This window comes from Cavia porcellus, unplaced genomic scaffold, assembly GCF_034190915.1.
Source record: "Cavia porcellus strain 051 isolate PalLab524CR breed Dunkin Hartley unplaced genomic scaffold, mCavPor4.1 scaffold_32, whole genome shotgun sequence".
Classification (NCBI taxonomy): Eukaryota; Metazoa; Chordata; class Mammalia; order Rodentia; family Caviidae; genus Cavia; species Cavia porcellus.
Genome location: NW_026947515.1, coordinates 16932951 through 18053588, shown reverse-complemented (window position 1 = coordinate 18053588; position 1120638 = coordinate 16932951). Strand labels below are relative to the sequence as shown.

At 39.6% G+C, this 1120638-nt stretch overlaps 17 protein-coding genes, 2 long non-coding RNA genes, 2 other non-coding genes and 2 pseudogenes across 65 annotated transcripts in view; 12 read left to right on the top strand and 11 right to left on the bottom strand.

The window, feature by feature from the left end:
* Window positions 1-9737, bottom strand: part of Marchf10 (membrane associated ring-CH-type finger 10) — a 94537-nt gene extending 84800 nt beyond the window's left edge. For 7 of the 8 annotated variants that reach the window (XM_063241667.1, XM_063241668.1, XM_063241670.1 and 4 more), the window contains exons 1-2: window positions 8110-8298; window positions 4904-5010 (exon numbers count right to left, since the gene is read on the bottom strand). In XM_063241667.1, coding sequence (XP_063097737.1) covers window positions 4904-5010; window positions 8110-8143 — 141 coding nt within the window. In that variant the 5' untranslated portion in view covers window positions 8144-8298. Of the gene's footprint in view, window positions 1-4903; window positions 5011-8109; window positions 8299-9410 lie in introns of those variants that run through there. The other variant, XM_063241669.1, reaches the window with a different exon arrangement.
* A 146557-nt stretch (window positions 9738-156294) lies between these two features.
* Tanc2 (tetratricopeptide repeat, ankyrin repeat and coiled-coil containing 2) lies at window positions 156295-619603 on the top strand. 12 transcript variants are annotated; one of them, XM_063242110.1, is made up of 29 exons: window positions 156295-156434; window positions 203456-203545; window positions 256359-256400; window positions 272231-272302; window positions 309406-309477; window positions 372791-372901; window positions 398757-398905; window positions 406860-407046; window positions 438340-438603; window positions 458433-458558; window positions 495583-495864; window positions 500194-500327; window positions 526763-526994; window positions 537448-537614; window positions 541342-541949; window positions 554738-554846; window positions 574742-574864; window positions 580671-580907; window positions 585045-585230; window positions 587156-587249; window positions 592456-592589; window positions 597421-597544; window positions 603299-603474; window positions 603785-603917; window positions 604457-604486; window positions 605301-605392; window positions 607680-607826; window positions 610278-610378; window positions 612018-619603. In XM_063242110.1, exons 2-29 carry the CDS (start codon window positions 203479-203481, stop codon window positions 613990-613992), a joined length of 6174 nt encoding a protein of 2057 aa, XP_063098180.1. In that variant the 5' UTR covers window positions 156295-156434; window positions 203456-203478; the 3' UTR covers window positions 613993-619603. The 12 variants fall into 12 exon arrangements, with proteins under 12 accessions (XP_063098180.1, XP_063098176.1, XP_063098178.1 ...); XM_063242106.1 differs by having other exon boundaries at window positions 309406-309588; XM_063242108.1 differs by lacking the exon at window positions 256359-256400 and having other exon boundaries at window positions 309406-309588.
* On the bottom strand, window positions 397526-397649 carry LOC111755667 (small nucleolar RNA SNORA2/SNORA34 family; annotated as a pseudogene).
* Window positions 619604-622390: 2787 nt separating the features above from the next.
* Window positions 622391-654809, bottom strand: LOC100733585 (transmembrane ascorbate-dependent reductase CYB561). 4 transcript variants are annotated; one of them, XM_063242118.1, is made up of 8 exons: window positions 654616-654809; window positions 649014-649272; window positions 628766-628856; window positions 626479-626693; window positions 625399-625497; window positions 625020-625123; window positions 624430-624587; window positions 622391-624214 (listed from the first exon to the last, which is right to left on the bottom strand). In XM_063242118.1, the coding sequence occupies exons 4-8, from the start codon at window positions 626681-626683 to the stop codon at window positions 624022-624024; spliced, it is 759 nt and encodes a 252-aa protein (XP_063098188.1). In that variant the 5' UTR covers window positions 626684-626693; window positions 628766-628856; window positions 649014-649272; window positions 654616-654809; the 3' UTR covers window positions 622391-624021. The 4 variants fall into 4 exon arrangements, with proteins under 4 accessions (XP_063098188.1, XP_013003819.1, XP_003466022.2 ...); XM_013148365.3 differs by having other exon boundaries at window positions 626479-626696; window positions 654616-654808; XM_003465974.5 differs by lacking the exons at window positions 649014-649272; window positions 654616-654809 and adding an exon at window positions 633382-633461 and having other exon boundaries at window positions 626479-626696.
* LOC100715217 (angiotensin-converting enzyme) lies at window positions 654295-696197 on the top strand. 3 transcript variants are annotated; one of them, XM_063242116.1, is made up of 25 exons: window positions 654295-654667; window positions 677321-677488; window positions 678119-678212; window positions 678824-678967; window positions 679095-679286; window positions 679867-679964; window positions 680260-680432; window positions 680789-681012; window positions 681299-681443; window positions 681699-681797; window positions 682113-682235; window positions 682555-682766; window positions 683393-683529; window positions 684281-684439; window positions 684694-684781; window positions 686847-686990; window positions 687125-687316; window positions 689719-689816; window positions 689977-690149; window positions 692048-692271; window positions 692566-692710; window positions 693054-693152; window positions 695054-695176; window positions 695390-695577; window positions 695763-696197. In XM_063242116.1, exons 1-25 carry the CDS (start codon window positions 654575-654577, stop codon window positions 695972-695974), a joined length of 3747 nt encoding a protein of 1248 aa, XP_063098186.1. In that variant the 5' UTR covers window positions 654295-654574; the 3' UTR covers window positions 695975-696197. The 3 variants fall into 3 exon arrangements, with proteins under 3 accessions (XP_063098186.1, XP_023419151.2, XP_063098187.1); XM_023563383.2 differs by lacking the exon at window positions 654295-654667 and adding an exon at window positions 676357-676723; XM_063242117.1 differs by lacking the exons at window positions 654295-654667; window positions 677321-677488; window positions 678119-678212; ... (7 more) ...; window positions 682113-682235; window positions 682555-682766 and adding an exon at window positions 683037-683271.
* Window positions 696198-701062: 4865 nt separating this feature from the next.
* Window positions 701063-701135, top strand: Trnak-cuu (transfer RNA lysine (anticodon CUU)). Its single transcript has one exon. It is a non-coding gene; the product is annotated as a tRNA-Lys (tRNA).
* Window positions 701136-717885: 16750 nt separating this feature from the next.
* LOC100733866 (angiotensin-converting enzyme-like protein Ace3) lies at window positions 717886-774685 on the top strand. Its single transcript, XM_063242678.1, has 21 exons — window positions 717886-718222; window positions 718629-718781; window positions 719018-719105; window positions 719245-719387; window positions 720162-720354; window positions 720441-720538; window positions 720621-720793; window positions 721134-721357; window positions 721500-721644; window positions 723406-723501; window positions 750681-750806; window positions 751020-751207; window positions 751393-751601; window positions 766512-766648; window positions 766971-767194; window positions 767337-767481; window positions 768680-768684; window positions 769263-769356; window positions 769845-769967; window positions 773692-773876; window positions 774342-774685. Exons 3-21 carry the CDS (start codon window positions 719039-719041, stop codon window positions 774683-774685), a joined length of 2919 nt encoding a protein of 972 aa, XP_063098748.1. The 5' UTR covers window positions 717886-718222; window positions 718629-718781; window positions 719018-719038.
* LOC134474462 (potassium voltage-gated channel subfamily H member 6-like) lies at window positions 731849-748319 on the top strand (annotated as a pseudogene).
* Window positions 774686-777555: 2870 nt separating the features above from the next.
* Kcnh6 (potassium voltage-gated channel subfamily H member 6) lies at window positions 777556-797393 on the top strand. 2 transcript variants are annotated; one of them, XM_063241713.1, is made up of 14 exons: window positions 777562-777796; window positions 778499-778729; window positions 783569-783730; window positions 783842-784047; window positions 787036-787461; window positions 788569-788968; window positions 789931-790130; window positions 790285-790537; window positions 793835-794028; window positions 794635-794716; window positions 795036-795146; window positions 795267-795429; window positions 796057-796243; window positions 796542-797393. In XM_063241713.1, exons 1-14 carry the CDS (start codon window positions 777721-777723, stop codon window positions 796824-796826), a joined length of 2976 nt encoding a protein of 991 aa, XP_063097783.1. In that variant the 5' UTR covers window positions 777562-777720; the 3' UTR covers window positions 796827-797393. The 2 variants fall into 2 exon arrangements, with proteins under 2 accessions (XP_063097784.1, XP_063097783.1); XM_063241714.1 differs by lacking the exons at window positions 796057-796243; window positions 796542-797393 and having other exon boundaries at window positions 777556-777796; window positions 794639-794716; window positions 795267-795427.
* Window positions 797394-799409: 2016 nt separating this feature from the next.
* On the top strand, window positions 799410-829672 carry Dcaf7 (DDB1 and CUL4 associated factor 7). 3 transcript variants are annotated; one of them, XR_216214.4, is made up of 8 exons: window positions 799410-799795; window positions 814704-814862; window positions 815534-815645; window positions 816142-816260; window positions 820992-821201; window positions 822096-822213; window positions 824942-825177; window positions 829601-829672. XR_216214.4 is itself a non-coding variant. In XM_003465922.5 (7 exons), exons 1-7 carry the CDS (start codon window positions 799658-799660, stop codon window positions 825112-825114), a joined length of 1029 nt encoding a protein of 342 aa, XP_003465970.1. In that variant the 5' UTR covers window positions 799410-799657; the 3' UTR covers window positions 825115-829672. The 3 variants fall into 3 exon arrangements, 1 of the variants encoding a protein (XP_003465970.1); XR_216213.4 differs by having other exon boundaries at window positions 829425-829672; XM_003465922.5 differs by having other exon boundaries at window positions 824942-829672.
* Window positions 829673-835245: 5573 nt separating this feature from the next.
* LOC134474458 (uncharacterized) lies at window positions 835246-836147 on the bottom strand. The gene is made up of 2 exons (XR_010045353.1): window positions 836047-836147; window positions 835246-835367 (listed from the first exon to the last, which is right to left on the bottom strand). It is a non-coding gene; the product is annotated as an uncharacterized LOC134474458 (long non-coding RNA).
* Window positions 836148-836223: 76 nt separating this feature from the next.
* Window positions 836224-861704, top strand: LOC100715780 (translational activator of cytochrome c oxidase 1). Of its 3 annotated transcripts, XR_002790203.2 has the most exons (7): window positions 836224-836669; window positions 838726-838832; window positions 840657-840784; window positions 841976-842150; window positions 842458-842749; window positions 847703-847799; window positions 850353-850664. XR_002790203.2 is itself a non-coding variant. In XM_003465923.5 (5 exons), the coding sequence occupies exons 1-5, from the start codon at window positions 836399-836401 to the stop codon at window positions 842656-842658; spliced, it is 882 nt and encodes a 293-aa protein (XP_003465971.1). In that variant the 5' UTR covers window positions 836224-836398; the 3' UTR covers window positions 842659-843643. The 3 variants fall into 3 exon arrangements, 1 of the variants encoding a protein (XP_003465971.1); XR_010045351.1 differs by lacking the exons at window positions 847703-847799; window positions 850353-850664 and adding an exon at window positions 861583-861704; XM_003465923.5 differs by lacking the exons at window positions 847703-847799; window positions 850353-850664 and having other exon boundaries at window positions 842458-843643.
* Map3k3 (mitogen-activated protein kinase kinase kinase 3) lies at window positions 842613-924954 on the top strand. Of its 4 annotated transcripts, none has more exons than XM_063242620.1 (17): window positions 842613-842749; window positions 861583-861704; window positions 863469-863561; window positions 873724-873764; window positions 882009-882108; window positions 887410-887523; window positions 895849-895969; window positions 908728-908861; window positions 912735-912796; window positions 914981-915048; window positions 915236-915328; window positions 915771-915962; window positions 916503-916651; window positions 917226-917357; window positions 917846-917975; window positions 918346-918523; window positions 922256-924954. In XM_063242620.1, exons 1-17 carry the CDS (start codon window positions 842740-842742, stop codon window positions 922482-922484), a joined length of 1968 nt encoding a protein of 655 aa, XP_063098690.1. In that variant the 5' UTR covers window positions 842613-842739; the 3' UTR covers window positions 922485-924954. The 4 variants fall into 4 exon arrangements, with proteins under 4 accessions (XP_063098690.1, XP_063098689.1, XP_005002027.1 ...); XM_063242619.1 differs by having other exon boundaries at window positions 912735-912808; XM_005001970.4 differs by lacking the exon at window positions 842613-842749 and adding an exon at window positions 852397-852804 and having other exon boundaries at window positions 912735-912808.
* Window positions 924955-926108: 1154 nt separating this feature from the next.
* Limd2 (LIM domain containing 2) lies at window positions 926109-928857 on the bottom strand. 3 transcript variants are annotated; one of them, XM_013148374.3, is made up of 5 exons: window positions 928646-928857; window positions 927428-927522; window positions 927243-927287; window positions 927026-927165; window positions 926109-926948 (listed from the first exon to the last, which is right to left on the bottom strand). In XM_013148374.3, exons 2-5 carry the CDS (start codon window positions 927467-927469, stop codon window positions 926789-926791), a joined length of 387 nt encoding a protein of 128 aa, XP_013003828.1. In that variant the 5' UTR covers window positions 927470-927522; window positions 928646-928857; the 3' UTR covers window positions 926109-926788. The 3 variants fall into 3 exon arrangements, with proteins under 3 accessions (XP_013003828.1, XP_003465972.1, XP_063098699.1); XM_003465924.5 differs by lacking the exon at window positions 928646-928857 and adding an exon at window positions 928203-928344; XM_063242629.1 differs by lacking the exon at window positions 928646-928857 and adding an exon at window positions 928177-928195.
* A 2415-nt stretch (window positions 928858-931272) lies between these two features.
* Window positions 931273-961646, bottom strand: Strada (STE20 related adaptor alpha). 8 transcript variants are annotated; one of them, XM_013148376.3, is made up of 14 exons: window positions 961481-961577; window positions 958192-958332; window positions 952908-952985; window positions 951096-951153; window positions 948244-948272; window positions 941387-941489; window positions 940772-940893; window positions 938540-938648; window positions 938299-938422; window positions 935722-935893; window positions 935058-935162; window positions 932648-932889; window positions 932327-932369; window positions 931273-932118 (listed from the first exon to the last, which is right to left on the bottom strand). In XM_013148376.3, exons 3-14 carry the CDS (start codon window positions 952941-952943, stop codon window positions 931966-931968), a joined length of 1296 nt encoding a protein of 431 aa, XP_013003830.1. In that variant the 5' UTR covers window positions 952944-952985; window positions 958192-958332; window positions 961481-961577; the 3' UTR covers window positions 931273-931965. The 8 variants fall into 8 exon arrangements, with proteins under 8 accessions (XP_013003830.1, XP_003465884.2, XP_063098695.1 ...); XM_003465836.5 differs by lacking the exon at window positions 958192-958332 and having other exon boundaries at window positions 961481-961645; XM_063242625.1 differs by lacking the exon at window positions 958192-958332 and having other exon boundaries at window positions 935722-935827; window positions 961481-961645.
* A 6090-nt stretch (window positions 961647-967736) lies between these two features.
* Window positions 967737-996762, bottom strand: Ccdc47 (coiled-coil domain containing 47). Of its 2 annotated transcripts, none has more exons than XM_003465925.5 (13): window positions 996563-996762; window positions 992269-992549; window positions 991324-991431; window positions 990496-990670; window positions 987865-987986; window positions 987479-987544; window positions 983930-984031; window positions 983612-983722; window positions 982830-982915; window positions 980323-980381; window positions 979557-979666; window positions 979179-979346; window positions 967737-970064 (listed from the first exon to the last, which is right to left on the bottom strand). In XM_003465925.5, exons 2-13 carry the CDS (start codon window positions 992530-992532, stop codon window positions 969984-969986), a joined length of 1452 nt encoding a protein of 483 aa, XP_003465973.1. In that variant the 5' UTR covers window positions 992533-992549; window positions 996563-996762; the 3' UTR covers window positions 967737-969983. The 2 variants fall into 2 exon arrangements, with proteins under 2 accessions (XP_003465973.1, XP_063098693.1); XM_063242623.1 differs by lacking the exon at window positions 996563-996762 and adding an exon at window positions 996103-996124.
* A 74-nt stretch (window positions 996763-996836) lies between these two features.
* Ddx42 (DEAD-box helicase 42) lies at window positions 996837-1048468 on the top strand. 4 transcript variants are annotated; one of them, XM_063242615.1, is made up of 19 exons: window positions 997302-997498; window positions 1006984-1007074; window positions 1009182-1009418; window positions 1013891-1014041; window positions 1021258-1021319; window positions 1022671-1022707; window positions 1023523-1023672; window positions 1027252-1027356; window positions 1028563-1028682; window positions 1029615-1029791; window positions 1030673-1030801; window positions 1032216-1032315; window positions 1032949-1032996; window positions 1033519-1033616; window positions 1035457-1035733; window positions 1041334-1041560; window positions 1043282-1043392; window positions 1045175-1045276; window positions 1046776-1048468. In XM_063242615.1, exons 3-19 carry the CDS (start codon window positions 1009198-1009200, stop codon window positions 1047460-1047462), a joined length of 2802 nt encoding a protein of 933 aa, XP_063098685.1. In that variant the 5' UTR covers window positions 997302-997498; window positions 1006984-1007074; window positions 1009182-1009197; the 3' UTR covers window positions 1047463-1048468. The 4 variants fall into 4 exon arrangements, with proteins under 4 accessions (XP_063098686.1, XP_063098685.1, XP_063098684.1 ...); XM_063242616.1 differs by lacking the exons at window positions 997302-997498; window positions 1006984-1007074 and adding an exon at window positions 996837-996986; XM_063242614.1 differs by lacking the exon at window positions 1006984-1007074 and having other exon boundaries at window positions 997303-997498.
* On the bottom strand, window positions 1005953-1006087 carry LOC111755657 (small nucleolar RNA SNORA70). Its single transcript, XR_002790211.1, has one exon. It is a non-coding gene; the product is annotated as a small nucleolar RNA SNORA70 (small nucleolar RNA).
* A 51-nt stretch (window positions 1048469-1048519) lies between the features above and the next one.
* On the bottom strand, window positions 1048520-1055552 carry Ftsj3 (FtsJ RNA 2'-O-methyltransferase 3). Its single transcript, XM_003465926.5, has 20 exons — window positions 1055288-1055552; window positions 1055010-1055115; window positions 1054651-1054697; window positions 1054468-1054547; window positions 1054000-1054099; window positions 1053714-1053908; window positions 1053522-1053637; window positions 1053333-1053437; window positions 1053146-1053246; window positions 1052613-1052693; window positions 1052382-1052528; window positions 1052113-1052248; window positions 1050693-1050874; window positions 1050419-1050548; window positions 1050077-1050342; window positions 1049777-1049862; window positions 1049595-1049694; window positions 1049307-1049490; window positions 1049137-1049231; window positions 1048520-1049061 (listed from the first exon to the last, which is right to left on the bottom strand). The coding sequence occupies exons 1-20, from the start codon at window positions 1055352-1055354 to the stop codon at window positions 1048869-1048871; spliced, it is 2517 nt and encodes an 838-aa protein (XP_003465974.1). The 5' UTR covers window positions 1055355-1055552; the 3' UTR covers window positions 1048520-1048868.
* A 210-nt stretch (window positions 1055553-1055762) lies between these two features.
* Psmc5 (proteasome 26S subunit, ATPase 5) lies at window positions 1055763-1061132 on the top strand. Its single transcript, XM_003465927.5, has 12 exons — window positions 1055763-1055898; window positions 1056472-1056543; window positions 1058026-1058095; window positions 1059014-1059111; window positions 1059266-1059322; window positions 1059398-1059628; window positions 1059928-1060054; window positions 1060142-1060332; window positions 1060441-1060539; window positions 1060621-1060731; window positions 1060837-1060923; window positions 1061030-1061132. The coding sequence occupies exons 1-12, from the start codon at window positions 1055875-1055877 to the stop codon at window positions 1061081-1061083; spliced, it is 1221 nt and encodes a 406-aa protein (XP_003465975.1). The 5' UTR covers window positions 1055763-1055874; the 3' UTR covers window positions 1061084-1061132.
* A 64-nt stretch (window positions 1061133-1061196) lies between these two features.
* Smarcd2 (SWI/SNF related, matrix associated, actin dependent regulator of chromatin, subfamily d, member 2) lies at window positions 1061197-1072458 on the bottom strand. Its single transcript, XM_023563387.2, has 13 exons — window positions 1072011-1072458; window positions 1067482-1067666; window positions 1067233-1067275; window positions 1066978-1067100; window positions 1064205-1064360; window positions 1063669-1063764; window positions 1063481-1063582; window positions 1063177-1063338; window positions 1062943-1063040; window positions 1062649-1062784; window positions 1062363-1062485; window positions 1062148-1062249; window positions 1061197-1062073 (listed from the first exon to the last, which is right to left on the bottom strand). The coding sequence occupies exons 1-13, from the start codon at window positions 1072224-1072226 to the stop codon at window positions 1062020-1062022; spliced, it is 1596 nt and encodes a 531-aa protein (XP_023419155.2). The 5' UTR covers window positions 1072227-1072458; the 3' UTR covers window positions 1061197-1062019.
* A 16377-nt stretch (window positions 1072459-1088835) lies between these two features.
* Window positions 1088836-1097459, top strand: LOC100732545 (intercellular adhesion molecule 5). The gene is given in 9 exon segments (XM_063242676.1): window positions 1088836-1088840; window positions 1092467-1092732; window positions 1093582-1093775; window positions 1093777-1093906; window positions 1094143-1094354; window positions 1094356-1094410; window positions 1094927-1095196; window positions 1096243-1096485; window positions 1096678-1097459. Coding segments are annotated over 9 exon segments (1566 nt in total). The 3' UTR covers window positions 1096869-1097459.
* A 387-nt stretch (window positions 1097460-1097846) lies between these two features.
* LOC134474457 (uncharacterized) lies at window positions 1097847-1104671 on the bottom strand. The gene is made up of 3 exons (XR_010045352.1): window positions 1102211-1104671; window positions 1100038-1100352; window positions 1097847-1099059 (listed from the first exon to the last, which is right to left on the bottom strand). It is a non-coding gene; the product is annotated as an uncharacterized LOC134474457 (long non-coding RNA).
* Window positions 1104672-1120638: the final 15967 nt, after the last annotated feature.

The following is a 1120638-nucleotide window of genomic DNA, read 5'->3' as shown; positions in this document are numbered from 1 at the left end:
GGCAAAAGTGTATGTCTGGGAGTCATGTCTAGTTTTTGGGTCTTGCACTATTTGTATACTCTGAAATGCAGAATCCTTGGTGTTCCAAACAGATGGCTGAACTGAGAGAGAAAGCTAGATTTCCATGGGAAGGAGCTGGTCAGCCCATGACCCAGAATATCAACACTTATCCAACATAAAATCTACCTTAGTAAATTATCTAAATATACATCAGCCATATGTGGACCAAGTTATGGAAGGGTCACTAAAGTCATGCAATTGATTCTTAAGTCATTGTTTTAAATCCTGCCTGGAACAAAGCAGGGATACATTTAATAATATAACTCAAAAATTATTGCTGTTCCCTCTGAAGTAGTTACTGTGGGTCTCCGCATGTCTACTTCAAAAGTGCTCAGAACATCTTAAAGGCAAACATTTGCTGGGCATGGTGGCTCATGCCTGTAATCCCAGCATTCAGGAGGCTGAGGCAGGAGGATCACTGCAAGTTTGAGACCAGGCTGGCTACAAAGTAAGTTCAAGTTCAGCTTAAACTGTGTAGGGAAGCCCAGTCTCAAAAACAAAAAACATTATTTTTTGCAGGCCTTTCGATAAGTGGTTTTAAGAATGCTCAGCAAGGGTGGATTTGACTTTGTGGAATAGTCGCAAACCAGCTGAATCTAAGTCTGATAAACCCAGTTGGTGATCAAGTTGGGTAACATTGGCTTTCATGAATGACATGGCATTTTTTTCAGCATAGAAAAGAAGACTTAGCCTTTGCCCTTAAGAAGCTGCTGTTCAGTTGGAGAGGAAGTCACACAAAAGGCAACTTCAATACACCCTCATACACTCTGTGCAGGGGGTATAAAAAGGTTTCTATGTATTGGACTAGTGGAAATGTTCCAAAGCTTAATATTGTTGTGGCTGAACACTTGGTAAGTTCACTAAAAGTTATTAATTACACCAATGGCAATAAAATAAAAATGAAAGTACAAGTATATGAAATCTTAGATGAACTTGGCAGGACTTGGTACAGCCTGGGATATGGGTGACAGGGGAGGAGGAGGAGTCAGGGATGGCTTAGGTCATAGGAGGAGGGGCCAGGGTGGCCATGGAAGGCACCGTGACCATGTTGGGTTTGAGATGTCTCTGTAACATCTCGATGGAAATTATGTCCAACAAGCAGGTGTGCAAATAATTCTAACATTTATGGGAGACCCCAGTTACAAATCACTAGAATACAGAGATAGTTAAAACCATGAGAGCAGACAAAATGAGCAACAGGGACCTTGTGAATTTTTAGAAGCCAACTAGGCTGAGGATGGAAGCCTGAGGGGATCAGCATTGAAGGGCAGGGAGAAGGCAATGTGGAAACAAGATGAAGAAAAATGAAGGGAACAGGAGGAAAGTCGGGGAGGGAGGTGATGTCAGAAAGCCAGAGGAGGAACTTTTCAAGTGGATGAGAAATAGCATCAAATGTAGATAAAGCTTCAGAAAACAAAGACTTGAAAGGTGCCCACTGAATCGGACTACTGACCTTAGGCGGTGGTTAGGGAACAAATGGGAGGCCAAGAAGTGGAGCTAAAAATGAAGCTGAATCTTTGGGGACATCTGAGATGAAACAGGAAGGAGCCAGGGTTGCGGCAGGACAAAGGCACTCAGGCGACAGAAGGCGCTGTTCTTTGGTTCATTTGGTAGAAGGCTAAAGCAAGTCTGTAGATTGAGCCAATAAGAAGAGAAGGCCAAAGACACAAACGAGAGGCCCCTGGGTGGGGAGAGGCTGGAGAGCAAAGACACTGGGCTCTGGCAAGAAGAGTCATTCTGTGCCCTCAAGCTGGAGCGCTGGGAGTGCGGATCCAGGGACGGAAGGGCAGGAAGCTGGATGGGTTTGCGCCTGCTGGCTCTGAGCTTTTGTTTTGTTTCATATTCATGTGAAACAAGGGGAAAGATGGTTGGATATATGGGAGCTGGAGCTTGAAGAGGGAAAAGGTTTAAAATTGTGAGGATAATGACAGAAGGAGGAGATGGACGACTGTGCTGAAGTGGCTTATCCCTTATTCTTCTCTTTCCTCACTCCCTTGACCCCACCCCACCCCACCCTGCCTCCATCTATTGGAGAGAGGGCTGTTCTGCTCCTGTTTTCTGGGTCAGGCCACTTGGTGCCACCTCCAGGCTTAAAACTTGGCCCAAGTCACCAAAATATTTCTATCAAATTTCCATCAGTTCCCTTAAAAAAAAAATTTTTTTTTGTTTTTTCACTTGTTCTTTATAGTTCTTTCCCAACAGAAGCCAAAGTGATCTTCTAAAAATGTAAGTCAATCTGGGTACAATGGCACATGCCAATAATCCCATCTACTTGGAAGGCTGAGACAGGAGGATCAAGACTTTGAGCCTAGGCTGAACAGCTTAGTGAGGTCCTGTCTGAGAATTAAAAGAGGGGCGTGTGTGTTCCAGGAGTGGGGCTCAGTAACAAAATGTTTGTCTAGTGTAAGACCCTAAATTCAATCTCCGGTACTGGGATGAGGGGAGCAAGTCAATCATTCTGCTCTCTCTGCTTAAAACTACCCAATAATTCTTGGGTGAGAATCAAATTTAAATGCCCAGAGCTGTCCTCTGAAACCCAACATGATCTGGCCCTATGGACTTTTTCCAGCTCCTTATCTTCTGTACTTTCCCTTGATGAACGTCTTTCAGTCACTCTGGGCTTTTTCTGTGTCTTCTAACCTTCCAGGCTGATTGCTCTCTCCGGTACTTACTTGCCTTCCTCTGCTTGGAATGCTGTGGTGGGCTCTTTCTCATTCACTTCCTCAGAGAGGCCTTTCCCCTGCCTGTCTAAAGGCATCACCACCTGTTTCATTTTCCTCGTGTATTTATCAGCCACTATGCCAGCTTTTTGTCTTGGTAACAAAAACCTGAGATAAGTTAATTTAAAGAGAGAAAAGCCTCACGAGTTTGAGTTTCAATCTATAACTGATTGACTCCTTTGCTTTGAGCCTGTGGAGACACAGTACATCGTGGTGGAGCACACGGCAGAGGAAGCCCATTCACCTCATGGCAGCAAGAAAGTGAAAGAGAAGGGGTTGGGTGGTCACTGTCCCAGGTACTCTCCCAATGGCATCAGACCTCAGACTAGGCCACCAGTAATGCCAAGCCTGGAACCAAGTCTTTTACACATGAGCCTTTGGGAAACATCCTAGACCCAAACAACTGCAGTAGCTAAAACTGTCTTATACATCTATTTACCTGTGTATGTTTTTTTTTTTTTTTTTCTCTAGAGTTCTGGAAGAGCAGGGACCTTATCTGGCATATCGCAGGTTTTTAATGAATATTGGTTGAATGAATGGAAAGGCACACTGAAAGTCCAACTGAGATTAGGAAATCACTGCAGTGGCTCAGTGGGAAACTGTGAGTTCTGTCTTTTCTATCAAACAGGAGTGACTCCATCTTGGACTCCAGCCCATTCTAGAAAGCTTTTCCTGAACACACTAAGTTACAGAAAATGCCTGCTCAGTTCCAATCCTGGGAACAGCCACAAACCAAAGATAGCTTATCATGGTCAAGGGTTTTCTGCTCTCCACGTCCCCCTCCACTCTGCTTTCCCTTCCCCTCAGCAGCCCCTCAACTTCCCCTTCTGCTGTCTGAGTTACCCAGTTGGGATGGGCTGTGAACCTCCAAACCAGCCAATGGGAGAGAAGTCGGCTGCCCTTCCTGCATTAGGGGTAAAAAGAGTGATCCTCCTTTGTTCTGCACACCTGCTACCTTGTTGCTGGGATGGGGTTGTGCCCTTTTGGAAAAGTAAAAATAAAAGTCTTGTCAAGATTTGTTGATGTCTGAGTGCTTTATTATCTGCACTGACAAACTGAGTCTCGGGGCTCCTTTCCAACAGCTCCAAATCACACGGCTGTGAGATTTTCTTATGTGCTTATTCCACAGATCACCTCGAACAATTATTTCCAAACACAAGCTGGATAGCAGAGGCATCTTTATGAATAGTAGATGTACTACCAGGGTGACCAGTTTCAGTGTTTACATTCTTATTTGTTTTCCAGAAACTCCCCAGATTTTATAGTCTTCTTGCATGTGGGTTGGCAAGTTGTGGGAGGAAATTGCTAACTCCATTTCTAGCCCCAAAGCAAAGCTGTATTATACAGGTGAAATCGGGTTACTGGGATAGGTCTGGTTTCCTTGGTGATCCAGGAGGTTCAGTTATATTTGAAATTGCTAAGGAGGAGAAAAACCTGATAAGGCAGATCCGTGTTCTCCTTTGGGAAGGAGTGCGTTTCAGCCCTCCATCAGGCCTGAAGCCAGGCCTCTCTGATTGGTGAGGCCTGATCTCTGGCAAGATGGCATGAATGACACCTTCTAACTGTTCCCAGAATCCTATGACCCAGTTTAGCCAGTTTGTCCTAGGCCAGCCCCGGGTAATTGCATCATGGGCCCTCAGGCTCTCTGTCTGCATTGTTTTTGGATGTAAACATGGTAACCACAGAGACCAATAGTTAGCTTATTGAAGAATGTGCTAACCACCTTTCTTCTGGCCTCCATGACAACAGAAAAGTATGTTATTTTATAAATGATTGAGTGGCTTAGTTAACCCCTTAAAGAGAATCTTTATTCGTCTTGGTTTGTCAAAACTGAACCCCACTGTCATTTGTTGCCAAGGGCTGTGTGCCACACACTGCAGTAAATACTTGAAAAATGTTTATCTCACTCCATTTTTTGACAGAATCATGACAACATACAGGTCCCCGGCTTACAGATGAGGAAACTGAGTTCCAGAAAGATGAAGCGGTTTTTCATGGCTACCCCATTAGTAAGGGGTGATTTTAGAAAACGATAACTGTTTGGCACATACTCATACTGGGTGCTGAATTATCTCCGACACTGGCAGAGGAGGTGGAAGATAATCCCTGCCTTCTGCAGTTACCTGATACTCGAAGTCCACCTTATGCTGCAGGTCCCGTAGATACTGTACATCACTGAAGAACTTCTGCCTGTCCTTTGCTTCATGCAGCATGATTCTTAATCCCTGACCTGCATATGAAAGAGAAATAAATGTGCTGTGACAGACTCTTTTATGTCTTTGTCGTATTTGGTTTTAGTATACCTGCTTTTATTCTCTTATTAATCTAATGGCTATTGTTTGAAAGGCACAGATGCTCCTTTCAGACTGAAGGGCTTCTTGTGTTGCTGTTGCAACCCTTCAAGCCCTCCTGTTCCAGGCATAAATAATGCAATCGCAGTCATCAGCTGGCTTCAGTGATCTTGTCCCAGTTATTCACAGGAAGTTAGGTTGACAGCCCCCTGATTCAGCAGCACTTCTACAATGTGACAGAAAAGAAAATCCGAGAGCCACACTAAATTAGCAGTTATCAAAGTTAGAAGCCCTACATGGCTTAAAATCATCTATACAATAATTACTGAATACTTATTTCAGTCCAGGCACTATAATAGGCACTGGAGCACAGCAATCAGCAAGACAGACATGTTCTCTGCCCCGTGTTGCTTATGGTCTAGGAGAGAACCATGACATTGGATATGGGAACCGTAATGCCAATAGGTGCTGTGGAGTAGAATATGGTGTTCTTAGAGTGTTGGGAAAGAAGGGCATAATCTGGTCTGGAGGGGTTAACTAAGGCAAGAAATAGAACAGAAAGGGCAGGTACAGAGGGTCTGGAGCATGAAGTGGCACATACCAAAGAGGAACAGGGCAGGGGCAGGGCAGCAGGAGCAGAAATGGGTGTGGTGAGCACACCAGTTGGGTGAGGAGTTGGCAGGGGCCAGCTCATGGGGAGCCTGGAAGGTCATCATTGGAAGAGTCATACGAAGCCACGAAAAGTTCCAATCTAGCAAATAAATGATCAGATTGTGTTTTAAAAGATCCATTTGTAGTATAGAGAATGGATGGTGTAAGAGGTATAGATTAAAATATGGAAAAGGGAAGACCACTGGAACACGGGATAACAATAGAGATGAGATGAGATGTTGGTCAGACAGTGTCGTAAAGGTGGGAGGACACAGGAGATGGAAGAGAAAAGGGGACAGGGAGGGAAACGTGACCTGAGCTGCTATTTGCCAGTCTCTGGAAGTTGCAGGCACTCTTCTAAGCATTTACACATATTAATTCATTTAATTTTCAAGACAATACTTAGGGGAAGACCTTACACCTCTATTTTACAGATGAGGAAACTGAGGCACATAGGAATTAAATAACTGGCATGAAGCTACAGAACTACTAAATGGAAGAACTGGGACTAGGTCCCAGGGAGGTTCCAGTGCCCACAGTGTTTAAGCACAGTAAATTCAAAGAAAATCACCAGGTCTCTGAGATTGTAGGGAGGGAAGAATCAAGGAAGCTGCCTAGGTTAGTGGCTTGAGCAGCAGGCTAGGTGATGCCAACAGCGCCTTCAGAAAGCAGAAATGGAGCACGTTGATGAGGAAAGAGTGTGGAATTTGAACTGTCTAGGGTACTGCAAATGCAAGGGTTAGGCAAGCAGTTAGACGCAGGGCTTCGCATTTTGTTGGCAAATGGGATTGAATGGATACCAGAAAGAAAAAATGCTTTACACAGGACAAACTGGGACAAACCCTAAAATTTAAGGAGCAGGCAGCCAAAGAATAGCTCTGCAAAGAGGCCCAGGGTAAAGCAGGTGGGTGCTGTGTTATAAATGCGGAGAGAGAATTTCAGAGAAGGTAAGTAATAACCCCTGTGAGAGCAGATACTGTAGTGATGGAACTCAAAAGGCATTGCAGCAGGGTGTGTAAATAGGAAGGGAAGAAAGAGAGACCATACTTCCAAGAAGTGTGACCTAAATTTATGGCTATTATTAAAGCTCATAAAGTTACAAAATGGCACTGTTAATGTAATGGCCAAACCTCTTCTCTAGGTCATCAAAGCCCCCACAAGATTCTTGCTTACTGTCCAGTGAAGTTCTCTATGTACCTGATATTTTTAATGACTACAGTGTGACAGAAGCTCCCCTAGGCTCTGGGGGAAGAGCAGGTTGAGACAGATGTCGTAACTCTCGGGTGTGTTGCACTCTGTGACTCCCTTCCTCCAGTTTATTCAGTTGAGAGGATACTGGCAAAGTCATGTTGTTCCTGACTCACGGTGATCTAGTGTCTGGTCAGGTAATTAGGAAATCCTGCAAGGTTTATCATTTGTGCCTGAGCAATAGGAACAACTTTTGCTGGTCCCTTGGGAGTAATCTCAAGGACAGAATGAGGGTCTTTGAGAGACAGAATCTAAAATTACAACCCAATGCACAATCTGTAAACCAAACCCAAATCTCGTCTCTTCAGCATTTTAATAGTCATTTACAGAGCACATTTTAAAGATTATCTTTAAACCCTTGTGGGAGACCCCTGTTGCTCCTGTTGGAAAGAGAAGGCTGTCTGAATATTAATCAGGTAGAGAACATAAGGAATTATAGTGAGAGTATGTTAACAGTCTCTAAAGGGGCATAGTTGAGAGTCTACTTGGATGATACGTTGTGGTTACAAAAAGTTAACATAGCAAAACCAGTTAACCTATCATGGTGTTAACTCTGTTATTTTACAAAGGTTTCTAAGTCAGGAGGTATGAAATAATTTTGTTCAAAGATCCAGGAAATAACTATTTGATTAACTAGCTAGGTTGCTCCTGACTTCACAACCAAATAAAGGACTTCAAAATGCCTACAAAAGTGTCTTCCTCCTCCCCATAAACTCTCCATTACTTTATATTTTACTATAAAACAAATGCTTGGAAGCATCATAGTACCACATATAATTTCCTATTTAAATACATCAAGACTTTGTAAAACTAGAGGAAACAGACTACTAGAGATAGATTAAGGAGATGGTAGGTTATCTCAGGTTAGGCAGATATTCTCCACATTGCACTGTACGCCAGCTCTGAAGAACTGACCAGGTTGACCAAGAAACAGAAACAACTGTGTGGAAATAAATCCAGGTGAGATAATGCTTAACTCCTGGAGCTCATCTTTGTGGGCCTACTCAACCAGACGGCCATTTGAGGAGTTTTTCCTCAGCAAATATAGAAGGGGGTGAGCAGTGGAGCAGAATGATAATAAAATGTGGGCAAGGCCCTAATTTCTAAAATAGCATTCTGTGTTGTCTTCCATTGCTCACCTTTGAACTGCTTCTCATTTTGAAATCCACTCATAGCAATGCACACTTGTTTTAAGTCTCTGGCAATAATGTACTGTGAAAAATCTGTGCTTTAGAAATCAGTGTAGAAAGTCATATTAAGTAGGGGGGAGGAGAAAGAGAGGAGGAGAAATGTGGGGAAGGAGAAGGGAGTCTGTGATGCTAAAAGCCACAGCAAATAATTCTTCTTGGCCTCAAAATTCTACACATCTGTGAAATTTCAATGAGGAATATTCTAAGAACTTTGTGACATACGAATTTCTCTCCAGTATAAATTTTCAATGACTTCAAACCAAGTTTCCCTGACTAAGGAGAAGAGAATTTAATTGCAGAATGCATTCCTTTCATTTCTCTTGGGGAAAAAAAAGTGTGTGTGTGTGTGTGTGTGTGTGTGTGTGTGTAGTGTGTACACTGTCCTGTTTTATGGCCACATTTGTCAAAAGGCTGACTTGAAATGTCTTTTAAGTAAGCCATTATTCTGTTTTCTTATTATATTTTGATATTAGAAATATCGTTAGTGATATTTTGTTGGTTTAGACAATGAAGCAAAATGTAAATTTAACTTCCTTTTAAGGCTGAAAGTTCTTTTGAAACAAAATGGCTGTGTTAATACCTGACAATCAGATATATAAATCCCCTTCTTTTTACATCTCGGTGCCTGGAAAAGGATTTCAACCTTTCCCATAATTAATTTGTAATGACAAGGATTACAGAATTTGTTTCAATCTTAACTTAAAAAAATCTTAGAATTTTTGAACTTTAGCTTATAAAAATGTCTTCATTTGGGCCCAATTTTCCTAATACTCCCTGAATACTATGAGAGAACAAGAAGAGGAGAAATTGTAGGAGCAGGAGATTTTTTTGCCCCTTCCAGCCAATTCGGCTTAAGAAATCAAGATGGCAAGTGCCAGGAAAACACTGGGACAGGTAGCCGGCTTGTTTATTCTGGCGACTCTAAATTAGGTTGTAAAAATAACAGAGGTGAGTGATCACATATTGATTATCAAGTTCAGAGAGAAAAGACTGACTTAGTGTGCAGCTGTAAATCTTTGGGAGGAAATGCCATAGGTTTGACAAGTAATTCGATGCTATCATTGAAGTTACTGTACATAGGGGATGAGGCGGTTGCCAGTCTGCAAACGGCCAGAAAAACGAAGGCAGAAAAAACGAAGAGGGGCTGAGGTCGGCCAGAGGGATGAATCTTCCCGGTAGGAAAGACAAGTTGTACACACACACACACACCCGGGTCTGTGAGGCCAGGCTGCAGCAGGCAGGCCCTTTACCTTGCGGGTCCGCGCTTCTCCCCTGCCAAGGGCTACCGATGCCGAGGGCCGGGGCTGGCGGGCCTGCTCAGGGCAGAGAGGGGCCGCCCATCAACCGCGCGGGGGCCGTCCCCGAGTTGCTTTTCCTCCTCCACCACCCACGTCTTCTCTCCTATCAGCCCCTCTTCCTCCTCCTCCGCGGAGGCAGCTTTCAGCCCGCGGGTGCTGGCCTTTCTAGGGGCAGAGGCGGCAGGGGCGGCTGCCTGGCGTCTCCAGTTTCCTTGGCAACCGGGCCCCCTCCCTCCTCTGGAGGAGCTCGTTGCAAGCGGGGGAGGGGGAGAGGCGGGGGTGGGGGCAGCGGGGGTGGGTGGGGGGCTGGGGTAGGGCGGGGCTGAGGCCTCTGCGGTCCTGAGCTCACACGTGGGCGCCGTGCTGGTTGCCGTGGGAACGAGGCTGGATGCTGTCTGGAAGGCAAAGCCGTGATGGTGGCAGGCAAGGCAGTGATGCTCAAGGAGGAGGCTTGTTGGCTTTGTCTTATCCAAACCCAGATCCAGATATGGCAGCCTGCACTCCTTCCCTGATTGGTGCTGTGCATTATAATGGGATTCACAGATAAGAGGAAAAGTTTTGGTCCAATTAAAAAATATTAAATGTGGTATGTGGAAAGATTCTGTGATCCTGGTGATTGAGGGCAACTGAAATTCTCTAGTCCAACATAAAAAAGGAGAAATAAATGATTCGGGGAAGCACTAAATCAGTAGCAGAATGAAGAACAGAACACGGGACCCTTGGCTATCAGTGACCTTTTCCCAAGGAAGGAGGTGCTGAGAGGCTTAGGCCAGCGCCCACCAGAACCTCTGCTTGCAGGCCTCTCTGCCAGCTTTATTTTTGGCTGTAGTTCTCACAGGCAAAGATGGCTCCTCCATTTATTTTGTATTTTTAGGCCATCAGTAATTTCGCAGCTGATGTCAATTTAGGGCACTCACCAGTTCTCAGAATCTCTGGTGTCTGTGGTGTGGAAGCAGGCCCCACTTTGGGGGTTGATCATGTCCTATGAAGTATGGCACCCTTCTATCTACTGCCCCCACCCCCATTTCCATGTGATCTCTTTAATTGGATTATGGCAGGGGCCTCTAACCACAGTGTGGCTCCCACCCTCCACACCTTATCCCCCCCAGTTCCCCTGTCCTATAAACAGTATAAGTGTAACTATCTTCAGTCCCTGCTAACAAGCTCTCAGACACTCCTTGCTGCCTGTGCAATAATTCCAAGCTCTTGACAATGACCTTTTCCTTTCTTTTAATTCTTGGTTTTTGTCCTTGAGCACTTCTTCACGCACACTTCAACCAGATGGACTCTTTTAAACATGCTAAACCTTTTTCTTTGCCTTTTAAGACGTGAGCCTAACAGAGTTTAGAACAAATGTACTCAGGGGAAGTTGGGTTTGAGCATTTTCACACTAGATTCTCACTAATCTTCCAGAAATACCCACGATGTTTCCAACCCACATTCTTTCTTGTGCTCAGCTGACTATCAGCTTTCTTTATGAAAGCATTAACTGTCAGGATTTAACCTATGATCTCTGTCCAGGATCTTTGTCTTTGAAAAGGAAATGCTTTAAAGATGTGACTTTAAGGAGCACTGGATTAAAACTGTAACTGTAAAACCGTTTGTAGGGAACATGTTCTGATGGAAGTTGGACTCATCTCAAATAAAAATCATTATAAAGATTAATGATAATCATTAATAATGATTAATGATTAAACAGTGGAGGAAACTGAAGCCCTAGGGATACGGTTAAAGAGAAATGACATGAACAAGGATACAGGGGAAGCACTAGAATCAGTGCTCAAAACCAGACTCCCTATATCCAGTGCTTCGATGCTGTCCACTAGTAAAATAAAGCACATTAGAGGCAAATTTTTCCTCTTCTATTTGAAGATCAATATAAAACAATACTATCTTTTTTTTGTAATTTTTTAATCTTTTTTTTTATCGGTATCGGGGATCGAACTCACGACTGCCTGCTTGCAAGGCAGGTGCTTATGCTGCTGAGCTAAAGCCCCAGCCCCAAAACAATACTATCTACCTAAAAAAAAACTGCTGTAAGGATCAAATAAGAGAGGTGAAACAAAATACTTAACATCAAACTTGTACAAAATAAGCACTTAATAATTGGTAATTTTGGTTTCCAAGGCATATTTTAAGATTTTATTTAATGCATTTGAGTGTAAACCACAAATACTTTGGAATTTTTAAATAAGAAAGTATGGAAAAGTCATTTCATTTCTCAGTTTTACACTCTTCTGCATTTCAAGTGTTTTAGAAAATTAAGTTCTGTGAAGACTCATGGTGCCCTTGAAAGAGAATGATGGTGCTAAAGGTCAGCCCATAAAAAGCTAGCGAGGAATTCTGACTTTATGTTTCATGAGTAAACTTAACTTTGGCATGTAAATTACAAACATGATTAATTCCACCATTAAAATGCAAATTACTAAAAAAATTTTAAAAATCTTTTTAAAAAGCAAATTACTAAGGAAAAGAGACACAAATTGAAAAAAATACAATTCCAATTTGAATAAAGGACTCTACTCTTAAGTACTTTTTGCAAATGTTTCTGGTTGGTGATAAGTACAGAAAAAACACAAGCAGAAAGTGGGTTCTAATGACTGAGATATTTCGTGTTTGCAAATAAACACTAGGAGGTTCTTTAGTTGAATATAAGTTGGACAAAGGACAAATTCAAATATAAAATTTCAGAAGTAGACTATTTTAAGCTTCAAAAATAACATTTTTGAGGAAAATATTTAACAGTGCAAACTGAAATGCTTCCTGGAGGGTTAGTCATACACTCTAAGCTTCTCAAGGTTTCTAAAACCAAGGTGTTCTTCAGCGTCATGTAGACCTGGTTCAGCTACTCAGTTGCACTGGAACAACCAACCCACTGTCTTTTTATCTGAGAGAGAGAGGAGAGAGAGAGAGAGAGAGAGAGAGAGAGAGAGAGAGAGAGAGAGACGGTGAGGGAGAGACAAGAGACAGAGACATAGAAGGATACAGAGACAGAGAGAGAGACAGAATAAGTCAGTCTCTATCACTGTATACTCTTTGTTACTGTTAGAAGTTTTCCTATAAAACACCATAACTTCATGCCAAGTAGATGGTCTCACTCACTTGTAACTTAAACAGTATTTTTGCCTGGAATTCACTAGACTAATAGGTTTTCAGCTTGCTGGTGACTTCACTTAACACACTCAGCATGAGCCATGGGATTTTGTTTGCAAAAAGAATTCTAAAATTAACTTCCTTGAAAAAGGGACCATGGGTTTGTTAGTCTCTTAGAGTTTCTTGGGTTCTTCTCCAACACAATTTTGTGTGGGGACTTGCTTGATTCATTTTCAAAACTGGCTAATGATGCATATACTGTCTTTATATATCCCATAGCTATATTTGGCCAAAGGATAGGCAATGTGACAATATTTTAATGTCACCTAGTAAAAGTGATTCTATATTGATGTCATTAAGACAGCTAGAGACCTTGGGAGGCTGTTTCAAGGTGAGCCAGTTGACTAAGCGCATTTTAATGGAAGTCACTGCAGTCTCTGCACCTGGTTCTTAGTTTGGTAGAATCAGAGAATCCATTTTTAATTCAGAACTGATCATTTTAGGAATTGATTCCCACTATCCCATTGAGGACTTTAATTAATCTTCTGTCTAGCCAACTTATTATTTTCTTTATATTTCTTATTTTATTGTTATTACTTATTATTATTCCCAGAGAATAAAATCAGTATTCTGTCCTGGTCATTACCAAGATACTACCTTCCAATGGAAAAGTATTCCCAGGAGATCGATATCAGATCAGAAGGCTTGGTGAATACTGAATTAGATAAAAGGGAATTGAGTATTCTTAAGGGATTGACCTAGCAGGTTAAGGAGACATTAAGGAATATTTTCCTCCCCTCCAGGTATGTTTCAGTCTGGATAACTCATGCTGATTGTTCACCTCAATACTTTTGGAGACTTTATCATGCCTGTGTCTCAGCTAGGTGCCTTCTTGTTCAACTTTATGGGGCCATTTTCTTCTGTTCATCCCAATAACAGCATCTTTGGGAGTTGAGAAGACCTGGGTTAAAATCCCAGTTAAAATACTTGCTGATTGATGTTGAACAACTGTCACCACTCTTTGAACCTCAAGGTTTTCATAGTTAAAATCAGGGTAACTGGAACCTCCTCGACAGGTTACTGTGAGAATTAATGAAACAATGAACTTACAGTTAGTGGTACTGGGTCTGAAACACAGTAGTTAGTCAACAAATAGTAGCTATTATTCTTATTTATATTACACATGTGGACTTAATTTTCTTTGCTGAGATCTGAGATCAACTCAAGATACATCACCTACAAATTCATAAAACATGTCTGAAGGCTTATTATACCCTTAAAATATGTCTTATGTTAATAATATCATTGTGATTAATTTATAATAGTATTGTTACTATGGTAATAATTATTACTATGGTACTAGGGATTGAACTCAGGGTCTTTGTATTTATACATCCATAGCCTTATTTACTTATTTATTATTTTGAGACAAGGTTTCATCAGGTTAACCAGGTTGAGCTCAAACTTGCAATCCTCAGCCTCCCAAGTACGTTGGATTACAGGCATCCACCAATACATTCAGAAATTTTCTATTATTTTTATTCTGAATTTCAAGGAGGGATTTAAAAAAAAAAAAAACAAAACTCATCTCTAATTGTGAGGGTGTATTCAGTTTAGGGCTTGCAGCCATCCATGGACAATATGAAATTTAGCAAAGTCTGTTGGGTTTTCAAAGATCAAATATTCAAGATCCAATTCTTTTGTGGAATAAAGTAGTTTGTTAGAAATCAGCAAACTCCCTAAATTAAAACTTTTTAAAAAGCATGTCCTTTGGGAGATCCCTGAAGTTTTCCTTTTTTGGAATTGTAGGCAGTCCATTGTGCTGTTTTATAAAAAGGAGGCAAACTCATTAAAGTTTTTGACTATTACAGTGCTGAAACATTTCTGAAAAGTTTAAATGAGCTTTGATTTCTTTATATATTTTGAAAGATTTAGACTTTTCTAAATCTTTTATTATGACCATTGGTGCATCTGATACAAAACTGGATGTGATTACAAGAACTTGGAGAACAGAAAACATATTGCTTTCTTAAGTTTCTGAAAAATTATTTCCAAAGGAAAGAATTTGACTTATTTCCAGAAGGAGTATCTGATTTGTTTGGACTTTGGATAAACTTAAGCCATACATGTTTGGCCAAGAGTTGAGTCTGTGGGCTGATTGTCGGTTCCTGAGCAAGACTCAGCCTTCAGTAGCTACGTCAGCTACAAGAATTCCACAAGAGCATTAAACATGTTCTGGACAAAGAAATACTGAGGCAAACAAATAAAATAAAATAAAAGCATAATAATTTAAAAAAGAAAACCTGGAACACAGTGCTGAGCAACTCTTAGGCATTGGTAAATTGTACCAGGTGACATGGTGTTTGGATATAACCAAGTGAAGGAGAACGTTAGAGCATCATGGTAGAGGAACAGAGGAGGAACGCCTCCTCTCTGGTCACTGTCTTCAGAAGGCTTCGGTCACTGACGGTTTTGTTCTGTGGAGCACCCTCTGTGTGCTTAGGGAGGAAGCAGTGACCCCTCAGGTCACCATACTACACAGGTGACCATTCATTCCTGACAGACTATGTCCAACGTCTGCCTTCTTTTCTCTTCAGAGCTCATTCTTTTGTAGTTCTCTTTTAATTTTTTTCTAATGACACAGAAGAATGTGAGATTAGTTGCAAACTGATTTCTTTCTCTGTGGTTTCTTATTGCCTCTGTCACACCCAAGAACAGCTGCTTACCTCTCCCCTTCACCTAGACTTAGGTGTTCAAAGGCAGAAGAGGTCATTCTCAAGGTATACGTGCAGACTAGGCTTGGAACAGCCAGGAGGACAAGGAAGAGACACAAGAGCAAAGATGGCTTATTGGGCCTGCTGCCACTGCTCACAACTGTGCACAGCAAATCAGGGAATCTGGAACATTTCATACATGCATTCAATCAACGAATAATTATTGAATGGCCAGTAGGTGTCAAGGACCGTTTAAATATAGACCAATCAATAAATTTATGCTGACAAGTAACAATTAGTGCCTGCTAATGGGGTGCACTGACACTGAATATTGGGAGTGCTGGTAGGGAGGGAGGAAGCTTTTTAGACAGGGTGATTGAAGACAGTCTCTCTGGGTGAGACCTACAGAGTGAGGAGGAGCCAGCCATCTGAGGGTAGGGAAAACAGGGTGGTGAAGGTGAGAGGAAGCTCCAGGGATCAGAGGGAGCAAGAGGCAGTCAGTGTGGCTGGAAGGTTGCTGTGCTGGAAGGCTGCTGAGGCTGCTGAGTTTGGAGTTACTGTAAGTACAGTAGAAAGCCAAGGAATGGCCTTAAGGTGTGCGTGTTCCTTGCCTGTGAGGCATGCACGGATATGCCTGCACCGTGTGTGTGTACGTGTCTGACATATTCATATTGTGGAGCCCATGAAGAGGACTCGGCAGGTGTGACTCGTGATTGCTGTTCCAGTCTGAGAAAATCTCAAGCTGCCCTCCCGCACATGCCTGTTGACTGGCGTGAGACAAGATGATCGAAGACAAACTATCAAAGATGTTTTTCCTATTCCAGTACATTGACACGACCAGACGTCCTGTATTGGGTAGAATATCCTGATTTTTAACTTCCAGTGTCTTCTTACATGCTTTTCCTCATAAAATCCCTTTTCATCCCTGTTATACTCCACATCTTGCTCCTTTTAACCCCTCTTCTTCTGTTTCTTCTTCTCTTTCATTCTTCTTATTTTTACCCCCACACATACACCTGTGGCACTGGGAACTGAACCCAGGGTCTTCACACCAAGCTACATTCCCAACCCTTTTTTAATTTTTAAAAAACTGAGGCAGGCTCACTAAAGTGTCCAGGCTGGGCTTGAAACTGTGATCCTCTTGCCTCAGCCTTCCGGAGTGTGTGCCTCTATGCCTGGCTTTCTTTTTCTTCCTCTTTCGATCTCTTCTGCTTCTCCTTCCTCTTCTCTTTCCCTTCCCATCTTCATCCGCTGATTCCCTATCTTCTCTCCCTGGCTTTCTCATTATGGGTCAGTGTTAAATGCAAAACCACAGCTCTTAGATTTCTATTTTCCCAAACAAATTTCTTGGCTGTTTTACAGACTTGTAATTCCATTTTGTAATTTTCTCCTTCTATCAAGTCCATTCTCTGTTTCTCTCACTTGTCCTCCTTCTCTTTCCCATTCTTCCCTCCTCCCTCACCTGAACCCCTAAATTACTAGGTTTAAAAACATGTCAACAGGAAAAAGCTCTCTTTCTTTAACCTTGTGGAAAGAAGACGTGAAGGGGTGACCTGGTGCAACACTGATCTCCTGGTGTCAGCACAGTTGAAGGTGGTTCCTGAAAACCAGACGGAACAGCAGGTATCACTGTGCAGGGTCCCTCTGTGGCTCTCTGTGCCCTCTGAGTCAGACTGAGAGAACATTCTTAAAACATGACTTAACCACGCTCCGTCCTCAAACAAATTCCTGGACGTGTGTGGAGCGGGCTCTCCCAGCAAGCCAGAGCACAGGCGTGGGGGGCAGGATTGTCAGCGACGCTGAGCTATTGCCTTCACAAAGCCACTTTCTGAGTCAGTTAGTTTGCATTCAAATAATGTTTTAAAATATAGCCAATCCATGTCTGGCAGATATACTGTAGGGCTTTTCCTGGCCATGTTTTCATATTTTATATTGCGGTGGCTGAGTCTTTGCCTTGGGGTTTTGGGGATCCCTGACTTCACACTTTACCATAAAGATGTTTTGGCAAATTCTTCTCAGAGGAAAAAAAAAAAAAAAGATACACAATGTTGTCCCTTTCCAGAATAAAGCAATAGACTTTCAACACAGTTGCAAGTTATCCTTATTTTCCTGCACCTGGAGTTGTGCATGTGTTTAACACAAGTGGTTTATCGAGGTGAATTAAGAAATTAATCTAATTGAAGTAGATTGAATTACAAAGACAGGAAAAAGCATACGGGGTCAGAAGCCATTGCTAATGCAATATTTCATCAATTGACTCATTGCTATTCTCTTTCACTGATGTGATTTAGCTTTTCAAATAGCTCTTATCATGGCAAGCTTGCTTTGGGTATGTTGCACAGATGCCTTATAATCATTACAATGTGTTTACTTAAAAATTTTTAAAAGCAATTAAGGAATTCTAAATATATTTGTATGTGAGTGAGTGAGTGTGTGTGTGTGTGTGTGTGTGTGTGTGTGTGTACACATCCACAGAGAGACTTTACAAACATTCAGACAAGGGCCCCGAGTGAACACTAGCACAAGTGTTGAATTCATACACTGCAATGCCCTTCATGCATTTCAAAGAGCTTCATGCAGACTAATGTTAAGCTTTTTTCATACCCATTGAATATACCATTATCTGTCCTTAATACACTGGAGAAACCAGAGGACAAAGAGTTTCCCTGTACTCCTTATCCAAGGCCGCACAACTGTTGTTGGAACCTTGAGCTCTCTAAGTGCCAGGCACATACTTGCAGCATATCATAAATGCCAGAAAACAGTGGTGGGTCAGTTTGTTTTAAAAAGTATGATAAGCCTAAGATTGTGGGCAGTGTTTTGATACACTTTACTTTTATTTGTGTTAATGCAAAGCACATCGTCCTAATGATCTTTCTCAGAGAGTCCTACTGGGGCTGGGGCTAAATCAGTAAGGAAGCCACATGGAAGAAGAGGGCAGAGGCTGCATTCTGGCAGCATCTAAGTGAGTGTGTGTGTACATGGGTGGTAATATCTTCAGGCCCTGACCTGCCCAACTGTCTCTTCCTCTTCATCTTTGTTTCAAAATGTGTCTAGAGTTTGGAAATCCAGGCCTAGTTTGATGCACTTTGCAATCTTCTTTACCCAAAGTGTCATGGGCAGGATAGTAGACTCTCCTGGTACCCACCAGAGGGACCAGAAAGTATAATCACATATTAATTCATTAAGCTTATCAAGCACTTGAGTGCCAAGTTCTGTGCCTTCCAGAGGACTAAGAGGCAGTCTTTGTGCTTGTGGGGGAGGAAGGAAGGTAAACAAGACTGTGGGGTAAGTGCTATAATGGAGGTAGGTGTGGGCACGGGGAGGGGCAGAGGAAGAGGAAGACTGAAGGGAGAATTCCCACGGTCAGGAGCTGTGAGGTCCTCCAAGTACCGCCCGAGGCCCCATCAGTGGTGCCCACTGGTGCGTCAGTTCCCTTCTGGTGGAAGCATTTCTCAGCAGTGCCAGACGCTGGCCAGACTGCAAGCTGAATGACGTCAGTTGTCAGCTCCCCCAGCTTTGTCACCAGTGCCCTTTCCTCCCTTCTTCCGTCTGCAGGAAGATTCCAAACAGTTTCATCGAAAGCTGTCTGGGGCAAGTATAAAGGACTGATCTGGGGGTGCAATGGGAGCACACGCTTGCTCAATGCTTCAAAGCCTTAAGCTAAAAGAACCACAGGCAGCTAAGAGGAAGACTTTCCCCGAGAGGACTGCAAGTTCCTGGCACCTTGGGTCCACACATTCTGGATAGTTGCCTGCTCTTTCTGCACTTGGAACTGGCCTTATTTCCAAGCATTCAGTCTGACATGTTTTTGCCTCCCTGCCCTATATTGTGGCTGTGTGATAAGGCCAGGGTGGAAGCTGATAACTGCAGTCTCAGACTTTTTGTTTGGAAATTCCCCAAGACAGTTAGGATTTGAAGCCTTGAAGAAAAACCAGTGACAAAAAATACAGTTGCAGCAAATGGGACATTTGATGTTTTCCCCACTAAGTGTATCATTTAATCTAGTTTCTCGCTTACCATTAAGGACAGAACAAACTGGCTGAGTGTGTGAATGGGGAGAGTATTAGACAGATCTACTGAAGTCATATTGCCAATGTTAGGTGGAAAGAAGGGGGAAATGGCCAGGAGCCTTGCATTATTGCAGGATTCTCTCCAGGGCCATATTTGGGTGTATAAAAGTATTCCATTGGTATAAAGTACAGTCAGCTCTCCGAATCTACAGGTTCTGCATCTGTGGATTCAAACAACTTCAGATGGAAACTATTTTTTTTAAAAAAATGTATCCATACTAAACACAAACTTTTTGCTTGTCATTATTCCTTAAGCAATGCAGTATAAAAACTATTTCTATCGCATTTACACCATTTAGGGTATTATACATAATCTAGACATGATTTAAAGTATATGAGGTTACATGCATAGGTTCCATGCAAGTAATGTACCCTTTTATGTAAGAGACCTGAACATTCGCAGATTTTAGTAGTCTGAGGTGGGTCCTGTAACCATTCCCCCAAGGATACTGAGGACCTATGCTACTGCTTCGGATTTATCTCTATCTAGCCAAGGCTGGGTGGTGTCAGCCAGTCCTCTGTGCAGTAAAGGATAGCAAACTGAATGTTTTTCAACCTCCAACTTAGTTCATAATGAGCAACTGCCTTTAAAAATGCATGTACACTATAGGCTTCAAATAAAGTTGCATGAAATAGACACCTCTTAGTCAGTGCTAACAGAAATTTAATGTGAACCACATAATGTTATATTTCCTGGGAGTCATATTTAAGAAGGCAAAAACAGAAACAGGCTAAGTTATATATTTTTTTGTGGGGGGATACCGAGGATCAAACTCATGACCTTAAGTTTGCCAGTTGGGTATTTATGCTGCTGAGCTAAATCTCTGGTCCCAGTAAAGTTAATTTTAATAATATCTTTTATTAAACCCACGACTTTAAAACATTATTGCAATATGCAGTCAATTTAGGATAATTATGGAGGACTGGGTGTGGTACCACATGCTTGTAAGCCTAGCATTCAGGAGGCTGAGGCAGGAGGATCTCTGAATTCAAGGCTAGCCAGGGTTGCATAGGGATTTCAAAGCCAAACTGAACTACATAATAACACCCTGTTTTTTAAAAAAGCAATTACTATGGGGGGTATTTTACATTTCTTATACTAAATATGCAAAGTCCAATGTATAAGTTTCACCTTCAAAGCACTTCAGCTGAGATTCGTCACATCTCAAGTGTTGAAGGATAACACATGGTTGGTGAGTACCTTATACAGAGAAGCACTTGGCAACTTTTCAGTGGCTATAATTTAGATTCCCTTCTAGATGCAGTCATTTACAAAGTGGAAATCAGAATGCCTTGGAAGCCCAGACATGGTTTGGAGAATGAAAATATGAGAGTCTGCGTCTTAAACTTGGTCTTCTAGTCCAGATCTCTCTGAGTAGCTTGCTGTGAAATTGAAAAAGCTCTGCCCAGGCCTCTTGTGGTGTGAAATAAATGCTCTTTGCAGGAAATTAGATATTACGGAATAATTAACAGTTCAGGTACCTATTTTCCCTGCACTTACTCCCAAGCCAGTGAGACTAAAGGAAGTGCAGGAGGGGAAGGAACTCTGGAGAGCGTATTCAGTTGTGTTCTTCTTCCCTCTCCATGCATTAGAATCTATTAGGGAACATCAGGAAAACACTAATGGGATTATGGTGTCCCACCTGAGGGAATCAGGTTCAGTCGGTCAGGGATCAACATTTTTTGAAATGGATTGGGCTATTAAGACAGAAACATCCCGTTCATAGCCCCAGCCATTAATGGGTGAGAACACAGAGCCTAATTGAGTTAAGTGAGCCATCACACAGGTTTTGAGAGGCAGAGTGGGGCAAAGAGTCCTGGTATTTTTCTCTACTCCATCTCAAATACAGAGAAATGCTGTATTTATACATCTGTAGTTGGTCGTTTTCCTGGTGACTCCAGAATTACTCTTATGCTGAGTTGGGATACATTCCCCAGCTCAACCTGGATTAGACATAAACTTCAAGACAGGATCCTCAGTAAGTGTGGTGGCCCACGTCTGTGATCCCAGCATGCAGGAGGCTGAGGCAGGAGTACACTTTGAGTTCAAAGCCAGCCTGGACTGCATAGTGAGTTCAAGGCCAGCTTGAGCTACATAGCAAGACCCCGCCTCAAAACAAAACAAACAGAAAAGAGCAAAAGAAAGGACTCTAACTCATTTCCAGAAAGTATTCAGAGCAATTATAGTTTGATATGAGTCCAATGGAGACTATAGGTCAGAATATTCCCTATTTCAGGCCCAACTGGGAGCTGAAACTATATTTTGTTAGAGTTTTATAAGCAGTGATAGGGAGGGACCCCAAAGGGGGGAAAAAAACCCACTTGGAATTGGATCAGTCTTCACCCACTCAGCCTGTTAGATGACTCACTAATAGAGGTCTGACATGTAAACTGTCGAACTGCCAAGCAGATATGTGTAAGGTGCCCGGGTAGGGACTCTGGTCAATTACTGGGTGGACTTCATGAGAGGGAAAGCCTGGCCCAGCTCTTGCTCCTTCCTGCCACAGAAGGGCATTATGCAGATCCAGTGTGATCAAACCTTCTAATTGCTCAGAAAAGTTGGAAATTGGGGGTTTTGGATCTTCTGAAGTATCCTGACTTGTGAATGTGAGTGACTAATTCAATTTTTACAAAAACGCTGTGAGCCCTCAGAGTCCAACCTTTCAGGTAATATGACTTCATATTCTTCACTGGCTTTATTGGCCCCCAAAATGTTGGCCTAATACAGTCATGACTGGCAAAAGTGAGAGTCGGTATCAGAAGAAAAAATAATTCAGTAGTGCTACTTTAGGTTCCCTTCCAAAGTTTATTCATTCCTCAGTTTCCACGCTATTATTTCTTGGGTATGGCACCTGTACAGCATCATACAATGTCAGCATGAAACTGAAACTCAGTTCATTAGAGTTCATAAGATTTCATCTAATTCATTTAAAAAACTCCTTTTGAAATAAAATGAGTCATATTTACTAACATCACTTCAGGACAGACACTAATTCTGTAAAACACAACTATATATAAGGAAAAATGTCTTCATTCACTCTAAAATGAAATGGAAGTTTCCGTTTTAGCACCGTGGTACCTTCTTAGCCCACAAAACAATAGCACAATAAAAACTGGAATTACCTTTCACACAGTTTTCATTTCAAGAAAAAAATATCCTGAGTAAATACCTAGCCCAGCATGACATTGGGAGCCCTTGATTTGAAATAATCCAAAGTATTAATAATAACGAGGGAACCCTTTTTAGTTAACAGTTTGAGTTGATGCTAAATTACCCTTTACTCTGAAGTATTTATAAAGCAAACATAAATGTTATTTGTAAGCACATTAGAGATTAATATACAGTATACAATATGTGTATCATTTGCTTCTTGGTTGTTCTCCTTACACATAACCCTGAATTTTGCCACAGTTCTTTTTATAAATGTAAAAATCCCAAAATTAGAACATACGCTGTGCAAATCTGTTTCAGGTATCTTTCTGAGAGCAGCTCCACTGTCCTCAGATAACCAGAGGTGGGTAACATTTGCTGACAAAAAGTGATTATATTTTCTTTATCTAAAACCTTCAAGTCTTTGAAAAGCTGCTTAGTTTCTATTTTGAGCCATGCTGCCCACATATTTTAACAACGGAATTTTTGCATAATTTTGCTCTTCCTATTTTTATCTGTTTGGATATATTTATTATTTCATATGTGATGATGCAAAGCTTGTTAAAAGGTCGCATTTATATTCTTATCTGCCTGGGGATTGAGCTACTTTCTTTGTACTGTCTATAGAACCTCACTGTAGCAGTCAGATTTGCTGGCAAAGGGCCCTTTCCAGGGCGTTCATATATCCTCCATTCCTTCTCGGCTCTATATGCTTTACTCAACATAGATAAAAACAGTATAAAAGAATGGGTTTTGGATTCACCCATCTATGGAATTGTACCCCTTTTAGATGGAGGTTTGTCTCATGTTCTTTTTTTTTCCAATTTAATTAAAGCAACAACCAAAAAGCATTTAGTCCAAATGAGTGACAGTTGGCAGGTCTGCCTTCTTCAGCTGGAAGGACTCCAGAGTTTCTGATACTTGGAGATGGACAAGTAATTACCTCCTGTCTGTGACTATTTTCTTCCAGGCAAAGCCCAATGTTTATTGTAAACTATCTGCCATTAAAAGCTGTAATAGCAAGCCTTATGTTCCCACACTATAAATTTGACTTCACTGATTTTTATTTACCTCTGTACTTTATTATATTCCTTGAAATATTTCATTTTAAGGGAAGTTAACAGAAGAATGAAAGTTGAACAAATTCCAAATTCATGCTTGAAAACAATACATGCTTAGAATGCACCCAGACAGCCCTGATGGTCGCTTTGTGGATATTGGCAGCTTCTATGTAACTATTAGATATAATTGCTATTAGTACACAACCTGTTAAATGGTCTAGAAAACACCCTAAAAATTTAGTTTGATTAGACCGTATAGACTGAGGACAGTGGTTCTTACACTTTTTGGTCTCATGACTCCTTTATACTCTTAAAAAGTATAAAAGTTCTGAAGGTGCTAAAAAGCATTTGTTTGTGTGGGTTAGATCTATCAATATTTAGAAATTTAAGAAATTGGACATACAATGTTTATTTATTGACTAATTAAAGTAATAATAAACCATTACATGTTAACATAAATAACATTCAGAAATAACTTTTCTAAAGCAAAACAAATTGCTGAGAAGGGAGGGATTGTTTAGGACTTTATTTGACTTAATAAGATAAAGCTGGATTCTGTCTGCCTCTTCAATCTGTTGTAATATGTTACTTTAGTTAAAGTATAGGAGGAAAATCTGCACAGCTACACAGTTGGAAAACAGCATTTTAACAACCTTTTCTTTTTTTTATCTTTTTTCCTTTTCTTTTGTGTGTGTGTGTGTGTATTTGTTTGTGAGACAGGGTCTCTCTATGCAGTTCAGGCTGGCCTTGAACTCACTTTGTAGCCCAGGCTGGTCTCGAACTTGTAACGATCCTCTTGCCTCAGCCTCCCGAGTGCTGGAATTACAGGCGTGAGCCACCATGCTGGGCTTTTAATAACCTTTTCAAATATTTATTTGAATATAATTTGCAAAGAATTCTTTGTTCACAAGCCACAACTTGACAAGTGGTAGTTTCTTAATGGTTAGTTGGAATGTGGAATATAAAATCCTATCTGTGAACTTTTTTTTAACTTTACCTTTAAAGTAGTTTTATGTTGGCATCAAATTAAGTGGACAGGATGCAGGGTTCTCATATACCCACATCATTTCTCTATCTTGCATCTTGCATTACTGTGGTACATTGCTAAAATGATGAACTAATATTAAATTATTATTATTAAGTGAAGTCCATAGTTTACAGTTTTTCTGACATATAGTTCCATAGGTTTGGACAAATGTGTAATTATATGCACCTGCCATTGCAAACTTATACAAAATATTTGCACTATTCTAAACATTCCCTGTGCTCTTCCTATTTATCCCTTCTTCCCTTCCTTTGAATTGCTGACAACTGCTGATCTTTTTTGGTTTCTATAAGTTTATCTTTTCTAGAATATCATATAGTTGGAATTATCTAATATGTAAGTTTTTCAGATTGCCTTCCTTCACTAAGCAATAAGCATTTAATGTTCCTGTGTATTTTTCACAGCTTATTAGCACTTTTTTTTTGTACTGGGGATCAATGATCTCTCACTTGCTAGACAGGTGCTTATGCCGCTGAGCTAAATCCCAAGGATAGCTCATTTTTATCACTGTGTAATACTCCATTTTTTAGGACATCGTAGTTGCTTCCAGTTTGGGGCAATTATAGAAAAAGTTGCTATAAACATTTGTGTGAACATAAGTTTTCAACTCTTTTGGGTAAATACCTAAGAGTGTGACTGCTAGATCATATGGTAACAGTGTTTATTTTTGTAATAAGTATTTTTGAAAGACTGTCTCCTAAATACTCAGAGATTTTGCATTCCCACTAGCGATAAATGAGTTTCTGTTCCACATCCTTGTTGATATTTTGTAGTATTAGATTTTTTTAAATTTTAGCTATTTTAATACACATATAATGGCATCATTCTTGCTTTAATTTGCAGTTCTTTAATGACATAAGACGTGGAGCTTCATTAATATGCTTACTTGCCATTTGTGTATCTTCCTTGATGAGGTGTCTGTTTAGATCTGTTACCATTATTTAATTGTGTTGTCGTTTGAATTTCAGGAGTTCTGTGTGTATTTTGGATACCAGTCCTTTATCAGATATATGTTTCGCAAATATTTTCTCTCAGTCTGTGGCTTATCTTTCCATCCTCTTAAATCAATGGACCTTTCATACTGACACAGTTTCACACTAACACTACTGGCTTCATGTCAAGGCATCAGCAATATGCCACCACTGTGTGTGTAACATTAGTGTAAAATTTAACACAGTTGAAAGACAAATGGCATCTCAGTATTATTAGGAAAATAATCGATTTTGTGGACACACATCCAAAGTTCATGGACCATACTTTGCAAATCACTGGCCTAAATCAAACAAGGACAACCCATATTATAGTACTTCACAGTTCAAGCCTCAGCGAGAGCCGATATCTGAGTTTTCTCAATGTGAAAGGTTAATTTGGTTTTCTGCATATCGGGTTTAAATGGCATATAAGAAATATGCACTGAAGTTGGTATTCTAATTCATTGGGCTGAGTCAATTTTGCTTACTTTTTTCCACAATGACTTTACACAGAATGTAATTTTTATTTTTTAATAAATAGTTTCATCAAACCTCTTAAATTTAAAGACCCAACCCCCTAAAAGGTCATCTGAGATGAATACACACTTTTCAGATGAAGAACTATAAATGGCAAAGAAAATCATTGGTCATTTGAGAGATGCAAATTAAAACAACACTGAGATTCCATCTCACCCCAGAAAGAACAGCTACTATCAAGAAATCAATCAATAGCAAATGCTGGAGGGGCTGTGGGGGAAAAAGAACTCTTATCTACTATTGGTGGGAGTGTAAACTGGTGTAACCATGGTGAAAATCAGTGTAGAGATTCCTTAAAAAACTAGAATTGAAGGCTGCATTTGATCCAGTTATTTCGCTCCTGAGTATCTTCAAAGAATTAAAAACATCATACCACAGCAATATATGTGCACTCAGGTTATCATAGCACAATTTGTAATAGCTAGGTCTTGAAAACAACCTAAATATCCATCAACTAAAGAATGGATTAAAAAATGTGATCTTTTTATATAATGGAGGACTACTCAGCCATAAAGAAGGATAAACAAGACTTTTACAGGTAAATGGATACAACTTGAGACCATACTCATAAGTGAAATAAGCCATACTCATATGTGTAAACATTGTATTGTCTCCCTTGTGCGAGAAGCTGAAAGAGTAAATAAGATCCAAAATCTACAATAGATTTTATAAAATGGTGAAAAACTCTTTAAAAGGAAAGACAAACTGGGGTGGGGAAGGAGAAAAGAAGGAAGGGAAAAGCCAAAAAAATCTGTATGTGTAATAGTTAAGATTATTATATTACTAATTTCTCTTAGTGCATTGAAAAAATGGTTTCTGTTAATGTTGTTTGAACAATTAAATGCCTATGTCTTGTACTCTGAGTAACTAATTTGAAGATAACAATACACAATGTATTAACCATTGTCACACTCCTATTAACTTTGTTTTGAAATTTACTTTACTGTTTTTATCTTTTAAGTAAAGTAAAAGATGTGTGGGCCAGTGCCAGAGTGGGGACAGCCAAACCCATGTATCTGGTGCTCTCTGTGAGTCAGCACCATCTAAGGACAGCAGAGGGAGAGAACAAGGCCTTATCGGGCAGTGATCCCTGCCTGGAAACCGTGTCATTTTCATGGTTTTGTTGGGCTGGGTTTTATTCTCTTTTGTTTTGTTTAACTATGTTAAATCCAATGGCAGGAGCAGCTATTTCAAAGATAGCAAGAAACACTGTGGTATCCATTTTGGATTTACTATTGGCCTGTTTTGAAGTCCTTTATTACATTCATTGTTTTGTTTTTATTGTTTCTATTCTATTCTGTTTTGTTCAGTTTTTACTATGTCCAAAGGTATGCAGCAATTTTGAAGACAGCAAAGACATTATGGTAACTATGGTTGATTTCATAAGATTTTGAAGTCCTGTATCACTTATACTGGTTTATTTTGATTGGTTTTATGCTGTTTTATTTTTCTTGGTTTTAAACTCTTGAAAAAAAAAATCTGAGGAAAATTTTAAAAAATAAAGTTTGTATATGTGTATATGTTTGCCAATGACCGAATTTCAGTGGCCCAGGAACAGGCCTATGATAGGCTTGCATACATAGACAAATGCAGAAGACTCCAAGATTTTCCTTTATTTTTCTTTTTTTTTTTTTTTTTTAATTTTATTTAAGGAGAAAAGAAAAAAAAAAGCAGGGAAAGGGTACAAGTTATACAGATTTACAGAAAAAAAAATGAACAGTAGGAAATCACTAGTTAATGGATTACATATTGTCATCTTAGAAATAATTGTTCAAGTCACAAAATTAAAGCTTGTAAAGTGGACGTTCCATCAATGATACTGCAAACAGTTCTGTTCATTGATCCAATAAAACTCTGTGATATCATTTTCTATCTTATACATTTAAATATACATGCAGTTATATAGTTTGGAGCACTTTCTTTTCCTCTCTTTTGTACCATGACTATTACACATTTTGGGTTTCATTGCTCCCACGGTTCTTATTACTTTTTTCCTTTATTTTTCTGAAGAGAAATATATTTTAGCTTCTTCTCATAGATATATTTTTCCCTATCCTTTCACTAAGTAAAATTTTAATTCCTAATATTACATATAAAACAAGTACAAGAAGAATCTATAACATAGAGAAAACAAGGCAGAGAGTCTGCAGACGTCAGGACCTGAGGAACAGTACTGTAATGAGTCTTTTGGTTTTTGTGGGGTCTTTGTTTTGCTTTGTTTTGTTTTGATTTGTTTGGTACCAGGGATTGAACTCATGACCTCACCCTTGCCAGGCAGGCGGTTACACCACTCAGCTAAATCCCCAGGCCTGGTTTTTGTATCTGACTCAAAAATGGAGCTGAAGAACCTTGCAATCTGGAAATGTCAGCAGAAGTAGTCAAAACAACCTCACCAAAAGTCTACTCTCTCTTAAAGACCAGAAAAAGGGCAACCTAGCAAGATTGAAGAATTTTAAACAGTGCTCTGAACTGATTATGCTTCTCCAAATTTATATGCTGAAGATGTAACCCCTAATGTGATGGCGCTGGGAGGCAGAGCCTTTGGGAGATAATTCAGGCTAACTGAAGTCACAAAACATCATGATGTTTATTTCAGCTTTCAAACATGGTCTTAAAAAAAGAATAGAAAGATGTCGATGTCCGCTCCCGGCCGGCAGGAAGGACACACGACAAAGTCTGGCAGTGGACAACCTTTTCTTTTATTTTTCTTCTCCGTACAGCCTGCCCTGGGATCGCTCCCAGCCGAAGCCTCCTCTGGTCTGCTCCCCGCGGCTCCTTCTGGGCTTCTACTTCCGGGCTTCTTCTTCCCCCCCAGGGGTGGCACCAGTATATATACGGATACAGTGTCCAATCATGTTAAAGTAAGCAAGGCAAGCTGATTGGCTAACATCATCAGTTGCCAGGCAGACTATATTGTTGAGCGGGTTGCTTACGCGGTAAGCAGGAAACTAACGTGCTCGATGGGAGGGGTAATCTACCTCAGGCTTTACTCTTTACTACAGGCCTCACGTCCGCCAAGTGAGGCGACCGGGCTCGGGGCTGCGGCTCCCAACATCTCCCCCTTTTTTATTTTTTTTATAAATGTGCGCATCGTAGCCCTTCCTGGACTGGGTGTAGAGGCTTATGCCCTATGCGTAGGCCCACCGTAGGTCCTTGGCTTAGACCCTGGTCGGCCGTCCCATGGTCTGCCAAGGCCCTGAGGCCCTCGTCCTTTTTCTAGGGCCAGGCACAAACTGGACGGAACCTGGATGCACACAAGCTTGCACTCATTTCCTCTCCGTAAAGAAATCCCCTCGGAGAGAAATTTAGACCTGGGCAGCATCTAACAGTCCAGCGGCTTACGTGCAGGATGGGGTAGGGCCTGGCTTAGGTTGAGTCGCACCGGGGGAGTACGCTCTTACCCGTCATTGACTCTCCTACCCTGCTATATCATAATTTTTTAGAGGAGGAGTGTGGGAAGCTCACCACCCCTAGACTCGGTCGTAGGCTAGGCGAGCGAGCCATGCATATGCCTGAGGATCTTCTTGTCCATTTTGGGCTACCGCTATTTCTATTTATCTTGTTGGTCGGTCTGTGATGGATCTCCGGTAGGGCAGGTCTGATCTTCAGTCGAGGGCTTTGTCGCCCGTGTCAGTCTCTCCGGTACCCACAGTGGTTCTCGTCCCGATTCCTGTGGGAAAACACAAACCGCGCCTCGGTTTCAGCTGACCACTGGATCCGGGCCCATCCATTGTCCTGTCAGGACATCTTTCCACTTCACCCACCCTTTATGGTTGGGGGAAGGGTTGCAGTGCTCCACGGCTGGGGAGCAATTATCATTATTTAAATTTAAAAAATTGTGTGTGAATAGTGCCATGGATAATCGTGCCTTTGGGGCCAGGCCTTGGCCTACTCCCCCTTTTTGTTTTTGTAAAATTTTTTTGAGGCTTTTATGAGCCCTCTTAATGATTTCTTGACCTTGGGGATTGTATGGGATACCATGTTTTAATTTAACCTCTATCATTTTGTAGAACTCATTGAAGGCTTTGCCTATATAGGCTGGTCCATTATCAGTTTTTAATATTTTTGGTTTGCCCCATGCGGCCCAAGCCACCAGGCAATGATTGATCACATTAGACACTTTTTTACCTGTTTCTGCTGTTGCAAATATGACGTGAGAACAGGTGTCTGTGGAAACATGAACATATTTAAGAGTCCCAAACTCCTGTATATGTGTGATGTCCATCTGCCAAACATCACCAGGGATCAAACCTCGAGGGTTTACTCCCATCGGTATGGCAGGTTTGTATGTGGCACAGGAGCCACATAGTCGCACGATATCTCGTGCATCTGCTCTGGAAACATGGAAATGGTTTGTTAGTGTCCTGGCATTGACGTGAAACTTATCATGGAAGGTACGGGCTCGCTCGATTGGTGTTAGTAAGGTAAAAATCCATAACGGGCGAGTGGCAGTATCAGCAGCCGCATTCCCCTGTGCCATGGGCCCCGGCAGGGATGTATGTGCTCTTATGTGGGTGGTGAAGACCTTATGGTGTCTGTTCTGAAGCAATGTCTGGATAGACAGGAACAGCCCAGCCACTGTGGAAGTGGATCTAATTAAACCGGCAGTCTCAAGCACTTGTATAGCATTGACCACATACCTAGAATCGGAGACAATATTAATGGCTTCTGAGAACCGTTTAAGAATCATTTTAACGATCTGCAGTTTCACCACCTGAGGCTGATCAGGTTCAAATTGTATGGTAACCGGGGGCTTGCCTAGGATCACATAGGCGCCTATCCCCGTCTTGGAGCCATCTGTGTATATTGTAGTTGCTGGGACTAATGGCTCAGAGGCAGTAACCTTTGGAAAAATTATAGGGTGCTGAGTGACAAATGACAAGATAGGGTCTTTAGGGTATTGATTGTTTATATCCCCATGGAAAACACATCTCAGAATGGCCCATGTATCTATGCAGGCAGCCAGGGTCTTGATCTGGCTGGCGGTATAGGGTACTCGGATGGCTTGTGGTCCTGAGCCAAAATGTTGGACAGCTCTATCATGCGCTTCAAGGGCCAATGAAGCGACTGCCTCCGGGTAATGCTCTATGACTTTTGCAGGTGAGACCTTAGGGTGTATCCACAGTAATGGTCCTTTCTGCCAAATCACCGCTGTGGGCTGTAGACTAGTCTGTAGCAAACAGACATCAAAGGGTCGCCCTGGTTCAATTCTGTGTAAGGTAGCCCCACCTAAGGCTTTTTCTACTCTCTGTAAGGCAGCTCTTGCCTCAGGAGTGAGCCTCCTGTGGGAGGCTATATCTGGGTCTCCCTTTAGAAGGTCGAACAGGGGTTTGAGATCTGAATTTGGTATATGTAAATATGGCCTAATCCAATTAATGTCTCCCAATAGCTTTTGCATGTCATTTAGGGTCCTAACGCCATCCGTCCTAATGGTGACCTTCTGCGGAGAGACTAGCATAGGGGAGATTTTCGCGCCTAAGTAGGTCACCATTTTTCCTCCCTGAATCTTGTCGGGGGCAACATGCAGATTAGCTTGTCTCAGGGCCTCGACCAACTGGCCGAGCATATTATTTAGCATGTCTGGGTCTCTGCCGCTGAGCAAAAGGTCGTCCATGTAATGCACACATCTTATCTTGGGAAAGGATTTCCGTAGGGGGGCCAGTAGGGAATCAAGGTAAATCTGACACATAGTGGGACTGTTGGCCATACCTTGGGGCAGCGTTATCCACTCGTATCTGAGATCAGGGCTTTCTTGGTTAATGGTGGGTAAAGTAAAGGCGAACCTATGAGTGTCCTCTGGATGCAGGGGGATTGAGAAGAAACAGTCTCTAAGATCTATAACATAAACTGGCCAGGACTGAGGGATGGCTGAGAGAGCTGGCAGCCCCCTCTGGACCGCCCCCAGGGACTGCATCTGCGCGTTGACCGCCCTTAGATCATGGAGCAGCCTCCATTTGTCAGACTTTTTCTTAATTATAAAAATGGGGGTGTTCCATGGGGAGGTTGACGGCTTAATGTGTCCTAATCTAAGTTGTGTACTGACTATTTTTGACAAGGCTAATAGCTTCTCCTTAGGCAGGGGCCACTGAGGTACCCAAACCGGATCATTTGACCTCCAGGTGATTTTGATCGAAGTGGGTAGGAGAGCTTCTTTAGCGGCCCCTAAGAAAAACCCAGCCCTTGCCTACCTTTTTTGTTCTCTACTGGTATTGGGGATGTCCGACCCTGTAGGGCATTGCCCAAGCCTTTGCCGGGGGTATATCCCTGGTTCCTGAGTATATCCTTAGCCTGGGGGGAGCAGTTTGACGTAAGCGTGACATCCATCTGAGTGAGGATGTCCCTTCCCCATAGAGACACTGGCAACTGCAACACAAATGGTTGGAAATGGCCCTGATGACCCTCCTCATCGCACCAGAGCAGGGTTGAAGCACTAACCTGAGGAGCTGACACCATCCCCAGGCCCTGCAGCGTGTTATCTGCAGTGTTGGTGGGCCAGTTGGAGGGCCAATTCTTTCTAGAGATAATGGAACGGTCAGCTCCTGTGTCTAGGAGCCCTGTTATATTTTTGCCATTGACCTTAAGTGAGAGCATGGGCCTTTTATCAAGTATTATATGGAGTCCCTCGAAGACTTCCCCTGAGGAACCGAAACCTTGACTTTTTCTAATTTTCTGCTTTGAGGGGAATCTCTTGTGGAGACTGGGGAGCAGCAAGAGCTGCGCTATCTTGTCTCCTTTATTGATTACCATAGTACCCACAAGAGATTGAACCATAATTTTAATGTGTCCTGTGTAGTCTGAGTCTATGACCCCCGGGACTACTATGAGACCCCGAAGGGCCGTGGAGGATCTCCCGATCACCAGACCCACGGAATTTTCGGGTAACGGTCCCTTAAAGGTGGTTTCAACCACTTGAACACCCATATCAGGCACTAATATAAGTCTGGAGGCGACACTGAGGTCCACACCTGCTGACCCAGGGGTGGCCCTTGTTGAAGGCTGCCATCCTGAGCTGTCCTGTCTCTGGGGCGGGGGCCCGCCTGTGAAGGGGGCCCCCTCTGGCCGTTTTTTGGCCCTCTAGCATCTCGTCCACAAATACGGTTGCCCTGAGCATCAAAGACCGACCTACACTCCTCAGCTTTGTGTGATCCCCTCTTGCATCGCCCACAAACATATGGTTCTTCATTCCTAGGGCGAGGCCTAGCATCTGCATTGTTTGGGCAATGACGTTTAATGTGTCCTGGCTCCCCGCAGGCAAAACACCCTTTAGCCTTACATTCCCCTTCTAACCCGCGAGGTCCCCTCTGCTGTACAGCCGCGGCCAGGAGAGCAGCCACTCCCGAGTTGGAGAGCGGCCCCCCTATCTCTCTGCATATCCTAATCTAGGCGTTGAGGTCCTTGTTCTTATGAGGAGCTATCGCTGCCTTGCACTCCTTTGTACATTGCTCGAAAATCAGCTGCCTTACCAGCGGTCGAGCCACTCCCGGATCAGAAAATATCTTATCGGCAGCATCTTGCATTCGGGCCACAAAGTCAACAAATGGCTCTGTGGTACCCTGAATTACTGGGAAAGAACCCTGCGACTCCTTATCGAGCGACTTAGGCTCCTGACAGCTGGTCTCTTTGGCCTCCTTGCCATTCAACTTTCCCTCGTCCTCGGAGTCAGACGACTCCGAGGCTAGAGCCCCGTCCTTCTCCTTAGCATCTTTGTTCCCCTTGACGGGCCCCTCTCGGGAGCTCCCCGACTGGGCCTGCTCAAATACCCTGCGTACTTTTGTAAGCTCTTGAGAGCTTTCTCCACAACCACCCTCGCTCTTAGTGTTGCTACCTAGCATGTTTCCCATCTTTTAATATGTTACTCACCGCGTGAGGCCCAAGGAATCCGCCACTTACGCGTGAGCCTGAGGGGAGTCTAAAAGCCCTGTAGGTGCGCGCCACCCAGAGCCCAGGCTTATCCCCAACTCACCTGTCTCGCAGCTCTGTACTGGAGCGTTGTCCGCTGTCACGTCTCGGGGGTGATCAGTCCCCGTACGGGCCACCAAATGTCGATGTCCGCTCCCGGCCGGCAGGAAGGACACACGACAAAGTCTGGCAGTGGACAACCTTTTCTTTTATTTTTCTTCTCCGTACAGCCTGCCCTGGGATTGCTCCCAGCCGAAGCCTCCTCTGGTCCGCTCCCCACGGCTCCTTCTGGGCTTCTACTTCCGGGCTTCTTCTTCCCCCCCAGGGGTGGCACCAGTATATATACGGATACAGTGTCCAATCATGTTAAAGTAAGCAAGGCAAGCTGATTGGCTAACATCATCAGTTGACAGGCAGACTATATTGTTGAGCGGGTTGCTTACGCGGTAAGCAGGAAACTAACGTGCTCGATGGGAGGGGTAATCTACCTCAGGCTTCACTCTTTACTACAGGCCTCACGTCCGCCAAGTGAGGCGACCGGGCTCGGGGCTGCGGCTCCCAACAGAAAGACTATTCTATTTGCTCATTTTGGCCTTCCTATTCTTCAATTTTTAAAACTGTGTTTGAAAATGTTGAAGTAAAAATGATCACGTGTGTTGGTGTGGTTCCAAATGTACGCAGGGGAAGTAATTACAATTTGTATTCTAAGTGATGGAAGGTAGAAGGATGCAAAGAGGGACCATTTTTCTATATTTCACTTGAACTGGCAAAATGATGACACCAAATTCTGTGATGAGTTATGATGTAATACCTTGATTAATCACTAGAAATGCTTTAGAAGGAGATACATTCTAAAGACTAAAGATACATCAAAATGGAATTTTAAAGGATGTCTGAGTCACCCACAGAAAGGCAGGAAAAAGAAAACAGAGAAATGTAAAACAAAAATAGAAAAAATAATAGAAACAAAATATAAAATGACAGATTTAAGGTCTAATATACTAATATACTAAGTGTAAATGGTCCATATGCACAAATAAAGAAGAGAGAAATAGACAGAATGGATTTAAAGACTTGACACAACTATATCTTCACTATAATAAAATCACCTCTAATATAACAATATAGGCAAGTTGAAAGCAAAGGACTAGAAAAGAATATATCATCAAACATTAATCAAAAGAAAGCAGTAGTGGTGGTATTAAGAGCAGATAAGGCAGACTTTAGAGCAAAGAAAGTGTCCAGACACCGTTATACAAAGATTAATCCATCAAGAAGACAGAAATTTTAAATATGTGTGCACCAAGCAATAGGCTTGCAAAACGTGTGAAATGCAAAATCCATGCTTATAGTTAGAGACTTCAGAATCTCCCTCAACAATTGTTTGACTAACTAGGTAGAAAATCAGCAAATTCTCAGAACTAAAAACAAAAATGAAAAAAAACCCTAACTAACAAGGTCTAATAATCATTTATAAAACACTTCATTAAATAATAGCAGAAGACAATTCTTTTCATATACCAGAGAATTTATGTCAAAATATACCATATCTTAGTCCATGAAACAAACCTCAGTAAATTTTAAAGGATTAAAACCATGCAAAGTGTGCTGTTATCTGACCACAATGAAGTCAAAGTAGAAACTAACAACAGAAATGTAAAAGAAAAATCTCTAAAGAACTGAAAATTAAAACCCACACTTCTAATACATGGAAGGAAGTTTAAACGGAAATTGAGCAGCCTGAACAATAGCCCGAACTGAATAAAAATGAAAATATGATGCATTAAAAATTATGGGACACATTCAAAACAATGCTGAGAAGAAAATACATAGCATTAAACAGATAAATTTTAAAAAATGTTCCAAGTTGATATATGAAAACTTGATAAAAGAAGAGCAAAATAAATTCAGAGCAAGAAGAGGCAAATAATAAAAAGCAGAGCTCTATAAATTTGAGAACAAAAAATATAATAGAAAAATCAATTGATCAAACAACTAGTTCTTTGACAATACCAATGAAATCGATAAGCCTTTAGCAAGATTACAAAGAAGAATAGACACATTGCCAGTACAGAGGGGGGAATACAGGAAATCACTACAGACCCGGCAGACAACATAAGGACAATAAGAAAAAAACTACAGATAATTCTACACACACAAATTTGACAATTTAGAGGAAGTGGACCAATTCATGAAAAACACAAAGTATCACAACTTACCCAGTAGGAAATAGATCATTTGAATAACCTTTGAATAACTAAAAAGGAAATTAAGTTTGTAATTTTAACCCTCCCCCAAGAAATCTCTAGGTCTAAATTGTTTCGCTGAATATTTCTACTAAATATTTAAAGAAGTAAACCAATTCTATACTTATCTTTTTGAGAAAATAGAATAGGAAGGAACACTTTCCAATTCATTTTATAAAACGAGTGTTAAGACCAGACAAAGACAGTACAAAATGAACACTAGATCAAAATCTTTCATTGATAGAGTCATGAAGCAGCTCAATTACATATTAGCAAATAGAATCAAGCAAGCTAAAAAGTACACATGAAGACTTAGCAAATTTTATTCCAGGGATACAAAGCTGGTTCGTTATTCAAGGACTAATGACAACCACTGTATTGACAGATTAAAGAAGAAAAATTGCATAAACAGATTCTGAAAAAGCACTGCACTAGTCAGCTTTTCTGTTGCTGAGACAAAGTACCTAACACATAAAGCTAAAAGAGGAAAAGGCCCACAGTCCATGCCGTGTAGCTCTAAGGCAAAAACGTCATGGAGAAGGGTGTGACCAAGAAAGGGCTCAATTCATTGTGTCCTGGAAGCAGAGTGGGTTGAAAAGAGATAGATGGGAAGGGGCCACGCATTAGTCATAGTTGCAAAGGCCGTATCTCTTCCTCCATTTTGGCCCCATTTCCTAACAACCCATTCAGCTATGACTTCATTAGTGGGTAAACCCACCGATTAGATTAGTGCCCTCACCATCCCAATTATCTCTTCAGGAGTCTTTTAATCCAGTCAAGTTGATAATTAGGATTAACCAACACAAGCCCATTTGACAAAATTCAGCACACATTCATGAGTTCATGATTATAAAAAAACTCCCAACAAAACACCATTAAAGGGTAAATTCATCAGCTTGTTGTCACTATACTTGAGATAACTGACTTAGAAAAAGTTCCTTTAGCTCACGGTTCTGGAGGTTTCAGTACAAGATCAGGTGGATTTCTGGTGCAGGTGCCAAGCAGCAATTCTGGGCAGTATGTGGCAGAGCAACACTCATGAGCCAAGTTGCACGTGTGTGTGAGAGAGAGAGGGAAGGGAAGCAAAGTCCCACAGTCCTCTTCAAGGGAACGCTGGAAATGATCTAATGACCTCCAGAGGCCCAATTCCCCAAAGACTCTACCATCTCCCAAACAAGCATCACCCTGAGGACCAAAGTGGACATTCAAAATACAAACTTTTGGTGAATATTCAACATCTGAACTGCAGTAGAAGAAGAGGGTCTAATTTGGTTTTTAAAAACCTATAGTTAATATTAACCTACAGGGGCTGGGGATATAGCTCAGTGGCACAAGCGCCTCCTGGCAAATGCAAGGTCATGAGTTCGATCCCTGGTACAAACAACAACAAAAACCCTACAGTTAATATTACACTTAATTGTGAAAAATTAAAGCTTTTTCTATAAGGTCAGAAATAAGGAGAGGATATTCACCTTCACCATGCTTACAGAACATGGTGCTAGTAGTTCTAGCCATTGCAATAAAGTTTTAAAAGGAAATGAAAGAGAGACATTGGGGAAAAAAACAAATAAAACTAATACTTTTTACAGATAACATGATTATCTATATAGAAAAATCCCAAAGAATTTGTGACATAAAGGGAATTTCTGCAACAAATAAGTGAGTTTAACAAGATTAAATGATACAAGATCAACATACCTAAAAAGCAATTATATTTTTATAAACTAGAAACAAAAACAAAAAATATAAAAAAGTCTCTAAAAGGCTCATGAATTAAGGGTTGAATCTTCAATGTAGCTATATTCAGAGGTGGGCCTAGCCAAGAAGATGAAGGCACTAACTTCATCAGTGGGTTAATCCGCTGGTAAGTACATAGCTGAGGGTTATTAAGAAGGGGGGCCCAATGGAGTAAGTTGTGGAGGTGTGCCTTTGAGGGACACATCTTGTCCCTGGCCTTTTCCTCTCTGGCTTCCTTTGTCTCTCTGTTTTCTAACTGCATGAGCTGAGCAGTTACCTCTGCCGTGGCCTTCTGCCATTGGAGCCAACCAATCATGAACTAAAACTATGAGCAAAAAGTAAACCTTTCCTCCTTAAGTTTTGAATGTCAGGTATTTTGTCCCAACAATGGAAAGGGGATGAACACAGACGTGTGTGCTGCAAATTGTGGAACGTGATGAAATATCAAAGACTGAATGAAGTACACAGAGATTAGTCCATGTTCATGGAATTGGAAATTTGAAATAGTAAAGTTGTCAATTTTCTCCAAATGGATATAAAAGTTTAAAGTAAACCTGATCAAAAAAATCCTAGCAAGATTTTTTGTAGACATAACTATGCCATTTAAAAATTTATATGGAGGGCAAACCACTTAGGACCCCTTCTGTCTCTCAGACAGATGCTTTCTTTCTCTCAATAAATATATTCTGCTCTTAACCTCTGTTGTTCCTAAAATTCACTCTTCAATTTTAGAAAACATAAATTCATACCAGACAATAGTAGGTTGGGAGTTTCATTCCCCTATATCTTTTGGAGGTCTTCCACTGAGATCATTGGACCAAGGTAAGAGTTTGCTTTTGTTTCATAGACTCTGGACTGGGTCTCCTTTAGGTAACAAATTTTTATGCTCCAAATTTTGGGTTTTTTTTTTTTTTTGCTCATTGCTTATAATTATTTGTGCTTTGTCTTCATCCATCGCTTATAATTGTTTTGTCTCATAAATAGTTTTGTTACAATGATGATATATCTAAGTTAAAACACAGGATGTTTATAAGGTTTTGTTTTTCCACACATTGCATTTAAACTAGTTACTAAATGTACTGGTACTCCTTGCTTGACTTTATTTAGAGAGAATAATGTTAGAACACCGCTGGTAGACTTTTAATAAAAACTTCTGTAAAATGGGTTTTAAATAAAATCTAGCTCAGATTTAGAAAATATACATGCCTATAATAAAACGGGGACTCCTTCCACCATTTAAAAAGCACTAGGCTGGTGGCTGGCCTTTAAGACTTGGAGGACCGGTTTCACTGAGACAGACAGGCTCTGATCCTTTTCTGCTTATAATTACCCTGTTGATTCTATTACTTGGTTCATGCATACTTAACTGTTTCTTTGCTTTTGTCTCCTCCACCCTTAAAGCTGTATACCTACACAAGATAAAAACACCTGGTATCTATTGAGGGCCATTAGATAGAATCTCTGCAGTGTCCCTGACTGCCAATCAACAGCTATGATCCTGTTCAGCCTGAAGAAGCCAGATCAGTCATCATCGGTTTCTTGTTACTCTCAGCACCAATCCGGTTACTTCTTCCGAGGGGGGATTGTTATAGGCAACTGAATTAGAAATATTACAGGCAGTCAGTCAGAGCTAGGTCCTCAAAGGAATCAGTGCAGAGGCCCAGATACCTTGCAGCTGTGGGAGAGACAGATACCTCCTGCTATGGGCAAAGTCTCTAGACAAAAGATCAAACAAATGCATCTTCATCCTAAAGACTGATATTCTAAATAGTTTCCTGTCACCCTGAGGAAGTCAGGAGTCACCATCCCAGTGCTCTACAGAGAAAAGTCACTGCTCTGTACGCATGCCTGCTTGCTACTTGACTCGTTTCCCTATTTGTCTCTGATTTAATCAATTTTACCTGAGCAGTTTTACTGGTTGACCACAGTTCTGTCCCACCTTATGCCCACCTCGTCAGTTCCAATGTCTTCTCCACCTTAGACTTGCCTCAATTTGTGGTTTTACTCTATAAAAGTCCCTAGAAAAGACCAAGTCTTTGGCAGCCCACTCAAGACCCGTTCTGTCTCTCAGACAGATACTTTCTTTCTCTCAATAAATATATTCTGCTCTTTAAAAAAATTTTATATGGGTCTGAGGATTTAGGTCAGTGGTGTAAGCACCTGTCTGGCAAGCGTGAGGTCATGAATTTGATCTCTAGTATAAAAAAAATTATATGGAAATTGAAATATTTTGAAAAGGAACAGAGTAGGGAGAATAAGTCTTTCTGATTTTAAGGCTTTCTATAGGTAGAATAATCAAGACTGCAAGCACTGTCAAAGAGAAAGACATTAGACACATATACAAATGTAACAGAATAAGTAACCTTGAAATATTTGAGTATAACTTCGTATACTGTTGCATCAAACGTATCAAGACAGTGTGAAACCATTCAAAGGATGAAAGTATTACAGGATATCTAGAACCAGCTAACAGAAAAGGAACAATGGTTTCTATATTATCTTTTTGCCTATAAAAATTTTGTTTATATTATCACATATAATAAAATCCAATAAGATACAACATGATAAAACCAATGGAGACAGAAGAACAACAGCTTGATGGGACTTCAAAACAAGATGATATTAAATCAGCACTAGCTATTATGATGTCTTGTTTTCTTCAAAATAGCTGTTCGTACTATCAAATATTTCAAGGAAAGAGACACTATGGTAACTACTATTATGTCAAGTTATCTGATAGTGAAACACTATGTTGCTTAAATTGTTCTGTTCTGACCTGTGTCGTTATGTTGTTATGTCCTCTTTTATCTCAATCTCCCCTTTTTTTCCTTTTTTAAAAAATTAATTTATTTTTATTGTTTTTTTAATTAAGGGAAAAATAAATTTAAAAAATAGCAGGTTATATTATAGTAACTTCTTTGTTTTCCTATTAACTTGATTTGAAGCCCTGTATTGCTCTCACCATCTTGTTTTGACTGATTTTACTCTATTTTGTTTTGTTTGATAGTACCAAGTTTGAGGGTATAGGCAACTACTTTGAAGGCAATAAGATTCACTATGATGCCCATTCTGGTTTGACTATTATCTTCTTTTGAAGTCCTGTAATGTCGCCAATGTTTCGGTTTTATTGGTCTTGTTCTGTACTGTTTTGTTCAATTTTATTATGCTGATGATATAGGCAACTCTTTTTAAGATAGCAAGAGGCATTATGGTAACCATTGTTGATCACCTGGTATTCTGTTTTTACATCATGTACTATGTCCATCCTTTTGTTTTGACTGACTCTGTTTTATTTTGTCACATCTGATTTTACTCTCTTCAAAAAAAAGTAATAAGAACTGTGGGAGTAATAAAACCCAAAATGTAATTGTTATTGTAAAAAAGAGAGGAAAAGAAAGTGTGTAATTGTTATTGTAAAAAAGAGAGGAAAAGAAAGTGTTCTAAAGGATATAACTGCATGCATATTTAAGTGTGTAAGATAGAAAACCATAATACTAAGTTTTTGTTCGATCATTGAACAGAATTGTTTGCAATCTCACTGTTTGTCCAATTTGTATGCTTTAATTTTGTAATTTGAACAACTATTTCTAAGATGACAATACGTAATATATTAACTAGTGATTTCTTACTGTTTATTTTTTTGAAATTCTGTATTACTTGTACCCTTTTACTGTTTTTTTTCTTCTCTTTAAATAAAAAAATTAAAAAAAAAAAAAAGAATAAGTAACCTAAAATAGACCTACATAAATATGTGCAATTGATTTTTGAAAAAAAAAGTTAAATCTAATAAAATTGCCTAGGTCTCACTGAGTGAAAAATTGTCTTGGGCAACATATAAAATATGTAATATATTTAATGTAGCTAAGTAACAAATATTTTATAAAATATTTTTACTATATAACACAGATATGTCCAACCCATGGGCCACCTGGAGGAAAGACAGAACCTTAATTGAAGTCTTATATTTTATATAAAAATTAACTCAAAAAGGATCAGGAGGATAAATGTGAAGTTTAAAAATGATACTATTTTTCTTTTAAAATTATCATTTTTTTTATACTGGGCCTAAATCCAGGGCCTTCACAGTGATCTACACTCCTCCTGCCTTTTCTTTTTTTTCTTCCAATTTTTAATCTTGAGATAGAGTCTCACAAAGTTGCTAAATTGCCCAGACTGGGCTTGAATGCAAGATCCTCCTGCTTCAGTCTCCCAGAGTGCTGGGATTATAAGTGTGTGACACCATGTCCAGATATTGGAAAAAATCTTTGAATCTAGAGCTATTCAGCGAGTTCTTAGACCTGACCTGCAAATATGATCCATAACGGCAACATTTCAAGACCCTGTCTCAATATAGTCTCAGCACACTGAGGGGCTGAGGCAACAGGACTGGAAGCGCAGCCTTGGTACTATAGTCAGATCTTGTCTCAAGATGAAAAATGAAAAATAGGCCGGCAATTGAAAGATCCTAGCCCTGCTACAACCTACTGTACAATTAGGGTGGTGGTCTAACATGGCGGAAGGCCAAAGCAGGAATGCTTACCACTTCCTCCTCCTCCTTCAGCCCTAATCGCAGCTCCCTTTATTTGTGCACAAAGAAAATTCCAATCAGTTCCTCACACATCATCAATGTCCACCCCAATGCGTTGCTTCCAATCAGAGGTCATATAACCCTCTGCCTCTCGGTATCTGGTCGAAGGGGACAGCCCAACCGCCATGGGTTGTGTGCTCCTTTCCACATCCTCAGTAAACCTGCTCCTTTCTATTTTGTATTTTTTGCATCTCTATTGTGCCAGAAAACTCTAACAGCAATACAGTTCAGTACCAAGGATCTAGGTTCAATCTCCAACACTGGGGGGGAAAAAAAAAAGCAAGACCTGTCTCAAACAACAAAAATTAAATATAAAAAAGAACCTATCCTGTTACTACTCTGCCATAAAGAAGGATAAACTTGAGACATTTCTGGGTAGAAGGATACACCTTGAGACTATCTTTTTAAATGAAATAAATTGGACACACATGCTTCAATATTGTATTATTTCTTTTGTGTGAGAAACCAAAAAAATAAATAGGACCAAAATGGATGATAGATATTAGGAAGTAGAAAGACAACGTTCAAATGTGAAGGGGAACGAGGAAGGGGGTGGAGGAAGGGAAGGAAGGGAAGGGAGGAAAAAAGAGAAATAGAAGGAAACAGAGCTTTTGCAAATGAGGGGAAGAGGAGTTGAAGGGGAGGGAATGAGGAAAAAGCAAGATATAGCATATATTGTAGCATTCACAGTTAAGATAGCTTGGTAAGAGAGTTGACTTTTTTGCTAAAGATTTTGTTTGTATTTGAAGGCAAAGGGTTATCTGTCGAAGAATTTTAAATAGAAGTGGTTATAAGATTAGATTTTTAATTTTGAAAGGTCATGGGGATTTGTCCCAATAATATCCTTAAGCACAAAAGGAAGTCCCAAATCACAGGCTACATTCTGTTGTACATCTGTTCAGTCACCTTTCATCTGAAATGCTTCCTCAGACCTTTTATTTTTTATTTTCTGGTGGTACTAGGGATTGATCCCAGGCCCTTCACACTGAGCTATATCACTAGACACTTTTTATTTTTATTTTGAGAGACTCTCACTAAGTCACTGGACTCAAATTTGTGATCCTCTTTCCTCAGCCTCCTATAGAGCATTGGGGATTACAGCCACGTGCCATCAGGCCTGGCTTCTTTGTCTTTTTTGAACTCAGTAATTGTGGAATGTCCTTCCATTTGAGTTTGTCTGATGTTTCCTCATGGTTAGATTCAGTTTATGCATTACAACAGAAATATTCCAGAAACAAGACGGTGTCCTACATGCATCACAGATGATGTTGATTGGTTCTATTAATCGTGGTATTAATTTAGATCATTTGGTTAAGGTGGTGGCTTTCAAGAAACTTCAACGTTATTCTTTGTCCTTCATGATTTCTAAATTCATTATATCTCTATGAATAGGAATCTCAAAAGAGCTGTAAATATACTATTACTCCTCAAATTGTTAACCTTGAATTTTAGTAAAAATTAATGATTCATGTTTGAATCATTTATACGATGACAGAAGCCAAATAGCATTTTTTTTGCTTTGATCATTCCCTCTGTATTCATTGGTTTTCTTTCTTATTTATTTATTTATTTATTTGAGAGAGGAATAAGAATAAGGAGAAGGAAGAGAAAGCGGAGGAAAGGAGGAGAAAGATGGAATGGAAGGGAGGTTAGGAGAGAAGACTCACGTATTCTTACTTTAGTCACTTGCACAGTGAGTTGTACCCAAAGCTGATGGAAAGCCCAGGTCAGATGCTTTGAAAGCAGCAAGATGATGGACCTAGGGAGATACCTCAGGGAGGAGAATATCTGAGTAGAGTTTTGAAGTGAAACATCTTGGCTTTGTGAGTAACACATAGGTACTGCGGTCTGGAAAGCCTGGATTTGAGTCTCTAGCTACTCATTGTGAACTTGGACAAATTTAAGAGCTTCATCAAGTCCCATAGAATGTTTAGGAAGGTTAAAAATTATAATTTAGGTGTAGAGCAATGAAGCTCTATATTCAACATAAACATAACATTCAACACTTCTGAGGACTGGCTAGGTGTTAACAAAGAGGAAAAGTGACCAAGAAGGAGAAATCTGCAGTCAGAAGACTAGCCCATGGTTTATTGCCCTAGAGATTTAGGTCTTGGCCTGGAGGATGTGGAGAAAGACAGGCATGGTTTAGGAGGATCACTGGAATCCCAGGCTAAGAAGTTTGATTGTATTTTGAAGGCAAAAGGCATCTATTGAAAGATTTTTAGGTAGAAGCAATTTCAAGGTCGAATTTGTAATTCTGAAAGGTAGTGTTAGTACCTGGGTTCAGGCCTCGTTTACCGAAACATGGCTAAGATAAATTCACCAAGGTCAGAACTGTAGGTAAATACAGGACCTGCTCTGATGCCTCCCTCCAGAAAATGGAGAAGAAAATTGAAATTAGCCAGTATGTCAAGTATGCATGCTCCTTCTGTGGCAAGACCAAGACGAAGAGACAGGCTGCAGAAAGGCTGTCACTGTGGATCCTATATGAAAACGGAGGCTGGTTGCACCTATGATACCACTTTTGCCCTTGCAGTCAAGCTTGCCATCAGAAGACTGAAGGAATTGAGAGGCCAGTGGAAAATGGAACCTTTGAGACAGCTTCACCTATAATAAATGGATTCATTTATGCAATTTTAAAAGAAAGAAAGAACATCCAATTGAGAGGCAGCAAACTGAGGGACAGAGCAGAAGTTTAAATCCAAAATTATGGCCAGGTGTGGTGGCACAGACAGCACTCAGGAGGCTGAAACAGGAGGATTTGAGACCAACCTGAGCTATATAGTGAGTTCAAGGCCACCCTGAACTACACAGTGAGACTTTGTCTTAAAAAAATGTTTTTTGGTAAGGTCAATTAGAAATTCCAGGGGTAATTTAGAAGTAAGATGATGACCTTAGTTAAACACTTAGCTATGAAAGAAGCAAAAATTTTTAATACCTTAACCCCTATTGGATATGGCAGTTATGGCTTGTACTTAGAAGCCCCCCAAAGCCTCATGTGGTCATAGGTAGGGCTTTTTGGAAGGGCTTTTCAGTCATAGGTGCGGTTTTCTGGATCCTAGGGTGTGTGCTGCTTCATTCAAGGTTGTAATGCTGGGATTAATCATTGTGAGATGTTAGGATTAAGGCCACTCCATGTTAGGTGTGAGTGTTCCCTGCTGTAGGGGCAGTAGTTTGGATACGATACATGATATAAAACAGATGGAGGGTCACTGCTTGTCCTTATCACTTGTTGCTTGCTGTTTGCTAATGTGCTTCTTGCTGCCTTTGGCTTTGTTGCCCCCTGCCCACCATGAACCATTTCTCCTCAGTGATATCGCCCTGCTACACCACTCTGCCTTGGAGCCAGCCAATTACGAATTGAAACCTCTATGAACTGTGAGCCAAAATAAATCTTTCCTATTTTAAATTTATGCCTCAAGTATTTTTTCTCAGCAACAAAAAAGCAACTAAGATAGCAGTCTATTAAAAAGCCAAGTTTTCTGTCTTAATCCACTCTATATATGGTGGTAAGCACAGGTAGATGGGTATTGGAATAACTGCAGGAAAGAATGATCCAGTGTTAGACATGCTGAGTTGAAGGTATCTTTGGAATATGAAAGTATTGATTTAGTGAGCAGCTACACAGTGATTCAGGACTCAGATGGAAAAGTTTATGCTGAAATTAAACTCTCATTTGTTAGTATGAGACTATGGATGATTATAAAGGCAACAGTTGTTTTGGGTGATGATCAAGGGTGACAGAGTTTTGAGACTGTGATTACTTGTCTTAATGTTCTAAATAGAAAACTGATAAATCATTTCAATGTCAGTGACCAAGGCTTAAAGGGACATAGGTGTCAGAGGCTTAAAGATGACACCAGGGAGTCTTTGCTAAGAGTTATGAACAGAGAAATAACCAAATGATTTTAGGTATCTCCAGCAAAAGCCCGAAGTGTTTGTACTTTCTATTACCATTAAACAAGTGGTCAACTTGATCTATAACTGACAAATACATTATTTGCTCTATTACAGAGCAAAAGTTATAGATTGAAAGTAGCCAACAGAAATAATAATCATATTAATGAGAATCCTCAGAAAAATGTTTGAAAGCAAGTATTCAAAACTTTGGATGTGGGGCCAGAGATTTAGCTCAGCGGAACAAGCGCTTGCCTGGCAAGCATGAGGTCATGAATTGGATCCCCGTGCCAAAAAAATTCAAAAAAGAAAACTTTGATAGTGGTGCATTATTGCTCATAGCAGCATTCTTGTGAAGAGAGTGGAGTAAAATGATCAGAGAAGGATTAAAGAAAAATTGAAATAAAAATTGAAAAAGAAAAATCGAGAATACAGACTTCTGCCCTCACAACAGATACTCCTTGCCACTAGAGTAAATGGAGGTAGTTGCTATGGACAGGTAGATGTCTTCCAGTGGAGGCTTCCAACCTTGGCCCCAAAATGAGGGCCTCCATAATGTAAGGACCTCCTCATATTGTTTGCACAGTATGGGTGAACATGTCTGTGTGCAAACTCCGGGGCTCCCCAAATCACTACTGAAGTCACTGATTTTTTTTTCTCCTTTATCCTTGCTTCTTTTTTTCTATTTCCTAATTTTTCTTCCTTCTGTCTACATCTTACACTTTGGAAGCCATGGAAGGAATCTGCCTGGCCCATCATCTAGTCTTATCCATTCCATATATGGCTAAAATTACTGCTGACTCGTGGTCTAAAACTGATTTCAAGCCTTTTGAAAATAAACAAATAAATAAAACAGAACTTTCCTCAAACATTTTGTTTAATAAAAGTTTATTTGCATGGCTCCCAGTTTAAAAATGAAGAATCACTAAGCAAGTATCCAGGTGAGGAATTCTGGGTCTCACTCATCAGGTCATCCCATGGACGCTGAAGTACCCTCAGGATTCTGTGAGGTCTCGGATTTGAAACTCATTGATCCAAAGCAGGGTGTTGGGGTAGAGAAAAAGAGGACAACTCCACAAAAGTTCTGAGCATTGCTCAGAGCGCTGAGGAGCACAAGGTTAGTGCATTTCTGCCTTGCTAGGTTTATAGGACTGTCCCCTAGCTGGGGAGAAGAATATGAAGGATGAGAAGGAGGGAACTCTGGTTTCTTTTCTTTATTAGTTCAGTTGCAGAGTATAATGTGCACCTCAATAGTGCAGGCCTATTGTCTTCATCAATTTGATCGACTCTATTTCATGCCTACAAAGCACACTCAGGCTATAGTTCAATGACCTCCCAAGACTGTTTGTGAAAGATTTAGAGAAGAATTTAGAGGGCTACATGCAAATCTATCATATGAAAAAGGAAAATGTAAAACAGTGTATACTATTTGTTGATGGTGAAAAGAGAATACATATCTATCTATATTTTAAATGGCTACTAGTTGAGAAATGATTATAAAATACTGTTAAATAAATTCATGGGTTCATGTTTTATCTTAACTGTTAGTCATAATTATACAGTTATCCTCATCCTTCTTCACCCTCTTCTTGGGATAAAAGGAGGGCACCAGCCAAATAAGTATCATCTACAACCTTAAAGGTTTATTTTTTAAGACAGGGTCTAGATATGTTGCCAAGGTTGGTTTCCTGTCTCAGCTTCCCAAGCAGCTGGGATTACAAGTGTGCACCACTGTGCCTGGGTTAAAGGTCTTAATATAGTTGTGTCTACTTGTTATGGCTTGTGTCTAGATGTCCGTTTAAAGCCTCGTGTGGTCATAGTAAGGGTTTTTGCAGTGGTGGCTGGATCTAGAGTGTGTGACACTGGGATTAATTCATGATGTAATGCAAAGATTAAGAATGTGAGTGCAACCTGGATAAGGTATAAGGGACAGAGCTGTGGTCACCCCCAGCTTGTTACTTTACTACCATCTCCCCACCATGAACTGTTTCTCTTCTGTGATATCCTTCTGCCACACCACCCTGCCTTGGAGCCAGAAGATTATGGGTTGAAATCTCTACAGACTGTGAGCTAAATAAACCTTTCCTCTTTTAACCTTGGGTGTTGGGTATCTTGTCTCAACAATGAGAAAAGTAACTAACACATTACTCCTGTTTAGAGTCTGAAGACATACTTTCTAGCCTGGCCCTTGGAGAGGCTAGATACCACTCTAGCAACTGATAGTCCACTTGTTTTGAACAACTGGATATTTCTATACCCCTGAGGTCTGGTGCCAAGATGATAAGCCTAGTTCCTGCTCTTCCCAAACTAATTTTTGGACGAGTTTTTTTAGGCAACTTGGCCAAGGTTTTCCAGTCATCTGGGCACAACTATTCTGAAGATGCTTCTCTACCTCTACAAAAACCACACCCTTCTATATCCAGAGCTTTATTACTGTCTGGACTTGGATTGAATTTGATCTATCTAGTTCCTTCTCTCTCCTGGTTCCTGTCTGCCTCCTGGCTGCTCTTCCTGGGCAGGCTGTCCTTCTTCCACTGTAGGAGCATAAACTACAGAAAGCCACTTGGAGAGTCATGGCATTGTTCCAGCAATGATGTCATTACTCAATAATTTGTTTGTAACTCTTCTTTTAAAGCCTGCATCACATTATTTTGATTATGTTCTGTAACTATGTTTCAGTGACTGACATTTCCAAATGGCCAGACATTAGTCAAGGTCACGAATAGTGATGAAGGCTGCGATCAAACATGACACCACTGTTTGTTTTGCTAAAGTAACAGGATTGATTTTCTTTTGTGAGTTGTAAGCCAGACTCCAGGAGAAATTCTTCCAAACTGTAAGCATGAGGCCAGAGGCTTGTGTTTGCTTTACTCATCACTTTACACTCAGCACCAAAAAGAGGGGTTGGAAAATTGTAGATGCTTAATCAATATTTGTGGAGTGTAAATACAGACATCCTTGAATGTTAGGGCAGGAGCTGTGTTGTTTGGATAAGCAAGTGACCTCTCAAGGTAACAGTAACCAAAAACCCACTGCCTTAGCACAGAAATCCAGATATCTTGGCCTGCCTGCCTTATTCTTTGCCTCACGCGGAAATATACTGCTGAAAAGTTGCAAGCTCAGAGAGTTAGCAACAATTAAATCTGGAATGTAAACCTTGGGTTAATCTACATGTTGGAGCCATGTGAGCAGATGTGGTTCCCAAGGAAACCACTGCAGAGCCTGATGGTCAGGACCACGTGTCCAATCTTTCCATTATAAATCATTATTACCTCAAAATTTTAAAAAATGTCTTCAAGTACTGTTCAGGGCTTTAGATAGATTTGTTTTTCTCTTTATGTGGTAGAATCACATCTGGATATTAGATATATTTCATCTAAAAATAGCATTTATCCAACTTACTGTCACTTGAGGAGAGAATATGTTTTCTTTCTTTTTTTAAAGACATATTCTGCTTATAATTCTCTGTAGTCTTTCATGGCTCAGTGCTGTTTAGTAGAAAAAATAAGAGATCAAATTTTGTGTGTGTGTGTGTGTGTGTGCATAGAAATATAATGACATTATTTTTATAGACTGAAAAAGATAACTGCTTTGTCATTTCCCTTCTATTCATTTATTCTTTGAAGTTGTCACTGACTGTCCCTGTTATATCATTAAGTTCTAAATTCAGCACCAGCATGAATTCCACTGGACTCTTCTCAGTGGTTACTTCCAGGGCTACCCAACACAAACATTTTTTGGTGGGTCTGTGTTCTTATTGCCTGGATTCTTCATTGTGTTCTCCAATGTAGCTACTATTTGTGACTTAAAAAGAAAGGAAAAGAGAAATTAAAAAAATGTAAAAACTAAGAGATGAAGCGAGGGAAAGAAGCTTAAAGCACAGGCTCACAGAATCCTTTAAAGCAGTTTGCACATATTTAGAGGCTGAAATTGGAATTAAATCTGACGAAGAAAAACTGGCACGCCACTTTTTCTACCCAAGGCACTGACACTAATTCCAGTAAATAGGAATAGGCTCTGGAAGGGACTCGTTGCCGATAAGGAAGCATTTAATACTCAATCCCAGTTTCACATTCTTCAATGTCCTCAGCAATCCTAGAAATTTTTACATTTTGGGCTAGGACTCTGACTTTTCTTGCTTGCCTTGTGGCACCTGGCTTGTTTCATTTGAGCTGCATCTGTCCTCTTTATTCCATGAAGACACGTCCTCTCTACTTTCCCCCATGGGGACAGTTTCTGATTTCCTGTTCAAAGTACTTCCCTGCCAAAGTTAATACGCCCCAGTTAGTTATTGCCCCCCAGTTAGTACATCCTATACTCACAGTCCATGCTATGTGGAACGATTTGCTTGTCATCATCCACATCATACTCCCCTTCTCATTTGTCACCTCTCAGAGAGGTGCAAAAATGGCAGAGGTTCTAGGCTACAGCATGAGCTATGGGATGGACACTGGCCAAACAATCAGTGACTTATATGGAAATTTGGGATCTTTAATACTATGCTTTTAACAAGTGCACTAATATCCTATCTACTCATCAAAAGGAGATTAAATACACCCTCACCTAAGCATATCGAGTCTATAAAACTGTTGCAAAACATCAACCATGAGATTTGACCTGCTGGACCATTTTTGGTCAACAATGGTGGACTTTTTTCTGATCCATTGTTGCATAAGTGAAAAACCAGACAGACAATTATTTTTAGGAGAAGACTCATTTGACTATAGTTATTTGCAACTTTTATCTCTCAACAGTAAAAATTTAACAGATATATAGCATGGGTGGAATGAAATTAATTTTTATCACCCACAATTGTTCATTAGTGAAATAAGGAAAGTATTTAATGGATTTGTGCTCGGTGTGCCTAAAATTATTTCACCATAACAAAAGGTCTTGAAAGACTAAGAAAAACTATGATGACAATTAAATTACCTATCTGAACAGTGTTACTGTGTGGAAGGAAAACAGAATCTTAAAATAGCTCATTGTAGCGCTGAAAAAGAGATAGAGAAACCCGTAAAGGAAGTACAAAGGTACTGCACATGGAATGAAAATCTTTTTTAAAATATCAACACAGCCACTTGTTCTTTGCTTTACAGAGTCCCAGATTTTCAGGATCTTTCATGTTTCCAGTTCTTTTTTGTGGGGGTGTGACTTGCTTTCAGTTAGAATCTTAAGCTCCATTTCTCCACTTTAAAAGATAATCCTTTGTTCTTTCCAAATGCACGGTAAAGCTTTGTATTCTTCATGTATTGAAACCTACTCATTAAGAATTTGACACTGTCTATGAAAAAAGGCCAACAGGGCAGAAATATAGCAAGAAGGAACGTTTTACAAGTAAATTATCCTCCAGCCCTTTTAATAGAATGCCTCCTATATAATGTCAGAAGGGATCAGAGTGGACATCTAGTCCAATATTGTCTTTGGTAGATGAAGAAAAGGAAGCACAGAGGAAATAAGGGATTTTCTCAAGGGCACACACCTCATTAGGGCCAAATAAGAAGAGAATCCTGGCCATGCCTTCCCTTGGTATTGTTCCTGAACACCAATTCTTTCTTATTTATTCGATAAACTTTTGCCAGGGAGGGATAAAACATGAACCCATCAGTTTTTATTAATGTGTCTAACTAAAAGTAACACAATTCCTCTGCGCACATGTAATGCCGACTTTTTGGGTGGTGCGTAGCTACTCCTTCCTGCCTTTGCTCCCCATCCCAAACCCAGGTATGTGCAGCTATCAGACACTTCCCACAGGTCCTGCGGTACAGCTGCAGGTCACCAGCGGCTTTGATGTGTTAGGTCAAAGAATGGGGAAGTCCAGCTGATTGATGACCGGCCTCCGGGTGAGGAGGTCTTGGGACCCTCTGCATCCCCTAAGGCTTGTCTGAGTCCACCTCCCCTTCTTCCTCTGACTCTGAGACGAAAAAGCAAAGGATGAAACACAAATTCCTTTTTTTGCTATCTGGTAACATTATGCCAGTACAACTGTTTCCACTTTTCTGGTTTTCCAGCTACTTATGTTTTTATTATCTAAAGTTTTTTTAATTAATGATAAATTATTGTCTTTTGGAAGATCATACAAGAATAGCTGGCGTGAGATCTAGAATTCAGTGTGTGTTCTGTTATTTTATTCTAAGAAGTCAGTGCTCAACTCTGTGCTGGACATTTGGTATGTGGACAGTGAGACTTAAAAACCCCCAGACTTGAGGGGCCTTGTACTCGCAGAAATTTTAGTCTGACATTAAATACACACACAAACAGCCAGAAGTTATAGGCGGGCTGCTGTTAATAAAATTACCATTCTGGCTGGCCCTGGGAGATTTTGTAAAGTGAGCTGCAGTTAGCCTGCTCTCCCTGCCTCTGCTGCATTCCCTCCGTCCCTCATCTGGCAGACCATGCACCGTGGCTAACTGGCCTGCAACTGGGGTAAAGTAAGTGAGGCACTGCCTCAGGCACACAGTTTAAGGAGCCATCAAAAATTCAATAACAGGATTAATATTTTATACATTGTTTAAAAATCTAACAATGCAAAAAAATTCCATGGTGAATTCCATGGCATAAACCTATAATCCCTCACTGCTGTGAAGGCTGACATAGGAAGATCTCCAGTTTAAGGCCAGCCTATGCAATTGAGCAAGACCCTACATCAGAAACAAACAAATACCACTAAAATAAAATTCATGATGAGCAAAATTTACTATTTTATTTTATTTCATTTGTTTATTTTTTTATCAGTACCAGGGATCGAACTCATGACTGCCTGCTTGCAAGGCAAGCGCTTATGCTGCTGAGCTAAATCCCCAGCCCCCTGAGACTTTTTTTTCAAATTAACTATTTTAAATAAATATTTAACTGTATTACTGATTTTTCCTTCACCTCAGGTTCTAATATGGTTTGGCATGAACAGAGAGTTAATATCCAGAAATCAAATGGAATAAGATGCGTGTACACATGTGTGTGTGTGTGTGTGTGTGTGTGTGTGTGTGTGTGTGTGTTGTGTAAGTGGAAGGGAGAAAGATGAGTCATAAAGCTGAAAGAAACCTTAAGCCCAAAAGGTTAGTCCAGTCAATTTTACAGGTGAGGAAACTGAAATTAAATATTTTGTCTTCAATCACAGAGATCTTTAAAAAGACAGAAGGTCAGGTTTATTGACCATGAGTGCTGTGTCTAGACTATAGTGGCTTCTGAGCTGGAGAAAGTACACATTTCCCGTAAAAGAGGCAAGATTAACAAGTTGGTCAAAATTGGTACATTATCAATGTTGTATATAACCATACTACGTCCAACTTTCAAAAATACAGATTGTAGAAGCCAGGCAGAGGGGTGGAAACCTGCAATCCCAGCACTCTCAGAGATTGAGACAGGAAGATTACAAGTGAAATCCCAGCCTAGACAACTCCATCTCAAAAAAAAAAAAAAAAGAAAAGGGCTAAAGGGCTGGGGATGTAGTTCAGTGCAAAGGCACTGTGTTCAATCTCCAGTACCACAAAACAAAACCAATTAAAACACACCCCAGAGTAGCATGATGGCTTTTTGGATACTATATTTGGGTTACTTTTCTTTTGTTGCTGAGACATAATACCCAAAATTATGAAAGGAAAAGTTTATTTAGCTCACAGTTTGTGGAATTTTTAGTCCATAATTGGCTGGCTTCAAGGTAGGTTGGCTTGGCAGAAGGACAACAGTTCATGCCAGCCAGAAGACAGAAGAAGCAGCAATAATCAAAAGGGGAGGAGCAAGAGAAAAGACTCTTTCTCTTATATTGTCTCATATTGTATGTAGGCCGCCCAACCTAGGGTGGGTGTAGCACTCACATCCATAATCACAGTATTGGACCATGAATCAATCGCAAACTCTAGAAGCCTACCCCTATGACTGCATGAGGGGGTTACTATCTATATCTAGATACAAACCATAACAGATACTGTGTGTTAAGGATTCCAGAAATACAAAGTACACCCTAGAAATTCAGCCACAGTACCTTTTAGGTGCCAGTACTTAGGATTGAGTGAGGTCTATGGGATCAGCACCAGCTGCTATTCCTAAGGACATGGTAAGGAGACCAGCTTAGCGTGGCTTTTGAAATAAGGGCAGATACTCTCTTGTCCTGGTGTCTCTTCCTTTCTCAGTAGCCCTGTTCACCACTGGTGACTCACTGGTTGGCTTTGTCTCACTTTGCCCTGAGGTTTGAGATTTGAGTTTTTTCCTGATTCAGATTGAGACAGGAACCCATGACTCAGGCCAGTGAGTTTGACAACAGAGTTTGGGGACAAAGCACCAGCTAGAATAAGTCCTCAGTGAGTACAGTCCCTCCCCATATCAGCATATAAATTCCCACATGATGCCACAAACAAACTCACAATGAGTGTCTTAGCAGGACAAAGTGCCCAGGTATGCAGCTGCTCAGCCAACTTGAAATCCCTGGGCAGTTTCTCCTGGGTCAGGTGACTCAGAGTCATAAAGGTACCACTGAGCCTTTAGTCATAACTTTCATCATGCTGAATAAACAAAGACTAAATATGTTCCAAAGAGATCCATGCTATGCAGGAATCTCATAAGACTGTGCAGTTATGAAATGGGTAGGATTTAGGTAGAAAGAGACTGGCGAGAGATAGAAGACCAGAAGGGTGGCCAAAGGCTCCAATCAGAGAACTGGGAAGGGTTCTAAAAATGGCCTGCATAGGCACAGGTAAAAGTCTTTATTGTTTCATAGTTGGTAGGTATCTAATGATGTCTCAATCCCATCTCATTCACCCTTCATTTTCAGATTGCAAACTCCATAAAGATGGAGCTATGTCTTATTCAATTCTCTATTGATGCAAGTGCTTAGCACAGTGCCTTTAACATCAGAGACATGCAGGAAACATTTCTGATAAAAATCAGAGGAGACTCAGGCATAGTGGCACAAAATAAAAATTTAGCACTAAGGGAGGTTGAGGCAGGAAGATCACAAGTTTAAGTCCTGCCTGGGCAACTTTGTGAGATACTATCTCAAAATTAAAAATGGCTGCCAATGAGCTCAGTGGTAGAGCATCAATGGGTTCAATGACCCAATACTGAAAAAAAAAAAAGACTGAAGTGAAATTCTAGAATTTTAGGGCATATTCTTTGAGACAAAAAAAAAAAATAGCTACCATATAGTGACACAAACTGAAGCACATATCAGTTGTAGCAAGAAACTTGAGTGTCAAAATTTACATATTATTTCTGTCATATAAGTAAACTGTGATGTTAGCTTTCAGTCACTATGACAAAATGCCTGGCATAAGCAATTTTAAAAAGTTTATTCTGACTCAAGGTTTCCTCTATAGTAGGCTGGCTCTAAGGCAGATACATCATCACAAAAGGCCATGGCAGCCTGACATGGTGGTGCGTGTCTGTAATCCCAGCACTTGGGAGGTTGAGGGAGGAGGACTGTCTCACGTTCAAGACCAGCCTGGGCTGCACAGTGAGTTCGGGCCAGTCAAAGTCAGTCTGAATTACAGAGAAAGACCCTGTCTCAAACAAACAAATAAATCCAGAACAGAAAAAGAGCATGGCACAACAGAGCTGCTCATCTCACAGCAGTAGAAAAACAGTGCAGGGTAGAGGGGAAGCCAAAGAGGAAAGAGCCAGTTTCCATCCCCATGGCATACTTCCTTCATTTAGGTCATACCTCCTGAATTTCCATCACTTCCCATCAAATTTTGACCTTACAAGTGAGTCCACTGGTGAAGTCAGAGCCCTCATGATCCAGTTACAGTCTGAAAGCTCTACGTCTGAACACATGAGACTTTAAAGTATATTTTAGGTTTAAGCCTTACATGTTATTAAAGCTTTAAAAAGAAGTACACCTCTTCAACAAGATTTTCCTTGAGATATTTTTTTCGATTAATACAATTTTATTTCTAAAAATAATTCGGGACCAGGGATTTGGCTCAGTGGTGTAAATGCCTGCCTGGCAAGCACAAGGTCATGAGTTTGATCGGTGGTACCGTAAAAAATAAAAAAATAGTTCATAATTCCATGGAAATTGCAATGACCAAGTCAGGTAAATTAAACGGGCTTTATATCTGCAACCTCTTAGTACACAAACTAGCCTTGTTCTACATCATGGAGAGTTAATCTTTAGGATCAGTGAGTTGCTGATCACTGACTGAAGCCTTTGTGGATGATGTTTCGTTACTCCTCAGCTTACGCATGTCTTTCTCTTTCCTTTTGTTTTTATTATCTTACTTTGTTCACCTTCTAGTCTTCTGCATTTTCCTTTTTGTCTTCCTATGTCAAGGAGACTCATCGATGCCCATATGCCTATACCCTCCTTGGGTTTTTTATCCCTGTCCACAGCTCCCTGTGTGTACCACACTGCACCCCCACATTTGTGGTTGCCAGGCTGCTGGTTCCCTCTCTTCCTAAAACTGACCGCCCAACATTTCCTTGGAGTCCATGAAGTTCCAACCATCCTGAGCTGATCTAAGCAGATTTCTGTTTCTGCAACCAAAGGCATCCCAAGCCCCTTCTTGCTTTTGTTGTAGGTAGGCCTGTCAGTAGTACCCGGGGAACAGCTGAACCAGGATATAAAAAGGTTAACTAATATTCAGCCTGTATGCTATGAAGCATCAGAATATTGGGAAAAGGATAGAATGTTGGTTGAGTTTCCTATTTTTAAGTAGACTATTTCAGCATCTTTTGGACAAAGCTCTTGGACTACATGTAAGCATCTTGTTAAGACCATTAAATGAGTTTTGCTGTTCAAAACTAAGAGTGTCCACAATGATAGTATCATTAAACCCCTAACTCTATTGTAGCCTTAGCCGGACAAAGGTAATCAGGAATTTCTTCCTTTTATTCTTCTTCTTCTCCTTCTTGAATGACAAAAATCTTAAAATTGGGAAATAATGTGAATGTGGACTTTACCTCTCTAAAAGGAATGGCTGTAGAACAGCAAAACCTTGGTTTCTTTTTAAATCCTCAGAAAATAATTGTAACAAGAGAATAGAAGCTTTAAGGGAAATTACTGGTATTATCAAAGGCTTTGCAAAATATATTTGAAATGAATAGTTGTGTATTGGCTTTATTGCTGCTTTGTGAGTCTGCATTTTGTTTTTGTATGGTATTTGTCTCCCTTCTATGAGATGGTTGCTAGGGCTTGAGAGCAAATAACCTTTATTGTGTTGAATTTGAGACAGAACATAATTATCTTATAATTTGTCTTCATAGTGCCATTTTTGATAGTTATATTATGAGCTTTTTGAGGAAAATTGAGCCCACATGCTGTAAGCTGCTTCCTCTTTAGTAACCCTTCAAGTTAGGAAGTTCTGTTCCTTTTTTGCACTTTTCTCTGGCCAGCTCAGGACCAGATGCTGCTCAAGATAGACCAGATGACCTGTGTGGGCACTGCCAAATTTGCAGCACTATTGGCTTTGAAGATCTTTATTGCTAATCAGCGTGTTATTTCCAAGTGACTACACAAACGTAATCTTGAGGTGTCCTGCAGTTGGTTATCAGCATAAGTGTATGGCATCACTCATCACAGAGGGACATCATGAGTAAATAGAATTTTCTGAAAATCAAGACAATGTTCCTAATAACATCCATCAGCATTTCACATTCTATCATCATTTCTGGCTGGTCTTTAGTTGGCAGCACTTCTTGTATTTAATTTATCCCATCACATTTTTCTAAAAGAAGATAATGAGCTGTAAATAAACTCTTCAATGCATCAGGGAATACACTGCTTTAAGAAGTTCTTCTTTTAAATAACAATAATTTTTCTCTTCCTATTGGCCTAGTAGAAGTCTGGTTTCCCCTGGAAGCAGACCCTAAAATAAGAGTTTAAATGCACACGGCTTAGTAGAGAGGCAAAGTCAGGAAATACCAGCAGGGTGTGGCACAACAGTACAAGAAAAAGAAGGAAATTAAGCAGAGTAAGTCATCAGGTAGGTTGGTGCTGAGGGCAAATGGGGCTAAATTCTGCTGGGGGATCTGAGAAACACAGTGGAAGCCACACCTCAGAGTGGAGTTGGGTGTTAATTTTCCAGCATTTCTGCCTTCTACATGATCAGGGGCTACCAAAATTCAAGCAAGTTCCCAAGCAAGAAAGTTCTGGGCAAAGAGACACAAATGTTGGTAGTTGGAAGCCAAGGAAGTCTGTACTGAAATGTAAAGGCGGAGATGCAGTGGGCAGGACACCAGCAACATCTGCTACATTTGGCTTTTCGGGAACAAATGTAAGGAAGTAGACTCTCCATTACTCCCAAGAGCCACCAAAATCTTTCATTGCAACGGTTTTCTGAGACTTATTATTAGGAAAACATTTTCCCCTCAAAATATTTCTTTTACAAATATTATGAAATAAAACCCATGGTCAACACAAATAGAATATAAATATATAGGCTTTCCAAAATGTTCCTATTCAGTTTTTTTGGATGGTGGTTACAGATGAAAACATGTACAACCTTTATTCTCAGTATGCCTTTAATCCACCATCAGCATATCTCCATGTGTGGTGTGAGCTTGCCTTAGACCATAGTAATGCAGGCAGACCATCTGCAGCCTTCACAAGTGGGTAAGGGGTCAAACAGAAGTATGTGACACTGTCTCTTATTTCTAGATAACTGCTCCAAACACTGACAACTGAAAGCATGACTAAATCCAGGCATCCTAATTGCCATGACATCCTTTGGGAGTTTGAATTTTCTTGTGCCCAATCAATTGTGCTGCTCTTATCCCTACTAGCACACTGGCAGCTGACCCAATCACGCCCTGTCGGTCTCTATTGTTTGAGAGTTGATAAGCCTCTCTAAATTCCTAACATAGCATCAGAAAAGGATCTTGGTGATAAGAACTAAGCTCATGGAGTCTCTGCTGCACACAGATGCTACCAAAGAACCTCCCTTGGGATGCAAATTGATGGATTAGCATCTTGACAAAATGAAATCCAGAACAGTTCTACATCTTTCCTACTTTGATCCTAATTCTTGTCCTTGATATGTAGTTTGTGAAGTTTGTCAGCTAGAAAAAACTTTAATGATAATCCAGCCAACTTATTTTACTGTTAAGGACACTGCATTCCTGTGTAGGTTAAAGTACTATACTTTGTCCAGAGTTAACAGATTAGTGAAAAGCTGGGCGGAGGGGACAGGGACATTCTTTTCCTACTTCACCTCATGTCTGGTGAGCCTTCTACTAGCCACAAAAAAATCCACCTTCTTTTTTGTCTTTTTCTTTTTCTTTCTTTCTTTCTTTCTTTTTTTTTTTTTTTATCGGTACTAGAGATCGAACTCACGACTGCCTGCTTGCAGGGCAGGCAGTTATGCTGCTGAGCTAAACCCCCAGCCCAAAAAAATCCACCTTCTAAATCTGTGCTGCTGGCACTTGGGTTTCCAGGGGGTGGTAGAAGACATGGGACCTGACATCCAGGTACACTTAGCATGAGGGTATAGACTCTTCACTCTAGAGCCTTTTCTGCCTTGGCCTTGGTGGTAAGATGATGCCAGGGGCATGTTTCCATGCACCTGTAGTTACTTCACTGGTGTACAGACATAAGCTGATACTTAATTCTTCTAACATCCAGTTTGTTCATCTAGAAATACTATACGTAGCATCATCTGAAGTATTGGATAACAATGAAGACTAAATCAAGTAACACATGAAATTCTCAGCAATCAATAAATTATTATTATTGTCATTGTTATTTTTCTCAGTTGCTATCTTTTGCACCAGCCTTAAAATAGCTCCCTCTTGTTTTTTTTATCTTTTGGTTAGAGTTTTTCTATCATTGTTTTTGGCATCATTTTGTATTTCATCAATCATTTTGTCCCGATGTTCTCTTGCATTGTCTATAAGTTCTTTGCTCCTGGTTTGTGGCTTGCTTCTCTTCCTACTCCTATTCCTCTCTCCCTGGTCTTGATTCTGTCTTAAGCTTCTCATTCATTACTCATCTCCCTGTCTACTTTTTTCTAATGTCTTACAATTCATAATACTCCCAGTTCCCTCCCTTAGCCATTCCTCTGTTCTCACTCTGCCATGCCCGTTTTCTGCTGTCTGTTTCTTCTCACATTTATTTTTCCTCTTCATTTGTCCTGGGGGTTTTCTCTAGCTGCCCCTTGCTAGGCCCCAGGGTTTTCCATCTCCTCTCTTCCATGTCCAGTTAGGAACTCAAGCCCTGTACTGGCCCAGTCTCTCCAATCATGGTTTTTGTCCTGAAAGCATACTTAGTTATTGTGGTGAGCAACCTCTGAGATGGCCATCAATAATTGGTGATACCTCCTGGTATTTATGCTTTCATGGATTCCACTCCCCTTCAGTGTGGGCTGGACCTTGTAACTGTATTCTAAAAAATAAAATATGGCAAATATAATGAGATGACACCTTTGAACTCAGATTTTAAGACTGTGGTTCCCATCTGGGGTGTTCTTGGACTGTGAAGGAAACCAGCTGCCATATTGTAAACTGACTGATTAGGAGAGCAATAGAGCAAGGAATTTAAGTCTCTAGTCAACAGCCAGAGTGTTCCTGAGGCTGGCCAGCAACCAGTCTAGTCTAGAAGCACCTCCACTGCACCCTTGAAATGCACCTCTGACATCTTGATTGTAGTAGCATCATAAAACATTTTAAGTAAGAGTTTCCCTGGTAAGATGCTCTTGGATTTTTAAACCTACAAAAACACAAGATAATAAATATTTATTTTGAAGCTGCTATGTATGAGGGTGGTTTGTTATAGAACAATATGAAAAATGCAGAGTTGTCCTTTAAGACCACCACCCAGAAATATTTGTCTCCTTGGCCTTGAGAAAATTGCTTCTACTGTTGGAGCCCCAATCTCCTTCACAGCTGGAGTTTAGAGTCAAATGTGTCAAATGCCCTGTCCAAGGAGAGATTGCAACGGCACAACAAGGTATGTGTGTTCTGTTTCCCATAAGAAGCCCAGTGAAACTTGCACCACTTTGTATTTTTAGACTCTACATCTTTGTATTTGCCTCACATTTTCACTCCTATTATCTGAAGTCTGTTTCTAATTTCTGACAAAATTGCAGTGGCCTATTGTTGCCTTGCTCTGCATGACATGCCAATTTCATTTTGGAGTCACGGCTATTGTCTTTTACTTTGCTATCTTTCTTGTTTTGCAAAATTCCAATAGGACGTGTGAACATAGAGAGCTGCCCTTGAACCAGATCTTGGCATTGCATGGTCCCCAAGTCAGGGGTGGATGACAGACAGACAGCCTGTCTGCCACTGAGGAATCTTCTCTTATTTAAAAATTTGCTTTCCAGATTTAAGATGCCTTTCCAACGTCTGCAAAGGCTGGAACATATTAAATAAAAGCCGAGCCGAAACTGGATGGAATGTCTCAGTCACTTAGATTCAGATCTCTCTCTTTCAAGGGGAGCACATAAGAAAGAGGCCAGGGCATGGCCACACTTACACTGTAGGGAAAGAAGGTTTCCATGCATTTCTTATACCATTCGATCTTTAAGTAAAGACAATATATTTTTTCTTAAGCAGGGCCTGTAACCCAGGATCCATCACTTATATATGGTGTCCATGGCAACCAGGCAAAGGTATGGGATCCCTTCTCACTGGGGAATTCCTTTTATGGCTCATTTCCGAAACCAGCATGGCCAGTACCAGAGTCTGCAGTTTCCCAGTTGCTTAGCAACCAGCTCCCATGCTCTAGTCACTAGGAAAAGCAGTTTTTTTTTTTAAAAAAGAGTTTGCCGTCAGAATCATATGTTGCATTCTCTCTACTTTGTCTCTTTAGAATAAAATAATTAGTGTGTGATAAGGATGCAGGAAAGGGCAACTGCTCCCTGTTGTTTATGCCTCCACTACTCCTGATGGGCTGCTGCAGGCGGGCAGAGGGAGGGAAATGTTAGTGTGCATTCGGCTGGTAATTAAGCAGTGCAAACCATCTGTACATTGAAAAGCTCTACATTTTTAACGTCTCATGGGGGCATCAAGTACATCCTTGGCCAGCGATCTATGATTTCCTTCCCCCCAACCAGAAAAGCCAGACCCCACCCCCAGGTGTCACCTGACTGTGTCTGCTTGGTTTGCATTCCTGTGGGGAGGGGTTAGTTGGCTTGTTGATTTTTATCTAGAAAGGCCAGGAGAACATGTAGCTCTCCCTTGACTTATAGCAGTCATTTTCAACTAGGTGTTATTTTGTCCCCTAGATGACATTTGACAAGGTCTGCAAACATTTTGGTTGTCACAGTGTTACTGCTACCTGGTAGGCAGAGACCAGGGATGTTGCTAAGCATCCTATAATGCAAAAGACAACCCCCACAACAAAGAAGTATTCTGCCCACAGTGTCAGTATGCTAAAGTTGAGAAACCCTGAGTTAGAGGAATCAGAATATCCATCTGTCCCGTTAAAAATTGGCACTCTAGCTAACTAGGAAAAATGTTGACAAGGTAAAGTGAGAAATAGATCACTCCATTCAATAGACATAAACCCAACTCCTATTTTTGTATATCAAGGAAGTAAAAATGCCCTACTATAAATTGGTTTAGCCAATAAGTTGAGCAGAGAGATCCCTCTGGAGTTTGTGGCAATGAAGGTAACCAGTAAGGTGACCTTGCTATAAGGAAGAAGAGCAGAGTCATATGGTCTTACCTGCTGCTAGGCAGGAAGCTGTGACATTAGGTATTTTGAGCCTCTTACCCATGTGTTATGGTTCTTAAGTATTTTAAATAATCTATATGAGGTTTAGTCTTCTCAACTAAAATGGGAATTAAATTGGAGGTTGTGAGAAGTATATGACAGAACATGTGAATAGCCTGACCTGTATTAGGCCCTCAATGATAATAATTTCCCCCATTCCCCATTTCCCATGTGGTCTCAGCTCCAGCACCCCAAATGTCCTCTCTCTTACCTAGTCTTCGGTCTTTTTAAGGACAATGAACGAATGTACCAGTCTCATAATGATGTAGATCATTTTACTCAGCAATAAGCAAAGGACAAAAATACAATTTTGGGAATTCTGGCTCATAGTCTTAGAATCCATTTTGGCAAGAAGGGTGGAAACCCTAAGAAATGGGTAAATGAGAGGCAGTGGAGCATAGATCAAGTGTATGCGTGAGCTTTAAGTCCCAGAGTCTCCAGTAACTAGCTGTGTGTGACCTTGAGCTAATTACATACCTGAGTTCTGCTTTCTCACCTATTAAACGGGAAAAATTGTTACATTTTCTAGTATTTTTGTGATGACCAAAGAAAATATATAAAAGAGCCTACCCTGGTGTTTAACATAAGATAGGCACCTGGTAATACTGTAATATACACATTCAGTCTTACTGTTGAAACAACCAAGATCATTAAGTGAGAGCCAATCCAAAATCTTCTCCAGCAACACTGTGAGGCTAAAGCTATGTGTTAGCAAGACACAGCTGTTGTCCCTATTAGTTCATCTACAACAATCAAATTTCCCTCAGTGTAACCTGATATCACTAGCTGTCACATTTGATAAACAGTATTAAAATCTATTTTTATTTTCAGTCTGTATTATCTCTTGGGAGGTAATGAGCTCTATAGATTGAACTTTTATGTGGGTTTTTGGTGCTGGGAATTAAATCCAGAGCCTCATGCATGCTAGGCACACACTCAACCTCTAAGCTATACCCCAAATCCCTCAGATCTACACATTAGCCATGTTTTTCTTGCTGGAAACTTTGAGAAAATCCCTGTATACCTCTTAGTCCTAATAAAATGGGTTTTGATCTATTTGCACAGTATCTGTACTTTTCATAATTTCCAAACTGCATTATATACCCCAAGGCTCCACCGAGGCCTCACACAGAATTCTCCCAAACATCAAGATCACTTGAAATGCCTGTGACTCCCATGGTTTCTTTCTTTAAATTCCTCAGAATTGTGCCTTTTAGTTTGGGTTTAAAACACAGGGAAGGTAATGTTTTATTTTTTGTTTCACTTCCTTATTTTTCCTAACAATTTCTAAAAATTAGTTAACCTATGGAGGACAGAGTCTCTGCTGCATACTCCTCAAACTCCCTTTTGGGGTCACAACAGTTGGTTCACAGTGGCAGCATCTCTTTTTCTATAATGTGTACTTTCTTCTTCCTGTCTTGCTCTTATTTTTCATTAAAATGTATTTGCCAAAGTTTTGCCCACTCACCTAGCCTCATTTAATCTCACAATTGGTTTCTTGATGAATAAACTAACAGATCTTTAAAAGCTTAAAGATTTTACTACTTTGGGGCTGGGGATTTAGTTCAGTGGCATAAGCACCTGTCTTGCAAGCAGGCAGTCGTGAGTTCAATCCCTGGTACTGATAAAAAGACAAAAAAAAAAATTTTTACTACTAGATTATTGTGATTCTGCCTAATTTTGCCCAATTGACTAAAATTCCTTGACTATGCAGCTCTAAAATGTCACTGCTAAGGTTTTTTTCTCCTCCATGATAGATAATTAAATAATTTTAAATATAGAAGCTGTTTGCTCATCTCTCCCAAGCAGATTTATGGAATTTCACCTGGAAGTCACCATAACCAGAAAAAATTGCAGGAGATTTATCAGACGTGTGTGAGTTAAGCTTTCCAGAAGAGTCTACACAGGTACACTTGTCTTTGAGCAAGCAGCAAGAATCACACCAGGATTGTGGGCAGTTTGAAACAGGAAGCCACTAGGTTTACTAGGAGGACCAGAAACACTCAAAATATGTGTGGGTCAGGGACGTGCTGAAGAAGGAGTCCAGGTGGGCTGGACAGGGGTCAAAGGGCATCAGGCAGCACTCCTGAGATCCAGGATGACAGACAAGAGATTCAAAACAGAGCACCCTCAGAGCCCTGAAAGGAAGGCAACGTTTAATCAGGGTAGGAACTGAACTCAGGGAATGAGAGCTGTACAACTGGGCCTTGGAGAAAAGGGGGTGAGGGGCTACTCCCTGAGGGCAGATTTTTATAACAATAAATGAGAAGAAGGAAACAATCTGGAGTCTCTCCCCTGCTCTCCATGCTCAGGGCCTGTAGGGATGGCCTAATCGGAGTTAGATATTTCACATGTTCTGTTAGGCTCTGCAGAAACAAGAAGTGATCAGATCTTGGGACAGAGGCAAAGGACTATATTTAGCCATTCATCAAGCACATCACTGAAAAGCAGCCTAGGTGAAGAGATCTCTATACTAGCAACAAAGTCATCCCACTATAAGCAATAGCACACTTAAGCACCAAACAAAGCAAACAAAAAACAACAGAAACATAGAAGACAAGGCAACAAAAGGCCTCCTAAATCTCCCAACTCTCTCAAAGCCTATTCATAGGGCATTCAGGAGGCAGAAAAGCAAAAAGACACATATCCCAAGGAAGGATAACAGATAAAAAAAACCCAAACAAACAGATAAATGAGTGTTTGGTAGGTTCACAGAAAATATAACTAACCAGACAATGGAGGTAATAAACAAAGCAATTAGAGAACTTACAGAAGACACTAATAAAAAATTTAACTGAATGAAACATAATGATACCAAAAAAAAAAAGAATGACCTTCTTAGGAAAGAACTAAAGTCCAGAAGTAGGTTCCAAACAAAAAATCTAGGAAGATTAAAAATTACATTGAAATTATGGGCAACAGGAGTTACCACTGTGAAAGATGATCAGAATTAAAACATAGAGATGTTTTCAAAGATCAATTACTCAGAGATACTTTAAAAGCAACAAGAGAACCCAAAAAATGAATTAACAAGAGAACACAAAAAATGAATTTGATAGTTTCTAAATCATGCCAAGAAAACTAATCTAAGATGAATTGGAATAAGTACAAAATCAGAAGACAGCTAAAAAGCCGTAAAAAACTTGTTTACTAAAATAATACTGGAAAACTTTCCAAATACAGGGGAAGAATTAAACATACAGATAAGTGAGGGATATAGACTCCAAGGAGCCATGAATAGAAGAGATTATCTCTATTTCATGTCCTGGTCAAAATACCAGAAATGCAACACAGGTTCAGAATTTTAAAAGCTGCTAGAGAAAAGCAATAAATCACTTATAAAGGTAAGCCCATTAGAATAACAGCAGACTTCCCAACACAAATCATAGAGGCCAGAAGAACACAGAGTGAAATATTTCAAATCCTAAAAGATAACAATTTCCAACCCAGACAAATAGCTTGCAAAACTTGCTTTCAAAATTGATGAAGGAATAAAGTATTCCTAGACAAAGAGCATCTCAAGAAGTTAATGGCCACTGAACCAATACTACAAAACATTCTTAAGGATATCCTAGAAAGAGAAAATGAAGTTAACAATGCCAAAAAATCTAATAGAGTGAATGTGCCAGGCAGGGTGAGCAGTCAAGCAGAAAAGAGGGAGGGGAAGAAATCAGCAACAGGAAAATAATGCAATAACAGAAATAAGTAAGTACCTTTCAGTAATAATTCTCAATGTGGATGGTCTCAGTTCCCCAATAAAAAGACACAGATTGACACAATGGACAAATAAGCAAAATCCAATGATATACACAGGATACACATTTAATGAAGAAATTCACAGGTAAAAAAAAAAAAATCAAAGGATGGAAAACAGTATTCCATGTAACTGAAGTCCGGAATAAAGCAGGAGTAGCTATCCTGCTTTCAAAGTAGGATATTCAATTCTACCCAAAACTGATCAAAGAAGCAGACAATGTCACTATATATTGATTAAGGGAATAATTCAACAGGAAGAGGTAACAATTATAAACATATATGCACCAAACACCATAAAATAAAAACTAATGTAAAAAAAATCAGATAAACATCAACGCAATTATAATGGGGAATCTCAATATCCCATTGTCACAAATAGAACTAGACAAAAAATAATCAACAAAGAAATATCAGAGATTAACTAAACCTTAGAACAAATGACTCAGTAGATATCTATAGAGTATTCCACCCAATAACAACAGGATACTCATTCTTCCTTGTAGCAGCACATGGGACATTCTCTAAAATAGACCATACACTAGCCCATAAAATATGCTTATGTAATTGCAAAAGGATCAAAGTTATTCCCTGCATATTACCAAATCATACTGCACTGAAGTTTGGAATCTATGGTGAAAGAAATTATGGAAACACATGGAAATTAAACAATTCTCTCTTGAATAATCAATGGGTCACAAAAGAAATCAAGGAAGAAATTCATTTCTAGAGTTAAATCCAAGAAATTACAGAGTTCCTAGATAATACCAGTTTAATATATCGGAACCTATGGGACACAATGAAAACCATCTTAAGGGGAATGTTCACAATAGCTAAATCTTGAAAGTGACCTGTATGTCCATCAACAGATTAATGGATAAGGAAAATGTGGTATTTTCATACCATACTTCAGTATGATTCTACCATAAAGATGCATAAACTTGTAGTCATTTGCAGGAAGATTGATGCACTTTGAGCCCACAGTGTTAAGTGAAATTAACCAGATATACAAAGTTGAACATTGTATGGTTTCTCCACATAGGAAACTCTGAGGTGAATCAATAAAAGATAGATAATACAATAGTAATAAAAGAAATGGAGGGAGAGGGAAGGGAGGATGGAGGGAAATGCAGCTGAGTGATGGAAAGGGAAGGGGACATAAAAATAATTAAGATGTGTCATGTACTTGCACCAACTCATCATGATCAATATAATTATTATGCACTGCAAATATGTACAAATAAAAAGTTTATAATAATAAAAGAGGGAAAGAAGACTTTATATGCTCTCTCTCTCTCTTTCTCTTTCTTTCTGTCTCTCTCTCTGTCTCTGTTTGGTACCAGAAATCAAACTCAGGGCCTTGACGGGAAGGTGCTGTGCTGCTGAGCTACACTCCTAGCCCAGATGCATTCTTTAGTGCAAATAATTTTTTTCTTATTCCAACAAAAATAATACAGGTTTCTAGACCCATCAACTAGTAAATTGGTGTCCTGTAGACATCATACAGCCAATATTTTCATAAAACTACAAAATGATAGTCTTATGAGATGCTCTAAGAAAAACATTTCTGTTTGAATTTTTTGTAAACTACAAACCCTTCCTTGAAGTTCACAGTATACAGCTGCATTTTAAAAGCTATGAAAATCCTAATTGATTTTAATTCAGTGTTTCTCAACTGTAGTTGACAACAGGATCCAGTAAGATCCTTTTGCTGTATAGCTGTGAACATCCTGTGGACACACCTTGAGAAACATTGTCTAGAACATTCATCATCTGGTGTTCCCAGGCCCTTTACAATCTGGGCCTGCCCCGTTTCCCAACTTTTCCTGCCTTTATTTTCCTACATCCCAGCCACATTAAAATTTTCCCTTGATCCCGTTTCACTTTTCCTTCTTGTTATAGCAGGTGATTCATCATTGGCCCAAAAATGGCGGGGGGAGGAGGGAGCCTGTGCCTTTCTCCCCTCAATTTCCTCCTACTCCTCCATTCATCTATCCTTTAAGGCTTGCCTCAAAAAGAATATTTGATTTTATTATCCACTCTGTGCCACAGTCCCCCGGCCCCAGCAATACTATAGATTGAACCCAGGGCCTCCACACTGACCAATACCTCCACTCTACTTTATTTTTTTAATTTGACACAGGATCTAGCTAAGTTGCTAAATTGCCCAGACTAAGCTCAAATTTGTGGCCCTCTTGCCTCTGGCTCCACCTCCTCTTCCCTGTACCTAATCTCTCTGTCCTCTAATTCCTTCTTTCCCACTATCTTCTGCTCTTAGGGGAGTCTCACTTTTTAATTTGTATGTTGCCATTTATGCCTTTTTTCAAAAACTACAACAGGATCAATGTTTGATTCATCTTTATACCCACCCCAGAAAGAGACTGTCTTATTTGTAAGACTGCTAGAGGTAGCAGAAAATATTATGCTATCACCTTTAGGGCTGAAGGAAGTTCTCTTCTTAACCTCAGGCTAGAGATGGCAAATATCTAACTCCCCAGCTGTCAACTCTTTCACTGATAGCAAAAGAACTTATCAAATACAGCCTGAGAATGCTCCTTGGCACAGTGCTCCTGACAGTCACAATCAGTGGGTTAGGGTTGGCATGAGAAAGAAAATCTATTTATTATTTGTGACTTCAACTTTTCCAAGAAGTGCAGGTTAGAAGAAATTAGCAAACTGGATATGGGAGCTGTTAGCAAACTGATGACTGTCCATAACTGAAAAGAGCAATTAGCAAAACGATTCATTATACTTTCATGTTCATGTCTGGTCTCAGGCTAATTATTTGTATAATTAACATGTTACCAAATGCAAATAATTGATGAGCCTGATTTCTTGGAATGAAACATGAGACTTGTGAAATGTAAATAACGTGAATTACTAATGGCTTTCTTTTACTTTGGCTCCCTGATAGGGAAGAACCTGGAAACTAAAGAACAATGTAATATATGCCAATTGATGTTTTTAAAAAATGGACAAAAACAATTCCCGGATGGTGGCACAGATCTGTAACCCCAGCACTATGGGGGTTGAGACAGAAGAACTGCACATTGGTGGGCTTCCTGGACTACCTAATAGATTCTGTTTAAAAAACAAAAAGGACAGAACAAAACCATATTATGCTGTGATTAAACGCATAGAAAAAGCAGAGGTTTTAATTCTTTTTAGTCCTCATTCTGCCTCTTTCTAGCTGTGTGCGAACCCTTGGGCATGTTACTTAATCTCAGTTTTCACATGTTACTTTTAGATTTGTTTCTGCAGCTGAGGATTTAGCTCAGTGACCTAAGCTCCTGCCTGGCAAGCAAGAGGTTGTTAGTTTGATCCCTGGTATCACCAAAAACCCCAAATAAATAAATAAACAAAATATTTTAAAAATAAAATCAACAACAACAACAACAAAAAATAAAATCAACAAGGCAAAAAATGTGCGTCTGCAGTCATAAAATGAGTATATAGCAGGCCATGGTTCAGAAGGTTGTTGTGATGAGTAAGTGAATACCTTTAAAGAGTGTACAATAATCAAACATCATTGTTTTCATTATTATATTCATACCTACATACTATATTTTTAAATTGATTAAAGATTGCTTGTTGTATTTTTTATAGTAAGTAGACAAAAAATACTAGAGGAAAAGAGAATATATACACATATCTTTACTATAGTAACATCTATGTGTTCTCTAAAATCTGTGGTCTGCAAATAGCCCATTAAAAATATCAGGACTAATAGGCAAAGGGTTAGAAATATCACTTCAAAAATTTACACAGTTTTTCAACCAGAACTGTCACAAAATAATGTCAAAATTAGTGAAAGATTAGATCTACCAAACTTCAACTTGCACAGACATTTGCATGCTGCATCCAGCCTTCAATAGTTTTGGGAGGCCATTGGATTCTTTTTTTTTTTTTTTTGTCTTTTTCCTTTTTATCGGTACCAGGGATCAAACTCACGACTGCCTGGATCAAACTCACAACTGCCTGCTTGCAAGGCAGGTGCTTATGCCGCTGAGCTAAATCCCCAGCCCCGGCCATTAGATTCTTATGGGGATCAAGTTCTTCTGGGATACACATTCAGTTAGGGAAGGTTAGACCTTCAGTAATCTATTCTTCTAGTACAAGAGGTGATGTCTTTACAGTTTTCATAACCATACTCTCAGTTTCTACTGAAAGCTTGATGAGAAGACAAAGTGGTCCCTAAAATCACTAAATCTGTCACTATCTACAGCTAAAGAAGACAGCCCTTCCTCAGCATTTTCCTTAAGGTCTTTGAAGAGTGCTCAGATAGCTCTCATCAAAAAGTTAGTTGCCCCTGGTTGCTTCAAAATGTTAACACAGAGAGGGGAGGAGTAAGAGGGAAAGGGGATGAAAAAAAATTAAGATGTGTTATGTACAATTCACGAAGAGTATAATTGTTATGCACTGTGAACAGGTACTAATAAAAATCAAAATTAAGATAAACCCCAAAATATTAACATACTGGGAAAAAAGCTGCTTAGGAACCAACACGCCTTCTCTGGTATACTCACTGCTGGGGAGTCATTCATATTTAAAAAACGTGTTGTAGCAAAATAGTTTGCATTAAATTTTCCTCCCTACCATTTGCTGTGGGAGGATATAACTATAAACCATGTGATTTAATCTGCACATAAACCTAATATGGTAAATATACTTATCCCAGAGGCTCAGAGACATTAAAGAACTTATGTAAGATTGAAGGTTTTTAAGTAACAGTCAGGATTCCTATATGCAGTCCAGCTGATTACAAAACTCATGCCCTGGAGATCCTACATCACCCTAAGAGTGGATGGAGGCAGAAAGGGCCACAGATATCCCTGGTTATCATAATGACTGAAATCTTATTCCTAACCACAAAGGTGCTAACTTTTAATTTCATTTAACCCTCACAACAACTCTGTTATGTAGGTATTATTACATCACTGTATAAATAAGGAAACCAAAGCTCAGAGGAGTAATAATAGTTGGTGGCTTCCAAGCTGAAGCATTTCTCTCTAATCCTAGTTAGGTTTATGTCTTTATCTTTAAAAACACCTTTCACTTTCACACTTTTCACCGGGTATGGAGGTGCATGCCTGTAATTCCAACACTCAGGAGATTGAGGCAGGAGGATTGTCACAAATTTGAGACCAGCCTGGACTACATAATGAGCTCAAGGCCAGCTTAAACTGTATAGGAAGAACCTGTTTCAAAAAAAAAAAGACATTCTTCACTTAATGACTTGAGGGCTGGGGATTTAGCTCAGTGGCACAAGTGCCTGCCTGGCAAGCATGAAGTCATGAGTTTGATCCCTGGTATCAAAAACAAAACAAAACAAAACAAAAAATCCATACACACTTCATGTTTTAAGTTTGCCTGCCAGTTTTCAAAAAGCTAAATGAGTTGTACATGCTCATTATCCCATTTTTTCATGTATAAATTTTACTACACATACATCCAGTCTATACACATACACAACACGTATTATGTATGCACAAATACACACAAAGAAGCACACATACACCCCAAACACACTACAAATGCGTGCACACACATACAATCATAAGTGCATGTACACTCCCACACAAATACACATGCCTGCACATGTAGTGCTACTGGCAATCCTCACAGGTGCACTTCATCAAGCAACTCAGCACAGGCAAAAAAAACAAGAGTATTTCCTTTACTTTAGTGGTTTCATATTTTTTTCATTTTGCTATCTAAATTTGCCTCCTAGCCAGTCACTGTGCTATGCTATGCTATGCACCTGTAATCCTAGCACCCTGGGAGGTAGAGAGCAAGTTGGGCAATTTCGGAAAAAACTGTCTCAAAATTTAAGAACATACCTGAGTTGTAGCTCAGTACAAAAGTCCTGGGTTCAAACCCTATTACCACAAACATAAACAAATAAATAAATAAACAAATTCCATGTCAGTTACTTTTCTCTCAATCCTGGAACAAAATATCTGATGTCCAAAATTAAGGGAGAAAAGATTTATTTAGCTTAGAGTTTGTGGAGGTTTCTGTTCAGCTGGCTCCAAGGCAGAGTGGCACATGGTAGAAGGCAACAGTTCATGGCAGTGGAAGATAGCAAAAGCACCATGAACAAAAAGGGAGGAACAAGACAGCAAGTCTCTTTCCCTCCTTTATATTGTATGAAGGCTACCTGTCCCAAGGTGGGTATAGCACTTACCCGTAATCCCGACATTGAGCCATGAATCAATCACAAACTCTAGAAGTCCACCACCATGACTTCATAAGGCTTTAGGGGGGGACATCTAGACAAAAACCACAAGAGACAGCCTTCTATACACTCAGGAAAGAATTTTTAAATATATAAAAAACATATGGGCTGGGGATTTAGCTCAGCAGCATAAGTGCCTGCCTTGCAAGCAGGCAGTCGTGAGTTCGATCCCTGGTACCGGTAAAAAGGAAAAAGACAAACAAAACAAAACATATTACTTACTTAGAGTATAAGAAAAGGAATTTATTAGGTGGCCTATCACCAGTTTTTTAGTTACTTGATTTTGTCATTATTAAAAATTAATAAAAAAGGAAACACTAGTTTATTTTTAAAGAAATGACAAAGTGTTTGACCATTATCAAGTTATAATCATAAAATATAATGCTGATCTTCATATAAAAATATGATACCAATACAACGACTGACGAATATTCACAAATACTATATTCTCTCAGCCAGGAAAATTGTTTGGTTTATACTTTTTCCCCAAATTGATGAATTTGTTGATTTTAAGTAAACTTTTGGCTAAGATTCCCTAATATGGAATGTGGTTAAAAAAAACTGAAAACAAATGAAAAAGATGTTGATGGCCGGGGATTCAGCTCAGGGGTGTAAGCATCCGCCTGGCAAGTGCAAGTGAGTTCGTAAGTAGGATCCCCGGCACCAAAAATAAGAAGACATGTTGAGAATGGAAAGCCAACAAATGGACCAATTTTACACAGACATGAATTTTTTGACAAACAATGCAACGAAATTCAACAGAGAAAGAAGAACTTTCATCAGATAGTACCAGCATAACAATATCTGGGGAAAAAAAACTAAACTCTACATCATATACATAAACTAATTTTAGATGGCTCATAGACCTAAAGTAAAAAGCTAAAAATATAAAGGTTACAGGAGAAGGCATAGCAGAATAATAGGATAATAGCTTCAATTTCTCAGAACCAGCAAAAATCTCTTTGGTCGGACACAGACAGAAGCATCTATTTAAAAACTGATAAAGTGGACATCATCAAAATTCGATAAAAGACTTGTTTTCAGAATATATAAAGAACAGTTGTAACTCTTCAGTTGAAACATAGGCAACCCAATAAGCACACAGAAAATATTTAAAAAGATAATGAAAATACAAAGGAAAACCACAGTAAGATACCCCTTATACTTTATAGGGTGTGACGGTTGTATTACAAGTACTATATTGGTAATGACATGGGAAAATTGGAAAACTCATATACTGGTGGTGGGATGAAAAATGGTGCAGTCACTTTGGAAAACAACCTTGTTCATACCTTAAACATAGAGTTACCATAATGATCCAGCAATTCCATTCCTAAATGTATATCCAAGAAGAATGAAGGCATATGTCCACACAAAAACTTGTACACTTATTAGGATGAAAAAAATTATAAATATTGATGACACAAAATCTTGGCATGGACATGTAACAACTGAAATTTTCATACATTATTGATAGGGGTGAAAATAGTACAACCACTCAGAAAATAGGTAGGTAGTTTCTACTAAATATGGCCTTAGTTTCCAATTCCACTTCTAGATATTTACCCAACAGAAATAAAACATATGTCCATGAAGAGCCTTGTAAAAATTATTCATATTAGTTTTGCTCATAATACTCCCAATCTGAAATCAGTCCAAATATCTGTTAATAGGAAAGCGAACTTTTAAATCGTTGGTATATTATGCAATGGAAGAACACTTAGTAATAAAATGAAACAAAGTGACACGCAAAACCATGATGCATCCTTCAGGCATTATACTAGGTAAAATAAGCCAGATATGAAAAGGGTACATTCTATGTGCTACACAGCTCTCTGTTACTGTGATAAAATACTTAAGAATAACGACTTGGGAGGAAAGATTTATTTTGGCACGCAGATTCAGCAGTTTCCATCCACAATCAGGGTACTCCATTACTATTAGACCTGTGGCAAGGCAGAAACATATGGTACAAGAGCCTGCGAGAGGAAAGCTGCTCACCTTACAGTGGCTGAGATGAGGTAAGAGCCAGAGAAGAAGAGGCCAGGAACAAGACACACACTTTGAAGACGCTCCTCCAGTGACAGTCTTCCTTCAAGTAAACCCCACCTCCTAACAACTCATTCGGATAATGAAATCATCAATAGATTAATCTATTTTATGAAACTAGTGCATTCCTATTCCAATCACTTTCCAAAAGCCCATCAGCTGGCAATCTCACCTCAACAGAGTTTTCCAAGAAGATGAACATAGCCTAAATATTACAGATGTCTGAATTTGTCAAAATTCATTGAATTGTGTAGTTAAGATTTATATATGTAAGTCTTATTATAAGAAAGAAATATAATATAAATTGGAAGTTTGGTCAGAGAAGAGTCTAGAAAAAGAGAATCGATGTCAAACAACAGTAAAAGAAAGGGTACAAGGGAGGTTTAACAGCCAAGAGGGAGAAATGATAAAGATCAGAGTTATGGACTTGAGCAAAGATGGTGGATAGATAACAGCTGGCTACAGAGGCTCCCTGAGATAGTCAACTTAGAATTCAACATAATACAATGTGCGGAGTCCTGAACAAAGGGAGATGAATTCTCTCGTCCCAAGAAGAAACTAAGGTGAGAAGAACCAATCAAATATACAGTCCCAGTGCTATTATTGGAACAGCTAAATTTCAGTGCTCCCACCACAGTGGGAGACTTGCTGAGCTGTCCAAGATCCTGCTGCTTTGGCTCACTGGAGGTGCAGTCACACTGAGGTCAAGGGTCAGCCAGCCGAATGGAGAGCTGGCGGAGAGCCTGCATTGACCTGTGGTGAGTGACAAGAGTGGAGCTATTCCACAGAAAGGGGGGCTCAGGTGGATGACATTCTGGGACCGGGCAAGACTGGCAAGTACAAGGGGCAGCAGTGACTTCAGTCATTTGTTCCCTTCCCAAACAGGATTGGTAGAGTGAGCTTTGCTTGGGTTATGTGACCTGGCTGAGACCCAATAGGTTATCCAAAATCAATTCCCTATGGCAGCGGCACACACTAACACAGTGAAGGCCTCAGAAGTTTGACTAACCTGGAGGGGAGATGGTGCACAGTAATACAATGCAGGCCTCAGCAGCTTGACTGATCCAGAGGGGAAGGGCCAGCATGCTGCCCCTGTTTGCAACTCACTAGCACACAGCAGTAGAAAGGGTCACCTAATCAGCGTGCTTCAGAAGAATTGTAACCAACAAAGAAAGAAACTGGGACCTCCTGGAAGAAACAAAATAGATGGGAAGAGGAAGCAACAAGAAAAAGTCCCGAGGTCCCAACTCTGAGAACATTGACCCAGGACAGGTAAATACAAAAGAGAATGAGAACAGCAAACATGCAATATCAGACACGGCACCAGTGGACATAAAGAGATATCTTTGGGACCTCATAGACAAGTTCAAAAGTGAAATATTTAGCCAAGTAAAGCAAGATATAAGAAGATTAATAAAAGAAATGCTAAGCACCCATCAAGAAGATACAGATGAAAGAAGGGAGGAACTCAAACAAAGGAGAGACTCATTTGATGAAGAATATAAAGAAAATATAGAATACATGAAGCAGATTCAAAGAGTTTAGCAGGAAATTAAAAATTCTATGAAAGATGGCAAGTCTGCTTGAAAAAAACTATGGATAGATTATCCAAACTGGAGGACAGTTTTGCAATTTGGGATTATGAAAGGGAAAACTTTAAAAATAACAAGGAAACAAGTAGTAACATTACAAAGGCTAGAAGACGACAAGAGGATCTATAACTTGAGAATAAAGAATGTGAATGAAGAAGCAGGGGTACAAACAAAGGAACTACAAAGGCTATTCACAGAAATAATTAAGGAAAATTTCCCAAACATAGGAAAAGGAAATGACATTCAGATGTATGAGGCATACAGAACTCCAGCCACCTACAACCAAAACAGAGCCACACCCAGGCATATAATAATCAAGATTCCAGAAATTCAATATAAAAACAGAATATTAAAAGCTGCTAGGGACAAGAAACAGATAAACTAAAAAGGAAGGCCCATCAGAATAACAGCAGACTTCTCGACACAAATCATCAAGTCAAGAAGAGCCTGGAGCAAAATATTCCAAGCCCCAAAAGAAAATAACTTCCAGCCTAGATTAATATGCCCTGAAAAACTGTCTCTAGAAATTAATGGAGAAACAAGATGCTTCCAAGACAAAGAGGAACTTGGGAAATTCACAACCACCAATCCAACTCTACAGAGAATATTGCAGGGCATTCTGAAAAGAGAGAAAAGTACTAGGATTCCAGAAATAGTGGCAGAGAGGCCTCAATGAATGGAGCAGAAAACAGAACAAAGAAGATAAGCAGACAACTGATGGCAAAAAAAGAGCATAACAGAAATGAGGTAGAGGAGGTTGGTTATAATCTCTAATACAGATGGCCTTGACACACTAAATTTAAAAAAAAAAAAAAAAAAAGAACCACACATGGAGTAGATCAGGAGGTAGGGGCCACCGAGATGCTATGTATAGGAAATATAATTAACATGAAAAAGAGTACATGGACTGAAAATCAAATATGAGAAAACAATGCTCTATGTGACAGAGAACCAGAGAGTAATAGGGGCAAAGCCTGGAAAGACAGGCTTTAATAGGTAAAGGAATACAATTAGAGATCAAGTACAGGAGAGAGAAGGTTTGGAATCACTTAGGTAAATAACAGGTTGCCCCCCAATTTAAAACCAAGGGTCTGGGGCTGGGGATTTAGCTCAGCGGCATAAGCGCCTGCCTTGCAAGCAGGCAGTCGTGAGTTCGATCCCGAGTACTGATAAAAAGGAAAAAGACAAAAAAAAAAACAAAAAAAAAATAAAACCAAGGGTCTTGGTAAGACCCATAAACGCACAGTGTACCCTGGGGAAGTGAAAGGGGAGGGAGAGTCTTAAAAAAGATGGCAGAAGATATCGTTAATAGTGTATCAGGATTTAAAGCCCACATTATTCACACCACTCTGCTTAGATAGATTTTATTCTGTCCCAGTTTGTCTACTTGCATTAGATTTGAGGGCACAGACAGCTACTCCAAAAACATCAGGATATAGCACAGTAATCACCTTTAATTTCCTATTAACTTAATCTGGAGCCCTGTATGACTTACACTGTTTTATCATGACTGATCTTAGTTAAATCTGGTTTGTTTGACTGCTGTTTGGTATCGACAGATTTTATTCAAAACTGATATGATTGATAGTATTAAGTCTGAGAGTATTGGCAACTACACTGAAGATGACAAGACTCTATGATACACATTCAGGTTTGATAACTGCCTGTTTTTGAAGTTTGATACTATATACAAAGTTGTGTTTTTATTAATACTATTATGTACTGATATATTCAATTATACCAATTGATATATTCAATTATAGCCAATTCTATTGAAGATAACAAGAGACAACACAGGAACTATGGTAGAACTCCTTATACAACAGTCTTTTTCATTTCATGTGTTTATAGGAATATGTTTTGTTTTGTCCTGCTTTGTTTTGTTTCTTCCTCTAATATAGAAAAGATAGAAATACATGTTAAGACTCATGCATGTGTAGAATCTATAAACAGTTTATGAAAACTGATCTTATGACACATGATGAAATGAACAAATACTTTGGAGAAAAAGAGACACTAACGTACCTAGTGCTGATCCTGGAGTGTCATAATGTGAAACCCAGTAGTAGTATTATTCTTTGTTCAGAGTAATATTAGCCTGCTTGGGTTTGTTCAATCTCAACATAAATTAAGATATGGATAACTGCATGTATGTTTAAGTGTATAGGATTGATAACCATATTTCTAAGTTTTTGTTGGATAGTTGAACAGAACTGGTTGCAGTCTCACTGTTTGAATCCTTACTTTGTATGCTCCATTTTAGTATCTTGAATAACTATTTGTAAGAGGACAATCTGTAATCATCAACTAGTGATTTCTTACTGTTTATTTTTTCTTTGAAAGTATGTATTATTTCTTCCTGTTTTCTGTTTTGTTTAGTCTTTAAGTAAAAATTAAAAAAAAAAAAAGACACTACAGTACCCAGTGTTGATCCCAGAGTGTCTTGATGTGAAATCCAGCAATACTATTATTCTTTGTTCAGAATGATTTTGGCCTACTTTAGTTTGTTTAATCTCAACATAAATGAAGATATGGATAACTGCACGTATGGTTAAGTGTATAGGATTGACAACCATATTACTAAGTTTTTGTTGGACACTTGAACAGAACTGTTTGCAGTCTCACTGTTTGAATTCCCACTTTATATGTTCCACTTTTGTATCTTGAACAACTATTTGTAAAAGGACAGTATGTAAACATCAACTAGTGACTTCTTACTATTTATTTTTTCTTTGAATGTATGCATTATTTCTATCCATTTTCTGTTTTGTTTAGTCTTTCTTTAAATACAAATTTTTAAAAAAGTTTTAAAAAAAGATCAGAGTTATGAAATATACAGTGACTGAAGCAAATGTACTGCATCAAAAAGGTCAGTGACAAGGGACTGGGGATTTAGGTCAGCAGTGTAAGTGCCTGCCTGGCATGCACAAGGTTGTGAGTTTGATCCCCAGCACAAAAGCAAAACAAAACAAAAAATCTCAGTGACAAATTCACTCTAAGGGAGGGTTTTCTGGGGGGTTTTTCATTTGTCTAGTTCTCATCTGCCATGCACATATAAAATAGAGACTCAAGAGAAGTTACTCATCTAGGTTTTAAAGCTAATTGTGGCTAGAAAATGTGAAATTGTGCTTCTTTATTTCCCTTTTTGTAGCATATAACTTGGTGATTGGCCCCATAATGCCTTTTAATTGACTGATTCTACAAGAAAATAGCCCTAGTTTTGCCTCTAATAGTGGTAGAGAGAAAATTAGTATTGATGAATCTTTTGCTATGGTCTAAAGAAATGATGGCAAAGTTTTTAGGTACAAACAGCTGGCCGTGGCACACATGCCATAGGTTCACCACCAGTGATCTCAAGGCTTACGTCCCTCACATCCTTACCCTCACCCTCCAAAGTGATGGAATTAGGAGGCAGGGCCTTAGGAAAGTGATTAGAGACCCTCATAAATGGGTATCTTAGGCTATTTTCTGTTATTATAACAAAATACCTGAGCATAGGTTTGGAGGCCAAAAGTCCAAGAAGTGTTGTGCTGGCTCTGGTGAGGCTGCATCGCATGGTGGATGGCATCATGACGAGAGGCATCACTGCAGAGTATAAAAGGGAGAGTTTATAAGGTGAAACAGCAAGCTAGAGCCTGGGGAGGGGCCAGTCTCAGTCCTTTTTACAGCAGCTCACTCCCATGAAAACTGACTGAGTTTACAAAACCAGCAGCAGTCCCTTCCCAGTGGAATGTACTCAGTGACCTCATAACCTCTTAGTAGGCTCCTAATTTCAAAGGTTGCCCTACCTCCCAACATTGCCTCACTGAAGACCAAGCCTCTAGCACCTGAGATTTTGAAAAACACCCTGAAACCATATCCAAATCATAGCACTGGAGTTAGTCCCCTTTTAAAAGAGAGCCGACAGAGACTGTTGACTCATTTTGCCACGTGCGGTGAAAGTGAGAAGATGGCTCTCTAGAAAAAGCCAGCCTTTCCCAGACATAGACTCTGCTATTTCCTTCCTTACGGTGTTGGCCCGCTTCAACTTCCGCCCTTTTATTTATAATTCTTCAGTAATATCAAGGACAGTAGTTGTTGTTTATATTTTTGAGAATTATATTTTCTCAAGTATCTGGCTTTAATTCCTTAAAAGGTTGTCTAACATGAGCTACCTGGCCTTTACCAGAAGTAGAACGTGTGTGATTTTCTTTTTTCTTTCTTTTCTTCTTTTTTCTTTTTTCTGTGTGATTTTCTTTAACATTCCCTCATGAAATTCTTCATTTGGCAAAACTTATTAGCATACCACAGACTTCAGTATTTCATAGAACCCATTTTGGGAAATGCTATTCTAAGATTTTTACCATAGGATACTAAGAAAATGTGATAAAACTAACAGAGATTAGATAGTTAAAAAGCAAAACGGGCTTTGAGAGGAAGATAACAGGAATGAACTTGAGAAATGTATTAAAAACTCAATTTTAAATCTTAATACCATCCAAACATCATTCTATAGGAAAGGATGGTGACTTTTTCATGGTATTCTAGAAAATTAAGGATATATTTCTAAATTCTTTAATCCCTCTTAGTCTATTATGCAGACAAGATTCATCTCAACTCTTCTTGAATCTATCATTAATTATTGTCTAATTTCACAGTTTAATAAAAATCAAAATATTTATTCAGGAAAACTAAGGCCTGGAATTTTGTTTAGCTTAAAGTTACCATGTACAAAGATTAAGAACTTGTCATAAGGCCCTACACAAAGAAGTAAATAATAACAAACACTATATAGAATCCAGGTGACTGAAAAGTTCAAATAACCACTATTTTCCTATCCTGTCATTTTATTAGAAAAAGGATTAAATAAGCAATTTAATTAGAATATCACATAGGATCAATACAGATTCAGCCTAACCTAATAATTATTTTATTTTTAATTATAATTGATTTTTAATTATAATGGATTAGTAAAAGTAGTAAAATCAAAGTAAGCCAAGAAAAATACAATTTGAAGTAAAGTGCCTTTTAAAAATCGTAATAGTTTAAATTATTTTCATTATGATTTTTATGTCAAATACATTGTATTGTACCTCATTTCTCAGAAAGTTGGCAAACTATATGTCATAATGATACACAGAATGAGTGCAAACTTAGGAGGCAAAAATCCTGGGACTTAATTCCTTACTGTTTTCAAAATAAAGTAGATAAATTTATGAAACATATACTACATATAAAAAATTCCTAATGTAACGTCTGACACTCAGTAAATGTTAGTTCCCTTTCCTTGCCTGATTTTCTGGACTACAAAAAGGAAATTATTTGATAGCAAACAGGGACAGGAACATTTTATTTATGTTTTTTAACTTCGGACAGGCAAAGGTGTAAAAGAAATGCGACCTTCTGCTGACTGACAGCCCAGACCCCAACTAAATTAGAGTTTCCAAAATGTGAACCTGATCTAACATTTGATTCTCATTTTCTACGTATTTCATGAAAACTGTTTTCCAGTTGCTTATACCTTTACTGTCAAACTGTCAAACAGTAACTTCCTACTTAAGTTGTATTTATGTAAGCATATAAAGTACTTTTTATTAGATTTACTTTTGGTTAGAATCTTCTGGAAGGAATAAATCATTTTTACAACAGTGAGGGAGTTGACCTTACAACTCCCTGAGAAGGATGCTTCATCAGCTTTTGGTATCTGCAAGACAATCTGAGATCTGGAGACCGTACGTATATAATCTAGAGACTATGCTCACTTACAGGCCCCACTGGGCCCTCTACCTGGGTCCTAGCTCACCTCAACAGTGGGATTGTTTTTGTCTTCATTTTTTGTCCCTATTATATAGGCCATTGCATTGAAGACAAAACCAGTCAGCAGGCTGAGCCAGGAATTGTCCTCAATCTGAGCATCCTACATAGGTCAAACCTTCAGATATAGAAATGGAAGTGGAGCAACCCACTATGGTCCTCAGTCAAGGAATTTATTTGATGCCCATCTCACAAACGGGGCAAAATAAAAGACAGAAGGAGTGAAGTGAGATGGGAGAAGGGTAATTCATATGCAGAAATTACCAAGCAAAAGAATAGCCCCATGTTTTGTCAGTCCATAAATCCTGGCTCTGGTTAAATTTAGTGCCACAAACCTTCCAGATTTCTGGAGAAGAAATCACCTGCTGGATGCATTCTGCTAGATGAATTGGAGAAGGATAAGGGATAGGCTTCACCTAAGACCTCATTTAAAAAAAAAAAAAAAAAAACTGCAGTTACACTCACATCTGCCAGCACCAGAGGAAATTGATGGTAACCAATTGTCTATGTGCTTTTGTTAGTGCTTCTTTTCTGCTGTGCCAGGCTACGCAATTACCAGAGCCCTTGAGAATGCTTATTGTCAATAGGAGTAATTTCACATCCCATCCATTTAGTGAAAAGATGTGAAAATTGATCCTGGGGCTGTAGTGAGACTGGAACCAGAGCTCAGGCTACAAATGCCTTGGAAATAAATATGTGCCCATCACTGTTTTCATTAGGTATTGCCGTTGCCCAGCCTCTAGGGAAATGAACTCAAGTCCAGCTGTCTTTCTGTGCAAGTTCAGATATGTTCCCAATCTAGTGAAGTAAGCTGTCAGTTTCATTTATTGTTAAATTTTGTAGTGGTTGTCAAGTAAGAGGTTGGCAGCCCCAAAGAGCACAATTCCCTGTTTCATCCACAGACAGAGGACAACGTAATTTGACACTGACTGCCGAGGAGGTCCTTCCAATTCAGCTTATTGTCTGGGCTCTTTTCTTTTAATGGTTTCAAAAGTCTCTTCAAAAGGGCAGCAAAATTAGCCTTAAATAGTATTTCTTGGATTGCTTTTAACAATGGCGATAAGGCCAAAGCTTCTAGTCTTGACACAAGTGGTTTCATTGTAACTTGTTTTTATCTTGCCGGAATAAGCAAGGAATGTAAAAATGTGTTTACACTATGGCTAAAGACCTAGTTTTAGCTGATATCTTCCTCAAAGAAAAAACAATCTGTAAACTCTTTTATTCTGACTCTCTTTAGCTTTCTGCTTCTGAGGCAAAAAGTAGGTGGGTTTTTATTGGTGTTGTTTCATTTTTTAAAGTGGACCTCTGTTTCATGTAGCACAATTAATATATCAACAAGAATATGTTTCCAAAAGTGCGTTTCATTCCAAGGAATCAGACTTTTAACTATGATCCTCGTTTACCAAATGCTGTAATCAGGATGAAAATCTTTAACCTAAAAATGAATCTCAGAAACAGATAGTGAAATAAAACCCTAAGAACAGATATATTTTCCATATTTTTCCCTTGTAGGTGACTTTAGGACAACTTCAATCTGCAGAAATGTCATCTAGGGGTGCAACCGGTACCAAATCTATTGCATTCTTTTGACCAAAACTGTGATCTTGTGCAGACTTACAGATACAGGCTAACTAGCTTCACCGTTGGCCAGAGTCTTTGCAGACAAACAGGTCAGGGCACATTGGAGTTACACAACTCCTGCAGACACCCAGCCTCTGCTGCTGTGGCCAGCTGGAGAGTTTACATTTGCCAATTGCTTCCTTCAGGGCCTGGCTCAAGACTGACTTCCTGCAGGAGGTGGTCTTTTACTAACTCACCTCCCTCACCCCTTCTAACATCTGCTCATTTTCCCCCCATGCTCTTTGCTCTGCTCTGCCATGAACTCACTTGCATTTTGCCCTGCAATAATTCTCTAAAGTTTTGCTTCATCCTTTAGCTATATCAAAACTGCTTTGAAAATAGGGCCTGACTGGGGCTTCTTTTCGTATTCCTGAAACACCTAAGTACAGTGCTACACAGACACTAGCTTCCACATAAAAGGGGAATACTTTGTGGTGTTAGGTTGAAGTTGAGATTCTGACTTTGTCTTCAGTTTCTGAAAACCAAACTCACTGCTTCCATGTCAGACACTGTCTCAGGGCACTCTGGTGATGACATGCCACCTGGGCATATTTGTCTCTGCTCTGACCCCAGGAATCCACCTCCAGTTTCTTCCTCAGTGGCTTACATCACATGGATTTTAGCTTTTGATTGTTAGGCTGCCCACCATTGGGAGGGAAATAGTAGGGATGCAAGGAAGAGCGATGTTTGTGTATAGCAAGGTGTGCCAGCACAGGGTCCAAGAGCCATGGAAGCGAACATTTAATGGATAGAGGGTACTTCGTGAGGATTGGGGATAGCTAGGGGAGGGCCTAGAGGTGATAGCTAGGGAAGGGCCTGGAGGTGATTCAGATTAGAAGCATTCAGAAAGAGTGCTGATTGAAAAACAGTGAAAGTATTCGAACATCTCTGAAATAAAGATACAAGTTATGATTCTAAGCCCAGCCTCATATGTTCGTACAGAACGTCTGTTACAGCAATGTGAAGCCACAGGAATAAGTGGCACTTTTTAAAGAATATCTATTTTACTAAATAAACACTCCAAGAAACTTTTAGCTGCAGAGGAACTTGCTTAAATACCCACCCCCAACACTCACTATTGGAAGAACTCACCTGACTGAAAAACTCATGGGGCTTCAGGCACAGCTGTAGATGGATGATTCAATCATGTTAGAGTGTTAGAGCTCTAGCTTTCTTTTTTTTTTTTTTTTTCATTTTTATTGGTACCAGGGATCGAACTCACGACCACCTGCTTACAAGACAGGTGCTAATGCCGCTGAGCTAAATCCCCAGCCCCTAGAGCTCTAGCTTTCTTTCCACCTTTGGCTCTGCTTGACTTCATTCAATTGCCAGGCTAGTGACAACCCGTTAAAAACCTGTACATTGACTGTGGCCCGAAATCCTTACTCTGTTTGTTTAGCCACTCACAGAAGAAAACTAACTTTTTTCTTTTCATGCCCACACACCAATTTTATTTTTTTTAAACAAGGTCTTGCTATGTAGTCCAGACTGGCCTTGAACACCCAGTGATGCCCCACCTCAGCTCCTGAATGCTGGGATTACAGATGTGTGACACTGTGTCTGGATCCCACTAGTTTTTTGAAGAGATTTGCATTGGCCCCTGCATGAGACATGTGCCAGTGGCGTACCATAATTGGCCTAGTCCATGTCAGCAGTCCAACTCTGTGATCAGTTATTATCGTGTAAAACAGACTCCAATGATGCATAGGAGATCCAGGCTTTCCTCTAAAGAAAGGATAACAATAGATAAATATACCACATCCACAACACTCAATGCTTAAATGCCTTCAACCATTTGTAGGGGGGTAACAGGGATTGTTCTCACAACTTCACACTTACCAGGCAAGTGCTTGAGCTGCTGAGATAAATCCTTGGCCCTTAAACCATTTTTAATCTTCAAATAAATCCACTTTGGACCATCGGCTAAGTTGGGTACACGGTTTGCTTTCTTTTGCTGGTAATGGAACTTTGATGAAAAGTTTGAGGGACACTGATCAATACACTTAGGTTTTTAAAAGCACAACTACTCCATGGAGTTAGGAGTGAATGTGTTCATTATGCGGGACAATAGTACCTTTCAGAGGGAAGTGTGACTTAGTGATGCTGTAAAATCACAGGGCCTATATTTCTAATTTAATAGAGATCATCCTTGTTTCAAGGAACAAATGTGCCTGACTTATCAGACTGAAGAGCTACAATAAGAGCCAGCTGTGAGTGTTGTCACCCCAATCAGGTAAATACCCTAAAAAGAGCTGTGAGAATATGGGTAAGGATTGGAGAAGCTATAGGAAAATGTGTGCATGTATGCAAGGAAATTGGCATTGGAAGAGCACACCACAATGGTCAGCAAGCACAGAATCCCTTGTCCAAAGATCTAACCTGCAAATGCTTGGCCATCCAGCCAGTTGGGATTTCATGCTCCCTAATTTGGAGCAACAACAGAAAGGAGTGGGGCAAATACTGCCAGTTCCCCAACCCTATCTCTTTATTTTACCACTTCTGATGAAGAACTTCAATTTTCCAGTGCTCACATTTCCTTGCCTAAAGGTGCTCTCTGGCCGCTGCTGGCATGGTAAGCAGAAGAGCCTGGATTTTCCCCTGGTGGGCTAGTGATCTGTAAGAGTGAAGAAATACCCCACTTCCCCACATCACAGATGGGCTTCTCCTGAGGTGAGCACCACACTGGCTCTCAGATTTGCCCACTGGAATTAAGCCCCAGTTGTCCATAGTTATCCAAGTAGGATAACGTATTATTGTCTACTTTCTCTTCCCCATGTCAGCTACTCTCATACTTACACTAAACTATTTTCACTTGAACGCTTCAGAATTGACTTCTACAAATTAAATTTAAAATGGGAAATTTCAGATAGAACCTCAGGATCTTTCGTTAGAATAAGGAAGACTTTCTGTGGTTTTGGGCAGGTCCATGATGCATATATTCCCTAATGTCCCTATAGATTTAATTGGTTATTAGTCTTTATGATATTACAGCTACTTTGAGAATATTAGAAGTAACTGGGGAGTAGAACATGTATCCATGACACCTCTGTTGGTTAGTTAGTGTTGATACAACAAAATCGTAATAATGGTCCCTCATCATTACACTTCATGTCTCTATAGGAATTGATTGGAGCTTGGCTGATCTAGAGTGGACTTGCTCATGCATCTGTTGTCACCTGGGCTGTCTTCTGTCCTAAGCACAATTCTACTTATGTCTCTCCTAAAGGGACTGGCCAGCTAGTTGGGACGCATTCTTCCCTCTGCAATGACAGAGAATATATCCAACAGAGCAAGTTATTATTATTATTGTAAAAAGAAAAAAAAAACCCACAACAATGACACAGAATTTTGAAACAAGATAATAGGAAATTAACAATGGTTAATATATTTTGTGTTGTTATTCTGAAGTAGTTGCTCAGATTACCAGATACGGGCATGCATAACTGAGCAAACAATATAAGGACAAATCATTTTTAATGAACTAAAAGAAATCAGTAGTATAACTATCTTAGCTATCTTTTGTGTGCGTGTGTATATATATATATATATATATATATATATATATATTTCCCACTTCTTTCTTTCCTCCTCTCACCCATTCCAGTTGTTCTTTCCTTTTAAGCAGTTTCTTTCCTTTTCACAACATCTATTATAGATCTTATTTAATTTTTCAGTTTCTTGCACCAGGGAAACAATGCGATGTTTACACAGGCAAGTTTGATGTATTTCCCTTACAAGTATGATCTCTAGTTGCATCCATTTACTTATAAAATCCTTGAGTTTATCCTTATTTATAGCACAGTAGTACTCCATTATATAAAAAAAAACCATTTCTTTTTTATCCATTCCTCAGTTCATGGGCATTTGGGTTGCTTCCAAAATTTAGCTATTACAAATTGTGCTGCTATAAACATGGGTGCACATATATCACTGTGGTATGATGCTTTTAATTATTCTGGGAAAATACCCAGAGAGGAATAGCTGGCTGAATGAAACCTCTAATCCTAGTTTTTTGAGGAATCTCTACACTGATTTCCAAAATGGTTGCACCAATCTACACTTCACCAACAGCTTTTTTCCCCACAGCCTTGCCAGCATTTGTTATTGGTTGATTTCTTGATGATAGCCGTTCTTTCTGGGTTGAGATTGAATCTCAGTCTTGAAAGACAAGTGATGTAGAACATTTTCTCATATATTTATTTGCCATTTGTATTTCTTCATCTGAGAAGTGTGTAATCATCTCAGATGCCCATTTTTGGATGGGATCTTTGAATTTGGGGGACCTGATTTTTTTTTCAGTTGTTTAATGTGTTCTAGATAGAAGTGCTTTGTCTGAGGGATAGTTAACTAAAATGTTTTCCACTCCATGGGTTTCTTTTCACCCCATTGGTGACTTCTTTTGATGTGCAAACACTTTTTAATAAGTTGAGCTCTCAGTTGTTGATTCTTTGAAGTACTTTCTGTGCAGTTTGGTTTTTTGCTCATGAACTCTCTACCGATCCCTATATCTTCAAAATTTCTACTTGCATTCTCTTCCAGTAGATTTGATATTTCTATTTTAGTATTTAGAACTTTGATCCATTTTAATGTTAGTTTAGTGCATGGTGATAGACATGTCTAGTTTTAGTATTTGGCAAGTAGAAGGCCAGTTTTTTCAGCACCATTTATTAAAGAGGCTGTCTTTCTTCCCTTTTGTCAAATTTGCCCTTTTGTCAAAGAAAAGGTGACTGAGTGTGTTTGTAGTTGGGTCTACATCTTCTAATCTGTTCCACTGATCCTCAGGTCTGGTTTTGTTTTGCCAGTACCATGCTGATTTTATCACAGTGGCTTTGTAGTATAATCTCAAGGCAGGGATTGTGATGCCTCCTGCCTTGCTTTTGTTGCCCAAGATTGCTTTTGCTAAACCTAAGTCTCTTCTGTTTCCAAATGAATATTAGGAATGTTTTCTCTACATCTGTGAGGTATGCTAAAGGTGTTTTGATTGGAATTGCATTAAATCTGTGTAACAGTTTTGAGAGACACGAAGTGTTTTTTAGAATTTGTATCACATTTGTGAGTGTTCCATTGGCCTATATAAATCAAATGGCCAAAGTCAGTATCAAAGGATGGGAAAGAATACTTTTCCCATTTGGGGGATGGCCTGTAATGTCCCATGGCAAAAGACATGGAAAGAGGAAAGGATGAATAATCGAGGTGAAATCTACTCAACACCTATACATTTGACCTTACAAGTCTACCTTTGTATTTATCTGGAAGGATTCAGCAGGAAACATTTGGCTGTCATCCACTTTTGCAATTAGATTCTCAAGTAAATTAAGTTCTGGCTTGCCGCTTGTTCTTTTTTCTTAGAAAAGACTTCTATTTTCTCTTTCTCTCTTATGCAATAAACAACCTGGTTTTATAATTTAAAATGGATCCCATAAAGGCAGCCATCTGAACTTGTCTTGGCACAGAACTAATGAATTTGAAATAAAAAGTATATTTCAATAGCAGAGACACAAAAGGAATAATCAATTGAAGATCAGGATCACTGCTTCAAGACAACACACACATACACATCCAAAAATGTTTAGTATGAGTATTTCTTATTACTTAAATTTAACACAAAAGCCTTACTGTTTTGTTCTTATTACTGCTTATTGCTTACGCCGAGGATCAAAGTCAGGACCTTGCACATGCTAGGCAAGTGCTCTCTTACTGAGCTATATACCTAGCCCTGAGCCCTGCTTCTTAAACCTGACTCAGACCAGCATCGTTCTTTCCCCAGACTTGCTGAAGCTAAGGAAACACCTGTCATTAGTATTCTTGCTAGTCTCTTTTGTCTTCTCTGCCCATCAGAGAAAGAGAAAAAAAAAAGATTTATGACTCATTGTTTTTCAAAGATGCTGCTTCCTCTGCAGTTTTGCAGGTTGTTTTTGGTTAAAATTTGCTCTCTGTTTACACACTGCCCACTAACGTTCTTTTTATATCATAGGATTGTATGTTTAAAGCCCATCAGCAAATTTCATAATACTATCTTCTATGATTTAGTCGCCTTTGATGCTTTGAAACTGACTTGATACACATAAAAGAAAGGAAACATACCTAACTTCAGCCAGTGCCATTTAAAACAACGATACTGTTTGACCCATCACTCTGATGAAAGCCTTTTATGATAGCTCTCTTTCCTTAGATCTGTCTTTTGGGATTGCCTTTGGACCATTTCTGAAGTGGTTTGTTTCTGGAGTTCTCTAGGGAATAGTCCTAGGTTCTGTGGAGTCACAGCTCCATTATCTGTGGGAGCACAGGAAGGAATTTTACAGTAATTCTGCTACAGTGAAACATTTGCCTTGAGGCCAGAATCAAAAATAGCAGCTGGAAGGACATTTGGAAAGGGGAGGGGGTGTGGGAGTGCAAGAGAGGTGGAGAGGGAGAGTGTTTCATATTTGGATGAAAACATTAGCTACAAGGCAAAATGAAACAAGCTGGCATTGTCTACCCTTGAAACTATCCCAAATTCAATTTTCCTTGGACTTGGCTCTCAAAGCCAATGATTTTAGTGCTGTGAGTGCCCGCCAGGGTCAGTGCCTTGTTCTCAGTAATGAACAGTGAGCACCAAGGTTCCTGGATACTCCCTGCAGCAAGGCTTCTGCTCTGCCACCACCACTCCTCCCACTGCAAGTTATCCTGCAAAACACTGGCCAGTTTCCTGGAGTCACCAGTTACTGCAGGACTAGTTTCAGCCTCTGCAGACTGGGAGATGAGATGACTCACCTTTACTAGTGCCGTTGCAACAAAGTGCACAGATCATTCAAGGCTTGGGTAACTGACTAAAAGAAACAAAGGAAATACGAGCAGAATCCTAACCTAAGGGATGATGGCCCCATTGAACCAGGATCAATAGTTAATGCCCTTGTGAAATTCTGATCCTTGAATCGGCTGTACCTTGTGACTTACTCATGACTAATAGTATAGAAATCTCTTTTTCTGTTCTCCTTGTGGTTTGAGAAGTTTACATTTGTAATCTATGGAAATGTTATTGGAATTTTAGCAAGTTAATTCCACTCTACCATGTCCAGTGTAACCCACGGTGAGAATAAAGACACCAAGACATATTTATAAGGGGGTCTTGAGTCTGACCTGGATGAAGGTTTACTGGGACAAAGTCCTCAAACAAGGGTCTAAAAGGGATTTTATTAACTCATGAAGAAGGGAGAGGCTAGAGGATGAATGACAGGGAAAATGGCGAGACTTACATGAGTACTGTGAGCTGGGTTAGTTAGGAGGCCAGGAAGCACCTCTGCAATATGCAGAGAGAAGGATATGCAGAAACACTGCTGAGGTAGCATCTAATGTTTAGGTGGCAGTGCTTTAGTTCTGATGTGCAAACTTTTTTTTTCATTTTTTCTTTTTCTTTTTTTTATTTAAGGAGAAAAAAACAGAAAAAGGGTATAAGTTATACAGAATTTCAGAAAAAATAAACAGTAGGAAATCACTAGTTAATAGATTACATATTGTTATCTTAGAAATAGTTGTTCAAGTTACAAAATTAAAGCATATAAAGTGGACTTTCAAACAGTGAGACTGCAGTTTTGTTCAATGATCCAACAAAACTCAGTAATATGGTTATCTAGCATATACACTTAAATATATATGCAGTTACATTCTTTAGAGCACTATCTTTTCCTTTCGTTTGTACAATGACAATTACACATTTTGGGTTTTATTACTCCCACAGTTCTTATTACTTTTTTTTAAAGAGAGTAAAACCAAATATGACATAACAGAACAGAGTCAGTCAAATCAAAAGGATGGACATAATAGATAATGTAAAAACAAAATACAAGGTGATCAACAATGGTTACCATACTGCCTCTTGCTATCCTAAAAAGAATTGCCTATATCATCAGTTATAATAAAATTGAACAAAACAGTAAAGAATAAAACCAAAACATTGGAGACATTACAGGACTTTAAAAGAAGATAATAGTCAACCGGAATGGGTGTCATAATGAATCTTATTGTCTTCACAGTTCTTGCCCATACTTTTGAACTTGGTATTATCAAGCAAAGCAGAAAAGGGGAAAATCAGTCAAAGCAAGATGGTGAGGGGTATACAGAGTTTCAAATCAAGTTAATAGGAAATCAAAGTAGGTTACTATAAGGTATCCTGCTATTTTTTTTTTAATTTTTCCCTTAATTAAAAAGATAAAAATAAATAATTTAAAAAAGGAGATTTAGATAAAAGAGGGCATAACAACAAAACAGCGCAGGTCAAAGCATAACCATTTAAGCAAAATAGTGTTTCACCACAAGATATCCTGACATAAAAGTAGTTATCATAGTGTCTCTTTCCTTGAAATCTTTGAGTATAACTTCATATACTGTAGCACCAAACATATCAAGACAATGTAAAACCATTCAAGAGAATGACAGTATTACAGGGTATTTAGAACCAACTATCAGAAAATGAACAATGGTTTCTGTATAATCTCCTTGTCTATAAAAGTTTTTGCTTATATTATCACATATAATAAAATCCAATAAGATACAACCTGTTAAGACCGATGGAGACAGAAGAATAAAAGCTTGATGGGACTTCAAAACAACATGATACTAAATCAGCACTAGCTATTATGATGTCTTGTTTTCTCCAAAATAGCTGTTCCTACCATCCAATCTTCTCTGTTTCATTTCTGTTGAGCTCTTTTTCTGTCGTTTGTTGTCAGTTTGTCTTCTTCATTTCGCTTTCTGCTCCATTCATTGTGGCCTCTCTGCCACTGTTTCTGAATCTTGGTATTTTCCTTTTTTAGAATATCCTGCAGTATTCTCTGTAGAGCTGAATTGGTGGTTGCAAATTTCCCTAGTTCGTCTTTATCCTGGAAGCACCTTGTTTTCCCATCAATTTCTAGGGATAGTTGTGCAGGATATATCACTCTTGGCTGGAGGTTGTTATCTTTCAAAGCTTGAATTATTTCCCCCCATGCTCTTTGTGATTTGATGGTTTGTGCCGAGAAGTCTGCTGTAATTCTGATGGGTGTTCCCTTGTAAGTGGTCTGTTTCTTGTCTCTGACGGCTTTTAGTATTCTGTTCTTATATTGGATTTCTGGAATTTTGATTATTATATGCCTGGGTGTAGCTCTGTTTGGGTTGTAGGTGGCTGGGGTCCTGTATGCCTCATACATCTGAGTATCTTTACCTTTTGCTAACTTAGGGAAATTCTCCTGGATTATTTCTGTGAATAGCTTTTGTAGTCCATTTGTTTGTGTCCCTACTTCTTTTTTTATGTTCTTAATTCTTAAGTTATAGATCCTCTTATAGTCTTCTAGCCTTTGTATTGTTGCTGTTTTCTTGTTATTTTTAAGAAGTTTTTCATTTTATGCTCCCATATTACAAATCTGCCCTCCAATTCAGATAATCTATCCTTAGTTTCTTTCAAGCTGTTATGTCAGCTTTCGATAGAGTTTTTAGTTTCCTGGCAATCTCTTTGAACCTGCTTCATGTATTCTATATTTTCTCTATTTTCTCCATCAAACAATTCTCCCCTTTTTTTCTGTTCTTCCATTCTACCATCTGTTTTTTCTTGGGCAGTACTTAGCATTTCTCTAACTATTCTACTTATATCTTGCTTTAGGTCATTAAATACTTCATTTTTAAATTCGTCTATGAGGCTCTGGAGATATTGCTTTATGTCTATTGGTGCCATGTCTGATATTGCATGTTTTCTGCCTTCCTTTGCATTTTCCTTTCCTGGATCAGTGTTCTCAGGATTGGGGACTGAGGACCCTTTCTTGTTGCTTCCTCTTCCCATACTTTTTGTTCCTTCCATACAAGCGAATATAGGAGGCCCAATTTTTTTCTCTTTTTCCGTTACAGTTTGTTTGAATTGCGCCGGCTAGGTGTTTCCCCCCACTGCAGTGTACTAGGGAGACACAGACCTGGGCAGCCTCTGCTGGGCCACCCATCCAGGTCAACCTACCGAAGGCTTCACCACTAGGGTGCACCTCCAGGTGCTGGGACCTGGTACTGGGTCTTAGTCAGGGGCGTCACGCAGGCCAGGAACTCCCCACCAATCCCGCTTGAGAGGGGAATATGCGATTAATGTCACTGTAGCGTCCTGTTCCAACAAGTCTGCCTGGTCCCAGTATGTCCTTTGCTGGAACCTCCTACTCTATGAAAGGGTCCCCGTCCGCTCACTCACCGCAAGTCAATGTAGGGCTCCCTGCTAGTCCCTCTCTCAACTCTGTTTGCAGATTCCCACTCTCAGAGCTTTCCCGTGTCTCTCTCCCTGCCCAGCAGATTTGGACACAGCAGTGGCAGCAGGAAATTCAAATTGTGGCTTCCAGTGGTGCAGGTTCTAGCTTCCGTGCTGAGATTTTATCTGTTCCTGTTATAGCACCAGGATTGGATTTCCAGTTGGTTTCTCTTAGCTTAGTTCATTCCTGGGTCGGCAGGGTGTATCTCCCCTTGCTTAGGACTCCTGGTACCACACCATTCCTGGATTTTAAGCGGGGTATCTCAGAGAACCTCCGTAGCTGCTGCTATCTATCCGCCATATTCTTCCAGAAGTCCCTGTGCAAACTTTTATGCCCTGGGAAGTCATAGCCTCTTGTGACTCTAATCCAGCCCTGGAGCACTGACTCTGCATCCCACTGTGCTCAAGCATTTAGGGAGACACTAAGGTGAGGAAATAGTGCCTGTGCCTAACTTCAAAGATTATGCATCAGTATTTGGGCTATCCCTATTTACATTGCTTAGAATTAATTGAAGGGATAAGGAAATAGCTTAGCCAGCTCTGTATGCATCATTAGGGTTAACCAAAGTGGGGGTACCTGCTCTTTGTTTAAGAAGAGTCCATTTAGCTCAGGGGCATAAGCACCTGACTGGCATTGGAGTTTGATCCCCGGTACCAAAAACAAACAAGCAAACCCCCCCACCCCACCAAGCCCTATTAAAGGAGAGTTGCCCAGGTGGTCATCTACATAATAGAATATGGTTTAAATGACACTGTGACTTCTGAGACTTCATCATAAAGTCTTCAGATTAGTTAAATGGCTATTTTCTCCTTCATTTATTCAACAAACTTCTATTGATGTAATAGTCTGTGGGAATACAATGGTGGGCAAAATTATAGACTTGCACCTAGGAACTTATAGACTAGTAAGGGGAGATGCCAGTAACAAACACACAAGTAATTGAAGAATTGTAAAGTATGTAATTGTATGATTAAATATTTTTTTAAAAAGAACACGGTGCTGTGTTAGAAAAAGGGAGAGCCAATGTAACTTGGGTAATCAGGAAGGGTCCATCTGAGGAGGATACTTTTAGTGGCTATTGAAATGTGAGAAAGAGCTACTGTGTTAGGAGTGAATGGTGTGAGGATGCACAAATCTTTCTGGAAGGGAACAGTAGTGACCTTAAAGTGGGAAGGGTCTTCACTGGTTACTTTTTGGGGGAGGGTGGTAATGGGAATTAAACTCAGAGCCTTCTCATTGAACTACAGCCCTAGCACTTTTTAACTTTTTTTTTTTTAAACAGGGTCTTGCTACGTAATTGAGGCTGAACTTGAAGTTAGGCTGGTCTTGAATTCACAGCAATCCTGCCTCAGCCTCCAGATGCTGGGATTACAGGCATGCACCACCATGCCCAGCCCACTACTTTAGTTTCAGAGTCTTGCTGAGTTGTTAACTTGCCCAGGCTGGGCTTGAACTTGAGATCCTCCTGTCTAGCTTCCCAGAGTGCTGGGAATATAGGTATGTACCATCACATCTGGTAAAGGATTTATCTTTAAATTCTGTTTTTCAACTTTGAACAAGTTAGAAGTGTTTAAACAGAAGAGTGATAAGATCTCATTTACATTTTTAAAAGGTCACTCAAGGAGCCAGGTAGATAAGGATCAAGGGGACAAGAAGGGAATCAAGAAAACCATCATCTAGGCCAGGTGGTGGCGAGGTCTCTACCACTTCAGTCACAGTCCTAAGGGGTACCACATAGCACCTGCTTCCTCTGTGTCATGGGGGCCACTGCTCTTCAAATGCATAGCAGCCTTTGTTCCAAGGCAGGTACATTATGGAGTATACTTCTGACAGATGACAATTGCCCTAGGCTCACATATTCACATTTGGAGAGTCTCTAAATTGTTTCTGAGATGCCACACTACCCTGGTTCTGGCTTGATAGATGGACAGTGCTTATAGCTAACCCAGTAGAAGGCTATATGTTAAGGAGCATTTCCTAGCCTGCTCCCTTCAAGTACCACTCTAGTCCTGCACACAGGACATCACTCCAGGGCATCCTGAGCCACTCCCACTGCACCTCACCCAGCCAGCAGCAAATCCTGCATATTGGGACACTGACATCTGAAGTGCCAATCCATCTGGCTACCAGATTTACTGCCTTGATGAAGCTGTCTTTCCAGACCAAGTTGGCTACTGTTACCAGCAGATACTGGGTCCTGTGCTGTTGTTAAATCAATTGTGAGTAAGACAACCAGAGTATCTAAAGCCTACAGTCCCCATAGGCTAGAAAAATCTGTCAATAGTAATTATTCCCTAGGACTGTCATTACAAAGGTATTTAGCTCTGCATGTTCAGGTTCCTTCTGACTTTCTCAGATTTATAGGCTGTACTTTCTTTCATAGACCTACCAGGCACAATTCTGATGAAAATATCTACATGTACATAGCCAAGTCTGTGTAGCAGGCACTGAATTGAGCATGCAGGAGAATGGGTCCCAACACCTGTCCCTGACCTCACCTTAAACGCACTTCCCCATCCCCCTTCCTATAAGGGCCAGGAAGCCACTGCCTGCTCTGAGGGAGGGTGGGAGGAGCCTGACAATTCCTCTCCTTTCTGACCCCCACTCCAAGCCATTCATTTTTCTCCTCTAACCATTACCAATTTAGTTCACTATGTCTGCATCAACAATCCCTCACATCACTGTGTCTTGAGTCCTCCTGTCCACTCTGCAACCTTCTGAATTTTGCAGACTGTCAGCCCCTGAGGGAGTTCTCTCCCTCCCATGTACCAGAGAGCCTGCTGCCTCTTTGTGAAACATTCACTTCCATTCATTTAAGTGTTCTGCGTTGTCTCTGACTGCTTTTGGGCTATAGCAGTAGGGTTGAGGACATGAGGCAGAGACCATATGGCTTGCAAGGCCTCAAATACTATCTGATTTTTAATAGAAAGACTGCTGACTCTGTCTTATACTGCTCCTTCTGCCTGGAACTTTTCTCTTCTTGTAGGTCTCTTTTCCACATCCACCTCCTTTCTTTCTTTCTTTTTTTTTTTTTTTTCATATATTTATTTGCTGTTTGCACTTGTTTCTTTTTTTTTTTTAATTTTATTTAAGGAGAAAAGAAAAAAAAAGCAGGGAAAAGGTACAAGTTATACAGATTTACAGAAAAAAAAATGAACAGTAGGAAATCACTAGTTAATGGATTACATATTGTCATCTTAGAAATAATTGTTCAAGTCACAAAATTAAAGCTTGTAAAGTGGACGTTCCATCAATGATACTGCAAACAGTTCTGTTCATTGATCCAATAAAACTCTGTGATATCATTTTCTATCTTATACACTTAAATATACATGCAGTTATATAGTTTGGAGCACTTTCTTTTCCTCTGTTTTGTACCATGACTATTACACATTTTGGGTTTCATTGCTCCCACGGTTCTTATTACTTTTTTGGAAGAGAGTAAAACCAAATGTGACATAACAGAACAGAATCGGTCAAGTCAAAAGGGTGGACATAATAGATAATGTAAAAACATAATACAAGGTGATCAACAATGGTTACCATAATGCCTCCCGCTATCTCTAATAGAATTGCCTATATCGTTAGTTATAATACAATTGAACAAAACAGTAAAGAATAAAACCGACAAAACCAGAACATTGGAGACATTGTAGGTCTTCAAAAGTAGATAAAAGTCAACAAGAATGGGCGTCATAATGAATCTCATTATCTTCACAGCTGATGCCTAAACTTTTGAACCTGATACTATCCAGCAAAACAGAATAGGGGAACTTCAGTTAAAAACCAGATGGTGAGAGTAATACAGGGCTTTAAATCAAGGTAATGAAAAGTCAAAGTGGGTTACTATAATATATCCTGCTATTTTTTTCCTTTAATTAAAAGGATAAAGATAAAAAAGTAAATAATGGGGTGGAGATTGAGATAAAAGAGGGCATAACAACGAAACAGCGCAGATCAAAACTTAACCATTTAAGCAGAATAGTGTTTCACCACCAGATAATCCTAACCTAAAAGTAGTTACCATATTGTCTCTTTCTTTGAAATCCTTGAGTACAACTTCGTATACTGTAGCATTAAGTATATCAAAACAATGTAAAACCATTCAAGAGAATGACAGCATTACAGAGTATTTAGAATCAACTAACAGAAAATGAACAATGGTTTCTGTATAATCTCCTTGTCTTTACAAGGTTTTTGCTTATACTATCGTACATAATAAAATCCAATAAGATACAGCCTATTTAGACCATTGGAGACAGAAGGACAAAAGCTAGATGAGACTTCAAAACAAGATGATACTAAATCAGTATTACCTATTAAGATGTCATTTTCTCCAAAATAGCTGTTCCTATCATCCAATCTTCTCTGCCTCATTTCTGTTGAGCTCTTTTTCTGTCAGTAGCTGTCAGTTTGTCTTCTTCATTTTGTTCTCTGCTCCATTCGTTGTGGCCTCCCTGCCAATATTTCTGGATTCTTTGTATTTTTCTTTTTTTAGAATATCTTGCAATACTCTCTGTAGAGTTGAATTGGTGGTTGCAAATTCCTCCAGTTCCTCTTTATCCTGGAAGCACCTTGTTTTTCCATCAATTTCCAAGGACAGTTGTGCAGGATATCTCAATCTTGGCTGGAGATTATTATCTTTCAAAGCTTGAATTATTTCCCCCCACGCTCTTCGTGATTTGATGGTTTGTGCAGAGAAATCTGCTGTAATTCTGATGGGTGTTCCCTTGTAAGTGGTCTGTTTCTTGTCTCTGACAGCTTTTAATATTCTGTTCTTGTATTGAATTTCTGGAATTTTTATTATTATATGCCTGGGTGTTGCTCTGTTTGGGTTGTAGGTAGCTGGGGTCCTGTATGCCTCATACATCTGAGTATCTTTACCTTTTGCTAAATTAGGAAAATTCTCCTGGATTATTTCTGTGAGTAGCTTTTGTAGTTCACTTGTTTATGTCCCTACTTCTTCTTTTATGTTCTTAATCCTTAAGTTATGGATCCTCTTATCATCTTCTTGTCTTTGTATTATTGCTGTTTGTTTCTTTGTTATTTTTAAGAAGTTTTTCATTTCATTCTCCCATATTACAAGTCTGCCCTCCAGTTCAGATAGTCTGTCCTCAGTTTCTTTCAAGCTGTTATGCCAGTCTTCGATAGACTTCTTAGTATCTTGGTAGTCCCTTTGAACCTGCTTCATGTATTCTATGCTTTCTCTGTTTTCTCCATCAAACAATTCTCCCCTTTTTTTCTGTTCTTCCATTCCACCACCTGTTTTTTCTTGGGTGGTACTTAGCATTTCTCTAACTATTCTGCATACTTCTAGCTTCAGGTCGTTGATAACTTCATTCCTGAATTGGTCTATGAGGCTCTCTATATGGTGCCTTATGTGTATTGGTGCGGTGTCTGCTATTGCCTGTTTCTCAGAATTGGGGACTGAGGAGCCTTTCTTGTTGCTGCCTCTTCCCATGCTGCCTCTTCTTCTCTGTTCCTTATATATGCAAGCTTATATAAGAGGCCCAGCTTCTCTCCCAGTCAGCCACAGCCTGATCGAATTGCGCCAGTTAGTTGTTCCCGCTCACCGCTGCACACCAGGGAGTTACGCACCAGGCAGCCTACGCGTCTCCCCTCCCGGCCACCGTCAGGCTCTGGTATCTGGGTTGGGACAGCCTACCAGGTCTGCCGGCAGCGTCACGCAGGCCAGGCACTTTTCACCAATCCTGCCCAAGAGGGGGATGTGTGGCTGGAGTCACCACTGCGCCCTGCTCCCACAGGACTGCTCGGGCCCAGAAAGTCCTCCGCTGGAGTCAAACTGTGGTAGAGTGTCAATTTCTCTCACTCACCTCACCACAAGTCAGTGCACGCCTCCCTGCCATTCGCAGATTGCCGTTCTCAGAGCTTCTGTGCGTCTCTCTCCTTGCCGAACCACTGTAGAGGCAGCCAGCCGCCGCGCGGCGGGAAACCCGAATCGCGGCTTACAATGGCGCCGGGGTCGAGCCTCCACACCGAGTCTTTTCTGTTCCTGTTTTAGCACCAGGACTGCATTCCAAGTTGGTTTCTCTCAGCCCAGTTCGTTCCTGAGTCAGCAGAGCATATCTCCACCTGCTTATGTCTCCTTAGTCCGCACCATTCCTGGCTTCTGAGCCGAGTCTTTCAGAGAGCCTCCGGTAGTTGCTGTTATCTGTCCGCCATGTTCTCCCGGAAGTCTCCAGCTCCTTTCTTTCTTTATCTGACTAACTCCAGTTTATCCTTTAGCTCTTAGCCTACAAATTCTACTAGGAAGTCTTCCCTGACTACATCCCAATTTGGTAGATGTCCCCAAAACATTTTGTTGTATCTCAGGGGTAATTACAATGCCCTACTTACTTGTCTAGATTTCCACTGGACTGCAGGCTAGGTCCTTAAGGAAAGAGGCTGGTTCTAGCTTGAAGACTTACTTCTTCATTGAGTAAGCCCTGGCAAGAGAATCAGTAAAGCCACATACTGTTTAAACATGTATACCAAGCTAACAAACAGCTAAATAAAATACCTTTATATCTTTTGCCTGACAAGTATTCATTCATAATCTGCTAATATATATATATATATATATATATATATATATATATATATATGTGTATAAAGAAGTTATGGTTTTATGTGACTCAGAGTTGGTAAAATATTAAAGACAATTTAGTCATTATTGTGAAAGTCTTAAGTGTTCTGCTAACAGATGAATGATGTTTAGAGGAGTAGCGAAAATGACACAAATTGAAGAACGATTGCTTGTTTGTTTTGTAAAATTAATTTTTCTTGACCTGATTTTGGCAAAACCACTGATTATGTTATTAGAATCTAGATTTTTCACATAACGTGTTTGATTATTAATAATATTCAAAAGGCTCAAAATTAAAATTTATTGCACTAAAAGTACATAATATTTGGCTATGTTTTCATTAAAAAAGTAAATTAAGGTACATATAAGAAAGTTAGGCATGAATGTTATTTTATATATGACATTTTCTCCAAAATTATTTAAAACTATTAAATTATCAGGCAGAATAAAGGTATAACTAGTGAAATGTAAAGCTTTTAAATCAAAATGATTCAAAGCTAGCGTTTGTGAATAATTTAATTATCTATAATTTAATTAAATAATATGAATTATTTAATTATCTAATATGCTATTTCATAAGCACCCTCAGAACTACAAATGGAACGAATACTAAGCAACATAGGAAAATGAACCCTTAGTGGTAATGGGAACTCATACTTCTTTTAGAATAATCTATTGCAAGAGGAAGGGTTTGATAACTTATTTGTCTCTTATCTAAGCCCTTTTGCTGTTCAAATCCTCCTTAGAAATATCTTTTCCACTAGTAATGACACAGTCTTTGAGTACCTGTGATATTCTGACATGGCCCATCTTTAGTTTTGAAGGCATAATACAATGGATATAGGGAAACACTTTCCTAGAACGTGAAAATGGTTGTATAAAACTATAAGCTTTTGGGGCTGGGGATTTAGCTCAGCAGCATAAGCGCCTGCCTTGCAAGGTCATGAGTTCAATCCCTGGTACCAACAACAAGAACAACAAAAATAACTATAAGCTTTGCTGTGCCAATGCTAAGCATGGGGCCCAAATGAACAGGAGTACTGTGTATTTTTAAATATGTTTTCCTTTTTTTGAGACAGGGTCTGGGTATGTAGTTCAGGTTGGTCTTGAACTGACTATGTAGCCCAGGCCAGTTTCAAACTTGTGGCAATCTTCCTGCCTCAGCCTCCTGAGTGCAGAGATTAACAGGTGTGTGCCACTATGCCTGGCAAATATTTATTTTTGCATATCTATAATATGCAGAGCACTTTGAAGTGAGGGGCCGATTGTTTACTTGGATGTAAGGGTGAGATCATTTTCTTACCCATGGTCATGTCCCTACTTTTTACCATAAAGCACATAGACTAGGTGCTCAGTAAGTGCTAACATGGGCACATTGTAAGAGATTTTTATTGTTTTGGACCAATGAAGCACTAATACATAAATGACTGCTCTTTGGCCTAATTAGTGTTAGAGCATAAGCCATCTATTTGTAGAGGTATCAGCAAACTTTTCTTTTACTGTAAAGGGCTACACAGTAGTTTGTGCTTTGTTTATACTGTCTCTGTTATAAGTATTCCATACGTCCATAGAGTTGAGAAGTAGCGATAAATAATAGATAAACAAGTATCACCATGTTCCAATAAAACTTTATTTATGAAAACAGGAGGAGGCCAATCCTGGTATTAGAGCATAGGAGGACAGGCACAAAGCTGTTTGTGTAGGGTTATGTTTTATTTTCTCAGCTTTCCAGAGCTTGTAGCCTGTATGGTGGATGTTGTTTTTATTTCATTATCCCTGCTACAAATGCAGGCTTGTTGTCACTACCAATGATCAAGGGTAGGTCATATCTAAGGATGACTTTTCATAGCAGGAATTTAGAAACTTTTATTGCCTCTCAGCTCAGGTAGTGAATGGTTTGGCCAGCCTGAATAGGTGTAGATAGCACTAAGTGTATCTGTATACCTTTAAATGGGACGGAGCGGGGAAAAGTGAGTGTCAGGGCCAGTGACACAGATGCTGAAGCCTAAGCTGGCTGCAGGAGTACAGGTACCAGTTCTGTTGCTTGAGTTTGCAGAACATATGGTGGCTCTGATTAAGATGGATCTTCCAGGAGTACTAGGTAAAGTTTTTCTACCTGGGGTTTATGTTTCAGCCAATTGGATCCCTAGGGGAGGCATAGGAGCGCAGATTTAACATTACTGGTAGCAGGTTTCCAAATAGCAGCAGGAAGCAATAGCAGGAGTGCTTTGGCCAAAATAACTTTATTCAAAGTGAACACAACATATCTAGCCTGTTCTAATAGCTACTTCCATCTGTAAACAGGGTGTACTCAGCATCTGCTGGGAGGGGGGTCTCTTTTAGGTCATGGTCTGGTGGGCCCAGTTTGGTGGGTAGATATGTGGCAGGATTGAGTGGTGCACAGTTATTCAGGAGGTCCAGTACAGCATGTAGAACCTAGAAGGTTAGGTCTTAGCCTAAGGTGAGCTTCTCAGTTTTCTTGATTAGGACAGTGGCTGCTAGAGCAGAGAGACCGCCTTAGTGACCAGATCCAAGTATTTACACAGATATGCTACTGGCCACTCCCAGGGGCTGACAGTCTGAGTGAGTATCATTGCTTTTGTAAACTCAAGGATCCAGATTCTATAGAAGCCAGCAGCTCCAAGAAATTTGTAGAGATTTTTTTTCTTGTAACCATCTTCTGCCAGATACTGCAGCAGAACTTTTGTGCAGGCTGCTTGGGTATTATTAATGAGAACTGCTTTTTTAAGAGTCAGTTTTAAACCTCTGAGGCTGATTCCAGGTCAGTTGACTTTTGAATTCAGAACTAGGATAGTTCCATCTAAAGGCAAAGATGGGATGGTTGACAGGAGCCAATCAAAGGCAGAAGAAGGCATTCTTTAGGTCCAGGCAGATGTGCCAGCATGCTGTGGGTGGCAGAAGACTGAGGCAATGTATATGGAGGCAGCCTTGGCAGCTCAGAGATTTTGAACTGGCTTTACAGATAGAAGAGTTATATTTCAACAGTTTGATGGTCTACAGACATTTTATAGTTTTGAAGCCTCATGTTGTCTTTCTCAGGGGACCATGACAGAGCTGGAAGGGACAGAGAGTCAAATCTGTTGCTAGGGAGAGTCAAAGCTGTTGCTAGGGTCTTCCCAAAAATAGTGGGAGAGTTTTCAGAACTTCAGGACTGCAGTTATCTTTCTCAGGCTGATGTAAGCATCACCTACCTCTTGAGAAACAGTCAAAGTTGAAAGTGTAGTTTAAAAAGAGGGAGGCTGACTGGCTTGGTGCAAAGGAGATGGTTACTTGTAACCTGAAGAGGAGGTGTCTTCCCAGAAGCAGTTTGGGGACTGCCTTACACAGGAATTCATGTTTGGTGAGATGTCTTCCCAGACTGCAAACCTGTGCCTGGCAGAAAGGGGCAAGTGGCTAAAGTCTTAGTCGCCCTTGTAATGGTAACTTTTTGACAGAGGGAACTTTTGACAGATGGTAATTTTTTGACAAGAGTTCTGTTCCATTGTCTACCAGGAAAGTCATAGGTTTCCCCCCAACTGTTACAATGATTTTGGGCTCTTGGGGGTCCATTCTGATAGAGCTTGGGTTGTCCTGTCCATCCAGAACCAACAGAGCAAGGACAGGTTCACATGGAGGTGGGCCTGGATAGCCAAGTTTCTTTGTCTTGCAGACAGAAGAGGCACGTATTTTTGGTTTGTAACCCTTATAACTCATTGCCAGAGGATAAGATCATCTGTCAGACTGGATTCTCTTATGGACATCACATGCTTTTCTTTTACCAGATTTTTGAGTAACAGTAGTTGATGAGCTTTTTGTACGCCCCTTTGATGTCTTTGAGAAATACTTGACTGACTTTATACTCCTAAGTAGGGCAAAGTTTGAAAAAGACTATGGATTCTCATTCATCAGGACTGACAGTCCAATTTTTCCTCAGTCGAAATATGGAACTCAGAAGGAATTACTGATAGTCATTTTTGTTGAACATTAAATGCCACCATCTAATCAGCTGTGTCTCAGAGGGTGCTCTATGGCCAAATTTTGGCAATGATTGGTCCAACTGGAACCAGTTTAATCATTTGGAAGCAGACAAGTCACGAGCAGAGAGTGAAGCTGCAGGTGTTAGCAGGTACTGCAGTGAATGACAAGAGTGCCAAGGTGGAATTCTCAGGAAAAATGGGTCTCTTCCTTTTTTTCACTTTGAGATGCAGGGAGCAATTTGTTTTCATTTTTAACTCTATAAAAACCCTTTTTCCTGCAGTCAGGGGCTGTGAGTTTTGACTAATTAATTCCCATCTCTGACTTCCTACACGTGTATGGTGTAGCCTTCAACAATGGTACAAGGGGTGGGTGCCTCTCAGAGAGAGACCATTCAGATGCCCACCTGTCTTTCCCTCTTATGGGATTTAGGCACAATTTAGCCAAAGAAGATGTGAAACCTCCATTATGCCATATGTTGATCACCACAGAGCCAGACATGAGGGCCCAATCAGCCACTTCAACTAGTGCTTCCCAGTCTTGGTGCACAGATGCAACAGTTATTGCTTATGCCATCCATTCCACTCACACATTCGTTCAACAGGCACTCGGAAGTTAAACATTCCAACCCCATTCCCTTAAGGGTGGTCCTAACTAATAAGAGTTGATCAAACTTACCTGTTGCTTGAGCTAAGACAGACTAACTGGGTTGCCCCCAGGAGGTCTTACTGGAATCAGGCAGACAGACACACAGACAGAGTCTTTCTCTCTTTGGGGTCCAATGTAAGATGCTCAAATAGGGAGACAGGAATTCTCCTCCAGACCTCTGAGGGGACTCAAGAAATCATGAGAGTGTGCTTTCCAGTCAGCCCTGGAGAAGTCTTTGCTTCATCCACAAGGACCAGGATCAATGACCAAGGAGTTCAACATGGTCAACAAACCAGATGTAATGGCAAGCAGAAACACTAAAATGACACCTAGGATTTGGAGGCAGATTTATTTTACATCAATGGGCACTGATTGGGATTGTTCCCAAAATATCAGACCCTGATCTCTGGTGGTCTAGGACTTATATGAGATAAGCAAGAAGAAAGTACAGAGGCAGAATGGCTTGTCAGTTGGGGATTGGTTCTTACAATATGCATCATAGTGATCAGCTATGCCTCACAGTCACCAGTTGTTTCCGAGAAACAATGATAACAGAAATTATAACTGAAACTATTACCAGGTCAACTAACAAACTGAAGTATACTGACTGGGGGAGGCATCTTCTACTACATTACAAATAAGATGTGCAAGATTAAGATGCTGTGAGTTGTTTTGGTGTGGTCTCTCTGCTTGGGCTGCAAGTGGCTTCCTTCTGTGTGCTCATGTGGCCTTTTTGCTGTGCATATGGGGGTGATAGTGTCTCTTCCTCTTGTTATAAAGACAATACTCTTATTGGGTAAGGATCCCACTTTATGACTCCATTTAATCTTAATTATCTCATTTTAAAAGATCTTATTTCCAAATATATTCACAGTAGTGGTTAGGGCTTCAACATAGGAATTTCAGAGGGAACATACCTGAGTACCAGATCTTTTGATTTATTGGTTACAGGTAGGATATAAAGACTGTTTCAATTTCCCAGAAAAACACTTTTTATACCTTTTTGAAACAAATCTCACTCTACTATGGTCCAGGCTGGCCTTGAACTTGAGATCTTCCTGCCTCAGATTCCTGAGTCTGCAGATAACAGACATATACCACCTTGCCCAGCTTAATTCTCCAGAAAATTCTAGTACTTAGCATTGAGGAGAAATGGTAGCTGCTTAGATTTAATATACTGGTTCTAGTCTTATTATCTTGGCTCTATCACTCCTTTAGGGAATAAATGCAATTAAGAGCTCACTATTTCCATGCTTGGTTAAATTCTCCTTTCACTAGCCCTTATATAAGAGAAAGAAAACTAGACAGTATGTGAAAGGTAAAGAATAGCAGGTGGGCTGGACATAGTGGCATACACCTGTAATCCCAGCAGTTGGGAGGCTGCGAACATCAGGAAGAAGGAAATCCCAAGGTGTCTTCTTGGTGCATGGCAGGCCCATTCCTTAAGATATGATCCATAAAAAGGAAGACAGGTGTACAGATGAAGGTGATGTGTTTGGCTTTGTCAGACTAATTTTGAAGTGTCTATGAGACAGTCACAAGTTAGCAATAAGTAAATTTGGAATTGAGATAAGGCACACTGGTTTGACATAGATTCTAATATTCATCAGTAAAGAGATGGAAGTTAAGTGCATGGGAGTATATGAGTGGGGAAAGTCAGAATTAAACCCTAAAGAATTCAAGAACTTAAGAAAAGTGTAGAAAAATTTCCTGTGAACAAGACTTTCAAGGAGCCAAGCCATTTGAGTTAGTTGGGAATGAGTACTTTCTACTCTGCTTTCAGAATATCTTGAATTTGCCTGCTTCTCTCCATCTCTCCATCCAAGCTACCATCACCTTGTATTAGAATTACATTTATAGTCACTTAACATAATCTATCCTCTGCAGGATAACCCGAGTGATATATTAAATTGCAAATATGACAACTCCTTTGCTTAAAATGTGAATACCTTTCTATCATGTTTAACATAAAGTCTGTTTAACATAAGGCTCTGTGTGATCAGGTCTCTGGTCCTTTCTCTGCCCAGATCATCCTCTACCTTTTCCTTAATCCTCAGCCCCAACTATATCTGTGTCTTCTTGTTTTTTGAGCATGTTAAAGTTTGGTGTTTCTGTTCTGTTTGCACCCTCTCCCTGGATTATGAATTCACTTGATGTTCCATAACAGCTGGGTCTCACATGTCAGCTTCTCAGCCTTCCCTCACTACCACTGTAATTCGTCTAATCTGTAAGACTCTGTCTTGTTTTATATTCATATTAGCACTCATCATGACCTGATGTTCCATTGTTTTATATGAGTCTATCCATCCTAGGATGCAAGTTCTGTGAGAATCTTGCCTTTCTTGTGTTTGGGCATATGTCTGGCACCTAGATTGGTAACTAGCACATGATAAACACTCAATAAGTATTTATTTAACAATGTATTGAGAGATAAGTGTCTTGAAATCTGGGCTTATGATGACTCACAAACTTTTCTGTAAATTTTCCCAACAACCTAATCACATAGCTACATCTTTCTGAGCTCTTAAAATATGATTCATGATGATGAAAACATAGACAACAAATTTATTTAAAAATCCTAGAGAGACAAAAGGAAACATATATGCTTTCATTTTAATAAAGATTTCTGATGAACAATCTGTTGCCGTAAGTCTAATAGTTGTATCAACTGCACTTCCCCAAATATGGGACTCTTTTGAGTTGGGAGTGCTAAGTTTTCACCCAATAGTGGTTGGTAAGTCCCAAAGGCAAAGCATTCCCTGACCCCTTTGTTCTATTTCCCATACTCTCTTTTGACCTTCTACCCTATGAACTATAGGGAGAGTGGGTATTTAATTGTTTTAAGAGTTCTCTTAAATCAAGAAACAATATCATACTCTGAAGACTTTTCTAGGATTCCAGAGTGTACATTATGAAACACTTTTTAAAGTGCATTATAGGCACTTTTCTATCCACTCTGTGTAACTCTAATAGATTGTATAATACCCCGAAAAGGGCCTGGATGCTTACCACCCACATCCCCTGTCTAAAACTAGGTTATGAGTAAAATGAAACCTCAGCGAAAGAAAAAAAAAAAAAAAAAAAAAAAAAAACCAAAAACTGCAGTCTCTCATAAAATCATCAGCTCAATCCATGTATTCATATTCCATATGCAGGGAAATCCAGCTTGTGTACAGAGAAGAAGCTAGATAACTATTCAGCTAGTAACCAAACAATATGAGATACTCACTGTGAAGCTGTAGAAATTCTCTTTTGTATACTAGCACCAAGAGAACGTAGCTATGGTAAGCAAGAATGGAAAGGTACTTTCCTTAATTACCTGATGGTGCTTGCCCTACTTCCACCCGAACAAAGCAAGCCTGCCACACCCAGGGTTCAGGGAATTTCGGGGTGGAGGATGGGTGGGATGGAATGAAGAGGCTTTACCTAGGCAAACTATGTACATTTTGGGAAAGTGCCCAGGTGAAAATAATGAAATGCCAAATCATTTCCTCCACAATGCTGGCAGCATTTTCTATACACTGTTAAGCTTCAGCTACTCTGTAAATTTTATGAAGACATCTTTAACACTCCACATACCCCCCACTCCCAGCCTGGGGAAATATCTTCACTCCCAGAGGTTGGACTGGGAAGATATCTTTATCTTCAAACTACGACAATAAAGCCTCTAGGCCGCCATCCTGAAATGCTTGAACTCTGTGCTCCACCCTGCTTCAGTTTAGGAAACTGATAAGACAGCTGTGAAAATAGAATGTAAAACATTTTCTCATTCAAATCAGCTGGCAAAGTTTGCACTTTTTAAAAAGAGGCCAGGAGGTTGTTCTTTTTCACTTTTTGCAAAGGTTATCGGCCGAAACACAAAAAAGCAACTACACTTACATTGCAAATGGAATTTGTCTACCTATTAGCTTATAGGTAACTTGTATATATTTTATATGCAGTCACTTAAAATTTAGTATGAGGTGTGACTGAAAATGTGGTAGATGTATATATATTTAAAATTATTACAGTAAAAGACATATTGTCATTAATCCCTCTCAAAATACGCCCCCTTGCCTTGAACATACATCCCATTATATTTGCCCTCTTTTTTTTTTTTGGTACTGGGGATCAAACCCACCCACCACCTTATGCTTGCCAGGCAGGTGCTTATGCCCCTGAACTAAATCCCCCTGGGCCCCTATTTCTGAAACACTTCTGGAAATTTTCTTTTGTGTCTTCAGTTGCACTGCTGTGGTTGCGTCGATATCCTGAAACAATTCAAAACATTTACCAGGTTATTTTGACTTTGAAAAAGTGCTAGAAGTCTCATGGTACCAGATCTAGTAAATAATGTGAGGACACACTGTTATGTTTTTAAAAACTTGCCTTTCCTCTTGACAGCAGCATTCACAGTATTTTTGTTATTGTTGTTATATTGTTTTGTTTGAGACAAGGTCTAGCTGTGTAGTTTAGGTTAGCCTTGAACTCAGTATATAGCCCAGGCTGGCCTCAAACTCACCACAACCCTCCTGCCTCAGCCTCCTGAGTGCTGGCATTATCGGTGTGCACTACCACACCCAGTTTGCTTTTGTTTTTTGGAGACAAGTTCTTGCTATGTAGTTCTGGCAAGCCTTGAACTTGCTTATGTAGCCCAGATCACAGTATTATTTTATTAAAATAATATTGTGTTAAAACACTCATGACAGAGGACTTCCAGAATGGCTTCTGAGCATAGATAAGTGTGTTTGAACATGGATAAGTGTGTTTGAACCTGGGAAGGTTTTGTGGAGTTGAGAGGAATTAATGGCAATATGTCTTTTACTAGGCTGGTGCTTTTGTCGCTGAGCTATACCTCTAGCCCTATAATAAATATTTTTAAATTTAAACATTATCTGTATATTTCAGTTACACTTTGTGTTGTCAATATTTTAAAACATTCATAAAGGACACTACTCTGAACCCATGTGCAGTTTCAATGATTGTAACATAAATTCATTCCATTTAATATCCTTGGATTAAAACACAAAATTTGCTGTGAAAATGTGCTCATGTGTAACATAATAGTTTCTCTAGAGCTTTTGGTCAAAAGAACAAAACTACACAAATTCTTTTTTATTTTATTTTATTTTACTTATTAGAATTTTTTTGAGATAAGGTCTCTCTATAATTCAGGCAGGCCTTGAACTCAGTATGAAGCCCACACTAGTGTTGAAATTGAGATCCTCTTGCCTCAGCCTCACAAGTACTGGAATTACAGGAATGTACCACCAAACTCTGGCCACAAAATCTAATTGGTTACGACTTTGTCCAAACTATTGAAAATAGCTGCAATGTACAACTTTCTGTCTTTTAATTCAATTTTAATTAATTAATTTGTCTTTTTTGTGGCAGGGTTTTACTATGCAGTTTAGGCTGGCCTCCTAACACACAGCAATCCTGTTGCCTTGGCCTCCTGTGCTGGGATTACAGGCATGTGCCACCAGATTTCGCCTGTAAAACTTTAAAAGACAGTTTTATCACTTTCAAGTTTAAAGATATCATAAAAGCACGGCCAAGGATAGGTCCTATCAGATTTGCTTTAATGAATATACAAATGGTAACTGCAAATTTATTATGCTTGCATGTAAATAGGTGCTTCTAAAGTAAAAAAAAGATGGACTGTTATAACAAAAAGCTATCAACTGAGTGGTTTAAGCCACAAAAATGTACTTTTTCACAGTTCTGGAGGTTAGGGAGTCTGAGACTGGGGCACCTGTATTGTAGGACACTGGTGAGGGCTCTTCCTGATTTGAAGATTGGCTAGTATTTTGCTGTGTCCTGATGTGGCAGGAAAAAAGCAAAATTTTCTCAAAGTTCTTCTTATGAGAGTACTAATCTTGTCATGAGGACCCATCCACGTGACCTAATCTAAGCCTAATTACCTCCCTCCCACAACTGCCATCTCCAAATTCCATCACACTGGGAGTTAGAGCTTTGGCACACATAGCAAAAGTTACTCTTTTCTTTCAGATTTGAAACCCTTACAAATTACAACTATGCAGACATTTGCCTAACAAACTCTGTTATTCATGGTTCAAATATAAATGTTTGTAGAGTTGATAACACCATCTAGTCTATACAGCATTAGATACATTTTATTGAGTAGGTTCTACAGCACATGAAATCATTGTCTAATCAGTACCAGCTACAAGTTTTTTTCTCAAAAAATTTTCACTTAAAATAAACTGACCAAAGTACAAGAAATATCAATGGGAATGTAGAATTTCTGAGTTTACCTCTGGTCCTGGAGTGGAGGAAAGGTGGAAGGGAGAGCTGCTTTCCCTAGCGGGCTACTTTGAGATTAACAGAGTGAACTGTCAAAGCTTATCTAGTAACTCGAATTTAAACCTTATGTTTTCCCAGAAACCAGTGATGTTATATTGACAGAAATTGGGATGAGCTTGAAAAAAAAAAAAAAAAATCCAGTCTCTCAAAATTTCCTGAGTTTTTAACTGGGTAATTCATTATTCAACGCCTGTCCCAAGCAATGCTTCCCATGAACGCCCAGCTGCTAGTGGCTGAACTCTTCCTCAAAATCAATCCCACTGCAGAAGTGAAGTAAACCTAATAGAACACTGTTGAGAATGGGATAGAACACTGTTGCCATGGGATAAAAAGAGGCATAACCTGTCATTATAAGGACTCCGCCGGTTTGGACCAAACCTTATGAATTAAGAGCAGAAAACCAGGTAATTTTTTGAAGGATATCTGAGTTGCCAATACCCCAAGAAGTAACTTAAAAATGATACAGTTCAATGAGAGTATTCTGGCCTGGCATGAATGAGGTCCTAGATTTGATCCCTGGCACCGAGGGAAAGAAAATCTATAACTGATTATAATAAAATCTTGCCTTAACATTTCCTGGAAGTTGGAAGCAGATATTGAAAATATGAAATGCTTAGGTTGAGGAATAGCAACAAATTAACTGGAATACAGCCATATGCATATATAATTCTGTATTATTATATTGTGTTATTGCTCATAAGAGAAAGACTCTGGACTTGGGAGTTCAGGAACTTCTAAGTTCAAGTCCTTCTCCAACATATAGTAGCTATGTTAACTTCTAAGCTTCACCATTTTTTAAATAAAATCTGTAAAATGGTGATAATATTTACATACCTGCACTAACTGGTTATAAAAGAACAAATAATGTAGCTTGGCATAGTGTCTGACATAAGGAAAAACCAAATAAATGGCAAGTACTATTATTAGCATAGTATAATTGAACTTCAACAGTTATAATTAACTACACATGCAAAATCTGAGTAAAAGATTGCTTCACTTATCTCAACAGCCAGAAACACCTTCTCAAGGGAGGGAGGTAGATATTTAGAGCTTTTCCTAGTGTTAGTTTGCATATCTTTGAGGTATTTTAGAAGGTGCTAAGCAGGGTTTTTTTTGTTGTTGTTGTTTTTTCTGTTTTGTTTTTAAGCACTTCATAGTATCCTTCTGGTTCCTAAGATTTTGGTATTTTATTTGCCACTTACATAAGAAGTATCTTCTTTAAGGTTCACTTTGCAGGAAATATGAGAATATTTACCAAGTACTTTTCAGAAATAAGCATTAAAAAATTCAGTCAAGGTTCTGGCGATGCATTTGCAGGGACACAACATGAATAAGGGGGTTTCAATGTAACGTACAATACCATTAAAAAAACAGTTTACTTCTTCATATAAAAGTTGCCCCAAAGGGCTTCTCTGACAACTGCAATCACAGTCATAAGACCCGCTTCAGCTGACAATAGCCCTGGGGTGTGTTGAACAAGACAGCCTAGCATAGACTAGCTTGTTTTTACTTTTTTCCCCCTTCTATTTGTTTTGTTCTTTTCAGTGCTGGCGATTGAACACAGGGCCTCCTGTGTACATGCTAGGCAAGAATTCTGCACTGAGCTACCCCCAAGCCCAGTCTCTATTTCTCATTTACGGCAAGGAAAGCTATGTTTGACTCAGCGAGTGTTAAATGCATCTATTGATGTCAAGGGGGGAAAGTTGAAGGCCTAAGATTAAGTGAGAAGATATAAAATTCTTCAGTAAAACATTGTGAAATGGTAATATGAAAATGATGCTCTTGAGTCCTATTTCCCATCAGTGAGGTGCTTGAGAATAGTGGGTCTGATTAAGACAGAGGAAAAATGTGCCTAAATACAAAAAGGGAAGGCTTGCTTTGTGGTTGATTTTCTTGCTCACTGTAAACATGTTGAGTATTAAGAGCTATGAAGGGATGGTGGAAAATTCTGTTTTTACGAATAGCGTAAATTAAATTTTCCTAATTGAATTCTAAAATAGTGGGGTGATTAGAAAATTATGGAGTAAAATGCTTTGTCAGTACAAAGCCTTGCCAGCTGCTGCAGTTGGTGTCATAATGTATCTCTCAGTAGAATTATGGCATACTGGTGCCAATCGTGTCCTCGTTACCTTGATTTGATAAGATATGGACAACCACGCAGGCTGGGTGGGCCTATGACTGTGTTACAGGTGCTATGTCCAGCCTCCTTTACTCTACAGGCCACTGCACAGTGTCTCACACTCTCAAATACTATCATGACTCCTAAAAATGAGTAAGAATTCTCCACTGATTCTTACATTTACTTAAATTACTGTTAGTAAAATATTACCTTAAAAGCATAAAAATAAAACCAGGTATAAACTCCTAATATTTATAGTTCTCATAAACTGATGGCTTTTTTTTTTTTCAGAGTAACTTTAAACCACACTATGGAGCCCACGGTATTTAAGTTGACAGCGCTAATTTAATGAGATAGATGATGCTATTTTGCTGAGCTAAATAACTGATTACAATGTAAACATGATACTGATTACTACAGGGCAGTTTCTTTTGATTTTGGTACATTTCAGTAGATTATAAAACTACCTCTCTCAGTTTTCTTTAAATTCTTAGATTGCCTTCATTAATATAGTATTAATATGTCATTTACAAACTGTGGCTAACTATGCTTTTTCCATTTTCCAGAGACAATTTGGAATGTTATACCATGTCAATTTGACCTCAAACACAAAGCAAATGCAAACAAAATCGTGAGGCAGTATTCAGTTACAATGTCATCATCTTGTTCTTAATGGAAATGTTTGCTAAGTACTAGCTTTTAGCCACATGTAGATATTGAGTTCTTTAAATTAATTTCCATTATTGAACAGCCACTTGTTGATAGTGACTACTGTGTTGGATAGGCCAAAATCCTGGTATATACCTGGTGGTGGTGGTCGTGGTATTGTTAGATTATTTTTTAAATGAAATCAGTAGCTATACAAGTAGGACACTATTTTTAAACTCTCCAGCCTTGTGTATCTTTATCTGTAATTTGGCGATAAGGAGATATAATGCATTCTAAGGTTGCATGTGGGTGCTGTGCCAGGAAGAGGATTTGCCTCCTTTCTCCAATGCTATCACTCCTCTCTTAAGCCACCCCTGGGTGTGCTTTTCTTTAAAATACACAGTTGACTTTTTCTACATCCTGTGTAAGTGCCAATGAAGGCATCTTTAGAGAGTATTGCTATTTTTAGGCAAACTAAGTAAAACCAGTGTATTTACCATGCAAATATAGCTAGGATTTATCACTTGCCACCCGCCCTCTGCGTTCCAATTTCATTGTCACTTTTTCTACTAAAGACGTGCCACTGATCTCAAATAGCTGTCATAATTACACTAAAGAGCAAGAGTCAAGGTGTTTAGGATCTCATTTTAATTTTTCTGGAAAGCAGGAAACATAAGCCCCTTTCTGGGTACAGTGGAACATGATGAAATACGTAATGTCACACTATTGCCTGGCTGCTGCACCTGCTGGGGATATTCTTCCATTGCCATGTTTAATTTACAAGCCCATTTTGTGACTGCCAAATGCTCTGCATCATTTTTCAGAATCTGCTGGAGCATCACATCATCTGTAGAGCCTTTCCTGACTCTCTCATGAAAACTTTGTCTCCTCTGCCCTTGCCCTCATTCTACCTGACACAGATTTCCACAGCAACAGCCATATTTTTTCACATTCACTCTTATTTTATGTTATGAGCTGAATTGTGATTCTCCAAAGAGATATGTTGAAATCATACCACCTACTAACTAAGAATGTGATCTTGTTTGGAAACAGGGTCTTTATATGTACAATGGTTAAGAGAAAATAATGCTAAAGAGTAGGATGGGTCCTTCACCCAATATTACTTGGCGACACAGACACAGGCACACCAGAGGAGGATGCATTGTGACAATGAAGGCAGAAAGTAAAGAGCTGAACTACAAGACAAGCAATCCTCTGCCTAGGATCGCAGAGAGACCCCCAAAGGCCGGGAATATGCAAAGAAGGATTTTTCTGTATAGCCTTCACATGTACCATAACCCTGCAGAAACTTTGTTTCAAAATTCTAGCCTCTGGATCTTTGGGACAATCATTTTCTGCTTAAGTCACCTGGTTTCTGGTAACTTTGTTTCAGCAGCCCTAGGAAACTAATATACTTTACTAAGTCATAGATCTCTGAGGACAAAGACCTTGTTTGATTCATGGTTTGTGTTCTTGGCAGTTGTTGCAGCATCTGAGCCAATCAGAAGGGTCACCAAATCTTCCTGGATGGATAAATGAACACAGGACTTTTCTTTGCTTTAATCTGGTCTGAAACTGAAACTGCAGAAAAATAACTTTAAATATATTCATAGCTGCCACGTATGGCCACACAGGACAGGAACGGCATGATTCCAGAGTGGCATAATGTGGTGACCTTCAATTATTTATTACTACATAACTTAATTTACATCGAGTCAATAGATCAGTGAACTATGCCATCTGTTTAAAAAAAAAAAAAAAACACTACCATTGTGAGATACAACTCTTACTCAGCCAAGTAGCAGAAGCCATGAATAATTATCCTCTAGATAAGAGGTTGGTAAACTACAGTGCTGTGGCCAAGTCCAGCCTGATACCTGTTCTTGTAAATAAAGTCTTACTGGAACAAAGCCATACTCATTCATGTTGATAATGTCTATAGCTACTATAGTAAGAAAACTGAATAGTTGTAATAATGCTTGTCATATGACCTATGAACCTGAAATATTTACTATCTACCTTTTGCAGAAAAAGTATGCTGAGTTCTGTGCCAAGTAATAGAAATGAATAGATGTTTTCAGAATATTTTATATTAAGTGGTAAAAATCTCACTTAGAAACTGAAATCACTCATTTTATCACACTTTGGAAGATTGTACACTACCACTGTTAATGTATGCATGCCAGAAAGAAAATTATGTGTAGCAAATAATTTATTTCTTCTTCAGAATGGAAGCTGAAAGTTAGGGGGGAAAGGAGCATGTGAACTTATTTATGTGTATATGTGAATAAGGGGTGTGGGTGGAGTCAATTCCAAGAAAATATAGAACATGCAATTTCCACAATTAGGTGTGCTACATAAGGAGTTTTTGAACTGTGTCCAGCTGCACAAGATGGAAAGATGTGAAAGTAAAAGAAATGTACAGAGACATACTAAGAAGTTCAGGAAGAGAAACGCTATTTAAACGTTTATGAGAAAAGTGTCGCCAGCAGTTTTATTCTTTCTGGAAAGAACAGTGCAGTGTCAGACCTTTATAAGAGGTCTCCTTTGTGCATCAAGGGCATGTCTGCTATTTCATCCCATTGCCAGCCCCCAACTTGATCCAAAAGTAAAAGGCCTTTGGCATGGGTTGGTAGAGGGTCCCTACCTAGTAGAAGTCCACATTGGCCATACCAACCATTGCTTTCTCTTGGGGCGTTTGAGCTACAAACATATGAAGATGCAAATGAACGAATCAAGATTAGAAAAGGCAGAATAGTTGTTCCCACAAGGACAGGCAATTGTTACCTAAGAGATAAATAGAAAACATGGTCACAAAAGTAACATTGCATCCTGAGTGATAATAACCATTTCTGGAGGACTGAGTGTGCTACTGGGACTGTATCGTTAATCATGGCCCAGTCTGGTCCACTTTTGTGTTACTGTTCAAGAATGAGTTTAATTCATGCTCAGTTCAGTTTTCCTGTTTGATCACTTTGAAGTGCTCTTCTGATCCTCTGTTCCCTTACCTGTTTGTCTTTTACCAGCAGCTGCCTTGAAAACTCTAAACTTCAGCCAACCCAGCCACACACTTCTCTGCTCTCACATGTGGGGAGTTAGAAAAAAAATTTTTTCCCATTCACTGTGTTGGTGGCATTGTTTCTGGTGTGTAGTTTCCAACCTTAGCTAGGTCTGCTTCTCTCTTCAAAAGTTCCTTTGTGTGTCTGGGTTTTCTTGGCGGGGCCGGGTTGGGGGGGGTGCTTTGTACCAGCAATCAAACTCAAGACCTAGAACTTGCCAGGTAGGCACTGTGCCACTGAGCTACATCTCTGGACCTGTGTGTCTGTGATTTACTAACTCTCTTATTGCTCACAGTGGATACAAAGCTTCCATCTCTATAGCTCATCTATACCTTAACTGCCTTAAAGGAAACACAGGTATTGGACATCAATTTCCAGACTTCTTAACAACTTTTAGCAACATGTACCCTTTCTTTCCTGCTTTTCTACTTGCAAGGAGGAGCTAACGCTTCTGTTCTCCAAAGCTGATCTCTTATCTATGCTCCAATTCCCAAGATCATCTATTCTGGATGCCAATGTTGCCTCTAGACAGTTATTTCTCCGTGTCCATAAATCTGCCACTTTTTTTTTCTTGTCCATAGTTTCTTTTCTTGGGCATATGTATATGTTTGTGTATCTTCTCTTAAAAAAAAAAACATTTTACCCACCTTCCACAACCTAGCTATCATCTCACTAAACTCACTCACATTATTTACTCTCATCAAAAAGTAGAAAATCTTTGTCAATATAAAAAGTTGAAGTGATTTAAAAGAACTCCAGTCCTAAGTCTGAAAATATAGAAATTCTGCCTAAAATATAATAACTTAGTTTTTTTTTTTTTTTTTTTTTTTTTTTTGCCTTTAAATAAATAACTGAGCTCAAACTGAATAAGAGATATCTCCAGGTCCTTGAAAGGAAAGAAAGTCTGAAAATAAGAGCTACAAGAAAGAAGTGAATAATATGGGGCTGGGGATTTAGCTCAGCCTCATAAGCACCTTCCTTGCAAGTGTGTGGTCGTGTGTTCGACCCCTGGTACCGATAAAATCGAAAAAGACAAAAAAAAAAAAAAGAAGTGAATAATATTTGGCTGTTGGAACCTGAACATCTTGATGGATAGGAGCTGGTGTTCCAATGGCTGCATGAGGAGTGAATACAGGTTTCAGAGCCCATGGTGGGGTAAGTGAGCCTCAGCAACCTGCAGCTGCCCCAAGTCGTAAGAGTTCACATCGTTTATCAAATGGGAACTATGAAAGTTCTTCCCAGCAGTCCCTGGAAATGTTGGCAAAGCTGGATACCTACCCCAAGAAATAGATGGAAATAAGAGAAAGCAGAGTCCCTTAGAAAGCAGAACCCCAGGTCACTCTGCCCATGAATGGTGTGCTGACCCTGAACACATACATCCTTTGTGGTTCTGAGATCTCCTAGCTGAGGTTTTAACATTGAGAATTGGCCCAGATCCTGCAATATCCAGAGGGTTTCCACAGAGGCAACATGTCCTGTAAGGACATTTCTATAACCAGGACACACAGAAATAGCCTCACTGAAGATGAACCCAAAATAAAGATGTATAAAGTAGGCAAGGAAACAAATCATTTCAAGGGTCAGCAGTTCAGTTCTTAAGAGGATTTGTACTCCCAGAACTAGAAATAATAACCCAACTTTAGAACATTTAAAGATACAAAAGAACAAATAGAATCTACCAGATAGCAAAGGGACAGGTAAAACAAGAGCATATAGAAAAAAATTCTAGAAACAAAAAGTGTAGTGTTCAAAAAATTAAAGCTCAGTGGCTAAGTTGAGTAGTAGTCTAGATCTAGCTAAAGGAAACTTTGTGAATTATCTAAGATGTGCAGTTCAGAAAGGGTTAAAGAGATAGTTCAAAAGAGGAGTTGAGAAGCATGAAGGTAGAAGGAAAGAGTCCAAGTTATATCTAATAGAGTTTAAGAATAATAGCCCGTGTTGCTGACCTCCCAGTATTTTCTGATCCTTCTCTGGATCCATGAGATAGCTGTACTTCCCCACAGTGTGGAAATTAGATGTGGCCATTTGATTTGCTTTAGCCAATACAATGTGAGTGGATACCTGTTCTGGGAAGATTAAGACTCTAAACTGGGTGTGGTGGCACATGCCTGTAATCCCAGCACTCAAGAGGCTGAGGCAAGGAGATCTCTGAGAGTTTGAGGCCAGCCTAGACTATACAGTGAGTTCAAGACCAGCCTGAACTACATTAGCAAGATGATACCCAAACAGAAGCAATAACAACAACACAAAAACAAAAAAACAAAACAAAGCAAAGAGTTAATGCACAACTCATCATGCTCTTTTCTACCCCATTTCTGCAAAAGCAACCAGCAACATTCCAACTTGTGGTTCTTTTACCAACTGGGTCTCAAAGTGAGGCCAGTCCAAAATAGGGATCAGTCAATGCTCAGTGGAGTAGGTCAGAAGACTAAGCCTTGTTGTCTTAAACTACAGAGATATTGATACTATTTTTTCTGCTGTATAACGCTGCTTATCTTCACTATATAGAGAAAACAGCAAGCAGAGAGAAGAGTTCATTCAAAGAGATAGTGAATAAAAATTTTTCAGAATAAAGAAAGATGACTTTTTGGATTAAATGAAAGTAGTGGGTCCTGAGTAGGACAAATAAAAACACATCATACATAAAATTGTCCAAAAAAATCATACTTTATCTAGTCAAGAAGAGCAAGAAGATATACAACTAGAATTCAAACCCAAACCTATCTGCTAAAATCCTCCTTTTTCAAACCTCATTTTCACTTTAAAACATTCCTGAAAATTAACCTTTTTTTGCCACTTTATAGATAAGAAAGCTGAAGCTCATCAATCTTAGATGACTTGTTCAAGCATATAAACTAGTAAATGGCAGCGATTGACTTCAAATTCAAGTTTTGTTGACTTTAAAGCTTTGACACTTACTTCAATGTTACATAGACTTCCATGTCACCTGAATTTGGCTTATATATTTTTATCACTAAAAATTTCCATGTTTACTATCCAGCCACAGTGACTTTCCTGCTGCTTCTTGAATGCACCAAGCATGCTCTGGTGTCAAAGCCTTCACAGGTAACATTCCTTCCCCACAGAGCACAACGTTCAGCTTTCAGCTCAAATTCTGTCTTGAGAAATACTGCTTGACCACCTGCATACCTAATGTCCTCTGCCATTATCCTGGTTTGTTTTCTTCTTTGTATGTATGGTTACCTGGCATTATGAATCATTATGTTGATACAGGGCCGGGGATATAGCTTAGCGGCACAAGCCTGGCAAGCGGGAAGTCATGAGTTTGATCCTCGGTACCAAAACAAACAAACAAAAAAACCCCAAAGATGACTATCTTTAGGTGCACTGATAAAACTGTATTGATGTTCTGAATTAATTCATACCCTCTTTACTTTAAAACAGACCCATACAGGGTTATGCAAAGAGGTATAATTAAGAAATCTGATGGATTTTTTTCTTACTTTATTAGTCTTATAATAAAACACATAGTGCCATGATTTTCCATCAAAATACTCTCTCACATCAAATGCATTTATTCCATCATTTTTTGGGGCACTTTATGAGGCAGTTCTGGAAGTCCTCTTTCATGACTATCTTTAGGTGCACTGCTATAGCTGTATTGATGTTCTGAATCAAATCTAAACACTTTTTGTGGTCACTTTGACTTTGGAGTAGAGCCTGAGGTTGCACAAGCCAGTTCCATTGTAAGGTGGGTGAAGATGAGTAATGTTTTTATTTGACAGAAATTGCGAGCCAGGGGTGATGGTGCACACCTATAATTCCAGAATTCTGGAGGCTGAGGCAAGAGGATCACCACAAATTTGAGACCAGTCTGGCTACATAATGAGTTCAAGGCCAGCCTAAACTACATAATGAGACCCTATCTCAAAAGAAGGAAGGAAGGAAAGAAAGAAAGAGAGAGAGAGAGAAAGCAAAAGTTGCTGAAAATGATTGATGAAGGGCAATAATAAAATACAGTAAATGTTTAAATAAAAAATTTATTACAAGAGACACACTGCCATTAATTCCCCTCAAAACTACTTGAAATTCTTCTCCTTGCTTCAAATACAGTCATCTTATTGTTCTTGGCCATGAATCTTTCACTGTAATTTTTAAAATTTGAGCAATCACTGCACCTTTGATTAGCCCTGCATGTTCACCGTCTGTCTCTTCCTCCCTTTGTAGTGAATGCTCCACAAGGGTAGATTCTTCATTTTATTTCTTCATTTGCTCCATATGTACTTGTCACTGACTGACTGCCTCACTGAATGAATAGATGAACTAGAGTTTCTTAGCACTATGGATCCTTCTAAGAACAGCATGAAACAACACCTCATCACAAAACAAGCTGGACATGAGGCAGCTTAAGTGTGCAAGCCATTAAATATACCCTAATTTAAGGAACATCTAGAAGTGCTCTTTCATGACTATCTTTAGGTGCACTGTTATAACTGTGTTGATGTTCTGAAGCAATTCATACCCTCTGTACTTTAAAAAGACCCATACAGGGTTATGAGAAGAGATTTGCTAACCTACCTTTGACCACACAGCCTGATTTCTTGCTTTGTTTTTTTGATACTGGGGATTGAACTCACGACTGTGCGCTTGCCAGGCAGGCGCTTATGCTGCTGAGGTAAATCCCCAGCCCTACAGCCTGATTTCTTACTCCTTATACCTTAGTATTCACTTATCGGGTCGAAGTACTATGAAAGGGTAAGTCCACGAAAGGCCACCTATCACTCTTTACCTGTCACATTCTATTTTTTTTCCTTTCCTCCTGCTTTTCTACTATTTTATGTGAGACTCTGGTGAAGTAGCTATAATGATTTCCCCATGACCTCATTTTACAGGTAAGAAGACAGAGAGGCTGAGATGCACCCTAAATCACACAGTTGAGAAATGTCTGACTTCAAATTTGAACTCAGAAAGCTGGATGTTATTATGGGTTGAATTTTATCCGCCTAAAGAAGAAACATTGAAGTTTTAACCCCTCAGTATAATATGACTTTATTTGGAAATAGGGTAGTTGCAGATATAATGAGTTAAAATGAGGTCATACTGGATTAGCATGGGCCCTTAGCCCAATATGACTGGTGTCTTCATAAAAATATCATGAGACAAAGCAGATGTATAAAAATATTGTGAGAAGAGAGCATCATGTAATAAAGGAGGATGGTGGTGATGCATCTAGAGGCCAAGGTACATGAAAGATTGTAGCAAGCCACATAGATGGGGAAAGGTAAGAAAGAGCTAATGGGTTTCAGAGGGACTTCTACCCTCCAGATCTATGAGGTAATACATTTTGATTTTTCAGCCATGATTTTGCAGTACTTTGTTATGACAGTCTTAGGAAACTAACAAAGAAGGCAGGTCCTTCCTCTGTGCCTCACCATCTTGGATGTTTTGGACAGAGTCATCGTTACATGTCATGAGCAGAGCAAGAATGTGTGCTTACAGGCTCTAGAGACTTTACTCTGTCTGAAATCCCAAAAATACAATTAGCAAGTGCCTAAACCATTTTATTCATGATATTCATGAACATAAAGAAGTTAGTCCCCCAATTGACTAAGTACAAGTTACTCCACCAGGAAGAGTATTCCAGGGGAAGTTATGTGCTCCCCCTAGATTTCTCTCCAACATGTTTGTTATTGCTCATCATCCAACCCTCAAATTTAGAGTTATACTTCAGGGCCTTCCTAATTATAGCCAAGACTTTTTTATCTTCTATTTGTTAATTTTCTACTTCCTACTCTATATCTGTAACAATTGCTATCCTTTTTCTTCAGCTTATCCTGGCTTTGCCTTAAATCTAGCAATAGCATCCAAAAATGTTTCCTTTATCTTAGTGGAAGGAAACAGTACCAAAATATCTAACCATTTCAATCCACATGTATTCCTTTGAAAAATGTTACAGCTCTCCCTGGTGCTGCTGACTAGGTAGGGAGTGGGGGTTGGGGAGGCAGACAGCCAGGATCTACATAGCCAGAGAGAAATCAAGAAGGCAAAAAGGATCAGAAGGGTAGGTATGGAAGTCAGTATCTGAGGATCACCGGCATTTTCTTTTTGAGTAAATGTTCTGAAGCCTTGACCCTTAGGAAATCAGCATTTTCCAATGTTTCCCTTCCTTCTGCTCTGAATCTCTGGTATTCTGATTTTTAGAAGTGAAAAAAATATTTTGATTTAAGCCATATGGCCTTTTTTCCCTACGCTGGAGCTGTAGAAAACTCACAGGGGCAGGTGTGGAAGGCAGTGGCAGCAGGGTGGGTGGGTCCATAGGGCCTGTGTGTCTATAGCTTGTACAGTTCTGTAGCCATGACAACCATGTGCAATGCCACTCACATAACATCATAACGTGGCCCTAGAATTGCCCCTCTCTCCTCAACTATTCCTCTTCAATGCACTATCTGTGCCGCTGTTTCCTAGCTACCAGAGCTCTGTTAAATTTTTTTTTGAAGTCGTGCTTAAGTACTGTTTCTCTGCTCTGAGTATTGGCACTACACCTTGTAATCTGATAGAAAAACTAGATAGAAAAATCAAAATCCTATTTCTCACAGATACCATTAATTTTTAACTATTTTCTGTACTTAAACATATTGAGCTAGAAATATTCTTAAGGCTGTGTCTAGACAAGATGAGTACTTGAGACTTTTTCTCATTTTAAAGGTCCATATTGGGCTCCTGAGAGTTCAGTAGCTCTATCAGTTGACTAATTGCTACTAAAAATTTTCCCTTTTTTTTGCGTTAGTTCTTACAATTTTTCATCTATGAGTAATAAAATTAAAGTAAAATTTATGGCAATATATGCAAATATACTCTGTGAAGCTTGTACATAAGTAATTTATGCTTATATGCCTCAGAAAAGAAAGCTGCACTGTGTTAATTCTGAGAAAACATACATAACTGGTTTCTTTTATTTATTGTTAAAAATAATTCCCAAATCCTCAGAAATATTTCTGCTGTAATCTAATTTCTTTTAAGAAAAATTCATGTGAGTTGGTAATTTATTATTTTCATGTTTTAGTCTTGTTTGGTCATTAACTGTGACATAAACAGGTAAGATTTAAAGTCCTTAACCATCCCGGGCCTAATAGAAGCAAGACGTCAACATCCATAAGTTATGAGCAGCCTCTCAAAGGTAGGTACTGTAATATGCAATTCATTTGTAATTGAATTAACTTGGAGAAGGATTGTGGGAAGATGACAGTGTCAGCAGCACAGCTCTTCCTTCTTTCTGAAGCTTTATATAACACAGAGAGAACAACTACATGGCAAAACCAAAAATCCAAGAATAACGTTTACAATAACACTATTAGTCCATTCTCTGTTGCTATAACTGAATAATACACACTGAGTACCTATGCTAGCTCACACACTGTTTTTTTGTTATAAAGTCACTAATGCTATCATGGAGATCCCAACTTCAGGGCCTCATCTGATCTTGTTTGCCTTCCATAACTACCCTTAACATATGACCTTCACTTCTAATGTATGACTTATAGGTGACACATCCAAACCGTAGCTATAGGTGACAAGGTATCCCAGAAAATGCTGAAATACAAGCGGCTGGGGGTCAAACCACCAATAGCCACAGACCTGTGTGGTATCAGTGTCTATCTGGAAGAAAAGCTAAGGAAACTTCCTCTGAGGCACTTTGAAGACAGAGAAATACAAAATATCTAACTGATACTCACTGAGAGGTAGGCCTGTGTGAGAACAGCGGTGAAAACTAAAGCCACACTCACAGGGAGAAGTTCTGAAGAGACTGGAGCGACCTAGCCCAAAATCCACCTGTGAGGGCCCCTCTGTAGGACAAGCCCCACACTGAAAAGATATCACTTGCAATGAAACAAACACTGAAGAGGACATGGACAAGAGATGACAGACAGAATAGCTCCACATTAACATGGTAAAGTATCCTAAAAAACAAGCTGCCTTATCTTTCACACTGCAAAGTCAACAGAGGGAGTCCTGTGAAGTAATAAAAGTTTTATGAATGCCACTTTATGACAAAAGTTCAGGAAAACCAATTTTATATTAAAAGAAACAGCTGAAAAATATCAAGGTCATATAGTTTTTATTAAAAAAAAATAAAGGGAAAAAAGAGCTGAGTAACACCCCCCAGAGGAAATAAGATCACCGTAAAAAGAATATCCATGAAAGAGATCATAACTGAAACCTACTATTTCTAAATAAGATAAAAGGTATTATGAGAGTAGTATGCAATATGAAAAAAAGAAATAAAAATTAGAAACTCAGAAATTAAGAGATACAACTGAGGAAATAATTAGAAATAAATGTAATTTAAGAAATGATGAGCAAGCTAGAAAAAATAAGATTAAATAAATTCTAGTGTAATGCTTGAGGAGAAATAGATGAAAAAAAGGAAAATATTTTTTGAAAGGTTTTAACTCAGAGGAAGACAAAAATTTGAGAGACAGTGGCAGATATGGAAGAATACAAAGATCCAAAGTATAAACAACAGATTTGAATTAGAAGTACCTGTATATACTCATGAGGTGTTTTACGTATACTTCTATATTTTTATGAATTTCCTTTTACTATTCATTGGAAATACTGTCATTCTGTCAACTGAAAAAAGCAGCCAAACAATGAAAATAGTGGCCAACCCAGCAGCAACAACCAGCCTCAAAACTCAAAATGTGATTGATATTTGTTTATTTATTGTTTTTTTTTGAGACAGAGTCTCACTACGTAGTTCAGGCTGCCCTTAAACTCGCTATGGATCCTGAGCTGGCATTGGACTCGTGCATGGCAACCCTCCTACCTCAGCCTCCTGAGTGCGGGGACTATATGCATGTACCGCCACAGAATGTGATCTCGAAATATCATTTTCTTTTTTTTTTTTTAATATCATTTTCAATTAAAAGAAATCAGGGCTTCTTGGGGAAATGGCTAATCCAGGTTTGGGTTAGAAAATGCACAGAATGAACCTCCTGTCAAATAAGATCACAGGGAAGTTTCAGAGTACTAGAATTGCATCAAAAGTACAAAAGGATCAAGTTGAAGAAGTTTTCACTGGTTTAAGATGGCAAAGTTTTAATTTCAATAAATAATAATTTTAATAGATTAAAATCTATGAACTATGCTTAACTCTATGAGTTAAGCATGACATTTACAAAACAGAAAATGATTACTTTCAGAAGATCACAGGGATATGGTGGTGCATGGCTGTAATTCCAGCATTTGGAAGGCTGAGGCAGAAAGAGAGTTTGAGGCCAGCCTGGGCTACATAAGCAAGTTCAAGGCCAGCCTGCACTACATACTGAGACCCTGTTTCAAAAACAAACAAACAAACAAATTATAGGGAAATAATTCATTATTTTGAAGTCTGGTAAAGGGAAAGAATCACACACTTAACCTGTCTCTTCCCTATGAACTGCATTACTAGATAACCAAATAATAGAGATAATGGGAAGTGTTTATCAGTTTCCTAATTAAAAAAAAAGAATATCTATGTTACAAGCCTCAGTGAATTTAAAAGATATAAATATTACTATAAGTAGATACTAACACCATGAAAAGATAACCAGACATTCAATACTTTCTGATGCCTTGATAGACACTAATCACTTGGCAACATCTCCATAAGCCAGATATGGCAGTGCGCACCTTTAATCCTACAACACTGGGAGGCTGAGTCAGGAAAGTCAAAAGTTTGAGCATAACCTGCACAATTTATCCACTTAGCAAGACCATGTCATTTAGCTCAGTGCAAAGGCCTTGAGTTTAATCTCTAGTACTGTGAGAGAAAAAGAAAAGAGAGAGAGAGACAGAGACAAAGAGAGACCAAACACTGTGTTACTCTTTAGTTTGTTGCTGTTCTTTATATATTATTATTATTATTACTATATTTAGTGGTCCTGGAGGTTGAACTCAGGGCCTTCACTAAGCTATATTCCCAGCCCTTTTTATTTTTTAAATTTTATTTTATTTATTTACTTTGGTGGTACTATGCATTCACATTGAATTATATCCCAACGTTCTTTTTATTTTGAAACAGCCTTGCTAAATTACTAAATTGCCCAGCATGGGATTGAATTTATGAGCCTCCTTCCTCAGCCTCCCATAGTGCTAGGATTGCAGTTATGTGTCCCTATACTCAGCTAACTCTCTAGTTTTGGCAGATATTTTGGAAAGAAATGGAAATTGAGTCTGATACATGCTTTGGATTCAGCAGCCCAATTTCAGGAAATACAGAGAACAGAAGAACACTCTAAATGACCACAGTTGTGCAATCAGTGAAATTCAGACCATGGGCCTAATAAGGGTAGTGTAGACTCTGTAGCTTTAAAGGAAGGTTCAGAATGCAGAACAGTTTTGGCCCCAGCATGCACTGCAGCCACCACTGGGGAGGCCTCCCACCAGTAACCAGCTCAGGTCTGGGAGGCAGCTGCCAGTCCTACCCCCATGCGCATACTAGCCACCATCACTGATGCTTCCCACTGCTGGTAGCCAGCGCGGACTGGGAAAAGCAGCAGCCAGCCTGGCATCAGCACACCCAGTGGCCACCATTGGATACCAGTAGCCAGCAATGGCCAGGAAAACTAAACAGTCATGCTTCAGAGAAATTGTAGTCAACATGGGAAGTGCCTGGGACCCTACTACCTACTTGTCCAGAAGAACCTAGGAAAATGTCAAGATGAAGAAACAAAAGGCAATCTCTGGCCTCCAATCTAAGCTAGGCAAGTCCAGGAGATGTAAACATGGAAGAGATCAGGAGCTGCACACTTGAAGTTTCTTAAGTGATGGCAACTGAAGTAAAGAAACAACTTCATGAGGCTATAAAAGAAATTAGAACAGAAATACTATCTCAGGTAAAAGAAGAAATGAAAAACATAGTAAAAGAATTGCTAAGCACCTCTAGAGAAGACATAGATAAAAAAAATAGAGGAGCATAGGAAAATGAGAGAAACCTTGAATGAACAATATACAAAAGATTTAGAATACACGAAACAGATTCAAAGAGATATCCAGCAAATTAAAAACTCCATTGAAAGCTGGCAAAACTGATTAAAAGAAGCTGAAGATAGACTTTCAGACCTTGAAGACAGGATTGCAACTTGTGATTGTGAAAGGAAAGATCTTTTCAAAAATAACAAGGAACCAGGAAATAACAATTCAACAGCTGAAAGATAACACAAAGAAAAAAACTTAAGAATAATAGATGTCAGTGGAAAAAGCAGGGGTCAACACAAATGACATAAAAACTCTATTTACAGAAGTAATAGCAGGAAACTTCCCAAGCATGGGAAAAAGATGAGACATTCAGATAAGTGAAGCATATAGAACTCCAACTAACCATAACCAAAATAAATCTCCACACAGACATAAAATAATCAAGATCCCAGATTCAGCATAAGAGTAGAATATTAAAAGATGTTAAAGAAACAGATCACCTATAAAAGAAAAACCATCAGGATCACAATAGACTTCTCAACACAATCAAGTCAAGAAGATGTTGGAATGAAATATTTCAAATCCTGAAAGACAACAACTTCCAACACAGATTGATGTACCTTACAAAACTATCTTTCAAAATTAGTGGAGAAACACGATACTTCTTTGACAAAGAACAAGTGAAGGAATTCATGACCACCAAACCAACCTTTCAAAGACTACTAAAGGATATTAGAGAGAGAGAGATAAAAATGACCATGGTTCCAGGAACAGTGGATCACCAAGCAGGGCAGACAATTGGAGAGGAAAAGTAAGCAGCCAACAGCAGAAAAATAGCATGGCAGAGATGAGCCAGTGCATGTTGGCCATAACCATTAATGTAGATGGCCTCAATTCACCAATTGAAAAGAAACAAGGGCAGGTTGGATTGGGAGATAGGATCCATCAATATGCTTTATACAAGAAACATATTTAACTTGAAAGAAAACTTATAGACTAAAAGTCAAAGACAGAACAATGCTCTATATGACAGGGAACCAGAAAAAAGTAGGAATAGCTTTCCCATCAACTGCAGAATGGATAAGAAAGATATGGCATTTTCATACAATGGAAACCCACTCTGCTATAAAAGAAAGTTAACCTTGAGAGGCTTGTAAGTAGATAGATCCAACTTGAGATCATGCTCATGGCTGAAATGATTCAGAGTCTCATGGGTGAACATTGTGTTGTCTCCCTAGTATAAAAAACTAAAGGAGTTAGTGGGATCCAAAATGCACCTTAGATATTGTGAAAGTGAAACGGGAGGACATGTCTAAAAAGGGAAGGCAGTGGCCATTGTTAACATATTATCATGTTTTGAAACCCTGTATTGCTCTTATTGTTGTTTGGTTTGGTTTTATTCTGTTTCATTTTGTTTGATTCTATTATATTTGATGGCATGGGCAGCTATTTCAAAGATAACAAAATATATTATGGTAGCCATTAATGATTTCTTATTATCTTGTTTTGAAGTCCTGTGTTGCTTTCATTGTTTTGTTTGGATTTATTTTTATTCTATTTTGTTTTGTTTGATTTTATTATGTCTGATGGAATAGGCAGCTACTTTGAAAATAACAAGAGGCATGATGGTAGCCACTGTTGTTTTCCTATTACCTTGCTTTGAAGTCCTGTATTGCTTTATTGTTTTGGTTTGATTGGTTTTATTCTGTTCTGTTTTGTTTAATTTATTATGCCTGATGGTATGGGCAGTTATTTTGAAGATAACAAGAGACATTAGGGTAGTCATTATTGATTTCCTTTTATCTTGTTTTGAAGTCCTGTACCATGTTCATTATTTAGTTTTGATTGACTCTGTTCTGTTTTGTTTGGTTTTGTTCTCTTCAAAACAAAACAAACAAAAAAATGCAAAATATTTTTTAACAATAAGACTGTAGTTTCTAGGGATACACATTTGAGTGACAGCCATTATAAAAGTGCAAGAAGGTAATTATTGTAGAAGTCAGGACCACGACTACTTATGGGAAAAGAGAGTTGTGTGGTTCAACATGAAGTAGATTCCAGAGTGAGAGGCAAAGTTCCATTTACTTCCTCCTTTCCTCTCTCCTTTTCTTTTATTCTTTCTTTCTTCCCTCCCTCGCTCCCTCTTTCTGTGCTGAGGATCAACATAGCCTCACTAATCTACATGTGCATTCTACCACAGCATTATACTCCTAGCCCTTAAAGTTCATTTCTTGATCTTAGATTATTATAAGGATTTTTGCATTATAAACATTCATTTAATTATACATTTTAAGTAACTTTATATATCTTTGCTTTATTTTTCAATAGAAAGATTTTTGAAGGTAAGATTCAGAGGAAGCCATGTGGCCCAGGAGGACAAACAAGAAGCCAATTCACCTTTCCTGTGAGCCAATCAGTGCATGGGACTGGGAGATAAGAACACACTCCTCCCTCCATTAAGCAACTGGTTGATTCAGAGGAATGTAGGCTGAGTTGTCAGCAACTGAGGTACAAAAACAACTTACACTTTTGGATAACAATATGCAATATAGCAACCATAGGGGATTTCCTGTATTGTTCTTGAAATTCAATACTGTTTTTACCATCAACTGCAGAATAGATAAGAATGCATTTTTACCATCAACTGCAGAATGGGTAAGTTTTGTCTTATTCATTGTTCTGTTTTGATTGGTTTTATTCTGTTCTGTTTTGTTAATTTTATTATGTCTGATGGTATGGGCAGTAATTTTGAAGATAAGAAGGGGCTTTATGGTAGCCATTGTTGATTTCCTATTATCCTGTTTTGTCCTGTATCACTTTTGCTCTTTTTTCTTTGATTGGCTTTATTCTCTTTTATTTTATTTTATTTTATTTTTGTGCCTGGGATTGAACTCAAACTCACACTTACCAGGCAAGTGCTTGAACCACTGAACTAAATCCCTGGCCCTGGTTTTATTCTCTTTAAAATAAAATTTAAAAAAATAAATTTAAGATTTGAGGTTTTTAAAAAATATTTTTATTCATTTTTCAAAATTTATAAATAAGTCAGACATGATGGTATACATGGTGGTATACACTGTAATCCCAGCACTTGAGAGGCTGAGCCAGGAAAATTGCTGTGAGTTTGAGGCCAGCCTGGGCTACATAGTGAGACCTTGGCTCAGAAAGACAAAAAAAATTTTTTATAAACAAAACTCTTTTCAGAAATATATAGTGATATAATCATCACTATAATGAACATGCAGAACAGTTCCACCCCCCAAATATTCCCTTGGGTGTCTGTGTATTCCCTCAGTACTGGAGATTGAATCTATGGCCTTTGTACTGAGCTATATCCATCCTCAGGCCTCTTTATTTTTTATTTTGAAACAAGGTGTTGGTAAGTAATTAAGTTGCCCAGGTTGTGCTCCAAGTTGCCATCCACTCTGCCTTCCAGAGTGCTGGGATTAGGGATGCATCACCATGCTTGGGTCTTGTGCTCTTTTGTAGTCAACCTCAAATCCTGGCAATTCCCCATTCTAACTTCTGTTTCTGTATTCTTACTTTTCTAAAATATCATATATATTGAATCATAATATGTAGGATTTTGAATCTGGTTCCTTCACCTAGCACCGTGTTTTGATATTTACTTACAAGTTCATTTTTATTGCTAAGTAGTATTCTTTCTGTGATTATACCTCAGTTTATTTATTCAATTACCAGAGTGACATTTGAGTCATTTCTCAGTTTTTCTGTAATTCTGAATAAAGAGGCTATAAATATTTGTATACAGGTTTTTGTGTGAAAATAAGATTGAATTTCAGTTGGATAAATACCTTGAAATGATATTGCTGGCTCATAGGTCAAGTATATGTTTAACTTTATAAGAAATTGTCGAACTATATTCCATGGTGCCTCAGCCTCCTATCCCCAGTTTAGAATGTCTTTTAAAAAGAAAATACTAAGTTCTGGTGGAAATGCAGAGTAAATAGAACTGTCATATATTATCTGAAAGGATGCAAAATGGTATGGCCACCAGTTTTTTCTTTTTTTTGTCTTTTTCGTTTTTATCAGTACCAGGGATCGAACTCACGACTGCCTGCTTGCAAGGCAGGCGCTTATGCCGCTGAGCTAAATCCCCAGCCCCATGGCCACCATTTTTTTAATCCATTCATCTGTTGATGGATGTACAAGTTTGGCCAGAAGGGAAGCTCCAGTAAAGCTGTGGACTGCAAAAACAGAGCTGAGATTTTGATTGTTAAGGAGGAACAGGAGGATACAAAAGAGAGCCTGAGGGCATCACAAGAAGCAGCAAGTTCCACCTTTGCTGTTTCCGAATTGCAAAAGTGTAAAACTGCTCTAAGAAACCCAAGAGCACCATGTTCCAGAACAGCAGCAGCAACACCATGTTCCACAATAGTGGCAGCACAGAAAATTCGTTCCTCAGAATCAGATTTGGAGCATTTAGTTCATCAGCAATAGTTGCCAAAGTCCTAACAGTTTCAGCATTGCTAAAAAGTCCAAGTCCCAAATCACCTCTGAGATGTAAAGCAAGCTCTTAGCTGTGAGCACTTGTCAAAATAAAAAGTTGAACACTTCGAACATTCAATGGCATAAAGTAAACATTTCTCTTTCAAAAGTTATAAACAGGGGAATACAAAGGAATGGGACCAAAGCAAGTCTATAATCCATCAGGGAAAACATCAAGTCCTGCATTTTCATGTGCAACATCTGAGGAAATCTGTGGCAATTTATGAGCTACAAAGGGCTTGGGTGACTCCGTCTCTACAGCACTTTTGGTGGTTGTAGCTTTCATGGCTTCTCTCTTGGACTAACTTTGTTCCCTCCTTGCAGATTTCTTCAGACAACCCACATTCCTGGCTTTTTTCAGACTTTTGGATCTTCACTGCACCTTTGACTTCACTTCCACAGCTTCATACATTGGCCACTCCAGGGCATACTACCTGGCCTCCCAGACCTTCTGAAGTGGGAGATTATGAAAGATCTTATGTGATTGTGGAGAAAGAGTGACATCAAGGACATGACAGGAAACATGTCTGAAGCAACATTTTCTAAGAATTTCCTCAAACTAGCAGAACCCATTAAACCACAAATTCAAGAAGCTCTATGAATCTGAAACAGAATAAATATAAAGAAAACTGCATCTGCTAAAACAACTGATAACTAAGTACAAATATAAAAATGTTAAAATTGGCCCCAGTTTTAAAAAAAAGACACTTATCTTATCAAGCAACAATAACAGTGATAGCTAACTTTTCCATCAGAAAGGATGGAAACCCGAAGATAATGGAATGGCATCTTTAAAATATTTTACAGTAGAAAAAATATTTCACACTTAGAATTCCTATGGAGAAAAGTGACAGTGACATACAAAAGAGTTAAATGCCTTCAAAAGTGAAGGTAAAGTAGGGACATTTTCATAAAAATCCAAACCTAAACTATTCATTGGTGGTAAGAGAAGCAATAAAAGGCAATTTTGGGATAGAAATAAAAAGAATACCAAGTAGAAGTACAGCAATTCTGAAAAGAATAAAGAGAACCAGAAAACAGACTTCTAAATTAGTACTGATGGTTTAAAACAAAAATAATAATGATGTATTAAAAAATGGTCTTCATGTGTCCTTTCATTGGTTAGATTGAAAACAAATCATTGTCCAAATACACACAGACACTATTGCTTCTGTGCTTTTAGATTCTCCTTTCCCCATCATTTGAGGCCATGTTCACATCATAATAACTATCAGCAAGAGGTCATTGGCTACACTCTCTTGTTTATCTCCTCTTCTGTTTTTCTAATTCACACCATGTTGTCCAGGACACTTACCTAGGACTGAAACTTAGATAACTTGTTATTCTGTTTTTGTTTCATTTTGTGTGCCTTGGTTTCACAAATAGTAAGTAAATTTAATGTCCTTTCAGTCCTATATAGTATGAATGATTGTAGAATAATTGTTGAAGAATAAGTTGGTAATAAACGGTGACTTTGTTTTCTAGGACAGAGTATGCTGTCCATTAATTAGTCAGTTGTCATGAGATCTGATAAAGAAAACTACTATAAAATATGCAAGAAAAACTTCAGTAAGTTTTTAGAGGAAAGATCCATGAAGGACAGCTTAGATGCTCACATTGCATCTTTAATCTTTTGAAATGTATCTGATGCTTGTTTAATAAAACCTTTTTCACTATCACCATTAAATGTTTAATGTGAGTTGAATTTTATCAAAAGTGTGATATTTATGACATTGTAACATAAGTCATTGTATTATTCCAAGATGCTAAAGAAATAAAAGTCACAGCTATTGAGTTGTCCAGAAAATGTAAGATCTAAACAAAGACTAAAACATATACAAATAAAACAACGTGGGTTGAAATTCAAAGAAATATTTTAGTAACTACAAGAATATATGGCACAGATAGACTACAGTGGCAATAGATAAGGAAACTAAAAAGAAATCCACAAGATATGATTATCAGGGAAGATATCTTGGAAGAAGTAAGTTCTGCTTTTGAAGGCTAGATGGAAATATGTGGAAGAGAAAGAACATAGATTTTTCTGACCAGGAAGAAATATAATCAAACAAAACACAAAGGAAAATAATAAGTAATATTCAGGCAAGACAGGCTTGAGGAACTGAGGGCATATGTAAGGCCAGAGAGAGACAGGGAGATTTGATAAAACATATCGAATGTGTTTATTTTTGAAACATTGTGGAATTGTTTTGTTTTGAGACAGGGTCTATGTAGTACAGGTTGGCCTTGAACTCATGTATGCCAGGCTGGCCTCAAACTCATGGTAATCCTCCTATCCCAGCCTTCTAAGGTTTGGGATTACAGGGATGTGCCACCATGCCTGGCCCTCTTTCTTTTTTCAGGAGAAATAACTTTTACTGCCAACAGTCCAGTCAAACCCCTTGGTTGATATAATGATGATCCCAGCTTCCTAGGTGATTTGTAATAATTTCTGCCATATGAGTGTAATGGGAAAAACATATTGCAAAGTGAATTACTTTTGAAATGTACTGCATGCTGACATTTGGGAAATTAAATCCTGAATACAATGCATCGTGATTATTTGAGGTGCCTTCCCACTATGAAAAAATAAATTCAGTCCAACAATTCAAGAAAAATATCCTGCATACTAAATTAATTTAAAGTTCTCTCCTTTGGCAAGATATTGCTCAGATCTTTTGATTACTGCAGTAAGTCACTGACTTACAAATGTTCCGGGAGAACATTCATGGATTCATTTGTAAGTTTGACCAAGTGAGTCTTCTATGCCTTTGACACAAATATACAGTGTTTACTGCTTTTACCTTCCCAGCAGTCCCCTCCACGTCACCACCACTTTTCCTCTTGCTTCTGGTCATCCTGCTCTGTGATTGAACACTGTATAACTGCGCACCATTGCACTACACAATAAGCACGTAACAGTGTAGCTGTGACAGTGTCAGGCAGGCATGTAAGCTTCTTCTGTGATTTGTTTGCATCCACTCTTATCTGTGAAAGTTCACAACTCCAATGTTCGTAAGTTGAGGACTTACTATATTCAGACAAATGACCAAGGGCAGAGACTATTCCTTGGCTGTGAAATCTGCATGCATATAAGGAGCCAGAGATGGCCTCAAACATATTAGCCTTGTCTGTGAAACCATTTGGTTGTATCCACAGTCTTATGACCCACTGCTTCAGTCCTGCAGATGCCCCTGCTCAGGTAGCTTCCTCATGAAGAACAAAAGACTTCACTTCTCCATTTTCACTCAGCAAATACCTCTTGGACCATTGGCCCATCTCATCCTGAGGGTACATTTGCTTTGGCCCTTCCTCTTCCTGTGTAAGTTGTTGTGCTGGTGCACTGCTGCGATGAGCAACAGGCTGAACAACAGTAACCTCAGTAGTCCTGACTCCAGAAACATAGGTCAGGAATGAGTCTGAGGAAAGGCATTGCAAGAGATACCACAAATGTTGCTATTTCCAGCCAAGGCCTTCTTTGTTTACCCAACATGTCCAATCTCTGTGCTGAACCGAGCAGTGTGAGAAGAGGAAGGGAAATGGACATGGAGATAATAAGATTTCACATGAAGATTACAGAGTGAGTTTGGGAATTAACTGGGTGTGCTAAAGAGGAAGAAGGACATGAAAGCAATAGTGAAGGATCAGTAACTTCCACAAAAATCAGACCAGTCAGATTGGTATTTTCCTTATTAAATTATCTAAGCATGCAAATAACTGTGCCTTTATACATAACAATATCTGGTTTCACATATAATAACATTTATTGTTCTTGATTTTGGAGTCAAAAGACCTGAGCTGTGGCTTTACTGCTTACTAGATTAATGATCTTGGTTAAGTTATTTAACTTTTCTGAGACTGCTTATTTGTAAAATGAGAATATGAATAATAGGATTACTATGAGGATAAAAAAGATAACCCTTGAAATAAAGCTTAGTGTGATGCTCAGGTTACAGCAAGCACAAAGCAAAAGTTAGCTTTTATTATTTTTGAAATTTATGTAATTTCTCTACAGAAAATTGGTTTATATTCACTAGAAGGAATGCCTAATTAAAAGAACCTTATACTGAGTCTTTTGGGGGCAGCAATTATCACCTTCCATCTGATCTTTGTAGTACATCTGTATATTCACTGAGTTGGCATAAATCAAATTGCACCTGTAAATATTCCTCCAATACAACCCTCTTCTTTCTCCATCCCCTGCCCCTTTCTCTCTTTCTCCCTTTCTGTCTTTTTCACTACAGGAGTTGAAACCAAGGCACTGCGCTATATCCCCAGCCTTTTAAAATTCTTTTACTTTGAGATAGGATCTCACTAAATCACTAAATTTCCTAGGCTGAGCTCACACTTACAGTCCTCCTGCCTCGGTCTCCCAGAGTGCTGGGATTACAGTCCATTGCTGCTAAATTTTCTTATAAAGAGCTAAGCACATATTAAAAAATAGTTAATATAGTTTTCAATTTCCCGAAGTCAAATTAGGTCAACACCTCTCATACCTGAGTACAGGACAATACATACACACACACACACAGACACACACACACATTTATTAGTCCTCAGCACAATGCTACTATTTTGTAGATCAGAAAACTGCAGTAAAGAGGGATTAAATAGGTAAATCAGAGTAACACTCATGACTAGACATTCTCTGTATCATTTTCCAGGTGTCTTTTTTCTTTTTGTCTTTTCGTTTTTATCAGTACTAGGGATCGAACTCATGACTGCCTGCTTGCAAGGCAGGCGCTTACGCCGCTGAGCTAAATCCCCAGCCCCTTCCAGGTGTCTTATATCTATCATCTAAACTGAGCTTATTATTTCAGCCTGCAAACTTCTGGCTATATTTCTTTTCTCAGTTAATGACACGAGCCTCTATCCAGTGATCTAAGTCAGAAATCTATGAGTCATCCTACATTTCTCTCTTTCTCACTCCTCATCAGACCAAGTCCTACAGGGTTCTACACATAATATATTTATTAAATCTGAACTCGTCACTCTTACCACCACTGCTGTTCATTCAAGCTTCCACTATTTCTCACCGAAACCATTGCAAATGTCTTCTATCTGGTCTCTCTGATACTAGCCATGCTACAGTCATGTCAGTATTACACCCAGCTGCAGGATATAACTAAAATGCAAACTGATCATGTCAATTTCCAGTTGAAAAGCTTTCAGCAGTTCCCTCCTGCCTCTAGAAGGAAGCCCAGGTTTCCTAGTACAGCCCTTGTGATCTCAAAGTACACCTCTAGCTTCATCCTGACAAGGTTCAATTAAAATGAAGCGCTCATATGATTGTCTCTCCTTTCAGACAATGGAGTTTTAAGAGGCAGAGACAAAAATCTTTTCGTTTTTACACCTCAGTGTTTAGTAATGCTAACAAAAATTGAAAATGATTTGGTAATATCAGATTTGAACTCAATTGGATCAGCTTATACTTTTCAAAAATGATCTTTAGACTTTAAAAAAATACAATCCACATATTCTAAAACTCACCATTTTAATATATTCAGTGATTTTTAGTATACCCACAATGGTACAACCGTCACCACTATGGATGTAATTCCCCAGTTCATCACTTAAGAAGGAAGCCCTCACCCATTAACAGTCCCTCTGCATTCTCTCCCTCCCCACACTAGACCCAATCTAATCACATGAGTCCTTAAACATGGAAAATTTTTCCCCAGCTGTGAAGACAGGAGAGGCATCAGAAAGATGGCAATGTGAAAAGGATCTGATGGTTGCTAGGGTTAAAAGTTATTGGAGGTTATATAAATGAACCAGACAAAGACTTCTAGGAGCTAAGAGATACCCCTTGCCAAAAGCCTGCAAAGGAATGGAGACCTCAACACTACAACTACATGGACCTGAATCATGACAACAGCTGAAAAAGCAAGGAAGCTTCCAGAAAGGAACACAGTCTAGTTGACATCTTGATTCTAACCTGATGAGACCCATATGTGATTAGGATCTGAAGAATTATGTTAATAAATTTGTGCTGTTTTAAACCACTGCGTTTATGCTGATTTGTTAAGACAGCAATAGAAAATTAATATGACACAGACTTATGTAATTTAGTTTTTCACAAAATAGTGTGTCTTGAAGATTTTTATACATAAACATATATTTCATGTATTTTCGATGGCTACATCATTATTTATATGGTAAGTAACTCAAAATACTATTTTTGTATAGCAACTATAACAAAATTAATCTTTGGCTTAATAGAAAATAGCTTGATGCTGTATTTCTGGACTACTACCAATTCATTTTCTTCTATCAGTATGAAATATTTGTAGCTGTGGTTATCCTGTGGTCTAAAACAGTAGAATTCTCTTTGGGACCTTCCTTCCCTAGTACTTGCTATGGTCTGAAAATCTATGTTAAGTCCAGATTCTCATTCATCTGTTGAAATGCTAACCCTCAAGGGGCTGGTATTAGGAGGTAGGGTCTTTGGAAGGTGATCAGTTTATGAAGGCAGAGCCCTCATGAATGCAATTAGCACCCTCATAAAAGATCTCCAAAAGACTTTTACTCCCTCCATCATGTAAAAGAACACAATGAAAAAATGCCATATACAAGTTAGAAAACTGCCCCTCACCAAATGTAGAACTTACCAGAGTCTTGATCTTAGACTTCCTAGCTCTTTAAACTGTGAGAAATACATTTCTATTGTTCATAAGCTACCTAGTTTGTGGTATTTTTATACTGCAGCCAGAATGGGCCAAGGCAATACTGGTTTACAGTGATAATAAAAATCATACTGGTTACAGGGACACCAACACCAGGCTGCACAAAACCCAGGATTTATTGGTAAAGCTTGCCAGTGAATAAGTGCCTAAAATCAGATTTATGAAGATGTGACAGATGAGGAATTTATTGCCATTCTTGTCCCCTGGAAAAGTCAATGTTACCAGTTTATGTGCTAAGTGGCAAATGGAGTTTTAGTTATACAGATTAATAGCCAAAGAGACACCTGCAACAGATCACAAAGAGGCAGATCAGGGCAGACAAACTTTCAAAAGCAATGTGCTAAGTCTTTGCTCCTGGAGATAACACAAAGTCAGTAATTAGAAGGAGCAAAGGGGTTGGAAAGGCAGGAGCAGCTGAGGACAAATCCGAGCTGAGCAGTTTTTTTTTTCATTCATCAAGTTGAGGAGCCTTGAAAACAGAAACAACTATTTAAGTTAACAGATGAAGTCAGTAAGGTTGAAAGATACAAAATCAAGATATAAAAACGATCTTATTTCTATACACTAGCAATGAACAATTTGAAAATGAAACTAAGACAACTCAATTGGCAATGGCATAAATAAGTTAAATTTACAGGTGCCCCATAAACACGTGAAAATATGTTTCAGCGTCATTAGTCACTAAGGAAATACCCATCAAAACCACAGTGAAATACTACTTCACAAGTACAGACAGCAGCAAGAGTTGGTGAATTTGTGAAGAAACAGGAACAGACATACATCACTGAGTAGGTAAAGTGGTGCAGCTACTTAGGAAAACAGCTTGACTCTTCCTCAAAACTTTAAACAAGAGCTGGTATGGTGGCATGCACCTGAATCTCTGCACTCTGGGAGGCTGAGGCACAATTTGTTGCAAATTCAAGCCCAGCCTGGGCAACAGTGACTTAGGAAGATCCTTTCCCTAAATAATTTTTTTTAAAGGGCCGAGTATGTAGCTCAATGTGAGGGCTCTGAGTTCAATCTCTGACACTTAAAAAACAAAACAAAACAAAATGAAACATGGAGTTACCATATGACTTAGAATTCAATCAAGAGAATCGAAAATGTGTGTCCACACAAGAGCCTGTACATGACTGTTCATAGCAGCATTTTTCATGATAACCCCAAAGTGGAAACAGCTCAAATATCCATCAACTGATGAATGGCTACATTAAATGTAATATAACCATCAAACGGAATATTATTCAGCCATAAAGTGGAAGGGAATACTGACATATGCCACAACACAGATGAAAGCCACAAATAAAACACCACATACTGAGTGATTTTATTTATATTGAATGCTAAGAATAGGCAAACTACAGAGACACATAGTAGACTCATACAGGGCTGGGAGGATTAAGGAGAAGTGAGAAATGGCTCAGTGGGTAATAGGTTTCTTTTTAGAGTGATAAAATTCTTCTAAACTGTATTGTGGTAGCAATTGTACAATTCATATGGACATTCTAAAGGCCACTGAACTTTACACTTTATTTTCATTTTTTGAGACAAGATTCAGGGTGGTCTTTGAGACAGGGTTTAGAGTGGTCTTGAACTCTCTATGTAGTCTAGACCGGCCTTGAGCTTATGGCAATCTTGTGTCACCCTCCTGAGTTCTGGGATTACAGGTGTGCACCACCATGCCCTTAGTGACATCATTTCAAATGATGAATTTTAGGATGTATGAATTACAATTCAGCAAAATATTATATGAGAAAAGAAAACCAAACAGAAAAAAAAGAGTAAAATATTCAACTGGCTACTTACACCTAAATAGTATGAGGTTGAGGAAGATAAGGAAAATGTTACTAGCCTTCTTTTCCTGTCTTGGGCAAGGCTAAAGTAGGATCTAATCTGGTTGGCAGAAATCATCACTAGGAAATTTGCTCTAAGGAAGGGGGGTTAAATGACTCTTAAATAGGAGAAAATAGGAGCCAGGAGGTAGAGGAGAATTTTACATTTCAGGTTTACCTTAGAAACTTGGCCTGGGCTGCTAAGCTGCTGTTGGAAACAGCTCTCTAGTTCTGCCCACTCTGATCAGGGGCTTGAAAGCAAAACTGGAAAGTGCAGGCACTGTTCATCCCAGTCCAGGCTCTGACTTCGATGCCAAATTTAGCCTTTGGCAATGCCTTTCCCTTGAGAGTCCCCAAGGACTTGTTTGACCTCCTTTTGGAAAGCTGCAAGGGAATTCACTTCTGGACTGTCGCCCAGCAAGCAGGGAGTGGTTCAGCAGGCTGCCTAATCCTCCGTTAAATTAATTATAAATTGTACCTGAGCACAGTCCATTGGAAGGCCAATTCCCTATATGTGGGGTTTGGACTAGGAATTTTCCAGTTAACTAAAAATAATTCCGAGTGTTAAGTACTGTAATCAACTTGAGAGGAATTCTTTCAAAAAATATTGTATATATTCATGGCTTTTTATATGTGGGCTTTTTCAACTGGTAATAAAAGTATTATATTGCCACTATGGAACAAGTGGAAACTGCAATACTATTCTCTTTCCTGGAGTTAGCTATTGCTAATAGCGCAGTATAGTGTGTTCTTTCAGATCATTTCTATATTACACGTGTACCTGCATACCAATACACATATCTACAGCAGTTGTTTCTAACTTTTTTATTAATAACATAGATGTGATCACATTCTATCTTCTGGTCTACTTGCTATTTCTCTTAATAATATATCATGAAGATTTTTCTACATCAGTGCACATAAATCTACCTTATTCTTGTTAATGCCTGTACATTTCATGTTATACAAAACATATAACCATTTCCAATTGATGTAAACTTCTTACATTTCTAATTTTTATTTGTGAGCAGAATGTTGAAAAAATACTTTACATCCATATAAATAATATTTTTAATATATATATGATAGCATTTGGAGCAGGTTCCAGGAAGTAGAAATGTTTGGATTTTTTAATATATCTGGAGTTTATTTCACAAGTTTTCTATTTTGAAATATTTTTAAAATTACAGAAAGTTGCAGGAGTACCAGAGTGAGCTCCCAAAATCTCTGTGCCTTGATTTTCCATTGTTATCATTTCATTACATTTGTTGGATTTTTCTTTTCCACTCTACATATGTAATATATACTATATATGTATTTTTTTATTCACTTGATTATAAATTTGGGACATGAACCCCTTAACACTAAATATTTCAGTGTGGATTTTCTAAAAACACACATTTATTATTGGTATCAAAATGGAATTTATTTTTGTTTACTTTTTGGTACCAGGAGTCTAACTCATGATGTCGCGCTTGCCAGGCAAGTGCTTATGCCACTGAACTAAATCCCCAGGCCTTCCCACCTTCTTTTTTGAGACAGGGTCTTGGTATGCAGTTCAGGCTAGCCTCACTATGTAGCCCAGGCTGGTCTTGAACTCAAAACAATCCTCCTGCTTCAGTCTCCCAAGTGCTGGGATTACAGGAGTGCGCCACGACATCTGGCAAAAATGAATTTTCTAAAAACAGAGACACTAACATAACTTCAGCACAAGTATCAAAAACAGGAAAGATATAGGATATAAAATACACTGATTTTTCTAATCTAGCATCACACGGTTTATTTTAGGGTTCTCCCTTTTCATAATGCAACTCCCTTCTCTGTTAGAAACCTCGCCTCACCATTCTTTGTTTCCCCATCTGCTCAAAACCCCAACTTACAACAATCCTTCCTGCCATGCTAGCAACCCTGCTGGCTGCTTCTGGCTTGACTCTAGCTGGCCCTGTCCACCACATCTGTTGCAGCTTCTTTCAGGCTATGGTCTAGGCCAACTGCTGAGAAAGCTAAGGTAATGTATTTTTGAATAATGTGATGTATCCAATATAAAAAATTATCTGGATAAGCAGTTGTCTATCATTAATTGTTGAAATGCTTTTACACACGGAATCTCAATAGCTGACGATCTAGTCTCTTTCATTAGTTTGGTTTTCTGTTTGTGAGCAAGTATCATACTTTAATTCCTGTTGGTTGTAAGATATGTTTTGGTATCTGGTAGGTAGAGGTACATCATTATACTTTTAAAAAAATATCCAGCTATTTTTAAGTATGTACTCTACTAGATGAATTTTAGAATTAGCATGTCACTTTCATTAAAAAATCTATTATAATTTTTATTGGAAATGTCATGCGTTTGTCAAATGTGTAGATAAAATGGCATCTTTACAATATGGAGTCTCCCCATCAAGAGACATGGTACAGTATTTCATTATTTTTAAGCTTTTAAAAATGTCTTTTGATAAATATTTAGTTTTCTTTTTATGGATTTTTCACATATTGTTGGTTCCTAGGTTAAAAAAATTTGTGGCAATTATTAATGTGACCTTTACATCCTAGTTTCTTTGTATGTGTTTTGCACATAGTTGAGATAACGCCACACATATAATTCAATCTTTTCCATTCTTTCACGTTGGGTAATTAGGTTGCTTTCTAGTTTTAAAATACTAAATACTACTGTTATGAACAGATTTATACATAAATTTTTGTTCTATTTGGATTATTTGTTAAAATATACACATAATATTTCTCTTTCTTACATATACCAATTCTCTGAAAGTTCATGGATAACACAAACTTAAGATAAGTTGAAAATATCTTGACTTTTTTTGATAGTGTTTTACTATGGTCCTCAGGCTGACCTCAACTTTTTTGGGCACAAATAATCTTCCTGCTTCTGCCTCCTGAGTAGCTGGGACTACAGACAGGCACCATAGTTTTGTTTAAATTTTTAATATTCTGTTTACACGTATAGATCGATCCTCCATTCCTTCTGTCACTTAGCCACTTTTTGGACATAATTAGAATGTAGTAAAAGGGAAACATATTGTGGTGTGATAACACAAGCTGACGCAGTGTGATTCTGCTTGGGAACAGACCAGTGAATGACCATGAAAACTGCAACTTTTGGTCTTGTGTACCTAGTTTTTGATATTTGTATACTTATAGTTAATGATAAGTGTTGGGACTTATTTGTACTTCTCCATGTGATATGTATTAAAAAATTAAAAGTTTTATTATGTGCCTGTGGAATTATTTATATAACATTGCATGTTGCCTAACACAGGGAGGACATTTATACTGAGTGTACATCCTTGATCACTCATGGTTAATACAGGAAACAGTTTTAAATTTTTCTTCTACAACTTTTTTTTGTTATTAAATCAGTGTTTGTGCCTTTTCTCATCTCTATCTTGCTGACAGATGTTCAGTATTCCCTTCTCACTGCTATCTGCATGCTTGTTGTGTTAGCTTCTCCTCATTTACCATTTTAACTTTTCCATGGCTTTGGAAACCAGCTTGATAAATCCTCTAAAACTGAACCCAGTAAGAATTTATAGCTTCTGAGAAAAGGCTTCGACAGATGTCTGGAAGTAATAGACATGATCTTTAAAGCATGGACCCAGTGATCTCTATTTCATTTCTCCAGAGGCTATTTCCATCTTCTTTATTCTCTTGGCTCTTTGCTGTGCTTCAGGTAGGTGAGACTGCCAGATAGACAAGTTTCATGCAAGTGAAGTCTTATTGCAATTATTAGGTTGGTAACATCATGTCGAGATGCCCCTTTCCCTTACCCTCAGTTGAATCTTGATGTTTTTACTCCCTTCATTTTCACATCTGGGTTAGATTGGCTTGATTAAATCCTGGAGAATTTGCTCACTGGGCTTCAGATGAATGGGATAGACAATCTATATGTTCCTTCCCTCTGCCTTGTCATCCTCCCATCTCTTTGACATATTATTTTGAATAGCTAAATTCTTGCTACATTTCCTATTACTCAGCTATAATTCCCTTATTTTAAAAAATTCATTTCTTGTTCAAAGTCCCATTTGATTAAAAAGCAATTAAGTATATTCCATCATATGAAAGAAAATGAAGATAATTGACACAACGATACTTTCATACATGTTAAGTGATAAAGGGCTCTGGTACCAAACCATAATGGTGTGGTCATTTTCTGTAAAAGATAGTTACTCTTCCTTTGTTGCTGACACACCTTGCCAGTATTAACCAACTTGTAACTATTTATAGATTTTGAATACAGAGCTAAGGCAGGTTCCTTAAAACCTATATAACTATTGGAAAGTGAACAAAAATTTTATTTTATTAGTGGTGGGTAAATGGCATCATCTTTTTAATTGCATAATAAATATATATTTTATATTGATGTTTAATTTCATTAGCATGTTGCCTCTAAAAAATTTTAACTATAAATACAAACTAGGTGCTCATAAAAGTTATGGTTACAATATTATATCAATTAAAATTTCTTACCTTATACAATTCCTCTGTGATTTGGTGTGTGTATGTATGAGATGGGGTCTAGGGGGACTGGGAAATGACCTCCAGGCCTTGAGAATGCTAGCAAGTACCCTACCACTGAGCTACATTCTCAGTCTTTTTTTTTTTTTTTTCTGAGACAGGGTTTCACTAAGTTCTCCAGACTGGCCTTGTATTTGAGATCTTCTTGCCTCAGTCTCCTGAGTATCTGGACTTATAGGAATAAGCCACCATACCACATTTTCAGCCATTTTGGTATATTGAATTGTGACATTGATGTGTTTGCTGATGAGTGAACATTTTAAGCTCTTATACAATGGCACAGTCTATTAGTCAAGATTTTATTTTCATTAGCATCACCATTTTGAGCATTTGTTTATGCACTTACTTAAATATTTTATGACCTTTTCTACATTACATATAAATATAAGGAGAAATGGAAAAATGGAGCTGATGGTAGTAATAAGGAGAAGTTTCCTAACATAATATAGTTGAGTAAAGATGGTGTTATTAACTATGTGCAAAGCGATGGCAATTTAGCCACAACCAGGCAGACATCAACTAGGACAACATTAGAACCTATAACATACACAGGAACTACATTATCAAAGGTTGTTCCTTAAAGGTGAGTTGCATTCACACACCTGTAATCCTAGCGCTCAGGAGGCTGAGCAGGAGCATTGCTTCAAGTTCAAGGCCAGCCTGGACTACATAGTGAGTCCAAGCTATCCTAAACTACACAATGAGACCTATTGCAAAAAGAAAAAAAAAAGTGAGTTGCACACAGGAATTGAATACTATTTTCAGCTTTCTGAGGGAGAAAAAAACTAGCTCTTATACTACTCAATGCATTTGATTTTCACATAATTAACTTTAGATTATATGACCAGGAATATATTAAGAAACTGGGTGAGAATGGATAGAAAGTAAACTAAGTGTCTACCTATAGAGAATTCCAAAATGGAGCTTTCTTCACCCTGTTTTTCCTGCCCAAATGTCATTTATGGAAAGTACACTCTCTATGTTAAATACCTTTAATCCCTGCAGAGAAGAGAGGAGGTAGTAAAGTGGTATAAGACATAAAGATGTGCTTTCTGCCTCTTGCTTCTCTGTTTGTATTACTGATGTCTCCATCCTCCAAATAAATGTGTTCCTCAAGGTGCAATCCACAAAATAGAATGCCTGATTTTTAAGAGTAAATTAATTTATTTTCACAGTTGCAAGCCAATATGAATTGAAAGAACATTACAATATAGTCAGGATTTTTTGTTGTTTATTTATTTATTTGTATTTTTTGATATAGAGCCTTGCTATATAGTTTAGGCTGGATTTGAACTTAACTTTTTTTTGTCTTTTTCTTTTTTATCAGTACCAGGGATCGAACTCATGACTGCCTGCTTGCAAGGCAGGCACTTACGGCCACTGAGCTAAATCCCCAGCCCCCTTGAACTTAACTTTGTAGCCCAGGTTAGCCTTGAACTCCCCCAAATCCATCTGCCTCAGTCTTCTGAGTGCTGGGATTACAAGTATACATTACCATATCTAGCACATCAGGGTTTTTGAGGGAATTTGGTTGAAAGGTTAACTTGATTTGGAATTCTGTCCTTAGCTTTATAGGTCCAGGAATTCTAGCCTGTTCATGATCTAGAATTGACTAGATTCAGGGAGGGTGATTCAAGGGAACTAGAATAAAGAAAAAATATTTTTATTTGGAAAATTGAGAAGAAGGCTAATTTCCTAATTCTACAATTGAAAATGTAACAAGGTTAGAAAATTTATGTTGATATGAATAGTATATTTGTCCTCCACCTTTTTATATCTCCTTGATTATTCCAAGTAAATAAATGGAAATTCAAATTCACAATTATTCATGAACTATTATATATATGTGCCAGATATTTTGTTAATGTGAGGACAACTATAAACTAGGCTCAATGATCCTGTTATGGGGCTTAAGATTCTGTGGTTCTGGGCTTCAGATGTAGCTCAACAGTATAAGTGCCTGCCTGGCAAGCACGAGATCTTGAGTTCAATCCCTGGCACCAAAAAAAAAAAAAGATTTTGTGGTTCTGAATTCGATGAGCACAAGGCCAGAGTAGGTTTTATGATTTAAATGTTTATTTGTGTTGCTATGATTTGAAGTGGTTTGTCCCCTTTAATCCCCATTAGGAGACAGTAAGGCAGTAGTACCAAGTGGGATAGTAAGAGGTGATTAGAGCTCTGCCTAAGGATCAGACTAATCCATTCATGGGATTCGCCATCACATGAATGGATTAGTTTGTTAATAAGTTATCTGGAGAGGTATGCTATAAATGCCAATTTGAGTGGGTCACATGCATGCTCTGTTTCTTTGCCTGTCATGCCTCCAGACTCTGCTGGCAAAACGACCATCCCAGCTGTGGCCTCTTGATCAAAATAAACCTATTTTCATTATAAGTTATCCAATTTGTAGTACTGTGTGATTAAAAACAGATACTGGACTATAACAGAAATTATACTATATCAGCTAGGTGTATAAAGATCTATAATTGGGATATGCCCACCACATTGGGATATGCCCACCACATCACTAGACACTCTGAGTCCAAAGTCCAGGGCGATGGTGGTAACCTATGGCAGGTGTGCTACACTGGGCTCCTTGTATCATTAAAAGCTCTAAAAGGTTTGTTGTCTAGGCCATTCCCACCTCTCTTCTAGCAGTGATGAAGTCACTCCGCTAATAGTTTTACTATTTGACTTCCATTTCTATGTATTTTAGGGATATCTACCCCCCCCATTTTGATACATTAAGTTTTTTTTTTTTTTTTAACCAGGGATTGAACTCATGACCTCATGCTTGCCAGGCAGCCGCTTATGCTGCTGAGCTAAATCCCTGGCCTGATACATTAATTTTTAGGATAGGTAGCATACTCCATTAACTGTAGTGAAAATCTCCTCTATTTTCTATTTAATTACTTTAGATCTACATTAAAATTCAAACTTGGTCTTTTTCTGAGGGATCTGGAGTAAGTTACTTTGCACCTTTGTGTTTTCATCTGATAGAATGAGAAAAGCAGTTCCAATCTTACCCAGTTTTTATGAAGACTAGATTACATTAAATAATGTACATACACAAAATTCCTAGGCATAGGCTTGTTACACTGAATAACAGTCCAGAGATAGTCATGAGTTAGGTAGTTTACATGCACTAATATAATCTTTACATCAACCCAATAAATTATGTATAGGGTTCCTCCCTTCAATTTTTATTGTGGTAAAAATATACATAAAATATAGTTAATGAGTACAGTTCAAAAATCATACAGATCAGTATCCTGAGATCAGAAATGTAGAGTAACTAGCTTTAAATTACACATTTTGTTGGACACGGATTTGAGGGCAGTTGGCTCAGATCCAAGGTGCTTCTCTGAACTCCTGCTGTATTCCCTCTCCTGAGTAGTCCTCTTCTTTCACATCTAAACTCTCTCTAGTGGTTGTTTCTACTTCTGTAACTTTCTGTCATTTTAAATCCCAGCGCTCTGAGAGGCTGAGGCAGGAGAATCATAAGATCAATACCAGTCTGTGCAACTTAATAATTTAGAGCCTGTCTCAAAATAAATAATTAAAAAAGGGGTCTGGGAATGTAGCTCAGTGCAAAAGTTCTGAGTTAAAAAAAAAAAAGCCCCTGGTAGTCAGTTCCATTAGTATACATTAAAATTATACAGTATGAAGTATGATTGTATTTTTTTTCTTCTGAAGGAATCCATTTGTTCCATAAGATCCTCAAAGAAGGGAATTGTAACTCAGAAGCATAAACAACTATTACAAACAATGCCAAAAAATGTCTCTTGTTCTTTCCTAAAGCAGTCTTTCTGACTCCCCAGCTTCTGTCATTGGCATCCAAGTCTTCTGGAGAACTAAACTTGTCATCTTGTAATAATGAGTCCTTACTGTTCTTAACTTCTGAATTCGGTTATTCAGAAAACTTCTCAAATTTTTATTTAAAGAGACTAAAACTAAGAAAAATAAAACAGAGTAAAGCCAATCAAAACAAACCAGTGTAAGTGACACAGGACTTCAAAAACAATAGGAAATCAATGATGGTTATCATAGTGCCTTCTGCTGTCCTCAAAATAGCTGCAGATAACCTTCAGACATAATAGAATCCAAAGAAACAGAGCAGAATAGAACCAAAAGCAAAGCAATGAACGTAAGAAAGGACTTCAAGACAAGATAACAGTAAATCCAGAATGGCTAACATAATATATCTTGATGTCTTTGAAATAGCTGCCCATATGATTAGATACAATAAAACAAGACCAAACAAAACAAAACAGATTAAACCCCAACCCAGCAAAACAATGAAAATGATACAGGACTTCAAAACAAGATGACAGGGAATTAACAATGGATACCATCTTCAGAAGGAGATCCTCCATAGATTTCACACTGCATATTGTTATCCTCTGAATAGATGATCAGACACTCAGTTTTAGACCTGCAAAGTCAGTGAAACACTAAACACTACAAGTATTAAACTGTATTTCACCTCAACAGCTGTCATCAGAGCCTGTGTCTCTCTGGATCAGCCAGTCGCTTATGGCAGGGTTGGGGGGTATTGTCTCTTCTTGTTTCCCAGCCTGTGTGCTGAGAGGGGCTGGCATCTAGCTCTTCTCCAGTGGCCTGCACATGGTGCTGATTTGCAGGGAGGGCTTGCTTCTTGATGACTTCTTGTTCTCTTTCTCTGCAGTCCACGAATGGTGTCAACTCACAGGAAAGCTGGTGTCTGGCTATCTCCCCCAGTGGTCCACACATGATGCCTATTCACAGGGAGGGCTTGCTTCTTGGTGACTTCTTGTTCTCTTTCCCTGCAATCTGCAAATGGCCGCTGACTCACAGGTAAAGGCTGGGGTCTGGCTATCTCTCTGGTGGCCCACGCATGGTGCTGGTTCACAGGGAGGGCTTGCTTCTTATTCAGAAACTTTTGTTAATTTTTCCTCTATGGTAACTGTTAAAATCATTCTCTTCTTCTCTTTCCTTGTCACAGTCCTTGACTATCAGCTATCATCTCCACTTCCCTCCCCTCCTTCTTTTTTTGGGGACAAGTTCTTGCTATGTAGCTCAGGCTGGCTTTAAACTTGAGATCCTCCTTCCTCAGTCTTCTCAGTGCTGGGTTTACAGATGTAAGCCATTACAACCAGCTCAGCTATCATCTTCTTTAACTCATTAAAAAGCACTTTCCATGTACAGGAAAATGGAGGCACCTTGAGACCATAATGTTAGTGAAATAAATCAGACAAATGAACCTAAATATTGCATGGTTTCTCTTATATGAGAAACTCAAAATATAAACAGCAAAATAAAAGATAATAGAAAGTAGGGAGATAAATCCTAAATAGGAATGGCATTAAGAGATGGAGGGAGGAGAGAGAAAGGGAGAAGGGGAAAGGGATAAAAAAATATTAAAATGCGTTCTGTACATGTACCAACTCCCCATGAGGAATGTAATCATCATGTACTGCAAACATGTACTAATAAAAATAAAAACTGAAAGAGCACTTTTTTCTTAACCAGGTCTTCATCACTATCCCTTGCTGTTCCCTATTAGATGAATGTTTTAATCTCTACCATCCTGTTATTCTTATGCACAAAGACTCCATAGTGTATCCTTTCCTCGGGAAAGATGCTTGACTATAGATGCTTGACTAGTAGCTGTACCTACTGTGTGTGCATAGCTGTGATAAGTGCCACAGATCACATTTAATTAATTTGCAGGAAGTCTTGCCTTCTAGCCCCTCGTAATCTATTTGGAAAACAAAATACTTAAAATATTTAAATATTAATAATGTAGATGATAGAATTAAATGACAATATGAGTAAGACAGTACGTTCTGTCATAGTTCAAAAGAGAGGAGATAGGTTCAGCAGGGATGGTATGGGTATACTTCTTGAGAACAATAGAATAAGAAAAATATGCAGATGGCAAGCAGGAAGACAAAGCTCCTGAAACTCAATAAATGAAGAGGAAAGAATAGCACAATAACCTCATCAGTCAAAGAGCCCCTTTTGGAGATGAGTTACTTTCTTAATAAACATAAGCATTGGTATGAACTACAAATAAACATGTTGCAAATCTGAAGAATAGATTACCTATTCTTCAGATTTGCAACATACCAATGCTTTTTTTTTGGTACTGGGGATCAAACTCATGACCCTGCTTGCAAAGCAGGGCTTATGCTGCTGAGCTAAATTCTCTGCCCCAAAAAAGGATTTAATAAAACTTTTTAAAACTAATAGCTCCTCTATCTGGAAATGTGTTTGAGTGTTAGCCTAGAAATTATTAAATATTCATCAGAAGGTGGGGGTTGATGTTGAAGATATTGCATTAGAAGTCATCAATTGCAGATCAAAAATAAATGAAATTATGAAAATCAGTGAGAAGAAATCTTACATCATGTCTTCAGAATATTTTCATTGTAAAGATGATGCACATTTATTTTTTAAAACATTTTCTGTGTTTTCATTTACATTTTGTATAGTTTTTCCTGACAGTAACTGATAAAAGATAAAATTTATAGCTGGGTTCACAGTGGCTTCACTTGTTATTCATCATGACCTTGGTCTGGTCACTTTACCTCTTAGAGCACCTCTCTTATAAAAATTTGAGGTAATAATACTTATCTGATAGAATTTGAGTCTTAAAAGTAGTAGCATACGCAAGACAGCAAGTTATTTACAAGTTAGTAGATAATCGATCAACAGTGAATGTTTTTATTCTTCATTCAAGAGAGAAAGTTGAACGAAAAAGGTGAGCCTCCTGGTTTACTTAAGAGCTGTCAGGAGGAGACATGCAGCGGTAATTAACTGTACAGAGTTGATAGATCAAGAAAGAGCATTTTAAATGATCAGATCGCATGGAAAAGCTGGGAAGGCCAGGGTAAGGTTGGACTACTGTATTGACATTTATTTCCTGCTTCCTCTTAGATTATATTTTCAAGTTTAAGAATAGACAAAAGGAGTATCTTGATTATAGTGGATCTATTAGTAGGTAAAACAATTAGCATTTTCATAATTTCAAGTCTTAGGGACAGAAAAAGAAATTAGGGAAAGGTGTTGAGCACAGAGTTGCCCTCTTTCTATAGTGTTGCTCTCTGTTCCGATAGACCACACCTTCACTTCAGTTGGGGACATAATTGTTTCCGTCGTTAAATTAGAGTGTGGTAGCAGATTGCAGGGTCTGAGAGTAGAACTACATGAAGAAGACTGGCTGAGTAGAAGCATGCTAGTGATCAAAAAAGTGAAAAAATGAGTCGCTTTTAGTGGGCACTGGTACTGCCCAGTGTAAAAGTGAGATCTGGAAAAGTTCGGTCAAAACAAACACAAAACCACCTGGGAAATGCTCTTTGAAAGTAGGCTGAGGATAGTGAATCAAAATTGCTCTGTAATAGTGGGTCACAACGGTGTGGGTCACAGCTATCAGCGCATACGCTGGGAAAATCCAATAAAGGGTTCTGTTGTTAAAACTGGAAAATTGCAGTGTTTTTCTAATTTCCAGGAAAATGGGTTTAAAGGTTTTTCATTTTATAAATTATTATTAAACTTTTAGTATTCTTTACCTTGTGAAAAAGTTGCAAATTTAAAAAGAAAAACACAGACATATTATTTCTTTAGAATAACATTATTTTTCAAGAATATATGGAGATCTGCATAAGCATAATACAGCTAGATTTAATGCTGGTAAAATTGTGTCAAGTTCATATGGCAGAATTAAATCTATCAATATTTCATGGTGCTCCACAATAAACACCATAATTTCTAGGTGCCACAAACCTGAACTAGTTTGAAAAGCAACATATTATACCCTCCTCCCACTGCCTTTTGTTAGTCCTCCATGGAAAGAATGTTATTAGTGTCAGAGAAACTCAAAGGGAATGGTTTAGACACAAAGTAATCTTAAAAATAAATTTTAAAAAGTCCAAAAGAGATTTAAAGAGGGTAAATTCCAGTGTTAAGAATAACGTAATAGTAGCTACTGTTTCCCGAGCACTTTATTATATACCGTGCTCTGTGCTAAATATTTGCCAAGAGTTATTTTAATGGTCACAACCAGCCTGTGCAGGATTACCTACATTGTATAGATGAGCAAAAGGTTCAGAGACTTGCTCCAGGTAATTCAGCTAATCAAGTGATCACATCCAAGTTTTCAGATTCTGTGTTATGTTAAAATGTAATGTTTCTTTGTGTGTTAATACAGAGATAAAGTGTGCAGATTTTTAAAATCATAAATATGTGAAATGTATACATTTTATCTCCACTACCAGGTCAAGATACTGAACATTTCAGACAATACAGAAAGTTCCCCCTTGGCTGCTTTCACTCAATTACCCTAATTACTACCTTGCCTTTATCATCATAGATGAGTTTTAGTTAATCTAACTTTCTGAAATTATCACCAAAAACTTCCATGTTAGACTTTCATTTTGCCATGTTAGCTGTAGTCAAAGCTGTTCTAGTTTGAGCTTTAATCATGAACTGTAGATAGAGACTAACTGATGGACATGGCTTCATAGCCCATTTCTTGTATTGTTCTCAAATTAATACTAACTTTTAAAAAATGGAAGAAACTCCAACTGAAGTGCTACAGGCAGGGGTAAATTCTGATGAGTTATTATCAAAGCAACCAGTCAACCTCTTTTCTTGAGAAGCTCCACAGACACAGACCATTTGCTTGATTTATGCAATTTGTGTACCTATTTCCAATCATGGCATCTCATTCGGAAGTAGATGACCATCAAAGGCCATCTCAACTTATGAAAAGAAAAACTAGCCAGACAGCGTATGTAATGATTGCTTTGCACTGTCTTGTAGCACTTTGAACAAATTTACTCCAAGTATCTTACAAAGTTGATTGACTGTTTCACATTTGAAGGAAAGTAAGAATAGAGGGGAAGAAGATCTAGGTGGAGGATGGTGAGGGAATACATCTTCAATGGTGCTTTAAATATGATGGCTTTCTATGCCTTATTGGCTAGTTTTTTAAAAATTACATTTCTTCTTGTTCAACCTGGCAGTGACACAGGCAGGATCATTTCATCTCAGGCTGGAAAGCAATCGCTGGTGAATTTTCGGCAATTAAGTCTAGATAACAGTTTTTCTTCTCCTTTTCCATACTCCTCCACTTCATCCAATCATTGCAGTTTTTTAGACACCTCCCCATTCCTATAGGCACCAACTGACAGTCTACACATTACAAGTGAGAATCAGAGAAAGAGTGACATTTGTTGGCATCCATGAATCTAAGAGTGACATGTGCCTGGGGTGACCCAAGTGGGAGGTCTAGAGGAACATTCATTTTGGTCATCAAAGCAGGGCAGGCCCTTAAGTGGGCGCACGTGACTGTAGCAGCCACTTCGAGAGTGACATCATCCCTGGAGGCGGAGCTTAACTATGAGGCCTCGCCAGTTATTAAGCTTTCTCCCCTGTTCTCCACCAAATGTCAGTGAGCCCACCAGCCAAAGCCCCCTGAGGAAATGACAAATGTCTAGACATTCTGGAGCGCTAGAGCCCTATCGCTCTATGAGAAGGCTTTCGCCTCCATTCTCTCTTCCAGACGCTCCCTACCACCAATCTGTGGAGGGGCTGGAGGCGGGGGCGCGCGCGCTCTACCACGCACGCGCTCCCACGCACGCGCTCTCCCTCCGCGCTCGCGCTCCTCCCCACCCCGGCCGGGAGAGGGCGGGGCTGCGCGCGGCCTCCGAGGGTGCGACGGCCCCAGCGCGACGGCGGCGCTAGAGAGCGGCCGGACGGGCGCGGGTGCTGGGCGCGCTGCTTCGGCGCGGCCCGCCGGCGCAGCCGCTTCGCACGAGCCGCCCGCCCAGCGAAGCAAGCTGCGAGCGCTCGGGACGCCGGGCCCAGGGCGGCGGGCGCTGCCTCTCGCCGCCGCCCTTCGCGCCTCCTCCGGGCGGCCCCGCCCCCGTTCCCATCCCCCTCGCGCTCACCTCCGGGCTGTGCCGAGCGCTAGGCGGAGCGAGGCGCCGAGCTGAGGGGCGAGAACCTGGCCCCGCGCCGCTGCTGACAGGAGCACCGCCGCGGGTTGTGCTCGCTGCCGCGAGGCCCTGCCGGGCCGTACCGGGGCGCCTACCCTCCGCGGGGCGTCAGAGGGCAGCGAGGTGCTCCGGGAATCGCGGGCGACGCCGGCGGGCGGCGCAGTCCTCACCGGAGACCCCGGGGACGGGAGCTTGACCGCGAGGTGCCGTGAGCCCCTCAGAGCGGAAGGTAGGGGCTCGGGGGAGCAGGGCGTGGAAAGGTCGCCTCAGTGACAGGGGCGTTCCTCTCCGAAGCTTCGGCTCTGGGGAGATGGGTGGGGGGAGCCCGGAGACAGCCAAATGGGTAGCGGAGTGACCCTGGTGTCCGAGGCGTGGGGAAGGCTGCCTCTGAATGTGGCACTTAGGGTGGCTCCAGATGGGTACGGGGTCAGCCATTTCGCTGTCACTGAGTGTGTCATGGAATTTGGTACCTAGAGAGTCATGAGAGACAGCGACCAGGATAAGATGCGAGGCACATTGCTAAACGTGGCAGAGAATGTGGTGCAAAGCGAGTTGCAGAATGGGCGCCCCCAGAATGCAGCATGAAAGTAGTTGTGAAATGTGCCAGGTAAGGCACAGGAAGAGGTGGCCTGTGTGGCGTTGAAATTCACGTTTAGAAGTATTATTAATGATATTTATAATTCCTCTGGGATAGGAGGCATGGTATAATAAAAGATTAATTGGGCTCCTTGCTAGGCATTTAACCACGGGAAATCGAGAGAAGTAATGATAAGGTATTTTTTGATACAGGGAAAGTACCCACGTGAAAGCAAAGAGCAGTTTGGTCTGGTTGTGAGATGAGGGAAACAGGACTAAAATAATTCTAGGTTTTGTCATAAGCGTGCAAAGCACCGATACAATTGTATTCACAAAACATAAACAATGGTCATTAACGTTAGAAGGAAAATTTGGTGTTTTGGGTGTCTTTTACTGTGCTTCTCCCCAGGAAAAGAAACAAGCAAGCAAGGAAAAAAAAAAAAAAACCAACCAAACAAAAAAAACAAAACCCAAGCAAACCAAACGTCTTAGCCATAATTGTGAGTTCAAGATCACTAGGCAGAGGAAAATATTTTTCATATATTCCTCTTCCTTGATTTTTGCATAGGTGAAAATAATTACGATGAGGAAAACAAAACAATATGGTGAACAAAAGGGATAAATTTTCAGGCATTTTGAGGGTTGGAGCCAAAAGCTACTGCAATGGTTAATTACAGAGAATGGCAGTAGTGCAATATTTCTGTGTGTTCTGGGTGTTGGGATGTTGAAATAAAACAGAATAATTGAATACAGTAAATTGGATTTTTAAAAAAGCAACAACACGGATATTGTCTATGGAGTGCTTCTTGAAGCATTTCCCAGGTAGATCATCTTAGAAATGTGAACATAAAAATAAAACATCAGATATTCCTTTCTCTCCCTTTCTTCCACGCCCTCCAGTCTCTCTCCTTTTCTCTTTCCCTCTCCCATATGTGTATATATACATATATGAAATTACCCACATTCTGTAAACATTGTGACTTCCAATTAAAAACATTTGTGTATTGAGAGGATTGTCAGAAGAAAATAGGTAGAATCTGAGAAGTAACAAAAGACAGCTCTATTTACTACTTAGTATAACGTGTTTACATAAATAAATGTCTATATGTTGTAAAACAAAAAGCAGAAATATACAGATGTGTTCATGAAGATATATGTTGTTAATGAGGTTTTAGTGTTTGTAGTACAATTCTTACAGAGAAACTGAATTTCTTGCTTGAATGTTGTTCTTATTATAGTATTTTGAGAGATAATCTGAAAATATATACTCATTGGCTTCTGCCTAGTTCCAGATTCAGCCATTGAGGGATAATCTGCTTGAAAGACAAAATTGGATTTTCCTTGATTAATTTTGGCTTTTAGTGTTGTAGGTATGTCCCTTACCTTGATGCACTTGAGTCTAAAGAAGAGAGAACACCAGAGGAGAATAAAGAGCAGTTCTGTTGGGTCTTCCTGTTTTGTTCTGACTATAAGCCATATGTACTGCTACCCCCTACTGTCTGTAGGAAGAGGTGTTGCAAAGCCCATTCTTTTCTTGTTATCACTGCCCCCTTGTGTAAGGGAAGAAATTGATAATTGCACTTTTGGGAACCAGTTTTCTCAGATTGTTCTTTATTGTGGAGAGGTTATGTAGATTTATTAATCATCTATTTGCATCAGAGTTGCAGAGCTTTAAATTTACTACTAAGCAGGTCTTAGATTTGATGTGTGTTTTTAATAATATCTGGTTTTAGTCAGTGATTGAAATTACTTAAGAATGTTTTCAATATGTTCGGGATGATAGGATATTCCAACTAGTAGCACACATTTGGATAGTACTTGCTCTGTGACAATCCTGCTGTATACTGTTTTGGTCAGTTTTAGCATCCTATAAGGAATGTGCTGTTCTTCCCGTTTTGACAGATGAAAAACATGAAGTAGAGATTAAATAACTTGCCCAAGATTATGTAGCTAAGAAGCAGAAAAGCTAAGTTTTAATTTAGAACTCTGGCTGCATACTCTATATTCTTCACTAGTAAATTTGTATTGACAAGGCATAATTAAAGTATATGTGTATAGTAGAACAAATAAGATAGATGTGAATAAATCTGCAGAACTCACATGAATTTTAAGCCTCCATATATGCAAAAATATGGTTATTTACAGTATGAATATATCTCTATAAACCTTTTAAATTTATGTCTAGATTAGAAATAGAGGAGTATCAGTACTTTTTCATATGGTCAAGGAAGTACTTGTAATGATAGTTGGCTTTGTGGGGAGCTTTAGGGGTGAAAAGTTACTTTGAAATACTTGACAGTGTGTGTGTTTATGTAGTATGTATATGCACATACATTACACATATGTATCATGCTCTTTTTTTTAAAAGCACCAGTAAACCTTTATTGTAAATTTTCTTTAGAAAATTAAAGAGAAATTATTGTTTTTCCACTTCTGTTTTTACGCTATTTTATTTAAGAAAATGCCAAAAATTGGATTGGATGCTTATGCATGTTTAACTCATCTACAAACATTTTGCTCAGATTTTTAACAATTAATTATTGTATAGTTATTGACTACATTTGGAATAATACTTATGAAAATGAGTAGTATAAAGAATATGAATGCAGCCTGCACTCGTATCTCCACTCATTTTAAGAAATGGAACATTATCTAACACAATAATGATAATTATTTTCTTCTCCTAGCCAAACTATTTTTGCCATTCTTTTCAACAGAAACCTTTCTTGATTATCCTATGACTCAAATGTCATGTGCTTAAACACTTCATTTGTTGACACTATGGGAGTTCAGCATGATCTGATAATGGCTAGAATTTACTTAGGATATTTTAAAATATAATAATTTAGTATATTTAATAAATATAAACTCAAATCATCCATACATTTATGTTTGCTAGTAGTTCATGTAGAATATTTCACTTATAAAACCTAATTTAGTTTACATCGTTTTCGTAAGCATTTGCCAACATCATTAAACATTGGTACATTATCTGTTTCCTTCATTGATTCTTGACTGGCACATAAGTTACTTTGTCTTTTCAGTATTTTCTAAATGACTGTGTGAATTATTTTGAGTAGAAAGAGAATAGACCATAGAAAGGAGTATACTAATCTGGTAGTTCCCAAACAGCAATATAAGGGTAGTTGATACTTACTGAATATATAGTAAAGAAGATGTGCATAAAAGAATGCATCAGAATTCTCTTTCATGTTTCTTTCTGTTACAATTCAATTAACATTGGATCTGAGATACACTGATTAAGCACACTTGTTTACACTGGATTGAATTTATCTCAAATCCCTTGGTGTTAGTTGGGATATTTTCAGTGACAGCACTCAGATTTTATTTCAAGGAGTTAAAACAAGCTGTTGTTGATGGCTCTTACTTTTCAAGTACTAGTCTGATCAAGGTAACAAATAGTGGAAGCTAGTTTAATTATTTGGACATTTCTTTTTTCTCTTTATATGAGTTGATATCATTTTCATATTTGCTTATTATGCCTATAATCATCAAATGCTGTTCTTTGCAGGAAAGACATTATATAAATACATTGTATATTTACTCTTTGCCAAATTTATGTACCTTACTTTTATAGGAACCTCTACATTGTGGCCATTTTGTTATAATACCATGAAAACTGTAACTTGATTTGTTTGAATAACATCTTTCATAATAACTTATTTTAGATGGAAATTGTTTAAGATTAAAAAAAAGATGAGGGAGGAGATGTGTATATAGTGATGGAGAGTACATATCTTTAATGAACCTGTTGAAAAAGTTATGGAGAGAAATGTTAAAAGCTTTAAGACTTAGAGCTGTATTTCCCCACTCAGTGACTTCTTTTCTTTCCTTTTTATTGTTACTGGCGATCGAACCACAACCTCACACCTGCCAGGCAAGTGCTTATGTCAGTGAGCTATATCCTCCTCCCCTTTCCTTCTTGAGGACGTAAAATTTAAGTTAATATTATATAGAAACCATGACATTTGTATCTGAGTTTTAGAAAGTTAAAGCAGGTTGAAAAAGCAGTGAAAAAGTCTCTGGTAGGGACTTTTCCTATTCCAGAAAGCTTTCATTAAGTAATTACAATAGCAATTATTTCTGGAAACAAATCTATTAAATACATTTATTCCTGTTTCGTTTTTAATTTTAAAATTTTTTTATTGTGCTGAGGATTTAACCCAGGTCCTCATTCATGCAGATATATCCCCAACACAGGCCAGATTATTAATAAAAAGTTTATAAATCATATGAAAGCTTTGTTTGTGGCTATATGTCAAGTAAGTTCATTTTTTTTATGGGCTACATATTACAAAATTACCTTGTAATGTTTAGTTTTGTTTACTTGTTCAGTACTTGAAGGTAAACTTTACGAAGTTTAAAAAGCAAAGGAATTAAGTTGGTAATCATGCCTTTTCTTCCCCTAATGTCAGTTTCTGCTTTTATTCAGTGCATAGTACATACCAACTTTCAAAGGGTTTCTTTGGTATCTGAACTGGAGATAATCTACTGTCATGCATCTAAACTGAGCAGTTGCATTAGAGTCATTGATCTTCTTGTATATCTTTTTTTTGAATCTAGTTTTCTAATAGACCTATTTACTCTTTGCCAAATTTATGTACCTTACTTTTATAGGAACCTCTACATTGTGGCCAGTGAGCTTTCTAAACGATCAGCTTATCATGTTACTGTTTTCTTCACTTTCAGTGGCTCTTGAATTGATAAAATGGAAACTCCCATAGCGAACTATATGATATTCTTTAGGTCTTTTCTTTTCCTTGCCTCTTGTTTGGACTCATTACCTGCCATTTTCTTCTCCAAAGCTATAATTCTTAATTACTTGATTCATTCAATATGTAATAATATCTTATATTTTCATATTGTGTGGAGTTGTGTTTTCATTGACTGCTCCTCTGGTTTTGTTTGTTTGTTTTTGTGGTTTGTTTTCTGAGCAAATGCTTCCTCAGTTGTCCTTTGCTAGCCCAAAGAGTATCTTTTGAGTGAAGAAGATTTTGCTTAATGTCCCAGGTTGGTTTGGGCATACTATTCTTCTATTCTTCCTTGTACCTGTAATTACAACTTTTTAATTTATTTTTTTTAAATTTTACAATTCCAGAAATTGAATTTAGATCCTTCACATCGAACTATAGCCTCTGTGATTTTTTATTTTTTATTTTGAGACAGGTCCGAATCTCAGTTAAGTCACTAAATTCCCAAAGTACTGAGAATACATGCATATTCTACCATGCTTGCTTTTGTCACAAAATAATTTAACTAATTATATGATCATCTTTTTTTGTTTTTTGGGTATGGGGATGGAACTCACCACCTTGCAATTTACCAGACAGGTGCTTATGCTGCTGAGCTAAATCCCTGGCCCTTATATATAACCATCTTTACAGTAGTCTGTGAGCTCATTTTAAGCAGCTGTGACTTTTATAGCATCAGCTTAGTTACCTACTTGTTGAGTGAAGATTGTTGAGAGTTATCTCAGTTCTGCTTTTTTTTTTTTCCAGTTACAGCTTTTGAAACCTGATCTGTTAGTGTGGAGTTGGAGGAAATTCTGGGCATCAGAACATAAATTTATAGAAATATATATACATAAATATATCTAGGTACATCGTTCATACAGATAGATGTATACATATATGCAGTTTTATTTATTTATTTATTTATTGGAACCAGGAATCAAACTCAGGGCCTTGTGCTTGCCTGGCAGGTGCTGAGCTATGTCCTCAGCTGTATAGAGTTTTAAAATATTGAGCATAACTCCTAGACTTACTTGATACTCATCCTAAAGATAAATCAGATTTTTGCTCTTTTTTATGATTCCTAGAGTGACAGGAGGAAGATTAGAAGATTCATTGTACTAACTTTGTACAGTAGTAACTTGGTATTGGTCTTAATTGATTCTGGGAGTACTATGAGCACTTGAAAAGTACAAAACAAATTGTTTTGACTGAAAAGGGTAGTGAGTCATGAGGCAGTCAACACCAACAAGTTCTAGATTGTGCCTTGGATGTCAAACAAATGATATTTTTCACATCAGAATGCATTGAGTACCAAATATGATGCATTTTAAAGTGGTGAAGTACTAAGATATGACTGTGTATTATAGGAGTTGGTAAATTATAGCCTGTGGACCAAATCCAGCCCATTATATATTGGCCTGCAAGCTAAGAGTAGTTTTACATTTTTAAAATTATCGAAAAATATCAAAATAAGATTAGTAGTTTGTAACAGGTGAAAAGTACAAAAAATTCAGATTTCAGTATACGTAAAGTCAGTTTTATTGGAACCTGGCCATGCTCATTTATTTATGTATTGATTGTGACTGTTTTTAGGTATATCAGCAGACTTGAGTAGTTGCCACAGAAACCATATGGCTTGCTAAGCCTAGATATTTACTAACTCTTTATAGAAAAAGTTAGCTAGTTTTGGTCTATGGATAGTCAGTACGAATTAAGTGTTCATCAGATGTCGTGAGTTAGAGATATATCTTGTCTGTTGAAGGCTTTTGATAGAAAGAAGTGCTTCTGGTTACTGAGAAAAGATTGGCTGCTTTGCCTTTGTACTGATTTTTCTGACAGGCCCTTATTGTCCTCTTTCTAACACTCTTATCATTTCTAATCGTGAAAAAGTTTCTGACAAAGTGTGTTTTAGATTCTGTTCCTTTTTTGAAGAAGTAGCCTAAGTAGAAAGGGGTTTAGTGTGCAGCATGTAAGAGAACATTTTTCTTTGCTAAAATACCAACCTTTCATAAAAATTTTACAAAAAGATTTTGTGAAATAAAAAGAACTTCGATATTATATACTGGTTTGTTAGGTAGACACCTTGTACCATGAGTTGAGTTGGATTTAGTAATGTTGGAAAAATTTTTATGGAGTGTATTAATATCTATTCTCTTAGATATTTATTGCCTGCCTACTTATATGTAAATTGTTACTTTTATTACTGTTGCCTGTCAGTTGAGGGTAGAAATTTCATATTTATTGTTGGATGAAAGCTACAGTTTTTATAAATGAAAGTTTCATAATTCTATGTCATTGATATTTCTTCTACTTCTTGGAAAATATAGTTAAAAAAAACCATGAAGCATAGTATTTAATATTTTCTACTTCCCTAAAGTTTTACTAGACAATGTTGATAGGTTTATTGTTTTATGTGGCAAAGGTGTTAGGAAAAGGAAGATAATGACATTTAATGTTTATCTTTATAAATGTCAGCAGATACTATAGTCTTAAAATTCACCAAGAAAAGTATATATAAATGATAGTAATGGAAAATTTTAGTTACCTAAGTGTATCCAGGTAGCCATACTTATTACATCTCTGTTTTAAATACTGTGAGATTATTACCATGCAGTGACATGTCTGATTAAAAAGACTTTACAATTTGAAGAAATCTAGCACTGGTTTTTCTTTTCTTCACCCTTTTCTTTACCAGTGGGTCCAGTTTTTTAAGTGTATTACATTCTTTGAACTTAGAAATGGAAGTTAAGTATCTGAATATTGTGATTTAGTATTTTTAGACTTGGAGAAAATGCTTCAGATCCTAGTAGATGCTCTGCTTAAATGAAGGCAGGCTCTTTGCCTTTTATCCCTGATCTTGCATTGGGGAGTTTGGGGTCAGTGTTCCATAACTTCTAGTTCTGGTTGTTGAAATTTGATAAGGCAAGAAGCTAGTTAGGTTTTGAAAGTGTAATAGATGTTTTATGCTCTAGAAAACTATTTCAGATTCCGTAAACTCTTACAGGGCTGTTTTGGATTGTGAATTAGGGTGAATGAAGGTAATTACTTTTCTAGAGCCATGGAATTGAGATTTATGAAAGCATATAAATAAATAATCAACTGACTACATACAACTAAATCTTGTCTCACTATCATAGTGTCTTAGTTTTTTTTAGCGTTTTAAAGAGAGAGAGGGTGTTGTTATTTATTCTGATACTACAGAGTCATTACTGTTGTTCGGTTGTAGGCTGAATATCTACTGAGACCATTTGATTAGTAGAAAGAATATGGACTCATGAGTTAGAGTCTGAAAAAAATTTGAATTACTGCTCTGTAACTTATCAATTAAGGAGTTAAAAACTTATCTTGTAAGATTTTTATGATGATGACATAATCTCAGTGAAAGCTCTTAGATATTATCTAATACTTTTTTTTTTTTTTTCCCAGTACTGGGGATTGAACTCATGACTTCGCGCTTGCCAGGCAGGCACTTTAACACCGCTGAGCTAAATCCCTGGCCCGATTATCTAATACTTAATACGTGATAATTTTTGTTATGCTTTGAAAGTGTTCTGGAATTTTCTCTCTCTTTTTTTTGGGTCCTTCACCCAGCTCCTCAAAATTTTTTTTAAAAACTGGAATTGTCTAGCTTTTCTTTATTTTCTTGTTTTGCTCCTCTTTTCAGCCTTGCAATGTATTTTAAAAAAACTTGTGGCTAGTTTGGCTACTGCTATACTTTATTTGTATCCTCAGTCTTTTTTTTTAATGAAAGATTTGATGAGAACTGAGAGTTTTAAAGAACTGTAAACTTAAAATTGAGATGCTGTTATGTACACTGGTGTTACAAATTTGTTTTTAGACAGTTTCTCTTTAAGCATAACAGTGTTGGCAGAAAACTTTTAATTCTTTCTGTAAAATGTAGACCAAAGCATTTCTTGAAATAGTGAACCTTTTGACAATTTATTTCCCTGATTTGGTGATGTAAATTTTTTCAATTTTTACCAATATCTCATTTTTGTAATTAGTACTTTGCTTTCCTCAAAGCCCCATGATGCTATAGGTTAACACTTTTTGAGATTTTTCTTTTTTAAAAAAATTATATGTGATAGTCAAGGTGGACTGCTTAGAGGTTTTGTTTTGTGATTGCTAACAAGTTAAAAAAAAAAGAAAAGAATTTGTCTATTTACAGTATAAAATAGTACTCTAGGAGAAATTTGTTCCTCTTTCTATAGTGTAGACAAATGATTCAAAGCAATTTTTTGCTAAATTTCAGTTATTTCTGTAACACCGCTAATTTTTGCTATTCTGTATATCATTGGTATAATTACTTACTGAATATTTTTCTTTAAATGGACTTGACCATTTCTTTTGATTTCATCTCTAGTCATAATCTCCATGAACTGATAAGTTTGTACTAGTTGTAAAACCAAAAATATTTTATTTTGAAGACCTCTCACTTAATGCATTTGGGAAATGCCTTTTATAGATAACTTGGGTCCAGATTGTATTGTTTTGAATTTTTTAAAAAAGGAACTTTATAAGATTCATGTGCATTTATTAGGTAATTTAATCCTGTATTTGTCTTTGGATGTGTTAAAGAGTAGCCATTTATTAGTAAATGTTAATTCTGTTAATATCTATAATGAGTAACTAGTAGTCTTATCACCATTCCACCTTTTCGTTTTTACATTACAAAACTAATACTTCTTTTTTTAATTATCAAAACAAACAGTAGGGTTTAATAAAGAAAACATTTCCTCTTGGGTCTTTCTGTTCTCCAGTTATATTCTTTGTAATAGCCAACAGTAACTGATTCTTGAATGACTAGTTTTCAGTGTCATTTCCTTTGCTCAAAAACCTGTATGTAGAATCTATGCATGTGTTTTTGATTTTTTGTTTAGTAGGGGATTATTATTTTTATTATGGAATAACATGGATTACTCATTTAACAATATATGATAGTTCTTCTTTATTACAGTATCTAGAACTCAATTTATAAAATTGGATATTCATAGCATGGTGTACCGTAATTTATTCTACTACTCAACTGATTGATCTTAAGATTCATTTTTCTTTTTGCAGTTGTAAACAATTCATTGTTAAAATTTGAGAGGCATTCTAAATGTTTGCAAAACAAATCCAACAATGTATTTGAGATTCATTCTAAATAAAATATTAGGAAGACAAATCCAACATTGTACTAAAAAGACAGTGTATCATGATCAAGTAGGTTTATTCTAGAAAGGTAAGGATATTATAATATTAACATACACAGTTACATATTAAGATAAAAACTGTATGATTATCTTTTTCTTTTGGGGAAAGTCGAGGGGCTTTATGTTGATATTTGTACAGAATGACTCAAGAAGATGCCTTCCATATACACAACAGTTCAAGTTTTGCATAATTCTTTGATCTTCAGAAGTTGATAAGCAAAAGTCTTTATTTTGGAATCTTGTAGGGAGTGGTTTATGGGTCTTGGCCTTGTACTCATTACTAGCCTTTGGTTGCCCAATTTGCTACCATCAACAATGTGGACATTAGTATACTTCCTGGGACTGAATGGGTGATATGGATGGTATCATACAATTTAGAGCCGAGACCTTTTTTAATACAGTGTTTTACTGCTTTGGACTTAGTGGGCACCATGTAGGCCTCTGTACAGGTGCTTATTTCTTTGTAAAAACTGGCTTACATCATTTTAGTGGCTCTTCTTATGTCTTGGCAAAGTTATGTGTTTCTTGAAGGCATTTCTGTGCCATTTTCAGGGTAGTTATAGTAAGATGATTCTTCTTGGATTTGGCTATATCTGTTGTACAACTCAAGAGTGTTGAAGACTGGAAAAAAGAGCTCATGTTTATTGAATACCAAAAATGTTTTGATAAAAATTTGTAATAATATGCTCAAAAGTATATATGGCATAATTTCTCATTTCTTGCTTGAATGAGGCTGCCTTTATCCTGATCAGTGAATGACTAGATATAGTTATAGTTTTTTCCTATAACTATATGTTACTCTACTGTCTTCAAACATCTTGTGGGGTAGATGAGAAGCCTAATGTTAGTTTGATTTTCATGTCATTGTAAGTAACTTGTTCTTTTATTTTCTATATATCTATAATACTTATGTGACCTGAGATTACCAAGTACAACCTTATTGTACATTTTATCTCTCTTGGGTCTATAAGAAACTTAATATTTTGCTAGCTCATCTCTCATTTCCTGAATTCTTATTCCTGACAGTAGAGATCTGTGTTTATCCCTTTGGGATTCTTAATTTTTCCTTTCTTGTTTTTACTGTGTAAAATTCAGTAATTTTATTGGAATGTGACCTTTTGGTCATTCTAAATTAATATTTTCAGGTTTACATGATACTTTTCCAAAATAAAGTTTCAAAACCATTTTTAAAAGTTTTTAAAAATTACTTTATTTTTACTATTCTTTTTATTTAATTTTCTTCAGGGACTTCTGTGTTTTATATTTTTTAGTATTTGTAATGTTGAAATCCTTTTTACCTTTTTTGAGTTTTTAAGATTTGTTTAATTTTCTATTTTTCTTAAGAGATTCTGTTTTCATTCACTCCATTCTGCAGTCACTTAGTCGACCCTTCTCTCTCTTTCCCTCTCTCCCTCTTTTCCATACTGGGGATTGAACTCCAGTAGTGCTGAGCTATGTCCCAGATCTCCCCCACCTTTTTTTAAACTTTGAGACAGTATCTTGATAGAGCTCTCAGGCTGACTTCAAACTCAGGCTCCTGAGGAGCTGAAATTATAGGTGTGTGCCACCATGTCCAGCTTGTCTAAATTGCTAGACTGAATTTTTTTTTTGTTTTAATTCTTAGTTGTGCCATCTTATTTGAGTTTTTACAATTCTTTCTTTCATACCTTATGTCATTTTCTTAAAATACTTTAGCTTCTTTTGAAATAGCATGTTACAGATTTGATGTGTTATGTGGGCATGCCTTTCTGATATGCTTTTATCATCTGAAGAGAGTTACTCACTTTGTTCTCTTATCTTATAGTAAATGCTTTATGGGATTGACCTTGATACGTTTTGTGACATTTTTTATTTGAAATTAATTTTAAAAAATCTTATAGAATGTAGCTGGATTTAAGAAAGCTTTTTTTAACTTCACAGACTTTTTCTTCTCTGGTTTTTTGTATGGTTAAAAAATATGATGACTTGCTTTTTGAGAATTCCTATTACTGTTTTCACTAGTTGGGCCTGAACTTTCTCTTTGCTTCCTATGTCATGTGATTCCAATTTTTACCCTGCGATGACCATGGAACTGTGGGCTCTTTGGAGCTCACTATCAATCATCTGCAAAACTTTTTATTTTTTAACATCTTCCCTAAACAATAACTTCGTGTCCTTGTTCTAGCTGAAAACCTGGCTCTTCTCCTAGGTGACTCCTCTTGGAGAGTTATTTAGAGGTAGTTCCTCATATTGAGAATAAAGATGCTCTCTTTGCTTCTCATTGTTGTGTTTAGACCGTAAGAGCTCATTGGTACTCTCCTGTTATTCCAGTTGACCGGCATTGTTTCGGTTTGTATCTAGATGTTTCCCCAAAGGCTCATACAGTGATAGGAGTGGACTTCTGGAGTTTGTGATTAGTTCGTGGTCCAATGCTGGGACTATAGGTGTGAGTGCTACACCCACCTTGGGTAGGTAGTCTACATACAGCGTAAGGAAGGGAAACAGGCTAGCTTTTTTGCTGCTCCTTCCTTTTTGCTCTCGTTGATTTTACTGTCTTCTGCCTCCATGAACTGTTGTTGCCCCTCTACCATGACACCCTGCCTTGGAACCAGCCAAGTATGGACTGAAACCTCCCCAAGTTACAAGCTAAATAAACCTTTCCTCATTTAACTTCGGGTGTCTGATATTTTGTCTAAGCAATAACAGAAGTGACCAACACAAGTATTCATACAAGTGATCCTTCTAATATTTTGGCCTCTTGCCATCCTTTTCTCCAGTATTCTGGTCTCTGTCTTAGCCATTCATTTCTATTGTATATGCTATGCAAATAAACTCTCAGCACACTGGCATTATCTGAGGAACTTTAAAAAATTCATAGATGCTCAAGTCTCACTTCTGTAGATTCTAATTTCATTTGCCTGATGTTATTTTTAACAATGTTTTAAACTGACTTTAATGTTCAGCTAGGTTTGAAAGTCACTGTCTTATAACTGTTAGGAATGATCACAACTTTCTCTAGTATCAGTTTATGACATTTTACTTTCCAGCTGCCACCTTCTATTTTTCTGGCTTACTTTTTGTACCCAACAACTCTAATTCTTTGACCTCATTGGAGTCTCTCACCAACTTTTCTTTTCTAGTAACTTTATATCCTAATTCTTCTACCAGTTTAATACCCAGTCTATCATTACAGTTGCTCTGTTGAATTTATTCTCAAATCCTTTGTTTAAGGTTTCATTATGTAACATGATTTATTGAATTACTGGCCAGTGATTGAACTGTAGTTTCCTTCCTTATTCTGGTATACTGATACACAATGGCTTGAATCCCCAAGCCTGTAATCACATAGTTGGTCTTTCTGATGTAGCCAGCCTTCATCCTGAATCATTTCATTACCACTAATTACGAAGGGGCCCACTGTGAGTCCTACCATAAATTAAAATAGATTCTGCTATTCACAGGAAATTATCAGGATTTAGAGACTCCTTCCTAGAACTGGGGGCCAAAAAGTTTGCCAAATTCTCTATTGCCCAGGATTCCCCCTCTTTATTGGCTCTCTTCTTACCAGTGCTATTTCTAAACTTAATTCTTAGATTTCAGTTATGTAGCAAATTCTTTCAACGTTTAGTCCTTTGACTGCTCCTTCCAGAGATCTTTTCTTCCAGTTTATCTTAATAACGCCTCATAGTCATACCTTATATTTTGACTAGTGCCTATAGAATCTCCATAATTTTGATTTTATGCATCCTATTGCCTGACCACTGTTTTGCTATATTTTTCTTTCTCTTCCTAGGATACTGACTTCAATAATACTTTAAACCCATTGGGACCTCTAATCCATTGATTCTATCATCATTTTATACTGGTTTACTCTCCATATCCTGCTCATTTTCCTACTCAGCTTACATCAATAACAATTATCCCTGAGCATACTTTTGATATTTGTTCCTTTATTTTCCCTCTACTGCCAGAGATTGAACCCAATGCCTTGAACATGCATGCGAGTGCTCCCTACAAAGCTGTACCTCTAGCTGTAGCATTCCTCTTCGATTCATTTTCTTTGCTGACCCAAACCACATTCCTAGTTAAATCCAGCTTTCTACTCTTTCCATTCCTATAACCATGAAGTTAAATGTGGTAAATAAAAAACACATATTACTGAGTGGTTGCATTTAAATGAGTACATATCTCAAGTTGGGACCCTAATCCTGCCAGGTAGTTACATCATGCGTTAGTCTATGAAGTGGGAAAGTGGGAAGTTTGCCACATTTTTTATCTTACTCTTCTCATTTTTTTTTCTTAACTGCAGCATTTTTCTTTTTCATCTTTTTCATTTTGGACTCATTCTTGTCATCATTTAATTTCTGTTATGTTAAGAGAAAAATCATTTCTCTTAACTTTACTTCTTCCAGCTACTGTCCAATTTGTTTTACTTTGTAGCAGATCCTTAAGAGTTTTTAATCTTTTCTCCTGTTTTATCTTTCCAGTTCTTTCTTCTAAACTTTTTATTTTGAAATGAAAACATACAAGAAAGTTAGGAAATGGTACCTAAAACTCTCCTTCATTCAGATTCACCAGTTGTTAACATTTTGTAATGTTATTCAGATTCACCAGTTGTTAACATTTTGTAATGTTATTATTTGCCTATGTGTATTTTTTCAGGATCATTTGAGAGTATAGTCAACATAACTTTATACCTAAATACTTTTCTTTCCGAAGAACAAAGATGTTATTATATAATTCAAAAATCAAAAAATTAACATTGGTACAATGGTATTATCTAATCTCTAATTTATATGCAAATATTGTCTTCACACAGTATGTCTTTATTGCATCCCCTTAGTCCAGTATTCATTCCAATATTATGCATTATATCTTTCTTGAGGATTTAGTCTTACTTGATGTGGACAGTCAGCCTCTTCTGTTTTTGGGATTGACATTTTCAAAGAGCACAGTTATTTTACAGATTATTTGTCCTTTGTTTTTCTTCGGATTATCTTTGTTTTTTGTGACATGAATACTATATTAGTGTAATGGTTAATTGATTAGTTGGTTAAGATATTTTCATCTGGTTTCTCCATTATAAAATTACTATTTTCTTTATGTGGTATGTAAATAATCAGTTGAGCGATTTTTTTTTTTTTGCCTTTTTCCTTTTTATCGGTACCTGGGATCGAACTCACTACTGCCCGCTTGCAAGGCAGGCGCTTATGCCGCTGAGCTAAATCCCCAGCCCCAGTTGAGAGATATTTTGAAATAAGATAAATCTGTTGCTTATCAAAATTTTATTCACCAGTTTCATACCCATTAATTATTATTATTAGTAAGATTGTTGTAAGTAATGATACAAAGTCAGCTATTTGGACTGTGTAGTTGATTTTCTGCTAGAAGGAAGAGCCAGCCATTTTTTTCCTGCCTCCTTTCCTTAACAGTGTAAATTCAGTTATTTTATTTTGTGGGCTATGATTTATTTCTATAATTTATTTTGAATGCAGCCCAGGATTCATTCCAATATTATGCATTACATTTTTACCTAGGGCTTACTCTCTTTTTAAAAAAATATTTCCTGTGTTGATTTTGTGAAGTATGAAAATACTTCTTATTTTTACTTTGAAACAGGATGATCTTACTATGTTACCTGGGCTTGGCTCAAACGAGATTCTCCACCCTGGAAATGTAGACATGTGCCACTATCCTGAGTTTCAGTATACTTTTTAGTAATGAATATTTCTCATGTGATTTTTTTTTTCTTTTAGCTTGAGAATAACTTTTTGTTGTTGTTGTTCCTAAAATACTTATGTGTACTTTGGCCATAAAAACAAAGTGCTTTGTATGTTTTTGGAAGCTAAAAAAAAATGAACATATAGAAGCCCAAAGCAGAATGGTATTTACCAAGGATTGTAGAGTTAAGAGAGGGGAGAGTTGCTGATCCAAGGGTACAATGCTTAAGCTACACAGGAGTAGTAAATATTAAGTATTTGAAGTAGTAGATATATTAGCTTGGTTGAGTTGTTTCACAGTGTATGCAGTAGCATTGCTCCATAAATATATACAATTATAATTTTTAAAAATCTCATAAAAAGAAAAATGAATTATCCTATTTTAAAATCAGAGCAAATATTAGTAATTCATCTTACCTTTTAATTTTTTTGAAAACTACCGTTATTCTTTGTGTTTCTTTTAGGATGTCTAGCACTTGGGTTCAAGTGAATTGTACTTGAGTTCATTTCTTTTAATTTTCATTACCAGACTAGATACTCCTTTTAAGAAAGAACTGCTTATCAATTTTTAAAAAACTTCCTGTAGTACCTGTCAGGGCCTTATACTTAATTTCAAATAAATATCAAATAAGTAGGCCATCAAAAGATATTTATTCATGGGTTAATACTAGAAAAAGATTTGGCAGTATTGCCATCTATGTATCATGTATCTTAGAAATAAAAAAGTATTGGTAACTCTAAGGATATAATTTTTGAAGAATGTTACCTACTACACATTACTAAAATAAAATTTTTCTGCTGTATTGGTTGTTTTTTTGATGTTTCTTAATGCTATTTATTAGCCTACTTAGTGACTGGACTTATCTAAAATAAGTTTAACTTCAGAGACATGTTAGACCTCATTGTATGGCTTGAAGAAACCAAGGGAAAGCAAATGATATAGGAAGCAGTAGCAGCAGTAGTTCTGTAACTTTTTTTTTTTTTTTTTTTTTTTTGATACAGGGTTTTGCTGTGTAACCCAGGCTACCCTTGAACTTGCTGTGTAGCTCAGGCTGGCCTAGAATCGTCAGTCCTCTTTCTCTTAGTTATTTTCTTGTTGCTGAGACAAAATATCCAACACCTACAAGTTAAAGGAAGAAAGGTTTATTTTAGCTCACAGTTCCTAAAGGTTTCAGTGTATAGTCAATTGTTTCCAACGCGGGGCAGCATGGCAAAGAAGCATGGCAGAGGAGAAATAGTTTATGGCACTGCAGGCAAGAAGCAGCTAGCTTCCCCTTCTTTCCCTTTTTATTCTACCCATGTGACAAGCCTATTAGTTAATGTTGTCCACACCCAGGATGAGTCTTCCCTCTTCTGTAGGTCCATGATCACATCCAGAACTATGATAAACTAATCAGTGAACTAATCCAGTATCACACACTCATGATCCAGTCACACCCCAAAGCCCCACTAACGAAGACATGACGCTTTGGGGGTAACATCTGGATATAAACCATAATAGGACCATACTCAAGAGTCATTGTGTTATCTTTTTCAGATCACTGCCACTTGTGAGATGGTGATACCTCACTGTATCTGTGTTATTAAATATAGGCAGAGTGAGGCTTTTTTCTGCTTCCACTTTGGAGCACGTTGACTGATTTTTTTTTTTAGCAGTGTCGGTGTTGGCAGTCAGGAGTGGCTTTTCTTTTCTAGTTCTGACCCTGATTATCATATAAGCTGGCACATACCTACTTCATCATTGCACAGTGTTGCTGAAATATTACACAACTGGAACATTATAAGGCCTTATGCAGTACACTATTAAATAACGATCGTTTTCTGCCATTCCTAAATAGTTAATGTTACCTTTGAAGACTGTTTAAAAGATTCCCATTCACTATTTTTCCCATTCACTATTATATGAGACACTAAAAATCTTCTAATTTTATACCAGTATTCCATCTTTATGTAGGAGCAATGCTTCTGGTTTTAAGATTATCAAGGTTCTTCCAGGTATATTTACAGAACCTAGATGGCTTCCTTAGTATTGGTTGGAGCCTATTGATTATGAACTGCCACTAATGAATACTGAAATTGAAGTTTAAAAGTTACTGTTGCTGCCCTGTGATACTCAATTTAACACTGTTGAGAACACATATGAGTTTTTTTTTAAATCAGTATATGTTTGGAAGAGTAATTCTGTACATTTTCTTTAGCTTTTTTGGTAATAGTTTACCTGGGTGATAAAACTCAAACTTAGTGGTCATGTGTTTTGGTTAATTGTCCTAGAAGAGTATGGGTTAGGGAAGATGGTGGCTCAGGAAAGGATATCTTCATTGCAATTCATCCTCTTATTACGGTTTTGTTTATTACAGTTTTGTTAGTACAGTTATTACTATATTATTATGGTTATTACTATACAGTTATGAGGTTTATGTCCTCATTCTGTGAATGTTTTATCAGACATCTTTTGTGTTTCAGAGGTTAAATATACAAGATAAAAGGACCAATTTAGTTTTAGTTAGAGTTTAGTTAGAGTTGATTATGGTATAGTATCATAACTGTTTTATAGAGGAAGAACCAAAGAAAGACACATAACTGAAACTTGACAGGAGATGGTTGTGGGAGTCTTTTGAGAAATGATGTTTGAATTGAAAATTTGGAGAGTGAGTAGGATAGACAAAGGTGAAGTAACAGAAATATGTTTGACTCTGATTTTTATAAACCTCTTTTTGCTAAATCTCAAAAATAAAAATAATTGAATAACAGCTTCCTAAATAGTAATGACTAACAATAACACTTCTGCTAGATGCAAGAGTGAAGAGTTTACGTGATTTAATTTCACAGGTGTGTTAGTTTTCCATTGCTGTGACAAATTATTGGAGATAACAAGCTCGTAAGGAGGAAAGGTTTGTTTTGGCCCATGTTTTCATTCTGTGGGCACTTGGCCTAAGGTCCTCCAGTGAGGCAGAACATTATAGTAGGAGCACATGTAGAACAAAGCACTTCACCTTGTGGGGCCCAGGAAACAAAAACAGTGAAAGGGACTAAGGTCCCAATATCCCCTTTAAGGATTAGCTACCCTCAGTAGTTTAACATTCTCAACTAGACTTCTGCCTCCCAGAGTTTTGGGGCAAGTCATTAGCAGTTGTCTAAAGGGGACATTTCAGATCCAAACTATAAGAACAGCGATTGATAAGATACAAAGAATTTAAATCACTTGCCTAGTATCTCTTAGGAAGCAGTAGATCAAAGAGTCTGTTCTTTTAATCAGTGTGGTACATTGCTTTTTCATGAAGATCAAGTAGTATAGTTCTTCCCTTCTTATTCTAAATCCTTTTATAGTACTTCTTTCTATAGAATTTACATTTAAATGGCAATGAAACATTTGTGAAAACCAAGTATATGTAGTCCACAAAGAAAATATCAAGGTTTCCAAAGCAGCAGTTTAAGAAGCAGATTCTCTGGCTATGAAAAAATAAAAGTAGACATGGAAAAAGAAAACACTACAGTAGAAAAAGCTTTCAGGACTTGGAACATTAAATAATACTATTTTAAAATCACTTTAGGGTTAAAGAGAAAATTAGAAGTAAGATTGTGAAAGAAATGAATATCTGCAAGAATCCTTGGAAAGTTTCAACTTCAAAGAAAAGTTTGTAGACTTAAGTTTTATTAGCTATCATATCATATAAATGAATAAAACACTGAATTCAATAAACTATATAAAAGCAACAAAATAAAAAGTAAAAGGGAAAAATTTTAAAACAAAATCAATGAAAGAATATGTTAAGATGGAATTAATAAATGCTATTAAAAGTTGATTATTTGGAAAGAATAGTAAAATAGGGAAATCTCTAGGAAAAGGAAGAATATACTTACATTAATATTATTTTTCAGCCCACATCCACTATCAACAAATTTCATAATTCTTCCTTTAAAATGTATGTAACCAGTTTCAACTAGTATCTTTTTTTCTGTCAGTTAGTGATAGTCCTCACCTTTTATGTGGACTCCTTTAGAAATTTCCTAAGTGATCTTCCCGCAGTCCTTCTCTTTTTTTTAAAGCAGTGTTTAGGATTGAAACCAGGGTCTTGCACATGCTGGGCAAGTACTTTTCCACTGAGCCACATTTCCAGCTCCTGCAATCTATTCTTTATATAGTAGCCTTTAATCAAAATTCTCTATGGGTTTCCTGTTGTACTAAGAAAAATGTTTAGCTTTTACTCTATGGTCTGTATGGTCCTGGCTACCTTCTGGCTCTTCTTATTCTTTTTTTATCTCATTGATCTTATTCCTTGACCATGCTAAGCATATTGCTGCTTCATTATTTTGCAGTTGCTTTTTCCCAGCTGTAAATTTTCATACACATTCTGAAAGTTTACTCTTTTACTTCTCTGTGATCTTTTTAAATCTCATCCTCTCAGAGAAGCCTTTCTTGATCTTGTTTGTGTAAAACATAGCACACTGTATTAACTTTTCCTTCATAGTGTTTCTCCCACTTGAAATTAGCTCATATATGAATTTGTTTGCTTGTTTTCTGTTTCTTCTAAAATGAGTAGAAAAACACTTGTCTGATCTTTTCTTTTAATTTTTTTTATTGCTAGCACTGAGAATATTGCTTGATACATACTAGCAAAGGATAATAATTAGTTGAAGGCAGGAAAGAAAAAAAGGAAATATAAGCACAGAGAATAGTAGAGGTTAAGAATAATGGAAATAAAAGCATAAGAATATTGCATATAACTTTTGGTTGAAAACTTGAAGTATTAGATGGCATTATTTTTCTCAAAAAATATAGACTAGACTTTAAGTGAATTATCAAAAACATAAATTCATAGAAGCAGATTGATGTCTGTCAGGGCTTGGCTTGTGAATTTCAGAAAGTGTATCAAAACTTTGCTTTGTTGAATAGAGTTTTAAAAAATATCTACTCTTCATATAACTGAGCTGTAGGTTTTAATTTAATTTTAATGTGTGTGTGTGGGGTATTGGGAATTAGTATCTAGAGCAGTGCCTGGTATATGGTCGCATCAATATATAGGTTTGCTGTATGAATAAATACACATTTCTTTTTAAAATATGTGCTATGTATTAACACATGTTGAGACTTAATCTATGTTTGATGTTCATCATTAGCTGGAGTATATGGTTTTTGTATTTACTTTGCCATTCCATTCATTTATTCATTATTTATCAGGCATTTAATATGTGCAAATACAAGGATGACAGCAAACATAAGGAACATCTACATGTTTAGGGATGAAATCAATACTTGGCATTTTGTTTTTTACAGTGTTTTTTTTTTTTTTTTTTTTTTTTGGTGTGGGTACCAGGAATTCAACTCAGGAACTCGCGTGTGCCAGGCAAGTTCTACACTGCTGAGCTGTATCCCCAGCTCAAAACTTGACATTTTAAAGGGATCAGAACAAGGTATAATAGTCGATTGAGCAAATCTAGATAGAGCAAAGGTATTTGTGAAAAATGTGGAATTGACTGGGCCTGGTCGTGTGTGCCTGTAATCCCAGCATCCAGGAGGCTGAGGCAGGAGGATTGTATGAGGCCTGTCTGGGCTACAAAGTGAGTTCAGAGCCAGCCTATACCGTATAGTGAAACTTTTTGTCAAAAAGACTAAAAACATAAACATGTGGAATCAGGAAGACGTCTTTTTTGGTTAGAAAAGATAGGTTTAAAAAGTTAGGTAAGAACAAATAAAGGAAGATTGAGTAACTTGATGATGATGGCAGTTTATACTAGAAGAGATTGTTCAGAATTGTGCCTGGAATGAAATTTGGTTGTAAGATGATAGGTGACAAAGCAAAGCAATGCCAATGGGGGAGAGCATTGAGAGGATTTTTATTTTTTAAAGGATGGAATAATCTTTTAAAATGATGAATGAAAGAACCATTCAAAAGGAAGAGGTTCAGAATATTAGGCATATTGACTAGTATTGTAATTGAATTTCTTTTTTTAAAATTTTAAGTTTATTGGTACAATTTAGATTTATATAAACATCATATTCATCATAGAGAATTTATATCTATGTATGATATTTTTCGATTCCTCTTTTTTTGCTCATTCTCCTCTCCCCTCAACTTCTCTTCCCCTTCCTATTTATAAAATTATTTCCATTTTATCCTTTTTTAAAGCATTTTTTCTTTTCTCTTCCCCCTCTTCCCTCACCATAGTTTCTCTTTCCTTTTGAGTAATTTCTTCCTGTTTCACAGTATCTATTGTACATTTTTGTTCCTTACTTGTTCTTTCAGTTTCTGATACCAGGGAGACAATGTGATGTTGAGCTGTGTGCCCCATTTATTTCACTTATGAGTATAGTATCAGGGTACATGTATTTACCTAGAACTATCACAATTTTATCCTTTTTAATAGCTGAGTAGTACTCCACTGAATAAAAAAATCTCTTTTATTCATTCCTTGGTTGATAGGCATTTGAATTGTTCCCAAGATTTAGCTGTGACAAACTGTGCCCTATAAACATTGATGTGCATATATTCTTATGGTATGATGTTTTTAATTATTCTGGGAAGATATCCAGGAGGTGAATAGCTGTCCTAGTTTTTTAAAGACTCTCCACACTGATTTCCACAGTGATTACACCAGTCTACTAATCTCCCATCAACAATAGAGAAGGGTTCCTTTTGCCCCACCCCATCCCTCTAGCGTTTAGTACTGGTTGATTTTTTGGTGATAACCATTCTTTCTGGAATGAGATGGAATCTCAGTGTTGTTTGAATTTGCATCTCTCAAATGACCAATGATAGAGAACATTTTTTTTGTATATTTATTTACTGTTTATGTTTCTTCCTCTGAGAAGTGTATACTCATCTCAGATGCCCGTTTTTGGATTGGTTCTTTAAATTAGGGGGGTCCTCATTTTTTTTTCCAGGTCTTTTTACGTTCTATATCTTTACGTTCCAGTTCTTTGTCTGAGTAACAACTGGCTAAAAAATTTTCCCACTGTGTGGGTTGTCTTTGTACTCTGTTGATGATTTCTTTTGCTGTACAAAAGCTTTTTTTAAGAGGGTAAGATCCCAGTGGCTGGTTCTTTGTATTATTTCCCATGTGTTTGGGGTTTTGTTCATGAAATCTTTGCTGACAACAGTTTCAAGAGTTCTGGCTGTTCTCTCGCCCAGCAGATTTAGTGTTTCTGTTGTAATATTTAGATCTTTGATCCACTTCAATTTTAATTTAGTGTATGATAGTAGACATGGGTTCAGTTTTAACCTTTGACATGTGGAATGCCAGTTTTTCCAGCATGTTTATTAAAGAGACTATCTTTCTTCCAGTGAATGTGTTTGACCCCTTTGTCAAAGATAAGGTTACTGAGTGTTTTCGGAGTTGTTTCTGCATCTTCTAATCTGTCTCATTGACTTTCAGGTCTTTTTCTGCCAGTACCATGCTGTTTTTTTTTTTTTTTTTTTTTTTTCCCCACAGTAGCTTTGTAGTATAATTGCAAGGCAGGGATTGTGATACCCCATTTTATCTTTGTTGTCCAGGATTGCCTTTACTATACTAGGTCTCTTCTGGTTCCAAATGAATTTTAGCAATGTTTTCTTTCTTTTGACTGAGATTGTATTAAATCTGTATAATACTTTCAGGAGTATGGCCCTTTCACTACGTTGGTTTTTCCTATCCAGGAGCAACAGATATCTTTTCATTTTCTGATATCCTCTTCAATCTCCTGTTTCAGAGTAGTATAATTTTCAGGGTCTAGATATTTCCCTTCTGTTGTTAGATTGATTCCTAAGTATTTCATTTTTTTTGAATGCTATTGTGAAAGGTGTGGTTTCCCTAATTTTTTTCTCGTTGAGTTTGTTGTTTGTGTACAGGGATGCAATTGATTTTCTTTTCTTTCTAATTTAATTTTTTTTGTACCGGGGATCGAACTCACCACCAAGCTGCTGAACTAAACCCCTGGCCTTGCAATTGATTTTTGAGTGTTGATTTTGTGTCTAGCTACACTACTGAAATTGGTTATGAAAGCTAGAAGTCATTTTGTGGAACTTTGGGGTCTTCTACGTAGACTATCATGTCACCTTTAAATTAATTAAATTACCATTAAATTACCATTAAATTACCAAAATAATGGTAATTTAATGTCTTTCCTATCCTTATTCCTTTTATTTCTTTCTCTTGTCTAATTGCTCTGGCTTATGTTTACAAAAATATATTGAATAGGAATTGTGACAGTGGACATTCTTGTATTATTTCTGATTTTAGAGTGAAAACTTTCGGTTTTTGCCTGTTTAATGTGATGTTGGCTGTCATTTTATCATACATGCCTTTTATCATATTGAGATAAAGACCATCTATTCCAATTTTCTTTAGGGTTTTTAAAAAAATTATGAATGAGTGTTGGACTATATCAAATGCTTTTTCTGTGTCTTTTGAGATGATTATGTGATTTTTGTCTTTGCTTCTATATTGCATTTATTCATTTGTGTATGTTGAACCATCCTTGCATTCCTGGGATGAATCCTGGTTGCTCATGGTATATAATCTTCTTGATGATTTGCTGAATTCTGCTTTTAGTGTATTATTGAGGATTTTTGCGTCAATGTTCACCAGGGAGATTAGCCTGAAGTTTTCTTTTCTATTTTTTTTTATTTTAAAGAGGGTAAAACAAAACATAACAAAACAAGACAAAGTAGATCAGAAAAGAACAATGGAAGTGACACAGGATTTTAAAGCAAGACAACAGAAGATCTACAGGGGCTACGTCTCTTGTTTTCTTTGAAGTAGTGTCCATATTTTCACACAAAATAAATTCAAGCAAAACAAAATAGTATAAAACTGATAAAAACAGGAGAAGGAAAGCATTAAAGGCCTTCAAAACCAGACCGTGGGAAAATCAACAATGGCTACCATAGTATCTCTTGTTCTCTTCAAAATTGCTGTCCACAAGTGTGTTTGTTAAATAGCTGACCATATTAATGTTTTTGGTTGGATCATTGAACACAACTGTTTGCAGTCTCACTGTTTGAATGTCCACTTTGTATGCTTTGATGCTGTGACTTGAGCAACTATCTCTAAGATGATAATATGTAATCTATTAACCGGTGATTTCTTACTTTTTTTTTTTTTTTTTTTGTAGTTCTGTATTACTTATACCCTTACACCGCTTTGTTTTGTTTTGTTTTTTTCTCTTTTTCCTTTTAAATAAAATTAAAAAAAATTGCTGTCCATACCTTCATATATATTGAAATTAAATAATATAGAAAAGACAAAAACCAAAACAAAGAATAAGAGCATTACTGGACTTTACAACATCATGATAGGAAATCAGCAATGGATATCATAATTTCTCTTTTTCTTCAAAGTAACTGTTTATATCATCACACATAGTATAATCAATTCTTGTAAAGTCTTTAGAAGTTCTAGGCGTGTATAAGCTTCTGTATGTACATCTGTCCTTTCTGTGTTAGAAGGAAAAACAAAAACAAAACAAAACAAATTACTACAAAAACAAGAAACAATAAAGACAAATAACAATAACAGAGAGCCCAAAACAATGTCAATATAGGCTTTCAAAATAAGGCAGTAGTAACATAATTAAGGTTCTTATTTTGCATGGTAATCTTCAAGAGTTCTTCATGTAACAGATATCAACTTGTAAAAGCGATCTAATCCTATGAATGCTAATTGTTTTGATCCAAGAATACAATTAGTAGTACAATCATCTTAGCTATCTTAACTGTGTATATACAAATTTATATCTTTTTTCTTTTCCCTTTCTTTTTTGCTCTATTTCCCTGAGTTAGATTTTCCCCTTCAAACAGATTCTTACTCTTTCACAATATTTATTGAGGAATTTGTGTCTCATTTACTCTTACAGTTTATTACATTAGGGAGACAAAATGGTATTTACACATGTGAGTTTGATTTATTTCACTTATGAGTATAGTCCATTTACCTATGAAATCCTCAATGTGATCCTTCTTTATAGCTGAGTAGTACTCCATTGTATAAAAGTACCACATCTTTTTTATCCATTCCTCAATTGATGGGCATTTAGGTTGTTTGTAAGATTTGGCTGTTACAAATTGTGCTGCTATAAACATGGGTGCACATGTATCACTATGATACGATGTTTTTATTCTTACAGGAATAGCCCAGAGTGGAATAGGTGGGTTAAATAGGACTTCCAATTGGAGCTTTTTGAGGAACCTCCAGACTAATCTCCACAGTGGTTGCAACAGTCTATACTTCTTGTAGAAGAGTTCCTTTTTCGCCGCAGCCTCTCCAGTATTTGTTGTTATTGGTTTTCTTGATCCTTGCCATTCTTTCTGGAGTGAGATGGAATCTCAGTTTTGTTTTAATTTGCATTTCTTTAATGACCAATGATGCTAAACATTTTTTCATGTATTTATTTGCTGTTTATATTTCTTCAGCTGAGAAGTGTGTATTCATCTATTCATCTCAGATGCCCAGTTTTGGATTGGGTCTTTGAATTTTGGGGTCTGATTTTTTTTAATTCTTTATATGTTCTAGACAGAAGTCCTTGGTCTGAGGAACAGTTGACTAAGATTTTCTCTCAGTTTGTAGATTTTGTTTTTACTCTGTTGGAGATTTATTTTGACATGCAAAACCTTTTCATAAGACGTGATCCCAGTTATTGATTCTGGGAAGTATTTTCCATGCAGTTTGATTTTTGTTCATGAATTCTCTGCCTACCCCTATATCTTCAACATTTTTACCTACTTTGTCTTCAGCAGATTTAGTGTTTCTGTTTTAATGGTGATAGGATTGGGTGTAGTTTTAGTTTTTGGCATATGGACAGTTAGTTTTTCCCATACTGCTTATTAAAGGACTATCTTTCTTCCAGTAAATGCGTTTGGCCCCTTTGTCAAAGATAAGATGGTTGAGTGTGTTTGTAGTTGTGGTTGCATTCAAATCATCCATTGATCTTCAGGTCTGTTTTTATTCCGGTACCATGCTTATTTTTATCACAGTAGCTTTGAGTAGATCTGTGAGTTACGCTAATGGTATTTTGATTGGAATTACATTAAATCTGTATAACAGTTTTGGGAGAATGGCCATTTTCACAAAGTCTGTTCTTACTATCTGTGCACAAGGAAAGTGTTTTCATTTTCTGAGATCCTCTTCTGTTTCTTTTTTCAGAGTACTATAATTTTCACTGAATAGATCTTTTACTTTGTCAGATTGATCCCTAAGTATTTCATTTTTTTGCATGCTGTTATAAAGGGTGTAGCCTCTTATTTCTCTCTAGAGTGAGTTTATTCTTTGTATACAGGAATGCTATTAATTTTTTTTATTTAAGGAGAAAAAAAGGGTACAAGTAATAAAAAATTTAAAAAATGAACAGTAAGAAATCACTAGTTAATAGATTACATATTCTCATCTTAGAAATAAGTTGTTCAAGTTACAAAATTAAAGCATATAAAGTGGACTTTCAAACAGTGAGAGTGCAAACAGTTTTGTTCAATGATCCAAAAAAACTCAGTAATATAGTTACCTATCTTATACACTTAAACATATATGCAGTTATAACCTTTAGAGCACTTTCTTTTCTTTTCTTTGTACAATGACAATTACTCATTTTGGGTTTTATTACTCCCACAGTTCTTATTACTTTTTTTGAAGAGAGTAAAACCAAATGTGACATATCAGAACAGAGTCAGTCAAATCAAAAGGATGGACATAATAGATAATGTAAAAACAAAATACAAGGTGATCAACAATGGTTACCATACTGCCTCGTGCTATTTTAAGAAGAATGGCCAGTTATAATAAAATTGAACAAAACAGTAAAGAATAAAACCAAAGCCTTGGAGACATTACAGGACTTTAAAAGAAGATAATAGTTAACCAGAATGGGCGTCAAAATGAATCTTACTGTCTTCACAGTTGTTGCCTATACTTTCGAACTTGGTACTATCAAGCAAAGCAGAATAGGGGAAAATCAGTCAAAACAAGATGGTGAGGGCAATACAGGGTTTCAAATCAAGTTAATAGGAAATCAAAGTAGGTTACTATACTATATCCTGCTATTTTTTATTTATTTTTCCCTTAACTAAAAAGATAAAAATACAAAAGTAAGTAATTAAAAAAAGGAGGGATTGAAATAAGAGAGGGCATAACAACAAAACAGTGCAGGTCAAAGCATAACCATTTAAGCAAAATAGTGTTTCACCACAAGATATCCTGACATAAAAATAGTTACCATAGTGTGTCTTTCCTTGAAACCTTTGAGTATAACTTTGTATACTGTAGCACCAAACATATTAAGACACTATAAAACCATTCAAGAGAATGACATTATTACAGGGTATTTAGAACCAATTAACAGAAAATGAACAATGCTTTCTGTATAATCTCCTTGTCTATAAAAATTTTTGCTGATATTATCATATGTAATAAAATCCAATAAGATACAACCTTTTAAGACCGATGGAGGCAGAAGAATACAAGTTTGATGGGACTTCAAAACAAGATGATACTAAATCGGCATTAGCTATTATGATGTCTTGTTTTCTCCAAAATAGCTGTTCCTAACATCCGATCTTCTGTGCCTCATTTCTGCTGAGCTCTTTTTCTGTCGTTTGTTGTCAGTTTGTCTTCTTCATTTTGCTTTCTGCTCCATTCATTGTGGCCTCTCTGCCACTATTTCTGGAATCTTGGTATTTTCCTTTTTTAGAATATCCTGCAGTATTCTCTGTAGAGTTGAATTGGTGTTTGCAAATTCCCCTAGTTCCTCTTTATCCTGGAAGCACCTTGTTTTTCCATCAATTTCTAGGACTGTTGTGTAGGATATACCAATCTTGGCTGGAGGTTATCTTTCAAAGCTTGACTTATTTCCCCCCATGCTCTTCGTGATTTGATAGTTTGTGCCGAGAAGTCTGCTGTAATTCTGATGGGTGTTCCCTTGTAAGTGATCTGTTTCTTGTCTCTGACAACTTTTAATATTCTGTTCTTATATTGGATTTCTGGAATTTTGATTATTATCTGCCTGGGTGTAGGTCTGTTTGTGTTGTAGGTGGCTGGGGTCCTGTATGCCTCATACATCTGAGTATCTTTACCATTTGCTAAATTAGGGAAATTCTCTTGGATTATTTCTGTGAATAGCTTTTGTAGTTCATTTGTTTGTGTCCCTCCTTCTTCTTTTATGTTCTTAATTCTTAAGTTATAGATCCTCTTATCATCTTCTAGCCTTTGTATTGTTGCTGCTTGTTTTTTTGTTATTTTTAAGAAGTTTTTCATTTCATGCTCCCATATTACAAATCTGCCCTCCAATTCAGATAATGTATCCTTAGTTTCTTTCAAGCTGTTATGCCAGTTTTCGATAGAGTTTTTAGTTTCCTGGTAATCTCTTTGAACCTGCTTCACATATTCTATTTTCTCCATGAAACAATTCTCCCCTTTTTTTCTATTCTTCAAATTCCACCATCTGTTTTTTCTTGGGTGGTGCTTAGCATTTCTCTAACTACTGTACATATATCTTGCTTCAGGTCATTAGTAACTTCATTCCTGAACTCGTTTATGAGGCTCTGGAGATAGCGCTTTATGTCTACTGGTGCCATGTCTGATACTGCATGTTTCTCAGGATTGGGGGCCAAGGACCCCTTCTTGTTGCTCACTCTTCCCATATTTTTGTTCCTTTTATACAAGCGTATATAGGAGGCCCAGTTTCTTTCTTTGTCGGTTACAGTTTGTTTGAATTGCACCGGCTAGGTGTTCCCGCCCACTGCAGTGTACTAGGGAGACACAGACCTGGGTAGCCTCTGCTGGGCCCGCCCCTCCAGGTCAACCTACTGAAGGCTTCACTGCTAGGGTGCACCTTCAGGTGCTGGGACCCTGTTTGGGCTAGCTTACTGGGTCTTAATCAGCAGTGTCACCCAAGCCAGGCACTCCCCACCAATCCCGCTTGAGAGGGGAATATGTGACTGATGTCACTGCAGTACCCTGTTCTGGCTGGTCTGCCTGGTCCTAGTATGTCCTTTGCTGAAGCCTCCTACTCTATGGAAGGGTCCTGGATCCACTCATCACCGCAGGTCGATGCAGGGTTCCCGGCCAGTCCCACTCTCAACTCCATTCACTGCTTCCCACTCTTAGAGCTTTTGCGCCTTTCTCCTTGCCGTGCCAATTGGGACGCAGCAGCGGCTGCAGAAAATTAAAATCGCGGCTTCCAGTGGTGCGGGCCCCAGCTTCCATGCTGAGACCTTATCTGTTCCTGTTATATCCCTGGGATTGTGTTTCCAGTTGGTTTCTCTTAGTTTCTCTCTGGGTCAGCAAAGTATATCTCCCCTTGCTTAGGACTTCTCACCTGGCACCATTCTTGGATTTTAAGTGTGGTTTGTCAGAGAGCCTCCGAAGCTGCTGCTATCTATCCGCCACGTTCTCCTGGAAGCAATGCTATTAGTTTTTGAGTGTTGAGTTTGTATCCAGCTATCTTACTGAATTTTGTTACTACTGAGAGGTCCTTAAGTGCAGTTTTTGGGACCTTGTATGTAGTATCAGGACATCTGTGAATAATGATAATTTAACTTCTTCTCTTATCCTTACTCCTTTTATTTCTTGCTCTAGTTTAATTGCTCTGGCTAATATTTCCAGCACTATATTGAATAGCAGTGCTGATAATGGACATCCTTGTCTTGTGCCTGATTTGAGGGTAAAGGGTTTTAGTTTTTGGCTGTTTAATATGATGCTTGCTGTTGGTTTGTCATAGATAGCTTTCATCATAATGAGGTAAAGACCATCTACATTGATTTTCTGTAAGGTTCTTGCCATGAATGAGTGTTTGACCTTATCAGGAAAGCTTTTTCTGCATCTATAGAAATGACCATGTGATTCTTATTTTTGGCTCTATTGATATGGTGGATTACGTTTATTGATTTATGTATATTGAACCATCCCTGTATTCCTGGGATGAATCCTACTTAGTCGTGATGTGTAATCTTCTTGAGATTTACTGCATTCTGTTTGCCAATATTTTATTGAAAATTTTTGCATCTGTGCTCATTAGGGAGATTGGCCTGTATTTCTCTTCTTTGGTTGGGTCTTTCTCAGATTTTGGTACTATTGTAATATTTGCTTCCAGGAATGAGTTAAAGAGAATTGTTTCCCTTTCAATTTCATTGAAGAGTTTGAGGAGTGTTGGCATTAAGTCTTCTTTGAATTTCTTGTAGAATTCCATAGTTATCTGTCTGGACCTGGGCTTTTCTTTGTTGGTAAGGATTTAATTACATTAATTGAAATTGGTTATTCAGCAGTTTTACATCTTCTTGACCCAGCTTTGGTAATTCATATGTTTCTAGGAATCTGTCCATTTCTTCTGTGTTATTGAGCCTATAAGAGTTATTTTCGAAATACGTATTGAAAATCTTCTGTATTTCCATCTGTAGTGATTCTGTAGTGATTTCACCCTTTTCATTCCTTATTGCATAAAGTTTTTTCTTTCCTTTTTAAAATAAGATTGGATAGGGGCTTATCAATTTTATTTATTCTTTCAAAGAACCAACTCTTTGATTCACTGATTCTTTACATTGTTTTCATAGTCTTTATTTCATTGATTTCTGCTCTGATCTAATGATTTCCTCCCTTCTTTTGGCTTTGGGCTTGACTTGCTCTTCTTTTTGTAAATGTTTGAGGTATAGTATCAGGTTGTTTATTTGCGCTTGTTCTGTTTTCCTTATGTGGGTATTCACCACAATGATTTTTCCTCTGAGGACTGCTTTCATTGCATCCCACAGGTTCCACTAAATTGTATTTGTTTGCTTTTAGATATTGTTTAATGTCTTCTTTAATTTCTTCTGTGACCCACTGATTGCTCAGGAGTGTATTTTTCAATTTCCCTGTGTTTGTGGGGTTTTTCAGTTTCTTTGTCCTTAATATCTAGTTTCATGGCTCTATGATGCGATAACATGCCTGGGATAATTTCAGTTCTTTTACATTTACTTAAGCATGTTCTGTTGGCTAGTATACAGTCTATTTTAGATAACGTTCCATGTACTGTTGAGAAGAATGTGTATTCTGATGTTGTTGGAACACTGTACCATGTCTGCTAGGTCCATTTGTTCACAGGGGTGATTCAGTCCTGTTATTTCTTTGATGATTTTCTGTCTGTCCCTTTGCTTCAGTGGCATGTTAAGGTCTCTTGTTATAATTGTGTTGTTGCTTATTTGATTTTTCATTTCTGTTAATATTTGGTTAGTAAAGCTTGGTGCTCCTGAATTTGATGCATATATATTTAAGGTTGTTATCTCTTCCTCTTGAAGTTGTCCCCTAACTACTATGTAGTGACCTTCTTCAACTCTTTGGATTATTCTTGGTTTGAAGTTCACATTGTCTGCAAACAGGATAGCTACCTCATTTTTGGGGGGTTCCTGTTGTATAAGTATTGTTTTCCATCCTTGACTTTTGGTCTCTGTGTTTTCTTTTAGGGTAGATGGGTTTCTTGTATATAGCATATGGTTGGATGTTGTTTCTTGATCCATTCTGCCAGTCTGTTTCTTTTAATTGGTGAGTTGAGACCCTTTACATTAATGGTTATAACTTATATATTGGTTTATTGTTGACATGTTATCTTTCTGCTGTTGTATCTTTACCTTTCCATTCTGTTTAATTGTCTGCCTTGCTTGGTGGTTTTTTCCTGTGTTTATCTAGAATGTCTTTCAGTATTTTTTGCGGGGTTGGTTTGGTGGTTATGATGTTCTTCAGCTGTTCTTTGTTGTGGAAATATCTTATTTCTCCATCCATTTTGGAGGACAGTTTTGCAGGGTGCCTCAGTCTGGGTTGGAAATCATTTTCCTTTAGGATATGAAATACTTCACTCCATGTTCTTCTTGACTTCATTGTTTGTGTTGAGAAGTCTGCTGTGATTCTGATAGGCTTTCCTTTATAGATAATCTGTCTCTTGTCTTTAACAGCATTTAATAATCTGTTCTTAACAGCAGTGGCTTTAGTCAGTTGTTTCTTTCCCAGACAGGATTGGTGGGGTGTGCTTGGCATGGGTCACGCTCCTGGCTGAGACCCAATAAGTTGTCCCAAACCAATTCCCTATGCACGGTGCACACTACCACAGTGAAGGCCTCACCAGGTTGACTGACCCGGGTCGGGGGCCAGCATATACCGCCCCTGTTTGCACCACAACAGCACACTGGTGCGGGCAGGACCTAGCCAGAGTGCTTCAGAAGAACCATAACCAACATAGAAAGTGCCTGGGACCTCCTCTATAAATCTGTATTGGAGAAACAAAAAATATGAGAAGAGGAAGCAACAGGAAAAAGTCCCCAACCCCCAATCCTGAGAATACTGATCCAGGAAAAGTTTGGGGACAGCAGCCATGCAATATCAGACACGGCAACAGTGGACATAAAGAGATATCTTCAGGACTTCATAGAAGAGTTCAAAAGTGAAATATTTAACCAAGGCAAAGCAAGATATAAATAGAAATAAATAGATTAATAAAAGAAATGCTAAGCACCTCTCAAGAAGACACAGATAGAAAAGATGGAGGAACACAAAAAAAATGAGAGAATCATTTGATGAAAAATATAAAGAAAACATAGATACATGAAGCAGCTTCAAATAGACTACCAGGAAATTAAAAATTCGATTGAAAGTTGGCAAAACTGCTTGAAAGAAACTAACGATTGATTATCCAAACTGGAAGATAGGTTTGCAGTGTGGGGTCATGAAAGAAAAATTTCTTAAAAATAACAAGGAAACAAGCAGTAACAATACAAAGGCTAGAAGATGACAAGAGGATCTATAACTTTTTTTTTTTTGTCTTTTTCCTTTTTATCGGTACCAGGGATCGAACTCACGACTGCCTGCTTGCAAGGCAGGCGCTTATGCCGCTGAGCTAAATCCCCAGCCCCGAGGATCTATAACTTAAGTCTAAAGAATGTGAATGAAGAAGCAGGGGTACAAACAAAGGAACTACAAAGGCTATTCACAGATATAATTAAGGAAAACTTCCCAAACATAGGAAAAGGAAATGATACTCAGATCTATGAGACATACAGAATCCAGCCACCTACAATCAAAACAGAGCTACACCCAGGCATATAATAATCAAGATCCCAGAAATTCAATATAAGAACAGAATATCAAAAGCTGTGAGAGACAAGAAACAGATTACTTATAAAGGAAAACCCATAAAAATCACTTCAGACTTCTCAACACAGACCATCAAATCAAGAAGAGGTTGGAGCAAAGTATTCCAAGCCCTGAAAGAAAATAACCTCCAACACAGATTGATATACCCTGATAAACTGTCTCTAGAAATTAATGGAGAAACAAGATGCTTCAAAGACAAAGAGGAACTGAGGGAATTCGAGACCACCAATCCAACTCTACAGAGAGTACTGAAGGACATTGTAGAGAGAGAGTAAAGTATCAGGATTCCAGGAACAGTGGCAGAGAGGCTTCAGTGAATGGAGCAGAAAGTGGAATGAAGAAGACAAACAGACAACTAATGGAAAAAGAGCACAACAGAAATGAGGCAGAGAAGGTTGGCTAATCTCTAGTATAGATGATCTTGATATACTAAATAAAAAAAAATCACAGGCAGAGTAAATCAGGAGGTAGGATCCACCTAGATGCTCTTTATAGGAAACATAATTAACCTGAAAAAGGGTATATGGACCCAAAATCAAATATGATAAAACAATGCTCTATGTGACAGGGAATCAGAGAGCAATAGGGGCAACTAGACCAGTATTTGTGGATAGATTGGAAAGACAGGCTTTAATAGGCAAAGGAATACAAGTAGAGGTTAAGTCCAGGAGGGAGAAGGTTTGGAACCACTTAGGTAAATAGCAGGTTGCCTCCGCCATTTAAAACCGAGGGTGTTGGTGAGACCCCAAAATGCACAGTGCATCCTAGGGGAGTGAAAGGGGAGGAATAGTCTTAAAAAAGATGGTAGACTATATTGTTAATAGTGTATTGGGAATCAGAACACCATATTATTTACACCACTCTGCTTAGATAGAATTTATTCTATCCCAGTTTGTCTACATGCTCTAGATCTGAGGGCACAGACAGCTATCCCAAAAATATCAGGCTGGAACACAGTAATCATCTTTAATTTCCTATTAACATAATCTGGAGCCCTGTATAATTTATACTGTTTTATCATGACTGATTTTAGTTAAATCTGGTTTGTTCGATTGCTGTTTGTTATCGACAGATTTTATTCAAAACTGTTATGATTAATAGTATCAAGTCTGAGGTTATAGGCAACTACACTGAAAATGACAAGATTCACTGTGATACCCATTCTGGTTTGATTACCATCTGTTTTTGTAGTTTTACACTATCTACAAAGTTGTGTTTTTATTAATACTGTTGTGTACTGATATATTCAATTATACTCTATCTGATGATATAGCCAATTCTATTGAAGATAACAAGAGACAACACAGTAATCATGGTAGAATTCCTTGTACAGCGGCTTTATGTCTTTTTTGTTTTATGTGTTTATAGGAATATGCTTGTCCTGCTTTGTTTTATTTCTCCCTCTAATATAGAAAGGATAGAAATACATGTTAAGACTCATGCATGCATAGAACATATAAACAGTTTATGAGAACTGAGCTTATGACATATAATGAAATGAACAAATACTTTGAAGAAAAAAAGACACTATAGTACCCAGTGCTGATCCCAGAGGGTCATGATGTGAAATCCTCCAATACTATTATTCTTTGTTCAGAGTGATTTTAGCCTGTTTTGGTTTGTTTAATCTCAACATAAATGAAGATATCGATAACTGCATGTATGTTTTAAGTGTACAGGATTGATAACCATATTTCTAAGTTTTTGTTGGATAGTTGAACAGAACTACTTGCGGTCTCGCTGTTTGAATTCCCACTTTGTATGCTTCACTTTTGTGTCTTGAAGAACTATTTGTAAGAGGACAATATGTAAACATCAACTAGTGATTTCTTACCATTTATTTTGTCTTTGAAAATATGTATTATTTCTACCCATTGTTTTGTTTAGTCTTTTTTTTTTTTTTTCTTTTTCCTTTTTATCGGTACCAGGGATCGAACTCACGACTGCCTGCTTGCAAGGCAGGCGCTTATGCTGCTGAGTTAAATCCCCAGCCCCCCCCTTTTTTTCTTTAGTCTTTCTTTAAATAAAATTCAAAACAATAACTCTGTTCTTATGTTGGATTTCTGGGATGTTGATTATTATATGTCTGGGTGTAGTTTTGTTTTGCTTATGGCTATGCTTCACTGATCTATGTGTTTCCATTCTCATGTTTGGGAAATTTTCAGCTCTTCTGTAAATAACCTGTTGATAGCATGTGTGTTGTCACTTTCTGTTTATCCCTATCAGTGTTAAGTTGTTTTTCTTTGCATCATTTTGCAGCTGTTGAATTGTTATTTCCTGATTCTTTGTTATTTTTAAAAGATCTTTCTTTTTCTATTTACTAGCTACAATCTTGTCTTTGAGGTCTGAAATTTTTCACTTTCGTTGAGGTGGGTTTGCCAACTTTCAATGGAATTTTGATTTCCTGTATATCTGATTTCCTGTATATCTCTTTGAATCTGTTTCATGCATTCCGTTTTTCTTATATTGTTCATTCAGGATTTCCATCTTTTTGCATTGTTCCTCTAATTTTTTAAGTATATCTTCTTTAGATGTATTCAGCATTTCTTTCATTACGCTTAGCATTTATTTTGTTACCTGGGAGATTGTTTCTTATCTGAGTTCTTTTATAGCTTCCCGTAATTGTTTCTTTACTTCAGTTATTATCATTTCATGAATTTCAGGTGTATGGCTTATATTTTCTTCTGTGTCCATGTCTCCTAGGCTTGATTGGGTTAGGCTGGAAGTGTGAGATTGCATTTTGCTTTTGTTTTGTCATTTTCCTATATTTCCATGTTTTGAGTTATGTTCCAAAGCCTCCCTCTGCACAGGGAATCACCTCATGCACTTGCCACTCACAGAGCAGGCAATTGCTATCCTCTTGGAGGTTGCTGGGCATGGTCCAGTTAGGCCTATGGGCACCTCCTGTGGGTCCTCAGGTGATTTGTGATGCTGGCGGAGGTCTTATGAGCTGGAGGTTGTAGTGTGTTGGGAATCACCTCATACACCTTTGGCTCCCAGGGCAGAATGGAGGTTGTTGGGCGTGGCCCAGTTAGACCCACAGGGACTCCCCTACATTCTCTCCTGATTTGGGACACTGGGCAGGGTTCTTACTGGCTGGGAGCAATGTTCCAGAGGTTCGCCCATGCGCTGGGAATCACCTGGCGCAGATTCGTCTCCCAGAACAGAATGTCCTTATTACTTTTAATAGATCTTTCCTTTCCTGTTCACTTGTTGCAATCTTTTCTTTGAGGTCTGAAAGTCTACCTTCACTTTTATTGAGGCAATTTTGCCAGCTTTGGATGGAATTTTGATTTCCTGGATATTTCTTTGAATCTGTTTCATGCATTATGTTTCTTATATTGTTCATTCAAGGTTTCCATCTTTTTGCAGTGCTTTTCTAGTTTTTTAAAACTGTGTCTTCTTTAGATGTGTTCAGAATTTCTTTTATTACGTTTATCATTTCTTCTTTTACCTGGGAGATTATGTGTGATCTGAGTTCCTTTACAGCATCCTGGAGTTGTTTCTTTACTTTAGTTGGTATTATTTCAGAAGTTTCAGGCTTACATTTTCTTCTATGTCTATGTATCCTAGGCTTGTTTGGGGTGGGCTGGAAGTTTGAGATTGCAGTTGGCTCTTTTGTTTTGTCATTTTCCTGTATTCCCCTGCAGAAGCTGAATGGAAGGTCTCAGTGATTCCTGGGTTGAGAATATCTGTCCATACCACAGGGAGTTTCCTCAGTTAAGTGGAGAATGTTATTCAGGCCTTACCAGGTCCCTAATGGTACACATAGGCTCCTCACATGTGGTGTATGCACTGGGCAGGCCTTCAGCACATTCTACATTATACTCTGAAGCTCCCTGGCTATGTAAGGTTCCTGGGCAGGAAGCTATCAGGTTCTGAGTGGCATACCAAGGCTGAACAGCTAGATGACGTATGCTATGCAGGCTTTTAGCTCATGCTGCATGGCACACCAAAGCTCCACAGCTGCTTAGGGTCACTAAGTGGGACACTATCAGGTTCTGAGTGACATGCTGAGTTTGTATGGCTGGATGGGATTCGCTGTGCAGGCTTTCAGTTTGCGAAACAGAGCTCAGGCAATTCCCCTGGTCATTTGGGGTTGCTGGGCAGGGCCCAACCAGGCCCAGAGGAACCTACCAAAGGTCCCCTGGTGATTGAGGACATTGGGCATGGCCCTGCCAGGCTCCAAGTGACATGCTGAAGTTGCACAGCTGGATGGAGATCATTGTGCAGGCTTTTGGCTCTACCCTGGAGTTTTCTTTTTTGATCAGGTCCTTCTGACCAAAAACCTGTGGTTTGGTATGAGAGTAATACTTGCTTCAAGAAATGAATTTGGTTATATTGCTTCTCTTTGAATTTCATGAAAGAGATTCAGCAATAGTGGTATTATATCCTCTAAATTTCTTGTAGAATTCAACAGTGAGTCCATCAGGACTTGAATTTTTCTTTGTTGTAAGTTTTTAATTATATTTTCAAATGCATTGCATTATTTAGAATTTTTGACTTTTTATCGGTACCAGGGATCGAACTCATGACTGCCTGCTTGCAAGGCAGGTGCTTATACCACTGAGCTAAATCCCCAGCCCCCTATTTAGAATTTTTGTATCTTCTTGATTCAGCTTGGGGTAGTTAATATATATGTAGGAATCTGTCCATTTCTTCTTCATTTTCATCTTATTATGTTCTCAAGTAGGTATGGATGATTGTTCAGATTTCTGTAGGATCCTTTGTGATTTTACCCTTTGTATCCCTAATTGCATGAATTTAAGTCTTGTCTTTCTTCTTTTTGTTAAGGTTGGCTAAGGGCTTCTTAATTTTAATCTTATTTATTTAACCAACTCTTCAATTCATTGATTCTTTGTATTTTTCCTCAGTCTCTGTTGCATTAACTTTTGCTCTTTATAGTTTACTTCCTTATATGAGCTCTGTGTTTGATTTTTTATCCTTCTCATACTATTTTCTAGTTGTTGGTTCCCTGTCCTTCCTATCTGTTTAATTACCTGACCTGTGGTAGCTTCTATTGGTGTTCTTGTAATTGTGGTCTTTGTTTTCTCTTTTTAAACTATTCTTCAGAGTATTTTGGAGAAATGGTCTGTGCTTATGAATTTCTTCAGTTTTTTGTCATGGAAGTATCTTATTTCTCTACTGATTTTGAGAGATAGTTTTGTGGAGTATATCAATCTGGGTTGAAGGTGGTTTTTTCTTAGGGCTTGAAATATGTCACTCCAAGCTCTCCTTGATTTGAGGGTTTGTGTTAAGTCTGCTATGATCCTCATGAATTTTCTTCCATAGGTGATTTGAACAACATAAATATCAACATCATAGATAAATATTATAAGAGTCTAAGACAGGCAAGAGTTTGAAGTATGGCTAGAATTTTTTTTGATTTTTCTCCAGATAAAATTTTGAACTATGTCTGGAATTCATCCTGTATGGTTCCCATTGTTCTGGTTGTTTCAAGATGTTTTTATTCGCCATTAAAGCTTATACCATATCTATTTTTTACTAGATTGAAGATACTGCTTTTATTTTCTTTTATTACAGTGGTAGAGACTGATCCCAGGGCCTCACAAGTGCAGAGCATTATCACTTGAGATACATCCTGAGCCCTACTAGGTTAATATTAAGATAAATTAAGTCTTTTTTTTTTTTTTTTTTTTTTTTTCTGTATTAGCAATCAAACTCACAACCTTGCACTTGCCAGGCAGGCTCTGTGTTGCTGAGATAAATTAAGTCTTGACTCCATTATGTATTCATTTACTTACAAGTATTAAGAGCCAAGTGTTACAATCTCCATATTGTACTATAAATTAGACATCGAGGAGAAAAAGGAAAAGTAGACCATTATATAAATTATAAGGAATTTAATGTGGACAGTGATATATAAACTAAGGAAATAACTGGCTGTGGTGGCTCAAGCTTGCAGTCCTATTACTTAGGAGAGGGAGGCAGGATGATTGCTACAACTTGAAGGCTAGCCTGGGCTACAAAGTGTGTTTAAGGCCGGCCTGAACGACATAGGAAAACCCTATCTCTGTACAAACAAATAAACACTGAAAGAAATATAAATTCAATATGTATTTTTTTGCATGTCATGTGTATTAAGCCTTACCTTTGGTTTTAAGGCTTTATGTGTATAAAGCTTTACCTTTTGGCAACAATGAATTAAGCTATTTCAGTGTGCGTGTAGGGGGGACTGACATCAATCAAGCAAACCAACTGATGTATATATTTTTTTAAATTTTTTAAGACAGAGTCTCACGATGTTGTTTAGGCTGGCCTTGAACTCACAATGTAGCCCAAGCTGGTGTTTTACTCATGGCAGTTGTCCTGTCTCAGCTTTCCAAGTGCTGAAATTACAGGCATGTGCCACCATGCCTGACTGATACATTGCCATTAATTCTGTTCAAAATATTTTCCTTTGCTTCAAACACTTACCTCATCATTCTTGCCACTTTCTAAAGCAGTTCTGAAAGTCTTTTGTGTCTTTAGTTGTGTTGTAGTAGGTGCCTCTATGTCTTTAGTCAGTTCAAAACATTTACCTTTTATGGTCATTTTAATTTGGTGAAGAGCCAGAAGTTGCATGGTGCTAGATCTGGTGGTAAGGTGAAGCTGAATAAAGCAGATGAGGACACATTGTAATGTTTTTATGAGCCCGCTTTTTCATTGGATGGCTTTCGGGAGTGACATTCATTATATTTTTGATTTTTCATGAAGGAGGATTTCCAGAAAACTCGTCATTTGTAGGAAAATAGATATGCCTTGAGACTATAATGTTAAGTGAAGTAATCCAGACATACAAGCTTGAATACTGTATATATTTTATATCAGGAATCCAATATATAAAGTGCAAAATAAATGACTCACAGTAGGAAAAAAAAAGAGAGAAAAAAGTTATAATCAAGTGTACCTTGATTTAATATAAATGTCTATAAATGTATTTGTTTGACCTGTTAGTCTGGCTCTTTATCTGTATTTATGATAATTAACTTAATAAGTACTTACAAAATAAGCAAATGAATCTGATGCTGACAAAAAAGAAAAAAAATTTAAAAGTGGAGGCAGAGAGGAAGGGAAACAAAGAATTGAGATATGTGTATGTACCAGTTCCCTACAATGAATGTAAATTATGTACTGCAAACATGTACTAATAAAATTTTTAAAGATTTAAAATTGTGGTACCAGTTTTACTATTATCATATATAATATATTATAATTTCTCAAATAATACATTTAGGGATAGTTACATGTTAGGTATTTATTTATCCTTGGTTTTCTGATAAACTGCTATATTTTTCCACATAGTGATTATACCATTTTGTACTCCAAAAACAATGTATTGATGATTACGTCACTGTCCATCCTGGTCAATATTTGATATTATGGTAGTTCATGGGGGCTGGGGATTTAGCTCAGCGGCATAAGTGCTTGCCTTGCAAGCAGGCAGTCGTGAGTTCAATCCCCGGTACCGATAAAAAAGAAAAAAAAAAAGAGATAGTTCATCTGGTAGGAGTATAGGTGGTAACTGATTGTAGTTTGTTTCCCTAATGACAAACAATATTGACTCCTTTTAATGTTGATAATGCTTATTAATTAGTTTACTTTTAACAAATTCCTATTTAGATCCTTGCCATTTGAAAATTTGTCTATTATTTAATTGTATGTAGGGTTTTTTTGATATGTGTTCTTTATATGTTAGATATGTATTTTGTGAATAATTTCTCTTTATGGCTTATGTATTTTCTTAGTGACATCTTTTGGTGAGTAGATGTCTTAGTATTTTTAGTGAACGTTGAGTACATTAATTTTTTTCTTACATGGTTATTACTGTATTTCTGTATTTAAAGACCTTTTTGCATGCTTCTAAATAATGAAGATATTGTCTTTAAAAAAGTTTGTAATTTTAGCTTTTAGTGGTACTTGATTTAATTTTCAAGTATAGTGTGAGGTATAGGCCAAAGCTAATTTAAAAAAAGAATAATGTATCTCTTCCTCTATAATTTTGTAAGGCTTTCCTTTGTTAATGACTTTTTTGAATAAGTAATGGTCATATAAGTATAGGTCTTTTATGGAACTATATTCTTTTTAATTGATCTACTTATGAATACTTGCATTGTTACCATACTGTGATGATGACAGGAGCTTTAGAGTAAATCTTGAATTCAAGCAGTATTAGTGTTGCAGCATTTTTGCTGATATCTAAGATTATTTTTTGTATTGTCACATGCATTTTAGAATCAGCTTCTCAGTTTCTATCAAAGTAAAAACAAACTTGTTAGAATTTGATTGGCATTGTGTTATCTCTTTAGAACAATTTGAGAATTGACATTTTAATCTTTTCTTTTCTTTTTTTTTTTTTTTTTTTTTTTTTCGGTACCGGGGATCGAACTCGCGACTGCCTGCTTGCAAGGCAGGTACTTATGCCATTGAGCTAAATCCCCAGCCCCGACATTTTAATCTTTTCAATCAATGATGTCTCCACTTAGGTTATCCATTTGTTCATTCATTCATTCATTTATTCATGTATGCAGAACCTGAGGTTGAACAAAGGGCTTTTGCATTGAGCTATGAGTCTATCCCTTTTTCATTTTCTAGTTTGAGAGAAATTTTTGCTAAATTGCTAATTTGCCCATGCCAGGCTCAAACTTGTGATCTTTCTGTTTGATCCTCCCAGAGTGCTAAGATTTTACAGATGTTTGCCATCACAACCAGCTACACATTGTGTAATTTTCAGTCTTTTGTGAAAGATTTTTAAAAACATTTGTGTTTGTGAATAATATTGACGTACAGTTTTCTTAATGGTGATCTTTTTTTTCTTTTTGGGTGCTGGGGACCTAACTTAGGACCTTGTGCTTCCCAGGCAGGTGCTTATGCTGCCCTAACCTACAGTTTTCTTAAGTCTTAGGTTTTGGAAGTAATGCTGTGCTGCCTTCATAAAATGTGTTATAAAGTCTTCTTTTGGGTTTTATTTAATTAAAAACTTTTTTTATTTTAAAGAGAATAAAACAAAACTGAACAAAGCAAATCAGAATGATGCAAGCAGCATAGCATTTCAAAAGGAAACAACAGGATATCAACAGTAGCTACCATAATGTCTCTGTTTTCTTTGAAATAGTTGACCATACCTTCACACACAATAATATCAAACATAACAAAATAGTATAAAACCAATCAAAAGAATGAAAGCATTACAGGATTTCAAAACCAATAACAGGAAAGGAACAATCGTTACTATAGTACCTCATTTTCAAAAAAGTTGTCCGTACTATCATACCTAATAAAACTAAATAAAACACAACAGAATAGTACCAATCAAAAAAGAACATTTATAAAACTGTTATTTGTTCCTTAAAACTTGATGACATTCATTATTCACCAACAGGTATGATCCTTTAGCTGTCTTCGTGGGAAGAAGAGTTTGATAAATTCAATTTCTTTAGTAGAGATAGGGCTATTTCAAAAATTTTATTCAACCTTGCATCAGTTTTGGTAAGTTTTATTTTTAAAGAATTTGTCCAATTTATATGGAATGTTGCATTTATTCAAAATGTTATTTTTTTTAAAGCCTTAAGGATCTAAAATGATGTTCCCTATTTAGTTTCTAATACTGGTTTTCAATTCTTGTCTTCTTCCTCTTTTTCTCTTTTCTTCTTCATCATCTTCTTCTCCCTCTTCCCCTTCCTGTCTCTGCCTCTCTCTCTTTTCACTTCCCGTCTGCTCTCTCCTTCTCTTCTTCCCCTTTTTTTTTTCCTGTTCCTCCTCTTCCCCTCTCTGCTGTCCCTTTCCTCTTCAACCTTCCTCAGGTTGAACTCAGGGCCTTCTTGAGTTACATCTCGAGTCCCCCCTCCCCTTCTCTCAAGGTCTTCTTCCTAAATTGTCCTTTGTGATCCTCTTGTCTCAGCCTCCCAGAAGGCTGAGATTATAGGTGTATGCCACCATACAAGCTTCTTTTTTTAGTATAATACATTTAAGCAATAAATTCACTTACAGTCATAACTTTAGTTCTATTGTCTGAGTTTCTGTATGTCACTTTTAAATTTTCATTCATTACAAATCTTTTAAAATTTCAATTAGCATTTATTTACTTTTTTTAAACTCATGGGTCATTCAGAAGTATATCATTTAACTATCAATTCATAGGAATTTTCTGGATTTAAAAAAATTATTGACTCTAATTTAATTGCATTGTAGTATAATAAGAAATATTTCAGATTTTTGAAATTTGTTGAGACTTGCTTTATGGCCCCAAATATTGTTAATTTTATTATATGTTTTGTATATATTTGGTATATTCTGTGTTCATTTGGGAGAGCATTTTATGTATGCTTGTGTATAATGTGCGGTCAGTTCATGTGTAGTTCAAATCTTTTTTTTTTTTCTTTTCTGCCTCATACTGTAGCTCTTGGCAAAGGTGTATTAGTTTTGTAGGTTTTTCTGTCACCATTTAATCTTGCACTTTTATACATTATCTATGTTCAAATTTTGTTACTTGGTTGTTGTAATTTTGTTTGAGCATTCAGATTTAGAATTAGGGTACTGAACCCAGGGCTATATATATGCCAGGCAGATACTTTCTCAACTGTACCTCCAGTCCCTTTCTTTGGTAATGCTTGTTGTCTTCAGTGGACTTTACCTGATAATGATATAGCTGTGTAACTTCCTTTTACTATAGTTGGTCTTTGCATGGCATATCTTTTTCCATTATTTTATAATCACTTTTCCTTTATCTATAGTGTTTTACTGTATTTAACATAATAATGGATATAATTTGAGTTTAAATCTACCATCTTACTGTTTGTTTTATATTTTATCCAATTGTACCATGTTCCTTTTTCTCTGATGTTCTTTTGTCTTTGGTTATCAAATTTTAAATTATTTTTCTCTTCAGTTAATATTAGTGTTTCTTTTAGATATTGAGTGTATGAATTTTTGAGTTATTGAAGCCTGATACAAATTCTAGCTTCTGCTATTTCTAGACAAAAAAAGATACCTTAGAAACTTTAATTCTTTACTTTGCTTCAGTCTTTTAGGTGGTGTTGCTATTTTTAAGTCTATATGTACTTTAAAAATAGTCAGGCATGGTGGCACAGGCCTGTAATCCCAGTATTGGAAAGGCTGAGGCAGGTAAATCACTTCAAGTTCAAGGCCATCCTGGGCTACATAATGAGCTCAGGGCCAGCCTCAACTCTACTACATAGAGAGACCTTGTATCAAAAAATCAAAAAAGAAACAAGTTAAAGACTTGATTGGGAGCTGGGGATTTAGCTCAGTGGCATAAGCACCTGCCTTGCAAGCAGGCGGTCAGCGGTCATGAGTTCAATCCCTGTTACCAACAACAACAAAAAAATCTGCATGATTCCGAATTAAAGAGGTAATTTTAGGGGCTGGAGATTTAGCTGAGCGGCATAAGTGCCTGCCTTCCAAGGAGGCAGTCATGAGTTTGATCCCCGGTACCGATAAAAAGGAAAAAGACAAAAAAAAAAAAGAAAAAAGAAAAGTTAAAGTATCGTTTTTTTTTTTTTTCTGTTCAAAGCTTGTCATTTTTGTTTCTTTTAGTATTAAATTCTTTGTTTTTGCACCTGAAATTACCTGTATTTCATTTCTGTTTTTCAAGGATTTAAGAAAAATTAAAGGATAGATTTCCTGTTTGGTACCTATTTTCTTTCAGAATTTTAAAGAAATCATTCCATTATATTCTACGATTTGTCACTTCTGATAAAGTCATATGTTGTTCATTGCTGCTTTTAATGTGTTCAGGTTTTTTATGTAGCAGTTGTAGAGATTTTTTCTAGTATGACTTTAGTTTTAGTAATTTGGCTGTGATTTGCTTGATGTTGATGTTTTTCTTTACATTTATTCTTATGTTTTATTATAGGCCTTATAAAGAATGACTGTATCATCAATGCTAGAAAATTCTTCATTTTTATCATTTTAATTCTTCCTAAATTTCTCACTCCTTCTGATATATATATATATTTCACACACATTTGCATACACTTTTTAGTGGATTCCGTTATCTTCTATATTTTTAACCTTTATTTTCTGTGCTTTGGTTAGTTTAGATTTTATCTGTTGGCCTGTGTTCTACTTCATGTTTGCTTTGTGCAGCTTAGTGGATACCCCAAATACTAATAATAGTTTTGGGAACTGCTGTGAAAAAGAGCAAAGCTGTAGGACCAATTGTTGGAACAGTCTTTGGGGGAATATAGAGTTGCACTTTATTTCTGGATAGGACACACTAAAATATTTTGAAAATACAGTAAAAGTTGTTGAGAGGATGAGAGATGTTTTCTAGACTACAACTGAAAGGATTTTCCTTTGATAGGGGTAGAATGTAGAAAAGGTTAGTCACTGATTTGTGTATGTCGGTAGTCTTGTGAAATGAAATTTCCTTTAGCTTGCTGACAGAAAATCTGCAGGTCGTGTAAGTTGGAGGGCGAGGACATTAACGGAATTAATTGAGTGTGGAGTGAAAGATGGAGGCGATAGGGAGCACGGACAGATGAAGAAAACTGTCTCAAGAATGGATTCAAGAAAAAATAGACTGTATTTATAGCTACCTAATCATTTTTAAAAATTATTTCTTTGTTTCCTCAATGATTCTGACTTATTTTTTCCTTAGGGAACTCAAAATATTGTACTTTTAAAAATACATTTATTTATTTTTTAAGATTCAGTCTTGCTGTGCTACTCAGGCTGGCCCTAACCTGCCTCAGCCTGCCGAGTAGCCAGATTACAGACATGCTTCACCACTCGTGGCTATAGTGTATTCTAAGAAACTATTTAAATGTTTAATAAAAAATTTTTGTATGTAGAACCATATATGGTTACAGTTATGTACTATATATTTAAACATAATTGTTTTAGGCATTTAAAGTTAATTATTAAAACTAATTTTAGCAGAAAATCAAGTACTTTAAATGTATTTTCCTGCATTTTCTTTTACAGTCTTGTACTAGAATAGCACAACCATGTTTCGGAATAGCCTCAAGATGCTTCTTACTGGGGGGAAATCAAGTCGCAAAAATAGGTCAAGTGGTAAGTGACTACACTACATTTATTATCCTATGTGATATTTTAGAAATATAGGCTCTTTTAGAGACTGTTTTATCACTATTTTATAATTTTTGGATAAAAGAAAGTTTATATTCCTATAGGCTATCATCATACTCTGTTAGAAGTAGGAGCACTTGAGTACTCATCAGGAACAGTCAGGTAAAAGAAAAGTTTGTGAGGGAAAAATAGTTATTTCTAATTTATGAGAGTAATATTTCTCTGCATATATTAAAAACTTTCTAGACTTAAATTTATTTTTTAAATTAACAAATGAAGTTATTTTAGTCTTAGGTACTTTTTGGGGAGGGAACCTAAAAATAGGGAGTATTTGGTGGATTTATACAGAAAGTAAAATATAAATTGAATTTTTACAAGTATCAAAATAAAGTTCATGAGAAATTTCTCTTGTTTGTTTTGTTTTTTAAAGAACAAAGGGGTAAGTCAGGCTATTAAGGTAAATGAGGCAAAACTTTTGGAAGGGAATGTTGAAGAGAAATGTAGTAGAATTTTGTTGTTGTTAATGGATGGTGAATATATTTTACTCTATAATCTTTTCAACTTTCCAGTTTTCCTGCAGTTTACAAGTCCCCCCGCCCCCCATTCCTTTTGATCTTTTTGAGAAAGGGTCTTGCTATGCAGTTCAGGCTGGCCTTGGCCTCACTTTGTAGCCCAGGTTGGTCTCGAACTTGGAGCAATCATCCTGCCTCAGCCTGCCTAGTGCTGGGATTACTTACAGGAGTCAGCCACCACGTTTGGCTATAAGTTTATGTTAGTAGTATATTTATTACTGAATTCAAAATTATTTCAGAATGTTTTTTATAATTTCCATTGTGATTTTGTCTTGACCCTAGGTATTTAAAAGTCTCCTTACTACTTCTAAATAGTTGATAATTTCCTGATGGTGATTATGATGAAGGTTGTTTTCCTTAAATTCTAGGGATTAAACATAAGTCTTTCATATTAAGCTACATCTCTAGCCCTTTGTTTTAGTTTTTATTTTGAGACATGGTCTCACTGAATGTTAATTTTCCCAGACTGGGCTAGAACTTGTAGCCTTGTTGCCTCAGCCTTCCAGAGTGCTAGGATTACAGGTGTTTGTCACCATGTCCTGCTTGATTATCCTTACTGTAAGGAAAAACTCTACATCCACTAAAGGAGACTTCATTTTTCTTCTGCTAACTTCAGCATCAATCAAATAAATGGGTTTCCCTGCGCAACAATTCATTTCAGATTCTTTGAGGATCCTAACAGGATATTTTGTAACACCATCTGCCTGGAGTTAGCATAGACCCCACAGTTTGCAGCCTCAGTCCCACAAGTTGGGAAACCATCCCCCGCCATGTCAAGTGTCAATTGCAAGTGGTGGATTCCTAGGCAATGCACAACTTCTGCTTGATTTGGCTACAAATTGAAGGTTTCCATGACCCTCAAGTTTGATTATTTTAGTTTGCAGAACTCAGTAAAAATAGTTTATAAAAGAACACAGTTCAGGAGCACTACATGGAAGAGATAGATAGGACAAGGTATGGGGCACAGGCACTGAGCTTCCATGCCCTTTTTGGGTATCCCATCCTTCAAACACTGCTGTATGTCCACCAACCCAAAGTCTTATCTTTTCTGGTTTTTCTGTAGTTTTATTTGTATAGATTTGATTGACTGATTAAATGCAGTCCCTCTCCTTTACCCAGAGTTTAGAGGGTAAGTCTGAAAGTTTGGAATGTCTAATAATGTGATTGTTTTCCTTGGTATCCACCCCTCATCTTAAGGCTAAGGGCTTCCATTTTTTTTTTTTTTTATTTTAAAGAAAAAATAAACCAATAAAAACAATGATACAAAATTTCAACATAAGGGCCGGGGTATAGTTCAGCAGCACAGCGCCTGTCTAAGCAAACATGAGGTCATGAGTTTAATTCACGGTACAAAAAAAAAAAAAAAAAAAATCAACGTGGATTATAGGAGAGTAGCAATGGTTAGTAATTGTGTATTGTTATTTGCAAAGTAGTTGCTCCTATTACAAACTGTAGGCATTAAAAATTGATCAGACAGTAGAGGCACTCACCTTTTCAACAAACTAATATCAATGAATAGTATATCTTAACTGTTTCATGAATACATGTCTCTATAGCTCTATACATCTGTATCTATATATATCTGTATTATTTTCCTTTTCCCTTCTTTTCCCCTTTCTTCCTATGAGCCTCTGTTTATCCAGTCATTTCATTTAGCATACAAAAACAAAAACACCAAATCCACTTAACATTTCTGAAATTCTAAAGGTTTTAGAGTTGTGTGACCAGAGACTAGGCTTCAGTCAGTACATAATGCTTACTATGTTATTATTGAATTCTAGTTTAATTGTTATTATCTGAGAATCTGTTCTAAATTATTTTATGCTTTTGATGTTGATTGAGATTGGTGAATGTTCTTGGTATGCCTGCAAATAATTTGACTTGTTAATGATGGTTCTCAAATATTTTGTATTACTTTTGTTTTGCAGGGTGGGGACAATACTGGGTGTTGAACCTGAGGTCTTCAAACTATGTTACATCCCCAGCTATTTTTTAAAAAAACCTTTAGTTTCGGACAGGGCCTTACAAAGGCATTAAGTCGTTCAAGCTGTGCTCCAAATTTTTGAGCCTCTTCACTCAGCCTCCCAGAATGCTGGGAATAGAGACGGGTACTATGCTTGGCTTCATGTCACTTATTTGTTTAAAATTACTTAGTAAGAAATTTGTGATAAAATATCACACATTGTAGATGTGTTTGTTTATTCACATCCTGACAGTTTTTGTTTTATGTATTTGTAAGTTATCTTACTACATACATTCAAATTTAGGGTTGTTATATCTTCCTGGTGAATTGACTTTTTAAATATTAAGACATGTCCTTTAATTTCTTTTGTTTCAAAATTGACTTTGTATAATATTAATATAGCTACTACAGTTTTCTTTTGATTAATATTTACAAGAAGTGATTTTTCATTATTTTACTTTCAATATTTCCTTATGGTTTTGCTGTTAATAGATGTTTTTCCTTTTTTTATTCTGACAGATTTGTTCTTTTAAAGATGACTTAAGATCTACATTAGTTCAGTCAGTGATGTATGTGCTAGATGTTTTCCACTTATGATACCTTTTCTATGCTTGTTTTTCTAATTTATTGCTATTTTGGACTGATAAAAAATTTACTACGTATTTTCCCTGAAATAATGGAAATAATGTAGTCTTCTGTAATTTTTAAATGGTCACTCTAAAGATGAAAACATTAGTTTTTACTTACCAAATTTAATATTCATTGGTGTTTTGAATTTCTTGGACAGTGAAAGGGCCTTACGTTCTTTTTACCTATTTATATGTTAAATTCCACAATATATTATTGTTGCTTTATGTACTGGTTATTTAGATTTTGCACATAATCGATTTTCATTCTTTTCTGCATCTCTCACTTTTTAGATGAAATTATCTTGGTTTAGGTCTGAAGAACTCTTTAGAATCTCCTTTGGTGAGAAATCTTTATGGGAAACTCGCTTTGCTCATTTTCTCAAAGTGTCTTTATTTGCAACCATTCTTAAAGGTTCTTTTTCCTGGATATAAATTTAGATTGGCAGTTCTCTTTCTCTGAGCACTTTTAAAATATTTTTCTATTTTCTTTTGACATGTAGTTTCTGAAGAGAAATTTGCCATAATTATTATTTTTTTCCTTGTACTGTTGGTGGTAGCAGGCAGGAGGAGGGCTTCCTTTTTTTATTTTTTTAAATCTTGATTTTCAGCATTTGCCTATCATGTACTTTAGATATATGTTTTTCTTTCTGTTGATTTGGTGAGCTTGTTTAATCTGTGTGTTTCTCTGTCTGTGGAAAGTCTTAACCATTATCTCCAAGTATTTTTCTTATCTCTGTTCATATTTTGGGGGGATTTAGTTTGTATATTAATTAGATTATTTGGTTGTATCCTCTTATCTTCAAAATGTTTCTTTTTCTTCTTCTCTTCGTTTTTCTCCTGCTGTTCTTCCTCCTTTTTCCCTCCTCCCTTTGCCTTTGGTTAATGTGTGTGTGTTCATACTTTCTTTTGCTGTGTTTAATCAGCTTAGCTTAGCCAGTGAAGTCTTAATTTTAAGCAATGATTGTTAGCTGTAGAATATGTATTGTCTTTAAAACATACTCCATTTTTTCATTTCTCTGTTAACATTTTATGTATATATTCTTTCTTTCTTTCTTTCTTCCTTCCTTCCTTCCTTCCTTCCTTCCTTCCTTCCTTCTTTCCTTCCTTCCTTCCTTCCTTCCTTCCTTCCTTCCTTCCTTTCGGAGCGGAGATTGAACTCAGTATACTTTCTTTTTTTCCCCCCCATCTTTTCCTCATTTCTTTTAAAAACAATTAATTAATTAATATAGGTACTGGAGGTTGAATGAGGGCCTATATACACTGAGCTACACTCTCAGTCCTTTTTATTATTTTTTTGAGATAGTTTATTTTTATTTTATTTATGTTTAATTTTTTTAAGCTACTGGTTTTCTCAGTCTGGACCTGAATTTGGAATTCTCAAGCTTCAACTTCCCCAAAATACTAAAGTTATCATGTCTAGCTCATTTTTTATTTCTTAACTTGTTCATGATACTTAATAATAGTATAATGGTTGATGGTTCTGCCAATTCCCATATCTAGATTATTTGTGGTTCTGTTCTTACTTTACCATTTGATTATGAATCACATTTCCCTTCTTCACATGTACCAGCATTATTCTGTTATTTCTTAGACATTATGTTTAAAAGTATTGAGGCTGGAGTAAATAGTATTTTTCCCTAAAGAAGGAAAGCATGTTTTTATATGAGACAGCTATGATGAAGAAAGAGATAATCACTGGGATTTGAAAACTGGCGAAATTGGTTAACCTCTACACTAACATTTGTTCTTTGTGTGTATCAGGTGTCTCCTTCAGAAGCAGTATCTAAATACTATATAATTATGAAGATCTTACTCAGTTTTACAGCCAGGCTTCTAGGATCCCAGATTACTGTCCCTGTGAATTTACCAGCAGTCTTGTGGGGGAGACATAGCTTTGAATGTGAGATTCTTACACCTCTGTACCAGGGATTAGTGCTATGGCCTATAAGGCTAAATCTGTCCTACTGCCTATTTTTGTAACACAAATAGCCAAATTCCTTCATTTATATATTGTTGATATTGCACCTGCTTTTATGCTATATGAACAAAGTTTTGTAGCTGCAACAAATATTAAAGTATTTAGTCTGGCCTATTACAGAAAAAAAAATTTACCCTTGCTCATCTAGCCAGTTCATATATAGATACACATTTTGCTGATTTTTTTTTCTTTAGCTCAGTAGAATCTTTTGTCAGTATAGGTGCATAGGGGACTTCTGGGAAGATAGTAGAGCAGTAAGCAGCAGAGTAAACAGGGTCACTGAGAGAAACAGTCCAGGTGCTGGAATATAGCATCATGGGGAAGACAAGAAGGAAATGGGTCTCCTGGACCTAGCAAGAACCTAAAGTGAGAGTTGAAGCCCATAAAAAGAGTAAAAAAGCAAAACAACAAAATAAACAAAACTTGAAGAAGATGGTGGTAGTTGGTGGCATCTTCACGTGGAGCTGGACACCCTGTGTGAGAAGAGCTGTTGGGGGGATGTACGGTCATGGTGACTGGTGACTGGCAAGCCTAGAACACCCTGCAAAGAGATGTGGTGGTGGAGGGGAGTGGCAGACACAGAGGACTGCACTCGCTGGTGGTGAGTGCATAAGGCTCAGCTCTCCCACAGGAGAGAGTGATTGGCTGGGAGTCATTTTGGAGTGGGCTGGATAAACCCAGGAGCAGAACTGCAGCCAGCTCCCTCCAGCTCCCTAGCTGGGAGCAGACCAGTGGAATTGCTTGGACTAAGCCCCACCCTTGTGTGCATTCCAGCAGCCATACCAGGGTTCCATACTCTTAACAGCCATGGTGAGGGCTCCAGCCCCACCCCTCTGCATGCACTCTGGCAGCCATCATCATAGATCCCTCCAGGTAACTAGCTAGGAGGCAGAGGGCCAATTCTGCCTCTACATATACTTCACAACAGCCACTGGTAAGCCAAACAGTGGCAGAGGGGGCTCACCAAGTGGGGCAGATAGCAGGTGGCCAGTGTGGGCAGAGCAAGCCAAAGATCTGCCTCCACCTGCTGGGCATTGCCACCAGAAGGCCCTTTCCTGTGGGCAGCCAGCAGAAGCAGGGACACAAAAGCAAGGTAAGCTCTGTGCATTATTGGAGGCCCTTGATTCCTTGCAGCAGCAATCACCCACCAGTAGAATCAGACAAACACACCCCTGTGTGCCTGTTAGCACTGTGGGAGTTCACACAGGCTGAGAGAAGTATCCCCACCTCTACAAACTCCTAATCATCAGGAAAACTCCAGTGTAGCTGCATAGGTCTGGAGAAGCCTGCTTCATGCCCTGCTACCTCCCTGTAACCTGGGATTAGGGGAACCCTGGTGCCTGTTCCATTTCCCTACATTGTAGAGGGGCAGCCAACATGGGGAGTACCTGGGGCTTCTCAACCAGCTTGTTGAAAGGAACCCAGGAGAATGTCATGATCTCAGAACTCTAACCCACAAGTCTGGGAGATACAGTCATGGAAGAAAATGAAGTCATACACCTGAAATCTATGAGAGGATAGCAACTAAAGTAAAGAAATAACTTCACAAGATTGTAAAAGGAGTTAAATCAGAAATAATGTCTCAGGTAAAAGACGAAGTCACAAACATACTGAAAGAATTGCTTAGCATGTCTAAAGTAGACAAAGATAAAAAAAAAGAGGAGTATAGGAAAATGATGGAAACTTTGACTACTGAAAGGAATTACAATGTATGAAACATTCAAAGAGAGATCTAGGAAATAAAAAATTCAAAGCTGGTAAAACTGCTTGAAAGTGAGTGAAGATAAGATTTTCAAACCTTGAAAACAGGATTGCAAGCTAGTGATCGTGAAAGGAAAGATGTCTTAAAAATAACATGGAATCAGGAAATAATTCAATGGCTGCAAGATGACGCAAAGAAGCATAATTTAAGAGTGATAGGAGTCGTTGAAGAAGCAAGGGTCAACACAAATGAAATTAAAAGGCTATTTATAGAAATAATAGCAGATAACTTTCCAAACATGGGAAATGGATCTGGCATGCTGATAAGTGAGGCATATAGGACTCCAATTAGTCATAACCAAAGTAAATGTACACCCAGACATAAATAATCAAGGTCCCAGAAATTCAGCACAAGAACAGAATATTAAAAGCTGTTAGAGAAAAGTAACAGATCACCTATAAAGGAAAACCATTCAGAATCACAGCAGACTTGTCCACACAAACCATCAAGAAGAGTTTGGTGTGAAGTGTTTCAAACTCTGAAAGAAAACAACTTCCATCCCAGATTGATATACTCTGCAAGACTATCTTTCAAAATTGATGGAAAAGTAAGATACTTCCATGATAAAGAACAACTGAAGGAATTCATGACTACCAAACCAACCCTATAAAGTGCTAAAGGATATTCTAGAGAGAGATAAGATGACCATAGTTCCAGGAATAGTAGCAGAGGAGGATCGCCAAACGACAGGCAAGTGAATGAAAAGGAAAAGTGGAGGGCCAACAACAGGAGGATAGCAGGGCAGAGACAAACCGATGTATGCTGGTTGTAACCATTAATGTAGCTGGCCTCAGTTCAGCAATAAAAAGAAAGACAGGGAGAGTAGATCAAGAAACAAGATCCATCGATGTACTGTATACAAGAAACATTTAACTGGAAAGGAAATTTGTAGACTAAAAATCAAAGGAGAGAAAACATTTGCTTTGTGTGATGAGACCAAACAAAAAACAAGAGGAACTTGCCCATCAACCACAGAATGGATAACAAAGATACGGTATTTTTATGCAGTGGAAAGCTACCCAGGTGTAAAGTAGAATAATCTCGAGGCTCTTGTAGGTAAATGGACACAACTGGAGATCATGTTCATGGGTAAAACAGTTTGAACTCATATGTGTGAACCATAACATGAGAAACAGAAGGAGTTAATGGGATCCACAAGCAAAACAGTTACTGTAATAGTGATGGGGAGGAAACACCTTGGAGGGAAAGGTGGAAACTATTGTTAATTTCTTATTGTTTTGTCTTGAACTCTTATATTGTTTTCACAATGTTGTTAGGTTTGGCTTTGTTTGGTCTTGTTTTGTTAGATTTTACTCTGATGGTATGGGCAGCTATTTTGAACATGATGGGATGTATTATGGTAATCATGGTTAGTTTCCTCTTACATTGTTTTGAAGTCTTACAGTGCTTTCAGTTGTTTGTTTAATTGGTTTTATTCTGTTTTGTTTTGTTTGATTTTATTGTGTGTGATGGTATGAACAGCTATTTTGAAGAAAATGAGACATCATGGTAGCCATTGCAGATTTCCTATTATCTTATTATGATGTCCTATCATGCTTTTTTCCCTTTGGTTTTGATTATCCTCTTGTGTGTTTTTTTTTAATTGTATTATTTGTGATGGTATGGACAGCGTTTTTGAGGAAAATGAGATACTATAGTAGCCATTGTTCATTTCCTGCTATTTGGTTTTGAAGTTGGGTAATGCTTTCATTCTTTTGATTGGTTTTATACTATTATGTTTCATATTACTGTGTGTAAAGGTGTGGTCAACTAGTTCAAAGAAAGCAAGAAACATGTGGTAGCCACTTGTGAAGTCCTATGTTGTTTTTATTGTTCTGTTCTGATTTGCTTTGTTCTATTCTGGTTTTTTGTTTTATTCTCTTTAAAATTAAAAAAAAATATAGCTATATAGGTCAGTCTTCTTCCTTCCTGTGCATAAGCTTAGTAAATGACCGTAGTGATGGTAAATAAACTTTTATCAAATTGTATCAACCCTTGTCTCCAGTTCTCACAGTAGATTTCAGTAGGTCTTAGAGTAAAGCTTAGAGTCTTTCACTAAGCCTACAGAATCCTTGAGTGTATGAACACTGCTTGCTCCCCAACTCTTTTTTAAAACTCTCATAGTCTTTTTTTTCTCACCCATCTTCATTACAAATTCTGTCCTATCACTTTGTACTACATAGCAGTAGTGTATTACATAGCATTTGTCAGTAGTTTTACCTTGTTTGCTTGGTTTTGTTGATTGTCTTCTCCAAATCCTATGAGCTCACTGTCTAGATATTCCCAGCATCTAGAACGTTACCTGGAAATTCATAGGAGCTGAATAAATATTTTTTGAATTAATAAATAAATGCGCTACTCTCTCTGACTTGTTCGCACTTGTCTTTGCCCTCATCCTGCTGCCATATTAATCTTCCTAAGGGACTACTTAGAAACATAATTGAACAGGACCTGACATGACCTAACCTCAGTAATCTTAATTCTGTGTAATTTATATTCAGAAACTTTGTAATTTATCCAGGTCAATCTTTTTAATGCCTTATTTTTTGTATCTCTTTGATCATGGCTTTGACCATATCTGGAATAAACTTGCCTTATATTTGAGTTGCCTATGAATCCCACTTAATCATGGTATTCTACCTTATATCTTACTCTGGCTCACAGTGATCATTCTTTTGCCAGGCCTATTATAGCACTTATTGTGTGTTTAATGTGGAACTTAATAGCATAATAATATCTTGCATTATTTATGAACATCCCATAAATGTTTCCCTACTATAGCTTAGGACTGCATACTTCCTTTTATTCTTGTAGTAGTTATACTATCACTATATTGACACTTATATATCTGTATCTATTTAATTGAAAGAGAGCATATAAAGTTAGCTATGAAACTTGTTAATAGTTAAAAGTATATGCGTTTCATACTTCACAAAAGTAAATAATGTTACTTCATTTAAGCAAATTCCTTTCCATTTTACTCATGAGAGATAAAAAGTCTTGCTCAAGATGATACAGCTAATTGGATTGAGTGTGTTAATCACCGTATACTTAGAATGTAGGTGGCACTGGTTCAATCCCAGTAACACAAACAGAAAAAATATGAGAAGTTTATACAGCTAGTGGGAATAGAAACCATGGGATTCTCATTTTACATGTATTGTTATCACTGAATAAATGAGACAGTTGAGTGGAAGAAAGTCAAAACTGAGATCTGCGAACTATGTATTTTTCTTTGAATAAAGGTTGAGATTTGATGTTGCTGAGAATGTAGCAAAGCAATAAATAGCTGAGATTTTGGCAGCTTCTTGTGGTATAGAAGAGAGAGATTTAAAAAAATTTGCATATATTTGCTTTTTTTCATGGATATATGAAATACAAATTTCAGTTATAAGTTGTAGGTTGATTTTTTTCTGTTTCTTACATAGTTTATTATTGAATGCAAATCATCACTTAAATATAATCATTTACAGTATACCTTACATGTAAACTGATCGATATTATCATTTCTCCATAGCTTTCCTAATTATTAACTGTATTAATATAATGCTTGATATTTATCTTTCAAAAGTATTTGTGCAGGTCAGGGATTTAGCTCAGCGGCATGAGCGTCCGCCTGGCAAGCATGAGATCATGAGTTCCGTCTCTGGTACACCCCCCACAGCCCCCAAAGAATATTTGTGCTATTGGTCTTGGTCTTTTTTCCTGCCCTTAAATTCCTACAATATTTACTAAAAGTGTTAGAGATTCTCAACTAGAGTGTCAGCAAGGACTGTTATAACTGGGGGAATGAAATGTGATAATGTCTTACTCCCCATTGTGATGTTATAAATGTCTTCTTCATCTTTGCTGGTTTAAGATACAGTATTTGGGGATGAGGGAGTGGGAACAGAAGGTTGGCAGACAGAATGGAATGATAAATAGTGAAAATGATAGTGAAGAATTCTGGCAGTAAGGTACCAAATGCAGTCTTTAAGTAAGAGACCAACATAAGTTGATTAAGTTCCTGTTTTTCCATGTATAAGATCTGTTCCTGATTACCTTTGGCCTAATTTCCCGTAACTTTCCCCTAATTTCCTGTATATAGCTTTTGCTCCCTTCTGCTATGCCCCTCCGGGTCCAAGAGATTGAACCTTGGGCCTTCATACTAAACTATACCTCCAGACTTTAACAAATTCTTAGTTTGAAATAGGATCTAAGTCACTGGGTTGACTGGACTTGGATCCAATCTGTTATCTTCCTGCTTCTGCTCCCCTGAGTGCTGGAATTGCAGGTGTGTACCACTGCACCTGGCTATTACTCTTGTTTTTTCTTTCTAGCCTTCTCCTCCTTTAGGGCTTTTATATTGCTTTTCTTATGCCTGGAAAGTCCCATACTTTTTAGGTTCACTTTCTCAGTGAAGTCTGTCCTTTGAGTCTTATTTTTATTTTGACTCTTCTTTTTGTCTATCACTTATTATTATGATGTCTTATTTTTCTGTTCTTTTGTCTTTCCTATTGGAATAATTTTTTTGTGTGTGACAAATTCATTCTCTTTTCTACTGCTGTATATTAGCACGTAGTTGACACATAGTGGGCACTCAGTAATGTTTGTTTTGTGAATGAATAGCATTTTAAGGGCAGTACTCTGCCAGTAATGTATAGAATGGACTAAAACCAGGCACAGTAAGAACACCCGTAGGTCTCAGCTACATCGGAGGCTGAAGCAGGAGAATCAGTTAAGCCCACAAGTTTGGGAATTTGAGGCCAGCCTGGGCAACCTAAGAAGACCTGTTTCAAAAACAAACAAACAAACAAACAAAACCCAGAAAAGAACAAGAGAAAAAAATAAAAGCCTGCAATAAAGAAATGTTAGTTAAGAGAAATAAAAAAGGCTAAGGAAATGACAGTAGAAATGAGATTGAATGAATAATTACTCAGACAGTTGTCCTCCTTTGTACTATTTCAAATGTAATTTACTTAGCTTCATACTTTACTCCCATTTTCTGAATTTTTTTCTAATTTGCCCTTATTCCAACATTAGAATTATGCTTCCTTAGAACTTTGAGACAATTTAATTTTAAAAGCTTTTCTAGTACTGCACTGTCATCTTTTAGCTTACAGAGTTTTTTTTCACTGATTGTCTATTTTTATTATTTGGTACTTTCAAAGTTTATTGTTTCCATGCATGATGAAGAAAAAGGAAGAGAGACTAATTTTTCAGTTAAAATGCTAATTTTTATTCTTCTGTATAGTTTATTCCTATCCTCCACTTGTAAGGTGCTTAAAATTTAACATAGTAGTACAGATTGAAGTTCCTTTGACTAAAACTACTTTCGTAAATTGTCCATTTAGCTGAGTGGGTAGTAGATGCTTGTGACCCCAGGACAGTAGTATGAGGCAGGAGGATCACTGAGAGTTTGAGGCCAGTCTGAACTGCATAGTGAAAAAAAAAAGACCAAAAACAAAAACAAAAAACCAAACTTACGTATTTTAAATGTGGTGTTTTAAAAGGGTTTCAATTTGAACATTTAAACTGGTTTGATTTTGGCACTATTGCTACAGATTAGTTCCTTTAAAAATCCAAGTATAGGGCTGGGGATTTAGCTCAGCTGTGTAAGCGTCTCCCTGGCAAACGTGAGGTCATGAGCTTGATCCCTGGTACCAAAAAAAAAAAAAAAAAAGAAAAATCCAAGTATAAAGCCAAGCATGGTGGCACATGGTTGTAGTTGCAGCACTCGGGAGACTGAGGAAGGATTGCTGTGAGTTCAAGGCCAGCCTGGGCCACTTAATGGGTTTAAGGACAACCTGAACTACATAGCGAGATCCTGTTTCAAAAAACCAACGACAACCAAAAAGACCCCCCTCCCCCAACCCCAACCCCTAAATCCTACTTATTTTATATTCCTAAGTTTGAGGTTTGCAGTGAACTATTTAAGAAACAGATTCTGATTTTAAAAAGGAATTTAAATAATGAATTAAATATATCATTTTATTATTAATGGTGTATCTTTCATGCATGTTTTGACATATAGTATTGCTTACTCCAAGTTAAAGCAATAAATTATTTTAATGTAATCAAATTTTTCTTCTGTTTTTAATTTTTTCCTTATAAAACTTTCAAGTATTTCAAACAAAAACTTGATCACAGATATGTGGTCTTGCACATATGCATAATATAGTCATGAGGTGTTATCATTGACATATGGAAATTCTAATAAAAATCCATAGAGATTCTCATAATAGTGAAAAGTTAACGATAGAAGGAGGTGAGATGCTAAAAAAAGAGTAAGCTATCTTTTAAAAATTTATATAGTACAGTAATCATAGACTCCAGTCTTTCCATGATCTCTGGAATGAATACATTTCTAGCTAGAAGTGGTGGTGTACAGTTGTAATTCTAGCACTCTGGAGGCTGAGACAGGAGGATCATAAATTCAAGACCAACCTGGGCAACTTGGTAAGACCCTGTCTCAAAATAGTAGTATTAAAAATAAGCCTAGAGGTATAGTTGGTATTAAGACTCTAGACTCAGTCCCTAACACTGCAAAAAACAAAAAACAAAAAAATCCCCCCAAGACCCAGACCCAGATGAACAAAAAACCAACAACAGCAAAAAAAAAAAAAAGTAAATCTTGCTTGTTGAGCCAGGCATAGTGGTACATGCCTGTAATCTCAGCATTTGGGAAGCTGAGACAGGTGTGTCACAAGGTAAATCCAGCCAGGGACACATAGCAAAGTCAAGACCAGCCTGAACTGCTACATAGTGACACTTCAACTTAAAGGCAACAATAACAACAACAACAACAAATGAACAAAAATCTGAGTATTTTTTAAGAGGAGTTTCTGAATCATCTTTAGTATCTTCCAAAGCTAGAAAGTAAGCTGGTCAGGTTTCTAAACAAAAGATGAACAAACCAGGTTTTGTTTGCCTTTTAAAAAAATATTTAAATATTTTACTCTTAGTAAATTGAATGAGCAAGTAACATGTTAAGTATCTCCTTTAATATTAGGATGAGGCTTAAATTTTTTGCCTGTGTAGGGGAGGCCAAACTTTACTACTACGTTTACCTATGAACTTTTGCTGTTTTTGACAATTAAATTGACATGAGACAGATGAATAGGAGAAAAAAAATACAGATTTTTTATATGTACATGAAAGCCCTCATAGGAAAATGAAGACCCAGAGAATCAGAGCAGGACACTAATTATATTGAGTTGGATGAAGAGTAGTTAATTGTGGTGACAAAAGAGAGGGGCTTGGATTAGGACAATTAACTAACTACGGAGGAGTAAGTAGCAAGATAATAGTTCCTTTAACAAACTTGGCTTGTACAAATATCTCTTGCCTGCAACATCTCATCTTGGGTGATAGAAATATTTCTCTTTTCCTGATAAGGGAACTGTGTTTTTCATATAGGCGTTTCATCTTTCAGGGAGAAAAAGGAAGGTCAGAGTACCCTTTTTGCATCTGCTGATTTTTCTAGTGCCTTTAACTCAAAATAATCCTTATGCCAAAGAAGCATTTTAGAGTGGTTTGTCTCTTGCCAAACTTTTGCATAGTAACCCCATGGTTCAACTTTCTCATAAAATGTTTTTTGTAAAATTATTTGTTGTGGTCAATGGGATATATCATCAGTGAAGTAACAGTGATAAAAGATATATAGTAAACATGACACTAATTCTATTGCAGTAAAAGAAGTAATAGGTAAAAAGGAGACAAAAGAAATTCAATTTTTTGTGTGGCTTAGAAACTTAAAACTGGTTCAGATACTTGCCAGGCTCCGCTAATAGACAGGTTAATCACTTTGGAAGTGTCTCTATTATAAGGTTTATTAGCCCTAAATTAACCTACCCTGAGTCATTCACCTTCAAGACTGAGAACACAGCCAGTGTGGTGGTGTTATTGTGGATGATGGGGTCTGGGACAAGTTCCTGGGTTCTTGTGCAGTGCAGGATGAACAAAGAATTAGATATGGCATGTAGTTATAAGAAAAAAGTAACACAGTTTAAGTACTAAGCTTGTCACTGTGAAAGGAAAATGGCAGGACTGATAGGGACATTAGGTTGATTTAAAATGTTACGCAGGTTCTGCAGAGCCTCTCACTGGGGTCTTCCCAAAGAGTGATTGACAGGGTGCTGAGTCATGTCAGCTGTCTCCGTTGGGTGTTGAATTTTCTCATAACTAATCCTGTTACAGTTTTATGTATGAGATGCAGCTCAATGTATGGACCTTCAGTGAACCCCAGGTGAAGAAAGGTTAGTGCAGTTAATGTAAGCAGGTTTGGTATGCAAGCATCTTAGTTTGAGATTTTGGAATTTTCCAGGGCAGGCTTAGGAGTCTTTGCTTTTGTTATTTGTGCCTCTTAATAAGCCTTAGGATAAGGGTAGTGGTAGGGGAGTTGGCCCTGGATTGTCACTCAGGTGAGTGGTCCACCACAGCACTGAGTGGAGGGGAGGGACCCTCTAACTCCAGTTGTACTGTCTGTATTAGTGACACATGCCTGTAATCCCAGTACTTTGGGTGGCTGGGGCAGGAAGATCTTGAGTTCCAGCCATCCAGCCTGGGCAACTTAATGAGACTCTGTCTCAAAAAATAAAGATAAAAAAAGGACTGAGGATATAGAGCAGTGCAAAGTACCAAGGTTCAATCCTCAGCACTCCTGCTCCCTCAAGACACAGGACACCAAGTTAAGAGTAGCTGATGAAATATTCAGGGTTTACAGCAATACTCAACTGTAAGTTTACACAGTGTTCAGTTCTAGATCCCTCTGGGGAGAAAGTCTGCAAGTCTGCAATCTATAATCACCTGGGTTATAGGAAAAATAGAGCCTTAAAGACCACCCATGATGAAATCACCTCCTCCAACCAGGAACAATGATCTCATGACTAAACAAGCCAACCCCTTCTGAACAAAAAAGATCATCTCACAGAAACCAAATTGCCCTTCAAGACCTAAGGATTTTGGGAATATAGCTCAGTGGCACAGGTCCTCCCTGGTGAGTGCGAGGTCATGAGTTTGAAATGTAGTCCCCAACCCTAACACCACCCCCCCTTGACAAAAATAAAAACAAAAACAGAAAAAAGACCTAAGGATTTCTTTAGAGCTACGGAAACCAAAAGTGAAATAATGGATCACTGGACCCTACTTCAGCTAAGACGTAAAAGCTGGCCTCCTTCTATTGTGACAGGTCATTCTGAACCCCTGCATCAGAATATGTCCTCTCCAGTCACTTTAGCTGGAGTCTATACTTTTAACTCTGCTTGATAAAGATATCCATACCTCAAATTGACAAGTCGTAAAATCTTTCACGATATGAGTAAAGAACCCACTAGGCTGGCTCAGTTGAGGTCACTATCTCCTTTTTGGGGGATCTTCTCAGACCCTGTTCAGTGACACTGTAACGTGATTTTACTGTTTTCCTGAGTGTATATAGTATTGAAGTATCCTTTGCTTATTATGTATATGAAAATTTAAGCCTGGAAAAAATCATTTTGTTCATCTTTTTGTACAGTCGGTTCAGACTCAGCATACTTTATTAAGTGTTCATTGTAGTATACATTAAGTACTTTAACCAAACGTATGCTCATATATATATTGCACAGATTGCATTAACTTGAAATATGTGTAAAATTTAGAAATTTGGCAAACAGCATTTATGATTATGTATCAGGAATTGTAATACCTGTTCAGATAGTTCTACTTACAGGGACCTCAAAATCCAATCAAAGAAAGATAGTTCTAAAGCAACACTTCAGATTTCTAACCCATCACTTCCTCACTAACTTTACTCCTGTCCACTATGACACTTGGTTTTCACTAAAGCAGGTACCCAAAAGGAGTTGATCACAAACCTTACCCAGGATGTGTCTGGGAGTAGGGATCAGATCTAAGTTAGGCCAGAGATTGATTTATGGTAGCCAACCAGAGTCAGAACAGTTTGAGAAGGGGCAAGAAGGAGAGGATAATGCAAGTTGTATTTTGAAAGGTAACTTGGTGTTAGGCATTCAGATAGAGAAACAGAATTTGCTGGTAAATGGAGATAAAAGAGTATATGGTCCATTCTGGTCATTGCAGTAATTCTGTTTCTGGAATCTCTGGGGTGTTAGAAAGTTGCTAAAATGAAGACAACATGAACACAAAAGAATTGACATGAGACTGTTGAGTGGGAGAAAGATAATACAGTATTGAAGAAAACAAATGAATTTTTTCAATATAATACCTGTTGGCACTTTTTTGCCTCAAAAATTTACCTCATACTGTACTACCTTTGGTATTAGTCATTCATTTCTTTACTTAGAATATTATATTACTTTGCTATCCAGTTTTGTTCCCTTTTTGATAATGGATGACCAGATTACTAAGCTGATGGTCCTAGTGACTCATGTGTGTAATCCCCCAAATTCAAATCCAGCCTGGATAAATTAGCAAATCCAGCCGGATAAATTAGTGAACTATGCCTTTTAAAAAAGTGAGGAGTGTGTGTGTGTGTATATGGGGGTGGGGAGAGATGCAGCTCATTGTGAAAACCCTGGGGTTCAGATCTCCAGAATTGGGGGAGTAGGTTGGGGAAAAATAATCTCTAACAGATCATACTACGTAACATAAGTAAACCGATATTATTAAAATATAGTGTGAAAAGTCCTATGATAATGTTCTACACAAGGTACTGCTAGAATGTAGAGGAATAACTTCATCGAAGACTAGAGAGAAATAGAGCCATTCTTGGTGGAGGTGGTGACTATTGTGCCTATAGAGTAGTTAACTAGTTCAAGAAATTCGGGAAAGGAACTTTTAGGCAGGGAATATAGCAAATATACAGGCATGAAGCTATGAGAAGACTTGATACATTTAATAAACTATACTCAGGAATTTTGATATAGGTAATTAGGTACTCTGGTTGGCTACCATAAATTAAATTCTAGCCTAATTTAGATCTGATATCCACCCCCAGACAAGTCTTGGTAAAGTTTGTTATTGTCACCTCTTGTGTATCTGCTTTAGTGAAAACCAGTTGTGGCAGTGGACAGGAGTAAAATTAGTAGATGAAGTGAAGGTTGGTAAAGGGCAGTTCTCAGAAAGTGTGGTATGTGATGTGAGGAAAGCAGTAGGCAAAAGCCAAAACAAAACACCCATCTTTAAGAGCCACTGCAGCAGCATGCAGGTGAGAGATAATGTCTAAACCAAGTGGGTGGCATTGGGGATGGAAAGATAAAAATAAAAATCATCTGAATTTGATAGTTGTGTGAGTAGAAGGAAGGATGAACCATAGTCTTGTCTTTTCATTTGCTCAACATGAATGTGTACTGTGTGTTTACTTAAAAATAGAGCCATAAACAAATCAAAAGATGGCGGATGGGTAACAGCAGCTACAGAGGCTCTCTGAGATAGCCAACTTAGATTCCAATAATAATACAGTGTGGGGAGTCCCAAACAGAGGGAGATACACCCTGCTGACCCAGGAATGAACTAAGCTGAGAGAAACCAATTAAAAATACAGTCCTGGTGCTACGATTGGAGCAGCTAAAGTCTCGGTGCTGCCACTTGAACTCGCAGCTTGAATACCCTGCCGCTGTTGCACCTGAATTGGTGCAGCCAGGAGCCCACTAGTTTCAACTCACTGGAGATGCAAATGCTCTGAGAGCAGGAATCAGGGAACCAAATTGAGAGCAGAGCTGGCAGGGCACATTGCATTGACCTGCAGTGAGTGAGGGGAATGAAAATCCTTCCATAGACAAAGAGGCTCCAACAGATGATATTCTGGGACCGGGCAGACTGGCCAGAACAAGGCGCTGTAGTGACTTTAGTCACATATTCCCTTCTCAAACGGTACTGGTGGGGAGCACTTGATCTGGGTGACGCTACAGACTGAGGCCCAATAGGCTAGCCTTAACCAAGTCCCTACACCCGACAGTGCACCCTAATGCAGTGAAGCCTTCAGTAGGTTGACCTGCAGGGGCAGGCCCAACGTAGGCTGCCCAGGTCTGTACCTCCTAGTACACTGCAGTGGGTGGGACCACCTAGTCAGGGCGCTTCAGACAAACTGAAACCAACCAAGAAAGAAACTCGGCCTCCTATATACACCTGTATGGAAGGAACAAAAAATATGAGAAGAGGAGGCAACAAGAAAGGGTCCTCAGTTCCCAATCCTGAGAACACAGATCCAGGAAAGGTAAATGCAAAGGAGAATGAGGACAGAAAACATGCAATATCAGGCATGGCACCAATAGACATAAAGCAATATCTTTGGGATCTCATAGACGAGTTCAAAAGTGAAGTATTTAACCAAGTAAAGCAAGATATAAATAGAATAATTAAAGAAATGTTAAGCATCTCCCAAGAAAAAACAGATGGTAGAATGGAAGAACAAAAGAAAAGAGGAGAATTGTTTGATGGAGAAAATAGAGAAAACATAGAATACACGAAGCAGGTTCAAAGAGATTCCAGGAAATTTAAAAACTCCGTTGAGGGGCTGGGGGTTTAGCTCAGCAGCATAAGTGCCTGCTTTGAAAGCAGGCAGTCGTTAGTTCGATCCCTGGTACCAATAAAAAGGAAAAAGACAAAAAAACAAAAACAAAAAAAAAAACCCCAAAAAAACAAACAAAAAAAAACTCAATTGAAAGCTGGCAAAACTGCTTGAAAGAAACTAAGGATAGATTATCTGAACTGGAGGACAAGCTTGCAGTGTGGGAACATGAAAGGAAAAAATTCTTAAAAATAACAAGGAAACAAACAGTAACAATACAAAGGCTAGAAGACGACAAGAGGATTTATAACTTAAGAATAAAGAATGTGAATGAAGAAGCAGGGGGTATAAACAAAGAAACTGCAAAGGCTATTCACAGAGATAATAAGGGAAAACTTCCCAAACATAGGAAAAGGAAAAGATGCTCAGATGTGTGAGGCATACAGAACTCCAGCCGCCTATAATCAAAACACAACTACACCCAGGCATACAATAATCAAGATTCCAGAAAGCCAATATAAGAACAGAATATTAAAAGCTGTCAGAGACAAGAAAGAGATCACTTACAAGGGAAAACCCATCAGAATTACGGCAGACTTCTGGGCACAAACCATCAAATCTAGAAGAATGTGGGGCGAAATAATCCAAGCCTTGAAAGACAATAATCTCCAGCCCAGATTGATATATCCTGCACAATTGTCCCTAGAAATTAATAGAGAAGCAAGGTGCTTCCAAGATAAAGAGGAACTGGGAGAATTGCAACCGCCAATCCAACTCTACAGAGAATACTACAGTACATTCTAAAGAGAGAGAAAAGCACAAGGATTTCAGGAACAGTGGCAGAGAGGCCCCAGTGAATGGAACAAAAAGCCAAATGAAGAAGACAAACAGACAACTAATGACGGAAAAAGAGCACAACAGAAATGAGGCAGAGAAGGTTGGATATAATTTCTAATATAGATGGCCTAGATACACTAACTTAAGGGAAAAAAGAGAATCACAGACAGAGTGAATCAAGAGGCACACACTGAGATGCTCTTTATAGGAAATATAATTAGCCTAAAGAAGGTTATATGGACCAAAATCAAATATGAGAAAACAGAACTTGATGTGATAGGTAACCAGAGAATAATAGGGGTCACTGGAGCTGTATTTATGGATAGGTTGAACAGACAGGCTTTAATAAATGAAGAAATATAACTAGAAATCCAGTCCAGGAGTGAGAAACTTCGGAAACACTTAGGTAAATAGCAGGTTGCCCCCCCTCCCCCCAATATAAAACCGTGAGTGTTGCGGAGACCCAAAAATACACAGTTCATCCTGGGGGAGTGAAAGCGGAGGAATAGTCTTAAAAAAAACCAGCACAATATATAGCTAATAGTGTATCAAGAATTAAAATGCTTGTTACTCACACCACTCTGCTTGGATGGAACTTGTTCCGTCCTAGTTTGTATACAGGCATTGGATCTGAGGGCATAGTTAACTGTCCCAAAGATTTCAGGACATAGCAGAGTGGTCATCTTTAATTTCCTATTAACTCAACCAGGATCCCTGTATGACTTATACTGTTGTATCATGACTGATCTTAGTTAAATCTGACTTGTTTGATTGCTGCTTATTATTGACAGATTTTATTCAAAACTGTTAGGTTGCTGGTATCAAGTTGAGTATAGACAACTATACTGAAAATGACAATGATTCACCGTGATATCCATTCTGATTTGATTACTACCTGTTTTTGTAGCTCTACACTATCTACAAAGTTGTATTTCTGTTAATTCTGTTATGTACTGATATATTCAATTATACTTTATCTGATGATATAGCCAATTCTGTTGATGATAAGTAGAGACAGCACAGGGACCATGGTAGAACTCCTTATACAGCAGTTTTATATGTCTTTTTAGTTTTATGTGTCTATAGGAATATGTTTTGTTCTGTCCTGCTTTGTTCTGTTTCTCCCTCTAGTAGAGAAAGGATAGAAATACACATGTTAAGACTCATGCTTGTGTAAAACCTATGAACAGTTTATGCGAACTGATCTTATGACACATGATGAAATGAACAAATACTTTCTAGGAAAGAAAGGGGCACTGCAGTGCCCAGTGCAGATTCTGGAGTGTTATAATGTGAAATCCAGCAATATTATTAATCTTTGTTCAGAAGGATTTTAATCTAATAAGTTTTGTTAGGTCTCAACATAAGTGAAGATATGGATAAATGCGTACATGTATAAGTGTATAGGATTGATAGCCATATTACTTAGCTTTTGTTGGATAGTTGAATAGAACTGCAGTCTCCCTGGTTGGATTCCCATTTATATGTTCCACTTTTGTATCTTGGACAACTATTTGTGGGGGGACAATATGTATACATCAACTAGTGATTTATTGCTGTTTATTTATTTTCTTTGAAAGTATTATTTTTGCCCGTTTTCTATTTTGTTTTGTCTTTCTTTAAATAAAAAAAATAGAACCACAAGGGGCTGGGGATTTAGCTCAGCGGCATGAGTGCCTGCCTCACAAGTGCAAGATGGTGAGCTTGAGCCCTGGTTACTGCCCCCCCCCCAAAAAAAAAAAAAACTTCTCCGTGAAACAAAAAACAATGAAAATTTGGGCTGGCGATTTAGCTCAGTGGCATAAGTGCCTACCTTGCAAGCACATGGTCCTGAGTTTAATCTTTGCTACCCTCCCAAAAGGTGTAAGAATAGAGCCACTGGAAATATAGTAGTACGATTGAACCAAATTTACGTGTACATAAAGCACTTCTCCAGATCTCTGGACACCAACTGAATTTTGTGTTCAATCTGCCACTGTAACTAGTTCACTCTTGCCCTGGGTCATTGTTTTGGGGCAACTGAAAATTGAACTTGCCAAGCAGTAAGTGGTGGGGAGTTGACTGAGTATTACTTAGGAAGAATGAAAAGTCTGCCCAATGATTAGGAGGGTGTTTCCAAAAGGTAGAAAACATTGTAGATGTTTAAGTCTAGGAGCCTTTGTGCAGTTTTTGGTACAAGTGAACATGATAGAATGTAGGGATGCTATTGGTTGCTGCCAGAGCTTTGATGTCTGAAAAGTAGGCTGTCTTGTTTGTATTACATCTCTCCAAGACTCCTTGCCAGTTTGTTTAGGAACCTGTCCTCCTCCTTTGGAGTCCATTAGGCCCTGAGAGTCAGGGTGCTTAACTTAATTATTTGGGCGTTTTGTATTTCAGCTTACTGAATCCCTGACGTTCAGTTTATTTGGGTTAACTATTCAGGACCTGTACCCTAACTTTCTTCTATCTCCTGGCCTCAGCGTTACCCAGAGGTAGTGGAGACCCCAAGAGTTAAGTGTTTTAGTTTCACAAGATTATCTCCTACTTTAGACAATAATGGCAATTCTGCTTCTGCAGTTCTTCTGACCTATTAGGCATAAATCAGAGGTTCCCTTCACTACTTTCATGAGCTCAATAGTGTTTTAGAGTAGCTCACAGAACTACCAAAAACATATGTATGCTGTTTTCAAATAAAGAGTATTACACCCCGGCATGGTGGCACACATGTGTAATTCCAGCACTGTGGAAAGTTGAGAGCAGCCTTAGCAATTTGGCAACTTAGCAAGACCTTGTCTCAAAATTTAAAAAAGAGAGTGGGGCCAAGAATGTAGTTTAGTGTGAAGGCCATGGATTTGATTCCCAGGACCACAAACAAACATCTGATATTACAAAGAATATAGGTGAATAGCCCACTAGAAAAGTATATAAGATAGTGTGGCAGGGTCTTGAACGCAAGAGTGTCCATCCTTGTAGAGATGGGATATGGACATATTCATCTGGATTCATTCACGGACCAGGAGCCCCATCAGTTCAGGTTACTTATTTGGGCTCTATTATATATGCATGATTGATTAAATTATTGGCCATTGTTGTTTGAACTTGATCTTAGTCTTTTCTTTCTTCCTAGAGATTAAAGGGATGAAGTTGAAAGTCCCCTCTAGTCACAGGGTTGGTACTTGTGGCAGTTAGCTCCTATCCTAAAGCTAGCCAGGGGACTTTAGCCACCAGTCATATTACTGACATACAAAAAAGACATTCATATTCCTTGTCTTAAGATTTCAGAGGTCTTAGAATCTCTTATGTCTATACCCAAATAACAAACATGTTCTTATAACCCCTTTACCCAGGAAATTGTTAGGACTGGGAGGGCAAGGGCCAAATACATGTTTCTTATTATGTCACACTATTCTAATCATCTAATTAACAAACTTTTCATTCAGAAATGACAACGTTTCTGGCTTTGGTATTTGAGTAAATTGTGTTGTTTATTTGGATTTAAGGAGAATGCTGTGAATTCATTTTGGGAGATGTTAAGTTTGAGGTGATGATGAGATATCCAAAGGAAGTGAGATAAGTGAGATAGGCACCCAGACAAAAAAAAGCAGAGAACTAGAATTGGAACTCATGATAACCCAATGATGATTAAACTTTTTGGCATTATTATGAGGTAAAAGCCACTTAATATAGTGTGTGTATGTATATACCTACCACAATAGATAGTATATTATCTTGGTAAAGGGTTACATTATGGTAATTCTTGTAGTCACATCTTTTTCCCCTGTTCCTGATCCTGGAATCTGATGAGCTGTTCTCCATCTCAGTAGTTTCATTTTTGAGAATGTTATATAAATGGAGTACTGTAATACTAATCTGGCTTTCATTTTGCATAATGCCTTTGAGATTCATCCAAGTTATTGGGTCAAACAGTAGTGATATGCCATTGTATGGATGCATCACAGTTTGTTTATTCATTAAACTACAGTAGAACATTGGTTATTTAATTTATTGAATTAATTATTTATTAATAAAATTTTATTAATAATTATTTATTAATAAAAATTTATTAATCTATTAAATTCGTGGTGGTACTTCATTGTGATTTGAATTTCGTGTCACCTCTGGCTGAGGAATATCTTTTTTATGCCTTTCACATACCTCTATGATGCGATACCTTTTCAGATCCTTTGTCCATTTTTTTCTATGAGGTTGTTTGCTTTTTCACTGTTGAATTTTAACTGTTTGCTGTATTTTCTAGATGCAGGTCTGTTGTTGCATATATATTTTGCTTGTGCTCTCAACAGTGGTGAATTTTATAATTTTTTAATTTAATAATGTTTTTGGTATCATATCTTAAAACTCAGGGCAGGAGGGTGGAAGAGAAAGTGCTTACAATGCCTGAGACCATAGGTTTGTCAACACAGCACCCAACCTCCCCCCACTACCAGCCACCTCCCACAAAACAAATAAACAAATAAGAAAACCATCTCAGAACACTTTGTATAGTCCTAGATTCTAAATACTTATTTTTTTCTAAAGTTTATCTTTTTATATTTGTATCTGTGATCCATTTTAAATTCTTTTTATGGAAGGTATTAGGTTGTTTGGTGTGTTTGTTTTTTGCATGTGTATATGCAATTGTTTGAGGATCTTTATTGAAAAATATAATCCTTTTGCCTTTGAATTACTTTTGGACGATTGTTAAAAATCTATTAGCTAGGGGCTGGGGATTTAGCTTAGCAGCATAAGCACCTGCCTTGCAAGTGTGTGGTTGTGAGTTTGATCCCTGGTACCGATAAAAAAGAAAAAGACCAAAAAAAAAAAAAATCTATTGGCTGTATTTGTTTGGATCCGTTTCTGCATTGTCTGTCTGTTCACTGGTTTCTATTTCTATTCTTTCACCGATCCTGCACTATCTTGATTACTGTAGGTTTGTAGGTTTTCTCCTCCTCCTGCTTGCTTTCTTGCTTTCATGCTTGCTTGCTTGCTTGCTTTCTCTCTCTCTCTCTCTCTCTCTCTCTCTCTCTCTCTCTCTCATGGAATAGTGCAGGCTACTCTTGAGCTCACTTACGTAGCCCAGCCTGGCTTGAACTCATGGTGATTCTCCTGCCTCAGCCTCCCGAGTATGGGATTACAAACAAATTTTCTAGTAATTTTTAAAAATAGGATAGTGTGATACTGTAACTTCATTCTTTTGCAAAATTGTGTTAGCTATTTTAGATTCTTTACCTTTTCATATAAATTTTAGAATCAGCGTACCTATATCTATGAAAAAATTCTTCTAGAATTTGGTTGGAATTTCATTAAATTTGTAATCATTGGGGGTAGAAATAACATTTTTGCCTGGTGGGTTGTCCAGTCCATGAACATGATATGTTTTTCTATTTATTTAGGTCTTATTTGCTATCATTCATTAATTAGCATTTTGCATTTTCTATCACATAGGTCTAATACATATTTTACTAGACTTATTTATCATCATCACTGTCATCTCCTATTCTCCCTCCTTCTGCTTACCTTGTCTTTGTTCTCCTTGCCTCCCTACCCCCTTTTTCTTCCTCCTCTGACATTATTTTTTAAAATTTGGTTTCTAAGAAAACATTGTGTATGTATAGATATAGAAATATTGATTTTCGTCTTCTAAATTTGTATCCTCTGGTTTTGCTAAACTGATTTATTAGTCCTTAGAAGTGCTTTTGTTCAGTTATTTTGAATTTTTAAAAGTGGACAGTGTTTGCTGCACATAGGAAGATTTTTGTTTCTTCTTTTTCTCATCTGATAACTCTGACCAATACTTGTAATATGAAGGTGGTTAAGTATGGTGAGATATGAATGTTCTTACGTTGTCTCTGATCTTAGTGAGTGGAACATCCAGCCTTTTACTACTGAGTATTTTCCCTCTTTTTGTTATTAGTGTATGTTTGCAATACATAATAAATACGTTCATTATGGAAACTGGTACGTATGCATATCACATCTTGATCCTTTTTGATTCCCTTTTCTCTCTTCTGTCTACTCCATCTGCAGATCCCTTCACATGACTGTAGGTTTTTGGTAGATGCTCTCTATCAAGTTAAAGAAACTTCTTTCTATTCCTAGTTTAGTAATTTTTTTCAGATGTTAAATTTTGTTGCATGTTTTTTTCTGTATCAGGTAATATAATTATGTGGTTTTTCTTCTTCGAACTATTAATATGGTGGGCTACATTTAATGCTTTTACAATATTGAACTAGCCAAACATTTTGAGGATAAATCTTACTTACAAATAGTATGTTTTACTTTTTGTACATTACTATATTTAACTAGCTAATATTTCATCAAGAACTTTTGGTTTATACTCACAAGAAACAGTGGGTTTTTTTTTTTTTTGTAATTTTTTGGGCTGGGTTGAGTAATTTTGCCCTCATAAAATTAGTAATATCTACCTTTTGTCTTCTGGAAGTAATTTTGTAGAAGGAGGTATTATTTCTTGAATCATTTGGTAGAATTCACCTGTGAAACCATTTGTGCCTGGAGATGTTTTTCCCTAAAGTTTTTTTTTTTAAAACCATAAACTGAATTTTTTAAGTAGTTATAATATTTGGGTTACTTGTTTAATTTTGGATGAATGCCAGTAGTTTACTTGGTATTCATTAAAACATATTTTAGCAGGCTCTGCTATTGATTAGTTATGTGACCTTGAGAATGGTAATCTCTTTGGTCCTTTAGTTTACCTGAGAAACCAAAAGATTAGATTTATTTTTTACTTAAAGTTTCTTCTCATTTTTAAACTTTATAATCCTGGTAGGATGAAGAGATTATGTGTTTGGAATTTTTGTGGAAAGAGTATGTCTCTGATTCACATGACACTGAACATGTACTTAGTGGATTCATTTTGCCTTTTAACAGGTATTTTATACTTTCTTGTAATAAATTGTTCATGAAAATGTATGGGTAGAAGCAAGTCTGTTTATGCATTTGTACGTAATACACATAGTCTGTGAAAATTACTTTCATAACCTAGCTTATAAAATATTAAGGTATATGTAGCTTTTTAAAATTTAAATTATCAGTTTGGAGCTTTAGAAATATCAGAATTGCATTTTTCTATCAGTGATTATACTGATCTTCACGATTCAAAAGTCATTTTTGTTTATTTAATAGAGACAATGTCTATGTAAGTATTTTGTGTAAAAATCACTTTTAAAAAAAGTAGTAGCACAGTGTTGTGCATTCCGTTCTTTTGTTAGGTTAAAGCAAAGTGAAAGTAGTATACAGATTTACTGCTGAAGGAAACATTAAGTTGCAGGCTGCAGCTGGAGGATTTTACGTAGGCACCTGTGGGTTTGAGTGCATTCAATATACAGACTGCAGTAGGAGGCTGGCACTGACTCTGCTGACTCCAGTACACTCCTTCACTGCTGTTCTGCTGATTTCTCCACTGTCCAGAAGACAAACAAAATGGTGCAGGACGTTCAGGGATTGGGAAAAAAATAACCGTCAGTATGATTCACAGGTGGGTTTGCTCCACTGAACAAGAGAAAAAATTGTTCAGCAAGACTAAAGGCTTAGGTTTTAGTTCAGTATGTCAGATGTTCTTAGCTGTTTTAATATTTGATTATAGCCATTTAAGAATGAAAGTGTTGCAGTTCTGAAATCTGCATGCCCTCAATATACAAGAGGTTCAGGCATATTGTATGTGTAACATTAGTAAAATGCATGTATGGTATCTTTTAAACAGATTTATTTCTACTCATTTTGTGAGTATCTTATATGTATAGTGTTCATTGAATATTTTTCCTGTTAATACGAGATTTTTCAAAACTTAAGCACCTATAGATTTTATATTTTCTCTGTTGTACATTTGTCGCAGCTCCTGCCAATGTCTGTCTCCTTATATTGTTCATTTTATAATAGCAGAAAGCATTAGTAAAACATTCTCTGGTGAGATATGGAAAATCAGTACAATGAACATGAGAGTTGGCACTTTATATTTTATTGATGACTGTAATGCAGGGCGAACTCACATTGCACAGTCATGATTTAAATGATTCTCTCTTTTATGAAAGCAAGATGTTTGTAAGAACGGCCATGTTATAGACAGTGAGTATGAAATAAAGGGAGTAGAGCTAGTAAATTTTTTGGTCCTTGGTTCCTTAAGGCAGTACTCAGCATTGATTCAATGCATTGTCATTTTATAAGTACACTATAGAACAATTGAAGATATCAAGCATAGAAAAAACATGGACGTTTAGTTCCCACCCCCTCCTTGAAGCACTTTGCATATGTACTCATATATTTTGGGTTTCTGTGGCTGCATGTTACTGGGGAGCTGCCCAGTTGAAACAAGATATGTTTTAAGCCACACCCAAAAGATTCAGCTTTTTTATGCTTTGGGGCACTATTTTAATCCTGTGCTGATTTGTAACTATCATCTGTAGGATGCCTTTGAGATATATATATATATTAATTATATTTATGGGTTCCAGGTTAATGTGTTTTTGAACATCTGAGTTAACCATATTAATAGCATAGAAGAGCAGTATTTGAATTATGCAGCATTATCTCTGGAAGGAAGAGAAACTATATATTTGTATGGTTCTATTACAAATATCTGCAAAGTATTATGAACATTAGGAAACAAAACTGCTGTGATAATTTATTGTGGTTAGCATCATGGCATAATATTCAAAATGCAGGTTTTTGGAGGAAACATTAGTCCAAACATTTTTAAGATTTGGCTTTTTTTTGTGTGCTTTAAACATACCAGCAAAGAATTCAGCCTGAGCTTAAAAGTCTATTTATAATGTTTTATTTTACTCTAAAGATATTTTATATGTGATAAGAATTAATAACTGTATGGCTGTCTGCTACTGTGTTAGGTTACCTCACTTTACTATAGACAGAAACAAGAACTCAGCATTTATTTTAGTAATCTGCAGAGTGTTCCTATTTTGTATTTTAAAAAACTCTTTGACAAAACAAATTCACTCCTCTTGAAAAGAAAAAGATCTTTTTTTATTTTATTGGGCAACATAGAAGAATAATATGAGATTTTTTTATGTGCCAAATTTAGTGACAATAGCTATAGATTGAAGCATACTATATTATTAGAATGTTTCCTGTGTCTAAAATGTTATATAACCCTGATGGAATGTTGCAGATGAAACAAAGAAATCTGATTGGCTCTTCACAAGACACAGCAGCCTTGAAATCCTTTCTAACCAGAGGCTTCCACAGCAGGCTAAATGATTAGTTAGCATCACAGAAAAAACAAAAATGCCTTAGAGATGAGGTGAAGTTTGGAAGAGAAAATGAGATTGCTAAAACTCTTCAGTAATCTTATCTTTGAGCTTTGTAATCTTTGCTTTTTCCTCTCTTTCTGCTGTTTTGCTTTGTTTAGTGTTATTTTTGCAGACCGTTTATAATCTAGCATGTCAGACTTTATTTAGTAAACTAGTAGAATCTTTCTAAAAAGAGTTTTTTTTTTTTAAAGACAGGGTCTCATTAAAAGGAGTTAAGTGGTAGAATGGGTTAATGAAAACATAAGTTTGGAACATTTAATCACTATGGATGAACTGGATGGAGGGAGGATGTGATGGAAAAGAAGAGTTCTAAAGGACAGGATACTAATAGTGACTCTTTGGCCTACCCTTCTCCATCATTTGAAAATTACTTGATAATTTGTCTTCTAAAACTTCAGTGATGCTTGGTAAGTCCACATTGTTATTGACATCCAAACAACAGAATGTTGCAAGTCAAAAATAGGTGGAACATTGTCTGCTGGCTATTAGAAATACACTTGAGATGTGAGAATAATGTATGTTAGCCTTTATTACTTAATTTTTGGCTAGGTAGTCTGCTGGACTATAGCTGTAAATTACTATGTCAAATATACAACATTTTGTGCCTTCACAAAATGCTTATAGTGTATTTTATTAAAAATTGAAAATTCTTCCAGTTAAATAATAATAGGTCAACTTAAGTTGTAGGATCTGGAGGAGAGGAAATTTCTGTGAGCAGGAATGAGCATTTGAATTAAGAGAATGAATTACATTGAAAGGAAATTGAAAAATATCGTAAAATAAGATACATTTAAAGGGAAATATCTAATGTATAGATCTATCCTGACCTGTATATTACAGGCTTCATTTCTGTGCTTATTTTCTAAATTATCCAGTATGCTAATAGATTCTGGCTGAAGGCAGCTGGCTGCATAAGTTACAAACTGAAAACAAAATGGCTGGCCAGGATTAGTACTGTAAATTTGCAATAGAGAGCTGGATGCAGTTAAGATACTTTGTTGTTGAATGAGTGATACAAAGTATTATGATTAGGGAATGACTTGTATGAGATATTTTTCACAATGAATGAATGTTGTTTCATTAAAGAAAATATATAAATACTCTTACAGCATCAAAAGAAAAGGTGTTATACTATAGTATAATTTTTTTCAACTAAATAGTAAAAACCTCCTGTCTGTATTCATTTATCTATTATTGTCTTTGTGTAATTCTAAGACATTCATAGTTTCTGAGTGTATTTATGAATCTTTTAGGTTGATAATGTAGTTAAGTGTAAAATAAAGAGGAAGAAATTGCTACTTTCTCTGAATAGAGGGTATTGAGGTAATTTCTTGGGAATTTAATATATATTTTAGATATTAAAGATACAAAGAATAATGGGAAATTGGTGAAAAATATGGTTTACAACATCTTCAGATTTGTATTCTAGGGAAGATTTTTATATATATTTCTATTTCTACCTACTTACCAGCAGACCATTAGCTCTGTGTGTGTGTGTGTGTGTGTATTTTGAGACAGGGCCTTGAATTTGCTTTTTTAGCCTAGGCTGGCCTCAAAGTTATGGCAATCCTCTTGCCTCAGGATCCTGAGTGCTGGGATTACAATTATGTACCACCAAGTCCTGCTAGCATTTTCCATTAAGTTTTAGCAATTGTAAAAAAATTAAATGACATTAAAATTATTGATAAACTTGGATAAATTGATAGCTTTGAGAATTAATTAAAAATGTTGAAGATTGTATATTAGTTCGCATTGTCTCTCATAGTGAAATGGCTATGTACTTTAAGAGGGCAAAAAATGAAAAATGTGTCTTCTGTACTTCTTTAGTCCATAGTGTAACGCCCCTGTGGTTAGTGGGTTCCCAATAATGGGCAAATGAATAATAATAACAAGCAAGTATGTAAATAATAACACCATGCATGCACATCCATATGTAAATACATACATAATTATACAAATTAATTTTCACAACCTTAAGGAATAAATTCAGTTACTTTGTTTATTTAACTGATGAAGAAATTGAGGCAAAGAGAGGTTGTTAAGTGACTTGACCAATGTCATACAGTAAATGGTGGATTTGTATGAATGTATTTCTGAACTCTTTCATAATCTCTTTCTGCATTAATTGAAAATTAAGATGTCCTAACATTCAGCTCTGTCCTTAATCTTCAGTTTACTTTTTCCAGCTTCATTTTTAATCAGATCTCCCTTTATTTTCCTAATACTGTTTTTTTGTTTTACTTTGTTTTCTGATTTTTCAGTTTTGATCTGTACCTTCAGATGGCTAAAGCAGATACCAGAGAAAGAACTACTGTATACCTGGGGAGATCAAGATAAAATAGATTTCACCCCATATTCCAGCCTTTGTAATGTATATGTTTTAGTGATGCTAGTAATAAAGGATTTTATTTTTAATATGTCACACTATTTCACAATAAAAATAAACCTTTACATTCCTACTTTCTACAAATATAGGGTAACAGTTGCTAACAGATTAAAAACCAAGTGCTCCCCCTTTCCATTTCACCCCTAAGACAAGACAACTTCTTTCTGTTTTCACTGGTAAGATTAAAATTTCATTGTAATATGAAAAAGTAAACTGCTTTTAGAATTTTTCTTTTTTCGGGTGGCAAATCGTTTGAACATTTTAAGTACATATTAGATGGGATAATTATTAGAATTGCATTCTTGTTTAGAAGAGAATGGATATATGGGAATGGATGTAGATTGGAGATGACAGCAGGTGGATGGATTCAAAAATATTTAGGAGAGAAAAGCAACAGTATTTGTTGAAACATTCATTTAGATGGGGCTCTCTGAGAGACACAGATTTGAATGGGTTAGAGGAACTTTAAAATTTCATGCTTGTGTATTTTAAGTTTGAAACCTGTTTGAGATATCCAAGCAGAGAATTTTAAATGGCAATTGTTACACAGACAGAACTTTCAAGTAGATGTGCAGACAGATGAATAGGAGGCTCCCTGATAAAATAATGGATTTACATATATGTAGGAAGGAAGTAGTAGTTTCAGATCCTAGAACCTGTATTTACTAACTCTGCATTGTACAGAAAGGACAAAATAAATCAGACATGATGACATGCACATGTAATTTTAGCTGCCTTATGAAGCAGCATTGTAAATTCTAACCCCATCTGGGAAATTTAAGATATTCACTAAGACTCTGTCTCAAAATAAAAAATGCTGGGGTTCTAGCTCAGTGCAGAGGATTTGAATTCAGTCCTCAGTAGTGCAAAAAAGAAAAACAAAAGCCAAAATATTATCTCATAGAATTTTTTTTGGGGGGGAGTCTTTTTGAGACATGCTCTCACTATGCAGTTTGGGCTGGCCTTGAGTTCACTTTATAGCTTAGGCTGGTGTCGAACTCTCAACAATCCTCTTGCCTCATCCTCCTGAGTGCTGGGGTTACAGGCGTGCACCACCATTCTTGGCATCTCATAGGATTTTATTGAGGACCAAATGGTATGAGTTTATAAAACTTAGTATGTGACCTAACATGTAGTAAGGACCAGAAAGATAATGACTATTCTCATTAAAGTTGGTACAATCTAAAAAGCTAAAATTTGACTTTTTCTTATGTGGGAAATGTATGTGCGTGCACACACACATATACATACGCACATGCATACACATGCTACTTCATCAACCCTTTTTTTTTCTTTATTTTGAGAGAGTCTCATAAATTTCCCAGTCTAGGCTTGAATTTACTATCTTCCTGCCTCAGCCTCCCAGAATGTTGAGATTGTAGGATCGTGCCACAACATCTGGTTTACACATATGTACTTAGTTTCATTTGTGTCACCATGCCAGGTTTACATATACTTACATAGTTTTATGCTCTCCACAGCTCCTTCTCCTTCTCTTTCTCCTCTACCTCCTTCTCTTTTTCGTCTTTCTTCTTTTTCTTTTGGCAGTGTTAGGGATCAAACCTATGGCTTTGTGCATATTTGGAAAGTACTATACCACTGAGGTACATCATCAACTCAGTAACATTAACTGTTATGTAATGTGCTAAGAATGGTAGTTTGTCTTATGGTTTTCCAAAACCCTGTAAGCTCAGTTCAAGCATGAGAACATGAGAAAAAAACTCTTAATTGAGGGACATTCTACAGATGCCTGATGAGTAATCCTAAAATCTGTTAAGGTTGCCAATAAGCCAGAAAAATCTTAAGAAAAAAGGAAAGCCAGAAGTACCTAAGGAGACACGAGGACTAATATAACATGATATCCTAGAATGCAAAGAAGACATTAAATAAAAACTGAGAAAATCTAAAGCAGGTATGGTGACCTCAGTCTGTAGGAGACTGAGGCAGGAGGATTCCAGGTGCAAGCCCAGCCTGGCACTTTGACATCTTACCAAGACCCTGGCATAAATGAACAAACAAACAAAGCAACCATTCAAGCAACCGACCAGAAAGCCAGAAGCAAAACCTTAAGGAAATCTCAATAAAAGGTGGATCTTAGGTAACAATAATGTATCAATATTGATTTATTAGATGTGACAAATAATTATAATAATATAAGATGGAAAATTGTGTGTGCGGTTTTTGGGATCCCCTGTATTACAGTAGTAACTTTTTTCTTTTTTTGTTTTTTCTTCTTCCTTCCTTTCCCCATTCTTTGTTCTCCTTCTCATTTGTATTCCTACTTCCCAATATCTATTATCCATTTTGGTCCTTATTTAGCCCTTTGGTTCTCACACACACAAAAAAATACGATATTTGAACAAGTGTGTCTGATTTGTTTCACTTAAAAGTATAGTCTCAAGATGCATCCATTTACCTAGAAATGTATCAAGTTTTTCCTTCTTTACAGTAGAGTAATGCTCCATTATTATTTTTAAAAAAAGTCGTCTTTACTCATTCATCCATGATGGAAATTAAGGCTATTTCAAGATTTAGCTATTACAAATTGTGCTGCTATATCCATGGGTATGCATTTATTGCTGTAGAATGATCTTTTAACTCTTTTGGGTAGACACCAGAAGGGGAATAGTTGGTCAAATGGAACTTCCAGTCTTACTGTTTTGAGGACTCTCGCTATTGATTTCCATATTGGTTATACCAATTTACACTCCCACCAACAATGGAGGATTCTTTTTTTCCCACAGCCTCACTAGCATTTGCTATTAGTTGATTTTTTGATAATAGCCATTCTTTGATATGGAATCTCAGTGTTGTTCTGATTTGCATCTCTTGAATGACCAGTGCTGTTGAACATTTTTTCATATATTTAGTTGCTGTTTGTAATTATTCAACTGAGAAGTATCCATTTCAGATGCCAATTTTTGTATTGTATTTTTAAATTTGGGAGGTCTCGTTTTTTGAGTCCCTTATGTATTCTAGATACATACTAGTCCTTTGTCAGAGGAGTAGCTAGTAGAATTGTTTTTCCAATTATTGGCTTGTCTTTTCATTCTATTGATGGTTTATTTTGTTTGCAAAAGCTTTTTAATAAGATGAGATCTCACTTGTTGATGATTTGATAATATTTCCTGTGTGATTGGGGTTTTGTTCATAAAATCTTTGCCTGTATCTCTGTCTTCAAGAGTTTTATCTGTTCTATTTTGTGGCAAATTTAGTGTTTCTGTTTTAATATTTAGATATTTGATCCTGTCTTGGTTTCTTTTCTCTTGTTAAGGCAAAATACCTTATGTCCAAAATGAAGGAAGGAAAGATTTACCTAGCTTACAGTTTTTGGAGGTTTCAGTCTATACTCAGCTGACTCTAAGGCAGGGTGACATGGCTGAGGTGTAGCTATTCATGCCAGCCACAAGCACGAGCAAAAGGGCAAAAGGGGAAGGCTTGCCTTCTTTCCTCCTTCATATTGTGTGCTGGTTACTTGCCCCTGTGCGGGGACAGCACTCATACTGCCAGTGCCAACACTAGACAACAAACCAGTCAGAGACACTAGATTCAGCTACCTCCAATGACTGCATAAGGCCTGGGGGCGCCATCCAAACATAAACCATAACAGATCCATTTGGAATTTAGTTTAGTGCATGGTGAAAATATGGGTGTATGCTTGTTTTCTCTAGTTCTGTGAGGTATGCTATTGGTATTTTGGTGTGAATTGCAATATATCTGTATAACAGCTCAGGAAGTATGGCTATTTTCACCATATTGGTTCTTCCTATTCAAGAATAAAGGGTATCTTCCCTTTTTCTGATATTCTTTTTAATCTTCCTTTTCAAATTACTGTATTTTCAATGTAAAAGATTTTTACTTCTTTTGTTAGATTGATTCCTAAGTATTTCATTTTTCTTGATGTTATTGTAAAAGCTGTTGTTTTACTAATTTCTCTCTCAATAGATTATTTTGTGTACCACAATGCTATTGATTTTTGAGTGTTGAGTTTGTATCCAGTTATACTACTGAATTTAGTTATGAAATCTAGAAATCTTTTTGTGAAGTTTTTGGGATCTTCTATATGGAATATGTCATCTGCAAATAATGATAATTTAACATCTTCCTTTGCTGTCCTTTCTTCTTTTATTTTCTTCTCTTGTCTAATTGCTCTGGCAAATGTTTCCAGAGCTGTTTTGAATGGGAATGGTGATAGGAGGCACCCTAGTCTTGTTCCTGATCTCAGAATGAAAGCTTTCAGATTTTTACCATTTAGTATACTGTTGGCTGTTAACTTGTCATAGATGGCTTTTATTAGGTTGAAATAAAAACTATCTATTCCAATTTTCTTTAGGGTTTTTATTATGAATAGGTGTTGTACTTTGTCAAATGGGTTTTTTCTGTCTATTAAGATAATCATATGGTTTTTGTCCTTTGTTCTGTTAAGGTGATGCATTACATTTATTGATTTGTGTATGTTGAACTACTCCTACATGGCTGGGATAAGTCCTGCTTTGGTCATGATGTATAATCTTGATAGTTTGCCACATTCTGCTTGCCAATATCTTAATGAGACTTTTTGTGCCTGTATTCATTAGGGAAATTGGCCTGTAGTTCTTTTTTTTTGGTTGGATTCTTCTCTGATTTAGGTATCAGGGTAATGCTTGCATACAGTAATGAGTTTGGGAGTGTTGCTTCCCTTTTAATTTCATTAAAGAGTTTGAGAAGAGTGGGGTTATATCATCTCTAAATTTCTTGAAGAGTTCAGCAGTGAATTAGTCAGGGTCTGGGGTTTCTTTGTTGGTAGGTTTTTAATTATATCTTCAATTTAGAATTTTATATCTTCTTGATTCAGCTTTGGTAATTCATATGTATGTAGGAATCCACCCATTTCTTTTGCATTTTCCATCTTCTTAGAATACAGGTTTTCAATATCATAGGTATTGCTGATTTTCTGGATTTCTGCAGCATCTGTTGTGATTTCACCATTTTTATTCCTAATTGCGTAGATTTGGTCTTTCCAAAGAAAGTTCACTAATATTTTATTTAATATTTCAAAGAATCAGCCCTTTTGTTCATTGACTTTGTGTTATTTTCCTAGTTGCAATTGCATTAATTTCTTCACTGAACTTTATAATTTTTCTGTTGTATATACTTTGGGTTTAACTTGCTCTTCTTTTTCTAGATGCTCGGGGTTCAACACTAGGTTTTTTTACTCTAGTCCTGTTTTTCTGATGTGAGAATTCACTGCTATAAATTTCTCTCATAGGACTACTTTAATTGCATCTCATAGGTTCCAATATGTTGTAGTGGCATTATCATTGAATTTCAGGAACTGTGCATTTTCTTTAGTTTCATCTATGACCTGTTGGTTGTTCAAGATGGTGTTAATTTCCATGTGTTTATGCAGTTCTTTTGTTTGTTTTGCCCTTGATTTTCAATTTCATTGTATTGTGATCTGATAATATGCATAGGATAATTTCAGTTCCTTTGCATTTAGTTAAGCCTGGGCTGTGAGCTAGTGTGTAATCTGTTTTGGAGAATGTCCCTTGGGCAGCTGAGAAGAATGTATGTTGTTATGTTGTGAGTGGAACACTGTAGACATCTACTAAGTCCATTTGTTGAAAAGTTTGATTCAGTTCTGATATTTCTTTGTTTAGTTTTTGTCTAGCTGATCTTTTTTTTTGTGTGTGTGTGACAGTGTGGTATTGAGGTTCTCCATTACAATTGCATTAGTGCTTATTTGATTGTTTAATATTCATGACTTTTATATAGTTGGGTGTATTGATGTTGTATGTATTTTTTTGATTTTTATCTCTTCTTTTTGGATTGTTCTCCTAACAAGTATTTAGTAACCTTTGTCCTCCCTGATCAGTCTTGGCTTGGAATGCACTTTGTCTACAGATAGAAAAGCTATCTGTGCTTTTTTCTGAGTTTCGGTTCAATAGAGTATAGTTTCATATTCTTTGACCTTCAGTCTGTGAATTTCATTTTGTGTTAAACATGTTTCTTCTTTGCAGAATGTCGTTGGATTTTATTTCTTTATCCATTCTTCCAATCTGTATCTTTTGACTGGTATTTGAGACCATTTATATTGATGGTTATAACTGATATGTATTGAATTTTCTTGTTATATAACTTTCCTGTGGTTGATTCCTTTTCCCCTCTGTTTAATTGTTTGCCCTACCTGATGGATTAATTCTATTGGAGTTCATGAAATCGCAGTCTTTATTATCTCTTTCTAAGCAGAACATTTTAGAGTGCTGGTTCGATGGTCCTGAATTTCTTCAGGCATTGTCTTGGAAGTATTTTATTTCTCTGTCAGTTTTGAAACATAGTTTTGTGAGGTATATTAATCTGATTTGGAGGTTTTTTTCTTTTAGGGCTTGAAATACTTCACTCTAAGCTCTCTTAGACTTAAGGGCTTGAGTTGCAGTATCTCCTGTGATTCCAATTGAATTTCCTTATAGGTGGTTTGGTTTCTGTTCTCTAACAGCTTTTAATACCTATTCTTTTGCTGAGCTTCTGGAATCTCGATTATTATATGCCTTGGTGTAGTTTTTTTTGTTTTTTGTTTTTGTCGTGCCCCCCCCCTCCCCCTTTAGAGTTCTGAATGTCTAATTTACCTGAATGTCCAATTCTTCTTTCCATGCCTGGGAAGTTGCTACTATTACTTCTGTGAACAGGTTTTTTTGAATGTTCTTTTTACTCTTTTTACTTTTCACAGATTCTGATCAATTTTATGTTATCTTGTTTGCATCATTTAGTAGCTGTTGGATTGATTTTTTGTGTGTGATTCCTTGCTATTTTTAAGAAGTCTTTCATTTGATGATTACTAATCCCAAACCTGTCTCCTAGATCAGATATTCTGCCCTCATACTGATTCTGCTGGATAAACTTTCAGTAGAATTTTTAATCTGAATATCTAGTTGAATTTGTTTCATGGAACCCAGTTCTTTTCTATGTTGGACATTCATTGTTTCCATCACTTTCCTAAACTCTTATTTTTTATTTATATCTACTCTAGATTGACTAGCCGTAACTTTCATCTGCTGGTTATCTGTGATCATCATGTCTTTAGTTATCTGTGAAATTATTTCTGATTTATTTTTTTTAGAGCCTCATCCATGTGTTGTATTACTTCTGCTGCTACTATTTCACAAATTTCAGCTGGATGGCTTTTTATTTCTTCTACCTTAATGTGCTCAGTGGTTTTGCCTTGATTGAGCTGGAAGTCTTGGGCTACATCTTGCTTTTGTGTTTTCTCATTTTTATTTTTTTAAATTTATTTTCTGTATTGATGCTTATAAATTGCTTACGGTACATAGCTTTATTGCTTTTATTGAGATCTCTGTAGGAAATGACTACTTTTCAGAGATACCTTCCAAATGTTGCTTGCTTTTAGCTTTTGAATCATTCCCAAGGTTCTGCCTCTTTAGCTTATTACAGATGAGAAGTTGCTGCCTGTTTGACCTAGCACCCAGTTATTTGTTACTGGACTGTGCTGATGTTTATGATCCCCTGATAATCTCACTATTGACATACAGGGAAGAACAGCTGATTGCAACTATGTCACCATGTCTGAAGTAATACAATCAGTAAAAAAAATAGCATTGAGCACAGTCTAGAAAATGGCAAACTATGATAACTGTTATTTTGTCAACTTTAACCATAGACACATGATTTATAGTTATATAATCAACTTTAAAACAAATCAGAAAATTATATTCAGTACATATTCCCTCAACAGATCAATTTTACCTTCAGGGGAGTAAATTTAAAAGAAATAAGAGAAAAAAATAGAGAAATAAGAATAAGAGATTTAGAAACATGGTTGAAACAAGGAAAATTACTAAACTTTGGCAAACTGCTGAAAAAGACAGGAGGAAAAGACAAAACAAAAAACTAAAAACAATGTTCACACTAGTAGTGAGTTTATAATGAAATAGATTTAGTACCGGAAACATAATTTATAGGATTATTTTATAATATTCACCCAAAATGTTAGTTGCAGAAGAGTACAGGAGATCTGTCATTACACTAGAGACCTAAAGAATCCAGCTGAGGCCCTGGATCCCATGACAGTATCTTGCATGTCCAGGTGAAGACCTAGAGTCCATGGCAACATTCTCTCAGAGTCCAAGTAGAGGCCTCAAGCCTAAGGCTATGTCTCATGCAAATCTTTATCAAAGATCTACACTGAGAAGGCTCAGAGGTCAGTGGTGGCAACTGGAAAGTCTGCACCAGTGTGATGAAGGATTTGTTCCAGCAGACTGAGGAATCTTCACTAGAACTGGGAAGTGATGCTCAAAGTAAGGACCAGCGCTTCCCCAAAGAGAACCCTAACACTCTTCAGCAGCAGCAAGGACTCAAGCTCTTCTGACAGTGAGAACAGCTGAGTTCATATCAGAAGAACCAGCACTATACACTTCTTCAGGAGAATCAACAGCACACCATTTTTCTCTCCAATTCTTCTTTTCATTGGCAACAATCCTCACGTGGGCCCTCTAGACTGAGAACCACAGTGATTCAGTTCAGCTGGGTATTATAAGTTGACCTATTGGTAAATTCTTCACAATACTTATGAAAAAACAGGAACAATCAAGAAAAAAAGAGGGAAATAAAGCAGAGAAAAATTAAAAGAAAGAGAAAAAGACATTTCTCTGGTTTCAAGCCTGTGTTTTCTACTGGAGTCTACAGTTTTGTGGTAGTGACCAATTCTGGGTATGTCTATGCTATCACTGGTAGACAAAGCCCAGACCTGTGCCGGATGATTTCAGGAAACCTGCAGAAGGATTAGAGATGGGTGCTTGTTAATCCCAGAAAGCCTGTAGCAGGAGTAGGGCAATGTGCTGATTTTTGTGTTATCAGCTCCATGGCAGGTCAAGTTGATCCTGCCCTCTGGTTGTGGAGTTGAGGGTTGAGTTTTTCAGCGCACAACACTCAGGATGTTTCATACCAGCCTGATTTCAGGTCCCTGACCCTGCATGTTTTCCTTGGTTGTGCCTTATCCAGTCAGTGGGAACTGTGAGGTGAATTCAACCTGTGGCTTCTCTGAATCTCAGTTCAGTTTGCAACCCTCTATAAATGGTGTCTACACAAGCACCCTGTCGTGGGGATGATTGAATTGGAGTTACTCACCGGTTGTAGCTTGCAGCATCCTGCTCCTTTTCACTTTTACATTTCTTCCTGAAGAGCTCTGGAGTCACCTGCTCCTACTGTATGTTTTTAAATTTTCTAGCCTTCTCACTCATGATGTGAGCCGGCAGTCGGGAAGAAAGTGTAGTTTGCCACCTTCTTTTTCTGTGTTGAGGTTAGTCTCTTTATTTTCCCTTTAGGCTCCAGTTCTCCCTTCAAATCTTTCCTGGGTCCTTGGAATCTACATCTCTTCTTGTTTTCTTCCCCAAGTTGTTATATTCTAGTGTCTGGATTCTGATTCTCTGGTAGGCCAATTTGCTGCTACATACCACTTTGCCATCTTCCCAGAAGCTCTGTGTTGTTTATTCATGTATTGTTTTTTTTAGTCCCAATTTCATTAATTTCTGTCTTGGTCTTCACACATTCCTTCCTTGTACTGGCTTTGGATTTGAAGTGTAACTTTTTCTAGGACACTGAAGTGTATCAGTATGTTATTTTTTGGGCTTGCTGTGCTTTTTTGATGTGGGCATTCACAGAAATCAAAATTTCATTGTATTACATCATAGGTACTCAGGTTGTAGTGGCATTATTGATTTTTGAAACAAATTTCTTCTTTGATTATTCAAGAGAGTATTATGTAATTTCCATATATTTTTGCATAAGTTTTGTGATTTTTTTTGCCATCATTTCTAGTTTCATTGCACTATGATATGATAATATGCATGATATATTTTAATTGATTTGCATTTACTTAAGTATGTGGTCTATTTTAGAGAACATCTCATGTGTTTCTGAGAAGATATATTCTGTTGTTGAGTAGAACACTGGATATTAAATTCATTCATTCAAAAGTGTAGAACAATATTTTGTTGTTTTTGTTGTGTTTTTGCCTAGTTGATCTATTTGTGATAGTGAGGTATTGAAGTTCCATATTATATCTGTGATGAGTTTATAAAACTTAAATAATATTTTATTTCTTTCTGTATATTTCTCACTTGGGGCAACATTTCAACTTTCTAATCATTACTGACATTTCTCACTTGGGGCAACATTTCAACTTTCTAATCATTACTGACATTCTCTTCTTTTTTTCATGTCAAAGGTGTATGTATTTGACATAAATACATAATGATATCATGAATAAGAGAATTTCATTTTGTGAAGTACAAAGATTATAAAACCTGCCAACACCATAAAATGCTGAAGTGAAACATCATTTTTAGTAAGCCAAAAACAACTCTAGGAAACTCTTATTTTCCCTATTAATCTACTTTTTATTTTGGTCTTTATTTATACTTGGGTTTCTCATATAAGAGAAACCATGCCTTATTTAAGCTTGTATGTTCACTTTATTTCACTTGACATTATAGTCTCAAGGTACATTTCTCTACAAATGACTCATTTATCTTAAGAGTACTACGGTATTGTGTATATATACCACATTTTTTTATCCATTCATTTCTTCATGGACATATTAGCATACACCTAGCACTGTAATATGATGTCTTTAACTTTTGATGAAATACCTAGAAAGGGAATAGCTAGGTCACATGGAATTTCTATTTTAGTTTTTGATTAATTCCCATTCTAATATTCATAGCGATTATATTGAATGTAAAGATATTTGCAGTTGTGATTTTTATCTGATATTTTATGTCCAGTAATGTTTGTCTTACGGCACAGCTAATTGTAAGCTTTTTTTTCTGCCTTAAGATCTGATCACCTCTGTTAATTCAGGGAGGGGAGGATATAGTGTAATTGGCTCAGCAACCAGTTCTCTTGAAATGAGCTCCACAATATTGTTAATGAGATGAAGACAAACCATGTACTGGCATACAGTGAAAAATAATTAATAGCAAGTAGACTGCTACTCTGTAATTGCAATAAAATCTGCAATAATAATGCAGTCAAAGATACACTGGGTATTGCCATGCCATTAAAACCAATGAAAGCTACCACTGTAGATTCTTTTTTTCTTAGATTTTTTTTTTTTATTTTAAAGATAGTAAAATACAACAAAACAAGACAGAACAAAGCCAGTCAAGACAGTGCAGCAGAATTGGTACAGAACTTCAGAGCAGGATACTGGTGATGTGGGTTCGTGAACAATATAGGAATCCAAGCAGCCTAATTGAAAAATGTGGAATTTTATTAGCTGAACTCAGGACTACTCGCATATAGACCCCTGTTTCAGAGTGTCACTAAGTGGATCTGAACTGGAAACCACAAAAAAGACATTCTGTTGGAAACAATTTAGCTAGAATCTTACATTAATTTTTGGTTGACACCTATATCCTGCTGCTTTGTTGAACAGGTTAATTTTTCTCTTGTGGGTGCAGCTCATTTTGCTTTTCTCATAGGATTGTACTCTAGGTAATTTTTCACTCTTCTGGGTCAAATACAGAGCATTAGTCAAATACAGAACTCAAGATGGCATCAGTTATGCTAAGCTACCAGGCGAACAATAACATCTACCATAGTATATCTTGTTATCTTCACCATAGTTGTCCGTTATATCAGATATAGCAAAATCAAATATAAAACAATACAATAAAACCATCAAAACAATATTGAATAAAGCAAAAACATCAAAACAAAGGAAAACAGTGCAAACAGTATTGGACTTCAAAGACAAGAGAGAAGATAATCTTCCATATTTGCTATATTGTATACTGTCATCCTCCAGAGAAAAGCTGAGACCGCTGGTCTCAGGCTTGCATAATCAATCAAATGATACAAGCATTTAGTTGCTTTCTGTACCTTAGTTGCTATCAAGTCAGACTGTCCTCTGGTTCGTCTGGTTGCTTAATGAGGGGGGTTGATTCTCAGCCCACTGCTTACCAGGATGGCTGGATCATTGATTGCCTGGTTGGTGCCCCAAATTCCAGCATGGTGGATTCTCAGGAGGTGCTGGCTTTTCTACCACTGTACATTCTTAACAATAGTAAAAAAAGCTCTGAAATTATAGACTGAAGACAACCAAATTTTAATGTGCAGTAGTTACTATGTTCAACAACCACACCACTGTTAAATATAGAAAAGAATTCAGTAATAGTGAAGTCTTAACTAAATATGAATAGATCAATTAATTGTAATAGTAATACTGATAATGATAGAAGATTGGGAAGTAAAAATCAAAAGTAATAAAGTTTGAAAAATGAAGATGAGAAGGATGAGAGAAATGTGAAATAGAAGTTACCATTAAGAAATAAAAGAAAATTAGGTTAAATATGAGCAACAGAAAAAAAACAAATAAGCAAATGAAGGGAAAATAAAGAAATAAAAGAGAGAAAAGGCCCCCAAAACTTTGAGCTGGGGGTTTAGCTCAGCAGCATAAGTGCCTGCTTGGCAAACGTAAAGTCATGAGTTTGATCCCTGATACCAAAACAAGAACAACAAAAAACACACCAAAACCCCAAAACAAACAAACCCTCAAAACCTCAGAACCCTTACAAAGAAAAAGAGAAATGAGTCCCCCACATACCTTTGTGTGTGTTTTTTTTCCCCTTGGTACTGGGGATCAAACTCATGACCTCACACTTGCCAGGCAGGCGCTTATGCCACTGAGCTAACTCTCAGGCTCCCTGCCTTTGTCTTTTGAATCAGTGATCTTTCTACCATCTGCAGTATAAGAAACCACCAGATGTGGTATAGGGATAATCAGTCAGTACTAAGACCTATTTTGTTTCCACACCAGGGATTTTTTTTTTTTTTTTTTTTTTTTTGTCTTTTTGAGACATGGTCTCTATGCACTTCAGGCTGGCCTTTGTAGTTCAGGCTTATCTCCAGTTTGCAGTGATTCTTCTACCTCAGCCTCCCAAGTACTGGGATTGCAGGAGTGCACACCAGCTTCCATACTTCAGGTTTTGTGTTCGAATGTTGAATATTTCCCCCTCTTTTCCTGCTAGGCATGATCTGTCAGTGATATTTTCCCTTGGGCTACATTCAGTCCAGTTGGTCCCAGTTTCTATCACTCTGTGTACCCCAATTTATGGCTTTTTCAGCCTAGCTTTGTCCTGTGGATTTCTGATGTCCCTGTCTGCTGCAGAGACCCCTCTGTGCAACTGAGGCTGTGCAGCTGTTTAGGCTGAAGGACAGTTGGCAGATAGGGAAAGCAGTGACCACTAACCTATGTGTTAGATGCAGATAGTAGGCGTGTGTAATATCTGTGCATATGTGAATCACTGCATTTATTACCTGGTGATACAATTACTACTTGAATCTGCTTTCTCCTGTGAGACTCTTAAATCCTTATTAGCACATTATCCTTTATGTGTTGTAGTATCTGTAACACCTAGTTTAATGACTAGCACATAGTAGGTCTTAACATTTGTAAGAGGAAGAAAAGTTTATGGATGGAAGGAGAGGTGACGAAGGGCTCACTGGGCACCTTTTACCCTTTTCTGGCAATTTTTAGAGTAACTATTGATTACAAGATGAAGTTTTAATTAGATTTTGAATGAATAGTAAAGGATTAGAATTCTCCATTAACTAGTTTTTTTCCTCCCTTTCCTTCCCTCCCCAACCAACCTTCTGTGTTTTGTTTTGTTTTGTTTTGTTTTTACCGGTACCAGGAATCGAACCTACGACTGCCTGCTTACAAGGCAGTCACTTATGCCACTGAGCTAAATCCCCAGCCCCCAAGTTTGTTGTTTTTAGAGGTAAGATCTTGCTTTGTAGTGCAGGCTGCCTTTAAACTCACTGTAGCCCAGGCTGGCCACAAATTTGCAGTAATTTCCCTAGTGTTGGGATTACAGGTATGTACCATCACACTGCTTTAGTTTTGTCTTCATGATTAATTTTGACAAAGTGATTTTTATGGTATCTAGCCAACCATCTTTCTGTGTTCTTCTGTTGATATTACTGGACTATCTATAATTGTACATCATCTTATTACCATATATAAGAATAGGTTTAGAGATACAGTGTGTTCATTTAAGAAAGGATCATACAAAATCTGAGATTAACCACAAGCTGAAATCTTTCAAAAGAGAAGCTTAATATATATTTAGAATAGATACATGAGTTCTAAAAATTTTAAATGAGATTCTGCTGTGGTAGGTGTTGCCTGCCTACTTGCTTGTGCTTGCTCACTCATTCCCTTCCTTCTTTCCCTCTCCCTTTCTCTTTCTTTTTCTTCCTTCTTCTCTCTTTCTGTCTCTCTTTTGCCCTTCTGTCCTCCCTTCCTTCCCTTCCTCTTTGTTTGTTTTTGATTCTCAGAAGTTTGTTCTTGTTTTTTTACCTAATAAATTTCTAAAATGATGTTTTGTCAAAAGGATTGCCATGAATGCCTAATCTACTTTGAAAAATAATGAGGTTTCATTCTTAAGTTTTTATAAATGGTGAATGGATTTGCTTGTAAAATCGTAAATGTTATCTTGAGAAATTATTTCTTTTAGTGTTTATTTTTTAAGTGTAATTTGAATTGGAAGAAAGTAAAAGTTTTTATTGCCATGCCTCTCTTAACAAACTTTTCTTGAAGAATATTTCCCCTGATTATAGAAACATCTACAAAAAAAAACTCGGTATTACTTACATGATTTCAGATATAAGCTTCCAAAATGGACTCTTACTAGTGTTCCATATTTAATGCTCCCCTTCAACAAAAAGTAAAAAATTTATTAAATGCATTCATTTTTATTATAAAGTTAATATTCTCGTGTGTTATATATAAGGCAGTTCCATATGGTTAATTTTATGCATGACATTTTCGTTATAGCTATCATAATTTTATTCATTGATGCATCTGCCTGTGTGGTTCTTATAGCATGCTAAAATATGTAGATCCTACTTAGGACAAATCAGAATACTAGAAACGCCTGGAGTTTTAAGTTGTAGAAATCTAAAATGTCTCTCTCTGAATTTCTGAAAAGTTTTAAATAACTGTGGATCCTTTACATATATGTGGTCTAGATTTACTCCAAAGATAATGTAATTTCTGTACAGAAAGCATTGAGGCAGGGGATTTAGCTCAGTGGCGTAAGCGCTTGCCTGAGAAGTGCAAGGTTGTGAATTTGATCTCCCGCACCAAAAAAAGAAAGAAAGAAAAAAAAAAAAGATACACCACAGAGAGCATTCTCAGTTGACATCATTGCTTCCCTCTCTTCAGATTCAAGATCATTCCCAAATCTGAGGTGGCAAATTGTCAGGTGTTGTTATATTTGTGGTTTGTAAAGCTGACATAATTTTGTTAGTATAATCATCTCATAACTGTGCATAAACACCATTAACTATGTATAAGCTATCAAATATGTTAGTGCTTCAAACTATATTTTGTAATCTCAGTATTTTGGAGAAACATAATTTCTGCTGTGATCCTTTTCTTTCTTTCTTTCTTTCTTTTTTTTTTTTTGACATTAGTCTTGTTACAGAGTCTAGGCTGGCCTCAAATTTGCAGTGTCCTTTGCGTCAGCCTTCTGAGTGCTGGGATTACAGGCATGTGCTACCATGTCTCACTTCCTTTTTCACACTGTTTTAATGGTGATCCTTTTCAGAATGCATATACACCAATGTGGTTCATGTTTTTTGTTTTTTGTTTTTGTTTTTGAGACAGGGTCTTGCTATATAGTTCAAACTGGCCTTAAACTCACTGTGTAACCCAGGCTAGCCTCAAACTCACAGAGATCCTCTGTCTGAGCCTCCTGAGTGCTGGAATTACAGTTGTGCACCACATCACCTGGCCCTTGCTTTTTATTTGTTCTCTCCAGAAGGGATTAGTCTTGAATCCCTCTTTTTAATACAATCTTAGGGATTTTTCCCCCTCTGGATCTTGATTTTATTGAGATATTTGATGTTATATTCTACAGCCATATATCACTTAACACCTACAAAGATTCAAACTCTGTGGCCACATTCATTGTTCAATAATCATGTTTTCCTATTTCACTTTAGTAACTGAAAAGCAAAATCATAATCTCCTAATCAAATCCTTGTTCCTTTAGTAACATATTTCAACATTGTTGCAAATTGTTAGATTCAAAAAGGCATCTCTCTGAGTTATTAATTAAATATTAGGTAATTTGAATAGTTTTTTGTTTTCATATTTTCTCCATCTGTTTTTAGAAACATGAAGATTTTGTCACTACTAAATTTTTCTGTTTATTTCCAGTTATCTGAGTCAGACTGAGTACTGACTAAGTCATCCATTGCAACTTCTCTAATTTGCACTAAGTGAATTTCTGATAGCCAAAGGGTTATACAATGGTAGTCAGCTTATGAACTTGGTTCTTTCCATGATTCTGGTTGCAGACTGAGTTGGACAAGAACCCAGTGAAATTCAGTGGTTAGGTACAATGTTGACTTAATTGGGAAATTTGATTTGTTTTTTTTTCCAGTTTTACAATCAGAATCATGGCAGTGGATTGAGTTTGTGAACTGAAGGAGCACTGTTATTTATATTGAAGTCATATTTGCTAAATTAGTCTGGAGGTTTTGTTCATTAAAATTGTTTAATGCTTAAGGTGAAAAAGTAAATAGGATCCAGAAGGTACAATAAATATTGTGAAGTGGAAGGAAACTGTTATAAAAGGAGAAATGGGGATGAGAGAAAGGAGAAAAGAAAGAAGGGAAGAGGGAAAAAAAAGTATCTTCATTCACACAAAACAGTTAAGATAGTTATACTACTAATTGATATTAGTTCATTGAAAAGGAAGGCGTGCGCCTATATTGTTTGGTCAATTTTTCATGCCTATAGATTATAATAGGAGCAGCTACTTTGAAAATAACAATACACAGTGTGCTAACTATTGTAGCTCTCCTACAGTCTTATTTTGAAATTTTGTACAATTTTTTTCTTTAAAATAAAAAATAAAATAAAAATTATTTAATCCTTATAATCATTTTAAAAGTAAGTATTTGTAAAGATTTAATAGAATGAGATCATTGAAAGAATTTATAATACTTGCCAGGCGTGGTAGCATATGCCTATAATCCCAGGATTCAGGAGGCTCAGGCAGGAGGATCGTTGCAAATTCTAGACCAGCCTGGGCTACAAAATTAAGCTCAAGACTAGCCTAAACTGCGTAGTGAAACCCTTTCTCAAAAAGACAAAAAAAAAAAAAAAAAAATCAACCAAGCAATCTGTAACAACAGAAAGTGCTTACAGAAAGCTTTCAGTAAAGATTTTAGTATAGCAGTTGAAAAATAGTGCAGCCCAACTTTATTCTCATTTTGCATACTGCACTCGTCCTCTTTAGCTTCTTTTAATTTCTGAGTGGAAACTTTTGTGACCCTGTAACCCTTGGATGCCTTGTAAAAACCAGAATTTGGTTGATTCCAAATTCCGCTGCCAACTGAAGCAGTAGCTGAGTATCTTTGGAGTATGGCTGAAATAGATATGGGTGCCTGGATGGCTGAGTGACCTGAAATGGATCTGGGGGAACCAATGTTAGGTGAGTCTTCTATTGAAGTGACCCAGTGGCCCTCTTCTCACATGAAAAGATTATACTTTTGCACCCTTTTGAAAGGGTTTTGGCCCAGACAGGACACTGTAGCTGGTGAAGCCTTAAAGGCAGATCCAAGGAGCTTCTATCTCCCCCACCCCTAGGAATTTACCTGTGACTCCATCTTCCCCGCTCTCTAGAAATTTACCTATGGCGCCAAACTAGGACCAATGGGCTACCTGTGCATCCCTGATGCCCCTTTAGGTTCCACCCCAAACCGAGGTTACTTACATACCCCCCCATGCCACGTGTCCGGTGTCCCCCAGAGAGAAAGCCAGACTCCAGCGCTAGGGGGTTTTGGTTTTCTCTCTCAGTGTTCTCAGAATAAAGGCCTCTTGTGTTTTATACTTCTCATCTTTTGGATATAATCTTAGCACTTTTGAGTCTAAAATGAATGAGGTGTTTTCAAGCCATATTTCCTATTGTCTTTATGGGAAGTACTTTGCCTCTTTTTAATGCTAATATTTTTAAGCAGTCATCCTCTCCTTTGCTCATTTTATGTGGGAAAAAGCTTCACAACATTAAACTCTGCCTTTTGCTTCTGACTTTCATTGTAATTCTGAGTGAAAACAGCAAGCTGAATACTTGAGAGTCTTGGAAGTGCCTCTGCCCTTCCTTTGTTTGTTTGTTTGTTTGTTTCTTTCTTTCTTTCTGGAATCAAACTCTCACCCTCATGCTTGCCAGGTAGGCGCGTATGCAACTGAGTTAAACCCAGGCCCCTCTGCCATTTCAATTAGTGCACCACTTTTAATTTAATTTAATTTTATTTATCTTTGTTTATAAAGTAAAGATAGTTTGCTTGAAGGTGGAGAAAAGAGGAAAGAAAGATTGCAGACAGCTACTTTGAACAAGTAGGAAGCATTCAAAAGTGAAATGTTTATGGCCTCTAGTCTATGGCTCCTTTTATTAGGTTTCTCCTATGTAGGAGCCCATAATCAGATTAGCTCTCTGGCTGTCTTTGATCCTCCTCTTAGATTTCTTCTGGCCATGTAACTTTTATCCTGACTGCTAGTGGAGAATATGATTATGGTTGGGAAGCTTATGGACAGGTAGTTTAGGGTTAAGGATTAAAGGCAGACTATGCCATTCTTACGTTAATTGATCTTATTAATTGCACCACCAGAGAACTTTCTGAGTTTAGTATTTTTGCCTTTGTATTTCTGGTTGCTCAAATCTAGCTGCCTTTGTCTTTCCAACTGCAGAAGCTTCCTCTTGTAAACTGCCTCTGGTTACCCTCAGTAAGCCTCTCCATTAATTTTAACAAAGCTCACGGAAGCCTTTAGCTTATCTTTTGCGTACCTACAGGGTCCCCTTTGCCTATATTCCCCTTCTGAGACAACCATCCAAGTGCTGTGGGAAAATAGCCAATGTCTAATTGTAATTGGGGAGCAGCAGGTAAGAGACTTCAGCAGGGGTTTGTATGATGGGCATTGGTAGAATAAGTCTGGCAGCTTTACAGTGAGTTTTGTCTGTATGATCACTTGAAGATTGGCAACCTCTAGGCATGAATAATCAAGCTTTACCAAGAGATTAAAGTATATATGACCAAAGCATAAGCAATAGAATGGAAAGTCAAATTGGGAAGGAGACTTTTCAGACACTCTTTTTAAAGATTTGGAATAGCAGTTGTAACTAGCTGGCACTTAGAACTGTTAGCAGGGTTCTGTGATTCAAACCCTTGCCCTCCATGTCTAATCTATATTGTTATTACTCATATGTATCTCTGGCTATATATTTTTGTTGCTGGATATTCAAGACCAAGTTCAGGTGAAATCTTTCTTATCATAATTTACCTCTTGATACTTATATTTATACTTAGCTGTCTATTTCAAGATCAGTTAAGTCTCCTCAGGCATTATTACCTTTGGGGCCACGGTCAGAGCCTCTTAACTCTTTCAGTTCTTCCTCTGTCAGATGTCTCATCTACCAGGATCGATCAGGCTGTGCTAGACCACATGGCCCTGGGAAGCATGGTTCATTTTTTCCTTAGTGAACTCCCTTCTAATATTGATATAGAGGAATGAAACTCCCAACCTACTATGTCCGCGAGTTTGTGTTCTATAAAATCAAAGAATGAATTTTAGGAACAACAGAGGTTAAGAGTAGAATATATTTATCAAGAGAAAGAAAACTTCTGTCTGAGAGAAACAGAAGGGGTCCCGAGTGGGTTGCTGAGGACTCTGTCTTTTCCAGGGACTTGTATAGAGCAAAATCATGGGGCAAGATGGGTTCAAGGTGGAGGAAAACTGGGAACTCATAAGGTGAGACATAACTATAGTTAGCCAATAAAGTTAGTAGTTCAGGTAAAATTGATTAAATTGGGGACAAATGGGGAAGCATGTCACATAGAAAGCTGCCATTCTGTGACTCTTCCCTTGGGAGTGACTCCTGGTTTTCTCAGGGTGATAGGAAACTATTTAGAATATTAGTCCTTAGGATGTAGATACATTTGTTTCATCCTTTGTCTTGAAGCCTGGCCCACAGCAGGAGGTGTCTGTCTCCCGGACAGTTGCAGATATCTGGGTTTATGCACTGGCTCCTTTGAGGACCTAGCCCTATCTTACTGCCTATAATATTTCTAACTAACTTAGCTGCCTGTAATAGTAGATACACACTAGCTGACTCCTGTCCTTTAGGGTGTAACAGTCTCCCTATTCAGGAGATAGGGTGACTTGCTAAAGTTGCAGGATTCTGTAAAAAGTTTCTCTTGTATCCTGGGTCCTTGTTGACCTTAGAGGGTGACGGCCAAAATATTGGCTGTCCCCTTTGCCCAGTTATCTTTTGAGTCTTGGTCTTCCAAACCTCAGTTGTTGATCACCTAGCAAGATAAGATCAGTTATGTCAGTAGTATAGTGGGAGCAGTTAATTTTATCATTTTATCTAAACATACAGCCTATAATATTTTTCTTTCTGTAGAGGTGCCCCTTACTGTTTGAGGGGGCAAGAAGCAATGGGCTGCTTTGACTACTTTCAGTTGGAGTTGGTCAAAGTTGTGGTCAGAAATACTCTGTAATGGATCTGTCTAGAGCCCATCAGTAAACATTAGGTGTTTTCATGTTGGATAAAAACATAGCTTTAAGTCTAGAGATGACAAAACCAAAGAACCAATTATGTATGCTTGGGCCAAATAATAAGATCAGTGAAACTATTTTTAATGAGACCAACACTTGCTTTTAGCAGGAAGAACCAGTGATGGCCTCCCACAAAGAGGGTAAGGAAAAAGATTCAGAAAAGAACAGGTTTATTGAGGATGTGGAAAGGAGTATACAACCCGTGGGTGTTAGACTATCTCCTTCAACTGGATATAGAGAGGCAGAGGGTTATATGACCTCTGATTGGAAGTGGCACATGGGGCAGACACTGATGATGTTTGAGGAACTGATTGGAATTTTCTTTGTGTGCAAATAGGAAAGGGAGTTGCAATTAGGACTGAAGAAGGAGGAGGAAGTGGTAAGTGTTCCCACTTTGGCTTTCTGCCATGTTAGATCACCACTGTAATTATACAGTAATTTATACTAGGGTAACAACCTTTTACCTAGTATCTTGAGCAATCTTGAAATTTTAGCAAAAGGATCAGCAGTGTAAAAACAACATTCAGCTTTTATGGTTACATAAGTTCCTCCTAGTTCCTAGTTTGTCTCATTAATTTGAATTCTTTGTTTAGGAGAGAGGTCCTGGTTAAGGTATCATTTAAGGCCCATTGATCATAGTTGAGATCAGTGTGTTACATGGCATTTGATAGAACTGTGGGGGACTGGCGGCGGCTGAAAAGATAAGAAGTATGAAATATAAATGACCTTTATTTTGAGAATGTGGGGAGAGACACCCCCGAGCCCCTGGGATGTGGCCACCTCCCCCAATCCCTCTGTGGAACATGTGGAGTGGGGGCATGCATGTAGCTTAGTTTAGGGATGGTGCCTGAGGGGCATTAGGGATACACAAGTAGCCCATTGGTATCCTTTTGGCGCCATAAGTAAATTCCTACAAGTGGGGAAGATAGAGCCATAGGTAAATCCCTAGGGGTGGGGGAGATAGGAGCTCCTTGGTTCTGGCTGAGGCTTTTCCAGCTACAGTGTCCTGTCTGGGCCAAAACTCTTTCAGGGTTCTCTAATCTTAGAGAAGGGACAGAAGTAGCAGCCAAATGTGCAGTCATGTCCCAGATAAGGCAAGTTTTCAAATTGACTGATATTTTTGACACTTCTGTCTTGTGGTCATGCAAATCCAGTGTGGATCTCCTTATCCACCCAAGGTAGCCATAAATTGGTTCTGCGGGATCAACAAGTGCCAATAGAGGGATGTCCGTCTAATTAAGTCCAATTAATGCAGTGTGTTTCAAATCAGTAGTTGGTCTGTGAAGTTACAATGTGTGTGCACTGCTAAGGGGATGTCTACCTCAAGTATTGAGTGGAATAAGGCCAATGAGAATAAGAGTGATTTCTCTGTTCCCACTGTAAGGAGTGCTTTCTGATGAGGTACCCTATAGTGATAGTTAAACTTAGTCATTCCATATCTGGAAGTAACCATCTTGATATTTATGATTATTAGCTCTCACTAGGGGGTCCCCTACTCTTATTCAGTAGGGGCTTTACCATAGCCAATAGAAAGGCTTTAATGGCATTTTTAGAAAAAAATTTGATTATGTCTGGGATCATTAAGAGTTGAGTTTATAGGCCACTCAGTTACCTTGTAACAGTGTTCTAAACTATAAACTGCTGAGACTTTCCATGTCTCATCGATGTAATCTTATAACATATCCCAGTTATTTCCTTGAAACAGGGATACTTAGCAAGGGAGTCCTGAGGCACTTGATAAGAGAAGCATGTTCCACATATCCAGTACTATTTTTATTGTAATGACTGCATAGTCCTGTGTCACACTAGAAAGAAATTGCACTCTTTTTTAAGTAATACAACACTTCAGATTATTTTTCTTGGTTTGTCTTTTGAACAGAAACTTTTCATCCTCTAAAGCTTTACAGGTGTAGGTGGGCTCAGATTGGCAGTAGGGATGCAAAAGGATCACTAATTTGGGACCCTCCCACTGGGGTTTGGATAGATCTTGTGTCTAGAGTTTTGACCAGAACCAGAGCCAAGGGCAAAAGTGAAACTTGCTAGATGGAGTTGACCAAGGGGTCCATTTATTTGCCTTAAGTCTGACAGGATCTGCTGGAACCAGGATAAGGACTTTACTTGTCTTAAGGTTTCTTTTATTTCCTCATTGATTAGGACATCATTTCTGAGAGAGGTCTTCCGTACAGGAGTTCAAAGAGAGACAGCCCCTGAAACCTGGATATATTTCTGACTTGTATAAGTGCCACAGGTAGGGGCTCTTTGTAAGGGGCTTTACATTCCTGTACCATCTTGAGCAAGTGTCTCTTGAGTATCCCATTAGTGTATTCTCTCTGTTGACTGGGGCTTCCAGGCATAGTGAAGCTGATACTCAATGCCCAGGGCTTACGACACACACTGGTAATTTCAGAGGAGAATGCAAGCCCATTGTTTCATGGCACTCCAAACCGTATGGACAAGGACCCTGACTACTTGAGTCTTCTCAGTCTGAGTGGGAAAGGCTTCTATCTAATCTATGTCAGTGATGATCAGTAGTAAGAGGTACTGGTTGTGTTGGCCTCCTGGCATGTGAATGAAATCAATCTGCCATTTTTCTTCTGGGCAGCTACCTCGATGTTGTACTCCTGGTGATTTTAATCAGAAATTCTGAAGATTAGTCCTTAGAGACATTTCATAACTTTTACCATTTGTGTCACTTCTTCATCAAATCCTTCACCTAGAAGGGATTTGGTAACCAAGGTAAGAGTGTTCTTTTGTCCTAAATGGCAAGTATCACACATCTTTTTAATTACTTTCCATGCCAAGCTTTTTGGCAGACAGAAGTGGCCCTTGATGGTAGCCCACCATCCCTCAGCATTAAGGACCCATCATCCCTGGCTCTTGGCATGTAGAATTTCCTTTTAAAATAAATAGGTGGACTAGTAGGCAGTAAACTAATGGAGCACAAGTGGGGGCATTCTAGCTGCCAAGATGCAGCTATATTTGTCTCTTTTATCAACAGCTCTTCTATTGCCCACAGTAATAAGATCTGTTCCTTCATATTGTCTAGGCAGTGAATTACTGCCACTTTTTAAAGCAAATGTACAGCCTCAATGAGTTATAAAATCTCTAGGTTATGTTTAATGGAAGATCCATTAGAAATTATTAGACGTTGTTCCTTCCAGATAAGGGTATGAACATGAACCAATATAATGAATACTTAGAATCCATGTAGGTGTTTATTCTCTCAAGTCTTGTCAAATTAGTGCTTGGGTGAGAGCAGTCACCTCTGCCTTTTGAGCATTTGTGTTGTGAGATTATCAGGCCTGACTCAAACACTCCTATACTGCCTATCTTGCCTTCTTGAGTCCATCCTGCACAAAGGAGCTGCCATCAGTAAACAGTTTGTCCTCTGAATCATTGAGAGGCTGACTAGTTAACCCTTGGCTGTTGGGTATAGGTTAGAACCCCTGTACAATTATGTTCACTTTCCCTTGGCTCTTGGAGATTAGGCAGGAGGGTGACAGGGTTAAGGCTTTGACTGGGTTAAGGCTTTGACAGGTTTCAGTACTTACATCTACCAAGAGAACCTGATATTTTAAAATCTGTGCATCAGAGACCTGGAGTGGACTGGGACATAAAGTAATTCTCAATATTGTGTGGGAACTTAATCATAAGGGTCCTTCCAGAACTAGGTAAGCTTGAGTTTCAGGAATTAATATCCCCGCTTCTACTAAAGGCCCATTAACAACTTGGCTATCTTCTGGCCCCAGTGTGCAGTTTATTGCTTAAATAGGCTACCAGCTGGTAACTAGGCCCCAGAAAACGGGTAAGAACCCCTAAAGCCATTCCATTTCTCACTTTAAGAGGAAAGCATACTTGTCTTGACTGGGAAGTTCCAGTGTATGGGCTTCCTGTTGGGTCATCTTGAGAACCTAGGAAGCCTGTTTGGTGTCTGTGCTCCACGCAAGGAGATGAGTCCCTATACTTGGGTCTTCTTAAGAAGCTGGTAAAGGGACTTGACCTTTTTAGCATATCCTAGAATCCAAATTCTGCAAAACCCAGTCACCCCTAGAATGGCTCTTAGTTGTTTGATACATTTTGACAGAGTTCAGAATGGGTTGGGTTCTCTCTGAACTTAGTACCTTTTTGCCCTGAGAAATGAGTTGCCCTAAATAGGTGACCTGGGAGTGGTCTTGGTAACCCCACAGAGCATCAGGTCATATTGTTTTGACCTGTTTCTGGCCCCATATATGTATCAAGACATATCTAAAGAGGAAAGGTCTATCTTACAAGCAGAGAGGAAAAAAGTCCAAACCTGTAGTTCAACTCTTTTTTTTTTAATTGTTTTTTAACTCAATGGAGGCTTAAAACAAGGCTCTTAACAGCATTGTTTCAGGTCACTCTGGGATGGAGGATACCAGGAGATCACTGAGTTTTACCTCTAACCCTACTGAGGAGTGCATTTGGTAGGGAACAGATAAATGGGGATTTCCCTGCTGCTTACTCAACGAGGCTGTTGAGACCCAGCTTCCACTAAGGAACCTTTTGGTGCTCACCAGGGAGTCAGCCCAGCCATGGTTCCTCAGTTACCCTCTTAACATTCACTGGGTCCATATATTCAGAAATCCTTCTCCAGAAAGGAATTCAACTGTTTATCTGGCCAGTATTCCCACTGGGTTCAGTGGGGGATTAACCAGAAGGTGCTGGGGAAGCCTGTCTTCCACTTTTAAGAGTGGCGGGTACTCTTTAAGAGCTTTTACTGAAATGGCAGAGTAACCACTGTTTCTTGGAATACTAGAAGGGACACATAAAGATTGTGTGCATGTATATTTTCTAGATACAACCCATTTTTAAAAATCATTTTACACATTCATATTTTGGTTAGTACCAAAGTTCATTAGGGGAGCTCTAACAATACTTTTTCCCGCCATTACAGCCAAAGCTATGTTGCTTTTTTCCCTCCCATCTTGCCCCCAGGACTTATGGGGTCTAACTCTGAGGACATGGTAGCAGCTCTTCTGCAGCCAGTTTACACAGCCAGTTACTGATCATTTTCCAAAAACTCCCTTTTGATGTTTCTTTCTCTTTTGTTATTGTTGTTGGTTTTTGTTTTGATTCAGGATCTCACTGTATAGTTTGGGCTGGCCTTTAACTAACTTATGTAACCCAGGCTACCTCAGACTCACTGAGCTCCTCCTTCCTCAGCCTCTGTTTATTTGCTTTTTGAGACAAGGTCTCACTGTGTAGCTCAAACTGGCCTTGAACTCGGTATGTAGCTTAGGCTGACTTCAAATGCCCTGTACTCCTCCTGTCTCAGCTCTATTTAGTTTTTGAGATGTCTCACTATACAGTTGAAGCTGGCCTTAGATCTTATAATGTAGTGCGAGCTGAACTTAAACTTGTGGTGATCCTCCTGTCTTAGCCTCTTGAATACTGGCATTACAGGTATGTACCACTATACCTGGCTCACCACTTTAAAATTTAGTCTCACACGAAGACTTAGAACAGTGATAATGAACCTTTGGAACCCTTAATGATGCAAATAGCCTACTGTGGTGCACATGCTATGGTTTCACCACCGCTGTTGTAGGACACAGACAAAATATAGACAAATTTCTTGTTGTAATGAAACATGCATGTCCTCTTGTCCAGTTTCCACCAAAATCCTCATTCGTATTTTAAAACTTCATGGATCTGGGCTTCATTGTCCATATTTCTATCAGCATTCTTGTTTTTTGAGCTATAATCAAAATCACTCATCAAGCTGGCTTTCAGCAGTCTAGGGCTTCTCTATCCCATTCTGTCAAATGTTTTCAAATTCCTCCTGAAACCGTTTCACTCTTACAGGAAGGTTGGCTCACACAGCCAATGTCAAAGTTATCATTGTCATCATCGTCATCGTCATCATCATCATCATTATCATCTACTACACCATTCTTCTGTTGTGAAAACAACGTATTTTACCATAGTGGATCACTTCATCATTAGTATGCATTAGTAATCTGATCATTCACTTTTGATCTCCTCCAAAGCTTGCAAATCTGTTTTTTCATGTGCCATTTTACTGAATTGGGCTACTTTTACCAGAAAAATCAAAATAAACTTTTAAAAAAACAAATCTTTGAGTGGTGTGAGTGTATTATACTGTCCTTGATGCTTAGGTAAACATACCCAAAAACTGCTTCACGGAGCATAACGGGTCTAAATTCTGGTTTGACACTTTTGCACACGTTCACAAAGATTGCTTTATGTATCCCTCAGGGAAAGGTACTGAGACACTTTGCTGGGTATTACTATGCTAACATAAAAATTTGCAGAATAAAAGGTGTGTATGAGGCACTCTCTGTTATGCTTCAAGGGTTTAATTAAAGGAGGTTTATTTTGGCTCACTGTTATGTGGCTTCTGTTCATGGCTAGCCAGCTCCAAGGCAGAAATGGCATGGTAGAAGGTCCAGTGGAGGAAAAATGTTCCTGTTATGACAGCAGGTGTGGGGTGAGCCAGGGATAAGAATATACTCTTCTGAGTTATACTGCTAGTGACTCAACTCTTCTGTCAGGCCTCACTTCTGAACAGCACAATTAGCTATAAACTCATCAATAAATTAACATACAGAATGTAATGCCCCCATGGCCCATTCACCTTCTAAAAGTTCTACTTCTGAATATAAGACTTTTGGTGCCATTTTGGATTTAAATTGTAGTAGTGTTGGAAAAACAGTGTTTTAATTGTCTGCTCTTGTACTAAAATCAACCCAGAGGCTTCTATAATACAACGTAAAGGAATTTCTTGTGACCAGCAAGAAATAATTCTATAGTGGACACCTATCTGATGTCCTCTAATCCTATTTAGTACTGAGACTGTTCTTTTAGATGATCTCAGAGCCTACACACTGAGGCCAAGTGATTACCTATTATTTTACCTGTGCTGCTGATCAGCTGACTATGAATTTGGATTTCCATAGTTCCCTGTTCAGATTCATTTGCTTCATTGCCTCACAGAACTCAGAGAATCACATTTACTAGTTTTCAAGTACTATTACAAAGATAGAGATGAAGAAAGGCATACTGTTAGGTCTAAAAGAAGAGTTGCAGAGCTCCTATTCTCTTTTGGAGTGTTCTGTAGGAACTGCCATGTGTTGAGCTATCTGGAAGGTCTCCAAGCCTTGTCTTTTTAGGTTTTTATATAGATTTCATTGTGTAATCTTGATTGAAGCATGGATAATTGTGTGGAAATGTGTTCAAGTGCTAATTGCTCCATGATCCAAAAGTAACAGAATGGGTGGGGAGACCCAGCCTTCCTGTCACATTTGTCCTCTCTGTGCCCCTTGCTTTCTCTAGGGTATTCAGGACCCCTCTGGAGTGATGAGGTTCTTGTGACCTAGTATTTGAAAACCATAATGTCAGAGAATTTGTTTATGGCCAAATTCAAGATAGAAGGGTAGAGGAAGATTTTTTTGTGATCTACTTTACTTGAGGGAAGAGAAGTTCTGTGGCTTGGCTTAGGGTGCAAGTTACACTTGATCCTCTCTTCCTCTCTCTTCTCTTCTTTCTTTTTTTTGGTTGTTCTGGGGAATAAACCCAGGGCTTTATGTATTCTAGGCAAGTGCTTTACCCCTGTGCTAAATTTTCACTCCTTTTTAAAAATTCTGATTTTGAGATGGGTCTTGCTGAGTTGCCCGGGTCGGCCTCAAACTTGCAGTCTTTCTACATCAGCCTCCCAAGTAGTGACTGAGGGTATAATGTACACCACCATGCCTGGCAGATCCTTATTTCTTTATGATCTGTTACTTTACTTTGTTCCTTGGTGATATGTTTTCCTGATTATGCATGATCATTGTGGCCCTGACTTGGTGTATATGCATTTCAAGAAATAGGCACCTACTTTGCTCTTTGAAAGCTGAGAAAACTTTTACCATTTAGCTCATCTTGAGATTCTGCTTAGGCTGTGCGACTGAGTCTGAAAGTATACTTGCTGTTAACATCCTTGGTAGGTTTTTCCAGTATCTGGCTCAACAAGTGAGTGGACCTAGGCCCCCAATCCACATGGACTGATATGGAGCTTGGGGCCATTGAGATGACTTTGGAGTTTGATTAGATGTGCTAGAGGGGCCTGGAGACTTGCTCCACAGAGATGAGCCTGGCATTTATATTAGTGAGGGCTGACCTGAAACCTCGTCCAGAAGTTAAGCCCAAGGCAGGCCTTGAACCTCACTTCTCAGGCACTGGTCTGATGCTAGGATGGACTTGATGCCTGGGTATGTAAGAACACACCTGGATCCCAGGGTCATGTGGGCTGCCTTGATGTTTGGCTCTGTGAGTTCTGTTTCAGGGCCAGGGTCTATAAGTGATAACTTGGCTCACTGATCACATTTTTTTTTCTCTTTTTTTATCGGTACTGGGGATCGAACTTACGACCACATACTTGCAAGGCAGGTGCTTCCGCTAAATCCCCAGCCCTTATATTTTTAAATGTTAGCCAGTCAGTGTCACCTGCACACCAGTGAACAAGTTTCCATTAGCAGTAGCAGCCCCTAAGCACTTTGGCCTCTAGAGATTTGCCAGTCTCTGACTTCCATATTTTTCCGAAAGCCTAGAAAGACACACATAGATCATAGGTGGATGGATGGATGATAGATAGATAGATAGGTTTTGCCATGCCATAAACAAGGGATTAGTGTTAATATATACTAGGGAGATAAATAGCATTACAATAAAAAATTAGAGAAGGATTCTACATCTAGGTAAGATAAAGTGAACATGATCTAACCTTTTATCATTGAATAAATCTATAAACCCTGGACAAAATGCAGGAAACAACTACTTGAGGACTCTATAAGGAATATATAGCAGTAGGAAAGTTGAGAGGACATTGTGTCAGTAATGAATTTAGGATTGTTTTTTCCTGTTGCATCAAGTGTTCAGAGATTAATGTAGCTCAAAAAAAGTAGGTATGAGGACATAGGAATAAGTATCTTAAGGAGAAACCATCTAGTTCTGGTTTGAGGAGTGGGAAGAAATTCTGAACACGCAGAGAATGCAAATGCCTTCCGTCCTTGTTTTTTTTCCTTTTCCTCTGGCTCCAGTCTCCTGTCTTAATAGTAATATTGGGAACTCACATAAGCCAAAAAGCTCTGAGAGGAGAACCTTCTCTGATCAATGGCCCCAAGAGTGTGGGGTCAACTCCGCCACCCCAATTCTGTCTTCTTATCACTGGGCCCCAGACATAACATGTAGTTGTGAAATATGAAGCAGAAACAAGTAACTGTGGCCCCAGATTTTTTTCAGAGCACCCAAAAAGAGTGACAGGGAACTGGAAAGTACTAAAAGGGTGCAGAAAGAACACTTCAGAAAAGGAAGCTTATAAGGTTGTTAACATTCATAGGGCTCATTCCTGAGATCTGCACTGTGGATCTAGTCCTATTCATCACACCCAAGACTTTTAGAACTGACTCACGATTATTATCCCAGACCAAACACTAAGTGGTATATGGTGGATGAAAATAATACTACTAAGGCTCTGCAAAACTGAACTGACATTTCTTTTAGGATTAAAGCTGATTTTTAGGATCTCATAGCTTAAAACATGGAGAATATCCAGATACTATCTAAAATTATATACAAAGATTGATATACCAATTAAATGTGGAATCAATATATAAAGAAGTAGGAAAATATCACCTTGCAAGGGAAAGACAATTGGTAGATGCCAACATCACTATGATTCACATGATGAAATTATCTAACAAATATTTTCACATAGTTATGATAAAAATGCCTACACAAGCAGTCTTATGAACCCTCTTGAAATGAATGAAAAACAACATGTCTAAATAAAGAAACATGAGATACAAAGAAGAGTGCAATAATAAATTTAGGATTAGTAAGGAGAAAGACTGAAGGGAGGAAAAGGGAATGGGGAGAAAAAGAAGAGTCAGGGTATATCATATGCAGGTGCAAATTCCCTATGACGTATGTGATCATTATATATATGAAAAATGTACCAATAAAATTAATTTAAAATTAAGATTAGAAAAAGTACACATTTAATGAGCTCAGGAGAATAGAGATGACAGAGAAAAAAAAGTCCATGAACTTGAAAACAGATCAGTAGAAGTTATTCAAACTTAAAACGGTGAAAAAGGTAAGAGGAAAAATAGAATTTCTAGGATCTGGAAGACAAGAAAATGTCTAATGTTCATGTCATTGGAATTCCAGAAGAAGAGAAGTTAAAATATGGTACTAAAACAATATTTGAAAAACATTGACTAAAACACAGATGTACAGGATTCAAGAAGCTTCCTGAAGCTGTACATGGTGGCACATGCCTGTAATCTCAGTACTTTGGGAAGCTGTTGCAGGAGTATCACAAGTTTTAGCACAGCCTGGACAGTTGAGCAGTGAAGTAAGATCCTGTGAGAGTGAAAAGAGGGATGGTTTGTGCAAAGGTCCTTGGTTCATTCCCCCATATGAGAGGGAGTGCCTCCCAGGACCCTAAAAAAGGATAAAGGTAAAGAAATTCACACCTGATCACTATGTAATCAATCTACTCAAAACTAAAAGCAAAAGAATAAAGTTTTGAAAACATCCCAGGGAGTAGGAGGGAACAATTTCCAGTGGCTTGAGATTTTTCATCAGAAAACATGGCAATCAGAAGAATGTGCCAAATAGGCAAAGCATATAAACAGGAGTCTACATAAACATCAAATGGCTAGTAGACATACTTCAGGAAAGGAAATGCAATTTAAAAATCAGATACCAATTTACATTTTTAGAGTAGCAAAGATGAAAAAGCTTGTTAAATATTTATAAGAATATGAAGAAATGAAAACATTTACTTTTCCTGGGAAATAAAAATTAGTGCATCTGTTTTTGAGAGGAATTTGGTTGCTTCAAGTTTTTGTATTGTATGATTTACAATTCTACTTGTAGATTCTGAACATGTGCACAAGGAACTTACGTCCAGTGAGACTGAACATGTGCCAAATATGATTTATTGCAAGATTCTTTACATACTATAAATATGGAAACTACTTTTCATTAGTAACAGAAGAGACAAATTGTGATATATTTATACCATGGAGTTCCTAAGTTAAATAGAATTACAAAGAACTACATATTTTTGCACAAGTGAGTTTCTAAACCTAAATATTAAATGAAAATAGCAAATTTTTGAATGGTGTTACTACATTATGCTTATATAATGAAAAAAAACAGTGGAAACACATACATGTAATACATTAAGGACATTAAACTATGGATGCAGTGTTGTATACTAAGTTAAGACTAATTTCTTTAGTGAAGGATTTTTGAGGAAAGGAAATTGTATTGGAGAATGGCATAAAGAAAATATCAGCTCTGTATTGCCACCAGTATTGTCTTTCTTTAAACAATTTCTTTAAAACAAATTGATATAAGAAATTAAGATTTGTTAAGGTTTGGTAGTTGTATACATCAGTGTGTGTTTTGTTTTTCACTTTAATTTTGTATCTTTGAAAAATACCAATAAAATTAAATTTGAATAATTTTGATTATTATAAACACTTCATTATGAATATAAAGAGCAAGACTTTTCAACTACTAGCACTACTTACATTTTGGATCAAATAATTATTGTTGTCGGTGACTGACCTGTGAATTTTAGGCTATTTAGCAGTATCCCTAGCTTTTATTCATTTGTAAAAACCAAAAATATATTCACATTGTCCCTGAAGTCTCACCCTGGCGCCTGAAAAATCATTAATTTAGAGATTACAAAGTTCTGTCACCTATATTAGCTAATTTGAACTTCACAACAACTTTAAGAGAAAAGTATTATGTTGATCTCATTTTTACAGATCAGAACACTGATACTTATAAAATCTCAACTAAAAGCAACAGATACGGGACTAAGACTCAGCTCTTTTTTGTGTGTATGTGGATATTTTTGTGTGTTCATACGTGAGTACATATTTCCACACATTTCCTAGAAGCCTTTGAAATTTAAAAGCAGAGTGCAAATTAAACACTGTAGGAAGTTCTTGCATTTGCATCTCTTTTATAGATAGTGTTCTGTAGCTCTCAATTACATGATACACTCAGATTCCTTAGTGATCACTGTGTGCATTGTGCTCTATTTTTGTAACATCTCATAATAATTAAAAAGTAAGTAATAGGTAAATTATAATTAGCAATTGATTAAAAGGAGTTATGTCATCCACAGAGAAGTGGTATATTCTTTTATTTTGCCTGTATCTTTGTGATGTGCAGTTGTTTTCATCCTGCATTTGGAGAAAAGAGTTACCAGTATAAATTTTGGATTGTCTGCTGATACTTTTTATTTACTTCTATGGAATATTTAAGCAAAATAATTGTATATAGAAATTTTTGTAAATGGGCTTAATATTAAAAAAAATCTCATTTTGGTTTCAATTCTGATTATCATTGAAACATGTATCATATTAGTTTTTATGAAAATAGAAAATGATACTATAATTTATAAATTGTGGCTTTCAACCGGGTTTTATTTAGGAACTGTAAGGTCAAGACTAAATTATGTCCTTAGTTGTATTTCTATGTAAGTGTGTAGACGTATTATATGATGTACTTTATTGTCTGGAGGTAGTGAGCCTAAAAATTGCAGCTTTGATCCATTGGTATTTTGTTTTGCTTTGTTTTTGAAACAAGGTATTGTTTTGTAGCTCAGGCTGATCTTGAACTTACTATGTAGTTCAGGCTGGCCTTAGCCACTTGAGTTCTGGGATTATAGGCTTGAGTCACCATGCTGGGTTTGAGCATTTAAAAATCGTAAAGCTTTACTGGAGGAAGATGAAATTATATACATTTTTAGTCACCTTGCAGGTACTTTTGTTGTTCATGGAGAGGATTGAAATGTAACATGTAATTAAGCAGTGCAATCTTGCATTTTTTCAAAGTAGTTTTGGAAACATTCAAATTCTATTCTTAAAATCACCTAAGGAGAGTCAATAAAAGGGTTCCTAAACCTATGCTGCCATTAAATTTGTGAAGCCATAGAGTAGATTAGGTCTCATTTACAGAGCTTTCTTTTCATCCTTACTTCGCTTACTTTCAAGTCATTACTGTTCACAGATTGCTTTAATTAGCCTACTAATCTTCCTGCTTTAGAGCAGGGGTCTAGGTTACTGCCTGTTGTTATATGGTTTATAGTCTAAGAATGATTTTTACATTTCTAAATACTTGGAAAAATTAAAAGAGTAATTCTTTGAAAGATTATAAATTGTATGAAGTTTTTTTTTGGAGTGGGGTACTGGGGATTGAATGCATAACCTTACGCTTACCAGGCAGGCACTTATACCATGAGCTTAATCTCCAGATCCCTGAAGTTTAAATTTTAGTGTCCATAACTAAAATTTTATTGGAGCAAAATCATATGTATTAGCCACTCACTTATACCACTAAAGTTATTTAAAGAGCGGTCTTTTTCAAATGCAGCTTTAAAGAGTTTTGTAAAGAGTTTAAAGAGCTTTAAAGAGCTTTTAAAGAAAATTAATTAAGTAGATCAGGATTCTTACTTTTCCCCCCAGTATAATTCTAGCATGTGCTTGTTAACTTTGTATCATAACATACATAAATTAAAAATGTTCATCTCAGCGCGGCATGGTGGCTCATGACTTTGTAACCCTACCATTTGGGAGACTGAAACAGGAGGATCACTGAGAGTTTGAGCCCAACCTGAGCTACATAGTGAGACCCTCTCTCATGAAAAATAACTCAACAAAAAACTATATCTCATGTAGTTGACTTGGCAAGAGTTATATATGTGTCAGTGTAAGTCACCTCTCCACTAAAAAATAAAAATGTATCATTTTCATACTGTATACTTTATGAAAAAGAACTAGTTATCTCTCTGTTTTTTAAAGTTTTGTCTTAAGGCAGCATTTTCCTTGTAAAGCATATGTACTTAAATTTGCAGTGACAGATTAAATAGACAAAAGAAGGATAGATGCATGATGGGAGGTTTAGTTATTCAAGTACAGGTAATACAGAATAACAAATCTTAAAATTTTTCCTTATAAATAGAATTTCTTAAATAATGGTCTCCATTGTAAGGAATGATAATATGGACCTGAGGAGACAAGCTTATGTTGTTGGCAAAGTGTTCCTGAATTTGTAATAAGATACTCAGTGTATTTTAGTTGTTGGTATTTCATTGCCAACAGAAACTCTCAGTATCTTTTTTAATAGAATGAAGAGGCAGGGAGGGGGAGAGAAAGTGCACATGGGCTGTGGGGAGCAGTATTTTTCTTTGAAGAGAATAGGTGTTTGATTTTATATTGGAAACAAATAAGAAAATTAATTTAAAATGTAAGATTAAATCATCATAACTTAATTTATTATAAAGCTTATATTCTGTAATGTAGTTACTGCTGTGGTTACTGAGTTGCACTCTTTCAAGATGCTTTTATGTGAATAAAATGAAATGTAAACATATTAACAAATTCAACAACTATTTAGTAAGTTTGGGTACAAGAGAGATGTACTGAATCATTGCCCTGGATTAAAATAGAGTTTCATCTTTATTGGTTTTGTTACTTGAGAGTTTTAGTGTCCTCACCTCTGAAATAGATTTTTACTTCAAAGGGGTTAGTTATACTATATAAAAATACTTGGTAGATATTAAGTAAGTAGTAACTATTGACTGCCTGTCTCTCCCTTCTTAGATATTATAAAGAAGAAATACTTTGAGGTTCTTTTTGTTATTTTGGATATTTATATATTAAAGTATGAGGTAGAAGTTTCTACAGGGTTTGAAAAATCTAAAAATTAAGTGTGACTTGGTCCAGTAAAATACTGAGCTTTAGCAGAAGAATCCATATAAATTACAGAATTGCTTTCCTGGATCATGAAATTGGAGAATTAAAATTCTTAATTTCAAAAGATGCAAGTCACTCATTCTGGGATGATAATGCATAGGTAAATTTTTGCCTGTCAGTTTGTTTCACATGTCAAAGGCAAAAATTTGACCTTTGTATTTTAATAATATATAATTTTGTCAACATGTCTAATGTATTTTATTCATATGTCAAAATTTATTTAGTAACAGCAGAATCAAAATAATGTTTTTTAAAAAACAATATTTAAGCTGATCTGTATTTTAAAAATATTTGCATACTACAATGAAACATATAACTGCCTGTCACTGAGTAATTTCTTTTGCAAATATGATTAATTAAATTAGTGGGATATTTTATGAAGTTGTCAAGATAATACTGGACTTAGATATGAACATTACTTACTGTAAATATATTTTTTAGACTATGCTTTTAAACTAACTATATTTTTGGAACAAACTGAATAAGCCTGTATTTGTTAGCTAAGGCCTCTAAAATAAATAATTGAAAAGATGCTTGATAAATGAATTTGTTTTTTGCTAAGCCTTATAGTAACTAATTTAAAAAAAAACTATATCAATGATAAAAATTAGTTATATGTTTAAAAAAGACAAATGCCAATACATGAGTCGTTGACAGAAATAAACAATAACACAAATAGATGGCAGCACAAGATTAGTCCTTGTTAAACCTGCTTGTACCTACTACCTCTTACTCATAAGTTAAGAATAAGCTATGAGGTTGTATAAAAGAAAGCATAAAGAAAATTGTCGAATTTTTAGTACATTTTAAACTTAGCTAATATGAAAATAAATTATAGCCATTTAGACCTCTATGTTTAAGTTTTACTTTTGTTTAAACTCATTATATATCTTTAGACGTTTTCAAAGTACTGCTTTCTATTTTACTATGCCTACTTTACTTACAATGAATAATATATTAATAACTTATAAAGTTTATGATAATAAAACCTACAGTCCTAAGGACTGGATTATTTAATGTACTTTAGAAAAATAAGCAGCTGTCATTTGTTTAGGTATTGCTTTAAATCAGAGCTTATGAATTGGAATTCAGCAAATGAACTGTAGAGTTGATAAAATTGTTTCATTGTATGCTTAGTATAGTATACTATGTATAGTGGAAGAGAAAAACACTTGAACTTTCACTGGATTTTTTAGACCAGAATGTAAACGTCCTACAAGAATAAGAGTAAGAACCATTGGTTCTTATAGAAAAAAAAATTCTCAAATACTTTAATGATCCATGTAATAAGAAATGAAAACAAATGATAGAAATACTAGTTTTAATATATAGATGGCACTAGAGAAAATATGTCAATCTCATTATCTATTTGTTTATGTTCTTGTTTTATTTTATGTAGATGGAGGGAGCGAGGAACCACCCGATCGAAGACAGTCAAGTGTAGATTCTCGGCAAGGCCGCTCTGGGCAAGGTAAAACTTTTAAAATACCAAGTATTTCCTTCTAGTCCTTAATTTGAAGACTGAAGTTTTTGTGGGTACTGTTTTAAGAATATATGCTAGTTTCTGATTTAGGGTATAAATTATAATACAGAAAATTGCTATATAATATTTATTCAAGATATAAAAATCTTAAAAATGGCTTTATTTTAAAGATAATATTAAGGTTTAAGAAATTTTGAGGCATAATGGTGTATGTCTAGGTAGCACTTTTTGAATGTAAATTTTCAGCAATATCATTTGTTGTAATTTTTTATCAGTGTATTATCTGTTGTGTTCTTTGAGAAAAAATGATAGAATTGTTGTATTATTTTAGGATCTTTCTACTAATTTTCTTTTCTTTTAATTTATTATTATAGGCTTTTGATTTAATTTTTTAAAAATGACAGTGTAAAAACATTTCATGTCAGTGAAATCTTCTGATAGCCTTTTCCTAAGCAACCTATCTGAAATTGCATGACTATTCTCCATCTCCATATTCCTTTTCTTCATAGTAATGATCATACTTGTATTTACTCCACGTATATTCTCTGTTCAAAATAGAAAGAGTATTCCATGATAACACAGCTTCTGTTTTGATTACTGACTTATCCTCCATGCCAAAAATAAACAATTGAAATGTAGGAGTCATTAAGTAAATGTTGTTAAGTTAATGAATTGATTCTTAAGGCAATGAGAATTGAGAACACAATTAATGAAAATACTTTCAGGCTATTACTTACTTACTTTGATTTCAGAAAATCTTTAGTAATAGCTAAAATAAAATAAAGTTTAATTTATAAATATGTAGTGTTTTAACCCTGTAAAAGTTCATTTATTCCATAATCTTATTCTATGTTTTCTGCAACTTGAGTTTTCCCAAGTTTTAGAGCTGTACTACTTTAATAAAAATTTTTTTTTATTTAAGAGGAAAAAGAGAAAAACACAAAACAAAACAAAGCAGTGTAAGGTTACACATAATATAGAACTACAAAAAAAACCACAAAACATAACAGTAAGAAATCACCTGTTAATAGATTACATATTATCATCTTGGAAATAGTTGCTCAAATCACAGTATCAAAGAATATAAAGTAGACATTCAAACAGAGAGACTGCAAACAGCTGTGTTCAATGATCCAAAAACATTAATATAGTCAGCTATTTAACACCCCTAAACACACTTGCTGTTATATCCGTTAGAGCTCTTTTTTTTTTTCCTCCCTCTCTTTTTTACAACAAAATTTACACATTTTGGATTTTATTACTCCTTAGTTCTTATTACTTTTTTTGGGGGGGGGAGAGAATAAAGTCAAGTATGGCGAAACAAAGCTGTAAGTCAAAACCAAGGATAGACATAGCACATGATGTGAACAGAGTACAAGGTTATTAACAATGGTTATCAACGTTGTCTCTTGTTTCCTTAAAAGGAATTGTCTATCTCATTAGATATTATAAAGTTGGACAAAACAGTAGAGAACAAGACCAATAAAACTTAGGCATTGTGAACATTACAGGACTTCCAAAGGAGACAATAGTCAAACCAGAATGGGCATCTTTGTGAATCTTATTGCCTTCAAATTAGTTGCCTATACCCTCAGACTTGCTACTATCGCACAGAATGGAACAGAGTCTAATCAGTCAAAACAAGATCGTGGGAGTATTACAGGACTTCAAAACAAGTTAATAGGAGATCCAAAAGAGTTACTATTATATATCCTAATTTTTAAAAATTTTTCCCTTAATTAAAATAAACATAAGAAATAGCTAAATAATTTTTTTAAAGAATAGTAGTTACCATAGTGTCTGTCTTTTTCCTTAAAATATTTGGATAAAACTTCATATACTATAGCTTCAAATATTTCCATATCAAGAAGCCCAGAATAAAGCCTTTCTAAATAATAAGTGAAAATTTTATAAGGCTTCAAGGCCACATAATTGGGAATCATGATTATCACATATTTTTATATATTTGAATCATTACTTACATTAGGGAAACTATTCGGTATTCATACATGCGAGATTGATTTATTTCACTTATGAGTATGGTCTCAAGCTGTGCCCATTTATTGATAAATATCTCAATGCGATCCTTCTTTATAGCTGAATAATACTCCATTGTATAGAAATACCACAACTTTTTTATCCATTCCTCAGTTGATGGACACTTGGGTTGTTTCCAAGATCTGGCGATTACATAGGTGCACATATATCCCTGTGGTATGATGCTTTCAGTTCTTCTGGGAATATGCCTAGAAGTGGAATAGCTGGAATAAATGGGATTTCCAATCCCAACTTTTTGAGAAACCTCCAGACAGACCTCCACAAAGGCTGTACCAGTCTACACTCCCACCAACAGTGCAGGAGAGTTCCTTTTTCCCCACAGCCTCTCCAGCATTTGTTATTGTTGGTTTTCTTGATCCTGGCCATTCTTTCAGGAGTGAGATGGTATCTCAGTGTGGTTTTAATTTGCATTTCTCTAATGACCAATGATGATGAGCATTTTTTCATGTATTTATTTGCCATTTGCTTTTCTTCATCTGAGAATTGCGTATTCATCTCAGATGCCCATTTTTGGATTGGATCTTTGAATTTTGCAGGTCTGAGTTTTTTTAATTCTTTATATGTTTTAGACAAGAGTCCCTTGTCTGAGAGAGAGTTCACTAAAATCTTTTCCCAGTTTGTGGGTTTTTCTTTTCACTATGCTGGAGATTTCTTTTGACATGCAGAAACTTTTTAATAAGAAGTGGTCCCAGTTATTGATTCTGGGAAGTATTTCCCGTGCAGTTTGAGTCCTGTTCATGAATTCTCTACCTACTCCTATGTCTCCAAGGTTTCTACCCAATTTGTCTTCCAATAAATTTAGCGTTTCTGTTTTAATATTCAGATCTTTGACCCATTTAGATTTTAATTTAGTACATGGTGATAGACATGGGTCTAGCTTTAGTTTTCGGCAAATGGAGAGCCAGTTTTTCCAGCACCATTTATTAAAGAGACTGTCGTTCTTCCAGTGAACCTGCTTGGCTCCTTTATCAAAGATAAGGTGGTTGAGTGTGTTTGTAGTTGTGGTTGTATCTTCTAATCTATTCCATTGATCTTCAGCTCTGTTTTGATTCCAATACCATGTTGATTTTACTACTGTTGCTTTGTAGTATAATTTCAAGTCAGGGATTGTGATGCCTCCTGCTTTGTCTTTGCTGCTTAGAATTGCTTTTGCGATTCTAGGTCTCTTCTGGTTCCAGATGAAATTTAGGAGTGATTTCTCTAGATCTATAAGGTATGTTGATGGTATTTCTATTGGGATTGCATTGAATCTGTATAAGAGTTTTGGGAGAATGGCCATCTTCACAATGTTTGTTCTTCCTATCCATGAGCAAGGGATGTCTTTCCATTTTCTGAGATCATCTTCAATTTCCTTTTTCAGTGTATTATAGTTTTCACTGTATAAGTCTTTCACTTCTTTCGTAAGAGTAATTCCTAAATATTTCATTTTTTTGCTTGCTAATGTGAATAGTCCAGTTTCCCTTATTTCCCTCTCTGTGATTTTGTTGTTTGTGTATAGGAATGCTGTTGATTTCTGAGTATTGATTTTGTATCCAGCCACATTTCTGAATTTATTTATTGTATCTAAGAGTCTTTCAATGGAGCTTAGGGGGTCTTCTATGTAGAGTATCATGTCATCTGCAAACAATGACAACTTAACTTCTTCTTTTCCTATCTTTACCCCTTTTATTTCTCTTTCTTGCCTAATTGCTCTGGCTAGTACTTCCAGTACTATATTAAATAGGAGCGGTGATAAAGGACATCCTTGTCTTGTGCCTGATTTTAAAGTAAAGGCTTTCAATTTTTGGCCATTTAGTATGATGCTGGCTGTTGGTTTGTCATAAATGGCCTTTATTATATTGAGGTAAAGACCATCTATTCCAATTTTCTGTAGAGTTTTTATCATGAATAAATGTTGGACCTTATCAAAGGCTTTTTCTGCATCTATAGAAATGATCATGTGATTCTTATTTTTGGCTTTATTGATATGGTGGATTACATTTATTGATTTGCGTATGTTGAACCATCCTTGCATTCCTGGGATGAATCCCACTTGGTCATGGTGTATAATCTTCTTGATGATTTGCTGGATCCTATTTGCCAATATTTTATTGAGGATTTTTGCATTTGTGTTCATTAGGGAGATCGGTCTATAGTTCTCTTTTTTAGTTGGGTCTTTCTCAGGTTTTGGTACTAGAGTAATATTTGCTTCCAGGAATGACTTAGGAAGGATTGCTTCCCTTTCAATTTCATTGAATAGTTTGAGGAGTGTCGGCATTAGGTCTTCTTTGTATTTCTTGTAGAATTCTGCAGTGAATCCATCTGGGCCTGGGCTCTTCTTGGTGGGTAAGGACTTAATTACATTTTCAATTTCAGTAACCGAGATTGGGTTATTGAACAATTTTACATCCTCTTGATCTAGCTTTGGAACTTCATATGCTTCTAAGAATCTGTCTATTTCTTCTGTGTTATCAAACTTTTGAGAGTAGAGGTTTTCGAAATAGGTGTTGATGATCTTCTGTATTTCTATTGGGTCTGTAGTGACTTCTCCTTTTTCATTTCTTATTGCATGAATTTGAGCTTTTTCTTCCCTTTTTTTAATAAGGTTGGCTAGGGGCTTATCGATTTTATTTATTCTTTCAAAGAACCAACTCTTTGATTTGTTGATCCTTTGGATTGTTTTCTTAGTCTCTATTGCATTGATTTCTGCTCTAATTTTTATAATTTCCTGTCTTCTTTTGGCTTTGGGCTTGACTTGCTCTTCTTTTTCTAGCTGTTTGAGGTGTAGCATCAAGTTATTTATTTGTATTCGTTCTGTTTTCCTGATGTGGGAACTCAGTGCAATAAATTTTCCTCTCAGGACGGCTTTCATTGCATCCCACAGATTCCGGTAAGTTGTATCTGCATTTTCATTTTCTTTTAGGTATTGTTTGATTTCTTCTTTAATTTCTTCTGTGACCCACTGATTACTCAAGAGTGTGTTATTCAGTTTCCATTTGTTTGTGGGATTTTTGCAGTATCTTTTATCGTTAATTTCTAATTTCAGAGCGCTGTGATCTGATAACATGCAAGGGATGATTTCAGCTCTTTTGCACTTGTTTAAATATGTTCTGTGTGCTAATATATGGTCTATTTTAGAACATGATCCATGTACTGCTGAGAAGAATGTGTATTCTGATGTTGTTGGGTGGAACATTCTGTATATGTCTATCAAACCCATTTGTTCACAGGTATGATTCAGTTCTTTTATTTCTTTACTCATTTTCTGTCTGGTCGATCTGTCCCTTGGTGTCAATGGCGTATTAAGGTCTCCTGTTACAATTGTGTTACTGATAATTTGAGTTTTCATTTCTGTTAATAATTGTTTTATATAACTGGGCGCTCTGGAGTTTGGTGCGTATATATTTAAGATAGTTATCTCTTCCTCTTGGAGTTTTCCCCTTACGAGTATGTAGTGACCTTCTTTATCCTTTATGGTCATTGTTGGTTTAAAGTTCACGTTGTTTGCAAACAGAATGGCTACTCCTGCCTTTTTTTGGATTCCTGCTGCATGAAGAATTGTTTTCCATCCTTTGACTTTCAGTCTGTGAGTATCCTTCTGGGTTAGATGGGTTTCCTGTAAACAGCATATGGTTGGATTTTGTTTCTTGATCCATTCTGTTAGTCTGTTTCTTTTGGTTGGTGCATTGAGACCATTTACATTAATGGTTATTACTGTGAAATGTTGGTTAATTGTAGGAATCTTATCTCTCTGCTGTTGCATCTTTATCTTTCTGTTCTGTTTAATTATTTGCTTTGCTTAGTGGTTTTTTCCTTTGTGTATCTAAACTGTCTTTCAATTTTTTTGCAGGGTTGGTTTGGTGTTCATGAAGTTCTTCAGCTGTTCTTTGTCATGGAAGTATCGTATTTCACCATCTATTTTAAATGATAGTTTTGCAGGATATATCAGTCTAGGTTGGAAATCATTTTGCTTAGGATCTGGAATACTTCACTCCATGCTCTTCTTGACTTTTATTGTTTGTGATGAGAAGTCTGCTGTGATTCTGATAGGTTTTCCTTTATAAGTGATCTGTCTTTTCTCTCTGACAGCTTTTAATAATGTATTCTTGTGTTGGATTTCTGGGATGGTGATTATTATATGTCTGGGTGTAGTTTTATTTTGGTTATCACTATTTGGAGTTCTGTATGCTTCACTGATCCTGATGTCAGTTTCTGATCTCATGCTTGGGAAGTTTTCAGCTATTGCTTCTCTAAATATCCTCTTGATATCCTTTATGTTGTCTCCTTCTTTTTCATTAATCCCTATCATTCTTATGTTATTCTTCTTTGCATCATCTTGCAGTTGTTGAATTGTTGTTTCCTGATTCCTTGTTATTTTTAAAAGATCTTTCCTTTCCTGTTCACTATCTGCAATCCTGTCTTCAAGGTCTGAAATTCTATTTTCACTTTCATTAAGGCGGCTTTTACAACTTTCAGTGGAGATTTTTATTTCCTGTATATCTCTGTGCATCTGCATTATGTATTCTGTTTGTTTCTTATATTGCTCATCTAGGGATTCTATCTTTTTGTTTAGTTCCTCCAATTTTTTATCTGTGTTTTCTTTAGATATATTTAGAATCTCTTTCATTTCTTTTATCATTTCTTCTTTTATCTGGGATATTATTTCGAGTTTGAATTTCTTTAAAGCTTCCTGGAGTTGCTTGTCAACTTCAGTAGCTATTGTGTTTGATATATGAGGAGGATGGGATATATTTACTTCTAAATACATTCCTCCTAGGGTTTCCTGAGATGGGCTGGAGGTTTGAGGTTGTAATTTGGTCTTTCGTTTTGTCATTTTCCTATATTTCTGTGTTTCAAGTGTTATTTGAAAGCCTCCTCAGGATCTGTTGAAAATCCCCTTCTATGTTTGCAGCTACTGAGACTCTGGCACCACTCTACCCCAGGCCATTGGGCCTGCAGAACCAATGGCCCTCCTCTGCTTGTTCAGAACTCCGTGGTTCCAGACAAGCTGGGCCTCAGGGACACTGTGCGCCCACCTGCCCCTTGGTAGATCCACAGCTCTTGAATCGCAGCCGGGTTAGGGTACTCACCACAGGCCGCAGTGCCTCAGGAGCCTGTGATCCCTCCCTGCTTGCAGAGATATCCACAGTCCTCCAGACAAAGGAAGGGCCTTCTGCGGGCACTCTGGATCCGCCCAGCTCCTCCTCTGCACGCAGATGGCTAGGCGTGGCTGGGCTGGGGGGGGGGGATAGTGTAGGCCCGCCCACCCGTTGAGCTCTGCAGACCTCCAGGTGTAGCTGGGATGGGGAGGCGGCTGTAGTGGCCTCTAACCCACTGCTCCACTTCACTGCACCCAGAAGCCTGGGGGGTTCGGAACAGTCTGAGATTTGGGCAGACTGTGCTGGCCACTCACCACAGGCCGAGGTGCCTCAGGAACCTGGGATCCCTCCCTGCTTGCAGAAATATTCACTTCTCCAGACAAAGGAAGGGGCTTCTGCAGGCACTCCGGATCCGCCCAGCTCCTCCTCTGCAGGCGGATGGCTAGGTGCGGCTGGGCACAGGTCGAGGTGCCTCAGGAACCTGGGATCCCTCCCTGCTTGCAGAAATATTCACTCCTCCAGACAAAGGAAGGGGCTTCTGCAGGCACTCCGGATCCGCCCAGCTCCTCAATAAAATTTTTATTACAGATAAAAAGAGAAATACTTGAGTTACTTTGAAAATTTTAACCTACACCAACATTTTTCATTCTTAAATATTATCCATGTATTTTAAATGTTAAGAATTTATCTACTTGCTCTTCTCTATAAACATTTTAATATAAAAAAGAAAATGATTGAATATATATAAACCCTAAAAATAAAATTAAAACAAAGTTGTAGTGATTATTGTTAAGTAATTTTCATTAAAGGTCATAGGTATATGTATGTGAAATTATTCCCATAAATATTTTCTTAAAGAGTTCAAATAGTTTTCAAATCATGAAGTATAACTGAATTTTAATAAAAAATGATAAACTTCAAAAATAAAAGCTGATTTTCATGATCCAAACACTACTACCATATAATCAGAAATTAAATCATTTTCAGATTTCATTAATAACATGTTTTTTACCTTAAGAGTTTTTTTGTAATATATATTTATTCAAAAGAAAGAAATTTAAAAACTATTTTTAATGAAATGAATTAGAAACAAATAATGTTAGGAGTAAAATATGGGTGAGCCCCTAGTTCTGCTTTGCTCATTTTAGAAACTCAGTGAGAAAAAAAAAAGGAAGAAAGAAACTAGTGAAACCTTAGTAAAGAAGACCTGGAGGGAAGATAACATCCATCTAATTTTAGAAACTAGAGAGTAAATGAAAAATCGAAAATTTAATTCCAGATTCAATAACAGCAGAAATCTATAAAACAACCTGATTTACTCTGCAGAGGTCTCAAAAAGCTGAAGAAAAGAAGTGTAAGGAAATGGAAGGTCTGAAAGGAAACTGGAAAGTCTGTTGAAGAAGTAATGGATTCCCGAGAACTCCTAAAACCTAGCTAACTAGTCAGCTGGGCAAATATTCAATTATCTCGCCCCCAGCCTTAGCAACGCCTCAAATTTATTCTTTGGAAAAGGGAGAAAACAACTCCATAGACTGGGAGATACCAAGCAAGGTTGAGGGAAACAGGAAAATTGGATATTAGCTTTTTTTCTCCTATCTTTATTCTACTGGGCTCAGGCCAGGTCTTTAAATTCCAGCCAGGAGGTTAGAAAAATCTTTTCTGAGGTATCTGCCTAAAAAGAAAGATACACAAATGTACTCATCACATTCTTTAAACAGCCCAACTAAGATTGCTTCAGGTATCAAAACTCCCACTCAGTGTTTCAGTCCTACCCTTTTAAATGTGAATGGCTAAGTAAGAATTATTAGATATTGGTAGAAACCCTCTAATGTGTGTGAAATATAGAAATTAAAGCAACTTGAAAGTTTTGTAGAGGAAATAATAGACTGCCATTATCCTCAGAGAAATAAGAAAATGCAGCCATGAAACAAAGAGACTATAAAAATATGATGTGATGACTTTTTAAAATGTCTCCTAAATATTAAAATTATAGCAAAAATCAAAGCTTCATGGAAGTATTAGAAATTAACATTGAAGGAATCTATACAATTATAACAAAAGGATCAGTGATAGAAAAAAAGCAGTGTTAAGCAATTTGCAGGAAGTATGCAGGCATTTTCATATTCAGATAGTAATAGTTTTCAAATGAGAGAGCAGAGAGAATGAGGAAATGGTCATCAACAAAATGATTCAAAAGAATTTTCTTGTACTAAGGATGCAAATTTTTCAGTTAAAAAGACTCATGTTGACCATAGGTGAGAAGAGATACAAACTAAGGCACATGCGGTACCATTTCCAACCACTGAGACCCAAGAGAACTTTCATGGGAGGTAAAAAAAAAACCTTGTCTTGTATAAAATAAGAGAAATCAGTAGGTTTTGAATTTCTTAATTGTAGCGTTAGAAATTGAAAAAAGCATCATCTTCTAACTTTTGAAGAAAATAATTTTAATTTTAGAGTTTCAAATGCATTGAAACTATTAATTAGATATAAGTTTAAAATTAAAGCCTAAAATGGTATAATATTCGAGTAGTCCTAGCTTCTCAGGAGACTGAGATAGGATATCACAAGTTTGAGGCCAGCTTAGGCAAATTTGGGAGACCCTGTTTCAAGATAAGAAATGAAATGGCTGAATATGTAGCTCAGTAATAGTGTACTTGCCAGCATGGGTGAGTGCTAAGGTTCAATCTCGAGTGTGAACCACACCCCACCAAGTAAAATTAAAATATTTTAAGACATACAGGTTGTCAGAAGCAATTTGCCTGCCTTGTATTCTTTCTTAGGAATCTTTTGGAGAATGTAGTCTATCAAAATGAGAAAGTCAGTCAAATAGAAGAAAGAAATGAACTAAAATTTAAAAAAATAATAGTAGATTGGAGACAAGAAAAATTATAATTAAGAAAACTGCAGCTTCAGGACATGAAGTTATCCAAGGTCATGATGCCTTTATTCCCTTCCAGTAAACTCATTTTAAAAAAACCCCTAACTGTATTAAAAACACAGTAATTCTATAACTTGGGCTCTTGTGCATGTCTCGTATAAATTGGGCCTATGTTTTTCACCTGTACAGAACCTGCGTTTGTCCTCTGATTGTGTGGGTTGATTAACTCTAGACTTCCACCACAAGGAAAGAGTACTATTAAATTAGGCGTTCCACACCTCTAAACTTGAAATACATGCAAATGGCTTACATTTGATATCTATGACAGATAATCTGACATTAGTAATATATATTCTAGATCACCCATCTTGAGGACATCACCAAAAACCACATAAATATTCTCATCCAAAGACTACAATGTGCTGCTCTTTTGAAAGTCTGCATTCTATTTTACCTTCTGAACTCTGGCTAGTAAATCTATCTATGCTTTTCACTAACACACCTTAAAATTCTTTCCTGTGATGTAAGTTGGGGAACCTAAAATGTGCTGCACAGATGGGGCGAGTTGAGGTCCCCATCTTCTCTTTAAGAAATCTACTTGAATCCATCTGATGAGAAAAAGGGGTTATATAGGAAAGTCAATAAAGGAGAAAAATCTTTCAGGATGACAATGTAAAGATAAGGATAGAGGACGACCAGTCCAGGTTGGAAGATGTTCAAAGTCTCCAGAAAATTCTTCAGATTGATAGAAACCTGATACAATTTTCTTTAGAAAAGTTTTATATGACTAAATGAATGGCTCAGAGTTGAGTTAATAATAAATATTTAAAATAATAAGCAACATGAAGTTCTGAACTTTTTGGAAAACAAATATTATGTAGAGAAGGTGATGTTAGTATAAGTCGTTAGTCTTTCCCTGGGGCCCACTATAGCTGACATCCATGCTGGTTACCTTGCATAGCAAACCCTATCAGTTTTTGTCAGTATGTGGTTACAAATGTTTTCATTATCTACTTGATTTAGATCTTTATGATAGGGAAACATTGTAGTAAAAGCAGGGCAGGGAAATCTGACCTGTGGCTTGTTTGTGTGTGTGTGTGTGTGTGTGTGTGTGTGTGTGGTTGATGGATTTGATTTGCTAAGAATAGAAATTAGTTTTACATCCATGTGAAATGTTGATCTTTTAAGTTTTTTAATCTTATGTTTTGTCTCCTTTTAGTATCAGGGTAGTTCTGGTCATATAAGATGAAAATTGAGATTTTTTTCTTCCTCAGCTTCCTAGGATGTTTGGTGTAGAATTGGTATTATTTGTTTTATCCTTAACTATTTGATACAGTTTTTCAGGAATTCATGTGGGCCTAGAATTTTCTTTGCTGGAAGATTTTTAAAATATAAATTCAAATTCTTTAGTACATATAGGACTATTTAAAATTACCTGACTTTTTTTCTTTCCTTCTTTTTTATGGTACTAAGAAGTAAACCCAAGGACATTCTACCCATTGACCCTAAATTGCTCAGGCTGCCCTCAAATTTGTAATCCTCCTGCCTCAGTCTCCCTGATGTTGGGATTGCAAGCATGCACCAATGTGCCTGGCTCTATTTCTTCTTGAATGTGGTTTTAATAAGTGTAGAATCTATGTTGAAGTTACTTCTCTCACACTTGATATTGGTAATATGGATTTTTTTTTCTTATAATGGTCCTTTTGGACCATGTTTTAGTCAGTTTTATAGAGCTCACAGAATTACTTTAAATATTTAGTCATTTTATATGTAACTTTTCTGTTTCATTGTACCTTTTATTATGTCTTTTTGCCTGCTTTGGGGTTTTCCTTTCCTTTCTGTACTTTAAGGTAGAAGGTGAGGTCATTGATAATTTTTTTTAATACTATATATACAAGTTTAGTACTATTTTCCTCTGTGTATTGCATTGACTGTATTTCATAGCTTTTTTTTTTTTTTTTTTTTTTTTGTCTTTTTCCTTTTTTTATCGGTACCAGGGATTGAACTCATGACTGCCTGCTTGCAAGGCAGGTGCTTATGCTGCTGAACTAAATCTCCAGCCCCTATTTCATAGCTTTTGATAAGTGATATTTTCATTAAGCTCAAAGTCCCCCTTCTTTGACTAATGTGTTGTTTAGAATATATTGACACAATATCCATTCATTTGGAGATTTTTCAGATATTTCATTGATTGTTAATTTAAATTCTTCGTGGTCAGAGAATTTTTATGAGTTGAATCATTTTAAATTTTCTAAGTCTTGTTTTATGGCCCTGGAAATGATCTATTTGAATTTAAGAGGGGTAGATAGTACTGGAGATTGAAGCCAGGGCTTTCACAGTGGGCTTACATTCTTAGCCCTTTTTAAAACTTTTTATTTATTTATGTTTTTAAGATGGGAGTTGAATCAGTTGCCCAGGCTTTTCAGGTCTTGTACCTCAGCCTTGTAGAGTGCTGGGATTATAGGCTTATACCACCATGTTCTACTGGAATAATGTTAAGTGAGCACTTAACATGAATGTGGATTATACTATTTTGGTATGAAAAGTTCTGCAAACACCAGTTTGGCTAAGTTGATAGTGTTGTTCCCGTCTTCTATATATATTCTTGGCTGATTTTCTGCTTACTTCTGTCAATTAAAGAGGAATATTGACATCTCGGATTAAGTGTGGGTTTGTCTGTTTCTCCTTGTAGTTCTCTCCCATTCTTTGAGTTATAAAGAAGAATTTGTCTGTTTCAGATTCTTGTGTCTTTAGCTATAGCTGCCATTTTTGAAATGGGCTTACCTGACGTCTTGGTTACTCTTCTCTTGTTGCTGAGGCAAATACCTGATGTCTTAAATTAGAGAAGGAAAGTTTTATTTAGCTTACTGTTTTTGGAAGTTTCAATTCACACTCAGCTGCCTCCAAGGCAGGGTGGCATGGCTAAGGGGCAACAGTTCATGTGGGCCACAAAGCAACAAGAGTGAACAGGGTAAAAGGGGGAGAAGGTATACCTCCCTACCTCCCTTATTTTGTATGTGGGCTACCTGCCCCTGGGCAGGCACAGAACTCACAGTGCCAATCCCAGTGCTAGACAGTGAACCAATCACAAATGCTGGACCCAGCCATCTCTATGATTTTGTCAGGCTTTGGGGGAACATTTAAACAAACCACAACACCTGGGGACAGGGCTAAAAGAAAGCTAAAAAGAGAAGACTTCCGGGAGAACATGGCGGATAGATAGCAGCAGCTTCGGAGGCTCTCTGAGATATCCTGCTTAGAATCCAGGAATGGGGCAGTGCGAGGAGTCCTAAGCAAGGGGAGATACACCCTGCCAACCCAGGAACGAACTAAGCTAAGAGAAACCAACTGGAAATGCAATCCCGGTGCTATAATAGGAACAGATAAAACCTCAGCGCGGAAGCTGGAACCCGTGCCATTGGAAGCCACGATTTCCATTTCTTCCTGCCGCTGCTGCATCCAAATCAGCATGGCAGGAAGAGAGATGTGCAAAAACTCAGAGTGGGAATCAGCGAACGGAGTTGAGAACGGGACTGGCAGGGAGCCTTGTATTGACCTGCGGTGAGTGAGCAGAATGGGGACCCTTCCATAGAGTAGGAGGCTTCAGCAAAGGACATACTGGGACTGGGCAGACTTGCCAGAACAGGATGCTGCCATAACTTTAGTTGCATATTCCCCTCTCAAGCGGGATTGGTGGGGAGTGCCTGGCCTGGGTGATGCCGCTGACTAAGACCCAGTAGGCTAGCCCAAACGAGGTGCCAGCGCCTGGAGGTGCATCCTAGCAGTGAAGCCTTCGGTAGATTGACCTGGAAGAGCAGGCCCAGCAGAGGCTGCCCAGGTCTGTGTCTCCCTAGTACACTGCAGTGGGTGGGAACACCTAGCCAGCGCAATTCAAACAAACTGTAACACACAAAGAGAAAAAAAAAACCTGGGCCTCCTATATTTGCTTGTATGGAAGGAACAAAAAGTATGGAAATAGGAAGCAGCAAGAAAGGGTCCTCAGTCCCCAATCCTGAGAACACTGATCCAGGAAAGGTGAATGCAAAGGAGAATGAGGAAAGAAAACATGCAATATCAGATACGGCACCAATAGACATAAAGCAATATCTCCAGAGCTTCATAGATGAGTTCAAAAGAGAAGTGTTTAATGAAATAAAGCAAGATATAAGTAGAATAGTTAGAGAAATGCTAAGCACCACCCACGAAAAAACAGATGGTGGAATGGAAGAACAGAAAAAAAGGGAAGAATTGTTTGATAGAGAAAATAGAGAAAACATAGAATACGTGAAGCAAAGAGATTACCAGGAAACTAAAAACTCTATCGAAAGCTGACATAACAGCTTGAAAGAAACTAAGGATAGATTATCTGAACTGGAGGACAGATTTGTAATGTGGGAGCATGAAATGAAAAACCTCTTAAAAATAACAAGAATAATACAAAGGCTAGAAGACTATAAGAGGATCTATAACTTAAGAATTAAGAACATAGAAGAAGTAAGGACACAAACAAATGGACTACAAAAGCTATTCACAGAAATAATCCAAGAGAATTTCCCTACTTTAGCAAATGGTAAAGATACTCAGATGTGTGAGGCATACAGGACCCCAGCTACCTACTACCCAAACAGAGCTACACCCAGGCATATAATAATCAAAATTCCAGAAATCCAATATAAGAACAGAATATTAAAAGTTGTCAGAGACAAGAAACAGATCACTTACAAGGGAACACCCATCAGAATTACAGCAGACTTCTCGGTACAAATCATCAAATCACGAGGAGCATGGGGGGAAATAAGTCAAGCTTTGAAAGATAATAATCTCCAGCCAAGATTGATATATCCTGCACAACTGTACATAGAAATTGTTGGAAAAACAAGGTGCTTCCAGGATAAAGAGGAATTAGGGGAATTTGCAAACACCAATTCAACTCTACAGAGAATACTGCAGGATATTCTAAGAAAGGAAAATATCAAGATTCTGAAAACAGTGGCAGAGCTAGGCCACAATGAATGGAGCAGAAAGCAAAATGAAGAAGACAAACTGACAACAAACGACAGAAAAAGAGCTCAACAGAAATGAGGCAGAGAAGATTGGATGTTAGGAACAGCTATTTTGGAGAAAACAAAACATCCTAATAGGTAGTGCTGATTTAGTATCATCTTGTTTTGAAGTCCCATCAAGCTTTTATTCTTCTGTCTCCATCAGTCTTAACAGGTTGTATCTTATTGGATTTTATTATATGTGATAATATAAGCATAAAATTTTATAGACAAGGAGATTATACAGAAACCATTGTTCATTTTCTGATAGTTGGTTCTAAATACCCTGTAATACTGTCATTCTCTTGAATGGGTTTACATTGTCTTGATATGTTTGGTGCTACAGTATACAAAGTTATACTCAAAGATTTCAAGGAAAGAAACACTATGGTAACTACTTTTATGTCAGGATATCTTGGGGTGAAACACTATTTTGCTTAAATGGTTATGCTTTGACCTGCGCTGTTTTGTTGTTATGCCTTCTTATCTCAATCTCCTTTTTTTATTATTTACTTTTTTATTTTTACCTTTTTAATTAAGGGAAAAATAAATAAAAAATAGCAGGATATAGTATAGTAACCTACTTTGATTTCCTATTAACTTGATTTGAAACCCTGTATTGCCCTCACCATCTTGTTTTGACTGATTTTCCCCTATTCTGCTTTGCTTAATAGTACCAAGTTCGAAAGTATAGGCAGCAATTGTTTTTTTATTTTATTTTTTTGTCTTTTTCATTTTTATCGGTACCGGGGATCGAATTCACAACCGCCTGCTTGCAAGGCAGTTGCTTATGCCGTTGAGCTAAACCTCCAGCCCCGCAACAACTGTTAAGATAATAAGATTCATTATGACGCCCATTCTCGACTATTATCTTCTTTTAAAGTCCTGTAATGTCTCCAATGCTTTGGTTTTATTCTTTACTGTTTTGTTCAATTTTATTATAACTGATGATATAGGCAATTCTTTTTAAGATAGCAAGAGGCAGTATGGTAACCATTGTTGATCACCTTGTATTTTGTTTTTATATTATCCTATTATGTCTATCCTTTTGATTTCACTAACTCTGTTCTGTTATGTCACATTTGGTTTTACTCTCTTCAAAAAAAAGTAGTAAGAACTGTGGGAGTAATAAAACCCAAAATGTGTAATCGTTATTGTACAAAAGAAAGGAAAAGAAAGTTCTCTAAAGGATATAACTGCATATATATTTAAGTGTATAAGATAGATAACTGTATTACTGAGTTTTGTTGGATCATTGAACAAAACTGTTTACAGTCTCACTGTTTGAAAGTCCACTTTATATGCTTTAATTTTGTAACTTGAACAACTATTTCTAAGATAACAATATATAATCTATTAACTAGTGATTTCCTACTGTTTATTCTTTCTGAAATTCTGTATAACTTGTACCCTTTTTCTGTTTTTTTTTTCTTTTTCTCCTTAAATTAAATTTAAAAAAAAAAACTAAAAAGAGAACAAGCTAGGAAATTTCCCCTACTCTCTCAATCTCATATAGAGGTCCCACTTTTCTACTTTCTAACTAAAAACGAAAGAGTTACCTTGTATTCTTTTTTGTTTGTTCTTGGTATATAGTTTTAGTATTTAGATTCAGGGTAGAAATTTTCAGGACATAAAAAACAACAGAAAACTTATCACTGCATGATGATGTTTCAAATTCTAGTTTTCTTTCATAGTTTACTTCCTATGTCCTTGGATTGCTGCCGTATTCTTAACAAGGTTTTCAGTAATATTCAGGGGCTTTAGTTACATTTGATGAAGGTAGAATACGCTTGCTCCATCTTAAATTAGACCCAAAGCTCTTTCAATTTTATTATATAATAATACTGTTTGCCTGTCTTGGAGCAGTCGTACTTAAAATATGGAATAATTATTAGGAGACTACAAATATCAATCAAATAAGACTGATGCTAATTCATTCAGAACAGATATTAATTCTATACAACTAATATCCCCAAATAAGTGCATGCCACCTACCAATTTGCTCTGATTGTGGCTTCAGTTTCTATTTGATTTTTTTTTCTTATAACAATAGAGGACATGTAAGGTATCTGGTTGAGTATTCCAGTGTCTTTATCTTTTCTCCTTTGTGTGTTAATCAACTGTGTTGGTTTCTGATTTGTTTCACAGTGTATTCTGCACTTGATCTTCCCAAAAGGCTGAGAAGCGATGGTATAGTGTATTCTGATGCAATACTTATTGCTCCAGTGTAAGGGCAGAGACCTCTGATGTTTTCTGCTTATCGTATTGCATACAGGAGATGACCTGATATTTATACTCTTATTGTTTAGGTTGCTTTTCCTAGGTGCGTCTCTTGCTTCTGTCCTTAAACAAAATCCTGGAAACATTCTATATCACAATCACCGTCCTGCAAATGTTCTGGGATACAATTACTCAATCAAATTACAATTAGTTTTTATATTCCCAGGTTGTCTTAATATTTCTCCTCAAGTTTAGCATTTTGTTTTATTTCATAGTGCTTTAAAAATTTCTTCCTTATAAAATGAATTTTGTCCTTTCTATACTGCTGTGTTGTTTCTTTCTTTCTTTCTTTTTTTTTTTGGTACCAGGGATCAAACTCACAACCACATGCTTGCAAGGCAGGCGCTTATGCCGCTGAGCTAAATCCACAGCCCCTGCTGTGTTGTTTCTAAAAACATTTTTTTCAGCACCAGAATGGAGCCCAGGGCCTTCATACTGAGCTACATCCCTGGTCCTATTTTATTTTCATTTTTAAAAATTCTGGGTTTTATGTTTGTTTGTTTTTGACACAGAGCTTTGCTCACACTGGAAGTTCTGGCTAGCTTTGAACTCACTACATAGCCCACACTGACTTCAGACTCTTGGCATTCATCCTGCTTGAGCCTCCTGCATGCTGGGATTGCAGGCATGCATCATCATGCATGGCTATGTTGTTTCCAAATTGCCATCATTTATTATAACAAGTATTACTCTGAACTATTGTTACTTCTTTCCTTTACTATTACAGTGGCATACTAACCTATCCTGCTATTTCCATTTTTACTTACAAGTGGTCTGTTGTTTCCACTGGATAGCAATAATGCTCTTTTTAAACAAATTGCATAATATATTTCCACAAAATTGGAAAAACACTTTAGTGGCTCCTTACATTGCGAATAAGCTCCAGAGCTATTGTTTTGACAAAGGAGACGTATCCTTTCACTGGAGAAAAGATGGCCTCTTTAATAAATGGTGCTTGGAAAACTGGCTATCCACATGCTAAATGTTGAATCTAGATTGATATCTCTATGCACTAAACTAAAATCAAAATGGACCATAGATCTAAACATTAGAATAGGAATACAATGCTGGAAGACAAAGTAGATAAAACTCTTGAAGACATAGGCATAGGCAAAGACTTTTTGAATGAAATCCTTGTTGGACAGAAAATACAAGAGTCCACAAATTAGATCACATCATATTGAAAAGATTCTCACACTAAAGGAAACTAACAGTGAAGAGGCAACCTACAGAACGGGGGAAAAAGTTTGCTGGCTAGCTACTGAGATAAAGGACTAATACCTAGAATATGTAAAGAACTCAAAAAAGATCCCCCCCACTTGAAAATTCAGTTAAAAAATAGGCATCTGAAATGAATAAATACTTCATAGATGAAGAAATACAAATGAAACACATGAAAAAATGGTCAACATTACTGGCCATTGGAGAAATGCAAATTAAGTCAGCACTGAGTTTTTATCTCAGTTCTGAAAGAATGACTGCCATCAAGAAATCAGTTAATAACAAATGCAGGCGAGAGTAGGGGGCAAAAAGGAACACTTCTCCATTGTTGGTGGGACTGTAAACTGATAAAACTACTATGGAAATAAACATGCAAATTCCTCAAAAAGCTAATTTCCAAAAAAGAGTTAAAGACATCATACTACAGTGGTGTATGTATACCCATTTATAGCAGCACAATTCCTAATAGCTAAATCCTGGAAGCAGTATGTGTATCACCAGATGATTGGGTTAAAAATTTTTATGTATATATATATTGGAGTACTACTCTGACATAAATAAGGATAAATTTAAGCTGATTATGGTGAGGTGTGCGTAATCCCAGCGTTTGAGAGGCTGAAGTACGAGGATCACTATGAGCTTAAAGCCAGCCTGAACTATGTTGTAAGTTCAAGGCCAGCCTGAACTGCATACTGAGACCCTATTTCACAAAGCCAAAAAATAAAAGACAAACAGAGAATAAATTTGAGTCACCTAGAGAAAAATGGATTTACTTTAAGATGGAACTATTAAGTGAAATAACTCAGATAAGAAGCTTAAATATTGCATGTTTCTCTTATATGAAAATCTCTTTATCTATGTTATCTATCTATGTAAAGTATGAGATAAAAAGTAATAGGAAAAAAGAGAAAGAAAAAAAGGTATTATAATCCAGTGCAAATGATGTATTGAAAAGAGCGCCTTAACTTAGTACAATTGTCTTATATGTACTATATATTCTTAGGCCTAATACTTCTAGTTTTCAATCTGTATAAATGATTAATTTATAAGTAAATTAATCTGATGCAGGAAAAATAAAAGAGAATGAAAGGGGTGGGTAAAGAAGGGAATTGCAATATGTTATGTACATGTGCCAGTTCCCCACAGTAAATGTAATCTTTATGTACTGCAACATGTACTATAAAAGTAGAATAAAAAATAAAATTAAAAAAAGAGCAAGAGAGAAAGCTTGGAAGTCTTTATCATTACCTATATGATCCTTCCTGATTTGCCCTTTTCCCAGCACTTTAACTGTACTAGCACTTCCTTACCCATCTTATTTTAGCTATACTTACCTTTTTGCTTAAAATGTTGAGTGTTTTCTTAGCAAAACTCTTTCCTGCATAAAATGCTGTAGATTTGTACTCTGGTAAAAATGAGACTTTCTGTGACTATTATATCTTAACACCCAGCTCTGACCTTCATATTATTTAATGATTACCTGAAAGTAAACTATTTGTTTTAATTAATTACTTATTGTCATCTCAACTATAGAAGTAAGGCTTCTTGTGAGTTTCCTTGGAAACTGTAGTTCTAGGACACAGGCATCTAAAAATTTATCGGTATTTATTAAATGAGTAAATGAATGTCTTGCACTTGGTTTGCTTAGGAAGATATATGACTAGGCCAGTATTGATCTAGTTAGTATTTACTGCTGTTACTTTATTTTTTTATTTTTGGTACTGGGGATCTAACTCACAACTGTGTGCTTGTACAAAGGCAGGTGCTTGCACCACTAGGCTAACTCCCCAGCCCTGCTGTTACTTTTCACACTGAAAAAATAAAGTAGTGCTAAAATTTGTTGAATATAAGCAGTTTGTCAGAACAGTTTGTCAGAATAATTCATTGTCTGTTGCTTTACAAACTGAGGCTTTTGTATATAACTGTAAAATTGGTGGTGCCAGTTTGATCCCAATATGGCCTCCTAAAGTTGGATGATTATTTTCTACTTTCCAATAGTATATTATATATAACTGAATTTAAAAAAATTTTTTACTTTACTTTGTCTTAATTTGTATTTTGGATCTCTGTTTTTCCTAGTAATCTAGTTCATTAACAGTAGGGTCTTTTTATTGAACATAATCCCAATGCCTTATATTGAGGTTATTAAATATGATGAAGGGAGCTCTAGAATTCTTGGCATTTTGGTTCTTTATTTCAGGAATCTTGAGTTACTTCATAAATTTTTGTTATGTTCTATTTTATGCATTAAATGTTTTCTTCATTATACATGATACATATGTAAACAACTTTGTTCTAGATATTGAATAGGTACATCAGCTAGTGTGATAGGATCAAAACTCAGTTCTGATTCACTTTTACAAAAATACTGTAATGAAGATATTAGGATCTGATGTACAAGATATGCCTGAATATAGTAATACCCATGAAACAACTAATTTTGGGAAAATATTTATGGTGTTTGGCTTTGCACAATTCTCATGACTTGTAAGCCCACTCAAATTGATAAATATATGCTAGTGTATATGTGATAAAATTGTACAGTTCAATTGTCAGATATACCATGGTCCAATTCTCTTTACTTTCAGATTTGTAAAATATTTAGAAGATAAGAGATGTTATATCCTTGAAATACATACAAATTTTTTTCAAAAATTTCTTTATTGAGCCATCTGGCTAATTATAGAGAGTAATGAGAAAAACTATACTCATAGTTTTATTTTTATCTTAATATAAGAATAGATACAGTAGTGTCACTAATGTATAGGATTGTTCAGTTGTTTTAGTAGTTTATCATTCAGATAAAAGTCCTTTAGGGTTCAATATAAGTTGCTGTAGAACCAGAAAAAATGAATTTAACATTTAGTTTTATATACGTACCATATTACAGAGTAGATGCTTTCACACACAATCACCATTTAATTTACAGAATACTGTAAAATCAGTATTATTTTTCATAGAAAAACCATTTCTACTTTATATTTATCCACACTGAAATTTTAAAACCACTGTTGTTGTTAGTGTGCATTTAGAATCTGTCATTCTGGTATCTAAAGTATAAGTTTGTGGTTGGTTAGATAATACTTGGAAGATTTGAACTTACATGATAAATTCTTCTGAAATGTATATTTCTAGTCCCGTAATTCTTCTGAAAATTTAACTTGTTTCTGATATTTTTGTATGACACTCTTTTTTGTAAAATTAAACTTGAAGTTGACCCTCTCATCAGCAATTCCTTATTATATTTTGAGTTGTTATGATATATCAGAATAAACTTGCATATATGTATACATACGTTGTACTTCTATTTTTTAATGTGGGCTATAATCTGGTTGAATTTTTAAAATTACATTTTATCATACAATTCCTCTTCCACTCCACTAAAGTAACTAATATCACCTGTATTCAGACTGTATTATTCCATGTTTTTTCTCAGAACTCATAATGACGTATATAAGGTGATACAAATTAGTTGGAGAATTTTTTTGGAGGGGATACTGAGGATTTTACCCAGGGCCTTTATTCTGTACTACATACCCAGCCCTTGTGGTTTTTAATTTTTTTTCACTGAGACAGGGTCTCAGTAAGTTGCTAAATTGTGCTGTGTGGGCTCAAATTTGCCATTCTTTTGCTTCATCTTCCAACAAATAGGGATTGCAGATGTGTGCCACTGTTTCTGATTTAGTTTGAAGATTTTTTTTTTAAAAATGAAATGCAGTGTTTTGTTTCCTCTCTCAATTAACAGTGTTTTTTTCTCTCTCAATTAACATGGGCATCTCTCCAAGAATATACTGAAACTCTTAATTTCATAACATCTGTATAATGGTATAATGTGAGTTATTCCACCATTTTCTCATCTTTGAGTGTTTAAATTTACAAGGTAATTCATCATTATGTAGAACTCTTACACTTTTGAAATATGCAGCCCGAGTAGACTTTGTGACAGAACATGTTAAAATCCTACTTAGTATTTGGACAGTTGGCCTAAATCTAAAAGCCTTATAAGTACTCCTCGTTTATCCATATTTAGAGAAAGCTTTGTAAGCACTCCTTGCTTATCCTTATTTAGAGAAAAAAGGCGCAAAAGCATGCAACTAACCAGGCTGGAAAAGTTATGTTGAACATACAGAAAATTAAAATATCTGAATATTTCTAATAAAAGACAATCATAATATTCTTTTTGAAAAAAGTTTATAAATCCTAACAAATGGTCATAAATAATTAGATATCAAAAGATGGGGAAAATTATTATAGAATAGGATGGAGATACTGTAATCATTTGAGGAGCAGTTTGGATTTAATGTTTTATTACTAGGAAAATAGTGAAATGCTAGTTCCCACAAGGGGGCAGACTAAGACAACTTGAAAAACTTCACACTGTTAATGGCGATATGATGGGTAACTAATGTATCCAAATTTACTTTAAATTTTCAGTTCATTTATTAGAGGAAATTTCAAAAGGCCATAAAAGATCAGAGAAATGACTGGCTGTCTACTTAGCTGTTCCTCACTATATGTGTGTACTACAGTCAGATTAACACTCAGCTGTGGCTGTAGTCAGATTAGTACAGTATTGTTAATTGATATCCATATTGCTGTGCCCATGTGTAAACTTCAACTTATTGTTAATGAGTCATGGGACAAAAATTGAGTGAACTTGTCTACTGGGTTAAGCACCCTGTTTCCTGCAAAGTTTGCTCTTTGGCAGTCATTCACATGGGACATATTACTTCATATTTTGTGCTCTTTCAAAGTGGTCTATCAACATTCCTCATCCCCAGATCTCTTTGTTACTTTTCTGATTGTTTTCTTCCAAGGCCTGAATATCTAGTCAGTTATTAAACATTGTCCATTAATTGGTGTCATTTCTCTTCACAGGGAAAATGAATAACTTTATATGTGCTTCTCAAATTTCTCTTATTGGGTAGTTTCTCTTTATTACTGTCATTCAGAACAACCCTGTAGTAAGGTGATAATGGTGTTGTCATCTACTTGTTATACTGAACCATCAATAAACAAAGTCATTTCCCCTACCTCAGTCATAGAGAATTCTCCTTGAGATAATGTATTCAGTTTAAGAAACATTAGATAACAGAAGTGGGAACCATAAGCATATGGGTCATTCATGCAAGTTACTTATGGTTCAGTACCTGCTGAAGCCTGATCTCATGTGTAGCTGCTTTCATTTAGTGATGAAGTGATGCCGTGTATACACAACTCTGTTGTTTTGTTAGTCCAACAATACTTAGTTCATGGTGGACTGCCCAGGTCACATGATAACATGAGGCTACACGGTTAGGCTTTTCATTTGAAGACCTTGTCAGTAAGCCAAAGGCTGTTTTTCAAAACAGGATAGTAGTTAGTTGCAGGGCTGGCATGTTTTTTCTTTTCTTTCTTTTTTTTTTAATCTCAACACTCACGTCTCTCCTGAGATTTACTTAGTTTTATGATAAGTACCTTACTGAGGTATCTAAATCAGTTACTGCTTCCTGTTCACTAAGTCTAACCAGCATGATATCAGTGTAGTGGACTAGCAAAATGCTCTGTTGAATGTAAAGACACAGAAAATCTCTCTGGATTAGATTATGGCATAGAACCAGAGAATTGGTAGAAGGTAGGACAGTGAAAATGTATAGCTGGCCCTAACAGCTGAATACTTATTGCTTACTTATTCCCAGGTCAAGAGCTGCACAGTAAATGCCAGGGATGTGTTGGTTTGCTTTAGCATCAAAAGTACATCTAAAAACAGTAGCAGCAGTGGGAAAAACTATCTCAGTAAGTTATAAGTTCTGTTATTTTCTAAGTTTTGTCTGTGTTTTACACAGGTTTCATGGGTGATTTGAATGAGGATGTGACAGGTTATTTTTAGTTTTTGGTTGGATTGCACTTCTCTCTTTTTGTTCCAGTTTCTTTATTTGACTACACTTTTTATTTTACCCTTTGGATACTGATTAGATTTGATTTGAGATACAGGTATAGAACATCTATAGTGTAGTATAGTCATTGACCACAGATAGCATTTGAATTATGTCTAGCAGGAAGGATGATGTGTTTCAAATATAAAATATACCCAAGATTTTGAGATTTTTGTCTTTACATTCACTTAAAAAATATTTGCCTTGGGGCTGGGGATTTAGCTCAGCGGCATAAGCACCTGCCTTGCAAATAGGCGGTCGTGAGTTCAATCCCCAGTACCAACAAAAATGAAGAAAAAGACAAAAAAAAAAATTGCCTTTGCTTATTGAAGCATTATTATAACAGTTGCCTTAAAGTCTTTGTTTTTTAATTCCAACATATATGTCAGCTCAGCATTTATCCGACTTTGCCCTTAAAGATTAGGGTTTTTTTTTTAATGTGCTAAATAATTTTAGAATCCTATACATTTTAATAACATTTTGAATGTGTTATAAAACTTGTGTTTTATTTAAATCCTAAGGAGATTTTTTTTTGTATTAGTGGCCAATTAACCAGATTATATTAGGGGTACATATGCTTACCTTCCATTCTGTGGTCTGTAGTCAAGTATTAGTTTAGTTTTCTAAGCATTTGCAGCACTATTTAGGTTAAGTCCCATAAGTATGATGGGGTGGAGGGGTGGATAAGAGTGGTGGCATACCTTGTAGCATTGTGAAAACCAGTGGTATATTGGTTAGGATCAAATCCGAACATGCATAGCTCAGAGGAGAGCTTAGTAGTTTATGCTCAGTACTACACGATTGTTTTCTTGATCTCTTTCTTCAACAGAATCTCGCCAATAATTTCCAGGCCTCCAAGACTTTTCTTTCCTATCATCTGGACCCAAAACAGCAGGGACTTTAATTTTCTCACTGTGCTGTTCATTTTCTACAGCTATATCTTCATTCAGTCTTAAGTGATGAGAAGACAGACTGAGGGGAAAAACAGCAACAACAAGAAAGATGTGATCATTCTTAAGGTTACATCTCCTGCAGTCAAGAGAAAGAGGTTTTTTTCTCTTGAAGCTTTAGATGCTTCCTTGGCACCACTACCGTCTACGTGTTGTTACCATGATGGAATTGCTTAGAGACTGGAACAGAGGAGAAGTGAGGAAAGGGGTGAGATGAAAGGAAGATTTTCTTGTCTCTCAGATTTACAAGGGCCTTCACTAAAGTTTGAATCTCAGTTGTTCCTAAGAGGCCTACATGTTGAAGGCTTGGTCCCCAGGCTATGATGATTTTGAAATGGAACCTTTAAAATTTGGGGCCTATTAGAAGAAAGTTAAGTCATTTGGGGCATGACATTGAAGGAGATATTGGAACTTTAGCTTTTCCTTTTATCTTACTTCTTCCTGCCTACTTAGAGGTGAACAGTTTTTTTTTTTTTTTTTAAGGGAACAAAACAAGACTGTTGGATTTCAAAAACAAGACAGAAGAAAATCCCCCATAGTTGCTATATTGCATATTGTTATTCTCTAAACAGATACTCAGACTACCAGTCTTAGGCTTGCAAACTCAATCAGACAATTCAAGCATTAAGTTGTTTTTGTACCTCAGTTGCTATCATCTCATCTGGAGATGTGCTGGAAGTACAGGAGTACTTCTAGGGTGCTGGAAGTACAGGAGTACAGGAGTGTGCTCTTCTTGTCTCCCAGTCTGTATGCTGGCTAGTTCATGGGAAGGTTGGTCAACTTCTTGGTTCTCCTGCCAACCATCATGGCTGCCACTAGCTCACAGGAAGGGTGGATTGACTTATTGGTTAGGTGGACAATTCTTTTCAACTATGTACTCCTGCCATGACATAATCTGCCAGAATAGGTCCAGGACCACAGGACCATGTGACCATGAACTGACGCCTCTGAAACTATAAGCCAGGACAAACTTCTACTGTTAACTACGTTCATTGTCTCAGATATTTTGTCACAATCACAGAAAACTGAGTAAGTAACACAGCTTCCTTCCTTGTTCCTCAATTTTTCTCACTTTACCTGGTGGGTAATTCTTGAGTTTTGAGCTATCTTAGAATCTATACATCACTGGAATGTTTACTTCACTATCACTTCAGTAGAACTTTTAAGTTTTGTTTTCCTTCTCCATCTGCTTATGCATGTTTCTAACTCCTTATATGATTTTGAATTTTGACAAATGCTTTTTCTGCATCTGATCATATGGATGTGATCATGTGATTTTTCTTTTTTTGCCTGCTGTTGTGACAGATTATAATTCGTTTAAAAATGTTTGAGAGCCAGGTGTTATAACATGCCTCTAATCCTAGTACTTGGGAGACAGGAGGATCACCCTGAGTTTGAGGTCACCTGGGACCACACAATGATTTCAAGGCCAGCTTGAACTATATAGCAAGACTTTGTATTTAAAAAAAAAAAAAGAGCAATAATAAAACAAAATGTTGAACTAGCCTGGCATACCTGGAGTAAACTTCATTTGCTCATCATATATAATTATTTTTGTGCATTGTTGTATTTGATTGTACTAATAATGTACTTTTATTTTTTTGGTAGTACCTGGGATTATACTTAGGATCTTTGCAGTGGGCTGCATCCCCATTGCTCACTCTCTCACTCTATCTATCTATCTATCTATCTATCTGTCTGTCTGTCTGTCTGTCTGTCTGCCTGGCCTGCCTGCCTGCTTATCTGTACTGGAACTATCTCTGTCTGTCTTTCTGCCTGGCCTGCCTGCCTGCTTATCTGTACTGGAACTATCTCTGTCTGTCTGTCTGTCTGTCTGTCTTCCCACCCAGAGCCTTGTACTTGTACATACTAAGCAAGTGCAATATCTCTGAGCCCTGACACTGGCTCTGTATTATTTACATATTTTGAGGCAGTGAACCAGAACAAACTTCTTTTGTGATTACATTGATGCTATAAGATATTTTGTCACAATAACAAAGTTATTGCAGGTTTGCTGAATTCATCCCATGTAGGTTCAACTTGGGCATACTTCCCTTCTAGGGTGCTGGAAGTACAGGAGTACACCACCACATTGGGTATGATTTGCTAGTATTTTTTGAGTATTTGTGTATGTATGTTCATGAAAAATATTGCTATAGTCCTTTTGTAGGGTCTGTCTGGTTTTTGTATTCAAATCAGCTAACTTTGTAGGGCGATTTAGGAAGTATTCCTTCTGCATTTTGAAAGAGATTGTAGAAAATTGATATAATTTCCCCCGCTAATTTTTAGTAGAATTCATCTCTAATAAAGCCATTTGAGCTTGAAATTTTTGCTTTAGATTATTTATTTATTAAATTTCTTTAATAATTATAGACTTTAGATTATTCCTTTTTGTGAGAGTTTTGACAGATTATATCATTCAAGAAATTGGTCCAGTTTATCTAGATTATCAAATTATGATCTGAAAATTATCATAATATTTTATCATCCTTTTATTTTCCATGAGGTATGTAAAAGCGTCCTTTTCATTTCTGACTTGATAATTATGTCTGCTGTCTTAACCTAACTAGAGACTGATCAGTTTTATTGATCTTTTCATATATGTTCCATTTTCATTTGTTTGTGTTGATTTTCCATTTTTAGTTGCTTTTATTTTTGCTCTGATTTCTATTTAGTTTTTTTATTTCTTTGGAATTTAATTTGCTTATTTTCCTCACTAGTTTTCTACTGTGTATACTTAGAACATTGATTTTAAACCCATTTTCCTGCTAATTTGTATTCAAGACAAAACATTTGCATGTTAACATTGTTTTTGCTGCATTCCATTAATTTTGAAAACCTGTCTTTTCATTTTCAACTACTTCAAACTATCTTAAAATTTTTTCAGAGATTTCTTTGACCTTTGTGTTATTCAAATATGTGGTATTTATTCTTTGCTTTGAGAATTTCTCAGTTATCTTTCTGTTAATGATTTCTAGTTTAATATCATTGGGATCTGAAAACATATATGATTTCTATTCTTTTAATTTGTAAAGATGTACTTTATGGTCCTATTTTGGTCTATCATGGTATATATTTCATTTGATCTTGAAAAGAATGTCGGGGCTGGAGGTTTAGCTCAGCGGCATAAGCGCCTGCCTTGCAAGCAGGCAGTCATGAGTTCGATCCCTGGTACCGATAAAAAGGAAAAAGACAAAAAAAAAAAAAAAAAAAAGAATGTATATTTGTTATATGAAGTAGGTAATAGATGTCTATTATATTATCCTGTTGAATGCTGGTACAGTTGAATTCAGCTGTGTGCTTACTGATTTTCTGACTATTGTATCTGTCCATTTTTGATAGAGAGATATTAAAGTCTCCAAGTGTAATAGTAGATTCATCTATTTTCTCCATAAAGTTCAATGAGTTTTTGCCTCTTGTATAGTAGTTGGGTGCTCTGTTGTTAGGCACATATACCTCAAAGCCTACTATGTCTTTTTGGAAAATTGCCTTTTAAATTTCTATGAAATGTCTCAGATTTCTTGCCTTGCTCTTTTTGCTTCTGTGTTTCAAAGTAATATAGCTGCTTCCACTTTCCTTTCATTAATGTGTAGTGTAGTAGATCTTACTCCATCTTTTTTTAAATTTTTAATTTATAAGTGTTATATTTAATGTGACTTTCCTATAAACAATAGATAGTTGTATTTTATTTGTTGGCCCAAGATGGCAAACCTTTTGCTCTTTTTTGAGATGAAGTCTCATTATGTTGCCCTGGCTGGTCTTGCAGTCTTGGGTTTGTTATCCTTCTGCCTGTACCTCCCAAGTTGTGGGATGATAGGTACACGTCACCTAAACCAGCTAGACTCTGTCTTTTAATTGGTATGTGTTGTCTGTGATATTTAAAATGATTATTGATGTATGGACTAATACCTGCCATATTTATTACTATCTTTTGTCTGTTGCCTTGCCTCATTATTTCTGTTTTTGTCATTTTTCTGGCTTTTGTGTTTTTAATTGAACATTTTGTTTAATTCTCTTTTCTCTCCTCTTAGCATACCAGTTTACTTCTTTTGTCATGGTTTTAGTGGTTGCCAAAAGTTTGCAATACACATTGTCAACTAATTACAAATCAGTTTTGAAAAATATTACAGTAGCATCCAAATCATGGCTTTACTTTTCATAGTTTTAGTACTCACAATGAGACATGGTTTAAAAATGTTAAGTGAAAAATTCCAGAAATAAATAACTTACGAGTTTAAATTTTACACTGTTCTGAGTAGTATGATGAAATTTCATACCATTCTGTCTAGCCTGCCCAGGATGTGAATCATCCCCTTTTCTAGTGTATCCATGCTGTATATGTCACTTAACCATTAGTTACTCGGATAACTGTTGGCATATTGCTGTGCTTCTGAATCCTGCTTTTATTTAGTAATGGCCTCAAAGTACAAGAGTATTTTTGCTGCCAATTCAGATATGCCAATAAGAAATTGTAAAGTACTTTAAATGAAAAGGTGAAGGTTCTCAAGGAAAGAAAATAATTATATACTGAGATTGGTAAAATCTACACTACAATAAAATATACTGTAGTCATCATAGTCATTTATTAATTATTTTATAATTGTTAATATCTCATTGTGCTTGATTTAGAAATTAAACTTTATTGTAAGAATATACAATAGTACCTTGGTTCACAAATGCTTTTGTTTGTAAACAATTTGGTTCATAAACAAAAGTGTTAGGAAAAGTTTTGCTTTTGTTTGCAAACTACATTGGGTGACAGACATGACCATGACCATATTTCTGCACAGACATGGACATCTTTTCCAAAATCATAGAACAAATTAAGTTTGTAAACTGAGGTACCACTGTATGTATAGAAAAAAATAGTATAAATGGGGTTTGGTACTGCCTGTGTTTTAAGCATCTCATGAGGGTCTTATAACATATTCCTATGAGTAAGTGGTGACTACTATTGAGACTACTGTTGTCTCATGAGTAGTACAAATAGTGTCTTATAGTAACAGAACATGCCTAATTTTTTTCTAGGTGAGCTTACATTTAACTTATACAGAACCATATACAAGTATGTATATGTATATACACATAAAAGCATAAATACATACAAGCATAATCTAATACGTAGTTGTTATTGAGCAAGTTTATGTTGTAGGTCAATAAAGAATCCTTTAAAGCCTTTATTTTACACTTGCATATTTATTCTCCACAGTGCTGCTTTTATTTATGTAAATCAGATTTTCTGATCTATATTATTTTTTTCTTTTGAAAAACTTTAAACATTTCTTGCAAGACTGCTTAACTGGTAAAAGTTTCCTGTTTTTCTTTTTTGTTTTTGTGCCTAATAAAATTTTTATCTTTCACTTTTAAAGGATAATTACATAGGGTACAGAATTCTAGGTTGGTGTCCCCCTCCCCCAACATTGAAAACATTTCATTCTACTTTCTTTTCCTCCTGTGTTGTTTCTGAGTGCAGGGCAGGTAAGGTTTTATCTTTGCTTCTTGAGTAGTATCTTAATTACTTTCTTCTAAGAGAAAATACCCAACACCCACAAATTAGAGGAGGAGAGGTTTATTTTAGCTGACAGTTGCAGAGGTTTCATTCCATTCTCAGATGGCTGCAAGGCAGGGTAGCATGGCAGAGGAATAGTCCATGGCAATTCAGACAGTAGGCAGGAAGCAGTAAAGCAGCAGCTTGGAGCCTCTGTTCAAGCTACAATCCTATTAATTAGTGCCATTCACATCCAGGATGAGTCTTCCTATTTGTTTTATTATATTTTACTATCTTTAAAATTAAAAAAAGAGGAAAAGAAATGCTAGAGGCTTTAATAAAAAAGGTACACAACATATAAGAGATAAGTGAACAATATGACACCTAGAACTATGCTAAACCTAGAACTGTGCTAAACTGAAAGCCCCACCTAAGAGTACATGAGGCTAAACTACAAGATACAACAAGTAGGGTGTTTTCTTCCTGAAGACTTTTTTTAATCTTTGATTTTCTGTAGTTTGAATATGATATATTGAGGCATAGAGATTTGGTTGTTGTTGCTTGTTTGGCCCTTTACCTTGTCATTAGTTTGGGAAAACCATTAGTCGTTACTGCTTTAAACATTTCTTCTGGTCCTTTCTTTTGTTATTTACATTGTGCTTATTTATGTCTTCTATAGTTGTACCACAGTTCTTAAATATTGTTTTTCTCTATTTCTTTTTTTTTTTCTTTTTTCAATTTTGGATGTTTTACTGATATAGCCTCAAGTTTGGAGATTCTTTGCTCAGTAATGTTTGCCTACTAATGAAGCTGTCAAAGGCATTTTTATTTCCATTATTTTTCTATTTTTTGATCTGTTTACGAATCTTTTCTAGAGTTTGCATTGTTTACTTATCTCTTATATGTTGTGTACCTTTTTTATTAAAGCCTCCAGCATTTCTTTTCCTCTTTTTTTTTAATTTTAAAGATAGTAAAATATAATAAAACAACACAGAACAAAGCCAATCAAGACCATGCAGCAAAACTCATACAGAACTTCAGAGCAGGATACCAGGATAGCAATAATAGGTACATAGTGTATCTTAATGTCTTCATAATAGTTGTCCATTCAATCAGGTATAGCAAAATCAAACCAAAAACAGAACACTATAAAATCAGTCAAAGCAGAATATTGAATAGAGCTAAACTATTAATCAGAACAAAGCAAAACAGTGAAAACAATATTGGCCTTCAAAGACAAGATAAAAGGAAACCCCCCATATTTGCTAGATTGCATAAGGTCATCCTCCTAAGAGATACTCGGACCTCTGGCCCCAGCTCAGCATAACAATACAAGCATTTAGTTGCTTTAGGTACCTTAGTTGCTGTCTATTCCAGCTGATCTCGAAACCATCCAGTTGCTGGGGGGTGGGGGCACATGCCATAGGACGTGGAGACTAATTTACTCTCTCTCTGCTAAATTGCCCAACCGACTTAAATTCTGGGCATTACAGATGTCTGCTGGGATTACAGACATTTGCTTCCACACCTAGTAACTATATGATTCTGTACTAGTTGTTAAATTTCTGACAGCATATTATTGCCTAATATATGGGTTTGTGAGAGTGTTACAGAATCACAGGGTGATGTAAGCCTTGAATTAAAAGAGTAGTTACAATAAATTAGGCAAAAGCTCTGTTGTCTTTTAGGAGTGAATTATTGATACATTTTGTTTGTGCTTATGTATGTAACTTTAAAAATTAGAAAACAAGCCAGGAATATAGCTCAGCAGCACAAGCATCTGCCTGGCAAGCACAAGGTCCTGAGTTTAATTCTCAGTACAAAAACAAAACAAAACAAAAGCTTCACCCTTTAAAAAAATTAAAGTAAGAAAGTCGTTCATTTTCATTCATTCATATTCCCTCTCCTCCTTCTCTGCGAGAATCTCTCCCACCATATAGTTCAGGCTGACCTTAAACTTACCATAAGACTTTGTAGTGAATGCTGAAATTTTAATTACATTATAATTATTCTTTCATTTTTAAAAACTCCATCTGCTTGATATCTTTTTACTTTTAAACTCAACTTTTTATATCTAGTCACCAAGTGGCCAGTATAACTTTTTTTCTGACAAATTAGCAGTTAATTTTATTCATCGATAGCTCTATCTTATCATTTCAGTAACCTTTAATTTGGTTAGTTAAAACAGAAAAAGTAATAATAAAGAGAACAGTAGAAAATGAAGATTGAGGGCTCGGCATATTGCTCAGTTTTAAAGTACTGGACTGAGATAGTGGGTGCAATTTCCAGCAACCACCCGCCAAGTTCATAAATGTTATCTTGTATATGTAGTGAGTTGAATTCCCAAGTTGTCATTTCTTTTGTGTTATAAAGTTGTAGGTACGTTCTGTTGACTGTGCAACTTCACAGTTGCTCCCATAGATGAGGGCCAGATATTATTTTCCCTCCCCATTGATGCCATTCTTGGCTCTCTGCTACACTTGGGGCAGGAGAATGTTGGTGAACAGAGGTCTTACATATGCTCTTCTGATTTGACTTGGCCTCCTTGCCTCTGAACTACCATGTGATGAGCAAGCCCAAGTATTCAGTAGCCCCTTTAATGGCTGGGCCCTCTATTAAAAATACATTGATGTGGTTCTGAATGTCATCATAAATCTAGTAAATAGCCCAGTCCTCTCTGTCCCAACCTAAGTAGGTTGATTTACAGTCAGTCTTCAGATTCATGAGCATGACATAGAATTGTTATCTAGTTATCTGTGTTATCTGGTTATCTATGCTAGTTATCTAAAAGTAAAATATAGTCATTCTGTGAATGCACATAAGTACTTTCTTTACTTGAAACAAACATTTTTAATTTTTTTCTTTTGCAACACCAGTGAATTTAAGCATGATTTATAGGGCAGAGAAGATGGAAGAAAATGTTTCACACAGAAAAGTAAACTAGGACAGCCAAACTAGACTAATTGCGGTATGATTCCCTAAGGAGTATTACTAGATTCTAAAATTATCAGTTAATTTTTAATGGTGGAACATTTCAAGTAAAAGTGGTACTTCACTAAATCAAATTCATTTGTTGACATATATTAAACAACCTAATGCAGATTCTTCTTAAAACAATTCCATAGGAAATTCCTCTGATGATACGGTTCTTCGCTTATAAATTTATAAAAGTTGTAATTATGTGTAACTCATTTTAGTTTTGTTCATGAAAACCTTAAGATGAGAAATCTATTATGAGAGAACCACATTTGAAAAATAGGGCTGGGAGATATAGTATCCTTCTGATCAAGCTCCAGAGAAAGGGAAAAGGACAGTTGGAAGTAAAGAATTAGTCAACGTAGTAAATCAAAGAGCCCAGAGACTAATGACAAGGAAAAACTTAAGTCATATCCTGGTGAAAATTTCTGAAAACTAAGGATAAAGAATAAATTTTAAGATTTCTCTCAAGAGAATTTTGGAGTAAAGGTAATAGTAGCCTCCTAGACCAATATAATGGTAGGAGAAATGGAGTTCACAGAAGTTTTGAAGTATATTTTGATATTTTATTTTGTAGAACCAACACAAAAATTGAGAAGTGAAGAAATTAAAAATGATTTCCAGACTTCTGGACTGAATAAATAAGTAGTTGGCTGTAAATATCCTTGTAATTTTTATTGAGGTAAAATTTATGTACCATAAAATTCACCAATTTAAACCCTATAGTTTGGGGTGGGGTGCAATTTGATGGCAATTTGTTTCCTGGGTGGGTGTGAAGTTCTGGGGTTCATCCTCAGTACTGAGCCCCTTTTCCCAAGTATACAATTCAGTGATTCAGTGCATTTTAATTTTGTCCAGGCATCACTGTTATGTAAAATATCACCCCAAAGGAAAACCCTGTAGCTGTCTGGTGGCATATCTATTCCCTCTTATTCCTGATCCCTGCAAACTAAATCTACTTTCTGTCTTCCTGGCTATGCCTATTCTGAAATTTTATATAAATAGGATCATATAACATGTGGCTTTTTGTGACTGTCTTTTATCTTTCATTCATTATGTTTATAAGAATTTTAAGTATTTAGCTTGAATTAAGTTTTCATTATTTTTCTGACTAAATATCCCATGGTATAGATATGTTACATTTTATGTATCCATTTTTCAGGTACTGGGTTGTTTCTACTTTTTGACTATTATAAATAATGCTATTGTGAACATTCTTACTCAGTTTTTTGCTTGAAAACATGTTTTCATTTCTTGGAGTATATACATACTCAGGAGAAGAAAGAAGGGTTGGATCATGTGGTGTTTGAGGAATCACTAATCTATTTCACACAGAACTGGTACCTTCTTACATTCGTGCCATCAATGTGTTGAGTGTGTGAATTCTTTACATATTATAGATGTGATATACCTTTGTCAGATACATGATTTGCAAATATTTTCTCCCATTTGAGAGTTTTTAAACTTGTCATGGTATCTTACAGTGCACGTTTTTAATTTCAACGAAGTTATCTTTTGTTTTATTGCTCATTCTTCTGATGTTATAACTAAGAATCCATTTCTATTCTTTTGGTGCTCTAAACATTTTAATGCTTTCTTCTGATATACCTTTAAGTTTACTAGTTCTTTTTACTGTGCTAATCTGCCTTTAACTCATGTATTAACATTTTTAATTTCATAACTTGTGTATTTAAATTTTGTAATTTTTATATTCTAAGCATATTAAATATGCTATTTTAAGTTTTGTGTCTTGTTCCATACTTTCTATTTCTGATTTAAATGGCTTTTTTGACTGACTTTATTCATGTTATCATATCTATTATTGTTACTTAAGAGCCAGATATTATATATAACAAATTTTATAAATTATTTGATAATATTATTTTCCCACAGGAAGACTTATGCTTGTTTTGGTGGGCTCTAGCAATTCAGGATTACCTTCATTTAATTTAGTGGGAGATATTTACAACTAACCTTACTCCTTGTGAGAGCTAGTTTGGGTTCAGTTTGTATTTATTCCTTTGTACTTTTAATGAAAGTGTTCGAATTTTCGTAACTGCTCCTTTACACTTTAATGAGTTCTAGACTCTCACATTTTGTTCCCAGCTTTGTAAAACTCAAAGCTTTTTAGCTTCTCCAATGCTCTGAAGTAAAAAGTAGTCTCAGCTGCCACACTTCAGTCTTTTCCTTATATTCTTCATCATTCTGTTCGTTTTTCATTGCCTCAGTAAGATTTTAAATATCTTTATTCTAGTTTTTTTTTTAGGAAAAAATGGGACTGAAGTACATAATCTACCATTACCAGGAGTAGAATTTCACAGTTTGTAACTACTTTTTTAATGAACAGATTTACCATATAATCTTACCTTACCCTACTTAACAATCTTACCTACTTACGTTTTAATGTGTATTCATGAGGGAGGAGACAAAGAAATGAATAAGTTACAATGACCCTACTAGCAATTGCACATTCTTAAGTAGGTAAATATTGTCTTCATTTTCTGTCAGGAAAAACAAGATCATTGCTCTGATTTTGGTACTGTGTTTGTGGGAGTCAGCTTTTCATCACCCTTTTGGGAAATGTAATTTAAAGAGGGAAGATTTAATTTGGCTCACAATTTCTGAGGTTTAGTACATAGCTAGATCTAAGGTAGAAACATGGTGGAAAGATATAGCAGAGAAAAATTATTCATTTTACAACAATCAGGATGCAGGGAAAAAATGGAAAGAGCTGGATAGGTGTCAAAAATACCCCCTTCCAGGTTATGCCCCCTGTGAACTACTTCCTCCAACCAAGTCTTGCTTCCTACCAGCACATTCAGTTGTGAACTCACTAATGGATTAATCACAGTGATCAAATCACCTTTCAGAGTGCTCCAATGCTGAGCACATGAGACTTGGGCAGATATTATAGATCTAAACTGTAATAGTATTGTTTTATAGTTATATGACTGCATGTCTCATGAGAAACTGAGCCCCTTGAAGAGGAACCTTTACTCATCTTCCATTTCCTAGTACTAGACCCAGATTTGAATATACAGTCTAAACAAATGCGTGTGTTGAAAAACACTTCATTTGGTTTCTCATAGTGAAAATCAGTGTCTCTATATACTGTTCTAAATCATCCTAAAATATGTATTTTAATGAGGAAGGAAGAATCTTTTATTATCAGCTCTTTCATGACTTTCTCTTCTGTTAACAGGTGGCATCTCCACAGAAAGTGACTGTGCTTTTGAGCCAGACTACGCTGTTCCACCACTTCCAATGAGTGAAGGTATGCAGCACATTCGGATTATGGAGGGCATGTCTCGCTCTCTTCCATCCTCCCCCTTACTCACACATCAGTCTATCAGTGTTCGGCTCCAACCTGTGAAGAAGTTAACTGGTAAGGACTTTACCTGAATTCAGTATGTTTTAGAGGAAACATAACAATATGGCGCTCGAGGTTTATATTCATCTTTAGATTTTTCTTTATTGGCCTTCCTAATGTTATAGACTCTTGGAAAGTGGAGCTCCTATTGATTTTAATTTAGAAAATTAGAATATTACTCTGACAGATTGATGTATTTATTTTCTAAGTGACCCATCTGTTGTGGACATATTTTTCTAGGTTTTCAGGAAGTCTCTAGTTTTGCCAGAATACACTGTTGTTCTAATTTCGTTTATCAGCTTGTTCTTGTCAGATTAACAGATGGAGGCATTGTAATTTTAGGATAATAAGAGCTTTATAGTTTAGCAAAGGTACATCAGTCATATTTTTGTTTGGAATCATGAGTTATATAGATCATCTCTGTTTTAAAAAGCTGATTTAAGTATTTTCTTCTCCATAGGATATTACTACAGCTTCTTGTGGTATTTATGATAATTCATATATTGTGGATTGCACTAACTTTAATGTATGTCATAGTGTTTACTGCATACTCGCATGAGGTGGTTAGATGTGAAAACTGAATATTTATTAAATGATCTTATGTCCTCCTGAGTTGGTCATAGAAAAAATTTAAAATGCCCTGAAGAATACTTACGTGTGAAAATCTTTAAATATAGGTCATTTTGTTAGATTTTTCTACTTTACCAGTAGTTTCTTGATGGCAATCAGTTGACTGAGATTCATGTTTTATAAAAGCATGAAATTGAACGTATGCTGATTGTTTCCTGTATGCCTGGTATTGATGCAGACAATATTTGGTTATCATTATGACAATTAAAAAGAATCGAGAGGAGAAAAGTAGAATTTTTAGAGTATTTAAGTAGAATGAAACTTTCACCATCTGTAATATTCATCAAAAGAATAGAATTTTTTTCTGTAATTCTTGGAAGCATAAGTTTTTCTTCTTTACATTGCTTGTTGTATTTTAGGAATTTTCAAGAGCTAAATGAGTCAAAGCATTAACTCTTAAGTCATTAGATAAAAATTTATAAGATAATCTAATATGGCTAGGGGTGTAGCTCAGCGGTAGAACTCTTGCCTAGCAAATGTGAGGCCCTTAACTCCCCCCCCCCCAGCCTAATGTTGTAGTTTGAGGTACTGAATCTCTATTAAAGGCCAAAAATATGATAGATTTAATGGGATTTGACATGAATATAATTTCATTGTTTAGATATGCTCCCTGTTTTTGCAGTTAAAGGTATTGATTGCTAAAAATTTAAAACATCCAAATCTGATAGTTGTTATATAATGTACTATTTTACCACACACATTAGAAGAAATAGCAAGAAAAATTCAGTTTCCATGTATGTGAGTTGGATTGCCCGAGGTATTGGAGATGCTACTTTCCTATTCTATTTGCCTATCACAATTTGAATTTCACTTTGATAGGCCGTTTTTATTAAATGATAAATGCGTATAATGATAACCTCAGTAACATGCCCAATATCCCAGAGATGTTGTGGTAAAGCAGTAAGAATGAGTTTATATAATAGCTTATATAAACTATTCAGTTTTAATTTTACAATGTTTGAAGTGTGGGATCTTTCAAATACTTTGTCTTACTGAAGACTCTTCAGGCCTTAATAATTTAAAGATTGACAGTGCATTTAAAAATTTATAAATGAAAGAAACCTCTTTATTACAATATTTTTTGTATATTTTGGATCTTATTACTGTTTCAGTTAGAAACCTCTTTCTTTAAAGAAGTTGCCATGAAAATGTCTGTAGCTGCTTTTCTTTTAAGTGAAGCACAGGATGAGGATTATGAAAATACATTGAACCTTAATAAAACCTATAGTCAGATTATTCATTTTTTATTCTTCCTCTCAAAGTTGTGTTTCATAATAAATAAGTAGAAGGAAAGTTGGATAGTGAAAAACTAACCAACCAAAAAGAAATACCCTCAGGAGCATGGTTCTTATTTGCCATTAGTTATCAAAGTACACTCATTTAATGGGGCCATTAAAGGTATCTTTAATTTTGTCATTTCTGTGCATTTAAACTTCTAACTGCCTTATATTCTTTGTATTCATATTACCATTCATATTGAATAAATAGAGTCAGAATAGGAGCCAGTTTCATTTCTTTTATGGCTTCTTCATATTTGGCCTTCAGTACATGTGAATTAGTTCATTTGTTATTCTTCAGTGCTTTTCTTAATCATTCAACAAATAGGGCCCATTGTATACCAGGTACTGGATATAAGAGTGGCAAAACACCTGATTAATTAAATTTTAGTAACAGGTGCTATGAAGGTATAAAGTAGGAAATGTGATTAAGAGACTGAGGTAGAAGTATAGTTTTTTGTTTTGTTTTGTTTTGGGGGGGGTACACTGGGGATTGAACTCACAATCTTGCGCTTGCCAGGCAGTGTTTATACCACTGAGCTAAATCCCTAGTCCAGTATAGTTTCTTTTTATGGAATGATCATTTAGCAGCAGGAGAGTTTGATGTTTGAATTTTAAAAAAGCCTTTAAAAGGTGTGGAATATGAGCCTTCTAGGAAGAGGGAATAGTCCAAGACAGAAATGAGCTTCGAGTGAAAAGAGAGCAAGTATGGCTTACATTGAGTAGTCAATGAAAGGATAGGTGAAAATGCAGTGGAGAGGTTGGTAAAACCCAGAAGTTTTAGGTCATGATGAGATGCCTGCATTATTTGTAGAATTTTAAGCAAAGGAGGAATGAGAAGAAATGTAACTGATTTACCTTTAAATTGAATCTTGATGGCAAGTATATGAAGAATGCAGTATGGAGGACCAGAATATCCCATGTTTGTTAACCTTGTATGTATTTGCCTGATTTTTAGCCATTGTCTCCATTTCCTGGAAGGTATGTAGCATACCGATGTTTCATCTTAAAAGCTGTTATAGGGAGTAGCTTTTTCCTATCATTGTTCTTACATAACCTTTCTATTTTTAGCATATTTATCACATTTACCTTCATCTTTCAACACAGGTGTATATAAAGACTTACTTGCAGAAATAAGTCCATTTTTAAATCCTTTGACTTAGCAGGGAGGAAGAATAGGAAAAATCTTTTCTTAAGAGTAGATACATAATTTGGCACACTGCGTACTGCTATCCTCTGAACCTGTGATCAGACCACTGGCCCTAGACCAGCATTGTTAGTGAAACACCAAAGCACCACAGGCATCCAATTGCATTTCACCTCGATAGCTATCGTCACAGCCTGTGTCTCTCTGGATAAGCCTGTTACTTACAGGGCCAGGGGGTGGCTGTGGGATGGTACTTCTTGTTTGCCAGCCTATGTGCTGAAAGGGGCAAGGGTCTGGCTGTTCCATTCCAGGGTGGGTCCACGCATGGTGCAAGTTACCAGGTTGGATTTGCTCGCTGATTCATCCTTTGTTCTCTCTACTCCCAGTTCATGAATGGTGCTCACTCATGGGGAGAAGCTAGGGTCTGGCTCTTCCAGTCCTGAAGGGGTCCACACATCGCACTGGTTCCCAGACTGAGTTTGCTTGCTGATGTGTCCTTTGTTCTCTTTAGCCCCTAGTTTGTGAATGGTGCTCACTCACGGGGAGAGATTGGGTCTGGCTGTTCAGTCCGATGGGGTCTGTGCATGGCGTAGGTTCTTAGACTGAGAGAGAAATTTCTTACTAAAGGAAAAATCCTCTAAAGGTAGTGCAACATGGAAGCAATCTCATTTTATCACCAAGAAAATTGAAGTTTACAGAAGATAATACTCCATCTCCCATATCTGGTATATTATGATTTTTATGTTCCCAATAACAAAATATGCAGTCAGATGGTTTAAACAGTAAAGGAAGGCTTGAAGATCTAAACTAGAGATTGAGTAGACTCCAAGGCTCACTTGCTTTAGTTGGGTATTGTGCATCGGGGATGATACATAGGAGTGTGTAGAGACATACTGTTAGACCCATTATCTCCAAATTCTTATTCAAAAAAAAACCTCTCCAAGGTTTATTTTTTTTAATATTATCATAAGACCCTCAGCATGTCTTAATCCATAGATAATTTAGGAATGCCAATAGTTAATTCATTAATTCAACATTTTTTAAATTTATTCGATTTATCTATGTAATGTGCATAAATGTCAAAGGAATTTTGGCTTAGAGTTTACAAATAGACTTGTGCAAGTTTTAAAATGTATGTTATTTAATATTGTTTATGTAACAAAAAGAAAATTATTAGCAATAGGAATTGATGTGTTAAAAATTGCTATGAACACAAATTCACCCATGTATACATTTGGTGGCAGTATGGAAATATACTAACTCTTACTCAGGGTGGGAGAGGTTTGGGCATTGTGGTACATTCCTATAATCTTTGCTACTTTACTGAGACAGGAAGATGGCAAGTTGGAAAGGGAGCTAAGCTTGGATCACTTAGCAAGACCCTGAGTCAAAATGGGAACTTTAAAAAGGAGTGAAGATATAGCTCAGTAATAAAGTGCCCCTGGGTTCAATTCCCACTATTGGGAAAGCAAAGGAGTTGAAGAGGGAAGTATATAAGTTTATATGTACTCTTTTTTTAATGTTTATGATTTTTACCATTTACAAAATCCAGAATCAACTGAAGTGATACATTTTCTGTGTAATCTTGCTCAACTTTACCTAAAATATCTCTATTTCAGTTGCTTATTCTAAAATAAGGACAATAATATCTGCCTTGTATAAGCAGTAAGAATTAAATGAGTGAATACATGTAAAGCTCATAAAACAATATCTAACATAGAGTAGGTAGTCAAAATGTTAGCTACAATTATTATGTTTTCTAAAGAGATTGGGTTATTGACTTTCTGTCAGCTATGTCAAACAATGTATATGTTTTAAGCTTTTTGGAAATGCTTTGAAGTAACTTAAGTATCTTGAGTAAGTCCAACTTTCCTGAGAGGTAATCTTCAAATACTAACAGCAAATAGATTAATCTCTTGAGAAAAAATATTTAGGCTGCTGATATTAAGAGTATTTACTGCTAATAGATTGGAATGACCATATGGCAGTCTAATTTGGATAGTAAATAAATTGCAGTAACTGAACTGGTTTTGTTAATTTATATTTCAGATGCTAGCAGTGGCCAAGATACTGTTTTTGTCATGGATCAGACAGGAACATTTACTTATTTAAGATACATTCTGGAAACATTTGTTAAGCTTTTTCCATATTAAGAAGTAGTTGGTCAGGCATGGTGGTACATACCTGTAATCTCAGTACTTGGGAGTCTGAGGTAGGAGGACTGCCCCAATTTTAGGCCAGCATGGGCTACATAGTGAGCTGAAAGCCAACCTAGAACACATAGTGAGATCCTGCCTTAAAAAAACCAATAATAATAATAATAATAATAATAATAATAAATGTTTAAAAATAAAAAGGACTTCTATATAGTTTTATTCTACATGACCTGATATATTTTAGTGTTCTCATGATGTGTTCACTGGTATTCTTTCCTTACCTTGCAATATTTGAAAACATACTGAGATTCAAGATATATACTATGGGGAATATTATTATGAGGAAAAAATATGTTTGCTTTGAAAGTTAAGATTCCTTAAACATGTATCCTAATGTATAACAAACATTCACTGTTACTTTTCCTCTTGTTTGTATTGTGGATAAAATGAAAACACTGTCTTCTTTTATTGGCATCAAAAGAAAATTATTGGGAAGCTAATTTGAAGATATGAAGGCCTACATATAATATTAGTCTACTTAGTCTGATTAATTTAGGCATCCTCATATTCATGTGACTTTCAGTTTATACTGTCTCTCATAAGCGCTTTTAAAATAAACATTGAAATTCAAGACCTCTTAAAGTTAATTTTATCAGATTAAAATATGTAGTAGATATGTTTGTTAGAGTTCCATCACTACTGTTAGATATCACATATTTCTTATAAGGTTAAGTGAAGAAATGTATATGGAGACTTTTAAGATCATTAGAATAATAATACTGAACTCAGTTGCTATTTCTAAATCAGTTTCTATTATTTCTAATTTCTAAATTATATATTATGGGTTAACGATTCAGTTACTGTGTTGTAAACCCAGGATTAATTCTGTAGAAGGGGAAGAGGGGTGCCTTCCATTTCTGGCCCTGAAGAGATTATTTCCATAGTTTTCTGAGCCCAAACTGGAGAATGTAGAGGAGTTATTTAACTCAGTGTATGTGTTTAGTATACATGAGTTAGTATTGTTAAAACCAGATCTGGGCAGTTAAATTATTAAAAAGAGAAAAGAAAAGAAAAACCCCACATTTATTCAGGTATAGAGGAAAGAGATCTCAGTATAGAACTAAGTTCAATTCCAAATACAGTAAAGAATTCTGGTATGAGATCATCCCAGATGATCTCAAAAGAGTCAGTGAATATAAAATGATTAAAATGGGAGTGTCAGAGGTAGTGGGATTGCAGGGTGATTGTATATCAAGGAGAGGAGGGGATTGTTACTAAACTGAGTTAGCAAGTTTCTTAATGCTACAACTGGTGGTAAAAAGGCCAAGGCCAAGATACTGTTGAAAAGAAGACTGAGATGGAGATTTTGCCATGAGGTGTATCTTGAGCACTTACTCAATGCATAAACAATCAAATAAAGAAACATTTTGTCATATTTACACACACTGGAGTGTGCAACATACCTAAATCAGCTCTTTTTATATTTTGTGAGATTTTAACCTTTGTTCTTGTATACAAGAAAGTAATTTAGCTCAGTAGTACAAGCACTTGCCTAGCAAGCCTGAGTTCGTGAGTTCAATTCCTGGTTTTAAAAAAAGGTAATTTTCTATTCTAATTTATTGTCATGGTTGAATGGGAATCATACAGAGTGGAAGTATCATATAGAGTATTGCAATGCTTACTCATAATAGGGTTATTTATAGCTGTTGTGGTATTGCTAAGTGTGATCTATTGAATTATAGTAGCTGTACCTTTCTATTTCTGAATAAGTGCTGCTAGGGATAGTTTTCCAAAATGCCCAAATTAACCTTGATGAAACAGGAGCCAAAGCATTAAGTCATTTACATTTTTGAAAATGAAATTATTTCATTTCTGTCAGGTTAGTTGACCTATAAGATTATGATGAAAACTGAAGGAGAACAGGAAAGAAACATATAAAAGTGAAAAGGAAGAGAAAACATATAAAAGTGCCAGAAGTCAAAGAAAATTTAAGTAAGTCAGTCATCACATGAAATATGATAGCAATTACCCTAAAAAATGATGGAATGTATTAGAAGGTATAACGTGCTTTTTCCATAATGGGCACTACTAAAACAAAGTGAAAAAAAGCTTGCAAATAAAAAAATGAAAAATATATACCAGGCAAATGTTAAAAAAAGGATCACATTTATTATAATACAAAACAAAATAAAAATAAACAAAAATAATTAAGTATTTGATATTTTTTGCAGGTACAAGTCATGAAATAGATACTAATAGTTATTGAGCTTTTTATATATGAAAAAAATGGTCAAAATATATAAATCCACCCATGAGAAATAAAAACATTCACACCAAAACTTGCATAGATGTCTTCATGAGAGCCAAGAAGTGAAAGTAGTTTGAATTTTCATCAGCCATTGAATGGACAAATAAAATATAGTATAACTATAGAATTTGGAAGTAAAAATAAATTATTATCCATGCTAGAACACATAATATGGTATAGTTTCAATTATTTGAAATCTCCAGAAAAGGCAAATCTGTAGAGACCAAATATTAATTAGTGATTATCTCCTCCTAAAGGAGTATGGGAAGTTTGCTGCTAAGGGCACAGAATTCCATTTTGGACTAATAAAAATGTTCTAAACAGTTTAGGATGAGAGTCTCACAACTCTTAACTACACTAAATCTATTGACTGTGCACTTTAAATAGATGAACCTTACTGTATATGAACAATACATTGTCATTTTTTTATGAACTTTCGAAAAGGTATGTATAGAAAACACTTAAAAATGAAAGAAAGTTGATGAATTGACAAGGTGATTTTAATTTTTTATAAAATCATTTTCTCAATGCCTTAAAGGATATGGAAAAATTTAATAATCTAAATGTAGTTAGTAAACTTAATTCATATAATTGTAGATGAAATAAGAACCATGTATTCTTTTTTGACATTGTAATCTGTTTATAGAAATTGATCATGTGTGTAGTGACAAACTGCATTATTTACTTAAAATGAAAGAATCTAACAGCATAAACACAGATGATAATTCTTTCTCTAGAAATTTAAAGTTTAAGACCTATCTCAGGTTAAAATAGAAGCCAAAATTGAAAAAAAGAAAATCAAGTTGACATGTTTTAGGAATTAAAACTTTTCAGATCCAGCCAAATAGTACTCTGTGAAAAAGTCAGTAATTTGAATGCTTGTATTAGAAAAGAGGTACTGAAAATAAATCATTTTAACTCAAGGAGCTAAAAAAAGTTTAAAGTTTATCAGTGAAATTAAATGAAGAAATAAATAAAAATTTTTAAAAAATTTTAACCAGTGAAGACACAAAGACACAGGCAGTTTCTTTGAGAAGACCTAGAAGAAACTTTAAGAGAAACGATCAAAGTGAAAGAGAAAAAAGATAAGTAACATATGGGACATAAAAAATGAATTAACAACTATAATAATGTCTTTAAGAAAATACAGTGAGCAACTTTACAGAAAAATAATTTTTAAAAACCTAGAAAGAAGGGAAAGAAACAAACAGTAAAATTGATACAAGAAAACTTAAAAATTATAGCTAGTAACTACAAAAATCACAGGTCCTCAGATGATTTTGTAATAAATTTTAACTAAACATTTAATCAATCATGTAATACTAGTAATTATATTAATTATAGATGTTTATAGGTACTTTACCTATGTGAGCGTTTCTAGTATGCACAGCAATCTTAAGTGGATGGTGAATAACTTCTGTGTGAATACTTTCAGTGAGTGTAAGCTTTCCTCTGTGTAACAGACTATTCCTTTCAACCATTAGTTTTCTAATTTACAGGATAAAAATGTGTGCCTTAATCTTTTTGTGCTAAGTGTCCCATTTTTGGAATGGCACACAATAGTGGAACATAATAAAAATTTTTCTTTTAAAATTCTTGTTTCTTGAATTTTTCATTCCTTCATGTTCTTTTAGAATTTTTAATTGTAAATTATGTGCTCTTATATTTTGATGATGTGTTTAGATTCATTTTCCTCATAAATTGGAGTTTTGTGACCTTATAATATAGTCTATCCTCTATACATTAAGTATAATGGAGAACATTGAAGCAAAATACTGTGTAGGAGTTGTCAGTCTGTGTGTGCTGCTATAAAAAATGAGAATGAGTAATTTATAAAGAGCAGCAATTTATTTTCTTGGAATTATGGAGGAAGAGAAGTGTCACAATCAAAGAAGCTATTCTTTGGTTTGGTTTCTGGTGAAGGTTGTTCTCTGTGCCCAAGATGTTGCCCAGTTCCTCATGTGGCAGAAGATGGGAGGACAGGAAAGCCAAACATTATGGGATGGTTTTTTTATAAAGGCTGTGAGGGAAGGAATGCTCTTGTGAACTAATTTCTCCCCTACCCACTTTGTTTTGCTAAATCACTGAGTTATCCAGAATGGGTTTGAATTTGTGAACTTGTACCTCAGCCTCTGAGAGTGCTTGGATTGCAGACATGTGCCACTATACTTTAATCACCTTTAAAGTCCCACTAGTTAATACTATTATAATGGTCATTATGTTTCAATGCCTGATTTTTTTTAATCATCAAAAGTACAATATCCACATAAATAAGAATCAGAGAAAAGTTCTTTCAAGACTGTTTATTTGGAAATGTGTAGAACTGCATTGCAATGGGAATACATAAGCCATAGTAAACTATGAGCATATCCAGAATGTACAGATGAATCATGATGAGTGTATTCATTATACACTACAAACATGTACTAATAAAAATTTTTTAAAAAAACAAATGGTTGAGGAGTTGAACATGGCAGCACATGCCTGTAACCCCAGCCATTTGGAAGGCTGAGGCAAGAGGGTTGCAAGTTTGATGTCCACCCAAAATAAAAGACCCTGTCCCAAATTAACTTTTTAAGAAAAGGATTTGAATTGTTGCACACTCTGTGGTATGGTATGTACTTAGTTTATAACCCTCCTAACTACATCTTGAGACCCTGTCTCAAAAAACAAAAAGAACACAAACCAAAGTGTTAAGGCTGAGTTTTAAAGGTAATAATGGGGGAGATTACATTAGAAAATTTGAAACAATAATCCAGAGTCACAAGGATTCACAAGGGTAGTGTCAGTCTGATGTTGGAGTTACTGGACAAATATCGTTGTAGATGTTTGTGTAGGGTGGGAGGGGGAAGGTGGTCTTTATGCAAAGCTGTGGTTCTGGCATAGTCTTTTGTAAGTCACTGTGTATCAGATTACTGTGGAAATTTTTTCTTTATAACTTACTTGTTTTTAGTTTTGTTAGGACTGATATAAGTGACTCTTTTGGTATTAACAGCTTTTGCACAAAGATTGAGTAATTAGTAGTTGTACATGTTTTGGAGTAGAATGCTAAGTATGACAAACTTCGGAATCACATATGTTTGGGTTCCGGCATTGCTTCTCACACTTATTAACTGTATGGCCTTAATTAAGTCACTTCATTACTGAGTATGTTTTTCTTTTTTTTATTACATTATTATTGTTGTCATTTCTCCTTTATAGAGTATTATGTGGGTTAAATAAATATGAAGTATGTCAAGAACATAGTAGTTTAACTCTAGAGAGAGATTCATAAGGGAAAGTTCATGAACACAATTATTACTGTCTTTTTCTTGCAGTGGATCAGCCCTTTCCTCGTTCATGTTTTTATTCTCAGTATATCCCTACAATACTCTTTCTATCTTAAAAGCATAGCTCTTCTTAGTTAGGACTTTATTCTTCCTTGACAGTTGTATTTAGAGGATGTTTTGCTGTTCATCTTTGATTGTGACCTTTTTTTCTCTGTTTATTGCTTTTTTGGGCACAAATTTGCCTCTGTGGGTGGGAATATTTCTCACTTATTGAGCACTTGCTTAGCATGCATTAGACCTGGAAGGCAATTTTCAGTATGCTCTAATAGCAATAACAACAATCATAATGAATATGATTATTACTATTTCTGGTATTCATTTCTTTAGATACTTCCATATGTTTATTATTATATAAATTACTTTTTAATATTTTATTGGTACGTGTTAATATACATCATGATGGGGTTTATCACGGGAAATTGGTATATATACCAGTTGGTGTTTAACATATGTTCATTTTAGTCCCATTATTTTTTAATGTATTTTTAAATTTTAAACAGAATAATATAAAACAAAACAAAACAAAGCAAATCAGTACAGAACAATGTAAGCAAAATAGGACATCACAACAAGACAACAGGAAATAACAGTGGCTACCATAATGTCTCTTTTGTTTTGCTGAAATAGTTGACCACATCTTCATACACAATAATATCAAACATAGCAAAATAGTATAAAAGTAATCAAAAGAATGAAAGCATTACACAGCTTCAAAACTAGATAGCAGGAAATGAACAATGGCTACTATCTCATTTTCCTCAAAAATGCTGTCCACACCATCACATAACAAATAAAAAATCAAATAAAACACAACAGGATACAACCAATCAAAAGACAAAAAGCATGATATGACATCATAACAAGATGATAGGAAATCAGCAATGGCTACCATGATGTCTCATTTTCTTCAAAACAGCTGTTCATACCATCACACACAATAAAATCAAACAAAACAAAACAGAATAAAACTAAACAAACAACTGAAAACACTATAAGACTTCAAAACAGTGTAAGAGGAAACCAACCATGATTACTATAATACATCCCATCATGTTTAGAATAGCTGCCCATATCATCAGACAGTAAAATCTAACAAAACAAAGCCAAATCTAACAATGTTGTGAAAATAATATAAGAGTTCAAAGACAAAACAATAAGAAATTAACAGTAGTTTCCACCTTTCCCTCCCAGATGTGACTGTGAGTTTCTTGTATGACTGTGTATCTCAGACTTATGTGTGGGCTGGAGGTCTGATATTGCCTTTTGCTCCTTCATCTTGACATTCTTCTCTGAACATTGTTCCTCTCAGCATGCTGGTTGTTGGGCCCCAGGCACTTCCCATGTTGGCTGTCACTCTGCGGTATAAGAAAATAGGACAGGCATCTGGGTTCCTCTAACCCCAGATTTACAGTGAGGTAACAGGGAGTGGGACGGGCTGCTCCGGACCTATGCAGCTACACCAGGGCTTTCCTGATGATTGGGGTATGTGGAGGTGGGGCTGCTTTTCTCAATCTGTTTCTCTGCACTGAGACTCCCACGATGGTGGCAGACACACAGGAGTGTGTTTGTCTGATTCTTCTGGTGGGTGATAGCTACCCAAAGGAACTAAGGGCCTCCAATGGAGGCCTACAGGTACATGGAGTTTCCCTGGCTGTATGTCCCTCTTCCTGTTGGCTGCCTGCAGGAAGGAGCCTTCTGTGGCAGCTCCCTCCAGGTAGAGGGGGATCTGCTGATTCTCTCTATCTGTGCTGGCTGCTGGCAGGCCTCGGTCTTCTGATGGCAGCACCTGGCAGGTGGAGGTGGATCTGCTGGTTCTTTTTGCCTGTCCTGGCCGCCTGCAGGAAAGGGCCTTCTTGTGGCAGCGCCCAGTACACAGACGCAGATCTGTCTGGCTCTCTGCCTGCACTCTCCACCTGCAGGAAAGGGCCTCCTGGTGGTGACACCCAGCAAGTTGAGGCAGATCTGCTGGTTGTCTCTTCCTGCATTGGGTGCCCATAGGAAAGTTCAGTGTCATTATTAACTGTTTCTTTCCTCCCTTCTCCCACTTTCCTTGTTTACTAGTTTTTGGATTTTTTTTTTTGTCTCTCTTTGTCATCATTTATTGATTTTTTTATTTCAATCTAATCTTTGAGCCATTTTCTCTTCTAAAATTACTGACCATTGCCTCAGAGCTTCCTTTCTTTATATTTTAAGAAATTTACTTGCCTAAAATCTGAATTGAGTTTTCTAAAAATTTTTGTTTTGTTTTCTAAAATTTTTTAGAGTTCTGGCCAGTGACGTGTCTAATCAGGAAGATAGGACACAAGTTGGAGAAGGCAAATTAATAAGATATAGTCTGGTACAGTAATGATGCGGAGGTCTAAAAAGACCATAAAACTTAGGGCTTGATCAGTAGTGGGCAATTGTTGGCTATCATAGGAAGTAGGTGGAACTTGTAAATCTAAGGGAATCTAGGGATAGAAAAGTGCAAAATCCCAGAGGGTAAAGTAGTCAATATTTACCAAAAACATTAACCTTGAGTCCCTGCAGGTACTGGAGCATGTCAGAAGCAGAGCCTAGAAATAAAGTTTCTGGGCAGCATTGGGGACCACTTTCCTCAGCATGAAGACTCTGGCTTGCTAACTCCTGTATGCAGTCATGCTTGGGCCACATACCTTGATGAAGAGCACCACGTGGGAGAGGATCATTTAGAATTTAGGCCTCCAGCATCTCTCTGTTGGCCATTTCCTACAGGAGAACTTCAAGGCCAACATGGAAGTTGGCCTATGGCAATACAGTATCTGGAGAAAGTTCTTTCTGCCCCAAATTATATGATTACATACCTGTAGATGTCAGAGCTGGAGGTAGGAAATGGCCTGCACAACTACTGAATGATTTTCTGAGGATTAGTATAGGTTGAAACCCTAGACAAAATTTATGACCTGGATCTAGCAATTAATTTGTACATTCCATTCAGAACACTTAAAGATCATCTCCGAAGATATTAGATCCACCTTCCTTGTGGAAGATACATGTGATTGATCATATCCATTAATCTAGTAGGAGGATGATATTCCTGAAGGGGTTACCGTTTGACTAAGATGATACAAAGATAGAGCAAAGACAGTCATGGAACTATACAAGAACTGCAGAACTCCCCATCAGTCTTCTGGAATGGGAGCTGACAAAATCTGGTCTTAGGTTTATGCAGTTTTCTCAGATAAGAACATACCTATTCAGTTTGTCTACAAAAGTGTACTGAGCCTGTCCAGTGGAAAAGGGGCCCAGAAGATATGATCATTCAATCTTGCATGTAGTGTTGATGTTGTGTCCAATTAGAAGCTAGCTGAGAAAGCTTGCACCATCCTTTTTAGTTTAAGTGCCACAATGACAGGAAAACTAGTGAATTAAAGGGTTTTATGAAGAAGCCTTCCCTCTGCCTTTCAAAAGAAGGAGTTTCTAGGCTGGGGATTTAGCTCAGCGGCATAAGTGCCCACCTTGCAAGCAAGCAGTCGTGAGTTCGATCACCGGTACCGATAAAAAGGAAAAAGAAAAAAAAAAAAAAAAAAAGCAAACGCAGGCAGAATTTCAACTTTTGTCTACCCTACACTTGATCTAGTTTTTGACATCTGTGTTGTTGCTGTAGTAGCCTTTTTGTAGGTGATGATGGTAGTCTCTGGTTCTCCCTGCTTGAGTCTGAGAACAACAAAGACTCTAGCACAGACTTTCTTTTCTCTGTGTCCTCTTGGTGACAATGGAATCGAAGCTAATTGCTCTTTGTAGTACTTCTGAGCAACTCTGTTCACAATTCATTATTTCTTATAGGAGTAATGCCTTCTTCTCTGCATCTGTGCTTCATAGAATCCCTCCTTTTCAGACATTCTTCGATGGAAAGTCTTAGCTTCTACCAACTGCATTTTTAAAAACATCTGTTCTCTATGCTTGTCTTAATCTTTTAGATAAAGAGTGTACATTTATCTCTCTCAAATTGCTCTATGAACTGAGACCTAGGGAACTGTATTTTAACTCTTATGCTCTGGCAACTGAGCCATGCAGCAGATTTTACTTTAAATGACTGATCTCACTCATGGGTTCACGCTACTCGTTTTATTGTTAAAAAAACAATTAGACTTCTAAAGTCTTTGAGAATCCTCAAAAAAGTTCATATTCATGTATGGAAGTGCTGAATGATTATATCTTATGTATAGAAGTAATAAAACTTTATGCAATTACTGGGTTAATAGAATAGTTGAGCTCTTTATTGAGACCAACAAAATAAACTTTGAAATATTGATACTGATGGTATTTTATTTTCTGTGAATAACTCCATGCAGATTATAAATAGTTGGTAATGGAAATGGACACTGTGAGGTTGAAGAAAAGGTTACACAAGCTATACCTATAGTGATTATAATAGCTTTATAATATAGGTGGGAAATCCTTTTTTCATTCCTATTCCAAAGATAGACTATATGGGGAGGCCATGAAGTCTAAGAAATACAGAGACTAGTATTTTATCATTCATAACATCAATAAACTATTTGTTAAAAGATTTTCCTAGTTTTCAGATTTGGTGACCACTTTGTGTAATTGCTGTTCACTTCTTTGAAAAACAGTGAAATTTATTCCTGATGCCTTAAAAATATGTATCTCTCCTATATATATATATATCATTTCTGTCCCCAGGGAGAGTACTTTGCTATTCCTGGGAATGACTTATGTCTAACTCTTCATACTGGTGATGAGAGAAAAAGCCTGTTTTTATGCTTTAGTGATGTTGGAGCACATCTAAGACTTTCTGAAAGTGTCCCCTTGCTTCTCTGGTCAGTTCACTGCCGTATGTATTCTGTGGGTTAATGAATCTATCGTCCTTCTATTACTGTCCAAACTCTCACCACTTCCTCTCCCTGTGTTCTTTTATGTAAATAAAAGATACACTGGTACCCTAGGGAAAATGTAAACCAGTCTCTTTATCTTTTCAGTAACAGGGAAATAATTGTTACATTTTAGGGTTATGCAGTGCATATATTCAGTTCAAGTCTGAGAGACATCAGTGCATTATTATGACCCAGTACTTTAGAAGAGTTGCATTTGGAGCCAGCTGATGAGGAAAGGATAAAAATCAGATGTGTATATTAGCTGAGGTTTTCTGGGTAACTAGAGATAGAGAAAAAGTACATCTAATATGGGAAATATTGCATAATTTAGAATAGTGTTGCTGAGGAAATGATTTCCATAAGCTAGGAAAAGTAGAAAGATAAAATTATTATGGATAATTCAGAAGAGGGCAGTGTGCTTTGGGGGAGTAGAAAAATCTTTAAACTTCTTTATTTTTCCTCTAATTTAGTAATTGCCTTTAGAATTTTAGGGAGAGGTACAAGAAATGGCTGGATCCCTGATTGCATACTATATATTCCCTTAGTACTCCTTGTTTTCTACTGTCTGTCCAAGCAGTGGAACTCACACTAAGGCACTGAGTAATCTCCAACATTGAGATTGCCTGGAATGTTGAAGGTCCTTTGTTAGTGACACCTTGAAATATGTGCCTTTTCTATGATCTTGGAATATATGTTTCTTTCACATTCAATGCTCTAAGAAAAAAACTGGCTTTTCTCATTGAACTCACAATTTTGGGGGGCTGGAGGTTTAGCTCAGCGGCATAAGCGCCTGCCTTGCAAGCAGACAGTCGTGAGTTCAATCCCCCGTACGGATAAAAAGGAAAATGACAAAAGACAAAACAAAAAAAAACAACTCACAATTTTTTACTTAGTGCTTTTGTAAAAAAAGTTGCCTGGAGAATATTTTGACAAAAGTAGAACTTAAGAATGATCTTGTTTTGGTTTTTTCCCCAGTGCTATAATGCAGTTCCTTCATATTGAAGCAAAGAGAATAATTTAAACGATTTTTAAGAACCCAACCTCACCTCACATGCTGTGGTTCTATGTAGCTTCTAATCAAGTTTGCTTCCCATTATCTCTGGAAGTTTCCTGTTCACATAGGGCTCAACCTCCTTTTCAATTTGATGGAAAAAGTCCTCCACCCCACCCCATCCCGCTTATACCTAAAGAAGTAATTTACAAAAATATCTCAGCAATGGGGACATATCATAAAGTAGACCTTTGTCTTCAGTAGATCTTTGTGGAATGTGTAAAATGTGATAGAGTCCATTAAGAGGACTGGGAATGTAGCTCAGTGACAAAGCACCTGACTGACAAGCATAAGGTCATGAGTTCAATTCCCAGTACCAAAACAAAACGAAACTATTAAGGCCTTACTGGTAAAGAGCTCACTTAGTCAAAGTACCAATTTACAATTCCTCACTCATGTATTGGCACATTGAACTTTTATTTCCTCATACAAAAATAAATTTAATAATACCTTACCCTGACGGGAATACAGGAATGTTTATAAAGAGTTTCTATGTGTCTAGTGCTTGTTACAACATTTAAACATAATTTAGCAGTCCTACTTTTAGATGACATTATCTTTAGTGCCACTAAGCTTCGTAACATTCAGGGCCATTCCCTGATGGAATTTTCAATATTTAAAAAAGCCTGGAAGACAGTACACTTTCGCTTGTCATCAAAATCATACAGACTATCTTAATTTTTTTTCTATAGAATTACATCACCTTATTTTAATCAGCTCACTTTATTTGAGGGTCCAGTTAGTTTTTGTTTTGTTTTTCATTTGTTTGGTTTTTAATACAGGGTCTCACTATATAGTATATTCAGGCTGCCTTAAACTCATTATGTAGCTCATGCTGGCCTTGAACTCACAGGGATTTTCCTGCCTTAGTCTCCTGAATTCTGGGATTACAGGCCATCATGCTTGGCCAAGTTAGTTTAAATTATTTATTAAATTTGACAGTCAAAATCTTTCTAACTGAAAGTCTATGGGTCCGGAGAGAGATATATTAGAAGGAGTACTATCAGATAGTAAGTTTTGGCCATCATTCAGTGAAATAATCTTATAGCTCCTTTTTAATTACTTTGTAATGATTCACAAATACCAAGAAAATTGTCCTTGTCTATGCTTTATCTATTTTCTTGCTAATAAAATTTATCTTGATTTTATACTACAGTTTTTCATAATCAATTTTTATGCTTAATTGGTGCTGTCCTTTTTTCTTGCTTATCTGCACACTTGCTGTCTTTAAAAACTTTAAAAAACTATAAAATGTTGCTGGATATGGTGGCATTTGCCTATAATCCCAGTACGCAGGAAGGAGGCCGAGGCAGGAAGATCTCCATGAGTTCAAGGCCAGCCTAAACTGCATAGTAAGACCCTCTAAAAACAAAACTCAAAAAAAAAACAAAACAAAACAACAAAATAAACTGTAAAATGTTAAAAATAGGGGCTAAATAATATTGGTTCTTAGAATACTTCTCAGTCACAAAGCATGGCAAAAAGGAAGTAAATAAATATCCACAATTCAAAAGGTATCCTTACTCTCTAAACAAGAAATAAATTGTAGTATGAGATTATGTGAAGTTGTACAAAGAATATATATTAATATCACAATAGAATTTTATAATGTCAAACTATAGTTTTTCTCATCTTAGAAAATTAAGTACCAAATTGACATATTTACCACCTAACTTTATAAAGGTGTGGTGTGATAGAATTACTCCTCTCTGATAAGAATTTTAAACACTAGAGGGTGATAAGATTATATCCAAAAGATGGATAGAACTGTGGGGGACTGGCGGCGGCTGAAAAAATAAGAAGTATGAAATATAAATGACCTTTATTCTGAGAATGTGGAGAGAGAAAAACAACACCCCCCCACCCCCCCACTGCTGGAGTCTGGCTTTCTCTCTGGAGGACTCGTGCCATGGTGGGTATATAAGTAGCCTCGGTTTGGGGTGGAACCTAAGAGGGCATTAGGGATGCATGGGTAGCCCATTGGTCTTTGTTTGGCACCATAGGTAAATTCCTAGGGGCGGGGAAGATGGAGTCACAGGTAAATTCCTAGGGGTGGGGGACATAGCAGCTCCTTGGTTCTGCCTCTAAGGCTTCACCGGCTACAGTGTCCTGTCTGGACCAAAACTCTTTCAGAGGGTAGAAATGACAGTTTCATTTTAGATGAACTTTATTGTGAGTACACCTTCCCTTAGCATTTATGTCAGTTGTTCTTTCATGTTATTGACTGAGTTTTGTTAAATGAGAAATAGAGCCATTTGGAATTATCTGTGTTGTATTAATGGTCTGTTTGCTGGTTTTGTTTCAGCAGCATAATGAACAGCATTTTGAGTTATACCGAAATTTTTTGGACATCCATGTTTTCTGTTTCTAATTAGTCTGTGTTTCTGGCTTCTGAAAGTGATTATTTATATGTCCATCTATATCAATTGTTAAACTTTACAAATGAAGATTAATTTAATAAATAAAAGCAAGATATATATATATATGTATATTATATATATAATATGTGGTTTAACACTTTTTAAAATTTTTATTTTAAAGAGGGTAAAGTTAAAATAAAACAAAACAGATCATAAGAAAACAATATAAGAAACACAGATTTCAAAGCCAGACAACTAGAGATCTTCACTGTCTATCTCCTTGTCTCTTGTTTTCTTCCAAATAGTGGTACCTATCTTCACATACAATGAATTCATATAAAACAAAATTGTATAAAACTGATCAGAACAGGATGATGAGGGCATTTTAGGTCTTCAAGACCAGACAATAGAGAAGTCAATAATGACTGCCATAATGTATCTTGTCTCTTCAAAATAGCCATTCATACCTTCATGTATGTTGAAATTAAAGAAAACAAAACAGACTAAAATCACTCTGAACAAAGAATAATAGTATTGGTGGATTTCACATCATGACACTACAGAATCAGCACTGGGTACCTCAGTGTCTCTTTTTCTTCAAAGTAGTTGTTAATTTCATCATGTGTTATATAATTGATTGTCATAAAACTGTTTAGAAGTTCTACACATGTATGAGTCTCTACACGTGTGCCTATTCTTTCTGTATTAGAGGGGAAACAAAACAAAACAAATTCCTAGAAAAACACAAAATGAAAAAGACATGTACACAAAAATAGCAAAGAACTCAGAACACTGACAATATAGGTCTTCAAAACAAGATGGTACGAGCGTAACAGTTGTTATTTTACATAATGATCTTCAAGAGTTCCTCAGATCACCATACAATAATATGAAAAATTGTTCTAATCCTATGAATGTTAGCTGTTTTGTTCCAAGAACTTATAGAATTCATAGCACAATCATCTTAGCTATCCTAAGTGTGTTTATATAATTTTAGATATTTTTTCTCTTCCCTTTTTTTCGCTCATTTTTCCTGAGATATTATTTTTTTCCCTCTAAGCAGATTCTTGTCCTTTTACTGAGTTTTTTTGGTATCTTATGTACTCTTACCACTTCTTACACTAGAGAGACTATACAGTATTTGCACATATGAGTTTGATTTATTTCATTTATGAGTATGGTCTCAAGTTTCGTCAATTTACTCATAAATATCTCAGTGTGATCATTCTTTGTAGCAGAGTAGTACTCTATTGCACAAAAATACCACATCTTTTTTATCCATTCCTCTGTTGATGTACACTTAGGTTGTTTCCAAGATTTGGCTGTTACAAACTGTGCTGCTATAAACATGGGTGCAAATATATCATTGTGGTATGATGTTTTCAGTTCTTCTGGGAGTATGCCCAGAAATGGAATAGCTGGGTCAAATTGAACTTCCCAATCCCAGCTTTTTGAGGAATCTCCAGATTGACCTCCACAGTGGCTGCATCAGTCTGCACTCCCACTAACAGTACAGAAGAGTTCCTTTCCCCCTACAGCCTCTCCAGCATTTGTTGTTGGTAGTTTTTTGTTTTTGTTTTTTGTTTTTTTTTTTGATCCTGGCCATTCTTTCTGGTGTGAGATGGAACCTCAGGGATGTTTTAATTTGTGTTTCTCAAATGACCAATGATGCTGAACATTTTTTCATGTATTTATTTGCCATTTGTATTTCTTCATCTGAGAACTGTATATTCATCTCAGATGCCCATTTTTGGAATGAGTTTTGAATTTTGGGGATCTGATTTTTAAAAATTCTTTATATGTTCTAGACAGAAGTCCTTTCTCTGAGGGACCATTCACTAGGTGTTTTCACAATTTGTGGGCTTTCTTTTCACTATGCTGGAGATTTCTTTCGACATGCAAAAACTCTTTAATAGGATACAATCCCAGTTGTTGATTCTGTGAAGTATTTCGTGTGCAGTTTGATTCTTGTTCATGAATTCTCTACCTACCCCTATGTCTTCAATATTTCTACCTACTTTGTCTTCCAACAGATTTACTGTTTCTGTTTTAAAATTTTAGATCTTTGATCCATTTAGACTTTAGTTTAGTACATGGTAATAGGCATGGGTCTGGTTTTAGTTTTCGGCATATGGAGAGCCAGTTTTTCCAGCACCATTTATTGAAGAGACTATCTTTCTTCCAATGGACTTTGTTTGGCTCCTTTATCAAAGAGAAGGTGGCTGAGTGTGTTTGTAGTTGTAGTTGTATTCCATTGATCGCCAGGTCTGTTTTTATTCCAGTACCATGTTGCTTTTATTACAGTAGCTTTGTAGTATAACTTCAAGTCAGGGATTGTGATGCCTCCTGCCTTGCCTTTGCTGCTTAGAATTGCCTTTGCTGTTCTAGGTCTCTTCTGGTTTCAGATAAATTTTAGGAGGGATTTCTCTAAATCTGTGAGGTATGCTAGTGGCATTTTGATTGGGATTGCATTAAATCATATAACAATTTTGGAAGAATGGCCATTTTCATAATGTTTGTTCTTCCTATCCATGAACAAGGGTTGTCTTTCCATTTTCTGAGGTCCTCTTCAATTTCTTTTTCAGGGCATTATAATTTTCCCTGAATAGATCTTTTGCTTCTTTTGTTAGATTAATTCCTAAGCATTTCATTTTTTTGGATGCTACTGTGAAGGGTGTGGCTTCTCTTATTTCTCTCTCAGTGGTTTTGTTGTTAGTGTATAGGAATGCTATTGATTTTTGAGTGTTGACTTTTTATCCAGCTACTAGACTGAATTTATTTATTATGCCTAGGAATCTTTCAATGGAGTTTTGGGGGTATTCCATGTAGAGTACCGTGTCATCTGCAAATAATGATAATTTAACTTCTTTTCCTATCCTTATCCTTTTATTTTTCTTTTTTTGTCTAATTACTCTGCTAGTATTTCCTGCAGGAGTGGTAATAATGGACATCGTTGTCTTGTTCCTGATTTTAGGGTAAAGGCTTTCAGTTTTTGGCCATTTAATATGATACTAGCTGTTGGTTTGTCATAGATAGCTTTTATCATATTGAGGTAAAGACCATCTATTTTGATTTTATCTAAGGTTCTTGCCATGAATGAGTGTTGGACCTTATCAAAAGCCTTTTCTGCATCTATAGAAATGATCATGTGGTTCTCATTTTTGGCTGTATTGATATGGTGGATTACATTTATTGATTTGCATATGTTGAACCATCCCTGCATGTCTGGGATGATTCCTACTTGGTCATGGTTTATAATATTCTTGATGATTTGCTGCATTCTATTTGCCAAAATTTTATTGAGAATTTTTGCTTCTGTGTTCATTAGGGAGACTGGCCTGTAGTTCTCTTTTTTAGTTGGGTCTTTCTCAAGGTTTTGGTATTAATGTTTGCTTCCAGGAATCAGTTGGGGAGAATTGTTTCCCTTTCAATTTCATTGAAGAGTTTGAATAGTGTGTGGGCATTAAATCTTCTTTGAATTTCTTGTAGAATTCCACAGTAAATTCATCAGGACCTGGGCTTTTCGTTGTTGGCAAGGATTTAATTACATTTTCAATTTCGTTAATTGAAATTGGGTTATTCGGCAGTTCTACATCTTCTTGACTCAGCTTTGGTAAATCATATGTTTCTAGGAGTCTGTTCATTTGTTCTGTGTTATCAAGCCAGGTTTTCGAAATAGGTGTTGATGATCTTCTGTATTTCCACAAGGTCTGTAGTGATTTCACCGTTTTCATTCCTTTTTGCATGAATTTGAATTTTTTCTTTCCTTTTTTTAATAAGGTTGGCTAGAGGCCTGTCAATTTTATTTATTCTTTCAAAGAACCAACTCTTTGATTCATTGATTCTTTGTCTCTATTGCTTTGATTTCTTTTCTGACCTTTATAATTTCCTCTCTTCTTTTGGCTTTGGGCTTGACTTGTTGTTCTTTTTCTAGATGTTTGAAGTGTAGCATCAGGTTGTTTATTTGTGTTCATTCTGTTTTCCTGATGTGAGAATTCACCACAATAAATTTTCCTCTGAGGACTGCTTTCATTGTGTCCCACAGGTTCCAGTAAGATGTATTTGTATTCTTGTTTGCCTGTAAATATTGTTTAATTTCTTCTTTAATTTACTCTGTGACCCATTGATTGCTCAGGAGTTTATTATTCAATTTTCATGTGTTTGTGGGGTTTTTGTAGTTTCTTTTGTTAATTAATTTCTAGTTTCATGGTCCTATGATCCAATAACATGCATAAGATAATTTCAGTTCTTTTCCATTTACTTAAGCATGTTTTGTGGGGTAGTATATGGTCTATTTTAGAGAATGTTCCATATGCTACTGAGAAGAATATATATTCTGATGTTGTGGGGTAGAACACTGTATACGCCTACTAAGTTTATTTGTTTACAAGTGTGATTCAATTCTTTTATTTCTTTGCTGATTTTCTGTCTAGTTGATCTGTCCCTTTGTGTCAATGGTGTGTTAAGATCTGTTACAATTGTGTTATTGCTTATTTGAGTTTTCATTTCTGTTAATGTTTGTTTTGTATAGCTGGGTGCTCCCAAATTTGGTGATATTTAAGATTGTTATCTCTTCCTCTTAAAGTTTTCCCCTAACTAGTACATAGTGGCCTTTATCTCTCTGGATCATTCTTAGTTTGAAGTTCACATTGTCTGCAAGCAGAATAGCTACCTCTGCTGCTTTGGCGAAATCTTGTTGCATGGAGTATTGTTTCAGTCTATGTGTTTCTTTTTGGGTTAGATGGGTTTCCTGTATAAAGCATATGGGTGGATGTTTTTTCTTGATCCATTCGGCCAGTCTGTTTCTTTTAATTGGTGAATTGAGACCATTTACATTAATGGTTATAACTGATATATTTTAGTTTACTTTTGACATGTTATCTTTCTGCTGTTGATTCTTTACCTTTCCACTCTGTTTAATTGTTTGCCTTGCTTAGTGGTTTTTTTCCTATGTCTGTCTAGAATGTCTTTCAATATTCTTTACACGGTTGGTTTGGTGGTCATGAAGTTCTCCAGCTGTTCTTTGTTGTGGAAGTATCTTATTTCTCCATCCGTTTTGAAGGACAGTTTCTCAGGGTATTTCAGTCTGGATTGGAAGTCATTTTCCTTTAGGATCTGAAATATTTCGCTCCATGCTCTTTTTGACTTCATTGTTGGTGTTGAGAAGTCTGCTGTGATTCTGATAGGCTTTTCTTTAGGTGATCTGTCTCTTGTGTTTAACAGTGTTTAATACTCTATTTTCATGTTGGATTTCTGGGATGGTGATTATGTCTGGGTGTAGTTTTATTTTTGTTATGGCTATTTGGAGTTCTATATGCTCACTGATCTGTATGTCAGTTTCCATTCTCAGGTTTGGGAAATTTTTAGGTATTAGTTCTGTACATAGCCTCTTAATACCGTTTTTGTTGTCATCTTCCTTTTTGTTTATCCCTATCAATCTTCCGTTGTTTTTCTTTGCATTATCTTGCAGTTGTTGAATTGTTATTTCCTGGTACTTTGTTATTTTTAAAAAATCTTTCCTTTCCTGTTCACTAGCTGCAATCTTGTCTTTGAGGTCTGAAATTCTGTCTTCACCTTCGTTGAGGTGGTTTTGCCAACTTTTAATTGAATTTTTGGTTTTCTGTATATCTCTTTGAATCTGGTTTATGCATTCTGTTTCTTATATTGTTCATTCAGAGTTTCCATCTTTTTGCATTATTCCTCTAAATTTTTAAGTATGTCTTCTTTAGATGTGTTCAGCATTTTTTTCATTATACTTAGCATTTATTTTGTTACCTGGGAGATTATTTCTGATTTAAGTTCTTTTATAGCTTCCTGGAGTTGTTTCTTTGACTTCAGTTGTTATTTCATGAATTTCAGGTATATGGCTTATATTTTTCTTCTGTGTCCATCTCTTCTATGTTTGCTTGCATTGGGTTGCAAGTTTGAGATTGCATTTTGTTCTTTTATTTTGTCATTTTCCTGTATTTCCAGGTTTTGAGGGATATTTCAATGCTTCCCCACCTATAGTGGGAATCACCTGGCACACTTTTGGCTCCCAGGGCAGACCACAGACAACTGCTATCCTCTTCGAGTTCTCTGGGCCAGGGCAAGTTAGGCCCACATGAACTCCCATGTACCCTCAGGTGATTTCAGATGCAGTGAGTGGGCTTTCCGCCTGGGAGAGATGTTCCAAGGCTTCCCTGTGCATTGGAATTCAACCTGCCAGGGTTCAGGGCCTGGGATGGATTCCAGCCCCTGCTAGCTGCTTGGAGTTTGCTGGGCGTGGCCCAGTTAGGCCCATGGATACTTCCTATGTGTCTGAGGGTGATTGCAGATGCAGGGCATGGTCTTACTGCCTGGGCATAAAGTTCCAAGGTTTCCCTGTGCACTGGGATTCAACCCGTGTGCGTGTTTACGGCCTTGGGATAGTTTTAACACTTTTTAATGCTGTACTTATCAATTAAAAATTCTAAAAGAACTACCTGCCAATTAACGATCTTTTTCAAGTGTGGTAATTACAGTTTAGAAGTAGCATTGCATATTTGGGCTAATTTTATGCAGGTTTAGATAGTAAAGGTAACATATAAAGTGAAAATAGAGTAGCATGACACAACATCATACAGTAGTATGATAAATATCTTCAGAATCTCTCAAATATTCTTCCAAACATTCATTAAACAAATACTGCTCTTTAATGTGTTCAGTCCTACCAGTTTATTCTTCAGATTTGTAATGATCTTAGTCTTTTGTTATCAGTAGATGAAGTAGTTGATTAATATAAGGGGACCACATTATATGATTTTCTCAATCTCTTTTTCCCTGTTTCTCTGTCTCTCTGTGTCTCTGTCTTTGTCCCTGTCTGTCTCATTTGTGTACTATGGATGGAACCCAGGACCTTAAACATGCTAGACAATTGCTCCCTTATTAAGCATATTTCTGTGCTCATCTGTGCAACTTGCAACTATGGTTGCAAGTTGAAGTCTTACTCTAGAGCAGTAACCAGTGGTATAAAAGACACAACTACACATAGAAATCTGGCCCAAACTTGAATTACTATAACAAGTGGGACAGACATTTTCTTACTTTTATTTTTTTTGAAAATAGAGAATTTATGCATTCATGTAACTGTAATTATCACCCTGTCTTGAAAATACTGTAGCATTTATTACTGATGACTACTCACTAGAGAAAGCTTATAATGGGGGAAGATTGGAAAAAGAATAAAAACAAAAAGAATGTAAAATTTCATGTAAGTTTTAGACTGGTTTACCTAAATAATTCATAAGGGAGTTATAAATTAGTAACTAAGGGAAAAGCTTACATCCTTAAATCTCTGCTCTTTATCTTAAATACAATTTTTCAAGCAAAATAAATCTCTGTACTTTTTCTTTTATGGTGCCTTAGCCATACTGTCATCCCAATCAGCTTCTACAGAGCCTAAGCCAAATTTAAATAAAAGTCAGTGCAAAATGATCTGCTTTTAAGTCTACATAATTTTTAGAATTATTCTAAAATCTGTTTATCGCATGAATAACTCAGCTTGATTTGGAAAGTGGGATTATGGGAGAAAAACTTGCTCTCTTTTGTAAGATGAGTTACTATATTCTAAAGAGTCACAACTAAAGAAATTTTCTTTAAAAATAACTATTAACCCAAAGCAATACATACTTGATTTTTAAAAGCTTACTAGATAGAAAAGATTAGCCAATCAAGGAAACAGAGAACTGAAATGTGCTGTCCATAGAATTCCTCCCAACCCCAAAGGATCTTTCTGTGTTGCTCATGCCAGTTTAACCTTTTGTGCTGAAGTAGTCCTCTTGACTCAGCCTCTCAAGTAGCTGAAACTGCAGGAGTATACCATTGTCCCTGGTTTTTTAAATTTTTATTTTTTTAAGGCTGGGTCTCTCTGTGTTGCCCAGTCTGGGCTTGAATTTGTGATTTTCTTGCCTCAGCCTCCCAAATATATTAGTAGAGATCACAGACAGTGTACCACCACTATGCCTGGCTCCTAGAATTTTCAAATCAACATAAATGTTTATTTTTATGTTTATAGTTTCTTGTTAGGTGAAGTAAAAGATAAATGAAAATTGAAACAATTGTTTTGAAACACTTTGCATGTTCCTTAATATCATTCTATAGGAACTTCTTTGGTTTCCTCCATTTAGAAGTCATGTCATGCTGTGAAATTACATTGTGATTATTATAATCTTTTAACTCAAATTCACAGTGTCTCTGTTTACTATTATGTTGTATTCAGGAGTTGTAAGGAGAACAATTAGAATCAGGACACAGAATTTATAATATTTTTTATGATGATCACTAAGAGTTAAACTCAAGAAAGTGCAGGAAATCTGTCTACAACACTAAAGACATAGGATATTCACATCCCGTCCCACAGCAATGTGGGATGAAGTCCAATCTGCATGAGTCCAGATGAAGACCTAGAGCTTATCCTCCCACGAGTCCAACTGGAGGTCTAGAGCCCACAAGAAGGACTCACACCAGTCTGTTGTATGGATACGCACTGGGAATGCCCAAAGGTTAACAATCGAAGCTAGAAAGTCTATGGCAGCGGGGTAAATGAGCTGTGCTGAGAGGCTGAGAGTTCTACACTGGAGCCAAGAAGTTATACTCAAAATAAGAACCAGGGCTGCCCTGAGAAGTACCACAGCCATCCTCAGCGACACAGAGGCTCCAAGTTCCTCTGACAATAAGAACAGTCTAGTACATGCCAGAAAGCCAGCATGATGAGTTTGTCCTGGAGATAAACAGCACAAGTCTTCCCCTCTGGAGCCAGAAAGCAATGCTAGATGTAAGGACCAGAGCTCCCCCAAAGTGAACCACAGCCACTCTCACCAGCAAAGGCCAGAGCTCCTCTGATGACAATGGTCAAACTCACACTGAGGAAGCTAGTCATGATGGCTCCTCCAGGAGAACCAACGGCTCAAACAGCAACACTTCAAGAAACCCACAGCACCTCACTTGTCCTCTCCTTGTCTCTATTTATGCTGGCAACTTTCCTCAGGTGGACCATCTGTGCTCAGCACCATGCTGATTTAATTCAGCTGATGTTAAATTGACCACCAGTTTTTAATCCATAACACTGTATTCCTAAAAAGAAATAGCTACCTGTGTCAAGTGTGTACAGTATGATGAGACTGATTATGTGACATGTGATGAAACCACATTTCCAGTCAAACACAGAAAGTAGCCTGGAAAAACTGTTTAACCTTTCCAGCAATTTTCTGTTTCTGATGAGTTCTATGAAATTCATTTTCCTTTCTGATTTTTTTTTTTTTTTTGAATTAGGTATTTTAAGGGCTTTAAGGGCTGGGGATTTAGCTCAGTGGCATAAGCGCCTGCCTGGCAAGTGTGTGGTCGTGAGTTCGATCCCCGATGCTGGGGAAAAAAAAAAAAAGATTAAATCTTTAGAATTTCAAGTCTTTGTGTTACATTAATTTATTTTATTCTACTCCTACAATAGCTTTAGGAAGAAAATAGAAATTATGATATTACCCATACGTTATAGATGACAAACCTGAGGGTCAGAGTGATTAAACACTTAGCTTAGCTAGTAAGCTGTTACTACAACTATAGTCAGAAAACTAGTCAAAAGATGTCTTTCCCACTGCACTAAAGTCCTTTTTACTCATTTTTACTATGGTTGTCCTTTATGGAGATTAATGCATAAAATTCACTGCCAGGCATGATAGCAGATGTCTGTAATGCCAACTGCTTGGGAGGCTGTGGCAGGAGGTTGAGTGTCTAAGATCAGCCTTGGAAACTATTTAAGATTCTGTCTCAAAATAAATTTTTAAAAAGGGTGGGATGTAGCTCATGTCGCACACCCTGGGTTTAAACCCTATAAAGTATACAATTAAAATTGTGATTGACATGTGCTATCCATGTAAGAGAACAATGTAATAAATAGTTACATGATTTAGTTTGCTTTATGTTGTATCTAAATATTTTATTAAATAAATGATGATGGAAAGAAGCAGACATTGATATGAAATAAAACTATTTCATATGAAATTGCCAGTAAAGCACTAGTGGTCCATACTTTAGGAGTTGAATGAAAGATTTTTTTTTTCTGCACAGACCAGAGCCATGTCCAGAGTACTGCAAAATGATATCACTACAACCAACCATGCATTGACACCTTCTCTAACTTCCCTTTCTCCCTTAATCTTTTTGGAAGCTACCTTGCTGTACACTAGAAGAGAGGGAAAGGACTTTCTGGATTCCTGGCAGGTAGGGAGAAACTATTACAGGAAAAAGGTTCTCCTAGGCTCAGTAGAGAGGGACCTTCAGAAAAAGTGTGGGATATAATAGTGACCTTATTTCACCAGAAACTGATGTAGAAATTTCTTTGATCCGGAATGAACATTTTCATTGAAGTTAGTATCTTTTGAACCTTTCTGCATCTAGAAGGAATACAGGAGGTAGTATGCCTGTCTTTGAAATTGGTATTAGTATCATTACTATTTCATTAGTATATCAATTGATGATGATGCAATTTTGGTGAAATTTGATGCATATCATCTGAATGAAAGATTCTAAGGTTTCAGATCTAAATATTTTTGAAATGAATTTTCTGCTACCTCAGGTTCTGAACAGTTTCTTACGTTTGCAACAAACACAATAAGCCTGAAAAGGGTTTAACATTTAAACCAATAAACTTGGAAAATACTGCAAACACATACTAGCTTACTGAAACATTATTAGTACTTAAATTACCTCACTATGTAGTGTTTTCTTTTTAGTGTATACTCACAGTATTTTGTAATAACTGCGCTCACAGCTCAGCCTCACAATTCAGAAAAATAAAACCTGAAGAATCAGTAAAGAGGAGTTTATAGCTTTAAGGCGAGGAGCTTGCAGCTTTTTAATATAAATTGTTCCCAGAATCCTAGTCACTGCTCCTTATATGGTACTGCACCCCCCCTGGTTGCTATGACAACAGCAGCACTGCACCATTCATCAGCTCTGGACCTAGGCTGTACTGCTAGCCTTCCGTGTTACTCCCGAATATTAAGAAGAACATCCGTGAATCATTCACTCTGTTAAATGCTGCGCCATTAGAAACCTAAAGAACCAGTTCTTCCAAAAATTTGCTCTAACAGAAGAATAAACTGCGCCACAGAGAAAAGTATAAAAATTTTTTTCCTAATGGAGTCATAGAATCTGTATTCGCTGCAGTATTCTGGAAAAAATAAGCTATGTCAAGTGATTTAATGAAAAGAGCTCATCTATATATGCTTTCATGAAACCATTAGTTTTTCAAAACAAATAACCACAGTGCTTTTCTGGATACAAAATGAAGCAGATGATGTTGTTAGGGGTTCTCTGCCCCTTTGGGAGCATCTCTTGTGCTTTGGGACCATAATCAACATCTGCTGTAAGAATTGTCACCTGTAATGCATAGTAAGTTCTTGGCAGAGTAAAGAACTGGCTGGAGAAGATTAAAATATGGATAATTACTGATGTATCAGGTTTGATAACAACATGAGCAGTGAATAAGCCTGAAAAAGGAGAAAAATTCATAGCATTGACTAATGAGGAAGAAAAACTAAAGCCTGTGAGTATGATGAGTAGAATTTTTGTGTTACATGGATTTCTGAGTTAAGGCCTGCTTTGAGCTTTATAAGAAAAGAAATATAACCTAAGAAAATTTGAAACTTATTTTCCAGAGAAGCCATTTAAAGCTTGTCATTGGGCATATTTATTTAATTTTGTATGGTCTTTTTACTTCATAATTTTTATGTATCATGAACCTCTTAAAACTATTTTATATTATTAAAAAGTGAACAGTAATTTCAAAGAGAGCTATGCAACCGTGAAGGTCAGATTGCTTTTCTTCTCAGATATGATTCCAGAATAGATTTCTACTTCCTATTGCAGTACCGTTATAATTAAAGTATCTTTAAAATGAAGTATAGAAACTTGAAAATTTTGTAAGCATGTTTCATTACTGTATCAATTCCTATTTGATTAGCTGAAATGTTTACAAATAAAAGGATGTGAAAGGAGTTTTAAAAAACCCTTTTCATTATTTACTAGTAATGTTGATTTTTGTGTATTTTCCCCAGTTAAGGTCAGGCTACGTTAACAACTTTACCTTTTTTACTTGTATTTGCAGTTCATTTGTAATTATCAACTGAAGATAAATTGAATTTACAAATTGAATTTTCTTGAAAGACTGTTTTCTGTCTTTTAGTTATTTTTTTCTCTTTAGTTATTCAGCTAACCATGATAACTAAGAATTGTACTAGAGGTGGGAACTTGATTTTTCAAAATTAGAATTTTTGGACTAATTTTTAGTCAGAGAAAGAAGAAAAAGGCATTTTTACCTGGGCTTACTCTTTCAGTTATTTATCCTCCTGAGTTGCTCTTCTTAAATGTATACTGCTCAGAGGATGCAGTCTATAGAGAAATGACTAGGTTTCTTTAATTTACACAGTTGGGGGAAATTTTGTTATTGTTCATTATACATTTTGATTTCTAGTCCCTCCATTTTTGAGGCTTTTGCCTATTTATCTTTTCATTTGTTCACTGTATAAGGAATCTTTAAAGAGGGAGAACTGATATATGTAAGGGTAATTAAAAATATTAATCTTTCATACTCATAATCATGTCATTTTAAAAGATTTTGCTTGTATTATCTGTAATTAACATTAAATAAGTTGAATAGTCACAGTTTTACTGTTGCATGGAGATTAAAAGTACAAGTTTAAAAAAGTTTTATAAATATTTAGTGAGTATATTATACCAATGCTCCTTTGTTATTAGTTTATCCTCATAAATGCATATATGCAATAAAGGATTTTGTGTTCCATTGTCTCTGACACTAATTCTTAATAATAGTAACAAAGACCAATTTAGATACTTTTAAATAAGGTTAGTATTTTTTAACAAAGGACTTATTCATTTTCAAATAATCTTTTCTTGCATATTCTTTGATATTTTCTCATGTTTGGGGCTTTGATCAATACATATTCCTGAAAGGTTGTATATAAACCTATTCATTTGTTTGTAAGTGGAATAATTTAATATTTACTTATTGTAAGAGATTTAATTTAAAATTCACTCATTTTAAGAGATTTTGTAAGTCCTTTCATGGTAAATAATCCCTATTAAGTTGATCTGACAAACATATATATATTATGTTAGGCTTTCTTTAAGTGAGAGCCATAGAGTTTATTTGTTATAAAGTTGCAACTGCAGATTCAAGTGGTGGTGTTCTTTAAAAAAAAAAAAAAAGACCTAAATTTCAAAACAATTTGACCTTTGTAGACTTACTTTCTAAAAAAATTTAAAGAAGCTTTTTCAGTATTATTCATGTAGCACATAAGTAACTGGTAAAATCTTAGTTGATGCCTTTATTTAATAGAAAACATAAATAGAAAAGGGCTAAGTTTCCCCCAGTTGTCATTAATTAAAACTTAAGCATATCTTTCTGGTAAGACTTCTGAGTATCTGGGAATTTGTTAATATCACTAATTAAGCTTTTACTAAAAATATGAATCTTATTCCTGTCAGGATCTGTATTGACTCAAATAATTAAATTGGTTATAAATTATTTTAAGAGTGAGCCCTAGTTATTACCATAGGAATCAACCACAAAATTTCAATGACAGACATGTGTTCTTTATGCTTCCAACATTATATAATAAAATTTTTCACTACTGTAAGTTTTGCAGTTAAGGACAAGTTAACTTTTCTGAAGTTTCTCTTCTGTTAGTGAAAAAATCCACATTTCTAATATGATTGTAGGCATTAAGAAGCTAATATATACAAAGCAGCCATGTGGTACTTGGCATAAAGAAACTGTTCTCAGAGTGATACTTTACTTAACTACTCTTCCTCTCCTTGGCCTACATCAGCAGCACTTCTTGGGCTTTTTCAATGGGAATATCTTTAGAGCAGAAAAGTTTTAATGCTTATGAAAAAAGTTGGAATGTCCAAAAGCAAAACCTGGAAATGCCTGAAAGTTTTATTTTTTCAGTTTGAAATAGTGTACATTTGTTTTAGATTTATCATAAAAATGTATCTTCCCAATTAAATAGAACTTGCTCTATAGAAACATCTCATTTTTTCCTGTGAATTTGCGTACCTATGTATAAATTTTCCTGTTTCAGACATAATTACTTAGGTCACTTGGCCTGGGTGTCAGACTAAAAATAGAGATCTTGAAGTAAAAGAAACATGTCTTTCTTTCTTAAGAAAGAGATAGAGAATTCAGAGGTTATAGATGAATAATGAATCCAGCTAAGATAAAAGTCTTACACAGTTCAAAATAGTAGTGATTTATAGTTGAGTTAAGCCATAATGATGAGAAAGGAATCCATCATATGAAATAGACAAATGATGATGGAGAAGCTAACAATTTGGTATTTTTGAAAGCTCTAAGAAGTCTTTCAATAAAGGAACCCGTTTAACTGCTTAGTTTCTCATAACTATGTGAAAGCCAACTCCCTCCCTTACATCAAACAAAAATTGTATTATTTCTTAGAAAGGAATGGGTAATGATGCATAATGAAATATGGCAGAACTCATTTTGGCACTCCAGGAGATTGTGGCAAAATGGCAGATTACTCAAATTCTCTAGATAAATCAAGAAACAAGATCCATCGATATACTGTACACAAGAAACACACTTAACTTGAAAGGAAATCCACAGATTGAAAAATCAAAGGAGAGAAAACAGTTGCTCTGTTTGACAGGAGACCAGAAAAAAGCAAGAGTGACTTGATCATCAACTGTACAATGGATAACAAAGATACGGTATTTTAATACAATGGAGAGCCATTCAGCTAGGATACGGTATTTTAATACAATGGAGAGCCACTCAGCAATAAAGAAAGATAATCCTGAGACTCTTGTAGGTAAATGGAAGCAACTTGAGATCGTGCTCATAGGCGAAATGGTCATAGTATAAAAAACTGAAGGAGTTAGTGGGATCCAAAATATACAATAAATATTATAGAGGAGGAAACATCTAAAAAGGGAAGATGGTAACCATTGTTAATTTCCTGTTATCCTGTTTTGAATTCTTGTACTGTTTTCATAGTTTTTTTTAGATTTGTTTTTATTCTGTTTTGTTCTGTTTGGTTTTACTGGGTCTGATAGTATGTGTAGTTGTTTTGAAGACAATGGAATGTATTATGGTATTCGTTGTTGATTTTCTATTATCTTGTTTTGAAGTCCTGTAATGTCTTCATTTATTTGTTTTGATTGGTTTTGACCTGTTTTGGTTTGATTTTGTTATGTCTGATGGTATAGGCAGCTATTTTGAAAAAAATGGCACATTATGGTACCGATTATTAATTTCCTACTTTGTTTTTGAAGTTCTGTATCACCTTCATTGTTCTGTTCTGATTAGCTTTATTCTGTTTTGTTTGATTTGGTTTTATTCTCTTTGAAATAAAGAATAAAATAAAAACATCCCTGAAATCCCAATATTCTGGGAGGCTGAGGCAAAAGGATCATGAGTTTGAGGCCAGCCTGGGCAGCCTAACAACTTAGAAGACTCTTGTCTCAAAAAAGGATTAGGACTGGGGATTTAGCTAAGTGTGAAGGCTCTGGGTTCATTTCTGTAGTAGGAGAGACAGACACACCAAGAGAGACAGAGACAAAGAATATGAATAACAACCAATATGAACAATACTGGGTGAACCAAGACATTATAATTTAACTTTTATAGAAGCTGAGGTTTAAAATAGTTTTACGAACTATTCAAGCACTGTTGTCAAATTTATATACAGAGGAATCTGCTGTAAAGTGATTCTACTTTTTGCTTTCTTAAATAGTAATCCAAACCCTTCACTGAGAGAGAAAGGAACTGCATAAAACTGGTGGGAGTAGATGTGGGAGAAAGAAGTCTCTAATAAATTCACAGCCAAATACATTTGGAGTTATATGTGTTTTAAGTATCTATATGATGTAAAGTTATTTATAGGACTCTTTAAAACTTTGAGATAAAGTACTCTTTCTGCATTTCACATTCTTACCTTACTAAGTGTCTCATTTTTATATTAGGATAAAGCAGATGGCTTTTTCGTGAAACCTTGTGATATGGTATGTTGCATGGCATTGGGCAGTTTTTATATAACCAGGCATGGTGGTGCATGCCTGTTTACCAGCACTCAGAAGGCTGAGGTAGGCATAAGGTGAATTCAAGGCCAGCCTTGGCTACATAGTGAATTCAAAGACAGCCTGGGAAACATTGTAGATTCAAGGATAGCCCGAACTATTAGTGAATCCCTATCTCAAAAACAAAACAAAAAAACCAAAAATGTACATAAATCAAACTTAAGTGTTCTTCAGTTTCTTCATCTATGAAAAGAAGATACTAGCCATGGATGGTGGTGTATACCTATAATCCCAGCATTTGGAAGTTGAGGCAGGAAGATCGCCATAAGTTTGAGGCTAACCTGGGCTTCATAGTACATTCAAGGCCAGCCTGCACTACAAAGTGAGACCCTGTCTCAAAAGAGAGGAAAATAAAAAAGAAAGGAAATTGATATACCAATAACCACAGTGTTTGTAAGGATTAAGTGAATTCACTTACTGTCTCTCAGGAAAGAGACAGTGTCTAGGACATAGTGTCCAGTAATAATAGTTGATAATATCACATAATGGTTCTGTAATTCCAAGATCCTATTTATTTTTCTGTATTGTTCTATATTCTTTTGTCCTCTGTATTTTCTGCCTTTAACTTGATCAAAAGGGAAGCCATTTGTTATATTTTAAGATTATATTTTTAAATAAGTAGAAACTACTTAATTTAAAAGAGCCCTTTACCCAAAAAAGCATGAATATATCCATCATTACTGATAGGATTATTTTCAAAAAATGTGCAGTATAAAACAAAAGAGGCCTTTATTCTAAGAACACGAGAGAGATAACCGACACCCACCTCCCCCACCACCACCACTGGAGTCTGGCTTTCTCTCTGGCAGACAGGTGGCGTGGGGGTTGTATATAAGTAGCCTAAGTTTAGGGTAGTGCCCTAGGGCCATTAGAGATGCACAGGTACCTCATTGGCACACGTTTGGTGCCAGGGGCAGATTCCTAAGGGTGGGGGGAGATAGAGTCACAGGTAAATCCCTAGGGGCGGGGGAGATAGGAGCTTCCTGGTTCCCGCTGAGGCTTCCTGGCTACAGAGTGCTGTCTGGGCCCAAACCCTTTCAATTACATTATTATCTTATAAGAAACTTAGAATTGAAGTAACATTACACATTGAGTTTAGAGTAGACTTCCATCTTAGCATTTATTACAAATGTTTTAAATTATGTAGCACTATACTGAGGCTTAAGACTTTATAATATAGTTTATATACTGTGGATTCAGATTGTTTGGATTTAAAACAAAAATCATATTTGTGCTTTGGAGCAAGTAACTCTGTACCTTAGTATCTTTGTCTATAAAAAGTAGGTAATATGTACTAGTACCAAGCCTAGTAAGAGAATTATGTAAATTAATTTGAACTGTTTTAGATCATAATTGCTTAGTCACCATTTACCCTAATTATTATTTAGTTTATTTGTAATTTATGTCTTGTCTCCGCATGAGGCAAAAACAGTATTTATCCTTATTTGACATATAGTAGCTATTAATAGTAGATGTTTTAAACACTTGTTCAGTAAATTAAAAGAACATTCTGAGTTTACATAGGGCTTCAATAATATTATTAACTTGAATTCTTTCACCTAAGCAGGACAAAGCAGAAAATTTATTATGATAATTAAGGCCTTTATTTACTAAAGTTTTATTAAAGTGAGAATTTTAAAATGCTTGGCTTACTATTTTATTTATTGATCAGACTTGTGATGGTAAACACCTTTAAACTGAGGCTAAATATAGTTATGACAACTGAATCATCCTATTGCTCTATCCTAAATTTTGGGATTCACTGAAAATATTGTAGTGCCTAAAAAAGGGGAGAAACACCTTTTTCATGCCAATTTTGGCCTGTTTATAAAAGTAACTGTTGAAAAAAATGTTATTGTATATGGTATAGCTTACCCAAGCCTAAGGTTCAGTATATACTACAGTTATGACTAATTTCTTGTAAGTACCAGCAAAGGAAAGTATAGTTTGCCATATCTGAAGTTAAAATTTGGGATTTTTGTCATTACCATTAGATAAGTTATTCTCTATTGTATTGTGAAATTTTTTTCCTTACACAAAATGTCTAGTATTCTTTTAATTTTTTTTTTTCATTTTCTTTTACTTTTTTTTGTTTATTAGTACATGTGTCTATGTGTGTTGTATGTTGTTGGAGCCATTGAAGCTGAATACACGTAAGCCTGTGACATGGCCCTGGCTTGGCTGAACTGATAACAAGGCGATGCCTCAGGGGCAAGATAGGGCATAGCTGAGGACCCCTGGAGACCTTCTCCTAGGATAGTTCTTAATTAGCATTGTCTTTTGTTTGGAAGTGTCCTTGAACTCCTCCCAAGGTCCTGCATTTTCCACTCTAATCCCTTCCTTGTTTGAATAATAAATAAATACGGGCCACCCAGGGATAATGTCTGTCTCAGCCACCAGAGTTAAGAACTCTGCAAAGGGTTTTGGTCCTACTGGAGCCCAAAGGTCATACCACTCGTGTCATTCATTTCAACCTTTTCCATGTACTTGTTTGGAAGATTGGGGTTCTAGGCACAGACTTCAATAGTATGTAAGTAACATTTACATTCGTTGCAGGCAGTTGATACATGTCTGTAACAAATTTTGATCCAATTTTTCAACCCTCTTCCTTGCCTCTCTCCCCAGTCCGCTCATCCCTTGATCCCCTTCCCTTTTTTGGGCTACATGTTTGCAGTTCATAATCTTTGCACTCCATTTGTGGAGTTGTTACATATAAATAACACATATCAATTCTTTTAATTCCTATCCCTTATTTGTGCTTCTACCTCCATTTCTTTTGTAAAAAACTTGGTACATTTTAGATATTATATGATAGCATTACTGTTAAGGAATTTGTGTCTATACATAAGATATCTTGATTCAGTTTTCCCCAAACCTTTTCCCTCCCTTCAACTCCTCTTCCCCTCCTTATTTACAAGAGCTTTGTTTCCATTTCTTCTGCTTTCTTGTTTTGTCTTCCTTCCTTTTTCCTGACCTCTCCCTTGCTCTCTTTCTCATTTGAATATTTTCTTCCTATTTCACAATATCTGTTTCACATTTTGGTCCATATTTACACTTTTGGTTTCTCACACAGAAACAATGCAATATTTAAATACGTGTCTGGTTTATTCTGCTTAAGGATATATTCTCAGGCTACATCCATTTATACAGAAGTATCTAAAGTTTATCCTTATTTAAGGCAGGGTAATACTCTATTACATAAAAAAAAATCCATGTCCTCTTTATCCATTCATTGGTTGATGAACATTTGGGCTGTTTCCACAATTTAGCTATTATAAACTTTGTTGCTGTAAACATGCCACTGTGAGTATATTGCTGTGATATGATGCTTTTAATTCCTTCAGGAAGATACCAAGAAGGGAAATATCTGGGCCCAATGTGACATTTAACTATTTGAAGAAGATTTCCACAGAAATTGTACCAGTCTGCATTCCCATTGGCAGTGAAGAAGTGCCCCCTTTTTCCTATATCCCCTAAAGCATTTGTTTTTGATCTCTTGATAATAGCCATCCTTTTTGTAATGAAATGGAGACTCAGCATTTTAATTTGCATCTCTCAAATGACCAGTGCTGTTCAACATTTTTTTCGTATTTTTGTCTTTTCTAGCTTCATTTTAGATGCCCATTTTTGGATTGGGTCTTTAAATTTCGGGGATCTGATTTTTTTCAGTTCTTTGAATATTCTAGATATTAGTCCTTTGTCCAAAGAAGACCTTAACAAAAATTTTTTTTGCACTCTGTAGGCTGTCTCTGCACTTTGTTGGTGGTTTATTTTGCTGCACAAAAGCTTTTAAATAAGACCCTAGTTGTTGATTCTTTGTGATAGTTCCTGTCATTTCAGAATTTTGTTCATAAAGTCTTTGTCTACACCTATATATTTACAAATTCAACCTATTCTGTCTTGCAACAGATTTAGTAGTTCTGTTTTAATATTTAGATCTTGATCCATTTCTAATTTAATTTATTGCATGGTGACAGATATGGGTCAAATTTTAATCTTTGGCATGTAGAAAGCCAAGTTTTGCCAGCATCTTTCATTGAGGGTGTTTGGCCCCTTTCTCTAAAATAAGGTGGCTGGAGTCATTTCTGCATCTTTTATTGTGTTCTATTGATCCTAGGATCTGTTTTGTTTTGTTTGGCTTTTTGAGGTTTTTGTTTGCTTGGATGGCTTGTTTTGTTTTGCCCGGACCATCCTGTTTTTATCACAGTAATTTTATAATGTAATTTCAAGTGAGAGATTATAAGTTCCCTTCCTTACCTTTGTTTCCCAGAATTGCTTTAGCCATACTGATCTCTTATGGTTCCAAATAAATGTCAAGATTGTTTTCTGTAATTCTATGAGTATTGGTATTTTATCAAAATACCATTGGTATTTTGATCAAGATTGTGTTAAATCTAACAGTTTTGCAAGTACGGCCATCTTCACTAAGTTGATTTTTCCTGTCCATGAGCAAGGGATATCTTTCCATTTTCTGATATCCTCTTCAATCCACCTTTTCAGAGTACTATAATTTTCTATGTAAAGATCTTTTACTTTCTTTCTTAGATTGTTTCCTAATTTGTCTCTGTTTTTGTAAAAGTTGTTGTTTCCCTAATTTCTCTCTGGTGAGTTTATTGTTTATGTCCAGGAATGCTATTGGTTTTTGAGTGTTAACATTGTATCTCTCTATGCCACTGAATTTAGTTTTGAAATTGAGAAATTTTCGTGGATTTTTTTGAGTCCTTGTAAATGGAGTATCATGTCATCTACAAATACTGATAATTTAACATCTTACTTTCCTATCCTCATTCCTTTTATTTCTCTGTGTTATTTAATTAGTTTGGATAATGTTTCCAGAACTATATTGAATGCGAGTATTGAAAGTGAATGTCCTTGTATTGTTCCTTACTCTGGAATAAAATCTTTAAGCTTTTGTCCATTTGATATAATGCTGGCTGTTAGATTGTCCTAGATGACTGTTATCAAAACAAGATAAAGGCCAATTTTTTGTGGGATTTTTATCATGAATGACTACTAGATTTTGTCAAATGCTTTTTCTGCTTCTGTTTTGACAATCATGTGATATTTATCCTTGACTCTGTTAATGATTTATTACATTTAGTAATTTGTATATATTGAGCCACTTCTCTAACAGTGTCTTCTATTATGCTTTTGTGTTGAATTTCTGGAATGCTATTATATGCCTTGGTTGTAGTTTTTTTTTTTTTTTAATCATGACTAGAATGCTATATACTTCACCTGTCTGTATGTCAGGATCTTTTTCTATGTTTGCAAAGTTTTCTGCCATTACTTTTGTTAACAGATTTTTTTGTCATTTGTCTCTTGGTTTTTTGTTGACTCTGATCTACCTTGTTACTCATCTTTATGTCATTTACTAGCTGTCAGATTGATCTTTCATAGTCTCTTGATATTTTTAAGAAATCTTCATTTTTGTTTTTGCTTAACTTCAGTCATGTCTCCTACATGTGATATTTTGTCTTTACATTGTTTGATTTTGCAGTGTATATTTCCAATAGAATTTTAAATCTGTCTCTTTGAATCTGTTTCATGGATTCCTTTTTTACTGTGTTGGGTGTTCTTGGTTTTTATATTTTCCTAAACCGTTCTATTTCTTTATCTGTATTTACTTTAGTTTGACTAGCCATGTCCTTTAATATGTTCATCATCTCTTTAGTTATTTGATTTACTTTTGTTTAGAGCCTCATTCATCTGCTTTGTTACTCATACTGCTACTATTTCTGAGAGTTAAGGTTTTTGGCTTTTGAATTGTTCCTCCTTACTATTCCCTTGGTTTAACTTGGGCAAGTCGGAGGTCTGAGGGTTCATTTTGCTTTGGTGTATTCTCATTTTCTATCTTTCTTTTTTTAAGTTTAATTTTTACATTGATGCTTATACATTGCTTATGGTAGGTGGTTTTATTGTGTCAAAAACTCCTTACAAATGACTACGTATAAGAGAAGTCTTCTTAGTGTAACTTGTTTTTGCTTTTTAGTATGATGATTTACCTCTTCACATTATTTATAATGAGAAGTTGTGCCTATTCGACCTTGTCCCTGGTCATTTGGTTCTGATGTTTAGTGTTGTTTATTACCTCAGGTAATCTCAGTCTTGGCATCCAAGTAAGTACAAGTGATTAGAACAACTGTGTCACTTGGCTAAATTAGTATAATCATAATAACAATAGCATCAAGCACAGTATAGAAAATGACAAATCATGGTAACTGTAAATTTCCCACCTTTAACTGTATTAACAGGATTTTCAGCTATATAACAAAACTTAAAACAAATCACAGAAATGTTTACAAAAATTATTCCCTCAATAGAGCATTTTTATCATCGGAGGACAGCATTTAAAAGGCTTAAGCAGATAAAATAGAGAAATAGAAGAAAGAGTTGAGAAGGAAGGCTTCAGGACAAATGAAGATTATAGAAGCTTTGGGAAACTGTTGAAGAAATATAGAAGAAAGAAGGAAGAAACAGAAAAGAATAGAACAATAAACTAAACTAGAAGGAATGTTCACACTCATAAAAATAGGAACAAACATTCAAGACAAAGATAAAAAAGCAAAGAAGGGAAGAGAAAAATAATGTCTACTTATGACTTAAATTTGCTATCACTGGTAGAAAAAGGGCACATACCTAGATCAGTTTTGGTTGATCCCAGGAAGTCTTCAGTAGAATTATGGTAGTGTGGTGAATAATCCCAGTAAGCCTTCACTCAAAATCAGGCTTATCTTGATTTCTGGCAGTGATGCTGGGAACCATCTTGTGTAGCCCATAAACACTATGCGAGCTTGGCAGTTGGAACTCAGCTCCCTGATCCTGAGTGTTTCCGAACCCTGAGACACTGAGGCAGAGCCAACAGTGGCTGCTCTGAGTCCCAGGTTCATCTTCTCCATTTCCAAAATGGTGACTAGAAAGTCACCCCATCCTGGGGCCATTTGAATTCCAATCACTGTCCTGCCAGTGCAGCCTCCAGCAATCACTGCTCCATTCTTTTGATGTTTTTCTATGGAGGTCTCTGAAGTCACCTGTATTCAGCATGCCTCTGTAGGTTCAAGCCACTTCTCTCACATTGTGATCTGGAATTCTGGGAAAAAATGCCATTTGCCACCTCTTTCTTTGCTCTTCTGTGGGCTCCAATTCTCACTTTTTAGATAGTTGCTAGGTCCTAGAGACCCGCTTCCCGCTTTCTTCTTTTCCTCACATTGCTGTATTTCAACATGTGGACTCCAAACCAGAGAAATTTATTTGTTGCTGCTTACCTCTCTGCTATTTCTCTGGCTAGTTTTTGTAGTGTCCCCCATTCTCTTGATAAGTTACTGCTTTTATGATCATTTTTTGTAAATATATTAATATCTCATTTATTGCTTTGTCTGTGCACCATGCCATTGATCTATGATCTGTTATTGCCCCTTTAACTTAATTTTAATTTGACCTTAATTCTAATTGTATAATTTTTCCTAGATTGTACCTTGGATTTTTAAAAAAACATTTTGTGTTAAGTTTATCTTTCAGAAATAGTCTCATGTTCCTATTACTGTTTTTGGTACTTCTCAAATAGTTTATTATTGAGAGAATGAAATATCATAGAAATGTGTCATTTTAGAGCATAAAACATAATCTAAATGAATTACTCATACAGAAATATATTTATACTTAAATTTTCTATTTCATACTACATCATTGTGTAATAATCTTTTGTTTATTTTTCTTTGTTTTGGTGCAAAAGATGAAATGAACAGGAACTATAAGCTCTGTCACTGAGTTATATCCCTTATCCCAGGCCCTATCAGGATTTTATACTGTGTTCCATTCTGAAACCTGAATTATAGCTGAGCATGGTCACATGCCTATAATCCCAGCACTTGGAAGGCGGATGCAAGAGAGTTCAACAACATCATGAGACTTTGTCTCAAAAAAAAAAAATAAAATCCATAGAATATTACTTGCATAATAAATTTGATTAATATTTTTCCTTCACCACAACTTGTATCACATCTCCCAATAAACTAGAAACTATTGCAAATTATTAATTTTATAATATTTTAATGGGAATTCAGGAAGATGAGTTCTTAGAGGCTTTCAAGATAACTAAAAAGTAAACAATCATATATATTAGAAGAAAAATTGAAGTTTTTATATTTACTCAGATACTTATTACTGCTGATGATGTTCATTATTTTTCCTATACCTCTGGTGTCTTTTTCTTTTCTTGTGAAGAGTAATTATCTTTAATACTTAATAGTTTTTTCTGCTCTTGTTGTATTTTTGGTTCTCTGAAAATGCCTTAGTTTTCTTCCATTTTTAATGGATATTTTCAGTAGTTTAAAATTTTTTGGTTCAGCATATTAGGTGTATTAGTATGTAAAGGATATTGTTTTATTGTCTTTTGAAGTCCCTCCTCTTTTCTTTCCTCCTTAAACTTTTAGTCATCCTGCTCAGTCTCCCAAGTGTTGGGACTAAAGGTATGCGCCAAAACACCTGGCTGAGTTGCATATTTCTCATGTTAGATGTTATTCAGATTGTTGGCCTTGATAGGTGATGCACTGTTTTTCTCATAGCTTTCAAGGTTTTTTTGTTTTTCAGTGTTATAATCTAACCCTTGTTAGTTTATATGTTATACAAGTACTTTATCAGTGAGATAAATCCTTGGCTCTCATTTTTTTCTTTTCTGTTTAGCAGTTCTTGACAGGCTTATTATGCTTCTGTTCATATTTATCACATGTACAGTTTCTAGGCTTTTTGATGATGTAAATTTATATCTATTGCCAAATTTGATAGCTGTTTAGGCTTCATCCAAAAGTTTTTTCTGCTACACTTTCTCTGTGGGATTTTTTTGTTGTTGTTTTTTCTTTTACCTGTCATTACATGTTAGACCTTTGGATAACATCTTACAGGCCTTGAATTTTTTCTTTTTTTTACATTTATTTTTCTCTATGTCTTCTGCTTAGCTTCCTTTCATTTATCTTCAAATTTATCATCTCTACTCTCATTTCAAATTATTATATACTACGTATGTGTGTATATAGAGTCTGTGTTTATATGCAGATATGTATATGCATGTACTATGTAACTATATACTATCATTCAATTCTTATGCTTTTCAGATCACATTAGGTCATAAAGGAATTCTTAACTCTGTAAAGATTAAAATCATATGAGGAGATCCGGCTCCACCTGCTAGGCACCGCCTCCTGGAGTCCCCTTCCTGCAGGCAGCCAACACATGCAGAAAGTCAGACAAATCCGGGTACCGCCACTGGAAGGTCCTTTACTTCGAGCAGCCAGGGTGGACAGAGAGAGCCAGACAGATCTGCCTTTGTCCCTGGAGACCTTTTCCTGTGGGCTGACAGTGCTTGCAGGGAGAGCCAGACAGATCTGCCTCTGCCTGCCAGGTGATGCACTGGAAGGCCCCTTCCTGTGGGCAGCCAACAGGAGCAGGGATATATAGCCAGGGAAGCTCCATGCACCTGTAGGCCTCCATTGGAGGCCCTTGGTTCCTTCAGACAGCTATCACCCACCAGGAGAATCAGACAAACACATCCCTGTGTGTCTGCCACCATCATGGGAGTTCCAGTGCAGACACACAGATTGAAAAAAGCAGCCCAATTCCATGCACTCTTGATGATCAAGGAAGCCCCATTGTAGCTGCACAGGTCTGGAAAAGCCCATCCATTGCTTGCTACCTCATTATAAATCTGGAATTAGAGGAACCCAGGTGCCTATCCCATTCTCCTATACCGCAGAGAGACAGCCAACATGGGAAGTGCCTGGAGCCCCACAACCAGCTTGTTGAGAGGAACCCAGGAGAATGTCAAGATGAAAGAGCAAAAGGCAGTATCAAACCTCCAGCCCACACATAATAAGTCTGAAAGATACGATCATGGAAGAAAATCACAGTCACACACCTGAAATCACTGAGAGAATAGCAACTGAAGAAGAAAAAAAACTTCACAAGATTGTAAAAGCAGTCAAATCAGAAATAATGTCTCAGGTAAAGAAGAAATCACAAACATACTGAAAGAATTGCTCAGCATGTCTAAAGAAGATATAGATAAAAAAAAGAAGCATAGGAAAATGGTGAATATAGGAATTACAATGTATGCAAGAGATTCAAAGAGAGATGCAGGAAATTAAATAGTTCAATGGACAGGTGGTGAAACCACTTGAAAGAGATAGAGTTTCAGACCTTGAAGATAGGATTGCAAATAGTGATCACGAAAGGAAAGCTGTCTTAAAATAATACGGAATCAGGAAATAATTCAGTGGCTGCAAGATGACACAAAGAAGCATAATGTAAGAGTGATAAGTGTCAGTGAAGAACAGGGGTCAACTCAAATGAAATTAAATGGCTATTTACAGAAGTAATAGCAGATAACTTCCCAAACATGGGAAATGGATCTGGCATGCAGATAAGTGAGGCATATAGGACTCTAACCAGCCATAACCACGCTATCTACATCCAGACATATAATAGTCAAGATCCCAGAAATTCAGCACAAGAACAGAGTATTAAAAGCTGTTAGATTCCCATTTGACCCAGCTATTCCACTTCTAGGCCTATTCCCAGAAGAACTGGAAAACATCATACCACAGTGATACATGTTTATAGCAGCACAATTTATAATAGCCAGATCTTGGAAACATCCTAAAGTGTACATCAACTGAGGAATGGATAAAAAAGTTGTGGTATTTTTATACAATAGAGTAGTACTCAGCTATAAAGAATCACATTGTGATATTTATAAATAAATGGGCACAACTTGAGACCATACTTATAAGCAAAATAAATCAAACTCACATGTATAAATACCATATAGTCTCCCTAGTGTAAAAAATGGTAAGAGTGGAGCGGGCCTTCAACGGCCTCCCCGCTCCCGGCCATGCTTGGTGGACTCTGGAGTTCTAAGCAAGTGGACACCATGGGTTCCAGAGGCTGGGCTTGAGCTGGCCTGCCCCACCTCCAGTGACCCTCTCTCAATCGGGGAACTGGGTGGCCTGAGGCCCAGAAGCTGAGGGCATAGAAGAGGATTTCCAACAGACTTGGGGAGGCCTTGGAATAACACTTGAAATACTTGAAACACAGAAATATAGGAAAATGACAAAACAAAAGACCAAATTACAATCTCAAACCTCCAGCCCATCCTAAGAAACCTTAGGAGCTATGTACATAGGAGAAAATATATGCCATATACCTGAAATATCGGACATAATAGCAACTGAAATAAAGATGCAACTCTGGGAAGCTTTAAAAGAATTCAAACTAGAAATACTCTCCCAGGTAAAAGAAAAAATGATAAAAGAAATGAAGGAGATGCTGAACATATCTAAAGAAGACACAGTTAAAAAATTGGAGGAACTAAACAAAAAGATAGAATCCCTAGATGAGCAATATAAGAAACAAACAATCCATAAAGCAGATACAAAGAGATATACAGGAAATCAAAAATGGTAAGAGTACATAAGAGTTTATGGTACTCATGATTCCCAGTTACATTGTTTTGAAGCCTTATAATAATTGCATTCATTAGTTGGAATGAGTTTATCCTGGTTTGTTGGATTTTATTATTTGTGATGGTATGAACAGCTATTTTGAAGAAAACAACTCATTATAATAGCCACTGCTGATTTAATATTGTCTTATTCTGAAGTCCTACCGTGCTTTTGTTCTTCTGTTTCCATTGGTTCTATCATGTTGTATCTTATTAGATAGTATTATGTGTGACAGTATAAACGAATTTTCTATGGAAAATGAGATAATAGAGTAGCCATTGTTCGTTTTCTGTTGTTTGTTTCTGAATGCCCTGTAATACGTTCGTTCTCTTGAATGGTTTTTACTATTTTGTTATGTTTGACACTATTGTATATGAAGTTACGCTCAACTATTTCAAAGAAAGAGACCGTATAGTAGTTAATGTTAGGGTTTGTCTTGTGGTGAAATATTGTGTTGCTTATATTGTTGTTCTGATCTGCTTTATTATGTCCTGTTTTGTCTTAATCTCTTTAAAATTAAAAAAAAAAGCTGTTAGAGAAAAGAAACAGATCACCTATAAAGGAAAACCAATCAGAATCATGGCAGATTTCTCAACACAAACCATCAATCAAGTCAAGAAGAGTTTGGCGTGAAGAGTTTCAAACTCTGAAAGAAAATAACTTCTGACCCAGATTGATCTACCCTGCAAGACTATCTTTTAAAATTGATGAAAAAATAAGATTCATCCATGATAAAGAACAACTGAAGGAATTCATGACTACCAAACCAACCCTACAGAGAGTGCTAAAGGATATTCTAGAGAGAGATGAAGATGACCATGGTTCCAGGAATAGCAGCAGCGGAGGATCGCCAAACAAGACAGGCAACTGAATGAAGGAGAAAAGTGGAGAGCCAACAACAGGAAGATAGCAGGGCAGAGACAAACCAGTGTACGCTGGTTGTAACCATTAATGTGGCTGGCCTCAGTTTAGCAATAAAAAGAAAGAAAGGAAGAGTGAATCAAGAACAACATCCATTGATATACTGTATACAAGAAACACATTTAACTGGAAAGGAAATTCATAGACTAAAAATCAAAGGAGAGAAAACAGTTGCTCTTTGTGACAGGTGACCAAACAAAAAGCAAGAGTAACTTGCCAATCAACCGCAGAATGGATAACAAAGTTATGGTATTTTTATGCAGTGGAAAGCTATCCAGGTATAAAGTAGAATAATCTCGAGGCTCTTGTACATAAATGGAGATCATGTTCATGGGCAAAACAGTTTGAACTCATATGCATAAACCATAGCATAAGAAACAGAAGGAGTTAATGGGATCCACAAGTAAAATAGTTATTGTAATAGTAATGGAGAGGAAACACCGTGGAGGGAAAGGTGGAAACTATTGTTAATTTCTTATTGTCTTGTCTTTGAACTCTTATATTGTTTTCACAACATTGTTAGATTTGGCTTTGTTTTGTTAGATTTCACTGTCTGATGGTATGGGCAGCTATTTTGAACATGATGGGATGTATTTATAGTAATCATGGTTGGTTTCCTCTTACACTGAAGTCTTATAGTGTTTTCAGTTGTTTGTTTAATTAGTTTTATTCTGTTTTGTTTTGTTTGATTTTATTGTGTGTGATGGTATGAACAGCTGTTTTGAAGAAAATGAGACATCATGGTAGCCATTGCTGATTTCCTGTCATCTTGTTATGATGTCGTATCATGCTTTTTGTCTTTTGATTGGTTCTATCCTGTTGTGTTTTACTTGATTTTTTATTTGTTATGTGATGGTGTGGACAGCATTTTTGAGGAAAATGAGATAGTAGCCATTGTTCATTTCCTGCTATTTGGTTTTGAAATTGTGTAATGCTTTCATTCTTTTGATTACTTTTATACTATTTTGTTATGTTTGATATTATTGTGTATGAAGGTGTGGTCAACTATTTCAGCAAAACAAAAGAGACATTATGGTAGCCACTGTTGATTTCCTGTTGTTTTGTTGTGAAGTCCTGTGTTGCTTGTATTGTTCTGTTCTGATTTTCTTTGTTCTGTTTTGTTTTCTTTTTCTCTATTCTCTTTAAAATAAAAAATAATTTTGAAAAATCGTAAAATAGTAAAATAAATTATTACATGAAGAGTTTTTTCCAACTACAGTGCAATGTAAGAAAAATATTGCGTGATTTCACTTTTATGTAGAATGTTAGTAGAAAAAATTTCAACATAGATGCTAAATAAAATTTCTTATGTGGCATGAATAAGCAGGTGGAGGTTAGACTATAAAGAAGCGGATATGTAAGATGACCAAATCTGGAGATCTAATATACAACATGAGTAAAATAGGTAATGCAAGGGTACTATTCATGTATTTGGGATTCATGATAATGACAGGATTTTGGCTTCTCTTTTTAACAGAAATGTTTGAGTTGATTGCCATGTTAATTTGCTTCACTCAGATAACCTCAAACTAGGAAAAGTATGTGTTGTGTTAAAAGTTTATAATTTCATGCAGTGTTGACTATGGTCCACTTTCAAGACAAAAGCTTAAAGAATGGAACAGTCATCCAAATTCAATTTTTTCTTGCAATTTTCAACCTCCTCCAGAATCCATCTAATTTCATTTACTCTCCAGACCACTGAGGTGTTTGTTTTTGTATTTTCTCTAGGTTTATAGTTATTACTGGTGAGATACCTCAAACAGTAGAAACTTGTTTTACAAAATTGAACTTCACAGGTAATAGTTTTTAAATATTAGTTGTTCATAAATACTGGCAGTTTTTCAAATTATTTGTTTCTAACTGTAGAACTATGTGTACATTGTAGATTAATATTGTGCTTTTTTGCTAAATTTTATAAAAAATGATTTTATTATTCCTTACTATTTGTACCATGCTTTTTCCTTTTCTATATATTCAATGCAATACATTAGTAGAATGACAGAACTCCCAAGGAAAAAATGCAAGAATTTTTAAATTTGAGATTTGCTTTTTAGCTTCTATTCCAGAAAGTAATATGGTAAATTCATCAATATTTTATTTGTTTGGAAACCAGATTTGGCAAATTTTGAAAAGCCCCAAGAAAAGAAAAACCTTTTATGTCAGACCAATGTCTACTCTTTGAATATATACAAAGATCACCCTTGTTTTCTACCATACTACCAAGAAGAATAAGGCAAGCAATATTTTGTGCTTCTGTGAAAGAAGTGAAAAAAGTCAAAATAATACAGTCTCTGATCCTACTTTCAAATCAGAACTTTCCTGGCAGAATGCTAGTCCTGTTTCTCCAGCTAGCTCTAGTCGTGTGTGTGTGTGTGTGTGTGTGTGTGTGTGTGTGTTTATTCCCACCAGAGAAGGCAACTCATGTTTGTGTTAACCTGTTTTTCTCAGTAATGAATAATCTACTTACCTTCTTTACTGTTTTTAATAAGCCAGATGAAACCAAGGTTTTAGAAAAAGCAACCTGTCCTCTTATAGAGACTGGTAATCTCTGACAAATATTCTAAGGTCAGAGAAATATGATTCTTTGCTCAGGGTTAGAATTACTGAGTGTTCTCTATTGTGAGTTCCCTATTATAAGACTGGCAGCAACTGTACATTCCAAATACAAGCCAGAAGATTTGACCTCCTCACATCTTGATCTTTAAAAATGTCTCAATAAGTCATTTTTATACATGGGACAAAGACTTAATTTGTTCTTAATATATTCTTTTAAAAAGTCTTAAAATTGGTATAGAATAATTACACATTTATAGGCTACATTGTTATGTTTCAATATTTATATATGATGTGTAACGGCAGAATGGTTGGAATATTCTTCACCCAACATTTCATTTCCCTGTGTTAGGGACATTCAGAATCCTCTCTACTTAGTGTTCTGAAATAGTTGTTAATCATAGTTATTCTTTTAACCTATTTTTACAGAATTTTATTGCAGTATTGGCACAGTGTTCATGTTTATATAGATTTTAGTAGGGATTTTTTTTTACCATATTTATTGGTTATGATCTCCTCAGAGAAAGGAAAGGCCATTTAACTTTCCAGTAATAATTACTTTATTGCTTTCTTTGTTAACTTCAGACCTTTTGAGTCCACATTGGAGAAGTAAGTTTGGAGTTGCCATTAAATGATGGTTGGCAGTTATATACCTGGTTAATATCCAAGTGTGTTTCTTGATTTCTAAGTATATATAAAACTTTTTTCAAGGAATTTTATTAAACTTTAGTTAGCATGTTTTCTGGCTAATGCCAGTAATTTGATAGCTAAGTAGAAGGGAAACAGCAGTGTGGATACATTATATATCATTCTCAAGGCACCGTTCTGAGATTATTCTACACCTTTTGCCTTTAAGAGAACTTATAATCAAATGGAGTTTGATGGTTCATATGTTTCACACAGTAATGGAATGTATACTTCAGATTTAGAATTCCAGAATTCTAATATAATATATATTTTAGCATACTTTCAAATCTTGTTGGTAAAATGTTTCAAAATATGTTTATTAGCTAGACACTTCATTCGATGACTGTAATCGCAGCATTCTAGGAGGCTGAGGCAGGGGATTCTCAATTTCAAACCCCACCTAGACAACTTACTGATTTAATGAGCTCTTCTCTTAAAGTAAAAAAAGGTCTGGGGTTATAGCTCAGTACAGAAACTCTGGATTTAAGCTCCAGTACCCCTTTCCCCAAAATAAATAAGATTATATTTCCAGGTTTCTGATACTGTAAATAGCTTTCTCCTTAGACATCTCCTTTTTAACATACCACAGCTTTCTGTGTCAGACATAGAAGACAGTTTGTACTAGCTCTCTTGTTATAAGATGTATTCCACTAAAAAGTATTCATTAAATAAATTATCTGTGTAACAGAGAGAAGCACAAAGAACCTCAGGCAAGAAATAGGATGACTTCTTGCAGTTACAGGTTGTACTCATCCACCATAGATGCCAGCCATTCTTAGCAGTATTTTAAAATTTTCCTTTGTACTCTTCATGTTCCTTCATTGGCTTGTCACATCATCACAACTAGCACCATCATTGTGATGATGCGTTAACAATGTTAATGTTGAGCACATTCTAGTGTAAGGCACTGTGCTGGGTTTTTAAAGATGAATTTATTTAAATATTTACAGTATCTTCAAGAGCCGTGTCATTATTTATTATTGTGATGTAGACCACTTATAGAGAATGTACAAAACATCTGTTACGTGCACTATGGCTTAATTGTAAATCCTTGGTTTTTATTTTAGTTTCTGTTCCAGGAGAAGTCAGTCAGTGGCCAACACTATACTTTCACCATGTTTCCAAAGAATAATAAATGTTTAAATATTGGTATTTTCTTTTAAATTTTTACCTACTTTTATTCTTTGAGTTAAATTTTGAGAGAGAGAGAGAGAAAGAGAGAGAGGAGACTTGAATTCTAAAGATGAATCCAAGGTTAGAAAAGTAAAATGATTTGTTGAAGATCACATGGAGTCACTTATTTCAACTATTGTGTTCTTTATTTTATTCTTTTGGCTGCTCATACATAGGAGCCAAGAAGAAGTTATGTATGTAATAATTCTATCTTACTGCTTGGAAGTACATCTTGCTTAATGCCTTACCATCATGCAACTTCATGTAGCCAGAATTGCAGAATCATAGAAAGAGTTCTGTTGACCAGAATTGTGAAAAGAAGTGTGGTTCTTGCTGAGTTACCCAGTCTGGGCTTGATCTCATAATCCTCCTGCCTCATTCTCTCAGAATACTGGCATTACATTTTATGTGCCACCACATCTGGCTTCAGAGCTACTTCTACAATTCAGAAATTGATTTGATAAATAGAATTGCTTAAATCAGTAAGACAGTAATTACATTACAAGCCAGTGTTTCAGAACTTTGAAATTTGGGACCTTTTATGTTGTTAAAAAACAGTGATTTCTTCAGATGTATAGATATGAAATTGAATTTTATTAAAGTGATTTGTATTTGAGAATTGTGTTTCAGGTTACCACATTTAAAAGACTTCTGAATGCAGATTATTGATTTATTTATGCAAAGTCATTAAGACTATACTGAATCTCATACTCTGACTTTTGCTATTGTCAGCTACAGTAGTTTGCCTTTTTTATGTAAGAACATGTGCAGATAAAAGGTATACACCCTACTTGTCCTTAAAAGGGAATTTCTGTTTATTAAAAATTCCATTGAATATCTGTAGGAATACCCTAAAAGTTATTGTGATCTTCTTTCAAACAGCTTTCTTTAAAGCACCGTAATTGTCTCCTTGTCTCTTGCTTGTATGTTCTCTCTGTAAATCAACATGTTTAGTACTTTTGTGTGGTACTCCATCATTGTATGATAATACAACTTACATTGGAACAGCATACTTTTGAGTAACCTTGATTATAGCCTAGAATAACAAGTTTTGTTTGGACTTAGTCATTAAAATGTATAAAGTACATGAGTAGATCATTTCATACCACAGACAACACATAAATATAAGCTAGTTTATTTATTTGGTAAACAGTATTACTTCCTCTGTGCCTGGCACTATTACAGGCCACACCTAAGAATACAGAATATAAAATAGCCACAGGCTGTGTTTTTTTCAGACACAATTTGAATAATGAAACATACATACAGTGTAAATTGAACATCATAAGAGGCTTCTTCCCACTGTGATGAAGTAATCAGTACTGAGTTTGCCCTTTGTATTGGTCACCTTCCCACTGCTGACACAAAATATACAATATTCACAATTTAAGGGAGGAGTGGTTCATTCTTGCTCACAGTTTCAGAGGTTTCAGTCCATCTTCTGTGAACTAAATGGCAAAAATACTATGATGGAAGGACATGCCAGAGGAAAGCTGTGAGCATCCAGAAAGGAAGGGGTCAAGAAACAAATACTTTATAGTATAGTCATCCTGAGGTCATACTCTGTGACCCACCCAGAAATATCCAGACAGAAGTTTACTAATCTCTAGTCTACTCTCAAGCCAATCAAGGTGACAGTCAATACTATCATTCCCTCTGACTGAACTTCAGACACTGGACTCTTGATATCATAGTCATGTGATATCTGACAGAAAAGATTAGGTGGAGGACAAGAACTAGGTGAACTTTGGCATCCTTACTAAAGTTGTGTAACTGTGGAGAACTTTAGCAAAGAACAGAAGTTACTGAATTGAGGAAACAGATCAAAGGAGAATACCTGCTATAGATAATCAGGCAAAAACTCTAAGGCTCGCTGATGCTGGTAATTTTGGTTTCCCATTATGAGAGCTATGGTTCCTAGTGTTGTGGAACCAGTTACTTTTAATCCTAAAAGGACAGAAACTAGGACTGGGGCCCTCTTTTATCCCATGAGGTTGGGAAATCCCGTATGTTTTCTCCCTCATTCTCCAGAATACCAGTACACTTGGGGAAGAACATGAGTTAAGATACAAAGTTCAAGGTTAAGTCCAGTAAAGACAGCCAGACGAGTGCAAGGGGTGCAGCCATTTGTACAGGCAAACCAAGTTCCCTGCGGGGAGACTAAATGTTGGTTGAGGGGATAAGAGTACTGTGTATTCTGTACATACACAGTTGAATTATAATTAATTCAAAATGGGGAGTGCTTCAAGGGGAAATTTACAGACTGAATACAAAGTCCAGAACACTGAATGTTTCTCAAAGTGAGGGACTTAGGTCCTTGCCCCCACCACCATGAAGAACCAGCATCAAGGTTTGAGGGTTTATCATCTGGGTTCAATATTAGTTAGACATAGTCCACTTAGCTGGAGTCTCTGGTATTGCAGGCTTGAGGTAGAAGTGATGAATCTAATGGCTCTTTGCAGCAACCTTGACAGCCGTGGGAGTACTCAAGGTGACTGTATAGGGTCTTTCCCAGCGGGTGCCTAGGGATATGGGATCACCAAGTTGAGCTGCCAGGGGGTCAACGGGTTTTGAGGAAATGGTCTGTTGGCCCCCAAACAAGTGGTGGGTTGAATACAGGAAGGGCTGGCAAGCATGTAAGGACTTATCAATTTCCCCATTAGTAACAGCAGCTTACTTATCATCTTGGACACGGGGAATCAAAGGGGGCGGTCAGCTGAACATGGTCTCCAAAGGAATAATGCCCTAGAGGTAGGGTTACATCGCACATGCAAAAGGGCAAAAGGAAGGAGACTTACCCAGTTTTTGCCAGTCTAAAGAGCCAATTTTGAAAGTTTCCTTTATGCTTCTGTTTGTTCTTTCCGCGTGGCTTGAATTTTGAGGCTGTTAGGCACAATGTAATTTTATATTTTGAATGATCTGAGCTATGAAAGTTGGACCATTGTTGGATCTCAGAAAGGTGGGCAAACTGAATAGAGGCACTATGTTATAAAGGAGTTTTTTAGTTACTATGAGTGTTGATTCAGTCCATCCAGTAAATGTGTCTCAGTTTTGGTGGTCACCGTAGCTCTTGCCACTCAAGTGGCAAGGTACTTGGAGGTACCTGCTGTTGTCTGAAAAGGATGGTTTTAGGCTAGGGAAGCAGGACATCAGTCAGGTCAGCTCGCAGGCTTGAAACCAAGTCAATAATGTCCATACAATTATGTATCAGCACTGAGGAGTCATCATCAGGCAGGAGAGTTGCAAATTGAGGGCCGAGGTAGACAGGAACTTGATGCAGTCAATATTGAAAGCTTGTTCTTCTAACTCAGTCCAGATTAAAGGTCCACATGGATCCCCTCCAGTAGAGATACAGAGTGGCTGGGCCATTTCAGTAAAACCCTGAATCCACAACCAACAGTAGTCCAGAGCATCTAGAAATTTTCTAATTTGATGTTTAGTCTTGGGGAAGGGATTTTTAAGGTAGCCTCAATCCTTTAATCCCACAAAGCATGTTTTTTCTTTTGATATATATCCCAGATAAGTGACTTTGGGCAGGCAGAGCTGTGCCTTTTTGGTGGAGACTCAATAGCCCAATTTGTCTAAGTCTCTCAATGGGGCCTCCATGGCTTCCTGACAAGAGGACAAATCTGTGGTGGCCAGTAGTAAATCATCTACATACTGAAGCACTTGATGGAGGGATGTTCTCCCTGAAAATCTTAGATGATTTTTTTTGGTCCCAGGGATCGAACTCACAACCTTGCGCTACCAGGCAGATGCTTATACTGCTGAACTAAGTCCCCAGTCCCATCTACTGAAAATCTTGTAGGTCCCTCATTAGGGCCTCATCAAATAGAATTGGCACATTTTTGAACCCCTAAGGTAAACACGTCCAGGTCAGTTGTCCTAATTTTCCAGTCTTAGGGTCTGTCCATTTAAAGTCGAAGAGGGGTTGACTTACTGGAGCTAGTGGTAGGAAGAAGAAGGCATCCCCTCAGGTCCAATGCGGAGTAGCAGATGTGCATAGGAGGCAGCAAACTTAGCAAAGTATATGGATTAGGAATAGTGTGGTGGAGAGTCATGACTCCTTTATTTACCTCTCGGGGGTCTTGGACAGGCTGATAGTCTGAATTCCCAGGCTTCTGGACAGGTAGCAAAGGCGTATTTTAGGCTGACTTACAAGAAATCAAGATATTGGCCTCTTTTAGCCTTTGAATGTACTTGGAAATTCTTTACTTGGCCTGTAAGCTAAGTGGATATTGGCAGACTTAGGCTGGGGTAGCCCCAGGGTTAAGGGTTGATTGCAAGTCCCAGAAGATTGGATTCTGTCCGGACCCTAGAAATCTCCTTTTGCCATTTTTGTAGCAACGAGGTCGGAAGGGAGTCTGCCAGGAGCGAGTCCCCCAGAAACCGGTATCCTTTGGTCAGAGGACAAGTAAAAAGAATAGCAGAAAGAGGAGTGGTAGTCACCTCTGATCTGGCTTTCTGAAGATCTCTAGTCTTTCTATTAAACCCAAGAGTCACCGAGGGGTTTGTGCCCTCAAAACAGATTTGAGCCTGTAACTTGTGGAGCAAATCTTGTCTGATCAGATGGTAAGGACATTTGGACATGACAAGGAAAAAGTAGGTTAGAGACCCTCTGCTCCAATCTGTAATACTGGCCTGAGTCCATGGGTAAGCCTCTATTTTCCAGTTGTTCCTTAAATGCTTGTCTTGGTCTGAGTCAAGGGACCAACTGGTTGTTGCAGGACTGAATAGCTCGCTCCTGTGTTAACCAAGCTGGCCTTTTGGGCTATCTCCATTAACTCTGAGAGTGCCTTACTATTGAATCTTTCTAGCCTTTGAAGCTTTTTTTTTCAGTATCTGGGGCTGATTGGGAGACAAACGTGCTGTTTAGGGCACGTCTATTTTTAGGTACTACGAGATCGGTAGGTATAGAGGAAGTGTTCCAAGAAAGCAGATAGAGCCTTGTCAAGTCCCTAACTTATCTCTATTTAGACAGATTATTTGGCTTCTAAGCACCAGTTTTAAAAGCACCCAAACAAGTCTGGTGAAACCATAGAAGAGCCTCCTTACCTTGAATAGAGCGAGTGAAGGGCTTGGGGCCCCTACAGCTTGTCGGGCTTGTGTTCATCAGGGAAGCCATGCTGCTGCCCGTGTTCTTGGCCCCTGTTGTAGTCAGGGGTTGTACACAGAGAACAATTAGGTTCAGGACATGGAGTTTATAATATTTTATAATGGTCACCGGAAGTTAACACAGGAAAATGCAGGAAATCTATCCACAACACCAAAGACATAGATTAAGAACCTAAACCCCATAGCACATGTCCCACATGAGTCCAGATAAAAACCCAGAGCTCAGGACAGTGCCTCCACGAGTCCAACTGGAAGTCCAGAGCCCACAAGAAGGACTCACGCCAGTCTCCTTTACGGATCTGTGCCGGGAAGACCCAAGGGTCAGCGGTGGAAGCTAGAAAGTCTATGCCAGCAGGATGAAGGAGCTGTGCTAGTGGGATGAGGGTTCTACACTGGAGCCGAGAAGTCACACTCACACCTAAGAGCGGGGCTGTCCTGAAAGGCACCACAGCTGTCCTCAGTGACACAGTGGCCCTGAGCTCCTCCTACGACAAGCGCAGTTGGGTACGTACCAGGAAGCAGCGTGATGAGTTCATCCTGGAGACCAGGCAGTACATGTCTTCCCCTTCGGAGTCAGGAAGCGCAATGCTTGATGTGAGGACCAAAGCTTCTCCAGGAGAACCAACAGCTCAGACAGCAACTTGCAGGAGAACCCACAATGTCTCCTTAACGCCTCAGCCCTCAACATCTCCCTTCTTCTCCACCTATTTATCCTGGCAAGTTTACTCAGGTGCAGCATCTTCGCCCAATGCCATCTGATGTAATCCAGCTGGCGTTAAGTTGACCACCAGTTCTTAATCCATAACAGCCCCTAAGAGCTGGAAACCACCCTTGTGGTGTGGCGTGGACTTTTGGCTTTGTCTCTGGCTCCTCTCAAGGGTTGCTGCTGTCTGGTTGCTTGTGCTGCTGGTGCTGGGCAGGAAGCAGTTAAGATGCCTTGCTCCTACTGAATGCTCAACATGGGGAGAAGAAAAGGGGGCCAACCTATTCTCTGTAATGGGAGCCTAGAGGTGTCTAGGCCTCAAGTTTCAGGGTTCAGGGTCACAGGAGTTTGCAGAGCCTGCAGGTGGGACATGCTGGGTGGGGTGCCTGCAGGAGTGGCCCCATTGGCAGCTGCAGTGGCAGCGCTGTTGTTTTTCAAAGAGTTGAGATAGACCTGCTAACACAAAGAGAGGTTAAGAGTCCTTTCCACAGACCAAGAAACTAAGAAAGCAGGCCATTTAAATTCACAAAAAGTTTGGAGCTTCCCTCGGTAAACAGGTTCATCGTAAGAAGAGGCTCTCCAGACAAAATTTCTGAAAATGGTTAAGAAAACATTGCAAAGGCAACAAAAAGCAAAAGCAGACTGACACAATTACATGAATAGCAAGCATTAAACCTGTAACAAACAACATTAACAAAACAAAGATATAAATTAACCGAGAACTAGTTCAAAAAGTCAACAAGTTAACAAGTTCCAGACAACATCTTGTCTGGGAACTGTTCTTGGAGATTTTAAAGTTGTACCCAACATCTCCAAAGATCCCGGAGGGGCACCCCAACAAAAAGTAGAACAACTTTACCGGTAAGATCCTTACTGGTAAGGATCTTACCGGTAAGGATCTGGATCTTACCTGTGCAGATCATTAGTGTCCAGGGGTTCTGGTTTTCTCTTTGAAACAAAGATTCCTCAGGAGCAAGGAATGTCTCTAGGCAGTCCCCCTGAGGAACAATTGCCTCAAAGAGAGGCTTGGATCCTATAATCCCGGATGAGCCCCCAAATGAGATGTGTTCTTGAACAACAGTATAGAAATCTGAGCAGCCAAATTGATATATTTGAAATTTAATAACTGAGCTCAGGACTACTCGTTATATAGACAACACCCCCCTCACCCCAACCCCGTCAGGGTCCAAACAAGTGGCCCCAAACTGGGAAGTTACAGAGTTTTTAAAAGAGAGAATCACAAAAGGCACCCTGTTGGAAACAATTTAGCTTGAATCTTTTATTAATTTTCCATTGATACCTATATCCTGCTTCTTTTGTTGAGCAGGTTAATTTTTCTCCTGTAGGTTCAGTTCATTTTGCTTTTCTCATGGGACTTGCACCCTAAGTAATTTTCTATTTTTCTGAGTCAAATACAGGGTACTACTTAAATGCAAGGCTGAGGATGGCATCAGTTATGCCAAGCCCCAACAGCATCTACAAGTGAAAACTCAGGACATTTTAACAAATGTACAGAACATTTTACATGAATTAATGTAATTTCACAGCTCATCCATGATGTAGGTACCAATTTAATCCAAAATAACTGATGAAGAAACTTAAGTACATAAAGCTTCTTGGAGCCAACAAAAGTAGAAGACATGTGACTCCAATTTAGACTTTCTGATACCAAACACCAAATCCTTGATTCCTGCACTAACTCCACACTACAATACTACCATGTTACACAGCCTCTTCATATTGTATCTTAAAACCACTTGCTTACTTTATTTCTCATAGCCATAGTCCTCATTGTTCTACATTTTAAACTTGCAGGTGAGCTTATAAACAATGTACTTAATGTTTTACATGCTTAGAATTATCTACACCTTAAAATAATTCTTTGACTTTGTGAGGAAACCAAGGTTTACTGAAGCTAAGCAATTAGCCTAATTACTTGTTACTAGTAAGAGCTAGAGTCAAAACCTACATGTTTCAAATCATTTTGCCTGTTTTCTAAACCTCTGCCAGATTCCCGAAGTCAAATCTTTTATACCTTTTCATGTTCCTAGTGTGGTTTCAGATCATTCTCAGAGCAGTAGTTTCATTTTGTCTTTTCCATCACAATAAAATACCTGATTTTGTTTGTAGTTTCTTTTTACTCATCTTACTCAACCACTGTTTTGTTTTTGTTTTGTTTTGTTTTGTTTTGTTTGGTTTGGTTTTGGTTTTGGTTTGGGTTAGGCAAACACTTTAATTGTAAAAATTCTTTTAGCTATCTGAATTAATCTTATATATCAGCTTTTACAGTTAAGTCTACTAAAATTCTAGGCTTTCAAGAAAAATACCGTGTTCTACTTTTGAACTTGCCTTTTTATGTTCTCTACTATCCAGTATCATGACTATCAGACAATCTGTCTATTTATTTATTTTTACTTTTGTTTGTTTGGTACCAGGGATTGAATTTATGACCTTCCACTTACCAGTTAAGTGCTTGAGCCAGTGAGCTAAATCCCTGGCCCCAAACCATCTTGTCTTATCTGTGATTATACCTCTCAGTTTGTTTGACTTACACATAAGATTACCTATAATTGGGGCTGGGGCATAGCTCAGTGGCATAAGCACCTGCCTTGCAAACAGGCGGTCGTGAGTTCGATCCCTGGTACCGATAAAAATGAAAAAGACCCCCCCAAAAAAAATACCTATAATTTGGAGCGCTATTATCATCTACTTTAAAAATAATTTAATTGCATTATTAGATTTGCACAGTACCCCACAGATAAGGTAGAAATAAAGATAAATAGAAGAATTAAATACTCACTGTAATCTATAAAGATAACCTTAGTTGGAATTCCCTGAGAAGGGAAATCAGTATGACATTGAACTTCACAGAACTGAAATGATACTCTTTGCTAGAAATTACGTATTTCGGTAAGAGGTTTCATTTTTTACTTTGCTATAATCTACTCAGCTTCTGAATAATACCATGTACTCTACATTCTTTTCAAAGTCCTCAAACATTTATAATTTCTAGGACCCTGATCTTTTCCCTCGACTCTGTCTCATAATTCTTGTACATTCCTCAAACCCCTGTCAAATTCTGCTCTGCTCAGTTTTTTTTTTTTTTTTACATTTCTACTCAAAGGTGCTAGTTCTTGTCTATTATTAGTCCCAGAATTTTATTGTAAAAATTTTATTAAAGTTTTTAAATATGTAGTTTTGCTTGGTTAGAGATCAGTACTGTCTTGATCAGAACTCAACAAGTATAATAGTTATTCTGATGCCATAACATTGCTTTTGTTTGTTTGTTTTGGTTTGGTTTGTTTTGTCTTTTTTGAGGCAGGATTTCACTATGCAGTTCAGGCTATCCTTGAGCTCACTTTGTAGCCCAGGCTGGCTTTGATCTCACAGCAGTCCTCTTGCCTCAGCTTCCCAAATGCTGGGATTACAGTGTGACACTGCTTTGATAAAAATCTAGTAATGGATTTAAGAGCTGTTGGAACAAAATTATAATCATTTTTCCTTTACTAGGTAATATTTAATAAATAAAATACTTCATTTTTAATTAGTTCATGAGAATACAATGAGAGATATTTTGATACTGGCTGTTAGTAGGCTGTATATAAATCTATTCAGATCTTCATTTGTGGTAGTGATTTTTAAAAACAACCTAAGTATTACATTGTTAACATAGTTGAGAGTTCAGCTATTCCCAAACTTACTTTTTTATGAGAAAGTAACCACCCATAGTTTTAGGGTTTTGTTGCCAAGAACAGTAACAGGCTTTTTTCCCCCTTTCCTTCTTTTCCTTCCCTTTCTCTCCATATCTTAGATCCCTTCTCCTGTTTTACTTCTTCTTCTCTTCCTCTTCCTCCGCCTCTTTTTTGTACATATCTGTAGTACATAATGATCACATTTCTCATAGGACCTCAATACATGTACACAACACATCACAATTACTTTTCTAAAATTCTATTTCCATCCCCTGCATCTGTTTTTTTTTTTTTTGTTTTCAAAACACATTTAACAGTATATATATACACTCTGAAGTTTAAATTGTGGTTTAGTTGCCTGTAGGTTTTGAATATTGGCACATTTAAATTTTTTCTGTATTCTTTTAATGTGTTATCACTTTTATCCTAAAAAAAATAATTCTGGCCATTGTAGTGGCAAAGTTTTACAATACTTTTAACAATGTCTTTTAGAAATAACTTAAGAGTTCCCTGTTTATCAGTAATGGATGAGGATTTGGAAAACATGCTGAAACTTTTGAAAATAAGTAATGTGATCTTAAATACTCACATGTCTTAGGCATCTATGGCTGTGACCCTAATTCATTCATACAAATGAATTTCATATCTAACCAATCCTTTTGATACTTAGTCCAGTACTAGCCTAAGCACAATAACACTTAAAGTTTATTTAATAGTTCAAAAGCACCAAAGCAGTCTCCAATTTTAACTTTTAAAATATTGTTTTTTAAGTGTATATCAGTGTTTTAAAATTTTTCCCTAAAATCAGTAAATAAAATTGATACATGCTTTCAATAAGTAAAACATTTAATTTACAAATTGCATGTTACATGCAGCTATCTTCTATATAATAATGAATGAATGGAAGTCCGTAGACTTTGTGATTAAATTTGTAACTCTGCCTCAGTGTCAAATTGACATAATATTTTTTCCATTAGTTTTGACATCTTCCATTAATGTCTGACAGTAAAATGTTTGATTTGTTAAACTATGTTGATTAGGCCTGATTAGATTATTTTTAATCCTGCTGTTGGTATTCATCACAATGGAATATTAGAGTAGATATTTCTACATAAAGAAAACTTTTGATTACAGTTTCTATTAAAAAATAACTTTACAACTTAGTCCTGCACTTTGCTTAGTTAATACTTGTATTTAATGGCACAGAAAGCCATTAAAGAGAGCTCTTTGCTTTGTAAAGAGAGAACATAACTAAAGGTAATAGAGAATCACAGTTTATGTTTTGAATATTAGATTTTAGCCTTCCCCATTTTAAGTGAAGCTTTTTTTTTTAAAGTGAGTTTTTAGCAAGGCCCATCTCCTCTATGAAGAATGCAGCTAATTTTTTTTTTTTTTTTCTGGCACAAAAACTAGGGTAACCTGATCTGAGTCTGACAGAGTGTTTCGTTCATTTAAGTGCTTCCATCTGTTGCCTGCTGTTCCCCTTACTCATGACCCCCCTGTGTTTCTCTCTTTCCCTTTCCCCTTCTCTTTCCCTGTTTCTTTCTCCTTCTCTCTCTTTCCTCCTCCTCCTTCGTTCTCTCTCTCTCTCTGTCTCTCTCTGTCTCTCTCTCTTCTTCTCTCTCAGCCCCCCTGAGGAAAGCAAAGTTTGTTGAGAGCCCACGAATTCCAGAATCCGAGCTTGGCTCCCCAACACTCACTTCAGCTCAGAAACTGGACGTGGATGCATACTGCTCTGGTAAGCATGCATGCAAAGTGTCTGCTTTGAAAGAGCAGTATTTTACATGTATATAACTTATAAAAACATGTTTCTTCTTTTGCAACTCATATGTTCTCCTTTAAAGTGCATAGTTTTTACTGAACATTCTGTTTTGATTTGCTATAATAATGAAAATATTGAAAATAATTTCAAAGGTAATTTTCAGTATAATTGAAATAATTTTGGCAAACAGTTTTCAGGGTTTTTTTTTTTTTTGTGATTTGAAGTAATTGAAGAAATTTTGTTGTAGCCATGTAGATACAAGAATGTTGAACATATGAATAGGGATATACATTTAGTGCCAGATCTTTTGCATGTGATCTAATATGCCCAATTCCTGTTGGAATTGTGGGTAATTACAGATATACATGTTATTGGAAACATTAAACTTGAATTAAAAAATAGTTTCGTGAGTTCGACTTCTTTTGGACACTCAATTTTAGAAATACTTCTTGTGAATGGCGTGTAAACACATGCGGGACCTCACCGAAACCCTTCTTGTGTAAGGAACAAAACTGAGACAGATATTATCAGTGCTTAGATTCCTTCAGACTTAGGTGAATTGCTTTGTAACATCCTTTACACTCTAGAAAAAGTCTGTAGAACTGTGTCAGAAATGTTCACAACTCTTGTTGAATATACAAATTGCAACATTAGTACAAGACTTAGAAAACTTAGTTTTGTTTTCTTTTCCTTAAATTTGTGCTCATCAAAATTGGTATTAAGTCATCATGAATGAAACTAATTCGTATTTACAACTTAGAAGTCGATAGAATAAAATGATTCCTAGTCCCAGGAAAGGTGCCAATAGTTCTAATATGAAATGTCAGGATAATGTATCTGTGAAGTCAGGTCAGACAAGTTAAAACAAAATAATGAGCAAAATCTTGGCCAGGCATGGTGGCACACACTTATAATCCCGGCAATTGGGAGGGTAAGGCAGGAAGATCACCATGAGTTCAAGACCAGCCTGGGTTACATAGTGAGTTCAGGGCCAGCCTGAATTACATAGTGAGGCCCTGTATCAGAGAGCAGGGGAGGAGGGAAAAAGGGAGGGAGGGAGGAGGAAGGAATGAAGGACAAGGAGGTGGGTAGGGTGGGCAGAGCTTGGACAAATTTAATAACATGATTTTATGAATCAATTTTGAATATTGAAAGATCTTAGAGATTTTACTCTCAGGACTTTGAACCTTGTACTTTAACCACTGTTTTAGAGACTATTCTTTCCTAAATCAGTAATGGTTTTTTTATCTTAGTAACCAACTTTTCTGTTTCCTACTGTAGCACATAGAAGAGTCTTTTTCATGTCTTGAGGTACAGTCATACTTCTTTTTTTTTTTTTTTTTTTTTTTTTTTTGTCTTTTTCTTTTTTATCCGTACCAGGGATCGAACTCACGACTTTGCCCTTGCTAGGCAGGCGCTTATGCCACTGAGCTAAATCTCCGGCCCCAGTCCCAGTCATACTTTTTAAGCAATGGAATATTGTGCTTTGCATTTCTTCATGCAACTTTTAGTGTTACAGATAAAATAAATAAAGGTGCTAATTGCTATACTTTTTCAAGAGACCTTTTTGTTTTGCTTGCTTTTTTCTCTTGGGTTCTGGAGATCAAACCCAAGGTCTTATACGTGCTAGGCAGCAAGCTCCTTAACCAAACCGTTTCTTCCTACCCTTGCAGGCCTTTTCTTTTCAAATTTACATATTAGAATAGCTGTCAAGGGAAAGCTTATTTCTTTGCTTCTTCAATTCCCACTTGACATCTTTAATCAACTTTATCTATTGTTATTGTCATACAAGCAGAATAGCTGCTGTTTATTAGAATGTCTGCATTCAATCACTGTGCACAACCTTACCAAAATAAATGTTGATGCATACTTTACACAAGCATGAATTTCTTTCTGATTTATAATTGAACCAAACTAAATTTCAATGAAGATTTTTAGAAAACCAGGAAAAAAATAAAATACCATGTCAAAATGTTAATCGCCATGGTATGTGTCTTCCCTTTTCTTGGCTGAAACATATAGAAAGCATAGAAACTTCATAATGATTTGATCTTTTATAATAAAGTTATTAGACTTTCTAAAAGTAAGTTTCTACTGAGATAAGAATAGTAATGCGACATATTATCTATTAAACAATAACAACAAATGAATAAAACAGTTCGCTCATAAAACAAATTGTTGGAACTTAAAAATGGACACACCAAAGTACCTGTGGTGTTTTTGCATGCTGGTTCATTGAACTGGAAATTGGAAGGCTGTAGAAGTACCCTCAGAACCAATCTTCATGACCTTTTGCTCTCCACTTTCCCCCTTCTTTCTCCTGTAAGTAGGCAAGCAGACAAGGGGAGTTGCCTTCTCTGAAGTTCTCCCATTTCCCTGAAGATAGAGTCTCCAAAAAAGGAATTCATTTGTCATGAGTTCACTCCTATGGCAATCTCATCAATGAGGGAATATTAACCACATCACAGGAAAAGAGATAAAAGGTGGACACCATGCACAGAAAGATTGTCATAGATTTTCACCTCTTCTGAGGACCTGTTCATCTTTCCCAAAACTCATTTACTCACCCTTAAATTGCCCTTATCTTCTCTCCATTGTCCTCTGAAAGATGTATAATCTAGATCTTTCTAGATACTTAAGGACTCACTTTTCTTTCTTGTAATGCCATTGGGCATATAATGACGTTGTATACCGTTTCTCCTATTAACCTGTATACTGTTGGTTTTTTCATAGATTCAATTACATAAACCTTCAGAAAGTAGAAAGGAAGCAGTATCAATCTATACTTTTAAATTTTTTGAATAAGATATGCAGCACTAGCAGAACAACTAACATTTTATTGTGCACTCCTATATAACAATTAAAGCTAGTGTCCTGATATCTTCTTGTCTACCTGCTTTATTCATTATCACCTGTGCATTTAGGGAACTATATTTCACAGAGACAGCAATCATAATAAACTATAGATTAGAACAGTGGTTCTCAAATAGCATTCCTCAGAATCTGAGTAACTCTGAGGTAGAAAAAGAATTTGCATTTCTGAAAAATCCCTGTATGATGCCTAAATTGATGGTTGAGGTTCCATACTGTCAGAATCAACTGGGTTATAAAGGGCTATTATAGATTGTTTAAAAAAAAAAAGGTATAATAGAAAAAAGCTGGAAGTTTATAGGGATTCCTTTTACTATTGTTGACTTCTGGAGTGTAATTGGCAATGTTGTTTCTGTATTATCTATGCTTAAACCTTTAGGTCTTAAAAAGGTTGAAGGAACAAAACTTCTGTGTTTAAGACATACATATTTTTGTTAGTTTCTCCATCTGTACCTGCCATCTGTGTATTCATGTATAACTTTTGTTGTTGTGAAGGGAGTTTGTGGGTCAAACAAGATCAAATCATTAATATTTGGTCTGCAAAGTCTAGGGAAAGCTACTTTGGGATGTACAGTAGCTTTTGATTCAAAATACTTGCCTAGTAAATTGAATGCCTATGTATCTTTAGATTTTATAATCAAAATTTAAAGTCAGTTTTGTTTTAGCAGAAAATGTGAGAAATATATAGAACCAAAGATGTGCTTTGGTTCTGCAATTGCAACCATGAAGATGATTGATAGTGTTAACATAACTAAACTATGAAGTAGGGAATTGTTAGGGAATTATGTTAAATAATTGTCTGACAGTGGACAAATGAAGACCTGGAGAATTTAAATGATTTATCTGGGTCATAATAGGATTTATTGCTGAACTGTTGAAGTGGGCACAATATAGTCCAGAAATATATTGCCCTTTAATCTGTTACTATAAATTCTATGAGTATCCCTTACTATTTTCAGATTAAAACTAGGAAAATCAGTTTTTATGTATGAGATTGGGCTGTAATACACATTTGTGAAAAAGGTAACCAAGTAATATCAGTTATTTCAATACAACAGTTCCTCAAATAGGATAGATCATTGTTTCTTTGTAACTTTTCTGCTTATAATACTAAAATTAGCCTTGTGATTTTAACTAGTTCACTTAATCTAAGCCTCAGTTTTCTCATCTGTAAAAAAAAATGGAGATAACAATCTTAAAGTAATACATATAAAACACTTAGACTCATTTCATTGGCTCATAGTAAATGCTTACAAATGTTAGCTAGAGATATTACTGTAGGTATAATGCTGAGGTATGAAAAATATCTTAAAAGTATTCTATAAATCAGGAAAATATTTAAAGTTTAGGGACATTTTTAATTATACATATGGAGCATGTGTATTTTGTCTGTGCTTCAGTTTCTTGTCACATCAACATTATATGTAGCCTATCATTTCCATAGTTTTATTAAAGATGTGTTTACATAGATACGAAAATACATTTTCTTTTTTTTTGTCTTTTTCCTTTTTATCGGTACCGGGGATCAAACTCACGACTGCTTGCAAGGCAAGCACTTATGCCACTGAGCTAAATCCCCAGCCCCCAAAAATACATTTTCATAGTTAAAATACCTAAAAAAGTACACCAAGCTATAACACTGGTGCCTAAAAAGGAGAAAATTTGGATTGTTGCAGCATTAGAGTACAGTTGGTGAGATGATACTAATTTTAGCAGAACTTGTACCTGGTTGGTTGGATTACAGGTAGTTTTAAGTTTCTTTCTTGGGCTGTGAATAAGAGCTTAGGTTTTATAGTTAGATCTGTTTAACTTCTGACTTTTCTATGTACTAGCTAAAGTATGCATAAAGTATACTTTATTCTTTTTAAAAATTTTTGTAAAATTGTGCTAAAATATATTTGTAGTTAATATGACTTACTGTGAGTAAGCAAAATAATATCTATCACATAATTAGCTCAAGGAAAATAAACACTGAGATAGCAACATCTTTATTGTTCGTCATCATTACTTTTGTGTGTTTTCTAAAATTTAAACAGTGAACTTGTATTAAAAATTTTCAGTAATCAAGTGCTAAAAGATAATATTTTTGTTTATATTTTTACTTCAGAAGAATTTGTTATACATTTTTTAATAAATACAATGTGTCAAGTGTACTATGTATTTTGACACTAATGGCAGACCGGGACAACAGTTTTATTAAACAGGTGCAAGGATGAGGACCAAAGTCCAGACTGGTCTTCTGAAAATAAACTTTTATCTACACCAAGTACTTTCAGAGGAATTGGAGATTAATGTTTTTTATATGGATCCTTTCAAATCTTTTTAAAAGTGGTAATGCCTTTCAAAGATAATGGTATTTATTGGACAACAAAATTAAGATGTATTTAAAATTCAAGAAAGGAAAAAAGTTTTATACTGATTGATACGTGTTCATATATGTTTTGCATTTGTAAAGCATTTTTAATTTGGAATTCTTATCATTATACAGTCAGTACAAGTAAAAGCCACTATAGACAAAGTATTTTATATAGAGTGAATTCCTTGATCTCTTGTCCCAACATCTAATTAATTATAATCATTTCACTTAAAAGGCTGGTTCACTTTCTTCCTTTCATTTTTAAAACATTTCTCAAAACACTGTCAAATTCAAATGTTATCCTTTAATAGTTAGGCATGCTTTTGTTTTCCTGTAAATTTCATCCTTGTAAATAAAATCCTTTGCATGATTTGTCTTGGCCTATGGATACAAAGACCGTTTATCTTCTAATTCATATCATTCGTTACTTGTGTTTGTATTCTACTGGTTTGTAAATGAATGCTATAAGTGCAAAGCAGAATTGTTAACTTGAGTTAAAATACAGACTAATTTATTTATAATAGAATTCAAAATCATGAGATATTTAGGGATAAATTTAACAAATTATGCACAAGACATACACTAAACATCAAAAAAGTTAAGAAAATTTTAAAAGGGTCTACTACTCAGAAGTTATAAGATTCAGTGTTGTTAGTATAGTAATTTTACCCAAATTGATTTAATTTACAATCACAGGAAACAATATTTGTAGAGATTTATCAACTGATTCTAAAATTTACATTTAAATGAGAATGGCCTAGAAGGCCAAAAAGAATTTTCAAAAGAATAACAAAAGACTTCTAGACTTAACATTATTCATCATTGAAAGTGTCAGAAAAATTTAGTAGGAAAATGAACGTTTTTGTCTGTTACTGCAGACTGGTACACAAAAGTTCATTTCAAATAAATTCCAAATGTACAAGCTAAGAGTAAAACTCTGTAACCTTAGAATGGACAGAGATTTCTTGAATAGGAATAAAAAGTGTGAGCGATCAAAGTAAAAACTCCAAAAATTTGAACTTTATTTAAATTAAAAGATTTTGTGTTTCAAATATATTCTTTAGAAAATGGAAAGGAAATCCATACAATAGGAGAAAATACTTGTTCTCGTGTATCTAAAGTCCTTAGATCCAAAATAAAGAACTGTTACAACTGATTAACAAGACAGCCAAATTTCCAAATAGATTTGAGCATTCACAAAAGAAAATGCTATAATGGTCATTAAACATGTCAATTGATATTAAGCATTGTTAGTCATTAAAGAAATATAAATTAAAACCAATGAGATACCACTATGTACCAATGAGATACCACTATACACTCATTAATGTGGCTAGAATATAAAAGGTTCACCATACTAAGTCTGGGTGAGGATATGGAGAACCTAGAATTCTCAGGCACTGCTTGTAAAGGTCTAAACTAAACCATCATTTAAAAACTGTCAGTTTTTTATGGAATTGAAATTTTAAGGTTTATAATCTAGTCATCGCAGAGCTCTTGTGTTATTCAAAGAGAAACTGAAGTATATATGCACTTAAAGACTTACATGAATTAACACTTTTGGTTGTAATCACCAAAAACAAAACAGTCAAATATCAATCAAAATGGGAAATTTTGTAATGTGGTATAACAATATAAAGAATACTGCTTAGCTACATAAAAGAACAAATTGTTGAAACATTGCAACACTAGTGTACAGCTCAATGTGAAAGTGCTAAGACAATACAAAGAATGGAGAGAGTGTGGAAATGCTAAGAGAACACCAAGAATTGAGAATGTGGCCCTAGATTTTGTGTGTTATCTGCGTACAGTCTACCGTATTAGGGGTGTAGATTGGGGATTTGGATGTGTTAACTATTTGATACTCATTTCTTGGTACAGTTTCAGTTATTATTCATTTTCTATGTATGCTGACTACTTGAAGAAGAAGGTACTCTTTGCACTTGTTGTAAAGTATAAACCATTGCTAAGGAGAAAATTAGTATCCTCAGGAAAAGATCAAAATATCTTTTGAAATTTTTAGCACTTGCTTTTTTATAGCATTTCTAGCTTGAATTTTATATATCACAGAATTTTTAATTTGATTTAGTTAAAGTTACTGAATGATGGGAATTGTGCCAATGGTTCATAAACCTAACACATATGTCTGACACCCAATATAGCACTGGGCACATCTGAAGTACTTAGTAAATAGTTATTTAGTTAATGGGGGCTTTTATATGTTGTCTATAGTAGGTAATTCTGTTAAATATAAAAATAAACACATAGGTAATTTATATTTAATAATGACATATATCTTGTTGGCAGAATGATGAAGTTGTTAAGAACATAGATTCAGAAGCCAGACAACCAGGACCTAAATATTTATTATTTAAGTAACTCTATCCACATGGAAGAAGGAATTTAATCTTTGTGGTCTCAAATTTGCTATCTCTAAGATAAGGAATATGTTAAGATTAAATAATTTTATATATTTAATGCACTTAGAAATGTACCCAGCACTAATAGCTCAGTATGTTGCAGTTATCGCTGATACTACTATTACTGCTACTATTACTTCTACTGCTAGTATAAATATTGTTCCAGAAATAAAATGGTTTTTAAAATAACATTAAATATTGCTATATTTTGTCATTTCTGTTGGTGTTGAACTGATAAGTCATATAGAATTTGAATCAGAAAATTGTTCCCTCTGTTCTTTCAAGTCTACTGTTAAACATCAAACTTACTAATTTCAAATATGGCTTTCACTCAGAAATATCTTCCATGTTCTTCCCTATTCCTTCCCAAGATAAATTTCTCTCTTCTTTGTATGCTTTATCCCTATCATTAATTTGTAAATATTTCTTATATACATTGATTTTTCTCTTAATTCCCAAATGCATGTGTTTATGGTATTTGGAAGTGAGCTCTTAAAGGAGTTTTTATAGGATTAGATGAAATTTTAGAGGTAGGAGTGCTGTGATGGTAGTAGTGATTTCATGCAAAGGAGACCTTAATCAGAATGTTTTTTTCACTCTATGTGACACCCTCCACCAAGTTATGATGCAACATGCAAGTTCTCAGGGGATGCCAGTGCCATTCTCTTCAACTTTTCAACCTCCAGAAACTTTAGCTGAATAAACTTCTAGTCTTTATAAATTACCTGGTCTTGGGCATTTCATTATAACAATATAAAACCTATTAAGACAGATAGAGGAAAGGACAATGTTGATATTTAGAAGGAAGGAAAGAAGATTAGATTGACGTATACATATGTTTATATTTTTCAGAAGCTGAAGAAATTCTTAAGACTTTTTGCCTCAACTTTCTTCAATTCATTCTCAATTCCAATAAATCCAGTTACTCAAATCCTGTTAGATTCTTCTCTAAAATTATTTTATTCATACTTTCAGTTGGTCTGTCTCTCTCTCACTCCTCCTTACCTTCCAAGACAGGATCTCCAGTATAGTCTTTGGTGGTCTTAAAATTTCTGTGTAGCTCAGGCTGGACTTAAAAACTCCTCTTCCCTCCATCTCCTTAGTGCTAAGATTACAAACATTTGTCACTGCACACACCTCTATAGATATTTCTTTGATGTTTCTGTGTGTTAGGCATGTGAACTTTAACTCAGTATTAGAGTTATGTGTTTCTACTATGTTTGCACACAACTCTACTGCTTTCTATTTTAAAGAGAATAAAAGCAAACAAAATAAAACAGAACTCAATCCAAATAAAACAATGAAAGTGATACGGGTCTTCATAATAGGAAATCCACAATGGCCACCCATACCATCAGACATAATAAAACCAAACAAGATAAAACAGAAGGGGCTGGGGATTTAGCTCAGTGGCATAAGCGCCTGCCTTGCAAGCAGGCATTTGTGAGTTTGATCCCCTGGTACCAGTACCGATAAAAAGGAAAAAGACAAAAAAAATAAAAATAAAAAAAAGATAAAACAGAAAAAGCCAACTAAAAAGAATGAAAGTGATACAGGACTTCAAAACAAGGTAATAGGAAATTAACAATGGTTACCATAATATATCTTGTTGTCTTTGATATAGCTGCCCATGCCATCAGATATAATAAAATCAAACTAGACAAAACCGAATAAAACCAAACCAAACAAAGCAATGAAAATGATACAGGACTTCAAAACAAGATAATAGGGAATTAACAATGGCTGCCACCTTCAAAAGGAAATCCCCCATAGTGACTATAGTGACTATATAGTGACTATATTGTATATTGTTTCCCTTTAAATAGATGCTAGAACTACCCACTTTAGGCCTACAAAGTCAATCAAACATACAGGGATTAATTCATGTTTTTACTTCGGTGGCTATCATCACAACCTATGTGTCTTCCAACCAGCCAGTTGTTTATCTTCGACAGGAGTGTCTTAGTACTTCTTGTCTCCCAGGCATGCACTGGCTGGCTGACAAGAAGGGGTCATCCAAGCCCTTGACTCCCACTGGCTCATAGGAAAGGGTTAGCTGCTTCTTAGTTTTCTTCCCAGGATGTTTTGCCACTGCTGGCTCATAGTACAGGGTTGGCCTGGCCCACAACCAACTCTGGCTCACAGAATGGGGTTGGCTTCTTGGTTCTCTTCCCTAGACACATGGGTGCCACTGGCTCCACAGCTCCACCTCTTCTTGTTGCTTACTTTTCTTGGCTATTGAAGAATGTACATGCAAAGGTAATCTTTACATAACTACATGCAATTTGTTGTTAGCTCTGTATTTGTTTGGTTGTCTTTTAGTAATAACTTGAATTTATCCAAGGTTAATGTTGATACACTAGGGTTCTGCCTTCTTGTTGTTGGTTGTCACTAGTGGCTCACTGTTTATAGATTCAGTTGGCCTAGTGGAAGGTATGTAGGTGAGTTTGAATGCTACAGACCAGTGCTGGTGAACCTATAGCATGCATGCAAGTGGGCTGTTTTTATCATTGGAATGCCTAAAAGGTTCTCTATCACTGCTACAGATGATCTTCTACAGTCTCAATAATGAGCTATACCATCTCAAACATAAACTTCCCATGCATACTGGGAGCCTTGAAATAGTTGAGGATGAGAGAGAATTGTACTGACGTTTCTACTGAAAGGGAACATTTCACCAAGCCAATAGGGTTCTTTTCCCTGCAGGCCCCAGTCAACAATTCCAGGAGAAAAGAAATTTCACTTGAAATCTCAATCTGTCTTCATTTGTCTGGTAATGATATGCCTAAAGCAAAAGTTGTACCTCCAAGGACCACATTCAGCAGGTACAGCTTCTTTCCAGGTAGAACCTTCAACATCTGTCAGCCAAGAAGCCGAGAAATATAAGGCTTTTGCTATTTTTCTTGCTTTTTGGTCATGGATATTTCCCTTAGTCTCTACACTACAGGAAATCACATCTGTTCTTAACAACTGTAAGTTTTCTATATACCTTCCAAGTATCACAATATTCATGTCTTGGCAGCCTTTTCATTTTAGTGTGATGAATGAATAGTGGGAAGGAGAGAGACTGAGAACCTATGTTCTAGCTGCCATTTCTATAGACTAAATAGCCCATTAAAAATATTATTGATTGAAGATCTGTGGAGTTTTTTTTAAGAGAATAAAACCAAATGAAATAAAACAATAGTCAATCAAAACAAAACAATGAATGTGATACAGGACTTTAAACAAAATAAAAGAAAATCAGTAATGACTACCCCAATGCCTCTTATCTTCAAAATTACCACCCATACCATCAGAAATAATAAAATCAAACAAAACAAAACAGAATAAAACCAATCAAAACAAAACAATAAAAGCAATACAGGACTTCAAAACAAGATAATAGAATACAACAATGGCTACTATAATCTCTTGCTATCTTCAAAGTAGCTGCCTATATTGTCAGATATCATAAAATCAAACAAAGCAGTAGAACAAAATCAATGAAAGCAATACAGGGCTTTGAAACAAGATAACAGGAAATCAGTAATGGGACCATAATATATTTTGTTATCTTTGAAATAGCTGCCCATGCCATTAAACATAATAAAATCAAACAAAACAAAACGGAATAAAATCAAGCAGAACAACGAAAACAATACAGAGTTTTAAAGCACAATAATAGATTAACAGTGGCCACTGCCTTCTCTTTTTAGATTTTTCCTCCCCTTTCAATTTCACAGTATCTAAGGTTCATTTTGGATACCACTAGCTCCTTTGGTTTTTTATACTAGGGAGACAACACAGTGTTCACCCACGTGGCTAAACTGTTTCACCCCTGAGTAAGAGATCTCCAGTTGTATCCATTTACCTAAAGAGCCTCTAGGTTTTCCTTCTTTATAGCTGAGTAGCTTTCCATTATGCAAAAATGCCATCTCTTTCTTATCCATTCTGCAGTAGATGGGCAGGATACCCCTAATTTTTTCTGGTTCCCTGTCACATAGAGCATTGTTTTCTCTCTTTCAACTTTCAGTCCGTGAATTTTCTTTCAAATTAAATGTTTCTTGTATAAAGCATATTGATGTATCGTGTCTCCCAAGCCACTCTGCTTATGTTTTTTTTTAGTGGTAAATTGAGGCCATCTACATTAATGGTTATGACCAGCATGCAGTGGTTCATGTCTGCGATGCTATTTTCCTGCCATTGACTGCCTACTTTTCCTCTCTATGCAATTGTTTGCCTTGCTTGATGATCCCCCTTTGCCCCCATTCTTGGAACTGTGATCTTTTTCTCTCTATATAATGTCCTTTAGTAACTTTGTGGGATTGATTTGGCAGTCATGAATTCTTTCACTTGTTCTTGTCATGAAAGTTTCTTGTTTCTCTATTAACTTTGAAAGATAGTTTTGCAGGGTACATCAGTGTGGGTTGGAAGTTGTTTTCTTTCAGGAATTGAAATACTTCACTCCAGCCTCTTTGTGACTTGATGGTTTGTGTTGAGAAGTCTGTCATAATTCTGATGGGTTTTCCTCTGTTCCTTTCTCTAACAACTTTTACTATTCTGTTCTTGTGCCGAATTTCTGGGATCTTGATTATTATATGTCTAGGTGGAGATTTGTTTGGGTTACAGCTAACTAGAGACTCATATGCCTCACTTATCTGAATGTCAGGTCCTTTACCATGCTTGGAAAGTTTTCTGCTGTTCTATAAATAGACTTTTTATGTCAGTTTTGTTGAGACCTGCTTTTTCACTGACACCTATCACTATTTTTCTTTGTGTTGTCTTATAGCTGTTGTATTGTTATTTCCTGGTTCCTTGATTTTTTTTTAAAGAGATAGTTCCTTTCATGATTAGTAGCTACAAACTTGTCTTCGAGATCTGAAAGTCTATCTTCACTTTCTTTTTGTGGTTTTTGCTAGCTTTCAATGGAGTTTTTAATTTCCTGGATATCTCTTTGAATCTGTTTCATGCATTCTAAATCCTTCTTATTGTTCATTCATGGTTTGTCTCATTTTCCTATGCCTATTTTTTCTATTTCTTAACTATTCTTTTATAATGATTTTTGTTTCTTCTTTTACCTGAGATAGTATATCTGTTCTAATTTCTTTTATAGCCTCATGAAGTTCTTTCTTTACTTAACTTGCCATCACTTCAGAAACTTCAGGTATGTGACTCCCGATCTCTTCTATGTTTGCATCTCCTGAGCTTGGTGTGCTTGGCTTGGAAACCAAAGACTGCCTTCTGCTTCTTCTTTTTGACATTTTCGTGGATTCTTCCAGACAAGCAGGTGGTGGAGTCTCTGGCACTTTCCATGTTGGTTGTACTTCTCCAAAATGTGATTCTTTGGCTCTCCTGGCCAGTACTGGCTACAGGTATCCATTGGTGGCCATTGGGTGTGCTGGTGCAGGCTGGCTGCTGCTTTTTCCAGCCCACGCTGGCTACCGGCATTGGGAAACATCCTTGATCATGAAAGATGTGTACACAGGGGCAAGGGTGGCCGCTGCCTCCCAGAACTGAGCTGGTTACCTGCGGGAGATCTCTCCAATGATGGTTGGTGTGCAGGGGCAGGGCTGGTGAAGATCTGTTCTAACTACTTAGCAGTTTACCCTGAGTGTTACTAACATTTCTTTATGTATTGACTATCCTGAGCATCACTTGAGCGGGTAGCATTAAACTGGTTGATTTTGATATTGAATAAATTTGATAAAGTTGTTTTTATATTTCTTGTAGTATTATCTTGTAAAATTAATGAAAAATATGCAATTTTTGGTAATCCTGTGTTTAAATAATTGGACTGGTATGTGGTTTATCATAAAACATTTGATATGTTTAAATCTTTATTTCAAAACTTCTTTAAGATAAGAGAAAGTTATCAATGTTTAGGATATTAAGTTTGCTGATATTTAATTACTGTCCCTTATTTGAACAATTTAAATAGATATCAAGTTTTTAAATACTTATATAGCATTATTTTTCTTTATAAATCTAGATTTCTTTTTTGAATAAAAGAGAAAAACTAAATAGTACAAATATTGTTTCATTTTGAAAGTCAGTGTACTTTGTACATTTTCTGCCATGTTTTTAATTAAGATTGCCCCAAAAATAATGTTAACTTTTTATAAAGTTTTGTGATGTGAATACACCCGTATGGCTGTATCTATATGAAGATATAGAGTATTGCCAACACTTAAGAAGCTTTTCTAAATCTTCCTCTGCATCATTATTCACTGTTCTTTTTGTGGTAGTTGTGTTTGTTTTGAAACAGGTTCTCGCTGTGTAGTTCAGGCTAGCCTTAAATTTACTATGCAGCCCCAGCTGGCCTCAAACTTACAGCAGTCCTTCTGCCTCATCTTCTCAGGGCTGGGATTACAGTTGTGTACCACCACATCCACCTGTTATCCAAGATTCTTTTTTTTTTTTTTTTTTAATTTTATTTAAGGAGAACAGGAAAAAAAAAAGCAGGGAAAGGGTACAAGTTATACAGATTTACAGAAAAAAAATGAACAGTAGGAAATCACTAGTTAATGGATTACATATTGTCATCTTAGAAATAATTGTTCAAGTCACAAAATTAAAGCTTGTAAAGTGGACATTCCATCAACGATACTGCAAACAGTTCTGTTCATTGATCCAATAAAACTCTGTGATATCATTTTCTATCTTATACACTTAAATATACATGCAGTTATATAGTTTGGAGCACTTTCTTTTCCTCTCTTTTGTACCATGACTATTACACATTTTGGGTTTCATTGCTCCCACGGTTCTTATTACTTTTTTGGAAGAGAGTAAAACCAAATGTGACATAACAGAACAGAATCGGTCAAGTCAAAAGGGTGGACATAATAGATAATGTAAAAACATAATACAAGGTGATCAACAATGGTTACTATAATGCCTCCCGCTATCTCTAATAGAATTGCCTATATCATTAGTTATAATACAATTGAACACAACAGTAAAGAATAAAACCGACAAAACCAAAACATTGGAGACATTGTAGGTCTTTAAAAGTAGATAAAAGTCAACAAGAATGGGCGTCATAATGAATCTCATTATCTTCACAGCTGATGCCTAAACTTTCGAACCTGATACTATCCAGCAAAACAGAATAGGGGAACATCAGTTAAAAACCAGATGGTAAGAGTAATACAGGGCTTTAAATCAAAGTAATGAAAAGTCAAAGTGGGTTACTATAATATATCCTGCTATTTTTTTCCTTTAATTAAAAGGATAAAGATAAAAAAGTAAATAATGGAGTGGAGATTGAGATAAAAGAGGGCATAACAACGAAACAGCGCAGATCAAAACATAACCATTTAAGCAGAATAGTGTTTCACCACCAGATAATCCTAACCTAAAAGTAGTTACTATATTGTCTTTTTTTGAAATCCTTGAGTACAACTTCGTATACTGTAGCATTAAGTATATCAAAACAATGTAAAACCATTTAAGAGAATGACAGCATTACAGAGTATTTAGAATCGACTAACAGAAAATGAACAATGGTTTCTGTATAATCTCCTTGTCTTTACAAGGTTTTTGCTTATACTATCGTACATAATAAAATCCAGTAAGATACAACCTATTTAGACCATTGGAGACAGAAGGACAAAAGCTAGATGAGACTTCAAAACAAGATGATACTAAATCAGTATTACCTATTAAGATGTCATTTTCTCCAAAATAGCTATTCCTATCATCCAATCTTCTCTGCCTCATTTCTGTTGAGCTCTTTTTCTGTCAGTAGCTGTCAGTTTGTCTTCTTCATTTTGTTCTCTGCTCCATTCGTTGTGGCCTCCCTGCCATTATTTCTGGATTCTTTGTATTTTTCTTTTTTTAGAATATCCTGCAATACTCTCTGTAGAGTTGAATTGGTGGTTGCAAATTCCCCCAGTTCCTCTTTATCCTGGAAGCACCTTGTTTTTCCATCAATTTCCAGGGACAGTTGTGCAGGATATCTCAATCTTGGCTGGAGATTATTATCTTTCAAAGCTTGAATTATTTCCCCCCATGCTCTTCGTGATTTGATGGTTTGTGCCGAGAAATCTGCTGTAATTCTGATGGGTGTTCCCTTGTAAGTGGTCTGTTTCTTGTCTCTGACAGCTTTTAATATTCTGTTCTTGTATTGAATTTCTGGAATTGTGATTATTATATGCCTGGGTGTTGCTCTGTTTGGGTTGTAGGTAGCTGGGGTCCTGTATGCCTCATACATCTGAGTATCTTTACCTTTTGCTAAATTAGGAAAATTCTCCTGGATTATTTCTGTGAGTAGCTTTTGTAGTTCACTTGTTTGTGTCCCTACTTCTTCTTTTATGTTCTTAATCCTTAAGTTATGGATCCTCTTATCATCTTCTTGTCTTTGTATTATTGCTGTTTGTTTCTTTGTTATTTTTAAGAAGTTTTTCATTTCATTCTCCCATATTACAAGTCTGCCCTCCAGTTCAGATAGTCTGTCCTCAGTTTCTTTCAAGCTGTTATGCCAGTCTTCTATAGACTTCTTGGTATCTTGGTAGTCCCTTTGAACCTGCTTCACGTATTCTATGGTTTCTCTGTTTTCTCCATCAAACAATTCTCCCCTTTTTTTCTGTTCTTCCATTCCACCGCCTGTTTTTTCTTGGGTGGTACTTAGCATTTCTCTAACTATTCTGCATACTTCTAGCTTCAGGTCGTTGATAACTTCATTCCTGAATTGGTCTATGAGGCTCTCTATATGGTGCCTTATGTATATTGGTGCGGTGTCTGCTATTGCCTGTTTCTCAGAATTGGGGGCCGAGGAGCCTTTCTTGTTGCTGCCTCTTCCCATGCTGCCTCTTCTTCTCTGTTCCTTATATATGCAAGCTTATATAAGAGGCCCAGCTTCTCTCCCAGTCAGCCACAGCCTGATCGAATTGCGCCAGTTAGGTGTTCCCGCTCACCGCTGCGCACCAGGGAGTTACGGACCAGGCAGCCTACGCGGGAGTCGCCCCTCTGGGCCACCGTCAGGCTCTGGGATCTGGGTTGGGACAGCCTACCAGGTCCGCCGGCAGCGTCACGCAGGCCAGGCACTTTTCACCAATCCCGCCCAAGAGGGGGATGTGTGGCTGGAGTCGCCACCACGCCCTGCTCCCGCAGGACTGCTCGGGCCCAGAAAGTCCTCCGCTGGAGTCAAACTGTGGTAGAGTGTCAGTTTCTCTCACTCACCTCACCACAAGTCAGTGCACGCCTCCCTGCCGTTCGCAGATTGCTGTTCTCAGAGCTTCTGCGTGTCTCTCTCCTTGCTGAGCCACTGTAAAGGCAGCCAGCCGCCGCGCGGCGGGAAACCCAAATAGCGGCTTACAGTGGCGCGGGGTCCAGCTCCACACCGAGGCTTTTCTGTTCCTGTTTTAGCACCAGGACTGCATTCCAAGTTGGTTTCTCTCAGCCCAGTTCGTTCCTGAGTCAGCAGAGCATATCTCCACCTGCTTATGTCTCCTTAGTCCGCACCATTCCTGGCTTCTGAGCCGAGTCTTTCAGAGAGCCTCCGGTAGTTGCTGTTATCTGTCCGCCATGTTCTCCCGGAAAACCGTTATCCAAGATTCTTAAAGCCATCATCATTTGTCAGTTTGGGGAGGGGGTTGTTTGTTTTTGTATTTTTTAAACAAAGAAAAAGAGATACATTTCAAAACAAAATAGAATAAAAATGATTAGTACGTTGTGTATTGTTATCTTCAAAGTAGTTGCTCGTATTTCAAAATACGTTTGAAAAATTGACCAAAACATAGAGGTTCAAACTTTTTGGTAAGCTAGTATAAATTATAGTATCACTTTTAACTATTTAAATGTTCTTTCCATCTTGTAGTATTTCCTTCCAGTGAGGAAAGCATTATATTACACAAATTGGAAGGATGGATTCTGGAGTCAACCTTCTTCTATCATTTACTATTTATGTGACTTAACAGATAACAATTTCTCTGTACCTCTACCTTCTCATCTGCAAAATGAGAAGAATAATACCCCTTTCATAAAGCTATATGGATTAAGTAAGCAAATTATTTATAAAGTTTTAGACTAGTGACTTATAAGTATGTTTTATATAAGAACATGCTAAATAAAGAAATCATGTTAATCTTATTTCTCAAGTAGATTATCGGCTTTTCTAATAGCTTTATCTCCTAAATTATGAGACTTAAATTTTTATGTCTCCTAATGTTAACCTGTGCATACAAAATTTTTGGTGATTATCAGAATAAAGTTTTAGGAGACAGCAAAATGGAGCTTGAGAATATCTAGAGCCCTGAAATTTATGAGAAAGTTTAAAAAACAGTAGACGTTAACCTGTAGGAAGGGAAAAAGTTTCTCATCAACTTGAAGAGAGCAACATCTTTAGTTTACAAAGGAATAAGAAGTTTTGAATCATTCATGGGAGAATAGTATGTAAATCTAAATACTATATGCATAATATAAAAATACTCGTATTTCTACTCTGACAAAAAAAAAATCTGTGTTGCTTTTTGGAGAGAAAAGAAAAGGAAAACAGAACCTCTGACATAAATTCAATGAGAGTTCTTAATAGATTTTTCCACAAAAGGAACACTTGATTTCAGTATTAATATTCAATAATGAACATACATCTTTATTCTGTTTGTGGCATAGTAGAGGAATTAATGTAGTTGATAACCTGAGTAATAACAATGAAAAAAATTACTTTCTTAGCATTTGGAGTGGTTTAAACATGTAATATTGAATATCCAGAGTAATAAGAAATTGCTGTGTTCCTAGTATCAAACAGTATACAATGCTTGCAATATTGAAAAAGCATATATAGCTCCACAAAGAGTTTTATTTATTGTTTAAAATTTTATTAGTACATATTTGCCATGCATAGTGATCGCTTTTATCATAGGGGAGTTGTACTTGTACATAATATGTCTTAATTCCTATTTTTTGACCATCCCCCTCCCCATTTCCAAAAGTTTCGTTTCCATTTTCCTTTGCCATTCTCTTTTTAAAATCCACTTTCCTTTCCCTCCCTCCCTTCCTTCTTTGTCCCCTTCCTATGTTCCCCTTCCCATTTCAACATGTTCTACTTCCCAATATCTGTCCTCTGTTTTGCTTCTTATTTACTGTTTAGGTTTCTCATACAAAAGAAACAGTGTGATATTTAAAGTTCTGTGTTTGATTTATTTCACTTAAAATTATGGTCCTCTGTTGCATTCATTTACCTAAAAATGACTCAAGTTTAACATTTTTATGGCAGAGTAGTACTCCACTGTATCTAAATATCTCATGTTCTCAATTCATTTGTTTATTGATTGGCGCGCTGTTTTTAACATTTAACTGTTGAATGTGCTTCTATAAACATGAGTATACATATGTTACCATTGTATGATGCTTTCAACTCGTTTGGGAAGATTCCTAGAAGGGAATCTTCCACAACTAGATCAAATAGAACCTGTCATTTTAGTTTGTTCGAGGAATCCCTGTACTGATTTCCATAGGAGTTGTACCAATTTATACTCCCACCAGCAGAATACTTCTCACAGCTCATGCTATATTTTTTATTTACTGATTTCTTGATCATAGCCATTCTTTCCAGAATGATATGAAATCTCACCATTGCTTTAATTTTTATTTCTCAAATGACCAGTGATGTTGAACATTTTTTCATACATTTATTTACTGTTTGTACTTCTTCATCTGAGAAGTGTATTTTCATTTCAAATGCCCATTTTTTAGATTGGGACTTTAAATTTGTCAACGGGGAGCTGATGTTTTTTAACTTATTTCTATATGTTATAGGTTAGTCCTTTGTCCAAGGAAGAGTTAATAAAGTTTTCCACTCTGTGGGTTGTCTCATCACTCTGTTGGTAGTTTGTTTTGCTATGTAAAAGGTTTTTTAATTTGTTGTGATCTCAGTGTTTGATTCCTTATAGTATTTCCTGTATGTACAAAGTTTCTTTGTCTACACCACTGTCTTCAAGTGTTCTATCTAATCCTTTCAGCACATTTACTGTTTTTGTTTTAATACTTACATCTTTGATCCATTTTTTTTAGTTTAGTGGTGAAAGATATGGCTCTAGGTTCATTATTTAGCAAGTGTCAAGCCAGTTTTCCCAATACCATTTATTCAAGACGATTTCTTGGAATGAAGATATTTGACCCCTTTGTCAAAGATAAGACATCTAAGTATGCTTGGAGTTGTTTCTACATCTTCTGTTCCATTAATTGTTGGGTCTGTTTCTTTGCCAGTACCATGCTCTTTTTTATCGCCATAGCGTTGTAGTACAACTTTCGATCAGGGATTGTGATGCCTGCCTTGCACTTGCAGCTCCAAATCACTTTTGCTATTCCATGTCTCTTCTGGTTCCATATGAGTTTTAGGATTATTTTCTCTAGTTCTGTAAGGTATGCTATTGGTATTTTGATCAGGATTGTTGATTAAATTTGCATAAAAGTTTTGGAAGTACAGTCATTTTCACTGTATTCGTTTTGCCTAGCCAAGTACAAAGGATATCTTTCCATTTTCTGATACCCTTCTTGAACTCTGATTTAAATAAGTTTTGTAATATCGTATAGGATCTATGTCATTGTGAAATGTTACAAGGTGGGATGAGATTAAATGCATCTCAATTTAAAGTCTAAGAAAATGTTGGCAGTCAAGTAAGTTCATGTAATCAGATTCTAATTTAATAAAATTTTAACACATCACATTCCTAATGTATCATTTTTAGTTCCCTGTTACATTTTACGTGATTTCTTTTCTTTTGTGTGATTTTCTTTATTTGGAAATATCCTGAAAGTGAGTGGCCCAAGTGGGTGAGTGGGAGCTTATACTATGATAAATGTTAAAAATACGTTTTTAGGAGACTCAGAGAAAGATGGCAAATAGATAACAGCAGGCTACAGAGACTCTCTATATAGTCAAATTAGATTCCAAAAATAATACAGCATGGGGAGTCCCAAACAGAGGGAGATATACCCTCCGGATCCAGGAACAAACTAAGCTGAAAGAAACCAATTAAAAATACAGTCCCAGGCTGGGGATTTAACTCAGTGGCATAAGCACCTGCCTGGCAAGTGCAAGGTCATGAGTTCAATCCCCAGCACCAAAAAAAGAAAAAAATACAGTCCCAGTGCTATGATTGGAACCGCTACAGTCTCTGTGCTGCTACTTGAACTCACGGCTTGAACTCGCTGCTGCTACTGCACTTGAATTTGCGCAGCTGGGATAGCCTGCCAGTTTCAACTCACTGGATCTACTAACACACTGGGAGTCGGCGAACCAAACTGAGAGCAAAGCTGGTGGGGATCCCTGCATTGACCTGCAGTGAGTGAGTGGAATAAAAACCCTTCCATAGAAAAGGGGGAGTTCCAACAGACAACATTCTGGGACTAGGCAGACTGGCCAGAACAAGGGGCTGCAGTGACTTCAGTCAGCTATTCCCTTCTCAAGCAGGACTGGTGGGGAGCACTTGACGTGGGTGATGCCGTGTACTGAGCCCCAATAGGCTAGCCCAAAACAAGTTATTACACCTGGCAGTGCACCCCAACACAGTGAAGTTTTCAGCAGGTTGGCTGACCTGAGGGACAGGCCCAACGTAGGCTGCCCAGGTCTGTACCTCTCATAGTACACAGCAGTGGGTGGGACCACCTAGTCAGTGTGCTTCAGACAAACTGAACCAACAAAGAAAGAAATCAGGCCTCCTATATATGCCTATATGGAAGGAGCAAAAAAATACGAGAAGAGGAGGCAACAAGAAAAGGTCCTCAGTCCCGAAACCTGAGAACATTGATCCAGGAAAGGTAAATGCAAAGGAGAATGAGGACAGAAAACATGCAGTATCAGACACAGCACCAATAGACATAAAGCTGTATCTTCGGGACCTCATAGACAAGTTCAAAAGTGAAGTATTTAACCAAGTAAAGCAAGATATAAATGGAATAATTAAAGAAATACTAAGCACCTCCCAAGAAAAAACAGATGGAAGAATGGAAGAACAAAAAAGGTGGGGGGGGGGAGAATTGTTTGATGGAGAAAATAGAGAAAACATAGAATACATGAAGCCGGTTTAAAGAGATTCCAGGAAATTAAAAACTCCATTGAAAGCTGGCAAAACTGCTTGAAAGAAACTAAGGATAGATTATTCAAACTGGAGGACAGGTTTGCAATGTGGGAACATGAAAGGAAAAAATTCTTAAAAATAACAAGGAAACAAACAGTAACAATACAAAGGCTAGAAGACGACAAGAGGATTTATAACTTAAGAATAAAGAATGTGAATGAAGAAGCAGGGGTATAAACAAAGGAACTGCAAAGGCTATTCACAGAAATAATAAGGGAAAACTTCCCAAACATAGGAAAAGGAAAAGATGCTTAGATGTGTGAGGCATACAGAACTCCAGCCACCTGTAATCAAAACACAACTACACCCAGGCATACAATAATCAAGATTCCAGAAATCCAATATAAGAACAGAATATTAAAAGCGGTCAGAGACAAGAAAGAGATCACTTACAAGGGAAAACCCATCAGAATTATGGCAGACTTCTGGGCACAAACCATCAAATCTAGAAGAGTGTGGGGCAAAATAATCCAAGCCTTGAAAGAAAATAACCTCCAGCCCAGATTGATGTATCCTGCACAATTGTCCCTAGAAATTAATGGAGAAACAAGATGCTTCCAAGATAAAGAGGAACTGGGGGAATTCACAACCACCAATCCAACTCTGCAGAGAATACTACAGGACATTCTAAAGAGAGAGAAGAGCACCAGGATTTCAGAAACAGTGGCAGAGAGGCCCCAATGAGTGGAACAAAAAGCCAAATGAAGAAGACAGACAGACAACTAATGACGGAAAAAGAGCACAACAGAAATGAGGCAGAGAAGGTTGGATATAATTTCTAATATAGATGGCCTAGATACACTAACTTAAGGGAGAAAAGAGAGAATCGCAGGCAGAGTGGATCAAGAGGCAGGGTCCACCGAGAGGCTCTTTATAGGAAATACTAACCTAAAGAAGGGTATATGGACCAAAATCAAGTATGAGAAAACAGAACTTGATGTGATAGGGAACCAGAGAGTAATAGGGGTAACTGAACCAGTATTTATGGATAGGTTGAACGGACAGGCTTTAATAAGTGAAGAAATACAACTACAGATCAAGTCCGGGAGTGAGAAAGTTCACAAACACTTAGGTAAATAGCAGGTTGCTCCCCCCAATATAAAACCATGAGTGTTGGGGAGACTCAAAAATACACAGTACATCCTGGGGGAGAGAGAGGGGAGGAATAGTCTTAAAAAAGATAGCAGAAGATGTTGTACTAGTGTATCAGAAACTAAAACACTTATTACTCGTACCACTCTGCTTGGATGGAACTTGTTCCGTCCCAGTTTGTATACAAGCACTGAATCTGAGGCCATAGACTGCTGTCCTGAGGATATTAGGATATAGCACATTGGTCGTCTTTAATTTCCTATTAAATTAATCCAGATCCCTGTATGACTTATACTGTTGTATCATGTCTGATATTAGTTAAATCTGACTTGTTTGAATGTTCCTTATTTTTGACAGATTTTATTCAAAACTGTTAGGTTGATGGTATCAAGTTGAGGAGTATAGACAACTATACTGAAAATGACAGTGATTCACTACAATACCCATTCTGATTTGATTACTACTTGTTTTTGTAGCTCTACACTATCTACAAAGTTTTATTTCTGTTAATTCTGTATGTACTAATACGTTCAATTATACTTTATCTGGTTATATAGCCAATTCTGTTGATGATAAGTAGAGACAGCACGGTGACCATGTTAGAACTCCTTATGTAGCGGTTTTATATGCCCTTTTAGTTTTTTGTGTCTATAGGAATATGTTTTGTTCTGTCCTGCTTTGTTCTGTTTCTCCCTCTAATATAGAAAGGCTAGAAACACATGTTAAGACTCATGCTTGCGTAAAACCTATAAACAGTTTATGAGAATTGATCTTATGACACATGTTGAAATGAACAAATACTTTGAAGGAAAGAAAGGGGCACTGCAGTGCCCAGTGCTGATTCCCGAGTGTCATGATGTGAAATTGAGCAATACTGTTAATCTTTGTTCAGAATGATTCTAATCTACTAAGTTTTGTTTGGTCTCAACATAAATAAAGATATGGATAAATGTGTACATGTCTAAGTGGATAGGATTGATAGCCATATTACTTAGTTTTTGTTGGATAGGTGAACAGAACTGTTTGCAGTCTCCCTGGTTGAATTCCCATTTATATGTTCCACTTTTGTATCTTGAACAATTATTTGTGGGAGGATAATATGTATACATCAACTAATGATTTATTACTGTTTATTTATTTTCTTTGAAAGTATGTACTATTTCTGCCCATTTTCTGTTTTGCTTTGTCTTTCTTTAAATAAAAATTTTTTTAAAAATATGTTTTTAATTTATTGCTGTAAAACACACACTGTCATTCATCCTCAATTCAAACACACTTAGCCTATCATTCTTACCTCTTTCTGAAGTAGTTCTGGAAGTTGTTTGTCCTGAGCGTCTTTGTTGCACTATTGCTGCAATGATTTGAATCATTTCAAGTCTTCATTTCACATGGTTATTATTATCTTTGGGAAAGAGATAGAAGTTGCATAGTTGCAGATTGAGTGCATTAGCTTACCTGTTCCTTTGAATAACACAGGGCAGCAGAGTTCACTGTATTTTTATTGCATCTAATAAATGTACTCACAAAACAGGACTTCCAGAACTGCTTCAGAAAGCAGCAATAATGATGGGATAAGTGTATGTGAAGGAAGAAGTAGTTTGAGGGGATTAATGGCAATGTGGTTTTACTTTAATATATTTTTAATGTAAATATTCATATATTTTTATCACACCTTGAATATTCTGCAAGTGCTCATTGATGTTTTCGTATGGCTGTGGAACTCCAGGGGCGTGTGGTCCACAATGGGAAGGGCATGACTATTCCAGACCCACTACAGCAGGCTTACTGGGTGTTGAGTTGTTTCCTTCTAATGAATTTCTAAAGTTGTAAAATGGCCAACAGACCATAGAAAGATACCACTTTAGGCTCCTGCTTGAAGCCAACGGTTTAAGATAACTGCTGGCCTGGTACAGGGCCATTCAACATAAAATTTTTAAAATGTTTGTAAAAGAACTGGGGATACAAAACAACTGGTCTGTCATTCTTAAAAACATCAAGAAAGTCAAGGATAAGACACTATTTCAGATTTGAAAAGGTGAAAGAGAACTGGTAACTGAACTAGACTACTAGTAAACAAACTACTACTGGCTAGCCTAAATCTCATTCTTTTGTGAAAAAAGGACATTATGGGCAAGTATTTGAGGCAAATATTTGAGGTCTGTAGATGGGGTCATAATAATGTGAAATTTCAGTTTCCTCATTTTCATTCTGTTATGAGTTATATAAAAATCCAGATATAAAAACAGACACACTAAATCTGCTGGAAGAGAATAGGTAGAACTTTTAAAGACACTGGCTTAGGCAAAAACTTTTATGAACAAAGCCACAGTCACATGGGAAATATTACAAAGAATAACTGGGATCTCATCTTACTAAAAAACTTACACAGCAAAAGAAATCAACACGGTGAAGAGACAACTCACGGTGAATAAGGAGGGGGAAAGCGATTGAAGAGAAATAAAGAAATGGGAAAAAGAAGTTTGATATGTTGTGTAGAAGTACAGATTCTCTCTGATGAATGTGATCATTATATGTATCTAAAATGTACCAATAAACTTAACTAATTATAAAAAGAGTGTCATTGTTCAGAGGATAATGGGACATCATGTCTGTAACATTCAAATGGTTAAGGAAAATAGTGTTTTTGTCCTAATCTTAAAACTTTAAATTATTTCAAAAGAAAAAAGGAATATTTAAATAGTATTAAAAGAAACTGACTAAAGAGATTGTGTTTGAGAATTAAATCTCAATACTGGAACCATATTCAAAAACTAAATGCCTAAGAAATTGGGACCTTTTTCTGTGTGTCAAGCTATAAAAACATTCTCTCAAAATCAGGTGTTTCCAGCAGATAAAATGAGGGTAATTTCAGTAGATTATACAGCAGTTATTATCTGTGCAAGTAGGAAAATCAGTTTGTAGACTGTTTGCACTTAGTGAACTAAACAAGTGACCAAACTGAATGTAAGAATACTTACAGAACTAGAACATTTTTGAAGGATTCATGTTTTGCCTTCTTGTTACAGGTGATGCCGAACAGGAACTTGGCCCTCCTCCATCTGTAGATGAGGCAGCAAACACACTCATGACTCGTCTTGGCTTTCTCCTTGGAGAAAAAGTCACAGAAGTTCAGCCAGGTGACCAGTTCAGCATGGAGGTACAGGATGAAAGTCAGGTAAATTGCTTGTATGAGTCAGCATATTATATCAGAAAAAGAAAGATAATGTGTTTGCTAAGAAGGATAACCCCAATTATTGAATGCCTTTTGAGGCCTAAAATGTAACTTAATTTTCCATAATCATTATAGTTCTTCAGTTTATGAAACACCTGTTTATTCTTAGGTTTAAAAGCAGAAAATATACTTTTAGACTTTGATTCATTTATCAAATGAATAACTATATAAGATGTCTAATAACAGTGACATATGAGCACTGCACTCAGAAATTATATAAAAACAGTTTGTAGGGCCAGGAATGTAGCTCAGTGGCACAGCACCTGCCTGTCAAGCATGAGGCCCTGAATTTAATTCCAGATACAAAAAAAAAAAAAAAAACAGTTTACAGTTTTCAAGTGCACATAGATGATTTATCATATTGATAATACAATAAGCCATAGAGCAATTCTTGACAAATTTCAAAAGATTATAATTATAGTGACCATATTAATTACAAAATGATAAATTAGAAAATAATACCTAGAAGATCTGCATATATTTCGGTTTAAGTAATACACTTCTGAATACCTTTTGAGACCAAGACATCACAAGAAATTAGAAAATATTTTAACTGCAGAATGAAAACTAAGCATAACAAAAGTTATGGGATATAGCTAAAATTTGCTCCAAAAAATTAGTTTTAGCAAAATAGAGAACCTGAAAATTAATGATTGGAACATCCAGCTGAGAAAATTTTAAAATATTAACATTACAAATTATTTTAGTAGTTTTCTTTCTTTTGGCTTTTTCCATTTAAGTGTGGCAAAAAAAAATACAGTCATATTTATTTATATGTTCTTAATGTTTGTGTGAATATCTTCTTGTGAAGCATTTTACTCTGAGGACAAAAATTAATTCCAAATTACATATTCTTTACTAATATTTCTACTAGTATTTACTAATTCTTTACTGAAATTTCTGTCATAAATTAGCTTTGTTATAGTTGTTTGAGGATAATTTCAATGTATTTATATATCTTTTGGGTAATGTTTAATTGATCCATCACTCTCCCCCTTAGATCTCTATTTTTATCGTTAGCACCTATGTCATTGGTATTTCCAACTGCATGTACAGTCACCTGGGAAGCTTTTATTGTGTTTAGGTGCCTGATGATGCCAATAGTATCAGCAATACTATTGATTCTCTTTCATTCTTATTTCTGTAAATACTCTCTTAACTTTGGAATTATCACTAGTTCCTTTAACTCTAGATTTGTATATTTAATACCTACATTATGTTTTCTACCTATATGTTTAGGATACTCTCAAATTTAATATACCAAAATTAACTTTTGGATTTTCTCCCAGAACCTGCTTATTATTCCGTGTTCCCCAGCTGAGTAAATGGTACCCCCTACTGTCTGAAGAAAAAAAAGTACTGGAGCCATTCTTGATTTCTCTCTGTCATGCCTTACAGTCACTCTTTTAGGAAATCATGGACTCTTGTATTCAAAATATATACAAAACTTTTAATTTTTCTTAATTACTTATACTGCTGTGGCTAAGACTAACCACTTTCATTTGTTGCCTGCATCACTGTAATAGCTATAGATGTTATCCCAGAAGGCCTGAGTCTTTGCCTGGTTTCATCACTATGTACCCTCTTTACCTACAACCATATTGAACATTATTAAGTGCTAGATACTGATCACATAAATAAATGAACTCCTTATAGGCCTCCATTTCCCCACCTGTCTCTATATTCTGTTACCTCAGTAGCCACAGTGATGGTTATAAAACGTGAATATGATTATGATAGTTCTCTACTTTTAATCTTTCATTATATGCCCATCACACTTAGAATAAATTCTAAAATCATCATAGCCAGGAACACTCTAACTGATCTAGCCCCTTGCTACTCTCCTCCATCATTTTCTACCCCTCACTTTCATGCACTGCCTTCCAGCCATATTGGGCCTCCCTGTTGTTCCTGAACACATAAAGCATATTGGGTTGTATTGGAATTGTTTTCCTGTGTAATTCATTTCACTTCATTCATCCATTCAGATGTTATTGCTTCAGAGAGGCCTTCCTTAATGAGGTTACCAAACAATACCCACCCATCATCATACCTGATAGTTTATTATGTGTTAATTGTGGGCTTTTTGTCTGTGCCTCATACAAGAATATAAATTTCACAATGGAAAAACTAATGACTTTTTTTTCTGGTACTAGGATTAAACCCAGAACCTTCACGTTGAGCTACATCCCCAACCTTTTTAAAAACAGAATCCCACTAAGTTGTCAGGCTGTGCTCAAACTTGTAGTCTTTTTATTTCACATTCTTAACAGTGCTGAAATTACAGATATGCAGCTAATACTGTTGACTTTTTGTAATTAAAATTTGCATTGTAATATTAGCACACCTAAACTCTGTGAATTAAAAATAGAAATGACTTATATTGAGGGCTTTTATGTATTGGTATAGATAGAACATCTGTTTTATTTTCATTTCTTTTTTTTTTTTTTTTTTGTCTTTCTCATTTTTATCGGTACCTAGGATCGAACTCATGACTGCCTGTTTGCAAGGCAGGCACTTACGCTGCTGAGCTAAATCCCCAGGCCCCTATTTTCATTTCTTGATAGTCATACCAAATTAAAGTATGACTTTTGCAGCGCAACTGTATTTCCATCAGACTGGGAGGCTGAAGAAGGAGGATCACAAGTTGAAGACTGTCTCAAAATTTTAAAAAAAGGTGGAAGGTGCCATGGCCAGAGATGTGGCTCAGAATAAAAGCCTTGATTTTAACCTGTATCCAGAGAGAACTATAGTGAGAGAGCAAGATAAAGGAGGGAGGGAGGGAAAGCGAGAGCGGAGAGAATGTAATAACAGCCACATTACATAACATAAATCTTACAGCATGAATATTTCTTTTTTTTTAATTTTATTTAAGGAGAAAAAAAAAGCAGAGAAAGGGTACAAGTTATACAGATTTACAGAAAAAAATAAACAGTAGGAAATCGCTAGTTAATGGATTACACATTGTCATCCTAGAAACAATTCTTCAAGTCACAAAGTTAAAGCTTGTAAAGTGGACATTCCAACAGTGAGACTGCAAACAGTTCTGTTCAATGATCCAATAAAACTCAGTGATATCATTTTCTATCTTATACACTTAAACATACATGCAGTTATATCATTTAGAGCACTTCCTTTTCCTCTCTTTTGTACAATGACAATTACACATTTTGGGTTTTGTTACTCCCACAGTTCTTACTACTTTTTTGGAAGGGAGTAGAACCAAATGTGACATAACAACAGAGTCAATCAAATCAAAAGGGTGGACATAATAAATAATGTAAAAGCATAATACAAGGTGATCAATAATGGTTACCATAATGCCTCCCGCTATCTCTAATAGAATTGGCTATATCATCAGTTATAATAAAATGGAACAAAACAGTAAAGAACAAAACCGACAAAACCAAAACATTGGAGACATTGTAGGTCTTCAAAAGTAGATAAAAGTCATCGAGAATGGGTGTCATAATGAATCTCACTATCTTCACAGCTGTTGCCTAAACTTTCAAACCTGGTACTATCAAGCAAAGCAGAATAGGGGGACATTAGTCAAAAACAAGATGGTGAGAGTAATACAGGGCTTTAAATCAAGATAATGGAAAGTCAAAGTGGGTTGCTATAATATATCCTGCTATTTTTATTTATTTTTCCCTTAATTAAAAGGATGAAAATAAAAAAGTAAATAATGGAGTGGAGATTGAGATAAAAGAGGGCATAACAGCAAATCAGCGCAGATCAAAACGTAACCATTTAAGCAGAATAGTGTTTCACCACAAGATAATCCTGACATAAAAGTAGTTACCATATTGTCTCTTTCCTTGAAATCCTTGAGTACAACTTCATATATTGTAGCATTAAATATATCAAAACAATGTAAAACCATTTAAGAGAATGACAGCATTACAGGGTATTTAGAATCAACTAACAGAAAATGAACAATGGTTTCTGTATAATCTCCTTGTCTTTAAAAGTTTTTGCTTATACTATCGTACATAATGAAATCCAATAAGATACAACCTGTTTAGACCAATGGAGACAGAAGAACAAAGTTTGATGAGACTTCAAAACAAGATGATACTAAATCAGTATTACCTATTAAGATGTCATTTTCTCCAAAATAGCTGTTCCTATCATCCACTCTTCTCTGCCTCATTTCTGTTGAGCTCTTTTTCTGTCATTAGTTGTCAGTTTGTCTTCTTCATTTTGTTCTCTGCTCCATTCATTGTGGCCTCCCCGCCACTATTTCTGGATTCTTTGTATTTTTCTTTTTTAGAATATCCTGTATTCTCTCAGAGTATTCTCTCTGTAGAGTTGAATTGGTGGTTGCAAATTCCCCCAGTTCCTCTTTATCCTGGAAGCACCTTGTTTTCCCATCAATTTCCAGGGACAGTTGTGCAGGATATCTCAGTCTTGGCTGGAGATTATTATCTTTCAAAGCTTGAATTAGTTCCCCCCACACTCTTCGTGATTTGATGGTTTGTGCAGAGAAATCTGCTGTAATTCTGATGGGTGTTCCCTTGTAAGTGGTCTGTTTCTTGTCTCTGACAGCTTTTAATATTCTGTTCTTGTATTGAATTTCTGGAATTGTGATTATTATATGCCTGGGTTTTGCTCTGTTTGGGTTGTAGGTGGCTGGGGTCCTCTATGCCTCATACATCTGAGTATCTTTACCTTTTGCTAAATTAGGAAAATTCTCCTGGATTATTTCTGTGAGTAGCTTTTGTGGTTCATTTGTTTGTGTCCCTACTTCTTCTTTTATGTTCTTAATTCTTAAGTTATGGATCCTCTTACCATCTTCTTGACTTTGTATTATTGCTGTTTGTTTCTTTGTTACTTTTAAGAAGTTTTTTATTTCATTCTCCCATATTACAAATCTGCCCTCCAGTTCAGATAGTCTGTCCTTAGTTTCTTTCAAGCTGTTATGCCAGTTTTCGATAGAGTTTTTAGTTTCCTGGTAGTCCCTTTGAACCTGCTTCACATATTCTATGCTTTCTCTATTTTCTCCATCAAACAATTCTCCCCTCTTTTTCTCTTCTTCAATTCCACCATCTGTTTTTTCCTGGGTGGTGCTTAGCATTTCTCTAACTATTCTGCTTACTTCTAGCTTCAGGTCATTGATAACTTCATTCCTGAACTGATCTGTGAGGCTCTCTAGATGGCGCTTTATGTCTATTGGTGCGGTGTCCGCTATTGCCTGTTTCTCAGGATTGGGGGCCGAGGAGCTTTTTTTGTTGCTGCCTCTTCCCATATTCTTTGTTCCTTATATATACAAGCTTATATAGGAGGCCCAGTTTCCCTCCCTGTCAGCCACAGCCTGATCAAATTGCACCGGCTAGGTGTTCCCGCCCACCGTAGCACACCAGGAAGTTGCAGATCAGCCAGCCTACGAGGGGCCCGCCCCTCCAGGCCACCCTCAGGCTCTGGGATCTGGGTTGGGCTAGCCTACTGGGTCCACCAGCAGCGTCACGTAGGCTAGGCACTTCTCACAAATCCCACTTGAGAGGGGGATACATGGCTGAAGTCGCCACAGCGCCCTGCTCCCGCAAGTCTGCCCAGTCCCAGAATGTCCTCCGCTGGAGTCAAACTGTGGTAGAGTGTCAGTTTCTCTCACTCACCTCACCACAAGTCAGTGCACGGCTCCACACCCATCCCGCTCTCAACTCCATTCACCAATTCCCGTTCTCAGAGCTTCCGCGCGTCTCTCTCCCTGCCGAGCCGATGTAGACGCAGCCGCCCCACGGCGGGAAACCCAAATCCAGGCTTCCAATGGCGCGGGCTCCAGCCTTCACACTGAGGCTTTTCTGTTCCTGTTCTAGCACCAGGACTGCATTCCAAGTTGGTTTCTCTCATCTCAGTTCGTTCCTGGGTCAGCAGAGCATATCTCCACCTGCTTATGACTCCTTACTCCGCACCATTCCTGAATTACGAGCCGAGTCTTTCAGAGAGCCTCCGTAGCTGCTGTTATCTGTCCGCCATGTTCTCCCGGAACAGCATGAATATTTCTTAGAACTTCATTCTTTCATTCTACAAAGCAGCGTTTCTTCAGATGATAAAATTCTGCTTTTTGCTTTTGAGGTTCTTCATATCACAATATGTCAGTGATTTCTGAATAAAGTTACAAGTCTGTGTGTTTCCCTTACTTATAAATTTACTGAGTAAAAGAATCTTAAATAAGTAAATGAGCAATATCTTGACTTAATATAATTAAGGTAATATATAACAAAAAGACTGAATCAGGAAGTAGAAAATGTTCTAGTTCTAATTCTGTCACCTACCATTTTACAAATTTTTACCTGCAACTTACTGTCTCTGAGCTTCAGTTTTCTCCTGAGTAATTGTGGCTGACAGTTATTAAATGCTTACTGATAAACGATTTAGTTGCATTTTTTTTCAGTACTAGAGATATATTCCAGGGTCTTAAGCATGATAGGCATGTGCTCTACCCTTAACCTACATCTCTCACTCTTCTTGTATTATTTTGTTTAGGCTTCTTCACAACCAAGTATGGTTGGTATAATATATTTACATTCCAGTTTTCAGATAAGAAATGGAAGCATTGCCAGAAATTAATAGAATGATGTGCAACTTCAGACAGTCTGCTTTTATAATCTGTGTTCTTAACAACTGCACCATACTTCTCTAGTGTAATATACCTGACAAGTGTTGTGAGAATCAAATTAGTTCATAAATATAAAAATACTTTGAAAGCTTTTAAATGTCATATAAATAGAAAGTATAAGAATATTGGGCCAGGGATTTAGCTCAACAGAACAAGTGCCTGCCTGGCAAGCATGAGGGTTGTTAGTTTGATCCCTAATACCAAAAAAAGTAAAAATATAGTCTGTAGTAAAATTAGCATATAATTATATGCAAACCTGCATGATTTATAGGAAAATTACTTTATTGCTTTCCTATTTTTAAAGATATCATTTTCACATTTGTTTTTTGTTTTTGTCATTTTCACATTTCTTAAATGAAGATAGTAATATTCTTTGTGACTTTCATAGTGATTGTCTTCTGAGCTAAATACAATACTGTCAAAAATAGACTTTGTTTTGGAAGATCCTATGATAATGTTGTCCTCAGGATAGTGATTATGATAACAGAATCTAAAGTAAGCAAGTTAACGTACATCATTTTTCTGCAAAAGACAAAAAGTTTTAGATTACATTCTACTGATCACTTCTTCTCTCAGTAGTTTCTTAACTGTTAGGATTGTTCATACTTGTTCCATCTTACAGTTTTTACATCTCAAAGGTGATTCTCCTCCATACCTATTTAAAAATTGGTCTAATATATTGACAGCATTTTATAAAAATGGAGATTACAAAGAAACTGATATTTCTTTCTCTTTTGGAGAGATACATATTAAAATTTGTGTATTTTCTTTGCTTATTATGTTTTTTTAAAATATCCTAATCCTAATATTATTAATATGATTGAGAGGATTTATTTAGTTTTAGGCTAATGAGAATGTCACTTATGCTTAGTTGAACATACATCAAATGTATGTTATCCTTTTTTTTTTATACCAGATATTGAACTCAGCATCTTTATCCTACCAAAGAAAATTATTAATGGAACATAGTTGTAAGCCCTTTGAAAACCTTATCAGTTTGAAATAGCAAGGAGAATTTGTGCTTAATGAGAAATTTCTATATTCAGTTAGTAAATGGCAATGTCTGGTCCTGTCACAGTCTTTGCTTATGCTAAGTTCATCAAATTTCACCTTAATTGTAGATCTCCCCATGAAAAGCAAAAACAAATAGAACCTGGTAGATATAAAAGTTATACCTATGGAATACTTCTTTTGGTCAAGATATTACTTTGCTATAAGATTATATCTTCAACAACTGATCAGTTTAACTTACTTTACTTGCTTCTCATTTTTCAGACTTCAGCAATCACTCAACGGATAAGTCCCTGTTCCACTCTGACCAGCAGCACTGCCTCTCCACCAGCCAGTAGCCCTTGCTCTACTCTCCCACCAGTCAGTACCAATGCAACTGTGCAGGATTGTAGCTATGGGGCTGTCACTAGTCCAACTTCCACTCTTGAAAGCAGAGATAGTGGCATCATTGGTAAGTTGGTTTTTATATTAATCATTTTATGGTTTTTAAATAATTTTTTTTACTATTACAGGTTTGTGGTACATAATGATTACATTTATCATGGGGACTTGGTATATGTATACAACACATCTTAATTCTTTTGTCATCCCCCACACTTCTCATTCTTCCTTGCTCCTTTAAACTCTCAGGCCCTCTTCTCATTTGGGGAAGCTCTATTTCCATTTTTTTTTTCAGGTCCCCCCCCCCAACACACACACACACTTTCTCCTCTCACCTTCTTTTGTTCCCTTTCTGATTTGAAAAAGATCTTCCTCATATTATCTATCTTTTACTTTGTTCTTTATTTGTATTTTGGGTGTCTCACATAAGAAAAACCATGTGATATTTAAGTTTATGTGTCTGATTTATTTCTCTTAACATTATTGTCTCAAGCTGCACCCATTAATCTACAGTTGCCTCAAGTTTATTCTTTTGGAAGAGTAGTACTCTGTTGAATGTAAATAACTCATTTTCATTTTTCCATTCATCTACTGATAGGCACATAGGCCATTTAAAAAATTTAAGTGCAATAACTTATTCTACTATAAAATGGGTATGAGTGTATAAATCTTTTGGGAAGATACCTGGAAGGGGAAGATCTATGTCAGATAGTTTTAGCATTTTGAGAAATCTCCATACTAGTTTTCCTACTGATTGTATTAGTTTACATTCACACCAATAATGTAGAAAGTTTGCTTTTTATCCTACAGCCTGGCTAGCATTTGTTATTACTTGATTTTTTGATGATAGCCATTCTTTCTGAAACAAAATGGTATAGAATATCAATGTTGTTTTAATTTGCATTTCTCCTAATGATCAGGTTTTCTTGTTTTTATTGGCCATTTTTACTTCTGAGATGTGTCCTTTCATTTTGGTTGCCCTTTTTTGTTTGGGACTTTTATTTGGGGGAGTTCTCGTTTGTTTTGTTAAATTCATATATTCTAGGTGTCAGTCTTCTGAGGAATAGGTGGTTAATATTTGTTTCCCATTCTGTCAAATGTGTCACTGTGGAATTTTCCTTGGTGTTCAAATCTCTTAATTTGATATGATTTAATTTTTGATTATCAGTATTATTTCTTGTACCACTGAGGTTATATACAGAAAGCCTTTGCCTATGTCTGTGTCTTCAACAATTGTGCCTATTTTATCTGCCAGCAGATTATTTATTTTCATATTTAGATCTTTGATCTATTTTGATTTTTGTTTACACTTGGTGTGATAAGTGGATTTAGATTCAACTTCTACATGTAGATATACAGTTTTCGCAGGACCCATTTATTAAAGAAGTTGCCATTCCTCCAGTGTACTTTTTTGGCCCCTTAGCAAATCACTGAGTGTATCTGAGGTTGATTCTTCTTCCATATTCTGTTCCATTGATCCACATGTCTGTTTTGTGCTGGTACCATATACTTTTTTTAAATGTAGCTTTGTAATGTAACTTCAAATCTGAAACTGTGATGCGTGCTGCTTGGCTTTTGTTACCAAGGATTGCTTTCACTATTCTTCATCTGTTCTGATTCCATATGGATTTTTGGATTTTTTTCTGTATCTGTAACGAATCCTGTTGGTATTTTGATACTTCTACATGATATATGTATACTTCTACATGATATACTTCTACATCATATAACTTGATTCCTTTTTTTTTCTTGTTCCTCTAATCTCTCTTCAACCCCTTCTCCTCTTACCATTTCCAAAGCTTTGTTTCCATTTTTTACTCCTTTTCTCACCTTGGTTTCACTTTTGCTCTCCCTGTCCCCTCTTCCTTATTCCCCTCTCTGTTTGAATATTTTCTTCCTATTTCACAATATATAATACATGTTGTGGTCCTTATTTATGTTTCCTTTTTCTCAAATGTCTGAGAAACAATGTGTTATTTATACGTTTGTGTTCAATTTATTTCACTTAAGAGTTTGGCCTCAAGGTGCATCCATTTAACTTTAGGAAAAAGCACCCAAAAAAAAAAAAAAAAGGTGCATTCATTACCTAGGAATGTCTCAAGCTTATTCTTCTTTATGCAGAATAGTACTCTATTATATTAAAAATATATATAACTTCTTTATCCATTCACCAGTTGATGGATATTTGGAGTGTTTCCTAGATTTGGTTATTACAGACTGTGCCACTGTAAACATATGTGTGCATATATTGCTGTGGTATGATAGAAAATACTCAGACATGGAATAGGTGGGTCACATGGAACCAGTGACAGTTAACATTTTTTAATATATTTATTTGCTGTTTGTACTTCTTCATGTGAGAAGTGTGTATTCATCTGAGATGCCATTTTTGGATTGGGCATTTAAATTGAAAGGGCATCTGATTTTTTTTTAGTTCTTTATGTGTTCTCAATAGTAATCCTTTGTCTGAGAAACAGCTGGCGAACATTTTTTCTCGAACTGTGAGCTGTGGCTTCATTTTATTGGTGGTTTCTCTTGCTGTGCATAAGCTTTTAATAAAATGAGATCTCAGTTGTTGATTCTTCGTGATAGTTCCTGTGCCATCAGAGCATTGTTCATAGTCTTTGCCTATACCAGTGTCTTTTAAGAGTTCTACCTATTCTATCTCCCAGCAGAGTTAATGTTCCTGTTTTAATATTTAGATCTTTGAGCCACTTGAACTTTAGTGTTTGGTGAAAGATATGGGTCCAGTTTTAATCTTCAAATGTGAAAAGCCAATTTTTCCAGCACCATTTATTAGAGAGGCTATCTTTGTTCAGTGAATGTATTTGGCTCCCAAAGATAGGGTGACTAAGTGTGCATGGAGTTGTTTCATGTCTTATAATCTGTTCCACTGAGACTCAAGACTGTTGTTTTGTTTTTTCTTTCTTTGTTTGTTTTGCCAGTATAATGCTGTTTTTAATCACATTAACTTTATAGTATAATTTCTAGTCTAGGATTATGATGCCCCCTGGCTTTCCTTTGTTGCCCTGAATTGCCTTTGCTGTCCAGGTCTCTTCTGGTTCCAAATGATTTTTAGGATTTTCTCTCATTCTATGAGATATCCTGTTGGAACTTTAATCAGAATTGTATTAAACCTAAATAACAGTTTTGGAAATATGGCCATTTTTACTATATTGATTATTCCCACCCAAGAGCAAGGTTTATCTTTCCATTTTCTGATATCCTCTACAATCTCCTTTCTCAGAGTACTGTAGTTTTCAGTGTAGAGATCTTATACTTTCTTCATTAGATTGATTGCAAGGCATTTCATTTTCAGGGAAAGCTATTGTGAAAGGTGTTTTTGCCTTAATTTGTCTCTCAGTTAGTTTGTTACTCATGTACAGGAAGCCTATTTACTTGTAAGTGTTGACTATGTATCCAACTATGTTACTGAATTTGCTTATTAAATCGAGATGGCCTTTGGTGGAATTTGGGGTCTTCTATTTAATAGGAGCATCAGGTCATCTTCAGATAAGGATAATTTAACTTCATTTTTTCTGTTGTTACTCCTTTTATTTCTTTCTTTCATCTAATCATTCTGGCTAAACTTTTCAGAACTATATTGAATAACAGTGGTGACAATGGACATCCTTGCCTTGTTCCTTATTTTATTTTATTTTAAAGAGAATAAAACCAAGAAAAGCAAAATAAAACAAATCCAATTGAGACAAACCAGTGCAAGTGACATAGGATCTCAAAACAATAGGAAATCAGCAATAGTTATCATAATGCCTCCTGCTTTCTTCAGCATAGCTACAGATATTTTCAGACATAGCAAAAAATCAAACAGAACAGAACAGATTAGAACCAATAAAAACAAAACAATGCAATAAAGGCTTCAAAACAAAAGAACAGTAAATACAAAATAGCTACCATAATATATCTTGCTCTCTTTGGAATAGCTGCCCAATGCCATCAGATAATCCAACCTAACAAAACAGTGAAAATTATACAAGACTTCAAAACAAGCCCATAGAAAATCAACAGTGGCCACTATCCTCAGAAGGAGATCCTATACAGGTGCTATACTGTGTGTATCCATCCTCTGAATAGATGATCAGACCACCAGCTGAAGACCTGCAAAGTCAGCAAAACACTAAATACCACAAGCACTGACTTGTATTCCACCTCAGTAGCCATCGTCACTGTCTATGTTTCTCCAAATCATCTGGTCACTTACTAGGGTGGCGGCCTTTCTTCTTTTCTAGCCCTTGTGCTAACAGGGCTGGCACCTGGCTCTTTCCCCAATGACCCGCACATGGTGCTGATTCAGCATGAAGGCCTGCCTCTATTGACTTCTCATTCTCCTTCCCCACAGTCTGCAAATGATGCTGACCCCTGGGAAAAGGCCAGCATCTGGATGTCTCCTCAGTAGCCTGCTCATGGCACCAATTCACGGAGCGGGCTTGCTTCTTGGTGACTTCTTGTTATCTTCCCCCACAGTCCACAAATAGTGCCAACTCACAGGAAAAGCTGTTCCTCAGTGGTCACATATAGGGCCAATTTGCAGAGAGGGCTTGCTTCTTGTTGACCTCCTGCTCTCCTCTCCCACAGTCCTTGAATGGCACTGACTGATGGGAAAATGCCAGCATCTGGATGTCTCCTCAGTGACATGCACATGGTGCCAATTCACAGGGAAGGCTTACCTCTTGGTGACTTCTTGTTCTCTTCCCCTACATTCCTTGAATGGCATCTAATACCGGGGAAAGGCTGGCAATTAGCTGTCCCCCCAGCAGCCTGCACATGGTGCCGGTTTTTTCAGGGAGGTCATGCTTCTTGTTGACTTCTTGTTCTTTTCCCTCATGGTCCTTAAATGGTGATGACACACAGGAAAAGGCTAGCATCTGGCTGTCCCTCCATTGGCCCGTGCATGGTGCCAATTCGCAGGGAGGCCTTGCTTCTTCATGACTTTTTGTTCTCTTCCTCCACAGTTCACGATTGGCACTGATTCACAGTAAAAGGCTGGCGTATGGCTGTCCTCATCGCTGCCTGTACATGGCACCAATTCAAAGGAAGGGCTTTCTTCTTTGTGACTTCTTGTTCTCTTCCCCCACAGTCTGTGAATGGCCTTGTTCCCAATTTTAAAGTGAAAGCTTTCAGTTTGTGTCTGTTTACTATATTGGTTTGTCATAAAGGGCTTTTATCAGGTTGAGATAAAGACCATCTATTACAGTTTTCTGTAGGGTTTTTTATCATGAATAGTTGTTGAATTTTGTCAAAAGCTTTTTCTGCATCTATTGAAATGATCATATAATTTGTCCTTGGCTCTGTTAATGAGGTGTATTACATGTATTGATTTATGTAAGCTGAACCATCCTTGCATTCCTGGGTCACAGTGTATAATCTTTTTGATGATTTGCTGCATTTTGCCAGTATCTTCTTGAGGACTTTTGCATCTGTGACCATTAGGGAGATTTGCTTGTAGTTCTCTTTCTTACTTGGGTCCTTCTCTGGTTTTAGTATCAGGGTAATGCTTTCTTCTAGAAATGAATTTAAGAGTTTGAGTAGTGGTGGTATTAGGTCTCTAAATATTTCTCTCTTTCTCTCTCTTTCTCTTTCTTAGTGTCTTGTAGAATTTAGCATTGAATTTATCAAGGTCTGGCCTTTCCTTTGTTGGTAGATTTTAATTACATTTTCAGTCACAATGATAATGGTTCATCTAGGATTTTTTATATCTTTTTGATTCAGCTCTGGTAATTCATATGTATCTAGGAATCTGTCTATTTCTTATGTATTTTCCATATTATTAGAATCCAAATTCTCAAAGTAAATATAGATGATCTTCTGAATTTCTACAGAGTCCATTGTGATTTTACATTTTTTATTCCTAATTGCATGGAGGTGAGTCTTTCCTTTTTTTGATGAGGTGCGTAAGAGTTTGTTGATTTTGTTTATTCTTTCAAAGAACTAATTTCCTCCATTCATTGGGGTTTTTGTTTTTTAGTCTCCATTGTATTAGTTTGCTCTGATCTTTGTAATTTTGTTCATCATATAAGCTTTGGGCTTATGCTGTATTTCTTTTTCTAGAAGCTTGAAGTTTAACATTAAATTGGTTACTGGAGCTCGCTCTCTTTTCCTAATATGAGTATCAACTGCTATAAATTTCTCTCACAGGACTGCTTTCATTGTGTTCCAGTATGTAGTATTGTTATTATTGTTTAATGGCAAAATCTTTCTAATTTGTTCTTTAATTATATCTGTGAACAATTGGTTGTTCGGGAGGATATTATTTAATTTCTGTGTGTTAAATGGGTTTTAAAAATTTCTATATGTTCATGAGTTTCTTGTAGCTTCTTTTTCCATCAATTTCCAGTTTCGTTGCACTGTGGTCAGATAATATGCATGGGACAATTTTAGTTCTTTTGCATTTACTTTAGCCTGTTCCAGGAACTAGTATGTCATCAGTGTTGGAAAACAATCTATGTGCAGCTGAGGAGAATGTGTATTTTAATGTGGGGTGGAATGCTCTTCATATATCTACTCAGTCCGTTTGTTCAAAAGTTTGGTTTAGTTGTAATATTTCATTGTGGATTATTATTATTTTTTTTTTTGCCTAGTTGACCTTTTTGTGAAAGTAGAGTATTGAGATCATCAAATACAATTGTACTAGTGCTTATTTGATTTTTTTGTGTGCATTAATACTTTTTTATATAGTTAGGTGCACTAATATTTGGTGCATATATATGTTTATGGCTGTTATCTCTTCCCCTTGGATTATTCCCTTTACAATGATGTAGTGAACTCCTTTGTCAGGCAGTCTTGGTTTAAAATTCACTTTGTCTGCAAAGAAAATGATTACCCATTTTCTGGGTTCTTGTTACATGGAATATTGTTTTCCATCTGTTGACTTTCAGTATATGAATTTCTTTATAAATGAAACATGTTTATTCTATGCAGCTTATCATTGAGATCTTGCTTCTTTTTTTTTTTTTTTTTTTTTTTTTTTTTTGCCTTTTTCCTTTTTTTATCCGTACCAGGGATCAAACTCACGACTGCTGGCTTGCAAGGCAGGCGCTTATGCCACTGAGCTAAATCCCCAGCCCCGAGATCTTGCTTCTTGATCCATTCTGCCAGTTTGTTTCTTTTGATTAGTGAACTAAATAGTTGATTAGTGATGATTATAACTGATATGATTGACTTATCCTTGTCATGTTGTTTTCCTATTGTGTCCCTTTATTTCTCTTTCTTCCTTCTTTTCCTCCCTCCTTAATTGTTTGCCTTGCCTGTTGGATTCCTTCTGTTGGAGTTTGGAGTTGTAGTCTTCCTTCTTTCTACAATGTCCTTTAGTACATTTTGGAGTGTCGGTGTGGTGTTCATGAATTTTCTCAGATGTTCTTTTTCATGGAAGTATCTTATTTCTCTATCACTTTTGAAAGATAGTTATGCTTAGTACCTCAATTTGAGTTGAACATTGTTTTCTTTTAGGGCTTTCAATATTTCACTACATGGTGTCCTTGATTTAAGGGTTTGTGTTGATAAATCTGCTGGGATTCTAGTGGGCTTTCCTTTATAGGTGATTTATTTCTTTTCTCTAACTGCTTTAAATATTTTATTCTTGTATTGAATTTTTGGCATGACTATGATGATATGCCTGGCTGTAGTTTATTATTATTGTTGTTGTTGTTGCTAATTGGAGTTCTGTATCCCTCACTTAACTGTATATCAAATTCTTTTTTTCTTCCAGAGAAATTTACTTTATGTTGTCTGTGAACAGGTTTTTTATGTCACTTGAGCAATCTCCTGCTTTTTTATGAACTTCAAGCAATCTTAGGTTAATCTTCCTTGCATCATCTAGTATGATAGAATGATTTCTTGTGCTCCCTTTCTGTTTTTAAGAAATCTGTCTTTTCATGATCACTAACCAAAAGCTTGTCTTCTGTATCTTTGGCTCATTCTGCTGCAGATATTTTCAATGGATGTTTAATCTTCTGAATGTCACCTTGAATCTGTTTTAGGGATTCTGCATCTTTCTTGTGTTTGTATTCATGGTTTCCATCATTTTCCTAAGCTCCTCTATTTTTTATCTGTATCTGTTCTAAAGTCACTGTGCATGTCTTTCATTGTGGTCACTATCTCGGTAGCTATCTGAGAAATTATTTCTGATTTTATTTTTTCTAGAGCCTCATTCATTTACTATCTTTGTGTGTTGATTTTGTATCCTGCTACAGTGCTGAATTTAGTTTCTCTAGGAGTCTTTTGGTGAGTGTTTTGGGTCTTCTAAGTAGAGGATCATATTATCTTGTGATAGTGATACTTGCACTTCTTTCTTGCCTATGTTTCTCTGTTATTTCTTTCTCTTTCCTGATGCTCTGAGTGTATTAAAGAGAAGTAATGATCGTGGTTGTCTTTGTCTTTTTCTCAATTTTAGAAAGAATCCTTTAAATTTTTCACACTTTTTATGATATTAACAGTTGGTTCTCATAAATGACTTTTATCAAATGGAGATAATCATGTCCTTCTATACCTGTTTTCTCCAGGCTTTTTAAAATTAAAGGATTCTGTATTTTATTAAAAGCTTTTTCTGTATCAACTTAGATGCCATGTTATTTTTTTTTGTCCTTGCATTTGTTTAATGTGATGGATTATATTGATTTGCATATGTTGAACCATGTTTTTTATCACTAGAATGAAGCCTACTAGGCCATGGTATATACCCTTTTTGATGCTTTGTTGGCATTTGCTTCCCAATATCTTGTTGAAGTTCTGGTATCTAGGCTCATTAAATGTCCATCTTCTTTGACCTTCTTTTTTGGTTGGGTCTTTGTCTGGTTTTTCGGTCAGGATAATAGTAGCTTTCAGGAATAATTTTAGAAATATTCTTTCTCCTTCAATTTTATTAAAGAATTTGAGGAATATTGACATTATATCTTTTCTGAAGTTCTTATAGAATTTGGCACCAAATCCATCAGACCCTGGGCTTTTCTTAGGTGGTAGTTTCTCATCACTTTTGTTTCATCACTTCTTGTTGATTATTTAAGATTTTGGTTGAGTTTTGACAATTTGTATGTACTAGTAGGAATCTCCGTTTCTTCCAGGTTTTCCAATTTATTGGTGTGTAGGTTTGTGAAGTAGTTTTTAGTAATTTTATGGATCTTGTCTGTTATGATTTCTCCTTTTTCATTTTTGATTGCATTGATTTGTGCTTGTTTTGTTTTTTGGGGTTCTTTTTGCTAAGATTGGCTAAAGGTTTGTCTTTTATTTATCATTTCAAAGAACTCATCTTTGATTCTTTGGTTTTTTTGTTGTTATCATTTCATTGATTTATTGTTTCATTTCATTGATTTACTCTGATTTTTTTTTCCTGTAGTAGTTCTGGATTTTGGTTGTTGTTCTTTTTCCAGGACCTTGAGGTGTATCATTAGATTATCTATTTAGGCTAACAGTGTTTTTATGATATGGACACTTACAGTTGTAAACTTCCCTTTTTAAGGACTACTTTAATTGTGTCCCATAAATTCTGGCATGTTATATTGGTATTATCATTTAATTCTAGAAACTGCCTTATTTTTCCCTGAATTTCTTCTGTGACCAATTGATTATTCAAGAGTGTGTTTAGGGGCTGGGGATTTAGCTCAGTGGCATAAGGGCCTGCCTTGAAAGCAGGCAGTTGGGAGTTCGATCCCTGGTACCGATAAAAACGAAAAAACAAACAAACAAACAAACAAAGAGTGTTTAATCTCCGTGTGTTTGCATATTTGTGGTTTCTCTTACCATTGATTTCTAGTTTGATTGCACTGATTTGATAATATACATGATAAAATTTGAATTATTTTGCATTTACTTAAGCATGTTTTATTGGCTAGTTTGTGGTCTATTTTGGGGAAGGTTCCATGTACTGCCAAAAAGAATGTGTATTCTGTTGTTGGATGGAACAACCCTGTATACATTCATTAACACAGTCCCACCAGTTTGAATCACCAGTGGTATGTGCATGATTGTTCTATCATGCAGCATGAACCATAAGTTGTTAGCTATTTTCCATCAAGTGGTTGAATTAATTACACCCAGCAGTGAAAAATAGAGATTACAATGGGACCCCATTGTAAAACTTATAAGTCCATATATTCAACTCTGATACTTCTTTGTGGCTTTTTTTTGTTTAGTTGATATATTTGTGATCATGGAGTATTGAGTTCCCCAGTATAGTTGTATTACTGTTTCTCTGATGACCTATGTCCAGTAGTGTTCATTTCTTGAAATTAGGTGCACCTTTATTGGTGAATATGTTTATAATTGTAATCTCTTCCTAATGAATGTTTCCTTTAAGTACTGTATAGTGACCGTCTTTGTCTAATCTGGTCAGTTTTCACTTAATGTCCACTTTATCTCAAAATAGGATACCTATTTCTGCTTGTTTTCAGGTTTTTATTACATGTAATATTGTTTTGTATCCTTTAATTTTTTTAGTCTGTAAATTTTGGGGGAGTGAAATATGTCTGTTGTATATAAAATAATGTATTTTATTTCTTGATCCATTCTGCCAATATGTGTTTTTGAATTGACTAATTGAGACAATTCACATTGATTGTGATAATTAATAGATACTGATATATTTCTGTCATTGTATTATTTTACTACAGCTGATTCCTTTTCTTTCCCTTCTACCTAATTGTTTAACCTGCCTGATGCATTCATTCTGTTAGATCTTTTGGCATTGTTAGCTTCATTGTCTCTTTCTAGGACATACTTGAGAATTTTTTTCAGTTGCTGGATTGGTGTTCATTAATTTCTTTAAATAGTTTTTGTCATGGAAATGTCTTACTTCTGTATCTATTTTGAAAGATACAATTTTTTCAGATGTATCAATCTGCCCTGGAAGTTGTTTTCTTTTAGGGCTTGTAACACTTCACTCCATGCTGCCCTTTCCTTTAAGGTTTGTATTGAGAAGTCTGCTGTAATTCTTTTTTTAAAATTTTTTATTTAAACAGAATAAAACAAAAGGGAAAAAAAAAACCAAATCAGAACAAAACAATGCAGTCAACACAGGATTTCAAAACAAGACAAGAAATCAACAGTGGTTACTTTAATGTCTCTTGTTTTCTTCAGAATACTTGTCCATATCTTCACATACAATGATTTGAAACCAGACAAAAATAGCATAAAAGCATGCAAAATAAAAGAATGAAAGCATTACAAGCCTTCATAATCAGATAATAGGAAAATCAATAATGTCTACCATAGTGTCTCGTGTTATCTTCAAAATAGCTGTCCATACCTTCACATATATTGAAATTAAATAATACAAAACAGACTAAAACCAATCAAAACAAGAATAAAAGTATTACTGGACTTCACAACAGGATGATAGGAAATCAGCAATGGCTATCTTTTCCTTCAAAGTAGCTATTCATACCATCACACATAAGAAAATCAATTCTTGTAAACTCTTTAGGTCAAGTGTAGGTGTGTATAAGCCTATAAATATATACCTATCCTTTCGGTATTAGAGAGAAAAACATAACATTAAGAGAAAATAAAAAACAAAAGACGAGTAACAACAAAGAGCTGAAAACAGTGACAATATAGACTTTTAAAATAAGGTGGTAGGAACATAAGTAATGTTATTTTGCATAATTATCTTCAAAAGAGTTCTTCAGATTATGAGATAGAAACATGCAAAGTTGATCTAATCCTGTGAATGTTAATAGTTTGTTTGTTCCATGAACTAATAGAATTAGTAGCAGAATCATCTTAGCTATCTTAAGTGTATATTATACAAGTTTCTTTTTTCTTTTCCCTTCTTTCTTTTCTCCTTTTTAAAATTAACTCCTGAGTTAATTTTTGCCCTAAGCAATTTTTTACCCTTTCACGTTAATGATTATAGATTTTGTACCTTTATTTACTCTTCTAGTTTCTTACACTATGGAGATAATATGGTATTTACACATGTGTGTTTGATATATTTCACTTATGAATATGGTCTCAAATTGTATCCATTTACTTCAAATGCCAGTCCTCCATTGTATAAAAACACCACATCTTTTTTCTTCATTCCTCAGTCGATGGGCATTTAGGTTGTTTCCAAGATTTGGCTATTACAAATTGTGCTACTATAAACATGGGTGCACATATGTCACTGTGGTATGATGCTTTCAGTTCTTCTGGCAGTATGCCCAGAAGTGGAATAGTTGGTCCAATCCCAGCTTTTTGAGGAACTCCAGACTGATTTCCACAGTGGCTGCCCCAGTCTGCACTACCACCAACAGTGCAGAAGAGTTCCCTTTTCCCCACAGCCTCTCCAGCATTTGTTGTTGGTAGTTTTCTTAATGCTGGCCATTCTTTCTAGAGTAAAGTAGAATTTCAGTATTGTTTTAATTGCATTTCTCAAATGACCAATGACGCTGAACATTTTTTCATATATTTATTTGCCATTTGTAGTTCTTTAGCTGAGAACTATATATTCAACTCAGATGCCAATTTCTGGATTGGATCTTTAAATTTTGGGGGCTGAATTGTTAAAATTCTTTATATGTTCTAGATGGAAATCCTTTGTCTGAGGGGAAGTTGACTAAGATTTTTTCTTTATTTTTGGGTTTTCTTCTTACTCTGCTCAAGATTTCTTTTGACATGCAAAAACTTTTTAATAAGATGAGATCCCAGTTATTGATTCTGGGAAATATTTCCTGTGGTTTGATTTTTGTTCATCAGTTCTCTGCCTACCCACTTTGTCTTCAAGATTTTTACTTACTTTGTCTTTCAGTAGATTTAGTGTTGCTGTTTTAATATTTAGATCTTTGAGCCATTTTGACTTTAGTGCATGGTGATAGGCATGGATCTAGTTTTAGTTTTCAGCATACAGAGAGCCAGTTTTTCCAGCACCACCTCCTTAGAGGCTATCTTTCTTCCAGGAAATTTGTTGGGCACCCTTGTCAAAGATAAGATTGCTGAGTGTGTTTGTAGTTGTGGTTGTATCTTCCGATGTATTCCACTGTTCTTCATGTTTGTTTTTATTTCAGTACCATGCTGATTTTATCACGGTAGCTTTGTAATATAACTTGCTAAGTCAGAGATTGTGATGCCTCCTGGTTTGCCTTTGTTGCCCAGAATTGCCTTTGCTATTCTATGTCTATTCTGGTTCCAGATGAATTTTAGGAAAGATTTCTCTAGATCTGTGAGGTATGTTAATGGTATTTTGATTGGAATTGCATTAATTATGTATAACAATTTTGGGAGAACTGCCATTTTCACAATGTTTGTTCTTCCTATCCATATACAAGGAATGTCTTTCCATTTTCTGTGATCCTCTTTCATTTCTTTAAGAGTATTGTAATTTTCACTGAATATTTTACCGCTTTTGTTAGATTGATCCCTAAGTATTTCATTTTTTTGGATGTTGTTGTGAAGAATATGGCTTCTCTTATTTCTCTCAGTGAGTTTGTTGTTTGTGTACGAGAACACTTTCTATTTTTGAGTGTTGACTTTTTATCCAGCTACATTACTGAATTTTGTTCCTAAATTGAGAAGTCCTTCAATGGAGTTTTAGGGTCTTGTATATAGAGTATCATGTCATCTGTGAATAATAATAATTTAATGCCTTCCTTTTGTATTGTTACTCCTTTTATTTCTAACTGTAGTCTAATTACTCTGGCTAATATTTCCAGCACTGTATTGAATAGGACTAGTGATAATGGACATCCTTGTCTTGCTCCTGACTTTCAGTTTCTGGCCATTTAATATGATGCTGGCTGTTGGTTTGTCAGAGATGGCTTTTATCGTATTGAGTTAAAGACCATCTATTCTGATTTTCTGTAGGGTTTTTATCATGAATGAGTGTTGGACCTTAGCAGAAGCCTTTTCTGCATCTATTGAAATGATCATGTGATTCTTATTTTTGGCTGTATTGATATGGTGAATTACATTTATTGATTTATGTATGTTGAACCATCCCTGCATTCCTGGGATGAACCCCACGTGGTTGTGTTGTATAATCTTCTTGATGGTTTGCTGCATTCTGTTTTCCATTATTTTGTGGGAGATGTTTGCATCTATGTTCATTGGGGAGATTGGCCAGTAGTTCTCTTTTGGTTGGGTCTTTCTCTAGTTTTGGAATTAGGGTAATGCTTGCTTCCAGAAATGAGTTAGGGAAAACTGCTTCCCTTTCAATTTCATTGAAGAGTTTGGGGAGTGTTGGAATTAAAGTCTTCCTTGAATTTCTTGTAGAATTAGGCAGTGAATCCATCAAGACCTGGGCTTTTCTCTGTTGATAAGGCTTTAATTATATTTAATTTCATAACTGAAATTGGGTTATTCAGCAGTTTTATATCCTCTTGCTCCAGCTTTGGTGATTCATATGTTTCTAGGAATGTGTCCATTTCTTCTGTGTTATCAAACCTATGAGAGTGAGGATTTTCGAAGTAGGCATTGATGGCCTTCTGTTCCACAAGGTCTGTAGTGATTTCACCCTTTTCATTCTTTATTGCTTAAATCTGAGATTTTTCTTTCCTTTTTTACATAAGATTGGCTAGATGCATATCAGTTTTATTCCTTCAAAGAAACAATCCTTTGATTCGTTAATTCTTTGTATTGTTTTCTTAGTCTCTATTGTATTAGTTTCTGCTCTGATCTTTATACTTTCCTCCCTTCTTTTGGTTTTGGGCTTGAGTTGCTCTTCTTTTTCTAGATGTTTGAAGTATAGCATCAGATTATTTATTTGTGTTCGTTCTGTTTTCCTGATTTGGGAATTCACCTCAGTAAATTTTATCTATGAGGATTGCTTCCATTGCATCTCAGCAAGTTCCAGTAAGTTGTATTTTTATTTTCATTTGCTTGTAGATATTGTTTAATTTCTTCTTTAATTTTCCTGTAACCCATTGATTTTTCAGGAGTGTATTCTTTAATTTCTATGTGTTTATGGAGTTTTGGCAGTTTGTTATTGATTACTAGTTTTATGTCACAGTGATCAGATAATATGCATAAATTCAGTTATGTTGCCATTAATTAACCATATTCTGAGGACTAATATATGGTCTGTTTTAGAGAATGTCCCATGTGCAGCTGAGAAAAATGAATATTTCAATCTTGTTGAATGGAACACTGTGTACACGTCCACTAGGTCCATTTGTTGACGAGTGATTCAGTTTGTTATTTCTTTGCTGATTTTCTGTCTAATTGATATGTCTCTTTATGTCAGTGGGGTGTTAAGGTCTCCCATTATAATTGTGTTATTGCTTATTTCATTTTAATGTCTATTAATACTTGTTTTATATATCTAGCTGCTACTATATTTGATACATATATTTAAGTTTGTTTTCTCTTACTCTTGAAGTTTTCCCTAACTAGTAATTTAGTGACCTTTTTTTTATCTCTTTTGATCATTCCTGGTTTGAAGTTTACATTGTCTACAAACAGAATAGCTATCCTTGGGGGCAGGGCGTTTCTGTTGCATAAAGTATTGTTTTCCATCCTTTGACTTTTAGTCTATGAATTTCCTTTTGGGTTAGATGGGTTTTTTGTATACAGCATATGATTGGATGTTGTTTCTTGATCTATTCTGACAGTCTATTTCTTTTAATTGGTGAATTGAGGCCATTTGCATTAATAGTTATAACTGATCTATACTGGCTTATTTTTTGTATATTATCTTTCTGCTGTTGGCTCTTTACCTTTCTCCCCTCTTAATTGTTTGCCTTGTTTACTCATTTTTTCCTGTTGGTATTCTTGAAGTTGTAGTTATTTTTATGTCTGTCTATATTTTTTAGTGTTCTTTGCAGGCTTGGTTTGGTGGTCATGAAGTTCTTTATCTGTTCTTTGTCATGGAAGTATCTTATTTCTCCTTCCATTTTGAAGGACAGTTTTCCTGGGTACGTCAATCTGGGTTGGAAGTCATTATCACTCCATGCTGTTCTCAACTTCATTGTTTGTGTTGATAAGTCTGTTGTGATCCTGACAGGCTTTCCTCTATAAGTGATCTGTCTCTTCTCACATCTTTTAATATTCTGCTCTTACGTTGAATTTCTCTGATTTGATTATATGTCTGATTTTGGTTATGGCTAATTGGAGCTCTATATGTTTCACTTATCTGTATTTCAGTTTCCTTTCTCATCTTTTGGAAATTTTCAGCTATTCTGTAAATAGTCTTTTGATATAATTTGTGTTATCTTTTTCATTTATACCTCAGGGTATAAATCAGGGTTTTTTTTGCCCATTTTTTTTTTTTTTATTTTGAAGGAAGTAAAATACAACAGAACAAAGCCAATTGTGATAAGGCAATGAAATTGGTACAGAACGTCACAGCAAGTTATTGGGATAACAGCAATAAGTACCACAGTATATCTCGTTATCTTCACAGTAGTTGTCCTTTCAATCAGGAATAGCAAAATCAAACCAAATACAGAACATTATAGAATTTATCAAAACAATATTGAATAGAGCTATACAATTAATCAGAACAAAGCAAAACAGTGATAACAATATTTGCCTTCAAAGAGATGGTGAAGGAAATCTCCCCTATTTGTTATATTGCACATGGTCAACCTCCCAAGAGATGCTCAGACCTTTGGCACCCATTTGCTAATGGGGGGGGGGGGATGGGATGTTTGATTCTCAGCCCACATGCCTATAGCCTCATGGCTGCTTACCAGCAAGCCGAGTGGGTTGCTTTGTTTCCCAGTACCTTAAGTTCCAGCATGTCATGGATTCAGGAGACACTGGCTGGTTCTTCCCCTGGGGCATCCACCACTTGCTCAAGCCACGATTCACACCTATCAGTTTTATGTTGTTTTTCTTTGCATCATCTTTTTTTTTTTATTTATTTCCTGATTCTTTGTTATTTTCAAAAGACCTTTTCCTTCCTGTTTACTAGCTGCAGTCTTTTCTTTGAAGTCTGAAAGTCTATCTTCACTTTCAGTGAGGTGGTTTTGCCAGATTTCAGTGGAATTTTTGATTTCCTGGATATCTCTTTGAATCTGTTTCATGCATTGCGTTTCTGTCTTATATTGTTCATTCAAGATTTACATCTTTTTGCAGTGCTGCTCAATTTTTTAATCTATGTCTTCTTTAGATATGTTCAGCATTTCTTTTATTATATTTATCATTCCTTCTTTTTTTGGAATGATAAACCTGAGAGATTATTTCTGATCTGAGTTCCTTACAGCTTGATGGATTTGTTTCTTTACTGCAGTTGGTATCATTTTAGATGTTACAGCTGTATGGTTTACTTTTTGTTCTATATCTGTGTCTCCTAGGCTTGGTTTCAATAGGCTAGTGGTTTGAGATTGCAGTTTGCTCTTTTGTTTTGTCATTTTCCTATATTGCCCTGGAGAAACTGAATGCAACGTCTCAGTTGCTTTCTGGGTTGAGACTACCTTATACTGCAAGCAGTTTCCTCATGTGACTGGAGGGCATTAGTCAGGCCTTACTAGATCCCTAATGGCACATGAAGGCTCCTTAAATGTGGGGAATATGCTGGGTAGACCTTCAACACCCGCTACATGGTACTTTGAAGCTCCCCGGCTGCATGAGGTTCCTGGGTGAGAGGGCTGCCAGGTTCTGAGTGTTGTACCAAGGCTGAACAGTTAGATGGACTATGCTTTAAAGGCCTTCATGACGTACAAAGCTCATGCCACATGACGTACAAAGCTCCACAGCTGCTTAGGGTCACTGGCTGAGGCTTTGCCAAGTTCCATGCAAGGTGTCTAGGTTGCACAGCTGGATGGGATTTGCTATGCAGGCCTTTGGTTTCCCAACCCAGCTCAGGCAATTCCCCCAGCCACTTGGGGTGGCTGGGCAAGGCCCAACCAGGACCCAAAGGACCTACCCTAAGGTTTGTGACCGATTGTGATGCTGGGCAGGGCCCTACCAAGTTGCAAGCAAGGTGCTGAGGTTGCACAGCTGGAATGGATTCTCTGTGCCAGCCTTCAGCTCATGCCAGTAAGGTCAGGTGAGGCCACCAGTCTCCTAAAATTCAATCAGTTTTCCTTTCTAAGTGATACGTTACTATTTTCTAAAGCTTTTAAGGTTCCATTTGTTGGCCGTCCATTTGGGATCCTTTGTATTTCTCAGGAGCTATTCCTGTTCCCTATTTCTTATCCAAGAAATTTTCCTACTCTTAAAATAATAATAAGATTTCATTCTTGTATTGGATTTCTGGTGTTTTGACTGTGATGTGTTGTGAGGTAGTTCATTTCTAATTATAGCTATTTGGGACTAATATGCCTCACTTATCTGTATGTTAAATTCTTTTCCCATGTTTGGAAACATAAACAGATACATGTTCTTTGTGCTATCTTCTGATTTTTCACTAATTCCAGTTAATCTTTAGTTTAGTCTTCGTACCATCTAGCAACTGTTAAGATTAATTTTTCATATTCTCTTATTTTTAAAGTATTTTTTATGCCAGGTGTTATAGCCATAACTGTAATCCCAGCACTTGAGAGGTTGAGGCAGGAGAATTGTCTTACATTTGCAACCCACTGAGGCTACATAGTACGTTGAAGACCAGCCTGACTTATAAACTGAGACCCTGTGTGCAGTCAGTAAATGTATCCAAATGAATAAAATAAAGGTCTCTCATTAACTGCTCATCAACCACAGCCCTGTCATCTAGATATGACACTGTCGTGACCTGGGTAGTTTCTGCTTTATGTACTTTTAATAGCATTTTAACGCTCATGGGTTTATATTTGGAGAATCTATTTTTTTGGACTCCAATTCTTTTTTGTACTGGACATTCATGTTTTGTGTTTCTTTGTTTATACAGCTAGTATTTTATTAGTGTCTTCTATAGATTCACTGAAATTTGATTCATTAATATCATTATGTCTGGTTATATCATCTTTGAATTTGCCAAACACCTTATTTCTCTTTTTGATTACCCCTATTGTCATCCTTTCAGATACTTTGGCTATGTGACTTTTAATTTTTCTCCCACTTAATGCATCTTGGATTGACTGTAGAAGAGATGGAAGGTTTTAAAGACATTTCTCTTTATTCATTCTTTCTCCCTTTCCTGCCCCCCCCCCAATTGGGTCTGTGAGACAAGGTCTTATTGTGTGTAGTTCAGGCTGGCCTTTAAACTCACTGTGTAGCCCAGACTGGCCTTGAATTCCCAGCAATCCTCATGCTGCAGCCTCCCAAGTACTGGGATTATAGGCATTTGCCTGTATGTCCAGCTATTGTTTTATCTTACTTTTCTTTTCTTTTTCTCTGTGCTGAGGCTTGCTGGCTGTTTATCATGGATAAATTTGTTGCTAGTGTAAAGACCTCTTTAGTTAAAATCTATTTTTCAGAGATATCCTGCTGGCATGGCTAACTGTTGGCCTTTTGTTTCTATGGCAGAATCCACCTCCTTCCATTTATTTGGGAAGAGAGGTTGCAGGTTATTTGGCCCAGTACCCAGTCTTTAGGTAATAATAGGCTGCAGTATTGCTTTTGATCCCCGACAGTCTAGTTGTTGCCAGAGAAAACCAATTGATAGCAACAACTATGTTATTCTTACCTATAGTAGTAAAATCAACAACAGCAACAGCACCAAATACAAACTGAATATAGACAGACTCTCAGGACCAATAATAGAAAAGAGATCTATGGTTATTATATGCTTGTTACAATTACTATCTAGATATCTTCAACATGTGAAATCACTGGTGGGGCTTCTAGGATTTATAGCTGATTTGCTAGGAAGTAGGGCCTGATCAAAAGAGATGTCTCACTTTAGAACTGTGTCCCTTCATACCTCCTCCCTGGACTCTGCTTTCTAGATGCCATAAAGTGAGCAGCTTTTCATCTGCCATGCCATCCTGCCTTAGAGCCACCCAACTATGAACTGAAATCTCAAGAAACTGTGATTCAAATTACGCTTTTGTTCTTGTCAGATGATGTGTTCCAACAGTGAGAAAAATCACTAAGACTATAGTGTATTGCATTTGTTAATTTGTGTATGTTGAAGCATCCTTGGATTCCTGGAATGAAACCAACTTAATCATGGTGTATGATCTTTTCAATGTGTTACTGAATTTGATTTGCCAAGTACCGTACTAAGAATTTTTGTGGCTGTTTGGGACTCCCACACCTCACCATCGGTGTGCAGAGGGGCTGGGCGGATCTGGGGCGCCTGTATCAGCCTCCCAGTGTGTCTGGAGGACTGTGGAAATCTCAGCAAGCAGGGGAGGATCGCAGGTTCCAGAGGCACCATGGCCAGTGGTGAGTGCTCAGCGCACTCTGCCCAAATTGCAGACTGTTTGGGACCCTCCAGGCTTCCGGGTGCAGTGAAGTGGAGAAGGGGGTTTGAGGCCTCTACATCCGCCTCCCCATCCCGGCTGCACTTGGAGAACTGTGGAGCTCCAACAAGTAGGCGGGCGCACGCTATCCCCTGAGCCCAGCCTGTTTGGGACTCCTGCACCTCACCATCGGTGTGCAGAGGGGCTGGGTGGATCTGGGGCCTGCATCAGCCTCCCAGTGTGTCTGGAGGACTGTGGATATCTCAGCAAGCAGGGGAGGATCACAGGTTCCAGAGGCACCATGGCTAGTGGTGAGTGTTCGGCACACTCTGCCCAAATTCCAGACTGTTTGGGACCTTCCAGGCTTCCGGGTGCAGTGAAGTGGAGAGGCGGGTTTGAGGCGGCTACATCTGCCTCCACATCCCAGCTGCGCTTGGAGAGCTGTGGAGCTTCCAAAGGGCAGGTGGGCGCACAGTGTCCCTGAGGCCCAGCTTATCTGGAACTGCAGAGTTCTGAAAAGGCAGAGGAGGGCCATTGGTTCTGCAGGCCCAGAGGCTTGGGGTAACGGGGTGCCAGAGTCTCAGAAGCTGTAAACATAGAAGGGGATTTCCAACAGACCCTGAGGAAGCTTTCAAATAACACTTGAAACACAGAAATATAGGAAAATGACAAAATGAAAAACCAAATTACAACCTCAAACCTCCAGCCCATCTCAAGAAACCCTAGGAACAATGTATATAGAAGAAAATATATGCTATTCACCTCAAATATCGGACATAGTAGCTTCTGAAATTAACAAGCAACTCCAGGAAGCTTTAAAGAAATTCAAACTCGAAATAATCTCCCAGGTAAAAGATGAAATGATAAAAGAAATGAAAGAGATTCTGAATATATCTAAAGAAAACACAGATAAATAATTGGAGGAACTAAACAAAAAGATAGAATCCCTAGATGAGAAATATAAGAAATAAACAGAATACATAATGCAGATGCACAGAGATATACAGGAAATAAAAATCTCCACTGAAAGTTGTAAAAACCACCTTAATGAAAGTGAAGATAGAATTTCAGACCTTGAAGACAGGATTGCAGATAGTGAACAGGAAAGGAAAGATCTTTTAAAAATAACAAGGAATCAGGAAACAACAATTCAACAACTGCAAGACGATGCAAAGAAAAATAACATAAGAATGATAGGGATTAATGAAAAAGAAGGAGACAACATAAAGGATGTCAACAGGATATTTAGAGAAGTAATAGCTGAAAATTTCCCAAGCATGAGATCAGAAACTGACATCAGGATCAGTGAAGCACATAGAACTCCAAATAGTCATAACCAAAATAAAACTACACCCAGACATATAATAATCACCATCCCAGAAATCCAACACAAGAATAGATTATTAAAAGCTGTCAGAGAGAAAAGACAGATCACTTATAAAGGAAAACCTATCAGAATCACAGCAGACTTCTCAGCACAAACAATAAAGTCAAGAAGAGCATGGAGTGAAGTATTCCAGATCCTAAAGCAAAATGATTTCCAACCTAGACTGATGTATCCTGAAAAACTATCATTCAAAATTGATGGGGAAATACGATACTTCCATGACAAAGAACAGCTGAAGAACTTCATGAACACCAAACCAACCCTGCAAAAAATATTGAAAGACAGTTTAGATAAACAAAGGAAAAAACCACTAAGCAAAGCAGATAATTAAACAGAACAGAAAGATAAAGATGCAACAGCAGAGAGATAACATGTCAACAATAAACCAGCATTTAACAGTAATAACCATTAATGTAAATGGTCTCAATGCACCAATCAAAAGAAACAGACTAGCAGAATGGATCAAGAAACAAAATCCAACCATATGCTGTTTACAGGAAACCCATCTAACCCAGAAGGATACTCACAGACTGAAAGTCAAAGGATAGAAAACAATACTTCATGCAGCAGGAATCCAAAAAAAGACAGGAGTAGCCATTCTGTTTGCAGACAACGTGAACTTTAAACCAACAATGACCATAAAGGACAAAGAAGGTCACTACATACTCGTAAGGGGGAAACTCCAAGAGGAAGAGATAACTATCTTAAATATATATGCACCAAACTCCAGAGCACCCAGTTATATAAAACAACTATTAACAGAAATGAAAACGCAAATTATCAGTAACACAATTGTAACAGGGGACCCCAATATGCCTTTGACACCAAGGGACAGATCAACCAGACAGAAAATGAGCAAAGAAATAACAGAACTGAATCACACCTGTGAACAAATGGATTTGATAGACATATACAGAATGTTCCACCCAACAACATCAGAATACACATTCTTCTCAGCAGTACATGGATCATTCTCTAAAATAGACCATATATTAGCTCACAGAACATATTTAAACAAATGCAAAAAAGTTGAAATCATCCCTTGCATGTTATCGGATCATAGCGCTCTGAAACTAGAAATTAATGATAAAAGATACTGCAAAAATCTCGCAAACACATGGAAACTGAATAACACACTCTTGAGTAATCAGTGGGTCACAGAAGAAATTAAAGAAGAAATTAAACAATACCTAAAAGAAAATGAAAATGCAGATACAACATACCGGAATTTGTGGGATGCAATGAAAGCCGTCCTCGGAGGAAAATTTATTGCACTGAGTTCCCACATCAGGAAAACAGAAAGAATACAAATAAATAACTTGATGCTACACCTCAGACAGTTATAAAAAGAAGAGCAAGTCAAGCCCAAAGCCAAAAGAAGAGAGGAAATAATAAAAATCAGAGCAGAAATCAATGCAATAGAGACTAAGAAAACAATCCAAAGAATCAACGAATCAAAGAGTTGGTTCTTTGAAAGAATAAATAAAATTGATAGGCCCCTAGCCAACCTTATTTTAAAAAGGGAAGAAAAAGCTCAAATTCATGCAAATAAGAAATGAAAAAGGTGAAATCACTACAGACCCAATAGAAATACAGAAGATCATCAATACCTATTTCGAAAACCTCTACTCTCAAAAGTTTGATAACACAGAAGAAATAGACAGATTCTTAGAAACAGATGAAGTACCAAAGCTAGATCAGGAGGATGTAAAACTGTTGAATAACCCAACCTCTGTTAATGAAATTGAAAATGTCATTAAGTCCTTACCAAGAAGAGCCCAGGCCCAGATGGATTCACTGCAGAATTCTACAAGAAATACAAAGAAGACCTAATGCCAACACTCCTCAAACTATTCAATGAAATTGAAAGGGAAGCAATCCTTCCTAAATCATTCCTGGAAGCAAATATTACTCTAGTACCAAAACCTGAGAAAGACCCAACTAAAAAAGAGAACTATAGACCGATCTCCCTAATGAACACAGATGTAAAAATCCTCAATAAAATATTGGCAAATCGGGTGCAGCAAATCATCAAGAAGATTATACACCATGACCAAGTGGGATTCATCCCAGGAATGCAAGGATGGTTCAACATACGTAAATCAATAAATGTAATCTACCATATCAATAAAGCCAAAAGTAAGAATCACATGATCATTTCTATAGATGTGGAAAAAGCCTTCGATAAGGTCCAACATTTATTCATGATAAGAACTTTACAGAAAATTGGAATAGATGGTCTTTACCTCAATATAATAAAGGCCATTTATGACAAACCAACAGCCAGCATCATACTAAATGGCCAAAAATTGAAAGACCTTTACTTTAAAATCAGGCAAAAGACAAGGATGTCCTTTATCACCACTCCTATTTAGTACTGGAAGTACTAGCCAGAGCAATTAGGCAAGAGAGAGAAATACAAGGGGTAAAGATAGGAAAAAAAGAAGTTAAATTATCATTGTTTGCAGATGACATGATACTCTAGCTAGAAGACCCCCTAAACTCCATTGAATGACTCTTAGATACAATAAATGAATTCAGTAATGTGGCTAGATACAAAATCAATACTTAGAAATCAATAGCATTCCTATACACTAACAACAAAATCACAGAGAGGGAAATAAGAGAAACTACACTTTTCACATTAGCAAGCAAAAAAATGAAATATTTAGGAATTACTCTTACAAAAGAAGTGAAAGATTTATACAGTGAAAATTATAATACACTGAAAAAAGAAATTGAAGATGATCTCAGAAAATGGAAAGACATCCCTTGCTCATGGATAGGAAGAACAAACATTGTGAAAATGGCCATTCTCCCAAAACTGTTATACAGATTCAATGCAATCCCAATAAAAATACCATCAACATACCTTATAGATCTAGAGAAATCACTCCTAAATTTCATCTGGAACCAGAAGAGACCTAGAATAGCAAAGGCAATTCTAAGCAGCAAAGACAAAGCAGGAGGCATCACAATCCCTGACTTGAAGTTATACTACAAAGCAACAGTAGTATAATCAGCATGGTATTGGAATCAAAACAGGGCCGAAGATCAATGGAATAGATTAGAAGATACAACCACAACTACAAACACACTCAACCACCTTATCTTTGATAAAGGAGCCAAGCAGGTTCACTGGAAGAACGACAGTCTCTTTAATAAATGGTGCTGGAAAAACTGGCTCTCCATTTGCCAAAAACTAAAGCTAGACCCATGTCTGTCACCATGTACTAAATTAAAATCTAAATGGGTCAAAGATCTGAATATTAAAACAGAAACACTAAAACTACTGGAAGACAAATTGGGTAGAAACCTTGAAGACATAGGAGTAGGTAGAGAATTCATGAATAGGACTCAAACCGCACCGGAAATACTTCCCAGAATCAATAGCTAGGACCACTTCTTATTTAAAAGTTTCTGCATGTCAAAACAAATCTCCAGCATGGTAAAAAGAAAACCCACAAACTGGGAAAAGATTTTAGTGAACTCTCTCTCAGACAAAGGACTCTTGTCTAAAACATATAAAGAATTAAAAAAACTCAGACCCCCAAAATTCAAAGATCCAATCCAAAAATGGCCATCTGAGATGAATACGCACTTTTCAGATGAAGAAATGCAAGTGGCAAATAAATACATGAAAAAATGTTCATCATCCTTTGTTATTAGAGAAATGCAAATTAAAACCACACTGAGATACCGTCTCATTCCTGAAAGAATGGTCAGGATCAAGAAAACCAACAACAACAAATGCTGGAAAGGCTGTGGGGAAAAAGGAACTCTCCTGTACTGTTGGTGGGAGTGTCGACTGGTGCAGCCTTTGTGGAGGTCAGTCTGGAGATTTCTCAAAAAGCTGGGATTGGAAGTCCCATTTATTCCAGCTGTTCCACTTCTAGGCGTATTCCCAGAAGAACTGAAAGCATCATACCACAGTGATACATGTGCACCTATGTTTATAGCAGCACAATTTGTAATCGCCAGATCTTGGAAACAACCCAAGTGTCCATCAGCTGAGGAATGGATAAAAAAGTTGTGGTATTTCTATACAATGGAGTATTATTCAGCTATAAAGAACGATCACATTGAGATATTTATCAATAAATGGGCGCAGCTTGAGACCATACTCATAAGTGAAATAAATCAATCTCGCATGTATGAATACCGAATAGTTTCCCTAATGTAAGTAATGATTCAAATATATAAATATGTGGTAATCATGATTCCCCATTATGTGGCCTTGAAGCCTTATAAAGTTTTCACTTATTAATTGGAAAGGCTTTATTCTGGGCTTCTTGATATGGAAATACTTGAAGCTATAGTATATGAAGTTTTATTCAAATATTTCAAGGAAAAAGACAGACACTATTGTAACTACTATTAAGTCGGGTTATTTGGTGGTGAACCACTAAGTTGCTGAAACAGTCATGCTTTGACCTGTATTGTTATATTGTTATGTCCTGTTTTATCTCAATCTCTGCCTTATTCATTAAAAAATTATTTAGTTACTTTTTATGTTTTTTTAATTAAGGGGAAAAATTAAAAAAAATAGCAGGGTATATAATAGTAACTTTTTTGATTTCCTATTAACTTGTTTTGAAGTCCTGTAATACTCCCACTATCTTGTTTTGACTGATGAGACTCTGTTCCATTCTGTATGATAGTATCAAGTTTGAGGGTATAGGCAACTACTTTGAAGGCAATAAGATTCACTAAGATGCCCATTCTGGTTTGACTATTGTCTCCTTTGGAAGTCCTGTAATGTTTACAATGCTTAAGTTTTATTGGTCTTGTTCTCTACTGTTTTGTTCAACTTTATAATATCTAATGAGATAGACAATTCTTTTTAAGGAAACAAGAGACATTGTTGATAACCATTGTTGATAACCTTGTACTCTGTTTTACATCATGTGCTATGTGTATGCTTGGTTTGACTAACAGCTTTGTTTTGCCATATTTGACTTTATTCTCTCCCCCCCCCAAAAGTAATAAGAACTAAGGGGTAATAAAACCCAAAATGTGTAAATTTTGTTGTAAAAAAGAGAGGGAAAAAAAAAAGAGTTCTAAATGATACAACAGCAAGAGTGTTTAGGGGTGTTAAATAGCTGACCGTATTAATGTTTTTGGTTGGATCATTGAACACAACTGTTTGCAGTCTCACTGTTTGAATGTCCACTTTGTATTCTTTGATACTGTGATTTGAGCAACTATCTCTAAGATGATAATATGTAATCTATTAACCGGTGATTTCTTACTGTTTTTTGTTTTTTGTTTTTTTTTTTTTTTTTTTTTTTTTTGTAGTTCTGTATTACTTGTACCCTTACACTGCTTCGTTTTGTTTTGTTTTTCTCTTTTTCCTTTTAAATAAAATTTTTTTAAAAAAAGAATTTTTGTGTCTGTGTTTATCAAAGATACTGGTTTGTGGTTTTGTTTTGTATTGTCACCTTGTCAGGTTTTGGTATCATGATGATTGAGGTTTGACCTCATTGAAGAGGTTTGGAAGTATTTCTTTCCTATTTCATGTACAGTTTGAGGAGCAAACTATAGGTGTTAGTTTTTTTAAAGGTCTCGTTAAAGTCAGCAGGGACTCCATGTGGCCATGAACTCTTTTGCTTGTTAGACTTTTTATTACAATGCAGTCTCATTGCTTATTTTTTATTGATATATTTTAGATATACATAATGATAACATTCATCATAGGAAATTTGTACATGTACGTGATACATCTTTCTTCTTCCCTTTATTTGCAAAAGCTTTGTTTCATTTTTTCCTTCTGTCCTCTTATTTTTGTTATTCTCTCCTTCCTTTCTCTTGTTGCCCTTCTCATTTGAAAATTTTCTTCTCATTTCCCAATATTCATTATACATTTTGGTCCTTACTTACCTTTTTTGTTACTCACACCAGAGAAACAGTGTGGTATTTACTGATGTGTGTTCAGTTTATTTCACTTGAGAGTATGATCTCAAGGTACATGCGTTTATCTACAAGTTTCAAGCTTATCCTTCTTTGTGATGGAGTTCTACTCTACTGTATAAAAAAACCTACATCTTCTTTATCTGTCATCCATTGATAGGCATTTGCGCTGTTTCTAAGATTTAGCTGTTACAAACTGTGCTGCTGTAAACGTGGGTTTACATGTAACACTGTAGTATGATGCTTTTAATTCTTTCAGGAAGGTTTCAAGAATGAGAATAGCTGGGTCAAGTGGAATCTCTAGTTTTGGTTTTTTGAGTAATCTCCACACTGATTTCTGTAATGGTCGTACACTCCCACCAACTGTGAAGAAGAGTTCCTTTCTCCCCACAGCCCTGCCAGCATTTGTTATTGGTTGATTCTTAAAAATAGCTTTTTTTTTATGAAGTAAAATGGAATCTCAGTGATGTTTTAATTTGATTCTCTCAAATTGCCAGAGATATTGAACATTTTTTCACATATTTATTTGCTGTTTGTGCTTCTTAATATGAGAAGTGTACACTCATTTCAGATGCCCATTTTTGGATGGGGTCTTTAAATTGGGGCAGAGGATCTGATTTTTTTTTAAATTCTTTGTTCATTCTGGATAGTAGCCTTTGTCTGAGGAACAGCTGGCAAATGTTTTTCCCATACTCTGGGTTGACTGTTCACTCTGTTGGTGGTTTCTTTTGCTATGCAAAATCTTTTTAATAACATTAGATCCCAGTTATTGATTCTTTCTGCTATTGCCTATGCAATTGGAGTTTTGTTCATAAAGTCTTTGCCTATACCATTGTCTTCAAGAGTTCTGTTATTATTATCATCATTATTTTATGGAAAAAAGATAAAACAAACTTTCATAACAAGATGATAGGAGAATACCAACAGCTAATTCACTATATATTATTATCTTTAAAGTCAAAAATCACAGTATAAGGTATGGGCATAAAAATGTGATAAGCTTGTACCAGTAATATCGGCTTATTCAAATTTGTACCATTTTGTGAGCCTGCTGTTAAACTATGTATAGCTTGAAATTGATCACCAAATGGGCTTTAAGGACTTGAATAAATGTCCTAATAATACTTACCAAACTCTTACTCATTAAAAAAAAAATTCACACTCACCTATACTGGGTCACGAGGTTTTACCAGATTGGACTGGTTGGTCAGATGAGGAAAGGAAGCAGTAAGCACTACAGTCAGAATTGTTTTGTTACTGTTTTTCTTTTGATTTCAGTTTTATGAAGCCAGTTATTGAACTTTTATGAACATACTACTTTTTCCAACCTTACCCCCTAATTCTAGATCAACTTCCAGCCTTATTAACAACTTAACCAGTCCAATTATTTCAGTATAGGATGACTGAAATTTGCACCTTTTAAAATTAATTTTTATAAGACAACAAAAAATATAAAAATGACAACTTTATCAAATTTGCTCAGTATAAGAATTGACAGATTGAAGTGACACCTGCCTGAGCAATGCTCAGGATGGTGCCTAAACAAATGCGCTGCCTGAGTGATGTTCAGGACAAACTGTTAAGTCATTAAACTTAGTTTAATTATTTTACAAATTTTAGTATATTTTGTCTCTATTTGCTTGCATATATTTTTCTCTTTGGATAAGACATTCCTTCCCTCACCTGACCAACCAGTCCAATTTGGTAAAACCTGGTGACTCAGTATAGATAAGCATGAATTTTTGTAATGAATAGGAGTTTGGTAAGTATTACAAGGACCATTTATTGAAGTCCTTGAAAATTAAAGAAAATACAGCAATCTAATTATTTGACAGTATCCTAAAATAGAAAGCCTTATTGATCTTTTCCAACCTTTTTTCTAACATAAATAAAAACCATTTGCCAGAGCTGAAATATTGAATGAGTACAGTAGTATATTCCTAAAAATCAGAAACAATTTGCCAGTGTTTTAGTTTTGCCAAAGTAGGTGGTTTCTTTGCTTACACAATTTTCCAGGTGTACATTTATATCCTTGTTAGAAATATTTTTAAGTTAAGTATTAGAAAGCTATTTGATAGAAATAGTTTAAGTAGGAAGAAAGAAGAAAGAAAGATGACTGAAAAATAAACCCATTTGTTTTTCTGCTCATATAGTTTGTAATGTTTGTTTTGACTTCCAAAATGGCCTAACTACCTGCGTGTTTATCCTCCATATTCTCTATGCTTTGTGTGAATGGAAATAGGGATTTAGCCTGCCTGCTCTCCCTTGTTTTGTCCCTCTGTTTATCATCACTGTTTGTATTTTGTAATACCAGGGTATTTTAGAGATGGCACTAAAAAACAAAGAGTGTGTGATCCAGGAAAGGGAACAAGGTACATCTACAGAAGAATTAAGTAACAACATAAAGTAAAAAATGCTAAAATCACAAATAATTTTTCTATCTGGGATGTCACATGTCTGTGATAGTGCACATGATACTTAATATTTCCTATTTCCTAATATTCTCTATTTCCTGATCTGTATAATAAGATAATGAGGATAGTAATACCAGTGCTGTGTAAAGTATTGTATTGATGATGAAGTGAGACAGGATGGGTTTAAAAGTTGTAAAGATGGCCAGACCAGGGCTGAGTAGTACAGTGTGTGCTTATTAGCATGTGCAAGGCCTTGGGTTTGATCCCCAGCACCACAGTAAATAAATAAAAAGTATAAAACACTTTGAAAAATGAACTTACTGTGGTACTAATAGTATTAATGGTTATAATGTAAAAGAAAGAAAGAATGTTGCTTAATATGTTTCTGAGCTTTTTCTGGGGTATTAGTTCTTTATGTTACAAAAACAAAACAAAACAATCACATTGTATATTAAGACCTCAGAGTTACTTTTCAGTTCCTAACTAGTTTTATTTTGTTCTTCGTGTTTTTCACTTTGATAATTTTCTTGGTTTCAGAATCTCCTTTCTTTTTCAAAGTTGCTACCACCTATTTTATACTTGGTTTCTTGTCCTTAAAGACCAGCCAAAATGAAAGAATATAGTTTATAATTTATCCATTTTATTAGCTGTCTTCCCACAGTTAGCATAAGTTGTCTATTTCTTAAGGCTTATGTAAGTAATCATCAAACAGGAAATGAAGCGTAAACAGTATGGAGACTTAACTTCCAAAATCTAATGTTTCCAAAAGTATTCTGATATTTCTAATATCCTTTTTCAGATGAGCCTCAAAACACATGCCCTCTTCTCTGCTTTAATTGAATTTATAAAATTTATTGAGTTGAATTTATAAAAGTTGTTCTTTATTCACTTCCCTGGCTTAGGTTCCTCCTCCCATATTTCTTTACTTTTTGTGACAACCAAATCAGACTTTTTTTCTTAAAGAAAAATTTAGGGTTTTCTTTGGCAGTTCATCTTCTTTTCTTAATATTATAAAATCTAGAGTGCTATTTAAGTTTACAAAGAACTAAAATGAATTGTGAAAATTACTGTATGAATTTAGATCTTTTTTTTTCCTTTGACAATAGGTACATTGGAAGTATAAGAGAAAATGAGCTATCATTTAGACCTCTGATGTTCTCCAATATACCATGAAAATGTCTTAATTTTTTATTAAATTTTTAAAAATTTAGCACTGATAAAGTCTAGATTTATGTTTTTAAGCACTGATAATCATGAATTGATTAGTTCATAAATAGAATTTTCAAAGTAAGTCTATGTAAAGATGATTGTATTATAGTTTTACTTGTTTAAACTTTGTTATGAAAGTGAAGTGGTTATTAGTTACTGTAAAATGATATAATTAATATTATTATTGTCTAGGTATAAATTTATCTGTACCTTTTTTCACTTGATTTTACTTTGTTTTTTCCTAGCTACTTTGACAAGCTATTCTGAAAATATGGAACGCACAAAATATGCTGGAGAAGCCAGTAAAGAATTAGGATCTGGAGGGAACCTAAAGCCTTGGCAGTCTCAAAAATCCAGCATGGACTCCTGTCTATATCGAGTAGATGAAAACATGACTGCTTCCACCTACAGTCTCAATAAGATCCCAGAGAAGAATTTAGAAACAGTTTTATCTCAATCAGTACAGTCCATTCCTTTGTATCTTATGCCACGGCCAAATTCAGTAGCAGGTAAGTGTCTTTTTTTAGCTTTAAAAATAGCCATATTGGGGCTGGGGATTTAGCTCAGTGGCATAAGCGCCTGCCTTGCAAGCAGGCAGTCATGAGTTCGATCCCTGGTACTGATAAAAAGGAAAAAGACAAAAAAAAAAAAAAAAAGCTATATTGCTAGGATAAACAGCAATAAAACCTGTTCTAATAGAATTTAAATTACGTGTTCATCTTTTTAAAGCTATTCTTCCGTGTTTCAATAACACACGTGTAATTTTTTTGAGCCTTGGAGAAGGTTCATCTTCCTTGATCAGTTGCTTTGATCTGCTCTTGAAATATACAAAAATACATTTAAGTCTGAAAGAAAGCCTATGAAATGTATCATCAAACTAATTCGTTTTTTGTTATATATGAAATATTTAAAATTTAGATCGAATTTTTTAATTTTTGAAAACTTTAGTTTTAGCCACGTATGGTAATACATAACTATAATCCCAGAACTTTGAGACGCTGAGGCAGAAGGATCACATATTTGAGCCCAACCTGGCAACTTAGCAACACTCACTCCCAAAATTTAAAAAAAAAAAGATGAGATATTCTGCTCAGTGAGCTAGCCCCGAGTTTAATCCCCTATACCGAGAGAGAGAGAGATATTAAATTTTAGTTTTTAACAAAAAACAAACCCCACGTTATTAGCTACTTAGCAAGACCTGGTATCAAAATTTAAAAATAATTTTAATCTATCAACTGAGGAATGGATAAAAAAAAAGATATGGTACTTTGTACAATGGAATACTACTCAGCCATAAAGAAGGATAAACTTGAAACTTTTATAGGTAAATGGATGAAAATTGAGACCATACTCATTAGTGAAATAAATTATGTATGTGTAATCATCATGTCTCCCTGGTATGCAAAACTGGAAGAGCAAATAAGGTTGAAAATGTACAAAAATATTGTGAAATGGGAAGAAATTGTTAAAAAAGAAAAAGGGGTTAAACTGGGAAAAGGAAGGGAAGAGAGAAAGAAAATGCAGATAAACTATACTATTAGTGTTTCTTAGTTTATAGAAAAGGAAAGTGTGTCCTTATATCGATTGAAGCATTTTTATGCCCATATCTTATACTGTGATTTTTGACTTTAAAGATAATAATACATAGTGAATTCGCTGTTGGTATTCTCCTATCATCTTGTTATGAAAGTTTGTTTTATCTTTTTTTCATAAAATAATGATGATAATAATAATAATTTTAAAAGGACTGGGATGTAGCTCAGTGTGCAGGCCCTGGGTTCAGTCTTCAATACAGCCAAGACAAACGAACAAACAAACAAACAAACTAGTGAACTCGATTATAATGGAATGATACAGAAGGTTAAGTGACTAAAACATGGAGTCATTATTCTTTTATAGCTACTCAAAAATGATGTCAAAGGGATATTTTTAATATAGCTAAGTTGCAGTTTAATAGTTCAGACAGGAGCTTTTGCAGAAATAGACATTCTGACATTTTCAAAATGCATCATCATCTGGAGTTTGTCCAGATTATGAAATAAAAGTTATGTTTGCTTTTCTCACTTTCCTGATGAATGCCTAGATAGATTTATCTCACTGATGCAGGATAATAAAACTTTTGCTGTATATTCCCAGATATAATTACTTGTTTTCACAGATAACAATGCAGTCCTTCTTGCCATTCCCACTGCCTTTCCTGCCTATTCTAATCCATTATTTTTGTTCTTCCCTGTGGTAAAATGATCAGTGTCTGTTACCATGTGATTCTGGGGAATGGCTCATCTAAAAGATTAGTGACTACACAAAACTTTTGTGTTCTTTATGATTATTTACTTTTACATAATGGTAGCAAGACTTTTTTTTCTCCTAGGTTCTTCTAGACATACTGATCCCCATCTATCATGTCATATTAGAATCCTAGAGTGTTGTAACTTAAGAAGAGAATCAATCAAATTGTCTTTGCAGAAGGGAACTGTTTAAATTCTTGCTTATATATAAATGGGGAAATGTAGCTACTAAATTTTAAAGTCATCCAAGTTTACTTCATCTCTAGTCTAATGATTTCTAAGAAAATGCTGGCTCTATTACTTGACAAAGGACTTGAGCATTAGTAGGAACCAGAGATAAAAGCTTTATTTCATTGGGCCATGTAGTTAGTCTCAGTGAACTATGTCAATTCAAGGCTGGGTATCTCTGTCGCTACTTAATATTAACATTCTGTTAAAATTGTGTCCTATCTTGTGTTGCTTATGCTTCCTATTTATTTTATATGTATCCCTATAGAACCACTTTTCCATGTATTAATCAAGAACCTTCTCATTTGTGTAAATCTGTCCAGCTCTTCAGTAGCATCTGTTAGCCCAAGCATATCCTATAACTGTTCTGCCTCTATATTAGTGAAGTGCTCCCTGATTCTTGTAGCATTTTGTGCCTTTAGCCCTGTAGGAAGAATGAAACAACTTAGCCTTAGTAAATGCAATATTTTGATATTAATCTGAGAAAGCCATCCTGGCTACTTTTCAGTCAGTTATAGGCCATGAAGCATCTACCAACTCACCTAATGCCTGGCCACCTTTCCAGGCTAAACTCAGATATTCCCTTCTTCATGAAGTGTCATCATCCCCTTACTTTGGCAGGTACAGGTAGTTTTGTCATCCTCTAAACTCTAGTTTGTGTATATATTTTCTACAGTCCACTTTGCATTGTTTGCAGCTGTTGCTTTGCTCTGACTACTAAATATAAATGTTTGAGATTAAAAACAGAGTACTCCAGTAGTTGAACTGTAACTGTCAGTTGAGTTAACTAACCAGTATAGAAACGAGGCAACTTGTGAAATTAAATAAAAATAACAGTACAGTAATGAATCCAATAGTGTTTTTTAATTCTGCCATCAAATCTAGATATTTCATAGAAGGGATTATCCCCCCAGTCACACACAGAATACAGATACCTTTATTTAAGGAAAACACACACACACACACACACACACACACACACACACCCCAGAATCTACATAAGATAGAAACAATTTTGGATTTACTACTATCTCAATATCTTATTTATTCTAGAATCACAACCTGTGGTTTTCTTTAATATATAGAATGTATAAGCAACATTTAGTATTCTTTTTAAAGTCTTATTTCACCAAAGGAATAGTCAGCAAACCAGCACTCCAGGGCCAAATTTGATCCACCCTGTTTTGTAAGTAAAGTTTAGTTTCAGCACAGCCACACTCATGCATTCATGTAGGGCTGTTTTGGCCCCATAGTAACAGTTCAGTATTCCCCACATGAACCATCTGGCACACAGAGCCTAATTATTTACTGTCCTGGCTTTTATAGAAGGGCCTCCAACCTCCATTTTAAAATTTTCCTGGCATTCATATTCATTTGTCTCAACTTACCCCTCAGCTGTACTTATCAGATAGATATCTTGCAGATAGTGTTATCAGAGAAATTGTTTTAGGTTTTTATGCACAAGTTTTATGATATATTTCATGTAACTTCACAAATTGCATAGTGATTTTAAAAAATTGTAAGAAATTCTGTGAGAGGAAAATTACTATTTAGATATACCTAGATGAGATAACAAGGACTCTATCTAGGGCTTAAAAGAGGCCTCTTAAGTTTTGTTTTCCTCTTAAGGTTTTGTTCTTACATTTTGTCCTTAAGTTTTTATAATGTGAATTTAGCTAGACTGTCATCATCATTGTGGTACATAGATAATGTCCAGTAAGAAATTGTTTATCTCCGTGCATGTTAAGTCTTTGTTTTCAGAATTTAGCTTTTCAATAAGACAGTATAAAAGTATTTAAGTTCAAAGGAGTAGATTAAGGTGATGTGATAGTAAAATACACATAAGAGTTTACAGAAAGACGAACAGGAACAAGGAAGACGTGGCAGCAAGAAGTTAAAGAACTTGGCACATAATTAGTATTTCTGTGTGACTAGAACATGGAGTACAAGGAAGTAATGTTAGAAAATATTGTTAAAAGTAATACAAAAATACCTTATATATGGTGATAGTAAGTATTGGATTTTTATCTTGGTAGTGGAAAATACTTTAAGAAGTTTAAGCAACAGCTGTATTACCAAGTTTTCAGTTTAGAAAAATGCCTATATTTATCTAAATTTGACTATATTTATCTATATAGAATAAATTGGAGGATTCTACATAAGTAGAATACTCATGAAAAAGATAGTGTTTACCAGAACAGTGTGACAATATTTGTATTAGTTTATTCATAATACCAAATGTTCATCAACAGTAGAGTTGTTAAATACATTGTGTACAGCAGTGAAAAAGAAATGTACAGAGTACAGGGGATACATTTAGTACATTTCACAGATGTGTTGAACATAAGTCAGACACAAGTCAGCCATGGTGGCATACTCCTATAATTCCAATGTTGTGGAGGCTGAGGTAAGAGGATCACCTCGAGTTCAAAGTCAGCCCAGGCACATAGTAAGTTCACGGCCAACCCATTGAGACCCTGTCTTTAAAAAAAAGACCCCAAAATGTATATGGCTAATGAAGTATGTATATTCATATAGAAGTTCAGAAAAATAGAACTATTATATTACTAGAGTGATAAAATCAAAGTAGCCATTACCTTTTGTAGAATTGTTGACTAAGGGAGCTTTCTGTCTTAAGCTGAATAATGGTCACATGGGTTTGTACATATATAAAAATTGAGCTGTATACTTAAAATGTATAAACTATGCAAATCATACCGCAGTTTTAAAAATAGATAAATTATATTTAGATCTCCTGTCCTAGGAGACATAACTAGATCTTTGTCTAACATACCTATTTTTAGTGTTGCTTAACCCAGTAACTTTAATAAATGGGTTGTTATTTGAGTCCTATTTTATTGATAGAATAAACCTAGACTCTGTACTGAAACTAGCCAAAAATGTCTATTACTGCCACTTTAGTTCAGTGTTTGCATAGTTCAAATCCTAAAGCATCTCTGTGAATTTTTAAACCATTTTTTCAAAAGCAACTATATTGAGCCATAGTTTACATACTATAAAATTTGCACGTTTCAAGTGTGTAGTTCATTAATATTTAGTAAATCTGTCAAATTATGTAACCTTCACTATAAATCAGACTTAGAACATTTTTATAATGATAATGAAATCCTTCCAATTTATTTAATGTTGATCCTATTGCTACCCCTGTCCCAAGCAACCACTGACCTACTTTCTAACTATAACACTTTTAACATTTCATATAAATAGAATTACATGTATTGCCTTCTTTTACTCTTTCAAAAATGTTTTTGAGGTTCATCTTTGACAAAAAAAAAAAAAGTACCAGTTCATTCTCCTTTATTGCAAGCAGTATTCCAGTGTACGCTATCCATTTAGCAATAGATGAATGTTTAAGTTGTTTGCAGTTCTGAGCTATTGCCAGTACTGCTGCTGGAAATATTTGTGCATAAGCCTATGAATGGACATATATTTTCATTTCTTTTAGACAGACACCTAGGAATGGAAATGCTCTCTCATATGGTAAATTCATGTTTAACTTTTTAAGAAATTGCCAAACTATTGTCCAAAGTGGTTGTGCCAGTTTACATTCCTACCAGCAACATATAGGGTTCCTCCTTTTCTACATCTCCGTCATCATTTGTTATTATTTTATCTTTTTTTGTAGGTCTTTTGAAAGCTGTGAAATGCTATTTGGTTGTAGGACTTGTTGCAGGGGTTTTTGTTGCATTTTGTTTACTTTTTGTGGGACAGGATCTCACTGTGTAATCCATGCTGACCTTGAACTCACAGTATTCCTGCCTCAAGTCTCCCACACACTGGGACATACCACCTCTCCCAGCTTTTTTGGTTTTGCAGTCCTGGGGATTTAGTATGGGATGATTGTAGTTTTAACATGTATTTTACTAATGTTTAATATTAATTTAGTATTGTGCTTATTTTGTGTATATATTTGCTACTAACATATCTCCTTTACTGAAATTTATATTCAACCTTTTGCATATGTTTTGAGTGAGTTGTCTTATAGAGTTTCAAGTACGTGCTATATAATCTGGAAACAAGTTTGGTCAAATAATATGTTTGTTGCTTTTTTTTTTGTTTTTTGTTGTTTATTCATTTGTTTGGTTTTTATTTCTGTTCTTTAGTGATATGTTTTGAATCATATAAACATGTAAATTTTAATGAGGTTTATTTATCAAAAAAATGTTTTGTGGTCCCTGCACCAAACTTTGGAGGTGCATCCCAGCCAGCCATACCATCCTGAGATTCTAAACTTCTCCCAGTCAGGTGCAGGGCCCTGGCACCATACTCCTGGAGTGTGTTCCAGGTAGCCACCTGGGTCCTAGAGTTTCTGAACTTACTTGGCCAGGTACAAGACCCTAGCACCACACTCTGGGGGTATGTCCCTCCTAGCTGCATGGAGGATCTGAGCTCTACCTGTACAGTGCAATCTGTCAGGGTAATGGCCAACCAGCATCACAGGTCACAGAGGCACAATGTCCTGCCAAGCCCAGAGCTCAAGAGCTGTCCATCAGGGAGTGATCAGCATAGTCAACAGGTCCTGAAGATTTTGAGCTTTGTCCATCACAGCATGAGGCTCTGGTGCCATAGATCAGGGGTGTGCTCCAGCTAGCCATGTGTTTATTGTAGGATCAAAGCTCTGCCCAGCACAGTGTTCCAGTGCAATCCATTGGGAGAGTGCCTGGTCAGCCACATAGTCCCAGAGTAAAATGACAAAAGATCAATCTCAGTCCTTCAGCCCACCAATAACAAACCCAGGAGACAATGAAGACCCTGGAAATCACACAACTGAACTTTCTGAAATGAAATAAAGAAATAACTCCCATGAAGCTATAGAGGAAATCAGATTAGAAATAATTTCCCAGTAAAAATGATAAACATTATGAAAGAAATGTTGAGTATATCTAAAGAAGATCTAGATTAAAGTATAGAGAAACATAAGAAAACCTTGGATGAATAATATAAGACAATTACAATGCATAAAACATATTCAAAGGAATAGTCAGGAAATTAAAAATTCCATTGAAATCTGGCAAAACCACTTGAATGCAGCTGAAGACAGACTCTCTGACTTTGAGGACAGGATGGAAGCTTATGATCATGAAAGTAAAGGTCTCTTAAAAATAACAAGGAGCCAGGAAACAAAAATAAACAGCTACAAAATGATGCAAAGAGAAACAATGTAAGACTGACAGGTATCAGCAAAAAAGCAAGGGTCTACAAATTATAAGACTATTTACTTAAACAATAGCAGAAAATTTTCCAAACGGGGGAAAAGAATCTGATATTCAGGTAAGTGAAACATATAGAACCCCAATTAACCATAACGAAATTAAATCTTCACCCAAACATATAATAATTAGGGTCTGAGAAATTCATTACTAGAACAGAATGTTAAAACCTGTCAAAGAAGCAAAACAAATCACCTCTGAAGAAAGCCTATCAGAATCATGACAGACTTCTCAACACAAACCTTCAAGTCAAGAAGAATTTGGCATGAAGTATTTCAAGTCCTGAAAGAAAACAACTTCCAACAAAGGAAAATATGGGGAAATAAAATATTTCCATGACAAAGAACAACTGAACAAATTCATGACCACCAAATCAGTGTTACAAAGAGTACTGAAAGATACTCTAGAAAGAGATACAGATAACTACAATGCCAAGAACAACAGCAGAAGGAAACCACTAAGCAGGGCAAACGATTAAATGGAAAAAGTAGAAAACCAATAACAGAAACAACATGGCAGGGTTAAGTCAGTACGTATCAGCTGTGTCCATCAATATAAATGGTCTCAACCCACCATTGAAAGGAAACAGAATGGCAGAGTAGAGTAAAGAAAATCCAGCAACATGCTGTATACAAGAAACATATTTAACAAAAGTCATAGAATAAAAGTCAAAGGTTAGAAAACAATACTCCATGAGACAAGAATCCAGAAGAAAGCAGAGTTAGCTATTTTCCTTGCAGACAACATGAACTTAAAACCAAGAATGATCAAAAGAGATAAAGAAAGTCACTACGTACTTGTTAGGGGGAACTTTGAAGAGGAAGAGATCACAATCATAAATATGTATGCACCAAATATGGGAATATCCATTATGTAATACAAATCTTAATAAACATGACAAATCAAATAAGCAAAAATACAGTTATAACTGGGGCCCTTAACACCCCATTGTCACAAAGAGACAGCAAAAAAGAAGCAAAAACACCCCGTTGTCACAAAGAGACAGCAAAGAAGAAGCAAAAATATCAGCCAAGAAATAATAAACTGAATCATACTTGTGAACAAATGGACATAGTATATGTGTACTGAGTGTTCCAACAACAAAAAATACACATTCTTTTCAACTGCATATAAGTCATTCTCTAAAACAGACCATATACTATCCCATCAGACATGCTTAAGTAAATGTATAGGAATTGAAATAACCCCATGCACAATAAAATTGTAAATTGATGACCAAAAACCCCATAAGGACCCCAATAACATTATGGAAATTAAGTAACAGTCTCCTTAACAACCAATGGGTCACAGAACAAATTAAAGGAGAAACTAAACAATATCTGCAGTCAAATGAAAATGCAAATACAACTTACTGGAACCTGTGGGACAGAGGGAAATTTTTAGTTGTAAACTCCCATATCAGGAAAATGGAATGAACACTAATAAATAACCTAATGCTGCACCTTAAATTTCTAGGAAAAGCAGAGCAACTCAAGTTCAAAGCCAAAAGAAGGAGGAACGTATAAAGATCTTGATGACAACATAGGGGTAGACAGAGTTTATGAACAAAAATCAAAATGCACAGAAAGTACTTCAAAGAATCAACAACTGGGATCTCATCTTATTAAAAAGGTTTTGCATGTCAGAAGAAATCTCTAACAGACTGAAAAGAAAACTCACAAACTGGGAAAAAATCTTAGCTAACTGTCCCTCAAAGGACTTCTATCTAGAACATATAGAGAATTTTAAAAAATAAGGCCCTCCAAATTGAAAGACTCCAATCCATAAATGAGCATCTGAATGAATACATGCTTCTCAACTAAGAAATACAAATGGCAAATAAATATATGAAAAAATGTTTAACATCATTGTCTTTTGAGAAATGCAAATTAAAACAACACTGAGATTCCATGTCACTCAGAAACAATGGCCAAGATCAAGAAATCAACCAGTAACAAATGCTTGGGAGGCTGTAGGGAAAAAAGAACTCTTCTCCACTGTTGAGAATGTAGATTGGTACAACCATTGTGGAAATCAGTCTGGAGATTCTGCAAAAAGCTAGGATTAAAGATTCGATTTGACCCAGTTATCCCACTTCTGGGCATTTTCTCAAATTGAAAACATCATAAAACAGTGATATATGTACACCAATGTTTATAGCAGCACAATTTGTAATAGCCAAATCTTGGAAACAACCTAAATGCCCATCAGCTGAGGAATCGATAAAAGATGTGGTATTTAATACAATGGAGTACTACTCAGCTATGAAGAAAGATTACGTTGAGGCCTTTGTAAATAAGTGGACGCGACTTGAGACTGTTACCCAAGTGAAATAAATCACATGTGTAAATACCATATTGTCTCCCTACTGTAAAAAACTGAAAGAGCAAATACAATCCAAAATCTACAATAAATATTTTATAAAAGTAAGACACGGCTCAAGGAGGAAAAGTAACTGAGGTAGGGGAAAGGAGGAAAAAGGAAGGAAAAAGGAAAGAGACATATACACACACATAAAATAGCTAAGATGACTATACTAGTAATTGTATTAGTGCTTGGAAAAGTACAGTTAATACACATGATTAGATCAATTTTACATGTATCTGCTAATCTAAACAACCCTTTTGAAGATAACAATATGTAATATTACAGCTATTGTGAAATTCATATTATTTTGTTTGGAAAATCTATAGTGTTATTCTTTGAGGGTTTGTTGTTGTTTGTCTCTTTGCTTTTTGTTTTTCTTTTCTGTGTCTTTTTCTCTTAAATAAAAAATGTTTTGTGAACTGTGCTTTTGGTGTCACTGTGTGTAGTATTTGTATCAACTATTATAAAACAGTGATTTCAAAAAAAAAAAAAACAGTGATTTCCTCTGTGTTACTAGAGTTTATTTAATTGGAAAATACTTCTTCCTGTATAGACTTAAGTGTATTCTTCCTCTTTTCATTCTCATTCTCCTTCTCATATTAAAATATTAAAATTATTATCCTAAATTTTTATGCCTGTAGATCTTTATTGTTGATTTTTCCTTACAGTGTGTCATCCCATAATATTAGTCCTTCCAACATAATAGAATGTTTTTCATTTGTAAAGCTGTACTGATTTTGCCTATAAGAAGTTAAATGTATCATCAGAGGCCAAATAGCTCTATCCTGAAAAATAGAATTTTACACTGTTGAAGTAGTACACAGTGACTTTTGAACAAAATTGTTTGTGAGAGAATTATTACTTGTCAGTATTGAACATAAAATACAAGCAGATTTACTATTTCCCCAGGGCAATTCATAGGTGAGAGAATGGTTTGTATTGGGTTGTTTTCTGTTTCTGAAAACCCTGGTTTTGCTATGTTCACAAAGAAACAGGGACATAAGCTCTAAACCAAATGAGTCCCCCACTTTCATGTTGAAATGTTTCCAGAATGTAGAAAAACCATCACTTTCATAGACCGTGTATTTGATAAAACTGTAATTCTTGGCAGCTTAAATGATTAGACATCTAAGTCAGTTTTTAAATTTTCTTAGTTTAGGAGAGGTCTGTCGCCTCATTTTATCTATGAATATACATTTTTTGCTTTATTATTGCACATAGAAGTGATTCCTCAAAAGACTGAGTACTCAGATTTCCATGATAATAAGAATGACTGAGGATTTCAGTCATTGAAATGAGTTTCAAATAGAAAAATTCCTGTATATTTATACTTACTAAATCCTGTATATTTATACTTACTAAATTTTCTAAACATACTAACTTTGGAGCAAGGTGAAAGATGAGGAGTGATGAATGCTAGCAATAAAAGACCTTTTTCAAATCCAACTCGTAAATTTACCTTTTTTAAACATGATCTTATTATAAATTATATAATTACTTTAGACCAATTATGGTTAATAATGAGGTACACAAATACCATTTATATCACATTGAGAATGATGCAGATTTCCCCATCTTGAGGATGACAGTATGCAATATAGCAAATATGGGAGATTTTTTTCTATCTTGTCTTTGAAGGCCAGTATTGTTTTCACTGTTTTGCTTTGTTCTGATTAATTGTTTTGCTCTATTCATTATTCTGTTTTGATTGGTTTTATACTGTTCTGTCTTTAATTTTGCCATTCCTGATTGAATGGACAACTATTCCATTGTAGTCGGGTTGTACAAAGAGAACAATTCAGATCAGGACATGGAATTTATAATATTTTTATAATGGTCACCAGACGTTAACACAGGAAAATGCAGGAAATCTATCCGCAACACCAACGGCATAGATTAATTAGTCAAGAGTCTAAACCCCACGGCAATGTCCCACATGAGTCCAGATAAAAACCCAGAGCTCAGGGCAATGCCTCCCACGAGTCCAACTAGAGGTCCAGAGCCCACAAGAAGGACTCACGCGAGTCTCTTTTACGGATTCGTGCCGGGAAGACCCAAGGGTCAGTGGTGGAAGCCAGAAGTCTGCACCAGCAGGATGACGGAGCTGTGCTAGTGGGATGAGGGTTCTACACTGGAGCCGAGAAGTCACACACCTAAGAGCGGGGCTGTCCTGAAAGGCACCACAGCTGTCCTCAGCGACACGGAGGCCCCGAGCTCCTCCTACAACAAGCGCAGTTGGGTACTTGCCAGGAAGCAGCCTGATGAGTTCATCCTGGAGACCAGACAGTACATGTCTTCCCCCTCCGGAGCCGGGAAGCAATGCTCGATGTGAAGACCTCCAGGAGAACCAACAACTCAGACAGCAACTCGTAGGAGAACCCACAATGTCTCCTTAACGCCTCAACCCTCTCAACACCTCTCTTCTTCTCCACCTATTTATCCTGGCAACCCTCCTCAGGTGGAGCATCTTCTCTCAATGCATGCTGATGTAATCCAGCTGTCGTTAAGTTTTCAAACCATAACACTATGGTACCCATTATTGTTTTCCCAGTATGCTGCTCTGAAGTTCTGTACCATTTTCAATGCATTGTTTTGATTGGCTTTGTTCTATCTTGTTTTGTTGTATTTTAATATCCTTAAAATTTAAAAAAATAAATTTCCTCATCTTGGGAAGAGGATCTTTTTTTGTGTGTTTGTTTTTGGGTTTTTTGCCGTGTATTTGGCATCTTTATAAGCATTTTTGTATTGTCCTGGCATTTGTACTTGCAAAGACAGTGAAATCAACATATATAGAAATATTTATGGAGACATTTTTTCTGAGTGTTTTACTTAATTTATAAGGAAAAATAAATATCAAACTCTTAAAATATTGATGTATTAAAATAAAGGTCTGATTAATATAGGTATAAGAATATTGGAAAAATAGATTCAGTTATATACTCATAAACATAAAAACTATTGAATTTGAGCTGTACCAATTCAAACTCCTTGTTTCACAGAGGAGGATAATACTATTTGCTGAAAACATAAGAACTTTTATCTTGAATAATGAAGTGATTGTGAATGTATTTTGGCAGTCTGCAGCCTTGGCGTGGATATTTTCTATGGTAGTAACTGAGTTTTACAAATAAAAATTTAGATGTTCATATTTTTTAAATTAAAATTCTAAAATATAAAAAATTAAACTATAAATTTTATTGTTTTCAAAATTAAATTGCTGTTGCATACTTGTGTTGATAAGAAATAGAAGACCATTGTGGACTTGTGGTTGCACGTTAGAAATTATCAGAGAAGCTGTTGGTCATCCTTGATGTATTAAAATAAAATTGGCAGTGAGTTGAAGGGATGTGACAAGCAGGAAATGTTCACTTGCAACAGCTATTGTCAGTGCTTTGTGTGAAAAGTATCAGGGAATCATACAAACAGAAACATCAGTTTAATACAAACTCACCATCTACTTGTTAAGGCGTGGAGATGCACATTTTGCTTAAGGATCTTAAAAGTCAGGTCAGTGCAGAATGGGAATCTAGAAGGGTTCAATCAGAAATTGTAATGCAGATTTTACCAAAAATAAAAATTAGACTTTTCAGGAGTCAGAATATTTGCTTCATGGATCAAGGGTGAAAGGACAACTGAATGGCTTCTTCTTGGTCAGGCAGTAGAAAACAGGTCAGCTAGAATGATAATTTTGCTACCATATTCTGTTTGTAACTGATATAAGAAGAAGTAATTTAGATTGACTTCCAAATTCAATATAGAAGTTTTTTTACATTTTTATGGCAAATATTGCCTACTGGATTTTTTTTTCTGCCCACTTTTGATGCACTTACAAATTTTCTTAATTTTTTTTTAAAAAATGTGTCAGTTAAGTGGAATCTAAGTGAATGGTTCTCAGGTTGTTCTGGTCCAATAAAATTTCAAAAATATATTTCTCCTTTTTTCCTTTAATTTCTCTATAAAAATGAGGCTTTTTAATTAATCATCTTATCATTTTCCCATTTAAAGTTCTGTGCTTTTATATAAAAATTTTATTGTAAGTTTGTGTTTCTATTTCCTCAATTCACTTGAACTCATCAGTTATCTCATACTTGTATCTCATAAATGTTCATTAAATATTTTTATAGACAACTAAGTTGAGTAGAAATATTCTAGGTAGTTAGAGCTAGGCCCTTCAGGAAGTCAGTGCAAAAGATGAAAACATACAACTGTGGCTGGAAGCGCATTTGTTGGAGGCCAGGCCCCAAAATAAAGACAGAATGACCTGGCCTACATACCTCCCTAGGGGATAAGACAATTGATATCACCTGGTCCAATAATGTCTAGATAGACATCAGTCATCCTGGTGGGTGACTAGGAATCCTGATCCATCCCTTCCTAAAGATCTTTGTTCTTTCCATGTACAATTGCTATGTAACCTGCTTCCCGTTAGATCAATATTACCTAACAGGCTATACTTACAGTCTTATTGGTTAATCATTGTTTTGACCCATGTAATACCCACTTTGCAATTTTTCTGTATAAAACCTTGAAAAGTGGGACTCATTGACAACCTACTTTCAAGACCTCTTCTGTCAGTCATGAACTATTACAATAAAGCTTTCCTACTCTTAACCTCTGTTGTTCCTTAAAATTCATTCTTTAATTTTAAAAATCACAAACTCAACAGTTATCTGACGTCTTACAGGTTAAGAGTAACATTTATTTCCCTTGATCATTATCATTAATTTAATCTGACAGAATTATCTTTTATAAAAAAGACTTGAAGTACAATTTCACTTCAAGAGTGGTACCATGACATAGAAATATATGTGTTCATATAGAGATCATTGATCTTTGTATAGGATAATGATGTTCAAGACATTATTAGACCCTTTTCTTCCAAAATACCCTAGAAGATGAAAGTTAATTTATTACTTATTGCTTACATGTAGCTGAAACACAGTGTGTATGTGTGATACAATACTCAGTCATTACACAGATATTTTTTGAGCATGAATACCAGGTACTCTTCAGAGTGCTGTAGTATCAGTTAACAAAACAAAAGTTCCCGTCATCGTGCAACTTACCTTCTACTTAGAAAAAATAAAATAAATGTAATAAGTAAGTCATTAATATAGTATGATAGTCATATATGCTGTGGAAAAAAACTAAAAGCGAGAACCAGCAGTATATGATGAAAGATATTACAAACATTGTTAAGCCCAGCATGTTATTTTAATGATGTGCATTAAGCATTAGAAAAACAGTGAGGAAGATAAGGATATAGTCAGACAGATTATTAAGTCTAAATAAGATTCATCTGGAATTCATTTCTACGTCGACTATTGTGTGCAAAATACTCTTACTGTGAATGTATAGGATGATCAAACATAAATCAGATATTTCCTCTTGTCCTTGAGATCCCTGTTATCATCCATGAGGAAAGGTAGATACATAAACAAAGCTGAGTAACACACATTCTAAATAACTATGTATGTGTTTGATTAAGAAATCAGTAAGGGAAGGCAAGAAGGTGCAGCCTGAGCAAGTTTTTTACTGAGATCAGATTGACACAATATGATGAAGATGTTTTCTTAAAGAATAACATGGAAATGAAAAGATTCAAGTGATTGAGGAACTGTTTATATAATCCCATTTGTCTGTTCATGCTTTTGTTTCCTATGCTTCTGGCGTCTTATCCAAAAATTGCTTGCCATTCCAGTGTCATGATCAGGGAAGTGTGGGATTTTTTCCTACTAATTTTGTAATTCCAGGTCTTATGTTTAAGTCTTCAATCCATTTTTGTATATGATAAAGTAAGAATCAAATTCTGTTCTTCTGTTTGTGGATATTGATTTTCCCAGCACTATTTATGGAAGACACTGTTTCTTCCCCAGTATGTGTTCTTAGTACTTTTATCAGTGATTAGATTTGTGGATTACTTTTAGGTTCTCTATTCTGTTCCATTGTCATATGTGTTTATATTTATGCCAGTACCAATATTGATTGCTCAGTCTTTTTTTTTTTTTTTTTTAAATCGGTACTGGGGATCGAACTCACGACCGCCTGCTTGCAAGGCAGGTGCTTATGCCGCTGAGCTAAATCCCCAGCCCCGATTGCTCAGTCTTGAAGTATATTTTGAAGACAAGTTGTATAATGCCTCCTGCTTTGTTCCTTTTTCTGGAGATTAGCTTGTTTATCCAAGGTTTCTGTATTTCCATTACAAATTATAGTATTTCTTCTGGCCATATAAAGAATGCCATTGGTATTTTGAATCTGTAAATCATTTTGGATAGCATGGATATTTTAACAGTATTGATCCTTCAATCAATCCATGAACATAGGAGGTCTTTATATTTTTTTCTGTGTGTCTTCATCAGTTCATTTCATCAATGTTTAGTAGTTTTCAATGTATAACTCTTTGTTTAAATTTATTCCTATGTTATTTATTAATTTATCTTGTAGCTATTGTAAATGGGGTTGCTTTCTTAATTTGTTCTTTTTCTCAAGTTTAAATATATAAACTATAAACTAACTTTCAGAGACTTGCTTCCTCAGAGAAACTGTATCTGCAATTTGGGTAATACTTATTTGGCTGTGTTTCCAATAGATACAAATAACTAAAAAGGAAATATGAAGTATATGTATTGTCGAGCACATTTTAATCAGCTTTTCTCATATTTGAGCACAAAGAACATTAACATAATAGAATATCAAACTTTGCATTGTATTAATAGTGATGACCTGACTTGATTTTCACTGTGTATCTCAAACTATCTTTATTATTTGATTTAAGATAGAAAAATAGAATAGTTCAACATTAGAACTAAGTGAAAATCAAATGAAAACAAATCTGAGATTTAGAATTGATAGGGCACAACTAATCCAAAGTGTGAGTAGAATATTTCAGGATTGTATCATAAAAACTACTTTAAACAGTTCATGCTAATCATATTTCACAAAATGACACTCTGAATTCTTTATAAATCAAATCTGAGTTACAGTCATGTGCTACATCACACATTTCAATTCTAAATTTTCTGGGCCAAGATTCAACCAACAGTGGATGGTATATATCACAATGATCCCATGAGATTATATTCCCTACTTCATAGCCATCTTAGTATATGTTTGTGTATATACACTCAATGGTGTTTACATAATGACAAAATCACCTGATGACATTTTCTTGTAACATATCCTTGTCCTTAAGCAACACATGGCCATATATATATTTCATTTTATTCTCCTTGTTTGATTGATTTTTGTTTTGTGTTTGTTTGGGGTGCATGTGTGCACGTACTAGTATGCACTGCACACTAGTATGTCAGGGCCTCATACCTGCTAGGCAAGCACTCTAATCATTGAGCTACACTCCCACTTCCCACATTCATTCTTGGTATTAGCTTATTCTGCCTTTCTGACCACATATAAAGCCGGTATCATTTTCTAGATCACAAAAGCATTGATAAGAAAATTCCTCTATTTTTGATAGACTGAATACTAAAGTAAATAAGCTAACGGTTGTTGAAATCATACTTAGTAAAGCTATCTGCTAAATAGCTTTTAGTCCCCTTTAAACAAATGAATAAGCATTTTAAACTCCTGTTTTATGTAAGACATAGTATAGTTACTGATAATGGAATTATTTTCATATACAATCTCTGCCTGTTAGGGGCTCAGACGATTGTAACTGAGCCTAAACTCAGCTGTAGAAAGATCAATAGATATATCATTGTACTGTTGGTAATGTGTAATAAATGTGTAATAAATTAGTCTAAAATTTTGAGGTTGTTTGATTAGGCTTGGCTTCAAGCTAAAGATTGGCTCCAGATTTGTCTCTTTTTTATCACCTCCATGAACCAAGAGGCATACTGTCTTATAGTATTGACAGATGTAAAAAAGAGAAGTGTAACTAAACAAGCACATTTTGATTCTTTCTTGTAGCATGTCTGCGAATATTCCATTTGTCAAAGCAAGTCAGATGTCTAACCCCAGTGTCAGTAGTTGCAAAGTTTGTTTCAGGCCTAGTGGGAAGAACTGCCAAGGCCAGAGATTTAGCTCAGTGGTGTAAGTGCCTGCCTGGCAAGTATGAGGGTGGTGAGTTCAATTCCTGGTACAAAAAAAAAAAAAAAGGAAACTGCAGAGATAGATGACAAAGACCATGGCTATAGGGAGGTGAAGAATTTATGCCAGTATTTTAGTGTGCCACAGGCACATTTTGGAGAGCGGCAGATGGTGATTTTTTAAGGTGTTGGTCTGGCAATTTTTTGTTTTGTTTTCACTGTAAATCTGAAATAATTTTTACAATTGACTACTTTATGAAGTGAGATTTTTATGTTTGTTTAGCTTACTTGTTTCTGTTTGAAATAAGAAATATATCCCTAGTAATGGTCCATTACTGTTGGACCATTATGACCATGTAGAGTCTTAGTCACCAGAGGTGGTTTCACCTTTCCTTTGTAAATAAAAACTGAACTATTATTGTGCCTTGCATGTTGAGGACATAGATTCAGAGTCCTCACTGTAACATTAAAGTTATTTAGCTGAATGACTTTGGCAGACATTGTAAAGATAAGGGATTTCCCAGCTTTTTTGTGATGGAGAACCAGCTACTTTTATAGTATATAAGTTGAGGATAAGCAGCTAATAGCTTTTGTGGATTGTTAGCATTGGAGAGGCACAGAGAAAGAGCAAAGAAGTCATTGTCCTGCCCTGCTGTCAATACCAAATATATTTAGCATGCCAAATACATTTAGCATGCCTTGGCATAGTACCAGAAGTGAATACTTTAGGAAAAATGTGTTACAACACTTTCTGAATTTTGCTATAGTTTCTGACTTCTTTGTTCCATTTAAAATAAAAGACATCATTTAAGAAAAGCATGTTTCACACTTTTTGGTATCCCGTGAGTATTTCATAAGTAAATGTTCATTCCCTGATTTTTTTTTTTTTTTTTTTTTTAGATAGGGGCTCACTATGTAGTTCAGGCTGGCCTCAAATTTCATGGCTATCTTTTTGCTTCCATCTCCCAGGTGCTGGAGTTATAGTTCAGCTCCCTGATTTCTTTACCTTATTAATAAACTTTTAAAAAGTTGTCCAGTCATGTTTTTTGGTATGCAAGAAGAAACATTTTTGTCAAAAGAAAAGAGTAGGAGGTAGAGAAATAGAATAAACCATATTACCAATAACAGATGAAATGTGATGTCTCAAATTATATGTTCCTGAGTTTTGACATGTTCAATTGTAAAATATCCAACCTCCTTGAAAGAGACAGAGTTGAACTTTAGATAGGCATTTGATACAACAACCTTTAAAAACAGTCTGTTCCTATAATGCTAACAGGAATATTATTTTAAATGTTATATGCTACATACTTTTGTAAAATGTTTCCTGTGCCATCTTCTTTCTTACAGACCAGTGATGGTGAACCTTTTAGAGCTTTTACTGATACAGACACCCACTATGTCACATGTGCCATAGACTTGCCACTACTGCTATAGACTGATTAAAAACCATTGTAAAGGTATTATTACGATATAGTGCCAGACTTAGTGGCATATACTTGTATTGCTAGCACTTCGGGAGACTGAGGCAAGAATGTAAGTTCAAGCCCAGCCTGTACAACTTGGTAAAACTTTTATCTCAAGTTTTTAAAAGGAGGGGTTAGGAGACTGAGGGTATAGTTCAGTGTAAAGGCCCTGGCTTCAATCCCCATTACCACCAAAAATAAAATGTTATATTTGAGCCATACTTAATGGTAATCTCAGTCCTTGGGGGACTGAAACAGAAGGGGGTTTTTTTTAGGTAACACAAATTTCATTTTGCTGCTGCTATCATGATTCAGGTATTACAAAGCAAATGGCATTTTTGGTCTGGCATTGTTGGTCTGGCAATTTTTTGTTTTGTTTTCACTGTAAATCTGAAATAATTTTTACGATTGACTACTTTATGAAGTGAGATTTTTATGTTTGTTTAGCTTACTTGTTTCTGTTTGAAATAGGAAATATTTCCCTCTGTTTAATGTAATAGTCTGAAAAAACACAGATTTAAAATGTCTTATCTTAAAGTAACAAATGAAATCCTGTTTTTCAATTTACTTAGCTTTTTAAAGGCATAATAGTAAGTGCATTGTACATTTGTAATTTATATTGGAATAAACCTTGATTTTAGAGTTTAGATGAAACAGATTAGGTGAAAGAAGCTTTTTAAACTTATTCTAACTAAACTTTTCTGTCTTATCAGCTACCAGCTCTGCACATTTAGAAGACCTTGCTTACCTGGATGAGCAGAGGCATACACCTTTGAGAACTTCCCTTCGAATGCCAAGACAAAGCATGGGTGGTGCACGCACACAGCAGGATTTAAGAGGTTAGAAGCACGGGAGGGCTTTGGGATACAACGAAATAAATGGAAATGGGCAGCAGTCAAAAGGTTCCTCTTTATCCTTCTATTTTAAAACTTTTTTTAAACCTACTTTAGAATGTGAGATTACCTATTTTAGAATGAAACTAATTCTACAAATAGATTTTGCTTATTATAGAAACACATTGTAGTCATCAATATTTACAAGTATGGATTCCTTGAAATTCTGAAAGAAAACAAATGTAAAGGGTAGGTGGTAGTAGAGGAAATAACCTTTTTAAGATACCAGATTTCAAAAGTGACTGATCATTTTCACTTTTAGTTATAATCCTGGTGAATTTTATGCAAATAATCATGTATGTTAGTAGAGAATTTTATTTTCATTCTAGTGGCCTTTCCAGGAGCATGTAGTATTTTTATTTTAAGAGTTTCATACAATACTGCTAATCCTCTACTGGCAACATTTGAACAACTTGTCCTTTTTTTCCAGTTAGGTATGTTTCTTTAACTTCTTTGTGGCATGCCTCATATTTCTCTAAGAAGAAACCTGATCTTTGCAAAGACTATCATTTTGTTATAATAGTGGTCCTGAGGGATCTGTTTTTGGCGTTTATGCCTCTTGCTTGCTCAAAATAAACCAAACTTATAGTCAGCTTTCATCTATTATTTAGCCGTTTGTATTTCTACTATATCAAGTGAATTTGCGTTTTCATCCTGGAGACTTTTCATTTTTCTTTCTGCTTTCCTTTCTCTCCCTTGTCTTGTGCCCTACTGTAGGCAGTATAAAACCACATGCTTAACTTCCACAGGTAGGAATTTATATATGCCTGCTGTCCATTCTGGAAACTATTATACTGATAATTTTTCAGTACTGACTAAGCAAATAATTGCATAAAATAATTGATAGTATTGTTATAATTGCCAAACTTCAATCAACCATTGTTGATAGCCTCAATCATAGTTTTAGTTCTTAATTGTTTTGTCCATCTTGTTTGCAGTTTCTTCAGTTTCCTGTAAACCAGTTGCCTTTTATGTGCAGCTATGTATTTCCAGTGTAGAAAATGGAATTACATCAAGCACTATCTTACACTGATACTATCCAACGCCTGAAGAAATTAATCAAAAGGCAAAATAATTTATTTGTACTGAATCCACAGTGCTCGGCAATATTAAGAAAATTGGACACTATTACTGACTTACAGAGAGCTTCACATTTGCTTGAAAATGTGGCACATTGTTATAACCTTGCACTTTATTACTGAAAAAAACAAACTGACATCATTTTCTGCTTTGCTAATTTTTGAATAATGAATATTATGCTATGTTTAGAAAAAACTGACAAATTTCAGTTGTATTATTTTGGAGATTCCTTCACTTTATTTTTACCTTTACTTGATAGGCCATAGATGCTTTTAGTATCCAAAGATATCATAAGATTTTATCAGATACATTCCCATGAGCTTGATGTTTACACACAGACAAGTGTTATGAACACTTTCCATTGTATTGAGCCCCCCCTTGAATATTCTAAACAAAAATGCATCCAAGAGTTTTCCCAAAGCATACCTGCTTCTTTAGGAAACTCTATGCCTGAATAATGCATTTATAATGATACTAATTTCATAGCCCTTGCAGGAAGTATCTCAGTTTATTGTTTACCTTAATATGTAAGCCTAAATTTGTCCAATGTGTAGGTGCTATAACTTTAGTGAATCAGTTCCTTGAAATTGGCTTTATTTTTCAAGATCGTTCCTCTTAAGCTGTCTAAATAATTAGAACATACCATCCAGGAAGGTACATTTATCTACAAGAGAGAGAATGTTTACTTAGTAATACTTTGGCCTTCTAAAATTAGCTTACTCTAATTCAGAACTTAGAGACCCTGAAGAATAACCCTCTCTCCAAATACAACCTGTTATACTTATTACTGCTTACAAGTGAATTGTATGGCTTGTGATATGACTTAAGGCACATTAAAGAGAAAAGAAAGCAAATTTGGACAGAAATTTTCCTTAGGTTTCTTTATATTACTTAGCAAGCCCTTATAACTTATTTATATCCAAAACATTGTACTTTATTGTAAGAAAATAATCACATTGTTTTCGTGGCATGATTTTTAAAAAAACTTTTTTATTATTTTGAAGGTAGTAAAATACAACAGAACAAGACAGAACAAGGCCAGTTGAGAAAATGCAGTGAAATTGGTATAGAATGTCACAGCAGGATACTGGGATAACAGTAATAGGTACCATAGTACATCTCATTATCTTCAAAATAGTTGTCCTTTCAATCAGGTATAGCAAAATCAAACCAAATACAGAACATTATAGAACTTATCAAAACAGAATATTGAATAGAGCTATACAGTTAATCAGAACAAAGCAAAACAATGATAACAATATTTGCCTTCAAAGAGATAGTAGAAGGAAATTCACCATATTTGCTACATGGCATATGGCCAACCTCCCAAGAGATGCTCAGACCTCTGGCTCCCATTTGCTAATGGGGGAGGTGGATGGGATGTTTGATTCTCGGACTGATAGGGGACTGAGTTGCTGTGTTTCCCAATGCCCTAAGTTCCCCTGTGGTGGGGATTCGGAAGACCTGGCTGGGTTTTGCTCTGGGGTGGCCACTGCTTGTTCGAGCCATGGCTGCTTATCAGGGAGGCAAGCAGGTTGCTTTGTTTCCCAAGCGCCCTAAGTTCCAACATGGCATGGATCCCGGGAGACGCTGACTGGTTCTCTTCCCTGGGGCGCCCGCCACTTGCTCCAGCCTTTGTGGCATGATTTTTAAAAAACATCATCCTTTCTAATTTCATATAAAAGAACATACAAATTAGAGACATACTTCAGCTTTTTTATTCTGATTATGGTTGAAATACAAGTTACCTTATTCTCTGCAAGTAATAAAGTTAGTGAAAACTTTTTAGTTTGCATGAAATATATATTCTCATATTAGAATAGAGGTGTATATATATATATATATCTTTCTACATTTTAAAGTATCACTCACAGATGTATCAGATAGTTTTTTTTTTCTTTTTTTCTGTGGTTATGTCTATGTGTGTATTACTAGGAATTAAACCCAACGCCTTAACACTTAAGTTACATCCTCAGTCCTTTCTTCAATTTTTGCTTTGAGACAGAGTGTTAGTAAATTGCTTAGCTGCTCAGGCAGTGCTCCTGGGAGTTCTCCTGCCTCTGCCTTCCAAGAGTGTTTAGACATGATAGATAGTGGTCACATGTATATGGCTCTCAGGGGTATTAAGTTGATTGACTAACTGATTCCAAGTACAGTCTGAAATAATGTCTACTGAATATATCTAAACAACATTTGAGATGACTAGCATTTCTTGGGAGCTTTATATAGATAAAGTCTTGCACTATTCTGTTTAGAGCAGTGTTTCTCCAACTTTTTAATCGTAGGATCCCTTTGTACTCTTAAAATGTTGTTGAAGATCCTGAAAAGCTTCTGTTTATATGAGTTAAGCAGACATTTACCTTGTTAGAAATTAAAATTAACATTTTAGGGTCAAGGATTCAGCTCAGTAGCATAAGCACCTACCTAGCAAGCGCAAAGTTGTGAGTTCAATCTCCGGTACCAAAAAAAAAAAAAAAAAAAACATATCAAGTATTAGTTTTTGTTAAATATAACAGATTTTTAAAATAATAAAGAGATTGTTAAAATAGTCTTTTTAAATAAACAACAATGAACTCATTTATTTCATTTACATTGTGTAATAAAAAAATACATTGTATAATTGGGAGACAATAACTGTCAAAGAAGAAAAATAACCTTTTAGTATTATAAAGGTAGTTTAGGGCTGGGGACTTAGCTCAGTGGCATAAGCTCCTGCCTTGCAAGCAGGCAGTAGTGAGTTCGATTTCTGGTACCGATAAAAAATGAAAAACGGGAAAAAAAAAAAAAAGATAGTTTAGTCTTTGAGGACTCCCAGAGAATGTATTCAGAACCCACAGGAGTCCATGTACCACACTTGAAAACCACTAATTTAGAGGGAATTGTTGTAATTGAAAATAAGATTTATGCCTTCAGGATCATACAGTCTGTTTACAGGAATACAAAAGAATATATTTTGAGCGATTATTATTTTTTTTTATTTTTATATATATATATATATTTTTGGTCTTTTTCGTTTTTATCGGTACCAGGGATTGAACTCACGACTGCCTGCTTGCAAGGCAGGCGCTTATGCCACTGAGCTAAATCCCAGCCCCTCTAAATCCCCAGTCCCTATTTTGAGCGATTATTACAAGTTTTTTATGAATATGGTTTCAGAATATAGGCAAATTCACTTAACATATTTCAGTAGTAACTTTGGTGGTTGTCTTTTGACTGCTTGGCAAAACTTTGCTTAATGTCTAAGTTAGAATTTGGATCTTCAAGTGGAGTTGTAACATTAACATTTGCTTCATTAATAAAAAAAAGCTTTTTTTTTTAACTTTTCAAGACAGTTGTTTTGAACAGCTGTTCTACCAAAACTGATGTTTCCAGAAACACAGCCTAATGACAGGGAGGTCACCTAAGTGAACTCTCCAGAAACCCCTTGCAGCAAGTTACCAGATTCCTAGCTGTCAGCCATCCAAGAGCTTAAGCTCTAACACTAAAGTAGTCATAGTAGGGTATTTGTGCAGGGTGTATAGATAGCTAACATACTCTTAAGAGCCTTTTCTGATCCCAAAGCCTATCTTTGATGAATATTTAATTGAATTAATTTAGCTCTATTAAAGTTTTTAACTTAAAGTTTTAAAATTAGTTGAGGCTTCTATTTTTCATTTAGTCACCATTTTGTTAAAAGTGGAGTTATGCTAGAATCATCTACTTGAAACTTCTGAAATCTCTCATTCCATAGGAAAAATAAAACTTTGCTACATGTTAAGAAAAATGAAGAGGTAATTGGTTTTCACTGATAAATACAGTCAAATGACTGACTGTAATAAGAGAATGGGTGAAAACTTTAAACGCACAAAGCAAATGCTACCATAGTAACTTCAAGTAGTGGCTACCTATGGTAAATTAACTTATCAATAGTAAGATCCTAACCTACCTGATATTAAATTATGACCATATTGTTCTGTTTAAGATTACACTTATTAATTAAAATTTCATTTCTCAATATGAGTTGGTTTCCTTAGTACTTTCACTAAATCCCATTACACAAGGGCAACTCAGAGCCTTTGTGTTTAGTTAATTACTGCTTTAATAGACACAAAGAATGAGGGTTATATGCAGATGATAGTCTGATTCATTGGCAGAATTTATGTGAAATTGGCTCTGCCGCAGTTAACTCGGCTTTGTCAAAACAAGGAGTTTAATTTTTGTCAAATAAAATCAGTGCTTCACACCATTTCTAAGTCCTTTACTTTCCTGAAACAATGAATTCTTTATGGAGCTGACTAAAATGCATGTCATAAGTATTAGCCCACTGACTCACACATATTTGAGGTTGGTTGGTCATCTTGATTTTTGGCTGGCTGGCTTTCACATTTACAGGGGAATATTTGCATTAATCCTTTTTATTTCATTATTCATTGTTTTAGTTTACAAGTAAGATTAAATTTTCTTCTTCTTAGGGAAATTCAAAATCCAGAAATAAGCCTGCAAACATGAAACTGTCTTTATATAAATTAGATGAGCAGATTATAAGTGTTAGTTGTATGAAGTTGTTTCCTGCAACACCAACCAGTTCTTCTGCAAAAGGTATCTAAAAAGTTGAAAAGGTGACATTTTAACTGAATGCCTTTGAATGTCTCCTAGGAACTAATTTCTGATTTTTTGGTTTTGTTTTTTGGTGTTTGTTTTTTGAATACCCTGAATGTGATTTTGTTAAATATATCACTACTTGTTAGCACATATATCTCCAAATACCCATAGATCTGGTTTTATGTAAACCAGTTTGTTTGGTAAATTACATTTTAGAATTTGAAAACCTAAATGATAGTTAATATACAAAAGTTCACCCATAAAACCTACAAGAGACGTAACCTTTCAGTGAGAGAAGAATCTATAAACCACATGAGTTTCCATAGATACCTATTGACCTCTTATATTAAATAATGCACTATTTAAAGAAAGGCTGTGATATAATATGAGGGAAATTATAATTGTGGTATCTGACTCTGCAAAATGAAATCATTAAAAGTCTTTTTAAGTGTAGTAAAGAAAACCACATTAAGCCATTTTGATAGTTTTGTTTTAGTTTTTGCTTCTCATATCTCTTATTAATTAAAAATGGTAAACATGCAGAACACAAAACTATTTGATTTGGGGACAAGAAAACCTTTATGTATGCTTTCCATTTGTGGGATAGAGCAATAAAAATGACTTTCTAATTCTCAAACTCTGCTATCTTGATTTTCATCCTTTGTTTTTTTGACCCAGGGTCTCAGTGTATAGGCTAGCCTGGTCCCATACTCACTGGGTAGCCCAGGCTGACCTTGAACTCAAAATCATCCTGCCTCAGTTTCTTGAGTGCTGGGATTACCAGCATGGATCACTACACCTAACTGTCTTCCTTTTTAAAATTTTTGTTTAAATTTTATTTGACACAAATATTGTAATTATTCATATTTGTAGGGTACTGTGTGAAATTTTAGTACATTTATATAGGGTGTAATGATCAAGTGAACTGCTATGTCTATCACCCAAGGCATTTATCAGATTTTTGTATTGGCAACAATCAAAATCATCTCAACTATTTTGAAATATTCAGTTAAGTGCTGTCAACCATATTTATCTTACTGTGCTAGAGAACATTACAAGATATTTCTCCTACTCAACTGCATCTCTATACCCATTAACTGTCCTTTCTTCCCCTTCACCCTTCTCCGTGTCAGGTAATTACTACTGTTTTTCTACTCTGTATTTCTGTAAAATCATCTTTTTCCATATACCACATATAAGAACATGCGGTATTTGTCTTTCTGTATCTGAACTTAACATAATCTCTATTTCCATCCATGTTATTGCATGTAGGTGACATATAATTAAAATTCCAAGTAATTAAAATGGGCAGTTTTCAGCTGGGCATGGTGGCACATGCCTGTATTCTCAGCACTTGGAGGCTGAGGCATAAAGATCATCACAAGTGGGATACACAGTGAGTTCAAGATCAGCCTGGACTACATAGCAAGATCTTGTCTCAAAAATACCACAGTAATAATAGTAATAATAAAATAGCCAGTTTTCTTACATCCAAAAATAAATATTGTGTCTTACCTTCAAGACCAATAGTGTGGTAACTCAAAACAATGTTGACAATTATATAATTATTTTATCAGTGTTTATCATATATTTAAAACTTTACTTCTGTATTTTTCCTCTATTTTGAGGTATTAAATGTTAGGAACTGTGTAAACAGTAGCAGCCTCCCAACAAGAGTTGAAAACCCAATTCCTCCAAATTTTAGTAGTGAAATTAGTTTTCTTTACTAATCTCTAAAAGTCTTCTTTCTCTTCCTAAATTTCTTGTGTGTGTGTGTGTGTGTGTGCTGGGGATCAAACTCACAACCTTGTGCTAATCAGGCAGGTACTTAGGGTGCTTAGCTAAATTCCTGGCTCTCTTGCTGAAAATTCTACTCAGGACTAACTCCAGATTTTTCTCAACAAATATTTTCCTGTAAGACCAATGAGAAAGCAGAAAGTTAATATATGAGTTACTCAAAGATTCAAAGTATTTACTTTTTTTCAAAGTAAAATAAGCCTCCTCCCTTTTTTATTCCCACATTAACAGAATACACTAAGACCCTTATACATTTTTGGTGGTAATGTTAATTAGTACAGCCGTTATGGAAATCAGTATGGAGATTCCTCAAGACACCAAAACTAGAGCCACCACTTAATCCAGCTATTCTACTCATCATTATATACCCAAAGGAATTGAAGTCAGCATATTTTAAAGATACCCACATACCCATATTTATTGCAGTACAATTCATGATAGCTAAACTATGTAAACAGCCTAAGTGTCCATACACTAAAGAGTGGGTAAAGAAAATGTGATATACATACATATATATTGTTATGGTTTGTGTTTAGATGCCCCACCCCCAAGCCTCATACAGTCACCGAGGTGGCTGAATCTAGCATTTGTGATTCGTTAGCTATATAACCCTAGGAGTGGTTAGAGTGAATGCTGCACCTGCCCAAGGGAGCCAGCATACAATGTAAGGGTGCGAAGGAGGCATGCTTTCCCCCTTTTATCCTTTCGTTCTTATCACTTGTGGCTGCCATGAATCCCTGCTCCGCAGCTATGCCACCCTGCCTTGGAGCCAATTGAATATGGACTGAAACCCCCCAAACTGTAAGATAAATAAATCTTTCCTTGCTTCACTTAGGGCATCAAGTATTTTGTCTCAACAACGAGAGAAAAGTAACCAAGATACATATTTATTTATTTATACATGCAGAAACAATAGGGTATTACTCAACTATAAAAAACAAAATCATGTGCAGAAAAATGGGTGGAATTGGAGATCATCATAATGAGATAAAGACTTGGACAAATATCGCAGCATATGTAGTATCTAGAAACAAGATAACATGAAAATAGAAGGGAGACAAAAAGAATTGAGAATAGAGGAATAGGCAAGGTGTAAGAGTAGAGTCAAATATACCCCAGGTATATTATAAACATATGCAAATATGCTGAAGTGAAACCTATTATTGCATATAGGTAATATAAGCAAATTTTTAAAACTACTGGGATAAAGATTGAATATGAGATACTTTTAAACAGGTATAAAAATGATAGCTTCCATTTATTGGAGTTCTTTTTTTGGAGGCACAGTACTTAAAAGTACTTAATGTATTCTTATATAATCCACACCAATCCTTGATGTAAATAATGGTAATGAGGAAATTGAGACTTAAAGATACTAAATGCCCTATTTCTAGTTACATATCTAGTAAATAACAGTGTCAGAATTCAGTTTATATCTGATAGACTCCAGAGACTTGGTTTTGGTTTTGGTTTTGGTTTGTTTCGGGTTTTCATTTGTTTGTAGAAGGTTCTTTTGCGGGGGCCAATACTGAGGATTGAACCCAGGGCCTTTACACTCAATTACAAGTACATTTCCTTTTTAAAAAATTTTTAAGCCGTGGGGGCTGGGGATTTAGCTCAGCAGCATAAGCGCCTGCCTTATAAGCAGGCAGTCATGAGTTCGATCCCCGGTACCGATAAAAAGCAAAAAGAAAAAAAAAAAGTTTTTTTTAAGCCGAGCATGGTGGTGCATGCCTATAATTCCTACTCTTGGGATACTGAGGCTGAAGGATCACTGTGAGGTTGAGGTGAGCCTTTACTACAAAGTGAGTTCAAGGCTGGCCTGAACCACAGAGTGAGACCTTGTATCAAAAAGATGAAAGACAGAGAGAGAGGGAGGAAGGGAGGGAGGGAGGGAGACAGAGACAGAGACAGAGACAATGACTGTTTATTAGATATTTGAGACACATTTCTCTCTGTTACCCAGGCTGGGCTCCAGTTTGCAGTTCTTTTGCCTCAGCCTCACAAAGTGTTGCAATTACAGCCATGCACCATCATACCTGGCAGAGACTATACTCTTAACCACTTTATTGTCTTGGTCTTGCATAATAAAAATACAAAGCGATATGTGATATAATTACAGCAATATATTGGCTGATTGTAGATATTTAGACCTCAGAAAGTTAAGATTGGGGAACAGTGTTGCATATAAAAAATAATTGCCCTTGTAGCAGGAACTATGGTCAGAGAAGGTATTATCCATGTGATCCATTCGTCCAAAAGAGCACCTGCTTGTTTTTTATCTCTGCTTGTGTTAATAGGACCTTTATTATCCTTTGTCTCAGGCATTACATCTCTGAGTCACATCCTAATTATTAATCCCTTTGAGATACAATTGCAAATATTTTCTCCCATTTTATAGGTTGCTGTTATAATGAAACAGACTTTGTGCTAGATGATTTTCATCTAACTGTAGGCTAATGTGAATATTCTGTGCAAGTTTAAGGTGGGCTAGGCTAAACTCTGATGCATGGTAAGTTCTGTGTATAAATGCATTTCAACTAATGGCACTTTCAATTTACCAAGAGTTTATCCATCATAAACGCTGCTTAAGTTAAGAATCATCTAAACATGATAGAATATTAGTCTTAAAAAGAAGCTCTATCATATGCTGTATGGTTGAACGTTTAGGTATTTATACTAAATGAAAAACACCCATCACAAAAGGATACTTATTACATAATTCTACTTATATGTGGCTTCTATCATAGTCATCAAAATATAAATTATAGTGGTGATTGGCACGTCTCATGTTACATGTTTTTACCACAATTTATAATTTAAAAAGTAAGAAACAGTCTCAAATCTAGGTACAGCAAGAAAAGAAAAATATGTGTTAACAAGTTGTATTTTCCTTAACTTTCCCCAGCCTTGAATAGTTTTTCTCACATGTTATTTGCCTGTCATTCTACTGATAATGCTAAGATTAATCTCCACAAATCTCCAGAATTTTTTCTCTACAGTTCTCATCTTTCCAGTATCAGTTCTTTGAACTGTAACTGTCTGATATCTTTATTCTCATATCCATCTCTGAACTAAGGGATTCTGTCAGGTTTTCAGTGGGTTTTCTTCTTTGTATGTTGTTTAATCTCTACATATTTTGGGATTATTCATTTATTTTTATTGATTTATAATTATATTGTCTAATAGTATAAATATATGATTTATATTATTTTAATATTGTTATATATTTTATAACCAGAATGTGATATAGTTTGGTGAATGTTCTGTGTGAGTTTAAGAGAAGTACATTTTGCTATCATTTATATAAAGGAGTCTGAGAGGTTAATTATAATTCAACAGATTGCTGGTGTTGTTTACTTAAGCTGTCATTGCTTGCTTATCTGTCCATTTCTGATAGAGGGGTTTGTTGTTGTTTTATGGTACTAGGAATGGAACTCAGGACTTCATACTTGCCAGGCAGATGCTTATGCCACTGACCTAAATCCCCAGCCCTGATAGAGGGTTTTTGAATTATGACTGACTACTACTCTATTGTCTATATGTACATTGATTTTTGCTATTCATCCATTGATGACTGCCTAGGCTGTTTCTAGAATAATTGTGAGTTGCTGTGTTATAAACATGAGTATGCATGCATTGATATAGTATGATGTCTTTCAATCCTTTGGGAATATACCCAGGAGAAATAATGCTGTTTTAAATGCAGTTTCTATTTTTTGCTTTTTTGAGGAATTTTCATACTGATTTCAATACTGGTTGCACTGGTTTATATTCTCCCCAACAATGTACAAAGATTCCTTTACTCCCACATCCTCATTCGTATTTATTGCATTTTATGTTCTTGATGATAGACATTCTGGCTAGAGTCAGATGGAATCAGTGTTGTTTTGATTTGCATTTCCATAATGGTTAAAGAAGATGAAAAGTTTTTCATGTATTTGTTGGCCATTTTACTTCTTTTGAGAAGTATCCATTCAACTCATTTTTCCTTTTTTTTTTAGTTGAGTCATTTGTTATTTGGAGGGTTAATTTTTTGAGTTCTTCATACATATATTCTGGGTATTGTTCGTCCATCAGAAGAGTAGCTGGTTAAAAACATTTTCCGCATTCTGTAAGTTGTTTCCTAACTTTTCTCATTGTTTCTTTTGTTGTTGCAGAAGCATTTTAACTTGATGTAACCCTAATTTTTGATGCTTGTTATTTCGTGTATGCATTCTGTCCACAAAATCCTTGCAGATGCCTGTGCCTTCCAAGTGTTTCCCATTATCCAAAAATTTCAGTGTTTCTATTTGCGTATGTATTAGATACGTTGATACTGGATTTTAGTGCAGGGTAAGCAATGTGGTTCTATTTTCATTCTTCTGCACATGGTCTGTTTTCTCAGCACTCTTTGTTAAAGAAGCTATCTTTTCTCTTAGTGTCTTTTTCAGGGCCCTTTGTCAAATTCAGATGACTATACGTACATGGAATTCGTTGGTCTGTCTACATGTCTGTGTTTCTGCCTGTACCGTGGTGAATTTGTTACTATAACTTCATAGTATAACTTGACATGTAGAATTGTGGTCTTCCACTTTGCTTCTGTTGCTTCAGATTGCTTTGGCTATTCTGGGTCTCTTCTAGTTCCATATAAATTTTAGAATTTTTTTTTTAGTTCTATGAAGAATTCTGTTTCTTTTCGCATTAAATCTGTGTATCACTTTTGGTAATATGGCCATTTACTGATATTAATTCTGCCTATCTAAGAACGGAGTGTCTACATTTTCTGATGTCCTCTTTAGTCTCTTTTGTTAGAATACTGTGCTATGGTTTTCATTACACAGGTATTTTACCTTATTGGTTAGGTCAATTCCTAAGTATTTAATTTTTCAAAACGATCATGAATACAATTGTTTTCCTAATTTCTTTGTTAGTGAATTCATTATTGGTATACAGGATGCTATTGATTTTTCTGAATTGATATTTTATCCTGCCAGTTTGCTGACTTTATCAGTTCTAAGATTCTTTTAGTGAAGGTTTCTGGATTCTTCTATGTAGAAAACCATATTCTCTACAAATAATGATAGATTGGCTTCTTTGCTGTTTTTATCCCTTTTATTTCTTTCTCTTAACTAATTCCTCTTACTAAAGTTTTAAGTACTATATTCAACAGGATTGGTGATAAGTAACACCCTTGTTTCATTCCTGAATTTTAAGTTTTTCACAACTTGTGTGATGTTAGAGGTGGGTCTGTCATATGTGGCTTTTATCAGTGTGATGCAAGATTCCTCTATGAATGTCTTTATCAGTGTATTGTCATAAGTGGACATTGGATTTTTTTCAAGGCTTTTTCTGCATCTGTTAAAATGATGATGTGATTTTTATCCTTAATTTTATTTATGTAGGTGTAACATTTATTGATTATATGTATATTCTATCATCTTTGCATACCTGAGATGAATTCAACTTGGATGTAATATATAATCCTTTCAGTGATTTATTCTGTTCTCTTTGCATTTATCTTATTGAGGACCTTTGCATTTATGTTCATCAGGAATATTGGCCTATGCCTATCTTCTTTGCTTCTTTGTTTGCTTGCTTGCTTGCTTGCTTCCTTCCTTCCTTCCTTTTCTTTCTTTGAGTCCTGTCCTGGTTTTGCTATCAAAATAATGTTGGCTTTGTGGAATAGGTTTGGAATCATTCTTTCTCTTTCAGTTACATAGAAAAGCTTGAGTGTTGACATTGGTTTTTTTTTTATTTATTTAAAGAGAAAAACAAAACAAGACAAAGCAAGACAGTAAAAGGCTACAAGTAATACAGAATTTCAAGAGAAAAAATATACAGTAAAAATTCACTAGTAAATAGATTACACATTGTCATCTCAGAAACAGTTGTCCAGGTTACAAAATTAAAGCATACAAAGTGGACATTAATACAGTGAGATTGCAGACAGTTCTGTTCAGTGATCCAACAAAAACTCATTAATATGGTTTTCTATCCTACACTCTTAAATACTCTTCAAGTTATTTCCTTTAGATCACTTTCTTTCCTCCCTATTTTACGCTAACAATCACACATTTTGGGTTCCATTACTCCCACAGTTCTTATAACTTTTTCTTTAAAGAGGAAAAGAAAAATATATATAAAACAAAACAACAACAAAAAAAACCCCCTGTGTGACAAAGCAAAACAGAGTCAGAACAGGAGGATGGACATAGTATATAATGCTAAAAGAGATTACTAGGTGATCAACAATGGTTACCATTATGCCTCTTGTTATCCTACAAAGAGGTGCCTATATCAGCTGGTATAAAAGAATTGAACACAACAGTACAGAATAAGTAAAACCCACATTGGAGACCTTGCAGGACTTTCAAAGAAGATAATAGTCAAACCATAATGGGCATCCTAGAGTATCTGGTTGCCTTCAAAGTGGTTGCCTATACCCTCAAATCTGATACTATTAAACAGAACAGAATATAATAAAATCAGTCAGAACAAGATGTGGAGAACAATACAAGGGTTCAAATCAGCTTAATAGGAAAACAAAAAAGTTACTATAATATATCCCACTATTTTTAATGTAGTTTTCCCTTAATTACAAGATACTAAGAAATAAATTAATTTTTAAAAAAGGTGGGGGAGATTGAGATAAAAAAAGAGCATATCAATAGCACAACACAGGTTAGAACCGAACAATTTAAGCATCATTGTTTCACCACTAGATAGCCTGACATTAATAGTAGTTACCATAGTGTCTCTTTCCTTGAAATATTTGAGTCTAACTTCGTACACTATAGCATCAAACTTATCAAGACAGTGTGAAACCATTCAAGAGAATGAAAGTATTGCAGGGTATTTAGAACCAGCTAACAGAAACCGAACTTCAGTTTCTATGTGATCTCTTTGCCTATAAAAAATTTTGCTTATACTGTTGCATACATTAAAATATAATAAGATACAACATGTTAAAACTAATGGAAACAGACAAACAACAACTTGATGGGGCTTCAAAACAGGGTGATATTAAATCAGCGCTAGCTATTACGCTGTCTTATTTTCTTCAAAGTAGCTATTCGTAGTGTCGCAGACAATAATATAAAACAACCCAGATTAAAACCATTCCAATTAATGAGTGAAAACATTATATGGCTTCAAACCAGTGTGACTGGGGACTCTGATTACCATGTACTTTTGTGTATTCTTATCATTACTTACACTAGGGAAACAATTGAGTATTTATACATGTGAGTTTGATTTATTTCACTTATAAGTATGGTCTCAAGGTGTGTCCATTTATTTATAAATGTCTCAATGAGATCATTCTTTAAAGCTGAGTAGTACTCCGTTGTATAAAAATACCACAACTTTTTTATCCATTCCTCAGTTGATGGACACTTAGGTTGTTTCCAAGATCTGGCTATTACAAATTGTGCTGCTATAAACATGGGTACACATATGTCACTGTGGTATGATGCTTTCAGCTCTTCTGGGAATACGCCTAGAAGTGCAATAGCTGGGTCAAATGGGGCTTCCAGTCCCAGCTTTCTGAGAAATCTCCAGAGTGAACTCCACAATGGTTGCACTGGTCTGTACTCCCACCAACAGTGTAGGAGAGTTCCTTTTTCCCCACAGCTTCTCCAGCGTTTGTTGTTGTTGGTTTTCTTGATCCTGGCCATTCTTTCAGGAGTGAGATGAAATCTCGGTGTGGTTTTAATTTGCATTTCTCTAGTGACTAATGATGATGAACATTTTTTCATATATTTATTTGCCGTTTGTATTTCTTCATCTGAAAACTGTTTATTCTGGATAAACTGTTATTTGGATGGGGTATTTGAATTTTGGGGGTCTGATTTTTTTTAATTCTTTATATGTTTTAGACAGAAGTCCTTTGTCTGAGGGGCAATTCACTAAGATTTTTTCCCAGTTTGTGGGTTTTCTTTTCACTATGTTAGAGATTTCTTTTAACGTGCAGAAACTTTTTAATAAGATGTGATTGCAGCTGTTGACTCTGGGAAGTATTTCCTGTGCGGTTTGAGTCTTGTTCATGAATTCTCTACCTACCCCTATGTCTTCAAGGTTTTTACCCAATTTGTCTTCCAATAAATTTAGTGTTTGTTTTAATATTTAGATCTGTGATCCATTTAGATTTTATTTTAGTGTATGGTGATAGGCATGGGTCTAGTTTTAATTTTCAGAATATGGAGAGCAAGTTTTTCCAACATCATTTATTAAAGAGACTATCATTCTTCCAGTGAACATGTTTGGCCCCTTTATCAAAGATTAGGTGGTTGAATGTGTTTGTAGTTGTGGTTGTATCTTCTAATGTATTCCACTGATCTTCGGCTCTGTTTTGATTCCAGTACCATGTTGATTTAACTACAGATGCTTTGTAGTATAACTTCAAGTCAGGGATTGTGATGCCTCCTGCCTTGCCTTTGCTGCTTAGAACTGTCCTTGCTATTCTTGGTCTCTTCTCACTCCAGATGAATTTTAGGAGTGATTTCTCGAGGTCTATGAGGTATGTTGATGGTATTTTTATCGGGATTGCATTGAATCTGTATAACAGTTTTGGGAGGATGACCATTTTCACAATATTTATTCTTCCTATCCATGAGCAAGGGGTGTCTTTCCATTTTCTGAGATCATCTTCAATTTCATTTTTCAGTGTATAATAATTTTCCCTGTATAGGTCTTTTACTTCTTTCATGAGAATAATTCCTAACATTTTTTTTGGTTGCTAGTGTGAAGGGTGTGACTTCTCTTATTTCTCTCTCTCTGTGAATTTGTTGTTAGTGTATAGGAATGCTATTGATTTTTGAGTATTGATTTTGTACACAGCTGCATTGCTGAATTTATTTATTATATCTAGGAGTCTTTCAGTGGAGTTTTGGGGGTTTTCTATGTAGAGTATCATATCATCTGCAAATAGTGATAATTTAACTTCTTCTTTATGCCTTCTTTATGCCTATCTTTACGCCTTTTATTTCTCTCTCTTGTCTAATTGCTCTGGCCAGAATTTCCAGTACCATATTAAATAGGAGTGGTGACAGGGGACATCCTTGTCTTGTGCCTGATTTTAAAGTAAAGGCCTTCAGTTTTTGACCATTTAATATGATACTGGCTGTTGGTTTGTCATAGATGGCCTTTATTATGTTGAGGTAAAGACCATCTATTCCAATTTTCTGCAAGGTTCTTACCATAAATGAATGTTGTACCTTATCAAAAGCTTTTTCTGCATCTATAGAGATGATCATGTGATTCTTACTTTCGACTCTATTGATATGGTGGATTACATTTATTGATTTACGTATGTTGAACCATTCCTGCATACCTGGGATGAATCCCACTTGGTCTTGGTGTATAATCTTCTTGATGATTTGCTGCATCCTATTTGCCAATATTTTATTGAGGGTTTTTGCATCTGTGTTCATTAGGGAGATTGGTCTGTAGTTCTCTTTTTCAGTTGGGTCTTTCTCAGGTTTTGGTACTAGAGTAATATTTGCTTCCAGGAATGACTTGGGAAGGATTGCTTCCCTTTCAATTTCATTGAAGAGTTTGAGGAGTGTCGGCAATAGATCTTCTTTGTATGTCTTGTAGAATTCTGCAGTGAATCTGTATGGGCCTGGACTCTTCTTTGTAGGTAAGGACTTAATTACGTTTTCGATTTCATTAATAGAAATAGAATTATTCAGTAGTTTTACATCTTCTTGATTTAGCTTTGGTACATCATATGCTTCTAGGAATCTCTTTCTTCCGTGTTATCAAACCTTTGAGAGTAGAGGTTTTTGAAATAGGTGTTGATGATCTTCTGTATTTCTATTGGGTCTGTAGTGATTTCACCTTTTTCATTCCTTATTGCATGAATTTGAGCTTTTTCTTCCCTTTTTTTAATAAGGTTGGCTAGGGGCTTATCAATTTTATTTATTCTTTTAAAGAACCAACTGTTTGATTCATTGATTTTTTGGATTGTTTTCTTAGTCTCTATTGCATTGATTTCTGCTCTGATTTTTATAATTTCCTCTCTTCTTTCGGCTTTGGGCTTGACTTGCTCTCTTTTTCTAGATGTTTGAGGTGTAACATCAGGTTATTTATTTGTATTTGTTCTGTTTCCTGATGTGGGAACTCAGTGCAATAAATTTTCCTCTGAGAACAGCTTTCATTGCATCCTACAGATTCTGGTAAGTTGTATTTGTGTTTTCATTTGTTTGTGGGTATTGTTTAATTTCTTTTTTAATTTCCTCTGTGACCCACTGATTACTCAAGAGTGTGTTATTGTTTCCATGTGTTTGTAGGATTTTTGCAGTATCTTTTATCATTAATTTCTAATTTCATAGCGCTGTGATCTAATACCATGCAAGGGATAATTTCAACTCTTTTGCATTTATTTAAATATGTTCTGTGAGTTAATATATGGTCTATTTTAGAGAATGTCCCATGTACTGCTGAGAAGAATGTGTATTCTGTTGTTGTTGGGTGGAATACTCTGTATATGTCTATCAATTCCATTTGTTCACAGGTGTGATTCAGTTCTTTTATTTCTTTGCTGATTTATGTCTGGTTGATCTGTCCATTGGTGTCAATGGTGTGTTGAAATCGCCTGTTATAATTGTATTACTGCTAATTTGGTTTTTCATTTCTGATATTACTTGTTTTATATAACTGGGTGCTCTGGAATTTGGTGCATATATATTTAAGATAGTTATCTCTTCCTCTTGTAGTTTTCCCTTAACCAGTATGTAGTCACCTTCTTTATCTCTTCTGATCATTATTGGTTTGAAGTTCACATTGTCTGCAAAGAGAATAGCTACCCTTGCTTTTTTTTTTTTTTTTTTTTTTGGATTCCTGTTGCATGAAGTATTGTTTTCCATTCTTTGACTTTCAGTCTGTGAGTATCCTTTTGGGTTAGATGGGTTTCTTGTTGACAGCATATGGTTGGATTTTGTTTCTTGATCCATTCTGCCTATTTCTTTTAATTGGTGCATTGAGACCATTTACGTTAATGGTTATAACTGTTATATATTGGTTTATTGCTGACATGTTATCTTTCTGCTGTTGCATCTTTATCTTTCTGTTCTGCTTAACTGTCTGCTTTGTTTGGTGGTTTTTTCCTAAGTGTATCTAAGCTGTCTTTCAGTATTCTTTGCAGGATTGGCTTGGTGAATATGAAGTTCTTCAGCTATTCTTTGTTGTGGAAGTATCTTATTTCTCCATCGATTTTTTTTTTTTGTCTTTTTCGTTTTTATTGGTACCAGGGATCGAACTCACAACTGCCTGCTTGCAAGGCAGGCGCTTATGCTGCTGAGCTAAATCCCCAGCCCTCTCCGTCGATTTTGAAGGACAGTTTTTCAGGGTACATCAGTCTAGGTTGGAAATCATTTTCCTTTAGGATCTGAAATATTTCACTCCATGCTCTTCTTGCCTTTATTGTTTGTGTTGAGAAGTCTGCTGTGATTCTGATAGGTTTCCCTTTATAGATGACCTGTCTTTTCTCTCTGATAGCTTTTAATATTCTATTCTTTTGTTTGATCTCTGGGATGGTGATTATTATATATCTGTGTGCAGTTTTATTTTGGCTGTGGTTATGTATGTATGGCTGTGGTTATGTTTGGCTGGTGTTCTGTATGCTTCATTGATCGTGACATCTGTTTCCAACTTCATGGTTGGGAAATTTTCAGCTATTACTTCTCTAAATATCCTCTTGACATCCTTTCTGTTGTCTCCTTCTTTTTCATTTATCCCTATCAACCTTATGTTGTTTTTCTTTGCATCATCTTGCATGTGTTGAATTGTTACTTCTTGATTTCTTGTTATTTTTAAAAGATCTTTCCTTTCCTGTTCACTGGCTGCAATCTTGTCTTCAAGAATCTGAAATTCTATCTTCGCATTCATTAAGGTGGTTTTTACAACTTTCAATGGAATTTTTGATTTCCTGTATATCTCTTTGCATCTGTTTTATATCTTCTGTTTGTTTCTTATATTGTTCATCCTGGGATTCTATCTTTTTGTTTAGTTCTTCCAATATTTTAACTGTGTCTTCTTTAGATATGTTCAGCATCTCCTTCATTTCTTTTATCATTTTTTTCTTTTACCTGAGAGATTATTTCTAGCTTGAGTTCCTTTAAAGCTTCCCGGAGTTGCTTCTTTATTTCACTTACTATTATTTCAGGTATATCGCATGTATTTTCTTCTATGTACATGGCTCCTAGGCTTTCTTGGGATGGGCTGGATGTTTGAGATTCCATTTTGGTCTTTTGTTTTGTCCTTTTCCTATATTTCCGTGTTTCAAGTGTTGTTCCAGAGTTTCCCCTGGGTGTGTTGGACCTAGGCTCTTGGGACTCCTCTGGTAATGTAGCTCCCTCCTTGGGCAGTGGAGTCCCTTTATTAAAAGAGTTGCCAGACTCCTCTCAGGTAGATCTAAAGCCTCTTCAAGCTGCACAATTTTCCCCTCTGGTAGCAAAGCTCCCCTGAGGGAAAGAAGGCCATCTGATGTGGTCCAGGCAATCCCGAATCCTGCTAAGCCCAATCTAATGTGACTGCAAGCCCAGCGGACCCCCAACCCACCAAAGCCAGGATCTCTTACTCTCCCAGAGATTGGATGTTGTGTAGTCATCCAGCTCCTTGGATGGCAAAGCTCCCCAGGCTGATAGAGGTTCCCCCATGGCGTAGGTAGGCCTCAAACCTCGTTAGCAGGGCTGCTCCCTCCTCCAGGCAATGGCAGTAGTGCTGGTGCTCTCCAGGTCAAAAGAAGTTTGCAGAGGAGCCTAGAGCAGGTTCTAGAGGCTCAGCCCAGCTCTCTACTTCCCTATGGCAGCTGTGGTGCACTCCTCCAGCTGGATAGGCTGCGGTCCGGGGCTGAGCAGACTCCCTCCACTCCACTGTTGTCTCTCCTTCCAGCCAGCCCCTGTGCGCTCCTCTGGTTGCAGAGGCTGTGGGCGGGGCTGAGCCGACATTGGTTCTTCTTTAAAGTTTAGTAAAATTTAATAATGAATCCATCCAGTCCTGGAATTTTCATAGTTAGTAGAATTTTTCTTATTGCATCAGTTTTTAATTATCTGTTACAGGTATGTTCAGATTTTTCTTATATTGTTGGTTCAATTTTGGTAAGTGATATGTCTAGGAATTTATCCATTTGTTTCAGATTCTTCAGTTATTGGAATATAAGTTTCCAAAATAATTTCTTATCTTCTGGACCTTAGTGGTATCTGTTGTAATTTCAGCTTTTCAATTTTGTTGATGTGGATCTTTTTCTTTTTATTAGTTTGGCTAATGGCTCATCAATCTTACATTTTCAAAGAACCATCTCTTTGATTTATTGATTTTTTTGGTATTGATTTCTTAGTCTCAGTATTATTGATTACTGCTCTGAGCTTTATAATTTCTTCTATTAGTTTTCAGTTTTTATTCTAGGGCTGAGATTCATCATTAAATTGTTTATTTGAGATTAGTTTTTTCTCTGATAGAAGCACTCACCATTATAAACTTCCCTCTTATAATTGCTTTTGTAGTGTCCCAGAGACTCTGATGTTGTCATTTAGTTTGATGATGTCAAACTAAATTTTAAAGTTTCTTCCCTGATTTCTTCTTTTTCCATTGATCCATTCTTTTTGATACAGTGTATAACTCAGTCTCCATGTATTGGTCTTTTCTGCTGATTTCTAATTTTGTTCCATTGTGATCTGGTAGAAAGCAAGAATTGTTCGTTATTGTGTATTTAGAAAAACATGCCCTATGATCTCAAATCTGCAAAACTGTTTTGGAGAATGTTTTATGGGCTTCTCAAGAATATATTCTACTATTGTTAGATGAAACACTTTGAAGATTTCTTGTAAATCAGTTTGTTCAATGGTGTGGTATTTTTTGTTTTGGTGTTTTTGATCCAATCTGCCAGTTTCTGTCTTTTGATTGAAGACTTAACGCTAATTATTGACTATTATTGTTGAAAGACATTTACTGATTCCTGTCATTTTGTCCCCAGCTTGATTTGTTTAACTACTCTTTCTACAATATGTAAACTTTCCTTCAGGCTTTTGAATTATATGGACATTGCCATCCCTGTTTGAATTCACTTGAGTATTTTCTGTAATGCAGGTTTGGTGGTCATGAATTTTTTTAGTTTATCATGGAATGTCTTTATTTCTCCATCAATATGAAAGGATTATTGCAATATATACTAATCTGGGTTGGTGATTTAGTGGTGCACAGGGTTTGGGCAGAAGCACCAATCTAGTGATTTTTTTTGTCCACTCATTGTACCTTGTAGGTCAGAGCTGTACTCCTGTTTATCTGTCAATCAGTGTTAAGGGCTAGCAAGAAAGAACCTCCACAGGTGCTAATCCGGAGTGTTTTTTCTATTCCAAGTGATCACATGGCCTAGCTATTTAGCTTTTTGCAAGGTCTCTTTTCAGAGACCTGTGAAGTCAGTGGAGTTTGGGAATTGACAGGAGAGTGCCCCTACTAGCACTAAATTCAATGGTGTCAGGGATCACCACAAATACAATGGCATTGAGGAGACAGTGGGAGAGAGAGCTCTTAGTGGCATCACTCCAGAGTCCTTTCTTCACCCCCCAGATCTCACAAGTCACTGCCATTGCAAGCCTGTACATTTTTCGCTGTATCACTGCTCCCTCAGTACCTGGTCCCTAGTCCATTGCCAGGATGGCCCACTTCCCCCCTTTCTTGAAGTTCATCAGTCTTATCCTAGCCACTGTCCTTTGAATAGATCTGGGCTGTAAATGCTGGGATCAAGGGAAACAAACCCCTCCATTCTAAATACCTCTGTTATCATGTCTTGGTCTTCTTCAAGTTGCCCCACAACCATCACTACAAACTGTGTACTTGATTGAGCCTCCCATATGTCCTGGGACCCTGCTGCCTATAGCCTGCCATGACTGCCCTCATTCTTTTTCTTTTTCTTTTTCTTTTTCTTTTTTTTTTTCCTGAAAAATCCTCTCTCTCTCTCTCTCTCTCTCTCTCTCTCTCTCTCTCTCTCTTTCTCTCTTTCTCTCTCTCATAAAACCTGATTGAAAAACAAACAGCAGCAATTAAAAAAAAGAGTTGTAGATTGGTTGGAAGTTTCTTTCTCAGTACTCTAAATGATTGACTATTCTTTGTTTATACACTTTCTGAGAAGTCATATATAATTCTTACCTTTTCTTTTGGTAGGATGTTTTCTCCTCTAATTTCTTTTCTTGTCTTTGATTTTCTCTAATTTGAAAAGACTAAGCCTACATTTTGATTTGTTTTCTTTTGGCATTTATTTTGCTTGATGTTCTCTAACATTAGCTTACTGTGCTTTAGTTTCTGATGTTAATTTGGCAGAAGTTGTCAGTTAATATTATTTTAAATATTTCTTTTGTTCTTTTTACTTTCTATTCTCCTTCCATTGTTTGTTCCATTACTTGTTACAACTTTTATATATTTGTCCTACAAACCTTGGGTATTCTTTTAGGGTTGTTTTGTTTGGCTTTTTTTATTCTTGCTTCTTTGGAAGTTTCTAATGAGGTACTCCCAAAATCCAAGTTTCTTTCCTCAGTCATGTCTGATCTATTAATAATGCTACCAAAGACAGTCTTCATTTCCCTTGGAGTGTTTTCTGTCTTTGATTTATTTTTTTCTTTCTTAGGATTTTCATCTCTCTGCTTACATTACCCATCTGTGTGTTGTTAATTTTACCCACAGGAGACCTTAACTTACTAATCATAGTGGTTTTAAATGTTCACTTGGTGAAATACAGCATCCTTGCTTTGTCTGGTTCTGATGCTTTTTCTGTCTCTTCAAGTTAGGTGGGTTTGTTGTTATTGTTTGGGGTTTTTGTTTGTTGTTTTTGCTTTTACTTTTTGATATGACTTGTAATCGTTTTGATAACTGGATATTATGAACTAGGTATAAGGAACTGTTGTAAAATAGGCTTTTAGTTATATGGTAGTAAGATTTTAGAGGCAGAAGACTGTCTATAGGATAGTCCTTTGAGTTGATCTTAGTTTTCTAGTGGGCTTGTACACCTGGACTGTAGACTTCTTAAATGTTTCTCTTAAATGTTGTTGTCTCCTACCTTTAGGTAGGATAGGATGCTAGAATGGCCTGAAGTGTACTTCCCTAAATCAGTTAGGCTTGCTAATACTACCCCTTGTTAGTCTCTGCTCAATTAGTTTCTTTTTAGGACATGCCTCATTGAGAACAAGTGCTCTGGCATGTTTCAAAATAATCCATCCTCACTGCCACCAACCCTACCTCATCAGAGGCCTCCAGGACTTTAAAAAAAAAAAAAATGTATTTGCTGTGGGACCTAGTAGGGCTTCTAGATGAAAGCACACAAAATTTGGGGAAAGAAAAACTATTTTACACATTCCTTGGAGTTTTAATTCTCTGATTTGTCTACACAGAGCCTCCAGCAATTCCTCAATTAAAATTCAGGTTTTCCTACCCTGACAATGGTTTCCACTGCATTTTCCACTCTTGGCATGTCTCTGCTCTGATAAACTATGACTCCCTGTATTTGCCAGTCTGTTTCTTCAGGTTTTAGGGGCAATAGTTTGCTCTGTGCCCCAGTGTCTTACAGATCCTCCTAGACTATAGTCTGTTGAACAGTCTGCTGAGTTTTTACCTGTTAGGATGAAGTAGGGCTTCTGGACTCCTTCCATGTGGATCTGGAAACTGAAAATCTTCTCCTTACATTTGACCTAGAAGTTCTGTCAAAGTGGTAAGCAGAAAAATCAAGAGGTTTTCATTGCTTTGTGTCTAGTCTTGAAAACCATGTGTGCATGTGTGTGTGTGCGCGCATTTCTATGTTATGTAGGGGTTTGCTTTGTTGGTTGGAGTGGGAAAATTAATCTACTCCTTCTGGGCCAGAAGTGGAAATTCATATCGATTTTTTAGGACATTATTTTGAGATAGATAGTCTCCCTAAGTTGCCCAAGATGGCCTTAAACTTGTGATTCTCCTGCCTCAGCCTCCCAAGTAAATGAGATTACAGGCTTACAGCACTACATCTGGCTCTGATGTCAAGTTTTTTAAAAGGAAATTATAGATGAAGTGAATCAGAACATGAACCTACCTCTCGTTAGAAAACAGCAATCTAGGTATTTAGAATAGACTTTTCCACAAAATACATACTCTACTTAAAACAGTAATGAAATAGTCATTATTTATGTAACAATAAACATACCTAATCTTATCAAGACGTTACTTACTAGATATGGATTCAAGCATTCTCAAATCTAAAAGAAAAAAACAAATAGTCTTTTAAGAGAAATATCTTGTCTTCTCTGCATATTAACACATTTTACCTCTTCCACCACTTTCCTGAATAAAATACTCATTCACTGCACCTTTGTCAGCATCCAGGCCATGGACTTGATATGCGTAGGGCTTAAAAATAAGTTTTTCTTCTCTGTCTTGTTATTTAATGGCCCCTGGTTTATGACACTAGCCTTTAAACTGCAGTGTATTTCTCAAAGGTTGTAAACAAATGGTTCTTTTTTATTATAGTACAGAACAATGATTTGAAAGACCTGAGTGTACATTCTATAACTGATTTGTCAAAATTTTGTATTATCAAGACCAAATCTATACACATTTCCCTACAGTTGAGAATGGAAAATCTATATCATCTTTTTCATTCTTGAATTCATCTATTGAATATATATATCCTATGACAAGAAATATAAAGATAAGTTACTAGGTCAAGTAACTGTGCTAGGGTGAGTTGATAAGATAATGTAGGCAAAAATAGAGTGGACATGATCATATGAGATACATATGTGGAAAAATTTTGGTGGAAAAATATGGAGGGCATATGAGAGATTGCTAAAAGCATGTTTAGTTACATAATAAAAGCAAAAGATATGGAAGACCAAAGTTGTATAGCTGTCATTCACTAAGCATTTACTAGATTCTAACTTAAAGACTTAACATAAATTTTATTTAACCTTATTTTACAGATAACAGTACTGAGTCTTAGAGTGATCCAGGAACTCCTCCAGGGTTATAGCACTATAAGTAGCAATGGAATGGGAGAAGACAAAAAGAATGATATCTGAGAGATATTTCTCAAGAATAATTGTTAACAGGATGACAAATTAGTTCTAATGATTAAGGAAGAAGAAATTCTGGATAAGTCCCAAGCTTCTGTTTTGGAAGACCAGACAGATGATATTTCATTAATTGTGGTAACAAATGGAAGAGAAAGAATAGGTTAAGGTGAGTGAGATAACTTTAGTTAAACATTTTAAACTTGAGACTTATATTAAATATCTAAATAGATGACTCTTGTAAGTTGTTGATAATGCTGTACAGGAATCTAGGAATGAGGTCTAGAATGGAAATACAGGCTTGGAACCATCACCTCCTATATAATTGTGAAAGCCACTAGACTATTCTTGAGGTTAGGAAAAAAAACAGCATAGAGAAGCTAAGATTGGTAGTATTTTAGGAATAGATACGAAAGAAGAATAAATTGATATATTTCAGGAGGAGAGGACAAGAAAACAAAAAGAAAATATATTGATCATGTTAAGCCTAAAAAGGTAGAGTATTTCAAAATGTGAGGATTGGTTAACAGTATAAAATACTAAAGAGTGATTAAGAACCCTAATGATTGAAAACAAATTGATGATTTAAGATAGAAAGTCTTTAGTGACTTTAACGAAAACAGTTTCTGAAAAGTAATATGAATGGAAGCCAGCCCATGAGTTATCATTCTGAAACAAAATTGAGTATTCAAAGGAACAAAATAAATAAAGCAGAAACCTCAAAGGGAAGAAAGCTTAAAAAGAGCCAATATGTTCTCAGTAACCTTTTTTGTTGGATTTTATCTTAAACTAGGTCTGTGAGAGGGAGGTAATTATAGTTACACTGATTGTCTCAATGCTATCGATAGTGATGATAGCTAACAAGATAGTATCCAGAACATAACATATTTTAATTTGCTTAATCCTCAAGATGTAATTGTTAACTATACTTTGAAGATAAGGAGGTATCTCATATTTCCTTGCTCACCGAGTGTCTTACTTATTTTAAACAGAATTTAATCTGGAATGAATTTTTCAGAATTCATTACTATTTGTACATCTTTGTACTGATTCAGTTGTTTTACATTCTTTAAAAACCTGTTTCCTAATGTAGGAATAGCTACCTCCATTAGTGGTATTCCTGCGTACTAACAACAGATGTAATTTTTATAATGGATGAATCAGCCTTTCAAGAAACTCCGTAGACAAGTCACAGTATTTATGAACAATAAGCCTGTTTTTTGCTGTATATTTACTACTGATGTTATATGAGTTTGTCTGAAGCACATGTATTTTTCCTGTTATTTTATATAGAGAATAACATGCAGTACATGAACCTTAAGAATAATTCTAAAATTACCTTTTGTTCTGAGAAACTAGAGATGTTTCTGGGCTTGACTTTGTAGTCATCATAGGTGAATGCAAGCAAATACAACTGCGCTTTTATTTTCACCAGACTTTGACTGTATTATGCATTCCTTTTTTCTGTTAGTCCTGTGACTGACTTATTAAAAATTATTCATAGTTGTTTTCCATGAATAAATGCTTTAGTCAAAATTCAGTTGGCACTCTTTTGCTTTGCTTCCTCTGTTTTAATTCCTTTTTGGATCATTTATATTTACATTTGGGCAGGCAGGCCGGTTACCCTTGATGCATTCTTGTTTGTGTTTTAGAAGTTTAATCTTTGCCTAAAAGACATGTAAATATTCCCTGAAAACCTAGATATATAATTATAATTAGTAACAATCTCATAGACTGTTTCCTAGAAAGAATTCATTTATTAACACAAGAGTAATTTACATCAAAAAGATGTACAAACTGACTGGAGTCTGGAGTGACTCCATAAAGAAACTACTTTCCAAAGCTTATTTGTGTGCCCTATTGGAATGTTCTTCCTCCCGGTGTTTTATTAGGAAGAAATTTCAGATATACAAAAGAGTTGAAAATACTTTGTAATAAACATGTATATACCATCACCTTTTTGCCCTTAACATTTTATTAGATTATCTTTTTAATTTCTTTATCTGTTACTTTTTTATCCCCTTGTCATTTTTATGCATTTTAAAGTAAATTGCAGATATCACTATACTTTATTGAAATGTTTTGCAAAAGTTGAAGTGGAAAGAACACATATACTGTATGTCCAGAAGAAAAGAAAGGATTAGAAAGAATCTTCAAAAAGCCACTAAAGCTAATAAAACAAATTCAGCAAAGTTGCAGAGTATAAAATCAGCCCACAAAATGTGACTAACTTAAGTCTCCATAAAGCATCTGTATTAAGAATTAATAATGTTAAGATGTAAAAACTGTAAGTCTACAAAGCAAGCTACAAACTTAACATCATCCCTTTTAAAATTTGACCAACTTTTTTGTCAGAAATGGAAACACTGGTTTATATAAAATTACAAGCATCTGTGAACAGTCAAAATGATATGGGAAAAAAACAAATTGGAAGACTCACAGTTCCCCAATTTCTAAAGCTACTATAAAGCTATAATGTTCAAAATAGTATGATATTGACATAGGAATACATATATAAATCAGTATAACAGAATTTAAAATCCAAAAGTAAATTCATACATCTACGGCCAGTTGCTTTTCAAGGGTGCCAAGTCCATTCAGTAGAAAAAGAATAATTTATTCAGCAACTGCTAGATACCTACATGCAAAAGAATGACACTTGACCCCATCTCACAAACAAAGCCCAAACTATAAATAGAGCAAAATAAAAGATAGGTAACCGGAAGCTAGATCTTTTGCAAATGGAAAGGGGATCAAGTCATGGAAAACGTGGGGAGGATGGAGCAGAATATAAGGAGATGAAGAAGAAAAAAACCAAGATGTATTATGTGTATACACCAGCTCCCCATGAGAAATGTAATTATGTACTGCACACATGTACTAATAAAAATGGGCAAAAGTTAACTCAAAATCAGTTAATGTAACCTAAATATAAGATTTAAAGCATAAGATCCTTAGAAAAAAACATCAGAGTAAATCTTCATACCTTCAAAATGGGATTCTGTTAGCTATGGCACTGAAAAGCATGGCAACAATAAAATAGATAAATTGAACTTCTTCAGAATTTAAACCTTTTGTACATCAAAGGACACTGTCAAGAAAATGAAGAGACAGTGTATAGAATGAGTAAAAAGATGCATATTTTTAAAAAACTACAGTATGCCAAAGACCCGAAAGATAGTAATATGATTTCCCTTTTTATTCCCCATTCTCACCCTTAGTTGATCCTTAAAATTGTGCTGTGTATTATCCCTCCCCAAGAGCTTGACATCTGGTTAGAAAAACACCATTTAAAATGTTAAGAAAGACTGGTGATGTAACTTAGTGACAGAGCACTTGCCTATCATGTGTGAGGCCCTGGCTCAAATCTAGCACCACAAAAAGGGGGGAAGGTAAAAACCCTGTAGTAAAATGTTAATAGTGTAAATGAGCATATGCTTAATTATATGATATAAAAACTAATTTTAGAAGTGGGAGTGAATATTGTAAAACTGAAAATTAATCTGAATCGTAGTGTGTGGACAAATTTGAATAGAAAAGGGACATTTCAGAGAAGAAGGACAACTTGCACTAAGACATAGGGACAGAATAGAGTACTCTTGAGTTTACACGTCTCCCTCATATGGCTCTCCAGGGTGAGCTGTGAAGAGAGGCCCCAATAGAGTTGATTTATAGTACATGAAGCCTTCAGAATCTGTAAATCAACTTAGCTTATTTTTTTGCAAGGGGGAAGTTGTGAGACGCTCTCACTTTGTAGTGTGGACTAGCCTCAAACTTGTGACAGTCATCCTGCCTTAGCCTCTTGAATGCTGGGATTACAGGTATGCACTGCAAGGCCTGGTTTAAAAAGCACAGATTTGATACAACAGAGAACAGGGGATTTTAGGATTTCTAAAATCCCACTTGGGGATTTTAGAATCTAACCCCAACATATAATAATCAAGGTCCCAGACTATTAAAGGCTGTTAAAGAAAAGAAACAGATCACCTAAAAAGGAAAACCTATCAGAATCACAACAGATTTCTCAACACAAACCATCAAGTCAGGGAGAACTTGGAGTGAAGTGTTTCAGGTCCTGAAAGAAAACAGCTTCCAAAATTAATGATGAAATAAGATATTTTCCTGATAAAGAACACTGAAGGAATTCATGCCCACCAAACCAATCCTACAAAAAGTGTTGAAGGATATTCCAGAGAAAAATAAAGATGACCACGTTTCCAGGAACAATAGCAGAACAGGATTACCAAACAGGAGAGGCAGTTGAATGGAAGGGAAAAGTTGGGGGACCAGTGGCGGGAGGCTATCATGGTAGAGAAGAGCTAATGCATGTCGATTGTACCCATTAATGTGGTGGCTTCAATTTACCAATAAAAAGAAACACAGGCACAGTAGCTCGTGAAACCACATCTATCAATATGCTATATACAAGAAACACATTTGACTCAAAAGAAAATTTGTGGACTGAAGGTCAGAGAAGACAAGACAGTGCTTCATGTGTCAGGGACTGAGAAAAAGCAAGGGTAGCTTGCCCATCAACTGTGAAATGGATAAGAAAGATAAGGTATTTTTATAGTATGGAAAACTACTCAGCTATAAAGGATAATCTTGAGGCTCTTGTTGGTGATGGATGCAATTTGAAATCATGCTTGTGGGTGAAATAGTTTGGACTCAGAAGGATGAACATCATGTTGTCTCCCTAGTACAAAAAATTGGAGTTAGTGGGATCCAAAGTGTATAATAGATATTATAAAAGTGAAAGGGGAGGAAACAGCTGAAAAGGGAAGGAATGACTGAGATGAGAGAAGGGAGAAAACAAGGGAAAAGATTATATACATATATGTGATAATTATACTATTAATCTCTGTTAACTCAGCAAAAAGTGGTTCATACTTTGAGCATTTTTTCATACATACGTGTGGTAATTTGAACAACTACTTTGAAAATAACAATACATAACATATCAACCATTGTTAATCTCCTAATATCCTGTTTTGAAATTGTATATCATCATTTTTACTCTTTTTTCATTTTTCATTTTAAAATAAACTAAAAAAGCAGGACAAAAGGAAAGGAAGAATAAGGGAGGTTATGGAGTATCTGCAGTTTTAAAGGGGAGGATATTGAGTAGGCCTATGAAGAGCTGACATTCAATCAAATCTTTGACAAGGGGAAACTCATTTGGACATGTAAGGGAAGATCATTCCAGGTAAAGGGATCATATGAAAACCTTATAAGTGTGTCCAGCAGCTGGGCTACGTATGACAGGAACACTGGGGAATGAGACATACTACTCCCCAGGAGGCAAACAAGCTAGACACTAGATTCATGCATGTGAGTAAATGCAGGGGGGGAGCCCTCTCTGAAAAAGTAGCATTTATGCTGAAATCTAAGAACAAAAAGAAGCCTTCCAGATGAACACTCAATGAAAGCACATTATAAGCAAACAAAGCAGCAAATAAGACCAAATAGTTCAAGAAATGGAGAGACCAGAGTAATTATCAGCTATCTTGTCCAGGACATTAAGACCTCCATCCTATACATCTCCTCATCTCAGTGACCTATATAAAAACATAAAAGAAACAAATATAATTTCCATTAGCTTCAAATGATGTTCTGCAAAGTTCAAATTCAGAGTGAAGGGCTTTGATGACCCAGTGATGGTGAGCTTTTAGAGCTTTCAGTGATATAGACAGGCTGCTGCAGGCATGTGCTGCAGGTTTGCCAATACTGGTACAGAATTTGTCATCACAAAAGAATTGGTGCAGTACTTTGATTTTCTGTTGAGATTAACTCAATAGACTTTTTTTGCCTCAGTTGAAATTTTTTAAAAATTAAATAATTATATTTAAATATACCCAGGGTTTCAATTTTTTTCTTTCCAGGTGTTAAAATTTTATTTCTAATTCATATTTGAAGGGAAGGCGTCTTTCTAAAATAGAAAGTGGGAAAGCTATTTCTACCAAATAGTAAATCTCTTCTTGATTGAGATTTTGGTTCTCCCTGGACCCATAATCCCTCAGACTTGAAATTAGGGATTTTTTTTTTTTTTTTTGGTCTTTTTCCTTTTTATCGGGACCGGGGATCAAACTCATGATTGCCTGCTTGTAAACCAGGCGCTTATGCCACTGAGCTAAATCCCCAGCCCCGAAATTAGGGATTTTTAAAAAAATTTATTTTCCCTATTCCAGTACACTCAATTTTTTGACAAGTCTTATACATCCCTCCAGTTTTCACATTTTTATCACTATCTCTTAGTTTGTGTCTTCATTGCATTTCAAGACTTTTGCAGTGAATAATTTTCAAGATATCTCCAATCTTTCTTCTCCAAGGAACCTATACTAGTGTTATATCCACTTCAGTGATTCACCATAGCCTATTTAAAAGCACGTGTGCATGCGTGTACGCATGTGCGCGCGCACACATTCACACACACACACACACACACACACGGACAAGCCAGTCATTAAGACTTTCCAGGCAGAAACAGCCAGTTTTATATATTTATACTTTTTTTCAGTGTGAGGGTTTTAATTTATGGCTTTATGCATACCAGGCAAGCAATCTGCCACTGAGCTGTATTCCCAGACCTATATTTTCTTTTGTTTTGCTTTTTGTTTTTGTTGTTGGTTTGGTTTGGTTTGATTTGATTCTGGCTTTTTCAGACAGGCTCTCAGTATGTAGTTTAAGCTGATCTTAAGCTCAGTAATCCTCAGGCCTCCCAAATCCTGGAATTACAGGCGTGCACCACCATGCCCAGCTCCCAGTTCTATTTTTTATAATTGTTAATTATTCTGTAATCCAGGTAGAATATCCCTTATCCAGAATACTTGGAACCAAAAGTGTTTAAAATTCTGGAATAGTTTAAATTTCAGATTTTTGGGTTAGGAATGTTCAACCTGTAGTTGAAATAGTTCAAATTTTAAACAACATATGCATTTTTTTCATTTCTAAAAATCTGGGTACACACCTGTACCCCAGGACACTGTGAGCCTGAGGCAGGAGGATCACAAATTTGAGCCCACCCTGAACAATTTAGTGAGATAGCCAGACGCTGTCTCAAAATTTTAAGATGGGATGTGGGGATATTTAGCTCAGTGCAGATACCCTAGGTTCAGTCCCCAGTACTGCAAAAAAAAAAAAAAAAAAAAAAAAAAATTGTGGGAGAAGACTACCTGAAATATATGTATGTATCCTTTTTGTTTCAGTTAACTGATAGTTTGAAAAGTTGTTAATTGTGGTGGTATAGTCATTCTGTGACAGAAGAATCAATAATCTGGTAAAGTTTCTGTTTCTTTTGTCTATGAATAACATAACAATTACTGTTTTAGTTATTTTTAAATAGTTAAATATATTGAAAATAATTTCAAATTTTAATTAGATACACCTTTAATACTTTTTAATGTCTTTACTTTTTTGCCTATTACCTTTCATTTGCATGTACTTTAAGTTGTAATCATGTATTCTATTTTGTAGTCTGCTGTTTCTCTTTATAATATACCCTATTTATATTTCACATTTTCGTGATACTGCAAAAATACCTAGTATTTTATATTTTAATGTCTATGAAGTAATTGCTGGTTATACCATAGCATAGACCTCACTAATACCATATGTGCTGCAACAAACAACATGGATATGTGTGAGTTTTTAGCCATTTCTTTAAATTCCTAGAAATAAACAGTATATTAAGGTCAGAGTGGCATGTAGTAAATATTTTTATTAAAATGATTTACACCAAAAAAGCTTATTTTCTTTAAAGGTGTAATTTGCTTTAGTTTGTATTTCTTTAGTTGTTTCAAAACATTTCTTAGTGTTTGATTCTTTCTCTCTCTCTCTCTCTCTCTCTCTCTCTCTCTCTTTCTCTTTCTTTCTTGGAAACAAGATCTTTATAGTATAGGCTGGCCTTGAACTCACTATGCAGTCCATGTTATCCTCAAACTTGTAACAGTCTTCCTGCCTCAGCTTCCCGAATGCTGAAATGATAAGCATGTGCTACCATGCCCAGCTAGTGTTCGCTGTCTATATTGTTGTGTGAATTATCCAGGGATTTTAATAAAACATTAAAACAATTATTATTTTCATTTATGTGATTTGTATCCCCTTAAAAGAAATGTGTCTGGTTTATAAAAATATGTTTATTTTAAGAAAGCTTCTTAATGGAACTTTTAATTTCTGGTTAGCTACCAGGAGTAATTAAATTGAAAAAAATTATGATAAGCTTTCAGACTAGTTCTGCAAATTATTTTCAAAGTGATATTCAAATTCTAAAACAATAATGATGGGAGACTTGTAATCACATAGTATATACTAAGTCAGTGTGATACTGAGATACAAAGAACAGAGCTAACTGAAACAGACCTGAATAAATAAGATACAGTAAACATTTCAAATTAGTGATAATTCAAACTCTCAGTGAAATACTTTGTTAACCATTTGGGCAGAAAACTTAAGTTTGGTCCCTTCTGTATACCAGGTCCCAAAATAAAAGCATTAGAAAAAGTATTAATATCTTTATATTTTCAAGTGGTAAAGGACCTTTTAGAAAACAATATTGAAGACAGAAACCATTAAAAGAACTGACAAGTTTTGCCATTTAAACTTTTAACTTTTCTAAGTTCAAAAAATAAAAGATGAAAGAAAACTTAAAGCAAAGAATAGGGTATTTTAAATAAATAAATAAATAAATAAATAAATAAATAAGGCAAGCAAACAGTTTCCTAAATGTTCTTACAAACCAACAAGGCAAACAGGCCTCCCAATAGGAATATGAACAAAATCCATCAACATGCAATTTTAACTTTAATAATTAAGAAAGTATCTATTAAAAATAAGGAAATACTATTTCTCATAGACTAACAATGTAATTAAGAATAACATTATTAGGCTAGTGATGTAGCTCAGAATATACAAGGAAAGCTTGTCAAACATATGCAAGGCCTTGAGTTCAATTCCAAGTACTTTGAAAACAATAAATAATAGTGGTAATATCACCCAGTGTGACAGTAAGAGTATAAAGGATGTGGTCTCATATAACCAGTATAACACTTCTTAAGAACAGTTTGGCAAGGTATGTCAAAAGCACAGCTGATTAATTGAGAAATTTCAGTTCCAGCATTAACTTTTTCAAGAAAATAATAAGGCAAGTGTGTCAAGGTAAATATACAAAACGTTTGTTGTACTGCTGCTTCTAATGAGAGAAACTAGGATTCAGACTAAAGCCTTTCAGCTTTAGGCAAATAGTTTAATTTCTCCGAGTCTCAGTTTCTTCATCTGTAAAATAGAAATAGTAATAGCCACTAAATGGCACTATTGTGAAGTTTAACCTGCTTACTAACAGGTTAGTAAGCCTGGTACATAATAAGGGCTATTTCATTGTAGGCTATGATTATAACAGTGGAAAACCAAAATAATCTAAATATTCAACTATAAGATACTGGTTAAATACTAAATAATGACTTAGTCATATAGTGGGATGTTCCACACTTATTACAAGAAACTCAGGATGCTAAAGCAAGATAAATTCAAGACCAGCCTGGGCAATTTAGCAGGGCCATACCTCAAAATAAAATTTAAGCAAAGGCAAGTGAGTACTTGCCTAGCTTGCTTGAAGCCCTGGGTTCAATCCCAAGTATAACAAATAACAACAGTAATGAAGATGTAGGTTTATATATTTGATGAAGAAAGATGTTCACTTTATCCTTCTTAGTAAAAAGACACTTTAGAAAACAGTATGTATGAGTCCATGTTTTTGGTCTTAAAATAAGCATATATATTAGGAACAAAACTTGAAAAGTATGCATCAGTAGTGTTTCACTAGCTAATTGGAGAACTGTTTCTATTTTGTCTACTGTTTCTAAGATTTCTATGGTGACTGCATTAACATACATATGCATAAAAATAATAAATAATAGAGAAAACAATCTGGCAGTTTATCAAAAAATTAAACACAGAATTTCCATATGAACCAGAAATTCCACTCCTGTGATAAGTATATAACCAAGAGAATTGAAAAACTTGTGTATTCTGAACTTTGTACATGAATATCCATAGCACCATTACTTATAAAAACCAAAGAATGGGAACAGTCCTAATGTTCATTAGCTAATAAATGGATAAACAAATGTACTGTGTCCATACAGTGGAATATTATTTGACAATGAAAAAGAATGGAGTATTGGTACATGCTTATGATGTGGATGAACATCAAAAACATGCATAGTGAAAAGAACCAGAAAAAGGTATATAAACTATGGTTCCATTTACATGAAATGTCCAGAGAGACACAACTGAAGATACAGTAAATTTCTGGTTGCTAAAAGACGGGTAGACGAAGGAGTGGCAGCTTATAGATAACAGCATTTTAGGGGAGAATGACAAACATATTTAGAGATGATTTAATAATAATAGTTGCACAACTTTGTGAATATATTCTAAAAATCACTGAATTTGTACTTTAAAAGGGTGAATTTTATGGTGTGAGTATTTTATCTTAATAAAATAGTGTTTAAGCAAAGTAAAACATTATTATGGGCCAGTGAATTTTTTAAGCAAATTAAAGTCTTAATTTTTTGCTAAATTTTGTAAATATACTTATGAGTTCTGTTGTTTTTTTCAAGACTAGAAATTGAAGCCAGGGCTTTACACGTGCTAGGAATATACTTTGCCACTGAGCTCTATTCCCAGCCCAGTTACGGATTTTTAAAGAATACATTTTGTTAAAGAGATATGATTCAAGAAATTATAAATGATCACATATGTAGCTGTTCTTCACAGCCCGTGTCCTTTTTTAATGAAAAAATTGAGCATTTTAAAACTGATACAGGAAAATATTGTCTTCAGTTGTCAGAATTTGGCTTTATATTTTTAGTTATCTGCACTATTTTTTGAATTTTCATCTATCATTTAAAAAACAGTTATTCTAATGGCTTTCAGACTGTTTGGTTTGGTTTTGGTTTGGGTACTGGGAATCAAGCTCAGGGTCCTTGTGCTTGCCAGGCAGGCAGTTATGCCACTGAGCTATATCCCTGGCCCTAAATGGTTTTAATTGAAAGTGTATACATATATGTGTGTATATGCTTGCAGTACATAATGATTATATTCTTTGTGGGGAATCAATACATAACACATCTCAATTCTTTTTTTTTCCTTTGCCTCGACCTGTTTTTTAAATTTTTTTGCTTTTGTTTTGTTTTTGCCAGCGTCAGGTGCTGTTTTTTAATAATTTTTAATTTTGTCTCAGTTTTGACCTTTGTAAATCCTTACTGTTTGTTCAGTGTTTACATTCTGCCATCTAAAGTATCAAATGAATCTAGCACACCTATATTATTTATTAATGTAAAACCAACATTCAGAGCTTTATTATTTTCTGAATAAGCCCAAAATATCATCAGACTGTACCTCTAGTAGACTTCTAAACTACAGTGCTTTATTTTTTTGTTTGTTTGTTTCTCTCAATATTGACTGTTTAACATAAGTTCTTTGTTCTTTATTGTTCCTTTCAGTTCGCTTTGCACCTTACAGGCCTCCAGATATCTCCCTGAAGCCCCTACTCTTTGAAGTACCCAGCATCACTACAGAATCAGTGTTTGTTGGTCGGGATTGGGTTTTCCATGAAATAGATGCTCAGCTTCAAAGTTCAGATGCCAACGTGAACCAAGGAGTGGTGATCGTAGGAAATATTGGGTTCGGAAAAACTGCCATCGTCTCTAGACTGGTGGCCCTTAGCTGCCATGGTACACGGATGAGACAGATCGCCTCAGACAGTCCACATGCCTCCCCAAAACGTATGTATTCTTTTTTAAGAAACTTCCTGGTTCTTTGGTGCTGAAATTTTTTCTAGCATATTTATATTTAAATACATATCCTTTTATTTTTTGATTTGTAAAACTTGACTTGCATGCGAGGTTTGTTAATTCGGAGTTCAAAGAAAGAATGTAATGCTCTGTGGATATCTAAACCTCATATTCAACAGTTACTAAGTAGCACTGGGGGAAAAAAACTTTCTCATGGCATAAATTTGTTACTCTTCCCTGTTTCTGTAATTCTGTTTGAATAATGGCTACAGAACTTGCCTATAGAGCTATTTGCATTCATCGCTCTCAGATTTTATTCAGCCTGTGCCTATTTCTTCTTGTTATATGCTAGCACAATCTGTTTGCAACCTTTCTTTCTTTGTTGCTGATGTCAGTGTTATGATCCTTGGACTTTATTATGTTCTTGGAGGGCTCCTGCTTCCCAGTGGGGAGATGTTAAGTTCTCTTATCATATATGTCAGACTTCCTTCATCATATACTTAATGATCACTCGGATGTTGTTTATTTTTAAAACACTCATTCGGTACTTACTATGTGCCAGACAATTTTAAGTGCTTTACAGATATTAATTCATCCACTACTGTCATCAATTCAGTGAAGTAGTCCTTTTTGTCTTCATTTAATGGCTAAGACTCCAACACTCAGAAAGTTTAAGAAAGACTACCAGATTTTAAAGGCAATAAATTGGGCCAGGTACTTAGTTCAGCAGTGTAAGTGCCTGCTTGCCAAGGGCGAGGTGGTGAGTTTGATCCCTGGTACCAAAAAAAATTAAAGGCAATAAATTGAAACACTGAGCAATCTGGTTTCAGAAGCCATTCTCTTACCCACTTTCCTATTCTGCCTCTCCTTACTAGTGAAACTTACTCAAGTAAAGAAAATACGCCAGGCATGGTGGCACATGCCTGTAATCCCATCACTCAAGGAGGCTGAGGCAGGAGGAGGATTGCCATGAGTTTGATGCCAATCTGGACTACATAGCGAGTTCAACACCAGCCTGAACTGCATAGCAAACCCTGTCTCAAAATTTTAAAAAAGGAAATGTGTATAAAAATGCTTTTATAAAAATGTTCTTTGTGGGCCAGGGATATAACTCAGTAGTTTAGTGCCTTCTGGCAAGATCAAGGTCCTGAGTTCGATTCCCAGTGCCCCTCCCTCAAAAAATGTTCTTTTTATACATAACATACATGGATACACGTAGTACCAGTCTCCCTGATTTCTGTTAATTATAAAAGAACAAAAAAAGCTATTACTATATAGTTTTCTAGTATAGTGTAGTGTAGTATAGTGTAGCATACCATAGTGTAGTGCAATGTACATAATGTAGTATAGCATGATATAGCGTAATACTACTATACTAGTGACAGATCAGTAATTTGGCCTATCACACACATTCAGATAACAACCACTAGAAATAGTTTGTGTGAGATCGTGAAAGTTATCATGTCTAAAAACTTAAGAGTTCACTGAATATCTTCCAGTTATCTTCTTTCCTTTTGAAATTAGTATCACATAGATTGGCTCTGGTAAAATTACAGATATCTAATATTTACAAAAAGAACTAGCTTCTAAGAAGAAATCCAATTCAATCAAAATACCCTGTTTACCACAGCATGGTAAGAAAAATACAGAAAAATTCTTAGAGTCTAGGAAAATATCATGTTCAGCTCTCTTCTAGGGCAGATTGACATAGTACTCTGGAACCTTTTACCCAGTATTCGTGCCCAGCACTCACATTGACTGTACACTGTCTTGTGACCTTGAAAACTGTACTTTATTCTTTAGGTCTCAGTTTTCTTTTTAAGTATGACTAGTTGATATTTAAGACTTACTTTTAGCTTAGCTAGGTGTGGTGACACACCTGTAATCCCTGCATTAGAGGTAAAGGCAAGGAGGATTATAATTTCAAGCCCAAGTTAGACAATTGAGTGACCTAGCAAGACTCAAATTAAAAAATAAAAAGACAGAAGCATAATATAAGGATGTAGCTCAATGTAAAGGTCCTGAGTTCAATCCTTAATATAGTAGTTACAGTAATAATTATAATATAATATTATAGCTTCTGTGCCAGTTTTTTTATTCCAAGAATATCTTTGCATGGTCAAAAAGACAACTGTTTCAGTGTTTTCCTTTGAGTGCTTAAATATCTATCACACTAAACTATCCCTAGTCTAAGAGGTGAGCTGTTTGAGTGTGTCCAAAAGAAAACCAGATAGCTAATGGTCTCTGTGACTCCTTTGTATATCACTGTTCTGATAGCATAGTGATAGACTCATGGATGATTGACTCTATCCTGCCTGCTCCTCCTTGTCATTCCCTGGGTAGTTGCAGAAAAGGGAAGGCACTAGCCTGTTATCATGCTTCCTGCCTACTTTTCCAAATCTGAGTCCTCCATCATTCCCTACCCCGTCGCCTACCAAACCCCAAACCACACACATGCACACAAAACAAAAACATTTTGTGAAAATAGATTCATTGTATAATTCAGACATTACTACAGTAACTATAGGAACACTCAGAAGTAGTTATTAAGGAAGTTTGTCCAATACAAAACTATATTTTCCTACCACTAAAATGACCCAGTGTAGTTGTTTGGATTTGACATTTGTTGACAGCTGCCAAGCCCTCAAAAAGCTGCTAAGTAACTCTGCCTTTCCCTGCTCTGTGCATTGACTACCACTTACCTATTAATTGTTACTTCTCATGTTCACTAAATACCAAATAGAAAGTGAAACACTTGTACAAAAAAATAGGATATCTCTAAAAGGAATAGCTGAAAGAGTTTTTGGAAAGTAATTACTCACAAAATCAAATTCCAGACCAAAAAAAATGGGAGTCATGGAACAAAAATGGGCAGCAGAAGTAATACAGTGACTGACAAATTACTGAACTTAATTTCAACTTAAGATGTTATCCATTTCTTCAGATTTTTTTCGTGGTCTCTCCTGTACCTATCACCCTGTAGTTACTCAGAACTCAATCCAGTTGTGTGATAGACATGTAAATTCACTCTTAGTGGTAGAGAGTTAAATGAGGGCTGCCTTCCTCTATTCCTTCTTTTCAGTAGCTAATTGTCATCAGATAATCTCAAATATTTATTTTAGTTCCTGTTTTAATCAACAGTCTTATTCCTAAATGTCATCTATAATTTTAGCAGTAGATAAGAAAACATTTTCTAAACATCTCAGGAACAAACGGAATTTTTAAAATACTATGGATCCAGCCAGACATGGTGGTACATATTTAAAATTTCAGCTATTCAGAAGGCTGAGGCAAAAGGATCATAGATTCAAGGCCAGGATGGGAAACACAGAAAGACCCTGATCTTCAAAAATTAAATTTAAAAAGTCTTATGGAGCCATAAAATATAACCCATATAACTTACCCATTTAAATATTCAGTTCAGGCCATGCATGGTGGCACATACCAGTAATCCCAGCAGTCACGAGGCTGAGGCAAGAGGATTGCCATGAGTTAAAGACCAGCCTGGACTACACAGTGAGTTCAAGGCTACACATGAGCTACAAAAAATAAATAAAAGGATTCAATTCAGTATTTTTAATATATTCACAAGGATGCATAGGAATTGTCATCTAATTTTAAAACATTTATCCCACTAAAAGAAACCCATGCTTCTTATTAGGTACATCCCTATTCTTGTAGTCCACTACCTCAAGCCTTAGGAAACCTGTAATCAACTTTGTGTCTCTATGGAAGTCCCTATTCTGGGCATTTCATAAATTAGAATCATATACGATGTGTCATTGTCCTCCCTTTCCCAGTGCTGGAGCTTGAACCCAGTGCCTTCACACTGAGCTACATCATCAGTTCCCAACCTCTTTTGAGACAATGTCTAGCTATGTCACTGAGTTGTCCATGTTTTGATCCTTCTGCCTCAGATGCCCAGAGTACAGGGACTACAAGCGTGTGCTGCCACACCCAGTTATGTGATGTTTTTTAATTGACTTCTTTGTTTAGCTTATACTTTTCAGGGATCATCTTTGGTAGAGCCTGTGTCAGTATGTCATTTCTTACTTAGTACTGTGACAAACAGTAATTGATTGTATGGATATATCACAGTTTCTCTGTTCACTGGGTACTGGACATTTATCTCCAGTTTTGGCTATTTTGAGTCATGCTTCTCTGAACATTTGTACATAAGTTTTTCTGGAGACTTGTATTTTTGTTTCTCTTGAATGTGTGTCTTGTGAGTGGAATTGCTAGATCATATAACAAATGAATTTAACTAACTTTTAAAGTTTTACAGTTATCTGATACAGTCATCTCATCTTTTTAATCCAGATGTAGATGCCAACAGAGAGCTGCCACTCACACAGCCACCTTCAGCTCACTCATCCATCACCAGTGGAAGCTGCCCAGGAACCCCAGAAATGCGCAGGCGGCAGGAGGAGGCTATGCGAAGACTAGCCTCACAGGTACAGCAGAATTCCCAAGCTGGGGACATGCTAGTTCCATTTCAACATCAAGGCAAATGTGGAAAGATCTGTGGCAAAGTGACAAAAGTATGTAAAGATATACCATGAGCACATGGAGAAGAGTTTCTGGTGGTTTTGATTTTAGTTTAAACTTTACTATAATGGGATCAGAACTTTGGAGTTGACAGGACTCTTAGCAATAAAGTCCTAAGAAAGAAAGAAAAGAAAAGAAGAAACAAACAAACTCAGTCCTGATGAATAGACAAGGAAGTTGAGACTCAATTTATATAGTTTACCAAGATCATAGTGTAAGTAATAGATACTTTTGCATTTCTATTCCTAGCTCTGAACTCTTTCAGTTAATTTTTGTGTTGAAAAATCCCTTTTTTCTCAAAGTAACATGCACATAAAAAATCAAGTAACACTCGAAACTAGCAATTTACTTTCTCTACCCAGCCCATTTTCATATGCTACTATAATTTTTCTTATTCATTTACATATTATCTCTTGTTTAATTGTAAGTATACTCCATCTTCTTCCTACCATCATCACAATACAGTTATATCATGATATTTATCTGAATCCGTACTATAGCATTTTCAGTATTAATACTGTGCAATCATGGTTCACTCTTGAGCCAAAAATAACGTTTCCTTCTTGAACAATTATCTTTTACCTGGCATTTATATAAAAATGCCTCATTTTGTGGCTGGGGATTTAGTTCAGTGGCTTAATTGCCTGCCTGGCAAGTGCAAGATCATGAGTTCAATCCCTGGTACCAAAAAAAAAAACAAACCAAAAAAATAAAAATAAAAATGTCTTATTTTAAAATGTGTTTATCTATCTTCAAACATTGGCTAAAGTTATTCCATAACTCTTAATATAACTTTATGAAATGCCACTTTCCATTCTTAACAATTACGTTTTCTTTTCCCTAGACAAAATTCATCCGAGAGCCCTGAAAAAGGGCTTGATCTGGACCCAGGACACTCCTGAGAGATAGCACTTACTTTTTCTCCTAAAATTCCTGTCATTTTCTTCTGAATGTGATCCCATGTCATCTTTCTTGATTTTATTCCTTATTTTGCTGAAGCACATCCTCCAGTATCTTCTGAAAAGAAGTTATAGGACATACAAGTTTTTTGAGATTTAACATTTCAAGACATACCTTTATTCTGTGTTTATACTTTATTTGACTGACAATATCATTCCAGGTTCAAAATCATTTGCTTCAGAATAGTTCTTTTTATAGCATTACTCTTTTGTCTTATGCTTCTAATATCTTTATTAATATCTGGTACATTTCTGATTCTCCACATGTCTATAAGATATTTTGAAGCAGAATTTTCTTCTCTAGAACTTTTAGGACCTCATTTTTATCACACTGCTTTTGGATATTTTTTTCCATTTACTACAATTGGTATATAAAAGATCCTAGAGATACTGTTTAATATTAGGAAAATGCTTTTGTATTCTCTGTTCTCTCCTTGTATAACTCCTAGTAATAAAAAATTAGAATTCAAAAAATATTTTAATTTTCTTTTGTGTCCCATACTCTAGTTTCTAGAGTTTTTAAAGAATTTTTATTTTGTCTATCATAATTTTAATTTTCAGTAGCTTTTTTTCTGCAATTGTCCTCTTATTTAACACCCTGTTCTTGTTTTATGCATGTAATAATTCTCTTTTTCCTTAATGACTAGGCACTGAAAAACCAATTAGGAGTTTTTGTGTGTTAAGAGCATTAAGATGATCCTTTTATTGGAAATATCCCAAGTTAGTATCCATTAGCTCTTTTCCTTTCCTATTTATATTCTCTAGCAAAGAATCCTCCAGTCTCTTGCCTGGAGAGTATATATGCTGAGTGCCAGTGTTCTGGAGCTGAGCAGAGACAGCTAGGGTTTAACCATTCAGTATACAGACTTTTACTGAGGCTCTTTGTTCCGTGTTTTCAATCCTATATCTGATCCTTGACTTGCTTTGTCCCTTTGATGTCCCTAAGCCCAGATTCTCTTTAGTTTAGTTTCTTTAGTGAATAAAATGTTCTGTCCTGTAAGTTTTGGGAAGACAATCAGCTAGCCAGACAGTGTAAGGATGAAGATGTGGGGATCTAACTTCTTATATAAATATTACAGAAATTCTGTTTTCAGCTCCTTATACATGCTACTTTCCTGAAATTTTGCAGATGATCGTAGTATTGGTCCAGTCTTCTTCATAGAAGGTCAATCTAGCTAAGACTGTAGCTGCTGTTTCCCCAAACTACATTATTATCCACGCTGTTTGGTAACGCATTAGTCATTAAATGAACTTCTGAAAATAGTCTAAATTTCCCTCATATTCATTGCTAACTTGTTGTAACTTTGAGTTAGCTGAACATGGTGGTGTATACCTGTAATTCCAACACTCAGGAGGCAAAAGAATCTCTTGAATTGGAGGCCAGCCTGAGTGGGTGCATAGTGAGTTCAAAGTAAGCCTAAACTATGTAACAAGACTCCATCAAAAAAAAAAAAAAAAAAGCCAATGGGAAAAATAAAAGATATTTCTGCTTTTAACAAATATTGCTTGTGGAAATGGTCGTCACTCTCTTATTTTAAAACAGAATAAGTATCATAGCAAAACATGAATGCTGTAATGCTTCTACCATCACAGTTATTCACTTAAAATATGTTTTGGGGATACTAGTAATTCAAATTGTGCTGCTGTGAACATGGGTACACATACATCACTGTGATCTGACCTTTTTAGTTTTTCTGGCAAAATACCCAGGAGGGGGAATAGCTGGATTGAATGCAACTTCCAATCCTAGTCTTCTGAGAATTCTCCATACTAATTTCCATAGTCATTGCACCAGTCTACACTCCCACCAACAGTGGGGCAGTGTTCCTTTTTCCCCGCAGTCTCACCAACATTTGTTATCAGTTGATTTCTTGTTGGCAGCTATTCTTTCCAAACTGAGATGAAATCTCAGTGCTGTTTTAATTTGCTTTCTTGAATGACCAGTGATGGTGAACATTTCTTCATATATTTATTTGCCATTTATATATCTTTATCTGAGAACTGTGTTCATCTCAGATGCCCATTTTTGGAGAGAGTCTTTGAATTTGGGGAGCTTGATGTTTTTCAATTCTTTATATATTCTGGATATAAGTCCTTTGTCTGAGGGGTTGCTGGCTAAAATTCTTTCCTATTCTGTGGGTTTTCTTTTCACTGTTGGTGATTTCTTTTGAAGTGTAGAAACTTTTCAATAATATGAGATCCCAGTTGTTGATTCTTTAAAGTGTTTCCCATGCAGTTTGCGTTTTGTTCATGAATTCTCTGCCTACCCCATGTCTCCAAGACTTTTACCTACCTTGTCTTCCAATAGATTTAGTGTTTCTGTTTTAATACTTAGATCTTTCTTCTTTCAAACTGGGAAACTCAGCTAGCAGCTGGGGTGAGTCCTATGCACCATCTGGAGCCCCGGAAGACTTTAAGATCATTGCTCCCAGTGCTCAAGGACCTGCCCAGCTCCCAGTCACACTAGACTAGCCTTGGGAGGTTTTGCAGACCGACTACATTATGCCCAGCGACCTTCTTCAATCAGGGGACTTGAGAGCAGGTGAAATGAGTTCCAGGCATTGTTCTTTGCTAGGGAGAGCTTTAGCCCATCATCCACATTGGTTAGGTGCCTGCCCAGCTACCTGGGAGGGCCTGAGGGCCTGACTGGACCATGCTCAGCAACCTCCATTCAGTCCCAGGAGCCCAGGGCATAGGAGATGATTTCCAACACACCCATGGGAAGCCTTGGAACAACGCTTGAAACACAGAAATATAGGAAAATGACAAAACTAAGACCAAAAGCAATCTCAAACCTCCAGCCCATCCCAAGAAAGCCTAGGAGCCATGTACATAAAAGAAAATATTTGGGGCTAGGGATTTAGCTCAGCAGCATAAGCACCTGCCTTGCAAGCAGGCAGTCGTGAGTTCAATCCCCAGTACCGATAAAAATGAAAAAGACAAAAAAAAAAAAGAAAAAGAAAATATTTGCCATACACCTGAAATAACTGTAATAATAGCAACTGAAATAAAGAAGCAACTCCAGGAAGCTTTAAAGGAATTCAAACTAGAAATAATATCCCAGGTAAAAGAAGAAATGATAAAAGTAATGAAAGAGATGCTGAACATATCTAAAGAAGCCACAGTTAAAAAAATTAGAGGAACAAAACAAAAAGATAGAATCGCTGGATTGACAATTCAAGAAACAAACAGAATACATGAAGCAGATTCAAAGAGATATACGGGAAATAAAAATTCCATCGAAAGTTGTCAAAACCAACTCAACGAAAGTGAAGATAGAATTTCAGACTTCGAAGACAAGATTGCAGCTAGGGAACAGGAAAGGAAAGATCTTTTAAAAATAGGAATCAGGAAATAACAATTCAACAGCTGCAAGATGATGCAAAGAAAAACAACATAAGATTGATATGGATAAATGAAAAAGAAGGGAACAACACAAATGATATCAAGAGGCTATTTACCGAAGTAATAGCTGAAAATTTCCCAAACATGAGAATTAATATTTAGGTTTTTGATCCATTTAGACTTTAGTTTTGTGCATGGTGATAGACATGGATCTGGTTTCAGTCTTCAGCATGTGGAGAACCAGTTTTTCCAACACCATTTATTAAAGAGGATCCCCTTTGTCAAATATCAGGTAGCTGAGTGTTTTTGTAGTTGTGCTTGCATCTTCTAATCTGTTCCATTGATCCTCAGGTCTATTTCTTTGCCAATACCATGCTGATTTTATCACTATGCCTTTGTTGTATAGTTTCAAGTCAGGAATTGAGATGCTTCCTGCCTTGCCTTTGTTGCCCAGAATTGCCTTTGCTATTCTAGGTTTTGTCTGTTTCCAAATAAATTTTAGGAGTGTTTTCTCTAGATCTGTGAGGTATGTTAATGGTGTTTTGATTGGGATTGTGTTAAATCTGTGTAACAGTTTTGGGAGTATGGCCATTTTCACAACATTGGTTCTTCGTAGCCAAAAGCAAGGAATATTCTTCTGTTTTCTAATATACTCTTTTATCTTTTTTAGTGTAGCATAATTTTCAGCATATAGGTCTATTACATTCTTAAGTTGATTCCTAAGTATTATATTTTTTTACATACTATTGTGAAGTGCGATATTTTCATAATTTCTCTTTCATGGAGTTTTTTGTTTGTATACAGGAGTTCTATTGATTTTTGAGCACTGACTTTGTATCCAGCTACACTGCTGAATTTATTATCTCTAGCAGTCTTTTAATGGAGTTTTTTGGGTCTTCTGTATAGAGAATCATGTCTTCAAATAGTAATAATTTAACTTCTTTCTTTCCTATCTTTATTCCTTTTATCTCTCTTGTCTGATTGCTCTGGCTAGTGTTTCCAGAGCTATATTGAATAGGAGTGGTGATAGTGGACATCCTTATCTTGTTCCTGATTTTAAAGTGAAAGCTTTCAGTTTTTGTCCATTTAGTATAATGTTGGCTGTGGGTTTGTCACAGATGGCCTTTATAAGTTTGAGGTAGACACTGTGTATTCTGAGTTTCTGAAGGGTTTTTATCATGCCCAGGTGTTGGACTTCTTGAAAGCTTTTTCTGCATCTATTGAGATGACCATGAGGATTTTTGTTTTTGGCACTGTTGATGTGGTGTGTTACATTTATTGATTTGCGTATGTTAAACCATCCCTGCATTCCTGGAATGAATCCCACTTGGTCATGATATATAATATTCTTGATGATTTGCTGCATTTTATTTGCCAGTCTTTTATTGAGAATCTGCGTCAGTGTTCATTAGTGAGATTGGCCTACAGTTCTTCTTTTTGGTTGGGTCTTCCTCTAGTTTTGGTATGAGAGTAATACTTGCCTCCAGGAATGACTTAGGGAAGATTGCTTCCTTTTCAATTTCATTGAAGAGTTTAAGGAATATTGGCATCAAATCTTCTCTAACCTTCTTGTAGAATTCAGCTGTGTATCCATTAGGACCTGGGCTTTTCTTTGTTGGTAAGTTTTTAATTACATTTTCAATTTCAGTAGCTGATACTGAGTTATTCAAAATTGCTGTATCTTCTTGGTTGAACTTTGGTAGTTCCTGTGTTTCTAGAAATCTGTCCATTTCCTCTGGTTTTCCACTCTATGTAAGTAGAGATTTTCAAAGTAGGTATTCATGATCTTTTGTATTTCCATGGGATCTGTAGTAATTTCCCTCTTTTCAGTCCTTATTGTGTGAATTTGGGTTTTTTTTTTCTTTCTTTTTCTTGATAAGGTTAGCTAGAGGTATGTCAGTTTTGTTTATTTGCTCAAAAAACCAGCTTTTTCATTCTCTAATTCTTTGTATCCTTTTCTTAGTTTCAATTGCATTGATTTCTGCTCTAATCTTTACAATTTCCTCTCTTCTATGAGCTTTGGATTTAACTTGCTTTTTCTAGAAGCTTAAGATGAAGCATTAGGTTCTTTATTTGTGCTCATTCTTTTTTCTTGGTATGACAATTTATTGCTATATATTTCCCTCTTAAGACCACTTCCATTGCATCCCACAAATTACAGTATGTTGTTTCCGCATTTTCATTGAATTGTAGGTATTGCTTTATTTCTTTTTAAATTACATCTGTAGCCCACCGGTTGTTTGGAAGGTTGTTACTTAATTTCCATGTGTTTATGCAGGTTTTGCAATTTATTTTGCATTTCCAATTTCAGTGCACTATGGTCAGATATTATACATGGGATAATTTCAGTACCTTTGCAGTTAGTTAAGAATGTTTTAGGGATAATATATAGTCTGTTTTGGAGAATGTCCCATGCGCATCTGAGAAGAATGTGTATTCTGAGGTGGGTAGAACACTCTGTAAACATCTACTAAGTTCAGTTGCTCACAGGTATGATTCAGTTCTATTACTTCTTTACTGACTTTTTGTCTAGTTGATCTGACTCTTTGTGACAAGGGGGTATTAAGGTCGCCTGTTAAAACTGTGTTCTTGTGTATTTGGTTTTTCATGTCATTAGTATTTCTTATATAGGTGGGTACTCCTGTATTTGGTGCATATATATTTATAATTGTTAGTTCTTCCTCTTGAATTTTTCCACTAACTAGTATGTAGTGACCTTCTTTATCTCTTTTAGTGACTTTAGGTTTAAAGTTCACATTGTCTACAAATAGAATAGTTACCCTTGCTTTTTTCTGGGTTCCTGTCGTATGGAATACTGTTTTCTGTCTTTTGACTTTTAATCTATGAATTTACTTTTGGGTCAGATATGTTTCTTGTATACGGCACATTGTAGGATCATGTTTCTTGATCCATTCTGTCAACCTATTTCTTTTGATAGGTGAATTGAGGTCATTTACATTTATGGATATCACTGATATGTACTGACTCGACTTTGCCATGCTATCTTCCAGTTGTTTGTTTTCTGCTTTACCTCTGTTTAATTGCTTGTCCTATCTGGTGGTTTCCTTCTGTTGCTGTTCTGGAGATTGTGGTCATTTTTATCTCTATCTAGTACGTCTTTCAATACTCTTTTTAGGTTTGGTGGACATGAATTTTTTCAGTTATTCTTTGTCATGGAAGTATCTTGTTTCTCCATTAAATTTGAATGAAAGTTTTTCTGGATACATCGGTCTGGTTTGAAAGTTGTTTTCTTTGAGGGCTTGAAATCTCACTCCAAGCTCATCTTGACTTGAGGGTTTGTGCTGAAAAATCTGTTGTGATTCTATGTACTTTCCTTGATAGGTGAATTGTGTCTTTTCTCTAATAGCTTTTAGTATTCTGTTTTTATGCTGTATTTCTAAGATCTTAATTATTATATGTCTGGGTGTAGAATTGTGTTGATTATGAGTGTTTGGCATTCTATATGCCTCACTTCTCTGCATATCAGTTTTACCCCATGTTTGGGAAATTTTCTGCTATTATTTCTGTGCATAGTTTAGTTATGTCATTTGCATTGTCTCTTGCATCTTCACTGATGCCTATTAATCTTATATTGTTGCTCTTGGCATCATGTTGAAGCTGCTGGATTGTCATTTCATGCTGCTTTGTTAGTTTCTATTCTTTCATGATTGCTCGCTAATTGAGATCCTGTCCTCAAGGTCTGAAATCCTATCCTCAGCTTCATTTAAACAGTTTTTTTTTTTAATTTTATTTAAGGAAAAAAAGAAAAAAAAACAGGAAAAGGGTACAAGTTATACAGAATTTCAGAAAAAATAAACAGTAGGAAATCACTAGTTAATAGATTACATATTGTCATCTTAGAAATAGTTATTCAAGTTAAAAAATTAAAGCATATAAAGTAGACATTCAAACAGTGAAACTGCAAACAGTTCTGTTCAGTGATCCAACTAAACTCAGTAGTATGGTTATCTATCTTATACACTTAAATATACATGCAGTTATATCCTTTAGAGCACTTTCTTTTCCTCTCTTTTTTATAATGACAATTACACATTTTGGGGTTTATTACTCCCACAGTTCTTACTACTTTTTTGGAAGAGAATAAAACCGAATGTGACATAACAAAACAGTCAGTCAAATCAAAAGGATGGACATAATACCTAATGTAAAAACAGAATACAAGGTGATCAACAATGGTTACCATAATGCCTCTTGCTATCTTAAAAAAAATTGCCTATATCATCATTTATAATAAAATTGAACAAAACAGTAAAGAACAAAACCAATAAAACCAAAACATTGGAGACATTGCAGGACTTGAAGAGAAGATAATAGTCAAATCAGAATGGGCATCATAGTGAATCTTAATTATCTTCAGAGTTGTTACCTATACTCTCAAACTTGGTACTATCAAGCAAAACAGAATAGAGAAAAATCAGTCAAAACAAGATAGTGAGAGCAATACAGGGTTTCAAATCAAGTTAATAGGAAATCAAAGTGGGTTACTATAATATATCCTGCTATTTTTAATATTTTTCCTTAATTAAAAAGATAAAAATAAAAAAGTAAATAATGAGAAAAGGAGATTGACATAGAAGAGGACATAACAACAAAACAGCACAGGTCAAAACATAACCATTTAAGCAAAATACTGTTTCACCACAAGATATCCCGACATAAAAGTAGTTACCATAGTGTCTTTCCTTGAAATCTTTGAGTATAACTTTGTATACTCAAAGTTATAGCACCAAACATATCAAGACAATGTAAAACCATTCAAGAGAATGACAGTATTACAGAGTATTTAGAACCAACTAACAGAAAATAAACAATGGTTTCTGTATAATCTCCTTGTCTATAAAAGTTTTTGTTTATATTATCACATATAATGAAATCCAATAAGATACAACATGTTAAGACTGATGGAGACAGAAGAACAAAAGCTTGATGGGACTTCAAAATAAGATAATATTAAATCAGCACTAGCTATTATGATGTATTGTTTTCTCCAAAATAGCTGTTCCTACCATCCAACCTTCTCTGCCTCATTTCTGTTGAGCTCTTTCTGTCATTTTGTGTCATTTTCTGTCAGTTTGTCTTCTTCATTTCACTTTCCGCTCCATTTATTGTGGTCTCTCTGCCACTGTTTCTGGAATCTTGGTATTTTTCTTTTTTAGAATGTCCTGCAGTATTCTCTGTAGAGTTGAACTGGTGGTTGCAATTCTTGTTTCTCCATTAATTTCTAGGGACAGTTGTGCGAGATACATCAATCTTGGCTGGAGGTTATTATCTTTCAAAGCTTGAATTATTTCCTCCCATGCTCTTCGTGATTTGATGGTTTGTGCCAAGAAGTCTGCTGTAATTCTGATGGGTGTTCCCTTGTAAGTGATCTGTTGCTTGTCTCTGATGGCTTTTAATATTCTGTTCTTATATTGGATTTCTGGAATTTTGATTATTATATGCCTGGATGTAGTTCTGTTTGAGTTGTAGTTGGCTGGGGTCCCGTATGCCTCATACATCTGAGTATCTTTACCTTTTGCTAAATTGCTAAATTCTCCTGGATTATTTCTGTGAATAGCCTTTGTAGTTCATTTGTTTGTGTCCTTACTTCTTCCTTTATGTTCTTAATTCTTAAGTTATAGATCCTTTTATCATCTTCTAGTCTTTGTATTATTGCTGTTTGTTTCCTTATTATTTTTAAGAAGTTTTTCATTTCATGCTCCCACATTACAAATCTGTCCTCTAGTTTAGATAATCTATCCTTAGTTTCTTTCAAGCAGTTATGCCAGCTTTCAATAGAGTTTTTAGTTTCCTGGTAATTTCTTTGAAGCTGCTTCACGTATCCTATGTTTTCTCTATTTTCGCCATCAAACAATTCTCCCCTTTTTTTCTGTTCTTCCATTCCACCCTCTGTTTTTTCTTGGGCAGTGCTTAGCATTTCTCTAACTGTTCTACTTATATCTTGCTTTACTTCATTAAATACTTCACTTTTGAACTCATCTATGTGGCTCCTCAGATAGTGCTTTATGTCTATTGGTGCCATGTCTGATATTCCATGTTTTTTTGTCCTCATTCTCCTTTGCATTTACCTTTCCTGGATCAGTGTTCTCAGGATTGGGGGCCAAGGACCCTTTCTTGTTGCCTCCTCTTCTCATATTTCTTGTTCCTTCCGTACAGGTATATATAGGAGGCCCAGTTTCTTTCTTTGTGGGTTACAGTTTGTTTCAATCTGCCAGCTAAGTGTTCCCGCCCACTGCATTGTACTAGGGAGACACAGACCAGGGTTAGTGTATGTTGGGCCCACCCCTCCAAGTCAACCTATTGAAGGCTTCACTGCTAGGGTGAACCACCAGGCTCTGGGACCTGGTTTGGGCTAGCCTACTGGGTCTTAGTCCGTGGCGTCACCCAGGTGAGGTGCTCCCCACCAATCCCGCTGTAGAGGGGAATATGCAACTAAAGTCACTGCAGCATCCTATTCCGGCTTGTCTTCATGGTCCCAGAATGTCCTCTGTTGGAGCTTCCTAGTCTTTGGAAGGGTCCCCGTTCCTCTCACTCACCGCAGGTCAATGCAGGTCTCCCCGCCAGTCCCGCTCTCAACTCCCTTTGCCGATTCCTGCTCTCAGAGCTTTTGTGCCTCTATCCCTGCTGTGCCGATCCATTTAAACAGTTTTGCCAGCTTTCAATAGAATTTTTTGTTTCTTGGATGTCTTTCTGAGTTTGTTTCATGAATTCTGCTTGTCTATATTGTTCATTCAAGGTTTCCATCAGTTTCCCATGTTCCTATACTTTTTTCTCTGTTTCTTCTTTAACTGCACTAGGCAATTCCTTTAATAAGGTTGTTTGTGTCTTTACATAGGAGAGTACTTCTAATTTGATTTCGTCTATAGGCCTGATGGAGTTGTTTTTTATTTCACTCACTATCTTTTCAGAGATTTCAGGTGTGTTTCTTTTGAAGTCCTCTATTTCAATGTCTCCTGTATTTGTTTCTGCTGGGCTAGATATTTGAGATTGCATTTTGCTTTTTTGTTTTGCCATTTTCCCCTTTTGAGTTAATATTTGGTCCTTCAATCCCACTAGTGTCAACTGTTGATAGTGTGTATCTTGGGGTCCTACTGTAAGGTTGATGTTTGTCCAGTTGCTGGGTCCCACAATGGAGAGATGGGCCAGTCACCTGACTTCCCCCTGCGGGGCCTGTTGGGTGAGTCCTATATTCTTCCTGGGCTGACAAGCTTAGTAGTATTGATGTAGGTCAACTTTTAGTTCCTGCTGTTATTATATTTTCAGGTTATTCCAGGTCACCAAATCTCCCTGTCTATAGTGTTTGTGTCAGCTGAGGCCCCACTGTGTGCCTGTGTGTGTCATAAGCCCTTTTGATTTTCTCCAATTTAGGGAAGTCCTTATTGGCACATTCCTCATCCTGCCTAATGTTCTCTGTGCATAAGAAGGAGTCACCCACACTCTTGTCAGACTTACCAAGGTCTTAAGGTTAGCTGGAGGGAGCTTTACTACTGGCCCTTTGTACCCACTGTACACCTATTTTAAGGGCATACTTACCACACTGACTGGAGCCTGCTGAGATCTTCTATTTGGGTAAGGCAGTTACTGAATCTCCCTTCAAGCTAGCACAGTTAATTCATTGTAGTCCAAGGTTCTGGAACAAAGGGTGGGAACTGAAGATCAAGAGCAGTATTAGATCCAGGAGATAGGGAGTGTCCCCGACAGGCCAGCAGATGTCCTCAGTTGGAGCATCCACAGGGCACATAGAAAGCATGGAGCAGCAGTGTAGGTAGTCCTGGGCCAGTGGCTTCAGTCTGGGTGTCTGCAGTGTGTGTAGGAATATGGTGCAGCGGTATATGTGGTCCTGGGCTGAGGGGCAGGTCTGTGGTATCAGTCCAGGCGTCCATAGGGTGCTATCTTGGTTTGAAATCCTATATCGCTTTCAGGGTTTTGTTCTGAGTGGGTTCATTGTGTTTCATCCTGTTTGGTCCTATTCTACTCAGTGAAGTTGTAACTTCAACTGGTTGTTGAAGTTGTAGGACAAATGTCAGGAGAAGCACCGAACATAGTGATTGGAGCCTGCGGAGGTCTTCTTTTTGGGTGAGAAGAGGTCACTGTGTCTCCCTCAACACAGCATGGTTAATCCACTGCAGTTTAAGGTTCTGAGCAGAGGAGTGTGAGCTGAAGATCAAGTACTTAGTTTAGAAGATGGAGAAGGTCGCCAAGGACAGTGGCCGTTGGGCAAGGCATTCCTCCATGCCAGCAGGAGTCCTGCAGGAAGTGTGCGTGGCGTGGCAGTGCAGGCCAAGGTCCCAGTGTGTCACGTGTTCTTCAGGGCCAGCAGGAGTTGCACAGGAAGCCAACATATACTTTTTAAATGAGATCAGTATTTCAATGCAGTAGCTCAATATGCAGAACTTTTTAGGACCTCTTGACATTGCTTTTTGTGTCAGTTCTGGTATACCAGTAATTACCTTTGGTATTTCATAGTATTCTTGCTGCTTCCTGCCTGCTAATTAATAGAGTACACTGAACAGTTTTTGATGTAACTTTAAAACCATTTTTTGTTGTTGCTAAAGAAACACTTTACATTTGAAGTATAAGAGATTTTATTAGGTCAGCATCACTCAAGTGTGTATCCAGTTAACATTGGCTATTTCTTTGTTTTTTGCTTTTGCTTTTGTGCTTGCTTTTGCGCTTGCTTTTGTGCTTTCTTTCTTTTTTTTGGTTTGGTTTTTGAGACGGCATCTCACTATGTAGTTGAGGCTTGCCTTGAATTCAAGGCAGTCCCCTTGCCTCAGCTTCCCAAATTGCTGGGAATATAGGGCTGCATGACCACACTCAGCTTTTGTGTATTTTTAAAGTATGATTGAGCATAAAAAGATGCAGAAATGTCATTCAGGACCCTTTCTATATATGTGAATTTAATTACAATAATAGGTTTTTAGATATGTTATCACCATGTCTTCATGCAAAATTCATAGGACCAGGAACTCATGGCTTCTATTTACTGAAGACTTAATAAATATTGGATATCAGTATTGTATTTTTGTTACCTCGTCTCTTCATTCTTGCCTTAATCCTAGGAGATAGCCATTATTATCCCCATTCAGGTAAAGAAACTATAATTTCAACGATCCCCCCCCCAAAGGTCATACAGGGATAAATGGCAGAGCTAGGATTCAGAGTAAGTATTTACCTCCATAAGATGATTACTATTATTATTCTCATTCTGCAAATGAGGAATCAGAGTCTGAGAATAAATAACTTGCCTGAGAAATTATACTAGTGTATAGCATAGTCAAGATGTAAAACAAGACAGACAGGCTCCAGAGCCTGTGCTTCACATGGTATTGCTTCTCTGGTATGACGGGAAGGATTTTTGTTTAGTGCTTTTTTAGGAAAATCTATTAACCATTAGTGAGGCCTCAAAGCAAGAAAATTTTACTGTCCTAAAATCCTTCAAATAAAGGATTCAACTAGAAACTGCTGTCACATTAGGCAAATTGTCACTGACTCGGTCCTTTGAGTAAGAAGCTATAAAATAAGCTAGAGAAACTAGAATTCTAAACTGTTCTCTAATTTAAAGAAATGTCGTAGAAATAGTTCAAGGGGTTTTCTTCAAAAAATTTTAAGAAAAAGTGAAATGTCATTCTTGCCAAGAAACTAATACTATACCATCTCAGGGATATGTCAAATCGTCATGGTTCTTGAGATTGTAGCTGCTACAGTTAAAACTTTCTGCCAGAGAAATAATCGTTTCAACAATCCTCTAATGTTGAGCATGTTAAAATAATATGTTGATAGAAGCTAGACACCTGTGCATACACCTTGGGGAGGAGGGAGACAATATAAAACAACAGTAAAGCATAATTTAATGTATGTTACTATGGCTGATTTTGAAATTTACATTTAGGAAATATGAGTTCAAGGCTAACTTGAACTACATAGTGAGCCCCAGTCTTAAAAAAATAAAATAAAACAGCAAGTAGCTTCTTGTTACCCTTGAATGAAATCAAAACTCCCCTCTTAAAATATCACACAAGAGACTTGGAGTTTACCTCAAGGGTAGAGGGACTTGATCTTCTTTTTGGGGTACTGTTAAACCAAGCGTCAGGATCACATTCTCTCTCTTGGGTAGTTTGTGCCTAGAGTGTTGCCAAGCATACATGAGGGTTTCCAGTACTGGAAAAACAAAATAGTAAATGCAATATCACATGAATGATGAAGAAAAGGCCTTTAATTTTTGTAGGTCTAGTCCCAGGCTAAATATTATAAACTAGCCAATTCTTTACATGTGAGATTAAGAAAATGTCAAGTGTCATGCCATATAATGTGGTATGTTGAAAGTGTTGTTGCCTCTGACCACCACCCATACTATTTTATCAACTTCCAATTTTGATAACTGAAAATGTCTCCAGATGTTTCTAAGTATTCCTGAGGGAACAAAACCATCACACCACCATTAGCAGTTGAAAATCCACCATTCCCCACTCACAGTAGCCACACTAACACTGATTTTAGTCCTTTCAGATTGTGAATCTGTGTCTTGCCTTAGGACATGTGCATATATTCTTTTCATGTTTTCTCTACCTGAAACAATGCTATCCCCAGATTCATTCCTGTTCCTTCATATCTCAGTTTAAATATTGGTTCTTTTTTGGTTTTTTAAAACAGGGTCTCACTATTTAGTTCAGGCTGGCCTTGACCTCACTGTAGCACAGACTGGCCTTGAACTTGGAATGATCCTCCTATCTTAGCCTCCCAAGTGCTAAGATTACAGGCATGTGCCACATCTAGATAATATTGCTTCTTCTAAGAAGCTTTCTCTGGCTCTCCTCAGTTATCTTAAGGTCTCTAGCTTTGTATCATTCCAGCACCCTATATTTCCTCTTTCATAGTATTTATCTCATTATTATTTTTATTTGTTTAATTGCCTGTCTTTCCTGCTTATCTCTGAAGGGCAAAAAAGGATTATATTGCTAGAACCTTAGCACAAAGCCTTGCATACAATGAAAGTTCTTTCAGTATTTGAGAATGAATATAAGTATCACTTTTCTGTTATGAAATTTTCAAGCATTTAATTAAGTGCTCATTTATAATAATGGTTCTCAGCCAGTTTATTACACAAATCAGACTAAAATTCATGTCTTCTGGAAATAAATCTTGATAAGCTAGAATTTTGCCAGACTGTTCTCTGAGACAGAGTTTATAAACAATGAATTAAATGTACCTAAGCCTGTTTCTTCTGTACCAGTTCTAATTTTATAGGAATCTAGATGAAGTAAATTATCCACATTCTTTTGTACATAATATTATTTGTACTTAATATTATTGGTCCTAACCTCCTTTGGCTCAAGGTATCAGTAATATATAATTGAATAATAACAAATCTATGAGATGTAGCTATTTAGACCTAGAATTATGACAGAATTAAACATTACCCTGAAATACTGCTGTAGCTATTTAAATAACAAAGCTCTAACCACTTAGTGTTGAAGCATACTATAAAGTGCCTGTAGTCATAACATTGTGGTACTGATATATGAATGAAGGACTGGATGGTGGAATAAAATGGAAAATTCAGAATTAGACCCAAATATGTGTGAATACTTAGTGTATGATGACGGGTATCACAGGTCACAGGAAGAAGATGGGCTTTCTAATTATTTGGTGCTAGGGTGACTAACTGATAAAAGATAAATGAATCTTTACCTCATACTGTACACCTTATAAACGCCAAATGGATTAGGAATCCAAATATAAAAAATGAAATGATACAAAAATAATAAAACCATACAAATAAGTAATAGTAGAAAATATGAGTGATTTCCTCTTTAATGTTGGTCAGAGGAAAAGACTTTTAACTAAGAACTAAAAGTAAAATAGAAGAAAAGATTGATAAGTTAAACTTCATAAAAAATTTCTTAAATGTTACATGACAATTAAAACACTGGAGACAAAGTGAAGATGACAACTTTAAAATTGAGACAAAATATTTACAATATAAACTGAAATCACGTTACGAAAACAAACATAGACAAATGAGATGGCATCAAACTCAAAAAATTTTTGCATAACAAAGGAAATAACTGTGAAAAAGCAACTCATAGAATAGAAGAAAATTTTTGTAAACTGTACATCTGATAGGGTATTGGTTAGTATCCAGACCATTTATAGAATTTAACTGTATGGCAAAAAACATCTTGATTAAAAAGTAAATAAATGAGCTTGTTGTAAATGGGTTCTGGAAGGCCTGTGGGTTAAAACTTAGTCCTCATCTTGTTGCTGTTACAGGTTGTAGAAATGTAAATACTTGAGACCTAGTGAGACGAGTTCTACACTTTGATGGTGTTTCTTTAGAGGGGATGGTAAGACCCCTACTCCTTCAGCTTTCTCTTTTCTTCCCCTGGCCATAAGCAGTTTTGTTCCACCAAGCACCTTTGCCATGATATTCTTGCTGTCTTGCCTCAGGCCCAAAACACTAGGCCTGTCAGCTGTAGACTAAAACTGTGAAGCAAAATAAACCTTTTCACTTTATGGGTTGATTAACTTAGGTGTTTATAAGAGTGGCATAAAACTGACTAACACAGACCTGAAAAGACATTTCTTAAAAGAAAACATGCAAATGATCAGAAAGTATTTGAAAAATGCTCACTGGAAAAAATACAAATTAAAACTACAATATAGTCTTACACTTTTTAAGATAGATTTTTTTTTTTTTTTGTAACTCATGACCTTGCGCTTGCCAGTCAGGCATTTATGCCACTGAGCTAAAATCCGTGGTCCCTGGATAGCCCGTATTGGAAAGATGAAGAATAACAAGTGTTGGCAAAGATGCAGAGAAGAAGGAGCTCTTGTACATTTTTGGGTGAAATGTAAATTAATACAACCATTATAGAAAACTATCTGGCAGTTTCTCAGAAAACTAAAAATAGAGCTGGTGATGAAACTCAGTGATAGAGTGTTTATCTAGCATATACAAGGCCCGGGGTTCAATCCCCAGTACTGCAAAAAAGATGAGGAGGAAGAAAAAGAGGACGAAGAAGATAAGGGGAAAAGCCACAAAAATCTAATAATAAAACTGTCACATAACCCATTAATTGCATTTTTGGATATATATCTAAAAGAAATAAAATCAGCACATTGACAGAATAACCATACTTCATATTTAGGGCAGCACTATTCACAATAACCATGATACAAAACAATCTAAGTGTCAGTAAGTGATAAATGGATAAAGAAAACACAGTATATACATACAGTGGATTACAAATCACCCTTTATAAAGAAGAAAACCCTGTCATTTGCAATAGCATAGATTAATCTATAGGACATTGTCCTAAGTGAAATAAACTAAGCACATAAAGGTAAAGCCACATGATCTCACTTACATTTGGAATCTTTAAAAGTTGAATTCATAGAAGTACAGTAAATTGATGGTTACCAGAAGTTGGGAGTGAAAGTTGGGAAGACAGCGAATACGGAGTTGTTAATCAAAGAGTACAAAGTTTTAATATAGAAGAAATAGTTTTAAGATTTATGCCATGGCAGGATAACTACAATAATGATATATATTTTACAATAAGAGAATAATGTGATATGTTACATATTTTGATTTGGTCATTCAACATTGTATACATATACCAAACCATTACATTATATTCCATCAGTATGCTATGATTTGTCAAATAAAAACAATGTTAGCTGTGCATAGTAATGAATACCTCGAATCCCAGCATTTGAGAAGCTGAGACAAGAGGAATTGCTATGAATTCAAGGGCTGTGTAAGAATATGAGAACAATCTGAGGGAAGAGCAATTACAACTGCAGAATTTAAATGATCCGAATGTTAGCCACTATGTAAACTAGATTTTTCAGTTCAAATTCCAGATACTCAAAACTGTTGGAAGGAAAATATCCTGGGGATTTAACCGAAGGGTACTGTACCACTAAGCTATATTCTCAAGAATTTTTTTTTGTTTTATTTTGAGACAAGCTGTCACTAAATTCACCACACCGCCCTTGAATTTGCAATCCACCTACCTCAGCTTCCTGACTAGCTGGGATTACAAAACTGACTTTCCTTAGTGTGAGATTGACCTAATTCTGTCACAGGTACTTAAAATAGAAAATGATCTGTAATGTATAAAGCATTTTAACTTCTTTTTTAAAATTTTATTGTAAAGAGGGTAAAATTAAACATAACAGAACATAACAAAGCAATGTAAGAGACAGATTTCAAAGCAAGGCAACCAGAGATCTTCAATATCTAACATATTGTCTCTTATTGGTTGTCCATATCTTCACATACAGTGAATTAATATAAAACAACATAGTATAAAATTGAGCCAAACAGGATGAGGAAGGCATTCTAGGTCTTCAAGACCAGACAATAAGGAAGTCAACAATGATTATCATAGTGTCTCTCATTTTCTTCAAAATAGCCATCCATACTTTCATGTATGTTGAAATTAAACAAAACAAAATAGACTAAAATCACTCTGAACAAATAATAATAGTATTTCTGGATTTCACATCATGATGCTACAGAATCAGCACTGGGTACTGTAGTGTCTCTTTTTCTTCAAAGTAGTTGTTCACCTCATCATGCATTATATAATCAGTTCTCATAAACTTTATAAGTTCTACACATGTATGAGTCTCTACATGTTTATCTATCCTTTCTGTATTAGACGGAATAACAAAACAAAGCAAGACAAAACACAACAAATTCCTAGAAAAACATGAAATGAAAAAGTCATGTAAAACTGCACTACAAGGTGATCTACAGTGCTTACCTATGATGTTTCTTTATCTTCAATAGAATTTTCTATATCATCAGGCATAGTATAATTGAATATAGCAGTACATAACAGTATTAATAAAAATAAAACATTGGAGACATTATAAGACTTCAAAAATAGGTAATAGTCAAACCAGAGTGGGTATCTTAGTGAATCTTGTCATCTTCAGTGCAGTTGCCTATACTCTCAAACTTGATACTATCAATCATAACAGATTGAAATAAAATCAGTCAATACAAAACAGCAATCTAGGGGGCTGGGGATTTAGCTCAGCGGCATAAGCACCTGCCTTGCAAGCAGGCGGTCGTGAGTTCAATCCCCGGTACCGATAAAAATGAAAAAGACCAAAAAAAAAAAAAAAAAACAGCAATCTAAAAAACCAGATTCAAATAAGATCAGTCATTATAACACAGTGTAAGTTATACAGCTCTTCAGATTAAGTTAATAGGAAACTAAGGATGATTACCATAATATATCCTGCTATTTGGGGGACAGCTGTCTGTGCCCTCAAGTCTAGTACAAGTAGACCAACTGGAACAGAATATAATACATCTAAACAGAGTTGTGAGAGTAATGTGCATTTTAAATACTGATACACTATTAACAATGTCCTCTGCCTTTTTAAAACTATTTCTCCCCTTTCACTCCCACAGGGAGCACTGCAAATTTTGGGTCCTACCAACTCCCTCAGTTTTTAGATTGGAAGGGGCAACCTGCTGTTTACCTAAGTGGTTCCGAACCTTCTCACTCCTGGACTTGATCTCAAGTTGTATTTCTTTACCTACAAAAGCCTCAAGGTTTTCCTTCATTATAGCTGAGTAGTTCTCTACTGCACAAAAGTATTGTGTCTTTCCACCTATCTGCAGGTACTGGTTGAGTTGCTCCTATTTCTTTCTGGTTCCCTGCCACATGGAGCATTGTTTTCTTTTATTTGAGTTTCGGTTCATAAATCCTCTTTCAGGTTAATTATATTTCCTATACAGAGCATCTCGATGGACGCTACCTCCTGATCTATTCTGCCTGTGTTTCTTTTGGTTAATGTATCAAGGCCATCTATGTTAAAGATTATAGCCAACTTTCTCTGCCTCATTTGCCATTGATTGTGTGCTTTTCTCCTTGATTATACAGTCTGCTCCGTTCACTGAGGCCTCTCTGACACTTGTCCTGAAATCTTGGTATTTTTTTTTCTCTCTCTCTAGAATGTCCTTCATTATTTTTTTGTAGGATTGGATTGGTAGTCACAAATTCCCCTAGTTCCTCTTTGTCATTGAATTATCTTGTTTCTCCATTTAATTTTGAGAGACAGTTTCTCAGGGTACATCAATCTGGGTTGGAGGGTTTTTTTTTTTTTTTTCAGGCTTGGAATACTTCACTACAAACTGTGCTTGATTTGATGATTTGTGTCAAAGAAGTCTGCCATGATTTTGATGGGTATGCCTTTATAGGTGATCTGTTTCTATTCTCTGATGACTTTTAATATTCTATTCTTGTGATGAATTTCTGGGATCTTGATTACTATATGTCTGGGTATAGCTCTTTTGGTTGTAGGTGGCTGGAGTTCTGTATGCCTCAAACATCTGGATATCATTTTCTTTTTTATGTTTGGGAAGTTTTCCTTAATTATTTCTATGAATAGCCTTTGTATTTCCTTTGTGTTTACCCCTGCTTTTTCACTTACATTTTTTATTCTTATGTTATAGATCCTTTTGTCATGTTACAGCCTTTGTATTATTACTGCCTGCTTCCTTGTTATTTTTTTAAGAGATCTTTCCTTTTGCGATAACACATTGCAAACCTATCTTCAAGTTTTGTTAATCTATCTCTAGTTTCTGTCAGGCAATTTTTCTAGCTTTTGATGGAGTTTTTAATTTCCTGGTAATCTCTTTGAATCTGTTGAATGTCTTTTAGGTTTTCTTTAGATTCTTCATCAAACATTTCTCTCCTTTTTTTGTGTTCCTGCATTCTTCTGTCTGTGTCTTCTTGAGAGGTGCTTAGCATTTCTTTTATTAATCTTCTTATATCTTGCTTTGCTTGAATTAATATTTTAGTCTTGAGCTCGTCTATGATGTCACAAAGATGTTTCTTTATGTCAGCTGATGCCATGTCTGATATTGCTGCTTGCTGCCCTCAATTTCTTCTGTATTTACATCTCCTGAATCAATATTTGCTGGATTGGGGGCTGGGTTTTTTTAAAATTATCTCTTGTTATGTTGTTGGTTTCTTCATACAGGTGTATCGTGGCGGTCGCCCTTTCCTTGTTGGTTGTGGTTCTTCTGAAGTGCACTGGCTAGGGATTTCTGCCCTTTCCAGTTTGCTGTTGGTTAGTGAGGTCTAAGCAGGAGTGGTGTATCCTGGCTCCTCCCCTCCGAGCTAGTCAACCTGCGGTTGCCATCACCACCCTAGTGTGTGCTGCACATATGGAACTGGTTCGGGACAACTTTAGGTACAGTTTTGTCCCTGGCTTTTGGGTCCCAGCCAGGGGTGGGACCCAGCCCAAGCAAATCCCACCAGTCTGCTCTGGGCAGGGAGCAACCAACTGAAGTCACTGCTATTCCTTGTTCAGGACTGTCCTGCCCAATTCCAATATGTCATCCAGTTGGTTGCCCCTTTCCTGTGGGAGAGTCTTATTCCAAGCACTCACCACGAATTAGTGCAGGTCTTCATGCTGGCTCCGTTCTCTTTTGGGCTCGCCGACCCCCAACTTCAGCACAGCTGTGGCTCCAGCAGCAAGTGCACTGCTATTGAAAGTCTGGGTAGCTCTAGCTAGAGCACTGTGGCTATGAATTTGAGCAGCTCCAGTGGTAGCACCACAACCTTGAGTTTGACTGGCTTCTTTCCTTTTAATTTCTTCCTGGTTCAAGAGGATCCATATCCTTCAATCCAGTCTTCTCCAGGATGTCTTATTCCAGTGTCTGAGCTGTTTCTCTCAGGGAGGCTCATATTTTGCTGCTTACTGATCTGCCATCTTTAGCTCTGCCCTAGCACTTTAACTTCTAGCACAATCCTGGCAGATTTACTGCCACTTGTTCCCTTTGATGAGCATTATAATAAGTTCTATCATGTTTTAGATACAGCATAAATCAAAAGATTTTATGCACAAGGCTAAAATATTGGCCTCCAGTTTTTTCTCTGTGTAGCCTATCAGTTTGTTTCTTCTCTCACAAGAGTAAGGTAAAACCTACTGTCTTCTTCCAAATAATTAATGCAACTATAGTCAGTGTCATATATGGTTTATATAGAATTGTTTTAATAAAAGCTTAGAGATTTAACATAAGGAATACTTGAGATGTAAATAGCTAACATAATATAAGTAATTATTGTAGTTAGCAGTTTGCAAGGAAAACAATTATATACAGGGCACATAATCTATAGTATTATTTATAATGGTCACCAAGGAGTCAAATACAAAGAAAACACAGGAAATCTGCCCATATATTAATGACCTAGGAAATCCAGCTAAGGGCCTGGATCCCACAGCAATGTACTGCATGAGTCCTGCTGAAGAGCTAGAGCCCATAGCAATGTCCCCCACAAGTCCAGCTGTAGGTCTAGAGTCCATGACAATGACTCATGCAAGTCCTTTTCACAGATCTGCACTGGGAAGGCCCAAAGGTCAACAGTGGAACCTAGAAAGTTTATCCCAGCATGGTGAAGGATCTATGCCAGTAGGCTGAGTGTTTTGCACTAGAGCCAAGACACAATGCTCAAAATAAGGAGCAGGGGTCCCCTGAAAAGTACCACAGCCATCTTCAGTGACAATGAGGTCATAAGCTCCTCCAACGATAAGAAACAGCCAAGTTCATATCAGAAAACCAGCCAGGCTTCTCCTCAAGAATGAAAAGCACACATCTTCCCCACTAGAGCCAGGAAGCGATGCTCAAATAAGGACCAAAGCTCCCTCAAAGTGAACCACAGCCATTCTCAGTGACAAGGTCCCAAGGTTCTCCAGTGGTAACAGCCAAGTTCGTATCAGGGAATCCAGCAGGACAAGCTCCTCCAGGAGAACCAACAGCTTCAAACAACACCACCTCTTAGGAGAACCCACAATGCTGCTCTTCCTCTCCACTTCTCCTTTTTTATACTGGCAACAGTTCTCAGTTGGGCCATCTATACTCAACACCATGCTGATCCAGTTCAGCTGGTGTTTAAGTTGACCACCAGTTTTTAATCCACCACAGTAACTAAAAATAAAATTTAATCTCACCACCTGATTAGCTAATTGAGGGTATTATGAAATTCTTGCTGAAGTAGTTGTAAAAGTGATATTTTGGTTATGTTTTAAAAAAAGAGTCTTTATCTTTTAGAAATAAATATTAAGGCTGGCAGAGCACTGCCCTAGCATGCATAAGGCCCTGGATTCCATCCACAACAGCACACAAATGAAAGAGAAAAGGGGATGGGAGAAGACTGAATATGTATAGATGAAACTGTATGATACTTGAAGCTTGGGAAGAGGAATAGAAATAGAAAAAGGTGGTTATGAGTTTTGATAGTTGTAGCTGGATGGCACAAATATGAACATTGTCCTAATCTCTGCTCATATATATTTTTCATAATAAAAAGTAAAGGAAACTGAGGACATAAAAGTAAAATTTTGAGAAATACAAATTCACTAAGGAAATAGTTTGTGTTGATCTATCAGGGCAGACATAGACTAACTCTGAACCACTTCTAAGAAACTGTAATAATAGTGACAATGTAGGGGTAGATTTGATAACTTCCTCAAAGCTGCAGAGAGTATTTTCTAAATCTGCTACTAAGCACTGCCGCAGGAAGAGACCAGTAGAAAAATCTACACTCCCAGGCTTATTTCCTACTTTTTATACATAGAAATATTCTAGATAGTAAAAGACAATTTTGAGGAGATGCCAAATTTTTTGATAGGCTGTGTGTACATATATACTACAAACTACTTTGAAAGGTCTAGTAGATAAGCAATTTTGAGCCAAATTCAGATCTCACAAAGATACCGAATGGTTTTTCTACCTGAAATCTATGAAAGAATCAAGATTTTGTATTTGGAATGCTATCTTAGTCAAAGTTGGGGAAGGAAAGGTTTATTTCTTACAGTTTTTGGAGGTTTCAGTTCATACTCAGTTGACTCCAAGGCAGGGTGGTATGGCTGGCCCGCAGTTCATGGCGGTTGCAAACAGCAAAGTGGAAACCTGCAAGAGAGAGACACACCTTCCTCCTGCCATTACATTGTATGCTGGCTCCACCTCTATGTGGGTATAGCACTGACACCATCAATCCAAGCGCTAGACAATGAACCAATCACAAATGCATAATGCAAACTCATGAGGCCTGGGGGCCACTGACATAAACCGTGACAAATGCCAAAGAAATATTTAAAATTAAAAGAGAGGCAAGACTAGGAGCTGTATCAACATTGACCTTGTTAAATGAAACTCATTAAGCCAAGTACAGGTGATTTTTAATGAAATCAGTAAAAGAGTTCTTTCTCTGTATTGCATAATTTTTCTCTTTAAAATGGTATCTCCTACTTAGGTAAAGCGTAGATTACAACAGATTTGCTGAGCTGTGCTTAGCCCTGACGTGTGGGATCAGTTGAAGTAATATATGGTGGAACTTTCTATTGATTGAGAGGTTTGCTGTTTGCTTTTTTATCAAATGAAGATTTGTATCCATGTGGACAATAACCATGGATACTCGCTTTATTGAGAGGATAGGTCAATTGCTGACAAGATTTTACTTAGATTTCTTACCATTTTTCAGATAAGTAACTGGTCTACTTTAAAGAAAAGGGAGTTATTTTGGGTTTTTTGAGGGAGATTGTTTTCACAAAAATACAACTTTTTATTTGCAGTATCAATTGAAGCTCAGACTTCATTGCATTATTGCAAGCAGTTCCTATCTTCAGCTTTTGTATCATTTTCTGAATTTTGATTTTCTTTTTATATTTATGATTCAGGTATTTTTTCAGTATTGACATTTCTAGCATGTGTTAAAAGAATGAATACAGGATGACTGGAATCTTTTCAAGAATGACAGGATACAGGAATCTTTTCAAAGCAGAATACTTAAGTAAATGACTATTGTCTGAGAGATGACTGAAGAAGTCCCAGAGCATATTGATGAATGGCACTGGCCCAAGTTTCAGTTGCCTATAGATTCAAAGCTAATAGCTAAAAAAGAGTGTGTGGAACTTTAGTGAGGATGATGAGTGAGGAGAGTGGAAGTGATAGTAACAAAAATAGCTACATCAACTGATATGCTCACTTACTATGCGCTGAACTGAACCTCAATGCCAAATTGTTTCCATACATCAAGCTGACTCTTCCCTACCAATGTCATTTTTTCTAGGTAGTAATGAGCCAGACTGGCTAGATTAAAATCACTCCCTGTACTTGCTCTTGAGACAAAGAAATCAACAAAAAGATAAGGAGTGAACTCTGCAAATTCAAAACTTCCAAATTGTAGTCAGACAGTGTAGCCCCTTCATGTTATTTAAACTCAAGTTTTCTGAGTTCTTTGAATTGAAAACCTGCACCTAACAAAACCCTCACTCCATGCTAATTGGGGTGGCACATATCCGTGATGCTAACATTTGGGAGACTGAGGGAGGAAGACTCAAAGCCAGCCTGAGCTATAGAGTAGATTCAAGGTCAGTCTGCAGTGTGTAGCAAGACTGTCTCAAAAAGAAAAAGAAAAACAACCTACCCTTTCTCCTTTTTCTTTTGTTTGATTTTGATACTCTGTTTGGTACTTAGTGATAATGTAAAATCTGAATTATAACACAGTTGTAATCAAAAGTGATACAAGCATTTGTGTCTGTGAAGACTAAAATTTTTCTGATTTTTTCATTCCTAATACTTTGTTACGAATCAAAATCTTTCATATACTGCTTTGTGCTAAATAAATATTAATGATAACATTTAATGTTAGTGATAATGTTGTTAGTTAAATGTTAATAATTAATGTTAGTGATATTCATATGCATCTTGATTTTCAGTCTTCCTATTATAACTCAGAAAATTCAGTTTTAATCTATACATCTTAATTTTAGCTTATGATATATATATAATGGAAATGATATCATGTATATATAATAGATATTTCTGATGTGACATGAATTAGGCAGTTGAATAAGCAGCCTTATTATTTATTTGAAAACAGTACAAGAGACCAAAGACAGTGTTACAGAACGTTCATATAATAATTATAGCTATTGCTACTGATAAGTTTATTTGCATTTTAATGTTTCTTTTGTAGGTGGTTGCCTATCACTATTGTCAAGCAGATAATGCCTATACTTGCCTGGTACCGGAGTTTGTCCATAATGTTGCTGCTCTGCTCTGCCGCTCACCTCAGCTAACAGCATATCGGGAACAACTTCTTCGAGAACCTCACCTGCAAAGCATGCTGAGCCTTCGTTCTTGTGTTCAAGACCCCATGGCCTCCTTCCGGAGAGGAGTCCTGGAGCCTTTAGAGAATCTCCATAAAGGTACAAAAGAAGGCCAAAGGAGCCCTAGATCCTCTAGGTCATGCTATAGAAATGATTATTTTTTATCACATTGCCAAAATTAAAAGTTCTGTAGCTAATATTCTACAAGATACTATTAAGAGATAAAAGATACTACTTGGCAAAAAGATTCCTAGAGAAACTACTAAGTAGTAGTAGTACCTCTCTTTATAAAAATTCTCATTTTTATTTTTAAATGTAACTCATTTTTCTCATACTAAAGATAGTGAACTTCCAGTTGTTTGTATCAAGCCCAAATACTGTGAATAAGTAAAGTATGGCTCCCCCTTAGTGTGGTAGAGTTTTAATAGCTAGAAACAACTGTAGCGTTTATGTAATTTTTTTTTTATTATCTGTTCAGGTTTATACAAACCTGTATTTATACTAGAAATCACTTAATTGTATACTTAGAAAAGTATTTTATAAGGTAGAAAGATATTTCTTGGTATGTAAATTCTGTATTACTTCTTTCTTAAATGAAACAAAATTAAATGGAATCTACCTCCCACTCATACTCTACCTTTCCTCCCATTTTACTCTCCAGTTCTATCATGTGCAGCATAAAAACAGCCATCTCCTTAAAGACAGTGCAACTCTCCATTATGCTCCGTTCTCTGTCCTTTTAACAGTGTTTTTGTCAGTGCTGGAAGCCAGAGAAAGGATTTTAGTAAGCATGAAATTCCTCAATAATTCTATTTATTATTGAGAGACTTACATACCTCTCTCAAGGGTTTCAGTAGTACTTTAAGGAAAGATATTTTATAATTTCTAAAATTCTGGCAGTCATCTTTAAATATTTTAAATTCATTGCTGATAACTTAGATACCAAATTTCTTCCTTCCCAACGCGGATAATCTTGGCTTTGTCTATGCTTCTGTTATATTTTCTTCTACTTATAGCTTGATCATATCTTTTAAAACTTTTAAATCTTTGAATTTTTTTTACAAATATTTTAAGCATATTTCCTAAAAAATCAGTCAGTCTCTAAATTCTGTTCTGCCTTCATCATATTTTCTCATATTTGTTTTTTTCAAATTTGTTCATACTATTATCATCCCCAAGGACTATTCAGCTACTTATAACATCATATCTGTATTACTGCTCGTTCCTGGTCTTCGCTGGTTCTCTGGTATACTGCTTTATTAAATTTTATAACAAATTGTATAGCAAACTGGAAAAAAATTCATGACTACTCATGACTGGATACAACTGGCTCTATGGCTGCAGCTATTCAAGGTCCCAGGTACCCTGAGGAATACAGAGGAGTTTTTGTTAGTTTTTTAGACTGAGTCTCACTATTTTGCCAAAGCTAACCTATAATTCCTAGTCTCAAGTGACCCTTCCCGCTCAGCCCCAAAGTAGCTGGAGCTACTACAGATATGTAGCACTTAATGCCTGCTAAAAGAGTGATTTTATAAGCACACTTATAAGCCATTCATGGAATGTCTGGTGGGAAAGTTCTGCCTTAATCATTCTAGTCTTCTAAACTTTATTGCTTCCAGATGAAGCTTCATAAAACATTGCTCTGATCCCTTAACTTTCTAGTTCAGAAACCAGTGATTCCCTGTTCATACTGAGTTAACCTCTGGAAAGTTAGTCTAACGTTCAGGGTGCTTGATGGCCTGAACTCAGCCTACTTTTGAGCCTTATTATTTACTTTATCCTTATGTACCATTGTTTGCATGCAAACTAAAATATTTACCAGTCTTTAAACAGTCCCCCACATTTTCCTGCCTCCATATATGTACTGATTATTTTTTTAGTGTCCCTTCTCTTCACATTTTTGCCTATCAGAATTCTACCCATCTTTTCAAATACCAGTTCAAGTGCAAACCTCACTTAGGACTTACTGATTCATCTTATCCCCCCAATCAGAAACTAACATCCTTCCAAACTGACATTAGATCCTCTCTTAATACCTCAATTGATACTCAACATATTGTTATAAAAACCTATATTTTTGTGAAACATTTTTTTCTTCTGTTTTTTTTTTAAGACAGGGTCTTTCTGCATAGTTCAGACTTGTCTTGAACTCACTGTATGGCCCAGGCTGGCCTCAGATTCATGGTGATCCTCCTGCCTCAGCCTCTCAAGTGCTGGAATTACACCTGGCATTGAAACACATTTATTGACTATATTCTTTATGCCAGATATTAGTTGGTTTGCACTATAAAAATTGGTTATTTCTCTGCTTATCCCTTTGCCTATATTTTTCTTTATGCTATTGAAGTTTAAAACTTTTTTTTCAACTACAGGTTCATATGGTGAGCCATAGAAGAGATTAGGTATGCAAAATTCACATACAGGGAGGTTACAATTAGAAATGCATTGCAGAAAGACAGGTATTGAAGAAAGAGCCTCTTAGAGGGTAGTGAGAAGCGAAAAGATATCACTTATTATATTAGATGAAGTGTAAGAAAATAAAAGCCTAAACTAATGCAGGAACAGCAGAGAGGAGAACAGGCCCCAAGTGACAGGAGTTAAGAAAGAGAATAATCAGGACTCAGTAATCTGTCAGGCACTGTGGCTCATGCCCATAATCCAAGTACTCGGGAAAAGGAAACTCAGGCAGGAAGATCACAAGTACAGGCCTACCCTCAACAATTTAGCACCTAAAAAAGATGTTTTCTCAAAATTTTAAAAGGGCTTGGGATTGAAGACTCTGCCAAAACCCTGGATTCAATCTCCAGTACTAGGGTGGGGGACACCAAATAGACTGATAGCAAATTAATGACCCTGTTTAATCAAGATGCAGTATTAGCTTAACATTTGAAATTTATCATATTAGCTTAACATTGAAATTTATCATAATAATTTATCATATTAACAGAAAAAAGTGATTATCCCTCTAATCATCTTTTTTTTCTCCCTACTGTGCAACCACTGTTTTTAATTCTTTTTTTTTTTATTTTATTGAAGGAGAAAAAGAAAAAAAAAACAGAAAAAGGGTACAAGTTATACAGAATTAAAAAAAAATAAACAGTAAGAAATCACTAGTTAATAGATTACATATTGTCATCTTAGAAATAGTTGTTCAAGTTATAAAATTAAAGCATATAAAGTGGACATTCAAACAGTGAGACTGCAAACAGTTCTGTTCAGTGATCCCACAAAAACTCAGTAATATGGTTATCTATCTTATATGCTTAAATATACTTGCAGTTATATCCTTTAGAGCACTTTCTTTTCCTCTCTTTTTTACAATGATAATTACACATTTTGGTTTTATTATTCCCACAGTTCTTATTACTTTTCCTCTAATCAGCTTAATGCAGAAAAGCATTTGACAAAATAGTACATCAATTAAGAATGATAATTATGTGAACTAAGACTAGAAAGAAGCTTTATTTGATTGGAAGAACTCCAAAAAACATACAACTAGTGGGTAGAATGTTAAATACTTTCCTCTTAAGATCAAGAGCAGGACAACCTTCGTCAGTCTCATCACTTATATTCAACATCCACTGATGGTCCCAACTAGTAAGATAGGAAAATAAGCCAGCAAATATTACAAAGATTGGCAAAGAAGAAGTAAAACTGTCTTGTTTGCCGAGAAAACCTTAGACTCTACAAAAAAAAAATCCTGTTAGAACTAATAAATGCAAAACTTCATATATAAGGCCAATGTATAAATATCTAAGAACAATTAAAAAATGAAGTGTAAATAGTACTGTACAATTTTAAAACATAGCCACATATTCTTTAACATTCATCCCATTAAGAATGTACTTCCCAGTCAGCAGGATTCTAACTGCTTCAACCAACAGAATACTGCAAACTGATGCTGTGTGACAGTGAGATTAGAATATAAATGCAGCTCTCATCTTTTTCACTGAAATATTTCTTTCAGAGGCATGTATTACCATATAGAGAGTCTGGCTACCTTGAAATCACCATGCTGTGAAGATGTATAATCCTGACACAAAATTTGTGCATGAGAACCCTCCAAATGATTCTAGCCCTGCCACTCAAGTAACTTGTTTGATGTTGTAAAGATAACTAGAACAGATATTTTTAGTAGCATCAAAACCATGAATACATAAGAATAAATTTGACAGGCTGGGGATTTAGCTCAGCAGCATAAGCACCTGCCTGGCAAGCGTGAGGTAATGAGTTTGATCCCCAGTACCACCCAAAAAAAAAGCAAATTTGACCAAAAAATGTATGAGATCATTACAGTGAAAGCACAATGAAATCTTACCAGGATATAATTAAAGAATTGAGTAAATGGAAAAGATATGCTGTATATATGGGTTGAAAAGCATCAGTTTTTCCTCAAACTGGTCTGTAGGTTCAACATGATTCCCATCAAAATCCCAACAGGTTTTTTATGTGAAAGTTACAACAAATAGAAAATTATAGAAAACAAAAATAACTAAGTAAAAACAAGAATAGAATAGAAAACAAGAATAGCTTTAAAATTTTTGAAAAATTGTAGTATTTAATTTCAAGACTTTGAACATTACAGATTACTACAATAATCATGACAGGCAGTAATGTTTCACTAAATATTTAACAACCATCTTAGAGAAAAACTTGTTTGTTGCATAAAATTTAGCTAATCAGCTCTCAGGAGCTAACATTAGTCAGCTCCAGCACTCCACTGACAGGTAATCACACAACAATGGAAAACAGAACTGTGGAACATAGTAGAGAATATAGAAATAAATCCAGACATAAATGTAATCTATTGCTCTTCTCAAAGGTTCCAAGACAATTTAGGAAAAATAATTCTTGTTAATCAGATAGTCCTGGGACCACTAAATAAATGTATATGAAACAAAATGAGTCCCAGCCAAGTATAGTGGCAGTGATGTTTTGTGGTGTGGTAGCACTTACCTATTCTTCCAACTACTCAGGAGGCTGCAGCAAGATGATTACAAGTTCAAGCCAAGCCTGCACAAAATCAACAAGACACCATCACAAAAATAAATAAAATAATAATAATTATTATTGTTATTATTATTACTATTATTATAGGTTGAAGATATAGCTCAATAGTACAGGGTTCTTGTACTGCCAAAAAAAAAATTTTTCTCAGTCTTTACACTGTACACAAATGTAAGATGGATCAGGGGCCCAGTTAGAAAAGTTTAATCTCTAGAGGCAACAGAAGAACACAGGAAATATCTTCACAACTTGGAGTAAGTAAAAACTTCTTAGGATATATTTTAAAGGGTAACAAATAGGTACAGTAGTACACATCTGTAATACCAAGTAGTCAAGAGCCTGAGGTAATAGGATTACAAATTCAAGACCAGCCTGGACAATTTAGTGAGTTCCTGTCTCAAATTTTAGATTTCATCACCTGAAATCTGAAATGTCTTCTGAGCCAAAGCTAACACTAAGAAAAAGGAAAAGCAAGTCACAAATTGGAGAAAATACTCATCTGGTGGGTGTGTGTATGTGTGTGCATGAGCGTGTATGAGTGTGGGTGTGTGTATAAGAGAGTGAAGAAAAAGCATTGTATCCACAATACATAAAGAATACATGCCAGTCAATAAGAAAAATATAAACAATATACTTTTTTCATTTATTTTATTTGTTTGTTTTGTGGCGCTGGGCACCAAATCCAGGACCTTGTGTATAACAAACACACTCTTTCATTGAATTATTTCGCTAACACTTTTTATTTTATTTTATTTTATTTTAAGACAGCCTAAGTTGCCTTGAACTTGAAATCCTCTTGCCTCAGCTTTCTGAATAGCTGTGGTATACGCATGTGCCACCATGCCATCCAACAATCCAATTTTTTTTTTTTTTTTTTTTTTTTTTGTCTTTTTCCTTTTTATCGGTACCGGGGATCGAACTCATGACTGCCTGCTTGCAAGGCAGACGCTTATGCCACGAGCTAAATCCCTAGCCCCTCAACAATCCAATTTTAAAATGGATAGGCTATTTAAAAACTCCACAAAAGAACATATGTTGATATCATACAAGGATGTGAAAAATGTGCTTAATGTCATTAATTATCAGGGAAATGTAGTTTAAAATTATAATTTACCACTTCTAACCCACTGAAATAGTTAAAATTGAAAAGAATGAGCATTAAATGTTGATGAGAATGAAAAAGTACTAAAACTCTCATGGTTGGGACTGTAAAATGATACAGCTAACTTTGGAAATCTGTTTGGCAGTTTCTTATAAAGTTACGTATATTTGGTCATAAAGTATATACTTTATGACCAAGCAATTCTGTTCCTAAGTATTTACTTAAGGGAAATTAAGATATATGCAAAAAGACTTACATAAGAATCCTTCTACTACCTAGCGAGACCCTGTCTCAAAAACAAACAAAAGTAAGAAATGTTTCTGGGAACTTCATTCATAGTAGTCAAAAACTGGAAAAAACCCAGATGTGCATCAATAGAATGCATAAACAAATTGCATATTCGTTCAATGGAATATATATTAGGAATAAAAAAAGAACAGACTAATAATACATCTAACAGTGTACATGAGTGTCACAAACAACACATTTGGAATGATTGAAATTCTGTACATTTTCATCGAGGTGTTGGTTACATGAGAACATTTATGAAACCTCTAAAAATTAGACATTCTCATTTCACTGCATATAAATTTCATTATAATAACTTTTACAATACATAACCTTTCATTGTTAGATAGAGTATTGTTTCCAGGGAAGTTTATGTAAAGCCTATTCAATGTAGAGTCAGGAAATAAATTTCAAATTGTACATTTTTCTTTAAAAAATTAGAGTCAGTATTTCTCACAATAATTTTCACAAGTATAATGAAAACAAAGGAAATGCTTTTGAGGTTTCTCAGTAGACTTCTGCTTCAGCCACAAATGTGAAATGAGATAGTAATTTGTTTTTACAGCTAAAAGATAATTTAGATGCAATGCAAAGCTTTTTTGATAAAAAAAATTGTCTGAGTCTTTTCACTTCTAATGATTTCTATGTAATACTTAAATGTAATCTCATATACTAGGATTCAGTCTAACTCTACTACTAGCTACTTTCTTTTCTCCAGCAGTCTTTGCAATTATTTCTCTTAGGCACCTAGGCAAGGTCTAAAAATGGGACTACTAAAGAAGACAGTTCAAATATTTGCTGTGTGTATGTAAGTGGTGGGTGTATCTTTTTAAGAGATTAAAAATGAACATTCAGGGGCTTGGGAAGCTCTTGCAGTGACATGTCAGAGCAATGGCTCTTAAGAACCAGAGTTTTCAGTTAATCCATGACAAAAATTTAAAAATGGAGACTGCCTAGAATTTACGTGAATGTAGATATAATATAGTTTTACATAAATTGTGTATGGATACAAAGTTTAATATCTTTAATATGTAATGTTAAAACATTTTTATTCTGTGAAATAAAGTTAATAATGGATAATTGTAGTTTTAATGTTCTTAGTAAAATATAAGTAGCAGTCCTTTGTTAGTCCCTAATTCTTTTTAAATTTTCATTTGTAAAATCTTGTAAAAGTTCCTAAATTAGTGTATTACTTAAAAGGCTGCTGCCAACTGCAGTGGTGCATGCCTGTAGTCCCAGCACTTGGGAAGCTAAAGACAGGAGGACTACTACTCAAGGCCAGCTGAAACATACAGCAAGATCCTGTCTCAAAAAACCAAAACTAAACAAATGAATGAAATCTACAGAAGCTTGAAGATCAACATGCAGAAGCATTTTCCTAAAACTGGTTACATTTGAAAGACAAAGTCTGAAGATAAAATCCCATTTCTTAAATCTTTAATTGAGACCCCTCATTTACCAAACGAAAAGGAATTATTTTAGGAATAGTTTTCATTGTTTTACACTATTGGTAGCATTAGTGTAAATTCTTTTCCTTTATTGTTATGAATCCTGAAAACTATGATATCCCTAGATAAGCATGCCTTTCTGCTACTTAACTGATGAAATGACTTGTTGATATTCATATACCTGTGTTCATAGGTGAAGCGTAATTCCTTCGAAGTAGAACTTTTAAAAGAAAAACAAAAAACAGGACTTAGAAGAGTGTCTTGATCTTGATTAGAAAGAAAAAGTATTTTTCTTTAAATGAAATAATATATTGTCTTTTTTTTACTCCTTTGATGAGTAATACACCCTACTGGAAATTTGTGCAAATGAAAGATTAATTTTATTAGCAAATGAATTACCTCTTCATTAAAATGTCTACATCATACTTCAGAGCATACTTCTTTTTCTTTTTTCTTTTGAGACAGGGCCTCACTATGCACCATGTAGTTTAGGGTTGGTCTTGAATTCACTTTGTAGCGCAGGCTGGCCTCAAATTCTAGGCAATCCTCCTACCTCAGCTTTTCAAGTGGTGGCTTTACAGGCATGTGTCACCACAACTACCTCTATTTTAGAGAACTTTTTGTCTTTTTGAGACAGGTTTCACTATACAATTCAGGCTAGACTTGAGCTCATTTTGTAGCCATGATTTCCTCAAATTTACAGCGGTTCTCCTGCCACAGTCTCCCAAGTGCTAAGATTAGAGCTCTTTCTTGATGTTTATGCTTGAGAATGTGTTTGTACTGCTTTTTTTTTTTTCTCTTAAAAAAAAAATTGGTACAGATCCATTATGACCAGCCTTTTTCTCCACTTGAAGATTGTGTCTCTCTTAGGAAGAAACCTATGTGAAGTTAAAGGAGGTATACAGTTGATGAATGTAGGCAGTCTGTTCTGTTGGAATTTTTTTTTTTTTTTTTTTGGTCTTTTTCATTGGTACCGGGGATCGAACTCACAACAGCCTGCTTGCAAGGAAGGTGCTTATGCTGCTGAGCTAAATCTCCAGCCCGTGTTGGTAAATTTTTAACAGCCATCCAGGATGGGAAAGCTGATTTTAATGTTTGCCAATTTCCAGTGTATAGTATATAAATTCTATATATACTATACTACTTAAAAACCAGCTTTTGAAAACATTGCAGTGGGTTCTCCTGAGCCATACACAGGATGGTTCCTGCTCACCTCTGGACAGGATAGATGGTGATACTCAGACAGACATAAATAGAAAATTCTTCTGTGAGACGTAAAGACACAGTTAAGCTTAAGAGAGCCAGAGTCCTTAAAGTCAAGAACATAGTAGCCTCCTAGTTGTTTGAGTAAATCCTGATTAGTTTCAAACAAATCCTCTCTTGTTCTTAATTCTTTGGATTCCCTGAGTATTTTTTCATATTCCTACATTACCTAGAATGCCACTTCATTAATAATCATTGTTAATAGTTTGAGTGGAATTCATCGTTCATTTCTTTTCCTAAAATGTCACCACAGTAAAGCAATAATTTAAGAACTGCCGTATAGTATTTAGAGTATTGGAATTAAATTACTTCATACAAAGCTTTGCTTTAGAGGAAACATATAAATGTTTATTATCATAAGAGATCTGTGTAAGTTCAAATGTAAAACAGAAATAGCATGTATAATTTGTTTTTGACTCTTGACAAAAAGAGCCTATCTTATTTAGAAGTCTATAGACTTTTTATTCTGAACTCAGCTTCATTTTCATTTTCCTCCACAGACAAAAACTTATTTCTAGACCAGACACTTAATGACTTCTTGCTTTCTTCCCTTCAAATCCTGTATGGTTCTACCAAGTAGTACCTTTTTTTTACCACTCACGGTTGATTTATACAAAAATGTTTTTCGATTTGGGGATTTTTTAAATTCTAATTTGCTCAGTGTTGTTCAAGAACTGAAAAGCATTTAATGAGAACAGAAACCTTAAGGCTCACTTAACTCCTTCTTTGGCTGAGCCCCAGAAATAAATTGATTTTGTCAATCTATGATCTAGTGGAATCTGGAGGGGTACTGAATATAAACAGCCAGATGTTTTTTCCACATGACTTCTTTCCTGGGAAGATCACACTGGTTAATTGTGGTTTCTTTGGGTGTAGACCAGGAAGCCACAAGGATCTTCCAACATAATCTACTGATTGAGGTCTATTAGTTAGGGTTCCTTTTCTGTTCATCCCTTCCTTCCCGCTACAAAGTCACATGTATTCCTCTATACTGCTTTAGACTTTTAAATTAAATCTTTTTTGGGAAATTCCCAAAATAACATATGACATTATTCTCTCTAATGCTATTAGATCGGTGCAGGGGAAACAAGCATATTCTTTTTAGGTTTTTCATGTGTAAGAGAAAAATTGAGTTTTCATGTACAGATTCTTAAAACTCTAGTGTTCATATTGTATCACAACTGATAATATGGATATTCCTGAAATTGTGATTCATATGCTCACATATATGTGACAAAATCTTCTATACTATGCAAAAACAACACAGTTGAATTCATTGAATGAATTATTTCCTATCTTTATAAAATTATTTACCGTGAGCATTCAAGGCATCATAAGAGGCCTTTCTAACATTTTTTTCTGGACAGATACATGATCAAGGACCGAGTAAAAATTCACATATCTACTTGGTAATTATGAAGTAATTTGTTTCTTTTTATCTCAGAGAGAAAAATCCCAGATGAAGATTTCATCATTTTAATTGATGGATTAAATGAAGCAGAATTTCACAAACCGGATTATGGGGATACAATTGTATCATTTCTGAGTAAAATGATTGGAAAATTTCCTTCTTGGCTCAAACTAATTGTAACAGTTAGGACCAGTTTACAGGTATGTGTTTGTTTGTTTTTGAACTATAAATTGTTTCCCTTGGAAAGGGTTTAAACTAAAAGAAGTCTAGATTCTAGTTCCCTAGTTCCCTTAGTAAAGATATATGATAAATCTCTACTATATACTAGCACCTATCAAGAATAGTTCCCAAAGAAGGTAGGAGATACGATCTTTCTAGATATAACTTTAATTCCTACTCGCAGTCCTCTGAATAAGGTTTGATAAAATATGCCTATTTTCTGGATTTGTCCTGAGGACAGCAATACAAAGAAAATCCTTAGAGCTTTGGTTTTTGTTTCACTTCTAAATCATGTAATACTATGCAAAATCCAGTGCAACCTACCATCTCAGGACAGATTTTGTTGTTGTTTTGGTACTGGGAATCAAACTCGCAACCTTGCACTTGCCAGGCAGGTGCTATGGCACTAAGCTAAATCCCCAGGCCCAAGACAGATATTTTTTTTTTTTTTTGGTTCTTCCCTTTGCTTCTACTTTAACAACATTTCTGTAGCATTAAGGTGAATGTTCTATGTCTTCTAACAGTGACAGTATTAGGGCTGTGAATTTATTGCAACTGAGAGATAAGTTGTGTTTTTTAAATGTATTTATTATCTTCCTTGCTTATAACTATTCACTTAATGGCCTAGTTAGTGATGGTGAGCCTATGGTACATGTACCACAGCAGGCTGTTGTATCATTGAAAGTTCTAAAAGGTTTGCTATTGCTACCTTAGGCAAAGGACCAGGAACTAGAACTAAATCCTATAAAAATGTATGGGCTAAGGATAAATGACTCCACCTTTCCCTCCATTGTTATTGTAGTCAAATTGGTATCTTTACATATTTACGCATAGTTTGGGGGGTGGATCCCTCACCACCTATGGTGACACACGCCTGTAATCCTAGCTACTTAGGAAGCTATGATCTGAGGAACACAAGCTTAAGGATAGCTTGGGCAACTTAGAGAGACCTTATCTCAAAAAATAAAAATAATGGTGATATAATTCAGTGCTAGAGTACTTGTCCACCCACCATGTGTGATGCCCTAGGTTCAATCCCCAGTACTACCAAATCCTCTTTTCATGAATATTAAAATATTATATATTAATATATTACTTACCTACCTATTTTGACACAACTCCCTGTGATAATTATTAATACACGAAGAAGAATCTTGCATCAAGGGCTGGGGATTTAGCTCAGTGGTGTAAGTACCTGCCTGGCAAGCATGAGGTTGTGGGTTCAATCCCCAGTACCGCCAAAAAAAAAAAAGGAATCTTGCATCAAGTTCCCCTTCTGTCTTTACAACTAATTGTTCAATAGTTTTATTGTTACAGATGAAAGATAAAATTAAGAAGCCTCAAGGAATGTAGTCTTTGTTTTTACCAAATGTATATTTAGGCAGTATTAGCCTCACATATACTTTCACATACTGCTATCTGCAATTGCAAAAGAAATTTGAAGCACATCTGTGTGGAACAGAATTTTTATCTATGCCAAAGAAGAGAAAAAGTACTATATATCCTAATCTACAAAGTCCATATTTCATTGTCTTCACACATATATATTGATCTCATGTCTCATACATGCTAGACAAGTATTCTACCACTAAGCTACATCCCCACTTCTTCAACTAAGAATTTTTAAAAATTATTTACTTGTACTAGAGATATAGCTCAGCTGTAGAACATTTGCCTAGCATGAGTGAGGTCCTATTTTTAATTCCCAGTACAGAAAAAATATAATTTCTTTCAGCACTGACATTCTAAAATAATTTATAGGTCTTAAAAGTAATCTCACAGTCATTATTTCTGCAAACATCTCTTAAATACTTGGATTGTGTAAGGCACTGTTCTAGAGGTTGAAGATTTAACAGTTATGATAATTGTTTTAGATAGAGAAGATAGAAAAGGCTTGTCCAGGGTACCTTATAAAGTGATAAAAATGATGTACCTTTTTAAAAGATCTCTTTATCTGCTAGCTGTATAATAATAAAATACAGAGGATCAAGGATGTAAGTAGAGGAATGGAGAAGTGGCTCAGTGGTACATCACTTACTTAGCATAGCCAAGGCCCTGGGCTTAATCTCCAGTGCCACATAATAATAATAATAATAATAATAATAATAATAATAATAATAATAATAAAGAATTCAAATGGAAACATAGATGAAAGATGATAGTGACTGACTTACACTAGAGTGATAACGATGGAGACCATGTGAAGTGTCATGTTTGCAGTATATTTTGAAGGAATGTCAGGACTTGATGGATAGATTTTAGTTAGGAGGTTCAGATGAGCAAATGAATGGAGTAGTAATTTGAGGGAAAAGAAAAATTACAGATACCTCCAGGAATTTGATGTTAGTGCCTATGGTAATTCCATTTTTTGAAAGATTTGATGGGGACACAAAATTTATTAGTTCTGACTTAGTCACATTAAGTTTGTCTGTAAAACATCTAAGTGTTAACTGTTGAGTACAGAGAAGTATAAGATGGGAACTCTAGGCAGATAAATAATCTGGAAACATAAAAGGTATCTTCGACATATTGATGATGTTTACAACTAAATATTCTAGGGAATGAGACTACCTAGTGAAGAGAAACAAGTACTTAAAATCAGTTTAGGGCCTGTTTGCTAGAAAATGAAAATAAAAGACAGGAGAGGCTGATAAGATTGGCTAGTATGCTAAGAGGAAAATGAGATGAGCATGCTATGGGAGCAAACTGCAGAAACTCAAAAGGTACAGAAAGGTATGGTCAGCTGTGTCTTAATACTGCTGAGAGAAAGAGAAATTTGATAACTGAAAGGTAATTAACTGATATGGTAAAGTCAAGATTACTGATAACCTTGACGAGAACCATTCCAGTAAAGTATAACATTGAACCCTGATTGGAATAAATAAGAGAATAGAATTAGAGAGGTTAGAAATAACATAGAGAAAACTTTTCTGTAAGTTTTCCTGAAAATGAAAAGAATCCGAGGCTAATATTGTAGATGGAAAGAAGCATATGAGGTATATATCTGTGTGGCTCAGTTGAGAAGAAGAAATAGATTTAGAGGTGAAAATGGGTACTTAACAGGACAAAGTCTATACAAATATAAGAATGATAGAATCCAGTATATAAGAGTCATCACTAAGCCACCTTCCCCCAACATCATTTCCAAGCCGATCACCAAAAGGCCAAGCTTTCTACTATTAGAAATATTCCTTTCAACTCAAGAATCTCCAGAAGGCCTATGTTAACTTTTATGAGTCCTTTTATGAGGAAGGTTAGAAAACCACACTGGTTTTGTTTCTTTTTTATTAAAAGCCACACAGTTACATGATACTCTTCAAATGCTTATACATTTGTCTAACTGAATAGACCTTACGCCATGGTTTACACTGGAAAAAAATACAACCAGAATTGTGCAACACTCCATTTTTCATTTTAGCTCTAAAGGAAAACTGTTTAGAATACTGACCATGCAATGAGTCCCAAAGTCTCTTTACAAAGACCCATGAAGATTTTTCTTACGTCTTAATATTAGGAAAAGTGTTTTGTGTCCCTCCTCTGCAGCTAATTTGTTTTAGTCTGTGGATACTAATACTTGATCATGTTTTCCTCTTTTCTTTGACCACTAAGAAGCTCTGAGTAAATTTGTAAATGTTACAGTTTATCCACAAGAGTTAGGGGAAACTGAAGGTCTTTCTGTCTCTTTCTCTCTCTCTCCATCTGTTTTAGGAAATTACCAAGTTGCTGCCTTTCCATAGGATTTTTTTGGATCGACTAGAAGAGAATGAAGCCATAGACCAGGACCTGCAGGCTTACATCCTGCACCGGATACACAGCAGCTCAGAGATCCAGAATAACATTTCACTTAATGGCAAAATGGACAATACAACATTTGGCAAGCTCAGTTCTCATCTCAAGACCCTCAGTCAAGGGTCCTATCTATACCTGAAACTCACATTTGACCTCATAGAGAAAGGCTATCTAGTGTTAAAGAGTTCTAGCTACAAAGTAGTTCCTGTTTCACTCTCAGAGGTTTATTTACTTCAGTGCAATATGAAGTTCCCAACCCAGTCTTCCTTTGATCGGGTGATGCCTCTCCTGAATGTGGCAGTGGCCTCTCTCCACCCACTGACTGATGAGCATATCTTTCAGGCCATCAATGCTGGTAGCATTGAAGGCACACTAGAATGGGAAGATTTTCAGCAGAGAATGGAGAACCTCTCCATGTTCCTAATCAAGCGCAGAGATATGACTCGTATGTTTGTACATCCTTCTTTTCGAGAATGGCTTATCTGGAGAGAAGAAGGAGAGAAAACCAAATTTCTCTGTGATCCCAGGTAAGATATAGATCTATAATGAGTAATTCTGAGCCTATTTTGTACTTGTAGTATGGAGCATGGGTATTCAAAGTAATGGGAAGTTTTCTACATTGAATGTTTCCCATAGAGAAAACATCATTGCTGTTCTCAAGGCAAGACTTATGATGAAAGCTTAGTAAATCGTACTCTCACTATGTTATTTCTTTAATATTCAATGTCTACACAGATATTTAGAGTATTTCCCTAAATTCCTATGTTTTTCCTGAGTAATCTTTACCACACATAACCATTTAACAGATTTCCTCATTGTTCCGATATTGAAACTGACATATTTTTCATCTCTTCATCTTAGAGCATTTTAAATTTTAAATTTTTTATTGGCCTTTTTTAAGGTGATTAACACTCATCTATAATCCTAGCACTTAGAACAGTTTAAGGCTGCCATTTTAAGGCTAGTTTGGGCTACGTTGCAAGACCTTGCCCCAAAACAAGCAACAACAAAAAAAAGTAAAAGTGAAAACCCTATAGCTGACAAAGACTTGACAAAATCATATAATCTAGTCACTCTGCTTTCAGATAATATGCCATTTTTCCCCATTTAGTTATAAAGGCTGTAAAGGAACTGAATCACTTGAACAAAGTCACAAAGTTATTAAGTAGGTAAAGAGAGGAAGAATAGAATACTAAAATATGGTAAATACCACCAATCTCAATCCTTGCATCCATGGCAGACATTATTAATTAACCACTGCCACCACCCCAGCACTCTTTCCTCATAAATTTGACCCTAATTTGAGAATCTTTATCAACTCAACAAACTAGGCCTTATATGTAACTATTTACCATTCTATTGGGTAAAACCTAGTTTCTAGCATCCTTATGAGTTGTGCTTTCCACTGTTTTCTGTATTACCCTTTTATTAAAGGAATCTTTAATAGGTGATTTTAGAAGTTAAAATTAGTACTAAATTCCTGGAAACTCCCAACAACGTAACTCCAGAGTTTCTTCTGGCACAAAAATAAGAAAGGCCAAATTAGACTTCTTTCCTCAAACTGTGACTCATCAGAGAGCCTGTAAATCTGATGATGCTTGGATTTTATTGCCCTTGTGACTGTGTTCCACAAACTACTGTGCTTGTGAGCATGCCGCTTAATCTACTTCATGCTGATTCATTAGGAAATTAGTTCCAGATTCTGATGGTGATAGTAAGCCAAACAGTAGAATGTATGATATTTTCCGTGACAAGGTAAAAATATTTAAAGAAACTTAACTGTAGTGGAAAGAAGAGGAACCACTGAGTCGAATTATGTGTGTGAAAATCTTACTTCTAGAATTGTAACCTTTGGAAAATGTTACATGGAAGTTTTGAGACTTAGTTTTTTTATTTACATAAAAGCATTATACTGTACCTTTCTCTTGGAATTGGTGAGAATTAAGTGAGGTCTTGGAGATAAACACCAGTAATAGTACAGAGTACAAAGAAATGATTCAGGGTATGTTCTTTTCCCTCTTCCTCTTCATAGTACTGGAGACCCTTCGTGTGTGCCTAATTCCTGTGATTAAGTTCAACATTCTTCAGCTGTTAACATTTTAGACACAGGGTTTTTAGAAACAAACAAAAAACTGAGTCTAAGTCTGTTACATAAATTGTATGGTTTTTCCAAAAGGATTTTGTTGTAAGGTAGTCTTTCCTTACAAGTTTTCAGACACCACCCCCCTCCATTGGATACTGAAACTGCAGGCAGGACCAAACCATATAGGTACTGTAGTTTTTCCTATTTGTACATAGCTGTGACAAAGTTCAATTTATAAATTATGTAAAACTTAAAATTTGTAACAGTATTTAATAATAAAAATAATTTTAACAGTGTGCTATATTAAAAGTTGTATGACAGTCAGAATTAGCTTATTGTACTTTTACCTTTTCATATAAAGGAAGCACTTCACAGCTTCTTTCCGGCGTATCAAAATTGTAAGCAATGGCTGGAGGGCCATTGTTAGAATTGCTTGAACACAAACTCTGCAATACCATATTGCAAAGTTACTAATATTGCAGTAACCAAGGAGGGCTACTGCGTGGCTAATGGAGAAGTAGCATATATGCACTAGCCAAAGAATCATTCAAGACTCAGGCAGGACAGATGAGGTGGCATGAGATTTCATCATATTTACTCACAACAGCACATTTTTTAAAAATTTATGAAGTGTTTATTTCTGATATTTTCCATTTAGTATTTCCAGACTGTAGTTGACACTGGGTAACTAACATAAAAACATAAAAAGTGAAGCCACGGAGTTGGGGTGGGAAATACTGCTGTAGTGCTTAATACATAGAGTTAGCAACTACATATTTAGGAACAGACTGATCTAGAATTATGTAATAATCACTTTGAGATCAGTTTCTAGAAAAGTCCTGCTCCAGTATGCTCTCCTAGTCTAAAACATACCAGAGTTGAGGTCCAAGGCAATCAATCTACCACTGAAATAATATCCTTACAAAGGATGAAATCCTCAGGGACTCCAAAAGAAGAAAATACAGATTTTGTTCTTTTGTTTTGTTTTGTTTTGTTGATTGGTTGGTTTTGAACAGTAAGGCTGGCCTTAAACTCATATAGCAATCCTCCTGCCTCACCCTCCCAAGTGCTGGGATTGCAGGTATGCACCTCCACACCTGGCTAAAATACGGGGTTGTCTCATTTTGTTTGAATACTTGGGATCAAACTCACAACCTCATTCTTACGAGGCAGATGCTATGCTGCTAAGCTTTATCCCTAGCCCTTAAAATATGTGTTTTATGCAGTCATGTCAAGGCAGTGTTTCCCCCTCCATTCTCCATTTCCTCTCCCACTTCTCTCCATATCCAGTGTATTTCAGTAGACCAGACAAGACCAACTCATTGCTTTAAAGGCACACCAAGTAAGCCATTGCCTAATGTGTATTTCTGTTGTAATGAGAGGTCTTCAAAACAATACAACATGCTCGTCTCTTTTCATCCGTGTTCCTGGACTTTCTGTGCTCAGTTTTAACTCTGAACTTGTTGACCTTATTAGGGAATTAGACATGAAGGAGAATATTCTACTGATGTCAAAAAGTAGTTGATCTTCCTTAAAGATAGGCCACCCAAGGAAGTAGCTTCTGCCTGAACTAAAGAAGAAAGGCTGAGAATGGCACTGGAAAAAGGAAATAGTAGAGCCAGAGGTCAGTGCTACATCTAAGGTTGTGTTTTCTTTTCCCTTCCCCATTCCCGTCCCTCTGTGGTGGAAATCAAATCCAGAGCCTTCACATTGAGCTACCTTTCTGACCCTTTTTATTTTGAGACAGGTCTTGCTGAGTCACTACATTGTTCAGGCAAAACTTGAATTTGAGATCCTCCTGCCTTAGCCGACCAGAGAGATAGAATTACAACTGTACACCACCATACTTGTTTTAAATACAGTATTATTAGACTTCCAGTCAGGTGTGGTAGTAGCTCATACCTGTAATCTCAGAACTCTGGGAGACTGAGGCTGGAAGATCACAAATTCAGGCCCAGTCTGGATAATTTAGCAAGACCTTAATCTCAAAATAAAAACAAAAAGGGGATGGGGATACAACTTACTGTGTAGGTCTTGAGTTAAACTCATAGTACTGGGGGAGTAGGGAGAAGAAGACTATTATTGTCCCAGAATCTGTCCAAAGAATGGATATACCAGAGGAAATGATATAATATTGCATGAAGGTTCAATTATGACAGAAAAAAAAGGGTTACAGATAATATTTTTTCCTGGATTTATGTTTTTACCAAAATGTAAGCTAAGTATCACTGAAGAATCATTTGTTAGGACTGGGGATTTAGCTCAGTGGCACTAGCGCCTGCCTGACAAGCTCAAAGTCCTGAGTTGGTACCAAAAATAATAATAATTTGTTATTAAAATACATTGTTATTAAAACTTCCATATGATATCAAAAGATTTGGATTTGCATTCTAGATAAAAGTGTGTTCCTTAGCTAGACATGGTTGTGCATACCTCTTGTCTTAGCTACTCAAGAGGCTGGAGGGTCACAAGTTCAAGATATGAGCATCTTAGTATGAGATTGTCTTAAAGCAAAAAAAGAATTGGGAATAGGAATGTAGTGTATTCTCAAATTTAGTGGTAGTACTTGCCTAGCATGTATAAGAGTTTAATCTCCATTATCACCATCATCACTACCACCACCACCACCACAACAACAAAGAGATGCCTCTTGAAGCATGCAAACTGTGGACCTTACCACCTTATTCTACTTTCTCTTTTCACTGTGCATCATTGCTGTACCTCTGTCATACCCTGAGTTTAATGTCCAATTTTATTCCCTTAGGCCCAGAGATACCAGATTAATTCACTAATCTAATGAACTAATCCCTGCTATTAGGCTAAGAATAAAGTAGTAAAAAGTCCATTTGTGGCAACCTGTGCATTTTAAGTAAGGTGATTGAGAGAACAGGGCACCGGTCTTTGTTATTCAAACCATTAGTGCCTTTGATGGTAGAAATATAAAAAGGAGAAAGTAGACCATTGGGGACCGAAAGTTTGTTGTGAATTTTATATAATGAGCATTGAGCTGATACAACCTGGGAGGTCATGATATAGAAGCCTGTTACCACTTGTGTTTAGATGACAAAGCCTCTAAGTGAGGCTTTGTAAGAAGTGGCTGGGTCTAGAGTGTATAATACTGGAATTGATTCATGGTGCAATGCTAGGATCAAGGGCACTAGCATTAAGGATGTGAGTGCTACCAGCCATAAGTAACCTGGATAAGATATAAGGGACAGAAAGAGCTGTGGTCATCCCTCACTTGCTCTTGCCTGCCTACTTGTCATGGACTATTTCTCTGCAATTCCTCTCTGCCATGCCACCCTGCCGTGGAGCCAGCCAACTATGAGCTGAAACCTACAGAAACTGTGATCTACTTTTCCTCTTTTAACTTTGAAGTAGGGTATTTTGTCTTGGCAGTGAGAAAAGTAACTAAGACAATGGCTAATTTGGTTTAATTTGATTTCCTCAAATAAAAATAGTAAATATTATGGTACATGAATAGGAAGGAGCAAAGACTACCCAAGTTACTCTTATCTGTGAGAATAGTTGAGTACTTACTTCTTTATGACCAGAATTGATTGCTTAAAATTAGTGATTTGTTAAGATTGTTCTCAATTTGTTTGGTAATGAATTATATATTTACTTAGTGAATTATACAGTGCAGACCTGGTGCTACAAAATCTGTGCCACAAAGCAAAATATTAGAAAAATAGTACTAGATAGAAAAGAGGACATATTCTCCCAAAGGAAGAGTAACTATGTCAGGGACCTTTACTACCTGGCTTCTTGTGGAATATATAGAATAACAAAATGACATGTTATAGTTCGTAGTGATTCTGTTTGTTCTTTTGGTCTAAGCATGACTCTCCAAGTAAAATAACATTTAACCTTATCCTCACTGAGGCACAAATTCAGGGTCACTGCTTCTGATATTCACTGTGGATTTCCATAGCAAACCCTTAAATTGTAGAATAGATTCTGCTTTTTAAAAGCTTTCGGAGAGAATTCAGCAAACCAGTTAAACAAAGGAAAGGAAAAGACATTCTTGGAACTAAGTCAATCCTTAGGAGTTTAAGAGTTAAAGCAAAAGGGAGGTGTACCAAACATCATTTACGGACATTTGAATATTAGCAGATGACCTTACCTCCTAAAAGCATTAGCTCTTTATTCTTTTTTTCAGTGTCTAGATCTGCTTCACTTTTAATTCTTTGTTTATTCCTAAATGGAAGTCAGTCCTTTTGTTCTGATTTTTGTTTTGTTTTGAGACAGACTTCACAATGTAGTTCAGGGTGGCCCTGAGCTTGCAGTGATCCTCCTGCCTCTACCTCTCAAGTGCTAGAATTACAAGCATGTGCGTCCATGCCCAGCTCAGAAATTAATCTTATGTCAAGGTTTGGATGTATACTTTCCAGGGACAGAGTTCATTGATTTGCAGTATTACTGGAGATTTGTCTAATTTGAAAATGAATATTTTTCCTATTATTCAATTTCTAACCCCCCTTTAGTATTAAAAATAAATTTGAAACTCAAATTTGAAATATTACTCTTGTGACACAAGGTCATGGGTTTGTGATATGATATATGAAATCTACTTAGTTTATCAATACATGGATATCTTTCAACTTTATGAAGGTATTTAACCTCAGCATGAGATCTACAACTATTAGTCACTTGGTACTATCTTTAAAACTGTCTAACCATCAGATGATGGGTCATAGTATTTTTTGTTTCCTTTTCCAAATCCAAAATGAAATGTGGAAAAAGTTCATAATCAGAATTCTTCACTAAATCCAGGTAAAACTGAAAACTACTTATTCTGACTGTTATAACCTTACGAGAAATTTGCTAAGTCGGTATATATTCAGAGAAATTGTTCTGTTTATGGTATGATGGGAGAGATTATCATTTTATGGTTTCACAGATATAAATGCTTAGTGTTTATTCTTTCATGAAACATTACAGAAGATAACAAGACATAGAAAGGACTTGTATTCTATATTGTTTGGTTTTGCTATAGAAAAGTAATACTACTTTTTTTTTCTTTTTTGGTACCAGGGATCGAACTCACAACCTTGCACTTGCCAAGCAGACACTTATGCTGCTGGGCTAAATCCCCAGCCCAGTAATACTACTTTTTAAGTTGGTTAAGTTTAGTATAGAAAATATCAGTTTAAAATAATTGCATCTAGATATCTAAAATGCGATTGAAGTGAGCAAATAATTGAGAAGTTTTTAATACTGAAAGTGACATAGAAATAGAAGCTAATTTATCCCATTGGTGAATCTTTGAAACAATGCTGGCTAAATCAAAAGATAAGAATCCCAAAGGTTTTCCTTGGTTGTCAAACAAAGACTAATGACGCAGCAATCAGAAGTTGTTATTGCCAACTTAATGGAACTTCACAGCACATTTTCCTTCTTGCAAGTAGAAGAATTCACTCAACCTTCTCTAGAGATTTTCAAATGCAAACAGCTCTGTCATTTTAACCATGAAAACTCACAGCTCTGAGACATTCATTTACTATAGCCTTCAGTGTATCTAGCTGGTTCTACCACTTAGATTTTACTTGTAAATTTCCATTTATTTTTAATCTCTACAGACCACACCAGAGGCTTTCACATGGATTACTTTAGCTTCTTGGTTGATCTTGCTCCTCCCCTGACTGCTCCTGTCCACCATCAGTCAAAATGATTTTTTAAAAGCACAATTCTGACCTTGCAATTTCTTCTGAAAATTTTTCAGTGGACTCTTATGATCAAATTAAACTCAAAGCCAGATTCTTCAAGATCTGTACGTATAGAGCTAGCTTTAGCCTGCCTGTCTGAATTGAGCTCCTTCATCCTCTCTCTTACTCATTATTTTCTGCCAGCTCCTAGAATTTTCTCTTTTTCACTTTTGGGAATTTGCACTTAAGTTTTCACCATCTGGAATCACTGTCTCTGTCTTACCAGAACTGTTTTTCAATCCTCCAAGAGATATCAGTTTAAATGCCACACAGAGAGACTTCTACTTGTCACTTTATCTAATTTCCCTGTTTTTTATCTAAATCATAGCAACCTTTTACTTCCTTTCTAATCTGTATCACTTGTTTACTGTTCACTTTCCCTTTTAAGACATGAGTCTGAGGACAAAAACCTTTTCTATTTTACCTTTGTCTTCTTAATGGTTAGTAGGATACCTGACACACAAGTAGGACACAAAAAATATTTTTAGTGATAAATTAGTAAATGAACAATGGTAAACTGTACTAATTTTTATACTAAGTTTAAGCTTACAGGTTACAATATTTGAAAAACTCCTCAAAGATCCATAGAAATGTCTTTTTTTTTTCACTCTTCTTACTATGTCTCAAGAGTGGTAATAGACACATTTATTACTAGCTAGAATTCAAAGCAAAATGCTGTGCTACAGGTGTAAACAGAGCTGAAAAGGAAGAGAGAAGTGGCAAATTTTCCTATGTAAATTTCTGACATTTCACATTGTGTCAGTTCAATACAGTCAATACCAGTCTGCATTCTGAGGCTTGCCAGCTTCATTGTTGGGACAGACAAGAGCTGTCCATGGTTTTAGGGCCAGGTGATATCCCAACAGACCAGAAAGACAATAGGAAGGTGTGAGGCAAAATGGGTGAATGTAGCAAATCCCTATCCAGATTCTAAGTCTACTACCATTCTACACATTTCTACAGATACATCTGGGGAATGTTACTTATAATCACTACTTACAGTTCATGTTCATATGGCTCTTCCATGTCCACATTGAATGTGAAACAATAACACAAGTTGACTAGAAATGCATTTAAAACTTAGCTTTTATAAAAAAGCATGAAAAAGCAGAAGTAGTTACTGATTGATAAGCTATAATCAGAAGCAAGGTTTATTTTCTAGTATGAGGATTGGAAGGGTCTTTCTACTGAGTTATAATCTCAAACCTTTTTTATTTTTGAGATAGTGTCTTGCTAAATCAATAAATAAATTACCTGTGCAGGCTGGTCTCAAACTTGAGATCCTCTTTTCTCAGCCCTCAGCATACTAAGATTATGGGCATATGCCACTACGTCTGGTAAGAAGCAAGAATTTTTTCAGACATGGATATCATTTTCTAAGACTAGATAGCAGCTAGCAGATTCTAGTGCAACAGAAAGTTTAACTGTAGGCATAAATTTTAATATAAGAGGTGAAAAATATCAGGAACGTCAGTCTATTCCTAATATTTGAGCCATATTTACACCATTTCACAGTACTACACAAGAACAAGAGAAATACCTATAAAGTCCAGGCCAAAATGAATAGTATACTGTGAAGTGGATCTGGGAATCCTTGTTTTCTTTCTGCTGCCCAATAATTAAAATAATTCAAAATTTATTGAACTTCTCTTTTACATTAAGAACTGTACCAACCACTAAAGAAATAGATAAGACACCCCCTTATGCTATAGCCACTACTTCCTCTAAAAGGAAGTTAGACACATAGCAATAATATGCCATAGTATAAGGCAATGGTATAAGGTGAACCTTCGGCACACATACTTCAAGGGGCTGTTTGTGTCATTGAAACTTCTGAAAGGTTCATCATTACTAGCGTAAGGTATCATAGGAACTTAGACAAAGAAAAAGAAGAGATTGTACTGGAGTTCAGCCTTGAAGGGATAGGTTGGACTTATAAAGGCAGCAGAGGGCAAGGAGAGCACTGCAGACAGAACAGAAAAGCAGGACAGAAGCAAGGAGAAATGTAAAGGTTCTAAGTGACTTTGGGGAATTTGGTCACCTGTAAAGAGAAAATAAGATAAGGTGCATGGTCAGAAAGGAGGAAAGAGAGGAAGGAAAAAATCCTGAACACCATGTTTAAGACTTTATTATGTAGCTAACAGAGGGCCTCTGTAACTTTTTGAGGAGGAGGAATTAATGAGTTAACTCTGATGATGTGAAAGATAAATCTGACAGTGTATGGGAGATAGATTGAAGAAGAGAAGATACTGCAAATGGAACACTAGCTATAAGGCCTGTAGTCTAGGTGAAAAATGCCGAGACTTATAAGGAAGAATATGGTATGTGAGAGAGACACTTGGGAGATACTCAAAAGTACTTGATGGTGGGGGGAAAGTAAGGATAATAGTATCAGTGACTTATGCATTTGACTTAAATGATGAAGGATAGTAGACATAGGGGAATGGCAAGAGTAAGAAGCTAAAACTTAAAGAGTACAACTGTGAAACTACTAAAAGAAAAAAAAATGCTCCAGGGCATTAGAAAGAGCAGAGATTTTTTTGAGAAGACCCCAGAAGCACACTAAACAAATACAGAAGAAAATAATAATAATAAATGAGATTACATCACACTAAAAGCTTCTGCACCAGCCAGGAGTTGTGGCACACTCCTGTAATCCAGCACTTGAGAGGCTGAGGCAGGCAGATCATTGGAAGTTCAAGACTACCCTGGGCTACAAAGTGAGCCCAAAGCCAGCCTGAACTGCATAGCAAGACCCTGTCTCAAAAAGACAAATAAAATAAATAAAAGCTTCTGCACCAAAGAAAACAATCAACAGAGTGAAAATATAACCCACCAAATGGGAGAAAATGCATTATTTGCAAACTATATATGTAACAAAGGATTGATAAACAGAATCCAGAAGGAACTCTTAAAAACTCAGTGTCAGGGCCAGGATATAGCTCAGCGGCACAAGTACCTGCCCAGCAAGCACAGGGTCCTGAGTTCAACTGCCAGTAGGATTGCGGTAGTCATTGTTAATTTCCTACTTGTTTCATTTGGTTTGGTCTTATTTTGTTGTGTTTGATTTTATTATGTCTGATGATATGGGTAGCTATTTTGAAGATATTAAGATATATTATGGTAGCCATTGTTGATTTCCTATTATCTTGTTTTGAAGTCCTGTATCACTTTAATTATTTTGTTTTGATTGGCTTTTTCTGTTTTATTTTGTTTGGTTTTATTCCTTTAAAATAAAATAAAACATAATTCTACTGTTAATAACTGGAAAGAATTTCAAGACCTTGAAAATAGGACACTTTATAAATGATTTTCATTATTATCTGACTTCTCTGTGCTCTATTATAACAATCTACCAGCTAAATTGTGCTTTCACAGAATAAATAAAAGTCAGTGGCAATCAGATTTTATGAGCTCAAAACAACCCTGGATTCAGCCTTCAGACAGTAGTGATGGTTCCATATAAGATGCACTTGTTTGTATGTTCCTGTACTTAAATAACTCTCTTTTTATTATGGTTAATCTTATCCAATTAAATATTCACCAGTATATTTGTTTTTGTTTTACATTGACCTGGCATCCATTACAACTTTTTAAAACTGTGAAGCCAAAGGTTAGGATTTCCTTTTTAAATCTTATTAAATGAAATAATCTTTGAGATGATTTCTGTGTAAGATGGGACTTGTCCTGCAACTTCTTCACTAAAACTAAAATGAATGAATGAATGAATGAAATAATGTTAATGTTTCAAACTTCAGTGTAAGATTTTCAAGTTAAACCTAACTGCAGAGCCAGTGTTCAATATAAAAAGAAGTTCTCCATTAGATATTTTGGCCTCCTATTAGGGAAATATCACCAGCAAAAGTTCACTTAATACTTTTGTTCGATTAGTTCATTAGACCAGAAATCAATATAATTGGTTTCATTTTCTTGTTTTCTGGCTCTCTAAGTGAAAGGAGTAAAAGAGTTGGGTTAGTAGTGTTAGTGCTGACACTAACCTGCTGAGCCATAGACTTCCAAGTGTCCAGAGTTCCTAAAGTTTATAGCTAATGCAGTACAAATATACATCCCAGAGGTGGTAGTTGTCCTTTCTTTAATGTCCAGTTTTTTTTTCTAAAAATTTTTAGTGAGCATTTTTATATATTAGGCATTATGGAGAATATCCAAATTTCTTTCATAAGCTAAACTAAAAATATATACGCCCTGTATGTACACATATCCCACATATCTCCATAAGCATATATGTGCTCATTCATGCTTAAGGACAGGTATCATTAAGTTGGGCATGTTAACCTGCCTCTAATTGCAGCACTCTAGGAGGCTAAGGCAGGAAAATTGCAAATTTGAACCCATTCCAGGTAGTTAATTTAGTGATTTATTGAGACCCTGTTTCAAAGTTAAAAAAAAAAAAACTGGGCATGTAGTTCAGTGGCTCAGTGTGAAAGCCATGGATTCAATCCCTACTTCCAAAACACACACACATACACAGAGAAAATTCCAAATCAAATGTATTTTTTAAAAATTATTACTTTATATAATAGCAAGTTCAAAGTTAGGGTAGTTTGGATGTTATAGTCAGGGGTTAGGCTCTGTAATTCTGCAGTATGTTATCCTAGCCTTCCTTTGGTGTTTGTCCTCAGACCAGCTGACCACACAGTTAAAAAGAGGGAAGAGGCAGTTCTGGGTTATTATAGACAGATAAGACAATATCCTGATGCAGAAAAAAGAATTTTCTTTAATGAGCAGATAGGAAATCTGTTGGCAGGGAGATATGGAGGACTGTAAGCCAGCAGGAAAAACAGCTTAGTGAAGGAAAGAGCTTGTAACAGTATGGCAAACATTTTATTAGAGGTATGTACGATCTACACTGGTGGCACTAAAAACAGTGCTGTACTCTACTCAGGAAAAGGGTGGAGGCTTGGTAGAGCTGAACAGAGAAGACTTGAGTTGGGCAAGTGGTGGTTAATTCAGTTAGAACCTGTTGAGTGTAGGTGCTGTGGAGAAGTCACAGGGAGAAGTCCAGTAAATATTTAAGCAAATACTTGTCTAAGACTGAGAAGAGAGGTCTAGATAAAAAATACCTAAAGGTGGTAGATGGTGACACTGGCTCTGAGGATGAATGAGCTAATACAAACAGGATGTAATAGGAAATACTAATACAAAAATCATTGAAGCAGCCCTAACATTTAAGCATTGAGAAAATAAGAGCTGCTAAGGGAATGGGGCATAAAAATAAGAGTTGCTGACAGAGACAGAAAATAAAAGTGAAAATCTTTTAACGTAACCATTGTGTGATATAGTTGTAGTCCAGCGAGAAGTGATGTTCATTCATTGATTATAATATACATGTGATTGGGTAAAGGACTGGGAACTCATTATCATACTCATTATCTGCCCAGCAGCAACTTCCCTTCCCCAAAATATTAGTCAAATGAGTTTTGGTGGGGAAATTGCTAGGCCTGAACACTTCCTCAAAGCAGAACCGAGGCATTGCAATTCTAAAATGAGTCTATTTTTCTTGCAGAAGTGGTCACACGTTACTTGCCTTCTGGTTTTCCCGCCAAGAAGGAAAACTAAACCGACAGCAGACTATTGAACTGGGACATCATATCCTCAAAGCACACATCTTTAAGGTAATTAAAGACATGAGAAGCCTTTTTTCTTTCCATCTCTAGCAGATTTTCCTTATCCACATATCATTATATATGTGAAATAAAACTGCTGTTCAGTGTAGACTCTGCTTGCTAAAATTATTTTGCTACAAAGTTAGTCCATCTCCTAAAGTATACAGCCTGTTTTTCCCTTGGTCTTTAGAAAGAGAACTATCCCTGTCTTAACAGAGAGATTAAATAGTAGTGACATCTGCACTGACCATTTCCCAATTTAGTGGATTACTAGGTTTTCCAGAAAATGTTTGTGCATAGTCACTTAAGTGAGAAACATACACACAAATGCATATACTCCACATGTAACCTGTTATCTCCTGAGTAGTCATGTTACCACAGTTAGTCACATGTTTTCAGTGTCTAAAAAACAAAACACAGTGAAAGTAGTCTTTCAAATTTCTTATGATTCTTTTAGTAAAGATCTTAATAATTCTGTTCCTATGATTTTTTAAATCATTTCCCTAGAATGAATGCTAATTTTGCTTGAATCTACTTCCCCAGTGTCTCTCAGATTATAATTCCAGTTTTCCTCTGAGCCATTTCAAAAAATTGTACTGGTACACTTAGAGGAAAGCAGGTAATTCATTTGCTTTTGCATGTATGCATTCATTCATTTATGCAGTACTTACCAAAGCACTGTACAAGATAGTAGAGTGTAAAAGATAAAAGGATACAATCCCTCATCTCAAAGAATTTATTTTGCGTAACAATTTTTAGTTAACACATAAAAGCAGAGAAGGAAATTTATTGTACTGATTTTTCTAGCCCACAATTTGCTGTTACTGCATATTGGTAGTTCTAATCCTTCCAGTCTCTTCAGAGTTCTTTCTCTAACTCCAACTTGAGAAATAAAGGTATCTTAAGCAGTTCTCTGGATCAGACTTCCCCCAGGAGAGGTTGTAAACAGTTGTCTTCAGAGAGAAAGATGACATTGAGGGCAGTTCCAGGAACCTAGCAAATTCTTCCCAGTATATAAGCACATGGTCAGAGAAGCCTATTTTTGATAAACATAAGTGACCCCACAGTAACAGGTCCTTTAATTGAACCAAAATTGTCTTGTCCAACAAATCACCGTACAAAATATGACCTTACAAACTGACCTTACTAAGAGCAGTGAAACTAAACAGGCAAGGTTTCTCATTCCAGTTTCAAGCGGACTGAAAAATGTCTACTACTTCCATAAATTCTAAGATTATTATCTTTCAGATGGATGGGCAAGTAAATTAAGTATTAATCTTTTAGCATTCTCATCTGCTTAGGATCAGATGCAAAGGTAAAGTTGATGCCTGCCTTTGTGCACCATAAAATAAACAGCAGATTAACAGAGAAACTTCATTTGATCAAGCATGACTTTATCCAGAACATAAAGACCTACATTTAAATCATATAGCCCTGTCCTTAGCACAGTTTTATCCTATGTTGATGTAGACAACATGGTTGCCTGAGATAAGACTGCTCCATGTGTGATTAGGCCTACAAATACTTCTTCATACAATGATATGACTGCAAACAGATGAATAAAGACTTAGACTATGGCTTTCTAGGTATTTACGTGGTTCCTTAAATTCAGAGTTCTGTCTTTGATAGGCATTAGTTTCTCCCAAATTGCTAGAATTCTTAGTCCCCATCAGCTAAGGGTTATGAAAAGCAAAGACAAGGGGCTAAGGAATATAGCCCAGTTTGCATTACTTACCTAGCATGCATGAGGCTCTAGGTTTAATCTCTGGCACCACAAAATGTTTAATACTTCAAAAGGCAAAGATAGACTTAATCAATTGCACTTAAAACATATAATCAGCAGTGACGTGTAGTCTGGTATGTATTTCTTCTCATTTTAAATGTCTCTTCCCCCATGTCTCATACTGGGGATTGCACCCATTGCCTTTACACTGAGATATATCCCTGGCCATTCTTTTTGTTTAGTTTAGGTTAGGTTAGGTTAGTGTAATATAGTGCAGTATAGTTTGAAATAGGGTCTCACCAAGTCACTAATTTGCTCATTCTGGGCTCAAACTTGCAATCCTCTTGCTCCCAGGGTACTTACATTGCAGGCATATACCACCACATACAGCTTCCTTTGTCTTTTCTGTATTCATAGAAAAAAATGTATATGTTCATTAATTACTTTAAAATGTGAGAAGTTTGGAAGTCTGTAAATATCTGTGTTTGTCTGGCTGTGGAACCTTTTTAAGCCTTTTTTGTGTGTAAGAGCTTTATTGAGGTATAATGTTATATAACCACATAAAGCTTGCCAGTTTCACATGTACCTGTCAATGATTTTTAGTGTGTTTATGGTTGTGCCACCTTCACCACTATCAGTACATCTCCTCAGCCTAAAAAATAAACCTTACACTTACATTTTTAAAAATTACTTGCTTTAAAGGCACATTTAGTATATCACAACTTAGTGGTATTTAGTACATTTACATTATTAAGCTATAGGTTTATGTATGGATAATATTTCTTAAATAGTCTTGAGTTTATATACCCAGAAAGAGGATTGCATGGCAATTGGTAGTACTCAAGAGGCTGAAGCAGAAAAATCATCATATTTTAATCTAGGAAAAGAAAGATATTTATTAATTGTGGCTGGAGATATTTCAATCTAGTTTATAGTACAAACTGTTTATCTTGAATCTAGTCACTAGAGAGATTTTGGAGTATTTCTGCAATTAGCTCCCTAAACAGTGTCCTCTAAAATAGTCCTTTGGGTAGTCAGTCTTACAGCATGTCTTACTAGAAAAGAACTGTTGATCAGGGAAAAAAACATGTAAGTAGAAAAAAGATTCTTAGATATCAATAAAAGCCATAGATTTAAATGGAAGTTCTCATTTGTAAAATGATAACAGTAGCTCTCAGAATTGTTACAAGAGTCATCTGATATAAAATATGTAGCCAGACATGATGCCACACATCTATAACCTCCACTCTTGAGACTAAGGCAGGAATAAGGGTCATGAATTTGAGGCCAGCATGGGTTACACAGTGAGTTTGAGTCTAGTCTGTAACTACATAGTGAAACTATCTCAAAAACAAACAGTAATAGGGAACAGGAGTTAACTTTTTTGCAAATGGGAAGAATAAGAGATGGAGAGAATGGGGAGGAAAAAGAAAGGAAGGAGAAATAAAAGAATTAAGATATGTTGTGTACATATAACAACCTCCTTGTGATGAATGTAATCATTATGTACTGCAAACATGTACCAATAAAAATTAAAAACAAAATATATGTTTAAAAGGCATGTTATAAAATGCATAGTACTAGATATATATCTAGTTTTTATGATAATAATTATTAGTGATACTCTTTTTCCTGAAGATAAGATTCAATAAGTATAAATTCCACATCATAATATCACCCTATCTCTTCAGAGGTTACTAGCATTGTCTTATAGCAGCAGTTGACAACATTTTTCTGTAAAGGGCTGGATATGGCTTTATAGTCTCTATAATCTCGTTTGCAACCACTTAACTTTGCCATCATAATTCAAAACCAGTGAGACAATACAGAAATGAATGAATATGGATAGACTTGACTTATAAAAACAAGAGGAGAGGACATCTAAATTTTCCCCTAGGCTGTAGTTTTCCAAGCCCTTCTGTACAATGAAGAATACTGTTTGTTTACTTGTATCCTTGTAATATAATCAAACGTGACCATGAGCAATGGTTAGGTGAAAACAGTAGTAATCCACTTGAGATATTTCTGCAATTAGATATGTCTGCAAATAGCTTACTATGAAGAAAATGGCTAAGCCCCAAAGTTAATTTTTGTCATGATCTAAAGATTTCTGAAGGCCAGACATGGTGGCACATACCTGTAAACTTAGTACTCCTGTGGCTCAAACAGGAGGATCACAAGCTCAAGGCCTGAGTAATTTAACAAGACCTGTCTCAAAATAAAATTGGAAAAGGACTGAGGATGTAGCTTAGTGGTAGTGTTTGCCTAGTATGCACCGTCTTCAGTCCAAAAAAAAAAAAGCCTGAATATACCTGAGTACTGTAAGAGGAGATTTCTCTGGTTTATTGATGCTTTCCCTATATTTTGGAGTTTTTTGTTTGTTTGTTTTGTTTTTAAGAAAGCAAGTATTTGCAATTGGTTAGCAGTATTGTCAATTTAGATTCTAAGAAAGGGGCTCCATTATCATTTATTCCTGATACAAAGAGCTCTCTTCTCACAGTAATAGTTATGAATATTAAAGAGGTACTTTTTCAAGTTATTGGAACATAAAGTTCTCTTTAAGAAACCATCATGGTTTATGTTGGGTTTTGTTCCTTGTTTGGTTGTTCAATAATTTGTTTGCTTGCTTTGAGATAGGGTCTCACTATGTAATTCAGGCTGGCCATGAACTCATTGTGTAGCCCAGGCTGGCCTTGAACTTGTGACAGTCCTCCTACTTTTGCCTCCCAAGTGCTGGAATCACAGTGCTGGCATTAGAGCATGTAGCACCACACCATGAATTTAACTAGGCGTGGTGGTCTATGCCTGTGCATATCTCACAGGAGCAAATGATCTCCACCAACTAAAAGAGATCAAAAGTCTATATGCAAATAAAGCTAATGCTACAAATCCTGGACTCTGGCTCTGTATTTCTAGCCTGTTTCTTAATATTTTTTCTCCAACCTCATTGGAGCTCTCACAAAGTGCTGCTTTGTGGTCCATTTAATGAACCATTTAATTGAAATTCCCTTACCAAAGTGTTGGGGTTTTTTGTTTTGTTTTATTTTATTTTTTGGTGTGTATGCATTTTAGAGGCAGGGTCTCACTATGCAGTTCAAGCTATCCCTGAACTAATTTTGTAGCCTAGACTGGCCTCAAACTCACAGCAATCCTCCTGCCTCAGCCTCCTGAGTGTTAGGATTACAAATGTGTAACACTATTCCCAGCTCCCAAAGTCTACTCTTACTCTTTTCTCTAGCTGCTAACCAAATCAAGTAATTCAACATACAGCTTAAGAGTTAGTGAAAAAAATTAAAGCCATTAAGTATGATTTACTTTACCGTTTTTCTCATCTCACCGTAAACCAGTCTATATCATTACTAGTTTTTACCTTTTATTCTTATTTTAGAGAAAAAAAAGATTCCTGATTGCTTTTTAAAATTTTTTTTATGAAATATTTCAAACATATAGGGCAGCACAGATAAATAAAGAATCAAATATTGTATACTAAATTTAAGAAATATTCATGTTTTTCCAGAGGTATAAATGTAGCTCAGTGGTAAAGCACTTCCCTAGCATGCCTGAGGCCTATGGTTAGATTCCCCACCAGTGGGGGGAAAAAAGATCTTAATGAGGCCCGCATATATTCTAAATTAGAACCCTGAGGTCTTCAGAGCCAGATTTCTGCAGTGTTCGGTGGAGTAGAGCCCTAAAACCTGGACTCCAACCTAGACTAAATAACATTTGTAGTTCTTCCCAAAAGAACTGTAATATTTGGTCTTATGTCAAAATAACAGTCATAGCAACTTAGTGATACTTTAAAAACAGAGGAAGATGAGAGGTGCAATAATTTCTTCATGATATGAAGAGTTAACACTAGATTCTGTTTTAATCTCTCATTGTGACTTAGTGTTTCTGAGAAAACAGTGGTCTGCTCTGTGGAATCTGGCCTTTTTTTCTCACTCTCTTGTCCATCATTTATAATTAAGACAGGATGAAATGACAGGATGAGTACAAGTAATTAGCATCATTCTTCGGTTTGTTAAGCTTTGGGTTTCATATTGGAAACATTTAGATACAGGCAGACACTTTAACAAACATGTCAAAATGGCACAAAATAATAACAGCATCCACTTTTAAAGGCCTATCCTACAAATATATTTGCACAAGTGTATAAAGATGTATGTACTACAGCCAGATGATTGTGAGTTTGAGGCCAGCCTGGATTACATAATGAGACCCTGTCTCAAAAACAAAATGAAAAACAAGACACCTGTACAGGGAATATTATTGAAATATAACTGCGGGATTGGGGATTTAGCTCAGCAGCATAAGCACCTGCCTTGCTAGCAGGCGGTCGTGAGTTCGATCCCCGGTACCGGTAAAAATGAAAAAGAAAAAAAAAAAAAGAAAGAAAGATAACTGAAAAGTGGAGAAGGGGAACAGAACTACCTATAAATATTAATCTATAGAGTGCTGACTTTAATAATGCTATATCAAAATAATGGATTGCTATGCCTCCTTTGAAATAGAGGCTAAAAACATGTGTATAGATATGCAGTGTGCCCCAATATTTTGTTTGAAAAATTAACAGAAATATATCTAACAGTTCTTTTAAATTTTGAAAGTGTTTTTACACTAGTTGTAATATACATAGACCTTATGTGCATCCCAAGTCAAAAATAATTTTTTTAACTTTGAAACTATCAAAATTTAAATCCTGCATGGATGGATATTTGACCTCACAGAATTCCCCTTTTTTAATTATTTTATTTTTATTTTTTGTGTGTATGTGGTTTGAAAGATTGAACCCAGGGATACCCAGTGAAAGATTGAACCCACTGAGCTGTCTCCCATTTTGAGACAGGGTCTCTTTTCTAAGTAATTAAGTTACTCAGGGTAGGTTCAAACTTGTGATCCTCTTCCTCTGATTCCCAGAGCCATAAATTATAGGCAAATGCCATGACACTAAAAGTATGTTAATATGTTGGACTGTGTTTTTGAAAGAATTCTTATCATTTAGAGACACTTAACTAAATAGTTCAATCTTAGCTAACATAGTTACTAGCTGATAAGCTATCAGGGATTTACTTCAAAATAATCTAGGTGTGGGAGGTGGAAAATATGGGTGGAAGAATTAATAAATGGGAGAGTTGGTTCTTTGAAAGAATAAACAAAATCAATAAACCCATAGCCAACATTATCAAGAAAGGAAAGAAAAAACTCTAATTCATGGAAAAATGACAGATCAGTAAGCAGCAAAATGCAGAGTCTCCCTAAGAGAAACAACTCAGATGCCAGAATAAAAGTTCCTGGGAGGACCAGACAGAGGATCCTCTTGACCTAGGAAGAAAGTAAAAGTAAAAGTAAAAGAGCCAGTCAAATGCACAGTCCCGTGGCTAACATCAGAGCAGCTAAGATTAGTGGCCACAGTGCTCTTGCTGGAGCTGCCCAAACTTGGACTGCTGTGACTTGCCAAGCTGCAGTTGTACTGAAGTAAGGGGTTGGCGAACCCAAAGGAAAATGGAGCTGGTGTAGAGATCCGTGTTGGAATCGGGCAGGATGAGCATGAACAAGGAATGGCAGTGACTTCAGTTGGTTGTTCTCTACCCAGAGCAGTTTGGTGAGATCTGCTTGGCCTGGGTCATGCTCCTAACTGGGATCGAATAAGTTGTCCTGAAACTGGTTCTGTACGCACGGCACACACTAATGTGGTGAAGGCCTCCACAGGTTGACTGGCTCAGAGGGGAGTGGCCAGCATATGCCACCCCTGCTTGCACCTCAGGGGACCAACATAAACTGGAGAGGGCAGAAATCCCTAGCCAGCACCCTTCAGAAGAACCACAACCAACAAGGAAAGGATCTGGGACCTCCACTATACACTTGTATGGGAGAAACCAAAACCATGACAAGGGAAAGAAATAAGAAAAAGCTCCTCGCCTCCAGCCTCCAGACCTGCAAATAATGATCCAGGAGAGGTAAATATAGAAAGAGACTGAGGGCAGAAAAATGCAATATCAGACACAGCATCCACGGACATAAAGAGATATCTTTATGATACCATAGATGAGCTCAAACCTGAAATACTAATTCAAGTAAAGCAAGATTGAAGAAGATTAATAAAAGAAATGCTGAGCACCTCTGAAGAAGACACAGACAGAAGAATGGAGGAACATACAAAAGGAGAGAAACATTTGATGAAAAATCTAAAGAAAACCTAGAAGAAATGAAACAGATTCAAAGAGATTACCAGGAAATTAAAAACTCCATCGAAAGCTGGAAAAATTGCCTGAAAGAAACTAGAGATATAGATTAACAAAACTTGAATATAGGTTTGCAATGTCTGATTGCAAAAAAAAAGATCCCTTAAAAATAACAAGGAAACAGCCAGTAACAATACAAAAGCAAGAAGATGACAAGAGGATCAATAATTTAAGAAGAAAAAATGTGAGTGAAGAAGCAGTGGTAAACACAAAGGAAATACAAAGGCTATTTACATAAATAATAAAGGAAAACTTTCCAAGCATAGGAAAAGGAAATGATATTCAGATATATGAGGCACACAGAACTCCACCCACCTACAACCAAAACAGAGCTACACCCAGACATATAATAATCAAGATCCCAGAAATTCATCACAAAGATAGAATATTAAAAGCTATCAGAGAAAAGAGACACATTACCTATAAAGGAAAACCCATCAAAATCACAACAGATTCTCTACATAAACTATCAAATCAAGAAGAGCTTGAAGAGAAGTATTCCAAGCCCTGAAAGAAAATAACCTCTAACCCAGATTGATGTACCCTGAAAAACTGTCTCTCAAAATTAATGGAGAAACAAGATGCTTCCATTACAAAGAGGAACTGTGGGAGTTCATGACCACCAATCTGACAAAAAATGCTGAAGGACATTCTAGAAAAAGAATACCAGGATTTCAGGAACAGTGGCAGAGAGGCCTCAGTGAATGGAGCAGACAGTAGAATGAAGGAGAAAAGTAGACAATCAATGACAGAAAAATAGCATTGCAGAAATGAGGCAGAGAAGGTTGGCTGTAATCTCTAACATAGGTGGCCTTCATATACTAACAAAAAGAAACACAGGCAGAGTAGATCAGAAGATAGGGTCCACAGAGATGCTCTTTATAGGAAATATAATTAACCTGAAAGAGGGTTCATGGACCGAAAGTCAAATATAAGAACACAATGCTCTATGTGACAGGAAACCAGAGAGAAATAGGGGCAGCTCGTCCAGCAGTCATAGATAGGCTGGAAACACATGACACTTTTGTGCAGTAGAGAACTACTCAGCTATAATAAAGGAAAACCTTGAGGCTTTTACAGGTAAAGGAATACAATCAAGCTTAGAGGTAAAAAGGTTTAGAACCACTTAGGTAAATAGCAGGTTACCCCCTAATCTAAAAACTAAAGGAGTTAGTGGGACCCAAAATGCACCCTGTAAAAGTGAAAGGGGAGGAATTGTCTAAAGAAAGAAGGCAGAGGACTTTGTTAATAGTGTATCAGGATTTAAAATCATTGTTCTCACTGCTCTGTTTAGTTTGATTATATTCTGTTCCAGTCTGTCTATTTGTACTAGATTTGAGGGTACAGACAGCTGTTCCAAACATAGCAGGATATATACAGTAAACATCCTTAATTTCCTATTAACTTAATCTGAAGCCCTATATAACTTATACTGTCTTATTATGACTGATCTTATTTGAATGTGGTTTGTTAGATCACTGTTTTTTCTTGACTGATTTTATTCAAATCTTTTATGATTCATAATATCAAGTCTGAGCGTATAAGCAACTACACTGAAGATGTCAAGATTCACTAGGATACCCACTCTGGTTTGATTATTACCTGCTTTTGGAGTCTTACAGTGTCTACAATGTTTCATTTTTGTTGGTATTATTATTGCTATGTTCAATTATACTATGCCTGATGATATAGACAATTGTATTGAAGATAACAGGAGATATCATAGTAACCATTGTAGATCACCTTGTGTTGTGGTTTTGTATGACTTTTTCATTTCGTGTTTTTCTGGGAATTTGTTTTGTTTTGTCTTGTCTTACTTTGTTTTGTTTTTCCCTCTAATATAGAAAGGATAGATATTCATGTAAAGACTTATACATGCATAGAACTTATAAACAGTTTATGAGAGTTGATTATATAGTGCATGATGAGGTGAACAACTACGTAGAAGAAAAACAGACACTAAGGTACCCAGTGCTGATTCTGTAACGTCATGATGTGAAATCCAGAAGTACTGTTGTTCTTTGTTCAGAGTGATTTTAGTCTGTTTTGTTTGGTTTAATTTCAACATACATGAAGGTGTGGACAGTTATTTTGAAGAGAACGAGAGACACTATGACAGACGCTATTGTCTGGTCTTGAAGACCTAGAATGCCTTCATCATCCCATTCAGATCAGTTTTATACTGTGCTATTTTGTATGAATTCACTGTGTGTGGAGATATGTACAACTGTTTGGAAGAAAGCAGGAGACAGTGTGATGAATAGTGAAGATCTCTGGTTGTCTCACTTTGAGATTTGTGTCTCTTACATTGCTTTCTTGTGCTTTGTTTTGTTCTCTTTTATTGTGTTTAATTTTTCCCTCTTTAAAAAAGAACTCCAATTCATGTAGTGAGGAATGAAAGGATGAAATCACTACAGATCCAGTAGAAATTCAAAAGATTGTCAATACCTACGTTAGAAATCTTTGCTCATTTAAAAAAAGAAAATCTTTTTTAAAAATTAAAAAAAAAAGAAAATCTTTGCTCATATAAATGGAAAACACAGAAGAAATGGACAGATTTATAGGAATGTGTGAAATACCAAAGCTAAATCAAGATAAATATTCTAAATAAACAAATACAGTTAATGAAACTGAAAAACATAATTAAAAACGTATCAACAAAGAAAAGCCCAGGTCCTGATTGATTTTACAAGAAATTTAGAGAAGATTTAATGTCAATACTCCTCAAATTCTTTAATGAAATTGAAAGGAAAGCAATTCTCCCTAATTCATGCCGGGAGGCAAATATTACTCTGACACCACAGCCAGAGAAAGACCCAACCAAAAAAGAAAACTACAAGCTAGTCTCCCTAATGAACATAGATGCAGATATCCTCGGTAAAATACTAGCAAACAACACAGCAAATCATCAAGAGGATTATATATCATGACCAAGTGGGATTCATCCCAGGAATGCAGGAATGGTTCAATGTATGCAAATCAATAAATGTAATACATCATATCAACAGAGCCAAAGACAAAAATCCATTATCATCTTAATATATACAGAAAGGCTTTTGATAAAGTCTCACACTCATTCATTATAAAAACCCTACAGAAAATCAGAATAGATGCTCTTTACTTCAATCTGATAAAAATCTATGTATGACATACCAACAGCCAACATCATACTAAACAGAAAAACTGAAAGCTTTTACTTTTAATCAGACACAAGACAAGAATGTCCACTATCACCGCTCCTATTCTATATAGTTCTGGAAATGTTAAAGTAATTAGACAAATGCAAGAAATAAAAGGAATAAAGATAGGAAAGAAAGTTAAATTATCTTTATTTGCAGATGACATGACACTGTATATAAAAGACCCCAGAAACTCCACCAAAAGACTACTAAAGTTAATAAGCAAATTCAAGGGGCTGGGGATTTAGCTCAGCTGCGTAAGCACCTGCCTTGCAAGCAGGCAGTCGTGAGTTCGATCCCTGGTACCAATAAAAATGAAAAAGACCAAAAAAAAAAAGCAAATTCACAGCATAGCTAGATACAATGTCAGTACTCAAAAATCAATAGCGTGGACTAGGAATATAGCTCAGCAGCATAAGCACCTGCCTGGCAAGTGAAGGTCATGTGTTCAATCCTTGGTGCCAAAAAATCATCATCATCATCGTCATCATTAGAATTCATGTATTCAAATAGTAAGCTCACTAAGAGAAAATTGAGGGATGCTTTTATAATAGAATCCAAAAAATTAAATACTTAGGAATCAGTCTAACAAAGGATGTAAAAGACCTATATATTGAAAATCACAGTACTCTGAAAGAGGATATTGAAAAGAATATCAGAAAATAAAGATACCTTTGCTCAGGAAGAACTAACATTGTGAAAATGGCCATACTCCCAAAACTTGTACAGATTTAATGCAATCTCAATAAAAATACCTTACAGATCTAGAGAAAACATTCCTAAAATTCATTTGGAAACAGAAGAGACCTGGAATGGCAAAGGCAATCCTGGGCAATAAAGACAAGGCAGGAGGCATCACAATCCCTGACTTGAAATTATACTACAAAAGCTACTGTGATAAAATCAGCATGATGCTGGGAAAAAAATCCAGACCTGAGGATCAGTGAAACAGATTAAAAGATGCAGACACAACTGCAAAGACACTCAGCTACCGTATCTTTGACAAAGGGGCCAAACATGTTCACTGGAAGAAAGACAGCCTCTTTGATAAGTGGTGCTGAAAAAACTGGCTTTCCATATGCCAAAGGCAAAAACTAGACACATGTCTATCAGTATGCACTAAAGTCTAAATGGATCAAAGATTTAAATATTAAAATACCAAATCTACTTAGGTAGAAATCTTGAACTCATAGGGGTAGGCAGAGTTCATGAACAAAACCCACAATGCACAGGAACTACTTCAAAGAATCAGTAACTGGTTCTCATCTAATTAAAAAGGTTTTGTACATCAAAAGAAATCACCAACAGAGTCAAAAGACAACCCACAGAATGGAAAAAAAATTTTAGCTAACTGTCCCTCAGACAAAGGACTTCAATCTACACCATATAAAGAATTGAAAAATATCAGACCCCCCTCCCAGATTCAAAGACCCAATCCAAAAATAGTTAGCTGAGATGAATATGCACTTCTCAGATGAAGAAATACAAATGGCACATAAATATATGACAAAATATTCAACATCAATGGTTATTAGAGAAATGCAAATTGAAACACTGAGATTCACTCTAGAAAGATGGCTGTCATCAAGAAATCAACCAATAACAAATGCTAGCAGGACTGTGGGGGAAAAGGAAACCTTTCTCCACTGTTGGTGCAGCCTTTGTGGAAATTAGTGTGAAGATTCCTCAAAAAACTAGGATTAGAGGTGCCATTCGACCTAGCTGTCCCCCCTCTGCCACAGAGATATATGTGCCCATGTTTATCACAGCACAATTTGTAATAGCTAAATCTTGGAAGCAATCCAAATGCCCATCAACCAAGGAATGAATAAAAAAGATGTAGCATTTTGTATAATACTCAGCTATAAAGGATAAACTCAAGGCTTTTATAGATAAATGGATGATATTTGAGACCATATTCATAAATGAAAGAAGTCAGACTTGCATGGTATACATCATATTATCTCCCTAATGTAAAAACTGAAAGAGTAAATAAATGAAATCCAAAATATACAATAGGTATTGTGAAAGTGAAAGGGAAAGAAACTGCTCAAAAAGAAAGAACAACTGGAATGGGAGAAAGGAGAAAAGAAAGAAGGGGAAAGATTTTATATATATATATATATATATATATATATATACACTAATTATAAGTAATTATACTGCTAATCTCTATTAGTTCATCAAAAAGAATGATTTGTGCTTTGGTCATTTTTTCTTGCCTGTATCTTGTAATCTGAGCAGCTACTTTGAAGATAACAATACACACTATATTAGCCATTGTTAATCTCCTATTATCTTGTTTTGCAATCTTGTATCATCATTTTTATTCCTTTCTTTCTTTCTTTTTTTTTTTTTTTTTTTTTTTTTTTGTACCAGGGATTGAACTGACGGCCTCACTCATGCTTGCCACACAGGCACTTAAACCACTGAGCTGAATCCCCAGCCCTCTTTTTTCATCTTAAAATAAAAATAAGTATATGGGTGGGACTATCAGGGTAGCCATGAGTTAAACATTGTTCAAGTGAGATGATGAATACATGAGTTGAAATTGAACACCTTTTATCCTTAACCTTATTGAGACTGAGATTGAGTGTCTCTTACCTGGTCTTACTTAGGACCAGAAATGTTTCAGATTCAGGGTAGTTTTGATTTTGGACTATTTACACATAAATATTAAGATATGTTAGGAATGAGACTCAATCTCATTTTAATTTTTTTTAAACTACAATTGTATACATAGCTTGAAAGTAAATTTGTACAATGTTGTCAGTGTGCCTTTTTTTGACTGCAACCCAGCACATGAGGTTAGGTACGAAATTTCTCACTTTTTCCATTGTGTCAGTGCTCAGAGTTTTCAGATTTGGATTCTTTTCCAATTTTTAATATTAAGGGTACTCAACCTATAGTATTAGTCTTCACTTTTTTGAATAAGTTTGAAATTTTCCATAAAATAAAAAAATATTTAATAAAATAAATTGTACTTCATTTATAGATAATTGTGTGTTCTTGCATATGCATAGAAAACATTTTAAATGATAAACACCAATGCCCATCTCAGGGTTGTGATGAGGGGTTGGAGCTACTTTTATTCTTTTTTTTTTTTCTTTTTTTAATTTTATTTAAAGAAAGACTAAACAAAACAGAAAATAGGTAGAAATAATACATACATTCAGAGAAAAAAGTAAACAGTAAGAAATCACTAGTTGATATTTGCATATTGTCGTTTTACAAATAGTTGTTCAAGGTACAAAAATGGAACATGTAAAGTGGGAATTCAAACAGCGAGACTGCAAATAATTCTGTTCAACTTTCCAACAAAAACTTAGTAACATGGTTGTCAATCGTATGCACTTAAACATACATGCAGTTATACATAGCTTCATTTATGTTTATATTAAACAAACTAAAGCAGGTTAAAATCATTCTGAACAAAGAATAATAGTATTGCTGGATTTCACATCATGACACTCTGTGATCAGCACTGGGTACTGTAGTGTCTTTTTAATTTAAAGAAAGACTAAACAAAACAGAAAACGGGTAGAAATAATACATAATTTCAAAGAAAAAATAAACAGAAATCACTAACTGTTGAGTACAGATTGTCTTCTTACAGATAGTTAATTCAAGATACTAAAGTGGAGCTTATAAAGTGGGGATTCAGACAGTGAGATTGCAACCAGTTCTGTTAAACTATCCAACAAAAACTTAGAAATATGGTTATCAATCCTATATACTTATACATGCAGTTATTCATATCTTCAATTATGTTGACACTGAATAAACCCAAACAGGCTAAAATCACTCTGAAGAATAATACAATTGCTGGGTTTCATTATGACACTCCAGGAACAGCACTGGGTACTTTAGTGTCTGTTTTTCTTCAAAGTATCTGTTCATTTCATCATGTGTCATATGATCAGTTCTCATAAACTGTTTATAGATTCTACACATACATGAGTCTTAACATGTATTTATATCCTTTCTTTATTAGAAAGCAAAGCAAGGCAAAACAAAACATATTCCTATAAACACATGAAACGAAAAAAACATATAAGACTGTTGTACAAAGAGTTCCACCATGGTTCCTGTGTTGTCTTGTTATCTCCAATAGAATTGGCTATATCATCAGACATAGTATAAGTGAATATATCAGTACATAACAGTACTAATAAAAACACAACTTTGTATATAGTATAGAACTTCAAAAACTGGCAGTTGCCAAACCAGAATGTGTATCGTAGTCTTGTCATCTTCAGTATAGTTGCTTATACTCTCAGACTTGGTAATATCAATCATACCAATTTTGAATAAAATCTTCTCTGCCTCATTTATGTTATGCTCTTTTTTTGCCATCAGTTGTCTGCTTATCTTCTTCATTCTGTTTTCTGCTCCATTCATTGAGGCCTCTCTGCCACTGTTCCTGGAATCCTAGTACTTTTCTCTCTTTCCAGAATGCCCTGCAATATTCTCTGTAGAGTTGGATTGATGGTTGCGAATTCCCCAAATTCCTCTTTGTCTTGGAAGCATATTGTTTCTCCATTAATTTCTAGAGACAGTTTAGCAGGGTATATCGATGTGGGATGGAGGTTATTTTCTTTCAGGGCTTGGAATATTTTGCTCCAGGCTCTTCTTGACTTGATGGTTTGTGTCAAGAAGTCTGCTGTTATTCTGATGGGCCTTCCTTTATAGGTTATCTGTTTCTTGTCCCTAACAGCTTTTAATATTCTGTTTTTATATTGAATTTCTGGGATCTTGATTATTATATGCCTGGGTGTAGCTCTGTTTTGGTTGTAGGTGGCTGGAGTTCTGTATGCCTCATACATCTGAATATCATTTCCTTTTCTATGTTTGGGAAATTTTCCTTAATTATTTCTTTGAATAACCTTTGTAGTTCCTTTGTTTATACCCCTGCTTCATCATTCACATTCTTTATTCTCAAGTTATAGACCCTTCTGTCGTCTTCTAGCCTTTGTATTGTTACTGCTTGTTTCCTTGTTATTTTTAAAAAGTTCTCCCTTTCATACTCCCACATTGCAAAATTGTCCTCCAGTTTGGATAATCTATCCTTAGTTTCTTTCAAGCTGATTTGCCATCTTTCCATAGAGTTTTTAATTTCCTGGTGATCTCTTTGAATGTGCTTCATGTATTCTATATTTTTTATAGTCTTCATCAAATAGTTCTCTCCTTTGTTTGAGTTTCTCCCTTCTTCTTTTTTTTTTTTTTTTCTTTTGTCTTTTTCCTTTTTCCTTTTTATCGGTACCGGGGATCAAACTCACGACTGCCTGCATGCAAGGCAGGCACTTATGCCACTGAGCTAAATCCCCAGCCCCAAGTTCCTCCCTTCTTCCGTCTGTGTCTGCTTGAGGGGTGCTTAGTATCTCTTTTATTAATCTTCTTATATCTTGCTTTATTTGGCTAAATATTTCACTTTTGAACTCATCTGTGAGGTCCCGGATATATCCCTTTATGTCCACTGGCCTTGTGTCTGATATTGCTTGTTTGCTGTTCTCATTCTCCTTTGTATTTACCTGTCTTGGGTGCATGTTCTCAGGGTTGGGACCAGGGGACTTTTTGTTGTTGCTTCCTCTTCCCATCTGTTTTGCTTCTTCCAGGAGGCCCCAGTTTTTTTCTTTGTTGGTTACAATTCTTCTGAAGCGTGCTGGCTAGATGACCTTTCCCACTGCCATGTACTAGTGAATTGCAGACAGGGACAGCGTATGCTGGCCCCTCCCCTCTGGATCAGTGAAGCTGTTATGGCCTGCACTGTATTGCAGCTCCCTCCAGGGGGCAGCGACTGGAGCACGGCGGTGGTGGCGGCAGAGGCAGGGGCAGCTGGTGGGCACCAAGTCGCTCCGCTCCCCCAGCCTCCGGCGGGCCCACTGCGACAGGTCTTGCTGGCAGCCCGGAAGTGCCAGAGGAAGTGGCTGGAGGGGATCAGTCAAGTTGCTTTGATGTGCACTGCATTTCTTTGCACCACCTCCCCTCCAGGTCAGTCAAGCTGCTGTGGCCTGCACTGTCAGTTAAACTTCTGAGGTTTCACTGAGTTAGTGTGGTTAGTGTACACCACTGCTGTAGGGACTTGATTTCGGATAATCTATTGGGTCTCAGCCAGGTCACGTGACCCAGGCCTAGCTCACTCCACCAATCCCGTTCGGGAAGGGAACATTTGACTAAAGTCACTGCTGTCCTTTTAAAGTCACTTGCCAGTCCTTCCTAGTCCCAGAATGTCATCTTCCGGAGCCCCCCTATTTATGGAATGGCTCCACTCCCGTTACTCACCACAGGTCAATGTAGGCACCCTGCCCACTCAGCTCTCCTTTTGACTCACCAACCCCCAAACTCAATGTTGAAGCAGCGGGACCTCAGCAAGTCATGGTGGGACCTCTGCAAGTCACAGTAGGACCTCAGATGGTTGGCAAGTTGCCTTAATTTCTTCTTGGGAGGAGAGAATTCATCTCCCTCTGTTTGGGGCTCCCCACTCCATCAAGAAGTTCTTTCCATCCATAACGATACTGAACAATATTGGGATGATTAAGAGCTGCCAACACTTGTGCTTCACACAATGCTTTGTCATCAGTGTATTCAACCTGCTTAATAACAGAAATGGTTTTTCTCTAATTTGTGTTTTGCTTTGAAAACTGTTCCATATCCACCTTCACCAACTGGTACTATGTCTTCATACTCTTTGGCAAACCTTCCATTCACAGAGTACTCATTTTCTTCTGTATCAGCATTGTCAAATTTTGCTGCCAGATTTACTTTCACTTTCCTTTGCTTGTTGACAAAACCATTCACAGCAGAACAACTGCTTCCCCTAAGCAGTCATTGTCCGATGGTTGTTCAGAGGCTAATGCTTTGGAAGAGCTGTTTCCAGAGTCACTGGACTCAGTGGAAGAATAATCATTAGACATCTGGGGAGTTTTCTTTGAGGCTCCCACTACTTTTATTCTTAATACCATATTGTTTTTTATTAAAAATTTATATTATTATTTCAAAAACTTTTAAAATGTAGACTTTTGTTTTGTTTTTACAATGCTGGCAATCAAACACAATTTCATACATGCTACACAAGCCATCTATCACTGAACTAAACCACTGCCCTTTTCTTTTTGAAACAGTCTTCCAAATTGCCCAGGCTGTCTTATACTTGAGATCCTTCTACCTCAGCTTCCCTAGTCACTGAAATTACAGGCTTGTGTCTGTATTCTTTTAAAGTATTCTTCTAAAAACTACCAAGTTAGTATTCTTTTAAAAAGAAATATTCTTTTAAACATTATCAACTTAGAAATCAACACTATGTGATATTAAATAGCTTTGAACCATCCTGCTACAGTTCTTGAGATGATCTTCAAATGTAGAAATCTGGAGAAAGAGTCTATTTTGATTATTTCATAGAAATAAAACTTTTAACATAATTTGTTTGCATCAGCATATTCCCACAGAGGGAAAGAAGATATCCATCAGAAATGTCTTTTTATAATATTCATGCATCCAGCCTTCCCATAGCATTATTTTTCTTTCAGTCTTTGGTATACTGTGAAAAGTCTCTCTACAGGAAATATTTTCTTTACTCACTTAGACGTTTGGCCCTTGAAGATCATGAGTACTGTAATTTCAGATTTTCTTCGATGAATCTGTATCTCCTAAAAACAGAAATATTCCTCCTTATGTAGACAGTCCCTTCCCTAATATGCCAGATAAATACACCTCACTGATTTGGATATGTATAGGTTCTCTAGGGAAAATAGCCTGCACTTTAAGGACCAAAACAAGCAAAAGTAGTATAAGTCTTTGAAAAACATATAGCCCTCCAGGTCCACTTAGTTACCAAACTTTGTTAATATCCTTCTTGCCCTGAAAATTTCCTTGTCAACTCCCTTGACCCAGATTTTGACAGAAGGGTAAGATGATTACCAGAGAGTATCTCAACACAGTTTAAAGAAGAAATTATTCCAGTTTCCTATCGCAGAAGCCCCTGTGAAAGGGCAAACACTAATACATGAGTTGGAGCCTATCCCTTTCATACTAGGAAAAAAAATCATTGCTGATGGCAATCAAATTTTGTGTGTGTGTGTGTGTGTGTGTGTGTGTGTGTGTGTGTGTGTGTTTTCCGTAAGGATGAATAAATGTGGTTGTTTTGGGGTATGTTAGTCAGAGTGAAGAATGCTAGCAGCAGTAACAAGCCTACAAAGTCTCAATGACTTAAAAAATTTATTGTTTCTGTATTACAGTGCAGTCTAGTGAAGATCATTAGACAGGTTCCTTCTGTGTAATAGTTCAAAAATCATCCTGAGTGTCAAGAGTCCTCTGTTAGATCTTTTCAGTCAAGAAGAAAAGTAGAAAGCATACAGAAACACACAGGAAGTTTTGAGGCCAAATCTGCATGGTACATGTTGCTTCTGCCTAAAATTTATTAACCAGAACTCACTCGCACAGCTCACTTAACTCTAAAGGAGGTTGGAAAATAGTTTTCTTAACTTCAAGAGGAAAGAGTTAAATGATAGTCAGTGGTTGCCTCACAATATCTCTGCCACAACGTGTATTTTAGTAACTTGAATTTAATTAGAGTTAGAATTTAAATTACCTTGCTCCTATAGCACTAGTGTCTGTCTGCATCTGTAGTTAGGCTCTGCTGGGCATGGCCATTGTTAAAGCTGAGACTCTTAATTTAGCGCAAAAAACCTAAAAGGTGCTGACTTATTACTAGTTATACTTTTTAGCAGGCCTAATAATTCTGTCTCTATATTTCTTTTTCAGGGTTTAAGTAAAAAAGTTGGTGTATCATCCTCCATCCTCCAAGGTCTCTGGATTTCCTATAGCACAGAAGGTCTCTCCATGGCATTGGCATCGCTACGAAATCTCTACACTCCAAATATAAAGGTAAACACAAAGAAATTTGGGGTATAGCTCAGCAGCACAAGCACCGCCTCTTAGGCATAAAGCCCTGCATTTGATTTCTGACATCAAAAAAAAACAAAGAAATTACAAAAAGATTAAAGAATTAACTGTAAAAAAAACTGGAAGGACAATACATGATTATTTAGTTGCTTATTTATCTTAGCTTATCCCCTGGTATTTTTTATTTTAAAGAGGATAAAACCAATCAAAATAAACCAATGTAAGAGAGTACTTCAAAACATTACAAAATTTGAGTTCCAGCACATCTGCCAGCCCAGGGAGAGTTTAAGATCATCACTCCCAGCCATTAAGAACCCACCCAGCTTCCAGCCACACTAGACTGGTCTCTGCAGGTTTCCCAGGCCAGACTAGACCACACCCAGCAATCTTCTTCAATCAGGGGAGCTGAGGGCACATGAGGTGAGTTCCAGCGCATTGGTGCTAGCCTAGGGAGAGCTTTGGGCCATCACCCACAGTGGTTAGGCAGCCAGCTTCCTGGAACACGGAAGGTGGCACTGGAGGTCCTATGGGCCTGACTGGACCATGCTCAACAACCTCTATTCAGTCCCAGGAGCCAAGGGCATAGACGATTTCCAACACACCCAGGGAAAGCTTTGGAACATCACTTGAAACAGAAATGCAGGAAAATGACAAGATGAAAGACCAAAATGCAATCTCAAACCTCCAGCCCACCCCAAGAAAGCCTAGGAGCCATGTACATAGAAGAAAATATATGCCATACACCTGAAATACCTGAAATGATAGCAACTGAAATAAAGAAGCAAATCTGGGAAGCTTTAAAGGAGTTTAAATTAGAAATATTCTCCCAGGTAAAATAAGAAATGATAAAAGTAATGAAAGAAATGCTGAACAGGGGGCTGGGGATTTAGCTCAGCGGCATAAGGGCCTGCCTTGCAAGCAGGCAGTCGTGAGTTCGATCCCTGGTAATGATAAAAAGGAAAAAGACAAAAAAAAAGAAAAAAAGAAATGCTGAACACATCTAAAGAAGACACAGTTAAAAAGTTAGAGGAACAAAGCAAAAAGATAGAATCCCTGAATGAACAATATAAGAAACAATACATGAAGCAGACTCAAAGAGATATACAGGAAATCAAAAATTCCATTGAAAGTTGTCAAAACTGCCTCATCAAAAGTGAAGATAGAATTTCAGACCTCTCAAAGACAAGACTGTACCTAGTGAACAGGAAAGGAAAGAACTTTTGAAAATAATGAGGAATCAGGAACTAACAGTTCAACAGCTGCAAGATGATGCAAAGAAAAACAACGTAAGATTGATAGGGGTAAATGAAAAACAAGGGGACAACACAAATGATATCATGAGGCTATTTACCGAAGTAATAGCTGAAAATTTCCCAAACATGAGAATGGAAACTGACATATGGATTAGTGAAGCATATAGAACTCTCAATAGCCATAACTAAAATAAACCTATATCCAGATATATAGTAATCACCATCCCAGAAATCCAGCATAAGAATAGACTATTAAAAGGTGTTAGAGAGAAAAGACAGATGTACCCTGAAACACTGTCCTTCAAAATAGATGGAGAAATAAGATACTTCCATGACAAAGAACAGCTGAAGAACTTCATGATCACTAAACCAACCCTGCAAAGAATACTGTAAGACATTCTAGATACACATAGGAAAAAACCGTAAGTGAGGCAGACAAACAGAACAGAAAGGTAAAGATGCAGCAGCAGAAAGATAACATGTCAACGATAAACCAGTATATAACAGTTATAACCATTAATGTATGGTCTCAGTTCAGCAATTAAACAGATTGGCAGAATGGATCAAGAAACAACATCCAACTATATGCTGTGTACAAGAGCATACCCAAAAGGATACCCACAGACTGAAAGTCAAAGGATGGAAAACAATACTTCATGCAACAGGAACCCAAACAAAAGTGGTGGTAGCTATTCTGTTTGCAGACAATGTGAACTTCAAACCAAGAATGATCCGAAGAGATGAAGGAGGTCACTACATTCTAGTTAGGGGAAAACTTCAAGAGGAAGAGATAACAATCTTAAATATATATGTACCAAATTCAGGAACACCCACCTATACAAAGCAAGTATTAACAGAAATGAAAAATCAAATAAGCAACAACACAATTATAACAGGAGACCTTAACACACCATTGTCACAAAGGGACAGATCAACCAAACAGAAAATCAGCAAAGAAATAACAGAACTAAACCACACCTGTGAACAAATGGACTTGATAGACGTATACAGAGTGTTCCATCCATCAACATGAGAATATACATCCTTCTCAGCAGTACATGGGACATTCTCTAAAATAGACCATATTCTAGCCCACAGGACATATTTGAGTAAATACAAAAGAGTTGAAATTATCCCATGCATGTTATCAGATCATACTGCCATGAAACTAGAAATTAATGATAAAATAAACTGCAAAAACCCCACAAACACATGGAAATTGAATAATATACTCTTGAGCAATCAGTGGGCCACAGAAATTAAAGAAGAAATTAAATAATACCTACAAGCAAACGAAAATACTAATACAACTTACCAGAATCTGTGGGATGCAATGAAAGTGGTCCTCACAGGAAAATTTATTGCACTAAGTTCTCAAATCAGGAAAACAGAATGAATACAAATAAACAACCTGATGCTAAACCTCAAATATGTAGAAAAAGAAGAGCAAGTTAAGCCCAAAGCCAAAGGAAGAGAGGAAATTAATAAAAATCAGAGCAGAAATTAACACAATAGAGACTAAGAAAACAGTCTAAAGAATCAATGAATCAAAGAGTTGGTTCTTTGAAATAATAAATAAAATAAGCCCCTAGCCAACCTTATTTTTAAAAAGGGAAGAAAAAGCTCAAATTCATGCAATAAGGAATGGAAAAGGTGAAATCACTACAGACTCTGTGGAAATACAGAAGATCATCAACACCTATTTGAAAAAACCCTACTCTCATAGGTTTGATGACACAAAAATGGACTGATTCCTAGAAACATATGAAGTACCAAAGCTGGATCAAGAAGATGTAAAGCTGCTGAATAACCCGATTTCTATTAATGAAATTGAAAATGTAATTAAGTCCTTACCTACAAAGGAGAGCCCAGGCCCAAACGGATTCATTGCAGAATTCTACAAGAAATACAAAGAAGACTTAATGCCAACACTCCTCAAACTCTTCAATGAAATCGAAAAGGAAACAAATCTTCCTAAGTCATTTCTGGAAGCAAATATTACTCTAGTACCAAAACCTGAGAAAGACCCAACTAAAAAAGAGAACTACAAGCCAGTCTCCCTGTTGAACATAGATGCAAAAATCCTCAGTAAAATATTGGCAAACAGGATGCAGGAAATCATCAAGAAGATTATGCACCATGACCAAGTGGGATACACCCAGGCATGCAGGGTGGTTCAACATACATAAATCAATAAAAGTAATCCACCATATCAATAAAGCCAAAAGTAAGAATCACATGATCATCTCTATAGATGCAGAAAAAGCTTTTGATAAGGTCCAACGCTCATTCATGATAAGAACCTTACAGAAAATTGGAATAGATGGGCTTTAACTCAATATGATAAAGGCCATCTACAACAAACCAACAGCCAGCATCATATTAAAGGGCTAAAAACCAAAGGTCTTTACCTTAAAATCAGGCACAAGACAAGGATGTCCCTTATCACTGCTCCTATTCAGCATAGTACTGGAAATACTAGCCAGAGCAATTAGACAAGAGAGAGAAATAAAAGAAGTAAAGGTAGGAAAAGAGGAAGTTAAATTATCATTATTTGCAGATGACATGATACTCTACATAGAAGACCCCAAAACTCCATTGAAAGACTCCTTGATAGAAAAATAAATTCAGCAATGTAGCTGGATACACTCAAAAATCAATAGCATTCCTATACGCTAACAAATCACTGAGAGATAAATAAGAGAAGCCATACCTTTCACAGCATCCAAAAAAATGAAATACTTAGGAATTAATGTCACAAAAGAAGTAAAAGATCTATACAGGGAAAATTATAATACCCTGAAAAAAGAAATTGAAGAAGATCTTAGAAAATGGAAAGATATCCCTTGTTCATGGATAGGAAGACATGGCCATTCTCCAAAACCGTTATAGAGATTCAGTGCAATCCCAATGAAAATACCATCAACATACCTCTTAGGTCTAGAGTAATCACTCCTAAAATTCATCTGGAACTAGAAGAGATCTAGAATAGCAAAGGCAATTCTAAGCAGCAAAGGCAAGGCAGGAGGCATCACAATCCCTGACTTGAAGTTATACTACAAAGCTACTATAATAAAAGCAACATGGTACTGGTATAAAAACAGATCTGAAGATCAGTGGAATAGATTAGAAGATACAACCACAACTACAAATACACTCAACCACCTTATCTTTGATAAAGGGGCCAAATATGTTCACTGGAAGAATGACAGTCTCTTTAATAAATGGTGCTGGAAAAGCTGGCTCTTCATATGCCGATAGCTAAAACTAGACCCATGCCTATCACCGTGTACTAAACTAAAATCTAAATGAATCAAAGTCTGAATATTAAAACAGAAACATTAAATCTGTTGGAAGACAAAGTAGGCAGAAATCTTGAAGACATAGGGGTAGGCAGAGAATTCATGACCAGGAATCAAACTGCAGGGGAAATACTTCCCAGAATCAATAACTGGGATCACATCTTATTAAAAAGTTTCTGCATGTCAAAATAAATCTCAGCATAGTGAAAAGAAAATCCACAAACTGGGAAAAAAATCTTAGTGAACTGTCCCTCAGACAAAGGACTTCTGTCTAAAACATAAAGAATTTTAAAAAATCAGACCCTTGTAATTCAAAGACCCAATCCAAAAATGGGCATCTGAGATGAATACACAGTTCTCAGATGAAATAGAAATGACAAATAAATACATGAAAAAATGTTCATCATCATTAGTCATTAGAAAAATGCAAATTTAAACAACACTGAGACTCCATCTCACTCCAGAAAGAATGGCCAGGATCAAGAAAACTACCAACAACAAATGCTAGAGAGGCTGTGGGTAAAAGGAACTCTCCTGGCTTCAAAGCAATGTAATGGGGAATCATGATTACCATAAAATCTTACATACCCTTACATTTCTTACATTAGGGAGACTATACGGTATTTATACATGAGAGTTTGATTTATTTCATTTATGAGTATAACGTGGCCTTGTTCTCTCTACCCCTGGTCCATGAATGGCACTGACTCATGGCTGGAGTCTGGCTGTTCTAGTCCAGCAGTGGCCCGCACATGGGACTGGTTCCCCGACTCAGCCTGTCTCCTATTAATTAACCTTTTACTAATAATATATTTTAAATTGTTGCATCTTATTCTGTGAATTGAAAACTAACCCTGTTTTCCTTCTGTCTTTTGTAAGTTGTATCTGCCATCAGATCAGGTCTTAGTAGTTCTAAAGAGTAAATTAATCTCAGCCAGCTTTTGTTTGGGAGGAGCTGTTCTGATCAAGAATTTAATCAGTAGAGATAAGTGTTCACCACTAGTGTATAAGTAGCATTTGCTCCACCCATTTAGCAGTTTATGTAAAGAACTTTTTAACATTCCTCTCTAAAAGCAAAATATCTATTGAAAAAGGAATAATGAAGGATATAAAAGTTATTAAAAGCTTCTAGCCACTGCTGAAGGATTTCAGGTAATTTAATTTTTTAAAAATGTAAAAAGATGTGTCTGATGTTTGTCTGATTATTACTTCTGTTTATTTACTTATATTCAGGTCAGCCGACTGCTGATTTTGGGAGGTGCCAATATTAATTACCGAACAGAAGTTTTAAATAATGCTCCAATTCTGTGTGTTCAGTCTCATCTTGGTTACACAGAAATGGTAGCCCTACTTTTAGAATTTGGGGCCAATGTGGATGCCTCTTCTGAAAGTGGCCTGACTCCTCTAGGGTACGCTGCAGCAGCGGGGTTCCTGAGCATCGTGGTGCTACTATGCAAGAAACGAGCCAAGGTAATGGATCCCAACCTCTACTACTATTCCTTTCTTCCTTCCTTATGTGGAATCTTCCTAAAATCCTGAGTTACCTCAGGAATCTAGGTATATCAAACCCTAATGAGGGGAGCAAATCAAAAGGAGAGCTGGCTCTGCTCATGTCCTAGTATTTGCTCACTTACCAGTGCCAGTCTGCACTGTATATGGGCACAACTAATCCTGAGAGACATTTAGGAAAACATATTTATGTGCAACTATAAAAATTCTCTACTGAACAACCCAGAAATTCTCTACTAGTCTCAGAAGAAGTGCCTTTCTAACATAAAAAAGGAGAAGTGAAGGTATGACAGACCTGCTATGGGAGGTCTGAACTGAACGGCTCCTGCAGATTCTTTCTTTCTTTCATGTGTAGAAAAGAAATGTTACCTGTGTGGATGAGAGACCAGAATCCTCATTCTGTTCTTGAAGACCACCATCCTGGTAATTTGAGGAAAAGATGATTATCCCTATTTATACTCATACTGAAAAAGGACATTCCAAGGTGTTACTAGTACATTTTAGTTTTCTGAAAACATTTCCAAAACGTTTGCTTTATGGTATCTCCAGAGTCACTTGAATAAAAGGACTCAGTTTCAGAAAAGAGAAACGCTAGCTTCACAAATGAAAGATTCTGGGGGAAATTTTAGCTTACAGTATTTTGATTCAGTCCTAAAAATAAACTGAGGATGTCAGTTTCACAGTGAAATATACATATTGTGTGACCTCATTCTGAGGTGCCTAGGGCTCTTACCAGGGAAGAAAGTGGGACTCCTGAGACTCCTTTAAGAACTGAGATTCACAGTGAAATAGCAGAGCCTTGGAAGTTGACTGTGACACAGTATGTGTCTACTTATATTAACATCCATTTGTTTGAAGGTACATCTTTTTTTTTTTTTTTTTGGTACCAGGAATTGAACTCACCACTTCATGCTTGCCAGGCAGGCGCTGTCCCACTGAGCTATATCCCCAGCCCTGAATGGACATCTTTAGAAAGAAAATAGTTATTACATTATTACTATTACTGTAAATTCAAATCCCAGCTGGGTCTTTCCTGCTGCTCAACACTTATACTACCAACCTGTTACTCTTTTCATCTTTCACTGGCTCCTAAGAGCAGATATGTAAATCATTTCCACTCATCACCAGATGCTGTCACACTTCTACCACCCTCCTGAATTAGTAAAATTGAGTTCATTTCAGTGGACCTGAATCTCAGAACTCTACTAGTTATTACCATTCATTCACTTGTACTTCTGCCTCAGAAAAGGAAGTGTTTGCTTTACTCTCTAAAGAAGTTGCTTCCTCTTGCATTCTTGATCTCAGTAAGTTGCTTGTCTCACATTATTTCTTTCCTTTTCTAGAGTCATACTTCTTCCCCCACCTCAATTTCTAGAAACCTACAGAAACCCTCCTCTCTGCTGCCTGCCAGGAGGCTAGATCCTATTATTTCCCTTCCTTATCCACCAGACCTGTCATATCTACTTACTACCTCTGCTTTCTTAGTATTCCTTAACCACTTGCAGTGTGGCTTTCTTGAGAAAAAAAGGGAGCAAATCATTACAGTCAGACACTTTGGTATCAAACATAAAGTGGATCAAATACAGTATTGGGACAAATATACACTTATTTTATATAAAGACTTAAGAAAGTTATTTAACCTCTTTCAATCTCACTTTTTCAAGATTCAAAAAGTTAAGGCCTGGAATGGTGGCTCACCCTGTAATTCTAGCTACCCAGGAGGCTGAGCCAGGACAATTACATTAAAATCATAGGCTTTGGAATCAAATACATTCAAGTTCAAACTCTTCTCCCTACATTTATGTGATTCTTAACTCCAAGTTGCTAGTTCCTGAAAATTCTTTTGAGGATGATGTTACATTCCTAACTATCTCTTTGATATAGATTATGCCAGAAGGCCTCACTGGTGCCTCTCATTTAATTTTCTAAAATAATTCATCATCTTTTTAGGGAGTTGAAGTGTTGAAAGAGAATCTCACCATATACTTTAGACTAGCCTTGAACTCACTGTGTAGTCCAGGCAGACCTCAAACTCATGGCAATTCTCCTGCCACAGACTCCTGAGTGCTGAGATAACAGGTGTGCACCACCGCACCTAGCCTACTTCATCATTTTTACCCTATAACTACCTCTTCTTCCTGCTATTTACAGTCTGATAATATTGCACCTGATTTTCTTAAAACTGAAGTCTTTGGATCTTCCCAATCATTTGTCCTTTCAAGTTCAATTAGAAGCCAAACACTAAATGTTAGCCAGAAAATAGCTTGAAGAATAATTCCTTTTTTCTCCAACCCTGATTCTTATGTCATTAATATTGCTGTGGTATTTGCTTCATGGTGATTTTCTGTTTTCATCATTCCTTCAATATTTATTAGTTGTGCTTCCACTGAAGGAAGAGCTGTCTTTCCTCATTATGTATTTATTTATCTTATCCTGTGCCTGTAATCATAGCCATTAGGATTCATTTTGTTGCTCAGGTTGTCCCAGATGTGGTCCTTGGTTCTTGTGCCTTTTAACTTTACCCTGCTATTATGAAATAACTTCCTTCCTTCCTTGCACCACAAGAATCATCTCTTCCTATTACTGCCCCAGCTCAGGAATCAACTATTTCTCCAAAGAGCTATGATTGCTTTTACTCGTCCCTTAGTTTATGAAAATGCAGTTATGAGAGCTGGGGATATAGCTCAGGGGCACAGTGTCTGCCGGGCTAGCGTGAGGTTCTGAGTTTAGGTTCCAAAAGAAAGACAGAAGAAAGTGCAATTATGAGCATGAAAATTCCCAATAACTCTTTACCACCTACTAGTTAAATTCAAACCCTTAGTCTGACATTGCAGAAAGTCTCAACCTGACACTTTAAACCTCTTCCGTTAGGCAGCATACCCTTAAAAAAAATCTAGAATAAGTTAAGAATTTACTGTGTCAGCCAGTTGACGCAGAACTTTCCTTCTGAACTTGTTCTTAATTCTAATCAGAAGTTAATTTTTCCTTTCTCTGCAATGTTATTGTACTTTTATTTTGTTGTGACACTTATCATATATTTTTCATTGTTTGGACAGTACTTTATTACATTAGTTACGTCTTATCCTACCTTGCTTGTTTGAAAAAGTTATTGAGAACAGAATCTATGTATTATTATCTTCTCTATCATTTGTTCCTTTTATTCCTTGCACATACCAAGTATTCATTAAGCATTTGTCATATGGTTTGCTGGATGGAACCAGTCAAGGGGAGAACCAGACGAAGTTAGATTTTAAATGCAGTCACTGTGACAGACAAGATAGTATATTCCTGCTAGAAAAGGTTATTTCATGCATTGAAATTTACAACTAAGGACCTTCTAGTAGACTGATCTTAATGTTTCTTTTTTTTTTAGCCTAAACTTGGAACTGAAATTAGGAAACCTGCTATCAGAGCTTTGTCTAACACTAAACTCCAAATGCCGATAGCCATTTGGGCTAGATATTTGAGATTTTGTCTTCTGAAAGAGAGGGATGACCTTTGCCAAAGCTTGGTTGTTAAGTGTGTAATTCATAATATATTTTGCTCCTTTAGGATCAAAAAAAAAAAAATGGCACTCCAAAAAGTTTTTTCCCTTTTCATAATTTCAAAGACTGGTTTTTGTGCCCACAGAGATATATAAGTTTCTCAGATCTTAGTCTGAAAACAACTATTTGTGCAGGAAGTGAAATATACCTGAGGAAATCAAAGCTTGAGCTGAGAGGGTTTTGTTTTGTTTTGTTTTTTAATGTTAAAACAAAACTCTAACCTCCTTTTCTAAAGAAACAAAATTCCTCCTAAAGGAAGATCTAGCATAATTATGGCTTGGTAATGATCTAGCCCAAGTAGAATATCTTGTAATTTCTCTCAGATTGTTTTAAGAAATGGCAGTAGGGGCCAGAGATTTAGTTCAATGGCATAAGTACCTGCCTTGAAACCACATGATCATGAATTCAATCCCTGGTACCACAAAAAAAAAAAAAAAAAAAGGCAGTGGATAAGTCTTAGTAGTCTAGACATGCGCATTGAGCTGGTGTAACCAGATTGGGTATACAGCCACAGGTCTTAATTAACCCAGATTTTTCTGTCCTCTCCCCTTAGGTGGATCACTTGGATAAGAATGGGCAGTGTGCTTTGGTTCATGCTGCACTCCGAGGTCATCTAGAGGTCGTCAAATTTTTGATTCAGTGTGATTGGACAATGGCTGGCCAGCAGCAAGGAGTGTTTAAGAAGAGCCATGCCATCCAGCAGGCCCTCATTGCTGCAGCCAGCATGGGTTACACTGAGGTAAGAAGACGGCAATAAGGTGTTATTTCCACGCCATGTATTTAAGAACCTAAGAAAGAGAGGTAAAGCTTACATAGTATACAGTTGCCATGAAAATTAATATGAATTTTTGGTCACTCTTCTGAGGAACAAACAAATTAAAGTCCGCTAGGCACTAGTATGTTAACATACCTAGGATCATGGGCATAGAAAGTCAAAAAGGATCTAGAAAAGTTATCTAATATCTCCCCATATTTCCATCCCTATTTAACAGTGACACTGAAGCATACAGGGATTAGTTGTTGTCATATCATTACACAGTGTGAAATGGGACACACACAACATGAAAAACCTCAGAAGGCTCAGGTTTTGATCCCAGCTTTACTGCTCATTAAATCTAGACCTTGGACGATTGACCTAATCTCTTAGAACCTTAGTTTCCTATCCATAAAGTAAAGTTACTAAGTTCTTTCTTACAAGGTTTTAAGAAAGGTGCTTTGTAAACATTTAAACGCTATGCAAATGGTATTTTTGTTAATTATTAATAATAGTAATGTTAATAGCAAATATATGGAATTGGTAATTTGACATGAAATGTTTTAACAGCTGACTCTGGAGAGGGGAACAGAGTCCAATAGGTAGGGTTGTGTGTTTGTATGTCTTCTAATAAATTTTACTGATCTAAGGAATATGTTGTATACTCCACAAATAATAAAATGCAAAGTACTCTTACTTGAGTACTTAGATCAAATTTTGCCAAATTTATATCTGTGACTAACCTGTGGTTTCAACCAAACCATGATTTGACAAATGAAGTTGTATCCCACTTTGCTTTTATTTATTTTTTATTTTATTTATGCTGTTTGCCAACTTCTGGGGTATATGCACTCCCACCATGGCTAATTTCAGGCTACCAGTATGATAATCACTGAACACAAAAGTGGAAGCAATTATGTAGTGTTCCACTCTGTACATACAATAAACATAAATGACTTCAGTAGCATAGCTAGTAAGAAGATATAGTTAGATCAATAGGAAGTTACATGGCTTAAGGGTTTTTATGTTTTTGTGGTCCTGGGGATAAAAGCCAGATCCTCACACATGCTAAGCAAGGGCCCTACCACTGAGCTACATCTCCAACTCAAATTTGAGGTTTTTTTGTTTTTGTTTTTGTTTTTGTTTGTTACTAAGAATCAAACTCATGACCTCGTGCTTTCCAGACAGGCACTGGGCTACTGAACTATATCCATTTTATTTTTATGTAGTTTATTTAATTTTTACTTAATTTTTAATAGACAATTGATTTTATTTAACAACTGACTTGCAAAATTTCTAGAAATGTAACAGCTCTTACGGGACACTACAAACCAGCTCTATACTACTGCATCAGATGCTCGTGAAATAGTTGATACACTGTTTAGCTTGTCAACTGATAATGCTATGTCATCAAGGGAATATTAAATAAAACTGAAATTTTTAAAGTCCGTAGAAAAAAAATTTTAACACTCTGTCCAGTCAAAATGCCTGGAAACAAAACAGTCCCTTTTTTTTGGAGTAAGCAGCCATTGTCTCTTTACTAGACTCAGTCGTTTTAAGGAAGAAACATGTTTTCGTTCTGCTAAGAAGAAATGTGGGCCCTCAGTTTTCTCAATTACAGCCTTGTCGGGAAGGTGAAAGAATGTTTCTTTAACAGAAATAGGAGGAATGTGTAGTTTTTAAAAATCACATACTATATGAATGAATTACACTCAAAAGAAACATATTCACTGATAGATAAATGCTTATCAGAGTAATTTTGGGTTTCGTTGCCAACACAATGAGTTCTGATTCTTTTTGTGACCGAGATACTTAGTGATACTTGGAAGACTCAGGTGTCTTCCAAATATCAGACAGCAAAGTAACAGTTCTCTATATAAAGTTTGAACTTACACAATTTCTTGTTTCAGATTGTCTCCTACCTACTTGATCTTCCAGAAAAAGATGAAGAAGAAGTGGAGCGAGCACAGATCAACAGTTTTGACAGTCTTTGGGGAGAGACAGGTACTTCTCACACACATTGTCTCTCATAGGTTCTGTTGTATTTATGTGGACTCTCCATGTCTCATACTTTGTTTTTTTCTCTGTCATATCTTTGACACTCTTCTGTCTTTCAACTTTTGTTTTGGAGACTGATTTAGCCCATGTCAGAAAATATCCCTTTTGTAGTCCTTTTCCCTTTGAATTTTCCATATCATTAGAAATTTCAAGCAAAATTTTTCACCATTCTTGTTCCCAAGTATTTTTAAAAGACTGAAAATTTCCTTACATGTGCCAAACTAGAGCAGAAAATAGTTGTGACCGTTCTTTTTTTTATGTGATTTCTCTAGAATTTTTGCCACTGAAATCACTCTGTCCATCTATAGTTGTAAAGCAGGAGGTTACATTTTTATCTATCTCTGATTTTCTTGATGGTGCTGGAGATTAAAACCAGGCAGGACCTCATGCGTTGTAGGCCGTTGTTCTACCACTGAGCTACACTTCCAACCACGTTTGTGTTTTAACATGCTATCGTGGTAGATAGCAGACACAGTTGAATTTTACATTATGAATAAAGTTGCTATCTCTATGCAAAATGAAGGCACCACCCTGTTAAAACCTAGCCCCATGCCGGGGATTTAGCTCAGTGGCACAAACACCTGCCTGGCAAGCATGAGGTTGTGAGTTCAATCACCATTTTAAAAAAATAAAACCAGCCCCATGCAATTTTCCTTAATTTATAACAAAATAATTTCTAAATCATTTGTTACTTGCTGCACGGTACTTAGTGATACTTGGATGACCCAAGTGTCTTCCGAACTTCAAAAGCATTTGGTACTCATTGCACAAATAGAAAGCTCTTCCTTGTGACCTTTGCAGGAAATGATTGTTATGTTTCCTCCAAGTCTAAAATGGAGAATCTGGAGAAACATTAGTAATCTTTGATGTGTTTTCATGAAGCCAAAGCAAAGAAAATGGTCAAATAACCACGGATATGTGTCATATTTACCAGGATAAATAGACTAATATTTAGATGGACAATTTAGGGGAATTATTTTACTAAAAAAAGAAAGGTATTCATTTTGGTTAGGGTAAGAGTGTTGCTAAAAATAAAACTCTTGAATTCATTTAAAATTTATAACAACTTATTGAATTAAATTATTTCTTCTCATTACAAAATGTCAGACAGGTTTCATGACTTTTAACATTTTCACATGAAATGATCCCAAGCTTAGGAATTTGCTTCTCAAACAATTTCTCCCTCTGTAAAGCCAAAGGGAGCAGATGCCAAGCAGCTGCAGTTCAAGAGTCCATAAAAGAATAAAGGAAAATGTGCAGCTGGAAACAGCTGTTGTCTCTGGAGCCCTTTCTTAAGAGAAGCTAGAGAACAGGCTATGAGGAAGGAAATGGCCAGGACATTAGCAGTTTTGGAGTATCTGTAATGACCTGGAGCTACAGAAGGGACATGGTGACTTACTTTTCTGTCAGCACATCCTTCTCCAACACAAAGTTGCCTTACCTCCCAGTATATATCTTTTACCTACAACATGGGCATGTAACCACTGAGGGGAGCAGGAAGAAAAGTCATGGCTCAATGTTGATCATGAATAGAAAATTACAAAGCTAATAACTACAATAATAAATGTAACATTCTAGTGCCATGCTTAAAAAGAAATCCTTGGAAAGCTTCCAGAAAGATATAAACTAAATAGAGGACTATTTTTACTAATACAAATTTCACATTAGAATAAAAACTTGAGGCCTCAGGCTTTGAAAAATATTTTATTAATTTTCTTATATTTGTATTATCTCAAACCTTTTAAGAAATCAAAACTTAATGTCAGTTTGCTTTTTTTACTACTTATAGAATTGTTATTTAATGTAGCATTAAAAAATGATCTCCAGATTCATGTGTTGCCTGTCTTCTCCAGTAATTCCAATTATAACAACAACATAATGTTTCCCATAATGTTGTTTCAGTGCCATCTCAGCATACCCCACTCCTGAATGTCTTTCCATGGCTGTAAGTCCCCTATTTATCTCTCCTCATCCAGCTCAGATTATCTTCTCTTCCAAAGACCTTTGCAGATTCTTTTCCTCTGGGGCTAAGGGTTTAGCTCAGCAGCACCAGTACCTCCCTGACAAGCGCAAAGTCATGAATTCAATTCCTAGGACACAAAAACAAAAACAAAACAGACTTTTCCTCCACCACTTTCATATCATGGGCTCATCTCTTTTGTGCCTACCCCATTCATAGTAGTGAATTTTCTTTTTTTTTTTTCTTACTTGACCATGGATTTGTTGAGAAACAGAAACAGTATCTTGACAAATAGCTCAATAAATGTCTATTTTGGTTAGTAGTGATTGGTGTAAGTCTCCCCAGTCACCTTCCCACCATTGATTTTACATGGTATACTCCTTCAAGGCTGAAAGTAGATTTTAAAAAGTCATTTACTCTTCTGCATTCTGTTTAGTGTCAGCATCCCATCAGCCAACTTTGGCTATTTCTCCAACTCCAAGGTGCATCGTCTCAGCCTCTCTAAACTCCTTAGCTGTTTCCCTTTGAAGGGAAAAGCATTTGTGTCAGGTAATCTCACCAGATCCTGACAAACTAGGGAACAAATTCATTTTCTGGTCTTTAGGAAGAGATTTTGCTCCTAATGGCTATGTTTGCTCTAAGATTCAGTTTGTTACTTTATAGAGCTAACTTTATCTTAATCTTTCTTTCAAAAAAAGTTCTAACTTATAAAATCCAACCAAAAGCAGTCTTGCTCTTCGAATTTGAAAAGTTCAACTGTTTTTGAGATGAAATTGGCCAGCTGTGTTAATGACCTTGTCTAGCTATTGACTGAAATTTGCTGCCAAATGACATCATAACCTAAGCAACAGAGATAATATAACAAAGAAAAAGGCCAAATAGAACATTCCCTCACATAAAAATGTGTTATTCAGCCAGGGATTTAGCTCAGTGGTGTAAGCACATGCCTGGCAAGCACAAGGTCATGAATTCAATCCTCAGTACTAAAAAGAAAAAGTATTATTCAACAGAGAGAAATGGGCCAAGTAAAGCAATGTAACTGTTGGAGTAAACAGTACAACTATGCAGAAGAGCACTGGCTGTGAATATTCAAATAGGTTCTGTGAACTGGCTTCACTAGTAAGAGGTTGATTCTGAAATATCTTTTTTTTTCTCTAGAGTGCTATAGGTTCTTTGGTTAAAAAGAATGTATCTGGCCTGCACACGAGGGAGGTTTGCAGCAGCAGACTACCTTGTAGCTATTTAAGTGGGATCAAAAAAGATGATTCTTATGATGTCCAACCCATATCTGTGCCTGTCATCTTCTTAAACTACTCTGGGGTTCCAACCATATACAGATGGGATTTTTTTCTGACTTGGGAAATAAAGATCACATAAATTTAAAAGAATCAAGGCAAAACTTCTTTGTCAAGTAAATAATTATAGCCCTTAACATGTGTGGTCATTCACTCAGAGCTTGAAAATGACCTTCACCTTTAGATAAGACCAAGCCTCTGCCCTACTATGAGAAACTGAACAGAAATACCAGTGTCAAGAGTTGCAAAATAAAATTAAAAATACACATAAAACAAATTATAAACTTGGTTTAAGAGTACATATCTTAGAAAATTGTCACACTTCTTAAGCCCATTTTATCCTCGGGGAAGAAAAGAATTACTTGAAGGTTTATCTTTGTGGAAACTATAGATGATTTAGTTTTGCATATGACTCAGTTGCAGATAGATTAGGCCAAGCCCAAAGACAAGATGCTTAATTTGCACTTAAATGCAAAAATGACAAAGTGGCCATTTGATTTAAATTTCATGGCTTTTCTACTAAGTTGCAGTGTTTACAAACTGAAATATCTGCACCTGCCAAATACTATCATTTTCTAATTTGTTACTAGGATAGGTGGTCATCGAGAAGGAAGGACCTGTTGTCTCTCATATCAGTTTTCCAAGTTAACTTTAGAAAGGAAATAAAACTTTTCTTTAAAACTAAATGTAACTCCTGTCATCTAATAATTTTCCTTTCTATTTGTTTCTTGTATTTTTTGTTTGGTTTGAGTTGGGCTTTTTTGAGGCAGAGTCTTGCTCAGTTGCCAAGGCTAGTCTACAACTTGAACTTCTTCTGCCTTGTTCTCAAAGTGATTACAGAAGTACCCCACTTTATATTCCCAGCCATCTCCTTTATTTTGCATTCAGGAGAAGATGATTGACCACACTTTTTTCACATCTTCAAAACCATTACCATTGGGAAGTTCAGGGGCATGAGTTCAATCCCTGTTGCAAAAAAAAAAAAAAAAAAGAAAAATTACCTTGAAAAATTCTGATCCTCATATAAAAAATAGTTACAAATATAGGAAAAACTTGTATTTCAGTTAATAAGAAAGGAAGAGAGGCAGACAGGCAGGAAGACAGGCTCACCGAAAGCCTTAAGACTGCAATTTTTGTTCTTGATTCATTGGGTTTTACAGCTCAGTAATAAGGTCAGCCAGATGTGGTTCCCAGCTAACTCTAAAACAGACTTCAGTTCTATAAAATCTCTTCTCTCGGGGCTGGGGATTTAGCTCAGCGGCGTAAGAACCTGTCTTGCAAGCAGGTGGTCGTGAGTTCGATCCCCGGTACCAATTAAAAAAAAAAAATCTCTTCTCTCTGGATCCCACTTACATGTAAACTAGGAGAAGGTTTATAGCTAGAATGAGGCACCAAAAGAGAGGTAAGCCAAAACAGAGAAGACATCTAGGTAGGAAAAAAATGAAACTAGGTGAGTTAGGCAAAGATGATTTTTTCAGTAGATGTAGTATAGTATTATGATTGCCCCCAGATATTGTGAGCCCATTTAAAAGTTTTTTTTTTATTGTCCTTTAAAAGAAATTTTCTTCCACAGGGCATGGTGGTATACACCAGTAATATACTCTGGGAGTTTAAGTCAGGAGGATTATAAGTTCAAGCCCAGCCTAGGCAATTCAGCAACTTAGCAAGACCCTGTCTCAAAAAGTAAAAGTTTGAAGATATAGCTCAGTGAAAAGGCCCTTTATTTAAAAATATTATATATATATATATATATATATATATATATATATATATGAAATCACTATCTTGAAGGTAAAATAGCAGTACATAAACTGTTTGTACCTTAAGGCCATGCTTAATACTAAGGACTAAAAAGAACAAGAACGGCCTAACCTTAGTCTTTGTTCTCTGCTTTCAGCCCTGACAGCTGCAGCCGGAAGAGGTAAACTGGAGGTATGCCGTCTGCTTTTGGAGCAAGGTGCTGCAGTGGCCCAGCCAAACCGTCGAGGTGCAGTACCCTTATTCAGCACTGTTCGCCAGGGTCACTGGCAGGTAAGCAGGTAGTAACCTTCAACACCTTGAGCAGGAATGAGCTACAGGTAGAAACTTCTGATACAAAGAATAAAAAGATCACAAATTTTGGTTACCCAGAAGTCATTGGGTTTGATGACTTGGGGTTTGTTACTAATATTCTTGTTAATTGAGGTGATTAAAAAATTAACATTCAAAACCATTGCAGTGGCAAGCAGAAACACCGAAATGACACCCAGTATTTGGAGGCAGATTTATTTACTTTGACAGGCACTGATGCGGATCCCTCCCAAAATATCAGATGCTGATCTAGGGCTTTTATGAAATAAGCAGGAAGTACAGAAGCAGAATGGCTTGTCAATTGGGGGTTGATTTATACAGTGTATATCATAATGACCAGCTATGCTTTAGAGTGACCAACCATTTGTATAAGAAACAGGAGCCCTCAGATCTGGACCAGGAACTATTACCAAGGCAACTAACAAACTGTTGTATACTGGGGCAAGAGCGGGCATTTTCTGCTACACTGTCATTGTAATCTAGATTGACTATCTACCTTTGTCCTCAACTTGAAGTAACCTCGTTCTCACATTTCACAGTATCCACCAGGTCAGTGAAAAGCTCATTTCTCAACCGATCCTTGCTAACCACACTTAACTCTTAGTTGTTTCAGACTTGCTAAAAGGAAATGCAGTGTATGCAAATTCTAGTTTTGTAATCTTTCCAGATATTTGGATTATGAATAATGCTAATCTCTATACTTAGAATGGAAAAGAAAGCATACTGATGATAATCTCTTTTTTTAAGAGCAGAATATATTTAATGAGAGAAAGCTTCTGTCTGAGAGAGGGACAGAAGGGGTCGCAAATGGGACGCCAAAGACTGTCTGAGAGAGGGACTTTTATAGAGTAAAAACACAGTGAGGCAGGTCTAAGATGGGGAAAACATGAGAACTCACAAGGCAGGCAGGCATGAGGTAGGATAGAACTATGGTCAACCAGTAAGAGTAATTGCTCAGGTAAAATTGATTAAATCAGAGACAAATGGGAAAGCAAGTTACATAGCAAGCAGGCATGCATACAGAGCAGTGACTCTTCCTTTAGTGTATCTCATGTAAAAGAACAAATGGATAGTGACTCCTGGCTTCCTCAGTGTGATAGAGAACTATTTAGAATATCAGTCCGAAGGATGTGGGTGCATTTGCTTGATCTTTTGTCTTTAGGTCTAGCCTACAGTGGAGGTGTCTGTCTTCTCCAAGGTTGCAAGGTATGCGGCCTTCTGCACCAGCTCCTTCAAGGGCCCTCCCCTGTCTAATTGCCTATAATATTTCTACCTAATTCAGTTGCCTGTAACAATCCCTTCTCTGAAGAAGTAACCCAAATTGCCATGAAGGGAGTATTGGGTGATGACCAGTCTGGCTTCTTCAAGCTGAAAGGGGTCGTAGTTGTTGGTCGGCAGTTAGGGATACTCTACAGAGAATCTTTTTAAAGGCTCTTCATAGACACCAGACATTTTATCTTGGCATACAACTTTAAGTCTCCATCCAGTGATCTCAGTGGAAAACCTTCAAATGATACAGGAAAATGAAACTCCCAACCTACTATATGTGTGGTACGAGTTTGTATTCTATAAAATCAAAGAATGAATTTTAGGAACATCAAAGGTTAAGAGCAGAATAGATTTATTGAGAGAAACAAAGATTCTGTCAGAGAGAAAAACAGAAAGGGTCCTGAGTGGGTTGCCCATGCTGATAATAATCTTTAAAAGAACTTGACCATGCCCTGCACCCCTCCATTATGTTTCAACTGAAAGAGTGTATGACTCACAGGAAACCAAGGATTCAGATCAACAGCCTGTTGCACACAGACACACACACACACCCTCTGCCCTCTGCAAAGTGAAGTAGTCAGTGGAGCCAATAATATGGCAACATCTGAAGCAGCAGTAAGGAGACAGCAATTGGACTCTGGAGAACTCCACCAACAGAAGACCATCTCATCCTGAACATCCAGAGGCCAAGATCAAGTCCATACCTAGCACATCTGGGATGCAACACAGACATTATCACAGAACTGTAAACACCAGAAAAAAAAACTGAACATAGGTACCTCTGTGAGCTAACTGGCCACCAACAAGGACTGGTTGCCAGCACCAATGGGAAAAACCAGCTAGCACACCTGCCATCATGAGGGAAGCCTTGGTGTAGCTGTACAGTCTGGAGAAGCCTGCCCTGTACTCCACTGTGTCCCTGGGAACCTTGGATATGAGAAACCCAGGTGCCTGACCCATTCCTCTTATCCTGTGGATGGGCAACCACTGTAGGAATCACCTGGGACCCCACAGCCAGCTCTTCCAGAGAAACCTAGGAAAATGTCAAGACAAAGGAACAAAAGGCAATCTCAGACCTCCAGCTTACACAGAACGAGTCTAGGAGACTTAGAAACAGAAGACATTGGAATTTGCACACCTGAAATTTCTGAAAGGATAGCGACTGAGGTAAGGAAACAACTTCATGAGGCTATAAAAGTAGTCAGATCAGAAATAATATCTCAGGTAAAAGAACAAATGGCAACCATAATGAAAGAAGTATGGAGCATATCTAAAGAAGATAGATAAAACGGGAGCATTGGAAAATGATGGAAATCTTGAATAAACAATACAGGAAAGAACTGCAATGCATGAAACAAAGAGATTCAAAGAGCTAATCCAGGAAATTAAAAACTCCACTGAAAGCCTGAAAGAAACTGAAGATAAACTTTCAGACCTTGAAGACAGCATTGCATCAAGCAATCATGAAAGGAAAGATCTCTTTAAAATAATGAGGAGCCAGAAAATAATTCAACATCTGCAAGACAACACCAAGAAAAGTAATTTAAAAATGATTAGATGTCAGCGAAAAAGCAGGAGTCAACACAAATGACATAAGAGACTATTTACACAAACAATAGCAGAAAACTTCCCAAGCATGGGAAAAGGACCTGACATTCAGGTAAGTGAGGCATCTAAGACTCCAGATAGCCATGATCAAAATAAGTCTATACCCAGACATAGAATAATCAATATCCCAGAAATTCAGCATAAGAACAGACTATGAAAGGCTGTTAGAGAAAAGAAACAGATCACCTATAAAGGAAAATCCATCAGAATCACAACAGACTTCTCAACATAAACCATCAAGTCAAGGAGAGCTTGAAGTTTCAAGTCCTGAAAGAAAATAACCTCCAACCCAGATTGATGTACCCTGCAAAACTATCTTTCAAAATTAATGGTGAAATAAGATACTTTCCTGATAAAGAACAAATGAAGGAATGCATGCTCACCAAACCAACCCTACAGAGTATTGAAGGATATTCCAGAGAGAGATAAAGATGACCATGTTTCCAGGAACAGTAGCAGAGAAGACTCAAGCAAGGCAAGCAATTAAACAGAGGGGGAAAGTGGGGGCCAGTGGCAGGAGGATAACATGGTAGAGATGAACCAGTACTTATCAGTTAACCATTAATGTGATGGCCTCAACTCACCAATAAAAAGAAGCACAGGCCAAGTGGGTTGGGAGACCAGATCCATCAATAGGCTGTATATAAGAAACACATTTAACTCAAAAGAAAATTCATAGACTGAAGGTCAGAGAAGACAAGACAATGCTCCATGTGTCAAGGACCCAGAAAAAAGCAGGGATAGCTTGCTCATCAACTGTGGAATAGATAGGAAAGATATGGTATTTTTATTTTTATACAATTGGAAAGCTGCTTAGCTATAAAGAAAGATAATTTCAAGGCTTTTGTGTGGGTCAACAGATGCAACTCAAGATCATGCTCATGAATGAAATTGTTTGGACTCACATGGCTGAACATTGTGTTGTCTCCCTAGTATAGAAAACTGAAAGGGTTAGGGGGAATCCCAAATGTACAATATTGTAAAGGTGAAAGAGGAGGAAATGTCTAAAAAGAGAAGACGACAGCCATTGTTAATTTCCTATTATCTTGTTTTGAAGTCCTGTATCATTTTCACTGTTTGGTCTTTGTTGATTCTGTTTTGTTTTGTTCTATTATGTTTGATGGTATGGGCAACTATTTTGAAGATAAAATATATTATGTTAGCCATTGTTGATTTCCTATTGTCTACTTTTGAAGTTCTGTATCACTTACATTGTTTTGTTTTGATTGGTTTTGTTTTGTTCTGTTCTGTTTGATTTTATTATATGATTAATAGTATGAGCAGATAGTTTGAAGATAACATGAGGCATTATGGTTGCCATTGCTGATTTCCTATTATCTTGTTTGGAGTCCTATATCACTCTTGTTGTTCTGTTTTGATTGGCTGTATTCAGTTTCATTGTATTTGCTTTATTCCCTTTAAAATAAAATTAAAATTAAATTCATTAAGAAAAAAAGTATTGGAGTAGGAAAATAAGACTCTAGAAAGCAAAAAGCTATCAGAGGTACTTTTTTGTAGTCACTTAAATGGTATTCATTGCTATGGGCAGGCTTGCAGCTCCATAGAGATTAATAAAATGGCACTGATTATGAAATGGCAGTAACTTGTATTGGAGCTTCCATTATGATGTTTAACTGTATTTTTGGCTTTCTTTTTTTTTTTCTTCTTTCTTTCTTTTTTTTTTCTTAGCAGCGCATGCAGATGTTCAGAGATGAATCCTTCTCACTTGCTATCTCTAAGATAACTAGAGACTACTAGTGTCCACATAATACTAGTACCATACTTACAAGAAATTGTTAAAGAGCTACTTACAGAGGTGCCTCCCCTGTACAGCAGGAGTACCTGCACCTATACTAGAATGTCTTTTCAGCAGATTTTCTTGAGCTAATTGGTCCCTATTTCTCTCCACTTTCAGATTGTTGATCTTCTACTCACCCATGGAGCTGATGTTAACATGGCAGATAAGCAAGGCCGCACTCCCCTGATGATGGCTGCTTCTGAAGGCCATCTAGGAACCGTTGACTTTCTACTTGCACAAGGTCAGTTCTTGTATACAAGATCTAGACAACCAGTGCCCAGAATTACCTGCTGAAATCCTGATTTACAGTAGTAGACACCAGGAGATGTTAAGAATGGATATTACTTATCTGGTTGATTAGAAACTGAAAAGTTCCTCCTGTCCTCTTATGTACAGTAAAATCCTTCCAGTTCTGAGATTTTCTATTCCTTATGTCCTGAGGGATTTAAATCAAGTTACCATGTTCTGAATTCTTTTAATCAGGTTAGCAATCTTCAAATTTTAACTTTTTTAATGTACATTCAATGATTGTTCATCTTTCAGGGGTCATATTTTGACTTTCTCAATTCTTTGGTAAATCTGCACAACTCATATTTTTCTGGAATCCAGAGAAAGCAAATGAGAGTTAAGATACCTGCTAACAGTGGGCCTTTATTTGGAAAATGAGGATATTGTTATGAGGCCATTATACATTATAGTAAGTTCCTTTGGATGCTTACCAACATCCACAAATTCATTGAATGAGAAGTAAGTTAAAGAAGTTGGTGTTATATGAACCTGATGAACTTTCTCCTGTAGAGATCCTCTCTCATAGAGCATTTAAGGCTCCTGTCCACTGCTATTACTTTAGTCACTTGTATAAAACAGTAACTAATTATATCAAGAATCAACAAATGCGATTATTTAAAATTTTAAAACTTCTGGACAGCAAAGGAAACAACTGCCAGAGTGAAGAAAAACCTAAAGAACAAGAAAAAAATGTTTCCCACTACTTCTCAGATAACTAATACCTAGAACATATAAAGAATTTTTTTAAAAAATCAGACTCCCCCCAAAAAATAAAAGACCCAGTCAAAACAAGGGCAACTGAAATGAGTAGATACTTATCAGAAGTATAAGTGATCAATAAATACGTGGAAAAATATGCAAAAAAGTTTTAATGCAAATTAATACAACATTGAGATTCCATCTCACTCCAAAAAGAATGGCTATCATCAATAAATCTAACAATAAGTTCAGGAGTGGTATCACATGACTATAATGTCAGGAGGCTGAAGCAAGAGGACCAACATAATTGTGAGGTGAGCTTAAGCTACATAATAAATTTAAGACCAGCCTAAGTTCAAGATATAGCAAGACTTTGTCTCAAAAAATGCAAGAAATAAAAAAGAAGGAAAGAAGTCAAACAACAGCTAATAGTGGAAATGTTGTAGGGGAAAAGATACCCTTCTGCACTGCAGGAAGGAGTGTGAACTAGTATAACCACTATAGAAATCAGTATGGAAAGAAAATTAGAAATTCCATTCAACTCAGCCATTTCTTTAGCTTTTAGAAGAGTTAAAAAACATCATACTTGTCCTGAAAGATTTGAAAGTGGAAAAAAAAAAAAAAACATCATACTGCAGTTACACATCAATACCCATGTTTATAGCAGCACAACTCATAGTAGCTAAGTTTTGTAAATGGCCTGTCTATCCATCAACAGATGAATGCATCAAATATGATATTTATACACGATGGAATATTATGCTGCATAAAGAAGGATAAATTTGAGTCCTTTGTGAGAAAATGGATGCATCTTAAGACTGTAATTTTAAGTAAAATAAATCACACACATGAATTTGAGTATTGCATAGCTCACATGAGAAACCCAAAGTATAAGTAATTTAAAGACCAAAATAAAAGATAGACAATAGGAAACAGGTCCTTTGCAAATGAGAAGAGGATCTACAGGTAAAGGAGAAGAAAGGAAAATAAAAAGAACTAAGATAAGTTATGTACATATATCTACTTCCCCAACACAATGAATGTAATCATTATGCACTACAAATGTGTGCAAGAGTAAAACAAAAACAATAATTGTTGACATTACACCTCCACAGACCTCCATAGTATAAACAAAGCTTGTCACTGGTGACATCAGAGTGCCATCTAGTGGAGCCTTAGCTTTTGCATGAAGCTGGAGGTAACAAAGTGACTAAAGTCATACTGACTTTATTCTAATTTTCCTCCAATATGGTAAATAGGACTTCAACATCAAATGAGCACGTAAAATTTCCTTCAGGGAAAATATCCCAAAAAACTATGCCCAAGCCTAAACAACTGACAAAGTTGAACTAGGAAGAGGATTAGTTTCTTCTAAAATGTCGAGCCCATTTGGAAACTTAATAGATCCTTCACAGAATATCTGTTTCCTTAACATCAGTCTGAAGGGTGGTGAGACACACAGTTGCTCTGCCAGTATACAAAGTGACTCTTGCCTACCCAGTGCAAGCTACAGAGCAACTCTGGTTTCATGATACCTATCCTCATTTGTTTTGGGAAAGGGTGAGACACCGTAGATAAAGGGAGGGAACGTGTCTAGATTCTCAAGAATATGTGTATCAAGTAGGAGTGTTCAGGACAAACCATTTCCACTGGAGAAATGTGAGTCCTCTTCAGCTGCCGATACCATTTAGATAGCTACAGTGTCTGCCATAGGCCAGGAAAAACTCTTTAGGCACCAATTCCAGAGATTCGTTGTTCCTTTGTACTGAAAACACTCTGGTATTTGCACTGGTTCATTTTTTTTTTCATACTTCGTGAGAAGCTTTCACTAATTCAACAAAATCTGTAAGTATTTATTTAGCCTACAGTATTTGTAGAACACTATGGTAGAAAATATACATGATTTTTTAGTTAATTTGAACCCTCACAGGATCTATAATATGGCAAAGAAGAGATAAAACAAAAGTAAATACCTTAAAAGACAGACAGTAGAGTACTAAGTGTGTGCCATGAAGAATAAACTTGAGTCATTTGTGGAAAAATGGTTGGCCCTTGAGAAACTAATGTTAAGTGAAATAAATCAGATAGTGTATGTCTTCTTTGTTGTTGTTGTTGTTGTTTTTATGTGAGAAACTCAAAGTATACATAAAGAGCAAAATAAAAACTGGATGATGGGAAATAGGGAACTGGTCTTTTACAAATAGAATAAAAAATGAAAGGGGAGAGAAAAGAGAAAGGAAAGGAAAGTAAAAAGAATTAAGATGTTATATATATGTACCAACTCTCCATGGTGAATATAATCATGTACAGAAAACTTGTACTAATAAAAATTTTTGAAAGAAATTATTAAACTAAATAGATTTAAAAGGCAGACAATCATGTGTTCAAAATAAAGGTAGTTGACTTAGAATTGGATAGACTTTGACATTCGGATAGAAGTGTTCTATATTTAAGAAGTGTAAATAATGTAGATAAAAGGTCAAAGAGAATGACAGCATAGAATAACTTTGAGGAAATAGGCAAGTTGGCTAGCATATGAGGCCTGTTGGAAAGTAAACCTGGAAGAGTATGTGAAAAAATGGAAAATGACCAGTTTAAAAGAATTGGAACTTCAACCAGGTACACACATGTGTAATCCCAGCACTTGGGAGGCTGAGATAGGAAGATCACCATGAGTTCTAGGCCAGAACATAGTGAGTCTCAAAACCAAAAAATAAAAATAAAAAATGGACTTAACTCTGCAAAAAGTAGAGTAGGTCTTTAAAGGCAGAGATGGGGCTGGAGATGTAACTGGGTGGTAAGAGTGCTTGCACAGCACCCACCAGACCTCAGGATTTTAAAACAGGAGTTCAGAGTTGTGCTTTTTTAAAATGAAAAAAAAAAAAATCACTGGCAACAGTATGAATAGTAAACCTGATGACTAAAAATGGAACCAAGATATCCATTAGGATTAGAATAAATGATACATTGTAATAGAATAGATAATATATAATGAAGTCCTAATACAGGGCAGTTGCCATCAAAGTAGAAAAAAGAACCAAGTGCAAGAAATATTTTGGACAAAAAGGCTAATTTATATGTAGGAAATAAGATGGATAAAAAGGTTGACAGTTACTCCAAAGTTGTAAAGTGGATGTTATATTTTCAGATGTATGAAAATTCATTTCATTAACTACATAGAAAATAAAAAGAAGATTACAAATCAAATTTTGAAAGCATTGAACATACTTTGAATTTGCGTCATATGTATATCCTTTTAAATTCCAACTTCCCTTATCATTGGAAAATTATATACATTTAATACCTTCTGTCCTTTGGCTTTTTCTGTCCAGGGAGACCGTCCAAAGAATTTGTAGGTATTACAGATAAGAAAGCCCCTTAGATTCTCTCCTATATTCATATACATTCCATATTAAAATCATGGTTTTCTGGATATAGTAGTGCACACCTGTAATCCCAGCACTCGGGAGGCTGAGGGAGTAGGATCTCTTATGAGTTCAAGGCCAGCCTGCACTACATGACGTCTCCAAAAACAAATAAATAAATAAACAAAGTCAGTGTTTTTAAGTTGTAAGCTAAATCATTATGAGAAAGGCTTTCATGAGGGCAAGAGGTATTATTCCTTTTAGCTTTTCATCCTACCATGAAAAGCCACATATTGGCTTTGACCTCTAGGGATACAAAGGTGAAAGATCAGATGATCCTGAGCCTGGCTGGGTGGGTCCTAAATTGAACTGACATCTGAATATTTGTGTGGGGGTTTTTGTTGTTGTTGTTTTGCTTTTGGGTTTTTTTTTTTTTTTTTTTTTTTTTTTTTTTTTTTTGGTGGGGGGGAGCGAGTTGGAACCAGGGATTGAACTCACTGCTTTGTGCTTGCCAGGCAGGCGCTTATGCTGCTGAGCTTAAATCCCTGGCTCTGACATCTGAATTTTGTCCAGCTTACCAATTATCCCGGAAAGTTTTCTGTGAGCATTAAGTTGATCTCTAGTTAGTAAGTATGACATGCCATTGTCTTAGCTATAACTGTCAAGGAAATGATAGGCTCCTTGCCATCAAGGAGCTTGCAATCTAGGCACAAGAATCAAACACACACTGAACTTAGACTGCTTACAGAACAGTGTTTCACGTATGCTGGATCCTTACAGATGAAACAAGAATTGTTGACCAGAAGCAGATGTAAAATATAAAAGGTATGTAGAGGACAGGAATAGCGTTATTGAATAAGATTGACTAGTTTAAGTAAACTCTGAATTTCTTATTTTTAAATTGACAAATTAAAATTGGCAAATACTATTTTACTCTGTTTCTGTGAGCTAGACTTTTTTTTTCCAGTACTGAGGATTGAACCAGGAGTATTCTACCACTGCAAGCCCTGTTTTTTTGTGGGAGAGAGAAACTGACCTGGTACTATCCACAATGATAAACAGGTACTGGGCTCCTATTTTATGAGAATCTCTCAAGTGTACATTATTATAAATAGAAGACTTCCACTCAGTTCAGAAAACATTTGTTAAGAATTGATTATATACAAGTGGGAGTACATAAAAACAAGTAACAGAATATGTTACACAGGTTCAAGATGAAGTGACTGTGAACTGGAAAAAGCTCTTGGAGACATGGGAATTTGAGATAATTCCTGACAAATGGGTAAAAATGAGGCAAGTCATGGAAAAAGAAAAGGTATTCTACATATGGGAGTAATACAACCAAAAGTGAGGATTCAAGAACATTTATGGGAGATTCTAGAGGCATCAAGCACATCTATTTGGCCAAAGTAGACGATTCTCACAGAAGAGTGATGAAACTTAATGGCTACTAAAGTTAAGATTTGTGGAAGAAATCAACTATCCGGGACAACTGGACTCTATTGGCAGTTTATAGGATCAATTTTTTACAATGGAGATATCCAGAAACAAAAGATATTCTTTGATAGGACATGTACTTTGAGGACTACACCTCCATCATGAATTTTCATGTTCTTAGTTCTGTGTTAACACTTGCTTTATAGGTGCCTCTATTGCTCTAATGGACAAGGAAGGATTGACAGCACTCAGCTGGGCTTGTCTGAAGGGTCATCTTTCAGTTGTACGCTCACTGGTAGATAATGGAGCTGCCACAGACCACGCTGACAAGAATGGCCGTACTCCACTGGACCTGGCGGCTTTCTATGGTGATGCTGAGGTGGTGAGTACTCTTACACAACTAAGGACTGTAGGGACAGAGGCACTTTTCCCTCCCAGTAGTCGCTGGGGTTGAAAGGTGAAGTTGTATTTTAATGATTCCTGGTAGAGTTCTCAGAGCTATACTTGCTAGAGAATAAAAATACGCAAAACATTATTAAAGAGCAAGGATATAGCTGTGGCTTGAAATCTCAGAGCTATGCAGCCTACCTAAGACCAGCAGCTACATAAAGGGCAGGCATCAACCAGCTCCCTCAATGAAGCAATGCTGAGCAGTTGCACCTCTTAACTGTTCTGCTTGATCCATGTTGTAGGTCCAGTTCCTGGTGGATCATGGGGCCATGATCGAGCACGTTGACTACAGTGGAATGCGCCCTTTGGATAGGGCAGTAGGGTGCCGGAACACGTCTGTTGTTGTCACTCTCCTGAAGAAAGGAGCTAAAATAGGTAGGAGAAAAAAGGTGGTGTTGGCCATCTGTGCCCAGGGGCCAGACTGGTCCAGTGGTCTAACTACCCAGGGTGTTTTAGTGTGGTTGTGTATAGTTCCCTCTACCCTAGTCCAATTATTACCCAAGTGGACAAAAAGACTTCTGGTCCAGAGAGCACCTTCTGAGCCATGGTCTGTAGCACTTTGCATCCAGGTTCTCTGCCATGCCCCTTGTAGCCTTAGCCAGGAGGCTGCACTAAACTTAAACATACCTCAGTACTGCCTCTGTACCTGCCCCACAGTGTGAGCATCCTGGATCCCTGCAGTGCCATGAGCCTTTGCTTTCCCTTGCTCTGAATGTGCTTCAGATTCTCAAGTCCCTGCTGCCTCTGTCCCAGCTGCTCCCCCACCCCACAGACCTATAGACAAGGGTTGGCTGATGTGCTGGCTTTTTTGCTGCCTGCCTCTCACTGCTGCTTTTTCCTTCTTTTTTTTTTTTCACCTTCATCCATTTTTTTTTTCCTCTCCTACAACTTTTTGTTTTCTCCTTTCTTTGAAGGTTGTCAGACGTTACCGAGTCGCCCACGAGGTATATTTCACCGCTGTCAGCATCAGGCGTGGTCTGATGGCTTGGTCAGCTTTGCCTTCTCCTTTTAATTTTAGCCTGCATGAGTTCCCTACACCTCTAATCTTTTAATTTACTTCACCTTAAAAGAAGATTTTTTTAATGACTGTTGTAGAGAATAACTTGAACTTTTGATAACTAACCCTGAAAAGCTTAGTTAATAAATAAGCCCTCTGTAAACTAATCACTTAACCTTTTCTTTCTTTTGTGGCTAAAGTAGTCCTTAGTATTGTTGGTTTGTTTTACTTCTGTTTGACATTCAAAGTATACTCCTGGTTCAAAGTGAATCTCCCGGAGTCTAATTTGGTACTTACAAATTAAGGAAGCCTTTAAATTATTTACTGGTTTCCCTTCTGCAAAATACATGTTTAAAAATTAAAAGTCTAACATCTGGGAGTTTTGATTCCCAAGTCAAAAATAAATTACTTTTTTCAAATCCTTAGTGACCTTTAATAAAACCTTTTCTCCCAATTTCTTGATGTAAAATAATTCCACACTACACTATCATGTCCCCGCACGCAACACAAAGGCTCTGCTGTCTTCCTGTGGTGCAAACTTGTACAATTCAGATATTCTTATTTTAAGGTGAATACAAACACAACATAGCTTCTTAGCAGTGGGAGTCACTAAAATACTCCCAGGTCTAAAAGATGAGGTAATTATTGTGGAGCAAGTTGTTCTCTCAGCAGAAATTCCCCCAGGATGTTTTTTTCACCTAGCTTCCTCCACCCTTACATTGTATGAGTTTTTTACCCATCATGCATCCTGTACACTACAGGTCCAGCCACATGGGCGATGGCCACCTCCAAACCAGACATCATGATCATCCTGCTGAGCAAGCTGATGGAAGAGGGGGACATGTTTTATAAGGTGAGGGCAGGAGGAACATTTTCTTTAAAAAGTCATATTTTCTATATGTAGAATCTTCTAAATCTTGATAGTTATCACCCTGTAGCTAGAGAAAAAGGAAGAATGCCATTCCTCAGTGATTGGTTCCAACATTGAAGATCCTAGGATTTTGCCTTCCCAGTAAGAGTAAACTATAAGCCGAGAGTAGTGGAACATAACTGTAAGCCTAGAACTTGGGAGGCTGACACAGGAAGATCATCATGTGTTTCAGGCCAGCGTAAGCTACATAATGAGTTCAAGACCAGCCTAGACTACACAGTGAGACCCTGTCTCAAAAAAACAGAGTGACCTACATATCTATGCAACTCATTAATCTAAGCCCTAGGTTTATCTGACATTACAGGTGGTAGCATGAGTTTTACATGAAAGCTATTAAATGGAAATTTACAAGACAAGTAAAAATAAAATACTGTGATCTAGCTATTTCCAATCTATTGAGTATAGCTTTCATATTTAATATATACATAGGGTTTAAAATAATTAAATGTGATATATCAGTATCCTTAAATAAGATAATGAAACCAAGAGAAATAGTACTTACAAGATTTGCTTAAAATCACTAAACTGAACGACAACCAAAAAAAGGTGTAGAGTCATTTTGCACTTATAATTCAAGCTGAAATTTCTATACCCTAACACAAATGTGTCTCATAGAACGTTCCTTAAGAACATTCCATATCAAAGTCATCTTGTGATGTTTAGATTAGCTGGATCATCTTCTCCTGAAGGTGACCTGCAAATCCAACCCAGTCTTTAAAATAGTAAGCATCCCTGAGATAGTCCCAGGTCCAAAAGGTAAAGAATAATTGTGAAGCATGTTATCCCTACCATATGTCAGAAGTATACATGTTCTTGGGCTCAGAATTCTATTTCCTGAATACTCTTTGAGAGTGAAGGCTAACCTAGGACTCTCAGCAAGTTTATGCTCCGACCCAAACTTTATTTTGTGTTACTTCAAAGAATGTCCTTGTTTCTCTAGATGTCATATTTATAGAAATTAAAATGGCATTGCTTTAAAAAGTCTCAATTCTTGATGATAGCATGACTTCTGGTATTCCAAGGCAGAGAGTCCAACCTAATGAAAATAGGTAGAGCTATTGTTGCCACCAGAATTCTATTCTGGAAGACTCCAGTTTTCTCGTAGTAAAAGATGCTGCAGGGAAAATAAAAGATTCCAACCTGGGCAGTTGGAGCAGTACAGATGGAATACAGTACATAAAGGCAGGAGTTGCTTTCTGTATCTTTCTGGACTCAAAGATTTTCAGATACAAAATGGAAGAAAAGCTCAAGGCCCCTCTGGCCAGACCCTTAACTTGGTGATAGATTTACTTCATCTTCAAAGATCTCTTTTACAAAGGCAGGTAAAATTACAAAATCTTTTTTTGTGGTGGGTATAATATTAAGGATTAAACCCAAGACTTTTACACTAAGCTATGTCCTCAGCCTGGTGTTTTTTACTTGGTTATGTTTTTGTTTTGTTTTATTTTTGAGATGTTCTCACTAAATTGCCCAAGCTGGGCTTGCAGTCCTCTTGCCTCAGCCTCCCAGATAAAATCACAAACTCTGAGCTTCACTTCTCTACTACTATGTATTCTATTCCCTTGCTCCCTTCTTTTCTTTTTGGGAAATTGGTTGACATTATTTTCCACCATGAGATTAGGGAAGCAGCACCTGAGCCACTTTAGCTGTCATACTCTTCATAAAGAAGAGAGTGAGCTCTTCTGGAAGGTAGAATAGTAAACCATCAGACAGGAAAAGACTCTCCAAACAAATCAGCAACCAAGGTAGAAGCAGTGACCATGGAGTACATAGAGACAGCAGCTCAAGAAAAAGCAACTTTGAAATGAGCAAAATCAGCCCTTTGAAATCAAGTTAGGAATGGGGTCCAGGGCATTCCATTTGCCAAGGCTTTGTTTCTCTCTGGCTTGTAACTTGAGTGCCTGTTTCAAACTTTTGTTTGCTACCAAGAGAGTTACCTTTAGAAAACACTGGACCTGGGCTGGGGATATGGCTCAGTAGTACAGCATTTGTCTATAACATGTGTGAGGCCCTGGGTTTGATCCCCAGCATGACCAAGGGAAAATAGAAATAAAACTAAGAAAATATCAGACCTTCTGTTCTCACCATCAAGGGTATGTGGTAGGCTAAACCTTTAGTAACAACTGCTGAGAGCAGCAAGGGAAGAGACAAAACTTCCTCAGCTGCTTAGCAGACCAACAGTATGCTTTTCCATCTTGTATCCCTTTAGAAAGGTAAAGTAAAGGAAGCTGCCCAACGCTACCAGTATGCTCTGAAGAAATTCCCTAGAGAAGGGTTTGGTGAGGACTTGAAAACCTTCCGGGAACTAAAGGTGTCTCTCCTCCTCAACCTTTCTCGGTGTCGCCGGAAAATGAATGTAAGTCTCTCTTCATCTCAACTCTTCTCTAGTTCTGCAAATTGAAAGTTCATGTCACCCATTAGCGTGTACCAGATCCCTCAAATCCTCTGGCCCCATTTGGAACTTGGTTGTCCTTCACAGAGCACTGACATTTGCAATTTGAAAGAAGTCAAATCTAACTATATTGCATTTCTCAAGCTGTAGAAAAGTCAATGTTGTCAACACTTTGTAGCATTCTGAATTTTCATAATTTCCAGTGAAAGTAATTGGAATGCCATCATCCCCATCCCTGTTCCTATCCTACCAAATCAGTGTTTTAGTCCTTGGGAAAATGTGAGAGCAGTGGTCTCTAGAACTCCAGCTACAATTAATTAGGGATTTTAGTCATTGCCCTTCTTTCTAATATATGCCCCACCTCATTTAAGGAAGGGTAGAGAAGAGGGCTCTGAACCATCAACTAAAAGGATTAGTTTCTACAGCTATTCTTGAAATTTTGATTCCTTATCTTTTCATTCCAGCATGCCATGTCTCTTCTTGCCCTGGAAGGACCCTTAGAACTCTTCTTGACCTTTATCTCTCTGTGTACTTGACCTTGGTCCTTCTCACCTGCCTTGTAGATAAGGTGTCCTAAGCCACTACTTCTTTAATCCACAAAGAATCCTAAGCCAAGAAACCTCTATTACATTCTAAGCTAAGACCATGTGAGGAATTGCTGATATCCATCAGGCTTTTATATCACAGTTCCTTGGGAGGTAGAAATAATTCCCAGTTTGGTTGATAAAGAACTCAGCAATACAAAAGCAATGTTTCAGCTGACCAGGAATCTGCATCAGTTCCAGGAAGATTATGAATATGACCTTTATATCATCAATCCAGGCCCAAAAACCTAACAGTGAAGATAGCCTTGAGATGGACTTGGCTAGTCTCAGAAGACACAGTTATGGCCTTCAGAGGCAGACTTGTGGCTGGGTGCTGAGAGGACTGGGGACATGAAAAACATCTCTTTTTCAGGGTGGTATCTCTGGTGAAGGCAGAAGGTGGTTCTGCCTGAGTATTTTCCTGTGAAACAGAAACGAAAGTCCTAAGAATCAGTCTCCTATAGTTCCAGCTAGTGAGAATAAGGCAAAGCTCAGAAGTTGCTGCTAGCCTGCTTACTTCTGTCACTATCAAATAATCTGTGCCTTAAAGGTACTTTCATTATCCCAAAAGTAATCATTATACAAAAAGAAGAAATAAAGGATGAGATGGGAAACAGTAAGGTTAGAAGATGGCCCATGTAAACTGGAATATTTTCATTCTAACACTAATTTTGTATAAAAAGCTAGGAAATTACTTATCACAGGCCAGCACTATCACAAGTCTGTCAGCTTCTATAGTAATTTTCCCATTAGTGTTCTTTTAATTTACCTATCTTCTAGGCCCTTTATTCTGTCTAAAACTTTGTTTTCTGCCCCAGAAGTTGTGAATATAAGCAGTGGCTACAGTGCTGTACTGTGGTTTGACATTAAATAAGAGAAAAACCTTCCCCATTAGCTTAGCATTTAAAGGGATCTTAAAGACAAGGACTTCCCTATGCCTCCAGCATTTCCCCAAACTGCTGTTCCCAGGGGGCATCAGAGTGGGAGTAGATAGCTCTAAGAACATGTTCCTCTAGAGGACTTTTAAGAATAGGACAGACCCCTCCTCCACAGCCAATATCCTCTATTTTGTTGTTGTTATTGTTGTTTCCTAAGTAAGAAATCAGGTAGTGGAAAACATAAGCCTGTCTGAAATGGAAAATACAATTTATTAAGTATCTACTACATGCCAGGCACTATGTATAGCACTTAATGCTTTATCATGCTTAATCCTACCTCTGAAGAAGACATGGTCAAGAAAATACACAGCATACTATAGTTCTTAAGCTACAGAATTGAGGCCAAATCTGTCTACACCATCTAGTCTCTGTGGTCAATGCAGTCATCTTTACTCAGAGGCCCTCCTCATGGATTCTATATGACATACTCTCCATCATGCCTTAGGAAGCCAAAGCCTAGTGGGCACAACAGGAAGCCACAGGGGTAGGCCGAGGGTTCCCATGAGGTGGCACTGTCTGTAGGCTTACATTATACATGCGTGTGAAATGAGAGTTCAGGTTTCCAGCTTCAGTTTCTTCACTGTAAAAGGTTGATGTTTGGCTTCTGAGCTAAAAAGAATTTTCTGATAAGACAGAAAGATGCCAAATTAAGTGTTGTACTACTGTGGGTAGATAAAGTCCACTGATCAGTCATAGGGCCACTTAGGGCAAAGGCAGAAGAAAACTTTCAGTCTGTGTGCCGCATGGCCAGAGCCATGTTAGGCATGTCCCAAATTCCAAGTGTTCCATCCATAAATGTCAAAGAAATGTTACATATAATTTGTCTTATTCCCAAGTTGTGTTGTTTTTTATATCTCTTCAATGACTCATTTGCACACCTATTGTAATGACAGGATTTTGGAATGGCGGAGGAATTTGCTACTAAGGCCCTGGAGCTGAAACCGAAATCTTATGAAGCTTACTATGCAAGAGCAAGGGCAAAACGCAGCAGCAGGTGAGGAGAGAGAGAGAGGGTGAAAAGCAAGAGACCTCTTTTCTGAAAATCTGGCCAAGGCAATGTAGGCCACCCCTGGGGCATATGTACCTGAATGTGTTTTTCCTTGAGGCCCAGGCTTTGGAGATGGCTCCTGTAGCATAGCACTCAGCTCAAGATCAGCAAATCTTTTGGGCTGTGGAGCCCAAGCCAAGAGCAATTTACTTTGGGAGAAAAGTAAAGTAGATAATGGCACCTTCTTCCATAAAACAAACCTCTGCCATGTTGCAGCCACTTTTCAACCCAAAACAGATAGCATAAAAACACACTGATGACTTAAGGAGATCACTTAAGCAAAATATCCCACTGGCCCTTTTAAAGGAAAAGCAGAGTGGGTCACCTACCATCACAGGCTGCTCTCTTTTCTTATAGGCATATGGGGACTCTGAATTCTTTAGTCTTTCTTTTGGAACTCTCCTCAAGTCTGGTGGCATCAACCCCCCTCCTCCATGTGAGCCACCACCACCACCACCACCACCACCACCACCACCACCACCACACACACACACACACACACACACACACACACACACACACCTGTTGACAGGACTGAAGGAACCCAAGAGAAATATTATCCACATTCCTTGTGCCCTCTGTTGTAGTTTAGCTTCTGAATAGGAAAGCCTCCTGAAAGACCTAGAACCTGCCATCAATTTCTTTGGGTAATTTGTCACTACCCTTGATGTCTTCCAACCCAGCACCCTACCTTCTCTCAAATTCTGCTTGAAAAAGAATTGCTTTGGGTTCATTGCTATTACCAGGGAGATATAGCCATGAATATCAAACCCAGACTGAAGCTAGTGATGATGGAAACAGTGATATTAGTCTTCACCACCTGAGATGAACAAGTATTTACAGAAACTTAGCTATTAAGTTCTTCCTCTCTGGATTGTTCCTTTCTCACAAGACCAATTGCCCATTTTCCAGGCAGTACTAATAGAGAGAATTGGAATGTCTCTGACAGTTCATTTCCTCATTTTGAAATTAGAATCTCCTTGGGGTGAGCTCAGCCCTGACCTGCGTTGCCTGGTCAGCAAGCCTAACACCTGCCCACTCTGACCTAGTGCAAAGAAACACAGCAGTGGAGTGGGGTGAGGGACAGAAAGAGCAAAGGACAGGGTTCTTGCCTAAGATGAAAAGTCCAAAAATTTACATCCAAAATATTAAGAATATGAAGAAAATTTCCTGCTGGATCCGTGAGATTTTTAAATATTATAATTACTACTTTATTCCTAAGCTGCTTGACAGTGACACTGTAAATGACAACCCCACCCAACCCTTATACTGCCTAATATGCATTTGGGCACTGAGAATCTTCCCGAAGTGCCTGACTGGACCGACACAGTGGAGACTTTTTCTCTGCTAACCCCAGAGAGGCAAGAAGGAAGATAAAAGATAAAAGGGCTAATGAATCATTCTGGACTCTTCTAGAATGACAGCACACTTATTTCTTTCCTTACAAATTAAACTAAATCAAGACACCTCAGTTTCCCACAAGTGCCGACACAGTTCCCTGAAATAGTGACCAGGCTTACAGCTCTTGGTGATTCCTATTGATTCAGAGTAATTCCAGTTCCTGTGTTTGCATTTTGTCAAGCAGACAGTTTGCAGCAGCCTTAGAGGACCTGAATGAGGCCATCAAGCTATGTCCAAACAACCGTGAGATCCAGAGACTCCTGATGAGAGTGGAAGAAGAGTGCAGACAGATGCAGCAGCAACAGCAGCAGCAGCCACCACCACAGCCACCTCCACAGCAGCAACCTCAGCAGCAGCTACCAGAAGAGACAGAAGCTGAACCACAGCATGAAGATATATACTCTGTACAAGATGTATTTGAAGAGGAATATCTGGAACAGGATGTTGAAAATGTTTCCATTGGCCTCCAGACAGAGGCTCGGCCTAGTCAGGGGCTCCCAATAATCCAGAGCCCACCCTCCTCTCCAGCCCATAGGGATTCAGCCTACATCTCTAGCTCACCTCTTGGCTCTCATCAAGTTTTTGACTTCCGGTCCAATAGTTCTGTAGGTTCTCCCACTAGACAAGGATATCAGTCCACCTCACCTGCTCTTTCTCCAACTCACCAGAACTCTCATTACAGGCCTAGTCCACCACATACTTCCCCAGCTCATCAGGGTGGATCTTACCGCTTTAGCCCCCCTCCTGTGGGAGGGCAGAGCAAAGAATACCCAAGCCCTCCCCCTTCCCCTCTTCGTAGAGGTCCTCAGTATCGGGCCAGCCCTCCAGCTGAAAGCATGAGTATTTACAGATCCCAGTCTGGTTCACCTGTGCGCTATCAGCAAGAAGCTAGTGTAAGCCAGCTTCCTGGCAGACCAAAATCTCCATTATCTAAAATGGCCCAGCGTCCTTACCAGATGCCTCAGCTTCCTGTGGCAGTTCCCCAGCCAGGGCTCAGGTTACAGCCTGCTAAGGCCCAGATTGTAAGAAGCAACCAACCGAGCTCAGCAGTTCACTCAAGCACTGTCATCCCCACTGGAGCCTATGGCCAAGTTGCCCATTCAATGGCCAGTAAATACCAGTCTTCACAAGGAGACATGGGAGTAAGTCAGAGCCGGTTGGTTTATCAAGGATCAATTGGGGGAATTGTAGGAGATGGGAGACCTGTGCAGCACGTCCAAGCCAGCCTGAGTGCAGGTGCCATCTGTCAACATGGTGGGTTGACCAAAGAAGATCTTCCACAACGACCTTCCTCAGCTTATCGAGGTGGCATGAGATACAGCCAGACACCACAAATTGGACGCAGCCAGTCAGCATCCTATTACCCAGTATGTCACTCAAAACTAGATTTGGATCGTTCTTCCAGCCAGCTAGGTTCCCCTGATGTGTCACATTTAATCAGAAGACCTATCAGTGTCAACCCTAGTGAAATCAAGCCCCACCCACCAACCCCCAGGCCACTGCTGCACTCACAGAGTGTGGGCCTTCGCTTCTCTCCATCTAGCAATAGCATCTCATCCACCTCCAACCTAACTCCCACCTTCCGGCCTTCTTCCTCAATTCAGCAAATGGAGATCCCACTGAAACCGGCGTATGATAGGTCATGTGATGAGCTGTCACCAGTGTCTCCCACTCAGGGAGGTTACCCCAGTGAGCCTACTCGATCCAGGACCACACCATTCATGGGGATCATAGATAAAACAGCCCGGACTCAACAGTACCCCCACCTTCACCAGCAGAATCGGACCTGGGCTGTGTCATCAGTGGATACCGTACTCAGTCCCACATCTCCAGGCAACCTGCCTCAACCTGAGTCCTTCAGTCCACCATCATCCATCAGCAACATTGCCTTTTATAACAAAACCAACAATGCACAGAATGGCCATTTGCTGGAGGACGATTATTACAGCCCCCATGGGATGTTGGCTAATGGGTCCCGTGGAGACCTCTTGGAAAGAGTCAGCCAGGCCTCCTCTTATCCTGACGTGAAGGTGGCTCGGACCCTACCGGTGGCTCAGGCATACCAGGACAACCTGTACAGGCAGTTGTCCCGGGACTCTCGACAAGGGCAGACATCCCCTATCAAACCAAAGAGACCATTTGTGGAGTCTAATGTTTAAAAGACATTTGTTGGAGTGAGACCCATATGTTTTCACTGCACATTTTCAGGCTTGGTTTCCACATTGAGGTAGTTCTCTGGCTTAATTTCTTACGTAATTTATGTGTGGTGTTCAGAGGTGGCAGCCCACATGCTGAAATCCTTTGCATGCAGCCAACTGGGAAGCTGGCCTACAGAAAGCCAGGACTTCAGTTTTCTCTGGTGTGTGCCCCAGCCACATGTTCTCTCCCTCTTCAGATGCCAACAAGGAGATTTCTGTACTGTGTGCTTTAACCCAGGGAGATCAGAAAACACTGGTCAGCTTTTTCCAGGAGACAATCGCTTTCACTGATGTTCTTGTTGTAGAAATGTCTTCTTTCCTTTTTTAAAAAGTAAGATGTTCTTATTCATTTTCTTGTAGCAACTTTCAAAGAGTGTGATACCCCTATGCCTTTATGTTCTTATCCAGTGTTATCCAAACACCCAGCCCCAGTGCATTCCTGTGCCATGGTCTCCTCCCCAGACTGCCAGCTCCCTGCAGTCACCAGGTCTAAAATGTTCATTTGCGTTATTGCTGGTGTTCCCATTGGGTACAAGAGTCAAGAAAACAGAAGAAATAAGTCTCTTAAAATAGAGAAAAACAATACAATCTAATTATTTAGAGCATCACTACATTGATTTTCCAAGAGGCATTTTTAGGAACCAGCCAGCCCTTTAAGTGTGTCTGACAACCAAGGAAATTCAATGAGAAAGAACCATGAACATTTTTAAAGAATCTACTGAGAATTATTCTTAGGTTTTTAACCAGCAATGAACCACTAAAAGCTGCTGATTTTCCAAGGGTAGGGAAGGGAGAGAAAGAAAGAGAAGGGGAGAAGGAGGAAGGGAGAGGGACAGACAGAGGTTCTGGATTCTCAGCAAAATGCTGCGGACCATCTCTTCTAATTTTTAGGTCCTGAAACATCACTGAGCATCAGATTCCACAACAAGCTATTCCTGAGGGTTGTCTGACATAATAATCATGTTTGTTACATTTTCACTGAGAGCCATGTTCTGTTTTACTGACCTTCTGTTTTCCAACCCAGATGGTGTTGAGAAGAAATTGGTTCTTCAAAAAGCTTACTGGATTCCCAGGGCTTCCACTCAAGGCCATTGCATTCCATGCCAGTTGTCTCATTCACTACTAGAAGAATAATTTTCTAGGGACATTTAAAGAGGTGATATTACAATATCAGACATAGCAAAAAAAAGTGTTTTGGGGTGAAGACCCTTTGAGCTCTGTTTTCTAACCCTGGGAGGGGGCATGAAACACACAACTAATTTCCTCTCCAGTCATCCTCTACACATCTTCTAGGTCTTGTGCTTGTTTGGTAACCTAACTTGTAAGCAACTGAGGCCACTATGAAATGGACAGTAAGAACATGCGTAACACAGCCTCCACATGGTCCTATCACTGGCTGCGCATCAGCCCTTAAAACTGAACAGCTCAGCCCAACAAACTAAACAGCTAAAATTAACAGAGAATTAGCTCCCTATTGTTAGGGAAATGATTCTGCTCTGTTAGTAAAAGGGCTACAGAAAAGGCTCTTTCCTGAATAAAATCTAGTTGTGACCAGACTCATTTGTAGAAGTATACTCTGAAAAGATCATTAAGACATGGGAAGCATAAAGCTGAGTTCAGAAACATTTCTTTACTAACCTAAATTCTGTCAAGTAGATGGACTGCCTCAGCCCCTGGCCTAAAACAGCTAACCCCACACTCATCTCTCTGTGCTAGAAGCAAACAACTGGGGCATGGGCAGACGCATAAGCACCGCTTCTACTCAGCTAGACCAGATGGGCCTCTACCTGCCTGTCTTTCTCTATGTCCCACATCAGGAAGAGGAAGTGTGGGCTGAGATGTAGCTCCATATACAGTATTTGCCTAACATGTAAGGCTGCAGTGCTCCCAGGTACAGGCTGATCCCATAGCTTCACACTTATTTTTTCTTCCCCTTTGCTGAGGAGTGAACCTGAAGCCTCTCAGTTGTCTTTTTGGCCAGGTCTCAGACCTATTTGTCTCTGCAATTTTGTCCCATTTAGACCACCTATCAGTGGGGAACTGCTACATTTTGAAGAATTTCTCACCCTATTAGAAAAATGCCCCTGCCTATTTGGAATGCTACACATACCACTCAAACTTACCTTTCGTGGTACATGGGTAATTCATACGGTTTTACAAACACACTGCATCTTCTAAGGCTGCTTTTTCAGTTTTCCAAGACAAATGAGGGGTTTAAGGACATGTCCTATTGGGCAAAATATCTGCATGCAAAAATGCAGGATTTTTTTAGCCATGTAAGAGGGAGTGAATATCACTACTGGGGCCCATTGTTTTTGTAGACATAAAAAGGAATTTATTAGGGCAGAAAATGAGGTTCTTAGAAGCTAACTGTGCCCTTTTTCGCTACTTCACTGCCATGGAATGATCTTTGTACTGTATTTTAGAGATGCTCCTTCCTCAACAATAGATATTTGCTGAATCAGTGTCTGGGTTCAGGTGGGAGGAAATTTTTCAAATGAAGCTGGTTAGTTCACTTGCCCAATTCACATCACTCTGAAATGGAGCTAGAGGTAACTTTAGCTTATAGGTTTCTTACCAGATCACATTTCCTTTGCCCAGAATTCTTGCACTAATGGGTTTCCATCACATCATGTCTATAAATGGGTGCACTTTACTGTTTGAATTTGTAAGTCTCATAAATACTGGATATTTAAGTGTGAGTAGTGTCTTCCTTAGGAGTTAGCAGAATCACTTTTGTCTTTCAGTGTATTTTTTCAAGAAAAACAAGGAAAAGAAAGAAATCAAGCAGTGAATCACAGCATTTATAGCACAAGAAGTAACTATTGTATATAAGCATCAAAAATATTTAAGAATTTTTAAGCAAAAAAAAAAAATCTTTGCAGTGATTTTAAAGTGCTTTTCCAGCAATTTTCTTAGGGACTCCTGAGACATGGTTACTTTATTTACTGGATCAGTAAGGCACAGAATCAACAATTAAAAATAAATGTTTATTTACAAAGTAAAGGAAAAACCTATGTAACATGAGAATTTGGCAAGGACAAAATGGAGACCATTTTGTATCTGCTGTTGTAGCTGTCTGGGTTGCAGGTGTGCACTATTAAAAGTCCCAAGTTAATAGAGCACAAACCCTTCTTGTTCCTCTCCCATGGACCCTCTTTTTAGATGTGTTTAAATTTAAACGTGATGGCTCAGGAAAATTCCACTAATTAGAATCATGTACAGTACCCAGGTTGTTGTCCAGATTTACAAGTTTGCTAATTTTAGTTAGGCCTGGATTATTACTTTTCCTAAATTACTATAAACTAGAGAAAGGTGTTCTTGGTCCTTATATTGTATAGTAGTTTATGAACCCCTCCTAAATATTGGTATTTTTGTATTCCAGAGATATTCCCAATAGAAAAATTAAAAGTTAATCAGTATCTAATTTAATAATCGTATTTTTCCTTAGATTTTAGTCATTAACAGTGGGATACGTGGATGTCACTTGTGCTTCACCATGCTTTACCACTAGGTGTCACTGTGGCTCTGCACTACACTTGCTTGAAAAGCAAAAGAAAGGCAGCCTTCTCAAGGAGCTGCTTCCAGGGCAGCAAATAGGCCATAGACTGAGGTTTAGGAAGAAGGGAAAGGCCTAGAAGGGTCTTCATGCGTCTATGCCAGTTGTAGCAAGACAGATTAAACACTACCTGCTTTGGAATTTCAGCCAGGAATAGGCTGGAAGAAGCCTGAGTAGCTATAGATGGCTGGATGTGGAGAGGACCCTCCCCCTCCTTCCCCATGAACATCCAACTTTTCAGCCTCCAACTTTTATAACTCCAGAAATATCACAGCTGGGTAGTTTGACTCAAAGATAGTTATTTTTCTACTGCAAAATGCCATGGACAAAACCAGTTGCTCACTGAATCTTTGCCACAAAATGGAGCAGGCGCCCCAAGCAGGCAAGACATGCCTGCCCATACCGTTTCTTATCTCAGTGCTCAGCAGCTTCATTCACCCTTCCTCTCTGTCCTTGGGCTGCCACTTCTCAAGAAACCGACCTGCAAAGGCAACCTGCTGCTGCCTCCACACCAAGGGCCATGCTTCACTGGGCGGTGTGGCTTCTCTTCTTCCTCTAGATATTCCAGATTGACCATCTACCATGACTAACAACAATGAACAAAGGGCTTAGGGGTAAGAGCTACCTACAAAGACGTGTCATGGAAACCTTCACCATGCAATGCCTTGAATTCAGCTCTGGCTGCTCCCAAGAAAAGGTGGCTGGCTGGGGGCCTGGACAAAAGCACAATGGGGCTGGTGGAGCCACTGTGCAGAGCTACTTGAATAATCACTGGGTCTTCATCAACTCCTTTTGTAATACAGACCACTCAAGGGCTGAAGTGTTGGTAACCTTCATTTCGGTGTCCAATGCCTCACAGCAGCTGAGCCACCCTGAGATGCTCGTGGCCACATGTGGGCCACAGTCAGAGCTTTGAAAGTCAGTACCAAATGAATGCATAATTGGACACCAAAAATCAAGTGTTACTTTCATGTTTCCCTATCATCTCATTTCTTCCTGCTGACTCTGTGATTCCTACACTAAACTGACCAGTCAGGTTGTTGCTGGATGCATATAGACCAGCATTGCTCTCATTTTTTCAGATAGACTTATTCTGTGGAAAGGAAGTGGCTTAGCTGCTTTGATTTTGTAGCATTTGGTGGCTGAATTTTCTTTTGCTAATCACTAACCAGAAAATCTGGCTAGGAGGTCTCAACTCACTCCCTTAGGTCCCCAGGACTAGATAGAGAATTATTCTGGAAAATTCAGTACTTGAATGTACCTGCCTTATTGTGTACCACTTTTTGGGGGGTGGGGGATTAGAAACGCCAGCCCAGATCTCCACATCATTTGTGGGTTGTTTTGGAAATCCTGAAACTTCAGTTCCTGTTCGTGTTTTGTTGTCATTGCTATTGTTATTTTTTACCTTTGGCTGATTCCTGCTGAATGGGGCCAGTTCCTTGTCAGGCTCAGGGCAGGTGCCATTCTCAGGCATGGCCTCCTTTCCATCTAGCACAGCATCTATGTCTCTGTTCTGTCTCCTCCAAATCCAAGATGATTTTAATTAGTACAGACATGTACAGTCTAATTAAAGTGATTTGTACTAATATGATTTTGATTCTTCCTCTTTGCTGTCCTTTCAAGACACTTGCTGGAAAAAGCTTTAATGCACTTAGTTTTCATTTAGGTTTTCTATAACTCAGATGTAAAAGACTTTCTCTGTACAGTATATTATCCAATGCATGTTTGTTCTCTATCCTGATATATTGAACACCACACAGTTGTGAACTCGTGCAGTGGGGATACCCCACACTCAGCGGAGGCCTCCAGCCCCGTGTATAAGGAAGACATTTTCCTTTGCTGTATTTGCTTGAGCAGTTTTATTGTCTGTACATGTGAGCTGTGTGAGATAGATGTGAAAAGTTCAAATGAATGCATTTTCCTGCCCCATGTATACAGAGCGTCATCTGTACAATGAACTGTATGTATGAAAGCAAATGTACTTATTTATAAATGGTTAACACTTGGAAAGAACTGGCATTGTGGTGCTTTTCTCCTTCCATTATGCTTTCTCCATGAAGCTGACATCTAGACTCACCCTCTTGAGTGAAGGTACACCATAGTACTGAGGGTACCACCCACCAAGGAAGAATCTGGTGGGTTAACCACTGACTAGTCCAAATTATTTAAATACAGGATGATCAAAAATTGCATAATAGGAAATATTTAACAATGAAAATTTTTTCAAATTTATTCAGTACAAGAATTGACTGGTTGAAATGACCCTGCTTGAATGACCCTAGAGATAGTACCTACACAGACATGCTGCCCAGGTGACTCTGGAGGTAAACTGTTAAATGAGTAAGGCTAAAGCCAAAGTCATGGTAATTCAGTTGGTCTGTTGTGGGATATTTAGAGTCACTCCTTGCATCTATTCTCCTCTGAGTTGGATAGTGCAATAGGCATTTGAGGGATCTGTGAGAACAAAAAATAATTCTAGGGACCTTTCAGCAAAGATTTTTCTTCAGTGAGAGAGTCCTGTGCTCTTCTCATGTCATTTAGCTATCCAGCCACCTTACCAAAATCCAAGGCTGAAGTGGGCTGGCAGCCAAGTTGTCTAGTAAAGATGGTATGCCTAGGATGGGGCAGCCCAGGCTATAGATCTAGAGGCTAACTTGGTTAAAGCTCAAGGCCCATAGCTTTGAATAGTTTTAATTTTTCTTCAGAAATCTGACCATATTTCTAGTCCTCACCATATATGAGTGAAGCAGCTGCAGGATGAATAAAGAGGTGGTAGGTTTCCTGAAACTGACTCTACATTAAAAAAAAAAAAAAAAAAAAAAAATGGCCCTGAGCCCTGCATCCTTTCCTAACTGCAACCTCTTTGTCTACACTGGGAACAAGAAGGAAGGAGACCACTTCCTGTATCCGATTATGCTAAACAAACATTCCTGCTGGGTAGCTACATCCACTTTCCTAAACAACCAAAACCCAGGAAAGCAGGAAAACTTCAGGCCATGCATGGTCATCCCAACCTGGATACCAGGTCACCTTTGAGGGGCAGAGAGGACCTTAGAAGGAACCACTGGCTGGTTTACAAACCATCAGTTATTTCATGAGAAACCAAAAACACGTAAGCTCTTGGTAAAACCCCAGCTTTAGAGGATTCTTGGAGCATTGGAAGGAAAAAAGCTTACAAAAAGTTTTCCTGAACCTGATTAAAAAGCTACTCAGAGTAGAATCAAACAGCAAATCAGTAAAAAGTTTTTTGTAGGTTTTCAGAAGATTTTTGTTATTTAATTCCTTAATCGATACCTCTTAATAATTTAATAGGTAGGTGCTCCATGGTGCATATGAGCATGTGGGAGCTAGGTCCTCTGCCAGGCTGGGAAAAGAAGACAAAAACCACTGTCAGGGTGAGGTTGGGGGGTCTTTAGCTTTACAACAAGCTGGAGGAGCTGGGTGTGTTAGTATATACCTGGAATTCAGCACATGGGGCTGAGGCAAGAGAGTGAGTGAGTGAGGCCAACCTGGGATGCACTGAGACTTCGTTGGGAAAGTAAGCAGAGGGAGTTCAGAGCCCCTTACTGACTGAGTCATTCTATTCCAGGTAATGAGACGGCACTAGTGATCCAGTCAGTGATAAAGCTGTTGAGTCTGGCTGGTTCAGGGTAAAGTAAGTTTCCTTACACAAGAGAAAGGGCTCAGAGTCCCAGGCCCATTTAGCCCAAGCACTATGGTAGGAACTTTACATATGTTCTGTAGTGTGACAGATGCCTCTAATCCCAGGAGCACTCAGGAGGCTGAGGCAGGAGAGTTGCCATGAATTTGAGGACAGTCTGAACTACAAACTGAGACCTTGTTTCAAAAAAAAAAAGGAAGAGGAAGAGGAAGGCTTGCCAAGAGTTGCTCCAGGTTCCTTTGGAGAAGTAATCTCACTGAAGTCACTAGTAATTTTGGGACTTTTCACGGTTTCAAACTCAAGATGAAATCCTTGCTCTCATCTAACTTGAGAGTTTTAGAAAAGATAAAGGTATTGTCCTCTAGTGTCTGGGATCATTTGAATGTTCACACATATACAGAGACCTAGAAGATTCAGAGGCTAGCCCCAAAAGCCAGAAAATGGTGGTATGTAAGAGGCCAAGATCTCTCTGCTTCACATAGCCCTGTGCTTGACTGAGCACTTGGTTTATGACATACACCAGCTTTGTTCCCTCGATGCTTTTAAGCAAATAAAGGTCCACAAGGAACCCATGATTCATGAGAAAAGACTGCAGATGTTCAAAGGGGAACTCTCATCTCTGTCCCCGGTGCTTTAGAGAACAGCTGCAACAGACAATCCAGCTAAACAAATGCCAGGAAGCAAGTGTACATGTAGCCTGTGAGAGGATTTGTTGTAGGGTACCTTTAAAATAGTTCCCCAGTAAATTTTTAAGTTGCTTTAAATGACAGAATGAGATTGCATCCAAATTTACCACAAAAACAGCTCTTTCCTAAGCCATATAAAGTGATATAAAGTGGAACCTCAGCCTGTGCTGAGATTTTTGCTCTTCTTGGTAGGGATCAAAAAGACATATAAACGGCACACACATGCCTACAGTCCCAGCACTTGAGAAGCTGAGGCCAGAAAACCACAGCAAATTCAAAGCCAGTCTGAACTACATAGCAAAACAAAAATGATACAGTAAAAACAAAAACAGTTGAGCACTTTATCTTCCGTGCCCAGCCTGGGGACAGTTTCTCTCAACCTTCAGTGGTACTAACTTCACTGTTAAAATGTCTGGTTCCTTTCATTCCCATAGCAAATGAAGATAACAGGCGTGCAGACTGCTGTAGACATTTATTGAATTATCTGCTGCACAAATGGCACATCTACTCCCAGGAGACACCACAGACACACCAGAGAAACCACACACATCAGCTTGGGGGCCTTTTTGGTCCTTAATCATCCAAGGTCTAGGTTGGCAAACAGACCAATTTACAGACGCTCATTGCAAACCTACAATTCTCTCTCTGTGTTGATCTGGCAACAGAGTATAGAATTGTACTGTGGTAGTTTGTCTGAGGCTGTTTCCTACATGTAAACACTGGACTATACAAGTGTGTGCAAGGCAGTTAAAGAACTGATAAGATCCCTTGTCCTTGAAGAGTATACTGCTGAAACTGGAGTTAACGTCATCATCCAGGCAGGTGGGAGATGGGGAAAGAGGATGAGAAGAGAGCTGGATCAAAGCTGTGTGCTCTGAGACGTGACAGCGCTAGACGAAAGACCCACAGCAGAAGCAAATTATTAGAAATGAAAGCAACAGGAGGCCAGCCAGTTTCTGTAAGGCAGCATGTAAGTGTGGAAAGGGTAACTGTTAAAAGAATGGAAATCAGTTTGGAAATTTTACTAATTTCTTTACTTAAGTAAACTGTGTGTCTTACACTGTCAGGCTTCTTTCAGCCCAATTGCCAAATTGAAGAAGCACAAGATCAATGCTCTAATCACATTATTTCTAGACTGAAGCCAAACTGACTCAGCTAACATCACACACGGTTGAAGCAATGTCCAGATACTACAGGGGGTCACTCTCATTCTGCCTCCGTCCTAACTCCCTGCAAAGATGGGACCATAGGGAGAAGGGGCTCGCCCCTCAGAATAGAAGCAGCTGCTCACACCAAGCAGTGTGCCAAAGCAGCCCTGTGTCGGGCAGCAGGAACAGCAGCTCTTCAATTATGACCTGTGCAGAAGGTATGTATTCCGCTTCTGAAAGCAGCGCCTGAGCTGGCTTGAGTGGAGCAGGGCTGGCCAGGGAGGGCTGTCCTCACTGGCTGGGGCATAGGGCATGTGTGTCTGAAGCCACATGCTTCTATCCCGCCCACCACCAAGCCATCCTGGGACTCAAGGGTTAAAGAATAGGAAGGCCCAAGACTGCAGCTGTGCCTCCTGGGGCCAGTCCCTCCCCTCTCCTGGGGAGCCTTGCTCTGAACACCAGCATACTTTACACATAATATCACTTGCTCAACTGCCAAGAACAGGCCCACTGCTACTCAGGCTACATAGATTCCTGGTTTGAATTCAGTGTTAACAAAGCATCAGGCCTGTCCCTGAGACCCTAGAGTTTCCAGGGCTTCACTCCAGCATCTTCTGCTTTGAGATGAGCCATTCTGCAGCTCCTCCAGGCCCCTACCCAAACCTTCTTCATTTGAAGGGGAAGCAATGGCATAGGCCTGTATGTGACTCAATGGACACTTCTACAGCAGCAACAAGGAAGGAAAGCAAAGTGTTAATTGCAGCCCCAGCAACCGCTCAAACACCACTGCACCCCAACTCCTCACTCACTACCTGGACCCTCCTCTGGTGCCTGAAGACTCAGCCCCAGCAGGGATAAATAAATGATATTTGTGGGAGCCCCACAAAACCAAGGGACCACCCCTGCCAGGCCCCCAGACAGGACAAGGACAGGCTATCACTGGGAGCTGGGGCTGTCCCCTTCCGTCAATGTCTTGAAGTCCATTGAGAGGGCCTGCTCTTCAGCCTGGGGAGGCCGCTTCCAGTCAGCCTGAGCCAGGATGTAGAGGACAGCCACCCCGAAGCAGGCCAGCAGCAGGCCCAGCACATTGGCCAGGATCCCCTCAGGCTCAAACGTGCTGTACTTGGCCCTGTGGAGAAGAATGGAAAGGAGAAGCCACCTAAGGTGATGCAGCAGGCCAATGCCATTCACTTCCGGGGCCACAGTTTTGTTAACACCAGCCCTCGCCATTCCTTCCCAGACAGAAAATCACTGCCCACAAAAACTTAAGGTGCAGTGAAGCAGAGGGCAGGGCTCCATCTTTGTAGAGAGCTGGGGCCCACCTCTCCTGCTTAAGACACTCACCCAAGTTTAAACAGCAGTGCCTCCTTCAGGCCAAGCAGAGCTGTGCCCACAGAAAGGAGAAAAATGGTGGCACCAAAGAAAATATGTTGAGGGCGGTAGCGGCTCCGCAGAGAAAATGAAGCTCCAGGGAACAGGAAGAAGGTGAAGCCCATGAGCCACTAGAAGAAAAGGAGAGGCAATGCTGGACAGTGCTCTGACAGGGGAGGAAACGAAGGCAGCCTCTGCATCCCTCACCTGGCTCCTAGGAAAAGGGTGCTTAATGTACTTACAGAGAAAGGGTCCTGGTCCTCGGTACTTAAGGCTATTTTCCTTGAGGCCTTAGACCCACAGCAAAGTCCATCATACTTTGCACTCAGGAGTTTGGGCATGTGACCATGTGTCAAGTCCTCAGGAAAGGCACCGGGACTGGGCACCCCTAAAATCCTGGCTTCATTCCCATCACAGTATCTGGAGGTAACATTCCAACCAAACCAACCAATTCTCACATTTTGAGCCACCTTGGAAAATGAGCCCCTCTGTTGCAGACACTTTAGCCTCTTCCTCCTCTCCCCAATACAATGGCCAGGACCTGGGGTGCTGGAAAGACTCACCTGTATGAAGTAAAGGACAAAGACAAGGATCCCGCACCAGCTGTGCAGGCTGTACAGGTCAGCATAGTCCATCTTCCTGTGGTAATCGAACACAGCCACCAAACCTAGACCATAGACAGAGGCCATGTGAGGATGGGGCTAGATATAGAAGAGGGAGGGAGTGGGATGGCCTGAGGGGAACTGGCTAGCTGAAGCTTCTGGGCTTTGGTCCAGCCCAGTAATGGCTAGCACCCAGTGTCCCTGCCTGGGACATCTCGGGGAGGGAAGAACGTGGAGCAGGACTGTACAGTTCTGGGTAGGGAACCGCACTTGCACAACAGCTGCTTTTCAAGCCTGAAGCAGCAGGTAGGGGAAGGAATGGCTGTGCCCGGGAACTTACCCACCAAGGCTATGATGAATGCAAAGACATGCAGCAGCCCATGCAGGACCTTGGTTGTGCGTTTGGCCTCTTTCCTGAAGACACGGTAAACCAGCAGGGCTTATGGGAAGACAGAAGGGGAACATTAGTGCATCAACCTCTGCTGCAGGAGCAGCATAGAGGCCCGTGCTGATGGGAAGGATCTGGGACAAGGGCCATCAAGGTCTGCCAGTCACAGGAACTGGAGAGGATGACAGGCCTCTAGGAGCACCTTGGGTAGCTTCTGGGCTTTGTAGAATGGACCCCCCTCCTCAGCCCTGCCCACCCCTACACTCCCATGCACACTCAAGAGGCCAGGATGGGAGGCTGTGACACAGTTCCTGCCACCACAAGAGCAGCAAAGGTAGGACTCTGCCCTTAGCCCTACCCAAAATCACAGCTGGGCCAGGAGACACTCACACCCCCTTCTTGTTAGGGAGCCTGTGATTTCATTCACTCAGTGTTTTGAATTCATTGGGCAGCCACACTAAGATAATAGCCAGACTCTGAGTTTACCTTTAATGATGTCACTCACCGCAAAGAGTTCTATTCTCTAGCCTGACCAGATTGTTATCGCTCTTGGCAAGCAGACTCCTGGTGCCCAAAATGGAACCTGTAATCCTAACCTAATCCTTGCTATGTCCAGCTGTGATGCTATGTCTAGCCAGCAATGGTTGTCACCAGGCCACTGCTAGAAAGAGTCGCTCAACTAGCTATAGTTATGGCTTCCTGGTTCCCTGGCTGCCCCAGGCAAAAGTGCTTTAGTGAGGCCAAGTCCAAGTACAGCAGCACACACGTGTGCACATACCTCTGCCCATTCTAGCTGCCCTTGGCTCTCTGATCAAGAAAGCACCCTCATCCTCCAGCCTCAGAGCCTGGATTTGAATTCCCATCTCCCAGATTTTACTCCAGCTTCCTCCTCTGTCCTTTCTAGAATCTTGGATCTGTCTAACTGGAAGAGACATCAGAGGTGACAGGATTCCTACAAACTGCCTCTCCCAGGGACAGCACAAGCTCAGGCATGGCAGAAAGGGTCCAGGAAGCCAGCACCATACAACTCACCATCTCCCTGCAGGAAGATCAGGCCTATGATCATGCAGAGGGGGTGCACATTAAACTGAAGGGTGCTCTCCCAAGCAATGCCGCCTCGGTAAAGACCCAGCCAAGCACCAGTCATGGCCACCACGGTCAGGCCCAGCAGCTGGGAGAAGGCCACGTAGTACGGCAGTGTGGAAGGGGTGGACCCCAGGCCAGTTCCACTCTCCATGCTGAGGCTGCTGCTGCAGGGAAGACAAAGCACTCAGAGGAGCCACCCACCGCCTCCAGAAGGTGTGTGTGCCTCTCCAAGTACTCCTGCCATCTCCCCCACCCCTGTGCCAAAGCACACCTAGCACTTCCACTTCTAAGACCCTTTCCTGCCATCTTCCTGGGACAGCATCCCAAGAGTCCCAGGAGTGGCTCTGTGCGAGCCCAAGTTTTTCCACAAAGACAGACCTGACCTGGGTCCAACTTGCAGGATGATCACAGGGGGAGACATGCCAAGCTCCGCAGGGAGCATGGCCCTAGGCCTGGGCTATACCTTCTGTTTCATGAGGCCATGGGTTTTCTTAGGTGCACTTTCCAGGTAAATTATAGAAAAATAAGCAAATCCCTTCAAGTACAGGGCTACTACTTTCTTATATCGTTGAAAAGGTACATTTGGGGTGAGAAATGGAAACCTCCCCCACCATGGCTTCTAAGCTCCAGATGAGCAGTCCCACCACCCTAGGAAGCCAGGCTCAGATCCCTTCAGTGGGCTCCTCTGTGCTGCAGAATAATGGTATCTGACAGCCAGATGCCTAGCAGTCTCCTTCCCTTCCTGCCCTGTTCCTCTCCAAAGTGAGATTTCTCTTATATTTCTAAAACTGAAACCACCAGACATGCAACCAACAAAGAACACCTTACACACAGAACTCACACGTATCCACAGACCCTACTGAGCTCAGGACAATCCAGGCAAGCAGGTAAAGCAGGTAAATTACTATTCTCAGAGGTTCAAGACAGCTTGGCTTAGGAGACTCACATGGGCTCCAGTGTGTGTATAGACTGTGACAGCAGGACAGCCTCAGGGCCAGCTCTTTACCCTGCACCTGTGGGTTTTCCTGTCCCCAAGCCCAGCCATGGACAACCAGGATGGGAGGAGGGAGCTGGAAGAACACACATGACCTTCACAGCCTAGGCCTCCTTTCCCTTGCCCACAGTGCTGACTGTAGCCAGGGCTTCACAAAATGGTCCTGCCATGAGGGGACACCACCACCAGCATGGTATGCACATGTCCATTCTGGCCCACAGCCCTTCCCTGGTCAGCTGCTCAGCAGCAGTGGGTACCAGCAGGATGGAGTTTATAGTCTTGTGATCAGGCTCCATCTGTACTCGCCCATTCTCCACCACATCTGACATCTGACAACTGCTGGCAATTCCACCGCTAAAAGAGAGGGACGGGGAGTGCTGGACAGGGTAGTGCAGACCTATACTCCCAACTAGTCAAGAGCCTGAAACAGGAGCATCACAAGTTCGAGGCCAGCTTGGGCAACTTAACCAGATCCTGCCTCAAAATAAAAATAATAATAATGTTTTTAAAAGGTGAGATGCAGCTCAATGGTCAGCAGTGGCCTAACATGCGCAAGGCCCTGGGTCCATCCCTAGAACCACCACCAAAGGGACGGGAAGGTTAGTAAGGCACACTGTTATGTCATCAACACTTGACTCATACCCTTACACACTTTTTTCTAGAAACACATACACATTTTTATTTTTTAAGAATAGTTCATGCCATTTTCTAACCTGCTTTCTTAGGTGTAACTGTTACCATGCATATCCTCTCACATCAGTGAATACCCTCTGCACCAGCATCCTAGTAACTTCACACTTACTGCACACACCACCGTTCTGTTTCTTAGCTGATGCCTGATCCTCTCATCAACACGCAGCTGCCTGGCTCCCAGGTTTTCACCAGACCAAAGGTATGCGGTGACCACCTCTGCACACTTGTGTAAGCGGAGGCTCCGCTACCACTTCCTCTCCGCTGCCTTCACTGCCTCATGCAGTCAGGGCTGCCAGCCTCTCCCACGGCGTTGTGCCTGACGGGCCAGAGACAGACCCAGCTCCCCAGCCACGTCGCCCACCAGAAAAATGCAGCCGGAACACGACTGTGCTCCTGTCCACGTGCAGGAGGCTCCTGGGCTCCCTGACTCTCATAACACAACCTGCAGCCCTTCCTCCCTCCACCTTGGCTAAGCTGAGCTTAGCTCCCCACTCCTACTGCCTGCACACATCCTCTTCATTCCAGGCCCACAGACATCTTGCTCACCTCTTTCCTGTTTGTCCCCAAGGGTCTCCAGAGCTTCCTTCCCCTTCTGGTTCTTTCTCGGATTAATCCCACGGCGCTCCTCTGCTCACTCCTGGAGGACAGGGAGGACCATGTGATGTATTTTTCTCTAGAACTCCACAGGTAACCTGACCCCTTGCCCAACTCTAGCAAAGAAAGTATACTAAAGGGAGAAAGCCTGTCCTCTGGTCATTTGTCCTGTGTCCTCCTTGCCAAGCCACTGCCTCGTTTATTAGATTCATACCCAGAGTACAGACAGAATGTGATTAGCTCCACATTAGGAAGGACAGAAGGAACAGCGCCCTGAGGCAGCCTGATCAGCCAAAACTTCTTTATGCCACGTAGACTATGAAAGGCAGATCTGAGGGCGGTAGGGGCCAGAGATTGCTCTCCACAGCCTATTTTCCCTGTCCCAGCCGATTTCCTCACAAGACAGGCAGAAACTCCGATGGGGTCCTTTTCTCAGAATGTGGGTCGTTACCATCCTACATTAAGAATCTGGCCCCCGATTCCCCGGGAAGTCAGCACCCAAGTGCTGCTTGCACCCACATCAGGGTGAGACAGAGCTTACATACATGCATCAGGAGGGTGGAGGCCAACAGCCCCCTGGCTCTTACCTGCTCTGACCTAACCCTCGACCCACAGCTGTGCATGCAAGAGCACTACCCACTCCAAAACAGGGCTCAAAGATGACAAAAGTCACTGTCAGCAAAGAGCTGACCTGCAATGTGTCAGCACTGCCAGGTGCTAGATCTATACAGAGAAGACAGTTTCTGCTCCAGGCCAGGGGAGCCAACCTATGGCAGGCACGCTGCAGAGGGTATCCGTATCCCTGAAAGTTCTGAAAGGTTCACCAGTACTGCCCTGGGCCCTTGAGGACAAGTTGCCACATAGACACAGATGTTAAAGGAAAGTGCGTAAGAATTTGGACCTGGCTCAAAGAGGGGAGCCCCTCCTTTAAGAAATGACCTGTTTGTGAGGCTCCTGCCTGGCACCCTATGTCTCCTACTGGCTCTGTACTTTCTAACTCCCAGTGATTAGGGTGGCACTGTCACAGTCACTCTGATGCAGGGCTCTGTGATAGTTTTTCTCTCCCACCCCGGCCAGCTTCCTGTTCCCTGCTCACCCTCCACCCCACCATGGCACAGACACAGGTACTGCCGCGCACCTAGGAGAAAAGGCTGCAGGCTTGAGTGGGGAGGTATGAAAAGGGATCTCAGGAGGAAGAGCTGCTCTCCAGGGCCCTACAGCCCGGGGCAACCAGACACAGGAGAGAGTTGACCTTTGGAACTGCAGGGCAGAGGGAGAAGGTCTGATCTGAAAATGATGTTGCAAGGTCTAAGCATAAAAGATGACAAAGTGGCAAGACCACATGGTCTTCCCTAGGGGTGACCTCACAGTTACTAAATTCTAAGTGCAGAAAATCCAAGTTAAAAAAAAAAAACACACATAGTGAGAGGTTCTATAACTTCAGAGAGATGAATGAAAAGAGTCCTTTAGCAACAGGACTCCCCCAAAAGCAGTTCAGCTACACATAAGTGGTAGCCCATCTGTGCCCAAGGAGGTCTAGGATATAGGGAAAGATGCGCCCAAGGCTCTGCCAGAACCCAGGCTGCCATGGGCTCCCCTTGACACTGCTGATCATTTGCTCCCCAGTAAGCAAGCATCTCAGCGTCATGGTGCCTTGTTTCCCAATCATGACAGTGAAAACACTCCCCTGCCCTCCACATTTCCTTCACACCCACGTTGCAGACTGAGCTGGACCTCTGTGTCCCACAGCAGAATTGTGGGCTGTGGCTTCAAGGGCTGGAGGTAGCCACTTCCCACCATAAAGGTTTTCTCTGCTCATCAGCCAAGTCCCCCACTTGGAAGCATGTGGCCCCTTCTCACCCTTCTTCCTCAGTGACAGTACAGGATGGGGTGGCAGGTCCCTGGCAGCTCCTGGCCCATTGGGTTGTGACCACCTGCAGTCAGACGCCATGTAATGCAATAAACCAGGGACACAGCAACCTGCAGGGCTTAACCCATGCTAAGCATCATGCTCCCTCCTCACACCCACTGAATTTCATTAAAAGTCCACCAAGCCTAATCTCATTACTGGGGACCAGGCACTGCACAGGATGTACAGCCCCGGGGCAGAGGGTGGAGCGGAGAAGGTGGGTAGCAGGAAGCCTGGCCTGGCCACTCTTTATCAGCAGCAGGGTTTTGAGTTAGAACAGACTGTGATAGAGGAGCGAACTGATTTTTTTTTTTTTTGGACACAGGGTCTCTCTGTATACCAGGCTGGCCTCAAACTCACAGCAATCCTGCCTCAGGGTCCCAAATGTTGGGATTACAAGCGTGTACCTCCACGCCTGGCTGGATTATTTTTCTTGATGGATGAAAATGGCTCAGTTGTTGAGAATGTGGTTAAAGAGAAAGCGAAGTGAGGGCTGAGCTGTTGGATGGGGCACTTTCTTAACATCCCACACCCAACGTATAACAGGAAGAAAGCACAGCTTGGGTCAGCATCAGGCACAGGGGCCTCAATGCCAGGGCTCCCGTTACTTACAAACAGGAAAGTTTCCATTTTAATTAATGAGAAGAAAATAAAATGAAAGAAAATGTTTGAATTTTTAATCTAGTCTGAATGTCTGTCTTTATAACAATACAAGTGTAAATTTAAAAAAAAAAAAAAAGAACTATTGGTTTTAGGAAGACAGGGCCATCACAAAGCCAAAGTACTCAGGCCCATGAAAGTCACAATATAGCCTGACAAGATGACACATTCTTGCAATCCCAGCACTCTGGGAAGCTAAGATAAAAGAATCAAAAGTTGGAGTCCCACTCCGTAACTTAGCAAGACCCTGAGTCCAATAAATTTTTTTTTAATTTTTTTTTAAGGACTGGGATACAGCTCAGTGTAAAGGTCCTGGGTCTGATTTCCACTCCTAAAGGAAAAAAAGAAAGTCACAATGCAATCTGGGCCAGAAAGATATGTGATTCAAAGTCAGCTCCACCGTCAATGACTGTGTTTCCAGGCAAAGCAAGTCTCCTCTGGGAGCCTGCCTCTTTGTTATATGTGCGTGTGTGTGTGTACAAAATTTTACATTTATTCAAATACTGTCATGTCATCTTCTGTGCCTGATTCTTCATCTATGAAGTGAGGGAATATTAAGGCCTACCTCCCTGGACTGCACAAAGATTAACATGGGAAAATACCTGCAAGTCCTTAGCACAGTACTGCCACACTAGGCAATGGCCTAAAAACACTAAATCTGGCCCTAATGACATCCTCAGAGTCACATGTCAGCAGCACATGAACATGTGCTTAGGGCCACATCCCTCTAATACATTCATATTCTGCTACTGTCAGCCTCCCACACTTCTGGAGTAGAAACTCCAGAAACAGGAAAGCAGGCAGGATGAGCTGCTTTTAATATGTGACATTGTAGATTCTCAAAACCCACTTATGAGTTGATTAGAAAGCATCTTCCCAGTCAAGCTGCCTTTTGCAAATGATTCATTTCTCATGATGTCCACCAGCACTGGGATTAGGAAGCAGAACCTTCCTCTTGTTAGCAGGTCTAGGAAAGGTGGCAGGGCAGCCAAGCGGAAGCTGGCTCCACCTCCAGTGGCAGGTGCTGGGGGAGGGGTGGAGAGAGAGCGGCCCAGGATTTTGCTGCCTGGATCTAATTTCAGGGAAGATCGAGGCATCCAGAAGAGAGGGCAAAGATGTTTTATTTTTGTTTCCATTTGTTTTGAGAAGAAAGGAAGAGAATCCAAGCAACCTCGGGTGGACTTCATTTAATGAATCTTAGGAAACTCGCGAAGACTGCCAAGGTGGAAAGGGAAAGGAGAGGGGCGACCTTCAGGGACAGCCTCGGGACAGGTGCCAGCCTCCCGGACCGAGTCCACATGGGCCCTCCGCTCTGTGCCCGCGATACTGCGCGGAAAGCAGGCAGGCGGAGAAGGGAGGCGGCCCGCCAACACCCAGGTGTCTGAAGCGGCGGCAGCACTGCCCAGTTCCTCAAATGGGGTACCCACCCTCGGGGTCACCACGGCCAATGGAATGCAAGGGGCCAGACTTTCCCAGTCTGGAAACTTCTACTCTCACGAAGAAGCTGAGGTGTCAGAGGAGGAAAAGGAAGGGATCAAGATCACAACGCAGGACCCGGCTACCACGAAAGAGGGGGGGCCCGGGTTTCAGGTTTCAAAGAACAGTCGCGCCAAACAAACGCAGGTCGCTCCACTTCCCCACCGCGCTCCAGCCCCAGGTGGAAGCCTGCCCGCTGGTGTCGCCGTCGAGCTTCGCTCCGCGAGACTCGGCCGGGGGAGCCAGAGCCCGGAAGGCGGAAGGGAGCCAGCCGGACCCGGGATCCCGCCGGGGAGCTATCCCAGCCCGGGGCTCGGGGGCGGCCCTCGCGGGTGGGAAGGCCTGCACCCAGCCGGCGCGCGGCGGAAAGGGACGGAAAGGCCCTCCGCGGCGCGAGAGCCCGCGTTTCCGCCGCGGGCGCCGGTCCGATCCTCGCCTGCCCCGCACGCCGAGGCGGCCCCGCCGCGCCCCGAGCTGCCACCCCGTGGCGCGGGACTGCGCTCCCACTGCCCCCGCCGCCTACCTCGTCCCGTCGCGCGGCGCCGCCGACCCGCCAGCCGGCCTCCCCGCACCAGGCCCGGGCCGCTCTGCAGGTTCGGCGGGCCGCGCCGGTCTCCGGGAGGGCGTGCGGGCTTCGGCGCGACAGCGTCACCATGGCGACCGGGCGGCGGCGGCTGGCTGGCAGCTGGGCGGGCGGCGGCGAGGGCCGCTGGGCCCGGAAGCACCTGCCTGCGAAGCCCCGCAGTCGGGGACAGACTCCGGCCCACCGGGCTGGCCTGCACGTGCCGGTGCTCCGGCCGCGCGTGGGACAGGCCCCGCCGGGTCCCCGGATACCGCACTGGGATCTGGGCTGGCGAGCGCCTTCCGGGGCACCGACTTAGGAGACGTGCGAGGGCTGCGCCCCGATGAACACGAGAGACAGGAGCCTTGGGCCCCCGCCTGCCCGGGCCTGACTCCACGGTGTGCCCAGGCGGGCCAGAGAGGCTGGGGATGGGACTGCGAGGCCAGGAGTAGGATGCAGAACGCCGGCTCGGGACTGCCAGGTTTCCCTGCGCTTTGGCCCACCTCTGCCCAACCTTCGTGCCTCCTCTACTCTCGCCGGCCCAGAGTCGAAAAGTACGCCCTTGCTCCCAGCTCACGTTCCACTTCTCCAGTTCCATTCACACACACAAAAAGGTTGTTGACAGTTTTTGCTTCCCCTTTTTGGAAGCAAGATGGCTCTGCATAACGATTTGTGTACGTGTATACCCGTGTGTATGTGTGACAGCCTAAGGATAAGATACTGTCAGCCTCCGGTGAAGTTCTAGACCTCACCATCCACCATCCACAGCGTCCCCTAAGACAGGAGGTTGCCAAGACCAGAGCTGAGAGCCAGCTCCTTTGCCAGATCCAGGCCCTCTATGCAGGAAATGCTATGGGTACATAAACAGGTCCAGCTCAGACTTCCTACAAGCTGGGAACAAAAGGTTCTTTCCTGTTAGGGTTAGCCAAACTCACCCTGGGACCAGCAGTAGGAGGGAAATGGGGTTTCCTCCCCTGCAGACTGAAAACAAGCTCAGCTAATGATCGGCTTCCGGGGGTGCTGTGGAAAGCAGTCCTTGGAGCCCCTCAGATTGGATCCTCCCATGGGCAGGACTCAGAGTTTCCCTGGAGGGCACAGGGACCTCTTACCCACTCAGAGAGAGTTCGTGCTGCTAAGCACATGGACACACTTTCAGATGGGACAAACACTTAAGTCTCTCCAGGAGGACTTGTACAAGGATAACTTCATTTGGAGGCAGTTAAGGGAAATTCTTAGGTAGGAAACAGCCAATAGGCAAACAGTGCAACAATGCCCTGTGAATTGAAGGTGGAACTGAGCCATTCTCACTGTTGGGTCTGTGTGTTCTGGGTTGTGGCAGGCTCAGCAGGAGAGGCCCCTTCAAGTGTCAAGATCCCTGGTTACAGGGTAGGGCTTTCCCTACCAAACAAGCAAGGAAAGATTCTAGCCCTGGCTGCAGCTCTTTTTCTCTTAAAAGAGAGATCACACACCCCCAAACTGTTTTCAGGGGTTTGCTTAAATGGCAAGGGGAAGAAGTGCTCTGAGCTGGGGAGAAACTTTTGCACCAGTAATGTGAGAACTTAGCTCCACTCAGCCACTTTTCAGAACAGGTGATGCCATCAAAGTGCAGCAGGGCACCAGGGGCCTTGTCCAGCTGCCAGAATCCCTAGCCCAGAATGGCAGGTGCTCAGACCACCTTCCCTTTCCTGTGGCAAAAACCCCTGCCTCCAAAGCCTTAGCAGTGTGTGCCCTAGGGTCAGGGCAAGGACTGGAGGACAGTTCCCTTTCTGCCCTTTTGGGTGACTCATGGGTGAGGTCCTGGCTGGGAATGCTGAATGTGCTTGTGGAGCTCAGCTGGGCTTCCTGGTCCTCAGGTGCACCTCTGGTTCATTCATTCTGACCTCTCCTTGGAATGTCTTGTCACAGATCATTACTGGCCTCTTTCCTTTGAATCTCAATTCAAACATCAATGCCTTCCCCTAATCACAGTGAGGCAGACAGGGCAGGGGGTGGAAAATTAAGTACCCTCCTGGACGCAAGGTACAGGAGATGGTCTGGGAACTGCTCTGAACACACCTGGCCTTTTCTTTTCTTTTCTTTTCTTTTCTTTTCTTTTCTTTTCTTTTCTTTCTTTCTTTCTTTCTTTCTTTCTTTCTTTCCTTTCTCTCTTTCTTTCTTTTTTTCTTCTTTCTTTCGAGACAGAAACTCACTATGTAGCCCAAGCTAGCCTCAAATTCACAGAGATTCTCCTGCTGCAGCCTCCCGAGTGCTGGGTTTACGGATATGTGCCATTACCCCTGGCTACAACTGGTTTCTGACCAAAAGCATTTAAGAAGAGTACTAAGGCACTGAGCAGAATGGATCTTGTAATCAGGTACCTGGAGATCAGACGTCACATCCACCTCTCCCTAGTTCACCATTTCTCCCTAAGGGTACCAGATTCAGAAAATAGAAGGGCAAAGCATAAGACTCCTAGTTAAATTTGAACTTTTTAAAAAAAAGTTGGCATTAAGGTATATTACATGCAATATACTAGAGGTTTTTCCTGAAAAATAATTAGTGTCCTATATTATATGTGGCAATCCAACCCTTGCTCCTGTGCGGGAGGCTGGGAGGGCCCCCCCCCATGCCTGTCCCAGAAGCTGGAGCACCCAATAGCGTCTCATCCAGCAGGCTCAAGGGAGAGGCCTCAGCGTGGACTGCAAGCGGTACACGAAGCATAGATGGAGTCACCAGTCCTAAAGACACCGAAACATTTAAACATCCTTACACCTATTTGCGGTGTACTTCATCTGTGCCAGGTATGCAGGAAGACACTGGGGTTCAGCAGTGAACAGGACAGGCACAACCCCATTCTCAGGTTTTTCCAAGTAGGACCATACCAGAGACTCTGGAAAACCAGGGTACAGTGACAAAGTATTGGGGACCATGAACTGTAAATCAGGTCTACAAAAACTGTTCTTGTCCTGCCCTTGGGCCAGATTGGAACTCAGGAACTCCCCTCTCTTCTCTGCTTACAACTGGAAGCCATAGGGCTCCATGCTGTGGCTGCTCAAGGTAAGATAAGACCTGTGGAAGACTCCTGGGGTAACTACAGTTAGCTTACTGCCCCCTGTCTCTTCCTTGTCCTTGTCCTTGCAAGAATGTTTTGGTCTTCCTGGCCCACGGTGGTCGCCACTGCTATTCCTGGAAACACCCACTGTCCTTGACTCAGATGTAATGAATAAGTACCAAGGTTCTGGTGGCTCCTGGCTCTTTGTTCCTAGAGAGCAACTGGTCCTTCCAGAACCCTCCTGTGCACCCCTCTATTTTAGTCTCTCGCTCTTTCTTTCCTTTCCTGCTGTGCACCACAACTCCAGACAAGAGACTGGTCCATGATAACTAGCACCATGGAAAGGGGACCCAGTGACAGAGCATGTGGGTGTCAGGGAAGGCCATGTGGCATACACTGACATAGCTCTGAGATGAACAGGTGTTAACCTGCCAGGTGACAGGTGGAAGGGGCCAGGAGCATCACTGCTGGCTCAAGGAGCAAGAACAATGCCCCGGAAGCTGGGTGTGCCTGCCTTCCTTGGGGGTCCCGGGCTTATTCGAGTCAAGATTCCCTGGAGCCCCGTGCAGGAGTGTGGGCCACTGGCTTTGGGAATCCACATGCCTGAACCGAGGCGGTGCCAGCCCTGAAATGGCACTGCCAAGACATGTCGCCTGACCACTCTGCTGAGAGTGAGGGCAGCCAGGCCAGGTGGTACCATCGGCAGGCCTGCTCCCTAAGGAAACTGAAAGTGCAAGGCTACTGTGACAAGCTTAAAATAAAACTATGCGTCACTCAGGAAGAAAAACCTGTCTTCCTACTTCAGGAGCAGGGAGGTGACCGGACAGGCAGTGGCCCCAGCAGAACCATCAAAAGAGTGTCCATGGATGTACAGTCACGGTGGTGGAAGAGGCATCGAGACAGGACACTGTCCACAAAGCTACCCGAGCTACCAGAGAAGTCAGGAGTCACCTTGGACCTCCCAAATACAAGGGCACTAGAGCTGAGAGAAACCAAACTCTGTGGATTGTCACCCGAAGCCTGGTCTAGTCTAAGACAAGACCTAAGCCAGAGGTGGCGAACCTATGGCACACATGCTGCAGCAGGCTGTTCAGATCACCAAAAGCTCTAAAAGGCTCCCCATCACTGACCTAGACAAACATGATGGTCACATGGTTACTTTACAAAGCCAAGATGGAGGTCAGGCATTGTCCTCTGCTGAGCCCTGACAAACAGGACCCAGGGCCCTCTTGGGTAGGAGGTGGCAACACACACAGCCCTGGGCACACGAGGTGGGTAGCAGCCAAAGCAGGAGGCTTTGTCAGCCTCCCAGTCCTTTTCACACTGCCCTCTGAGGTGGCATCAGCAGGAAGTTTTCTCCCTGCACCCTCGTGCTTCTGTCCCTCCTTCCTGTTCCAGGTTAACTTCCTTCCTGGCCTTTCAGCAAGGATTTGTTGAGCAGCTGCTCTGTGCCAGGTATTGTTGCAGACCCTGGAGAGACAACAATAGAGGAGACAGACCAGGCCCCGCTTTCTCGTAACTCTCTTGAAATGGGGGAGACAGAGAATCAAAAAGTAAACTAACAAATTACATATAAATGTATATATATATTACATGAATGTGCAGGTATGTGGACATCTACACACAGGAACCTAATTGCATGAAACACAAGTGTTATGTTTCAACAATGTAAGTATCCTTAAAAAATAATTAGGTGGGAGAAGGGGTGGAGAAAAGGGAGGGGTTGCAGAGGGGGCTCTCTGGGGAGAGAAGTGGGGGCACAGCCATGGGAAGGTGATTCCAGCAGAGGGCAGGAATGAACACAGCTTGTCCACTCCTGTCGCTACCAGAGAGGTCAGTGCGCATGTGGAGGCGGGCAGGACTGTAAATGTGATGGGAACAAAGTTATAAGGAATGTGGCCAGGGCCCCATCTGTGACTGAGAAGCCTCTGTAGACCTGCAGCTGTGATCCCCTGGCTACACTGGACAATCCGCACACTGGCCCTGTCAGCAGGGCGTGGCCAGGCTTCCCTCGGCCAAGCGAGGTGTGCCCATTGGCTTCTGGTATACCTGAGAAGGAGGCCCTGGAAGCCTGGCCCACTACACAGCACACTTATCTGGGCCTGTGTGCCCTTCAGAAAGGAAACCAGGAGAAGCTTGTGTCCCACTGATGTCCTCATTCCCCCACCTCCCCACTTTTCTCCCTGAGTGGTGGTCAGTCAGTCCGTCAAAAAAACATTGAAGACCCACAGTGAAATGCTAGGAAACCCTCTCAGCCAGGAGGGCAAGCGTGTGAGGCCCGGGGTATGGGGATGACCACAGCTTGGGCGGTGATAGCAGATGGTATGGAGATGGGAGGACAGGTGCTGCTGATAATGACAGCCAACTGTTTACATCTACCTGCCAGCCACACAGGCAGGGCTGGGGCTCCTGAACTTTGTGCAAAGCCTTGGACAGCTCTGGGCTCTCATCCTGGCTCCCAAAGGCCACCCACCTCAGGATACATGGCCCTTAGTTCTCTGCCAAGCTCCTCATCCCAGGGTTTTGATGTGGATGTGGGGCCTGGAGGGTGGCCTGACCCGGCTGCGGGGAAAGCATGGGTTCCCCAGACCGAGATGAAGCTACCCACAGAAGAGCAGCAAAGTGAGGCGCCAGCATGAGGCTTGGCCTGCAGTCAGCCACAGAGCCTAAGACTTCCAGGGTCCCCACAGATCAGCAGCACAAATTCCTGAGTAAGAAGTTTCGGCCTCCCTGCCCCACTCCATCCTTTAGACAGCTCTTGACCTCGGCGCCAGCCTTGCCGTGCCTTGAGTGTCCGACCCGGCCAGCTGATAGGTTAGATTGGAAAGGCCCTTGACCTCAGTCCAGAGGCCCCCTCATCCAGAAAGACACCCTCTCCTAGTCCCTCCCAGCCCAGGAGAGACCCTGAGGTGGGTTTAAGTGACACCCCAACCCAAGTTGATCTTAGTCGGGCCATGCCTCCTGCTGTCCCAGGGAGCTCAAGCCTGCTCCTGGAGTGGAGCAGGAGCTCACAAATTCCTTGGAATTCTGAGTGAGCGTGGTGCAAGTCCAGCCTCAAAGCCTCAGGGTCCAAAAGCATTTCCCCAAGACTATTCTTAGATTTTAGGGCCTGCGGTTTTTGGAAGGCAAAGAGACTGCGTGAGAGCTCTTTCAATCATGATCCATTTCACATCTGTGAGTTCTGCCTCACAGCCTGAGCAACGTGGATGAGGGCAGGGCAGGTCCAGACACCTGCTCTCTCCTCCCTTCAGGGGCTTTTCTCCCCTTCCCTGGCTCTTCTTCATCTGATCAATCCTGGCTGCTTCAGGCCACCATGAGTAGACCCTGCTGCACCCTAGCAGGAGGACTGCCCTGAACCAGTTAGCCCAGGCCCCTCAGCTCTTTAGCAGCCAGTGCTATGTCTATGGTGCCCCCACCCCCACTCACACCCTACTGAACCAAGTGGCAGGTCAGCTTGGGCCACACACAGTGACCAGCACCACCCCCTCCTAGCTCAGGCCGACCCAGGATTCTCCCTGAACTATCCTTTTGGAAGCCCCAGAGCCCATCCTGCTAGATGTCAGAAAGGTCACTAAGAAGACAAGGGCTCATCCCCAACACCCTCCTGCTCCTCACATGTCTGTCAGCCCACTAGTGACAGGAGACTGCTATGCTCTGGCCAGGGAAGTCTGCAGCCACGTCTCCTTGTCCCCTTGGCATGAAACTTCCTGTCTGACATCTGCAGATAATGCCTGCTGAAGAGGTGCTTCTTAGAATTAAGAAAACCACGCTAAGTGAACTAAAACTCAATGCCAACTTCCTCCCCAGAAGCCCATCCTCTATTGTCACGGCACCTTCCAGGGAACTTGGAGATCAAGTAAGAAGTTTCAGGGAAGGGCTGGGCAGGCCAGGCAGGGGGCTAGCAGCAGGGCTAAGGCTGAGGGGTGGCCCCCAAGGGTGGATGTGCCTTCTCTTGCTGGGTCTCTGATGAAGCCAACAGGAGACTCCCTGGCCCAGTCAGAGGCTGGCCAAACCCCCACCGCAGGGCTTCTACCACTTCTCTGATTGTGGTTGTCCTTCCCTTCCTCCCTTCTCTGTGGCTTTCCATGTTTCTCTTTGGACTATTTCCTCTCCCTTTCTTTCTTTTTCCCCCTCTCTCCTTCCTCTCTATCTCTATCTTCCTGGCTGAACGGAAGCTTCTGGAATGTAGATTGTAATCTTCCTTTTCAGTGAGTGCTTAGTCTCTGGGGACAATGAGTACCATACACACAGCTAGAGTAAGATGCACGCAGGTCCCAGGGCAGAGCCACAGGGCTTTGGAACAACAGTAGATCGTGCTCATCCTTGAGCACCAAGCCGGGTTCCAGCAGAGCTGGCAGTTTGACTGATCTGTGCTGATTGGTCTCATACGTATCTTAAGACTCTTGTATCTTTCCTTTCTTTATTGTTGACCGTGGAACATATCAGGGTCATCCTGCTAGCGAGCTGGCCCGTGAGAAGCAGTAACAGGCAGTAGGAAAAGATCTGGAGGCATGGAGGAGTCAGGGCCCACATCAACAAGGACTTTGCACCCCACAGCCAGGACTGTGGATCTTATTCCCAGGTAATGAGACCAGGGAAGGGTTTGGTTTTATATTTGGTTTTGTGGTGCCCATGCCTCACACATGCTAGGCCAGTGCTGCACCACTGAGCTGCATCCCCAGTCTGGTTTTTGAGAAGGATCAGAGAGGAGTTTAGAATGAGCATTCTCACTGTCACAGGGAAAACAGACTACAGGAGGCCAGAGGAGGGGTCTCAGTGTGACAGGAGGAGGTTCTGAAGGGGAGATGGGGGCACTGGAGAGCAAGAGGCACAGTTTTAAGAGGTGTACAGAGGATGACTTGGAGGAGCTAAGTACTGTGGAAAGGTCACACAGCACCCCAGAGAGGTGGTATCCTTGTCCCTGTCCACTTAAAGATAAGCAGGAGAGGGAATTTCAACTTCACTAGAGGCAAAACCAGGAGACACAGGTTTACAATTTGATAATGAATGGTAAGAACCTTCTGAGTCTAGAGTGTGACATGGGCTGGGGACGCATCTGTGTTAGGAGTGCTTACCCCGGTGCCCAAGGCCCTGAGTTTGACTCCCAGTAATGGAGTAAGGGGAGAAAAAAAGGATGACATTTGGCACTGTCCCTTAACATCAAGCCAGCCTCACTGTCTGCAAGGAGGAGGGTGGATGGGATGAGGCTCAAGGGGCCCCTGTCCCACTGCATTTTGGGCTTTACGCCATGAGGACTTGGTCAACTCACTAAGCAGCGTGATCTCTGAATGCTGTTTTCCTCATCTGTAAAATGGCAAATAACTGGCGTCTAACTCTCAGGCTTGCTAAGAAGTTTAAATGAGTAGTATGTGTAAAGCACTTGGACCCCTAGCTCAGCAGGCAGGACCTGGTACCCACTAATGGAGAGATGGCTAGTGGTAGAGAAACAGGAAGGTGGTGGCTAAAGGACTTTGCCCTAGATAGGACACCACAGCAGTGAGAGGCTGGACCAAGGGATGTTTACCTTGAGGTCATTTTCCCCGCCCTAGGTAATTTACCTATGGCGTGAAATGATGAATTCCAATGGGCTGCATGGGCGTCAGCAATGCCCCTTATGCATCACCCCAGACCAAAGCTATATGTATGCCCACCACACCACGTGTCTGGCAGAAAAAGCCAGACCCCAGTGGTCATGGGATTCTCTCCACATCCTTGAAGTAAAGGCCATTTTTACTTTATATTTTCTGTCTTCTAATTATGCCAAAATCGTATCAGTTGGTTCCCCGACCAGGAAAGGCAGAGTGAGTGGCTCCTGGGAATCCCTCCCAGTTTGAGTCCCCCTGCCTGGGACCACTCCGAAACACCTTTTTCTCCCTCTGGGATTGTTGCCACTTATCTGCATGAAACAGCAACCTTCTCACTCCACACCAGTGAGCTGCCAGTCTGGGAGGTTTTTTTTTTGAAACAAAAAACATTCCTTAGCAAGTTTGCTAAGGAAAACCCATCCTGCCATCCCGAACAGGGATACCAGTTTTTACGCTCCTTAGGCTGCACGGCTTGAAGCAAGACTGACATTTTTGCTTTTTTTTTTTTTTTTTTTTTTTTTTTTTTAACTTTTCATCGATACCAGGAATCGAACTCACGACCGCCTGCTTGCAAGGCAGGCACTTATGTGCTGAGCTAAATCCCCAGCCCCAAGACTGACATTTTTGTTCACTACGACCCCACCTGGTCACTCTTTGGTGACCAGGCCAAAGAGAACGGGTGAGGAGACATGTTCGGTGTCACACCTACAAAACTGGGGATGACCTCTTTTGACAGGTGTGACCCAGGACAGCTTCCACTTTCCTTGGGGGGAGCCACAGCTCTTACTTCCCGAGCCAAAGATGTTCTATCAGCTCACCTATAATTCGGTCATGGGGGCCACTTCCTGTTCCCCAAAAAAACACTCCTCTGGGGTGCCTGGTTCATAACCTTGGTGCTCTTGGCCTCCAAAAGGCTATCAAACCAAAAACCTGATCTTTTATTTATGCTTTTATCACAATGGCAGCAAGTTGGCAGAAACTCTTCATCTTTAGGTCAAAAGGCTCAACTTGGCCCTTAAACCCCACAGGAAGACCTTCTTAATATGGCTTTTCATGTTTTCAACAACAGAGATAAAAAATAACAATCTGATCTTTTAGCAGTCACGCTTGGAGCTCTGAGACAGGCAAACTGACACAAGGTGGAGCTGCCTGAGCCCCTCCTGGACCATGCTTCAAGTGCAGCAAGGAAGGACATTGGGCAGGAGAGTGCACCAATCCTGGCGTTCCTTTGGGGCCTTGCCCCAGGGCCACTGGAAGAGCGGCTGTCCTAGCTGCCAGAGAGTGGGTAAGCCATCCTCTAATTCCTAGCCCTCACAGGAAACGCCATCACTACCAGATTCATTGCTAACAGATCTACTTGGACTTGCTGCTAAAGATTGACGGGGCTCAGGGCTCACAGTCCCCATTAAGGTGTCCTTCTCAGAGCCCCAAGTCCCACCAGAGGTCTCAGGCAAGACATTCTCTATACTTGTGGACATAAAGGCCATGTAGAGTGTTCTTCCTGAGTTTTCAGGCCACTATATTAAGTCCGCAGGATCTATAGTGGGTGTTGATGGCCAACATATGCAGCCTTTGAGGACAGGGCCTATTGCATGCAGGTTCCAGACTCGCTTCTTCTCTGGTCCATCCCATAGTTTGAGATACCTCTAAATCCCACTGCGCTGCCCATGCCATGCCTATTTTAATTTGTCTCAGAGATCCTTCAATTTTTCCTTGTGTTTCCCCTATATCCCATAGCTTCCAAACATTTACAGGGATTTAAGCACCTTTTAAACAATGGTTTTCTTAAACCTATCCATTCACCCTATAATACTCCCATTCTCCCGATACTCAGGCCTGATGGGTCCTATTGTCTGGTACAGGACCTTAGGATAATCAATAGTGCTATTACCCCAATCCATCCAGTGGTGCCAAACCCTTATACCATGTTCTCTCATATCCCTCCCTCCACCACTCACTTTACAGTCATAGATCTTAAAAATGCCTTTTAAAAATTACTGTGTTTTTGCAAATTGACCCAGACACTCTGAGATCTCAAAAGCTTACACCTGTCATCTCTATAGTACAAACTCCTTAGGGACACATAGCACCCCTACCCCTTCCTTTCCTGTTCATCAATTTGTCAAATACAACCCTAGTCAAGACTAGCAGATAGATTTTTACACACATGCCCTGCCACAAAACTCGCAAATATCTTCTCACCTTGTTTGTACTGTTTCAGTATAGATAAAAGCCTTTCCCCCAACCAGGGAGATTGCTGATATATTACTAAAGTTCTGTTACAGGAAATCATCCCAAGGACTACAACCAAGGTGGAGTGGGCCCTATCTGGTCTTCTTGGCAACCCCAACAGCAGTCAAAGTTGCTGGACTCCCATCCTGGTTTCACATCACTCAGGCTAAGCGGTGCCCTCCCAGCCCTAAATCTAACCATCCTGAGTGGTCATCTCATCTTCTGTCGCCCACCCATCTCCATCTCACTAAGGCCTCACAGCCACAAGTCTCAGGCTAAGTCAAGTTTTGTTATCCAATTTGGTTCTTAATTTCTTACATTCTATTAATTATCTTTTTTACAGCAGGACTCTTAACAGTCTTTCCTAAAGACTCCAACATCATGCAGATCATCTTCATATTCTACATGACAACTGTCTTAGTTCTCTCTACCCTCAGTTGTTTAGTCAAACGTGAGATCCCTAAAGGCCTAAGCTCTTACCTTCCTTATAGAGACGCAGCCTCGGCCTGCCCCATCCCTCTAATTCTTTCCAGCTCAACTCCTGGACCAGAGAAAAGCCCTACCTACCTACACTCTTAACTTTTACCCTTTTAGATTGGGGTATAATCACCTCTCATAACTTCACTCCTCCTAACCCCACACTTGGTTTTTCAGAATCCTATCTCACTGTGGTAATGATTCTACCTCACCGTGGTCCTGATAAAATGACATATCTAAATCAAAGGCACTTTTCCTTCCACCTCACCTGGGTCCTTAAATATGATAGTGGCCTGCCTCCTCTTAGCACCTTGTCTCTTTATTTTTCTAGTCTAACGTGCAGGCATTCACTAATGATAAAGTTGTCCTGGTTAAAACACCTGGCACCAGCTTCTGCATGGGCATCAACCATCATCCCATCAACCCTCCTAAACCCCAATACGGCGCCCCCTTTCAGCAGAAAATAGTAAGAGAGAAAAACTTCACCCTGTTCCTAACAATAAAAAGACGGGAATGAAAGGATTTTGCCCTAGATAGGACACTACAGCAGTGAGACATGGGGCCATGTACACTAGCAAAAAGAGCTTATGTTTGTATGACCAAAGTACCTGTAATACCACCGTACTGTTCTGTATGCGTTTTTTCCCCCTTTGGGTGACCTATTTGATATGTTAATCAATGCTTCCCTCTGTAAAGAATTGTAAGTCCCTGGGAACCTAACCTAATTGATATGTTAACCATTGTTGCCCTCTACAAATAACAGATGTGGTGCTAAAATAAGCTGACAAAGGATTGTTAATTACTGCTAGACTTCTCTGTCATCTGCTAAGGGAAAAATTTCCTTAGCAGATTTTCTGATCCATGCCCGTAACCCCTTACTTTGTAGATTGTGATATTTACAAAAAGGCTGCAAGTTTTGAGGGGAACACACAGCTCTTGCAAACTCCAACTGCACTGTGTTGCTGGGCCCAGGATAAAATAAATCAGCGCTGCTTTTCAAAAACATGTCTTGCCCATTTTTGAACTCAAGGTTGGGCTCTGGGGGGCTCATTTGTGGATTACAAGACCTTGAGGTCCTTTTCTAGGCAATTTACCTGTGGTGCTACTTGAGCATCAACAATGCCCCTTTAGGCAACACCCAGACCAAAGCAATATGTATGCCCCCCACATCATGTGTCCGGCAGAAAAAGCCAGAACCCAGTGGTTGTGGGATTCTCTCTGCATCCTTAAAGGCCACTTTTACTTTATATTTTGTCTTCTAATTGCACCAAAAATCCTATCAGTGGCAAATACACTTCTAGGCCTGCCTCTGAAGCAGGACCTAGTAGCCATCTTCAGGGTTCCTGGGTCAGGTTTTGGATCTTTGGTTCTTTATGGGGGTGGGGGTTCAACACCTTCTGGAAAGTTCTCTGGGATGGATACCCGGGCAGCAGCATCTCAAGAGAAAGGGAGCAGGCAGAAAAAAGATGAAGGATCTCAGTGGCTGCAGGAAGAAGACCAAGCTAGAATAGAGGGGCCCCTCTTCATGACAAAGAACCCTCACCTGGAGGCCAGAGGCTCACCTGTCCCAGGGGATCATCCTGTTTCTGCTGCCAGCTACCCCTAGGCCTGTTCTAACAAGTTCCCCAGTAAGGAAAGATGTCACCACCCCATGATGACAGCTCCTCCTCCTCTTCCCTCCCCCACCCACCCCTTTTGTGGGTGCTTTCTGGTGCCAGTCCACCCTCCACACAATCCTGAGCCCACAACTGTCATCTGCCACTGCCTCTCTGGTGTCCTGGCCTTTGTACTTATGTTCAGTCATCTTTGCTGCCATGGGGAGGGGGCCAAGATGCCTGCAGCTGAGCCCTGCTTCCTGCTCCACCTGTGCTGAGCACTCAGGAGCTCTCCCGTTCTTTCTGCTTGAAATGCATCCCAAAGTACAGGCTTGATGAGCTGCTAACTCACCTCAGGGCTCAGCCTAGCAACACTGCTAGACCTGGGGAGTCTGGAAGTCAGGCCAGCTGGCCCCTGCTCCCCACTGTCATGCTGTGTCTTGGGGGACATGAACACAATGCCTGCTCTCCTGGGTACCTGCGGAAGTGTGAAGGAGCAAGTGAATGGAGGACAGGAGGGGAGACTTTTTAATGAAGACCAGGCCAGATTAGGCAGTAGAGTAAAGGACAGATGTGACTCAAATATTACTCAAATGTTCTTGTCCCGGGAAGTAGAGATGTCTTGTCATTGTCCACAACTGTGGCAGAGCTGGGCTAGGTCTTGGGCCTGGACCAAGGAAGCACACGTCCTATTCCCACTGCATCATGGGAGATGGGGCCTGATGCTCCATAGGCAGAGGCACTTGGGGCCAGGGAACCCTTCACTGCTGCAGGGCAGAGTGCACTGGGGGCCAGGGAACCCTTCACTGCTGCAGGGCAGAGTGCACTGGGGGCCAGGGAACCCTTCACTGCTGCAGGGCAGAGTGCACTAGGGGCCAGGGAACCCTTCACTGCTGCAGGGCAGAGTGCACTGGGGGCTAGAGAACCCTTCACTGCGGCAGGACATAGTTTTAGGCTTTTTTTTTTTTTTTTTTTTTTGGTCAGTGTGGGTTCACTATGCTGGCATTGATGCTGTGAAGGCTGGCCTTGGATTTGTGGCAATCCTGGGGGTGTAGCTGAGCTGGGGGTGTAGCTCAGTGAGAAGCCCTGGGTTCAATGCCCAAGACTGGAAAACAAAACTAAACACAAAACAAAACCAAAGTATCCCAGCATGATGGCTGCAGTCCTAGCACTCAGGAGGGACAAGGAGCACGGTGGAATTGAAGCCAGCCTGGGATATACAGTGAATGCAAGTCCAGCCTGAACTGCAAAGTGAAGACTGTCTCAAAAACAAAAGCAGGGTGCCAGGGATTTAGCTCAGCAGCATAAGCGCCTGCCTTGCAAGTGCACAATCATGAGTTTGATCCCAATACCAAGAACAACAACAACAAAACAAAAGAGAAATTCACATGACAATTTACAAACTGAGAATGATATCTGCAGCATATTTTTGGTTTTTGTGACATTCCCTATTGAATCCAGGGCTTCACATATGCTAAGGCAAATGTTCTACTACTGAGCTACAATCCTAAATTTTTATCACTTTATTTTGAGACAGACTCTGAATTCTCAGGCTGGCCTTGAATTTTCTTTTCTTTTTTTTTTTTTTTTTTGGCTTTTTCGTTTTTATTGGTACTGGGGATCGAACTCACGACTGCCTGCTTTTTAAGGCAGGTGCTTATGCCGCTGAGCTAAACCTCCAGCCCCCTGGCCTTGAATTTTCAACCCTCCTGCCCCAGCCTCCCAAGTAACTGGAATTATAGGTATCTACCACAGTGCTCTGGCTTCTGCAACATATCTCAGGATTAATATCAAGAATGTACAAAGAGGGGCTGGGGATTTAGCTCAGCGGCATAAGCGCCTGTGTTGCAAGCAGGCAGTCTGAGTTCGATCCCTGGTACCGATAAAAATGAAAAAGACAAAAAAAAAAAAAAAAAAAAAAGAATGTACAAAGAACTCTCATGAGTCAATTAGAAAAAGAAAAGCAGGCAAAGAAAACAAACAAGAATAGAAAAAGCACAAGTGCCCCATAAATATATGAAAAGATATTTAACTTCATTAGCTATAAGTGAATAAACGTTATACCTCCTAAACTGGCAATATTTTAAAACTAGGGTAATGGTAAGCACTGGGGGAGACGTGGGGCAGTGTGAGAACTCTTATGTCCAGTCAGGGGTACAGATCAGCAGGCTGGTACCACAAGCAGAGGTGGGGCTGTCAATGGCCAGCACGAGCCCTTGCTTTGGTAGATATGGAATTAAAACAGAAGCACAAAATTATAGAAAATACTGTCACTGGAAAGTCAGAGGCAAGATAGGAGAAACTCTAGGTCAGGTAGCTGGAGGGGGCACACTCTGATATAAGGGTTCAGATCAGCCACCTGCAAAAGCAGGTGGCCAGTTTTCAAGGATTAGCTGGTAGAGTGGGGTTAGTTGGTCATTATGGTGGATTAACTAATGGTCAACTTGTAAGACTCAGCTGAACTGAATCAGCATGATGCTGGGTGTGGAAGGCCCACCGAAGAATTGTTGTCAGCAGCATTAAAGCAGAATTGGAGGGGATGATCCTGTGTGTTGATCCTTCTGGAGAAGCTTATCACACTGGCTTTTCTGGTATGAGCATGGCTGTTCTCAGCAGAGATCCTTGCTGTCACTGAGGTGGCTGTAGTTCTCTTTAGGGAGCTCTGGCCCTTACCTTGTGCATCACTTCCTGACTCCAGTGCAGATTCCTCAGGCTGCTGGCACAGATCCTTCATCCTGCTGACGCACTTTCTAGCTTCCACTACTGACCTTTGGACCTTCCCAGCACAGATCCTTGAGGGAGACTTGCATGAGACATTGTCATGGGCTCTAGGTCTTCAGCTGGACATTGCCACAGGATCCAAGCCCTAGGTTGGATTCTTTAAGTCTCTGCTGTGTGGCCAAATTTCCTGCGTTCTTCTGCATTTGACTCTCTGGGAAAATATTATAAAATAATCCTATTAATTATGTATCATGTATTAAACCCTTTCCCTGTAAACCCTGACCACAACAATCATTATCTCAGACCTGGTGCCTGGAAAATAAATTTCAAGCTTTGTTTCTGCCTTTAGTTACCCATGTTGGGCATCTGGCATCTGTAAGGTCAAGTGAACACTCATGCTTCATAGCAAAAACGGCTTTAAGTCCCTGATGTCCCAGGAGAAAAGATAAATTCATGCTCTGAGGGAGTAACATGCCTGTCCCCTGTCCGCACAGGAGGTCAGGACTGTGTCACAGGCTGCCCACTTCACAGCACCGACTAGGCTGCAAACAGGAGGCTCAGGCAAGGGAGGTGACTTTATTCGAAAAGCCTGCTCCGGACTCTGTCACAAAGCCCTTTCCATGGGATTTGGGAACTCAAAGAGCTTTTATGGAGAGGAAAATGAGGGACTATGAGATAGTGGGCAGGAAAGCTACCATCCTCTGGGGCAGTGTCCAGTCACAACTTGCAGTGGACCTTGGTGTGCAGCGGCTACTTCCTGCATTTTCTTCTCAGACTCATTGTTTTTCTGCAGTTTAGTTTCAAGCTTCATGTTAGCTGATAACATAGTACATGCTCCTTACCATAGAACTAAGCACTGAGGAGGAGATTACGAAGGTCACGGGTCACCTGATGTTCTGGATTTGGTAAAGAAAGATTTAATCACTTGGTGGGGCTTCTCTACCAAAAGGATTAGAGAAGAGCAGGAGAGCAAAAGACAATTTCATGGGAGGCCCTGCTACATGACTATTTTACTTCTATGAATCCTTGTTTTTATTTTTAGGGCCAACGATCGAGCCCAGGGACAGACACATACTAAGCATGCACTTAGCCACTGAGCTTTACCTCCAGCCTCTAAAGTACAATTTGCTTGACTGTTCTTTGTTTTTATGCCCAAGGTGGCCTCAAACTCCTGGGGGTCTTCTAGCCTCATCCTCCTGAGTGCTGAGATTACAGGGGCGCACCACCCCACCTAGCTGTGTACCTAATTTAGAAAATAAAATGACCCTTGGATACCCTCAAATGTTTATCTGTCTATGAACTCCACAGGCCTTTGACCCAGCAATGTTACATGCAATAGTACTTCCCTGGAATAGTACTTCCCAAGCTATAGCGAAGGACCAGTTTTGTGTTTGTTTTTTCTTTGCCTTTTTTTTGGGGGGGGGGTACCGGGGATCAAACTCACAAACTTGTGCTTGCCAGGCAGGTACTTAAACTGCTGAGCTAAATCCCCAGCCCCAAGTTTTGTTTTTGTTTTTGTTTCAAATCTATTTGGAGAATAATACTTTTGTAAGATATTTACAATAAAAACGAATTACCAAAAAATAGCAATGAGCCAATTGAGAACCCAGAAATTAATCCACAAACATACAGCCAACTGATTTTCAGCAAATGCAGCAAGGAAACAAACTGAAGAAAAGGCCATCTTTTCAGTAATCATGCCAAGGAAACTGACCAGCGGACAACGGAAGCTAGACGGCTGGGGATATTGCTCAGGGGCACTGCGCGTGCCTCACAAGAGTGAGGTCATGAGTTCGATTCTTGCTACAAAAAAAAACAATAAAGCTAGCATCCTACCTCTTGGCATATACAAATATCAACTCAAAAATGGATCAGAGACCTGAGTATAAGAACTCAAACCTTGGAACTACTGGAGGAAGACACAGAACACTTTGAGACACTGGTGTAAATGAAGGTATTTTGGATAAGATGCCCAAAGCACAGACACAAAAAATAAAAATAGTCAAATAGGATCATACCAAATTAAAAAGCTTCTTCACAGCAGTGGAGACAACAGTGTGAAAAAAACAACCTGCAGAATGTTTACAATCTATTTACAGTTTATTATCACAAAGGATTAATCCAAAGAACATATACTATAATATCCAAAGTACAAATAACAGCAGAAAAACAAATAACCCAACTGAAAAATGAGCAAAGGTATATAGCTCAGTGTCAGGATACTTGCCAGGTAAGCATAAGGCCTTGAGTTCAGTCCTCAGCACCAAAAAAATAAAATTAAAAATAAGTATAACTCCAGCACTTTGGGAGGTCAAGACAGAAGGATTGCAAATTTGAACTCACCTAACAAATTGGTGAGACTGTCTTGGGGGAAAAAAATCTGAAGCTATAGCTTGGTGTAAAGGCTTTAATTTCGATCCCCAGTACTGCAACCAATCTAACTAAAAATAGAATTACCGTATAATGTGCCAATCCAACTACTGATACATAGCCAAGAAAAATGAAATCATTATATCAAGGAAGTCGTATATTCCTGTGTTTATTGTAGCACTATTCACAACAGCCAAAACATAGAATCAAACAAGTTTCTATCAACAGATAAAAGAATGTAATATATATAGTATTATATATATATATATAATGTATATATAATATATATAACGGAATATTACCCAGCCATATAAAAGAATGAAATTCTGTCATTTGTGGCAAAGTGAATGAACTAAAGATCATTATGTTAAGTGAAATAATCCATACACAAAAAGGCAATATTGATTGTTCTCGTTCATTTGGAGAAGCTGCAAAAATGAATCTCATCCAACAAGCGAGTAGAATAGCAATCACTAAAGGATAGGAAGGGGAGGGGAGGAGAACAAAAAGTAAATGAAAAAGAGACACACAGTATATGAATCCTGGTACCTTGCTATTCTAATCAACAGACATGTTATTACTTGTGTACCCCAAGAGACACATTCAAAATGATTCCAGAAAACTGTGTTGTAATAGTGAAAACAAGAAGTGACCGGAATGTGGAGTCACAAGGGACTGGAGATAGTCATTCATGGTATGATCACATGATAGACCTTTCAGAGTTATGAAAATGGGTAAGACACTGCTCTTTGCCGTGGTGCAATGAAGCCTCAAACACATAATTGTCAGAGGAAAACAAGAAGTATCAGAAAATCCTAAAATAATACATTTAAAAAAAACTTTAAAGATAATTTTTGTAAAATTTGCTCATTTTGTGTGATTCAGTGATTACTAGATAATTATGCAACTATCACTGACTTCCATCACTATCTAATTTTAGTAATTCTGTCACTCCCTAAATAAACCCCACGCCTATTTTAAGTTGTTCCCCATTCCCACTCACAGCTCAAACAACCACTTATATAAACTTTAGTTTTTTGGACATTTTATGTAAATGTACTTATACACCACGTATGTTGGGGGGTGTTTTTGTTTCTGGCAATACTAGGGACTGAATCCAGAGCTTTTGCTCTAAGCTACATCCTCAGTGCATTTTTATTTTTTTAAATTATTACTTTATTTTATTTGATATTATTAATGTTATTTTGTCTTTCTGAGACAGAGTCTCACTATGCAGTTCAGACTGGCCTGGAGCTCACTTTGTAGCCCAGGCTGGTCTCAAACTTGCTACGGTTCTCCTGTCTCAGCCTCCCACAATAATTAAATTACAGGCCTGCACCACCAGGCCCAGCATTATGATTTTGTTTTTGTTTTGTTTGAGATGAGGATCTCACGGTGTTGCCCGGGCTGGCCTCAAACTCACAATCCTGTCTCAGCCTACCCAGTGGCTAGGATGGTAGTGTGCTCTGCATGACCTGGTGACACTGGGTTTTTGAGATTCCCCCACAAGAAAGGAAAGTGGGGATCAACTGACAATAAACTACAAATTCAGAGGGGCAATCACAGTGTACCCGTTATCAACATAACCTTTTTCAGAGAAGGCATTGAGAACGGAGAGGTGTAACTTGGGGAGTAATAAATGTTTGTAGGGAAAAGAAGGGACCAAGACGCAGGCATTATTGCTGTTTTCATTAGTAGTAATAGAATTACTAGTGCTGAGAACCAAAACTAGGATCCTATACGTGCTGTGCAAACACGGAGCTACATCCTCAGCCCACAGCGGCTTGTAAATGAGCGCAGGAGACAAAGACCAAATCCAGCCGGGCTGCTTCTGTCAGTATGCTTTCCTGAGGTGAATAATGAGATTCAGGGTGACAAAGGCTCTCCCTGCACTTGAGCCCGAAGGGACAAGTCCAAGTTTGAGCGACACTGATTTTGATGCAGCTTGAAGGGTTTCTGAGCCTCAGGACGTGCTGCAGGATGTATCGAAACACCATGCCTCTCTCATCACCAAATCTTATCCCACACTGGGGTATGCCGGGCCGGTTTTGTTTTCCATTCAGCAGTTGCTGGGCCCCGGGGCTGCTTCCACTTTTCAGCTTCTTGGACAGCAGCACTGACATTGGATTGCATTTCTCTTGGGTTTGAACCTAACCGACACCATTTTTGCAAAGTTCTCAAACAAGTGAAATTAATATGATGTTTAGAGGGGTTATACAGAGCACTACTGCAACTGTCTTTAAAAGATAATAAAGTAATATTTAGCATTTAGGACAGCCGTAGGGTGCAAGATGGGAAAAGGAGGCCCACAGCTGGACACAGGGGGATGCTGGGTAGTGGGTTTACGGGTCTTTATTTTCCATTACACTTCACACCTTACATAGGCCTTAGATAGTGAGCGCGCGCACGCACACACACATTCCCTCACCCCACCCCGCATCCCACTCCACCCCATACGGGGGATTGTGCATGGCATGAGGCCTTCACACTGCACTACATACCTGACCTTTATTTATTTATTTATTTATTTTTTTGACAGGGTCTCCCTAAATTGCTGCGTTACCCGGCCTGGGCTTTCCAGGGTGCCGGGGGTGGGGGGTGGGGGGTGGGTGGGGGGGGTGGTTTCCAGGCATGCGCCCCACGCCCAGCCTGAAGCAGGCGTCATAAGTGAAAGCCTGTCTTCAGCGCCCTAACAGGTCCCCTGGGTTCCCACGACCTCGAGGTGGCCTCCACCGGGACAGGAGGGACCCCGCGGCGCCCACCCCCTCGCGCAGGCGCATCGGCCGGCGATGCCCCCCCCCCCACGCACGCGGGCGAGGCTGCAAGGCGGGGCGCAGGTGCTGGCGCCAGCTCCCCGCGTCCTTCTGGGGCCCCTGATCCCTCGGCCTCTCTGCTTTCTGGCGCCGCGTCCTCATCCCGCGACCCCGGGATGTTTGTGTTGTTGCCACCCGCAGGGGCGCGCAGAAGGGCGCTGCGGGCGAGCGGGGCTCCGGATGCGACCTCGGGGCGCAGTGCAGGGCTGAGGCCCCGGCCCGAAGTCCTCCGAGAATTAGCCGGCTGCGGCCCGCCGGGGTGCTCAGCCCCCGAAAGCGCAGAATGCGGCGCTGTGGCCCAGCGGTCGGAGGCACCTCTGCAAATGCAGGATGGAGGCTCCACTCTCAACTGCTGGACTGGAAATACTCACCAGACCCAAACACACCAGGGCTCCGACTCCTAGCTGGAGGCAGCTGCGCCAGGTGAGGCTTACGGCACCCTGCAAAGGTTTCCGAGCCAGGTGGCCCCCAAGGTCTAAAGGGGCTCTGCAGTCCTGGCCTTTGCCCCCCGGACAGGGCCAGGCGCAGGGGCTGAGCCCGGAGCCCGGGAGGTCTGGGTGGACAGCCGCTCAGCGCTGCCTGCCCGGGACTCAATTCCAATGTTTACCTATTTTTTAAACTAATGTAAATGTTAAAACGGAAGCGGTGTGAAATGTAAACACAAACTTACCGCTTGGGTAGGACTGTTTCACTCTTCAAATTTTAAAATCCAAATCGAAACACGTACAACCCACACTGTATTTTTAGACAATAGCACAGCAAAAAATGGTGAACTATGTTATTAGTAATTTTGGGATTGACATACTATGTTAGATATGTTGAAATAAATATATTTAAATATTAGCTGTTGTTTTTATTTTTTGTAATGTAGCTATTAGAAAATGGAAATTTTATATGTGGTTCTTGTCAGAATATATACATTTTGCTTGTTTCTGTGCTAGGGACCAAACAGCGAGCTTCACACACGCCACGCACATTTGGGGCACTTGCACTACACCCCAGCTTCTCTTTGCTCTTCTGCTGGCCAGGCATTGCCCGCAGCACAGAAAGGTTCCCCCTTCAGGCACGCTGGTCATCCCCACCTTCGCACTGGCTCAGGCGTCCCACCTGGGCACCACCCTGAGCCGCAGAGGCTAAACCATCTCTTCCTCCAGACAAAAAGTCTTGGTGGTCTCCCTCAAGGGCCAGAAGCCATCTTTCGCCCTAACAGCTACTATTCATACAATCCTCAGCACTTGGTCTTGGGGAGCGAATTTTCTCTTAACGTCAATTTTTATGTTAAAGGCAATAAATAATTTTATTTTAGCCAGTGCTTTGCATATAAAGAAAATTAGCAGGTGATTTTGATGATACTCATTTTGAGGGGTATGGGCATACCTGACAAAAGAACTATTTTTGTCTTCTCATACACCTAAAAGAGGGCCAGAATTTTAGTTCAGCAGCTTAAGCACCTGCCTGGCGAGCGGGAGGTCCTGAGTTTGATCCCTGGTACAAAAAAAAAAAAAAAAAAAAAAAAAGCCTAAGAAACATTTTCACTGTGCACATGAGGAAACAGGCTCAAGAGTTTGTTTTGTTGAGGTCATGAGGTTTATTAGTGTGGCCCTGATTTTTCTGGCTCCTAATCTAATACTGTTGCCTCCATGCTTGCATTCAGTCTCACATGAGAACGCAGATGACAGTTAATGCTGAATAAATACAGCAAGGAGAGATTAGGACTGGAAGAGTGAGCTGGGCTGGGCTGCTTCATGGCAGTCTCTGAGCAATACGTAAGTTTTGGCTAAAGCAGAAAGGCATATGTGGACACTTGGTATCCTCTGAAAACCAATCAGGAGATTTTTTTTCTCCATTTTATTTTATTTTATTTTTACTTTTTTTTTTTTTTAAAGTAGTAAAATACAACAGAACAAGACAGAATAAAGCCAACTGAGACAGTGTAGTGAAATTGATATGGAACTTCACAGCAGGTTACCGGGATAACAGTAATAGGTATCACAGTATATCTCGTTATCTTCACAATAGTTGTTCTTTCAATCACGTATATCAAAATAAAATGAAATACAGAATATTATAGAACCTATCAAAACATAATATTGAATAGAGCAGTACCATTAATCAGAATAAAGCAAAACAGTAATATTTGCCTTCAAAGAGATGGTAGAAGGAAATCCCCTTATTTGCTATGGTCAACCTCCCAGGAGATGCTCAGATTTCTGGTTCCCATTTGCTAATGGGGGACAGGGGAAGTGGGATGTTTGACTCTAGGCCGTGCACCAGGAGGTTCACTATTGCTTACAGGGAGGCAGGCTGCTTGCTTGGTTTCCCAGCGTCCTAAGTTCCAACATGGCGAGGATCTCAGGAGACACTGGTGGTTCTCCCCCTGGAAGGGCCGCAGTCTGCCACACCGCAGCACAGGAGATTTTTTTAAAAAATGAAAATACAATGATGCACTTAAACATTTGAGCTTTTCCTCTTTTTTTTTTTTTTTTTGGTCTTTTTCGTTTTTACTGGTACCAGGGATCGAACTCACGACTGCCTGCTTGTAAGGCAGGCACTTATGCTGCTGAGCTAAATCCCCAGCCCCAAGCTTTTCCTCTTTTCTGTGCTGGGGATAAATTCAGGGGCTGGCACCTGCTAGGTAGGTGCTTTACCACTAAGATACATTCCCAGGTCTAAGTATTTCTTACAGGAAAACAGCTTTATCAGGATAGAATTCTTATACCATAAAATCCTCCTTTTTGGTTATTTGTTTTGCTTCTTTGAGACAGGGTCTCGCTGTGTAGTTCAAGCTGGCCTTGAACTCATGGTGATCCTCCTGTTTCACTGCCCAAGTGCTGCAATTACAGGGACATGCCACCCCAGAATTCTCCCTTTTGCAGTGTAAAATTTAGTGGGGCTTAGTGTATTCCCAGAGTTGTGTAACTATCACCTCTAGCTGCAGAACATTTCGTCCTAGAAAAAACCCCACACCCACTGGCAGTCATTCATTCTGCCCCAACCCCAAATCCCTAGCAACTGCTAATCTGTTTTCTGTCTCTATGGATTTGCTTGTTCTGGACATTTCATATAAATGGATTCAAACTATTGAAGACCCCTGCAGCGGGTTCCAGTCTCCTGCCTGGATCACGGCACACTGCAGGAGAGAGCAAGAAACAACTTAGGGATGCAGGCAGGGATCTGGGATGACAAGTTGCTGAGTTGTTGTGGGCACAGAAGGCCATGAGCTACTCAGTATCTTGCTTTTTGTTCATTAGCATAATTTTTTTTTAAAGAGGAAAGTTCTGTTTAGCTTACAGTTTGTAGAGGTTTTAGTTCACAGTCCAGTGGCTCCAAGCAGGCTGGCATGGCAAATGAAGCATGTTTTGAAGGTTCACCTGTGTGACAGCAAGATAAGTGCTTCATTCCTTAAGTCTGGATAGATATTTCATTACTTGAATATAACACATTTTGATTATCCATTCATCAGTTATAGACATTTGGGGTTGTTTCCAATATTTGGCTATAATGTATAACATACTCCTACGAACATTTCCTGTACAGGTTCTTGTATGTTTTCAATTTTATATACAATTGTAGTATATTTACGATTGGAATTACAGAGTCACATGATAATTCTGTGTTTAACATTTTGAAGAACAGCCAATCTGTTTTCCAAAGTGGCTATACCATTTTATTTACTTTTTAAATGTCTTTAACTTTTTTCTTAGCACATTTTTGCAGAACATAATGATTACGTGCAGAGTTGGTACCTATACATGGCACATCTTAATTCTTTCTTTTTCCTTCTCTCTTCCACCTGCCTTTGTATTTGGCTAGCATCAGATTCATTTATTTATCTTAGAAGTCCTTACAAAGTTAATTACACATACAGATTAACAGCCAGACTGACAGGCCAAAAACCATATAAAACATTTAAGACAGTTATATTAAATCAAGGTATACTTTCAGATATATTGCTCATAGTGGATTACAATAACTTTTTTCTCCCCTTATCTGTTTTTATTTTGCTCTTAATATGTTGAGTTTTTCATATAAGAGGAAACATGATATTTAAGCTTGTGTGTCTGATGTACTTCACGTGACATTATGGTCTCAAGGTGAGGCCATCTTCCCACCATAGCTCAAGTTTGTCCTTCCTTATGACAGACTAGTACTCCACCATGTGTAAATACATTTTACCCATTCATCTGCTGCTGGATATATAAGATGATTCCTAGATTTAGCTATTATGAGTTGTGCTGCTATAAACCTGTATAAACTTATCACCATGGTATCTGGAGGGGGAGATATCTGGAGGGGGAACACCTGTAGCAAATGGAATTTGTACTTTTGCTTTTTTGAGGAATCTCTGCATTGATTTCTATGATTTTATCACACACTCAACCATGAAGAAGTGTTCATTTTCCCTGTGGCCTCTCCAGCATTTCTTATTAGTTGATTTTTTGATGATTGTTACTCTTTCTGAAGTAAGAGGGAATCTCTGTTGGCTTAATTGGCATTTCTTGAATGGCCAGTGATGTTGAATTTTTTTCATGTATTTATTGCTTGTTTATATTTTTTCATCTGAGAAGCATCTATGTTTTTCGTATGCTCACTTTTTGCTTGGATCCTTGAATTTGGGAGGGTCTGATTATTTTTAGTTCTTTATATATTATAGCTGTTAGTCCTTTGAGGAGTAGCTGGCGGATTTTCCCCCATTATCTCTTTCCTCATGGTGGGCTTTTTGCTATATAGGAACTTTGTGATTGTGATAGCATTTGTTGTTGTTGTTTGATGATGTTATGGATTAAGAACTGGTGGTCAGCTTAATGCCAGCTGGATTACAACAGCATGGCACTGAGGGAGGATGCTCCACCTGAGGAAAGTTGCCAGGATAAATAGGTGGAGAAGAAGGGAGGTGTTGAGGGTTGAGACGTTAAGGCATTATTGTGTTGTTGCATTGAGGTGTTGTGGGTTCTCTTACAAGTTGCTGTTTGAGCCGTTGGTTCTCCTGGAGAAGCTCTGGTCCTCACATTGAGCACTGCTTCCTGGCTCCAGAGGGGAAGACGTGTACTGCTTGGTCTCCAGGATGAACTTGTCATGCTGGCTTCCTGGCATGTACCCGACTGTGCTTATCGTCGGAGGAGCTCAGGGCCTCCGTGTCGCCGAGGATGACTATGGTGCTTTTCAGGACAGCCCTGGTCTTTGTTGTATGACTTCTCGGCTCCAGTTGTTTTGTGTTTTGCTAGTACCATGCTGTTTTTATCATTGTAGCTTTGTAGTATAACTTGAAATCTAGTGATGTGATTCCCTCTGCCTTGCCCTGTTGTCTAGAGTTGCTTTTGCTATTGCTGTCTCTTTCTGGTTTCATTTGAATTTTAAGATTGCTTTGTCTAGTTCTGTGAGAAATGCTATTGGCCTTTTTGATTTAGATTGTGTTAAATCTATAAAACAGTTTGAGAAGTATGGGCCATTTTGACTATATAGTCTATCCAGGAACAAGAGATATCTTTCCATTTTCTGACCTCTTCTATCTCCTTTTTTCAGAGTACTACAGTTTTCATTGTAAAGGTCTTTCAGTTCCTTGGTAGGTTAAGTCCTAATTGTCTCTTTTTTATATACCATTGTAAAAGGCACTATTTCCCTAATTTATCTCTGAGTTTGTTGTTGGTGTACAGGAACATTATTGATTTTGAATATTGACCTTGTATCTGACTATGCTATTAAATTTAGTTATTAATTCTAGGAGTCTTTTGGTGTGGTTTTTGGTGTCTTCTATGTAGAGGATCATGTTATCTGCAAATAATGGTGATTTAACTTCTTCTTCTCCTATCTGTATCCCTCTTATTTCTTTCTCTTATCTAATTGCTTTAACTAATGTTTCAAGAATTATATTGAACAGGCGTAGTGATAGCAGATATCCTTGTCTCAGTCCTGATTTTAGAGGAAAGCTTTAAGTTTATCTCCATTCAGTATGATGTGGGCCATTGGTTTGTAATAAGTCTTTTATCAGGTTGAGATAAAGATCTCTTATATTTTCTTCAGGGTTTTTTAAAAATCAGGAATGGATGTTGGGTTTTGTCAAGTGCTTTTTCTTTGTCTATTGAAATGACCATGTGACTTTTGTCCTTGCTTCTGTTTATGTGGTGTATTAATTTATTCATGTGTATTTGATGAAGTGTTCCTGCTCCTCTTGATTGGGCTGCATGATCTTTTTGATGGTCTGCTACACTGTGCTTGGCCGTATCTTACTGAGACTTTTTGCACCTGTGATCATTAAAGGGACTAGGCTTAGGTACCTGTCTTTTTTGTATGGGTTCTTTCTTGGTTTTAGAATCAGCGTAATGCTTGCTTCCAGGAATGACTTTGGGAGTATTGCTTCCCTTCTAATTTCATGAAGAGTTTGAGGAGCACTGGTGTTAGATCTTCTCTAAAGTTCTCCTAGAAGTCAACAGTAGGTCTGTCAGGACCTGGGCTTTCATTGGTAGTTTTTGTTTTTTGTTTTTTACTTCTTTAGTTTCATTGACTGATGTTGGATTATTCAAAATTTTTATATCTTTTTGGTTCAACTTTGGTAATTCATATGTATCTAGGAATCTGTTCATTTCTTCTATATTTTCCACTTTATTAGAGTACAGTTTCTCAAAGAAGTTACTGTTGATCTTCTGAATTTTAGCAGAATCTGTTGCAATTTGACCTTTTTCATTTCTAACTGTATGAATTAGGGTCTCTTCTTTATTTTGGTAAGACTGTTAAAAGTTTATCTATTTTGTTTACTCTTTCAAAGAGCCAACTCTTGGATTCATTAATCCTTTATATTTTTGTCTCAATTTCATTGATTTATGTGCTGATGTTTATAATTTCCTTCCTTGCACTGGCTCTGGGTTTGGATTGTTCTTGATTTTCTAGGACCTTGAGGTGCATCATTAGGTTATTTGAGTTTGCTCTATTTTCCTAATGTGAGAATTCACTATGATAAATTCCTTCTTAGAACTGCTTTCACTGTGTCATATAGGATCTGGTATACTGGACTGGCATTATTATTTGATTGCAGGAACTGCCTGATTTCTTCTTTATCTGTGACCCACTGATTATTTGAATGTACCATTTAACTTCCATGTGGTTACAAAGTTTCTATGATGTCTTTTGCCATTGATTTCTAGTTTCTTTCTTTTTTTATTTCTAGTTTCATTGTATCATGATCTGATAATATGCATAGGATAATTTCAGTTCTTTTGTATTTACTTAAGCATTGTGGTCTACCTTGGAGAAATTCCCATGTGCTGCTGAGAGAATGTGTATTCTGTCATATTTGGATGGAACACTCTGTAGATACCTATTAAGTCCATTTACTCACAGGCTGGGTTCAATTCTGATATTTCTTTGTCAAATTTTTGTCTAATTGATCTGTCCAATTGTGACAGTGTGGTATTGAGATTCCCCAGTATAATTGTGCTGCTGTATACCTGATTTTTCATGTCCGTTAATGTCTCTTTTATGAAGCTAGGTGTGCTGATATTTGGTGTATTTGTGTTTATGACTGTAATCACATCCTGTTATTCCCTTAATAATACATAATAATAACTTTGTCCCTTCTGATCAGTCTTGGCTTGAAATTCACTAGGATAGCTACTCTGCTTTTTTTCTGGGTTTCCATTGCATGGAATATTGTTTTCTATTCTTGGAGTTTTAATGTGTGAGTGTGTTTTTTAATTGAATGTTTCTTGTGGACTATATATCGTTGGGTTGAGTTTGCTTGTTAGTTTTTTGTATAGTCCTGCTGGATTTGAACTATGTAACTCAGGCTGGCCTCTAACTCACAGTAACTCTCTTGTCTCAGACTCCTGAGTGCTGAGATTACAGGTGTGTGCCACAGGTCAGCCAGATTTTGCTGACTTGTTCTACATCTGTGTCTTTCCATTGGGAAGTTGAGTCCACTCATATTGGGAGTTATTGACCAATTCCTATCATTGCATTATTTTCCTATTGCTGATTTCCTTTGTATTTTTATTTTGTTTTCCTTTTCCATGGCTGCTTATCCCTCCTAGTGCATTCATTCTTTTTGACTTATTGGCATTTTGGGTTTTATGATCTCTTTCTAGGATATCCTTGAGAGTTTTTTTATAATGCTGGCTTAGTAGTCAAGAATTTCTTGAGGTGCTCCTTGACATGGAAATACCTTATTTCTCTATCATTTTTGAAGGAAAGTTGTGCAGAAAATGTAAGTTAAGGTTGGAAGTTGTTATCTCTTAGGGCTTGAACATTTCAGTCCAAGGCCTTCTTGCCTTTAAGGGTGTGTAAAGAAGTCTGCTATAGTTCTAATGGGTTTATCTTTATATGGGATTCATTGCCTTTCTCTAACAGTTTTTAACTGTTTTTTTGTTTGTTTGGTTGGTTTTTTTTTTTTTGACAGAGTCTCTCTGTAGTCCAGGTTGGCCTAGAACTTACAGTGATCCTCTTGCCTCAACCTCCTTCCCAAGTCCTGGGATTACAGGTGTGCACCACCCCACTCAGCCTTCTGTGACAGAATTCTGGTACATTTTTATATAATGTGGCAAAGAGAAGTTCTCTTTTGGTAGTGGCTCTTCGGTGTTCTATATATCTCACTTGTCATCTGTATCTTTATTTGTTTCTCTGTATTTGGAGAGTTTTCTGAGTATTTTTTCTGAACAGGTTTTTTATGCATTATGTGCTACCTCCTGATTTTTCACTTATTCTGGTTATTCTTAGATTAGTCTTTTTTGTGCCATCTAGCAGCTATTAGACCAATTTTTTATGTTCTCTTGTTTTTTTTTATTTGGTTTTTTTTTTTTTTTTTTTTTTTTTTTTTTTTTTTTTTTTTTGAAGGTAGTAGAAGTAAGACAGAACAAAGCCAATTGAGACAGTGCAGTGAAATTGGTACAGAACTTTACAGCAAGATACCGGGATAACAGTAATAGGTACCATAGTGTATCTCGTTATCTTCACAATAGTTGTCCTTTCAATCAGGTATAGCAAAATCAAACCAAAAACAGAACAAACCAATTGAAAGAGAATATTGAATAGAAAAAACAGTTAATCAGAACAAAGCAAAACAGTGAAAACAACCTTTGCCTTCAAACAGAAGATAGGAGGAGATCCCCCATGTTTGTTATATTGCATACAGTCATCCTCCCAAGAGATGCTCAGACCTCTGGCCCCAGTTGCTAGCAGGGATGGGGGTCGTGGGGGTTGGGATGCTTAGGCCCACAGGAGATGCTGACTGGGTCTCCTCCTGGCTCCTGCTGCAGGGAAGCACTTACCAAGAGGGCGGGCCAGTTGCTTCCTTGTGCAGTCCCCTGGGTTCCACTATCTCTCTTGTTTTTAGGGTGCCTTCGAGTATGCTAACAATGAACTAATGTCCACAGTGGTTGGTTCTGCTGCCTATACTTTCAACATGATTTTTAATCTCCTGGATTTCTTTCTTTTTTTTTTTTTTTTTCTCGTACTGGGGACCAAACTCATGACCTCGTGCTTGCCAGGCAGGCGCTTATACCACTGAGCTAAATCCTTGGTCCAATCTCCTAGATTTCTGATTGAGACTTCTCCCTGGACTCTGATTCTTTTCTAAACTGATCATTCAGGCTGGGGATGTAGCTCAGTGGCACAGCACCTGCCTGGCAAGTGCAAGGCGCTGAGTTCGATTTCCATACCAATAAATAAACTGATCACTCATGTTTTGCGTCATTTTATTTAGCTCATCTAACCTATTAGTGTCTTCTGAAAGCTTCTGCATCTTTTTGGTTATTACTTCCACTATCTGTTGAGTAATCTCTTCTCTGATCCTACTAAGTATCTCTGTTCTGTTTTCTGATGTCATCTGTCATCCTTTTGATTCCTTTGGATTTGTGGAGGAGTTGGAATATTTGAGATCATTTTATTGCTGTGTCTTCTCATGTTTCTATTGTTTTGTTTTGTGCTGAGGTTTGTGGACGCTTACAGTCTAAAGACTTTTTTGTTAGTGTAGAGATCTCTTTAGTTGCTTTTCAGTGAGGTACTTTGGGTGTGGCTAACTGTAATCCTTTGCCATAACCCCAACATCTGACCACCTTGGTTAATTGAGGAGGGGCAGAATTAGACCCTAGAATTAGTTATGCATGTAGTTATCCCAACAACCAAATTTTCAGGAATGTATTCTAGATTATCAGAGTATTGATTCATAGATAAATAGTGACAATTATGTGACCATGTTAATATCAAGTGAATCAGCTACAGGATTATGACCCAAGAGCAACTGGATATTAACATACCATAAGACCCTATTATGTACTATCCTTAATTCTAGAGAAATCTGTAATTATGGTGTAAACATTAAGATAACCAAGGTATTGACCTACAGCTAATATGTACTAAATATGACAGCTATATCTTCACTAATGGTGGAACTAAGAATTCAACAATAATTTTACAACATTAAATATCAAAAGACTAACAAAGCTTTATGGTTATATTAAAGTTATAGGGTTTTGGGCTGGGGAATGGAAGAGGAAAATGTTAAGCCATAAACTCTATGATACTGATATAGAGGGATGAAACTCCCAACCTATTATATGTCCAGTATGAATTCGTGTTCTCCAAAAATCAAAGAATGAATTTTAGGAACAGTGGAGGTTAAGAGCAGAAATATTTGTTGAGGGAAAGAAAGCTTCTGTCTAAGAGCGAGACAGAAGGGGTCATGAACAAGTTGCCAAAGATTCTGTCTTTTCTAGGGACTTTTATGGAGTAAAATCATGGGGTGAGACAGGTTCAAGGTGGGGAAGACTGGGAACTCACAAGGCAGATGGGCATAAGGTGGGACAGAACTATGGTTAACCAATAAGATTAATTGCTCAGGTAAAATTGATTAAATCAGGGACAAATGGGGAAGCCAGTCATGTAGTAAGCGGGTGTGCTTAACAGTAGTGACTCTTCCCATAGTGGGTTGGGGTGGTGACTCCTTACTTCCTCAGGGTGATAGAGAACTATTTAAAGTATCAGTCCTTAGGATGTGGATGCATTTGTTTGATCTTTTGTGTTGAGGCCTGGTCCGCAGCAGGAGGTATCTGTCTCCCTCAAAAGTTGCAAGGCATCTGGGCTTCTGCACTGGCTCCTTTGAGGACCTAGCCCTGTCTCACTGCCTATAATATTTCTAACTAAGCTGCTTATAATAGTAAGGATGACACTTAAGTTTAGAAACTGTTTCTAAATTATGACAGTTGTAACCCATTAGCTATTAGGTACTTTTATTGATGGAGTCTGATGTTTTGTCATAAATTCTTCTAACTTTAGTTACAATTATCTCTAAATGTTTGATAATGTATGAGAACCAGACTAATATATTATTTTGACAAATGAAACTCTTTAATTTTTTATATATGAACAACAATATGTCCTATATTTGTAAAAACCAGTCTCAGCATCATTTTGATTAGTTGGCAACTAGAATTTAGACAAGATAAAATCTTTCCAGAATTGGAGTTGGGTTTTTAGGTAAAACCAAAAGATTAAGTGAAAATTATCCCAATTACAGTTTAAGCAACCTATATTTTGGTGACGGTATTGAGGTACAGTGCCTGGAAGGAAGACCAGAGTTGAGGAGGACAAAGAGCCATGTGCCAGTGTCCAGCACTTGGCTGGTTTTTGACTCTTGTCATGATTACTCAGAGCTTCTCTGTGGAGATGACAGGCAGAGATGCCACTCCGGTCAGAGGGAGGAGTCAAGTGCCCCAAGGCCCTTTAGTCCTACTGGACCAGCTGATAGGATGGGTCTGAACCCTGGGGCCTTGGCCTCAGAGGGCGGTCGGACTTCCAGTGGCCCCCTTTGCAGCTAGGGCATAGTATGGGGCCTTTTAGAGGCAGTCCCTCTTACAGTGGCCTGACTTGTGGCAGAGACAGCAAGTAGGTGTTGTCATTGAGCTCTTCGGTCTGTTTTTAAAGCCCACAAAAAAGACAGTCGTTTTTCGGTCTCTTAGATTCCTCTTTGGCTTTCTCCCAGGCCTGATTATAGTATACTAATGAGGCAGTTTTTACTAAAGAATCAAGTGAACTATCTGGAGCAAAAGCTGTCTTTTGTAGCTTTTTCTAATATCTGGAGTTGACTGGGTAATAAACATGTCTTTAAGCAAAATCTGTCCCTCTGTTGAATCAGAATCTATGGATATATGTTTTATTAGTGTCTCTGATAAACGATCTAAGAAGTCAGAGGGGTTTTCACCTTTTTCCTGAGAAATACTGACAACTTAAAATAACCAGGAGGCTTGGCTTTTGTTCTTCTTAGACTTTCAAGAATATGCACTTGAAAGTGTCTCCTGTTCCAATTTCCTGTACTGTTGTCAAGCCACTTGGGGCCTTGGGTGGGAACTGTTGTGCACCAGTGGGAATGGTGGCTCCCCTGGCTATCTATCTCCTGGCCTTCTAAAATTAACAATGTGAGATAGTCATCTCCAAAGGCAATAGCAGCTTGTAATGCTGCCTGTCTCTCACTAGAAGTCAAAGTTTGATTTAAGAGGAGCATTACATCTTTCCAGCCTGGCTCACAGGTCTGAGTAAATCCACTAAAGACATCAATGTCCTTATCAGGGTCATCTGAAAATTTTCCTAGTTCTAGCTGAATTTGCTTTAAGTCACAGAGAGAAAGAGACCTGTGAATGGGAGTAGGCTCATAAGGATTATCATTGTAGCTGGAGCATAGATGAGAATTATCTCTTAATGTGAAGAAAGTTTCAACACATGTTGAACATCTTACAGTATGATTTTAGTTGTAAAAGAACGTTATACTTAATACTTCCCTCTGTATTCCATTTTAGCTCTAGGGGGTAGGTAGGCCACACATGCGTGCAGAGAAATAACAATTGGCTCTTTTTCAATATGGAAGGATTGTGTATCTTCCAGTGCTTAAGAATGCATCCCAAAGGAGTAAGGGGTTTTGGCATTGAGTTGCCCGTGTCTGTAGTCTATAGTCTGTAGTCTGTAGCCTGTAGTATTTTTCAGGGCCAGAAATCAAACTGAGGAAGTTTTGCTGAGCTTTGTCCCTAGCCCTGTACTGCGTGAAACTTGGATTTTGAGCTATCTAGCTATGCAAAAAGGAGCTAAATTAAGGCATCTCTTTTTATTCCTTTTCTTTCTTTCTTTCTTTTTTTTTTTTTTTTTTTTTTTGTCTTTTTCCTTTTTATTGGTACTGGGGATCGTACCCACGACTGCCTACTTGCAAGGCAGGTGCTTATGCCGCTGAGCTAAATCCCCAGCCCCTTATTCTTTTTCAATAAATGTTCTCCAAGGTGCCTCTCAGGTTGATTCTGCTCCAGGGCAGGCGGATGCCCTTTGGAGAGAGTAGAAGATAAATTCGGTCAGTCTATCCACCCTTGGCCTGGCACACAATCTTACTCCCCAGATAGCTCATGAGCTTTGTCTCCATAAGGAATGCTTAAAGAAGGAAGCATAACTTTATAATAAGCTATTTTTATTAGCTTTTGTTTATTGTAAAAAGGTGAGCTAAAGCATTTCTCTGTTCTGTGAAGGAGATTCTCTCTGAAATAAAGACAACAAATACATTTAGGAACTCTGCCCTGAGCCCTGGGGCAAATTCTCAAGGCATTTGTGTTCTCTAATTACCTAAGCAATCTTTTCTAGTGAAGGCACAAGGCTTGCTTTATTTAAATTTCTATATCTTTGAAGCTCACAGGTTAAATTTATAAATTATTATCTAGCAATCACATTTTATCAGTCTTCTAGGCACACAGAAAAGGCTATTTACTCTTAATTTACATATGTAAGGCACAAATGCAAATCATTCCCTGCTAGTTTCTTTTGAAATGTAAAAAGCTGTTTCTGGGTGCCTTAGGTAGTCTAACGGCCTGAAAAGTTTAGTGAATACCTTTAATTTACTAGCAGAAAGACATAAGTAAATAAATAAGTGGAGATTTTCTGTGGTCGTGAGAGAATGTCCACTGAGGAACCCTCAGATGTCCACCAGGGAGCCCAAGAACCTTCACTGTTCTTAGTTTCTATTGGCTCAGATAACCAGAGGTCTCCAGAAAGGACTCCAGCTGTCTGTCTGGTCAACACTCCATTGACTGCACTGGCCACTGGCTCCAGTGAGGATTCACCAAACAGATACTGGGAAAATTTGTCTTCTGCTTTTAGGAGTGACAGCTGTTGTAACCACTGACTGTCAAAGTTCTGCAAGGGATAGTTAAAACCCTGTGTTAGATCATTACCTAATACTCTATAAAGGTTTTAAGATCCACAACTTGAAAAGTTAGAAAGCCTCCTTAGTCTAAAATGTGTTTAGGTCCTTCCAACGTGGAAGCTGGTTCTCCCCACTGTGTCTCAGGTTCAATCTCTGGAAGAGATGTGGCCCAGAACATCAAGCCAGGACATGGATTTTATGTACGTCTTTCTGGAGGTACAATTCCGATGTCTCATCTAACCCAGAGATGGGATATGTGTCCTTCATATAAGATGACTTCCCTGTCTTCAGCACTAGCAAACGCTCATCTCTATGGGCTTAATTTAGGAGGAAAAGGTTTGAATAGCCTAGAGTTTTTTTCTGACTTCATGTGCCTCTATAAGGCAAGTACTGAAAGGGTTTTGGCTCAGACAGGACACTGTAGCCAGAAAAGCCTCAACCGGAACCTCCCCTGCCCCTAGAGATTTACCTGTGACTCTATCTCCCCCACCCCTAGGAATCTGCCCCTGGCGCCAAACGTGTGCCAATGAGATACCTGTGCATCTCTATAACTACCCTAAGCTTAGGCTACTTATACACACACACACACACACACACACACACACACACACACACCCTGCCACCCAAGAGAAAGCCGGACTGTGAGTCGGGTGTTGGTTATCTCTCTCTGTGTTCTCAGAATAAAGGCCTCTTTTGTTTTATACTTCACATCTTTTGGAAACAATCCTATCAGTACAAAGTAGGAAATGAGTGAAGTCAAAGGAAGGAAACTGAAGCAGAACAGGCTTGACATTTCCTCGAGTGTGCAGAGGAGGATCAGAGCCAGTGAAGCCTCACCTCCAAGTCTTAAGAGACCAGCCACCAGTCTAGTGCTTTTTTAAATGGTGGAAGGAGTCCTGGTTTCATTGTTGGCATGTATATTTTCTAAGTCTGAGCTAGATTTCGTTTAAGAGAATCATTTTACAGAGGTTAGCATTAAAGTCTGTTAAGGATGCTCTCATATTATTCTCTCTGGTGCTATTGTCTAAACAGTCAAGCAAGTGGTACAGTAAGTTTAGCAACTAATTTAAATTTAACATGTATAAGAACAAAATAATAAAAATGTCTCACCGAAGAACTATCATAACCTTTTAATCTTCCCATGTTTTAACTTAGATTTATTATATTAAGAGACAAGACAATTAAAAACATGGGCAAATCATAAGCAGTTATCACAAGTAACTGACAAACACAACTGACAAAGCAGCTGACAAAGACAAAGCAAAATTTGAAGCATAAAACTTTGCTAACTAAATGAGTCCCAGTCCAGAGACTATGAGACAAAAGCAAACTCTTACCTCCATCCAGTGACCTTAGTGGAAGACCTCCAAAGATACAGGGGAATGAAACTCTTGATCTACTATACGTCTAGTACAAGTTTGTGTTTTCTAAAATTGAAGAATGAATTTTAGGAACAATAGAGGTTAAGAGCAGAATATATTTATTGAGAGAAAGAAAGCTGAGAGAGACAGAAAGGGTCCTGAGCAAGTTGCCAAAGATTCTCTCTTTTCTAGGGACTTTTATAGAGTAAAATCATGGGGTAAGATGGGTTCAAAGTGGGGAAAACTGGGACCTCGCAAGGCAGATGGGCATAAGGTGGGACAGAAGATTAATTGCTCAGGTAAAATTAAATTGCTCAGGACAAATGGTGAAGTGAGTCACTCAGCAAATGGGTGCTTAAAGAACAGTGACTCTTCCTGTAGGTGTTGAGATGGTAACTCCTGGCTTCCTCAGGGTGACAGAGAACTATTTACAATATCATTCCTTAGGATATGGGTGCATTTGTTTGATCTTTTGTGTTGAGGCTTGGCCCACAGCAGGAGGTGTGTGTCTCCCCAAAAGTTGCGAGGTATCTGGGCTTCTGCACTGGCTTCCTCTGCCTGTCTGACTGCCTGTAATATTTCAAACTAACTCAGCTGTCTATAACAATATGAGAAGGAGAAAGAAATGGTTTTATTTTTTAGAGACCTCATTGGAGATTAGAAGCATAGTTATAGAATTAGGTAAAGGTAAAAGAAAAAAATGACAATAGTTTTTTTTTTTTTTGTCTTTCTCATTTTTATCGGTACCAGGGATTGAACTCACGACCACCTGCTTGCAAGGCGGGTGCTTATGCCGCTGAGCTAAATCCCCAGCCCCGACAATAGATTTTTTAAAAAAGAGAACAAAAAGAAGTCAATTACATAGAGTAAAAATAAGGAGAAGAAATTAAAGGGAGGAAAAAATAAAAAAGAAAAGAGGAAAAGTAAAGAAAAAGAGAGAAAAAGTTAGAAAAAGATAAGAAGCAAGGAAGGATAAAGGAAAATTCCCCAATACACTGGTGAGGAAGAGAGAGAGAGAAAAAAGTAATACACACTTACAAAACACCAAAACAGAGAGAGGGATCTCCATGATTTTGAATGTGTGGGATCCACAGTTTTGCTGCGGTGGCCAAGTCAATATGTGTCCCTGTTCACCCTGGCAGATAAGATGTGAGCTGAGCTGGTTGCAGGCACAGGGAGGGGGGCAGCAGGGTTAGGGCCAGGGGCCAGTTCTACAGCTTTCAAATCCAGAACAATTCGGCCTGAGTCTGGCCCCTGGCCATGGGAGTGCGGCCAGTGTCCTTTAGCTTAAACCACTCTGGGGATCTCTTGGCAGCCTGACCTTGGCTTCCTGACCTCAGCTGTCTCTCATGATTGTCCCTCACCCAGTCACTGTAGGAACCCTGAATTTCATTCATCTTGTGGCTGCTCTGAGTTCTGGGCTCAAACAGTCAACCCCTCCTGGGGAATGGCTTTCCACCAAAGCACTCCCCAGGACGGTTGGCAGCTGTGTGCACTGCAGTCTCTCACCAGCTGTTGAAGTCCATAGCATCTGCCAGTCCATTCCACTGCTGTGTTTTCCCTGAAGCCCTCTGGAGTCCCCTGCTTTCACTTTGGCTATGCAGATTTGATCTTCCCTTCTCACAAGAGTGAGGGCCAACAGCTTGGAGAGAAAGTGTGTTGTGCCTTCCCTTCCCTCTTTAATTGTTCTGTAGGTTTCAATTTTCCTGTTTTCCTATTCGATCCTTCCTGGTTCCTGGGGATCTTCCATCCTTCCTCTCCTCCCCACCCCCACCGCAAGTTGTTATTTTCCAGGGTCTGGTCCTGAATCTCAGAGAGGCTGAGTCATTGTTTACTCTGCCATTTGGCTGTAATTTTATAATCTCACCAGCAATGTGTGAGGACCTCAGGCTCTCCTATGCTTGCCAACATTTGCTATTGTATTTTTAAATTTTTGCTGTCTTTAGTGGGGCTTAATTAGAGAAGTCTCTGATGGCTAGTGAGGTTGAGTACCCTTTTGCATGTTCACGGGTCATTGGGATGTTTCTTTGGAGAATGTCTATATAAACCCTTTGTCCATTTTAAACTATTTGTTTTTTATTATTGCGTTGTAGTCTAGTCAGAAGTCCCTTGCTATATTCATGCTTTGGAAATATTTCTACCATCCCATGGGTTCTCTTTTCATTGTTTATAATCTTTGAAGCACAAAAGTTTGGGTTTTTGCTTTGTTTTTTCCTTTTTCTGGGCTTTACACTGCGCTACATCCTCAGACTTTTTTTTTGTATTCTGAAACAAGATCTTGCTAAATTGCCCAGGCTGGACCCTAACTTGTAACTCTCCTGCCTCAGCCTCCTGAGTAGTTGAAATTACAGGCGTGCACCACTGCATGTTTTTAATTTTGATAAAATTCAATTTAGTTCTTTCTTTTATCACTGGTACTTTTGATGTGCTATCTAAGAAATCATTGACTAATTCAAGGCCACAAAAATTTATACGTATGCTTTCTTCTAAGAGTTTTATGTCAACTAAAATTCATTTTGAGTCAAATTTTACATGTGATATGAGATAGGAGAGCAAATGAATTTTTTTGCATGTAAGAATCCAGCACCATTTGATAAAAGACTTTTTTCACTTAATTTTCCCATCATTCCTTTTATAATCAATTAGAGCTTGGTATGGTCGTACACACTTATATTCCCAGCTACTTGGGAGACTGAGACAGAAAGACTAGCCTAAGCCACTTAGTAAAATTCTGTCTCAAAAAAATAAAGTGCCAAGCATGGTGGCATAAACCTGTAATTCCAGCACTGGAGAAACTAAGATGAAATCAAGGACAGCCTGGGCGACATAGTTCAAGAACAGAGGGGCTGGGGATTTAGCTCAGCGGCATAAGCACCTGCCTTTGCAAGCAGGCAGTCGTGAGTTCAATCCCGGGTACTGATAAAAACGAAAAAGACAAAAAAAAAAAAAAAAAAAAAAAAAAAAAAAAAAAGACCAGCATGCACAATATAGACCCTATCTCAAGGGAACAAAATAAAATAAGAATTAAATTAAATTTAAAAAATTTTTGAGGTAGGATCTCACTGTGTAGCCCAGGCTGGCCTTGAACTCGAAGCAATCCCCCTGCCTCAGCTTCCTGAGTGCTGGATTACAGGCATGCACGCACCACCAATTTTAAAAATGCTTGAGAAAGTAACTCAGTGGTGGAGCACTTTTCTAGTATGTGGAAGCCCCTGGATTCAACTTCCAGTACCACCAATTAATTAGTTAATAAAAAATTTAAAATAATTGAACATAAATATAAGGATTTATTTTCTAAACCCTTGCCAAACACAGTGGCACAGGCCTACAATCCCAGCCAATGAGAGGCTGAGGTAGGAGGATCACTGCAAGTTCAAGGTCAGCCTAAGCCACATAGTGAGAGACTGTCAAAAAAAATTTTTTTAACTAAACTCTTATTTCCATTCCATTCCTGGTCATATTTTAAATACTGTTTTTTCTCAAACTGGGCTGCTAACTCTAACAAAGATGAAAAGGTGGAGAGATGTTCCCCAAACTGACAGCATTTCCTCAGCTGGATAAGATCTATGATTCTTTGCATTGGCCTCGGGAATAATAGCATCTTCTTGCAGGATTTGGAACCCTCTCCATAGTTTTGGTGGCAGCTTTGGAAGGCAGCTGATTGAACAGAGAACATGATCTCTTTCCTTCTTCTCAAGGTTATTGTAAATGTCAAATTAAATCATCTACACACATGGGGCTGGGGATTTAGCTCAGCGGCATAAGTGCCTGCCTTGCCAGTGTGTAGTCGTGAGTTCGATCCCCGGTACCGATAAGAAAGACAAAAAAAAAAAAAAAAAGTCATCTACACACAAGACTTTGGAAAGATCTAAAGTGCTATACAAATGTAAGATATGTTCCTTTTCCCTCATAAGACTCTAAACCCAGAAAGAAGTAATTTTTAGCTTTTACTTGTTGGGATCAAGGTTATAGTGTCTGTATTATTACAAATTTCAAATTAGTGAGATTTTGCTCTTCAAATATTATTCTTGCTGAGGTGCTGAACTTACTACCCAGAGTGTAAATATGAATCTGGGTCTTCCCGCCACATTTTCACATTCCAGCTTATTTATTTACTTATCATACTAGAGCTTGAACCCAGGGCCGTGCACTGAGCTACATCCCCAGCACTCTTTTTTTGTTTTTTGGGGTTTTTTTTTTTTTTTTTTGTCTTTTTCCTTTTTATCGGTACCGGGGATCGAACTCACAACTGCCTGCTTGCAGGGCAGGCGCTTATGCCACTGAGCTAAATCTCCAGCCCCAACACTTTTTATTTTATTTTGAGTAAAGATCTAACCAGTAACATTCTCACATCCTTGATTGAGGACCTTCTTTGTCCCAGACACTACGCTAAACTCTGGGAAAACTGCAGAAAGGAAGTCAGACCCCATCTCTGCCCTCCTGGCACCATGATGCAGTGGAAAAGCTGCATAACAGGACAATAAAATGTGACCTTGATGGAAATACAGAATGATTCTCTCAACTAGTTTTAGTTATCAGTTCGCTCTGAAGAGCAAGATTAGATTATCTCAAAAAACCACTTGGCCTTTGGTTTTATAATTTTTCAGTAAGGTGGAAGCTGCTCATGGCTAAATCAGCTCCTAAACCAGGGACCAGCCACAAGGCCACACAGCTGGACCTGAGAGTGAGTGAACGAAACAGCAGTGCGCACTCTTCCATCCTTCTGCGTTTCTGGCTCTGCAGCCTTCAGCGGCAAGGCTGGCCTCCATTTGCAACCCGCCTCTCCGGCCCTTCCCTCCACAGCCTGCTTCCCCTTGCTGTCGGCAGTTTCCACACTGACAGTAGAGAAGTGTTCCGGGTAGAGGCTAAGCCTCAGGCTCTTTCCCCTCTCCACCCATCCCCCTTTTGGGGGGATGCCAGGCCAGGCATCACTCTCAAAATCCCCCATTCAAGCTTCCACCAGCAGAGACTGCTTCCTCCCAGAAGGCAGAAGGCAGCCCTTGAAGCCTGGAGAGCTACCTGCTAGATTGCAAGCAAACCGGGCTGGGGATTTAGCTCAGTGGCATAAGCACCTGCCTTGCAAGCAGACAGTCGTGAGTTCGATCCCCGGTACCGATAAAAAAGAAAAAGACAAAAAAAAAAAAAAAAAAAAAAAAGATTGCAAGCAAACCAGCAACACCAAGAATCCAGGCCATCACATCGTGCTCACCTGTCATTTGCTCTCCACAGAGCTGTCCTCATAACAAGCATTGTCCATTTAGCCAGCCTCGAAGTCTCCCCTGGTCCCTGGGGTCCACTTGGCTCTCTGAGCCAAGGTTAGAGGTGGTGTGGGGGAAGTTGTGAGAGAAAACCACAGAGCAGAGGAAGCCAGGAAAGCCAGTCTGTCCCCAGTTGTCTTCTCACACCCTCATCCTCTACTGCCACCCCACCCCCACTTAGGAATGACAGAATCAAGGGGGCTCTAGCACTGAGCTATATACTTTGAGACAAGGTCTTGCCAAGTTGTCAGGGCTGGCCTTGAACTTGTGACCCTCCTGTTTCAGCCTCAAGAGTCGCTACAGGTGTGCAAAACCAAAGCTGGCTCCCCTATCATGTAATGACAACTCCTTGCCTCTCCTCGGCTGGGGGCAGCCACCTTCCTCCCTTTCTCTCCACCTGCTTACCCACCTCTCCTTCTGAGCCCTCTCCCATGACTCCATGTCATCTGACAGCTCAGCATGATCACAGCAGTCATTGAGCCTCCTGTACACACTCCATGCTGCATGAAACCCATCTGCTAGAGGACAGGGTCCTCGGGCCCGGAGGCCTGGTGCTGAGGACCTGGCCTCCACAACATTCTGTGCCTCAAGAAGACATCCCTATCTTCCCTCCCCATGCCTGTCACTTTGAGGGGCGCGTGGAGGAGACAGGAAAAGACTGTCAGGGAGTGTAGAGACCTGAGGTGACTTGGAACAAGCCACTCAAACTGTCTGAGCTGTAATTTCTTCATCTGTGAAATGAGGGGGTTGTAATCTCTAAGGCATTTTTTAGCTCAAAGCCTGCAACTGTGAGGCTCTAGGGCTCTGTTGGGATGATGTGTGCTTGCTTCTGCCAAGCAACTGACAGCTTGTGTCCCCAGCGGGTAGGGGCAGGAGTGCCAGCGCTTCTGCACCTAAGTGGCTCCTCCTCCACCCCCCCATTGCGAGCAGCCCCCCACCCTCACCCAGGCCCCAGGTGAGCGGGCTGCTGACACCGCAGCACCTACGCGAGGTGCCGACCGGAGGCGACCCTCCTCCCCACCGGCGCCGCGGCCTGGTGAGCCACGTTCACCTCATCTGTGCTGCACCAGAGCGCGGCCAAGGGGTCAGGCCGGGAAGGTCGTGATCCGCCGCCAGGGCTCCCGGGGCTGGGCGACGTGACCGCAGCCGGAGGGCGGGCGGGCGGGCGGGCAGGCTCGGACTTCTCAGCCCGCCGCAGGGGAGGGTCCCCCGCGGCTTCCTCTGGGAAAGCCCGGCCCGGCCCCTCCCGCCGGCCGCCCTGCCCGGGGAGGGCCGGGAACCTCGCGCGCCGCCGCCCGGCCTGTGCGGCCCGGCGCTGACCCGGCCGAGGGGAAGCGCGGCGGGCGGGGGGCGGGCGTGTGCCGGGAGGCGGCGGCGGCCGGCTTTTATAATCCGCAGAGCGGCGCGGCGCGGGAGAAGGGGCAGCGCCGCGCACCGCGCCATGGGGGCCGCGCCGGGCCGGCCGGGGCTGCGGCCGCCGCTCCCGTGGCTGCTGGCCTTGCTGCTGCTCCCGCCGCCGCCGCCGCCGGCCCTGGCGCTGCGCCCCGAGCTGCAGCCCGGGAACTTTTCCGCCGACGAGGCCGGCGCGCGGCGCTTCGCGGAGAGCTACAGCTCGAGCTTCGAGCAGGTGCTGTTCCAGAGCATGGCCGCCAGCTGGGCGCACGACACCAACATCACCGAGGAGAATGCGCGGCGCCAGGTGGGCGCCCGGGCCCGGGCGGGGGCGGGGCGGGCCGCGACGGCCAACCACGAGCCCGCGGCCGGGCGCCAGGGGCTGGCAGCGGGCGCCCCCGGGACCCGCCGGCCGGGGCTGGTAGCAGGCGCGCCCACCCTCTGCGAGGTTCCCTCGCACAGGCAGGGCACGTGATCCGTGTCCAACACAGACACGGAGTAGACGAGGCTGACGTCTCCGAGACTGCGTCCCCCACCCCGGTGGCAGCGTCCGGGACCAAAGCTGGGCAGCGGGAGCTTTCACAGAAGGTGCCCTGCGCTGCTCTGGAATCCTCCTCTTCAGGCAGCTGCCTACCTACGTCCAGACGTGGTCACCTTGCCCTCATCCCGCCTTCCTGCTGGCTTCATTTTCAGCCCCATCGTTGCCCTGAGGCAGATTCCCCTCACTTCTTAGTTAGAGGCCTAGGAGGAGGGGGGACTGCTGCCTCAAGCTCCAAAACAGGGATCTCTGCACAGCCACTTGTCTAAAAGCCCAGGGCTTTTTTCCATGCCCTCCAGCCCCATAGCTTCCCCAGAAGCAGAATTCCTGAGTTGTTCACCCTCTCTTTCCTCCCGGTGCCTACAGGAAGAAGCATCTCTGCTCAGCCAGGAGTTTGCAGAGGCTTGGGGCCAGAGGGCTAAGGAACTATATGAGCCCTTGTGGCAAAACTTCAGTGACCCAGTGCTGCGCAGGATTATCAGAGCTGTGCGCATCCTGGGACCTGCCAACTTGGACCTGGCCAAGCGGCAGCAGGTGAGCCTGAGGGAAGAGGCAGAACTGGTAGGGTGGTGGTTGGGGAGCGGCCTGGCAGGAAGGTAGGGACCCAGCGATCTGTAGGGAAGCCTGGGAAACATAGGTAGGCTGCTGGGGAAGCACTGGCTTTCCTTGGATATTTAATGGGAAGTTGCTTTAAATTGAAGCCAGTATTATGGAGTGAAAAGACAAATTCAAAGGCTGAGAGTAGCTCGGTGGTAGAGCACTTGCTTAACATGTATGATTTCATTGCCAGTACTATACAGAAAGGGAAAAACTAAATTTCTCCCTAGGCCAGTTTGGTGTAGGGGCTTTTCTAGAAAGGTCGAAGAGGACTGAGAAAGCACAGAGACCAGAGGATGAGATTCATCCTCATTGCCAGGTGGGGCTGAGCTGGGATTCGATGGGCCCCTTGCTCTCAGGACACTGGCTTCACTTACATAGAATGCCCCCCTGGAAGGGACATCAGTGTATTAATAATCAAAAGTGCTCTCACTGCCATAGACTGACCTTGTGAAGACAACATGCTCTCTCCAGGCCACCTTTTCTTTCCAGCATAGAGAGGAGAGGTGGTCAGATTAATTCCAGGGACTGTTCGTGGCTAACATTTGCTCCGTTCCAACTCCCCAGTACAACTCTCTGCTAAGCAACATGAGCAGAATCTACTCCACCGGCAAGGTCTGCTTCCCCAACAAGACTGCCACCTGCTGGTCCCTGGACCCAGGTATGGCCCTGTCTGTCCTCTGCAGAGTGTCCCTGCCCTTCTTCCCCATCACCCTGCTGCACTCAAGGGATGGCATGTTTACCAAAAAACCCAAAGGCGCTGACCTCCAGTAGGGGCTTGACCGTGATGACCCCCACACTTTTATTTCCCCTGGCAAGTGATTTCTAGAATCTCCAGCACCACCCCCCACCGGTCTCTCCCACACCCACTAGGCCTTCCTCACAAGTTGCTTGGTTTTTTCCTTTCATGGGTCCTCCCACTTTCCCTAGGAGCCCTACATAGGCTCTAGACCCCGTGGGACTTCTCTTGAGGTTCATCACTCCATCCAATGAGCTATGAAGAGTCTATCTGGGTTTTGTCTTCTGAGTGACCTTTCTGTGTTAATCACCTTGGACATCATATTCTTGGGGATGGGATCTTGCCTGGATTCTTGCTTTGTATAGCTCCCAGCCCCATGCTACCAGGCTGTAGGTTACCCTTGGCTTTGGGGACACTGTGATGTTGAGGAACTTGGTGGAAATGATGCTGATCTTTGTGCATACCCTTGGTGAAGACTGTTGCAGACTTGGATGCAGAAGTCTCGTAACTGACCCTCCTCATCTATATCTCAGAGCTTACCAACATTATGGCTTCTTCGAGAAGCTATGCCATGCTGCTGTATGTGTGGGAAGGCTGGCACGATGCTGTGGGCATCCCCTTGAAGCCCCTGTACCAGGACCTCACCAGCCTCAGCAATGAAGCCTACAAACAGGATGGTGAGCTTCCTTCTCTCTAGTCAAGGGCAGCAGCTCTTCCCCGCTTGCAAAGTGCTCTTGTCTGCTGTTTCTCACTGAGCCCTAGCACCTTGGTCCTGACCCGCACCCTCCTGCCCCACCCTGCTAGGCTTCTCGGACACAGGGGCCTACTGGCGTTCACTGTATGACTCACCCACCTTTGAAGAGGACCTGGAGCACCTCTACCACCAGTTAGAGCCCCTCTACTTGAATCTTCATGCCTATGTCCGCCGTGCACTGTACCGCCGCTACGGGGACAAGTATATCAACCTCAGGGGGCCTATCCCTGCCCATCTTCTGGGTAAGGATCTGGCCTGGCCTCCATGTGAGTCCCAGGGAAGCCTGGGTTCAAGGTGATACCCAGAGAAGGGAAAGGGGGGTCATCCTTCTCTTGCCTCATGTGTGGAGCAATGTATATTCACTTTCCCACACTCACCATCACCGATGTTAGCATTTATTCATTACAGAAGGGGACACTTGAGGCTTAGGGTGCACAGCTGACTGTGGTTAGAGACCAGATAGGCATCAAACTGAATGCTTTGGTTTCCAGTCCAGTGGAGACAACCACTTCATCCTCATTCATGTGCAAGGAGACAAGCCCCGTCCCTTACAGGGTTGGGAGGCAGGGACCCTGGCACTCAGCAACATTGCCCAGGACCAGCCTTGGCAGCGGCCAGACCCAGGGAGCACGGGACCCACAGCAGGATATGGGCGAGGCTGGTGTGTGGCATGCTTGGCCCTGAGCCAGGCGAGCTGCCCTGGACCCCTGCCCCCAGGGTGCAGATGCTGGTACCCAGAGTGCTTACTCAGTGACACACATGGACAATCAAATATGGCTGGGCAGGGCACCAGGCTTTTCCCCTCCTTACTCCTCCTTCTAGGAAACATGTGGGCACAGAGCTGGAACAACCTCTACGACATGGTGGTGCCTTTCCCAGATAAGCCCAGCCTCGACATCACCAGTGCTATGGTAGAGAAGGTAAGAAATGCGGAATCCAGGTTGAGGCAGTGAGAGGGAGTCAGAGATGGGAAGAGGGGCAGGAAGGGTCAGTGCTGAGTGGGGTCTATGTCCATGGTGGTGGGGGTGAGGAACGTTCACTTTCTGTCTCCTGTGGTCTGTAGGGTCCTGCCTCTGGGAAAGGAGGCCACTGAGCAGAGATGTCTTAGATGGGCAGGGAGCTGCCCTGGGTTGGGGAACTCTAGACCTGTTCCCAGGGAAGCCAGCGACCCCTCCTCACAGCTGGCCCCTGACCTGTGTCCACACCCGGCACCAGGGCTGGAATGCTACACACATGTTCCGGGTGGCAGAAGAGTTCTTCACGTCCCTGGGGCTCTCACCTATGCCTGCTGAGTTCTGGGCAGAGTCAATGCTGGAGAAGCCGTCCGACGGGAGGGAGGTGGTGTGCCATGCCTCAGCCTGGGACTTCTACAACAGGAAGGACTTCAGGTGTAGACATGGGAGCAGCAGCATGCTGGGACTTTGGAAGGGTGCAGCTGGGGTACAGGCCTGCCTCTACCTGCCCTTGCGCTCGCTATGGGCTAGTCTATTGTTGGGCATATGAACCCATCAGACCACCATCTTTGGCAGCTCTGATAAGCAGTCGATTCTTGTACCATGGAAGGAGATGGAAGGCCTGAGTGATAGTGGGTCAGAGCAGGGTCAAGGATTTGCATGATTCCAGCTCTTTCTCCCAGGGCTGTGTCCCTATTAGTCATCTCCATCAAGTGGCTCAGCCTCCCCAGTTCTCTGGCCGCTGCCCTGCCCTATCATTCATCTCTTTCCTCGTCCTTTCCCTGCCCCAGGATCAAGCAGTGCACAAGGGTCACAATGAGCCAGCTCTACACGGTGCACCATGAAATGGGCCATGTGCAGTACTACCTACAGTACAAGGACCTGCCTGTCACCCTGCGCAGAGGTGCCAACCCTGGCTTCCATGAGGCCATTGGGGATGTGCTGGCACTGTCAGTCTCCACTCCTGCACATCTGCACAAAATAGGCCTGCTGGACCATGTCACCAATGACTCAGGTACAGTCATATTGAGAGGACCCAGCTTGGCCTCACTCACCTGCTCTCCAGCTCCACTAGTCCTCACCTAGATCTGCCCTTTTGTTTTTTAACTTCAGAGCCCCAGGCCACAGATTCATAGCTCATCCTGATCGCAAAACTCCCCCCAAATCCTCTTCCAAGCAGAGCCCTAGTTCTCAGGACTCACTTTCTCTATGTCTCCCATTGGCCATTCCCGAGGCCAACTGTGCCCTAGTTGGACTTCCTTCTCTTCCTGACCTCTCTTTCTTGTCTCATCATCCCACAGAAAGTGACATTAATTTTCTGCTAAAGATGGCACTGGAAAAAGTTGCTTTCCTGCCCTTTGGCTACTTAATTGACCAGTGGCGCTGGGGAGTGTTCAGTGGGCGTACCCCGCCTTCCCGCTACAACTTCGACTGGTGGTATCTTCGGTGAGAAGAAGGATAGGAAGAGCCTAACCCCAGAGTCCTCCTAGCACTCCTGGGCAGCTTGGAGCCTCTTGCCTCTCAGCCTCATCCCTTGCTCTAATGGAGTCTATATCCTCTTACTCAAACCCTTCTCCCTGCCTGAAACTCCTCCAGCAAGTTCTCTGCATGGGATAGGGGTACCAGAGGGTGCTACCTTCTCTGTGGAAGCTCAGGAAGCCTGTGCAAGCCCTGGGCCCTAAAATAACTGTCCTCTTCTAGAACCAAGTATCAGGGAATCTGCCCCCCGGTGGACCGAAATGAAACCCACTTTGATGCTGGAGCTAAGTTTCATATCCCAAATGTGACACCATACATCAGGTACGAGTACTCCTGCATCCCTCCTCTCGTGATCCTAGCTGCCCTATCTCAGCAGTTGGGAGGCTGAGATGGAGGGATTACTGTGAATTTGAGGCCAGCCAGGGCTATATTGTGAGTTCAAGGCTAGTCTGGAATACATAGACCCTGTTTCAAAAAGTAAAAACAATAAAACAAAAAAAGAATGGCCCTCATGAACTGAGCTAGTGCTCCCTTCTGCCCTAAGATACCTCCGCCCTGTAGGTTGCTGGACAGTACCTTGGCAGAAGACTCATCTCTGGCCTCTGCATCCCTCTAATGCTTACCCTGTGACTGCAGGTACTTTGTGAGCTTTGTACTGCAGTTCCAGTTCCACCAAGCCCTGTGCAAGGAGGCAGGCCACCAGGGACCGCTGCACCAGTGTGACATCTATGAGTCCACCAAGGCAGGGGCCAAGCTCCGGTATGTGGTGGGAAGGAGAAGGTATGTGGGAGGCTGGCAGAGGCTGCCAGAGGGCAGAGACATTGGGAGGCAACCATCTGTTTAGGTTGGGACACCACAGGGCCGAAGTACTGTGTGGTAACTTATCTCTCATCAAACACTGAGTGGGCCTTCAGCTATTGTGGGGCGAGGTACACATCCCGTGCTACCTTCTCAGGGGTCTTAGGCTCTGGAATCATGTTACCACTGGTGTTGTAGCCAGTGGGAGCAGGTGGACAATGGGACTGCTCTCAAACCCACCTGTGTTTCCTGTGCCCTTAGTGCTTACTCTGCCTAACAGGAAAGTGCTGCAGGCAGGCTACTCCAAGCCCTGGCAGGAGGTGCTGAAGGACCTGGTGGGCTCGGATGCCTTGGATGCTCAGCCGCTGCTCAGTTACTTCCAGCCAGTCATCCAGTGGCTACAAGAGCAGAACCAACGGAACAGCGAGGTCCTGGGCTGGCCAGAATATCAGTGGCGCCCTCCATTGCCCAACAACTACCCAGAGGGCATTGGTAAAGTCCTGAGTGAGGGTGGGATGGCCCTAAGGCCAGGGTCCTGGTTGGCTCTTCCTATTTGAACCCTGGTCCCTGCTCTGGAGGGCTGGGCAACCCGTCAAGCTCATCAGAAAGGCTCTGTGGTGGAATGGACTCCCCTCACTGCATCCTAAAAGGGGTGTTCCAAGGCTTGAGGGCCCCTGGGGGCAGAGTGGCTGGGCACACCATTCTATGAGGTCACACTGCAGGCTCTGCTCTAATTGGCTAGGGGTGGCAGCCGCAGGGCTCTGCTCTTCTGTGGCCATGGGCCAACGTTGGGCTGCTCTAGGACTGCCTAGCCTCCCCTTCCTGTTGCTATGCTGTGGGCACCTCTTACTGGTCCTCAGCCAGGCAACCACCCATCAGGTGACCGTCAGCCAGGGGATAGCCAGCCAAGTATCAACCAGAAATCAGACAACTCACCAAGAAACGAGCTGGAAAACACCCAAGCAGACAACAAACCACCAGAAAACTGAGAGCCCAAGTGGGAGAGGGCAGGGCCTTGGGGAGCAGGGAGGCAGGGATGGCAGGTGGGGGCTCTAGTGGAACTGCACCGTGGAGTGAGGACAGGGAGGCTTGTTCTTCACCTCTGCTCTGCCCCACAGACCTGGTGACTGATGAGGTCGAGGCTAACAAGTTTGTGGAGGAATATGACCGGACATCTCAGGTGGTGTGGAACGAATACTCGGAGGCCAACTGGAACTATAACACCAACATCACTGCTGAAGGCAGCAAGATCCTGGTAAGCGCCACCGCCACCTCTGCAGTCTCGTGCGTGTCCACAGCCCCACAGATGCACACATGACACTCACACGTGCATAGTTCGGGGCTGCCAGAGCTTGTGGGATACATCCATGGAATATTTAAAACAGTGTTCAAGTTCATATTTGGCAAGCATGTACTCGATGCCTGAACAGAATTTGTTTTTGCCAGCAACCTGTGTAGTCAGAAAGATTGTAATTGGTTGTGCATAAGTAAAGCAATGTCAGATTCACTTTTTAAAAGGTTGAAAGCTCCTATTTGCTAACACCTTAAAGGTCCAATTCTTACAAAATTGTTGGCCTTCTTCCCATTTTATTGATGGGATCCCAAATCTTAGGGAGACCACCCAGTTAATAGCAAGGTGCTGTCATCCTAATGGCCTTTAAAGACACATTAAGGGGGCCAGGAATTTAGCTCAGTGGCATAAGCACTTGCCTGACAAGCACGAGGTAGTGAGTTCAATCCCCAGTACCAAATAAAAAGATACATTAAGGCTCCTTTTCTCTGTGTCTGCCAGTGACACAGTCTTGTTCAATTGTAGATAGGGCCTTATAATGCATCTGGGACACAGTCAGACAGACCAGCCTGAAGAGGGTCTTTACGTGCAAAAGGGGCAGCTGCCCCCACCCTTACCACCACCCCAGTCCTCTTGCCCTCCCGCCATGATACTTTTTGCACAGAGACTTTCCCAAAGCTCCAGGATCCCCTGACACCACCGTCTGTGTCCTCAGCTGCAAAAGAACATGCAAATGGCCAACCATACCCTGAAGTATGGCACCTGGGCCAAGCAGTTTGACGTGAACAACTTCCAGAATGCCACTACCAAACGGATCATAAAGAAAGTTCAAGACCTGGATAGGGCAGCACTCCCTACGCAGGAGCTGGAAGAGGTATTTGGTTTGAGGGGAGCAAACCAAAGTGGATATCAGGCTGCTGGGAGAGTGGGCCCTGCTCAAGGGTCTGGCTTTCACATTGCTTCCTCTTCCTTAATTTTTTAAGTTGTGACATTGGCCATGTCCACAGATGCCTCCAAAATTCCAGGGAAAGCAGTACCTTTAGGGAACACCCTTCCCGGTACCCCAATCATGTTTCTGGACCTAAAGCAAAGAGCCCCCCTCATTGTCCCTCTTCTTCCCCCCTGCAGTATAACCAGATTCTACTGGACATGGAAACTACTTACAGCGTGGCCAACGTCTGCCACACCAATGGCACTTGTCTACAGTTGGAGCCTGGTGAGAGCCTCCTAGGAGAATAAGCGATAAACAGGGGCTGGGTTGGCAAAGGGGTGTTGCCAGTGAAGGGGCAGTTGGGCTCCCCTAATTCACTTCCAGCTTCCCATCAGTGGGGATTCTCTGCCCTTACCCAGGCCCAGCGTCTACTCTGGCCTTTGCCATTCGCCACCCATCGTGAAACTACCTTGTTTTAGGACTCTCTTGCCTTTCCTTTTTTCTCTGCACTCTATCTCCCAAAGAAGCAGAATCTCAAAGTGGCATTTCAAGGGCTTGAACTCCCCTATGCAAAGAGCCAGAAACCTTAGTTTCTCTCTTCTCCCTTCCTGATCTTGGCCATGTGCTCCTCACCTTCTCTGAAGGCAGCCCCCACCCACACACACACACACAGCCTGGACAGGATGAATCACGCAGTCAAACTGCCCTGAGAAGCATCAGACTTGAACATGGCCTCTGATTCCAAACCTGTCCCTTCTCACATCACCCCTTCTTCCACGGCTACTTCCTGCTGGACAGGCGTGAGCCAGCTTGGCCACCCTCTGTCTCTCTCACCTACTGGTCCTTCTGAGCTCATCGTCTTTGAAGGAGCTAACTCTGGGCCCCCAGAGACTCACACACACACTCTCCCAGTCCCTCCTGACTCACCCTTTCCAGGGCTGCGGACTTACAGGCATAAACATTCTTCATAAGGCATCTCCATGCAGAAATGGTTTCTTCCTGGCCCCCAGCCCAGCTCTCATGTTAGAACAATGACCAATAGAAGGGGAAATGGAAAATAAACAGGAGAGAAAAACAGCTTCCCCAGGCGGGGTTTGGCCTGCAGGTGGTGGATGTGGGCATGCACATAAAGTCAGGGGAGGAGCATGTGCCTGCACGTCTGGCTGGATGGGGGACAGAGTATTAAAAGGAGTGTGCATTCAACACCCTCACCCCTAGGCAATCCCCTGATTCAGTGCTGGAGCATCAGGTCACTGACTCAGCAAAAATACACCCACAAAGGCCAAAGAATCACAGTACCAGAGACCAGATGTGAAATTCCAAAAATACACATTTTAAAAACAAAACTAATTGAATGTACTTTCTCTGCAAAAAGTAGATAGATATCATGTAGTATGTTCCAGAATAGGGGGAGAAGCTTAAATTCATCAGCAAGGGTTTGGGTAACAGCGAAAGCCTTTGTCTTCCTCTGTCTCAGACGAGGACCAAAGCACGAAGGAAAGCCATCTGTCTTTCTGTGGATCTTCAACACTGATACCCCATGGCTTTACATAACTCTCACCCCAGCTTATGAAGTGGATATCAGTTCCTTGTCATACATAGTTAGGGAGTCTATACACTTAGCAGCATCAACAGGACATAAACCCAGGAGTTCCAGCTCCTTGGTGACACTCAGACAGCTCCTCACTCTCCCACAATCTTTGCAGCTATTCTTTATTAAGTTCAGTCTCTTAACAATTTTTGAAGGGTGCCTTGGGCCCTGTGGGGGACACAGAGATGAGGAGGCACAAATCTCTACTCAGGTACCCATGTCCTTGTGAACTTCTGTTCTCCTGAGAAGGTTGATACGTGTGTCCCCTTTTTATAGATGGAAGAGAGAGAACAAGTCTAGTAAAAGTAGGGAGAGTGCTAATTTGGGGACCAGTAGGAGGGCTGGAAATAGAACTAAGGTCTTTGGACCCCTGAGCCATGTCTCCCAGGGAGAGGCATGGAGGGAGGCAGGGGCTCTGGAGTCTGGTTTGTGCCTCAGCTCAGCCACTTCCTGATGGGGAGACCCTAGCACATCACCAAACTGTTCAAATTGACGCAGATCCCTCGAAGGGTCACTGAAACCCTGCAAGGTCTGAGATCACATATGCACAGCATATGACCCCAGCAGGTGCCCTCTGAGCTCTTGGTGGATACGGCTCTCCCTCTGTCTCCCCTTTCCCTAGGCTTTCTGTCTGGGTACTCACTTTCACGTGATCTTACCAGGTTTATTCCAGCTCTGAAATTCAAGTCCTCCCATAAATAGATGGGAGGAGGTGAGCCAAGGGCTGGGGCTTAAACCATTCAACTGCTCCCCTCTCAGATCTGACGAATGTGATGGCCACATCCCGGAAATATGAAGAACTGCTCTGGGTATGGAAGGGCTGGCGAGACAAGGTGGGAAGAGCCATCCTCCCTTTCTTCCCAAAGTATGTGGAGCTCACCAACAAGGCTGCTCGGCTCAATGGTGAGTCCCTCCTACTGGTATCACTGGCCCTCTGGTCCCAGCGTCCCTTGGCTTCCTCAGAGAGGTCCTACAGGTGGTAGGGAGGTGTGAGAATGGTCAGTTTTCAGGAGAGCCCAGCTGTGTCCCCTGTGCAGGCTACATCGATGCAGGAGATTCATGGAGATCCATGTACGAGACACCATCTCTGGAGCAAGACCTGGAGCAGATCTTCCTGGAGCTTCAGCCGCTCTACCAGAACCTGCACGCCTACGTGCGCCGTGCCCTGCACCGCCACTACGGGCCTGAGCACATCAACCTGGAGGGTCCCATTCCTGCCCATCTGCTGGGTGAGGCTGCAGTCCAGTCCTGAGCGGGAGAAGATGGGCAATTCGGTGAAGGTCAGGATGGGACTAGCTAGAGGGCAGGGAGCAGGCTGGGAGAGTGGTGGAGGGAACATAGCCAGGATGGAGGACACTCCTGCTTACATCTATTGCCATGTGCCTGTGTGTGTATGTGTGTGAGTGTGAATACACGAGCGTGTGCACGTGTGTGCACCCATGGTTTTGGGAATGAACTCAGTGTCTGTGTGTCAGGCAAGTGCTCTATCACTGAACGATACACCCTGCTCCCTTTTTGTGTCACATGGGCTCCAGACCCACATTGTGCAAGGTACTGTAGATAGTGGGGGTAAAATTTCAAGAACTTGTGAGGGGAAGACCACATTGTCCATCATGCTTCACAGTAGCTGGATCTGGGAAGAGGAAGGGCTGAGAATGCAGGCTGGGGAGGCTGCCCATGAGCAGAGCCTTGCAAGACAAGAGGTTTTGAGGGATTAAAAGTGGGATGTGGGGAGAGGACAGATAGTGTCTGAACCAAGGGAACTAGAATAAAGAAGAATCTTAAGAATGTAGATCCAATTCAAACTTTAGTTTTCTTTTTGTTGTGGTGGTGGTTTGTTGTTTCATTTGTTTGTTTCGTTCTGTGTTTTTTTGAAGACAAGATTTCACTACATAGTTCATGGTGTCCTTGAACCTATTAGCTCAAAATCATGGCTGTCCTCCTGCCTCAGCCTCCTCAGTGCTGGGATTACAGGCATATGCCACCACCCCTGGCTTGAACCTCAGTTTTCAAATGTTGTAAACTCAATGCCCTGAATGCATGAAGGAGGCCACGAAGATGATAAGGGATGGTAGGAACTGGAATGAAGCAGAGGTACCCAGTTTTCTGTTCCTGTCAGGCTATTCAGAGCATTTTCCTAGGGTCTATGTTATAAGCATACAGGCCAGGTAGGATCACAGAACACTCAGAAGTTACAGGGAAGACTGGACACCATGACACACATGTAATCTTAACTTGGGAGGCTGAGAAGGGAGGATCACAAGTTTGGGGCCACCCTGGGCCACTTAGCAAGAGCTTGTCTCAAAAAATTTCCAAAAGAGGGGAATAGGGATGTAGCTCATTTAGCATCTGTGTGAACCCCTGAATTCAATCCTCGATCTCACAGACACATAAAAATATCATAAGGGAGACCCCAGAAGATGGTCCAGATATGGGTCTAGTTCCCACTCAGCCCAAGTCATGGCAGCTCAAAAGACCAGCCCTGCATGGTCCCTATGGTGAGACCAAGAATGTGTGAGTGGATATCAGTTCAGTGACTGAAACAGAGACCAGGCTGGGACCGGTATGCCCGCAGTGGCTGGGGACCTGACACTTAGAACTCAGCCCCACAGCAGTCAGCCAAGGAGGAGCCACAAGGCGGCTGTGTATTCACACTGCACTCTCCCTGTCTGGCTCTGCTGGTTGGCACTTTCAGATCTCACTGTCAACTCAACCTACTCTTCCTTGATGGTGGAAGAATCCTGATGCCTTGCCTATTTTGCTTTCTTTGGTACTGGGATTGAACTCACAACCTCACACTTGCCAGGGAGGCACTTAGGCCGCTGAGCTAAACCCTTGAACCTTCTTGCTTATTTTTGAACCTCTCACTCATTCTGAATATTTTCCTTTTCTCCAGTCCTGAAAACCTGGTGTCTTTTTTTTTTTTTTTTTGGTCTTTCCTTTTTATCAGTATCGAGGATCAAACTCACGACTGCCTGCTTACAAGGCAGGCGCTTATGCTGCTGAGCTAAATCCCCAGCTCCTTGGTGTCTTTTCTCAACCTAAACTCAGAGACATTAATGTCTCCTAAAGATAGTGTAGTTGGTTCTTGACATGTGACTTGTGTGAACCAAACTTGAGTTGTAGAGGAGACACAGGATGGTGGCTTAATAAGGCGTGGCTTACCAGCCATTAAATCCAGCTGTGGGCCTCTGGGAAGATCAGTTTCCTGTGGTGTATAGTAGAAATCATCCCAGTACCTGGGTGCAGGCAAGTATACAAGTTTACATGCACAGTGTGTTTGGCATAGTACTCAGGAAGTGAGTTCTATTGACATAGATGTTCCAGAGACCTGTAGCTTTCTCATTTGTAGGATTTTTTCAATGCTCTGGACAGTGAAGACCACCTAGATTCCCTGATGACCACCAAGGTCTTCACCTGTAACTGATGTTAAGACTTTGGGCTGATGTGCATTCTGAAGATAGTGTATGTCACACACAGCAAAGTCTACATACAGTGGGTGTCAGGCAGTGGGTGTCTGCTACGATTGGCAGAACTGGGATCTGGATCCCTCTTCCTCGAAGGATGGCTCTGGTCCCAAAAAGTCACATCTGTTTCCTCTCTCTGCCATCTCTTTCCTATCTGCCTCCAGGGAACATGTGGGCACAGACCTGGTCCAACATCTATGACTTGGTGGCACCCTTCCCTTTTGCCCCCAAGATGGACGCCACAGAGGCCATGATAAACCAGGTCTGTGGGCTGGGGTTCTCCTCCAGGGGCTTTCCTGGGGTTCGGGGGGTTGGGAGGGTCTCTGCCCAGAAGGGAGGGACCCACAGATTCAGCTCTCTCTGCTGCCCCCCTCAGCAGTCCCCAGAGCCCCAAGTTTAGGCAAAACTCTCTTTGCTTGCAGGGATGGACACCTACAAGGATGTTTAAAGAAGCTGATGATTTCTTCGTCTCCCTGGGGTTGCTGCCTGTGCCTCCTGACTTCTGGAACAAGTCAATGCTGGAAAAGCCAACAGATGGGCGGGAGGTGGTGTGCCATGCCTCAGCCTGGGACTTCTACAATGGCAAGGACTTCAGGTCTGTCCAGCTGGAGCAAGGATGTCTTGCCTTGGGCCAGGAGCAAAGAGATGAGCCAAGTCAAGGCTCCATGGTTGTTTCCTCAGCTGGAGTGAGCAAGGAGGGTCAGGGGCACAGTTTGGGGCCAAGGGTCAAGAGCATTAGGCTAGACTCCAGCTCAGACATTGTTTGATTGATTGTTTGTTTGTTTGTTTTCACAAAACGAGGGTTTCCTCAAGTGCTGGCCAGCCTGCCCACATGGTTGGCTGGGAATGTGCAATGTCCCAGTGCTGGGTGAGAACTGCCCAGCCTCCTTTACTCAGAAAGACCTCTGCATGGAACTGACCCTGTTTTTAGGTGTAGTCTGGGATTTAGGGACTCCACACAGACCCACTGTCAACACTGACAGAAGCTGCCTTCATCTGCATGAGTTTTTGTTAGTCACTGCTGCATAACAAACCACCCACAAAACTTATTGATGTAAAAAAAACTGATGGAGCATGATTATACTTGAGATGTTATGGTCTAGCAGGTCAAGCAATGTGCAGTGGAAATGGTTGTCCCTACTACACCATGATAGAGACCTCAGTTGGGGTAATTTGTGTATGTGTACATGTGTTGTGCTAGGGCTCAAACCCATGGCCTCATACATGCTAGGCAAGTGCTCCACTGCTTACCTGCCGCCCCAGGATGGCTCATCCTGTGTTTGGTCCTGAGTTTATTGATATTTCCCCATGCAACATGTCTAGGGCGGAATATTCAAGACGGCCTTTCTGCTCACATCAGGTGCCTGGTTGGGGTGTCTGGGACAGCAGTTCCATCACACTGTGGCAGTCTCAGGCTGACAGATTTAGCCTACCAGCCAACATCCTCTTTAACAGCTAAGCCCAAAAGTCCCTAGGCCTGCTGTGTTTTATTGGCTAAATCAATTCCTAAGAGAAGAGGAAAAAATGACTGCTTCTTAGGAGAAGTGGCAAAATAATCTACTACAGCTGATGAAATGTCCATCAAGAAAAGAATGGCCACAAGAGCCTGAAATCAAATCCGACAGGATTCACCGGGCTGCCTGGCCTTGGGCCCTTCCAAAGCTCAAGGACTAAAGTTGTAAGGCTGAGGCAGACAGGATCAAGGCGGGTAAGGGTTCTTGGGGGATCCTCCCTTTTATGGAGTCAGGAGACAAACGAGGCAGACACATATCTCATTGTAGCCAGGATGCTGGGCAGCTCCTGCCTCCTCCCCCAGTGAGAATGGCAGAAAAATTAGATGAACCCGAAGTAAAAGATTTTGCTTAGATCCTGAAACTGGAATGGCTTGCAAAAGAGAACAGGGGAGGGGAGGGGGCTGTAGCTCAGTGGTTAAATTTATGAGGCCCTATCCCTGGGAAGGGGGAATAGAGGAGAGGAGAAAAGTGGGGAGAGGGAGAGAGAGAGAAAGAGAGAGAGAGAGAGAGAGAGAAAGACGATGAATAGGAGCAGATGGAACCTTCTGGCTTGGACGGTTCTGCATCCATCATTCAGACCTAACCATAGGAACTCTTGATATTGGGTTCCATGAGATGCACAGGCATTGTTGTCCCCTTTGAGAAGCCCTAGCCTTGGGAGATAAACATAGGAAACCATAAGACACACATTCTGTAAGGTCTCTAGGAGTATCTCATTGCCTGTAGGGCAAGACTATATAGTCAGAAAGCTTGAATGCGGGCTTGAATCTGGGGCAGAGAAGTGCCTGGAGTGACCGTACTTTAAGGACTCCCAACACGTAAATTCTCTTTCTTAGGCTTACTTGATTTCTCCTCACCACCTTCCTTCCCATCATGCTCTGTTTCCCGCGTTTAGTAGCGGTGGGTCTGCTCAGAATGCAGCATCACAGCCCCTTTTGTTTCCAGGCCTCTTCTGACACCTTCTCTCTCTCAACCCCAGGATCAAGCAGTGCACCACTGTGAACATGGAGGACCTGGTGGTGGCCCACCATGAAATGGGCCACATCCAGTATTTCATGCAGTACAAGGATTTGCCTTTGGCCTTTCGGGAGGGTGCCAACCCTGGCTTTCATGAGGCCATTGGAGACGTGCTGGCTCTCTCAGTGTCTACTCCCAAGCATCTACACAGCCTCAATCTGCTGAGTACTGAGGGCAGCAGCTACGGTGAGAATGAGATCCTGGCAGGCTGAGGGCTAAGAAGGGATCGCAAGCTTGGGAGGTGGGGGAGAGGCACTTAGCAGCCTGAGGTCAGAGGTCTGAGTCAGTGATGGGGAGGAAGGGGACCCAGTGGGGTGAGCCTGGGAGAATGGAACACACAGACCGTCTCAAGAGGAGGTCCAGGACCAAAGAGGTACAGTGCCCTGTTCCCGCTACCCATTGCACACCCACCAGGGATAAGCTGTGAAGTCCTGTAGGAGGCAGACACAGGCCTAAGGCCATGCTCCCTTCTCTTGGCAGAGCATGACATCAACTTTCTGATGAAGATGGCACTCGACAAGATCGCTTTCATCCCCTTCAGCTACCTCATTGACCAGTGGCGTTGGAGAGTATTTGATGGAAGCATCACCAAGGAAAACTATAACCAGGAGTGGTGGAGCCTCAGGTTCTAGAATATTCCAGCGGTGGAGGCTGGAAGGGTCCTCATGGGGGTCTGTGTGCACCTCTGTGATAGATAGGCTGGGGCAGTGGTGTTGAGCCTGTGGCACACACAGCCGGCTGGGTTGATTGTATCACGGAAAGCTCTGAAAGGTCACCATCACTGGGGGAGTGGGGTGTGTGTGTGTGATGTGTCACAGGGTGGTTGTGCGCAGAGGCACTGCATGCAGGAGTCAAGCACCCAGTGTAGCCCCAGGTGCAGAGAACATCCTTTAAGTAAAAGATGCCAACCTTCCCCCTGGCGTGGTTCTCCCGAAGCACTCTCTCCAACATATCTTCCCCCTTGACAGGCTGAAGTACCAGGGTCTCTGTCCCCCAGTGCCCAGGTCCCGAGATGACTTTGACCCAGGGGCCAAGTTCCACATTCCTTCAAGTGTACCTTACATCAGGTAAGGGTAGGGAGGAGGGGCCACCCATGACTTGATGTTTAAATTACTGTCCCTGTGCACCTTGGGGCTTCCCTCCAGACTTTTGGGGCTGGCACATGCCACCTGGCACCTGGGTCCCCTCATATGCTGCCAAGACTTAGGCTGCTTCTTTAAACAGCCTCTTGGTGAGATGAGAGCCTCTGCCATCCAGACAGTTAAGAAAGAGAAACTTAGCTAATAATTTGCTAGTGGTGACCAGACCTCAGCCGGCTAGTTTACATTAACCATGACACACAGCTGGATATTGACCTGAGGAATGCCTGGTTTTGGTTCTGTTTTTGAAACAAGATTGTTTTTGCTGTGGTTGAACCTATTACCTGTGGGATACTTTGAGTTGCACCTGAAAAAACTTTTCTATACCCTAAAACTCAGGGCTGAAAAACAATTCAGTTGGGAGGCAGGGCTGTTAAGGGTGTGTTGCAGTTGAAGGTTTAGAGTCAAAATGACCATGACTTTGTTTCCTTGAGCCAGTCTCCAGTCTGTGAGCACCCAGTTCCTCACCTTGATCGCATCTTACAGCATGGTCACAAGGGCTCACTGTCCACTACACAGTATGGTCAGGCTCTGGCAGCCCAGGCCCACCATTGTTAAATATTAAGAGCAGTGCGTCAGCACACTGACCTGTGTGAGTCATGCAGCCAAAGCAAGGGGTGCCTGGTGCAGCCTTTTCCTGCCCGGTGCTACAGGAGGGCACTTGCTGAGGGTAAGGAAAAATGGGTGTGGGATTCTAGAACCCCCTAGAAGCTGGAAGCTGGGAGACTTCAGGGAGGAATTCCAGGCGTCCCTGGCCACAGGTATCCCAGTCCCCCAGGGAATCAAGGTACTGAGAACATGGAGGGTCTCAAGATCACTGTAGCCACCTCTAGTCCTTTCCTCCTGTGTCCTTGGAACTCCAGTGAGGACCAGGACTGTGCACCACACCCGCTGCCCCATCCTGGTGCCTGGCACAATGCCAGCATGTAAGGGATTGATGAAGTCTGTTCCTAAGAGTCCAGGGAAGGTGGGTGGGGAGCACAGCTCACCCACTCAGGGGACAGAGGAGCAAGGAGCCTTACCCTGAGGCATGTGAGATAGGCCTGACCACCATGGTGCTCCAGAGAGAACTCTTGGGTGAGGCCTCTGCTTGCCAGCTGGAGCCATTTCCTCTCTGGGGTTCAAAGCAGCACTCGCTCTCATCACCGCAGGACAGCCTTGAGATATTAGCCTCCCAGCTTAGCATGGACAGTTACTCAAACAGGGTAGGCAGAGGAGGCCAGGCACTCTAGAAACACAGTCCACCCTCTGGCCAGCAACCAGGGCAATGTACGTTAAGGAAATGCCAGGGAAGGGAGCCTCACGTGGTTTGTGCCCAGTGTTGAAAGGCAGAGGCCTGCACTGCTTGTCTGGACATTTAAAACCCCTCCAGGCTTGGCACAGCTGCTCTGGCCTTGACTGGTGCATTTCTACCTGAGAATTCCTACTGCTTCAGGTAAGATCATTTTAGGCTGGCTTCCCTGCCCAGACCACCCTAAACACATCCATCTGACCCCTTTGGCAGCCCCTTGCCGCTGTGTATATACATCCCGGGATGAGATGTCACTGACTCAGAAGCATTCTGCTAAGCCTTCTGCCCCAAGCTGCCTCCCACCAAGGGGCTGGTCCCTGGGGCCTCAAGAAGTGGAGGTGGCCTTCTGGCATCTGCACAGCCACAGCTAGGGAGGCGCTGGGACAACCCCAGAAGCCAGGGTGGGCTCACCCTGATTTCCGGACCTCGTCCTGCTCTGCTGGTCCTGCGTGGCTGCCATGGGCAGAAGGGACTGGATTGTCAGTAGCACAGCCCCTCAGTCCACTTCATTCCACACCACACCTTCCCTCCCCTCCAGGTACTTTGTCAGCTTTGTCATCCAGTTCCAGTTCCATGAGGCGCTGTGCCAGGCTGCTGGCCACCAGGGGCCGCTGCACAAATGTGATATCTACCAGTCCAAGGAAGCAGGGAAGCGGCTGGCGTAAGTGTTCCTGGCCCTCTCACAATTTTCACACTCTGCTCTGCTCCCCTCAGCCTCCCGCCCAGTGGGGAACTAGAGGATCCTGGTCTCAGACCTTCCTATTCCTAAAGGAACGTTTAGACAGAGAGACGGATACAAAGAAGAATATCAGGCTGAGGAAAGAGGGCCTGGGTTGTTCTGACTCAGTTTCCCTTTCTCTGGTGGATTCCCCAGGGACATCATGAAGCTAGGCTACAGTAAACCTTGGCCAGAAGCCATGAAGCTGATGACAGGTCAGCCCAACATGTCGGCCTTGGCCATGATGAACTACTTCAAGCCACTGATGGACTGGCTTGTCACTGAAAACGGGCGGCACGGGGAGAAGCTGGGCTGGCCGCAGTACAACTGGACACCAAACTCTGGTATCACGACCCACCCCACCTCCAGCCCAAGGCCCAGCCCCCCAGTGTTCGACAGGACAGAGCCCCCTCCCCAGTCCAGGCAGGCTCACGTCTGACCTCAGAGAAAGAACAGGGAAGCCAGAGCCTGTAGCCCTGGCCCACCCATCCCCCTGCCCACTGCCCTGTCTTCTTGCTTCCTCGTCCAGCTCCCTCAGACTTCTCCCACACTGGCCGTGTCAACTTCTTGGGCATGAACCTGGAGCCACAGCAGGCCCGCATGGGCCAGTGGGTGCTGCTCTTCCTGGGTGGTGCCCTACTGGTGGCCACCTTGGGCCTCACCCAGCAGCTCTTCAGCAGGCGCCACCACAGTCTCCGCCAGCCCCAGTTTGGCTCTGAGGTGGAGCTGAGACACTCTTGAGATGACCAAGCTGGACTGGGCTGGCCAGGGAGTGTCCACAAGAGACTGGGAAGGGAATGTGGTTGTATCCCAGCACGCTCTTCCTCCCACCCCTTCCCCTTCTTCTCTGTCCTCTATGCCACCAGCCAGCTCAGCTCTGCCTCCATTTTTTGGGTCCCCAGCTGTCTAACATGGAGTTTCCCCCTAGTCTCTCTGTGAATACAATTAAAGGTCCTGCCCTCACTGTGTGAGTCTGTGTTCCTCATGGGGAAGTTAGGAATAGGGGCAGATGGCTCTCGTGTCCTGGAAGTCCAGCTGGTCCCTTTTCTGGGTTGCTACCTCCACCTTCATCCAGAAAGAACCTCAAAGAGTCCCCAGAGCTCCTGTTCTAGTGCACACAGGCCATCCAGCCTCAGACTTGTCCTCTCTCTAGCCTGGGTCGTTGGCTGCCACAGTGTCCTGCCATGTGAAGTGACCCTTGCCTGCCCACATACTGATCCAAGAGTGCTCTAGGAGGCTGGGAGTAGAGGCAGGACTTCTGGGGTGCTGGCTTCCCATGGTGATGTGCTCTGGGGGCCCTTGCTGATCAGTGCTGGCTCCTTGATCCAGTCATTTCTAATAATGGCCCGGTTCACCCTGATGGATGGCCCCTGCCTGTCTTTGGCTGCTGGAAGGTGAGTGTCTTGGATGGGCCTGACTGACTGAGAGTATGGACTAGTCCAGTCTTACCTTGGGCTCCTGATTACAACAGCTCTGTGTCCACTGATATAGGTGGACATCCTTGGTTCCAGACAGAACCACTTGAGTAACAGCCTGGTAAAACCGCCTTGGACTAGAGTTGTGGCTCAGGAGTAGAGTACTTGACTCGCATATGCACAAGGCAGGTTTGAGTGCCAGCACAATGCACAGGGGCGCCGCGTGCACACACACACACACACAAAGAGGAATGCTGGAGCAATGTCTGTAGCCAGTGCCCCCAAAGGGGTTAACATCCAAAGGCTGCCTGCTTATCCTCCCAGCACACACCACCTCGCTTGGAGCTCCCCCTTGGGAGACCCCAGCGTGGATGCGGGGAATGTCATTGTGAGGGACATTTTAATAACTTCTCTACATGTTTATGTAGGAAGCTTGGAAAAGTATAAAGAAAATAAGAGCCCTTTATAGCAACATCAAGAGATGAGTACTGCTGACATTTTGGTGTGTACTTTGCCAGCCCCTTTTATATACATATTTGGTGGTTGTTGCCGGGAATCAAACTCAGGACCGTGTGCTTAGCAGGGAAGGTCTTCTGCCACTTAGTGATATCCCCAGCCCTTCTGAACATATTTTAAATGGAATCACATTATATTTGCACTTCTGCATTCATTTTTTTTCCAGATAACATAACTAGATGTACTTTTCAGTTATTTAAACACCAATCTGGAACTTGGCCAAATGGAAGTTGGTCAGTTTTCTGACACCAGAGGCTCCACAGCCAGCCTGGCCTTCTTTATCCAGCCTTTTGGCCCTGACCCTCTTCTGGGCTTTGCTGATATCTTGACCTTCATCTCCCAATTCCTGTCCCCCAGGATCCTTAGCCCACAGTGTTTGCTCCTGTGTGTGTGTGTGTGTGTGTGTGTGTGTGTGTGTGTGTGTGCGAGTGCGTGTATGTCTGTGTGTTGCACACAGGCTTTGTTTTCAGGTCTCTCATGGGGCAGGACATGCAATTGAGGAATTTTGGATTTGTAAGAGAATGGAAGTGGGGCTGGGGTTTTAGCTCAGCGGCATAAGCGCCTGCCTTGCAAGCAGGCAGTCGTGAGTTCGATCCCCGGTACTGATAAAAAGGAAAAAGACAAAAAAAAAAAAAAAAAAAAAAAAAGAGGATGGAAGTTTGCCATTCAGTAGGACAATAGAATGTATAGACACAGCCTCAAAATCATTCCAAACTTCTACGGCATATCACAGACCTTAATTACCCCCCTCCACCCTTCCCAGCTTATGTTTTGAAATTCTTTGTCTGCTAGACAAAGTTCGTTGTCACAGAACCATTTACTATTTTTACGAACCTCAGAAGTGCTTCTTGGCAGAGCCTGTGGGCAGCACGAGGTCTCCAGCTTTCAGAATTCAAAGACCCGGCTATAGATGAGGGCAGAGAATTGTGGTTGGCCTGGTCAGCCTTATTTATTTGATTTTTTGTATAACAATTGTTTTCTCTCTCCCTCTCTCTCTCTCTCTCTCTCTCTCTCTTTTGTACCAGGAACTGAACTCAGAAGTTTACACTTGCTGGGCAGGCTCTTGTGCTGCTGAGCTAGTTTCCCAGCTATTGTTGCTTCTGTTGTGTGTGTGTGTGTGTGTGTGTGTGTGTGTGTGTGTGTGTGTGACTAGAAATGGCCCTCAGGACCTTATACATTCTAGGTAAGCCACCGGAAATACATCTCCAGACCTTCTAATAAAACTTTGGGCCTCCTAGGGAGGCTGAGGCAGCAGGATTGTCAGAAGTTTGAGGCCAGCCTGAACTATAAATTGCCCGGGCTGGCCTTGAACTTGGAATCCAGTTGCCTCACTATCTCACATAGTTGGGATTACAGGCACATGCCACAGCATAAAAGCTACTACTCAAGAGGGCAGAGGAAGATGTAATAACAGGGAGAATGCCAACCCACTTTCGTTCAGTAGCCCTGAAGTTTGAGCCTTCTTTTTTTTTTTTGGTACGGGGGATTGAACTCATGACCTCACCCTTGCCAAGCAGGCACTGAGGCCACTTAGCTGAATCCCTGGCCCAATTTGAGCCTTAGTTCATGCTGCACCTGCCAAGGCTGCTGTTCAGTGACCTGCTCTTCCCTACGCCACGAGTGGTGTGGGACCTGGACAGTTCTCTTGATTCCTGTCCCCTCCTAACCCTGTACCCTCCCCAGGTCCTCCAGCAGGCCACCCCAGCCACCCTGGATTTTAAGCCAGTGAATCCAGTGGTTTTGGGCTCAGCCTCAGGCCAGTCCCACCTCCTGATTTACTCTCCATGTGACCTGAGGCAGTTCAGGGCTCTGTGCCTGGGTTCTTTCTGTTTCCTCTGTTTTGTTTAGATATGCCGTTGCTATGTAGCCCAGGCTATGTATCTCTCAATCCTCCCATCTCATTCTCCTGAATAGCCAAGATTACAAGCATCCGCTACCACGTCCAACTAGAAATATTTCTCATAAACCCTTTATGGTGGGTGTAGTGTTGCACATCTGTAATCCCAGCACTCAGGAGGCTGAGGCAGGAGAAATGAAATTTTAGAACACCCTGGGTTATAAAGCAAGACACTTGGCTCAAAATTTTAAAAATTTAAATGCTACGGGTGTGATTCAGTGTTAGGATGGTCTGGGTTCCATGCCCAATATAGCAAAAAATAAAACAAGCCCTTCATGATTGCTGTGAGGATGAAACCAATGCATGGCTTCCTCTCTGTGAGTGAGCACTTCCCTCTCTCTGGGTGAGGATTTCCCTCTCTATGGGTGAGCATTTCCCTCTCTGTTGGAGAAGCATTTCCCTCTCTATGGGTCCATAATTTCCCTCTCTGTGGGTGCAGCATTCCCCTGGTCGAGGTCTTCCTCATCTGCCTCATGCTTCAATACTCCCGAAGTCCCAGATGTGAGTCCTTCACAGTCAGCCCCTCCCGTCAGAGACAGAAAAAGCTGAGCAGAGCGATTAGGTGACAACACTGGGTGGAAAACTCAAGTTTCTCCCTACCTTACAGAGACTTTCACAGTGGATTGCCTTCTTCCTGGGAACATAAGAAGCTGGTTCACTTGGGCCCCATGGCTTGTTTCACCTCTGGAACATCACAGAAGTGAATGGTGCCATGATGTAGAGAAGCCACACTGACTCTATTTTGTCCTGGACACACCCCATCGATGATGTTTTGGGGAAAAGTGCAGGCCTTGGAACTTTCCCCCCATCCCAAGGAAAAAACCTGAGGTCCTATAAGGACAAGAAGTGCACAAGATGTGTAATCTAAATGTGCGCAGTGTAAGTTTCTTTGTTCTTTTTCTCAATCAAAGCTGCCTGCTTATGCTGGCAGGGCCGCAGCCATTTTGCTGGCCCCCGGTGTGTGCGTGCCTTTATTTTCCCTTTGCTTGCAGAACCCAGCACCATGGTGCCTCTTGTTCACAGTGGTCTCCAGTCTCCTATCAGAGTCTCCTCAGAAGCTGTTTTGTCCCCCTGATCCTGTATCTCACCTGAGCATCTGGGGACTTTCCCAGCAGTGTCTCCTCAGGCAGCAATTCTGCCCTTCAGCCTGTGCTAACCCTGCACACTGAGGGTTTTGGGTTCTAATAACCATGGTTTTCATTTTAGCGCCTCATGTTTTCACAAGGCCTATTTTTCCTTCACAGATTCTGTTCCATAATCACTTTAAAGACTTGTGTTTTTTCAATGGTAGTACAATATCCATGTCATTAAATTTACTTGTGTTGTTTTTTTTTATCACTGAAAACCTAGGGCCTTGTGTGTGCTAGACAAGTGCTCTCCCACTAAACTACCTTAGCCCCAAAATGCACCAATTTATCCATTTTAATATATAGCTATGTATTTTTAATGGACACATGGAACCTTTTTAGCCTTGGGTATTTATTTGATAATAGAACTTGACCCAGGGCTTACTGAGTGCTGGACTCTCTACCAGGGTACTATTTTAACCATTTTAAGGGCACAGTTCAGTAGCATAAGTACATTCATATTCACTAAACATCTTCAGAAATGTAACCACTCTTCAGTCTCCTCTCCCTACAGATGCCAGAAGCCAGTCTCCTTCACCCTGTCACTGTGAAGTTAACTACCCCAAGGCCCACATAAGTGGAGCAGTGTACTGCTTGTCCCTGTGTGTCTGGATTAAGGCTTATCCCAGTTGTAACCTGTATCAGTGTTGTACCTTTCTAAGACTACCATTCCATTCCAGGGTGTATACCACATTTTGTGTCCCCAGTTACTTGTCAGTAAATATGGGAGACAATTCTAGTGTCTCCCTTTGAGTCCAAAACAATTACTGTGACTTTGAATATTTGGAGACTCATTTCCTTATCCTGATATGTAAAAAGGTGGCTAGGGTATTTCCTTCTCTTCAATTAACTCTGAGCATGGCAAACAAGTCTAGCCTGGCTAGCTCAGTCGGTAGAGCATGAGACTCTTAATCTCAGGGTCATGGGTTCATGCCCCACGTTGGGTGCCAAATATTGGAAACAAAGCTCTTACTGCATTGTTGGGTATGAGAACTGATGTCACCATAATAAACAGCCAATCATGGATGCAGACTTGGTTGTTTAGTCCCGCCTCCCTGGCATTGCTAGGTTCAGGCTCTCCTCAATTACCGCAGCTACCTTATGTCAGCCATGATAGACAGACAGGCATAGTAACATCACTCGTTGCTTCCTCAGTTAACCAACATAAAGCTAAAGTTGGATTTATGATAAAAACTTTTGGTACTTCTATACAAAAAAAGTTGGAAGTCCTATTAACATCTTTAGATAAACAACACCAAGGTTGTCAATTCAAGCCCACACTATTACAAGTAATTTCAAAAGTGCAATGGGATACATTCATTAAGACTGCTCCATTCCTTAATGGTCTTATTATAACCTATTTTAATCCTCCCAGTTCATTGGCATTTGGTGATTATAATAACACAGATACTCTGGTAAATCTGGCTTCCATTTTTAATAATTCAAAAAAACTAGAAATTTTTTCATTTCCAAACCTTTATTACAGACATTTACAATTACCATAGCACAGGCTGGACAAATTGTGTTATCGTATTTTGCCTGTAAACATATTTCTAGGCTTGTTCCTCAACACAGTTATAATCACAGAAATATTATAGATAACCTGTTACATAAGTAATAACAAGCTTAAATGTATTTGTGCCTCTATAAATAGCTTCCATGCTAACTGTCTTTCAGGTAAACAGAATAAACATGTAATCATACATCATTGTGTATCAGTTTTTGCTAACTTAAGGATATCACTAACAATAAAATCTAATATTGGTCCTAATTATTTTACCAAGCTTTTTCAGTATTATCCTGATAAATGGGATATGAAGCATTTCACAAGAATACTCTATAGGGGCTGGGGATTTAGCTCAGCGGCCTCCCAAGCAGGAGGTCGTGAGTTCGATCCCCGGTACCCATAAAAAGGAAAAAGAAAAAAAAAAAAAGAATACCCTGTAATCCCAAAAGTCAGACAGTAATTGAGTGTACTTATTTTAAATTAAAAGGTCAGTTAATCAAACAAAACCAAGGGGGAGTAGAGGGTCAAAATTCTCCTCAAATCTACTTAGATTTTGCTACATATGTTTTAAATTTTCTGAACCCTATCTTTGATTTTGATTTGCTGATGAATGTGATATGTTAGGAACAAAAATCTGACCATTCTATGAAGTCCTTACACCCTGTACCTTGGCATAACCTCCAATCTGGTGTATGGAATGGTCCGGTATCACTTTTAAATTGGGGCCAAGAATATTCTTATATCTCCACAGATTATTGGCAGACATTACAATCATCATAGCTGTTGCTGTTGCATGGCCAGAATCTCACCCACCTACAGCAGGATGTGTCAAGACCTCGAGCAATGAACCTTACAGCACATCGCCCACTGTCCTGGAAAGTCCTGCAGCAGACCGTTCATGGAGCTTGCCATCTAGTTAATAGCCAGGGTTTGGTTCAATCACCTGACAGTTTTTTCCTTACTGTGCTTGTTATCCAAACAGCTGCAACATATATTCCTTTGGTTCAGGGGGAGGAGTACTGGGCTTACATACCTAATCCACCTTTACTCAGACCCTTAACTTGGATGGACAGGCCACCAGAAATTTTCATTCTATAGAAAGCAAGAATCCTTCATTTACTGTTCTGCCAGGCCCCCATATTTTCCAGCATCTACAAGAATGAGCTAAAGTAAATACTACCTCTCATTTTGTATATCCTCCCTTATGTGTAATTCAACTACAGCAAGACTCTAACCCATGTATGTCTGCTGTAGATCAGGTTTGAAAGATACAGCTGTCAAAGGGACGCTTTGAGTTATTGACCTTGACTTCTATTCCTTCAGATGGCAACCTTGTTAGAGAGTTCAAACCTAACATTCCTATCTGTATTCCAGTAGCTCATACTCCTAATTTCAAGGAAGGTGATTTGGGCCCTTGGCAATATTGTAGAGATCCATACCATGGACAGATTATACACAAATTCAATTATTCCTTTATAGACTGGTGTCCCAGAGGTTTACTATGGGAAAAGGTCAAGATTGGCATGAGATTTCCGTTTCAGGCTCTCCTGACAATACAATGACCTCAGAAGCCTTATCTAATATTACGTGGTCAGGTAGAGGCTTCAATTCTCCTGTTGCTAGACTTATTATCAATGACAGGGCTGGCCCCCTGCAGCACACTTTATGGAAGCTAGCCTTGCCTTTTCATGCAGGACAGCTGCAGACTGGACATCTGCAGCCAGCTGATGGAGGAAAGTAAAATTAGTGTTACAGAGTGATAGGTATATAAAAATATATATGTGTGTTTATGATTCTTATGTACTGTTGATAGGAAAGATAGAATGGCAACAAAATACGTTCTCGTGTACTAGCTGTTATCTAACACATTGTATCATGCCTGAGTTGCTTTCTAAGGACTCCATGATAAATAGTCATGGGCAGGATGCCTGGAGTTTGGCTTCCAGTCAATCTAATGGAGCCTTGGTATCATTCACCTACTGCCTTGTTGGTGGAGACCTTGATCAAAAGATTTAACAGTCAAACCAAGAGGATGCTTGGGTTGATTATTGCAGGGATTACTTCCCTAGTTTTTTGGATACCCAGTACAGCTTTTGGCTCCACAGCATTAGCACATTCAATACAAACTGCTCACTTTGTAGATTATTGGACAAGAACTGCTGATGAGAGCTGGAAAACTGAGAGAGATTGATATAAAGTTACAAACCCAAGTGAGCATTCTAGAGACTTCAGTCCTATGGATGGGAGATCAAATTAAAAGCCTACAGTTACAACAAGGCTTAAAGTGTCACTATAATATGATACATTTTTGTATCACTCCATTGCCATATAACAAAAGTCTACATCCTTGGGAAATGATCAAGAGGCACATACAAGGAGCAATTCATCAGAATATTACTATGGATATAGATGCTCTTCAGAGGCTAGTGCTGTCCCTGTCACAACAAACAGCTACCTTTGATACCCAAATTAAAGACTGGGATAAGTTTGCTGATGTCACAGAACAATTAAATCCATTTGCATACCTCAAGGCTCACTTTTGGTTTTATCTCAGAATTAGTGTGTTCATTCTATTCTTTGTAATTTTTCTGATTAAAGCCTGTCATAGAGGATTCACTACCTGGAGACAACTGGAGGCTATACAGCCAAGACCAGCCCTGCTGGAGTTACAAAACAAGAAAGGGAGAGATGTAGGAGACAACTCCAGTGTCTCCCTTTGAATCCAAAACAATTACTGTGACTTTGAATATTTGGAGACTCATTTCCTTATCCTGATATGTAAAAAGGTGGCTAGGGTATTTCCTTCTCTTCAATTAACTCTGAGCATGGCAAACAAGGCTAGCCCGGGTGCTAATGTGTAGCCATCACAGATGTGAGAGACAACTCTGGTTGTCTCACTGGTTGTCACACTGAACATTTTTCAGGGTGCTTCTGAGCCCTTCATGTCTTCTTCAGAAAGGTCTCTAGCCAAAAGTATTTTCTTTAGTCTTTGGATCCAAAACAATTGCTGTGACTCCGATTACTTGGAGACTCATTTCCTTATACTGATATGTGAAAGGCTGGCTAGGATATTTCCTTCTCTCTTCAATTGGTTCTAAGCATTGCAAATAAGGCTAGCCAAGGTGTTAATGTGCAAAGCCTGGCCATCAGACAATCCCGTCTCCTTGCATGGTGCTCTCTACATTACAGGCCTGAGCTGGCAAGACGCAGAGCAAATAGCTCAAGAAATGTCAATGCATGGTGCTCTCCACATTACAGGATTGAGCTGGTGAGCTGCAGACCAGATAGCTCCGGGAATGTCAACTGAGAAGGAGCCTCAAGATAAGAGGCAATGACTCCCCAGGGCACAAGAGTTTGCATATCAGAAACCGAAGAAACAGCCCCCCCCCCCCCAAACAATTCTACTGCTATCTTAATCAGGTTATGTAAATTAATCCTCCTGCATATATTTATCTCTACAAATTACAGAGATGCCTTCCTTGCACCTGGCTAGGTTATTCAACTTATTCAGTAATCCGCTACATCCTATCACTCATCCCTGAGCCACCCCCTACCTTTCTTCACAAGAGAATAAATGCTGGTAGAGGCCTAGGATCCTGGCCTTTGTTCACATGTCCTCACGGGAAATGGACTTAGGACCTCTTGGCTGCCTTTAACTTGGAATATGTCTTGGTGTCCTTACTCTCTCTGTGGATTGCACTGGTGGTGGTAGATTGGAATTGACTGGCCAGGATTCCAGTAACGTCTCAATGGGATTACAATATAACTTTCTGGATTGTGAGGAAAACTAGAAAGAGGATTACAATACTTGGGTGGCTGAAGTCGATTTTTGGGTTTCCAATAAGTAAACATCTGGACTCACAAAGGCTGTGGTGAACAATGCTGCCATGAGCACGAGTGCACAGTCATCTCTGTGAGCCTCCTGCTCTCAATTCTTTTGTATGTACATATAACTGAATGGTACAGGAATTCTATGTTTAATTTTTTGAGCAACTTCTGTTCTGTTTTCCACCATTACTGTAACATTTTATATTTCACTGGTGTAGTAGTACACAAGAGTTCTAATTTATCCAAATTCTTGCCAGAGTTTCTGGGTTTTTGATCCTTGTGGTTGTAATGTGGTATCTTATTTGCATCTCCCTAAGGATTAGTGTTACTGAACATTTTTCAGTGCGCTTCTGAGCCCTTCATGTATTCTTCAGAAAGGTCTCTAGCCAAAGTCTTTTCTTTAGTCTTTGGATGTGTTGTAGCCTAGTTCTAACGAATGTGCCTCCTTCCTGTTCTGTATGCGCAGTTTCAATAGAGATTAAAATTCCGTTTCCAGTAAAGACTTAAGTCTCAGCTCTTTGTAAATCTCCCCTCCCCTCCCCATTCTTTTTAGGTTAAGTCTCCATTTTCCGTAAAAGCCTTAAGTTTCAGTTTCTTGTAATCCCCCCACCCCCTTCAGCCTATCTGTAGTAAAATATGCTGTTCCTTAACAAATGTTTAACTACAAGGAAGTTAAAAGAAATACCAAGAAGCCCAGATTTTATCAAACTATGTCAAAGTTCACAACATTCCTGTGGTTTTCCGTTTTAAAAACCCAACCCTTTAGCTGTAAGTCGTGCAGTCGTCCATATTGGCTCCCCAAGGCTGCATCACCAGGCCTGGCCTAAAATAAAGTCTTTGCTCCCTAAATTTTAATTGCTTTCTTCCTTGGATTTTATTCCAGGGTCTGAGCTATCACAGGATGTCAAGGGGCCTTTTGTTTATCTTTTTGTTTTTAGGAACCTGGGAATGAACTCAGGGCCTCAGATTGGGCTACACTCTATTTATTTATTTATTTATTTATCTATTCATTTTTAAAATTTACTTTATTTTATTTATATCTTTATTTTTTTATTTTTTACTTTGAGGTGGGCCTCAAATACGTGATGCTCTTACCTCAACTTCTAGAGTAGCTGGGATTACATCAGTGCTCTCAACTAGAAGAGTTCTTTATATATCATGGATACTGCGTATCAAATTTCATATTCAATATACAATTTGTAAATCTTTTCTGCCATTATGTGGATAGGTTGTCTTACTGTTTTGCTTTGTGTTTTGTTTGTTTGTTCGTTTTTGGTACCAGGAATGGAAATCAAGGCTTTTCACTTGCCAGGCAGGTGCTGCCCCACTGAACTACATCCCCATCCCATCTTTGCCCCTTTTAGAAAGTTTTTTAATTTTTGTTTTTATTACTCGGTATTTGCAGTACATGATTATATTCACTATAGGAGTGGGTACATGTACACAACATATCTTGTTCTTTTTTTTATCCCCTTTCTTTTCCCTCCCTGTTCCTTCCACCTCTTGGTCTCTTCCATTTTTGCAAAAGTTCTACTTCCCTACTTTCCCAAGAAAAAGAAAGAAAAGGGACACGCACAGAAGAGAAGTCACATTATCATTATTCATGGATGAAGTGATCCTGTTCAGAGAAGACCCAAAACTTCACCAAAGGGGGCTGGGGATTTAGCTCAGTGGCATGAGTGCCTGCCTGGCAAGCATGAGGTCATGAGTTCAATCCCCAGTATCGCCAAAAAAAAAAAAAAAATAGTGAAAAAAAATTCACCAAAGACTCCTAGAATTAACCAAATTTGGTAGAATAACAGGATATAAAATCAACACAAAATCGACAATATTTATTGACAACACAAATAGCTCCTTCTTACTCTAGAAAGAATAGCTATCATTAAGAAATCAAATAACAACAAATACTGGCAAGTATGTATGGGAAAAGAATCCTTTTTGGTTTTTGTTTATTTGGTTGTTTTTACGTACTTGAGAACGAGCCTACGGTTTCAGACTATCTTTTGTTTTGTATTTAGAGTTTGGGTTACTCATATAGAAGAAACTATGTGATAATTTAGTTTGCATATTGGTGTGTTTCACTTCATACTGTGATCTCAAGGTGCATCCATTTTCCTATGAATGACTTTCTCTTGTCTAATTGCTCTGGAATATGTTTTAGATACTGAACATGTTTTGAACGGGGTAGTGAAAGTGGACATCTTTGTCTTCTTCCTGATTTTAGAGGGAAAGATTTTCATTTTCCCCCATTTAATATGATGTTGGCATTAGGTTTGCTGTAAGTAACTTTTGTCAGATTGAGACAAGGTCCCTTTATACTTATTAAAGATGTTTTAAAATCATGAAGGAATGTTGGCTTTTGTCAAAGGTTTTTTGTTGTATCTATTAACATGATCGTGTGATTTTTGATCTTGCTTCTATTGGTTGATGCATTACATTTATTGATTTGTGTATGTTGAACCATTCTTATATCTCTGGGATGAAGCTTACTTAGTTACGATGTATGATCTTTTTCATGATTTGTTGCATTCTGTTTACTAGTATCTTGTTGAGAATTTTTATGTCTAGGTTCATGAAGGAGATTGACCTGTAGTTCTCTTTTTCAGTTGGGTTCTTGTCTATGACTTTTAGTTTTATATCTTGTTTCATAATGTATCTAGGAATGTATTCATTTCTTTTGGATTCCTCAATTTATTGGAGTACAGGTCTTTAAAGTACTAGTTACTATTAATCTGGATTTGACAGTAGAGCATTGTGATGTCACTCTGTGTGTGTGTGTGTGTGTGTGTGTGTGTGTGTGTGTATCTTTTTGAGACAGGGTCTTGCTATGCATTTTGGGTTGGCCTTGAGCTCACGTTGTAAACCATAATAGTCTTGAACTCACAGGATCCTCCTGCCTCAGCCTCCCTGCTGGGATTACAGACTTGCCCCACCAGGCCTGGCACCTTTTTCATTTCTAATTGTATTGATTTGGCTTTTTTCTTTCCCTTTTTGGTTATATTGGCTAAGGATTTGTCTATTTTAGTATTTGAAGAACAAACTCTTCATTAATTCTTTATGTTTGTTGGTCTGAGTTCCATTAATTTCTGCTCTGATCTTTATAATTTCCTTTGTAACACTAGCTTTGGATTTGGATTGTCCTTATTTTTCCAGGAACCTGAAATACATCATTTGGTTATTTGTTTGGGTTTTCTCTGTTTTGCTGATGTAGGCATTTATGGCTATAAACTTGTCTCTTAGGACTGTTTTCATTGTGCCTCACAGGTTCTGGTAGTTGTATTGACATTATTATTTGAGTCCAGGAATAATTTCTTTTTTTTTTTTTTTTATTGGTACCAAGGATTGAACTCATGACCTCATGCTTGCCAGGCAGGGGCTTATGCCACTGAGCTAAATCCCCTGCAGGAACTAATTTCTTGCTCAATTTCTTCTGTGACTCATTGATTATTCACGAGTACATGTTTGCATTCTTTCTGTGCTTTCCTTTGCCATTCATTTCTAGTTTCAGTGCACAATGATCTGATAATATGTTATATGATTCTGATTCTTTTGCACTTACTTAACTATCTCATAGGCTAGTATGTGGTCTGTGTTGAAGAAAGTTCCAGACACTTCTGAGAAGAAAACGTTTTCTGTTATTGAATGGGATGCTCTATAGATAGCTACTAAATCTTTTTCTTTTTTCTTTTTTGTCTTTTTTGAGATAGGGTTTCTCTATGCAGTTCAGGCTGGCCTTGAGCTCACTTTACAGCCCAGGCCGGTCTCGTACTCACAACGATCCTCCTGCCTCAGCCTCCCGAGTGCTGGGATTACAGACGTGAGCCACCATGCCTGGCTTAAATCTTTTTCACTGAAGGTTTGGTTCAACTCTGATATTTGTTTGGTGATATTTTGGCTAGTTGATCTATTTGTAACAATGGGATATTGAGGTCTCCCTATGATCTTGTTGACGTTTATTTGATCTTTTTTGTCCAATTGTTCATCGAAGTTGATTGCGCTGGTGTTTGGTGCCTACATATTTGTAATTGTTATCACTTCCTGTTGAGTTGTTCCTTTAACTGATGTGTGTGTAATGACTTTTTTTTAACTCTTCTGACCATTTTTGTCTTGAAGTCTATTCTTGCATGTTTTCTAGTTCCCATTGCATGGAATTTTGTGTGTTATCCTTTGATGTTTAGTCAATGAATTTTTTTGGATTAAATGTGCTTCTTGTATAAAGCATATTTGAGTATTGCTTTTGATCTATTCTGCCAATCTATGTATTTTAATTGGGAAATTGCAACAATTTGCATTTATAATTATTATTGAAAGATATTAACTTATTCTCGCTATTGCTTTATTTTACAGTTGGTGATTCCTGGATTCTCTTTTTCACTCAGCCTACCTGATGCATTCCTTCTACCAGACTTTTTATATTATAAGATTGATTTTCTTTCTAGGATACCCTTAAGAATTTTTTTTGGAGTGTGGCTAGTTAGCCATGAATTTCTTAAGATCTTCTTTGTTATAGAAAGACCTTATTTTTCTATCAATTTGAAAAATAATTTTTCAGGATATATCACTCTGGGTTGGATTTGTTTTTTCATTTTTGTGTTTTTGTTTGTTTTGTTCTAGGGCTTGAACACTTTTCTCCACATACTCCTGGCCTTAAAGTTTGCATTGAGAATTCTGTTGTAATTATAATGGACTTATCTTTATATTAATTTGTTGCTTTTCTCTAACAGTATTTCAGATTCTGCCCTGGGTTGGACACCTGGGTTGGATTTTGACTATAACATGTTATGGAGAAGTTCTTTTCTGATCTTGGGTATTTGGGGTTCTCTATGCCTCGTTTATCTGTATGTGAAATTCTTTTCCCATATATCTTAGTTGCTTCCTCATTACTAGCATAAAACTATCCCACACTCACCATTAAGGAGGAAAGATTTATTTTACTTAACAATTTGTAGAGGTTTAGGTCCATAGTCATCTAGCTTAATCATAGGAAAGAAATCATTATTCTAGAATAAACACAAAGACAAACCAAATATCGACATAGGATGAACATATACTAAATGCAACAGCTACAGCTTTACTAACAGTAAAAGCCAAGCTATGGTACATGCCTTTAATCCTAGAACTTAGGCTGAAGCAAGAGGATTGCCATGAATTTGAGACCAGCCTGGGCTACACAGCAAGGTCCTGTTTCAAAGACAAAAAAAGAAACAAATGAAAAAATAGAAAAAAAGTCAACAATAATATCTGAGAGTTAACTAAATATTAAAGATTAATAAAGCCTAATGATTATAAAAATAAAGATGAGGGGGCGGGGATGAGATGAGAGAATGAAAGAAGTAAAATTTGAAAAATAAAAGAAATATGAAAAGAGAGAAAAGAGAGATAAAGGGTACTACTAAAGAGTAGAAGGAAATTAATACAATTAGATAAAAGGAACAGATAAGAACAAAAAACCTGGAGCTAAAGATAGAGGATCAGTAAGCAGCAAAATACAGAGCCTCCCTGAGAGAAACAACTCAGATGCCAAAATAAAACATCCTGGGCAGGACCAGACAGAGGAAGATGGATCCGCTCAACCCAGGAAGAAACTCAAGGGAAAAGAGCAAGTCAAATGCATGGTCCCCTGGCTACCATTGGAGCAGCTAAAATTAGTGGCTATGGGGCTCTCACTGGAGTCCAAACTTTGCCTCTGCCACTCACAGAGCCAAGGTCGCACTGAAGTCTGGGATCATGGAGTCCAATGGAGAATGAAGCCAGCAAGGAGACCTGCCCTAACCTGTGGCAAGTGCTCAGAATAACCCTCCTACAGGAAAGGGGCAACCAACTGGACAACACGTTGCATTCCAGCAGGATGGGTGTGAACAAGGAATGGCAGTGACTTCAGCAGGTTGCTCCTTACCTAGAGCAGATTGGGACCCTGGCCGGGACCCAAAAAGTTGTCCCAAAACTGATTCCGTACCTGCAGCACACACTGGCATGGTTAAGGCCTCTGCAATTTAACTGGCTTGGAGGGGTGGAGCCAGCATATGCCACTCCTGCTTGCACCTCAATGACCAACAGAAAACTGGAAAGGGCAGCAATCCTTAGCCAGCAGGCTTCAGAAGAACCATAACTAACAAGGAAAGGGGCAGGTACCTCTACTACACACCTTATGGAAGAAACCAAAAACATGATAAGAGAAAGAGATAAGAAAAAGCTCCCACCCCTCAGCCCCCAACCCTGTGAATATTGATCCAGGAGAGGAAAATACAGATGACGCTAAGGACAGCAAACATGCAACATCAAACACAGCATCAGCAGACGTAAAGAGATATCTTTGTGACATCATAGATGTGCTCAAACCTGAAATACTAATTCAAGAAAGCAAGACATAAGGTTAATAAAAGAAATGCTAAGAACCTCTCAAGAAGACACAGATAGAAGAATGGAGGAACACAGAAAAAGGAGAGAAACTTTTGATGAAGAATAGAAAGAAAACCTAGAAGACATGAAACAGATTCAAAGAGATTACCAGGAATTTAAAAACTCTATGGAAAGCTGGAAAAATTGCCTGACAGAGACTAGAGGTAGATTAACAAAACTGGAAGATATGTTTGCAATGTCTGATTGCAAAAGGAAAGATCTCTTAAAAATAACAAGGAAATAGGCAGTAACCATACAAAGGCTAGAAGAAAAGAGGATCTATAACTTAAAAATGAAAAATGTGAGTTAAGAAGTAGGGGTAAACACAAAGGAAATACAAAGGCTATTCACATAAATAATTAAGGAAAATTTTCCAAGCATAGGAAAAGGAAATGATATTCAGATGTATGAGGCATACACAACTCCAGCCACCTACAACCAAAACAGAGCTACACCCAGACATATAATAATCAAGATTCCAGAAATTCATCACAAGAGCACAGTATAAAAAGCCATCAGAAAGGGCCTGGGATTTAGCTCAGCTGCATAAGCACCTGCCTGGCAAGTGCAAGGTTGTGAGTTCAATCCCAGGTACCAGAAAAAAAAAAGCCATAAGAGAAAAGAAACAGATCACCTATAAAGGAAAACCCACCAAAATCATGACAGACTTCTCAACACAAACCATCAAATCAAGAAGAGCTTGGACAGAAGTATTCCAAGCCCTGAAAGAAAATAACCTCCAACTCAGACTGATGTATCCTGAAAAACTGTCTCTCAAAATTAATGGAGAAACAAGATGCTTCCGTGACAAAGAGGAACTGTGGGAGTTCATGACAACCAAACCAACCCTATAGATTACACTGAAGGACATTCTAGAGAGAGAGAAAAGGAATACCAGGATTTCAGGAACAGTGGCAGAGAGGCCTCAGTGAATGAGGCAGACAATGGAATGAAGGAGAAAACTAGACAACCAATGACAGAAAAATAGCATAGCAGAAATGAGGCAGAGAAGGGTGACTATCATCGCTAACATAGATAGCCTTGATACACTAACAAAAAGAAACACAGGCAGGGTAGATCAGGAGGTAGGGTCCATCAAGATGCTCTGTATAGAAAATATAATTAACTTGAAAGAGGGTTTATGGACCAAAAATCAAATATAAGAAAACAATGCTCTATGTGACAGGGAACCAGAGAGAAATAGGGGTATCTTAACCAGCAATTGCAGATAGGTTGGAAAGACTGACACTTGTGTGCAGTAGAGAACTACTCAGCTACAATGAAGGAAAACCTAGAGGCTTTTGTAGGTAAAGGAATACAACTTGAGATCAAGTCCAAGAGTGAGAAGGATCAGAATCATTTAGGTAAATAGCAGGTTGCCCCCCATTTTAAAACAGGGAGATTGTTGAACCCAAAATGCACATCGCACCCTGTAAAAGTGAAAGGGAAAGAATTGTCTGAAAAAGCAAGGCAGAGGATGTTGTTAACAGTGTATCAGGATTTCAAACCCACATCACTCTCACTGCTCTGTTTAGGTGGATTATTCTCTGTTCCAGATTATTTTCTGTTTCTACTTCTAATAGCTTTCAGGGCACAGACAGCTATCCCCAAAATAGCAGGATATAGTACAGTAGTTATCCTTAATTTCCTATTAACTTAATCTGAAGCCCTGTATAACTTACACTGTCTTCTCATGACTGATCTTATTTGAATCTGGTTTGTTAGATTGCTGTTTTGTATTGACTGATTTTATTCAAATCTGTTATGATTGATAGTATCAAATCTGAGAGTATAGGCAACTACATTGAAGATGACAAGATTCACTAGGATACCCACTCTGGTTTGACTATTACCTGCTTTTGAGGTCTTACAATGTCTCCAAAGTTTTGTTTTTATTAATATTGTTATGTACTACTCTGTTTAATTGTGCTATGCCTGGTGATATAGACAACTCTATTGAAGATAACAAGAGATATCATAGTAACCAACATAGATCACCTTGTATTGTGGTTTTATATGTTTTTTCACTTTATGTTTTTCTAGGAAATTGTTGTTTTGTCTTGCTTTGTTTTGTTTTTCCCTCTAATACAGAAAGGATACATATACATGTAGAGACTCATGCATACATATCACTTATAAACAGTTAATTAGAACTGATTATATAACACATGATGAAATGAACAACCACTCTGAAGAAAAAGAGACACTAAGGTACCTAGTGCTGATTCCATAGCATCATGTTGTGAAATCCAGCAATACGATTATTTGTTCAGAGTGACTTTAGTCCATTTTGTTTTGTTTAATTTCGACATACATGAAGGACAGCTATTCTGAAGAGAATGAGAGACATTATGACAACCATTGTTGACTTCCCTATTGTCTGGTGTTGAAGACCTAAAACACTTTCATCATCCTGTTTGGATTAATTTTACACTATGCTGTTTTGTATGAATTCACTGTATATAAAGATATGGACAACTATTTGGAAGAAAACAAAAGACAATATGATAGTGAAGATCTCTGGTTGTATTGCTTTGAAATTTATCTCTTACATTGCTTTATTTTATTGCTTGTTCTGTTATGTTTAATTTTACTCTCTAAAATAAAAAAAGAAAATGTTACAAGCAAGCAATTCAACAGAACTATGGAAAAAAACTAACAAAAACCCCAGCAAAATAAAGACAATAAAAAGCTAAAAAAAGTGGGACTGGGGGTAACCTCAGTACCAAAAAAAGAGAAAACAAGCTACAAAAAAGGAAAATACACACCCACATCCTAAAAAAAGAAAAGAAAGGAAAGAGAAGGAAAAGAAAAGAAATGAAGTCCAACCATATGTGATGGTACACACCTGTAAATCCAGCACTCGGGAGACTGAGGCAGGAGGAGGGTCACTGCAAGTTCAAGACCAGCCTGGGCTATATAGTAAGACCATGTCTCAAAAAGAAAATCAATAGAGAAAAAAAGAGAGAAAGACCAAAAAATCCAAAATCCAAAAAAGTCCCCTGTGCTTTTGAATGAGTCTTTGCTTTCCAGGGTCTGCAGCTTTGGCACCCAGCAAACATGAGGAGGGACAGTGAGTCATTGTTGAGACCTGTTTTGCTTCCACACTTACATTTCTGTATGGATGTTGGATGCTGCCCTGCCTTTTCTGCTGGACATGGGCAGTCAGTGGTGTCTGCCTGGAGACTGCGCTCACTCTAGCAGCTCCCACTTTCCTTGTCCCTCTGTGCACCCCAAGTCAGTTTTCTCTCACTAGCTTTCAGCCTGTGGATTTGGGAGGTGCCCCCACTCCTGCTCCAGAGGCCCCTTTATATGCCGAAGGCCATGGCAACCACCCAAATGGAACTGTACCATTGCTCATGTTAGAAACACAGCTGAATTCCGAGGTAGATGTAGGTGGGGTGAGAATCAGGCAGTCTGCTAGACCTAATGCCTGCACCTGCAGATCCAGCCCTTCTCTAAGCCTGGTCTGGTTTCTCAGCACGGAGTTTGGGACACCCACATCCCTCCTGGGGGCTCTGGCCAGCCTGCACACCTTCACTACTACCTCCTGGGGCCATCTCCCACCCAGTCACTGCGGAAGGGTGACACCAGATCTGCTCTGCATTGCTCTTGGCTCAGTCCCAAATAATTAATCCCTCCTCAAATGGCTCTGGGTTAAATCCTCTCAAATGTGGCAGGCACCGAACTGCACTTCCTCCCCAACTCCATCCTGCTTTACAAAAGGGCCACTTTCCGAATAAAATACTGTGTTTTTGCAGTTTATAGTAGCTGAGGGCTTCTCTCAGTGTCTCTCCCTAGAGCCACCCCATCTCTCCTGGGCAGATGCCCCTCCCAGGAGCTGAGGGGAGCTTGGAGCCCTCCCCATTCCTGAACCCCTGCACTGGTTCATCTCTCTGGCTTTGCAGTTTCCAGTCTTCCTAGCAGCTCCTTCTCCATTCACCTCCTTCCTTCTCTTCTCTACACTGTTGCTTGACTCTAGATCCCGGAAGTCCACACTTTGCTGGCAGCCTCTACTCCACCATTTCAGGTTTCCTCCTTTTTACTTTTGATGATGTTCTTGGATGCATAAAGATTTTTAAATTTGATGAAGCTCAATTTGTCTTTTTGCTGTTTTTACTGCCTGTGCTTTTCATGTCATGTCCTGGAAATTACTGCCAACATCAGTGTCATTCAACTTTGCCCCCTGTTGTCTTCTAAAAATTTTATTACATTTTTCTATTTGGGATTTTGGTGCATTTTGAGTTTTGTGTTGGCAAGATGATCTGTAGTTTGTGTGTGTGTGTGTGTGTGTGTGTGTGTAGTGCAGCAGACTGAACCCAGGGCCTCACATATGCTAAGCAAACACTCTACCACTGAGCTACATCCCCAGCCTGCAAGTCCATTAGTATAGCTGAGATTGATCCTTCCTAGGGGTGGACCGCTCTATTCCTTGTGTCTGCCGGTCAGCATGTGGCCTGGAACTAAGCCAAGGTGTTGTAAGCAGGTTCTTCAGCCTCATTCTACCTCTGTGTCCTTGTCTGAAAATGGAGTTGGTCACAGTACTCGACTCATGAATTTGTTATGAGGATTCTGATACACAAAGCCCCTTAATGGGGGTAGGGGTGCAGGTGGAGATGGTGGTTATTGTTGTAGCCCCTCCAGGCACTAGATCTTCTCTATTTGCTAAACTTGAACCATAAGCCATTCTCACTCAACAGAAACAGCATTTTGCAGGGTCCTGTGCCTACATCTGCTTTTTGCACTTAGAAAGCCATCTCTCAGCTCCAGCTTGAGGGAGATGTTGCTTCGGCCCCACAGAAGGTGATCAGCTACTCTGTACACACATTAGCACCACAGCTCTAGGCATCTAGGCACAGTTACATCCCATGTGGCCAGAGACCTTCAGTCCCCACTTGCTGCCACAAGGGCTCTTGTCATCTCTAGCAATCGAGAATCGCATTTCCTCCTTTCCAATTCAGCTCTGCATGTTGTATTTTCAGTCTTTGCTTTGTATTTTCATTATGTTTCTTATCATGCATGCTTGTTTTCAGGCTTGAAGCTGAATTGTCAAGACTTCCCTGTGAGATCTGTTGAGCAGTTTAACCAGAAATGTCACTGATTTTTGTCTTGCTTTTCTTGTATTTCATAGCGTATCCTATTTGGGGGATTATTTGGTCAGTTTCTCTGGTCATGGTCACAGCTTATGTGAAAGGGTGAGTGGCCCTGGGCTGAGAATGACACAGGACAGGGGGCGTCTGTGAGTGGAGGAAAATGGGAAGGACCTCTGTGGAGTGAAGATGGAGCTGCCCTCCTCAGACCGTGTGTGTCAGAGTACTGGACAGTGACCAAGATGCGGCAGAGGGCTGAAGGCTGTGGCTGGTGCTGAAACACACATGGACAAGCACCCAGACCCGAATATCTGCATCTGTTTCTACCCTGCTGCTCCCTTGACTGCACATGTGTAATGCCCAGCTTTTCTGCAGTAGCAGGTCTAAGGGTGAGAAGAAATGCCCTGAAAATCTCCGAGGATGACCATGTGTCCCATGAAAGAAGAAAGAAAGAAAGAAAGAAAGAAAGAAAGAAAGAAAGAAAGACCAAAACATGTGAATATAAGTGAATGAGACATGAGAATATATGTGAATGAGCTCAAGCCCAGCCTGAACTGCATAGCGAGACTCTGTCTCAAAAGCACATTAAACAACAACAACAACAACAACAGGGGTTTCAACCCCACCCCACTCTTTCTACTTGCAGAAGTACCCAAATGGAAAAGAGGAGTTCTGTTTTAAAAGTCTAGAGTCCTAAGTTCTCTGCTTGGCTTTGGAGCCTGACTGTTCTGATTCTCAGAGACCTCCTCACCTACAAAACAGGGACAGTGTACCAGAGGATGGGTGGAGACTTTCCAGATTGAACATTCCATGCCCGGCCCTTAAGCCACTGATGTCATAATAAGGACTTTGCTTGTGAATGCTACAAAGCTTCTCCCAGTGCTGCAGTTCTTTGGTCATGGAAACAAGCTGGACTCACCCTGGATCTTCCCTACTTGTGATCCTGTGCTATGGGCAGCTCTTGTCATGGCTTAGGATTGTGGGGGATGCAAATTTATGTGTAACTACAGACCTAAAGGAACATGTGACAGGGCCCTGGGTGGGGACAGGATCACATAACCCCCTTCCTGCAGCTGTGGCCTACAATGAAACTGAGGCAAAGCGGTTCCTGAAGTACTATGAACAAACAGCCAATACTGTGTTGAAGGAGTTTGTGGAAGCCACTTGGAACTATGTCACCAACATCACCAAGACAAATCCAGAACAAATGGTATGGTTCCACCTTCCTGCCCTCTACTCTTTCCACCCTTTCCTCTTCTCAGGGGTTATTGGGAATTAGGACTCGTATATGCTGATCCCGGTCTAGAGTCGGAGGAAAGAGGGAAGCTTCGAAGCACATGTTAAAGCGAGCTGCAAGCTCCAGGTCTCTTAGTGGCCCCAAACTGTTTTTTTTTTTTTTTTTTTATAAGCGTCTGCTGGTTCTTTTCCTTTTTTAAGCCCTTCGTCCTTGCTTCTAGGAACCCAGGATCCTCTTAGCAAATCTTCAATGATATGGACACTTAAAATGGGATTTGGAAGTGGGAAGGGGAGTCATGGCCCTGGCAGTTCAATGTGGGACACCTACTGCCTGTCTCAACGTGCCACAACAAACGTGATGACCCTCTTTCCACCTGCAGAAGGAATTAGAGAGGTCCTACGTCAAGAAACACTTTGGCACCCAGCCCCACCGGTTTAACATCACCCAGCTCCAGGACCCAACTGTGAAGCGCATGCTGAGTAAACTACAGGACATAGGCAAGACAGCCTTGCCATAGGACGACCTTTGGGAGGTGATGGACAGAGCCCCAGGGCTCCAGGCACACTTGCCCTAGCCCAGGGATGGGTGGGTCATACCTGGTGGGGAACCAGTGTCTGGGGCAGGAGATGGGCAGTCAGAGCAGAAGCAAAGTTCCTGTATGGGAGGAGGGTGGGTGTTTGAAACAGACCCACCCCTTCTGGTTTGTGGAGTTAGTGCTACTGGCAGGCCAGGGCACAGGCCTGTCCTGGGTGACACCTGTCCCCCCAGTACAACAAGCTTGTGGCCCACATGGAGACAACATACAGCCTGGCCCAAGTGTGCCTGGATGAGGGGTCCTGCATGACCCTGGAGCCCGGTGAGTGTCCAGGCCCTGCCCCTTCTGTGGCTCTCCCAACCCTAGCTGAGCTGCCTTGTTGGAGGAAGGCACCTGGGGTGGCTAATGGCAGAGCCGTGCGTGACGTGGGGGTCCCATGTGACTTCTTTTCTGGCCACAGACCTCGAAGAAGTCATGGCTACATCCAGAGACCATAAGGAGCTGCTGTGGGCCTGGGAGGGCTGGCGGGACTCTGTGGGTCGCCAACTCCGCCCCATTTTCTGGCGCTACATGCAGCTCAGCAACAAAGCTGCACAGCTCAACGGACACAAGTCTGGAGCAGTCTGGACACAAGTCCGTCACAGGAAAGTACCCAACAAGGGGCAAAGTTGAGTCTTCAGAGGGAGGCACAGGATCCCAGACACTCAGCTGCAGGCCTGTAGGGGGCCCCACAAATGTCAGATGAGTAGGTACTGTGTGCTGGATGCTACAGAGGTTCTGAACCTATGCAGGTAAAAATAGATGCATGCTTGTCCTGTGAGCTTGCAGTCCTGTAAGGAAGTACTGTGGTCAAGGACACACTCTTCTTTAACACCACTTATGATGATGGTGCAGAGATGGTGCTGAGGGAGGAAACGAGGAAAGCCTCCAGCTCTTACTCATGCTCAAAACATGGCCAAGAGCCAGCCAGGCAGGAAGAAAATGGCCCGCACTGGGAGAGAGGCAGAGTTTGGAGAATCTGAAAGAAGCTCATAGGGCCACTGGGCTGCGGTTGAGGGAGTTCCCAAGCAGGGTGACAGAGGACAGGAGGTTGCAGGCATGGCGAGGATGAGGAGGGACTCACTGTGGGCTAGAGAGGGCAGAGCCTTGAAGGCATGGAAAGGAGCTCATACTGGGGCTTCGTTTCATACTTCTCCTGGTCTGATCCGATCCAGTGCAGACTGTGGCCTCGGCAGGTAATACTCCCATTTTTCAGGTGAAGGTCCAGACAACCAGGGAGCTTGAACAGCTTCCCAAGGAAGCACCTAGGTCTCCTGCCTGCAAGACTGGGCTAAGGTGGGTAGGGTGAGTGCCTGGCAAGTCCCCTCTCCTGCCCTAGGGTACAAAGACATGGGACAACTGTGGCGTGCTACGTACGAGTCAGATACCCTGGAGCAAGACATGGAGCAGATTTACCAGGAGCTCAAGCCTCTCTATCTTAATCTGCATGCATATGTGCACCGTGCCCTGTACCGCCACTATGGGCCTGAACTCATCAGTTTTCGGGGGCCTATCCCTGCCCACCTGCTGGGTAAGGGTCTGCTGGTGCAGGGATGGGTATTCAGTCAGCAGGCAGACTGTTGTCACCTCCTCTGAACCCTTCCACTCTCCATCCAGGGGACATGTGGGCTCAGTCCTGGGACAACATCCTAGACATGGTTCTGCCTTTCCCTAAGAAGCCCCCCATAGACATCACATGCATGATGAAACAGCAGGTCAGTGCTTGGCCCCTGGATGTCCCTACCCTCAGGTGCCTGGGGAATAGGGCAGTGTACATGTTCTCCCTCACCGCAACAGCACTGGAGACCTGAGAAAATGTTTGAAGAGGCTGACAAATTCTTCACCTCCTTGGGGATGCTGTCTGTCCCACCTGATTTCTGGAAAAAGTCAATGCTGGAGAGGCCGGCCGATGGACGGTCAGTGGAATGTCAGACCTCTGCCTGGGACTTTTACAGTGGCAATGACTTCAGGTAACTATCATCAACAGGGCCAGCTGCTAGCACTACAATTCCACATCCTCGTCCCATCCCACATCTACCTGTCATAGGCAGGTATTAAGGGAGGAGTAAGGACGGGAGGGCCCAGCAAAGGGAGGGGAGATGTAAGCCAGAAGTACAGAAGGGGAGATGGACGCGGAAGCCATGGTCTTGGTCACTGATTGGATATGGGGCCTGGAGTGGGAAAGATAGCAACCAAAGCCCTCTGATCTCCAGCCTGTTCATGCCAGTTCCTTAAAGAGGTCTCAATGTAGAAGTGTACCAAACTTCCTAGGGCATTTTCATGCTCTTGATCCTTGTCCTTTAACTCTAGGATAAAGAAATGCACTGAAGTGACCCTAGAAGACATGCTGTCCGTCTTCCACCAGATGGGTCATATCCAATACTTCATGCAATACCAGAACCTGTCTGTAATCTTCCGGGAAGGTGCCAACCCTGCTTTTGAAGAGGCTGTGGGGGCAATGGTCACACTCTCTGCCTCTTCCCACAGGCACTTGTTCAGCACAGGCCTGCTCAACCTCCTGCGGCAGGACTCAGGTTGTGAGGACCAAAGGGACAATAGGAAGGCAGCCTGAGCCTGGGGTTGCAGCTTGAGGGGAGTGGGTGGGGCCATCCAGGCATGGGTAAAGGAAGGGAGAGCTCTGGAGCCAACCCCTAATTGCCCTGACCTCATCCCCAGAGGAGGAAGTCAATTACCTGATGGGCATGGCCCTGCAGAAGATTGCCTTCATCCCCTTCAGCTATCTAATGGACCTGTATCACTGGAGGGTCTTCGATGGCACCATTGAGAAGAACATCTACAACCAGGAGTGGTGGAACCTCAGGTGGGAAGGTGCTCCTCTGGACTTTCAGCTCCATCCCCACACGTGGTGTGCGTAGAGCTTGACCACCACTGCCAGAGGGTGATGGTGGCCTCGCCTTTAAAAGCAGAGTAGGGTACAATGTTGGTGACTCTTGGGCTTAGAGAAACCCCAAGACAGTGTGAGATGTTTGCTGCCAGCAGACAAAAGCACCCATGGTGTAGTGCATAGAGCCAGTGTGGGGAATCCTGAAGCCCCCTTCTGAATCTGGTACCGGCACTGAGCTGGTCTCAATCTCTCCAGCTTCAGTCTCATCTGTGAAAAAGGCATCCTGGCAGGCTCCCCCTGCTCCTTGGTTGGCTACCATGATTGTTCCTGGAATTCCTCAAGAACAGAACATTGACCACCAAGCAGCCCCCCTCACCTCCCTCCTTCTTCCCACAGTGAGGCTGGGAGGACAGATGAACAGGGCCTCAGCACTTGTCCTCTGGGAAAGAGTGGCCACAGGAGGGAGGCAGGCTCCCTGCCCTTACACACATGCCTGGCTGCCAGAGGCTTGGCATCCCAAAGCAATCAAAGGAGTCCACCCACAGTTAGGCAGGGCATTTGGTTGGATAATAATACGGATGAGCAGGGCTTCTCCATATCCACCAGGTGTCAGAATGACTGGCTTAAGGCTGCTGGACACAGGATGACATGGATTACTGTGTGAGACCTGCAGCTCCTTTACTATCGCTCTGTGTTGTGCTCATTCAAAATGGTCACCTCCCAGCAGCAGTAGCCAACAGTCACAGATGCCACATGTCCAGGCTGAGGTCCCACCCTAGCAGTGGCAGAATGGGGTGCTCCACCTGCTCCTGTTGTTCTCCTACCCCCAATCCATGATTTCAAGGGCATATCTCTGGTGGACTGGGCAATGCCCGGACCTTGTTTCCTCCAAGAGCACTTCCCCTCACTACCCCTGCTATCTGACGTATCCACAAGGACATTGTCCTTTCTCTACCAGCCACGCCCACCACCAACCAGCCAATGAGCCCCAGCACTGAGTGAGGGTTTGCTCCCTGGACCTTGAGTAAGGAACCTCTAGAAGGACCTCCCAACAGTCTACTCACCCCGGGATGGTTCCCAGGTACCAGTGAACCAACAATACAACACCAAGTCTCCCATAGACATTGTCAAATCCCTATGATGGATAATTTTATTCCCCATTTTATAGTCATTGTATGACAAGCCTCAGTGACAGTCCTACAATCTCCCACAGCAGCACAGTGCAGAGGAACAAAACAGCCTCACCTAGTCAGTCTGCCAGTGACAGTGCTGGGTCCTAAGGCCACTTCCTTGATTTCTAAATCTTGGTTTCCTCATTTGGACAAAGCGCACAACAATAGTAGTACCATGCCACAGGGGTGTTTCTCTGTTGTCTTCTTAGCACTATTTACTAGAGGAAATTACCTCATTACTGCTCCAAAATCTGTTCCCTTTCATTAGGCCTTGCTCCTTTCCTCTGTGACACCTCTCCAGAAATGGGCCTGTGTTGAGAGAGTGCAGGAGTCCATAAACACAGCTCAGAGAGCAGAGGAAGTGCTCAGTCAGTGTTATCTGCTCTTATGGTTTCATTTTGATTCCCAATCCCAAGTGTTCTCAGTTACTGAATGAATGAAAATATGTCCACTGTTGTCTGCACACCAGGTCCAATTTCAATAGACGCACAGAGGAGCTTTGAAAAACCGTATGTTCTGAGATTCTTCAGGGGCCTCTAGCAGGACCTTGTTTTTCTCCTGGCAGGTTAGAGTACCAAGGCCTGTGCCCACCTGTTCCTCGGACAGAGGATGACTTTGACCCAGCTGCCAAGTTCCATGTTGCTGCCAGTGTGCCCTACATGCATAAAGCTCTGGGCCCTATCAGCAGAGTCAGCTCTGGGAGGCGGGCTTTGGGAGGCATGGGATGAGGCTGACGGTCTCTAGCAAGGCCCTGGGTCCAAATGCTACCCGTTCCTCTGCCTACCTCTTCCCACCTGATTGTACAGCCTTGTTAGGTCAGTGCCTTGGAGTCCTTTGGATTTCTCCATTAGATCCTGGGTGAAGAGCAGAGAAGGTGGGAATATTCTAATCTAAATCCTCCCTGCTGCCCCCATGATAGAAAGGAAAGGGGAAGGTAACTGTAGGGCTCATGATTGGCTCACAAAGGTACACAAGGAAGGTCCTTGTATTCTAGGCCAACGTAAGGCAGGACCTTGCCCAGGCAGCCTGCACCAGGTGGTGACTGTTGGCATGCACCCTTGTGGCCTTTGCAAACCGGAGCTGCCTAGGCTGAAGTGGCCTGGGGTTCCTCAACCCTGATCCTATCCCCCAACCTGCCCTTGTGTTCCAGATACTTCTTTAGCACGGTGCTCCAGTTCCAGTTGCATGAAGCTCTGTGCAATGCCTCGGGCTACGTGGGTCCACTGCACCAGTGTGACATCTATAGCTCAAAGATAGCTGGGAGGATCCTCGGGTGAGTGGCCTCTTCCCTCATTTGTCCTCAGCTGCTCTGTTTCCCTTGTAAGCAATCCTGCTCAAGGCCCCCTTTTCTCACCCAGCCTCCTTGGGCTACCTGGGCAGAACTTCACTGAGCTTCCATCCTGCTGCTAGATCACCCTCATGTCAGACTGCGCTCTTTCCTACATGAATTGGAGCATATTTCCCTTTGCTGAACACTTTATGGTCAGACAATGTTGGACCCCTTCTGCTAATACACACACACACACACACACACACACACACACACACACAGAGATATACAGACACTCAATCAAACCATCTCTCTTGCTCTGTGGTGTTTCCTTTTGTTTCATTGTGCTCTTGAAGTAGACTACGAAAGGCTGGTGAACCTGAATTGAAAGCACAAAGCTCTTCTTAAGACCCACCAGGCTCTCTGATGAGTTTTCTTACTATTTTGTACTAGTAGCTCTTAGCTTTGCAAAATAAATATTACTATCTGTAGTTTACAAATAATGCAACCAAAGGTCAGGGAGGTCACAGGATGGCGACTCACGGACACAGCAAGGAGGAAATCTATGCTTTGAAGCCAGAGCTAACTTCAAAGCATGGTCTTTCACACGGCTGCCTCCATCAGTTAAAGGATAAGAGCCCTGGTGAAATTAACTTCGTCTACTCCAGCAACTGAGATGTGCAGCTCATACACTGATGTGGGCTTTTTTCCACTGATCTCCACTAATTTCAATGTGTCTGTTTCCCAAATTGGTCAAGGTTGCTTTAAAACTCATTCATATTCCCAGAGGATTCAGAATGTCCCCTACTTTAGTATCCTCTGCATACTTAATGAGCATACTTGTGATTCTACCATGCAGTACACCTGTAGCCAATAGGCCAGATGTAGTTGCAGGACGGCTCACTGGGCTTTACTCACAGGGCGAGAAGAACCTTGCATGACCTACATCTCCCTTGTCTATTTGTTCTTTACCTTTTATCACTATGAGGGGGCATTCTGGATGACTCCTATCTTTAAACTTTTCTGAGGATCTTCAATATAAACGCACCTCTCTACTCCTTGTATTCTTATCCACTCACGTATTCACCCAGCAAAAATGTACTCGTGCCAGTGCCAACCAACCACCATGAATCCAGCAGGGGGAAGGAGATCTGAAATAATTAAACACCACACAATGAGAGAGGTGTGGAAGGCCTTGGTGGAGGGTTAAGAGATTGTGTTTGGAGAACAAGGAAGGATCTCTGTACTACAGAAATAGCAGATGTCTGTTTTCTTTACATCAACTCACTTTAATTCCTCCTTCTCCCACCTCCATGATGGGGCATTTCACCTTGGCCATTCTCACCACTTCCATCCTCCACTCACCCTGGGTGTAGAGGGCTGTCAGGGTCTGACTGGCTCCAAAGAAGATGACCAGTCATACTCCACCCTCGCTCACCAGCCCTCCTACATTACCATGCAGACCCCTGATCCAGGAAGATACTGACTCTTCCAAACTTAGAGCCTTAAACATCATTTTCTTGGCAGTGGGCAGATGAGAGGCTCCTGAGAAATGAGGATATTACAAGCTTTGTGAAAGTTGAAATGGCAGCAAAGAGGAATGTGGGGTTCACAAGGGAGAGAGAAGACAAGGTGGGAATTGGGCAGGAAGGAAAAGCAGCTGTTACTGCACCGGGCCAGGTTGGCCTGCTGCAATATACACCAATCACTGAGCAAGTGAGCATCAGAAAAGAGAAGGAATGAGAGCAGTCACTCAACTCTGAAGGCTAGGACATGGGGATATCCATGAGCTCAGGCATGGTGTAATTGGAGGTTAACTAAACGTAGGGGTTGGGGAAGTAACTTAGTGGTAGAGCACTTAACAAGCATGAGGCCTGGGTGCAATCCTCAGGATCACCACCAAAGAAGAAATAGATGAGTAGATAGGTAAAAGTGAGATGGGTTCATTGTAAAGAGTTTATGCAGGATTTCTCTCAGTTTCACAGCAGGGCCGGAACAAGAATAGTTTCGTTGCTCTTTTGCCTTTTGTGAAATGGAATCTTGTAGTGTAGCCCTGGTTAATTTCAAACTCTAGACTCAAGAGGCCCTTCTACATCACCTTCCAAATTATGTGGAACCACAGGGAGCATTTCACTGAGCCTCATATGCCTAATGCATCTTAAAATTTGATTTTGTTACCTTTGACTCATCCCCCTAAAGCCAAACACCCTGGCCAGGAGCTGGGAATGGAGAATCAAAGTGAACCCCATTCCCAAAGCCCCTCTACCTCACCCATCCAGCTGTGGAGGGTGGGTCTGGCTTTGTTCACAGCCCTGTCATTGTCACTTTGGACCTGGGGGTTCCAGGCAGTGCAGGCTGACAGCTTTGCAGTCTCTGGTCTTCTGTGCTGTCTCCACCAACTGCAGGCTTGGCTCAGCTAACACATTTTGCCCCTCAGCCTATACTCTTCTTTCTGAACAGTTAGATTTTTAGTAACTTAAGGTTCCCTCTTCTAGCTTTTTCTTTTTACCTAAGATATAGCTTCTGACCAAATCCTCTAGTCATGGGTTTTGTTTTTTTGCTTTTTTTTCAATTGTGTCAGGTTTTTACCTTAATATTTTCTAACAGTCTTAACAATCTTTTACCTTAATTTTCAGGGATCCTAACTACATTTTTCTGCAGTAAGGTTTGCCAAGAATCCACTAATCTTTAGTTTCCCAATCTCATTCCTTCCCAGTTAAGTGATGTGTATCACTCTTTGCAAGTTACAAAGTTCTCCTAAGTCAATATGTGACTTAATCCTCACTGGGGGGAAGTTTTCATGGAACCCATTTACTGAAGAGAGAATGCAGTCTACTAGAGGCTTTAAGTTGTATACCAGAAGTTACATGTGCAGAAGTAGCAGGGCTGGGTCTTCAATCTGGGTCTCTGTTAGTCCAGACTCTATTGGTGCCCCCTGGGACTCCAGGCATCACCTTTTTATTACTCAGATCAGGGAATGACAAGTTGAGAAGGATCAACATCTCTAGCTGCCACTGCCCCCCCCCCCACAAGTCAGGGTGAAGAGCCTGGAGCCCGGGCTTTGGCATGGCCAGTACCCCTACTGAGCAAGTGCAATGGGCCAAGCCAAGGTTCTACCACCTGCTACCTAGCGCTGGGTGTGTCTTGAGACAGCAGACATTTGTGTGGTGCTGCAAGTGATACACAGAATATCTCCCACAATTTTGAATCTTAAACCTTCCTAAACTCTGTAAGACCAGAAAGGACTAAAGAGCTGCTTCTGCCCACTGACACTGAACACTTCACAGGAAACTGTGGCTCAGACTTTGTGTCTATTTGAGTCCAGGAGAATAATGATCACAACTGCTTAATAAACATCAGTGGCAGTTAATAGTTAACATTTATTGCCTCTCAGCATTGTAGCAAACCTATAAGGCAGGTACTGGTATTACTTTGATTTTATGAATATTGAAGCTGAGGCTCAAACACCTGCTAAGTGGCTAAGCTCGACTTCAAACTCAGATGAATATATTTCCAAGCTGGTGATTGTGTCGACTATGCTGAGCTCTGTGGGAGAAGTCTGGCTGGCAAAGCCTGGAGGTACACCAAGTAGTCATAGCAGTACTTGTGGAAAGCCCCACACAGCCTTACAGTTATCCCCGCATCCTCCAGGCATGCCCTGAAGCTGGGCTCCAGCAAGCCCTGGCCAGAGGTTCTAAAGGAGCTGACCGTGCAGGCCAATTTATCTGCAAGTGCCCTCATGACCTACTTCAAGCCACTGCTGAACTGGCTAGTGATTGAGAACGTGCGACAAGGTGAAATCCTAGGCTGGCCAGACTACACCTGTCCCTTTTCAGGTTAGTTAATCTGATTCTGAGCCCAGCCTTAGTGTAACCCTAAGCTCTAACCTGCTCTTCCCTGGGCCATTCTCTATGCCAACTCAGCCGTAATTCTCAGGCTGTCCATCGTCCAGCTTGAGCTGGCACAGTACTGGTGCTGGTCAACCTGTCTTTACTCAGCTTGAGTACAGCCATGTCCAGCCCTTACTCAGTTGCTTCTGGCACATCACCCGGCCAGATTGCCAGGCTGGCATCTGAGCAGAGGGTCAACATCTTGCCTCCTGACTAGGTTCCCTAGGGCATGTCACCCTACTCATGCCCGTATCTTTCTCTTCTATTTTGTCTCATTCTCCTTCTCACCCATGTTCTGGGGCTGACAAGTCTAGTAGCAGTCAGATCCCCCAACAACAACAGAAAATCTAGGGCCCCCTTGCTAGGCCCACCTGTTCTGTGAGATGTTCCTGTCCTCCACAGAAAGAAGTACAAACAAAGTGGCATTACTGGATCTGCAGATGAAGACTGACCAGGTTACATTTGTGCTGTGTATACTTCTGGGTTTGAGCTTTGTCATATTCCTGGTGATCCTGAGAATAGCCTACAGGTTGTACTTCAAAGAAAAACAGTCACTAGAGGACGACAGCATGATACTCAGCACCCTGCCCGATAACTACTTCCTGGGTGTGCCCATGGAGCCCCGAAAGGCCGCTCGAAGACAGTGGACTCTTCTGGGCCTCTGCTTGATCCTAGTGCTGTGCAATATCAGCCTCAGCATTTGGGTCTTGGCACACAATCACAAGAAGTCTTCAGGGATGAGAGCTGACTAGTAAAACAAGGATTAGCCACCAATCACACTGGTGAGGCTGAGGGACAGGGAGGGCCTGAACCCAGGAGGGTGGATGACAAAGAGGGAGCAATTTGAAGGCATACTGCCCACCTGTCATTGGGTGCAACAGAAACATACCCGGATACATGTGGTGCTTTGATTGTGTGTTTGCAAACCCAAATGTGAGGCTACATGCACAGGCAGCAGCTCTGTGTTTCAGGCCATGGTACCTAACCACCTCCCCAAGGTTCAGGATCCACAGTTTTATTGACCTAGTAGCTGTGCCTTTGACCTGGCTCTAACCACACAACTGATTCTTCCTTTTTTCCTTTTCCTTTTTTTTATTGTTACTGGGGATCGAACTCATGACCGCCTGCTTGCAAGGCAGGTGCTTATGCCGCTGAGTAAATCCCCAGCCCCCAATTGATTCTTCAAATAGCCTAAATTTGGCTTAAGAATGCAACTATGGGGTTTGGAAGGCTAATGGGCACTTGGCTGGTTCTTAGGAACCTAAGGAATCTCTATTCTAGTTAGAAAAACACCTTGGTTCAGTCCCCTTACCAAATGTTCCTAAGTATGCCTGGACATTCCTTTGAACTTGGTGATATAAAAAACAAAACCTCAGTGATATCTAGTTCATATACACTGTGTATCATGTATCTCTTCACTGATCTGGCCCTGTGTTTGGCTGCTAATATGCTGTAGTCCTAATCAGCTCTTTGTTGGCCACCTGAGATCCAAATAGTCTCACAAACTGCCCCGTGGTTCTCCCTAACCCAGCACAGGCCCTCTTGAATGGAGACAGTGAGTAGCTGGGCATAAAGCCAGGCATGACTGATGATTTATTTCTTTAATATTTAAACAAAGCTCATCTCCAGCCACTCTGCTCCGGAGATGGTCTTGTTCAACACACACCTGGAACCTGGCAGATTGCCCTGGGGAGCAAGCAGAGGACAAACAGCACCTTTCCAGGCTCAACAAGGGTGGGGGAAGATGAAGAGAGCTGTAGGAGGATGTCTGAGACATCAGTGCTCTAGGAATAGGCCTGGGAAAAGGTGGGGTAGGTCCCTTCCCTCAACCTCTCCAACTCTTTCTCTCCAGTTTGTTTGCCACAGCAATAGAGCACACCCAATATTTTTAGACTCGCTGTCTGGACTAAGCCTCCAGAGGTGTCAAGGAATCCTGAGAGTCACTGTGTCTCAAGAAATAGGGGAAACTTGAGGGGAAGTATATTATAGTTAGAAAACACAGAGATGGGGCATCAGAGCTCCTCCTGAGCTGATAGGAAGATGGCCAAATAACTGCAACAACTCTCCCCAGATTAAGGATCTGAGCCTCACAGTCAGAAGTTCAGGCCACAGAGGTAGCACACCAAGGTCTCTATGGCTCTTTTCTCTTCCTATATGTATTTCTAGACGTGTTCCTATGTTATGACTGAGCCCAAGTAATTCCTGCCCCAATCCCCAATTCCATAGCACTTTCATTTGATGTCTCTGTGGCTGTTTTTACCTTGCCGTACTGTAAAATTGTTATTTGTGCCAATGATTAGCTGTTAAATACCCACGTCAGGAGTATATCCCTGTGTAACATTTCTAGTAAGTGAAAATGTTTGAATGAGTAAAAGAATGCATGGATGTCCCATTGCCCAAGTCTCTCCTCAGAGCTCAGCATCCTACACACTGAGCCTGTGAAAACCACCCCATTTTTCCTCCTCAGCCAACCTGACCCGCCACACACAGAGGCAGCCAAGACACTTCTGGACTTCTTCAGCAGACCACACCAACAGCCCTCTCATCTTCCACCTACAGTGGCCAATGAGGCTTCCATCAGGCAATGTGGTTCTGCGTGGCAAATGCACACTTAACCAAGACCCCCAGGCTTCACCAGACTCCAGCAAAAGCCTCAGTGAACCTCCTTGGCCATCCACCCGCCATCACCCCGTTATTTAAGGTTTATTTTGCCCAAATATATCCTTTAAAATCTTCACATTTGTTTCAGAATCTATTATCTGCTTAAGAATTTGGTTGCCCATCAATTCTAGATACTAAAAATGGCAGCAGAGATTTTTTTATCAGTTAACCTTTATCCCCACTACCCAGCTCAGCCCCTGCAATCTGCCCCCACCCCATCATCCTCAGCCTTTGCCTTAGGCACATGCTCCACTTTGAATGTTGGCCCTCCTTGCTCAGAACTGACCACTGGACCCTCTGTAGCATTCCAAGCCCACCAAGATGCTCAGGAAACAGTAGTCCCCCTTACCCTTCTCTCCTAGAACACCTCTTTCAATAAACCTCTCTCTTGCTTCTAGTATGCTCATTTTCAGTCAGTACTCATGCATCAGTGGTCACTTACTAATAAGCGGTTTAAATATGCCCTTTCAAGCTATGTATACATGCTAAGAGTTCTCAGGCCTCTAAAGAATGCACTTTATTGCATATTTTGGCATACAGGATGAATACTGGAGCCTGACTAGAGGCTACTTGTCACTGGATGACCATAAACCTAAGTGTATCATTATCATGGTCAGGCCCAGAGGTCAGACTCTGGATAAAGCCTTTAGTAAAAGACCACCTGTGGGCTCACACAACTCCTCCTACTGGAGGTCTCCCAATGTTCTCCTGTATTTAATGGGAGAGAAAACTGCCATTTAATGGGAGAGAAAAGTACACAAACGGGGTCCAGGAGAGAGTGGGGCCTCAGGGAATTCTTCCCCTTCCCAGGCCCAGTGCCACACTACGCACCCTACGATTTATGGCCCAGTTTCTGCCAGGTGGGCCCCAGAGAAACTGCTTGGGCCCCAGAGAACTCCACAAGCCCTGGTGCGCGCTGCTTTCAGCACCACAGCGTGGACAGCTCCGGGCAGCAGAGGAGGGGAGGAGGCTTGGTGGGCTGAAGTTGTGGAAAGGGAGCCCAGGGTGGTAGCAAAGGGGCAGGGAAAGGCAGGGAGAACTGGGAGGACTGGGGAGGCTGACTTTGGTGGGGCCAGGAGCCCACGGCCCTCCCCTGGGGCGGCGTCCACCCTGGAGTCGACAACAGTGGACAGCCAGAGACTGCAGGGAGCCAGGGTGCCAGTAACACCTGGTGGGGCCACAGAAAGATGCCTGTACATAGAGGCCATGTTGCGCCCCAAAACACATGGACACCATCATCCACAAGTTCGAAGGCCTGAGTGAGTGTGTGTGTGTGTGTGTGTGTGTGTGTGTGTGTGTGTGTGTTGGGGTGGGGATGTAGGAGCGGTGATCCAGAGTCCTTGGTCTGTGGCAGGAACAGTCAGACCCCTCTACTAACTTATGTTGGGGCAAACAGGGGAGCGGGTGCCATTGTGAATGCAAAACCCATCACTTTGAGGCCTCCTAAACACCTCCATCCTGGAAAACAGCACAATGGAGCTCCTCCCCCTCCCAGCAGAATACTTTTCTTGGTGCTCAGACCCTGGCTTCCTTTGTAATCCGGGCTCTGCTTTCCTCTCCAGACTTTACCCCCAACTCTAAGGGTTTCCTTGACTCCTTCCCTTTCGCCTGGCCAGGCTGCTCTCCCAGGTCTAACTCCCCACTGCTTACATCCCTGCTCACCTGACCCTTCTTCACTATCCTCAGGGCTTGAGCCTTTCTCTCCCTTCACCAACATTTGCCGCCCTGCTTTTCCCAGTCTCCAGGACCGAGCCCCCTCTCCTGCTTACTGGTCACCATCTGCCCCCTTCTCCTTCACCCTCACCCCTTACTCTCCGGAGGAATGACTTTCCCCTTGAGCCCTCCCCATCCTGTCTTTCCCTCCTTCCAGTCCTGCTCCCTCAACTAAATTCCAACATCTAAACTCCCTTTCCTGCTGCCACAGTCCCTGTAATCTTTCCTGCCTGCTGCCCGAGGCTGGCTTCCAGAGTCGCCCTACCTCTTACCTCCCACCCAGGTCGTAAGTTTCTGATAGCCAATGCTCAGATGGAGAATTGTGCCATCATTTACTGCAATGATGGCTTCTGTGAGCTCTTCGGCTATTCCCGAGTGGAGGTGATGCAGCGACCGTGCACCTGCGACTTCCTCACAGGCCCCAACACCTGAGTAGTACTGTGTCCCAGCTGCCACAGGCCCTTCTGGGCGCTGAGGAACGCACAGTGGACATCCTGTACTACCATAAGGATGGTGAGAGCCACAGTTGGGCTAGGGGCACGCTTGGCTGGCCTCTCTCTTGGCCCACCAGATGACCTGCTAAATCTAAGGTAAATCTAATGACAAACGGGCCTGGACTAATCCTGCCCTCACTCTTTGGGCCTCAGTTTCCTCATAGTAGGGGACAGCAATGAGTTTTGGATGCTCTGCCATCTGTGGTCTTTTTCAGAGGCCTGGGACAGGCTCATCCAGCAACTGGTAGGGACCCTGGGCAGCGCCTCCTGCTCCATCATCCCTCCCCTTTGTCGTCAGTCTCCTGGTTGTCCACTTTGTCACTGTCAGCCCCAGCTATCAGGCAGCTGCAATGGAAATTAACCTTTCCTCATGTGAGTCTGCCCTGGGAATTTGGGATGGAGTCACCCCTTCAAGGCCTGTGAAGCCAGAGAAGGTGTAGGAGCTCCTGCCTGGCTCATCTAGCTGAAGATCTTTGAGAAGACAGGATCTGGAGTTTTCCCCAACCAAGAGGTTCTTCCAGGTAGAGTTTGGGTTCCTACTACTACCCAAAATCATTGCAAGCAAAACAGGAACTGAGCAAAGCCCAGCAGCCTTTGAGCTCATCCTCCCAGAACTATAGTATGCCCGGTAGAGCTGCGAAAGAAATGTCGGTGGCAATTAGGACGAGAACTTGAAAGTCCTTTGTAACTCACCATGGTCCAGGCCCGCATCTAATACAGTTCTATATCAGAATTACTTGGGGCATATTTTTCAAATCATATCTTCCCTAAAGAGAGTGTTGGCTCCCAGTGCACAAGAAGAGACTAGGCAAGTGTATTTGGAAAAATCTCCTGGCAGTTCTGATGCCCTGCTATATTTGGGAACCACTGGTTTTGTTCCCAAAGGATAAATCCCTTCACTTTGTGTCAGTGAAACTAATCAAAGAACACTGCCAGGGTCCAACCAGACACTGGAGCTGAAGTCTCTGGATCCTTCCCTAAGAGAAGTTTCTCTTGAGTATATTCATGGCCCTTTTTCCAAGAAGAAGGAAAAAGGACCCGATTTCCTCTGTCCTTGGATACAAGACTTTTGGAAAAGGAAGCCTCCAGAAGAGAGAAGTTCCCGTGGAAATAGCATGCGGGCCAGTAGAGTATACAAAAATGCTTTTGGATTGGAACTTACGGGTACTGAGAACTTGGGTTCCAGGGGCCTAGGTGTTTGTGAGTGTGATTATGAACATGAGAATGTGTGGGTGTGTTCATGTACCTGTGTGCCTCCCTGATGGCACATGTATGTGCACATGTGAGCACGTGTGTGAAGGTGTGTCATTATGGACTTTTGGGGGGCTTCTTGGTCCAGTTCTGACTATGCGTTGGTTGTCCCTTCTGGCCCAGAAGCAGAATCCGGAGACAAGGAAGAATGTGGCTTAGTCTGGCAGAACTAACAGGGTTAATGAAGTCAGAATATTTTGAAATCTGTGACTTCACCTTTAAACATCACTGCAGGGAAGAGAGAAGGGTCCTGCAGGAACAGAATGAAACAAAAAGAGGTGAGGGGACACAGGTCCTTTCTGTTCTCTTCCTTGACCCCAAAGCTCTGTCAATACAGAAGAGGGTGAAGGCTGATGTCAGATCCTGGGGATGTCGGATCAGGGCTCTTAGCGTTCCATCAGCACCCTACGTTTCCTGGGCAGGGAGCAGAGGTCAAGGCCACGCTTTAACTCAAACCCTGCCAAGGTCCTCCAGCTATTAGAAGAGGCCAACTAGAGTTGGAAGGTGGCCCTGAGTGAAAATGGAAATTATCCTTGTACATGGTGCTGTAAAACTTCCCACTCTCAATTCTGGCTTGTCCTGTTGCCCAGGTTTCATCATCTGGACATTACTGAAATTAGTCTGAAACCCAGAAAAGGGAGATTCCTGACCATCATTACACTAAGAGAAGGATACAGTGCTCAGATAACTTATGTTAACCTTATGATGTACTCCTACCATGTAATTCTTTTGTTAAAAAATCATATTCATAAACATCTTACAGTCCTGCTGAGGGACATATTGTGATTTATTTCTTTCCAGATCAGTGTTTTCTCTCTACTCCACTCCCAGACTCTTGGGAGGTGGGAAGGGGTCCTGAACAGATCTCTAGCTGGTTTACTTATAATCCTCTTTCCTCTAAAAGGGTAATCCACTGCATAAAGTTGACTCAGAGGTTGCAGCACTTGGTAAAAATCACCCCTATGAGCCAAGGTCAGAGACTCTTGAGAAAGCAAGGCTCTTTCTCACCTGTCTTTGCTAGGAAAAACAACACCTTAACAAATAAAGAGGAAGGGGGACTGTCACAGACTAGAACAAGTGAGAGTCTAGGGGTGGCATGGAGAGCGCACAGTCCTCCCTTACTCCTGCCCCACTGGGCACTTGCCAGAGGACCCAGCCCTCCCTGTCTGCCTTTACTAGTCCTCTACTCTGATGGGCCTAAACCAGAATCTTGTCATCTCTAGGCCAGACTCCAGGAGGATTGGGGCTTCTCAGTCCTCAGCTCCACTTAAGGTGGACAGGGCAAGACTGAGGTCAGGAGCTACTGTCTGCCCTCTCCTTCCCGCAGTGTTTTCCACACACTCATCTCTAAATGCCAGGTGGGCTGAGCTGGAGGCAGCACCTTGCAGTGTGGTATAGCCCCCCTCCTAGTGGCAGCATTCTGAGGCACAAATGGTCCCTAAGGGCTCAGCACCATGCTAGATGGAGTGTGGGAAAAGAACTCAGAGTGAGGCTGTGGGTGTAGCTCAGGGCTTGAGTGTCTCCCTACAATGGGTGAGGCCCTGGGTTCAACCCTCAGTACCTTCCAGACAAGGGGCAGGTTGTCAAGTGGCGAGAGTGAGGGTCCGAGTTGGGAGGAAATATGGGCAATGAGAAGTACTAGGAGAAGCCCTTGGAAGGGAAAAGTAGGCAGACTTTGGGTGTGTCCTACAGAGACAGGGCAAGGACACCAGGACACTGCTGTTTCTGGGCACAAAAAAACACTCACCTACTACTGCCCACCCAGGTACTTGTAGGCTTCGAGCTTTGGAGAAGCAAAGACAGTTACCCTGCAGTACATGAAGAGGATGTGCTAAACTCTTCCAAATTCTCATAGCTGCCTGTCTGCCTACTCCAGTGTGCCTACCCCAGGCTGCTCCAACCCTTACTGCTATGAGGGGCTGGTCTTCAATGCATTCCCAGTCTGGGCTTTCAAACCAGAGAAATAGCGAGTGGGAAGATGGGGCCATGGCTACTCCAGCACCATAGAAAGCCTGCAGAGCTTTCCACCCTCCCTCTTGCCCCCTGCCAGGCTAAGTGTCCCCAGTGCCAGGGAGACAGGAAACATAATTGGACTTTAGAGGCAGGAGCCTTGCCACACCCCAGGCTGACAAGAGTGACTACAGCAATGCAACCCAGGGGAGGGTAAAGCCAGGCCAGGGGCCTCTCCTCCATATGGATGTCTCCCCTGGACCCACACAGCAGCCGGCAGGTGGCTGCCTGGTGCCTGAGAGTCCAGGAATCTGATCTGGGAGATTCCTGCTCCTGAGAGCAAAATGGGGAGGGAAGAGGAGGGAGGCTCAGCTGTATACCAGGCCTGATGGCTGTGAGAATGGGCAGGGGAGGTAAGCCACAACTAAGGCCTGGCCACTGTGCCCTCATATTTACACATATGTGCTTTATTTCATCAATACATACTTAGCAGAAGTGAGACAAACCCAAACCTATCATTGGGCGTGCAGCTCTGCCTTTTGATTTGCAAGGTCATCTCAGGCCTTGTCCCTGAGGATCTTGCCCTTTCAAACTGATTGTGGCCAGCAGTTTGAACTGAGGCACAGAAGGAACCCCATGGAATGCCTGCTCCTAGGCTCTGTTCTGTGATATGCATTATTTCAAGTGATTTTGTTCCATCCACCAATGAGAAGGTAGCAGGAGCCTGGAGCAAGGAGAGGGAACAGAGACTGTGGCCAGAGGTACAAAGGGGCCAACAGCTATGTTTGGGCTGCCCAGGGGGCAGAACAAGCAGCATAGGGACCTGTTCTGCTCCTACGTGCCTTTTCCTTCTCTCTGACCCTCAGGACACTGCCCTGCCTGATCCCTGGTCCCAGGCTCTGCCTTGGGACTGCTCCAATACCTTCCTCCCAGACAAGGCTCTTCCCTTTGCCAAGCTGTTGTGTGCCAAGAGCCCAGGGGTCCTTGCTTCATGTCTCCTCCCAGCCATGGCAAATCAGATTCTCAAAATCCCAGTCTGTCACCTGCAGAACAGAAGCCTACATCTGCCCTGCAAAGATCTCCTGAGGCCCAAAGTGCCCACTGGGTCTCTGCCCAGCACTTAGTGTAAACCCAACAACATGTTCCTTCCAGTGTCAGAGAAGGGGGCATTTTTGTGGTGTGGTGTTATGGGAGCTGAGCCCAGTGTCAGCCAAAGCCACATGGGTGTACAGTGCCCCAGCTGGCCTCCCCACTTAATCCACTCCCATCTGCTCAGCTGTAATTACAGCAGAAACAAACCTTGAGCCTCAGCCCTGAACTGAGGGCCATGCCTGGACTTGGACCTAATGCGATGTTATCTCCTAATGAGCTGCTTAGTTGGTATCCTCCTCTCTGTCGTTTGGGTAGGGCACTAGCTGACCAGTTCTCCACCATCTACCCATCAACTCTGGTCACTGTCTAGGCCTTTTCTCTCCAGTAGGTGCCTTTAACTTGACCTTCACCAGCCTCCTCTCCAGCCAATGGAGGAGATCCTTTCAATGACCACCACCTCCACCTGCTGATGGTGTTTACAGCCTCCAGCTTCAGATGCTTAGTGGATATGTTGCCTGTGAAGAATCAGGATGGGGCTGTCATCATGTTGATCCTCAACTTTGAGGACCTGGCCCAGCTGTTGGCCAAGAACAGCAGTCCCAACCTGACCCAGCACCTGCTGTCCCAAAACTTTCTGGGCTCTGGTGAGCAAGTGAGTTGGGCTATGGGTGGTGGTGACCAGGGAAGGCTAGGGGCATCCACTGGAGCAGCCAGTGGCCTGGCCCTGGCTGCTCTGATCCAGGCCCTGTTTCAGAGGGCTCTGTGGAAGGAGAGGTGGACAGGGGCCTGGCCCAGGCAGGTACAAGTACATAACTGTCAGCCAGGTCCCACAGTTCACATTCAACCTCATGGTGTTCAACCTTGAGAAGCACCGCTCCAGTTCCACCACAGAGATCGAAATCATTGCGCCACACAAGGTGGTAGAGTAAACACAGAACGTCACTGAGAAGGTCACCCATGTGCCAGCTAGCAAGCCCTGAACCTGGGGTTCCTTGGGGTCTTGACTAACAGAGAGATGCAGCATGTCCAGACCCCTGCTTGAGTGGAGTTTCTACACCTAAAGAGCTCACCTGAGGCCAAAGTCCTGGAGCTCAGAGAATTTGGGATCAGCAGTGCCTATAAGAGTCTATCTCTTAGCACTGGGGTATCTGGGGTAGGAGGGAACAAGACAGGGTGCACAGGCCACCATTAGGGGCCTGCCCAAGTCATTTCCCATCCCTGCAAAGGAGAAGGGGAAACAGCATGGATGAGGGCCATACAGAAACAAGGAGAGGAAGGAAGAATGGCAGGAGGCCCCCTGCCCTGCCCTTGCCCCTTGCCTTTCAAATAACAGCCACCTTACCCTTCAATAATACACAGGATCCTCCTGCATGTCAAGAGGAGACGGTAGAGCTGATGACTGTTAAATTTGAACAGCCCCTTAAAGGCCCATCCCTGAAAGTCCCTTCTCCATGTGGTCTCTTTGCTCAGCTCAAGGTAAATGTCCCTGAGTTCACTCTCCTTTCTAATGGGGCTTAATGGCCTGAGCATTCCACAAGGAAACACAGAGTCTTGCTTGAGGTTCCAGTGACCAGAGTCCTAGTACCGATTCACTGTGTGACACTGGACAAGGGACAGCCTTCTGGTCCTCAGGGCTTTCTTGTGCAAAATGCAGGTAGTTACATGAAATGGCCTCCTAACAATCACTTCACGTTAAGAAGTGGTAGCTCTGCAGATACTCAAAGTTCTAATCCACAGGGGGTACTAGGCGAAGGCTGAGCAAGGAAGTGCAAGCCTTTTTGGGGGGCTGTCTCCTCATGGGAGCAGCCCTTGTTTTCTCTACTTCTTTCCATTAACAGAAGAGTCATTGCAGGAAGAAGAACCACTCAACTATTCAACCCCATTGAGTGCAAGGGCTGTGGGGAAGGAGAAGGCCCAGGCTGCAGAGCTAGGCCCTCTGAGGTGAGGTAGCGTGAGAAAACTGTCTAAGGCTAACACCAATGCCTTTAAAATGGCACCAATATGGTGGCCACTCTTGGATTGCAGAATTGTCTCTGAAGATGGACAGGCCTGGTGGGCACATAGGTCCTCTTGGCTTTACTACCTACCCAACATGGGCCTTAATGCCAGGGGTGGCTCCTGACAGAGCTCCGAAGAAGGGATTAGCATGATGCACAACAGCAAGGTCGCACTGACCTCTTCTAGAACTTTAAGTGCCTAAGGCTGTGATCTTGCTGCCAGATCCCTACATTCTGAAGGTCCACCAGCTCCCAGGTGTCCCTGGCCAGGGTGGGCTTTGCTACAGAAGAGCTCCGATGAGACAGTGGGAGACTGAGCATCAGTGTGTCTCCCTGTCTGCTGTCCTGAGGAGCTAAGGGGCTGGACACTCTTTTCTCAACAGCTTGCAACTTTCTCCCCTATCCCTGCAGCCTTTCTCTCACTCCCCAGACAGACAGGGTTAGGGAGTGGCCTGGAAGAAGGGGCAGACACTGACAGCCATGGGTGTGATGCTCAGCCTGAACTTGGAAACAGAACCCAAGATGCCGGTGCTCATTCAGTGGTCAGTAGTTGAGAACCCACACAGACTGCATGTTGGAGCACAGGGAAGAGCAGGTAGATTGACAAATCACCTGGCTGCACTTATAGCCTAGTGAAGGGTAACATGTGGTCAGGACTGTATATGGGGTATGAAGAAAATAAAAAATAGTATCCCAGTCCAGAGACATAGCTCGGCAGCACAGTGCCTGCCTGGCAAGCGCAAGGTCGTGAGTTCCATCCTAAGAAGAGAGTCTCAGTCTACATGGGGTCTGAGGGGCTTCCTGATGAAGTGAAATATGAGCCAAGGCCTAGAGGCCCGGCAGAAAGTTACTGCAGTGTGAGGACACTGAGACCCCCACTGTAGGTTTTGGATATCAGATGAAGAGTCCTCTGGTGGGAACCAGCCCTTTGATGGAACCTCCTTCTTCTGATTCTGTCTGGTTGATCTGGTCTGCAAAGTCAAAACCTCACAGTGCAGATTCTCTGAAACCCGGACTTCTACCAGACAGGTACATATGAGACAATCATGGACCCTTTGTCCTTTGTCCTGCTTCCGCTGTCTCTACTTCCCCCCGTCCCCTCTGCCCATTGCAGCCAATGTCACCCAGCCGTTCCCATGGCTCCCTTCCTAGGCTTATCCCCAAGGCCTGTCTCACCAGCAGTGGCTCCCCCCACTCACCCCTCATGGCCCTCACCCCCCGGTCCTGTCTCTGGATGCACATGTGCTGCCAGAGTACAAGCTGCAGGCCCCACACATCCACCATGGGACCATCCTGCCCTGCAGCACCTTCAAGGCTGTGTGGGACTGGCTCATTCTGCTGCTGGTCATCTACACAGCTGTCTTCACTCCCTACTCGGCTGCCTTCCTGCTCAGTGACCAGGATGAGTCACAGCGGGGGGCCTGTGGCTACACCTGCAGTCCACTCACCATGGTGGACCTCATGTTTGTCGTGGACATTGTCATCAATTTCCATACTACCTATGTCAACTCCAGTGATGAGGTAGTCAGCCACCCCCGCCGCATTGCTGTCCACTACTTCAAGGGCTGGTTCCTCATCGACATGGTGGCTGCCATCCCCTTTGACCTGCTCATCTTCCGCACTGGATCAGATGAGGTGAGCAAATAGCATCCAGGCCAGCAGCTGTGGTTGCCTCTGGCACCCCAGCCCTGAAGCCTTCCTGCATTACAGTCCTGGATGCAGAGAGACCCTGGAACTGGGCAGCTTGGCCACAGCAAGCAGTGGTGGAATGGAGGCCTCAGGCATCTATCGTCTTCCAGACCAGCTGGAGAAAGACCAGCTGATGGGCTGTCCTTTTGCCCAGCTCTCTGAGCAGCTCAGAGAGAAGAACAGGCTGCCAGCAGGTCCTTTGCCACCCCCAGAATTTGTGCTACTTCTGAGACTAGCAGTTCTATAGTCTCAGCCTCTCACATATCTAGGAGTTAGAAACGGGATCCACAGCCTGGACCCCCAATACAGCCTCATCCTCTTCATGGTCGCAGCTCCTCTTGCTTTCCATGGGTGATATGAGAGCATTTTCTTCTTTTTCTTTTTTTTATTTAAAGAGAAAAAAGAAAGGACATAAAAGAACAAAGCAGTAAAAGGGTACAAGTAATACAGAACTTCAAGAAAAAAAATATATAGTAAGAAATCACCAGTCAATAGGTTACATATTATCTTCCCAGAAACAGTTGTACAAATTACAAAATTAAAGCATATAAAGTAGACACTCATCCAGTGATATTGGAGACAGTTCCGTTCAATGATCCAACAAAAGCTCAGTAATATGGTTTTCCATCCTACACACTCAAACATACCTGCGGTGTATGAGAGCATTTTCATAGCTTCTGGTGCCACTTTACCCTCCTTCACATCTCCTCAGGAACAGTTTTCTACCCAAATCCACTCTCCATTCTGGGTGTCAGTCACCCCTCCAGCACTCCAGCCAGCTCAGCAGGGAGTGTTCATCGGTGTAGTATGTCACTCCCAGCCCCGCAGCAAATCGTCCATAAGTTCTATCCTCTCCACCCTGCTGCCTGTGCCTACACTGAGTGACCTTCCCCACCTCTATCCCTGCACAAGGCAGCCAGTACAAATGTCAGATCACGTAACTGACCCTGCCACTCAGTCCTCAGCAGCCCCGCCCACCCTCCCAGCTGTGTCTCACTGCTCTGCCATCTGCCACGCTGCTCCAGGCTGCAGGGCCATGTGAGCCCTGCCTGCCACTTCAGATCTCTTGTCTCTTCTGTGGCACTCACGTGCCAGCAGTGTCTTTCTCACTCCCTCTGCCAGGAGCGAGACCTTGCCTGATCTCTCAAGACTCACATGTGTCTCATTTCCTCTGTGAAGCCTCTCTCTCTCTATCTTTTTTTTTTTTTTTTTTGGTCTTTTTTGTTTTTTATCAGTACCAGGGATTGAACTCACGACCACCGGCTTGCAAGGCAGGCGCTTATGCCGCTGAACTAAATCCCCAGCCCCTGTGAAGCCTCTCTTGACCTGCCCCTGCAGAGTGGACTTCCCTTTCCACCATCCTGCAATCAGAACTCTTTTTGGAGCTGTAGGCTGAGAGTACTGTAAGGTCCCACTCTATATCCCACTGCCAAATGCCTGGCCCAGAGCAGATTTTTCATTAGTGGACCATGTGACGAGGTATCAATGAAAAAATATGATCCTGAACACCCTCTTTCTGTGCCCCACACCATGACCCTGATTGGGCCATTGAAGACAGCTTGGCTGTGGCGGCTGGTGCATGTTGCTGGACCCCTACTCTGAATACAGGGCAGCAGTGCTATTCCTTCTCTTGTGCACCTTTGCCCTCATTGGGCACTGGCTGGCCTGCATTCGTATACCATCGGCAATGTGGAGCGGCCCTACCTGGGACCCAAGATTGGCTGCTGGACAGCCTGGGCGCTCAGCTTGGCAAGCACTATAATGGTAGTGACCCAGCCTCGGGCTCCTCAGTGCAGGACAAGTATGTCACAGCCCTCTACTTCACCTTCAGCAGCCTCACCAGTGTGGGCTTCAGCAATGTTTCACCCAATACAAACTCTGAGAAGCTCTTCTCCATCTGTGTCATGCTCATTGGCTGGAAATACAACCTTGTGCTATGGGCCTTGGGAATGTTGGATTAGTTTTGTTTTGGTGGGGAGAGGGTTGAAATAGACATAACACAGTAACAAGGCATGTGGTACTCTAACCCTAACTGTGCAACACATTTATTTTTGCGCATTTGTACAATCAGTTGTATATAGAATTTAACATCCAAAATGAGATAAGCCTTGAGATAAGCCAGGCACAAGACTAGCATTTGTAGAGCTGGGTACAAAATGGAAAGGTAGAGGGCTTTCTTGAAAAATCATCAAGAATGTTGAGATTAGGTTGGGCTCTCTGTAACTGCACAGGCTGAAGCTGACCCTACCGGCCATTCCCCTCAGCACGTAACAACACACACATTTCACTCTTTTATGAGCACAGTTTAGTTTACAGAGCAGGAACTGAAGACCCTAATTTGCCAGGAACCACACAATTAGGGAGTCTCTGAGCCCAGTGCCAGGCCTGCTGGCCAGCTCCATGGCTGTGCTGCTCTCAGTCCCTGCACCCAGCTTCCTGCCTTCCGAGACAGCTGGTTTAGGACCCTGAAAGTAGTGTGAAATTTTATACAGATTAGGTTGTCATGTTCAAAGTATTTAGAGATGTGACAGCCCAAAAAACAAAAACAAGAGAAGAAAAACTGGGTGAAAACAACAGACCAAGAGTTATCCCATTATACTTTTACAACTTGCAGGAGAAAAGAAATATAAACAACAAATAATCTATCACCCTAGTTCTTTCTTTACAGGTACTTGACCTCAGGGCCCAAGAGAATGCTGAGAGGGCCAGGGACAAGAGCACAAAAGGCCAAGGGCCTTTGTTCCCATATGTCCTGGTGCTGTCATGGCACTGCTGATATTGCCATGGACCGAGGGCTCCTCACCAAGGGGCTGCCAAGCGAGGGAGTCTGGCAGTGGTGTGGCCTGGTCATCAGGTCAAGTGGTTCATTCCCTGCCCTGTCCCCAGCGCTCATGTATGCCAGCATCTTTGGCAATGTGTCAACCATCATCCAGCGCCTGTACTAGGGCACTGCGCGCTACCACACGCAGATGCTGCGCATTAAGGAGTTCTTCCGCTTCCGTCAGATTCCCAATCCACTGCGGCAGCCTCTGAAAGAGGACTTCCAGCCTGCCTGGTCCTACACCAACGTTCATTCTGTAATTTTGTGGCTAACTGTCTGCTTATTTCACAGCCTCTTTAAGTTTGTATTCGGGCTCAGTTATTTGCTCACTGCTGGGACAAAAGTTGAAAGAGGCAAGGTATTTTTTTAAAGCTCAGTTTGTAGAGGTTTCAATCCATAGTCAGCTCATTCCAAAGCAGAGAAGCATGGCGGAGGGGATTGCACAGGAGACAGAGTTCATGTTGTGGCAGGCAGGAAGCATCGAACCTTCTCCATTCCCTTTTTGTTCTATCCAGGCTGTAAGCCTATTGGTTGGTACCACCCACCTCCAGGGTGGGTCTTTCCTCTTCAGTAAATCCATCACCCACAAACCAGAACTACACTAAAGCTTTCAGGAGACTAATCTAGTATCACATACCAATGATCCAATCACTCCCCAAAGTCCCACCTATGGGCACATGAGGCTTTGAAGCGACATCCAGATACAAGCCATAACATATCCTATGGCCAGCACATCCTCTGACATAGAAAAGGCCCCATATCCTTGTCATCTACACTGAGATTCACCAAACGTCCACCCTGGGACCTCCAAACTTTCCAGTTCCTTTCATTAACTTAGTCAGGTGCTTCCTGGTTTTGGGGCACTTTCGTGACAGTCTTGACAGGGTTAGGTGGGGAAGACATGGTTATTCCATTTTAGGGATGAAGAAACTTGAGTTCATAGAGGGGACAACAAAAAGCAGAAGCCTCAGAATCCTTAAAGGTGCTGAAGCATTCCCTGTCACCTGTCCCCCAGCACTGGCATCCTGAGGAAGCAGGAAGGTTGGCAGTGGCCCTTTGGTGGCCCTTAATACCTCCTGTCTCCTGGATGGGAGTGGTCGCAATGTCAAAGAACCTGAATAAAAGGTGAAGGATTCTGATAAAGGGAGGGTAGTTCTGAGGATCTTGGAGACAGAGAGGTGATCCACAAGCCCAAGACAGGAGCAGCTCTGAGGAGACCTCTGTAAAGCTCAGAGGAAAGACAAAGGACATTCCCTTATCTTCCTCCTCCTAGACAGCCCACACATCCAGTCCTATCCCCAGACCTTCACCCTAAGCACTAGGCCCCACCTCAGCGGGATTTCTGAGGGGAGCATCATGTTCAAGGGACTTTCGGGGAGGCGCCTCATAAGGAAGCCTCCCTGAGCCAGACTCTGGAAGGACCATCATCCCCCTGGTTGGCAGGGAAGAATGACATCTTTGGGGAGCCTGGTATCCTCCATGCATGGCCAGGCAAGTTCAGTGCAGATGTACAGACCCCGACCTACTGTGACCTGCACAAGATCCAGAGGGCAGACCTTCTGGAATTGCTGGACATGTACCCTGCCTTTGCGGACAGCGTCTGGAGTAAGCTGGAGGTCACCTTCAACCTGCGGGATGTGAGTCTGAGCCAGTGGGCCAGGGTGGGTGGTGGCTCCTCAGCTGCTGTGCCCTCCTCCAGTCTCTCTCCTTCTTACGAGGACTGCCTCATTATGCCCAGCCTCTTGGAGCCATCAGGTGGCCTGCGTACTCAATGGCTAGACATCAGGGCAGTCCCCGTGGCCTGGGTCATCAGCAACCCAAGTCTCACAGTGGCAGCAGGGTGGATAGAAAGGGACGCTGCTGAGGACAACTCTAGAGTAGATTAGGGTCACATACTTGGTCTCCAGAGAGGATGTTCCCCGCCAGTCCACATGCAGAGAACATTCAGGAAAGAGCAGACGGGAGCAACAGCCCTTCTACTCCTAAACCTTGCTATTCTATGGAGCCTCTCCCAAGACTCAGCCCCTGTCTCTGCCCTAGTAGAAAATCACTGTCTCCAAACCTCCATTCAACTGTCTAGACCCCTCATAGGGAAGAGCCTGCAGAAAGTTCCCCAAAGCTTCACTACAGTGTGTGCCCAGCCACCAAATACCATTTTGCCACCTGAGTATGACAGGGCCACTAAGGGAGAGCAGGGGTAGGGAGGAAAAAGAGGCCCATCTTTGGCCTGTTGCTCAATGCTCATGTTCCCTACAAGGCAGATGGAGGTCTCCAGTCATCATCCCAGCAGGCCCCCAGCAAAGACCACCACGGCTTCTTCCTCAGTGACAAGCAGTCAGGTGAGCAGAGCCAGCCCCTGCCATCTTCTGGCCCCTTCTTGATTTTATCCATCCTGCATTCCCTGGGGAGAGATGACCCTGCGACACTCAAAGGATAAGAGAGGACTTCCTCCATGTGCTTCTCTCTTCTCCCTCGTCTCCCAGCCTGAAGACCTGTGGCCTCAAGGTCAGACCAGAGCTATTTGCTAGGTGCCTCTTTCACGCCTAGGTATTGGTCAGGCCCATGAGGTCCACACCAAAGCACTAGGGAACCCCTTGGGCTGCTGGTCCCTGACCAATGAGACCAGAACTAGAAATGTCTATTCTAAAAGCCCCTCCACCACCCAAAGCTGGGTCTTCAGTTCCCTTCCAGGGCTACAGACTCCTAGGTCCTGGAAGCCAGACCTCCAAGTAGGAATATCTCATGCTCCATATCACCCAGGTAAGGAGAGATACCCCCCACGCTGTCCCATGACAGGTAAAGGGACACCACCCCCAACTTGTTCTGAATGTGCTATCAGGACTAGAACTTGGATGGCTTCTGTGGTTCTCTTTTACGATTTCAGTTATCACAACAGGATTGCTGGGTCTACAGTGAAGGGACAGGCCTATAGAATTAGCTGTGTGGACAAGTGTTTCCTTTTTTCCTGCAGGTGAAGCACCATCCCTATCATCTCAGATGCATCTGGCCTCTGGCCTGAGTTTCTCCAGCCATAGGCCGCCAAACCCACAGTGGGGACGAAAATGCTGGCCTCAGGAGCGAGGCTCCAGGCTAGAGCTGCTCCAGGCCCAGTTGGACAGGTGAGTGCTCCCTCTGGCAAGGCTCAAAAGACTGCCTTAGGCAGGGCATAGCTGCCGCCTGCAGGATGCTCAGGGAATTACTGCATGTCTTGTGAATTTCAGAATGATGCCCATTTACAGGCAGATTTTCCATCCCCTTCACTAAGAACAATTATTTATATGACTTTGCCAGCAAATTTTGGAATACCAAGGCAAATTCATAGGAAAAAGGCACATTTATGTGCAGAATAAATCTCATGAAGCCTTGCAAAGGGCTGGGATCAGGGCTATTGTGATAGAGAGCTTAGGAACAGCATAGATCTCAGTTCAAATTATGACTTTATAACTCAGCAGCAAGAGTTGGAAAAGATACTCTGCAGCTCTGAGCCTCAGTTTCACCCATGAAAATCATACAATTAGAATAATCATGTCAAAGCACCATTGGGACTGAATGTTGTGGGCCCCATGCCTGGACACTGGTAACATGAGTCAGGGGAATTTGGCCTGAGGTTGTGGCTCCCCATGGGGAAATACTTTCAGGTAGGTCCAAGGCTGCCACTGCACTGGATGGAGCATGGAGACTACAGAGTTGAGAGCTGCCCTTAGGGCCTGAACTGCTCTTAGAAAATTGAACCTGATGGCCGAGGGTATGTTTAGCAGGCTGGAGTCCACATGGCATCAGATCTCAGCCACATCCTGCAGCTGCTTCAACAGTCCATGCTGCACAGCCACGCCAGCTACATCCTGGGGGCCCCTGCCTCCAATGAGTTGGCCTTGTTTCCTGTGGGCTCAGCAACTCAAGAGTCCAGGGCCCAGGCTGCTCCTGGGTCCTCTGCCCCCTGCACAGGTAAGAGTCGAGGGGAGTATTCAGATTCTTTCCTCCCAACCCCAACTTGTTCGGAATGTGGCATCAGGCCTAGAACTTGTGTGGCTTCTGTGGTCCTCTTTTATGATTTTGGTTATCACAACAGGATCACTGGTCAAGGTGAAAGCAAATCCTGGGTGGTGATAACAAGGCCCACAGCTGGGGCAATGACCCAGAGATTTGGGAGGAGCTCTGTCCCTTAGGTCAGAGTAGATTAACTCCCATTCTGGCCTAGAGGCTCCCTACAGAGCATATTTCTATCTTTCTGCCCTTTCCCAGAACGACTTTATGGTGACTTAAACAAATGTACACCAAAGCAGAACTCCTCTCCCAGGATGCCTCACCTGGCTGTGGCAGTAGACAAAACCCTGATGGCATCCTTGGAACAGAAGCCTGAGGAGCTCCTGTCACCCCTGTCCTCGCCTGTGTGTCCCCTGGAGGTACAGGGACTTGTCTGTGGCCCTCTCTTTCCCTCCCTCCCTGCACAACTTGGCTCTGTTCCCAAGCAGCTGGAGTTTCAGCGATATGGCTCAGACCATGGATTCACAAGGTGTTAAGAGCCAATGAGTCCCTGAGTAAAAGCTACCACAAGGAGCTTAAGGTGGCTCAGATAAGAGTTAAGGATGTTAGAGGAGTGCCTAAGCCAAAGATGGCTCTCTGAAAACCGTTCTCCTAGAATAACTACTGACCGGCGCAGCCCCCCAATGAGACAGGAGACGCTCTTGTGGGCGACAGTTAACTGCTGCTTTATTTACGCGGGCTCTGGTTTATATATTTGGCCGTGACCAATCACAGGCTGCCATGAGGAAGCAGGGCGGGAATGGGACGTGGGCTCTGGTTACTATATCCAGCTGTGGCCAATCAGGGGTTGCCACAGAGTCGGCACGGGGCGAATACGAGTGAGCACCAGGTGCGCACGGGTTGGCTAATTTAAAGAGGGACGTATTGCATTGCGGAAGCTGGCGTGGTCCTTAGTCCCGGGTGGGGTATGGTATGTTGAGCGCCTGCGCCCAACAACTACAAATTGCTAACCCATGGGGCTGGGGATTTAGCTCAGCGGCATAAGCGCCTGCCTTGTAAGCAGGCAGTCGTGAGTTCGATCCCCGGTATTAAAAAATAAATAAATAAATAAATAAATAAAAAACAAATTGCTAACCCAGGTGAAACCAGTTGACACAGAGCACTTTGACCTGTCCTCCTTCAGGGCTCTGTATAGACAGCAAGCCCTCCCAAAGGTGAGGGAGCACAGGTGTGGAGGTAGCTTAAGGTGGAGATATTCATGAAGAAAGGAATAAAGTTTCTGACCCTCCTTGTGAGTCTTGCTCTAGGCTGCATGTCTGATCAATTCTTGGCTCAAAACCAGCCACCACCTTTTCCCAACAGAAGAAGGGAAATCTACTTGCCCAAGGACTGCAGATATTAAAACTCAGGAGCACTTGACTAGCAATCACAAGATCCTGGGTTCAAACCCCAGTACTGTGAAAAACAAACAACCAAACAATCACCTTAGGAGAAACATCAAATTCTTATGTTAGAGTTACTGTGTGCAACTAAAGAAAATTAGCTTAGGCTAGCACGTTATGCTCCTGGGAGTTTGACTATGAGAAGCTGCTAGACGGTACCATGGCTGGTTAAAAGGATGAGGAATTTTTTTACTTAGATCCTTAAAAGATAGAAGATGGATATAATGGCCCTTGGACATACCTGTCTGACTTAAGGTCCTGATTCCTCTCTGGAAAATACAAAATTCAAATTTACCTAACACCCATATAATTCTCTTCATATGTATTTCTATTACAGTATGGTAAGACTAATGATTAAATAGCTAACATACATGCTTGCTTCAGCTGCACATATAATTAGTAGCTAGCATTTCTCAATGACTTACTCCATACCACAGTTCCTAAGTCTGTTACATACATTAACTCCCATCTTCTACATAACCACCTTATAAGATAGGGAACCTCAGAACCTACTGCCCTTGCTGTACAGATGAGGACACTGAAGCCCAGAGCATAACTTTTCCATAGCCACACAAAACTGGGAAATGGGAGGATTCAGAGCTTAGCCCAGGGGTGGGGATGTAGCTCCGCGGTCAGCACTTGGCGAACGTTAATGTGGCTCTGGGTTCAAGCTCTACATCTCGGAGAAGAAGAAAAAAAAAAACTCAGACAAATCCACAACCCAGGCTATCTCACAGAGGCCATCTGGAAATAGAGCTTTTATTATGGGGGAACTTGGATGAAAGGGCAGGACCAACATGCAGAAATGCAAATGCAAAGGTAACTCTAGGGGAAGTTCTTAGCAGGCCATCTAGACCACCTGTGCCTGTCAACTCCAGGACTGAAGCCAAGGACTGAGTAAGTCCCTTGAGATTCTCACAGTAAAATTTAGAGAACCATTCTTCTGATACCAAAAACCATTGCTCTAGCACCCAAAGGAAGTCAGTAACAACACCAAACATAGGGCTTTTCAATCCAAGTGTACTTGATAGAATCCGTTTCTGTATTCAGCAGCCAGGACAAAGAAATGCCAGGGAGGAGAACAGCTCGTGGTTTGTGCCCAGTGTTGAAAAGCAGAGGCCTGGACATTTAAAACTCTTCCATGCTTGAAACAGTTGCTCTGGCCTTGACTGGTGCATTTCTACCTGAGAATTCCTACTGCTTCAGGTAAGATCATTTTAGGCTGGCTTCCCTGCCCAGACCACCCTAAACACATCCATCTGACCCCTTTGGCAGCCCCTTGCCGCTGTGTATATACATCCCGGGATGAGATGTCACTGACTCAGAAGCATTCTGCTAAGCCTTCTGCCCCAAGCTGCCTCCCACCAAGGGGCTGGTCCCTGGGGCCTCAAGAAGTGGAGGTGGCCTTCTGGCATCTGCACAGCCACAGCTAGGGAGGCGCTGGGACAACCCCAGAAGCCCCCTGATTTCCGCACCTTGTCCTGCTCTGCTGGTTCCTGCGTGGCTGCCATGGGCAGAAGGGACTGGATTGTCAGTAGCACAGCCCCTCAGTCCACTTCATTCCACACCACACCTTCCCTCCCCTCCAGGTACTTTGTCAGCTTTGTCATCCAGTTCCAGTTCCATGAGGCGCTGTGCCAGGCTGCTGGCCACCAGGGGCCGCTGCACAAATGTGATATCTACCAGTCCAAGGAAGCAGGGAAGCGGCTGGCGTAAGTGTTCCTGGCCCTCTCACAATTTTCACACTCTGCTCTGCTCCCCTCAGCCTCCCGCCCAGTGGGGACCTAGAGGATCCTGGTCTCAGACCTTCCTATTCCTAAAGGAACGTTTAGACAGAGAGACGGATACAAAGAAGAATATCAGGCTGAGGAAAGAGGGCCTGGGTTGTTCTGACTCAGTTTCCCTTTCTCTGGTGGATTCCCCAGGGACATCATGAAGCTAGGCTACAGTAAACCTTGGCCAGAAGCCATGAAGCTGATGACAGGTCAGCCCAACATGTCGGCCTTGGCCATGATGAACTACTTCAAGCCACTGATGGACTGGCTTGTCACTGAAAACGGGTGGCATGGGCAGAAGCTGGGCTGGCCGCAGTACAACTGGACACCAAACTCTGGTATCACGACCCACCCCACCTCCAGCCCAAGGCCCACCCCCCCAGTGTTCGACAGGACAGAGCCCCCTCCCCAGTCCAGGCAGGCTCACGTCTGACCTCAGAGAAAGAACAGGGAAGCCAGAGCCTGTAGACCCGGCCCACCCATCCCCCTGCCCACTGCCCTGTTTTCTTGCTTCCTTGTCCAGCTCCCTCAGACTTCTTCTCGGACACTGGCCATGTCAACTTCTTGGGCATGAACCTGGAGCCACAGCAGGCCCGCATGGGCCAGTGGGTGCTGCTCTTCCTGGGTGGTGCCCTACTGGTGGCCACCTTGGGCCTTACCCAGCAGCTCTTCAGCAGGCGCCACCACAGTCTCCACCAGCCCCAGTTTGGCTCTGAGGTGGATCTGAGACACACTTGAGATGACCAAGCTAGACTGGGCTGGCTAGGAAGTGTCCACAAGAGATTGGGTAGTGAATGTGTTTGGTGGGCCAAGATTGTATCCCAGCATGCTCTTCCTCCCACCCCTTCCCCTTCTTTTCTGTCCTCTATGTCACCAGCCACCTCAGCTCTGCCCTCATTTTTTGGGTACCCTGCTGTCTAAATGGAGTTTCCCCTGGTCCTTCTGTGAATTCAATTAAAAGTCCTATCCTCATCGTGTGAGTCTGTGTCCCTCATGGGGAAGTTAGGGATAGGGACAGATGGCTCTCCAGTATCCTGGAAGTCCAGCTGGTCCCTTTTCTGGGTTGCTACCTCCACCTTCATCCAGAAAGAACCTCAAAGAGTCCCCAGAGCTCTTGTTGTAGTGCACACACGCCATCCAGCCTCAGACTTATCTTCCCTCCAACCTGGGTCGTTGGCTGCCACAGTGTCCTGCCACATGAAGTGGCCCTTGCCTGCCCACGTACTGATCCAGCAGTGATCTAGGAGGCTGGGAATAGAGGCAGAACTTCTGGGGTCCTGGCTTCACATGTTGAAGTGCTATGGGGGCCCTTGCTGATCAGTGCTGGCTCCTTGATCTAGTCATTTTTAATAATGGCCCGGTTCACTCAGAGGGAAAGCCCCTGCCTCTCTTTGGCTGCTGGAAGGTGAGTGCCTTGGATGGGCCTGACTGACTGAGAGTATGGACTAGTCCAGTCTTACCTTGGGCTCCTGATTATGCCAGTCCACTGATCTTGGTAGATTTCCTTGGTTCCCAGACAGAATCACTTGAGTAACAGCCTGATAAACCAGCCTTGGACTAGAGTTGCGGCTCAGGAGTAGAGCACTTGGCTCCCCTATGCACAAGGCAGGTTTGAGTGCCAGCACAATATACAGGGGCGCCACGCGCGTGCACACACACACACTCACACACACACACACACACACACACACAAAGAGGAATGCTGGAGCAGTGGCTGCAGACACTGCCCCCAAAAGGGTTAACATGAAAGACTGTCTCCTTATCCTCCCAGCACACATAACCTCACTTGGAACTACCCGTTGGGAAACCCCAGCGTGGATGTGGGGAGTGTTATTATGAGGGACATTTTAATACCTTCTCTACATGTTTATGTAGGAAGCTTGGAAAAGTATAAAGAAAAAAAAAGCTCTTTACAGCAACATCAAGAGATGAGTACTGTTGACATTTTGGTGGGTACTTTTCCAGCTCCTTTATATATATTTCTTTCTTGTTGCCGGGAATCAAATTCAGGACCTTGTGCTTACCAGGAAAGCTTTTATGCCACTGAGCTATATCCTCAGCCCTTCCACACATATTTTAAATGGATTCACACTATATTTGCACTGTGCATTCTTTTTTTTTGTTTTGTTTTTCAGATAACATACCTAGATCTACTTTTCAGGTATTTAAACGCCAAACCTGGAACTTGGCCAAATGGAAGTTGGTCAGTTTCCTGACACCAGCGGCTCCCCAGACAGCCTGACCTTTTTTATTCGGCATTTTGGCCCTGACCCTCTTCTGGGCTTTGCTGATGTCTTGACCCTGATAGAGTTCATTTCCCAATTCTTGTCCCTCAGGATCCTTAGCCTAAAGTGTTTACTTGTGCGTGCGTGTGTGTGTGTGTGTGTGTGTGTGTGTGTGTGTGTGTGTGTGTTGTATTGCACACAGCTTTGTTGTGCAGGTCTCTTTCACGGGGCAGTACGCGGAATTGAGGATTTTGGATTTGTAAGAGGATGGAAGTTTACCATTCAGTAGCGCAATCAAATGTATAAATGCAGCCTCAAAATCATTGCAAACTTCTGCTGTATATCACACGTTTCCCAGTGTGTGTTTTGAAAGTTCTTTGTCTGAAAGAGGAACTGGGGGAATTTGTGACCACCAATCCAACCCTACAGAGAATACTAAAGGACTTTCTAGAAAGAGAGGAAAAAATTCCAGAATTTCAGGAGCAGTGGCAGAGAGGCCTCAATGAACGGGGCAGACAGCGGAATGAAGCAGAAAAGTAGACAAACAACGAGAGGAAAATAGCATAACAGAAATGAGACAGAGAAGTTTGGCTATAAGCTCTAACATAGATGGCCTTGATACATTTTTTTTTTTTAAGGCAGAGTAGAGCAGGAGGTAGGGTCCACCGAGATGCTCTCTATTGGAAATATAATTAACCTGAAAAAGGATTTGTGAACCAAAAATCAAATGTGAGAAAACAATGCTCTGTGTGACAGGGAGCCAGAGAGAAATAGGGGCAACACAACCAGCACCTGCAGATAGGTTAGAAAGACATATTTATGCGCAATAGAGAATTACTCAGCTATAACGAGGAAAACCTGGAGGCTTTTGTAAGTAAAGGAATACAACTTGAGATCAAGTCCAGGAGTGAGAAGGTTTGGAACCATTTAGGTAAATAGCAGGTTGGCCCCCCCCCCCACAAAAATCTCAGGGAGTTAGTGGGACCCAAAATGTGCAGCGCTAAAGTGTGTCCCACCCTGTAGGTGGGAAAAGGGAGGAATAGTCTTAAAACAGAAGGCAGAGGATATTGTTAATAGTGTATCAGGTTTTAAAACCAACATTGTTCTCACTGCTGTTTAGGTGGATTATATTCTGTTCCAGTTGTCTACTTGTACTAGATTTGAGGGCACAGACAGTTATCCCAAAAACAAGATCCAGTACGGTAATCATCCTTAATTTCCTATTAACTTAATCTGAAGCCCTGTATAACTTACATTGTTTTATCATGACTGATCTTAGTTGAATCTGGTTGGTTAGATTGCTGTTTTGTATTGACAGATTTTATTCAAATCTGTTATGATTGATAGTATCAAGTCTGAGAGTATAGGCAACTACACTGAAGATGACAAATTCACTAGGATACCCACTCTGGTTTGACTATTACCTGCTTTTGAAGTTTTACACTGTCTACAATGTTTTGTTTTTATTAATATTGTTATGTACTGCTATATTCAATTATACTGTCTGATGATATGAACAATTCTATTGAAGATATCAAGAGACGACACTGTAACCATTGTAGATCACCTTGTACTGTGGTTTTATATGACTTTATCGTTTCATGTTTTTATACGAATTTGTTTTGTCTTGTCCTGATATGCTTTGTTTTTCCCTGTAATCAGAAAGGTTAGAAATATACGTAGAGACTCATGCATGTGTAGAACTTCTAAACAGTTTATGAGAACTGATTATATACTTCACGATGAAATGGACAACTACCTTGAAGACAAAGAGACACTGAGGTACCCAGTGCTGATTCTGTAGTGTCATGATGTGAAATCCAGCAATACCATTATTCTTTGTTCAGAGTGACTTTAGTCTGTTTTGTTTTGTTTAATTTCAACATAAATGAAGGTGTAGACAGCTAATTTGAAAAGAATGAGAGACACTATGACAGCCATTGTTGACTTCCCTATGGTCTGGTCTTGAAGACCTAAAATGCCTTCCTCATTCTGTTTGGATCAGTTCTATACTATGTTGTTTCATGTGAATTCGCTGTATGTGAAGATATGGATAACTATTCAGATGAAAACAAGAGACAATATGATAGACAATGAAGATCTCGAGTTGTCTTGCTTTGAAATCTGTGTCTCTTACATTGTTTTCTTTTGTTCTATTTTGTTATGTTTAATTTTACTCTCTTTAAAATGAAGTTTTAAAAAAGGATGAAAGATATTAACTTATTCTTGCTATTGCTTTATTTTACAGTTGGTGATTCCTGTTTTTCTTCTTTCCCTCAGCCTACCTGATACATTCCTTCTACTAGACTTTTTATATTGTAAGATTCATTTTCTTTCTAGGATACCCTTACGAATTTTTTTTTGGAGTGTGGCTAAGTAGCTATGAATTTCTTAAAATGCTCTTTGCTATAGAAAGACCTTATTTCTTCATCAATTTGAAAAATGGTTTTACAGGATATATCACGCTAGCTTGGATTTTTGTTTGTTTTTGTTTTGTTTTAGAGCTTGAACACTTTACTCCAAATACTCTTGGCCTCTAAAGTTTGTGTTGAGAAATCTGCTGTAATTCTAATGGACTTATCTTTATAATAATTTGTTGGGTTCTCTAACAGCATTTCAGAGTCTGCCCTGGTTTGGACATCTGGGTTGGATTTTGACAATAACATGTTATGGAGAAGTTCTTTTCTGATCTTGGCTATTTGGGGTTCTCTATGCCTCATTTATCTGTATGTGAAATTATTTTCCCATATATCTTAGTTGCTTCATCATTGCTAGCATAAAACTATCCCACACCCACAGTTAAGGAGGAAAGATTTATTTTACTTAACAATTTGTAGAGGTACATGTCCATAGTCATCTAGCTTAATCATAGGAAAGAGATCTATCATTCTAGTATAAACACAAAGACAAACCACATATTGACATAGGACGAACGTATACTAAATGCAACTATACCTTTAATAACAGTAGAAATAAGCCAGGCCTATGACACATGCCTGTAACCCTAGAAATTAGGCTGAGGCAGGAGGATTGCTATGAGTTCGAGACCAGCCTGGGCTACACAGCAAGGTCCTGTTTCAAAGAAAAAAGAAACAAAAAAATATTAAAAAATAATTCAACAATAATAGCAGAGAGAGAGGGGAGGAGCAAAGATGGCACATAGATAACACCTGGCTACAGAAGCTCCCTGAGATAGGCAACTTAGAATTCAACATAATACAAAGTCAGGAGCCCCAATAGAGGGAGATGAATTCTCTCGTCCCAAGAAGAAATTAAGGCCACTTGCTGACCATCCGAGGTCCCACTGTGACTTGCCGGGGTCCCACCATGACAACTTGCCAAGGTCCCGCTGCAACTTGCTGACTCATCCGAGGTCCCAACACTTCGACTCACTGGAGGTGCACTTGCATTGAGTCCGTGGGTTGGCAGAATCGAGGCTGAGTTGGCAGGGTGCCTACATCAACCTGTGGTGAGTGACGGGAGTGGAGCCATTCCATAAACAGGGGAGCTCTGGCAGATGACATTCTGAGACCCGGCAGGACTGGCAGGTACAAGGGGCAGCAGTGACTTCAGTCAGTTGTTCCTTTCTCAAATGGGATTGGTGGAGTGAGCTAGACCTGGGTCACATGACCTGGCTGAGACCCAATAGGTTATCCGAGGACAAGTCCCTACAGTGCTGGGCACACTAACCACACTGGCCCAGTCAGGCCACAGAGGTTTGGCTGGTCCAGAGGGGAGGCGGCACAAAGTAATACAGTACTGCAGGCCACAGCAGTTTGACTGATCCAGAGGGAGGGGCCAGCAAACACTGTCCCTGTCTGCAACTCACTAGCACACTGCAGTGTGAAGGGTCATCTAGCCAGCATGCTTCAGAAGAATTGTAACCAACAAAGAAAGAAACTGGGGCCTCCTGGAAGAAGCAAAAAAGATGGGAAGAGAAAGCAACAACAAAAAGTCCCCAGGCCTGAACATTGACACAGGACAGGTAAATACAAAAGAGAATGAGAACAGTAAACATGCAATATTAGACACAAGCCAGTGGACATAAAGAGATATATTCAGGACCTCATAGACGAGTTCAAAAGTGAAATATTTAGCCAAATAAAGCAAGATATAAGAAGATTAATAAAAGAGATACTAAGCACCCCTCAAGCAGACACAAACGGAAGAAGGGAGGAACTCAAACAAAGGAGAGAACCATTTGATGAAGAATATAAAAAAAATATAGAATACATGAAGCAGATTCAAAGAGATCACAGGAAATTAAAAACTCTATGGAAAGCTGACAAATCAGCTTGAAAAAAAACCAATGATAGATTATCCAAACTGGAGGACAATTTTGCAGTGTGGGAGTATGAAAGGAAAAACTCTTTAAAAATAACAAGGAAACAAGCAGTAACAATACAAAGGCTAGAAGATGACAAAAGGATCTATAACTTGAGAATAAAGAATGTAAATGAAGAAGCTAGGATACAAACAAAGGAATGACAAAGGTTATTCACAGAAATAATCAAAGAAAACTTCCCAAACATAGGAAAAGGAAATGATATTCTGATATATGAGGCATACAGAACTCCAGCCACCTACAACCAAAGCAGAGCTACACCCACACATATAATAATCAAGATCCCAGAAATTCAATATAAGAACAGAATATTTAAAGCTGTTAGAAAAAAGAAACAGATAACCTACAGAGGAAGGACCATCAGAATAATGGCAGACTTCTCAACCATCTCAAACCATCAAGTCAAGAAGAGCCTGGTGCAAAATATTCCCAGCCCTGAAAGAAATTGACCTCCATTCCAGATTGATATACCCTCCTAAACTGTCTCTAGAAATTAATGGAGAAACAAGATGCTTCCAAGACAAAGAGGAACTTGGGAAATTTGCAACCACCAGTCCAACTCTACAGAGAATACTGCAGGGCATTCTAGAGAGAGAGAAAAGTACTAAGATTCTAGGAACAGTGGCAGAGAGGCCTCAGCTCATGGAGCAGAAAACAGAATGAAGAAGATAAGCAAACAACTGATGGAAAAAAATGAGCATAACAGAAATGAGGCAGAGAAGATTTTATTCAAAACTGATATGATTGATAGTATCAAGTCTAAGAGTACAGGCAACTATACTGAAGATGACAAGACTCTACGATACACATTCTGGTTTGATAACTGCTGGTTTTTGAAGTTCTATACTATATACAAAGTTGTGTTTTTATTAATATTGTTATGTACTGACATATTCAATTATACTATGTCTGATGATATAGCCAATTCTACTGGAGATAACAGGAGACAACACAGGAACCATGGTAGAACTCTTTGTACAACGGTCTTATATGATTATTTTGTTTCATGTGTTTATAGGAATATGTTTTGTTTTGCCTTGCTTTGTTTTGTTTCTCCCTCTAATATACAAAGGATAGATATACATGTTAAGACTCATGCATGTGTAGAATCTATAAACAGTTTATGAGAACTGATCATATGACACATGAAGAAATGAACAGATGCTTTGAAGAAAAAGAGACACTAAAATACCCAGTGCTGATCCTGGAGTGTCATAATGTGAAACTCAGCAATAATATTATTCTTTGTTCAGAGTGATATTAGCCTGCTTGGGTTTATTCAATCTCAACATAATTGAAGATATGGATAACTGCATGTATGTTTAAGTGTATAGGATTGATAACCATATTTCTAAGTTTTTGTTGGATAGTTGAACAGAACTGGTTGCGGTCTCACTGTTTGAATTCCCACTTTACAAGTTCCATTTTTGTATCTTGAACAACTATTTGTAAGAAGACAATATATAATCATCAACTAGTGATTTCTTACTATTTTTTTCTTTAAAATTATATATTATTTGTACCCATTTTCTGTTTTGTTTAGTCTTTCTTTAAATTAAATTTTTTTTAAAAAAGACACTACAGTACCCAGTGCTGATCACGGAGTGTCATGATGTGAAATCCAGCAATACTGTTATTGTTTGTTCAGAATGATTTTAACCTGCTTTAGTTTGTTTAATCTAAACATAAATGAAGCTATGGATAACTGCATGTATGTTTAAGTGTATAGGATTGACAACCTTGTTACTAAGTTTTTGTTGGACAGTTGAACAGAACTGTTCACAGTCTCACTGTTTCAATTCCCACTTTACAAGTTCCATTTTTGTATCTGGAACAACTGTTTGTAAAACGACAACATTTAAACAACAACTAGTGATTTCTTACTGTTTATTTTTTTCTCTGAACGTATGTATTATTTCTAACCATTTTCTGTTGTGTTTAGTCTTTCTTTAAATAAAATTAGAAATATCAAAAAGAAATAATAGCAGAGAATTAACTAAATATTAAAGATGAATAAAGCTTAATGATTATAATAATAATGATGGAGGGGGCAGGGATGAGATGAGAGAATGAGCGAAGTAATTTTTGAAAAATAAATATGAAACAGAAAAAAGGAAATTAATTAGACAAAAGTAATCAATAATTAGATAAAAGGAATAGATAAGAACAAAAAAACCCAGCAAAACAAGGACAATAAAAAGCTTAAAAAGAGTTAAGCAATGTGGGCCTCTAGAAAATGGCAGCTAGCTAGGGGATCAGGTGGAGAGTCTTTCCGGAGAAATCATATTAGAAGCTAGAATATGACAACATGGAGAAGGCCAGACAAATGGATAATGATTCTTATTAACCAAGACAGTGCAGCTGGAGGATTTAAAGTAGTGCTGAGACTGTGAAGGCTGATAATGGGAGGCTGCAAATCCCGCACCTTTAAATCAACAAACTGACCCGTGGACCCAGCAGGAAAAGCTGTGTTGGCTTTTGGTGACTGCTGGAAACTGAGACCTAGGACCCCAAGAAGCAGCCAGGACTGCCCTGCTGCAGCAGAGGAGATCATGAAAGGCTCTGGAGCTCCAAAGCCGAACGCTGAGCAGATTTCTGACCGTTCCACACTGTGCTGGAAGCGTGGGAAAGGTGGGCGGCGTGGTGTGCAGTGGACCTGGGAGGAGGACCTGCGCTGGACCCTGGTGAGTATGGGGGACCCCGCGGCTGCTGGGGTTGGCCAGAGAACATCTTGGAACTGGGCCGTGCCCGCCACCACGGGGACATCAATAACACAGAGTCTGGTGGCAGACATCTTAGAGTTGGGCTGAACCTACAGCTCGGTGACATCACTGAGTCCCCCTGTAGGGAGGGCTGGTGGAAGACATCTTGAAATTGGGCAAAGCCTGAGTACATGCTGGCTTCAGTGTCATTCAGAGAACTAGTGGGAGACATCTTGGATTTGGGCAGATCTGCTGTTCTGGTGCTCCTGTCACAGAGAGGTCTGGAAGAGAACAGCTGGGATTTGGGCAGAACCCTGTGCCATAGTGACATTAGTCAGCTGCTTCTGGTACAAAGAGAACCGGCAGGAGCTACTGGGGCTAAACCAAGCCTCTGCTTGGGGCCCAATAAGCAGATACAAAATAGTCACAACTCAGTGACAACCAGAAAGTACAGCCTAATTTAGGAACTAACTGGCACAGAGGCTAGAGACTAGCCTGTACCGCCCCTGCATCCCAGCCTACCCCAGATAACAGCAAATTGGGGAGGACAGCAAAAATTCAAGTCAGCACGCTTCTGAAAGGCCCTAAGCAATTTGGAGAGGGCCAGAGAACCCCAGGACAGTCTGAAAGAAACCAGAAACATGACAAGAGATAAAAATTTTAAAAAATCTCCAGCTGCCCAACAAGAGAAAATAAGCCCAGGAGAAGTAAACACTGAAGAGAACAAGCACAGTAACCATCCATTGCTCAACACAGCATTAGCCGAAATTAAAAAGTACCTTCATGATCTCATAGATGAATTTAAAGCTGTACTCCTGATCCAAGAGAGGCAAGATATAAAGAGATTAATTAAAGAAATGACAAGCCCCGCCCAGGAGAACACAGATGGAAGAACTGAGGAAATCAGAAAAGAAAGAGAAACTTCTGAAGAAGAATTTAAACATAACTTTGAATACATGAAACAGATCCAAAGAGAATACCAGGAAACTAAAAACAACATTGAATATTGGCAAAATGCCTTGACAGAAACTAAAGACAGCCTTCTGAAACTTGAAGAGAGATTTATGGCATATGATCATGAAAGAAAAAACCTCTTAAAAATAACAAGGAACCAGAAAGAAGCAATTCAAAAACTAGAAGATGACAAAAAGATACATAACTTAAGAATAAAGAATGTGAGTGAGGAAACAGGAGCAACCAAAATGAAATACAAAGAATATTCACAGATATATTAAAGCAAAATTTCCCATGTATAGCAAAAAGAGATGATATCCAGATAAATGAGGCATACAGAACACCAGCTACCTACAACCAAAACAGATCTACGCCTAGACATATAATAATCAAAATTCCAGAAATCCACCAAAAGAACAGAATATTAAAAGCAGCCAGAGAAAAGATGCAGATTACCTACAACGGGAAAACTATCAAAATAACAGCAGACTTATCAACACAAACTCTTAAGTCAAGAAGGGAGTGGGGAGAAATATTCCAAGTCCTGAAAGAAAATAATATGCGGGGCTGGGGATTTAGCTCAGCGGCATAAGCGCCTGCCTTGCAAGCAGGCGGTCGTGAGTTTGATCCCTGGTACCGGCAAAAACAAAAAAGACCAAAAAAAAAAAAAAAAAAAGAAAATAATATGCAACCAAAGCTCATATACCCATCAAAACACTCTCTCAAAATTAATGGAGAAATAAGATACTTCCAAGACAAGGAGGAACTGTGGGAGTCCGTGGCCACCAATCCAACCCTACAGAGAGTGCTGAAGGACATTACAGAGAAAGAGAGGAAGAGATACCAGGATTCCGGCAACAGTGGCAGAGAGGCCTCAGTGAATGGGGCAGACAGTGGAATGAGGGAATAAGGTGGACAAATTATAGCAGAAAAGTGGAGTAGCAGACATGAGGCAGAGACAGTAAGCTATAGTCTTTAGTATAGACAGCTCTGAAACTCTATAAAAAAAAAGGCAGAGGTCATTGTTACTGGTGTATAAGGATTTAAAAGACACAGTAGTCTTATTGCCATATTTAGTTTGAATTTAATTTGTTCTGGTCTGTCCACTCATGTCAGATTTGAGGGCACAGACATCTTGACCCAAAAATAGCAGGTTATACCATGGTAACTATCCTTACTTTCCTATTAACTTAAACTGAAATCCTGTATTACTTACATTGTCTTCCTATGACTGATCTTAATTGAATCTGAATCATAAGACTATGGGTTGGCCTTGGCTGATTTTATTTGAAATTGGTATGCTTGTTAGTATCAACCCTAAAAGTAGAGGAAACTACTCTGAGGATGACAAGATGTAAAGGATATCCATACTGGTATTAATTAGTAACAGCTCTCAAATCCTACAATGCTGTCAAAGTTAAGTTTTTGTAAAAATAGGTGATACTATGTTTAACTATAATAAGCCAGTGTTGTGGACAAATCTATTGAAAATAACAAGAGAAAACATAGTAACTACGGAAAATCATCTATATTGTGGTCTTATATGTCTTATCCATTGCATGTTTTTCTAGGAAATTGTTTTGCTATCTTGCTATGACTTGGTTTTCCCTATAATACAGAGAGGATAGATATATATGTATAAATTCACACATGGGTTTTTTTTTAATTATTTACAGGAACAGATTATATAATGCAAGATGTAATGAACAGATACTCTGAGGAAGAGACGCTAAGAAACCCGAGGCTAATTTTGTAGCATTATGATATAAATTCTAGCAATACTATTGTTCGCTGATTAGAATGACATTGGACTGGTTTCTTGAGTTCAATTTCAGCATATGTAGAGATAGGGACAGCTATCACAAAGAGAATGAGAGATGTGATGGTAGTTGCTATTGTCTTCCCTAATTTGGAATTGAGGACCTAAAAAGCCTCCAATGATTTGATTAGTTCTATAATATGCAATAAGTATATAAAGTGGGTGAAGATGGGGACAACTATTTGTAAGAAACTAGAGACAGTTAGATAGACAATGAAGATCTCCAGTGGACTTGCTTTGAAATCTGTATTTCTTTAAATTGTTTTTTTAACTGCTTTGTTCTGTTTTGATATGTTTAACCTTACCTTCTTTGAGATGTAAAACAAATGTGTAGGACTGATAACCATATTACTGAGCTTTTGTTCGATCAGAGAGCAGAACGGTTTGTAGTGTCACTTTTTGAATGTCATTCTAAATACTTTAATTCTATAACATGAACAGCTATTTCTAAGATGACAATGTGTAACTTATCAATCAGCAATTTCTTACTGTTTGTTTTTCTGTAAGTTTGTATTATTTCTACCCTTTTTTATCTCCATGTATTTTTTTGTTTCCTTTTCTTTAAAAAAAAAAAATGCTAAAAGAAGAGGCACCAGAGATTTAGCTCTGCTGCATAAGTGCCGGCCTGGCAAGTATGAGGTTTTGAGTTTGATCCCTAGTGCAAAAAAAAAAAAAAAAAAAAAGCCAAAAAAGAAAAGGAAAACACACTCACACCCTAAAAAAAAGAGAAGGTCCAGCTGGATGTGATGGAGCACACCTGTAAATCCAGCACTCAGGAGACTGAGGAAGGAGGGTCATTGCAAGTTCAAGACCAGCCTGGACTACAAACTGAGCTCAAGGCCAGCCTCAACTACATATTAAGACCCTGTCTCAAAAAGGAAAGAAGGGAAAAAAAGAAAGAAAGAAAGAAAGAAGACCAAAAAATCCAAAATCCAAAAAAAGTCCCCTGTGCTTTTGAATGAGTCTTTGCTTTCCAGGGTCTGCAGCTTTGGCACCCAGAAAACATGAGGAGGGACAGTGAGTCATTGTTGAGACCTGTTTTGCTTCCACACTTACATTTCTGTATGGATGTTGGACGCTGCCCTGCCTTTTCTGCTGGACATGGGCAGTCAATGGTGTCGGCCTGGAGGCTGCGCTCACTCTAGCAGCTCCCACTTTCCTTGTCCCTCTGTGCACCCCAAGTCAGTTTTCTCCCACTAGCTTTCAGCCTGTGGATTTGTGAGGTGTCCCCACTCCTGCTCCAGAGGCCCCTTTATATGCCCAAGGCCATGGCAACCACCCAAATGGAACTGTACCATTGCTCATGTTAGAAACACAGCTGAATTCCGAGGTAGATGTAGGTGGGGTGAGAATCAGGCAGTCTGCTAGACCTAATGCCTGTACCTGCAGACCCAGCCCTTCTCTAAGTCATAGTTGCCTGGTCTGGTTTCTCAGCATGGAGTTTGGGACACCCACATCCCTCCTGGTCTGAGCTTAAACTCCCAGGGGGCTCTGGCCAGCCTGCACACCTTCACTAATACATCCTGGGGCCATCTCCCACCCAGTCACTGCGGAAGGGTGACACCAGATCTGCTCTGCAGTTGCTCTGGGCTCAGTCCCAAATAATTAATCCCTCCTCAAATGGCTCTGGGTTAAATCCTCTCAAATGTGGCAGGCACCAAACTGCACTTCCTCCCCAACTTCATCCTGCTTTACAAAAGGGCCACTTTCAGAATAAAATACTGTGTTTTTGCAGTTTATAGTAGCTGAGGGCTTCTCTCAGTGTCTCTCCCTAGAGCCACCCCCATCTCTCCTGGGCAGATGCCCCTCCCAGGAGCTGAGGGGAGCTTGGAGCCCTCCCCATTCCTGAACCCCTGCACTGGTTCATCTCTCTGGCTTTGCAGTTTCCAGTCTTCCTAGCAGCTCCTTCCCCATTCACCTCCTTCCTTCTCTTCTCTACATTGTAGTTTGACTCTAGACCCCGGAAGTCTACACTTTGCTGGCAGCCTCTACTCCACCATTTTAGGTTTCCTACTTTTTACTTTTGATGATGTTCTTGGATGCATAAAGATTTTTAAATTTGATGAAGTTCAGTTCGTCCTTTTGTGCATGTGCTTTTCGTGTCATGTCCAGGAAATCAATGCCAAAACCAATGTCATTAAACTTTGCCCCTGTCATCTTCTAAAAATTTTATTAGATTTTTCTTTTTGGATTTCATTGTATTTTGAGTTAGGTGCCGCAGATGACCTCCTCATCTCTAGCAATTGAGAGTTGCCTTTCGTCCTGTCCAATTCAGCTCTGTATTTTGTATTTTCAATCTTTGTTTTGTATTTTCACTATGTTTTTATCATGCATGCATGTTTTCAGGCTTGAAGCTCACTTCCCTATGAGCTCTGTTGAGCAGTTTAACCAGAAGTGTCACTGATTTTTGTCTTGCTTTTCTTGTATTTCAAATATATTGTGACCACAGCATGTTTGGGGATTGTTGGGTCAGGTTCTCTGGTCATGGTCACAACTCAGGTGGGCGTGGGCTGAGAATGATACAGGACAGGGGGCGTCTGTGAGTGGAGGAAAATGGGAAGGATCTCTTTGGAGGAAAGATGGAGCTGCGCTCCTCAGACCATGTGTGTCAGAGTACTGGACAGGAACCAAGATGTGGCAGAGGGCTGAAGGCTGTGGCTGGTGCTGAAACACACATGGACAAGCACCCTGACCCGAATATCTGCATCTGTTTCTACCCTGCTGCTCCCTTGACTGCACACATGTAATGCTCAGCTTTTCTGCAGTAGCAGGTCTAAAGGTGAGAAGAAATGCTTTGAATAGCTCCAGGGATGAACATGTGTCCCGCGAAAGAAGAAAAGAAAGACCAAAACATGTGAATATAAGAGGGCAATTCAGATGAACACAAACAATTGGGTTTGCAGAGCCTGAAGACGCAGAAATGTCACTTTCATGTATTTATCCACACTCCATGTACCCATCCATCATTCTACCCATCTATTTAGAGGCAACCCTAGCACTTGGGTCTCATCAGTCTCTGGTTCAGATCCAAGAGTGGCTCCACTGAGCATGGTGGCACACACCTGTAATCCCAGCACTTGGGAGGCTGAAGAAGGAAGAAAATTGCAAGTTTGAGACCAGCCTGGCCTACAAAGTGAGCTCAAGCCCAGCCTGAACTGCATAGCAAGACTCTGTCTCAAAAACACATTAAAAAAAAAAAAAAACCAGGGGATTGGGGATTTAGCTCAGCGCATAAGCACCTGCCTTGCAAGCAGGCAGCTGTGAGTTCAATCCCCAGTACCCATAAAAAAAACAACAGGGGCGCCAATCCCACCGCACTCTTTCTACTTGCAGATGAACCCAAGTGGAAAAGAGGAGTTCTGATTTAAAAGTCCAGAGTCCTAAGTTCTCTGCTTGGCTTTGTAGCTCACTGTTCTGAACCTCAGAGGAGACCTCCTCACCAATAAAACTGGGACAGTTTACCAGCGGATGGGTGGAGACTCCAGATTGAACACTCCATGCCCAACCTTTAAACCATTGCTGTCATAATATGGAGTTTGCTTGTGAATGGCACAGAGCTTCTCCCAGCTTTGCTGTTTTCTTGGTCATGGGAACAAGATGCACTTCACCTCCTTGGGGATGCTATCTGTTCCACCTGACTTCTGGAAAAAGTCAATGCTGGAGAGTCCGACCGATGGGCGGGCGGTGGAATGTCAGACCTCTGCCTGGGACTTCTACACTGGCAATGACTTCAGGTAACTATCATCAACACTACAATTCCACATCCTCCTCCCATCCCACATCTGCCTGTCATAGGCCACATAAGGGAGGAATAAGCAGATGAAGGCCCAGCCAAAGGAGTGGAGATGTAAGCCAAAAGTACAGAAGAGGAGATGGACGTGGAAGCCATGGTCTTGGTCACTGATTGGATATGGGGCTTGGAGTGGGAAAAGATAGCAACCAAAGCCCTCTGATCTCCAGCTTGTTCATGCCAGATACTTAAAGAGGATGAATGGAGAAGTGTGCCAACCTTCCCAGGTCATTTTCATGCTCTTGATCCTTGTCCTTTAACTCTAGGATAAAGAAATGCACTGAAGTGACCATAGAAGACCTGCTCTCAGTCTTCCAGCAGATGGTTCATATCCAATACTTCATGCAATACCAGAACCTGTCTGTAATTTTCCGTGAAGATGCCAACCCGGCTTTTGAAGAGGCTGTGGGGGCAAAGGTCACACGCTCTTCCTCTTCCCACAGGCACTTGTCTACCACAGGCCTGATCAACCTCCTGCAGCAGGACTCAGGTTGTGGGGACCAAAGGGACAATAGGAAGGCAGCCTGAGCCTGGGGTTGCAGCTTGAGGGGAGTGGGTGGGGCCATCCAGGCATGGGTAAAGGAAGGGAGAGCTCTGGAGCCAACCTCTAATTGCCCTGACCTCATCCCCAGAGGAGGAAGTCAATTACCTGATGGGCATGGCCCTGCAGAAGATTGCCTTCATCCCCTTCAGCTATCTAATGGACCTGTATCGCTGGAGGGTCTTTGATGGCACCATTGAGAAGAACATCTACAACCAGGAGTGGTGGAACCTCAGGTGGGAAGGTGCTGCCTTGGATTTTCAGCTCCATCCTCACACGTGACCACCATTGCCAGAGGGTGATGTTGGCCTCTCCTTTTAAAGCAGAGTGGGGTACAATGTTGGTGAATCTCAGGCTATGAGAAGCCCCAAGGCAGTGTGGGATGTTTGCAGCCAGCAGACAAAAGCACCCATGCTGTAGTGCATAGAGCCAAATGTGGGGAATCCTGAAGCCTCCTTCTGAATGTGACACTGGCACTGAACTGGTCTCAATCTCTCCAGCTTTAGTCTCATCTGTGAAAAAGGCATCCTGGCAGGTTCCCCCTGCTAACTGGTAGGCTGGGAAACTCCCATCAGGATTGCTCCTAGAATTCTTCAAGAACAGAAGATTGACCACAAGGCAGGCCCCCTCACCTCCCTACCTCCCTCTTCCCACAATGAGGCCCAGAGTGAGACAGATGAACAGGGCCTCAGCACTTGTCCTCTGGGAAAGAGTGACCATAGGAGGGAGGCAGGCTCGCTTCCCTAACACACAGGCCTGGCTGCCAGAGGCTTGGCATCCCAAAGCTATCAAAGGAGTCCACCCACAGTTAGGCAGGGCATTTGGTTGGATAATAATACGGATGAGCAGGGCTTCTCCATATCCACCAGGTGTCAGAATGACTGGCTTAAGGCTGCTGGACACAGGATGACATGGATTACTGTGTAAGACCTGCAGCTCCTTTGCTATCGCTCTGTGTTGTGCTCATTCAAAATGGTCATTTCCCAGCAGTGGTAGCCAGCACTGACAGGCCACATGTCCAGGCTGAAGTCCCACCCTAGCAGGGGCAGAACTGGGTGCTCCTCCTGCTCCTGTTGTTCTCCTACCCCCAGTCCATGATTTCAAGGGCATATCTCTGGTGGACTGGGCAATGCCCGGACCTTGTTTCCTCCAAGAGCACTTCCCCTCACTACCCCTGCTATCTGAGGTATCCACAAGGACATTGTCCTTTCTCTACCAGCCACGCCCACCACCAACCAGCCAATGAGCCCCAGGACTGAGTGAGGGTTTGCTCCCTGGACCTTGAGCCAGGAACCCACAGAGGACCTCACAACAGTCTACTCACCCCTGGGAATGAACCAACAATACAACATTGAGTTGTATATGGGAGCATAGACATTGTCAGATCCCTATGATGGATCATTTTATTCCATTTTGTAGTCATTGTATAAGAAGACTCAGTGACAGTCCCACAATCTCCCACAGCAGCACAGTGCAGAGGAACAAAACAGCCTCACCTAGTCAGTCTGCCAGTGACTAGTGCTGGGTCCTAAGGCCACTTCCTTGATATCTAAATCTTGGTTTCCTCATCTGTACAATGCACACAATAATAGTAGTACCATGCCACAGGCGTGTTTCTCTGTTGTCTTCTTGGCACTATTTACTAGAGGAAATTACCTCATTACTGATCCAAAATCTGTTCCCTTTCATTAGGATGGATGCAAGCAGAGACTTGGCCTTGCTCCTTTCCTCTGTGACACCTCTCCAGAGACCAGGCCTGTGTTGAGAGAGTGCAGGAGTCCATAAACACAGCTCAGTGCACAGAGGAAGTGCTCAGTCGATGTTATCTGCTCTTATGGTTTTATTTTGATTCCCGATCCCAGGTGTTTTCAGTTATTGAATGAATGAAAATATGTCCACTGTTATCTGCATGCCAGGTCCAATTTCAACAGACACTCACAGGAGCTTGGAAAAACCTTATGTTCTGAGATCCTTCAGGGGCCTCTAGCAGGACCTTGTTTTTCTCCTGGCGGGTTAGAGTACCAAGGCCTGTGCCCACGTGTTCCTCGGATAGAGGATGACTTTGACCCTGCTGCCAAGTTCCATGTTGCTGCCAGTGTGCCCTACATGCAGTAAAGCTCTGGGCCCTATCAGCAGAGTCAGCTCTGGAGGTGGGCTTTGGGAGGCATGGGATGAGGCTGATGGTCTCTAGCAAGGCCCTGGGTTCAAATGCTACCCGTTCCTCTGCCTACCTCTTCCCACCTGATTGTACAGCCTTGTTAGGTCTGTGCCCTGCAGTCCTTTGGGTTTCTCCATTAGATCCTGGGTGAAGGGCAGAGAAGGTGGGAATATTCTAATCTAAATCCTCCCTGCTGCCACCAGGGGAGAAAGGAAAGGGGAAGGTAAGGGTAGGATTCACCACTGGTTCACAAAGGTACACAAGGAAGGTCCTTGTATTCTAGGCCAACGTAAGGCAGGACCTTGCTCAGGCAGCCTGCACTCAGGTGGAGTGATTGTTGGCATGCACCCATTGGCCTTTGCAAACTGGAGCTGCCTAGGCTGAAGTGGCCTGGGGTTTCTCAACCCTGATCCTGTCCCCCAACCTGCCCTTGTGTTCCAGATATTTCCTTAGCACGGTGCTCCAGTTCCAGTTGCATGAAGCTCTGTGCAATGCCTCGGGCTACGTGGGTCCACTGCACCAGTGTGACATCTATGGCTCAAAGATAGCTGGGAGGATCCTCGGGTGAGTGGCCTCTTCCCTCGTTTGTCCTCAGCTGCTCTGTCTCCCTTGGATGCAAACCCTGCTCAAGACCCCCTTTCCTCACCCAGCCTCCTTGGGCTACCAGGGCAGAACTTCACTGAGCTTCCATCCTGCTGCTAGATCACCCTCATGTCAGACTGCACTCTTTCCTACATGAATTGGAGCACGTTTCTTCTTGCTGACCACTTTATGGTCAGACACTATTGGGCCCTGTCTGCTAAGCACACACATATAGACACACAGACACACAGACACTCGCACAATCAAAGCATCTTTCCTGCTCTGTGGTGTTTCGTTTTGTTTCATTTTGCCCTTGAAGTAGACTTGGAGAGTCTGGGGAACCTGAATTCAAGGTACAAAGCTCTTAAGGCACACCAGGCTCTCTGATGAGTGTCCTTACTGTTTCATACTAGTAGCACTTAGCTTTGCAAAATAAATGTTATTATATGACTTTTCAAAATAATGCAACCAAAGGTCAGGGAGGTCACAGGATAGCGATTCATGGATGCAACAAGGAGGAATTCTATGCTTTGAACCCAGAGCTGACTCCAAAACATTGTCTTTCACACTGCTGCCTCCATCAGTTAAAGGATAAGAGCCCGGGTGAAATTAACTTCAAGTCTACACCAGCAACTGAGATGTGTATCTCATACACTGCTGTGGGCTTTTTTCCACTGATTTCCACTAATTTCAATGTGTCTGTTTCCCTAATTGGTCAAGGTTGCTTTAAATCTTATTCGTGTTCCCAGAGGATTCAGAATGTCACCTAATTTAGTATCCTCTGCATATTTAATGAGCGTACTTGTGAGTCTACCATGCAGTACGCTTGTAGCCAGCAGGCCAGATGGAGTTGCAGGACTGGCTCCCTGGGCTTTATTCACAAGGCGAGAAGAACCATGCATGACCTACATCTCCCTTGTCTATTTGCTGTTTACCATTTCTTACTATGAGGGGACATTCTGGATGATTCCTAGTTTTGAGCTTTTCTGAGGATCTTCAATATAAACGCACCTCTCTCCTTGTTGTATTCTTATCCCCTCATGTATTCCCTCAGCAAAAATGTACTCGTGCCAGTGCCAACCAACCACCATGAATCCAGCAGGGTGAAGGAGATCTGAAATAATTAGACTCCACACAATGAGAGAGGTGTGGAAGGCCTTGGTGGAGGGTTAAGAGATTGTGTTTGGAGAATAAGGAAGGATCTCTGTACTAAAGAAATAGCAGATGTCTGTTTTCTTTACATCAACTCACTTTATTTCCTCCTTCTCCCACCTCCTTGATGGGGCATTTCACCTTGGTCATTCTTACCACTTCCGTCCTCCACCCACCCTGGGTGTAGAGGGCTGTCAGGGTCTGACTGGCTCCAAAGAAGATGACCAGTCATACTCCACCCTCGCTCACCAGCCCTCCTACATTACCATGCAGACCCTGATCCAGGAAGATACTGACTCTTCCAAACTTAGAGCCTTAAACATCATTTTCTTGGCAGTGGGCAGATGAGAGGCTCCTGAGAAATGAGGATATTACAAGCTTTGTGAAAGTTGAAATGGCAGCAAAGAGGAATGTGGGGTTCACAAGGGAGAGAGAAAAGACAAGGTGGGGGCTGAGAAGAAGGAAAAAGCAGCTGTTACTGCACCTGGCCAGGTTGGCCTGCTGAATTATACACCAATCACTGAGCAAGTGAGCATCAGAAAAGAGAAGGAATGAGAGGAGTCACTCAACTCTGAAGGCTAGGACATGGGGATATCCATGAGCTCAGGCATGGTGTAATTGGAGGTTAACTAAACGTAGGGGTTGGGTAGGTAACTTAATGGTAGAGCACTTCACCTACTAACAAAGCATGAGGCCTGGGTGCAATCCTCAGGATCACCACCAAAGAATAAATAAATGAATAGATAAATAGGTAAAAGTGAGATGGGTTCATTTTAAAGAGTTTATTCAGGACTTCTCTGTTTTACAGCAGGGCAGAAGAAAGAGGGGTTTAGCTGCTCTTTTGCCTTTGTGAAATGGAGTCTTGCTGTGTAGCCCTGGTATATTTCAAACTCTAGACCCCAGACACTTCTGCTTTACCTTCCAAATTATATTGAACCACAGGGAGCATTTCACTGAACCCGACATGCCTAATGCGTCTTAAAATTTGATTTTGCTACCTTTGACTCATCCTCTTAAATCTAAACACCCTGGCCAGGTGTTGGGAATGGAGAGTCAAAGTGGACCCCATTTAATTTCCCAAAGTTGCTCTACCTCAGGCAGCCTGCAGTGTTCGGTGGGTCTGGCTTTGTCCATGACCCAGAGATTGTCACTTTAGACTTGAGGGGTTCCAGGCAATGCTGGCTGACAGCTTTACAGTCTCTGGCCTTCTGTGCTTTCTCCACCAGCTGCAGACTGGACTCAGCTCACACATCTCTTCACATCAGCCTATAGTCTTCTTTCTGAATGGTTAGATTTTCAGTAACTGAAGATTCCCTCTTCTAGCTTTTTCTTTTTTTTTTTTTTTTTTTTTATTGGTACCGGGATAGAACTCACGACCACGCGCTTGCCGCTGAGCTAAATCCTCAGCCCCACTGTTAGCTTTTTCTTTTCACCCAAGATAAAGCATCTGACCAAATCCTCTAGTCCAGGGCTTTGTTTTGTTTTGTTTTTAATTGTGGCAGGTTTTTACCTCAATTTTTTCTATCAGTCTTGACAATCTTTTCCCTTAAGTTTTCAGGGATCCTAACTACATTTTTCTGCATTAGGGTCTGCCAAGAATCCACTATTCTTTAGTTTCCCAATCTTCTTCCTTCCCAGTTATTAAATGATGTGTATTACTCTTTGCAAGTTACAAAGTTCTCCTTAGTCATTAGGTGATTTAATTCTCACTGTGGGGAAGTTTTCATGGAACCATTTACTGAAGAGAAAATGCAGTCTGTGAGAAGCTTTAAGTTGTATGCCAGAAGTTACAGGTGCAGAAGTAGCAGGGCTGGGTTTACAATCTGGATCTGTGTTAGACCAGACCCTATTGGTGCCATCTGGGACTCTAGACCTCACCTTTTTATTGGGCAGATCAGGGAATGAGATTAGCATCTCTACCAGCCACTGCCCTGCCACAAGTCAGGCTGAAGAGCCTGGAGCCCGGGCTTTGGCATAGCCTGTACCCCTACTGAGCAAGTGCAATGGGCCAAGCCAAGGTTCTACCACCTGCTACCTAGTGCTGGGTGTGTCTTGAGACAGCAGAAATTTGTGTGGTGCTGCACGTGATACACAGAATATTTCCCACATTCTTGAGATCTTGAACCTTCCTAAACTGTGTAAGACCAGAAAGGATTGAAGAGCTGCTTCTGCCCACTGACACTGAACATTTCACAGGAAATTGTGGCTCAGACTTTATGTCTATTTGAGTCCAGGAGAATAATGATCACAACTGTCTAATAAACATCAGTGGCAGTTAAAGATTAACATTTATTGCCTCTCAGCATTGTAGCAAATGTATAAGGCAGATACTGGTATTATCTTGATTTTATCAGTATTGAAGCTGAGTCCCAAATAAGTACTAAGCTAAACTTCAAACTCAGATGAGTATATTTCAAAGCTGGTGATTATGTCCACTATGCTGAGCTCTGTGGGAGGAGTCTGGTTGGCAAAGCCTGGAGGGACACCAAGTAGTCATAGCAGTACTTGTGGACACCCCCACACATGGCCTTACAGTTATTCTCACACCTTCCAGGCATGCCCTGAAGCTGGGCTCCAGCAAGCCCTGGCCAGAGGTTCTAAAGGAGCTGACTGGGCAGTCCAATATGTGTGCAAGTGCCCTCATGACCTATTTCAAGCCACTGCTGAACTGGCTAGTGGCTGAGAACATGTGGCAGGGTAAAATCCTAGGATGGCCAGACTACATCTGTTCCTTTTCAGGTTAGTTAATCTGATTCTGAGCCCAGCATTAGTGTAACCCTAGGCTGTAACCTGCTCTTCCTTGGGCCATTCTCTATGCCAACTCAGCCATAACTCTCAGGCTGTCCATTGCCCAGCTTGAGCTGGCACAGCACTGCTGCTAGCTAACTTTTCTGTACTTGGCCTGAGTATAGCCATGCCCAGCCCTGGCTCAGTTGCTTCTTGCACACCACCCAGCCAGATTGCCAGGCTGGTGTCTGAGCACAGGGTCAGTATCTTGCCTCCTGACTAGGTTCCCTGGTGTATGTCACCTTACCCATGCCCATATCTTTCTCTTCCTTCTATTCTTTCACATCCTCCTTCTCACCCATAACCTGAGGCTGAAGGACAAGTCCAGTAGCAGTCAGATCCCCCCAACAGCTACAGAAAACCTAGGACCCCCTTGCTAGGCCCACCTGCTCTGTGAGATGTTCCTGTCTTCTGCAGAAAGAAGTACAAACAAAGTGGCATTACTGGGTCTGCAGATGAAGCCTGACCAGGTTACATTTGGGCTGTGGATACTTCTGGGTTTGAGCTTTGTCATGTTCCTGGTGCTCCTGGGTATGGCCTACAGACTGGACTTCCTAGAAAAATGGTCAGGAGACCAAGACGTCCCAATAATCAGCACTTATGCCTACTTCCTGAGTGTGCCCATGGAGCTCCGACAGGCCGCTCGAAGACAGTGGATTCTGCTGGGCCTCTTCTTGATCCTACTGCTGTGCACCATCAGCCTATCTATTCGGATCTTCACACACAACCACAAGAAGTCTTCAGGGATGAGAGCTGACTAGTAGAGCAAGGACTAGCCACCACTGACACTGGTGAGGCTGAGGGACAGGGAGGGCCTGAACCCTGGAGGGTGGATGACAAAGAGGGAACAATCTTAAGGCATACTGTCCACCTATGCTTGCACCTGTGCAACTGAGACACACCTGGATACATGTAGTGTTTTGATTGTGTGTTTGAAAACCCAAATGTGAGTCTATGTGCACAGGCAGCAATTCTGTGTTCCAGGCCACACTACCCACCTGCCTCTGCAAGGTTCGGGATCCACAGTTTTATTGACCTAGTAGCTATGTCCTTTGAACTGGCTCTTACTCCACAACTGATTCTTCAAAGAGCCTAGATTTGGCTTAAGAATGCAGCTATAGAGTTTGGAAGGCTATGTGGGATTTGGCTGGCTCTGCAGAACCCTAGAACTTTGTTCTAGTTAGAAAAAACACCTTGCTTCAGTCCCCTTACAAAATGTTCCCAAGTAGCCCTGGACATTCCTTTAAACATGGTAATGTCTAGTTCATAAGCACTGTGTACCATGCATCTCTTCACTGATCTGGCCCTGTGTTTGGCTGTGTAATGTGCTGTGGTACTAATCAGCTCTCTGTGGGCCACCTGAGATCCAAGTAGTCTCACAAACTGCCCCGTGGTTCTTCCTAACCCAGCACAGGCCCTCTCTAATGGAGACAGTGGGTAGCTGGGCATTAAGCCAGGCATGATTAATGATTGACTTCTTTAATATTTAAACAAAGCTCATCTCCAGCCACTCTGCTCCGGAGATGGCCTTGTTCAACACACACACCTGCCGCCTGGCTGGTTGCCCTGGGGAACAAGCAGAGGACAAACAGCACCTTTCCAGGCTCAATAGGGGTGGGGGAAGATAATGAGAAGAGAGCTGTAGGAGGATATATGAGACATTAGTGTTCTAGGAATAGGCCTGAGAAAGGATGGGGTGGGTCCCTTCCAACTCTTCCTCTCCAGTTTGTTGGCCACAGCGATACCACACCCAATATTTTAGGACTGGCTAAGTCTGGACTAAGGCTCCAGGAGTTCCTGAGAGTCCTGAGAGCCACTGTGTGTCAGAAAATAGGGGAAACTTCAGGGGAAGTATATTATAGTTAGAAAACACAGAGAAGGGGCACCAGAGCTCCTGCTGAGTTGATAGGAAGATGGCCAAATGACTGCAACAGCTCTCCCCAGATTAAGGATCTGAGCCTCAAAGTCACAAGTTCAGGGCACAGAGGTAGCACACCAAGGTCTCTATGGCTCTTTTCTCTTCTTATATATATATATTTCTAGACATGTTCCTATGTTATGACTGAACCCAAGTACTTCCTGCCCCAATCCCCAATTCCATAGCACTTTCATTTGTTGTGTCTGTGGCTGTTTTTACCTTGCTGTACTGTAAAATTGTTATTTGTGCCAATGATTAGCTGTTAAATACCCACGTCAGGAGTATATCCCTGTGTAACATTTCTAGTAAGTGAAAATGTTTGAATGAGTAAAAGAATGCATGGATGTCCCATTGCCCAAGTCTCTCCTCAGAGCTCAGCATCCTACACACTGAGCCTGTGAAAACCACCTCATTTTTCCTCCTCAGCCAGCCTGACCCTCCACACACAGGGGGAGCCAGGACACTTTTGCCTTTCTCCAGGAGGCCACACCAGCAGCCCTCTCATTTCCCAGCTACAGTGGCCAATGAGGCTTCCATCAGGCATTGTGGTTCTGCGTGGCAAATGCACACCTAACCAGGACCCCTAGACTACACCAGATTCCAGCAAAAGCCTCAGTGAACCTCCTTGGTCATCCTTCCCTCATCACCCCCTCATTTAAGGTTTATTTTGCCCAAATATGTCCTTCAAAATCTTCAGGTTTCTTCCAGAATCTGTTATCTGCTTGAGAACTTGGTTGCCCACCAATTAAATCTAGATACTAAAAATGGCAGCAGAGAGTTTTTATCAGTTAACCTTTACCCCCCACTACCTAGCTCACCCCTCCCCAGGGCCATCATCTTCAGCCTTTGCCTTAGGCACATCCTCCATTTTGAATGTCCGACCTCTTAGCTCAAAATTGACCACTGGACCTTCTGCAGCATTCCAAGCCCACCAAGATGCTTAGAAACAGTGGTCCCCCTTACCCTTCTGTCCTAGAACACCTCTTTCAATAAACCTCTCTCCATGCATCCATTTCTTCTAGTAGGCTCACTTGCAGTCAGTACTCATGCATCAGTGGTCACTTACTAATAAGTGGTTTAAAATTTGCCCTTTCAAGCTATGTCTGAAGGCTAAGAGCTCTCAGGCTTCTAAAGAAGGCACTTTATTGCATATTTTATGTACATTCGTGTGTATTCTAGCCCAACCTGCCAGGACTAGGCTTTGGCTGAGTCTGCCACCAGGCATACAGGATGAATACTGGAGCCTGACTGGAGGCTACTTGTCACTGGCTGACCAAAAACCTAAGTGTATCATTATCACAATCAGGCCCAGAGGTCAGACTCTGGACAGAGCCTTTAACAAAAGACCACCTGTGGCCCCAAAGAAATCCTTCCGCTTGCAGTCTCCTAATGTTATCCTGTATTTATTGGGAGAGAAAACTGCCCTTCAGTACCCGAAAGGGGGTCCAGGAGAGGCTGAGGCCTCAGAGAATTCTTCTCCTTCCCGAGTCGGTGCCATATTCCACACCCTAGGGTTCATGACCTAGTTTCTACCAGGTGGCCCCCAGAGAAACTGCCTAAGCTCCAGAGAACGCCACAAGCCCCGGTGCACGCTTCTTTCAGCACCACAGCGTGGACAGCTCCCGGGCAGCAGAGGAGGGGAGGAGGCGTGGCGGGCTGCGGTTGTGGAAAGGAAGCGAAGGACTGTAGCAGAGGGGCCGGGAGAGGCGGGGAGAACTGGGGAGGACTGGGGAGGCCGTCGCTGGAGGGCGGAGCCGGGAACCGACGGCCCTCCCCCGGGGCGGCGCCCACCTGGAGTCCACACCACTGAGCCCCAGGACAGCCAGAGACTGCGGGGAGCCCGGGGTGCCGGTAACTCTGGGTTGGAGCCAGGGAAAGATGCCGGTCCGTAGGGGCCACGTCGCGCCCCAAAACACTTACCTGGACACCATCATCCGCAAGTTCGAAGGCCAGAGTGAGTGTGTGTGTATTGGGCTGGGGATGGGGGCGATCCGGAGTGTTCCGTCAGTGGCAGGAGCAGTCAGACTCCTTTACTAACTTATGTTGGGGCAAACGGGGGAGCGGGTGCCATTGTGAATGCAAAATCCTTCACTTTGAGGCCTCCTAAACACCTCCATCCTGGAAAACAGCACAATGGAGCTCCTCCCTCTCCCAGCAGAATACTTTTCTTGGTGCTCAGACCCTGGCTTCCTTTGTAATCCGGGCTCTGCTTTCCTCTCCAGACTTTACCCCCAACTCTAAGGGTTTCCTTGACTCCTTCCCTTTCGCCTGGCCAGGCTGCTCTCCCAGGTCTAACTCCCCACTGCTTACATCCCTGCTCACCTGACCCTTCTTCACTATCCTCAGGTCTTGAGCCTTTCTCTCCCTTCACCAACATTTGCCGCCCTGCTTTTCCCGGTCTCCAGGACCGAGCCCCCTCTCCTGCTTACTGGTCACCATCTGCCCCCTTCTCCTTCACCCTCACCCCTTACTCTCTGGAGAATGACTTTCCCCTTGAGCCCTCCCCAACCTGTCTTCCCCTCCTTCCAGTCCTGTTCCCTCAACTAAATTCCAACATCTAAATTCCCTTTCCTGCTGCCACAGTCCCTGTAATCTTTCCCTGCCCGATGCCCAGGGCTGGCTTCCAGAGTCGCCCTACCTCTTACCTCCCACCCAGGTCGAAAGTTTCTGATAGCCAATGCTCAGATGGAGAACTGCGCCATCATTTACTGCAATGACGGCTTCTGTGAGCTCTTCGGCTATTCCCGAGTGGAGGTGATGCAGCGACCCTGCACCTGCGACTTCCTCACAGGCCCCAACACCCCGAGTAGTGCTGTGTCTCGCCTGGCGCAGGCCCTGCTGGGGGCTGAGGAGTGCAAGGTGGACATTCTCTACTACCGAAAGGATGGTGAGAGCCACATTTGGGCTAGGGGTTCTGCGGGGCACGCTTGGCTGGCCTCTCTCTTGGCCCACCAGATGACCTGGTAAATCTAAGGTAAATCTAATGACAAACGGGCCTGGACTAATCCTGCCCTCACTCTCTGGGCCTCAGTTTCCTCATGGTAGGGGACAGCAATGAGTTTTGGATGCTCTGCCATCTGTGGTCTTTTTCAGAGGCTTGGGACAGGTTCATCCAGCAACTGGTAGAGGCATGGGGCAGAGCCTCCTGCCCCATCATCCCTCCCCTTTGTCCTCAGTCTCTTGGCTGTCCACTTTGTCACTGTCATCTTCAGCTGTCAGGCATCTGCGATGGAAATTAACCTTTCCTCATGTGAGTCTGCTCTGGGTATGAGGGGAGGAGTCACCCCTTTAAGGCCTGTGCAGTCAGGGAAGGTGTGGGAGCTCCTGCCTGGTTCATCTAGCTGCAGCTCTTTGAGAAGATAGAGTCTGGAGTTTTCCCCAACCAAGAAATTTATCCAGGTAGATTTTGGATTACTGCTGGTACCCAAAACCATTGCAAGCAAAATAGTCAGGGACTGAGCAAAGCCCAGCAGGCTTTGAGCTCATCCTCCCAGAACTATAGTGTGCCTGGCAGAGCTGGGAAAGAAGTGTTAGTGGGAACTAGGACCAGTTCTTGAAAGTCCTTTGGAACTCACCACGGTCAAGGCCCGCATCTAATATAGTTCTACGTCAGAATTACTTGCATATTTTCCCAAACATGTCTACCCTAGAGAGAGTGTTTGGCTCACAGTGTATACGAAGAGACTAGGCAAGTGTGTTTGGTAAAGTCTCCTAGCAGCTCTGATGCCCTGCTAAGTTTGAGAACTACTGGTTTAGATAAATCCCTTCATCTTATGTCTGTGGAATTTGTCAAAGATCACTGCTGGGATCCAACCAGACAATGGGGCTGAAGTCTCTGGACCCTTCCCTAAGAGATGTCTGTTCTGAGCAATCCCAGGGTCTTTTTCCCAAGAGGAAATAAAGGACCCGATTTCTTCTGTCCTTGGAGTCAGTACTTTTGGAAAAGGATGCCTCCAGAAGAGAAAAGTTCCTGTGTAAATAGCATGAGGGTCAGCAGACCATAGAAAAATGCTTTTGGGCTGGGACTAACGGGTACTAAGAACTTGGGTTCCAGGGAACTAGGTGTGTGTGAGTGTGAGTGTGAACGTGAGAATCTGTGTGTGTTTGCGTGTGCATGTTCATGTGTGCCTGCGTGCGCACATGAGTGCATGTGTGTGCACACACACGTGTGTGTGTGTGTAATTATGGACTTTTGGGGGGCTTCTGGGTCTGGTTCTGCCTATTGCCTTGTTTTTCCCTTGCTGCTGCAGACCAAGAAAGCAACAGCTGGAAGTGCTGTGGCAGAGGCAGGATCCGGAAACAAGGAAGAATGTGGCTTAGTCTGGCAGAATTCAGAGTTAATGAAGTCAGAATATTTTAAAATCTGTGACCTCACCTTTTCACATCATTGCAGGGAAGAGGTGACAGTCAGGGGCTGAGAAGGGTCCTACAGGAACAGGATAGGACAACAAGAGGTGAGGGGACATAAGTCCTTTCTGTTCTCCTCCTTGACCCCAAAGCTCTATCTACACTGCAGAGAGTGAAAGCTGATGTCAGATCCTGGGGATGTTGGATCAGGGTTCTTAGAGTTCCATCAGCACCCTACAGTTTGCTGGGCAGGGAGCAGAGGTCAAGGCCACGTTTAACTCAAACCCTGCCAAGGTCCTCCAGCTATTAGAAGAGGCCAACTAGAGTTGGAGGATGGCCCTGAGTGAAAATGGAAATTATCCTTATATACGGTGCTGTAAAATTTCCATACTGCCCATATCCACCCTCAATCCTTCCTTGTCCTGTTGCCCAGGCCTTTGACCATCTGGTCATTCCTGAAATTGGCCTGAAACCCAGAAAAGGGAGATTTCTGACCTGTATTACACTACAAAAACGATATAGTGCTCAGATAACTAATGTTCACCTTATGAACCACTTTCAACACATGATCCCTTTTTTAAAAAATCATATTCATATACATCTTTCAGTCCTGCTGAGGGACATATGGTGATTGATTTCTTTCTAGATCAGCGTTTTCTCTCTATTCCACTCCATGAATCTCGGGAGGTGGGAAGGGGTCCTGAACAGATCTCTAGCTGGTTTATTTATAATCCTCTTTCCTCTAAAAGGGTAATCCACTGCATAAAGTCGACTCAGAGGCTGCAGCACTTGGTAAAAATCACCCCTATGAGCCAAGGTCAGAGACTCTTGAAAAAACAAGGCTCTTTCTCACCTGTCTTTGCTAGGAAAAGCAACACCTTAACAGATAAGGAGGAAGGGGGACTGTCACAGACTAGAACAAGTGAGAGTCTAGAGGTGGCATGGAGAGCGCGCAGTCCTCCCTTACTCCTGCCTCACTGGGCACTTGCCAGAGGACCCAGCCCTCCCTGTCTGCCTTTACTAGTCCTCTACTCTGATGGGCCTAAACCAGAATCTTGTCATCTCTAGGCCAGACTCCAGGAGGGTTGGGGCTTCTCAGACTTCAGCTGCACTTAAAGAGGACAGGGCAAGACTGAGGTCAGGAGCTACTGTCTGCCCTCTCCCTTCTGCAGTGTTTTCCACACACTCACCTCTAAATGCCAGGAGGGCCAAGCTGGAGGCAGCACCCTGCAGTGTGGTATAGCCCCCCTCCTAGTGGCAGCTTCCTGGGCACCACGGGTCCCTAAGGGCTCAGCACAATGCTAGATGGAGTGTGGGAAAAGAACTCAGAGTGAGGCTGTGGGTGTAGCTCAGGGGTTAAGTCCCTGCCTACCATGGGTGAGGCCCTGGGTTCAACCCTCAGTACCTCTAGAACAGGGGCAGGTTGTGAAGAGGCTGGAGTGAGGGTCAGAGTGGGGAGGGGATGTGGGCAATGAGAAGCTGAATGAGAAGCACTGGGAGGAGCCCTTGGAAGGGAAAAATAGGCAAATACTATGGTTTGTCCTACAGATACAGGGCAGGGACACCAGGATCCTGCTGCTCCTAGGCACAACTTAAGGCACTCACCTACTGCTGCCCATCCAGTTACTTGTAGGCTCTGAGCTTTGGAGAAACAAGGAGAGTTATCCTGCGATACAGGAAGAAGATGTGCTTGACTCTTTCAAATTCTCCTAGCTGGCTGTCTGCCTATCCCAGACTGCTTACCTAAGGCTGCCTGCCCAGGCTGCTCCAACCCTTACTGCTATGAGGGGCTGGCCTTCAATGCATTCCCAGTCTGGGCTTTCAAACAAGAGAAATAGGGAGTGGGAAGATGGGGCCATGGTTACTCCAGCAGCATAGAAAGCCTGGAGGGCTCTTCTCCCCAGCCAGGCTAAGTCTCCCCAGTGCCAGAGAGAGAGGGAACATAATTTGACTTTAGAGGCAGGAGCCTTGCCACACCCCAGGCTGACAAGAGTGACCAAAGCAATGCAACCCCAGGGGAGGGTCAGGCCAGGCAGGGGGCTTCTCCTCCTCATGGATGTCTCCCCAGGGCCCATGCAGCAGCTGGCAGATGGCTGCCTGGTGCCTGAGAGTCCAGGAATCTGATCTGGGAGATTCCTGCTCCTGAGAGCAAAGTGGGAGGGGAGAGGAGGGAGGCTCAGCTGTATACCAGGCCTGATGGCTGCGAGAATGGGCAGGGGAGGTAAGTCACAACTAGGGCCTGGCCACTGTGCCCTCATATTTACACATATGTGCTTTATTTCATCAATAAATACTTAGGAGAAGCGAGACAAACCCAAACCTGTCATTGGGTGTGCAGCTCTGCTTTTTGATTTGCAAGATCATCTCAGGCCTTGTCCCTGAGGATCTTGCCCTTTCAAACTGATTGTGGCCAGCAGTTTGAACTGAGGCACAGAAGGAACCCCATGGAATGCCTGCTCCTAGGCTCTGTTCTGTGATATGCATCATTTCAAGTGATTTTGTTCCATCCACCAATGAGAAGGTAGCAGGAACCTGGAGCAAACAGAGGGAAGAGAGACTGTGGCCAGAGGTACAAAGGGGCCAACAGCTATGTTTGGGCTGCCCAAAGGGTGGAACAAGGACCATAAGAGGCCTGTTCTGCTCCTACCTGCCTTTTCCTTCTCTCTGACCCTCAGGACACTGCCCTGCCTGATCCCTGGTCCCAGGCTCTGCCTTGGGACTGCTCCAATACCTTCTTCCCAGACAAGGCTCTTCCCTTTGCCAAGCTGTTGTGTGTCAAGAGCCCAGGGGTCCTTGCTTCATGTCTCCTCCCAGCCATGGCAAATCAGTTTCTCAAAACCCCAGTCTGTCACCTGCAGAACGAAAGTCTATGCCTGTCCTGCAAGGATCTCCTGAGGCCTGAAGTGCCCACTGGGTCTATGCCCAGCACTTAGTGTACACCTAACATGTTCCTTCCAGAGTAGGAGAAGGGGGCATTTTTGTGGTGTGGTGTTATGGGAGCTGAGCCCAGTGTCAGCCAAAGCCACATGGGTGTAGAGTGCCCCAGCTCGCCTCCCCACTTAATCCACTCCCATCTGCTCAGCTTTAATTACAGCAGAAACAAACTATGAGGCTCAGCCCTGAACTGAGGACCATGCCTGGACTTGGACCTAATGCGATGTTATCTCCTAATGAGCTGCTTAGTTGGTCTCCTCGTCTCTGTCCTTTGGGTAGGGCACTAGCTGACCAGTTCCCCACCCTCTACCCATTAACTATGGTCACTGTCTAGGCTTCTTCGCTCCAGTAGATGCCCTTAACTTGACCTTCACCGGCCTCCTCTCTAGACAACAGAGGCGACCCTTTCAATGACCACCCCTCCCCCTGATGATGGTGTTTACAGCCTCCAGCTTCAGATGCTTAGTGGATGTGGTGCCTGTGAAGAATGAGGATGGGACTGTCATCATGTTCATCCTCAACTTTGAGGACCTGGCCCAGCTGTTGGCCAAGAACAGCAGTCGCAGCCTGACCCAGCGCCTGCTGTCCCGAAGCTTTCTGGGCTCTGGTGAGTGCGTGACGTGGGCTATGGGTGGAGGTGACTGGGGCAGGCTGGGGGTACCCACTGGAGCAGCCAGTGGTCTGGCCCTGGCTGCTCTGACCCAGGCCCTGGTTTCAGAGGGCTCTCATGGCAGGCCAGGTGGACAGGGGCCTGGCCCAGGCAGGGGCAAGTACAGGACTGTCAGCCAGATCCCGCAGTTCACACTCAACTTCGTGGAGTTCAACCTGGAGAAGCACCGCTCCGGTTCCACCACAGAGATCGAGATCATTGCGCCACACAAGGTGGTTGAGCGAACACAGAACGTCACTGAGAAAGTCACCCAGGTGCGAGCTGCCAAGCCCTGGACCTGGGGTTTCCTGGGGTTTTGACTCTCAGAGAGATGCAGCTTGTCCAGACCCCTGTTTGAGTGGAGTTTCTACACCTGAAGGGCTCCCCAGAGGCCAAGCTCCTGGTGCTGTGAGAAGTTGGGATCAGCAGTGCCTGTAAGAGTCTATCTCTTAGCACTGGGGTATCTGGGGTAGGAGGGAGCAAGACAGCACGCACAGGCCACCATTGGGGGCCTGCCCAAGTCACTTCCCGTCCCAGCGAAGGAGAAGGGGAAACAGCATGGATGAGGGCCATACAGAAACAAGGAGAGGAAGGAGGAATGGCAGGAGGTCCCCTGCCCTGCTCTTGCCCCTTGCCTTTCAAATAACAGCCACTCCCCGCCTTCAATAATACGCACAGGATCCTCCTGCATGTCAAAAGGAGACAGGGTAGAGCTGATGACTGTTAAAGTTGAACAGCCCCTTAAAGGCCCATCCCTGAAAGTCCCTTCCCCATGTGGTCTCTTTTGCTCAGCTCAAGGTAAATGTCCCTGAGTTCACTCACCTTTCTCCTGGGGCTTGATGGCCTGAGCATTCCAGAGGGAAACAGAAAGTCTTACTTGAAGTTCCAGTAACCAGAATCCTGGTACTGATTCACTGTGTGACTTTGGACAAGGGACAGCCTTCAAGGCTTCTGGACTTTCTTGTGCAAAATGCAGGTAGTTACATAAAATGGTCTCCAAAGATCTATTTCACATTAAGAAGGGGTAGCCTTGCAGACACTCAAAAGTTCTAATCCACAGGGGCATCTAGGGGAGGGCTGAGCAAGGGAGTGGAAACCTTTATGGGGGGCTGTATCTTCACTGGGCAGCCTTTTTTCTCTCTGCCCCTTTCCATCAAAGAACAGTCAGTTCTGGAACCAGAACTGCTCACCTACACAACCCCACTAAATGCAAGGACCGTGGGAAAGGAGACAGCCCAGGCTGTAGGGCTCGGCCCTCTGAGGTCAGGTAGGGTGAGAAACCCCTCTAAGGCTAACACCAATGCCTTTAAATTGGCACAAACATGGTGGCCACTCTTGGATTGGAGAATTGTCTCTAAAGATGGACAGGCCTGGTGGGCACATAGGTCCTCTTGGCGTTACCCACTACCCAACATGGGCCCTAAAGTCAGGAGTGGTACCTGACAAAGCTCAGAAGAAGGGACTTGTATGATCCAGAACAGCGAAGTCGCACCGACCTCTTCTAGAACTTTAAGTGTCTAAGGCTATGATCTTGCTCCCAGGTATCTATATTCTGAAGGCCCACCAGTTCCCAGGTGTCCCTGGCCAGGGTGGGCTTTGCTACAGAAGAGACCTCATGAGACAGTGGGAGACTCAGTGTCAGTGTGTCTTCCGGTCTGGGGAACTTTCTCCCCCATCCCTGCAACCTTTCTCACACTCCCCAGACAGACAGGGTTAGCTACTGGCTTGGAAGAGAGGCAGACACTGACAGCCATGGGTGTGGTGCTCAGCCTGCACTTGGAAACAGAACCCAAGATGCTGGTGCTCATTCAGTGGTCAGTAGTTGAGAGCCCACGCAGACTGCATGTGGGAGCACAGGGAAGAGCAGGTAGACTGACTAATCACCTGGCTGCACTTATAGCCTAGTGAAGGGTAACATGTGGTCAGGACTGTATATGGGGTATGAAGAAAATAAAAAATAGGGTCCCAGGTCAGGGATATAGCTCGGCGGCATAGTGCCTGCCTGGCAAGCACAAGGTCGTAAGTTCCATCCCTGATACAAAGAAAAAAAAGAGAGTCCCAGTCTACATGGGGCCCAAGGGGCTTCCTGATGATGTGAAATATGAGCTAAGGCCTAAAGGCCCATCAGAAAGTTACTGCAGGGTGAGGACACCGAGGCCCCACTGTAGGCTTCGGATGTCAGATCAAGAATCCTCTGGTGGGAACCAGCCCTTTGATGGAACCTCCTTCTTCTGATTCTGTCTGGTTGATCTGGTCTGCAAAGTCAAAACCTCACAGTGCAGATTCTCTGAAACCCAGACCTTCTACCAGACTCCACCTGGCGGGAAAGGGTCTGTGAACTATTCAGCCCCTCAGGCTCTCCCCTTGGTGGAGTGACAGGTGACACAGGACAAGGAAGCAGGAGGCCTGGCCATGTAGAGCAGCGCATGCCACCTAAATGCAAAGAGACACATTGCATTTCATCTTAGCAACCGCACACAATCTGTTGCGCTTTGTTACCATTTTGCTGGTGTATGAAGTGAGGCCTGGGAAGTTAACAAAACTTGTTGCAAGGCACGCAGATAGCAATTGTCAGACCTGGGATTCAAGTTTGAAAGACTGGCTTCAAACCCCTGTCCATCCTATTCTTCTATCTCTTTCATTTCTCCTGTTGGGCGGTTGGGCAAAGCCTGAGCATGTTGGCCCAAGCCCTGGTGACTCTCTGTTGCCCATCATCTTGTAGGCAGTAGTAGGATGGGCAAAAGAAAATAAGCTCCACTGAATGTATTGTTTCAAACTCTCTTGGACATGTGTGAAGCAGCTGGGATTTCCTGGGACCCAGGGCCTATCAAAGATCCTGATTGGCTATCCTCACCGCAAATTTAGCTCTTTCCATTGGCATCTCTGAGAGTTATTCCTGGGGTAGTGTATGTCTTTTGGGAACTCCCATCACAAGGACCTTCCCAAGCCCACCAGAGAGGATTGATCACCAAGTTATCTCCTCAATCTCAGCTCTTTTCTGGAATACGCCCATAGTTGGCCCACTCCAGCATGGCCTGTATCTGAACGGGATTATGAGCTTCAAGCCTAAGATCACCATGGGACCGATATGGACACTTTGTCCTTTGTCCTGCTTCCTCTGTTCCTACTTCCTCCGGTTTTCTCTGCCCTTTGCAGCCAAAGTCACCCAGCCTTTCCCATGGCTCCCTTCCTAGGCTTCTCCCCAAGGCCTGTCTCACCAGCAGTGGCTGCCCCCACTCACCCCTCATGGCCCTCACCCCCAGGTCCTGTCCCTGGGTGCAGATGTGCTGCCAGAGTACAAGCTGCAGGCGCCACGCATCCACCGTGGGACCATCCTGCACTACAGCCCCTTCAAGGCTGTGTGGGACTGGCTCATTCTGCTGCTGGTCATCTACACAGCTGTCTTCACTCCCTACTCGGCTGCCTTCCTGCTCAGTGACCAGGATGAGTCACAGCGGGGGGCCTGTGGCTACACCTGCAGTCCACTCACCATGGTGGACCTTATTGTGGACATCATGTTTGTCGTGGACATTGTCATCAATTTCCGTACTACCTATGTCAACTCCAATGATGAGGTAGTCAGCCATCCCCGCCGCATTGCTGTCCACTACTTCAAGGGCTGGTTCCTCATCGACATGGTAGCTGCCATCCCCTTTGACCTGCTCATCTTCCGCACTGGATCAGATGAGGTGAGCAAATGGCATCCAGGCCAGCAGCTGTGGTTGCCTCTGGCACCCCAGCCCTGAGGCCTTCCTGCCTTACAGGCCTGGATGCAGAGAGACTCTGGAACTGGGCAGCTTGGCCACAGCAAGCAGTGGTGGAATGGAGGCCTCAGGCATTTATCGTCTTCCAGACCAGCTGGAGAAAGACCAGCTGATGGGCTGTCCCTTCGCCCAGCTCTCTGAGCAGCTCAGAGAGAAGAACAGGCTGCCAGCAGGTCCTTTGCCACCCCCAGAATTTGTGCTACTTCTGAGACTAGCAGTTCTATAGTCTCAGCCTCTCACATATCTAGGAGTTAGAAGTGGGATCCACAGCCTGGACCCTAAGACAACCTCATCCTCTTCATGGCCTCAGTTCCTCTTGCTTCACATGGGTGATATGAGAGCTATTGTATAGCTTCTGGTTCCACTTTACCCTCCTTGACATCTCCTCAGGAACAGTTTTCGACCCAAATCCACTCTCCATTCTGGGTGTCAGTCACCCCTCCATCACTCCAGCCAGCTCAGCAGGGAGTGTTCAGCAGTGTACTATGTCACTCCCAGCCCCGCAGCAAATCGTCCATAAGTTCTATCCTCTCCACCCTGCTGCCTGTACCTACACTGAGTGACCTTCCCCACCTCTATCCCTCCACAAGGCAGCCAGTACAAATGTCAGATCACTTAACCGACCCTGCCACTCAGTCCTCAGCAGCCCCACCCACCCTCCTAACTGTCTCACTGCTCCACCACTGTGCCACTCTGCTCCAGGCTGCAGGGCCATGCTCAGTTTCTCACTTGGGCCCTGTCTGTCACTTCAAATCTCTTGTCTCTCCTGTGGCACTCACATGCCAGCAGTGTCTCATTTCCTCTGTGAAGCCTCTCGTGAGCTGCCCCTGCAGACTGGACTTCCCTTTCCCCGATCCTGCAACCAGAACACTGTTTGGAGCTGTAGGCTGAGAGTACTGTAAGGTCCCACACTATATCCCACTGCCAAATCCTGACCCAGAGCAGATTTTTCATTAGTGTTTGTTTAATGACCATGTGACTAGGTATCAATGGAAAAATATGAGCCTGAACACACCTTTCTGTGCCCCACAGACCACAACCCTGATTGGGCTCCTGAAGACAGCACGGCTACTGCGGCTGGTGCGTGTGGCACGGAAGCTGGACCGCTACTCTGAATACGGGGCAGCGGTGCTCTTCCTGCTCATGTGCACCTTTGCCCTCATTGCGCACTGGCTGGCCTGCATTTGGTATGCCATCGGCAATGTGGAGCGGCCCTACCTGGAACCCAAGATTGGCTGGCTGGACAGCCTGGGCGCTCAGCTTGGCAAGCACTATAATGGCAGTGACCCAGCCTCAGGCCCCTCAGTGCAGGACAAGTATGTCACAGCCCTCTACTTCACCTTCAGCAGCCTCACCAGTGTGGGCTTTGGAAATGTTTCACCCAATACAAACTCTGAGAAGGTCTTCTCCATTTGCGTCATGCTCATTGGCTGTAAGTACAACTTTGTGCTATGGGCCTTGAGAATTCTGGGGGTTTTGTTTTGTTTTGTTTTTGTGGGTAGAGGGTCGAAATAGGCATAAGACAGTAACAATGCATGTGGTACTCTTACCCTATGTGTGAAACACATTTATTTTTGTACATTGTACAATAAGTTGTATGTAGAATTTAACACCCAAACTTCCTTTGTGATAAGGCACAAAGCTAGCAGAGCTGGGTGCAAAATGGAACTGTAGAGGGCTTTCTTGAAAAATCATCCAGAATTTTGAGATTAGGTTGGGCTCTCTGTAACTGCACAGGCTGAAGCTGACCCTACCGGCCATTCCCCTCAGCACGTAACAACACACACATTTCACTCTTTTATGAGCACAGTTTAGTTTACAGAGCAGGAACTGAAGGCCCTAATTTGCCAGGAACCACACAATTAGGGAGTCTCTGAGCCCAGTGCCAGGCCTGCTGGCCAGCTCCATGGCTGTGCTGCTCTCAGTCCCTGCACCCAGCTTCCTGCTTTCCGAGACAGCTGGTTTAAGACCTTGAAAGCAGTGTGAAATTTTATACAAATTAGGTTGTCATGTTCAAAGTATTTAGAGATGTAACAGCCCAGAAAAACAAAAACAAGAGAAGAAAAACTGGGTGAAAACAACAGACCAAGAGTTTTCCCATTATACTTTTACAACTTGCAGGAGAAAAGAAATATGAACCACAAAAGAATCCATCACCCTAGTTCTTTCTTTAGAAGTGCTTGACCTCAGGGCCTGGGAGAATGCTGAGAGGGCCAGGGACAAGAGCACAAAAGGCCAAGGGTCTTTGTTCCCATATGTCCTGGTGCTGTCATGACACTTCTGATATTACCATGGACAGAGGGTTCCTCACCAAGGGGCTGCCAAGCGAGGGAGTCTGGCAGTGGTGTGGCCTGGTCACCAGGTCAAGTGGTTCATTTCCTGCCCTGTCCCCAGCACTCATGTATGCCAGCATCTTCGGCAACGTGTCAGCCATCATCCAGCGCCTGTACTCGGGCACTGCGCGCTACCACACGCAGATGCTGCGCGTCAAGGAGTTCATCCGCTTCCATCAGATTCCCAATCCACTGCGGCAGCGTCTGGAAGAGTACTTCCAGCACGCCTGGTCCTACACCAATGGCATCGACATGAACGCGGTGAGCCCCGCCACCACACAGCGGGGAAGCTGGAGGCCAGCTCTGGCTATCGCCCCGGGTGGGAAGAGGTCAAGGTCCTGGGGATGCGGGGTCCCCAGCCTCATCCCGGCCGCACCCCTCTGGACTCGCCCCTGCCCCGCCCCACGCCTCGCAGGTGCTGAAAGGCTTCCCGGAGTGTCTTCAGGCAGATATCTGCCTGCACCTACACCGCGCGCTGCTGCAGCAGTGCCCTGCCTTCCAAGGTGCCAGCAAAGGCTGCCTGCGCGCACTCGCTGTGAAGTTCAAGACCACGCATGCGCCCCCCGGGGACACGCTAGTGCACCTTGGAGACGTGCTTTCCACGCTCTACTTTATCTCCCGCGGCTCCATAGAGATCCTACGCGACGACGTGGTCGTGGCTATACTAGGTGAGTCAGGCAGGGTGGCCAGATGTTGGACGACAGGGTGAAAATACCCCCTGGCCCACTTTCTTCATAATGAGGACCTCGGCTTCTTTTACAGAGGGGCCACGAGCCCGGCATGTGTCTCAGTTCCCAGAATCTGTAACACAATGCTCTGCTATAGGCTCCATTTTCTTAAAAGGAAGGCGGAGGCTGTTAGAGTTCATGCCAGTCAAAGGCCATACTGGAATTCCAAGGCTCCGTGTCTGACTCAGAAGCCCAGGCAAGTTGGCAGATTAGGATGACAGGCAAGGGTCTTACATAGAGACAGTGCCCTGAAGGGTCAGTCTTATTCAGTGCAGCAGCAGGGATATGAGCAGGGAGAGGGACAGACTTGGTTCCCAAGCAGCCTCTGCCACCTGCCTGCTGAGGGGTCTGGGGCAAGTCCCTTTCCTTCCGTGGGCATCACCGGGTCCTCACCTTTTTTGCCTTCCTCAGGCCTTCAGCTTCACCCCATCTCTGATCCCAACTTGGGCTAGCCTGCTTTGGTCTCCAGGGCCTGGGTCACCTCCAACCTCAGTGGACAGGTCCCCCCAGTGCTCCCCTGCTCATTCCTCTCCCCCTGGCCTATTCTTGGTGAGTGCTCACCTAGCACCACTGCTCTGCTCTCTTCTTGATCTACAGCCTCACCCACGCTGGCACCTTTCTCCCTCAGCTTTGGCCTCCACCTGTGCCATAAGGACCCCCAGAGCTCCGTACAGCTCCAGTGTCTCCTTACAGAAGAATGTTCCATTCCTCTCTGGCAGGGTCACATAGGGATTCCATAAGCAGGCCACACTCAACATATCCTAATCTGAAACCATGACTTTCCTCAAAAGCAGCCTCTTTGGCATCTCCATCACAGTGAACCATTCACCCATTGCCATGGCTATAGGCCACAGGGAAAGGTCCTTCCAGCCTCCTGCCATCTGGTCAGCGACAGTGCACTCTGTTTCACTCTTGGAACCTCTCTATCCCACACCTGTCTCTTTGTCCCTACCTGGGTCTGGCCCTCATCATGTCTTTCTGGGAAGGTGTGAGGATGTCCTTTTCCATGGCCTTGCATATGGTCTGTCCCCATGTTCCACCACAGACCTGAAATACATCTACACATAGTCCTCTTCGACTCAGAATCCCTGTGTGCCAGAGGGAGCACACCTATAATTATTCCAGCACTCAAGAGGCTGAGGCAGGAGGCTCGGCTTGAGTCTGAGGCCATCCTGGACTACATGAGTTCAAAACCAGCTTGGAATACATAGTGCACACACAGTTCTGCCCCCTTTGGCTACCCTGAGTCCTGCAACCCCCCATCTCTAGCACTTCATGGTCCAGCCTCACGGCCTATCTGTTCTCTAAACCTGACATATCTGTTAAACCCCTGAGTCTTTGCATATGCTGCCACTCTGCTTATAGTGCCTACCCTGTGCCTATCAGGCATCCTTGAAGACTGAGCTCAAGCACAGGCTCCTCTATGGGCCCTTTACTTATTCCCAGCCTGCCTTACAACTGCTGTTCATGTGGGAGGGATAGTAATTATTAATAATTAAGAGGCTTTTCAAATTTGTTTTAGTTTAAAATATGAAATCCTCTCATTGTGTTCTGAGTAGATCATAATCTTTCATCTACTAGAAAACCAGCCTGTTATTACTTACCCAGATTTCAAGATGCAGGGTTTCCTGAGTGAGCCTGGTGAATCCCTTCCCTCTCTAGGCCTCAGGCCCCTCCTCTGTGGGTGACCTTTCATTCCATTCTTTTAGGGAGATATGTCCAGTCTCTGACCTATGTTGAATCATTAGTACCCTCTGTGCATCAGTCACCAGGCTGAGATGGATGGACTTTTTTTAGGGGGAGTGGGAGTCAAAGTAATGATGTTTTATGACACCCCCAGTCTTAGCCTCTCTGTTCTCAGCTCTGACCATGCGGTATGACCACATGCTATTTCTTCTGCCCAGATTACCTTTCTCCTACAGACCTGGTTTTCCTTAATGTTCTGTGAATTTCCTTTCCTGCATAAGAACCACTCCCTGCCCCAACCTTCCCTGGCAGAAGGAGCCCCACCACCACCGTGGCCCCACAGCTTTGGATTCCTATGTTCTAAGGCTCTACAGTTCATTCTGTAATTTTGTGGCTTTCTAACTGTCTGCTTATTTGACAGCCTCTTCAAGTTTGTATTTGGTCTTAGTTATTTGCTCACTGCTGGGACAAAAGTTAAAAGAGGCAAAGCGTTTTTTTAAAGCTCAGTTTGTAGAGGTTTCATTCCATAGTCAGCTGATTCCAAGGCAGAGAAGCATGGCAGAAGGGGATCACATAGGAGATGCAGTTCATGTTGTGGCAGACAGGAAGCAGTGAACCTTCTTCATTCCCTTTTTATTCCATCCAGGCTGTAAGCCTATTGGTTGGTGCCACCCACACCAGGGTGGGTCTTTCCTCTTCAGTAAATCCATCACCCACAAACCAGAACTACACTAAAGCTTTCAGGAGACTAATCCAATCACTCCCCAAAGTCCCACCTATGGGCACATGAGGCTTTGAAGGGACATCCAAATACAAGCCATAACATATCCTATGATCAGCACATCCTCTGACATAGAGAAGGCCCCATATCCTTGTCATCTACCCTGAGTACCCACCATACGTCCACCCTGGGACCTCCAACTTTTCCATACCTTTCATTAACTTAGTCTGGTGCTTCCTAGTTTGGGGGCACTTTCTTGACAGTCTTGACAGGCTTAGGTGGGGAAGACATGGTTATCCCATTTTAGAGATGAAGACACTGGAATTCATGGAGGGGAACACAAAAAGCAGAAGCCTCAGAATCCTTAAAGGTGCTGAAGGGTTCCCTGTACCCTGACCCCCAGCACTGACATCCTGAGGAAGCAGAAAGGTTGGCAGTGGCTCTTTGGTGGACCTTACTACCTCCTGTCTCCTGGATGGGAGTGGAGGCAGTGTCAAAGAACCTGTATAAAAGGAGAGGGATTCTGATAAAGGGAGGGTAGTCCTGAGGGTCTTGGGGACAGTGAGGGGATCCACAAGCCCAGGACAGGAGCAGCTGTGAGGGGACCTCTGTAAAGCTCAGAGGACAGAGAAAGGACATTGCCTTACCTCCTCCTCCTAGACAGCCCACACATCCAGTCCTATCTCTAGACCCTCCCCGTAAGCACTAGGCCCCACTTTAACAGGATTTCTGAGGGGAGCATCATGTTCAAGGGACTCTCCGGGAGGCTCCTCACAAGGAAGCCTCCCTGAGCCAGACCGTGGAAGGACCATCATCCCCCTGGTTGGCAGGGAAGAATGACATCTTTGGGGAGCCTGTTAGCCTTCATGCCCAGCCAGGCAAGTCCAGTGCAGATGTACGGGCCCTGACCTACTGTGACCTGCACAAGATCCAGCGGGCAGACCTTCTGGAAGTACTGGACATGTACCCTGCCTTTGCGGACAGCTTCTGGAGTAAGCTGGAGGTCACCTTCAACCTGCGGGATGTGAGTCTGACCCAGTGGGCCAGGGTGGGTAGTGGCTCCTCATGCTGTCTCCTCATCTAATCTCTCTCCTTCTCACCTGGGCTGCCTCATTGCGCCCAGCCTCTTGGAGCCATCAGGTGGCCTGAGTGCTCAATGGTTAGACATCCTGGCAGCCCCTATGACCTGGATCATCAGCAACCCAAATCTCACAGTGGCAGAAGGGTGGGTAGCCAGGGACGCTGCTGAGGACAACTCTGGAGTAGATACTTCGTCTCTTGAGAGGATGCTCCCCGCCAGTCCACATGGAGAGAACATTCAGGAAAGAGGAGACCGGAGTGGCAGCTCTTTTACTGCTAAATCTTGCTGTTCAAGGGAGCCTCTTCCATGACTCAGCCCCTGTCTCTGCCCTAGTAGAAAATCATTGTCTCCAAACCTCCATTCACCTGTCTAGACCCCTCATAGGGAAGAGCCTGCAGAAGCTCCCCAAAGCTTCACTACAGTGTGTGTCCAGCCACCAAATACCATTTTGCCACCTGAATATGACAGGGCCACTAAGGGAGAGCAGGGGTAGGGAGGAAAAAGAGGCCCATCTTTGGCCTGTTGCTCGATGCTCTTGTTCCCTACAAGGCAGATGGAGGTCTCCAGTCATCACCCCAGCAGGCCCCCAACAAAGACCACCACGGCTTCTTCCTCAGTGACAACCAGTCAGGTGAGCAGAGCCAGCCCCTGCCATCTTCCTGCCCCTTCTTGATTTTCTCATCCTGCATTCCCTGGGGAGAGATGACCCTGCGACACTCAAAGGATAAGAGAGGACTTCCTCCATGTGCTTCTCTCTTCTCCCCACTTTCCCAGCCCTAAAAACCTGTTGCCTCAGGGTCAGAGAACCAGGGCTCACTGTTTGCTAGGGGCCCTTCTCAGGGGTAGGTATTAGTCAGGCCCCTCGGATTCCACACCAAGGCACTAGGGAACCCCTTGGGCTGCAGGTCTCTGAGCAATGAGACCAGAACTAGAAACATCTATTCTAACAGCTCCTCCACCACCCAAAGCTGGGTCTTCAGCTCCCTTCCAGGGCTACAGCCTCCTGTGTCCTGGAATCCAGACTTCCACAGTAGGAAGACCTCATACTCCAGGTCACCCAGGTAAGGAGAAATACTCCCCACGCTATCCCATGGCAGGTAAAAGGACAGCACCAACTCTACAGAGAAGGGACAGGCCTAGAGACCCAGATGTGTGGAGAAGTGTCTCTTTCCTACCTGCAGGTGAAGCACCATCCCTGAGCATCTCAGATGCATCTGGCCTCTGGCCTGAGTTGCTTCACCAAATGCCTCCAAGGCACAGGCCGCCAAACCCACAGCAGGGGCCAGACTGCTGGCCTCAGGAGCTAGGCTCCAGGCTACAGCTGCTCCAGGCCCAGATGGACAGGTGAGTGTTCCCTCTGGCAAGGCTCAAGAGACTGCCTTAGGCTAGGCATAGCCGCCGCCTACTGGGTACTCAGGGAATTACTGCATGTGTTGTGAATTTTAGAATAATGCCCATTTAAAGGCAAATTTATCCATCCCAGTCACTAAACAAATATTTAGATGGTTTCGCCCATCAAATCCTGGAATACCAAGGAAGATTCATGGGGAAAAGGCACATTTATGTGCAGAATAAATCCCACGGAGCCTGGTAAAGGGCTGGGATCAGAGCTGTTGTGGCAGAAACAGCTTAGGAACAACATAGTCCTGAGTTCAAATTATGACTCTGTAACTCACAGCAAGAGTGTGGAAAAGTTACTCAACAGCTCTGAGCCTGTTTGCCCTTTTGTGTAAAATTAGAATTATCATGTCAAAGCACCATTAGGACTGAATGTTGTGGGCCCCATGCCTGGACACACTGGCAACATGAATTTGGCTGGAGATTGTGGCTCCCAGTGGAGAAATAGCTTCAGTTAGGTTCAGGCTGCTACTGCACCAGATGGAGCATGGACACTACACAGTTGAGAGCTGCCCTCAGGGCCTGAACTGCTCTTAGAAAACTGACCCTGACTGCAAAGGGTATATCTGGCAGGCTGGAGTCCCGCATGGCATCAGATCTCAGCCACATCCTACAGCTGCTTCAACAGTCCGTGCCACAGAGCCACACCAGCTACATCTTGGGGGGACCTGCCTCCAATGACTTGCCCTTGTTTCCTGCGGCCTCAGCAACTCAGAGTCCAGGGCCCAGGCTGCTCCTAGGTCCTCTGCCCCCTGCACAGGTAAGAATTGAGGGGAGTATTCAGGTTCTTCCCTCTCCACCCCAACTTGTTCAGAATGTAGCATCAGGCCTAGAACTTGTGTGACTTCTGTGGTCCTCTTTTACGATTTCAGTTATCACAACAGGATTATTGGGTCAAGGTGGTAGCAGATCCTTGGTGGTGATAACAAGCTACACAACTGGGGCAAGGATCCAGAGGTGTAGGAGGAGCTCTGTCCTTTAGGTCAGAGTAGATTAACTCCCATTCTGGCCTGGAAGTGCCCTACACAGCATACTTCAATCTTTCTTCCCCTTCCCAGAATCTACCTTATGGTGACTTAAACAAATGTACACCGAAGCACAAGAACTCCTCTCCGAGGATGCCTCACCTGGCTGTGGCAGTAGACAAAACGCTGATGACATCCTTGGAACAGCAGCAGCCTGAGGAGCTCCTGTCACCCCTGCCCTCACCTGTGTGTCCCCTGGAGGTACAGGGACTTGTCTGTGGCTCTCGCTTTCCCTCTCTCCCTGAACACCTTGGCTCTGTTCCCAAGCAGTTGGAGTTCCAGAGATATGGCTCAGACCCTGGATTCACAAGGAGTTAGGGCCACTGAGTCCCAGGGTAAAAGCCACCACAAGATTTTTTTTTAAAGTGGCTGAGGTAAGAGTTAATGACATGGGAGGAAGTGGCTAGGCTCACAGATGCATCTCTGAAAACCATTCACCTAGAGTAACTACAAATTGGTAACCCAAATTGCTGAGCCCAGGTGACACACAGGACTCTGACCAGACCTCCATGGAGGCTCTGTGTATTTAGCAAGCCCTCCCGAGAGTGGGAGAGCACAGGTGTGGAGATAGCTTAAAAGATGGAGATATTCATGAAGGAATAAAGTTTCTTACCCTCCTTGTGAGTCTTGCACTAGGCTGCATGTGTGATCACCTCCTGGCTCAAAAACAGCCACCACCTCAAGGTCCAGTACTAAGGGAGAGGCGTGGACAGACCTCCTGCCAGGATGCTCCGACTGGCCTGGAGATAAAGGTTCCCTCTGTGGTAGACATGGAGGAGCAGAACTTCAATGCTTAGCCCCTTCCTCCCTGATAGTCTCACGACAATATCTGGGTCCCTTGAAGGCAATGGAATTTCATGAAGCTAATAAAATCTGTACGTTTCATGTTGGGTTTGATGTGTAATTTATCTAAGGGTCATCATGTTCTTGACTATGCTGTGGTATCTTCAAGGAGCCAGATAGGAGCTCACTCTTCACCACATCCATTATGTTGGAGACCTCATGTGGGGCTGTTAGCCAGATGGGGGTGGAGGGAAGCAGATGGATCTGGTGGCCACACAGAATCATGACCACAGTAAACACTTGTATAGCACTCACTGGGCACCAGGCACCGTCTTAATTGCAACACATACACTAATTTCATCTAATGCTCAAAACAACCCTGAAAGGTCAGCATTAATATATTTTATTATGTATATATATTTGTATCATATATATTTATTATATGATATTTTTGTTTTTAAGGGAAAGTCAGGGAAGGGGGTTATTTTTGTAGTTGTAGCTCCTCAGGAAGTGGAGGCAGTTGGATCACAGGCTCAAGCCTGTGTATCTGCCTCAGAATAAAACAATAAAAAGGACTAGGGGTACAGCACAGTGGTGGAGTGCTTGTCTAAGCATGCAGGAGGCCCTGGGTTCAGTGCCCAGTATCCAAAAAATAAGAATAATATCCAACACGATAGGAAAAAACAGAACAGAATTTCAACCCAGATGGTCTGGTTTGAGAGCATGTACAGTTAACCTGCCTGCTGAGAAGAGCTGTTGCTGCTAGAGTAACTCTTGGTCACTGGTGTGTAGTCTTTTCTTCTTAAATGAATGTTAAAAATATATGTCGCCCCTCACTTTGTTGACACCTGAAATATTTCAGTGATAAACAGTTTTGAAGGACGTAATGCCCAATGTGTTGTAAATATTTTACCCTATCTTATATTGCTCTATTTTCATCCAAAGAGAATAGTGATTTTAAGGCAGTGTCTAAGTTGCCTCACATGGCCTTGAACTTGTGATCCTCCTGATTCAGCCTCCCAAGTGGCCTCAGTCACTGTGCCCAGAAACATCATTCATTTGTAATATAACTTTTTAAAATTATTATAAGACAACATTTAGCAATGTTTTTTAAAAACTTATCTTTTATTTAAAAAAAAAAAAAACTTACCTGCACAGAAAACTTGTCCATATAAGTAGGTAGGCCTAAAAAAAGGGTTGTTATGTACAGTATTGTCCCTTATATTCATTGAATTCTTTATGAATTATCTCATATTTATCTTTAAAAATCGTTTTTAAGACATTTTTTTGTAGGTAATACCTAATAATGCAGTACGAACCTTCAACTTCGTTGAAAGCCAGAAATTAAAGAGTAAATTTACAACGATGTTACTTAGATTCAGATCTTTCCCCTAGAATTCAAACTTGCTGCACAGATTTAGGAATTAGCGTTTGCCTCGGGGCCCACTCAGAGAAACAGACTGCCTGGGAACTAACCAAAACTTGACGCCAAGCTAGTCAGGTTGCTGCCCACTGAAAACCAACCCTAGACTTCGGGAACATTTCTAGATCGCGAAAAAAAGCACAAAAAGATCCGACTTGGGCCGGTGGCTACGTCCTGGGATAACCAGCTCTGCCAGTTAAAAGTGCTGTGGGTTAAGAAGATGGCTCTTGTCTGGCATCCGCCAACGCCAGACCTCGAAGCTCTGTGAGACAAAATGCAGGAGATCCTCTATTACGGCGGAATTTAAAGCCACGGCGTGGAGAGGCCACTTAGAATAGCAGAAGAGAAAAGAAAGATGGAAAAAGCTATACTGAGGTTTCACGCTCACAGACTTGGCCTACAACTTGGATGCCCGCGGGTCGCCTACAGGACGCCCGACTCCTGGCTCACCAGCACAGCGCCGTTAATTAACTGACTGACATCTTGAACAGCCAATGACATTTGGGGTTGTCAAAGCTCCAGCCTTTAGGAGTTGGGCGGGGCGAGGAGTTGGAATGACAAACATGCACACCAATAACGAAGAGTTTTCAGAATTATGGTTGCAATAACCAATGAGAAGAAGGAATAGTTTCAAAAGGACTGGTCAGCCAGCCAATGGGTGGTGCTGCTGCTGAGGACGCGTGGCTTCCGTTCTAGAGAGCGGGGCGGCATCCCAAGCGGAAGGTGGTGGTTGTGGGTTCTGAAGCTCGTTTGAAAGTGGGGGTCGGGTGAGGCCGTCGTTGTTTGTCGCGGTGGCCCCCCTTCCGGGGTAGACCGTTCCTGCCCGCCCCTGCCCCGCCTCCCTTCGGACACTTGGGTGTCAGTCCCGGCTCTCCGCCAGCGTCCCTCTTGCCCGCCGCACCTCGCTGTCGCTTCGGACAGCTCTGCGGCCCGGGCAACCACCATGTCGCTGCACGGCAAACGGAAGGAGATCTACAAGTATGAAGCGCCCTGGACCGTCTACGCCATGAACTGGAGCGTGCGGCCTGACAAGCGCTTTCGCCTGGCTCTGGGCAGCTTCGTGGAGGAGTACAACAACAAGGTGGGCCGGGCAGGGGCTCGGAACTCAGCTGGCGGGAAGCAGACCGGGAGTGCCTTCTCTGGCCCGGCGCTCAGACCCGAGAACCCTCCTGCACACCAGAGCGGTTCCTGTGTCTGGCCCTGTGCTGAGGGTTCTGTACTCTTTGTCTCAATTCTGGCAATATTCCTGTGTAGTGTGGAAACTGAGGCACAATAGGTGACTTGCCCCATGGCAACCAGGTATTTCGTGGTGGCAACAGATTTCAAAGCCGAGTTTATCCCAAAGCTATGGCATGTATCCACCCATTCTCACAACTCCTGCCGCCTTGCTTCAGTTGTTGGGGCAGAGGAGGAAAGAGGGAGTGATGGCTATGAAGGAAAAGGACAGACAGATCAATCGGTGGTCGCACACTCCTGGCCACACTAGATTTGTCAGCACTGTTTAGCATGCTCTGCCCTCCTGCTTCCTATTCCAACCCCAGTTACTACCGTGTGTTTCCAGCCTTCCTGCCAGCTTTGGCATAGCTCTTGCTTCTTGACATTCCTGCTTTTCAGGGCTGTCTCTAGTTGGAAGTTGGCCTGCCTGTGATCCTGGCATTGTTCATGAAGAGAAGCATGACACCTGATCTAATCTTTTCTTGGCTCCTTTTATGTTGATTTGCGATCTTGAGTAAGTTTTGACTTGTTGAATGTCCATCAATTTAAGAACCGTTCATTGAGCATTGTCAGAGGGGGAAACTTTTTGCAGTGCAAAACAAGTGTATTTTTGAGAGTTGTTGGAAACAGTTTTCTTTCCTTTATCTGTTTCCTCACTAAAAGTGGGAACCATAGTGATCAGAACAACTAGAAACTTCAGCCAGTGGTGTTTCAAGCCAGGACTTCTTTTGACTGATGTGAACGTCAGACTTAAGAATAAGACTGTGCAGCAGTGACAAACCTGATGCAGGAGTAAAAAGCCAGGTGATCTAGGATTGAGTTCTGGCTGGCTCACTGACTATGAGATGTTGCACACGGCAGTTTTAGTATGCTTGACCCACTGCTTGCTTCAGGAAACAGATTCTGTTTACATGCAAAGGTCTGCCAACATATTTTAAATATTTTAGATTTGTTTGTAGTTTTTCAGGAGCACAACTATTTCTCTGGAATATGTACTAACTTTGGTATCTCCTTTGAGAAAGAGATGAAAGGTGTGAATTCTGATTGTCTAAACATTACACATTCACAAATCCTGGGGAGCATACACTGATGCACTCTGACCCAAGCAAGACAGCTTTATTTCCTTTCCTCTGATGCCTCTTTCTGCCATGGCAGGCAACAACACTGGGAGTGGAATTAAAAGACCCGGTGTGAATATTGTGTAAGATTAAGACCCACCAGAACTATTATTTAAAATACCAGACCTCTTCTCATCATTACGTTTTCAAGAACGTAAAATACCTAGGATTCCAAAGAAAACCAATTATATGGTACTACAAGTATCAGGATTTTTTCTTTTCATAAAGTGATGATGTAGTATTATGGACCTTTAACTCACTAAAAGAAATTATATTTTCTCCTGCAATTACCATAATTTGAAGTAGTGATAAAGATAGGCAGTATTTTAAGATGTATTACGATGTGAAAAAACAAGGTTTCTGTTGGAGACAATCATAGGTACTCATACTGCTGTGTGTGGCTGCCTCCATTCATAACTCAGGAGATGCTGTCTTTGAATTAGAGGTTAGTGAAAATATGAGCATAATTTTCCAGTTCAAGTTCATGGCCTCCAAGTTAAGAAACCTTGTTATACAGGAGTCTAGGAGGTGGTGGGCAGTATGTCCTAATTTACATTAGTGGTTCTCAGACTGTTTGGCGGGAAGTTCTACCATTAAAGTGACAGACTTCATAATTTAGAGGAATTTAAAGAATTGAAAGTTTTAGACCTTAGCTCCTTTCCATGGATGGTAAGTGCTACCAAAGGACAAGATAACACATCAAATTAGCATTGATGAAAAGACCCTAAAATAGTTATCTTTTTTCATGTGGACACGTTGACTAATGAAACCTGATTGTAAATTTCAAATTTTAGTATTAATATGATTATGATTTTGTATTCTCAAATCGCTCATAGTTGGTTCATGGGACTAAACCTGTAAGATTTTTTGGGGTTGGGATTTGGTACCAGGCATCGAACTCACAAGTTCGTACTTACCAGGCAGGAGCTGAGCTAACCCCCTGGCCAAACCTACAAGGTCTTAAGAGTTTGATTTCCAGGTCTTCCCTTATAAGAACAAGTTTTTAATTTAATTTAATTTAATTGTGTTTTGAGACAGGTTCTTGCTAAAGTGATTCAGGCTGGCCTTGAACTCTCAGTGTTGCTCCTGCCTAAGTCTGCCATGTGCTGGGATTATACGCATTCACCATCACACCTATCGAAAATAAATTTAGGAATTGTTGCAGAATAAAGAAACAGATTCTATTTATTACACTTTGAATAAAAAGCCCTATTATTGGTGTTGTGGTTTATGTTCTTTTTGGGTGCTATAGCAATGGTTTTTGGTATCAGAAGAATGGTTCTCTAAATTTTAGTGTGAGAATCTCAAGGGACTTGCTCAGTCCTGGGCTTCAGTCCTGAAGTTGACAGGCACAAGTGGTCTAGATGGCCTTCTAAGAAATGCACCCCAGAGTTACCTTTGCGTTTCTGAATGTTGGTCCTGCCCTTTCATCCAAGTTCACCCATAGTAAAAGCTATATTGCTAGATGACCTCTGTGAGATAGCCTGGGTTGAGGTTTTTTGTTTTAGTTTTTTTTCTTTTTTCTGAGATGTAGAGCTTGAACCCAGGGCCACATTCATGCTAGCCAACTGCTGTGCTGCTGAGTTACATCCCCAGCCCTGGGCTAAGCTCTGAATCCTCCCATTTCCCAGTTTTGTGTGGCTGTGGGCAAGTTATGCTCTGGGCTTCAGTCTCCTCATCTGTACAAGAAGGGCAGTAGGTACTGAGTTTCCCCGTCTTATAAGGTTGTTATGTAGATGATAAAATTTAATGTGTGTACTGGACTTAGGAACTGTAGTATGGAGTAAGTCATTGAGAAATGTTAACTACTTATTATATGTGCTGCTGAAGCAAGCATGTATATTAGCTATTTAATCATCAGTCTTACCATACTGTAATTGAAATATATATGAGGAGAATTATTTGGATGTTAGGTAAATTTGAATTTTGTATTTTTCAGAGAGGAATCAGAACCTTAAGTCAGACAGGTATGTCAAAGGGCCATTATGTCCACCTCCTATCTTTTAAGGATCTGAGTAGAAAAATTTCTTAGTCTTTTAACCAGTCTAGCAGCTTCTCATAGTCAGACTCCCAGGAGCATAACGTGCTAGCCTAAGCTAATTTTCTCTAGTTCTGTCTCACTTGCACACAGTAGCTCTAACATAAGAATTTGATATTGCTCCTAAGGTGATTGTTTGGTTGTTTATTTTTCACAGTACTGGGGTTTGAACCCAGGATCTTGTGATTGCTAGTCAAGTGCTCCTCAGTTTTAATATCTGCAGTCCTTGGGCAAGTAGATTTCCATTCTTCTGTTGGGAAAAGATGGAAACATTTCTTCCACTTAGGTGCGTGTTAACTAAACTTGCCACTTAAGCTCTGAAGTCTACCATCTGAAAAATATTTATTTTGAAGCTCCTAGTAAGCAATTGTATGTATATTTGATGCTTTTTGAAGTATCTAGGTATGATGACCATAAACCTGCAGTACATGCAAGTGAACATCTTTCTTGTCAGTCTGTTTGCTCCCTCTGAGTTCTGAGTTTCTTTCTTTTTCTTTCTTTCTTTCTTTTTGGACAGGGTCTCAATATGTTTAGGCTGCCTTGAACCTGTGATTCTCCTGTCTCAGCCTCCAAGAGTACTAGAATTATAGACATGTGCCACCACGACCAGCTTCTTTGAGATTTTTAATGCAGTTACTTTAATTACTATGACTGTGATAGTAAGTCATACAACAATGGCTCAAATTCTTAAAATACTGCTTTTCTGGGGCTGGGGATTTAGCTCAGCGGCATAAGCACCTGCCTTGCAAGCAGGCAGTCGTGAGTTCGATCCCTGGTACCGATAAAAACGAAAAAGACCAAAAAAAAAAATCCTGCTTTTCTATGTTAAAATAACAGTTGTAAAAATATGGTACATTAGAAGTTGGGAAGTTGTTCATTTCTTAGTATTTGTGGCAGCCCTGAGGATTCATGTTTGCTTATTAATTGGACATACATATATGTAAGTAATTAAACACATGTACATGATTGTACTTGAAAATCTCCTGTAGCCTTTATAAGATAAAAGAGTCTCGGCAGTGAAGAGAATATTTTAGCACACCGCGGTCAGCAGGGGAATATAGAAAGTAAAAACTCTTATGGTTTTATTCTCATTTTTCTAGACAGCGTGAGGGCTAATTCCTCTAAAAGGCCACTGAATCAGTTGTTTTTTGCCCTAATTCTATTCACACACACTTATTGGAGATGCTCTGATTGGATGGAGAATGAGTCTGTTTAGTGGTAGTCTGGCCTCCCTGAGGTTAGGAGCCAGGAACAAGGATTACAGGGCCAGAATGCATCTCGAAAGGTTGACAGAGCAGTGGTCCAAAGCAGTCATCAGCATTTGGATTGAAGAGAAGACAAATGATAAGGACCAGAAAAGTCCAGTTTAGCTTCTTAAAATACTGCTTTTCTGTTTTCTTTTCTTTTTTTTTTTTTTTGTCTTTTTTGAGACGAGGTTTTGCTATGCAGTTCAGGCTGGCCTTGAGCTCACTCTGTAGCCCAGGCTGGTCTCAAACTCGCAAGGATCCTCCCTCCTCAGCCTCTGGAGTGCTGGGATTACAGGCGTGAGCCACCAGGCCTGGCTCAAATTCTTAAAATACTGCTTTTCTGGGGCTGGGGATTTAGCTCAGTGGCATAAGCACCTGCCTTGCAAGCAGGCAGTCGTGAGTTCGATCCCTGGTACCGATAAAAACGAAAAAGACAAAAAAAAAAAAAAAAAAATCCTGCTTTTCTATGTTAAAATAACAGTTGTAAAAATATGGTACATTAGAAGTTGGGAAGCTTAAGCAGGCAGATCACCACTGAGTTTAAGAACACCCTGAATCTACATAGCGAGAACTTGTCTTAAAAGAAAGAAAGGAGAGAGAGAGAAGAGAAGAGAAAGAAAATGGTCCAATGATTGGTGTGTTGTGTTGATTTGGATAACTTGGTGGCTTGTTTAAAGATTTTACACACACACAAACAATACTTTATGTTCTGTACTAGTATTTGGGGGCGGGGTCCAAATCATTGTATTGAGGAATTTGGAGTGGGGAGAAACAGCTCAAAACATACTTTAGACAAGGAGAAGGGATGTCCTTGGCATGGCTGGACCTTTCTGTTTCTGCCATCGCCAAAAAAAAAAAAAAGTCTGTACTAGTATTAAAGTAGAATATCATTCCTTCTTCAAGGAGTTTACGATGACAAACTAGGTGGACATGGTACTTTAAAAAACTGTAAGATGTGAATAATGCATACTTTATTGTTTTCTCATGACGTGGCGAAATAGAACATGTCATGTTTTCAAGGGATATTTTAAATTTCATATTTTCTTCTTAGGAGTTTAAAAATGAGTAAAAATGAACAGGGCCTTCCTATAATCCCAGCGCTCTGGGAAGCTGAGGCAGGAGGATCGCAAGTCAAGCCATCCTGTGCAATTTAGCAGACTGTCTCAGTAAACAAAGGAACCTTAAAAAAAGGTTGGGCATGTACCTCAGTGCAAGAGTCATAGGTTCAATCCCTAGAATTGAAAAAATGGGGGATCCTGCCTTGCAGCTTTTCTTTTTAGGGGCTTTTGTTTCACCAGTTGGGCAAAGCATTGTAGAACAATGGTTTTAGAAAGGCTCTGGCAGCGAGGCATGAAAATGCTTATTAACAGAATAGAGAAGGAAAACCATGAGGAAAAGGCAGAGGAAAAAACCTAAATGTCAACAATAAAAATCATCAGATTTGATTTTTTTCTTATGTTCCTATGGTAATGTAAAGAAGGATGGTGGCATAATAGGTATAGGAAAGTGCTGAGTAAGAGTGTGGCTGAAGAATAAACTCAGAAGAGCTGCAGTTCTCCAGAGTGGGACTCTGATGGAGCAAATCAATCTTTTAGGACCATGAGAAGCAAGTGCATAGGCTGGTGGCAGGAGCTTCTCCAGACTGCGGTTGACACCTTAAGGAGAAAGGGAGCCAGGTGTACAAGGACACATAGACATGGTCTAAAGACTGAATTGTGAACAGCGTGGTGATGTCTCATCTTGCGTGGCCAAAGAGATTCAAAAGCTCTGTGTATTTTGCCAACTTGGACTGTGGGCCTGTCCTCCCTTGCGCAGAAACCTCCTTCAGATTAACTAGGAGAACCTGCCTCATTCTAAAGGAACCAGGATGTAGCTAAAAAGATAATATAAGAAAAGTGGTGTGTACATAAGTAAATGGCAGGTAAGGTACTTACACCAGGAAAGTTTTTTTTCCTCAGCTGAAAAGTAATGTCTGGTCCTACCAGTGAGAGTTCAGAGAATTTAAGAAAACACTGAACTCCAATTAGAGATACAGGCAAACAGGTGATAGGAGAAAATAGAATTGTCAGAGCATAGGAAGGTAGAAAAGAAAAGTATATAGTTGTTACAGAGTTAAAAGCTTCATTAAGATAAAGTAAAGGCTTTTAAACTATTAAAAACACAGAAAAGGATCAGGAAGACAAAAACAATCAAATAGAAATTAAAAACTGTAGCCAGCCTGGGTTACACAAAGTTTAAGGCCAGCCTGGAATAGAGACTTTGCCTCAAAAAAAAAAAGAAAAAAAAAGAAAGAGGCAAAAGGAATTTCATACTTTACACCTTGGAAAGTGTAAGATCAAGTAGACAAGTCTAAAGCTATAGAGGATTTAAAAAGTAACAGTTTGTTTTTGTAAGTACATAAAGTTTGTGTCTAATAAGAAATGCAGTGTTCAACAACATAACCTAATTTACAGAAATTGACCATATTTTGAAATTAACAAGAAGGGCTGGGAATATAGCCCCGTGGCATAAGTGCCGGCCTGGCAAGGGGAGGGTCCTGAGTTCAGTTCCTGGTACATAAATAAATAAATAAACTTAACAAGAATTAAAGTCATTGGAAAAAATACTACATATCAAAGATGAGGAAATTGAAGCCCCAATATGCCAAATCATGTGTCTAAAGTCACACAAAGGATAAAAGCAGGGCTAGAACTAAAGTACTGTCTCTAGAGTCTTAAATGCATATTGATGTCAAGAATCTAGGCAAAAAAATAAAGAATAAACAGTATGTTGAAAAACTCGAAAGTTACCTGCTAAATTAAACATCAGGAGTTAATATAATTAGAGCCAGAGCCAGGAATTTAGCTCAGTGGCACAAGTGCCTACATGGCAAGTGCAAGGTCATCAGTTTGATCCCCAGTACCAAAAAAAAAAAGAGAGAGAGAGAGAGAGAAATAATTTATACTAATGGAAAAAAAATTGAGCCAGAACAACTGGTAGAATTGAATAAAGTATTCCAAAAATCATATATAGATATGTAATATATAAGATAGGACTTTAATTCACTGGAGAATAATTAAATTATATGGCATAATTATCCATCTGGCAGAAAAATTTAGAACCTTCTAACTTTGTACATGAAACTCAATTCCAGATCAAATATCTAAATCGAAAGAAAATCACATAGACAATATTAGAGAATTTGCTAGGAATGTGTCCTGGGGCTATGGTGAGCAGGGAAGAAGACAGTCTTTAAGGTAACCATTACAACCAGAGTCAGCTATCGAAGAGTTGACAGATGTGACATTAAAAGGTCAAAATTGCTGCGAAATCTGTATTTCTTTAAATTGTTTTTTTTTTAACTGCTTTGTTCTGTTTTGATATGTTTAATCTTACCCTCTTTGAGATGTAAAACAAACGTGTAGGACTGATAACCATATTACTGAGCTCTTGTTCGATCATAGAGCAGAAGGGTTTGTAGTGTCACTTTATGAATGTCATTCTAAATACTTTAATTCTATAACATGAACAGCTATTTCTAAGATGACATTGTGTAACTTATCAACCAGCAATTTCTTACCGTTTGCTTTTCTGTAATTTTGTATTATTTCTACCCTTTTTTATCTCCATGTATTCTTTTGTTTCCTTTTCTTTAAAAAAAAAAAAAAGATCAAAAATTTCTCTGTGAAAGGGTGTGCTTTTAGTAGGATCAAAAGTCAAAGCAGCAGGCCAAGTGTCAGTGTTTTCTAAACATGAGATAATAAGAACTAAGTCTGTTAGTGTGATAGACTAATGGACAAAGGACATGAAGAGCCAGCTCACAGGAGATAAATTGCAAGTGAACAATAAACAGGAAAAGATCTTCAACCTCACAGGGAAGGGAAAGGAAATTGGCCTCTGGTATTTTTTTTTTCCCTTTCAAATTGATGAGAATTAAGTTATTTCTTCTAGTGCTGATAAGTTTGCACACAATTGGTAGGAATGTGAATTGCTGCTCCCTCTTTGGAAAGTAAATTGGGATCTATTAAAATTTAGAATGCACTTATTTTTCACTACAGAAATCTCATTCTTGGGAGTTTGGTTTCCAAAAGTAAGACAGTAGTCCCTAAACATGAGTGTATAAGAAGTAATAGCAAGAAAAAATGATTAAGATGTGATATATGTGTGAACAAGCTCCCCAAGACGAATGTAATGTTGTGTGTTGCAAACATATACTAATAAAAAAAAAAAAAACTGAAAAAAAGTAGTGGCAAGAAAGAGAAATAAGAGCTGGGAGTTAATATAGTTAGAGCCAGAGCCAGGATTTAGCTCAGTGGCACAAGCACCTGCCTGGCAAGCGCAAGATCATGAGTTCCATCCCCCAGTATGGGGGGGGGGGCGGGGATAATGTACACTAATGAAATTGGTGAGTAAGAACAGGATACAAAGAGTTATCTCTCTATATTGACCTGAAGGATGCCCATTATTTTGTACGTTAATAAATTTGATAGCCATAGCTATATTGCTCAGTGTCTTTTTTCTTTTGAAAGAAAAAAATTGATAATACAGAAAATAAAAACAAGTTAATAGGAAATTAACAGTGGTTAATATGTTGTACATTGTTATCTTAAAAGTAGTTGCTCAGATTACAAGATAAAGATGAGAAATTGTTCAACCAATGTAAGCGTAAAATTTTCAGTGAACTAAGATGAGTTTTCCATTTTTCTAAAACTTGAGGGAAAATTTTTAAACTTTTATATATATGTATATGCTTAACTATATAAAAGAACGTAGAAGCAAGCAACTTTGTGGTTATGTGTGTCCCACACATCTGTAATTATAGAGGTCTGGGAGGCTGAAGCAAGAAAGTCACATGTTTAAACCCACTCTGGGCAATTTAGAAATTTAGTGAGATCCTAGTTAAAAAAAAAAGGGCTGGAGGTGTAGCTCACTGCAGAGGGCCTGGTTCAACCTCTTTTACTACCACCAAAAAAGAAAAAAAAAATGTAGAAGCAACACACACCAAATTAATAATGTGAGTTTGTTGATGGCATGGGGGGTGTTTAAACATTCATATAGACAAACCCCTGTGATTTTATACAATGGTGGTGATACACCTTATAATCCTGTAATCTAAAAATTCATTTAAAAACAAAATAAATCCAGTTGAGAGATCATCAAAATAGATAAAACTGTAAGTCTGAGCAAGAAAATGATAGGTAATATAATGGTAAAGAGTTCAGGGTAGAGCCTTATTGTCTATTCCCTTTTCTACTGGGCACTTTTTATCAAGGAAATTATGTATAAATAATAATAGAGGAGAAACCTAGCATCACTATATTAATAGCTGATCAAGCATGTCCAACATGGGGCTGCTTCTTGGTGAACTAAGTTGACAAAGTGTTCCTTGGTTTTGAAGCCTAAGTGAAACTGCATTTCTACCTCTAATGCAAGGATATTCATTGTAGTATTTATAATAGCAAAGTAATGGAATGTAATGAAAGTAACTGTGAGTGGTTAAATATATTGTGTGTTTTATTATAATCTGCTATAAAAGAATGAGATAGAGCTACTCATCTTGACATTGAACAATCTTCTGCGATACGTGGCATGCGCAGATCATGAGTTCCATCCCTCGTACCAAAGCGGGGTGGTGACACATACCTGTAATCCCAGCTCTTGGGAGGCTGAGGAAGGAGGATTCTTACAAAGCGAGACCAGTCTGGGGCCTGGGGATTTGGCTTAGTGGTATAGTCACCTGCCAGACAAGTGCAAGGTTGTGAGTTCGATCCCCGGTACCAAAAAACCCAAAAACAAACAAACAAAAAACCCCCCAGACAATTGATGGAGACCAACCTCGGCTACAAAGTGAGTTCAAGGCCAGCCTGAACTGCATAGTGAAATCCGCTCTCAAAAAGGCAAAAATTTAAAAAAAAAAAAAAAAAAAAGGGTAAAACATACACACCATCTAATGCCAAAATGCTCTCTTGAGTCTTCGGCCTCCAGAGGTAAAGGGAACAGGGTTTTAGTCTAAGAAGGTTCCTTCCTGTGTACTACCCCCGACTCACTCTGTGCTATAGTACAGACCCTGTTAAAATACTCACTTTGGTGTTCCTGTAAAAAGAAAGAGGAGAGGGAGAAAGAGAAAGGGAAAAAAAAGAAAAGGACAGGCAACAATACTTAGGCACATATGTACGGGAACCTATAGGGAATAGTAGCAAGAAAGCCAAATTTGGAAGCTATTGCTATAGACTGTACAAGAAAATATAAGGTAGATCCCATCTAAGACATTTACTGTGGTAAATAGCATAAGACAGTGATGCTTTCCGGAGGCAATTTGGAATTAATCACCAAATGCGTCATATTAGGAAAGATCATGGAGCCAGGGATTTAGCCCAGTGGTGTAAGTGCCTGCCTGGCAAGCGTGAGTTCGATCCCTGCTTCCAAAAAAAAAAAGAAGAAAGAAAGATCGTAAGTAGTCTATACAGGAGATGAGACATTATAATATTAAAAGTTCTTGTACTGAAGAATACATAGAATTAATTATTTCATACAGCTCTGAGGTAGATACAATCACTTTACAGATTGGGAAACAGGATTGACAAAGTAAAGTTACACTGCCCAGGTCCATCAGTTAACAAATGGTAAGTGAGGAACACTGGAAACCAGATACCACTGTACGATATTAATATTAGGCAGAATTGAGATCAAGAGAAAGGAGGTGTGGGAATTTTAAGAATATTGGTGGAAATGTGAAGGCATGAGACAAAGATGGGGAGCAGTGAGATCAGTGAAAGTGATGACAGCGTGGTGGTAGATGACTTTGAATGTTAGCTTGAGAGGATCCTAAGTGGTAAATGCTCGTAGCATCTGTTATTGGGGCCTGTGAAGAAATGCCTGATGACTTTGACAGGCAAGTTTTAGAAGTGAGCGTAGCCTTTTCTCTTGTAGTTTAACCTCATGGTGTTCCCTACATGTTTAAAAAGAAGGATTTGGAGTTTTATGCTTCCTACTATAACCATTTCTGGTAGTAGCCACTCAGTATTTGCTGAATGAATATATGAATGAAATATCTGGCCCAGAATCTATATTGTTTTATCTTCCTCCCACCATGGGTGATGCCAGATATTTCCTATTCCACCACAAACCGTCACTCACTGAGTACTTTTTGTGTGTGTGTGTGTGTGTGGTTTTTTTTTTTTTTTTTTTGAGACAGGGTCTCTCTGCAAAGTTCAAGTTGACCTTAAACTCACTATGTAGCCCAGGCTGGCCTCAAACTTGCCATGATCCTTCTGCCTCAGCCTCCAAGTGCTGGAATTATAGACATGCACTACCACACCGGGCAGACACTACTACTTTTTGCAAAGATCAGAATGTGAACTTTTTGATTCGCTGTAAGGTCTGTTCCGTTTGGTCACAGTCCCTCTTGTGGCCCTCCCTGGGCATACCTTACCATTTTCAGTACCTATCATCAGAAGCCCTTAGCCTTCCTTTCCCACCTGTTCCCTCTGTGTGCCCCAAATCTAGCTTCTCCCCGGTCCAGTGTGTGCGGTGTGGGTCTGTCACCCTCAGAGGGCTCATGGCCATACTGCTCTCCTGTCGGGTACTCTGCGGGGTGGGGGGGTGCCTCCCTCAGCTCACTGTGCCTTCATAGCTCTTCCCGCACAGTTCCTCTCAAATAGGTCTCCTTGCTGCCACCAAACGGCTCGTTTTGTGTGCTACCTTTGCACATCTGCACCTTCTGTTCCCCCTCCTGGGATGCCCTTCTCTTCCTTTATTGTCTATGTGGCTCCTTCCTATACACTTTCAAGACTGCTCAGAATCAAACTCTACCTTTCCTCCTTCACCCAGTTTGAAATACTGTTTTTGTTTGTTTTGATGAACCAGTTACCAGTTATTGCTTGTGTTACAAATAAGCAAATCAATGTACTAATCTTTGACTCTGCTTTTATTGCTTTCTCACATGTTCTCTAGAGCACTGAGTTCTGTCTCCTTTTACAGTCTTACACATTATCTCTCCAGCACATTCTAAGTTATTTGAAAGCCCTGAAGTGCTCCATAAAGTGAGTAGATTTAGTTATCTTACAGATTTTTAAAGTTAGATATGTAATTGTATGTAAAAGATTGAAGAGGTATCTTGGTGGTAGAGTGCTTGCCTCGGATGTATAAGACCGCAGATTTGATCCTGAGCACTGCAAAAATAAAAGAAATCAAACAAAAACCAAATAAATAAAGAATTTTTTAGGTATCTACAAAAAGCTACTAAAACTAGTAACTAATGGAGCAAAGTTAAGGATTCATAATTAAATGTACAGAAATAAATGAATAATCAGAAATTGAATTTTAAAAATGGTGTTGTTAATTCTGGAAAAAAATTCCATTCATAATAGCATAAAGGAATAAAAATTCCATTTATACTAACATAAAGGAATAAAGTTAATGAAAACATTAAGTATACCAAAAACTCTAGCATTGTAGAAAGAAATTGTGAGGGGTGGAAAATAAATGAAGAACTATGCTATATTCATAGATTCAAAGACTCAATATTAACACAGTAATTCTTCCCGAAGAGGTCTGTAGATTCAACACAATTGTAGTTAGCAGGCTTTCTGCAGAACTTGACCAAATGATTATAAAATTTGCACATTGATGATACATGCCTGTAATACCACCTCTTAGAAGGCTGAGACAGGAGTGAAAGCTCGAGGCCTGCCTGGGCTACATAGGGAGACCTTGTCTCAAAATAAAATGGGCTGGAGATTTTAAGTCAGTGATAACATACCCTGATTTTGATCCCTAGTACCATAAAAACAAAACAACTGGAAATACCAAGTGCTGACAAAGATGTGTAGCACCTGGCATGCTTATATATTGCTCGTGGGAATGCAAAATGATACTGTCCTTTTAGAAAACAGCTTGACAGTTTTAAGTAAAGTTAAAAATAGCCTTATCATATGACTCCACTGTTGTACTCTTAAAGATACCTACCCAGAGAAGTGAGTCCACCAAAAGACTTATACATAAATGTTCATGGCCGCAATGTTTATAATAGCCATAATCTAGAAATAGCATGCATTGAATAATAAATGGATAAATTATAAATGGTGCAATATTTTTCAACAGTAAAAAAATGAGCTACTGATACAGGAACATGGATGCATTTCAAGATTGTAATGCTGAGTGACAGTAGTTAGACATAAAATTCTCAGTACTGTAAATTCCTGTGTAAGTAACATAGAAGAAGACAAAACCATACATAGATCAGTGTTTAGGGGTAGAGCATTGTGGAGGAGCCTAAAATAACGTTTTGTTTTTTTGATACTGGGGATCAGACTCAGGACCTTGCACTTGCAGGCAGGTACTTGTGCCACTGAACTAAACCCCAGCTGAGATAACATTTTGGTTGGTAAAAGAGTTCTATAGATTAATTATAGTGAGGGTTACAAAACTGTATACTGACCAGAACTCACTGGACTGTATACTTGGGTGAATTTTACTGTATGCAGCTATACTTAGTTGGGGGGTTATACTGGAATCAAAGACTGAATTAGGTCAGAAAGACCATACTTTCTTTTTGTGTGCTTTTCCTATTATTGGTGGGGAATGTGCTTTTCCTATTACGGAAATATTATGGTTAGTGCTTTTCCTATTATTGATTTTTACGAAAAATTCATACCATTCCCTCTGCCAGTTGATAGTTCATAAGCAAATATATTTGAGTGCCAGTTTCCATGGAGCCAGAATGAGTTTGATGTAGAAGATGGATGTTAATGATGAGACCAAAATTGACTCTAAGAAAAGGTGGAATGGTGGAAGCAGTTAGAATTTTCAGTGACACCCCTTGTTCTATTACTGTGGTTTGAATTCTTGAATGCTCATGCATTCTTACCTGTAAACCTGTTAAGTATCCAGTGTTGAGACTGTGTGTGTGTGTGTGTTTGTGTGTGTGTGTGTGTGTGTGTGTGTGTGTGTGTGTATTGTACACTGTTGGTTTTTAAGTGGAACATTAATTTATTACAAGGGACTACACAGGGTGTTTGATATCCCCAACCTCTGTAAGTACCCATAGCATTTCTCGTCATTGTGGAAACCAAAAAGTAGGCTTCACACTTTTTGATATTACAGAAGTTGGAGGAGGAGATGTAACAGACTAGAAGATAATACAGTTACCTGGCATGGGGTCAAGTGACAGACTTGTAGTCGGAACACCTGCATTCAAATCTTGTCTCTGTCTTTTACTATCTTTGTCGTGTGGAATGTAACTGAATCCTTTGAGTCTGAGTTTCCTGTCTGGCAGTGGGATAGCAGGTCTACATTCCTTTTTGTTGTAATAGTTTTTGACTCTGCAGTTAGATATTTGATACTGCTCCAGAAAAACAAATGCTTATGTGACTCAACTTCGGTATATTGCAGGTACAGCTTGTTGGATTAGATGAGGAGAGTTCAGAATTTATTTGCCGAAATACCTTTGACCATCCATACCCCACCACAAAGCTCATGTGGATCCCTGACACCAAAGGAGTCTATCCAGATCTGCTGGCAACAAGCGGCGACTATCTACGTGTGTGGAGGGTAAGCAAATGCTTCTTTAGCAGCTAGATAAGTAGCTTTCCGCGTGTTAGCTGTTAACTGTGTAGTCACAAAGAGTAAGACAGGATAAGGGTAGTGAGTGTCACTGCAGCCTGGGACAAATGAGCAAAGCTGCTTTGGACTGAATTGTTTGGCTCAGCAGATTTTCTAGTAAATCTAGCCAAGATTCCAAGAATTCTTGTCTTGGCTATAGTCAGCCTGGAAACCTGAGGCTCAGTTAATCTGATATGATGAATACATTCTTCAGTGGGGTTGGGGGTACTTGGTCTGTTAGTCTGTTAACAGTTAAGATATTTTTGTGTAAATTAAACAAAACATTAGGCCATTAATGTTAATAGATTATGTGAGCAGATCTTGGAATCTCCTTTCCCCTGTCAGCTGAACTCAACAAATTCAGTAGTCTGCGGTATATAGCCAAGTAGACAAGGTCCTAAGATTCTGGACAAAACAAAGTGAGAAGACCTCACCTTTAGAAAAAAAACTTTGGGAAGAAGTCTAATTTGGGGAGTTCTTATAGATTTTATTACTTTTTATGATAAAAATGTTTTCTCACATGTCTTAGATTTACCAAGATATTATCTGAATAGGGCTTTTAAATTTTTTTGTGAGGATAGGACTGGTTGATTTTTTTCCCCCCAATTATTATTCTTCAGGTTGGTGAAACAGAGACAAGGCTGGAATGTTTGCTAAATAATAACAAGAATTCGGATTTCTGTGCCCCCCTGACTTCCTTTGACTGGAATGAGGTGGATCCTTATCTTTTGGGTAAGGGAGTTAGGGAGAAACATGTATTCCAGTTTGAAGAAGAATGATACATTTTCTCAGAGAAAACACTGGATGAGGAGAAAGCATCACATATAACACTGGGCCAGTTTTTTGTTTGTTTTTGGTGCTGGGGATTGAACCTAGGGCCTCACACATACTGGGCAAGTGCTCTGCCTCTTAGTGACTCTCCAACCTCTGAATCAGTTTTGAATTAAGGGCCTGAGTTTCATGCAGCATCCTACACAAAACAGGGCCAAATGAGAAATGGGTTAGATGTATGGTTATTAATTCCTCACGTAGGGTTGAGCTTTCTGTGTGTGCATATCTTGTCTCTCTAGTTAAAATCTAAGCATCCTAAGATAAGGACTAAATGCTTCCTACACTCAGGAAGCATTTATGGCATGTTGTTTCCTGGCCAAGCAGATGAGCAAGCACAGAAGAGATGTTTGCATGGGAATCTTACCCCATCAGCGCTGACTTGCACTGGTGTTCACAGGTACCTCAAGCATCGACACAACTTGCACCATCTGGGGGCTGGAGACTGGGCAGGTGTTGGGGCGAGTGAATCTTGTGTCTGGCCATGTGAAAACCCAGCTGATTGCCCATGACAAAGAGGTAATGATGCTTTACTTTCCTCAGACACTTTCTATACCAGTAGGTAATGTGTCAGGTTATTCTTTCACTGTTTTGCAAATTATGTAGACAATCAAAATGCTTCATGTTCAAAGTAAAAATAATAGTGTATAAGAATGACAGGAACAGCATTGTTGTAGAATAATGCATTTTTTGACTAATATAAATGACTTGTTCTAAAGTCTGTTTTCCTTTTCATGTAACAGGTTTTTTTTTTTAATAATGAAGTCTCTTAGAGATACACTAGAAATTGGTGTGATTCAAAATAATTTCAGAGTAAAACTTACTTCACAATATAATGGTTTTCCTTTTAAGAGTAAAGGAAGAAAGACAACTTTCTGACAGACAAACCTAATTAATATTTTCTCTTTATATATATTTTATTGCATTCTAGTATATTTATGTAATCTTTATATTTCTAATATTATTTGGAAACAAACATTTTACTTTGATATGACATTTCTTTTATGTTTGTGGGAAAAACTGAAGAAAGGTACTGGTGATTATGGGGTGGTTTTGTGACAGGGTCTCACTATGCAGTTCAGCTGGCCTTGAACTCACTATGTACCTGAGGCTGTTCTCAAACTTGCAGTGATTGTCTTGCCTCAGCTTCCCAATGCTAGGATTACAGGTATGCTCAACCATACTCAGTTTAGTGATTAATCAAAGCATTCCTTTGATAATTTGGCATAGTAGTCTACCCAGAGCCATCCCATACTCCTATCTCATTTCTTTGAGGTTGTGTTTCTCTTTTTTTCTCCCTTAACCTCACAGTTAGTAGTATTAATATTTGTACAGGTAAAAAGGACATCTTGACCATGGTGAAAAATTGGAGATTATCAACAATATAGGAAGGTAGTTACATAAAGGGTTGTTTTTGGCCTCGGTGCTTCTAAGTTTTAAGATCTATTGTAAGACTGCTGGACTTGACTCCTGCTAAACCAGTTTCAAATGAAGAGTTTGTTTTGCCGAGAGTAGTAAGGAACTTCTAGAAGCTGTCTTGGTATCATGTGGTTGCTGCATTTTAGTTATATGACAACCTAATTTGCTGTTCTCTTTTAGTTCCTACTCAGAGACAGTAACTACTCCTAAGTATTGTATATAGACTAAGACTGTTTAAGCCATGGGATTTCTTACACGGATGAGGCAGCAGTAAACTAATGGAGAAAATAGGAGCAGCAGGAAGCTGTCGTTACCTAGAAGCCAGAAAGCCCAGTAGAGGACACAGGGTTTCTAGGGTCCAGGGGATGAGTTTAACTGGCAAAGACACTTTGGGGACAGAGTGAGGAGGAGAAGTACTTAGCTTTTTTCCCTGCTTCCCACCATCCAGTTTCCCACCAGGGCTTCCCATGGCTGAACCATCTAGAAACCGTCAGCAGACCTAAGACCCTGCCAAACTTAGCCTGTAAGAGTCAGTTCTCTTGTGAACAGAAAGGAGCAGGAAGGACAGTCTGCAATGGATCTTAGCAGATAGACCCCAGACCAGCACCTGGCCTTGAAGAAAGGAACCTGAGGATGGTGGTTCTGAGGCAAGCAGATCTTGCACCTTGATTTTCCTCACTCCTTTTCTCTGAATTTAAGGAAAGACTTATTTGGGATGCTTTCTTGGATGCCTGGCAGGTGGGCATAGAGGAGAGTTTAATACACTTGAGAATTATTACTCACTTTTTTTCCTGACAAACGACACATGGATAAAGGACCAGTCATTTAAAGCAAAGAGAACTTTGTGCACTGTGTCACACTGCTCCTGGGCACCTATGATGTCTCACCTGAGAGTATTCAGAGATGGTACCATGGGATGCATGTACTGCTGCATCTGCCTGAAATAGCTGGACAAGCCGTGATCTGCTGGGGCTGTCAGGCCTGGGAGCCTCTTGTTGATGACTGACCTACTTCCCTTTTGAACTCATTAATTACTAAAGAGAAGCATAATTTCTTTATTATCTGCTAGAGAGAAAGGAATTCAGAAGGTTAAATAGAAATGGATCTTAATTTGCTAGTGTACCTGAATAGGCTAAACCCGAGTATAAAAGCTGCAGTGTTTAATAAGAAATTCTACTCATGTGTCCTCAGAAGTCAGCTATCTTTATTATTTTTGACTGCAGAAGGTAGGTTTTGTTTGGGATTTTTGTTTTGTTTATTTGATACAGGGTCTTACTATGTAGTCCAGGCTGGACTCAAACTCACTATGTAGCCCAGGCTGGTCTCAAACTCATTCTCTTGCTGTAACCTCTCTATCAAGTGCAGTATTACAGGCATGAGCTACCATGCCAATTTGTTTTGTTTTGTTTTAAGAACAAACCCAGGAGTGCTGTACCACTAAGCTGTATCTTCAACCGTTTTGGTTTTTATTTTGTGAGTCTTGCTGAGTGACCTAGATTGGGTTTAAACTTGGCATCTTTCTGCCTTAGCCTCCCAAGTAGGTGAAATTGTGGACATGGGCCACCAAGCCCAACATGGGACTTTACTGTTTCTGTATCTCTTCACTTGTCTGACTCTAGAGTTTTATCTATCTCTCTTAGTCCCTCTCTGTCTCTGAAGCTCTTTATTGTTCCCTGCCTCTGTTTCTCCTAGACATTAGTTAGACAAAATGTTTGCAGAAAATTATAAATGCAGAAAAGTGTTTGAAATCTAAATTGACTCACTTATTGTTATGGTTATCTAAATATTCTCTCAAAGCCTTGTATGCCCAAAGGTGGGGCTTTGGGAAGGTGATCCGATTATATGGATTTCTAACTGACTGCTTGTGAGAAGGCAGGGTCTGGTTGGAAAAGTTGGTCACTATGTGTGTGGCCTATCTCCATCCCTGGCTTCTCCTTTGACACAGATTCTCATTTCTTGGCCAGCTTGCATGAACAGTTCTTAGCTGTGTCCCTCTGCCATGCTGTACTGCCTTGCAGCCAGTCAGCTGTGGGCTGAAACCTTACAAACTGTGAGCCAAAAGAAACCTCTCCTTTAAGTTGTGGGTGTCAGGTATTTTGGCCCAGCAATGAAGAAAGTGACCAAAACAGATTTTGGTACCAGAGAAATGAGGTCATTGCTGTGAGACAACCTGACCATGTGATTCAGGAGTCTTTGGAACTGGCTTATCTGAGGATTTTAAGTCTGGAGATGCCAGCAGGAGAAGCAGTTCTAGAATGCTGTAAGCCAAGCTTAATGGGAGATTCTGGTCAGAGCTCAGATGACTGGAATGCTGATTTTAAAAAAAAAAAAAAAAAGGCAAATAGAAAAGCCTTGGCTCGAAGGTTTTAGGAAGGAAGCAGGGCTTTGTTGGCAGTTGGACAGCAGCCACATGTGTTGTGCTCTGGCAGAAAACTTGTCTATGTTTTGCTCATGTCCCGAGACCACAGGAAACTTAGATTAAGGGTTAGATTAAGGGCACATTAAGCTGGCAGAGGAAATTTCAAGGCAGCCTAACATTTAGGCTATGGTATGGTATTGTTGAGGGCTTTTAGCCAGCTCTACCTTGAGAATCAAGTACAAATGGCATAGCTGAATGATGTTAAAAGTTTTCAGTTTTGCCAGAAAGTAGGCTTCTGCAAAGATGGAGCAGAGTTGAGTTTGGTTACTAAAACAGTTATTAAAATGAAGCCAAATTCTTTATAACAGTTTAGTAGAAAGGATGCATTCAGAGTGTATGAGGAATCAAAAAGGTCTTACCCTTCTCAGGCTCAGAATTGCAAAAGTGAAAGACTTGGCTTTGCGAAGAGAGCTGTAGCCGTAGTGGTTTATGTCATGTCTCCCTAAAGCTTCATTGAGGTGCAGTCAGGACCTTTGGGAAGTGATTGGATTTTGGGGACATTATAGCTGACTTGCTATTGGTGGGAAGAGACAGCTCACTGTGGGCTTGACCTAGAAGGTTGTATCTCCCTTCCTGGCTTCTCCCTTGATGCTCTGTTTCCTCTCTGCCATGATATGAGCTGCTTGCTTCTGCCATGCCGTCCTGCCTTGGAGCCAACCAACTGTGGACTGAAACGTGAGCCAAAATAAACCTCTTTTCCCTTAAATTATGAGTGTTGGGTATTTTGTCCCAGCAACAATAAAGCAACTGAGACACTTATGAATATAAACCATTTTGGAGAAGAAACATGTCCTAGGAAAAGAGTGATCCTAAATAGAGCAACACTTGACCTTCCATAATTCAAAACTGCTATTACCTCTTTCTTGCAAAATGAGTTTCAGGTTTAAGTTTCATAGCAGAATCAGCTTGACTGCTATTAAATGGCCTCAGGAGTGCTGCTTCCACCTTTCAAACTGATGATTTCAAACATAATTTGATCATGTGTGCCTGTGATTGCATATAAATGTAAAGCTGCCAACGCCCAGAAGCAAATGTCTCAAGCTTGGATTATGACACTAGTTCTGGTTTCCACTGAGCCTATGCATACAGAATCCCTGCTCAGTTTTTTGTGTTCTGCCAATTAGTAGGGTATATGTGCCTTTTGTTTTATTATCATTTGGAAGAAGAGTTGGAAAGCAGCAAGTGGGAAGAAGCCTGACAATGTGTGTAGCAGAATAAACTTCATTTTTGGGAAACAGTTGTTGGTAGAGCTCTGGAGTTCTAGTACCCACAGACACTGTTTAGGATTCCTTTACTTGCTTCTTTGTCACAAGCTGAGGTTCGGATGAACTGGAGATGGTAGATTTCTCTACTATAGTGAAAGAGATGACAGATCTGAATCTTACTGAAGTGTCTTACTTGATCTCCAACAGGTGTATGATATTGCGTTTAGCCGAGCTGGAGGCGGCAGGGACATGTTTGCCTCTGTGGGTGCTGATGGCTCGGTCCGAATGTTTGATCTCCGCCATCTGGAGCACAGCACCATCATTTATGAAGACCCGCAGCATCACCCTCTGCTTCGTCTCTGCTGGAACAAACAGGACCCAAACTACCTGGCTACTATGGCCATGGATGGAATGGAGGTGAGCACCACAAGTAGACTAACAAGGCCCCGCCACCTAATGCAAGCACTGCTTAGTATATCTGCAAGACTAGTTCTTAGCTGGTGGCAGTGTTGCTCCCAGGGAATTTCTGTAAGTAGCCAGAGACATTTTTGGTTGTGACAACTTGGGTGGAGGTGAGTAGTCCTCTTGGCATCTAGCAGGTAAAGACCAGAGATTCTGCTGAACATCTTATAATGCATAGGATATACCCCAAGTCCTATCCAAAATGTCAGTAGTGCTAAGATTGTGAAAGCCTGATCTAGAGCAAAGACTATTATTTCAAAACAAAACAAAAAAACTTCTAATACATAGAGTGTTGGATTTAGAGCCAAAATAAGCAATATTTAAAGAGTCATCTAAATCATTTATATGTATGGGCTGGATGGAAAAAAACAGCCATTTCCCCCTTCTACATGCTACACACATTCATCCAGCTTCAAGCAAGTGTAGAAAAAGCACCTCTCTCTAGTCTATTACTTAATAAAAGGAGTGTATTGTGGATGAAGAGGATGCAGGGGTTTGGCAGAGCTTGTACTTCAGACTTCTTACATTCCCATTTCCGCTTTGATCAAGGTCTCATTTTGTCCTGCTGTGATACAGAGTTCTTATCACAGTCAATTGCTGGGACTCAGTGGTTACCCAAACTAATGGTACCTACTTCTGCTTCCTCTTTTCCCTATCAGTCTAAAGGCCCATGTTGTTCAGGACAGGGACTATATCTTCTTGTTTTCACATCCCCTAACCCTGTCTAATATTATTTAAACCCACAAATGAAAAAGTTATGTTTGAGAAAAAAAATGTCACATAGAGTCTTTTCTTTATTTGTTTAGCTATACCCTGCAGTTTCAGGACCTTTTGCTTGTATTTCTACAGGTGGTGATTCTGGATGTCCGAGTTCCTTGCACACCTGTTGCCAGGTTAAACAACCACCGAGCATGTGTCAATGGTATTGCTTGGGCCCCACATTCATCTTGCCACATCTGCACTGCAGGTAACCATGGTGGAGACATGGAGTAGTAAGGAATCTGTACTCTTGGCACCTTAAAAACGTATTCTTTACTGTTTTCCAAGCATAGTTTTGAGAGATTTACACAAAGTGACTCAAGAGCCTCCCTACACTATGAAATTGAAGCATGTTATGTTTCCAGATAATCTTGTAACCTCAGTGGGCAGAACCTTTTCCACATATACTAATGACAATGCGTATCAGATATAGGCCTGTGTGTCAAACTGTCTTCTTGGAAACCTAGATTCATACAGGGGACTCAGATCCAGGATGTGGCATCCCTCTTGAATGTAACAAGATTGTTGGGAATGCCAAGATTGACATCCCACTGGGCCTTTGAGGCTTCACTATAACAAATCTGCAGGAAGGAAGTAAATTAGAGGTTTAGTGACTAGCAAGGTAAAAAACCATTATCTTGTTGCTGTCCCACCTTTGCCCCACTTTCCGTGCATGACCTTTAACTACAGTTGGGTGTCTCCTTCCAGATACTTTTGACACATAGGCAGCTACATCTCCCTCACTATGAATATATTCCTTTATTCTACAAAGACTGCATTCTGTTTTAGCCATATTACATTTCGTGTGTGTTTTTCTGTGCACTAGCCTTCCTTCTAACGTGCTTTTTCCCCTCCTCACTAATTAGTGGCCTTTAAATGACAAACCTTGTTCATTATGGAGCCACCGAAACAATGATTTGGTTCTCTGCCATCTTAGCATTAATTTGACGGGCAGGAAGCATTTTCTATTTTTGGCTCTCTGTCCATGTCTGCTTATCTCATTGAGGAGTAATTTGGGCTCTCCTGCCACCTATACCCCCAGGCTGTGATTGTCTTCATTATTGCTCCCATTTTGTCTGGGAGTGTGTAGAAAGAGGATGGAGAAGGAAGAAGAGAATGGTGACACCCATGGTTGACAGAGAGTAGAAGTGCGAGTGTTTAAAGCAATGCTCTGACCTCTTGGCGTAGAATGTCTTGGGAAAAGGGATCCCCCGATCCAGTTTTTATTTTTTCATTAATATATGTTTGTAGTACATAATGATTGTGCTGCTTGTGCAGAGTTGGTACATGTGCATAACATACCTTAATTCTTTTTTTAAATTGCTTTTCCCTCCCCTTCCTCCCTTCATCTCTAGATCCTTCCCTTTTGCAAGACATCTATCTTCTCTTCTCTTATTATCTATCATTAATTTTACTCTTTATATTTTGGGTTTCATGTGTAAGAGAAATCATACAATATTTAAGCTGTGTGTCTGATTTATTTCACTTCACATTATGGTATTAAGATGCTTCCATTTTCCTACAAATGGCTCAGGTTTATCCTTCTTTATAGCAGAGTAGTACTCCATGTTTACAAATATCGTGTTTTTTTAACCCATCCATCTGTTGGATCTATAAGCCATTGGAGAATAGGGTCTTGCACCTTACCCACATGATGTGGACTTGGTAGGTGCCAGTGTTGCCCATGGCTAGTCTGGCCAATTAGGGTTCCTAGTACTGGAAAAAAAAAAAAGAAAAAGAAGAAAAGAAATAAAACTTAGCAATATTGCAAATTATTTAGGGACTAGAGAAAGTAAGCGTAACTAACTCATAACTTTGCCATTCTAACCATTCTCATTTTGATGTATTTCTTGTAGCCTTTGGTGGTAGTAGAAGGTAACCAGGGATTGAACCCAGAACTCTCACACCGAGCTATATCCCAACATTTTTTGTTTGTTGGTTTGTTTGTTGTTTTTCTTTTTGAGACAAGTTCTTGCTAAGTTAATAAACTGTCCAGACCGGACTCAAACTTGCAATCCTCCAGTTCAGTCTCCCAAAGTGCTGGGATTATTAGGTGTGTGCCACCACCACACTTGGCTTTCTAGTGCTTATAGTTTTTTTAAAAATGAATACGTTCTTATTTGATGTTTCCTATGGCTCTTTACTTGGAAGAAACATTTAAAGGTACATGTCCACAAAGCACTTTATCTCAGTCATCATTCTCTAGAACACCTCATTGAAGCATAATTGCTCATAAAATGGGAAACTTACATTAGATCAAATTGTCAGAGAAGGGTGTTTAACCGTTTAACTTTTATTTAGTAGCTGAAAAGTGACATCATATTTTGGACTCTGTTTTTTTCCCTAGTACTGCATTTATGGATGGAACAGAGAGAATATTGAGCTATATCCCCAGCCTTTTTAATTTTTAAATTTTGAGACAGGGTCTCAGTAAGTTGCTAAATTGCCCAGGCTAGCCTGGAGCTTACAGTCCTCCTGTCTCAGCCTTCCACAGTGCTGAGATTATAGGTTTCTGCCACCATGCCTGACTTGGGTTTTTTTTTTTTTTTTTTTTTTTTTTTTTTTTATCCCATTGTCCTTTCCTGATGCCTGACCCCAATGAGGAGGAGCCCATCTAGTCCTAATGTCTAGTTCATCTAGATCTAATATCCTAACGTTACGGTTAAAGGAACCCAGGGATATCTGGGACATGAAGTTAATGCCAGATTTGAGTCCTGACCCTGCTACTCACTGGCAGCATAGTTGTGTGGCTTGGGGCAAATGCCTTAACGTTTTTGAATCTCAGTTTCCTTATCTATAAAATGAGGGCTTAAAATAAAGCCCTTCCCTAGAGGTTTTGGTGAGTAAATATTTATGAATTGTGACTCGCTCTCCAGATGGCAGGGATCATTATGCACATTGCCTGATTTGACCTTGCTTACTCTCTGTGTTCTTAGCGGATGACCATCAGGCTCTCATCTGGGACATCCAGCAAATGCCCCGAGCCATCGAGGACCCTATTCTGGCCTACACAGCTGAAGGAGAGATCAACAATGTGCAGTGGGCATCCACTCAGCCTGACTGGATCGCCATTTGCTACAACAACTGCCTGGAGATCCTCAGAGTGTAGTGTTGGTGGCGACTTACCCACATGGCTGGGGCTTGTGTGTTTCCCACCTCGGCCCCACTCCAAGTAAGAAGAAACATATTTCCAGTGGCCAGTATGTCATTCTTTGCTTTGCACCCACTGTTTCCAGAAGCTGCTCTGTGAGTGTCTGGCCAGTCACTTGACATTCTTTGTGCCAGACTCAGTGCTGTGTGGTTTCTCCTCGGCCCAGAGCTGAGTTTTAACATTTCTCTCTCATTTCTTTTTTCCTTTGTTTCTTCAATTAAATATGTCTATGTATTTGTTTGTCAGCTGTTGTTAATGAGCAGTACAAGCACTGGCTCTGTTTGTATCCATCTGCCCCAGTGTCTGTTTGCTGCCAAAGGCAGTGGTTCATATCTTGTCCCTGTCTGTGTTCGTGTTAGCACTTAAGTGGGAACAAATACCAACTTGAAGTAGTCTTTCCTCCTAAGTGTCAGTGTCTTTAACAAATCTCAACTTTGTATATTTTTTATCTATCAGGCTAATTTTTTAATGAAAGTAATATTGCTCTTCTGGTTTCTTCTTTGGTTTTTATAGTCCCTTTGTTTTGCATCTTTCTCTCTTTTCTCAGTGCCTGGAGCAGGCACTGGATCCTTGACCCTGTGCACAGTTTGCCTTCCGGCGTCATTGCTGGAGTGGCACATGCCTGACCAGGAGTCCCAAACCACTCTGGTGCTCTGAAGTCCACCAACTCACCAATATTTTTTCACTGCATCTCTTCTCAAGGCTCTTTTGGGCTCACAGGAAAGACAAGCTCCTCTGTCTGGCTTCACGGGTGTCTTCTAGGCATTTGCTAGAGCTGAGCTAAGCAGCTGATTGGGGTAGTGGGGCAGGCTGGAGAGGAATCACTTCAGGAAAGCTGAACTTAGAGCATGGATACAGTACAGAGTTTCAGAGTTTGGTTTTCCCTTTAGTTATAAATCCCAGGCCACTCCATTCTGGGACTTGTATGATAAGCAAGAAAGATCTCTAAGCTGAACTTTGGTGTTTCGGTTTATTGAGTTTCCTGTGGCTGGTGGAATATTGGTCCCTCTTTGGATTGAGTGCTCTGAGTGAGAGTCTTTCTGAGAGGAAAAGACACTCTGACACTGTATGAGTTCTTCAGAAACAGAGAGACAGGCAGCTGTTTTGGGGGGTGGACTAACTGGATGTGATACCCTGAGACATCAAGTAACTAGCTTCAGAAGAATCATAGGCCCCAGAGTCAGTCCAAGAAAAAGTCTACTCACCCCTGTCAAACTCCTCATCCCTTCTTTCTGAGCAGTATTGAACTTGTAGTCTTCTGTTACTTGTTGACTTACAGGCTGCAAGTGTCTTTTTCCGTTACATAAATAGGTTTCATGGAGGGGACTTACATGTAATTCTGATTTTAGATGAGTTCTTGGGGGGAGCAGAATTTGGGACTTACACTGAAAAGAGTTTGCCTGGCTTATCATGCTGTGTCTAAGTGCCTGAAGGTTTTTGGGACCTTCTGAGTTGTTCATCTGAGATTAGGAGGGTAGTAAGCCTACAGCCAATGGTTTTGTTCACCTAGGCTCTCACCTGCTTAAGAAATAAGTTAACTGTATTCTTCTGGCTCTTTAAACTTTTCTGGCAGAGTCTTTCCTTTCCACAACTGATGTAGTTTTATAGCAGAAGTCATAGCTTGCTCTACTACACGGAGGCTTATCCCAAAGGAAAAGATTTTATTGTTGGGGTATTTCTCCCTTTGAGCATCTTCGTTGCTCTTTTTGTTGTGGGATTCTGGGTGGCCATCTGCTGCATTTACCACCAGATTTTCACTGCATTGATTGGAGATATAAAGCAAGCAGTTTGTGGTCAGACCCTTCCTCTGCTTTTAATTGTGTTTAATGGTGATTATAGGGACTTCCTCTCAGAGGGGAGTAAGTTCGGCTGATAGCTGCTGTCCTAGGCGGCCCCACTTCTTTCTGTGGAGAAGTTCTTTGATGGGAGTTGATATGGTTAGCAGTGGCTGGACCTGCAGGGTGGGCATGGGGGGCTGGTCCCCTGAGTTCTTAGTGGACTTAATCCTGGTCTGAGTGGCAAGGAGATTTGTCAACTGAAACTCGAAAAACATTAATTCAGAAAATTAATTAGCAGTGGCTATTTGCATAGATTTGAATGATGAATTTTCCCCTTGGCCTGTGGACTCCCAGACTTATCATGCTTCTTTAGGCCCTTCAGTGTAGTCCTGTTCCTCTGCACCTATCTGCAGCCCAGGTGAGACTCTCTGCTCCTTCAGCAAACCCATATGTGCCCACAGGTTTTAGGTTCTGGTATTTTGAAGTCCCAGCTCTCACCTTCTCTTTATACAAACAGATGGCCTGTTGCCTGAGGAAGAAATTTCTATAGTCTCAAGATATGGAGCCTCTAACTGGCTGTTCTCCAGAAACAGATCTGTTGTAGTTTCAAAAGCAAGCTGAAGAGCTCCCATCTGCTTTCCTCAAACAGGTTGTAGGGCTTGCTGTGGGGGCACCTCTGGTTTTGGGGCAGCTGTGATGCCCCCTTTGATGCCCTTAACAGGCCAAGCCATGGGTACAAACAGACCTGCTCTGCTGAACAGCAGAAGGCTGGATCAGTTAGGCCTGAGAACCTAACGGTATGAGTCCAGGGCATTTACACACGTTGAGTTTTTACACTCTAGGGGTTAGGACCTCTCCTTCCAAGGAAGAACTAACCTGCAAGGTTAAGACTTAAAGAGGGCTATATTTGATCACTGAATGACAACTTCACATCAAATCCAGGATCAGCTCCCAGAGAATCGGCTAAGACTCAATAAAAACGTAAAAATTCAGAGTCCTACAATGTTTTGCCAAAACTTGTATCTGAAATGTTGTAAGATTTAGGAAGTAGGAAAAGTCAGTGGTATTTCTTTGGATTAAGGGAGGAAATATTAAAAGGCACGTAAGGTCTCAGGTGGGGAACCATTCAGATTTGTATGACTGCAGAGTGCATACATGCCCTCAGCCTGGTCACCCTTCTTAGAATATTAATCAGGCATCTGTGGTGCTGGGGAACTGTGAGACATAGTGACAGCTCAGGGAAGGAAACCCTTTCTGCAGCAGGCAACGGTAAGTGAAAATCTGCAAGCATTGGGTGTCCCATAGCCATTCCAGATCATAGTTATCATTAGTTGTAGGTTTGTACAGAGGTGGTAAACAGTCATGTAGACCTTAACTGCTTTTTTTTTTTTCTTTCTTGCATTGTTACACTGTAGAACTTTCTCCTTGCTGTGACATGGTCCTGAATTCCTAGGCTTAAGGACATACTGGAGCTCCAGGGTTTACCAAACAAGGAAGGGCAGCCCAGAATTGCATCTCCACTTTCCTCACTTTGAGAATATGATAGTTCCTCTGACTTCTGGCTTGGGAAAAGGGGTACCATTGAAGTAGAATCCTTTGAGCACACTTTTCCCTTTACTCTAGGATGAAGGAGGAGGGCTATACTTGGGACTTAGGTTGGGTTTTCTGGAAGAGAGCTGAGCTAAGCAAAGTCACCATGAGTTATAGCCTAGGCTTTTTGGCAGTTATCGTCTCTGCCCTGGCTACAAAGGCACCAAGAGTGTCTTGTGTTGCGGAGCCTTTTCCACTGCACCCACCTGTACCCTCTCCTCTTCCCACTGTTACTGTTGCTGCTAATGGTCAAAGTCAAATGTGTGGCCACATGGGATGGGTTAGATCCTGTTGGGCTACTTTCTGGATGTCATTTTTTTTTTTACAATGTGGAAACATATAGGTGCCTTTCTAAAGAGGCTTGGACTGGTATGTCAAACCAGGAACAAATAAGCTAAGAAAGTTTGAACTCCAGAAGGAAGATACTGACAGTGTGTGACAGCTGGAGAATGTACAAGCACCCACCTTTGGGACAACCCAGTGAAGATGAACTTGTGGTATCTACTATTGAAAGAAATGTTCATGCTTTGGGTTGTGTTATAAAAATTGTTCAACTGAAGCTTCAGATTACTTTAGTCCAGTATGAATCACTTGCTTTGGTTCCTTGTATTTTATGGCCCCTCTGTCAGTGACTTTCCCTCATCCCCTCTTTGAGTGTGAATTTGTAGCATGATTGTATAAACCTCTATGTAGAAGATGGAGATTTCTTGTTCTCTGAAATGTTAAGCTCTAACCTCTGTGCCCTTTAGCCTAGTGTGTCTAAACTTACTTTCTTGTTACATATTTAAACTTTCCCTCTGTCCCATAGGTTTTGTGGCATCCCCTGGTCAGATGGAGAGGAAGCTGCTCCTTGCCGAACTGTACTGTAACCATTTTCTCTTATAAATATTATTTTCACAGGACTGATTGTACACAGGGCTTGTAATAAAATTTTAACACTGTGCTGTGAAACCACGCAGAGGAATCTCCACTGACGGCACTACGAAGGCACCTGAAAGTGGAGTCTTCTTTCTATGACTTTTATTTCATTTCCTAAATACATTAAACCTAATTTTCACCCTTTCATTTTGTTTCAGCCTCCTGTATAAGAAGTACTGTATTTTCTGCCCATCATACTTTGTAATAAAATTTGAACATATGTAGATGAATTTCCTCTTGTGATGAATTCAGTCCTTCCTGATTTGTTTCGCAAACACTGGTCAAGGAATTAGATTCTGCCTCTGCCTGTTACATTTGTCACTCATTGTCTTTTTTGGGGGTGAGGGGCCAGGGGGTGTGTTTGTAGCACATAATGATTCCATTCATAATGGAGTCATTGCTTTTTTTTTTTTTTGACTCACCTTTTTGTCTCCTATTTGGTCACTTGTTAGTTATTCAGTTAACAAAAGACAAGCATCTACTCTATCAAGGGCATGACTCTTAAATTTCGTGTACTGTATCAAAGGAGACTTCTTAACATTCAGATAAAGAGACATTTGACAGTGTTCTTCAAGATCAGAGGTAGGCTCAGAAACTGTCAAAGAATGAAGAATGCCTGCCTTGAGTTTACATGTTGGTGGGTTATGTGTGAGGAATGGTGGCAAAAGTGGCCAGAGAGCCAGATCAGGGAGCGTCTTGAAAAAAATGTGATACCTTACACTCATATTTTAAAGTTTGGAAATTCTACATGGAGGGAATTCATGACTAGAGTTCCATTGTACAAGGGTAGGCAATGAAGAGAGAGCCTCTGAGAGGGTAGTGAGAAGGGAAGATCACATGTTACAATAACATAAAAACCTGAACTGAGGTAGGAAAAAGCAGAGAGGGAGAGGATGGAGCATGTCATGGGAGGTAAGAGATGAAATAATCAGAATTCAGTAATCTGGGTATGGTGGTAAACGCCTGGGATCCCAGCACTCTTGGATACTGAGGCAGGAGGATCACAAGTTTGAGAGCAGCATAGGCAATTTAGTGAATTGGCAAAACCCTGTCTCAAAAAATGATTGGGGATGTAGATCTGTGTGAAAGCCCTAGATTCAATCCGTAGTACCATCAAAAAAGAAAAAGGTATTCAGTAATCTATTGGCTATGAAGAAAACAGGTAACTCCCAACTTTTAGATCTGTGTTTGGACCCTAGGCTCTGACAGCTGACCAGGAATTTCAAAATCCAAATCGGTTTCCCAAACTTGTGCCTCAACATGGTAGGAAGGGAAGGGCTTTATATACTACTGCTATTCCAATGTCATGTGTCCTAGATAAATATAACTTGCTCCCATTTATTTTTAATTATTTACTCATGGTAGGAGGCCTCTTTAAGGGAAAAGAAGAAAGGCAAACTAAATCAGTATTCAATAAGTTCCTGCCATTGTGTTGCAGGATGTGGAGCTCTGAGGCTGTGAGTCTGTGAAGAGGGGTGGATAGTTTGGAGAATTCTGCGCATCTGCTGGCTCCATTGGAATTATGCTATATGATCTGACAGTGCATAGTTTATGGGAAATACATGATTTCCTGTTTTAGTAATTGATTTTAGTGGTACTGGGGATTGAACCCAGGGCCTTGCACATATGGTATTAGACAAGTATTGAGACAGGCTTTTGCTAAATTTCCCACATTGACCTTGAACTTACAGTCCTCCTGCAGTACTCCTGAGTAGCTGGGATTACTGGTGTGTACCACCACACCCAGCAAACTCACTGGCTTTAAGGAGAAAGTTGAGACAGTAACATTGACTATAATCCTGATAATCTCAGCCCATAATGATGAATCTTTTAGAGCTTTTAATGATACAAGTTAGCCCACCGTGGACTAGGGGTATAGTTCAGTGGCACAGTGCCTGGCTGGCAAGTACAAGGTCATAAATTCAATTCCTGGTGCCACAGAAAACCAGCCCATCATGACAAGTGTACCATAGGTTTGCCACCACTGGTCTTGGGTATGCATTTGGACCAAGCAGAATAAAAGTTATACAAAGTCTTCTCCACTTTGTAACTACCTCGTATAGAACATATGACTTCTAAGTCACTTAGAAGAGGGCTGTTTTGTAGAATCACCCTAGAAGTAGCATCCTTCTATTTATATCTGCCAGACTTAGTTCTAACATAACTGCAAAGAAAGTCAAGAAAGAAAAAAATAAAGTGATGAGTGAATAGTAATATCTCTGCAGTACCAGGAACTGGCAAAGTTGGTGTCTGGAATATTTGCCAGTGTCATTTCATTCCTTGAGAGCTGTCAGAGTTAGACAACACATGTTTGAGCCTAATAGATACTTCAGGCAGTCTTTTATCTCCAGTACTCCCTTTTAGATAAGTGACTTCAATGATCCTTAACAAGAAGCCTCTAAAGATGATTCAGTCACCTATGAAGTTATCTCAGGAAAGTAAGTAATAGATTGAGAAAGGTAAAATCTGCCCTATCTTATCACAGATAAGACACAGATAAACAGACACAGATAAAGGACTCAGGCATGGCTCCATTGGGGAGCACATGCCTCACCTGTGTCAACACATGGGTTCCAGCCCCAGGATTGGGCTGTGACGACACTGCTAAAAACAGCAAGAAAGCTAATAGGAAATAGGACTGTTACCCCAAGCACACACTCCAATTTAAGAACTTTCTGTATGACTAAAATAAATTTTTCTGGAGAATCTTTTTTAAAACTAGCTGATAAATTTTCCTGTTTAAAGTCAGTGAGGGGCTAGGGATTTAGCTCAACAGGCATTAAGTGCCTGCCTTGCAAATGTGTGGTCGTGAGTTCGATCCCCAGTACCGATTTAAAAAAATGTTCAAATAAAATGGTCAATGACGATAAAGCCTTAGGTTTTGTTTGGTCTGTGTGACTCAAATTTTCCTGAGATATCTTGTTCTTTAAAACTAGCTGACAAATTTTGCTGTTTAAAATGGTCAGTGAGAATAAAGCCTTAAGTTTTATTTGGAAGAACTGCCATTTTGACGTAGAAAAACAGACTAGATTTCCAACCCAGACAAGCACTTCTAAGCAGCAATTTCTGAACACAACATTCCACATTTAACTTGCTGCGTCTAAAGAAATGGATCTGGGTCCTTTTTGCACTCTAGGGCTGATGTTCACCCCTTTTCACATAGCTATGTATTCCTCTGAGCCTGTCAAACTTTCATTTAAATTTCTTGAAACTCCAGCCTCCTCATAATTCTACAGTAATCATCTTTTCCTGTTAGGTGAGACTCCCCACCATTCCTGGTGTATGGTCTCCTCTGTTACAGTGAGATAGCAAGCCTGACTATTGGACTACTGCCTGCCAAGTTCTGGGTGATTGAACAAGGGCAACTATAAATCTTCTTTTGGCCTTGATGCTTGTGATCATAAATTCCAGTGGAGAAATCCATTAATTTTCTTTTTATTACTAAAGTAACACAGTGACTTATGAAAAGTATACTGTAGTACTCTCATACTATAGTAGCACATGAAAAGATGCTCAATATCATTAGTCATGAGGAAAATGCATTCAAAACCGAAATGATACAATGCACCCCCCAGGTGGGTGTAACTAGACAAAAAGAGGACAATCTTAGGATTTGGAGAAATTGAACCATCATACCTGCTAGTGAGAATGTAAACTAATGCAATCATTTTGGAAAACAGTTTGGCTCTCCTTTAAAAGGTTAAACAATTATGAGCAAGAAGTTCCACTCAAAAAAAAAAAAGAAGTTCCACTCCTAAGCATATTCCCAAGAGAAGTAAAAACATCTTCACACAACACTATTAGCATCATTATTCATAATAGAAGTGAAAGCAATGTCTGTCAAGCGATGAGTAGATAAATAAAATCTGGTATACGAGATATGATAAAAATACACAGTGAATCTTTGGGGTTTTAAAAAATTGCAATAAAGGATATATTGGACCAAGTAACATTGACTATAATCCATTAATACTTGCCATCAGTTCAAACATACTTATCCCATCATTCTTGCCACTTTTTGAAGCAGTTCTGAAAGTTCTTTTTCTGTGGTGTCTTATGAGGTATGATAAAAAATGTGAATGCTCCTGCACAGTGACATCCAGCTAATATGGATATTGTGTCCTATCCGTATTAGTCACCAAATTTGCAGCTTTTGGTTGCATCAGTTCAGGACACTGAGGTAGCCATAACAGTGCAACTAAAGACATTCACAAATTAGGACCTAACTGCTTCAGAAAGTGGTAAGAATGATGAGATGAGATCAGTGTGATCAAAGTGAGAGGCAGTACCTTGCGGGGTATTAAAGGCAGTGTGTTTTGCTGTAATAAATTTTTAAAATCTACTGTATTTTGATACCATATCTATATTTATATATATGAACACATTAGAATAAAAATAATAAAAAGGAGTGACATTCATACACATTGCTATCTAAGTCCTGAAAGCATGCTAAGTGAAAAGCCAATCACAGAGAAGTATATAGTGTACAACTGTGTTCATAAGAAGTGTCTGGCAAATAGGGCTGTGGATTTAGCTCAGTGGCATAAGTGCCTGCCTGGCAAGCAAGAGGTTGTGAGTTCTATCCCTGGTACAAAGAGAAAGGAAAGAAAGATAGATCTGGCAAAGGAAAACTCACAGAAACCAAAGTAAACATTGCTTGCTGCTGTGACAAGAGGAAACAAAGTGGCTGATACTGGGCACAGGACTGCTTTTTGGAGTGATAAAAATGAGAAGTCAATTGTGTGATATTTAAATAACTCTGAATGTACTAAAATCATTGTAAGCTGGTGTTGTGGCACACACTTATAATCTCAGCACTGAGGCAGGGTAGCCTAGGCTACATAATGAAGTCAACATTGTATACTTTAAGTCAATGGCCTGGGTTATATGTTGAATATGGCAATGAAACTGTTATATAAAAATAACTGCATTGGGCACAGGAATTACAATCCTGCTCTCAAATAATTTAGCATTGTGGAAGAAAATATTTTAACAAAAAATTAAATTTTATGAAGATACGGACATACATGAAGGATTATGTGAGTAGGTCATCGGAGCTCAACTAGAGAATCAGTAGGTGCAGATGGAAAATGATACATGGGGAAGAATCTTGAAAGACGGGCCAGCAAAGACCTGAGTCTGCTTAATACAGGAACTGAGAAACATACTGGGAGCAGTCTGATGTTTCTAATCTAGAAAGTACAAGGAGGTTTCACTAAGTAACTTGAATAATAAACAATTTTTTTACTCACATTTTCTGAAGATAAACAATTTTTTTTTGTCTTTTTCATTTTTATCGGTACCAGGGATCAAACTCACGACCACCTGCTTGCAAGGCAGGTGCTTATGCCGCTGAGCTAAATCCCCAGCCCAGATAAACTATTTTTAATAAAAAGTTAATAATAAAAATTTGGGCTGAGGATGAAGTTTTATAGTAGAATGCTTGTCTACTATCCTTTGGGCATGAGTTTAAATCCCTAATATATACACACTTCATAAGTGAACTATAATTACAGCTAAAAATTCAAAGGAGTGATCTAAGAAGGCTTCACTGAGCAGGATGACAGTTCAACTAGGTATTGAAACACAATATTTTACTAGTGAAAAGCTGAAGGACAAGCCAAATCCAGGAACAAAGGTGATAAAAGGTTTGTACTCGGTGAAGAGTTAATAACTATCCTCTTCACCTCAGCCCACATACACAGCCCTCACAGAAATACAGCATCAGGACATGAGACCTGGGAGATAAGTAGATTGATTATGGAGGTTCTTTCGTAATAATATAAAATCTATGCCTGTGTGCTTTGTATTCACTTTCCCATTTAATTTTCCTAGCTATGCTACTTGTAAATAAAAACAAAGGAACTTGCCCGTGGTTACGAGTAAATAAAGCAGCAAGGCTTCGGAGCCCATCCAGTCGAACCCCTGCAGACAGAAATTTAATAATAAAAAGGAGTGACATTCATACACATTGCTATCTAAGTCCTGAAAGCATGCTAAGTGAAAAGCCAATCACATGGTCCTGCTAACACCAAGCTCTTTGGATTTAAGTCTCACCATGGAGCACCAATAAAAGACTTTTGCTACCTGCCACTTCATTTCTTCCCCATCTTCCTACTAATGACATTGGTTTTCCCTCTTCGGAAAGTAAATGCAAAATAAAAAGCGTATGGCTTCAAAAAGTTTGATCATTTTTCTTCTCTCCAAAAGCCCGTGACTCAGGTGAGCCTACTCCAAGGAGTCTCTCGCTTAGAAACTTGGTCCCTATTGTCACTGCTATTTACGTAAATTTATTTCTTTAAATCTCCAACGCCTTAAGTCGTGGTTTCAACTTCCTATGCTGGTAAAGTAGGTGGCAGTATCCTTATCTATAGAACGTTGGATTAGAAAGGCTAAATAAATAAGCAAGTCACTTTTCTGGCCGAGGTTTAATTAAACAAGACTGCCGAATTAGATATTCTTTTGCAAGAACAAAACATTTATCTTTGCGGACCTTCTCAAGAGTTAGGAAGGAATTTGGAAACAAAATCAGTTGCATAACTCAAGTGTATGTCTACGAGGTCACTGCGGGAAATAAAATCCGGCAGGCCCACCTCTCCCTCACCTCTAAGCAACCGGAGCCATCCAGAGTAGCTCCCTCCTGCTTCATGCTGTTCATAGGGCAAGCTAGGAACGTGTACCGCGCAGCGGAACGGACTTTGCGGTGGAGGGGATGGATTTTTGCAACGGAGCTGGGAAAGGAAGTGTGCTACGCCATCAAAGGTCCCCGCGCTCGGCTGCCGGAGGACGGTAAGAGGTCATTCACGGTTGGACAGTTCCGGGATGGAGTGAGCTTTTAACTTTCTGGAGGCTGGCAAAAGCGGCTGCAGCGTCAGAAGCTTCTTGTTCCGGAAGTAGACAGGACGCGTTGACCTTGCCCACACCAGTTTGCAGCTCGCAGCCCAGGTGCCGAGCCGATGGCGTCTTGGACTGCTGTTGGCTTGAGCAGGGCAGCTGCCAGATGCACTAGAGCTCGAGGCTCCAGTGTCTGCGAGGCAACTCCATGCGTCTTCCAGCCTAAGACCCCGGGCTGCGACTTGGCTCTGGGTAGGACGCTGCACCTCACCGCTGAGGCATCCGCCGGGCACAATAAGTGGTCCAAAGTCCGGCACATCAAGGGTCCCAAGGACGCAGAAAGGAGTCGCATTTTCTCTAAACTTAGTCTCAGTATCCGCCTGGCCGTTAAAGGTGAGAAAGTGACGGTCACTCACTCACTACTGGCTCTCAATATCCTCTCCGTGCTTATGGCCTTTCTTGTCTCTCTGAGCTGGGTCATCGCCCATCTGACCCCTAACTCTTTGTTTTCTTTTCCTTCCCCAATTGTTGTTTCTCACTTCAAAACACCTATCTAAATCTGATGTCCCCACTTACTTTTCTAGATAACTTTTCTTGTCAAGGAACTGCCCTTTGGAAGAGAAAAGGTAAAAATGACTTCATCCAAGTGCATATCTAGACGCTGTAGGCTTCATAGAAACGTCCTAAGAGTTAAATGGGACCTGTGTCTCTCCTGAAGAGACAAACCAGGCTCTCTGCAGTTGCCTGTAGTAGCATGTAGGTTGTGGCAGGGAAACTGAATAAAGTTATTCCTTGCTTAGGCCTCAGTTGTCATTAGGATTTCCTGAGGCACAGTTTTTTGAAAGGAAGGTATGTGGGGGCTGGGGATTTAGCTCAGCGGCATAAGCACCTGCCTTGCAAGCAGGTGGTCGTGAGTTCGATCCCTGGTACCGATAAAAATGAAAAAGACAAAAAAAAAAAAAAAAAAGAAAGGAAGGTATGCAATCTATTGCAAGCCATCCTAAAAGTCTACTTTCTTTTTAGTTTGACATCCATAGAAATAGAGGGAAAGCCCTATAAAAACCATAGCCTTATTAACCAGTAAACTTCAATTTAAAAAGAAAAAAGGATAGACAAATGGGCTGAGGATGTAGCTCAGTGATAGACTACTTGCCTAGAGTGCACTAGTCCTGGAGTTCGATTCCCAGCACCACCCAAAATTGGAGGAGGCAGATGCATCTGAACTTTGCACTTTGGATTTTGTCACTGACAAGCCTATGACCTTAAGCATATGGCTTAACTTTGCTGAGTTTGTTTTCTTTTCTCAAAAACAAGGAAAACGCCCACCAAAAGGTAATTTGGGGGCATATAAGCATTCAGTTAATGTTAATTTGCCTCTACAACTCATGCCTGATCCTTCTCTTTGTTGCTGCTGCTAGAAGTGTGAACCTAGGAACTACTGAGCTAAATGCCCAGCCCTCAATTTTTAGCTTTGAGATAGGATCTCACTAGGTTGCCCAAGTGAGATTCGAACTTGTGATCCTCCCTGCCTCAGTTTCAACAAGTGCTGGGATTATAAATGTGAACCATTGAACCCAGCTGCTGTTGCTCTCTTCTTTTTTCTTTTCTTTTTTTTTGGGGGGGGGGCCTTGTGATTGAACTCACTACCTTGCACTTTCCAGGCAGGCTCAGCTTCTTTTTAAAATCAAACCCAGAGCCTTACATGTGCTAAGAATTTTATTTTTGTTTTTGTTTTCAGTTTTTTGAGACAGAGTCTTACTACATATTTCAGGATGGCCTTGAACTCACTAGTCCAGGCTGGCCTCCAACTGGTGGTGATCTTCTTACCTCTGCCTCCCGGGTGCTGGGATGATAGCCATGTGCCTACGCCTGGCAAGAATTCTTGATATTAAGTTTGACTAACACTGTTGAGTGTTTATTTCATGTCTGGCACTGGTAAATCAAAGATTATAACAAGTCCTACTGTCAGAGACAGGATGAGTACAGTGTCATGTGAGCATTTCAATAATTATGCCCAAAGCAAAATACTGCAATAGAGTATGAACAAGGGGTATTAATACATTCAGGAAATATTGTTACTATCTCTCTTACCTCTTCATCTGATTAAAAGTAGAGTTCACTGAAACCTAACAGAATAACTATCCTAAAGGCAACATGAATTAGAAATTTCTTTTCCAAGATTCTTCTCTATTTCACATTGAAATACTGGATAGTGTTTCAACAATGAGCAAAATAGTAGCTTGCTATTGTTTTGGCTAGAAGGACTAGGAGTGGGCTGGAACCTCCTCCCCCTTTTTTGTAATAATACATCTTTTTTGTTTGTTTGGTTTTTGGCGGGATCAAACTCACTACCTCGTGCTTGCCAGGCAGGCACTTATGCCACTAAGCTAAACCCCCAGCCCATAATAATATGTCTTTCCTCGCTCTTTTTCTTTTTATCTTACCTCAGAGGGAGGCCCCAATCCTCAGCTCAACAGCAACTTATTCAACATCTTAGAAGTGTGTCGCAGCAAGCAGATGCCCAAGTCAACAATTGAGGCAGCACTGAAGATGGAGGTGTGTCCTCAGTTTAACATTCTTGTTATTGATTACGGCCCCACAGTGTGCATATTTAGAAGGCCACCAAATACTTCTTAAATTAGCAGAGAACGAGTAGAAATGTGGTTCACTACGTTGGCCCACAGGACTACAGGGATTCTCTGTCTGTGGCCACTGGTTGGAGAAGCACCATTGGGAATAGGATGGTGATCAGCGAGCAGAGATCCATATCCTAGGACTGCTTGGCCAAGCAGGAAGAGGTGTGAGCAAAGGGGAGGAGCTGGGGGGAAAGCTCTGATGTTAGACTGAGGAAAAGTTTATTTTTCTTTTTCAGACGTTTATGCTATAAAGAAAAGACAGTGGCAAGGGAAGGGGTGGGTGTGATGGTGGGAGGGGCAGGGATACTGAGCTCTGGTGAGGAGCCTACTTTTCTTTTCTTTTTTTTTTTTTTTTTGTCTTTTTCATTTTTATCGGTACCAGGGATCAAACTCGCGACTGCCTGCTTGCAAGGCAGGCGCTTATGCCGCTGAGCTAAATCCCCAGACCCGAGCCTACTTTTCTTGTAATACTGTAAAAGTAAGAAGGATCTGAGGAAATTAATTATTATTATTATTATTATTATTATTATTCTCCTAGGGATGGAACCCAGAGTTGCTCTATGAGTGAGCTATAGCCCTACGGCTTTTTTTTTTTTTTTTAACAGGACCTTGCTATGTAGTTCAGGGTAGCTTTGAACTCACTATGTAACCAAACTGGCCTTGAGCTTGCAGCAATCTTTCTGCCTCAGCCTCCTGAGTACTACTTGGATTATGGGTGTGTACCACTACACCTGGCTCCTAGGCCTTTTAAAAGGTTTTTTTTTATTTTGAGATTTGAGACAGAGTCTTACTAAGTTGCCCAGGCTGGCCTCAAAATCTTGATTCTCTGCCTCTGCCTTTCAGGTAGCTGGAATTACAGGGATGTGCCATCACCCCTAGCTAATAATCATTTTAATAGTAGTAGTTATTGAGCACTTGTTCCAGGTCAAATATCTTGATGAGAATTCTATATGCATTATATCAGCACATACTTCAAATGATGTTAAGTGGAAACTGAGGTACAGAAAAGTTAGGTGACTTGACTTAAGTTACACAGAAAATGACAGACTTGAAACCAGATAGCCAGATTCCAGCGCCTGTGCTCTAACTAGTACATATATTTTCTTCATCTAAGCATGGTAGGGACAGGATTTTTCTCATGTGGAGGCCCTGTGTTTCCTTTGTGAGAGAGAAGAGAAGTCATCAGTTGAAAACTCTTGAAAAAGTTCAAGAAAGAGTGCTTGGAGAGAATATGGAGATCAGTTGTATGGATGAGGGATGAGTAGAGGTATGGATATCCAGAAAAAACTGCTCATTAGAGTTCTGGTGTTTGAATTTTAAGATCAGTGGCTCTCATGCCATGGCCCAAGTGTTTGATTTTTCTGTAGCAATGTTCAGCAAAGCCCCAGAGGTAGGAGTGTTGAGACATTACAGGTGGGTTTTGTGTATTTTGATGTATAGACAGATTAATCATGAGAGCAGTGCCTAGAAAATTGTGAGATTTAGGAGGAAGCAGAGCTAGGAGATGGCTGATTATTGAGAGACCAGAAAATCAGACTTCCCAAGAAAGGCTAGTACTTCCAGGTACCTCAAAAGTTGATCCCAAAGGCCTCCTCAAGAGTGAGGACAAAAACTTGAGCCCAGAATCCAGCCTAAAGAGCCCATCCCATAGAGTCAACTTTGTGTTGCATGTGGTACGGCGCTAGCATGTGAGAGGAAATTGAAACCAAGAAAATGTGTTCATGATTCCTGTTATTTATTGCAGAAGACTAAAAGCATTTATTTGCTGTATGAGGGTCGAGGCCCTGGTGGTTCTTCTCTTCTCATTGAAGCATTATCTAACAGTGGCTCCAAGTGCCAGTCGGACATTAAACATATCCTGAACAAGCATGGGTAAGTGTGTGTCAGAGGGAGAGAAGGGTGGAAGGGAACAGAGCCTTTAGGGTCCAGTTCAATACAAGATAAATATCTGGTGGTCTTTAAGCACACTTCCTCCTTCACAAAATCCAATGACATTACTGATTTCCTTTACTATGCAAGATTCAAAACACAGGATAGTTGATTATCCCATCTGAAGCCAGGTCTTAAAATATTGCACCAGAGGGCTAGGGATTTAGCTTAGCGGCATAAATGCCAGGCTTTTTTTTTTTTTTTTTTTAATTTTATTTAAGGAGAAAAAAGAAGAAAAAAACAGAAAAAGGGTACAAGTTATACAGACTTTCAGAAAAAATAAACAGTAGGAAATCACTAGTTAATTACATATTGTCATCTTAGAAATAGTTGTTGAAGTTACAAAATTAAAGCATATAGAGGGGACTTTAAAACAGTGAGACTGCAAACAGTTTTGTTCAATGATCCAACAAAATTCAGTAATATGGTTATCTATCTTTAGAGAACTTTTAGAGAACTTTCTTTTCCTTTCTTTTTTGTACAATGACAATTACACATTTTGGGTTTTATTACTCCCACAGTTCTTATGACTTTTTTGAAGAAAGTAAAACCAAATGTGACATACCAGGACAGAGTCAGTCAAATCAAAAGGATGGACATAATACATAATGTAAAAACAAAATACACGGTGATCAACAATGGTTACCATACTGCCTCTTGCTATCTTAAGAAGAATTGCCTAAATCATCAGTTATAATAAAATTGAACAAAACAGTAAAGAATAAGATCAATAAAACCAAAACATTGGAGACATTAGAGGACTTCAAAAGAAGATAATAGTCAACCAGAATGGATAAATGCCAGTCTTGCAAGCATGCGGTCGTGAGTTTGATCCCAGTACCCATAAAAAAATATATATATATTGCACCAGGACTGATGTCTTAATGGAACAGGAAATGATAAGCCAAGTCTTTGACTCCTCCAGACTCTAGTCAGGGCAGATAATAGAGGGTAAGGATGATCCCTCTATTTTCCCTTACCCAAAGACAGCTGCACCTTCTTCAGGAAGGGACCTGCGCCATGTCTGCATGTACTCTGGATGCTGAGTGGGGAAGAGATGACATCAGAATGCTGTGCTTTGTGGAGGCTGACTAAAGGCATTCACACACTCCATCCTTTTTCATCTCCCGTCAGGGGAATGATGACTGAAGGAGCACGTCACTCCTTTAACAAAAAGGGGGTAGTCACGGTTGGAGTGGAAGACAGAGAGAGGAGAGCTGTGAGCCTAGAACGTGCACTGGAGCTGGCAATTGAAGCAGGAGCTGAGGATGTCCAGGAAGATGAAGATGAAGAAAATAACTTTTTTAAAGTGAGTAGGGAGGTTTTGTGTTGCCTGGGCTCCTGAGAGGGCTTCAATAGATGCTTTAAGGCATGCCTCTTAGTTTCTTTCTTTCTGTGCCCCAGGGTACAGGTAAGGCAGACTCTTCACATATTACACAGCTACTAAGTGAATATTGGATGGGACCTGCCCTTCTGAGGATGATGAGAAAGATTCAGAACCTTGAAAACTGAGTGATTCATTGAAAATGGTGGTTGCATTTATGACTTTGTGAAGTTCTGGCTGGCCTTGTCTTGTTACTGACTTGCTCCTCACTTCCTGACTCCTTTCTGTCTAGTTTATTTGTGATGCCTCTTCGCTGCATCAAGTGAGGAAGAAGCTAGACTCCCTGGGCTTGTGTTCCATGTCCTGTACACTGGAGTTCATCCCCCATGCAAAAGTGCAGCTGGCTGATGCTGACCTGAAGCAGGCTGCTCATCTCATCCAGGCTCTTGTCAACTATGAAGATGTGATTCATGTCTATGACAACATTGAGTAACCAGACTGTATATGCCCTTGGGCTCCTTCCTGGGCAAGTGTCAATCATCCTGGAGCACAGGCTTCTGCAGCAATCTCTGAGATGGAAGCAGGTAGGAAGCATGGCAGATTAGTCCTAAGGCCAGGTCTTATGGCCTTGAGGCCAAGGAAATTCCATACTTCACTGTGGCTTCTTTGTCATCTCTGCTGGTGTCTCAGACCTCTTGAATGCAGGGTGGAATCATTCAGTTGGTGTGACTAATCTCAGGTGGTTGGCAGTTGTGGGGACAGTAAATACCCCAAGGCCCTGTGTAATAGCAACTGCTGTTTTACTTTTTCTAAGACAGGGTCTCACTGTGTATTTCAGTCTGGCCTTGAACTCACTATGTAGCCCAGACTGAACTCAAACTTGAATCGATCCTCCTACCTCGGCCTCCCAAGTGCTGGGATTATAGGCATGAGCAATCATGCCTGGCTTGGAACTGCTTTTTAATAGTAACAGTGGTTGATCTGGGTTACTGTATTGGTTTTGTATTCCTTTTTAGTTGTCTTGAGTTTGTGCCTGGTTGTCAGGACCTATAGATTTAATTTTTAGGTCTCTAGGCTTAGTACTCTATTCTAATACTAGACTGTTATTTATTTATTTTTTGATAGTGGCTGGATCCAAGCATTCTGTGGCCTATTGCTGGTTTAGTTGTCATTCATTCATGTAACAAATGTTCATGAACAAGCTGAAAGAAAAAAATATATGTCTATGTGTATATATGTATATAAAAAGTTAAGATAGTTATTACTGATTTCTTTGAGTTCGCTGAAGAGAAAAATTTGTACTGGTATTGTTCAGACAATTAAAGGCAGATGTCTTGTGCTTTGGGTGAATGACTTGGGGATGACAATGCATGATGTATGTACCATTGTTACCCCATTTGACATGCTTTAAAATTTTGTTATAGTTTTTTTTCTTTCTTTTTATCTATGAATAAAATGGATTTGGAAAAGAAAAAAAATGTTCATGAAATTTCCATGACCATGGGAATACTGACCATGTACTAGGAACTCTACTTATCTAGAGCACAGACTGCTTAATTGGCCCTACACTGAGCAGAAATAACCCTACATTCTGCTCTAAGAGGGGACCTCAGAAGGAAGATGCAGGGCTGTTCTTTATAGGAACAGTGTGTGCTATTAGTATGCATTTTTGTTCTCTTTGTGTGACTTTCATACCCTTCTACCACAGAGCTTACAGCTGTAGCCCAGAGGAAATTAGGCACTGGTGATAAGGGACTCCCAGGCCCCTGTGTTGCATGGCCTGCTTGGATCCTGACATTGGTCAGAGTAGACCTATCAGTAGATTAGGCTACTCTCTTGCCATGACCAGTATGGCTCTTGAACTTCCTGGGGTGAGAACTTTGATGGGTAGCAAGAAGGTGAAGAAATGAAAACAAGATACAGAAAGCTGGATCAGCCAGGTGCCGTGGCACATGCCTGTAATCCTAGCACTTGGGAGGCTGAGGCAGGAGGATTGTTGCAAGTTCGAGACCAGCCTGGGCTACAGAGTGAGTTCAAGGTGGGCCTGAACCGTATAGTGATACTCTGTCTCAAAAAAAGACCAACAAAGAAAAAAAAGAAAGCAAGCTGAGATCAGATGGCGCCCTCTTTTCTGTTGATGAACTGCTCAACAACTGCAGTGCATTTATTTATACACTTGGCAGGCTGATGTTAAGCAAAGGGATTTCACCTGACAACTATCTTGCCTTTCATGTCCCATGTTCTCAGAGCCAGAACACCTGTTTGCTTCTGGTGCCCTGTGCTCTCGGCTCCAAGTTTGTGAATGATCTCCAGCTCAGCCACTCCTGACATCTCCTCCTTTTCTGTTTTGTAGTTGCAATTGCTGAGTGGTTAGTTGAAACTGGAGCTGTGTTTGGAGGACTCTGCAGATGATTTTCTTTATTGTGGTTATATTTTTCTGCTGGATGTTCAAGACCAAGTTTAAATGAGACTTGCATTAATTAATTTTTTGCTTTTTTTTTGGTCTTTTTCCTTTTTATCGGTACCAGGGATCGAACTCATGACTGCCTGCTCGCAAGGCAGGCGCTGATGCCGCTGAGCTAAATCCCTAGCCCCAATTTTTTGCTATTTAGGTCAGTTAGTTGCCTCAGGATTTACCTTGAACCATGCATAGTGCCTCTCAGTTCTTCTGTCAATGTCAGCTGCTGGATGAGTCATGGCCATTGCTTGACCAAGGTGCTTTCTGTGAAAGCTTGGGAGACTTGAGACTTTTCTCTCCCGGTGACTCTCCTTAGGCACATAATTTACTGTTGATTTCCTTCCTCTGTGGTCCCACAATCTTAGTTAAGAGTTTCATAACTCATCAGAGTAGTAGGCTGTCACTAAAAAGGTTCCCTCCTATCCTGGGTATTTGTTTACCTTGGAGGGCCAGGGCAAAAATATTGGCTGTCCTCTAAGCTCATCTATTTTTCTAATTTTTGGTTTCCAAACCTCAGTTGCTGAATATCCAGAAGAGGTTCATGACATGACATTGTAATAGGAGCAGTGAGATTAACATAATAATTTTATCTGAATATGAAGTACTTTGAGATACAAAGTAGAACTGTTATTTCTACTTAACCACTGACATTCTAGTAGTTGAATTCCTATTGGATGTTAACAGATAACAGTTATACAGTATTACACAGAAAATTTGAAATTAAAAGCCATATATAATATTGCAGCATGACAATCATGATGACATTTTGTAATGTACTTAAATTTCCATTTTGACAAGTATAACCTTTATAATCAATCAACTCTATCTAATACATAAGAAACTTGTACCTAATTTGTTGACATCCCCTCTAATGGGATGTCATTAAAATGTGTGACATTGTCTGGACTGTTTAATATCTAGGCATCTCTAGTAGCACATACATCTCATACATTTTTGTTATTACTGACAGGTGAGCCCATGTTGGCTTGACATGAACTTTCTGTCACAAGCAGTTGGAGCACAAAAGAAAGGCAAATGTCTGAATCTGAGAGAAAAAGTCTATCACTATAAAGAATCCTGTTTTACATCTTGGAAGACCTGTGCATCTGGAGGCATGAATACATTTCATGCACCATGAGATTAATAACAATCCTCATAGCCATATGAAACTTTTCTTAGTTTAGTTTTGCACCAGAACATCTTTAAATCAGAAAATCTTATTGTCTAGAAAACTTAATCTTTTGACGATGATGGATATAAACTTTTTTTTTTTTTTTTTTTGGTCTTTTTCCTTTTTACCGGTACCGACTATTGAACTCACGACTGCCTGCTTGCAATGCAGGCACTTATGCTGCTGAGCTAAATCCCCAGCCCCGGATATAAACATTTTTTGAGCAACTTTTTTGGGGTGTCTCCCATAAGGCAGTAGAGATTACTGGGGCTTCCTATTAATGAACAAAGGCTGGGATAATTTTTCCTCGGGAGCTGCTCCTTTATTCAACAATTGGAGTCCTGTCCAATAATTTCTCCCCACCCTAAGGAATTTTAGTAATTATTTTAACAATTTTTTGGTGACCTCCGAAAACCAAATCATATCACTTGCCACTTATTATGAGCAACAAGAAAACTCTCAAGTCATAATAAAGAACAATATTCATTACATTTATAAAACCAATTTTAACATCACTTCAACCAGCTGGCAACTTTGGTGAAAGCATGTTATTTAAATCTATAAGCTAGAGCTGGGGAAATGGCTCAGCAGCACAGTGTCTGCCTGTCAAATACAAAATCCCAAGTTCAGTTCCCAGTACCAAAAAAAAAAGTTTATAAGTCAAATTAAATTACAAACAATTGATCCAAAAATGCAAAAGAAAAAGAAGAAAAAAGAAAAACAATGTTGAGCTCAAATTTTAAAGAAACAGCTGTTTACAGAATGGACTAACAGACAAAAACAAAACAACAGATATATAAGCAATTTGAAGATCAGAGTGCATTCAAAATATTTTCTTAGCCAAGTTGAATTATAATAACTCTTTTTTACAATTTTAGAAGTTTGTAATTACAAGTAGACTTGTCAGAATTTCTGTGGGTCAATTAGCAGAGATCTTTTAAGAATTTGGAAGGAGGGGATTTAGCTCAGCAGAGGTAGGTTTGGCAGTTCAATCCCAGGTACCAAAAAAAAAAAAAAATTTTTTTTGGAAGGAACAAAATCTTTTTATCTATTAGGGAAGGATTCTTTTTATTTTTTGTAATTGAACTGTGAGCTTATGGGGAGCACATTCAACAACTCCTTGACCTTTAGGATTATAAGGAATTCCTTTTTGTAAGGGAAATGTGAAAAGTTTTACAAAACATTGGGAAGGCAGCACTTGTATAAGCTGGGCTATTGTCAGTCTTTAAGTGCCTGTGAGCAGCCACAGGTGCCAGAGGTATGCACTGTGGGCCCTGGCTCCATTGCCACCTAGTAATTGGCAGACCGCAAAGTCTCAAGAGTGTCATGGATCACCCAGGGTAGCCATAGCAGCAGAGCCAAGTGAGGCTGTCACTGTCTGCCATTGCTTGCTCACCTGCCCACCTGCTCTCTCACCCACTGGCTCAAGAGCCTCCAGTTGCTGAGGAGCGTGGTGAGAGTGCCATGGCATAGGTCAGCTGATGGTTTAAAGGCTCAGCTGTGCCCCCAGGAGCTTGTGCCACAGCATGTGATGGGGGAGCAGCCACACTTTTGTGCCTCTGCCCATCCACCATGGCCTATAGCAGCTTGCAAACACCAATTCTGTGGCACCAGTCCCCTGTGGCACCAAGTCCGACCTGCCACACCAACCTGGGTAGGTATTTGTGGGGCCGCAGCACGCCCTGCTGGAAGTTTCCTGGAAAAGGTCGGCCTTCCACATCAGTTTTGGATCTACTCATTTGTCTATGATATACCTTCGTCTACATTTTGTACAGATACTAGGTTTTGTTGAAGGAACACATAATGACTGTGCTGCCCTTGTAGGTGCAGCAGAGAAATTTTGGCCAAAATGTTTCCAACTCTTCACAGCTGAAAAAAGTAACTTTTATTTTTTTCCCTTTTCTCTAGACTGTGGATGAATAACCTGAGTGATAGTTGCTGCCAAGGTAGCTCCTTGTACATATGAGGGGGTCACTGTCTATATGAAGTTGAATCATCTCAGACGGTATGGTCCATTTATGGGCTTGTAAACCTCTTTATAGCATTTATTTATATTTTCAGAGATCAATTGTTGAACAGTTAATTTAAAGGATGATTATTCTAAGAAGGGTGGAAGTTTTAACAAACAAATACCGCAGAATTTCTCTGAACTGAAAAGGTGAAAGTTGCCACTTGTGGTTCAGTTAAAGTTACTGATTTACCTTGGGCAGCTGTGAAACTGAAGTTGTAGTGAAACACTCCTCTCTAGTGGGCTTTCGTCCCCACAGCTCCTTTCTTCTTTATTTTTTTGTACTGGGAAGCCAACTAACAGCGTTGTGCTTACCAGGTAAGTGCTGTGCCGCTGAGCTAAAATCCCAGGCCTCCTTCCTTATCTGATTGAGCAGAATAGAGAGTTTAAACTATATCAGGGCTCTGGACTTGATTTATTTTATTTATTTATTTATTTTGTACTGGGGATTGAACTCATGACCTTGCACTTGCCAGGCAAGCACTTACACCAGTGAGCTAAATTCGCAGCCCCATGGACTTGATTTTTTTTTTTTTTTTTTTTAAATCAGTACCGGGGATCAAACTCATGACCGCCTGCTTACAAGGCAGGTGCTTATGCCGCTGAGCTAAATCCCCAGCCTGTTGTGGACTTGATTTTAAAATAGTGCTATGAGCCAAATCATCTGTGTTCATCTGGACAAGCATATTAAGACACTCTGTAATCCAAGTCCACACACACAAAAAAAGGTAAATACAGAAATCAGTGCTACAATAAGCATTTCTATATACATGTGTTGCTCTTTTCTTTTTCTTTTTTCTTTTCTTTTCTTTTTTTTTTTTTTTTTTTTGAGACAGGGTCTTGCTGTTCAGACTGGGCTTGAGCTCACTTTGTAGCCCAGGCTGGTCTTGAACTCACAATTCTCCTGCCTTAACCTCCTGAGTGCTTAGATTACAGGTGTGTACCACCAAACCTGGCTGCATCAGTTCTTGAGAACATGTTTGCCCAGTGTTTTACACCTGACACAATATTGATGTTATCAATACACCTCTCTCCCCTATATAGCTCATGAGTCTGTTTTGCTCTTTTGCTCTCACAAGCCTGTTTTTTTTGCATGCATACTCCTAGACATGTCCTCTCACCTGCTATATAATAAGTTTTCATGTACCCCAGGTCCCTGTTCAGGTGCCAAACTGCTGTAGCCAGCACAGCTCTTATACTCCTCAGGATGAGGACCATGAAGGGTAAAGAAATAAAGATAGGATACAGAAACCTGGGACCATCAAGTGGAGTTTTCTGCCCTGTTGGCAAATTGCTCAACAACTGCAGTGAGTTTATTTGTACACTCTGCAGGTTGGTGTCAAGTGAAGCCCCTAACAGCTAGCTAACAGCTAGCTAGCCTCTCATGCCCCTTTTTCAGGGCTGGAACACCTGTTCGCCTCAGGCACTCCATACGCTCAGCTCCGCACTTGTGATCCCCACCTCAGCTGCTTCTGTCAGAAAGGCTACACCAAGCTAGGATTGAGAGCTGCAAGGACCCAGAACTACCAGCCTTAGCTTCTTTTTATCCTCAGTGCCAAATGATGGGACACTGGGAATTGGAGAGGAATAAGGGACAGAAGGAACTGTAAAGGGCTGAATCAGAAGTCTGTTCCTTGGTGGCTTTTGCTTCTACTAGTCACTTCCTTCTTCAGAAAGGCCAGGAGGGTCAACCACTTGTCCTTGTCAAGTAGTTGGCAGGAGTGGCTTTTGGAATCCTTATTTGTCTACTTATAAGTTGTAAGCCATTTGTGAACTCAGTAATTTTCCTGAAGGAGCCACAAATAAAGTAGATAGAAGATAGATAAAGATGGAAAACTAAAACCAACTTGACTATAAATGACAACTTCAGCTTCTAGGAAAAACAGATGACTAATTTCACAATGACACCAATCAATGATGAACAAGATAAGAAATCACTAGTTAATAGGGAAAAAACTGATGTACAAGAGCAGAGGGAAGAGAAAAAAAGTAGTCTAAGAGTATACCAAAACATATGCCCTTATACCTCATTTTATAATCATACTACTATCTAGAATTCTTTACTTTTTGTAGGAGATAATTCATCCAAATATCTGAGTAGCACATAATTAAAATAGGCAGCTTTAAGTTTATATGCTACTTCATAATTTAGAATGTTTCCATATTTACTTTCTCAACAAACTTATATTTTATGCCCAAATGAAGACATTCTACATTTTATATTTATAGAACTTGTTTCTAAAAATAGCTTTATTTTAGAAATTGAAATAAATTAATTTGGAGGAATCCAATTATTTTCAATCTAAGAAATTTGTGTTAAAGGATCTTATCTTTTTTTGAACCCAGGCTGCCCAAGAACCCATAGTGATTCTCCTGCCTCAGCCTCCAGAGTGCTAGGACTACAGTTTGCACCACCACAACTGGCTAATTAAAGGATCATGCTTTTAATGGTTAATTGGTTATTTATGTTTAGATGCCTCCCCTAATCTAATAGAATTTAATAATGTGGATTTTTTTTTTTTTTTTTTTTTTTTGGTCTTTTTGAGGCAGGGTCTCGCTATGCAGTTCGGACTGGCCTTGAACTCACTATGTAGCCCAGGCTGGTCAACTTGCAACGATCCTCCAGTCTCAGCCTTCCAAGTGCTGGAATAATAATGTGGATTTTTACATAACTTTTTTGAGTGAAAGTAACAACAGAGAAGATAAAATACACACTTGTGGAAACTGCATTCAAGCCAGGGATTTAGCTCAGTGGTGCAGCTCCTGCCTGGCAACCTGAGGTCCTGACTTTGATTCCTGGTTCCCTACCCCTCTACCATCCCCGCCAAAAAAAAGAATAAAGAAATTACATTCAATCTCAAACATCCCTATTTGAGAGTCATGTATTCATGTTTTTTTAAATGTGCAATGAAAGATGGTAGGTATTTGAGAGTCTCACACCTTAAGTGAGCACTCTACCACTGGAGCCACAGCTCCAGTCCTTTTCATTTTTGAGACTGGCTCTTACTACCTTGTTCAGGCTGACCTTCAACTCAGTCTTCCTATATCTGCCTCACCAGTAGTTGGGATTACAGGTATATACTACCACACCCAAAAATTGATTCTTAAACAGTGAAAAAAGCCTTGATTATACAACAATATGTGGCCTTCAAAACTCCTCTAATAAAATCTCATTCCTTAGAATTTAATGTCATTTATTAGGAAAATTTTATTCTTCCTAATATTTTGTTGACAAAGGGTTTTTGCTCTGTAGTTTAGGCTGGCCTTTAACCCGAAGAGGATCCTCCTGCATCAGCCTCCTAAGGGCTGGGGATTACAGGTGCACACCACCATGCCCAGCAAGTTAGGAAGAACTTAACTAATTTAAAGTTTTTGGGTGAAATGTAGTTCATTGGTGGAGTTTTTGCTTAGCATGCATGAGGCCCTGGGCTCAATCCCCAGCGCTCCAAAATGAAATAAACGTAAGTTAAGCAATTAATTAACAAATCTCCTAGCAGGGATGGGCAATGAAAGAAAAAAAAAGTTGAAAAACCCTGATCTGGTGCATGAACATGGCCCTTCGGAGTCAGGCAGGCCTGTTTCCTCCTCTTGAACATGAAATTTAAACTCTGAGCTGCACTTTCACTTAAATTCCAGCAGTATTATTTACCTCCACTGCTAAAATTAAATGATATGCCTGGCATATAGTAATGACTGATAAATTTCTCTTTCCCTTCTCAGAAAATATTATACTTTCTCACTTTTCAGTTTTTGTACAATAAGTTTGTGTTGCTTTTATAACTAGAAGAGTTGGTTCTTTGAAATGTGGGCACTCGCATTCCAGCATTCGGCCCCACTTCCGGGGCCGAAGGAACCGAGACCAGAGGGTGTGGCCCCAGATGTCTGAGACCCAGAACAGAGTGGGCAATGGCGAGGCTTCCCCTCTCTCGGCCAGCGGAGCGTCTGGCCTGGAGAACTAACCAGGGGATTGGGCGGCAGAGGTGGCCACACGCCGGTAAGCACTCGGCCAGACTCTCTCCGCCCATTTCGAGTCCTTGCTGGATGCGGGGAGGGCAGGACGCCAGGCTCCGGAACCGCCTGAGCCGCGGCGACCCGCGGAGAACCCGAAGGACGAAAGGCGCAAGGGCCCCTAGGGCTGTCATCTTTTAACGCCAGCTCCTGTGTAGCCCGCGGAATCTGCTCCAGCCCGCGTTCCCGCCGAGCCTCTGCTGACTGACCCGAGAAGGGAACATGGGGGGAGCCTCACTCCGGAGCTGTGATTGGAGCAGCCGACACCTCTGGGAGAGAGAGCTAGGCCGCCCGCGAGGGATGCGCAGAGGCGGATGCTCAGAACCCTTTCCGTGATTGGATATCAGTGCGGGGAAACTAGGCGCTGTCTCGATGATTGGCAGGCTCCCGAAAGCCCTCGAAAACCGCTTTGGCTTCGCCCATTGCATCCTGAGAGAGTAGGCGGGATTGGTTCATCGTGTGGTGTTGATGATTAGCTGACTGATGAGAGGGTGTTGGGAAGAGAGGTAGGGAGGGAGAGCTGCGGGGGCAGCCGATTTTCTCTTTATCATTGGCTGCTGAAGTGAGTGGAGGTGGGGCGAAAGTCTAGTCACTGTCTGTGATTGGTGGGTGCTAGTGTGAGTGACAAGCAAGGGGCGAGCTACGCGACCAGCGGTTTGTTTTTCGGAGTGTTCTTGAGGTGGAGAACTGTGGCCGGACCGACAGATTGCGGAGTAAGGGACTGGCGGGTGTGCACAGCGGCGCCTCGGAGGCCGGGCTAGGCCTAGCCCGGGAGTGCCCGGGATGTAGCGGGCCACTCCGCTCATGCCACAGCGCCCGGCCGCGGGCGGAGCCGGAGCTGGAGCCTGGGGAGGCGGCGGGGCCCCTGAGCGCAGCCCGCGGTCTCCGCGCGGAGCCAGGCCCGCCGCCGTCCCCGCCGCCCGGGCCCCCGGCATGCAGCCCCGGCTGCGAAGGTGACACTTCTGGGCCCAAGCCGCCGCCGTCGCCACCATGGGTGAGTGTCGCCACCGCCCCGGCCTGTGCCCGCGCTGCCTCGCGACGCCCCGCCCCGGGCTGAGGAGAGGAGGACCCTGGGCAGCGGCCTGGCAAGCATAGCCAGCCCGCCCGACTAGGCTGCATACTGCCGTCCCTGTCGGCCAGCTATCGGCGTCGCGAACCCTCCCAGGGCCGCCCCGCCGTCGGATCGCGCTCGGCAGCCCTTCTTCCGGGTGGCGCGAAGGCGGCGGGACCAGGACTGGTGCTCGGCTCCAGCGAGCCGTCCTGCTAGCGCGAGGGCGGGGGAACCAAAGCACAGTGTGGGACCAGGGCTGAAGGCTGGTGCAGGCCCAGCTGCGGTGTCTTTTCCTTGATTTGTTTTTTTTTTTTTTTTTTTTTTTTTTTCTGCCTGTGTCATTTCCTTCCCTTTGCTCACACAGGCCGGCCTGTGAGAGTTCCCGGGGCTTGCTCTACAGCTCTGCGAGCCCTGGAGCAGGGGGGAGGGCGAGGAGGGATTCGCTAAGTGGTGCTTAAACGCAAATCTGTTATTCACGGCGCAGCTAAGAAATGTGCGCTGCACACAGATTACTGGAAGTTGGAAATGGCCGGGTGCTGCTGGGTATAGTTTATGTCCTTCTTTTAAAAAAATCTGATTGCAATGTTTCAGTTTTTTTATCGTATGATATCCTTTTTACTTTTGAAAGAACATTCACCTTACGAAAAAATCTTTATGAACTCATTTCCTTTTGGTCAGTATTTGCATTTTCTGCTGTGAAGATGTAATCTAAGAAAAGCTTTAAATGTCTTCTATGCGCAGCATTTGAACTGAATTACATTTCGTATAGTTTTTGATCCTTCAGCAAATGACTAAAATCGGAGCAAGTAACATTTTAAGTGTAGTTTGCCTCTCCTGTAGGTACAAGTGTTGTGATACTGTGGTCCCTAATCGCAAATTTTGCGGAATATTTGCTATTGACCTAAATGATAAAGGAATAAACAAGTGAAAAAAAAAACCTTTTGCAAAATTATTTCCTTATGTAGAATACCCCATGTGAAGAAGACTTAATGTTTACTTTGTCCTAAAGTAAGACCAAGTCATTTTGCAGATAATTGTACTCTATGTCACATTGGCCAGGTACTCATTTGTGACCCATCTCCACACTCTGACTTTGAATGAACTGGCCTGTTCTGATTCATGCCATCCCTTATCCAGTACGGGAAAGGTTTATTCTTTTGCTGGGCCTACTGTCTCATCATATTTCAGAATGTGTATTTCAGAAATGCTTTTGGGTTTTTTTTTTGTTTTTTTTTTTTTGCTGAAGAAGGGCCCCCATGAAAGTTAGGCAAAATAGGAACCAATTAAGTTCTGATATTTTAATATATAATTCAGCAATTATTTATTGAACATTTCCTCTAAATAAGTCATAGAATTCTTTTTACCCACACTTTAACCATTCATCTTGTGTTGTAGATTTTGAAGTAAATCTTTGAATTATGAACCTATATTGTAATATTCTTTTTTTTTTTTTTTTTTTTGTCTTTTTTATTGGTACCTGGGATCAAACTCACAACCACACACTTACAAGGCAGGCACTTATGCTGCTGAGCTAAATCCCCAGGCCCTGTAATATTGTTTCTAATTCTTCTTTCCTCTTGTCCTCTGGAGAGTCTTAAGTCTCAAAGGGGAGTGTGAAATACTTGAGAGTATACAGTCTTCTCACTCCACACTTCTTTTGTTGTCATGTGAGAAAGCAAACTATACATAGTACAAGTTGGGATCTTACTGCCTCAGGCTCCCAAGTGCTGGAATTACTGGAGTGCACCACCTTGCCCATATTCAATGCCACTCCACACTTTGACTGCAAAACTAGTAAGCCCACTCTCATAGAGATGAGAGCTATGATTTGTAGATGTGAGCCTGTATTCATGTTTCAGGACGTCTTCAAAAACGTTAAATGTGAGTATATGGAAAAACAGTAATGAAGAAGAAAGGAAATACAGAAGTAGATTTAGAACCTCAGGAAAAAAAAAAAGAATATGATGACCAGGAACGCAGTATCATCTTGTTTGTCTTCATGTCAGGGAAGGGGGAGTTAATTTGCCTGGAGGCTGAAGTATGTTAGGCAAACCAGTTTAAGAACCACTGACCTGACTTTCCCCACACCATTTCCTTTCTCTTTCTTTAATGTGAATGATCTTTACACACAATTTAGAGATAATGTTGAGTTCTGCTGGCACTTGGCTCTTGATTTGTATAGGGCTCAGTGAAGTTATATGAACACACAGACACTTTTTTTTTTTTTAAATACTAGTTGTTTTGGAGATACAAATGGTAAAAATCGGCTGGAAATTTAGCTCAGCTACTCACGTGCGTGCCTGGTAAGCAAGAGGTCCCCGCTATCACAAATAAATAAGTAAGTAAGTAAATAAATAAATAAATAAATGGTAAAAATTCAAGTCTCCAGTTTAGTTTGTTTTGGTTGTTGTTGTTCTAAATAAACTGAGTATCGAGCATGAGGCTTTGAGTTCAATCCTTAGCATCAAACTAAATAAACAAATTTAAGGGTTTGATGAAAAGAAACATGGACTCCTTAATATTTTAGTTAAAACTTGTTGAATTCCAGCCCAGTGAGGAAAGGACTGAATTTAAGTCCCTGCTCTGCAGGTTCTTTGGTTAATAATCATATTTCCTGAACTGGTCAGTGCTACAGGCCCAACCTTATTTGACAGCTTGGATATTATACTAAAAACAGATTGGATATTATACTGACTGTTGACCCAACTTGATTTCTGGTAGAAACTAAAACTTACCCTTGTAATTAATGGGAAATATTCTGGTTTTTGTTTTTTGGGTATTTTGTTTTGTTTTTAGCACTGATATCATGTGGCTATTAAAAAAATTAACTGGGTTGGTTGTTTTTCTTGGTCACACTAGGATTCCCTCCCAGTTCTAGTAATTATAGTGGCAAATGCTGTTAATAAGAGACTAATTAACTAGTGTTCATTTGGTCTTTTATAAATGCAGTTTAAAGCTTAGTGGGATGTGTTACTGAAAAATGTATATGAACATGTTACAGGAAACTGTAGTGAACTGATTATAGAATTAAAGATGGTCTATTTCTGGGTTGACAACTTGTTTTCAGATACAAATCATTGTGATATGCAGAGAAAAGACTGTGTCCCTAGGATTCTCAAGCTAGAATCCCTGTAAGATTGGTCTCAACTGAGTCTGTCTAGAATTGGATCACCTGTGCAGATTCAGAATGATTAGCAATTGTTTTTTTGTTTGTTTTTTGATACAGACTGTCACTCTATTGTTCAGGTTGGCCTTGAATTTGAGGTCATCCTCCTGCATCAGCCTCCCAAGTGGTGGGATTACGCCAGAATGCCCGAACCAGCAAAATGAATAACAGTTTAATAGATCAACATGGCTATATCATTAAAATCCAACATTGAATTTTAAAACTGAACTTTAGGCATTCATAAAAGTATATATCCACCTGAGGATTACTCTGGAATACACAGAGGTTAACAAGTAGTCTTCCTAGTTCTAGTAAAATGTCCAATTATTCAATGCCTATTTGTCTAATGCTTTTTGAGCTCTAAGTATAGCATTAATCCCTGTACTTGCATTATCATATCCCAAGAAATTATAGATAGCTAAAATAAAATAGACATATGTAAACAAGCCAGGATGTGTATCCTTTATAAGTGCTTGGGCCCAGAAGTATTTCAGATTTTAGAAGTTTTTGGATTTGGGAATATTTGCATAAACTTTAATGGTTGAACATACCTAATCCATGTCACATTTTGAATTTTTGAATTAAGAATGATCAACTAGTAAGCATAGTGGATTGTAGGTGCAGTACTATGTCAAACGTATGTAAAGGTACACTGGAAAGAAAAAGCAATTCTATGTTTAGGGGTTAGCACATATAATCCTGTAGTCTGTAGTACTTTAGGCTGATTATGTCAAGTAGTAAGGTAAAACATCGTGATGATATATACTGATTTTATGAAGAAGCAGTGGTTTACATTGCAATGTGTATTTTTAAATTTTGAATCATCAGTTAATATTGAATGTGTATTATAGAAACAGAAAAATAAACAATTTGACTTTGAGATCTAGCAAAGGCTCAACAATATTCTTGAGGGATAAAACTGTCTGTGATTGGAGGATTGGGCCTTATTTCCAAATACATAATTATTGTAAAATGGTACTTCCTTGGGTACAGACAGGGTTGGATGCAGTAGAAGTATGTGAAATGCCATGAAAAGAAAAAAGAACTTGACTCAGGGATACTCTGAAGCATGATTTACTGGGTGAGTAAGTGGATCAGATCTGGCAGAGCTCAGTAGAACCTTGGCAATATGAAGAAACAATATCAATTAGTTAAGCAAAAACATTAAAATATTACTCTGGGGATTTGCGTATATGGAAGAAAGAGTATGTGGCACAGTAAACAGATATCTTGCATGATGACAGTGTTTGTAGGAGGACATGGTGCTTCCAGGAAGTTTTTCAGATTTTTAGCCAACAGAACTCATGAATGGGAAGTGCCACAAGAACTGCCCCTGCCTTGTGTTTTAGGTAGTAGTAAAAGCTGAGGCTAGATAGGTAAATTTCTGCTGGAGCTCAGACAGAGAGGTATGTTTCTTGGCAGTCCCCGTTCTATAGGTCAGGGTATAGGAGAAGAAAAAGTGCTTGCCTGGGGAATGATGGATACTTACCTACTTAAAACAGTCAGGCATTGTGACACACACTTCTAATCCCAGTTACTTGGGAGGCTGGAGAATTCCAAGTTCAAGTCTTTTCCTGTGCCAATTTAGTGAGATCCTGTATCTAAAAACAAAAACCTAAACCCACAAAAACAAAAATATTACTGAAGAGCTTCCTTTTTGAGACAGGATCTCACTATGTAGTCCAACTTGCAGTCTTCCTGCTTCAGTCTCCCAGGTTTTAGGGTTACAAGCATGCACTGCCACACCAGCTTTCCCTGTTTTTTGTGAAGACGCCTCTTCTTCTTAGATTTCTGACTTCTTACTCTTTAGAATTAACTTCTTCCTCTCTGTATGCTTCCTGGTTGTTTTGTTTTGTTTGTACTGAGCATGGAACTTGTGACCTTGTGCTTGCTAGGCAGGTGCTTATGCCACTGAGTTAAATCACCGGCCCCGTCCTGATAGTTCTTTGTGTCAGACCATCCCCTATCTTCAGGAAGTTTTTTCAGAATATAGCATACTATTACGCTAACCCCAGTAGGTTCACACATAAAGTTCATAGGTATGCAGTTGTTTTCTACTACTTCCAGCTTCTTTGTTCCCTTTAAGACTTAGTTTCTGCCTCTACTATTCTGTTGAACTTGCCTAACCTAACCCTGCCACTACCCTTTTTTGGATTTTGGCCTCTGTGGGGGTGGTCTTGTTTTTTCCAATCTTCTTAAAGGATGTTTTGCCAGCTTCCCATTTTCCCACTCTACGTGATCTTTATTAAACTCAGTCTTGATTTGTTTTTCATCCCTTCCTATCTTGTTTTGTTTTGAGATATGGTCACTGTGTAGTTGCGGCTGGCCCCAAACTTGTGATGGTCCTCCTGCTCAGTTTCTGGAGTTTGAGATTTACAGTTTACACTACCATGCCTAGCTCTCCTTTATTCCTTATTTGCATATTCATTTCTTTTCTCTTCTTCAGTTCACTTCATAAACTCCTGATAAAGTTGCAACAGTTTGCTTTTCTGGAAGAATCTATTCTGTTAGCAATTATATAAAATCATCTACACAGCCTCTTGCTACTCACATTTTAAAAATATATTTTGTATATTTGTGTTTATGTACCCCAGTTTATATAGTGCCTATTCATTTTGTTGTGTAACTTCATATTTGTGTATTACTTACCCTTTTATCCCTAGAGTTTGAACACCTTGAAGTAGCTTTTCTTGTTTATAATACATGATAAGTATTCAGTAAATCATTGTTGTTAACAGTTAACAATGTTCAGGAATAAAATTAAATACTAGGGTAGATTAAGTGGCCTCCAGTCTTTTTCCATTGACCTTTTCCTATTGACGATAATAATAGCCAGCATTTTTTAAGCATTACTAAGTGTTAGGTAGTACAAGAAGTAATAATTTATAAGTTCTTGATTTCTTTCTTCTCACAGCAACTTTGTGAAAGAATGCTTTTATTATATTTATTTTACACATTTGGAAATTGAGGTTTAAAAGGATACATGATTTTCTCAAGGCCTCCTTACACCTAGGTCTTCCTGGCTCCAAAGTTCGTATTTCTCACTGCTATGTCCTAAAAGAGTGTTTTAAAGTTGTATTTGTTTGTTTTTAAGCAATACCCCACTGGAGAAGTGTTAGTAATTGTTAAAAATTTTAAGCCAGGAAGAAATGTTTATAAGAATCATTTGATTTACTTTCTGCTTTTATCCATGTCCTTAGTTTGAATTTTTTTCTTCTTCTTCTTTTTTTTTTTTTGAGACAGGCTCTCATCATGCAATTCAGGCTGGCCTTGAGCTTCCTTTGTAACCCAGGCTGGTCTCGGACTTGCAATATCTTCCTGCTTCAGCCTCCTGAGTACTGGGATAACAGGCATGTGCTACCATGCTAGGCTTGTAATGTCCTTAGTTTGAAGAACTTGTCTGGTTCTAGTAATACTTCTGACTTTGACACAAAATCAGATTCTGTAACTCTGTTTCACTTATGTCAATTGTCCCAGAATTTATGCAGTAGCAACAAACCATTCCTGTAGTATGTTGTCAGTGAAGAACTACCAAACAAGTTTATCCATTAAGTAATGCCAGGAATTGGTTAGCAGAATTTGTTAACCTGACAAACCAGTTCTTATAATAGTCACATCTAGGACATGGGATGTGGCTCAGTGGTTAAGCACTTGTCTAAAGGCAAAAGGCCTTGGATTTAATCCCCAACACCACATCATCATCATCATAGTAATAATAATAATAATAGTCGCATCTTCCAGAGAATAAGAAATGATTTCACCAAGCATACTTGTGGACTCAACTTGAAAAGTGTGCTTTGCATGCCCAAACCTATAATCCCAACTCTAGGGATAGTAAGGGGGGTTGAGGCAGGAGAATGTCAAATTCAAGGCTAGCGTAGGCAACTTAGTGAAACCCGTCTCAAAATAAAGTAGGATAGCTGGTGATGTAGCTCAGTGGCACAGCACCTGCCTTACAAGTGCAAGGTCTTGATTTGCCTCATTTGTTGTTCTCTTTACTGAATGCTTTTGGCACTAGAACTATGTCACCCTATATGAAATGAAGTGAAATCATATGAAAGGCTATTGTGATACTTTCCCTGCAAGTTTTAAATCTAGTTTTACTTTTTTTTTTTAAACAGGTAAAATATTTTTATAAGTACTTTTGTCTTTTCCTACATATCCTCAGAGGGCAATGGCAGGCATCTGAACAGATTGTGTCTAGAAAGAAGAGGTAATGTAGAAAAACAGATTAGATTCATGCTTATGTTTCCTTTTCACAAGATAGTAGAATATTCCCAAGGAACAAGATAGGCACTTTGTGGGTGAAATTTTTTTTTTCTTTTTGAGACAAGGTCTTACTCAGTAGTTGAGGCTGATCTTGAGCTGATCGTGTAGCTCAGACTAGCCTCAAAGTCAATCCTTCTGCCTCTGCCTCTGCCTCTGGAGTATGTGCCTGGTTTATATCAACTTTTAAAGTTTGCAAATGAGTCACTTGTCACCAAAGTAGGTGTAACAGTTCATTTCTCACATTCTAGATAATTTTCAACCTCTAAATCTTATTTGAATGGACAAAGGAACCAGGGGAATTTTATAAAACTTGAAATTGGGGTAGTTTGTGTCTGGGGTTTTGACCAGTTGTTTTTAGTGCATGAGAACTTAGTACTCTATGCTTTTTCAAGAAGAGAGTAATGAGGGCTGGGGATTTAGCTCAGTGGCATAAGCACCTGCCTTGCAAGTGTATTGTCGTGAGTTCAATCCTTGGTACTGATAAAAAAGAAAAAGACCAAAAAAAAAAAAAAGAAAGAAAAGGGTATTAAAAATGATACCAGTAAGGTAGAAACAATACTTTGCTTGGTCAGTTAAGTGGGAAAACAATAGAATTGCCCATTGACTTCCCTATGGGAAGCAGAAGGTCTGTAAACTTGTAAAGAGATATAAGGCAGCATTCAAAGGCTAGGCTTGTTAAGCAACTTCTGTTCAAAGTAGCTACCTAGGGGCTGGGGATTTAGCTCAGCGGCATAAGCGCCTGCTTTGCAAGCAGGCAGTCGTGAGTTCGATCCCTGGTACCGATAAAAAACGGAAAAAAAAAACAAAGTAGCTACCTGAGGTCCTTGTTTGGTACCTTCTGAGATATGTTTTCCTATATAAGATGCTTTAAAAATAGAACTAGTGCTGACTGTCCCATAATCACTTTTCTCTGAATTTATCTTTTCACTCAATACCCTGCTATGTAATATACTGTATAGTTCTTCACTCCAATGTTGCATTTATTTTTCATGGTTGAGTTTCTCTGGCACTGGAAAAATTGTTGTGTGAGAACCTCCCTTAGTCAAAATCATTTGGTATGTATTGCTCCCAGAAGTCTGACTGGAGTGCTGATAAGAATCCATATAAGTTCAAACTGTTATAATTTAACTTCAGTTGTTTACTTTTAGGAGGCATTCCCTGTGTGTGGTTATAGTTGTTAGATCTGTAATTTTACCTGGACAGAACTCCCTGAATGTTAAATAACTTGTGGAAGTGCTTTGCTGTGTATTCAAGTGTCTTAGTTCATGTAATCACTTTCATTGCAGATGAGCAAGAGGCACTGGACTCAATCATGAAGGATCTGGTGGCTCTCCAGATGAGCCGACGTCCCCGGGTGTCTGGATATGAGACCATGAAGAACAAGGACACAAGTCACCCAAATAGACAGGTATGTGTGGCTGTGGCAGAGCGTATCTAGATTATTTGGGGAAGGATCTTCAAATGGGAACTATGAAAACCCAAGGCTATTCAGATACCAGCATTAAATGCTATTGGTCCCTTCCTTTCAGCCTGTTAAATGGTGATATATGCCATCATGTATGGGTCCATGACTTGTACATAGCATTTTATCTATGGAGTATAATTCCTTCATCTGTTATGGAGACAGTATTTATGTATTTTTTTCCTTTATTGATCTTTTGGCAATTATTTTATTCAGGTTCATGATCTATTTTTGTTAATATTTAAACTAATGTGTCATAGACAATCTTCCTCTCACCTTTAGTGACATTTACTGTCTTGTTTCCTGGGTACTTTGGCCTGCAGAGAAGAATGAACAAATAGGGAGCTCTCCCACTTACAGGATATCCAGAGCTATATTTCTGGTGACTCTGTTGAGCATGTTTGATGAAAATTTCTCCCTGACATTCTCCCTCATGGTTCTCTGACCAGCTAGCCTTCTCTTTCATTTATATCTTGCCTGCCAATTCTTTGAAGCACATTTAGATATTAGAGAAAATACAGTATGCAGTTTTCTCCATGATTCTGGTCGCAAATCAGACCAGACAAGAAATGAAACAAATTTTCCCATAAGATCAACATTGAGCCAGGGATATAGTTCAGTGGCACAGAGCCTGCCTGGCAAGCATGGAGTCTTGAGTTTGATTGCTGGTACCAAAAAAAAAAAAAATCAACATTGAGCCCAACCATTGAATTTGGTTTTGTTCTTATCCAACTCAGACCAGAACCATGGAAAGAATAAAATTTCTGAGCCAAAGTACCACTGTATAAGGTTCTAGAATGTGGTCTTGCTAGATATAACCTCTCAGAGTATTTCCTGCTTTTAGGAATTTTAGGAAACCTAGAAGATGGTCTTTTTGTTTCATGTTATGACAGTAAGATTAATTTAGACAGCTGCATTAGCCAGGTGTGTTGGTGCATGCCTATAATCCCAGTACATGGAAGACTGAGGCAGGAGGATTGCCTTGAGTTCAAGGCAGGCCTGGGCTACATAAGTGAGTTCAAGGCCAGCTTGCACTACATAGCAAAACTTGCACTAAAAACAAAGAAAAAAAAAAGAGAATTTCTTTGATTGTTTTAATTATTATACAAAACTGGGGTAGTAACCAGATTAGAAATCATTCTTGTATTCTTCTCATACATTATTCTATCTAGTAGTGAGGGCTTTCCCTTAAAGTAACTTATTTGTATTCAGAACCACTTTTTGAAGGAGCATTTTACCAGAAGTGGGTCCCCTCCCGAGGCTTGAGCCTGATGACCTCACTTCCTTCCTGTCCACGTGCACAGCCACTCTAGTTAACTGGTCTTTTTTCAAACAGGACCGTTAGCAGGAATATCAGTTAATGGGTGAAAAGGGAATTCTTCCTTACATTGGAGAACTCAAAGAGACCACTCTGGGGAAAAGAGGCGTGGAGTGGTCCTTGATAGTTTCTTAATGGGGCATTATTTTGAGGGAAACTTGTTTTGAAAGTAAAAGTTACTATAAGAGAAGTCCTGACTTTTTTACTGTGCTTGCTGCTGTGTTAGTATAGTGAAATCAAGGGGTATTAGGTTATGAAAAGGATTGCTTAGAAAGTAAATTTAACAAGATCTCTCAGCTCTTTGGATAGCAGTTTGCTTGAATTAATGTCATACTTTCTTCTGTTGTATGGTGGATACAAATTATTAACCTTGGGTTTTTTTGTTTTTAAAGAAAAAACACAGCAGCAGCAGCTCAGCCCTTCTGAACAGCCCCACAATAACAACAAGCTCATGTGCGGGGGCCAGTGAGAAAAAGAAATTTTTGGTAAGGATCCATATTATCTATTAAAGCTGAAATGTGCTTTTCAATTCTGTTTCTCGTGCTAAAAGAATAGAATTAATTTCCTAGATAAATTGTTTTGGTGGATTCGTAGGGAACACTGATTATTCTAGTTATCCTACAATTAGATGATACTGTTCATAAGCAACCTTTATTTAGTGCTGTCCAGTATACTTGATCATGATAGAAATGTTCTCTATTTGAATTATTCAATATGGTTGCCAATAGCCACTTGTGGTTGTTGAGAAACTTAATTTTAAATTTTATTTGTTATTAACTTAAAATTTTAATTATGTTAATAGCTGCATGTGACTGGTGGCTGTTGTATTGGGTAGTACAACTTTGTATACTATAAGTACATATTACTTAGCTTACATAGTACATAAAATTCTACTGCCTAATACAAAAGGGACTTAAAAGGGACTGTTGATTTTCTGGGCAAGAAATTAAGTATATGGAGCCAGGCATGATGATAATATACCTATAATCCTAATATCCTGGGGAGCTGAGGCAGGAGGATTGCAAATTGGAGCCTAGCCTAAGCAACCTAGCAATTTAGCAAGATCCTGTCTTAGAAAAAAAAATAAAAAGGACTGAGGATAAAGCTCAGTGTGAAGCTGTTGGGTTTAACCCCCAATATCACCCCCAAAAAGGAAGTGGGAATAAATTAAATATCTCTTTTCTAAAAATTGGTGCATCCATTCCTTCTACGTAGGTTGTGTTAAGCTCTTTAGTGGGAATCCTAACATTCTGTTCTTTGGGGGAACAAGAAGCTGTAGAAATAATATTGCTGGGGCTGGGGATTTAGCTCAGCGGCATAAGCGCCTGCCTTGCAAGCAGGCAGTTGTGAGTTCGATCCCCGGTACTGATAAAAAGGAAAAAGACAAAAAAAAAAAGAAAGAAAGAAAGAAATAATATGTCTGTTTAGAAATGGAAGCTCAAAGATTTATTATTGGGGGGCTGTGGATTTAGCTCAGCGGCATAAGCGCCTTCCTTGCAAGTGTGCAGTCATCAGTTCGATCCCTGGTACTGATAAAAACAAAAAAAGACAAAAAAAAAAAAAGATTTATTATTGGGTAATATTAGGTAAAGGGCAATGAAAATGTCAAGATAGCTTTTCCCCTTAATGAAGTCAAAGCTGTAAAATGTTCTCTCCTGGGATTTACAACAGCTTCTGACCAAGAAAGCAAAATCTTGAAAGCAAAAAGAGAATTCCCTTCTGGTGAAATAGTGAGATGAATGTGTGGGGAGTGCATGAGGGAGAGGAATTTACAATTGGTGTAATAAAAAGAGCCACGGACTGGGGATGCAGCACAGCGGCTTAAGCACCTGCCTGGTAAGTGCCAGGGCCTAAGTTCAATTCTTGGTACCAATAAATAATAACAGCCTGATTATGTTAATAATCTATTAAAATATGACTAAAATTTACTGAGTAAATCAACATTTATTACTGTTTTTGCTAGCACAGGCCTAGGATACAATACAGTAGGTTTTTTGTTTTGGTTTGGTTTTTTGGTCTCTGTTTCTTTTTTTTAATTACCAATTCTTCTGCCAGAAAGTCCATGCTTACGAAGAGAAAGGACTGAAAGATCAAAACCTAATTTGAATGGCTAAGAGAAGCTAAATTGGGTTAAGAAATATCAAATTGAGCTAAAGATTCAAACTGCAGAGTCACAGTTGAAGATAACCCAAGCATTTTGGCTAGTGATAAAGGCTATTTATTCATGAGTGGAGTGATATTGGCAAAGGCAAACAGTCCTTCAGTGTAAGAATGGTGGCATTGGCTACAAGGCCAAGTTGAGATTGGCACAGTTTCACGAGGCTCATGCTTGGCAAAGCTAGGAAAGCCGAGGAACTGAGTTAGTTCATTGACAGAATTGTTTGGGGGCTGAGTCCTGGGAGAGATGGAAAACCCAATTCAGTTTCTTTTGGCAGAATTTTAGACATCCTCTTGCTTAAATAAACAAACCAAGTAAGCAATTGAAAGATAGAATGCATTTGATAACAAGCATTTGGAGGAGCTATAATACATGGGTGTTGGGGTACTTAGCTATGAGGTAGGCTCTTGTCTTCTCTGAATTCTGTTTTTGAAGCCTACAGAATGGTTAGATGTTTGACCTGTTCTAATTGTGGCTTGATTCTGGATGGTTTTGCAAGCTGTGGTGTGCAACATCCCATCAGTTATCATCTATTTAGTGCTTTGTAGGGGCTTGCTCTCTGTGGGGATGATAATGCAGTGAAAGAGCACGGGCCTAGAAGTCCTAGACTTGTTAACTATGTGTTTACATATGATTTTACAATTTACAGAGTGCTTTCCACAACAGTAGTTAACAATACCAACAATTATAAACATGTGCATAATACTTCAGTGTTTGCAGACATTTTACACAAAAGTATTAAGTTGAGCCAGGTAGCCACCCTAGATCTTGTGACTCCTAGTCATAATTTTACCAACTGTGAGCCGTATAACCTTTTAAAACCTTTGTTTTTCCATCAGAAGTTTAGACATATTACTGTTGTATCTACTGCCTCTTAAGGTTGTTGTAAGATCATAGACAATGTAAAATATTTGTATGTTATAAGACAGATGTACAAATGTAAAGCTATACTGACTGTGTCACTTGTATCATGTCCTGGCACTGGGGATTTGAGATTTGTGGAGCAACTTCTGACCAGAACTATGCATAGAGATTTTACACATGGGTAACCTAGATCTTCTGTCTAGTGTTAATGGAACTAAAAGGATTATGAGTTTTCCCACCTTTATGAGGTTGCTGTTACCATTTGATTGATTTTTTTTTTTTTTTGCAAACTTCTAAATCTAGCCTAATTTCATAAAACTTCAGTGGAGGAAGAAATAAAATCTTTATTTCCCTGGATTCTTGTTTCCCTTAAATGTTATCAAAATGGTAGGTAGATGCTTAATAGAACCCAGGATCTGGATGTCACTCTCAAGATATTCACTAGTAGATCCTTCAGAATGGAAAAGCTGTTTTCTTTATGGGAAGCATTGGCAGGGCAGGGCCTTTGCTATCAGTCCCAGAGGAAGAGAATTCCAGGAGTCTGTTTCCCTAGCTGGGTCAGTGATTGAATAGACTGCCTTTTGCTTTTACCTAGCTCTTTAAAACTTCCCTTCACTTTCGAGGATTACTGATAAGATGGACTGGCCAGTTTGAACTAAACTTATATCTTGTAGGAAGATTGATTCATAATCATTTCTTCCATTGTTCTCTTTTGACTTTCCTGAGTCATGATTACAAATAAGATTTTTATTTTTGTTGCCTTTTTCTTTTGTTTATTTACTGTCTGATAAAGTAAGGACTGCAGTTTCAAAGAGCCTTCAGTTATATACAGCAAATACAAAGAGTAATACAAATCAGAGAGAGGATAAGCGAGGTAATGGTAAACTGAGAGGTCTTTGCCTGATTAAATTAGTTCATAAAGCTTGGTTTAATAGGCAGTTTGATTGTACTGGATTGTCCAGAGCTCTTTTGGATTACATGTTTAACCACAAAATTAAGACTTCCACAGGGCCATTTCTGCTTAAGTTTGCTGTTACCAGTTAGCCTTTTTGCCCCTATAAGTTTCCAAATCTGTAGTTCAACCTTGAGGCCTTCTCTGTTCCTCTTCCTTTCCCCCTCTTCTTCTTCTTCTTTTTTTTTTTTTTTTTTTTGGTATCAGGGATTGAACTCATAACCTTATGCTTGCCAAGCAGGCACTTATACCACTGAACTAAACCCATAGCCCTTCCCTCTTCTTTCTTCTCCTTTTTCTTTACTATAACCTGTCACCCTTCTGAACATGACTCTGACTATCCTTCTACCAGTAAACTGTGAGGGAGAAGAGACTTGAATCTTCCTAGACCTACACTTTTGAACTTTTTTCCTCAGCATCTGTGGTACCTCTTTGTTTGGTTCAACATTATGTCTACAGTCAACCTTCATAGATGCGCGCACACACACACACACACACACACACAAAATGTAGGTTATGTTCTTTATACCCCAGGAATTATGCAGTTTTACTCAGGAAATCCAAAATACAAACAAAAAAAGAGATTGTGGTAGGGTATGATTGTATCTAGTTAACTGTATGGTCCAAAAAAATTAGTGTTGTGGAAAGCTAAGAACGTAAAAGATGTAAGTTTGAACCAAAGGCATTAGGGTGTCATTTCAAATGGAGGTGGTGCTTGATCCAGGCTATGAGGATGTATACAAGTTTAGCTGGTTGAGGAGGAAGAAGGGTGACACTCCAGGTCAAAAAACAGATTATTCAAAAGGCCTATGGAGAAGGATATACTGTATTTCAGAAAATAAGGATGAGCATTGATCTGGTTGGAGAGGAGGGTTTCTATGGAGAGCAAAAAGTGTGAGATGGTTAGGTAAACTAAATGAGCCTATATTTCAGAAGGCTTTAAATGGTAGAGAATTTAGACTTTATTCTGTAGGTCGTGGTTATCACTGATTACTCTTTGAATGAGGAAAGCATATGTTGAAATTGGAGGTAAGATAAAGACCTATAGGGGAATGTAGAATGGGCTGGAGGGGAGAACCTAAGAAGTACTGTGGTGGCTTTTGGAACCCAGGTGACCAATAAGATGTCAGAAAGAATGGGAAGCGAAGTTTCATACTGAAAGCCTTTAAAGTGAGAATTGAAACCTGGGGAGAAAGGAAGGAAAGGATCAAGCAGAACTCAGAGGTTTAACCTTGTGTAGCTGAAAGGACAGTAATACCAACAACACTGAGAAGGGAGACTAATTTTGGGATTCTTTTTTTTTTTTTTTTTTTTTTTTCTTTTTTGATTTTGTCCGTACCAGGGATCGAACTCACGACTGCCTGCTTGCAAGGCAGGCGCTTATGCCGCTGAGCTAAATCCCCAGCCCCGGGAGACTAATTTTGGAGGGTAGTTGATGTAAACATACACAGCCAGGTTAAATTTTGAGATGACAGTGGAAAAAAACTTTGAGAGTGTGTGAGGGCTGTGTGTGTGTGTGTGTGTGTGTGTGTGTGTGTGTGTGTGTGTTGATTTTTGTAGATCCACAGTCTCTTATGTATATTCTGAAATCCAAAGAGTTCTGCAAACTAATACTCTGTTTCGTTGTTTGATAGCAAACTTATTTGGCAACAAAACTTGACCTGAACAGACACAGCAATATTTATAGTCTTTATCCTATTTATTGTGCATATTCATACTTTCATTGCAAAAGTTAGGGTAGCTTGGATAACTAATTTATACTGTGTTAACAGGCAAACTGAAAACTGCAAAACTTAATGATGATATGTCTAGTATGAGGAGGGATGAGGATAGTGTTCCTCTCAGTCAGTAAGTAATCTCAGTCAAAGGAGCCTATCTTAGGCCATACGCTGCCAGGGAAAAGTATAGAATCAATTCTCTTTCTATCTCTTGGTCAGAAGGGGAAAAATACCTAAACTAACTTCAGGAAATGCAGGGGAGTACAGGAAATATTTGTGAGCATTTTGCCTCTCTGATACTGGCTATTCCAGCCACCCCCTCACTCCCCTGGGAAGAGAGAAGGCATCATAGAATTCACATCATACTGCCTTTTCAAGTTCTAAACGTGAAACACTTTGGCCTCAGTGGTTTTGGTTCAAGGATAACAGGCCTGTTTTATCACTTACTGAACACTTATAAATTGGGTATTCTAATTGCTTTAGTCAATTATTATAAAAAGTTTAAGTCTATCAGATGAATATTATTCTATCATTATTTTTACTTTAAAAATAAGGTAAGGGTCACAGAGAGGGTAAGTAACAAGTGCAAGGTCACATGAGAAATTGTAGAGGATGTAAAGTAAGCAGTTTGACCTCAGTGCTCCATTTTTAACAACTAAATACCTGCCTTAAACAGATGATGGGGAGATGAAATTTTGCTTCATAGAATGGAGATGAACATAGAGATTTGAGAGTCTTCTATTTAGAGACTGAATTTTGATTAATTGTATCCCTCCTGAGGAGAGTGTTAGAGGGGAAAGGAAGCCAGAGATCAAAAGCTCTTGGTCACATATGGGACGAGGGTAGGAGAGGGCATGAAGACGGAAAATCAGCAAAGAAACAGAAGTGACTAGCATGGTGGCAGGTTCCATGGGCTGGACTAGAGTCACAGAAGTCAAAGGACTAGGCTACCAGTGCAAAACGCCTCCAAGAGGTCAAGAAGAATGACAGAGAGGAATTGAATGAAGTTAGTTTTATCTGAACCATTTTTATACATGGCTTATTGTTGTCAGCCTGTCAGGAGAAACGTAGATTTGAGCATATCACATGATAAATGGAAGTCTGCATCCTGCTCTGGAATAGGTGGCATGGCATTGGAGAAGGCATCTTTGTTTGTACTGCTTAGTAGTCTCAAGCTTGGTTAGGCTTGAATACAAGTGATTTGTGATTTGGAGCAAAGGTTCAGTTCCATTTCTGACTAATTTCATGTAGAACTGTATTCCTGTTACATCCCCTCATGAAATAAATTTAATTCCTTCAGTCTATAAAGAGATTGAGGAGGTTCCTTGCCATAAATTTTTTTTTTTTTTTTTTTTGAGACAGGATTTCATTATGTGGTCCATTATGTGGTCCATCATGCTCAGCTTACTTGCCACAATTTTTAAGATTGTATCCCTCCTAAGGAGAGCGTTAGAGGGGGGAAAAACATTTGGTAAAAATTAATAGAAGAAGACCTGAGTTGGGTAAGCTGGGGTGTGCCATTAATTCCAGAACTCAGGAGGCTGAGGCAGGAGGATTGCCTCAAGTTTGAGGCTAGCCTTAACTACATAGTAAGACTATGTCTCTAGAAACAAACCAAAAAAGATCTGAGAAAATCTGAATAAACTATAGGCTTTAATTGATATATCAATGTGAATTAATTGTAACAAAAGGAAACATACTATTCTGATACAAGATGTTAATAATGGGAAAAACTTGTGTGAAGGAGTTATGTGGGAATTCTGCACTAACTCCTCAATTATTCTGTAGATCTAAAACTATTCCAAAGATCTATTAATTAAAAAATAATAATAATGAGAGCTACATCAAAGTGTGCTGGGTGGAGGCAGGAACAGTGGAAGGATGTGGTAACCTATCTGCAGGGACAGAAAGGACTATGTTTAATGAGTACTCAGGATGCTCTAGAGGCCATTGTGGGAGCAGGAAGTGGGAAGTTGGAGAAGCATGCCAGAGCGTGGCAGCATATCTCAAGGACCTGCTTTGGAGGACTCTTGTTATGACAGTTGCTTAGCATAGTGAGAGGAGGAAAAAAAAAAAGATAGTAATGAAAAAACTACTGTCACTCTTATAAACCTTGAATCCTTATGGCAGCTCCCTGCATTGCACTGCCTTTTGCCCTTATACGGTGCATATGTACATGCATGATACTATCTAGAACGCAGCTCAGGTGGGGCACTTTCCTTTTTTACCTTCCCTGGACCCATCCATCCACAGCCTCAGCAAAGGAGTCCTCTTCTGGCTCCCCAGCTTACTACATGATTGGTATCCTGGTCTCTAGATTCTGACTCTATTATTTCTCCAATTTAGGTAGCTTTCAATCTCTTTCTCCATGAGTTCCAAAAAGTAAGGTTACGTAAGATCCTTTGGTATTTTCATTGTTCCCATTGAAGCCTTGTGTGACTGAAATAAGCCATTTGACTGTGTAACAGTTAGCTTGGTAGTTAGGAGTCAGAATTCCAGGGTTTGAATCCTTGTTCTTAATTTACAAACAGTATGATGTAACCTTGGGTGACCTTACTGAAACTTCTTGTAACTTGTAAGAAAACTTTTGTAAAATAGTGATCATAATAGTAAGGATTAATGTAATATATGTAACATGCTTAGAACACTCTTGATAAACGTGAATGCTCAATAAACATTAGCTATCATTGTGCACTGTAAATGGTTAAAATGCTTCATGTTATGTGGAAACATAAGAGGGCCATATCAGGGCTATATTTGAAGAGTTACCACATACACCTTGTTCCGGCTGTCTGCCGTTTAATTCATGCACTTCCAGGGACACTAAGCTCTTGGAACTTTACTTTCCTTATCTTTACAATAATGGATTAGAGAGGATAGTATTCTTATTTTTGAATTCATTGATTCTCAAGATGCAGTGTGGGGACCACATGGGAGGTTTCAAAGACCCTATTTAGGGGTGGATATACATTATTTTCATACTACTGTGATATTACTTGTCCTTTTCACTCTTATTCTCTCTCTTTTTTTTTTTTTTTTGTCTTTTTCCTTTTTCTCGGTACCAGGGATCGAACTCTCACTCTTATTCTCTTAAGAATGTGCAATGGAGTTTTCCAGAAGCTATGTGTTCAATGTTATTGCAACAGAATGAAAGTAGAAGCAGGCAGGAAAATTTAGCTATCTTAGACCATGTATTAAAGAGATTTATATTGTGTCACTAATTTTTTTTTTGGAAAGCATAATTTTTATAAAAGGTCTATTTATGTTAATATCTAATTTTTTTAATTGTTATTTTGAAATTTTAAAATGTAAATTTTCTGTATTAATTTCTAGTGATAAATATTAGCTTAAATTAACCACATACACAAAAGCTCTTAAGGGCCTCATTTTTAGAGTTTAAATTAGAACCTTTGTTCCAATTCAGTAGACTGGAAGAAAATTCTAGCTCTGTGGGAGGAAGTTCTTTATGTACCCTTCCTACCTTTCAAATTCTTGGTGTTCTTCATCTTCTCAGACTGCTATTTGTTCCCCAATTTGGAGGCTTTGAAGGCTTCTTTCTTCAAAGCCATGGTCTTTTTGTTTTTGTTTTTGTTTTTGTTTTTGTGATAGGGTCTCACTGTGTAGCCTAGGCTGGCCTTAACTTGTGGCATTCCTCTTGCCTCAGGTTCCAAAGTGCTGGGATTACAGACATTTACCACCACAGTGGCCACAGTCTTGGATTCTTTTTTTTTTTCTTTTTGTTTTTGGTGCTGGAGATCGAATTCATGACCTCACGCTTGCCAAACAAGCACTTATGCCACTGAGCTATATCCCCGGCCAGTCTTGGATTTCGTGAGACAAGGTCCCGCTATCTAGTTCAGGCTGGCCTTAAGCTCAAACTTGAGACCCTTCTGCTTCAGCCTGCATTTATAGATATGTGCCACTGTTCTTAGTATAAGCCACAGTCTATTAGTCTTTTTCAGTATCATGTTTTACTCATTGACCATGAATTCTTCCTTCTCTTCATCTATTATTTGCTGGTTTCCTGACAATGTTACCTTTTTCCTCTCTTCTTCTATAATATCTCTTTCCTATCATTTTTCTAACGCCCTCAAATAATATTTAAAATATTTATTTCTCCTGGATTTTTTCTTTAATGTTTTAATGCTTCTACTTCCTTTCTGACATTGAGTCTCAGTTCTGTTCTTCAGTCTATTCATCTATTTATCAAATATTGTTAAGCACAAATTGTATATGTATTCCCTTTTTGTGGCACTGGGAATATAGAAATAAAATAAACATGATTTCTGCCCTTTCAGTTTATATGCCCAAGAATGGTCACTTTGGAGAAAGCCAGGAACAATCTAAGGTAATTTGTTCAGGGTCCTATTTTATTCCCACGAGAATAGGTTTGTGAAGATTGTGGGAAACCCTGTGATAGTAGTAGAAATAACAGCAGAAGCAAAAAAACATTTATCACACATCTACTATATGTCAGATATTTTACTAACGTCTCATTTAGTTTTCATAGCAGGTCTGCAAGGTGTATTTACTACATGTTACAAACGGAAAACTAAAACTCAGAGGATAAGCAGTTTGCCCGTGGTCTGCCACAAGATTTATTTACAAGTATCAATCAAGAAGGAAAGGTATTGTGGTGAGGAGGTATATAGTAGGAGAAATTTCAGAGCCAATTATAGAACAGAGAGTATATAAATTAAGAAACTGCACTGGGGTAGGCCCCTAGGAATTGTATCCCAAGAGTTTGTTGCTCCTGACTTTAGAACTGGAAGTCGTAACTCATTGGAAAGGAAAGCCTTTCAGGGTAGAGTAACTGAACTAAGAGCCATGGGGTGATTGTCTCATGGTTATATTTGCCTAATGTTAAAGGACTGCTCAGATTTCATATTTTCACTTGCATGGCTGGAATAACATGCCAGGGAACCCTCTAACCAGTGTATCATTACTTTTGGCAGAGTGACGTCAGAATCAAGTTTGAGCACAATGGGGAGAGACGGTAAGTTGCCTTTTGATCAGTAGCGTTCATGGTGCTGAAGTTTTCAGAAAGCACTGAACTTAAGAAGCCTGTCATGATCCCTGCGGGACCAGTGGCTAAGGAGTGGGGTTGATTGTGTAAAAGCAGGAAAGTTTCGTCCTTGTTTTGACCTACCATTTCAAACTGGGGCTGTTTAGTCTCTTCTGTTCTGCTATTTTTCTGAAAGAGGAAGTGAAAACGCCAGCTCTACTCTGTTACTACTTCTGCATAGCTGACGTTGTGCCACCTGTGGGCAGTAGAGGGTGGTCAGCATGGTTCCACCGCGCGGTGCCTTCCTACCCCCTGAAGAGTAGTCCTAGCTTTTAGGATTAGGTTGATGAAGTGGAAGCTTATCCATGGTGTCTCAAGGTCATGGGAAGCTGTACCAAGTCCATAACTTTTAAAAGTTTGGTCCTTTGAGGACCAAACATAGAAGGAGTTTTTGAGTTCATAGTCTAAGTCTTATCTAATTAGTAAAGTAAAAATAATGATAAGAAACTTCTTTTTCTCTATCATGAGCATTTTAGTTTTCATTGCCATCATCATTATTATTTTGTGTGGGAAGCCAAGATAGAAGTCCCAGTGGAGGAAAATGTGACTATTTAATTTCTCATTTATCTAAGGGGAAATGTTTTAAAAGGAGACAGAGCACCAGTCATGGGACCTTGTATATATATGTGCACCTAAGTATCTTAATATTAGTTTTTCACTCTTTGCCTCTCCTTCCTGTTGCTGTCTCTACTTTTTCCCTTTGCTTTGAGTATTTGGAGAAGTAAAGAGCTTGCTTATGAGGCGTTCAACTTTATCCCAGTGTAGGATCTCAGTGTCTCCACATGTTCTTTATTCTGGGAGTACTCTGCAGCTGGCACCTTTCAACTTACTTTGAAGCTAGCTGTAGATGAGATGGGTGGCTGCTGTTCTCTTTTTCAAACACTCATTCACAAGCCTGGAAAATTGTTAGAGGTTGCCCAGTAGAAACACTGTGGAAAGTGTGGTCTGCGGAACCACGGTCCTGCTGTTCCCTTGTGGGTTCTAGCCTGTTCCAGGCCTGAAAGGAAGAAGCTCTTTTGAGCTCTGTCCATAGCTCTCGTCTTGCTGCATCCTGCCAGAAATAAGGAAATTAAATTGCTACTTCATCATTGCTGCTTTTCACACTTTCTGATTGAATGGGTTTTGGAGAGATGGCCAAACTTAGAGTAGCAGAGAATTTTCAGAAGTAGATATGAAATCAAAAGCTCAATTGTGTTGGAGCCTAATTATACAGTTTACTCTCCTGAATTTTCTGTTCCCAGAGTGCTATGTAGTTACAGTGAGTGAACTTACACTGAGAAAGTGTATGTGTTTGGTTTCAGACAAGCTGCCAGATTGAAACCACAAATATTTAAGGTGGTCAGACAGGAATGGCCTTCTGAAGCCCTGAGTGGAAGAATGTTAGTATCAAGATTTTGAAAACTTTGTATTCTTGTTTTATGGATCTGTTTTCAGGATGCCATGGCATTTCACTGTTTGTGTATGTATGAAATTGAGAACTTTTGAAAATTGGTGCCAGGAAGCCAAGTTCAAGCTGTTCTTTGCCAGATAGCATTAGTTTTCATGTATTTCATGTCCTAGTGTTTTATAGAGAATGTCAATGTGCACCTTCTTTACTTTTTACAGGGAATTTGAGCAATATCTTTTCTCTTTTTTTGGTACCAGGGATTGAACTCACAAGCTTGCGCTTGCCAGGCAGGCGCTTGTGCCGCTGAGCTAAATCCCTGGCCCTAGCAGTATCTTGTAAAATGTACACTTTTACAGAAAAAAGAAAATGGTGACTTCTCCCATTCATTCATTCTGGGTATCCCTTCTAGTGGGCAGACTTTGTTTTGTTTTAAAAGGATAAGGACCAGAGAGTACCCCTGACCTTCCACCTTCTCATCCACTGGGAGATAAAGAGGAGGACTTTAGATTAGGATCTCCTTCCTTTTGAAAACCTTAGAGGCAGGACACTGTAGCAGATTTAAATCTTTTAAAGATTGGTTAAAAAAAATGTCTATTAGTCAGTAGGATGGCAGTGGCATGATTCTTACCAAATCTGAAAGTCCTGATTTTTTTTTTTTAACTTCTTTTTTCTTACTGGTACATTTTAGATATACATAATGCTAACACTAACACTCATCATAGGGAATTTGTACCTGTATATGATGTATCTTGCTTCTTCTTTTTTTCCCATTTTACTCCCCTCCCTCCATCCTCTCTTCCTTTTCTTTGTAAAATTTTTGCTTCCATTTTTCCTATGTTCTCTTTTTTTCTTGTCCCTCCTTCCTTTCCCCTTCTCCTTGACCCTATTCTCCTTATTTAAACATTTTCTTTTCATTTCCCAATATCTATTGTATATTTTGCTCCTCATTTACACTTTTGGTGTCTCACACCAGAGAAACAATGCAAACATGTGTGTCTGATTTATTTCACTTACACACATGATCAGGGTGCATCCATTTAGCTAGAAATATCTTAAGCTTTTTATGGCAGAGTAGTACTCCCTGGTTTAAAAACTCACATCCTCTTTATTCATTCATCTGTTGATGAGCATTCAGGCAGTTTCCAAGATTTAGTTATTATAAACTAAGCTACTATAAACACAGGTGTACATATGTCACTGTGATATGGTGCTTTTATTTCTTTTGGAAAGATACCAAGAAGAAGAATAGGTTGAATGGAACCTCTAGTTTAAGTTCTTTGCGGAATCTCCGCACTAATTTCCACAGTGGATATAGTAGTCTACATTCCCACCAGCAGTGGAGAAAGATTCCTTTTTCCCCACAGCTCCACCACCATTTGTTATTGTTTGATTTCTTGAGTGGAATGAGATGGAATCCCAGCATTGTTTTAATTTACATCTCTCATTTAACCAGTGATGTTGAACATTTTTCCAGGTATTTATTTGCTGTTTCTATTTTTTTATCTGAGAAGTATTCATTTCAGATGCTCATTTTTGGATTGGGTCTTTAGATTTGAGTTGTCTGATTTATTTTAGTTCTTTATGTATTCTAAATATCAATCCTGAAGCAGCTGGCAAAAACTTTTCCCAAATGGTATGTTGTGTCTCCTGCTGTGCAAAAGCTTTTTAATAAAATGAGATCCCAGTTGATTCTTTGGACAGTCAAGGTTTTGTTCATAAAGTCTTTGCCTCCACCAGTGTCTTCAAGAATTATACTTATTCTATTTTCCAATTGATTTAGTGTTTGTTTTAATACTTAGTTATTTTTTCTATTTCAATTTTAGTTAAGTTCATGGTAAAAAAAATATGTTTTAATCTTCAGCATGTGGCCAGTTTTTCCAGCGTCATTTATTAAAGAGGGTATCTTCCAGAGAAGGTGTTGGGGTCCTTTATCAATCTCAGCACTCAGGAGACTGAAGCAGGAGGTTCACTGTGAATTGGAATCCGAGGCCAACCTGAACTGCATAGTGAAACCCTTTCTCTTTAAAAGACAAAAATAAATAAGTAAGTAAGTAAGTTGACTGAGTGTGTTTGGAATTGTTTCTATATCTTCTAATTTGTTCAGTTGATCCTCATTCTGTTTTTCTTTGCTAGTACCACACTTTTTTTTATCACAATAGCTTTGTAGTATAATTTCAGTCAGGGAGTATGATGTCCCTTGCCCTAGCTTTGTGCCTAGAACTGCTTTTGTTATTCTGGGTCTCATCTGGTTCCAAGTGAAATTTAGGATTGTTTTCTCTAATTTTATGAAGTATGCTATTGGTGTTTTGATGAGGATTGTGTTAGATCTGTCTAACAATTTTGGAAATATGGCCATTTTTACTCTATTTGTCCTATCCCAGAATGAGGGATATTTTTCCATTTTCTGATACTCTTCAATCTCCTTTTTCAGAGTACTGAATTCTTTTGGTAGCTTTTTTCTTTTTGGATCTTCTATGTGCAGTAGTATCATGTCATCTGCAAATAATGATAACTTCTTACTTTCCTATCTTTATTCCTTTTATTTCTTTGTCTTGTCTACATGTCCTGGCTAATGTTTCCATAGCTATATTGAATAAAAGTGATAGTGGACATCTTTGTCTTGTTCCTGATTTTAAAATAAAATTGCTTTCAGTTTTGACCATTTAGTATTATGTTGACTGTTGGTTTGTCGTAGATGGCTTTTATCAGATTGAAATAAAGATCATCTATTCTAATTTTCTGTAGAGTGTTTTTTTTAATCATGAATGAATATTGACTTTTTCAAATGCTTTTTCTACATCTGTTGAGATGATTATATGGTTTTTGTTCTTCTCCCTGTTAATTTATTGATTTGCATATGTTGAACCATCCCTAAATCCTGCCTGAACCCTGGTGTATAATCTTCTTGGTATCTTCTTGAGGATTTTTGTGTCTGTGTTCATTAGAGAGATTGGCCTATAGTTCTCTTTTTTGGTTGGATCTTTCTCTGGATTTTGTATTAGAGTAATACTTGCTTCCAAGATAAGTTTGCTTTCCTTTCAGTTTCATTAAAGAATCTGAGAAGTAGCAGCATTATAGGTCTTTTAAAAATTTCTTGTAGAAATCAGCGGTGAATTTTCCAGGGCCTGGACATTTCTTTGTTGATAGGTTTTTAATTACATCCTCAATTTCATTGATTGATACTGGTTTATTTAGATTTTCCATATCTTCTTGTTTCAGCTTTGGTAATTTATATGTTTTCAGGAATCTTTCCATTTCTTCTGTGTTTTCCATCTTACTAGAATACAGATTCTTGGAGTAGATATTGATGATTTGGATTTCTGTATGATCTGTTGTGATTTTACCCTTTCATTCCTAATTATATGGATTTGAGTCTTTTCTTTCCTTTTTTTTTGGTACAGGGGATCGAACTCACAACCTCATGCTTGCAAAGCAGGCGCTTATGCCACTGAGCTAAATCCCTGGCCCTTCTTTCCTTTTTTTGATAAGGTTGGCTAAGAGTTTGTCAATTTTATTTAATCTTTCAAAGAATATACTTGATTCTTTGTATTGTTTTCTTAGTCTCTATAACATTAATTTCTGCTTTGATCTTTATAATCCCTGTTACAAGCTCTTTGCTTGACTTGCTCTTGTTTTCTTAGAACCTGAAATTCAACATTAGGATGTTTAATTGAGTTCATTCTATTTTTCTGATGTAAGAATTCACTGCTATAAATTTCTCTCGTAAGACTGCTTTCATTGCATTCCATAAGTTCCAATATGTTGTATTGGCTTATTGTTTAATTTTAGAAACTATCAAGTTTCTTTTAATTTCATCTGTGACCCATTGGTTGTTCAGGAGGGTATTATGTAATTTCCATGTGTTTATGATGTATTTGTGGTTTCTTTTGCCATTGATACTCAATTTCATGCACTGTGGTCTGATAATATGCTTGGGATAATTTCAGTACATTTGTGTTTACTTAAGCATGTTCTGTTAGCTAGTATACGGTCTACTTTGGAGAACATTGTTTGTGTAGCTGAAGAGAATGTATATTTTGATGTTGTGGATGGAACACTGCAGATATCTGCTAAATCCATTTGTTGAAAAGTTTGGGTCAGTTCTGATATTTCGTTGTTAATTTTTTGTCTAGTTGATCTGCGTATTTGTGACAGTGGGGTATTAAGGTCCCCCAATTGTATTAGTGCTTATGTGATTTTTCATGAAAGTCCTGATTTCTATTCTTGATCAGACTATCAGGCAGCTTTTAGTGGTTATGAATGGCTCATTAGCAGACCAAGTATAGGAGAATTAAATCTCTGAGCCTGATTCTTAGGATTGTGCTAAGAACATCTGGAGTGGACTGAGCTAAATCCCTGGTAGTCATCTTCTTTTTTTTTTTTTTAATACTGGGGATTGAACCCGTAGGCTTAGTGATCTACGTTCCCAGCCCTTTGTTTTGGTTTATTTTGAAATATAGTCACACATAAAGCTGACCCCCTTTTAAACTGTTGTAAGACCCTGAAGCAAGGGATAGAATTTTATATTAGGAATTAATAGAAAACTACTTTCTCTCCAGAGGCTCCAGAAAATACTTTTCCATGTAACCATCTAGATAGTATCCTAATTATACCAACAGTATCACTACTTGGGACAACGGATTTGAGAGTAAATATATTAAAGATATATAATGTGAATGAATTTTCTAGTGGCAACAAATCAGTGTAGTTGACAATATCATTTCCAAAGGAAGAACTATGGGGGAATTATCTTTCTGAGGTGTCAGGCTTTTGTGAAGGACAGGTTTTGGTTTGTAGTAATAATATTCTGTTGAAGCTGTTCAATAAAAATTTCAGCTATAATAGAAATGTTCTGTATCTGTGCTAATACGTAGGCCACTAGCCACATGTTGCTTGTGAGCCTTTCATTTGCAGCTAGTGAGACTGAAGAATCAATTTTAAATTTAAATTTAATAAATTTTGATACAACTGCGTGGCTAGTGGCTGCCAAACTGAATAAGACAATTCCAGATATTGAAAACTTGAAGATTTGATTTTCACAGAGAACAGAGAACAATTAAAGAATTATTTGTTCATATTTTATTAAAAATTCAATGGCTTATATCCCTATTTTCCTGTGGCTTATCACTTCTTCCTCTAGTTATACCACTTCCCACTCTAGGCAAACAAGAGAGATGTGACAGCCACACGGTTCTTCCCGTCATTGTGGAGGAGTGGTGTAAAGCCCATGACCGTATGCTGCTGCCTCACCACAAGGCTGATTTGATTCTGCTTAGGCATACTGAGAGGTGGAGGTCATTTTAATATGCATTGTCCTAATTATATCATGGATCATCTTTTCATGTATGTATTCATACCTCTTCTGTTTGTTTTTGTTTTTTTTTTTTTTACTGTTTTTAAAGTATTTTCTCCCAAGTTTGATATTTTTTAAAAATCTTCATTGATGGTTTATTTTTTTGTCAAAATTTAAAGTTTCATTGTCACATCTGTTTTCTTGATTTTTTATTTATATTATGCTTAGACATTTCCCCCTGTAATATATTTTGCTTCACCTGGTTTTGAATTCTTGGGTTGAGGCCATCCTCCTACTTCAGGCTTCTGAGTAACTGGGACTATTGACATGTGCCACCTCTCCTGGCCAAAATTTTTTTTTGATTGTTTTCTGACTTGAGGTCTCACTATATAGTTATGGCTGCCCTTAAACTTACTATATAGTCCAGGTTGGCCTTGAACTCTCAGCAATCCTCTTGCCTCAGCCTCCCCACTGCTGGGATTACAGGTATGTATAAACATACCCGACAGATTTATTTTTTTAATCTAAATTTTGTGTGTATGTGTGTGCACATACGCACACATTTCTTTCTGATGTTCTTTTCTGTTCCATTTATCTCTTTGCTTATTTTTAATTGTTGAAGTTGGAAGGTATGAGATTGGATCTGTGAAATTCCTTCATGTATCAAAAATGGTTGACCATTGGCAGTCCTGTACAAAAGCGTATACATTCATTAAAACTTTCTGTTATTGCCAGGTGTGGTGGTATACTCTTGTAATTCAACACTCTGGGAGGAAGGGAGGAAGATTTCAAGTTCAGGCCACCTTATATAATTTAGTGATTTAGTGAAACCCTGTCTCAAAATCATAAAAAGTCTGAGGATGTAGTTCAGTACAAAGATCTGGGGTTCAATCCCTAGGAGCATCTAACAAACAGACAGCCTTTTTATTATGAAATTTTCCAGCACGTATAAACATAAACAGAATATTATATTGAACACTTATAGACTTGTCACCCAGCTTCAATATTATCAACATTTAGCCATTCTTGTTTCGTTTATCCCCACTTTTCAGTGTTTCTAGGATATTTAATAACAGATCATATTTTCATAGCCTCTTCGCTTATGTCCTTACTCTGCTTTATATTTATAGAAATTGTTTTGTGAATTGACCTAATGAATCTTTACAAAAAACTTCAGTACTAGTACTACTTACATGCTCAGATATGACAACAGTGGTCTCAAAAAATGATCTGAGGAGGCATGACACACCTGCCTATAATCCCAGCTACTCAGTAGGCTGAGGCAGGAAGATTACAAGTTTTAGTCCAGCCTGGGCAAATTAACAAGATCCTATCTTAAAATTTTAAAAAGGGCTAGGAAATAGCCCAGTGTAAGGGCCCTGCATGTATCTTAGGTAATCTTACATTTAAAAGAAAGGGAAGCTATGCTCAGACTACTGCTTTTTAAATACTGTGTTTTAAGTATACAGTTAACCAACTCTCCTGTTCTTTTCAGAATTATAGCATTCAGCCGACCTGTGAGATACGAAGATGTGGAGCTCAAGGTGGCAAAAGTGTTTGGGCAGCCTCTCGATCTACATTACATGAACAATGAGGTGAGACAGATGGATGGTACATAGTAATGAGAATTTGAGGGAGTCAAGTTGGTGGGCAAGACAAAAAACTTGGCAGCATCGTGGCTGTTTAACAGTCATATCTTGTTGTGTAGTTTTATTTATTAAAGAGTTACATTTTTTTTTGTAGTTTAGAGCTAAGTATAATGGCATCTGCCTGTACTCTTAGCTATTTAGGAGATTCGGACAGGACCACCACAAGTTTGAAGGCACCCCAGGCGACTCAGCGAGAACCTGTCTCAAAAATTAAAAAAAATAAGGAAGGGCCAGGGATTTAGCTCAGTGGCGTAAGCACCTGCCTGGCAAGTGCAAGGTCGTGAGTTTGATCACTGGTACAAAAAAAAAAAAAAAGTTTAAAAAATAAAAAGGGCTAATATATATATTTGAGTACAGTCTGATGTGAAAGATGCTTATCAGTCTGTCCATGTACTGGTGTCTGTTTGTACAGTCTGGTCTGTTTTTACACAAATTTGGTGAGTCAAATGATGCTAGCTATGTAGTTCAGCGGTAGAGCACCACCCCCCAAGGTTCCCAGGTTCATTCTTAGTATAAAACAATCAAATACACAAAAATGAAATCAAAAGAACTAGGGGTATAACTCAGTGGCAGAGCTCTTGGCTAGCATGTACGAGACCCTGAATTTGATCCTCAGCACCACAAAAAAAGAAAAATATCTTAGTTTAGGGCTGAACTCTGCAAGTGCTGATAGTCCCTTCCAGTGAAACAGCTGCAACTGAATATACTATCGGTATACTTTGGGTTTTTAAATAAATTTTAGAAATACAGCAGTTTTTAAAAAATCGCTAACTCTGAAGTTAATTGTTGTAGTTGCTTTTCTCTTATTGCTGAAACAAACTTCCCAGTGCCTAAAGTTAAGGGAGGAAAGATTTATTTAGCTCACAGTTTATAGAGGCTTCAGTCCATAATCACCTGGCTTCAAGGCAAGTTGGCATGGCGGAGGGGCATCTCAGAGTAGAACCAGTCCATGGCAAGCAGAAGATCCCAAAGCAAGCAAAGGAGAAGACAAGCCTCTTTTTGTCCCTTATGTTATATCCAAGCTACTAGGATTAGGGTGGTACCAACTAATCAATGGACTGATTTAGTAATCACACACCCTTAATCTCAGCATCATACACCTGAGATTCAGCCACCTCATTCCGGCGGGGCATCTAGACCCAAATTATAACATTAATAATAATACAGGTGTAAATATTTTGAGATCCATAAACTAGCCAGTCATAGTGACTCATACCTGTTATCCTAGCACTCTGGGAGTCTCAGGCAGGAAGATCGTAAGTTCTAGACCAACCTGGATAATTTAGTAACTTAAAGAGACTTGGTCTCAAAATAAAATACTAAAAAAAGGACCCCATGTAGCTCAGTACAGAGGCCTTACCTTCAATCCCCAGAACCATCCTACCCCACCCCAAATTTCAGATGTTCATACTATACTGATATCAGTGACCAGGACCTAACCAACTTACTTTTCTATTTATTTTTCAGTTTTTTGAGACAAGGTCTTGCTATTACATAATTCAGCCTGACCTTGAACTCACTATGTAGCTCCGCTTTGGCCCCGAACTCTCAGCCATTGTCCTGCTTTTCAGCCTCCTGAGTGCTGAAATTATAGGCATGCACCACCATGCCCAGCCTGATTTACATTTTGTTAATTTAAAATCTGCCTAGTTCCTTTCTTTTCTTTGCCCTTTATTTAAAATCTGTCATACCAGGATTTGAGAAGCTCAAGTGAAAACTCTTTTTGAGTTTTAATTTATATTTTTGTAATAGGTTTTATTGAGATACAATTCACTTACCATGTAGTTAACTCTAAGTATACAATTCAGTGGTTTTTTAATATAGTCAGAGTTGTACCAATACCACCAGCTAAATCCAAAACTTTATCACCCTAAAGAGAAACTCCACACTTGTTAGTAGTCACTTATCTTTTCTTTTTATCAGAGATCTTAGCAACCACCTATTTTCTTTGATTTTTTTTTTTTTTTTTTTTTTTTTTGTGGTATGGGAAATCAAATTCATATTTGCCAAGTAGGTGCTGTGCTGCTAAGTTATATCCCTGGCCCATGTCTTTGATTTTGTTATTCTGAATATTTTAAATAAGTGGAATCATACAGTATTGGCCTTTTGTGTCTGGCTTCTTTCACAAAGCCTTTGTTTTCAAAAATCATCTATATTGTTGTATGTATCAAGACTTACTATTCTTTATAACTGAGTAATAAACATCCTATTACATAGATGTATCACTTTTTTGTGTATTCATTCATCTACTGATGGACATTTGTTGTTTCTGTGCAAGTTTTTATATGTCCTTTCAGTTCCTAAATATCTGAATGAGTTTTAGGTGTCTTTTCAGTTCTTAATTATATAACTGATAGTGCTATCAGCTATATATATATAAAAATAACGGGTATATGCTTAGCATGTGTAAGGCTTAGCATGCTAAGGTTATATGACAGGTCTTTACTTTTCTTTAAACTGTCTTTTTTTTTTTTTTTTTTTTTAGAGTAGGAAAATCTACTGGAAAAAAGGAATGAGAAATAGGGATGGAATGGAGAATAGGATAGTTCCTGTGACCCAGGAGGCGTCCTAAATGGGTTGTCGCAATTTTTTTTTATAATGGCTACATTATTGTGCATTCCTACCAGCTGTATATGAGAGTAGCAATTTCTCTGCCATTCTTAACAGCACTTGCTCTTTTCTCTTCTTTCCTTTCTTTTTTTTTTTTTTTTTTTTTTTTTTCCTGTTTGTTTGTTTGCTTGTTTTTGGTGCTGGAGATCCAACCAAAGCCTTTTATATGCTAGGTAAGAACTCTGCCACTGAATTACACACCCAGCCCCTTCTGTTTAATAACTATGCTGGTGGCTGGGGAATGGTATGTCATTGTGGTTTTGATTTGCATTTCTCTAATGACTAGTGATGCACATCTTTTTGTGTGCTTTTATTTTTTATTTTGAGACGAGGTCTCACTAAGCTGCCCAGGCTGGAGTTGAGTTCAAGCTTCTCCCTCAATGGCCTGGAGTGCTGGAATTACAGGTGTTCGCCACTGCACCTAGTCCTTACCCATTTTAAAAATTGAATTTTTTTTTCTCAGTACTGGGAATTGCATCCAGGGATTTTACACTGAGCTACATCTCTGGGCCTTTTAAAAATTCATTTTGAGCATTTTATTTTAAAATTTATTTTGCTCATTAAATTGCCCACACTGGTCTTGAACTTGCAATCCTCCTGCCTTAGTCTCCTAGAGTAATAGAATTACAGGCGTGTCCCACCGTGCCTGGCAGATTTCTCTTTACTGTTGAATTATATGAGTTTTTTATGTATCCTGTATACTAGGCTCTTGCACATTTGTGAAATTATAGTTTAGTTTTTTTAAAGTAACTATTATTTCAGTGATTTCTTTAACTCTCCCTGGAAAGAAAGTCTCACTTATTCATATTTTGAATATCACTAGGAGTAGATTCTTTTGTAGTATTATATGATTTGCAAAACATTCTCTCCCATGAGTAGTTATGACATTTTGTTTGTGCTGGAGATTGAACCCAGGTCTTACACATGCTAAGCAAGAGCTCTCTATTGAGCTATATCCCCAGTCCTCTTTTTATTTTGAGATAGTCTCACTAAACCAGGCTGGACTTTTAACTTTCAGTCCTACCTCAGCCTCCCAAGTAGCTGGGATTATAGGCATGTACCACCACACCCAGCTAGATTTTGTTTTATTTCATTATTTTCTTCATTCATTTGTTCATTTATTTTTTGATACTGGGGATTGAACATAGGATCTTACAACCACTAACCTACATTCCCAGCCTTTTTTTAAGTTTTATTTTGAGACAGGCTGACCTCAAGCTTGTATCCTCCTGCCTCATTCTCCTGAGTAGCTGATATTACAGTTGTGTGCCACCATGCCTAACTGAAATTAAATCAGATTATTTGTTTATTTATTTTTGAGTTAGCGTCTTGTTACATAGTTCAGCCTTCCCTTGAACTCACTGAGTAACCCAGGCTGGCTTCAAATTTGGCAGCAATTCTCCTTCCTCAGCCTCCCAAGTGCTGGGATTACAGGAATGTACCACCACACTGAAATTTTATTTCAAATACTATTCTATTGTTTTTTCCTAGCTTAGGATTTAGAGTTCTTTCATTTCACTGTATTACAAATTAGAAACTGAATTTGGACTTCTACTTGATTTTTTTTAAATTAAAAATGTGTAAGAGCTGGGTGTGGTTGTGCACTTTTGTAATCTTAGCTTCAGGAGGCTGAAGCAAGAGGATCGCTGTGAATTGGAGGCCAGACTGGGCTACAAAGTAAGTTCAAGGCCAGTTTGCACTAATTATACTAAAAAGTGTAAGTCTTGACATTTATTAGGTCCTAGGAAAGTATACTTTTGTATCCTTTAATACTATCTACTCATGATGTCTTCTGCTTTAACAGTGAGTGACAATTACTATAGCTGTGCCCTCAAGGACTTTCTGTTTAATAAGTCAGTGGAATGAAATTGGAGATGGTTTTCACACTCTAGTAACTGATTCTTTAGCATTAAACATTAAACTTTACTCTGTGATCTAAATTTGTGCCCTTGTCCAGCTCCCCACGTGTCCTCCACCTTTCCTGCTCGTTCTTTTGAGGTCAGCATAGTTGGAGATGGTGGGGATGGGGCATGATTATACTGCTTACTTTGGAAAGAAAGTAATGGCAGTTGGAATGGCAGTTGTAGCTGTTTGGGATTTGATGCTTTGGAATTGACAGTTTTTTTTAAACAAGAGGAACCTATCATCAGAAAATGTCTCAAATTAATGAAATGTGCTACAGCAGTGGATAAACAAAAATCCGTTAAGTGAAAGGAGTTAGATACAAGACTGTGAATTTTTGAATGTGTTTGAATTGTTGATTCCATTTATGTTAAATGTCCAGAAAAGGTAAAACAAAACTATAGAGGTAGAAAGTAGATTAGTGACTGCCTAGGGCTGGAAGTAGAAAGGGGGTGATTAATGTAAATGGGCACAAGAGGTATTTTAGAAGTAATGGCAATCTGTGAAGATTGAATTGTGATGATGATTGCATAACTCCATAAAGTGACTAAAAATTGTTGAGTTATATACATACAGAAAAAAAAATCTCCTATGATTTCAGCTAGGTCTTTTTAAGACCCAATAGTATCTAGTGAAATTGTTTTTCTCCAAAAATTTAGTTTTTATTTTTTCAAACTGAAACATTGAGATAGATTTGTATTTTATGATTTCCTTTTTCTCGGTCGTGTGTCTCAGCTCTCCATCCTGCTGAAAAACCAAGATGATCTCGATAAAGCAATTGACATTTTGGATAGAAGCTCGAGCATGAAAAGCCTTAGGATATTGCTGCTGTCCCAGGACAGAAATGATGTAAGTATTTGCTGTCATGGCCTGCCAGCTGAAGACACAGCTTGCTTTCCTTCAGGCCTGCCTCGCTTCCTTGTCAGAATTCTGTGTTCCTCAGCCACTGCCAAATTGAGAGCCTAAGTGCAACCCAGCTCACTATGTCGGTGGCCAGCATTTGCTTTCATTCTGTGTTTGATTTCACTGAAAGCAAGGTTGTCAGTGTCAAAGTTAGCACTAATGATTATTTGGCTAATAGTGTGGGAGGAAGGAAAACACTTTATGATAAAGGAGAAAATTCTTTTTTATATTTATGTCCTTTCAATTAGATTTTGACACCACCAAGAAAGATTTGATTAGTGGAGGGGTGCTGTTCAGCCGAGGCTGTCAAGGATATGAGACTATCGTGCTTTGTGAACCCAACTCAAGTAACTGAGCCGCCTTGCCTTTCCTTTAGGACACATGGAGGAAACAAACTTTGCTTTCTGTTTAAGAAAAGAAAAGGTCACAGGCTGAAGGGCTGCTGCCTTAGCAAAGGCAGGCAATCTATGGGAGCTGTCAAAAGGGGAAATTATCTCTTACACAATTTCCTCCGTTTGTATGGTCCCCAGAGGCCTACTTTTCACAAGAATACTTTGCAGTCTGGGTCTCCTGGGGTTTGGTTTGGTTTGTCTTTGGATTTTTGAGGCAGGGTCTCACTATGTAGGTCAGGCTGACCTTAAACTCACTCTGTAGCTCAGGCTGGCTCTGAACCCATGGGGATTGTCCTGCCTCAGCCTCCTAAATGCTGGGGTTAAAGGTGTGCATCACCACACCCCACTGAATCTCTTTAAATCACTGGTTCTCATACCAGTTTTCTTCAGATGCATGTTTCTAAAGGTCTCTTGGCACGCTTTCCTTTCATTATGCTTGAAGACATTAGACTGTGCATAGCTGACATGGCTGCGTGAGAACAATGAGCATAACATACCAGGAAAGCATCTAGATGGAATGGTACTCATACTGATCATTTGTTTTCTTTTAGTTTTTTTTTTTTTTTTTTTTTTTAATTTTCTAAGAGACTTGAGGGGCTAGACTGTCATTGATTAGGAGGAGGCTAAGAAAATGCAGTTGAGAAAATAGAATGAAGCCAATAGCCTCAAATATAATTGCAGAAATGTCCCTGTGCGTGAGGAATGTTCTTGATTCCATTGTATCTTCTGAATACATCTTGGGAAATACTCTGAAGTAAAAGATATACTTTGTCATTTAATTTCTCTGTTCAGGTTACATACCTGCTCCATAAAATCATTTACTGTCTATCATGCAAGATCTAAATTTAATCCAGCATCCAGGATTCACCACTGACTGGTCCTACTTTTAGCTCCCCATCTTATCTTTCTACAGTTTTTAGTATACTCCCATGGTTTTTAGTATACTGTGTGACCCATGGTTTTTCTTTCCTCTTTGCTGTCCATAGTTATCACCTTTTTTAGGATCTTTGATTTATTACAATTTGTTTAGCGTTTTTGACTAGGCCATTTTGATTATTTAGTATTCCTTCAATCAGAGGATACAGTTTGTACGCTACTTTGTAAATTATTTAGTAATTCCCTCTGGTTGCACATTTGTAATTTGTAATCTTCCAAAGGATTATAAGCTCCCCAAAATATGAGCTATATCATTGTTTTGAAACCTTGGGTTTTTCACTAAATAAAACATAACACTGCTTGAATTGTTGAAAAGAGTCAAGCAGAGATCATTTTCAACAACATTCTTCCCTGAGCAAGAAACTGGAATTGGAGTTAGGTTTAATGATTATGTGACTGGGAGCTGTCTCCTCTCATGTGATTGTGATCCCTATACTCTCTTGATCTCCTGATCAGAAATTATAAACAACTGCTTTTTTATTGCCAGTGTTCTAATCACTAAAATGCACATGGCTGCAGATATTGCTGTAATACTCAGAGCTGTTTGAAATGTAACAGTCTGTGGTTTGAAAGGCATTGCATAAGACAAATGCCACATTGATGCCTCTCTCTAAGGAGCTATATTTTAAGCAGTTATAATAAAGTCAGTGTAAGTTTTTCTAAAGTTTAAAAAAACCAAGGGCGCTATTTTATGTAATCCTCTTACTGTAACACATTTATTGATATATTTTTGCATATGCCTTTCTAGTCTTTGGTTATTGAATGTTGTACCTTATGTAAATGTTTTCCTGGTATTCATGCAATTTTCTAATTTATTTATTTTAATGACTGAACATTGTCACTGAACAGAATTTGTAATTCCAGCAATGCATAAGGCTGTGGTAGGAAGTCGAGTTGCAGCTAGTCTGGACGACTTACTGAGACTCTGCCTCAGAATAAAAATAAATAAACATAAAGGGCTGGGATTGTATCTCTGTGGTGGAGTACTTGCCTAGTGCATGGGGCATTATGTTTGATCCCAAGTGCCACACACACAAAAAAACTTTTCTATGTAAAAAATATCTTCATATCTATAAGAATACATAAATCTCTTGAAATGGAGATGGATGGATGGATGGATAGATAGATAGATAGATAAATAGATTTTTTTCTTTTTTTTTAAGGCAGAGTCTTGCTTTATATTTCAGGCTGGCTTTGAATTCAACTGTGTAGCCCAGACTGGCCTCGAACTCATGCAGTCCTCCTGCCTCAGCCTTCCAAGTGCGGAAATTCCATGCATTCACTACTGTATTTGACTTCAGAATTTATTAGCATATTTTGTTACATAACCCTCTTACTATAACACATAAATTGATGTATTTTTGCATATGCCTTTTTAGTTTTTGGTCATCGAATACGTACCTTATGTAAATGTTTTCCTGGTATTCATGCAGTGTTGGTACACTTACACTGCTTGCATTTTTTGTATTTGTAAAAATTTGCATTTATGCTAGAAATGTAGCTCAGTGGTACTTGCCTAACATGTACAAGGCCGTAGGTTCAAGCCCCAGTACAAGACAAAGATTTGCATTTAAGACTAATGGTGGCAAAAATATCTTCCTTTCCTCAGCTAGATTTCAAACTTTTTTTTTAAGACAGCGTTTTAGTTTGAGGTCTATGCCCCTGAACTCACTGTGTAAATATGACTGGCCTTGAACTCTTGATCCTCCTGCCTCAGCCTTCCAAATGCTGGAATTGCAGGCATGCATTACCACACCTGGCATAGATATAGGTCTTCAAAATAAAAGAATGATGAAAAAAAATTGCTGTATGCTCTGGAATGCTCACTTATGGAAGTGCTTCTCTAAACAATGTAAAATATCAATTTAAGCTGGGCGTGGTGTCTCACACCTGTAATCCCAGCACTCAGGAGGCTGAGGCAGGAGGGTCCTTGAGAGTTGGAGACCAGCCTGGGCTACAAAGTGAGCTCAAGTCCAGCCTGAACTGCATAGAGACCCTGTCTCAAAAAGACCCCCCCCCCAAAAAAAGAAAAGAAATACCAGTTTAGTTCTTTTAATTTTCAATCTGCCATTGGTCCATTTAAAAAATTTTTTTTGAAGTACATACAAATACTGAAAAATGAAATGGAAAAGTAAACTGAACTCTGATAAAATAACAGCACACAGTTTTTAATCATTTGAGTCAATGGACCTAAAGCCACTGTGCCAAATTGCTGTAAAGTGTTTCAAGACTTACTCTCTGTTTCTGTACTTGTTGAAAGACTAGTGTACAGGTTGTACAGTGTACAGAGACTAGCATACAGACTAGTGTACAGAGATCACACTTGAAGCACAGTGCCCCAGATACCACACGTCACCCCGGCCTTCAGTTCCTCCTGCTGAGAGCTATCAGCCTCTTTGTTTCTCTACTCCAAGTAATAACCTCATCTAAATTTTGTAACCACCCGTTCAGTTCCTTCTTATTCTTGTTTTTTGGTTTTTGAGTTTAGGCTGGCCTCAAACTCATGGCAATCTTCCTGCTTCAACTCCCCTCTGTCCCCCAGTCCTGGGATTATAGGAATGCGCCATCATGCCCAGCTTATTTCTGTTATTAATTTAATTAATATATTAATTAATTAATTTAATTAATAATTAATATTAATTATTTCTGCTTATTCCTCTTTTTGGATTTTCTTTCTTTTTTTTTTTTTTTTTTGTACCGGGGATTGAACGCACGACCTTGTGTTTGTCAAGCAGGCACTTACGCCACTTAGCTAAACCTCCATCCCCTCTGCTGATCCTTCTGTTCTTTCTTCTGTCTTTATCCCTCACCCAAGGTACAGTTATAACCCTTACATTGCATGGCCAAAGCTATTGTCTTAGACTACTGTGTTCTTAGCTAGGGACTCCTGGATTTGTTAACCACAGACCTTCCTCTGTGAAGAGTCTCTGTAGCCTTAGTTTCTATTGTCATTTTAAGACATTTGTCGTCTTCTACCACCAAGTCTTAGCTTATTTCTTTCTCTGTTTCTCGCTTATGCTCTCTTTCTTGGTACTTAAAGACCTCTTTAAACATATATGCACACATTTAATTCTTAAATTTTCTGCTCTTAATCATCTTACAACTTTCTAGTTGAGACTCAAACTTAACCATTCTTTTGTCACTTGTATTCGAAAATGAAAACTAAACAAGTACCCAGCCGTTTCATTTTGTTATCTCAGATTCTTTCTGACAAAAGGAAACTTCTGTTTTTATCCAAATGTTGCCCACTTCTCAACTTTCCTATCAGCTTACCTATGATTTAAGTTCAAATTGTCAAGGATAATCTAAAGGATAATTCTTTTCAGTCTTTCTAAAATAATAGGATAAGCATAGAAATATAAAACTAGTTGGTATTTCTGTGTAATCCATTTTTAAAATAAATAATGTTTAAAGTAATAGTACCTTACTTATAAGAGGTGATTTTTTCATCTCTCAATTGTTCTTACAACTCTGAGGAGTTCAGGACAGGCATCTGTTATCTCCGGTGTACACCTGGGAAAGTGGAGACTCAAAGTGGCTTGCCTAGTTGAGGCAGTACAAATATGATGGCACAGCTAGTCCAGAATCCAGTTGTTCTGTGTAGTTGACTACCTATCAGGTATCATCCAGAAAAGTAACCCTAAATCCTAAAGAAACCTTGCCAGTTGGGTAACATTAGAACAACAGTGTTATCCATGAGGAAAAGTTATAAGGTATGCTATTCTATTTTCTATGGCACAAAAGATTACTGATCTAGAAGAAGTCCCTAGGAAGACAAAAATTTCAAGGGCTTGGAGGGTCACTTTTATATGTGAATAGTATAAAAAAGCCACAACTCTTACAGTCAGTTGAAATAGTCTTAAGTATGTATGTGATGAAAGTCACCAAAGTTATTAAAAATGTAAATAATGAACTCTCAAATATAGTGACCTAATCTCAGTGTGGTTGAACCCTTTGAATACTTGGATTTATCTTAGGACAAAAGGAAATAAGGATTGTTTTGTTTTGTTTTGTACCTGGGATTGAACTCACGACCTCGCACTTGCCAGGCAGGTGCTTATGTCACTGAGCCAAATCCTGAAATAAGAATTTTATAACAGGTGGTAAGAATGGGTTTATTACTCTAAAGTGGTCTGGCTTGAAAACAGATTTTTTAAAAATGATTTTAAAGGAAATGGATAATCTCAATGGAGAAGTAACTTAATTAACTTACACTTCCACCACTACCGTGGTCTTCAGTGCAGATGTCTCTTGGTACCACCATTAAAGCAGAGAACTACAGGGGTGCTATTGGTGAGATTCCATGTGTCACTTATCTTGCATTTCTACCTACCAAGCCAAAAGCAACCCCTCTCCCTCCTTTTTTCCTTCTCCATAGTTCAATCTGTTTGTTCCTTTTGTGTCGTATCACCAAATCTGAAATCATTTATGGGTCAACTATTGTAATTTATTTTTCTGCTGATCTCCCATCTTCCAGTCACTGCTAATCTTTTTTTTTTTTTTGCTTTTTTGAGACATAGTCTTGCTATACAGTTCAGGCTGGTCTTGAACTCACCATGTAACCCAAACTGGTCTTGAATTCCAGTGGTCCTCCTGCCTCAGGCTCCTGAATGTGGAGATTACAGGCGCACACCACCACACCTGGCTCCACTGCTAATTGTTATACATGTAGTTCTCCAGTACTTTTTCATATCATCTGTGTCAGCCAGAGCATGCTGCTAGCCACAGAATTATTCATTAAAGTTTTAATAAAATGATTAGATACCACCTTTTAGCTGCTGTATAAACATACATATGTAAATCATCATGTTCTGCTAGCTGCATATTTCATACTCTACAGTTCCTTTCATTCCATGACAGTCTTCTATGTTTTTTAGGTATAGTCTCATTTAATCCTTTCTGTCTTTCTTATTTTTGAGTGTTGTTTAAGATTCTATGAATCCTTGTAACAAAGTCATTTTCGTTTACCACACTATTCATTATTCCTTTGTATTGAGATTTTCAAAACATGGCTGAACATTACAATCCCTTGAGAAGATTTAAAAATCAGCGGTGGGGGCTGAGAATATAGCTCAGTGGCATAAGCACCTGTCTTGCAAATACAAGGTTGTGAGTTCGATTACTGGTACCTAAAAATACATACATACATACATAGTGCTTGGAGTTCATCCACAAAGATCCTGTTGTCATTATTCTGAGAGATCAGAAGCTCCTTGGGTAGTTCTAATGTCATTGGGGGTTGAGAGCACTGAAATTGGAGCATGCCTCACCTCCTGAGACCTCACTGCTCACAGAATAGCTTATGGAACAGCAGCACCAGCATCGTCTGTTGGAAGTGGAGCTCTGTGCCCCACTCAGACCTACCACATCAGAATTTGCACTTTAACAAGACCAGGGGATTTTTAAATGTATGTGTTTCAAAATATGAAAAGCCTTTTTTTCTTTTTTCTCCTTAAATAAAATTAAAAAAATATATATGAAAAGCCCTGTTCTGAAACCTTCACTGATTTCCTGGACCTACTTTCTAAGCTGCTGTTATAACTTTACCCTTTTCTTTTACAAATTTAAGCTTGTGCTGGCCCTTGTCTCTACTTCACAGGTTCAACTTTTTACTTTAAAACCAAGGGCTTAGAGAGGATGTTTTATGGTACATTTCAAATTCGTGTTGCCAAAACTCAGTGAATTCTCACTGTGCGGAAGGCTCTGGATCCAACCAGGTGCCTTCAGGACATTTGTCGTGTAGTTTTGTGGCTGTAGGGTTGTGGCCTTCCCTTGTCCTTCATGAGCTTGTGTACCCCAGTGTGTGACTTTGGCTGTTTTTTCCTTTCTGACTCTCAGCAAAGAGCTATTGCACATCAGAGACCTCAGCAAGAACACTCACTTCCCCTTGGTTCTGACTTCCCGTTACAGCAGACAGTTTGTCAAGACAGCCCTGCATGTGATAAGGTCTGGCATAGGGAGACTAGAGAAGGTTGCTTGGCAGCTGAACTTGCCCTGGGGAGCGGGAAAGCCTTTTTCCTGAAGGACAGGATATAGAGATTGTTTAGGTCGGACTTCTTTGTGTGTTCTTATGGAAGGTAGAGGTTATAAAGAAGCAAGTAGAAACATTGACCCAAATTGTTGGTAGACCCTGAACTTCCATTTTCAGTAGTGCTCTGCTCATTTGTGTTCATATCCTGATATCACTTGCTTACCTCCAATGTTTATTTTTAAACTTTCTCTGTGCAAAAGCCTCCTTTTGTTGCGTTGGTTTCTTTCTGGTGCTCACCTGGTGACTTGACTGGATTGGTGCAAAGTGGGAATGGGGTGCAGGAAGTGCTATTCACCTTGCTCTGAAGTCTGTGACCTGCAGCAGAGTAGTGCCTGTGATATCTTTTCCCAGTTGAGCACAATCCTGAGGTGATTTACATGCAATATAAACCCTGGTACTTGGGGCCAACTGCGATCTTTTTACCTTGCTTTTAAGGCATCAGTTTTGCTTGGGGAAGGAAGAAGCAACATGTTGAGCTACTTTCTAAATACTTCTTGTTGGGCAGGGAAGTCGCCGTTGTTCACTATTTTGACTTCACTGCAGGTGATGTTGCTGCTGCAATAATTTCCTGCTATTCTTCCTATGCCCTCTGGAGAATTTTATGAGAATATTTACAGTTCTCTTCTGTTTGGCAGATTGTTACAGGAATGCCTGTTATTCCTTCATGTCTGGGTCATCATCCACTAAATGGGGGTACCAAGTATTGCTGCTGATTTATCACTGACACTGTAAAACTACACCAAGAAAATGATTTTCCAAGACAGATTGAGGCATAAGGTTTAGGGAAAAGCTAGGTAGCTCATGTGTTAAAAGTGTGAAGGAGGCTAAAAGTGTAGAAAGTCCTAGAAAAAGTTCGGGGAATCTAATAGCCTTTTAAAGATCTAGTTCAGCCTTTTTCCTCTTCTCTTACAGACCAGTTCCTCCCCCCACTCTGGGGTGTCCAAGCAGGTGCGGATCAAGGCTTCCCAGTCCGCTGGGGATATAAATACCATCTACCAGCCCCCCGAGCCCAGAAGCAGGCACCTCTCTGTCAGTGAGTATTTTACTCCCTTCCCATGTCCTCATCAATTTTGTCTGCTCACATTTGAAGTCCTCAAATACTTATTAAGCAGTTTTCAGATATGTATTGTCTACCACTCTGTAGAGAGTAATATTCTGTGCTTTCATTTGAGGAAAAGGGGTAAGGAAACGACTGGAGTAGGATCTTACGGTATTACGTTGTAATTGTGTGACTAAATTTCTTTTAAGTATTCCTAAGACATCTCACACATTTGTTTGAAGACTTCCAGTAGAGTAGCACTTATTTTTTACCATTCTTTTCCCAAAGACTGGGGACTTAGGAGTCATATCTGAGTTTGAATTTTGACCTCAAACCTCTTGCTTATGATGCCTGAGAAGTCTTCGTGCTTCTAGGAAGATGTTGGCTAGTGAAACTCTTACAGAGTTGTCTTAGATTGTCTGAGAAGGATGGAGTGTTGATGTAGTACATACAATTTTCTAACTAGTGGGAAAGCTGCCAAGCTTCCCCAGAAAAAGAGCCTAAGTCAGATATGTGCTTTATACCAGATAACACAGCATTACTCTGTCTGTCAAGAAAACTGATTTCTTGAATTACGAAATTTTTATTAAGTGGGAAATCTGGCCTCATCAAAAATTAGCGTTGTACCTGCTACCTTAATTTTTTTTTTTTTTTTGTCTTTTTCATTTTTATCGGTACCAAGGATCGAACTCATGATCGCCTGCTTGCAAGGCAGGTGCTTATACCGCTGAGCTAAATCCCCAGCCCTGCTACCTTAATATTGAAACCCTCCTGTTACCAGGAAGCTTTGCCCTTTTCCATAAAAAGAAGATGTACACTAAACTGAGCTGCTCTCTAAAGATCCTCAGCTGAGCTTGAGGCAATCTAACCTTGGTTCTGCTGCTGAACCTGCCATGAGGGAGGAAGGAGTAGCAGGAAATATGGGTTATTCACTGACATGGCCTCTGGGAGTAATTTCTGGAACCCGAGCAAATGCTGATAGTAAGTGCTACTAAGTTGAATATCTGTAAATGAATTGCAGATTTCTGTAGATAATTGGTGGATTTGTTTTCACTAATCTGAGTAAAGCAAGAGAGCCATCACCCTAGAAAATATCCCTGGAATATAAGTATCCTGGAACTGGAGAAGAGGTCAGAGCAGTGGGCAAGAAAAGAGGGCAAAACCAGGAATGGGAGAGATTATTTCTAACTAGAATAATCTGGGAAATGCATTCTGGAGAGGAGCTGTCTAAGCTGAGAGGTTATGGAGGACTTTCGTATTCGAAAATGAGGAGAGAGGGATTTTAGAACACACCTGTGGTGAACCCACTGTCTTTCAGCTCCCGCTGGGCAAATACATGTAGAGGAGGCATAAGGGACACTGAAAAGAATGCCTGGGCACTGGGCATGGTTATACACACCTGTATCCCAGCACTGGGGAGGCCAAGGCAGGAGAATCTCCAGGACTGGTGAGACCCTCTCTCAAAAAGCAAAACAACAAAACGAAAAAGGAATATCTGGGCTACTTCCTAAATGCTTTGGTGTACTTGATTGCACTTAGGTTTTTTGGTAGTCAGCAGGAAACCACTGAAAATGTTTGCCTCTATGCACATCTCCATTATAATGCTTATTGTGTTATCTCGTTATCTTATTTCTCTCCCATAAGCTGCAGTTTGGTTCATTCATTGCCCGAGTACTGTATGCTAGAGGCATGTGAAGCAAAAAAGACATGGATTCTGTCCCTGAAGATGGACATTTACTTGTCATGATGTGATCAATGTATAATTCCAAACTGACCAAAGATGTGCTGTAACTGTGTGGCTGAGGGATGGCACCTGATTTTGGAACTAGGAAAGCTACTGCCTGAAGCACAGATGAGAGGCAAGCAAAGGGGATACAGGGAGGAGGGCTCTAGGTAGGGCATGTTGCACATAGGTAAAGGCCTGATGGCAGGAAGCAGTGTGAATTACATGAGAATGGAGGTCCCCTGACTTGAGACTTGAGAGCAGAAGAAAGAAGACAGAACTTGACTGAAGAGGAAGGCAGAGCCTTGTGGACTATAATAAAGATGTTGATCCCTATGTAGAAAGCAGTGAAAAGCCACATTAGGATTTTTACATGAGGGGGAATGCATGGTATTACATGTCCACAAATGCATTTTTTAACGATTGCTCTGGCTATAGTGTGGAGAACAGTTTGGAGGGGATGAGAATGAATCACCTAGGGCAGAGATGACAAACCTTTTAGAGCTTTTAGTGACAGTAGACAGACAGCTGTGGCACTTATGCCATTGGTTCGCAACCATGGACTTAGGGAAATTATATTGGGTCAATGCAATGATTCAGGTGAAAGAAAACAGAAACTTGGATTAGGCTGCTTACAGTAAGTAGTGAAGATAAGAAGGAGCTGGAGGGATTTGAGACATCTAGGGGTAAAACTGACAAAATAGCTTTTCAGTGGTTCTTAAAGTGTGTGGGGGTCCTGGGGAGTCCAAGATCCTTTTGGGTATCTGTAAAGTTGAAATTATTTTCATAATCATACTAATATCTGACACTCACTCTCTTACAAGTGTACAGTGGAGTTTTCTAGAGATTATGTGCCTGAGGTGATGTCTTATCTGATGACTAGTGGAATTGTATGCTCATATATATTATTATGTTTTAAAATTTTCTAAGCTTTACAAAAAGCTTTTCCTGATCTTAACTGGTGCCATGGTGCATACCTGTAATTATAGCTACTCTGGAGGCTAAAGACACCCTAGGCAAATAAGCAAGACTCTCAAAATAAAAAATAAAAAAAGATTGCGGGTATAGCTTCCTAGAACCTGGGTTGAACCCCAGTAGGATTAGGGTAGATTTCTGAGCTTGGACTGAGGTGTAGCTCTTTGGCAGAATATATATATATATATATAGTGTGTGTGTGTGTGTGTGTGTGTGTGTGTGTGTGTGTGTGTGTGTGTGTGTGCGTGCGCGCGCACACACGCACGCGCCCCCCCCCAGCCTAACCTCAAATTTGAAGAGATCTTTCTACCTCAGCCATGCAAATACTGGGATCATGGGCATGTACCACTATGCCTGGTGTAATTTCTTTTTCTTGAGCTTTAATTCCCTGTAGATTGGCTGGGGCTCAGGAAATAATACTCCAAAGTTTGGTATGGTGGGGCATCCATGTAATCCTAACATTATGGAGGCTGAGGCAGGAGTATTGCTGGAAATTTAAGACCAGCCTGGGTTACATAGTGAATTCAAGGCCTGAACTACATTGCAAGACCCTGACTTAAGACACAAAAGCAAAATGAAGATGATCCTGTAAAGCATAGTGCTTTGACATGCTGAAAACTTTGAATTGAAGGACATTGGAAGGGCATTGGAAACAGTCTCTGATCTTTTGACCTCCTATATCCTGTGCTCCTTTACCCTCCAAAGAAGACTGTAGAAACTACTGTTCTCTTTTCTCCAAGGCAAGTCATGGAAATAAAAGCCCTTCATCCTCTAAACCAGCCATAAAACCCACATACAGTTCTGTAACTTCCCCATGTTTCTCTGTAAGAGCCACCTCCCTTACCTGATAGTAGATCAGGAAACTCATTCCAGAGAGGTGTTGCCCTGTACCTAGGGGGAAGGAATGCCACATAGAGAAGCCAAAAAGCGTCTGAACAGGTCTTGTTGGATTTTCCTTCTCAGTCTGTTACCATTGGGTTTTGTCTAGTCACATTTCTGCATCATTGTTCATTCTTCATTGTATCCAAAAAAGGAACCGTTTTCCCTGAGTCTTTGTATCTTCATTCTGTTTATTATTATTATTACTAGTATTATTATTATTATTAGCAGCAGCAGCAGTATTACATGTTTATGAAACATAATTCAATACATTCATTATGGGAAGTTGGTACATATATCATTTTTTTTCATATATCATATTTTAAAGCTTTTTACTTTCCCTTCTCCTCTCCCTCTAATCCTAGATCCATCTGCAAAAGATGTTTCTCTTTATTTCCTATAATCTTTTATTTTACTCTATATTCTCATAAGAGAAACCATGTGATATTTAACCTCCTGTATCTGATTTATTTCACTTAGCATTATGGTCTCCAGGTCCCTTTTCCTACCTGATTCAAATTTATCCTTGATTGGCTGAGTTGTGCTACATTGTGTGTAGATACATTTTCTTTATCCATTCCTTTTTTGAGGACTGTAGGCCACTTCCAAGATTTTAGTTGTTCTGCTATAAATATGGATATGCATGTATCACTGTCATGTGTCTTTAACTCTTTGGAGAATGTGTCTTCATTTTGACTCATATGTCACATAAAGTTTTGATTAAATAAAATAGCTGTGCTTTTCTTTTGTTAACCTATCTTTTATAGAGTCATCCACTGTGACACTTGTTAAGGGTGGGGAAGGGTGTTGCATTCTTTCTGCACTTACAGTTCAACCCACATACATAAAAGCTAAAATGTTAGAAGGATTCTCTTAAACCAGAAGGTTTAAGAATTGCTGTGCTGCTGGGTTGAATTTTCAGGTGTTGAGAGAAGGAGACATACTATGGCAAGGATACTCAAAGAGATGCTGGTCTCAGGTGCTAGGAAGGGAAAGACCTAATCTTTTAGCCATGTTTGGATGTTGGTGTGCCTCTCAGACAGCTGAGAGGATATAGCAGATGAGCAGTTAGGTATGCAGGTCTGTAGCTCAGAGAGGAGAAAGTCAGGACTAGGAAAAAAAGGTTGAAAATCATCAAGATGAAATTCATGGGCCCAAAGAAGTATGTCTAAGCTGACAAGAAAACAAGAAGAGGGGGCTGGAGATTTAGCTCAGTGGCGTAAGTGTATGCCTGGCAAGTACGAGGTCGTGAACGATCCCTGGTTTAAAAAAAAGCCATGGCCAAAACAAGAAGAGGGCCTATAGCTGAGCCTTTGGAGTGCCACACTTTCAGCTGGTTAGAAAGGATGAGACTCCAAGGGATGCAGGAAAGGAGAAGAAATCAGAGGATGGGCAGGGAGCCCTACCAGTGAGATGGGAAAGGACAGGAGGATACACAAAGTTGTGGTTTGCTTTTTCTTAATCTTTGTTATTAATATGTTTAGTTTGTGATACATAATAAATATATTCATTGTAGGAAAACGGTGCACATGTATATATTATATCCTTTTTATTTCCCCTTTCTCTCCTCTGCTTCCTACAGTCCACCCCATCCCAGATCCCCTTTTCATCTCTAGAAAGTCTGTCTTCCTGTTTTCTATCATCTATCTTTTATTTTGCTCTATAGATTATTTATACTGCAGGTTTCTCATTTCAAGCTTCTCTATCTGATTTATTTTACTTAACACTTGTCATTTCCATGCACAAATGTCTGAGTGCTTGCTGTGAGCCAGTTACAGTATAAGGCTGAAAAGTTCTAACAGTAGAAATGAAGTCAAAGAAGAAGTCCTTGGTTAGTAAGCTTAGTAGTTCAACCGCCTACTCCATTCTTGCCTTTTTTCCCTTTCACCATTAACATACCTGTGACTGTTTAGCAGATCATTCCCACTGAATGGGGGATTCCCACTTAATCTGCTGATCATTCCCACTGAAAAATGTGCAAAGATGGAGAAGTTCAGGGTATGCCAATTAGGTTTTAGATATCTCTATTGAAAATTTGTTCTTAGAGTAAATTGAAAATCTGCATTTTCTGACTGCCAGTTAATTCTAGTCTATTCTTCTCCCTCTTGTTTGGAATTTGTTATACCCGTAGATTTGTTTGTGCTAGGCAAGTACCCTACACTGCTCTGCTCCCCTCTCCTTTTCCTTCCCCTCCCCTTCCCTCTCCTGTGGTACTGTGCTTTGTGGTGAGCTATGTCCCCAGCCCTTTCTTACTGTTTACATGGACTTGCTCAGTTGGCCAGGCTGGGTTCCAATTTATAATCCTCCTGTCTCAGCTTGCCATAGTGCTGGGATTACAGGCTTGTGCCACCATACCTAGCTAGTACTGCTTTCTTGAGTAATTCAGAATCTTTCATATGGCAATTCTTCAAATATTTGAAGCCATCTATCATATTTACCTTTTGTTTTTTCCCCATCATAATGGATTTCATAATATATTATGAAATCCATTTTTTAAAGCCAGTCTGTTACTCTAGTTTATACTCAACAAAAGCAGACCAAAAAAACCTTCCTATGTAATGGATAAACTCACAAGACTTAACTTCCTATGGAGAAATCGCCAGGCATTTGGATGGAATTTCCCTATGAAAAAAATGTCCTTCTTCCTATTTTTGCCTATGGAAATTCTGTTGCCTTTGAGACCAAGCTTAAGCACCATTCTTTCATTCAGTGGGGTGGTGCCTCTAAGCCATGTAATTGAGCTTTCACTGAAGGGCTCATGCATACCACATTCTGGCCCCTGTTCATCTTGTTATGGCCTTTGCTTCTATTCTCACACCATCTTTCTCTTGTCTTGCCGTATCATCTACAGCCCAGCACAGCTGTAGATGAATCCAAGATGAATGAAGACAGGCAGACTTTCAAGGAGTTTGATAGTGAAAGAAAACGAGGTCAGAGATTGAAGTCAGGATATCTTTAGGCTAGAGATCTGAGCAGCTTGCAAAGGAAGAGACAAAGACAACTGAGAAAGAGCAAAAGTGGAAGGACAGTAAGTGGGGTGGCTCCTACAGTAGCCGATCAGAGAGGCCAGCTGGAAAGCTATAATGGCCTTGAAGGAGAGAAGCTTCTGCCTCAGAGAGAAGAGGAAGAAAAATTCAGGCAGAGGGAAAGAATGTTGAAAGGGCGAGAACTTCTTATAGCTGGGCCATAGCGAGGTTGGGCATTGTGTGCTCTGCAAACTTCCAGTCTTGGGACAGTTGTGAAAGGGTAGAAACCAGAACTTGAGGTGGTGGCTGTATACTTGAAAACAAAATGGCCACTTTCAAAGGGTTCTTTTCTCCTTTGTGCTATAAATTCTTGTAATACTAGATCCAACCAGGAACAGTAGAATAAAATGGAAAGTTTGAGAAATGAAATGCAGGATGTTCTCAAGATCTTGTACGATGAAAACATTGAGCAGAACTGTTCCACGTAGCCCAGCCTATTGTATTTTGGGAAATACTGGTTATAATTTTCTATCAAGAAAGAGAAAGATTTGATCATTATGTGTACCCAACATATACCAATAAACTTAATAAAGAAGAAAAAGATTTAATTATCTTTCCCACTCAGCTATCTCCCAAGGGAGAAGAGGATTTAGAAATGCATCTTTGTACTTATAATGACCTGCACATTAACACTGACCCAGAACTGCCTACAGAAGCAACTTCCTGACTGTATCAGCTTCCTGCTGAAGGTTCTCTTATGACAAGGCTGGAATCTGAGAGCCTTTTAGCTTCAAGTCAGAGTATAGAGTAAAAGAATCAGCCATATCCCAGATTGAAAAGTTATCTCTTAACTCTGCTTTTCTGGGTTAAAGAGGCTAGCAGAGAATACTATATCCTGGGAAGAGTTTGGATAGCTGGCAGCATAAACCCTGATCTTCTCCTTATGTGTAGAATAAGGGAAGCTGTGGACCTCCCTGATCAGAGGACTGCTTCTGTGCTCTGATGTTGATGCTGGTGCTGAGGTGGTCCCCTTTAACACAAATGGCCTGCTGAAGCTAAAGCAGCAAGATGAGGCTGGAATGCCAGGGAAGGGTGTCTTAGGGAACCTGTTTCACATCCCTCTATCTGTGCTTGCCTCCTGACACCTGTGGAGTGATCTGTGCTTTGCATGGCAGAGCTTTGTGCAACCTGGCTCACTCCTGTCATTGCTGGTAAATACATGACCATTAGAGTCTTATAGTTCCCAGTATCCTGTCCTGTTCAATCCCTGGTTTCACTTTTTCTTGACTGCTTCTTGTGTAGCTAGTTGGCTCAAAATGCTTGAAATGAAGATTAAAAAAAAAGAAAAAAAAAAAACTGAAAATACCCTGGAGCAATTCTGCAAACTCCTGGTTTTTCCATTCGCTTCCTCTGATAGCCATTGGTTTGGGGAGACTTCCCTTTCCTGCTCCAGGCGGTGGGCCTGTGCACAATAGCCCCTGGCTCATTGCCCATCAGATAACAAGGCTGGCTCTTTGTAGGCCACAGTGTGGATTGGAAAAAGTGAAAGTCTCTGGCTGGAAATAAAAGCTCAGAAAACCTTAGCTGTTTTCCCTCAGGCCCTTCTGTATCTGTAGTGCTGGCCTCCAGTGAGCTAGTCCCATCCCTCCTGCAAAATCAGGAGAGAGTTCAGCTAGCAAGGGAAAGGATGGGTGTTAGCAGGGCCAAGTATATCAAACCCCAGGGCAGTCTTACTCTGGACACTACTAGGTGGGGCAGTTCATTCTGTCTGGGGTTAGTTTAGATGGACCAATTTGGCCTCAGATTTCATCAATAAATGAGAATTTTTCTTTTTCTTCACCCAGTCCCTTTCAAGAAACATTTTTCTTGTTCTAGGTAAAATGCATAATTTCTTTTCACCTTAGCTCATGTGGGTCAGGGTTCATTTGCACAAATGAGAATTCACTGTAGATCATTTCAGGAAGAAAAGATGTAGTGCACATTCTGACGTATAGAACCATCGGGCGAGGGAAAGATGCAGGCTGTAGGCTCACAGACAGCACAGAGCTCCTCTCTCTTCCATAATTAGAAGGTCCCCAATCCAGAAGTCCAGTATCCCTCAGCTCTGGTCCATAGTAGATATGTAGGGCTGCCAACAGCTCTGACTGAGGCAGCAGGAATGACAGGAAACTAAATCTCACACAAGTGCATCTGAGTGTCTGGCCCAGAAAAGAGTCTTAGAAATACAGCTTTTAGATAATTAAGCTTCTGAAGTACAGAAAGAGATACTTGACAGGTGGAATGGATCCTGAGTGTAACTCATATCTGCCATGGAAAATGAACAAAATGAATGGGATTCTACCCCATTCCTCCCACTGAGTGTGTCATATAGATGTGTACCTGTACCACCAAAAGTAGGTATGGGGGAGATGGTTCTCTCGATTTTTGCAAGTCAAGAAATAGTGGTCCAAGTTTAAATCATCCAGTAATTTTCAAAGCCTGACTTGAACCTAATTCCAAAGTGAGGCTTTTCTAGATACTTTTTGCTTATCTCTTTAGTCTTGCTTCTACTGCTGAAAAATGTTATCAACAAATGGATTGAATTGCCAAAGAATTTCTGGGTTTCCAAAATGTTTTCTAAAGCCAAAAGTGGGACTCAGGATGTCAGCTAGTTTGTAAGCTACTATTTTAATAGTGCTGTGTGTTTTTAGTCATGTGGAGGCTTAAGAAAAGCCTTTTTCATGGTTACACTGAACTTTTGTGTTATGGTAGCAAAGGAAGTGAGCAAATACGTGGATTTTAATATCTGGACCATTTGGGAAGTGGAGTCATTTTCTTATCTTTGGTCCAGTTTCTCCTCTCCTCTATCTTGTCTTTGCTCTGAGCCCTTTGTTGGCCAGATGGCAGTTTGTAATACCATCCTCATGAATAACCATGGACAAAACCACTCTGAATTTGCGTGGTTTTGGACATAGCACTGTGTTTTCCCTGTACTATCAAGAAATCTGTATGCTAGCTGGCCTCTTTCCATCTCTCATCCTCTTACCACTCAAGGGAAACAGTTCAGCAAGTTTTGCCTTCAGTCAGTGTGTTGAGCAGCCCTTATTGGAAATAAATTTTGGTCTCAAAATTGCCATGGGTGACCTGCCCTGGGAGTCACAAAAGCTGTTTTCTAGCCACAGCCCCATCATTAAGCTACTCTGGGCCTCTACTACATGTGAATGATAACCATGCACCTCCACTGCAGGGTTGTTTTAAAGGTTAAATGAGAAATGACTGTTGAAAGAGAGGGGTGGGTAGAAGGAAGAAAGAGAAGAAAGCAGTGAAGGGAAAAAAATCCCACACTGGCTGATTACATTGCTTTGTTAGTTCATAGCACAGTATCCCTAAATTTACATTAGAGCGGTTTCAGGTTTCATCAGGGCTGGGCAGACTCTATTTGAAGGTTATCTGAGATCACGTGAAAGACAGACTCAGGTCCTGCTTTACTTCAGAATTTTTAGCCTCTACCCTAGGAGTAAGGTATTGAAACAAGAAATCCAGAAGAAGTCTGTCTTATCGCAGAGCAGTTTTTTTCTGACCATTGCTCTGGAGTCTAGTACTAAAGTTTCCACATCATCACCTTTCTGCCTGAGACATATCCTTTAGATTAATGCCTCCAAGAAGCAATTGAGGGGTTTTTAGTGACAAATGCATCAAATCTCTTCTACACAACTAAATGAGCCATGTATTCTGAAAAGCTGACTTTTATGTGGGAGATTGAAGGAGTCATTCTCTTGAAAGACATTGAGAATACAGTAATAATTTAAATTTCTCTGCAGCCTTTATTTAATTAATATTTTTATTATTTTTGTACCAGGAATCAAACTCAGGACCTTGCACTTTCCAGGCAGTTACTTGTGCTGCTGAGCTACATCACTGGCTGCAAACTTTATTTTTATTAAGTATTGTCCTTCCTTCGAGAGGCCCTTGGAATAGTGGGAGGAACCTTCCTGGGAAGTGTTGTTGAGCCCCAGCTGTGGCGAGGCTCATGCTGTTCTCCAGGTGAAGCCTCAGCTGGGCTCATTGGCAGCTTGTGCAGAACATGTATCACCTCTCCTTCCAGAGCACAGTGTGCCTCCAAAATTTTCCTTCTGGAACTGGATTCTTTCAGGAAAGGAGTTAGTGTTGACTCTTTCTGTCTTCTAGAATATACCGAGTTAGGTTCTTGCCCAAAATTTCAGCTACCAAACTTGTTTCTTTTTTACTTAACCATTCCCACAGAGCATCTTGCCCACCATCCCATTTTAAAACCTAGTACTACATCCCAAACTACCTAGGAGAATCTGACCAGTGAGGAAAGTAGCCTGTTTTGTTGTGGGGTGGCACTTCTCCTGTTTCCAACGTCTAGGAATTGCTGGCCATAGAGGAGGTGTGAAGAGTACAGAATAAGACCAGGCAATGGAAAGCTCTTATATGTTTGGTTTTCTACATGGTGGTATAAATTGTACCACCCAGAGAAGGAAATGATCTTAGGATAAGAGTTCTATATTTAAGGTTTCAAACAACTACATATGGTATGCATATTGTTAAAGCTTTTTTTCTTCCTTCCCTGAGCTGGGGATTGAACTCAGGGCCTTGTGCATGCTAGGCAAGTACTCTGCTATTAAGCTACACCCCGGCCCTGTTATACCTTGATTGATTGATTTGTGGTCTGTTTGGTGTGCTTAAAAAGGGGAAATATTACAACTTCTGACTTTATTTTTATTTCTTTCTCAGATCAAGAAAAGTAGCAGGCTCAGACAGGAAAACTTTGGTCCTAGGAGTAGGGAGGTGTAATTTTTCAGACTCAAAATTCCTTATAACAAAATCATTGATTAATGGTTTATAAACTACTGCTCACATTTGTGTCATTTGGTGATATTAGGATGATAAGCTGTTCTATTTTACAAACTTGTATGACAATTCAGATGAATTGACCTTGTGTCCTCTCACCTGTAAAACAGGTATACATTTTGTTCTCTAAAAAAATTTTTTTGAAAAATATAAGGCTCCTTGAGTCTGTTTCTTCCTCTGTTAAGTAAAGCAAATACTCATGTCTCAGGATTGTTGAAAGATTTAAGTAATAAATCTCCAAAGTTAAACTCCAAAGATATTGCCACCTCAGTTGCAGACATGTTGAAAGTCAAATGAGGTAAGTACTGTGAATGTCCAACAAAAAGTAAAAAGCACAATTTAAATGCAGCATAAACTGAATGTGATGATACACACCTGTAGTCTCTGCTCTCTGGGAAGTAGAGGCGAAAGGATGAAGGTTCAAGCTTAACTAAGGCAATTTAGATGACTTAGTAGGACCCTTTCTCAAAATAAAAGGAGGCAACATGGGGGCTGGGAATTTAGCTCAGCGTCATAAGCACCTGCCTTGCAAGCAAGCGGTCGTGAGTTCCATCCCTGGTACCGATAAAAATGAAAAAGACAAAAAAAAAAAAAAAAGGCAACATGATTGCCCAGAGTATCAGGAAGTATAGGAGTAGCCCTTATTTTACTTAACAATAGCCCAAATTGCAAGGCCGTAATGCTGACAATTTTATTACATGATATTACAAAATAGGATATAAATGTCCTATTTTGTTGGTGTCAGTCTCTTACCATGCCTAATTTATAACCTTCAAACATATATATGCGGGGCTGGGGATTTAGCTCAGCAGCATAAGCACCTGCCTTGCAAGCAGGCAGTCGTGAGTTCGATCTCTGGTACTGATTTAAAAAAAAAAACCATATATATGCATAGGAAAAACTTAGTTATATATCATGTTTGATATTATTTGGAGTCTCAGGCACCCACTGGATCTTAGAACATATCCCCGAAGAATATGGGGGATCTCTAACTGTAAAATGTGAGGAAATGGTATTGATGCTCTAAAGGGAGAAAGAAGAATGACATTATGAAGGAATAATTACATGTAAGAATGTTATAACGTTGTCTAATAATTGCCAGCTTAAATTGATTTCATAGGATATATTCTGGTCCTGTTTTGTATTGACATTTTGGTCATATATGCTTTAGTACCTCCTCTATCTCTGGAGTTTGCTCTCTATTAGTAAGAGACTTTGCCTCAGGCAGCTCAAACATGCTTCATCAGAGTTACGTCCTAGCCCAGGGCCCTGTATCTCTAACAGGCCCCATGCTTGCTCCTCTTGAGCCACTTGTCCTGGGCTTTGTTTTTAAAAGCCTTGTTTCTGTGCTCTAGGCTCCCAGAACCCTGGTCGAAGTTCACCTCCCCCTGGCTATGTGCCTGAGCGGCAGCAGCACATCGCTCGACAGGGATCCTACACCAGCATCAACAGTGAGGGGGAATTCATCCCAGAGACCAGCGAGCAATGTGTGAGTATGGGGGACTAGATTGTGCACACAGTCTGGGTCAGACCAAATGATGGCCACCTTGAGAAATTAGAACTTCAAACAGTAACTTTTCTACGTACCAGGCCTGCCCAAATACGGATTATTCCTTTCTAGGGGCCAAATATCAATTGCTGCAAAGATGGGATCCAAGTTACCTAGCCTCCTTGGTGTTGGGTGAGCACTTGACAGTTTCCCTTCTAAGGTCCCTTACTGGTCTTCCTGTAGAATTTATGTTGTTTATGTTCTTCCTTACAACTGTCTTTCTTCATTTTGGCAAGTTTTTACATATGACCAGTGCTAAACTAACAGATTGTGTGTTTCACTGGCTATATTTTAGTTTTGGTATTTCTTGATGAAAAGTAGGGCGTGAACAATATCCTTATTACACTGTGGAATTGGTTAGACTGACCTATGATGATAGACAGCTGTTATTAATTATCTATTGGTAGATAACAAATTATCACAAATATATTCTTATAGTGCTTTAATTTATGATTTAGTTTCCTTGGATCAGTAGTCTAGACATCAATGTAGCTGAGTCTGCAACCAAGGTGCTAGCTGGACTGCATTCCTTTTCTTGAGTTTGAATTGTCTTTCAAGCTCATATGGTTGTTGGCAGAATGCAGTTCCTTATGATTGTAGGGCTGTGGTTTCTGTTTTTTCACTAGATGTGTCCTAGAGGCCACCCACAGTAGATTGTTGTTGTTTTTTTGTTCGTTTGTTTGGTTTGGTACCAGGGATGAAACTCATAACCTTGCACCTACCAGGCAAGCGCTTGATGAGCCACTGAGCTAAATCCCGACCCCCTACATTTTTTTTGCTATGAGACCTCTCATGATGGAGAGGCTTATTCAAAGCCAACAGGAAAGCTTCTTGGTCCAGTTTGCAAAGACAGTGGAATCATGGAGTAAGCATCCTGTCTTCCCCATAATCCACTGCCTAGAAGTAAGTCATAGGTGCTACTTGCATTCAGGGGGAGGGTGACTCATTGTGACTCACTGGTCCATGTGTCCCACCACAGTACTCATCCTTTGTAGTGGCTGTGTGTGTGTATTTTACTGTGACTGAACCTAGGGTCTTTGTGCTGAGCTACATGTCTACCTCTCCCCGTTTTTTTTGAGAAAAGAAATTTCTAAATTGCCCAGCTGGGCCTTGAATTTGCATCCTCTTCTTTTAGCCTTCCAGAGTGCTGGGATTATAGGTGTATATCACCAGACCTGGCTCTAATGACTGGCTTTTTTTTCCCCCCGTTTTGTTTTTGTTTTTGAGACAGGGTCTCATGTAGTTCAGGCTGGCCTTGAACTCACTGTGTAGCCCAGGCTTGCCTGAGATTCACAGTAATCCCTCCTGCCTCAGCCTCCTGAGTGCATGCACCTACCACACCCAGCCTAATGGCTGATTTTCTTTAACTAGTAGTTTACTTGATGAAAATAGCAGTTTAGAGTCCAGTATTGTGATATCAATCTGTAATCCCTACACTTAGAGGCTGAAGCAGGAAGGTTATCACAAGGCCAGCCTGGGCTACATAATGATTTCAAGGCCAGCCTGAACTATATAGCAAGACTGTCACGGGGGAAAAAAATGGTAGTGAATTCAGCAAGTGTGAGATCTCATTCTGATCATTTCAGTGAATTTGATTTGATTGTATATTTCTAAATTTAATTTAAGAAGAACTTTTTAAGGGTAAAAAAGCCACCAAATAAGCCATCATCACCTCATGTGGGATTTTATAAAACAACTGATTCTTGTAATTTTTTATTTACTGTTCCCACCATATATACTATGAGAAACTCTTGGCATGCTTTACTCTCTCATCTGTACTGCTGCCTTCCAGATAAACTCACATTTGGAACCATGACCTGAAGTGGCTTTAGCTTCAGGGTCATTTTTTTGGGCATTTGACTGATGTTCCTTTCAGTGTCTCTCATTATAGGACTTCTGAACAGCCACTATTCTAAGGGTTAAGGCTCTGAAATCCCAGCGAGTACAGATGAGGTGAATTGCCTTTGGTTTCTGTCCTTCTCCATGATCCTGTACTGTGGCCGGTTCATTTTTTATTTTACCTTCCTAGCCTTGGATTTGATTCTTAGTGAGGACTGACTTTTAGAAACAGACCAAGAATGGTGGAAGCTGAGAACTGTGAAAGCCAAGGTCCTCCCCCATTCCCTCACCTCTTTAGCAGAAGAGAATTCCTGCTAGTAACAGGCCTGTCAAAATAAATCAACTATATGCAGTATTCAATTGAGACTTTCTTGAAAAGTGAAACCAAGATTTTTTTTTTTTTTAATTTTTGCTCTGATCAGGTTTAGGTAATAATTGCATTATTTGCTAACTTTTAGAATAAACAAAACTTAATTCATATTAATTTTTGGCTTACTTTTTCTAGTAGAAATTATGCTAGCACAGTGTAACTTCCTTCACTTCTGCTTTAACTTCTGTGACATTATCATAACAAGGGTCATTTTTTGCAAAAGCATTCACTGGACTCAGCAGTTTTTCCCAAGGCCTTTTGAACCTTTGGTATTTTTCTTCCAGCATAACACTTAACCATCCTTCTCTTTCATTTTCTCTTTTCTGTTACCTGGTCTAACTTTGCCCAATATGCATTTGAAGGATAGGAAGTAATTTCCCATATTGGTTTCACCCATCTTGGGAAATCTTGTATGGTATACAAGATTTGCAATTTTACTTTGCAGTTCATTTGCTCTGATGGGAAAATTTTTAAAAATCATATATGACTGTATGATCTGAAGTATTTGATATTATGGGTGGGGATATTTGAGTTGGAAACTAACTTTATGAAATTTTATGTTATTGAATTTTCATAATTTTGGTAAAAATTGCATAATGTTTAATTTCAGAGCTCAGATAACTAACACAGTTAGCCCTTTGTGCCTGTGGGTTTCATGTCTGTGGATTCAACCGGCTGTAAAATGAAAATATTTGGAAAAAATTGTGTCTGCACTGAATATGTACAGGCTTTTTTTCTTATCATTCCCTAAACTAATACTATAGCATTTACATTGTATTGTGTATTATAAGTAATTTGGATATAAAGTAATAGGAGGATGTGCATGGATGATACGCCATCTTATAACAGAGACTTCAGCATGCACAGATTTTGATATCTGCAAAGATTGTGGAGCCAGTCCCTATGGATGCTGAGGGATGACTGTACTCTAAAATTTAAGACCTAACTCCAGCCTCACTATGTACAGATTAAATGAAGAAAAGTACCTTCACTGGGGAAAAAAAACTATTTCAAAGGCTTTTTGTTGCTTCATATTACCAAGGGCCAGAAAAATAATTTATGTAGATATTTTTTACCTCTGCATTAGAACCAAGAACTAGGAAATTTTTGTTTTGATATCAGCTATGCAATAACTAGTTTTGGCCTTTTGATAGGTCTCCTATCATTTCTCAGCCTGCAGTATTCATCTGTGAAATGAGGCAATACTTGTCTTTGTAAATTATGAATTATCAAGTGTAAACAGAAGCATTGAGGTCCCACCCAGATTCACTGGAAGCCTCCACAGGGTAGTACCATCTCCAGTGCCAGGCACTGATGTTGATGAGCCAACAAAACGCCAACAAGAGAAGCAGTTCTGCTTTGGTCTCCTGGCAGAACTCTTTGCCGTGCCATCCAAGCGTTTTTCTCCCCATTGGAAACTTTCCTTTCAAACTGCAGTGGAGAATGCTATCTTACTAACCATTTTCCCCACTACCTGAGAAAGAAAGGGCACTTTGATATTTAACAATAGAGACAATGTGCTAGCCCTGAGTAGGTCATAGGGCCTGGGTCTCCTGGCTGGAATTTGTTTTGGGACTGGTTTTATTTTATGGCTTGCCTTGCAGATGCTGGACCCCCTGAGCAGTGCTGAAAATTCCTTGTCAGGAAGCTGCCAGTCCTTGGACAGGTCAGCAGACAGGTATGGGGCTGCGGGTGGTTTGGGTGTTAATGTGTAGGTATTTTAGGAGCCAGTGGGTTGAGGAAGTAGTTATCGAGTGTGTGTCTCTGAACTCATCCCATTCATAGGACCAAGGTTAAAACATCAAGCTTCCAGGAAAACCCTTTCCTTAATTTCACAAACACCACAGACAGTGTTTTGTTTGCATAATAAAATGAACATAACAAAATACAAGTGGGCGTGGTGGCCTGTGCCTGTAACTCCCAGCACTCAGGAGGCAAGAGGATTGCCATTAGTTTGAGGCCGGCCTGGACTGCACAGCAAGACCTTGTCTCAAAAACAAAATTAAAAAAAATTTATAAAGTGACTTATTTATTAAGTGCTTTCTGTGTTGTTCTGTTTTACATGTTTTGTCTTTCCACATACTGTATGCTACATTTTTTTTTTTTTTCCTCATTGCTTATTTGACTTTTGAAGTTTGGGGAAAAAATTGAATTTTTGGGTTTACTTTCATTTTTTTCTTCTAAGTGTTTCTGGTAGATAAAAAAGTGATCTAAAATCAAGAAAACAGCTGGGCATGGTGGTGCACTCCTATAATCCCAGCACTCTGGTGGCTGAAGCAGGAGGATTGTTCAAAGTTCAAGACCAGCCTAGGCTACAAAGTGAGCCCAAGGCCAACCAAAACTGCATAGAGAGACCTTGTCTCAAAAAGATAATAAGTAATAAATAAAAATAAGAAAACAAAATATCTAGACAGCCTAGCGTACCACACACCATCTGCTTGATAATGAATCCTGTTCTTAACACCCAGTGAGGGAACAAGTGCTGGCTTCATAACCAAATAGTGCTGGCTTCATAACCACTGCTCCTGTGCCCTGCCCTGGCCTTGTTATGATTATCTCTGGGCAAGATTAGGGTGGTCAGGAGATAGGGGAGCAGGCTTGGGATTTTTAAGGGGTTTTATTTTTTGATTTACGTAACTAATTGTTCATGTGGGTACTAATCTTGTGACTGTGGCCAGATTTGTAGTGTCTTTCCTAATAACTCTCATAAGTGCTGTCTTCCCTCTGCATATTACATGATAGAGGCGTAGTTACTTGTTGGGCTTGCTTACAACCAGCCAGGGGAGGAAAAAGGCCAGGAGCTTTTGCCACATGCTGAGAACTTCTTGCCAAGAACAGGCTGGCTCTAGCTTTGAGCTCTTTCCTAAACTTTGGGGCAGGAGGGAGGACAGTTCTCAAAGATGGGCACTAGTGGACACCACCCACTCACTGTCTTGAGAGTTTCTGACCTGTGGCTCTCAGAAGGCACTTTCATGTCAGGACAAGGGCCATTCGGGTGGATGCTGGGAAAGACAGCTAAGTTTGCCTGTTTTCTTATTCTTGAGTGTTTCCCCTGTCCCTGCAGTGCTTTGTTTTCTTCTAAAGACAGACTTATCTGAAGTCCAGCCTGACTTGAGCTCTCATCTTACCTTTTTGGAAACTGGAAAAGGGCAGATATTTGAGTGGCTTCAGACAAGTCCCTTAACTCTTGAGTTCCTCAGTTTCCTTGTCTCTGAAATAGGTGGATATAATTCGTGTGAAAGGATGATGCCATATACTGCAGCAGGAACATGGACTTTGGGTTGAAGCCCCGCTATGTTGCTTCCTGCCTGTATCATTGGGCGAGTAAATAAGAGTGCTCACACCTGACCTATAGGGTGTCGGCACAGCAGATGTTCAGTAATCGGCACCTGTTACCATGTTTATATTTCCTTCCTCAGAGTTATGAGGATTAAATGAGAAGAAGCTGACTAAAGTAAATCTGAAAGCAGTAACCTGAAAGTTTGTAAGCTACGATCTTTGTCACTGCCTGGGCCAGGAATTTTCTTGCAGTCCTTCACCTGTTACAAAGGTGGGGATAAAGGTTATGAAGAGAAAAAGATGCTCAGCTAAAGGAGAGTTCAGTAGGATAGATGTGCTTACCACCGGAGTCCTGTCAAGTCAGGGCTTCTGACTAGTGAAAGGAAGGGAAGAGAGAGAGACCAGGCCCAGAAAGGGTCGCTTTCCTCCTCTTCTGCTTCCCACACATCTGGGTGTGGATACACTTAATAAGGGACACAAATCATCTGGGTGCTCTGCCTTTTTCTGCCCTCTAGGCTGCTCTGGAAGCACACTGAGGTGTATTTTTATGATTCTTTTTTGTTTTCTGTAGTCCATCCTTCCGGAAGTCACGAATGTCGCGAGCCCAGAGCTTCCCAGACAACAGGCAGGAGTACTCCGGTGAGCTCCAGGAGGCTGAGTGGGCACTAAGGGATGTCTGGGTGGGGCCAGGGATGGTGCTGGGTTGGAAAGCCTGAACTATGGAAATTCTCCTGGGCCTGCTGCTGTAGGCTCTCAGGTGACCTGGGGCTTAAGTGGCTTACCCACAGAACCGCCCAGAAGCCAGTGATTCCCCTGTCTCACTCAGATAGAGAAACCCAGCTCTATGACAAAGGGGTAAAAGGAGGAACCTATCCCCGGCGCTACCACGTGTCTGTGCACCATAAAGACTACAATGATGGTGAGTGTGTCTCCATGCTGCCCCCTGCTGGCTGCCTTGAGATAATCATGCTTACATTTTTGTGGAAGATTTATAAAGGAATGGGGAGTTCCAGGCCGTGCATTTCCCTTTATTCCTGAAAAACTTAGACTTGAGGCAAGTGGGACAGGAAACTAATCCGATGGGGAATTGTAGTTGTAGACTAACATGCTACCACTCTGTCTTTTGTTCCATGGTGTGCTCTAGGGTACCAGCCCTTCAAATCCTTCAGTAGCAGCTGCAGAAATACTACAGATTTGACTTGACTTGGCTATAAAGGACAGCATCCCCTCTGGCATAAGTCGGGTGGGAGGGCAGGTAGAATAGACAGAGCTAGTATTATTGTCACTTCTAGCTGGTTTGTACATTCAGTCTTACGGCCAGAGGTCTGACTTGCTCTGCTCTGGCTCTTGCCCCACTCCAGGCAGAAGAACATTTCCCCGAATACGACGTCATCAAGGCAACCTGTTCACTCTGGTTCCCTCCAGCCGCTCCCTAAGCACAAATGGCGAGAACATGGGTCTGGCTGTACAATACCTGGACCCCCGGGGGCGCCTGCGAAGTGCAGACAGCGAGAACACTCTTTCTGTTCAGGAGAGGAATGTGCCGACCAAGTGTGAGTGAGGAGTGTCCCTGGCACGGAAGAGACTGCTAAGGGTGCTCAGATGAATTGCAGGGGCAGGAGGACAGCCAGGCCTCTGGGGAGCTTAGGCTCAGCAGTCTGCTCTTCTGACCCATTCTCTCCACACTGAGAGAACCTTGGAGAGGAAAGCATATCTTGGACCTTATGCTTGATTCTACTGCTATAGACTTCTGTCTGGTCTGTAGTTTTTCCATGTTCAAACTGAAAAGCATGCGCTTGATTTCTGCCATGTTATTTTGGAGCTTTGGAGGTAAAAGTATTTGATGAATGCAGAAGAGCACTTTACCACTGCGTTAGCTGTCCTCTGCTTCCCAAGCTTCTGACCTTAAGGTCCCATTGACCAGGGTACTGAGCCTGCTCCAGGTGGGGTAGAGAGGCTGTACTGTGAGAATAGATGGTGCTAGGTGTGGGTGGAGCCTGAGCCAGAGGCCCCATGATCCAGCATCTGGAGAATGAGAAGGGTCTCTAATGAGTGTGTGTATCGTAATACAGTTTCTGCTATTTTTCCTGTAGCTCCTAGTGCCCCCATCAATTGGCGCCGGGGGAAACTCCTGGGCCAGGGTGCCTTTGGCAGGGTCTATTTGTGCTATGATGTGGACACAGGACGTGAACTTGCTTCCAAGCAGGTCCAGTTTGACCCGGACAGTCCTGAGACAAGCAAGGTACCACCTTCTCCATGCCCCGACCTCCTTTTCTCCCATTCCAATGAAAATACCTCTTATTCAAGGGTGAATTGCTCAAGGTGCTACAACTTGCCTCCCCATCATTCTTCTCCCAGGCTCCTTTGCTATACATGAAGCAAGAGAAACTGAGAAACTGAGTCCATACCAAAGGCCCCAGTAACCCAAACTGAGAGGTGATAACCAGTATACTCTGCCTCAACTCTCCAAAATAGCACCTCTCTCCAGCTTTCAGCCCCAGGAGGAGCCATGGGGCTCACTTGTTTGGTCTAATTCTAAAGAAGGAATATGTGGCCTATATCTTACCTTGAGTAAACTATCCTTGATGGTTACCTCAACTAAGCCCTACAAGCCTTGTTCTCACTGTCAGCCTCCCTCAGGGCCTAGGAATGCCATGCCTGAGGGTTACCCAGCGTTGTGGTTGAGGAGCAGACAGTTGAGAAGTCCCCCTTTTGTTCAACTGAAGTTCTCAAGGCAGACCCTTGTGAGATGTAGATTAAGGTGAGCAGAACTGACCCCAGGCTAAGTTCCCAGGTGACCACTGGCCCCTCTGTAGGAGGTGAGTGCCCTGGAGTGTGAGATCCAGTTGCTGAAGAACCTGCAGCATGAGCGTATAGTGCAGTACTATGGCTGCCTGAGGGACCGTGCCGAGAAGACTCTGACCATCTTCATGGAGTATATGCCAGGGGTATGTGCTCCTTGAATGCATGTAAGACTGTACAAAAGAGGGCCTGACTTGGGACTGAGGGCTGGGAGGATGATCCCCCTCGAGCTTGGGCTGACCCCTTGAGGCTTCAGAGTACAGAGGAGCCGGGTGAGGTGATGGCAGGATTTGGAGTCAGGAGGGCCCTGTGGCTGCAGTGAGGGTATGAGGTGAACACTGTCCCAGGCCAGCCTAAACCTACCGTGGGATGGCTATTCTCTGTCCCGTAAGCACAGCATTCACCTGGAATAGAGGCACTTTCTCCTAGACGTGTGCCCTACATTGCTTGAAGGAAAGATTGTTTCATGCTTTTTTCTAAGCTGTCCTACAGCTTCTAGAAAAGTGTCTTCCACATCACAAATGGGACTTGGTTGAATCTCTGCTTTCCTGCAGTGCTAGGGGCTGGAAATAGCCTTGCTCCTTCCCATAGCCGTCCTCTGAGAGGACTCCCTCTGACTCCTTGTGGCTGGTAGGGCTCAGTGAAAGACCAGTTGAAGGCCTATGGAGCTCTGACGGAGAGTGTGACCCGCAAGTACACCCGGCAGATCCTGGAGGGCATGTCTTATCTGCACAGCAACATGATTGTTCACCGGGACATCAAGGGTGAGTAGGGGCAGGTTGTGTGAGTCCTCAAGACTTGGGTTCCAGGATGTTACTATGCAGTGACTAGATGGGCCAGTCAACCATTCTGAGCTTTCTGGAATCAGCTCCGAGTCCTTCCCATTTGGGGGTTGGTGTAAGATGGGTTGAGCAATTTGGAGAAATACCCTGTAGTGCTGTGCAAATGTTGACCAAGGAGATGATCACTTAGGTGTTGTGGATGTGAGGGTTCCTTTCATTGGACTGTGTCATATGCAGCTTCTGTCCATTTCAGTGGTGGCCTGTGCCCTTCCATTAGCTCTTGGTGCCTGGAGGGAGAATAGTAGAAAATGAAAGTGTCTCAGGTGATTTTCTCTGCCCTTTGATGTCTTAGGGGCCAACATCCTCCGAGACTCTGCTGGAAATGTGAAACTGGGGGACTTCGGAGCCAGCAAACGCCTGCAGACCATCTGCATGTCTGGAACAGGCATGCGCTCAGTCACCGGCACACCCTACTGGATGAGCCCTGAGGTGATCAGCGGCGAGGGCTATGGAAGGAAGGCAGATGTGTGGTGAGCATTAGGACATGCCGGGATCCCATCCTCTTGCCTTGGGTATAGTAGCTGCAAACTGGAAATCACCTGAATATAGCAGGGGAGACTGAGAACCTGGGTTGTGCTAGCCAGTGCACCCAGAGCCTAGGTAGGGGTGGTGGTTCAAGCAGTGACATGTGACAACTATGGTGCATTTAACCTCAAATAGCAAAACTGTTGGTGCTAGGAATTTAGCCGTGAAAAATAATCTCATGTTTGCTAAATTCCTTTAAGAAGTAGGATCCATACTGGCGCACACCTGTAATCCCAGCATTTGGGAGGCTGAGGCAGAAGGATTGCTGTGAGTTTGAGGCCAGCCTGAGCTACACAATGAGACCCTGTCTCAAAAATAAAAAAGAAGTAGGACCCACTCTGAAGGCTTAGCTCTGTCTCTAAACAAGAGCATACTTAAAGTACTCAGATGGCTTCATTTGCTCTGCCTAACTTATCTCCTCCTTCAGCAAGGATTTAGAAGTTGTGAGAACTTCTCTCCTTTGCAAGTTATTAGGCACGCTGAGTAGTGGTCCCCTCAAAGATGTCCATGTAACCTGGAACCTATAAATGTTACCTTGTACTGTGTGGCAGTCAGATTCTTTGCAGCTGTGACTAATGACATAGAGATGGACAGGTTATTCTGGACTGTCTAAGTGGGCCCATTATAATTACAAATACCCTATTTTTTAAAAAAGTAGGAGAACTGGGGTGTAGCTCAGTGGAAAAGCTCTTGGGTTCAATCCCCAGCACCAAAAAAAAAATCGCAAAAAACAGAAAAACTCGGGGGGCAAGAAAGACAGGAGATGAGCACAGGCAGTGGGAGATGTGACAATGGAAGCAGAAGGCTGGAGCGAGGCAAGGAGAAGACCCATGACCCAAGAAGTTCAGGCAGGGCCGGAAGACTTTAGTGCTAGATCACGTGCTTATCATGTGCAAGGACCTAGGTTCCATCCTCAGCATGAGATCAGGCCAGGGGAGGGGAGGGAAACTTAGAGCTTCCAGAAGGAACCATTCTTGCTGATGCCTTAATGTTAGCTCAGTGAGATTGATTTTAGACTGCTGACCACCAGAACTGTTGTAGTCACGCCACTAAGTTTGTAGAAATTTGTTACAGTAGTAATAGGAAATGAATACAGTGGACCCTCAAGTTGTAACCAAACTGACATATGAACAACTTGGATTATGACCAGAATTTTAGTTTTAACTTACAATCAAAGGCTTGGCTTATGATCCGAATCCCAGCTGCTTATGTTTCCAGATGGTCTCACATACAGATTTAACCCTTAAAGAGTTGTAAAACATTACAACCTCCTTTCTTGTACTGGGTTAACTGAGAAATCCTGGGCCAGTGTCTCTCAAAAGACACTGAACTCTGCCTGTATACAGGAGAGAAACTTGGAAGGCTGTGTAGAGGAGCCTGAGCCTTCCACTGACAACTCAAGTTACAACCAGCCCTCAGGAATGAGTTGAGTTCCTAAGTCAAGGGTCCATTGTACAATTGTCTTGGAGCTTCCCAACACACACACACACACACACACACACACACACACACACACACACACTCACACACACTCACACTCCATCCTAGGAATGGAACCTCAGGCCTTACCCATGATTTAGTCACTCTACTACTGAGCTGTGCTCTTGGAGCTGTATCCTTGTACACTCTGTGGTTGATAGGCAAGCTACCCCTGCTTTTTTTGAGTCCCTTTGCATGAGGCATTGTTTTCTCTCTTTTGACTTTCAGTCTATGAATTTCCTTTTGAGTTAATGTGTTTCTTGTATGCCACACTTTGTAGATCTTGTTTCTCGATCCATTCTGCCTGTGTTCCTTTTTATTGGTGAATAAGGCTGTCTACATTAGTGGTTACAGCCAACATGCACTGGCTCCTCTTTGCCATGCTTTTTTCCTGCTCTTGGTTCCCTACTTTTCCGCTCCACTTCAGTTGCCTGGCCCGCTCTGTGATCCCACTCTGCTGCAGTTCCTGGAACTGCGGTCATCTTTAACTCTAGCAGATCCTTTGGTACTCTTTGTAGAGTTAGTTTGGTGGTCATGAATTCCTTCAGCTGTTCTTTATCATGGAAGTATCTTTTTTCCATTAACTTTGAAAGGTAGTTTTTCAGGGTACATCAGTCTAGGTTGGAAGTTCCTTTCTTTCAAGACAGAATACTTCACTCTAAGCCTTTTTTTTTTTTTTTTTTTTTTTTTTTTGTCTTTTTCCTTTTTCCTTTTTATCCGTACCGGGGATCGAACTCACGACTGCCTGCTTACAAGGCAGGCGCTTATGCCGCTGAGCTAAACCTCCAGCCCCCCAAGCTATTCTTTATGTGATGGTTTGTGTTAAGAAGTCGTGATTCTGATGAGTTTCCCTTTACAGGTAATCTGCTTCTAATATTCTGCATTTGTGCTGAATTTCTGGGATCATCTTATATGTCTGGGTGTAGATTTAATTTGGCTATGGCTAGTTGGAGGTCTGTATGCCCCACTTATCTGTATGTCAGGTCCTTTTCCCTTTGGAAGTTCTCTGTTATTATTTCTGTAAATAATCTTTTTATGTCTTTTGTGTTGACTCCTGTTTTTTGCTGACACTTATCATTCTTAAATGATTTTTTTTTTTGCCCTTAGAGCCACTGAATTGTTGTTTCCTGGTTCCTTGTTATTTTTAAGAGATCTTCTGTTTCACAATTGCTAGCTGCCATCGTGTTTTCAAGTTCTGAAAGTCTATCTTCAGTTTCTTTCAGGTGGTTTTCCAGCTTTCAGTGGAGTTTTTAATTTCTTGGATATCTCTCTTTGAGTCTGTTTCATGCATTCCGATTCTTCTCTCTATTGTTCATTCAAGGTTTCCCTCATTTCCCTATGTGCCTCATTTTTGTTTTTTTATGTCTTCCTTAGATATGCTCAGCAACGTATTTGTCATTACTTCTTTTACCTAAGATATTTTTTCTGATTGATTTATTTTGCAGTCTCCCTAAATTAGTTTCTTTACTTCAGTTGCCATCATTCGAGAAATTTCAGGCAACTTCCACTTTCTTCCATGTCCATATCTCTTGGACTTATTCTGTTTGGGCTGGAGGCCAGAGATTGCCTATTGCTCCTTCATCTTGACATTTTCCTGGGTTCCTCCAGACAAGAAGGTTGTAGGGTCCCAGGCACTTTCCATGTTGGCTTCCCATCCCACAGTGTAGGGGAAGGGGTCAGGCATGTGAGTTTCTTCTAACCCAGGTTCTGCAGGTGGACGTGGCGTATGGGGCAAGCTTCACCAGACACTCAAGGCTTCTCCAAGATATAGCTGGCTAGTTCTCCTAGCCTACCTCTGGGTACCTACAGGAGAGTCCCTGTTGCCCTGCATGCACATGGGGGCTGGCCTGGCTTCTTCCCACATTTCTTATGTGGGTGCTGAATGAATTAATCAGTATGAGGGCAACGGGGTTAGGCTCCTGCCTCAAAATTGTAAAGAAGGACTAGCGATGAGTTAAAGGCCCTGAATACAATCCCTACAGAAAAAAGAAAAAGCTTCTTGGTAAATGTGGGATACAGGCTTATCCTATATGCTTTGAAACCTCTTCTGTCCTCTGAGAATTCAGGGACAGCAACCATCAGCTTGGCCTATCTTGTGCCATAGTGTGATCTGGGGAAAGTATCTCTTTTCACTACAGTGGGTGCACAGCCAGGGCCTGGAGCTGTCCAAGGGGTGACATGGGGGTCTCTCTCTCCAGGAGCCTGGGCTGCACTGTGGTGGAGATGCTGACAGAGAAACCACCGTGGGCAGAGTATGAAGCAATGGCTGCCATTTTCAAGATTGCCACCCAGCCTACCAACCCTCAGCTGCCTTCTCACATCTCTGAACATGGCCGGGACTTCCTGAGACGCATTTTTGTGGAGGCTCATCAGAGACCTTCAGCTGAGGAGCTGCTCACACACCACTTTGCACAGCTTGTGTACTGAGCTCTCAAGGCCATGCTGCTGCTGGCCACTCCTGCTGCATGGGCAAGGCGCTGCTGTGGGGCTCAGCAAATTCGCTGCTTCTCCCAGGCAAAGCTGTGGACCAGGGAGCTGCAGTCCAGCCAGCATTTGCCTGTGCCCCTTGTGCCAGTGGAGCTCAGAGCCAGATGGGATATCTGTAGCCTCAAGGACTGGGAGACCCCAGCCTACCAGACCTAAGCTCTGGCACCCCCAAGTTCAGTGTGGAGGGGAAGGGCTGGGAACAGTGTGCAAGGCAGCAGTGGGCCCACCCTTGGGATGTGTCCTGCAGTCTGTGCTGAAGCCCAGGGGGTCTGTGGCACAGGACTGACACAGGGTTTGAATAGTGTTATTTTCATTCAGAATGTTATAGTGTCTCCTCCCAGTGTCTGGCAACCACCAGAGTGTCTGTGGCTGGCAGAGCCCACTCAAGCCTAAGGTAAAGCCCAGCATCCCCAACCCCTGGAAGGCAGAGGCACAGGCTACCCTCTCTTACGGAGCCCCAGGTCAGCCTTGCCAGTCCTTGTTCTTTACCAAAGATGAAGCAAATGTTATGCTGCCTTATTCAGGGAAGAAGGAGCCTGTGCTGCCTGCCCCCACGACCTTGCATCCTCAAGCAGAGGCCTGAGATGTGTAACTGCTCCCCTGAGCGGGGAGACCCAGTTTTGTCAATGCAATTGTCTCTGTTTTACAAGTTGGAGTCACTCGCTGTACCCGGTTTCTAAACTGGAGACTTGTGTGTCCCCTGGGCTCTTGAGTATCCCAGTGTGGGCTTGGGCCTTGGGCTTTCCTGGAAAGAGCTGCCGGGGTAGCCTTTGGGCTCCTGGCCTAACATTCATCGCCCTACTGAAGCAGAAAAGGTAGACAACTCTGCGAGGGCATCTGGCCAGCTGGGTGCAAGCCTGACCCAGCTGTTCAGGAGAGCCCCAGCAGTTGTCTTCGGCTGTGTGAGTCATGACCCTGCCAGGCCAGAGCCCACTCCACCTGGTACAAGGGAAAGCCTATGTGCTGCCACCAACTGTCCAGAACCAGCAGCTCTCTTTAGCCCACCTTGCCTGGCCTAGTGAGGTCTCAGTCTCTTCCCTTCTTGTACCTCCCATGTGAGAGGAATGGCAAGTGATCGGGGAAACAGGATCTCCAAGCAGCTTAGAGTTGGCCATATTTACCTCAGCCTGGGCGCTGGTCCTCCATGCCTCCTTCCAAAATGTGCCTATTGCTAGAGCTCCTCCCTCCCAATGCCCAGTTTCCTTGGGAGTTGTCATTAATGGGGGGGGCAGTGCCCAGGGATGGGCATCTCCAGGGAGCTGGGGATTAGTGCCAGGCAGCTCGTTGCCAGCCATGCCCACTTCCCCACGGGCACAGAACAAGCCAAAGCCTTCGTTGTATGTTGACGATGCACTTTTATGAATGTAGTTTCTATCGCTGTTTTTAGCCTTTTCACATCATGTAATGTGAGGCCTTGTACTTGTTAATTTATATCTCAGATCATATTTGATGGTTTTTATATATATATCAGTTGTAGACTGTTACAGGTGATGGACGCCTCAAGAGAGAAGAGAACAATGAAAGCAGCTGGTTTTGCAGAAATGTGTGCTGCATGGTGCCAACTGGGCCTGGGCCCCTTTGTGCCACCCCTTTTTACCAGGGGACTCTGTCAAGCCACCTTCCACAGGCGGTTGTCCCGAGGCCAGCAAACGCATGCTCCTGCCTCCCATCCTGGCCCTTGCCCAGGGTGGGGACCAGCCATCATCTCGACCTAAGCTGCCAAGCAGCAGCTCAGCCTCTCTGTGACCCCATCCTAATGGCCATAGCCTTCCCTGGCCCTCACCCTGTCCCTAGTGTCTCCCATCCCCACCCCCCACGTGGAAACAGCATGGTGTCGCTGACAAGATGACTGTGTCCCAGGTCCAGGCTCTCACAGAGCCCCACTTCCAGGGTCTTACCTCACAGGGAACATTTTGAAAATGAATTTAAAAACAAGCCAACAAATCTTGGAACTCCAAAAAAAAACAAAAAATGACTCATTTTTGTGCCAAAAACTGTGGACATGCTGGCTCAGCATCCTCAGGACCAAGCTATTGCTTAATTTTAATTTATTGTTTTTTTTTTACTAATCCAGATGAAAAGTTAACGGGGTTCTAGGATGGCCTGGGCCCAAAGGTTCTTGGCAGTTTGTTAGCAGCCCCAGGCTTAATGTGGGAAGGGGTTAAGCCACAGTTCCATCATTCCGTGGAGTGTGTGTGCCTCAGCCAACCCCGCGTGGAAGGGCCAGGGCTGGGTCAGTGCACACCTTACCGCCCTCCTGTCCCTCCAGCTCTGTTTATATCTGAATTGTGAACTGTGCAGAAGAACCTTCAACCATAGTTATTTGACTGTATCTTGACTGAGGGCTTGCAGTGCAAAGCCAGGCCAGTGTCACACATTACTTTCAATAAAAGGGATCATTTATACTAGAGGCATCCTGTGGCCATGCTTTTGGTTGGGGTTACAGGTATGTGGGAGGGGCTAGGTGTGGTACCTAGCAAAAAGCTTGGGCCCCTCAGCTAAAGGAGTCCTGGGATTCTTGGGTTGAGTATTGCCGTCATCCCACAGCACTCAGCCCCCTTCCTCCCTTTCCCTGCCACAAGCACCATACAGCGTGGTAGGTACATTGGGGGTCATTTACTAAGGTAGCATTGTTGGTGCTCCTGACCTGGACATCACCTGGATGCCCTGGATTCCTGCAGTATGTGGCACCCAGTAGGGTCTTCAGCCCATCCTTGCAGGTGAGTACTCAGAAGCCACCTCTCCAGCATGTCCCTTGACCCACCTAAAGGGAGATTCTCGTTCCCATCACTGACCTGTGATACAGGAAGCTGGGTCTGCTCTGAGGTTCTTCTCCACCGAGGACCTAGGCCTTGAGTGCCTTCTCTGCCTCTGCAAGGAGCAGTGCCTCCCTCAACAGCACTGTGGCTCACCTGACACCAGGGCTTGAGGCCCAGTTTTCTGGGTAGGAATTACCAAGGAACTTAAGTTGTATAGGGTGGTGGCAGCAGAGCCTCCAGGGGTCTATTATTTTGTTCCCCCAGCTCATGTATCCCGCAAGCTCTTTGGGAAAATCAAGCCAGTGGTTCTGGGACAGGACAACCCAGACTTCTGTTTTTACATGGTGGTGGTGGGGTCAGTCTAAGCTTGTCTTGTTTGCTGTAAATTACAGTTCCTCTGTGTGCCTGTGCTCTCAGGACAGAAAGTCAACCCCAGATTTTGGAAAGGCACTAGAAAGATGTAGCAATAAGGGAGAACGGGGATTAAAAGGTAGCAGTCACTAAAATCTTCAATGGCACTACAGGTTCCCACCATTCTTGCAGATTTCCAGGGCACAGGGCGAGTACCAGCTCGAAGCTGAGGGGCACAGTGAGTTTCCATTACAGTTGCAGGGTACAGTGCCTTGTCCGAGTGGAAGAGCACCCCCCCCCCTTTTAAAACTGGCTAGTATTTCTGACATCCATTGACCCTCCCACCAAGGCCAAGAGTGCTCTGGGCTCTGTTCCCCCTTCTCCTTCATAGGGTGAGTCTGCATCTTTTCTACCACAAAACCCCACTTTAGGCCACATAATAACAGAGTCAGCATCTATTTAAACATGTTTAAAATGGGGTTCATCACAACAGAGGGGCAGGAATAAAAGGGGAGCATGGAAGCTGCCCACCCAGCAGGTCTCAGGCTCTCACCCTGGCAGAGGCTTCTAACTTCCTGGTGCAAGAGGGTCCCAAACCCCCAAAAGGCAGGTTCTGCCTTGTCTCGCCACTTCCCCATCCCCTCCCCTGCTTCTGCAGAAGTGGCAACCACGAGGCCCAGCAGGTGGCGCACTCGCTCTCCTTCCTCCAGTTCCCTGTAGCTTGGGTCCAGGTTAAGGGCAGAGGTAGATGGGGAGACTTGGGGGCTGCACACAGCCCAGGTGGCAGTGAGGGCGCTTGGGACCCTGAGGGGGAACATGCTGACTCCTTGCTGGAGAAAAGGCACCTAGTTAGGGAAACATTTGGGGGCCTTCCAGGGGGGGGGTGTGAGGTGGGGTGGGGTAGGCTGAAAGAAGCAGGTGAGCAAACGCCAGTCCTTGCTCCCACACCCCTACCCACCGAGGGAGAAGGAAAGAATCCTGGAGCAGAGCCCTGCACCTGGAATCTTCTGCCTGAGGAGCTGTGCCCCCTTCTACCCTGCCAGCCCAGCCAAGCCTACAATCAACCTCTTTGCCACCCTTCCAAAGGCCCAGTTCTAGGCCCTCTGCAGAGGGAGCAGAAGATTACAGGGTGTCTCAGGCTGTCTTGGTGCTAGGGTCCACTTCCTTGTGGGTCCAGAGCTCCTTGTGCTGCTTGCGTCCGAAACCCTCATCGTAGTTGCCTTTGCTCTTAAACAGCTGCTGGAAGTGGGGTTTGCAGTAAAACTCGCCGTGCAGAGCTGCGTAGCTGCCCAGGCTGCGGAAGTAGAACAACCAGGTCAGGCCGGGTCAGGGCTGAAAGTCAGGGGCCAGTCAGGCAGGGCAGGGTCGCACCTCAGCTTGGTGTGGCAGTGCTTGCAGCAGAAGCAAGAGTTGTGAAAAACGAGCTTGTCGGCCACCAGCCGCTCCATGGGGTACACAGTCTTCTGGCAGGCGGTGCAGGTCTCCTTCACCTGGGCCCGAAGGCTGAAAGACTGTAGGGGGACACTCAGCCAAGGGCCTGGCCATCACCTACCCTTTCCTCCACCCACAGCTACCCAGAGGACCCTACCTTGGAGCGCTGCACAGTGCTGCTGCCACCACCGCCTTTGGCTTCCTGAGGGAGAGGGACAATAAGTGCAGGGGTGACTCTGGAGTGGCCTTCCCAGATCCCAGGCCACTCAAGAGGGGGCAAAAGGTGCTGGACAAACAGGCCGCTCCTCTCCCTTCATCCTTCCCACTCGGATGGTCACCTACATGAGAGGGGGTGGTCTGGGCGGCTCCTGCAGCCTGGAACATGGCTCTTCAAAAGTGATGGAGGCCCTGGGCTGAGACGCGGCACCCGCTGGGTTCTGCAAGGGGAAGTCGTTTGGTAGGGCCCCATGAGCCCTTCCCCCAGCCTGCAGGGTGGGGTGTTTACAGAAAAGGGGCTGGGGGGCTGTGGTTGGGACTTTCCCTAAGTCATTTCCTGTTGCTCTTGGTTTTGCCACTTCCGCCCCTCACCCATTCCTTCGCCGCCCCTCTGCCCCCCACTCCCCAGTCCCCACGACTCCCCCTCCTGGGTCAAGGTCCCTGTGTTGGAACCATGTGTGGAAGAACAAAGTTAGCGGTGAAAAACTGTAGATGCGGGTTCTGAGTGCGCCTTGCGGGAGACTCCTCCTGGGGTGAAGGGGTCAGCCGAGGGCGGGGCCAAGAGTGCCAGGGCGAGAACCCGTTGCCCCAGCTTGAACCGTGCCGCGCACTGCCCAGTGCCGGGCCCATGCGCGCAGTCCTGGACAGCGCTCGGCCTGGCCGCCTGCCCACCAGGCCGCTCCCCCGCCCGCGGCCAGCTCCTCGGCCAGAGGACCTGCGGGAACCCGACCCCTAGACCCCGCGTCCCCGAGGGCCCGCCCCTGAAGGGCGGATGTGATCCTCGGGCCCCAGGAAAGAACAACGCGCGGAACCGCCGGGCGTCTGCGCCCCTCGCCCCCCATCTCGGTGCTCAGGCTCGCGCGCTGGATGCAGACCCTCCCCGGCTGGCCGCAGGTCTCACCGGGCCCCGGCCTGGGCCGTGGGGGCGGGGGTCAGTCTCAGGGGCCGCCTCGGGTGCGAGGAGGGAGCGGGGCCGAGCTTCCGCCGCCGCCAGTGGTCCCCGAGCGGCCACCACCACCGCCGCCTTATGCCGGCGCCGCCCCGCCGGCCCCCGCCCCGCGCCCGCCCATTGGCTCCGTCGCGCCGGAGCCGCCTCCGGGGCCCCGCTGCCGCCGCCGACCGCCCTCCGTGCTTTGTCTTTCCGTGGTTCTCCGTCCCCCGCCTTTGTCTGCCCCCCGCGCCCACATCGCGCTCCCGGGCCCGCACCAGCCCCGGCTCCGTGCCGCTGGTCGCCAGGGTCTGTCCCGTCTGCCTTCTCCCCAAGGCTCCAGGTGCCAGGCACCCGCGCGCGGAGAGGGGATCAGTGATAGCGGGGACAGGAGCCCAAAGGCCCTCACAGCATACCTCGCGCGGGGACAAGTTCAGGCTGTGACCGCACCGCCTCTCCGAATCATGCCTAGGCCTTTCGCTGCCTCGGTTTCCCCTGTTGGCTCTTGTAGACACAGGGCCTGACGGCCCAAGTACTGCCTAGCCCTGTAGGCTGAGACCCTGCTGGCCGACCCGGGAGGCAGGCCAGAGCCCACACCCGGTATGACCCCCGAACCCCAACGGGCCGCGAAGTCCTCCAGCCGCCAGGGGCCGCCCCCACGCACGCGGGGCCCGCCGAGGAAGATGGCAGCAGCACGAGGTCTGGCCAAGTCCGTCGGCGAGGCTGCGAGGTCCCGGTCGGGCCAGCCGCGAGCTGCAGGGAGGGCCTGGGTAGCCCGCCTGACCAGGGGGTCCGATGGGCCCCATCCCAGTGAGCTTCCCGGGGCACATACTCTCCTGGGGCCCCACGTACAGAGCGTTTCAGCGGCTTGATTTTGTGGGACTGCTTGCTAATCGTGGCCCTGAGGAAAGCTGGGGTACATCCTCAGGATAGGGTTTGTCAGCCCTCAAGCTAGCAAATCTAAGGCACCCAAACCTCGTCCCCAAATGAGACACTAGGCCTGAAGACTTTGTGACTTGTTCCAGAGAACGGAAATGGCTCAGCAGCAAGGCGCTCTGCCGCCGCCCTAGTCCCAGTGCACAGCAGGGCTCCGGCGATGCCCACCGGAGTGTGTAGCCTCAGCTGTGTTGCGGAAACACAGGGCAGCTCTGAACAGGCTCCTGCGCGGCAGCCTGAGGCTTCTGGGTTCCAGCAACTGGCTTTGCCAGAGGCCAGGCTGGAGGTTGTTCCGGGAAGCACAGCCTCAGTGTTCCCACACTGTGGCAGGAATAGAACTGGCAGCACCTGAGTGCATCCGCGCGTTTTTAAGGGAAAAGAAGAGTTCCACACCTGCTAGGCTGCAGGCAGCCCAACACCCAGCCGCTTCCCGGGCCCACAGTGGGTACCCATGCTGAGCTTCACTTTTTTCCTTCAATCTTTGGTTTGCTCTGAAGGAAGAGGCGTGTGTCTGTCTGTGTTGCTTAGGGGGAGATGGGGACCCTGAGGACTCCCTGATGGGCACTTAAGAACTCTATAACTGCATGTGTCTCCCATGAGACACACTTAAATTCTCCAAGGGGGCCGTTTGATGCAAGAAAGAAAGCCCAGGAGGTTACCCAAACAGGCTCCCAGAGCCCCGCTGGTCAGGGCTGGGGGTCAGGCCTGAGGCCCCTGCCTTGCTCAGCAGGCAAGGCCATCTGTAGGCGCTGAGCTGTAGTTGGTGACCACAGAATCAGCAGTTCTGAGGGAAACGTGGCCGATAAAGTGATGCAGTGTTGAGAAACAGGAGCTTCAGCCTAGTACGGTGACACACAATTACAGTCCCAAGCTACTGGATAGGGGAAATTGAGGCAAGAGTCTCTCTTGAACACAGGAGTTTGAGACCAGTCTGGATGGGCAATATAGTGAGACTCTGAGTACGCCCATTAATTAAAAAGAAAAGTAGCAAGGAGCTGGCTGGAAACGTTTAACTGGGTACTCTCATCCCTTCAGGTCCCTATCTCTACTGATAGTGGATGTCATGCCCTTCACCTCCCTCCCAGTAATTGCTCAAAGGAAGAGACTTTTAAGTTTTTTATCTTTAACCTGTTGTTAAAATTTCCATGGAAATGGCCAGGGCATTTGTTGGTTCATACTAGCCTCAGGAAGAAGGGAGGGGCACTTCCTTTATCTGACACTTCAAATGCCTGGGGCCACAGCCAGCAGAGCCCACACCTCAAGGAACTGCCAAGGCCTACAGCCTTGGCCAGAACTGTGCATGCACAAAACAAGCATCAGAACAGAATATGCTTGCGAAATACCAGAGGGGACTGCGTTAGTGCAGCCCCTGTGCTCCCACTCACTGGCTGCCAGCACCAGTGATGGGAGCAGGCAGCTGTTGGGTCTAAGCTTAACTTGCTTTTTGGGTATCAATACCAATGGTAAAGAGACTCTCCAGGTTATGTGACAAAACTCTTCCACCCTTTTCTGCCGAAACTCAGCATCTTCTGCCCTGACTCACAGTGGCTCAAAGTGGTCCTACAGAGTAGCCAATTTTGGCACCCAGATCCTTCTAGTCTCAAATAGTTTGATGGCCACAGGCAAAAATTAGTACAGTTGTTTTGAAATTTTAGGTGATGAACAGATCATCTCTTTTTATCAATTTTTTAAACTTTTTTTTCCGGTACCAGGGATCAAACTCACGACCACCTGCTTGCAAGGCAGGTGCTTATGCTAAATCTCCAGCCCCAACAGATCATCTCTTATAGGTCTTAAAAAAAAAAACTTGGGGTGTGGTGGTGTCATTCTAGGGCTTAGGAGGCTGACATAGGAGGATCACTGTGAGTTCAAAGCCAGGTTGAACTACATAGTACATTCAGATCCAGCCTAAATTACAAAGTGAACCCCTGTCTCAAAACCTGTTATGTCTCATCTAGTAAAAGGTCACTGCTGTGCTTCCTGTGGGCCCCCTTATGGGGGTCAGAACCCAGGGTGCAATGATCCAAGTATTACCCTTTGCGGCCTCTTTTGAAAACATACGAAGAAGCAGGCCTGCAATCTCTGTGCACATGCACACACACACCAATGCCATTCTCCACACATTTTAATTTGTTCTGATAATGAAACTAACAGCATAAGGACTGAAGCTCTTGGGTGACACAAGACATTATAGTCCTTGGAGAAACACCAAGACAGGTGGCAAGTGGTATGAAGATAGACTCTCAGGAAAGAGTTGAGCTACACAGATGCGCTACAGGAAGGTCTTAGGTGTCTGGGTCCCAGCGATATGAGAGGTAAGGTTGGACTGTCCTAGCTTTAACCTGGTGCTTGAAAGAAATACGTTCCTCTTCAATTATTAGGAAGAGGCCTGAGGGCAATGGAGGCAGGTTGCTTTGAACTTGCCCTTTCACGGACCTATCCCAACGGAATTCCACTGGCAGGAGAGCAACTGGTAGGAAGAAGAGGTGACAATTCCTTGGGTTGATGAGTCAAACCCTGGGCTTGACTTCATTCCCAGGGCCAGCACAGCATGTCTTCCTTCTGATGAGGTCACCTCAGCTCTCTGGGTGGGGCGTGTCAGCTTACTGAATCCTCGAAATCCTGTGAGTCCTTATGTCTTAAAAATCACAGAGCAGTGAAGACATCTCTCCCAGAATGTCCTTCCCGTGAGCCAGCAAGCAGCTCTGCTGGCAAGGTCCTTGCTACCCATTTGGCAGCCAGGAGGTTGGGAATGTGCCAGCCGATGCCGAGCTGGAGAACATGCCTGGTCTGCAGAGGCTCAGAATTCCCAGTCATCCACCTCCAGCTCTTCCAGGTTTGTTACCAAGCCAAAGATCCCACTGTGATCCTGAGACTGGCTGCTTTCAAAATTGGTGATTGGGGTGACAGGACGAAGCAATTCAGGCAAAGCTTCTGAGGCGCGTCGCTTGATCTGTGGAAGGACAGAGTTGAGTGGTGAAATAGACTATAGAACTGAAGATAATAAAGAGGAAGAAGTAGAATTTGGGGGCTTTATTTCTCTAATTCAAAAACAGCAGGAGAAAATACCTAAAGACCCCATAGTTACAGGGCTGAGGGAACTCAGGCAACTAGACCCACAGGCAAGAAGACACAAGGAGCCAGGGGAGACTGTCTTATACCTGTCTGAAGAAGGAGTGGCTCAGAAGGGCGCTGGCACTTGGCCTGGAGAGAAAGGGGAAGAGAGCCACATCACCCGGTACCCACTTCCCAACCCTGCCTCTCATCTCTTCTTCAGCTCGCCAATACTGGGTTCTTAGCTAACCCACGAACTGACGACCTCTTTTGCTGCGGAGCCGCACTTTCCTCCTCGGAACCCTTACAGAGCCTTACAGACCCTTACAGAGCCTTTGAGAAGCACAAGCCCTCACACCCTGGCCCAACTCTGCAACTTCCTCTCCTCTTGCTGCTCCCCAGAGCCCAGCCCCATGCCAGCAGCATACCTTGCATCTGGGTTACGCTGAAGGCACTGCTCCACAAAATGGTGGAAGTGTGGGGAGAAGGTTCGGTGATAGGGGTGGGAAGGCGAGTCACCATTGGAAGACCGTGGGATGCCGGTGGCCAGGCTCTCACCCAGGCCAGAGTTGGCTGCTGAACGTGAGGGGCTCATGGTCAGCTCCTCGACAGGGATGGTGCTGGTGTCTAACAGGCACGGTACTGTGCCATTCAGCTTCTCCAGCAGCATCTGGGGAGGAGAGTCAGGGTCTGAGCTGGAAGGGGTCCCAAGGCCTAAGGGGCCTCTTTAGAAATATGATCTGCCTATAAATGAGATCTTTTGGGAGAAAAGACGGAAGCTGAATCAAGCTAACTTTTCTAAAGGAACGCTGGCCACTGGCTTCGCAGCTTCCCCCTGGCTAGGCCAATAGAGGAAAGAGGAAGACAGGAAAGATTGTGAGAACCCTTCACTGTGGCTGGAGGAAGGGCCCACAGTTTCCTCTCCCCACTAACTCGTTCAGCCCTTACCCTAAGGTGGAGGGAACAATCCAGTCACTTTCCTTGAAGCCCAGCCCCCAGGCTGCCATATACATGTGGGCCCAATGAGTTCACAATGTAATACCTGTAGTGCCTCATCCTGGGGTATCACAAAAAAAGGCCGCGTAGTGTACCCAGGATCTTGCCAGGTGTGGGCAGCTGTTATGAAGCTCTCAAAACGTACATGTGAACCCAACCCCACTCTGAATACTGCTATCTTCATGGGCATTTTCATGAACTTAATGAGCTGTTCAAGCCAAAAATACAGAAATTTCTCTAAGGCAGCACTAACTATGTGTGGCTCTTTATATTTAAATTAAATCAAGTTTAAAACTCGGTCCCTCAGTCTCACTGAAATATTTTAAATGCTTAATGCCTATAGGTAGCTATTGGTTGCCATACTAGTCAGCAAAGGTATAGACATTTCATCACTGTACAAAGTTCTGGATGGTGCTACTTCTAGATCTAAGGCTTTTGCACCCAAAATAAATTTTGTTTTTGATTTTTTATGGTACTGGGGATCTAATTCAGTGCCTCTCATATTCTAGGCAAGCACTCTGCCACTGAGCTATATCCCTAGCCCCCTAAATAACCTTTTAATTTTTTCCTGAGCATTCTATTTTTTTCTATACATTCTTCAGTTACTGAATTATATTTATTAGCTTTCCTGATACCTTACCTAAATGTCCAAGCCATCATAACTATCTGCCAGATTTAATCCACTTATTAGAATGATCTTCTTAAACTTATATATATATATATATATATATATATATATATATTTTTTTTTTTTTTTTTTTTTTTTGTACCGGGATGGAATTCACCTGCAAGGCAGGTGCTTATGCCACTGGGCTAAATCCCTGGCCTATATATCTGCTTTTTCTTCTTCTTCTTTTTTTTTTTTTTTGCTCTTGCTGTTGCTCTGTGTCCTACAGGAGGAATTCTCCACATGCTCTGTGTTTCGTTTTGGAGCAGGAGCCAAATGCCTTCAGGTGACACACAAAACTCTTCATGAGGTGCTCTTGCTTCTTTCTCCGGTCTCATCACCCAGATGGCCTCCCCCCGCAGCACCTGTACTTTAGCTATTTACAACTATGCTGTCCCACAGATCCTGTTCTTTCTTGACTGTGGGCCTAAAGAATCAGCTTCTGTTCCTACTCTTCACCTGGTGAAATTGCTCTTTGCCTTTAAGACTTAACCCAAGCCTGATATCCTCTAGCTGCCCTTGTGTCAATGTTCTCCCAGTTCTAGACCATGCCCCTCGCACCCGGGAACTCAGGTAATCCCTGCCCAGATGACGCCCAATTAAACTTCCTGGATGTAATGAGGCCCGGGCAAGCCTCCTTGCTGGGGATGTCCATTAAGGAGATTGTGCCACTGCCTGGATACTCCTAAGCTGGAGGGTGCGCCCAAGTGGAAAGGCAACAGACAGAAGTCAAAGGGCAGTAGACAGAAGGCAAGCCTGTGCAGTGAAGTTTCCAAAGACGTGGGGCAGAGTGTGCAGGCGTGTAACTCTGAGATGCCTGAGAATTCTAAATTGGAAACTGACCTTCTTTATCAAAGTAGGAAGATAGAAGATATTTTACAAAAACTGGTTAGCTTAGTTTATATGTTTTAAGTAGATATAAAGTATATGAGCTCCTATTTACACTAATGCCCTTGGGATCTCCCCAGCCCGGGCTGGGCTCTGTGACCGCAGCATTTCACATATGGAGAAGCAATATACACTCATCCCCCCTGGGAGAAAGAGGTTGCTCTTCTTGAAAAAATGAACCATGTCTTTCATCTTAGAAACCTTAGTCAGTGTCCCTGAGTGAGACAGGTAACCACAAACATTTGGGAAAGGCAGGCAAGAAAGGAAGCACTGGGTTGCAGGCTCACCTGGGTGGCAGGCATATCCTTAAAGGGGACATGGCCATTGGCCAATTCACAGGCTGTGATTCCCACACTGTAGATATCAGACTTGGCATCATAACCCTGAAGATTCTAAGTCAGGAAAAAGAAAGCCACAGATGTTTTACTTGTAGTCTGGTGTTTGTTAAAGGGAAAAAAAAAAAAAAAGTGAATCAAAAACAGTAAGAAAAGAATGCCTACCCCACAGCTGAGACCAGCTGGTAATTGGACCTTGCTTATACTACTGCAGATTGACTGCTATTTTTACAAGGAACAAATGTTTGGTTTGCTGTGTAATAAGTAGGAGGAAGTACTGGGGCTGATGCTCCAGCTCAGCATATGGATCTGGAGAGCCCCAAGTAGTTCCAAAACCTTCACTCTTCCATAGGTGGGAAGGACCCCTGAAGGGAGCTGCACTAACATCAAGTATGCTTTAGGACCCCAGCAAATAAAAACTACATCCATCCACAGTAGGCAGGTAATGCCCATGCTGATTGGGCTGCTAGCGCACCTGGCCAACTGGGACTCCTCCCTCCAGAACCCCGTACTCCACTCAGAAGCACTCTTCCCTATCCCAGGAAATTCTTGGGGACATCTTGAGAATCGTGAGTTGGTAGGACCGACAGGGACACCTTAGGATCAGTACACACACCTGCTGGAGGACTTCTGGGCTGAGCCAAGGCAGAACCTTGATACTGTACTTGGGAAAATCGTGGACCACTCGCTGCCGCTGCCCATGGCTGATCATGCTGAGGTTGCTGCGTAAACCAGAGAGGTAGACTTTCCCATCCACAGAGATCAGAATGTGGCTTGATTTGACACTCCTGGGGGAGGCAGAAAGGGTGCCATGGGCAGCTGGAGCCCTTCATGCTACAAACCTTTGTCTCTACACACTCTATTTAGTTGGCTTTCTCCCGGGGGGTAGGGGTGGGGATGGGGTGTGTGTGTGTGTGTGTGTGTGTGTGTGTGTGTATGCACTTTATATATACACAAACACATTTTTATGAAAAATGTCAAACATACACAGGAAAAGAGAAAACAACATGAGGCCATTTACATATAAAATTCAAAATTTTTCTTATGACTTGTTCTCTTTTATGTGTAAGATCCTCTTTCCCCCATTTCCTACCAAAAATACTCTAAAACATGACATGGAGTGAAAAAGGAAGAATAAGTTGGACAGAACCATTGGGGAGACTGAAAACATCTGTGCTTGTTTATAGAAATTCTTTTAAAGTATACCACAGTTTTAGCTGGGCATGGAGCACACTCCTGTAATCCTAGCACTTGGGAGGCAGAGGCAGGAAGATCACTGCAAGTTCGAGAGTAGCTTAGGCTACAAAGTGAGCCCAAGGCCAGCTGAAACCCTGTTTTTTGAAAGACCCCAAAAAAAGAAAAAAAAAGTGTATCACTGTTTTGTATGTATATGTCCTCAATCTAATAGGTCTGTTACCCAACTTGTTCTTCTTTTTTCACTCCATGCTATGTCTTAGAGTATTTTTTGGTTTTGTTTTTACTCAGTGCTACATATCTAAGACCATCTGTGTAAAAAGAAAAAAAGTATCATTATCTGTGTCCTCTGATCTCTGCCCCCTAACTCTACTCCAGTGCTGAGAACTGAACACAAGGATCCTCTACCACCAAGCGCTACATCCCAGCCCTATTTTTTTTTTTTATGTTGCCCAGGCTGGGCTAGAACTTACAATCCTCCTAATCTCAGCCTCCATAGTAAATGAAATTACAGGCATGTACCATCACATCCAGCAGATTTTTGCTTCTAACTGTCATCTTGAGTCCTGGGCAGGATCTAACACTTTTATTCATCTATTCTCCAGGGAAGGACATCCATACTACCTGTACTCAGTACAAATATGACCAGTGACATCTCCATACATGCCCAATGAGTCTGTTTCTTGAGACATACACCCAGAGGCAGCACTGGCATATCCCGCTATCAGGACGCAGCCATCTCCTTACTGCACTAGGACTCATCTGGCCTTCTACTCACCACTGGTCTTTTTTTTTTTTTTCAAATGGTACTAGGGGCTGAACCCAGAGCCTTTGCACTGAGCTATCCCCCCTAGGCCAGTGGTGGTGAATTCATAGCACGTATGCTACAGTGGGCTGTAGATCACTGAAAGCTCCGCCATAGGTTTTCTTTCTTTTTTTGAAACATATTTTCCTAAGTTACCCAGGCTAAGCTAAAATCTGTGATCCCATCTTCATTATGTAATCCAGGCTGGCCTGGAATTTGTGGTGATCCTCAGGCTTCCAGAGTGCTGGAATTACAAGCTTGCACCGTCACACCTAGCTGCTACCACTACTCACGTGTGTACAAAGCGACATCTTTTCATGTGCTTTTCTCTGACTGCTAGGTTGAGTGTCCCTATGATCTCTAATCTCTGGAGTTTTCTCTTACATAAACTTCATATCCTTTGCCCACTCACTACTTTGCTGTGCTTTTCTTGTTGCTTTGCAAGATTTCCTTGTTATTAATCTTTGTGCGTTAGACGTTAACATTTTCCACTGTTACTTGTTTCTTCAGTTTTTCATGGTGTTCTTTATTGAACAGCAATCTTTAATCTTGATATAATCAAATTCATCTACTTTTTTTTTTTTTTAGTTAATGTCACATTTCTAAAATACATCGAAGGCCTTTTATGACTCAGATCTCAAAAACTATTTCCTTCTGGTTAAGTCTGTAGTTTAAATTTATATTTAGGCCTTTAATCTTCTTGGTGTCTTGCCTGAGGATCACCACAAATTCCAGGCCAGCCTGGGCTACATAATGAATTCAAAGCTAGCCTGAACTACACGATAACAACCTGCCCTGTCTCAAAAAATGAAACAAAATGAAACCAAACCAATACTCAGGACCAAGCTGCTCAATAAAGAAAGTCAATGGCTTTAGCATTGATAGGCTAAATGACTGTCTCCCAAGTCAGGGGCAAGGTCAGAATGCATATCCTGATTATAAACTCTGGCTTCATTAATTGAAGTCAACTTTCAAATATTTCCTCCAGGGCTCATGGTCTCAGATATCTACTCTTATTAATAAAGTGAAGCCACTTAAGAAGGTACCCGTGCATAGCTGGGAGAGGTGGATCTTGCCTATAATTCTAGCACTCTGGATGCTAAGGCAGTGAAGTTCAAGATCGGCCTGGACTACATAGTGAGATCCTGTCTCAAAAACTAAAACCAAAACCAAACCTCCAAAAAAGAATGTTACCTGTGCACATAACCCATGTGATGGATGTAGTCCAGAGCCTTCAGAACCCCCTGCAGGATATAAGCAATTGCCAGTTCATTCATGCCATCCATGAAGTGAGTACCAATGAGATCCTTTGCAGAACCTGAAGAAGAGAATTGTAACAAAATAGCAAAGGGTGACAAAGAAAGAAAACATCACACAGGTAATCTGCCAATGGAGTTATAAAAACTCCCGCTTCCAGGAACCCTTTCCTACTCACCATATGCCATGAATGACGTGACTACCCACAGTTCATTTTCTGCAATAAAGGTAGCTCGATATGGCACGATATTGGGATGATTGAAGAGTTTAGAGACATGAAGCTCCCCCTGAAAGCAATGGGAAAGCTGAAATCAGAATCAAGTGGGCACTGCAGAGTACTGCTTAATATGAATGTGACAGCATGAGTAATATAGGACCTTGTTCTTTCGGCAGCTCTTCTCAGAGGCATGGGAGAAGCCTAATTGAGTGCTTCCACTGTAGGAGAAACTAGGCTTCCCCATAAGGAAGCCAACCCGCTTTGCCAGCTTTGTAGGGTAGCTCTGACAGCTAACTCAAGAATCTCAAGTACTTGGTCGGCTGAGGCAGGAGGATAATCATGAGTTTGTGGTCAGTTTAGGCTACATAGTGAGTTCAAGATCAGTCTGAACTATATAGCAAAACTCTAAAACTCTATCTTAAAAAAAAGAAAAGAAAAAAAGAGGGAAAGAAGGAAAGAAGAAGGGAGGTAGGCAGGGGAGGGAAGGAGGACGGGAGAAAAGGAAAATAACCTGAGTGGTATGTAATCCAGCACTTGGACATCTGAGATAGGAAGACTGTAAGTTTGAGCCCAGCATCAGCTACACAGCAAATTCAAGGCCACACAGGACTACATAGTAAGACACTATCTCAAAAAACCAAAAGAAGCTGTACATGGAAGTTTATGTCTGTAACCCCAGAAATAGGGAGGCTGAGGCAGGAGGATCACAAATTCAAGCCCAACAAGGCAAACAGTGATTTAGTGAGACTATGTCTCAAAAAATACAAAAACTAAGAGACAAACAAAAAAGCTCCAACCCCCAAACAAATATAAATATTATATATACACCAATAAAAAAGAAAACAAATTTTCCTATTTTATAAAAATATGATAATTGGGGCTAGGGATTTAGCTCAGCAGCATAAGCGCCTGCCTTGCAAGCAGGCAGTCGTGAGTTTGATCCCTGGTACTGATTTTAAAAAATGGGGGCTGGGGATTTAGCTCATTGGCATAAGCGCCTGCCTTGCAAGCAGGCAGTCATGAGTTCGATCCCTGGTACCGATAAAAAGGAAAAAGACAAAAAAAAAAAAAGAAAAGAAAAAGAAAAAAAAATACGATAATTGACAGAAACAAGGTATTAAGGAACAAATGATAATTGATAAACATTAGAAGATACTTTTTCAGTAACCTCAGACCGAGTGATCCCTTCCTCAGAAGCAGCTATACCAAGTATAAAAAATAAATAATTACAGCCAGGCATGGCGGTACATGCCTGTAATTCCAGCACTTAGGAGGCTGAGGCATGAGGAATGTTGCAAGTTCAAGACCAGCCTGAACTGCATAGTGAGACCCTGTCTCAAAAAAAGACTAATTAATTAACTAATTAATTAGATACAAGAACTATAGAAATTTCAGGATCTTAGCCTTTGGGACACAAACTAAGACTAAGTGGGCTGTATCTTCTACCTGACTACTGCTTCAGAAAATAAAAGCCAAAAGAATCATACAATCCAACAAGCTCTAAAGCAAATTTGTTGGTGTTTTTTTCACATAACTTAGCTTGGACTAGCCTTCCGCTCCACTATTAGCTCCATCAAACTACTTGGAACAAAGGAGCTAGAGCACCATGAGGTGAGCATCATCAATTCAGGAAAACCTAGCAAATGCAGAAGAGGCTGGGCTGCAGGCATATGTACTGAACATGTGTTGAGCTGCGCCCTAAAGCCAAGCTATATCAGCCAGGGAAAAGTCTAGCTGCTGTGGACTCAGTGCAACAAGAGAGCAACTGGTTGTTTCTGCATAGCAAAGAATCTCAGGCAAACAGGATGTTAATAGCTAGAAGATGGCCCTAGTGGAGGGTTCACAGCCCTGCATCTGGAACAACATTACCTGGCTCCAATTCATTGCTCTGCCACTTAGTAATGTGTGACTGAGGCCATGTCACTTAGCCTTTCTGAATAATAAATGAATAAATGAGCCAGAAAGGAATATATAAAGAAGAAAATGGTAATATAAACTGGGTCGAGCAGTCTTACAGCCCATTCCTTAATGTAAAAGGCCTAAGGTTCTTCACTGAAAGCCTCTGTGACTTCTGAACACTTGCCCTACTTCTGTTTCTCATCATAACCTTTCAATAGACTGAGGTAAGAGATGCACTGCAATTACTATGGGACTGAGAGCCCACCCTCCAGGGTCATGCTCATGTTTTATTACCTGCAAGAATGTCACCATCTCATTGGAACAAGCTTCCAGGTTAATCCTGCGTACTGTCACATACTCTCCTGTTGGTTTGTACCTGGCAAGATTAACTGTCATTAGGTCCTCAAATCCTTTGCCTAAAAGAAAAGAATGACACTGTTTAAGACAATAGCCAAGGTTTCTTTTTGTGTTCTTTAAACAAAAATAACTTGATTTTATCAGGAAAGTTAAATTTCTCAGCTTTTGCCCTCTTAGTTCTTTTTTAGTCAACCTTTCTACCTGACTAAAGCCCAGGACATCAGATTTGCATGGCCATGAAGAAAATATTGCAAAAGATCTTCTCTCCTGGAAACTTAACTTCTTCTAATACCTGACAGCAGGAACCCAAAGAAAACTCACAAAAGCCAGGTTTGGTCTGGTCTTGCCTTGTGAAAGGGTCTAGTTTTGCGGTTCATGCTGATCCTGGACTCACTATGGCTATGAACTTGTATCAATTCTCCTGCCTCAGCCTCCTGAGTACTGGGATCACCGTCTGCACGAACTGCCTCAGAACCATGAATCTTGTAACTAGCTGAAAAAGCTGTAGCAGTTCTGTGGAGCAGAAAAGCAGTAACAATTCCAGCACATTACCTATAACACTGAGCAGCTCATAACACCCTGCCTCTGGCAGGTAGCAATTCATGATCTCTTGTTTGGAGAAGGATGCTATCGACTCTGAGCTCGCCTCATTGGTCTAAAGAAAAAGAAAAATAGATTAATAGAGAAAATGGGATAAAATGGGAGTGGGGTAGATGTGATAATTTGGACTCATGAGGATACTCACATCTAAATAAACACATAAATCCTGATTCTGTGACAAAGAAATAGTGCCAGTATTATTTGAGGAGAAATAAAGCATCAGATGCTCAGTGCAATAATCAGCAGTGATGTCAGAGCAAGTAAGTGCTGGCAATATGTACGAATGCACCAGGGCAACAAAAACCTATGCATCTGCTGCCAAACTGCTTGTCACTAATTTATCTGCGTAAGTCTATGAAATTCTTACTTGGGGAAAGGATGTCTGGAGAAAAACGTGTTTAGAAAAGAGAAGACAAGATAGGTGAAGAGTTCTCTTTAATTTCCTGATGCACTAGGATCCTCTATGTGTCTTTTTGGGACATAGTCTTGTTATGCAGTTCAGGCTGACCTTGGCTTCACTTTGTAGCCCAGGCAGGTCTCAAACTTGCAATGATCGTCCTGCCTCAGCCTTCTGAGTGCTGGGGTTACAGGAGTGTGCCACCATGCAGGTCCTGACAACAAGATCCCAAAAGGTCAAATGCTAAATCTTGCTCTAAGAAAAATGTGTCCAGTTAGCCTGGTGGTACACAGTACCTGAGGAGGCTGAGGCAGAAGGATTACAAATTTGAGCCCAGTCTGGGTAATTCTGTGATTTAATGAGATCCTATCTCAAAATAAAAAAGGAACCGGAGATGTAGTTTAGTGCAAAGGCACTGGGTTCAATACCCAGTACCACAAAATAAAAAAAAATTTTTTTAAAAAGAGCTGAGGTAGTAGCTCAGTACAAAGGCCTCAGGTTCAATCCCCAGTAATGCATAAGAAAAAGAGAAAAAGAAAATGAAAAGAAGGAAAAAATATGGTTAGAAGATGATACTTTTTTAGCAAACTAAGAGTCTAGGCTTCCCATTTCCTCACATTTACAAGTGAGCGGTGCACTGAGCCAGAGGCCAGGGACACAGCCTTTAGATCTCAACCAAAGAAGAACCCATAAAAAGTATGCTCAGGGCTGAGGATTTAGCTTTGCCTTGCAAGCATGTAGTCATGTGTTTGATCCCTGGTACCAAAAAAAAGAAAGAACCAAGTATGCTCAGGCAAAGCATGCCCATAATTCTAGTACTTTGGGAGGCTGAAGCAAGGAGAATCAAACTCAGCCTGGGTAATTTAGTGACTCAGTGAACCCTGTCTCAAAACAAAACAAAACAAAGTAAAAAACAAAAGAAAACAAAATAGATCATGGTCAAATGTTATTTGAACATATATACTTTTCTGAGCATTGTACAGTGTAGCTGATCTTCCCCATAGCTCAGTAACAAAAATGAGGATCAAGGAGATTAAATGACACAAGACCTAGACCTACACCAGGGAAATTAATATACTTTTTGTTGATATTTTGGGCATATCTAGTTTCAAAATATACGATGCTGCATAGCTAGGTGTGGTGGCACACCTAAGTGTAATCCCAGCATTCAGGAGGCTGAAGCAAGAAGGATGCTTGGAGTTTGAGGCCAGCCCGAACTACACAGTGAGATCTTTTCTAAAAGCAAAACAAAACATAACAAAACAAAAATACCTCCCCCAAACCCCAAATATATATACATATTTGACAGTGACTATGAGGAACGAACCCAAATGGGCTCTGCCTCCTTCACAACTTAGTTAATTGACCCTAAAGAGTCAAGCAACTCAATCACCAAAGTCCATTTTTAATGTAATCCACTTTGTTCTAAGATTCAGCTGTATTTGGTGTCATTCTTCCACTTTCACTGTTAAATAATATTCCTCTCATGAACGTATACCTTGGTTTATCTAAACACTAATAAGCCTTTTAATTGTTTTCCAATTCTGCAATGATGAACTGTGCTACTACAAACATGTCTGAATATGTCTCCTGACTATGCTTATACCTAGGAGTGGACAGAACTGGCAGGTCACAGAGTATATGAACAATCAGCTTTGTGAGACCATGCCAAATTGTTTTCCAAAATGGTTATACCCAAACACACATGTGTTGTTGTTAACTCATCTTTCTCCCAATATTTGGTATTTCAGATTTATTATTTTTTTGGCAATCTCATGGTAGACCTGATTTATAGTTCCCTGATTACTAATGAAGGTAAGTATCTTTTTACATACTTATTGGACATGTGGATTTTCTTCAAGGTGAAATGTTTCTTCCTATCTTAGGTATGTTTGCTACTGAGTTGTTTTTGGTACAGGATTTTCCCAAAGTAGGCCCCAAAGAACACTGAACTTGGCACTTGGTATAAGAGAAAAGTTTCTACAGTCAATGAAGCTAGGCAATGCACGTGCTTTCTGTCATGAAGAATCATAAGACTTATTTCCATAGCAAAGCATGGGGAAGTTCTGTAGTAAAGAAACTTGTTCAGCTCTGTTTAACCTAGCATTTCTCAGTGGTACCTGTTCAGGAAGCTTCTGTGACTAATATCTGTTAAATTTTAGGAAAGATAATTTGGAACAGCTAGTTTCAGTAAAATATATGGCACAGTATTTAGTGGCCAGACAGAGGCAGAATTTGAATTTGGGCCTATCACTGCCTGTAACCTCAGGCAAGTTACTCTAACCAAGTGGTGGTGAACCTCCGGCATTCATGCTATAGTGGGCTGTTCACATCACTGAAAACTTTTAAAACGTTTGCCATTACTGTTTTAATCTCTTAGAGTCTCAGCGGTGGTATAATTTCCATTGTTATGACTATTATAACAATATTACAATATTACAAAATATGTAGAGTTTAGCATTACCTGGTATATAACGGGTATTCAATATATATGAATTCTATTTTCCTCTCTATTACCATCTACTTTTAGTGACTTTCTATTCAAACAAAATGGCAAAGGGTGAAAAGAACAAAAACAAAGGTGGAGCCAGGCATGATGGCACATGTCTTTAATCCCTGTACTTGGGTGTCAGAGCCAGAAGGTTGACACAAGTGACAGAGATACATAACAAGAGACAAATGCAATTTCAGCAATTTAAGCAAAGCTTTAGAATGGTGAATCTCTGTTTGTTTAAAATTTATGCTATTAGTCATTAAGAATCTTGTCTTCTCAACTCTAAAACCATGGTACATACTCTTGCTCTCAATAAAATCAATGTCACTGGTTAACAGAAAGCTCAGTTGGCTGTTTTCAGACCCAAACTCCCTACTCTGGCCTAGGAATGTCCACATGATTTGACTCCTGCCTCTCAGATCTCTTCCCCTTACTCCTCGCCCCCAAACAAGCATGGCCCAATCTTAAAAAGCCTCTCCTAGTCACCCTCTGCTGGGAACACTTCTACCTCCACTACAGGTCTGCGCGTCTCCATCTCTGGCCTACTCTTCACTGGCCTTCCATTTTCTTATCAATGCCTTTTCCTCATCACTGAGATTTTAACTTAAATGTCAACTCTTCAAAGAAGACTCATCCAGCAGTATAAGTGGGCTCCCACTCACTATATTAAAGCATCTTGCTTTACTTTTTAACAGTAGTCATTACTCTATAGTTCATTTGTTTCCTATCTCTTCCACTAGAATGCAAGCTCCATAAGGAAGAGATCTTATCTGTCTTGTTCACTGATGTATTACCCAGTGTGCCTAGAATAATAATCATACATATTTAAAAAGCAAAAATCATTTAAACAAAGTTTGAAGTCTGGATGTTTTCTGCCCAGGGCTTTGTCATTCCCATGAGCTAAAGAAAAGAGTACACTGAATGCAAGTTCTTTTGGAAACATAATGGCCCACACCAGAAATGCCACCACTCAGGTAATACATTCACATTGGCAGACTCCTGGCACAAGAGGCAATCTAGGGATTACAGTCTCATACCTGAGAGTAAAAAAGCACTAACTTTTTAGCCAATTAACACTACAGCCCCAGTGAAAAGCAATTACTTTGTTTTGTTTGAGGTCTTACTGTGCAGTTCACACTGGCCTTGAACTCATCATGTAGCCAAGACGGCGGCTGCCCTTGAATTCACAGTGATCCTCCTCCTGCCTTAGATTCTCAAATGCTGGAACTACAGGAGTGCGCCACCATGCTTGGCTTGAAAAGTAACTGCTTTTTAAAAGTTTTCTCTTCTCTGATCCCCAAAATCCTTAAACTTTCTCTAATTTTTTGGGGGGTGGTACAGGAGATCAAACTCATGACCTTGCACTTGCCGGCAGGTACTTACATCACTGATCCAAACAAACACCTGGCTACTTCTCTAATTTGGAAAAAAAAAACAAAAAACAACTTTCTCTAATTTGAAAAAAAGAGTTTGTGGCTAGATGTGGTGGCTCATGCCTATAATCCTAGGACTCAGGAGGCTGAGGCAGGAAGATCACCACACACTGGAGGCCAGCCTGTCCTACAAAAACCAGGTTCGAGGCCAGCCTGCACTACACAGTGAGATCTTGCCCCCAAAAAATAAAAAAATAAAGAAAAAGAAAAAGAGACTATATTAGACAACTGTGTCCTGAGATCACAGTATTTACAATACACTTTAGATAAATACGCACTTGGGAAAAACTACATACAAATAAATATTCTTTTACTACCTATGTCTTTCATCCTTGCAAGGAGCACAAATAAGACATACACTATCTACCAAGCATAACCCTAAGGCACATTCTTATTGAGCCTAGATAGGAAATGGCTCATTAACCTACTGTTCTTAATAACATGACAAATATTTCTATTACTAATGGAGAAACTAATTGAAAGTTTTAACTTTAAAAAATAAAATCCTTCAGGTAATTGGAAATATGACTTCATGGGCAATCGGGAACTGAATGAAATGAACTAGTCCAGGGACTGCTGCAGCTCCTTCTCCACCACTCTGTTCCTAACTCATTGGAAACAACCCAAGATGGTGGATTTTTGCTTTGTGGCTATTGTACAGGCCTAAGACAGAGAGAACCTTTACTTACAAAAGTAAATGAACAAACCAGGAAACAAAGCTATTATTCTGAAAGGATGCTGACATAAGAAAGGGAGGTCAATCCATTATACTGTTTCACATTCACAAAAGGTCTAAATTCAGATGAAAAAGATGAAATATTTAGCCCATTCTGCTCAAACATAAGATGGCACAGTTTTGTTGGCATATTATACAATGTCTAAACCCTCAAGGAAAAAAACTAATTCTATTAAGAGTTTTTTCTTAGCTTTCCACACCATAAAAAGCACTTTGTTTTGAAGCATTTAATATATAAGCTACTGACATCCAGAAATTACCATAAAATGAATGCTGTTTAAAGAGTTTAAAACAAAATACAACCCCGCATCACAAAAAGAAAACAAAAAAAGCAACGAAGCATACAAAGACAACATTTAGAAGATGTCACCAAATAAACACATCCAACTTTCCACAGGTTTCACACAGGATAGCTTTTGGTAGAATGTTCACAACTGTGAAAATTACATATAATTGGTACTGTATTCTGTTTTTGATTCCCGGGGATTGAACTCACGACCTTGTGCTTGCCAGGCAGGTGCTTGTGCTACTAAGCTAAATCCCCAGCACCTTGGTATTGTATTCTGAAAAGAAATCTAAGGGATCTTTGAGGTAACTTTTTCAGTCTTCTGAGTAAAGATTTGGCTCTTATAGACAAGTGCTTCTTACTAGCAGATTATAAAAGCACAGCCAAACTTTTACTCAAAAAGAAATTCCTAGTCAACACCATCATCTTTCAGTCAACCTTGGGGCTACCTACAAAAGGTGTAAATATTTATAAACCCAAAAAAGAAGTGTATTTAAAAAAAAAAACAGGGGCTAGGGATTTAGCTCAGTGGCATAAGCGCCTGCTTGCAAGCAGGCAAGTCGTGAGTTCGATCCCTGGTACCAATAAAAAGGAAAAAGACCAAAAAAAAGGGAAAAAAATTTTATAAAGAAGTGTACTTAAAAAAAAAAAAGTTGTAAATAAATAAATAAATAATTTTTTAAAAAGTTGCAATTTTTGTTTTGGTACCGACCATTGAACTCTCGACCTTGCCCTTGCCAGGCAGGCACTGTACCACTGTGCTACAACCCTGCCAAAGTGTACTTAAAAAAGAATTCTTGTCTTCTTGCTTTGTAAGACACTGATTACACTTTCTCAAAATAACTTAGTAACCGGTGTACTTCTTGTGCTATTTGCTTAGGTAAAAGAAATCAGGAGAAGAAAGACAGCAAGCCTTGCAGCCTTTACCAATGGAAAAAGTAAATTTTCTCTTTCGTACTTTTAAAAATCTTACTTTTAAGATAGGAGACTGAAACCTATTATTAGTAGACCAAGGATGGATAAATTAGAACCATCAAGGACGAAAAGATAACCACATTTCAGATTGGTGAAACTTACTTGAGGGTGGTGGTACAGGGGTGGTGGGCACATATTTAGGAAGAGGAGAGAAAGAGATTTTTGGTACCAGGGATTGAACTCATGACCTCACTCATGCCAGGCAGGCACATGTATGCTGCTGAGCTATATCCCTGGCCCCAAGAAGGAGATCTTAATCCCAGAAGAATTCCCAGAAGTTCCTGAGATATTTTCACTCTAAACTACACATCAAAGTCTTTCCAGGGAGAAACCTGAGTCTCTACAAGTAAAAGAATTATAGTACAAATAAAGCTCAATGACAGAGAAGCAGAAACATAAAATGATAAGCCAACAAACCACATACAAAGTTTCACAAGAAGTCACTTGCATGCAACAGCCATATTGCTAGAGCCTAAAAAATCACTTACTTTTCTCCGAGTGTCACCCGGAGCCTGCTCTGGAGTAGAGAAATTGATGGTTGGCATTGTGTTGTTTAGCAGAAGACACACCCACATTCATAACAGCAATTATTGCACTTTGGAATACATTTATTAATAGAAATCACCTAAGAGTGATTACAGAAAAAAGTGGCTGCAGTGCTACATATAAACACACATGCACAGATCCACAGTCAAACGCTGCAGGAAATGGTGTTTTAAACATATAGCTATGGCCTTCAGAACCCAACAGGCTACTACTCTGAGGGTATTCTTTGCTGAGGAAGACTCAACTGCTTAAGTTCTAGGTCATATATCTACTTGTCCTCTGTACACAGTGTTATTTTAAACAGACTGGTTTCAGAGCCAAATTCTTTTCTTTTCCTTTTCCTTTCCTTTTCTTTCTTCTTATTTTTTTGCATTGCTGGGAGTCAAATCCAGGGCCTCACACATGCTAGACAAGGACTTTGCCACTGCTACTCCCAGACCCCAAAGTTCACTTTAAAGTCATAGAGATGGCTGGCTAGTTCCCAGGGGGTACAATGACTAAAAAATAGTGTTATTTTTGTTTTCCTTTTTGGCAAAAAAGTTTTAATACAGCAACACGTATATAAGGGATCATTACCCGATTTGATTTTCCAAAATTGGGTTCACTCTATTCTGAATACAAAATAAGGATTTTATGGCACTCTACTACTCAGAGTGAAAACAAACAAATCACAGTACAATTGAAATAATTTTCTATTCTTGAATCAGACAAACTCTTTTTTTTCTTTTTATCCTTGAATAAAATGGATTTTTAAAAAAATCAGACAAATTCTGTAAGTCCTTTTGATTTTTCCCAGTGGTATATGTTAAAAATCTTTAAGGTGGGAGCATAGTTCAGTGGCACAACATTTTGCCTGTTGTGAGGCAACAGCATATGTGAGGCCCTGGTTTTAATCTCCAGCACCACAAAAATACATACATACATACATACATACATACATGTATGTTGGGCTTAGTAGCATATGCCTATAATTTTAGCAGCTCTACGATCCTAAGGCAAAAGGACTATAAGTTCAGGCTCAACTTAGACACTCAGCCTGTCTCACAAATAATGAAAAAGAAGGGGCTGGAAATGTAATTCAGAGTGAAGGCCTTAGCTTCAAATTCTCAATGCTACAAAGAAAAGGAAAGGAAGGGGCTGGGGATTTAGCTCAGCGGCATAAGCGCCTGCCTTGCAAGTATGTAGTCATGAGTTCAATCCCTGGTACGAATTATTAAAAAAAAAAAGGAAAGGAAAAGAAATGAAATGGAGGAGAGGGAAGAGGGGAGGGGAAAAGAGAGACTGATTTTGAACTATAAAGTAGTGGATTACCCACTTCCAACTATGTTAAATCATATAGCTCTAAATATCTTAAGCTATACAAAATTAGACAAGTTTAGCCAACAAGGAAAATGCATTCTTGTATTGCTAGAGGAGATTGGTAGCAAAGTAAATTAGCTTCAATTTATCAAAACAGGAATTTTCTCCTCCTTGGACATCAGTTTTCTGGTATACAAACAGCAGAAGTTGCTTAAAGTAGTCCATTAAAAGTAAGAAGCACCGGGGCTGGAGGTTTAGCTCAGTGGCATAAGCACCTGCCTTGCAAGCAGGCGGTCGTGAGTTCGATCCCCGGTACCGATAAAAATGAAAAAGACCAAAAAAAAAAAAAAAAAAAGTAAGAAGCACCAGAAGAATGCATTAAAAGAAAATCTAACTCAGTTTTCCAGAGCAGAAGGCTTATTCCAAGTTGTATAATACTTAGTAATACAAAATTTCATAAAGCAGCTATATAGAACACCTATGTCCGTATCTTCATCCGTATCTTCATCCTGTTCAGATCAGGTGGCAAACCTGTAGCTCACATGCTGCAGCCAGCTGTTTGTTATCACTGAAAGCTCTAAAAGCCACCACTGCAGTAAGGCATTGTCAAAAAATAGCCAGGGCAAGCTGGGCATGGTGACACATGCCTAGAATCCTAGCACTTGGGAAACTAAGGCAGGTACCTGGAAAACTGCCTAGTTTGAGGCCTGAATTACAAAGTGACAGCCTGTCTCAAACAAAACAAAACAAAACACCATAAAGGCAGCCAGAGAACTGGTACTTAAATCATCAAATCTGAAACCCATTCAGTAAAGTCTCATACACTAACCTGGGCACAATGGTGCAAGGCCTGGAATCCTAGCAGGGAGTACGGCAGTAGGTGAGTGGGTGAGGCAGAAACATTACAAGTTTGAGTCCACACTGAGCAAGTTAGCAACTTAGGGAAACCCAGAATCAAAAAATAAAAAAGGGGTGGGGATATAGTATAGTGTGAAGGCTCTGGGTTCATGTCCCAGTACCACCAAAATAAATAAATTCAGTTAGACAAATACTCAGAAAAAAAAATTCCTTTAAATAAATATTGTATTGACTTTCTAACAATCAAGATATGTCAAGGTTAAAAAAAAAAAAAAAGGTATGTCAAGGTCAATTGCTAGGTGAATCCTCACATCTCTGGGAAACAATGGATTATAAAAGGAACCAAACAGCCAGGCATGCTGGTATAAGCCTGTAATTCTAGCACTTGGGAGGCTAAGGCTAGAGATCCTGCCAGTTTGAGGCCAGCCTGGGTTACAAAGTGAGTTCAAGACCAGCTTGTGCTGCACAGTGTCTCAAAAAGACAAAATAAAAAAGGAAAACAAAAAGAAGCCAAAAATATCTAACTATAGTTTTACACCTGCTCTCAGAATTGCTAATTTCTATAAACTGATTTAGTCAACGAAAAGAATTGTAATATTTATCCTGAATTGGTAGCTAAGTGACATAATGTACTTACCTCCAAATAGTTCCAAATCTCTTAAGCCCTCAACAATGAACTTTTCCGAGACCCACCGCTAAAGAGGAAAACCCCAAAGAGAATTAGTATTTCTTCCAAACTGCAACGAATTAGTTATCAGCCTCAGACAAATAAAACCATAGCTACAAAGCAGAATCATGCAGCATAGACAGAATACATTTCTATGAAAAAGTTTTGAAAAGAAACTTGAAGTCACCCACAAACAATAGATTAATTCCTTTTTCTATTTTTCTTTACCCCTAATCTTAGACAGAAAGATGACTAAATCCTAACTTTGATAGATGTGACATATACACAGTACTGGCTCTAACACTGAAGAATGCTTTTGTCTTTCCTATATAGGAAACTTATCATTAGCTCCATCTTAGTCATTCCATAGCTATCTATTATAGATGCTTTGACTCATTAATGCCAATCTAAAAAGTATTATTGGAATTCAAAATTCAAAAAACAGCAATGAAACAGTTTTTCACATTTCTCAGTTAGTTTGTAAAAGGAAACACAAGTTGCATATTCTTTCATTGGCTAGGGCCTAAGGTTTCTACCAGCATCACCATTTACATTTCCTACCAAGTTCACAAGGACCAAACTAGCAGGATCAATCTACAGTTCATCTTACTGGCCTATCTCAAATGAGTATTAGATTTTCATCATACTAATCAAGGTCTGGTTTTATCTGAATCAGGTGAGGTTAAAATAGAAAATTAATGGAATCAAAGAGTATATTTCAGGGGCTGGGGGTTTAGCTCAGCGGCATAAGTGCCTGCCTTGAAAGCAGGCAGTCGTGAGTTCGATCCCTGGTACTGATAAAAAGGAAAAAGACAAAAAAAAAAAAAAGAGTGTATTTCACTTAAGGATTGGTACTAAAGATTGCCATGCAAGCATTCTTTCCAGTGAGTTCAGACTAAGAAGAGATTCACTTTTTCCTCTTAATTAGCACTGACTTTACAATATAAATATTCATATACACATGGACATAATAAAGATTAACATTCTGAAGTTGTGTAACAGTCTGTGAACTAGTGCTATAAAATCACTGTCCTTCTCTATAACAATTTTCTTCCAACCTGTAACAATTTTCTTCCAAATAAAAAACAATATTATGTGGGGCTAGAGGTTTAGTCCAGTGGTAGAGTGTTTATCTAGCACATTAGCACATACAAGACCCTGGGCTCAACTCCCAGTACTAAAACAAGCACAAGTTAAAATATTTATATGTACTATATCATAAAATATAATTTGTGGGGGGCTGGGGATTTAGCTCAGCGGCATAAGCACCTGCCTTGCAAGCAGGTGGTTATGAGTTCGATCCCTGGTACCGATAAAAAAAAAATATATATATATATAATTTGTGCTTTAATATTTATTTATTGGTGCTGGGGATCGAACTTACGACCACATGCTTGCAAGGCAGGCACTTATGCTGCTGAGCTAAATCCCTAATTTGAAAGGGGCTATCAATTTATTGAGTGTGACTGATATTTTTTCATAAAACAAGTCACCTTGTTCTTTCTCCCCATCAGATAAACTAGTAGTACTATGTATTCTGTCTGTCTTGGTCAGCCTCCATATTTCCTTTCTTTGCGTATCTCCTTTCTTGGGATCCCTCTACCTGAAAGCTCTTTTCTCCAGGGACGAGACTGCAATACCTACTTTACTTTCTATATCCCTTGCTTTTGCATGATTCGTTTTCACATAAAAAAAAAAAACAAAAAACACCCATAACATCTGCCAAAACACTTTATTTTCAGAAAAGAAAAACAGTAAAGTCAGAAGAATGGAAATACTCACCCTAATTCGCTCCGGTTTACTTACAAGGAAAGACATGAGGTCCTAATGTTTAGATCTACTTCGATCTCAAAAACAAACCTATAAAAGGAAAACAGAAACAGACTTGAGTTTGTCAACTTTTTTTTATTCTATCCTATTCTACTCTATTCTATTCTATTTATTTTTGGGTCCCAGGAATCAAACTCACAACCTGGTACTTTCTAGGCAGGCAGTTAAACCGCTGAGCTATAGCCCACAAGTTTTTTTTTTTTTTTTTTGGTACCAGAGATTTGCCAAGCAGGCACTTATGCTGCTGAGCTAAATTCCCAGCCCCTCTTCTTTTGTTATTTTAAAAAGGTTATATGCCACCATGCCTGGCTTAAAACTCTGTAATTCTGTAAGAAGGAATCTGTTGCCATATGGTACTTTTTAATTTTTAAATGTCTCTTAAAAAATGCCCTCTTAACCTCTTCCTGGAAGTAATTACCTTCAATTCTTTTAAGGAATTATTCTGTTTTTTATCACCATTCTTAAATGTGTGCATGGCTGTGACTTATCAATCTTAAACATTTATCTACTAACTTTCTACCACAGTAAATAGAGACTGAGCTCTCCTAATTTACTTCCCTCATCCTACTTCCTGCCCTCATTCTCGCAACATCATTCTGACACAATTTTTGGTTCCACTAATTGCCCATATTTACATCATTATCTCTATGCAAATACAGTTTACAGCTGAGATAAACAGGGAGAGCCAGTAATCTTATTTTTCTTATATAGCTGAAGACATAATCCAGGGCCTCGCACAAGCTAAACATGTATTCTACCATTGAGCTACACTTTGGTACCCATGTCTTCTTTCTTGTGGATCCCTTCCTACCCCTCCTAGAGTTAATACCTGCCTCATTTGTTCATTTGCTTGTAGCTACTGTTGATGCAAAATAACAGCTCTGTTTACAAGTAAGAAAATAGCTTATTCTGAGCCAAATATGAGTGACTACAACCAGGAACATGGTTTCAAGTTACCAAAAATCAGTGACGATGAACCTTTTAGAGACCAAGTGAACAAACTGCAACCCAAACCCACTTATTTATCAGAAAGTGCCAATACCACAATTAAACCAGTTGCTTAGGGTGACGCTAGGGAAACTTGGTCACATGTCAACAGAGAGGGCTCTGTGTGCCTGCTGAGGCACACATGCAATAGGCTTGCCACCACTGTCCCAAATGATGTGTTCTGAAGTAAAAGTAGTTACATGAATTTTCATAGCTAATAAAAAAAGCCCTAAATCAATATACTCAACAAATATACTAATATTAGATAGGTGGGCTACAGCAAAGTGAAGAAATCTTTTCTAACAGGTTTCAAATGTTATAGCATTTTTAGCTTTAGAGCTGGAAGAGGCTAGTTATGTGCTAACAACAGTATTGTTTTGGTAATTTTTCTAAATAAGCATGTCAAGGTCTGATACAAAGATTAAAAGTAAATGGCAGGCTGGGAGGTTTAGCTCAGCGGTTTAAGTGCCTGCTTGGCAAACATGAGGTCATGAGTTTGATCTCCGGCACCAATAAATAAATAAATAAATAAAATTTAAAAAATAAAATAAAAGTAAATAGCAGGGCTGGAGATGCTAGGGATGTAACCAACTTAGTAGCAGAGCTTCTGCCTGGCATGTGAAGGCCCTGGGTTAGATCCCAAGCACAAATAAATAAATAAAAGCTGTTTTTTCAACGGGGCATGGTGGTGCATGACTATAATCCCAGCACTCAGAAGACCAAGGCAGAAGGATTAACACATTCAATGTAAGTTGGGGTATATAATGAGTTCAAGAAGATCCCGTCTCAAATCTCTCAAAGAGTAACAGCAACAAAGGATATTTTCTAAAAGACTTAAGACAGCCCAAACAATTTTGGTTCCACACATACAACATTTCACCTTCTGCAACCGTGATGTTCTACTTAGCCAATCTGCAGAATATTGGCATAGCTTCTGGAGAACTTCAGTTTCATATTGTATTAACTTCTTCCAAATACTTACATCTTTGCTATTTGCCTTATTAATGTTTTTCCATATTCTCAACTCATCAATTCTAATTTTCTGCTGGAAATGGTATTCTCAGGGCCCTGTGTCCTCCTGCAGCAATCTAGACTAGCGGACCTCTAGGTTAGCTGCACTCTGTCTGCTTTTTCAGTGTCAAACAGTGTGGCGATGTTTTTCAGTTCTTGCTTTAACCCCCCAGACTTCTGGGATTATAGGTGAGTAAAATTTGCTGTCTTCAAAAGCAAATTTTTAAAGAAATAATACATAGCCAGGCATGGTGGTACACACCTATAATCCCAGCACTCAGGAGGCTGAGGCAGGAAGATCACTGTGAGTTCGAGATCAGCCTGGGCTACAAAGTGAGCTCAAGACCCTGTCTCAAAACAAACCCCCAAAAAATAAAAAAACAAAAAGCAAAAAAACATACACTTTGGGCTTGTTCAGAAAGTTAACATGGCAGGTCTCAACTGTTATTCCTTAAAAAGATCTGCTTATATGCTTACCGGGCTGACATCTGATGACTTGGTTTGGGAGGTTTCCCACCATTCCAGGAAATGAGAAGCATGACTACAAGAATACGGTTTATGCCAAATACCTACTTTGCTTCTGAGAATCTTGAGTTTAGGGACAGGACAAACAGAGGCTGTTTACATCACAGGAACTGAGTCTCTAATGACCACTTCACTCATAGTGACAACTCCTTTCTGAAAAGTCCTGTGACTCCACCGGGGGAGGCACTCGGAAGCTCACACTGTCTCCTCTACTTCTACTTGTTCTCTCTGCTCCATTTTGCATATCGTTTTGCCACAATAAATCATAACCATGAGTATGACTAGGCGCTGGGTCCTGTGAGCCCTCCTAGGGAACACTGAACCTGAGACTGGTCTTGGAACTTCCAGGACACTGAAGAAAACTGTTCTAAACATTTGTTATTCCTTGATTAAAACAGGCCAATAGATAGTTAACGGCATAGATCAGTGAAAGTGAACCTTTTAGAGCATCCAAACTACAACCCCAAACTCACTTATCATAAAGTGCCAACACTGCAATTAAAGCTGAATATGAAGGTTTTAGCTTAGAAAAAACAATTCATACATTAACATCTTTTGTCTTAAAAAAACCACAATAACAAGCTGATAGGCTTGTCACTACTGTCTTATACCTTTCTGTTTGCCTCCAATAAAATTATTTGTACGAAGTTACTTGAGTGTCAGCCTTTATTTCACATTAAAAGACCTAAGAAGCTCAGCGGCATAAGCGCCTGCCTTGCAAGGGCGTAGTCGTGAGTTCAATCCCTGGTAATGATAAAAATAAGTAAATAAATAACCTAGGAAACTTGTCACTCTATTTCTAACATGCATGTTCTGAAGATGTTTATTACAGAGATCACGTTATGAGGATAATCAGAAGCAATACCATTCTAAATTAATAATCAGGAACGATTTTTTTTCTGACTTTATTTCAATTCTGTCAAAATTTTTCCTAATATTGCTTATCAAATCTGTACTTCAGAACAGAAAATGGAAAGACACACAATTTGGAAACTTTTCAAAGACTGTAAAACAAAGATAGGAAAATAGAAACTATTAAGAAGGTTAATATTTAGAAAACAACAAATTAATTTCAGTACATACTGTTACTACACAAATGTCAAGAACAATCACGAATGCTAAAAAGCATCAAAGGCCACAGTAAGAGTAATTAGAAATCAAAAAGTAATCCAAAGACCACGGATATAGCTCAGTGGCACAGCACCTGCCTAGCAAGCACGAGGTCCTGAGATCAATTCTTGGCAAAAAAAAAAAAGTATCAGAAATCAAAAAGAGAAAGTGGCAATATGGTGTGGTACAGTATAATGAAAAATGCACAGAAAGTTAGAAGCACAGTATAAATTGTGTTCTTGTCATCTTTGTTAATTTGATTTAGTTTGGTTTGCTGAATTTCAATTGTAACATCTCTAAAATGGTTTTTTTTTTTGTCTTCTTCCTTTTTATCGGTACTGGGGATCCAACTCACGACTGCCTGCTTGCAAGGCAGGTGCTTATGACGCTGAGCTAAATCTCCAGCCCCTCTAAAATGATTTTAATGGCATCCATTCTAAAACTGGGATTTGGATACCTTTCTCTCTGATGGTGAGGCTCTAACAATTGAGGGGAATGAATGAATATATATATATATATATACACACACAGTGTGCATGTGTGTACTATCCAGGGCTTTCACACTGAGCAACAACTCCAGCTCTTTTTGAGACAGTTTTGCTAAATCATTATATTGTCCAGGCTGGATTTGAACTTGCAATCCTCCTGCTTCAGCCTCCTGAGATTATAGATGTGGTCCACTACATTGGCTTGACTATATTTCTAAAGGAAACTTTGAAAGTAATTTTTTTCCAAGATTTAAAAATAGAAGTATTCGGGCTCGCTTTAGCCCAGCGGTTCCTTCGAGTCTGGCTTCCTAACTGCCCCGGCCGATTGGTCCAGTGATTCGAGACCCGCGGGCGTTCTCCAGTCCTTTTAAAAAAAAAAAAAAGAAAAAAAATAGAAGTATTCAAGATCTAGAGTCAAGATTATGAAAGGGACAAAAGGGCTGGGGATTTAGCTCAGCAACATAAGTGCCTGCCTGGCAAGGACAAAGTTATGAGTTCGTTCCCTGGTACCAAAAAAAAAAAAAAAAAGAAAGAAAGAAAGAAAGGGACAAAGATGAAGTTTAAATAAATTCCTCCAAGGAATTTATTTTCACCCAGGAGAGTAAAAAAAAGGACAGAATTAATAAAATCTGGATTCAGCTGTGGGTTAAAGCCTTGGACTTAGGATCTCCTTGGCTCCCCACCATTTTAGATACATATTTGTCTCTTCATTTGCACCATGGGTTGCACTGGAAGTGGTAGATTGGAATTAACTCTACAGAATTCCAACAATTTTCCCTTGGGATTACAAATATAAATGTCACCAAACCACAACTAAATCCAGGAAGGGCTTTTAATAGTAGACAAGTACTTTACCACTACATACTCATTTCAGAAATAGATTTGTTATTTGTCAGACTGCATCAATTAATTATTTAAAAGATTCTACTGCTTGCTGAGACAATGATTGACACTTTGCAGAAAAATGAGATGATGTATTAATTTTAATTAGCACAACTAAAACACGTACACTCTTCACAAACTGCTTTTAAGCATAAGCACTAAGATAACATGATATTCATTTACATTAAGAGTACTGATAGAATAACTATCATCTTACAGTAAGAGATACGTACATCAACACTTAAAAAGGGTGTGCCACTTCCAGCTAATCTTAAAAGCCCAGAATGTATGTTGGGGGCAGGACCTGATAATCATGAAGAGCTTGTCACTCTTAAATGTAAGCACCTCTTCTTGGCAGGACCCTGGTGCCTGGTCTTAACAACACAAAAAGGTAGAAAACACATGATACATCCCTGTAAAGTAAGGAGCTTACAAACTAGTTGTGAAAACAGTCACATAAAGAGCAGGACAGGATAATGCCCAGATAAAAATGAGTGATGAGAAATTAAGACTATTATGAGCTGCAATAAACCTAGAATATCAAATGGGACACATAAATATTGGGAATTTCACACCAAAATAGTATAAACTTCTGATATTTGGTATATGCTTTATCTTGCTCACAGGTGTATCTCTCAGCTTCTACAACAGTGCCCACCACTCAAGAGACACTCAATAATACTGAATGAGTGACCCAATCAATATACAGAGAAGTGTGCTGAGCTATACTCTCCAATTAATGTGAGGGCAGTTACAGAAGCAGAACTCTATGTACATGAGGACAACAAACAGGCCTTTAATGCATGCTACAGTAATAGATTTTATTCAACAGGCCAGAGGACGTCACTGCAGATTTTGAACAGAATGAGGATACACGTACAACAGTGCTCTAAGATGGGGTCTCTCAAATTTTACTGTGCATGCAGATGATTTAAGGATCAGATTAAGATGCAGATTTTTGACTTAGAAAAACTAAATGGAGCTTAGTCATTTTAACACTCTCCTAGGTGTGAACAGGTAGGTCTAAGACTCTGCTGATGCATGAACAGTAACATTTGAGAAGTCTTGTTCCAAGAAGTATTCTAAGTGATGTTCCTCTGCAAAGAAATGTTAAAGGGAACAGGTAAAAATAACCCTGAAAAAGGAAAAGCAATTAGAAAACAATTAGACTACATTTGTGCTGATAGGAGCCTGTGGTATTTGGTGCATTAAGAAATAAGATGCATAGGGGCTGGGGATTTAGCTCAGTGGCATAAGCGCCTGTCTGGCAAGTGTGAAGTTGTCAGTTTAGTCCCCGGTACAAAAAAAAGAAAGAAAAGAAAAGAAATAGATGCATGGGAGAGAAGGAAGAATAAAGTAAGTACTGTATAAAGCAGAGAGAAAGCATGCTAGAAGTACAAATTCATGGATATAGTGTTTTTTAACCTCTACTTTAAAAATGTCCATGTCTGGGCTGGGGATTTAGCTCAGCGGCATAAGCGCCTGCCTTGCAAGCGGGCCGTCGTGAGTTCCATCCCTGGTACCGATAAAAACGAAAAAGACAAAATAAATAAATAAATAAATAAATGTCCATGTCAGACCTTATCAGGGGGCCCATTCAACCTATGGACAACTAGTGATACCAGTTTTTTTGTGTGTGTGTCCTAGTGATCACAAAAAGAATAGTGTATCAATGACAGAACTAGGAAAGCAAAGAATTGAAGTGGTGAAAGATGAGGACAAATATTTGAGTCATTCAGAGATTAGAAGATACTCAAAAGGAAATAGCATTCAGAGTGATGTTTAAGTGATGCCAAGATGTGTGGCCTTGGGTTTCAGCAGCTAAAAATTTAAGAGTGACTGATCTCTCTTCCCCAACTCAAACTCCTACACGTACATTCTTAAGTGTCTGATTAACTCTTCCGCTAGTATAGCGATTCCACAAAGGCAAGGAATGAATCTTGTTCACTGTTGCATCCTCAGGGGCTACGTGCTCCAGGGATATTAAATTAATAATAATAAAGATAATAAAAGTAGCCAACATTTATGGCAAACTTCCTATGTAAGTTCCTGGCACTGTGTTAACCACAGAGATCAGCCCACAAGTACTATCATCCTCAAGTTTTTTTTTTTTTTTTTTGAGACAGGGTCTCACTATGTAGTTCAGGCTGGCCTTGAACTCAATATGTAGCTCAAGCTGGCCTCAAATAAGTGGTGATCCTCCTACTTCAGCCTCTCAAATGTTGGGATTACAGTATGTGCCACCATGCCCAGCATTATCCTCCACTGTACAGCTCAAGAAAGTAAAGCAAAGGGAAGCTGTAAAAGCCACATGAAGAAGTGGTAAAGACTGATTAAATCTTCTCCAAAGTCAGATTTCCAGAATGATTTAGACAATATTCCAGAGAAACCTGGAGAAAAGATTTAAGTCTGAGTGTACAAAAGATAATAAGGAGGTATCACTTGATTAGCATTTAGGTGTCAAATGGTACAGAAAGAATTTATTTGGCTTTCCCTTCTTGTCATTTATTCTCTATAAACTTCTTCCATTTCTGGATTTGAGCCAAAATATCTCTAAGACACCTAGCTATTTGTGAGGAACAGATATGATCAGTTCAGCATTGCAACTAATTGATGATATAGACTCTAGGACTTAGGCAGCTAATGAAATTTGATTGTGCCATCAATTCTTAGGGACCAGAAACAGTTCTGGACGGGTGTGGTGGAGCACACCTATTATTCCAGGTCAGCCTGTGCTACACAGCAAGTTCAAGACCAGACTATGTGAGAGCCTGTCAAAAAAAGAAAACAAGGGGGCTTGGGGTTTAGCTCAGCGGCATAAGAGACCGCCTTGCAAGCAGGCAGTCGTGAGCTCGATCCCCGGTACCGATAAAAAGGAAAAAGACAAAAAAAAAAACCACAAAAAAGTCTTGGGTGCCCCTAGACAGGATTAACCATCCATGAAGAAACATTTACATACTGGAACGCGGTTCTATTTCAACAGATAGTACCTTAAGAAGAGTACCAACTCCACTGGGTTTCCTTGAGTGGTGGGAGGTCAAATTAAAGTTATGTATGACTTAGTAAGTAAGCAAAAGGTTGGGCAGAGAGGTTAGTTCTCCATTTCCTGAAATTTATCAACAAGTTAATTCAACCATTTCTCTCATGTTAACTCTCCTGTGGGCATTTAGAAAACAATTTTTAAAAGACAATTAAAAGTTCTCCGTTTTGGCCCATTCAAAGCAGTCAGCCTGGCCCTAGCCCTAGGTTTCCACCTAGAGGAAGGGTGGGGAAGGAAGGCAGGAAGGAGTTCATCTCTCTCGCCTGGCAGCTCAGCTCTGGCATCTCAGTCAGGCCCAAGCCTATTCTGCCCATACCAAAGCCCTTCAAGGAGGGAGCCCAGGATGCGGGTTGCAAAGGCTTTGGAAGGCGAAAGCGAGCGAGCAGTGCCGCTCTGACGAAGGCCTGCCACCGAGGAGATGGCCTCGGCGTCGGGGCAAGAGGGAATCGGGGAGCTCACCAGGCGGCCCCGCCACCCGGTACCTGTTCCTGGAGTTAGCCCGTAGCTCCGACCCGATCTCTGCCTCCTCAGTTTAGAGGCCGCGCTGCAGCCAGGCCGGTTGCTGGGCGGGAGGTACGCAACGTGCCATGCGCAGTCGACAGACCTGGGGAGGCGTGAAGCGCAAGCTCCGCCCCGCCCCACCCCTCGCCTTTCTGGCCCCGCCCCAGCCCCGCGGGAGCGGGAGAGGAAGCTCGGCCGCGACCTCAGCTGTGTCAGCGCCTCGCGCTTTGCCAGAGCTTCTGTCTCTGCAGTCGCCGCTCCTCTCACGTCCTTTCCCGTGCAGCGCCTACTTGGGTGGGTTGTGTCTTGGAGAGCGTCCGTTTCCACAAGTCGAAGATCTAGCTTATTACTGGTTTATGACCCCGCAGGATCCTAAAAGAGCTCCTCAGAGCCTCGGCTCATTAGCAGCAAGAAGGAAAGTGGGCTTATTTTAGTACTGAAGGATAAAGGTGACTAGAGAAAGCAAATCAGCTCTGGCTACTTTAGGGGGAAAAATTTTTTTTTTCAGTCATTTAACGTGGCGAAGCTTAAATGGAAAAGTATTTTGCACTTTCTTTAGATATCTCACATGCCTCACTTAGCTCTCATCACTGCAAAGATGGAAAAACCCTTTTCATGTGCCCAAGATTCCTGATCTGTGAAATAAGAGTAATAGCTGAACTAGTGAGAAGTGTAATTTCTCTTTTCTGTATCTTTTTGTCGCTGGGTCCTTAATCACAATAAGGCTTGCCTGGATGGGAAAGCTAGCCCAAGCCATACCACGCAGGGCTCAAGAAATGGAGCAAGACTCCCTTTTGTGAGACTGAGGTTTGGGGAATTTCTTTTACTTTCCTGCCTGCCCGGTATTGGAGAGTGAACCCCAAGGCCACTGCACAGAGCTGCATCCTCAGCTGTGTTTGGTTTGTATGGTTTTTGGACAGACTTCACTAAGTCTCTGACCGAGGATGGGCTCTAACTCTTCTACAACTCCCAGTGTCTTGAAATTAGAGGTACAAACCACGACAGCCAGCTGAGATTAGGGTTTTTGGTTATTATGTTCACTGTGGGTTTGTAAAGGCCTACCAAATGGGCATGTACCATCAAGCAATGAGTTATTTTTTCCAAACTCTGACCCTTGACACTCACTTCCAAAATGAAGAAGTGCAGCTATATCAAACAGGGACAGATGAAACAAACTGGAATCAGTCTTACTCACTTGAGGGTTGCATTTTATTTTACACACATTCTTTTGGTATTATCTTTACCATTATTTTATCCTTTTGGTAGCAGGGGGTGAGGGGGCAGTAGTGGGAATTAAAGTCAGAACCTTGTGCTCCCACGCAGGTGCTGTCACTGAGCTGTATCCTTGGCCCAACATCTCCTCCCCAACATGTTATCTTTAACTTTCCAAGGCACTGTCCTCAGATTGTCTCATTTTCAAAATAAGAAGCCTCTCAGTAGCAAACTTAATAAATTCACAAAGCAATATAGTAGCAGAAAAATAAGTAAAATTCCATGTTGTTCCCGTTAACTTTGAAATTGGAAGTACAGTATTAGAGAAGACAGTGCTTAAAATGTCAAACTTCTTGGAGCCATTACAATGAGGAATATTTTCCATCTATTTAAATGCCTGGTACACATAATCCATTTTCCCCCCTTTTATTTGCAGTACTAGAGATGGAACCCAGGGCCTTGTCATGTCTCTGAGCAACATAACTAGCACTGTACCAATATTTTTAAAAAATTTTTTATTATTTTGAAGATCATACAAAGCCAATTTAGACAATGTAGTGAAATTGGTACCGAACTTCACAGCAGATTAACGGGATAACAGTAATAGGTACCACAGTATATCTTTTATCTTCACAATAGTTGTTCTTTCAACCAGGTATAGCAAAATAAAATGAAATACAGAATGTTATAGAACTTATCAAAACAGTATTGAATAGAGCAATACCATTAATCAGAATAAAGCAAAACAGATGGTAAAAATATTTGCCTTCAAAGAGATGGTAGAAGGAAATCCCCCTTATTTGCTATATTGCATATGGTCAACCTCCCAAGAGATGCTCAGATCTCTGGCTCCCATTTGCTAATGGGGGTGGGAGGTGGGGTGTTTGATTCTCAGCCTGTGTGCAGATAGGCTCACTACCACTTAGCAGGGAGGCAAGAAGGTTGCTTGGTTTCCCAGCACCCTAAGTTCCAACATGGCGAGGGTCTCAGGAGTCACTGGTGGTTCTCCCCCTGGGGTGGCCACAGCCTGCCACACCACAGCTGCTTCCCAGGGAGGTGAGCTGGTTGCTTGGTTCCCCAGCACCCTAAGTTCTAACATGGCATTTACCAATTTTTTTTTTTTGTCTTTTTCCTTTTTTATCAGTACCGGGGATCGAACTCACGACTGCTTGCTTGCAAGGCAGGTGCTTATGCCGCTGAGCTAAATCCCCAGCCCCACCAATATTTTTTAAAGACAAGTTCTTATCAAATTTCCTAGGCTGGCTTGCCTCAAGCTTGCAGTCCTGCCCACCTTCCTAAGTAACTGGGATCACAGGTTTCTACCATTATACCATTGGCTATGGCGTCTTCTAACAAAATGTTAGATTTCTATATCAATGAGGGAGTCTAAAAGATTTTACCAGTGGATGACTGTTCAGAGAACCCTTTGGTCTAAACACCCTTTAGCTGTTTCAAAGTGCAAATTTATATTATCTTTAGTTTTCCTTACAATAGGACCTCTCATATACCAATCCATGTCAGTGTAAGGAAAGGTTAACTTTCAGAATTTACAGAGTATGTCTTTTACTGCTTTGCTCTTGATTTGTTATGTGCCAGGGATACAGAAACTACCTAATGTTTTTCACTGACTTATAAGGGTTATAGTCTTCATCATTTCTGGAGCTTTCCAAAACTGGCCTGAAGCCTAGAGGAATGAATATGGATGAAGACCTTGGTTGTTACTTGCATCTTGGTTGTTACTGTGTGTTTTTGATTAAGTTTCAGTTTAAGTACACTGGTCTCTTCAAGTTAACATATATATTAACCATGTGAAAGGTGAAGTTATAGAAATACTCAGGTTGGGCTGGGGATTTAGCTCAGTGGCATAAGCACCTGCTTTGCAAGCACAGTCGTGTTTGATCTCTGAAACTGATTTAAAAAAAATACTCAGGTTAAACAGGAAAATACATTTGATGTACAGAAGAGGTTGAATAAGATTAATCTGCACAGCATTTCATATCTTAAAGCATATTACACATTATCTAGTATGATCTTCCTAACACCTAATTTATAAAACAGAAAGAGGATAATGCCTACCTCTAGATAAGGAAATGCATGTTAGGGCAGTAAGACAGGGCTAGGATGCAGCTCAGTGGTAAATCTTTGACTAACATCCATGAGGTCCTGGGGATTGAACCTAAGACCTGAAAACACAGCTATGTCCCTTCCACTGCCCACCACCACCCCCTTGTATTCTGAGACATGATTTCACTAAGTCGCTAAGTTGCTCAGGGTGGAATTGAACTTGTGACTCCCCTGCCTCAGCATGTTAGTGACAGGATTACAGCGGCACCTACCACTTCTGATTCTGAGAACCTCACAAAATAAATAGAACAATTAGGCTTCTGCCTTCAAATCCAGGTTTGTTTAAAAAAAAAAAAAAAAAAAACTGGAGGTGGGGTGGGGTAAATGTGATTATATAGCTCAGGTTGGCCTGGAACTTTCATCAAACCTCTTGCCTCAGCTTCCTGAGCACTGTGATTATAGGTGTGTACCACCACACCTAGCTGCAATGCTTTTTCCTGAAACAGAAAACTGGCTTCAGGGCTGGGGATTTAGCTCAGCGGCATAAGTGCCTGCCTTGCAAGCAGGCAGTCCTGAGTTCGATCCCTGGTACCGATAAAAAGGAAAAAGACCAAAAAAACCCCACAAAAAACTGGCTTCAATTCTAACTTTGCTACAAACCTTGCTAAATAACATAGCTATAGGAAAAAAAATATGCAGAAGAAATCTATGTGATAGCAGGGCATAACAGCACTCTTCTGCAATCACAGCACTTGCGAGGCTGAGGCAGGACCACTACAAGCTTAAGGCCATCCTGAGTTCATTGTGAGTTGAAGACCAGCCTGAACTGCATATTGAAACCCTTTCTTGGGCCAGTGATTTAGCTCAGTGGCATAAGCACCTGCCTGGCAAGCACGAGGTGATGAGTTCAATTCCCAGTACCACAAAAAAAAAAAAAAAAGAAATCTTATCTCAAAAAACAAAACAAAAACAACAAAAAAAGAGAGAAATCTATGTATCTAAATGCCAAATGTGATTTTAAAAATAAATAGTAGTTTAGAATTTTCCCTCAAGCTGATAAAACAACTCAAGTAGAAGTAATATCTAATTCTCAAATAACTGTCATGGATGTTTTTGTGGTACTAGGGACTGAACTGAGAGCCTTTGTACTGAAATAAGTTGTTACATCCCCAGCCTTTTTTTATGTTTTGAGACAGGGCCTTGCTAAGGTACTAAACTGCCCAGGCTAGGCTCGGCTCAAACTTATGATTCTCCTGCCTCAGGTTCCCAAAAAATTAGGTTACAGGAATATCTACCTTGCCCAGCTCAAATGTAATAATTAAAAAAAAGAAAAAAAAGGCTTGGGTGGACTGAGGCAGGAGGGTCTGTGAAATTTAAAGAGATTCTATGTCTCTCACATACACACCCCAGGGTGATTTTTAAATATTTTAAAAGTTAGTTTTTGAATAAAACCCATTAGGAGAATTTAAGAGAGTTATTTTTAAAAGAGGAAGGTAGCAATAAAGTACTCAATAAATAGTAAAATATTCATTTAAAAATGGTATAGTAGTAGCTGGGAATGATGAATGCCTATAATCCCAGTTATTAGGAAAGTTGAAGCCAGAGGATCTGTTGAGCCCACAAATTTGAGACCAGCCTAGACAACAGGGAAAATGCCTTCTCAAGAAATAACCCCCCCCCCCCCATGGCTGGGGATTTAGCTCAGCGGCATAAGCACCTGCCTTGCAAGCAGGCAGTCGTGAGTTCGATCCCTGGTACCGATAAAAACGAAAAAGACCAAAAAAAAAAAAAAAAAAAGAAATAACCCCCCCCCCAAAAAAGAGAGAAATAAACCAATAAATAAAGTGGTACAGTATTAGATACAAACATCTCTCACTAGGAAAAAAATACTTTTTTCTGAAAGCAGTCCTACTCACTTCAGGTAAGTACAATGGCATTCGGTTTGTACAAAGGTAACAAGACTACAGTACTCCCTTCCTCATATAATTACATCTTCCTCTGATCACCAAACACCAGAAACTGAGAAAACACTTTTTACTCTTCTGTGTAATTCTTCTCCCTTGTACATACATCTGTATCGTTCAAAATGAGTGGAAGCAGAACGGTAAGGAAAAAGAACCGGAGAATGAAGTACAGTATTTCACCCTTCCTCACCAAATCCAATTGATCCTTGTACAACAGAGCTCTAAGTAATCTTCACACAGCCGATTCCTACTGGATGGAAGGTATGAGGGTATCAATCTGATTTTCTTTGGTCTAAATTCCATCAAAAGGAAAGAGTTCCACATCTGGTGCTTCATGGTCAAATTTCCTATTGCTAAGGAAACAATGATAAATGATTTCACTCTTCATCAAAAAATACTCTTGACAACTTTTGTAGATTAATTTAGGGAATTCTGAGGCAGGCAGGATGGTGCATGCCTGTATTCTGGGCACTCTGGGAGGCTGAGGCAAGATAACAAGTTACAGTCCAGCCTTGGCAACTCAGTGAGATCTTGTCTCAAAACAGTGCAAAGGCTCTGGATTCATGGGGTACAGAGAAAGAGAAAAAGAGAGACACACCTGCAATCCTAGCTCTCAGCATGCTAAGGTAAGAAGATCACCAAGTTGAGGTAAGCCTGGGCAACATTACGAATTCAAAGCCAGCCAGAACTATACAGTGAGACGCTGTCTCAATAAAGAAGGGGGGAGGGGGAGGAAAGGGAATATGAACTGTGAAAGGATATGCTTCATTTCCACTGGGGGAAAGAAAAGTGAGAGTAAAAAAATATACCATTTAGAGAACAGTCCTAGATACCTTACCTTTGCCTTTGCAAAGTGCTTTGAATTTGTAAAAAATTTGAAACATACTACTTGTTAGTTTTGAACTACTTGTGAAGTATGCAAGGAAAACAACTACTACTCTCATTTTTTTAGGAAGATGAATAAAATATTTCAAAACAATTAATGACTTGCCCAAAGTAAAAAGATTAGTAATTGGTTTTATTGAAACATGCCAGGTCTTTGTCTTATAGTCCGGTGATTACTTTGGCATTGCTAAGTGCTCAGGCAATGAAGATGAGATTACAGAGTTCAGCAGTGATTTGTCCAGTGGTTGACAGTAAAGTCTCCTCTTTGTCCTTTCATCGACTGGAAAGACAACAGTATCCAAGCCTGACAGGGGGACCTTGATAGTTTGAATTGTGTTCCACACGATCAGAGAAACTTCTCTAGTAACATATTATAGAAACGATCCCTCAAAGTATAGCCTTATGGTAAATGTCCTCAAATGATGATGAAAGTGTCGAAGTTTTGGTTACCGGCCTGTGGTGCTGCTGGGATGAAACTTTAGCAAACAATCTTCCCTCCTTCAATTATTTCAGGTATTCTGTCACAGTAACAGAAAGCTGACTAACACAGGATCAGTAGAAAGGAGGCTATTAATAACATATACCAGAATGTAACATTTATTAATATGAAACACTAAAGTAGTGATAGTACTAACAAAGGGAATATTCAAAACAAAGTCCTAAGGAAAAGAATTTTAGTGCTAATTTTAAATGATCAAAACCTTCCCATAGGAGTATATTCTTATAGGGCAATTCCAGAAAAGTCAAGGCGGCACTCTGAGATTTTTGTGAATCAGTTTAATATATGTCCATAGGTAGTTCATATGAATGCTTAAGTTACAAAATTAGCTGCCATCGTCCAAATGTGTGGGACTTTAAGAAAGCTTGTATTACTCAAGAGAGCTAAGCATATTAACTTTGATTTCTCAAATGTGTTTCATAGGTTTGTAAAACAACCCTAATTCTAGAATTATATTGCTTTAATTAATTGTGTTATTTTTTGTCACTATAGTAAGTTAGATTCATGAACTGTTAAAAATATTACATTTGCACCTCCTAGTTTACATATTTCTGCTGTAACCTAGAGAAAACCCATACGGAAAGTTCCCATGCAGCCACAAAGACAGCAGCACATGCTGTTTTCACAGCAACTCATTGTTATTGCTCAAATAGACTTGCACATAAAACATCAACAGTGAAAACCCCATCACCCCATACACACTAAAAAAGCCCAATGCTTTCCAATCCCCAGCAAAAATTACCTGGTACAAACAGTAATTTAAAAAACGCTTGCTTAGTAAGAAGCATTTATAAAATGCAGAGATTTGAACAAGACAAATGCTTGTGCAGTTAGATGGGTCTCTTCCCAAGAGTTTCTTCCTCAAAAGGCAGAAACAGCTCCTAATAGTTTAGGAAAGCTCACTTTTAAAATATTTATGCATATTTATGGCTACTTCATTGAAAGACCATACTCAGCCTCTACAGTAGAAAAACACACAGGGAGAAACAAAGGTACACAGCCCTCAAACAGAGAATACAGCTTCTCCATGAACATCCAGTAAGTTGCAGCAACCTAGAAGAAAAATGTGACCACACATACCAATGATCTGATTGCCAATCTGGATGAAGCAGTTAATTTGTCATGCATTTGTTGCTGAAGAAAAAGAAACATATAAGCACTTAACATATAGCATTCACAGTCATTAGCTCACAACTATCAGGTAAGAAGAAAAACTGCTCCTTTACTATCTAGCCCTAGTTTTCCATGTAGACAACAGTGTCCTAACAGCTACAGACCTTCCTATAATACTGTCATTATCCCCTCCCACCCATAAAACACACACTGTACTGTTTTGAGCCCTTGAAATTCCATCACCACATAGTGTTCTATATTTTACTTTTGCACAAGTTTAATGTACACACAGAAGAAAACACCAAGCAATGTTTATTGTGCAATTCCAGTAGTTATTTTTGGAATCATGGTTTAAAAGTCAATTTCCATTGTTGTTCAAAATGCCTAGTTTAAACAAAAAGCAACTACCTAATTATCTACCCATAACTTTAATGTTTTTCAAACACTAAAGTAATAAAAGCACTGCTGACTAATGTATAATTTAAAATATTTCAAAACTACACATTTTATATCACTTTTATAAAATAATCAAAATAATTTGATTATCTACAAGAAAATTATGGAAATACAGCCCTTTCAAATTTATCTACAACTTCTGTAAAACTTCGAACCAACAGCAGAATAGATAATGAAATATGATTTCCCAGGTGCCAAGAAGTGTGAAATTTATGATGAGATGGACTCAGTTTTTATTTTCCATGAACTGAGCTCACAAGTGGCGTTAGGACTCAGATCTCCGGGATTTTTCTACATGGCTTTCACTTTGATTTGTTTCATTTTCATTTGCTTTTTCTCCAGCTTCTTTTGCTCACGCCTTAAAGCAGCTTCCTAGGAGACAGGGAAAGAGAAAGAAAGAAAAAGTCTAAAATAAGTCATAACCCTAAGTTTAAAAAAAAATTCAAAAGCAGGATACTGCCTGTATTATTTAAAAAGTTAGGCTTGCTATATAAATAGCTTTTAACAATATCTATGAAATTGCTAGTAACTACACTGGTAAATAAAAATTACATTAACTTCAAATGAAGAACTCAATTTAAACTGAAACCAATTACTGTATTTAGCCAGACTCTATAATTCTGATTTGATTTTTCTTATACCTGGAAACACTGGCTCAACATTCATCATACTGTTGAAGTATGACAAGGGTTTGTACTTAAAGTTCACAAAACCTTCAGAGTCTTGTTTCATCACACCATTCACTCTAAATCTCTTTATATTTGTACAGACAAGCATACCTGAGAACAGTATTTTAATACAGAAAGTTCAACTGGGAATTTTTATTGTATTTGTATTTAGGAATTATGGGACCGGGGATGTAGCTCAGCAGCATAAGCACTTGCCTGGCAAATGCAAGGTTCTGAGTTCAATTTCCAGTACAAAAAAAGGAACTATGAGGTTATACAGAAGAGGAAGATGCTTCAGGTTGTTGTTATCAGCCATGACAAGTGGTTTACAGTCATCAGTGGAAACATTTAATTGAAACTTTTTTCAGAAATAATCTTAAACTTCATGTTTTTCTAAAGGAAATCTGGGTAGAAAAAAACCGATCAATACACTCCTCAAATGGTACAGGAGCAAGACAAGAAGAGGAAAAGGAGAAGTATGCAATATATACAGTTTTTCATAGTATAAACTCCTGGTTGTGGAACTACAGACTGTTAGGATCCCCCACTAAGTAACAAAGATTATCTAAATATACTGCTGTGTATCCTTAATGTTTATCCATTCACAGCTGTCTTATTGTGTAAGTAGCTTGAAAAACTGAAAGATCAGTATTAATGGCACTTTTATTGGAAAACACATTGTGAGTTTTGATTCTAAAAGCAGGAAATAACCTTTGTCCTCTGGCAGTGCTATTGCCTCCTAAGAGCCCGGGGGTATGAAAGTTATACTATTCTAGTGCAGTTATATAAAATGGTTAAGGTACTCTCTCATCATCCCTACCACTATCTCAACCATAGTAATTCCTCCTCAAGCCTCCCATATTATATCGTACATATACCCATGTATAAAACAACTGATACACAGAATACAGTATCATGGTTAGAAATACATTTATGTTAAATAAGTAGGGTGATGCATGCCTGTAATCAATCTCAGCAATTGGGAGGCTGAGGAGGAGAGTTGTGAGTTTAAGGTTAGCTCCAGGAGTTTAAGGCAGCTTGAACTATTTCATTAGCCACTTTCAAAAATAACAAACAACAACAAAAAAACTCCAAAATGGCCATGTGTAGTACACACCTATAGTCCCAGAACTTGGGAGGCTGAGGAAGGAGGATCACTGTAAGTTTGAGGCCAGCCTTGGCTACGTAATGAGTTCAAGGCCAGCCTAAACTACATAGTGAGACTGTTTAAAAAGTTTTTTTTATATGTATATAAATATATACGTATTTACCTACATATATACCTAAATATTTTTTATGAAGAAAATGATCCTAGTATATCTGCATATATGTTCATAAATATGTATGTATTTATATACCTAAATATTTTTATGAAGAAAATGATCCTAGTATATTTTCATATATGTTCGTAAATATGTATGCATTTATAGTAATTTATAATTGGTAGGTAGATAGAGACCAGGACTTTCTCGCAGGAAATAAAAGCAGCACAAATGTGAGAAGACATCATTTTCTTGAAAGACTGTCACATTTTTAACATTAAAAAGTTGTAGAAAAGTACTTTAACATGATTTCCATTATGAAAAGAGATATATACACTAGGCTCACAGATGGATCAGAGAGGGAAGGCTTGAAAAACTTATTATTTTTATTTTCACAAATGAAGGTTAATTTTAATTTCTGTGTACATCCTTTATATTTTTCAAGTTAAATATATAAGAAAACAAAACAAATGAAAAGCACTATTAGCAGGGACAAGGAGTTCATCTCATCTGTATGAATGAGGAATTCAACTGATCAATCCAGGCTTTCACTCAATGCTACATCTCCAGCTGTTTTTTAGTGTGTGTGTGTGTGTGTGTGTGTGTGTGTGTGTGTGTGTATGTGTGTAAGGGAGGGTCTAAATCATTAAACTGCCTAGGCTAGGGTTAAACCTGCAATATTCTTACCTCAGCAGGATTACAAGTGTGCACCACAGCACTCAGCTCCTGTGTAGATTCTTTATGTACATACATTAAAAAGTCATTTTCATTTATAAAGACTGCATAAGCAAAGTTAAATTTTTAGGAGAAAACTGCCCATTAACTAACCCAAACCAGATTTAAAAAAAAAAAAATCACAAGAGCGAAGAGGCATCACTTTGGCACTTCACCCAACAGCATCAATGATGCTACTGGCAAAGATGCTACTGTGGTGCCACATAGCTGCTCATGTTTTCATATTTTCTTGCCAGCAGGTCTTTTCTCTAACAAATTTTTTTTCTACTGGATATTATTATTCAAATTAACAACTTTGAGAACTCTGTGTGTGTATGTTTTTTTTTTCCATTTTTTGAGACAGGGTCTCACTACAGGCTAGCCTTGAACTCAGTGACCCTCCTGCCTCAGCTCTCCAGTGCCTGAACTACAAGCCACCACACCCAACTGTGCTCCTCTATTTTGACTAGCATTTACAAGTTATACTGTATTGTATCATATTCTTTTTATTTTTTGCATTTACAGAAACTCAGAAATTCTCCAAAACTGATATATGCAGCACTGAAGGGGAACAAACCAAAAGCTACACACCCAAATTACGCAGTACTTATCAAGAAAGTAAACAAAATGGATCAATAACATTTGGCAAGCTCACAGAAGATATAAGAAAACAGATACTGAGCCAAGTGAGCATTCAGCAAGTCTGTAAAGGGCGCTAATAAAAAACTAGCAGATTTTAACAAAACAGTGCCAAATATGAATGACAAACATAAAAAACAGGGGCTGGGGGTTTAGCTCAGCGGCATAAGCGCCTGCCTTGAAAGCAGGCAGTCGTGAGTTCGATCCCCGGTACCGATAAAAAGGAAAAAGACAAAACAAAACAAAACATAAAAAACAATTTAGAGCCCATAAAAAAGCTTTCAAATAGAAATTCAGGAGGTTTAAAAATTCTATTGAAAGAATGGGCAGCAGAAGTGACCATTGTGAGGACAGAGTATGAGAATTAAAAGACAGAGCTGCAGGAACCAATTAATTAAATACATTTTTCTTCCTCTTTTTTTTTTTTTTTCCTGTCTTTTTTAAACACTGGGTCTTGCTTGCAGTTCAGGTTGGTCTTGAAGTCACCCTGCAGCCCAGGCTGGCCTCAAATACCCAGCAATCCTCCTGCCTCAGCCTCCTGAGTGCTGAGATTACAAGCATGAACCACCATGCCTGGCAAAATAGCTTAAAAAAACCAAGAGAAAGTGAAAAATGGATCCACCAGCTCCTAGATGACACAAAGATAAATCTAAGGTTAACTGGAATTAATGAAAAACCAGAAGACAGCACAAATGGCATTAAAAAACCTGTTTAATGAAGTAACAGCAGAAAAATTTCCAAATAAGGGAAAAGCATTTAAACATTCAGATAAGGCATATGGAACTCCATAGCCATGATCAGAAAAGAACTTCTCCACAACACCTTAGTCAAAATCTCTTATCTCCAATACAAGAACAGGATCTTAAAAAGCAGCTAGAGAAAGCAAGGAATCACTTATAAGGGTAAGCCTATTATAAATACAGGAGACTTCTCAATACAAACCTCAAAGGGCAGGAGAACTTTGAATGAAATGTGTTTTGTTTTGTTTTGTCTTCTTGAGACAAGGTCTCACTATGTAGTCAGGCTGACCTTGGGCTCACTTTGCAGCCCAGGCTGGTTCTCAAACTTGCAATGATCCTCTTGCTTCAGCCTCCCAAGTACTGGGATTATAGGAGCATACCACCACAACTGGCTTGAATGAAATGTTTTAAGCCCTAAAAGAAAACAATTTCCAACCTAGGCTGATTTATTCTGCAAACCTATGTTTGAAAATTGATGAACTTCAAGATATTCGTTACCACCAAAAATTTCAAGTTCTCTAAAAAATTCCAGAATAACCTAGAAAGAGACAATGAGTCCAACAATGACAAAAGGTCTACTAGAATAACTAAACCAGGTAGAGTGAGTTGTTAAGTATAAGGGAAAGATACAGAATCAGCAACAGGAAAATAATACAGTGACAGGAATAAGTCAATACTATCAGTAATGACAATGTAAAAGGTCTCAATTTTCCAATCAAAAGATACAGACTGGCAGAATGGCTCAAGAAACAAAATCCAATGGTATGATATACAAAAAACACACTTAACACAAAACAAAACTATAAGGGGAAAAAAAAAGACAGGAAACATGATTCCATTCAACAGAAACCTGAAAAAAGGCAAGTGTGGTTATCCTATATTGAGACAAAGTAAACTTTAAGCCAAAACTGATCAAGAGGCAAAAGATGGTCATTACATACTGGTTAAGGGACTGATACATCAGAAAGAGATAACAATTATAAACATATATGCAATGAACAAATGATACATCCAACTTTATAAGACAAGTACTACTGGATATCAAAGATGAGATAAATATAACTACAATTACAGTGGGGGACCTCAATATGCCGCTATCAAAAAAAGGTCAGCCAGACAAAATAATCAACAGATATCAGAGTTGAATATAACCTTTGTACAACTGTTAGTAGATATCTACCAAGTGTTCCACCAAATGACGAAGAATACACATTCTTCTCAGCAGCACGTAGAACTCTCTCCAAAAGAGACCACATACTAGCCAACAAAACAAGCTTACATAAATGTAAAAGAACTAAAATTATACCATCATATTACCAGATCATAGCACAATGAAACTAGAAATCAGTGACAAAGGAAACACAGAAATTATGCACATGTATAGAAACTAAACAATATGAGCCAGCGATATAGCTCAGTGATAAATCACCTGCCTAGGAGTGCAAGGTATTGAGTTCGATTTCCTGTACAAATAACAAAAAAATATACTATTAAATAAACAATGAACTAAAGAAGAAATCAAGGAAGAAATGAGACAGTTTGTAGAACTAAACAATAATGCAGTTCAACATACCAGTTTATGGAACACAACTCAAAGCTCTCCTGGAAGGAAATTTATAACTGTAAATAACATATTGCAAAAACAGCCAAACTAATTTGAGGTCCTAGAAAAACAATCCAAATCTAAAGCCAGCAGAAGCAAGAACATTAAAAAGATCAGAGCAAAAAAATCAATGAGATTGAGGGGAGAAAAGTACAAAAAAACCAAAAAACCAAAAAACCAATGAATCAAAGAATCGGTTCTTTGAAAGAAAAAAATATACAAATCCTTGGCAATCTAACCAAAAAACAAACAAACAAAACTCAGAAAAGTCTCACATCAATGCAATTAGAAATAACAAAGGTAGCCAGGCATGGTGGTACACGCCAGTAACCTCAGCACTTGGGAGGTTAAGCCAAGAGGATTGCAGTTGAGTTCTAGGTCTGCCTGGGCTCAGTAGTGGGTTCATAGCAAGACTGTTTAAAAAAAAAAAAAAAAAAACCTAAGACTACAACAGATACTGCTGAAATAAAAGATGATTATCAATAACTTCACAAACCTCTACATCAGTAAACTGCAAAAATAAAACAAAGGAAAAATTCCTAGATACAATTGCATTACCAAAACTGAACCAACAAGTTTAAAAACCCAAATAATTCAATAGCAGGCAACGAAACAGATGCAGTAAATAAAAAAACCTACCAATTAAGAAAAGGGCAGGTCCTAATGGATTCACTGCTGAATCCTACAAAAACTTCAGAGAAGATCTAACACCAATACCCAAGCTTTTTAATGAAACTGAAAGAAGAGTACTCCCAAAGTCATTTCTGGACATTATTATTATCCTGATTCCAAAACCAGAAAAGGATCCAGTCAATCAGAACTACAGATCAATCTCTTTGATAAATATAGATGTAAAATTTCTTAACGAGATACTGGCAAACAGAATGCAATGAATCATCAAAAAGATTGTACATCATGACAAAGTAGTCTTTATCCCAGAAATGCAAGCATGGTTCAATATATGCAAACCAGTAAATACTGGCTAACACATCATATAAACAGAAGCAAGAACAAAAATCACATGATCATCTCAATGGATGTAAAAAAACCTTTGACAAAACATATACTTTTATAATAAAAACACTGAAGAAAAGAGTTATAAAAGGATCTTAATCTAATAAATCATTTATGACAAACCTACTCTCAACATCATATTAAATGGGGAAAAGCTGAAATTTTCTAAAATCTGGTTCCCTTTCACCATTCCTATTCAACATAGTACTTAAAACATTAGGAAGAGCAATTAGGTAAAAACAACAAAAAAGGAAGATGTATATGAAAGAAAAAAGTAAAATTATCATTTACACATGACACAATCCCTCCAAAATTCACCAAAACTCTTAAAATTAACCAAATTTAGTAATGTAGCAGACACAAAATTAACACATACATACACACAGATCAATAGCTTTTCTTTACACCAATAGTGAGCCTCTTAAGAAAGAAAGTTATAGTGAAAATGGCCATACTTCCAAAATTAATATACAGACTTAACACAATCCTAAAAAAAATATCAAACTTCACAAAATTGGAGAAAACAATCTTTTGTAAATGTTTCTGTCATTGCTGGGACAAAATACCTGACACCCAAAATTAAAGAAAGAAAAGATTATTTAGCTCACAGTTTGTAGAGGTTTCAGTCCACAATCAGACGGCTCAAAAGCAGAGTAGCATAGCACAAAGGCAACACTTCGAGGCAGGCTACCCAGGGTGGATGTAGTACTCACACCACTTTTTTGCCCTCCTCTTGCACAGGCTGAGGATGTTTATAAAGTAAGTACCCTGGTTCCCTGCTAAGTCACTCAGTTAAACTTCTGAACATCTCAAGTTGACACAATGTATCAACCATAAACAACATGGAACCAGAAGGGGCCCAAAGCAATCATGGGTAACAAAAGCATTACATCCTAGACTTAAGGTTGTATTATAGAGTTACAGTGACAAAAACAGCATGGTACTGGCCCAAAACACAGGTATCAGTGGAACAGAACAGATGCAGCAACTACCCCAAGCACATTGGACCATTTGATTTTAGATAAAGAGGCCAAAAACATACATTGGAGGAAAGACAGCCTCTTTAATGAGTGGTATTGGGAAAGCTCTCCTCATACAGAACACTGAATCTGGACCCAAACATTTCACGATGGACTAAACTAAAAGCAAATGCATCAAAGAACTAAATATTAAAATAGAAAGCATTTAATCTGTTGAATGATAAAAAATTTGGCAAGGATTTTCTGAAGAGAACCCAAACCAAATCAAATCGCTTCTGCACAGCTAAAGAAATAATCACTAGAGTGAAAAGACGACCTGCACAATAGGAAAAATATTTTGCCAGCTATTCCCGAGACACAGGATCAATATCTAAAACATGTAAAGAACTTCAAAACATTAGATGCCTCTCCTCCAAATAAAATACCCAATCAAAACATGGGCTATTGAAATCAATAGATACTTTACTGAAGAAGTGTAAACAGCCAATAAATGCATGAAAAAAATGCATGATATGCTGGCCCTTAGAGAAATGTAAATTAAAACACTGAAATTCTACCTTACTTTAATTTTCCATTAAGAGATCAAATAATAATGAATGCTGATGAGGCTGCAGGAAAAAAGGAACCCTTCTGCACTGTGAAAATTAGTATGGAGATTCCTCAAAAAACTAAAACTAGGGCAGGGGATGTAGCTCAGTGGCATAGCACTTGCCTGTTAAGTATGAGGCCGAGTTTGATTCCAAGTACAAAAAAAAAAAAAAAAAAAAAATCCCTAAAAGTAGAAATTCCATTTGACCCAGCTATTCCCTCCACAGGTATGTTCCCAAGAGTTAGACATTATATTGCAGTAATACATGCATACCCTATGTACAGTAGCACAATTTATAATAAATCTTGCAAGCAGCCTATATGTCCATTAACAGAAAAACAGATAAAGAAAATGTATTTATAGACAGTGAAGTACTATTCTGTCATAAACTTTCGAGTCATTTGTAGGAAAATGGGTGTACTTTGAGTGAAATAATTATTAAATGAAATAAATCAGACACACAAGCTTAAATATCATATGCTTTTTATTTTATGAGAAACCCAAAATATAAAGATCTAAATAAAAGATGGATAATAGAAAGTAGAAAGACTGATTTTTCTCAAATGGAAAGGATCAAGAAATGGAGGGAAGAGGGATGAATAAAAGGAAATAAGATATGTTATGCACATGTGCCAACTCTACACAAGGAACGTAAACATTATATACTGAAAACATGTACTAACAAAAAGGCGGATATGGGATTCACAAATGAAAAAAAAAGTAAGTTCAACTTCCCAAGACCCTATTTTGCAAATGAAAACAACAACAAAAAAATAGCTAAGGATATAGATTAATGAGAAGCCTCTGGGTTCAATCCCCAATACCACAAAAACAAACAAAATAAAAAGCCACATAAAAATATTAAATATTCTAATTAAATCTTATATACCACTATGTTTGGCTTAAAATGGGATTGTGCTGGTAGAAAAGGATAATTCAGATCATTTTCCAGTTCACAAACTTCATCTAGTATGGTTTAAACAGGAAAAAAAAAATCACCCCACCACCACCACCACTGGTACCAGGGATTGTACTCATGACTATGCGTTTGCAAGGCAGGCACTTAAGCCGCTGAGCTAAATCCCCAGCCCCCAAAAAATCATTTTTTATTTATTGTACTTCAACTGACAAGATGTTCTAAATGCTAAAATATTACTAATCTTTAGTTTGTGTACATTTATATACAGAATTACTGCTACTAGCCAATATTGTACAAATAGCCATTCCAACACCAAAAATATTAATTTTACTCCAACAATAAAGAAAATTTCTCTTACCTCCAGCCTGCGTTGCTTCTCAGGATCTTCCTCATTCATGATTCGCTCCTTCTCTGCTCTTTTCTTCTCCTCACGACGCGACTGTGCAGCTTCCTGTCTCTGCACATGTGTCAGTTTCAGGAAGTTCTCTTCTACTCGTGCACGGTTCTTATCCGCTTTTTGTTTGCCCTTTCCCCAAGAAATAGTCTCTTGTAAGAAATCCATTTCTATCCAATAGAAGTCAAGTCTCATTTAGCATTCTTTCATAAAACTATTCCCATTTGGCTTTTCAAGTCAACTAGCAAAGAGTCAATGAAATCATTGATAGCTTGCCCCCCCACCCCGGAAAAGGAACAACAATAAAAGGTGTCAGTTTGTAAAACACGCTTTGGAACTTACTTCTCTGTTGAGTCGGAACTTTTTGGCTTTATCAATAGAATAAATCACCATGTTCATCAAGGGTAGCAAAGCCTCCATATCCTTTGGATAAGTGTTGCCTAAGCCAGGCACTGGAAAAGAAAGCGATTTTCCTACTGAGTTAATAGGATCATTAACATTTTAGAGTAAACAAACTACTTTTTTTCCCCTTCTTCTTGTGTTATTAGGTTCCTTTCTCCAAGTATTTTTGGCAATTAAGATGCAGTGAAAAATAGAAATCTAAACATATAAAAGGTTTTATTATTTATGTTTTATATGGAGCCTTGTAAGTCTTCTACTGCTAAATTATATCCACAGTCCAGTTACAACTCTTTGTTTTCCTTCCTTCTTTTCTTTTGGTTTTGGTTTTTGAGACAGGGTCTTACAATGTAGTTCAGGCTGGGTTTGAACTCATGTACTACAAGCTGGCCTCAAACTTTTGGTGATCTCCTGTCTTAGCCTCCTGGTTGCTGGCATTACAAGAATGCTCTCCACACCTAGCCCAATAGTCGCTTTCTTCAAGAATTTCAGAAATCAACAAGCAGGCATAAGAGGTTTTTGTTTTGTTTCTCAGTATTAGTAATTAGTAGACTTCTGGGCCTTGCACATGCTAGACACTTACTACTGAGCTGCATCCCCAACCCATGGTTTTAATGTAGTTTTATAGCTATCACTTGAGAAGAACAATATCCTTCTTCAGATCATCTCACAGAAAACGAAGAACTCAAACAGGACCCACAACACTTACCATTAAATGTAAACAATAATGTCCGCTTAGTGTCAGGTAGCTTTAAAGGCTGACCTTCCCTGTCACAAAAGAAAAATATATTAAGAGAGCCTAAGAATGACACTTTCCATGCATGCAAATCACCACAGTTCACTTACATGGACAGATGCTTGCAATCAGTATAGTATGTGACTAGGCATCAACAAGTCAAGTACAAACTCAGAGCCTGAAGGAGCTTTAAGATCATCTGTTCCACTTGTCTATCTGATGGATGTATTCCCAAAAGAACTTTATCCTATACGTTAGCACCTTCAAAGACGTTTGCTATAGGAAGGTTACAGTCCATCTCACCTAGAGAATCAGAAATGGGCCTAACAGAATTTTTGTTTTCAGTACTGAGGATTTATCCAGGAGCTTCATATTGAACTATATTCCCAAACCTCTTTAACTTTTAAGATTGGGGCTCCCTAAGTCACTGTATTTCCCAAGATGGGTTCACACTTCTGCCTCAAGTCTCCCAGAGCAGTGGGATCACAGGTATGAACCCCACAGTTGGGGAAAGCATGCTGAATTAGGATCAGAATAAATCTAGGGATAACCTAGTATATAACGTATGGTCAGCACTCTGTACCCATCAATACTGACAGTATCTGCCATGTCAATCAACTGTGGATAAGAAATTTTTTAATTGTGACTTAATGTTTAATGTAGATATTTTTTCTTCTCATTATTTCATTCATTCATGCATTCATTCATTTATTGGTACTGTGAATTGAACTCAGGACCTTGCATTTGCCAGGCAGATACTTGTACCACTGAGCTATATCCCCAGCCTTTCTCATTATTTCTTAAACAAACAGTTTAAAAATGATTTAGATGGGGCTGGGGGTTAAGCTCAGCGGTATAAGCACCTGCCTTGCAAGCAGGCAGTCGTGAGTTCAATTCCCGGTACCGATATAAAAGAAAAAGACAAAAAAAGATTTAGATACCAGTTACATGGTATTATGTATTATAAGTAAAGCATAGGGATGGATATGTAGAAGTTGCATGCAAATTACATGACATTTCACATAAGGGACTTGAGCATTCTCAGATTTTGTTATTGGAAGGAGATTCTGGAACAAAACCCCATGAATTCAGAAGCATGATCTATATATGATTCAGTTCTCTAACTGAAGATTTCTTTGTAATCTTTATCAACGACCCTCTCTCATTTACACAAAACGCTTCCAAATGCTGTAATACCATGATGCTTTATCCTTAGTGTTGTTAAGCAAGGCAAAGACAATACAACACCTCTTAGAGGCACGAAGACACGAATAATCTTGACATACAATTGAAATTCAGAATAAATTTGCTATTGTTTTGGTGCTACGGAAATGAATTTTAATGATATCAGAGATGGAACCAGTGATGCTCTATCAACTGAGGTATATTAATATCCTTTTCTATTTTGAGGTGGGGTTTCACTAAGTTTCCCAGGCTGGCCTTGAACTTGTGATCCTTGTTTCCTGAATAGCTTGGATTACAGGTATGTGCCACCATGCCAGGTCCCAGAATACCTTCTTGTCCTTTTTTTTAAAATGACTGAACCCAGGGCCTTTACACTGAGTTACATCACCAGTTCCTTCAAAAATTTTTGAGACAGGGTCTCACTATGCTGTTAAATTGTTCAGCCTTAGTTCCCTAAAATGCTGAGATTACAGGTCTACACTACAAAGCTAGGTCCCATAAGGGCTTTTAATTGTACTCAACTACACAGTCAATAACAGTAACTTGTAACTTAAAATTTATCAGTTCAAGGGGCTGGGGATTTAGCTCAGCAGCATAAGCGCCTGCCTTGCAAGCAGGGAGTCGTGAGTTCGATCCCTGGTACCAATAAAAAGGAAAAAGACAAAAAAAAAAAAAAAAAAAAATCAGTTTGGTTTTCAAGAGTAAACTAAACTCTTGAAATAGATTGTGAATAGATTGTGAATCCAAAGAACAAATCCAATCCTTAAAACTGTACATCTGAACAATACTGTTATAAACCCAGAAATTTTATAGGCATCGAGGAAACTTGATAATATGTTGGAAGGATATAATCACTCAATTATTTAAAGAAAGAAGACAGAAAAGGCTATAAATTGTAAAATACACAGCTTTGTAATCAAGCACAAAACAAGCATCACAGATTAATGTCATAAATTTAACCACAAAAAACAAAAAAAAAAAAAAAAAAAAGGAGAAAGGGATTAGCAATTTCATTTTCTTAGTATTATCTATTCTGTAAGACTCATCTACTTTACTAAATGGATGATGCAAACATGCAGGGGCATATGCAAAATGGGGGCAGGATAGGCTCATTTATCTCCCATAGGATATTCAGTAGACTCTCATGAATCAATAGTGAAAGAAAGGAAAACTTGGGGAGGTTGTCACCAACTTCCCCCACTCATTTGATATGGGAAACTGTAGAAATATCTTGCAGTGATTCAGCACAAAACTAGTGAGAAAAGTGAATTTTAATACTTTTATCTTATACTTACTCTTGCATAATTTTTGGACCAGAGAATTGGTCTGAAAAATGAACAGATTCAATCTTGTCAGCATAGTGTGTAAGAAAGTGGACCATCTGAAAAAAAAGAAAACAAAATTATGTTTTAAAGGAAGTGTTGACTTATTTTACTTTTCTCACAAAGTTATTCACTCTTTAACCTTCCTACTTTTTAAACGTCATTCAAACCAAAATGTTTTAAAAATTAAGTAAGAATTTTCTCTAAAATGAAACTAGCACGGTAAGTCCCCAACTTATTATTATTATTTTTTTGTCTTTTTCCTTTTTATCGGTACCGGGGATTGAACTCAAGACCGCCTGTTTGCAAGGCAGGTGCTTATGCCGCTGAGTAAATCCCCAGCCCAGTCCCCAACTTATAAATGAGCTCCATTTGAGATCACTGGTTAAGTCAGATTAGGTTGTAAATCCAACAAAGTGACTTTTACACACCTTTGACACAAATATTCAATGTAAAGCATATTTTAACTTTCATAGTTACCTTAAAATGGTTAAGGTCGGGGGAGGAAAAAGACAAAAAAAAAAAAAAATGAAAGTTATTAGCAATTCCACAAACAATTTGCTTTTGATTTAGCAAGAATTTCTTGACTAATCAAATCATCCTTTTGACAAGTTAATCCTCTGCTTAAAGGTATTTTAATATTTGTGTAGGAAAGGAATACGTAACTAGTGTACTGACATAATATAATCTGGCTTTTAGGAAGAGTGTCTCCTCATTGCCAGGTCTGGAAAATGCAAGACTTCTACTGCATTTACCTTTGTATCCATCATTCCCTCTGTGACTTCTCCCATCTCTGACAGGATGGCCAAAGAGTCTGGCAGTCCATATTTTGCTCCAGACTTGGGTTTGTCACTACAAAATTCACTCTAGAGAAAGAAGAAATTGAAAGTAATACACTACATGCTATTTTACGAGGCACAAGTAAATTTTTCCAGAACATGTACTGATCCATTTCAAAACAGTGTTTAACAACTGACTAATATGATTAACTGTCCTATGCTATGAAGCTGGACATCTATGTAATTAAGAGACACAGTTTCTAAAAATGTTTGAGTTGTAACAACTTGACATACCAGATCTTGCATTTCCTTCTGTAGTCGTACCAAAGCCTTTCGTGTGCCAACTGCAAACACGAATGTATCCATGTCTTCATCATTCATGGTTACTTTTATTTGCTTAAAAAAACAAAAAGCTTATTTGTTGACTTCTGTGCTAGGCAGATTTCAAATAGCCCTTAAAATTCCTCCTTCTGGTATATATACGCTTTCCTTGAGTGGGATTTGTAAACATGATAGGGTATCAATCCCACACTTAACACTGTGATAAGGCAGAAGGTCTTTTATGAGGAGGGCATGGGGAGAACCTGATGGGGACTCCAGGAGCTGACTGTGGTTCCCAGTTGACAAGAAATAGCAAGTTAATGGGGACCTATCACCATAAGGAACTTAATTCTGCTAACAACCTGAATGACCCTAAGAAGAGGACATAAAGAAGGAAATTAAGAGTCTGGCTGACACCTTAATTTCAGCCTATTAAGATCCTGAATGCATGCCTGTAATCTCACACTTTAGGAGACTGAGACAGGAGTATAGAAAGTTTGAGTCTAGCCTAGATCACTTAGTGAGACTATTTCTTTCTTTCTTTCTTTTTTTGTCTTTTTGCTTTTTATCGGTACTGGGGATCGAACTCACGACTGCCTGCTTGCAAGGCAGGCACTTATGCCGCTGAGTTAAATCCCCAGCCCCCTTAGTGAGACTATTTCAAAAAAGGGCCTGTAGCTCTAAATTTGTGATAATTTGTTATACAGTAATAAAACACTATCCATATAGGAGTATTTGAGTGAAAAAATTAGGAATAAATAAGATCTGAATTGGACAATGTGGTATAAGAAATACATTTGATTTCTGTCCCAGGTTTCTGGCATAGAATTCCCAAGACCCTCAGAATTTTCTGAATGATAAGTGTGTCTTTTGTTATTGATAACTAACTTCTTTCAATCACTACTGAGTTTACACTAATGCAGTGGCTTAAGATGATCCCTAGATGGTCTCATGAATGGGGCTGCTCAGAGAAAAGTCAATGCTTAGAGGGTAAAGCTTTAAGTTCTAATCAGGACCTCTGGGGACAAGATGGAGGATGAAGACTGTACTCCAGTAAAAGTCTTAACGGATTCAGGGAGCTTTCAAGTTGGTGAACTCAATCCGCTGAAGGATGGGGTGTTCAGAGGGGCATGGGGGAAGTCCTGCACAAAAACCTCTCCTTTATTTCATCCAAAGTCTCTTTTATTTGGCTATAAATAAGTTGGATTTTTTTTTTAGGGGAAAGTTTTATTTCAGCTGAATTGTGTCTTTAATAATAAGCCAGTAAATGTATCACCCCCTCCCTGCCAGTTTTGTTATTATAACACATTAGTGAATCTAAATAGGACAGTGGGGACCCTTGATTTACATTCAATCAGTCAAAAGCGTATGTATGTGGCCTGAGATTTGTGATAGCCTCTGAGGTAGAGGCATTTTGTGGGTTGAGATCTTTAATTTGTGGGATGTGAAGCTAACTCCAGGCAACCAATATCAGAACTGAACTGAACTGACACTTGCTGACCACACCCAGTTGGTATTCAGAGAACCTAAGAATCAATTTTTGGTGTTAAAAAACATTCTCAGGGGGGCAAACAATTGGGTCTGGGAGATAAAGTTATATCTAAGAGTCTGAGCTAATAAAGAATGGCCATATTTTCATATTAATTGTATTATTTAAACATTTAGGTCAAATAATTATCAGAATATGGAGAAAGTAAAATCTTAAAATAAGGGAAGACCTGGCAAGATGGCAGCTTTAAATGTTCTGTTCTTCAAGGATTAATGGGATATTACACAAAGCCAACATCTTAAATACAATCCAGCAAAACAAAAAAATTTAAAAAGCAAATAAAGAATTATGTGTATATTGAAGGTAATTCTATTTTGAGAGAGAGAAAAAAATAGCTGGCTCATTGGAAAAGATTAAATATACTCTAAGAGAGAATAGAAAATGATTAAAACACTAAAGAAAACTTTCTTTTTTTGAGACAAGAGTCTCGCTACGTAGCCCAGACTGGCCTTGAACTTGCAATTCTCCTGCTTCACCCACTTATGTTCTGGGATTATAGACATGTGCTGCCAGGCCTAGCTACTAAAAAATAATTCCTAAAAATAGAGAAAACAGGAGGAGGATACAGCAACTCCTTCCACACCCTTGTGATACTGGGGACTGAAATCAAAGCCTCTGCACTCAGTTGCATTCCCAGCCCTTTTATAATTTTGAGTCAGCATCTTGCAAAGTCACTAAATTGCCGGTGAAGGGCTCCAACTTGCAATCCTCCTGCCTCGGTCCCCCAGATTGCAGGTACATGTCACTATATCTAGCCCTTCTTTCCTTTTTACCTAATATAATGTTTGGTAAGAAAAACACAGGGGTTAGTCTTCCATATTAGCTGATAGGGTTCCAAAATTTAAAGAAATAAGTAGTCAGTGATCATATTAAAACAATTAAAAGATTTTACAACTAAGCCAGGGATTTAGCTCAATGGTGTAAGCATCTGCCTGACAAGCACAAGATTGTGAGTTTGATCCCCAGTACAAAAAAAAAAAAAAAAAAAAATGACTAGCCAAGTATGGTAGTGCACCCCTGCAATCTGAGCACTCATGAGGCTGAGGCAGCAAGACCACTTGAGTTCAAGTTGAGCCTGAAACATATAGCAAAGTCCTGTGTCCTCCCACTCTACTAAGAGAGAGATTTACAACTAAGACTGAAACCTTTAAAACGAGTTTCAAACTAAAAGTTTTTCAAAGTATCTAATTTATTTATATTATTAATGCAGCAATTAGTAAGCAAACACTACTTTGCACATTGACATGCACTCACATACCTCAAGTTCTATTACTTTAAGAAGAAACTCTCCTGCATACTTTTGTAGCAGCGGGAAGTAACACATTTATTGTAAGAATGAGGGAGCTGGGCATAGTGGTACAAGTTTGAGCCCAACCGGGGAAACTTAGTGACATGGCCAGACCCTGTCTCAAAATTTAAAAAAATTAATAAATAACAAAGGCTAGGGATGTAGTTCAGTGTGAAGACCTCAACAATATAGGAGAAAAGGAAAAAAAGGGATGAAGGGAGAGGAATCATAAAGGCATTTCTGATGAAGGGTACAATTTTCAGATTAACATGTTGATTTAATAAAGGAATAAAGGTGCACCTAATAATAAAGATGAACTGTTTTAACTAAAATTATTTATTCAAAGAAAAAAATATTTAGGAAAAAAACCTTACCTTTTTGCCAAAGATAAAAACATACACAGGAACAGAGCTGGATTCCAGGGCAAATTATTTGCGACAACTGTTTTTTCCTCTATCAGGGCTAATTCAGTTGATTTTTGTAGTGACAGGGTATTAATTTTTTTTTCTCCTCCAAAAGGCACACAAAAGCCTCTTGATAGTTGCAAACTAAGTGAAAATTACCTTTCTAAATACAAAAGGATCAATTTTGTGACAAGGGACACAAGTTGCTAGATACTCTAAATACAATCTAGACAGAAATGTATTCAGCGTATATACAAAGATTCAGCAAAAAGATCACATACCACTTGATCACTCACTGGCCTCATCATTCGAGCCAGGACATTCAGTAAATCTTGTCTCTTGAGAAACTAAAAAAATAAAAACACAGTTGCAACCTCCACTTACTATAAACAGCCTTGAATAGGGAGTCATATACTTTTTCAAATATCTTCTACTACACATCTGTCAGTTAGAATACAGCATTTAGAACTCATTTAAAATCAAATATGTGATGATACACTGAATTTAGAGGATCTGAACTCAGATTTAGAAAATAATTATGGGAATATATATTTATGTTCATATAAATAAGATATCATATATATTACCCAGGTTAAATAACATGTAACATGTATAATATAAATAATATATAATAATACAAAATATCTGACAGATGCTTCGTACTTACTCTTAGCTGGATAAGCATGCCCTCACAGCATACTCGGCCAGAACACCACAGGTTATAGATGTGTTCATTCTCCTGGTTCAGCTTTCCTGTGCTTGTTGCTTCTTTGTTAGTTCCATCATCCCCTAAGGGTAGAATGAAATTCACTCAAAATTCTGGGGCATAATCACCACAATGTACTCTATCCTTATCACAGCATTAAAATAGCAATACTTTGCTATGTACAGAATCTGCTCTGGATTGGGATTAATATAGTTTGGCACTGTTCTTTTACTTCTTTGCTATCATTATTTTATGTTAGATCATTTATGAGTTCTGTATTCACTCCTCCACAAATTTGGTGTATTTCTCAAGTTTATTCACTCATCAGTTCATCTAGTTTTGAAGGGTCACTCAATGTCATCTTCATCAGCTAATCATTCTCAAACAGGATTTGTTGATAAGTCCTAAATTTTCTGTTATAGCTTCATTAATTTTAGTTACTTCTCCTGATAGAGGACAAGAGAATTTACTAACAGTTTTCTCACTTACCAGAACACCAAACACATCTTACTTTTTCAATTTTCTACTACATGCAGGAAAACTAAACATTTCCTAAAGTTTTCCGTATAAAATTTTCACTATGCCTTCTCCCTACAGTTATGCATTCATGTTTCTCTGTGAATTTATACTGGGAAACCAGAGCAGATAGTATCTATCCTCAACTATCAGAATGTAGCAGATACCATGGCTCTGGGCAGGCTCCTCCTTTGCTGGGCCACGTGTGCTAGGGTTGCGATGTAGGAGGAAGTGAGGTTTCCCTTTGACTTTTTTTTTTTTTTATGTTTGCAGTGCTGGTGATGGAACCCAGGGCTTCCCACAGGCTAGGCAACTGTTAAGCTACAACCCCAGATATTTTTAAAATTTAAGACAAGGTCTTGCTAAATTGACCAGGATGGCCTTGAACTTGTAAACCTCTTAGCCTCAGCCTTTCCAGCACAGGGGATTACAGGCATGTGCCACTATACCTGACTCAGTCCGTATTTTCTTTAATAGATAAACTCTTTTATAGTTTTGGAAGCAGAAAGCCCTTGATCAGATAGCTCCGTTTTTTTGACCTCTGGTGGGAGTTTCATGGCTGATGCCATCATTATGGCTGGAGTGTACAACAGGAGCCAATAGAGTGGGGAGGGGCTGGTCTCATCCAACACATTTTTTAATTAGTGCATGTTGATTGTACAGATGAGTTTTATTCTGCACATAATTTAATCTTTGCCCCATCACTCTCCTCACTCCCCCCCCCAGCATCACATGTTTTGAGGGAGTTTCAAAGTACATAATGTATTTTGATTATATTCATGCCTTTTGAGTCCATCATTTTTAATGGAAACATCAAGAATTTTAAAAGTAAGCCAGGGGGCCAGGGATTTAGTTCAGCGGCACAGCCCCACCTGGCAAGCACGAAGTTGTGAGTTCAAACACCCCCCCCCCAAAAAAAGTAAGCCAGGCACAGTAGTGAACAGTTATAATCTCAGTTACTTTAGAGGATAAGGCAGACATCAAGTTCAAGGCCAGCTTGAGCAATTTAGCAAAACCCTGTTTCAAAATAAAAAATGTAAAAAGGGCTATGATTGTAGCTCAGTGACTCCTTGAATTCAATTTCAGTATCACAAAAACAAAAACTAAAATAAATAAAGTAATGGTCTGTGTATGGTAGCATATGCCTATCATCACAGCATTCAGGAGGTGGAAGCAGGAGGGTAGCTGCAAATTTGAGTCCAGGCTGGGCTACATACCAAGACTCTACCTCAAAAAAAAAGAACAAAGACTCTGGTACTACAAGGAAATGAACAAAGAGAGAGCAAAGAGTCAAAGGCTGCTTATTTTCCTTTTCTAATTTCCTCAGCAAGAACTGTGAACTTTTTGGTATTAAAGAGTGTATTGAAGACAGTATGGACTTTGGAAACACATAGATAATGCTGTAATATCATAGTTGCAATTTAATAACTTAAACAAGTTTTAACATTGCTGTTCAATTCCCACACTCTGAAAACTGAAAAGTAAATCCAATGAGCAATAGTATTGTTACAAAGATAAATATAAACAATATACACAAAATATCTAGCACAATAAAGTGTGCTAAAAAGTACAGCACATGGATCCCTGTATGCTGTTCAAGAGAAACAAACTTTCTATAAGACATATTGAATGAAAACATTCATCAAGCTACTTAAAATGTCAAATCTTCAATTCAACCAGAACTTTATCAACTTGTTTTAATAACACTAATTTCCATTTCTATTTATTTATTGAGACAAGGCCTCATTATGTAGTTCAGATTTGCAGATCAGATTTGTAGATCAAACTTGCAGTGACCTTACTGCCTCAGCCTCCTAAGTACTGGGATTATAACTGTGCACCTCCATTAGTGGCAACACTGATTTTGTTGAAAATTTTAGAGCAATTATACTGATGACAAGTGAAAGATTATGAAATTATTTCCTGAATCTATAAAATCTAATAAAAATAGGATCCTTGGAGGAGAATAAAACATTTTTTGCAGTCCATAAAGTAGCTAGATGCTTATGAAGAGTAGAATAAACTGTTCTTACCAGATTGTTTTCGAGTAGGCAGCTCATCTCATATTGGCCTTACCTACTAATGTAAAGTTGCTCTCCAAAAGCTCTCGATGAGTGTTAAACCAGGCCTGAGCAAGGCGACTATTTTTATTCTTTCCAATAATATAGTTCATGATATAGGCGAGCAGACCAGTCACCATCAAAATTTCTAGATAGTAACTTTCCCAACTGTTTTGGAGGTGGGCAGGAACCTAAAGGAGAGAAATCATTCTATTCTATTTATTTATACCAGGGATCAAACTGATGACCTCATATGTGCCAGGAATTATTCCATTTAAAGTTGGCTGAACAATTAAGATGAAAAATGAGAAACCCATGTACAACTGTACATGTATACAATTTTATTTTGAAAAATATACTCATTTTGGTTTTCTAGGTCAGCACTGTAAAAGATTCTTTAAGGAAATAAAGACAGTCAAATGGGATAAAAATGTGGCAGACCTTTTGTATTTAACTTGGCTCTGAGTCCCGCCCAAAACTATATCCAATGTATGTCCCTTTCTTTCTTTCTCTTTGTCTCTCTCACTCCTTTTTTTTTTCCTTTGAGACAAAGTCTTGCTACATAGCCTAACCTGGCCTCCAGCTCATGGCACTTCTGGCTCAGTCTCCCAAGTGCTGGGACTATAGGTGTGTGCACCATACCCAGTTTATTTCTTAGAAAGACCAGAATAAAACATAAGAGTTGCTTCTCTAGGTGTGACTATATATCAGAAAAACTCTTCACCAGTTCCCATTATGATATTATAACAATATCACTACCAGATGTCACTAGTTATATTTCTGGGACTAATGACAAAAAGGTATTTTATTGGTTAGTTTAGAATTCAGAATTCTGAATACCTACATCAACAATTGTTATTGGGTCCTTATTTTTGCTGGATGAAGTATCTGTTTTGTCTTCATAACCTTCGAATTCTTCATCATCATATGGCTCACTCTCAGTATCTCCCTCCTATAAAAATGAAATACAATGTTTTCTTCTATAAATGCTACCAGCAATTGTGTCTCATCCTGTGGCCAATATTTGTAGAGGAAAACAGAACTTACAAGCAGCAAGTATGGAACACAGAGATACTATATTAGTTTAACAAAATATTACAGAATCCAAATTTCAGTTATAAGGTAAATTCTGGCACCTAATATACAGTGTAACACAGTACTAACAGTTAACAGTGTATTGTATATTTCATATTTGCTAAGAAATTAGATGTTAAGTATTCCCACTATATACATACAAGTAGGAGGTAAGATGAACATGCTAATCACTTCACAATATATATCAGGACATCATATCCTAAAATTTAAAAATATGTAACATTCATTTGTTACTTGTACTTCAAAAACTAAAAAACACAAAAGTGAGGATGATTCCTCACACTGCTGAACCCAAAGTTCTACATGATAATTCTCACCTGAACATAACTTTTCAGTCCCTCTTAGCAAGAACATTAATCCAAAAGAAAAGTACGATTTACATTATCCATACAAAAGGTGGGACTATATAACAAAACATTTACAAGAGCACTACTTACTGAGGAGAAACTAAAGATTCCAGAGAGTAATTTTTCCTTAGATATAGGTCTGGGGGGGCTGGGGATTTAGCGCAGCAGCATAAGCGCTTGCCTTGCAAGTGTGTGGTTGTAAGTTCGATCCCCAGTACCGATAAAAAAAGAAAAAGACAAAAAAAAAAAAAAAAAAAAAAAAAGATATAGGTCTGGGGAAAATGCTGATTACAAATTCACCACCCTTTAAATTTCCCAGAAAACCAATAAAAACAAAAGAGCCCCACCTGGGTATCTGCATCTTCAAAATCTCCTTCTTGGTTTTCATCTTGCCCTTCTAACTCCACAGTGGTCTCATCTTCATCATCTTCAGTGGTTATCAACCGTGGAGGAGATTCAGTAACAGAATCTTCTACGACATCTTCAAATTCAGCAAAGTCATTATCATCATACTCTACAATGTCATCCTCATCTTCGAAGTCATCAAACTTGGCTTCCGAGACACTTCCAAACACCAAGAGAACAATGCAGAAAGCATGGAAGGTTTTCATCTCACCCTAAAAATAAGCTTCAAAATGAGAAAAAAAAGAATCCTAAAGTGAACTGCCATTCTACATATATACTGATCAGATTTTATAAACAGTTAAAAATAAAAATCTATAAATCCACCAAGTGTGGTACATGTTTTAATTCCAGCACTTGAAGACTGAGGCAGGAGGATCATTTAAAGTTTCAGGCCAGCGTGGGCTACAAGGTGAATTCAAGGCCAGCCTGAACTACACAGTGATACTCTAAACTCAAACAGCCCCCCTCAATCTACAATATCTTTTTAAAACATAACTTTTATCACTTCAGGTTTTGATAATCATCAAAGGCTAATATATTCCTACAAAGTAATGTAAGAACACTGATTTTTGATTTTTATAAAATGACCCCATTACATCAACTCTACCTTTGCTGAGCATATCACCGTGATACATACTATGCCAAAAAGAATGAAACATGATTCCTGCCAGGTATGGTAGTATACGTCTGTAATGCCAGCACTGACAGGTCAAGGCATAAAAGCCTGGGCCACATAAACAAGTTTAAGGCCAGCTTACCCTACAAAGTCAGAACCTGTCTCAACCTCCTGTTCCCCAAAAAACTCACACAAACATAATTACCATCATAAATTTGTACAGAATTTTAGCTTAAGGGTTATGTTACACTATTACTTATGAGAGTTTTAAAATTATTTGGTAAACTATGGGTATTATCTAAATGACAAGTTTATTTTTTGTCCATTAAAAATTATTAGAACTGATTGACTGACTGCGATACTGGGGGACTGAATGCAGAATCTTCACACACTGAGCTACAGCCCCATTCCTTTTTTATTTTGAGACAGGGGCTCACTTAAGCCTCAAATTGTCAGTCTGGGCTTGAACTTGTGATCCCTCTGCTTTAGACTTCCAGAGTGCTGGGATCATGTTGTTTTAGAAGCAAATGTACCAAGAAAAAGGTTTAGAAGCATATACATCTATATATAAATACACAAATGATTCTTTCTATGATTCTGGCCACAAATCAAATTGGACAAGAACTGAATCAAATTCAACGTTATGTTCAATATTGATCTTATGAGGAAACTTGATTTGGGTCTTATCTGGTTCAGTTTGTGAGCGGAATCTTGGAGATCACTGAATTTATAAACTGAGGTATCACTGTAGTATGCAGGGTGTTCAGTAGGATTATGAGTACTTTATTTTTGTTCTAATTTTTCTGTAATGTACTTTTGTAACTTAAAAGCATAGGTTTTTTTTTTTTTTTTTTGGTTTGTTGTGGTACCAGGGATTGAACTCATGACCTGGTGCTTGCCAGGCAGGTGTTTAGGCCACTGAGCTAAATCACCAGCCCAAAAGCATAGTTTCTGTATTGGAGAAGATGAATTGGAGACTGAAAAATAGCAAAGAGGTCTAAACTAGCATATTTTGGTTTGCTAGAACACTGGGTTTATAAACCCAAGTTAAGAAAATAAAGCTAAGGGGCTGGGGATTTAGCTCAGCGGCAAAAGCGCCTGCCTGGCAAGCAGGCAGTCGTGAGTTCAATCCCTGATACCGATAAAAACGAAAAAGACAAAAAAAAAAAATGAAGCTAGAAAGGCCAACAGGAGCCAGATCATGTCAATCTTCATTTAAACACCACACCAAGAAGTTCAAATAATCACAGGCAACTAAAGTATTTTAATCAAAACAAAGAAAGAAAGAAAAAAGAAAAACCAACAAAATGACACTGTCAGATATGCAAGTTAATTTTAACAAAAAAAAAAAATTTTTTTTTTGTGGTACTAGGGATTGAACTCACGATCTCAAATTTACCAGACAGGCACTTACGCCCCTGAGCTAAATCCCTGACCCTTTTTTTTTGTCTTTTTGAGACAGGGTCTTGCTATGCAGTTCAGGCTAGTCTTGAGTTCACTTTGTAGCCCAGACTGGTCTTGAATCTTGAATTTTCAATGATTCTCCTGCCTCAGCCTGCCTCCCCAGTGCTGGGATTACCAGTATGTGCCACTACACCCAGCTAATTTTAACAATTTATATACGGAATAAATCCAAGAAAAGTACTTGAAGGAGGAAAAATAGGAAGTCTCAAATAACTGATAAAATAATATTTGTTGCATAAATGAAGAGAAAAGTTAATTAGACAGCTATTTAAGAATTAAATTTTGGGTCAGGGATTTAGCTCAGCAGCATAAGGGCCTGCCTGGCAAGCGTGAGGTCATGAGTTCAATTCCCAGCACCAAAAACAACAATAATAATAAAACAAAAAACAAACAAACAAACAGACACCCAAGAATTGTATTTGTCAGGCCGGGAATTTATCTCAGTGGTGTTAGTGTAAGCTTGATACCGGGTAACAAAACAAACAAACAGAAGATTGTATGTATCAACACAAAGTAAACATAAAGGGAACACATGGGCAAGACCTGCAGTGATTCCAAGTCTACGTTGTTTATTTGTCTGTTTTTGGAGGACAGGGTCTTGCTATGTATTCTGAGCTGGCCTTGAACTCACTAGGTAGCCCACCAGGCTGGTGATGATCTTGCCTCAGCCTCCCATTACAGGGGTGCACCATGCCTGGCTCCAAGTTCTGTTAAATGAATAACTGGAAAAAGCCATTTTTATTGAGATAGACAATAATAAAGGAGGAAAAAAAGTAAGGCAAAGGTAATTCAATTTGCTACTCACTAAAAATTTTGAGGTGTTTCAAGTAGTATGCTACAAGATTAAGGTATCTCAATTTTCACAATGCGCCAAAAAGGTGTTATAACCCATTTTCAGAGAGGAAGGCAAGGAAGTAGCTGTAAACAAAATGTTTAGGAACCAGGCTTGAACGGGGAAAAAGATGGTGTATAGACAAGATCATCCAGGAAATATCACCCAGAGAGAGAGGGAGAGAAACTACTAAGCCTCAGCAAAATCTTGAAACAAAGCATAACGACTAAGATGTAACACATATTTCCTATTTCCTGCAAAATCCTCAAGGAATGTACTCGATAAATACTAATTCCCTTTCTTCTGGCATACTTTAATAAAGATCTCCAAGAGTTAATATCTATTTTAGTGCTTCCCTTTCAGAACTCCAGGCTTAAACTTTTTAAGTAGAAGCAACTAAATGTTTACTGTAGACAGCCAAGCTGGTTAAGAATGTCATAAGGTCTGGAATTTCCCTTTGGAATGTTCATACAACCAAAGGCATTTCTACTATAATTCAGCATTGTAACAAAGCTTAAGGTTATTTAGGTTAAAATTGTCCAAGCACTTTGCACATTGGTTTTCCTAGGTCTCCACTGTATTTGTTAACCCATTTCTCACAAGCACAAGTTGCCATGTCATGCAGCCTCCATGGCTCCTGAAGTCGGCAAAACTGAACGGAGGCAGGGCATGAGCACTAACGGGTCTGGTGTAACTTTTTTTTTTTTCAAACTCGCCTTATTATCTCTCAACAACTGACTCTGGACTTGAAAGAGGAATAAATGGAACGCTCATTCTTTGTTGACAGTTCAGATTAGGCCTGTATGACATTAACCAAAACATGAGATTTCTAGGAAGCATGTAGACATTGATCTGTTTACTTACTGATGTCAATTAAAAACATGTCTTGTTAGAAACTTTCAAAGAAGGTTCACCACATAAGTCATTTCTGTCAAACCACCCATTTCTTGTCTCTCCACCATGACGAATCCATTCATCCTAAAGTCTACGTTCCATTTTTCCTGCTGCACGCTGGAAATTTCCTCAAGTTTGTCTTTTGAGTTGGTATTTGCTCACACCTCTGCAGAGATCCCCAAAAGCACCACAATTACCCCCACACTCCGAAAGATAAACCGTAAATCGATTAGAAAAAGCGGACAGAGATTTTAAAAATGTTTTTAAAGAGAGTCGGGAGAGATGAGAAGTTGCGGGGATCGATGTCATTACCCGCTAAACTTACGGGTTGCTGGGGTGGAAAACGGGGCCCGGCTACAGGCCACGCAACTCAACCGTCACTCGGCCTGAAGGTGTCCCCGCGACTAACGCATCACGGCCCACTACCAACCTGCACCCGTCTGGCGCTCCGGCTGCGGGTACTTCTACCCGCCTCTCTGCTGCCTTCGCCTTAGCGGCAGTCTGACTCGTCGAGACGCCCACAGGACGCAGACACTGCAGGTAACACAGGCACGGCGCTCCACTCTTCACGTAGCCCCCACCGTCTGTTACGTAGAATGCGTACGGCTCGTCCGCGCCTGCGCGCAACGGGGAGCACAGGACGCAGCCTCCAGGAAAGCGCGAGACTTCCTCGTTCGCGCTGTTAGAGGTGAGGTGGGGCGGCTGGGAAAATTACATAATCCCCGCCCCGGGGCCAGAAATGTCGTCGCTAAAAGACGGATTTCTCCATTAGTAAGACTGATGTCACACTCAACTGGTGATCCGGAAGTTAAAGGTGGCCATGTTCTTTGGGACCATGTGGTCTGAGGCATAAGGTGAATGTTGCTTAAATCGTATTTGCAGGTGACCAAAGATAAGGAGACTGGCATTTTTATGTAAATATAATTTCCGACCTTTATTCTGTTGAGAGTTTTGGGCGGCTCCCTGCCCCTGCCACTTTTTCTAGTCCCAGATACGTTTTTTGGTGGGCCGTGAACACCTTCCACCCAGCAGCAGCTTCCTGTAGGTGCCTGAGGAGTCTGTGAAGGATTCCGGAATTTTAAGGACGGGCGCAAGCAGCACCTTCCGGGAGCCGTAGTTTCCTCCCCAGGCCCCGCCCTCCGGCGCTCACTCTCCTGAGTGCGCATGTCAGGTGTGCGTTCCCCTCCCTCCGTCAGCAACGGGCAGAGAGGCGGCGGCGGCGATAGCAGCAGTAGCAGCGGCGGCAGCGAAGGGGGCGGAGAAGGAGGAGCGCGGCGGGACGCGATCCAGACCGCGCCTAATTCTGGCTGTGGGATTCCCTCTACGACAGAGGTGTTGGCGGCTGTCGCTGCAACCATAGCAGCAGGTCTGTGTGAAAGGGGTCTGAAGGCGAGACTGCTCGCCCTTGGGTCACTAGAGGCAACTGGGGCCTAGCAAAAGCCGAGGAACCGCAGCCTCTTTTTAACAAAGAGTCGGCGAAGCCTCAGGGCCCGGGGGCCCAGGAGGGATAGGGTGCGCTCTGAGGCCCTGAGAGATTCTTCGGAGCCGCGTCGCCCTCCCACGGAACCCGCCTTTCCCAGTTCTCAGCGAGGCCCAGTTGGCGGCTTTTCGGAGGCGGCGCTTGCAGGACTCAAAAAGGGATTTGTAGAGTGCCGGGCTCCAAGGCTGAGGTAGCCGTGGGGAAGCTTCTGACCCAAGTGGGCAGCAGTTGGGAGATGCAAAACTCCCAAATAGGGGTTCCTGGTAGCAGAAGTTGACGGGTCAGAAAATGAGAAAAGTCAGTCACTGGCCTTTGTGATTAGCATTACCATAGACAAACTTTGGCGGCCTACTTGAGAGCCTGCCTCATGTGAGTAAATAATTTATGTGGATCGCTAACACACGAAAAACATAAAAAGACTATCACACTAGTCAGAGTTTGGGGAATTATGTAGCCTCATCAATTTAGTGAGCATTTCCTTCTTGGCCTCTACTTCTTTAGGCTGTCGTTCAGTTTCCTGTGGCTTCCTTCTATGGTACTTTTTCTGTGAGTACTGTTTGTGTATCTGTCTTCTGTATTCATGTGCGGGAGCTCCTAAAGGGTAGAGACTTTCAATTAGTTTTTAGAGCTCAGCCCAGTTGTGGCGGGTAAGACGCGAATGGTGTTTAGTGTAAAACATGGTTAGACTTTCAACGGTGGGTAAAAAGTGTGTTTTCGTGTACCCAGAAGGAATAGCATAATAATTAATATATCCAAGGATTACTTTTATTAGTATCTGCTGTGCCTATTTCCTACCCACCCTCAAAAGGTATCAGTTATAGATCTGAGTCCTGCCTTTATGAAACATAGTAGGAGGAAGAGAAACAAGCTTATATTATAGGGTACATTAGAAAACTTAATATACCTTAGGAAAAACAGTGCCTTAGGAAATGAGAAATGGGGGTGGATGTTGGAATTTTTAGTAGAGTGGTTAGAGAAACCTTTTATGACAAGCCATTATTTAAGCACACTAGGAGATGAGGGAGTCAAATAAATATCTGGAGTAAGAGAACAGCTAGCATAAAGGCCTTCAAGAGGACAAGGGTAGCCTGTTAGAAGACAGTGAAAGATGAATGTGTTTGGAGCACTGAGCAAACAAGGGAGTGGTAAAAGATAAGGTTAAGGAAAAATGGGAGGGGGAAGGGGAATGGGCAAAACAACCAGGGCCTTTTAGGCCTTTATGAAGATTTCATCTCAACTATGCATAAGATGGGAACCATCTGAGCAGAGGGGTGATAAGATTTAACTTACATTGTAATAATGTAGCATAATCATGGACAAGTGCAATTCTTCAAATTCATGCTGTATCACGAAGATAGTTATAATTTGTCCTTAGTTTCATTAAAGAGAAGGGGATGCTTCTAAAGTAACTATCATCCAGCAGTTAGTTATATTTGGTTTTAGAAAAATGTGATGAAAGTCTTATTTTTTGTACAGATTCTCATTAAAGAATTAATTAGTGTGTAAGATATTCTTAGAGCAGATTAGTAGATAGAGGTGATGCTAATCAACTATCCACTATAACTCAAGAGCTCTTTTTCAGAAATTCAGGTGATGAAGTAATATAGTTTTATCTATATCTCTATATCTATTTTTAGTTCACTATGTAAAAAATTCATCTCCCTGTCTTATTTTTCACTGTTAATCAAAACACAAACTCCAGGCAATTTTTGAGACAAGATCTTGCTATGTAGTTCAGGCTGTCTTTGAACTGCATAGCCCAAGCTGGCCTCAAACAGCAAACTTTCTGTTTTTGTAACCTCCCAAGTGCAGAGATTGCAAGTATGTACCACCGCGCCTGGCAGGTACATTTCTTATTTGTATTTCACTTTTCTAACTTCCCAGCTTTTACTAATTCCTTCTTAGAATATCTTTCTTTGTACATCTCTACCCAGCTTGAAGAACCTAGTGTTAGCTTTAGCTCTTTCATAAAGCTTGCTTCCATTTGACAACTGCTAGTGATCTCTAACTTAATCATCAGTGTCATACAACACTTAGATATAATTCTCTGAGTTGAAAGAGATCTGATATTAGCTACTTACCTATGGAGAAGTTCATTTCTGGAGAAATAATGATGTTAAACATCAGCTCCTGTGTATTGAGCACTTACTACGTACCAGGTTTTTAAAAATGTACTTTTGTGTGTGAACTCAGTTTTTTATCCTAGCTCATAAAGTAAATGGTATCTTCAACATCGTACAGATGAAGCTGAGGCCCAGAGAAAGTAAATAAATTCCTTGAGATTCATGTCAATTTTAACTTTTTATGTTTTTATTATTTATTTATTTTTGAGATGAGGTCTCACTGCATATTTCAGGCTAACCTTGAACTCACTATGTAACCCAAGGTGGTCTCAAACTCACAGTGATCCTCCTGCGTTAACCTCCTAAGTGCTGGGATTATAGATGTAAGCTACCATACTTTGCTCAGTTTTAAATCTGTTCTAGAGCAGATTGTCATTCATGTGCTCAATTATAAAATAATGAAGTAATAGTTAAACAGAATGAAAAAAAGAACATAAATTCCTATTTCCTTGGGGGCAGTGGTGTGATATATGTTGGTATTGTGGAAGTAAGAAAAGTCACATCAAAGAGATGTGAGCATTGAGATGCTCTGTATGACCTCGTTCTCTAGGTTTTTCCACTTTGTGACATATACCTTCCATATACACATTTCTGTTTTTGTCATTCTCTTCAGTTCAGTTCAGTCAGGCTGGAATGAGACCTTACTTTATGCCATTACTCTTTTACCATTTCTGTTACTCAGAGTTTCTCCCTATATACTTCAGTTTCAGGAAAATCAAACACTCTGATAAATGTTTTTTCCTCTTCTTAAATTTTCTCCTAACTAAGTCTGTCCTATCTATCCATGAAGGTCCTATCTCTCAGAGCTCATCTGAAATACTCCTAAAATGGTAACATAAATATGATTTTCCAGAAAAGTGATCTGATTCAGAATCAATCTAGTCTTAAAACATCTGATAACATAACTTCCCTTGGTGCTGATAATACTCCTGAGTATTGAACCTAGAGCTTTTGCACTGAACTTTGTCTGTAGCCCTTTTTATTTTGAAACAGGATTTCTCTTAAGTTGCCCATGCAGGACTAGCATTGCCTCCCAAGTGCTGGAATTATAGGCATGCACCCCTCACTCACCTTAATTATAACTATTTGAATTTATGTTATAACTTTACTACATAGAGATACTTCTTGGGAATTTGGAGTATTTGCTAGTTGCAGGTTCCAGTAAAACACATTTTATTTTGTTTTGTTTTTTGGCTTTTTTGAGACAAGGTTTGTAAAACACATTTTAAAGATTGTGTATGGAGACATTGTACTGGGGTTTGAACTTGACTTTTACACTGAGCAACATTCTCAGCCCTTTTTCCCAAGCTGGGCTCAAATTTAGGATTCTCCTGCTTCAGCCTCCAAGAGTTGTGGGATTACAGGCATGTACCACCATTCTGGCTAAAGGAATATTTTTTAAAAGAAAAAAAAAGTAAAAAAAATCCATGTTTCACAAAACATCATTTCAGAAACTACACTTCTGTAAGTTGGATAAAATTAACAAAAATACATGTGCAAATAGAATTTCTAATTCTTTAATTTTCATAATATTGGGTCTTTTCTCTCCGTTTGTTAATCGTGCTACTCACTGTTGAATTTAGGGCCCTCTCACTGAGTTACATCCTCTGTAATCCCACCCCTTTATTTTGAGACAGGGTCTCGCTGAGTTGCCCAGGCTGAGCTCCAATTTTCATTCCTTTTGTCTCAACCTCCTAGATTACAGGAATTACAAATATGTGCCACCACACCTAGTTTATTTTTTTGTTTGTTTTTAACTTTAAAATACACATTGAAAATGTAGCCATTTTAGAGCCATACATGGTGATATTACACATGTAATCCCAGCACTTGGGAGAGTGAGATAGGAGGATTGCCACAGTTCAAGGCCAGCCTGGACTACAAAGTCTCTATTTAAAAAAAAAAATTTTTTTTTAAGTACACAGTTCAGTGGCAATAAATATACCTGCATTGTTTTGTTACCATCACTGCCATCCAGCCACAGAACTATTTTCTGAAGGGAAAACTGAAATGTGCCTATTAAACAGCAGTAGTCCTTTTTATCCCTAGCTCTCATCACCACTGCAATCACTATTCTACTGCAGTCACAATCACTGCAATCACTATTTCGGTCTTGGAATTTGACTGTTAGGAATACTTCATATAAGTGGAATCATGTGTTCTTTGTAACTTACTCAATGTAGTGTCCTCAAGATTCATCTGTCATAGTGTATATCCGTTTTTTAGGGTGTGTGTGTGTGTGTGTGTGTGTGTGTGTGTTTGAGACAGAGTTTCACTAGGCAGTTCAGGCTGGCCTTGAACTCATTTTGTATTCCAGGCTGGCTTGCAACTCGGTAATCTTCCTTCAACCTCCCAAGTGCTGGGATTACGGGCATATATCACCATGTACAGATATGGTGGATCATATGTTAATTCTGTTTAATCTTTTGAAAAACCCCTACATTGTTTCACATTTTACGTTTCTCTCAACAATATAAGAGGCTCTTTCTTCACATATGTGCCAATATTAACATTATTTGTGGTGGGAAATTTTGTTTAGAATTGCCCAAATGAATCCCAGTTTTGTTGACAACATCCAAAGCATCATAATCAAGAGGAACTAATAAAGTTTGCTTTCTCTTATCAGAGAAAGAGACCAGAGTCTTACCGGAGTGTTGACCATGGCCACCTCACTGTCATGTAGAGCTTCTTCGGAGCTTTGACATTGACAGTGAACACAAGTATGTTAGCTTCAACTTTCGTGGCACATTCATTGGTTAGGGTGAACCTGATGACGTGATTAAGCATATTTCTTCTGGGAATGCTCTTTCAAGGATACATTGAGAGGTTGCCTTCAGAGCCCCAGTGTCTTGGGCAGGCATAAAGTGGTATGAGGGACAGATCTTTCTTTGTATGTGGCTATGGAAACTTTCCTGGCTTTCAGAATTTGTTTTGCTTCAATCTTTAGGACTATCTTGGTGAGAGGCTATTTTGTAGGTTTTTGTTGTTGTTGTTGTTCTGTGTTTTTTTTTTGTTTTTTTGTTTTGTTTTTTTTTTTTAGAATAGCTGTTAAGTGGATGTAAGGTATGGTTTTGAATTGCATCTTCCTAATTATTAATGGTATTGAACATATTTTCTTATGCTGATTGGCCATTTTATTTGAAGAACCGTCTGTCAAAATTCTTTACCTATGTTTTAATTGGACTTTGGGGAAGGATTGTAAAAATTTTAAATGAAATCTAGGAAGTTTACCTGGTATAGGAAGCTATATGGTAAATATGCCAGTATGAGTAGTAAAAGACTTGTCAAGAAACAAAGTAATGATGCATTGAGGATGAACTGACTTATTTTTAATCAGGAAGGGCAGCTGGTTAGATAATAAGATTTGAAATAATAATGGTTTTCTGAAACTCTGGAATGAATTTTGGAGAGTGTGGATGCATATTTATTCATTGAAAATTCTTTTGAGTACTGCACACATACTTATGCACTGTTATCCTACCTTTATATAGTTGGAGGGATTGTTTTTTGTTGTACTAAGGATTGAAATCAGGGCCCTATTCTTGTTCTATACCACTGAGCTTTTTTAAAAAATTGTTTTGTTTGTTTTTGAGACAGAGTCTAAGTGGCCCAGGCTGGCTTCCAATTTTTGATTCTCCTGCCTGAGCCTCCCAGGTCACTAGGATTATAGGTATATGCCATCATGCCTAGCCTTTTAAAAATTTTAAGATAGGATCTTGATCAGTTACCCAGGCTAACCTCAAGTTTATGATTCTTTTGCCTCAGTGTCCCAGGCAGCTGAGATTACAAGAATGGACTACCATATCCAGCATAAAAGTCATATTCTAATCAGTAGGATATATAGAAAATAAATTTGTTTAGTATTGCCAAAATTGATGAATTAAAGAAAATGGCCATAGTTCTCTAGATCTCTACCTAAAGGATACTGCTTTTGATCTGTTGAGTCTGTAAGCCACTGAGCAGATTTCACCTATGGAAGAAGTAGATTGTTTGGTTTGGTTTGGTTTTTTGAGACAAGGTCTCTCCATGTAGTTCAGGCTGATCTTGAACTTGTATAGGCTATGCTAGCCTCAAATGTGCAGCAGTCCTCCTGCCTTAACTTCCAAATGCTGGAATTACAGGCATGTACCACTACACTCAACAGAAGTAGAATTGTTCTTTTTTTTTTTTTTTTTAGGTAGTGTCTAGCTGTGAAAACTAGACTGGCCTTGAACTCACAGCAGTCCTCCTGCTTCAGTCTTCAGAGTTGCGATTACAGCCTTGTGCTTGTACACTCAGTTTAAAAGTTGAATTTTTAAAACCAAGGAATTGATTTACTGCTTTGTAATTTGAGCCATTTGATTATCTACTAGGATTGACTTATATCTATACCTGCTCTCTTCTTGTTAGTCTGGAGGAAAAGGTACTTATCCCTTTTGTTAAAAGTTTTGATCTTTAGGTCTGCTCAGGACCTCATTCTTTCCTTTTTTTTTTTTTCTTTCTTTTCCTGTCACTACATACCTTCAGTTTTTCTAACTGTTGATAGGACTTGTCAGTCACATGCTTGCATTTCTTCCTTAAAAAGTAAAACTCTGACTAAGCTAAATAGCTGATACCTGTAAAGTCCTACCACTCTGAGAGGCTAAGGTAGGAGAACACTAGCCTGAGCAATTTAGTGACTTAAAGGGCCTTGGTATGTAAAATTCTCTGGATGCCTCACTTGCTTCCAATCGTTGATAAATGGTCTACAAAATAATATTTACTCTTCTTGATCTGGTCTTTTCTTTGTACCCCTTTCTCACCAGTCATTCCTCAACTGTGCCCTTACTCTTCCATTCTCAACAGAGACTTTTTAAGTTCACATCTTAAGTGACTTCTATTTAGTTTTTAACATAGGACATTTCTTTCTGCCTGTAAAATTTCCCTTATCAGCTGTGTTTGTTTCCTCTCTATTCCTTTTGGAGTTTTCATGCTTCTCTTCCCTACTCATTCCTAAATGTAACCACACTGTAAGGTTTATTTTACCTCTTTTCACACTCTGTAGCTTCTTTGCTAGCTTATCTATATCAGTATTGTGCAAGTGTCTTACATCAAATGTTAGCTCCATCTAGGCTCCACTCTGCAGTTAAGAGTTCTGCTTGGCATCTCTCATTAGTTCTGCCAGAGATATTGAACTCACTTTGCTTTCTGCCCATTTTTCCAAGCTTTGCTGTGTGTAGCACCTTTCAAGTTTACATTTCTGGAGCTGGGAATTTAGCTCAGCGGCATAAGCACCTGCCTTGCAAGTGTGTTATTGTGAGTTCAATCCCCAGTACCGATAAAAAAACAAAAAGACAAAATTTTTAAAAATTAAAGAATAAAATAAAAATTTTAAAAAGTTTACATTTCTGTTAATGACATCACCTCATTCACCCAGCCATTAAAACTGGAAACTTACAGAATTATACCAGGCCCTTCTTTTTCCCTTAGCTTCCACACCAATTTTGGCCGTGCAACCCTTTGATTCTTTTTCTTAGATTCCTAAATAAATGATGCCCTCTTTCTCCTTCCTCAGAGGTAGTTACTTAGTTCAGGACTCTGCCATTTTTAATTTATTTCTATAATAGCCTCCTAGCCACTTTCCTTGCTAACAGTTTTTCTGGTTTTTTGTTTGTTTTTGTGGGCAGAATAAGGTTTGGGTTTGTTTATCTATCTGTGTTCTGAGGCAGAGTCTTATAGTTTAGGCTGGCCCTAACTCATTCTGGAGCCCAGGCTGGCCTCAAACTAAGTGATCTTCCTGTGTCAGCTTCCAGAGTACTGGGATTACAGGTAAGTGCCACCATGCCCAGCAGAGATAAGATTTATTGATGAATTTGTTATGAAGGGAGTGATGGTACAGTGTAAGCCTTCAGGAATACAAGCCTGCCACATGTCTGAGGAACAGCAATTTGGAATGTTTCACCCTGCAGCTATCAGAGATGAAGTGTTTCTTAGCCACCATGTCTTCAAATTCCTCTGCATTGAACTTGGTAAAGCCCTATTTCTTTGAGATATGGTTCTTCTGGTGGCCAGAGAACTTGAATGTGGTCTCTATCACCTGTTCGTTCTGCAACTCTTGTGTGTGGATGGACATAATAACTTGTCCAATGTGAATTCCTTGCCACTGTGCTCTGGGGCTTCCCAAAGGCATCCCACATGCCTGTCTGGAGCCTAGATTGTGAACAACACAAGGTCAGAAACATGAACATCCACCAGGAAACAGTGTCTCCAAGGTCCCTTAGGATTAGCCCATACAAGCAGCAGGCTGCATATACCATTGAGGAGTTTGCTATTTAGCCATTGCACACTGGGCACCCATCATCTAATACACTAATTTGAAACATCTTTTTTGCTTAAGGTGAATGATTCTTTTTGTTGGTAGTACTGTACATAACTTTGTATGGAATAGTTTTAATTTACCGAGTTGTTTTCTTGAGCCTACCTGTCTTTCTGAACCTTCCCAGATGCCTGTAGCTGCATTAAATTGTTTTTTTCCTCAACCTTAGTACTTGCAATTTCTTTATTCTAAAGCATCCTTCTCTAACGCTGCTTCCCTGATGAGTGCCTCTTCAGATTTCAAAACTTAATAGCAATATCTCTCCAAGAAAACTTGTACTTTCATCTCTGCTCATTCCTGTTTTGGGTATGTCTCTCCTGGACCACTGGAATGAACTTTGTGTGTGTAGTACTTGTGTTAGGAGGCACTGTATTATTTTGTTTTTTGCTGTGTTGGAAATTAAATCTAGGGCCTCAGAGCCAGGGATATAGCCTAGTGGCACAGCAGCTGCCTAGCAAGCATGAGGTTGTGAGTTCCATTCCTGGTACCAAAACCAAAAAAAACCAGAACTTCATGTATGCTCACCATGTTCTCTACCACTGAGCTCCAGTCCCCTACATGTCATCTTGGGTGTTTTGTTTTGTTTTGTTGTATTGTTTTTTTGTGATGATAGGAATTGAACCAGGGCGTCATGCATGCTCGGCAAGCACTCTACCACTCAGCTAACCTGGTACATCATGTTTTTTGGCTGGCTAAAACTGCACTGTCAACTTGAGAATATGGATAGTATCTTTAGTATATAAATGTCCAGTTTTAAAATACACTTGCTTCCTCAGCAAACTTCAGTATGCCACTGAAAGTTTTCCTGCTAGAAGATTGTGTTTCTTCTTTTTTTTTCTAATCCACTTTATTTCAAATCACAATAGTCTGAGGACATCAATTGTTTGTGTTTCTTAAAATCTACCTGAATTTAGCTGCTTATGAGGGTGCACACCTGCAATCCCAGTACTCCGGAGGCTGAGGCAGGAGGATCATTGCAAGTTCAAGACCAGCCTGGGCTACAAAGTAAGTTTGAGGCCAGCCTGAATTGTATAGTGAAACTCTGTCTTAAAAAGAAGAAGAAAAATCCTGAATTTATGTTCCCAACACAATAGTTTTAAATTTTCTTTTTGCACTGTGAGTTTTCTGCTTTCCTACAAAACTTAGGTGAACTGTGTCATTAAGAAAGATGGTTTTGGAGTCAGGCATGGAGCATATGCCGATTAGTCCTAGCACTTTGGGAGGTGAGGCAGGAGGATTGCCATGAGTTTGAGGACAACCTAGCCTGCATAGTGAGTTCACAGGCAGTCTGAATTATATAGCAAGACTATGTCTCAAAGAACAAAGAACAGTGTTTTGAAGCAGGGCATGATGGTGTATGTCTTAAATCCCAGCACTCTGTGAGGCTGAGACAGGAGAATCACAAGTTACCTTGGCCACTTGAGTGAAACCCTGTCTCAAAGTACGAAAAAGCCACATCTGTAGTCCTAGCACTTGGGAAGCTGGTGGTGAGTTTAAGCCAGCCTAGGAACCTAGTACACACAAGAGCAATGTGGAATCATAGCAAGACCCTGTCTCAAAAAAAGGCAGGAGAAAGGTGGGTTTTTTATGTTTTGTTTTGTTTTTTGTTTTTTGGGGTTTTTTTTGGTGGTACTGGGGATTGAACTCACAACTTCATACTTGCCAGGCAGGCACTTAAGCTGCTGAGCTAAATCCCCAGCCCCGGGAAAGTGTTTTTGTATGTACTTTGGATCTAAGTCAGCCCAAAGGCCTTGGTTTAATCCCCAATTGTTGACTCAAAATATGTTTTGAGGGGAGAAAAAAACCCAAGAGAAAATGAATAAAAATGTTTTGGGGCCCAAGATTAGTAAATAGTTTATAAACATTTTATGATATTCAAGAAATTTCTTTGTAATCTTTACATATAACCTAACTAAATACAGCTGGCAACAATTTAATTGGATTATGATTTTACAGTTTCTTTTAGAGAATTCTGGTGGGTAGTTGTTCAGTGAATGAATGGTTCATAAATAACCTTCAGGGAATACATGTAGATAATAACTCCAAACATTTAGTCTTTTCTGAGTCTTGCTGTGCTCCTCAATCAGATCTGGACTTCCTAGACTAAACAGATCCTCATGCTCAGCCTCCTGAGTAGTCAAGACTACAGGCATTTCCCACTATGCGTGGCCATAATCTTTGGGATAGAACTCAAGTCCTCATGTTTGCCAGGCAAACGCTTATGCCACTGTGCTAAATCCCTGGCCACTATGTGGCCATAGTCTTTTTTTTTTTTTTTTTCTTTCGGTACTGGGGATCGAACTCACGACCGCCTGCTTGCAAAGCAGGTGCTTATGCCGCTGAGCTAAATCCCCAGCCCCCGTGGCCATAATCTTGATGACCTTGAATTTGTCATAATCCTGCCTCAGCCTCCCAAGTGCTGAGATTACATCCAGCAACATTTGAGTTTTTATCATAGCAAGCATATTACAAATTACTTTTTGAGTTTTTTTTTGTGTTTTCCTAGTGGCTACAAATTCTTTAAGGATAAAATGAAGGGATTGTCTTCTTGCTGTCTTTAACTGCCTAATAAAATGCCTAGCCTATCTTAAGAGTCCCTAAATTGTTTTTGCTTAGTATTTTGCAACTTAATATTAATGAAAAATCATCCTTTTGAGCAAGGTAATATTACTACATTACTGTTTAGTTAATGAGATCCCAATAAAATTAATATGATTTCTTAGTATTTTAGGAAATATCATTTGGTTGAAGTTTTCTTTTTATTTGTTGGTGCTGATGATAGAACATAGAGTCTTCACACTGAGCTACATCCCCAGCTCTTTTTATTTTTTATTTTCAGACAAGATCTTGGTAAATCACTAAGTTGCCCAAGTGGGGCTCAAACTTGCAGTCCTTCTGTCTCAGTCTTCCAGAGTGCTGGAGTTACAGGTGTGTCCCACCACATCTGGTTTTGTTAAGGTTTTCATAACCATCTGAAGTGCAGTGTTACAGTTTTAATTGAAAAACAAGTTTAAAATAAAATTGTGGGTCAAAGTTGAAAGAGAAGCCAAGTGAGGCTGCTTATAAAGCAAAATAAAAAATTGTAAAAGTTCACACATCTTGTTCTTTACAGGTCAGTCGTGGGCACCATGAACTGGAATAAAGGTGGCCCTGGCACTAAGCGGGGATTTGGTTTTGGAGGTTTTGCCATCAGTGCTGGGAAGAAAGAAGAAACCAAACTTCCTCAACAATCGCACAGTGCCTTTGGGGCAACTAGTTCTTCCTCTGGATTTGGAAAATCAGCTCCACCGCAGCTTCCTTCTTTCTACAAAATTGGATCTAAAAGGGCCAACTTTGATGAAGAAAATGCGTAAGTTGGGCCAGGGGTGTGGTTCAGTTGTAGAGTGCTTGCTCTGCATGCAAGAGGCCCTGGCTTTAATTCAACCCTGCCACCCCAAAAAAAGAAGAGAAAAAGAAGGGCATGGTAACACATAGCTATAATTTTAGCACCCTGGGAGGCTGAGGCAGGCGGATCACAAGTTTGAGCCCAGGCTGGTTAACTTAGTGACTTAGCAAGACTGTCTCAAATGAAAAAGGTGGGCATGTAGCTCAGTACAAAGGCTATGAAAAAAGCATAAATGTAATTCCTGATTTAGCAAAGGATGCCCTTTGAGATTCTCATTCCATCAGCAGAGATTGAGGCCAAAAAATCCTTTGTTTCCCATAATATGTCTTTCTAAATTGATTGCTTTATTTATTGGGTTGTTTATAATAAGTTAAACTGTTAATTTTACTTAATTTGTTTTCTGGATTTTGTTGTTTTTGAGACTGGGCCTCATCATGTAGTCTACTTGATAGAATCCTCCTGCCTCAGCCTCCAATGTGCTAAAATTACAAGCATGCACCACTACACCTGGCAATTTTACTTATTTGTAAAGAATATAGTACTTGTGGTACTTATACTTTTTTTGTTCCATGAAGCATAGTTTCTTAATTTGTGTTCCATTGGGCAGTTACGGAATAAATATGTTGTGGCAAGATTTAAGGCCATTTAAACTTAAACAGGGCTGCAAAATTTTACATAATTAATGTGGTTTTTGGTGGTCTTTCAGTTTTTTATTGACTATCCAACCAATCATTTGTCAACACAGGCAGTTGTTGGAACTGAGAGAAACACATTTTGCCTTAAAGAAATTATTAGACTGTAATGTCTTAAAGTGGTAGAAAATCTGTATTTTCCCTGCAATATACAGGAAACTTTTAAGTATCATTTTTTAGCTTGTATGTCTAGTAAGGTGTTTAAAAAGCTGAGATTTGAAGGTTTGATTTTTTAATTTCTATAGATAATTTTACTTATACTGAATCTGAAGAAATCTTTTTTCTTCTCCTTTTTATGGTGCTGAGGATGATACCTAAGATCTCATGCATGTTAAGCAAATGTTCTACCAGTGAGCTACACCACCAATCCTCAGGAAATACTTTATTGCTATTATTTCCAACCTGGTCATGGCACGGAGTTTTTTGGCTTTGTTTTATGTGTTAAAAACCTTCTCATGATTGGAGTTTAAAATATTAAGCCAGATGTTATGATGCATGCCTGTAATCCCAGCACTCCAGAGGCTGAAGCAGGAGGGTCAGCCTGAGGCTAGTCTGAACTACAGAGCAAGATCCTGTCTCAAAAATTAAAATAAGTAAATAAAATAAAACTTTTTAGAAGTACACAGTAGCATTTTAGAAAGCTTGGTATGTTATTCAGGAATCAAAATACAGAAGTAGTATTTTGGAAGGTCAGCACAGTAAAGGATTGTTCTAGAGAACAGTTAATGAGTTTGTGATACTGTTTTATTAGTTAAAGCCTATATAAATGAGTATGCAATATTGTATACATGTGTGTATAACAGTTGCTCCATAAATGACTGTTAGTGTATTAGTCATGCATTAACGATGGGAATGCTTTCTGAGAGAAGTATACCTAATTGATTTCATTGTCTTATGAACATATACTTAACCAAACCTGGCTGGTATAGCCTGCACACCTAGGCTCTGTGGTGTAGCCTGTTGTCTCTGGACTACAAACACACACTGCATTACTTAAATGTTGTAAGTAGTTGCGATACAGTGCTATGTCTAAATATTTCATAAGTATAGAAAAGGCAACAGTAAAAATACAATGCAAAAAATAAAAAAATGATACCACCACAGGGTACTTAACCATGAATGCTACTTGCAGGACTTGAATTTGTTCTGGGCAAGTCAGTGAAGGTGTAAGGACATTGCCAAACACTATTGTCAGCTTTATAAACACTGTACACTTAGGTCATGTTTTAACTTATAAAAAATGGATTTTTTTTCTTGAATATTAAATTAACCTGAGCTTTTGGTAACTTTTTAAAACTTCTTTATAGTAACATTTAACTTGAAACAAATACATACCTGTCCAAAAAACATTTTCTTTCTTTGTGTCCTTATTGTATAAACCTTTGGTAGTTTGAAGTTTTACTTAATTTTTTTACTTTTTAAACTTCTTGTTAAGAACTAAGATATAACCATACACATTCTCCAGGCTGGTACAGGGTCAGGCTTATTAATATTACTGACTTCTTTTATTTCTATATTTTGTCCCAGTAGGTGGTTTTAAAAGGCAAGGATGGTACATGTGCTGTCATCTGGGATTTAGAGGTAGAAGTGCTGTCATCTCTGATAACGGTACCTCCTTCTGGAATGTCTCCTGGAGGACCTGCCTGAGCCATTTTACTGCTAACTTTTTGTTGTTGTTAGTGTTATGTTTGTTTTGTTTTGGAGGTGATTTCACTGTATAGTTCAGGCTGGCCTTAAACGCTCAGTGATCCTCCTGCCTCAGCTTCCTGAGTACTGGGACAACAGATACACACTATCATACCTGGCTACTGTAAATTTTTCAGAGAATAATTAAGAGTACACTCTAGGCTGGGGATTTAGCTCAGCGGCATAAGCACCTGGCTTGCAAGCAGGTGGTCGTGAGTTGGATGCTGGTACCGATAAAAAAGAAAAAAAAAAAAAAAAACAAAAAAAGAGTACACTCTAACATAATGAAAAACAATATATACTACATTAAATACATATACCACTAAACATCATCGAATTTTATGTACTGTATATAATCATGTGTAATACAGTTATATACTGGCAACACCAGCACCACTACTGACACAATGTTGTACCACAGTGTCATTAGGCCACAGGAAATTTTCAGATCCATTACAGTCTTATAAACTACCATTATACCTATAGTCTGTCATTGACCCAAATGTTATGAGGTGTATGATTGATATTAATTAGTATATATACACTTACTGCATTAATGTGTACAGAGCATAACAGTTATTAGTGCTTTTAAAATAATTCCCATGATGACTTCATGTGCTTTCAATGTTTAAGCTGCAGGTATTTGAACTAGTATTTGCTGGGGGGGGGGGGTGTGAGAATAGTCCCTGAAACAAGGTCTCACTGTGTAGTTCAGACCCTGAACTCACCACATAGCCCAGACTGGCCTTAAACTTGTGGCATTCCTCCTGCCTCAGTCTTCCAAGTGCTGAAATTACAGGTTGTGTCAACAAGTACAGCTTATTTTTTAAAGTTTGATGTGAAGTCTAAATAGTGCTTTATTTTTATTTATCAAGAGCTATAATAAATGCCGGGTATGGGAATGCACATCTGTAATCCCAGAACTCAGGTGGCTGAGGCTGGAGGATTACCCCCCAAAAACTGGATTGACATCCCTTTTTTTTTTTTTTTTTTTTAAATATTGTAAGAAGAATGATACTTTAGGTTATGAAGTTATTCTTTTTGGTATTTTTGAGGCAGGGTCTTACTCTGTAGTTTGGCTGGCCTCGAACTCACCATGTAGACTAAGGTGGTATCGAATTCAAGGTGATCCTTCTCCTGCCTCCCAAGTGGTGAGTTTGTAGTTGTATGCCTTTCTGATAGCCCTTGAAGTTAATTCTTTTAGAACAGTTGACTAATGTGAAGGATTGTGGACTGAGCATTTATGTGCTTTCAATCATATTTCATTGGTATATTTTAGATACACAACAGTCATGTTCATCATAGAGAATTGTACCTGTACATGATATAACCTGTTATTTTTAATTCTAGAAGTTTTTGATTAGTCTCAGAAAATAGCCCAGAACTTCTGAAGAAAGTCCTTAGTTGTATGAAAATATCTCTAGGATTACTTTGTGTTTTTGTTTTTGTTTTTGTTTTTCTGAAACAAGGTCTTGCTATGTAGCCCAGGCTGTCCTTGAACTTGCTATAAAGCCAAGGGAGGGTACCCTCAAACTCATGGCCTCAATGTCTCTAGAGCTGGGATTACAGGTATGCATCACCATGTCTGGTTAAGAATAAGTTTTTAACATTTCATGCAGGGTTTTTTTTATTCCCTGTGGCACATGCTCTTTAAGATTTGTTACACTTATTTCAACAGTGAGGTACTCAGTTGTACTGAAAACCTAACCCTTTCAGAATTGAGAATGATTTTTTTTCTTTGGTACAGGGAATTGAAATCAGGACCTCATGCTTGCCAAGCAGGTGCTGTGCTGCTGAATTATACCCCTGGTCTCTGAGAATGTGATTGAACATGCTATTGAAATGAAAAATTTGCTGTGACTGCTTTCGTGAAATATTAGAATTTTTGCGTGTATTAAGTGGTACCAGTTAGTTCCATAGCTAAAAACCTTGGGAGTTCTTTAATTTGACTTGTATAAGAGGAATCTCTTAATAGTAAGATACCTTATAAAAGTTTCTGTTGAAAGAACTCACTAACCTTAGACTATTCATTTTATCAATCTGTATTTTAATTTTCAGGTATTTTGAAGACGAAGAAGAAGATTCTAGTAATGTTGATTTGCCTTACATTCCTGCTGAAAACTCACCTACCCGTCAGCAATTCCATTCTAAGCCAGCAGATTCTGACAGTGATGATGATCCCTTGGAGGCATTTATGGCTGAAGTAGAGGCAAGTAGTAGCAGTTTGTTCATTAAAGTATTTAGCAATTAGAAATAGTTAACATGCCTTGTTCATTATTTGTCAGCTGGTGTTTTTTTTATTGTTATTTTTTATGTCCTCTTCCTCTGTAGTATTTTCAGAGATCATTAGTGGCTATAACCTTTGTACACTGTAACTCAAGAATTTTTTTCTGAGGTACTAGGGATTGAACCCAAGGAACAGCAAGCTGCGTCTTCAGTCCTTTTATTTTTTATTTTGAGATAAGGTTTTAATTAAGTTGCCCAGGCTTGAACTTTGATCCTCCTACTTCAGCCTTCTGAGCAGCTGGGATTGCAGGTATGAGCCACTATTCCTGGCATAGGTCAAGATTTGTGTATTTTGCTTTGTTTCAATAAACTTAGCATATTCTGTGAAGTAAAACATGATCTTCAATATATCATTTAATAAGTACTTTTTTTTTTGATGCAGAATCTCACTTTATAGTTAGATTGGCCTTGAACTCACTGTGTAGCCCAGACTAGCCTTGAGTTTGCAGTGATCCTCCTGAGCCTCCTAAGTACTGATTACAAGGCATTTGTCACCACATCTGTTTTAAGTACATATTTGTGTAAGGCAATTAAATTTAAGGAATTTACTGACATTTCAAATCTGAATTATTTTTTATTATCAACATTGAAACTTGAAGAAACCTCCCTCCCCTTTTTAATCTCTTCTAATTATTCATTTACTTTTTATTCTGGAAATTATTAAACTCACACAAAAACTGAATAATAAAACTAATCCCATGTACCCTTTCCCTGAATTTGTCATTAACCACTTTTAGTTTTGTTTTATCAGATCACTCCTCTTAAATTTTTTTATTATTTTAAAGTGAATCCCAGACATACAGTTTCATCTCTAAATGTTTCTGCATCTCTGTGAGAGAACTCTTGGCTTTTTCAGACAAGGTCTGGCTATGTAGTCCAGGAGGTCTTAAGACACAGAAAAGAAAAAACAAAAAGCAGAAGAGACAAACAGCCACAACAAACCCAAAAACCATAATAGTATAGGTTTACAAAACAAGATGATAGGAATTTGACAATGGTTGTAATATTGTATATTGTTATGTCTTTTTCCTTTTCCCTTTCTTCTTTCACAGGCTGAGTCTTTTAACTCACTATGTATCCCAGGCTGGCCTTGAACTCACAGTCATCCTTCTGCCTCAGCCTTCCAAGTGCTAGGATTACAGGTGTGCACGCACCTCCCCCCCACCCCCAGCTGTGTAAGAGAACTCTTAAGCCTGGTATAGTATCACACATGTAATCCTAGCACTTGGAAGGCTGAGGCAAGAGGATGGTGATGAATTCAAGGCCAGTTAAATTACTAAGGAAGACCTTGCCTCTTAATAAATAAATAGAACTTTTAGAACTACTATTGTTACAGCACAGAACCATTAATGTCCTATGAACTGATCTTTCATTCTTTTTTTTTTTTTTTTAATTTAAGGAGAAAAAGAAAAAAACAGAAAAAGGGTACAAGTAATACAAAATTTAAAAAATGAACAGTAAGAAATCACTAGTTAATAGACCACATATTCTCATCTTAGAAATAGTTGTTCAAGTTACAAAATTAAAGCATGTAAAGTAGACTTTGAAACAGTGAGACTACAAACAGTTTTGTTCAATGATCCAACAAAACTCAGTAATATGGTTATCTATCTTATACACTTAAACATATATGCAGTTATAACGTTTAGAGCACTTTGTTTTCTTTTGTACAATGACAATTACACATTTTGGGTTTTATTACTCCCACAGTTCTTATTACTTTTTTTGAAGAGAGTAAAACCAAATGCGACATATTAGAACAGAGTCAGTCAAATCAAAAAGATGGACATAATAGATAATGAAAAACAAAATACAAGGTGATCAACAATGGTTACCATACTGCCTCTTGCTATTTTAAGAAGAATTGCCAGTTGTAATAAAATTGAACAAAACAGTAAAGAATAAAACCAAAGCATTGAAGACATTACAGGACTTTAAAAGAAGATAATAGTTAACCAGAATGGGCGTCATAATGAATCTTATTATCTTCACAGTTGTTGCCTATACTTTCAAACTTGGTAGTATCAAGCTAAGCAGAATAGGGGAAAATCAGTCAAAACAAGATGATGAGGGCAGTACAAGATTTCAAATCAAGTTAGTAGGAAATCAAAGTAGGTTATTATAATGTATCCTGCTATTTTTTATTTATTTTTCCCTTAATTAAAAAGATAGAAATAAAAATAAATAATTTTAAAAAGGGAGGGAGGATTGAGATAAAAGAGGACTTAACAACAGAACAGCGCAGGTCAAAACATAACCATTTAAGCAAAACAGTGTTTCATCACAAGATATCCTGACATAAAAATAGTTACTATAGTGTCTCTTTCCTTGAAATCTTTGAGTATAACTTCGTATACTGTAGCACCAAACATACCAAGACACTATAAAACCATTCAAGAGAATGACATTATTACAGGGTATTTAGAACCAATTAACAGAAAATGAACAATGGTTTCTGTATAATCTCCTAGTCTGTAAAAGTTTTTGCTTATATTTCATATATAATAAAATCCAATAAGATACAACTTTTTAAGACCGATGGAGACAGAAGAATGCAAGTTTGATGGGACTTCAAAACAAGATGATACTAAATCAGCACTAGCTATTATGATGTCTTGTTTTCTCCAAAGTAGCTGTTCCTACCATTCGATCTTCTCTGCCTCATTTCTGTTGAGCTCTTTTTCTATCGTTTGTTGTTAGTTTGTCTTCTTCATTTCGCTTTCTCGCCATTCATTGTGGCCTCTCTGCCACTATTTCTGGAATCTTGGTATTTTCTTTTTTTAGAATATTCTGCAGTATTCTCTGTAGAGTTGAATTGGTGGTTGCAAATTCCCCTAGTTCCTCTTTATCCTGGAAGCACCTTGTTTTTCCATCAATTTCTAGGGACAGTTGTGCAGGATATATCAATCTTGGCTGGAGTTTATTATCTTTCAAAGCTTGAATTATTTCCCCCCATGCTCTTCATGATTTGATGGTTTGTGCCGAGAAGTCTGCTGTAATTCTGATGGGTGTTCCCTTGTAAGTGATCTGTTTCTTGTCTCTGATGGCTTTTAATATTCTGTTCTTATATTGGATTTCTAGAATTTTCATTATTATATGTCTGGGTATAGCTCTGTTTGGGTTGTAGGTGGCTGGGGTCCTGTATGCCTCATACATCTGAGTATCTTTACCGTTTGCTAAATTAGGGAAATTCTCTTGGATTATTTCTGTGAATAGCTTTTGTAGTCCATTTGTTTGTGTCCTTATTTCTTCTTTTATGTTCTTAAGTTATAGATCCTCTTATCATCTTCTAGCCTTTGTATTATTGCTGTTTTTTTGTTATTTTTAAGAAGTTTTTCATTTCATGCTCCTAGATTACAAATCTGCCCTCCAGGTCAGATAATCTATCCTTAGTTCCTTTCAAGCTGTTATGCCAGTTTTTAGTAGAGTTTTTGTTTCCTGGTAATCCCTTTGAACCTGCTTCACATATTCTATGTTTTCTCTATTTTCTCCATCAAATAATTCTCCCCTTTTTTTCTGTTCTTCCATTCCACCATCTTTTTTTTCTTGGGTGGTGCTTAGCATTTCTCTAACTATTCTACTTATATCTTGCTTCAAGTCGTTAATAACTTCATTCCTGAGTTCGTCTATGAGGCTCTGGAGAGATTGCTTTATGTCTACTGGTGCCATGTCTGATACTGCATGTTTCTCAGGATTGGGGGCCGAGGACCCTTTCTTGTTGCTCCCTCTTCCCATATTTTTTGTTCCTTTTATACAACGTATATAGGAGGCCCATGTTTCTTTCTTTGTCGGTTACAGTTTGTTTGAATTGTGCTGGGTAGGTGTTCCCGCCCACTGCAGTGTACTAGGGAGACACAGACCTGGGCAGCCTATGCTGGGCCCGCCCCTCCAGGTCAGCCTACCGAAGGCTTCACTGCTAGGGTGCACTTCCAGGCACTGGGACCTGGTTTGGGCTAACTTACTGGGTCTTAGTCAGTGGCATCACCCAAGCCAGGCACTCCCCACCAGTGCTGCTTGAGAGGGGAATATGTGACTGAAGTCACTACAGCATCCTGTTCCGGCTAGTCTGCCGGGTCCTAGTATGTGCTTTGCTGAATCCTCCTACTCTATGGAAGGGTCCCCGATCCGCTCACTTACTGCAGGTCGATGCAGGTACCCTGCCAGTCCCGCTCTCAACTCCATTCACCGCTTTCCACTCTCAGAGCTTTCGCGTCTCTCTCCTTGCCATGCCGATTGGGGCGCAGCAGCGGCTGCAGGAAAATCAAATTGTGGCTTCCAGTGGCGTGGGCTCCAGCTTCCAAGCTGAGACCTTACCTGTTCCTGTTATATCAACAGAATTGCGTTTCTAGTTGGTTTCTCTTAGTTCAGTTCGTTCCTGGGTCAGCAAAGTATATCTCCGCTCGCTTAGGACTTCTCACCCAGCACCATTCCTGGATTTTAAGTGCGGTTTCTCAGAGAGCCTCCGAAGTTGCTGCTATCTATCCGCCATGTTCTCCCAGAAGTCCTGATCTTTCATTCTTAATATCCCTCTTCCAGTTCTTTAAATATAGAAGTTCCTTTTCAGGTGTCTATATTGACTTGCTATTTGGTTCTTTATAGCTTTCATAGTTAGCTCATCCACTTACAAACATTTAGCTTCTGTGTGTATAATTCATATCTTTAGTCCCATCATTTTACTCTTTATGGTTTTAGCCCTGATTTTCCAGAAGCATTTTGACCATTTTTATATGAGTGTGTTCCACTGGCTCTGTAAACGTAACTTGTTATCTTTTCTTCCTCAGCCAGTTCATTCCCTTGTCATCTGTTGACATCAGCATTCATATGATATCTTTCATTGACCTCTTTCTTTTTAACAAGTTATCAAACATGTTATCTGCTTCATTTAACCCTCAGAAAAACTGTGGAACATAGGGAAAAAACAATATATGTAAATTTTTTTCTTTTTTTTTTTTTTTTTTGCTACTGGAGATCTGACTCATGACCTTGGGCTTGCCAGGCAGGCACTTGTGCTGCTGAGCTGTATTCCCAGCAATGTGTATAATTTTTAACAGATAAGGAAACTGAACCCAAAGATAATCCATTTCATGCATGTGATGCTAGGATTGAACCCTAGGCTTAATGCATGCAAAACTGAGCCCAGAGACAATTTAGATCAATTCAGATCACCTGCCTCACATCGTATTTGCAAGATATGGTCCAGCTCTTTCTAGTACATAATGGTACCTTTCTCTTAAAATTTGCTGAGTCTGTCAGTTTTTACAGTAGCATTTGCATCTTTTTCTTCCTTGTCTCTGTTCACTATTGTTTTCCTACCCAATACCTTCATTAACTCTTGCCTAGTCTCCCTCCTTTAGTTGCTTCTCTGCTACTTAGGTGGTACATTATTGGGACATCATCTTTTGCACTGTGTTAATTAATCCCTTGCTTAAAACTTGTTACTTCCTTGCTTTTGAAGTAACATTCTATGTATCTTACTTATTGAATTTGTCTCTCTTCAAAGGAAGCAGGGAAAGTATCCAAATTAGGTATGTTTTTGTATGGTTAAAATACAAGCCAGCATTTTTAAAATTGGAATTTTAGCTAGAAATCTAGACTGAAAAAGTGAAGATCTGACAGTACTAACACTGCAGTCTTGCATGGCAGAAATAAGCTATTACTGAACAAGAGGCTGCCTGCTTGAGATAAGGCATACATTTTTCTTGTTTGCATCAACCCTTGTTTTCTTGACATACAGACCACTGTTACACTCATTTACTGTCACATTTGCTTTTTTTCTTTCAGTGGAGAAAGATTTTTTTTCTGAACTCAAGTCTATGTCAGTATCAAAATAAAACAACCAGAGTAATACAGTACAGGTGATATTATACTTTAGAAAGATTATGCCCACTTACTGAAGTAGTAGCACAAGTATGTCCATGTAACCAAGGGTGTCACTCAGCAGTGAAGCACTTCCAACCATACATAAAGCCTTGAGTTAAATCCCCCACCATTGGGAAAAAAACAAAACTTTAAATCAAAAGAATACAACTTCTTTCTTTTCTCTTTTTTTTTAAGTTCTTTTAGTACCTTGTATTTCTGCCTTTTACCAAATTATTCAGCATACCAAAATTATTTAGGACATAATGCGTCTTGCAGCATACTAGGTATTTAGTAAGTATGTTAAGTGATTTACTCTAAGAGGCGATAAATGGTTTACCATTTTTCGGGTGTCTTGTGTATGGTGTGATTTCTTCATTTTTAATGTGGACATTTCCCAAAGGGCTTTGTTTTACAGAAAATTTCATTATTTCCTGGTATACCTAGTGATGAATTTGAAAGCAAAAATCAGTTCTTGATTTTCTAGGTTTAAGTTTAGATTTGACTTATGGTGGCAAAAGCTGACATAGCCCTTTTTCAGTGAGAATATCTAAAAGTGGCCCAAATTCTCTTGCTTGTCTTTTAAGTAGTTGAAGTTGTTTGGAGGGTAAATCTTTTATGGTACAATGTCATTCTCTTGAGGGTCTTTTTTATACAGTATCAAAAGGGTTTTTTTTGTAAGTTGGAGATTAGATGCTAAACTTGGAAAATACGTTGATGTCTTAAGAATTTGCATGTATTTATGATTTCAGATATTGGCTTTTCTGAAAGGTTTATATTTTGCTTGGACTGCATGAAGATTTATTTTTAGACTGTTCTAAAAAAGATTTATTTTGTAGGCTTAAGACGTGCTATACAAGTGTAGTGACCTATTACATTATATATGTTACATTGTTTTTATCACTTTTATAATCTTCTGTGTATTTTATATCTGACAGCTCAGGCCCTTTAGTTTGTACATAATACAGTACTTTTTAAAATAATTCATCTTTACCAGGAATTTTCAACTCAATAGAACATCTGATCATGCTGTGGTTTATATAGTGGCATTTTAAAACATCAAACAAAGCAGAGTATTGTGGTGTACACCTATAATCCCAGCACTCTGGGAGCATGAGGCCAGATGATTACAAGTTTAAGGCCAGCCTGGGCATTTTAGTTACTAAGTTGAGACCCTGTCTCAAATACCATGAGGACATTTTTATTTAAGATTATTTTTAAACAAATTCCTCTTTAAGTGTTTTTAGTTTAATGGAATTTCACATAGTCTTTTATTTCATTAGGATCAGGCAGCTAGAGACATGAAGAGACTTGAAGAAAAGGACAAGGAAAGAAAAAATGTAAAGTAAGTTGTTTTCTTCTCCCTTCACAAAAGATAATAACAATACCTGAAATACTGAAAAGCTTGTTCCCCCAAACTTTACAGAGAAAAAAGTTAACTCTATAAATAACTTTGTTTTATGATATTCTTGTATTTTAAATAGTTCTGTCTATAGAGATTACAGAAGTCTTTGCATTTGCAGTAATTAAAAGACATTCTGTCTGACAAAATAGCATTTGATCTTCAACTATAAATAACCATTTAGTAAACATAAATTACCCGAGGAGATAAGAAAGTATAATTACTAAAATTTGGGTTCATTGTACTGAGTTTTTTCCCATTATTAATATAAAATAGGTCAGTGCTTGTGTGATTGGTGGTGAAAAGTAATGGTGACACTATTAGAAATAAAACTATGTATATTATTAGAAATAAAACCTAATTCGTTTTAAAGAGTGACATCATGCTTTAAGTACCATAATCAAAACTTGAGTACTTTAATTTCTGAGAAGAAGTCACCTCTTTCCCTTGCTGAACATACTTGTAAGGTTTTTTCCTACCAGGCAAGGTTGGACTTTTTACTCTCTTTACTAGGCAATCAGTCCTTTAAGCCCTTCCCAAGGTTCTTGTGCCGTATGGAGGTTCAGCCCTCTTTTGGTGCTTCTTTATGTTGTATGCTCTTACAGTTGCCTTACAATGGCGGTGTTGCTTACTATTTGCCTTAGGAATAGCAAGTTCTCCTAGATTAAGTGGCAAGTTTGAGTAAAAGCAGATGGTTGTGGAACTAAGCAACCTGACTTTCTATATAATTCCACAGAGAAAAGCAAGCGTCAGTGAATCCTTCTCCATATGAACTGCTTAGGAGTTTTAGTTCCATACTTATAAAGGGGCTTATGTAGTTTTTTCTTTCTGTTTCCATCCCCAAGGTAACTGATACTGGCTCAAAGCAATTATTGTAGAGATAGAAACTTGAAAACACCATGAGAAACTTGTGCCATTCTCTAGTATATGCTAAATACAGGATTTTTTCTTTATAATATGAAATATTTTGCATAATCGCAAACTATTTTGTTTGTCGTATGGGTTGAAAGGCTTAAAATTCTTTGGTATCTTCAGAAAGTTTTTACTCTTTATATCCATGTTAGCAATTGAAGTTCCTATCATCTCATTCAAAAGACATGCAAAGTGTAGACCATAGAATGAAACCACACCTTGATGATGGGTGGATAGTTTACAGTATGCTTATTGCTGCTTTGTTATTGTTAGTGTTGAGAGTTCCTGTGGTGTATGGAATTCAACACTAATCTGCTGTAAGTATGGAGCTGGGTATGTGGAACATTTGCAGGGAAGTTTGTTTCTCCGCTTGTTTTTCCAGGGGTATTCGAGATGACATTGAAGAGGAAGATGACCAAGTGAGTTCTTATGCAGTATTTCTATCTTTTATTTTTACCCCACAAAGTCTATACTGGGGACAAGCCTAGAGCTTGCCTTCCCTGAAATGGCCATTCTTGACATTCAACAGGGAATGTCATTTGACTTACTCCTTTTCTACCTGTGTTACCAGTTGGTATTAAGATTAAGATTCACATGGCTTTCCCTCATGTTGCAGATGGCATGTTTGACCAACTGACATCAAAAACAAAGACAAGCTTTATTCACTTTGCTTTTTTTAAATCCAAAATTAACATTTATTCTGATAAATCAGTAGTAGTGTGGGTTCTATTGATGGCCTCTAGCACCATCTAATCTCTCACTTTTTCTAAAGGTTCTGTTTATGATTCTTGTTTCTGAAGATCAAACATTAGTGACTGTTTGTTAGTATTTATTTTTTCCATTGTTCAGTTGTGGGATAATAAGAGAATGGTAGCCCTTTCCAGGTTTGTGACCTTTGTAATCAGTGTCACCTTCTAAACTTGGATTGGTAAAGCTACAGCATAGGTTTTCCAGCTTTGGGCCGGGTAGGTAGAGACCCCCACTGCACCCCCAAGAAAGGCTGTAGAGTAGGCAGATTTATAAATACTTTCTTAAACAAATTAAGTCACTTCATAGTATTCATTTCTTCGGATTGTCCTTCTGAATACTGATTTATAAAGGAATTATTTCTAGTAAAAGTCTAGCCTTACTTGATAGGTTTTTAAGCAGTTCAGTCTTCTGATACAATGATTACAAAAGTAGAAATGTTCTCAGCTGTACTTGAGTGCGATTATGTTTTTGTGCTTTCCTGCAGGAAGCTTATTTTCGATACATGGCAGAAAACCCAACTGCTGGTGTGGTTCAGGAAGAAGAAGAAGATAATCTGGAATATGATAGTGATGGAAATCCAATTGCACCCTCCAAAAAAATAATTGATCCTCTTCCTCCCATTGATCATTCAGAGGTATGAGGCTTCTTGTTAAATTTAATTCTTGTTTCAAGTTGGTGGGGTTTTTTTTTTTTTTTTCCAGCTTTAATGTTTAAACTTTTAAGTTTCTCCAATATCTATATCATGTCATAAGAATATTTGTACTTTGGGAATCTTATTATTTCTGCTAAGTGGTTGGGCCAGAAATTCCATGAAGCTTTCACAGTTTATGTTGTTAAAAGGTGAATCATAGCTGGATGATGGTACATTTCTGTAATCTCCAGCATTCTGCAAGACTGAGGCAGAAGGTTGACCAAGCCTAACCTGGGCAGCTGAGTAAGAACTTGTCTCTTTTAGGGCAGGGGGCTTTAGGGGTTTAGCTCAGTGGCACAAGTACCTGTCTGGCAAGTGTGAGGTCATGAGTTGGATCCTCGGTACCAGAAAGAGGTGGGGAATAGGGGGTATAGCTCAGTGCAAAGGCCTCAGTTCAGTCCACAGTACTGCTCCCCAAAAGGATGAATCTGTTGTTTGTTTGCATTCAGTTTCAGAATTCTTGATTGGCTTCTTTAAAAGCAATTGTGCTTGTTTTTGAGAACTCACACCTTCCTTTGTGTTGATTGTGTATTTGAACCTGATCTTGATCTCACTATGTAATTCAGGCTGGCCTTGAACTTGAAGAAATCCTCCTTCCTCAGCCTCCCTTAGTGCTGGAATTACAGGCATGTACTACTATGCCCAGCTTTACCCTCCTTTCACATGGACCCCTGGACTTGAATATTTTTGTTTTTATTTTGTTACTGGGGATGAAATCTATAGGCAGTCTAACACTGAGCAATATCCTCAACCCTTTTTATTTTTTTGAGTCATCAGGGTCTTGCTAAATTGCCCTTTGTTGAATTTGTGATCCTCCTGCCTCAGCCTCAGAGTTCTAGAATTACAGATCTGTGCCACCATGCCCCACTACATGTTTCTAAATGCTATAAATGTTTGCTCTTGCTTCCAAATCTGTGGCAGATAGATTCTTCAAAGAAGATGTTTGATTCTTCAAAGTAAAGCCAGGAATTGCAGGTTACTTAAGTCAAGCAAAAAAGTGAAGCAGTCATATACCCACTTGAAAAAAAGTATCAGTTTTTCCTTACATTAAATATCACTTCAGATCTTATATACTATGTTTGGCTCTAGATCTAGGGCAGTGGTAGCAAACATATGGCATGTGTGTTGTTTCTTTCTTAAGACAAAAGATGTTAATATGAGTTGTTTTTCCAAAACTAAAACCTCATTATTCAGGTTTAACCCCCGTGTTGGTACTTTGTGATAAATAAGTGGGTTTTGGATTATAGTTTGGGCACTCTAAAAGTTTCGCTGATATAGAGCATTGGTTCTCAAATGGTTATTCAGAGAGTCTACAGAGTTAAAAGAATTTTTGTAATATCAAGGTTGTTTGTGTTTTTCATTACATAAGCACTTGCATTGATAATGTAAAATCAGTGAAAAGTAAAACTGTTAATGGCTTAGTATGAATCAAGGCAGTGGCACCAAACTTATTTTAGTGTTATATTCTTCTCTATGGGGTGGGGGGCGTCCACTCAGAATTCTCATTATGAAACAGTAAAAATTAATTTTCATTGAAACAAAAATAACTGTACACTGAACTTGATAGTTTCTCAATACTTAAAGGCTATGGTGATAAAACTGATGGTGATGTTTTTAAAGGTTTTGATTTAAATCACGGTCTTGCTGTGTAGTTCAGGCTGACCTTGAATTCACAGTGATCCTCCTGCTTCAGCCTCTTGAGTGCTGGAATTACAAATGTGCACCACCACACCTGCCCTTGTTTTTTGAATTTTTTGTAACTCACTATTTGCTACATTGTCATTGCGAGGCTCAAACATGCAGTCCTCCTGCCTATAACATATGAGATCTATGAACTTATGGATGATCTACATACTACCTCAGTGTATAAATATTTTCCCAATGATCAGTGTATGATGTTACAGAATCATGCATGGGTGAAAGCCCCATCAAAATACAGGATAGGAAAAAATAGAGGGGGTAGGTATTCAGAGGATCATAAATTTTAAGGTCAACCAGGGCAATTTAGTGAGACCTGTCTTAAAATAAAAAGGCCTGGGATATAGTTCATTGTGAAGATTCTGAGTTCAATTCCAAGTAACAAAACAAAACAAAAAAACCCCTCTGTAGACCAACACTCTTAAGATAACTAAGTATAACAAGTTTGTGGTTTCAGATTACACAAAAATAATTGCTAGTTAAGTCGTACTGTAATAATAAAGAATAGAAATTTACAAGTACATTATAGGAGTAAAAAAATATTCTCTTTTTTCACTGCATGCTTTTGAGGAGTGATTTTCTTCATGGATTTATATTAAACCAGTCTATCACTACAGTTTGAATGTAGTAGGAGATATTTTAAGTCAAATTTTAAAGAGATTTGCAAACGTATAATGCCATTCTTCTCACCAAAATTTTTAGATGTATCCAGAATTAGGAATTTTTTACTATCTACAGGAGGTTAAATTTTCCTTTAAAAATTTTTTTGACTATTATGATGTCAAAAGGAGAATTACTTAGCCAAATTCTTTTTTTTTTTTTAAATTTCTTTTTCCCTTTTATCGGTACCGGGGATCGAACTCACGACTCCCTGCTTGCAAGGCAGGTGCTTATTTACTGAGCTAAATCCCCAGCCCCCTTAACCAAAGTCTTTTTTTTTTTTTTTTGTCTTTTTCCTTTTTATCGGTACCAGGGATTGAACTCATGACTACCTGCTTGCAAGGCAGGCGCTTATGCAGCTGAGCTAAATCCCCAGCCCTCTTTTAGGAATTTAAAATGCTGTCATATATTTTTAAAAATTTTTTATGGGTACCCTTTTGCAGTATGTAATTATTACATTTCTCATGGGTAGTTTTTACATATGCATAACACATCTTGATTTTTTTAATTTCCTTACCCACCTCTCTCCCTCTCATTCTGTCTCTTGGTCCCCATCCCAAAAGACCTGTCTTCCTATTTCTTATGGTCATACATTTTTAAATTATATAAACAGACCCCCTTTTTGAAAAGAGTAGAGCTAGGCTGAGGATGTTGCTTATTGATAGTGACTGCCTAGCATGTGAGTTTAATCCCTTATACCGCCACCCTTCAAAAAAAGAAAAAATCAAAAGATAATAGAACTTTCTCTAAAGGCAGAACTACCTGTAAAGAAAATACTAGAAATGTTTTTGAATGCCTAGAGCTAGGAGAACAACTTAATCCAAAACATTTAAAATACACATATATATTTGAATATCTTTAAAATAGTTGTTCTCTAAAAGCCTTTCCATTGTCAAGATCCCTTAATTTGCTTCAATATTGTTCAGATTTGAGGAGCCCTTAATGTTTGGAAAGTAGGTTGGTGTTCATGTTGAAAACAGGAATAGAACAAGGCATTGGCTATATTTTTGGAGATGTGTGTCAAGAATAAATGAATTGTTTTGGTCTTCCTATGAAGAATGGCTTTATTTGTATTATATTTGTAGAAGGTTATTTTGCATTAAAATCAAACTTACAGAATTGACTCTTGAATTCTAGACTAACTTTGAATAATTGGACCTGCAGATTGACTACCCACCATTTGAAAAAAATTTTTACAACGAACATGAGGAGATAACCAACCTCACTCCACAACAGTTAATAGATCTTCGACATAAGCTCAATCTTCGGGTAAGATAATCATTAAACAAATACTCTGATATTAATGATAATTAGTCGAGTTTTAATTGAATTTAATTTTTAATGGCCCCTGAGCTGTCTTCACTACAATAATGATTATATCTTTGGGCTTATGTGTCTTGGTTTGATTGTTGTAGTCATTTAGATGATATTTGAAGATTGGCCATTCCTTTCTGTTGTGGGAAGAGTTGAGTACTATTGTAAAGTACACAATGCACTGATTTCAGAATGATGGTTTAAATTGTCCACCAAGAAGTTCTAGATCGCTGATTGGCTATATTATTTAAGGTGCTTTTTACATGTTAATGACACTCAGACATTATTTTAATCTACTGTTTGTATGGACAACTTTCTGGCTTGTGTCTACCTTACCAGTTACATGATTTTTGAAACACAGTTTTTGAAGGGGTGGGATGTATATGTACATGCATATATGTGTATTTGTACTTACCTGTTTTCCCAGAGATTAACTCTTCCCCAAAAATCTTTTAATGAAATCCTGATTGGAAATATCAACATCACTGGAGAAACAGTAAAAGGTTACCACTGCTGGAGACAAAATAGAGGTTATAAGTCTCATTCTTTACTTGTACACAGTTGTGACAGTGCTTGACAGTAGTTGGACCAGGGCTGGGGATTTAGCTCAGTAGCATAAGCGCCTGCCTTGAAAGCAGGCAGTCGTGAGTTCGATCCCTTGTACCAATAAAAACAAAAAAAGACAGTAGTTGGACCGACAAACAATGGAAGAGACTTTATTCAGCCAGTGGTAGATTGTATCTTTGCAACGAGAGGGTATATTCTTATCTTATTCGGACTTATTTGTAAATTTTAATTTTTTTTTACCATCTGGTTAATATTTATTGCAAAATGGAAAAAACTAACAGTGACTTTCTATAATCCATTGAATAGTTTTTCTTCCATTTATTTCTAATAAGAGAACTTTGTTTTAAGAGTTTTTAGGTACTTTGTCATTTAAAATCATCTGACAGAATAATCTCAGGAACAGTTGTCATAGAGTTGTTTATATGAGGTCCTCATATTATTTGAGATTTTCCCTTTTCAATGATACACTTTTGGGTCCAGATTTAAGTTTTCGCTTCTTCCACACTCAAGCTAAAATGCCAGATTTGGGACATACTGTTGAACTTCAAATCTATTTATGTGGAATTCATTCCTGGGAGTTGTTTCTATCTCTAGGTCTCCGGTGCTGCACCTCCTAGACCAGGGAGTAGTTTTGCTCATTTTGGGTTTGATGAACAACTTATGCACCAGATTCGGAAATCTGAGTATACACAGCCCACTCCAATACAGTGCCAGGTAAGTAAAATAATGAAAGGAAAATAAAGTAAAATAATATTCCATGACTATATTTAGTTGTCAAGTCAGAAGTCAAAGAAAAAGAAAACAGTGCCAATATAGATAGAAAGTGCTAGTCTTTGACTTTTCCTGTTAAAAGGGCAGGGGGGCATATATGAAACCCAAGAGCATTTTTAAAACTCTTAATCATTAAAAAATAAGTTATGAATTACTTACTACTCTTAAGTTGCTAAGAGCTGGGGCATGTTTTTGTATCTGATGTAAGTACATAGAGTTATAATATGAGGAAAATTATTAGGCCTAAACCTAACATAAAAACGATTTGTGTAGGAGAAATTTAGCATTATTAGTAACTAGAATTTTGTCCATGACCTGAAATTTTTGATTTATTATTGAAAGTAATGCCTTTGCTTTCTTATGGAATTTATTTATTCCTACAGAGAAAATGGGATGGATTGTATTTTCTCAATGGGAGGACATTTTTTTATTTTTGGCAGCTACTTTTTTTATGATTGCTTTTGTTTGTTTGTTGAGACAGGGCCTGACTGTACAGTTCAGATTGGCCCTCCATTAACAGTGATCCTCCTACCTCGGTCTCCTAAGTGCTGGGTTTATAGGCATGCACCACCAACCCAGGTGAATAGCTACTTTGATAATAAGTCAGTTTTTCATTTCTGTATATCAAAAAATAGTCATGCATGTTCTGTAAATGGTAGCTGATCCATATGAAGGACATAATATTTGTCCTGTAACCCTAAAAACTGATGAGAATGTCAGCTGTTTTCTATTTCCCAGCCAGTGTGTATGGCTCAAGATATTTTTGTTCGATCGGAAATAAATGGCATTAGTAGTCATTTATCCTTCCCCAAGATTTCTTTCAGTTCATTTTTACAATTGAAATTTGAGAGTAGATACACTTTATTTTTCTCCAGGGTGTACCTGTGGCATTAAGTGGTAGAGATATGATTGGTATTGCTAAAACAGGCAGTGGAAAAACTGCAGCTTTTATCTGGCCCATGTTGATTCATATAATGGATCAGAAGGAATTGGAGCCAGGTGATGGACCAATTGCAGTGATTGTGTGTCCTACAAGGGAACTTTGCCAACAGGTATGTGGTTTATATAGAATGCCTCTGTCTTTGTGTGGACTATGAAAGGATTTTTGTCTTTAATTGTGATAAAGTACACATAAAACTGACCATCTTGACCCCTATACACGTACTTTTTGGGGGGTGATACTAAGGATTGAACTTAAGGCCTTTGTGCTGAGCTACTTCCCAGTCCTGTTTTACTTTTTATTTTGAAACAGAATCTCAGGTCTTGCTAAGTTGGCTGGGCTTGAACTTGTGATCCTCCTGCCTCAGACTTCTTGACTCAATATTAAGCAATTTTAAATGTACAACTCAGTGGTATTAAGTATATTCTTACTGTTGTGCTGACAGAAAACTTTTTGGAAAGTATTATGTGTTATATATTTTCTGTGCTACAAAAACAATTCTGCTGAAAAAAGTATTATGGAAATTGTTTATGTTACATGTTCATAATTTTTCTAGGGTGAATGAACTTTATGGACAGGCAGTGACTGTCTCGGGAAGAAAGTGGAAAGAATGAATAGTCAAGGTTTTTAGACAGCCTAATTTTTATGAATAAAACTGATTTTTAAACTCATAAAAATGAGCTTAATCCTAACTTTAAAAAGGTTTTTTTTTTTTTTTTCTTTCTTTTCTTCCGTGCATGTTAGGTAAGCCCCCTACCTCCTACCTGTATCTTCAATCCTTTTTTAAATTTTATTTTGAGACAGGGTCTTGCTAAATTGCCCAGGTTATTCTTGAGCTTAGTTTGCTGCCTCTTGAGTAGATGGAATTATAGGTGTGTGCCATTTTGCACGCCTAATTTTCTGTGTCATATTCCATTTTCCAGAACTCCATTTTGGGTTGTAATGTATTTGTTAGTGTTACAGTTTGTTAATATGTTATTAACAATTTTATAGATCCATGCTGAATGTAAGCGGTTTGGGAAAGCATACAATCTTCGATCAGTGGCTGTATACGGAGGAGGGAGCATGTGGGAGCAGGCCAAGGCCCTTCAGGAAGGGGCAGAAATTGTTGTGTGTACTCCAGTAAGTATGTCTTTTGTAAATGGCTTCTCAACCTCCCTTGGTATAAAAAACATGATTGGTTTTTGTTATAGTCAGTTTGCAAGGAAAACAATTTAATATAGGACACATAATTTTTAAAATAACTTTATAATTGTCATTCAAAGAATCAAACACAAAAAGTGCAGGAAATCTGCCCACACACTAAAAACCCCAAAAAATCCAGCCATAGACCCCATGGCAATATCCTGCATGAGTCCCAACTGAAGACCTAGAGCCCATGAAAATGGCCCCCACAAGTCCAACTAGAGTCCACAACAATATCTCGTATGACTCTTATTTCATTTATCTGCACTGGGAATGCCCAAAGGTCAGTGGTGGAAGCTAGAAAGTGTGCCAGTAGAATGAAGGATCTGTGCCAGTAGGCTGAGAGATCTGCATTGGAGCTAGGAAGTGATGCTCAAGATAAGGTCTAGAACTCCCCAAAAAGTACTACAGCCATCTTCAGCAACATCGAGGTCCTGAGCTCCTCTGACAATGAGAAGAGCTGAATTCGTATCAGGAAGCCAGTGTGATAAACTTCTTCAGGAAATTTAACAATACACATCTTCCCCTCGAGCCAGGAATCGATGCTCAGAGTAAAGACCAGAGCTCCCCCAAAGTGAGTCACAGCCATTCTTAGCAATAACAAGGTCCTGAGCTCCTCTGACAATAAGAGCAACCAAGTTTACATCCAGAAAGAAACTCAACAAGGCTCCTCCAGGAGAACCAACAGTACTACCACTACTCCTACTGTAGTTCTCCCTTTCATGTTGGCAACAATCCTCAGGTGGGCCATCCACATCCAGCACCATACTGATTCAGTTCAGCTGATGGTTTTACACACACAGACCATTATTTATTTGTCTGTCCTTCACAGTTTTGGAAGGAATTTCCTCTGAAACAGTGTAAGCCAAAATTGAGAATATGGTGATAAATGGCAGCCTCTGGTTTTGTTTTAATTTTGACTGGCAGTTAAGAGTATCTGACATATATATTAGAAGTGTGAATTCCCTTCTATTTCAAATAGCTTTTCTTATGCTCTCACGAGAAATGGATCCATGAATACCAAGAATGAGAAAAATTCAGTATGGTCAGAACTGTCTTCTAATATGTAAACCTTAAAACCCATCAGTAAGGTTTTAAATCAGTTCATTTCAGAATGTCTTCCAGAAGTAGTTCTGGCCACTTAAGCACAGAATTTAAATCACTATTAGTGTAAAAGAAGAATTGAGTTTTTCAAAATTTCTGTTCCTTAGTCCATGTAATATACAAAGTTGGGCTGTTACATCTATCACTGTCTAAGACTGAAGAATTAGTACTTTTGCCAGGACAGCAGCTTTGAAAGGCCTTGTAAATGCTTTTAGTTACATTTACATTCATTTTGTGGATCTCATAGGGTCGACTGATTGATCATGTGAAGAAGAAAGCTACTAATCTTCAAAGAGTCTCTTATCTTGTGTTTGATGAAGCAGATCGAATGTTTGACATGGGATTTGGTATGCTTTGGATACCAGTTTCTTTGTCCCTATCCTTATTACTATTATTTCTTCCATGTCTTTCTAGAAATAAGCAATGTTTTTCAGCATAAGAGAAACTAAAATAGTCATGGATAGGGTTAGACTAGAGGTACAGCTAAGACATTATTTTTGGGAACTTTATCAAGGAAAGCATGGACTGAGGAAAATTGAAAGTGGCTCTATATGTAAGGAGAATATTTTTCTCTCTTTCAGTTTCATTTATGTTGGTGATGTGAAAGTCAAGGTCTGTGTAGGTAGATGTTAGGTCATCCAAAGTCTCTCTGCTTTTCTCTCCTTGACTTTCTCAACTTTGTAAACGTTGTTGTTGTTGTTGTTGTTGTTGTTGTTGTTATAGGGAATTGAACTCACAGCCTTGCACTTGCCATGCAGGCATTATGCTGCTGAGCTATATCCCTGGTCCTCAACTTTGTAAACTTTTAAATAACCATCTTTACTAATTGGAGGGAAAGCTTTTTAGGTTTCAGAATGAAAAATATGTCTTTAAAGTTTTAAAATTTCTTAGATGAGGATTTTATGTAAATTTAATAATTTTTTTTCCAGGCTTTCTAAACTGTATTACAGGTTATAATATTAATTTTCCTGTTCTTCTAGAGTACCAGGTTCGATCCATAGCAAGTCATGTCCGCCCTGACAGACAGAGTATGTATAAAGAAGCTTTATTTAAAAACTATATATTTGCCATCAGAACACTTACTTTAAAAGCACACTCATAGATATAAAAGCAAAAATGATCATGTGTGTACTTGAGAAACCATAAAGGGGAAGATAATAACTATTTATGTGACAGGACCTTGAAGGTCATAGGATATAATTATTTATATCTATTTCTCATCTATTACTTTATAGATGAGAAAATTAAGACTCAAAAATTACTTACCTCAGTTTATGCAGTTTTATCAATGAGTAGAAGTATTGTGCAGTATACATTTGCTGGTTTGAAATAAAAGAATTTTTCCTCAGCCAGGCTAGCAAGTCATTTGTTGACTCAAAAAATAAAAGTAAGGGAGAATCTTCTCAATTTTTAAACTAAAATATCTTTAGTTTTTAAACTTCAAAATTTAAAGTTTAACTTAGTTAAAATTAATGTCAAGAAAATGTTGTGCATATTTAGTTTAAGAAAGCCATACTGTTTATTATAATATAACTTACTTTGCCTTTTAGCTCTCTTATTCAGTGCAACTTTTCGGAAAAAGATTGAAAAACTGGCCAGAGACATCCTGATTGACCCTATTCGTGTGGTACAGGGAGATATTGGAGAGGTAAACTGAAGGAGGGAACCCAATGTGTTATTATATTATATTACAAAGACAGTAGAGTTAATTCTTATTGTTAAAAGAATAAAAATATGTTTACAGATGAGGCAATGTGTTTCAGATTTGTTTTAAACAAGTTGGGAGATAAGTGAAACGAGATTGGCAAAATAGTGATAATTGTTGAAAGTAATTGGTATGTGGGAATCGATTATGTTCATTTCACTTTTCTTTTTTTAAAAAATTTTCAAAGTATTTTTTTTAAGCTTTTAAAGAAATAAATAGATCTGCTTATTTAAGACTACCAGTGAATTAGGTGGAACTGACATTTTAAATGAGTGTGAGAAGAGGCCTGCACAGAATAGAGTGGGATAACTTGAAAGGCCTGGTGGGAATAAAGGTTTGATTTCTAGTCTGTATATATAACTTATTTAAGAAATTTCTCCCAAATTAGGATTTGAAATTTAGTTAGAAATACTTGAGAATTCATAAAGTTCCTTGCTATGACATTTTTGTTTTGTTTTTGCATTTTTAGAGAATATTTTTTAATAACATGTATGTACATACAATTATACGTATATATGGGGTATAACGTGATATTTCAAAACATGTATACCCTATGTGATGGCCAGATCATGGTAACTGACATATCTGTCACCTCATTTTTTATGTGTAGCTGTTTTTGAAATACACAGCTAATCCCCCTCACCCCCAAATACTGGAAATTAAGCCCGGGGCATTGCACTGAGTTGTACCTCTCAGCCCTTTTTATTTATTTTGGGACAGTCTCCGTAAGTTGTGCAGACTGATTTCAAACTTGTAATCTGCCTGCTTCAGCCTTCCAGAGTGCTGGTATCACAGGTGTGTGCCCCAACACCTGGCTTATAACTAATTATTATTAGCTTATTCCCATGTTTATTCCTTTTTTTTTTTTTTTTGTCTTTTTCCTTTTTATCGGAACCAGGGATCGAATTCACGACTGCCTGCTTGCAAGGCAGGGGCTTATGCCACTGAGCTAAATCCCCAGCCCCTCCCATGTTTATTCTTAAGAAAAGTTTCTGTACAGTTAATGCTTTTGCTTTTTTTTTTTTTTTTTTTTTTTTTTTTTTTTTTATGTTCGAGATAGGGTCTTGCTCACTATGTAGTGCAGGGTAGCCATGAACTCATTTATGCAGCTCAGGCCAGTCTTAAACTCATATTGATTCTCTTGCCTCAGTCTCCCAAGTGCTGGGATTACAGGTGTGCACCACCACACTGACTTCAGTTAGTATTTTGACATAGTCCAGTCTTGCCTTTGAATGCCTTCTATTTGCATATATAAATTCATTAACAACAGTTTTCAATCCTGAAAATGATTTTACTTCATTAGAAATAATTTGAATGATCATTTAAAAAAGCATGGCATTTGTATGAATTGGGGTGTTAAAATTTATACACACTTTAGGAAAAGAATAACTTGTATAAATATTATAATACTATGTTTATTGAGACATCATGCAAATCCTAACATGCATTTGTACAAAGCAGCTCCAGTTTACTCGAGTCAGTTGTCTGGTGTGCATTAAAGTATTATACAGGTTTTTCTTTCTTGAGGTATTTATACATTTTTAACAACAGACTGTGTATACACAATGCCTGTATGCATGTGTGTGGTAGAGAATAAGGTGATTTGAGAGGAAAGGTAATTTTTGACCTATACTTGACATGTTTAATTAAGGACCAGTGACAACAGGCACTATTTAAGTATCTTCTAAATGCAGTTGGAAAATACAATACCTACTTCTTCACTTCTTCAGGTGCTCTATGTTATCAGCATCAACAGTCACCTCTTGTATGTCTTTCTTCCCAGGCAAATGAAGATGTGACACAGATTGTGGAGATTCTCCATTCTGGGCCTAGTAAATGGAATTGGCTTACCCGGCGTCTGGTAGAGTTTACCTCTTCAGGGAGTGTTCTCCTATTTGTTACTAAAAAAGCTAATGCTGAAGAGCTAGCCAATAACCTTAAGCAGGAGGGTCATAATCTTGGCCTGCTCCATGGGGACATGGACCAGAGTGAGAGAAACAAGGTCATTTCAGACTTTAAGAAAAAGGACATCCCAGTCCTGGTGGCTACTGATGTTGCAGGTAGAGTATGAACTTCATTGCAGCTTTAGTCTCTGTCCTAAGGATACTATCTTACCCAGTAATATGACCTGCAACATCTGAGCAGGCTGATTGAAGGGCTGGCTTGGTTGGCTTTATTCTGTGGAGCAGCGTTTCGGCAGTAATCACAACCTGGAACTCTGAATACCACTTTTTCCTTAGTGCTTCTCTTTCTTTGATAAAAATATCTCTAGCTAGCAGGGGTGAAGGGGGTGGTGGGACACCTTTACTATGTGTCTGAATATGCACATGTTTACACTGTTTATATCTTATGATCAGTATAAATAAGGTAAGTTGTTGGGCATACTTCTCTCAAGACTGGAAATGTTTCTAGAGTATGACTGTTGGCTTTGTTCTGCATAGTTTTTTGGTTTTGTCTTATTACAATTTTTTTTTTTTTGTCTTTTTCGGTACCAGGGATCGAACTCACGACTGCCGGCTTGCAAGGCAAGCGCTTATGCCGCTGAGCTAAATCCCCAGCCCCATAATTTTGTTCTTAAGATATGTTTCACAGGGGCTGGGGATTTAGCTCAGCGGCATAAGCGCCTGCCTTGCAAGCCGGCAGTCGTGAGTTCGATCCCTGGTACCGAAAAAAACGAAAAAGACAAAAAAAAAAAGGTATGTTTCACTACATTGTCCAGGGTTGCCTTCAGCTATGGAACCCAGGCTGGCCTGAAACTCAGTTATTCTGACCCAACACCACAAGAACTGGGGTTACATACATGTGCCATAATACTTGGCTTTATCTGCAGAGTTTTTTTGGTTTTTGATTGTTTTTTCTTTTATCTATTTCTATTTTTTTAGGCTGAGTCTGAGAAAGATGGTGCAATTAATACAAACTCATATCATTAATAGCTATTCATTTGGCTGGCATAGCACAACAAATTGGAGTCTAGTTTAAAATAAATATATTGCAAAATTCATTTCATCTATTTTTAGTTTCAGTGTAGCTAGTAGACTCTTGTGTTTTTCTCTATGTCTTGCATTGTATTTCTGTTGGACAACAGTACTGCTAAAATAGTCCCTTTCAGCTGTTTTGTTTGTGAGGCAAGAGGTAGATGTGTTTTGTTTTTAATAGTTATAGGAACAAGCAGAATTTATCATCTCAGCAGTGGTAGAAAAAAAAAAGAATTTATCAAAAAAAAGAAGAACTGGGATAAATTGATAGTTGTTTCTTTTATTTTTTGTTTGGTTTTAAAGAGAAAAAAATAACTTCAGAACAGGTAATGAAAGGGTAGCAATTGTTAATACCTTGGGGTTTGTTATCTTTAAATTACTCAGAGTACAAGATACCGCATTTAATTTTGCAAACAATATTAGCACAAAAATTCTTTTCAGTGAATTAGAGAAATTAGTAGTATAACTATCTTTTCTATATATTTATTTCTTTTAGCCTTCTGATATCCTCTTCAGTTTCCTTTTTCAGAGTAGTATAGCTTTCAAAATATACGTCTTTTACGTCCTTCATTGCTACCAAGGTATTTCATTTGTTTGATGCTATTGTGGAAGGTGTTATTTCCCTAATTTCTCTCTCAGTGGGTTTGTTTGTGTACAGGAAGGCTATTGATTTTTGAGTGTTGATTTGTATCCAGCTACACTACTAAATTTGCCTATTATATCTAACAATTTTTAGTAGAATTTTGGGTATCTTCTATGTGGAATATCATGTCACCTGCAAATAATAATAATTTAACTTTTTCCTTTTCTATCATTACTCCTTTTATTTTATCTTTCAAAGAATAAACATCAGTTCTTTTTTTTTTTTAAGTTTCCAGTGCGTTAATTTGTGCTCTGATCTTTATAGTTTCTTCCCTTGTATGAGCTTTTGACTTAACCTGTTACTGTTTTTGTAGAAGTTTGAGGTTCATCATGAAGTTGTTTATTGCACTTGCTCTGTTTTCCTAATTGGGTATTTACTGCTATATATTTCCTTCATAGGACTGCTTTCATTGTGTCCTGTAAGTCCTAATATGTTGCATTGTCATTATCATTTAACTGTAGAAACTAATTTCTTCTTTAATTTCTACTGTGACCCGTGGTTGTTCAGGAGGGTGCTATTTAATTTCCATGTGTTTATGAAGTTCCTGTGGTTTCTTTTGCCTTGTTACCCAGTTTCATGTGCTATGGTCTGATAATATGCTTGGGATAATTTCAGTTCTTTTGCATTTAGTTAAGCATGTTCTATGAGCTAGTTTGTAGACTGTTTTGGAGAATGTGCTGCATGCAGCTGAGAACAATGTGTATTTCAATGTTGTGGGTTGAAACACTGTGGACATCTACTAAGTCCATTTGTTCAAAAGTTTGGTTCTGTTTGAATATTTAATTTTGTTCAGTTGATTTGTTTGTGTCAGTGAAGTATTGAGATCCCCCAGTACAATTGTATTAGTGCTTATTTGATTTTTCATGCCCGTTAATACTTGTTTTGTATAGTTAGGTACACCGATATTTGTTGCATATATATTTATGACATCTCTTTTTCTTGGATTGTTCCCTTTACAAGGATATAGTGGCCTTTTTTATCTCTTTTAGTAAGTCTTGGCTTGAAATTCACTTTGTCTGCAAATAGAATAGCTACTCCTTTTTTCTGAGTTCCTGTTGCATGGAGTATTGTTTTCCATCCTTCAACTTTCAGTCTCTGAATTTTGTTTTTTTCCCCCTCCTTCTGTTTGTTTGCCTTGTGTGGTGAATTTCTTCTATTTGAGGTTCATGGAGTTACAGTCCTTGTTATCTCTAGAATGTTCTTCAGAACATTTTGGAGTTCTAGTTTGGTGATCATAAATTTCATCAGATGTGTTTTTGTCATGTAAGTATCTTATGTCTCTCAGTTTTGAAAGACATTATTGCAAGGAACATCAATCTGGGTTGAAGGTTGTTGTCCTTATCACTCCAAGCTCTCCTGCTGAGAAATCAGCTGTGATTCTGCTGGGCTTTCCTTTATAAGTGATATATTTCTTGTCCCTTGGCAACTTTTAATATTCCATTGTGTTGAATTTCTGGAATTTTGACTATGGTATGCCTGGCTGTAGATTTTTTTTCATTATGGTTAATTGGAGATCTATATGCGTCACTTACTGTATATCAAATTCTTTTTCTCTACCAGGGAAGTTTTCTGCCATGATATCTGTTAACAGGTTTTAAATCATTTGTAATATCTCCTGCCTTTATCATTGACTCCAGTCAATCTTGTTATTTTTCTTTGTCTCATCTAGCAGCTCCTGGACTGATTTTTCATGATCCCTAAGCGCAAGCCTGTCTTCTGTATCTGAGATGCTGTCCTCACATTGGCTTAATCTACTGTCAATACTTTTCAATGAAATTTTATCCCCCCAGTAGAATTTTCATTTCTGTGGATATCTGCTTGAATCTCCAGAAACAAATGGATTCCATTTCTTTACTATGCTGAACATTCATGGCTTCTATAATTTTCTTGTGTTCCTCTATTTTTTGTCTGTGTCTGCTCTAAAGTCACTAAGGACACCACCCCTGCAGTTATCAGAGAAATTATTTCTGAATTGATTTTTTTCTAGACCTCAGTCGTTCTTTGTCATTACCACTTCAGAGAAACGAGATGAGTTGCTTTCAAATTGACCCACTTCTTGCCCCAAGTTTCCCTTTGGTGAACGAGATGTCTAGAACTGCATCGCGTTTAAGTGTCTTCTTGTTTTCTTTTCTCTATTAATTCCTGGGATAATGCTTGTAAATTGCCTGTGATGGGTTGCTTTATTACTGGTCTTTAGAACCCTTAGAAAAAGACTACTTCTGACCAGGTGTAGCTGGTTTTGGAATTTTGAGTCCTTCGCAAGATCCTACCTCTTTGATTTGTTGGGAATGAGAAGTTGCTACCTGTTGGGCAACTGATTCTTTGGTACTGGACTACCATATTTTCTGTGACCCTTAGTCGCAGTTTTGGAATACCAAGAAGAACATTGGTTTAGAGCAGTTGTCAGAACACCGCTTCAAAATTGAGAAACTGAGCTAACTATTAATTTGTTACCTTTAACCATATGAACTAGATTGTAATTACTGCCAACATGGTGGTACATGCCTATAATCCCAGCACTCCGGAGACTGAGGCAGGAGGTACATCATGCATTGTACCCTGGGCTACAAACTGAGCTCAAGGCCAGCCTGATCTGCATGGTAAACCCTGTCTCAAAAGGACCCCCCCCCAAAGATTTTTTGTAGTTACATAACAAAATCTAAAGCCAGAAAATTAAATGCTGTATACAAGTCCTTAATATGTGAATTTTGCCCTAAGAGGTTAAAATTTAAAATGGATTAGAGAGAAAATAGAGAAGTGGAAGAAGAGGAAGAGATTAGAAGTAATCCTGGAGGACATTGGGAAACTGGTACAGAAGACTAGAGATAAAAAAAAAAAAAAAGAAAAGCTAGAGATATAAAAAAGAACAGAAGCACAACCACAAAAAGGCTAGAAACCACATTCAGACTCATAAAAACAAGAACAAACAATGAAGGAAAAAAAGAATAACAAAACCACGACTACAAAAAACAAATAGAAAAAAAAGAAAGAAAAAATTGCACTTCTAGGTTTGCCTCTGCTGTCGCTGGGTAGACGGTCCCAGTCCATACCAGTCTATCCCAGTAAGTCAGCAGGAGCTTTTTGGTGGGGTAGTGGATAATCTCAACAAGCCTGTACCTTTTGGCTGGAGCCCAGCTGGGAGTCACTAGATGGAGCCAGCAGCCATTCTCAATTCTGAGCTCAGTTGACCCCTCTCTAAAATGACTCCTGGTCAGTCACTGTCTTATGTAGTGTGGCTGAGCCCTCAGCACTCACTGTCAGCTAGTGGAGTCTTCCATGTCCACTACTGCATATTTCTGTGACGGCCTCTGGGGTTACCAGCAGTCACTGTGTGTCCACACATTTGAGTCGCTTTTCTTGCATAGTGAGTCCTGACTGGGGAGGAGGCACCACTGGCTACTTCTCTTTTCTTCTTTCAGGTTTCACTCTCCACTCTTTCTGTGGACTTCAGTTCCTCAGAAAGAAGCCTATGAGACACAGGCTTCAGATCCTTTCTGGGTCCAGGGAACCCACTCCTCCATGTTTTCCTCACATTGCTATATTCTAGTATCTGGACAAGGACTCAGGCCCTTTCTCAGCTGCCTACCATTCTGCCATCTGGGTGAAGGCTCCTGTTCTGCTGTATTTTAATAGTTACCCTTATAACTGGTATTTTCTTACAGAAAAGACAAAAGTTCTCAGGCGTAAGACACATCTGAGATACAGTGGTACATCCATCTAGTCCCAGCCAAGACAGGAGAAATTGTACATTTGAGGCCAGGGTTACACTTCTTCCTAGTTTCATTTTTTTAAAAATATATTCCAGGTGCAAGAAAGAGGACCTAGTAGATTAATGATACCAAAAGATACAAGTCCTTTATCATAGATGGCCCAGCCCAGCATCATAGAATCTATCATAGTAACACTGGAAAACTTAAGTACAGTTCACCAAATCTGTGTACTCAGATAAAGGAGATGTTGGCTCTTAAAGCTCAAGTATTTCTATTTACTTTGATCTTTATTCTAGATGAAGAATGAAAGAATTTGGTTTGTTTTATTTTAGCCCGTGGTCTGGACATTCCTTCAATTAAAACTGTCATTAACTATGATGTGGCACGAGACATTGATACCCATACACATAGGATTGGCCGCACAGGAAGAGCCGGTGAGAAAGGTGTGGCCTATACCTTATTGACCCCCAAGGACAGCAATTTCGCTGGTGACCTTGTCCGGAACTTGGAAGGAGCCAACCAACATGTATCCAAAGAGCTCTTAGATCTCGCAATGCAGGTAAGGGACTAGACATACTTTAAATTACCTCAGATCATACAGCTGTAATATTTTAGCTGGTAGAGGAGATTATATATATTTGACAAGAAAACAGGCAGTAGGGTTATGAGACACAGGCTTCAAATGTGGGATGATAGTATCTATCCTCATCTCTGTTTGTCTTCTGTCAATGCCATGTCTCTTAAAAAGCTGCTACTTGCTGTATGCTAAAATTTGTCCCCAAGATTTCTACTTGCCCACTTCACAGTGTACTGAGAAGTAAATTTAATTTCAAAGAAGAGCTATTCTTCGTGCTCTTCTCCAAAGAACTCTTTTTCTTTTTCTTTTTGGTAGCGGGGCTTGAACTCAGGACTACACACTTGGAAGGAAGCACTTATGCCACTGAGCTAAATCTCTAGTCCTAGAACTCTTTTTCTTTTGTGGTGCTAAACATGTGTGATGTCTTTTTTGGTTTTTTTTGGCCTTTTTCCTTTTTATCGGTACGGGGGATTGAACTCACGACTGCCTGCTTGCAAGGCAGGCGCTTATGCCGCTGAGCTAAATCCCCAGCCCCGTGATGTCTTGAAGAAAGCAGTTTTGTAGTGCTTCTTGAGTATTCTTTACACACAGAGATCTTAAGTCTTTGACCACATAGTGATTATTCTCTTCCTAGGTATGCCACAGTCCAAAACTGCTTCTGTCAAATCAAATCTTGAGTTACAATTATAAGTTTGCAAGTTACAAATGAGTTCAGAACAAGATCTGATTTTAGGAACTGTTAAGTGTCTAATTCTTTGCCTGGTTGTAATATAAGACTGCCTGTGTTTCTGATTCTAGGTGTTAAGGACTATATAGTAGAGAGACAGTGCTAAACTAAAGTTTTAAATGGGATATGTTTTGTTTTGGGCAGTTTTTTACATCTGTTTTAGTGCCTCAGGTTCTCTATGCTTAGCACTTTCCTTAAGCCTCTGAAGTACTTTAACAGTAACGTGTGATTATTGCCTTAAACTCTCAAAGATGTTTGCATTCCTTTTGTTAGAGTGTCTCTCTGTTTAGTTCAGGCTAGCCTTGAACTCACTCCAGGCTAACTGCAAATAATTCCCTCAGCCTCTGCAAGTGCTGGGATTATAGACATGCACCACCCTGCCTAGCAAGATGTTGACATTCTTAAGAAAATGTGAATAACTCTGATGAGAGTATTCTGGCAATGATCAAGTCCATGAAAACTTTTAGGCTCTGGATAAATAAATTTTGTTTTTTAGTTACTCGTCCTTCCTAGGAGTTTGTCTCTAGAATCATTTCTAGTAAGTGTGATTTCACCTAGCTTAATTTGAGATGTCTCACTGAGTTGTGTATGTGTGTGTATATGGGCCGGGTTTGAACTTGTGATTCCTCTTCCTTGTCCTTCCATAGTGCTGGGATTACAGGCTTACACCACGAGATCCAACTACCACTCTGCTTTTGAAGTTTACCTATTCATTGCCCTTCTAGGAGATAGGCCCTGGTGTAAGGAACAGTAAGGGAAGCCTTAGCTAAGCATCTAAGCCTCCTGACAAATTTAGTGAGTTAAACTATCAAAAAGAAACAAGTCTGTAGTTCCTGTGAACAATTCCAATTCCCTTTGGTTATAAATGCATTAGCTAAAAATGAAACTGAACTCTTCCCTCCCAAATTTCCTCTTTGACCTTGTTCTTTTGATCTCTTCCTTTCCCTGGCTTAACTTTGAATTGTGTTCAATGCAGAATGCCTGGTTTCGGAAATCTCGCTTCAAAGGAGGGAAAGGCAAAAAGCTGAACATTGGTGGAGGTGGCCTGGGCTATAGGGAGCGGCCTGGTCTAGGCTCTGAGAACACAGTGAGTACAAACTACTTCAGTTCTCTTGGGATCAGTCCCATGTCTTTAATGATGGTAAATTGAATCTGATCTACCTATGAAAGTTCCAGAAAGTTCAAAGCCTCTTCAGTACTGAGCATGTATTTAATCTGACTTGAGTTAATGTGTAGTACTGGTTCATAATGAAACTTACTATTAGTGAAGCATCTGTGTGTACTTGGCTGACTAGGGCTTGCTCAGGAAATTAGTTCAGATTTTCCATGGTACTAAAGTTACCATCCTTGGATGTTCGCAGACAACTCCTACCTCAGATTTGGTCAGTCAGAAACTAGAGGAGGGACCCAGCAGTCTATTTTTATAATTCTTCCAGCTCTAGTTTAGCCTGCTGCTGGGGAAAACTTGCTAGAGAGTCACTGTATAAACTAGCTTACACTTTGTCACTAAACTCAGGAATGATTCCTACAGTCTGGGGAAATTGTTTCAAAAGCACATGAAATGAAATGTTTCAAACAAGCCAAATAACCTCACACCAGCTTAACTACCTACTTTGTCTGATTATCCTTCCTTTCATTTTTTTTCCTTCGCTTCCCTTCTCTCCCTCTTTTCCTTCCTTCTTCGTCTCCTTTCCTCTCTTCTCCTCTCCTCTCCTCTCTTCTCCTCTTTCTTCCTCTTCCCTCTCTCCCTCCCTTCCCCTCCTTCCCTTCTTCTTCCTATTTTGCAATAAGTAACTTGCTATGCTGCCCATGCTGTTCTCTGATTCATGGGATCAAGCGACCCTCCTACCTCAACCTCCCAAGTACATACCTGGGGCTATAGGTATGTGCAGCCATGCCACGCTTGAGTTTTTCTGTGGCATTTTGTTTGATTTTGTTTTGTATTTGTACTGGAGATGAAACCCAAACATGCTGTACCAGTAAGCTATATTCCCAGCCCTTTTTTTTTGTTTTGTTTTTGAGAATAGGCTATTGCTAAATTGCCCAGGTTAGCCTTGAATTTAGTCCTCATGGCTCAGCTTCCTGACTAACATGGACTACAGGTATTGTTTACCATGCCTGGCTGCTTGTTTTGTTCTTTGAGACACAGGATCTCCTTGAGTTTTCCAGGCTGGTCTCAAACTCATAAACCTATGTGATCCTACCAGCTCAGCCTATCAAGTAGCTGGGACTAAAGATGTACACCTCCCTATTTTCTGACATGTATTATTCCTGAACCATGGAAGAAAGTTGCCAATTTTCTGTAGTGTTACGTAAACTTTGCATCTTCAATAAATATTCTTCCCTTGCTACAGTAATGATGATGATAATGATGGAGATGGTGGTGATAGCCAATAATTATTGAACATTTATATGTGGCAGGCCCATTCCAAGTATTTAAAGCAGTTCATCTTCTGTGTGTAAGTACAGATAATAAAACAGAGACCTTGTAGTTACGTACTGGTAAGTGTCAAAGCAGAGATTGAGATCCTTAGCGGTCTTAATTTAGAGGCTAAGCAGTTATATAGTATGCTATTCTGGTGGCTTTTTCATGTTTAACATAATTTTTACTTAACTGAATATTTATATAAGTAATACATGCTGAACTTTGGGTGTAATCCAATGGCATTTCCAAGAATGGAATTGTTGGGTGAAGGGCATAGGAATGTTTAGATGACTGTCATCATTTCCCACAAATGGCAACTTTCTAAAAATATCCAAATCTCATTGTAGCTCTTACTGCAGAGTTTTTAGTATAATGAGCTCCAGTCTTTGGTAGTTACATTTCCATCTATTTTTTTTGTCCTTATGGATATGTTTTATTTTTTAGGATCGAGGAAATAACAACAATGTGATGAGTAATTATGAGGCCTACAAGCCCTCTACAGGAGCCATGGGAGATCGCCTGACAGCAATGAAAGCAGCTTTCCAGGTTTGAAATAAGTATTTTTTTAAAAAAAAGGCTTTCTGGACAGTGTGGGAGCTGTAGTCTTCCTGAGGTGGTAACTGACACTAGACCTCATGCTAGATTTAGGGGTTTCCCTTTGTCACATTGCCTGGATTTCACATACAGACATTGCTCATTCCCCAACCGGGTTCCATCCCTGCAACTAGGTAGTTAATTGGTCACTAAATGAGGAATTGTTTATAATATGCAGAACAAAGAAATGGCCAAAGGAAACTCTTAACTTAGTAAGTTTGCTTTTATTAGCATAATTTTTATATCTAGTAAGGTGTACTGCACAAAAAAGAATTGAGATTCTATAAACAAGATACACAGAGTACAAAAAAAAAAAAAAAAAGATGGGTCATAAGTCCAAACAGCATGCCTGTCTTTAAAAAAAAAAAAACAGGTAGTGGTTAAATGGAGAATTTCTGTATAAACTTAACAGTAGCTTATCTAGAGAGACAAGTTAGAGCTAGGGAAAACCCTCATGGTGGTCATTTGTATCAGCAGCCAGAGCCTGAGACTGCTATACGGTAGGAGGGTCTGTTTCATTCCCTAGTTCCACAACCTTTGGTGTTGCCCACCTATAAGGCATAGCTGTAAAAATTTCCCTTTTTGGCTAAGACTAGTTTGATTCTGTTGTCTGTTGTGAACAGTATGTTGTTTTTGTTTTTAATTTGTTTTATTTTGAAATGTTATGTTGCCCAGGCTTGTCTCAAGGTAATGAAATCTAGTGATCCTCCCACCTCAGCCTCTTGAGTAGTTGGAAATACAGACACCATATCCAGTTTTCCTATAAACTTTGAATCTCTCTTCCAACCTGCTATTCCATTTAGCTAGTACCATCTGATTAACTAACTGGGCCTTTGTACATTTTACCTGTATCTAGACTGATTTCTAGCTTGGCCTCATAATTTTTTTGTTTTATATTAATAGAAGAACTCAGAAACTCTGTATGGGAATTAATTTTTAAATAATGTCATTTATATTGCGTATATTATTACATCAGTGCATGTAGTCACACCCTGCCAGATTCACTTCTAAACCAAAATACAATTGTAGGCATACTATGTCAATTCAGGTTAGGCTTTGTTTTTAGTTTTGCTGGGGATAAAACTCATGGCTTTCGGCATGCTAGGCAAGTGCTATACTATTGAGGTGCAGTTCCAAACTCTGAAAAGTGTTTTCACAATTTTTTAAAGTTTTGAACTGTAAGTAACAGATTGCAGACCATAAATGCTTTATACATAGAGTACTTACAGTCTACCAGGCAGTGAACTTTGGTACATTAAGATCCATCCCTATAAAAATCTTTGTTTTATAGCACAAGACCTGAAGAATCATCAGAAAGATCTCACACAAGTCACAATGCCAAGATAACAGACCTAGTTTCTGTATTCTTTATAGAATTGCCAAACTTGTATGTATAACAAGTCTTTTGAATTTGCTGCTGTACCTATTCCTGTTGCCTTTTTCTCTTTCAGTCACAGTACAAGAGTCATTTTGTTGCAGCCAGTTTAAGTAATCAAAAGGCCGGAAGTTCTGCTGCTGGGCCAAGTGGATGGACTAGTGCAGGAAGCTTGAATTCTGTTCCAACTAATTCAGCACAGCAGGGCCACAGCAGTCCTGACAGCCCTATCGCCAGTTCTGCCAAGAGCATCCCAGGCTTTGGCAGTGCTGGAAATATCAGCAATGCTCCGGTGACATACCCTTCTCTTGGCACCCAGGGAGCCAACAACACAGCTTCAGGAAATAACAGCCGAGAAGGGATTGGGGGTGGCAATGGGAAGAGAGAGAGATATACTGATAACCGGGGTGGCAGCCGTCACAGTCATGGAGAGAGTGGCATTCGGCATGGCGATAGCCCACGTCATGGAGATGGTGGTCGCCATGGAGATGGATACCGGTACCCAGAAAGCAGCAGTAGCAGCCGTCATACAGATGGCCATCGGCATGGAGAGAACAGGCATGGAGGAAGTACAGGCCGGCATGGAGAGAGCCGGGGCACAAATGATGGTCGAAATGGAGAAAGCAGGAAAGAAAGTTGTAATCGTGAAAGCAAGATGGACCCCAAGGTGGACAGCAAGATGGACAGTAAGACAGATAAGACAGCTGATGGTTTTGCTGTCCCGGAGCCACCTAAACGCAAGAAAAGTCGATGGGACAGTTAGAGGGTATGTGTTACAGCGTGAAATCAGTTCTTTAATTTTATTTTTAGAGAGATTTTGGTAACTAGGTGTCTCAGGGCTGGGTTGGGGTCCAAGGTATATGGACCCCCTGCCCTTAGTGGAGAGCTTGGAGCACAGACATTATACCTTCATGTGAATGATTGTTCAGATGCTTTCTTGGGAAGCTGCTTTGGCCCCAGCAAGCAATGTGAGCAGGGAAGCTTTTGTTAGCTCTGGGTGAGTTATCATGAGGGTAAATGGAAGACACTTTGGAGGAAAAGCGCCTTTATAGGGCACAAAACTCACTCTAGGTTTGTAAGTAGCTTATATTTTTTACTAAAATGTCACCTTATAAACATCTATGAATCAGATTTTTTCTTAACGCTCTGGCCAGGCAGTTCCCTTTTTTAGGAGTTGGCTTTTGCAAACCCAATTTATTGAGCTATTGGGGATGTTTGGAAAGTAGTTTGGTGCTTCAAGACATTTACAGGAAACGGAGATCCCCAAAATTCTAAAAAATGGTTGATGTTTGGCAGCTGGGGGTTTAACTCAGTGGCATAAGCACCTGTCTGGCAAGTGTAAGGTCCTCTGAGTTCAATCCCTGGTACCAAAAAAAGGTTGATGCTCAGGTTCTTCAGATTATATCCAGCCCTGAGACACAGAAGAGGCAACCTTCCAGACCTGGCTTGAGACCTTTTTTTCAGAGCTTATGTGATTGAAGGGAAATGACTGTGGAAGGGGTTCCAGGATTGCTTCAGGCCTGAGGTACTGGTTAAATTGAAAATTTACAAAAAAAAAAAACAGCAGCTTTTAAAGTGTCTTTTTTTTTTTTTTTTTTGTAACTTGCCCTAATAGAAGTCTTTTGCTGAAATGATTTTGATGACTTTTGTTCTATCTTGTTTATAAAAGGAAAAGAAATATACAAACTTCAAACTTTGTGACTTTGTGAAGGTTTCTTTAAGCTGTGCATTACTCTGCTTGCTCTCTAGTAAATGTTTTACTACTGGGACCCACAGATTGTTTGTCGTTTCTACCTTAAAATAGCTGATACATATTACAATTTGTAGTAGTAGAGATAATGTTTTATTCAACTAATAATGATGTAGGGTAAGGGGAGATGCAAGAGGTCCATGTCCTTACAAAATATCACATTGAACTTGATCCCTTAAGATTTTAAAGAAATCTGTTTCAGCCAGCACTCAAATGTTTTTCCTAGAATGGTAATGAACTGTCATGGCACCCTTGCTGCTTTCAAGGGAGACCATCCTGCAGACAAAAAGATGTTCTTACCATTTAGGACCACTTCCCTGGCATTTTATTAGACAGTTGTGATATAGGCAAGGGCAAGACTGGTTATCAAGGTCAGGGTTAGCTGTACCACATTTTGCCTGCTAAGTTTTACAATCTTCTTATTTCCTTTTGTGTTTTTTCTTCTGCTCCTTACGTTGCTGTGCTCTCTGATCCTTCTTCATTCTGGAATCTACCACCTTGAAATGACCTCTGACTCCAGCTGGCCGCCGCACTTTGCGGCCCACACCTTTTTTGGCTACAACATAGGTGACTTGGCGTTTCTCCTTGCCAAGCCCAGCCTTCTTGTAGAGACTATAAAAAGAAAAAAAGATTAGAGGCCTACTTTCTGCTCATCTTTTCAACCCTTTTGTGTCTTTCCCCAATTACCTTCGCAACTGTGCCACCTTCTCTCGTTCTGAGATGTCCACTGTGTTCACCACAGCTTCTGCCTTCTTCTTGGTTTGTTCCAGCTTCTTCAGCATCTAGGAGGGGACTTCAGTTAGGCAGTTCTTCACCTCTGCCCCACCTACACCTAACCTCAGAAAACCCCCACTTACCCTCCGTTTCTTTCTGGCCTTGGCCTCAGCCACTTTCTTGATGGGACGTGCATTAATTTCCTTCCAGCGTTTGCGGTAGTGCTCCACTTCCTTCTTGTCAAGAGGCAACTGTCGTATTCGATGCTGCTTCTCTTCTTGCACAAACCAGTCTGGAAGCTCACCTTCATCTTCATTAAATGCATATCTGGGCAGAGAAGACAGCAGGCCAATAACCATTCCAGGCTTCCTAAGAAGACAGCCATCTATTTAACCACATCTTCACAGCTTGTGATTTTCTGGTTCTCTTACCGGTTGAAAGAATTATCTATGAGGTCTCTTTTGGCCTTTTTGGAGGATGCAATAACAGCACCTAAAGCAAGGCCTTCAGGGTCCAGAATCCGATGTTTCACTAGGGAAAGGACAAATGTCAAACCCCAGTTCTCAATACTGAAATCCATATCCTCTCATTCCACACAAACAAGAGCTCTCACCTGGGTTCTCAATAGGTACTATCTCAAACCCATTATCATCTGACTTAGGCCCTCGGCATCGTTTCTTACCACGAGATGGTCCCCTACTATAGGAAAAAAGCAAGATTATGAACAAATAACTCTACCCTGTCTGTGTCACTCACTCTACCTCCACCCTGCTTCCTAAGTGAATTTAGAGAAGGCCTTGTCACTCAGGCCAGTTAAATCAATCATTGGTATCTTTAAAGGTCCCTATCCTTAAAGAAACGATTCATATCACTGCTTCCCCTTTTACTGTTCCCGCCCACTGTACCCACTTACCTCTCTTCATCCTCACTGCTACTGCTCTCACTGTCTGAGCTGTCACTTCCTACCCTTTCAGGGCCAGCGGTAGCTCCTGTACTTGAGGGAGCCTCTTCATTTGGGGTCTCATTCATGTTCTGGGGAAACTTTCTCTCAGTCTTCAAACTAGAAGGTGACAGTGATTTTGACAGCTCCTGCTCCTTCTGACGGCTCTTGTACAACAACTGGGCCTGACTGATCTCGAGGGCTTCATCGGCATCATCGTCAATCCAACTGAAGCCATCCTGTTGTGGGAGAACCTTCAGCTATCCTTCTCCCAGGGAATGCAAGTTTCCCGACAGTCTTACTCCAGCTTCTTACCTTTGAGAACCACAGGTTGGCTTGTTCTTCTTGCAACACTGTCTTTTCCTCTAGTGGTATCAGCAGTGGATTCTCTTCCTCCTCCTCCTCCTCCTCCTCCTCTTTATCTTCTAGTTGAGCAAATCGAACACTGGAGACACCAAGAAAAGTCAGGAAAGGCTCAGTAACCAAATGCCCAGTGGCCTTGCTCCCCACACATTTTTGGCAACATACACATCAAATTTGTCAGGAGTTGGAACTAAAGGTAGGGACACAGCTCTTATGAATCCCTTACCACTTTTGGTCTTTCAGACTCTGATGTCCCCCAACTCCTGCCAACTCTTCTGGATCCAGGTCACTGTCCAGCGATGAACCATTATCCTCCTCAGCATCTGACACATAGATGTCATCCCTTGGCAGATCAGATAGAAGTCTGTCTGCAGCATTCATGTCCCCTTGTGTTACTTCCTCTAACAACTGAGGTTTAAGAGAAACAGATTGAGTACTAAGTACTCTTAGTAAAAAATATTTCTGTATCCATTTCCTCAGCAACACTAATACACAGGCAAATAGCTATTTCCTTTTACCAATGTGACCGTGACCTAAGAGGAGACTGACCTATCTAAACATCCCATTCTAGAGAACACTTCTGTCCTGCTCATTTAAAAATCATTCTTAGGGGGTAAGGGATTTAGCTCAGTGGCACAAGCACCTGACTGGCAAGTGCAAGGTCATGAGTTTGATCCCCAGTACCAAAAAAAAAAAAAAAAAAAAAAATCATTCTTAGGACTTAAGAGGTAACTAGCTCAGTGGTAGAAAGCATGCCTTGCATTTAAGAAACCCTGAGTCCAATTCTCAGCACCAGTGCTACAAAAGGAAAAAAAAAAAAAATCACTTAGAAAAGACATCATTACCTTAGATTTTGTTTTATTAAGTTTTTTAAAGACAGGGTCTCACTGTGCAGTTCTGGCTGGCCCTGAACTCAGTCTGTAGCTCAGGCTGGTCTCAAATTTACAATGATCTTCCTTCCTCAGCCTACCAAGCGCTGGCATTACAGGTGTGTGTCACCATGCCCGGCCACCTTAGAATTTTGATCCACTGAGAAAAGGAATCCAGACAACGTCCATCTAACAGAACTGATTCACTTTAACTAAATGTCAGAACTCAAAATCTGTTTTCCTTACGGGATCAGTCACAAAAACCCTAGCAGGTAAGCTGAAAACTGCTAAGGGGCAGTTCAAAGTCACACAGCCTAAGTGGTGCAGCTAGATCTGAAGACTGACCTTATGGTCTGCTCTGACTGCTATACTGCCTTTCATGTGTGCCACAGATGACTTGATTGTGACATTCCCACACAAAAGCTACAAAAGTTCATTTTGTTTGTGACACTGCTTTCATCAAGAAAAGCATGGTCAAAGAAAAGAAAAGCATGGTCTTTAGTATTTGACAGAAGCACCACTCACCTAATTCCAAGTGCTAACTTGGTAAACTGAAGACTGTAATCCAGCTATCCTTGCTACATTTACCATAATCTCAGCTCTTGGTCCTGATGGTCTAGTTCTACAATAATCTATATCACAATCACAGAGCTTTCTGATTTCATCATTACGGGTATGTTTCTTTTATCCTTTTGAGTCATGGCTTTTATTTTTTTCCCCTTCTCCTCCTAAGTCACCCACCTGTTTCCTCAACCTTTATCACCAACCCCACCTCACCTGGTGACCTTGGATGGTACGCAGGGAGAACATGCCTGTCTCTCCCTCATCTGCAATGGAAACTCCAGGGAGATCCATCTTTAGTTCTACACGTTCCCGCTGCTTCCTCTGCTCTCGTAGTAGCTTCTTTTTCTTCCTAAAAGGATGGGTTAAGAGAATTTGAAAACCTGCCCTGCCCTGCCCTGAAGATTGCTTATCTGTACCTTTCATTCTTTTCCCCCATCTTCACACACAGCGGGTTCCCCAAGCTCTTCCCCAGCTCCCCTAACCTCTTCAATTCTGCCACCTCCTGGGCCTTCATCTCTGCCAGGGTTTGGTTTAGCTGCTCCTCTTCCTCCTCCTCTTTAGAAGGCTGCCTTGTGGTCTCAGTGGTAGACTCTTCCTCTTCATCACCTTCTTCCTCTCCTGAGCTGAGGCTAACAGTCCAAAATGTTTGGTTGTTTTTCAGATACTTGTTCCCAACACAGAGTTACACCTAACCTCATTGGTTCCCTTCTCACCTGATATCCAGTGCTTTTGCTTGCTCCTTCAGCTTCTTAGCCATATAGCGCCGAAGTTTTGTTCTCCAGTTCAGTAGGGACCTGTCCCAGAAATACTGACCTTGTCATTTCCCATCTCTCTCTCTCTCTCTCTCTCTCTTTTTTTTTTTTTGTACTGGGAATTGATCTCAGGACATGGGCTTGTCAAGCAGGCACTTAGGCCACTGAGCTATATCCCTACCCCCGCTTCTTCTATTTTAAGTCTACACTTTGTTTTGGTGTTTTGAGAAAGTCCTGCTATATAAACCACGCTGGCCTCAATGATCCTCCTGCCTCAGCTCCCAAGTGCTAGGACTACACACATGCTTTAGCATGCTGCAGCTAATCTACACTTAAGATTTCAGGCTCCAGCCATATCATAAATCCTAATGTTCAGGCCCCACCCAAACCTCTAGCACAGGAACATACTTATCCCAGGGATCTAGCATCATGACCTTTGTCCAAGGGCTTTTCTCTCCTTCAGAGCTGGCCCCTTCACTCACCCCACTACATACCTGAGTTCCTTGCGACCCAGAACTTTGATGTCCTGACAACATGCCTGTATGTCCTCAGTGGTAGCTGGATGTTGTGCCAACTCTTTATCATCTATTGAGATCTATTGGAGAGGAAAAGCAGTCAAGGGAGATTTTTAGGCTGTTTCTGGGGCTCCCTGACATCACTCCCTCAAGTCTGGGATCTCACCTCGCTAGCCTTGGAAAGGAAGTCAACAGGGTTGGCAGCCCGTAGAAAGTCAGTGACCGAGGTACGGTGATAAAGTGTCAGGTCACCCTCAGCATAGCCTTCAGCCTTAGGGAAAGCAAAATGGTTGGGCAGTTCCTTCTGAGGTTTCTGAAAGACCCACAAAGCCCAACTTCCCCCCCCCAAACACACCTTTGGCTTCTTCTTAGTTACCAACTCAGTAACAGTCTTTGCCTGAACTTCAACCTCCTTAAAGGCAAACTTAGGATCAAAGAATTTACTGTCCACCTTGTCAGGAGCCAAGAATCCTAAAATGGTAAGATACATTTTAAAATATGCTTTGGTAATTAGAAAGCTGAGCCAAGAGAAGGAAGTGATGCCCACCCTGGCAGACTACAAAGATTTCTGCAGATTCATGGCGAGAGGCTTGGGGCTTGGTGGCCTGGACACGGCGGAACAGCTGCTGAAAGATCCACAACAGAGGCTGATAATCACGGGAACGGAAAACCTTTGTGATGAAGCAGCCACCACGGGCCAAAAAATCACAAGCCAGACGCAGAGCCATCAACGTCAAGTGGGCTGTGGGATAAAGACAGATAGTGAAGATCTCTTTATGATCTCGAGGGCATGCCACTTCCATCTCTACCCTCATCAAACCCACTCTGCACACCTTGTGAGTAAGCATCATGGACCCAACTAGCCCCAACATTGGGGGCCCCATCGTTGAGCACAACATCCACTTTCCAGGTCTTTAGCTCCTTTCTTAGTGCCTACAAAGGAGAGGCATTATGGCAACAGAAAACACAAGAATGAGTAAAGAACAGACAATTCCCCAGTCCAGTGATCTGTCCACCCAGTCATCTATTGAGTAGCTAGCACAAACAAAATACTGTGTCAGGTACTGGAAATTAAACAAAGCTAATACATTTCCATCTTTCTGGAACTTAGAGTGTAACAGTCCACTGGAAAGGATTTCACCCCTGACTAAATAAGGATAGAGTGGACATTAGGAATGTCACATACTTATATTGATGTCATGCAGACATCTGCCCAGAGCATAGTAAATATTGTACTTAGGAAATTCGGAAGCAGTGAATATTTGTACATATAATGATAGAAAGAGAAGAATTCCTATTACCTGCCTACAGCGTTCTGTAGTGATGTCCTCCTGAAGAGTCACTACATTGGGTAGAGGCTTGATTGGAACTAGGTCCACTCCTGGAAGAGATCAGGTCAGAGTACTCAACCAGCGAGGAAAGAAATGCAGAATAATTAGTACCTCCTGCTCCCTAAAACGTCCAGTAGGGCACCAGTTACTCACCTACAATAAGACTGGACACAGGCATAAACTTGGCGGCCACTTGCAGCCTATTAAAGAAATAGAGATTAAAAACCTAGAATTGTCCCTTTTCCCCTGGCAATGTGATCCCTCACCCTTGATGTCAGAGTCTGGCCAAGTGTAGTGGCCAAAGGCATCTGCAATCAAGAAAGGAAATAGCCCACCCAAGGTTTAGAACGGACTTTGCTGCTCGGGAATATAGAGAAATGTGGGGCTAGAATTACTGCACTGGGTTGGGGGTGGGGAAGACCCAAAATCCAACCCTCTCCTTAGCAGACAATTGTAAACCATTCAGGGCCGTGAAACTACTACCAGGAATTACTGCGCTGAGTGTTACATACCATCCTCCTGGCGCGGCACACAAATCCAGTAAGGCTCGAGCTTTCTGTAAGAACTGAAAGCGGCGATTGAGCTGGATCAGCTTGAAAGCAGAGCGGGAACGATAACCTGGGAGGCAGGAGGATGGCGACAAAATGACGACTCGTGAAACGCTTTTCTAGCGGGATTTCTCCAGCTTCGTAACCCACCACCCATTCTGCGGAAATGGAGCCCAACATTTGGAAAGGCGAAGGCCACCAAAGTCGTTCTTAGTTCGCTCACAGCACGAAGCCTAACTCACCAGTCTCCTTTGCCAAATGATAAAACTTGTCCCGCCGGCTTTTGCCAACTTTGCCCTTCTTGCCCATGGTAGAATGGGAGAATGTCACTCAATCTAAAGAGAAAGTAGAAATTGAGGTGGTCTTCTAAGTACTAGATTCTGCTTCCATTACCAACTTCACACAGCAATCACACTCCAAAACTTCTACCCAGAAGCTTTTTCGTTACAGAGGAGCACATGTAGGCTACTTCCGCTTCCGCTCGCGCTCCCGGCGTCCCTGGCCCCAAATTTTTCTCCATCTTGAATGTGGCCTTAAATGTTGTTGCACCAAGCCTTACAAATTGAAGAAAGTGACTAGGGAGGGAGATTATAATATGTAAACACTGAGTTTCTAGAAAGCAACAATTAGGTGATATACTCATTTCTTCCCCAAACTCATCCCGAGAATCCATCCCTCCCATCATGGCCCCTATAATTTATTGTTTTCGCGACACACCCCGCCCATTGACCCGGAACTCTCTCTGCCGCGTCTTCCGGCTGAAACTCTGGTTTCTGCGCCTGCGCGCTAAGGTTGCTCGGATGCCGGCGGTCTCTATTGAAGACGGAATATGGCGCTTGACGGGCCAGAGCAGGTATGGCGGCTGTGGCAGCGGCAGCCGGGCGGAGACCGGGCCTGGGGACGAGTCGTGTGTGACCTGAGATGGCGAGCGGGCTGGGACAAGAGAGTCGGGTGGGTCGGGGGTGTAAGTGGACCAATCCAGACTGGGCCTTGCCTGAAACTGGATTTGCTGTGTCAGCGCCTCCCGCGGTGAGTCAAGGCAGAGCCTTGTACTAAATGGAGTGAGAAGAGCCTTAGGAGCCGGAGGTTAAGTGACTGTTTTTTTCTTTCTGACTCGATCTATAGTAGTTAACACTTCGGTCTGTATGGCACTTACCAGATTTCTAAGGACTCCCGTGTACGTAGTCTCTCGGGCTCCTAAAAACCTTGAGATGGCCGGTGTTTGTGTTCATTTAAATTTTAATCACGGAAAAATGGAGTTTCAAAGGAAAGGAGTGAAGGAATAGAACCCAGATATTAACCATCGGAAGTCGGAGCTCTTAACCACGCAGAGCTGCCTGATGTTGAGCCGTATGGTGAAATGCCCTGAAAGTGGCTTTATTCTGAGTGTTTAGTTTCCTGTTTAATAACTACACTGTGTCTTCAGATGGAGCTGGAAGAGGGAAAGGCAGGCAGCGGACTCCGCCAGTACTATTTGTCCAAGATTGAAGAGCTTCAGGTGAGGACTAACTCTAACAGGGATCTAGGAGGGGATGAGGACTGGCAAGATTTTCTACAATAGTGCAGTGAAAGAAGCTATTTCCCTATGTGTGTTTTGGGGTTTTTGTTTTTGTTTTTTGAGGCAGGGTCTTGCTGTGTAGCCTAGGCTGGACTTCCTGGTCTATTTTCCTATTTTATTTCTAGTACTTAGTAAGAAGTAACAAGTAGCTGAGCGTGGCAGCACAGTCTAATCCATGCACTTGAAAGGGAGAGACAGAAGGATCACTGAGGTGGAAGCCAATCTGGGCTGTTTAAAATCAGCCTGAACTACTTAGTGAGACCTGTCTCAAAAAACAAAAACAAAAAAGACCACGTAGTGTGAAGTATATGAGTGTAACAATCCCTTGTTACCCTTGAGAACTGAGTGTGGTGGTGCACACCTGTAATTTCAGCACTGTGGAGGCTGAGGCAGGAGGATCACTGTGAGTCCCAGGTCAGCCTGAACTACACAGTAAGGCCCTGTCTCCAGGGGGGAAAGAAAAAAAAACTTGTTAATCCTTAACCCATCCCTGTAAGTAAAGGCAGTAGTATTCACATGTTGTTAGTTAGATTCTAATAGAACAGGTCACTAGCCACGGCTGAAACCCTGTGGGAGAAGTATCAATGCAGGAGTTTCTTTTAAAAAGGGGAGACATGGACTCAAGAGATGAGACTAGGGTTAGGTGAAATGCAACTTGAGGAGGAACAGCACTGTGGAGACTGAGTAAAGGAACTGGGCATCTAAAATAACAATAATAATAATATAATGTGTGAGGAAAGACAAAAAAATAAAGCTCCATGTACCCTTATAGTTATTATATTGGATTTATATTTTTGCAGTACTGAAGAGCAAACCAAGGGCCTTGTGTATGCTAATTTTCTTTTTTCTAGAATGAGTGAGTTGAACCCAGGGCCTTACATGTACTAGGCAAGTATTCTGCTACTGAGCTATATCCCTAGTCCTATACTTCATTTTTAATTGACAGCTGCTGAGCTAGAACTTAATTTCCTACCTAAAGATCATTCCACTTTGGCATGTTGCCTCACTATAAGAAAGTCAGTGTGCATATCCCAGCACTCGGGAAGCTGAACCAGGAAGATCACAGGTTCAAGTCCCATTTGGACAACTTAGTGAGACCATCTCAAAAACTGAAAACAACAAAAAAAGAGGTAATGTAGTTAATTGTTAAAGCCCTAAATTCAGTAGCTGGTACAAAATAAAGGAAAGCTACTACAATATGCAAGCTGTTAGCACTTCCCAAGCAGCCTTTTGTGATAGCTACCCCAAGGCTCTAAAGAGACCCTTAAAAGAACAGGGTCATTAGGATCCTGTTGGAGAATCTGAACATAGAGGCACCAATGCCCTTCCTGCAGCTTACATCTGCCTATGAAGGTCCTGGCCAAGATCCTGCCTTCTAGCTACTTTCTTTGAGTAACAAAATTTCTCTCCTGCTTTCCACAGTTGATTGTGAATGATAAGAGCCAGAACCTTCGGCGGCTGCAGGCACAGAGGAATGAGCTAAATGCAAAAGGTCAGAGGGATAAGATGGGAATCTGCATGTGGGCAGTTCTGAAGTCGGGCAGTTCTGAAGTCTGGCTATTCCTAATCTCCCAAACCTGCATTCTCATAGCAGTGTTTCCTCCTAGTCCAAAGCGATGCTTTACACCATCATTATGTAGTTGTTTCCTATGCTTATCTCTTATTTAGAGTTGCATCGTAAATTTTTTCTTTTCTGCTTAAAAGAAAATGCTAAAGATAGGTAAAAAGCAAGGGGAAAAAAGAGAGGGAGATGAAGAGCGAGGTAGTGTGTGTATGACAGAAAGAGACAAAGGGAGAGCAGAAGGGGAGAGAAAGAAAGGGAGGTAGAGAGGAAAACCTGGGAGCCTAATGGCTCAGGAATCCTGGACAGCATCATGCCCTGCTGACATGCCGGAGCGGACTGGGTAGAGCTGTCTGGCCTGTTTGCTGCCACTGTAGGTGGCCTTAGGTTGCCTTAGGTCTCAGGGAACAGTACCTCCTACCCCAGTCTCCTGCTTTGTCATACTGGGAATTGAACCCAAGTCTGCACTGAGCTGTTTCCCCATCTCTTTTATGTTTTGAGATGGAGTCTTACTAAGTTGCCCATGCTGGACCAGAAACTGTGATCCTGCTGCCTAAGCCTCCCAGAGTGCTGGGATTACAGTATGTGCTGGCTACTGTTCCCAGCTTACTATGGAGTCACTTGCTCCACACAACTCCTGTGTGCCTTGAGTTTCATTGTAACTCCCTTTGGGATGTGAGTGTGTGTGTGTGTGTGTGTGTGTGTGTGAGAGAGAGAGAGAGAGAGAGAAAGAGAGAGAGACTTCAAAATTTCAACATGGTGCTCTACTTAGTGTATGTTGAATTAAATCCCCAGGGAGGGGACACCAAAGGAGAAACTAGGTGACCAGTGTATCTGTTTGCCATCTAGTTCGCCTGTTGCGGGAAGAGCTACAGCTGCTACAGGAACAGGGCTCCTATGTGGGTGAAGTAGTCCGGGCCATGGATAAGAAGAAAGTGTTGGTCAAGGTAAAGGCAACATGACCCCAAGAACCATCCTGCCACCCACTGCTTTTCCACCCTGTATATAGCCTCGAGGACAGTGTTCTGTTATGTTATTCTAGAATCCCAAGGTTCTTCGATTTGGTGATTTAAGAAAGGTCATGAGCCCTTGTTTCTTCAGGTACATCCTGAGGGCAAGTTTGTCGTGGATGTGGACAAGAACATCGATATCAATGATGTGAGTGTAGTAGGTGAGTGGGGGTTGGATCAGCTGTTGGTGTTCCACTACCTGAAATTTGCTGCCTCCATCCAGGTGACACCCAATTGCCGGGTGGCCCTAAGAAACGACAGCTATACTCTGCACAAGATCCTCCCCAACAAGGTAGACCCTCTGGTGTCACTCATGATGGTGGAGAAGGTGCCAGACTCGACCTATGAGATGATTGGTGGATTGGACAAGCAAATCAAGGAGATCAAAGAAGTAATTGAGTTGCCCGTAAAGCACCCTGAGCTCTTTGAAGCCCTGGGCATTGCGCAGCCAAAGGTGAGGACTAGGCTTCTGTGAGCATCCATACAGGCTGGCTGTACTTACTCCTGTCCTGGGCCAGATTGAGTGCTGGGGTTTGGATAGGCTGCAGGCTACTTGGGCTGTCCTTTCTGTGGAATAGCACCAGCTGGGGGAGAGCTGTTTCCAAGGCACTAAACTGGTTTACATACAAGCTTTAGAGAGAAGCATCCATAACCTCTTGCCTAGGAATCAAGCATAACACTAGTACACAGTAAAATGTTCACTGAATGAAGTAAAGCCAACTTTCTACCCTGAGTCCTACTGTTTTCCTGTAGGGAGTGTTGCTATATGGACCCCCGGGCACCGGAAAGACACTGTTGGCCCGTGCTGTAGCTCATCATACAGACTGTACCTTTATTCGTGTCTCTGGCTCGGAATTGGTACAGAAATTCATTGGGGAAGGTAATTGTGGCTAGGAATGTGGGAACCCAGGAGAAGGGTAGAGGGTGAGAGGCTCATTAGCTTCTAATGCCAGCTGGGTCTGCACAGGGGCAAGAATGGTGAGAGAGCTATTTGTCATGGCACGAGAACACGCCCCATCTATTATCTTCATGGATGAAATTGACTCCATTGGCTCCTCTCGGCTTGAGGGGGGCTCTGGAGGAGACAGTGAAGTGCAGCGCACGATGCTGGAGCTACTCAACCAGCTAGATGGCTTTGAAGCCACCAAGAATATCAAGGTAAAGTGGTGTAGGCCTAAGGACAAGCCAATATGGAAGGCCTTGGGTGACATGCCTCAGGTGACATGCGTGCCAATACCATAGCTAACTCTCCTTTTCTCTGATCAGGTTATCATGGCTACTAATAGGATTGATATCCTGGATTCTGCATTGCTTCGCCCAGGACGCATCGACAGAAAAATTGAATTCCCACCCCCCAATGAGGAGGTCTGTGATGGATAGTTCCTGGAGCCGTTCTGGCTGTGGGGACAGGGTGTGGGACCAAGGACTTTCCTCTCCCATCTCTAGGCCCGGCTGGACATTCTGAAAATCCATTCTCGGAAAATGAACCTGACCCGGGGGATTAACTTGAGAAAAATTGCTGAGCTAATGCCAGGAGCATCAGGAGCTGAGGTTAAGGTAACCAGAGTCTCAGGGAGACAGAAGTGGCAGGAAGCTGCCACTTCAAAGGGTTTCTCAGGGTTTGAGGAGGCAACAGTATCTCAGCTTCCTTTTCCTGTTCAGGGCGTGTGCACAGAGGCTGGCATGTATGCACTGCGGGAACGGCGAGTCCATGTCACCCAGGAAGATTTTGAGATGGCAGTAGCCAAGGTACATGTCTCCATTGTTCTCATTTTGCTGACGGTGACTCAGGAGCAGAGACTGAGGCTTGTGTTCACAACTTACGCTCACATATGTGTGCTCTCTTTCTCTCTAGGTCATGCAGAAGGATAGTGAGAAAAACATGTCCATCAAAAAATTATGGAAATGAGGAGATGTCTTTTTTGTGTATCCTTCAAATAAAGATCTGTGCAACAAGCGCTCTAGAATTCCAGTCTCTTAGAGTGGCCACACTGCTCAATGACAAGGTCTAGGCACCACCAATAAACAAAAAAATTTATTTGGAAATTTCCAAACCTGCCAGAAATGACATTTGCCAAGCCCTAAGCTCACCAAGTTCCAAAGGGCAAAACAATCCTCTCAGCCTTCCCTTCATCTTACCTTGCCCTCTGCCATGCATACCACCTACCTCAGACCAGGCTAAAGAACTGGTACACCCCCTCCTTCTCAGAGGTTTCACTCCCATCCTGGGAGGGATCCCAAGAGATGATGGCAGCCATAGCTGCTTGCATAGATTGAGAAAATACAAGGAAGGAGGCACCAAATAGGGCTCCCTGAAAAACCCCAGCTTACCCCTGTACAAAAAGTGGCTCCCACATAGAAAAACCTGCTCCCCACATAGTGCAAATACCCAAAGGAAGAAAAATCCAGCAGCAAGGCTGGGCTTATGGAATGGCAAAGAACTTTGGTTTAGAAAGGCTAAGAAGAGCCTAGGCTGGGCCTCCTCTTCCTTGCCTGGCTCTCTAGACAGCTCTGACACTGGCCCTGGGAGGAGAGCCTGTAAACATGCAAACCCAGCAGCCTTTGGTTCCTAAAAATGCCAAGCATGACCTCCAGCAGTCCTACCTGGGCCTGCCTGCAGGGGGCAGAGGAGGCAGCTTGAGAACCCAGTTAAACAATGCAAAAAGTAATAAGGCTTTGGGACCAAGCAACAAGGAATCCTACCACTACATTTATGAAACTAAATCTGGGAGTAGAGGGTGCTGGGAGACGCCCTCACCCCATCCTACATGTCTGTGGCACAAGCCAGGACCCAAAAGGGTGGTCCCTGCCAGGCTCCAGGACAGAAGAAGAGATCCCTGAGCATTTAGGTCAGGCGAATTCCCAGCACCTGTTCCAGTTCTTGTCTTCGCTGTTGCACCTGGATAAGGAAGAGTGTGGCTCAGACTTCTTGTTACTCACAACTAAAGAAGGCCAAACAGGGCTGAGCCTCACCTTGGCAAAGATATGCCTCCCCACTGCTTCCTGGGCCCAGGGCTGATGGTAGAAAGCAGCTCGTCTCTCCTCCTCGGGATTTCCAATCACATCAGTGATGATCTGCCAAGAGCCATGAGGAAAGTCATGGCAAAATTCACACATTTTAGTCAGTCTGCGTTGGACCTGGGAGCACAGTGCTGTGGTAAAAATCACCCAGAGGAAAGAGTACTAACCTTGAGGTCTCTGCGCTGGGAACGGAGCCATTCCTGGATGAAATCCTGGGGGTCAGTGCTAAAGCTAAGCATGAAATCTCTCTGAGTCTTCAGCTGGTTGATGGATTCAATGGTCTCATGGATCTGAAGAAGTAAATGTTAAAATGAGCCACTACCCTTGAGGTCGGTTTCCAAGGACAAACCAAAGCATTGAGCAGAAATCCCATTCCCAGTGTGTTGGAGGAAAATGAGTCTGGCCCACCCTCAATCTGGGTCCTAGGGGAGGTTATAAAGGCAGAGGGTCTACCTTGACGTCAAGAGAGGCAATCTCCTGCTGATTGGTGGTAGAGGCTAGAAAATTGCTCATCTGAGCCTTCAGTGGGTCATCTACCTCCACATCAATGTCATAACAGGCTGTCTTCTTCTGGTCATTAGGGTCCACACTAGAATGAAGCAGACAGGAAAGGAAACAGAAGCATGTGATTGGGCCCTTGGGGGCCCATTCTATGAGCACACTAGCAAGAAACCAACCTACAGTGTCTCCGACTTTAGATCAAGCCCTGAGTGCATGTGCCTCAGTCTTCCCATCCCCTTCCTTTACCTGATAACATGGTTGATGACAATGGGGTCTGGATGCTGTAGCAGTCCAGCCAGTTTCATAGGAATCTCAGAGAAACGGAGCCGTCCACAACTAAAGATCTGGAAAAAGCAACAAAAGCTTGGGGAAGCCTGAGGCAGTAAAGGTAGTAGAAGACAAGCACTAACCCACTGGAGCTCTACAGTAGCAGGCGAGGAGTGGAACAAACAGGATACCACCCAGGAAAAGTAGGCTAACCTGGCGAAAGTAACGGTTGCAATTGATGTACTCGCGCTCATGTCCATCCTGCAGCTGGTTGTGTTTGATGTAAAGCCACAGGGCTTGCATGATGGCAGCCCTTGTCTGTGTGTGCACTCCCAGTAACCTCGCTAGTCGGGGATCCAGTTTATACTGAGGAGGCTGAGGGTAGATGGGGGAATCAGAAGAGGCATTCTTGAGAAAAAATGAGAAAAGGGCAGGAACAGGAAGGATTTACAGGAACCTGTCCCCCTCCCCCTGACCACTCCCTGTGGCCCCAGTTATGATCCAGGGTATCTGTCACCTGATGATCCAGCATGAGCAGGAGTGTGCACTTGACATTGAGGTCTCCTGGCCGTTTCACCTGGAAGCCATCTGTCTCCTGAGTGGTGGGCATCCGATGCCACTGGCAGGGAAAAAAGGAACAGAGCTTATCACCAAGCCCATTACTCCACTCAAGGGGCTTAGCTTAGTGTCTTGAGGCCCTCTCACCTCTACCAGGTGATTGTCAGGCCCATACAGTTCTTTGTCCAGCTCAATGACAAGGCTCTTGAAGAATGAAGAAAACTTTCTCTTCTGTTTGCTAGGCTGCGAATAGAAGTGTGAGATAGGGTGCTTTTGAGTTTCAATCATTAAGCCCCCAAAAAGGAACACTGCTCCAATCCTTAAGCTCAGGACACAGAGGAGCCTTGCATTCTGAAGAAGCAGACTCTGGGCAAAGTGAGAAACTGGAGTGGAAAGAAAACTTGCTGTACCTCCACTGCCAGCCAGTGAATGACTTCAAGATACTTGATAGCCATGTGCAAGAAGGCTGAGTAACGATACATCTTCTACTTGGTACTGGGGTATGTGTAGCTCAGTGGTAGAGCACTCACATGCATGAGGCCCTGGTGAATCCCCAGCACTGCCAATAAATACACAGCTGGAGCTTTGCCCTCTCCCTATGGCAGGACTTCTTTGAAAATATCCATGTCCGGCCCCAGTCTTAACCCCACAAGCTGTTTCAGACATCCCCCTTCCCAACTTACATCATCCAGCAGTTTGCCCTCCACACGGAGTTCCCAGGAAGCCACCTTGTCTCCTGCTGGAGTTCCTCCAGAGGTCCCTGCAGTTCCCACACTATCACCTTCTGCCTTGCTGGGACTGAACGTATTGGAAATGTAGATTCGAAGCTTTCGCTTTTGCTAAAGAAAATCAAGTAGAGGTGGACCAACACTTTGAAAATCACTGCCCAGTCTTCCCATATGAACTCATTCAACAATCAGTTACTGACTGCTGTGGGCCAAGCACTTTGTCAGGTACTAGGAATTGGAAGTAATAAATCCTGGCTTTCAAGAAACTCAGTTTTGTTTTGTTTTTTTATCCCCAGTACCAAAAAAATGTTTTTAAAAAGTTTTATGATGAAAAGGTATACAAATGATAATGTCAACACAGTAGGATTGGTAGTGTGGCACAGGTACATATAGGGGGCTTTCAAGCAAATCCAAAGATGCTGGGGCTAAGATGTGGTAGAGGATTTCCCTAGCAAGTGTGAAACCCTGGGTCTAGCCCCAGCACTGTGGGAGGGGGCAGGGTCAGTGGGGAACTCTCCAGCTTGTATTTTCAATACAACCCACGTACCTACAATGGTCCCCAAAATATCCTAGTCTACTATAAAGTCTTTACTACTCAGGAGACTATTCTAGACTATTGTTTTAAAAAGAACAGAAAAATAAAAAAGCTTCCTTAAAGATGGGAAAAAAGAACATTTATCCTGTTGGCAACATTCACACTTTTGACCTTGATCCATAAGATTTTCACCCTTGTACTAGGGATTGAAGTTAGGGCGTTTTCAGTGACTTACAACCCCAGGCCTTTTCTATGTTTTGAGGTAAGGGTTCATGAAGTCACTAAATTGTCAAAACTGGCCTTGAACCTGCAATTCTGCCTCAAACCTCCTGCAGTACTGGGATTAGTACACCACACCTGGCCAAGATTTACATTTTCAATCATCACCCATGTTGTATCTGAAACAATTTCATAAAATACTACCCTCACTAGAATAGTAGGTACTTTGCTACTGTGATATATTTTCATATTTTTTTACTATTTTATGTTCATTTCAAATACGCTGATCCACACATGCACAATCCCTGACTTGAAATTTTACTACAAAGCTATTATGATAAAAACAGCAGGATTATGGCAAAAAAAGAAACCTGAAGATCAAAGAAACAGATATGTACAAACAACTCCAGACATACTCAACTACCTTATCTTTGACAAAGGAGTAAAATATCCTCACTAGAAGCAAGATCACTTCTTTGTAATAAACAGTACTAGAAAAACTGACTTTCCATATGCTGAAGATTAAAACTAGATCTGTGTCTTTCATGATGCACAGAACTAAAACTGAAATGAATCATAGATCTAAATATTAAAACAAACACACTAAATCTGCTAGAAGATAGAAGAGATAGAACTCTTGAAGACACTGGTGTAGGCAAAGATTTTATGAACAAAACCCCAACTGTACAGAAAATAACACAAAGAATCAACAAGCGGGATCCCAGCTTATTAAAAAGCTTTTGCACAGCAAATGAAACCACCAACAGAGTGCAAAGATAACCCACAATGTGGGAAAAAAATTTGCCAGCTGTCCCTCAGACAAAGGACTACTAGCTAGAATATACAAAGAACTCAAAAGAAATCAGACTGCTTAAATTTAAAGACCCAATCCAAAAACAGGCACCTGAGATGAATACATACTTCTCAGATGAAGACATTATACAATGGAATGTTACTCTGCCATAAAGAAGCAAATAAATATATGAAAAAATGTTCAGCATTACTAGTCATTTGAGAGATGTAAATTAAAACAGTGGTGAGATTCTATCTTGCTTCAGAAAGAATGGTTATTGTGAAAAAATCAACCAATAACAAATGTTGGTTCGACTGTAGGGAAAAAAAGAAACTTTCTCCACTGTTGGTAAGGATACAGAATGGTAAAACCATTGTGGAAATAAGTGTGGAGATTCCTCAGAAAACTAAGACTAGATGTCCTATGTGACCCAGCTATTCCCCTTCTTGGTATCTTCCTAAAAGAATTAAAAGCATACCACAGTGATATATGCATGCCCATGTTTATAGTGGCACAATTTATAATAGCTAAATCTTGGAAACAGCCCAAATGCCCATCAACAGATGAATGGATAAAGAGGATGCAGTTTATACTATGGAGTACTACTCTGCCATAAAAGATAAGCTTAAGCCATTTCTAGATAAATGGATGCACCTTGAGACCCTACTCTTAAGTGAAATAAATCAGGCGCATGTTTAAATACTAGTTTCTTTGGTGTGAGAAACTAAAAGTGTAAATAAGAACCAAAATGTGTAATAGATATTGAGAAATAGGAAGGAAATGTTCAAATAATAAAGAGGAATAAAGGAGTGGAGAGAGGGAAAGGATGAGAGAGGGGGAAAGGGAAGAACAAAAGAATAAAAGGAAAAAATCTGAAAGCTTTTACAAAGAAAGAAAGGAAGAGGGGCTGAAGAGGAGGGGAATGAGGAAAAAAGCAAGATATATCATATACAGGTACAAATTCCCTAAAATAAATGTGATCATTATGTACATCTAAAATGTACCCAAAAAAACCCCATGCTGACCCAAACACATGAAATTGAGTTTATACTCTAATGGACTGTATCCTACATGTGAAAAAACACTGCTCTAGCCCAATGCAGACCCTCTCAGAGCCATGGAAAACAGGGCCAGGGAAGAGCAGCAAAATCGGAGGCCCAGGTGGTCGGGGCTGCACATACCGTCAGAGGCTTTTTGATGGCCTCCTGGATTTCCATCCGCTTGCGAGCAATGGTCTGGTCCAGCTTCCTCTCAAATGCCAAGAGATCCATGTATGCCTGAGACTCTGGGACAAGTTCCCGAATCTATAGAGGAAGGAATTCAACAGCTTGCTTCACACGGCTCTGGTTCCCTTCCTTCCCAGCCCAGCGTGGGGGGAGACGGCCTTCTACTCTGGCCAGCCAGATGCGAATGGGCCTCCCTCCCAGTATACTCACTCGCTGAGGTAGAACCTTATCTGCCATCTTCCTCCTTTTTAGCCTGCAGAGACAGGACAGGAAGCTATTTTAGACATTAATGGTCCAAAGAACAGACAGACACACACACACATACACATACATGCACACGTACACACCTCTCCATTCCTCAGTAACTTTGCATAGAGAGCCAAGTCTCCTTGATAATAGATCAAAGCTCTGCTTCTACCAGAGTTAGGCTAAAACAGACTGGGAAGAAGGACGTCTTACCCCCGGCGCTGGGCAGGCATTGGTGGCTGGGCCTGGGGCACAAGCAGGCGTTTTCGGAATGGATCCATCATGGTGGGTGGCATGCCAGGTCTTAGTGGAACAGCTGTGCCAAATGGGGAGCCAGTAGGGGGTCCCACCTGCAAGCCAGCCATGGGCATCCGGTTCCCTGGTGACATGCCTGGCCGCTGGGGAAAGTAAGACAGTGGATGTGCATAGGTCAATGGCAGGGCCCTACGGAACCCACAGCCCATGCCTTCCATCCCTCTTCTCAGCGAGGCCCAGCCCTGAGCCCTTGTGGAGCTCAGGAGAGCTCTGCTGGAGACTGAGAACAAAGGGTAGCAGCTTCTTGAGCAGAGTGTAACCCACACCAGCCCCACCCCTGCAACCGCCCTGGCATTGGTGCCAGCTAATGAGGCTCTCAGGGCCCAGGAGTGGAAGGAGAGCCCTGCCTGCTGAGGGAAAGTGCCTGTGGAGTTTTTCAGGATCCATCGCTGCCTTCCAGCCCTGACATACTGTCCCACACTTCTGGGACCAGCAGCTTTGAGGCCTTTAGATGGTTCCACCAAGCCTTTGCTCCTCCTTACCCCACCTCCAAGAAGAAACACAGTACTTCTGAGGCAGAGGCCAATATCACAGCCAGCAGAAGGGTAGAGAAAGATACAGGCAGACTAATAGGGCAGAGCCCCAGTGCCATCCCCTGGCACCAGCATGGTGGTGTGATTGAGGGAGAAAGGCACTTGCTGGCCTAGCAAGCCTATTAGGCAGCAGCACCCCAAGTGAGTAACTGCAACAAGATGACTCGGACACATCCCAACTAGTGGAGGTGGCATCAGAGTACAAAACCCATCTGGTCACCATATGTCCCCTATCTACAATCAGAACTGGACCCTTCTCTCATCCCCTATTGCTACACCCCTATCCCTATGCCAGAAGACCCTACAGCTACGGTTCCTGGGTCCCTTGTGAGAGAGTGGCAAACACCTGGTCTCTACCTGTGGTCCAGGCACCACTTGGCAGTAAGGCTTGGTGCTGGCTCAACTGAATCCTAGGCAGAGATGGCAAACCCTTCAGAGCTTTCACTGCTAACAGCTGGTTCCCCACCACTGTTATTAGACGTTCCATGCTGGGGAATGAAGATAAAATTATCATGAGATGCAACCTGCATTGGGCATAGCAGCAGCAGCAGCAACCTGGGTAATAGAAATAAATTCTTTTTCTTTAAACTCTTTTTCTAAACAAGGACTTTTCACCCAAGGCCCAGGTCCCCAACATTTTTGTGGAGGCCATTTGAGAGTAACCTCTGCATCCCAACCCCCTTTCTATGGCTATTGCCTGCAAGGCCTGTTTGGCAGCTCTGCTTCGCACACACTGTCCCTGGCAGCTTCACAGGGCTGGCCCCAGGGCCCAGATTACGCAACCAGCCAACGAAGCCAAGCTGGGTGGAGACTTGTACCAAATCAAAAGGACCCTCTCCCACCCCAGCATCCTGGAGATGAGTCTCTCTACCACCTCTTCATCAAGTACCAAACCCATGTTTCCCATACAGAGGGTCAGATTCATGACCAGATGCAGAAATTAGGAGGAACATGACCCAGAGAAGTGGGAAAGGACACAAAAGGACTAGAAAAGCTTTTGGAAAATGAGCAGTTAAAAGTGAGGAGCTTTGGGGCCTCAGGAGTCCTGCCATAAGTTTCTCTCCATCAGGAAAAGATTCATCAAGGCTGTTGAAAGGCAAAAGACCAGGCAGTTTCTCTGCCTTAATGATCCACGGCCAAGATTATAGAAAGGGGGGCAGAGGGGGCTCAGTGTGGTCCAAGCTATATGTCTGGACCAGCCATCCCAGACTTAAGGGTTTCCCAGGGCCTGAGACAAAGGGAAGAACTGCAAAATATGAACTAGGGCCTTGTAGTCCCCAAGAAGATGCTCACAAAACCTGCAGTACCACTAAGACCTCCAGGGCAGGTGCTCAGGCAACGGGAAATCCCAAGACAGAGCAGCACAGGCAAGCCTAGAATAGGCCCCACCCAGACATCTGCTTCAGACTACCCAAGCTCTGAGTCCCTAGTTCACTCAGGGCCCCAGGGGAAGGCTGCTTACAGTTCATCAAGTCAGGCTAAACACTGCCAACTCTACACCTGGGTTTTGAAGCACCAGTAACTTCTCCTCCTCCTCCTCAGAAAACAAAACAAATCAAATCAAAAACCCGCAGTAGAAAAAAAGGGAAAACAATTCTGTAGCCTCAAACCCTCAGCCTCCTGCCTGCAGCACGATTAGGTAAGCCTGGTTCAAACTTCTGTAAACCCAGAAGGTGCAGCGACTTCTTTGTCTGGGTCCAGCACCAGCCTGTATTCTAAGCTTGACCCTATCACTGTCTCAGGACAGCAGAGCAGGGGCTGAGCCCTCTGCTACTGCAGCAGAAGTGAGGAATCTAGGATTCGGGTGATCTTAGTTGCCCTGCGCCACCTATAAGTCTGTGGCCCTGATGTTTCTGGTAACTGGGCCTTAAAGGCCTTGGTTGGAGCGTATTTCCCCTTTACCTAATGAGTAGAAAGTATTTTGAAATCTAGAGTAAACACAGAAATCTATGTGCTTTTGTTCATTTTGTTTTGTTTTGTTTTTGTTGCTTTTGAGTTCCTCAGCTGACTGTAGTCCAAAAGCTAGAGCCAACCTCTAGAGGGAGATGGGCCATCACTTTACGTTTATCAGCTGCTTACAGTTCAAGGCCCTGGGTCCTCTACTTGTCTGGCTTGGGTCCTCAAATCCTTGTTCTTTCTGCTCAGCTCTTGAGTCCTAACAAACAGAAACCCCTTTGTTCCCCAGACCGTAAGTTTTTCTCCTGGAAATCATACAAATGGACTTGAAAGAGAGTAGGCAGAATCTCCCTCAAACTCAAATTAGCTGGAAGAACCAAATTAGCTGGTTCTTCCCACCTGTCTCTTGTGCCCCTCTGTGGAGGAAGAGAAAGAGAGGAGGAGATGAAGATGACAAGCTGGAGGGATGGAAAGCCAGGGTACAGAGCATCTGCTTCCCTCGGGCTATCTGACCCAAAGTCACTCCCCCCAAAAACTGTGGAATTCATCCCTGAAAGGGCTTTCCCAAGGGCACATTTCCTACAGGTAGCATGCCAAGGAAACTGAAGAGGCTTCTCTGTAGGTTCCAGGTCCCCACCACGGCCAAAAGGCCAAAGGAAGCTCTAGGCCAGGTCTCGGGTGACCAACCCAAGGACTGGAATAACTGCACCAACATCCTGGATCCAGAATCCCAGGGAGAGAACATGAGGGGAAAGTTGGACCCTGGCTGGAACCTTAGGACCAGGTCTGTCCCTTCTCATACTCAGACACTTTCTTTTCAAGATGGAAATAAATAAGGAGTAAGGGAAAAATCAGTATCCCCAAGTAAGGATGTCCTTAGAATAGGAGGATTCTGGGGTCTTGGCAGGGTTTGTATATTCCATGAGGATACATTTCTGCAACTCCTACCTGGACATAACAGTAGAGAACAGAGTAAGCAACAACACACCTTGGGACATTAGCAAGAAGCCCGGGCCAAAGGCTCAGACACACGGCCTAGCATATGGTGCTATCAGAACCTGGAAGCTACATAAAAGTGGAAAGGGGGCTGGAAAAAGGACAGTCACAATTCCCAAGCATTCTGAGGAAAACCGCAAAGAACACACTGGGGGACTGAAGAGCTGCACCAGCAGTCAGGCTGAGTTCTTCACAGTGACCAACAAGGATCAAGTCTCTGCCTCTCAATGGCCTTTAAAGCTGCAACCTGACAGGCTCTCTCCTTAGAAGCCTGAAGGGTCGAAGAGTACCCTTTGAAACAACCCCTGCAAATGCAGGATCCTCCAATCCCAGAGCCAGCAGGCTCTGAGTGGAGCCATTCCTCTGCTACTTCAGACTCAACTCTTCGATAGAGACATCACGCAGAACGCTCAGGATAAAAGTGGTCAAACTGGGCTGGGCCTTTCTCAAGCCTGGGCACCAATGTCTCTGATCTAACCTGGATTCATTCCCAAGGTTCCTGGGCCTGACTGCTGTAGGACGCCTCCTTCCTCCTCACTAGCAGCTGGGAGCCATCTCAAACATGCTAGAGATCTGCCAATTCCTAACGAGGGGAAAAAAAACAAAACAGGACAGACTTGGAAAGGGACTGAGACCCATGCAGGGTAATCCTGGTTTCTCATTAAGACCCTTTTCCAAAACTTCCTCATCACCACACCCCAGCAGCCCCCAATCTAGGACCTGAGTTAGACCACCCTATCAGTCCACCTACAACTCGTTAGCTCTCTCCCATGACGCTGCCATCTCTCAGTCACTCAGAATCCCCGTGCCAAGAAGCCCCAGGATACTCCCAACTGCTTCAACATCGCAGTCCCTTTCACTGTTGCCCCAAACTCTGGCCCCTGGCCGCAAGCTGCGAGCCCTGGCCAGATCCGCACCTCCTCCAAGGCCCTTGGACTCTCCGTGCAGGGACTCCCCCAGGTTCCTCTCCAGAGGCCCCGAGGCGCCGCCCCCCTTCCTCACCTGGTACTGAGCCGCGGGACCCGCGGGGCCCATGGGGCGGAAGGCGGCAGCCCCAGGGGCCCCCACGCCTCCAGCAGGTCCCGGGCCCCGAAGCGCTGGACCAGGCAGCATTCCGGGTCCCGCTGGGGTAGGCGGCGCTCCCAGGGCCGCGGCAACGGCGCCGCTGCCAGGGCTCAACGGGGGCAGCGGGAACCCGCCCGCGCCACGGCCCGACATCGCTCCGTCCCGTCCCGCGGTGCAACGAGCCGAGCTCAGCTTCAAGTCCGCTCCGCGCGCAGTGCTCCGCGATCCGGGACTTTCCAACCTTAATTCCGAGTTCCGAGGTTTCTTATTCCGGGTTCCGGGATTTCCTAACCCGAAATTCGAGAGTTCCTTGCTGATCTTCTTTAAAACAGGGCCGACCCTGATTCCACTCCAGAACTACGAAATTCCGCATCCGGGATCTGCTGCGAGCCCGCCTGCCGCCGCCCCGCCCCCAGCCCCCGCCTCCACAGGTTTAGCCTAGCTGGCCGGTAGCCCGAGGTGGCTACTAACTCCCTACTCGACCCAATTTTAGGCCCTGCCCCTAGCTAGCAGCCCAATGGAGAATGCCCTCTCAAACCCCAGCCCTAACAAGGCCCGCCCCTAACCGCCAGCCTCGGAGCTCCGCCCCCTCTGGGCCCGCCTTTCGTCCTCGGGGCGGAAGCGGAAGTTGCTTACGGAAGCAACCAGCGAGACGCAGGGTCAAAGGTCAAAAGTCACCTAGGGGAGCCACCGTGGTTTGGGAGCTGCTGCTGTCTCCCGGTTGTAGCTGCATCAGTCATACCCGGCTGTATAATACTCCCTAGAAGTAGTTTTGTCATATCTTCATTTCCAGTGTTAAAGATCCTTTTTTTGTACCGGGAATCGAACGCTTGCCAGGCAGCGCTTGTGCCGCTGAGCTATACCCCGGCCCTGAAAGGCTAGAGCAGTTCTCTGGGGCAGAACAGCTGCCAGCTTTATTTAGAAGCTCATCCTAGCTGAGCGAAGTGGCGCGCACCTGTGATTGCAGCACTCTGGAAGCTGAGGTAGGAGGTTTACCATGAGTTCCAGGCCAGCCTGTCACCAAAAAAATGAAAAGAAAGCCCAGCCAGACTGCTCTTCTGCCACGGATCATAGGGCGTCTGCAGACTGGATCTGGCTGCGTGAACGGTTGACTTGGCTGCGTTCTTATCACATTTTTTAGCATGACTGTGCCTCACTTAAACCTGGTGTTTTATTTCGCTGAAAATTTTTTTAGAAGGAAGTTTTCATAATGAAAGAATTTGTAGTTCTCTGTCCAGCTAATTTTCCAAAATTCAGTACCTTTTCGGAAACTACTACACTGTCTATATCAGAATATATTCAACATAAAATGCTTCAGTTGGGATAGGGACCTACTCCCTGGTGGTGCAGGGTCTGCTCCCTATGATACAGATCAGTGCTTCCTAAACTTGCATGAGGAAAAACAAACAAAACCTCCAGAGATTCTTGTTAAACTCAGTTTATGATTTAGTGCGGGGGGGGGGGGCAACCTACATTTCTAACTAGCTATCAAGGGGTGCTGTGTGTAGAACACACTTTTCAGTAATCAAGACATTATTTTTCACTATAAAATCCTCTGCTTTATGTTTTCATCCCCAGCCAATTGCTTGCTTCCCTCCTTGTACCATAGCACCCCAGGTAGTGTTTATACCACAGTCCTCTAATCCTCTTTAGCAGTTAGTTCTCACTTGTTCTTCTGTATCTTCCCCTGCTGCAGCTGCTTTCGTGTCAGGAATCCCTCTCCATTCTTGCTAAAAGTTGCTTATGGTATAGTCCACTGAAATTGCTAGTTAACAGTCACTGAATTATGTCCCCTCCTCATGCCCACTAGATAGAGAATTAGTAAGTTTCAAGCTTCCAAAGTTACAGTAGTTCTCTAGGACGTGTTAGGGGAAGGGAAGAATCAAAATCTTTTGGGAGCTATTCTAAAAAGTTTTCCTGCTAACCCTTCCTCCAATAAGTGTGTGTATGTCTTTCTGTCTATCTGTGTGTGTAAATTATACTATTGCAGTAATGGAAAATAAGCTCAAGGTCTTCACATTGAGCTACATTCCTATGTTTTTAAATTTTGAGACAGGGTCTCACTAAGTTCTCCAGAGTGGGCTGGAACTTGTGATCTTCCTACCTAGGCTTCCCAGTATTGCAATTACAGGTGTTGGCCACAATGCCCTACTCCCAGTGTTGTAGTTTTAAAAATAAGCTTCCTAGATGCTTCTGGCACAACCCCCTTTTAGATTACCACTACTCCACAGAAAGAGGCAAGCTCATATGTGCATTTAAAAATAGATAAAACTGGGCGGAGGGCATAGTGGTGGAATACTTGCCTAGTATGTGCAATGCCTTTGGTTCAGTCCCCAGGTTCACAAAAAATACAAATAGATAAAACTATACAATTTAAATCCTGTTAATCTCTTACTTAAAATCTCCCCAGTTCCCTCTTGCTCTTAAATTGAGGCTTACAATACCTGTCATAATCTGTAAGGCTCTGCAGGATCTGAGTCTTGCTGACCACCTTAAGCTCATTTTAAATCACTCCCTCAAAACATCAGTCCAGAAGGTGTCCTTGAAATTTCTCAAACCACCAAACCACTTCCCACCTCAGAGTCTCTCTCCCTTTACATCCCACCTAGTGATCATCACAAATATATAACTATTTATGGATACACTGGCTTACTGTCTGATCTGTGTCTCTCTGCAGTATAACTGTGAAGGCAGGGTCTTTCTGTGTCTGTCTGTGTCTCTGATTAACATAGCATATTTTATTTTATTTATTGTTTTTAATATAGCATATTTTAAAGTAAACAACTCTCTGGTGTTAACTACACTCACACTGTTGTGCAACCACCATATCTGTTTAGTTCCCAAATAATTTCATCACCCCAAAAGAAAACCCCATATTCAAAACAGTTGCTCCCCATTCCTCCTCACTCCCAATCTACATTCCATTCTGTGGATTTACGTACTGTGGACATTTCATATAAATGGAATCAGACAGCTATGATAGCACATACCGTGTCCACAGCTACTCTGGAGACTGAGGCAGGAGGATCACAAGTTTAAGGCCAATCTGAGCAACTTCAACTCTCTGTAAAAATTAGATGAATGTCCCCAACAGCCCAAGGGTTAACGGCTTGGTCCCCAATAATTCCTATACTGGGAACCTTTGAGTAGAGCTCCTGAGAGGTCTTTAGTTCACTAGGGTGTATCCTCCGTGGGACTTGTAGGATCCTGCCCTCTTCCTCTTTGCTCCTTGGCTACTCATATAAATGGTTTTTTGCTCCTGCACATGCTTCTGCTGTGATGTGCTGCCTCACAACAGGTCCAAACAATCACAGACTGGAGACTTCAAAGCTGTGAGGTGAAATAGACCCTTTTTCTTTGTGAGTTGATTATATCAGGTATTTTGTTATGTGAGGGAAAGCTAACATGCCACATGACAACTGCTAAGGTATTTACTACACAAGATATCGTGGGCAAACAGAGGAGGTCTTTGACAGATGAAGAGATTAATGAAAATATTTTGGGCTTAGGCAAAGAAGGCAGATTAAAACTCAAAGACTCAGGCCAGCCATGGAGGTGCACACCTGTAATTCCAGCACTCAGGAGGCTGAGACAAGAGGATTGCTGCAAGTTTGCAGCTGTCCTGGGCTACAGATTGAGTTGTAGTCCAGCCTGAACTGCATAGCAGTTTTTAATCTCAAAAAAGAAAAAAAAAAAAAGACTCAAAGGCATTAAACAGTAAACGGTGAGGAAAATTGGAATCAGTATTGCTAAATCCTATGGACGAAGCTTCTCGTCTGTGTGCATATTTTGGCCACAGTTCTCAACATCCACATTTTTATAGTTAACCAGACAAGTAGATAAAACATCTGAATCACAGAGACTTCCAACAGTGTGAGTGGATACCAGTGCGCAAAAAAATGGGCTTCAGGGGCTGGGGATTTAGCTCAGCGGCATAAGTGCCTGCCTTGCAAGTGTGCAGTCGTAAATTTGATCCCTGGTACCGATAAAAACAAAAAAGACCAAAAAAAAAAATTGTAAAAATGGGCTTCAGTCCTGGGAGCCCAGTGCTAAGCCCAGGACACCATGAGAAACCTCAGTGGTTTCATTTGCTCTGGCACTCCTGTGACAAGCAGTTGGCAAAGAAAACTAGGAAATTTACAAAGGTTCCAGTAGAGGGGAAAATTGCAGATGGTATTCATAACTTTCCTTTGTTTCTTCCATCGGAGTAAATGCCAGATGTTTTCTTCTGGTTGCTAAGCTAATGTGTCATATCTAAAAAGATCTTTTGTCCAACAATAATGAAATGTGGGTATACACAGCTAAGAATGAACACATGGGCGACTGAATCCTGTGCCAGCTCAGCAAAGTCTGACTTGCTGCTATGTAAGGACAAGTTTTGGTGGTACCATCCTAGTCATTTATTTAAATCATAACATCTGGGGTCAGGCATATCGCCAGTGGCACAGTGCCTGCCTAGAAAGCAGGAGGCTGAATTCGATTCCTGGTATCCCAAATCAATCAATCAATCATAACATCTGACAGTAGACAATAGGATGACCCCCATGAGACCATGTTTTGCAGCCATTTAAAAAAATGTTAGTTGGCCATGGTGACATGTGCCAGTAATCCCAGCACTCAGGAGACCAAGCCATAAGGAACAAGAGTTTGAGATCAGCTTGGGTTTGCTCAAGGTCAGCCCAGACCAGATTACGAAAACCTGTCCAGATAAAAGCAGAGGTCATAAAAAGCAAAATTACAGACACAGTAAAATCAAAAATTGCTAGAATTGGGGAAAGATGAAGAATAGGTGAGGTACTGGGTATTTTCAGGGCAGTGAAACTATGCTCCATGATACAATAATGGTGACTATAGAGCCAGGCATGTTGGCGCACACCTGTAGTCTCAGCACTCAAAAGGCTGAGGCAAGAGGATCACTGTGAGTTCAAGACAAGCTTGGGTTACAATGTGAGCTCAAGTGTAGCGTGAACTGCATAGAGAGACCCTGTCTCAAAAAGACAACAAAACAAAACAATGGTGACTATATATTAACCATTTGTGAAACATCCATAGAACTCATGCTGAACATGGTAGTCCCAGCCTTAGGGAGGCTGAGGCAAGAAATTGTGAGTTCAAGTCCAGGACTACACTGTGACACCTTGTCTCAAAACAAAACAAAATTCACAGAACTGTGTAACACACAGTGAACTTAAATATAAGCTATGGATTTTGCTAATAATAATGTATCAATACTGGTTTATTAATTCTAACCAATTTACCCTCTTAATGGAAGGTATTACTAAAGGAGGAAAATTGGGGGAGTATCTATTTGCTCATTTTTCCTATAGATTTATTCTAAGAATAAAGTCTTTAAAAAAAGGGCTGCAGTCAGGTAAGGTGGGAAGAAGTAATGGGCTTCAAGCTCAGGCTGGTTTGTAACACTGTTGTCTCTGGGCTCCAAGTCTGGGTCCCACTTTCTTTTGTTCACTCTCCAGTGCAAGGTAAAGACCTGCATGGTGTTGGAGTCTCAGAGGCCGCTTCCTAGTCATGTCTCAGATCCTCCAGAGGTGACTGTCTGGCTTTGGATTGGGAGTCAGAGCTGTTTATAATTAACAAACAGACCTCTACTGTAGGACATCGAGGGAAGAGCCTCCAGCGGGATCTCTGACTTACCCTTTACTCCGCTTCTGGGTCCTTCAGTGTCCTTCTCTTCATGGTTTCTATCTCTATCTCTTTTCTCTGTATCCAGTGTATTCAGACATACTCATCTTCTGCCATCCCTTCAAATACTGTTGACTTTCCTATAACACTAAATCTGTATCACCAACCCCTTACCTGAGTTTCAGATCTGTATTTCCAACTCCCTGCTAGACTTTTCAGAAGTCATTTAAGCCTATCTGCTCAAAAGCAAAGTCTCATTGTTCTTGAAGGCTGCTCTCCTCCCTGCTATCTTGGTGAAGGGCACAAGGACGTGGCAAAGGGCCAACTCTGCCTTGCTGAGACAGTGACATTGGACTTTGAGGCAACTAAAAGCCAAGGAAGATGGAGAGACTCAACCACATGCTTAGGGGTGCCTGCAACCAAAAGCAAAGCTTGGAGAAAGCCGTGAGAACTTTCATTTGGTCTCACTTGAAATTATCTTTCACTTCTCTCTCTTCCTCCTAGTTGTTAGTCATTGTGTTCTGTTGATTCATCCCAAATCTTTCTTGGATCTGTTCGGTCAACCTTAAATCAAGTCTTCAGCTCTTCCCTAACCCACCCAACTGGCTTCTCTGCTATCTCGCTATCCTACTGTATTGTTCCTGGCAGTTTTATCCAAAGAAGCAAATAAGAACATGTCTTCCATTATATCCACCTTTGTGTGCCCTCCATGACTTCAGTGGGGGTCTTAACCCCTTGTCCTGTAGGTGTCTCAGAAATGTCTCAGGATCTTCATGGAGAGCTGAGAGTGAAATGGAGCACAGAGGTAGGAATTCCTCCTCAGACTACCTCCATCCCAGCTTTGACCAGGCAGCTCTGTTTTTATTGTTTTATATGTTGAGTGACTATGAAAGATTTCCTTTTAGAAAGGGATCCAAGGTTCCAAATTGCTTAAAAGCTAATAGGCAGGGCCAAGTTTGAAGCTTGGTGGTAGAGTGCTTCTCTCGCAATCGTGGGTTCAGGAATGCAAAAAATTTTAAAATAAATTAAAAAATAAATAAAAGCCAATGAAAGAAGAGTGGTCACTTAAATGTTGTAGCATGGCATAGCAGGCCCACTGTCCTCACCCTTTCTTGCAAGCTGTATTTTCTACCACAGCCCATGCAGTATATCATCAAGCCACACCAAAGTTACCTTCCCCTAAACGTGCCAAGCCCTTAAGCTATAGTTTCTTTCTACCCCTCAAAGCAAGAACTTTGTCTCATTTGCTGCTATGTCCCCACTACCTAGGACCATATTTGTTACAAAGTTAAGTATTCAGGACATATTTATTAAATGTGTGGGATTTTATTTTTATTTTTTGTTTGTTTTTGGTGCTGGGGATTGAACTTACAACCTCATGATTGCCAGGCAGGCACTTAAGTCACTACACTAAATCCCCAGCCCTTATATTTATTAAATGAATAATTGTTTTTCCCTAATTCTCTGCCCTGCAAGCATCAGTTTATTCTTCAAGGCCAACTCAAGTATCACTGCCTCGAATTTTCCATTGCTTCCTATTGCCACCCTCTAACTGCTATTACCAACTTTTTGCTGTCATTTTTGATTTTCATGGCACTCAATCTTCTCTGTAAGAATACATATTGTGCTGTGGTTTTTGTTTGTGATTCATCTTCAGTCACAAACCCTCCAGTGTGAGCTCCAGGACAACAAGGACCTTTGGAAACAAGGTCTGCTCAGGAAATAATTCTGATGATAAAAACTAACTCCACCTCTTACCCCAGAAACCCTATTCCAAGTTTGTCCTGATCAATAGTTAACACATTACCCCAGAAGGGTAAAACCAGCTTAATTAACCTTAACAGTTAACTTGTGCTACCAAGTCCTTGAGGTTTTTTTTGAGGAGCAGGAAAGTGTCAGACAGGGTCTTACTATGTAGTTTAGGCTGGCCCTGAATCCACTATGTAGCCCAAATTGGCCTTGAACTCATAGTGATCCTCCTGACTCAACCTCCTGAGTGTGTCACAATGCCTGGCTCCAAATCCTTGGGTGTTATCCTCTCAGTCTCTTGGACCAATTAATTTGTGACTTTCCATCTAGATTCCTGTATTTTTTTTTTCTTTATTTGCTTAGTTCAGACATTTGCACCTTGTTTCTGATGGGCCTGCCCAAGGTTGAGTCACTTAGTACTAACAGCTGACTTTAACCCTTTATCTATCTGTTCTTCTAATTCTAGTTAAGGTGCCCTGGTGAAATGTTCAGCATCTATATACAAATGGCCACTGAGATAGGTGCTAACACCTGTAGAAGCAGAGAACAGGTAAAAATTTTGATTGATCATGAAAGTGAAAGATTTGGGAAGGCTAGTCACCAAGAAAACTAGTTAAAATTGAGATGTAAACTAGCTGTCATGATGCATACCTGTAATCCCAGCACTTGGGAAGCTGAGGCAGGAGGATTGCCATGACTTCCAGGCCAGCTAGGGCTATACAGTAAGTTCAAGTCTAGCTTGAACTACATAACAAGACCCTGTCTCAAAGGAAAAAGAAAAAAAAAGAGCTCTCTAGCTGAGGTTTCTGTTATTTTTGTCAAGTTTTAACTAGCTGCTTCTCCAAAACAACTTCCCAACCATCTTTGCCTTTGCCTGAGCAATTATCCATTTGAAGAACAACCTTTCCACTTCCCTAGGAAAACACCTGTCACATAAAGAAATTGGTCAATCATAGCAGGCCTATTTGCCAAAATTAACTAAGTGACTGTCTTGGTTACTTTTCTCTCATTGCTGAGACAAAATAACCTGACACTCGAAACGAAGGAAGGAAAGGTTTATTTAGCTCACAGTTTTTTGAGGTTTTCATCCTTGCTCAGCTGGTCCAAGGCCGAGTGGCATGGCTAAGGGGCAACTGTTCATGATGGCTGTGGCAGATTCCAAAAGCGGCAAGAGTGAAAAGGGCAAAAAGGTTAAAGCATGCCTCCTTCCTTCCCTTATTTTGTATGCTGGCTACCTGGTACGGGTGGATACAGCACTCACTCCACTAATCCCAGTGCCAGACAGTGAACCAGTCACAAACACCGAACTCGGCCACCTTTGAAAGTCCTGCCCCCCGTCACTTGCATGAAGCTTTGGTGGGACATTTAAACACACACTGTAACATTCTACCCCCAGAGCCCCCAAAGACTCATGCGCATCCTTTATGCAAAAGTCTCTAAGAATCGCCAGGATCCTAACAGTTTCAGCATTGCTGAAAAGTCCAAGTCACAAGTCTCCTCTGAGATCTAAAGCAAACTCTTAGCTGTGACCACTGTACAAATGAAAACAAAGTTAAACACTTCCAACATACAATGGTACAAGATAAACATTACCATTCCAAAGGGTACAAATGGGGATACAAAGGAAGGGGACCAAAGGAAGTGCAAAATCCAGCAGGGCAGACATTAAGTTCTGGAGGTCCATTTTCAGTATCTGAAGCAATCTGGTTGCGATCTCCAAAAGGCTTGAGTGACTCCACCCAACATGGCCCTTCTGGTGGTTGTAGCTCCCACAGCTTCTTTCTTGTGCTGGCTTTGCTCTTTTCTTGTAGGTTTTCTTAGACAATCCACACTCCTGGCTTTTCCAAACTTCTGGGGTCTCCCCTGCACCTTTGGCTTCACACTCACAGCTTCACACCCTGCCTTCCCAGGCCCTCTGAAATCTGGGTGCAAACCTTTTCAACCTCAGGACTCTTGTATTCTACATGTGCTTAGAACCAGCACCACATGGTGGTGCTAATGTCTGCTGCCAGCTGGAGCAGAAGCCAGGCTTCCCTCTCTTTTGACTGTAGAGGTTGAGTGCCTGGATTGCTGTGCACTCTAAACTTGACTCTGAGGAACAAATTTTTTATGTTACCACTATTCTAGAAGCTGGTGTGGCTGCTGTCATTTTGGAACCTGTGTGGCCTCCACCGCCACTGTGGAACATGATGCTCTGTAGCTTTCTCCTCAAAGCAAAGTCTTTCACTTTTGAAATTTTGAGGCTGCAAAGGGTGGAGACACACAACCACTTCCCATGATGCTCTAGGTCATCTTTTCTATTCTGTTCCTCTCGGCAATCGAGATCTAGCTCTATCTTTACAGTCCACAGCTTTGCTGGAGCTTTTGTTCTGGTCAAACTCACATTTTAAAACATCTTGCTGGGCTCTGTGCTCTTGATTTGCAACATAAATCTGGCTAAAAGCTCCCAACAATAATAGCCATGCTACTACCTCAACATTTGACCTCCTTGAAATTTCTTTTGCCAGATTAATTTGACACCCTTAATCTTAGTCTCAGGCAAAGTCTCTGGACATAAGCAAAATGCAGACAAACTCTGCCAAGCCATAACAAATTATCTGGAGTCCAATAACCAATGCAGTCCTTCCCAGCAGAAACCTCCCAGACCTGGTCTTTACTGGTTTTCTGATCTCTTGAGCTTTGACCAGAATCTCCTATACAGAGCAGCCTAAGCTGTTCCAGCTCTATTCCTTCAGGAAATATCTTTGAACCTTTCCAAATTCTTCCCACAAGTCATTTCCAAAGGATCTTGAACCACATAGTCAGGTATAGTCACAGCAATGATCCAACTCCTGGTACCAAATTCTGTCTTTGTTACTTTTCTTTCATTACTGACACAAAATACTTCATGCCCAAAATGAAGGAAGGAAAGGTTTATTTAGCTTGCAGTTTTAGGAGTTTTCAGTCCATGCTTCCTGCTTCCAAGGCAGGATGGTGTGGCTAAGGGTGGCTGTGGCAGATCCCAAAAGTGGCAAGAGTGAAAAGAGCAAAAAGAGAAAAGCACACCTCCTTTCTTCCCTTTACTGTATGCCAGCTACCCACCCCTGGATAGGTGCAGCACTCATACTGCCAATCCCAGAGCCAGATAATGAACCAATCACAAACGCTAGACTCAGCTGCCTTTGAAAGTCCCATCAACACATGACGCCTTGGAGGAACATTTAAACACAAACTCTAACAGTGACCAATTTATAAATTGTAAGAACTTTTTAAAAAACTATTTATGGGTGTGTGGTAATGGGGATTGAATCCAAGGGCCCAGAAATGCTAAGGAATCATTGTAATACTGCGCTAAATCCCTGAACATCTCTAAATTTTTTAAAAAATTTGAGACAGAATCTTGCTGATCTTACAGCCAGCCTCCTGAGCAGCTGAGATTACAGGTGTATCCTACTGCACCCACTTAATTACTATTTTTTAAAAGCATGAGATAGCTATTTCTTTTGGATGGGATTATTTCAATAGCATTAAAGATCTTTGAATTTATCTTTTTCATTAAAAAATGAAAGTTATGGCTGATATACCACTGAGCAACTAGAAAAAAATAAAAATAATGTATCTGACAAAATTAAAAATGGGTGTAGGCCATGGGAACTCTTACCTAGCAGCTAAGAGGTATAGTTGTGATTTCCAGCACCAAAAATAAATAAAGAAAGAAAAGAACTGTCAGGCTCCGGGGCACTTGCTTTTAATCCCAGAACTCAGGGGCTGAGGTTTCGGGAACACTGTTGTGAGTTCATAGCCAGCCTGGGCTACACAGTGAGTTCAAGATCAGTCTGAACTTTTGTTAGACCTGATCTCAAAAACGAAACAAAAATTAAAATTATTTGAAGCTGAAAACTCTTGCCAAAATTAAAAGAAATTTTGGTGTCCAAGAAGGAAAGATTAGGATGTTAATTTGTGGCCTTTGAAGAAATGGCTACTTGTGGAAATTTGAAAAAATGTTTACCATAAATGAATAAAACCATTCACAGGCACAAATGAAAAATAAGAATGGGTCAAAGTGGTCACTATGAAATCTCTTATGAATTAGGTTCAGGTTTGATATGTAGCCAGGCGTGGTGGCACGCATGTCCATAATCCAGCACTTGGGAGGCTGTGGCAAGAGGATTGCCATAAATTGAAGGCCAGCCTGGGCTAGAGAGTAAGTTTAAGGTTGGTCTGAATTACATAAGTGAGACCCTGTCTCAAAACACCAAAAACATGGGGCTGGGGATTTGGCTCAGTAGCATAAGTACCTGCCTTGCAAGCAGGCGGTCATGAGTTCGATCCCCGGTACCGATTAAAAAAAAACCAAAACACCAAAACAGTTGATATGTATTAGTCAAAAATATGTTGGTGGAGATCCAAACTAAACAAAATAAGAAATAAACATACTAAAAGTGAGGTAAAGTAAAAAATCTACTAAGAAAAAGTAGGAGCAACCATAACACAAATACATTTTGCTAGGAGTAACATATAAGGTGATAAGCAAACGAAATTTCTAAAAATTGTAAACCTTTCACACATGAAATTTTTTTTCGTTTTTTTCCTTTTTATCGGTACCAGGGATCGAACTCATGACTGCCTGCTTGCAAGGCAGGCGCTTATGCCACTGAGCTAAATCCCCAGCCCCTGAAATTTTTTGATTGATACTGAAAAAAGTTTCCTGAATATTAAATACTTACATAAAGACTTTAAACAAACAAACCAACAAAAACCCCATCTGTATGAGGCAGGTGGATTGCAGTGAATTTGAGGCCATCCTGATCTACACAGTAAGACCTACTTGGTCTCAAAAAGCCAACCAAACCAAACCAACCAACCAAACAAACAAACAAAAAACCCAAAAAGCAAAAAAAAAAAAACCCTAGCTGTATTGAGATATAATGGACAATCAACTGCCCACATTTAAATTGTAAACAATACATATGACATATATGAATAATTCTTAAAACATTGCCATGAAGATACAATAAAAGCTTGCAAATTAAAAATTCCCAGAAGTCTCCAAAATCTGTCAAAAACAGTCTCTGAAGAGTTAAGAGAAAAATCACCTTTTTTTTGGGAGAATTGGTAACAAGGTTTTTCCCCACTTTGCTCTTTGGAGCAGTTTGAGGCTGGCATTCTTGCTCTGATCTCTTCTGACAGAAGACACAAGGGCAGGTGATGGTCAGGTGATGGGCGGCCTTACTGGCCAGAAGAGGTGGTGGTCTCTGGACAGACTCAAATTCTCATTTTTACTTCCCCTTTGGATAAGGGGTAGAGTAGCAGAATTAAAACAAAAGAGTCCATGGAGGTTGCTGTCACAAAGCTAAGCTCTTCCAAAGGTGTCATGAATTGCCCTTCCACAAAGAAAACCAAGGTGTTAGGTCACAGACTCTGGTCATTCAATTCCTAAATGTTTGAGTGCGTGCTCTGCAGGCACTGCTCAAGATGCTGAAGACACAAAAACTAAAAAACCCACATATTATAGGAAGAAAGCAATGAATAAATAGATATATACAGTGGTGTTCTGGTAAATGCTTAACAGTTCTCAGAACAAAATAAACCCTCATTTGTAACCTTTGACAATTTCAGTGATATACATACTTCCCATGGTGGCTGTTTTCAAGTGACCAATGTCACTACATACACAGCTGTCATTACATACACAGCTGAGAAGAGATGGGCTAGATTGAGGCTGGCCAGAGCACTGCTGGCTCTTTACCCTAACTTTTCTCCTCAAATTGTCAAAATAAACAGAATCAAAGCAATGATAAAACTACCATACAAGAAAGCCAGCCAACCAATACAGCCTAAGGATAATCACTCAGGACGGTCATGCTGACAAGTACCTGAAGTCCCAGCGCCTCAGGAAGCTGAGGCAGGAGGTTCTCTTGAGACCAGGAGTTTGGAGCTAACTTAGCTAACATAATGAGACTCCCATTGAAGGGGGAAAGCATCATTCATAGTCTAGAGGTGGATAAAAGATCATTGCAGGACAAGAAATGCAGTTCTTAGAACTTATACAGGATACCATTAAGTCTGCCTACCACCTCCATATACAGAATAGTGACTCCTCTTCAGGTCTGTCCTTTTATCCATAAAGTGACATAGCAGTTGTGCTTACCCTAGGGTAGTTACAGTAAATGAGATAGTAGATAAGCATAACTGTCTGCCGGAGCGGGGGGGGGATCCCAAATCTTCACATATCACTACACCGGGGCACTCGGTCCATGCCTCAGGCTCAAGACAAGGACTGAGGAAGAGCCAAAGACACAAAGTGACACCACAGATGCCGGATGGGAAAGGCCCAGTTTGGGCTCAAGGCAAATGTTTTGGGAAAAATACCCTCGAATGAGACCTAGAGACTTTAGCAGGCGAGACCTTTGACATGGAAATTGGCAAAGGCTCCCAGGTGGAGAGATCCAAGAAGCTGACCTCTTTTTTCACCCTCATTTTTAAGGTCTCACTGTTAACTTCTGGGCAAGGTGAGGGTGAGTAGACGCGCAGGATGAGGGAGAGAAAGCTGGTCACCAAACCTTTGCGGCGGGGAGGGGGGGGGGAGACAGAAAAAAGGTGTGTGTGGGGACACATCAAAAGGATTCTTCCAAATGTTGCTAGAGCCCGGCCAAACCAATTTTCTATCCCAGGTGAAGGAGCGGCTTGTGGTCCGGCTTCTTTTGTGGTGGTGGTTGCTGTTGCTGTGTGGTACTGCCCAGGGCTTCACACTGTGTTTACATCCTCAGCTCTTTTTATTTAAAGATCTCCAGTAAGTTGATGCATTGCCCAGCTTGAGCTCAAATCTGCAGTCCTCCTGTCTCAGCCTCCTAAAGAACTGAGATTATGGGTCTGCATCAACACGTCAGGGCCCAGGAAGAATTTGACAGAGTAAGAAAACTCAAGCCTCACAGCACCAGCGACGTTCCTAACGCAGCTGCGTGCGCAAAGCTCTGCAGCTCCGCGTCTCACGTGTTCAGACAGAACCACGAGGCGAAAATATGTAGGGAAGGACAACCTTTTGTTTTCTTCTAGAGCCATTATTCTCTCCAAAAACACATCTTATTTTCACTTTGTTTCAGTCAGTAATGATTACCATGAGTCAAATATATGCTTCCTGCCGCATAAAACACAAGCTCTCCTTTATCTTCCCCGCTTACCCCCTCTGTTATTTTACCTTTCTGCCTGTCCCGCTAATCTCAGCCAATCGTACTGAGGTATTGTAAATACGTCATGAGTTTCTAGGAAGATCAGGAGGCGTCGCCTAGTTGAAGCGCCCCCCTCTGGCTGTGGCGACGAAACGGTTTGAGCGCGTGCCTGCCTCGAGAACCGCTGGAAAGCCGCGGGGCTAATCACCTCGGGTGGTGTCTAGAGAAGCGAGGAGTGGGTGGGCGAGGACGAGAGACAAAGAGACAGCCCTCGATCAGTAAGAATTTAGGGTGTGTTTAATTTGCTTGGGCTCATGGCGATTTCTGCCCTGGCTTTCTCTCCTTTTCTTCTTTCTTTCTTCCTTTTTTTTCTTCTTTTTGGCCTTTTTGAGACAGAGTTGCATGCAATTCAGACTGGCCATGAATTCACTTTGTAGCCCAAGTTGGCTTCGAACTCGTATCGATCGTCCTGCCTCAGCAACTCCAGTGCTAATGCCCTGGCTTTCTCATGAAATCCGTGGAGGCCTAGCTCAAGGCTGGCTCCAGCAGCTCACACTGTAGTTGACGCACTCGCTGAAGAGTTTTTCTTTTTTTCTTGTCTTCATTTTCTTTTTTAGAGATGGTATCTTCCTATGTAGCCCAGGCTGGCCTTGCACTCGCGGATCCACCTGCCTCATCCTCCCACGTGCAGGGATTACAAGTGTGAGCCACCGTGCCCAGCTGTCAGTATTTATGTTTTAACTACTGACCTCCTGTAAAAGCTCTCATGACCACGAGTGTATACTTCCCTCTCCCAGCTAGACAGAAGCAGTTTCCCCGGCAAGAACTGGCTTTAGATCCTGCATCCAAGTGGTGGGTGGAATTCCTTACACAAATATTTGAACATATTTTATCAGTTTCCTTCAACTGTAGTCGCTGAACACCTATGACCACTTTAAGCGTTTGGGATCTATCACAAAGATCTCAGCACTGGTGGCTGGTACAGTCTTACACCGGAAGAGGGATACCAATTACAGCCCTAACAACCAAGTATGAGTATGTTACAGGGCGATGGGAAAAGAAAGCGGTATCATAGATAGAAGGTGTGGGCGATCATGGTTGAACAAAGGCTGGTCAGGGTAGGTCTCACTGCCCAGAGAATTGGTTGGATAGCGTTGGGGGAGCAAATCCCAGGCAGAGAGAAGAGACAATGTGAAGAGAAGGTTGTGACTTACATACATATGTAGAAGGTGAGAATACCAAACTTGTATATGAAGTCTGGTGCAGGTGACCCAAGAATCAGGGTTTGTCTCTTTCTGGTCACCTGCCCTAATGCAGCCAACCCTCTCGGAACTCAAGTGGAGGAGCTAGACTTCCACTGCAATCCTTCAACTTTAGGATATAGTCTACAGCATAAGCCAAAGGAATTTTAATAGTTTCCCCTTAGAATGCTACTTCACTTCTGCTTAACCAAATGTAAAATCTTAGGGTTCAGAATCTGATCATAACTTGTCTCTGTGAGGATGAAAGGTCAGAGCTGTGGAGATAGTGGGTAGATATGGGAAGGTTGTCAGGATATAGTATGAAAGTAAAAAGAATAGCTGGGCATGGCAGTGCACACCTGGCATTCCAGCACTTGTAATTCCAAGTCAAGGCCATCCTGGAACAAAATCAGTTCACAGCCAGCCTGAACTGCTTAGTGAAACCCTGTATAAAAAGAAGAAAAGAGGGGCTGGGGATTTAGCTCAGCGGCATAAGCACCTGCCTTGGAAGCAGGCAGTCGTGAGTTTGATCCCTGGTACCGAGAAAAAAAAGAAAGAGACAAAAAAAAAAAAAAAAAAAAAGAAAAGAACGTCCACCCACCCCCACCCCCACCCCCTGCTACCCTTAAGGTCTTTCTTATACCTGTTATGGGCATAGGTATGTATTCATAGCAACAACAAGGAAAATCAGCCATCTTGGTTTATAGTGATGAGAGATGGGAAATTTTTTTCAGCTAAGACTGAGGGCAAAAGACAGACAATATAGACAGAAATTCACCCCAAGGTCAACTGTGTTGAAAGTAATATTAGCAAACAAAGATTAATAGGAGGTCTCATGTTAACTTCTGGGGAGTTGTTTGTGCCGATGTGGCCCATCAGAGTATAAATAGTCTGGATTCATGGAAAGTACAGCAGCAGTGAAAGACTTAAGTGTTGGTCTGCATACAGAATGGTTTGCATCTTGTAAGGTTTGCATCTTGTAAGATGGCGTACATCTGTAATCTCAAAACTTGGGAGGCTGAGGCAGGAGGATCACTGGGCTACACAGTAAGTTTGAGGCCAGCCTGAAATCCATAGTGAGACCTTGTCTCAGAAAACTAAAAGAAAAAGAATGCCTAGGTTAGCCTCAGGGTTTTACCTCATTTCCTCACCAGCCCAGTTTTGAAGATTGAACCAGGACCTTCACACTAAGCTACATCCTCTGCCCTTTAAAAACCTTTTGAAAAGCTTGGCATGTTGTAGCTGCTCAATAATTGTTTGCAAAAAAATTTTTTTCAGAAACAATACATGAATATAAGCAGTCCCACTTGGGCCTCTTGTACTTTTTCCAAGAGTTGTTACTTAATACTGATGTTTTGAAATTTCCTTTGGAGTTTGGGTGCTTTATTTAAATATTTTCAATGATAACAGATCTTCCTAGGAAAGAGAGGTAATTCAGAGCTGAGTTTGACAAGATGACTGAATAATACCATTTTTGTTCAAAATAACAGGATAATTTAGTTAGATATGGTGGCGAATAGTTGTAATTCCATCTAGTTGGGAGACTGATTCATGAAAATTTCAAGTTCAGCCTGGGCAGTCTAGTGCAACCCTGTCTCAAACATTTAAAACAATTTTTTTGAGGGGGATGTACTTCAGTGATAGAACACTTGCTTAACATGTGTGAGGCCCTGGGTTCATTCCCCAGTACTCCACCCCATACAAAAGAAAGAAAATTAATTTAATAAAGACAGTTTTCTTTCTCACATAGCTTAAAACCAGTTTTAAATAACTTTCAAAAGAAGTTGTGAATGATAGTCGTCTCTGGAATAAGCTCAAATATACCTAAAGTGCTTATTTTGAAAGGTAACATTCACTTAAAAGTATAAATCTTGATAAACCTATTATATTAGGCATGTATAAAAAAACTTTTCAGACTAGCATAGAAGTAGGATAGACCTATACAAAACCCAGTGTTTGAAAATTCACATACAAAATTAGTAAAGTTTTATATATAGCAGCATTGCAAGAAAAAAGCAAATTTTCTTAGAGGAAATTACCTTGAACGTTCCCCCTCCCCTCTTTTTGTTTCAACAGTGGGGATTGAATCCAAGGCCTTTGCACTGAACTACGTTTCTAGACCTTTTTAAAAATTAATTTTGAGACAAGATATTGCTAGATTATCTAGGCTGGACTTGAACTTGCAACCCTCTTGCCTCAGCCTCCCAGAGTGCTGGGATTATAAGTGTGCGTTGTTATTCTCAGTTTTAATGGAATTTTGAAAGGAAGCAAGGAGTAGATTGGTGGTGAACAGAGAAGACACTTTTAACTACTTTCAACTAAAGTGGTAATTCAAGGTTCCCTTGCTGACTATGGAGGCAGATTAGAAAGAAATGAATTAATTATTCTGAGGGATATTTTCAAAGGTCCTAAAGAGACAGGCCTGGTTAAACATTTCTCCCTTACGTCAGAAAACAGGACTTTATGACCAAGTTCTCTAGATTCAGGTAATTTTCCATTGGACAGGGTCAGATTAACTCTGCCAAATTTTCTCTAAATGCCATTTTTCATGTTTCTATGCTGACACTCTTCTGTCGGTTCAGTCTGATAGATGGAAGTTATTTGATAAAGGGATGAGTATAACATAGTCTCATTTATGAATCTCACTACTCAAATATCCCTTCATTGTTTTTCATATTTGGTGTGTCTTTTTCCTGTATATATAGGCCAAACTTAAATGAATAGATACAAGAGGTATTTTTAGTTCACCCATCCTGCTGATGTTCTTTCTGCAGTTTCTCCAGACTGATATGGTGCTAGGAAAGGGGCTGACCTAACAATGCAAAGACAGAATTTTCTACACCCCCCCCCCCTTTCTCCAGCACGATCGTTGCTTTTCTTTTCCCCCAGCTTTTGGCCTTTCTCTGAAGGATGGCAGTGCTCCTGTTTGGTGTCTGTACTCAGCTGGCCTTGATTCCTTGCCCAGGTGAGGCTGTCTGGGAAAGTTTCTTCAGTGTCTGCTGGAACACAGGTGGCAGGTCAGGGAGGAGAGGAATGGGAACTCCTGAGTATGGTGACACTTCAGTATTAGTTCATCCGGGTCCTTGGGAGACATTTCTGTTTACTGGATCACTAGGACACAGAACCTTTAGGTGTCTTTGTTTTATAATTGGGATAACTCAAATTAGTAAATCATCAGAGACAACTCTCCCTAGAAAATAGGCTTTCTCTACTTGGCTCTCTGGTGTCCCCAAACTGTCTTGTCTTTTTCTTCTCATCATTTGTGACGTGATGAGCCACAATGAGTAATAGAACAGGGCCCATAGCTCAAGAGCAAGGAACGAATTTCCAGTGGTGAGAAAGGCGCTCTGAAGCCTTAGCCAGTAACATTGCTACAAGCATGGTATATTCCCAGAGGGAACTTATATTTGGTAGATGCAGGGGGTGGATAGTATGGGCTGGCTAGAGGGGACCTGTAGGGAAGACTGCAGCAGACTGTGACATTCACCTACAGCAGGTGTCTGAAGGCTATCCCACACTCCCACAAGAGAACATGAGATTTCTCTAATACACTTGGGTTCGTGTTTGGTCACTGGAACGTAATACCCAGGAAAATCAGCATAAAAGGAGGATAGAGTTTCGGCCCATGGTTTCAGATGCTTCAGTCCATGGTTGCTAGACCACATTGTCTTGGGGGCTTGTGGTGAGGCAGAACATCATACGGGAGTTGTGAGGGAGCAAATCTGCTTACTTTGTGGCAACGAGAAAGCGAAAAGAGTGGGACTAGAGTCCCAGTGTCCCCTGTGGCCTGCTCCCAGTGAGCTAGGTTCCTTCCCCTAAGCCCTACCTCCTGAAGGTTCTACCCTTCTCAGTATAGCCACAGGTTAGGGACCAAGCCTTTTTAGCGAATGAACGTCTGGGTAACATGTAAGACTAAACTATTGGTTGCCTTTGCACTGAAGCAAAACAGAAGAAGTGGAAAATCCCATGAGAAATGAGTAATCGTGGCCAGTGGTTACGGGTTCACAATTAAGGTTGTGGAAAGTTCCCCAGGAGGCTTGTTTTGTTCTCTGGCATGTTTCCACGTCCCTTCTTTACAAATTTGTAACCATTCAATCTGAGGGAGTTGGAATCTGCAGGTCTACAAGCATTCTAGGTGATTCTCATGAAAGCAGTCCTTAGCTCTAGTTTGAGAGGAAACACTTAGCTCAGTGACATAAGCATCTGCCAAGTAACTGTGAGGTCATGAGTTCAATCCCCAGTGCTGCAAAAATTAATAATAAAACGGCTTTTTTTGCTCAAGGGTCTGCTAACCCTATGAGTATCCCCAAACCTGGGGAGTTTTCAAGAATCCTGAAAGCCTATGAAGAAAGTGGTTCCTTGGGCATGATCTTAACAACTCCATCGATTCCATGGTGAAATCTAGATCTGAAGGGAGAAGATGGATAAAAGGAATAGTGGTGGAATTGAGGCTCTCACTTGTTATTTAAAGTTCTTTACTTGTCCAGTCCCCTGAACTTTTTTATTCAGGGCAGTTTCCCTGCTCTCTAACCTAGAATTATGGAGAGCAGACTTTTTATTTTGTCTGAGTCTAGTGATCCTCACCAGAGTCTTTGGCATCTGCATTCATTTCAAGGGCCAGAGGGGAGCTATTTGAGGTTTCTGTTTGGCCCAGTCAGGCCTTCGTGGGCTTTGGACAGTCCTTGGTGGTCAACTGCAGCACCACCTGCCCAGACCCAGGGCCCAGTGGCATCCAGACCAACTTAAAGAGAACCGAGGTAGACAAAGGCCACCAGTGGAAAGAGTTCCTCCTGGAGGATGTCACAGTGAACTCTGTCCTGCGGTGCTTCTTTTCTTGTGCAGGGATCCAAAAGGATACCGCCCTCAACATCACTGTGTATGGTGAGTAGACTGGCAGGAGTGGGGAAACTGGAGATGGCTGTATTTACTCAGGGAAGAATTAGCATTTCTCTTAGTGGAGAGGATTTGGACTCTTAATAATGATTTTTGTCATACTTCCAAGAATTCTAGAGCTAGTTACTTCTGTTCTTCTTCTGGGTTTTGTGTTGTTAGTAGGCTATAGAGGGTATCCAGACATCTTTGCTTGAGAATATTCTCACATACAGGAAGTAGCTGCTAATAATGCTAACTTCCAAATCACCAAAAAAGTGTAAAAGCAGCACTGATTTATTTGCTCTGAGGTCTTAGAATGAAAGGAGAGTATTTTGAAACTGGGATAGTTAGTGAAGTGTGGAAAAGAAGGCTCCCAAGCTGCCTTTGTGCAGGATGGATAAGCTTTTGTTGGGGCAGGCGAGGAGGATCTTTCAGGTAGAAACCAGCATTGGCAAAATTACAGCTTTTAAGAGTGAGTGCAGGGCCAGGGATTTAGCTCAGCGGCATAAGTGCCTGCCTGGCAAGTGCAATATCAGGAGTTTGATCCCCAGTACCAAAATAAATAAATAAATAAAATTAAAAGATAAAAAAGAGTCAGTGGGGTCTGGAGGGAGTTTTTGTGTAATGCTGAGCTGGTGGTGCCTCTGAAGCACCTCTGGTAGGAAATAAAATTCTCTTGAACGGCAGCAACAGTCAAAGCAAAGGACCTCCCTCTACTATCACATTTCTTGGCTGCTGTCACCACCTTTGATGGGCAGAGGAGCCAAAGGCTGGCAGGAAGATAGTTTATCAGTAGCAGTGACCTTTCTGGAGAGGTGGTAGCCCTCTGTCATCAAGCCCTGCCTTTATGTCTTCAAGAGCCGCCAGAGCAGGTGATCCTGGAGCTGCAGCCTGACTGGGTAGCCATGGATGAAGCCTTTATGGTGAAGTGCCTTGTGCCCCATGTGGCACCCCTGAAGCACCTCACCCTTACCCTTTTCCAGGGTAACCAAGAACTGTACAGAAAGAACTTTGTGAGCTTGGCTTTGGCCCCTCAGAGAGCTGAGGTCACTCACCATCAGTGTCACAGCCCAGAGGGAGAATGACAGGTGCAATTTCTCCTGTAGTGCAGAACTGGATTTGAATGCACAAGGTTGGGGGCTCTTTCACGGCAGCTCAGCCATCAAGGTACTCTGGATCTTTGGTGAGTCAAGAGTCCAGGCACGGAAGGCACCTTGGGGCTCATTTTGTTCATTTTGCCATGGCCTTTGGGTCTAAGTTCCCACAGGCTGGGGTTGCGAGGCTAATGGAGCACCAGCTGTACTTTTAGCTCATCTTGGGAGAGAAAAATCATTTCCCACCTCTCCCTCCCCACATGTCACATGATTGATCGTGGCTTTTTTCTTTCTTTTTATTTTCATTTTCCTAATTTCTTGGCAGAATTCCTCATCTGGGTCTCTTCAGTTCTGGAAGTTGGGACGGCAGAACCTGTGAGCTGCGAGGTGGCTAGGGTGTTCCCAGCCAAAGATGTTGTATTCTGTATGCTTCTGGGAGGCCAGGCGCTGAGCCTCTTCCTCTCCTGGAAGGGAGGGACAGTGTGGGCCAATGCCACTGTTCGGACCATGGAGACTGGTGTCCAGGAGCTGTCGTGTTTTTGTATCTCTGGGTCCAGTGGAACAGGAAACAAGGCAGCCAGTGCTTGTCTATAGTAAGTGACTGCCTTTTCTCTTCCCCGGTGGGTTCTCTGCCACTGAAAACTGACACAGTAATGGGTTGGTGACCTTTGGAAAAGGCATGGTTTTCTTCTTTTTCTGATAAATGCAGGCAGGTTGTATTATGGCAGTGGTTCTTTCTACTCGTCACCCTGTTTCTTAAAGCCATGATGCTTGAAGAGTGATTATGGATGCTTGAATTTCATTCTAGAACAATTATTAGAGGCAAAGAGGAGACCTGCAATATGGAAAGACATCTTGCTTTCCTTGTAGCAGAAGCATAGCGAATGTATACATGCTCTATTTGTTGAAATAGAAGCTCTCAAATTTCCAAACTACTTTTTGTCCCTTCTATTAAGGCTTTACAGAAGCAGTAATGGTATCCAGAGTCTCGTCTCTTTTTTGTCTGCCTACCAAGGGAGAAGACCAAGAGCAAGAGTACAGAAGTTGCTATCAGTTTTGAAAACTGTGTTTGGTCCCTCCCCTACCCCCACTTTTTTTTTTTTTTATAGGTTTCCCTCCACCAGTCCTAGAGATAGAAGAACCATAGCCCGCGGCAGGGACAGATGTTAATGTAACCTGCTCAGGGCATATATTAACATCACCCAGGCCTACTCTTAGGCTTCAAGGATTCCCACATCTCCCTGCCCTTGGGGAAGCTGCCTGGCTTCTATTTACTGCCAAGGAGGAGGATGATAGCCGAAATTTCTCCTGTGAGGCTGCTTTGGAGGTGCAGGGCCAGCAACTGATTAAAACTACTGTGATTCAGCTCCATGTTTTATGTGAGTAGAAGCCTGATCTTTTTTTTTTTTTTGTCTTTTTCATTTTTATCGGTACCGGGGATCGACCTCATGACCGCCTGCTTGCAAGGCAGGTGCTTATGCCGCTGAGCTAAATCTCGAGCCCCTAGAAGCCTAATCTTTTTTGTCAAAAAGGATTATCTTTCTATTTCCGAGATCTTAGCCAGTAGAGTTGCCACATTTCCCCCCCCAACAATAACAATAAAATCAAAAGGGAAAATCAAATGAAAACTATCCAAGCTTACCTTGCAGCCAGGAAGTGAGTGCATAGAGAGATGAGGGGCAATTGAGGCTAGAAAGGAAAGTGTTCAAGCAGCCAGACACATCGGGTGAGAGTGGGTGGTTGTGGAGAACATTAAAAGTGATAGTGGAGCTGATACGAAGGAGGGAAATCTCCAAAACTTCCCTATCAAAATTTGTATTATGAAAAGGGAGAAAAGTCTCCATTTCTGAGTTTGCCCCTTCCCAGCACCTTACCTGCTGAGAAGCTAAGATAGGAAGCAGGGCTCCAGGTCCCTTTTGACAGCAGCATGTTACCATTTAGTGCGAATGCATAAAAATACCCCGGGTTTAGCTGGACGAGGTGGCCTGTAATCCCAGCACTTGGGAGGCTGAGGCAAGAGGATCGTTGCAAGTTCAAGACCAGCCTGGGCTACAAAGTGAGCTCAAGGCCAGCCTGAACTGCATAGAGAGACCCTGTCTCAAAAAAGACAAAAAACAAAACAAAACAAAACAAAACAAACAAAACCACCCCAGGTTTAATCTCAGACTCCTTGGCCAAGTAGAAGAAAGGGAAGCTGGTGTAAGCAGGAAACTGATAGTCTTTCCCTTGAAAAGAAATTTGTTAAGGAAGTAGCATTTGCTTGGGGAAGGAAAGGGAGCCAAGCATGAAGGTTAGGAGGGAGCAGGACATACAACATGCTGGCTTCTTTGGGGAGTCTTTCTTTCTTTCTTTCTTTCTTTCTTTCTTTCTTTCTTTCTTTCTTTCTTCCTTCCTTCCTTCCTTCCTTCCTTCCTTTTTTTTCCAGACAAGCCAAGATTGGAAGAATCTGGTTGCCCTAGCAACCAGACATGGGTAGAAGGGAAGGAGCAGATGCTCATTTGTGTCCCAGAGGGAAACCCAGCTCCAGCTTTAGTGTACACCTGGAATGGGATTATCGTTGACCTTGACGTGCCTCATAAGGCAGCCCAGAACCACATTGGAATCTACTGCTGCACAGCCACTAACCAGCTGGGCTCTGTCGGCAAAGACATTGCTCTTACTGTTCAAGGTGACTGCTGCTGCCCTGCTGCAAGGCTTGGGATAGAAATCCACCAGGGGGTTGATAAAATCATGGAAAGGGAGATTTTACTGGGCTGGGGAAGGTGAGACTGAGAACTGGGATTGGTGGGCTGAGGGGGGATGATTCTCTTGTCTTCGGTGCTGCCACCCCCGATTTCTGTGTCTTCTGTGTTTTGGCCAGGATGCAATAAAGGAAGCAGTTACACCGTCTTCTTCATTGTTGTTGTCCTCCTTGTGGTGGGCATAAACACAACAGCACTGTATTTTAACCTTGGACCCTGCAAAATAAAGAAGAGGAAATTGCCTTATCAGCAGAAAGAGCAGAACAAAGTGGAGGAAAACCAGTTTGGTGTTCAACAAGCAGAATTGTGAAACTCACATAATTTTTGTCTAGAAACAGGTCTTTGGGTGAATGAGATTTCTACTATTGGAGCTTCTCAAGAAGGGAAGAGTAGGGGCTGGGGATTTAGCTCAGTAGCATAAGTGCCTGCCTAGCAAGCCTGAGTTCGATCCCCAGTACCAAAAAAAAAAAAAAAAAAAAAAAAAAGAAGGAAGAGTAGACCAAGGAGAAAGGAAGAAACTTTGTGAGGTTTTATTGCCCTCATTGTTCTCCTGTTCAGGTTCCCATGTCCTGTGTGTCCCATCCACTGTGTGTCCCATCTATGTATATATTTTTCTGAATTTAATCAGTAAGAATTTTGGTTCCGTGTTCAACTAGTGAGATTGGCCTTTTCCTCTTTGCTATATTTTGTATGTTCTTATATTAAAATATGATCTTGCAATTGCCTCTTCATTCCCACTGCTCCTTTTTCCCAAACATCAGACAAAAGAAATAGTCAAGCTGGGCATGGTGCCACATGCCTGTAATCTCAGCATTTGGGAGGTTGAAGCAGGAGGATCTTGGTGAGTTTGAGGCCAGTCTGGGCTACGAAGAGAGTTCAAGACCAGCCTGAACTGTATATAGTCAGTCAGCCTTGTCTCAGACAAACAGAGAGAGAGAGCAGAAATATTTTAGGGATGAACGTCACTTCTCATGGTTTCCTGATGACTAGATGGGAACTAATTTCTTAGCCCCACAACAAGACTTCAAAGAGGATATCAATCAAAGGGCTAGGAATAAGAACTCTGTTCTATCTCCACATGCCCCTACAACCCTAAGCCGGGGTTCTGGAAAGGCAGCTCCCAGAACTGAGCTTGATGAAGTCATTAAGGATCAGTAGTGGTTGTCGCCAGACAGGGTCCAAGGAAGTCTCCAAAGTGGAGATGTGAACCTTGACTCCTGCAACTCACAGCGCAGGTTACAGGTTCACTGACTTTCATCACAGAAAAAGAATCTTCAGGAGGCATTGGTAAGATGCATAAAGGGATTTATTAGTTGTACTTTTTGGCTTGTTTTTGAGTTTTTAAGACATTCTCACCATGTAGTTCAGGATGGCTTTGAAATCTCGGTGATCTTCCTGCCTCAGCCTCCTAAGTGCTGGGATTACAGGCATACTGTACCACGCTAGACGAGGCATAGTTTTTAAAGTACATACAAAAGAGGGAGGTATGCTTATGGCCTTGAGCTGGGTATATTCATGAGGGATTTAAGAGTGGGAAGCTGTAGACTTGTGAACCTATGGAGAAGGAATTTAATTTATAGTTGAAAGGTGACAGCCCTCGAGGGAGGATGGTGGCCCATTCTTAGGGGGTAGCCATCCCAGGTCACAGAACGGCTTCTCATCTCCTGGGAAAGATCAATTTTACAGGTGAAAAGAGGTGAGCTATTTATAGGTAACAGACCCATTTATATGTAAAAGAGAATGACCCAAAGCTTATTGTGTTTTGGGGGAAAAAACTCTTAAAAACCGGGTTTATGTCTTGAAGTTGCAGTTTTCATTTTTAAAGTTACGCTTTTCCTTGTCTCCTTTCTGTTAGGTCTGAGAGAAGGGGGAGGAGAGGAGAAGTCCGTGGGAGGAATGGAGCGGAGTGGACGGCCGTGAAAGTAGTGGTCAGCGGTGACTTTATTCCGGGACTGTGGGGAGGGGGCCCCCCGCCGCCAGCCCCGGGCGCAGCATCTCTGCACCCGGGCGCGGGTGGTCTCTCCGGGAACACGGGGAGTGGAGACTGGCGCGCTGGCCAGCGCTGGCCGCTGGAATCTGGCGGTCTCTCTCTCTCTGGCGAACTCCCTCGGACACGTGGCGTGGGGGAATCTAAATAGCCTAAGCTTAGGGCAGCACCCTAATGCCATTAGAGATGCACAGGTATCTCATTGGCGCACAGATTCTTAAGGATGGGGATATAGGGTTACAATCAAGTGCATAGGGAGCAGGGGGGGGAGGAGTTTAGCTGCAGCCTTTTCTGGTTACAGTGTTTCATCTGGGCCGGCAACTCTTTCATATCCCATCTTCTGGTTATTAGGAAAAGGGGCGAAGATCTCTCTCTGTAACTACTTCCTGCTGGCTGAGGGCGCTGTATTGGGGGTCTAGGGGAGTTTGACGGGATGAAGGTTGATGCCCAGGTAGACACTGATGTCAGGTGTTTTAGCCAGGACAACTTCACTGGTGAATGTACGTATGTCAGACTGGAAAAACAAAGAGACATAATGTTATTAGGAGACATGGCACTATTATATTTAAGGACCCAGGTGAGGTAGAAGGAAAGGTGCCTTTGATTTAGACATATCATTCTATCAGGACCATGTTGAGGTAGAAACATTTCCACGGTGAGGCAGAATTCTGAAAATTAAACGTGGGGTTAGGAGGAGTGGAGTTATGAGAGGTGATTACTCCCCCATCTGAAAGCATAAAAGTTAAGACGGTAGGTTGGTGAGGCTTGTCTCTGGTATGCATGATGTTGGAGTCTGTAGGCACTACTGTTAAAGAGTCCTGCTGTAAAAATGATCATTAATAGAATGTAAGAAATTAGGAACCAAAATGGATAACAAAACATGACTTAGCCTGTTAACTGTGGCTGCGCGGCCTTTGTGAGACGGAGACGGGTAGGCGACAGGAGATGAGATGACCACTCAGAATGATCAGATTTAGAGCTGGAAGGGCACCTCTTAGCCTGAGTGATGTGAAACCAGGATGGCAGTCTAGCAACTTTGATTTAGGCATGGGTTGCTGTAACCTGGTTGTAGTCCTTGGAATGATTTGCTGTAACAGAACTTTAGCAAGTATGAGAAAGGCTTTTATGTATCCTGAAAAAGTATAAACCAAATGAGAAGATAAAAATGTATCTGTCAGTCTTGACCAGGGTACCTGAAAAATTGGTGAATAAGAAAGGAAGGGGGTGGTCTATATCACTGAGGAAGAGTCTACCAGCAACAACAGGTGGAAGCTGTTGAGGCCTCAGTGTGTCTAAGTCAGCCTGTATAAAAGGCATTTTAAGATTTAGGACTGGGACCTGCACAAGATAGGCCCTGTTTGTAATGTAAATGGCATAGGTTGACCATCAATACCCTGTCATAGAGATTGAGGACTTAATATAGCAGCCTGAATACTCAGGAAGAACTCTGTATATATGGCCTCTATGTCCACAAATATAGAGAATGTCTTACCTGAGACTTTAGTGCGACTTGGAGTCTGAGACGGACACCTTAAAGGGGGCTGTTGTTGCCCTGAACTTTTTCAGTCTTCAGCAGCGGATTTTCTGTCGGTGACGAATCTGGCAGTGTCGACATTTCCTGTGAGGGCTATTACTTAGGATGACTTACCCACTCTCTGGTGGCTAGGACAGTCCAGTAGCCCTGGAGTAAGGTCTCAAAGAATGCCAGGATGGGGCATTTTTTTGTCCAGTATCTTCTGCTGCATTTGAGCATGGTCCATGGAGGGGGCAGGCAGCTCCACCTTGTGTAGGTTTACCTGTCTCAGAACTTTAAGTGTCACAAGTGTTAAAAATATGAAAAACCATATTAAGATCTCTCTAAGGTTTGAAGGTCAAGTTTTGTCTTTTTGTTTGGGATTTGGACTATAGTAGAATTAAGTAAGTATGCAGGAATTTAATATCAGCATTTAAGATTATAAGGCAGGCAGGTTGGTAAAATTATCAGGTGGCCAGCAATAGTGAACAAATGGTAGAAAAACTGTAAGAAAAAAAGGAAAAAAATAGCCTCTCTCGAGTGGAATAGAACTGTAAAAAAAATTTTGGGCAGGGCCGTGAGACTTTGGAAACGTGTAGTGTTAAAGGCAGGTTGAAACAGTGAGATCTGTGGCATGAGGCAGCAGAGGCAGCCTGTGTGTGCGGTGCCGCGGAGGGGCAGGCAAGGAACCGTAGAGTGGGCGGGGCGAATGCGGGACACCGTAAGCAGAGAACAGAGGCTTACTGTGACGCACTAAGCGGCGCAGGGAAATGACGTCGTTTCGCTGCGATCGCGTAAGGGGGTGGGGCTTGGAGGCCCCGAGTGGTGATCCCAGTTGACGCCTGGCGCCAAAGGGAGCTGTGGCTCGCGTTCGGTCCCCCGGAGGGGCGGGGCGACGGCCGAGGCGGGCAACAGAGGGGGTGGCCGCGTCCTGGAGGGGCGGCGCGGTGGCCAACGCGGTGGCTGTGCCCCGGAGGGGCGGGGCGACGGCCGAGGCGGGCAGCAGAGATGGTGGCCGCGCCCCGGAGGGGCGGGGCGGTGGCAGAGGCAGTCAGAGGCACAGCTTGCTTGCTGCGCGGAGCCCCGTGTGTGGGGCAGGGCGAGTAGTATGCTGTGGCCGCGGGAGAGGCACAGCGTGAAGTTAGGCGGGCTTTGTTTTGAAAGGCTCACGGCCGCGCCAGAGCTGGGCGCGCTGTGAAAGCCACGGCTTTTGGGCGGCTACGGCGGGTGGGGTATGGCGCAGGGACGCTGCGGGACGCTGCCACCGTGCGGCTGCGCCGGTGGTGAAACAGGAAATGGGCTGGGCTGGAGGCCAAAGCCAGAGAGGCCCACAGAATTGGAACACAATGTGAGAGCGAAAAGAAAGAAAAAAGGCTGTTTTTAAGATCAAAAGCAGTTTGATGTGAATCTCAGGTCTCATTGTCTGGTCTCATTTAACCTCAGGAGAACGGCGGTGGCGGACGGACTGGCGTAAAGTGGGAAACAAAAGGGAGAGGAGCCAGGCGCGGGCGGAGGCAATGAATGGGAAGGGCCGGGGCTCGAGCCGCTGCGCCGGCGAAATAAAGGGAGCTAAAACGTGGTGGGAGGGGGGCGGGAGAGGCGCCTGGCGCAGAGGAGCCAGGCGCAGGCACCCCCTGGGGTGACCAGGCCCCGCGGGCCACGCGGGAGACCGTCTCATGACCGCGGGACCAGCGGCGCCCAGGCGGCGCGCGGAGGTAGCGCGCGGCGGGGAGGGAGAGGAGCCGCGCCAGGAAAGAAAGCCGCTTCAAAAGTCCTGCAAAGGGCCCCCCCGCCCAGAGCCGCCCCGCCAGCGAAAGAAAGGGAGCCACAACGTGGTTGGGGGGGGGGAGGGAGAGGCGCCGGGCGCGGCCCCCCCCCCCCCCCCCCGGGTGACCAGGCCTCATGGGCCACGCGGAAGGCCGTCATGACTGTGGGACCGGCGGCGCCGAGGCTGCGAGCGGGAGCCGGAAGAAGGGCGCACGGGTCGGGGACACAGGGAGGAAAGAGCGCACGCTGGGAAAGAAACAGCCTGTTTTAAAAGTTATCAGGGGAGTTACTCATCAGAGTGGTAGTGGATTTGTGACTGTAGAAGTAAAGAAATTTTAACAACAGGGGACTATAAAACAAAACTGAGAAAATTATAGTCTCTCACCTGCCGCCGAGTCACAGGGCACCATCTGTTAGGTCTGAGAGAAGGGGGAGGAGAAGAGAAGTCCGTGGGAGGAATGGAGTGGAGTGGACGGCCATGAAAGTAGTGGTCAGCGGTGGCTTTATTCCGGGACTGCGGGGAGGGGGCCCCCCGCCGCCAGCCCCGGGCGCAGCATCTCTGCACCCGGGGCGGGTGGTCTCTCCGGGAACACGGGGAGTGGAGACTGGCGCGCTGGCCGGCGCTGGCCGCTGGAATCTGGCGGTCTCTCTCTCTCTGGCGAACTCCCTCGGATACGTGGCGTGGGGGAATCTAAATAGCCTAAGCTTAGGGCAGCACCCTAATGCCATTAGAGATGCACAGGTATCTCATTGGCGCACAGATTCTTAAGGATGGGGATATAGGGTTACAATCAAGTGCATAGGGGGCAGCGGGGGGAGGAGTTTAGCTGCAGCCTTTTCTGGTTACAGTGTTTCATCTGGGCCGGCAACTCTTTCACTTTCTACCTTTGTTTAGTCTATCTACCCAGCCTCCTCCTCCTCCTCATTCTTAAGGGCTGCAGAGAAGCTACAGGCTGAATATTTTTTTTCTTTTAACTATCAGGCTTTTAACTATCAGTATCAGGCTGAAGTGGGGCTGCCCTTACGTAGCCAGGAATCAAAAGCCTCATCCTGGCTGACCTAAAAGAATTACAGGGAGACAGGTTGTGGTCAGTATTTCATTGAGGCTTATGGAAGAAGCTGACATTGCTTTAATTTGTGAAGGTTTTATAATGCAGAAAACATTTGCAGAGTTGCCAAAAATATATACACAACATTGTCTTAGTAACAGCACAGGTGAGTATCTGCTAGACTAGGAGCTGGAGAAGCCTAGAAGATATGAGTGTTACAAATATGTTAAATAATAGGGGGCTGGGGATTTAGCTCAGCAGTATAAGCACCTGCCTTGCAAGCAGGGAGTCATGAGTTCGATCCCTGGTACCAATAAAAACAAAAAAGACCAAAAAAAAAAAAAAAAAAGTTAAACAAGAACCAAAAATTAAAAATGGAATGATGAACTGTCTTTATATTAACCTATATGTTCTGAGATGTTTAAGTTATAACAGATGGAGTGTAATATATAGACTGCCCCCTGTTTTCTTAATGAGAAATTAATTTTACTGCCTTTTTGAGACAGATTTTTACCATACATATATAGTAGATCAGGTTTGAGTGTGGAGTTCTTGAGGGTGGTGGTATGACTCCCATGATGAGTTACAGAAAGATCACACCTTCGGCCCTGCTGGTGCTCTTTGCATTCTAGGCTCAGGCTCCTTGAGGAAGGAGCCCACCGGTGTGTTGGAGAGACCCATGTGGCCAGGAGGTAGGGAGGCCCCTGATTTACAGTCAGAACACACAGGCTCTCAGTCCAACCTGTCAACGCCAGGGCATATGGAAATGGACCTCCCAGTTGAGATTTGAGGCCTTCAGGTATTGAGTAAATAAATGTAAATGGGATTAATGTTATAAACGTTCATAAAATCTTGAGTCAGCAATTGCTAAATAGAAATTCAAGTATTCTTAAGGAGGGGAAGAGAGGTTAAAGGAAGGAAAGGGGATTGGGAAAAAAAGCAAGGTATATCATGTACAAACACAAATTCCCTATGATGAATGTTATTAGGTATATCTAAAATGTACTAATAAAATTTTTAAAGGCATCCTTGGCTGGGCATGATACCTATAATCCCAGCACTTGGGAGGCGGAGGCCACCTGGACTACTTAGCAAGACCATGTCTCCAAAAAAGAAAAGTATTCTTGGCTTCTGTTTGTTTGTTTGTCTGAAGGTAGAAATACAACAGGACAAGGCAGAACAAAGCCAATTGAGACACAGCAGGTTACTGGCATAACAGTAATAGGTTTCATAGTGTATCTCATTATCTTCTTAATAGTTGTCCAGTCAATCAGGCATAGCAAAATCAAACCAAAACCAGAACATTATAAAACCATTCGAAAGAATATTGACTAGAGTAATACAATTAATCATAATGAAACAAAACAGTGAAACAACATTTGCCTTCAAACAGAAGATGGAAGGAAATCCCCCCATATTTGCTGTGATGCACAGGGGCATCCTCTCAAGAGCTGCTCAGACCTCTGTCCCCAGTTGCTAATGGGGAGGGCGGTTGGGGTTGGGATGTTTGCGCCCCAGTAGGCTCACCAGAGCCCCCTGACTGGGTCTCCTGCTGGCTTGCGCCGGAGGGAGATTCTTGGCTTCTTAAGGTTTATAAAAAGAATGTTTTTCTGCCTCGTTGTGGGAAGCAGGGGGGAGCTACTGCAATCACCTTAGGAACAGTGCGGTTTCCCTGGCAGTTTTGGGACAACTGACAGGCTCTGAGAAGATGGTGTGACTTTTGGCCAAGAAAAGGGGACTATAAGTGGCAGGTGTGCCCTCCTGAGTGTCCTTTAGCAGGTCCCTCACTGCGTGGATCACTACTCAGGTGGCACACTGAGGTCATCCCACTCTGCTGCACAGGCGCTAGGAGTTAACCCCAGGTCTCCCCGCCATCCTCTGTCCAGCACCCCTTGCTCATCTACCCGCCAATAGGAGAGGAAAGGCGGGGTGGGTGGGAGTGCGTCGCACTCTCCCCAGGGGCTGAGGAGGTAAGCCCTTCGCTCAGGCCACTGGCCAGCTTGGTGGACAGGCGAGCCCCAAAAGGTCCCCACTTCCAAGCCCGGCTCCGGACGCGCCCGAGACAGTGGGGCGCACGGGCTCCGCTCCTGCTCGCGGCCCCGCGGCCTTCAAGGTTTGCCTCGCAGGGCGATAGGCCGCTCTGGTGACCCTGGCAAAGCAGATGGGGGCCTTGGAGACCCTCAAGTCGGCCAGCAGCAGCAGCAGGCGCCTCCGCCCCCGCCGGCCGAGAGCAGCCACCGCGATCTAGATCCGTCCGCCGCGCGCTATGGCGCCTGTGAGCCCCAGGCTGGGTCCCCATCGCTCGCACACCAAGTCCGGCCCCCGCCTCCCGCCTCCTCGCCGAGGTCTTCGGCCCTCAGCAGAGCTGCTCTGGATCGCAGAGGGGTGTAGCGCTCTCCTCGCCTGCGCAGAGGTGGGCGGTGAATTTGTCTCCCTTGCCGGGGAGAGGCTGGGGCAGGGTGCGCAGAGCTGCTGCGCAGGGAACTGGCGGGGCCGAGAACCAAGCCGGGTTTTCCGGTTAGGGCCTTTCCCCGCTTTGTTTGTATTTGTTTTTGTTCCTTTTAGGACCTTGACTTGGCAGTGATCCTCCTGCCTCTGCTCGAGCGCTGGGAGTTTAGGCGTGCACCACTGCGCCTGATTAATTTTGCCTGTTTTCTGTTGGAGGTAAAAGTGACACCTTGGGAAGCGGGTTGATGGCTGCTGGGTGGTGTGTTGTACGGATCTAGCTTACTGCTAGAACCTGGGGCATCAGACTCCTTAGGCATCTCAGGTGCCAAATTAAAATGCCAGTAAAAGAACTCCTGGGAGAAGGGCATATAGCTCAGTAGTGTAAGCCCCTTTCTAGAGGCCCGGGATTTAGCTCAGCGGCATAAGCGCCTGCCTTGCAAGGCACAGTCGTGAGTTGTACAAAACAAACAAACAAAAACCTCCCTTTTGTTTCATTGCTCATATCTAGGGATTCTCTGCTACTTGTGCTTGGGGAAGTTCGTGAAACAATAGCGACCATAGATAACATCTAAGAGGACCCGGATACTTTGCCTGGAAGTCTTTCTACCCTGAGTGTTTAGCCAAGTGCCCTGCTGCAATTCAGGTCTTTGTCTCTGGGCATTTTACTTCTGATGTGGATTTATATCAGGTGACAATGAATAAGGAGAGTTTTCAAGAAGCAGCTCCTTAAATAATTTGGTGAGCTTACATACTGCACGTATCTTGTGGAAACACTAAGCCAGTTGAACCTGATACTGCAGCATATGCGTTACATTTAGGACTCTAGTCCTAAAGCAGAAAGGAGTACTAACAGGATTAGCTCCCTCCTACTTTCTTCTCCTGAGCACCTAGCTGTCCTTAGGAGCAAGTGCTGGTATACTTCCTTGTGAATCCTTTCAGGTATGATCTGCACGTAAACTTATTAAAATAGATTTTAAGTTATTTTAAAATTATTTGCAAACAAAAGTAGTATAATAACTTTTTAAAGTGTTTAGCATTTAGCTGTAAAATCAATTACACTAGGCTTCATAGCATTTTAAATAAAATGCACACATATTTTTAAAATTAAGCTTATTAGTACATTTTAGGTATATATAACAATCACATCCACCATAGGGATTTTGTACCTGATGTATCTTGATTATTTCCTTTTCCCTATTTCCTACCCTCCCTTTAACCCCTCTTTCCTTTCATATTTACAAAAGCTTTTTCCCCCATTTTTTCCTACTTTGCTCACTTTTTTCTTTTTCCTTCCTCCCCCTCTTCCCCTCCCTAGTGCTCCTTCCCATTTGAACATTTTTTCCTATTTCACAATACCAGTTATACATTTTGGTCCTTATTTACACTTTTGATTTCTCACACCAGACAAATGATGCCATATTTGCACATGTGTCCTATTTATTTCTCTTAAGGCATGTTCTCAAGGTACATGCATTTATATAGAAATGCCTCAAAATTATCTTTCTTTATGGCTGAGTGTACACTATCGTATAAAAGAACCACATCTTATATCCATTCATCAGTTGGTGGACATTTGGGCTGTTTCCAAGATTTAGCTATTACAAATTGTGCTGCTGTAAACGTGGGTGCACATATATTGCTGTGGTATGATGCTTTTAATTCTTTCAGGAAGATACTAAGAAATAGACTAGCTGGGTCAAATAGGACCTCCAGTCCTAGTTTTTTGAGGGATCTCCACATTGATTTCAGCAGTGGTTGCACCAGTTTGCATTCCCACCAACAGTGGAGAAGGGTTCCTTTTTCCCCACAGCCCCACCAACATTAGTTACTAGTTGATTTCTTGACAATAGCGATTCTTTCTGGTGTGAAATGGAATCACAGTGTGTTTTAAATTTGCGTCTCTGGAATGACTGGTGATGTTGAACATTTTTCCATGTATTTATTTGCCATTTCCACTTCTGCTTCTGAGATGTGTCTGTTCATTTCAGATGCTCATTTTTGGTTTGGGTCTTTAAATTTGGGGTGTCTGATTTTTTCAAGTTCTTTATACATTCTAGCTAGTAGTCCTTTGTGTGAAGGACAGCTGGCAAAATTTTTTCCCACATTGTCTCTTCACTCTGTTGGTGGTTTCTCTTGCTGTGCAAAGCTTTTTAGTAAGATGAGATCTCAGTTGTTGATTTCTTGTGCTATTTCCTGTGCAGGTGGGGTTTTGCTTATACAGTCTTCGCCTATACCAATGTTTTCAAGAGTTCTGCCTATTCTCTCTTCTAGCAGATCTGTGTTTCTGTTTTAATATTTAGATATTTGAATTTTAGCTTAGTGCATGGCAGGAGATATGGGTCTATTTTTAATCTTCAGCATGTGGAAAGCCAGTTTTTCCAGCACCACTTATTAAAGAGGTTATTCTTTTTCTACCGAAGGTGTTTGGCTCCTTTGTCAAAGTTGCGTGTGTCTGTTCCATTGATCCTTGGGCCTGAATTTTTTCTCTTCTTTTTTCTACTGTTTTTCTCATTTAGCTTTTTCTTTCTTTTTTTTTTTTTTTAATATCAGGAATTGAACTCACAACCTTGTGCTTGCCAGGCAGGCACTTATGCTGCTAAGCTGACCCACCTGCCCCATCCCATTTAGCTTTGTGGTATAATTTCAAGTCAACTCAGGGATTATGATGCCTCTGCTTTGCTTCTGTTGCCCAGAATTGCCTTTGCTATTCAAGAGCAATTCTGGTTCCAAATGAATTTTAGGTTTGTTTTCTGTAATTCTATGAGATATGCTATTGGAATTTTGATCAGGATTGCATTAAATCCATATAACAATTCTAGACGTATGACCATTTTCACTATATTGCTTCTTTCTACCCAAAGATAAGAAATATCCTTCCATTTTCTGATTTCCTCTTCAATTTCCTTTTTTAGAGTATTGCAGTTTTTAATGTAGAGAGGTCTTTTACTTTCTTTGTTAGACTGATTCCTAGGCATTTCATTTTTGGGGATGCCATTGTGAAAAGTGTTGTTTCCCTAATTTCTCTCTCAGTGAGTTTTTTATTTGTGTACAGAAACACTATTGATTTTTGAGTGGTGACTTTGTATCCAGCTACGCTACTGAGTTTGACTATTAAATCTAGAAGTCTTTTGGTGGGGTTTTGGGAGACTTCTATGTAGAGTATCATGTCATCTGCAAAGCAAATAATCATAATTTAAATTCTTCCTTTCCTATCCTTATTCATTTTTCTTGTTTAATTGCTCTGGCTAATATTTTCAGAACTATACTGAGTAAGAGGGGAGACAGTGAACATCCCTTTCTTGTTCCAGTTTTTAGAGTGAAAACTTTCAGTTTTTGTCCATTTAATATGATGTTGACTGTTGTAGCTTTTATCAGATTGAGATAAAGAGCATCAATTCCAATTTTCTGTAGGTTTTTTTAAAATCAGGCCCCAAGGACAGTGAGTGGCCAGGATCTTTTCCCCTGGGGTCACAGAGGGGTTGTCAGGGTGTCTCACAGGACCCTCTTCCCTTCTGGCCCCACCTCTGGCTGGGCCCATCCTGTTCTCTGCCTCACTTGGGCTCCCTACCTTCCGTCCCCAAGCTCTGCTCTAAACCACACCCACTTTGCTAAGCACCAGTTGCTGGTGTCCCCTGTGCCACAAGCAGGGCACAGGGGCAGCAAGACTTGGTCCAGAAGTGGACAAGCACAATCCCAGCAATGGTGCTGCCCTAGGAATACAGGGGACCGGTATCTTTGGGACCAGAGCAGCTGGCCAGAAAAGGCCTGCAGTCTCTCAGGATGATTCGCAGTGTGTGTTCTCTCTGCACCATTTACTGTACCTGCCACCTAGGGACAGCCTAACCTGACTCCCACCTTCAGAAACAAGCTGTGTTCTGGGAGGACAGAGACTGTGCCTTTCCCTCTGTATCCACACCCTAATATGGGCCAGGCACAGAGTAGGGTCTCAGGAAACACGAGAAGAACCCCAGCAAGGGGGCAATATATACAGTGGCTAGGAGAGATTCAGTTTGGGCCCTGCCCTCCATTAGTTACCTCATTTGAGGATGATCAGTGAGCCGTCCTGTACCTCAAGTGGCCCACAAGTAACGGGGACAATAAAAGTACCCCTCTCGCCTGCTTGTCATGATTCAATAATGTGAAGCCCTGAGAAAGTGCTGCGATGGTGCGTTCATTACAACAGGAAATGTGATCCCACAGCTGCACATTCCTGGTGGAGGCACGTGCCACAAGTGGGCAAAGCTAGTTTTGTAGGTGGTTAAAAAATGGTATTTTTTTAAATGCACAGAGCACAGACAGATATATACATGCATTGGCCCTGGACACCTGCAGAAAGATGGCAGGCATCAGCCTTCCCAGCCAGTCACTGCCAGGAGCACCCTGCAGTAGTGTCCGTCCCAAAGTAGGGTCCTGTATCCCACTGTCATGCTGGTCTGACCAGCATTTTGCTAGTCAGAGCCTCACCCAGAGGTCTAGTCCCGCCTTTGGCCCAGTGGAGTCCGAGGGGACCCTCTACTCTTTCCTGAGCCCGGGTCTCAGCTAATGAGAGCCTTAACCTACAGTCACATTGGCCCTTGGAATTCATTCTTACTACTCAGATCACAGCATAGCCCCTTCCTGAAATGAGGCAGCTGGATAAAATGGTGTGACTGCTTAGAGACAGTTGCCGTGAAAGAGGGTACGGCACGTGGCGAATGCATAGGCAGCGACAGGCTCAGGCGCTACCTGAGACTGCATCCACTTCCTCCAACCATTCATTTTTCCTTCAGTAAATCCCACTGAGAGTTTGCAGTGTAGCAGGCCCAACACTACACAAATGACTAAAGGAAGTCTTTGCCAACCACAGGAGATACTTTTATACATCTTTCAGCATGGTTTAAAACTTGCCAGTCACTGCCAGTTCTGGAGAAGACGTGGAACAACAGGAATTCTCATACAGTGCCAGCAGGGGTGCAGGATGGCTTGGCGACTCGTCACACAGCCTGGTGGATTCTTACCTGGTAAAGTGGACACTCGATCTCGCACCACCATTCCAAGCACTTACCAAAGAGAAACAGAAATTTATGTTCTCTAAAACTCTGTGTCATTGCTTATATTGACCAAGTATACAAAACCACCCCAAACTGGAAATGACCTAAATGTCCTTTAGCTGGTGAATCAGGGTAACCAACCATCCCAAATTCTGCACTGCAAATGCCAGGCCTTGGGGAACACCTTGCTCTTGGGCAAACTTAGGACACTTGGTCACCCTGTGAACAAATAAGTGGATCCTACAATAAAATAAAGAGAAAAACGAATGGGACAAGCTGATTCAAAAGATTACACACCTTTTGAAATTCCATTTATGTGACTTCTTGGAAAAGACAGAACTATCAGGACACAAAACAGACCAATGACTGGCAGGCATGGGACTTGGGGCTGAGGCTGGTCACAGAAAGGCCAAGAGACCTTTTGGAGCTGATAGGAGCCATCCTGTAATTGATTATGGCAGCAGCTACAGAGCTAGTACTTTTGTCAAAAGCTCATGGAATTGAGTGCTAAAAAGATGAATTAAAGTGTGTATAAGTTATTCTTCAATAAACTTGACTATAAAAAGTACTTGTCTCTGAGTACTTTGCTTTCTGGTGAGAAGAGAGAAATAGTAAGTGATTCAGTTCTACCCGAGGGTGGTCATTTGAAAGCCATGAGTCTGGGCGAGATTACAAGGCAGTGGATATTCAAACAGGAGCAGAGAATATGGGGACCAGGACACCCCAATACTGAGACGTCAGAGAGACCAAAGGGCGGGGGAGAGGGAGGTTCAGGAGGAAAGCCAGGACAGCAGGGGTCAGGGAATGGAGAGTGCTTGCAGGATTGGGGAGGGACCGAGCTCCTCAGCCCTGAGGGACAAGCAGGAGGAGACCTGGGAGCCAGAATTAGCCTTGACAGCAGAGAGCTCAAGGTGGTGCTGATGAATATCTGCTTAGCAAGCCTTTGGGAAGGAAGGGGAGAGGAGGAAAGGTTGGGCATGGAGAGGAGCAAGGTTGGCCAGGAGGAGGATGTGCAGAGCCAGGATGGAGGCCAAGAGGTGACCAGAGGGCCCAGCAAGGCCCTGTCTTCCTTCCCCACTGGCTCGAGCCAGGCATAAACCCAGGTGGCCTTCTCTCCACCTGGGGTCCTCAGTCCATGGCTGGCCTTTCCTGTTCCAAGACTCCATGGAGAACTACAAATTCCTCTTTCACTGCAAGGCACACAGCAGGATCTTGCAGCAGGCAAAAGTAGGACAAACCTCACACTGCCTGGATACAGCCTCAGGGCACAAGGCATGCCCAGATCCTGGGATTTGAGCCTTGGAGCCACCTCTACTCTAGAAAAGCTCAAGTCCTTGTGAAGGAATAAGCTGTCCCATTCATCGGCCCTTCAAGTCTGCTACCTATAAGGGAGAAGATCCAGGCTCCTGTGAGCACCCACAGGCCTGCACATGTGCCCAGGCCTTGCATCTGTGCGCAGGTATGTGGGTACACAGGTGTGCGCATAGGGTGCTCGTGGGCACAGCAGCTGCATTCAGAGATGTGTCCACCTGCACCCTCCAGTCACACACCTATTCACACCTGTGCATGAAGACTCCCATCCCTAAATTCCCACCTGCCCAGTGAGCCTAGCCCCTCTCCAGTGAGAAAACCCCAGTTGTCCCCCAAAGCCATCCAGCCTATCCTCAAAGTGGCCAAGCCCCAGCCTTGCCACAGATCTGTGCTCCCACCATGTATCCCTTTGAGGAATCAGCACTGACTCAGCCAAAGGCCAGGATATAGAGGTGGCTTGGGCATAGAAGCCTGGGTGATTTGAGCATAGAAAGCCTGGGTGATTTGAGGGGAGAAGCAAGGACGTGACATTTCTCCAGTTCCTCTGTATGTGGGTCCCACTGACTGCCTTTCCGGCTTTTTGGCCTGAGCTCAATGTTGTCACTCCAGAATGGCCATATGGACCCAGCCTGCTGCCCAGGCCTATGAAGACATCCCTTCCAGAGGCCGCCAAGGAGTCAGAAGGGTCACTCATGTGTGCAAACGGCTCAGAGGCCTTGGGCTGCAGTCACAGAAGCATAAGCCCTCATGGTAGGGAGGGGAGAGGACATAGTCTAGCTCTTGCCCACCCAGGGCTCCTAAGGTCGTCCCAGTCCTTGCCAATGTGCCAAGAGAGGCCTGTGGGTACAAAAGGAATGGGGTCTCCCAGGCTCTCCTGCTTCTGAGTCTGATAGTGGCTTCCCCAGCCACAGGGCAAGCAAATGTTCTCATAATGTTACTCCACCTGCAAAGCAAGGAGTAATGTTACCAGTGGAGGTATTCCATCTTTTTCTATGCAGCACTAGTCCAAGGTGATATCTGGATCCAGATACAAAGAAATCTCTTGCCTGGGTGAACAAGCAGAGATGGGACAGTAGATGCATCCGTGACACACTCCTCAGCCTCGGTGGGCATTTTGTTGGCATCAGTGCACAGTTGCCCACTTTTTCTCCACCTGACAAAGAGACTCTCAGATCCTTGCAGGACACTAAGAACCAAACCATGGTTGTTGCAGGAAATAACTGGTTCATTAATTAGTTATCAAGACTCATGCCTTTGAAATAGTATCTACTAGACCAGCTCCCAAGACTGTAGGTGCCTGTGGTCTCTCAAAGTCCCTTTCAACAAACTGGTCTTTGTTCTGGAACAGACTTAAAAAATTCTTGATATGAAAGGGAAAAATATTTTTTTTAGATACCAAGACTCATTTTCTGCTTTGCTCAAACTTCCTGGACCTCTTTCTAGTAAGACCTATGAGTGGTATTCAGAGACTCCCAAGGCCAGAAGCTTTATAATGCCATAAATTGCAGATTTGGGAAATTAAGCTTTTCTACTTCTATCAGAATGATCTATTTTTGGTAAGAAAATTTTGCCTCTTTGCACACAAGTTGTTTTCTGGCAGCTGCAAGTCCACTTCCCTTCTTGGGAGCATTAGTAACAGACCCATTCAACCACACACTAGAGATATCCCCTAGGAAATTATTATCAAAAGTAGATTCACAAACCAGGATGGTCTAGAACTTGTGATCCTCCTGCCTCAGGCACTTGACTACCTGGGATTACAGGTGTGCATTAAATACACATACAGATGCACATCACCTGTGACAAGTAATCAATTATTATCAAAGGTGTTATGCCAAATACATAATGCTACTTTTTAAAATGACTATAATATATTACAACCACTTTAGAAACCAGTAGATAACACTATTGTTAATATTTATGTTGAAAATAATATTCCCTCAAGAACTATACTTCTAGGGGCTGGGGATTTAGCTCAGTGGCATAAGCGCCTGCCTTGTAAGCAGGCAGTCGTGAGTTCGATCCCCGGTACTGATAAAAAGGAAAAAGACAAAAAAAAAAAAAAAAAAAGAACTGTACTTCTAAACCTGTAACTTCAGAAGTGAAGGCAAAGGAGACATTTTATAAGAATTTTTTAATTGTTGTATTCCTGGTGCTTTGATGCATTTTGTATCAACAAACATTTGCTCGAAGGAAAATACAGATATTTGTAAAATGTCGTGTTAGATCTGATGTACAAATTTGCAAGCCGAGGTTCAGCAGAACTACTTACAGGAGGTCAAGCTCCTGTGCTTTCTAAATGACAGGCCAAGGATCCACTGCATCATTTGAGAATCTCTCCTTCATGAAACCGTCTTCTGAACAGGACAAGGGATTACAAGCTTGAATTGTATCTATCTGGAGTACCCAAATATCCAGCCAAATCTTGAGGAGCCCAGGAAGACAGTTCCTGTGATATTAGTTGAAATAATTGGATATTTATGACCATGAAAAAATGCCTTTTTCTTTATTACATGTATCATGTCAATAAATGTAATATTTTAAGAAAGAAACTCAGAAAAAAATTTCTCTTTTTTTCAAATTTAGGAAGATTTGGCAAAAAAAAAAAAAAAAAAAAAAAGTGCTTGCAGTTAAAAAAACAGAAGGAGATCCTGAAATCACTGGCCAATGCTGCCAGCTGAGACCGTTCACTGATGACAGACTGTGCCTGCTTTCAGGGAGGTCTGCTATCACACTTTGTTGGGTGCCCCCTCTCCTCTTTCATGGTTTTTTTTTTTTTTGGTACCAAGGATTGAACTCATGACCTCACTCTTGCCAGGCAGGCGCTTCTGCTGCTGAGCTAAATCCCCGGCCCAATATTATTCTTTCTTGAGCACAGTATCTGTTTTAAAAACTTGTATGATAAATTCTTATACCTTCACAGTTCTTACCAAGGGAAATATAATCCTCTAGGTTTTAAAATCTATAAAGTATACGACGGTTGACTTTTTCACTAAAAATATTTTGTAAAGTAGTATATGCTTATTGTTCCAGCAGAAGAGAAATACAGGAAAAGTCCCTCTGACCCCTCTGACCCCTCTGACCCAGGCATATACTCTTTGCAGTAAGGACTTCAAGAATTTTTGAATATCCTTCTAGAGAGTTTTCTGTGCAAAATAATAAAAGTTATTGATACTTTCATGAAAACACTAGTTCAATACAAATATAGTATGTCAGGGCAGGCGTGTGGCTCAGTGATTGTAAATATACCTTATATTTTCTGCATTTTGACTTTTGGCTTACAGTATTTCTTCCACACAGATATCTTAATTCTTTATATAGACAAACATATTATTTCTCTTTAGCTCCTGTGTTTCATGTTATACTTAAGAAAGACGACTTTACACCAAGATTATTTTTCTAAGCCAATTCATCTTTTCTCTAGTACTATTATAGAACTTTTTAAGAAAGTTTAAACATCTTAAAATGACTAAAATGAGTTTCAGATGGTTTAATGAGGGAGGCAATTTTTTGTTCCCATAAATGCCCCATTGCTTTAATCTCACAAGTTTTAAATATAACAAGCTGAGATGTAATTCAGTTGTCCTATAATTCAGCCTGTGATACTGCACAGTTTTAAGCTGGAAAGGAAGGTCAACTGGAAGCGCATTTACTATACACCAGGCTGAGGTCTGAGCCTTATCACTGCAAAAATAAAGAAATAGAGTGTCCAATCCAATCATTTTTAATATAGTTACACAAAGTTGTACAATCAAGTCATCATAATTTTATAACATATTCATTACCCCAAAAGAAACCCTGTGGCCACTGGCAGTGTTCATTTTCTTCCCCACCTCCAGCTCTGTACAGCCATTAAGCTGTGCTGTAGTCAGGGATTGCAAGGAGAACAAGACAGTCCAGGATACATAATTTATAGTACTATTTAGGATGGTCACCCAAGGAAGTAAATACAAAGAAAGTGCAAGAAATCTGTCCACACACTAAAGACCTAGAGAATCCAGCTGAGGGTCTAGATCCCATGGCAATATCCTGCATGCGTTCAGCTAAAGACCTAGAGCCCATGACAATGTCCCCCATGAATCCAACTAGCGGCCTAGAGCCCACAATGACTCATGCAAGTCTGTTCCATGGATCTGTACTGGGAAGGCTCAAGTTTAGTGGTGGAAGCTAAAAGTCTGTGCCGGGGGGGGGGGGGGGGGGGGGGGGGGGGTGTTGAAGGATCTGAGCCAGCAGGCTGAGGGATCTGCATTGGAGCCAGGAAGCAACACTCACGGTTAGGACCAGAGCTCCCCCTAAGGGAACCGCTGCCATTCTCAGCAACAACAAGGTCCCAAGCCGAGTTCATATCAGGAAAGAAGCTCGGCAAGCTCTTCCAGGAGAACCCACAGCAACAGGAGAACCAACAGCACCAAACAAAACTCTCCTGTTCCTCTCCAGGTCTCCTTTTTATGCAGGCAACAATTCTCAGATGGGCCATCTGCAGTCAGCACCATGCTGAGTCATTTCAGTTGTTGATGGTGACCATCAGTTTTCAATCGGTGGACATATTCTGCTTCCTATATTTATTTATTTCTTTGTCTGGATATTTTGCATAAATGAGAATCATAAATTAAGTGATCTTTTGTGTCTGCCTTATTCCATGTAGCATAATGTTTTCAAAAGTTATCCACATACAAGGAAATAAGCATGAATCCATATTTTTTCTTTTTTCTTTTTGTACTGTTGGGATTCAACCCTGTTACATTCCATTCCTTGAAATGGCTGTTCTTTCACTATTAAATTGTTTTGGCACCCTCATTAAAAACCAGCTGTACCAGGTGTAGTGGCACACGACTGTAATCCAAGCACTTGGAGGCTGAAGCAGGAGGATTGTCATGAGTTCGAGACCAGCCTGGGCTACAAAGTGAGCTCAAGACAGCCTGAACTGCATAGTGAGACCCTGTCTGAAAAAAGACCAAAAAAAAAAAAAAAAAAAAAAAATCAAACAAACAACAAAGCAAACACAATATCCACAGAGGCCAGCAGTTGTATGTGCCTCCAGGTATGTGGGCAGCTTGAGGCAGGAGGATAGCTTTTAAGTCTGAATTTGAGGCCAACCTGAGCAACATAGTAACATCCAGCCTCAAAATAACAAAAAACATCCCAGGCAGAGTGGTGCATCCGGTCATCCTAGCTCTGTAGGGGGCTGCGACATGAAGATCAAAAGTTCAAACCCAGTCCAGGTGAATTCTAGCTCATCCCCAAGGAAAGGGCAATTTACAAGTTAAAAAAAAAAAAAAGCCTGTTTACGGTAAAAGTGGATGGCCAAGTCTATCTGCAAGGTATTTGCTGTTGTTGTTTTTGTTTTTTTGAGACAGGGTCTCACTATGTAATCCTCAGATTCAGTCTGCATGGCAGGTTGGCTCTAAAGTCATGGTGACCCTCCTGCCTCAGCCTCTGGACTTTTGGGACTACTCACTCGTGCCACCATGCCTTGGCAAACTCCATTTGCAACTAAAATGGAATGGCCCAGGCTCACTGTGTCTTGAGAGGAAAAAAAAAAAAACTTTAAAAACTAGGTTTGTGTCTTGAAGCTGCAGTTTTTATTTTTAAAGTTATGATTTCCCTTTTCTCCTTTCTAGTCATCTGTATTTCATTTCTCTTTCAGTTATGCCTTAACTTGATAATCATCAGTTGTTAGCCTGGAGCAGAATAAAAAGCATAAATTCCACATTGGGTCAGCTAGGGAGGTCACTCAGCACTGATGTTTTGTCTCTGAAGGGGAAGGTAGAGGTTCTATGAAATTGACCTCCTAGGTGAAGGGTCTCAAATACCTCTGAGTTCTTTTTCAGAAACCATTACAGAGTAATCACCTGTGAACTCCAATTTGACATATATATTTAACTACATGGCTTCCTAAGTTACAGTTCTAATGTTTATTCTCCCTTTGCATAAAGAAATATCTATTTTCATGTGTATGTAAGACTTTCTTTTAAGCTTCGAGAGGTGTCTTCTTGGGCTGAGAGTATAGTTCACTGACTCAAAATTAGGAATGTGTTTGGGCCAGGGATAGAGCTCAGCAGCACACTGCCAGCCTGGCCAGTGTGAGGTCCTAAGTTTGATTACCAGTACAAAAAAGGAATGTGTTAAGTCAGCTTTCCATTATTGTAACAAATACTATATAGCTAAATCAACCTATAAAGCAAAAGGGTTTATTTTAGTTATAGATTTCAGTCTGTGATCACTTTACTCTGTAACCTTTGGGCCTGGGGTCTCAATATCCCCTTCAAGGGGATATTGAGCTAACTCCCTTTCACTAGATGCCATATCTTAAAAGATTATACTATCAGGGTTAGAGATTTAGCTCAGCAGCATAAGCACCTGTCTTGCAAGTGCTAGCAGTCGTGAGTTCGATCCCCAGTACTGAGTAAAAAAAAAAAAAAAGTAAAAAGAAAAAGATTCTACCATCTTTCAATAGCACCATCAGATTGGGAACCAAGATTTTAACGTGTGGTTCTTTGGGGGACACTTACCCAAACCATATCAGGGAAGCGAGGGTAGATGAAGAGACTAAATTTGCTATGTTCAGGACAACATAGATTGTTAAAGAGAAAATCTAACTCAGGCTCAAGAGAGAGATCCTGGACACATTTTGATCTGAGTTTGTAAAAACAGTGCTCCCCCAAATTTGATCTTTTCGATCTCAATTATTCCACTATGATAGCCCTCAACTCTCTCACAATGTAAGTGTAACACAAACATTCACCTCAAATGGAGCACTTGAAGAAATAGCTTATGAAGTAGATTTAAGAGAGCAGAGTAGGGCTGGGGATGTAGCTCAGTGGTAGAGTACTTGCCTAGCATGCATGAGGCCCTGAGTTCAATCTCAGGTACCAGAGAGAGAGAGAGAAGCTAATCAAGGGACCTCCAGACATTTCTGTCACGGTCAGCTAACTGCATTAGGCCTGCAGTTGTTTCCTGCAGTTGTTTTACATCTGTGAAGGCCACTTTAGGGCCCCAAAGCCCAGAGGCACACTAAACCGGGAAAAGAAGCAGCAGTCATTTGACTTTCCTATTTCCAGCAGGGGGCGCTGGAGGCTTGGCCTGGCTGGTCTTTGCTCCACACTGCCACACGGCGTCGCTGTTGACAGTCGTCCTACAGGGTCCCTGCAAACCAAGAGACACTGCAGATGCCAGCCTGCGGTTGGCCACATGCTGGGCACTGTGGGTCTTTGAGCTCCAGGTAACTTCTTGCTTGGGTTCCCATAATTAAGTGTCACCCTGGGGGTAGTTTAGAGCTCAGTACTTTTCTTCTGTGTTGTCTCAGTGCAGGTGGTTAGCGTGCAGCATGCTAGGCAACCCTCTACTACAGATACTTCGGATTAGTCATCCCACCTACATTTGTTCTAAGCTCTTCCCCATGGGTGCACCTGTTCTTTTTCCTTTCCAGAGATTCACACAACCAGGAGTCCCCTAGCCCCTCCTTGCCAATTCACACAGCCCAAAAATGTCTCATTGCCTTTCTTTTCCAGTATAGTAACAAATTCTTTTTTTTTTTTTTTCGTATTTTTTTGTATTTTTACTGGTACCAGGGATCGAACTTATGACCACAGGCTTGCAAGGCAGGCACTTATGCTGCTGAGCGAAATCCCCAGCCCCACTAGCAACAAATTCTTATGGGTAGTTGCTCCCATTGTTTCCAGACCCTAAAAGTTCTTGTTTTGTTTTGAGACAGAGTCTTGCTATGTACCCCAGGCTAGCCTGGAGTTCAGGATCCTGGAATTCAGGAATTCAGCCTCCATCTGTATCCTGTATGTAGTGTAGGCTGGCCTTGAATTCACAAGTAGCCCAGGATAGCCTTAGAGTCATAGCAATCCTCCCATCTCAGCCTCTCAAATGCTGGGATTACAGGCATGCACCACCATTGGCCCAACTGGCCCATTATGTTCTTTCTTCCTAGTTGTCTGGTTTTTTATTTCTTCCTTTCCATACTTTCTCCTTTTTGGTTTCTTAGGATTTACAAATCCTAGTTAGAAGATTTTTCCCCCTGGTACTGGGGGATGAACCAGGACCTTCACAGTAAGCTATATCCCCAGCCATTTCAAATCATTTGTTTGTTTATTTTTGAGATCAGATCTTGCTACGTAATTGAGGCTGGCCTTGAACTGTCAGTGATCTTCCTGACTTGAAGTCCACAGTGCTGGGATTTCAGCTGTGTGCCTCTATGCCTGGCTCAGGCGGCCAATCTTAATAGCTTAGTTTGTATTGAGTTTAGGGGATCCTTGGACATCATGCTTTTGGTGTAAAAACTGGGAAAGCTTTATACCAACTGGGCCCAGCTGGCATGATGCTACTATCGTTCAGTATTTCTCAGCTCTGTCAGAGACTTCTGTATTTTAGTTTAGTTTCATTTAATTTTTTTTTCAACACTGGAGTTCAAATCCAGAGCTTCACACACGCTAAGCAAGAGGTCAACCACCCTGCTACCCCCCAGCGAAACTCGTGAATTAAAGGAGCTTCAAGGCAAGTGTGAGCTTGCTTGACCTGGAAGCCCAGATCCTCACTTTCTGAGGACTTTGAAGAAAGTGGAAAGTGTGAGTTCTGCTCTCAAATATGCATAAAGGGACAAAGCTCACTGTGCACATTTTGGCAACGCTGATGGAAGGAATTCAGAAATGCTATCTTGTCAGAGTGAATTAAAAATATTGCATGGAATCTGAAAAACACAAGGGCTAGCAATACAATTTCAGTTAACCCTCATAAAATCTGTGTATTATTATCTCAAGGCTGTTAAGTAATTTGTTCAAGAACACAAACTACAAATAGCGTGTATTATTATCTCAAGGCTGTTAAGTAATTTGTTCAAGAACACAAACTACAAAAGAGTCTCTGATTCTTTGCTTATGCCAAGCTGTCCTAATAACACTGCCTTTAGAACAAAGCTGATCCCTGCCAGCTTGAAAACCAGATGTGTTTGCATTCATTTTTTGACCTTA

Bases quoted from the DNA above. Each gene is read 5' to 3' on its own strand.
- Tanc2 (XM_063242106.1), top strand. From the start codon at position 203,479: ATGTTTCGGAATAGCCTCAAGATGCTTCTTACTGGGGGGAAATCAAGT. The intron at 574,865-580,670 runs GTAAACACAAAG...ACTTATATTCAG, and splicing joins TCTACACTCCAAATATAAAG to GTCAGCCGACTGCTGATTTT. The intron at 585,231-587,155 runs GTAAGAAGACGG...TTCTTGTTTCAG, and splicing joins CCAGCATGGGTTACACTGAG to ATTGTCTCCTACCTACTTGA.
- LOC100733585 (XM_063242118.1), bottom strand. From the start codon at position 626,683: ATGGAGAGTGGAACTGGCCTGGGGTCCACCCCTTCCACACTGCCGTAC. The intron at 625,124-625,398 runs GTAAGTTCCCGG...TCTATGGTCTAG, and splicing joins ATTCATCATAGCCTTGGTGG to GTTTGGTGGCTGTGTTCGAT. The intron at 624,215-624,429 runs GTGAGTGTCTTA...TCTTCTCCACAG, and splicing joins GCACTGCTGTTTAAACTTGG to GGCCAAGTACAGCACGTTTG.
- LOC100715217 (XM_023563383.2), top strand. From the start codon at position 676,466: ATGGGGGCCGCGCCGGGCCGGCCGGGGCTGCGGCCGCCGCTCCCGTGG. The intron at 678,213-678,823 runs GTATGGCCCTGT...TCTATATCTCAG, and splicing joins CTGCTGGTCCCTGGACCCAG to AGCTTACCAACATTATGGCT. The intron at 679,965-680,259 runs GTAAGAAATGCG...ACCCGGCACCAG, and splicing joins CCAGTGCTATGGTAGAGAAG to GGCTGGAATGCTACACACAT.
- LOC100733866 (XM_063242678.1), top strand. From the start codon at position 719,039: ATGGAGACAACATACAGCCTGGCCCAAGTGTGCCTGGATGAGGGGTCC. The intron at 720,794-721,133 runs GTAACTATCATC...CTTTAACTCTAG, and splicing joins TACAGTGGCAATGACTTCAG to GATAAAGAAATGCACTGAAG. The intron at 723,502-750,680 runs GCATAAAGCTCT...TTCCCTCCCCTC, and splicing joins GCTGCCAGTGTGCCCTACAT to CAGGTACTTTGTCAGCTTTG.
- Kcnh6 (XM_063241713.1), top strand. From the start codon at position 777,721: ATGCCGGTCCGTAGGGGCCACGTCGCGCCCCAAAACACTTACCTGGAC. The intron at 787,462-788,568 runs GTGAGCAAATGG...TGTGCCCCACAG, and splicing joins TCCGCACTGGATCAGATGAG to ACCACAACCCTGATTGGGCT. The intron at 790,538-793,834 runs GTGAGTCAGGCA...CCTGGTTGGCAG, and splicing joins CGTGGTCGTGGCTATACTAG to GGAAGAATGACATCTTTGGG.
- Dcaf7 (XM_003465922.5), top strand. From the start codon at position 799,658: ATGTCGCTGCACGGCAAACGGAAGGAGATCTACAAGTATGAAGCGCCC. The intron at 815,646-816,141 runs GTAAGGGAGTTA...TGGTGTTCACAG, and splicing joins GGTGGATCCTTATCTTTTGG to GTACCTCAAGCATCGACACA. The intron at 821,202-822,095 runs GTGAGCACCACA...GTATTTCTACAG, and splicing joins TGGCCATGGATGGAATGGAG to GTGGTGATTCTGGATGTCCG.
- LOC100715780 (XM_003465923.5), top strand. From the start codon at position 836,399: ATGGCGTCTTGGACTGCTGTTGGCTTGAGCAGGGCAGCTGCCAGATGC. The intron at 840,785-841,975 runs GTAAGTGTGTGT...ATCTCCCGTCAG, and splicing joins CATATCCTGAACAAGCATGG to GGGAATGATGACTGAAGGAG. The intron at 842,151-842,457 runs GTGAGTAGGGAG...CTTTCTGTCTAG, and splicing joins AAGAAAATAACTTTTTTAAA to TTTATTTGTGATGCCTCTTC.
- Map3k3 (XM_063242619.1), top strand. The intron at 882,109-887,409 runs GTGAGACAGATG...CGTGTGTCTCAG, and splicing joins TACATTACATGAACAATGAG to CTCTCCATCCTGCTGAAAAA. The intron at 918,524-922,255 runs GTGAGCATTAGG...CTCTCTCTCCAG, and splicing joins GGAAGGAAGGCAGATGTGTG to GAGCCTGGGCTGCACTGTGG.
- Limd2 (XM_013148374.3), bottom strand. From the start codon at position 927,469: ATGTTCCAGGCTGCAGGAGCCGCCCAGACCACCCCCTCTCAT. The intron at 927,288-927,427 runs GTAGGTGACCAT...CCTCTCCCTCAG, and splicing joins CCCAGACCACCCCCTCTCAT to GAAGCCAAAGGCGGTGGTGG. The intron at 926,949-927,025 runs GTGCGACCCTGC...CTACTTCCGCAG, and splicing joins CACTGCCACACCAAGCTGAG to CCTGGGCAGCTACGCAGCTC.
- Strada (XM_003465836.5), bottom strand. From the start codon at position 952,943: ATGTCTTTCCTTGTAAGTAAACCGGAGCGAATTAGG. The intron at 940,894-941,386 runs GTAATGTGCTGG...CTTTTCTTTTAG, and splicing joins TGAGCTGCTCAGTGTTATAG to GCAAAGGATTTGAGGACCTA. The intron at 938,423-938,539 runs GTGAGTAGGAAA...TCTCTTCTTCAG, and splicing joins CACGTCATTCATGGCATATG to GTTCTGCAAAGGATCTCATT.
- Ccdc47 (XM_003465925.5), bottom strand. From the start codon at position 992,532: ATGAAAACCTTCCATGCTTTCTGCATTGTTCTCTTGGTGTTTGGAAGT. The intron at 979,347-979,556 runs GTAAGTTCCAAA...TCTTGGGGAAAG, and splicing joins AGTTCCGACTCAACAGAGAA to GGCAAACAAAAAGCGGATAA. The intron at 970,065-979,178 runs GTAAGAGAAATT...CCTGTCTCCTAG, and splicing joins AGAAGCAACGCAGGCTGGAG to GAAGCTGCTTTAAGGCGTGA.
- Ddx42 (XM_063242616.1), top strand. From the start codon at position 1,009,198: ATGAACTGGAATAAAGGTGGCCCTGGCACTAAGCGGGGATTTGGTTTT. The intron at 1,027,357-1,028,562 runs GTAAGATAATCA...TTCTATCTCTAG, and splicing joins GACATAAGCTCAATCTTCGG to GTCTCCGGTGCTGCACCTCC. The intron at 1,030,802-1,032,215 runs GTAAGTATGTCT...TGGATCTCATAG, and splicing joins AAATTGTTGTGTGTACTCCA to GGTCGACTGATTGATCATGT.
- Ftsj3 (XM_003465926.5), bottom strand. From the start codon at position 1,055,354: ATGGGCAAGAAGGGCAAAGTTGGCAAAAGCCGGCGGGACAAGTTTTAT. The intron at 1,050,549-1,050,692 runs GTAAGGGATTCA...TGGTGTCTCCAG, and splicing joins AGTCTGAAAGACCAAAAGTG to TGTTCGATTTGCTCAACTAG. The intron at 1,049,863-1,050,076 runs GTAAGTGGGTAC...TTTTTCCTATAG, and splicing joins AGCAGTGAGGATGAAGAGAG to TAGGGGACCATCTCGTGGTA.
- Psmc5 (XM_003465927.5), top strand. From the start codon at position 1,055,875: ATGGCGCTTGACGGGCCAGAGCAG. The intron at 1,058,096-1,059,013 runs GTCAGAGGGATA...TTTGCCATCTAG, and splicing joins GAATGAGCTAAATGCAAAAG to TTCGCCTGTTGCGGGAAGAG. The intron at 1,059,112-1,059,265 runs GTAAAGGCAACA...TTGTTTCTTCAG, and splicing joins AGAAGAAAGTGTTGGTCAAG to GTACATCCTGAGGGCAAGTT.
- Smarcd2 (XM_023563387.2), bottom strand. From the start codon at position 1,072,226: ATGTCGGGCCGTGGCGCGGGCGGGTTCCCGCTGCCCCCGTTGAGCCCT. The intron at 1,067,101-1,067,232 runs GTGAGTATACTG...CTTCCTCTATAG, and splicing joins ATAAGGTTCTACCTCAGCGA to ATTCGGGAACTTGTCCCAGA. The intron at 1,063,583-1,063,668 runs GTGAGAGGGCCT...TTTCCCTGCCAG, and splicing joins CTGACAATCACCTGGTAGAG to TGGCATCGGATGCCCACCAC.